The 1,095,829-nt window shown below is 39.8% G+C and overlaps 6 protein-coding genes and 1 long non-coding RNA gene across 33 annotated transcripts; 3 read left to right on the top strand and 4 right to left on the bottom strand.

The window, feature by feature from the left end:
* The first annotated feature begins 19,037 nt into the window (after positions 1 to 19,037).
* On the top strand, positions 19,038 to 37,376 carry TSPAN13 (tetraspanin 13). 2 transcript variants are annotated; one of them, XM_075419221.1, is made up of 6 exons: positions 19,038 to 19,122; positions 32,115 to 32,282; positions 33,605 to 33,685; positions 34,561 to 34,674; positions 35,005 to 35,115; positions 36,309 to 37,376. In XM_075419221.1, exons 1-6 carry the CDS (start codon positions 19,060 to 19,062, stop codon positions 36,381 to 36,383), a joined length of 612 nt encoding a protein of 203 aa, XP_075275336.1. In that variant the 5' UTR covers positions 19,038 to 19,059; the 3' UTR covers positions 36,384 to 37,376. The 2 variants fall into 2 exon arrangements, with proteins under 2 accessions (XP_075275336.1, XP_075275337.1); XM_075419222.1 differs by lacking the exon at positions 19,038 to 19,122 and adding an exon at positions 19,467 to 19,538 and having other exon boundaries at positions 36,309 to 37,374.
* Positions 37,377 to 42,021: 4,645 nt separating this feature from the next.
* On the bottom strand, positions 42,022 to 47,593 carry AGR2 (anterior gradient 2, protein disulphide isomerase family member). Its single transcript, XM_075417463.1, has 8 exons — positions 47,560 to 47,593; positions 45,787 to 45,915; positions 45,448 to 45,511; positions 45,319 to 45,371; positions 44,284 to 44,357; positions 43,832 to 43,895; positions 42,798 to 42,881; positions 42,022 to 42,196 (listed from the first exon to the last, which is right to left on the bottom strand). Exons 2-8 carry the CDS (start codon positions 45,905 to 45,907, stop codon positions 42,147 to 42,149), a joined length of 510 nt encoding a protein of 169 aa, XP_075273578.1. The 5' UTR covers positions 45,908 to 45,915; positions 47,560 to 47,593; the 3' UTR covers positions 42,022 to 42,146.
* Positions 47,594 to 75,413: 27,820 nt separating this feature from the next.
* AGR3 (anterior gradient 3, protein disulphide isomerase family member) lies at positions 75,414 to 82,943 on the bottom strand. Its single transcript, XM_009931353.2, has 7 exons — positions 82,838 to 82,943; positions 79,752 to 79,815; positions 78,407 to 78,459; positions 77,685 to 77,761; positions 77,357 to 77,420; positions 76,217 to 76,300; positions 75,414 to 75,463 (listed from the first exon to the last, which is right to left on the bottom strand). The coding sequence occupies exons 1-7, from the start codon at positions 82,941 to 82,943 to the stop codon at positions 75,414 to 75,416; spliced, it is 498 nt and encodes a 165-aa protein (XP_009929655.2).
* A 172,983-nt stretch (positions 82,944 to 255,926) lies between these two features.
* Positions 255,927 to 323,043, top strand: AHR (aryl hydrocarbon receptor). 3 transcript variants are annotated; one of them, XM_075419215.1, is made up of 11 exons: positions 255,927 to 256,086; positions 263,659 to 263,846; positions 300,246 to 300,361; positions 304,033 to 304,122; positions 305,133 to 305,256; positions 309,746 to 309,876; positions 310,700 to 310,902; positions 312,501 to 312,610; positions 314,121 to 314,262; positions 315,046 to 316,312; positions 319,944 to 323,043. In XM_075419215.1, the coding sequence occupies exons 1-11, from the start codon at positions 256,031 to 256,033 to the stop codon at positions 320,097 to 320,099; spliced, it is 2,583 nt and encodes an 860-aa protein (XP_075275330.1). In that variant the 5' UTR covers positions 255,927 to 256,030; the 3' UTR covers positions 320,100 to 323,043. The 3 variants fall into 3 exon arrangements, with proteins under 3 accessions (XP_075275330.1, XP_075275333.1, XP_075275331.1); XM_075419218.1 differs by lacking the exons at positions 255,927 to 256,086; positions 263,659 to 263,846 and adding an exon at positions 275,237 to 275,302; XM_075419216.1 differs by lacking the exons at positions 255,927 to 256,086; positions 263,659 to 263,846 and adding an exon at positions 299,439 to 299,460.
* A 148,319-nt stretch (positions 323,044 to 471,362) lies between these two features.
* Positions 471,363 to 543,104, bottom strand: SNX13 (sorting nexin 13). Of its 6 annotated transcripts, none has more exons than XM_075419208.1 (26): positions 542,876 to 543,104; positions 520,380 to 520,492; positions 514,729 to 514,831; positions 509,547 to 509,636; positions 509,016 to 509,137; positions 506,469 to 506,590; positions 506,211 to 506,312; positions 505,576 to 505,664; positions 505,077 to 505,160; positions 502,929 to 503,067; positions 502,347 to 502,435; positions 501,097 to 501,196; positions 499,921 to 500,114; positions 498,331 to 498,435; positions 496,657 to 496,789; positions 495,877 to 495,914; positions 490,693 to 490,762; positions 486,848 to 487,020; positions 484,210 to 484,317; positions 483,161 to 483,271; positions 482,158 to 482,319; positions 480,887 to 480,958; positions 478,516 to 478,661; positions 476,656 to 476,724; positions 475,392 to 475,504; positions 471,363 to 474,895 (listed from the first exon to the last, which is right to left on the bottom strand). In XM_075419208.1, the coding sequence occupies exons 1-26, from the start codon at positions 542,888 to 542,890 to the stop codon at positions 474,648 to 474,650; spliced, it is 2,910 nt and encodes a 969-aa protein (XP_075275323.1). In that variant the 5' UTR covers positions 542,891 to 543,104; the 3' UTR covers positions 471,363 to 474,647. The 6 variants fall into 6 exon arrangements, with proteins under 6 accessions (XP_075275323.1, XP_075275329.1, XP_075275325.1 ...); XM_075419214.1 differs by lacking the exon at positions 542,876 to 543,104 and adding an exon at positions 542,255 to 542,337; XM_075419210.1 differs by lacking the exon at positions 542,876 to 543,104 and adding an exon at positions 534,135 to 534,260.
* A 38,009-nt stretch (positions 543,105 to 581,113) lies between these two features.
* Positions 581,114 to 594,611, bottom strand: LOC142361176 (uncharacterized). Of its 3 annotated transcripts, XR_012763755.1 has the most exons (6): positions 594,453 to 594,611; positions 593,414 to 593,604; positions 589,979 to 590,118; positions 586,661 to 586,768; positions 582,209 to 582,394; positions 581,114 to 581,759 (listed from the first exon to the last, which is right to left on the bottom strand). It is a non-coding gene; the product is annotated as an uncharacterized LOC142361176 (long non-coding RNA). The 3 variants fall into 3 exon arrangements; XR_012763753.1 differs by having other exon boundaries at positions 581,114 to 582,394; XR_012763754.1 differs by lacking the exon at positions 586,661 to 586,768 and having other exon boundaries at positions 581,114 to 582,394.
* A 1,173-nt stretch (positions 594,612 to 595,784) lies between these two features.
* Positions 595,785 to 1,094,983, top strand: HDAC9 (histone deacetylase 9). 17 transcript variants are annotated; one of them, XM_075419193.1, is made up of 29 exons: positions 595,785 to 595,967; positions 635,002 to 635,114; positions 733,873 to 733,959; positions 801,251 to 801,313; positions 855,342 to 855,583; positions 856,538 to 856,688; positions 858,878 to 859,004; positions 860,908 to 861,029; positions 875,846 to 875,977; positions 878,806 to 878,921; positions 884,605 to 884,727; positions 886,639 to 886,686; positions 887,128 to 887,338; positions 887,750 to 887,967; positions 896,493 to 896,762; positions 937,046 to 937,223; positions 943,303 to 943,436; positions 951,712 to 951,832; positions 957,368 to 957,417; positions 971,867 to 971,974; positions 984,177 to 984,232; positions 984,474 to 984,561; positions 988,851 to 988,970; positions 989,304 to 989,401; positions 1,032,470 to 1,032,588; positions 1,064,252 to 1,064,385; positions 1,073,936 to 1,074,020; positions 1,079,146 to 1,079,299; positions 1,088,587 to 1,094,983. In XM_075419193.1, exons 2-29 carry the CDS (start codon positions 635,096 to 635,098, stop codon positions 1,088,624 to 1,088,626), a joined length of 3,414 nt encoding a protein of 1,137 aa, XP_075275308.1. In that variant the 5' UTR covers positions 595,785 to 595,967; positions 635,002 to 635,095; the 3' UTR covers positions 1,088,627 to 1,094,983. The 17 variants fall into 17 exon arrangements, with proteins under 17 accessions (XP_075275308.1, XP_075275314.1, XP_075275315.1 ...); XM_075419199.1 differs by lacking the exon at positions 733,873 to 733,959; XM_075419200.1 differs by lacking the exons at positions 733,873 to 733,959; positions 801,251 to 801,313.
* Positions 1,094,984 to 1,095,829: the final 846 nt, after the last annotated feature.

The raw sequence follows: 1,095,829 nt of genomic DNA, 5'->3' as shown, positions 1-1,095,829 counted from the left end.
TTGATCAGGTGGCAGTTGCTGGCATTTTATTTCTCGCAGGTCCAGTTACTTTGGAAGCAGTCTTCTCCTGCCCAGCTGCCCTCTTTGCTATCTGTGCCTCTGACTCCGTGCTGGTGGCCCAGAATGACGAGGGCAGCGAGTCAGCTTGCTGAGACATTGCCCCCCTCCAGCTCATCTCCTCCTTAAGATGTTACTTAAACCACTCTGCATCCTTCCCTTTAAACACAGAGTTAAATCCACATGACATGTGAGTGACTGGATAGTAAGGTTTAGAAAAGACAGGCTTATATTCTTATAGGGAAAAGCAAGAAGGAGTATAATTAACTAATGAAGTGGTGTATTTTGCCATTAGAAACCAGTAAGTTAACAGATACTACAGATTTTTCTACGGGAAAGTCAACGCTTCATGCAAAACAGATCATTTGGTTGTAAATCTCTTGGCTTGACAGGTGAGATAAATTCCAGCTTTACTGGAAACAGCAAATAGCAAGTGGAAACCAAGTATTGTTGATTGCCAGCTTTCCATCTAGAACAGCATTTATTTCTGTAACAGGTATTGATCTCTGGAAGAGAAAATGTGTCATGTGGATATTTCCAGTAACTCAGAGGAGACAGTAAGATAGTCATACCATAAAGCAGAATTGATGCAGTAGCTGCGTGCTTTCCATTTCAGTCGTGGTTACTACAGAAAATAAATTGGCCGGGCACTACTGACCTGGGACCCTCCGTTCACAAACTCTGCCGCTGTGAGGTGGCAGCATTGAGTCATCACGGATACAGACCCACTATTGCTGGAAACATGCCAAATTCAAACCTGTGGTTTTCTAAGGTACTAACGGACAGGCAGTTGGGTGTACATAGAACTACTTTGCTGTATAACCTAAAACTCGGACTGATTTCAAAGGTGCTGATCCAGAACAGCGTGCAGCGGGCACCACGGAATGCGCCTGTGGCGAGCCGGCTGGGGATGGCGAGACACTGGGGAGAAGAACCATCGTTGGCAGGAGGCACTTCAGGGCAAGGGGCAGCCAGTCGCAGGTGCCTGCTGCGTCTGTGCCCTCGGCCTGCGGCAGGCACAGCCAGAGCTGCGCTCAGGCTTGGTGGGATCTGCCTCACTGAAGTCCAGGTAGCTCCATGCCAGGCACCCATTGAGCTGGGCTCGATGATCCTTACGGGCCCCTTCCAACTTGAGATACTCTATGACTGCCGATGCAGTTGTCCCAGGCTCCCTTCACAGGTGCTGTGTTGCAGAGAAACGTGTTGGGTGGTTTTAGGACGGGGCCGCTGGCCAAGCTGAGACTTGGGATTTAGAGCAGGGTGAGGAGTTGCACTCTGGCCTGACAGTAGTTGTCCGGTTTTTACTCGTGCGACTCCCAAAATCCAGTGTCTTCTGTGTCTGTATCGTGTCTGAAGTTTGGCTCCTGGGACCCCCTCTCAGCTTGCCCTCCCCCAGCAGAATGATTTGTTATTTTGCTGATTCTAGTTTTCAGGAACTTATTCTGATTAATCTTTGAGACCAGTTCAGATGGGGACTTCCCATGCACATGTGTATTTTCACCTGGCATTTTCAATACATGCCTGAAACTGAACTAGGCAGGGGCACAAATACAGATAGCCCTGGTTTGCATCAGACTGAATTTCAGTACAAACATGCAGCGATTAGGCTTGGCAGTAAGCCTGTGGTTTAGAAGCTGGGCAGAGCTTTTGATGTGACTCTCTTCAGGTGAAGTACCTTTCCCTGGAAGCCTTCACAGAGTCTCCATTTCAGTTAAAAATGTCCCCAACCCAAAGCAATTTCTTTAACACAGATGTTGAATTAGTATTTCTCTGCTACAGAAATGAAAGTTACAATCAACGCTAAATATATTTGTAAAATCTGGAGTCAGCTGTCTTACAAAAATATAAAGATACCTCATAGAAAATGTGCTTCACGTAATATATTGCATTTCATTTTGAAACATCAGTGGACTCTGAATGTCAGAACTGTACGTATGTCCCTTACTCAACAATAAATTGCAACAGGATGGACTTAAAAATGGGGATTATTGAATTTGAAGGTGATTCCTCCCTCCTGGCCTCTCCCTTCTGAAATGATACAGAGGTTTTAACAGGGACCCATTTATAGTGCTTTAAAACTTTCTTCTGGCATGCAGGTGCCCTCCAGGAGAGGGACTCCATCCTCTGGGGATGCAGCAGTCAAGTTTTCTGGGCTCCTCGGTTAAAGCACTGGTGAGAAATCTGAGAGGTGCTGATACAGCTCCTCACTGCTTCTGCTGCCTCATCGCACAGCAGGTGTCTGTCAGTCCCTACACAAAGCGGGCTCCAGCCCGCAGCGGTCAGTAATCCTGCAGATCGCAAACCCTCATCCAGCCTGCGCTCCCTGCAGCCTGTTCAGCAGCAACCCTGCTTTCGCCCTTGCCACGTTTTGGCTGACAGAGATGTACCCCCACAGCAGGCAGTGGTGACCTTCCCCGCCAGCATCCCCCCTTTCCTGCTTGGCCAGAAGGCGCTCGTCCCCAGGGCAGCTGCGGGCTGCGCCTGCTGCCTGAAGAAGCCGGCTTCTGCCAGGCCAGGTCCTCGGCAGGGTGCCAGGGTCCAGCCTGTTGCCACCCGTGGGAGAGGGAGGGATACATGGCAGGGGATGGGGAATTGAGATTTTTTACACAAAAGGGGGTCTCAGCAATTCTAGCAATTTATTAACCAATTGGAAAATTAAGGTTTAGCTCTTCTCTTTATTCAGTGTTACAGATTTAAGTAGTTTTCTAACAAATTACGCATCCACTAGTTACATATATTGAAATAATGGCCAGTTATTCTTTTAATATTGAAAAATTTCAGGACATAGGAAATATTGATGAACTGATGCGTATGTTCATTCTACAAAGAACCCTGAGCTCTAGTAATGACTTCATTCTAATCAGGGCACTGCTGGTTTAAATCTTGTTTTGAAACATTTCAAAATTAATGTTCAAAAATAGTTTTTAATTATAAAGAGAATAATGTATTAAAATGCTTACTATAGTATGTCCAGCAGAAACAATATATAATATTGGTAAATATTATGCATATTTAGAATTCATGTGGCATGTATTATATTTAAATATTAAAATATATTTAAATATATAAATAAAATTTTATAAAATGTAAAATTACTTCTGAAGAAAACTATTTAAAATGTACATGTGTGAGAAGGTCACTGCACTAGTAAAAGATACATGTGCAATACTAAAGGGAAGATAATTAGACACAGAGTATTTTGACGACAACTCAGTTGCAGTCCATAAGAGTTCTTTCTAAGCAAATTAACTAGTTTTGTAACTTCAGGACTTTTGGAATATGTTTTAGCTTTGTTGAGCAGTTTAGTAGCTTTACTCAGAAAGGTTATTTTTAATAAAAACGTTCATAAAATTCAGAAGAGTGGGACTTTGAAGCACCGCTCATACATCGTGTTTTCAGCCTGAACGCAATCGCTTGCTGCTTGAAGTTGCCCTCCTCGGTACCAGTAACTGCGGTGACAACCAGACAGACACGGGATTTGGCCTCCTCCCTTCCTGTGCTGCCAGAGATGGCTGGGCAGCTGCTTTCACAAAACACACACTAGTGATCACCTAGCTATTCAAGTTTATTTTAGATTCCTTTTAATACCTCTAAGCTATGCATTATTTTACCTCTGCAGCTTTTCAAATTAAGAGAATCGAAGTCTATTAAGAAATCTCTGAGAAGATCAATTCTGCTCTCAAGCATAATTCAAGACATGCTACTTCAGCAGTTTTTTGATTTTTTTAAGGGGTGGGGAAGCAAATCTTCAGGGTTGTCTTCTTCCGCTTCTCCACCAGGCTTTTGGTTTTGTGCTATGATGTTTAAGGAGAAGTTAGTTCCTGCTCCTTCCCAGCCACATGGGCCTTTAGAGCTTCATGCAAACGGAATCAAATCGGGGGAGGGGAACTTACGCCAACACCTGCAGAAGACGCGACTCGGGCAGGCGAGCACCCCCAGGCTGTGTGCGTAACCTGCACTTCCTATGTTTGGCCCTGGGCGCAGAGCTGCTGAGCTGGCGTCCCTGATGACCTGCTCGCTTGCTATTTTTTTCCTGGCAGCAATCCGATTACCAGCACGACGGCAGCCATGGTTTCCTCCCACGGAGGAGGTCTGGCAGCTCATGTCATCCCATGCACTAGCAGGGGCTTCAGATGCTCGGACCCTGCTGGGCTTCTCCTTTCCAGTTTACCCAGGTTACTCTGATGAGAAAGAAGTCCTGAGCTTACAAGGGACCTTGGGAGCTTCGGTGGGAGCTGTGCTGGTCAGAGCCTCACCTCACCGCTGCTCCCTGGGGCACCAGGGGCCATGCTGGGAGAGCAGTACCCTCAACACCCACCTGAGGTGACCCAGGCAAGGAGGAGAGTGAAGAGTCTGCGCTTGCTTTCCCACTGCATCTCCTGCGAGGGATGCGAGAGAGAAACGCGCTTGTCGGTCTCAGCCATCCCCGAGCAGGACCATGTGGATGGCTCCGTTTTGTGGACATGCAGGACATGTCCCCTCCCCACTGGAGAGGTGTTGGTGGACCATGTATGCCAAGATCCACCACCACCACCACCTCCCAGCCAGCAGGAGGGAAGAGGCCAGCGCTGGAACCGCTAATACGACACAGCGGCAGACTGACAGGTAGCATTGTGGTACTTGGATCTGTCGCTCCCATGGCTGCTGGCTGCCAGAAACTCAGTTACCTCAGTCCAAGTCTCATTTAACAGCTCGACGTTAACAACTGCCACTGCCTCCGACACTCACCACTAACGCTTCTGTTGATGGCATCACAAGACTCGAGTGTCTGCCTCCCGTACCATCCAGCACTCCCCACCCCACGGGACTGCAGGGCAACCGCAGACTGCTCTGGAACGCCACTAACGGGGACAAACACACTTGTGAGCACCAGATCTCTCTGATTTAGGAACACACAGGAATAAAAAACAGAAAGATCTGACCCAAAATGAACAAATGACCGTGTCACGGCAACTTCATAATGATAAGATGCATTTGTGTTGCAGTCTCTTCTGCTACATCAGTTGCCCGAGATTTTTCTGTTTGCTTGTCCCTGATGAAGTTTAGGAACATTGCTGACAGGCCAACATAACTCTCTCCATATTATTACTATTTATTGCTGGGATATTTGCATAATGCTGACAGCCACAAATTACACCAGAAGAAATAACAAAACAGTATTGTTTCCAAGCATCCAAGGATAGGACCAAAGCAAGGTCTGCAGGCAGATCTATGTTATTAGACCCACTAGTCTTGCTGGGAAAAATCAATAAGCTTTCAAGTACATCAGTCCTTCTCCAAGTCCAAAATAGAAGAGCAGCCTTGAAAAAAACAAAAAGCAATTGAGAACAACTGCTCTAAAATTTAATTAGATTTGTATCGATAAGACCACCCAGGAGAAAATAGATGGTATCTGTGAGACTGAAGGATATTTCAAAGTGGGCAGGCAGATAATTTATAGTTTGAGGAATAAGTACAACATGTCAGTGGAAGAAAAGGTTAAAAGATGCCACAGAATCTCCCCCTTTTACTGTGTTAATGATCTACAGAAGTTCAAATATAGGAGATTCAGACCTTTGCTCAAGGGTCACAGACAGCACAACACCAGCTGGGAAAAAATGGTATTTACCAAGTGGCTGGGTGCCCATCGCTGCATCAACTCTGTCCCTTTCTGTCCCTACGATCCAGGACCTTGGGAGAACACCAGTGCAAAGACATCTTCTGATAGAGCCTGGAGATGAGACTGTACTTCCACAACCAGAAATTTCTCCTATGTCAAGAGATGGAAGCAGTGTATGGATAGACCTGGAAGATCATGCTTTTCCCACCTTTTGAATATAAAAACATTTTTCTGTGGTTTTACTGAGACAGTGGGTCTCTGGGATTAACAAAAACCATGTTATATTTCTTCTTGCTACCACAGACTTTGCATCTCCTGCATTTTGCTTTGACTTAATGCATCAGTGAACCCAGAAACCTCAGAACCTGTAAAGCTGATCCATTAAGGCCGATTTCTAATCAAAGGGCATCTCATCCTGTACCCAGCTGAGGACATCCCGAATTCTCTCTCCCCTCACAATCATGCATCATTTCAATAAACCCAACATGGAAACGCCTTCTGCTCCCAGACAGATCACCTCTCTCTCACCGCAGTATCTCACCTTCCTCTCCCTCACAGGTTGGTCCAGGTTTCCAAAAAGACTGGGAAAACACTTTGTCACCCTCGGCTCAACTTCTGGACCTGCCCCCAGAGCCCCCTGCCCTCCCACGCTGCTGAAGCGCCCGCGCAGCGGCACCTCCACAGCCCCTCTCCTAGGGGAAGGAAGGGGGATCCCCCCTCCCCAGGGGCTGCGGCAGGGACAAAGCGCCACTGCTTTGGCCCCCCTCGGCGTCCCTCCAGCCCGCACACAGCCTCCACGCCGGGCCCGGGGGAAGCAGGGCACACAAACCGCGTCTGCTGGCCCGATTCCTCCGTTCCTCTGGGGGATCTGCATCGAGCACCGAAATAGTCACAGCCGCCAGATTTGTAGGGACGCAGTCTCCAGAGGTCCCACGCAGGTCAGTGGCTTGCCAGGGGAAATGCCAGCACCTGGACACACTGCAAAGACACAGAGAGCAGAGTATTCAGTACCAGTCCCGAGAGAAGTACAGGATACAAAAAAAACAGCACGGAAAGATAATTCGGAATAACAAAATAAATCCAGGTCACGTGCTGTCCCTCCTGCGCCAAACAGCACACATGTATTGCCCTCTCCCACGCTGCTGCTCTTCCAGTCACCCTCGGGTCCCTGTTACAGCCAGCAGGGATCGCTTTACCCCTGTTTCTTTCCTTTTATTTCAGCATTCAGCTACATTTTGTGCATATTCACATTCGCAGTTTCCTTTACATGTTTTCTTAGGTTTGTTTGTATGGGTGAGTTTTAATATTTTATAACAACTGGTTATAGTTTATTGATTTATTGAACATCTACGTCATTATATTGATGCTATAATTTACTGGCTGTCACAGCAACTCAAATGACTTTTTTTTAAAGAAACCTTCCTGATGGTGCTCCTTTAACTGAAGAATTCTAAAGGCAAAATGCACCTCAGACAATACAGTCACACTTCTGGATGATTTATTTAAACTTAAATAACACAGTCCTCTCTTCAAGGAGCAAATGGCCACTTGTTCATGCTCTGCCTGTGTGCAAACTCACCTTTATACATCACTAAACTGAGTAGGACAGATGAAATGCAAGAATCAGATGCAGGCACGAAGAATCAGCATGAATAAATCAAAGATATATGAATACATCTATAAAAGAAGTCCTAAAGCATCTGGTTCTCATGACCCTAAACTCCAAATGGTTTCCACAGCGTCTGGGAGAGGTCTGAACGCTCTAAGTTGATACATGGACAACTGACTGAAGAGGAACACATGGTGGTGCTGATGTTGCAAAGCAACTCTGAATTTTTAACACCAAAACAGCACAGAGGAAACGTATGGTCTTCTTGGGAATACTAATCCTCAGAGGTTTAAAAAAGAAAAAAAGTACAATGTCTTCCCACGTCAAGGGAAGAATCCACTAGGGACACTTTAATAATATAGTTGGGAACCTAAAATAAAACTAGAGGAAAAGCACAAAAGCAGTGCCTTCTACGAACATAAATGAGAGAGTGACAGCAGAGCACCAACCTGCCAGTTGAATAAGTCCTGCAACAGTGGGAAGGTCTGAACCACGCTGTAGACAACATTTAAGCTGGAAATTTCTTTCCAAGATGAAATTCAGGCTAGCTGTTCTCACAAGAAGTCGCTTACAATATCAGGAACCCAGAGATATTCCGGAATTCCCAAGGGTTCTTCCTCCACCCCATAAAATGGAAATGCTGAAACCCCAGATATTCCCCCAAGAGGCAGGCATTGGAAGCAGAAGCTCCTCCCAGCTCTGGAGAAGGTGTTGAAGCTATAATTACAGTACTGACCCACTTCTCACCAGCCACCTTTCACTGCTGTGCTAGCCAGTAATGTGCAGAAATATATCGATCTTCAGAGGCAAACAAGAAAACCCCCACCAAAACCCAGAACAGAAATCACCCAGCTCAGTAAAATAACATTACACAGATCTGATAAAGCACTGTGAAAAAAACCAACTATTGACTAAAAATATCCAATAAATGTGCTCTATTTCCCAAATGCAGAGGTACCTACATCATTTGGTTAGCGCAGGGCACATGCCTTTGACACAGGAATGTCAAAATTCCTGTCTTAGCAGCTTCTGTAGTTCAGGATTTACCCAGTGTTTGGAGTAAACCCTCTACATTTGAGGGACCTTCTGCTCTGTTCTATCAGACCTGCGACCTTCCTGCCCCTTGGCTCAGAGGTGCAGATGACACTCTCGGCAGACACCGAGCTACCTGGAAATACTGGATGAGTTCTGACCGCAGAGACTTATGGGGCTGAAGTGGTGGAGGCTCAGCGCCAGCACAGATACAGCAATGAGAAGAAGATGAAAGAGACCCAAAGTTCACTGTTGCTGGTCACCTCACAGAAAAACTGCTTAGCACCAGTAGTCAGAATTGAGACTGGAAACAAACACTGGCCTGCTGTTGGCAGGGAGAGAGCCGTAAAGTCTGCCTGGCTGTTGTTGGCCTGCTTCTATCGTAATATCACTTGCAATAGCTAATAGCACTCATAGTATCTATTATCACTCACGTCAGCAACCCCACTGAACGGCTGCAAAGAAGCACTGCAGTGCGCTCACAGCTGCTCAGTGCTCCAGACCCGTCTGCTCCCGCTGCAAGCAAGCTCTCCCGATTGCTTGCTCCACCTAAATTACAAGAAGAAATATTTCCTGGGGAAAAGCAGCCTTCAAGAGCACTTTATTTTGAGTACATCACATTCATTTAAGGCTGGATCCTTTAAAAGATAGGTTTGTGTTTAAAATGGTTTGCTGCTGCTGAAGCAGCCTTGCTTTTCAGCAGCGTCCCAGTTATTGCTTTGTCAGCTGCTGTGTCTCTCTCGGTGGCATCAACAAGGCAGGCAGCACCAAGCACACGGCGAGCTGCCATGACTCGGGCTGCTCCAGGGAAGCTGTGCCATCAAGCTTCAATGCGCTTCTGGAAGAAAAGCCACTCCTGCGGTGAAAGGCTGGCAGCTTCCAGAGCTGACATCTCTCATACATAGAAGGTGGAAACAAAACACAAGATGGTGTCAAAACCACTTTCCAGCTCATACTGGGAAGTAAACTAATTATTTTTAACTTGAATATCCACCATTATTTAAAATTCTCTTCAGAATTAAGCTCACATTTACCTTTACATTTGCTTGGAATTCAGTGTACTTTCTGCAAAGCACAGTCACTGCAAATTTTTCCTCATTTTGGGATTGTTCACTCATTCATTTTCTTAAAAAAAAAAAAAAAAGAAACCACAAGAGGATAAAACCCACTGTGTCCTTCCTTCATCCCTTACTGTTTGCTTCTCTTACTTGCTTGCACAAGAGTTCTTGACCCATGTGAAAGTACATAATTAAATGAAAACTGTATTAGCACACTGGCAGAACACTCTTCTCTTTGACTGTGTAAACCATATAGAAAAAAACTGTATAGAAAAAAGCAACTGCATACAAAAAAAAATGAACAAGCTAAAGTTAATACCCAGCTGATTCATATCAAACCATTTCCGACTGATGGCTGTCTCGAACAGCACCAGCAAGAAACATGAAAAACCACAGCTTCAAAAGGGGGGACCCTAAACTGGGAATGCAGGCTGGCAAGCCAGACAACAGAAAGAGGCAAGTCTTGGGACTCCAAGAAGAACCTTTGGTGAAAGATAGCCATGTCCTATCACCTTTATCTTTCTTTTAGGGAAATTGTACCAAGCAAATTCAACTGACAAAAAATTCCTGTGTGCTTAATGGATTAATTGCTTATTGCTGATACCAGTATCTGGCTGTCAGCTTGGGTAATGTCCCTGATGCGGATGTTTGGGCACTGACAGCAGAAAGCACTGACAGTAGACTTGATAAGCAGCTACCCTGTAAGATAAAATACAAAGCTAAGTTTAAACGTGTAAGCCTACATATTGCTTAGCTTGCATAAAGTCCAAAATGCACCCCACACCAAGACAAAGAGGCTGATCTTCACAGTGATATGTCTGCTACTGTGCTGGAGCTGGCCATATAGATCAAGAGCAAAGCAGTAAATTCAGAAGCAGCATGAGACTTCAGGGTTTCGCTGTCAAACTCTGGATATCACCTGACACTCCAAGCAACAAACAAGGTTTGTTTCTTCCATTTCATAGTTACTAGGTACCTATTCCACTGCCGGTGTCATCTGCTTGCATGAAGGCTACAGGAAAATAAAGAGCTGTGCTCAAAGATGAATATACTCCTGAGCACTCAATTTTATGCGAGGGCCTGATACTCTTTCACTGCTTTCAAGTGAAAAGACCAAATGATGAAACTGCTTCCCAGCTTATGCACAGATGATGGTGGTGATGCAGCAGAACTGGCTGGCAGCAGTACGTTGTTTTTCTGACTAGAGGAAAGAGTCATAGCTTTTTCTATATGCTCCTCATGCATGCTCAAAAGCACTGCATTCACATTACCAGCAGCTCATGGCTGCAGGTCTTTTCTTTGCAAGAAAAGAAGCTAGGCTGTTCTAGTACTGAGATCTTTTAAAGAAAGATGAATTGCTAGGGGCACAGAGCATTAATGCTGAACCAACTACTACAAAATGTATGTCAGGTGTTTAAATTAGTATTGACGCTGGTTTAAGATTTGATATTAAGAAAGAAACCAGGTTCTTCAAATTTACCTTCGGAATTTTGAGCCATTTACTGCTCATGTTTTCAAGATTTTGCTCACAGCTAAGTTGTTTGTTTCTGAAAGATTCTCACATCATGACAGGACCACAGCGGCTAACTTCACTACAGATAAGCCATGCCGATGGAGCAGGGTGAGCACACTGACTGTGCTCTACAGAAACCACAGAAAGAAACATCAGATATACCAGAATTTGACATTCTGTCTTTTTATTCTTCCTGTGAATTTCTTTCATCTGAGGATTGCTGGTTTGGATGAAACATCTCTATTCTCTCACAGGTGATCCATCCCACCTTAGCAGGAAGTCAAAGCAAAATACTGACTCATGATGTCACGGGGAAAAAAGGACCACTCTAGCTCCTGAACCAACAACGTAGGAATGACGATGGAACTGTGTTTAGTTAACCCAGATAAAAGGCTAGGGGCAGATCTGCCTGCAGTCTTCCACTCTCTAAAAGGAGTTAGACTGAAGACAGAGCCAAACTCTTCTCAGAGGGACACAGCAGAAGAACAAGGCAACGGCCACAAGCTGCAACAAGGCTAATTCTGATAATGGAAAAGTTTTCACAGTGAGAGTACTCAAGCACTGGAAAAAGTTGTCCAAGTTGTCACCTTCCATCCTCGGAGATGTTCAAAACTTCACTGCTTGTGTCCCTGAGCAAACTGCTTTGGCTCAGGAGTTAGCCCTACTTTGAGGGGAAGGTTGGATCAGACGACCTCTCGGAGTCCCTTCCCATCTGTGTTCTCCACGGTTCTGTGACAGGCACAACACAACTTGTCACACAGCTCATGCACACCATGAACAGCAACACAGTCAGTAGACAGACCTGGTGACAAACACTTAGCTAAGTGGCCTACATCGCAACCTTGGCGCTCGAGGTTTCCTTTGTGATGGACAGCTTTTCTCCCCATCCTTCCACTCCCACAGTACAAGGGCTTGCTCAGACTGTCCTCTACTGTTCTTCCACCTACTCGTAAACACTCTGGATTTCTGCCTCTTAGCGTATGATGACTGATTACTTCATGATTTCTTGGAACTCTCCCAGGGAATCACCTGGGAGGGCACTCAGAGGATGGTATCCATTTTCCTTTCAAACCAAAAGCAAGTGGTGATAGTTTCCACCTGAACCTGATAAAGAAGAAATCTTTGGGATGCAATGATAATGAGAACCTGCAGCAGACATAAGACCAATAAAAACTGTAATTAATTTGAAGACTATTTACTCTCCTACTGCTTACACCCCACTGTTAGTCCACAGGCACTAACATGTCTTGTTAATCTCAGAGTTCTTGTCTTAATTTATATTTCATGTTGAGGTTTGCCAGGTTTATTTCAGACCTGAAGAACAGATGTGACAGTGGATCAAGTACGAGCACACTGCACTGATACACCTCCTGTAAGAACAGAGTACGATGAACACTGTCTGCCAGCCTTCCCAGCAGTTAGCCACCTCTCCACGGAGACACACAAATGCCTTACACTTAACAGCAGAGGTAAGTTTGGATTTGGCTACAGAAAGTGTAAGACCACTTTGCTGCTGTGATCTAGAATTCAGCCTTTTTCTCTTCCAGAATTAACTAAAACCAGCCCATTCCAGGACATCCTCAAATGCTGGCTTTGAACAGAAGGAATGGGCTTTGGGTCAAGCCTTTGATGTGCTACTACTATTCGGAATATCATTACACTGCTGTTTTCAGCCTCCAGTTATTTGTTTCTTTAATATATTAGACGCAATAAACTCTTCTTATCCTAATCCTCTATCAGCTTAATTCAAAATGGATTTTAACTGTTCTGAAAGGCAATTCTTACAACTAAGATAACAGCTTCAGAAAATCCTAAGAACTAGCTTCTGAACCTATAAAATAAGTATTTGCATCTTGTACTATTTTTAGGAGGCTGATCTCTGAAATACACTTTCCCTTTAAAGTCAGTGTCCTGGTGCTGTTTTAGTTATTTGTTGGATTTTTTTTTTCCCCTCACCTGCCTATAAACATTAGAGGGACAAACTTCACCAAGTGCATCTTTTGTCTGGCAACCATTATTCATGGGATGGTTCAAAAGACATGGGCATCAACTGAATTAACAAGCAGACATTCTATTGTTACACTCCAACGTTATTTTCACCCACTGCATGGTAGATCCGGTGGGAATTACAAAGAATGGCTTAAAAAGCGAGGCTGGATGTCCAGCCGCTCCGCCCAGAACAATGGCTTCACACTTGCCTGTAGCTGCTTTTGCTTGAAAAGAGTCTTCTACATAGTTTTCTATGAGCACTTTAACTTTCCAGGCTTAATCCAAGAACTTTATGCCATTTTGATTTTGGTCAGAAAGTTCATCAAAGAATACATTCAGCATCTGTCCTTCCAAGAGCAAAGATGAACAAATCGTTCTTTCTTCAGCAGTCATTTGTAACCACTAGTTGGATTTATTAAACTGCACATTTGCTATGTCGTTGTGCTTTTGGAGGAACTAATTTCTGACCTAGTTGTGGGTTGCTCTAGCCACTGTACTTCAATGCCCTATTTTCCTGTTCCAATTTCCCATTCTCAATCTACAATGCTCCACTTCACAGAAAATAAGTAAAAATGCCAGTTTTGTACATTTTTGCACAGAAGAACCTCTGATACAAAAACATATGCAAGTTCATTCTGTATACCAGAATCGCCTCTCCCTCGTGTCAGTCTCATAGTGATCATCAACATGAAGCACCACCACAACCCTTTGTGTGTCTGCCCATAAGACAGCAAGGATCCATGCAACAGCTACACCTACCTCTGCTACTCCTCATTGCCTGGTGCCAAAAAGGGCTTCGTTAAGGCTGGGGCTGCAACAGCACTGCTGCGGAACTGATTTTGTTCCAGGAAGTGGAAAGAAATTCATGACTGTGTGCAAACACCATGGCACAGCCAATTCATTACTAAACAATTCAGTAAATAACTGTGATATCTCCATTGGACATTTGCACTGAATTTAGCTCTTAAAAAATCTCAATTGTTACTGCAGATAACATTTTAAGTGTATGTTTTAATGACTCCATGTATTCCACCTGCTGCATTACTGATAACCAAGGTGACTAACTCACATGACTGAATAACTGACACGGTTCAGGTGACCAAGATGACTCAGATTTCCCTTTTCAGTGACATAACAAATGACTGGACATTGGAACCTCTACTTTCCAGGGAGAGACAGTGTCGGTCACAAACAGCATTTCACTTCACAGACTTTGTTGACCCTAACACAGATCCTACAGCCATCATGAGACTTCAGACACATCTACTGGTCCAAGCACAGGAACATGCTTTAACAGTCAAGGCAGGATAAGCCCTCTGTTTACTCCAGGTTAAGCCAGCTGAAACTCTGTCCCTTTGTGCATATTCAGTATGCACCTCAACACTAACATTTAAAAATGTCAACCGTATACAAGAAATACTTTGAAAACAATTTAGACAGACAGCAGACGCTTGGCTTGTTTTTTAGGGCTGATGCAGTAAGCTTTAAAAACAATCCTATGGGACCATTTTGCAAATATAAAAGGAAAATGAAAAATTCCCTAGATGCTGCATCATCACAGCGACAAGTATGAAATTACTGATTTTAGCAGTCATTTGTAGTTTTCCTATAGTGCCTTAAAGCAAAAAGATTGACACTAGACTTTAAAAAAACAATAACAAAACAAGTAGAAATACCAAGACAGACATAGCCAGAGAAGAAAATTGTGCAAGGTGCACTCCAAGTTTCTTAAAAATCCTAATGGAATTAGCAACCCTTTTTAACACACCTGACTGCCTTGCAACGGAGTTTATATAATTCAGACTCATTATGTTTATTTTTCCTACTATCACAAGTACTTTTCTTAAATGTGTAAGCAAAATAAGTCAAATTAAAGTCTAACTTTAATAATTACAGAGATTCAAGTGGCACTCCTACTCCTGGAAATACCTGACTTTTTTTAACCCTGTTCTTCTCCTCCCCATTTTTGATGCGCATGAGAGACTTTAGACAAACAACAAGGGAAGAAAAATGACTTTACAAGACAAAGAGTGGAATGAACTACTCAAAGTGCTGTAAATGGCTCATTGTAAACCTGGGAAAAATGAAGCGATAAAAATCAATTTCTGCAAACAATGTTTCAGTTACAATGTTTTAGACACTCTATAATAGCAGAGAGTAAGAAAAAGGTCACACTGTCTTAATTTTCAGCCAATAGTATACACTTTAAGAGAACTCTGTATATACTCGAGCCTTCACGTTTCAAATTTGTGCCTCAGAAGTGACACCGACCTTTGGATTTCAGGCACACAAGAAATAACATAAACCAGCAGCAATAATGCGGGACCGCAGCCTACAGAAACAGAAGAGATTTGCTCACAAGCTGAGTTTGCATTCAGAGTGTTTCGGCAGAAGGCCCCATGCAGAAAACCCCCTCAGAACGACCCCAGCTGATGCAAGCTTTACAGGGAAATGAACAGTGAACTACCAAGACGGCTCCATTTGAAGCTCTTCTGACTACTCAGAAGCGTGCAGGCATCGAGCCCCAGTAACTCCGGGTTTTCACTCCCCTCTCTCCTTGCAGCAGTGATTCCTTGCGTACTTTCGTGCTGTCTGCAAGTGCACGTCAGCAGCATTACAAGTGCCCAGCGTACTCTCCCCCCGTCGCAGTTTCCCATGAAAGAACGACCAACTCACGCTGTTCATAGCTCCTCCCGTTGCCAGCAGTGCCACTGAAAGACACCAAAGCAGGGCAGGAGAACAAAGACTGTGCCAGGAAGCAGAGAATCAGCATCAGAAAAAGCGAGGGAAGAAAAGGAAAAGGCATATTCTGCTCTTGGTTACGTCTGGCAGCTCTGGATTCATGCAACAGATGGGAGCGCAGAATTTATGCCCTACAGAGACAAAGGGTGAGGACACAAATATTTAGGATCCTTGCTTAGACCAGTTAATTGAATAATCTTACAGAAAAAATTAATCAAATAAACACTAGCCATGCTTTCCCTACAGAGAAGGGAACATTTTCCCTCCAACTGCAAAAGAGCCTTTTTATAACTAACAATTTGTAATTATCCATTTAAAATAATTAAGTCAATTTAGTTCTAGTCAGGATACAAGCTAAGTTCTGCAGCCTGATGGGGAACAGGAGCACAGACCTACTCCTGACCACTACCAGAAATCACAAAAAAAGTATTAATCTAAACTGTTATTCCAAGTTTGTACTATAACTTGTGAACAGAACTGGGGGGGGGGGGGGGGGGGGGGTGTGGAGAACCACAGCTAGCCCCAGCTACACTCATTCGTCATAGCTCTATTTACTTAATTGAAGCCTCTGATTACTTATGCCAGCTGAACCGTGCCCCAGAGTTTATAGTCGGGGGAGCACAAACCAAGTTGCATCAGTCATGGTTAGACGCTTAACTGAATCTGAAGAAGTAAACCTGTAACAGGTACTTCTCACCCACAAAGGACTGTGGGACCTGGGTCCCTTAATCAGAAACACCAGCATTAATTAAGTGGAGGTACACCTTTTAATAATTAATAGTGAAAGAGATCTTCTCAGAAGGGTGGCAGTGGATGATAATATTGAATAATTCAGCACAATAACAAAAGGAACAATGGTACAGTAACTTTATATGCGAGTATTTGCAACAAAATCCAACAAAAAACATTTGATATGCTGACAGCTTCTTGTGTTCAGCAGCGTATACCTTGAAGATACTCTTTTCTATCGAGAGGACATCAAACAATTTCTGAAACCAGTCTTTACAATAAATTAGCAGCAGCTGGTAAAATTGCACTGAAGCAAGTGACTTTATACTGGGCTTACGCTCTGATAGACTTGGGCCCAAAAGATCAGAAGCGTGGCCCAGTAAAGGCAGTCGCTCCAGTCAGTAAATCTGCATTCCCAGTAGGCCAAATTAGCCACCACATCAAATCAGTTTAATTAGCAGGGGGAAAAAAACCACAACAGATTTTTCACTCATCCTGCAACTTCACAAAGCTCCAGCAGCAGGGGTAGTCTGTGTCTGTCAAGTTCAGAACCAAACAAACAGAAAGCTTCAGCAGCTGTTGAGCATTCAAATTTAATTTGTGGTCGCAAATACTGGAGAATTTTAATTTGTTACCAGGCTAGCAGCTGAGAGGGAGATATAGACCAGTAAAAAAGTGACCGGTTTTTGTTATTGCATGAGAAAAAAATGTGTATTGTATTTAATTGCTGCAGTCTGGCAAAATATCAAAGAGCATGGGAAAAAAGATGTTTAAAAAAAAAAGAAAAAAGATCTGAGTGATAGACCAGGACAGACAAAGCCTGCTGCTGTCTCGCTGCTGGCGAGGATCATTAGCCTGCTGCAGTTTCCCTTGGCAGACGGAGGCCAGCCAAATTACAGAAAACAAAATGCTTTTGGAATTTCCTTCCTAAATTGTTTTGATGACAAGTTCCTATTAAGAATTGTTGTGAATCCATCAGAAAGTAGGCGCAGCGTCCTCTGCTTCCTAGGAACCAACCATGATGACCTCCTTCTCTGGCACCAAACCCTGCTCAAGTAAAGGTGCTGCACTGCGCACCCTCAGAGACATCCGGGGGAGGAATGCCTGTCTCCTTGTCTCTTCGTGAAGCCAAGCAAGAAGATCAGAACTGGACGCTAATCCTGCAACACATGTACATGCTGAAGTAGCTGGCAGTTATTAATTTGTTATTATAAAGCAGAGTCCAGACTGTGGCGACTGCAGAGGCAGGATTTTGGAGGGTACCAGTGAACTGGGACAACATTAAAGCCAATTAAAAACAGTAACAAAAACTTGGTACTGACAGTGGGAAGTTACTGATAGAGATGGAGGATTTTGTTCGACTACTGATGTGGGAAATTGACATTTCGTACGATTTCGCTATAGCTTTAGTTTTAGTTTGTTCTATAGCTCTGCAGCCATGTCGAGGCAAGGGTTAACCACTGCCAAATGGCCTGCTAACAAGGACTTCTAAGAGCTCAGGTGTAAATCACAAGGACTGCTGCCAGCCAGATGAAGGGAAACAGGGAGGGATAAGGACTGGTAACTGGGAATTTATGGCCTGTAGGGAGCATCCCTCTAGCCAAAACCGGTTCTGCAGTTTGGGACTCAGCCAACACAGACAACTCAGGAATTTTGAGCCTAAAGGTAAGAAGTACACAGTGAGGAAGACTACGAGCCTTCGCGAGGAGGGCTACAAGCCTTCATCCAGAAGACCCCCACGGACGACCACCAGACAACACTGCGCAGGCGCTTAGAGAGGGGCGGAATATGATAATGAATCCTTAGAAATAATAATCACGCCTATTCCCAAGACTAATTGTAATAATCCCGCCTACTTAGATAAACTCTGTAATAAACAGGCGCACGCTCTGTGACTCAGTGTGCAGGTCAGGAGGAGCGATCCCCCTTGCACCCCTGCTTTATAACCCTCTGTGAGCTGTGGAGCTTGTGTCCGTACCTCACTACCCCTAAGTGAAAACATTTAACCCTCAAACGGAGGAAATACAGAGATGTGAAAATGTAATGAGAGGCACGGTGGAAACATCGCTGTTCATAAAATTTTAAAATAAAAACTTCAAAATGAGAAATATGCAGATGAATAGCAGCTAAAACAGTGATAGTACTCCAAATACTTCAATGCCCTGAAAAAGTGGAACGCCTGAATGCTTCCCTTCGGCCGGGCGGGGGATCAGGCCACCGACCGGAGAGACACGCCGCGCCCCAGGGAGGAACCTCCCGTTCCCCCAGCAACAAAATGGCCGAGGAGCCGCCCAGCCTCCCCCAGCCCCCCTCAGGCAAGGCCCCAGCGAGTCTCCCGCTGCCCAGCCCCTCTGGCAGGCAGAGCAGGCAGCCAGGGGCCCGCCGCTGGAGGTCAGCTCCCTGAGGGCTGGCCGCGGTCCGCCGCCGCGGTGGAGGCGAGGCCCCGGCGGCTTTCGTAACAATACAGAGGGACAAAGGGTCCCTCGGTGACGGTTGCCCGGGAGACCAGGGAGAAGCCCACCGCCCCGCTGCCGGCAGCTAACGGGTGACAGCGCCGCTGCCCGCCCTCCTTATTTGCATATCTTACCTTTGCGCCCGGGAGCGGCCAATCAGCGGGCGCCGCTCACCTGCTGCGGCCGCGCCCGCTCGCTGGCGTTCGAAGAGGGGAGGGGCGGGGCGGCGGCCTCTTGTTGCGCGGTTCCCTGGCGACGGCGGCGGCGGTGGCGGCGCGATGGTGTGCGGGGGCTTCACCTGCTCCAAGAACTGCCTCTGCGCCCTCAACCTGCTCTATACGGTGCGGGGAGGGGCGCGGGCTGCCCGGCGGGGAGGTGGCGGGCTCGCTGCGGCCTCCTCCCAGCGGGCTGGTGCTGAGGGGCCGGGGGGGGCTTCTCCGAGCCGGCGCCGCGGTTCGGTCGCGGCCTCTGATAGCGGGGGGCGGGGGCGGGCGGGCGGCACCGGTCAGGCCGGGTTGTGTCAGCGCAGGGACGCGGCTCCCCGGGATCGAGATGCGGGGCGGGGCGGGCCGGGAGCGGGCGGCACGGCCAGCGCTGCCTGCCCGGGGCGGAGGGTTTGAGGGGGGGAGGCCTGATCTGCTGCGTGCGGGGGGAGGCTCGATGCCGGCGCCCTTTTTCCCTGTCTGGAGAGGCCGCTGCGCCAACTCAGGGGCGGGCGAGGGAGGGGGGAGTTTTGCTCCTCCTCAAGAGCGCCGAGGTGAGCGCGGTTCGGTGGGTGGCGGTGCCGTGTCGGTGTATGGGGCCCCGCGAGACCCGAGTGACGTTGTAGAGGGAGGGGGGTGCGCTGGAGAGGCCCCCAGCCCCCTGCCCGGCGGCCTGCCCCGCTCTCCCCCGCGGCAGCGTTGGGCTGGTGCGGGTGGCGGAGATACGCGTGGCGGTGACGGGGGATGGGGGGGGAAGCAGCCTGCTGCACTGGCAGAACTGAATGGCTGGGGAGCTGCAGGCAGGTGCCCGCTTTTGTTCAGGCGAGTTGGAGGACCTGTTTCCTACAGAGAACGATAAAATCTCGCGTTTTGGTATAGCTGTGGGGTTTTCTCTTCACTATCTATTCTGAAATGACACAGAATAGCAGGAAACAGGACTGCGTAATGGCTTCCTCTCACAACACTTCTGGAGAGGTTGCATGTCCTCTCCTGTTTCAAGTGAACAGCTGTGCTTGGGGATGACTTTCAGCAGACTGAAATTGGGTCAGTGCTGGGGGGCAGCTGTACGGGTGCTTTTCTGAAAGTACTGCCTGATCTCGACTGGGGGTGGGACAGGAGAACAAACAGGTCTAATGCTGTTGATCAGGTCAAGCAGTTCTCGTAGCTGGCACTTGCTGGACCTGATGGTAGTCACCAGGACGGAGCAGGAATGGATGTAGAAGTGCCTGTGCTGAAGCCAGAGCTGTTTGTTGTTACATTCTTCGGTGTAGGAGGTGACCCTCGTTCCCTCAGAAAAGAGCAGAGCAAAGAACCTTAATGTAGGAGAGGCTGTGCTATTGTGTGTGCTTCCTTGGAGGAACTTGCGGAGTGGAGCATGTCCCTGAAAAAAGTCTCTGGAGCGTGCTTAGGGAGCCCAGCCTACCCATTGTGAAAGTCACCCGGGATCCCTGTGATGCTGTGGGTTGCCCATGCTACCCCCAGCCAGAGCAGAGGGGAGCAGGTAGGCATTGCCTCATTTGGCATCTGTAGTTGGAGGTAAGTTTAGTGTATGGAGACTGTCATGATGAAGGCAAGTTAGAAGCATAGAATAGCCCAGGTTGGAAGGGACCTCAAAAGATCATCTTGGCCAACTTTTCATGGGATTGCCCCATCCCAGCAGATGGGTTATAGGTGAAGTGTCCCATCCTGATTTCTCTTTCCAGTAAACCAGAAGTTAATGCAAGTCTTCTTTTTCTTACTGTTGTTATTATTTCTTGAGTGACAGAAGAGTGAGAGCAATCTGGATCTTTCTAACATAGTACATGCACAAATCTCATTTTGATGTCATGTGGACCGCAGCTGTTTTTTTCTGAAAATATCATCGCTTATTCCTACAGCCATATATTAAATACCAGATGTAAGGGGTCCAGTAGGTCTTTTGGGCGTATTTGGCCTCAGCCAGGGTGGGTTGATCTTTGGGACCACTCTAGTTCTGTTTGTGATACCTGTACAATGCACCTATGACCCTAATCTTGCTCTGATGTCTCCTTGAGTAGAATTTACTTTGTGGGTGTCGCTTGGTTATTCTTTCATCTGACCTATGCAGAACATATGTTTTTGATGAAGGGAAGGAATGACTTCTTTGAATTATAGTAACTGGAATATCCGATTGTTTTGCTTGTGTTGCTTATTAATTATAGGCAAGTTAAGAGACTAATGCTTTTAAATTCTGAGTTGCAGAAATAACATTTCAGGTGTTTAGGTGGCCTAGCGGGGTTGATCTAGTAAAATGTGTGGGCTTCTCTGTTCCTTGGTTAGACAAAAACGTGACAAGACTTGGTTTGTAACAGCACAATGAAGGATAGGCTTATTTTTTCCCAGCTGGACAAAAAATACAGAAGACAACCAGAGCAAGAACTTCATCATCATCTATTTAAACAATGTTAATTCACAGTAATAATTGGTGGGAAGGGAGTAGTGGGGGTAAGAAGGGATATAAGGTCAAATGGGTAACGCTTCTTGAATGTTTTTCTAGCTACCATTGATATGTCTGTATCACATGCTTGGAATGAATTAACACTCAGAACTGTACATTGCGGGCTACAGTTGGTATTTTGCTTTTCTTTAAAACATTCCTAGAATAGTATATTGAAGCTTGATTTTTTTTTTTTTTTTTTTAATTTTTTTGATGCTGTCTTGTTATACTTTTTGTGGTGATACGTAAAGAAAAATGCGTGTCCTGGCAGTAATAAAACAGTTACTGGTTTAAGGCAAGAAACCAGAAACCCACTAACTTAATTGCTCACTTAATGTTCTTTTCAGATGGTACTTTGCAATGACTTTGGTTGTTCTATGACTATGTTAATGTCTTTAGGCCCTGATTCTATTTTTAATTTTATTTTATATGAGTAATTCTGGCATCTCTGCTGAGGCTTGCTGACTTCAGTGTGGTTCCTTATGGGTATTGGAAGAGTAGAGAAAAATAATTGAGGCTATTTGTTGACTCAGTGTGTGTATAATGACTTGTATCGCTGGAATAGTCTTACATGGAAGAACTGTCTGCGTATAAGGACCTGTAAATTACTAGTTTTGGGCATCTGACCAATTTTGTCTTTATTTATTCAGTCATATTTGCATTTGCCATCGAATGGCAAATCCATACAAACTGTTTAAATGCCTGTCCACAGAGTTCAGCCAAATTCAAGGATGTGTACGTAACTCAAGACTTCTAATCTTCCAGGTGTGGGAAGCTCTAGATGCTGGCTCCACCAATGTTTGCTTACTTTAACCAGACAAGGATTTCCTTAGGTAGACAGTGTTCCTTCCAAGGAAGTCTTGAGTAATTGTGTTGAAGTGTGATCAATTGATATCTTATTTCAGATCAGATTCTCGGAAAGGAAAGGGAAATTCCTGAGTCCTAGCTAATGGTGAAAGATTGAAATGGTAGCTGGACCACAATGTTAAATATTTAAATTAAAAAAAAAAAAAAAGTACTGATAGTCAGCTCATTTGGATTGTGTGTGCTGGCTTTGTCACCCAAGCAGCTACTTAGTTACTGCTGCAGCAGCAAACATGAACTGTGTGTTGTCAGTATGTAAACATCTCGCCTTTGTTTTGATAAGCAGGCTTTCAGTTTTTCTAGAGTGGCTGTTTGATTTAAAGTAGAAATCTGGTACCTTTACTATTAAAAGTGTGTGGGTTTTAGTAGCACAGAGTTCATTCCACAGGAGCATCCATATTTCCTCTTAACACTCGAAAGTACTTTTATTAAAATAATTTACTTTTTTCTAATACTTTGCTCTCTGAACTTGTTTTCTAGACTGTCCTGTTTTTTTGCATCACTTTTCAAAGCATTGTATTTGAAAGGGTTGGGTTGGGTTTGTTTTTTTGCTATTGCTGCCTGTTGTTCTCTGGGTGCAGTATTTATTGAAAGTGTAATTAGTGCATTTCTGCCCTCTGTATCAAAATTTCTTTTCCTGTATAATGGAAGTACACAAAGATGAGCTACAGAAATGCTCAAATTTGGACAGCGTGTGTTTGGCATGGTACGGTTCTTAATAGCGTTTGTCTTAGTTGCAGCATTCCCAATGCAGAGGGTGAGCTGTTGCATCTTCCACGCAGATCTGCCAGCTCCATCTCCCTTCTCTCTACATAGGGGAAGCCTGATGTTTGAGGCAGGGTGGACATCTGGATTTTCCAAGGGAATGTGACTGTTTTCTGTGTTTTCTGGTAATTCCTGACTGTTGAGGTGGCTATGCAGAGCGAGCTACTAGCAGGCAGGAATTAGAGAAACACAGTTCTTGCCTCATTTGCCAATGAGTGGCAAATGGTGCACAGTGGTAAACGAACCTGGAATCTCGGAGTTCAATTCTTATTTGGTTTGTTTAAGCTTGTTTTCAGTTGTAGGAAGCGACCAGTAAGTAGCCTGCTGTTGGCAGTGTCTGACAGTCTATGGTCAGCATTTAGGAGTATGGCGGCAAGAGTTTGCCCCAGCACTGGCCTGTGCTGGGCTGGTCTAGCTCATCATCCAAACTGAATGCTCAGTAGATGGGACAGATTGCCTTGGAGCTATTTCTGTCATTCTCGACGACATTTTGAAGGCAGCAGGACAATCTGTGCTGTCTAGTCTTGACGTGTAAATAAAACAGTGGTACAGAAGCTCCCAGATATGTGCCAGGGAAGGCTGAAGTTGGTCATGTCAGTTTAGTATTTTTTTTTTTTTTTCATTGTCTTTTTGGGAAGGTTTCTATGCTCGCACTTGAGAACACAGAAGAGTGACTACAGCAACAATATAGATAAGTATTTTAACACTTTTTGTCAGTGCTTGGGAATGCCCTCAGCTGTACTGTGTGTCAGTTTATAGCCATAGTGACAGTGGTTTGTGGTAGCAGGTCAGAACTGAGATGTGTGCTGGTTCTGTAGACCAGATATGAGTAGGTGTTTTTTCACTTGTCTTGTGCGTGGTGTGTAGTGGCATTTGGCGCTAGAAGGGCAGACTACACTTGGTGAAAGAAGCGGAGCATGACAGGGCACAGAAAGAGGAGGCTATATGGAACATGGTATGTTTTGATACCGCTGACATTTTCAGCCATCCTAGTGGTGCAGACAGACACTTGACAACCAGCACAATTATCAAGTAGCCCTGTGAATGCCCTGTAGTAGCCTTGTAGCTTAAATTATTAGTTGCGTTCTTTCTACTGTCGTTCTCATGTTGAGAGAGAGGTGTGTGTGGAAGATGGATCTGGGGGATCGCTGAGCTTCCTGAAAACATTTCACAACTTCTTAAAACACAATGACCAAACAAGCAAGCGAAAGTAAACATTTCAGAAGATAGTTGTTCCTGCTACACAGCAGAAAGCTTGCAGTTCCAAAGACCATGGAGTGTAAAACAGGTTAAATCTCACTGCCATTTTAACGTGAAAGAAGCTTGTTACATGGTCAAAACCAATTTGATGCTGTTTGCCAACAACATGAAGAACTCTGAACTAGGTTGTCAAACTGAGAGAACTGGCTTTCATGGTAAAAGACAGGAATGCTGCCTTTCACATAAATTGCTTGTTCCACATCGTGTCTCAAGGCTGTTCAGTAACCAGACTATTGATAACCCTCATTTAAATAAGTTGCCTAAAGGTAGTAAATTTCTGTTAGGAACCCTTTAGAGGTACGCAGAGCTTTCCTTACTGCTCAGTCTTTACTGTGCTCTCAGTAAAGCTGAAGAAGTACTTTGGCTAGCTTACAGCTGTGATGGAAATCAATTTAGCGTAGTCTTAGATTGCTAAAGATTCACCACTATATACAGCCTGTTGTTTTACCGTGGTATTCTTAGGAACCAGAAGAATTGTCTTCTAAATTCTCTATGGCTGTGCAGAAATGGTTGGCCAAGTTGAAGGGGAGGGTGGTGAAAATCACTGCCTTCAAAATCTATACCATTTGAGGTTTAAACTTTAAAGCCCCCTTAAAAGAAGTGAAATATGAACTTGTATGTGGAGAGAGAGGTTAGGGAGGATGTGTTTCATCATGTGTGTAATCTCTCTGGTTTTAGTTCCTGTTCCATATCCAGCCTGGCAGCTATTCTGTAAATATTTCCTTTGCTGATACTAGTGTAAATGCTATACGATCTCTTCACCTGGGAATGGTGAGGCTGTATTTCTTGAAATGTAAGTTCGGAAATGCAGTTTTTACTAAATACTTTTTGGGCTTAGGCTACAAGAAAACAGTGAGAAGGCTAACTTCTGCATATGACTTCCCTCCTAGCAAGCAGTCCAAGCTGGTTGAAATGCCGAAAAGTTGCTGGCTGGTCAGAGCAGCAGATTTGCTTGTGGCTTGCAGTTGAAGGAAGGAGGAACTGGTTTTGGCATTTAAAATGTTTCTCAGTAGTGTCTAGAGAAATCATTTGTCAGTATCTTGGTTTCTTTTTGCAATGTAGACTATAAGCTTATAGATAACTACAGAAGGGTAAGGGTGAAGAGAAACACTTCTTTCTGCTGAAGGAGTGAAGGAAATGAGCAGCTGTGTGCACAGGAGAACTTGGATTTAAATAACAGAGCGAATTAGGAGGGTGAGTGGGTGGTGGTGGTGTTTTTTTTTTTGTAGTAGTAGTTTATGCAGCAGTAAGGGGAAAGAAAACCCCGCAAGTACAGTAAAGGCTAGTGCTTTAATTATGTTAAGAAGTTAACTGGAGAACAGGACAATCAAACTTTTAATCACTTCTGTGATAAAGAAATTCTTCTTTGTCTAGAAATTTTTATTTTTGAAATATCTTTTAAGTTCAGATGTATGTGCATGTCTCTATGTATAAAAAATATAATGGAAGTTACTTTGAGTCTGATCCATTCCACTGATCTTGAACTTACAGCCCCTAAAATCTTTCCTGTAGAGATGCTGACATCGGAGTAACATTTTGTCTATTGGCAATATACTTAATTTTTTGTTTTTTGACTCCATAGAAGAAGCATGCAATCTCATAGTGAAAATTACTGGTCTTCATTTAGGATTTGTACCACCTATAGGTTTGTTATGGTAAAGCATTTACTTGGTTTCAAACTGATGAGTTTATATATTGGAGTATGCTAAGCCTGCATTTGTGCTTTTTAAATAACGTTGCTAGAACTTGTATTGATGGAGATGATGTTGTATAGTAAGTGAGGATTTTAAATTTAAAATACTAGCTGCCACCCCCCACACACATGCACACACTTCCCGTGGCTCTGTTGCTTTTCTGGTGTGTGAACAGTATGTGCTTGTAGCATCTTTCTGTGAGACAGATTGCTCCAGCTTGAGATTGTAATAAATTCTTTTGCTCCTAATGCCTGACTTTCTATGTAAACATGCCTCGAGTGAACGGGATCTTTTAAGTCACTTCTGAGAGCAAGACTTGTACTTGTGTTCTGAAGCTGTGTAAATACTTCTGAGGAATCGTACACTGCTCTTTTATTGAGAGACCTTCTTGCTGCGTCTAAGAAGGTGTTTCGTTGATACGGGGTTTAGAGGCTGGTGGTAGTGTCTATTTGATGAGCTAGACAGTGTGGAAGAGTCCTTGACAAATGCTACATCTGTCCCTTATCTGCCGGTTAAAACTTTGATTTTTGGTGTGAACAGTGGCAAAGTTTCCGTGGTGGAAGAGCTGGCTGTGTCATGTGGGAGTGTTGGTTGGAAGGGACTTCTAGGGCTAATCTGTCCAGCCTCCTGCTCGGAGCAGGATTACAGAATCACAGAATGGTAGGAGTTGGAAGGGACCTCTGTGGGTCATCTAGTCCAGCCCTCCTGCCGAAGCAGGGTCACCTACAGCAGACTGCACAGGACCTTGTCCAGGTGGGTCTTGAATATCTCCAGAGAAGGAGACTCCACAGCCCCTCTGGGCAGCCTGTTCCAGTGCTCCGTCACCCTCAGAGGGAAGAAGTTCTTCCTCATGTTCAGTCGGAACTTCCTGTGCTTCAGTTTGTGCCCATTGCCCCTTGTCCTGTCGCTGGGCACCACTGAAAAGAGTCTGGCCCCATCCTCCTGACATCCACCCTTAAGATATTTATAGGCATTTCAAAGGTCCCCTCTCAGTCTTCTCTTCTTCAGGCTAAAAAGCCCAGCTCCCTCAGTCTTTCCTCATAGGAGAGATGCTCCAGTCCCCTCATCGTCCTCGTAGCCCTCCGCTGGACTCTCTCCAGTAGCTCCTCATCTTTCTTGAAGTGGGGAGCCCAGAACTGGAGGCAGTACTCCAGTTGGGGCCTCACTAGGGCAGTGTAGAGGGGAAGGAGAACCTCCCCCAACCTGCTTGCCACACTCCTCCTAATGCACTCCAGGATCCCATTGGCCTTCTTGGCAGCCAGGGCGCACTGCTGGCTCGTGGTCAACTGGTCATCCACCAGGACACCCAGGTCCCTCTCCGCAGAGCTGCTCTCCAGCAGGTCTGCCCCAAGCCTGTACTGGTGCATGGGGTTGTTCCTCCCCAAATGCAGGATTACAAATAATGCTTGTTTGCCAGCTGTGGCTTTGTCTACTGAGTCTTGAAAACCTCTGCGAAGAAAGATGATCACCTCTCTGAGTAAGGCACCAAACCACCTTGCAGATGTTTATTCTAATGTCCGGTCTGAACCTCCCAAGCCATTACTTGTGGTTGTTGCCTCTTGTTTTGTGGTTGGTCAGTAATGAGAACAGTTTGCCTCCATTGTTTTTGCAATGTGCCTTCAGCTTCAGTTGCTGTTAGATTATCCCTAGGCTGCCTCTTTGTCAGACTGAAGAAACCCAGCTCCATCACTTGCTTCTCAGACAGTACCCTCAAGGCTACAAGCCATTTTGGTGACTGTTTCAAGGTTCTCAAATTTCCTTTTTGACCTGGGGGGCTTGAAATAGGACACAGTATTTGAGTTGCAGTCTCACCAGCGTTGAGTTTCCTTTGATTGCACGCCTCTTAGCTTTCCCTGTTTGCAATGAGAGCAGACTCTTGGCTCATATTCAGCTTGGCAGCCAGTCCATAGATCCCCAGGTCTATCTCAGTAAGACACTTGTTCAACCAGTCTGTTGCCAAGCTCTGCTGAAGCACCCTGGGAGCAGAATTTTGCGCTTCATGAGGCTCCTGTCGGCTTATTCCTCATGTTTATCAAGGTCCATGTGAGTTGAATCTCTGTTTAGAGAGTCAATGACTCTTCCTTGTTTAGTATCATCCACAAATTTTCTGAGGATCCATTCTGTCTTACCACCTGGGTTGTTGATGAAGATATTGTATAGTATTGGCTCCAGTATCAGCACTGGTGGTACTCCTTACCTGCTGCCTGCTGGATGCTGAGCCATGGATTACTACCCCGTAAGCTCAGCAGTCCAGCCTGTTGTCATTCAGTCTAACAGGCCAGTTCTCCAACCCGCGTCTTTTTGGTTTACTAATGAGACTACTGTGGGAAACTGGATCAGTCCTAATCACTAAAAACTGTGTTGTGACTTCATATATTGCTGACATTTATCAAGCAAATATTTGAAGTGTTAGTAACCAAGGCTAGCTTTATGTAACCAAACTCATTAAGGTGAAATGGAGTTTCACATGTACTTCAGTCTTCCGAGGATAGTGCTGTGAAATGTGGTTTCAGTAAAATAAAATGTGACATTCAGAAGCCCCATAGAGAGTCCTTCTTCCTTTATTTAAGAGAAATGGGTGACTTTTTTTTATAAGCAAATAAAACTTGTATGTTACAATGTACATATTGCTCATTTAAAAGTAGTTAGGGTCACTAAGTAATTTTGTTTCAAGTACATTTTACTACAAAGTCTTAGCACTTCACTTTTAGAAATATTGTATCTAAATCCTTCTGTTTCAAAACACTGGAATAAGCTCCATTGAGTAGTCATTTCTAGCAGTGGAACAGTGCCCAACACTATGAACTTTGCGTTATTTTACAGACTTGTAAAACATCTTCCCAAACTAGCATAAGTGATTTTTCCTGTTTGTAGTAGTGTGCATTTACTGTAGTTTTGCATGTTATGGCACTATGTGAGTTTTATTGCTCAACATTCAGATAGTCCAATCCAAACCTGAAAATGAAGGAATAACCATAATTTCATCTTTCAGTCAACATGCAGGGGAGACAGGAACTTAGTATTTAGTTAGTTAGAACTTAGTGTTTCTGGAGTGGTTCATAAACCTGCAGTCTCCATTTCATTTTTTAAACACAAAGTCAGTTTTCTATGATTTTAAGTGGTCAAAATTGGTGTAGCCAATAGCTATTTTGATCCAAATCATGTATCTGCCTGACTGGATACAGCATTTTCACACAGCTTGCCACCTGGAGCCCGGTAGCATGGATCTGTGATCATGTTGAATTTCCAGATGTTTTAAGGAATTATACAATGGCCAATTTTGTCATGTGAAAGAAGAGAAAATTCAGGCTTGGTATTATGGAGGTAAAGCTTGAAGAGGAGACTGATGGTTCTAGAACTAGAATGTGATCAAAAGAGAAACTAAACTGTTTTATGTTAGTTTATTTTTTGAAGCCAGTAGCCTGATTCCTGAACATCTGAGGTTCGGCAGTGTTTTTGAAAGCCATTTGAAAGAGGCTTCTTTTCCACTTGAAAACCATAGGAGTTCTAGATTTAGTATGTTTCTGTTTCTACCAGAAAAGCTTTTTGGGCCAGGGGATCATGGTAGTAACTTTCAGTGTTACACACACTAATTTCATGTATGTATCATCAGAATAATGGAAGCTGAGATGACTAAAAGCAGCAAGAAGTAACTGGTGCCCTGCAGCTCATGCACTACATTTATCCAGTAGGTGTTTTAGGAACAGATTTTCTTTAGGTGTCGTCTTTTTTATTTTGAAACTTTAAGAATAAAACTAAATTTATCTAATTGTTTTAGACATGTTATGAAATAAGCGAGGAGCTGAACAAACAACGTTTTGGTTCCTTAAGGCAGGTTGGTGAAGATAAAGATTTGCAGTCACAGCTTGGGCAGGAGAAAGAAGTATTGGTTAAAATCATTAGGAGCAAAGTTTCTTCTGGTTTTCTTTGTGAAATGAAATGAAATTTGACATTGCTTTTGAGATTTTTTATGAGATAACACTTTTAAGAGCCGTGTAGTGGCAGTGTGAGTTCAGTGCGTAGAAGCTGATGCAGAGCATGGGACATCAGCCAGCACTATTGGATTGGAGATTGAGTTACGGGGTTTCTTTTGTTCACTTCTGGCACTTACGTGGAAGAGTAAATCTTCCCAGTGGTATGAGAAAATGAAATAAAGTGAAAGAGCGTAGATCAGAACAGGTAGGTCTTGCACTTAATTGTTTGATTCGCAAGGCTAATTTTAAACGTAATAACATCAGGAAGTTTATAGCCTTGTGCAGCATGCATTCAGAAAAATCTATCTGTGGCAGAGCCAAGGCTTTTTGTTTTGCTTTATTTTTTCTTCCGCTCTGTCTGTAATTTAGATTCATGAAATCTTGGCCTTGTGTTTTGGTTTTGACTGAACATGGTGACTAAGGCTTTTTGTTTAAGAGAAACCAAGACAAACATGAATTAATTGTAAAACTCTGCTGCTATTGAACACTTCCTTTAAATTTTGTGTCATTCTTTTGTCTGCTCACATGGCGAGAGAGGCGTAGGTATGACAAATACCCTCCTTTTCTTCTTGCAGACTGTCTTTATTTTATCACATGGATTACTGGCTTTGGGTAAAAATGTTTGAGATGTGTTCTGTGTGAACACACAAAAAAAACATCCACTGTGTTTTGATCTTCATGAGCATCACTACTAGGTTTATTAGCTTGCTCAATGTTATCTTAGATTTCCATGTTTCAGAAGCAGCATTACATAGGTCAGTCTGCTGAAAGATACTTAGTTGAAAAAATATATAGACACATTTGTATTAAAACCAACAATAATGCCCTGTTCTAGGGTAAGTACACTGAAATGATGGATAAGTTGGAAATGTCCTCTTTATATATAATTTTTTTTCACCCGTTTGGATAAGCAGTAAAACATAATGAGATACGTGGTTTGAATGGAAACTGGTGAGCAAGTGGAAGTGTTTGCTATTGTATTTGTTGTTGAAGAAAGCCAGGTAGTTGGATTAGACTGTGTTTACTGGATGGTTTTTGTTTGTTTGTTTGTTTTAATAATGATACAACTTTCGGGTCTTTTTTAGTGAGGTCAGGGTTTTGGAAGGGTGGAACTTGCATGTTGGTCTTATTTAACAGAGAACGTAATGGGCAATATGTTGCATGTAGCTCTAACTCCTTTGAACAGGAGAGGTATCTTGTGTATTGGACATCTGGGTTGGCTTTGTCTGCAGCTTCCCTCCTGCTGTACCTCATTACAGATTTCTCTGCAACTTTTCATGCTGGAATTTTATTTTGTTTCCTGTTTCCATGCCAAGAACACAAAAGGCTGGAGCTTCCTGCCCATATAAACAATAAATCCCAGTAAACTAACTGGGACAGATTCTGTCTGCCTTCCCTGAATACCATGGCTAAAAGGAAGGAAACAGCGTAAGAGTGTTTTGGGTATTGAAATAGGATTGACTTCATAGCAGACCTGTTTTCTTGAAGAAATATATAGTGGAGACAAGAGCACTTTTATTGTTTTTACTGCGTGAAGTCCTTGAGATACAGATCTAAAGTGTTTTTGTCTGACCTTGTTAACTGTTGTGTTATGTCATCAACTACGTAGAAGCTTCTCTAATAAATTAATGCAGCTGTGTTCCTGATTGCAGTAAGTTTTGGCAAAGTGCACTTTTTCACATGTTCAGAGCTGTGGAGCTGTATATTCTATTTTCTTTAAATACACTGCCTGTTTCAGAAACATCTGCAGTTTTCGTTCTTCTTCTGTTCTCTGAATTAAAGCTGATGATTTTAGCTTATTTGTCAATTCTGTTGTAATCCACACTTCAGTGTCTCTAGTGGGTCACAGATAAAGCAACATGGTTTGACTTGTAAGTAGGTTAAGTTGTAAAAGCTCCACAGTAACAGTGTTGAAGAATATGTGTGCCTTAAAACATCTGGAACTAAAGTTACGTCTACGATGAAGTGGAGGATTGGTTTGTTTAGGGTTGTGCTTCTCTTTACGCTGGAAAGAAAAATTGTACCTTTATAATAACAACTTTAATGTGAAGAATGTAGTGGTGAATAGTTTGAGCCTCTTAATATGTAGACTAACTTTTTGTTTTCTCTTCCCTCCAGCTGGTGAGCCTGCTGCTGATTGGAATTGCGGCATGGGGAATTGGCTTTGGCCTCATCTCTAGTTTCAGAGTTGTTGGAGTGGTAATTGCAGTAGGAATCTTCCTGTTCCTTATTGCATTAGTTGGATTGATTGGTGCAGTGAAACATCATCAAGTATTGCTGTTCTTTGTATCCTTCTAATGCATTGCATGGATCACAGCTTGGTTCAAGCCATGTAAACAACTCTGTCAGCTGAAACTGTTGTGGAAGATGCTTCAGAAACAGAAATTCACGATCTTATTTTGGTCAAGTGCAGTCTAAATTAAGCTTCCTTCCCATTAACTTTATTCCAGCTTCCTTTTTTTCTCCCTTGTTTGTGCTCGGATGACAGAAGCATTCACATCTCCTCTTTTTAAAAATTAAAATATTTACATTTTTTGAGAGCTTTTTATGGTGGGTCACTGCGTCACAGTTGCCTCTTACTGTGTGTTCAACCCTACCCCAAGCTACAGTATGTGAACTACTAATGTTTGACAGTAGAGAAAGGTGATACTTCCAGATAACAAGCTGGTTGTAGCTGGCAGGGGAATGCATTGTGGGTAATACAGGCTGGCATGAAGCACTTTCTTTTCATACCTAGTCTTTAATTGCGAACCCAGACTAGAAATTTTCTCAGGCCTTCTCAGTGTGCTTTGCTGTCCCTTTATGCTTACTGACGCTGTGTAAGTGGTCTTTGGTGCTGGCTTGCATAACAAAATTGATCTGTTTGGATGAGAAAAGAGATTCATCAGATAAAATTCTTATTTTTCTGGTTGCAGTCTGTGAATAAGTAGTGACCCCCACTTTATAAACAGTTTAATTGCATGAGATAAGTATCTGCCTCTGAACACAGCAGCCAAATTGTGAAGACAGTGACTGACTTTCAAAACGTGATCTTTAGTATCAAAGTTTGTTCTTTTTGTTTTGTACTGTTTTCAGATGTATTAGTCTTAAAAAAAAAAAAGTGAGAGTTGCTTTTGGAACACAACCTCACACTCTTTTGGTCTAGGCTAAAGTTATCTTTGGTAGTTAATTACAAGACTGTGTCATTGAAGAAAAAAAGTCTCTGAATGTGCAATACCCAGAAAAGTGTTTTCTTTACTACTTTATTTAAGCGAAGTACCTTGAAACGACAAGAAGAGTCCCAAAAGCTGGAGAAATTGACTGTAGATTTTTCTCTCTCAAAGCTCCTGTTACTAACCTCTCTGCTCATGTGGTCTTGCTGGGCAAGAAACACCTAACCCAGAAATACCAGCTATGTATAATAGTAGCTATAAAGAGATAATATATGGTGATTTAGTTCTGGAAGCATGATTTGGGTCATCTTTTCCACATCCAGTCAGAATTTACTTCTGTATTTCTTTTTGTTTTAAAGGACCTATTGTTATCCAATGAAATAAGGAATGCCATTAGGCATATGTATTATGAAAGCAAAACTAATTTTAAAGTGTATCCTTAACTATTATTTCCAGTATATGATTATTCTTCTGCTAGTCTTTATTGTCCAGTTCTCTGTCTCCTGTGCCTGTTTGGCACTAAATAAGAAACAGCAGGTAAGAAAAGTTTCCTGATTTCTCAGTTAATCTATAGCACAATACTATAAATACATATGTACATACACATATATTTATATATAGTTTTCCACAAAATGGGGAGACCAGATTTTAAGAAAACCAGCATTACCCTTTTAAATAAGGACTGGACCTTAGGCAGTGCTTGTCTCTGGTAGCTAGAAGGAAATACTCCTAAATAGTCCTAAAATGCCTTTCAGCTGTCATAGTGTTTTTTTGTTGTTGTTGTTGTTTTAAATTGCTTTCGTTTTAAGCTTCCTGTCTAGGCTTGTGGTCACAAGTGTAGCAGCATGATATCTTGATTATACCGTGTGTTCAGCAAATCCAGATAAGCTGATGAAATCTACAGTAATCATAATGTAAAGATGATAAAGCCACTGAATTGTTCTTGCGTAACTGCAAAGGTTGTAACTACATTAGGAGCAGAGGTGACCCTTAAGTATGAAAGTGAAGCCAGCTTCCATGGGCTATGGAGACTAATTCTTACTGCATAAGAAGCAGGCAAGGGACAGTGACTAAATTATCAGCTTTTACATGTAAGTGCACTTTTTGTTTAAAGTCTGAGCAGTCTCAGTTAGATTACTTGCGTGTCCCATTAGCAGTGCTCTTGTCAGGCTTAGGAAAAAGAAGGGAAGAAAAAGAATTATAAGCATCAATATGCTGCTGCAAGGTGCTGCTATTTTATTAACCATAGAGGCAGTTCGAACATTCAGGCCATTCGTTAATGTATTATACTGTTAGACTTCAGGTTCTGAAGGTTTTAGTTAGGCAGTTATCAACTTGGCCTAGTATATTGCTTTCCAATGAAATGCAAAACAGTTCAATTAATATAGTATGTATTTGCTTCTGCCTTCTAGAGTCAACTTCTAGAGGTGGGATGGAATAACACTAACAGCGCGAGAACAGATATTGAGAGAAATCTGAATTGTTGTGGATTCAGAGTTTTTCGTCCAAATGAAACCTGCTTCTCTGTAAGTTCTTCAAGCATGAAAAAACAACTTCATTATGTTTCAAATATGTACTGCTGTTTTCATAGTTGCAGAAAGCAGAGTTTTGTAAGAAATATGTAAGGTCATTGTTACAATGATACTAAGGTCTTTGGTTAACTTGTTGGAAACATAATCACACAGCGCCCTGCAAAAGTTGTACTCCATTATCATTTACATACTTGGTTTTTCAGAGTGTTTTAAAACTGCTGAAATTTTGTCCATAGCTGGCAGACCTTAGCTTAACTAAATGGTTTCAATCAGTGAAGTGTCATTGGAAAATGCAGTGCAATTCTCTGTTTATATCTGCTACAGGATTGTTTTAGAAGTCGCCAGTGTCAACCATGTGCACCAATAATAGAAGAATATTCTGGAAAGGTGCTGACATTTGTTGGAGGCATAGGACTGTTCTTCAGTTTCACAGAGGTAAGTGAGTAGGAGGTTAGAAAATTGAGTGCTTTTTCCTCGCTTTTAAGGCTTTGTTTTGTGAAACAATTAATTTCAGAGGGTTTATTACAGGAACTCTCAGTACTATCTCAGGAGTCAAATAATCACTAAGGTCAAATTTTTCCAGGCTATCAGATTGCTTAAGTCTGGCAAAAGCAGGCCTTGTGTTTATTCAGCACTGGGAGTTCTTGCAAATTTGTTATTTAGACTACAATCCGCAACTAGATACCACATTAAAATGTGGTGCTATGAAGTTTAGGTTTTGAAGGAAGTTAGCTATTCAACTTTACCATGCTCTGAAAGTAATAAAAAGGGTGCCGTTGCTTTACCTTGTGCCTCTGCTCTTCCCACCTTCCCCCACCTGTGCGCACACAGTCTTTGGGGTTTTTTGGTTTGGCGACTTTTTTTTTTTTTTTCTTTTGTGCCTCCTGTAGTGCAAACATACAGTTTCATGATGAGTGAACTGTATTTTAAACAGCAGGTTAAAAAGGTCTTTGACTCTTTGCTTTAGTATCCAGATGATACATATACTTGCTGTATTGATCGGTGAATAAAAATCCTCACAGCAGGTCCTTCATAACCCCACAGCAGAGTGTGTGACAATACTTCTGCTGCTTAGTGCACTTTTCAGAAGGTTTGTGGATATTACAGCAACTTAAACAAAATCTGCCTGATATCTGCCTTCAATTTCTCTACTGAAAATGTGAAGCTGCTGGGAGGGGGAAAGGTGGTTGGGGGGAACGACAAGATTTGAAAATGTACTAGAAAAATAGCCTTATAGTTAAGTGGTAATTGTAAAATGAAACAATTTGGAGGATTTGTTTATCATTACACTAAGAACCGGTTTATGAATATGTATCATATGGGGAGGGGGAACAATAATGCTAGACATGACTATGGGAAATACTTTGCATTGCCCTGCAGATAACGTTTTGGCTTTTTTGTTTAGTTCTCTCTGTTCTGAGGCATAAATTCTTTCTGAGAAGGTGCATTCTGTTTTTCTAATTAACAAAGCTGGTGTGTGGTTGTGCAGTTTTAGCAATAGTCAAATACTCTGAGCTTGTGTACTGGAAATTCATCGTCAGGAGTTTGTTTCAAACAGATTTTGTAAGACTGATTGAAGATTGGGTGGAGACCCTCAGCTTAATAATATCTTTGGTTTTTGTTTTCAGATTCTGGGAGTATGGCTGACTCATAGATACAGGAACCAAAAGGATCCCCGTGCAAACCCTAGTGCATTTCTTTAATGAGTAATAAAAGACTGAATCTTCTGCACTCTCTACTTCAAAACAGTGATTCTCTGTAGTTTGGTATTTCTCCATAATAGGGATTTTACATGTAGCCAAAAGAAAACTTTATTTCCATAAAAAAATTGTAGTTTTCATATTTAATTTCCCAGTATTTTTCTTCTAAGAATCTGCGTCTTGAAGTAGTCTGATGCGTTCAGTAGCTGGGCAGAGTCAAACTGCTTCTCTGAGCTGGTTGAATAACTCTGTTAAGACTTCGCTAAGTGATGTGGTGACCGCTGTACCACGAGTTTTATAGCGCTAACTGGGTCCTCTGGTGTCCAAAACAACCCAAAAGTATTTTCTGCTGTATTCATTGATTACAAAAATTCACATGATTTCTCATTAAAATGGTAAAAATATATGGTGTATGGTTGTACTGTATAATCTGACTAGGCTTTAGGATGAGCTCTAGTAATTTTTTTTTTGTCTTGATAATGGTCTCCCACTTTCCTGTTAAGTTAAAAATAGAAGCTAAAGATGTTACTTTCTGTAGTGCACACAAGTGTATGTTAATGACTACTGTAGTCTTCATCCCTGCCCTTACCCTGTTTTGGCTTTTTGGTAGCTTTAGAATTTTCTTGAGAACACAGTTCTTTACTTTTTAGTAGGTATCTTCACTATGAGAACATTGAATGAAGAAAACTAAGAGAATGTAATCTGCAGCTGATTAACTTAAAACTTTTTTTTTCTGTGACAAGTGAACGAAGTTTAGTATTTGCACAACATCAGAATCAATAGTGGTCTGTCATCTTTAATGTAAGAAACTTGATGTCTGGAAAGTTGTTGTACAACTATTTTTTCAGATGGTGTAAAATTATTGTAATAATTCAGCAGTGTATGTTCCTTTGTCATCCAGGTAATGGTCTTGATTTCATGAGAGATTCAATGATGTGTAAAAAAAAAAAAAAAAGAAAGAAAGAAAAAAAAAAAGTGGTTTCCAGTAGTTTGTTTGTTTGTTTTTTTAAAGAAAACAATTAAAGTTACAACAGTACATTATCCATGCATGAAGTGTTGTCTGAGCTGCTGGAAGGCATGGTCCCTCTTCCAAACTAACACAAGTGATGCATCAGCTGGACCATCAGCCATCTGTAAACACCCGAGGCGCACAATGTTCCGTTTGTTTCTAATTGCGCGGAGTGGCAGACCAGTGCTGCACCCTTTCTTCGTCCAGTTGCTGCTTCTAGTGTGGTAGGCAGCTGCTGCAGCCTGAAAGACAGCGCTGCATGAAGAAAAGGGGAAGAGTGTTAAGGCCATCTGCCAAGGACACAGCAGCTGAGCAAGGCGGAAAGGACGGCAGCGAGGGCAGACAGGAGCGAGCTCTCATACAGTCTGCCCTTACTGGGGAGATGCCTCCTGCAAAGGAGGCAAAAAGAAGTTGCAATGCGTGCCAGTCAGAACGCTTTCAGGCTTTCCTGTGCCCGGTGGTCCTGAAGACGGAATTGTCTCGAGGTTTTTGAAACGGGAGGAGTTGAACCTGAACGCGGAGGGGTGTCAAGAGCTTGCTGAAGACAGCTTCTCGTCAGGTGTGGCTGACCCTGCAGCCCCTGCTGTCAGCGCCATCTCCTGGTGTTCGCGCTGCGAATTCCTGCCTGGCAGGGTGAGAGGTGTTGGGGTCGGGGTGAAGCTCGTGCTTGTACGGTCAGCGTAAGAGCCCACTCGTGTACTGAAGGACCTGAAGTGCCTTCAGACTGTTCCTGAAGTATAAGGTAAATGTACACAGCTTCCCCCCCTCCCCAAGTGCTGTCCTGTGTGAACGACTAACCAGCCATTCTCAAAGTATGTCAAGGGGATAGCGATCGTCATACGGCTGTGTCTAGCAGCAGTTCATTTTCCTAGTCTAGACAGGCTCCATGTTTTGTAAATTACTTTAATAAAGTAAAGGAGGAGTCTGATGGAGAGGGTGTATGAAGCTTAAAATAATACCACATTGCTGCTTCAATTTTGACTGTTTTTCTGGTTGGTTTTAGTGCTTAGTTTTAGGTGGGTCTGGTTTCATAAATATGGTAGGTGGTGGCGGAGTATAAACGTGCATCACTGAGAACATACTGAAAATACTACCACTTCAGAAACTCTCATGTCTCAGAACACGTGAATTTGTTTTAGGAGTCAAAAGACAGGTCAGTGGATCATATGGTTTGATTAAAGTTTTTCTATCATGTTAATTGTACTTTGTCTCTTTAGGATTGTGTTTTTAAAAAAAACCCAAGCAACACAAACCTTGAAATTTACATCAGATTCGCTTTCAGAGCCGAATTCTTAAGGGGAGGCAATAAAACACATTGAGTCTGACTGGTTTTGGAGGGACGAGAGCAGCCTCCCTCAGGAGAGGTCCGACACGCATGTCAGTGTGCAAGAAATGCTGTAGTCTTCTGGCTGATGTGTTGCAATAGAGCATTTTTTAAAAGTATGCCTGTTCTTGGTGGGTTTTGTCTTTGAAGTCTTCTTCGTTCCTTGCTTTGTCTTTCCTCTTGAGAAAATAGTTTTGGTCGTATAAAAATTTTGTTTGTTTGGTTGGTTTCTAGAGAGACCTTTTAATTTTTATCTGACTGCTTTAGAATTGGACTTAATTGTAACCAGATTTTCCAGGAGCTATTTACAGCAGCAGAGTATCAAAATATTGCGGTTCAATTTGGAGCATTCTTAATGCTTACTTACATTAGGTGTATTTTGACCTTAGTTATGTTGGAATGCTTTCTTAAAGTTTGTTATTCTGGAAGATGTAGAAACCTGTCTTGACTTCCTTCCAGACACCTACATATTTTTCTCACATAAAAATAACTGGCTATAAAATAATAAACCATAATTCTGCACCTGTGTAAGAAAGCGAATCCAGATCCTAACATGCTGATACCACTGTACAGCATCTGCCTCTCTTCACATAAAAAGAAATATTTATTACAAAAAAAAGCTTGCATAACTTGAATTGATACCTGTAAAAAATGTACCTTAAAACCTATAGCTTATAAGGAAATAGGAGTGTGCTGGTGGTATTAGCTTCCATTATTAGTTTTGGGCCTAATTATTTATAGATTGTCTGAATGCTAGTGGGGTCTGGAAAACCCATCTATTCTGTGCGCTTCAAGTTACTGAGCATATATGCTTCAGAAATGATTCCCTGGTTTTCCCAAGAAATGGAAAAAGTTGGGAGTTTTTAGGTAGCTTAGCTTGGCTTGATGCCTCTGTAAACCTAAATAATTTGTATTTAGAGGAGGGGATGAAGAGAGCAGAATTAAGGAGACCATTTATGTTTTAAGATTCTTGAAAATTTGGATAAGGTCAAAAGCAAACTACAGAAGCATAGCCTTGAGAGAAAAAAAAGGTTTTATTTTAAAAATTAATTTCTTGATACTGCGGGCTGAACTAGCTTGTATATTTGCATCTATAACACGTAGACTACTAGACTGTAGAATATGCCTTGTATCCAATTGCTAGATATTATCCATAGCATCAGTACATTTGCTTAAGAAAATGATGCTACTTCAGTAGAGTTATAAAAATAGACTTTGAAAATGTGATGCTATGGGCAGGTTTTGGCTTCTGTCTGATACACAGCTCTAGCAAGCGTACCTTGGGTGGAGTAGATAAAGTTGATTCTGATAACCAGTTGGTCCAGCCTCCCTCTGTGCTGTCCCTCTACTCTGGTGTAAACGCTTTTTCACTTGTTATGGGTGATAGCATCTTCTGGAGAATATTTCTGCCCCTATTGCATCCCTTTCCTCCCCGTCTTCTGCCTGGGAAGGATGAAGGGAAAGACCTTTCTGCAGCAAAGAATTTCCTCATTGGAGTTAAAGGGTGCTGCAATAGAAAGGAACATCTTAACTGAGCTGCTGAAGGAATGCTGATGGCCTGTGGCCATTCCCAGGCACTGCTTGAGATGTTCTGGTTGATAGGGTTCTTGTAGCTTGACAAAGACATGTTAGCAGGTGCCTTGCTTCTCATATTGATGAGATGCTCCCTTGAGCTGAAACCCTTGCTTCTCTTGCCTGTCCTGTCTTCTCAGGTGTATCCCTCTCTCATGGTTATCATCATGACTGGTAGTGGTAGTAATATTAATAGTAGTGGTAGTAATGGCTGACATTGCCGAAAAGCTGAGAAGATAATGGAGGTATGGTCCTGGGCAAAGTATTTCTCACTGGTGCTGCTGCTGAGTTCCAGGATATTTGAGGTTGTAATGTCTCCTTTTGGTGTAAGTCTTAAGGTGGTGTGTACTCCCATGATGTTCAGCTGCAGGATTTTTTTAAGTTCTAACCTCTGTTGTCCATTTTGGGCTTGTAAATAAGCAATTACAAGCTGTACCACAATCATGAAGCCAATCATGTACTCAATACAGTATCACTTCTATTAATCATCTCAAGGCTTTACTGAATCCTGATGCAAACAAGAGTCTCTTCAGGGAAGCAGTTTTTATCTTTAAAAAAAAAATCTTGAAGTAGATGAGGTGATCCTCAAGCAGATGAGGTGATCCTCAGATCACTTCAGGATGCAGCCAGTTTAAAACAAGAAACAAAAAAACCCCGTGTAAATAATCCCATCCTCTGTAGTCTCAAGTACTTTTCTACAAAAGGTTTGTGCTTCTTGTTATCTGACTGTAAAGAGAAGGCTGATACTGAGAGCTTGACACAGGTCTATGGTATGAGAAAATAAATGGAGATAAAGCAGGCTGAGCAATGCAGAGCTTAGCTAGCTGCTGAAACTGGAAATAAAAAGCTGCTTTCCTCTACGGGGTATGGCTGGGTAAATTTTCTTCATAGCAGCTTGTGTGGGGCTATGCTTTGAATTTGTGACCATAACAGCGCTGATAACACAAGGCTGTTTTAGTTATTGCTGATGCTTACACAGCATCAAGGCCTTTTCTCCTCCTCACGTTGCCTCGCCAGCGAGTCGAGTAGACTGGGGGTGCAGGAGAGGCTGGGAGGAGACACAGCTGGACAGCTGGCCCCATCTGACCCAGGGGATCTCCCATACCATATGATGTCATGCTCAGCATTAAAAGCTGGGGGGAAGAAGGAGGAAGAGGGGGGCAGGCGGGCGTTCGGAGTGATGGCGTTTGTCTTCCCAAGTAGCCGTTACGCGTGATGGAGCCCTGCTGTCCTGGGGATGGCTGCACAGCTGCCCGCCCATGGGGAGTGGTGAATGGGTTCCTTGTTTTGCTTTGCTTGCATGTGTGGCCTTTGCTTTGCCTGTTAAACTGTCTGTATCTCAGCCCACGAGTTTTCTCATTCTTACCCTTCCACTTCCCTCCCCTTTCCCTCTTTCCTCTGGAGGGGAGTGAGCGAGCGGCTGTGTGGGGCTGAGCTGCTGGCCGGGACCAACCCACAACAGCCCTCTTCTTCCACAGTGCTTCGATGTAAAACTGAAAGTTGCGGTTTCAAGTGACACAGTGATTTTACTCTTTCTAATAATGGTAGATGATAATAAGGAAAAAATATGACAAACAGCAATGTTTTGTATGTAAACACTTGAAATGGATTTATTTTTTAAAAAATCATTTTTACAGTTGGATCATACAGTATTCTTCGTTACGCCTTAAATTAAAAGCTTCCAGCTTTTAAAAATGCTGCCCAGTACAAAAGTGCTAATGTAAAACTGTAGTGTTTGTGTATATAAACCAGCACTACACATCACTAGATACCACTCTAAACAGTCTCTTCACCAGTTTCAATGAGTGGAGAAGAGGTGGCAGATCAGACTTCATAGTATTTAAGGGCTTCCTTCCTCCCCTTACAGTTCAGTCTTCAGGAGCTTCAGCGCTTTCTGCATGTTTGAATACACTAGAAATGAAATATTCATACACGTTATTTTTGATGCAACTTCCTCTGCCAGCGACTACAAGTGTTGCAGAGGAAATGTCATTATTATTAAAGGTTTTTCTCACATGCCTATTGCTACACGGATTCTGATGCACTGTGCTCTTCCAGGCATTTTGTGAATGTCATCTGTTTAATTTCGACTGGTGAGAACATACATCTGTTAGTGCCAGCGCAGAAGCATCGGCGGGGCAGAGGTGGGAGTTGTGCAGCGGGAGGGAGGGCTGCGGCATGCCGCTCTTCCCTGCTCCTGGAGGTTTCCTGACCTGGCCCGGCAAGAGTTCTCACCCTCACTTACAGTGAACAGCTGCTGAATTGCGCACATTCCTAGCGACCTATGCTTGCTTTTAAAGCAGATGGGTGTCTGAGGCTCCAGGGCTCTGCTGTCATTCTCTCCACCTCGCTGAGTTTAAGTCTAGCATCCTGTTTTGTTTTAACCCTGGTTAACTGTCTTTCAGCAGGTGCTGAGTGCGAGACTCTGTAATGCCTGGTGTTATTCCTTGCTGCGTGAAAAATGTGACTGCTTTCAGAATATTTTCAGAATTTTTCAGAATATTCTACTTACACAATGAGATGTCAGAGGGCTCATATGCGTAGAGGCGGTTTGAGTATCTTCCAGTAATATCTGCTCTCACAGTCAGGGAAGGATCTGGAAAAAAAGGATGAGAGGCGTTCTGGAGGGACAGGATTAACTTTCACACAGAAGGAGAGAAACCTTTCTGCACTTCTGCTTGCTCCCTAAATGTTTCTGCAAGACACATCTGCTTCCACTAAGAACCAAGAGATCGTTCTTCCACACAGTCACTGACATTTCAATTTTAAGTGTTGTGCTTGCAGATTTATTAAGAAGGGGATAGGTTTAATTCTGCTCAGTGCTGATCGGCCTTGCACCCTGTGCCACTGCATGGGTACCTGAATTAACTCTACGAGCTGAGTCTGCTTTCAGGCTACAAATGTTATTAAAAAAGAAATAATAAAGGAAGATATTGTGGCAGTTGCTTTCATCTTTTGAAAATGGTCATCATGACCTAGATTTGTAAATGCAAGTGTTGATGATGCCCGTGTGCAGTGTGTGAGGCTGCGTGTCTGTTCTGGGAGCAGGAATACCGGGGTACATGCCTGGCCACTAACAAGTCTCAAAGCACAAATGCTTTGGAGGGGTTTGTGCAGGTCCGTGGGGCGCAGAACTGAGCACTGAGCTTTGAAAACGAGCCCCTGAAGCACCCGGGGTCACGGGTGTTCCGACGGTGCCTGCGATTGTGTGACAAACCCAAAGCTGACGGGTGTACAGCATTTCTAGGGATAGGAGCATGAGCAAGGCTGAGCCAGCACCTACCCATGCCAGTGACCGTGGCATCGTGTCATTTTGGTGACACGATGGAAGGAGCTGCATCATTCGTGGAATCCACGAGAGAGGAATGCTGGACCTGTGAAGCTAATGAGCCGGCTGGGGTTGCTTTGAAATTTCACCCAGCAAAACCAACTGGAAATTTTACGTTTCTCGTAGAGTAAATTCCAGTTAATAAGCCTGAGGATTTGAGATGCGTGGTGTAGCAGGGGCTTTGATCTGAGATCAGCTTTGATGCTTGAAGTACTCACCTATGAACAAAATCCGAGGGACGTACTGGCCATCAGGTGAAAGATTCTTGTCTGTGGTTTCATACTTAAAGAAAACAAACAAGGTTCCCAGTCAAGGAGGGAAGTTACATAAATATGTTTTTTCTTCATTGTACTTTGTGTTATGAAATACACCTCAAATAACATATTTTGCAGTTGAAGAGATTCACTGTCTGGGATGCAATCTTTTAACAGCTGGAACTGCAAACTGGTAACAACAGTATGTGTTATTATTAAACTTTAAATTCCCTCATATTTTGAGTTTATGATAGCTACAGATGAAAGACACTTATTGCTACATCTATTATGCTTCAGCAATGGCCATTTTCCTAGCCAACCCTAGCTATTAAACTGACTAGTTATAACTAGAGAAGCCATAATTAAAAATAGAACTTTATTGCCCTCACTTAATAAAGTGTAACTGGGAAACTTACCACAAGGTTCAGGAGAATGAAATTTTCAGCCAATTTCTGTATCTCTTTGTGTTCAGCGAAGACCTTCTTGAGGGCTAGAGTGGAAACAAGTGGGAATGAAAGTTAAAAATATACCCCTGAAATAGCTTGTCCTTGAAAAAGAAATTGAAACAAACTGATAGAATCAAAATGATAATTCACAGTTTACAATTACAGCAAAAGAAGATTTGAAGTTCATTCTGCTGGAAGATGATCAACTCTTTTATATTCTATGGTAAAGAGTAATTATAATGCTACAAAATGTCCCTCCTTGCTTCAGATAGTGCCGCTCGCTCTCAGATTTGTCTGCTTAAGTTTGAATTTGAGCATCTGACCCTTCAAACCTCCTGATCTACTACTGCAGTTTCTGGCTCCAGTTCTGAAGGCACTGGCAATACAGCGTGTAGGACTTCAGCCTGAAATGTTCGGAAGGATTTTAGTGCTTGCACAGAGATCCTTCTGCAGTTATGGGAGCTACGGATAGACGCAAAGGGCTTGCAGGAAGAAGGGCCTCAGATAAATTCAGAAACGCTGGGAAAAGAGCAGTCCCAGTTACCAGAAATCCCACAAGAGCTCAGTTTCAGCCTAGTTTGATTTAATCGCCAGCCAGATACAGTCTTGGTCATCAATGATGTGTCCTTTCCTATAAATTAATGTTTTTCCCTACTCCTGGTCTGGCTATTGATTTTGCCTGATAGTGACACGAACCAAAGCCACATTGGTCACAGGCCAAAACCTGCTGACCTGTGCTCATTTCTGTATCCACCCTATATCACATGGTACCGAACGACCGTTTTTATTTTACATCCGCACGTTGGAAAATACCTGCGCAGGACAGCATCATGAAGAACACTCTGTGTGCTCGTGCGCGCTAGCATTTCGCTACGGCTTTCTCAGCGAGCGGAATGGTGGCTGGTTTTTTTTTTTTTTGAAGCGACATTTATCCAGAAACCCCAAACCAGCGGGTTTTTTTGTTTGTTTGTTCCGTTTTGTTTTTTTTCAGCGCGGAGGGATTACCTTGGCTGTGTGGGCAGTCGTCCAAGTGGTGGATAATCATCAGGGGTTTGTTGCTGGAACAGAAGAGCCCTGGTTAGGGGCCGGAGCAGTGCGGAGCGGGGCGCGGGGGGTCGCGGGGGTGCGCGGTACCTGTGCTTGGAGCGGAAGAGGGCCTCCTCGTAGGTCTGGGTCCAGGTGAGCTGGTCGCCCCAGCCTGCGGGGAGGGACAGGCAGCGCCTTACGAGCGGGGCCGGGGCCCGCGGGTTCGCGTCCCGCCCGCGGCTGCGGGGACGGGCTGTGAACAGGCGCTGCTGGGGGGCTTTAGGTCGGGAATAAGGGCGGAGGGGGTGCTAGGAAACACTAGAAGGTGCATTTTCAGAGCGCGATGCAAGAGAATTCACTTATCAGAACAGCAGATGAATCAAGACTGTAGTAGATTGCACTTTTTTTTCCTAACTTGGCCTGTTTTTTTGTTGTTTTTTTTTTTACCTCTGGAGAGTGTCTGAGGCAGTTTCGGTTTAGCAGTAGTCTCCTTCTTGCCCACATCCTTTGCCAGAGCACAGGAGATGGCAACAAGCAGCAGGAACATGGACACGTAAGTCTTCTCCATGGCCGCTCCTGGAAGAGATGAGAGAACCTTCATGTGGCGGTGCCTCCCGGGCTGCTCCTTGCCTGGAGGCACACAGCAGATAAGGACCGTCAGGCAGCGGGTCAAGGCACAAGTATGCAGCAGGGTGAGTCGGGGCTGAAAGGAACTGCTCCAGGCAGGGGACTGGGCTTGGGGGAACCCAGGTTGGCTTAGCAAATTGCTGTGAAGGACCTGGCTGCTTTCTGCTGCTCTGTTCATGCTGTTAGGCTGTGGTCCTTTTAAGATGTGCATTTAGGTGTTAGTTTCTCTCTCTTCTTTCTACATATATTGAATTTGCTCAGTAAAACAACTGGTTTCAGCAATTCCAAAAGTTGTGTCAAGTCCTACTAAGTTCACAGTTCTACATCAGTCTCCTGGTGTTACAGCAGCCAAGCACTTTAGCAGCCCAGGTGCTGAAAAATTAACCTGTCTCTCCTCCACTTTGCAGCAGGAGCAACTCACATGAGAAGTCAGAATGTTAAGCTAGGCTTTATAGTGAGCCATTGGCATAGGCACAGCTTAATGCTGTTGTTGAAGATTCCGATCCTGTCTTCCTCCTTAAAAGTATCATCTAATCCTTAAAGCCAGTAGAATCTATAATAAAAAGAGTGAGGAAGAGTTGCTGTGTAGAACAGCAAGAACTGAAACGCATTCTGTTGGTTTAAGCAACTCAAAGCAGAGGGCTTTTCCTGAGCTGGACTCTGGGGGATGGAGCTGAGACATGTCTGATGGGAAGCGCCTCAGCATTTCAGCTGGGATGCTTCTTTGAAGGGGTAAAACGCTTTAGCATCATGACCCTATGCTTTCTCATTAAATTTCCGCTTAGAAACTAAAACACCAATGTAACAGGTACAGTAAGAAAATGTAAGATATTCCAAAAGCAATACAGAAAATTCAAAAGATTCAAGCAAAAATTACAACAGGCTGACAGTTTTTAAAATTCAGACAATGAAAATGAAACTCAAGGGAAACAGAAGCGTTTTTCTGGGTAGGAACTGCAGGAGGAGACGTTAGCTGAATTTGCATCAGTGGTACAGTGCTCTTTGCTGCTGGGGTGTCCAATAGACCTCAAACATCCAAAAAGTTACTGTGTCAAGGACATGCAATACAACTTTTGCAGCAGACTGCTTTTCTGCCCGAAGAAACGTCTCCTTGGCAAGGAAGAAAATTGCATAAAGTTAAATGAAACCCAGTGGATTTTCAGGGTTGCCTCAAGAGTTGTTTTGGTGAGAGCTGCATAGCGGAAGTAATGCTGCTTTACCAGAAAAAAAAGAAAGGTACCGGACACCAGGAAATTAAAGACCAGGCAAATATTATGCTGTTGCCGGTGCAGAATGCAGAAAGCAAAGACAGAGGAACATAAAAGCTGCTCTTTAAGAGCTTCGCCTCTGGAAGGCTATGTGCACTTCTGCTCAGTTTTCCACCTCCCCCAAAACCCCCCTCCTCTCCTGGCTCTTTCAACCCGTAAAGCCAGCATTTCTCTATGCATTTTTTCTCCATAGCAAGCTGTGCTGAACTGTGCTGCAGACTTTTCTTTCCGTTGATCGTCTGCCCCGGCCCCGGGTAACCCGGGCTCAGAGCTCCCCCAGGTACTTTCTGAAGCAGTCAGCGTGCCGTGCTGTGCTGTGCCTTACCTTGTTTACTCTCCCAGATGCCTGCCAGGGTGTGAAGGTGTTCCTGGGTATAGTGTGAACGCTCCTCTTCCTACTGCCTATTTATGCACCTTCGCACACCCCAACTCCACCCACAAGCTTTGAATTTGAATACTACTCCCAAAGGGCTAAACTTCCCAGTTTTTTCCCCACCGAAACATTCAGAATTAATTTTGTAATTAAATAACATTACGTTTTCCTGTCAGACTCCGTATTTAAAGCTCAGAGATGTTTCTGTAGACTTTTGGGACATTTTTTGGAGGGTGATTTTAAAAGACTGGCAAAGATCCAAGTCCAGGTAAGCTTAAGTCAAGACTCCTGATTTGCCTGAAGAGTGACTCGTCTTTTTTTGATTGGTTGGAAATTCAGTACGGGTTGCTGTTCTTTTAGACCTCTGAAAAAGTTTAATTGATGACTCAGAACTTTAGATGTTAATTAGATAATTAACTATGCACATTATACAGATATGTGTGTACATATCTGCAGGAAAACTGCAAGAAAATCTAAAACTTTGTAAACCTCTCTACAAAAATGTGTTTGGCAGCTATAACAAGAAACTGTTCATAAGCAGAGGTCTAAATAAACCTTTATTTCAAATTTCATGCTTTATTTGTTATGCAGACATTTATTTTTAACTACAGCATGAAAATCAACCCTTTTAGTTTTCAGAGACATGTATAATACAGTGCAACGCTCAGGGACATGAGACCCTTCCAGCCTGCTGGAAGACCATCCCTACTCTTGCCCTTGCTACAGGTGGTCCTTCCTCAGAGGTCAACGTGATTCTGTCCTCAGCAATATATGTTGAAACTACAGTATGTTCTCCTTGATTCATGCCTCATATATTTCAGTGAGATTAAAATCACATGTTCAGGGGCAGTGACCACTTACCATTACTCAGTTGCGTAGATGATAGCCATCAGCTATGGATTTTCCTGTTCGAAATTCACAGTGCTCTCTGATGGCTGCAAACAGCGCCCATTTTTTAAGAATATACTTAAGAGCATGTAGTGCTTTGAATCATAGTTGGTTTGTTTGTTGTTTGTTTTTTTTTAATATTTTTTCAATAGTCATTAGGAAAATGAGGTGCAGAAGCAAGGTGGTGAACTCAAGTAAAAAAAAAATTTGCTGTTCCTTACAAACGTACAGTAGTACCGTGCTTTGCTTAGATGCTTGACTTATTAGAAGGGTGAAACCAAAGCTCCCAGGAAGACTAGTCATTTTAACTCCCATTTCTGTATGTTTGACGATAAATGTATGTTTTCCTGATAAAGAAATGAAATGAGAGAGATTGCATATGAATCTCTGCTCCTCCGCCAGCATTTCTCCCTGAAGATTCAGAGATGTATTTTGTTAGCTTCTATATTGTGTCTCCAGATCGCATCCACTCAGAATTTCTTCTAAAGCATATACAAAATAAGTTTCCAAGATCCATGGGTGGACATGTGAGCACTCACTTTGAACATTCAGGTTATATCCTTAATCTACTTCACTGTAGATGTAGGAGTCAAATATTAGGTGCCCGTTTCTGAAATCCTGGTCTCAGCTCTGGCAATTCATAATTGTAATTTAACATGTTCTTGCTGACTGTCTTCTCAGGTCCTGCCTAGTAGCATTTGGTAGTTTTGCAGCCTGTAATGTAAGTTCTGGTTGCTCTCTGGACATGTGAAGAGATAACGAGCAAGTAGGCTTCCATTCACAGGCTTTTAAAAAAAATTTGGTTTTGTCTAAAAATGCATTCTCAAAACTAAGCCCTCACCTGCTCCTTGGCTCCTGCCTGAGATGTATTTCCATTTAATTTGCAACTTTGCTTTCTCCTGTTTTCAGGAGATGACTTACCTTAGCCTGTCTCCACATAGCTTTGTGCTGCTCTGTAAGAATTGTTTCCTACAAGGAACTCAATAGTTCAAATGTAGCTGCTCATAGGGACTTCCCTGTCAGCTCAAACCCAGTGATCTCAACAGAGCTGGGTGAACATGTCTCCCATGTCCTTGTGCCTTGTTAATGAAGAGAGGGGGGATCTCAGCCTTTCCCACAGCTCCCTTTTGGGTCCTGAGACTGTACTCAGCTGCTGATTTAGCATCTGGCTATTTATCAGGGGCTGCTTTTTCTGCCTCGGTGACTAAATCCTGCAGGAATTGCCCTAAGAGAGCTTGTAACAAAATAGGACTATCCCAGAAGGTTTTTCCTCTTTTGCTATAAAGATCTGGTAGACCCCATTACTGTTAATATTTAATACATTTATAAAACTAGTAATTGGATTTTTCCTTAGGTTTTCATTTCTTTAGTGTGGAGGTACCTTTTTTATTTTGTTACACAGAAATCAGCATGGTTTTGGTGACTGGTGTTTTGGTGGCCGTTTTAAAGGCATTTTCCGAAGCGCCTCGTTTTTCCTTGTGTTTTGTCATACGTAAGTTTTAGAATTCCCAGAAGCACGGGAAATTCAGCCATTGCTCCTAATTTCATAACAAACACTTGCTTCCAAGTCTTGTGATCTGCTGCTCAGAATAAATAGCAAAGCTTTGCATTGGAGGAATAAAAGTAATGAACAAAATGTATAGTCAATCTCATGCTAGAAATGCCCTGAGTCAAAGCCAGAGACAGCCATACCTGGGAGTCAGCGAGCTTGCAAGGCTGCTATGGTAGTAGTATATTGTGAGGCACAGTGGTTTAAGTTGAATACATTCATCTGAGAACTGGTCAAACTTCTTTTGTCAGTGACTTAACCACATGAACTGAATGGTAATTTTTTATCACCTGAAAGCTGCTTGGAAGAAATTTGCCTGGTAATTTTGCTGGAAAACTTTTTGCCCCAAAATTTAGGATCTGAGACACCTCTGACGCCTATGGCAGATGCAGGTCCCGTTCTATTTTCCTCCCTCTCAAAATAATTAAAATCCTTATCTTGAAGATTACAGGTAGGTGCTCTCTGGATTTGGATATGGAAAGGCAGTCAGTGTTCCCAGTCACTCATGCCAAGACTATTTCCTTTTGTATTAATAGTTATTTGTGCTGAAGCAGGTACCAGACCCCAGATACGCCAGTTCCCAGGTCAGTAGTTGGTCTGTTAGGCAAGAAAGCGACTTTTCTCACTTTGACTCAGGAAACTTTTGCTGACACATGCAAATGGAGAGCACTACTAAAGGAGAGACTAGGAAGGATGTGATATCTTATAAGCAGACCAGACATACTCCTGTGAGTTCGAAGACCATGGTTCAACCATTCTCCTATCTACTTTATATTCAGTACAAAGCTGCATTTCAACAGAGCTGGAAAGTCAAAAGTTCAGCAGATTTCTACTGCTGAACACTTAAAGCTGGTAACTGGAGTTCAGGTAAGTATCTGCTAAGAATCTGATGATTTGTCTTGAAGGATGATGAATTCCTAAAATACCTCAGCCTAACACTTTCCTCTTTCTTGTTGAATGACTTACTCAATGAACTTGCAGTACCTACAGTTTGTTGGTAATATTTTTTGAATTGGATATAAAAAGAGATGGTTAGGATTTAAAATATGACATTCTGACCCTTTGATCACTGATTTCAAAACAAAAGACCAATCCATCAGGATTTTGATATCTCTGAAGACATTCTTTCCCATTTGCATGTACAAGATTATAATACAAATCACCACTGCTTGATATAAATTGGCAAGCTGAAATGCAAGCATGGAGCATCCTTTACATAGCTTCAGATAAAGGTGGGGATTTGTCATGTACCCAGATCTCACATTATACTCCGTTTTGAGCTTTGAAGTACTGGGATGTCTGGAAGACGTTGCTGAATAACGTATTTTAAAATCACTGTGTCATTTGAGCACCCGTAGTAAATATACTTGCTCTTGTATTGTTTAATGCCCTTTACCACAACAGTAAGGAAGCTATCATCATCTGTTACACCAAGGACTCTCCAGGTTTTCAGCTTATGTAGCGTGTAATTGCTCAGCTTGTATTTGGCAAGAGAAAGTCTGATCCTGACAACATTTAGATTTAACTTTGAAATGTTTTGTTCAGTCCCACAGGGAGGCAGTGAATGACTGAGGAGGCATTCTTTGATGAGAGAATTCTTTGATTGGGAAGCTGGGGTTGTACCACAGCCTGCAGAGAAGACTGTTTATCTAGTCTTCTGAAGCAGGCAAGTTGGTTACGACTGAGAAGTATTCATGCCTGATATTCTTGTACTTAGGTTTAGGTAAATGCCTTTTAATTAATTGAAATAACTAGCTGTGTTTAAAACCAGAAAATTTACTGTACTCCAAGATTAAAGCCAGTGACGACTCAGTCTCTGAGCAACTGACATTCAATTTTCAGTATCGCTCAAAATCTGTAGGCCAGCAGTTTCCTATTTTTACTATACTATTATATACAGGGGTGGTAGGAAGACCTTTGTGTTTTGGACAGCTTAGTTTTGTACTTAGTATCACATGGAGAGCTTTTAATTGACCTCCTGCTGTTCTATTTATAAAACCTGCCTCCCCTGGTCCTTGGACGATAAGCTCTGTTACGACCAAGTAGCTGAGCTGCAACATCCATATTTCAGCAAGTGTCCTGGAGCTGCCACCTTACTGTGATCTCTCTGTGTGCCTCCTTGTATTCATTATTCTTATTTTCAGTTTACGTTTGGTTATCTGCAGCCCAGACCCTCTCAGTTTTTCTAATGCTTTACCTCAAAGATCAGAGAACTTTGGCTTTTAGTGAGTATCAGTGACATGATGCCAGCTCTGACTCCCAGAACTGGTCTCTAAATAGTAATTCTAATTATTCTTACTAACTAACTTACCTGAAGGTTTACAAAAATAAAGGATTCAATCCTGGTTGTTTTTTGTTGTGTGTTTTTTTTTTTTATTTTAGTTTTTTAAATTTTTATCAATGAGCAGTAAAGACATCTACTCAGTGAAATTCCAGCTGCATCTACTGGCAGAACTGTTTTCTTAGCCCCACTGCTGCTTGTGAGCTGATCTCAAATTATTAAACATTGCTTTTGCTTTTGGGCCAATATCCTAATCAGCATCACCTCTGCAATGAAGCTTATTTGTCCTGCTGACTTTGTCTCTGTTACTGGTAGTGTTAGTCTTCTTCTCCAAGCCATGCAGAGTCTCAAGGTTTTGGCACCTTCTGTCCAGCACGATGTACTCCACAGCACCCTCCATCATCTCCCACATTCTTGACATTACCTTGCATTGTGTATTTGTCACTGAATGTGCAGTTCCAGTCAATCCCAAAGACTGCACAGTTTTAAGGACCTCCAGCACGGAGGTTCAGCTGCCTTTCTGCCGCAGGTCCCACAGCTGTCATGTCTTGGGTTTTCCACCATGTCCCCGCACCACAGGACCCTTTGTTGTCCCTCTGCTTCCCTCTAAAATGGCTGAGGGTCTTTGCTTGGACAATTCCAGTTGCCTTGTCAAGGTTAAATCTGGGATTTAGCAGTCTCAGTTTCTGAGTCAGATTTCCCAGATCCTGAATATAGTCTGGTCTTTTATCCAGGCCTCAGCCTCAAAGCTGTAAAACTGACTCTCCAGAGTTAGATCAGTGCTAAACTCCTCTATATTTTCACCTTCTTACCTTCTCTTTTTTTTCTTTTTTTTTTTTTTTTTTTTTTTGGGGGGGGGGGAAGGGTGGGGAAGGATTGTATCTCTCTTTTTGTTTTCCCCCAGAGTGCAGTACTCTGAATTTCTGTCTGATTTCACAACTGACCTCCTCTACTAAAATTCAAGAATTTGGCTGGGCTTGCCTAACCAGTTGAAGAGGAGGCTAAGGACTATCTAATAGCAGCCTGCAGCTCCTTGAACGGGTGCTACAAAGATAAAAGATCCAAACTATTCCATCAGTTTGAGGACCATGAGCTGTGACTTGGGAGGTTCGTAATGGACATCAGGAAAGTCATCTTCATGAGGAGGATAGTGTAGCACTGGCACAAGTTACCCAGGGGAGGGACGACTCTACTGTCAGGATTCCAAGACCTGATTCAACAAAGTTTGGATCTTAATGTCATTATTCAGTGATTATTCATGCAGGGGTATGGAGCTGGAATGAGTACCTTTGTCCTGTCTCTGGCCTTCAGCTGTTTAACAGTTTATAACACAAGCTTTGAAATAACACAGCAGGCTGTTCCAGCTGGGTCATGCTATGAGGTAGTTCCTAACGCAGATGGCTGAATGTGCTTCTGCAAGTGTCACCGTTTAGAGCAGGGCAGCAATAAATGGAGTGGCAGACACTCCCTGTTAACCCCCACCCTCCCACCAGAGGAAGGGAAAAAGGGAGAGAGACTTACAAATGGAATATAAAAAGTTTTACTAATAATACTAATAATATTAATAAAAAGAGAAATAATGCAAAATATCCAAACCCGATATGGAGTTTCCCAGAGCTGGGTGCTGGGGCACTGGTGTCCCACCAGCAGCTGCTGGGCAGCACTGGGAAGTCCCAGACTGGCCTCCACAGCGGACGGGAACTGAACTCAGGAACGCTCGGATCGGAATCTGGATCAGGATCACAGGCAGGACAACAACCAGGGTCCTCTTCAGAAGGTGTCCATGGACGAAGAAAGCGAGACCTTCGTGATCCCCCAGCTTTAAACTGAGTATGATGTGCCTGGCGTGGAATACCTCGTTGGTCAATATCGGGTCACCTGTCCTGTCTGCCCCTCCCTTCAAGTGAGACCCTTTACGACTCCTCACTTGTGGGACCTAACAGATCTGTCGGTGACCTTGGCTGCTATGGTAATAATTATAAACAGGGACCTTTTTCTGCATTCCTTTCCTACTGTTAGCTCAATACAACTATAAACATCAGGTGTTACCAGCTTCGGAGTGGGCACTGTCTGTAAAATATGCAGCTAGCTTCAGAAAAATGCAGTTACTTATAAGAACTTAGCTGTAAGGAAGATTCACTAGAAGAGAATCAATTCTGTTTTAACCAAAATCAGGACAGAAGGCTTCTCACTACAATCCTTGTCTGCAAATATTGACACAATGTAGTTTCTTTTGTTACACAGTATCTTAATGACATATTATAGATCACTGATTTGTCTTCCCGTTGCATAAAGCCATTGTATTGTAGAATACCTCAGACTTCACATTTTCCTTAGTTTTTGCTTTTAAGTTGCCTATGTTCTATGCTGTGCTGATACTCTGGCTCCTAAAATAATCTCTTGTTTGCCAATGTGACAGAAACATTGGGGACATATAGTTTTAAGCGTTCTCAACCAAGGTTGCCTTTAAAAATCCCTGTAGGGCTACAGATGTCAAAATAGTCCCAGGACAGAATTCTTCCTCTTTTTGCATTCCCTGATTGTGTGAGTATGAAGGTTTTCTGGATTTTCAATGTCCAGCCTGCCTAAACCCCACTTACTGCAAAAATAGCCCATCTCACAGGGATGTGAGCCTTGCCCTCTATTTCTTTGAAGATAACATCTTACTGCTAATAATCTCTTAGCACACTTTACCAGTACACTACCCTGAGTTTCTTGCTAAAGAGTGTGTTTGTGCAGAAAGCTGGCACAGGAGCAGGATCAATGATGGTGGCTTTCCAAAGATCATCTGTCATGAAGTAACTGAGCTGTTTTCTTGGCCAGGGCACATATCACAATGCAGTGACCTTGGACAAGAGAAGACACATCTCCCATAACATCCCCTCAGAAAAACTGGTAAAGAATGGACTGAGAGCAAAATGAGAGGCACTGAAAACTGGTGGAACTGCTAGGCTGGAAGAATTGTGATTGGCGACACACAAGCTGGAGGCAGTCTCTAGTGGTGTACCCCAGGGGTCAATACAGGGACCAATAGTATTTAACATCTTCTTTAATGGATAGAAAAAGTGCACCCTCAACATTTCTGCAGGTGATACAAAGCTGGGAGGAGTGTTTGATAGACAAGATGGTTGTGATACCATGCAGCGGGACCTTGACAGATTGGAGAAATGAGCTGACAGGAACTTCATGAACTTCAGCAAAGGGTGATGCAAAGTTCTGCACCTGTGGAGGTACCAGTACATGGTGGAGTTCAACCAGCTGGAAAGCAGCTTTGCAGAAAATGACCTAGGATTCCTGGTGGACAACAAGTTGGACATCAGCTGGCAGCATGCCCTGGCAGAGATGACCAATAGCCCCTTAGGCCTTCATTAGGCAAAGCAGTGGCAGCAGGGCAAAGGTGCAGCCACAGCTGGAGTGGTGGGCTGAGTTCTGAGCTCTTCAGTACAGAAGAGACAGGGACTTACTGGAGCAAGTCCAGGAAAGAGCTTTAAAGATAGTGAAGGGATGGAGCATCTGCCATTCAAGGACAGACTGAGAGAGCTGGGACTGTTCAGCCTGGAGAAGAGATGGCTCAGGGGGGTCTCATCAGTGTGTATAAACAGTTGAGGAGGGGGAAGTAAAGAAGACAGAGCCAGACTCTTCTCTGTGACATCAAGTGACAGGATGAGAGGAAATAAGCCCAAGTGGAAATTCAGGAAATTCCAAGCAAATATAAGATAAAACATTTTTTTGTAATGTGAGGATGATTGAAGACTGGAACAGGCTGCCCAGAAGAGTTGTGGAATCTGCATGCTTGGACATATTCAAAATCCAACTGGATACGGCCCAGAGCAACCAGCTGTAGGTGACCCTGCTTTGAAGAGCACTCTCAGACTAGACAATCTCCAGAGATGCCTTCCAAATCCAACAAATCTGTTGTTTTGTGATTCTACATACTTTGCATGTATTAAAGAAAGGTTAAATAGTACAAAGGTGAACTTATAATTGATCGCAGACATATCCCACTCTCGGCTATAGCTGACCAATTGCTAGATAAAAGATAAATTAACAGAAAGATGCCATACTGTGGTCACAGACTGGGATATTATTGCTGGAACAGGAATGAATTGTTATTAATTTTTACCCTTGAGGTGCTCACGTTTCACCAACTTGTGGGTCATACACTGTACAAATATAGTTGTAATATCCCTACCAGAACAGTTAGCTGGCTATTTAAGCCAATTAGAGTGACTTAAGGCAACGTGTACTTAAAGTCTTGCTTAAACATTATAGCCTGGAAACAGCGAGCACACTCCCACAGGCAGTGACACTAAACAAGCAGTATCAGTCACAGCGAGCTGATAGGAGGATGGGTGTTCCTGCTCTCCCGCTGGCCCCCTTCCAGCTGGCAGCATGATGAGAATGTGGCTCTGTCTTGGCATTCAAATGCACAATGCTGCTTTAAAACTACTTTGTTTTTTTTTTTTTTTTTGTAGCTGGCATAAGCAACGCTATGCCAAATCTTATGAAATACTTAGTTTGTAGCGGTCCAAGGGCTGAGACACGTTTCAGCTACACTTAGCATAAGACTCGGAAGCTGGGATGGAGCATCCAGCTCTCATTTCCCCTCCCTCACCATGAGGTCAGTCTGGTAGCTGAAAATAGCTGAAATGGAAGTGAGTTTAGGCAATGTGGTCTTTTCACATCCGGCTGTTCCCATGTATCCAGCCGTACCACTTGGAGAGTCCCTGGGAGGCAGGGAATTGCCACATAGTCAAGTCACCGGTAGTCTAATCTCTAAATGCCAATAAAATTGGGTGGGCATGATGGAGATGGGAGCATGATCTGAAAGCAGAGCCCTTGAAACTTTGTGAGGAGTCATATATATGTAGAATTGCACATCCTAGAATTGCTATGTCAATGGTCTGTTAGGAGCTTTTAACATGTCTGAAAAGGAAAGATGGAATAAGGTGTCATTCCTTGTTTTCTGTTGAAAGACCTGTAGCTATCCGACTTTGACTAGCTAAGCTTTCAGAGTTGAGTGCATTGAGTCATTACAAATGCCAACAGCCTGGGACTTCAGTTCCTGCACTGCTATTTCATATCATGCAGCTGCTGGAGCTGCCTGCAACCAGCAGTCTGCTGCAGAAATAACCTGAGGCCAATTGGTAGCCCCCACCTGCTTTCTGGCATGGGTGGGGGGAGATGTAAGTCAGCAGCACATTAGGAATGGGGGAAATGTCCATCTGCTTGGTTAGTGTGAAGCTCTGGTGTCTTCTGCTTTGGTGTATTGGCTAGCGGTGCTGATATCCAAGTTACTAATTCAATGCACAGTACTGATCCCTCCACTGACTTTAAGCTTTGAATGTCAAATATCTTACTAAAAAGCAAGAAAAGCCAAACAAACTGAAGGTAATGAATAGCAGCGTCAGTTACTTGATGTCAGTTACCTGAAGAGAAGCAAGTAATCTATGCTATACTCTTCAGTGAAGGGCAGCTATGTGGGTGCCACGTGCTGACAGACCATAGGCACGTGAGCCCGTAATAGGCTTTTTTGTTTGTTCTCATCCTGCTCAAGTGTCTGTGTGCATTAGATTTCTAATCTGGAAACCAAAAGTATTGAGTATTACTATTATTTTCATTCAATTTTTACATGACAGAGGTTATTTTCACCTGTCTTGTATGATGATCAAATAATAACCTGTAAACAGCTGGTAGGCTCCACCATGTGATCTAGCTCCCTATATTTTCTATTTTAAAATCCTGAGAGAAATAGGCAGAAATGTAATCTGAAGGTCAAAAATTACCTGCAGCTTTAAAAGAGTTCGATGTGGACACTTGGATGTTGCAAATATCGTGCTTGTGCACGTGTGAAGCTGTGCTCTGTGGTTAGGAGTCCTGGTATGGTCTCCCATAAAATCTTTCTCTTCTCTCCTCTTTCAGAATAAAATGATAGTCTGTCAGACAGTGATTCCAACTAATGATGCCTTCGCTGTTTTGTTAGAGATGTTCATTATACTTGGGCTGCTTCTTTCTACTGACCAATAAGATTGTCACACCTGTATTTCCTTGCAAAGTTCCTGGTGAATGTGTGCAATAGATCAGCATCAGGTTTGTTTGACGTTGCCTTTCATGTAGGTGCTATGCAGAACCAGCCCCACTTTCTGCTCTCACTGCCCTGGCCCAGCCCCCAAAATAAATAACATTCTTATACCTCATTAATTCAAGTAGAGTCATCATAAAAGCCTAAGAATTGATGTAAGCAGTACCAAGCTGCATCTTGAAGCAGGAGACCATGCTTTTGGTGACTGACACTGCTATCTCAATGAAACTTAAGCATGAGTGCACCATAATAATAGAAATTTTCTAACTGTCTCTCTGAGGCAGTCAGATTGATTTTGAAATAAACCCACCCCATTTCTTCTGTTAAGTACAGGAAATGTAGGATTATAAAACTCCTAGTGCAAGTAGCTCTACCTTTTAACTCTTTCAGCTGCAGGCTGTAAGAATCCCTGGGAGCTGCTGTGTTGTTTGAATCTGTCTGTATGAGCTTGGGCTGCTAGAGCCTGTGCTGTCAAATGGGTTGTGCTACCCACGTGAGGTGCTCAGGGGAGTCAATGGGACTGTGTGCTGCACATGCATTGGGCTGGCAGAGTTTGGGTCTGAATTACTCACAGGCTGCTTAGATCCTTCTGATTCAGAAATGAAGAAAACAAAAGAGTTTAATTTAACAAGTATTTCCCAGATAACTAACGTGTGCCTCAGAAGACTAAGGATACTAAAGAATGTTCATGTTACAAGAATAAAGATGTTCACTTAAGGGAAGAAGCATTAAATTCACAAAAGTGTGGGGAAAAGGAAACTGGTGCTTTGTGTTCACAGATAATTTAAGTTGAAAAAAGAAGTATTCCAGGGGTATTATTTTTACTACACGATCATTAGATTTTCTTCCGGGTCACTAACGCTCATGTAAAGCAGAATGACTCCTTTTGCTCTGTAGCACAGTCAGGTGAATCTGTCAGCAAGGACCCCTCCAGGCAAGCCACTGAGTTTTGCCTTTGTGAGAACACACCATGTTGCCATGTTTTTTTCCTCTTGCCTGTCTGGTGAGCAAACAAGGCTTCTGTGAGTTCATTCAGTGATCAGCTCTGTACTAAGCAGAGAGCCTTATGATTCCAACTTCTCTATGCAGGTCCCTCTTAAATCAGTCTTAATGCAGTATCTAAAAGTTTTTAGGTGAAAGCCAAGTTCTGTTCTTGACCACTTGTCAGAAGACCAGTTTTGTGAAGGAATGCTACTGTGATGGCCTCTTAGGGGACTTGAGCCCAAAAATATCTCCAGTTTTACAGGTCAGCCCTTGTGAAGTGAATCTCAAACTGAACACCCCTTGCTTTTTCTGAACTGCATCAGCTGGTCTAAGAGATTAATTCACCTCTCCTTACAAACTTCTTTGTGTAGAAATCTTGTTTGATAAAAAGCTTTGGTAGGAAGTGGAAGATAGATCGTGCCAAGAGCTGAATTGTGTAAAACCTTCTAGCCAGTTGCATAACAATGCTGCTCTCCACTTTTCTTTGTTTCATTGAATTCTGCCCAGTGAGCGAGTCTCACCCAGGACAACTCGCAGAGCTGGCGAACAGGAATCTTTAACAGCAGCAGCCCTGGGTGTTGGCTTTCTGCTGTGTGGTACCATAGCAATTTGGGAGTGGCTTTGTTTAGTTAATGATCAAAATACTCGCTGCCTTTAGTTTTATTAGGGAAGGGGGGAGCGAGAGAGCAAGCACACCTGTAGCTTATCACAATAATGAGGTTTAAATGGTATGGCAGATAAATGGCAAAGACCGTTTTTTCTGTCTATTAAGGGGGTAGGGGTTATCCTTTTCCTTTCTTTCTGGGTGTTTTATGCAGGACAGCATTGCATTCTGGACATACTGGAGAGGGCATCCTAATGCAGGAATGCAGTTCTTGGTTAGCAAATCTGAGATGGCTAAAAGTTAATGCCAAGTTTCTTGGGCTGGTTAAACAATAGCTTGCAGCTAAGTTGTCCAAAGAATTTTACCGCAATTTTACTAACAGGAAGTGAATTGGATATAAAATTAAATGCAAATAAAGGCTCCACCCTACAGTTTTGGGTTTTTGTTACATCATTCTCCATTTTTTAGATTGCATTATTCTCCAGTTCATGCTAAGTCAATGTTAAAGGCATTAATGAAAGACCCAGCAAAAATTCATTCCCCATTAGCTACAGGTGCTAGTGTTGATATTTTGGAAAATAAATGCTTATTTGCAGGCTGTAATAATAGCAGTAGTTCTTTGTTCTACTGAAGATACCGCCTGCCCCATGGCCTGTTCATAGATTCTGCACCATGCACATCTTCAGAACAGCAATGGAGTCAGATTCAGGATATTTTCTTTCATTCATTCATTTTTCATTTCAAACTTTTGCAGAGAGATCAAAACTATAACTTAGGCAACCTTTTTGAAAGGGAAGGCTGGAGATCCAGAGAGTTATTTGCTGTCAGCGAAACCCCTTTAAAATACTACTAATAAAAAAACCCAACAAAGCTTCCCAGTACTTCACAGGGTAGAGCTACAGTCTGAAGCAAAACAGGTTGACAGTGGTATCACTAAGGTGTTTTGAGAAATGCTGATGGTTTTGTGCCTAATATCTGAATGTCTGATCAGAAAATAGGATTTTTGTTGTGTGAAATTGTCATTTTGGAAAAAAAAATCTGGGAATGAGAAGCAAGACTTTTTGAAAATTTATCATGCAAAATAATTAAAAATTTTTTAGAAAAAGTAATTTTTTGGCTTCACTTTCCAAAATGAAATTGTGTTGTAGAGAATGTCTGTGCTGCCTCTAACTTGTGGAGATCCAGTAAGAACTGGCAATGTGAAGAATGCTTTAAGTGAAAGCATTAATGAGTTACAAAGTTAGTGTTCTAGAAAGGGTGTGACCAGGTGGGCAGTTTGGTGGGAGATTGGTTAGATGTAATAGGTCAAATCATAAGAAGATGGTGGGAAAATGTGGCATGACAGATGAAATAAGTACTTCTTCACAGGAGTCTTCCACTCTTGGTAGAAAATGTGATAGTGGAATTTTGCCTGATGGATTAGAACAGTGAATTTAATGAATAGAAACCCTTTGTTGAATGTGGGTTAGGTGCTTAGCACTGCACAACGACTATAACCTTTCCCTTTCTGGAGGAGTTTGTTCTGGATATGAACCTAGGTCATTCCAGAGTTCTTGCTGTGTACCTCAACATGACACCTGCAACTTGGGTCCATTTTTTCTTTAAAGGACCTCTACCATTTTTGCCTTCAAAAAGGACAGCAAATAGCCAAAAAGCGTAAACATATAAAATGATTAAAATAGATCAGTTTGGTTATGAAACTTACACAATTCTAATAACAGGAAGAGAGCTGCTACCAGAGCAGCACAAAGTAAACGCACACAGCAGTGAATCAATTGGCAGCTCACAGAACAGCTACATTCGTGTTTGGAAAAGCTTCTGCTTTGAGTGGGAAATCTTAGTTTACGTCATATGATACCATAAGATGTTTTAGTCCCCAGAGGAATAAAATCGGCCTATGCAGCGCTGCGGTTACGCTGGGAGATAGCAGTGATTGTACTGTCATTTTGACAGGTGGAGTGCATTGGGTTCGTAATTAAGGGCAATCGGTTAACTGCTTAGCCAGGTGCCTTCATTCCTACACTGTCCCTTTCCTTCAGTCACTGGAGAGCTTACCCTTTCTTCTTGGGTGAGCTTTGTTATATTGCTGAATAGCCCTTTCCTCACCAGGGCCATATGAAGGGTTTCTCTTCTGCCAGACATGGTTTTCAGGTTAAGCTAGCTGAGGTATGCCTGTAGGTCACGTGTGAGTGCTCAGTTATGTCCTGGTTCCTGGTCAGTTTCTGGGGACTGGTTTTGAACTGAGGCACTATCTTGGCGGGAGATCTCAGCCTGCTCCTTGAATGACCCAAGGGTGTGATGGTGCATGTATGTGTGATTAGAACTCTCAGTTTTAAGATAAAGTGGCAAGGCAAATTTGTTGTTACCTGCCTCAAATTTTTTAATTAATTCCTTCCATTTTCATCTTTCCCTATTATGCAGATGTCAAGATTTATTAATCTTTGAAACTCTCTCCCTGTGGCACAGGATGTGGAAATATAAATCACACATCGATGGAGGGAGCACCTGTTCAGGCATCCTGAACCGGACATCTGGTGAGAGTGTCCTGGAACTACCTTCCTCTGAATTCCTGCTTTTAGCTCACTTGCAAAGCTAATTGGATATAGTTTCTCCACGTAAGATGTAGCTTGGCTTGTCTTTCTATTTGGTTGAATGACTAATCTTCCAATCTATATATGTTTAATCAGGAGGTGACCTAGGTCAGATAATAAGTCTGCTGCAAATGTTCTATTTGCAGCATGTTTCGCTAGGCAATAGCAGATCTGTTGAGAATTCCTGCCATGCAAATCCCTTGCAAAATGCTTTTACTGAAGGAGAGAATACGTGTCAGATTGTGAATGGCTGCCTTCCTGTTCCTTTACTGCCTTGATGTTTTCAAGAACAGTTTCAGGGATACAATATACCCATGCTATATTTATCCATGAATGTTTCCGCTTTTCAAGCTGCTGCTAATTTAAGTTTCAGACTACTTCCTTTAGTATTAAGCAATTATTTATATGATGGTTAGACTTAAATAATTTGTCCTAGATCTCAGAACTGTCCTAAAATCTTGTTTACTTTAAGTCCTGTTATCTTTCCTTTCTGATGAACACATATCTCTACATATCATTACAATCTTCTCTACGAATTTCAAATTGCTGTGTGTGTCTGTCAAATCCACATTTTTTTTTTTAAATGTCTGTGTGTATAGGACTATACAGTCAACTTCAGAAAGGAGAAGGGGTCTTGCTGAAGGAGTGACACAGTAGGCCTCTTTTTCAATTAATATTTGGGAAGAAGAAACAAGCTTTTTGCATGGCCATTTCAAACATTTGTTATCCATTAAGACCACTGCTTGCTGTTGCAATATTGAAAAGCCTCATGGACTTTTCTGCTTGTTTTGTGAAGAGGGGCATCAAGGCTATCCGTCGGAGGGTCTTTTCATCATGGTCAGCAGCCCACATTTAGCACAAACAGCACTGCCACCTGTGATACCACCATGGAGAAGAAATGCCAGAGCAGAGCCAGTGCCTGTTCCCCTATAGGTGAATATTTTGCAAGCCACTAAGCTATGCCAGGGAAGTGGGACTGTCCATTTGAATGAATCTGCCCGTTGGCAGAGAATGTGCTGTCTTCGGTGAGTGGTCAGGCCTCCTGCTGCTGTGCCTGGTGTGATGTCTGTGGCCCGGTTGGTGCTAAGTGAAATCACTGCCTCCCCAGTGTGGGAGAGGGCAGGGGCTCAGCTCTGCCAGCCCAGGCTGAGGAGTGCTTCTGTGCTGGCTCTGGTTGTATTCCTGCCCAGAAATGAGAGAGCAAGCAGCTGCACTAAGCTGCTGCGCTGGAGAAAATATAGGGAGGTTTTTCACATGGCAGCCTGTTCAGCCAAGTCCCTAAATGTACCCATGTGGGGAAATAGCTGTCATCTTGACCCTAGCTACGTGTTTGTTTCTTACCTGATTATTGCAGATTAATATGCTGCCTTTTTTCCCCCTGTAATATTCGAGGGAACATAGGAAATAGCATATCCTATCAAAGAAAATGGCAGGGGATGGTTCTTGAATGCTTGATCGTTCTTCTCATATTGTTTGCCTGCTGTTTTTGTGTTGCAAATGCTCAGTGAGACCTTTGATCCCTAAGCCGGTCACGTTAAGTTCATTGCTCAGGGTGAGGCCCCGCTGTGCATTCAGTGAAGTTATTGTATCTGTGGAAGAGAATGGAGGAACACAGGCTGCTTTGTGCAAAGCAACCTGGGAGAGTAGATGTGTTCTGGAAATTAAGCTTCTGTGTGTCTGCCTCGGCCCTGCCTCCGCGAAGGGAGCGGCGTTGCTGTGCAGGCTGGCTGCCGCAGCCGAGCTCACGGCTTTGCCTTGCTGTGTTTGCCTAGCTGGGCGGCTGCTCGGAGACAAGGGAAAAGCGGATGGGAGCTCTGGCTGGTTTGCCTGTCTTGCGTAGGATCCTTGACGAAATGCAGGAGTCGTCACGCGGCGAAAAGGGAAGAAACCTGCCGTGTGCTTTCTGTGCCGAAAAGGGAGGGTGTGACGGTCACCGACAGCCCTTCCCAGCTCCTTCCTCGCTGGATGCAGCTCTGCGCTGGGGGAGGAAGCGAAGAATCAGGGTGGTGATAGACGCACTTATGGTGTGGATATCCTGTAGCGTAGGAAAGGATGCCATTTTCTCCCACAAACCCCATAGGCACAGTTGCAACCACTCTTGTCATGATTAACCTTGAGTGACTGCTTAGTGGAGTCCACAGTGAATAGCTGCATTGTGTAGGGTTTGGCTCGCTTCTGTTCTCACTGGTGTTTCAGAAAGAAGGATCTCAAGGTAAATGAAGATAAATAGAATATAGACTCAGTAATATAACAAACCAGACAATGACAAAGAAGTGTTGAGCAACAGTCAAAACTCTATGCAGGGACAGAAAGTTTGCTGTCATGGATACATGCCCATTTCTGGGTTATTTTATTTGTTCAGCTAACTTCATAAAACAGAAAAGACAAAGTGAAAAAAACCCCGTATCATACCTACTATTTTATCTAAAAATAAAGCTGTTGGTTATATTATTTTTTCTCTGTGAAAATTCTTTTGGTTTATGAATAAAACTTAGATTATCTGTCCTGATGATAAAATAATATTCTAGTCACTTTTGAGAGAAATCAGCTAGAGAAGTATTTCCTTATTTATAAGCCTTGCTGTAGAAGCTGCTGCTCTTACCTGCTTTGATTCACTTACCAGCTCAACTAATCCAAGTGGCCTTTCTTTGGTCATGCCTATAATTCCCTTTCTTCTTTGTCCTGAGAAGGACTAAGACATAGGCACAACCTGCCTGCGTGAGGAAGCTGCATAATCGCTGTTAATGGGGAGGCAGATTCCCGAGCTACTTCCCTTTCAAATCCGTGCTGGAAAAATGGATGCTTAAAATAACTAAGACCAGCATCTTTGGGGCAAAGAATTTACTTTTTCACTTCACAGGTATAGACTGCATGGAGAAAACAGCCTATAAAGACATGCTTTGCACTGTTGTTCTTTACAACCTGTGATAATTTTCTTTTTTTCTCTGTCATTCCATCTTTCATGGAGTAGGACAAGATTATATGTTACAATATTATTTTTTTATATACCTATCAGTGTGACGACCCTCCCTCCCCCTGACAGCCACTGACAGCTGACTCATGCTTCTCTCCTAGAGAATGACAGCCTCAAGGTTTTAGTTTCCATCTTCATTCTGGCTCAAGTTTAGGAAAACATAATTTAAGCTATACAGAGGAATTTTCTAGTGAATAGCTTAGCCTTTCTTGCTTTACTGTCTTCCAGATTCAGTCTTATCTTTCACATCGCTCTGTTTCTTATTTTTCCTCTTAAATCAAAGGAGGATACAAATTTTGTGCAGGCAAGGTAATAATGACCAGGAGAACTGAGATGGATGTGCTTTTTTTTAAAAATAAATTAACAAATATGTCACTCTTATGTTCCTTAGTATCCAATGTTCTGTGGTAAATTAACTACTGATTTAGTAGCACAGGTTGCTAGATTATCATGCCCACTGATAGTTTCTCTTGCAGTCTTACCCAAAGAATGAGTTGAAACATAAAGATAAGTTTTAAGGGCATGTGGTATATGTGGGTTTGTAAAAATTAAAAAGAAAAAAAGATAGCTGCAGAAAGAGAATACCTTTTTCAATCTTAATTAATGTGTAGTGTGGCTACACTTATGTAAGTAACTTACATAAGTTACCACTTATTTACATCAATTTGCACCTGAAGTTAAAAAAGAAATCTGCATGTTAATTCAGCATCTACTCTTGCTTAGCATTATGATTTCAGCTGTGTCCTTTTTCTATTAAATAAGCTGATCTGTATCTGCTATTCTCTTCTGGTTACACAAAGCCTGGCTTATATGGGAGATGAGTTTGAAAATTTTCTGTAATAATTTCAGGGTAATCGCCTTGGTAACTATGTGGGTAACGAGAGATATGTTTTGTTCCCCTAAGAGGTGCATAAAGTAGTTATTAAAGCTAACATATACCAGGAGGACATAGCCTTTCTCTATGAAGATTTTTATAAGAGATTATAAACACCCTCACAATTTAACTGTAGAAATACAATGGGTTTGATGTTTCACACAATAAATTTATATCATTCTTACAGGCAATAAAATTAGTAATTAAAAATAGTACCACCCATTACAGGAGAGACAACGTGTGACAAGAATGTGCTTAAATTGCTTTAAAGCACTTGATGTGTAGGTAAATCACATAGAGTGGTAGGTCCTCGTATGCTGGTGTACCCTCACCTTCAGGTACAAACAGGCTGTTCAGCACATCTGTTCTAATTCAGGCTCTTTATGCTGACAGTTTAACTGGTTTTAGAGTAATACTGCTAACATAAAAGAGAAAAACATGTAAGAAAACTTCAAGTCTGGGTTGGTAACTGGCTGCACACTGAAGACCAAGGCTCCGCTCGGAGGCGGTCACTGTTCTCTAAACAGAAGTTAGCTCCATATGCGGTTGATACAGTGCCGTCCCTTGACTCCTGCTGTAGCCTGCCTCTAGCTGTAGTGAATACTCTGCCTCTACACATAAGCCTCTTCCCTTAATTTCGACAAGACCAACTAGTGTTTAGCTACTTGATAAAGTTCAGGTAAGCTTGTAAGAACAAAGGGATTATGATTGTTGTTTAATCATGTGTCAAAATAAACCAGGAAAAACAACAGTAGTACAGCAGCTACCCTAGCTTCCCTTCATCTAAGCAGAGACAGTATTGTCTGCTAGGAAAAGTGTATTTTGCTTGTGCAGTGAAGTAATCCCTCACAGGAAGTATCATGGGAGGGGTATAATGGCCAAAAAGGGGAAACGTGTTTGCATCAGCCTAAGTGGTGCTGTTTGGGCCAAATTCTGCCCCCATGACTGTTCTGGTAAGGCCAGCAACAGCATGCAGACCTCACATTGCACCTGTTTGTTCTCCATGCCCTGTGTGTCAGTGGACAGTCACTTCAAAGAGGTACCCAGTTGTGCTTGTTACCTACAAAAGGCATGGGAGCCATAACGGTGCCACCCATAATTCCCCCACCCCCATACCAGCATGTAAAACAACCTACGCTTAAGTAAGTGAAATACCTTTAGAAGTGTATTTTGTATTCCAGATTTCATGAGTGAGTTTTGCCAATACTTTCAGAATTTATGCATACAAATACAGAACTTTTTGATTTTCCCCCACATTGTTTTAAATTGTTGTAATTATTTTTGTGGAAGATTTTACTTGTTTTTCAACTTTGCTGTTTCAAAATGTGGTTATCAGCCTGACGTCTTTTGGCAACTTGCTCCTGTAGTTACACTGTAGTTTGAATGCTTCCATGATTTATCAGCATACCGCCACAAACATATTGAGTCTACATGACTGAAATACACACATTGAGTAATGCCAAAGTATTTACGGGCATTGGCAATACTTGCTGTTGTCAGACTGGGAACCACAGTTTCTTCTCGAAATTAATTTTAACTTTACCTGGAGACACAGTAGCTACCATAAAACCTCTACCACTGTAGATAAGACTGTGGAATTACCTGTTTACCACAAATATTTCTGGAATTTACTCTTTTTCAAAGACATTGTTACTTCTGGGTTGGTTGGTGGCTCAGTAGAGCATGTGCTGAAACTGTATAGCACAGGAAGAATTTTCTTTAGCTTTCTTGGTGAGTCATCGTTTCTCTAGGAGGACACGTATCCTTTGATTTATTTCAGTGCAGGAAGGAAAGGCTTTATGCTCTAAGGTTTATGCATTGATTACAAATTGTGGATGCTCTCTTTCATTTATCTTAGCACAATGTAGTTTTCCCCTTAATTTCAACAATTCAAACAACTAATAGAATACATTTCACAGTCAGAAAGAGGCAGTACCAATTAGTTTGTGCTTGTTTTCGCTCATATCAGCTGGATAAATGCACCTTCAATTCCTTGTCATGCCACGTGCTTTTGGTGTGATCTTAACCTACTTATGTTTTAGTTGCTTCTCTATAAAAATACGGAAAGCTAAACCTCCTTATCTCCTGCAACTCTCTTCAGGGTAAATAACCAAAGGATCTGTCAGTTTCTTTAATGCTACTCCAATATCATATGCAACCTTCAGGCAGCCTACCTGCCTCTGGATGACAGTGTTGCCTAATGCTTTAGCCGTCTGGTCCTTTGCGTTGCAGAGATGCCCTGTAGCTGTACCCGGGGCTGCATGAGGTCAGGTCACCAGCTGTGCAGTCAGCACATTTGGTCAGGAAAGGCAGCCCTGAGGTATCTGCAGCAGTCATGCTCGAAGGTGTTAATATAGTGGATACCACATAACCACTTCAGATAGGTTCACTTTTGCACTGATGCCTTCTAGAAATCTCATATGAAAGACTACTTATTCATTTAAAAATCTCCTTGAGGCATCAACAAAGTTATTTCTTGGCTGTCGTAAGCAACAAACAAACAAATAAACAAACAAACCCCAAAGCTTTCTTTCTCTTTAAAGGAGATGTTCCACATCCATTAACGCAGAACAACCCATAATACATTTTCACTGGAATGTGGCTTCCTGGGCATTAATTTGTTTGGTTAGTAAATAAGAAAGGGTGTTTTTCCAAGGAAGGAAAGATTGAGTTTCTAGGCCCAGGGTAACTGCTGCTCTGAATCTTTGAAATCCCTCTGGGAACTCATTATGGGATTTAGGATTTTTTGTCAATGTTGAGAGTGTAGGAGTTAATGAGAACTAAAGCCACTGAGGCCATGAGGGAATATTTCTTTCAATTAGGCTGAGTTCTCCTCAGCAGGCATGTGTATGTGAAAATATTTGATAACAGTAATAGCTATTGAATGCGGAGTTATCTTCCAAGCGAAGCCATGCAGATCTGGGAGATGTGAGCTCTTGTTCTGCTCTTATGGTGCTTTGATGCAAATGCTCAAGAGCTGTGTGAAATCACAGCCCCACCTGCTTGTAGGCTTGAAGCAGAAAATACCTTAGCAGATCCAGGCTCCTTTCCTCCCTGTCCTGTACAGTACACCTCACCTTGGGGTGTAGGCTCTTCTCCAGGCAGTCACGGTCCTCTTCCCTGTATGTGAACGTAAGCAACGAAGCTTGTATAGGTTGTATACTCAGCTCTCCTCAGCTGGCTGAGGGCTAAATAGCAGGGTGGGTTCATGTGTGCCAACATTTACGAACAGTCACTCCGGTATGTGCAGCCAGGATGTGCAAAGCAGGAACGAGTGATCCTCAGGGTGCACAGAAAGGTAATAGAAGACACAGCAGATCATTCTGAAATACTTTCAGGCTCTTTCCTGAAGCAATAACCAAGTCTGAGGATCAAAAAAAGCCCGTGAGGAGTGTTGTCTCATAAATGTTATAATCTTTAAAAATTATTACATATAGTATATTTTCTCTTTCTCAAAGGTCACACTTAGACATGTGCAAAGGGTGACTTGACGAACATCCGCTTTAGAACAGTTGGAACTGAAATTATAGGGAAATTTCAAAATGCAGTGCTTAGTATGGCAGTGTGAACTAAAGGATGACCCCACTGTATTTGTGTTCTTTCATATTATGGAAAGATAGGAGAAGCTGTTGGTTTTGTGTGTCGTCTTATATTCTAAAGAGAACAGAAAATATCTGATACCTCTTAAAAGAAAATGGTCTGCTGAAATAGATCCACTTTTAGTGACCAATGGGTCAGTTACTTTACAATACACAGTAGCAAGTCAAGATGGTAAGTGATGAATAGCATGAGCACCTTGAATGGCAAGGAAAAGGCATGAATACATAGATTGCAATTTCTGGAGATTTTCTGGTGGAAGAATAAATATTCTTCACATTCTGATTTGTGTTTTTGAACTTTTTAATTGCCATGTAGACTTTTTATTTCCACCTGACCCATACTGTGGGTCTGTGCATCTATTTGAACAAAGGAAGAAACAAAAGGAAGCAGACCAGTGGCTTGGCCGATCCCATAGAGGACACCTCAGCATTTGGAAATTTCTCCATGTCAACCTTTGGCAAGAATACGTGTAGCACATGAAACAGTCCAAAGTATGTTAGCCTTCTTCTGTGCGCTTGAGTTACTTTTGCATTTTAAATGCTGAGGTGTCCCACATTCTCTTGTTTCCATGGTACACAAAGGTATGGTGGCTTTTCTTTTGTCCTGGTCAAGTGCAAATATTTGCACATGGGAAATGCTCTGCAGACCAATACATCAGCCACCTGCCTAGAAAAGTCAACGCCTTTCTGTGCGGAGACGGATATATAAGGGAGGATCCTGTTCTGTCAGTTCTCAGATTCCTGTGCCTCACCTCACTGACGTTAAGTCCACGTTTGTTTGACTACCCTTGGTCTGATTACAACAGATAAGTCCAGACAGTAAAGCAGACATGGATAAGTGAACAAGTGGTAATAAAGTTTTCTTCCTGGAATGGGTCATGTTCTTAGCAAAGGCAGAACTCAGAGAACTCTTTTATACAAAAAGTAGGCTTCCACAGGTGATGCTATATTATTCTCATGTTAAGATTAGCATCCATAAATATAGTATACAGGTTATAAATTCTGTAAAAGCACACTGTCTACACAGGTAGGCTTTTTCAGCTATTGGCCCTTATATTGTGGCTGAATTAATTCTATGTGAAACAAAGGTTGCTCTTGCATTCACATTTTCAGTCTTTTATTCTATTCCTTCAGCTCTAACTCAAATAAAACTGGTTGGTTTAGTTCAAGTTAACTAAGGAACAAAGGAACAGTTTCCCACCTTTCTTAAGAGAGGGAAGTAAAGAATGTGAATAAAAATCTGCCCACTAATATTATTAATAAAACTGTGTGGCGTGCAAGCAGACAAGAAGGGAAAAAAAGAGGAAGTAGTGTCTCATGCGATTCATTTCAGAGGAAAAAAGGGGAAAGAATTATGTTTTGTCTGCCATTGTGCAGGCAACAGACGTATTATCTTACCCTGAGCAATGATACTTTAATCTGAGATCTGAATTTCTGTTCCATCAAGAGAGACAGTACCTGGCAAAATAGCCTTCCAAGAGGAGAAGACAGACAGCAGCAGCTGTAAAAGTAAGGATGAACACTGAACTAAGCTGTGAACAGAAAATATGTGTGCAACATACAGCGTGTTTGTTACCTGAATATCTAGCTCCACCAAAAGGACTGGATCTGAATCTTTAAGAATCACAGAGGTTTAGTCCCATTTCTAAAGGCTATGGCTGAGAACAGATTTCAGCCTGGTGCCTACGGGGATGTGAGGAGGGAAAGAAGAGAGTGAAATCCCCTTTAGTCACTTTACAATGTAGATCTCATCAGACACAGAGGAATTCATGTGCCTGTGACGCTTCTGGAAAGTGGCTGCTGTCTGCTTGCATGGGTGGTTTGTCAAAGCTGTCAAAAAATTCTGCAGTGGAAAATACTCTTCTAGATTACAGATGCAATCAGTATCAATAACACCTTTGGAAATTAATCCAGATTTTCTTCAAATGTTAAAATGACGTGCATTGCACTGTAGATATAAAGGCTATCTTTTGTTTGAGAATCAAAGTCAGTGATCATGGTATTGTTCTGAAAATTTTGTTATTTATAATACAGTATTTTATTTAATTCATGTAGTTTGTTCCTGTCTGCTGGCTTAGGATCAAATGCCCAAAATAAGGAGAACAACAGTAGACTTCTAGGCCCAGGGCTTGCATTACTTGTTTCTTCCACAGTCCCAGTAAGTGATAATTCTACCATAAATTTTCTGTTACAGCACGGAGGTCAGTCAGATTATGCAGTTTAGTATTCCTGAGCCCCGGCAACTTCTGGACTGTGGTCCGGAGTCACAAACCTTTTGGGATTCCAGCTTTGTGGATTCTTGACAGCCATCTTATTGCTTATCAATGGATCCTCTAAAAGAAGTGACCCAAATGTGATCCCTAAGCATGCAAACATTTGTGTAAAATAGTAGTCAACATACAACTTTCAGATCAAACATGTTGACACCATCTGCTTATATACAGGAGTTCAGTGTTTCTATAAGGACCAAGATGTATTTGATTTAAGCATCTAGTCTTTTAACTTGACACCTTACCTGCTGCATCATAGATGCTAAGAGGGAAGCATGACAATACTATCCATTTTTATATAAACAAGCAGGTCTTGTTTTCTGTTCACTGAAAGTAGTGACTTGTATTTTTAGTTGATAATTCTCTGAAAGCAGTTAATTTATTATTACAGCTAAGTTCTCTGTGACTGCGTCCAGATGGCTTTTGAACATCTCCAGGGATGGAGACTCCATCACCTCCCTGGGCAACCTGTGCCAGTGCTTGGTCACCCTCACAGTAAAACAGTTTTTCCTGATGGTCAGACAGAAATTCTGTGTTTCAGTTTGTGCCCATCGCCTCTGGTCCTGGCACTGGGCACCACTGAAAAGAGCCTGGCTCTGTTCTATTATCACCCTTCCTTCACGTATTTATATACATTAATAAGATTCCCCCGTCGAGCCTTCTCTTACATAGTTACAGTGGTGTGACATCAGACTGCATCTGTGGCTTCCCTCTCTTTGGTGTAGAAATGTACTAACATTTCAGCGTAAGGAGTGACAGCAATGAGCACGAAAGGGACATCGTCCCTGGGTTTGGGCTGTATGTATGTGCATGTACCTACTTCACAGAAAAGTAGTAGTAAACTGCTCATCCACTGTATAATCCAAGAGGATCCCTCCGCATATTTATGCTCTTCAGCATCTGTATGTGTGAGGATGCCCTCCTTTTACTGAATGGCTGACGGAATATTTGGACTGACTAGGGTAATCCATGAGAGGAGTCTTTTACAGCAGACACTGTCATCTTTGCAGTTAATGGAATAGTAGTACAGGCAAGGAGACAAGAGTACCACGGACAAAGATGTAGTTACTGGAGTTGAACAGAGGATAATAGGTTTGTTTTGCATCTACTTTCCTGATCCAAAAAAGAAAGTTTTTGTTTCACAATGGAATGAAAGCATAGCCATGCAAATACTTCCACAAGTACAGCCTTCCCTCAAATATCCATCCACAGACTGAAACCTTAGTCTTCTGAACCTTAAATCAGTGAAGCAGGCTTTAGCGGATAGTGAGCTGTCCCGCATTTGATTTCCTGCCCGAGTTAGAGCAGAAGTTGTTTGAAGCCAACGTCTCGTGTGATTTTGGCTGATGTTGATGAAAGTGAATGCATGGAGGGAAAAAATTTCCCTGCAATAGGACAGCAAAGACCCACTGCTTTCCACCTACTTTTTTTCGTAATATTTTAAATCTACCATACTTAAGCATTTCCAAAGTCATTTTGTGCTATGCTTCTCTCAAAAGTAAGTCTCTTCACCCTACTTTGAGAGTGCTCCCATGGCTACCTTGTGTCATATCTGACAGCTAGCTCACATCCCTGTCTCCTGAACATCTCTGGCTTGCTCGTAAGAGCGTGTGCCCACAGTCTGGGAAATGTCGCCAAATCTGGAATAGATACGGACATAAATGAGTAGAGCTAAACACAACTCAGAGGAATGTGATTACTGTTTAATTTTGTTTAGAACATTTCTCCAGAGGTTAAAAAATCATTTAACTAATTATGAAGGCAATACACTGTTAATGACTAATACAAGATTTTTTTTTCTGTTAGCATACAGGTCATTTATCACTACTATTGAAATATATGCTTATATCCAATTTTTACATAATTATGAAGACATAGATAGGTGCTATATAACTCATTCTTGACAAATTAATACCAGGTATTGTAAATTTGCAAAGCTGTCCTGCAAAGATCCTTCCTTCATCTTTTATATGTGTATGCAGGCAGCATCATAGGAAATGGCAGACAGGACAAACAACTGACACCGGTATTTAGCACATGTGCTTTTACTGCAAATGAATCACTTCCTGTCTTGCTCTAATGAAAAAGCACATTGCTGGGATAACAGACTATTTCAGCTGACTTCAGCTTTTTACTGAAAACAGTCATCCGCTCTTGCATACGGTGTTCCTGGGGAAATGTGAAGTCATTGTATGTATGGACCCCCTCAGTAAGCTGCCACCATGATGTCTGGATTGGGATGCTACAGAAAAAGAGGGAATGACCTGGGATGAACTTCACATGAGTCAAGCTCCATTTAAATGATAAGAGCTAGGACAAGCCTGCTCATTTTTCCCATACCAGACTTCACAAGCATCACTTGGCTCAGGTGTGGAGTTCTGGGACTATCTCTTTCCCTTTCTCTTTCTTCACTGTATCTTTATCATAGCAAAACCTGTAGTTGCTATTTGATGATTATCACCTCACTGAGACAACATGCTCAGTGTGAAAAGTCTGTTCTGTTTTCAGCTATCAGAATGATAGTCAAAGAATCATACAGAAGAGCTAAGCCCAGATCGTGGATTTTTTTTCTGTATAAGCTATTCCAATATCTATAGGAAGAGCCTTCCTGTCTGATTGCCAGCAGTTTCTTTTCTTTTAATGAGAAAGAAATGCATAAATTTACACTAGAGTTACACTAGTGACTTACAAGCTTCTTGCAATGAAAATAAAAATTAAGAGCTGAGATGCAGCTATTAACTTACATAACAAATTGCAAATAGACATTAAAAAGTTTGGCTGTAACTCTTGGGTAGAAGTCATAGCTGGAGCGATAAAAGACAGCTCAAAGTTGCTGCACTTTAAACCATCACTTTCAGTTATTCAGATAACTAATTTCAGAGTGTTTAATAGATTTCTCCTCTTTTTTTCCGAAAGGACATGATAGTCTTTCTGTGTTTGTTCTTCAAATTGTACATGTGACTTTCTTATGGAATCTAATATACCAAAGCTGCTTCATAAGAGTTCAAAATGCTAGTAGAGATGGAGAGGTTAACTAAAATATTTTAAAATGTTAGGTTTCCTCGTGCAGCTTCACCTCGTAGAGGCTATGGTCATTTCACTGTTGCTGGTTACAGTTCTGTCTGAATGAGGCGTAGTGCCTTCTTCATGTTCTCTATTACTGAAAGAAAAATAATAAGGACTGTGAAAAAGTATTTAAAGCGCATTTGTACAATTAAAAAGCTCACCTAGTGTGATTAGTAAATTGTTCACACTGAAATTAATTTATGGTCACACATTATATTTAGAGCTTTCTATTGAGAAAATTCTTTCATTGATACTAAAGCAGAAGGTTAAGTTTCATGAATCATAATATTTAACTTACAGGGATTTGACAAGGCTCCTTTTAACTCCCTCACTTCTCAACAGCATGCCTAGTAATCAGATATGAAGTGCACATTTGTGCTGAGATACTGCATCGGTGTCAGATAGATGGTATAGAGAAAGGATTAGCTCAACCTGAAAAATCACATTCCTTTCTGAAATACGGGTGTTAGGTGGTACCCAGGTAACCACCAGCATTTCTTTTCTGATTCCCTACTACCACTGGCTGTTTACATTGTGCAGTTCGATACCTTTGAGCATAGTGACTTTCATCGTTCTCCAAAAAACTGCTCGGATCTTGATCCTGAAAGTTCTCATCCCTGATCTTTCAATTTGTCTTGCCTGAGTAGTCCCAATAAATTAAATGGGACAGTAGGTGTATTAAGTGTTTTACTAAAACAGGTTAGGCTATTATAACTTATTGCAAATGCTCACACAGTCTTTATTCAGTACTTCGAGATCTTAATGGATTCTCAAGCACAATGGGACGGGGTGTGTCTGGCTGCTTACAATGTGAAATGCAAAGCGACACAAAAGAGAGGGCACTTACAGAATGGTATGTCTTGTGGTTCGTAGGTGTAAAGACGGTTGGAGTATCTTCCTGTGATATCAGCTCTTACTGTGAGAGATGGGTCTGAAAAAGTAATCGTTTTAGACACTGCTTTCCATTCCCACAACAGCTGAGGGCGATGTCCGTGGCACTACTTTGACAGCCCTGTTTCTGAGGTGTTCTGATTTTATCAAGGCAATTACGAGGCCATTATGCTCTGTTTCAGCCAACTACTCCTTACCTGGAGAAGTCCTGAACAAAAGCTAATGCTCATTTTTCTATTATGCACCTATTTTAAGTGATAGATTACACATGCATTTCATCCATATTTAAATATCCTGTTTTACAAGTTCTCAGGTTACATCAGGAGAGACCAATCTGACTGGATGCACACATTGTGAGGGTCATGCATATCTAATGCAATACTAGCGTGACCTACCTAGAGCCTTCAGAATGAAAATCTTGTGATTCTTAATGTTTCCATCATGGGACAAAGTTGTTGGAGACTTCTCTGCTCCTAGTTCCCCTTCCAAGATTTTGTTAATTAACTGACTCCTGTTACCATATTGCTTTCTGTCTCTGTGGGCTTCATCTCACTTAAGATTGGGTGCCACCACAGAGCCAGTCAATCTAGGCTTCCTGTACAGTCAGTGAAAACAAGCAGGCACTCTGGGACGTGATTCATTTGATCTATTCCAGAAGTCAACATTATGATAGGATAAATCATTCCTTAGATGTCACTGACAATTGACTTACTCTGTGGTAATATCCATGCTGTAGATATCTATATTCAGTCAGGTATTTGACAGTTCTCAGTAAATGTTGTCTTGTAACAGCACTAGCAAGAAGCAAAGAGAGCAAAAGGCCAGACGCTAATGGACATTTCAGCATCTTCCTCCCAAGCACAAACTAGGTACCCTCAGGAACATATCTGTAACCTGAGGAGGTCTACGAGGGTACAAGCCTGCGACAGAGGGAGAACTGAACTCAAATCTGTCAAGTTCCAGACTAATGCCATGGTAATGATAAATTTTGAGCTATTTTCTTTTTGCAAAATGGATCATTTTGATGTCCCCAAAGGAAGACACTGGCATAGATTCAGATATCACATCTTTGAAGATACATAAATATTGTACATACCTATGAACATGATTCGAGGCACGTATTGTCCATCAGGTGACAGGTTTTTATCTGTGGTTTCGTGCTAGCAGAGGAATTAAAGCTAGTTATCAAAACATTTCTGTAAAATTTGATGAAGTTGTACCACCTGTGAATAGTCTTGTACCAGAGGACAAAACTACAACAGGTACTACTCGTGTGTGTACACACATGCACGAATGCCTGTACTTACATGTAACTGAAATGCCAGAGATATTTAGCTAAAATGACATGAAAATGCAAGACAAAGAAAGAGAAAACACAGGCCAAGAAAAAAAAAACCCATCAAACCACCCCAAACCCTTCATACCATGAGATTCAGCATAACGAAGCTATTTTGGGCCATTTCCTGTATCTCTTCATTCTCTGCAAAAGCTTTCTTCAGTGCTAGAAAAGACACGATCATTTCGAAGTCCATCTCAAATACTGCCTTTCCTCCTGCGCTTAGACATCACGTTGGCCGGAGACTGGCCACACTGTTCCTGTCCCTGCTGATTCACATTCCTGAGGAGACACTTAAGGGCTCTGTCACTGCTCTTTGTGTTTTTGACCCACGTCAGTACAACCTCCCGGCTATGAAAATGGAAGCTCTCTTCTGTTATTTATGAAGCCTGTCGTCTCAACGGATACCATGTCTCAGCTTGACAAAAGTGCATTATACTCTGAACATTCTTATTAGATTGATTTCAGCAGCCCTGTCCTCATCTCCTTCTCTAGTTACCAGTTCAGGAGAGCCAAACAATATTAAATCTGTTCAATGAGTCAGTAGCAAATCTGTCTTGATTTAAAGGGATGCGTGCTGCATTAGGAGTAGCGAGAGAAGAGCACTGAGTATTTTTCACGTGCTTTGTTAGGTAGGTTCATAGTGGAGTTTTTGTAAATAGCAGTAATAAATTTTTAACTTTTCAACTACATTTTCATTTACCTATTTCTTTAAATAATTTCGAGTAAGAGCAAGGTAAAGATATAGATAGGTGCAGTTTCTCATAAAAATGTTTCACAGAATTTTAACACTCAAAAAATAAAAATTACCTTGGCAGTATTGACAGTCTTCTAAATGATGAATAACCATCAGTGGCTTGTTACTTTATCAATAATAATAAAACATGTAGTTAGATCTGTTGACAAGTATGCAAGCAGGAGATTTTACTAGCAGCCTGGAAAAGGCAAACTGCATTTCATTGTATGTTAACCCACGGTAAAACTATACAGGCATTTCGTAAATAATTACAGACATTTTTGAGTGAGATGAAAGAAGATAATTCCTTCATAAGAGAAAGAAATAGGGAAATAGAGTTTCTGTGTCTAAATAGGTTTTCTAAAATAAGAGATTCTACACGAAAGAAATAACAGTGTCATCATCATTTCATTCCTAGTTAGTATATAATCAAATTGAAGAGGTATTTAATATTGTTTAGGTGTGAAGTTCTCCATGATTAAGAAAATAGAAATAATCTGTGAGAAAGTGGAATTAAACAATTTTTATAAAATTTGCTTTATCATCAAATACTCCCATGTTTTTTAAGCTTTCCTGAACAGATGTATTGTAAATTATTTTTTCCAGTATACAGTTGGATAAAGTATCAAAATTTTATATTTTCGGGTGTCAAAACACTAAACAACTCTATGCATTTTCTCCTGTATTTTTTGAACTACTGTTACTGTTTGGCAAATCAATTACTAACGCTAGATCTGCTAGCGCTGCCAAGAATTGTTCAGTTCCTAGCTATTTTCATATAGGGTACATGAAATTAATTGCCTTTTATTTTAAAAACAATTTGCCTTCAATTTAACAACAGTTTATGCTATACTATTACAATCTAAAATGAACTGTAAAAGAGATTTAAAATAGTGTTGTTATGAATTCTTAGATATATTTTCATCTGAATCGCATAGATTCAGATTGTAACTTTCATTTCTACCGGGATAGCGAGAAACTATGAGTACATCAAGCACATAAGCCAACTAATAAAGTGTTGCAGAAAATATTAGAGGCAGTAGATCACCATGCAGGAGCAAATGTATCTGATTTCCGGATGCTGATTAAGGAAGTAATCAGAGGTACATGATATTAAGAAAAAAAGATGTATTTTTTGAATGATAATATCTACTTCTCATTGCTTATTAACATGACAACACTGATGTTGTGAGAAAGGAATAACAGCATTAAATGCAGACTTTCCTGTTGGCTCATGATGTTTCTGCAGAGTCGTAAGACCCCTAAAATGGTTTTATTTATAGACACAAAATCTGTTTTATTTAACTGGGTGGTCTGCAGATCAGCTGTCACGGTGTTTCTCCGTTCTGTTTCATGATAATATATTCAGGCTTGACTGACTAACAACTTTGTCTTTCAAAGTATTTTTTAATTTCTTACCTTTTTTTTGCTTGATAAAGCCCTTCTTCATAAGTTTGTACCCAGGTAATATCATCTCCCCACCCTAGAAATATAACAAAATTAGTAAGTGATTGCCAGGGAAGTAACTCATAACAAATTTTTTTATTTTATATATTTATTAATAGTTGTACACAAATAGGATTCGGGTTTTTTAGTCAAAGTTTCTCAAACATCGCGGATATATTAATTCTATATCTCCTGATAGATGCACTGGAAGATTTAAAGAAAAACTCAAAAACCAAACCTCCAAAAAACCTCAGCGGGTTGCATATCCAGTTCAAGTCCTTTGGTAAACCTGTTAGATATCTTTCTAAATACTCCATGTTCCCTAAATCAGCACCCAAATCCTTTATGTCTTTGTGTTGTCTGCTCCATATTTCATGTAGGCTTAAAGAGAAAGTTGGCTTATGAAGTTAGAGAGAAAGGTAAAATATGACAGCTCAAACAAGATCAACTTTAATATGAGTGTCATTAGAACAGTCTTGGGTTATGAACTTCACTCCAGAATAATGAATTTCAATCGCTGCAGTTGTAAGTACTTCATTTAATTAAATAATTTAATAAAAGAATGGCTGTTAAATGATAATCTCCACTGAAACAAAATCCTAATGAATCATCAGCTTCGTAGCTCATCCATAGCTGGTGATACACTGATCTCAAAAAGCAAATTGCCGGTTTCCTGCCTTCAGATCCCAAAGATGCCAGCTCCTGTGTAGTAGATCCTGGCCTCCCAGGCAGTGTTGCTGCATTCATGATGGCCCTCATGGAAATCGTAGAACAGCTGCTGGATCTGGACCAAGTTAAGGCTCTGCTTCTTCTGCACTGTCTGGACGGTGCTTGGACCAGTCCTGCTTATGCAGAGATCTGCTGTTAGCTGTCTCCCAGGACACTTTCTTGTGACACTACTAGGTCATCTCTTCTTTCAGGAGAGTGATTTCCATTACAGATCTGTCTGGTTGATGCTGGGATTCTGGCGTGTTGACCAGTGTATTCCCAGCCCTGGCTGAAGTCAACTGCTGACGTAGGACAGAGTCATCAGTTGGGGTCATTTTACCACAGATTCAAGTATTCCCCTTTGATCTGTGAAAATTATGGGTGAAGGACTCAAGACTCTACAGCAGCCCAGAAGGTCTGAAATCAGAATTAGAAAACTGATGCTTTTTCTGTGACTATTTTTTTCAAAATTGCCAGAATAGAAGGGATTTTCTTATCTTTTCATGCAATTCAGACTTAGTGGGAAAAAGAAATCCTGATCTAGGTGAGACAGGCAATAGATAACAGATTGAGTATAACCTTTCTCCGGGGATACCACTTAGGAGGAGTGATTTGCAATTTCTCTTTGGTTAGTCCAGGTGTTGCATGATTTTGTCATATATATACAGTCCCTTTGCATATGGAAGAACATTTATCCTTGTTTCTGTTATTTCATGAAAACTTTCAACTGCCCAGTAGTATTTTTCTACTGCTGAGAGTATTTTTCCCTGCTGAGAGGGTCTTGGGGCTACTGATAGACGAAAGGCTGGACATGAGCCGGCAATGTGCGCTGGCAGCCCAGAGGGCAAACCGTGTCCTGGGCTGCATCAAGAGAAGCGTGGCCAGCAGGTCGAAGGAGGTGATTATGTCCCTCTACTCTGCTCTGGTGAGACCTCACCTGGAGTACTGCGTTCAGCTCTGGAGCCCTCAGCACAAGAAGGACATGGAACTGTTGGAGCGGGTCCAAAGGAGGGCTACAAAAATGATCCGAGGGCTGGAGCACCTCTCCTATGAGGACAGGCTGAGAGAGTTGGGCTTGTTCAGCCTGGAGAAGAGAAGGCTGCGGGGAGACCTGATTGCAGCATTTCAGTACTTAAAGGGAGCCTATAGGAAAGATGGGGACAATCTTTTTAGTAGAGACAACAGTGACAGGACGAGGGGTAATGGTTTTAAACTAAAACAGGGTAGGTTTAGGCTGGATATAAGGAAGAAATTCTTTACAATGAGGGTGGTGAAACACTGGAACGGGTTGCCCAGAGAGGTAGTGGAGGTCCCATCCCTGGAATCATTCAAGACCAGGTTGGACAGGGCTCTGAGCAACCTGATCTAGTTAGTGGTGTCCCTGCTCGCTGTGGGGGGGTTGGACTAGATGACCTCTAGGGTCCCTTCCAACCCAAACTTTCCATGATGATTCTATGATTCTTGCGTATGGGCTAACTTCAAAACTTCAGTACAATTCCTGTAAGCGATCTTTTCCAGCACTTTTCCTTTTGCTGCCCAGATGCCCCCCTGAGTAACTAGCCTCAGACAGGACCTCTGTGACAGGTGGGGCTTTGACAGTTCTTTGTGTCGGGAGACCTCAAAGGTGAGCTGTGGGGTCTGCAGGCTTTGCATAGCTTGCAGAAGAGGTCAGGGAGGATCCTGCAGATTTTTTTGGGTGAATAGGCCTGAAAGGAGAGGAAAGATGGAGAAGAGCAAAAGACCTCAGTAAGCTATTTCTCTGCTTGTATTTCCAAGGATTGATCAGGCATAAATAACTTAAAATAGGGTATGCACTGCAAGGAAGTGAATTATTCACTGCAAAGCATGACTGTGACTATCTGATGAAAAGCGAAAGAAAAAAAAGGACAGGCAGAAATCCCTACCAGTGGCTCAAACTGTTCTTCTGTATATAAAAATGCGTCTGCAGAAAAATTGATCCATTGCGAGTTACGAAAATATGTTTCAGTAGTTAAAAAGTTACTGTATCAAATTATCTTTTAACTCATATATGAATGAGTGTTTTTTCACTGGTAGTCCTACCAGTGCATCCTGATTTGAGAGACTCAGTTTAGGTTATTTGCTTCTGCTAGGTCACTGTGAGTTGTATAAATTATGCAGGTTATATGAGGCCCTCAGCCATATCCGTAAGAACAAACTGATGGAGTGAAATGACGTGGAATAAGAAGATGCACTACTTACAATGTCACTTAACACTAGAGAAACACACCTCAGTAATCACATATGTGCTTTCAGGTATATTCTAAATAAAAAGAGTTGCTGACCTATAAGGTAAGGCAAGGAGGTATATCCATGCAGTAAATATACAGTACCTCTTGACAGTGTCTGAGGCGCTCGTTTTTCCTTTTTGATTGCCATCGCAAGGTTGGAAGAGACTGCAATTAGTAGGAGAGACAAGGCCAATGTTGAATGGAGCATTATTTCTTGAAGAAGTCCCCTTTCAATGCAGCAAGGAAACTGGAAAACAAAGCAGCAGCTTTAGTCTAGTGGATTCATCACCTGGCACAGTGTAAGTCATTGTGTTAGTGGTATACTAACAATCTATACTACAGAGAGTGTTACGGTTAGTTCTAGAAATGCCTTTCTTTGTGAGAAAAGTGCAAAATGCAGATGCTGGATTTTATCATGCAGCACTGCTTGGAGCTAACAAAATTAGGCTGCAGGAGACAGTTCTCACGATCGTGATCAGGGGACAAAGTTCATTTTAGTTCATTTCTGGTCACCTAGAATTTTTTTCTGATGAATTAGTTCAACATTGTAATACTGGATCATGAAAATTTCACCACTGCTAATGAACTGGTGGTTGTTCGTTCTGTTAGTTTTTTAATATCAGTGAAGCATAACAGCCTGGGATCTTTTTCATGGCAGTAGGATTTTTGGTCAAAACATTTCTTATGATATCCTCTTTAAAAAAATAGGAGAATTGACAAGTATTTGCCTCCAGGTATAATATATTTTAAACTGGCAAATCCCTCTAGAATGTTGAAATTTCCATCATTGTTTTAGCCTGCATTCTGTGAACCAGGATGTTAAAGACAGGCAGACAAACATCAAAGAAATTTCCATCTGTTTCTCACAATAAAAACTCAAAAAAATTTCCCCATTCTTCATGGCATTTTTAAACTGATTTTCAGCTCTATTCTTGCTTAATAAGACAATCCATCTGTGCTCCTGGCTATTTCAGTATTCTGAACATGTTTGCATCTCTTCCTGACAAAGATCATCACAAGAAATTCAGTAACTTCTGGTCTTGATAAAAGTCAGAGAAAAAAAGTGATGCTTGCGGAAAGGCATTAAAAAGCCACATGTTTAAAATTCATAATAAGTCTTCTTTATGCCCGGTACAATCATCTTTAGGCATTAAAGCTTGGATATTCAGATGGATATCTGAAGATGTGAACTAAGTTAAAAAATAACATGCATGTTGCCCACGGTACCACCCAATCTGCTTATCAGTTCTGGCTGGAGATTCCAGTTATCAGAGGCCGAGCTTTAGGAGTTACCAGGCTGACCTGTTGAGAAAGTCCTTTGACTTAAATACAAAAAAAAAAAAAATATCCCCCAAAGGACTTGTGCGATAAAGACAATTTCAAACTCGAATTTAAAAGTGATAGTCAATATGGAATTACAGCCCTGAGCACTGACAAAAGAAGATGCTTCATGCTTAGGACAGAGCGGCATGAAAAGTGCAGCAGTTTTTATCCTAACTGTAACGAATTCCTCAACATTACTAACATTACTGTTAACAGTTCAATTTCTGGTGAAGAAAATCAAATACCTCTTCCAGGAGCTGGCAATCTCAATACAAGAAAACTATTCTATTCAAGTCACTGGAGAGAAATTTGCACATTAGAATGTGCAAAATTTTAGAAAAATCAAAGTATCATATTGTAGTAAGAATTCTATATTTCTGAAGGTTGTTAAAAGAATTAATATATCCATTACAATATTTTTCTCCTCGGTCTTGTCCACAACAGTTCACTTTTCCCCCACATGGCATCACAACTCTAGAGCTGTTCTTTGTTTCACGTACTTTCTTCCTTAGGTTGGATCATGTTAGCTATTGCTGACTGAGTTTTAGAAGGGAGTCTTCTTTGGAGCTTATTAATTGTACACGTTTATTTGATGATTGGAGATTATGGATGCTTAATAAGAAAAGGTGAAGTTTCACAGTGTTTGATAAGGAGAGACTATAATTTTTAGTCAAGTCTGGAGGATGTGGATTTTTTGGTAATAAAAATTCCACTTAAATTTTCCCCATGTTTGTGGAGACCACTAGCTTCAGTCAGCAAAAGCAGATCATTGCACCCTACTGCTGTACTCTTGAGTAATGAGTATTTGTAGCAACTCTATGTGAAAGTTAATACTATCTTTAGTATCAGTTTATCTATCAGATGTTAACAATAAAATCTAGCATTTATATTAACCTGTTAAAGTGCTATTTAAACATAAATAGTTACGGCTTTGAAATCACATCAGATAATGTCTCCATAAAGCAGGTATGGAATGCATGAATCAGTTCTTACTTTCATGATGTATTCATGAAAAAATCAAAGTGTAGATGTCTTCAAGTCAGAGGATTAATTATCCAAATCTTAAATAATTGATTACCACTCTATTGAAAACCAATAGAGTTTTGGAAGCATAATTTATGGAGCTGTAACTGGAAACAGTTTAAATTCAATATTTTGAATTTTTGATGTTATATCGTCTAATGTTAGTTAGTTGATGAAAAGAAAAAATGATGGCCAACACTATATAAATTACCTTCATCTCTCTGTCAGAACAAATGTTTTGCTAGCTAATCTCTAAGCATCCATCATTTGTCTTTTTCATATAACTAGGCTTGCGATGCATTTGTCAACCAAACCTCATTGCAGTATTAAAGGAAAGTTAAAAATGAGAAATATTTGCTCACCAGCAGTGATCCGTTCTCCTGATGGAAGGTCCTGGAACTGGTTACTTAAAAATCGGTGTGGTTTACGCACAGAACACCTATGCTTCCCAGGACTCTGTGTAGCAACAACAGCACATTCACCTGCGAAAAGCTGAGAGGAACCTTTTAGCTGAAAACCAAATTCGTGTGTTTCCACCCTCCCCCTTCCTGTTCTGCCACCCCTCCAACGTTTGCTCTTGTGAGTTCCCATGCTTGTACACTAAATCCTTGGATTTCTCTTCATCTTGGCTTATATCAAGTGTCTTGTATGAGGACTGGAAATAAATAGGGGTTTATGTGTGTCTGCTACTTCCCCCCTCAAACAGTCTGAGCCTGGCTGATGTCCAGTGAAAAACAAAACCACCAATGAAGGCTGGAACTGTAGGTGCTTTTGTTCCCAGTCAATGGCTGGGTTCACCAGTGCTTGAAGATAGGTATGAACCTAATAGGAAGACACAAGGCTTACTTTGTGTGGAAGAATGGTATTAGCAAATAAAAGGAATTTGTTTTTTTTTTTTTTTGAGAGAGAAATAGAATTCTTTATTTAAAGAATATGGTTTAAAGTATCTGATTATTGCTTCTCGGAATTGTAGTTTAAGAATGGTCTGATTCTTTGGACATGATGCTTGACATAATTTTGACCTAACTTGACTAATATAGGAAAAGTCCTTTATTCATCGCCTTTGCACAAAGAAGGAGTAAGCTGGATCACCTTTTCCCTCCTCCTTGGATGGCTTTTGCAAGGGAGTCAGAAGCAATCCTCTTTTGGTTCTTCCTCTCCCATGTATTTGTTTATATGAACTGTATGGTTACACTTTTTTCCTCCTCCTTTTCATGTAAAGTCTGAATTCTTATTTGTCTTTGATTCTTTGATCTACTGGTGTTTGTTCTCATAGACATGTATATGATCAATGACATATGGTTCTTGTATTGTTATCAGATATTTTTGTACCAAAAAGTGCAAAAATATGACTTTCTATAATTTTAGTGCTGAGTTATCTTCAACATTTGTGATGGGAATTCAAACTTGCATTTCCAGTTAAAAAAGTATAGTAACTGTATTTAAATCCACAATACGCTTATCTCCTGGAATGGCTGAAAAAGCATGGAATGTAATTTGGTTACAAAAGAATTGCAAGCAGATATTTAAATCAAAGTGTTGTATTGCATGTCTTCATTTAAATTTTAAGCAAATAAAAAAGACTATCAGGCATCAGACCAAGGATGATTTAAAGGACCTCCCTCCATCGAAGCTTTAGATTTTTGTATAGAAATTCCAGGCACTGAAGCTTCAATTCTTTTTACCCTTCAACTAATTATAGATCATTAAGTAATTAGAAATACGGAATTTTTCAAAGTGTATTGAAGGGTATTGCTGTTCAACCCTGAGATATTGTGTTCTTCAACCCTGAGATACTGTGTTCTTCACTGCACTGGTTTCTTCTTGTAAGGAGTAAAAGAGTAGACATTCAGTCAAACAGAATGAAGTTAGTGCTGAGCTACCTCTGAGTGCCCTTATTTAACAGGACGACATTCAGCGATTTGTCTTCTGTGCTCTGTATTCAAAGATCAAAATTTCAGCCTTTGTCTATCTTGCCGTGGAGAGCTTGGCAGTCCTGGTCAAATAACCTTGTCAAGGTTTAGTACTGGAAGAAAATGACTGTAATACTTCATAAATGCAAGCTGGATGCCTTCACTATACCTATTCAGTCACTGCTTGTTAGGTGGGACCTTTTCAGCTCGCTGTCCCTGCTTTCTTCTGCATATATTCAGCATCCAGTCCTGAACCGAGTGTGAAGTAGAGCTCATACTAGCGGAGATGCCTTCCGCCCCAGCTGCACTGCCAGACGTTCAAATCAACGACCTGCACAGCACTAGTTACCAGCCAAGTATTGAATCTCTGCGCTGAGAACACATTTCTGCACCCATTCTTTGAACTAACGTGCTCTTGCTCATTGAACTCGGCTCGCTTTGTCTCCAAGGTAACATGGGCGGAAGGTGTTTCCATTTTCCTCTTCCACTCTAAACGGTTCATTTTGGAGGTACGAGTATCTAGGGGTTAACTGTGCATACACAGTTGTATCCAGGTCAAAATTAGGAAACATAAGAATCAGCCGAATATAGGACAGAGCAGGCCAGCAACAAATATGTGAAGAGGACAGACTTCTAGAAAGACATTGGAGAATTACCGACACTTGGAATCGCATGCAGTTGCTTTGGTGCAAGTCATGCAGCAGCAGATTTAGCTACATATCAGCCCATTTATGAAATGTGAAACTGACTTTTAAATTTTGCTTTACATAGTGCTACACAAATACCAATTCAGAAAAAAACCCAGGCCCACTGTATTGATCAGTTCCCTAATTTCACCCTTTCTGTGGCCTCCTGAGTGTTTGTTCTGGCATGAGGCAGGGGACATGCTGATGTAAGGAATGGCAGGTAGATCAGGGTGTAACAGGACAACCCCATGTGACATTTGCCCTCACTTATGCATAAGTTTAAATTAAAGTGATCACGGACCAACTACAGAAGAGAAATACAGTCTATTAATATAAAATTTTATGGAGTCAAATCCTAGACAAAATATTTACCTAGGTAAGGTGCACAAAAACTTTAGTGGCAAAACTAATACCCTGGTGACATCTCTGCGGACAGAAAAGTCAGTCTTCAAACTGCAGTAGCTTGCCTCAGTGCGCAGCATGAGTCAGTGACAGAGGATGAGCCTCACCAGTGGTCTAAACAGTCTTTCCCCACGCCCGGGCTGCAGAGATCCCTAGGACTAGGTAGGTAGTTTAACTTACCACATCTCTTCCAGTAGTTTTTGAACAGCTATGGCTTGACTACATGATACAGTTAAAATGGTGTAATGAGCTAGCCTGCTTCTGCTGAGCTCTAAGCACTGTCCGCTTTGTCGGCCATGAGCATGAGTGCAGGCAACACTGGGCTCAGTTAACATGGCCACCATGTCAGATTTGTTAATCCGTGGGAAATTATTTATTTGACCCCTTAAGGTGAGTAAAAATCTGAATTTGCTAAGTGCACAGTATGGAAATTCATGCTATGAGAACAGAAAACAAAAAAGTCAGCATCTGAGAGAATTTCTAGGGAAAAAGATCCCACAGTGACACATCTTTGTGTGGTTTCTCATGGGTTACGTCTTCTCCTCATGAGGGTAAGTGTGAAATCCCCTGAATTACAGCAGGCTCAGTAGAAGAAACCCCTGTTATAAGTAAAAACAAGTATATTAATTCAAACGAAAATGAAAATTTTAGCTTTTGCTTTTGAGTATTAAAAATCTCCCACTTCAGTACTTGCAGAACTGAAACACTCCTGTCTGTCACCTCCTCTCTGCTGCTCCTGCCTCTTTGGGTACCACTGAGACCGGCCTCTTTCTGTGCTCAGGGGAAGGTATGAAGAGCATGATGTTGAGAAGCATGTCTCCACCACAGTAATAAAAAGGAATATTAAGATCCTTTCAAAAGCTGTTTTCTATTTTAGTATCTATGATGTAGACACTTTTCTGGGTCTATCAGTCAAACTATCCTAATTTCGTAAGCATTATAGCTTAAAAAATGGAGCATGCTTGGTGAAATGGGTTGGAAGGAGCCTGCTGGCTATGCTGTCTGCTCCTGCAGGCAAGCTAGTCTTGCTGCAGGAAGCCAGGGAAGGTTTCCAGCTCAATCACGTTAAACCCTGACCACATTTCTTCGTCAGATGGCTTGACCCTTTGTTTTGTAAGCCTGGCAGTATCAGGTCCCTTCTTTATGACAGTAAGACAGAAGGCTCTGGGTTTAAAAAGAGGAGAAAAATGCACTAGCGTCACTGATGGAGGAAAGAAATGGGAAGGAAAGATTCAGATTTCGCTAATAGGTTACTCCTGTAGAAAATACCTCCTTCTTTTTCCTTGTCAGTTGTTTCATGAAGGTCCTATCATCAGGATGGATGTGAATTTTCTGATAGTGCTGTTGCTTGTTTTTGCTTGGACCACGCTGTTCTGAAAGCAGTGAGTGAAACGCCTGCCCAATGGAAGTCAGCTGGCTTTTGCTTAGGTGATGCCAATATTTTCCTCTGGATTTTTAAAGATTACTGTTTGTGCTAGGCATTGACTTTCAGAAGGTGTTTGAGCAACCTGGGAACCTGCTAGTAAACTGAGACATTCCACTCTCACCTTAGGGAGTTAATCCCATCTCTATGGAAGTCTATAGTCAGTGTATCATATGTGTCCAGTCACTCTTTGGTTCATTGGTACCCTGGAGCGGTTCGCTGCTGAAACAGTATGTCCTGAGCAAGTCTTAAAGCTCCTTGAAGCCTGGCCACCCTTTTCACACCCACCTTTGGGCGGGCAGAAGCTGAGGCACGTTAGCTGAACTTCCCACAGCAGCAGCTCGCTCACCCAGCTGGAGCTCAGCTGCGGTCCAGCGTGGTGGAGCATGTCTGCCTTGGGAAAGCAGCAATTAGAAAAAGCTGTCCCTGGTCTTCACCCTACCCAGTGAGCTATGCAGTAGCTAACACCTCTCCTGCCTTGCAGAGGCAAGATACCAGCCAACATCAGGCAAGATATCAGGCTGATAAGATGAATTCTCAAGCTCAGCTACCTTCACAAAAAGCAAACAAGAAACCACCAGGGCAAATACTTGCAGAGGGTAATACTGTTGCTTATTTCTCTGCATCAGTAACTAAGATGGAATGAAAGTTAATTAGTAGTACACACCTACTACATTATCCTTACAATTTTAATTTCACAGGCATACGTGTGGAGAGACTTATCATGAGTTAAGTGATAATGGACAATACTGTAATTTTTGACTCTTTTTTTTTTTTAACTTTGGAAATTTGATATCACACAGAGCTCCTAGTTCTGCTTTTAAAAACTGCTGTGATGCATTGATAAGGCTATTAACTGGGGCACTGTGGTAAGTAGATTTTTCTTCTTTGTTTTTGAAACCGCCAGAGAAAACTGTCTTAAGAAAGAATGCGTGTAACTCAAGTACACGGTGGAGTAAGCAGAGATTGTCAGTAGCGTCATTTTTCAAAGCCTTAAGAAAAGAAAATCTGAACAACACCGGAAGGCCTTTGTTTGTAGACATTACAAAAGAAAAGTCCCTTGACAGTCAGAATGTTTAGTTTTCTCTGGTACAACATAGATGTAAATATAAGTAGATTTATTTCACCCTGGCATCCTGAAAGCTTTGCTTGCCCTGTAATAATACTTCTGTTAAAAGTCTGATTACTTCTGACTCATTATGTCATAACACTGAGGTGAATTGTTTTAGTTCAGATAAAAGCTAGTGATTACAATGAGTTTTAAAGGCTTTACCTCAGTAGCCTGCTTTAGTACAGGTAGACACACCAGCAGCTGTCGGTGACAGTGGGAACGTGCCTGTGGCTCCCAAAGAGCTGCTGTGAGAGACAGCCAGCAGGGATTTTTGGACAGTGCCAGAAGTGTCTGCTGGTGAAGCTTAGTCTGCTGGTGCCACTTGCTCAACAGGAGTGCTGCCATGTATTTTAGCTGTTGAAATAAAACTTAAAAAAAAAAAAAAAAGAGAAAAAGGAAGGGAAGGGAAGGGATACCAATCCACAGAGCAGCAGACCTGAGGACAGGGAAACCCAGATTCACAAGAGAATGTAGGCAATGGACTTAACTGTCTTTGCTTCAGTATTGGAGCTCCTCAGGCAGCCAAGGCTTTGCCCCCCCGCAGTGGTACTGGCAGGGATGAGAAGCTTTGTGCAGATTTTTAAGTGAGCTCAGAAAGGGTCCCACAGCACTTGTGCCTGTGCCCAGGTCTAGCAAAGGGTTTCATCAGGCAGACGGGCTCTCATAACAGTTGTGCTTCTCAGCCTGATCCCCAGGTACGTGCATGCTGGTATGACACTGGAGGATATACTTTCTGCCTGCATGTGTGGGTTTCCTTGAGCAGACTACTTTTAAATGCCAATTCCTTCTGTTCATTTAATCCTATGTTACTGATACTATCTTTAGGAAGCTTTCTGTACCTGTATAATCATAAATTAATTCTCAGATATACAGACAGTTTTTTCAGTTCAGCATAGAAAAATAGGAGCTGGCAGTTATCAATGACATATAAGGCTGCATGAATCCTGGTGCACTTGTTCAGTTATTATACTGACTTTCTGGGATGTGAGATAATATTTTGTGTCCACATATTTCCTTTCAACCTGCTTGACCCCTTCAAAGAATTATACGAACTTGACCACTGTCTAGCAAATGATGTACAAGGCTTGGCAGTGAAATCCATCTGTATCTGCAGGACAGAGGACTAGATCCTGAGCAGAAAGTTGTCTTCTATCTCCACAATGTGGAACAGCATCCATTCAGGAGAATATAAATAGGCAGCTTATAATAATCCTTGAAACAGGCCATTAGGATGAAGAAGTGTGGACCGCAAGAAGCTGGGGAGTCCTTAGGTCTGTCTTACCTAAAGATGGTACCTCCAACTTGTGCTCATTAGCAGCAAGACTAATTATTATGGGCTGATTTGGGAGGTTAAACACTCGCTGTTGAACTGCTTCCCCAGAAAGGGAGGTTGCTAATGAAGTTTTTTCTTTGTCAAATTCTGCCTTAGCTCCTGTGTGAGCAAGGGATGAGATCATAGCTCCTGTGACAGCTGTAACTCTACGTCGTTCCTGCATCATCTATTGATAACTCTGCAAAAGGCTTTTACGCGTGCCCAATGTGCCTTTGCAAATCAATACAAGATTAATTCGAAGATTACACAGATACAATGCCCAAACAAATCTTACACTAAAAGATATAAGAAAGTGTCACTTCGTGGGTGACCAGGTACTTCTGGCTCCTAACGAAGGTGGTTGTTGTGCAGTGGGCCTGGACCTTAGGGCACAATTAAGCAGCACATAGTACCAGAGCTGAGAACTATGCTTCAGGCTCAGAGTGCTTAGCATTAACTTTCACTGCCAAACAGAAAAATGAGTAAATGGAAAAAACCCTGCAAGAGTCCGTTGGGCTTGGGTTTTGACTGACAGCCAAAAAATATTATTAGAAAATTTCTAGTTCATTTCTATAAAGCCATTTAAAGAAATCAAGATATGGCATTCTGCTTTATTTCTCTACATGTCTTTCATAATAATCATAGTGGAAATATCACTTCTGGTATTACAAGCTGATTCACAACAGATGCACTGTTTTTTTTCTTTCCTAGAAGCAGAGCTCTAGGTAATGCTCAAGCAAACAAACTACTCCAGTGTTGCCTGAGCCCCAGTGGTTTGCTACCACTGGACCCCTGTACTTTTTTAGCTTTGTATTCCTGTAAAGACATTGTTATGGAACATAATAATGAGCATAATAATATAACTAGAAAACATTTGTTGAATTAGTTTTTACAGTGGTTTATACTGGCTGCAAACCATTTTCTCTGCTTCCCAAGCCAATGTCTTTGCTTTCACTTCTAAGCCTTTCTCTTATTCCAGTACTGTCACCTCCAATGCCCTCCAGTGTTTTCTTTGTATTTTTTAAACACTCTTGCTCCTCCACCCTTAAAATGCCCTGTGGTACAGGCCCTGGAAAACCTGGTTCCAAGCTTAATGAGCACCTCGCTGTCAGCTGCTCTGCAGCTCTGTGCCTTTGTGAGTCATTACAGTCTAATGGCTTCTACTTCCCAGTGAGATTATTTTCCTGCCCTCTAGGGTTCTCAAATTTCCTAGACATTTTTATAGATATACAGCTTTGAATACTGTTAGGAGAACAATACATTTTATTATTTTTCCTTAATTTTGCTGAGATTTACAGAATAAATGTGTTTTGGTGAATAAAAGGAAACCAATGCTGGATGTTCTTGGCTCCTCCCTTCAGTCCAAAAGTACAAACTGTTCTGGACAGCATGTTTAATGCCACATGAGCTCTGACAGGCAGAGCTTGCCCTCCTACCAGCAGATCTTCCTGTTACACTGTGATTCTAGCTGTGCAGTTTTCAAACAATCCTCTAGGCTTCTGCTAAAGAAAAGCCATGTTTATTCGGATCCAGGCATCTCTGCATGTGAATACCAGTGCAGAACAACAAGGGGAAGCCCTGGAAAGTGTTCTGGCCTCCCAAGCTCCTGGTGCACCCCATGGCATGTGCTGCCAGCCAGGAGGAGGGGTACAGAGCACTCCCTGATGTGGCTGGCCAGATTGTTGACTGCTGCGAAGGAGCACGAAGGGTTGCTACATGCCTGCTTTTATTTCTCCATCTCAGAAGAGTCCCTTGGAAACAACTTTCCAAAGGGACCTGGTACAACTCCCCAAGCTGTTTTCTGTTTGCAGCCCTAAATCAGAAAAGAGGAGAGTGGTATGTCCTGCACCCTATAAGTCTGGAGCACAGCAGAGAAACCTGGAAGTATGGTGCATCCTCATGCCTCTCGGTTCTCTCGCTACCAGCAGACTCTGCCTATGCACAGGGTTGCGTTAGATTTGGTGATATGGGAGAGGTGGGATGGAGGGACAGCTAGAACGAGCCTTTTCCCAAGGCTTCGTTTAGTCTTGGTTGGCATGAGGACCTGCAGAAGGTCCCCATCCTCTTCTGCTCCAGCCCTCTCACGCTGGACGTGCGGCAGTGGCACGCTGCTGTGCCCTACCGCCATGGGCATGGCAGGGAAGAGGCAGGGGCTGCGAAGTGGGGCCCAGGTGGCTCCGGTCTGTGCATGGTGCATCGACAGCTTCGTGTTGAGTCTGTTCTCATACAGTGACCTAGCAAGCACGTACACGTCAGGGAATCGTACGGGGCAGGCAGTAACTAAGCCATTCCGGTCAACTGCATGTTTTTCCTATTTTCAATCTTACTGCTTCAGGTCTGAAAAAACATCTTCCTCCTCAAAGTGTACGCCGTCTTACAGACCTGAAAACTTACAGCAATCAGGTTTTAGCCCACCTGAATAGAGAGTCTGATTTCTTTATTTCAATACATTATGAAGTCTTATTTAAACTGTGGGTTGAGAAAATGATATCTAGGATTTGTTTTCCTTCAAAGTTACACATTTAAAAATTTTGTAATACTTGCAGTGTCTGGTGAAGGCATATTTGTAAAAGCTGTCAGAATGGCTTGACAAGTCTTCAAAGAACCTGAAGTAATTTGAGATCTAACTTGATTATATTTCTGCATGATGCAATTTTTAATAGCATAATGCTTGTAGTGTTTGGGTTCAATAAAAGTCTTACTGAAGTACCAAAATCTAAAGGAAATTAAATGCAAACACCACTGTAGTTGGTGCTTTGGGTGGGATTTCTCTGAGCAAATATGATATTTCAGTATTTATAGTTATACAACCCTTTAAGTTTGTTGATGTGGTCCATAAGACAAGAATTTGATTGTTCTTAATGCCTCTAGTTGGCAGTGTTGTATTACTAATAGCAAAAGCACAAATGTTTTTATTTTAGCTTTAGGAGATTCCAGTGATAAGTTCAGAATATAAATCTTTTCAACATAAAAGTGACTGCATATAAAAATTCATAAAGCTTGGAAAAACAGTTAAAAATAAATTTTGAAAAATCAGAATGTTTTTTTGATTTTTTTTTTAATTTACATGCACATAAAGTAATTTGAGAGGGGACAGGGGTAGAAACCCAGACCAGATTTTAAGGAAGAGAGCCAGGAAATTCAGCATGTGTTTTGGAAGAGATTGAGAGCTCAGAAATATTCAATGAAACTTTCTGACTGCCACAAGAAATGAAAAGCGGCTGCATTCTCTTACAGTCAGAGTGTCCCAATAAAGACTTCACAAGCAAGAACGCTCTCCAGAAACACATTGGACTACTTTGCTGCAGCTGTGAGAGTGAGTCAACCAGGCATCTGTTAAAAGAGATGCCTGTTGCTGCGATGTTTCTGTGATATTTTGCTGCAGTGACATCACTGTATCTGCTTTAAGATGTAACACCATCTAAAAGTTAAAAGACATTTTGTGCTGTAAAATGAGAGCGTTCACAGTATCTTGTAGTGTTTAAGATTTCTATACAGGTATTTCTTTATCTTTTGCTGTAATAAGGGATTTATCCCAGGGCTTGCTTCCATGAAAGACTGACGCAAGAGGGCATGAGAGCCACTCAGTCACCCTCAGCTTTTGTCTCCCTTTTTACTCTCTGTTCTTCAGCCAAACCTTGATCCTGTAAGTTTTTGAGTCCTTGGCCCCATTCCAGCACAGCACTTGGTACATATTTAACTTTAAGCACATTAGCAACCCTATTGATGTCCATAGGACCGCTCATATGCTTAAAGTTAAGCGTGTTCTCGATTGTCTATACCAGATCAGAGAGTATGGGATTGAGGTCTCTGGCAAGTGTCCAGGAAGGCTTCTCCTAAAGAAGCCAAACAAGCTTCTCTTCTGGTGTGGACCTGTGCTGGTGCAGACGTATTTATCCCCAAGAGCCAGTTGCTGGAAAGGAGCTCTAGCTGATCGTGCCTCACCTACTGAGCAGACCCTGCTGCTTTACCAACAGAAGGGTTTCAGCTTTGGCCATTGCAACCTAGAACTGCTCACCTGAGCACCTTGTAGATCTGCAACCTGACGTCCCTGCACTAACACCTTTGATAGTACTCACCCATTACGCCATGTCTGAGCTCATTCACCGTGGTCGATTCATGGAGCTGTCATCCTTTCAACTGCAACCTGTTGTTGTCACGATGGGCACTTTTCTTTCAATCTGAAAAAGTGGCAACAGACTTCCATAGGCATAAAAGAGAAAGCTGCTTTCACATATATTATTATCCATAATATATGTGAATATTTAATATATTCAGGAAATTTGAATCAAAAGTTAAAAAAAAAATGACCACAGACAGAACTTCTGTGGATTGCTATGGTCTCCTGTAGTTACAATTCACATCTGAGAAACAGGACAAAGTTAGCATTACCTAATTGAAAACAATTTCACTTTGAGTAGAGTAGCAGAGATGGAGACAGGGGATGTAAAAGATGGGAGTATCTTGAAACGTTGGCAGGTATCCCAGGTGTTGCTTTCCTTTATCTCCATGGCCATTAAAAAGTTGAATATTACAGTCTGGCTTCCACTGAGTAACAGTTCTCTTTTGGTGTTGCAATATATTTTTAGCCTGGCCAAACAGAACATTTTGCTATTTTGCTGTTACATTTATAGCCTACATAGTTGATGCGGAAACATCATTATCTTCAGATTAGTTTCTAGCTACAGTATTTTCTTGTTGTTGCTTTTTTAAAGCCAAGGATTAATAGGACACAGACAGAAACATAGGACTGAGTCATCAAGTGCTCTCCTCTGCTCCTGGAGTCAGCCACACCATAATATCCTGCTTATATATGCATTAAAGTTACTTAGGAATTTTGCCCATTCTTCTTTCTCAATTCTGCCTTTGAAACTCACCCCTTTGAAAGAAATTCTGATTTAACTAGCCTAAACTTACACTTGGCAACTTCTGATCAAGTGTTCTTTTGCCAGAATTGCCCTAAATGATTCACTCTCTTGTAAGTATTTCTGCAGGGAAAGCATATCTCAGTTTGGTCTTCTTTCTTCTGGACTGAACAAAGAAGGGATTTTGAGTTTCTTTTTGCAAAAAAACCCTTATTCACTCGCCACACCTAGCAGTCCTTTTCTGCATCTGTTCTAGCAGGAGTTCAGCCTTCTTAAACAGAAACGTACCACTATATTACAGATATTGTCCTATGAAGGCCTGTACAATGACTCCGTCTCCCAGGAAATATGTTGTCTGATATCTCCTAGTGTCATATTTGCCTCTCTTACAGCTTTTTTTAATATTACTCACTAATGATCAAGCATAGTGTGATCCATCCTATGGCTGACCATGATTGCACCCACATATTTCTTCCAGGATCTTTTCCAGTTGACAGGCCTCAAACTTTGAGCAGAAATGTCTGCCAGTAGTCTCTGTGAAAATGATTTTTTAGAGGAGTGCCTTTTCCATCTTTAACAATCTTTATATGATGTGAATGAGCTGACCTCTACAGTGAGGAAAACTGGAACAACTTATATTTTTCCCTGTAGGAATACTCACTTTGGCTACACCTAGACTAAAGCAGTTAGCCTCCCCAAAGCCACTACTTCATGCAATGGAGATGAATAGAGATGACTGCAAACATATAGGTTAAGTCTACTCTAAATCACCATCTGGAGAAGTCAGATGGGACCCAGGCGGGAGGCACCAGATAAAGGGACCTTAAGAGATTGGGTCCCACCTGCTGATGTTAGTCCCTTTAGATAACTTTCCAGTCACATCTTTGGAAGATCTCATTGTATCTGCATTCTTTCTTAGCATGTACATCAAAATAGACAATGTTAGATCTAAAAAAAAATCTTAACAGATTTCAGGCCCAAAGATGTAGATATTTGAAACACTAAAATCTGTGTGATGGATACTGAAGCTAACCTTAACAAGTCTATTATGCGCCCTAGCCATCACCATACACCTGTTTAACTGAAATTCTGGTGACAATCATTTCCAAGGCCTGCATAATATCTTCCAGCTGCGGCACATTTGTTTTCAGAATAAAGGATGATCTTTTGTTTGAATTAGTGAGGTGTCTCAGTAGACAGGTATAACCTGGCAGTTCTTTGCTATCGATGACGGTGATGTTGTACCAAAGATGTTGTCAGAGATTACAGTGAATTTATCTTTTCTCCTTTCTTGAATAAGAAACATGTTATTGTTGCAGGTACACGTAAAACGTTGCAACTGATGTTTGGCTGGCAGATTTTGGTGCAGTGTTTCAGGAACTGTGGTTGTTGGTGAGGTGCAAGTTGCAGCTACCCAGGGGTTCTGCTCTGCTCCTGCCATGTTACATTTCCATGACAAAGCAGAAATTAATGAACTTACTTTCTCATCTTACACCAGTGCACGTTGGAGATAGCCCACAGAGAGACCAACATGTTCAGAATAAAGGTTGTGAAGTGGTATTCACATTTTTTAACTTTGTGTGGCTAGTGAGGAAGATATTTTGTCTAGGCTAAGCTAGATTAAGCTAGACCCCTGTTCTCAGTTAGACTCTTGAGAGGTCCCTTCTTTCTCAGTCGACTCTCACCAGATGATGGGAATATTGGCCTCTCTGCAAAGTGTGGTGCCTCTGGCAGTCTAACTATAGATCTCTCCATACTCTGCAAGGATAGTTGCCTGAACCGAAACAAATATGTTCAGGAAAAACCCATGATCCACAAATATGTGGGGTCGGCTGTCCCAGCTGTGTCCGCTCCCAACTTTTTGTGCACCTCCAACCTACCTGCTGGCAGGGCAGTGTGAGAAGCAGAAAAGGCCTTGACGCTGTGTAAGCACTGTTCAGCAGCATCTAAAACATGCCTGTGTTATCAATAGAATTTTCAGCACAAATCCAAAACATAGCCCCATTTAAGCCACTGTGAAGAAATTACACTCTATCCCAGCCAAAACCAGTACACAACTTTTACCCAAGATTTCGGGACTATTTGCCACACTTTTCTTTTATTTCAACAAAAAAAGAGCAAAATCTGGATCCCACAGCAATAAAAGTCAGCTTTCTGCTTTATGTCAATGGAGCCATTCTATCACCTCCAGTTGTCTTTTTCTTTTGGAAACGTGATGGTATGTCTTCTGAAACTGAAGCCCCTCTTTTGATAGCATATGATTTTATCCAGAAAGTTTTCTAATAGTTATGATAGTAAGAAAAAAACATTTAAATTTTCTTTTCTGTCATGCTTTTCCTAAGGGATGAAAAAATCTTATTTTAATCAGTTATTCAGGTTAATATGTAAGCACAATTCTAATGCTGGCTGAAAAGCATTATTGCCACTCTGTAAAAGAGCAGAACTGATTTTTTAGGGTGTTTTGTGTTGTGTTGTTTTCCTTTAAGGAATGAATATAAGTGAGGGAGAAGAGAGAATAATTTTTAGAAAAAGTTGAGTTGACAAGGTGGACCTACTGGAGGAATGTGAGGGGACATTTTTTACTTACAAACTAAGAAAATTTTTCATAGTTTGTCATTTGAGGGGTGCATAGAAATTACACAGGGCTTCATGACTTTTCTTGAGGGCTGAAAACAGAAGGAAAATCATCTAGTCTTTTTGTAAGTACTTACAAGATTTCAGTGGTGAGACTGGAATGAAAAAGAAGGTCTGCCAATGGCTGAGTTAATTTGCCCATACTGCAGGAAATACAAACTCAAATAAATTACTATAAAAGAAAGAAATATTTAATTATGATATTTAATTATGGCAGGAAAATCCAACACAAATGACATAGCAAAGATCGGTGGAAATTTGCTGGAAAGAGTGTCTGTTGTTTGTCATAAGAGCATGAACTAGACTGAATGCTGAACTAGGTACATGACGTGGTGTTACTGCAGAGGTAAAGGAAACAGAATCATAGAATCATAGAACCATAGAATGCTTTGGGTTGGAAGGAACATTCAGAGGTCATCAAGCCCAGCCTTCCTGGTAAGCAGGGACACCTTTAACTAGATCAGGTTGCTCAGAGCCCCATGCAACTTGACCTTGAACGTTTCCAGGGATGGGGCCTCCACTACCTCTCCAGGCAACCTGTTCCAGTGTTTCACCACCCTCATGGTAAAAAATTTCTTCCTTATATCCAGTCTAAAGCTACCCTCCTTTAGTTTAAAACCATTACTCCTTGTTCTGTCACAACAGACCTTGCAAAAAGATTGTCGCCATCTTTCCTATAGGCCCCCTTCAGGTACTGAAAGGCAGCAATAAGGTCTCCCTGCAGCCTTCTCTTCTCCAGGTTGAATAACTCCAACTCTATAACACAGCATCTCATCGGTGGGAACTGGACTGCTTGGGAGAATGTTGGTGGCTTACAGAGAATTTCCCCTTGTCTTGCACATTGATTTAATTCTAGCTTAGCTTGCCAGTAGCTTTAAGTTGCATATGAGTGCTATATGGATGCCATAGCACAGTTTACCAAGCTGAGATGAAAGACCCAGTTCCAATATGAGTGTAATGCAAATGCAATGGGGATTTTTCCTCTGGCAAATGCTGACACCTGCACTATGATTAATCTTATTCTAACATAAAAGTCTAAAATAGGTTGGTGGAGATCTCTAAATTTTGTGGTTTCACTGATCATTAGGCACTTTTATGGAAGATATGTTGACCAGCTCAAATATGGAAGTCTGCACTGTAGACCTCTATAGTAAATTTATGTATGGGGAAATCTACCCCATCTGTTTCAGTTGGGGACAACAAAGGGATGACACAATAGAGGAACCTCTGGAGGAACCAACAGGCAAAACTAACCTATCCTCATGGACAGAAAGTTGACTTTGGCCTCTTGCTGAAGGGAGGTTTCTTACATTGATAATGTCTGCCAAATTAAAAAGCAAGCATAGACAAAACATGGATCATGACAGGAACAGGAAAAATCAGCTCTTGCTTGTACTACACAGCACATTTCAGAGGAACACTTCAGAGCGGTATTGTGAAGTCGAAGTTAGCTACAGTGCTGAGATGGCATTTGAGTAACAGGATGATGCTCTAAAATCTAGTAATTTCTTGCCTGTTGAGTTATCTTCCACTCACCTTCACAAAACTCTCTTGGCCAGCAGGTCATGCTATTTTGACTTCTTCCAAAGCATGCTTTTAAAAATAGAGATATCATAGAATCATAGAATCATAGAATGCCTTGAGTTGGAAGGGGCCTTAAAGATCGTCTAGCTGCAATCTCGCTGCCATGGGCAGGGACACTTTCCACTAGAGCAGGTTGCTCAATGCCCTGTCCAACCTGGCCTTGAAAACTTCAAGGGGTGGGAAATCTACCACCTCTCTGGGAAACCTGCTCCAGATCAATATTTTCTTCAATTGTATTAAGAGAAACCTATTTCCTCTTTCCTAACTGACTCCAAATTAATTGGTGGTGTTTAAATATAGAAATATTTAAGTTGTAAGGACCTTGGGAGGTGTCTAGTCCAATCTCCTGCTCAGGGCAGGTTTGACACTGAATTCAGACTACATTGTTCAGGGCTTTGTCCAGTTGGGTCTTGAAAATCTTCCAGGAAAGGGATTCCATGGCTTCTCTGTGTAAGCTAGTTTAATGCTTAATTATCTTGTGAGATTTTTTTTTTTTGTCCTTGAGTCCAGTTGGAACCTTCCCTGTTCCACTTTGCAACCATTATCTTCCCAGGCAAAAGCTTGGCTTCTGCTTCTAACCTCCTGGTAAGCACCGACAGGCTTCTGTTAAGTCCCCCCTGAAACATTTCTTCCCCAGGATGAACAAGCCCAAATCCTCCAGCTTACAGAATAGTTGCTCCAGCTCCCGATCATCTTGGTGGCATCTTGCTAAATACACCTGTTAAAGTCTATCTTCATCTTTCATGCATTTAGCAGTGACTAATGCATGAAAGATGAAGACTGGATGCAGGTTTACATACGTGGTCTAATAAGTGCCAAGTAGCAGAGAATAAACAACTAGCAGGGCTCTCATTGGTTCAGTCCAGGATTTTGTTGGCCTTTTTTGCTGCCAGGGCACACTGCTGGCTCATGTTTAACATATTGTCAACCAAAAGCCCAGTCCTTTTCAACAGAGCTGCTATTAAAGCTGGTCAGTCTCCAGACTACATGACTGCAGTAGATTAGCTCATCCCAGGTTCAGGACTTTGCATATTTTCTTTTTGAATTTCATGACACTCCAGAAATATAATCCTATTAAATCAGGCTTAGAACAAAGCACATCTAGTTCCTTACCACACTCAAACAACCAGCAGAAATTGTTAGAATGGAAAAGCAGAAAGGGTTAGAACAGGACAACCACAGAATAAAACTATGTGATTAAAACCAGACAGGGACCTAAAGGCAATATCTCAGTTTCATTTAGCAGTTCACAACTAATGATTTAAAGCTCAAGCCTGCAACTTTACATCCTTAAACCTTCAGTTTTCACAACCATGCCCTAAAGGAAGGAAAAGTTCTTGGGTACGAGAAGAACCAGAATGGTTCAGTCATGGCACAATCTGTAAGCAACTCTCAAAACTACCTTAGATATGCTCTGATATTCATAGAAGCATCTGGAAAATGAGATTTGGAAATATATATATATGTACATATCTGTATCAGAATTTATCCCAGAGGTGAATCTCAAAAGCATTTTTAACCTGCTAAAGAACAGAAAAAAATGGAAAAAATCATCCCAGCAGGCATAATTGAAACTAGGAAATTAACCGTGCTGAGAGTAATGCCATTGCAAATGTATAAATGTAGACATTAGATGGGGAAAAAAAAGAAGAATTTTATTTAGAACTAGTAATCTCAGACTATCTTAAGTACATGGTCTGAATGTTTATACAGCTATATTAATCTTTCTTGGCATCTTTTCATCCATTCCACTCTTCTTTGTTTCTGACTTTTGCTTTTTATCAAAATACTGTAAACAATGTCTTTGGTGAGTGGTGTGCCTGAAATTTATTCATTTGTGCAAGAGTGAAAATAGTGTAACTTGTTCTCTGAATTCTTAATCGTTACACATAACAAATAGTGAAGATTTGCAAAACCACTGAGAAATTGTATCGATTAAAAATAAATAGGGGAACATTTGGACAAAGCTATTGTGGGATGAAAACAGCAGGAGCAATAGGAGGAGGTCTTGAAAGTAGAGAAAGTGAACAAAAATGTCAAATACCCCAGCCAAATTTCAGATTGCATGGTGCTTCACTACCAGGGTGCTAGTACTCTGCTAGTAAGCTCTCATTGTCACAGACACTCCTAAATAATGCAGAAAACAAAGTCACAGTATCTAAAGGTAGAGATGAAATAACAGAACTGTTCTATTTCTTCCCAAAGTGCAGTAATTAATTCTAAAAATGATGGTCTAGGTTAACCTGACTCAGGTTATCCAAGCCAGCTTGCTGGGTCAATCCAAAATGCACAAAAAAGAAGTCTGGAATGCAAAAAATTCCAAAGCTTTTTTTTTGCTCTCCTAGCTGCCACATTATTTTATGCACAACACTGCTAACTCACGGGTGCCTGTAATACCACAAGATCAAAACACAGCACAAGGTTAGAGTTCCCCAGCCTCTAGCCATGTCCTGTTTCTTTCACTATGAGTTTCATCCTACACCAGTAAAGTCAACTGTGATGTGGAGGATGCCTTAAGTCGGTGATTGATGAAGTACGTATAGTACTTGCATGTCTGTTCTGCGTCACATGACCACTGTAGGTATAACCCACTGCAGAACGAGCTTTTTTGAGGAAAGCACAGGCGATGCAGTCAATTGCACAAGAGGCAAAGATCAGGCTCTGTGTTTCCTTTGTCTCTTGGCAAGACTAGGAGGAAGAGTATTTTCTTTTATTCTCAATTCTAAAGGATTGCTACATAACCCTGTATGAGATGAAAAAATTTAAAAATATCTTTTGTAGCTGTGAACATAGACATGTGGACTTCCGCAATAATTGCCACCACTGAATAAATATATCTATCTCTGATTATTGTTATTACTTAAAGATAACTTACATCAGTGAAGAAATGATTGAGAATATAACTTTCAAAATTAGTTTATTACTACATCTTCTCCTTGAACATCTTAATAATGCCTGAACTTCTTGATTATGCTTCATGTTTTCTACCTTAAAAGTGAAGATCTAAGGTAGGTTACTTGTGACAAACTTCTGTGAATAAAACGAAAGAAGCAAAACATAAATTAGGTAGATTTCTTGTAACCCTTTATTTTATTTATTTGCATAATTTATTTAAAGATATTTTCTCTGATTTACCATTTGCTTCACAAGTTTCTGATGCCTGACATCTGGAAAATACCTCTTGATCTCTGTCTTTGTGACTTTGATATTATGCTTTCCAAAGTATTAATTAAATCTGTCAATTTTTATTTCACATTTTAATCAATATTTTATAGTAGTTCCTATTGATTTCCCTGCGTATATTTTCTTTTGTGTAATATTGGCTTGAATAATTTTCCCCATGCTTGCCTGAGTTTCTGTGACTCTGTGGCAATGCTTGTTGGTCATACTCATGATGAGTCTCAGGAACTGCATTTCCCACTGCTTTTGCACTATCATTTTCATAAATTATTTTGGAAATACTCATTTCTATGTTATGGTGTCACAGTATTTTTGATATGCTTGTGCCACTGGGAAATGCATTATAATACATTCATAATATGTGTGTTACGATGATACTGTCTACCAGTTATAGTTATAATTATTTCATGCTCATGGTGTTACATCCATCAGAGATTTCACTGAACAGTTCTGACACAGAGATGTAAAGTCCATGTGACTTTTTATAACAATTTTATTATAGTTTGGTTTCATGTTGGGCAAAGAGAAGACTCCTGGAGAGTTGAAAAAATCGGCAGTAATATTTTAATTATTACTGGTTTTACTGTTATTATTACGACAGATGAACAGTAATAGTAGTCCTTTAATTACTTTAATTTGTTCCTCATCCTGAATTATTGCTTTGTATTTTAATGGCAAATGGCTGTGATAAAAACAACTACCTAAATATGAACTGGATAAATAGATGAGCTTCTAGAAGACAATGCAGGTGACGAACAGTGTTATAAGACAAAAAGAAATGCAATCTCCTGCATTAGTGAGATGGAGATTAACTAGCAAAGTATTTTTAAGAAATCTCTGAAAGATGGTGTTACCTGAAAGTTCCATATGCAGTTAGTTGTGCCTCTCCCCAGCTAGACATACACTTCCTACCACAAAAGATTAACTTCTTTGAAGCTTTTTATAACAAGCTTTTCTTCATTCTTCTTCGGTTCAGAGAACAGGATGCGCAAAAGCAGTCTTACAAACCACTACCTGTATCAGCCAAACTGCATTTACCACAACGGGACCTAAATCTTTTTTCAGAGATGAATAAAGTACAGATAGGTCTAAAAATGTCTAGACAGAACTTCCTTTTCAGAACTTTGGCAGTATTGTGATGCAAAAGTAACATTTTTGAAAGTGTTTTAAAATTTCGGATTACAAAAAAAGGAAGGACCATTTTGACTATTAATAAAAGAGTTTAAATATTGATTTGGCTTGTTAAAGCCATTGGTTACTGGCAGTTCTCTCACATCCTTTCACAGGTGGAAGAGATCCCCGGTACTGTTGTTGGTTTAGGTCATTGTGTGCAAGAAAGGGCAAGTTTAAGGTACCTACATAAGGAGGTCTGTACTTGCTCCTGTGGGACAGATTTCAGCTTTATAGAAACACCTAACATCAACACAAAATGGAAAAGACATTTTGGAAATAGACAATGAGGAGTTTTGCATATGGGATTATTCAGCTAATGTGAAGTCCATGGTGGGACTACAGAGATTATTCTTTTGAGTAAGCAGGAAAGTCTTTATTCGTGGATTCCCTCAGTCGTGTTAGAGGGTATAGATAGGGAAAGGAGTCTTCCTTCCTTTGTGATCACCTCATCAGAAAGCTTTGCAGGAGGTATTTAAATTAGTGAACTAACACAGGTGAAGCAATACAATTCGATGCCTGCCTGGCAGATTTGTTTATATGGTGTACCACAGCAAGATTTTCTAGCCATACAACACTGCCGTTTCAGGTTTCTAATGGGATGCATGTCTTCCAGACCCTACTGACTCCAAGCATGAGTGTTTTAGATTGAAACCTAAGGAAGAAATTTACAAAGTACAAAAAAAGTGTTATCATTTTGTAGATGGCCATCTGCAAGTCCTCCTGCTGACATTTTCTTAAAGTTCTTGGCCACATCACTGAAAACAACCACCTCATTCAAATTCTTCATTGTCCTTGAGAGCCTTTCCATACTTTAGAAGCTGCTGCCTTTGGCTGTGATGGAACCACATCTATTAATGCTTACCTGTCTTTGCTGGGAATGTTGGCATGATGTAACTGTAGATCTTGTGCAGCTCTGGCCACAGTAATGCACATCAAATGAAACTAAACTATTTGGTACAGGCATATTCCTCTCAAGATTTCAGTGTTAGCCTATGTGCCTGAAGTAATTCTCACTATGAAATGCTCTTATGTGTAGGCAGTTGTGGTGGTGCAGTCCCCCCCCTCCCCACCTGATGATCCCAGAAGCAACCAGCATTGTACTCTTGCTTGCACGGCAGGAATCGTTAGCTGGTGTGCAGTTAATTGGGACAACTTGGTACTTTCCTCGTCTTTGTTTAAGAGCAGTGAGTTGAGCCGATCAGGCGCTCCCTGGATGCACCTGGAGTCACACTTGCCTGGTAAATGTCGGAACTGTACAGTCTGGGTAGTACTAGAATTGTATACTTGCTGTCTAAATATCAGGACTGCATCATGTGGATTGTGACCAGGATGGAAAATTACTGATGCCTAAAGTTTGCTGATGACACAAAACTAGGAGGAGTGGCGGATACACCGGAAGGCTGTGCTGCCATTCAGTGAGACCTGGACAGGCTGGAGAGCTGGGTGGTTCAACAATGGTAAGTGCAGGGTCCTGCACCTGCGTAGGAACAACCCAATGCACCAGTACAGGCTTGGGGCGGACCTGCTGGAGAGCAGCTCTGTGGAGAGAGATCTTGGAGCGCTGGTGGATGACAGGTTAACCATGAGCCAGCAGTGTGCCCTGGTTACCAAGAAGGCCAATGGCATCCTGGGGTGCATTAGGAGGAGTGTGGCCAACAGGTCAAGGGAGGTTCTCCTGCCCCTCTACTCTGCCCTGGTGAGGCCGCATGTGGAGTACTGCATCTAGTTCTGAGCTCCCCAACTCCGGAAAGATGAGGAGCTACTGGAGAGAGTCCAGCGGAGGGCTACGAGGATGATGAGGGGACTGGAGCATCTCTCCTACAAGGAGAGGCTGAGGGAGCTGGGCTTGTTTATCCTGAAGAAGAGAAGGCTGAGAGGGGACCTTATAAATGCATATAAATGTCTTAAGGTTGGATGTCAAGAGGAAGGTGCCAGACTCTTTTCAGTGGTGCCCAGTGACAGGACAAGGGGCAATGGCCACAAACAGAGGCAAACAGAAGATGCTCACAGGTCTATGGGGCCGGATGTGATCCACCCAAGAGTGCTGAGGGAACTGGTGGAGGAGCTGGCCAAGTCACTCTTCATCATCCATCAGCAGTCCTGGCTAACAGGGGAAGTCCCAGATGACGGGAGGATGGCCAATGTAACACTCCTCTACAAGAAAGGCCAGAAGGAGGATCCTGGCAATTACAGGCCTGTCAGCCTGACCTCGGTGCCGGGCAAGATTATGGAGCTATTCATCCTGAGTGAAGGGGATCAGGCCCAGCCAGCATGGGTTCATGAAAGGCAGGTCCTGCTTGACCAGCCTGATCTCCTTCTATAACCAGGTGACCTGCCTAGTGGATGAGGGAAAGGCTGTGGATGTTGTCTACATGGACTTTACTAAGGCCTTTGACACTGTTCCTCACAGCATCGTCCTGGAGAAGCTAGCTGCCCATAGTTTGGATGGGTGTACTCTCTGCTGGATAAATAACTGGCTGAATGGCCAAGCACAGAGAGTGGTGGTGAATGGAGTTAAATCCAGCTGGCGGCCGGTCACGAGTGGTGTCCCCCAGGGCTCAGTTTGGGGTTCGGTCTTGTTGAACATCTTTATCAATGGTCTGCATGAGGGGATTGAGTGCTCCCTCAGTAAGTTTGCAGATGACACCAAGTTGTGTGGGAGTGTTGATCTGCTTGAGGGTAGGAAGGCTCTTCAGAGGGATCTGGACAGACTGGATCCATGGGCCGAGGCCAACTGTACGAGTTTCAACAAGGCCAAGTGCCGGGTACTGCACTTGGGTCACAACAATCCCATGCAGGCTTGGGGAAGAGTGGCTGAAAAACTGCCCAGTGGAAAGGGACTTGGGGCTGTTGGTTGACAGCCGGCTGAACATGAGCCAGCAGTGTGCCTGGGTGGCCAAGGCGGCCAATGGCATCCTGGCTTCTATCAGGAATAGTGTGGCCAGCAGGAGCAGGGAGGTGATCATCTCCCTGTACTCAGCACTGGTGAGGCCACACCTCGAGTACTGTGTTCAGTTTTGGGTCCCTCACTACAACAAGGACACTGAGTTGCTGGAGTGTGTCCAGAGAAGGGCAATGAGGCTGGTGAAGGGCCTAGAGCACAAGTCTTATGGGGAGTGGCTGAGGGAACTGGGGTTGTTTAGTCTGGAGGAGGCTGAGGGGGGACCTTCTTGCTCTCAACAGCTACCTGAAAGGAGATTGTAGTGAGGCAGGTGTTGGTCTCTTCTCCCAGGTAACTAGTGATAGGACAAGAGGCAATGGCCTCTAGTTGAGTCAGGGGAGATTCAGATTGGCTATTAGGAAAACTTTCTTTACTGAAAGAGTGTTCAGACATTGGACTAGGCTGCCCAAGGAGGTGGTTGAGTCACCATCCCTAGAGGTGTTCAAAAAACAGGTAGATGTGGCACTTCGGGATATGGTTTACTAGGCATGGTGTTGTTGGGCAGATGGTTGGACTGGATGATCTTAGAGGTCTCTTTACCAACGTAAATGACTCTATGATTCTGTGATTTTGTGATTCTATGATTCTATATTAGGAAGTTCCGCTGAACATGAGGAAGAACTTCACTCTGAGGGTGACAGAGCACTGGAACAGTTTGCCCAGAGAGTTAGTGAATTCTCCTTCTCTGGAGATATTAAAAACCCTCCTGGACGAGGTCCTGTGCAACCTGCTCTTGGTTACCCTGCTTTGGCAGGGGGGATGGACTAGATGATTCCCAGAGGTCCCTTCCAACCGCTACCATTCTGTGATTCTATAAAGTCAATCATCTTGAGACCCTATCAGCAGTGGTACCAAGGAAGGCTCTTTGAGCTCTTCTGGTCCGCAGTGGGCTGTGCCCAGTAACTCCCTCTGGGTGGGACACTTCTCAGAGTAACTCGCGAACTATTTTGGCTGACATCCTGGAGACGCAACCTTTGCCCATTGAGAAATCATTTGATTTGAAGTGAGTATTTCACTGAACTTGAGGGGAATTTTTGTGATTGCATGTGTGCGTGTGTGAATCTATTCGAAACATTCTATTACTGTGATTGTAATAGCAAGTTCTTTCTAATCACTCTGTAAGTGCTAAGTTAACCAGTGATTAATAGCTGCTAAACCACTGTGATTCTCTCTCTCTTGAAACTGTGAACACACCCTGAATTGCTGCTGAACAGATTCCTTGGACACAAACCGTTGTGGTCTAAGGTTGGTTCTGGATCCAGCCACACCTAGGCTCCTCTCTGAGAAGGAGTTTAGAAAGCAAGGGGGTCCATTCTAGACCTGGTGACTCAATGGGAGGGTCTCCTTTTACCCCTTACACTTTTCTTTTACTAAGGAAATTATTTTCCACTCAAAACCTCCTTTGATTTTGTATTCCATTCATTTCATAAGTAATAGAATGAACCTTGCCAACGAACTTTGTAAGATCACATTTTCTAAATTTGCAGTAAAAATTTTTCTTGCAAAACCTTTGAGTGATCATTTGAGCAACCTAACCACTCATTCACAACAGCAGTCTGCTCATTCTTGCCTTCTGAGACTTACACATACAGAAAATTTCAATAATCATGAAGTCTGGCTCTTGACATGTAACATGACCCAAGCAGCTACCCTTTAAGTAAGAAGTTGTGATTGAAAAGGCATCTTCTTGAAACAAGTAATTGAAACTATCTGGCCTCATTCTTGACATTTATGGTAGCATACTGGATTTTTATAGGAAACATGAAGGGATGACAGAAAACATTTTCAGATGTGGTCGTGGACCTCTGAATGTATTTACAGAAAAACAGAATTCATAGAGTTCCTGCATATGGAAAACAAACATATTTTTTCACATACTTCTGTATGCATAGAAAGTATAATACATTTTGCATCTTTTTCAAGCCACGTGGCAGTACTCAGGAAACATGCTACAGTGTCGGATAAACGTGCATAAATCTAGTTTACACTGGGATGTAACCCATAAGACCCATTCAGGCTCAAGATGTCTGTGTCCCAAGCTCAGATACTTACCCTGAGAAGTGACAGAAACCTTCTGCCAGCCAGTAAGTCCATGTAAGTTTGGATGGAGTGTTATTTCACCCCACATGAATGAAAGGATTGTTAGAGAAGGAGAGAAATAGAGGACAAAGACAGAAGGATTGAGAGATGGAAGCGATGAAGAATGCAATACACGGGGCTTGGCTGGGTAATTGTCCTGACAATTCATTATTAAAATGATGAATACAAATCTGTAGCTTATGTATGGCATATAACAACACTGGATAGAAAGGCACAAATCAAAGTAAGATATATTTTGTGTCTAGTACTTATTTAAGCTTCTGCCTACACCTTGTGTCTACATAATCCTATGGGCTAGTGCAGTTGGAATAGACCAATTTATGCAGGCCATAGCTCATAAGGGGGTGACGCAGCTGGCAATAAGTACAATCACTTCTGACCTTCCAACCTAGCCATTTCTAACTTGAATGACTATGGTCAAAGGCTTTAACTCATGCTTTTAGTTCTTGCGGTGAGACCTTCATTCCTAAGTGGATTTATAAACACTGCAAATCAGAAGGGCAACATCTTGAGCATGAGAAGAAAGAGAAGAATCTGCCTGTTCCGCCCATCCTGGTTTCCGTGGGTATAACATCTTCAGATGCTGCAGACCATCAGAGCTTTCCAGCTCTCAGATCTGTTCAGGAGCTCTTATACTGAGCAGAGATCCCAGCAAATGTGTTTGGGCAATATGCATCAGTAGTCAGCAAAACTAACAGGATGCTTGAATGCAGTAAGTTATGGCTATGAAATAACAGAAAAAAAGTTATGGACTCAAGTAACATCGATGCGTGTGCTGACATGTAATAAATCTCTTCTCAAAGCTCAAAGATTTTGCAAATTAAAACACATTTGGAGGAGAAAAAAAAAAAGAGACTGTTACTCCATATTTTAACAATACTAACCACAAGGCTGGAGACTGTTCTTGAGGGGATGGAAGGATGGTGTGAAATATGTGCAATGCTTGGTAAGAGCTGAATAGAATGAAGGGAAAACTGATGTCATTAATGTGTTTGTTTAGATGGCTTCTTAGTGTTTTAGTTTACACATTTATTAACTTTTAGTGGCTGGCAGAGACTGGTAAGAGACCTGTATGTTTGAAACATCTTGTGTAAAGGAGTTCATTTTCTAGCTGGAACTTTGAGGCAGTACTGCAATGCAAATGATAGCAACAGAAAGGTATACAACTGTGGTGGGTTGACCACGGCCAGCAGCCAGACAGCCCCCAAGCTTCTCATACACTTCCCCCCCTCAACAGTGCAGGAGGAGAAAATGGGATAAAAAAGCTCATTGGTTGAGATAAAGACAGGGGAATCACTTCCAGTTACCATCATGGGCAAAACTTACTTGACTTGGAGAAAATTATTTTAATTTATTGTCAATTAAAATAGATTTAGATAATGAAAAGCAAAAACAAAAATTAAAGGAATACCTTCCCCCCATTCCCCTATTTTTTCACAGGCTCACCCTCATGCCTTCATTCCCAAATCTTATACCTCCTCCCCAGTCCAAGCAGTGAAGGGAGGATGGAGAATGGGAGGTTGTGGTCAGTTCATAACAGTTTCTCGGTGCTGCTTCTTCCTTCTTATAGTTTTCCCCTTTCCATGGGCTGTGGTTCCTTCAGAAAATATCCACCAACTCTGGAGTGGGGTCCTCCACAGGCTACAGTGTGGGTATCTGCTCCAACGTGGTCTACTCCACAGGCTGCAGGGAACTATCTTCTCTACATCTGGAGATCCTCCTCCCTCTCCTCCTTTACCTTGGCGTTCACTCTGCTGTTTCTCACTTTTTTGCTCACTTCTCTGTCTGTCTTGTGTCTTTGCCCTTTCTTAAATATGTTTTCCTGGACGAGCCACCAGCTTGGCTGATGGACTCAGCTGTGTCCTGCAGTGGGTCTGTTGGAGCTGGCTGGAACCAGCTGTGTCCCTGGCCTGTTCTCACAGGGGCCACACCTGCAGCCCCCCACTACCAACACCTTGATACCTACGTGAAATACAACCACCCAACTGATAACCCTCTTCTAAATAAGAACATTTATTCATGCACACAGGTAATTATAGCCACTCTACCTATCAGGACACCATCAGGAAACCAGATGTTTAATGTTACTGCAGGTGTGTTTCACTTGTTGAGAGCAGATGAGCGTTATTTGGGCTTGGGGAAGAGTGGCTGCAAAGTATTTGTTGACAGCCAGCTGAATATGAGCTGTCAGTGGCCAAGAAGACCAACAGCATCCTGGTTTGTACCAGGAATAGTGTGGCCAGCCGCAGCAGGGAAGGGATCATTCCCCTGTACTCAGCACTGGTAAGGCCACACCTTGAATGCTGTATTCAGTTTTGGGCCCCTCACTACAAGAAAAATACATTGAAGTTCTGGAGCATGGTCAAAGAAGAGCAAGGAAGGTGGTGAAAGGTCTAGAGCACAAGTCTTATGAGGAGTGGGTGAGGGAACTGGGGTTGTTTAGTCTGGAGAAGAGGAGGCTGAGGAGAGACCTTATCACTCGCTACAACTACCTGAAAGAAGGTTGTGGCAAGGTGGGTGTCGGTCTCTTCTCCCAAGTAACAAGTGATAGGAGGAGACGAAATGGCCTCAAGTTACGCTAGGGGAGATTCAGATTGGATATTAGGAAAAATTTCTCCACTGAAAGAGTTATCAAGCACTGGAACAGGCTGCCCAGGGAGATGATTGAGACACCATCCCTGAAAGTATTTGAAAGATGTGTAGATGCAGCACTTAGGAACATGGTTTAGTGGTGGACTTTGCAATATTAGATTTATAGATAGACTTGATCATCTTAAAGGTCTTTACCAACGTAAATGATTCTATGATTCTATGATTCGATGTGCATAGTGCCTTCCATTGAAGGGGAAAATTACACAGAAGCTCAACAAGATGATCTTCTAGGTATTACGGTGGAAGATGGAGACTTGCTGTGAATATTTTAATGTTCCTCAGAAAACTGAATGGACAGATGAGAGAAGAAGCACGGAGGAGAACTCTGAAGGCTGTCATGGGTGACCATGTGTGGTCCCCTTATACCCACAGCTGACAAGAAACAGCTGATGTTTTCTCTTTCTGCTCCACTGTATTTTGTTTGAAATCCATTAGTTCTGTCAACATATTTTAAGACTTTCTGAAAGTTTGTCTTAGACTCCATGCAGTATCATTTCTGCATTTCTTTAATCAATTTATGTGCAACATCAAAAAAGGCAAAGGAGAAAGAAATTACTTGCTGGAACAACCAGGAAAGTAAGAGAAATGGCCAAGCTGCCCACAACTGGGGTCATTTGTCCTGTGCTTCTAGCAGGCATCCAGCTTTCCAGGTGGGCCAGGTCTCTGATCTGACCACTGGGTTGCTTTCTTGAGCCCTTCCTTGCTTCATGCTGCTTCTCATATTCTTTTTTCCAGTGAAAATGAAAGAAATGAAATTTAAAAGTTTGGGGGATGGGTGAGACAAAACCCACTATATTTATTCATTTCCAGCCTGCTCCACCGAAGAGAGAAAAGTACATAAGAGAAAAAAAAAGGTCCCAAGAGAATTTCACTATGGTTAAAAAGCTATTTTTCATTAAAATTAATTTCACTGAAAAAATATGTAAGCACTTGTAATTGTGTTTTTGTTGATTCTGAGCCTGCTGAAGCCAGCTGGGAGCTTTCCCACTGATTTCACTGATTTTGGATGGGGTCTCTTATGAGCTAATGATGTGTCGTTGATTTGGTGTTTGTTAAAAGTGAAGTCAGAACTTTCTGAAACTCTTCCTCACACTCATTATCCTCCATAACATTTTTTTCTGCATTTCTTTGACGAATGTATGTATGACATCAAAAGGGACAAGGGAGAGATAAGTTTACATTGTCCTTTCCCAGAACTTGCATGGTAACTTCATTTGTTGTCTGTTGTTTTAATGTATAGCAGACTCATGTTTCTTTCAAGATGGAAGCGCAGATTTTCATTATTCTATAGGAAGTATTTTCATGGCAAGATCCTTTGAACATTTTCCATTCCAGACTAACAAAGATTAGGAAAAAGCCATGAGATACTATTTAGAAAATCTGATTTCATAACATTTTAAAAAGAAGTCTGTCTTCTTTTTAATCAATTTCCCAGGATCCTGCTGAGGATGCCTCCTGACATTTTGTCATCTTGTCAAAAATAAATTTTCTTTTCTCTTTGCTCTGATGGAGGTGGGACCATTTTTACAGATGGCTTGGTAAAGTGAGTAGGAGCCCAGAAAGGGGAATAATTATTCATAAATGACATTTCCCATGTGGGTTTTCTTGAACAGGACAGATACTCTAATGTTTGGTTCTAATGGCAGGGAAGGATTTATGGTGTCTCTGTCTTATCTCCTGGGGCTATAAATGCTTTTAACTCTTCAAGCTGTTTTGATTTTTTAAAAAACCTCCAAATGCATCCTACTTTATTTTGACATTTAGCTCCCATCAGTATCCAGAGTCCTGACTATGTAAGGACAAAATGTCAGACAACTGGACAGCTGCTTAGCTGTCTAACATATGCCTTTCATAACAACCTCCAGGAGCACATAATTTTAACAATATAATTTCTTAAGGTTAATTTGTACTGGGTGTGAAGCATTAGGTCATGCTATATGTTTGTTTTGAAGCCCAGGAGGTGTGTGGCGGGAAGCATTACCTTCTGGAGCCATGTAAAGCACACATATGTCATGGCAAGATAGCCAGATGAGTCACAGGTGGGAAACCATTGTCATACTGAAGAATTTGACTGTAGCCACTTTCAGCATTACCTCAGTTTGGGGACACTTCCTCTACCCACACTCTACTGCTCACTTCTGACTCACCCTCACTCAGACTGATAAATCCGGGAGGCACCATACGGAGTCTGCTGAGCTAGAGCAAAGAATACATCACATTTCTGGGTGCATGCAGCTCACAGGACTTTGTGCATCTGTTTTCTCTTTCGAGATGTGTGGATTTAACAGCCAAATTAGACCAGCAGGAAGCAGATGAATTAAGTAAGGTTTAAACTTTTGTGCCTTGATTCTGTAACACATTCACTAGAAGCATGTTGCTCTTGGGGAAGCCTTGAAGGTCCTTGTAGGCTGAGCATGTTCTCTGTCCGTTGTCAGTCAGGTCTCATCTTTTGCTCCAATGAAAAGCCTGGCTTTCTTCTTACAGTACATTATCCACTGACGGGTTGAGAATGTAAGTCTAAGACTCAATGATGATGAATAAGGGATAGGAAGTAGGGAGCTGTATAAACTTGTTATTGAAAGTTGAATTTAATAGAATAGCCGCCTCCCTATTTCTCTTTCCTTTAAAGGTAATGATGTATTCAGTACTAAATGACCCTATGACAGTTACACAGAGGGGACTTTCCTTACTTTCTTGTGCACAAGGAACTCGGAGATGTCATGTGAAAATCCTGTCATATGTAGCAGACCTAGCAGTCTCGAAAGTTTCCAGTAAACAGCTGCCTCAACTAAGAAAACGACTGCCTCAACTAAGAAAAAAACCTAAGAAAACTAAGAAAAAAAGGAGGGTCATTGTCATAGGTGATTCCTTTCTGAGGGGAACAGAGGGCCCGATCTGCCGACCGGACCCATCCCACAGGGAAGTCTGCTGCCTCCCTGGGGCCCGGGTTAGGGATGTTGCGAAGAAACTCCCTGGTCTGGTGCGGCCTTCTGATTACTACCCCCTCTTGGTAATGCAGGTTGGCGGGGACGAGGTAGCAGAAAGAAGTCCCAAGGCCATCAAAAGGGACTTCAGGGCACTGGGGCGACTGGTTGAGGGATCAGGGGCGCAGGTGGTGCTTTCCTCCATCCCATCAGTGGCAGGGGACAGCACTGAAAGGGGCAGGAAAACTCACCTGGTTAACAGGTGGCTCAGGGACTGGTGCCATCGGTCAAATTTTGGCTTCTTTGATCATGGGGAGGTGTACACAGCACCGGGCCTGCTGGCAACAAGTGGAACTCAGCTATCACAAAGGGGAAAAAGAATTTTTGGCCACGAGCTGGCAGGGCTCATTGAGAGGGCTTTAAACTAGGTTCGAAGGGGGAAGGGGATATTGCCCAGCTCACTAGGGATGAGCATAGGCTTGGAGTGCCAAGGCCAGGGGTGAGATTGACAGCCCAGCTCAAGTGTGTTTACACCAATGCACGTAGCATGGGCAATAAACAGGAGGAGCTGGAAGCCGTTATACAGCAGGACGGCTATGACTTGGTCGCCATCACAGAAACGTGGTGGGACAACTCGCATGACTGACATGCTGTCATAGATGGCTACAGACTCTTTAGGAAAGACAGACCAACAAGGAGAGGTGGGGGAGTTGCTCTATATGTGAGGGAGCAACTGGAATGCATTGAGCTTGGCCCGGAGGCAAATGAGGAACGAGTTGAAAGCTTGTGGGTTAGAATTAAGGGACAGGCTCACACGGGTGACATTACGGTGGGTGTATACTACAGGCCACCTGACCAGGAGGAGGAGGTTGATGAGGCCTTCTACAGGCAGCTGCAAGCAGCCTCACAGTCACAGGCCCTGGTTCTCATGGGGGACTTCAACCACCCTGACATCAGCTGGGAAGACCATACAGCTACGCAGGCGCAATCCAGGAGGTTCCTACAGAGCATCGATGATAACTTTCTGATGCAAGTGGTGGAGGAACCAACAAGGAAAGGCGTGCTGCTGGACCTCATGTTAACAAACAAGGAAGGACTGGTGGAGGATGTGAAGGTTGGAGGTAGACTCAGCTGCAGTGACCATGAAATGGTCGCGTTCAGGATCCTGCGTGGAGGAAGCAGGGCGATAAGCAGGATCAAAACCCTGGACCTCAGGAGGGCTGACTTTGCCCTCTTCAAGGAGCTACTGGGAGGAATCCCGTGGGCCAGGGCTCTCGAAGGCAGGGGGGTCCATGAGTGCCGGTCGCTCTTTAAACAACACTTCTTCCATGCACAGGAGCAATGCATCCCCTTGAGAAAGAAATTTAGCAAAGGAGGCAGGAGACCTGCATGGTTAAACAAGGAGCTTCTAGCGGAGATCAGGCAGAAGAGAAAGGTCCATGGAATGTGGAAAGAGGGACAGGCCACTTGGGAAGAGTACAGAAACGTGGTGAGAGCATGCAGGGATGCGACGAGGAAGGCCAAGGCTCACCTGGAATTGAAGCTGGCAAGGGATGTCAAAAACAACAAGAAGGGCTTCTTCAACTACATCAGCAGCAAAAGGAAGGCTAGGGACAATGTGGGGCTGCTGCTGAATGAGGCGGGTGTCCTGGTGACGGAGGATGCGGAGAAGGCAGAGCTACTGAATGCCTTCTTTGCTTCAGTCTTCAGTGCTAAGACTGGCCCTCAGGAATCCCAGGCCCCGGAGGTAAGAGAAGAAGCCTACAAAGAGGACGACTTTCCCTTGGTCGAGGAGGACTGTGTGAGGGATCGCTTAAGTGATCTGGATGTCCACAAATCCATGGGCCCCGAAGGAATGCACCCACGAGTGCTGAGGGAGCTGGCGGATGTCATTGCTGAGCCACTCTCCATCATCTTTGAGAGGTCCTGGAGGACAGGAGAGGTGCCCGAGGACTGGAGAAAGGCCAATGTCACTCCAATCTTCAAAAAGGGCAAGAAGGAGGACCCAGGGAACTACAGGCCGGTCAGCCTCACCTCCATCCCGGGAAAGGTGATGGAGCAGCTTATCCTGGAGGCCATCATCAAGCAAGTGGAAGAAAAGAAGGTTATCAGGAGTATTCAGCATGGATTCACCAAGGGGAAATCATGCCTGACCAATCTGATAGCTTTCTACGATGACATGACTGGCTGAGTAGACGAAGGGAGAGCCGTGGATGTTGTCTACCTTGACTTCAGCAAGGCTTTTGACACAGTCTCCCATGATGTCCTCCTAGGGAAGCTGAGGAAGTGTGGGCTGGATGAGTGGTCGGTGAAGTGGATAGAGAACTGGCTGAATGGCAGAACTCAGAGGGTTGTCATCAGCGGCGCTGAGTCTAGTTGGAGGCTGGTGACAAGTGGTGTCCCTCAGGGGTCAGTACTGGGCCCAGTCTTGTTTAACTTCTTCATCAACGACCTGGATGAAGAGTTAGAATGTACCCTCAGCAAGTTTGCTGACGACACCAAACTGGGAGGTGTGGTAGATACACCAGAAGGCTGTGCTGCCATTCAGCGTGACCTGGACAGGCTGGAAAGCTGGGCAGAGAGGAACCTGATGAGGTTCAACAAGGGCAAGTGCAGGGTCCTGCACCTGGGGAGGAACAACCTCATGCACCAGTACAGGCTTGGGGTGGACCTGCTGGAGAGCAGCTCTGCGGAGAGGGACCTGGATGTCCTGGTGGACGACAGGTTAACCATGAGCCAGCAGTGTGCCCTGGCTGCCAAGAAAGCCAATGGGATCCTGGGGTGCATTAAGAAGAGTGTGGCCAGCAGGACGAGGGAGGTTGTCCTTCCCCTCTACACTGCCGTGGTGAGGCCTCATCTGGAGTACTGTGTCCAGTTCTGGGCTCCCCAGTTCAAGAAAGATGAAGAGCTACTGGAGAGAGTCCAGCGGAGGGCTACGAGGATGGTGAGGGGACTGGAGCATCTCCCCTACGAGGAGAGGTTGAGGGAACTGGGCTTGTTCAGCCTGAAGAAGAGAAGGCTGCGAGGGGACCTTATAAATGCCTACAAATATCTGAAGGGTGGGTGTCAGGAGGATGGGGCCAAGCTCTTTTCAGTGGTGCCCAGTGACAGGACAAGGGGCAATGGGCACAAACTGAGGCACAGGAAGTTCCGTCTGAACATGAGGAAGAACTTCTTCCCTCTGAGGGTGACGGAGCACTGGAACAGGCTGCCCAGGGAGGTTGTTGAGTCTCCTTCTCTGGAGATATTCAAGACCCGCCTGGACAAGATCCTGTGCAGCCTACTGTAGGTGACCCTGCTTCGGCAGGGGGGTTGGACTAGATGACCCACAGAGGTCCCTTCCAACCCCTACTATTCTGTGATTCTGTGATTCTGTGATTCTGTGAAAGTTATAGACAACATTGGTAACATCCACTGATGAACCGTGGGAAAATGGATGCAGTCCTGTGTGTATTAAAACCCTTCCAAAGAAAACGACAGGGCATATCACTGCTGATTTCAAAGGGAAACTCAGGCAGAACAAGAGAAATACCCACTTCTCCATTCCAAGACCATGACTCATTTAACTTTCTTTTCTGTCTCCTCTTTATACATCTTTGAAGGTATTTTTTTCTTCCTCAGAGACAGTTCCACTCCAGAGTTTGCTATGTCCATTACACTGTGATTTTATTTTGATTTAATTGCTAAACTCAAGGTGCCCAGAATGTTCTGTTTTTCTAATTTTAAATCTTTTTTCTACATAAAATACCCGTAGGATTCATCTTCTGTAACATAATCCTCCAGTTTGGTGAAAAAATGCCTACGTGGTTCTCTGCCAAATACGTCATCCTATATTTGGCAAAAATATCTTCTAAAAACTATTTTCAGGGAAAAGGATATGGCTGAAAAAATGAAAGAGCCAAAGAGTCATGAGCTACATTATCTCTGTGAGAAAGGGAATTTTTGTCACTCTTTCAAAGCCAGCTTCCTACAGCATGTGTGATCAGCACCTGCCAAGCACATGGAGAACGTATGAAGTGAGAGTTTTTTCAGTGTTTAGTGAATTAACTGCTCAGGAAAGGAGGCACAACAAGATTGTACTTAAGAAATAGGTGTAGTAAAAGCAATCACAGTGCAAGTATCTCTACTTCTCTAGTGCACTTAACCTGTGATGTGTGCTCTCCACTCCTAAGGCAGAGAGACAATGTCTGCTTCAACTTGTGTTTCAGCTCTGGCCCCTCAGCTGCCCCTGCCAACCAAATAACTGACTATCAAATTCCCTGCCTTCAGTGGAATGCATCTGTGAGAGGCTGGATTGTGCCCATAACCACGTTTCACATAAATCACCATATTACCAACAAATACCGTTCACTGTTGACGTGAGAAAACATCCGTGTCAGTAACCTAGGGCTGGCTATCATTCTGCAATATTTCCTGACCAGTTCCTTTGAAACACCAATAGACATGTTATGATACTGCAGAAATTGACTATTTTTACAATGCTCTTGTAATAAAATTGGTTTAAAGGCAGTCATTAAAGAAGGATTTCAAGATATATTGGTAAAGTACAATGACTGCTGTTTTGCTAGATTATCAGAGCACGTTCTGATGTACAGGTTTGAACTAATATGACTTTTTTAAAAACACTTTTGTTGTAGGTGTATTTGCTCTAATTGTTCCTGAAATGATGTCTTTGCCCTAAGCGGCAGTGTGCTGCCTGTAATGTACCTATTGGTAATTATGCATTAAGCTCATTAACGTGGTTGCAGTAGACAGCAAAGCTAGACCACAGCTTTGCTGCCAGCAGCCCTTGAGACAGCTCCTACCTCTAGCAGTCTTCTCCAGGTGCCCTGTAACTTGTCTGGCTAACATCCCAGTTTGTGCAGTGAGTTATGGTGTGCAAGGAGTAAATGATGTAGCCAGCAGAGGGCAATGAAAGTCAGTTTTTGGAGGGCTTACATAAAACAATCTCAAAGCAGTCAAAAATGCAAGGCAAAAAGGTCAAACAAGAGCTGTGTTGTGAACTGCCTCTGTACCTCCATTTCTCTTAATTGCGATGAGACACAAGTGAACCCTTGTGATCGTGTGATCTATAAACCTCCGGTTTAATGGCCATTTTAAACAATGTAGTTCCTCATTTATGACAATGTAATTAATAGTCTTTTCAGCAGGGGAGGGAAAAAACTGATAAAAACAATACTCTCCTAAAATAGGACAAACAGCTTAAGCCAATAGCCAATAAAGCCGTAGCTCCTCATATAAATCCTGTTTTATTGGTCTGTTTGGAAAGCAGTTGTTTTGTTTAATTTGATAAACAGGTCATTTTTCCCAAGACAATTAGATGCCTGGATGAAAATTAGGGAGGGCCGAAGAAGTCAGCTGTTGCTTAGTTCAGAGGAAAAAAACTGCTTCTTTCAGTCAGATGCAAGGCTCCTTATCACAGATACTAATCAAACATGCTGGAAATACAGTGAACTTATGGTACAGAACAGGATTTTTTACCTTGGGTGACATCTGCTAGGGACATAACTCATATCTAGGCACTTGGGCAAGCAGTTGGTGCCGAGAGAGTGCAAGCCGCAAGTGTTACTTTCCTCTGACAATCTGGGAAACATCTTTTTTTGAGCTTAATTGTGTCTCTAGGTGCCAAATATTTTAAAACTGATCTCTTGACATTGCTATGTTAGGCAACGAACAACTTAATAGCAGGAAATGCCTGGAGTGTTAGCGGGAAATTGTATTTATTTGTCCTGTGGAAGATCCTAAAGGAGCCCTTCAGGACTGGGACCCTGTTGCAGCTCTGCTGTGCTGCACAGGAAAGCTCCTGCAGGCAGTAGACCTGGGTTTCACTGCTACAGGTGTCACACCCGCTCAGTGAGCTGGGTTATGTCACTTGGCTTTTCTGCACTGAGCTTCCCACCTCCAAAGAGTATTAGTAATTCATCCTGTTTAAAGTGCTGTGACTAAACTGACTATATAAAATCTAGGTTGTATTTTGATAAGGTATAGGAGAGAGAAAGTGATACCTGTTTTATGAATATGGTAAGTCCAAGAGAAAGTTCCTGGGCTATTTCACTGAAATGAAATAGATCTTTGTCTCCCAAAATTTCATCAGAAAGCTGGAAGCTGTAACCATCCTGGTGAAATTTCTGTCTGACCATTCAGAGTAACGGAATCTGACAAGGAAGCTACAAGACCACATACAAGAAAGAAAATATTCCTTTTACAATGGAAAAAAATGGAAAGCAAAACCTTGTGATGATGGTGTGGACTTCAAATACTCAGGAGAAGGAAGAGCAAAGTTGCAGAGGAAGAGGAGGGGTGGGTCACCCACGTTGTGCTCCCAGCAGGGGTTCCCAGGCAGGAAACAATTGACTGGTGGTAAGTGCAATAATGTTCCTGAATATTAGCAGTAACGATAATTATAACTAAAGCTGTCAGTGCCTGTGTGTACTTATTTTAGAAAGAATACAGGACAAGTTACGCTGTGTCAGACCCAGTAAGGAGATGTTGATAAGTACCTGTTTGCATATGAGGTTAACGGTTGCTTCTGAGTTTTTACGATGTCTCGTCAGCTAACAACCAGGAGCCCAGCCGGCGCCAGCTCAGACGTCAGGTGGGATCCACCTGGAGAGATGGCAAATATTTGACTTAGCGCTGATGAGCTAGATTTTAGTCATGGCACTCTGCTCCCCATCAACGGAATTGTGGCAGAGGTAGTGGGTGTGTTTGAACCCTGACCAGTCTTTCTCTTAATGGCTGCTGATTTTTGCCTTTTCACTGGTCTGACCATTATAATGCAACCAAGAAGTCACATTCATATGAGCACAGCTGAACTGCAATCACAGAGTGGCTCTGCTTGGGGCTCTGCGAGTGCTCCCTCAAGAGCAAAGAGATGCTGTTTCCAGGGGGACAATGTCCCCAGGAGGGTAAGAGTCGATCCCCTAATGGGGGGAATCGCTGGGGCTTCTCTTTGGCAAAAGCAGGCTTCCAGGTGTGCAGTGGAGGGCAGCCTGCCTCCACGTGCCCTCTGCTAGGGCTGACTTCTCTCCTGAGTCGTCAGGGCCAGCTGAGGATTTGATAAACGTAGGGCTGCCCCAGTTTAGCTGCTGCGCAGTGTTTTAATGGAGTCAGTGCACTGTAATGCAGCAGCCCTTCTGCCAGGCTGACGCACTCCACCAGCACAGATTAAGTGATATCAGTGAGCACAATAGTTGTAGGCAAGTCACAAAAAAATTATATTCATAGGCTTTAAATATATTTTTTTTTCTGAGGCTAAGGGGGATGGTAATTCAGTCTCCTGTGTCTCTCCCACAACACAGACTTTCACCCAGCTACTCCTACTCCTTTGAGGACAGATTTTAGAACATAAAGAAAAATGTCAGCATTCATTGTTATCTACTTAGGAGTGTAAAATAAAAATCCCTATCTCCTCACCTATTGAATTAATCATCAGGGGATTTTCTTTCACGTTCCTGTCTTGAACTGTAGGTGGAAGAGGAAAATGCTGAAATATTTTTACTTTTTTTTTTTCCCTTTCTTTTGAAGTGTTCTCATATTAGACCAAAATTAAAGCACTAATCAAGGAACAGCCAACCTTCCTTACTGTTCCTCCCCCTCACACCCATTTCTTCCGCAGCCAGACCAGTATCAGTTGTTTGGAGAACGGAGGGGACAGGCAGCTCCAGGAAAGATGGTTCGTAGCCAGGGGATTGTGGCAGTGGCCTCCTGGGGGCCCTCCAGCAGGATATGGATCAGATGGAGGACAGCTGAGCCCCACATGGACTCATTGCCTGGGCATTAAAGCAAGGTGGTGCCCCAGCAGGGCTTTGTGGCTGGTCAGTCTGGCATCACTTTCATGTTGCATACAGGTCAGGTATCACGGCCGGGCAGTCCCTGTGCCAAACGTTTCATAAGTGAGCCTGTTATAGTAAAGTAATGAAGAAAATTTTGAAGTCCTATCAGTTTATGATAAAAGTGCAAGTGTTAAAAGCATTGGAAGGCATACTTGGAAGAAAGTGAAAGTCTGACTCTCTCAAAAACCAAGATTTAAAGTTTGATAACTTGTGCCAGAATCACAACTTCTTGAGGTCTGCTCCTTTCTCTACCATTCTTGCTTTGGCCTTGGTGAATCACAGCCAGTCCTGTTTTCAGATGTGGAGTGTAATTTCTAACACCCTTTTATATCCAATCAAAAAAGTCTTATGCATACCACTTGCATTTTCTCTGAAATATCTAATACTAGGATTCTTTGCTCAGAAGACCAAAGTCATGCATTTTAAGGAGAAGAACAGAAAATAACAGAATAAATAGTAGAATATCACAAATGAAATGAATTGTTGATTCTTCTTGTATTCAAAGACCTGAGAGTGAAAGCTTAATTGATATTGTAATCCATTTTCTACCACTGCAGCCACAGTAAATGACATTTAATTGAATAAGGTAGAATAATGAAAAAAACCCCAAAAGAACCGGTGATCGGAGAAGTGAATCAACTTTTTCTGTTTTCTGCATTAGGGAAACAGGAAGCTGACAGTAACGAAGAAAAACATTTTAAGGGAACAAGTTTGTTAACATTATAACCATAACTTTTAGAATGTTTTACATCTTTAAAGAGTAAATGTTTGCTGCTGTACAAGATCAGCTACAACACTTTTACAACGTTCAACGAGGAAGTTGTACGGTTTGTAAGTGGAGAAAGCAAGACACAGAGGGTTAAAAATATTTTGTAACGACACTACAATAGGGAGCTAAGAAGTGAGTTAGAGTTTTCTAAACTGGGAAATATTCGTAATCAAACATAACCAGTTTATTTGCAGGTAATTGGAATTTGTTTATATATGGAATTCCCTGTAATCTGATAGAGAAACCAGTAACGCATGCATTCTTTAAAATGCAACTGCATGCTTTTTCTTTAAGCTGATTATGTCTTATGATACACCTTTACACTAAGGATTTTTTTTGTTTCTTAGTAGCGAATTGTATCTTCTCAGCTGAGAGCAACTTCCCACTCTCTGGTCAAAAGGTCACATATAGACTGGAAATTTCCATGTTGATGAGAAAGCCTTAAAACAATAAATGGCATAGGTGTGGTAATGGAAAATGTATGTTGTTGTCACAGGCTCTCAGCCAGACCTGTTCTGAGCTGATCCTGCCTTTTTTGTTCCCTGCTCTCTCCTTTCCCATCTTTTTCTTCTTTCCCATTCTTCTTTGCTCCAAACCTAAAGATGGCCAGATATGAAATGCTGCCAGTCAGGATTCCCAAGCTTCAAAGCAATCTCTCATCAGCAGAGACAGAGGCTCTTTTGTGTAGCAGTTGGAGGGTGGCTCTGGCTGCTTCCACGCAGGCAGGGACCTCTGGAGCTTCTCTTCACTCCAGCTTCTCACTGCACCATCTGGATGTTGCAGGGATTTTTTTGTGTGTTTTCCCCAAGGCCGCAGACGAAGTAAGACTGCAGTCAGTGCAATGGCCTGCAGGGAGACGGCATTCTACATGAATGAATGCAAAGAAAAGAGTCTCTGCGTTTCGGTGCATTGGGTGACGAAGCCTCTCTCCTAAAGGTGATCTTGGCCTTGTGTTGTGCCAGCTCAGAGCACTCCTAAAACTACAGGAAACAAATGCTAAACTTGTGCTGAGAGTTCTTCTCCAAATGAAGTCCATGGGTACAATAGTAGAAAAACTGTGAAAAGGAAAGGAAATAGAAGTAATACTAAAATCTTTAGTTTGCTACCATTGTCATGAGGTTCTGGGGGCCAGGAAATACTGCTGTGCTTTCTGGGAGGTGTCTGGTATTTTACAGTAACTGTCAGCTTGATTTCACAGGGCTTTGCTCTAATTTTCCATGTCCTGCTCTGCAAAAATGTGAGTGCAAAGTTCTGCTGTACTGACAGGTCAGGTTAATAGCCGCTTACCAAGGTGCAAACAATGTGCCAAGTGCAAGAGCCAAGGAGAGGTGACCTTTCTCTTTTGTGCAAGTGATATGAAATGAGTGAGAAGGCAACATAAGAACAGCCACAGTGAGTGAAATCTGTTTAACTCAGTACTGTATCAGGTGGCTAGCAGGGAAAACTTGGCAAGAATATGAAAAATAGTGTAAATACAGAAAGTGTCTTTCTGTAATACAATGCACAAGCTCGGAGAGAGGGAGGAGAGTCACTGAACGAGGCTGTGGAAGTCCTCTTGCATCACTTGCAGTGCAGAACTTTAAATTGCCTGTGATTTATTTTCATGAAGAAAGATAGTTCTTATCAAAGGCTTTGCAAAAGGCAAAGCTTACATTTACATTCTCTCTGCTTTCTGGAAGCTGAAGTTTAGCATCACTGCTCTCTGGGGCCAGAGGCTCCTCACGGCAGGCACAACATCTTTCTGTGTGGCAGCAGCAGAGTGCCAGTTCTCCCTGGGGCTTTGGCAGGCTAGCATTTGCCACTGTTTCTTCCGCTTCACGGATTCAAAAGATCTTACCTCTGGTCTGTGGTTCATGGTATCCATGCCTCTCTAGATTATGTGGCTGGGGTTTTTGTTTTTGCTGTGAGCCTGTGAGACTGGGAATGTAGGAGTGAAGTTGATGAGTGAGACAGAAACAGACTTCTGTGCTGACTTAGAAGATTTCTGATTGCTAATAAAGCTAGGCATGAATTTTCGAGGAAGAAAACCCTCCTGAGAATCTCTTGTCCCCTTCCTTGTGGATCTGAGGGACCAGTGAAACTGTAAATCTGGTGACCACTTCACCTCCCCTGCTCAATGAGATGATATGCATGCATGCGAAGTTTCATGCAACACTTTCTTGGGTTATTACTACATTTTTTCACTAGTGTTTCATGAAAGGGTGCAATGTGGAATGGACTTTCTAGGATTCTAACTAAAGCAGAAGCTAAATTAGTGTGCTGTGAGTCACCTTTTAAAAATACTTTTAGATGCTCTAAAAAAATGCTCCTGGAGCATTTGATCATTGAAAAAAAAGTCATACCAAGTCATACCAAGTCTATGTCAGCACAGCCTTCTCACACTTTGTGACTATATGTCATCTTGTGTCACATGTCATCTTGTTGCCCGCTTTTGCTCTGATTTGTGGCTATAAGATTTTAAGGACACACAAAGGCACAACCAAATGCAGAACTGGGCAGTAGAACAAGGAGAGGGTTTTGCTGACAGTGCATTGTACAATGGGTACGAGATGGTGCAGCTCTTTGCCCTTCACGAGGCAGCACTCTAGCATATTAACAGCTTTTATTCAGCATTTAACAAGATCATTGCTGTGTCATCGCCGCATTTCTGGGTGATGCCAGTCTGACGCTACCTCAGAGTGGAAATGCTGTAAGTATAACATAGATGTGCCTTACAATAATGGAAAATCCTTTTGCAAGCTGGAGAGTGTGCACTTCAAACAGAAGAGTTGCTCAGGTGGCCCCAAGGTGATAACTCTCAGAGTAGCCAGAAAGGTGAATGCACAATAGCAGCTCTATTTCACAATAATCTACATGAAAAGAAACAGAATGACAGAACTGGAGGCTACAGTGAAAAAGGACGAGATTTTTTTCCCCAAGCGCTACTGATAATGAAATAGTCTGTGTAAGAATTTTATTGAAACTACATATTTTGGGGAGAAAAAAACAATGTGGTTTTATTCTTTCCTTCTCTTTCCTTTTTCCTCCATTGGAGGAATCTCATCTTTCAGAGGCTTTACACAAATGGTAAATTTGATTCATAAATAGAGCATACAGAAGGCATATTAATTTTCCTTATAAGATATCTCACTGTCCAAAATAACTGACATCTTTTCCCCATTGCTTTCACTGTGATAGATTTATAGTTGGATGGATGGCAAAACCAACCAAAGTGTGTTACCTTTACAGTGTAAAAGGGCTGAGGACCATTTTGAAAGGCGGCTAAGGTCACAACGTTTAATGTGTTGTTCAGTGGTACCTTGGAGCCAAGGAGTCTCTCTCTCTGTGACTCAACCCCTCCCAGCTATGTGCTTTGGCTGTCTCCCAGCTCTACAGCAAGACCCGGGCATGCACCAGCCCCAGCAAGCTCTGCCTGCTTATCCATGGGGTGCAACCGTGGGGACAGAGGCTATGAGGGTGCCAAGGCAAGTCACATGCTGTCTGGACAACCAGGGAGCCCGTTGGATGGTGGGGATACAGGGAAGAGAGGTACTGCAGAATGTAAGTTAAATATAGCCTCACATTGTCTACAGTCTAAGCATTGCTGTATAACAAAGGCTGACGTATCATAGAAGTGCCTCCAAGCAACTGGTTACAGAGCCTCCTAAAGGTACTGCTCCCTCCACTTTCTTTTCTTTCAGAAAATATAAAAGTCTTATTAAATGACAGTGGACATTTCCAAGCAAGGGAATTTCAAATGGTTACAAGGTCTCTGTTACCCAGACCAGTGTGGCCCAGCAAAGCTCTCGGGAGCACCCTTCCCTGGGTGCTGTTGCAAGAAGATGTCGAAGAGATGTTGGGCACCACCAGTCAGTACCTTCCTCTGCCTTTCCAAATAGCGTGGGACAAAGTAACCAAAAATGTTTGCTGCTTTTGCCTCCACATTAAGTGGATGGAGTGGGAGGCTGGAGGCATATAACATCTGATGCATGAGGTTCTCGCTGCAGAGGAACCAAAAGTTATTACTGTCCAGTGGCCTAGGGCAGCAGAGAGATATTCTGGGAACCAGCTGTAATGGCTGCTGTGATTGAACTTTTTGGACTTTATAGTGAGGTTTCCTTGACGCACAGTGTTTTAATCCAGACTTGCAGGTCTTTCCTACACTGACCTACAGTTCTCTATCAAAACTAACGCAATCTCTTCTGCTTTCAGTGCAAAAGAGTAGTTTGATAATATCCTACTGCAAAGTTGCTCTTTATTGCAGGAGTAATTGCCCTGACCTAACAGTTCCGATGCCTTTTGTATTTGCCCAGGCTTTGCACACTTCAGTGGTAATGCAAACTCAAGCGAAGAGATATAAACCACCAAGTCTCTTGAATTTTTCCCAAACGTCACATGTCACCTTGTTGCCCGCTTTTGCTCTGATTTGTGGGACTATGTGCTGTGAACATAGCCCTGGAGATTTTTGCCTCAGGTGTCTCGTGGTGGTTTTGATTCCTCATTGTGTTCACAGTGACAGAGCCCCTTTCAAGATTCAGTCTGAAGTGGTGAGGTTTTTAGCTTGTAATATTCCACTTGCTTTGTAAAGGCTGACTTCAGGGGCTTGCCATGTTCCAGCTAGGTGAGTGCTTGTCCTCAGTTCCTAGGCATGGTTTGTGTCTCAGCCACAAAACTGCACGGTCAGATCCAAGTCTGACAGAAATACTTTGCCAGTTTCTGTGATAAAAAGCGTGATAAAAAACTTTTCTCCACAGACACGAAGGAGCTCAGGGGCACAATGGCAGGCAGGAGAACCACATAACCGAGTCAGGGAAAGGGACATGGTCCCTCCCAGGGCTGTCCTAGAGGTGCCATCAGCCCCATGTGCCAGGGGTGACAGCCGGCAGCAATGATGGCTGCTCTTCAGAGCACCCTTTGGGCTGAGGGGGCACTGCCTGGGGGTGTGGGACACACTACACGATGCAGGGGAAGAGTATTTTGGGATTGCACAAGATTTATTATAGGAGTTTTAGAGGAGAAACCAAAGACCGGGAAAGAGAAGGGTCAAGGCAGTTTGGGGAGGAAGAAATGTGGGAAAATAGAGCTGGAGCTGGTTGTAAGTAAACAGGCTGATATCAGTAGGCTTATGTGGCCATGCACTGCGCCTGACCAGCGCAGTCTGTCCTGCATTCTTAGTAACCCAATTTCTATCTATGTTCCTGTGTCAAGGGACTGCCTGCTATGTGCGTGTGTGTTTGGAGGTCTACATGCCAGCAGCTGGAGTCGGGCCATGGTCAAGTGGACCACATGACTGTGGTGCCAGCAACCACATGGAGAGAAAGCACATATGCTCGTGTGCGATAGCTAGCAAATATCAAACTGGACTAGCCAGCGATTAGGACAGCTGTCTTGGGAGCCAGATTTCACAGCAGCCGTAAGATACATGCGTCACTGAGTGAGACCACCAAAGGAGTTGGCTACCACGGGGACCAGGAGGTCCAGGGCAACTGCCAGAGAGACCATGGTGTCTGGGGCAGACCGAGAGGTGTGTGCTGGTGTTTCAAGAAGGCCCTGCACTGGGGCTGCAGCCTTGAGGATTTGTATGCCCTGATGCAGCAACTGGGGAGACTGGGATCCGTGGGCAGCTAACTGGGTAGACCGAGTGTCTGGGCTGGACAGCTGCTGCAGGGATCGACCTTGTACGTATGCATGTATATATTCCTATTAACGGACCTTCACCCTGGTTGGCCAGAGGCAAACAGGATGAGGCTGCTCTTTACACGCATGTGCGTGCCAAGTGTGCCTGTCGGTGTTGATCTGTGTGGCTGGCTATATATATATCTATATGTGTAGATGAGGTGCTGTGTGTGCGCCTGTTGGCCTTGCAGGACCCGGGGACGTGCCAGGGGCAGCCTTACCTTGCTTTGGCTGCTGGATTCACCAGCTCCTGAACAGCCTCTTTTTTTTCAACTTTCTTTCAAAAGTCGTTCTCACATGGAGTACAGTACTCAGCTTGCTGCAATATAATTTCGTAGCTAGCCTTCTCTTGTTAACTGAAATCTGTTAAAAACTTGGTTTGACACAGTGCTGAAATCGAAAACCTGCCTTCGGAGTCTGGCTGACTCTTCCCCATTTTGCAGGCACCTGCTGCTAACAGCTAAAGTGTGAAAGCCCTCCTTTGAGACTTATTCCAGTGTCCACACTGTTTCAGTTGGCTTCCCAGCATTTTCATAGCCCATTTGGTCCTAGCAAGAGGTGTTGATCAGCCATCAGTTAGACAGTAAGAGTGCGTGGGAGACCTGATGCATGCACACCCACAAGCATTTCTTGATATCTGCATGAGACAAAAAGCATTTCTAACTGGCTTACACTACAGCTTCTTAAGAATGTAGCTCCTAAAAAACTGCCTTTTTTTGCATGTTAGCTTTTCTTCGTGGAGCAGGTCTAGGAGAAAACACACAATTAAAACTTGTCATGCATCAATCACTTCAGGGCAAATAATCCAGATAAATACTTTGGGTTTACTAGCGGGTAAGTGGGTAAGTTTGGTATTTCCTGTGCCATAATTCATATTTATGGCAGTAGACTAATTTGTATGCCAGATCTTGTACAGGGAGGAGTCAGTTTGGTGCCACAGCTTTACTTGAAGATGATTCATATCAGACTTATAAACATAACACATTATCACATCAGATGATGTCTAATATCTATTCCTGGAAATGAACAAGAGTGATGAGATAAGGACTGTAACAGAACATCACAGATTTCAGGAAATTAGCTCTTTTTCACTGGAAGCCAAAAACTAAGTCTAAAGACTGGGTTTCTTTAGGCCTATTTTTTTTTCCCCAGAGATCTCTCAGGAAATTATTCTTATACTGTTTCACATTTAATGTAATTTTTTGAAGCAGTATCGTGTGGTATTGACCTGTCATACCTGAATGGAAAAACTAGAAACACTTAACTGCAGAAGTCTTTTATCTAAGAAAGGTACATGGTAGGTGGATACCAGAAAACCAGTCAGGTGCAGTGTGGGAGTTAAAATACAGCCAAACCTGGAAACAGAGCTGTAGCATTGCTGAGTTAAAAACCAAACCAAACACAACCTTGATTCAACAGAATTGACTCGTCTTGAGGCAGACATGGGTTATGCAAACAATCCTGACCAACATAATTTCTGAAACTTAACAGAGTCTGTCCAACTAGTGATAATGGAGCACTGAAAGAGGGAAGTTATTTTGATTTAGTTATTAGCTGAAGCACTGCTATTCGTACAGGAGTTCATCCTCACCAGAGTATGTTCTCACCTTGGTACATGCACAGAACCTCTTTTGGAAGAACACTATTAGCATTTCATTTTGCTGTTCAGGCTGTGAAGCTGCCTTTGTCACTCTACACTATGCAAACTTTTTACGGAAGACCAAATTATTTATTATGTCACCGAATTCCTGTGTTCACAAAGTGGTTCCACAGGAAGGGGCCAAATTCAGATTAAGGTTATCTGTAGCCTTTCCATATTTCCAAGCATTTGACTTTGCTGTATTTATCATGTTTCAATGTGATTGTGCCTGTGTGAAGGTGCCAGGGAGCACTGGGTTCCAGCAGGTATCCTTTCTCAGGCTGCATGCAAGACAACTCCAGCTATGTCCAAATTAACTTTTACTGTACATTATACAGATGTGTCCAACTCAATTGTGATATCAAAGTAGAAGATTAAGGAACTGATTATTATAATTGAGTAAAAACTGTTATCAATGTTGATGTGATAGCAATCCATTGAGTGAATTATTTGTTAAATGTGCACCATAGAAATGAACCTTTTCCACAGGAGAAGAGTCAAAAGTAGCTAAAAACTTTGTAGTATTAACTTACTGATTCACAAAAAGGGTGGGAATCTAGAGAAGATTACGCTGTTTATGGTATTCCTTCTGAGCCTCTGCGAATTGGGACCTGTCATGACATTATTATTATTTTCTGTTAGATTATCCCCAGCCAAATATTTTTTTTTCTCTGCAACTGTGAGTCACACAACTAAAGTGGCAATCAAAACAGAAGTTCAAATTACTGTCCAGACTTTCCATGCTAACTTGTTACTCCTGGAATTTTTAGTACAAATTTAATCCCATCCTTGGAAATTGTCACATTTTTTCAGATATTTTGAAAAGTTGATTGAATCTTCTATTTAAAAAGACAATGTCATCCACCAACTAGCAGGACAAACTCCAGTGCATGATGCTAGCTGAGTCTCTAGTCCTCCTTCAGTGCACTCAGAAAGTATGCTGGCTGTGTTTAAAGGTAGAAGTGGGAATTTTGTCTGAACAAAGACTTCATCTGAATAAAGACTTCAGCTGAGGACTTTAGTCCTACAATTAGAATAATTTGTTCTGATGTAAAGCTAACATGATTATTGAAGCAACCTTTGATGACCAAAATTCTGAAGCCTGAAATAAAATTAAACAAATTTGGTTTGCTGCCCAGGGTAAAGCTGAGCAATCACATTTCAAATGATTGGTCTAAACCTTCATTCAGCTTGAAAAATTGGGGGGATTTAAAGGCTAACAGCTTTAAATTAAAACATTATAAGTTTACACTACTGATCATTACAGATGAACTGGGTAGTTACAAAAGACTTTTTGGTGTCTGAAGTTGTGCAAAAGATTATCCAAGTCTTCTAAAGCTCAGGGATACGAGTGTTTAAAATTCCTATATTGTATAGTTTATTACTGTAAAAATTAGTTGTTTTCAGAATGAACAGGAATAATCAGGTTAGTCTACAGTACTACCCCTTGAACAATGTACACTGTATTTCTGTAAGAAAATAATTTTCAGAATAAGCTTTTAAACATTTTCATAACATTAGCATTATCTGAGAGAAAGAAAAAAATATTTTAATGTAGATTTTTTATTGTGGTAGTGTTAAAAATCATTTATTAGATTGATCCTTATTCCGTAAGTTCATAAGTCATCTAGTAAGTGAGAAGGGAAAACAGTCCAAAAATACTCAGGGGGAGAAATTTATGAAGAACAGACACCCTCCCAAGGACAGTGCATGTACAGGTGTTCATTTGTATTGCTCTGGTGAGATATAAGATCTCTCCCCTTACTCTTCTCACCCTGAGGAGTGGAAAGTGCAGCTTTCTTCACAGTGATCCAATGTGCAGCATCTCATTGCCAGTAGCAATTGTGGAAGGATGAAAAAATAGGTATAATATGGTCATCGTGGGATATTCCATTGAAGATGGGCAGTGTGTGATAAAGTGTATGGACAATGACATTTTGGGTGAGACGGAAACGAGTCTGTGCCATGAGAGATGTCTGTGGTTCATATGACGAAAATAATTCTCTCTTTTGGGAAAATATTTAGTTCTAAAGTCAGTGAAGACAGGGTAGGAATGTAGGATTGTGGCTTGAGAGTAGTGTCCACAGTGACTTCCTGGTGGAAGATTTCCAAAATGTATGGATAGAGCAAGTGATTTCTGCGGACGGACTTACACTGAAGATATTTTCATCTCCTTAAAATCCTCCTATAGTCTGTTGTGAGAGAGGTGCCTCCAGATACTTGTCAGAATTCAAGTGGCTTTCTCCCTGACTTGTGTCCAAAAATTATGATTTGGGGTCTGGTTTTACTTTCCTTTTTTAAACATACATGTCACAAACAAAGTTCAGTCTGTTGTCCCTGGAGCAGTGTCTAACTAAACAGCTAGCCAGGTACATGTGTGCCCACTATCACGTGTTTTACATGTTTGCAGCATTTAAATATTTGGTCCCTCAGTCTCTGCCCTGAAGATATTTCCCACCAAAATCAGAACTATCTCATTCAATCTGTGAAGGGCAGTGACATTAGGTTAATGACTATGTAAAATTTGATTAATTTCTTACTATAGAGTTTGTCAGATTAGATGAGTAAATGTATGATCCCCACAATTCTTTGAATTGTTTTAGTAATAAAGAATAGTATTTTAGTAAAACTGTGAGAAAGGATGTGGGAAATAATTTGTTTCTGTAGAATTCAGTGCACATTACCAGTGCCAGGTAACAGAGGGCGTAAATCTGTTGCACACCCACTGCACAGCCCTGACAGTTATCCTTGAAGTCGTCCAGTTCCGTTTCATGTTGCGCATCTATATATGTGTAAATAAAAATATATATATATATATACATATAGTCCATCCTGAATCCAGACACTAGTCCTGGTGAGTCTCTGGGTTCATTGCTAGCGTCTCCACACTCGGCTGTAGCTGGGCAGGTGTTTGAGCTGGCAGGCTTAGCTGCAACCAGTGCTAATTGTTGCTGGTTTTCTGCTACTGTTGGAGCCTGATGGGGGTTAGGCTAGATGGCCTATAAAGGTCCCTCCCAACCCAAAACATTTTATGATTCTATGATATATGAGTACTCTGTTGCATCACAGGGCCAACATGTGACTTATGCTGCACTGTGGGAACAGACCTAGTGTGCTTGTATGCTTCAGCTCTTAGCAAGAGGCGTTGACCATCATGGTGCTTTTCAGACTGCTGGGTGGGCCCCGATCTTTTCTACACTTAGCAGGAAGCTCGGCCTCTGCATTGCACCGGGGTTTGCAGGCACAGAGTTGGGAGCAGGAGCAGTCAGGGCATGGGTCAGGAGGTTAATGGTCTGAATGGTCCAGAGGTCAGGGCTCAGCCTGACTAGCCTAGGCACAAGCCTATCTGAACCAGTAAACAGAGTTACCTCCACTGTCGCATTTATTTATATTTGGGCAAATTCTGCCAAGCATTCTAAACCAGCACTTTGTACTTGCCTCTGGGGAAGATGTTGAAAGCTTTCAGCTCCCATTAAACTCATGCTTTGCATAGGTATGGGTAAACCTTTAGTGCACTTTTCACTTCCACAGGCTCAGGACAACAGGAAATACATTTCCTCTGGTCTGCAAAAGTATGGTGGCTTCTCATGCTGTGCCTATGGTTTGGGACCTGGGCATGCTCCACAGCTTGCAGTTGTGGATGAGTGCACCAGCCTTCCTGCTCTGCATCTTGGTTTCCATTGGGAAAGGAACCCAGCTCCAGTGGGCAGACCCAGGCATCACACCTGATTCAATAGGGATCAAGATTACAAAAGACCTGCAGGTACATGCCTGCCCTACAGTCATAGGGGCCATTCTCGCAGGTTACAACTGACTGGCATGTTCACTGTACTTTCCAGCCCTGCCTTTGTCCCTACCTGTGACCAACACGCTGTTCCCCAGTCCTGGAGCTACAGATAAGTTCACTGTTAAACCTGCTTTAATGCAGCTTTCTGCAACAGGCATTGGAAATCATATTCACTCTTCACATCTGATATCTCCAGTGATTCCCCCAATGATCTCTGCCTTGGAGGAACAAGTCCAAGTTTGCAGAATTTGTGTAGCTGTGTTCTGGTATAGCCTAGCACAAATTTCTGTTTTCCCATCAATGGACATGTTTGGACATGGAAGTATTAAATCTGTGAGAGAAAAAAATTTGAGAAGGCTCTTTGTGTCTTTTGCATTAATCATCACCACCCACACCATTAAAAATATTCCAGAAAACTCTGTTAGATAACACCGTATGTGGTTAAGATATAAATTCCTTAGCTTTTAAGTATAAATACAGAACAATGTATGTACAAAAGTATTATGCTCCTAGTCATGATTCAATAATCTATTTTATCACTGTTAAATATTAGTGAGACATTGAAGAAAACAAAATGGTTTTTCTTTAACTGCCATCTCTTGTTATTCCAGAAAGTAATTAAGCATAGCAGAGAGAACTTCATAATATTAAGTGCTCTTGAAAGAGACTTTTTGCACAAGCAGAGCAGAGTGTAACATCAGACTGGATTATTTTGGTGAAAAGACTCAAAAGTTGCCAACTCTGTGATAAATGTTGTGTGATATTGAATTGGTTATTTGTCTTGTTCCTTTTTTTTTCTTTCCTCTTCTTTTGATTTGGACTAATATCCTGCTTAGCTAGCATTTGGAATTAAACCAGAAAAGGAGAAAATCTATGAAGGAAAGAAAAAAATTACCGTCCAATTGAAAATTTCCATCTGCTTCTAACCCAACAACTTAGGTCTAAATAGTGCTGAAACACGTCAACTGGATTTGAAAATGCACCAGTAGATATGAAGTTCCCATTTAAACAAAAATATCTCTCTATACAAAACAGAGTCAAAGTGTTCAATTCATTTGCTTAACCTGATAAATCCCAAGGAAGTAGGTGCTGTACCTCTCTGAGGAATAACTCCCATTGGAAACCCTTGTTCAACAAGGTTGGGATTTGTTGTTGGGACATGTTGCAATTCGCTCTGGGGAGATGCACCTTTCCTGCATTCCCTGTCAGGGGAGAAGAAAAGCTGCCCCTTCTAAGGGGAGCTGGTGATTACAAAACCTACATCCTACCACCTAGGGCTAAGAGAGTTGTTCCCTCATTAAAGAGAAATTCCGTGTGCTGAGTTTCTCTTTCCTCGGCTCAGTAGCAATGCTGCTTGATGGTGCTCCCTGCGTCCTCCGGGAAGGTTCCTGCTTGGGAACCTAACCAAAACTGATAGTCATATTTGACTAGAAAGACTTTACAACCCAAAAGTTGCAGATTCTGGGCCTTTTCCTCTCTTACAAGAGATAAACCGTTTGTGTGTTACAGATACTCTGTTATCTTTTGTGTCTATGGATGATATCAAGACAATATTTTTGAGTCATGTGAGAATGAAGGAACGTAATTGTCAGCTTGAAATCTTTTTCAGAGGTGACACTAGGGGATAATCTGGGTTTTTTTTCTGATTTTTGTAATACAGTTCCTCCTTTCTCCTGACATAATATCCTGCTTTTCTGCTTGTCCAGATGACCTGAATGACGATCTGTTTTATAGATTTCTGCTGAAGTCACTATTAAAATAGGAAGTGTTCTTGCTTAGGCTTTATTTTATAACTTCCTACTGTGCCTTTTAATTTCTGACCTATTAAAATTTCCTGGAGTACACCATCTCCTGCAAGTAGATACACTATCTAGTCCAACCACACAGTGCTTTCGTAAGAAATGTTTTAAAACTGTCCTTGCATATTATCATTCAGTTATCTTGTCTTTTGATGTGCATAAGAAGCTAGAAGATGCTGAGTAAATAATTTCAGCTCTTTGAAGTGCTCGACTTGTTTTCATTCTGCAGCTGGAAATCACCAGAGCATAACAAACAAGCACTTCAATTACAGCATAGACTACTTAAAATATAAATTTCTGTGAGCAAGGACTGTGTTATCCTACGTGTTCTTGGTGCAGTTGAGGTTGCGGCACTCTCTCACACAGCTAGCAGTGATGTGGTGGTTAGATACACACTGTGATGGGCACAGAACACACCCACTTCTACACTCCCACCCCTACATTCCTCTATTATTTATAATAATGACATCTTGACCAAAGAAAGCAAAATTCAGCAGCACATTTCTAAGGTAAGCAAAAGCCTTTATGTCAATAATAACAACATTATTAATCCTGGAAGTATGTTTCACATGTATTTTCTAGTTGTAAGTTGTAATAGGTGAATTTTCCTTGCATTAAGAGTGTTGTAAGACCATTGTTTTAGATGCCTCTTCATGTTTATTACAGCTTAAGAAGTTGTTACCTGGAAGTAACCATGTGACAGTAGCCTGATCTGGCTCCATTTGTTGTCCATGCATGATTTTCATTGCCTTCAGTGGGAGCTGGATCATACTCCTAATGCCAAGGTCATTTGCCCCAAGAGACTCACTCAAGAGCTCTTCAATTACCTTTCTGGACGCTTTCAAACTGTTGAGGCTAAGAGATTACAAGATGTTTGAAACGGAACAAGATTCCTGGCACCATACAACTAGTAGCATCATTAATCACTGGTACAAAAAAAAGGAGACAACGAACACACTGCCAAATCCTTGTTTGGCTCCATCAGATATTTATATAATGGGCGTGCATAGTGCCTTGTCAAAGCACAGAACTCACCTTGCCTTCAACATATAGACATACAATGCTTCAAGCACTAAGAAAAAAATAACAGCATAAGACCTCTGAAATGCCAAATAATGCTTTTACGTTTTTCTTCGTTTTCCATAGAAATTGTGAATTATATTACAGGCTATTGCAATTATATGGTGAACAGATCTGCTTGGTCCAGAAAAACACTTCTGCATCTCCCCTTTGTAATAACTGTCACGATATTAGAGTTTGCTTCTGCAGCGGCAGGAAATGGTATTCAAATTTTGCCTTTCTGCTTAGCCCTTGTAGATATTTAGCCAGAGATAATAAGAAAATACTTTGCAATTATGCTAGCTGAGAGTCTATTATCCCTTCAAATCTATGGTCTGCACAGAAGGGAAAGCTGAAAGGACTATTTGAGTCATTTAGGGTATATGTTTCTCTGGCACACTCATAATCTGACCAAAGCCATTATTTGGAAGTCAGTTGCACTCAATCATTTTGCCTGTTAATGAGGAGTTACTGAATCCTCCAAGCATTAATCCCATTTAGGAAAACACAAAGGCAATCTGTACCTTGTATTAAGCAATTATGATTGCATTGAGCTTGAGGAATTCAGTTATTTGTTGGAGGTTGTTTTTCCCACAACAGACCCTCCAAATAAAATTACCAAGACTTTCAAATGTTAATTTGTTAAGAAAAATATAATAGCTAATAAACACAATTAGGTTTGTGTTGTAAATACTGGACTGCAGGACTAAAGCTGCTACGGCTTGTGAAGAAAGCGTGGCAGGACTCTATGGAAATGCTAAGGTTGGAAACTATCTTCCTGACTGAATAAAGGACTTCTGGATATTAACATCGGTCACAAAAATATATTTCATGCAAGGTAAATGTAGCACAGGGCCAAATAACGTGAGGCCTCATATGAGTATTTTTTCATAAAAATGTGGGCTAATCAAGGAATACTGAAGATCAGAGATTGCAAATGAAAAAAGCGTCAGTAATATGGCGCTTTTGGAATAAAGCATAAGTAATTCAGAGACAGTAGCACCATATATATGAAAGACTGGAGCTCGTAACTCTTTACACCGTGCTGTTTGTGCCTTGGCAAGAATACTGTTCATTACTGGGTTTCAGACTTCAGGAAATAGATAGATAGCTTAGATGTAGCCCAGAGAAGAGGAGTACAAATAAGTTTAGAAAAACACTGAGTTTGAGGAGTAGTCTAGAAAAAAGAAGACTAAGATGCAATGGTGGATATCATAGGATGTAGTGTTTGATACATAAAAAGTGCTGTGAGGAAGACCGGTTATTCTTTTCCACTATGACAGAACAAGAAATAACAACTGTATTTTTAGCTAAAAAGATACTTAGAGATTTTTAATTCCTTTTTATAAAAGTAGTGAAGAGTGAAATGAGTAACCACAGAATATTGGGAAACCTCCTTCACTGGGGGTTTTTATAAACTGGTTGGAGATACATTTGTAAGGACGACCTTGGTATTTATTACTTGTCTACGTCCAGAAAGAAATATGGTCACCTGAAGGATATTCTAGGTCTGTTTGCTGGTAGCTTGGGCAAATTTGTTTTAAATTATTTTTTCTCATCTCTGGTTGCTACAAGAAAGTCTTAGACGGAATTTTTATTCTTTTATTGAAGTGATCCCTTGTAGTTTCTCTCTCTGTAACAAGCAATTTATTCCCCAAAACCAATGCTCATAAAGAACCTGAACAAGACAGAGAAAGCCTTAAAACCATTTAGGAACAAATTCAGCTGTATGTCTAGATCTAATTTTAGGAACTCAGTGTCTCAGGTGGTATGGAAAACCGCAAGTGATTTTTTTTTCCATCAGCACCTGAATAGATATTTATAACACACAAAAATATCAAGGCAACTATTCATTCTTGAGTCGCTTGATAAATTATTGCAATGCCTTTTGCATAGGGCTGTCCATATGGGTCATTCAGAAACTTTAGCTGGTGAAGGACACTCTTCTATCTTTGGCTGCAAATACCAAATAATGTTCTCTATCCTTCCTCCATCTCCTGCCCCCGCCCCTTCTGTTGCTGTTTACCATGCAATCTGATATGCTGGCTTCACTCTGTTAAGTATAGATATTTAGGACCTCAGTTAGTTCAAATATTGTGTTTCTCCATGCACTTCTGGTGCAACTGTGATGCTGAAATCTTCAGCTGTCAGATTTAAACAGACAGACATGAGAGAGGCTAAACTTATTTGCACCAAAAAGTCCCCCCTCCAAAGAAAGTGCACAGTATGTAGGTCTGACTTCAGGGATGCCAAAGTATGTTTTCAGAGTGAAAATCTGACAGATTTTCTTCCTTCTTTGAAAAAAAAAAAGAAGGAAGTGATTGTAGATTTTGATTTAATCCCTTTTAATATTTTTTCATTTAGAAGGAGAACACAGTTTATAGAATTGTGGGGCAGAGGTAAAATGTAATACAGTGTTCATAAATCATGGAGTCCTTGATGTCTGCAGGCTTCCACTCATATTCTTGTCTCATAACTTGTCTAGTCACAGCTGTGCTGATAGAGAAGCTGTTTACTTGTCCTCAGAGTGCGCAAAACCGGACAGAAGATTTCCAGTGGTCAGTGCTTCAGTTTCATCCAGAAATACTATGAGAAAAGCTCTCCGCTCTCTCAGCGCTTCCTCTTTCAATTTCACTTGGAACTGAGGAGTACGGGGAACTGAGCAAGTGAAAAGTTAGCAAGAGAAGGGCTGTGTTACAGCTGGAGAGAGCAGGAGAGAGGTAGAGGCACGTGAGAGGAAAATAGTGCAGCCTATGATAAAGACTGGAAGGGTACGAGATGCCTCGGTCTCTCCCGTGGCTATAGAGGAACATTGGCTCAACGTCTGTCCTTCAGATAGAGAAGTTGAGTTAAGGTGAACCCCATCCCTTCTGGCCATCCTTACGGCCTGCAGCACCTTGAAGTGAGGCCCTTTCAGGATGCAGAGATCAGGAAAGAATCTCTGAAAACTGTAAAAGAGTGAAGCCTGCCCTGTAATCTCATGTGTCTTCACTATTGTTTGTGTTAGCAGAAGAAACCAGCAGCACACCAGGCTCACCAGACTCCTCAAGCTAAAACCGCAAGCACATGTTGGGAAAATTCAAGCCAAATGTGAAAGGTGCTCTACAAATTAATGAGATCTAAATCACCCTTCCTTTTTTTTTTTTTGGTCCCCACAGAGATCTCAGATATTTTTAAGGCTCTTTAGCCTTTTCCAAGGCCAGATTTATATCTAGACAAAGCAGAAATACTGCCAGTGCAACACGTACTTATTTCACACATGGATGACAAAAGATCAGCTCTCCCCAGACTGTGTCAGACGTCAAACTGCTCTAGCTGAGCATGAGCACAGGAAGAGATGAAAAGGGCTACATATGTGCCATGAGACCACTTTAATGACAAAGAAGCAAAGAGAGAGAAAGAATTGTTGGAGGCAGGTGTCCTTGTCTTTAGCAGGAAGCTGAGCAGAGGGTGCTGAGATGTGCCTGAGGCATGAGTCCCTGCTTAGCAAGCAAGCTCTGACCCCGCAGTCGAGCTAGTTATTTCCAATTACTGCTCCATGTAGCTCACATGCACAACACTTACTCTCCTTTTTTTGTTTCTAATATGTTGCTCTCACAGATGTGGTGTCTGCTTACACAACCCACTCTGACTTCAAAGGACATCATCAAGGTCCACTTTCTTCATCCTCCATCTTGCAGATGGGTACCAACTCCAGGCATTACTGAGACCCCATCCTGTTGTCGGGGCTCGTACTGATAATCCCAGCAGCAGAGAAGGAGCAGACCTTTCTTAGGGTAGTTTATGTCATCTCAGCTGTGCTTACCTGCATGGTTTCATGCTCATGTCTGTGGGAACACCTGAGCTTAAAGAATGTAAGTCCAGCATGAGGGAGGAAATTACTTTGGTCTTTCTACTTTTCTAAGAGCAGAGCTGACTCCACAGGCATTAACCAGGTTGAGTATGGGTAACAGATTTGAATTCTGTAAAACCGGAATTCACCACAATGAACCAATAATAATTTTTACTCTCCTTCCCTGTCTATATCCTAAGGCAGATTCCTGTGTTGCTTGTGTCCAGGTTTTGCTAATTAAATAATGAGCAAATGTGTTAGCAGCGTTGCTGTCACTTGTTCGCTGTGGTAAGATATTTTGACTTTAGATCATATGCAGATGTTGTGGAATGGGAATTTGAAATGCATCTATGTAAGTCTGCGTAATCACAAAGGTGCTTTTACAGAAATAAGATTGTTTGCTGTTACTGAAGCAGCATTTTTCCCAGTTCCTAACTCTAGGGAAAACAGAAACAGCTTTGTAATAGTACAGTACATTATCTATTAGCATAATGCATAGTCTGGAAGATCTAACAGCCTGCTTCCATCCCACCAGAGCTGATGCATTCAACAACCTGATTTGATTCAGCCATAATTTCTGACATTATTGACGAAAAATATTCCAACTTTGGGAGTAGGCATTTGACTCAGGATGGTGCTGTGCCTCTGTTAGTATTCAGAGAATACTGAGGCCTACAAGTAGGTACTAGGCACTCTTAGCTGGGTTCTAATCAGCTAAAAAATGTAATTCAAGAAGTACTGCCTTCAGCAGAAAAGATGAGGTGGAAATTTGCCCTTCAGTGTTCAAGAAAGTCTTCTCTTTTATTTGGCCTGTTTGCGCTTCTGCTTAATTGCAAAAGACATTTCAAGCTAATAGGCTTTGTTAGCACTTTTATGATCAAATAGTAGAGTGCAATGAGTTACAGAGCTCTAATTCTTCTGTTGCTGTTGCAGGGCAGTGACCAATGCCACCCATTAAACTCACCGACAAAGAGACTCTCCCACCTTCACTGAAGTCAACGAGGAGACCACCAGCAGCTGTGTCAGTGTCATCAGAGACCTCAAACTGTTCTCTGACTCTGAAGCTAAGAAACATGGCCCAGCTTGTGCCCATGTCTCAGTGCCTTCCCCACCCACCAGGCAGGGTGACAACATCCAAACTGCCATCAGGAAATGTCCCATGGCACATGGTGTCCCTGGGCTGGGAGATGTGCACTGGGAGAGCTAGCACGTCCAGAAGCTGTGGCCAGGACTGTGCGAAAGGTTGTATAGTTTGAGTGATCCTGGACTAGACCTTAGAATCATAGACTCATAGAAAAGGTCATCTAGTTCAATACCTCTGCAATGGTCTGGGGCGTCTTCACCTAGATCAGATTGCAAAGACCCCCATCCAATCTAACCTTGAATGTTTCCAGGGATGAGGCATCTACAAACTTTGACCTTGCGTTCTGGATCTTTTTTATTTACTAATAAAGACACAGCTGGTGAGAGCTGGATCAGACACAAACATCGGAATAATTTACCAGGGAAACGCAAATCATGTGATAAACATTTCTGTTCAGGTAATAAGTTAACAAGATTACATCTATGCAAAAATACTAAAATGTCACTCCTGTTCCGGCTGAGCTCCAGAGACTACATAGCACTGGGCTAAGAATTAATATCTGTTCTTTCACTAAAATAATGCAAGGACAAAATCTGAAAATGCTTAGTTTACACAACTGTTTAAAGAACATACTTTTGTTTGCAAGATTTTTAAAACTTGAACTTAAAATGTTTTATATAGATAACCACAGTAACTAAAGATACATATTTTAAATTCAAGTTTATTCATTTTCAGGGCTGGCAGTTCAACTTTAATTTCAAAATCAAGTAAGTCTGTATGGAACTAGTTCAGAAAGCATAAAAAAAGAGAAATGTCAGAGAAGACGCCTGCTATAAGAAGAAGCTGGACAGCACAGCTGAGAGGTCATAACAGAAGATGGTTATATCAGAACAAACAGGTTAAGGCTGTGATTGGATGGTCTGAATTTTAAGAAACTACAGCAAGTATAACGCGAGAGAAAGCCTTTCAAATTCTGCATGACCTCAGATGTGAGTGCAGAAGCATCTTTGTTGTGTCACTGGAGTCACCGGAGCTGTGGTCTCAAATGATAGAATTGATAATTGTTTTGTGCCAGGAAGCTATACCTTTTAATGACTTTGCACTTCCTCTCATACTAATTTTTTTAGAAACTACTCATGCTTGTTATGGAAGTGATTGAGGACAACCAGGAGCAGGGCCAGGCTGTGGCAGTCACCCAGTCAAACGAGAGTCTGTAGGCTGAAGAAAGCTACCTGAGAAAAAAATAACACCAAGAGCCATTCTCATGCCTGCGTGATGACGAGAAGCAGCAGATGCCCACCCTCCCTAATCAGAGAGCAGGGGTGTCCCCTCATTAGCATAGCGATTACAAGGCGTGCACAGCCAGTGCTGTGCCTAGGAGAGTCCATAAGCACAGTGGGCAGAGGCCAGCAAGAAACCACGAGGACAAGAAGGATTTGCGAACACTTTCTTCTTGCCTGTCTTCCCCTCACTCCTGGCTGGAAGGAGGAGGACTCTTCCAGTTGTGATCCATAGCCTGAGCTTCTCTCTCAAACATCAGGGCATTACATTGCTGTTTTTGAGAGAGTGAGCTGGCCTTGCTTTTGTCTTTCAGTATGGTTGAGAAGGTGAGGTGAGTATAGGTGATAAGACTATGCAGTGCAGTAATGGCTAGAGTACCTGACGAAATGTGGAATTCCTGGGATTCAGTAATTTTTACAGCTGAGGAGTTTTAACCTGCACATCCTATACACCTCAGAAAGTGGACTAAAGCCTTACTGTAGGTGAAGGATACTCTCTGTCCCTACTGCTGAAACTGTGCTTTACGCTAAAAAGAGGCAGTCAACAGCAGTCCTCCTAAAGCGGGTTGTTTATAGGAATGTGGTGATTCTCGTGGCATTTTATGAGGAGCTCCACCAGCTGCATGGGCAGTGCATGTGCTAAGCCCAGGGCAATCCCATCCCACAGATGTTTGTCTGCTTGGATGAACATCTCGATCCTAGGACTGGGTGCCAGAGCAGAGCTGAGTAACCAGTTCTCTCAAAACCGAGGTGCTTCAGAGCATGACAAACAGCAAATGTTTTAGGCAGTTGGGAAACTTTAAAACAGAACTTAACCCCCTCCCCCGAAAATGCTTAATTAAAATACACCAAATTGAAGGGAATTGTTTCGACATCAGAATGTTTTCCTGCATCAGGGCCTCCAAGATTTTACAGGTGAGATCTCCATACTTCAGGCAAACTATCCCCTAAGAGTCAGTAATCTGCAACCATTATACACAACTTACTATTCTAATAAAGTCTGTGTTTGCCTTGAAGTAATGTTAAAACAACAAGATGGTGGACTGTGCACAGTGTTATTTTTAAGGGGCTGAAATGGGGAAATGATGGTGTATAGTACAAAAGGAAATGCAAATAGATTCTGAGACCCTTCCTGGAATTTCTGGCTTATGAAGCATTTTCAGACACTGAGGTATGAATAACTACTAGAATGGATAAATCACTATTTGTCATTGGTGATTCTAACAAATAGAGGAACTACTGTAGAAGTCTTATTTCTGGTCTAAGATTCAGGAAAATGTACCCTCAGTAAATCAGAATATGATGACAGTCCCTAAAGGGGAAGTGGTAACTTCTTGTAAAATGCCAGATTTTTAGCTTCCTTATTACAGTCAGCTCCTTCTAGCAATCTTACAAGTGCAGAATAGAAGTGTGATTTCCTGTGATCTACCTTTTCTTTTTTTCTCTCCAAAATGAATTGAGCACAAATGCTTCACGTTCTTGTTTTACTTTCATTGCTGATGCTGGAGAATAAAATAAAACACATACGTTCAGCTTCTTCTATGGCACATATAGCAGCACTGGGAATATTTGCGGACCAGAGCCATCATTTGGCTCCAAACACCAAAAGTATATTTATTCAGCCTTTGGGCATAATATAATCGAAAGAGGGGGAAGTACGATTTCAAAAGGTAAGACTTCTCCTTCTCCCACATTTCTGCTTTTAATTAACTGAAATTCAGTGTGAAAGTTCCTTTCATTTCCTTGCCTCCCATTTTCCGGTCAGTCTGGGAGCATTAAATGCTGCACCAGCACTGCAGAAGAAGCTGTTTGTCATCAGCCTCTGCAGAATGCTGCCATTCTGTCTAGTAACTTTGGCATATTCATCACACTTGGAAAATTGCTCCTGTCACCACTGGATGCTGTTCACCCTCATTTTAGTGTGTTCTTTCCACTAAGCTCTAAAAAAACCAAAAGAGTAATTTTGTGATGTCTGCTTTTCTTGATAAGACACAAATGCCCCAATTACACGTCAATAGGAATGCCTGGGACACCTTTTCCAAACATACCTCTGTTTATCACAGGGATTACGACATTTCCAAGGAGGCATTTTTCCTAAATTTGTGACAGAAAGTTTGGTCTAACTGGCTTTACTGATCCAAAACATTTACTGAAACAGCAAGTCAGAAGGTCCTTTATTGCTTGTCATTTAGGTCTGGGTTTGCTTGTGGTTTTCCACTGTAATCAGTAACTGAGGAGGTAAGATTTACGGAGAAGCACTGAAAGTAACGGAAACATTTACTATGGGTGGGCTAAGTAGTTAGCACTCTCTGAGGAGCTGCCTGAGTTTCCTCCACCTCTCATGAATGTTTTGTTAGGTGGTGCTTCCAGCTGAGGCACGCCAGTTTGATTCAGACCACGTAGGTCAGAGCCTGTGTTACACTGTTTAGCAAGGATCCAGCCGATAAACACTTGCCTGTATTTTGTTCTCTTGGGAGAGAGGAGGAAAAAGATGACCCACAAATCATGGAGAAAAAAATACTGGGGTGCAGGTACTTCGGTGTTTCTGTGTAGCAGAGGATTGTACACTGGCTCAGCTGGTTGCTGCCTGAAGGGGCATAAGCGATGTCTCTCCGAGTCTTGCTTTTGGCTTCTTATTCTTGCTGTCCAGCTTCTAACTCTGAATGCTGCTTTCAAGTCCTCATTGTTTGCAAAAAGCATCCTATGGTAGTAGTAGACTGTCACACAGCTTGCACACAGAAATGACATTGGAAACAAATATACTATGAAGATTTGGGAAAAAATCAATTTTAACAATGGGTTTAAGGCTCCTGCTTAAAATGTGAACTAGATCTTCTCTGAAGCTCAAGAAAATTTGATTGAATTCTCCTCTTCCATATCTATCCTTGTCGCTCACTGGATATCCTTGTCTGCCCTTAGATTTTTCTGGTGTTGATCAGAAGCAGAAGTAAGATACTGAAATAAATGTTACTCTGAAACTTTTTTCCCCATCTTAATGCAAATAAGGAAGTACCAGAAATTTCATTTGAAAGACAAATGTTGCAAAATTTCTAACACAATTTTGCAGACCAAGGAGATTAAAATACAGAAGTTACAGATGGAGAGCTGTTGTTTGGGTGATCATTGCAGCACAGGGCTTGTGAAAATGTCCAATCCTAGATAAGTTGTTTATAAGGTTTAAGGTTTTGGAAGTTCAGCTTAATGCCCCCAAGATTTCCCAAACTGTGAATTCAAATCATTGCTTGTTTCTGAAGGACAATATCTCTCTCTCAGATAACTTTAAATGGCTGTCATCTTCATACTACATGAATATTTAGAGTAATTGCTAGTCATAATAGTGTGATAACTGTGAAAATTGATTCAAACTGTGAATTTTATGTGGCACTCTTCATCACTATGCTGATAGCTATGAAAGAAATATAGTAAACAAGTTGGCAATTTTAAACCATTTTAACATATTGCTGCTACCATTTCTGTTAACCATACAAAAGGATAATTACACTCATGTGCTAATGAGCAACAGATACACATTCTCTCTCTGTGGATCTTTGCAAAATCTGCTAACACAAATTGTTTAAATTCTAGCACGGGTAAAATATCATAATGTCGCTAGCACACTGTGTTGCAGAACAGGTAAGAAACTATTACCACCCACACTGCAGATATTACTGCCTTCATTATACAAGAAATTTATCTAAGACAGAGTAAAATGTGATACCCAACACGCTGAAGAAGTTGTAACTAATTATTACAGTGTTTACAGTGTCATCTTGTTTGTTGTTTCTTGAGTAAAGTTGTCTTATTTTTTATGCCAAAATGCACACAATTTTTTGTTGAATAATTCTAAGCAGTAATAAACTGCTAGTTGCTAGGTAGCTTATAGTCTGCCTCTAGAATATGAGCAGCTAATCCTGCATCAGACCTCGCAGGGCCCCAGAGCTATAGCCTGAACACTGTGGCAAGCCGGTGTGATTTCAGTTTTGGAGGTAGGGCTGTGATGGATAGTAAGGTCCCCCCAGGCATCACCTGCTCTAGACAGGTTAGTCTTCCTATATGCAGGTGATTTAGGTCTTTCATGGCAAAGATCCTATTAGCTAAGAAAGGAAGGAATCATGACACAACCTACAGCTCGATGGAACAAGTATTTCCTGGCAGATTCTGTCTTCATGTGTCAAAAATGTTGTCCCTGGTACCCTTTCAGTCCACAGCTACTGTATATTATTAGCTTCTGGTCAGAGCAACAGCGTGCAAAATGCTTCACTGACATGACAAAAAACACAGAGGCTTGTGAAGAAGTCCCACTGTATGAGACAGAACAGAGAACAAACTAAAGATTCCTCCAAAAAGGAGAGAATGCAGCAAGAAGTCATTCCTAAGGTGAGGGGAGGAAAAGAGGATGGAAAGAAAATCTTGGCCTAGCTGCAAGAGGAAAATGAAGGATAATTAAGGATAAGTTAAAATAAAAGACAGGGGGCCATCACAGTATATCTTGATAACTTCTTGATTGGGAAGATCTCATCTGGAAAGGAATGAGATGTTAATAGTTCATGCATATATGTGGAATTGGCTAGTATGAATAGTGAGTGCTAAATGACCCTCATGTGCAGTCAGCAGCATTACTGTCTAGTTGCATAAAAGATTGCTTGCCGGCCCTCATCCTGACCAGATAATTTAATTTCTTGCAGTGCATATCATGCTATTTTTCAATTAATTGCTGTGGGTATTGAAGGTACAGACCCCAGGACGGTGTCCCTGTGGGGTGGATAAACCACAGCTGCGTGCTTTCAGTAAGGGGTTTGTTAGGGGTCCGGCTTTGAGGAAAGTCAGACTGGTCCCAGCTTTGTTGAGTTACATCCTTCCTGGTGTTAAATGATGGATGAGCTCTGAAGCTCATGGAATTGGCTACTGTTTTGTTCCTTCTGGAGAGAATTTAAAGGCAGAGTTATCTGTATGCAGCACCTGGATGCTGGGTGAATGAACACTTTCAGTACACCAGTAGAGAACCTGACTTGCTGAAAATTTGCTTATGTTATGTTTTGTTACTAGATAATGGATGAAAAAAAGCTGGTTTGGCTTATCTATTTTATGTAAGCTCCTTTGCCACCGATAAGAAACCCCTGGAGCCTGGCTTGAAGGATATTGGTAATGGCACCCATACGGAGATCAGTACACTCAGTATTTGTGATGTATTTGCTCACTAAGTCTTCTGATCAAGCAGCTGTGTAGGCAAGAAGAAGGAGAGAGCAATCACATTCCATTAGCACTGGCTTTGAAAAACAGCTGGAGCTGGAGCTATAACGGTACATCACCGGCTAGAGAGAGCTGGGAGCGAGGTACGGCGTTTCTGTTTTTCACCTCATCTGGGCAGTAAAACGATGAGGAACAGATTTAGACACAATCACCTCCTTACCCCATTCTTACTTGAGTACAGTCATGGATCTGTGCCTTTCAGCTGCTCCATTAAAGGTGTGCTTTTGAGGATAGCCAGCACCGCTCAGCAAATAAGCGGCAATATATTGATACTGGCACTGTACATAGACTGTTATAGTTTCCATATACAAGGAGCAAAGCAGATATTTTCAGCTCAGCCACTGTACTTCCCTTAATGCTAAGGGAGAAATAAAAACATTGACTTCTAGAAAGTGTTTATCCTCAGGTTTGAGTGCCTTACATGTTTCTTCAGGTGATGAATTTCTTTTATGAAAATGTAATACACAGAGTCAGAATCTAGCTGTATAGTCATTGTACATGAAATAGACAGCATTTTGCATTCTAGATTTTAAAAATGGGAATGCAAGAAAGTATTTTTATAAACAAGAAATTGATTTTTATTTTGGTTCTTTAGCTTCATGAATTAAACTAATAATTATTGTACATTGTATTTTCAAATCACTAAGTCTTTTAGCTTTTTGTGTATGTTTCAGATGTGACATGTGATTTTTATTTATATCATTTTATTGATGTGGAAGTCAAGAGATGGGTGATGTTTTTCATTTTACTGATATCTATATTTTATATAACAGATATTAGTACTGGCTGAATTATCCAAGAAAGCTTACAGGACGCTTCCTTGCTCCCATCCCAGTTTAGCGAACAAACGTGCTTTCATCTTGAGGTAGAGTGTGGGGGGTGTGTGTGTGGAATTGTGTAAACAGAGAGAAAGAAAATGTTTTGAACTGTCATGTCTTTGGCTAAGTCACTGCAGTGTACTTTCTAGCAGCAGAAAGCAGTTGCAAGCAACTCTTGAGAAAGCTTTTCATAGATACATGGCCAGTTAAGGAAGAAAACGAGATTTAGAATGTCATCTATGGTGATCAACAATCCGCACTTTTAGACTTTTTCTCATGTTTTGGTTGAAACATCAGGCATGACTTTTTTAGAATGCTCTAGTACTTTCACAAGGTTAGAGGAGTCGCCTCTGGAGTCCAGGGCAAATTCCAGTTGGCACAGCACGTACCAACACACTACTGTTAAATGGGCAGATTATTTCTGCTTCATACTGTATTCTGCACTTCTTTTCTATGAAATGCTGTTCCAGAGGTTTCATTGCTAAGTGATATTATCCCTGTGATATACTGTTTATAAATCAATCTGTAAAATGTGGTGAGTGCCTCGATCTTCTGTGGATCAGAGGTGATCTATAAATAACCACTCTCATTATTAATAATTTTTTAATTGCACAGCCAGCACTGTCACATTGCTAAATGAATTACTTCTGTAGCTGATTATCTTGCAGTGCCATGTCTGAGTATGTAAATCATCCCAATCTGCTGGATGAGCTTTCTCGACAGACAGCAAACGTACATGGGGCACTGCAGTAACAGCAGCATTAACATTGGCAGGACACCAGGGAGCGAGCTGCAGAGCCCTGGAGTGTGAGACTGGCCTGCATTTACTGAGGTAAATAAAAATTTTTCCACTGACTTTGCAGCTTTGATCAATCCAGTGGCTGCGGAAAAGGTCTCCAGTGTTGATTTTTATTAGCCTTAGCTCACAGGGTACTGGTCTTTATTCATTTTTACAGAAGTAGCTGTACTTGATAGTACCTCCCAGTGTCTTGAACCTGAACTACAATTTTAACAGGGACAGTGTTGTGATGGCTGAAAAATAATTATTTGAGGAAACTGGATGCTTTAGGATATCTAATGAAACCTCTTATAGGGGCAGGTCAAGTCTAGTTATCTGTAAACTGGAGATAACTTGTTTAGAAAATAGTGAGGCAAAAAAGTTAGTTTCTAATAAGCCTGTGGCAACAAAAAAAACTTATTGCTGTGTGCATATCCCTAACACGCAGCCATATAAAACTACGAGCTTTTTAATTTGCCTCTTTCCTTATCAGTAGCTGAATGATCCCCTGTCAAAAAATACAGGGTTAAATCTAGGACTCAAAAAGCTAGCAGAAAAAGAAAAAGTTTTCATTTTGTCTTTGAACCAAGTATAAGAAATAATAAAATGCAGTAGTTAGTCATGCCATGAGGTTATATTCTGTCCTTTTAGTAATTTTTTGTCTTATGTGGTGGTTTTCCTTTTCAGTCTTTACAGCTAAAATATGCTTTCCAATACTCTGCAAAGGTTTTATTCTTATCTGTCAAGGGAGGTATTTCTTTTTTTTTATGTCTACTGTGTTGAAAGACAGTTCCTATGATTATACTGACCTACTTCTCAGTGTCTAACAAAGTTCTGTTTTCTCATTTTAAGCATCCATGTTGGTGTGCACCTGGCTCGACGACCCGTTCGGAAAACTGGGCATCCACTTGGACTCACAAAATCACAAACTGTTTTTTAAAATGTAGAACATAACTGTATTTTATAGTGCATTCATACTGACTGTGACGCTTTTGAACCTTAAGGGCCACCCCATTAGATTACGCCTTTTCAGTGAGATAAACAGTACTAGTCAGACACATAAATAAGACACGGGGAATGATCAGACAAGGGTTTAGTTTCTCAGGTTGTGCAGACTTATTATATTAAATGACCTCTATCTCCAACAGATTAGCATTGGCTTTTCCAGCAAATATGTGTATTAAGAAGGAATTGAGTGAGGGCTGTTAGTCTTTCAGAGAAAAGGACCAGCAGAATACCTAAAAGAAAAGGTAATATGAGAGAAGCTTGGAGACACAAATGAAAGGAAGTTTTGGAAATATACTGAGAGCAATATACTTAAGCAGCCTGAGTACAGGAATTAGGAAAAATGTAAAAATATGAGCCATGTTTATAATTTTATTGTTCAGAATAGGGAATAGAACATTAAAGAGACAGTGATACCATCAGTGGGAATAAATCTGTGTCGCTCCAAGATCTGGGTCAGAATTACTGCCTGTAATTGCAGATACAAATTATTAAATATAACATAAAAAAATCCAATAGATAATGTTGCAGCATTTCCTTGTGAATTTATTTATATATATATATGCACGCATATATATGCATATTTGGAAGTCTGACTACCCTGAAAAAATATGTCACTATCTGGTCTTGAGTATCTGTTTTCTTTTTGAGTTTTCCTGAGACACAGCACTTTGTGCTACAGTACAAATTACACTGGCTGCAAGCTATTATCCATAAAACATCATTTTACTTACCACTTCTGTCTAATTTCTAGTGTCTTCTGCTTTACAGTACTTTCTTCACTACGATTTATTGATAACAACTAATAAAGTCAGAAGACCACCTACATTGCTACCGTGCTTTTTGGCAACAAAAGTTTTCCAAGAAATGCATTCACCAATTTATGAACACTAAATAATAGCCTGTTGTATCTGCATGAACACTCCCATTTTTCCTCTAACAAAGCACCTATTTTCAGCATATGATTCTCAGTATGGTCATTTTCAATTTCAGCATTTTTGGAAGAGAAATTTTCCAAAAATAAGTTAGATGGCCACAAAAAATCAAGCCCTTTCTCTTGTAAAAAATGTCCAGTTCTCTGGGAGTAATCTGTATAGATGTACTAACTGTAAGGGAATCAGCTTACATTATAAATGTTATGGCCAATTTTTAATTTACAAAAACATAATGCAGTAATCTCTGTTTTATGCCCTCCTTCTCCCATAGGTGATTGTTACTTGCCACTAACCACAGTCATAGAGATTTTATCAATATCAGGCTTTGGAGCAGAGTTCTTATGTCGCCAAGAGAAATGGCCTGATCTAAGTAGGCTATCTTCCAATAAATGGGGAAATGTTTCATCCTCTTTGTAGTGAGCTGTTGTTTTGCTCTTAACATACTTCAAGACTGCAGTCTGTCAAGTCATTCAGTCAAACCTGCAAATCCAGTCTTGAGAGAACTCCTACTCTACAGTTTCGGGGAGAGGAAAGCTATTAAAGCAGTTCTCACAGCTCTTGCTTCTGGCTTTCAACCTGAGGGTCCCAGTTCAGTAGAGCATGGTTACATTCCTGGAGCATGAGGCTGGAAGCAGCCAGCACTGGTAAGGAGTTTCTGATAATTACTTCAATTGTCAGTAAAAAGCACCATAAACATGAATTTTGACATGGCACATTCACAATATCTGGGTTTATGTTGCTGAAACATTTTCAAGAAGCACTCAATTAAAGAGGTCTTTTTAGTGCTCTGAATAAAGTGAAATAGCCCCCAAAACATTCAGAAATTATGGAATCTGTGTTTATGTTAAATTATGTAACAAAACGTGGACAATGCTGGGAAAGGGAGCTTCGGCAAGCTTTCAGGCCTCCCACACCACGTGATGCAGCCCCAAGGCAACTCCGGGCAGCAGGAAATAAATGAGAGCCCTTGTCAGAAAGAGTTTATAATCTGTGGGCCTTCTCCAGAGCTGAGCAAATGCAATCAGAATCTAACCAGGAGCTCAAAAGGGTTTGTGAGAGAGCGTCAGTCTCAATTCTTCTGAATTAGAACTGAATGAATGATTCATTTTTTCCCCTCTTTTGGTTCACTGGCAGTTAAAAGAAGAAAGAAATGGTTTCACACGGGTTTCTGCTGCTCTCTGGCTTCATGTGCAGGAGAAAGGTTTCTGCTGCTCTCTGGCTTCATGTGCAGGAGAAACTGTGAGCTATTTTTACAGCTGGTAAAATCCATCCTGTCAAGCGTTATCCAAAATAGAAGTCCTCAATTTTCTTCAGGGAACTAGGTTAAAAACAGCTCTTGGTCAAATAAACAAAACTAAGGGAGATTTTTAAAAGATATTTTGAATTTTAAAAAAGTATTTATCTCATAAAATTATGGAAATGGAATATTTTGACTTTGAGGGAAAATTTTATTGCCTATTTCCCCCGCCTCCACCATGTGCAAGTCACATAATTTCTCAAACTGGCACAATCACAAAACGTTATAGCATCTCTGCATCTGATGTTTGCAGTGAAGGAATATGACTTGTAACTGTCAGTCAACAGTTTTCTTAAGAAATTGAATGTTCTCCAAATTACTGATCTAAAATGCATCTCCCTTTGTTCCTTCCTTCTCTTTTTTTGGAATTGTTTTTTCACCATTTGGGTGTCTATCTCGTTCCTCCTATCTGCTTTTTGGTGTCAGAGAACCAGTTTGTGACTCACACCCTGTTCCTTTTTCTGTGGCCAGATTTTGCCTCATCTGATATATTTGCTGCCTTCACTATTTCCTCTGTTCTTGTTGTTTTGGTCTCAGCCCTTACACATTTGTCATCTTAGCCATCCTTGACCTACAATCATCATTCTCACTTGCTCTCTCACGAAGACTTGCAGCTCTCAGTTTTCCTGCTTTTCTTGTGCCCTTCCTCCCCAGCTTCTCTGTTGCTCCAGTCCTCAACATTTCAGCTGGGGGACCTGAAAGATGGTTGAAGCAAGGTGACACGTGCTCTCCAGGGTCTGTCCTGCCTCCTGACTTTTGGGCTTTGTTAAGAGAATTTACACATTACTGTTAGTGCTGCCAGTCTCAGAACTGAACGGTGTGTCCAGTATTTATTAGGACATTATTTGTGAGGGGTGTGGGGGAGAGATGAAAACTAGCTGTCAATTTAAAGTTTGTACTGATCTGACATCCTGGTTCATCTTGCAAGAGTTTAGCCCCCAAACGCTCAGCATCATTGTCTGACACCACTCCAGAGTCATTTCTGACTGTGATTGGCTTACCGAATTCTGCTGGATGTTGGACAAATCCATGTTTCCTATGTGTTCCATAAATACATGAATATATCACCATTTCAGCATTTGGCATGGAAAATCCCATTGAATACTCTGTGTAATCAATATTAACAATACTCTCTGGTCTATTTATTTATATTCAAATTATACCAAGCCTCGTAAGAGCAGATGACCTAAACTTGAGTGCTGCAGTTGCTGTACTGCAAGAGGATTAAAGCACTTTAATAGCAGGCTATTATCTATCTTTTGTGCTCTAATGAGTGTATTTTATTACAGCTCTTAATATGGCGGGACTGGTGGGTTTAAGAGATCATTCTAGATACTTACGTCACTAATACTTGCGTCACTAATTGAATGTCCTTTTTTGAACTTAATAATTATCAGTGTTTGATGGCAGCCTGGCAAGCATAAGCTTTTCAACCTCTTCAAATTTTGAGAGGCTAAGGGGAAAAATGACCTGTCATGACTGTAAACAAATGCCATTTAAATTGCAATTGCTCATTCTTCAGCAAAGAAGCCAATTGCACACTAGATCTGATTTCTGATTAAAAGGAAATTACTGGGATGATGCAGGATTTCTAATAATTTAACTCTCTTGGTTCACACAAATAACAAAGTTGATGTACATTCTCAGGAAAATTAGAAATTAAAGAATCTATTTCTTCACTTATCCACCTGCAAAGGGGTGTTTGACCTTCACTGGACCAGCCTGTCTGTGCCTGGGAGAAGAAAAAAATCAATGTCTGCCCTCTCAGCTATTTTTAAGAGGTTTCAATTCTGATCTGTTCCCAGAAACTGGGAACCAAACTTAGGAGTGAAGAGTAAAATGGGGCAGATGGTGGGCTCTTTGTGGCTGGGTGGCTACCAGTGTGAATACCCAGAAAAACAGCAGGAAAAGCCACTGCAAGAAGGGATTTTTAAGTTCAAGTACCATCTCCCTTCTCTAGTCATCCCCTGTCCAGCTAAACATCACTTTTCACCTTGTCAGTTGTGCTTCTGTTATTATCATGATGAACCTGATATTGCACCATGAAGGAAAATTGGACTTTCTTGAATCTTTTTCAAAAAGAAAGTGTTTGGGCATTTTGATTCCTCTAGATAGACATAAGCACAATGTTTACAGATGTGCTTACAGATATCTTTGCATTATGAGCCAGTGCTGACCCTGGCCCTGAGTCTGTATTATCATTTCATATAACTGATAACTTTCTCCTGGAGCTCAAAAAAACCGACTGTCTTTGTCTTCAAAAGTATCATCTTTCCTACATAACTATTGACCAAAGCGATCTATTGCAATGTGTAACTGCTAGAGAAGACATTTAACAGAGCTAAACTTTTTGGTCCTAGTCTCCATACAGCCCTCACAATATTTTCTTTCCAACCTACTTATAAAGACACTGGAGAATTTTAACATTTTACCTCTAGCTTTAGCCAGTATTAAATGAACAGTATGTTGGCCAGTACAGAGCCAACAGGAAAAAAGTCAGTTGACACTTTAAAAAAAAAAAAAGGAAAGTAACATTTTGGAAACTGGTCTTTGTAACGTGAACACATCAAACACATTTCACAACATTAAAACTGCTATCACTGGAAAATGTTAGCTTAACAGATGTGTTTATTTAGGTGATTTTCGACTCATTCTGTGAATATAGATTACAAGTCCAAGAAGAATGGTACAGATAGTATTTTACTTTTGTTTAGCTTATCTTGACATTTCTCATACCTAATTACTGATTAATCAAATGAGATCTGACTGAAGAATACATGAAAAACTAGAACCAAAGTAAAATCCTTGGCCATGATTTTTTTCTGTTCATTTTTAAACACCTTAAAGTAATGCCTAAGCAACTTAAACAACCACCCACGTCTACGGCATACAGAACCCCCTGAGCTCTCCTAAAGCACTCCACCACAGTACAGGCACTACTTTAGGTCACTCAGACCTAGGAGCCAGGTTACTGGTCCAGTTTTTTTAGTACTGTACAGCTACCAAAATTGCAACTACATGTAGCATATTTCCACTATCTTGGGAAAAAAACCCATGCTTGTTAGAAATCCTAAGATACCTTCAGGTTCTGCAGTGCAGAGTCCTTAGCAGCATCTCAGAATGAAGTGATATGACTCACACCATGCTGTTAAAAGTGCTAGCTGTACTGCATTTTCATGGCTGCTAGAGTCTGTTTCTTAGTCTATGAGTAAAATTGTATAACAGCAGCTGGTGTGGCTACATATTTGTGGAAAATGCATGTTTGAAAAAGATTCGCAGTTATTTGCATTGTAAAGCTGGAGTAAGATATGGGAAAACTACTGATCTTGTTTTCTTTTGGTATTTGTTAACAGACAATATTGGACAATATTTATATTTCACTTGAAATTAATGTGGGTGGATAAGTTGATGGTATAAGGCTGGTGTTCTGACAAAATTAAAATTTCATTAAAGAGGGCACTTTTACATTAGTATTATTACCTTGAATTCAGCAGAACATTTGCCTGTGACTTCAGTGGGCATCAGGTCTGTCCCCGTTTCTTGTTCTACTTATGACACAGGCTGGCTTAATGCTGGCATACAGCCTAGCATTCCCAAGGGACCTGCAATTTTTTTTTTCTAGCATTCAGAACTTCCGTATTTGTTCTTCAGTCACCTTTCTGGTGGTTAAAATTTTCCCAAACTTCATTTCTTTTTTTAAATCTTAAGGAAAAAAAAGCATAATTCTTGCTTTGGGTTCCTTTTTGCATAGTGGAGTTCAGGAGTCACGAAAGATTATCTCATTACATCACACTTTTTTGTCCAAGCCACTGGCTCAATTCCTAAGGTCTTCCATAAGCATGCATCCCTCCCTCTCTCCCTCCCTCTATCCCATCCCCTCATAATCTAGCGTTGTGCCAAGGCAAAAAAAGCCACAAAGAGCAATGAGTGTTACCCAGTTTGTACACTTGTAATACTGGAAGCCTTCATCCTAATATAAGCCACTGTAGTCATTACCTGTGGCTAATATTTCAGTTGTGTATATTCTCTGAATGAGGCATTTTTGGTAGCTGGTATCTCTTTGCTGTTGTGGCAAGGAGCTGTAAACCATGGGCTTTTAGTTAACAAGATGTGTGAAGGGACTCTGAGGAGCCTTCATTAAACATTTCCCAATAATAATAGGACCTGTAGCCAGGGAAACAGATAATTTCATTTTCCTTGTTCAGGTATGCTAAGACAGAGGATTATTCTTAAGTGTAATTGTTCCATGGTGAAATGAGGAGAGGAGAAAAAGACAGGGATGGGGTTACATGAGCACCCTCCTCAGAAACTGTTTTTATGGTGTGTGCTATTGCTGTCTATTTTTTACGCTGTAAGTCTGCAGCTGAATTGTATGCAGTCTGCCTTGATCATTGATTTTCATCATAGGCCCACAGCAAGACAACCACAGAGGAAGTGGAATAAGACCCAAACAGGGCAAAATATGAGTATAAACATATATTAGTTTCTCCAAGGTGCCTGGAAGCAAAGTAGTATATGTCCATCATGCCATACCCTGATTATGTCACCATCTTTTGAAGCCACGCATTTTTTATATTAGAGGGTATAGTTAATGAGGATAATTATAATAGGTTTTAATTATTTGGAAGTCAAAGCTAATTTAGTAACCCTAGAGTTAAATCAAAGAAACTGTAAGCAGTGGAAGTCTTTGTGCAGCCCAGTTTGTCATACAGCTTTAGTTTAGTGTTTTTTTATAGCTGTACACTTTGCCTCCATCCTGTTAAATGCTAGTCAGCCATGGTGCTCTCTAACTATGCTTTGTGGGGGTTGTAATTTGATAATCAATATGCTGCATGCTAAAACTTAAAACTGGGTCATACAGGCTCCAAGCTCTAAACCAGTGTGAGTGTCTTCTTCCTAATTCCTTCCCCAAAAGCTGTGGAAAAATTTACAGGTATCTGTTTTCCAAGTCATTAAAGAGTAAAAATTAAAAAAGAAAAGCCAACAAAGAAAGAATAGGCTCAGCAAGACCAAAGTCTCCTTCTTGAGTAGAAAATCCCTCCCAGGTATAAATGTGTAGAGAATTTTAGTGTGAACCAGCACTGGGCAGTGTGTATCCTCTGAAGCAACCTGAAAAGTAGTCTGAAAACTAGCTCTGAGTCTCAAATATGAGCTAATGTGCAAGTTGTAAGGCAAAGTCTTTCAGTACTGGCTTATTTTGAGGCAAGTGTTAAAGCCTTTGCTGAAACAGAGGCTCAAGAATGTATCATAGCAGAATATCTTTCTCTATGCTAGAGAAAAAGATTAGGCAGCATTACCGTGAGCTATAAAAAGCCCCCAAATAGCTATAGAGAGATCAAAATGTTGTCAGGTTTTTACACTTCAAATTAGAAACAGGTGATTCAGTGAAGTGATGCAAAAAGAGTCCAAGTCCTTGAGTTTCAGACCAGGAGTCTTCATTATTTACTACTAATTATGTTGAACTGTGAACTACATGTAAATTAAGCTTGTCCTGAACTCTGCCTGCTCTGAAACATGTAAGGTCATTAATCAGATACTTCACAAGCACAATATTATCAAAAACTAAAAGTTGCTTTTGGTCTTTCATTTGATATTTGACTTTTTCCTGCCCATCTGCAGGACCTTGGCTCTCTTCCAGCTCAGCTGCTGCGCTGACTAGAGCTGAAGGTGGAAATACTTTCTCTGTGGACTACCATACAGCAGAGCTGCCCAATGCTTCTCTTAGAAGATGCTGCAAAACCTGAGCTGCTGTGGGGAGGCCCCCCTGTATGTGTTGGCTCAGGACTGAATGTGAGACCTCATGATGAAGAAAATAACAGCCTTCATAATTTACATTTAGCCACTCCATTTGTGCAATCAAAAATCCCTTTTTGTGCACTGCCCACAAGAGCAGATGTAGCTAAATTACTGCTTGCGTTGCACTTAGGCTGTTTCAGAGCAGCTCCTCGCGGTGGGGGTGCCTTGTGTTCCTGGAAGCAGGGCTGGGGGAGGAAGCAAGCATAAGAGGCATCTGAAACACAGTTCCCAAACTGCACTGGAATGCAGATGCTTGCTCAGCGAGCTGTGGAGGACACCTGGAGAACCACTTTCACTCCTTGCCAGTCAATTTCCCCCAGAGTTCCCCCATTCTGAGCTTTTTGAGGTATGTGGTATACGTTCAGGGGCTTTCAGCCTTTCAGTCCTGCGGCTATTTTTTGTAAGAATCGCACCCCTGGGACAGCTGACCATCCTGGTGTTAGAGAGCTGTGAATGCAGATACTTCTCGATGGTGGCCAAATGGGAGATTTGCTGTGGTGTTGTACAGGCTTTAGTTGTTGCTGCCTCTGAAATTGTTTTGTGGAAGGACTGAAGAATTGGCTTTTCCTACCAAAGCTGTCAGATGTGCTGCTATTCGATGATGATTCTGAAGTGTTCAAAATCACAGGAGTCTCTAGCAAGTGTGGCCGAGGATTTGGAACTCTAGATTTGTAGCTTAGATGGCTTTCCGAGTCACAGGAAATTTTCAAGGAGAGATGAAATAAGTTCTTCTACCTTCCTTTCTCCTCCCGCTACCTCTGTAACCTGACAGCTGAGGCTTTCACATGGTGAAAGGCTTGTCCTCCGCTGGAGGCAAAATCAGAATGGCAAGACTTCTCTGGACACTCCTGTTTTCATTTCCTACGTCCATACGTGCAGAGGCAACACCTTGAGGACACAGATAAGTAGGTTTCATTTGTGTGTTTCTTGGATCTGAAAAGTATGCAGTGAGCCACCAGGTAATGAAGTTGCAGTACAGCTATTCTAAGAATCAAGAAGACCATGCATAAAGAGGGGGCAAAATATCAGGTACATGGTAAACAACAGTATTTTGCAATGAAACATCATGTAATATTTGGAGGGAATATTGCAAAGAAGCTGTGACAAATACAGAAGCTTCTGAGCCCTAGAATATAGTGTAGGATAGTCTAAATGATGATTTCACGGTTAAGTTGTGGAGTTGGGAGGCCTGACTTCTCAGGTGGGCTGTGTCAGAGTCCTTGCCTCATGTTGGAAAACCAATTTTGGTCAATATTTTTCTTCAGAATTTTAATTGCATCAGTATTTTGTGTGCCTGTTCCTGTAGCCACAAAGGCTGTTCCTTTGTTTGTTTGTTCAGAAGGGAATGACATATACAGGTCTGTCTGACACACTGCAATTTCTAGATTCTTGATGTCTCTTAAGAATCCATATCAGGAAGTTTATTACTGAAGGTTCAAACTGAGAAGTCCTTGTAGAAAATAGTCATTCTTGTCTTGTGAAGTGAGATACTGCCTACAGATACTACTACAAGCATCATGAGGATTAATTCCATCATCTTTAACCTGCTTTTGGAATCTCAGAAGGATTAATAATAATTCATAATTTTTGAAATTCTGGTATACATTTTAACATGATATTTGACAGGTTTGCATAATGTATGATTTATCAGTTAGAAATTGTGTACATATGCATGACACTACATGAGTATTCCTCTGATCTTTCTCCAACACATTTGCAGACACAGGATCCTGTACAGTAGTTGGAAAAAAAGGAAATCTCCTTTTCATTCAGCTCCCACTTATGAACAGTTTCAAAAAGACACAGCTTTGCATTCACTAATAAAAGAAAAAAGCAGGAAATCTGTCTGTCTATCAGGAAATCTGGTATGTGCTACAGTTGCTAAATCCCCTTTTCAGTGAAATGGATTAAGAGACCTTATGGAAAAATGTAAGTGAAAAAGTGGGATAATAAACTGCATGCTTTAAATAGAAGATAGGATTACTGCTCTGGAAAAAAAAGATGTTCTTTGTACTGTGGAAGAAAAAGTAGTTCCATACATGCTTTAACCTTTATTCTGGACCTGAGCTTTCTACCAGTTTAATGCTGTTACTTGAACTTGTCATGAGATGTCAATGAACAGAGCTTACACTTCATTCTTCAGAATGTAGATGAAACTTCAGCTGGCATCAGAGATATTTGCACCTGTATACCGGTGGGCAGGAACTGGATATGAAACCCTCTCATTTTATGAATTATTAGTCCTAACTGACAAGTAAGACCCTAGATGAGAAAAGATCCAAAAACTAGAAGAATTCAAAATGGTTCTGGATCCATGGTAAACTCAAGGGAGTTTTGATCCAGTGAACTAAAATCTGTACACTAGATTTTAAAAAGAAAAAAACCCTTCTGTTGTGAATCTTCTTCAATTTGGCATGAATGAAGATGCAAAAGCAAACCACTCATCTGATACTAATTCTTGTATGATAGCTCAGGATGACTGACCAAAGACCAGCTAATGGAGAAAGGAATGTAATTTGTTGACAAACACTTCAGTTAACTTGTGCAAAGTGTGTGCTTATGCATGCCACTTTAGTGGCCTCTGGTCAGTTTGAGGGGGAAAAGGAAACAGTGGTGAAATTAATCACACTGACGCCTGTTTGTCTGATATTTTTGGCCTATTGCAGAACATTAACTAGAGCGAAATTTGGCAAGGGGTTCTGATTTTCAATGAAATCATCTATTTTTGTAACATAGCCTCCCCTATCTTATTATTCTTTGGCATGTAGCACACTTGGAGATTAGAAGGTCAGATTAAAATATTCATTAGTCACGTAAAAATGGTTATGGCATCTGACAAGGAAGAAATAAAGTCACAGAAACCCTTTCCAGGTCAGGCTGTGAAAGGCTGCACTTGGTGCCAAATGTTGGACTGGTCAGACCTATGTTTAGAAACCCACGAGAAGTTCTAAACACAGTTTGATGAAAACCTGATGCAAGTCTCTCCTTTCCCTGTCATCCACTGACATTAAACTGTGAAGTTGCCTGTGATGTCAGTTCTGAATTTTTCCCTCTTGATTGCTGACTCAAAGGCTGGATGTTAATGGAGAACTGAGGTTTTTAAGGTTAATAAGAGAAGGCATTAAAAATCTGAAAAATATGCATAGCTTTCTGGCTGGAGTATGCTCACTTGGCTTTTCTGTGCTCTGTTAACCATTCTTTGACAACAATTTTGCAAGTTTTTTTTTTTTCCAAGGGCTGATTTTTTTTTGTTTTTGTCTTCATACACTGTCCGTGGAGAGTGACTATTGGCATGGGCACAGAAATTCTTTGCCTTGAGTTTGAGTGTTTAAGGGATATTTCATGTGGGAAAGACACTGACCACTCTGCACTAATAAGAAAGCTTAAAAGGAGTGTTAAAACTACCTTAGGAAACTTTGGAATATTTGAAATATTCAGAGGAATAAATCAACAAGAAGCTATGAGATTTCGCTCTTGAACCTACTCAGACTAAAGCCACAGAAATCACTGCAAAATAACCCTGTGGTCCTGCAGAGACACATGTGCTTAGCTTTAATGCAATGGGCTACTTGCCTGATTAAAGTTTTAGCTCTTTGTAATCACAGTGGGGTCCCAAGCAGATCCAAGTTGGTGGTCCAGGACTGACTTCTTCAGACAACCAAAGGGTGCCTTTGTCTTGGTCTGGTTCCCAGGATAATTCTATTACTTGAGAACATGCTGGTTTTAAAGCTACTGTCCCTTGCTACCCAGGCTTTTTATTGTCCTGTTATTGCTTCTGAACAATCTTCCCTCGTCCAGAGAGAAGTGGCTTTGTCTATCCCTACTTTTTTCCGTATTAGCTCTTTGTTCCTACTAACAAGCAAGATCAGTCTAACTGAACAGTAACTATTCCAATAAGCAGGTCAGCATTCAGCATTTGTAATTATTACAGGGCAGCTCTAAATCTGCTCATGTTCAACTCACGCTTTTCAATTTTGGCGTGCTTTCTTAATGCTGGAAGCATTTCACAGATATTAGCCAGTTATACTTTCCAAGAAATCTGGTGTAGTTAAAATAGCATAGTTTCCATTCAAAATAAATTGTTGTTCTTTTTTTTTTTTTTTTCCGTTATTAGCAGAGGTAGTACTCTGGAAGTTCAAATACAGATGTGATGTAACTTTGAAAGAAGGGTACCTCTTTACAGCTTCTGAGAGCTGCATGGAAATTATTGCACACACTGCGATAGGGCAGTGATAAAGAAGAAATAAAGGAGAAAAGATATTGGAATAAAACTCGGAGTGAGGAGTCGGCCTTTGGAGGAACTTGCAGTGTTGAATGAGTAGGGGAAAGAGAAGAAACAGAGATGTGAAGAAAACTACCAACTAGGAAATCAAATGCTACATGAACTATAAGAACAAAACCAAATCTAGGGAATTATAACAGGATGAGGAAAGAGAACAGGAAAAATATTCAAATGCTTGGAAAAAATCAGTAATCCAATTATTCACAAAAAGCATAGAGGAGAAATACTGAGATAGAACAGAAGTTGTCAAACAGACTTTAGAGAGCAACAGGAGCAGGAGATGGATGGAGCGAAGTAGGAGAGAGTAAATTAAAACCAATGTATACAATCAGTTCAGAATTCAACTGTCTAGCTGGTATTTATGGGAAAGGATCCACAAAGCTCATTGAATATATAGAATCCCATAGGGTTATTATCTTATTTCTTGGTGTTTGCACTAGTATTGTACATCTGCCTGGCAGAGTACAACAGTTTCAAAAAAAAGGAAACTGTGTGATCCTTTACTGATTTTCAGTATGATGAGAAAGAGAGGCCAAATGTGGAAGCTTTCCATCCTCCCTTCTCCCCAGACTCTGCGTGCAAGCAAGATCCAAACCTCCCTGGATAATGTTGGTAGAAGGAAGCAAACCTTGACAGGCTTTTTTTGTAAAAGCTAAATTATCCTTGTTTTCCCATTATGCAGCTAACCCAAACTGAAACCTAATTTAACATCTTGAACATTTCATAACCTAAATTTCCAGTCCATCTCACGACAGAAGTAAAGTTAAGCTATGATCTTTCCAGGTCATGTCTGAATAAGGGTAAGGTATTTCTTGATGGCAGTCTGTGTTGGAGAAAAGCCTGCATTGTTGGTACCACCCACCCGGCACAAATTTTAATCCTTTGCATGGCATGACACTGCTTTTGGCAACAGTGCCCGAGCACAGGGCCAAGCTCCCTGGGCCAGGCTGCACAGACACCTTTATGGTAAACATAACACCTTTATGGTGTCTCTGGGAGCAGGAGCAGAGTGAGGGCTCCCAGGTCTTCCAGTGTCTGAGCTGTTAGCCTCATGAGCCAGCTGCCCCACTCCACGTCAATGCCAGTGTGCGAGTCAACACGCAGGTAATGCTCATGACCAAAGAGCTTGAGCCCGACCCCTGCTCTGATACACCAGGAGGTGTCCAAAGATGTCCTCCATCCCTGGGAGTTTACATTTACTGAATGAAGCCGTACTCGCTTTTGACCATGAGGTCGAATGAGGCAATACTGAGACAAAGCTGCTGTAGAAAGAGATGGTGAGACGGAGTTATCTGCTGGTGGAAATCCATTCAAGCCAAAAATGCATCAGCTGGATATTGAGCTCAGGCTTTCAGTGTATTTTAGTCAGCTGTTGCAGAGCTGAACCTTGGAGAGAGAGAGAGGAAAAAAATCCCAAATAAGGTTTTCCACTTCTGGCAAAACTTGCTTTCTTGAGGACTAAATGTAAACCTTAATGAAGTTGATAGAAATCTTTCAGCTAATATCAATCACCTCTGGATTAGTAAATCACCCAAAAGTTCATTTACAGACCAAAGAAAAGTCCAAATCAACAATGTGCTTGCCTCTTCCCCTTCCACTGCTGTCAGACCAGGCTGCCCTTAACAGCTACTTAATTTGCTGCTTCAAAAGAGTGATAATAATGCACCTATTGGGCCAGAATTTAATGGTTATTTCCATCATAACTGCCATACACCACTTGCAAAGGCTCGAACGGTAATAGCTACTCTTCTTGGTATTACAGTGTAGTGGCTTTTCAATGAGATATACACCAGCAGAGTTTTTTATGAAAGGATTGACATGTTATACCATCATTGGGATCCAACCAGAAATACAACACCTTCTATGAGATTTTTGAGAACTCCCTTGTTGGATCTTTGAACCTTATTATGCCCAAACTCTGTGTAAACCAATTAATTTGACTAGAATTCAGCCTGGTATTTTAAGTCTTTTGAGGGAGGGAAATGGAATGGTATTATAGCACAATGATTTTCAGGTATATTTTTAGGCAGCAATGTAATTTGGTATAGTGGTGGATGTGTGTCTGGATCTTTATTATTCACAGCTATAAATGAAGCATACTGTTTAAACAAGCCACAATTTACACTGAATATCTGAAATACATGCTAATTTCAACACCAGTGAAGAGGTAAGTCTGCCACTTAAAAACTTCGTGGTTGTAATTCAGGAGAATCTAAACTGTACACTTGCATTCTGAGTACTAGCAACTTTAGTCACCATTAACAGCAGAGAAGTGCTTTTCTTTTTGCTTTTGTGTTTTGATTTTATTGATTAGGCATAAGTATGAAGAGATTACACTGAATGATAAAATTGAGGGTTATATATTTACAAATATTTTACTGCATGTTAACAATGAATCATCCACAATTACAAAACTACATGATGTGGTAATTTGTTCATAAGCTAGGAGAGCAAATCCCAAGATGCACACTGCCACAGCAAGCCACAGGCTCTCCTTCTGTTCAGATATGGCTTCAGAAGAACGATGCTGCTGGATGCTGCTGGAGCACTTTACACACGCTGATGTCTCAGATGCAACACTCTCATGCATCCAGGACATAAACATAGCTTCTTAAAATGGAACAGACTGAAGAGCTGGAAAAATGTTTCCACTCTCAAGTCCAGTTGCAGATTTTAATATCGTAGGCTAAAATTTCTAAATTTCTTGCCAAGAAAGTATTTAAAAGCTGCAAAATATGCACTGGAAATCAGTGTCAGATTATGGGCAGCTGGACTACTTTCAGTGAAGAACAATGTTTAAGCCATCATTTACATCACAAACAAACCATGTTGGAAAATGTGTGCAGGCTTTCAATTTAGTCAAAAGGGAAATCTAAAACTTTGTTTGCAATGAGCCTGTTAGTTTCCAGACAGATTATCTTGGGGGTTTCTGCACTGAAAGGAGCCTTTGGCACACAGATCAGCCTCTGCCCAATCAAGAAAGTAAAAAGAAAGTGAATATATGCTGCTATGGTATCTTTCGTACAGTTGTATCCTGTTTCTAAGACAGTTCTTTGCTGGGATTGTTTGCTAAAGATCTGGTTTAAGTTACGTTTGATTCAGTGGATTTAATGCTTGCATCTAAAGCTGATGGATCACACCCTGGTCATTCGCAGAGCACTGCTAATGACTGAAGAATAAGAAGTAAAAGCAAAGGTGCTAGCAATGCTGTGGCTACTCTTGTGACAGGAGAACAGGGAGAAGAATACACAGTCTGCCCAGCTATACTGAAAACTACAAAAGCTGCTGTTTCAAGTACGGTCTGGGTCAGATTTGGGTTATTTTGAATCACGCTTTCTTATCACTTGTTTGTTGCTGGCAGTTTGAAGTCTCACATTAGATTGCCATATGATTCTTGTGTTGATAAACCTGATTGCATGTGTATTTTGAAACGCTTTGTGTTTGGTACCTCTGTCATAGGGAACTGAGAGACCAGTTTGCTTCATCATAGATATACAGAAGTCTTAAAAGTAGAGGGAAGGGTAGACAATGCGTTTTTGTTTCCTGTTGTTGTTGTGGCAGTTTTCTGCAAGGCTGGTTTGAAACATATTGTCACAAAAGATATTGCAGAAATGTTTTTGATGTGCTGGGGCTAGCGTGTGTCAGTGCAAAATACTGGTGGAGTTTTTACTCACTGGAAGCCAGTACTTGCTTAACTTTCATGATTAAAGACAAAAGTTCACTTCAATACCGAGTGCCTGGCTGGATCGGGGCCTGAGAGTCTTCTACTGAATTACACCTGTATCCCCTATTAGTTACAGCTGACATAAAGAAGAAATCATAATTGCCCTGGGGAGATTCCAACTGGCACAGGTAGCTGGCATAAAGAACCTAATAAATAAAAAATGGTCTTTTCATGCAGCTGTGGTTAAGGCAGAGATAGCCGAGGGATGGGCTGGTACAATACAATAGCATGATGGTCCCCTCTCCAGAAACTCAGCAGTGCCTGACATATATTAAAACAGTCTCTTGAGCTTTATTGCACAGGACACGTGGGTTAGAATTCAGATTTCTTTTTTTTTAATGTGTTTGACCTTTTGCCTGTTCTGTGGGTTTTTTGGACAGAATTCTAAGGGTTTTGACTTCAGTGAGCGAGGAAAGAGTAACTCTGAATCTCTTACTGTTAGTTGACAGAAGTGTATGGCAGTATCTTTTTTTTTTAATTCCCTTGGTATACGCAGGGAGTGGAACCACTAAAGCAGGGCTATCTCCACAGTTTCTTCTGTAGTTTGTGATCTAGTGACACACTCTGATGCTGCTGAACTTTGGAGGCTGGCTGGAGATTGTAGTATGGAGACTTCATCACCAATAAGCAAAGCATTGGTGTGAATGAAGTTTGTGAGCAAAGAGGTTGAACCTTCAAAATTTTCTTTCAAGGTCAATGGAAGGAGTTATGGTTGGTCAGCGATGGCTGTATGGCTGGTCAATATGACTGTTCTTTAGTTAGCAATAAGCAAAATGGCTGGAATAGAACAATGAAGGAAAATGATCTTCATTGAGATCCAAGGAGATCATGTTCATAAACTAAGGTTCCTGAATTAGCTTATTATAAGCTTCACTCCACCCTGCATTACTGAGACTTTGATATAACAGCAATCTAGGTCCCTCTGAAAACTTCAGTCACTTTCTCCGTATCTCCCCATCACGTGTTAGGTGTAGGCGAAAATGACAGTGAAAGAGCAGACTGCACCGGTGCAGAGCCCTGTGGGCTGTGGTATTGACATGCTTTTATCAGCAACCCAATCTGGTAAAGAGTTCCTGAAAGTCTCTGCGTTACGTGAAGGAATGAAGTTCTGCAGCAGAGAGATGTGTGTTCTGTCTAACTCTGCAAAAGCAGGAAAACCAAATCTAAGCTTCTTCTCTGCATAGCATGTTTCCCCTCATGCCTTCAAATCAACAGCTAGCATAAAGAAAATACAAGCATACTGATAACATATTGTCATGTCAGCACCAGAAGGAAAGAACATTTATTTAGAGTTATCAAGAATTTGTTTGGCCCACAGTCTTTTGCAGAATGAAAAACAAAAATTGGAAAGAACTATCTTTGTTAAACATTTTAACGGAAAATTGGAACATAAAGAATCACGTCTCTACATAGGAGTTCCTGCTAAAGCCAAGTTTACTGGAGCTGTAGCATGGCAGCCTCCCAGGGCTACAGAGGTGAGAAGGAGGGAGCTTCAGGCGCCTTTGATACTAGTTGCCAATTGTTTCTCCCTGGCCAAAAGAGGGCAGAGACAATGCTTCAGCAGAAGCACAGCTCCTGTTGTGCTGGCAGCAAGCAGAGTGAATTCATGTGGAAATCTCACCAAGGGCTGCTTTTTCATTTATATTTTCACCTATGACCACTACGTCTTCCTGAACTTCCTGAAATACTGTCTCCTCCAGAGCTTCTGTTGTCGCTGTGTTTGATACAGCTACACAATGACAGGGACTCAAAGAAAAGATGTTTGTGTTCGGACAAACTTTATTGAGCAATTCACAGGCTAGAAGTTGCTTGAAATTGTAGAGAAGCTGTTATATAAAGCGAGTAAGTAAAGTAAGTAAACTGATGCCAGATCTGATGTTTTCTGAGTGATCTTTGTTGCTCAGGTATCTGCTTGAGACCCCAAATTAGAAAAAAAGGTGATTCCAAAGAGGAGGAGGAATGTGTGTGGTGATGACATACGGGAGAAAATCTCATGTTAAATATACATGTACACATATTGTTCAAGGGAGAGAGAGTCTTTTGACTTAATCTATTTCCACTTTTTTGAACAATTTCCATAATATGCCAGAATGATTCACAAACATTGCTAAAGTGTCTGCCATTCTGCTTGTGACTGCCATTTTAATGTAGCTCCTTGCTTACGTGCATATAAATTCATGCGTAAGTGAATATAAATAATTTTTAGATGCCAGTGTTAGAAATACATACAACAGCATGATGTCTAGCTTGTAGACTGTGTCATTCAAAAAAAAATGCAAAAAAATTTTCTTCATCGAAAATATCAATAAATGTACAGATACTGAAACTGGCACTTGAAATAGATGACAGACGTTTTCTTATTCTTCAAAATCAGTTTTAAACAAACCCATAGAAGACTTTGTGAAAGTGCAGCCGCTCTTTGGAATTTGTAGCACTATATTAAAGCATTTGAATTTGAGTCTGGGTGGCATCACAAACTTCTGTTTCCCATTGATTTCAAGCTTTAAATGCAAAATCCTTTGAAAAAGCCTTCCATACCAAGTACCTAAAAGGATGATTTGAAAGATCCTGATGTCAAGCTAGAACCAAAACAAATCTGAGGAAGCAAATGAGTGAAAGTAGGAAAAATAAAAACCCATTACCTTTGTAAGGCAGTTTAGCTATAGTGATGTTTATCTGTGCATTTGCAATGCTGGAGTTTATACTGTTTATGCTAATCCTGTGTAGGGCTTGATCTCTCGGTGAACTGCCTGATAGCCTGTTGCTGGACTATTAGTAGATTGAGTAACAGTGTGCTGTGGTTATTGGAGTGTTCCCCTTCACCCACCACAGTGCAGCAATCAGCATTTCCCTTGATTCCATCCACTCAACACACCAGATATCACCGCCCTGCTGATTATCGCCTGGTGGATTTGTGATTCTCCAGCACCCCGAGGAAGGTGCAGCACTGACTGGGCACATAACATCCGAAGAAAAGCACCGTGTCACTTCCATTCTCCAATGCAGCACCCTCCCTGAGGATCTTCTTTTCTTCAAGGAAAATTAGCTTCCAATTATTTTGTAACTTGGACATATCTCGGGCCATGCCAAGGTAAAGGAAAGCTTGCCAGCAAAGTCTGTGATTCGTCTCTCTCTGCATCTGCAGCACATGAACCTGTTTTTTGTTTGACTGGAATCTCTCTGGATTAAGCAGATGCGGTTTAGCAGTGCCTTGTACTAACAGCTCAGTGCCAGTAACTTCCAGCTTTGTCTCATCTTAGTAAAGAGGTGATTATTATCATGCCACTGGTCTCTTGGGAACTGCTCTTCTTGTGTTCAGTTACCAAGCGTGTGTGAAAGCAGCCAAGGGGAAGAGCGCGCAGCTAATAAAAGGATAAAAAGTACCTGGCACCTATAGCTGAAGGTGCTGCTGTTCCGAGCAGAAGAGCACAAAAGTCCTGCTGGCAGCAATACCCAGCTGTGCTTACAAAATGTCTTTTCTTGCTGTTGTTGAATCATCTGGTCATCCGAACAAAACTCACTGCGGGTTATAGTTTGTATCTTACTATAGTAGAATGGTAAAGAGTAACTTTACATGACTGAGGAGTCCTTGCCCCCTGACCTCCTATTTGTATATTTGGTATTAAACTCACAGTATCACATTTACAGAACAAATTACTGTAAAATCTCATCTGAACAGCAGCCTAGCACAGGTTTTAAAATGTTACCCAGCAACTAGCAACTGCTATATCAAGCCCTGAAACTTGTGATTGATTCAGAAAGTTATTCAGCGTTGAGTAATAATTCATGCAAATCCTTTTCTTGGCTTGGTGAAATGCAGCTATGGTTAATAACAGGACTGGTAAAAATCCTGTGATCCCAGAGCCAGCACCAACTGCTCCCAGCCCTGCTAAGGCAGTGAAGGCTCTGGGCAGGAGGAACCCACTTGCCCATTTCCCACAGCTGGCGCCATTTTCCCACTGGCAGGCTGCTGAATACCAAAATACAGCTATCTTATAGGCAGCTGCCCCTTTGTACCAGTTGCATTTGACTTGTCAGACTACAGAATGGACAATTAGATATTAGCTGCAGCACTGCCCTGCTGTACCTGCCAGAGATAGCCACGAGACAAAACTTTGCCCTCTGAAGAGCAGAGCTGTGTGAGCTGGCACTTGCTTTGGCATGCCCCTGAAAATGAGGAGCAGACTTGATTCTTGCTGTGCAAACATGTCAGTGACAGCATAAAATCTGAGTAAAATATTTATCTGCTAGATTCAGTGTATGCTTGTCAGCATGAATTAAAAAAAAAAAAAATGGACTTGTAGAAACATATCTGAAAGTAGGAGAGATTTTGCCTACTCCTCATTCATCTGGAATATGCTGTCCTTTCACATCTGTCACTAGTTTGAAAAACGTTTCCTTTCATATTTGTCAGCAAACTTTGGGACAAATCACATTCCTTCTCTTTTGTCATTGTGAGGCGGTCATAAATAATGATGCTTACCAGAATGAATGTATCTGAACATTTGATTTCTTTGAATGGTGCAGCAGACACAGCAAGCACCTATGCTGGGCTGTTTAGTAATCCGGGTTTTAGCAACTAACAAATCTTTTCGCTTTGAGAAGCCAGTCATGGCAGATCCTAAGAAATATTTAGTTGCAACGGAAGTACTCAACACCTCATTTCAAGCATTTCATTAGGTAAAAGAGGATGGCTCACACTCTGCTTAGTTTTCAGCTCGACTGAAGAGTGTGTTTGAAGGACTTACACATCATCCAAATATGAATATAAATTCACAGAGCTTACAGGACAGGAAAAAAACTGGGAAATTCTGAGCTATCTGTTTGGAGAGCACCAAGGCAGCTCTCTTTGGGACAGGGCTGTCTTGCAAGGCTTCAGAGTGCAGGAAGAAAAAAAACAGAGAGGGAGCAGGAAGGGTGATCCAGATTAGGAAGTGTATTGGTTGTATTGGAAGCATTCATTTGGCCCACTTTTGCTTGTATTGTTTTGAATCTGTTTTTATCTACCGATTTAATCTGCAACTGCAGATAAAGAAACTCTTATTGGTATTTTTTCTTAGGACAGAAGATAATTAAAAGAATACTTTGAGAATACTATTTTTCCTTCCAAGCAGTTTAATGTATTCTATCTTTTTTGAGCTTTTAATAAAATGAAAAAGTATAAAAACTCTAGTAATTATGTTAAACTTTTACTATCACTACCACCAGTGTCAATCAAAGAATGCTCAAGACAATCATTTCATTTGAGCTGTATCTTAATTCCCTCTCAACTCACGTAGCATTTTGTAGACGAAATTGCTACTTGGTACCAGCCTGAACTATTCTCTTCTCTCACTTTTCAGGCGTCTGGCTGCAATCCTGACATTATCTCTTCGCCTCCATTCTGGCAGCTCCTGCAGCGAAGGCAGTCTGCAATGCTGGAGGTGCTGCCGGCACTGAGCGCTGTGATGCTGGGATGAGCGCAGCACTTAACCAGACACCTGATGAGGATGCCACATGCTTTGCAGCCCAAATTGGCAATGTGAGAGGCTTTGGATGATGCCAACTGGATGTTGGCAAGCACCTGTTTGGTATTTATCTATGCAAGGCGCTCATTTCACACTCTTTTTTTTTTCTAGCTCAAGCTCCTGGTGCTTGTGGCTCCCAGCAAAGATTCCCAGCTCACATCAAGTTGGGACATCGAGTTGTGCTCAGACCATACACTGGTTCTGGGGAAGGTTGGTTATTTACTCTGGATCAGCTCAGTGGTCGAAGAGCTACGCACTCATTGTACTTTTCTGGCAGGAAAGGTGATGCAGGAGCTGGCTGACCTGGCCAAGCGCTGCCCAAGCTGCTGCTGCAGCTGCCTGTGAATTTTGCCTTTGATATTCACCTGCCACCACTTCAATCCACAGTGCTAGGCAGATGGCAGCATGGGGAAAGATAACCTGCATTAGAAAGATTTTAAAGAGTACCACCGAACCAATCCTGTACAGGCATCTACAGTTTCGCTGTCCTTCTTCAGGCTAAAAGGCCAGGCTGGGCTACTCTGAGCACGGTAAGCTTTGCATAAAAATCTGAAAGCAATAAAAAATCAAAGCTTAGAAATTCTCAAAATATCTTTCAGTTAGTGCTTCCCACACTACAGTCGCTCTCCTTCATTGTCTGAGAGCAGTTTTACAGGTACTTCTACAGTGTTCCAACAGCCTTTTTTCCTACCTTAAAAAGAGAAGCGTGAAGTAAGGGAAAAAAGCTGAAGCAGCCATAGTTAAGCAACTGTAGCTTCTTCAGGACAACCACTTTTCTCTGCAGCCTCACACATGATTACATTTGGAAGTAAAATTAGGTCAATATTAGCTACAGTGTTTTGGAGTGAGTAGTCTGGTAAAAGTCTATTAGAAATATGCAGTAAAAAAAAAAACAGTGAAGGTACTACAGTTATAGCACGAGTCTGACAACCAGGCCAAAGTACTTACAGATTCTGGCCCAAATGGTCTCAGCTTTTAAAAGTATATATCAGTTTTGAGTGTTCCTTTAAAACAACATAGAACAGATTTGCAGTGCTGCTCTGTGGCCTAAAGTCTCTTTTGTCAGTAACTTTGAAAATCAAGTTGTCTGTAAGTTGACTCCAAAATTCACGTCTCCTCCTTAAAATGCATTTTCCTGTTATGCAATTTAAATAAATGCTTATACTTCTGCAGAGTGTTGGGAAAATTAAGTCATTAACATTGCGATGTCTTGAGGACCTCCTATCTACAGAAAACGGAGAGGAAAAAGATGTCAGCTTTGGTCTGTGTGGCTTGTAAGATCCAGGTAAACACAATCCAAACCCAGTAATAAGCAGTAACAAAGATTATGATTTTTTTTCTTTCAACATAAAAAATTGTAAGTTTGAAATTTGAATAGAATTGAGAAGAGGGAGTTATTTCTGAACACCGGTCATCAGCATAATGCATGGCAGACAAATAAAACGCTTTCCCTTGTAATTCACTCAGGGTTCCAAACTCTTATTTTGTGTTCTTCTAAAGAGAATTCAGAGACAAAAAGTGTATAACAGTGTAAAATTAAGTTACGGAAATTCACAGCAAATGTCTTTCTTGAAATAACATTTCTGCAGTAAATGGGGTTTTGTTTGTATTGGAAACTTCGTAAAGTTGAAAGAAAAAAACTCCACAGCTTCCTCATCTGTAAATTTCCCCTTTCCAAACAAGAAAAATGAAAAGAGAAAAAAAAAGAGAAAATGAATGCATAGAACCAGGAAAAAAAGACTTAAGTTTAATTCTTCTGTTTTCACTCTGCTCTGAGTCAGGATAGCTCAATTTACCTGGCTTGAATTGTGTTTACTTTAGAGGAGGTAAAAAGCATGGCCTCCTCCTTGCTTTGAATAGGCTATACGATGACCTTTTGTCTTCTTTTCTCTTCATGGCTTTCCTGCCTCCTTGGCTAGCTCTGCACCACATTCAAAGCACAGACCATGTTTCATTTAGCATGGACCTTGACCTGCAGTTGACAGAGTGGGTGCACTGTGTCTGGTGTCTGGTGCCTCCCTCTTTTGTTTTTACTGTTGTCAAAATATTACACGAACAGAAATCTTCCTGCAAGTGTAGATGCCTACAGCCAAGCTTCACGTGTTCAGCAGGTAGTAATAGGGAACACCTTCTTGCTTAGCCTGGCTGCGTGGCCAAACATCATGAAGCCATCAGCTGATGATCAGAGAAGCTGCCCAGCTGCAGACAGCTGGTTAGTAGCCAGGGGGGGGCTGATTATACTGAGTACTGCCAGTTCTTGTGGGCTAGACCATAGTTGCTGAAGCATAACTGTAACCTGGGACTACTACCTGGAAAATAGAACACGACAGTGGCTATTGGGACTGTAAAGAACAGATGGGAGGAAGGAGATGGGATCTGTACAAATCTTTCAGGATCAAATGGATAGCTTTACAGGATGATTTCTCAATAAAAAAGGCTGGACAGCTATATCTTACCAAAGATGGAGATTAGTTTTGATACCAGTCCTAAAGTTCAACTGCAGATTTCAGACAGCCTTTCCTTATGATGCTGCCTCCTATCCAGCCCAGCGCTGTAGCATAGCAAGGAGGGGACAGGCTTTCCCCTGCAGTTACATGCATGCAAGTGCTGTTGAAACTGGTTGCAGTTACTCACGTACATCAGCAGACAGTAATGAGCTCAAACTGAGCAGCTGAAATCTCCTCAGTTCTGCACACAAAGGATCTGCAGCAACATTTCCCAAAGGCTGGTGTTTCACAGACTCACCCTTTGTGCCTCTTGTTATTCACAATAGCCACCAGCTTGATAAGATGTTCGCAGAGCTGGTCTTAACAACTCGCGGCTGCACAGAGAGCATGCCTTTCCCTTTACCAGTAAATGCCATGCAGGCTGCTGTGCTGAAAAACCTGGCGATTCCTACTCATCCCAAGGAAAGCTCTACCACTGACAGAGGACATGATAGCGTTTACAGGTTAGCTTGCCTCCACTCTGCTGTCTTGTCTTCCGGGCTAAATGTGTTGAAACCACCCTCCATTGGGTTGATGTCTTTCATTCCTGTGGTTTTCAATTTCAGCTTTATTTCTTCTTCCAGAGCTGATAAATGAAATTCCACTCCTCGCATCTAATCCAAAAATTTCCCAGAAGCTCTTTATCCCAGCTGAGTCTCATGGTAGCTGTACAACCTCCAGTCCCTGCCTTACTTGTTTCCACGGAGACTGTTATAAAAAAAATTGAGGCCTTAGTCTGCTCCAAAAGCTAACTGCCCTGCCTCTGAAAATCTTCTACGGCTAGAAGAGGAGAAGAGAAGGAAATAATGGTTTTCTTTTGTGCTGAAGACTTCTGAATTTCTTACCAAAAACCAACTGTAAAACCAACATTTCTTTTTATTTGTATTTGCTACAGGCTGGGAATTCAATAAGCATCACTTGCTTGAAGCTGTTATGGTGTACAGCCCAACAGCTGGCATGTATTTTTAGAAAAAGAAGAAATCCTGTCTAAGGAAACAGGTGATGGTGAGGTTATCCATCAAGATCTGGACAAGATTGATTGGAAGAAAAGAACCTCAGGTACCATCTCGGGAGCAAAGCCTTGCCTACACAGTTTAAAGGGCCGATAATTTCTCTTTCAAAGGCCTCAAAGGCTGGCAAGTGGCTGAAATTCACAGAATCATTTGCATGTTACACTATCTGCTCTGCAATTACTGGCATTTCTGAAGAACTGGCCTTCCTACTGGGGTTTTGTACAGTTTGTTGAGGTCTCTACCACCTCATTTCTCTTAAGAATGGAAAATATAAATAAAAAGAGACAAACTCCTGTGCGTTTAGATTACATTTAGCAACCAACAAGCAACATAAAGACCTATTTACATATACAAAACAGAATCAAAGTCAAAACTCACACTGCCTTACCTTTGAATGAACTGATTATTCCGTACCCCCTCGAGGCAGTTCAAAAAAGGCTTCTGTTGTGTGGCCCATCATCACTGTTTGGAAATATTTTTCCCACTATCCATTTCCTTCAGAGCCTATAAGATAAGGAGGACATAAAAGCATGGGTGGAGAGTAAAACTAGAGTGAAACTAAACTAAAACTAAACTTGTTTTACTAGTGTAAAACAAGAGCTGTTTGGGGGCAAACTGTTTTAAGCCATCGTTCCTGAAATCTTTATCATTTCTTACACCTACTTCAAAAAGTGTGAAAAAAGTCTGTTTATACCGTTAAATAAATAGGCTGCTCTGGCTTAGGTTCCAAATTGTAAAACACCATCTAATCTTTGCAGTATTACAGTTAGATTCAGTGGGTTAAAACTCCTGTGTAAAATCTCCTAAAACCACTGCTCCCACCCAAAGAGATGACCTGGTGCTATTAGCAGAGGCTAGTTCTCCTCATATACCCTTTCTGCACTTTTGATGGGAAGAAAGAACAGACTAAAAACTGAACAGAAATTGAATTGGTGTTGGCTAGTCTTTTTAGCCATAGTAGATATGAACTGCATTCAGAGGAAGGTGGGAACCTTGTTCTGCACTGAGATGAACAGAGGGCTGTCTAGTAGTTCTTGTTAAAACCTGGAATTTTTTTTCCTAGTTTATACTTTATACTGGAAGCCATTCAGCAAGTGCAGAATCATGGGCAAATTTAAGAAAACTATAAACAAGGAAGTACTATGAGAATTTCAGCTCAAACATCTTAACTTTTGAAACCTTTATGTGGTGGTGTATTATTATTATCATTATTATTATTATTGTTATTGCTGTTGCTGTTATTATTATAAATAAGATTTACAGAGAAACCTTTAGCTTCTTATTTATGCTTAAGTTGTGCAGGGTATCATTGCAGAGTCAAATTGCTTGGTCAGCCTAATACCAGATTATTAGATTAACATGGCAGTGACTGAAAGACAGAAAATACACATTTAATCACTGATTCTGATTGTTAAGGATGTTTTATGTTCTGTCATTGCTTTGTATGTAAAATAACTCCTCTCAAATTGTATGTAAGAGGCAAGGCTTAGAGGTGAAATCTCACTCAGAGATTTTCCAAAGCCTGAAAATGTGGCAGCCCGAGTTCCACAGCAAGCTATTGGAAGCAAAGGGAACTTGGAGGGATAGAAATAAATCTTACTGAGGAGCCTGTCATAGACAGCAGTCTGCCAGCAAGGGAGAGAACAGGTGGCATGAAAAGCATCTTTCCATTTTGGTTTTCTTTTCATCTGAGAAAAAGTGTAACTGGAATAGGAGGAGGCATACAAACCCTGGGATAACATCAAGGCTTTTCAAAGACATTGAAAAAATTAGTGAAAGGATGTTTATTCTGGAGATGGAGAGCGGCCTTTCCAGTATTGCTGGCTAGTCAGAGCATTCACCTCAGCGCTGACAGCAGCAGATCAGGGAGGGCAACATGAGCCAATTGCTCCAATCAGTGTTCTTTCCCCAGTCTGTATGAATTGCTATTAATAAAACATGAAATGCCTTCAAGAATAGTATAGCCAAGAGCCTAGTGTCAAGTTGAAGCTTGTTCATTCTCATAAAAAGAACTGATTTAGAAGAAATGGCATTTTCCAGCAGGAACACACTAGAGAAGACCTCTCAGCCAGCTTTTTTTAAACATAACACAATCTGTGAAAGTGGAACAAGAAGTAATCAACACAAGAATCAAAATCAAAACATGTCTTTCCAAGACCAGCCTCATCAGGTCTAATTCCACTGATAACAGTAAATTCCAGATTAGATTTACAGAACCAGAGTTGCATCCTGTAAACAAAATAGACAGAAGAAATACATTTGTGTTTTGTGTTCCCTCGGCTCTTATACTGATGTTTTCCTTTGAGCCCATCACTTCAAATTGGTCACTTGTTTTCTTTGTTTCTTGTTTTCCTCTCTACTTTCTGCCTATAATTTTTATCTACAGAATAATCTTTTTTAAATGACAATTTTGTTACCCCATTTATGCAGTGCTTAATTCAGTAGCCCAGATTTCATCACTAGCAATAAATAATAAAACATGTTTATACATGCATATCTTAGCAATGCTCTGTCTGGACAGACACTGTAAGAATGGGACTTGAATGTACACATTTGATCTTCTTGGCCTTACCTAGTACTTGGCCGTTAGTTCTGTTCTCTGCCAATGCCTTTGCTTGCTTCTGTATCTTCTAAATCTTCTTACCTATCATCACAGTGAACACTGCTGACTTTGTGATTAAAATCTGACAGAGACATGCAAAGACATGTTGATTTTATCTATGTCAGGAAAAGCAACAGGGAGCACCAAGTCACAACGAGAAATGAGGACCCATCAAGGACTGAACCCACACAGCTGGTCTGAGCTCGATCATGCTCAGAGATCAGAAAGAGATGAAGCAGCTACCTGTTGGCGTCAGCAAAGGCACAGATGCTTGGCTCAAGGGAGAAGGGGCAGTGGTGGGCTGGAGCAGCGTGTGTGGAGACAGGTTATAGCAGATGTTCAGAAACAAGCTAAGATTTCAACCTCTGCTTGGTATGATTCAGACAAAAATGCTTTCGGAAGAGATCTGGAATCCTGTACCTTGTTTTGACTCTTGCATTTTTGCTGTGTGGATACTTCTCAGCTGTCAGGTGTAATTGAATTTTCCCATAAGAGGAAGATTCTATTTTATCGAAACCAGCTACCCTCTTCTGTAATTTTTACACTGTGCAAAAATCATACAATTATGTCAGCTGAACTGTATTTGCAGAGTTGTGGAACCTGTACAAAAGTAAAGTGAGCTTGTTTCTTTTTTATTATGCCATCCTCTTCTGTTAGTTTTACTCACGAATTTCAGCTCCAGAAGTGCCAAATTCTAATCTCAGCTATAATCATATAATTCACATGAAGTCAGTAGTAATAGCCTAACTTTAGAGCCCTGGTGATTTTATCAGAAAGAGCAGTTTCAAGATTTATAATTTAAACCATTTTCTTATTTAAATGCCTTCCCTATGGAGGCATCAGACCTGTGGCTCAAGTTGCACTTCAAAGAAGAGTAATGTAAAATGACTCTGTATCTTATATTGCCTCCAAAAACGTAAAAAGAACGTGAAGACAGTATAAGACACTTCTTCATAGGCAATTAAAAAACATATGTTTAAGAAGTTTGGACTTGTATGCTCTGTGTTGTAAAACTTGGTAATGTGCTAAAAATGTCTGGGATTGTGCTTTTTTTTTGTCATTCTGTGTATATGGGGGAGTGCTAATGGTGGGATGGGGTCAGAAGTTGAGATGCTTCCTCCCACCTGCTGGGGGGTTAGACTAGATGATCCACAGAGGTCCCTTCCAACCCCTAACATTCTGTGATTCTGTGATTCTGTGATTCTGTGATTGTCTTTACAGTTCTCCAGGGGTATGGAGCTGCTGAGGCACCTAAACTCTATGGAACAAGTGGGTTACTCATTACAGATCAGGCAGAGAGTATGTTGCAAATTTTGGGCTTTTCTCTGGCCATAGAGTTGCACAGGACATGCAGATACTAATATAAGCAGTGCATTTAATTTACTCTTAGACAAGAAATTACTTATGTCAGAAGAATTCAAGACATGACTAAAAATGCTTTTTTTCTACGTGGTGTCAAATGGTGTCTCATTCTAACGGCACAAAAATACACAAGTACTATTTCCATTCCCCCCGCATCCATATGAAGAGCTTAGTCGCTCTACTGGTCTTACTGCTTACCTAGCTCTGAAGGCTGTGAGGCTTGTGACACCCGTACTGCCAGTGCCTCAAGCTGATAGCCATCTCCTTCTGCTCTCAGGACTGAGCTATAATTCCCAGCTCTTTGCAGAGCACTCAATGTATTCAGAATGGAAAATCTGTTTTGTGAAAGACGATTTGATTTCAACTTTTTTTTGGTTCCAGTTTGGAACAAATGCACCAAAATTTTAAATTCCTTATGTAGTGGGGCAGGGGAAATGAAACAAATGAAACATAGTTTCCATTACAATGCATAACATGGGTAATTACCTCTACCTCCTACTTAGGCAAAAAGATGTTTAATGTCAAACATTTCATTCTGTAACTGTAACACATTCATTTTGATATTTGTCAGGGCCCTTTTCTGTTTTAGTGAAAGAAATTATGGTTAGAGTGGTCATGATTACAGGAAGCAGTTGTCTTTTGATGCCAAATTTCTCCATCAAAGCTTTCTCAATGAGTCCTGGTTATATTGCTTGGTAGTCTTGTTTTTTGCCCTAGGCAGGAAGGAATAGATTGTGGCTTAGTCTAACACAACAAAGACAGGGTGCAAAAACCCCATAAAGATCCTTCAGAGTCGTTACAGCACTATGAACTGTGAGTCGCAGAAAAGAGAGTGTGCCCTCTGCTCTTCACCCAAACTAGCGAAAGGGCCTTTGCATTAGGAGAAGAAAGGGGCAGAGACCTGGTTCTGTTCTGGCCTTTTTGAAGTGCCATCATTTGAGCTGATCTGCTACAAGAAGAGAAGCGTTCTCAGTCTGGCTAAAAATCGCATTAACTTGCTCTCTGTGGAAACCAGAAAGACATTTTATGACATAATATTAAATATCCTTCTTGGGTCTTCTCTGGGAGTAACACCAACCATTACTCAAAGGCTATCTCCAGTCCAAATCAAGATTTTTTTACTATTTTTGTCATTAATTTCTGGAGCTAAAACAAAAATATGAAAAATGCATGTTTTCTAGGATGAACTGGAATGGCTCCTAGAGGATTTAATTGGTGATAACTTAGGCTGCAAATGCATGCTTGAAACAATGTTTATAAATATCCCACTTAAAGGAAAAAAAAGTTACAAGTGGTGATAGAAATCTGTCTGGCAGAAAATAGTATGCTATCTGCCAGCAAGTACAGATTCAAAGTACAACTGCAATGCAGGTCCAGCTGTGTTAAAAAGCGATACATTAAGGATAATTAAAATATTATAAATCACCACTCAGAATGGTTTACTTCAGAGGTAGTCTTGTGAGTCAACTGCTACTGAAGCTTGCGATGGAACTAGAAGGCCAAAATAAAAGGTTGAGATCAGAGAAAAGAATCCAAACAATTACTGTTGAGAAGAATAATTTCTTTTAAACTTCTTTCTTAAAAGCACTTATTGTCTCCACTAATAAAAGGACAAAGCCAATGTCGAGGGGTGAAAAATGTCATCAAAAGAGCACTTTCAGCAGATCCATAAGCAGTCTAACAAGACCTAAGTGGAAAAATCTTAGCTTTCCCCCACATTCACAGCTTCTTCAGAAAGTTTGCCTACTGTAGTAAGGTTACACAGTATAGTCCTATTGGTTTGCTCTGAGAATTACGCTTCCCCAATAATTTCATTTTATTCAAGTTTAATTATTTCTATTTTTCTCATACATATATATAAATATAGGTATGTACATATATTTATTTCCCAATGAAAGGGAAGCTAGCACGAACTGAAACATATCCTCCATGTCTGTCAGCAGCTGTAACAAGACTTAACTAACAACTGAACATCAAAAGGGGAGGGAAAATTCTCTCATGGCAAGCAGCACTTTTGCAGGATATTTGATATGCAATATTTTGCACTATAAACTACAGTCAAACAGAAACAATCAACTTGATGACATGTACCACATCTGGGTCATAGGCAACTTGACAGTGCTTTTGCCTTGAGCTGTAGTCATGTCAGCTTTAATGTGACATTTAGCATATTTAACCATGAACATATGACACATCCTTAGAAATCCTTATTGTCTAAATAGCCTATTTTTACATGCATAATTGCCAACAACAGTAAATGAAATTCAGCATGAAGTGACATTTTGTAAGGCTTTATCAATTTTGTCCTGTGGCATTAGTCTAGCATATGCTATAGAACACAAGGCATATCCTGGATTGTTTTTCTTTAAATCCTGCACATTGACATTATATTTAATATTCAGTGCGAATTATAACAAGGAATGTGAACTTTTCCTGGGATAGACCTGTCCTTTATTTTCCTTTGCATTTTCCAGTCCTTTGGACAGCAAGCTGCTGTGTAAAAGCCCTGTGAGGGACTGCTGTAATTTATGACAAAGTGTAGGGAGACTTGGAAATAATCAGCAACCGCATGCAACATCATTGCTGCGTATAGTAGTAGGTGGACAACACACCTGGTGATGCTTAAATCTCAAACACTCTGGAGTCAACAGTCTGACATAAGGCACCTTTTAAGTTGATTAATTCATTACATTTGAGAACTCAACTGGGTTCTCTGAAGAGATCATGTTATTTTTCTCAGTTCATTGTGACATTGGTTTTATATTTAGAGCAAAGCATGAATCTTCCAATATATCAGGTTTTAAAGTGTGTTCATAAAAGATGAGCTTGCCATATATTTAGTTTTAGCATTCTGGTATTCCCATTTATTATCAGTACTCCTTGTTTGTCCAGCACATTCTCCTAACAGAAAACGACACTTTCAACGTAATTATCTTACTAAGTAATAGTACGAGAACATCAAATCCAGACTCTAGAATTTCTTGGAAAGATCTAGATGTTGATTCTGTTCAAAGCTAGAAGAAAGCTGCTTTTAGCTTGGGTGTTCAGCTTGGTGAGATTCTAATATCAATATTTAGCCTTGAAACATCTAATAGACATGAGTGATTCCTCTTCAGCACAGTTCTGTGACTAAAATGCCTATGACATTTTATAAAAATCTGATTTTTTTTTCCACTTCGATTTGTATATGCAGCCTTCATAAGAAAACATACCCCATCCTTACATCTTTAATGTTATACACAATAGAAATGAGGAATTATTGTCCAGTTCACATGTAGACACATGTTTATACATGTATATATACACACACACAAGCGTATCTAAAAGTACAAACCATGAATTCTTTCCAACTCTGTTAGCCAAATTTTAGCCAAGTTAACATTCAAAGTTAAGAAATATCATGAAATTGGATAGGAGATACACTTCAGTTTTGGTTTTTAACTGAATTTTTGAGTACTTGCAGCTTTTAGGACCTTTCAGGACTGGGTCACTTGACACATGTCAGCTCTATGACTGATATTATAGAGATAAATTATGCCTTTTAAGAAGACCGAACGTTCTGGCAAGAGTCACAAGAGCTGAAAGCACAAATACGTTTTTCAACAGTGTGTACTGGAATTCAGGACCTGACGAAGTAAGAAGAATGTGCCTTCCTCAATTTCTTTCTAAGTTGAGCTATTTCTTTATTGGAATGACAAATGGTTATGCCAGACAACAATGTAGTGGAAGAGATTCATGGATCTACTTAATCAAAAACATACTATCAGGTGATTAAAGTGCTAATATATTAACGCTGTCAATATTGTCTCTGTGTGATGAATGGCGTTCCTCAGGGGTCGGTACCGGGATCGGTGTTGTTTAACATCTTTGTTGGTGACATAGACAGTGGGATTGAGTGCACCCTCAGCAAAATTGCCGATGACACCAAGCTGTGTGGTGCAGTCAACACGCTAGAGGGAAGAGATGCCATCCAGAGGGACCTTGACAAGCTTGAGAGGTGGGTCTGTACAAACTTCATGAAGTTCAATAAGGCCAAGTGCAAGGTCCTGCACGTGGGTCCAGGCAATCCCAAGCACGAATACAGGCTGGGCAGAGAATGGATTGAGAGCAACCCTCAGGAGAAGGACTTGGGGGTGCTGGATAATGATAAGCTCAACATGACCCGGCAGTGTGTGCTCACAGTCCAGAAGGCCAACTGCATCCTGGGCTGCATCAGAAGAAGCGTGGCCAGCAGGTCGAGAGAGGTGATCCTTCCATTCTTGTCTGCTCTGGTGAGATCCCACCTGGAGTCCTGTGTCCAGCTCTGGAGCCCTCAGGACAGGAAAGACATGGAGCTGTCGGAATGGGTCCAGAGGAGGGCCGCAAAAAAAATCGGAGGCCTGGAACAACTCTCCTGTGAGGAAAGGTTGAGAGAGATGGAGCTGTTCAGCCTGCAGAAGAGGAGGCTCTGGGGAGACCTTGCAGCAGCCGTCCAGTACAGGAAGGGGGTCTGCAAGAAAGCTGGAGAGGGATTTTTTTACAAGAGCATGTAGTGATAGGACAAGGGATAACGGCTTTAAACTAAAAGAGGGTAGATTTAGATTAGATATAAGAAAGAAATTCTTTTGTATGAGAGTGGTGAGGCACTGGAACTGGTTGCCCAGAGAAGTTGGATGCTCCCTCCCTGGAAGTGTACAAGGCCAGGCTGGATGGGGCTTTGGGAAACTTGGTCTAGTGGAAGGTGTCCCTGACCATGGCAGGGGGGTTGGAACTGGGTGACCTTTAAGGTCCCTTCCAACCCAAACCATTCTATGATTCTATGATTCTATGATTCTATGATACTTCATCTTGCTATAAATCCACTGCTTGAAACACCTTAAACATGCATGATTTCATACAGAATTATTTATCTGATGTCCTGCCAAAACTGTGCCTGCTGTTACAGAAACTTAGTATTTCATTTAGTCACAGGAAACTTTGTAACATTTCTTCACCCATGTAAATTAAGATAATTTAGCGCCAATGACCAGCTGATGATCCCTTTGCTCAGACTTTAGTTTGCTCTGCGCTGTTCCTGTTCTCTAGATTGGCAGTGCCTCCCAAGTCCAGCTTCACAAAGAAGACAACGAAAGTTAGAACTATTGCTTATTCACATTTTTAAACTAATATCTGCATTGTGCTTTCTCCTCAAGCTCGTTTACGTAGATCTTTGGCAGAAACTCTATAACCTGCATCTTTCTAGAAAAAGAAGTTCTAGCCTGACCAGCAGTTCTGGGCTTTTCAAAGAAGCAAAGCTAAAACACTGCAACAGGGCTATGGAAGAGGCCAGCCTGGATGATCATGATGGTACATTCTGACCTGGTGAAAATATTTTTTAGAGTAGAATAAAGAGAAGAAAACACTTCTGTTAAGTAACTGTATTTCCTTTGCTACTCTTGAACCAGATGACCAGATAACTGTGGTACACTTCAATATCACAATCAAGTCAGTGCTCTACAAACACTATTGCTCAGAAAGTACCTGGTACATTTTACAGTACTGAAGTGATTGATGTTCTGAAGTTTGATTTACTGTTTTTGGCTCATTAATGAAGTACACAGTTAAGTTTTGAATAACAAAGAACTGAAATTCTCAGCCACAACTTTGCGCTAGAATTGGTCTTCACTAAAAGGAACTGAGATTTCTTATATAGTTTGATGTGTGTAACTTGTTGTGTTAAGAGAAAAAAGTGTGGAAAATGAGCTCTACCTGATTTAACTGAACCAAAATAAACCAGACTTTAATCTTTTTCAGAAGAATTTACTAGTTTCCAAATTATCATCTAAACCAGAAGTTTTATAAATTATTTTTTTTTATAGTTCCATGAGATATATTACCTAGAAATATGATCTATGATACATGACTTAATAATACTTATGTGTTGGGAAGAATTATTTTCCATAATAAATAATAGCAGTAGTCTCATATATTAAATAAGCATGTATATGCTATAAGTTATTTCTGGTTTTGTCACTGAGAATTCATGGATGTTGCTTTGTGAAAGATTGCTATTGCCAGTTGGTAAGTTCTGGCTGACATGATAGAATTAAGAACAGTTTCAGTGTGCTGAGACACAATTGTTGACTTCATCAGGGCTTTCTGAAGTATCTGCTAAAGCAAGAGGTAGCCCCAATCATGTTGCGACTTTAAATGTGAATGGTGAGCAGTGTTGGCTGAAGCTGAGACAAATGGTTCTTCCAACTCTATATATATACAAGAAAAAAAAAGGAGAGTTGAAAATCTATGACCAGATCAAAAGGTCATAACTGACAAAGTGAGACATTTTCAAAAGGAACAAAAAGGATTTAGGTCTTTTGCAAGAATAAAAAGTGCTGGACTAAAAAGAGAATCAGAGGGATGTGCTTACATAGCAGAAGAGACATATTTAGCTGCTGGACCATCTGAGGTCAAAGGAAGTTTATGTGGAACGGACTAAAAAAAAGACATGTAAGCAGATGAACTCATGCACTCTCTGGTTTGAAAAGGAGCTCCTAGGAGGACAACAGATGCTCAGGAGCACAGTTAACCACAAGACTGACTATCAACATGGAGCTTGGGACAGAATGATCCCAGATTACTGTGCAGCCCCTCTGTTGGCACTGAGGCTGCCTCCCGACTCTCAAGGAGTCACAGCCCAACCCAGCAGGAACAGAGCTTCAAAGCTGTTATCTGAAGAAAGCAAAACTTGGCCCACTGGTCTACCCATCCCCACTGTGCAGTGCTTCAGCTCCCCAGGTTTACAATGAGGGTAACGATGTTTGCATAATAGCATAAATAAAATGACAGAAAAGGTACTGGTTGAGTGTCGTTGTTACAGGATATAGCTGAATGGCCACAAGCTAGCATTTAGTTTTGTATTGTAGAGAAGATTTCTGTCTTAGCTTAAAAGAACATTTGAGGATTTTATTATACACCCTATATTTCCTAATTCTTGACTAGTAACAGAACTTAAGCTTATACTTATAACTCAGCTATACTTCAATTATTAGTGCGTGTCAGGTATGTGCCTTAATTTCCTTTGTCCTCCTAGGACATTTTTAGTTTTCCACAAAACATTTTTTTTTCCATCTGTAACTGTATGTTCAAGAAAAAAGCAATAAGGTAATTTGCTTTTTAGAGTTAACTTACTTTATTATGTCATTTCTGCATGTTGTATGTCTCTTTCCATGATAGTATTAATGCATTTTAAACTGTTGATCTTTTCAAGCTAAAACAAATTAACATAAACAGTTGAACAGCAGATTTCAAATGTGGGATTAATTTAATGTAAATTTCGGTTTTATTTGCAAAGTCTTGGTGTTTTGTCACCATTGCTTGGCCTTAGGTTGTTGTATTTAAATTTGGAAATCATTCTATACAAGTGGCTTCCTAACATCTCGATCCTTTAGAAGAGGACTGCTGTGTTGCTTGATTATTTGTTCCAGTTAAAAACTGAGTGAAGTTAATAATTTTCTTCAGTAATGGGTTTTCTTTCCATTGAATACTAAGAGTTATTGAAAAATAACTTTTTTTTTTCCAGAAGCACTCTCTGAAAAAAAATATTATGTTTTCATCAAGACCTGATGGAAATACATTCTACAGGATAAAACGGTGCATTGGGTTTTCATGGGAACATTTTGGTAGTGGGGGGACTACAGGGGAGGCTTCTGTGAGAAGCTGCGAGAAGCTTCCTCCATGTCTGATAAAGCCAGTGCCAGCCGGCTCCAAGATGGACCCGCTGGTGCCCAAGGCTGAGCCCGTTAGTGATGGTGGCAGCGCCTCTGGGGTAAAGTATTTAAGAAGGGGGGAAACAAAATCTGGGCAACTGTGACAGGAGAGAGGAGGAAGAAGATGTGAGAAACAACTCTGCAGACACCAAGGTCAGTGAAGAAGGAGGGGGAGGAGGTGCTCTGGGCACCGGAGCAGAGATTGTCCTGCAGCCCGTGGAGAAGACCATGGTGAGGAAGGCTGTTCCCCTGCAGCCCATGGAGGTCCACAGTGGAGCAGATATCCACCTGCAGCCCCGGGGAGGACCCCACACTGGAGCAGGTGGATGCCCAATGGAGGCTGTGACCCGTGGAGGGCCCACGCTGGAGCAGGCTCCACCTGCAGACCCGTGGAGAGAGGAGCCCATGTTGGAGCAGGTCTGCTGACAGGGCTTGTGACCCCATGGGGGACCCAAGCTGGAGTGGTCTATTCCTGAAGGACTGCACCCCGTGGGAAGGACCCATGCTGGAGCAGTTAGTGGAGGACGGTCTCCCATGAGAGGGACCTCACGCTGGAACAGGGGAAGAGTGTGAGGAGGAAGGAGCGGCAGAGACAATGTGTGGTGAACTCATTGCAACCCCCATTCTTCATCCTCCTGTGCCCCTTTGGGGGAGGAGGTAGAAAAAATCAGGAGTGAATTTGAGACTGGGAAGAAGAGAGGGGTGGAGGGAAGGTTTTTTGAGATTTAGTTTTTTATTTCTCATTACCCTACTTTAATTTGATTGGTAATACATTAAATTAATTTCCCTAAGTTGAGTCTGTTTTGCCCATGATGGTAACTGGTGAATGATCTCTCCCTGTCCTTATCTTGACCTACGAGCCCTTCATCATATTTTTTCTCCCCTGTCCAGCTGAGTAGGGGGAGTGATAGAGTGTCTTGGTGGGCACCTGGCATCCAGCCAGGCTAAACCACGACAAATGGTTTTAATGGAAATAATCTCAAAGGAAAGTAGTACCCTGACCAGTTTTAATAATGGAACAGTTTTGTCAAAATAGAGACTTAGACCTGGAGGAAAGTATCTTTGATAGTTTTTATTTTATTAAAGTTGTTGGAGTTACAAGTACGTGTAAAGTGACTATCAGTGTATTTTGCTATTTTCTTGCCACACTAATTTTTTTCAGTGACAATCATGTTTTGTTGCAACGTGTCCATAACTTCTCCTTGTTATTGATAGCCATTAAGGGGAATACTCCCATGAGGTGATTTTCTGGTTTAAAAGACAAAAGAAATATCTTTCAATGTACCTATCACATATTAGTCATTGAACTGTATACAATGTAATGTAAGCCCACACTCTGCCAGTAATAAAAAATGAGGAAATTCAAGGGATTTTTTAAAAAATCCTAAACCTTAGTACAAGAAAACATCCATGTCTTAGTTTGATTCCTGCCGTCTCCCCACATCTTCTTTGCTGAGAATCAGGCTGCAAGTTTTCTTATTCTCTGGCTGCTTTGTCACTGCATTACACTGCCTCTGAGGACCATCTCATTGACTATCTGGTTCTTACCACATCAAGCTCCTTTCCCTACTTCTTTAGTTTTAGGAAGGGTCTAATTGGTCTGCTTTCCTACTTTCTCATCTTTTTCTGTCATCTTTTTTCTGCAGTAAACAAGATACTGTAACCTGTCCAGGGTAAGCCAGAGCAAATAAATTAATTAACAAGTCAGCGTTAAAAAAATCGCCTCAGGCTGGTTGCAGACGGACACCGTACCGTGCCTGAATGCCGCAGCGAGTGAGCAGGGCAACGATGCCTGCTCAAAGCCCTGATCCAAAGACGCCTCTGGCTTCATCCCCTGACACATGACTCACTCTGCTGGCCCAGACCTCCCAGACTGAGCACCCAAGAGGTGCTGCCGGTCCCTACGATCAGAGGACTCACAGTCACCAGAGTGCAGTACCTATACTTCACTGTTGATATGCAGAAACATCCCACAAGAGGAAGCTGTTTGAAAGAAAGGTTTTTAAAGCAGTTATAAATCAATATAAATTCAACACTAATGGAAATTCTTATTCAGACTGACACAATCCCCCTGATTACGTGAGATTTTCCCCTGCCCTAACTGGGATGTTATTTGGTCTGCTCAATCCCTCATAGTAACCTGATATCTGTGGAAATAACAGGGAAACCAGAAAATATTCAATGTTTGAAGAAACGCATACTTGCATACAAATATATACACATGCATTTTTAATACCTAGAACTACACATCTGTGGGATATTTTATACTTTTATGTTATAGTCAGAGTGGAGTTATTTTCTCTGCTCTGTGATATTTCTTAGATTTACATTAGTTAAAGCAAAAACAGTTGCATTTCTGTGTATTTTAAATTTCCCCATCACCTTTGTTTCCATCCATATCATGTAGCTATCCATAATTCTGGCCTATAATTCAGCCTATTTAACCTTTTGTTTCTCTCAGTTTGATAACTTTACATTATGGGGACAACATCTAGTAAATTAAGTAATTTTGTTGTTTCCTTCGTATAATTTAATTTGTCTGAACTATAGCTGAACCGGAATCCAAACTTGAGTACAGAGGACTAATCTATGCTTGCAGATTTAGCATGAGAAGGAATAGTTTTCAGATCATGGGTTAATTTTATACCAAAACTATTGGGCAAAGAGGATGGTCATAAAAGAGAAGATCATGGAAACATGAGGCTCCTGCTGCCCGGAGCATGATGGGTACAGTAGCACGGGAGAGAGGTGGTGAGAGCCAGTGCTACAAGGAAGCACCGGACACTGCTTGCTCGGAGGGATAAGGAACACACCTTCCTGAAAGGATAAACCCTCCTGTACATCCCCAGGCTACAAGTCTACCTCATGCAGGATGTGATGAGCAAGCGTAGGGCAGGACTGCAGTTTTCTAGCAGTGGCCCTACAAAGGGCGTGCGAGCAGGGAGTGCGGACGGGGCAGTGGGGAAGGCTGGTAGATTAACTTTGATGCCAAAACCAACTGGAGATCTGTGCTCAGGGCAAACAATCTGCTGTGGCCACTTCAGTTTGTCATATTAAAATGTTCACATGGTCTCTGAGAGAGAGAATAATGGTTTCATCCTAGACCTGTTATCACACATTCCTGGATTAGTGGCCATTAGATTTGAAATGAAGTAGCTTGGATCAGTGATGGTAAAACTTTACCGCATCTGGTGCCAAATATACTGTGAAGAGCACTGTAGCTCACTGTCACTGGTGCCCACCCATATCTGTCAGTGCAAAACTTGGCATTGGTGCAAACACTTCACGATCGTTGGCTGAGACAATGGAAAAGCTCTTTGTAATTAGAGCCGCCTGTTGAACGTGTGTGCTATACGATACTGTTAGCCAGGCTGCCATTGTCCTCTGAAAGGAATATTTTTCTTCCTAAAATGCTACAGTTGCACAAAGAATTTAGTTCAAAAGCAGTATTTGATGTCTACTGCATTTCTTTTCCTTTTTGTAGAGGATAAGAAAGCTCTTAAACTGCCCAAATCAGATCGTTATTCTCTACCTCCATTTTTCAGCCCCACAGTGACACATTTCACTTGCTTCAGAAGAATGTGGATAAAGCTGTACAGAAGCTTGTACAGAACATTTTCCTACTCATCGAAGTTTCTTACGGACCCCCATTAGTCTGAGATTATTTTGTGCCTTTAAGCGTGATGGTTCTCATTCATTCCAAAATTACTTTTTTTGCTGACAGTCACTCTTAATGAGAGTGAGGGATCGCTTACAAGATTTAATTCTCAGACAGTATTGCAAAAGACACTTCAGTGGGAAGGATATTACATTGCCTAGCAATAGATCTTTGTATCTGAGTTCCATTTATTTGTTTATGCATTCTGAGCTCTTGTTTGTGCATTTTGTTTTGTTTTGAATGTAGACATACACTAGGCTTGATTCTATCATTCAGTGTTTTTTTAGTGCTTTATGACTTATCTATTTATGCATACTTGCTATTTTGGTTCCTTGTCCTCCAAATGTGTGCAGTATATTTACATTAATGTGCTAGTTGCATTGTTGACTGCTGAAACATTCACCTAAAAGCAGGATGTAAATGTAGCGGATGCAGATGCAATCTTGCCCTTTTCCCTACAGTGAAAGAAGGGAAAGGTAAATGGGTTAGACAATTCTGCTTATTGAATGTGCTTCATTCCAGAGTAGTGTAAGTCCAAGGGGACAGTGAGACATGCCTGCATCATATCTAGAAACTAGTCTTTAAAAATTTTGGACCACTATTGGGGCACACCAACAGGGGCAATAGAGTGAGTCAAAACCAGAGCACAGCCCCTTCATTTCAAGAAAAGTAAGAAGTATTGTCCCGTGTATGAATCTCTCATGATGGTCATTCCACATGATCTGGATGAGACACTTCACCTTCTTTCCTTCCTTGTGCTCCCCTACTCTCTTTTTGACTTTCGTATTAACTTTCAGTATGCCAAACACCAGTTTCCCAGCAGCTTCCTTACCCATGCGTAAGGACACTGTCCTTGTCCGCTCACTCCACTTGCAAATTTACAGTGAAAGGCATAGTCAGACATGAGACATGGCAAAGCCTAAGCATAGAGAGCAATCAAGGACCTCTTCAACAGCCATCACTACTCTGAATTTCGGCGTAAGAGCAATGTTACAAATGAGCTTGTGACACCTCATCAGAAAGTGAGGATCCTGCTACTGCTGGTTTAGTGGGATCACAGTAAGAAATGCCCAAGAAAAAGATCAAAATCTGAGAAATGGGGCTTCGAGGGTACCACTATGCTGATGAGCTTCCTGTGTATTCTTTTCTGAACTACAGTACAGATTTTTGTTATTAGCTTAGCTGAGGGGTGGGGTTGGATGTATATTCATTTCTCTATCGCACATTCAGCCAGCCAAACGAACAGAGTTTATTGCTGGTTTTTGTGAAACACTAAGACGAAAGACTCGCCTTCTTAAAAAAGAAGTATGTGAACATCTACTGCCTTTCCCACAGTTATCCTCCAAGGAACTAGGAAATCAAGTAGAGCTGATTTGCTGCTCTTTGTTGTTACACTCAAAGCACAGTTTTTGTTTTGGTTTTTTTTTAAAAGGCAACAATTGCCCAAAGTGATAGGAGAGCCAATGTTTTAGAGATAGTTAACGCAACACAAACATTCCACGCACAGTTGATTAAATGAAAAGCAATGCTAAATAACACTCTATCTATAGTACATATTTCATTCATTGCGCAGACCTGGCCTGAGGCTTGTTTAAAAAAGCACCAGATGTTTCTCCAAGAAATGTATTTGTCTTTGTATGATGACAGATGCTCTTTGAAATCACAAAGTATGTAATAGCAGAGTTTGCCATTTGAAATCAGGAAATTCAATTTGTTTTCTCAGAGGCACGACTAAAGGGCAAAGCCCAGTAAGAATTGCTATATAAACTAATGCTTTTTAACAGTATGTACTCATCCTTCTACTTTGAACCTCATTTCCAACACTATTCCCAGACAGAAATGGGAAAATCAGCTTCGAAATAACTTTTCCTCTGTACTTTCCTAGTATGTTGTTTTTCTTAAATGCAAGTTTAGCTTTTGTATAAATCACTTCACAAGGTCTTGTAGGCTGAGTTTTAAAGAAGCTAATCAAATGGCTCATAGGAGGAAAATGTACTCAGTATGGACTAATTAAACAAAAGAAATTTCTATGTACTATGTAACTTATTCTCTCAGTAATTTTCATACTGTAGTGAATTCAAGTGATGCAATGCAGCAAAAGATGTGTGCCTAAATTTGATAGCAGCATGGTTTTGTTTCAAAGATCTCAATACAAACTGTCATTAAAAAATATCACCAATATCATGACCCCAAGTATGTGAGTTTGTGGCTTTGTACTAAGAATCCAGAGAAAGTGATAAGCAAGCAGAAACAGAAGTTTGACTGAAAAGAACTTTTCAACCAAACCTGCATCAAAGATTGTGGTGAGAATGCAGGCCCAAATATGCCCTGTTTGGGCTTCTATTACAAATCCAGAACTTCTACCTCATTCATGGTAAAGATTGTTGACATTAAAAACCTGGAAGATTTTCATGCATCCTTAGTTCATTAGTGGTACGGGATAAACATGATGTATAAAACCCAGTGGTTTTAGCAAAAGTTAAAGCATAAATTTCAGGTGATGCATCCTTGAGAAGAGAAAGCAGTGGTGTGAAAATAGTCTCATAATGTGTCTGTCCTGTAACATGTCTGAATATGCAGGACAGAATTCCTCTCACATTGAGAGCAGCGGAGTTGTTTCAGGCTATGGCAATTTAAATCTAGATTACTTTGAAGTGTCTAAGTTTAAGAAAGTTTTTTAGCTTTTCTTTCTTAGTCTTTCAGTGGTCTCAGTGTTAAACATTTGTTTTGAAATAAGCTCTGAAAAAATGTAATGCTTATATGAAAACTTTTCAAACTCCTTTTGTTAAGAAATCATTTTCTTGTAAGACATTTGGCAACCTCTAGGGTGAGGTAGAAATAGCACAAAAAAAAGATTTCTTGACAGATGCTAACTTTTGTGCTTCAAGTGTGGCATAAGCTAATGTGTTCATACGAAAAATATTACTTTTGTAACATGGTCCAACTCCATTCATCTATAGCAATATAAAATGTTTGTAATTCTCTAATAATAAAACTTTTTATGTATTTTTCCAGTGCTTTCAGTGGACACAGATGAGGTACACCTATTTGCTTTCTCACTTGTGTGACCGGGCGGGTCAATGACAATAACCAGGAGGAGAGGAAATTCAGGGCCAAGACTTCTTCACGCAGGAAAATCACTGTGAATAAAACTAGGACGTACAATACAATGCCCCCGAAAAAGGCAATTCTGCCCTCACGCTCCTCTCTCTGTCTCCCCGCCTTGCGCCATCATCAATGTGTGTAGCCACATGCAAAAGCAGATCCAGGAACTGGCCTGAGTTGAAACTGAACTGACAAGAAGGAGGGAGGTTCATTTCTGTTTGACGGGCACAGTGAGCATTAGGCCATGATGGCTAAGGAGGGAAAGGGAGGGCTCTGCCCTTAGACCCTACCCTTTGATAACATACAGAGTTTTGGGAAAACAGCCACTTAACTTGGACATCTTAGCTTCTTGCCTTCCCTTTCTTTTCTTCCAAGCTCCCGCCTTTGCGTGCTGAAGGCACAGCAGACCACGGCTTTCCAGTTGTCACTGTGAGGGCAAGGTCAGAAACAACTACTGGGGTGTATATAAGCCTTCTGGCTTACAGTACATGAACTTCCCTACCTTGAAAACACCCTAGAGAGAAAAAAGCCTCAATGCAATCCCGCATTGTAAAAATTAGGTCTTTCAGTTAAGTTGACTGGGTTTATACAAGTGCTGAATGAGTACAAAAGGAGTCAGAATCTGAGTCAGATGTTCAGATTGCAGAGCCAGTGTTGGGGAATTCCTGAACTTCTCCAGATTTTATAATGCATACAAAGAGTGGCACATCTATGCCTACTTCCAGTAACAGCCTGCCCATTACTGAAAAAAACATGCATTTAATTAAATTATTTTAGGAAGTAATTATTGTGTTCTTAACCCCGCAGTAACTGGTACACAGGAGACCTGCCATTTCTGAACACTGTATACTTCATGCCTAGGCGACTTCCATTTGTTTATGAGCTTTTCCTTTGTTTTTAATTATTGGCAACACTTAAAAGGTCTTTCATTGCAAAATTTAAATCCTCAGAATTAAATAATGTGCTATTTTTACCCACTCTTTGATCATCACTTAGAAAAGTATCCTGGTAATTCACATGTTCTTACGTGGTGTATCTGGCTTTGATGACAGTATTTCTCTTACCAGGCAATATACCCCTAGGAGTGTCACGTAGAATACAAAGAGACACATAAGCATGTGGATAAGTGTCTGTGGCACTGGGGTCTTACAAGTCACATTTTTTACACTGTGTTGTATTTCCTGCATTTGCCTGTTTTTCCCCAAGAGTATATACAAAAGCTGAGATAAAGTTTCTCTGTATCAGACTTGAATTCAAAGCTGTATTCATTTTTTAGCATCTAAGTAATTCACTCAGGGTTTGAATTCCATGTCCAAGCCAATCCATTTGATGGTTGCTGTGGTGCAACCCTACCTCTCGTTCTTGATCATGACATTTCTGCTTGTCCCTAGCAGCCTCCGCACTGCAATTAGGCTCATCTTCATAAACCACCAGAAAAATGCACTGCCAAAAAAGTTGGGGTTTTCCTCCTGTTTTAGCTTGCTGAAATGGTGTGGCACAGGATCTAGTGTGATAGCTTCTCCAGGGACTGGCATGGGGTGGGTATGTGGTGGTCAGCAGGCTGGCTGTCTCAGGCCACAGTGGAGCTATCAAAGTCACTGAATGAACTTGAAGTCTGTGATCCCTGTAAAGCCAATGGAGAGATGTAGACTGTCCCATGGATGTTAATTTTGGTCAAGTAACTAAGAAATCAGTTCCTCTCCATTGATTTTGGCATCAAAATTATACGCCTCTTAGAATCCATATGAACACCTCTTCCTTGTGTCTAACAAACACCTAGTTTTCCCAAGGAGCAAGGAAGCAGGCATGCAGTTCCCATCAGCTTGCAAAACTCCTCTGTGAAAACTGTCCTTGAAAAATCTTGCTGGCAAAGTCTGCTGGCTTGGACATGGGTGCAGCGTATAAAGGTTTCTGAAGTTAATGGCTAAGAGCAGAGATTCGAACCCTGGGGAATCTCTGAGAAATGTGAAATGTAACTTCAGCGAAGGCAGGATTTCTCTCTGTAGGATTAACTTTGTGCTTAAAGATAGGCACATGCTTGCACCACTTGCCGAACTGCAGCTTCAGTGAAAATAATTTTTTTCCCTATATTTAGCTTCAGGTTTCTCATAACCACTTCAGAACTTCATTCATCCTGTCCCATCAACAAGACTCCAAGAACGTGGCCCTGAAAGAAACGTCCTGGTTCACAAACTCCCTTCTCCTACCACATCAGAGAGTCCCTTTCATTAGTTTACCCTCATCCACACATCCAAGACATTTTCTATAAATTTAGTTTCATCCTTGAAGCTTCCAAAATGTGTTACATTTATATTGTTTTATTCTTTTGATACTATATTTAAGCAAGATAATTCCATGCGCTTGTAGCAACCGGCACGTAGGGGCCATCAGCACAGAACAAACACACACAAAATTGATACCAAATGTTCTCACTATATACTTCTCAGTAGAAGAGAAACAAAAACCATGCATAGTCTGACTTCTCAACATGGCCACTTAATTACTTACTTTACAAACAACGAATAATAAAATGCAAATTATTTCCTGCAATATTTTGAATTCTTTTAGCTGCAAGGTACAGAAGATTTTCAGTGAGTGGGTGGTCTAAGTATTCACCTTTTGTTCAACAGTTTTTCCTGAGAAGTGAATAGTTCTGTGTTTTCCTAAGTGAATCAGTGCAACAGTGATATATTATGAGATCATTCACAAGGAAAATTGGTGGGGAAGGGGAGAAAACATGAATGAACATCTTTTGCAAAAGATTGACTATTGAAAGTAAGAGCTACTGGTAATGAGCTCCAGACATATTGCTGTAGGAGCGATAAGAACAGGAAACGCTTTGGGCAACATTGTTCTACAAAAATAGCCTTTTTAAAATGCAACATGGCTGGCCTGTCTTTAGCAGCATAGCTGTTGAAAGGATTGCCTTAAATGAATTGTACGATAGATGACTCTTGACATGCTGGGCTCCTCCTTGTTTCAGATTCTCCTTTGTGGATCTTGTTAAGCTCTGGGACTGGAACAGCAGACTCTTTCAACAGACAACGTGAAGAAGTTCAGCTAATCTTCTCTGTAGCTCCCTGTTATCTAGCATTAATGAAAAGATTAAGAATTTTGGCTTATTTTCATTTGATGGGAAAGGCTTTGGGTGGTTTTTTTACAGCCATGAAAGGAGTGTCTGACACAATCTGGGAAAGCACTGGCATTCAAACAAGTATTCTTCTGAACCCAGACAGTTATATAAGTTTCACTGGGTGCCATTGCCAATTTACTGAAAGCAATTTTTTTGATATTACGTATCATTTCAACGATGTTGTAAAGACACTGGAAAATGGAATATTTGCTACCTCTTGTTCTAAAGTCTTTTTTAGTTTGGGAACATCAGATTCCAAACAACATAATTATTCATCATTAATTTTTTTCCACTCTTCCCTCTGGAATAAACTCAATTTTAGGCCAGGCTTGTTGGGAAACTTCAAATGAGGGGAAGAGCAGTCAGATAATAAACAAAGGCAGGAGTTTGGTTGTCATGGATATATTTTTAAGTCTTGTCCCAAAAGCATAGCTCATATGAAGGTGTGCAGGTGTGTAAGCATGACTGTAGCTTATACAATACCGTAATTGTCTAGGTCTAAGGACTTTGCTATTGGCAGAAGGAAAAAATCAACTGTTTCAGTTAGCAGTCCACAATTTGGGCACAGAAAATTTGTAGCAGATGTTCCCTGCAAAGCTTGGCTCTTTGGAGGGAGATAAGACATGCAGATATATATATTTCTACAAAATACCCACTAGCAGCTTTTCAAGGCATTTGTTTACTATTTGGGTAAAAAAAAAAGAACTGTTTTTTTCCTACATCAGATACTTTAGTTGAAAGAGACATATAATTAGATAATTACCCGATTTAATTATTGACTCCTTGCAAAAGAATATACTTATGTAACTTCTTGTGCGTTTTAAAGCAATCTTAGTTTTAGCGCCTACCTCCCAAGATTAAAGATTGTTCTAAAAGAAATTCTCATGCACTGAGAAGTGAGGCACGTATTTTCCATGCTTCTTTAACCACACTTGTAAGCAGTTATTGCTTTATGAACTGTCTCATATCAGTAGGCTGCAGATATACAGACTAATTAAGGTGGCTAGCTTATAGAAAACATTTTATTTTTGCCTTAAAAATGGAAGTGAATTAGCTTGCTGATAAATGAAGTTAATTGTGTAGTAAGTAGCTTTATGGAAACACAGAAAAGACCATCTTTGGAAGTGCCAAAGATTGAAAAGGTATAAAGAGTGTATTCTTACCAGATGAAATGGCAAGGCTGAGGAACGAGGAGGTGACAAGGCTGAGGTATGGCTGTTCTCCGTTTCTTACATCTGAAGCCTATGAGAAGCAGAATACAGTTCTGAAGTGCTATAAATTTTCCTCCAATTGAAATCAGAAAACCACTGTCTTGAAGGTATCTGAGCCCTTGTAAGCCATTTTAGATCAAACACAGGAATTACCTATAGGAACTTGGGAGATTTGTTGTTGAATAATTTGATTACTCCCAGGAAATTCGCACAGACATTTTGAACTTCTTGGGAAGACAGAATTTTCAGACACCTTAAGAAAATATACAGAGGTGACTAAAGCATAATCCAGCAAACTATTCTTATTTTCTGTCTTGAGGCTTCATCTTCTGGTCCTGAGCAAAGATCCATGCTCACTTTTGCTAAAATGGGAAGCTATTTTCTCTTGCTATTTTTCAGAAGAGATTACTGGCCTTAATTATAAGTGTCTGGTGCCACCTTAGGCTCTTCAGCATATCCCATCTTTTCCTGATGGCTAGGGGTCACCCAGGTATTCCTTTGTTAGACTGCAAGCCTTGCCTTGATGTGTCAGACACTCAGGGATGTCTAAAATGATGCCATATGTCTACATTTAAGCACCTGAAACCTACTTGATGTATTTGGTGATCTGGGACTAGCAGGTGGCTGTGAATCAGCTTTGATGCCTGATAGTACCAGGTCTGTAGAAATTGAGGACTCATTCTTTACCTCAATGTTGTATATTTTGAAACCCCACATTTAAAACCCTGTGGTACAAATTTAAAGACACCAGGCAGAGTCTAACAATCCTCCTGTTCAACTTCAGTTTTGAGTAGAGCAGAACACAAACTACAATTGCAGTTAGAAATTCATTTTTTCTCCAATCATCTGACTGTTTGTTCATGCAAAATAAAAGGGGAAGTAATTTTCTCCCCTAAAATCAACAACCTATTACTCTGATGAAAATTGTGCTTCAGCTACCAGCCAGTTCCATAAACTGCAGAATCTGCTATGTAGTTTGTTACTAATTAGTGGATAATACTCCATCAAAGCACTTGCGTGTGAACTCTCCTTTAAAAACACAACCCTCAATGGGAGTTGACTTCCTTACTCTCCTTTGAAAATTCCATCCCTGGTATTTATTATTATATTAGTAAGCAGTTATTATTCAGAAATTGTTACTGGCTAATTACATTAATTGAAGAAGGCAGATAAGGAGGAAACCTCATGACTGACTAATTACAGTAAATAGTATTCATGTCTTCTTAATGGTAGGGATATATTGAGTTCTGCAAGAAACTCCACTTAGGAGCTGCAAAGGGTACAGAAATAAGTAATCTCTTCTTCTGAAGACGTGTACCCTGTTGAAAGAGCTTCTCATTTTTCACATGGTTGCACTTCAGTTTCGTCTATGGCTGTTCACTCTCAAAGTCCTACTCTGTGAAGAGTGTGGCTTCTGAGCCCATCGCTGCTCTGAGGTTGTCACAATGACCAAAACCATCACATTTCTACTCAGAATCTTGGTTAGTACAGGAAGAAACAGTACTGCTTATATCACACAGACATTTATTGGAGTAAATGCTTTTCTCTCCCAAAACAAATATAACTGGTCGGAACTATGAGTTACTAAAGTGAGGAAAATAGGCTCAGCCCAGTCAGGAGGACTTGAAATGACTTAAAAAAGGTGGCTGAGTCCCAGACGACACAAGAAATGGGTGCAAGTGCACATTACACACTCTCTGAATATGCTTTAATGTTGTTGCTTCAAATGCCTGCTTGGATATTTTTCTGATTGTTTTTGGCAATTTCTCTTAGCATGAGACTATGGTCTATGTTGAAATGATAAAGGAGACATTGTTACAATGGAGTCAGTGGCTCTGAATCATAGCCCCCTGCATAATTGTTTCTCTCTTCTACTGGCAACCCGCTAATACTGAGGATGCTTTTGGGTGTCTATTCCCTGTTACTGAGGTATTTCCAATGCCCTGTGGTAAGCATTCTCATGGAACGAAGAGTCTGAGAAAATGGTCTCTTTAAAGGACTGGTCTGTGGTGTTTGGGAATAACAGAGAAATAAATTAATTTGTATCCGCAAGTTGAAGTATGGCTACAAGCCTTTTGTTCTGTCCTTAAGAATAGTTCATGGCAGTATTGATGAACGTTGTATTAGAACAGAAGAGCAACAACAGCACTTCAGATCTGAGGCTTCTGCATCCCAGCGTGCTCTTTCCTTTTGTGATAAATAGCAAATGGCATTACTCAGGAGTGTATGAAAGGGAAAAGAATCAGATTCAAAGATCTAGTGGGCATTGAACTGTATTTTAAGAAGCAAAATGGAATGGCATATTCTATATAAAGAGCTCTCTAGTCCGGATCACATTGGAGCTTGTAGTATCTTCAGCAAAGGCTGAAAAGGAAAGAAATTCAACATGGCATCCCAGATCTGCACACCAAAATAGTATGTCGGACCTCAATTTGGGTCATATGGTTAGGGTCACATTACGGATTTTTTCCTCTTTAATTGTTTTTGAACCTGCCACAGGAATGTTAAATGCCACAGGAGACTAAATTCAGAACTCGGAATTTCCAGCCTCCTTTTCTAATACACAGATAATTTTGATTCTCACTGTAGTATTATTTGTCTGGCCATTACACTGAAATAGAAGGCAGTGAACAACAAAGCTTGATGTTCTTATGAATAAAAACCATAGTGTGAATTTGGATGTGCATGGAAGCATAAACTGCATAAAGTTTATGTTTGTTTTACACTGCGAAATGATAACCTAGGCTGTAAAAGATGTCAGCACTGTTGAGCAAACGTCTTAAAACTTGATTCTTCCAAGGACAAACTAAATTTCCCCTACACAGAAGGAAATAATTCCTTGCAAAAGGAATTCTGATGTGAACTTTCATAAACACTGTGGCTATAGAATACTGTAGGGGAATGCGAATAATGCAGGCTTGCTACTCTAGTGATTAAATCTTTTGCTCTAATACTTAGAAGTTCTTCAACTAAGTAGATTGCTTCTCATTTAAGGACTGATGCATATAAATAAGTCGTTATACCACCCACAGGAGTTTCCTTTCTCCTACACAGAAAGTATAATTTATCCTATTTTTGAGCTGTAACCTACACAATGCAGCACCTACAAAACTGTGGAGCTCCCAGCGTTACAAAAGGTGAGAATACTGTTTACCCCAGTATAAACTGTATCAAAGATTATGAAAGCACTTACCTGGAACAGTTAGTACCACGTTTGGTGAAGTAGTATCAGGGTAAAATTCTCACTTCATTTTCAGTAAATAAATGTTGACTTATTCTAGTGGTGTCATTTGAGATTGAAAGTGTTACCTGGAATCTGCAATAGCAAAGGGCCAACAAGTTGCTTGCTTAACTTCAAGTGTCTGACCATAATCATACACTGTGCACATCTGGAGAAATAATTTGACTGCTGCTAGCACAGATTAAAGGAGAAATTGACTCACTATGTTTTAGAAACACAGTAAACCCTCCCCAATTGATCCAGAATTGCTCAGCATTGAAGAAAATATTTAATGCAGCTAAAGTTAATTAATAGTTCATGAGTGATTGTTCGATTCATGGTACCTTAAATGTGCAGGTTGATCTCATTCAATGAAACAAACACAAAAACAAATTTTAGAAATCCAACTCTCGAGGTTCCTCTCAGGCTGAGGCAGACTGCTCAAATTCAGACCAAATCCATTTTTTTCCCTGCATCTGCTCTCAGTTTACATGCAAGTACATGAATTTGAAATCAGTGGAATTACGTATGTGTAACTGAGAACAGAATTTGACCCTTCAGCTGTCTCTGCACTTCTCCTTTCTCATAAAATTTTATTTTTCTTAGCAAATGATTTAAATATGTTCAGTTATGTTGTTGTCCTACATAGATATCTGCTCATTAGGCATCTGTGTTGTGGAATAAGCTGTGGATCAGAAGTTAAACATGAGAGTTTAAGCAGGTCCCTATAAACCCCGGTGTATTTCAAGTCCAGCACAGATGTAAAGCTGTTCATCTTCATTTAATAGCTAGTATATCCCTGAGGTTTTGGTATTTAAATAGCATCATTTTCCCTTCTATGCCTCATAATCTTCATATTGCACCTCTTCACTAGATATTACTTCCAGGCCATGATACTCAGCTTACTGTTATTTAATTTTCCTTAAACTTTTTCCTACTACGACTGTTTCTTCAGAGCCAAAATTGGAGTGTTCTTGCAGGCTGAAACCTTGATGAAACTCCCACTGAAACTAATGTAGCCAATATTTGGTGCTCTGTTTGCATTCAGACAAACTTCTTTTTGTGGCGCCTGGCACACATTTTGGAAAGCTCAAGGCACCCTTGCCCCCCGTGTTAGTCCCACCAATTAAGTCAAGGAAAGCAACTCACAACTTGGCCCTCTGCAAGTATTTTGCTACTACTCTTTTTGCTAAACCATTTGCTTCTTATGAAACATCTTTCTGCAAATGCTGTATCTGTTCGCACTCCATTCCCTCCGTATTGGTTCAAATCTGATGACTGAGTTACTTTTCAGAGCACCATAAGTACAATATAAACAGTCTTTACATTACCTATTTGTAAAACAAGAATAAATTTCCATGACACTTATGCAAACTTCTGCTCTAGCTTGTGTAAATCATGCATTCCCTGTGCATAAAGAATGGACCTTATTATATTAGTGAAAATAGGCTGAGCAGTTTAAATAAAGTATTACTTATTCAAACTCAGTGTAAACATATAAGAACTCAAAATTAAAGATGATAATGTTTGGATCTTGGGGATTACGTGGAAGAAAAAACCAAATAATGTGAATGTGAAAAAAAGACCAAGTTAACCTTCAATTCCCTGCTGGCGTCCTTAGTTTGCACATGTGTTTGGCAATCATGAAATACTTGAAATATGAGACCTGGCAGTGTCATGGTACTAGACATAGTTAGCATTAAAAATATTCTTCCAAATTATTAAAAGGTGCTCTGAAACTGCTGCGAAAACAAAGAGTTCCTAATCCTAAAATACAGTTCTTACATCCAGCATATGTATTACTGTCTTTCAACATTAAAAGATATTGAGGTACATTTGCATACTCAAGATTAATTACCCTCCATCAAATACAACTATGAAATGGCTCCAGGTTGCAAAATCACTGGCAGTTTGACTTTACAAAGTTTTCATTTTCCCTCACAGTGCCACCATATAGACAAGTGCTACAGCCTGTAGTGGCCGACAAAGGCTCTCTGTCGTTCGACAAGTCCTCTATGCTTTCTCTTGACAGAATTTCTTTCTTTCACATTGATCATAAGAAAGTGAGCGGGGTCAGCATTCATTCAATTTCCGTCATCTTATCAGGTTTTAAATGGCACTGATAAATAAGGTATATGTCTTGAGTGAGTAAAAGACAGTAATTATTTTATTTCTAATTTAGTTAATGTCAGTTCCTCTAGAATAAATGTGTCCATCCAGAATGTGGTGATTACTTGAAAGTCTGAAGGTCACTTAGAGGTAAACTTTCCTATCTTTGTGCAAGATTTGTGTACATACTTGTTCCCATTTACCTTCTACAGGTATAGCATGGTTTAAGGGGAACTGCTGCCTAAAGAAAAAAAAAATCAAAAGGCTGGAAAAGTGCACTGATTTGGATGAAAATTCAGTTTGCTTTAAAAACCATGTTGGGTAATTCAAAAGGGCAAAATAGCCTTTCTTTGCCAATATAAAAAAAAACTTCTGTGATGCCTCCATGGAATGATCCCTATTTTCCTTTAAAATTACTTTCTTATCTAAGAAAACTTAACAATTTTTAATATTGAAAGTAGAAATATTTGAAATATTCAAAACTGAAACATGGTGCTCTATTTTTTTTTTTAAATTAATTACCTTAAAGTTATGGGTTTTGTTCCATGGAGCATTCCAGCATTTTCAGTTTATGTTCTGTTTCAGAATGCAACAAAAAAGATGTTCCCAATGAAATGGGCAAGCTGGTTGCCTGGTTCCCAGCCCACTTTATTAAAGTGTAACTAGAAATAGGCAAGACAGGTGACTTCCCAGCCTTTTACAGGTAATGTTCTACATGCACTTAAGCAATTCTACAGCCAGAACAGGCTGTAGAGAGAGATCCATCATACAGCTATGCCACAAGACCCCCACCATATTCTACAAGAAGTTAGTAAGAACAGCAGCAAACTAACAAAAGCCTACATTAAGCTAGACTGACAGTTTCCATAGTTATAAGATCTTCTGTGCAAAGAAATAACAAGTTCCTGATATAAAGACTGTCCAACATAAAATGGAAATACATTTCTTTGGTGCTTTCTGTAATTTTAACCTGCCCCTCCTTTGGGTCTCTTGCTGGGCTTTGCCTGTGTTATGAAGCCTCTGATGATTTTAATTCACAGCTCTGCTCAACTTGGTCACGTTCTGACAAATGACTGCAGCTATAAATCCTTTTGCTCCCTGCAAGGGAGGGTGAGGACTGTGTTAACTAAAGGCACTGCTATCTGTGTGGCTACGCTATTATCATTCTACGATAACACTGTATTTTCGTAAATCAAACTATGAGTGTCCCTTGGGGATATAACTCCTCCAGCTTCAGGGAATATATGTACAAATATTTACCTGCTGAGGCTGAAACAATAGAATTTCATGAGTCATCTTTCGTAGTTAGGCTACTGTGCTGTTGGCAACAAAATTCTCAGATCAGTGGACAACCGGCTAGATGATTCTTCTTGTTCACGGAAGTATCTTTTATAACCTGAAATTGTGTTATTTTGCTTGTCTGTACAAGTTCTTTTAACAATTCTATAGCAGCGTGATCACCAGTACCCAATACTTCATTTTGTGATGACACATCAGTTTTGTTTTGCAAGATTCTGAATAGAACCATGGTCATTTCCGATTGTTGGCAAGGAAGACTGCTCCTTACACTTGGTTTCTAGATGGACCCAGATTCTGAGGCAGAACTTTGCTCTGTAAAGACAAGGTACTTCTGTTGTGCTGATATTCCTGAAAGAGGGAACAGACAGATGTTTGACCATTTCTTTTCCATAACTGGTGTTCTATAAGTGCGTATTTCACACACTGACTACAGCAACAGCTTGTTCAACTTGACCTAGGTAAACCTGCCTCCTGTCATCCCAACATTTTGCTGTGTTTTCGCAACTTTTTGTGCTGATAGGTAGGAAGATACAAGCTAACACCTTCCTGCATACTGTTATTTTTTCTAGGCGTTTATTGTAGGATTTTTTTTTGCTGTGGCCCAAGGTAGAATTTATCCTATCACAATAAAAACCACTTGCTCTGAAAATTTCTTACCGTCTGTTACGCTGATTAACTAAATTGCACATGCCTACATTGCAAAGTGGAAATCTATACAAAGCCATTAAATTGGATCACAGGGGCAGTATGACTGTGTGATAGAAGCAGTATAACCACGCTCATCTGGATTGACTGCACCAGTGCCTACATGAACTCTAAATCATTCAGACTTGTAGTAAAGAAGGTTAACAGCACTTTTGTAAAACAGTGCTTTATCTCCCTTCTGCTCAGACACTCTCCATTAGGTAGCTTGAACTTGAAAAATGCTTGTGATTAGTGACCACTGCTAACACCTATAGCATACAAAACTGGGCACTGAAGAAATAACCCATGCTTTACCCATGCTTTTCTATTTAGGGATAAGCAAACATTGTTGTGTGGTGTAAACCCTTCATGAAAAGTAAATTTCTGAAAATATCTACTTATGCTTGCAAGTCTTGGTGGACTTTCAGTTGTCTTTAAATCTGCAAAAGCAATCCTCAGAGGTAGGGATCGTCTGCATGTTTAAAACAATTTTTTTCAGTATTTTCAGTAGAAGATGAGGGCAATGAGCTATGGAAATGCACTGTTTGTCCCTAAAAGAATATAAACGTGCTCCAGGGAAGTAAAAATTTCTCTGTTACAGTAATAGCTCTGGCTGTAACCCAGCAAATTCTTCCCTGTTTATAATCCTCTTTCCCCTATGCCAATAACAAATATGGTAGAAAGAACTTATCAGCTGAGAGTGTATTCCCTACCCCAACTTTACTCCAGAAAACTACTCCAGGTTCTGGCTGTCACTTGTCACTCAGTGTAGTGATCCTGGTCAACTGTAGGTTAGTAAAGCCCACCTACACCCTGGTTTTGATCATTCTTTTTCCCTAACTGTTTTATTTTTACAAGGTCAGTTTGAGCAAGGCATTGCAGGAGTAACTGCACAGGCTGTCTGGGATGGTGTACACAGAAAATAAAGATTAAATACTGAGTTTGGTGAAAAAAAGGTTTTGAAGCATAGACGAATAAGAGAGAGAATCACAGAGTCAGACGATTCAGGTACAGAAAAGTACTGGAAGGAGAGAAAGAGACACTAGCCTGGTTAACACTATGCTACATCAATTCTGCAGGGTTGTCAGTCTATCCCATAAAAATGCCTGTGTGTCTCAAATAAACTTATCTGGTCTACCCACTTTTCTGTATTCGTATAGCTGTGAGAATTGGTGACAGACAGATGAGGCCCCTGACTGCCAGAATCAGCAAATCTTTAAGTATAGCCCAGTTCTCACGTTTAAGTATATCCCAGTTCTCACATATCTTCTCTGTTGAGAGATCAGCCTTCAAGTCTCCGTCTCTGACAGGGGCATTTGCTAGTGTCAAATTTGACACAGGTTAAAAGAGGAGAGGTGATATTCATGACAACTATATATGTGCATCTGGTGTCAATAATCACCAATTTTCTATACATAATTTATTATAAAGAAAGAATAAATAACTCTATAAAAAGACGTACAAAATAGTATCTGAAATTCCTTGCACTTCATGTTTTGCATTTTTAAATCTCTCTAAGACTGCAAGGCATCTCTTATCTGGGTGTCTAAAATCCTGCTAATTTAAGTGGCAGGAAGCCAGAACATAATCTGAGTGAAAATAGTTGGTGGTCTTTTTAATCTAAAATTTCTTACACCCTCCTGCTGGTAGTCTTCCCTGTACGCCTTTCTCTTCTAGTTCCTCAGAGTGTTATTTTCACCAGCCAGATTTTTAACTAAAACTCCGTCAGTTTTAAAGTTGCTTGGGATAATGTGCATGCTGAGGAATGGAGGGAGGTTTTGAGACTCATTTAAGCTTACCTAGGAACTTGGCACTGAGTTTTGAGGACAGATCCTCAACAAAGAAATCGTGAAACACATCTACTGCTTCCTCTTAATTCAATGACAGACTCTCAGACTCTGTGGAAATTGTTAGCTTTTAAAGACCAGTCTGCCTTTAATTATGCCAATAAACTCTGTATGTCTATCTGTCTATTAGGGAAAGCATCACTGGCATTGGTTTTAATGCAATGTTTTTAATTTACTTAAAGGATAGGAAAATAGAGTCAAAACCATGGTCCTTCAAGCAGGACTTAGAGGAGAATGAAAAATAAGTGCTGGGTGGCTAAGAATGGATTTTCAGCAGCCTGACACAATTTTTTCCTTCTTTTCCTGCCAAAATAACGCAGCGAAAAATAGAAACATAAATGAAACACATGCTAGAAGTAACAGGTCATGGGCCACATCCTAGAATTCCTATTAGTACCCAATAACTTCATAAAACTGGGAGCTGTGGTCACAGAGCGCTTGGATAGGAGCTCACTGCAGCCTACAGGAAGTCACAGACAGGGTTTGGGGCTCCAGAGAGAGGTAACATGGGCTTGATGGGCCCACCATCAATGGAACTATGCTCTGGGTCTCCACAGAAGCCAAAGAAGGAGGTTTGTGTCATGTCTGCTCTCACTGTGTAGCAGTTGAGGAGCTGCTGTTGACTGGACACACGCTCTGCATTTTGGGAGCCTGGTTGCCCTGCCTGTACTCTGAAGGAGGGATGGGGGCCATTCCCCCAGCTGCTCACCTCACTTTCCTGCTGAGGGACTTTCATGACATCATGACATCCAAGGCAACTTCTGCATCTGAGTGTGTGTGTGTGGCATGGGAGGGAGATCAAGAGGACAGCAGGGGAGGGAGCACGCACTTCCCAGGAGTCCACTCTGCTACTCGTGGATAGACCTCACCTCTCCTGGCATGGACTAAGCATTCTGCTGCCCACCATGCCCGTATCCTGGGCTTCACCCTAGAGAAACAAGCGTTTGTCTCACAGGTCACTGAAGTTCATCAGCAGCTGTGACCAGATGACTTATACCCACGTACACGACAAGAGGCTGGATGTCCTGAGCACTCAGACCCCAGGCAGCGTGCGCACAGGCTAGGCTTGCTGATTTTTCTTGTGCTTCCCCAGTCAACTATTTTCTTTGTCATTACAGCTATTCCATTTCCTTCTCATGTTTCTGATCTTTTTATTATATTGAGAATCTTTTATTCCATGGCAGTTTCAGGATTTTTTTTCTGTGCAAAACTTGGGTTATCATTCAGTAACTAATTCTCGAGAGTTTATAGTTTTGTCTTAGAAGGGGCAGAGTATGCAAATGAAGTGTTGTACTAACATTTCAGAAAATATTCAGTTACTAAAGGGAACCTCTTGAAAGTTGAATTTCTTGGAAGCTTATTCTGTTTGACACTAGTAAAAGGCAAAAGTCCCAGATAAAATAAAATGACAGTTGTTTATATAAGCAGATCCTAGTTAGTTTAATTATTTCTTTTGGCAGGATCCTAGAAGTTTAATCTTTCTTAAATCCCACAGTAATGTCTGCTGGCTAAAGGATTTAGTTACCATGAAAAGATATTCAGCCACTACCTAACCTAAATGCAGCTATACGCTAGGGCAATGTTACCCAAGATAGTTTCACTTGGATGAAATAGGAAGATTGTTCTCATTTGCTAATTCAATTAGAAGCCTGAGGAACATGAGATACATATAAATCTAATTTCTTCAGCACAGCAATTCAAAAAGACTTTCGGTCTTTGAAGTTAGAAGATCATATTTGTATTTCCTGATGTAGGTCAGTCCTTGCAGCACAATTTGCTGAATTTGGGAAGCCAGTTTTATATGAACAAAAAGCATACGTTCATAACGTGGATACAGTAGTGAAAATGGTCTGTCAGTTGGGAAAGAAATATCCCAGTGTGCACCAAAGAAGATTTCACTACAATTGCAGCTCCATGCTCTCAACTTGTTCTTGCAAACATCACACAAACTGTGAAGGAAGCTGCAACAGGCTGCGTTTTCCGGGCTGCTGAGCTGCCCAGTGGGTGCAGCTGCATGATGGAGAGGGTAAAATCATTCTCTGAGTAAAATGCTGTTCAAGCAGCCTCCAACGCTGATGGCTGAAAACAACACCGATGGTCAAAAGGAAATTCCTGCTCACTTCAGTGCAATTTCTTTAAAGGTCTGACCTATTACTTTGAAAATCTATTTTGACTACGGAGTTAGCTGAAACATTGAATTAGTGAAGTTTTCTTGTACAAAGGATGACTTAAAGCTATAATTTGACGGCACATTTTCTTGCACCCTTTCAGCACCATCAGGCCTTAACAACCTTTCCTATTCTCCTGGGCTTGTGATTCAATACAGCCCCGTTAATTTAAGAAAACCAGTGCTCTGACTGTTATGGGTTGGCTGGTGAGAAAATTCCCTTTTGTTTTTTGCTGCAGCTGAAGGTGGACTGAATCTCTACTTTTAGTTCACATAACGCAATCAAAATACTTCATTAAGACTTCTAACAAATAAAGATTATTTTTACATTTCACTTCTGTATTTTATTTCTTTTAGACTAACGTTTGGGCATTGCAAAGATAATTGCAATGAAAAATGCAACTCAACAGGCATAGTTTCAACTATTGTTAAAAGTCAAATGAAAGTTTACATTAGACTTAAAAATATTATATCAAAATACAATCTGGATTAATAATCTAAATATTTATGGAAAGATAAAAATCTTTCTGGTGAAAAATTTCACTGCTGGCAAGCCCTCATTTTTCAGCTAAAGTTTTCACTTAAAAAGAATCGATCTGTTCTAGTGGCCACACTGTCAAAGTATCCAACCATTCAATCAGCAATTGCACGTGGCCAAGCCACGCTCACATGACAACTCTGTTAGCAGTCAAAGCAGCTGCTCTGTATACAGCTACGTTATGCTGAGATCTTATTTCACCACCAAATAAGAATTTTATTAGCTTAATATAAAGAAGGGTGTCATCAGGAAAAAATAAATGACTGTAAAATATTTGACAGTAACCCTCTGTGAACAACACTTTACTCCAAGAATGACTTAACCCCCTCCCTCAGTATTGTAGTGCTTTACATTCTTGGAGGAACCCTTTTTCAGATAACATATAAAACTCACGTATGCATCACTTGTGACAACTGAGGATTCCTTGGTAACATATCTTTATATAAAAAAGGCAGAAAAAATAGAGGAAAATACCCAACAGATTTCTTCTTAACATTGGTTTACACACTAAAAACAAAGCTTTCTTGGAAAAGATTGTTTTTAAACAAAACAGTAGCTACATATAACTGTCTTCTAGAATGACTATGTGCAGCATACAGTAAAAAAACATATATAGTTATGTATAAAACGCATGGTACATTTTACAAAAGCAGTGATTGCACCCACATCCGAAAAAAGGTAATGCTTGCATCAAAACCTTAAGTAACTTACAGCTACTGATTTTTTTAACCTTTTTCTGCCTTCCAGCATTGAGTAAAGCAGCCCATAAATACTTCTTTGTTCCAGTATGTGTTGCCTTAGTGGATGTTTTTGCATCATTTTAGTGAGCTCTGGTATAAGAAACTAAAGAAGTGTAAAGAAAATACATTCCACATGCAGTTCTGTAATGAGTCTATGTGCTGTGTCAGAAATTACGTTGGAGGTAGTGCTGATGGTCTTTTTGCTAGTATAAGAGAAAAGGAGAATGTGTATGGAGGTTAAATGGAATTAATGGAATGGACTAAGTTATTTCTCTCACTTTAAAAGCTAAATCTAACTCATCTCAAAATGCCTTTTGGGCTTTGGATATAGATCTCCTGACAGCTGCAGTTGTAGTCACAGCAGTATTAGAAAAACAGTGATTTTTTCTTCCAAAGTTCAAGACCTGAGCACTGCCTAAAAAGGGATACATGCCTTTAAGCATTGAACTTTTGATATTTTTCTGACTTTAATGCATACCAACACTTGGAGTTCAAAGCATGGATTTAGTAACCCAAGGAAAAAAACCCATTAATTTCAAACGTGATTACATAACAATGCACAATACAACATAACTTTCACTTGGGCAGCCTTGAAAATGCCTGGCTGTTGTTTTGTTTTTCTCTTCCTTTTGGGGTGAAAATGGAGCAGGGAGAGAAAAGTGTTACACACAGTTGTCTGAAATGTTTCAAAGTTAGCAAACATTTCTTATATGTGTGAAAGAGGAGAACTGTAGCAGGTAGCTACACAAATGCCTTCAAAAATGCTACATGCTTCCATGCTGAGGTAGATGGCTGCCCATCCAGCAATCCAGACAAACAGCTGTCCATTTCATTTGGGCCCCTGTAGTGGTGCTCTGTGCAAGGCTGAAGCCAGAGGTGTTTTCTGGCTGGGTGGCAGGTTGGACCTCAGACTATTTTAGGAAAATTTCAAGGCTGACCTACGTTTCAGTCAGCACCAACTCTGCTATGACTGCAGCTGTACAGTTACTTTCACCCAGCTGCAGTGCAGCTTGCTGGATTTGTTTTGTCTTTGCTTTCATCAGATCGCTTTTTGGGCAGAATGAATCCCTGACCTATTTCGCTCAGCAGCCACCTGAAGACTAGAGCTGGCACGGAGAAGGACATCAGCCCTCCTCTTTTCAGTGGTGGTGTAGATTGTTGTTGAATTGACAAGACTGCACAAGTGGAGCCTAAAAGTAACTGTTCCTGCAAGTGAGGATTTGAGAAGATGCCAAGGGACCAAGGACAGATCACTTATTTCAAGGAAAAAGTCAGATGAAGGGCTGCTAGGTCTGACTGCAGCCACCAGGTGTTTCCATATAAAAGGAAAGAATATGTGACAAAATTTTAATATTCTCTACCCAGTCTGACCACCAAAAAAAGTTAGGCATAGAGAAGGGTATTACAAGATAATGACGGCACCGTAATGACAAACACATGCTTAAAATCTCTTAAACATATAAGCAGCTTACAGCATTGAGACAAATATCATGTCATGAACATCGTATCTATAAATCTTCCTTAACTCAGAAGATTGTCCTTAGCTTAGACCACAAGAAATACATACTTTTTGTTTTTTTTATGTTGAGCTTACAATAAGTGATGCTTGGAAATTGGAAAAAACCCCAAGGCATTCTTTCTAGCGGTAACTGAAGGAAAGTTTCACAACACGGTTGTGCTATTCTGTCTCCCTTCTGGGCATGAAACTGTTGTTAAGAAGACTCAAAAGAGCACAGTCTATTGTCCCAGAAGTACCAGACCCAGTATTATCTTTTTTTATAATGGGTGCAAAACCTTTCCTTCGGAAGAAATCAACCAGAAAAGTTGACAAGTAACCTGAGATCAAATGGAGTCCTTATTAAACGTAAGAAATACTCTCAGGACCTGGATTACAGTGAAGTCCTGGTTTCACTGAAGTCAATAGAACTTTTACTGTTGATTAATTGTGTTTAGAAACAGTTAAAATCAAAAATATGCTTAACATTTGACTCAGGGGAACTTCAAGGGAACTTGAACATGAAGCAAACAGAGCTTTGTTTCCAGCTGGACCACTGACCCCAGTTATAATTAGGTTCCTTTCTGCTTGTTTGGCAGTGTAATGGGTCTCTGAAGTCTATATTTCCTCCCTACATTTCTCTCCAAGTCACTAAAGACACAGGGCTCTGCTGCAACCTTGCCTCCAGATCTCTCACATAGGGCCATTGCTGGTGTGCCACACACTCTCCTTCTCTGGTTGTCAGCATCCACCTAGCAGAGCCTCTACAGTCCCAGACGTGGCAGCCAAAAGCTGGCTGAGAGCCTCTGGCTCTCCATTCTTCACATGGATTCTCTTAACCTACTCTGGGGCTGGACAAATAACCTCTCTTTGCTTCGGTTTCCTCACAAGTTAAAGGAGTATGCTAGCATGTGCAGCAGACCATGCAAAGAAGAGTTGTGGGGAGCAAGATTTCTGCATCAGGTCCTTGGAAGAGACTCTGGCTTCAGCCATTAGTCCTTACCTAGCCAACTATGCATTGCAGTGAAAAAGCCAGTAAATAAAGTGTTTTCTGGCCACAGAAAGAGATTATATTATGCCCTGAAGAATAAAACCTGATCTTCTCCTAACTCTTTCTCACACTGTGGAGAGTCTAACAATAAATGTTAACCTTAAAAGAATTTTTTCTTGTTTATTATCAATCCATTCTTGCTCATTATCTTATTATCTATACACCTATCATTATTTATTTTTTTATCTCAAGTGGATTTAAGCTCCAAAACAGACAGGAGATTCATATTTTCTCAGATGAAAAACACTGAATGCAAAAGTAGCATTTGTTGAAATCTCTTCCTAGCTGTTTACATGAATACATAAGTATACACATAGATATGACTATAAGCAAATTTTATTCACACAGTTATGGGAAGACAGAATTAAATACCTCTGGTCTTCACATGGCCCTCACATTTGTATTTTCATACATTTAACAGCTACAAATATGTACAGTTTCTTTTTAAAATGCAATTAGCTTTTCTAAATACCCATATGTTTAGGTATATTTATTTCATATATTTTACATTTATTTCATACTGCAAAAACTTATTGTACAATATGGTATTAAAAAGAAAACATACATAAAATTGCATTATACTACATCTCCATACTTAGTGTACTACAGAATTTTTCTTTCCAGAGCTACTAAGCTTTGATAGTAATTTAGGGAACTTTTAATTTTTAATTCTTGAGGAATGAGACAAACTATAAGCGGAATGTTCAAAAAAATATTTTCCCAATTATTTTCTAATTGTTTTTCACAAATTAAACCAAAACACTGTAACCTTAATGGATTCCTAGAACATGATATTCATGGTTGTTTTGAACCATAGCAGGGTGTTTGCCTCAGAATATATTCTCATTAAGTTCCTATTAAGACAGGAATGTAATAAGTTACAGCCCTGATGTTAAAGGAACACTCTGCATCATTTTGAGAAGCTGGAACAATGAGAGCTACGTCTTTGCGTAGAGTTAAGAATGTAAGTGCTTTGCTGGACAAACGCCACCATGTTTAACACTGAATCTGGTTTGCCAAGACTTCTTTCTGCCAAAACACAATTCAGTAAAAACCAAAAAGTTTTGGTTTGGCAAAGAGAAATTAAAAAATGGTGGGGAAGAAGAAGAATTTGTAGTGAGAGTATGCCACAGTGCATAGATTAGCCTGGGGAGTAGGTTTTACACTGTTGATAAAATACACAGGTTTAAATCACTTTTCTGTTTGGCTTGAAGCAAAGATTCTGTCTTGGGTCACTCTGAATTAAAAAAAGTACAGGCTTTCAGGGTAGAATTTCTGAACTCCAAGTTTGGAACAAGTGCCCTTCCCAGTAGGGTGCAGTGCTTTCTCCCCCTCCCATGCTTTTCTTGAATTAATTCTGTGCTGATACAAGAAGAGATTTCAAGACCAATTTCCTGTGTGCAACAAGGAAATGCTCTCACTGCAGAGCTATCCAGCAATTTGCAAAGCACAGCCCTCAGTGAGAACAGGATCTCTAGTAGGCAAACCACACAAGAACACTTGCAATACTACTATAAGGTAAATACTATGGTACGTAAAATATACTTAATATTTATTAAGAAACTGCTTTTCTTCAACCTTTCTTTTTCTTCTACAGTGATAGCCAGAGACCTGTCTGAAGAAGGCAAAGGAGATCATTGAGTGATTCCACAGGTCAGTGCAAAGTCCATGTGGGACTTTTTGCTAAACAGTTTTAAAATCATTTCAGCTAAACTGATTTTAAAGTCATGAAGTATAGGACTAGTCTGAAATATATTTATCATACCAGGCCATAAAATCTTTAGAAATATATTTGCTTTGGAGATCAGTTTTTTGAGCCTAAAAACTTTTAGTTAAATTATGTTGGATTCCACTTCTATTCCTTATCCTCAGAGCAGACACATCTGGTGACAAGAATACCAGTCTCAAAGGCAGTGAATAAGATAAAGGAATTTTGAAGTTCATTGAAAATGTTGAAAAAGATTTATTTAATCTATTTTGGATGTAAACCACATTAGAAATACAAAAACAAAAAACCCAGAAAATTTTTTACAAAGCAGGTACACTTTCAAGTACTTCCAATTTTATCTTATTTATTGTTGAAATGGTTTCAAAAGTCAAGAAAATATTTCAGTAAAAACCCATCAACCCCCTTACACAATTCAAGATTCAGAGTGTATAGCAGTTCAAATCACTTAGCAGAACCAATGTAACAATTTTGCAGAAGACAGATTTGAAGCTGCAGATCATATCATTCTTTTCCGGTGTGATTTCTAGCTGGCCACTGATAGCTTTAAGCCACAGAACTTAATGATGGTATTAAGAAAACCTATTTTACACAGCTAATTTTTACAAGAAGTTGGCATTTAACAGTCATAAACAGGAGCGAAGCAATGTTGTGGCTTGACACTGTTTTGGTTGTAGCGATGATGTGGTAGGAAGTGGGTGTCAAGTTCCCTTGGTAACAAATGGAGGATAAACGACACACTCTGAATCACCAATGAATCATTAACAGAGTTCTGCTTCTGATTTTTTGGCTTTTAGTTCCAGATTCTAAAATGACGACAGTTTTAAGATGATGGATGAAGGTGAACACTTCACAGAATTCACAAGTGTGTGGTAAGGGTTATATTGTTATTAGACCTCGTGACACCATGAAAACAGGAAGCTTTAACAACCAGCATTTACCGTTTCCTTCAGCTAATGTCATTTAGAATTACAGGGCGTCCAGGTTCTTTGTAGAACAACACAGAGGACGAGGGTAGAAAGATGAACTCTCAGCGGCCAGCAGCAGAACCACTAAGTTCAGCACAGTTCAGGGAGGTCTGGACTTTGCTCACAAAGTTTGAAAGACCTCATGCTCTGTAAGCATGTGCTGTACTACACACTGTGCTGCAGAATGAATTACAGTATATTTTACTGTGAAAAATGTATGGATTTTGGTGACCAGTCAAAATAAAGTGATAACATATGCTAACTTGAGCAACTGGGAACTCCCTCAAACTTAAGATGAGTGAGAGTAAGAAACAGCAGACTGTTAAAGGGACCAAGAAGATTATCTACTTAGGGCATGTGTGTGTATGTATGTTTGCATATACATTTACATACAAAGGTTCATTATGTGCGTGTATAGTCGATATCATCAATATTAGTGCTGAAATTGTCTTAGACATTGCAAAAGCAATGCCACAGTTCAGACTGCACTGTGTCAGAAATTTTACCCTCCACTGTTTTTTTCCTTTCAGTACTATATGACAAACTGCACTCGTCAAGTAGGCAGGACCAGAAAAAGCCTGGGAAAGTTTTAGTTCAGCAAGTGAAGAAATTTATCTTGCAGGTTTTCCATCTGAACACTTCTAGATTTGAATATTTACAGCAATGTTTGGATATCAATTGCCAAAAGCTGCACTGGCTGTAGTTTTGTTTTCTGCTGTTAAGTGATTGCATTGAATTAGCAATAGTCTAGTAATATAATCTATCCAGCCCTCTGTGATGATTGTCGCATACTTTACAACACTCCTGAGTTTATAGAATAGTAGAGTTATGATAAGTAAATGATGCTGATTGATAGAAAAATGCTTTAGGATTATCCAGGGTTATGACATAGTGACAGTGTAATGGCTGTGATGATAATGAAATGTGCCTTATAGACTCGCAACATTATATGCTCTGTATTAACACTTGCATTTCTACAGAGATAAATTCCCGCAGAAGAGAAGCATCGTGCTGCATGTTGGATTTCTCTTTTTTACCATCTGAGCTCTAATAACCACCTTGTGAAATGTTTAACTCTGGTTAAAAGAAAATTAACAAATTCAAAACTGGTTTTGGCTGCTATCCCAGGGCTCAATAAAGAGTAGGTTTAAATTAGTGTGTAGACTATTACCTTGGGAACAACACAACCACTGCTTTTCTTGATTTTTTACTTTTCTGGTGTGTGTTTTCAATTATAGAAGCACATTTAACTGTGAAAGCTCTTGTTGGTTCATTCCATACCCTTTTCTTTCTAAACTGAATTCAGTCATAGAAGTTTGCTTCCAGCAAAAGCTTTCAAAGCTTAGACACAATGTTCTTAACTATTAATCTCTTTCTGTCTTATGAAATTGTACATACATTCTGCCAACTTGGAAATCAATGTGTTTAAGTAAATGAGAGGTTATTGATGTCTTTACTGAATTCATACCTCTGCAGATCCAGAGGTGAAAACTGAAGCCAAAAATCTTCCAAAAAATTCTCCCACCTGTAAAAGTGTATTTGAATGTTGAGGTTGTGCAGTCAAAAGCACAATGCAATCCATATCATGCCAGTTTGTGCTATTGTCAGTAGCAATTAGTGAATCTTAACATGGTAAACTAGTAGCCCCATTAGACCAAAGTTGACTCTGGCCTTGACTTGATGTGAGGTTCTTGTCCACTCTGATTTTTTAGTATCAGACTTCAGAATAAAGCCTCCATAACCGTAAAGAAAACTGAAGCCGATAATTCTCTATTGGTAAAGTCCAAGACATCTCTGTACTTGAAATTACTGGACATAAGTGCAGCTGTGTTGACTCAAAGGTTGAGCAAGGAAGGCTGACTATGGTCAGCTGACGATGTTCTCACTGATACCTGATATACATTGCCAGCTACTCAGCACAGCTTTATCTAAATCATGGGCTTCACCCACCCCGGAGATTACACCAATGTAGCTTCATCAAGTGCTTTTCATGGATTGCTGAGCTTAGTTCTCCCAAATGCAGGTAATTCCTCTATGTGCTACAGCCACCTACTAAATCTTCACAGAGCAGAACCCTGATAAAAAAGTGAATGCCTGTTTATGCTGCAGTCTCCATCTCTATTTTGTCAGTGGCCGTATCCCTGGTGCTAATTTTGCCAAAGTATCCAAAGTCTAAGAACAGTTTCACATTGGCTGAGTCACATTAGAGGATAGATTTAGCCTTGTCAAAAGAAAACCTTGCCAATTGGCCTGTGAAGAGATTGATGTGTCTAACATTTTTTCAGTTCCTTATATCCTCTCTAGAAGAGCTAGATATCTATCTAAATTTAACTGGAGAAGATTTCACTGTGCATCCAAATAGATGGAAAGCATCTATGGTAGATGGAGTGGCTTTTTGTCTCCAGGTCTGCAAAGATGTCTCCCTCTGTCTATTGATTGTACAGAGATTGTAGGTGCCTGTGCTAGTGGGCTCCCCTTTCTTGGGGCAAGATAAATAAAACTATGGCATGGTAGCTCTAAAATGATACCCTGAGTTAGGAGGCTGATTCACCCTAAAGATTTTTTACTGAAGCCGCAGACAGTGGGCGTGATTGGTACCAGCTATCTCACCATGCTGGTAGTCCATCTGAACAAAGTTGGGGAGTACATGGTTGCCCCAGTCTGTACCAAAGTAAAGTTTTGCTGACTCTGGATCAATGGTGAGAAAAAATCTGTAAGTTTTTATGAACAAACCCAACATATGTATGCAGCATTTGCACGTTTTCAAATATAGTAAGTGCTTACACCGACATTTTAATTTCACAAGTACAAAGTTTCTGCTTTTACAGTCTAATCTGATCCATCTCTAAAACAGACATAGTCTTTCCTTTGTGATATTGTGCAATTTTTTTTCTCATTTTTTGGCTTCTACTTCCTTAGTTAAGAAGCAAAATAAAAAGTATACCTTGGGAGTTTAGGAAGTTATTAAGAAGAGAAACTTATTCAGAAAAGGAACTTCTTGTTTCTCATAGATGCCAGACTCAGACAGAAGACGTCTCTTTTTCATCTCTCTTTCCCCTCCCCCTCCTCACCCCCCCAGCTACAACATACACTCTGGTTATTTGACTCATTATATTCCACCACAGAAATCATAACTGAACATTGTCCTTTTGTTACCTTCTTTGAACAAAGTCCTATGTCTGAATATGCAGCCTTTTCTAGACAGATGTTTTTGTTTTACAGTTGCAACCTCTGCAGTTTCACCTGGCCAGCTTCACCTCAGTATTTCATCAGTGTCACAGGTGGAGATAATTTGCTATGACTTCAAGGTTATTATTCTTTCTCTTTACAGATGAGAGATAACAGATAAGCTATTATTGTCCCTGAGGGGAAATTATTCTTTCTTGTACTAGCAATGAGTCAGCAACATGTTATGATGTATGTGCTCGTCTCACTGTATGAATTTTCAGGCAACTGTACACAGGGTGTTAGCTTGTTTGCTGTGCATTATCTGTTTCTTATTGGAGTATTGCATTCAGACAATCCTTCTGGATTGAAACAACCACTTCAATAAAATAGTACGAGAAAACAAAAAGAAGGGGTTTTGTGCACAGCAGGAAACAGTGTAATCCATTTTACTGAGGCTCTGTCATGTCTTTACCTTCTAAATTTGTTTGTTTGTAGGTATAGGATGCATGTCTGCTGTGTGTTTGACTTCCATCACTTTTTTGTATATTCTTGATACCTGGAACCACCTGTACTCACAAGGGTCCCGCAGAGGCAAACACAGCCCCCACACCCAGCATCACCAGCGAGCAATCCAGTGCAGAAGAGGCTCCAACTCTGGAGCTGTTGAGATCTATGAGGTGTCCTTCCACTCTGTACTTGTACTTGAAATTTTAGGGGAGATCACAGAGGAGTGTATAGCAAGGTGCCCAACTTTCAGACATATGCATGAAAACCAGATCAAGTGTTTTGCTGTTCAGATAATGTTCCTGGATTTGGCTATATGTGATGACTGGCTCTTTACCATCCTGTTTTAATCTCAGCTTCATTTTACACTTTGATTCTTATCCTATTTCCTTCAACATCCTTCCATATTCTTTTGTTCTATTTGCTTTAGTCCTTTCAGGTCAGTAAGGAAATTAACATGAAAGTGCTGCCTTCACACAGCTCAAATATACAATTATTCTACCACTTCCTTGACCTTGGGTCTTCCCTTTCTATTTGCTTTTTAAGTTTTACAGGAAACCTATGTCTTCATTTGTATAGATGCTAGACAGAATGATGCAGGGCTTTGTTCTTTATTGCCTCTCAGGGACTACCAAATAGTATCATAATATATGTTTTTAAATTAAGACCTATACTTTGGTGACAGAGAAACTCACCTGCAGAAGCATATCTTTCTTCTTTCTGCTTTCTACTTTCCTCCCAGATCAACATGCAAAGTTTAAACTAAGATACTTCATCTGGAGTTAGATGCTTCACAGACTGATCCTTAAACCCTTGTTTTGAAGCTGTTTTATTTTGTCCAGTTGATGACCAGATGAGAGTCACACACACAGTGTAACTACACCAGCATGTCAAAGCAGCAGAAGTGAAGCAGGTATTTGTAGGAGAGCCTTCAGCCTGTGACATGAACAAAGGAAAGCAGCCTGATGTAATTCAGTCAATGTTATATTGTACTTGCAAGTACTTACTCTCATCTTTTAAATGCTTGATGATCACAGATTTTGATTTTTTGTGGGGTGAAGGCTGTTTTGAATCACTCATGTAATAAACCAAAGCAGGGGTCATCTGCCTTATCTTCATTTTTTAGCATTATCCACTGAAGACAGAAGACAAATATGTTTAGCAAACACTTTTTGAAGTACACTTCTGTTTTGGGAAGCTGTGAATGTAATAAATGAAAGCAGATGTCCCAGACTTCTGAGACAACTGTATTTCACATACCTGCCACAGGATTTATCAGGGAAATAGCTAATAAGGATTAGTCTTGCATAGCAAATGTAGCCCTTGAATGACACTTACCACAGTACTCCACTGAGCCTTTGAAACACTGTAGGGCATGCTGGCAGCAGTGGGAGGTTAGAGTGCAAGAAGAAAGACTGGGGAAGGAGATGTGGCTGGAAGAAGAGCTGCATGAAGAGGTGGATGTGATCCTTTAGAAGTTACCTGTTGGTTAGATTGTGCAGATGTTATGTTGCCTGGCACACGAAGAGGAAAACAAACCAGGCTGCATCAAGAGAAGCATGGCCAGCAGGTTGAGGGAGGTGATTCTGCCCCTCTACTTCGCTCTGATGAGATCCCACCTGGAGTCCTGTGTCCAGCTCTGGAACCCTCAACACAGAAAAGACATGGACCCGTTGGAGTGTATCCAAAGGAGGTCACAAAAATGATCCGAGGGCTGGAGGACCTCTCCTACAAGGAAAGGCGGAGAGATTTGGGGCTGTTCAGCCTGGAGAAGAGCAGGCTGTGGGGAGAAGTTATTGCGGCCTTCCAGCACATGAAGTGGCCTACAAAAAAGCTGGAGAGGGACTTTTGACAAGTGCATTTACTGACAGAACAAACAGTAATGGCTTTAAACTAAAAGAGGGTAGATTTAGATTAGATATAAAAAAGAAATTCTTTGCTGGAGGATGGTGAGGCACTTGCTCAGGGAAGTTGTGGATGTCCACTACCTGGAAGTGTTCAATATGAGGTTGGATGGGGCTTTGAGCAACCTGGTCTAGTGGAAGGTGTCCCTGCCTATGGCAGGGGGGTTGGAACTAGGTGATCTTTAAGGTCCCTTCCAACTCAAATCATTCTATGGTTCTATGAAATGACCAAGAAAAAAAAAAGAAGGATGGCATTTCCTTCAGTCCTGTGAAACAGAATAAGCACAGTTATTTAGGCCATGCTTTAATCCGAGTTATTTCAATATGAACTGGATTATCTGCATTGATTGGTTGTCTCAAGAGTGAAAGAGCACAAAGGCAAAAAAACTGTTGGGCAGCAGCTGGGCCCGGCTGGTACCTGCATTGAGGTCTCAGAGGGAACATCCTGGGCCTCTCCAGGAGCTGCGCTGAAAGTCTCAGACTGGTTTGCATAGTGAAATTGTAAATTTTAGTTTCTGCCAATTTTCTCTTTACCTGCCTGTTGACTTATACCTTAGGTTCTCTTCTGAGATGTGAAAGAAAACAGAGGAACTAGAAAGATTTTTCTTAAATCAGAGGGATTTGGATGTTTGCTGGGGGGAGATTAAGTTAAAAAAAGGTCACCTCTTAATGAGAGGCTGTCATTGATGACACTTTAGAAATATCCGGGAAAAAAATTATTCTTTTTTTTTATTCCTCCCCTCAGGCACCATGGACTTGTGTTTGTTGGGTACATTCGTAAATCTTGGTTTTTTTGTTATCAGTTCCCATTCTTTATATTTCTCCTTCAGGGAAGAAAACTTCTCTTCAAGTGAAGAGTCAGTCTTAAAAGAAGAGAAACAAAAAGCAGGTGGACTACTTATTTTAGATAAAAGGATATATTCTGAAAAGTAATTTGGTTTGTCTGTTTCTGTTGCTCACGTCAGACCTATTTACTTCACCTGCAGGAGTAATTTGACTTCAGTTATTTCCACACTTTGGCCTGAAATTCTATCAAAAGAGAAAAGCACAGATGTGTCTACGATAACTTGCACCTCAAACTTTGTAATAGGCTCAACAAAGCAGTGTGTGGATGTGTTCAGCTTTCAAAGAGTAAATGTTCATCTCTTTGAGGACAAATGTTTCAACTTTTCTTCCCAAATTAGGAAGAATATATTCACAAAATAGCTGATTAAAACAAAACATACTAATTCATATAGCTTTCTCTTAAGGATGAGGTCTGATTACTTCTGTCCTGGAGGATTGTAAAGACATGATTGTTACTTCTGAGTTTTTATTCCCAAGCAAAACAGAGCATTTTGTTATTTTTTTACCTTCAGTGGAAATATTCTCCTTTAATGTGAAATACGGACTGTTACTCTCTCATTGCAATACTTTAAATATGTGTCCTGATCAATGACTTGTTCCAGATAGCATTTGTGTCACTGAAAAACACATTTTTGTGATGTTTTCTTTAGTTTTTTGTACATAGAACTTCCTCTGTGCACAGAATGTCCTGCTTCTCATAATTCTGGGGACTCTGCAGAAAAATTACCTGCCTTTCATCTTTCTGCTAGAGGGGGGGAAAGGATTACTAGAGGAAAAAAAAGGCTTAGTAAGAGTGTTTGTGTAATAGAGTTGGAATGTGAAACAAAGATAACAATTTCAAGAAGAAAGACTTTTAAAAAAGCAGATGGAAAAGGAAGGTGAGAAGACAAATTATGCCTTCTTTTACACTTCCCTTTAAACCTCTTCCCTATTTTACAAAATTCTTTAGTTTTTATTTAATAAAATGCACAATTTCTTAAATGTGAATTTACTAAATGAACTACTGTTACTATTAATCTTCTGATGGCTGAACAAGTCTTAGGGAAGGATTTTCATTTGGCTGGAGAAGAAGGAAGGGAACACAGTAATTTGTTTTTCCTTTCTTTTGAAGTTATGTTGGAAAGTAATGCTCAAGTGAATTAGAGAAGCATGAAAATATGGCACAGGATCTAGTTCCTCTTCCTTGATACAAACAGGACTAGCCTTCTTATCAGACTTGATTATAGAAGGAATTTCATAATAAAGTAGAGCAGAATCTGCCTGAATGGTGCCCAAAAGAAGATCTGGAAGCTTTAATATTACTTCATCCATTTCAGGGACTGCCAGACCTTGAATATGACGTTCTTAGACTAAAAGTTTCAGAACATTTCAGAATTTTCTGACCTTCTCCCCTCGCCCCAACATTTTCAGCATTTCAGAACATTTGCTCACAGGCTGCCCTGCAAAGTGAGAGACACCAATCTGCTTTTTGGCATTTCTGTGGGTGGGAAGCTGCTCCATCAAAGTCTTGCAGGAAAATCTGAGAAGTTTGATATGCTCAGGTGCACAGCTGAGTCAGATGGAGGTTGATACTGCCACAGGAAGTGGGTAGTGCTGGATGCTTCAAACTGGAGAGAATTCAACCTGAGGTCCAATATCTGTGTCTTAACCACAAGGCTAAGCAGTAGCCTGAGTAAGAAGCTGCTCTGGCAGTAGAAGCGGATTCATCTGTGCTGCTGAGAATGGAGGTGTCATGGGGTAAAAAGGAAAGCAGGTAACAGAGAGAGCCTAGGCTAACGGTGGGAATATCCTGCTAAGTGACACAACTAAAGTGCCATGGCCAGGATCCTGTGTGCATTCATGTTAGATCATCAATGAACAGAATAAAAACCAGTAGATTTGGAAGTAGGTGCTACAAACCCAGCCTTTTGCTGAAGCTGCACCTGAAATAAGTGTATGAATTAGACAGAATCATTTGGTTTCTTAATAACTGTGTTATTTGAAATCTTAAATAAATGCTATAAACATATGTAGAGATGTACATAAACATGCATGTATGTAAAAGTAGTAATTTTCTAACCAGTACCACCTGCTAGACCATTAAGTCTTCATTGGATAAAACAGGAGACAATCTAATCTCTCTGTGCTTTATATTGCTGTGACTGGTCCAGTTTTTCTTGATAAAATACTTGCCAGAAACCTGTGGTTTGCCTATGTCTCAGAACTATATTGCTAGTTACTTGTATTACTTGGTGATGTTTCATTTTGACTGTCAGATTCCAGTATCCCTTACATTTGTGATTCATTTTTACTAAAAGAAATCATCACCCCCCCTCCAAAGTTGCTTAAAATCACTTGTCTGAATTATTAAGAAATGCAGTTCCACAATATCACACAACTTCCCAAATTCTTTCTTCAAATACTATGTCCTGAATTTCCTTTAATGCTGTTCCCAGAAAGTGACTCATGATTCTTTATTAATTATGAAAGATGTTAACTTAATGACTGCCCTAAAAATGTGTTTTTCTCTTCTCACCGTAGCTTGAAGGAAATATCATTGCCAAAGCACTATCTCTAACACTGATCTCATACTAGTAGTGTACATGTAACCTTTTCATGACTGATTCTTTAAAACCTGGCCAAATGGGGTTTTTTAACATGTTAATGAAGACCTGATTTCATTTTCAATAGGCTACATCTTTAATTGCATGAATAATTGTAGACATTTAAGGTTAAATGCTAATTTCATTTAAAATAAGGACAAAAACTGTCTGACTGTAGGGCAGCCAGCATTTTGCTCTGTTCATGCATAAGTTTATTGCTGATATGGCACATTGGGCTTTTTGTTATTATTCCTTTTTTGCACTGTAATAATCTGAATAATACTACACTGGAAGTAACCTGCTTTTGTGAGTTTGATGGATAGGTTATCCCATTGTCAGGAAGTAAATGGGAATATTCCAGTGTTAGCTTCAGATACATTCTCCTGGTATCACCAAAGGCACGTCTGGAGAAAAATCTTGTGTTTGTGTAGAGATGGTAAGTGGAGCAGTTCATATTCTTAGTTATGTTGTGCCCTCTGGCAAGCCTGCCAGGAGAGTGCTGTGCTTGTTTTGTGAAGAGAAATCTCCCCCGCATTCCAGCTTGAGCAGATCTATTGTTTTCAGACATAAACAGATGTGTTCCTTACCTAAGGGAAGCTCTCAAAAACATGGAAGTAAAACAGAAGAAACTGATGTGAAACCACAACAGTATTTGACCTGTCTGCATGCATTAATAATCCCAACTTTAGCTGAAGGCAGAGGTCTGTTGCATTCAGTTTTATTTATTTGCTCAGATTCTGCCCCGCAGTATGTAAGAACAATAAAGGATATAAGTATTAACTTCATGTTTTTAATTTTAATTAGGATTTTGTTAAATACATACCTGCCTATTATGTCATATCGAGTCATTAAATAATTCAGGATAATTCAGATTTGCTTAACAACAGCTGGAGCAAAGAGGGTAAACATATTTTCTGTTCTGCCAAACCACCCAGTATTCCACACGCCAAAATCTCAAAACTTGTGATAAGACCAAACTACAGATCCAGAACAGAGCTTTTTCTAATAATTCCAGAGAGGGCTGATGAATTTTATTCACATCTATCTCTATTGATTGCTAGCAAAAATGTATATTTGTCAACACTCCGAATTTTTTTACTTCTATACATTTGCATTCTGCAACATGCTGATCTGTCTTTTCTAACCTTAAACTATGAGGGTCTGTAGGACATTCAGACATGTGTTGTTAGACTTTAGGTGTCTGTGGGAGGGAAAATAATAACCCACAAGTGGGTCAGGGTTACAACTCCTTCATGAAGACAAGGCACGGTGAATTTGTGTAGCTACTGGGTGTGCACCTTCTCCCTTGAGTGCTGCATCTCTCTCCTCTCCCTCCTCACCCATCTGTGCCACAGTTACAACACAGACTGTATGATGAAATAAAAAAATGGTAATATTGAGTAACTACTACTAGTACTGAGAAAAAGTACTGTGTGTTGGAGACGGACAGCAGGATGAGCATACCAGCAAAGGGGAAGAAAGCAAAGTGATGAACATGAAGCAAGTACAAAGGAAGGGGAGAAATGCTGGAGCGAGGATCAGTATCCCCAGCACAGCTCTGTCCTGGAGCCAGCTCTAGGCACACTGGGAAAGCACTGTGCCACAGCATAGCACTGGCTGATCCAGCATCCCTCCCACACACCATGCTGCACTGATCCTGCTGCTGTCTTTGCTATTGGTGTCACACTGCAGAGCAGAGGCAGCTGGCCCGGGTTAGACACCTCTCTGCAAGGTCACATCCATTTGCAGAATTAGCAGCTTGGATGAAACAAAGCAAAGATGCTGGAAGGATTCAAGAAATGGAAATTAACTTTATTATTAAATCTTGTAAATTCCAAAGTATTCAACTGTAAAATTTAATTGACAGTAAGATCTCAGTTCTGTAAAACTCATTGAGACACAATTTAAAATATGAGACTAAATATGAACTAGAACTACCTGAAAAAAAGGATAATTAATAGTTCAAAACCTTTTTACTCAGAGGTGGAAGAATTTAGTCAGTCTCATTCACAAGTAAATGGTAAAGTTTAATTTGCTCATAGAGCAGACAAGATTTCCTGTAGAAATTCTTAAGAATTATAGTTATCATGATAGACAGCAGTCTATCTTTGTTCTTTATTTGTTATTTCTGAATGTACATCACATTAAAACCTTGGTTTCCATGCTACTGCTGTGTGATTCATATCTTGTGGTTAAAAAGACTGGCTTTTGTTTCCAAAATTTCTGATGTGAGAAAACATCTGCTGAAATGTAGATAGTTTGTGGTGTGTGGATGAAATATATAACCTCATCCAGTAAGAACAGACTTATCACAAGACGTGTGACAATACTATTCACACAGCTGCAGTTGAGTTGGCACACCACCCACTAACTGTATGATCAAACATTTCTTCTGTTTAGAAATAAAGGTTTCATGTGATGTTTGCACATGCATGATTTGCATAATTTCCAGGTTGTAGATATACACATTACTCTTGTTGCAGGACAGACTATTTCTATCACTTAAAATGATATAATAAAAATTATTATTCCATAAAACATAATCATTTCTATTACACAGAGTAAAGGCTCCTTACAATACCAAGAAACACTTGCTCAACTGGAAATCCCACTTTAAGTCCTAAGAGCAGAGAGTTTCTTATTCAGCTGCAGATTATTGGGCTGTAATGGGAACTGCCTAACATGTTACAACATGAGTACTCACTGACAGGAGCTACCTATTGCTGGTGGCATCTCCCAAGGTTCCAAATAGAGTTCATATGTCTAGACCAGAAATCCGTGCTTTTACATCCCTATGCTTCTCTGCCCGCTTTCTCAACTGAGGAGAGAAGATCCTCAATATTTCTGCTAGATGGTCTACTATGTCTACCAGGGAGCCACCTTACCCTCCTCAATACTTGATGGCTTGAGCAATTCTCTCAGATAAGAAATGCAACCTCCTTCTCACCAAATTGGAGCCCCACCTCGTATTTCCAATCTCAAAGCAGCACAGGCCTACACTAGAGTGCTGAGTGAGCAGTACAGGACCACCTGCAGACTCCCTAGAAGTGCACCCATGCCACCCGGAGAGAGAGAGAAGCAACTCTTCCTCGCTCTGTACATACATAAAAATGAATCATTCCCTTTGCAACCAGTAGAATTGTACTGCAGTTCAGCTCTCTTCCTAGAGAAATGGTGTTACTATTCACTCTCCAGAGCAGTGGATACTGATGGTCTTCCTGGAATCCTTCTGTGGCCGAGACAGCAGTGCCGTTCTGTATTGTAACATGGAAGGGAACTGGAATTCCACAAAGTTTTGGTGTGAGTATTTTCACATGAAAAAAACCTCAATATTCTGTGATGGACATGCAAACTTGTGAGGATTTTGAAATTCAGGCTGCCTGAATTGGCTCACTGTATATTTGTATGTCTACAGGAACCTCAAAATATTTGTATTTAATGCAAACATGGGTAATGAAATTATTACGAAATTATTAATACACTATTGTCTCTTAATACACTATTTTTATGAGGAAGAATTTTAAAAAGATAAAACATTTGGCTTTTTTTTTTTTGTCACAGTATTTGATATCATCCGCTTCTCAAATAGCTTCTATTACTTTCTCAGTTAAGGGCTTTGCCAGAATTCTGGACGAATCAGAAACACCTTCAAAATGTATTTATTGTCTACTTCAGTTCTAATTCTGAGCTACCAGAAAAATTTTGCCTGACAATTGTTATCACATAAGAATACGTTACATTTCATTCCTGTTTTCAGTGCATGAGCAGTGCAGTATGCCACTGACAGACCTAGGGATAAAACTATCCCTCCAGTGTTCTTTTTAGCTGTCATGTCCACAGGCAAATGTGGACAAGCAGGCAAGAAAAAGCTATATTTTCACCTACAAAAAGTGCGAACACCATGTGGGAGCTTGTACTGCTTCTTTCTGTGTAACAGCTGCTTTACAGAGAAAGATGAACCTCCAGTTTTCATCATGGTCAAGAGGTACTGCTGGAGTGCACTCATCCTGCTAAACAGCCTGACTGCAGTGGTGCTGAAGAGGATTGTTACTCTGGCAAAGAGAAAACTAGAAACTCGTTACAGAAGGTCAGCATGACTGTAATACTTCTTATCAATAGATTTCTTCTTCTACATACACATACAGTCTTTGGGGCATACATTGCTTCCTTCTAAATTATGGATACTTTAATTTAATGGCACAGATATAAATGGATTGCCTGGCAATCATACGGCAGGGTAGAAAGCATAATGAATTGCTTTAGGATTATCTTTTGTTCCAGTGAAACCTGAGTGTTGTGGTTTTGATGATATGTTTAACTCTATTAGGGAAAGTACCATGTACATAGACTGGTAATGAAGAGAGGGAGAGGTTTGCTTCTCTCAAGTGGTTATAGTCTACAAAAATCTGTCACAGTTTTCTGGTATTAAATACCTTTATGGGCTGTAGCTATTTAAGCTGTTAAATAGCTATTAAGCTATTTAGTTTACTTATTTAATCAAAAGACATATAACGAAGAAGAAATGTACTTCTTGCATAGTGAAAATGAAAAGAAAGACAGGGCAAAAGTGAAAATTTGTAGTTAAAGACCGTTGTTTTCCTGCCACAAATTCTTCATTAGAAAACCAGCTGGCAGATGCCTAACCATTTCCTAACCATCTCTAAGGGTAAATACCTCTCTGCAGCCTTCAACAAAGACAGTAACAAGATGAGCTGTTTACAGGAGATTGTGTCAGTCCCAGGCAGTAACAGGCGGTACTGTATAAATCAACCCCTCTGCTGTGTCTATGCGTTTTCCAAATTTAAACAATACAAAGGCAGATCTCTGTGAAATCCATCCTTATATTTAGGTGGCCCCCTTCAAATTCTTTACGTGATCTAACCTGAGTGAATTCTCAGAAGAAAAGAAATAGTGTGTTAGCTCCTTGCACAGTTCCAAATTTCCCTGTGTGTAAGTATTCCTCAGCAGTCACTAAGGCTAGCGTTCCATTTGCTTTGTTAGGTATCCCAAGCAACTCCACTGCAATTGTCAAGAACACAGGGATGATGCCACAACATTGCAACAGACTTCACTGTAGATAACTAAGTACTCATCCAGTCAATGTACACACGTAATTTCATGCTTAGCCTTCTCTTTTTGCTGTTTCTTCAGCCTCACTCATTTGACAGAAATTTCACAGCTTCTCTTCACATCTCCCCCAAAACCTCAGATGCACATGTTCTCTTTGCTCCACATACCATCTAAAATGCAATTAAAAAAAAAATCTTCCCCAGTATTGTGTTAATGTTTTGCAACACAGGAAAAAATTACACATCTTTCACAAGAGAGAAAAATAAAGTGGCTGAAAATAGCCCTTTACTCATGCTTAAATACGTGTTTAAAATCAATGTTATGCGTAGGGGCAACACATAGTATGCTCACTTGTCAACAGGAAGGCTTAACTTCATTTCTTAATTATTAAAATTGAGTGCAAACTCCATTCTAGATTTTAGAGAATACGGGAAATAAAGTATGTGCTCATATATCCTGGCTGGTTCTTTAAAACACGTGAAAATGTATTCCCATGGCTAAGCAGTTAATGCAACAGATGTCTTACCTCCTCCTAGACTGATTTTTTCTTTGGCTGCTTCCTACTACTGAAAAGCAGAAATAGGTATTATGTTTTGTAAGCAGCTTGGTATTCCAAGACTGATGTATTCAGCTACGATCCTAAGAAAGATTATTTCATCATTGGTTACAACTTTCCCCAGTGGTGTTGTGCCATGATTTTCTCTAAAGATTTTATTCTGGATTTCTTTTTTTTTTTTACAGTTTGAAATGGAGCTCACTTTCGCAAAGTTTGCAGGAGTATCATGTATGTTTTCTTGATAATAGCCAGCACTGAAAGAATGCTTTGGGTTTGAGGTGCTTGAAGAAAGCAGTCATGGAGTGAAGTGTGTGTTTCCTTGTTCTCTGACATTTTAATAGGCTGAGCTAAACTTTATAATCATATACGCCTGTTACCTCAATGGGACTGCTCTTGTATGGAAATGATCAGATGCTCTTAAGAGGGAGCCTCCCTTGGACAGGGAACTGACAATCTGATCAGCGTAACATACCCTGTCTCTGTAAGCAACTGTGACCTCATGCAAAGCCCTTTTGTGGAACTTAAGGCACTGATGGCATTTTGAGAAGTCATGTTTCCTTGATTGTCTCTCATTTTTATACACTTGACTGCTAACAGTCTGGTAACACAATTTTAAAACTTTTTTTTTGGTAGACATGGGGGAAGTTGCGGAGGAAAATGATTCATTTAGTTGCTCTGTGTGGGTGTGTGAGCCTATGGATTTAAAAAGCCACAGGAGTACAGAACGATATAGTGGGAGGAAAAATTGCACTGAAGATTTTGTCAGCTTCAGAAGCAACGGGTGTAGTTTCAGATCTATATTCCTCTGTTTGGCTGTATCAGTGAGAACTTGATATTAGAACGAAAACATGATTTTTCAGTCGTGGTTGGATTTCCGTCATTTTATCTGATTAACAAATATAGTAACGACTTGTCTATCAAGTGGTTTAACATCTCTGTGGTATAAATGTCAAGAAATGGCAGAAATTCTGACCTGATACGCCTGAGGATTTAACTCCGCCAAAAATGGTAAGGGTACAACCCCTGCCTAAATTAGATGGGTGAACGGATCAGGAGAGTAAGCCTTGAAGAATTACTTTGGTCTGAATTATATCCAAGAAAACGCACAGTGTGCAACGGCAGGGGTTGTATAAAAGGGAAAGGTGTTGAGGGGGGGGTGTCAGCTACCCTTTTAGAGACTGTTTAGAGCCTACCAAGAATGCCCAACTGAAATGCCAGCATTAAAACAAAAATGCTTTGCTGCAGTATAGCAGACCTCAGTGTCAACATGGCAGCACTGAAAGCAAATCTGCTGAAAGGAAAATGTTTTCTGCTTACCATACATCCACACAAGTATAAGTTTTAAATTAACAATAATAACCACCCTGCTGCCACTCCCCAAACACTGGCAGCACATGTTTTTTTAAGCACAGCTTTAAAGAAGGAAGTGTTAGAGACAAATGCTGCTCTTTCTTATCACGACTGGCTAAACTGGCAGTAATGGAGCTGTTCCTGATCCCTGCCTCTATCAAGAGACAAGGGAAAAATTCCCTCAGTACTGAGGTAGGCTTCTGGCTTACGAAGTGAGGTCAGAGCGTCTCCCTCACAAAGCCGATGAAGTCCCCAGCAGAGGGAGCTTGCCTGGGTGTTAGGGGAGATAAATCAGGTTTCTGGATTGTGAAGGATTCTGGCTTCAGGAAACATCTCATAAACATCAGCCGAGGGTAGTTTCTTCTCTCCATGAGGTGTAAACTGCCTCTTTTAACTTTCACTGGGGACCACAGTGGCTTTTGGCACAAGCTAAATCTGACAACTTGAAAATATCAAAAAGCTCTGCTTTGACCTGGCTCTTACACTGCAATGTCCAAGGAAAGATTCATTATTTCTTTGCCACTAGTAAAGGTTTACATTTCAAAGGCAGCTTTGAGGAGCTTGAACCTGTACAGAAGCTATGGATTTGGAGAATGGCTGAAGAAAACTGTCTCTCCACAATTGCCTTTTGTTTTGATTTTTATGTTTTTTGAATATGTGAAGCCACCAACTTGGGGTCTGACAAAATAGAACTGAGATGAACATTAACACCTATTCACTACAAACATGCAGGAGAACGTCAATGTGTTAATGTTCACTGCCTGCTGATGAATGTAGTAGCCCTTTCCTTCAGAAGCTGACCAGACAGAGAAAACATGAGTGAGCCACTCTCCATCATCTTTGCAAGGTCATGGAGAATAGGAGTAGTGTCTGAGGACTGGAGGAAAGCCAATGTCACTCCAGTCTTCAAAAAGGGCAAGGAGGAGGACCCAGGAAACTACAGGCCAGTTAGCCTCACCTCCATCCCTGGAAAGGTGATGGAGCAGCTCATTCTGGATGTCGTCTCTAAGCAAGTCGAGGAAAAGAAGGTTATTAGGAGTAGTCAGCATGGACTCACCAAGTGGAAATCACGCTTGACCAATCTGATAGCCTGCTATGATGGCATAACCGGCTGAGTAGATGAGGAGAGAGCAGTGGATGTTGTCTGCCTTCAGCAAGGCTTTCAACACTGTCTCCCATAACATCCTCCTAGGGAAGCTCAGGAGGTGTGGGCGGGATGAGTGGTCAGTGAGGTGGATTGAGAACTGGCTGAATGGCAGAGCTCAGAGGGTTGTGACCAGCGGCACTGAGTCTAGTTGGAGGCCTGTAGCTAGTGGTCTTCCCCAGGGGTCAATACTGGGCCCAGTCTTGTTCTACTTCTTCATCAATGACATGGACGAAGAGTTAGAATGTACCCTCAGCAAGTTTGCTGATGACACAAAACTGGGAGGAGTGGCTGATACACCAGAAGGCTGTGCTGCCATTCAGTGAGACCTGGACAGGCTGGAGAGTTGGGCGCAGAGGAACCTGATGAGGTTCAACAAGGGCAAGTGCAGGTTCCTGCACCTGGGAAGAAACAACCCTACGCACCAGTGCAGGCTTTGGGTGGACCTGCTGGAGAGCATCTCTGCGGAGGGACCTGGGTGTCCTGGTGGATGACCATTTGACCATGAGCCAGCAGTGTGTCCTTGTTGCCAAGAAGGCCAACGGCCTCCTGGGGTGCATCAAGAAGAGTGTGGCTAGTAGGTCGAGGGAGGTTCTCCTTCCCCTCTACTCTGCCCTAGTGAGGCTGCATCTGGAGTACTCTGTCCAGTTCTGGGCTCCCCAATTCAAGAAAGATGAGGAGCTACTGGAGAGAGTCCAGTGAAGGGCTACGAAGGTGATTAGGGGACTGGAGCATCTGTCCTATGAGGAGAGGCTGAGGGAGCTGGGCTTGTTCAGCCTGAAGAAGAGAAGACTGAGAGGGGACCTTATAAATGCCTATAAATATCTTAAGAGTGGGTGTCAAGAGGATGGGGCCAGACTCTTTTCAGTGGTGCCCAGTGACAGGACCAGGGGCAATGGGTACAAACTGAAACACAGGAGGTTCCATCTGAACATGAGGAAGAACTTCTTTACTTTGAGGCTGACAGAGCACCGGAACAGGCTGCCCAGAGGGGCTGTGGAGTCTCCCTCCATGAAGATTTTCAAAACTCACCTGGACGTAGTCCTGTGCAACCTGCTCTAGGTGAACTTGCTTTAGCAGGGGGGTTGGACTAGTTGTTCTCCTGAGGTCCCTTCCAGGCCCTACCATTCTGTGGTTCTGTGATTCTGTCATTGGGTTAAAAGGCTGATGCTAAAACCAGAGGCTAAGATGGAGAAAGAACTGGAAGGTAAGTAGGTAGACAGTTTGCTCTTGTTAAAGGCTAAAGCAGCCTTATAGACTCATTTGGTAGGCCATGGTTATACGTGCATCACCCTGCACAGTGTGGCAGGGGAAGAAACCCAAAACCAATGTGGCCACAGGATTTACAAAAGAGAATCATGGACCTAGTCTGGTGTCCCGGGTCAAAGGTTCTCTAACGGAGATTTAGGAGCTCACAGTTAAGAGCAGGTCATGTTCTCAATTCAAAATTTATTCTTGCAGTCTGGTATTGCTGATGATACTTAAGTAATGGTTCTTAAAATAATTTACTCATCATGCTCAGATTTGGCTCAAGACTTCTTCTGTATTTGTATACATTTAGAGTCACCCATGTCTAGAGTTTGTTAATTACAGCTTTTGAATCTGTTCTCAGCATTGCAGAGATGCTTTTATTTAAAATAACAGTGGGAACATAATAAACAAAGAGAGGAAAATAACCAAACACAACTACCTTTAAGCTGATCCACACTACATTATATTGGATACCCCGCCAAAATGAAAAACACTTAGAAGAGAGAGATTCCTTTATGGCAGTGAAAACCAAATTCATTCAACTTCTTATAGGAAAGATTAATCAAATTGCCTCATGTTACTGCCATAATCCCGTTAGGGCTTAAAGAACATCAGTTTATTCACAGCATTCTTTCATCTAACACTAGACAAACCCTACATTAAATCATTATTCAGAGTCCCTTTAATATTGTAGATCCCAGTTCCGTGTTTCCCACTCACACTGAAAATGGCTCCTTTTAAGAACTGACAGGTTAACATTCATATTTCCAGCAAATTAAAATTAACATTTTTTTCTACTTGTCATGTAATTAACAACGTATGAATAATCTCAGTTGTTGCCTTTACTAAGAGATGTGGTTTTTTAGCTCATCTGCACAGTAAGGCTTTGGAAAATGACACTTAGTTCTGCTCAGTCATATTCCTCGCAATGCCTCTTCTGTGGTTCACCCTTTTCCCAGGAGCCTCATATTTTCACTTTTCAGTATTGTTATCAACACAGAATCTTTCTCAGTCTCCAGCAGGCTTGGTTTTAAGCCACTTGTTTCCAGTTTGTTTCAAACCTTTGCCACAACATCATTCTGTGCCATACAGAGCGGCTATTCACCAGATGCATAAAGCACTCTTCGGTTGGCTCCTTTCCTCAAAATTGCTAATTTCTATGCCAAACTAATTTCTAATTTTTTGACCTCATAGCTGCTGATTGTGCTGTTTCCTGAGGGCAGTCATTGCTGGAAACAGTCCCAGACTTCAGTGACTACTGTCACAAAATTTTAGAAAAAGTCTCGATATATTCTTTTTCTCATATATTTTTCCTGGAATGTCTAAGGGTGAGCCACCAAACCTCAGTAGCAGCAGGAAATTGTGGCACCCAGGACTTGCGGCAGGGCTGAAGTGTCACTTCCATAATCTATGAGAGCTGCATTTCAAGAGCTGCTTTTACATCCTAAACAACGTTCTTTTAGCAATTTTTTTTCCCAGACATTATTTAAACATCTGTGACAGTGTAGGTATATTCCATCAGAACTAATTTTTCTTTCCTACCTGTTAGGTCTCTCTCAGAAGATAAAAATATGCATAAAACTACCTTACAGCTGCAAACTTACAGCAAGTTTGCAGATATCTGAGATGTCTTACAGCTGACAGTTTGAGGGCTATCCCAAGATTTACAAATTATAGAACTGAAATGTATGAGCATAGGACTGCTTAGTGTAAAATGCTACACTCCTGGGTCCAGAAGACAAGCTTTACAGTTCAGGAAAAGATACCAGTAGTGTTGCTTCATGTTTACGTTTGTATATACCTGGTACCATACTGCCTTCAATTGCGCGATCACATGCTATCTTATTCCATAGCAATCTGTTTATTCTGACCTCTCAAGAATTAGATAAGAAGGAAGATATTAGGTTTCTCAGACTACTGTAAATTCCAGAATTTTTATTTTCTTGCTTTACAGTAAGCTGAATTTGATTATATTTTTGTATGTAATAATGGTAGATATGACAGAAGTGTCTTTGGTAGTTTACAAAACTACCTTCAAGCAGCATGTTAATACTGCCTATCCATATTCTAGGATTCTTCTTCTTCCTCATTCTTCTGTAGGCCTATCAAAAGCCTCTTTTTCTAACTACCTACCTCATACCCCACAGGAGATGTTTTGCTGATCCTTTTATCAAAGAAAGAAGAGAACATAAAAGCAACTACACCCTAGGAGCACAATCTGATCCCTTTAGGGTCTTACTTTAAGCCTCCCATCTGAAGGATTTTGTGGGAAAGCACCTGAGTGGAGTGAATACTTCTGATTTGCAGGGAGTTTCTTTCTCTGGAAAAGTGATGATTACAGCGAGACACTGGGGAAGCCCTCCCACTGTCCCAGTCACAGGAACAACACAGAAGCACAAAATAAAGGCCAGAATATCATATTTGACAATAATTACGCAATGAAAAGTGCACACAGAAGACCCATAGGTGATTTAGTTGCACACTTGTGTTGGGTGAATCATTGAATAATCCCTAAAATAAGGATCAAATTTCCTTGCTGCATTTCAATTCATTTTACAGGAGATACTCCTCCTATGTTAAATATATTTTAGAGTATCTCAGATTTTTTTTATCAGCTACAACCTCTATGTGGTGACTCTACCATACATTAGCACAGGGTTGGATTCTCTGCTCTGTAATCAGCCCTTCCTTTTTCTAACTACTATGATCAAATAAAGTTCATTTAGTTTATACGCTGGCTGTTCTGCTTTAGGGCCTAGCTTCCTCGATGCTAATGGGATGCTTACAGCAGTCCTGTCTTCTCACTGCCAGGCCTGTGAGATTAACCACATCCAATCGTTTTGGACACAGATGAGGAGAGAGAGATTTCAGCTTCCTCTTTGTAGTGTTTCTTATCAAAAGACAGAATGATCTTGACTGGTGGTTGAATAAATAATATTGACTGTCTTACACATTCCCTGTACGACAGACAAGTTAAATGACACACTAATCAAGACATTGCATCTGCTGGAGAAACTCCTGAGAGTCTTCTGAAACCCATCCCCTTTGAGGAAAGTGTTGGTCCAAATGTGAGTGTTGGGTTTTTTTATTGTTTTTCTTATTCCCAAAGGTAAATGTGCACTCTATATATACCTGAGTGGAGATGCTGTCCTCACTCAGAGCTTTAGAAGGGTCTGCAGCAAAACAAAAAGGTTAACATTTTAGAATCAAAACTGTAATAAAGGTCATTAAATACAGATAGTCCTTAGCCATCAGTTTTCTTTGGTGCGAGCATTTAGGTTAGGGCCAGCAGACATACAGGGATTTTCATTTCTGGATTTCAATGTGCACAGATCTCAAGAGTGTTTGAATAGTGAGCTTGGATCTCAGTCTTTCATCTTTTCCCATCTTTCTAAATAGCTGTTTTATATTGCTGCACTGAAAAAAAAAAAAAGGTCTACTTGTATCAGTTAAGCTATAGTAGAAATCTTTTCAAAGTTAGGGAAAGACTATGACTGTAATTTAAAAGGGTATTGCTAATTTTTTATTTTGTACATATCAGTCACAGATATTTGTTGAGATTCTTGTGAAACTAGTGGACTGGAACATCTTTGTTATGGTTGTTACCATTTTTATTATGTTAAAGGAAAAAAGGAAGTAAACCTGAACTGAGTCGACTTGTCAGCACTGCCAGTGTGTTTCTGTGTGGATTCTGTGTGAAAAAAGACAATGACATTCTGAGAATAAAGAAGTCTGACAAACTCCGGGAAACACTTTACCTCACTATTCTTCCCCTTTCTTTTTTTTAATCTTTTCTTGGTTTCCCTTGTTTTGGTAAAAATAATAAAATGACCAAATGTATCGAGTTGAATGAAGGAATGACGATTTATAGTCACACTCTTTTTTCTTCTTTTTCCGCTCTCCCTTGCTAAGTAAATCTATTAAGAGAACTGAAGTCTTAAAACTATTAGCAGCATTTGTTTGACGTTACAGTCTCTGTAGATGAAAAACAGAAGTATTATGATGGCTACTGAAGTGAGACAGGCAAAATTTTCCCTTTGAAGAAGAGGCAATTCCCCAGCAAGGTGGAAGCCTTTGATCTTTTGCTTTAATCCTGAAGAGAGCTGACACCCTTACGCATGTGACATTACCGTTACACCCTCACATTGGTCTTCGGACTATATTCTTCTTCATGCCTTCAGTCAGTATCTTCCCAAATATCTAATGCAAAATGGCATCCATCTCTGTGCTGTTCTGTCTGGAACAACCATTAAGCTCAATATTTCCCCTGTATGTTATATGTAGTGTCCAGTTGCTATAATGGCAGTATGAGGAGAGACAACTGGTGTCTTGTTTGGACATGGGAAGTGGTTGAACTTGGTCACACTGCCTAGTCAACTCAGAAGGTCTGCATAGGTTTCTTCTCTTGTGAACTGTGAGACTACAGAAGTTTTCCACAAAATAGGAGGCAGTATGAGTCAAATGTATTTTCCAAATGTCAGTTCAGCAAGTTGCATAACCATGAAAACCATACAAATGGGTATCACTTTTCTGCAGACTAATTCACACACACACATGCAAAACTATACAATTACATCATGACATAAAACCCTGAAACATTCAGCTATTTCACAACTCTAGTATTTTCTATATTATAAGAGAAAGGTGGTTTTTTTAAAAAAAAAAAAAAAAGAAATAGAAAAAAAAAGAAACAGAAAGAAAAATAAAGCAAATACTGAAGAAGGTGCACTTCTTCAACATACCTTCATTTCTAATAATCCAAAGTACTATGGCTACCTAGCATAGGCAGCAAATTTTGTTACTGATATCTGAAATAGTCCTACTGGAACTGATCTTTTATAGTAAGAGAGGAGATGGGACTCTCTATTTAAGGAAATTTAAGAAAAACTTTTAAGAAAAGAAATCCAGATTCGAAAGATATTGTGAATGTATCTTAATGATAGTAGCTATACTCCAGAATCAATGGCTACTTTAACTGTATGACATCAATGAGAATATTGATCCTTATGGTTAAACAAGGTTTTGAAATTATATTTATACATATTAGACCTTTCTATCTTTTAAATAAAAGGCTGATTGCTTTTTCACAGGAGATTTGTCAATATATTCAGTGGTCACCTTGGATTAAAAGAAAAGGATGAACAGATCCACTGATACTTTGTCTTTTTATATACTGCATACCAGCTACAGACATAGCCTTCAGCATTATGATAAAAACTGTCTATGAGCTGTCTTACTTCCCCCATCTCCCTCCCAGAGAGCATTATTACCGAGAAATTTTTGCAGACGGGAAGAGAGTAAGGAACTGTTTGAGGGTTTTATTTTCAAGTCATTAATAACTTATTTTAATTAAAATATTTCTGAAACTGCATCTGAGCATTTAGTGTGTGTAGAGTGCACTATATATAGTGTGCTATGTTGAGGAGTCTTGCAAAAGGAAAAAAAAATGCATCCGCGCTTTGTAAATGGAAAAATCTCTTGCACAAATAATTTTGTGTCATGCCATGTTCTGACACCTTTGAAATCTTTCTTGATGTACATTATAGCTTTGTCTAAACTGGGGTATTTGCACACGGTGATTTATACGATGATGAATTACTCTTCACATATACAGGACTCTGTACAGTTGTGAGGTTTAGCACTGCTATATAAAGCATTAAGCTCATTATGCCCAAAAGAATTAAATTATGCTGAGGCAATTTGTTGCGTCCAAAGGAAGGTGCAACTGCAATGAGCTAAAAGCTTGAAGTGACCATTGTTAACAGTAATACAATGTAATTAAAGAGATATATTTGCTTAATTATTTTCATTAAACCTATTTTCCTTTTTATTTGGTCTATTTGCTGTTCTTGTAAAAATGTTACTTGACTTCCAGATGATTCAGAGCATGAAACTTGATTGAGCTTTCTAACCTCATTTCAGTGTTTATACACACTGCACACAATCTTGTGTTCACAATCGGTATCAGAAGTTCTAGATTTGTTGGATTTCTTTCAAAATGTTACATTGTAAGTATCTTAATTTAAATTTTCTTGTAACATCCAGGTCTGTGTATGAGTTGTGATAGGAAAATTAAATAGCTCCTACTCATTTCAGTCTGGCAAACTTAGACCAGTCATGCACGGAAGATGGTTGTTAGCATTATTAAATTAATAAATTAGCATTATTTTTAGTTGAAGCAAACAGAAAACCTAGGTGCCTTGTGGCAGTCAGCTAAACGCTGAAGAAGAGAGAAGACTACTGAAGCAGTGAGGTAACACACTGGGCTAATCAATAGGTTCCTGCAGAAGCAGGTTATTCAAAATCAGCACCTTGCATTCAGAAGCAGGTAGTGATGTAGTGGTGGCAAGTCATGTTTCATGGGCAGCCTTCACAGCATAACTATTTTCAGCAAAATATAATTTGATAAGCATTCTCAAGTCAGCACAATTTAGCATAGTTATTCCTTTGTAAGTTTTAATTCCTCCTAAGAGGAATGATCCTATCAACATAAAGGGGTCATAAGGATTGCTGCATGATCAGATTAACGTCTCTTCTACTTCACTGCCTCCAATCTTTAGATCAGTTCTGGCTGACTTTGGAAACAGTTTGTATGCTACTTCCAGGCTACTCTTTCAACTTTATTGTCGTGATACTATACTTATTTATTACTGTCCACTACTTTATTTATTTATATCAATATTTATTGGCCCATTCCTACCATATAGCCTGGTTCTACGAGGATCACATATCAGCACTATATTTTAAGACTTTTCTAACTCTGCATTTTTGTAACATATTTTGTAATTACCTAGTTGTACCATACATATAACACAGATTTACAAAGATATTAATAATAATCTCTTCCCTTCTTCACAAACTGAGGTGAACAAGCACCTGTTAATAATAGGTCTGTTTGTGATATTTATGCTGAAATCTCAGAGCCATCAGAACTTCACCTTAAGACTAAGGCTATATGGATTAGCTCACTCCTATAGAAGTTTTTAAATGCTTGCTATGGTGGTTGATAGGATAGATGTGGATTTCATACTGTGTTGCCCTCTGAAGTTGCTTAAACGACCCCTAAAAACCCACCCTTTCTCACTACCTCTGTTCAGCATGAAACGCCTGATACCTGGAAGTCCTATAGGGAGACCTAGAAGAGGATAGTGACTTTATTTCCCTCTGAGGTGAAAATATGGAATGCAATCAAACAGGCATGATGCAGGGTTTTTCCTAGTCAGGGTCTGTGTAGTAGGTTTATGGTTAAGGAACTATTTAATAGTCATTTAAATTAGTATTGTTGTTATTATCCATATGCTTGCTTGCAGCATAACCTTCTAAGAGCAACGATTCCTTAAAAAAAACATTTCCCTGGAAACTCTTCTCCTGATTTGCATTGTTTTCCACCCAGTAACAATAGCTCTTCAAGAGCAATTTGGCAACTGGGCATCAATATATTGCTACTGGGTTTTGGTCTTGGTTTTGTTAGTACCTGTATTGTGTGTTAATTGTGGTATTTGTATTTCTACTTTGATATGGTAAGGAATGAAAGGCATTCCATATTTGTTAGATTTCAGGCAGGATGTTCAGTTTAATTCTGACTTTTCAAGACAACTTCTCAGCATAATACAAATCTATTTATTAATTATTATGCTGAATATAAACTGATGCCTATTTATTTCAGCTTGATAGCTTCAAATGGAATAGGTAACACATGGAAAGTGTGCATGAAAGTTTCTTCAAAATCTGAGCCTGAATTGTGTTGTATTCATTGTGCATGGTACTGCATAAACCCATAGCAAAAAGCAAATTTGCATCCATTTTGAGTGGAGCAGGATCAAAGTAGTTTATTTATCATGTGCATGAGATTCACTTATTTCAGCAAATCCACTAAGCACTAATCCTGATTTTGTTTCAGCTGACATATTGAAAAAAAAAGATTGCATCGCTTTTTAAAGTGTTTACTCCAAATGTTAGGAAACTTAACCCATGCCTAAATGAAGGAATTTTCTTTTTGAAAAGAAACTTGGAGATAAGGGAGTGTTCATTTCTCTAGCAAGTCTAAATTATTGCTCTTTCAGTTCAACCCAAATCAATCATTTTTCTGATTCTCTCCCACTTTTTTCCCCTCTAGAAAAAGAATGAGTCTATGTTATAAGAACAGGTCTCAACTTACACACTACACCTGTAATTTTCCATTGTGTTCACAAGTCAGTATTATTGATAGCTTCTAATTTCAACTTCTGTATTTGTTTACTAACACAATAAGAGTCACAGTAGGAAAAAATGCATGTAAGTGTTGCCATAAGAAATATTAAAAAATAGAAGTATTTTAATTACATCCAATATCCCTTTCCATGTGTTTAATTTAGACACCTTAAGCATTCATTCTTGAAGAATACAGTTTAATTTCAGTAAGCAAGCAACTGAAGAGGATATTTCTACTCCTGGATTTTTTGCTTGTTTTGCTCTTTTTGTTTCTTTTCCCCATGTTTTCAAAATAACCAAAGTTGTGTGTGTTTTCATGAATGTGCCTTTGTGCAGTGTACAGCTGCAGAAGAAACAAAACACATTCTGATGAAGGGTGATGGAACTACTTTCAAAGACTAATGTATTTAGCTTTGTATTGTTGCCTGCCTGTTCAACAGCTGAGAGTTAGATAAAAGAAAGCAATAAAGGAAGAGTTAAAAAAGTGAGAAAGCAAGGTAAAATAATGGTGCTGGTACAACCTCCCCATACCTCTTCAAAGCTATATGGAAAAGTGCTTGTACATTCAGTATATTGCGATAAGAGCGCTTGGGAGGAATACAACTTATCTAAGTCAGTAATCCGCAGATCAGGGGAAACCAAAAATCTCAAAAATCCTTCAAACAGGAGGAAGTTTGCAAAGAAAGGTTAAGCTATCAAAAACGTGCCACTGATATCTTTTCAAAACAACAAAGTGATTTTTTGTTTGTTTTCAGTGGTGGGATTTGCTCACAAAGAGGATTTATTTATTTATTACTTTTCCTAAAGGCTTTTTACCTTGCAAAAAGTAATATAAATTGCTCTGTTTCTAAAGCCCTCTGTCAGCGCAAACATGCCATGACAAGTTCCCCCAAGGAAAGTCCTGTAGGGTCCAAATCCCAGCTGAAATTCCTGAGTGAGCCATGCTGAATGTTTGAAACTATTACCTGACTGCTGGTCTGAGTGACTGGATTGCAGAGTACTTGCCTGAAAGGTACAAAAGCCTGAGGATCTCTGCATCTGGCAGTACAGGTGGCTGCTCATCAAACCAAAGAGCACCACTGGGTTTTTTTCTGAATCCGATCACTCCCTAGGAAAGTATGATGAAACTGCAAAAGTACTCATCATTGGTTAGCTTCTGCTAACTTTGTAATATTTCTTCCTGGACAGCATTTAGACTACCAAGCTGGAGTAGTTTCAAATTGATCCCGGAGTTCAGCTACCCTGATGCACAGCATACACTGACTTTCCTTCCTGCTGGTGTTTCTTCTTCCAGTGAAAGCTGGAGTACAGAAAATAAGGGATGAGGAAGGGAGAAAATGATATGCAGTTGCAGCTCACCTCATCCCACCATATGGGATCATCCCAGCCAGCACCTGCACCCAGGCTCAGGAACTAACAGCACCTGCAGTTTGGATGAACCATTAATTTCAGCAGAAGCCCTTGCGAAGCAGCATGCTGCTCAGGGTTGATGAGGAGAGCCACTATTTCTCTCAAATTGGAGTTATTTCTGGCAATAAGATAGGCTGGATATTATATAACTCACATGGAAGTCATAGTTTTCTAGAAATTAATATGCTTTTTCTTCCTATATCACCATTGGAATAGTTTCAGTTACAACAGAAGACAGGAATCGTGTCACTAGCTTGCTGTCCTGATTATTTTCTTAAACAACATGCTTGAAAAGGACTGATTTGTTTCCATCTGTGTGTCTCTGTACATCTGTTAAACTAAATAGATTGAAGGGATTGGGAAATACTACCAGACTAAACACTGTAATTTCTGTGCTTTTTATAGATTGAAATGACCTAGCTACTCAAAATTAATGTTTTCCTTTCATAAAGACGACACAGGCGAGTTAGAATAGTTCTTACACTATATGAATACCAAGAAACTCGATCAAATGCCTAGTGTTAATAATAACAATTCAATAGTAAAAATGATATCATATTCTTTCCTTTCCCTCCCCTATGGCACATTGTGGCTTAAACCAGAACTGTTTGTTCATTTGTAGAAAATTCTGCTCTAAATGTTCACACAGCTTGATGTTAGAAATTACATTTTTTCTGACTGTATGTTAGGCATTTGTAAATCTTTGAAGGACAGTTTGATGCACACATCTATATTTATATATATATATCTCATGCAGCTTGCTTGTAACAAACTTGGAGAGGATCATAGTAGGATGTTTTAGCCACCAGAAGCCTAAGCTACCTACAATTTTAATATCTTTAATCACGTCTGTGTGAAATTATGTTATGGTAGCAAGTATTCTGCTGCTTACTTGTAGACTGTACATAGATGCTGAAGCAACAAACTCAGCGAAGTCAGAGCATCAGTAACCACAGCAGGAATAGAATGGAACAAACACCCCCAAAATTCTTGTACTTAATATTATTTTCATCTAATAAAAGCAGTTCAGGTGACCCTCAGCGATGATTTTAAGGTAACCATACCTCCCAACATCAGGAACTGTAACAAGGTTGTATAGAGATGCCTAATTACGTTTAGCAGATAATGAATACATAATTGCACCATGAACAACATGGTGTTCTCTTATTACTTAGCATGCACAAGAGTATTTGCCAGATTTTCTGCTCTGATGGGATGAAAGATAGACTCAATTCACTGCATATTGTTATAACTATTTATATTTTAGTAAGGATAGTAGGAATGTTTACTAGGAAAAAGAAAGTGTAACACTATTTTAGTAAAGATAGTAGGAATGTTTACTAGGAAAAAGAAAGTGTAACACTATTTTAGTAAGGATAGTAGGAATGTTTACTAGGAAAAAGAAAATGTAACACAGTTGTTGCATTTCATTCAATAAGATAACTTCAATAACTGAAGTAACCTTCAGCTGTAAATCCTTACTCTTTTAGGGTCGAGATAGCAAGAGGATCAGAAATTATTTCTTCTATCTTTGGAAACACGCTTAAAACAAATCACATCGGTCTTTGGCCATTACACAGACCACGGGCCACCTTAAGCCAAGCCTGAAGGTCAGCTGAAAGGTTCAGATAGACCAACTTGCAGCTGTTTGATTCTAAACATAGGTGAGACCACCTCACCCAATTTCTGTGCTTATTATTTGGTTTCTTTTCAAATTCCACTCTACTTCAAAATATTGTCATGTGTTCCTTGGAAGGATCATCAACTACTTTTGAAGGACCATCTATCATGCTGCCCATTAATAGAGAAATCTCACCCTTAATTTTGTAACATGAAAGAGCACAGATCCAAACTTACCAAGTGTGGAGTCAGGGAATCCTTAGAAGAGAAATCCTGGTTGAAAAACTCATGCTTGCTGGAGTCTTGCTGTGCCTAGGATCTCTCTTTCAGTAAGCCTTCCTCATGAAAGAAGCTCTCACCTGGCTCCAGATACAGACTCTCAGAAATAAAACAGCAATATTTTATACCTCTGAAATGAAGAAATTTTAATCTCTGGCAGATAGACCTGATAGCAGCTCCATTTGCTATTTAGGAGTAATGATAAACTAAAGCTTTGTGGTATCTGGTGATGCACTCTATTGTAGCTATAGGGACGCAGTAAGAATATCTGTGTGAAACACTGATGAAACAGTTCTGAACACTATTGTGCTGAGATCACTGGAATTGCTAAGAGCACTGACAGGCGTAAAAATTGGCATTGTCCAAGTTTTGAAGCTAGTTTTATCTACTGTTTTCTAGAAGATTAAGGACATACACTAAAAATAAGGACTTCTTGTTAAAAGATCGTTTATTCCACAGAATACCCATGATAGCTTTTCCCCACCTCAGTTTTTTTTTTTTTTTGTCAGGGACATCATAAAGTTATATATGTAATATGGAATACTATACATATATATAATATACTCATATACATATAGAATACAAATTATAGATAAGCAACTTCCTTTAGAAAAAGCAGAAGAGCAATTTTTTCCACTGGAAAGATAGCTTTATAATTCAGTATCTTCAATTGTATCAGTGTCAACAGAAAAATATTTAAAGAACATTCTGAACTGCAAAAGAACACTCTAAACATTGGTCTGGTTTTTTGTACATCTATAATATACAAACATTTAAGAGACAGTTTCTGCATAGCTGAGACTGTTTAAACCTTACTTTTCAGACAGCACCTGAGGCTCTACATTGAAGCTGATGCTACATAGCTAGTTGTGAAAATTGACAGGTAAGTCACCATAATTGAGGAGCTAAACATTTATCTTGCATGCAAGGCATATTGATTAGAAGGTTTTCAGAAGGCTCGTTACCAGCAAGTGTTAAATGCTACAAGTTACTCTGTGGGCCAGACTGAATGCAGGGAACCGTAGATAAGGGGACTATAAAGATGATATGTGCCTAGCAACAGTTGTGGCTTCCTTAGGGATACATGTAAACACAGTCTGGTTAGGACACTTAACAGGAGAAAGGAAAGAAAAGAAAGAAAAGAAAGAAAGCAAGAAAGAAAGCAAGCAAGAAAGAAAGGATAAAGCAAACAACATATCAAACGGTTGGTGGGCAGTTTTCAGTACTTGCATGTTCTCCTGTAATGCTGAGAAGAAATAACATGCCACGACTACTATTTGTAGAATAAAAGCGTTCGGGTGTTTCCCATAGCAAAGACGCTTCTGTTACCCTTTCTCCAGTATTATTGTTTGCTCTATGGAATGTGCTAGCTCTCTGGATTCATGCCAGCTTTAGTTCCCCAGAGACAGTGATTTCCCTACTTTCCTGCCCTGACAGACTCACTGTCCTCTCTCTTCACTTCCTCAGGTGTCTCAGTCACAGCTGAAATCAAAGAAAATTTATTGTTGGAATGATGAAAAGTTGTATTCACTCTGTACAGGAAAAGATGTTGCAGGTCTAAGCTGCAAAACCTACAAAAATTACAATTGCTCATGAGAAACAGTCTCTAGGAGTAAGGCCACGTTACCCAGGGAGGCTGTAGTCTCCTTGTAACAGAAGGCTGTTAACAATGAGTAGGGCAATTAGCCGTCAGGTGTGACACAGGTACACTATACTTTCGAGAGCTATGGACTCAACGAACGTCTGCATTTTGTAGCACATCAATGAAAACAGTTTGAATGGAACTAACACATCCCACATTTTTGTTCTCAGGCAGGCTATTTCCTGAGTAGGTATTAAAATCACTGTGTTTGGGCTTTCTTGTTTGTTTGTTCTTGTCTATTATTAAGTACATATCATGTTCATGGAAATCTCTCTGTGTAATTATACGGATTTTGTATTGGTTTTAGCCTTGACCTTTGGCATTCAGACATCTATGTATCTATTTGCTTTTTTCCCATATTCTTCTCTATGTATACCTACTAGATTTAATAGGAGGTCCCATTAAAAAGAGAGAGAATACAACTGCCATTAATACAATACCTGTAGCTTGTCTTAGTCACGGGAAGGTTTTATAAGGCTAAATTAAAATTCATGACTACTAGCTATAGTTATTAAAATTAGCTCAGATTTGTTGGTACAGAAATTAAATTCTGGCATGGCAACTGCATTGTCACTTCAAATTTAGATAATTTTTTTTACTCATTAGTCTTACTTTGTGTATACCCTTTCCTCTTAATGAGAGCAGAAAGAGAATTTGCAGCCCACTGAGTTAGCCGTCACAACCATAAGCTTGTTTCAGGCCCTCTCAAACCACAGGTTTTGTTAATATTATAAGCCAATTTAGCAACACAGCCCTGCTAATAAATACAGTTCAGTAGTGCTTTTAAAGCAGAAGCACAACGATCAGCTATTTATGTATTTGTTCTGCGTATAACAGCACAGAAGGTCTTGGTCCAGCAACATCATATGTTGGTGCAGCTGGATCATACGCTGCCCACATTTGCTGATTCTAATGGTGATTTATGATTGTGACCAAAACTTCCCTGCTTCGACATACTGATAATTGTAGGCTCTTTGTAACATTTATGGCCAAAAACATTGGAAATATACTCTAAGGTTATATCTGTGCTAGAAAATTTAATGAGTGCCATGGAACTTCCTGGATCTTAAAACTCAATCATTGGTAGTTTTAAGTGGTTAGAATAGTCCTTCACACAGTTCTAGCATGTTCCCACATCATTCCCAGGGGCAGCTCTGTGGTTAGCACGGGCCAGTGGCCATGTGCAGTTTGCATGCAGCCACCTTAGTTTGGAAACTTAAGAAAACGTGGTAGTATGGGTCTGATTCGTTGAGTGCCAGTGAGCCTCGGTGGCAGGGAAGGATCCTGGGAACAGAAGGTATTTGTTGATCCCGACAGTCTGACTGTCAGAAACATGGTACAATGTATGCAGAAACAGTATTTTTCTTTAAAAGGGTTTGTAGTTGCAGACACAGCTTTTTATATATTGATATAACAAACATAAACTTCACCCTTCAACAAAGGAGGAGGGGAGAAGGAAGGAGTGGCGGTCAGTCACACAGGTGTCTAACTGCTGGTGGCTTGGTTAAGAAGCTCTGCCAGGTCCTCCTGACTTGCCCTTGGGAAGGGATGACTTGTTACTACTGATGATGGCTCTCAGTATTTGACTGGGAGTGCATTACGTTGGATTAAAATAGTGAGTCTACTTTTCAGGACAAAAATATGAAGCTCATTAGGAATGATAATGTGAAGACTATTTTAGCCATACAATACAGTATATTTTCAATGTTTGTGGGGGAAGAGGGTTGCCAAATGTTTTAGGCAGGCAAGGTTAATTAAGTTGCTTGCTATATTTGTATAGCTCTTCAGAATTTTTTTTACATGAAAAAAAGAGAATTCTCTTGAACTGAAGGGAAAGTTTCTGTAAAAACTTTTTCTCTTAGGCTCATTTCTCAGGAGAGAAAACCTGAGACTAGTAAGCAATGTACTGATTTTTATACTTGCTCTATAACAATATTGTTCCTTTATTCCTGTACTTACACGCAAAACATGCTTTTCATTTTACATATCATAGGATGTGAGTAGAATCATGATCCTGCCTCACAGATGATGTTTACGATGTTTATCAATTTCTCAAATTTTCTCAGAGTGGAAAAATCTTGAACTCTGTCCCTAAATGTGATTTTTTGTCTACTCAGGATTTTTTTTCTGACACCTGCAGGAACAATTAAGACTATAGATTTCATTGGATGAGTGCAACTCAATGAATTTAAAATAATTAAAATACCTTTATTAACAAAGATCTTTCAGCACTAACCATTATGCGCAGGTCATAGTCTAGGTGCCCAAATATTAATTATGCTTCATATTTTTCATCCTTTATATTGCTCTTCGACTTCTGGAAATGCTGTCCAAGTTAAATACTCAATAGAAAGCTGGGTGGAGTTTTAAACACTGGCATATCAGAAGCTCCTGCAAGGATAATGGGAGTGATGAGGAATATCCCTTGATTTTCCTGGTTCCTCACAGTAAAATGTCTGTGTGACCTCCCCAGTCACTAAAGAACCAGTATGCAGACTATTCATTCACTGACTCTAATTCAGCTTCCCTAGATGACTAGTTCCCCGAATTGAGTACAGAGTCATCCGAGTTACTGTAGATATTCTTTCTTAGCAGAACAAAGGTGCCATGGAAAATAATGCCTAAATCATGGGTAGTTCTGCATATCCTCAAAATTTGAACTTCATAAATCACAGTCTGAGGTCACAATCCTCTTTCTTCATCTATGGGGAGGCAGAAAAGAAATGACAGAGAACCACACCAGATCTCTTCCACATTACTTGCACTGGAGACAGCTAGAACAAGTCAGCACACAGAATTAAGCTGATGGAAGTAAAATTTTGGCCAAAGACAGAAAGGGTAGGATGAAGTCTAGAAATGAGTCAGAGATGACCCTAAGATAACAAGCAGTGTTTATAATTCTTATAAATTCCTCCCAAATGACAAGATTTTTTTTTGGTCTCGTGGTGATCCTGTGGAACTCCAGCCCACTCAGGAATTTCTGTCTGTTTAGTAGAAGTCCCTTCTTCCAAATAGCTTCCACCTTGTGAAATGAGTGAGTGGCTTGGAGACAGAGCTGAGGAGGGGATTGTGCAGGGCAGGAGAAGCAGAAATGGAGCAGAACAGATGTGTGGAGCAAAAAAATATCATTCATTTTGGAGTCAGAGCAGCAGAAGTGACTGCTGAAGAGGTCTGGAAGCTTCAGAAGATGACAACCACAAAGCAGACTGGATACAGAAGAGCGTGTTCATTAATATGGCACCCCATGCACGTTGGGGATAGGGAAAGGCACGGTTCACTAGATGCACAAACACATTTTTCTTAAAAATCTCATCATCAGATGGCACCACAACACATGAGTATAAAGGCAGAAATGCTGTATTTGAGCAGTGAGGAGAAAAGTGATTGCTAATGGTTCGCGAGAACTTGTTAAGCAAAGATGTGACCTTTAGTTTAGACCTAGTAAGCCGCCTGGGTAGTAGGCTAGAGATAAAACGAGAAGAGACTAGTTAGAGCTGTACAATACACTTGACAGTGATCTGCACAGGAATGAAATCCTTTCAGTTGTCCGCATGACATCAGCCGCAGTCATCTCTTGCAAGACCAAACATGTTAAACCTGACAAAATACTACTTTAAAAAAGAATCATAATAAAAGGAAAAGCCCAACAAAAAAGTTTTGCTGTAAAGAAGGCTCTAAGATTGGTGAATCGTGGTTGTATATTTTTTGCTTATTTTACAATGAATATGAGGCAAAATCTCTACTGTACACAAAACATCAAATGGAAAACACAATACCGAGATGATGGATTAGGCAAAGAGACAGCAAGAACATCAGGAGAGGATGGATTTGCAAAAGCTGTGGATGATGTGATAACAGAAATTCTTAGGTAACTGTGTCTAAAAGGCCCGAGGGACACACAAGGAAATTCTCCACGCATTCTGTGACTTTCTGTGTGCTGAACATCTGAAATCTCGTATCTGCTGTTAAATGGGTGGCTGACCCATAGGAGAGGATTTCCAATAGCAGGCAGTGGATTGCAAACGTACAGAAGATGTGGTTTCTGCATAGGAGCACGAGTTTTCCTTACTCTCTGTTTCCAAATTGGGGAGTTGAAGAGTAACCACAGCACCTTACTGGCACCATGCAAGTTCCCATGGCCCCAGGAGGGAACTCGGAGATGAGGTCCACCACGCGAGGCTAAAGCCTGCTTCCTTCCGCATGTAGCTTCCAGTAGATTTGGAGCTGGCAGATGAGACAGCATAAGTATGGGTGTCCCTGATAGTATCTAAGCAGCCCAAAAGGTCAAGAAACAGTTGAGATCTTCACGTCCAGTGAAGAATAAGAAGTTGCTAAAGACTTGATTCAATCTCAGTGAGGAAGTAAAAGACAGACTGGAACCAATTAAATTAAAAATTAGAAGAAGAGGAGCCTTAACGCCTGTGAGCTTTCAAGACAAAGATAATGTAGCTGAAGAGAAGAATGAAAGCAGAGCAGCAATTTATGTTGTCTACAGAGCGATCGCAGCACACTTGTGCTGACAGAGGAAGAAACCAGCGAGCAGGGAGAGGCTAGGGGTGAAAAGAGTGCTGAAAGCGACTGGGAAGTTTAGACTGGAAGAAACTGAGTGCTTGTATAGATGGATGGGTTTGGAGTGAAGGAAATGCATTCGTTTCCAGTTTCAGCCCTAAAATAGAAAGAAGAAAGGGGCCGGAGAAGGAAGACATGTTGTACAGTATTGCCCACCTTTTTGTTTTTGGTTTTTTTTTTTTTTTTTTCCCCAGGATTCTGGTGAGATCTTGTGAAGAGGGAAGAGAGTGAGAGGAAAGGGACCAAGGAGAGGCAGAAGCTATCCAATAGTTGACATCCTCTGCGAAAGTGTTCGGCCAGGAATGTGGCAGGAATGCGGCTGCAAGGCACTGACCTCGTCAGGCGTATAGTTCTTTTACTACATTTCCTAAAAAAGATCCGTTTGCTGAAGTCATATTTTTCAAAATCTCATTTGCTCCGCTCCTGGCATACTAGCAAGGACACTAGCATCGTTAAGCTTTAGTCAAATTAATTTTATCTGCGTAGTGTGGCTTCAGCCTCCTTCACACCCGGGATAGCCCCCCGGGTAACCAAACCCCAGCAGCCAAGCAGGCGAACGGGCGCGCCGGGCTGCCGAAGCCCCCCGGTGAGCGCCCGATGAGCCGCGGCCCGGGCCGCGCCGTCCCACGCTGTCACCGAGCGGGAACACCCGCGCCGCCGCCCGTCGCCTCCGTCAGCAGAGCGGAGCAGAAACCCCTGCGCGACCGGGGCTCCGGTACCCGGGGCTCCGGTACCCGGGGCGGGAAGGTGCGAGCTGCCAGCCGCCGGTGCGGTGCTGCCAGCCCGGCCCGCGGGCGGACAGACGGACAGACGGACAGCAGCACCACGGACACTGCCTCAGCGCCCGGCAGCCGGGCGCGGGCGGCGGCGGGGGACGGACGGGCGGGAGCCGGGACGCGGGTGCGCTGGGAGGGGACAGCGAGGAGCTCTCCCCGGCTCTCGCCGCAGCCTTGACCGCGCACAACTTGCGCTCACCGGGGGCGGCTCCCGGCTTCAGCGTCGAGGCGAAATTTATTGCGGTTGTGGCGGGGGAAGAGCTGTGCCCCCCGCGCCGGTCCTCGCTCTCCCGGCGTGACCTTCCCAACATGGCGGTACAGCCGCCCCCTCCTCCCTCCGCCCCGCCGCCGCGAGGGGCCTCCTCGGCGAGGGGCGGCGGCGGCGGCTGTCAGCCGGGCGGGGCGGGACCCGGCCGGGGCACCGCGGCGGCGGCGGCGGGAGGAGCGGGGCTGGGCTGGGCTGGGCCGGGCGGGGCGGCGCGGCCCGGCCCGGCGCCGCCGCACACCGACAGGCGCTCGGCCAGCAGACGGCGGCCGCGCCGGGGCGCAGAGGCCGCCGCAGAGGGAGCCGGCCGAGAGACGGCGTCGCCTCGGCGGGGAGACGCGGGGCGAGCGGCGCTGGAAAGCCCCGTCCGCCCCCACACCTGTGCCCTCCGGGGGCGGCGAGTGGGTGTCGCCGCCGCCGCCGATTACCTGGGTTCCCCGCCCCGCAGCGCCTCCGCCTCCCGCCCTCGCCCGGCCGGGGAAGGCGGTGCCGCCGCTGCGAGCGAGCGAGCGCGCTCCGGGCGGCCGCGGGCGGCAGGGCCGGGGCCCGCGGGCGAAGCGAAGCGAGCGGAGGGCTGCGGGGCTCGCAGGGTGCGGGCAGGGGGGCGGCGGCCCCCGGCCGGCGGAGCCTGCGGGGCGCTGGGGCCGCGGCAGGATGAACCCCAATGTCACCTACGCCAGTCGCAAGCGGCGGAAACCTGTGCAGAAAATGTAAGCGGCGCTGGGGGGCGGGAGGGGAGCGCGGCGCGGAGGGACGGGCGGAGGGACCGGCGGCGGGAGCGCCGTCCTGCCGCGCACCGCGCCGGGGAGGCCCGCCGGGGGAGCGGCGCGGCGCAGGGGCGCCCGGGAGAGGTGGTGCCTAGGGGTGCCGGCAGGATTTGAGTCGTTTTTTCCTTGAAAAAATTTAAAAAAAAAAAAAAAAAAGGAGAGAGCGTCGGGCGGTGCAAGGAGGGAGCGGTGCCGGCGGCGCGGCCGGCTGACCTAGATCGGGAGGCGTCTGAGGTGAGGGCTGCGAGCGGCGGCTGCGCTCGCCCCGCCGAAGCCGGGGCCGCGCCGCCCCGGGCGGGCCCCCGCCGCACCGCCCCGCACGGCCCCGCACCGCCGCCGGCGCGCTTGGGTGTCACTGCGGGCAGCGCGGCATCGGAACCGGGGAAGTCTTGGCGGGTTCCCGCCGTTTGGGGCTATTTTTAGCCTCACCTGGGAGGGCTGAACCGGCTTTAACCCTCCGGTGTGACATAACATGGTTTTACTGGCTCAGCTCCCAGCAAACGCAAGTGCTGCAGACCGGTCGAAAGAGGCAAAAAAAAAAAAAAAAAGATCTGGCCATATGGTGGCTTTTTGTTTGTTAATTTGTCTTTTTGAATTTCTGGGGACAGCTTGGTACCCGAGTAATTCCGTGCCGTGCACCTGCTGTGGGTCCAGCTCCCGGGCTTCGCGTGGCCCGCTGGAAGGCCGGTCCCAGCCGAGTGAGTTTTGTCGGGCCAGAGGAGATGCTCGACTTGCACTTTCAGCTGAAAGTGGGGAATCTGTAGGTCGTAAAAAGTAGCAAAGCTGATCTACTGAGCTGCAAGAAAAATAAGCAGAGCTCAAGAAATCCCCGTGTGTTTCTGCGGAGTGCTTCTGTAGGTGTGAGAGAACTGACAAGATCACAAAAGCATCGAAGGAGAGAATGACAAATATTTAATGAAATTTAGTTGTGAATGATATGTTTTTAGGTTTGTAGCAGACAAATGTCTTGGGAGGAGGGGAGAACTAGCTTGAATGCTTGCTTTTTTATGGTTGGAGTTGTTAGAATGAATACAAGTACGTAGCTGGGTTTTCACCCTACAAATTAACACAGAAAGTCTAAAAATGCATTTTTTAAAAAATAATTCCCTTGCTAGAAGATGCATTCACTGTGAAAATAGCACTGTTTGCTTTTTTGACCGTTGATTTACAAATAAAAATGTAGAGGTACCTAATTGAATTCACACTGTAGATCTGGAGTTTAAGAATTAAATGAGTGGGGTTTTTCTTGGTGAAGAAACAAAAATGTATTGACAGTATTTGTGGACTGTTAGTAGCTAAAGGGAAATAATTCTTAAGTTCTGATTGTAAAAGGGTAAGGTGTTCTACCTTGCTGGTACGATCGCTTAATCTCTGGTTTACTCTTAAATTCTGGTTAGCCTTGGTTAGAGGATGTGAAACCTTCTTTTCTACGTTACTGTAGTATCTGCGTAAGTGATCCTTTTCCATATATCTCCTCTTTATGTAAGTTGGACGAGCTTCTTGGATTAATTGAACTTGAAGCCTTTTTTTACTGCTAATGAGAACCATTTATCTATTGAGGGACTTTGCCCTTTAGGACCAAAGAGGGAAGTAAGTGTTTCTTCTCAAAATAAAAGTATTCATATTAAAGTAGTTTGCGCACCCATAAATTGAAGTGGAGGCTGATTATTAACCCACCTTACTTGGGTTACTAGAAATCGTCTTTATGCGAGACAAATTTATGTCGCCAGTAATGCTTGTGTGTTGCTTTTCTCTTTGGTTGCTTCTTCTGTTTGACCAGCCTTACAGAACACTGCCAATGGGTCAGAGGGCTCTGACTTCTCACATAACTAGTTACAGACCATACCTTTAGGCTGAAGGAAGTGAGAGAGGCAATAAGCTTTTGCAGCTGATTGGGGGAGGGAGGGAAGATGTACTTGCTGCTGGTTAATAAAGGTTTGACAGTACCTTGATTTTAATCTGTTTGAAGTTGGTATTTCCTCTCCGCAGTAGAATTCACAGCTCTTTAAAAAAAGTGATACATTGTTGTATCATTGTGCTCTTTTATAGAAGAGATTGTTTCTGTAGGTAGTTCTTCTAATGTTTTGTTTGCCATATATGTCACTCTGAATGGAGAGTGATGATTGGTAACCTGTGGCAATAGGCAGCTAGTTTATAGACATAGCTATTCATATATTGCCATAGCTGCCATGGAAAGAAATGAAGTAGAAGAAATACTTCTTGCTTTGAGTGCAAATAACTCGTTAAAGCCATGGTGGTAACTCAAAACAAGTTTAAGAAACTTTCCCCTTGCAACTCCCCATTTTCATTATGTGCCATGTAAAGAAATGAGCTTGAAAGGGAATCTTGGGCTATTGCCTGATGGTGCTGAGTGTTGAAATGTGCTTTTTTTGATTCAGTAGGGAATTACAGTTTCACAGCTGAAAAAGAAAAGCAGTCATGGAGGAACTTAATAAGCAACTGTTCCTGCAATTCATCTTGTTATCTTGTCATCTGGGGGGGGGGGGGAAGCCCGCTAAACCACGTGCGCTCCAACTGCGTGTAATATGCTGCAGAAATCGCTTTCTTAAAACCTTGGAGCCTCTAAATTTCCTCCTCGTTTGATGTCTGAACGCTGCGAGTCCCTCTGGTGGCAGCGCGGCTGTGGGGTGTTTCCCCACTGAAGCTCGGGGAGTCACCGGTGGACCCTGCTTTTCGTTCTTTTTTTCTAAAGTCTTGAATTCCTTTTCGCTAGTGATTGTTAACTGGACGGCTGAATTACTATACTAGTGTTGTAGTAGGAAGGATAAAATGCAAATTGTGTGGAAGTGGGGTTTACTGTAGATAGATTCCAACATTAGGTGAAGGATCTTATATAAAAGTAGCTCCACCTTTTAGTTTTTCTATACTGTGCAGTATATTATGCAGGTGCAAAAAGCGTGATGGCATGTTTCTTCAGCAGACTAAGTAAGAAATTATGATATGGTTTTGTTCTGTGTTAGCTTAAATGTATTTATGGTATTAAGTACTCCAGAGAAAAATGTTTGACTGGTTAATCCTTAATTATGGGTAGACGTGGTACTTTCAGAAAGTGGTGCAGAGGTATTTTAATTTAAAAAATAGAACTATTTATGTATTCTTTCACAGCAAAGTGCCAGAACAAGCTTTCAAAATGGAAGTTAATCAGAAAAGAAAAATAATAATTAAAATATTCTTTTGTGTAAAGTCGTATCTGCTACAAACAGCAGGTTGCACCTCTTATTTGATATGGGGACAGTAAAGTTCTTATCATATGTAAAATAAACGTTATATACAAATGATAACCTTGCCAGACTTGAGGTACCTGTATGGTGTGTGCAGACTGCTACTTAAAATTCACTGGTTTAAAGGTTTGTGGGGGTTTTTTGGTTGATTGATTTTTGGTCAATGCTTCTTGCAAAACTATACTTAGAGAATCTGCAGCAAATGGAGATAGACAAATGTAGGTAATATGGTCAATAGGTGGGAAGATACTTTTTTTTCTCTTTCCACAAAGCTTTGGCTTGTCATCTTTAAGTGTAATGAAATATGTTAAAACTGAAGGTGAAACTTTCATTCTGGGTTGGTGTTCTGGCTGTCTCTATCACTCTGGTGGAGTCCTTCATACACCTAAACAACCTGAGCAAACTGAAACTCTACTACTCTGCTACTGGAGGACAAACATTTGCCCGACATCAGATGACCAGCGTGCGGCTGATTGAGGTTTTTTTAGTAAAAACAGCTTTATCCCTTCAGTGGCCTGAATCTTTGCTGGTTTCATTGCCTGCTGAAGGAGCCACTGGAAAGGGTCTCTTCCCTCTTCAAGATAGGTTGACAACAACTTTTGATCAAAGAGGTCGATAGTCTGTGTCATATTTGTTGTTTCCAAAATAATCATCATCTGATTTTTCAGTAATCGTAAATTCTGTGTGGGAAATAAGAGTACATGCTTAGAAGTATTTTTCAGTTGCTAAATTGAGAATTTTGGAGGATGTCACCTATTGTAATATTTCCTTAGTGGTAACTGATCCATTTCATATAGCTGATCTATACTGAATTAAATAATATGCCAAAGAATAACATATGTTATTGCATGTGCTATTAAATATGAGATAAAAAAATATACATAGCTGAAAAGATTAAATCCATTAGCTAGATGACATGTATGTCCCTCCTTATGTCCTTTTTTCCTAAGCAATAAAACAGTTCTGAGCTTCTACTTAGTTTTTTTAACGTCTCTGTATCTTTAGTGCTGCTCTTGCACATTCTTTTATTTCCTGACTTTATTTCACACTTGTTAGTAAGGTATCATGCTTTTCAGCGCTTGGTTATTGGGTTTTTTCCTTCTCAAAGTTTTTGTTGAATATGAATAAAATACATTTGTGTTTTAAGTTTTTCAGTGAACTACTTCAATTTAATTTTTAAAAAGTACAAATTAACATTTAAATATTGAAATTTATTTTTGCCTTTTGATAATAATTATGAGTCAGATACTTGTGCACTTTCTTTTAAAAATTTAGTGTTTTTAGTGTCTCTGAAGGCACACATGGTAAGCATGTGTAATGAAAACTTCTGATTAAGTAGTCTGTAGCAGACCTATGAAAATAGTAGTCAGATAATGTTATAATGGCAAATCCTTTAGAATTGTTAAAACAAGAACTAAGAGTGCTTGCTTGCCTTGCAGCTGTTGGATGATAAGGATTGCAGCTTGGTTCGGAGGCGCTGAGTGTACAGAGACCTCTCGCCTTTGATTAGGGAATTCAGATTTCCTGTGAAAGGTAAAAGATCAAGAACTGAAAGATCAGCTTAAAATCCATTCCCTCCTTTAGTGTTTAGTTGTTTTTGTTTGTTGTTTTTTTTTTTTTTTTAAGTAAAGCACATGCATGGATTTAACTTGACATAGCACTTAATTTTCCTTGAAGATAATTTTCTGCAATGCAGCTAGGGCTCTCTTTAGTGTCAAGGGTTTACAAAAGTGGATGGAAAATGGTTTAGCTTGCTACTTATGCCCCCGGCATTTCCGCCGTTATTCCCTGCATGACCAAAGGATCCATTTTTATGCAATGGATTTTAGTTGAGTGATAAAGGGGAAAACTGGGGCAAATCAATGTTTGATTTGGAGGGAGAGAACATGATAAGATTTATGCTGCAGATACCACTCACTTAATATTCAGAAATGCTGTGTGCTATGCTTAGAAGATTCTTATGCTTTGTACTAGTTAGAAGTAAGAAAGAGAAATTGTTAGCAAGTAAAGCAAAAACAATTAGATCTAACGAACAACTTGGTGAGATAACTGCGCAGTTGGATATAGTTTCAACTAACTTGTTAAATTGCACGTAGAAGTTCTAAGTAAAGTGGAGGACAGTTGTGAAAATAGAGAAGTCTGGTGTTTTATGCTGATTTATTTGGAAAAGATTGTGTATTTTGAACAGTTTCCACAGGGATCTCCACTTCATGGAAACAGACCAGTTTGATTTGATAGCAGTGAGCTGTTCACTGCTTGTTATACAACAGTTATCTGCTTAATGTTTGGAAGTTGTTAATCTGTCTCTACATTTATGACAGTTTGATACATAAAAAGTTATTAATAACTATTTTTTTGTGTTACTGGTAATGTTTGGTGATTTTTGAACTATATTTTGTTAGGGTTATGCTTAAATTATTTTAATCATATGGCTTGTACAGGTGAATATTCTGCCTGAATAAGAGAATGTGAAGAAAGCTTTACGAAATTATTTTAATATTCACTTGGGGATATGGTGAGCTGCAGGTCTTAGTCAGGGCTTGTGGCTGAAGCACACATCTAACCAAATATTTAGTTTGTCATCCATTGCACTTGATGATGAACCTATGTTTTTTTTCAACTGAGAGAATTTTCTTTTCTCGATTCACCTGTTTTCCCCACTTTTCCAATGTTTTTAGGGTAAAGCTCTACTAGAGCTGTGTCCTAGATAATCTTTGCCCTGCAGCAAGCTGAACTTTAGCCATCTGGGGAGTAAGTAGTTGCTGCTGATCTGTAGTATTTCTGTGTCTTAACAGCATTTTGTATTACAGCATCTTCAAGTTCCTAGACACCACATAAGGAGCATGTCTCCTTTAACATGCAAAAGGGCAGCCGTAGTGCTAGGGAAGAGGTAGCCAGACTTAAGTACAACTTTTTGACAAGTGACACTTGAAAAAACAATGCTTGTGTAAAGAAGGGTTTGAATTTAAACTAGCAAGAAGTGTAACTGAAACATAAAGTAAAAACAAGCTAAAAATAGGAATGTCCGCTCTATCACTACTTAATTGACTGGAAATATGAGACAAAATTATTTTTCAGTATGGGTTACTTTCAGCAGTGGCAAAAATAGCTATTGGAGCTTTTGCAAGATTTTTTTTTTTTTTTATTGTAACATTGATATAAGGATGAAGCTTGGAAGAAGACTAAGTGAAATACTGAAGGAATTAACTGCTAAAATCTTTATGCTTAGTATTTTCATGAGTGATACATCTTGCAGAACCAAGATTCCTATGAGAGCAGCACAAATTGATAATTGCTGCAGATCTCAAGTAAAACTGCAATATTGGGAAAGTGAGAATGATTACTCTTTAATTAGAAAACAGTTTAATAAATATAATAAAATCAGCTATGGCTTGTACAGATAAATAAATTGTTTTCAATATTGGCGTATAATGACTAATTGTAATTCAAATGAGTAGGGGTTTGAACTGGTTCCTAGACCTCTGCATAGATGGGAAGGTGTGAGTATCCAAGTATCTGGAATTGGAGCTCAAGGTGGATATGAATGGAAAAGAGAAATTTTACAAAAATTTTGTTACGTAATTCATAACAGAAAGCTTTTTAAATTGTACTTTGTGAGATACACAGGCATGCCTTCGTCATGTCATACTCAAATGAAGTACCTTCAGCCGAGAGATGACTTAAAGAATGAGCTCAATAGTGTTTGCTACAAAGATTTTACACGCTGGCTGAACTGTATCTCTTATTTTCTTGTGCTCTGTTGGATGCCTCGTTGTCTAGCAAGCTACTGAAACTTTTGTTGTATTCAGTTGGTGATAGCCTGTTCCAAACATTGACAAAAATTAAGGACACCTGTGAAAAATTGTAATTGAACTGAAGAAGTGTACTGTCAAATGCGTTTGTGCACAAATATTACTAAAAGTTACTGAATTATTTGTAATATGAATATTTGGAAGAATTTAAGTGACATTTGAGTGAAAGTGTAGGAAGCTGTTTGTAAGAAACACTGAATCCCAAAGGCTTCAAATGTTCATTACATGTTCAAATAGCCATTGTAGTTCTAACTGCTTCGTTTAACAGCGTGTGTGTATTGGAGGAGGGGTTAAACCAGCTTAGATTAATCCTTTTTTTCCAATGGGAAACAGAAGTCACTAGGGAAAAATATTTTGCTTGTTAAAGTTTAAAAGACAATTTGTAATGTTAGGATTGGCAAATATTTACCTTCATTTTGGGAAGGAACTTACATTTATATTGTGTTTGTTTTTTTGCCTAGAGTAAAGCCATCCCCAGCTGAAGGAGTCAAGTCCAATCCATCCAAGAGACACAGGGACCGCCTGAATGCGGAGTTGGACCGCTTGGCTAGCCTTCTGCCTTTCCCTCAAGATGTTATCGCCAAATTGGATAAGCTGTCTGTGCTTAGGCTTAGTGTCAGTTACCTGAGAGCCAAAAGTTTTTTTGATGGTAAGCATTTGGAATTTATTTGGTTTTGGACTATTTAAAAAATCCTGTTCATACTGTATGTTGATTTCAGCTTTTTAAGTACTTAAAACTGTTAAATTTATCTGTATTTTAATGGCACCTCCAGTTTTGTGGGTATATACAATGTAACAGTATAAAGTAAGCTTTTCAGTTTCTTGGAAACCAAGTGTAACTACTTGTATTTCACTTAAATCACCAGTCTCTCTGAGCTTTGCATTTGGAAGTAATATTACCCTTAATGAGTCTTCCAGTCCTTTTCTCTAGACTTTCAAAGACACTTAAGAGTTTTCTTTCTTTCCCCTCTGAAAATTGCCTTCATAAAATTATTACCGTTCAAAACATGTCTTATGAGTTCCCATCAGCTGTGTTTTGCTTAATGGTGCATCAAAAATGGCTTTGTTTTCATATAAAGTAATTGCTGGTGCCCCTTGCTATAGTTCATAGCAAAGCTGACTGCTAAAAGAATAGAGGCAAAGTCCTTTCTGCGTTCAAGCCCTGATTAGTGCAGGTCATGAGGCATTAAGACAACAACTGAGGTTCCTTAGTTGTGTGGGCAGGTTTTCACTGACCCAGGCCTGGCAAGGGTAGTACAGCAGAGCTCAGGGTAGTAATCAGGCCAGAAGCACGTGTTCTCTTACACTGTGTCAGAGCTGGCCGAGGAGTTCTACCCTTCTCCTTCACTGCCCAAGTTGTTCTGGAGGGTGAGATGCGTGGCTGGCTTCATGCCAGTTTCTTCAAAGGCAGAAATAGTCTGATTCTTTTCATTCCTGGAATAAAGCAGGGAACTTGTATTTAAATAATTGTCCTTTTTTTACCAGTCAGTGAAGTCTTACAGTACTATGCTGAAGGTAGAATTATATTGATGAGCTGTAGCTAAGCAATATTGCTTGCAATGGAGTTGATATTAAATTGCAATTTTTTTAACTAAGTTTTTTGGACATTAAAATAACCTGTGTCCTCATCAGTTTAAGATTTAGTGTTTCAGCCTCTTGATAGTGACTCTGTACCATGGGTGAAGGGACTGAATAAACTTAACTGCCGAAGATAGATCCACATTTTCCTGCAGGAATACAGAACATTTATTTTCGTTTGTGTCTAGTGACTTCAGTTTAGTAATGCTCATAAATTTATATACTGTGTTTTATTGCTTGAAGAATATATAAAAGTGTGTTGATTTCTGTGCTTGTTCAGGACATTTCTTAGTATGGAATCTACTCAGGTCTAGAATTGGTCAAATATTTCTAGCACCGTTTTTTCAAATGAAAATATTTGCTCCCATTAAATGGAAGAGTTCTCTTGGCACAGGAGTTTCATCAGGTCTTTGTGAGATGTTATTACAGGTTGACAGCTGTAAAAAGAAAAAGAAAATAAAAAAAAACAAACCAAAAAAAAACCACAAAACCAAAAAAAACCCCAAACGATTTGCCTTGTCTGTGCTGTCTTGGTGAACTGAGGAGGAAGCTGTAGTCTCCATTAAACTTTTTTTTTTTTTTTTTTAAATTATGTATTCTGAAAAAAATACAAGATTGCAAGGCTTTGCTTTACTTGGAATGGAGTGATAATAGCAGATCTCAATTCTCATGCAATAGAAGTGCTTGATTTTTGTTTCTCCATTTGCGCTTGAAGGTCCTGGAATAAAGGGGTTTAAGGCTGTGATTTCTGTATAGGAAAAAAAATTCATGGCTTTAGCTGTAAAGAGACAGCCAGAAGAACTTCACACCAAAATTTACTTCAGTTGCTTGTTTCTTACTTGAACAGGAACATAGCTTTCAGCTGTCTGGAGTGGTGGTGAATTAGATGTGTGTTAGTGGCCGAGAAGTTACATTTGCATTTCAGGATGCAATTTAACTACTGTGGATCCAGAACTGAAGCGAACTTAATCTAGGTTTTCAACTCGGTAGCTTACTATTAGGATGATATCCACATCAGACAGACATAGGCAGCTAATGCTACCATACTGGACCATAAATGTACAATATAGGGTATTTAATTGTGTTATAATGAATAAAGTAGCAGAATTTTGATTTCCCTCATAGGAAAGGACTTTTCAAGCAACAAGTAAGTACGTATACTAGTTGCATTGCAGCAGAATATTTTTCTTACAGTTTCCATAAAATAAAAAAGCCTGGTAAATGTGAAAATGTAAATCATTTGATGTTGCTTATGTTGTGTAAGACAGTTTGAACAGTGTAAGATGAAGCAAGTTTACTTTATACCTTCAGATAGAATAGCCTCAGTAGAAGCTGTCTTAACCTTTCTTAGCAGAAAAAGGCTTTTTGTGTTGACTTTTCAGGCCTTTAAACTGTAGGACTACAGATCGGGTTGGTAATCAGTATCTATCCGAAGGTGTTTAAAGGCTAACATCAATGACTAAAGTGAAGATGAACAAGAGTAACCAAACTATGACAGATCCAGTATTGAAAATAAGATCTTTTATACTATTTTAGTGTACTTAAATAGCACAGAATCTCTTTCAGTTGAAACTTACCCTCCAAAAGAGAAACTAGTGCTTTGAAGTGCAGAATTAGCGAAAATACCCAGAAAACCCCTAGGTTAGAGTTTCATGATCTGTCTGTGCAGTGCTTCTCACAGTACTACTTTTTTGAAGGAATGTTTTGTGTAGTTAAATACATGAGGAAAGCCCTATAGAATAAATCTGACAAATGCAAGAGTGAGCACTGATGGTCACCTTGAGGGCCAAGACTGAGCCGACAGGTCCACTTTATTAACACAGCATGGCGAAGTAAAGGGAAACGCTAAATGAATAACAGGATACAAATGGGGGGTGTGTAAATTCCTGCGGAAAGTAAAATATAAACGCGTAATCATATGATCTTGCTTGAAAGGAAACCCAAGCTTTTGCTGTAACAATAGATATTTTTTCAAAGAAAACACTTGCATTTTTCCAAGTTTAAATAATCCAGAATGAATGTCTGTTTTCTGAAGGTGGAAGTCTGGGGAGAGGGGGAAAGAACTGTTTTGTGAAAAATGTCTCAAGAAGTTCTATCAATTTGAATAAATGTACCTCACTTAGATGTCTACAAGGTTTTTTGTTGTTACTTTAAAAGCTAAGTGTGTGTATACATATATATATATAAAAACCCAAACAAACAACAAAGCGTCTTCCCCTGCTCCCAGTCATTAAGATGCTACAGAGTTGTCTCCATATCTAAAGGCAGATGAGTTTTTCCGTAGTGTCGACTGAAAAGTGGTAGACTTCTGCATGCTTACCATATTTCAGATTGTAGGAAATAAGTGTACGTTTTTTTTCTAACTCTTCCTCAACCTTGAAACATCTTACTTTCTTCTGTTGGTGATTGTATTCTGTTAAGCGGTTGCTTTTGATTTTTGTACTTTGTTAATGAAGTTATTGTGCTGCGAAGTGATCCTTCTGTGTCACTGCCCTTGTGATACACTAGTTCTATGTGGTCAGCTTAGTCTCAAGTCCACATAGTGTCAGGTAGCTTTCTGTATTCCTGTGTCAAGCACTCTGGCATGCTCTTATATATATGAACGTGACCTTGCAGTCAAGAAGGAAATTTCAGCAGTGTCTTAAAATAATGTGTCTCAAGTTTGTTTCTTTATGAAGTCAAAGTTCTTGCATGGTGAGTCAAAGCTGAAAAGGGATTTAAGGTGGCGTCACTTCTCAGCTATGCAGTGCTACCTGCCTGTACTGAAGTGGAGTAGCAGTCCTCAAAGTCAAGCAGGTTGGTTTAAATCACCGCTGGAGTACTTATGTTGTGCGTGTAAGATGCTTTCTGGAAGTGGCTTACGGCAAGCTTTTTGTTTTTAAGAGTCTAGGATAAATGAGGCAGGTGTCTGCTGACAGTCAGTAAAGAAAGACTTTATATGTTGTCCTGGTATTATTTCACTCTGTTTTGATGCTAGGTGCCCATGCATGTGTGCCTTCAGTGGTGAAAAATGTAAAGTGGAATATGGGATAACAGCTCTTTGTGTGGGTGCAGGTTAGTGTGATTTCAGCATCTGGAGCACAACTGGACAAGCATTTAGGCATAGCCTGTGTTCCCCACGGATATTAAAGGAAAAAGCCCTTTTGCCTCTAGCTTTGGTCCATGTATGATGATAATCATTTAAATACTTTACTGCAGTACAGAAGAACATTTATAATGAGTCTTCTCTGGGTTTTGGTGAAGTGGTTAGATTAAAGGGATAAAAGGAGAGCTTGTATGATTGATAACTTTAATGTTAGGGGCATGATTTTTCTTTTTAAAGGTATACTGAGAATTAAGGAGAGGCTTGCAGAGTCTGAAATGAAGTAGCTGTGCTATGTGTGTGTATCGATACGTTAGAAACAAAATTTAGCGTGTTGCTTATTAATTGTCCTTTCATCCATTTCACTAAGAATTCCTGTGGCTTAAAATATGTGGTTTTTTCCCCTCTTGCTCATTGGACAGTATTCTACAATTACAGAAGAAAGTTTCTGCTCAGAATTAGTTTAGAATTGGTTTCTTATGTTGTATGCAAGTGATTCTGGCAAGCACAGCAATAACAAAATAATTAAGAATTTTTTCCAGTAAGTTTGCATTGCCGAATTTTACTTTGTAATATAATTAACACACATTCCTTGGCATAACATAGCTTAAATTTGCAATGCATCCATTGTCATCACATAAAATACTTTCTTTGATGTAATGTATTTTTCCTGTGATGCCTGCTGTTCTATCATACTGTGTATTGGAGAGAACAGGCTGCGTGCGGTTCCTGCTCTGGAGAGTGTTGCTTAAGATACGATGTACAGATGGGAAAGGCAGGCAGAGTGGGAGACAGTGTATTTGTTCTGTCACACTGAGAGGGGCTGCAACCTATCTACAGTCTAGCGGATATAGATAGCCTTGCTGCGAAGTGTTAGGTGGTGGTCCGAAGCAGAAACCTGAAAGTATGAAACAACTGATTAAAACTCAACCCGTTAAGGCCAGGATAATGCAGCAAATCTGGCCTGACTTGCTTTTATTTCAGACTGGTACTATGTTTACCTGCCTTGTTTGTGTAACACGGCTTTCCTCATGTGTTTTTTGAAAGTGTGACTTCCCTTTCACGTTACCCGCTTTCCCTGCCTCTCCTGCTGCACACGTAGACACTCCTGACTCCTGCATTAGGAAAAGCTTAAGCCCTCCAGGGTCAGGCTGCACTTGCTGCTTTCAAGTGTTTATGTGGCTGCCATGTAGGAATTTACTGTTGCCAGCAGCTTCTGGTGGGCTTGACTAGTGTTACTGGATTCATGACTCTGTCTTGAGCCACTTTGTACTCCCGAGGTACAAAACACCCTGTAGTTTGAGAGAGATTGTTTGTGGTTTTCGTAGAACACCATCCGATTTTGATGTGAGGAAGTTAAATGGAGAATCCACCACATCTCTTGGTGATTCTTCTAGCAGATATATCCTGCTGTTAAAATATTATTTAGATTTAAATTTGCTTGGTTTCCAGCCTTGGAAGTTATGTCGTTCTGTCTAGCTTTTCTGTATTTTATATTTCTACCATGCATATGAATTCATTTTCACGTTTTTGAGTGAGCTGCTTTGAATCTTATCTGAGAGTTGGAGGAAGAAAAATAATTGAAGAAAAACCCAAACAAACCAACTAGGTTTCCTTTTGTACTGTCTTGCTTCCTGGCCCCAATCCAAAATTATTACAAAATCTGAACCTTGGAATTGTACGGTTATTTCAGTATCAGACTATCTGCCATTCAAGTTATTTCCCAATCCATGCTTGTTCTTCCACACTGCTGTACTGGTCTTCTCCTCCTCCCCCCCACCTCCAGTCCCCTGAGTTTCATACTGAGTGTTTGTGGCTATCGGCTATAGGCAGTTTTAGCCTGTATTTTACATGACAGAACGTAAGTAGGGATTTAGACTTTGAAGTCCTAAATTCTCATCCTCAAAAATGATGATTAGAGCTGTGTATCTGTGACATCACCTTAAATCTCAAAATGTGTATGTTTTCATTGTTACATGCACATTCTTAGTTTGCTCAGAAACATTTTATTTTTAGGAGTGCTGTGTCACTAGGCACGTTATGCAGCTATGCAGCCCTATACCCCTATGAATTGATATAGATGACATATAATATACCTCAAACCGAATATCTAAAATTAAAAATTCTGTTTATATCACAAAGTAAGAGCTTAAAATGTCAATATACATGTAGAGTAAAGAGGAGAAACCAGGTAAAAATGCTGATAGCTAATGTAATCTTCAGATTCTCTTTTCCTATTGCACTGTAGTTTTTCAGTGATTAATGTTAATCATTGTTAGAACTCCCTTTGCAAGGAAGAGAAGTAAAATGTTATCTATTCTGCCCTATATGTATTGTTTAATCATGGGCTTATGGAAAGTCAATGTGGGCATCTCTTATATTCCACAGAGCTGTTGTAAAATTTCTTGAAAACACTGTCCCAGTATGCAGAGCATTTGTCTTTTCTCTGTAGCTCTTGTTAATAGGAAGATTAGTTTTAAGCATGCTGTTCTGGGCTTTGCTCTGGATACCTGTTGCAGTGAATATTCTCTTGTTTGCAAGATCAGAGCCCAAAGTGTGGTTTATCCCATGCTAGCCATAGAAGTCTTCCAGAGATTGAGATTGTTAGTGTTAGTATGACATTCAGACCCAGGATGGGTAGCAAGCTGAAAAGCCTGGCCTCAGGAAGTACCACTGCTTCTCTGACCCTGTGTATTCCAGATTTTGTAATCTTTGTTAACGTTTTTATTACTATGCTGTAGCACCTAAAGATAATGAGGTTTGGAGCTCTTTGTTATACAGATCACAACAACTGTTGATCCCTCCTCTGAAGACAGTTTGAATGGAGAAGTAGAATTAAGAGGTAGCACCAGGCTCCCAACATCTGTCTTCCATGGGCTGCTTGATTCATCCATTTGAATTTGAACAAGCATAGATTGCTTGACTAAAACCTTAAAAATATATCCTGGTAATTTAAGACTTCAGTATGAATACACTTAAAAAATGCATACAAATAATCTATTAATACTGGAATAGCTTTTAATGCTGTGTGTGTGGCTTTATGACTCAGCAGTTTTCCTTCTGTGTGTGCTTGTTGATAGGAGAAATGCCCTAGCTTTTCCTGTTTGACTTTATCTGTACGCTGATAAGGAAATAAGACTTGCTTGTAGGATTGTTTACAGTTCTAGCCAGTTATAATACTGTTTATTTTTCCTGAGTAAACAAAAACTTCAGCTCTGTTAAAACAGTTTCTGCTCCACACAAGCTTTAGTAGAGCACGAACTAGAAAGATTGCTTTGAGAATTGTTTTGGAAATCTAGCTAGATGTTAATTCTAGTTACCAGCGCTCAGTTGTTGTGATGGTTTGATTTATAATTTTTTTGAGAGAATCTGAAAAAGGTAAAAGAAATAACTAATTTCGACAGTGCCCTGCAGAGTTTCAGGTGAAGTACTGATAAATGTTTCCTGGGAAAAGCCTCCCAGGTGTTCCTGCACCTTAGTGCAGTGATGGACTTTAACAAGGCATTATGTTAATGATAAATCTTGCTGTAGTTATTCTAGAAACTTAAATGAAGTAAACTGTAAGAACTGGAATAGAGTTATATGAAATTGCCTTAAGAAAATGTAGGTTTGCTATTTGCCAGCTGTGAACATTAAAGGGGACACACAAATAGGAATTAGTCGCCTTCAGTGATGCGTACTAAACTCTGTTTTTAATTGAACAAAGAGATACTTGTTTTTTTCCACTGAATAATTGGCTCTTGAAATTCAACCCATGTGCCTGTTGAATTGCTCAGTACTGCACACTTTATGCGTGGCATCATGTAACATCTAATAAGCTGAAAGACATACATACTTGGCCCTTCAAGACAAATTCTAACTGACTGCATAAAGTAGGAATTACTGGAGCAAGTCCATGGCCTGGCTGGTCAAATATTCTGACTCCCCATCAGAGTCCTTTGTCACATGTTCAGTGGTACAATTCCAGTGGGCCAGCACAAGACACTAGCTTTTCATACTGAAGTGTTCAGTGTGAGTGAATTCACTTTTGCCACTTGGTGTCTACATCAGAGTTAAAAACTGAAGGATGATGTCTTTCCTTTATTGATTTTCAATGTGACACACAAATATTTCTTATGTTTGGAGGAGATGAGTGTAGCCCCCAGTCTCCTCCTTGGTTATACCATTTGTTGTACTTTTATCAGACAGTGATAAGAGATGTATCTAGAACAAACAATTCCAGTTTTTCCTTCTTGTCCTTCTCACAACTGCTCTTAATTTTGCTTTGATACCCATCATGCTCTGTATGGTGCTATATGTAGTATCTTACCAGAGACCAGGCTGTTGATTTGATCACATTAAAGGATGATGAAATGCATCTAGTGTCACACAGTACACTGGTACTGAAGGCTTTTGTCAGTATCCTTTCTTGACCTATATAATGGGAAACTTTGTGGCTAGATGGAGCCTAATACATATAATTTTGTGTTCAGAAGGATAACTGTGCAAATATGAATTTCTGGTCAGTATGCTGATCAGATGGCATAAATACTAATGAGTTATACCTAGTGATGTGGAATGAAGAAACATTGCCCCCCTTCATGGACCCCATCAGCATTTGAAGGTAGAACACAAGCCTTATGCTCTCCTGCAGGAAGGATTTGAGCCCCGTGGCTGTAGGAGTTTTTAGGAATGCATCACCCTGTGTATTTCTGAAGTGTTCTCCTTTCCTCTGCTTGTCTCAAGCTGTATTAGCTGACTGCAGGCCCTATGCTGGAACGCTTGCGATTAGTTACCTGCAGTGTTAGGATTGTCATCTACCCTAAATCCCTCAGTGTTTCTTGTAGCATGTATGTCCTACTCTGAAACATCTACTGCCTTAGTGAAGTGAAGAAGTTCTTCCTCAGCTTTTACCCTGTGAGAGTACTAGTTTTATTCATCTGTGGACTGTGGGCAAATCATGCCTGACAAACGTGACTGCCTTTTGTGAAGGTTTTGTGGACAGTGGGAGAGCAGTGGATATTGTTTCCCTTGACTTTAACAATGTCTGCAGTGTTGACTCTCACTGTTTTCGTATCACCCAGCTGGTGAGTTAGGGTCTCTCCAGAGCATCCGTGCAGTTCTGTCCCAAGCAATCCATTCCTCTTCCCCTCTGGGCAGTACAATTTAAGGTCTAACTGTGGCAGCCTCAACAGCTTTAACAGGATATATCCGTGGGCCTTGGCAATGAAATAAACTGAGAATAAGTCCCATATCCCAAGTAGAGAAAAGACAGTCTTGGGCTGGAAAGGAAGCAGCCATCCAAAAGCCCACTTGACTCCTTTGCCATGCTTCAAGCATTGCGGAAAGTCTTCTGCTAAATTCCTGAAAAGTTTTGAGCTCGCATAAAAAGACAGCTTCATCTCTCTTGGTGGAATGTATTCTTTTTTCCCAAATTAAATTAGAGCTCTTTCTCTTAGAAAGTGCTTGTTGACCAATACTGTTATATGGCAGGTATTGGACTTGAATGGTCTTCTAAAGAAACCTTTCAAACCTACCTCCATACACTTTTAATGCAATAGTGGCAAAACTCAACATTGCATTTTACTAGTAGAATAATTAAACTGTCCCGTTTCATACCATGACATGGAATGTAATTGACTGTTTCCTTTTTTCAGTTAAAATCATAGAGAAATTCCCCAGGCAAAACTTCTATGAAGTTATCATTGAGCCATCAGTTGACTGAAGCCAAAGTTAAGACATTGTTTCAATAGGGAAAAAAAAAAACAAACCAGATTTGAGTTAATCATTGAGTACCAGGTCCAAGTTTGAGTGAGATGACTTCCTCGCTGAAACTGACAGACAGGAAAATAACTGTGAACTGTAAAGGGAATTTAAAAATCACTTTAGATTCCTAGGCTTTATAATAAACAATGACTATTGATGTGTAAAACTGAGAACAGTTATTTTGATAAGGCTTTTTAAGTGAAGAGTTTAATCATTTGTTTCAGAATTAGTGATTTAATTTAAAAAGATCTGTGGTATTATCTGTCCTTTTCTACTTGGTATTAACCTGTCTTTTCTACAACTGAAAAACATAACATATGGATAATGATTTTTAAACAATATGTAATGTCTGATTAGCTTTATGCATATAAACTTTCTGCGTTGTTCTAACATGTGGAAAAATTAAGTGATAGGAAAAGAAAACTCTTCAGGAACCAAAGGTTCAAAAACCCAGAAATATGATAGGTAGGTACCTCTGTGTGTCTAGGCTCAACTTCCCATAGATCTTATTCCACAAGGAAGTAAATCACTCTCTTTTTTTGACTTTTTATCCCTTGCCTCAAAAAAAGTTTTTCCTCCCCTTTTTGTGGCTACATCAGTATCATGTTAATAGTTCTGATGGTAAGTAACAATTTACAAGCATGCAGCTCTCGCTGACTCTCTTCTGTATAAGCAAGGAAGGTGTACCCAGACAAGCAATTGAATGGGGAATACCTCAGAAGAAATGCCGGTGTGCCAGGATATGGTTTTGGTGATTGAGCAGGTGACTGTCGCCTTTGTGATAGTTATGGAACCAGAGTTCATTGCCTCTACATCTTGAAACCACAAGCAGTATACGGTTTGGTATGTGGTTGTTCAGCTTCAAAGCCCAAGTGAGAGCTGACAAATTTGAATAATTGCATGTTTCCTGAGATTAACTTTTCTGTTTTAAAATAAATAATAAAATCAAAAGTAAAGTTATAGGCCCTACGTGTGTGTGTTGGTTTTTTTTTTAAAAAAAAAAAAAGTAAAAAAAATCCTGAACTAAAATTCTGACATGGAGTGATTAGATGCAACTGGCTAGGTTTGGAAAGTATTGCACGCTAATTGCTGTTCTGCTGCGTTATAGCTATGTCATGTATAGTTGTTCTTCAGGGTTGTTTTTTCTCAACTCCAGGCGCTACTTTAAGTTGAGAACTACCACTGATGAATTAGAAGCTCAGAAATTCCCAGACAGCATATAGATACCATTGACCCTCTCGGACAAAGACTATAATAATTTATTCCTGATTGTCCACTTCATGGTACTGTAACCTTCTGCTTCATCCTACTCCTCAAAAATGACTGCTTGCCTTTCAACTCCTACATAAATCTCATTTTGTTTGCTTTTATGTTCCTCCAGTCTGGGAGCCTGTTGGAGGTATTCTGAGCAAGGCGCACACAGATGCGTGTAGGCTTTAAGGGAATGAGCTTTTATTGCATAGTGGTTGCAACAGCTTCTGACTTTTTTTTTTTCTTTTCTTTATTTTCCCCCCCTTTTTTTTTGTTTTTTCTTTCCCCAGCTGAGGAGCAGTGGCTCCTGATGCCTACCATGCACATAAAATAACTTTGAATTGTCCTGCATAGCACAGTTTGGGAACATCTGCTTCAGGTATTCAAGTGTTTGTGTGAACAAAGACTTAAGTCTTCCAAATGCAAGGACTGAACTCTCATTTTTGGAGGTAGGCACATGTTGACTTAGTGTGGTGTTTCTGGAGTGATTAATTAGCATGCTGTGAACTAAGTTCAGCATCACTCAGTCGCAAGAAAAAAAAATACACAACTTGGTGGTTGATTTTTCCTTCTACTCAAGAAAACATAGCAGTGTGTGAAGTACCACTTTGTGGCAACTGAAGATGTGTCTCCCATTTCAGGGAGACTACTACACAAACACTTAACATTCCACACTTAATAATGCTGTTACTCTTTCTTTAAAAAGCAACATTAAAAAGCTTAAGAACATACAAAGCAACTAAGTTCAGCTGTCCTGTGCAGCAGAGCTGGAGTTGGTTTTAATCTGTGTTGTGAGCAATTCAGTGGTGTGTAATGGTTTTTGAGATCATTAACAGAAGATTTTTTTATTGTTAATTTTTTTGACCTTTTGCTGGTCTTAAGACAAACACCAGTTTGCTTCAACAAACAGTTCGGGGCTTGCTGAGCTGCATTTTGGGAATGGGTCAGAAGAAAGTATCCTGTTAAAGTTGAGGAAAATCTCACACAGAATCTGGTTAAACTTCAAGTTCTTGGGTTATGTGAATGTTTTAAAACAGGTTTTTGTACCTTTATGGTATATATGTTAGGCAAACCTAGTAAAATCTAATGTCTTCATTCTGTAAAGTTCTAAAACCAGTAAATATGTTTCTTCAATGTCATAACTTCAGACGTGTTTAAGAATGCCATACCTACTGTTAATGCTTTTAAAAGAAACACTGACTATGTGGGTGTGATATCGTAGGGAAAATAATTCAATTACTTTGCAACTTGCATTTTGCTCTAAGCATGCAGCAAGCATTTTTGTATAAGGCAGTAGGGTTGATTAACATCATCTGCCATGTAACTAGCTTGATAAACTAGCTCTCTTATGATGTCTCTCATGGAGGACTAGAATATTGTATTGAAGGTATTGGAAATGGAATTAATTCTATAAAAGTGGGGGGAAAAAAACCCAGTTAATTACTTTTGGTCATCATTTTTCTGTAGTTGCTAATTCAGCTTTACAGTTTGATAGCAGTGGAGTTCATAGACGGTAGCAGCTGTGACTTGAGGAGCAGGATTTAGCCAACAGTGCATGGATTTGTTGGGGTGGGAGGAGAAAACAGACTGTAAGAGCTCAGGCATAAAGCTGCTGATGCTCATGCTAGTTTTCCATTTTAGTGGGTCTACCACTAGAATGTTTTGGGATTATGTTTTTTTTCTCCAGACTTCTGACATTTCTGGTACCTCAGAAATCAAGAGATCTCTGTCAGGAAATTTTTGAGGATAAAGTGCTGATGTTATTAGATTTGTGTATTTGAACTGAATTAGGAAAAGTTTATCAGAACACTGTCAACAGGGTCTCCAATTGCGTTTAGTCTGATTTCATATATTTTAAAAACACTTTAAAACCAGCATTTAAATATTTAACTCACTTCAGAATTCAAGAACGAAATAGATACTTGCTTATCTCAAACAATATAAGAAGAAAAGGTTACTAGGCAGTTTCAGTTCATGATAAGCTATGGTGGTTCTGTTGCTGTTTTAACATTTTTGTATTAGTGATACAGAAGGAAACACCGATTGAGAAAGTGTTTAAAAAATAAAAAGTGGCTAATTGCCTGGACTTCTGAGTACTATGTTGTGCAAAGTGGTTTTCTTCTCAGACACAACTTCTGCTTGCTTATTTGAAAGTGCTTGCAGTAGTGGGAACAGGCTCAAAAACAAAAACAAAACCCAATCTTGTTTTGCTGTAGAGGCCAAGTAAAGGTTAACTTTTATGAACAATAAAAGGCCTTGACTGTAAAGGAAAAAAATTTGTGAAAGTGGGCCTGTGTACAAGCAGATCACCCTTCACCAAATGTATCTGAGCTGACTGCTTTTAAAATGTGATTTAGGGTATGTTCAGAATAAAAAGTTGGGGCAAAATTTCAAGAAGTGAAGAAGTGATGAATGCATGAAATGGATCAGTTGTATTTTTGACCCCTTCAGCAAATACACTGTGAGTGTGTTTAAAAAAAGTAAAAAAAAAAAAAAAAAATAATTGAGCTGGAGCCATGACTGTGGAAAAGCAGCAGACATTTCTACAAAATCATTCACATGCTTGGTCAGAGAATTAAACAAAACAGACACCTGGTAAAAGAGAAAAATCTGTAGAACCTGTGTATACAAATGAAAACTTTAAAAGCATAGTTAGATTAACAAAGAACATTCTACATTGAGCAATAAGGAAGCCTGGAAAAAGAGGGAATGGTGGAATATTGCAATAACTATTGCAAACTATATAGAAAAAAATAAGTCAAGCAAAGAGTTGGATTACTAATAACGTAACAAAGGTAGCAAGCCTTACACTGACTCTTCTAGCTTGAGTGGAAAGTATCAGAGCTACTAATGACAGAAAAGGAACTGTCTGAGCGGGTGACCTTTTAAAAATGACATGACATCAGGTTCTACCTGCCATGTATGCAAGAACAGCAGAGGAATCTTAGAAGCTTTTTTCTTGCAGGATTTGAATAAGTCTGAATTAGACCAAAACAGGAGAATGTGACAAAAATCTTGCACAAAATGGGGAAGTACAGCTGTGTTTGAGAGGAACCATAGCATGTTTCTATTCCACACATCTCAACTTCAAATTACTTTGCTGTCATTTTATGTCACCTGCAGCATCCATTCCAGTCTATGTTTGCCTGCTGCAAAGGAGATGTGTATCTGGTGATACCATCTAATTAAGTTTCCATTCATCAGTTCAAGTAGCGGTGCTGAGGAGCGGCTTGCATTGTGAAAGTGCATCTCATCTCTGGAATAGTATGGCTCAAATGAGTCAGTGCATCTATATACAAAGACCCGTTTTTGGGAGGGCTGTTACATTTTGCAGGTAATTGTCATTCTGTCTTTTAATGGAAAGAGACGCTATCTGAAGGGCAAGAGTGGGGACAGATTATCTGGTGTCTAAGTGTCTTCCTCTAACTGAGGTCTCGTATCTGACTGCTGGTGACTAATCTAGTGATAAACAGCTAACGCTCTTCCTCATTTTTAGCGCTTCACCTAGTTCTCCCAGTTTAAGCTCCCGAGTGTCCTAGGAAGGAATATAGCCCTGTTCATTTTTGCCTCTTCCAGGAAACTCATATGTAAATTGCATTATAAACTCCTGGAGAGGACTTGTCTGATCAAGGGACATGAATGGAAATGAACAGAGAGGGAAGGCGGTATCAAGTGGAACGGGGCAGATTCAAATGATACACTACTAAATGGTTATAAGTGTTCAGAAAAAAACTTCTGCTTTAAACCCATTTCAGAGAAGATGACCTGTGCAGAATCTTTCAGTGCTGCTTGAAACTGTATGGGGTCTTTTCTGTGTGAAATTGTATGGGAAAAGATCTGTCCCCATTCTGATTTGGTGATGGCCCTCAAGCCTGCAGTTGCTCTCTTTTGTAAAGTGAGTCACATTCCTTTCAGGATGAAATGAAGATCTGGGAATCTATACTGTGTATAAATATTTTCATACTTGAGGTAACTTTCAAGTATTCTGAAGATTCTTTGGCGGTATTAACCAACCCCATACCCACAGCCATATTAAAGTAAATGTCAAATTAGAACCATATTAAATTAAATGGAAGATACAAGAGACTTTGGAATAATTGCCTTAATTTATCTCTTTTTTTTTTTAATTTTCTTTAGCAAGATATAGCAGTGAGAACACAGCTATATTTCAGATATTTTCAGATTGTCTAACTCATGGTTTCATTATGGCACCGTCTGCACAGCTACATGATTCTTACAGGCATTGTTCTAGGGCTCGATGATCTTTCCCTGGAGGGAATTCCTGTCTTTACATAGGTGTTTACTGACTTTATATGTTAGGACCAGTTTCCTTCCTTTGTGTTTACCTTCTCTGATGGAAGAACCCAGTAGGTGCTATTAGGACCCTTCTGAGCATCAAGAATTTGGACTCCACATTCGAGGGATTTTTAAAATGCGAATCATACCATTAAATCCTCATAAGCATACTTCAGACCTATAGATATGCGGCACGTTCTCTGGGATGATACACAGTCAAGATTAATGTCTTCAGTGTTACCACCATGATGTGGCACAGGAGGATTTCATCTCCTTTAAATAGAAACTTCATGCTTAACAGAGGGTGTAGCTCATTTGGCAGCATGTGTGAGATGTCTGGGGAATCAGTTCTGTTATGTAATAGCTTTATATTTTTGTTTGTGATTTCATCATTACAGTCATTAGGAACCAAAGCACTAAAACATTTCACTAAATGCTACTTTTTGTCAAAAATCAACTTAGGAAATAAAAAAATACACATTTATATATTTACTGTATTTAGATATCTATTGAGGCCACAAACTGAACTCTTTTCCTCTCAAGACATTGATAATAGTCTTAACCGATTTACACTTAAATGATACTTGTGTAATTTCTGGTACCTCAAAAATTAATCTCATCTTGGTAAATTGTTAGCTGATGCAGCAGGTTTGAATATAACATTGCTACGGTGTCACCTTTTCTGCGTACTTCTCTGAAAATAAACGTTGCTGTCTCCTTTCTGAATGCGATAATGAACTGCATGTTTCTCAAATTGAATTTAAAGATGAATTGTCACCCCACTTAAAGGTTCTGTATAAGGAAGGTACATGGGTAAGACAGATGGAGCTAAGAGGTACAAATAATACATATTTTTATAAAAGTTGATTATTTTTGTATTTTTATGCCATTCAACAGTGAAAGTTGTAATCAGCTGTGACACCCAAATTTGATGTTTAGTTTTATGAGCAGGGTGAATTGTTTATAGCAGAGTCTTTTGCTGTTTTGCTTGCAGAGTAAGTTGCTTCCAGGGAGCAGGTTAGATGCCAGGTATTTTGTCACTTGAATTTGTTTGGCAAAGCTGGCAGCTATATGTTTATGTACACACAGTCAGTGTAATACTGCTAAATGTTTGGAATGAAATAGTAGATTTTTTTGGCATTAGGATCTAAGGATGGAAATGCCATTTGGTACATAAAAGCAGAAAGTTGTAAATTACTACAGTGCTAAGTAGACTAAACACCCATAGGTCCTTTCTTAAGAAATACATTATTGAACTCTGTCTAGTTTATTTGTACTTTGTCCTTAAATTATGCCAGTTATGTATAAGGAGAAAGGCAAATATCAGTAGTTTTCACAACCTTCCATGCATGAAGAACAGGAAAACAAATCTGATACTATAGACACTACTTTTTTAATAACAACTTTTGTTGCTAAAGCTAGAATTAGAATAGGAAAGTTCATAGCAATATGGTAACTTTTTGTCTGCCCTAGAGAGCCAAGCTCTGCTGAAGAAGGAATGCCTGGCAATTTTCTGTCTGTCTTTTATGAGACAGAACAAGAACAGATCCATCTCAGAGGTTCTGGAAATGCTTTGTGCAAAACACACCATGTCTATCCTACTTGCTATTTTAGCTTTGTACAGGTTGGTACCTTCCTCTGCTCACACATTAGTATAGTCATTACCAGTAATAAGCCTTTTTATTTCCCTTTTGCACTTGAACTTTTGTGTTAAACATACCTGAGAGACCAGTCAGAAGGCACACTTTTAGCAGGGTGGATTTTTTTTTTTTTTCTGAGTAATTGATAGACTTGTACTGCAAAACTGCAGACAGTACAGGCTCATTTCACTTTTCCTAAACTGGTAAAATAACATAAATCACTACCTTTTGCAGCAGCTTCACACAGCCTAGTTGTTTTAATTGAATATGTTTGGGTCAGAAAGAGTTAAGAGCTGTTTATGGAATATTGACATTTGTAGGGGAAAAAATAGTAGTGGTAATTTTCAGCTCTCCTGAGTGACTGGAAAGCTGCCTGGCAGAAAAGGACCTGGGGGTGCTGGTCGACAGCTGGCTGAATGTGAGCCAGCAGTGTGCCCAGGTGGCCAAGAAGGCCAACGGCATCCTGGCTTGTATCAGGAACAGTGTGGCCAGCAGGAGCAGGGAGGTGATTGTGCCCCTGTACTCGGCACTGGTGAGGCCGCACCTCGAGTACTGTGTTCAGTTTTGGGCCCCTCAGTACAAGAAGGACATGAGTTGCTGGAGCGTGTCCAGAGAAGAGCAATGAGGCTGGTGAAGGGCTTAGAGCACAAGTCTTATGAGGAGCGGCTGAGGGAACTGGGGTTGTTTAGTCTGGAGAAGAGAGGCTGAGGGGAGACCTCATGGCTCTCTACGACTACCTGAAAGGGTGTTGTAGTGAGGTGGGCGTTGGTCTCTTCTCTTCGCTGTCTAGCGAAAGGACAAGAGGAAATGGCCTCAAGTTGTGTCAGGGGATGTTGAGGTTGGCTATTAGGAAAAATTTCTCCCCTGAAAGAGTGGTCAGACACTGGAATAGGCTGCCCAGAGAGGTGGTGGAGTCGCCATCCCTGGAGGTGTTCAAAAAACGTGTAAACATGGTTTAGAAGGCATGGTTGACAGTTGGATTTGATGATCTTAGAGGTCTTTTCCAACCTTAATGAATCTATGATTCTATAAATGTAATGTTGAATTCAGTGACACTTAATATTTTGCCATCACATTTACAAATATTTAATGTATGAAAAGGGGGCTTATGAAATTGGGAGGTTGCAGCTGATGTTACTAAATGTTCTACTAGACTTCATTCAGGCTTCTGGCTCGCATTAGCAGTTGAGCTCTGCAGCAATGGGTGAAGCTGGGTGGCTGTGAACATTGAGTTGCAGCCGTCTACTACTCACCATATTAAGGAACAACTGTTGTCTTTGACTTACATAAGCACCGTATTCTGTGAACTATCATAGCTTAAAGGCAAATAAGTCCCCTGCTAAAGCTACCGAAGTTGTTGAGCTAGTGATGTCCACTTTCAGGTGGGAAAGAAGCTGGAGGTAGTGTTTGATGGCTCTCTTACTGTCACAGATCAAACCCGTCCATTCTTTGAACTGTCACATTGATTTCCATCTCATTACTTGTGTGTTTTCCGTAAGAATGAGGATCATTCAAGTTTACTCATTTGGAATACAGATATCTGAAACTGAACTCCAGAATTAATAAACTATATCCAAAATTTGTTTGTATGTAAGTACTATCAAGCTCTTCTAAGAAGCTTTCATCTGTTGAAGAAATAGAAACATTCTTCTGTTTCCTTTTATAATCTTATATGATGTATTAAATGTAAAGGTACAATTAATTCCTTAAATTATGATTGGCAGTTTTGTTACAGAAATGGTGATATGCAAGGCAGTAAGAGAGATGCATATAGCTTTTGCCAAGAATGCTCATGTTGCTGTTCCTGCTTTTGTACTGTAAGGTCAGGGCAATAGTATGAAGCTGTGCCCGGAATCAGTTGGTACTCATTTCTACAAAACACTTTGTAGTAGCAGTGTATTTGGGGAAAAAAAAAAAAAAAATCAGAATGTCATGTAGTTTACAACCGCTGGTTAAAACAGTCTGGATGAGTTCAGCATCCTCCTGCACAAAGGCTTGGGATGCAGGAAGGAAGTGGGGTTCCTGTCAGTAACAGTCACTGGCTGGATCCCAGGGAGAGTTCCATGTCATCTGGTGATCTGTCCTCTATGTGTTTCCCTCACTAACATACTAAAACTAATAATAGTTTCTCATTCTGTTTTATCAAAGCTAATCTTTAATTAGATGGATTGATTTTAGAACTAAAGCAAATATCTTAAATTATAAATATGGGAGTAAAACCTAATTTCTATTAAAATATTAAACAGTGAATAGTTGCAACTGTGCTGGATTGTTCTATATAAATATACATCTTGTCATTAAGGACGGTTGTCCAAGGAATATATTTATCAGTGTTAGTAATTCAAAAGGCCTAGTAAAGTGGATGGAATCGAGTGTAATTCTCAATAGAGTACTTCAAAGTATTTTTGCACAATTTTCTCTCATGTTTTAAACTGTTAAGCTAAATGCATGTATTTCTGGAATTGTGTTCTGGTTTTGTTTTGGTTTTTTTTGGTGAACATAATGGACAGAAATGGTTAATATAAATCTTTTTACCTAAGAATGAATTGTGCAAAGATAACTTGATGCACATTTGGGGAGGAACCACGCAACTACCAGAAGTGCTTTTGCTTTTCTTCCTGGCTAAATCCCAAATATTGTAAGCATATGGAACAATTTAGCAGAAAGTACATAATTATCAAACAGATCTGTCTTTGCCACCTTCAACATTATTTCTTGTGGCAGGGTAAGTGAAACCTCATGTTTAGATTTTATTTCATTTGATCTTCTGCTGTATTGGCAGAAGATTACAAAAAAAAGAGACAGATGGCACTATTAGAATATGAGTTGATTTGTGCTTACTCTAATATAAATCTGGATATACTTGATAAAGGCATGGCACAAACTTCTAACTGAATTTTTGAAGCAAAAAGCCCAAGTACATTTATCTTGGTAAGATCCTGAACGACCTATGTAACTGTAAAAACAAGTTTAATATCATGCAGGTGTTCACAAGCAAATGTATGCACATTATTACATTCATTATAAATAAAGATGCCATCAAATTTTGTCTCTAAGCGTGTTTCTGTTTTTCTTTTCTCTGTGGAGGCCAAAATCAGTGAATGCTAATTCTCCATTATAGTGTCCACTCTGTGGGCGGATATCCTTACTGATGTTGCAGCCTTATCTAAAAATAAAACTTTTTACATCATTTGTGATGTCAAGATTAATTCAGTATGCTCCTTGTTAATGACTTCTGATTTCTCTTAATTAACTGACTTGATCTAACGTCCTTTCAAAACTGAGTTTTCTGGACTAGGTTATGCCTTTCCCACCAAGAAGCCATGCCATGGAAGAGCTGAATGGCCCTTTCAGTGGGGACTGGATCAGGGATTGAGATCTTGTTCTCTATGTTTGGTGCCCCAGCTTGGAACCTGCTTTCTGATTTTAATTTCCAGGTTTGGGAAACTTTTTGAATCTTTTCTATGTGATAGTAAATTTTCAACAGGAAAGGTAGGTATTATCTGTACCCCAGCTTTATAAGTGACGACTACTGCCATGAAAGGAAGGGCTGGGACCACCTGTAGCAGACAGGGGGATGGAACCTGGGTTTAGCATATCCTGATGCTGTAAAAATGGGTTATGTAATTTTCTCCAGACATACAGAAATATTTGGTGGCTACCAGCTGTCAGAAGAACCCGGATTTATGCTATATAGGGGAGAGGCAGGAGAGCACCTAATTTCTGGGGATATCAAGCCACTCTTTCCCATCTAGAGGAAGGTGTGTTGGCTATACGTGGTGGGGCTTATGGTGAAACTTAGGAAACTGAAGTATGTGTGTTGCTTCGATTATGAGGCTTCTAAATAGTATATTGGATATAGAAATCCAAATTTCATGTATCAGGTCCTTTATATGGATCTGGTCCTCTGGAGTTGAGTTGTACAATACTGTGACTGATAGCCATATCAGTCTCTATTGCAGTTATCTGTGTTAAAACAGTATTTCCTATTATGTAACTTTTCAGAAGTCTAGAAGCCAGACAATAACTGTGTTCAAACTGCCTACTAAAATGTTAAGAATGTTTTTTGCTTCAGTAGTTAATAAACACCAATGAAAAATATTTTTCTTCCTTCTGAAGATTTTGGTGGCGTCTCCTGAAGCAGTCTTGAATGGTCTGTTCCCATACTGCATGGTTACTCCAAATTCAGTTTACAGCAACTGAGATTCTCTGGAAGATCTGAGAAAGAGATGTCATTCAGTTTCAAGTTAGGGTCTTACGAATATAATTGGAACAGATGCAGAGAAGGCCTGGAGAATGTATGTTACAGGAGATGGCTCTGAGTTTGTCATGTTTAGTGTGGTGTAATGAAGGCTGGGGTTATGATTGTTGTCTATGAATATAACAGATAGCTCTTCTCCCTTCTCACAGTTACCCTGTTCAAGTTAATGGGCAGTGTTGTCGCAGGAAGATGTGGGAATGGGCATGAAAAAATGCGCACTGGAGATTTAAAGCTTTCTAGTAGCAAAATAAACCTTACTAGAATTTCAGGAAAAAAAAAGGAGGGAATAAGTGTTCTTAAGATTCAGCTTGATATTTACGGTGGAGATGTCATTACCAGGAGGTCCCTCTCAGTCTTAAATTCTTGCAGCAGTTACTGGCTGAAAATGCTGCTTTGTCTCCTTTAAGACATTGCACCTTCCAGCTTAGCTTTCTAATGGCATTTCAGTTGCAGCAAAGGTTGCATATGCTTCAAAAAGCATTTCAAGAGGAAAAGGTAATTACTTACGTACAGACTTTTAAATGTCAAAGTTTCTTTAGAAATAAGAATATAGGGAATTCCCAAACAAGAAAGGGATGTGTGTGAAATGAAGAGTCAGTGAAACTGGCCGTTCTTTCCGTCCATCTAGCAAAGTCCCAAACTTTCTGTAAAAATGTGGGACAAATGGATGCAAATGGATGCAAATTCCTCTTACATTGTGGCGTAGAATTCTTAGCTCCGGAGATACAGAATCCTGCAACCAGACATTATCGTTACCTTATCAGCTGCATGGCCAGGCAGTGTCACAACTCGAAAGGTCCCTTGTGCCCTCAGATTCTCTGTAAGAGTTGTATTTCTAAATAGTTTGAAAACAAATAAACAAAACCCCCACAACACAAACATAAAACCAACAAACACAAACCCTCAAAACCCCCCAACCCCTCCTCTCCCCAACAAAAACAACTCAGCAAGTCCACACAAGTCGCGTAGTTCTTATAAAGAGTGAAACTACAACAAGAAACTGAAATCTTTTATTAGCAGTCTGAGACGCTATCGCTCATCTTTTGTTTTCGTGTGGTTGCCCTCCAGGGCAATCTTCTCAAGGCAGGAGCTTGCTTTGTTTATGTGTATCAGTGGGTCAATTGAGTGATGATGCTAAATGAATACTCTCTGAGTATCTATCTTGATTTCTGAGGCACTTTACTAACAGTAATTTCTGTCTTGATTTGTGCAGCAATTTGTTAGTAATAATTTGATGTTGTGACGAAGAAAAGTATTATTTAAATTTGGAATGCAAATATTGAAAATACTGAGAGAATTTTATGTAGTTTTTTGTTTACTGAAAAGCTTATGCTATGAAAGGGATGTATCATTTCTGTGTTTATAGTTATTGGCAATAGAGCCTTAACTGGACTGATTATTTAAATCATAAGTAAAACTCTGGGTTAAATTTTGAATCTTAAAAACATAAAATAACATTAAACTATTTTTAAGGCAAAAAAGGGTTCTGTCTGTGAGAACGTGTAGATGTGCCTGGTAACCCACGAATCAGACTAGGCTTTTATTTCATCTTTACTGTGGCTGTCTTCACACTTCCCACTCAGCTGAGCAGTTCCTTTTCTGAAAGACTAGTAAATGAGTTTTCCAGTAGCAACTGTGTGTTAGTACTAAGTATAATATATCTAAGGTATATTTTAATATAAACTCCTTTAATATTACAATTTATGGAATAGGCTTTGCAAACTTACACCTGTGGTTTGTCTGTGGTTTTCCTTTCATCAGAACACTTCTGCCTGAAAGTGGAGGTGTTCACAGGTTTGCTCAAGGACATATAGCCCTTCTATGAAATGTATCCCCGGGGGAGACCAGATGACAGGAGGCAGAGGTTCCTGTCTCCCTCAAGTCCTCCCCTTCTAGAGTTTAGCATGTTTGCTCCAGTTGCCCTTCTTCACAGCCCTCCTCGCCTCTTTCTCCTTACCTCCTCCATAGAATTGTAATGAATAAAATACAGTTTTCCGTTGTGTCACTGTCTAACCCCTAACCGCGTATGTTATGTGATGCTTGCTGCTGCTACTTCTGCTTTTCTTGATTAAAAATACAGGCTTCTGTCCTGTGCAACCACCTAACCACAGTCTTCAATAAAAGTGTCTGGGATGAAATTCAGTCTAACCTTTTTTCTCCTTTTTCTACACTCTCTATAGAAAGCCCATTGAGTTTTTTTCCATTTTTGTTGTATTTGGACTACAATCATTTTTAGATCTTGAATTCATAAACTTTACTGATTCAGTGTAACACACCAAAGTTGTCAGGGAAGATGATATTAAAATACTGTGCAAAGCTTCAAACTATGTATTATCTAATATAATTTTCATATGAGGCACTCAGATTTTTCTCAGAGTATTTGACCTTTTAAATCTTTACTGGATTTACTCTTGCAGTGCTGCTGGAGTTAGAGGTTCCTATTCTGGTTTCATAGCTAAGGAAATGAAGTATATGGTGCCTGTATGATTTCTACCACATTGCACAGGAAGGCGGTGTCAGAACCACAAAACCATCCATCCTCTCAGCTTTTATGCATATTTTTGATAACTTCCTCCTTGTCTTCAGCCTGTCTTTCTCTTTCTCCCTCCCCACCCCTAGACTCTGCCCCATGTATATGCTGTAGTGTAGCTTATGATCCTATATATATTTTCGAAGTGTAACAGTGTCTGTTACCATGTCAAAAATATACCGAAGCCACAGATGCTGTGCTGTTTGTTGCCTCTCTCATTTTTGGATATGTGTTTCTGCTGTCTTAAAACGCTGCCGTGACTGAAGCTGTGGGGAAAGACATCTGTCAGTTTTGGAGGCTGTTGCAGTTAAAACCATCATTTCTTTAGGTTATTTAACTATCAAGGTTGTGATGTATCTCCAAAATAACAGTGGAAACCCAGTGTCCTGTCCAAATTCTGACTCAGGAAGTTGCTATACATTCCCTTGGTCGAGGACTGGGGTAGAGATCACTTAAGCAAACTGGACACCCACAAATCCATCGGCCCCTATGGGATGCACCCATGAGTTCTGAGGGAGCTGGCATATGCCATTGCTGGGCCACTCTCCATCATCTCTGAAAGATCATGGAGAACAGGAGAACAGGAGAACTGCCTGAGGACTGGAAAATAGCCAATGTCACTCCAGTCTTCAAAAAGGGCAAGGAGGAGGACTTGGGGAACTACAGGCCAGTTAGCCTCACCTTCCATCCCTGGAAAGGTGATGGAGCAGCTCATTCTGGATGTCATCATTAAGCAAGTCAAGGAAAAGAAGGTTATCAGGAGTAATCAACATGGATACACCAAGGGGAAATCATGCTTGACCAGTCTGATAGCTTTCTGTGATGGCATGACTGGCTGGGTAGATGAGGGGAGAGCAGTGGATGTTGTCTACCTTGACTTCAGCAAGGCTTTCGACAATGTCTCCCATAACATCCTCCTAGGAAAGCTCAGGAAGTGTGGGCTGGATGAGTGGTCGGTGAGGTGGATTGGGAACTGGCTGAATGGCAGAGCTCAGAGGGTTGTGACCGGCGGCACTGAATCTAGTTGGAGGCCTGTAGCTAGTGGTGTCCCCCAGGGGTCAGTACTGGGCCCAGTCTTGTTTAACTTCTTCATCAATGACATGGATGAAGAGTTAGAATGTACCCTCAGCAAGTTTGCTGATGACACAAAACTGGGAGGAGTGGCTGATACACCGGAAGGCTGTGCTGCCATTCAGCAAGACCTGGACAGGCTGGAGAGTTGGGCGCAGAGGAACCTGGTGAAATTCAACAAGGGCAAGTGCAGGGTCCTGCACGTGGGAAGGAACAACCCCATGCACCAGTACAGACTTGGGGTGGACCTGCTGGAGAGCAGCTCTGCGGAGAGTGACCTGGGTGTCCTGGTGGATGACCAGTTGACCGTGAGCCAGCAGTGTGCCCTAGCTGCCAAGAAGGCCAATGGGATCCTGGAGTGCATTAGGAGGAGTGTGGCTAGTAGGTTGAGGGAGGTTCTCCTGCCCCTCTACTCTGCCCTAGTGAGGCTGCATCTGGAGTACTCTGTCCAGTTCTGGGCTCCTCAGTTCAAGGAAGATGAGGAGCTACTGGAGAGAGTCCAGCGGAGGGCTACGAGGATGGTGAGGGGACTGGAGCATCTCTCCTACGAGGAGAGGCTGAGGGAGCTGGGCTTGTTCAGCCTGAAGAAGAGAAGACTGAGAGGGGACCTTATAAATGCCTATAAATATCTTAAGGGTGAATGTCAGGAGGATGGGGCCAAACTCTTTTCAGTGGTGCCCAGCGACAGGACAAGGGGCAATGGGCACAAACTGAAGCACAGGAAGTTCCAGCTGAACATGAGGAAGAACTTCTTCCCTCTGAGGGTGACTGAGCACTGGAACAGGCTACCCAGAGGGGTTGTGGAGTCTCCTTCTCTGGAGATATTCAAGATCCATATGGGCCAGGTCCTGTGCATCCTGCTCTAGGTGAACTTGCTTCGGCAGGGGGGTTGGACTAGATGATCCACAGAGGTCCCTTCAAACCCGTACCATTCTGTAATTCTGTGTGGTTCTGGGATTTAGCCCATCACAAGTAAACTAATTAGGTAAGATCTATTTCCTGTCCTGCTTACCTGCTATTACCTGTTCAGCTTTCCATAGGGAAGAGAGGTTAGGGTTCATTTCTTCTAAGAGGCTTTCTGCGGGTATAAAAAGAATGCCTGGGAGAACTGGAGCTTCTTAGTAGAGGCTTTCCTCTATTTTAGGTGCTAGAAAGAAGGGTGTATGGTTTTGTTCTTCCTCCTGTTTAGTATTTACCCATGTAGTTATGCACTTAGCAGAACAATGGATTGTTACTACAACAAACTATTAAAATATATCTCCTAGTTTTATTATAAATGAGTTTTATGATTGAAATTGTGGTTCAGTAAACAAGTAACTTTACATGCAGTAAAACACCAAGTAAATTACTGACTTGTTGGTTGTGTCACTTCAAGACACTTTCAAAAGTTGCTGATAAGCATGAATTTTTTTACAGATATAACATTTAATAAAATTATTTAAATGACAAAAATGACAAATTAATGTAACAAACTTCTATTGAAGATACATTTTCAAATACATACTGTGTTAAAGTATAACATATGAAATGAAAACGCTATGTTACAGTATTCCAGGATAAAGTGGTTTATCAAGGAAACGTGTACAGAGGGGTTTTGAAAGCTATTGAAAGATTTTTCTGGTTTTGTTTGTTGGTGGTGTTGGTAAATTTTACCCAACAGTGATACTAGATCTTTTTTAAAAAATGCTTTCTGCAGTAAAAAAGTCAAGTCCTTTATTGTCTCATAAATAATCTTGTGATCCAGATATATAATTTATGGGAAATTCATGGCTCCCTCTGAGTCTTGGCCGGCAAAATTTGATTGAAGTTTAGATAGAAAAAAAAGTGATACTCCTGCCAAGTTTTTGTCTGTCTTATGATTTATAACTATGAACATTGGAAACGTATCCTTGCTATAGACCTGGAAACCAAGTAGCACTGGTCTGAGCTCATAGACATGTCAGTTTTAAAAGGGCAAGCAACAGACTTCCGTACACCAAAAATAGCTTTTGTGCTAAATTATTTAGGCATATTATTCAGTCACAGATAAATGGAAAATAATATTTTACACTTTGGACCTTTTTTGTATAGTGGGGCAAACCCAAGGTCATTTTAAAATTAGGTGGGTTTTGTTAGGTGAATCTGAAATATCTCACATTCAAAAACCATGGTACTTGGCATTGAGAAAAATGTTGTGTACTGTTTTTATTCCTCATGTATGTTAGTTCTATATTGATTGCAAAGAAAAGAATATTTTAGATTCCTGTGGAAGTTCGAGTAATGTCTACCACTTTTGCGCTTTTCTGTTGTTGAGTGTAAAATATGTATGAAGACATGTCTGAAGTGCAAGTACAGTGGGCCATTGGGATGTTCTGGAGCTGTACCTTGAGTAATTTCAGTCTAATACTGGCAAAACGTTTACTGGTTTATTTTTGTTTCGTAAATATGTTTTCATCCGTGATCTGTGAAATGTTCAAGGACAGTTCTTAATAGAACCTCAACACTGGAAGACGTTTATCTTTTTTTATACCAGTATTATAAATGGTTCTTTTTAGTGTAGCAAACAATTGCAGCTTTATTTTAGTAGTTGCTTTGGTGGCAACCCCTAAATGTTCCTATAGTTTCTGTTGAAATCTTTTTGTATTCACGCACTTTTAACCCTCAGAATCAATCACTTTTAGATATGAAATTTTCTTTCTTCTGTTTTCTCTAACCTAAGCATTTTTTGGGCAAATCCTACATTTCTTCCTCTCTTAAGGAAAATTTTTTGTATATTTGAACATCCTCACAGCTGGTTAGTCTTGTGCTCTCTCTGCTGTGTCTGATGTATAGCTACTGAGTTTGCATTTGACTTGGTTTGAATTTGGGTTAAACTAGAAAGTACTGGATGACTGGAAATTGAGGAGTGCACATGTGCAGAACTTCCACTGTGTTCAGTGCAGGTCTATGGAACCGAGGGGCTCTGGTTTGAGTCACTGGCACAAAATGTGCATTGTAAATGAGACGCGCACCTGGAAATTCTTGATTTCTACAGATTTGTACACATCAGTAGGCGATCTTTATCTGTACAGCAGTTATTGACTCTCAAAAGCCCAGGATATTCTCAGAACCTGACTACTTGCTTTTTACTCTTGTTCTTTTTTCCTTTTTTAATCAGTGAAAATATTTTTTCAGGGTTTTTTTTCCATCTCTCTTGTTAAAACATTTTCTGGTAAAAGTAATGCTCCCCCTCAGTCTCTTTTCTCTTCCTTCCCCAGAATCAACCGCTAATATTTCTTTGAAAGTATTTGTGGTGCTATGGTTTATCCTCTTGGGGTAGCTGCTTCGTGGTGTTTTCTCACTCTTGGACTGTTAATAATTTCTTTGAGGCCAAATGAAGAAATACCTGTCTCCTGTGGCTCATAGGTTCTTTCAGTTGCTTTTCCTAAATATGTAGACACGTTTATATGTCTCAACATTATCTGAAAATATGCTTATGAATCGAAGTACCATGTCCTCTGAAGTTGAAGGTTGATTGGTACTAATTTTTTAACATTTGTTTGGCTTTCATTATGGAAATACAAAAATATAGGCAGCTCCTGCATGTGTTTTATTGGTATTTTCCTGCTTTAAAAGTAAAATATATTATTTGAAAGCAATTCCGGTATTGTCATAATTTGGCACGTTCAGTCATTCACATGCTTAAGAGAAAAAATATATCCTTTGTTACTAGTCAATCCTAAATGTAGAATTTCACCCTCATTTTGCTTAAGTTTACAAAATCCAGTTATTCCACTTCCATAGCTTGTTTTGTAAATTGTTTTCTTCATTTATTGCTCCAGACTGTGTCAGAATAGTGATGTATTTCTTACATTGTTTATATTTTTTACATTGTTTTTATACAAATGGAAAATACGGTGTTCTTATACATCCATCCGGAGTTTACTGTTAATTTACAAGCTGTATTGTAAATTGTAATACAGTTTACAAGGAAGACTGCCCTTAAATTGTTTTCTCTTCAGACATGAGAAATAAAAATGCTGATACATATCACAACTTTCAGATTTAATTGTTAATAGATGGCAGAATAATTGGAGGCCAAGATACTGGAATTAGAAAATGAAAATATGAAGCCCTTCAGTATTAAAAACTTGTCAATATTAAAAACAAGGATGTGTCAAAAATCTAATCATGTGGAAACTGGGAGTGCATGAAAGCAAGAGCCAGGTGACTAAATAAATGACTAAATTTTGTTAATTTAGTGGAATAAATACAAATTTATTTGACCTTTATAAGAATTTCTGTGAACAAAGATAAATTGTGTACCCTACATTGCCTTTTTGTTTGTTTGTTTTTGTTTGTTTTTTGTACTTGGGTGTGAATACTTTCTCAGCTGTTACTAGGATATAAATAAACAATATAAAGCAATAAAAATATTCAGAATTCATAAATGAAGGGATAGGAAATGCAAAACTTAAGTGTGCAAAATATGGTGAAGACTCTTTTTTCCACCATATGTAACATTTTTGCTTTGTACATGCAGCCTACAGAGAAGTCCAGCTCATCTCTTTGTGTAACATTACTAAAATATTAGAGGTATAAGTATGATAACACTGAATTGTATTTATTTTCTCTTGTGGCTCTACGTACAGAGCAATCCTTAGCAATGTAGCATAGACTGTGCATTTCATTAATAAAACTATCTAGTAGAAGTGTACCCATGTACAAAATATGCAATCAATGCATATTTTATCTTTCTGAAAAAAAATAATTGCAACTTATTCTTTGTGTTACTTAATAACTTTCATAAACATTTTTCCCTTCTCAGAGATAAAGGGTGAAAAATTTTTCATATAATCTTAAGTAATCAAGGTCGCTACACTTGCATATAGATGCATGGATATGTATAGTGTTTTCTCCCACTTAAAATGGATCTTTTCCCAGCATAAACAGTTTAGTGTATGTTAATGATTTAGGCAAGAGTTTAATATTAAACTTGGTTTTCTGAGTAGTGCCCTCCTTGTCTTGTTTTGGCTGGTGAACTTCATGTTGGAGGTTAACATTTGTTGCTGAAGCAAGTAAGACCACCCCCTTCATGAGAACTGTTGTCTTTTACAGTAATCTAGAACAGAGTAGCTGAATTCACAATTCTGCTGAAAAGGTTATGGAACAGTCTAAATTGGCTCTGACTGCAAACTTTGACCTGTTTGGCCGAATTGTGGAAACAGTGCCAAAATTTGATATAAAGCGGTTCTGGAAAGCTCTTCAAGATTAAATTCCAAGACTGCATGACTGATGTGCTAAGGATATACTTGTGATATTAGGCAAGTGCTACTTCAATACAGTTGTAGGCTTGAACAGATCATTCAACTAAAAGTAACAATTATCTCCAGCCTGATTTAAGTAATTTGTTGCATCTCAATATGATTTTAAAAGACCCAGTTAAAATTTGGTGTCTTGATATTCCTTTTTCTGCACCTCCCTGCGGTGTGCTAGCTTGGCTCCTCAAAAACATTTTACTATGCTTTTTCTTTGGAGATAAAAAGGCAGGGAAGAGTAAAGGTTCTAACCGCAGAGTATCTTGGTGTGGTTTCCAGGAAGCTTTTCAGCCAGCAATCACTGAATCGGTTTGTATTCAGCACTGTTACAGCACGTGGCCGGTTTAAGCGAATTTTGAGATGAGAAATCTGTTTAAGCATACATTTCTTCACTCCTTTCATAATAATAAGAGACATTTGCTATAGGAATGCTGACGTTTCAGTTGACAATAAGCTCTCCAGACTCCACAGCTGAGCACCAGCAAATGTGGTGGTATCTTTTCTTCGTTTATATCAGAAAAACTTCTTTATTCACTCAACACAGAAAAAAATTACCTTTATTTTTTCTTGTTTATTTTGTTCTTTCTGATGCTTTGCAAAAATGCACTTTTTTTTTTTCAAATTAAGTAGTTTCTAGATTTAAGGAAAATAGTATAGTAGTACTGGATTTGGCTGAATTGAGTATTGCCAATGTCCTGATATTGGGGATGCTCATCCCCCCACTGTGGGGGATGCTCTTCTCTGGTTCTATGGCCAGACAACTGAATATTCTACAAGACAGTAGTCACATGCAGGTTAAAGGCCTTTTTATTAGATTTCATTTTTACTGATAGTCCTTTTGAATATTTGTACAGATGTTGTAGGAGTGTCACTTCTTTCATGGAAAGGGGAACTGGAAAGTTTTTTGAATGCCTCTCTTCTACTTTAAGAAGTTTAACTGCCAATATTATTTTCTTAAAGTAATAGTGCAGTAGGCAATGCAAGTGTTTGTGTGTTAAATCAGGCTTCTATGTGAATGCACATCAGAATGTTGGCTAGGTAGTTGCAGAGATATTCCTTATGCTGAATTGTCTGCATCTCCAGTTACTTTATTGACTTTGCAACAATTAGTACAGGTAGAGCTCTCTGGAGTGTATTTGCACTCACTCTGTGACAGTTTTGCGATTCTCTGGTGTTCTGGTAAACAGAGTAAGGAATCACTGTTTACAGGATTCCTGCTGAAGGTGGTCTGGTAGCTACAGGTGGCTGCACAGTCATAGATTTTGCAGGCTGAACTGGATGAAATAGTGGAGATGGGACTTGAAAGCAGCTGGCTCTCAAGTGAGGAACCGATGGCAAAGGTTCTTGCTGAGCACAAGAGTGACAGCGCGGAAGGAAGAGGACACCAGTTGTTGTGGGTTGCAGCCAGGGGAGACGTATCTACCAAGCAGAAACCCTAGAGATCAAATGTTTGAAGGTGGGAAAGACCTTTTTCTCACTGGTCTAGGGCCTCTGTTAGAGGACAGCATGGAGATTAAATGAGATGGTAGATAGACTCTTGATTTTTTTTTTTTAATAATTTTCCCCATATTCTTTTCTATGCTCCTGTTGTTATGACTTAAGATTATTACATTACATCAAATCTGTTAATTTGTCGATCGCTGCTTACAGCTAGTAAGAGAATGAAGATGCTGTTTCCAGCTGAATCCACTGAGTAGTCACAGCTGATATTAAGTGTGTCTTAGTTCAGGGACCTAGTTTGAGGAGAGGAGGAATCTGAGGGTTTGCTCCCATGAAAGGTGAAAGTGACAGGTCTAATACTGAGGGAAATGCATTTTAAAAGTCCAGTTAGGACATAGAAGTGTTGTTATTCCTACAGCCCCAGCAACAGCAAGGCATGTTGGTTTTCTGCATCACAGCAAAGAGAATAATTTCTGAGTATCTCAACAAATAGTTAATGAAATTAATCTATCATGTACTATCAATTGATTCAGTATGCTGCTTATAACTCATGCAGTTTATATGTCCCAAAGCAATTTCTCAAACTGAATGTTATTCCATGGAAAGAAGCAAGACTGCTTAATACTTGCTCTCCTTGGGTGGTGAAAACAATTTTTGAATGAATACTCACATAGTTTTAAAGTGAAACATGACTTTGGGCAGTAGTTACAACTCAATTGCTTGAATTCTGTTCCAGACTTGAAGTAGTTATATGTCAGACCTCTCCCCTCCCCCCCCAAGATATATTGTTAGTCTAAGAAAGTACACTAAATCTCTATACAAATCTCTCATCACCTGAATGTAACAGTTATAACCAGAGATAAGGAGCTGGTAAAAAACGATGTTACCATTGTTATGTAATTTGTTGATACAGTATAAAACTCTTTTACATTTGCTGGTTTGGCTGCTAAAGCATTTCACAACTGTAAAATAAATGCACCAGAAGCTACAATGTTGTTCTGTGTGTAGAAAACCTACTAAAGGTCACTGTCTAGTTTTGTTGTCTTTGGGATTTAGCTTTTACTTCAGGAAAGTCTGGGCAATGGAAATGGTGCTTGTTGCTGGACATAGGATTAACTGACAATCATTAACCTACTTGGAAAGCACGTGCTTACAACTTAGCCCTCTTGCTAAAACAGTGTAGCAGAAAATCCCCCCCCCCAAACAACTGTGCTTTATTTTTTTTGCTTTGATGTTATTCATGGGAAATTCTGAAAAGTAATTTAGTTGTGTCTTGCATGTCTTTTAGAGTATGAATAGAGGGGGGTTTTTTCTGTTTACTCTATGAGAGTATTCATGTTTTAATTTCCTGTGGTAGAAAATTAAGAGGGGATAGGCTGAAACATGTTGTACTTAATTCAGAGATTCAAAGAGTATAAAGCAATGAACTATTGGGATTATTTTGTCTGACTGAACGAGCAACAGACTATGAAAAGCAGCAGAATACATGGCTGATTTTAAACTAGGTGATGTTGACTGTAATATTACTTTTGGATGACTTTTCCTTTTTAACTTTAGTTCTCCTTGTCATCATCTGTTACTGTATCTTTAGCTGGTATTTCTGAGGCCACAGCATAGCGCGCTGTGACTGTGTCTTTTCAGAATTACCGCTTTGCAACGTTGCCCTCCATACTGTAAGGCCAGCATTTGTTGGGATCTGGTAGCCTTAAATTTGGCTCTATTGAACCACATGTTGCAAGTTTGCATCCAGGTAGCCGGGGTTGCTCAGTGTCAGGGACCTGCGTTGTCTCTGTTACTCTCACAGTGTATGTGTCAACCTAAAAATCTTACTAGCAATTTCTTTTTAAGGTTTGCTTGAAGAGTATTGGTAAAGAAGTTTAATCACACAGGGCTGGTAATTACCATACCTTAATTTGATTAACAATGTAACCTTTACAAGTTACACTTATAATATCATTTTAAAAGTTTATACTTAGTTTGAAATGAGTGTGTCCTATAAATACAGTTGTTGTTTTTTTTTAAATACAACCTTCTTTTAAGTATTTATTATTCAAAGTTCTGTATCATCCATTCCATTACCCTGTCTCCCCAGTAGGAAATTCAACAAGCTGCTTTTACAATCTTGACTAAAATTTATCAGGTCTTACTGATCTGAAGTATCCATATTCAGTCACTTCTGGTTAGCTCTGTTGGACTAAACAGACTTTCATGATGAAATGTATCTCACTTGTTATTCTCTGAAGTATAAAATAGAAATATTTAGTCATATTTCCTGTGATTTTTTTACATTATTATTTATATTTTTAATCACTTCCACCTAACACGAAATCAGTTTTGGTTTTGCGATTAAGTGTTTCTAGCTGATTGGACTTTTGATTTTTGTGAAACTGGCTTTTTTCTAGTACCAGCTGAATAAAATTTAGTTTTTATTTAATAAATGGAATTTAGTTTTTATGAAATCAACAGAAGACTACACCTACTTGTGCAACATCTGCACTTCAGTTTCGACACCCCTTTATTAATTGAGAAGAAGGATGACAAAAATTTTCCTTTCCGTAGATGGAGCAGTTAAACTCTTTCCAGCTTATTCTATAAAAGTGTGGGGGTGTTTGAGAGCTGTCGCTTAGCGATGGATCTCCAGCCTCTCAGAAGCTGAAGTTCCCTGTAGTGCGATCCCTTCACCCTACCTATGGGTGTTGAGGGAGAAACTCCAGTGGCTTGGAGCTCTAGCAGGCCTGTGATTTGTCTGTCGGAACAAGGTAAATTTGTATGTGGGGTTGGGTTTTTTCTAGGAGTTATGCACACCCAATGATGAATACGGCTGTAATTTGCACTGTATCTTCCATTTTTTTTTACCCCAGATTGTCAGCAATTTTCCATCTGTCTTAGTTTACGACAGCTTGATTTCATCCACGTTCTGACTTCTGCAAGAGGTGTGGGTTCCAATTCAGCAAAATAAGTAACTTCACATGTATCTATTGCATGTAAGTTAGGAGGAATATAACCATACAAGTGCATAGGACGTTTGAGCTCTAGAGCTTTGTTAATTGATAGATGTAGAGCAGAACATCATTCACTAGTCAACCACCTGTAATTCCTTCCCTCATTTATTATCTGCACTTTATAAATGAAAAAAAAAAAACTGTATGTATTTTTAGAATGGCAAGAATGATTAGGCATCTTTACTTGCAACTTCCAAAGCTGAATATGGGCTTTCTCAATAATCGTACAATATAAATTAAAAGGATAAGAAGATTTCTTATACTGCCAGTGGACTTCAGGGGGTTTTAGTGAATGTTCTAGATATCCTTTTAAAATAATACTTCAGGAAAAAAAATATTGCTACATCTTCCACTTGCTTGAATTTAAAATGAATGTGCAATTCCAACTCTGTGTGGCCTATTACAGGACTTTTTGACTGTTTGGTAGGAAGAAGAGCAATTTCAAAGCAAACCCTCAGATAAATTCCTGACTGACTAATCAGTTAATGTCTTTTTAGAACATGTTTTTCCTCTGCGGTGCCTTTGAGGGATCTTTTAATCAAAACTGCCTGGCTTGAAAGTTATCTGCAGTGATAGCTTAAAAAAACCTGAAAGGCATAATTTATCTTGCAGTTAATATACTTAGTGTAAAATATCATTTAATGTAGTTGAAAAGTGAGTGAACAGGAGTTCTTTACGACTATGGACTAAACTTCTGAGCAGCTGAAAAATGAAGGTTTTCAGCAGGTTGAAAAATCATTTGGAATTTGGGGTGAATATCTCATCATTATGAGAATACACTGTTGGTATTTTACAGAAGTGCTGTTGCTTGTGTAAATTTCTCTTGTTTTGCAGTTTAGAAATTTTGGGGTTGAGAGCGCTAGGGGTGGTGTTTAGCTGTATGGTAAAGGTTTAGGTTAGAATTATTCAAGTGATTTCAACCTGTTTAAGCACTACAGACCCACTCAGACCAATTCTGGGTTTAGAGACTTTTTTTTTTCTTTTTAGAACTGTTTGGAAAGTTGGTAAATCTTGAGTTATGGACAGTCTTTGAGTATCTAGTTTTACTTGACAGCATCCTGTTTATTAGAAGACACAGCCAGAGATGGCAGGTATGTCTTTCAGGTAGTTTGTAGCAATTTGGCCTGATTCTTCATCCCTTACTCACTGAGTAATTTACTTTCTTTCAATTGGATGTATTTGTGACCTGAACAATGGTGATTCATGGCTATAGTATTTTATCTGAAATTAGAAAGCGTGCTTAATTGTTTAAAAGATTAAAATCTAACTATGGCGGGGAAAAAAAAAAGCCTTTTCATCTGAAATAGCTTTCTTTACTTTTTCTTTAATGTGTAATATGCATATAGGGTTCCTGTGTCTTTCCCTCCTTTCTCTGAAGGGAGCTTTATGTCTAGGGCAGGCATGAATCTGAGATACCATAGTTTGATGTCTGAAATTAGATGGGATAAGAATAAGAGTAAGTGTTGTCACACCTTAAAGCAGAATTGTTAACAGGTTATAGGAGGTTGTTGTATGAAAACAAAAATGTCCTTTATTAACAAGAGTGACAAACTAGAAGTGAGCCTTATAGTAAAGAGAAGGAACAGAAAAAAAAAAGTAAAAAAAAAAGTAATAAAGTAATTAGATTTGGATTGATTTCAATAACACCGATTTTGTTGTGAAAGTATTATAGTTTAGAAAGGAGACAGATGACAAATTTGGGGGTTATCTCTAAAGGTAAGGAAAAATTCTGACATTGAAACACAAATCTTTCATTGGACTGACATTATAATCATTTTCAAAATATAATTTTTTCTTACACAAAGTAGCACAACATCTCATAAACTTCTAGTGAGCCTTTCAAAGATCAGTCAACTTTTTTTTGTTTTTTTCCTAGTTGCATTGAAATCTTATAACTCTGCAAGACCAGAAAGAAATGGCATTCAGGAAAACTGTAGAACAGCAAAACATGGAGAAGGGATGCAGATCTTGGAAGGAGAACTCTTACTGCAGGTATGTTTTCCAGTGGATGTATTAGACATAGATTTACATTAAAAAAAAAAAAGAAAAAAACTCAGAAAAACTATTATATTGTATTTAATGCACTAGTTATTCACTGATGAGGTTTAAAAATGAAGTTTTCTTATTGTCAGATTCTTTCCTCATTTTTCTTAGGTTAATATTATACAGCTTTTGTACTTTTCTCTGGTGGTAATAATGACTTTGAAGTGCAGGTGTGAGTCTACAGGGTCCTCTTAACTCTGAGTCATTTCTTAGAGTTGTTTTTTCCCATTTCTTTGCAGCTATTGTGAAGAAAGATACTAATATAAAGAAACAGTCTTCGTAAAGGTCAGATAGGTTAGTCATGTACTGTAAATTTGGTGACTAATTGTCTAAAAAAACCAATTTGTCTTTAAAAGACCTTGGGCTTGCTGGAATATCTTGCTTTCTCAGTGGTTTGAAAGAACACAGAGCTCTTAGTACAGGTTCAGGACAAATTTTAAAACACATTCAATAACTTTTAGCAGTGTGAACTACTGTAAAATGTGTTAATGAAAAATAGGGGGGTTTGAAATTATGTAGTCTAATTTGATGTCCTAATGTGTCAAAGCATATGAAATATAATCATACAATACAGTGTCCAGATTAAGCTCAAGAAATGACTAATGTAAGTATTCCAGTGTTCTAAGTAGTTTCACAAAATAGATTTTACTGTGACCTGCAGCTCCATTTGAAATATGTTGGTAATCTACATTGTACACAGGTTTCCCACTGATGTATCAGAAGTGGCAAATCATTAGGTCAGTTAGAGCCAAAGGTTTGCTTAGAATAAAATTAATTCAACTGTTCAAAGGGTACAAGTGAAAACAGGTTCTAAGAATCCCAGCAAGCAATTACTGTAAACTAATAGTAGTGAAAAATGGTTTCCTAACCAACTAAAATACTAGGACATGTATGTAATTTTCTAACCTGAATAAAATAGGACAAAGAACTGTTGCAGAGTTACTCCAGGTGGACAGCTTTTTGTAAACAGAAATTATCTAAAAATGTACAGTATATAGTTTATATTGGAGGCATCTATTTGTGAAATTTAGGGGGTTTTTTACTTCTGAATGGAAGTTATATGATGAAACAGCTGTAGCAAGCTGCCTTCCAATATGAAAATAAAATGGATGATATATTTGCTATGCTAAATTCTGCCCCCTTGGGAAGTAAATCAACCAAATTTATTAGTTTGTAAATATTTTATATTAAAACAAAAAAGAGAATGAATATGCAGGCAGAATTTTCTTAGGGAAAGTAAGAAATGGTAAGTGATGAAAGTGGAAATTTTCTGGAAGATACGGAGCATCAGTAATACGTAAATTGTGGTAGTAACCTTCCCTTCTGCCTAAGCTCAGAAGTCTTCTGTGTCACAGAGGTTTCCAAAAACTATAACTGATAATGAACATTTCCTTTTTATTATCTCTCCATTTTTTTGAAAAGATGGAATTAATATATACCATATTGTTTATATTTGGTTTTATTGGTTTATCAGATGTTTTTTCCTGTTTCATAAGAAACAGAGAATTGTGATGTCTTTGATTTTCAGTGTAGAAACTGTCTTACCAATTCAAGACATTGTGGAAATACAGATCAAATACATAGATGTGCCTTCCTTAAAATTAAGCTATATCTCCTTTTAAAAAAATTATTTAAATTACTTAAGTCTTATTTTAGACGCATAATCTAGTATAGTCTAAGCGAGTTTATGATACAAAGTGCAAGTCAAATGTCAGAAATTGTTGTAACATTTCGCACCAGTAATGAACAGTTTTGTAACTGCACTTGTATTAGGAATATCAAGGGTATCTTTGTAGAAGCACAAATCTTATCCCCAATGACTTGATGAGAAATTTCATTATGCCTTTAAAGGCAATCATTTTAGGATTACGTTTTGCCAAAACCTCTGTCAGAGCTGATCTCCTGTTTATTGGTATATGCTGGATATCTGTATGTTTTAAGAAACTTCCAATAATTCATTGCAGTAGACTTTTGGGCAAACAACTTCAATTGTACAGAATTTCTACCTTACTGATGGCATCTGATTTCTGCAGTAACAATCCTGTTCAAAATGAACTGCGTACCAGAGTCACTGTAAAATGTGATTGAATTCCAGGTAGAGGAGCCGTCTGCCTTTGTCACAGACTGGGCAAAACCAAAACTTTCCATGGCTTTTTGTGAAACTAAGCAGAATAACTGATTTTAACATGTGGGCCAGAATTAGACACTGTGCAGCTCGCACAAGTATTGTATCAACCTCTTGAGGTGAAATGCTCTGCAGAATAGGTCAACAGAGGACACAAGCACCTGCCATCCTGGCATCCTGCTCCCTTGGAATTAGTACGAACTTCATCAAAACCAAGAATTTTATGTAACTACTTTTTTTAGCTCATACCATTTTCCAGTAAAGTTCACTAAACATTATATATAAAGAGGTTTTACAGAGGTCACAACTGTTTAGGAGACTAGATTATGAAATGTCTACACATTAAAAAAGTGGTTCACAGCATTTTAAGACCAGTCATTTAATCCAGTCTTTAACCTTGACTTAGTTAGACGGTATTGTGAAAGAACAAGAAATGATAAAACCCTATCTTTGCCTAATGTGGAAAAGCAACTATGGTGGTTACCATGGCTGGGGCTATGGGAATTAGTGTTTGTGGAAGAATGGTGCAGTTTTGTAATAAAAATATAATATGTTGTAGTTAAAGAAAGATAGAGGATATCCTTCACTTACTTTACATTTTCTATGAGTTATGATAATTTTGTGTAATAAAGAGTTTTTAAAAATGTGTTTTGAGTATGCTGGCCAAATTTGACTTTGAATGCAGCTGACGAAATCAAGTGGCACAATATACTTAATCCAGTCCCTTGAGACAGCCTTTTGTTAAATCTTGACTGAAATCCATAGAAGTACATCAGCACCTTTCAGATGAGCTGCCAAGTCACAAATGTACTGTTTGCTATCACAACAATTGCCATGAACTGTATTGATTGGGAGTTCAGATAAATGCCCTTTGCGTGACTTTGAGTAAGGAGCCGCTTAGTCTGCTGCCTCAGGAAGGGGGAAATCTCTTCAAAAACATTGTTTACTTGCAACAGTCCGCTTGGGCAGAGGTTTTCTATGTTAAGTAAGCTATAAAATGTTTTTTTGGACTATATAGGGGATCTTGATCGCTTGATTTCCTGTCCACTTAGGCCTGTCTGCGCTATGAATAGAACAGATTTTGGGAATGGGTTTGTGACATGGCTCCCATTCCTGCTGCAGGCAGCTGGGGCTACCAAAGGCTTGAGCCACACGAGCAGTGTGAGCCATGGTTGATAGCAGTTACACCTGTAGTTATTCATACTGCTGTCCCTCGTCTCCTACAATCAATAGTAAATAACAGTCATCAACAGGCTTTGGCTTCTTCCCTGATTTTTCCAAAATAACTTTTTTTTTTTAATTAGATTCTTCATTGTGCCATGTATTCTGTAGAGAGATGCAATGAAGGATCCTTCTGTTTATGCTGTTATGTAATGATATGTTTTTGCATGCTTCAGGTTTTATTGGGAGACTAGGGTATAGGTAAACTTAAGACCACAATAATTATCTAGAATTTTGTCTCTGAAGCTGACAGATTGGTGTGTTTCCTTCCCAGGCCTTAAATGGTTTCGTATTAGTTGTTACAGCCGATGCTCTGGTTTTCTACGTCTCTTCTACTATCCAAGACTACTTGGGGTTCCAACAAGTAAGTTTATTTTTTCCTCTATTTTTTTACAGAGGTTTTGCTTAATTTCAGAGGCCATCAGTGTTCATATTTAGGGTCTGATAGTTTGTGTAATAAAAATTGCAGTTAGGTACATTGAGTTGGATTACTTTGAAACTGTATTACTTCTCTAGCAACTTACATAGCTGAAATGGGACCTCAGGCCAAGGGCAACAGGAATGTAATTTCCAAAGTTGAGTTAAGCAAGATAGGAAATTTTCACACTTAATTAGTCTTTACTGGAACAACTTTTTGAAATTTATACTGTGGAGTTACCCAGTTTATGATGCCAAGTGAGACATAATTCAATGGGAAGGTAGTTATTTTAATAGAAACGTTTCATACAAAATTAACTCCGTATGCCTTGAGGTTTTAAGTATCAACTGAGTGATTTTAGTATTTTTAGAATCTCTTGCTCATATTTATTTGTTTGTGAATTTATTTCAAAACAACATTTGTTATTCACACTTTATGGTGGAGATCATGTATGGCTGACTTCTTTGGGCTTGCAAGCCGGCTACCAAAGTTCATAATCTACATGGCTTAGTTTTGGAAGCTGTTTGGTTGTAGGTCTTTGGCTTCTTTTGTATTCCTGTAGCACCCAGAATGAGTCAGGTCCAAGTGGTAGCTGGCAAGTACTTTATTTACCAGTATGTAAAATTAAATTATCTAAGCAAAACTGAAGCAGAACAGTTCCAGGCTTGCTTAGATAAAAGCAGGTAAAGAAATACTTGATATAATGTTATTTTTGTCTAAAGTAATATTTTTTTTTATTATTTTTCACATTTGCAGTCATGAGTGACTGATTTCTGTGCTGCTAAAAATTGTTTCATGAAGCTTTGCCAGGTATATGCAGATGTATGTTTTTTATCCTCAAGCAAAATGGATTTTGCTATATCCATAGTAATGTTGTCAGCCAGAAAACTTATGTCATATTGTCATAACGGTTGCTTATTCTCTTTCTTTCCCACCTTTTTCTCGTTTGTACATAGTCTGATATTATACACCAGAGTGTATTTGAATTGATTCACACAGAAGACAGACCTGAGTTTCAACGACAGCTACATTGGGCATTGAATCCTGCCCAGTCTGCAGATTCTGGACCAAGCGTACAAGGTGAGAGTTCAGCCGAGTTAGGTGTTTGCCTGTCTGATTAGTTGGGTTTTTTTAACTCGTGTATGCAAAAAAAGTTTAGGTTCTTTTACATGAACAAAGGAAGGAATAACGTCTTTTAAACTTAATTGAGTTTTATGGATATGTTTATCCAACAGTGAGAATTACTATTTTTTGTACTTTAAATAGGTACTGCTACTCATAGCACAGCACCATTAAAATGCTAATTTTGTTTTAAATTGGAAGACTTTAATTTGGAGCATAAATGACTGAATGTCTCGCATGTCTGATCAGTAGTGCTGTGGTAAGTAGCAAAGCAGGTAATCCTGCACGTTTGTGTTGCGAACAGGGCAACAGTGGGAAGCGGACAGTTTCTTTTGATGACCTAAGAAACAAGGAATTTTGATTTTCCAGGGTTCATCCTCAATTATACGGCTTATCTTTAATCACGGTTTGAATGAGAAAGTGATTTCTCTGAAGTAATCTGCTACTTCTGCTTACATACAGATCAAGGCACCAAATTTTTTAGCTTAGGAAGGCTACCAGACAATTGGATACGACAGCTTCTTGAAGCTCTTCAGGCTTGTAGGTCTATTCAATGACTAAGAACGTTTTAGTTAGTGTTAACATATGGAATAGTGCATTCCTGACCACTGTTATACGCAGACTGCTGCATAGACCAGTTCTTCTCTTGGGAGTAAAAGGGGAAGAGGAATAAAAGATTAAATAGATGAACCTTTAAGACCAAACAGCATGCCTGCTAGAGCATCAGATTTTCACATGTTATTGACTGATGCTTAGTGACCTGCTATATTGAGAAACACATTGTTTACATATTGGAACAGGGGTGTGTTTGTTCAGATAGTTACGTGTAATATGGGAAGCGTATGTCTGCCTGATAATACTGACAAATCTGTTGAGACAACTGTAATGCTCCATTTTGCATAGCAGTTTTTGAAATATGTAGATAAAGCTCTATGTTACTCTTACTATGGTTGTAGTTAGGTTTTTTTAATTCAGAAAAAGTCCATATTATTTTTCAATAAATCTGTCATTCGTAAAGCAACTTGATTTAAAACTCTAACAGTTTCCCATTTAGTATTTCATAGTATGGAAATGCCACAATTTGATAGAGAAATAAAAAAAGACAAATGTTATTTACTTGTTTGGCGCACAACTCAGTCAGTATATTTCAGTTTTTTATTTAGTGATCAACATTGTTACATTGCCTATGGATCAATCTACACAATCCAGTTGAAAACATGCTACAGAACTAGTTAATATTGCAGTTTGGTATAGCAAACAGCTGCTGGCACTCAGAAGACAGATTTTTATGGGGTGGCTTACTATTTGCTTCAGAATGAAATGGTCTTCTGTAGCACTTAAGCAAGTGCATATGAATTTACAAAAGGTTGTGTTCGAAAAATATGATGCCAGGTTGACTTGGCACGTGGTTTGACTGAGTGACAGAAGTGCTGAGCAGGATTACAAACAATCGTTTGTTTTGTACCTTGTGTTCCTAGCTTACTAAAAGCTGCTAATTATTTTTGGGCCTCAAGTAGCGTAAAATATTTGGATGATGAAGCTGTTTAAACTGAATTCCAATTTATAACAAAGCATAATAACTTGATCGTAAAGATCCTCCACATTTTTGCTAATTTAATCAATTTGCTTTTTAATACATTCAGCTAGCATTATGTAGATATTTATAGACATATTATAATTGTGCTCAGGCTTAAGCATAGATTCCAGCCTGAGTCTGGGAAATATTTCTTCTTCAGTTAGCCTGGACTGGTTGCTTCTCACTCAGTACTCTGGCATGCCCCTAGACCACTGCTCTCCTCAGCTGCCCATTTTACTAGAGAGGTTGACAGACACTTTAGAGAACCCAGATAAGATAGCTGCATTCAAATTCCAGCTCTGTTTTTACCAAGAGAAGAACACTGGGTTTTTACAGTGGTAGAAATGCTGAAGGGCATGCCTACCCACGCAAGAAAGCCTTGCACTGCTTATTGGATATTAGAGCTACACTCAGCAGGCACTCTGCAGCCAGAAGACTTATCTGAATTTGAGGACTTAATCAATCAGAGCCCTTCAAGGAGTCTGCTACTGATGATTAAAGTCTTTCCCTTCATCCTCTCCAAGAAGTTCCCCGTAGTCTCATTAATCTCCGTGAAAGAATCGGCTGAACAAACACACACAGGGCCTTGAAGATACCCTAAACTACTCAGAGCTCTCAGTACATGCCTGCCTGGCCAGAAGCTCTTCCATTCACCTCTTCTGACAGTAGCCAGCTGTTGATACCAATTTTCTTTCAGCCTCACTAGCTGGCACCTTTTTCAGTAGTAGTTGATCTTGCAGGAATAAAGTTGTGGCAATAGAATTGGGGTTGCTTGGGGAAAAAAATAAGTATTTTAGCAGCTTCCTTGGTGCTGATACTTGTGAACTGTAAATGTTGATATATGCAGTATATTAACCGTTCTGGGGAGACCTCAAGTAATGTGTATGCAGGGAATCTCAAGGATGTCAGAGTTGGCACTTTTGAAAGATGAGTTGGGATTTGCAAGCTGTTTCTTTCATGCCCTTTCTTCATAATCATTGCTGCTTCAGAGGGCTTCTAACCAAGCACCTCTTGGACAGGCGCTGCCTCAGAAGTGTTGAAAATTCTCACCAGCAAGTAGGCAGTTAAGAAAAAAATAATCTGCAGCATAAGGAAGTAAGCTTGCTTTTGTCTGTTTAGAACCATCCATATGACAAGTCTGGGAATTGGTTAATTTCCAATATCAAAGTTAGGTGGTAACTATCTTGGACTACAAGTATCTGAGTTTCTGTACCTGTCGGATCAGCTCATAATGGTGGCTTTGACCAATACACTGTTCTGCAGATGGCTGTAATTTCAGATTATCCCTTTTCATATACACTGTCAGATAAGGTCCTTTTTTTCTCCATACCTTGAAGTTTGTTCAGAAAAAAATTGACCTTGCATAGCAGTTCTCTTAAGGGAAGAAAGGAATCTCCTGATTTTATCTGAAAAACTGGGTAACTCAGCATTCTTGTTGGATTTATATGGCCTTAGATTGCAAGGCCTCTTGGTGAGCCATCAGCAATCTCGTTTGACTCCAGTCCCTTGAATTAAGAGGAGATTAAAATTGAACTGGCTTTTGGTCATGATTTGTTTTCCTTTGGGTTTGATTCGCCATTGCACAAACCACCTAGCCTATCTGTAAGTTTTTCCATCTGTCCAAGAGACAGAATTATGTTCCAGAGAACATAATGTGGTGTGTGATTAAGTGACATGCTCACCCTGACTTTGTCTCTAAGTCTGGAAGGTCAGCGTGGGTTCTTTCTTAAAATCTGTATTCGCCTTCTATCCATACACAACAATCAGTTCTCTCAGAGCATATGGACTATTTTTTAAAATACAGACTATTTAGCACTGTAAAATAGCATTTTACACTGTTTTTTCTTAGTTTTCTGTGTGTGTGAATACCTAGGGAATAACCAGTTTGTGGGGTTTTTTATGTGTGTTACAAACAAGATCACTTTGCTAAATTTGCTGTGAGTAGATGTGCTCCGATATCTCTGTATATGTAGCCTCAATGCAGAACGTGCGTATTCTATCAGAAGTTTATTGATTTACCTTCTGGTTTTACTTTATATTCCAAATGTTTAAGTCTATTTTCTGAATGTCACTTAGCAGCAAATGCTTAGCAGCAAATGCTTCTCCTGAAGTGGCAGAAGAGCATAATATTGTTATCCTAGTTACCAATCGTGGTTTTGAGTCTTTTTTTTAAAAAAAACAAAAGTGCTCCATGTTCCTCTGTAGAGGTAACTGTGGTGTTATCTTGATCAGCACAGCCCAGAGATATTTTCACTATTGAGTAGCTCTTTATCTGCATCCATTAGAGAAAGTGCTCACATTGATTTATTGTGGTGGTTCTCTAAAGATGCTTCTTTTTATTTACTGCTACGAACAGCTTTCACTTGGCTGTCTGGAAAGTAACAATTTCACAGTTAGACACCGTCTACTGAGCGTTTGAATATTCAGTTCCTGTAGTTACTATGCCTGGGTGCCTACTTCCCTTTTGCAGATCCTGCCATTGCTGAAATGTGGGTGTGCTCTCTGCTGAGGGCTCTGCTCTCTGCAGCTGACTCAGAATTTAAGTTGTTGACATACATAATGAATGAATTTACGAAAAAAACAGACCCACACAAAACCCCACCAAAACTTTAAAAACATTTTAAAAATAAAAAATAAATAGTATGCATTTTTCAAATACCATAGCCTGTAAGACAAGATCCCATCAGAACAACTGATACTTAACCTCACATTGTAATCAGTATAGGTTCTGGGGGATGTTTCCAGTTTACATTGTTCTTGCTCAGGTCATGACCGAACGCTTTGTTTATGAGACGGAAGGTGATTTGTTATAGATAGCCTTCACTAGGTGTTCTTCTAAAAATAATCCTTATAAATAATCATTTCCTGTAGGAGATAATGGTTTTTCACAGCCAGCAACCTATTATAACCCAGACCAACTTCCTCCAGAGAATTCTTCCTTTATGGAAAGGAATTTCATCTGCAGGTTACGATGCCTCCTGGATAATTCATCTGGGTTCCTGGTGAGTATGGAGTAATGTAAAAACTTCCACACGTGATTGCAAGTTGGAAATCTGCATTATCCTTGCAAGATGTACAGCAACTTACTTTATTTGTTAAGTCTCTGTAGATGTCTGAGCTGCTTGAACCAGTATGTTTCAGTTAGTGAGACTAAATGACAAGTAAAAATTGTATTGCTGGGGTCCACTTCAATATGTTGTTACAACCAGATGCAAGTTCCCTCATTTCTCTTGCTCAGTTTCCTCTGTGAAATACAACTAAGCATCTGCTTTTGTAAAGTACTGTGTGATTTGTGGATAAAAAGGCATTACAAAGATCATTTTCTGTTGGGTACCTTGAAATGCAATGCTATAACTTGCAGAACTATGGTTTGCCCTTACTTGGGAAAGTCTGTGCTTTGCTCTTTTTAATACACTTTTTGTTTGTCAATACTGTAGATTTTAAACTAAATAATATGGGTTTATCACCCTCTGAGGGACTTCTTACAAATGGAATTGTTTATGAAAGATTTCGCAATTCTACACATTTACATACTTTATACTAATGGCTGACAGAAATGCAAGAGAAATAATGTTATGTTACTTGTATGTGTGTATAATGCCATTTTCATTGGAATACTAGACAATCCAGCTGGCATTTGCTCTTATATATTTGTTTTTTTTTGACACAACCACCTTCCCATTAGTGAGTTTATTAGTAGATCTTGAAGTGACATGCTCAGGGATACAACAACAGTATTCTGTACTTACTAGCTAACTTTCGTGTATGTCTGCTACAAAGCTTGAATCTCCAACATAAACCAGTTATGTTTTTCCTAATCCTAAGGCTATGAATTTTCAAGGACGATTAAAGTTTCTTCATGGACAGAACAAGAAAGGGAAGGATGGTGCTACTTTGTCTCCACAGCTCGCTCTGTTTGCGGTAGCAACTCCCCTGCAGCCACCATCTATCCTTGAGATACGAACCAAAAACTTCATCTTCAGAACTAAACACAAACTGGATTTCACGCCTACTGGCTGTGATGCAAAGTAGGTGTAAATTCTTCTGCATAATACTCTACTTGTTTGCTGATAATATAGGTTTCAAGTATGTATTTGAAATATAAAGCTGGTTACTGTTTCAGTCATACCATTTCAAAGCATATTGCTTTCTGACTCTCCATCATTAAAATAAAAAAAAAACAAACAAGAAACCCCCCAAACCAAACCAAACAAAAAATCCAAAAGACAGAATACTAATAAATTAGGGAAGAAGAAAATTTTAATGTTTAAATCTGTTCAAAATTCGGTTTTAGAACTGATAAACAAATGGTTCATTTTCTTCTACGTGCTTATTTTCTCCTCCAGTTCAAATAGATGTAAAACATAATGGAAATGTTATTTACTTCAAAATGAAAAAATGAAGTCCTTTTTTATAGCATGACTTTTACCCATTTCCAAACCATTCTCTTTCCTATATAAAAGCTGGAAACACCACTGTGTTACTAGATCAACGTAACGTAACTATGCATCAACATGGCAAGAAGCCTATTAAGATGCTTCTTTATTAAAAGAAAAACGTCTGGCAGCCTGCCTTCCTTCTCCCCTCCCTCCTATTTTTTGACTGATAGTGCTTTCAGTCTCATTTTCAGTGGAATCTCTCATATGGATTTCCATGCCTACTTATAGAATAATGTTGAGCCCAACTACTTAGTATTCTGTCTACTGATAAACCAAAATTTTTTGAGGGCGTTCTATAAACTGATAGAAGTGAATGTTAACATTCTCTGATTTTTTTTCCACTGATTTTTTTTTCACTTGGAACCTTCAATTTTTGTGATGTTTTACACTTCTGCGTATATTGTTCCCCACCCCTACTTTTTCCCTTTTTTTGTTGTTATTTTTCTATCTTTGGATCTTCATTTCTTTGTTCCAAATCCTGTTTCCGCCTGTTTTTGACTGTTTCATTCTATCATGTATCTCATAGCGCTCACACAAATGGTGTTAAGTTCTTCATCTACCTGACCTCTAGTAAAGTACTCTAAATTTAGCTACCAGGGTCAAACATGACTCCGTTGCCAGTACTCCTCTGAGGGCTTTCTTAGAAAGCTTAAATGCAAATGCAGGGGTCCCAAACCACTCAATATTAAGAGACATGTAGTTTTGAGATATGTGCTGTTTTGAATTTTAAGCTACTAAAAATACTAATTTAGGCAAGAAGTTTTAGATAAGTCTTTACTTAATTCTACATGCAAGCACCTGTAGGCAAGTGCTGTCAAACAGGGCTAAGCAAGCAGTGTCTTTCATTGCAATAAATGGGAGCTGCCTGCTACAAGTGAAAATGTTTAAAAGTATGGAATAAAGAGTCCAGCTGAACTGTTAGATTACTCTTTTTCTTTTTAACGATCTAATAGTTTTGTGAACCTGTTCCTAGTCACTGAAGGCAACTTGGGGAACTCGTAAAAATTTTATGATTTGTTAACTGTATTTTTTATTAGAACCATCATGCTTCTGCATACAATTGATATTGCAACAAAATGTAGTTAGCATTTATGTCTGAAATGTTCTAGGCATAAATAACTTGCTTGGCATTCTTTCTTTGAGTTGGTTCGTCAGCAGTGTTGCAATTTTTTATTTTTACCTTCCAGAGGAAAGATCATCCTGGGATACACTGAAGCAGAGCTGTGTATGAGAGGAACAGGATACCAGTTTATTCATGCAGCTGATATGCTTTATTGTGCTGAAAATCATGTCCGAAGTAAGCTTCATTCCCTAAGAAGGGCTGAAAGATCAAAGCATGGATTATATTCGTACTAAAAAATACTGTGAAGTACTCTTAAAAAAAAAAAAAAAGTGGTCTTCAACTAAAAGAACACTATTCATTTTATGCGATCTTTCCCTCCCTAGAAAAACTTACACTGGTTGAAGAAATATGTACTATTCCTATCTAGACCCTTTTAGGGTATATATTCCAGTTTCTGTCACATCTTGGTCTTCTCACTTCCTTCTCTGCTCAACCCAGCTTCTGCTGTTTCAACAACTTCCTTTGGGCAAAGGGGCTATTTCAAAGATTGCTTTTCTATTAGAAAGTTAAAGCATTTTTTTTTTAAATTGGTGTAAGATTTTAAACAAAAATCAATCTCTGATTTAGCATGCTAGTGTCCTATCCATTTCTGGGTTTGATTCTTAGCAGCTTGATTTGGTTTCAGTAACAACTTCAGGAGAGAAGTGTGTTTTAAGCTAAGGAAATAAGTATCAGCTATCTGATATATAACTGTTTAGTGGACTTCTTTCTTTACTTTTTCATTAGCTGTAACTTATTTGTCTTTGGAAGTTACAGAAACGTCTTCAGGATACTTTAGTGTTTCTTCTTTTCTACCGACTTCTCTTGAAAATCTGTTTTTTTCTTTTGTCCCCTTACATACAATTAAATAATGCCCCCTCAGTGGGTTTGTTCTCAACCTATATTAATCAGATTTTCTATTTCAGGTATAGATCGGCCACTGTTGCCTCTCAGTGGTTTTTGTTTGTTTGGTAAGGAAGAAGAGAGAGAATATTTCCAAAATAGTATGGAATGAAACTTTGGTGTGAAATGTTGGCTTGAAACTTTGTCTTCAAGTGGTCTTGCTCCATTTCTGATGCTAAGATAAAGAGAAGTCTTTTAGCAAAAGGTTATTTTTGGTTAGGATTTTTACACTTTCCTAATATCTTTTATTTAACTTCTCTGTCTAGAAATGCAGTGTTTTCAGCAACATACAATGAAAATGTAGTATGTTTATGAAGCATTCCTAGTGAAGAGATAGTAGGAGTGAAAAATAATGGATTTTGAAGTACCTCTGCATTAACCAGTCAAAATGTGAAAGAACTGGATTCAGAGCTAATGTGTTTTCAAATTTCTTAAATAATAGCCACTTTTTGGATGTAAAAGAGACTTGGGCTTTTGTCATTTACATGTTCTAGTATTTATTAATTTCTGTTATTGCAGAAATAATGGATGAAACTCCATATAGAATGTTGCCAATCTGTAGTGGATGTCTTACAATTGCTTGCAGTTTTGGCTTTTATTTTACCAGTAAATTAAAGTAGACATCTTAAAGTGATCGATCATCCTATTTCACTAGGGATACATTAGTGCCACACAGAAGTGGGTGATTGAGGACGTGAGATTTGTAAAATTGCTCTACAAATGGGATTACTTTCATGACATGCCAGATTTTCCTGGCTTTGTTCATGGGACAGTAAACGGTATGCTTACTCTTTAACTCTAGTGATGAAGACAGGTGAGAGTGGAATGACTGTGTTTAGGCTTCTAACCAAAGAAAATCGATGGGCCTGGATACAGGCCAACGCACGTCTTGTCTACAAAAATGGAAGACCAGATTACATCATTTCCACACAAAGACCTCTTACGTAAGTCATTGCTGTGTAAAGCAGTATACTTCAAAAACTGAAAACTTTTGAATTTGTTTATATTCAGAAAGGAATTCTTTATTTTTAAATAAATCTCCTTTAAATCTTGAACTCCAGAAAGAAAACCTCTTTTGATTTGCTAACAAACATTGAAAAGAATTCTGATATTTCTCTACTTATGTGGCATAGTCCTTTGTGTAAAACTTTAGACATTTTGATTTCATATAAATAAGAATAGCAGTACAAGCCACACATTATTCCATCCAACCTGTTTTTAGTTCAATATCCCCATTAGCAAAAATTAAGAAATCCAACTGCAATTGTATAGAAGAGACAACAGATAACATAAAGAAATTAAGTCCTTTATGGTGCTGAACTGAATACTACATAATATGGAATTTAGCATTATTATCCAGGTTGTAAAATGGAGAAACACAGATAGTTCGGTATTGAAGTATTCATTTACTACGCGAATAAAAACATAATGCATGGGAAAAAGCCCACTTGTTTTTATTTCAGCTCGTAATGCATAGAAAATGGTGTACACTGTCTAGATTTAATTACAAATGTAATATGTAAAGGTGGTATTACAGTCATAAGCTCCTTATTTCATAATCTGCCTCTCAGTTTAACTCAGCCAAGCTGAGCTGGAAGAGCTAGGAATTTGAAAAATGCCTACAAATAGAATAGATCATTTTTTTTAATATTAATTCCAGGGGACAAAAAGATTACGGTAACTGTTCAGTACTGTAGTATTATGTTATATATCTGGCTTATTTTCAGGGATGAAGAAGGGGCAGAACATCTGCGGAAACGTAACATGAAGTTGCCCTTCATGTTTGCAACTGGTGAGGCTGTGTTGTATGAGGTATCTTTCCCTGTGTCGAGCATTATGGATTCCTCTCAGCCGAAGAACAAAAGCACGATGGGAAAAGGAGCCAAAGCTACGCTACACAATGATTCCGTGGATCCAAACTCCCTCCTAGGTGCCATGTTAAGGCAAGATGAGTCTGTGTATCTCTGCCCTCCAGCATCACATAAACTTTCCTTTGAGCGGAACTTTTTTGCTGACAGCAGGGATGAACTAGGCAGTGGTGTTAGCAGAGGCTGGACAGATAATCTCCTACCTACTGGAAATCACAACATTCTCAAACAGGAGCTAATGGAGTGTTCCCAGGACAGTGATGTTCCACTTCCTGAAGACAGTGCAGCACTCTTTCAAGATAACAAAACCAGTGACTTGTACAGCATCATGAAAAACCTTGGTATTGACTTTGAAGATCTAAAGTGTATTCAGCAGGATGAGGATTTTTTTAAAACTGAATTATCTGGTATGGATGATACTGGGGACATTGACATAACTGATGAAATTCTGACTTATGTTCAGGATTCCTTAAATAAGTCGGACTTCCTATATTCAGGCTGTAACCAGCAGCAGCCCCTGGTCCAGAATGAAGGTTGCTTGATACAGCAAGAGTTAGATTCACATCAACTTCATCAGCACCAGAAACAGCTTGTGGAGCAACAACACCAGCAGCAGCAACAACTCTGTCAAAAGATGAAACATATGCAAGTTAATGGGATGTTCAGAAACTGGAGCTCTGGTGCCAGCATGCCTCTTAGTGGCTCGCAGCAGCAGCCCCAGCAATACCTATTCCCCAGCACACATGCCACTACATCCGAGTTCTCTTACAAACCCGAAGTCAACGCTTCGCCTTACGCATGTAGGCAAGAGTTTATTCCTTACAAGCAACCCACAGAGGTGGTGCCACAGCTTTCTAATTTTGCTCAAATGGATTTCCCTGTAGCAGGTTTTGACAGATCAACCTATTCTGCGTCTTCCAACTTGGAGGATTTTCTCAGTTGTTTGCAGAAAGTCCCTGAAAATCATGAGTGTGGGATAAACTCTGAGCCAGTTATGCTAACTCCTCAAACATGCTATGCAGGCGCTGTTTCTATGTACCAGTGCACACAAGAAACACAGCCCAGCTGTGTGGATCAAATGCAATATGAGCCTACAATGGCAAGTCAACAAACATTGTTGAACAAGGTAAGGGAAACAGCATTGCTACGTTCCTTGCACTTTGAATGGTGTTTTTATTGTTTTGGGTGGCTATCGGGATGCAGAGTTTGTCATCATCGAATCACTGAGTTTGAAACTGGTGGGTTAGCAACATGTGAATGTCCTTGCTTTATTTGTTGGTTAGGTTGAAAATAGCATAAATTATTATGAATGATTGCAATTCTACACATGATGATACTGCAAAAATCTTTTTATATATTGCCATAAATGAGAGTCAGCTTGTTCCTCAAGCTGCTGTCTAAATTGTCTGCTGGAGACAAAAGAACAGGAAAAATTTATATTCACAGTAGGTAAGTTGGACTTTTTTCATATTGTGCTGAGGAGAATGCACAATAAAAGCCTTAGAAGAGAGGAGCCTGGCTGCAGTACAGACTACAGTTTTAAGCACAGTTCTTCAAAGGTAAAATTATTTTAGAAATAAAAAAATTCACTTACTAAGGCAATTCCAGATGCTGAATAACCTTTGTTAGAGGTACTTCAAATTTTACCATTTATTTCTGTTAAGGCTGCTTAAGTATAGAGCCACAATTCTTTTTTTTTTTTTTTACGTCAATGAGTTAATGTTCTGAAGTACTTATCCTACAAATGCTTATGCACATGCATAAGCATTTGCAGAATTAAAGTATTAATTAGCATTTAACCTACATAAGACAGAGGTGGGGAATGCAAGTAGAACATACCCAGTTTTTCAGTGTGCTTAATATGAGTACAAAATATATCCTTTTAAAACTGGTTCACTAGTGAAAAATATATAATTGCAGAATTACAGAAATACAGCTAAACTGTGGGACAGTTCAGCAGGATGAATAGCTTCTGCCCAAGTGCCCAAAGGCTGAAATAGCATGAAGTGACTTTGGCAACCTGCAGTGCGCAGGCTTGCGCAGTGCTTGGCTGTATGTCACCTGGCTGTGGTCAGTGTTATTAGTCCTTCATAGTACTTAGTAGTAGGGTTGCAAAGCAGTTCCAGGGTCATCCAAGTTTAGCCCTATAATAGTATGGAATTTTCTTTTCACTAAAGCTATGCTGGTGTGGTGCATCAGTTTTGAACAGCCAGTGAACAAGCAATTCTGTTTCTTTTTAGTGGTTGGTTTCAAATACATTTATTTTGTAGATTACTTTGTTGTTGTGCTGCCTTAGTAATTTTTGTTGTGCCCCCTTTTTGTGATTTTCTTGCTTGCTTTTTCTTCTCATCTATCTGTAAAAAGTTTAATGGCTAATGACTAAGCATCTCTGAATGCAATAAACACTTCTATTACTTTATATTGACTAGAATGCTGTGCTGCAATAATATAGTGTTTAGCTTGTTTTTTGTGAAAAATGAACAAAGACCACTTTGTGAAAAGTTGTCCTTAAGTTCCGAGGCAAATTCAGCCCCTCTTGCTGTGATGCAACCTGTGCTGTGTGGCTCTGGATAGCACTGCTTAAGCAGAAGCCTAGTGCAGAGCTGCTGTTACCCTTGTGCACCTTAGCTCCTGTTCACCACTGACGAGAACTGCTGAACCTTTGCCCAAATGAGCCTAATAGAGGGGCATGCTTCTTGAAGAGATAAGGAAGGATTATTCCTCGTATCCCTTTTGTAAAAGAGTGATCGTAGATAGCTGATAGCTATCTCCTAGTCCTTGCGGGTCCAAAACTTCTGTATGCCAACTGGGTGTGGTGGGGGTGGGAAGAGACTGCTAGTTTCTAAACCAGATAGCACTGACTTTTGCAGCCCATGCTGCTATGTACTGTTCACATGAAAAAATCATCTCTTGTATCAGGCTGTACTCAGTTTTGACCTCGTCACATCTGCCAGTTAACATTTTCATATATTGAGGGCAAAGTAAGGCTCTGTGTAAACCAAAGTTATCATGCTGAGAAATGTTTTCATGTAGTAACAATTTTTACCTAGAAATGTCATTGCCTCAGAGAAAGACAACCCTATATCTATATATGCTTATATTATAGAGATTGTATTTATTCTTGTATTGGAGGAACTAAGAACTTTGAAATGTATGAACCCATGCGAACTATGAAGTCAGAAGTATAGCTACTGCACTTGAAGTGATCTTGTAAAATATCACCTGTGCCAAAGCCATGATGGCAAATAATATACATTTCTTTATTGTAGATGGGGAGACTGTATCACTGCTTATGATAATAAACTTAAGATGTAATTTTATTGCTAATTGGCAGCTTCAGTAAGGATGTGACTAAGCAGATAGGCTACTTCTGTCTGAGCCTGTGTTCACATAGACAAACCAAAGTAGGGCAGTCTTTGTGGCTGGATTTAGCACACCGACATCCCTGTCAGCGGTTGGAGTCTGGAGGGGGGACAGACATGGCTGCGCAAGCCAGGATTGCTATCCTTTCCTCCGCTTTCTAACTCCCATCGATTTCTGTGGGAAAAGACTAGGGGATTAGAAAGCCAGAAGGATCTGCCTTGACCTTCTGCCTAACTTGTAATTGCGGTAGGTTCATAAGCAATTTAGTCTAAAAACACTTCCCATGATGGAGGAGGGGAAAAAGGCCCTACGTAATTTGATTGCTTGTTTAGTTTTGGTATTCCTTTATTAAACAATAGAAAACCTTGCTAATTACTAGATTCTGGTTGAGAACTTTCTTAGAAATTTTAATGAGCGAGCTCATCTTGTTAATGAAGAATGTTGAAATAGTCTGCTTCTATCAGAAGTAATCCTAGCTTATGTCATTGTAGCTGTCTTTAAAAGCACAGCAACTTTGATTAAAAACATAATTCACATGGCTATAGTCCTGTTAAAAACTTAGAAGATCCATGCACAGTTGGTCAGATTTCAATGTTTGCACAGAAGGAAAAGTTTCCAAAAATCAGCATATTTTAATAGATGAATGAATGTATAATATATGTTTTAAGGACAAGCTTCGAATGAATGAGTACTTATGATATAAGCTACTCCTGAAGAGATGGTGGAAATGTTTAAAATACTTTGCTATATTTTCTTTGCATGACTGAATGGAGTATTTTGAAGATAAAGTGACTTCCATAGCATGAGAGGAAGCATTACATCAGATGATTAAAATAATCCTGTGAACAATTATGTCAAGACTGATGAAAGCCATTCATTGCTCTTTCTTGGCATTGTCAATATGAGGACCGTTTGTCAAAAAAGCCCACCCTGCGACAGCTCAGCCTGTGGGTTGAATGCAGTGCACTTCAGCTTACTGATAGGACTGCATGTGCATTCCTGGAAGATCTGTAAAGTCTGGATCCCATTGCAGACATGAAAATATGTAAATAGGTTGCTTTTAAAATGTAACAGCTGGATGTGGAAATTAGGACTGCTCAGTCAGACTGTAATTCCTACAAATGGAGACTATATTATGCTTTAGATAATAGCAATGTTTCTTAGCCAGAAGTAGGACTCCCACCGACTCCAATATCAGTACGTTTCACTGATGATTCAGACCCTAGTTTAATGCAAATTAACTCTCATCATTCATCATTAAAAAAAAAAAAGTTAGATCTGTTTGTTGTATTTTAAGATGATTTCATCCCATCTGTGCCTTTAGGAGGATTTTCAAAAATTTATAAATAATTGGTTTCCCATACTAACCATTTATATTGTCTTTTTTCTGCCAGTTCCAAAACGGTTTCAGTGGAGGAAATGTACATGAAGCATATCCCTCTCAGTTAGATGTGATCAGTAGCGCACAGACTGCCACACATCTTCAGCCTCTTCATCATCCGGCAGATCCCAGATCCTTCTCAGATTTGGCATCTAGTGGATTTATGTGATCCAGACATAGAGGTCCATCTGTGATTTTGTCTGGGCGTCAGGCTGCTCTGAGGAAAAGCTTGATAGGTCTGTCTTTAGCATGGGACTTTAACAAATTACGTTTTGAGACTAGGAGGTTGGTTGCACTATATACTGGTGGATGTGTCATCCAAGATCTGGCTTTTTAGAGTGACAGGTGGAAGTAAGACTTCTGACTGAAAGTATGCATGTGCTGTTTTCCATCAGATTGACTGTGTCATTGCAGTATGGATTACATGTGTACTACAGACTATGTCATACTATACAACATAAGATAAGGCAAATGGTTTTGTTGTTTAGAAAGTAATTGGGCACTTTACAAATAGCATCAATGGCACAAGGGAAATGATTTCACACGTGGATTATTTCCAGACTTTATTTTTTAAAAACTATTAAAAAGCTCTGAATTCATGAGAATGAAAAGCACTTAATTTTAATGCATACTAAGCTCTTTAATCACTTGTTTTATATTTAAATTCTTTTGTTTTAATTCTCCATTTCTTGCACTTTAGTAGAAGGCTTAATACAAGGATATGATATGCAACTTCAGGTTTTCTATGAAACAGACCCCTTGCATTCCTCCTTTTCCTTGTCAACCTTAAGTGCCTCACAATTTAGCTACCTTGTTTCTGATGGGAGCTTATTATAGCAAAACTCACTATAAACGTCATCCATATTACATGAACTTTTATCTAACATCTACAGTGCTCCTGGCTGTATCTACCCCCCCCCCAAGATAATTTGTTCAGAGTTTCTTAATTCTTTATCTGTGGATTTGTTACACTATTATCAGGAGTTTATTAATGTTCTGAATTTAGTTCAGCTAAAGAGTTTTGGTTTATTCTATACTGCTTTTCTGCTTTCTTCAGGTAATACAGGGTATATTAAAAAAGCAGATTTTGCTGAGGGGGAGGAGCAGATTCTCAGGATTAGTTTTAGATCATTAATGCTGAAAAACATGTGCCTTATCTTGTGTTAAAATGCTCATAATGTTCTTTAGGAATAATACAAGGCTGCTCTATGCAAATACTTTCATTAAAATGGATATTCAAAAGGATTGCATTTTAAATAAAGGGGAAAGGAGTCTCAGTAGTGATTGGTATTGACATTTACTTTGACTGCAGTTTTAAATATTTGTAGTGGGGAAAGGGTCAGCTTTGGTTTAAACTTCATCCCTAGCAAATTGCACTGCAAACTGCAGAAAGGTTATTCTTTTAATGTATGTTGATGCATTTGAGAAGCTATGTGCAAAATATGAAATTGGGAAAAGAAATACGTCATGAGAGAAATTCTCCTTGAAATAGGTTTTATTTTCAGGAAAAAAACCCCACATCCACGAAAACATTCTGGGTTTTTGTTTTGTTTTTGTTTGAGAGGATTGTTCAAGTTGCAGACACCAATGTTTGGTGCAAAATAATAATCTAAATGAAAAATACAGAAATGTGTATATGTTTAAAATGTTTCATACTCTTGTGTGTTGTATAGTTCATATATAATAAAATGTCTTTGTAAAATATTTTAAACCAGTTAATTTTAAAGTGTTACATTAGTATATGTTAAGAACAATTTTATTACATTTGTTATATGTAATATAAAATGGCAATTTAGCCAATTTGTTTAAAACAGGTAAAAGTAAATTGGCTCCCTGCAGATGATTGTTAATATTGTTGAACACAAGGACAATCGCTTAAAATTGGAATCCTTTCTTAGCTGAAACTTGCTTTCTTTGAAGAAAAGTGTATTTTCTTCCATTCTGTGTGATATGATATGCTAGGCCAAACTTCTAATTTAGTTATAGCTTTTCAGATTAATAACTTCAGCAGTTTTTAAGTGAAATTACCATATGTGAAAGGGACATTAAGGAAGCAATTACTATTTGGGAAAAGCCCATAAAGACATTGTGGGTTGCATTTGTGTGGGTTTTTTTAACGTTTCAGATTTTGTTTTCATCACAAGACATCAGTAACAGATTTAATTAATATCGTTTGAATTAATTTATGATTGTAATTTTTTTTGTTGAAGGTCTTGTTTTAAGCCAATATCTGAAACGTCTTCCATATCTATCTAGTGTATCATGTTTGCATTTAAACTTGAAAATTAGCAAAAAGCTGTAAAACCAGAAGGTTTAAAGGGATAATGTATGTTTTACATCTTACAAACCAGTATATATCCTGTTTATTAATTTAGTTAAACCAAATACATGTTGTCCTATCACTAAGTGCCAAGGATGCAGTACAACTGTGCTGCCCTACTTACTGTAAACAAATTGTTGTTTATATGCATATCAGTGTATTTTATGCATTATCTTATGCATACAACATTGACTGTATTAGTGCACTCTTGATCTGCACCAAACTGTACCTGCAGTGCACAGGTGTTTCTGAATTGGATCTCTATTAGCCCTTCAGGTCTATTATAAGTAAGATTATAACCCAGTGTTAGTCAGTATTACTGTCCATTTTTGTACAAGTTTTCTTAGCTTGTTTTCCTTCCCAGTTCTTAGCTCTCCTTTGTTATTCCTGCACATACCATGCAATACACCTGTTACGTTAAGGTATGGTTTTGTAGTGCTCTTGCTCATCTGCAGTAAAGTTTGTAAGACATAATATATGGTAATAAAATAATCACTTGAATGTAGCTGAAATGTATGTTCTTTTACTGAAAAAATGTTTGATTTCAGCAGTATACAAAAAACCCATTATCATACGGTTACTCATGACTGTTGAGAGCTCGTCATCTAATAGTTTACAAAACTATTGTTATTTACGTCACTGTGGACTTTGCACTTCTCTGAATATTAGATGCAAATACAATGTATATAATTTAGAGTGGTGAACAAATGTGTATTTGTCCATGGAATTAGTATTTTATACTTGCATGAAAGTGAGTTTATAAATAAACTTTGTAAATAGTAAGGCAAAGTTAGCAGTTGGAAGGCTTCTGTATTCATTTCTTAGTGACAGTAAATTCACAATTGAATGGTACTGAGGCAGGAAGAGACTTCTGCATAGACGCTGCTAAAAACAAGCATTGTCTATTTTGACATTTGTAGCTGGCTATTGTTAACCCTTGTACTGTTTTATTGCTATTTCATACATAGTGATTTTAAGTTAAGAAAACAATTATTTTAGTTTATTTCTGATTACTAATATTACTGTTTCCTGTGCGCTGTGTTGGCTTTGCATGACAATCTTTTAAAATCAGTTGTAATGCTGAGTCAAATGTTTCACTGTAATCCCCTATGCAGTTTACCAAACTTATAATAGTTCTTTGGTGTAATGACATGATGGACATGAATTTAATTGGCTTCAGCTACACTGTTACCTTCCAATGTCTTAAGACACGTCTTATCCAAAATCAGTACTAGGCTGTGAACTTTGTATGTCCTCTTGTTTGCTGCTTTTGCGCAGCACAAAAAGGCAAGCTAAGATACGAGAGTAGTTCAACAAGGCTGCAAATCTGTTAAGTAACATCTGGAAATAATCAGGCAATAATGTAAGTAACACAGGCCATCCTTTTTTTTTTTTTTTTTTTTTTTTGTGGTCTGTTGCGTTTGTTAAAAGGATACCTTCAAGCCACATATCAACCTGTTCCCAAAAGTGTAAGACCTCACTGTCCAGTTTTGCTTGAAGAAGGGAGATACTTTCTTCTGGACTAAGCCATTTTCTTTATGATTTATGGAATTCCACTTCTATTTCTAATTCAACATGAAAATAACAACCATAGTGGTACCTAACCTGCAGCAGGCCACTGTATCATAAGCTCAGGCAGTTTCTTGGTGGAAGTCATCATCCTACTCAAGGCTCTGTCAGAGAGAGGCTTTCCCAAATAGCTCTTTTGGAGATACGTTTTCCTAGTGAGGAACCACATTTCCCACTCACACACTTACACAGAGAGCTGTTTTATTCTCAGGTGATTTTGTTCACCTGAGAACTAGCTTGTTAAGTTAGGTTAAAGTTACCATCTACACTAAGAGCCTGATTCCACTTTCAATATTTTTGTTCTGTCAATTGATTAAGCTGACAAATTGTCTGGCTTCCTTCTTCCCTCTCTGCTTAGGCATCCTTCCCTGCAAGCTGCCACTGCTAGTGCTCAATAAGTAAGACCAAAAAAGCTTTAGACATCCAGAATACAAGTTGACATCTGAAACTAATAATGAAATTCCACCCTTCATATATTCTGCATAACCTGAACTTTTAATGATTTCCAGCATGGGCCACTGCTCACTTTTCCCTCTCTCATTGCTGTTACCTCCAGTGAGCAATATTCACCTTGATTGCTTACCAGTGAATCTGAGACAGCTCTCCAGAAAAACATCCATGCTTCCTTTCCAAGGTCTGGTCTGTTGATTTTTGTGGTGAACCTACGTTTTATAAATCCTCTTATCTCTTGAAGTTGATCTTCCTGACAAGCGAAGAAGGGCCATAATAGTATCAGCAGCTAAGTCAGAGATTCAACCAAAGATGTGAAATCAAAGATGTGATCAGTCTATGGGATAATGAGGTTTCTTCTTTATAACCTAACCTTTCTAGTCAAGGTGCAGCAGGCAATGTTATTAGCATTAAACAAAGCTATATACAATGTAGTTTCGGAAGTAGACGGTCTTTGAGAAAGGGAGACATTCCACAGCATTAAAGTTACTGTGTTTTTTATAATTTTTACTGAAGCCAACAGGCTCTTGTCTTCTCTTGAATCCAGCCTGGCTCAAAAAAAAGTATAAGCAAAATTCAGAAATTAGTAACTTCAGCAGATTTTTTTACGCTGTTTTGAAGGTTGTGTGTGATCATAACTGTCTGGATGTCTAAAATCCTTACAAATAGGTTTGAGAAGTTTAATTTAAGAAAAAAAATAAAAACAGAAGAGGAAGCCCGAGGGATGTTGGAACTAATTGGAATCCTTCATACTGCGTGATGTTAATAATAATATTCAATGTAAAGATTCCTCCTGTATTTACAGAATGGGAAGGGAAAAAAGAAAAATTTTTGATAAAATTTTCCCCTTTTTACTGACTATTGACATGAAGGCTTTCCTCAGCCAGGAATAGTGAGCATCTATTGGTAGGTGGTATGAACTTGGCTCCTTGCTAATAAGAGTAAGAGCGAAATTGGAAGAAACTGTTGAATTTACTTGGTGACACTAGTCAGTGAAGTTTGGAGAGGGAAAAGAGGAAGGATGGGCTCACCCTTAATGTACTTGAAAGATGTCTGAGGGTATTTGTATTCTTTTCTAGTTTCTCAGTTATCATCCATACATTTTTAAAGAGCAAAATTTGAATCTGTAGAGTGTCTACTCAGCTGCCAAGTACCTTGATTCTTCCATAATCACTCAGATCCTCACAACACTGAGCTACAAGGCTACCAAGCCCTGGAGCAGTTGCATACCAGGTGTTTCCTGCGTCTCTGTGGAGCCCAAACCAGTAAGTGGTTTCAGAGCGTACTGAACAAATTTGTCCAACAGAAAGCAGCCAGCAAGTCTTCTGTCAAAATGACCTAATGGGCAAGCAAAACACGCAAGTTAGCTCCATCCTCTACCTTGTTTGGAGTTAGGATGTGGATGAAATGAAGGTCTCGAAAGTGGTTCGTAGGATATCCTGAAATGAAGCAAACTCTCCTCTTGAATTTCTCCACTGGGAACAAATAGTTCATGAACAAGTGAGAGAGGGAGGGAGCAAGGGATGTATCCTTTAGTCTAGAAGCTAGGACATGCACTTAGGACAACTGGATTCTTCAGTAGGAGGTGCTGGGTGCCCAGGGCATTCTGTGGCCCAGCAGTTAGGGCACTCATTCTGCTATTCACCAGCATCTTTTCGACTCTCTTGAGGGGAGAAGTGTCATCAATTCTGCATGGAGGTTTAAATGTAAAAGCCCCCGCCCCAAAAATACCCAGCCTGAACTTCATAATTGGTTTTACATCTGCAGTAGATGACAGATCTCGGTAGATGAAATGTGCTATAGATGGTCTTGTCAGAGAGGTTATTCCCTTTGATTTTAGCTGTTTATTCTGCCATGTATGGTTTTTAAAGCACATATTTTCAAAGTTCTCATCAGCGTTACAATCATCGGTGTCTCTCAGACCTGTTTCTACAGAAGCTGCAAATTGCTCTTCCAAATTATAAATAGAACTGTAGAGAAGAGGAGAATGACTTTCTACCAGTAAAGCTTCAAATACAACGCCAAGAGCTGGTCAGGGGTCGACAGTAGTGCCAGTCGTTATAAACAGCCCTTTGCTTGCAGAAGTTCCTAAAATTACTGGACAAAATAGTGTAGCATTTGTGAGTCCATGGTGGGTGGTGGTAGCATTGCTGTGTAACATGCACGTGTGTGTGCACAGAGCAGCCCATGACCATGAAGGCACATGATCTTGTGCCAAAGAATGTTTTATGCTGGCATCTAATCAAGCCTTGAGAAGCTAGTAAGAGCCTGTGACACCTCATTCAATATAAAGAAGGATCGGCCTTAAGATTGAGACCTAGATTTATAATCAGCACATAAACTTTTAGGTACTTAGCTTTATTGCTCAAGTCTACTTTCAGTCCTTCAATAACTCTTAAGAAAATAAATAAAAGGAAATTCTCAGGCAAAGAAAAGTTTTGCTAACTCAATGCTTTGATTTTAATATTGCTAGGTGAAACAACAATGGCAGGAACTTCAGACCAAAAATATTATCGTTAAGCAGCAGAAATGTGGAAATGATCATTTAAAAGAATGTAGATAAACCCCATTAACGTGCTTCTAAAGGCATGCTTTTCCGCTCAGATATAGCTGTGTGAAGTCACATTCATCACATTGGTTCCATTCCCTCTTTGTTTTGCAACCATCTAAAACCAGCATTTAAAATGTTTCTTCCTAAAGATGATAATGAGATAGATTTTCTGATTCAGCTGCGACTTCAAAACTTGTGGAAGTTCAAAGTGTTTTTAGGACAGCATGCCAGTTGCTCTCTAATGACAACATTTGGACAAAAGTGAAACATGTGGGAAGAGATCCACAGCTGAGTGGTTGCACCACTGGAACATTTTTCAATGCTTTTATTTCTTTTAAAAAGTAGGGTATTTGTGTATTAATGGACATGCTTGCCTACCCACTCTCAGAAGTCATGTAAACCTTATATAGAATCTGCTTCAACAGATGCTAATGGAATAAGAACAATTTAAGCTTGTCAATTAGACGCTATAGATGTTGTTTGTGGCCTCTGCTGATTCCTAATGAAGACAGCTGAGTAGCTTCTGCAGAAAGGGCCGAGGTACAGTATGAGCATCTGTTTAAATCACTTCGGTACGTTGCTACCGCATGACAAAGGCAGTCAAGGAGTTTAGATAGCTTATGGGAGTCTGTGTAGCAAGAATGGTTGCCTCATGTCCGGAGAAGCTGCTGTTTTTCTCAGGCAACAAGGTAGCCAGACTCCTGCCGCAATGCTGTGCAGCAGCTGAAGTTGCTAACAGGACCTGCAAAGGAAGATACAGCTTGAAGTTGCTACCAAGGCTTCTAAACCCTTGATAGGTTCTGCGAGGAGAGCCAAGTTGCTGAGTGCCACTAACACCACTGAGCCCAGAGCTGACTGTAAGCTCTAGACCAGAGTTGTCTGAGACAATTGTGGAGAAACGGGTGACTCCCTTTTATGTAATAGCCTCGTGATTCTAGTACAATCCTTCTGCCAGGGCTTGACTGGCAGCAGGAAGGAATGAATTGAAGTGTAGAGCATCACAGAATCATTAAGGTTGGAAAAGATCTCTAAGGTCATCAAGTTCAACCATCAACCCAACACCACTGTGCCTGCTAAACCATGTCCTGAAGTGCGATGTCTACATGTTTTTTGAACACCTCCAGGGACAGTGACTCAACCACCTCCTTGGGCAGACTATTCCAATATCTGACCACTCTTTCAGTGGAGAAATTATTCCTAATATCCTATCTAAACCTCCCCTGATCCAGCTTGAGGCCATTTCCTCTTCTCCTTTTGGTGGTTCCTTGAGAGAAGAGACCAACACCCACCTCACTACAACACCCTTTCAGGTAGTTGTAGAGAGCCATGAGGTCTCCCTTCAGCCTACTCCAGACTAAACAACCCTAGTTCCCTCAGCCGCTCCTCATAAGACTTGTGCTCTAGGCCCTTTACCAGCCTCATTGCTCTTCTCTGGACACGCTCCAGCAACTCATGTCCTTCTTGTACTGAGGGGCCCAAAACTGAACACAGTACTCGAGGTGCTGCCTCACCAGTGCAGAATACAGGGAGATGATCACTTCCCTACTCCTGCTGGCCACACTATTCCTGATACAAGCCAGGATGCCGTTGGCCTTCTTGGCCACCCGGGTGCACTGCTGGCTCATGTTCAGCTGGCTGTCGACCAACACCCCCAAGTTCCTTTCCACTGGGCAGTTTTCCAGCCACTCTTCCCCAAGCCTGCATGGGGTTGTTGTGACCCAAGTGCAGGACCCAGCCCTTGACCTTGTTAAACCTCATACAAATGACCTCAGCCCATCGATCCAGCCTGCCCAGATCCCTCTGCAGAGCCTTCCTACCCTCAAGCAGATCGACAGTCCCACCCAATTTGGTTTCATCTGCAAACTTGCTGAGGGAGCACTCAATCCTTTCATCCACATCATTGATAAAGATAAAACTGGCCCCAAAACTGAGCCCTGGGGAACACCATTCACCACTGGCCAACAGCTGGATTTAACTCCATTCACCACCAGTCTCTGGACTTAGTCATCCACCCAGTTTTTTACCCAGCGAAGGTTACACCCATCCAAACCACGGGCAGCTAGTTTCTCCAGGAGGATGCTGTGGGGAGCAGTGTCAAAGGCCTTACTAAAGTCCAGGTAGACAACATCCACAGCCTTTCCCTCATCCACTAGGTGAGTCACCTGGCCATAGAAGGAGATCAGGTTGGTCAAGCAGGACCTGCCTTTCATGAACCCATGCTGGCTGGGCCTGATCCCCTGGTTGTCCTTCAAGTGCCTGGTGAGTGCACTCAGGATGAATCGCTCCATAATCTTGCCTGGCACTGAGGTCAGGCTGACAGGTCTGTAGTTCCCAGGATCCTCTTTCCATCCCTTCTTGTAGATGGGTGTCACATTGGCAAGCCTCCAGCACAAGCATCGCAACAAGTATAGCAGTTGAGCTCCGCCCCAGGAACTTTAAATAACTGATCTGAACTACTTGATGCTCAAAATGAGCTGACTGTCCTGCGTGCAGTTGCAGATCACTTAACAGTTGTTATTTAAGGGGGGAGAAGAAAATTCCAAAAAGTTGTGTAAACAAGATGATTTATAACACTTAATGCCTAAAGCAAATACCAAACTATTTTAGAGTCTGTCTTCCTCTGATGTGGCAACTGTTGGGTCAGCTCTTGTCCACTTTGCTGTATCACTTAAGTAGCAGCCCTCAATGATAAAACCTGTTGGGTAACATGACCCAGTTTGAACAGCTGCGAAGTTGCTTGTGTTATCTGCTTTTTGTAGCTTTGCTGCACTTCTTTGCCACTGTTCTTTGCAACTTCTCGCTGCTCTCCGTGCCTCAGTCTGCCAGGCACTCTCTTTACCTTGGCTCGTTGGTGAATGCTTCCTGTTATGGCAGCTCAGAGCAGGTAACGCTGAAAATAACACAGACATCTTACAAAGATGTTTATGTGTGTAGCTTAAATGGCTTTTCCTACTTTGCAGCATACAGGGAAATTTTGTGTAATAGTCCTTTATTCACCTTGAGTGAAGAGATTGGGTTTGGGTCTTTTTTAGGCCTTGGCCATCAGTCTTTACAGCAGAGTTGGAAAGTAGGCTACCTGTCTTGGGTCTGTCCCTTGTCATCACCGTTCCTCCTCTGCCCGCTGCGTACTGGGAACAGGGACCTCGCCCCAGTGCCAGACTCAAGGCAACAGTTCAGCATTGTCATTGCCAGTCGTTTCTGAGTCATGTCTTCCCTCAAAGCAGTCTTTCTCAACTTTTTGGCCTGTCAGTCTTCATGCAGCCCTGAGTCAATTCTTCTGCCTGGGAGGAACCAAGCCGCTGCCAGCAGTGAGTGGTAGGTAGCAATTCCCTGGCTTAGATAAACATACCCAGCCAGGTATTACAGCCCACTCATGTTCCCTCCTTGCTCCCCACATTGGAAGAATAGAACTTCTACATATTTCTTCCACCCATCACCTCTTTGAAGCCTTTTATATCTTCCTAGCTGTAACCCAAAATTTGAGAAATGCTACTTTAAAAATAGCATGGACCAAGTGATGAAGGACCTCCTTCCATCCCTTAAGAGCCAGTATTTGCCCTTTCATTTACTATACTATATTTTTAGTAGTATAATTTCAGATACAATTATCTACCCTCAGCTTCTTAAATCATGCATGAAATGCTTTTTCAGAGCCACATTAACATCTAGTTGCTCAGCTTGCTGGAATTAGAAACTAGATATGTTGTTTTATTTACAATATAAAATCAGACTGTGGTTTTGGTGTAGATTGCTATAATAAAGAGGAAAGATCCCTTTGGTGTTCTTTAATTTATTACACACTGTAAAATGTCCAGGCACATTTTGCCTAGTAGCAGAAGGAGGAAAAGTAGTAACTCTTGGCGGGAGATTAAAAAAGTCTCACCCACTGTGAATGTATTTTAAGATCCTGCACATTTGGGAGCAAATCAGCTACTTATCTGCTTCTGCGATCATGTTCATTTGCAACCACAGTGCAGGCTCTGTGGCTTTTAAGATTTTTTTTGTTGTTTTTAGTTTGCCTAAATAAAATCATTCATATCAGATGAATATCAGTACAGTGACATTAAGATGACATTAAAGAGCTCTGTAGGCTAACATTTTTGGCCTTGCAGGATAAATTGCATCCTGTTCTGATTTTTCGGATTCTAAATGTCTCAAAGCCTGCTTTTTAGGCACACCAGAAATTAAAAATATTCAAGCACTGTGAATTGCAGCTATATTGTGCTCATTACACTGCTCATGTGAATTCTTGTCATCATTCTGCTGGAGTGTTTCCTGGGGAGCTGCATAAACCAGCTAATGACCTTCTATAGCTTGTGATCAGACGGTTTATTTTCTGCTTATCAGTCAGGAATCTCCAAAATTGCTCTTTCATAGCAAAGCCTTTAGCAGAAGTACATCACCTTATTAACTTTAATCAACTGCATCAGTAAACAGAAATATTACTAGCAAATCACGGAATGATGCAAAGACCTCTTACATCATCTCTCTCCTCTCACTGACAGAACAGGATTCCTCATTGTTGTATAAAAGTTTTGTCTGTCTGACTGGGGCAACTGTGGGAAACCCTGCTCACTCAAGAGCGCAGTCATCCTACACAAGCTCTCCCTGGGAGAAAGATTTCCCTTCGTTCATCCCATCTTTTCCTGCTCTTGATTTCTTCCTACTAGTCTCTTTATGTAGTTATCTCAAGATACTGCCTCTGAGACAGCCACACAACAAAATGTTTCTTGACTGTTACAATACCTCAGGCATTTTGTAGTTGAACAGTATGTATTCAGGGGCTGGCATTTCCACACAACATGCAATAAAAAAGTTGGTATGAAGACACAAGTTAAAAGAAATAGACCAATCCAGCAGAAGTGGCAGGTGATCAGCTGCTATTTTTTTTTGAAAGAAAGCAAGTTCTGTAACAAAAATCTTCAATCCTTTCCCTTGTAACAGAAGACCATTTTTATTATTGTGTTTCCAAAACACTTTTTTTTTTAGCAAGCTGGGTTTTTGGGGGGTTTTTGGTTTTGTTTTCTTTCTGAAACTGAATACGGTCCATGGTGTTAGCGCTGGACAAAGAGACATTAGTTGAATCAATTTTTCATCACATGAGAGACATACGTGGGAAAACCTCTTACCTCTTTCTTTACATGAGGAAATTCCTTATGTGTGCTAGATTTCTGTTAGTTTGGTTTTGCTGAACATTATGTTGCAAACTCCTGTCAAATGTCCTATCCACTGTCTCTTTCTCCATCACTAAGAATTCTTTGGTTTCTTTGTACTTTAAAAGAGGTGACAATCTGCATTTACCAAATAATAAAGATAAAAATGAAAGGGAGAACTGTTCTGACAGAAAAGGATGCAGCCAGGAACTGTTAGATAAAGTTATGAAAGAAAGATAGACCAAAATATTTAGGAAGATTGGGGGAGTAATAGGAGATCCAGTGATGGTCCCTTGGGATTAGTTAGAGGTGCCGTTGTGTAGGGCACTCAGACGTAGGCTGAACTAGCTTCTACTCTGGGAACAATCGCTATGACTTAACAGATTGCTCCCATCTTTTATTCATGTCTCTGCTTAGTCCATGACTGAGGCCTTTCATTCTATGGCAAAAACGTGTGCACAGCCCGAGTGGATGCTTGCCTGTGTGTTTTTAAAGGGCTCCTAGTTGCCTGCCAAATTGCTTTTTCTTTTTGGTTTCATGTATATTTGAAAATCATACAAAACCTTCGGTAGTGACTCACCCAAACACTTCAAAATCATTCCAGAAAAATTGGAAAGAGAAGGTGTTTACTCCCTAGCTGACAGATGATGCCATAGCAGCTGAACATACATCATCCTTCGCTCATGATATTGTTTTATATGATGGAACTTGACAAACTGCAGCATAAATTATCTGAGATTCCTTACAAAAGTTGCATGTAAATCCTATATTTGCTGCTTCTAAATATTTCTGGGAATATTTTGTGGAATCCTTTTGGCCTCTGGGAAAAACAAACAAACACACAGAGAGTATAGAATTACCCACTGGCTTTCTGTCGTCCCCTCCATTGCTGCCTGTGTCTGTACCCTGATTGTTCTTACTTACCTTGAGGCCCAGTCACAGTGTATTTAGTTCAGTCTGCAAAGTAAGAAAATTAGCTTGTTTAAAGCTGACAGGTGAGTTTAGAATTGGCCTACTTAGAAACTATAAGCCTCAGGAAAGAGATCACTTCTGCCTATCCATGTAGAAAAATACAGACCATATTTGTGAAAACTACTGTACTCTCCACATGCACCTAAACAAGTTCTGGCAGTCTTTGGCTTTGAGTTTCACCTCTGGATCTCCTAATTTTGCTCCCATCCTGGCAGTAATGGCTGCTGCCTCTGAAGGTGGAGATGATTGTCATTGATGCAAAACAAAGAAAAGCTCTTATGCCCATTTTAAAAGAATATGGATCAAGCATGGAAAACACTGACTGCTGGGGTTTTTTTAACCATAGCTTTCTGATTTATGCTACAACCATTTTAGCACCAAAGCAGAGAAGTTAGAAAATGTGACAGTGGAACAAAACCAGGGCTCTTTCCACATTTCAGTTCTGCCACTATTTGGCCCGTTAGACAGATATTTTTCATAAATGATGATACACTGCTTTAAGAGGTTGAGGCAATAGATTTTTGTACTTTGTTTTCTGAACACCTTTGGAAGATTATCTTTTCTACAGGTGGAGAAATCAGCTTTTGTGTTTTTCTGTCTATTTTTTTTCCTCAGCTGCTCAGCCTCTCCTCAGCATCAGCCTAGTTTCAGAGAATGTAGTCCCTGCCCTTCACTGAGAAATTGGAACCCTTGCTGTATTAGCAATCTGCCAACACAGTCTTACTGGTATGCATCTTTTCCTTCTTGCTCAGCGATAATGTCATCATCCATTTTACTCTTAACTGAGGAATGAAGAGTGACTTTTTGAAACACTTCAGTGTTGCAAAGGGACAGAATTTGTTATCAGATTTAATGATAGATGTAGCTTTCTGTTTTGCAGAACATCAAGAACATGACTAAGGCGTAAGATGAAGATCAGCCATTTAATTACTCAGGGTATACACAGCTAGTGGTTACACAAATAAATCTTGAAATTCTGAACTCGTAAATTCAGTCTCCTACCCACATCAATGAATGACACACTGGAAGATATTCAGGGACCTAAACACAGGCATCTCATGCCATTTCAGCTGTAGGCTATCCAAAGCATCTACATAAGCAATCTTACAACCTTTTACAGCAGCAGCTGGTAGGCTGGAACAGATTGATGCCTATGCCAGGCATATGAATCACTGCCACACTAGGGCATCCTCACATTGGTGAGCAGCATTTAGGAGGAAAAAAATTAATAAATAATTACATCCCTTTTGTATTCTGACATGATCTACATGTGGATTTGTTCAGCACATTAATAGGCAAACATTTTGAACTACTACCATCTCACAGACCTGGAAATTAGGAGGACAAAACTGAATTTAGTAACATCTCATCTTTCTAATCTGTCACCAGGTCATAATACTTTTGCGCTCATAACTCGTTAATGTTATACTGAGAAAACTTTTTAAAATTTAAAAAAAGTTAATTGTATCATCAAAGCGTCTGGAATGGAGAAGCAACTTACATTTTTATGTGCCAGAAACTGCCAATCACATCTCACTAAAGAAAACTCAGTGCTTTTGTCCTAGTGTGACCAGATAATAGCATATTGGTTCTGGTCTCTGGTACTCAGCCTTCAGTATAAATGCATTCTGATCAATTATCCAGCACATTCAGCTAGGTTGCATCCTGCTTGTAAGTGTTCCGTGAGCAAAAGACCTTGGGAATTGTCCATGTGCTGCTGCTGGTGGCATCTTGCCTGTTCCCCTTTCTGTGACGGGATAGGAAAGTTGACCAGAAAGCTTTTACGGTGACACAGTGTGGGCTGTTTGCCAGTACCACTGGGTGTTACCATGATCAGTCCAGGCTGCCTTAGGCAGGCACGAAAGCCGGATACAGTGAGCACAGCATTTCAGCTCTGCTGGAACTGCTGGCACTCAGCTCATTTTTCTATACTAATTCTTCTTCCTCCAGGTCTCTGGCCTGATGAGGGAGGAAGAACATTTCTGAAGAAATATTTCTGAAGAAAAGGCTTTTAAAGCTGCTTCTGATCCCTCAAGCATATGCTTTGTATGTATCTGGGTAGTGTCAGCTAGCTGGAACAGTGCTGGATATTTTTCATAGATGATGCATCCACTTCTGCAATAGATGCTCTGCCATAACTCCCCCACCTCTTATCTCCTGTTTCTCATTCTGAAGAGTCTTTCTCTTTGCAGAAGAGGCAATGGTCCAAAGACAAGCTTGCTCACCAGGCCAAAAATTCCATGGACAGTTCTGCATGCTTTTTTAAACTGGCTGATCTGTGACTCGAAAACTCAGAGAACAGTGTGGAAAGGCTCACATGGGACATATGCATGATGTAAGCCCTCATATTAGCTGTTGTAAGTGATTAAATCATTCAGATTGCCTATCCAAGAGAAGATTTTACTCTAAATAAAATTAAAATTAAAATATAAGCAGAGAGGATCCAGGTACTGTGCGGAGAATCTGCATCTCCTCCATGAAGTGAAAGAGTCCAAGAACTCCTACGACTCACCGAGGTCTGGGCTCACAGGAGAATCAGGCTGGTTTATATATACATATATATAAACACACACACACATGCACACATGTACACTCAGGAACAAACTTCCCACTGAAACTGGCTTGCTGGAATAGATGTAGTAAGAGTCACAAAAAAGGTATTGTATTTTATAGAGTACTAATCTGTAGAAAACCTTCCTGTCACTTCTTCCAGTAAACCCGTTCCTTTTATAGATTTCCTCCTGGCCAAATGTGTGTATTGTCAGTAAAAGAAGTATTTTATTTTTAAAACATATGCAATTTACCTAATGCTTTAAATTGCCTTTGAAAAATTTTTGCTTCAAAGAAGTGCATGATAATTATCCCACACCCATGAAGTGATTAATAACTTCACTTTCTCTGAAAATCAGTGGTACAGCATTTTTCTTTGGCTTTATGCCAAATGCAGAGGCATTCATTAAGGTTTTACTGCATTTTTTTAAAAACACAGTCTTTTTTACCTGAAATACCAGCATGATCTTTGCCAGAAAGGTCATTTACTTCGGGTTTTTTTGTAGGACACATTTTTCTTGTGGTCCTATGCACAGAATGACTCTTCTTTGAAGTCATGCAGCCACTGACCACGTGTGCCAAAATCTCAACATTGCAGATACATTCTGACATCTGGTTCCCAACAGATGCTAGGTGGGCCAGGTCTTCAGACTCCTTCTTTGTGTGTAGTGTAATGATAGCATAATATTTTGCTTTCATCCCCTTGAGTCACTTAGCAGTCTTTCCTCATCACTGTGATTAGTTTTGTGAAAGCCCCCTCTATTTGAATCTATGTATATCATGATTTATTATGTTTATTTGGATTCTGCTGTCTGCTGAGAGCCACTGACTTATGTTGAGGAGGAGAAGAGTATACACAATGTCACATCAAGAAAACTGCTAGCATAATTTCAGTTAGTTTCGTAGTCTTCCTTTAGGTACCAAAAAGGGAACTAGAAATATACAGTCACTTCCTCTGCCTACTGCAGTGGAAGAAGCGTGCATTGTCTACAAAATGGAAAAATTAAGGTCTAGGCTATAACATGATCTTTATGGGTCCCTTCCAACTTGAGATATTCTACGATTCTATGATTCTGTGATCTCCTGCATTAACCTCATTTTCAGTCCCAGGCTAAAAATAAAATGTAAAATAGTAAATGTAAACATAGACTAGTTTAGTTTGGGGTCCTATTACCTATATTTCATTTTTTACTAGACATTTCCTGCTTTTTCTGTCTTCACAAGATGTCAACGCAGATTCAAAGAAATGCAGCTCATTTGATGTACTCACAGCAGTACGGTGGTCCTTTCGCCCCTGACAGAGGCAGGCTTAGCCAGAGAAGCTGCTAGGCAGCAGCAACAGACAGTCATGGGCCAGAGCAGGCAATATCAGGCCACACGAGGTGGCAGCGGGACTTCCAAAAACAGGTAGAAATTGAGTTGCCAGGCACCTGAGACGGTGGTTATGAGGACATGCGCAGCAGGACTGGAGCAGCGGTGCAGCAGTGCTTGAGCAAGAGGAGATTTTGAGCAGAGGCGATTTGTGAGAGAGGGCTGGAAAAAATGGAAAAAAATCCCTAACTGTGTTCAGGTGTGCTGGTGTCATCCCCTTATTGCTGCCTATCCCCATCCCCTTTTTTCTCTTTCAAGGGAGTCAGCATCGACCATGTCTGGCATATCATTGCTGAAGTCAGAACTGCTTAAGTTTATTTCTAAACTTTCTGGGTTTCACGACTGCATAGGCAGATGTTGTCAATGCCACATCACGAAACCAGGCAGGAGAAGGGGCAGGTATTACCAGCCTGAAATGGCACGGGCGCTGCGCAACCCCGCACAGCTGCTGGTGATGGACCTTTCTGGTCTGAGCAGGGAGAATGAGTGGGCTCCCACGGAAAAGGTTACTTGTTTTTCTTTTAGTGCCTTTACAGGAGCAGATTTCATTCCAAAGTGGGCCATTCACCTCCCCCATAACTGCGACTAAATCTTCATGGAAATGAGGAACCTGCTGTCCTGGTTGCTCTCTTGTGAAGCACTGAGTCATGTAATGGGGCTGACCCAAAGCACCGGAGATTACCCCAGTGATAAAATGTAACTACTCTCTAGTTCCCCACTTAAATGTGAGGCCCTGTATTTTAATTAGGTTTTTGTCAAAAAAAAATGGTTTTGCATTCCCTGTATGCAGACCTCAGCATCTGAGACCATTTTACGGAGCGTTTGAAACTTCTTTTGATTTGCAGATTGATGGATGAATCAGAATGATCCGTGCCAGCTAGTCTGCATCGTCATAACTTAGGGCTGTCTTGACTCATACAGTTGGAAAAGTGCAACAGAAACAACAGCAGAGTGAAAGGGTGGGGACTCAGCACCCAGTGAAGACGCCTAATTTTAGAAATCTACATGTGAGTTTGGTGTCAGTACTGCAGTTGTTATAGTCAGCAAAGATCTCGACCTACAGTCGGTGAAGCCTGGAGAGTGATTCAGATATTGGAGTCTGTTCTAGTGTAAACAGAACCAGTTGTGGACGACTTCTGGGTCACCAGCGCTAGCTCTTCAATGTTAAAGGAATCTGGTCGTATCATTGCAGACACAAAGGTATCAAGCACCGTTGTGTTTTTCTGATGGTTAGGGCAAATTTTCTAATTACCGGCCTGATAGTGGTCTGTCAACAATTATTTATCCTCCAAAGTATCCAGATCACACAGTGACAGAACAAAAGGACTTAAGGGCTTGCGCCTCACATCATGCAGTCGCTTAGGTCCGGCTCAGTACTGTTTTGACTACTACATCTGACAGATTTTTCTGGATGAGTTCCTGCTATAATACCATTGCCTTGCACTGCATGGAGCAACGACACATTCTTCATCAAAGCAGTGGAACACTGTGCTGTTGACTGTATTTACTTTCACTGCTTTACTTCATCCTTTGAACTTCCTTTGTGCTGGCTGGTGACCACAATAACCATGCATGTCATCCGTACTGTAGATAATGTTTGCAAAGTGATATAGCTTGTGTAACATGATGCCCATCATCACATCTATCATGCCTTTTCTGAAAGTTCTGGATAGATTTGTTTCTGTGTCAAAACATGTTACTGACTTCTTTTGCAAAAGACTTGCAAGCACTGTGCTTTTGGCTTTTTATTTTGCTCTGGAAGTTCCAGAAAGCAACCTGACATCCACTTTTTCTAAACCTAGCTTTTTGTAAAGCTCAGCGAATGTTTTCTGCCTGAATCTATCCTTGAAAATCTGAAGTTCTACCAAATATTTCCTTGATGTTGTATTTAATAACATTCATGTAAAAAAAAAAAAACACAGGACATGTCCTGCAGCTTTCATGCTGCAGAAGATAAATATTTCTTCCCAATATAATACCATATCTCTAAAATAGGAACAAAGTGAAAGTTTTGAATCAATTTCTTCAGTGACAGCTGAAAACAGCCAACGGTCAAAAAGGAAAATAAAATAAATGGAAGATGACCAAGACAGTTCTGAAACATGCTTTCAAAGTGCATTTTTACAGTTATTCTATTTCATTCCACTTATGTTTTCATACCTTGAAATATTATACCAGTTGTTATATTCTTAAAGAAGTTATTTGAAGAATGGTTCACAGTCCATTTATTGTTACTCCATACAGAGATGTGATGAAATCAATGTACTCTGCACCACAGGCATAATATAAAGCAGATGGTTTTTCCTCAAGCAATGACTACATTAAAATCCAAACTGTAATACAATGTATATAGTGCTTATAGATTAAAGCTCTTGCATGCCAGATTTGTAGCTTTGATTCTCCCTGATTTTAGCACTTAGTAGGATTTATTCCAGTGATTCTGCCCTTGGGCCAAAATGAATCAGCTTTTATCTAGGATGATCATATATTGGCTAAGCCCTGTAGCTTTTCTCTTAATAAACATGTAACTTTAACCTACAATTACATGTACATAAAACATTACAAATCAAGCTTGCACATCACACTATAGCCAAAACAGAATCCATTAGAGTTCAAAATGGGATTGATTTGCAAAATGAACACTTCTAATGGGTGTCCTTTAATTTCTCTGATTGCCTTCTAGTCAGCTTTCCTATAGTCAAATTCGTTCTTGCTCAGGCTGAAGTTTGTTTGTGGGCACCATAGAAAAGCATCTTCAGGCTCCTGCCTCAGAGTAATAAGTCTTCACAGAGCTACAGTTTCTGACTGGAAAGTGACATTGTCGTGTGTGCAAAGAGATTCTCACGTTTTTTCATCTTCCTTGGCAGCATGAGCAGCAACTTTCAGAAAATGTTTATATATCTATTTGGTTTATTTTCTTAAACATCTTTGTTTTTCAAGACTTATCAGGGGTTTGCTCATACTCTAAAAGAATAAATTTCCTGAATGTGGAATTACTAATATTCTTTTCTTAACTCTCCAAAAATACATTTCATATTTTGAAAATAGTCAAGCAGATCTTCGTGTCCAAGGTATTCTTTTGCCACTGTTCAAGAGCAAAAGCAAAAATCCATCTCTGAGGCGCCTGCCTGTGATACTTGGAAGAGACATGTCAGTTACAGAGTTAATTTCACATGCTCCCCTCTTTTTGCTTTCAGTGTGTATGATGTGACAGGGATGTAAAAGCAAGAAGACAAGTTGCCAGTCTGCTCTAGAACATTTTTGTTTTCTCAGCACATGGGAAATTCCAGTGGGGTCATATTCAGGCTGTAATTGGAGAGTGGAGGGTTGTAAGCAATCCTTACCACCAGTGATGTTTTTAGTGATGCTTTGAAAGCATCCAGAGATCTCTGGGAATACAGCCTTGGTTTTGAATGGGAAGATATTTACAGAATCTGAAGCTAGAAGAGAATAAATGAGTATCAGGCAAGCAGTCCAATCTGCTGTCCAAAATTTTAACTGATTAGTTCCAGGACAATTACAAAATAATTCCCTCTCACCCCAAATTGCTTTTACATATCTCTCTAGACTACTCAGAGAAGCAGGAGGAGTCTGAACTGAGATATCTCTGTGGTGTCAAACTACATGCTGCCATTTCAGAAATGTGGCTCATTAACTCAGCTCTTGCCTGAGCAGTCCTATGGAGAAGCTCTCAGTAGGAGGAATAACACCTAGATATGGCTGAGTGATTCAAGATGAGGTGAAAAAATTGTTTCAGCCAGTCTACCATGCTGAAGGCTAGATTTCACTCAGGCAAGGTCCTGCACCTATTTGCACAGGGATGTGCACAGCTCCTGCCCTCTCAGCTTCTGTGCCTTGCTTCGCCACCACTTTTGTAGATCCACTTAGATTCACCACAGGGTGTCATTTCCATGACTAGAATACCAGCTCTTCAGCAGGACTACCTCAAGCATCATGCAACTTGGTAAGAGATAAATACTGTCATTCATACAAATAAATAAGAGGGGCTTTCCCTCCTGCCTTTTTCTCCTACATGCAAAGCAGAGGCCTGCTTATCATTTCCTGTAAGTCTTGCAGCTCTGAGGTTTGTATTGACTCAGAGCAAAATTATTTACACTAATAAAGAAAGAAGGCAAAGCTTTCTCTCTGAATTTAATGCAGACTTTTCCCTGAGTGGTTCAAATTCAGAAACAAGTAGCGTAAGGTTCTCACTGAGTGTTAATGTAACTCACTTGTAACAGACCAACCAACAGAAATAGTGCAGAAGGTGAAGATAAAGCAAAGTCGTCCTACGCTCTCTGGTTTCATACTAAGAACATTTAGCATGTGACTTGCAGTACATTTCCTGCAGCCTAGAAAGATGCTCAGCAGGTCTGTAGCAGGTCTCAACAGGTCAAATAAAAAAAGAATAATTATTTGAAACAATTTGTATATATTACATGTTAATTTAGGACGGATGACTTAACACCGTCTGCCTTTCAGATGTTCCCACAGAAAGCTTTCCCAAATCTGTCCTCTGGAGGAACATTTCTAGGGGTGATAAGTAAGTGCACAGTTCCGAATGCTAAACCCCTGCTCGTGGTGCTGGGACAGCCCGCAAAGTCCGTGCCAACAGTGAGAGATTTACTGGTTTGTGGAACTGAAACTGCTGCTTCACTTCACATAGAAAACAGACTTCAGAAGGTCTTTATCGAGGACAATAAAAACTTTTGATTACTACTGACCTGAGCCGCTTCAAGCCAGCTATAGAAAGATGAAAGACGCTGCCTCGCAGTACTTATCTACTGAAACCTTCCAGTCATTTTCTGGATTGAAATATGATCGTCCCTAATCACCGTATTGCTAGAACTTGTTCACCCTGCCACAATTAATGCAACAAGAATGCATCTGCACAGCAAATTGTTTGATCATTGTTTCATTCTACATGGGGGATATAAAATTACTGCAGTGCAGAAACTCCCATTTTTTTTTTATTGAAGAGCTCATTGTTATCCGTGAGATTAACTGTGACTCTCCCAATTTTTTGCCAACATTTTCTTCTCCAGTTGGAACTGTGTTTTTTTGTGACTGGTGGGAATTCTGTTAACCTAAATTGAGCATTTGGCTTCAAAAGAGTAATAATAAATAGGATGAATGACTGACATCTGCCTGCACTAATAAATCCCATATCTAATGCTATTTTGGCTAGAGAAGTATTATCTTCCTAATATATGGAATTCACTTCTTCAGAGAAAGAAGATTGCCCGTTTTTTTTTTTCCCCAGAATCTCAGGTGGAATAAAATGCAGGATTATGTATTCCAATCTTGTTTGGGGTTTTTTGTGCCCCTTACACTTTGTTTCCAAACAATTCAGAAATATTACTTTTGGATAAAATTATCTGTTTAGTATAAACCTATACTAGAAATTACATAAAATCAATGTTTTTTTCTACTTTCAAAAATTTCAACAGCTGCTTAAATCAGTTCAATCCTCCTTTCCACAAAGGAGTCATATTTCGGGAAGAAAAATACTCACAACAGAGATAAATACAAAATACAGCTCTCAACATAAGAAGAAAAAGAAGCCATGGAAAACATGCTTGTTACAGAGGTTACATCTGAGAACATGATTGCCTGTAAGTGGTAGGGCATGGTTCTTCTCTCACTGATATTCACATAAATCAAAGATAACAGCTGTGTAATCAAGTATATTATGGACATGAAAAATGTTCAGGTGATATTAACCAACATTTTGTTATACATATATATGTATATGTACATATATAAATATATTTATATAGTATCCATTGTCATTTTGCTGAAAAAAGTTTGCAAAGGTAATTTTCATTTTATCCCACCATGCAAGCAATGTAATGATTCTGTGGGGCAGTAATGGTTTCATTTGGAATTATGCTGTGGTTTAGTGCCAAGTTCATTTACTTTTTGTTTAAATTTGCTTTTCATTGTTTTACTATGTAGTTAAACATGTGTTTGAATTACAGTACAGTTTAGTTATGGTGGCTTCAATATTCAGGGAAAACAAGGATAAATAAAACTCAAAGTAAAACCATATGCCAAGTATGAATGCTTTGAACCTTTGCAACAACAGAGGAAGTGAAATGTGAATTCTTTCCTGTGAAAACATTTGGGGAAAGTACGAAATCTGGGAACTGGCTGGGTTCTGCACCCTGTTTGTTTACCAGAGCAAACACATAATTGCACCAGGTTATGCAACACATTGTCGCTTGTTACCTGCCGTTCCTTCACAGAAAGGGCTTTCAGGAAGGAAACACTTAAGAAAAAAATAAAGATCCAGAAAATCTGCAGTTCCTACATAAAATCAGCATTTTATTCTGGAAACTAGTGGTTGATCCACAGCTCTGGAAACAGCAGCAGTTGTCATTGGAACTGGGAGATCGTGGAGAGATCCTGACTCCAGCCTTAAAGAAAACTGGGAGATATTTGGGGAATAATCTGAGGCGACTCGGCCATGGATGCGGTGCATGGCCGGAGCCAGGAAAGGCCCTGGGAAGGGAGACGGGGAGGAAAGGCCGCGTTTGGACAAGGTCCTCGCAGGGAGGGCTGAGACCTGCCAGGGTGGGACTGGGCCTGTGAGTCAGAAGAGGAGGTGCAGTGTAGGGGCCAGCCAAAGGAATGGAGTCAGTGAGAGGTGAAATAACACCAGAGACAGAGAGGCGAGGACCCATTTTAGAAAGGGATGGGATGATTCCGTGCACCAATTAATGCACTCTAAGTGGGTCAGATGCAACCAGACCCTGGATTCAAGCCAGGGGTCTGGAGCAGAGTTTGGGTGGTGAGCGCAGAGCTGAGACACCGAATACCACCGCACAGCTGCCACATGCGCCTGCAGGCACCTCAACACCAGGGACGCTTTCCCCTTTCGCTGCAATTCCCCAGTGCCAGGGTTCACATCTCAGCACATTCCCAGAACGGGCCCGTTTCTGACGGGGCCGAGCAGCTGGGAGTTGGGGAACCAGGCATTCCTCGGCCTAAATCCCCAAGGGGTATGCTCGGAGAGGCATTTGCAAAGCACACTGAATGCACTCGTGACTGCCATGTTCTTTTAAATGCTGCCACGGGCAGAGGGGCCCCTTGGCAACTCCGCTGGGGTTACAGCGCTTGCCCGGGCTGCGGAAGGGCACCCTCGTTTCCCCAGCAGCCTTCTCCAGGGTGTGGGAATGGAGCCTAGATCTACGCTTATCTTTCCTAGCTGGGCCAGCAGGCAGGCTGTGGTCCCTGGAAAAGGTGTTGGAAATAAGTTTGAGTCCAGTTCATAGCAGTATGTGGGCCCCCCTGCACTAGCGTCTGGTACAGATCCAGGGGCATCACACAGCTGCACCGCGGCAGAGACAGGGAGGAGGACGCTCTTGCAAAAGAGGGGGTGAACCAGCCTGGCTGCATGACCAGGAAGCGTTGCTGCAAGGTCACCGTCTCTGTTGGCTCCCATCACCAGGTGTCTGCTGGCCCCATGCACTGCCAGGGAGCCCTGGTGCAGATGCCCTTTGCATAATGTTGATTTATAGCTTCACACTCGAAGACTCTTTTCCTTTTTTATCTCTTCTTTATTGATCTTACTCCCCTCAGTGGCATACCATAGATGAGAACACCTTAATATTTAATAATTCTGTGACTTATTACACCCACATATCTTTATCATACATCAGTGCATGGCTACAGTAACAGGAGGCAATAACAAAGGAACAGTGTTATAACAACCACTGTGTGTACAGTCACTGTGATAGCTGCTTGGTTATGTTATTAAGTACATGCTTTACTTAACCACATATAAAATGCAGTCTGTAGTCCCCATGTGTTGCAGTCTTTAAAGCCTGTATCCTCACTCCAAATGGTGATACCTCAAGCTCTGGATTTCTGGCTGTATCTCCACTGCACTTGGACCAGGCTTTCCTCATGGTCGTACTCCTCTCTGTGTACTGTGTGCCTGCAGACGTGACCCCAGGCATCCCTGGAGCCCATAACTCGGGGTGCCTGCCCCAGCATGCTCGGGGGTGAGCATGTTGCCAGGCAGAGCCAGGCAAGCTGCCTATGAGCCACAGCTGCGGTGGGAGGAGGCTGGCACCCGGGCACCACTCAGCCTCTGCTCGCTCTCACTGCTACCTTGCAGATAGTATTTTTCCACTAGAAAAATGTTTCCCCACTTCCTCTCAACTCACATATTGGACTAGGCAGAGCAGCAGCCCATTCTCTTTGACAAGCACTTTAATAAGTTAGTCATTTATTTCCTTGTACTTTCACCAGTCTTTCTATCCTGAGATAAAAGTGAACAAACAAAGAACTTTTTTATCCCTTTTAAAAGCTGTCAGTTATTTCTTTCTCAAGCTACTGTTTCACTGATAGTGATAAACAAGTGGGAGGAAAAAAGGATGAAAAAGTCTCTGAGATGGGCTTAAATGGCAGCTCATAATTTTATTTGTAAAGGGGAGGAAACACAGAAAGCTTTGAAACATTTCTCAGAATAAATTTATGTATCCCAGGTTGGGGATTAGCACTGGGACCATGCTGGGAAATGTCAAGGTCTGGCACATGGAGATCTAACGGAGTTTGCACCTCCGGAGTCTGCACATCTCAGTCCATGTCTGCAGATATTGGACTGAAACATCTTATTTTTCCCCTAGTAATTCTTAGAATCTCACCACGCTTGGATTCATTTTGAGCAAAATGAACAAGAAGTCTCCCCATCAGCACGCAGCACACAGAGTGCAAGATAAATCCTGATTTAAAGATATGGGAGGTAATTAGAACACAACTATAAGAGCTGAACGTACTGGAGAGAACAACGTATACAATCCATCAACCCCCAGCGGTAACCCCAGGCCACCTTCCAGGTCCCCAGGCAAAGCAGAACTCTGGTACAACTCTGATGGCCCCAGTGTCCATGTGTGTAAAGCTAGTCAACAACCTTCCCAACCCCAAGTAAGTGTTAAGCTCCAGCTCGATCCTGACACTATCCCTCACAATATCTCTCTGTGTATTCAGTGTCCTGAAAAAATAACCTAGACATTGTGATCCTTCCTCAGTGTAAAACCTGGTTTTATTGTTGCTGTTGCAATCCCATCAGAATTAGACCCCACTGGACACCCCTCATGCCGTTTTCCCTTGAATTTCTTTGCTCTATTCACCTCTCTCTCCGGTTACTGCTTCTGTATGTGTCTTGGACACTACCTACAATAAAAAAAGATTGTGGAGTTTCATTCTCTTTTATTTATTCAATAAATCTCAGAAAGTGATACCTTTTTATAGATAGGAAATTTTCTTTAAGGAAAGGTAAGAGGGGTACAGATTTAGTTATTAAGTAAGGAATCAAAAACTGTAATAATAATAATAATGCATAAAAAACAGCTCCTGGGGTGGTGTAATACATTATTATTCATTTTATTATTTTATAAGATGTAACTCTCCTGATATCATAGGAGTAACTCAAATTAAACCAGCTGAGAGTCTGCCTACATTTCTTAAGGGGCTTTAAAAAGGTACATTAAAGTCTAACTATATGTAACGTCTGTAATCCATGTATGTAGGTATGTATGTATCTAATGTATGTATGTCTATAATCCATTGACAAAAGGAAAATACAGTGAAAGTGTACGCCTGTGAGAAACACTGTACATGTTCTGCAGACAGCTTCCAAACCACAATATCTTAGCAGCTTTCATTTTCCAAAACAAAAAGCAATAAGCTATATAATGCACTGTTACACTGCCAAAATAGTTTTAACCAGTATGGTTAGATAAGCACAAACACATCCAGAATGAATAAGGTTTGGGGCTTTTTTTGTGTGTATATGCTTGAACACAGCCATATTCATTTTTGTCTTATCCACAGGGCAGAAGAATTGCTAACACTATAATACACCACAAGCAGGATTTACAGCCAAAAACTTAGTCTATAGTATTGCAAATGAACTAGTTCTGTTTTGGCTATTAGGTTTTGTTTTGTGGGGTTTTTTTCATCTGAAGAAAAATAATAGGGCTAGCCAGCTGCTCATTTGAGGCATGTCAATGATTTATTACTTACTTTTAAAGTAAATGGAAATAAAGAAGTGTCAGTTCAATTCAAAACATAATCTGAAGTGAGAGTTTGTACGTCAACCATTTTGATTTTTGCCAAGCATGATCTAAAAATGTGTCTAAAACACTGGTGGTGACTATTTGTTCTTTCAATCAGTAACACAGACCAGACCAGTTCATAAGATGCTACTCCTAGCAATCTGAGTCAAGGGAAAATACACTGTGGTGGCTGGCACAGCAACTCGGCCATAGCTGACACATATAAAGTAAGCAGAGTCAAGGTGACTGTGGCATTTATTCCCAGTTCTACATTTGCACCTTGGACATAATGACTCTGATGTGTCAGGATTTCTGACCATCACCTGTGACTGAGTGGAGATAGAAGCTCAGCTTGCCCTCATCTGGTAAATGTTATGTTGATAATTTCTTTGTGATCTGGACCAGAACTCCAAGTTAATGCTCTGCAATTATTAGTTACAGCTAAAAAAGTTGCCTTTTTATGGAAAAGCATGAGCTGAATAATTACATAAGTTTACATGTGACGTCCTATTAAACCTCACCAATAAAATTAATGCAATAAGCAACACATTGCACAGCTTGTCCACCTCAAAAATTATTGTACTATACAGCAGTGGGAAGACTCATCTCACATTCCTGTCTCCTAGCACCATACTTATTCTCCCACTGAAGGCATTTTTCCACTTTACTTTAGATCACAATTTTTGGTTGAAATGTTGCCTGATCTTGAACTTCACCAAGCAGTTGCTCTTCTTAGTTACCCAGGATTTGGAGGAGCAGCGGAAAGAGCTACTTAGTACTTTTCATCTGTTCATCCATGAGCATTTCTAGCAACCACCAAGTTCAAATACTGATTCCCAATTGACCTTACAGCTCCCAGAGCCCCATCCAGCACAGCTGAGGAGATGATGATTTAGAGCTGTGAACGGTATGGCAAACTGGCATGCAGAGCTCTGTTGCAGACAGTAACATTAAAGGTAGAAACACCACAGCTTGATTTTCAAAAACTGGCTAAAATTAGCATTAGGAAAAACTTTTTTTTTTGCTATACCCAAAATACAGGATTGCACAGTGCCATATTTTCAGCTGAAAGCAACACATTAAGAGGAAGCTTGAGGATTCAGCAAGGGTATGTCAAATGAAAAAAGAAAGTTGAAGGCCTGTCTATGAAACCCTCACTCATGTTTAAACTACTATTTTTCCTATTGCCATCTCTTCCCAAGGTTTTGTTGAGGCAGTTCTTGGTGGATAGGAAGAACATCAGTAATGCATTCTAATAGCTGAGACCATCACACCATTACTGAGGTGGCAGAAGCTGACACGTGCACCCAATGACTGTTAGCTTGAGTTTGCATCTTCTCAGGTGTCCCTGTTCTGCTCATATCCATGATCTATGAAGACAGCATGGTGTGAAACCTGGCACAGGGTAATGCTTCATACTGCCCTGCCTGGCATTTTTGTTCATGGATTGTTTCTGGAGATCCCAGAAAGACAGGGTCATGCACTTCTCATATTCCTGTCTACAATAGAGGTCTCTGGTCAAAACTTTAGTAGTTAGCATGACATTTCTAGAAGGAGGTAATGCTGTAACAAAACATCTTTTAGTCATGGTATAAATAAGCTTTAGGTGTCTAGATTCCACCACAAGCTGGGTCTTTAATTCACAGAATCACAGAATGTTCAGGGTTGGAAGGGACCTCTGTGGGTCATCTAGTCCAACCCTCCTGCTGAAGCAGGGTCACCTAGAGCAGGCTGCACAGGACCTTGTCCAGGCAGGTCTTGAATATCTCCAGAGAAGGAGACTCCACAACCTCCCTGGGCAGCCTGTTCCAGTGCTCCGTCACCCTCAAAGGGAAGAAGTTCTTCCTCATGTTCAGACAGAGCTTCCTATGCTTCAGTTTTGTGCCCGTTGCCCCTTTTCCTGTCGCTGAGCACTACTGAAAAGAGTTTGGCCCCATCCGCCTGACACCCACCCTTGAGACATTTATAAGCATTTACAAGGTCACCTCTCAGCCTTCTCTTCTTCAGGCTAAACAAGCCCATCTCCCTCAACCTTTCCTCGTAGGACAGATGCTCCAGTCCCCTCATCATCCTCGTAGCCCTCCACTGGACTCTCTCTAGTAGTTCCTCATCTTCCTTGAACTGAGTAGCCCAGAACTGGACAGAGTACTCCAGATGCAGCCTCACTAGGGCAGAGTAGAGGGGCAGAAGAACCTCCCTCGACCTACTAGCCACACTCTTCCTAATGCACCCCAGGATGCCATTGGCCTTCTTGGCAGCCAGGGCACACTGCTGGCTCATGGTTAACCGGTCATCCACCAGGACACCCAGGTCCCTCTCCGCAGAGCTGCTCTCCAGCAGGTCCACCCCAAGTCTGTACTGGTGCATGGGGTTGTTCCTTCCCACGTGCAGGACCCTGCACTTGCCCTTGTTGAATTTCATCAGGTTCCTCTCTGTCCAGCTCTCCAGCCTGTCCAGGTCTTGCTGAATGGCAGCACAGCCTTGCGGTGTATCCAGCCACTCCTCCCAGTTTGGTGTCGTCAGCAAACTTGCTGAGGGTACATTCTAACTCTTCATCCATGTCATTGATGAAGAAGTAGAACAAGACTGGGCCCAGTACTGACCCCTGGGGAACACCACTAGCTACAGGCCTCCAACTAGACTCAGCGCCGCTGATGACAACCCTCTGAGTTCTGCCATTCAGCCCCTTCTCAATCCACCTCACCGACCACTCATCCCGCCCACACTTCCTGAGCTTCCCTAGTTCTTCAAAAATCCTAGGCTTTGTTCATGCAATAATCAACATCACCTCTGTCCTTCAAAAATTTGCAACTAACTGAGCCCCTTAATTCTGGAATTAGCTCTCACTAATGCAAAGACAGACACTAAGGAACCTGATCAAATTTAAATCTGGGCCATATGATAAAGTCATAAGATGTCTTTATCAGTTTATCAGAACATTGCTTCTGGAGTAATTTTTTAGAAATTGAATGCAGCTATTAGTAGTAGGCATAAATTTCACATGAAAATGATCTGAGCTTATGAGCCAAAATGTTGGTGTTTAAGAACAAGCTAAATATGGTTCCAATAAATTTTATGTTCTTTTAAATTGATTGATCTCATACTTGGTATGGCAAGTCCTAGAAATAACTACACATTTAAAGCTCTTCCTTCAACTATTAAAGCATGGTAAAATTCAGAATACACTTATTCATTGTTATTTATTTAATCCTTCTTCTCATTCCTTAAAAACAAAAAAATGTATGCATGGGCCTAAATAAATTGGTATACATTGGGCACCTACATTAATGTGCTCTAAATTAATGTGTTACGAGTATCTAATGTAGACAAGGAAGTGTAAGTATTGACATTGCCAGCTGGACAAGCTGAGACCTGGCCTTCCATTATCTTACAGCAGAATGCGCAAGCAAATGCTCACAATGTGGAGCCCAACACAGAATTTCAGAAAGCGCTAACTGACGCAGTCTGGCAATCCAGTTCACTTCTTCCAGACAAATCCGTAAGTTCTTTGGGAAAACACCCAGCAAAATGTCCAAAAACATCTACTGCATTTAGAATGGAGTTCTGAATGCTGTGGAATAAAAATATTCATAGCCCTGTGCTCAGTCACCCAGTTTTGGTGTGTGACACCTTTCACGTGGTCTACCTGCTATGTGTCAAGTGCTTTGTCAATGTGAAAAATCTGCCCTTCTATGGATGTGTCAGAGTTTCACATAACTTTGGCATACTAGGCAGTTTTTCTATTTCTTGATCTGCTGATGTGAGCTAAATGACATGAACAGAAAGGGTGGAGAATTACTGATGTAAAAAATAGGGAAATTAAGAAAAAAATCTATTGTTAGTACAGGCTTCCTTCTGACGAAACTTCAAGATCAAAGGAAAGAACAGTTAGTGATTAGGGCAGGTTTAATACCGCCTTTTCTGTTCAGGAAGATGGTGAAGCTGCTCTGCTGAAGGGATTCAACTCCCTGAACAAGAAATGGAATTCCAAATTTCTGAAGCACAGAAAAACCGATGATTTACCACAGCTAGCCGTAACTCCACAGAGACTCCACCTTCTCTTTTTGGTAGCGGACAATATACTATATACAAATAAAACCAAATAGACATAAAAATCTTGAAAACAATGCAAACAAATAGAGACAGAATATTCTTGTTCCTAAGGCTCCAGGTGACAAAAACAGGGAAACATTGGTTTCAAGAGGATTAAAATTATCACTGATTCTGCTCAAGCATCAATCTGCACCATGTTTCTATTGAAAGCAGAACAAAGTCAGAGAGAGGTCATAGTCACTGCTTATTTGTTTACTTGTATATTTTTGGAGGTAGGGGGGATGATGGAAAATGGATTGTGAAAAAAGGTAGCAAAGAATGATACACACAGAAGAAGCAAAGGGGTAGCTAACTTGACATTAAAAGGATGGCTGTGTTTAGAGGGTGAAGACAGCATGGGCTAGAGGAATTTTTTCTGTTGCTGAAGTTCATGGGATTTCCTGTATGAGTTCTGTATTTTCCCATGGATTGCTGGCAGTTTTCTGCAACTAGCTGTGATTTGTTCCTCTTCACATCTGGTACAGTTTCTAACTCCCGACTCAAACATGTCAATATTTTTAGCCTTTCTGATGGGTCAATACTTCATTTCTGCTGCATCCCACCTAAATGAGTAGGTTTTCAGAGAGCCCATGGGCTCTCGTGGAGTTCAGCTGGAGTGAGAAGATAAACAGATGTGCAGCAGAGAACAAGAATGATTTTGCCACATAGAGCAAAGTACTCAGAAATGGCATCACTAACTCCAAATTATTATGATCCTTTGGTGTGAAAGAAGTAGGCTTTAACAAGTGTTTGAGGTACCATTTTGCAAAGAGTGTAGGTGTGTTTTTAACTTACAATGCTGAAGCCTCACTTGAATCAATAGGATTTGAGTGTATGTCTTGACATATGCATTGTGTCGTGTGTTGTGAATATTTTGCAAATGTTGATAGTTCTGTGTAATTAGAAAGGCTGGCATAGGAAAAGGAATACTCTGACTGTACGGAGTATGGGTATCCTTAAAAGTTTCTCATTTGAGATTTGCTTTCATGGACAGAGACATCAAACAATATAATCAAGCATAGATATAACAATATATGATAAAACCCTGTGCAAATGGAAATGAAACATGATTTCTAATGAATAGTGTGCTTTTGGAAAAGGTCTTTATACTTTGTCCGATGTGCCATGTGCCAATTTTATATATTCCTACAAAACGATCATTTCCTAGAGGCACTGACTGAAGGTCTGTGGAGAAAATTTGTTTCCATACTTTCAGAGAGATGAAACATTTTCCTTGCGGAAACTTGTGGACACCATAATGTCTTCAGAAAAGTCTCTTAAAAATTATTTTCCACTTGGTGGCAAATATATCATGAAGGCTCCATGGCCAGCTAACAGTGGCCCTGCTGTTGCTGAAGAGGAACAACTGGATGACACACAGATGATCTGATGCCAGTTTAAGGAAGGACGTTACCAGCAGGCGTTCCTCTGCAAAAGGAGCGTAGGCCATCTGTACCAGATAGGCTTGTGGTGATGGGGGCAAGCCTTAGGCAAAACTCAAGAAGTCCCTACTTCCCATTTAGGAAGTATTTTTCTATATTCTCTCATGACTGATGCATCTCCAGCCTCCCCGACTTCTGCCCACTCCACATTCCCACAAGTCCCTTTTCCTCAAACACTTTCAGCCATACACGGGCTCTAATCTTGTCACTGTTTATAACCCTGGGGCATAGTCTTACTTACCTGTGTCCCACCACAATCTTCAAGCACCTCTTGTGATGCCACCGTGCAAAAACAGGCTCAGAAGCTGTTTCCTTGGGCAAGCTATGGCAGAGGAACTTGCTAGGAGGAGAACTGGATGGGACAGACATAATAATGCTGGAGCACTCAAACACAGGGGGCCTACACAGCCGTTGAAACAGCTTGAGCTTTAGGCCAACTTTGTGTCAGCATTTCGTTTTGCTCGTAGAACAGATGCTTGTTTTATGTTGTATCTTCCGTATTCTCTCCATATCGAGCATTTCGCAATTAACTCCATCCATGACAAATAAAACCTGACAGAATTCAGTGCATGGGAGACAGATGTATATGAGCAGCATTGCATTGACCAGCTGTATCTGGCTGAACCTCAGCAGCAAGTTGTCTGTCAAACTCTGCCTCAGAAAAAGAACCCCTCACATCTTGAGAGCTGGTGTGTGTGTGTGCTGCAGAGGCCAGTGCTAGAATAGCAACCATGCTGAACGGGAAGGAGAGAGCCTGTGATTGAGCAGCTGCTGCAATTCAGCGCAACTTCATTTAGCTTCTCCCCCTGCCACAGCAAATGCTAAACCTACCCCACTGAAGAGGAGTTCAAACCATGAAGATATTCCCCACAGAAGAGGATTATAAAGCCCTGTGATGGGGCTGGAACGAAATTAAAAATAGCCTGGGAAACTAATGTCTTTTTGTAGTCTGCTTTGGGAAGTTTCATGAAGGAGATTTTTCTTCTCAAAGTAGTACGTGTAATCTCTCATGGATAGATCCCAAGCTGTCCGCTGCGTAACAAATGTAGATAGCTGTTCAAAAGGAATGCGGTCGCCTTGTCTGGGGTCTTTTCTTGTGGTGCCGGGGCAAGGGGTGCGTGTGTGTGCATGTGAGTATGTGTGTAGGAACAGGAGGGCTCAGCCAGTTGATCAGATTTCATTAGGTTTCTAACTGCCAGCTTTAGGCTAGTGGTTTTGGAATATTACTTGGGATCATTTCAAGCATTTTCAGCTTTGAAAAGCAAGTTGTTGTAGTTTCTAATTAAAAGCAAGGAATAAAAGGCCCCTTTGTCAGTTAATAAATAATGGTCATTGACACTTCAGTTCAAAAAAACAGGAAACTCTGGAGTTTTCCTTTCTCCCATCTCGGCAAAGGGCTCCTGGCAAGAGGCAGTGTCCCCAGCAGAGGACCACCTGCAGCTCTGGAGCAGCCAAGCTCTCAAGATGAGATAGAGGAATTTTATACATGGCCATGAATGTCCACTTCAACTCCAGGCCATCTTGAGACCAGATGCATCTTGACTTTCAAGACACAGAAGTGGAGGGTGCCAGAGTTACAGTATAAAACACCTTCTTTTAGCATTACTCAGTCTGTGGGATCTCTGGCTACTTACTTTATGCCTCGTAATATTAGAAAAGAATATGGATCCTGCCAAATTTTGTAGCTCCATGTAGAGCACTGACAAATAACCTTAGATGGTAAATTCCCTGGGAGCTATCTTATGCCTGTGAAGTGCCATGCACTCTCTTGCTGAAGTATATATAATGTAGTTTCAAGGCTAGGACGAGGATATTCTTAAAATTTCTTTCGATTCTTGCCTCATTCGTGTCATTTATTCCATCATGTTGTGAATCATGCTATCCATCCACTGAAGTCAATGAGAAGGATGGATTTTCAGGTATATTTAAGCACAGACTCGCTTGCTTTGTGGCAGTGTAGTTGGCAAGGGCACATTTTTAAGGGCGCCTACCACACTTTTACTCTTAGAAGTGTGACAGCTATGTAGATTCAAAAGGCTGCTGAGGGCTGTTATGTCAAGCGAGACAAAGAACCCCATAGATGTTTTTTTCTCTTTCAAGTGCCTGCAGAAGAAGCCTAGGCAACCAGTTTATACACAGAGACTATTACTGACATGCCTGAAGTCATATGAGATGAATCCAGCCCCTCTCTGTTACTATGGAAAATTCTTACCCTTGCCTAATACCATCAAAATTATTTCATGTAGCTATTTTAGTGAAATTAAAAATTTCAATTTTTTCAGTTGTGAAATGAAAGCCTAGCACTAAAATTAACCATGGCTAGAGAGACCACCATGCTCACTGATTTTTCTGTGGCTCGTGTGAGTGTAAGCACGGCCAGGAACAGCTAAGCTGAGCCTTGTGCCTCCATATGAGAAAGGTAGGTTAGTAAAAATTTCTCTGGTCTTTCAGACACTTTTCTTCTCTATTCCATTTCTGTGATAAAGATCCAAAAATTTTTGGAAGGGTCCCTTCGTAGAAGTTTTTCATGACATCAGCTTTTCCTGTGACCAACTCAAAAAAGAACTGTAAGAGGTATAGATGGAAACAATAAAGACCTACTGGTTTTTATGGAAGTATAATGCCATCCAAATAAAATCTACCATCTATGGAAACTTTCATTAAAAGCATAACTCTGAAAGACTCAGTACTATTAATTCAACAAAAAGAACCCTTGTTTTCTAGTGTGAGAATCCTATAATATCAGTGTTATCACAGAAAAAAGAGCTATTCACAAACACATCAGAGAGAAGCCTGCATGTGGAGGTAATGCAGGACAGATGTTATCTCAGGGAAGATGCTGAGCTTAAGATTTTTTGTGATGGAGGCTCAGGAATAGGTGTTTTATGTACCATATGCCATTGCAAAGATAAATTTTTTCATTATATTCAGTAATATGCCTGTACATTACAGAGAACACAGAACTTCTTGGGCAAGAGCATGCTCTCCATCAGCTGCTGAAAATGGGATAAACTGTCCCTGCTCTTTTTCCTCTGTCTGAACATCTTTCAGGTCCCTGTAAGCAATCCTCTGACAGTCCCAACACACCTCTGTAGGAGTCAGGAAAGGGGAGAGCAAGTCTTTTTTGCCTGGTTGGCAGGAGGAAGAAAGGAAGTGAGTAAAGGGTGACCAGGTGGCAACTTGTTGCACAACACTGCCAGGGACATCACAGGCTCACCTACGTGGAGAAATTGAGTACTACTGACAGAATTTAGTCCTGGCTCTAAAGGGTTACAAATGTGAGTGGAAGAGGTTCTGACAACTCCCAGGAGAGATGAAAAGTAATTTTAAAAGAGCCCGAACCCTCATGCACACCTGGTGTCTCCCCACTGGGGTTAAACTACTCTGTTGTATTTTCCACACATGGAAAATTAAGTTCAACTTATCAGAATTATCTCAGTATATGTACAAAAACATGATTGCTGAATAAGTGACCAATAGAAATCCTGGAACAGCCTATGAAGAATTAAATACCCTTTGAGAAATATACTTATTATTAAAATAATGAGGTAATATTAATTGAACAAAGGGGCAATAGCATAAACAGTAAATTTCTGTCATGGGTAAGGATTTGGCTATAAAGCAAGAAGAAATAGTCAGCTTTCATCATGCAAAGTGATTATTAATGTCTATTTTTAATGAGCTGAAAAAAACACAACAGTGTGAAAAATTAGATGTCCCAGTATAATTTAGATGAGAATGAAACATACTCCCAGAACTGTCAAACTGAGGATCAAAGATGACTTGCATTCATTTTAGACAAATAACTTGTTTATTTTTTCTGATGTTTTCAATTATGTTATTGAAGCAGAAGTTTTGGGTTTAGTTGCACTGAGTAATCGAACGTCCACTGTGCTTTTAAGTGAAGAATTAGTTTGGGTCTCATAAATCATTATCTTTGGTGCTTTTCAGTGCACAGACCTGCTAAAAACACAGCTGCTACATATCATCTGTTGATATTATTTTTTTTTCTATTTTTTTGGTTATACTGGTGGGGGAGCCTGTGAAAGGGTCTTCAAAACATTTAGCAGGGTTTTAGATAACTAAATTACAGAGCATGGCTATCATGTAAGCACTCACTGCTTACACGGTAAATACACTGGGTTTGATAGGTAATACCTTGTACCTACTGTAGTTGCCTGTTCTTGCAGATTGCACAGTAATCCAGAAAGAATTCTGTAGTCATTCTACGTTAACAGAAAACAGGAGAGGTTGCAGTGTGTACATTCCTTCTCTGATAATGCAGGCGTAACAAAAACATTAAGTAGGTATGCCACAGACCTGTTCATTTCCCACAATACAGGCTGGTTGCTTCAAAGCAAAGACATCAGACTTACTAGAGTGGAGAGCAGCCCTGGAGTAGTGCAGCAAGTTCAGACAGGTACAGATGACAGCAAAACATATTTACTGCATTTCAGGCGCACTGGCTGAAAGCTTAATATTGACACTGCCCAGTCCTTTTCGTGACTGTTACAGAACAGGGCTGAAATATATTTTGGCCTGAACAAGGTATTTCGATTTTAATAGTTTTTAGGGTTTTATATGTGTTTTTTTTAACATATGTTCTTTTATCAGTTCATTTGTTTAATTTGTGTGTGGTACTTTATCAAACACTAGTCTTTCTTGCATAAATAATATCTCTTAGTTTTCTGGTTATATAAGAAAAATTCTTAAATTTTTCTATGGAAGTAAACCACAATTTATTTAAAGAGAATAAATCATTGTTAGTTTTATTCACTGGTGATGTACTGTTATCAACTTTAAAAATTCCAAGCTGGATTCTCAGAAAGATTAGGTATAATCCACTATTGATTCTTAATTTGTTAATTAGAAAATATTAGTTTCATGTATCTCTTGACAATAGCCTTCCTCTGATTTATTTACACATCATAAAACAAACTTAAAATAAAAAAGCCTGTGCAATATAAGCACAGATGAAACCCAATAAGCGGTTCAACCACAAAAAATACTTCAATTAATTGCATGCTTGCAATTTACTTCACCCCAAAACATTTTTTATGATTTGAAGGATGACTGACAATTGAAGAAACTTCTTCACTATTTGTGGTATGCACACAGAAAGAAACATTCACAGACACTTGCGGTGGCTGTGCTTGCAGCTATGCCATGATCAGCACACTACCTTTGCCAGCTCTGATTTTGCTTGTGATCACCACAGAAGATGCAAGACACACTGCCATAGCTGATGGGTCAGCAAGATATTTTGAGAATAGCTTAGCTGCACTGGTTCAAGTGTACTGCTGACTGTCTGTGGTACTGTGGTGAGCAGATTCGCTGGGGCAACACACATTCCTCTCTCTCTTCAAATAAAGGGAATCAGCAATAGCAAATGGAGTAAGTAGGTAATATCCTGACAGAGTTTATCTGCAGTGAGCTGAAGCTTCTGCTTGGTACACAGCCTAGCAGACCACACTTTCTTATGCAAATGTGAAGGGATGGGAACAGGAGAGAAAAAAGTGAGTAACTATTTTGAAGAACCTAAACTATTTTCATTTGTAGATGTCAAGTACAAGAAGTTCTGGAAGTCTAACTTCACTCCATTTCTTAAAATCAGGCCTTCTAAAATGAAAATACTGCAAATGTACCAATATGATACTGGTTAGCCGTAGTATTGCTAACAATCACCTCATACCTCAAATCTTCTCCAAGGTTTTCTGTTTGCATAGAAAAAGGCTGGCAGTATATCATAGAACCATTTGGGTTGGAAGGGACCTTGCAGGTTATCTAGGTCCAACCTTCCTGCCATGGGCAGGGACACCTGCCACTAGACCGGGTTGCTCAAAGCCCCATCCAACCTGGCTTTCAACACTTCCAGAGAGGGGTCATCCACAGCTTCTCTGGGCAACATGTTCCAGTGCTTCACCACCATCATAGCAAAAAATTTCTTTCTTATATCTAATCTAAATCTACCTTCTTTCAGTTTAAATCCATTACCACCTGCTGTATCACTTCAAGCGCTTGTCAGAAGTCCCTCTCCAGCTTTTTCATAGGCCCCCTTCGCGTACTGGAAGGCTGCTATAAAGTCTCCCTTGAGCCTTCTCTTCTCCAGGTTGAACCACGCCAACTCTCTCAGCCTTTCTACATAGGAGAGGTGTTCCAGCCCTCAGATCATCTTTGTGGCCCTCCTCTGGACTCACTCCAACAGGTCCTTGTTTTCCTGTGATGAAAGCTCCAGAGCTGGATGCAGGACTCCAGGTGGGGTCTCACCAGAGTGGAGTAGGGGGGCAGAATCACCTCCCTTGACCTGCAGGCCACGCTGCTTTTGATGCAGCCCAGGATACAGCTGGCCACCTGGGCTGCGAGCGCACACTGCCAGATCATGTTGAGCCTCTCTTTAACCAACACTCCCAAGTCCTTCTCCTCAGGGCTGCTCTCAGTACCCTCAGTACCTGTAGCTTTTGCTTCAGGCTAAGCTTTTCATGTTGTTTTCTATGTTCTTCATCTTTCTTAATACAGTCTTTTTATAAGGTTCCCTGATGTCATTCTTCCTATATGTTCTCTATGCAGCTTTTGCACAATCACCTGGTGTTGTGGGGCTGGGTTCTGCCCCCAGGGCTGTCAGAGAAAGGGCTGGGCTGTGACCCACCAGGTGCCAATCCATGGCCCTGGGGCTCCCAGCACTTTCCCTCTATGAGTGCTCTACCCTGCTGAGGAGGCAAAGTCAACCTTGCTGTCCCTGCAACCTCCAAAGAGTCTCTAGAGTCATCACCCTGCCTCCCGTCTGGCCTGAGCACATACAGGAGAATTGAGCACAAATGGGCAATCCTCAACAGTCAAATTAGTCCTGGGCAGCTGATAGAGTGCATTTAAATATCTATCTGAAGACCGGGAGGCTCAGAAAATACAGCCAGATGCATGTTAGGCAACTTGAGCTGGCCAACGGGGAATTGCCAGGCAAGGGCAGATTTTAGCTCTTTACTGAAAGGTGGTTCATCTCCAGTATTTTTGAGTAGAGGGACAGAGGATTCCTTTGCAACCACGAATCAGTTTCAGCAGTAAGGTAGATGCAAAAGTGTTGTTTAAAAAAGCTGGGAGAGGAAGGCTGTCATTGTAGCTGAAATAAATCCCTCTATTCCTTATGTTTAACTGCTCCTTACATCTGATTTAGAGCAAGGCTTTGAAATAAAATTGCGTTTCTCCCAAGAGAGCTCCCTTACACTTAGATCATAGGATAAGCTGAGAAAAGTCTTTATCTGTTTGTTGAAGTTGATCCACTCTACACACATTAGTAGCTGTATGAGCAGAGGTTGGGATCTAAATATAGTAATTTTAACACTCTGTCCAAGCCCAGTGAATATTTAAGTGTTTCTTATGCAGTGGAACAAGAGAGACTGAGAGGATATCAGAACTGAACATGTCTACCTTTGCAGGGGTTAAAGGATCTGGTTTTAAATCCCACACACAGATCAGGCAGAGCAAAGATCTGAATTTGAATGTCCCCATCCTGCCTAAGCCCTCTCAATATTGACTTCTCAGTAATGAAGGACAGGGGAAGACAAGGGCTTTATTTCAGTGTGTTTTATTTGAAAAGCATTGCATAGGCTCCATAAAGGAGTTAAGAGGGAAGACATACTAACGTATTTCTGCAACACACTAGAGTTTATTCATGAGTTAGTTACACACTTACATGTTTTTGGATGTCAGGATTTAGACAAAAACATGCATGAATTTAGGCCATGAAGATTTTAAGCATCAAAGGTAAGTCAGTAAGGAGTACTAGTTGAATGGACAGAAAGGTAAGTTTAATCAGTCTCTCCAAACTTTCCTAGCTTGAATTTGTAACAGAAGATGTCTTGATTCACAGTCACTTGCTCTAGTGAGAAATCTACACTGAAAAAAAACCCGATTTAACCTTTGACAAGAACTCTTGTGGTTTTCCAGAAAGAGAAAAATTCTTAGCAGGTTTACAGAAAGGATGGATCTGCTTATTTGAATTCTTTAGTTGCCATATGTTAAAACTATACACACACAGCCTTAAGGGCTGTCTTTGTGACCATAACCCAGCTGTTTTGTGCATTACAGTATGATCCCAAATTATCCTTGCTTTGTCCAGTGCTCAGCATGGATGGGGTATCCCTAATAAGCAGGTGTTCAAGAATTTGTTTTCTCTGTGTGTTAATCGTATTTACTGTGAACTATCTAAATGTTAGTCAAGACAGAATAGGGTTTTTTTCTTGCTTTGTCCTGTGATCTTCAGGACTGTAGTGCCTATGTGTCGTAATGTCTGTATATTTCCTATGTCAGTGCAACATGGGATCAAACAGGCTCTAGCATTGTGTCTCCAAGTCTCAACTGACCGGATATCGGAGGACCTGGGCTTCTTTAGCAGAGCTGTTTTATCACCATCCTGTACACTTGACAAGTTGTCAGGTCTTGTAAGCAATTACATTAGTTAGTTAAAATCGCTATTGTCATATATATGGGGGGAGTACTCTTTTGCATGCTGTTGTTGGCAGCCTGAATAACTTCATCACAACTCAGTAATTTTCCAGCTTGCTTGTTTTTCAGGACAAAACTTTGACACGTAGATGGTCTAGGACGATGCCTTCTTTTAGCTATTTGAGGATCTCTTTGGGACAGTTTTTAACCTTAAGGTCTCTTGAAGGAAGTAGTCTCCACATCTGCACATGGATAATAATGCTTTCACAGTTGGGTCTTCTGCAGTGCTGCAATGGGGACAGACTCTCTGTACTTGATCATTTCATAGCTGCCATTCATAGCACCTTCCCTCAGGTTCAACAAAGACATTTTTGTCATCATACAAAGCACTCACCAAGCAGCAGTTTAAGTACCCAGCACAGATGAATTTTCTTGTCTTCTCATACTGCTTCAGATCAGCCGCACCCATTCCAGCTGCTTGATTCTTGTGAAATATTTTTTGTGATGCTTGAGCACATGATAAAAGTAAACGCTATGGTTTCTTTTGTTTCAGATAAATCTTTTCATGTTTGCCCGAAGTACCAGATACATCCTATAAATTCTACTCAGTGCTTTCCTTGACAAATGATGAGTGGACTTCAAAAGACAATGAGGTTTTGCGTCTTTAAGCACCAGTCCAAAGTAGAGATGTCTGAAGAGCACACAGTTTCTTTCTGAAATATCTTTCTGAAGGCATTTGGGTTTACAAAGCTTAAAAAAAGAGTAGTTATATTTTATGGTGCTTCTTATTTAAAAACAGAAGCGTATTACTTCTTCTTTAATGTTCTTTCAAAAAGGCATGAGCTCAGAGTACAGCTGGAGTTCCCTCCTCTGCCTGTGGTTTTTGATATCTCCTCTGTTCCCGTTTTTAATACATGGGCAAACTTAAGACAAGGGCACAGTGAATATTTTCTCACAATTTATCTTATCCTGTAGAGTTACAGTGTGTCTGAAGAAGGGATGGCAGTGTGGCCTAACCAGAGATGTTTTCTCATGGTATTTCTGGCTGTCTTCTGGCCTGAACTCAGGAACCACAGAGTTATGCAGGAGTTAATAGAATGGGGTTTGAGGGTTTCAGCATTATTTTCTTCAGGTCAAGGGTTTCACTTATTAACTTCAGCTTTTCCTGTGGAAAATCTCATGCTGGTGATTCACAGAAGAGAAAGTGAAGGGACAGATTAGAAGAAATATCATGTGAACTTTTTGTTATGTATCTGGGCTCTCCTCTGCCACTGTAATTAATCCTCTTGTAATGAAAATGATGGTCAGACTCACATGGGAGAACATCACACCCCTGCGTTTATGCAATGAGTAAATCAGGCACACTTAGAGGATATAAGAACTGCCTGTTACCTGACAGATCTCAGCTCTGCACTGGTAGATTTGTTGGTGCACAGTTTGGTTTCCAATTTGTATTAAGCCCTTCTTCTGTGTCCTACAATGTATCAGACAGATCAGCCAAAAGTATTGGCAATTGCTGTCAGTTGGTTCCTGCATCTGACTGAAGTGCCTCTGTACACTGAGTCCCTTCCTTCATCCCCTCACCGAAGCCCTGTGCACTTGGAGGAAGTTAGCCACCCTTACGGAGACTGTCTCCTGAGAGCTGCTGTGAAGTGAAAGAACACCTACTGAGGGTCTGGGCTTACAGACCTTATTGGTTAAAGGGGGTGATTCTCTGTGTTCACCATAAATCACTCATAAATGCTGCAAATTACTGGCAATTAAAGCTGGAGGCCTGTGTATTCTTACTTCTTACTGTGAAGATCTAATGAAAAATGAAGCCATGTTTCCTTGCAAACGTATAGGGAATGCAAAACTGAGCCACAGTTTGGCTCTGAAACAATTGTGTGTCTTACAACAATTTTGGGAAGCTGGGTTTAATCTAGAATTTCCCCCATAGTAATTCAAATCATTTCTCTAAGTGACTGGAGTGACCTTTTTGTGGCAACACTCATGTTGCTATGGCAAGGTTTGTATTAATATTAAAAGGTGCTGTCAGACTGCATGCCTCCACTGAGACATACAAACACTTCAAGGTGGGACATCTGCCAAGGTATTCTGCACAGTTAGGAAAAGGAATGTATGGTTAATCGTTGTTCTGCTCAGAAGGAAACCATGAGAGATACACTTGTACCTTACGTCTGCACCGCTCTTCAAGCATCAGAACAGAGCAAGACCCAAAACTGGACAGAGTTGTTTGCAAATATTAGAAAAACATTTGAAAATACAAATGGCTTGACAAGAATTTTTCATAATTACAGGTATCTAGGTTTATCTAGGAAGCAAGACAAAGCTCAGAATTATGTTTTCAATCTCACTTATACCTAAGAAACTTCACTGACTTCACTTGTTTTGCAGAACATTTGGAAATGTGTCAAAAGCCTGTGAAAGCAGAAAATAGAAAAAAAAAGTCATTTTTACCTATTCTTGAAAGTCCTTTGCAATGTTTAAGGATCAAATACTGCTTTCTTAACTCTCTGTGATCCCACATTTAGGAAGAAATATTTTTCAGCGTTACTGCTCTTTAATCTGAACATTTTCTGTACCCTACTTTATTTAGGTCTACATGAGCGCCAGCCAGTATATGTGGTTGATCTATGGACATATTTCATATAAGTTCCATATGCAATAAAGGATTAAACAAATACCAGATTCAGTTAATTGTTTTTGAGAGCCACAAAACCTGATTGTGAGTTTGGCCTGGAGGCATAACTCAGAGTATTGCCCAGATCAGTGACGTGGTGGATGGCAAACACTTCTGCATTTGTAGTGGCACAGAGCCCAGCCTTTATATTGTCTGCTTCCTCCTCTTCACAGCCCCTGGGGTCTTCAGTTATTTTTCAAAATTATAGTCCTCAAATGATACCAGAATACCAGACTATAGCTGAAACATGCAAGTCTCCAGCATACCCTCCTATTTTGTGGGAAATGTCAGTCTCTACATAATGAGCCTCAATGAGCTCTAATTAGCAGACAGCCTCGTTATATCCCTAATAACAGAATGGTCAATTGTAAGTCAGTAGATGAGGTCATTATTTTCAATCAGACTCTTCCATTAAACACCAAAACTTCATAGCTAAGAAAGCAGAGACTTCTTACAAACCACTAATTCTCATTCACTTCTTAAGTAGCTTAGCAGAGTTCACATGGACATATGAATTGTTCTATTTATCTTCTTTCATCAATTTATTTTATAACTGTTCCAAAGCAAACTCTTTTATAACAGTGAGTTATAATGTAATAAACTTTCTAGTATATATTTGTGCTATTATTGTGGTGAAATGAAGATCTCTCTCTTTTTTTTCTTACTGTTTTTGAGGAAGTGAATATTAGGATTTTGAATAACTGTTTCAGTCCCATTGGCCATAAAGTTCAGAATCCCTTTGGCTAGTTCAATGAACAATTCAGCAACTTTATGAACCAGCAGTTTCTGTAGACATACTTTTGGGTGGCTACAGAGATGCAGGTACAGAGAATAAACTTATTTTATATTTAGGTATCAGAGTTTAGCCACTTTTACCACTTACTGAGCACTGAGGCATTTTTTTTTACTTTTACACTACTGGGTGAGAATGGATTTCCTCAAGAATTCACAGGCACTTAAAATGCATACCATCTAGAGCACACTGAGGACTGAAACTTTTTTAAATGCACAGAACAGATACAACAGAGTCACTGGCTAGTGTGATTCAGCTGTAGTTTGCGGAGAGTCTAATATGTCTGTGATAATACTGCTGTTTGCATGCTTATCCTAACCTGGACATTTCAAACATACAGACCTATGACATCATCCACTGCATTGATTTCTGTATGCCTCACTAGGAACTGAAGAGAAATCAGGAAAATAAAGATTTAAAAGTTAGTGAAAGACAATATCAATGGAAGAGAATATATGATGAAGTCTTGTTGGAAGTTTTAATGCCTAGAGAGTGCATCTCTGAATACAAAATAACCCTTGCTGTAACAGCATTACTATCAGAGTTTAAGCCACTTATGAAATCTGTTGATAAATAATCATTTTTGGCTACCTAGAGCCTGTGAGGAATATATATCCTTTTTATAACTTACAAGGCAATTCAGTATGAGTTAATTGCTTCTAGTATAGTGTTGGGAAGCAGTTCTGCATCAGGATTTTTCATTGATGATTAATAAGAATGCTATGCAATGAAACTTCGTTAAAGTGACTTCTGCTGGGAAGAAACCTCTGTTATACTTAAGTTCATTGTGCATTTCTAGTGTTGTAATGGTGGAGGAAGGAAACTTACAAATTATTTGTTTTCAATAAGAACAACAACAAAAGTAATATGTAGCAACTCTTCAAACTTTCACTTAAAAAGTATTTTTAAATTATATACAAAACATCTGTTACAGATATCCAAATATGTGGGACTGGCTTCCAGATGTGAAATAATGTTTCTCAAAGGATGGAACAAAAAGCAGTTATCACTGAAGTAGGTCAAGAGGGAGGTCTCTGAATTACACATATCTACCAGTGTTTCACAAAAGGCAAGAGGTTATGAAACAAATGTATGATCATGGTCAATATAACTTTATTTGCCTTATGAATAGGGTACTTAACAGGACACATCACTAACTCAGACAGGCTGGGATTCAGTAGAGTACACTGTAAACAACAAGCAGCCTTATCCATACAATTTGTGTTGCGAGTACATTTAACTTGAAGAGCATCTGTCATGTTAACATAGAGATTAATTGTGCTGTTTAGGCACAGCTCCATCTTGAGTCACACCTTCCCTGAAGGACTTTGGAGAAATGAAAATACTTCCCAGGACTCCTGAGCATGCCATGTGAATTTGCTGCTTGTACCAGCCATGAGCCAGTGCTTTGTTCCTCTCTGCAGTCTGGTCCCTTCACAGTGGGACCATCAACACCTTCTGTGAGCAAAAACTGGTAGACCCCGATTGAATGCAGCCTCTACTTTATAGCTTCACTAACTAAAGTTACACTTTCTACAAAGGCTTTCTCTTAAAACTTGGGCTTCCAGCCATGTCATTAAACTGCTTATGTATCCTCTCCTCTGGAATTAACCGTTGCACTTTTTTTTCTGATTCTGATTCGCTGATTCATCTGTTTCTTCTGTGCTGCTTTTACGGACTCTCAAGTGATCCAGTATATGCAGTTTTCTCATACTCTCTGTGCCGCCATTTTCTTACTGCCACTATTACAGAGTTTATTTCTCCCAATAAACAGATGTCAGAATTTTAAAGGGACACAGCATCAGAGGCATGTTAGGATTCTGAGATCACTCTGATTCATTCTTTTCCTGTTCAGAAGATAGTGCAGACCAGGGCTGTCAACTGACCCACTAAAGCTCACAAACTTTTAGTAATGTATTTGTGGTCCCAAAAGTCATGTGAAGCTGTAAATATTGTAGGGTTTCAATGTAACCTTTTGTGATCCTGAAATTGAATCTGAAAGCTAAATGAAAGTATCAGGAGTGACGAGGTGAAGGGTCCCTTTGCCAAAACTGAAGTGCTTGCCTGGGATCATGAAAGGAAAACTTTTGACCGTGCACTGTTTAGCAGTACATTGCAATAGCAAACAAGAGTAGAATGTTGCATTCCAATCAAAGCCACATTGATCTTTGCTTGCAAGCAGAGATATTCTGTGTCCAGATACATAACGATGAAGTTGTACTAGAATTCCCACAATGTTCCTCCAGAACTTTTCAGTCTGCATTACAAGCATCTAAATGAAAGAGTCAGCCTTCTGGAATAGCTCACCTTTTGACAGCTTCACATCAATTCAATATTTAAATGCCTATTTTCAGTAAGGTATACTTTATGACGGAGAACCTAACTGGCATCAATCAGACGTGAGACAAATAGACACTGTCCTTCTGATAGATTAATACATAATGTGTGCATTTTTCCAGTTTGAGGTTTCAAGCTTTGCTGCTTCCACCTGTGTTGCCACACAGTTCTTGATTTCATGGCTTTGTATTTTTTCATATTCAGCCCACTTCTAAAGCAGCATGGTATCTCTAGTCCTACTTCCCATGGTACTTCAGTAAACCCACTCCATGATTTGCCAGAGAAGGATAACTAGGTATTGTTGGTATATTAAAGCAGCAAGTAAAGCTGGTTTTAACATCTGGACAAATCTGCTTTAGCAGAATGCCAGAAAAGAGGGAAGGAAACAAGCTCACTACCTCCAGGCAATTGCTAGCAGCTCTTTGGGGAAGCTGCTGGGTCATGATAGTGAAAAAGTGATCACTATAGACTGTGGTATTTTATCTCTGAGGAAAAACTGCATTTTCAATTTATTAAGTTATTTTATATGTAACAAGAAATTGGTTACACTTCTAAATAGAATTATAAACCAAATTAAAGCCTTGATATATAAAGCAAATATCATCTATATGATAGTGCTTCCCATTCCCGGTATTTGAATACAAGTACAAGGTATTGCTTCAGATCAAAGTGTATGCTACATTTTCTTATACAACTGTTGACCTTTTAAAGATGACTGCTGGACTGTGAAAATACATTCTTGCCAAACAGAATCTGTACACCTTTGCATATAATTAGATAAGCCAAACTCTTATTTACCGAAGGAGAAAGAAAAACAACTCCCCCAAATGTCCTCCCTCCACAGTTCAGATGAGTCATATGATTTCTAGCAACATCCTGGTTTTATTGAATGTTCCATCTGTGTTGACTAAGGCACCAAGAGGTCAAGTGACTTCAAGGGTGGCTTTCCCATAAAGGCAGAGCCAGCAGCTGTCTAATGGAGAAAAACATAAAAGCAAAATTATATTGGTTGACACTGGAGCACTTAAACAACAGCAGGCTGGGAGAAGATGACATTTTCCCATTTCCCCAGAGCAGCTAAGGCTTTAGAGATGTTGCTAGTGAGGTGGCTACAAGCAGTGGTCTTTTTACTGAGGTAGCAGCAGTAGTTTTGCATTTCCTAGCACAGATCTCTGATCTCTAGGCAATGCAGTTATGTTTATAAACATTTACCTGATCTGCACCTATCCTTCTGACACCAAAAAAGCTTTAAAATTTGTTTAAAGAGAAGAGGATAGGCTTATCACTCCTCATAAAATGTGAAGATCACACATGAAATGTAAAAAATCCCAAGACGGAGCTAAAGCCTTTTATTTGGACTTACTTTCTCTTTGATTCCTACGAGCACCGCTAGACATGAAAAAGTCAATATTTGCCAACACCTACTCTGTGGCAGAGGCTGAGGTAAAGAGTAATCCTTTCAGCCTGAACAGAGGCATAATCTCTGTGTGGCTGGTGACGTGCAGGAGGTGTTGGATCAGTCTGGTGCTTAACTCCTGGTCGGAGGGCGAGGGCTCCTGGCAGACTCTGGCAGTACTGGTCACACAGATGCTGCTCTGCTGCCTTCCTCCATGGCCTGCTACTGAAACAACGCCCAATGCTACGCAGTGCTTTTGTCAACGCAAATGAGTGAGCCACTGCCTGAGTGAGAGCGAGGAGCAACCCTCTCGCTTGTGTATCACGAGGGCCAGGAAAGAAAAAAAATGTTAGGCAGGACAAAGCAGATCTTTGAAGCAGTGCAGGAGAAAGGAACTACATGATGTTCCTGGCATGGGATGTATCTGTTCCAATGCTTGCTCCCTGTCTGCTCTGTTGTGAGGTCATTTATATAATTAAGACAAAGAAAAACTTTCTGACAAAGCAAATTAATGGAGCTGACTTGTCTGCTGGAAGTGTGTCTTTAAACAGCTACCGCCTTAGTATCAAATGTTTCTTGGGTCAGTGGACGACTTTACCAATACGGAGTGAAAATAAGCAGTGAAGAAAGACAGGGAAGAGGGAGCCCAGAAGTGTCTTAGGAAGCTTGTACAGTTACAGAGGAAAGTGTCTAAGAAGAGAAGGACTTACATTTTTTAAAGGAGGCATGGACAGAGTTTCAGGACCTATACCCAAGATGGCAATCTAGCAACATCCTGATAAACTTGCCTCTAAATCCACAAATCCTTTACTCTTTAACATTCTTCAGCACTCAAAATCCAACCTTAATCTGTTTTGAAGAGTCCTTTGCCTCATTTCTCCCAAAGTTAATTGTATAGAGTGACTTCTGTGTAAGACTCCTGAGAAGAATGATTTCCCATACCTCCTTCTCTGGCAGGACCAGACTTCACAAAAAATTGTAGTGATGGTGCCAACTATTTTAGATTGTTGCCCTAAGAAGTGAGAAGAAAGGTAAAAATTTTTCCTCAACTTGAGGAATGTCAAATAATGTATCTTCTACCTCTTATACAAAGGCTGCTCAGCAACTTTAGAAGTTTTCAGGCCGACACATTGAGGCAAAGTGAAGTCACAGTGAGTTTACGCTCACGCTGGAACGAGAAGTTAGATTCTCAGTGCATATGATCAAATATTCTAATGAAGGGCATTGGGAAGAAATATTCAGTTCTGAGTCCAGTGTTTAGAGTATTTGGTTCAAAGATTCACATTCCTCAAACATAATCTTGGAAACCAAGACTGTTTATGCACATTGAATGTCTCACCTTAGAAAATGTATATGCAGCTATATATAAAGGAACCAAAGGTAATCAGCACTTCCATGCTTTTGCTGTTCTGTCCCCATGAAACAGCAATCTTTGCTTGACATTATCAGAGCATAAAACAAGCGGACTGGGAGGTTCCCTCACCCAGAATGTCCCATATCTGGTCACAAATTTGCTCTCCTGATGCTTGGTTTTAAAATCTTTTATTCAGACGGAAGTTCTGATTTACCTCATCTTTTAGTCCCTATTTGTAATCTTCAGCTGCAGGGTCTTTTAACAGGTCAAAGGTATCCATTTGTGCTGTCAAAGAGTACTTTCACTGCCATAAATTTTGGTGTCTGCATCCTTTATTAGACTGAGTACAGATTTTTAACATGAAAGTCTAAGGAATAGTTGTCAACTACAGTTGATGCACCTTTCCGTCTGCCGTTTCCCTTACCCTCTCTAACTGAGCTTCCTTGCTCTATTAATTAGGTGTTCTGCTAAAAATAGATCCTCTAGCCTGAATCAGACAGACATTTACAATGTGAGGTAGTCTGAGCAAGAACTACGTGAAAGCTGTGATTTTCACTAAATTGTTCCATTTCATTCATTTTATATCTGATAAATTAATAAAAAATCTGGTAAGCAATATTGGATTATTTAAATTAGCATATTAAATAGTCTAAGTTAGACACTGGAGTTAAACACTTAAAACATTTATGAACACATTTTGCGATATCACACACACACAAACAGACAGTTTGGGCACTGAGAATAAGAAGCTTTACTAACTCCCTCCTAAAATCTGTTGTTTTTCATATCTGCTCTCGTACACTGCAGAGGAAGCTTCCCATCACTTACAGTTTAATATTTAGGAGACTGACTTACAGTAACCAGGTGTTATGTAAATGGACAAATCTAGGGAGCTGGGGTGAGATTGTCTGTTCAGACTTTGCCAGAAGATTTTTTTCTGTTTATATTATCCTTTCTTTTTTTTTTCTTTTAAACTGAAATCACTGATTGAGAGTCATGTAGTGAGTAAAACAGCATAATTTCACTACTATTCTTCCTTATTGCGAATATATCTGTTTCTCAGAAGGACAGAGATGAAAATTTCTTGAATTTTTAGAGATTTGGGAAACAGTTTTCTTCGAAATACTGGTAAGGTCAAACACTGGTGAACAGATGTGATGTCAAAAGTTGTGGTTGTTACAAGACATGCAGTGTGGTCAGTCATCAGGGAAAGGGTTAAATGACATTCAAAATCAAAATTTTATTGGCTTCTGGTCTGGTTAAATCACCGTAAATGCCTGCATTTAACAGAGCCACGAGACAATGAGATCTGGGTATCAGCTGGTGTCTGCGCTTCACCTTCCGTATGATGCAAATACACTCCAGAAAACAATTTAGAGTATACTGCATATGGAGAGCCAGAAGTGACATGGGGTTCCAATTATAGTAAAATGAACCATATGCCTAATTAAATATATATGTTTTCTATTGATCTCCACACTAATTGCTGAAAACTGATGCATGTGTTTCATCTAAACAGCAATTAGCTATGGGTAACTATAATTCTGATTCATACATCTTTTTCTCACCTGCTGCTCATCTTACCCATTGTGCAAATTTTTTGGTTTTTTTTAGGCTACAGGTTTCTTTTAACTTGGAATATATATACGTTCTCATGCTTGTTCATATGTCACATATAATTAGCTTTTCTGGTAGAAAGAAAGAAGTATTTTAAAAAGCAGTGATATGACATTTCTCCAGTTTTATGGGAGACATCTTAAAGATTTCCTGAGGGTGGTGCTAAGCACATTATGAAAATCACCCTTGCAAGATCTGCCAAACTAGGAATACACACAAATGCAGCGGATGTTTGAATGGAATTAATTTTCTTGAGCATTTCTTGATGAGGAAGATTTCTATAAAATTATTTCCCTTAATCTGTACAGAAGTAAGAGCAACAAAAATTTTTAATGCATTTCCAGTTTTAACAAAACATGCATAAAAAGAACATCTAAATAAATTGCTTTTTTTTTCCAAGCAAAGTAAAAATATGGCAGCAATTCTTTTCTTTACACTAATCTAAGTTGTATCTCACCGATAGACACAGTCAATGAAAAAAGACTTTTCAGAAAGAAATTCCTGAAGTAAGAATACGACTTAAAATTTTTTACAGAGTTGAATAACTGAACTCTGAAATTGTCCTGCCCAGCTGCATTCTTGAATGCATTTGGTTTTGCAAACAGAATTTGAACAGCAATGTAAATTACATTCTGAACAGAATTGTATCTTTAGCTGCAGTGTTCCAGTTTAAAGCAAACATAACTTGTCAGAGTTTTTCTACTTTTAAACATGCCTGTACATTAATGATTTTTCATATATAATGCTTTTCCTATAATTTTTTAATTATCCTTGTAGGCGTTGTGCTGTTGAACATCTTTATTCACTGAAAATGTTTGGAAAGAAAAACAGCATGAATGAAGTAAATTTTTTAAAAACTTTGCCACTAAATTTTCAGAGAGGTCTTTTTATAAGAAAAAAATCCTTCTTGGAAACATGCCCTCAATAAAAGATAGCTCTTTCAGTGGACCATGAGATAGATGTGTAGGTGCTTAGCAGTGTGTTTTTCCAAAGGGTTTGCTCTACATTACTTCTACACTAGGTGTAGTTATACACGAATGGGTGTTTTCACCATCTCCACTGTTTCGTTTTAGGAATGGGGCTGAACTGTGTTTCAGTGAGGCTTATCTTTTCCTCATAGTCAAAGGGCAAAGTGTGGAAGCCTTCAGAGGGTGGGAGAGGAAAAGGGGGGGATGAGAAGTGGTACAGAAGTTAGATGTCTGAAACGGTTTAACTAGTGTCAGTGTTCCACATGATGCCAACCACATTCCCTGTATTTGTAAATATTCCCAAATACGCAACTTAAATAAGGTGAAACACAGATTGAAAGCCAATTTAAGTTTATTATGAGAATATTGTGATCAACAAACAGCTGCTTATGAAAGCCTGTAAGTTTGCAGGTGACTTGCACTTTTGCTGAGAAGGTTCCTGAACTTTCGGAAGAGATCAGAATGTCAAGGAATGATTCACAGAGTAATGGCTTCACTTCATGAGCAACCTACATAACCAGGGATTTGTTATTCATTCAGCTACACATTTTCCTTGTCTCTCTTTCAAAGCCCAAAGTTGTTTTATCCAGTGTAGGCAAAGGTGAGCCACACTGTTTTAATCCTGATTTGAAAGCAATATTTCATGCAGTTCAGATGGTATTCTAGTTTCTGTTCTTTGCTTTGGTCTACTTTTTGGGAATTAACATATTCATAAAACCTCTCTCAGTGTTGCTGAAAAGAACAAAAGCCCCCAGAAGACTCTCTTTCCCACCTCACATGGTCATTCCCCATGGATAATCAGAATTATTTTTGAAGAAGGGCTGAATTCTACCCATGTCATTATCAGTAGCAGCAGTCACATACATTTCATCAAATGTATTCATATAGCCAGACATCTGTAACATGAGTGAGGATGGTGAAACTAGTCACTAGTCTGGTAAGATGGATTCTTAAATATTACCTTTTTAATAAAATAGAGTCTTTTATTGATAATGCATATTCATTTCACCAGCAGAATCTTTTATTATGGCCCTAAGAGGTGGAATTTTGAGAGGTTTTGTTACGTTTACACTTCAAGGAAAGATCTGAGTTAAATACTGCACTTGCAATTCATGTTTTTTCTAGAAAAATAGTCTCCCTCTTCATATTGTGTAACGCTTTAAGGGATGTATTTCTGGACCACATTATTCTCTTTTGCCTAATTTTCAGAGTGGAATTTCCTAAATGAAAATAGATCAAGCTACTTTGTTTTCGTACTCTGATGAAGACTTCCTTTTCTGAAACAATCAGCTCCCTTTAGTTCTGTTTACATTCATGGATCACATTGAGTAATGCCATCTGCTGACAGAAATACAGACCAGTGAGTCATACAATGCAAAAGCTAGGGCAAAAGATAAGAAACACGCTCATTGAACACAGACTAAAGGCGAAAGATTTTGCCTCTGTCAAACGTCTGAAGCTGATATTTAGGGAAAGAATGCATGAAAACTGTAAGAATATAGGTCCAGTCTGCAACAGTCTGTCTTCGAGGCACTTACTAGTGCTTAATAGTGCTTGATGGATTTTTCTCTCAAAATTCTTGTGTAGGATAAACCTTTCTGATTTACATAAATCTGGTAGCAATTTAGGATTCAGTACCAAGTGCATCTTGCATTACTAAATACCACACTGTAATCATGAGTGTGAAAAAAAATGCCCTTAGCTATTTTTACACCTATTATCTTATCTCTGACCACCTCTGCCCCATCCTTTCTTGTGAGAGACTGTGAATGATTTATTGCTCAATCATTCATGAATTTCCAGAACATATAGAAAACTTTTCACCATCTAGAAGTTACTTGCATACCTAGGAAAATATTTCAGGTCCTTCAGTAGAACAACAATTGTTAAGACTACAAATTCAATAATAAACAAAACTGCCCTTTTGCCTTATGATAAATGACAGTCCTACTTACTTCTCTGCTTATGGGCAGGCACTGCAAAATCAGGCAGTAATACTGTGAGAAGAATGAGGACCAAAACAAGTTCAGTGAAACTGAAAAGACTTTTTTTTCAGGTCTTTATGAGAATTCCTCACCACATACACAAAGTTTTTTCAGCGGTGGTTGCCTTATCTCTAACTAGATGTGCAGTCTTGCGTAAGTAAAACAGCAGAGTTTTGGTTGATAACATCTGACCTTAAAAGAATGGCTGGGGTTTTTATTGATTTTTCTGCTTAGACTGCATTTACAGTTGGAATGATTAATTAATGAATTTCTAGTTCCAGAAAGAGATTATTGCTACTTAAACTGATTAGCACAGAAGTATTTTATGGCACTCCAACAATTCATCTTTATAGCTAAATGACCTAGGAGTATCTTTTTCACTCGAGCGTTTATAGTCTGTACAGAAACTGTAGTTGACTGTTATTGATGTCAACAGAACAATAATGCAGTTAGATCAGAAATGCAATGTATAGAATGTCACGGGACATTTGTATTATTTATTAATATGAAAATATATTCATGGCACTGTGAGTTACATATAGACCTCTGTCATACACCATACAACTTTGTGCACATTGTTGTGTAGATGCTATGGCGGCTTGCTGCCACAATTTCCTCTTTCAGACAGCAAAAAAGGACTTAACTGAGCTGTAATGCACAATCTCCTCATCGTTGAGAAAAATTCTGAGGATTGCTGGTAGCAATACAGAACAAGAATATTTACAAGAAAAAGAAGCTCGTTGGGTCCTGAAAAAATGAGAGGGAAAAGGAAAATAGGAAAGACATTGAAATATTGCCACGTTTAATGTGAATAATCATGACTTGCTTTGGTAATGTGCTATATACAGATTAAATGTGCAACATACAATATTGTTAGTAGGAATTGTGTTGTATTGGATAACATCTCTTCACTTAAGAAAGAGCAAAAAAATCCAAAAAAGCTCTACCCTTGGGAAGCTGCCTCGCACTGAACTGATTACTTCATTAAGCTTGGATTGAATAGTTGATCCTAAAGTAGGTTACACAGGAAGCAGGAAAACAGAGAATTGTCCTTGTCTCCCTCTGTCTCTCTCTCAGTCTGGGAAGAAATGTCGTTAGGGTGATGCTTTGTATCATAAAAAAGAAAATCTTGCTCTGTGTCTCTGTTCAGGAAAATGGCGTAGGCAACAAGTGTGTTACGCTGTGCAGAGCTGCAACAATTCATGAAAAAAGAAGGAGCCATAGTCTTCACTTTGAAGAAGGTGGCTGCAAACAGGAACAAAGTTTGTGTTTTGTGGGGGTTTTTTCATCTATTTTCTTCACGTACAAAGGAAAATGTGGCAAAACATAGAGAGCTGAAGCTGGAGAAAAGGAAAAAGAAGATAGGAGGAAGTGCTTGGGCTGTCAAAAAATGTGAAGTGTGAGGGAAAGCGAGGGGAAACCAGGACCTTTCAAGAAAAAACTAACAATTTAATCTCATCATAAATAACATAGAAAGGTGGTGAACAAATCTGATGGGGAAAAATACCTTTTCCTCCTTTATGGATAAAAATTGAAGAGCAAAGCAGGGGAAGACCATTACTGTTGTCACTAACTACAGTGTAGGCCAGTTCTCAATGAAAACAAATTCTTTCTGTGACTACTCCAGTATTCCCTGAGTGACCTGAAATCCCTTATCAATTCTTGGGTTAGCAGGATGCAAAAATTCTCCACTTTCTCTCAGCGTGCCTGCAATGTACCCAGAGGGTGCAGAATCTCTTTCAAGAAGATTCCCAGTGAAACTGTGGCAGTAAAATAACAAGTCTTAGCTACAAAATTCTTCAGCTTATCTCTGGATAGTTCAAGCATCCTCTTGCAGTCATGTGACCTTGATAAGCGTTCATCAGCTGTTTTGGAGATCCCCATACTGTAAAACCTGATTTTCACAGATGTGCATAACTAAATGAAGGGTTAACCTTTGCTTTGAACTAAACCAATAGATTGCTGTGATTATGGTCCTTACAAGAAACACTTTTCTGAACTCTGTCTCACAAGGCACATAAAAACAAAGGTTATAGCACTGCAGTCCTAAATTCCCTAACACGACAGCAACTTGATATTACTTTGCTTACGAGTTCATATTTGCTCTCTTACCTACAGTGTTGAAGTGGGACCTGACATTTAGCTGCCTGTCTGTCACAATTCCCAAGTAAAATTGGTCAAAATTTGGAATTTTTATCTCATGGGAATCCTAGAAGTTGCCATAATATTTATTCAGAAATGGAAGCTTGTTGAGAAATAACAATACCAAAAATAAGTTTTCACAAGGGTAGTTTCACAATACCGATTCTTTTCAGAATCTCCAAACTTCATCTCAGATGTTATTTTTGTTTTTGTGTTGAGAGAAATGTTGTAACTTCACCTCATACCATGCTACGTATCTTACAACTCGTAATACTGAGATGTTAAAAGATGACACTATATAATATTTGAAATAATCTATTCTATCTTTAAAGCCATTAAAGACAGCTGCTATTCAGTGCTGATTGAAACATCTTATCTCCTTTTATAGATCAGGGTGTATAATGTGATACTGACATAGCGTGGCATTTGTATATTCAAAATAGATAGTCTTCAGATGATCCCTATGGATCTCACTTTTAAATTCCACTGGGAAGTAAATCACGTGATCCTGACTTTTTCTGGCTTTTCAATAATTGTAATACTCTTTTCAGAGAATAGGATCTTCTAGAGAAATGTAAAGGTTTTTAGTGTAAGGGCTTCCTAACACATGAACTGACATTTTACTGGTAGTTGGAAAGCCCAGTGAGAGAACAGCTTCTACATAGCCTTGCAGAAAGCTCTCAAATGCAGAGAATAAATGCACAATTAAATAAAAAGAGACTGGGTCAGTGGCTGAATTTTCATGTAGAGGCTTTGCAACCACAGTGTTCAGACTGGATAAAGCTGTCTTGACTGAATTTCACCTGTGAGGGTGGTACTTTTGAAAGATCCAGGAAAAAAAAGTCTAAGTTTTGCAGGTGGAGAATAAACTTTAGTTTTGCTTCCAAGTAAAAACGACATTTTGAACTTGGGTTGTGTTTATAAAATTCCATGGGGTTAAAAATTGAAGATTTATCAAAATACCTCTAACCATTGCTGGGCTAGCCACCTTTCTGCTGTATTTAGTATACATAACAAGAACACAGATAAATCAAGGTTGAATAGACTTTAAATCACATTACTTACATCTCAGAAGCAAGTAAAGAGGAATGATACTCTATTTTAATTTTTTTATTCAGCAGTTTGCTTAGGGATCTGCATAAGAATAACCAGTCACCAGACTCCAGCCTGGCTGGGTGTAATATTATTGCAAAAGGCTGATGGATGAAAATATTCCGGAAGAAAGTGAGTAAACAACCATATTAATTCAACTTGTATAACTGCATATTCAGGATCCAGATGCTTGAGAGTGAACTATTAATGGCCAGCTAGGCTTGTATATTTAATTGTATGTGGTATGTGTCATTCTCTGTAACCTGCTATCTGTTTGGACTTGAGGCACAAACATAAATGGGATAGTTATTTTAATGTAATAAATGGAGACAATGAACAACAAACATACTACAATCTCCTGCTTCCCCACTGTTTTCCAAGAACAGAATTCTCCTGAGTGTAGGACACTTCTCTCTAATTTTCTAATCAGCCACATTTGTGGCTAGTTAAGCTGTTTCCACTTGCTACCATTTATTTTTATTATCCTTCTTCTCCCATATGAGACATATTCCACAGGGGGAGGGAGGGAAGAGGGAGAGAGACAGTTAAGGGAGAGAGACAGACAGACAAAAAAATAGACAGTATCATATTGCAGAAATCCTGGCACCCTGATGTCACAGCTTTAGTTCCAAACTGGTACTATATCCTGAAAACAGACCTACTATTTTTTACTATATGAGTTGAGTAGAGTAAGGAATTTAGCTCAGTTGAGCAATAAAAAGCTTTCCACTGTGACAAGCTTCATCACACTTCAATGTTTTGTTGAAGTATGACAACTGTGTCCAAAGTTACTTCATAAGATGAAGGCAGTGTCATTGACACAAGCTTTTGTGTTTCAAAAGTCAAAGAACCACCCAGAAATATGTTTTAAAAATATGCCTTGTAAGATTTAGCCACAATAAGAACATTTAATTGCATTACTTCAGTACAAAAGGACATTAGCCAATGCACTTTCCAGTACTGTGTGTAGACATGAACATTTGCAACTTCATAACATTCCAATTCTTGTAAAGAAGTCTGCATGATTCTTGTATAACTATTTCAGTATTCTGTAGGTAGCAAACATCATAAATAAATAGTTGTGGAAATTAGGTTGGATACAGGTGGCAACTGAGCCATTTGGATTGAAAGTCAGTTTGCATTCACTTCCTGTGAAACTTCACATTCATTTTATCTGCAAAGTTATTTATGGGATGAGAAGCTGTCATGATTATGTGCTTACAGAAGTGCTCATGCCAGAGGTATGCAGTGGTCATTAAAAACAATTCTGTGGGTTTGGGAACCATCCAGTGGGGACCAACAGGTAACTCACAAAGAGAAAATAAAGATACGTTTCCTGAGTCAATTGCTTGCTGGTAATAGTTCTCCCTGTTCTAGCAGCTTACCCCTTGCTTTGCACGTATTGCTGGTTAGGCTTGGGTTACACATAAACACATCTGTCATGACCCATGTGTGCCAAAAACCTGAGAAGATGCTATCCTTAGAAACATAGCTATAAGCTCTATTTTCGTAAATAAAGGGGAACAAAAATAGAATCACTGTGGATAAACACATGGAGATGTGAAATCCTCGCTGAGCATGACAGGGCCCTGAGGCTATAGCATCAGCCAAACCCCATCTCCTGGTGTTTTGGAGGGTTGGTTACTACCTGGGCCCAAAATCCCGTGGCTGTCTGGGCATTTGTGTAGAGATTTTTCTCAAAGGCAGGATCTGATTGTAGCCTGTTTCCGCATGATCTGGCTACATTATAGGCTTTTAAGAGAGAGAAGATGATACATTTGTGCTCTGAATTTCTAATCAAGGTTCAGTGTACAGATGAATTGGGAATGACTAACAGAAATATAGGTAGAAAAATATAGGTAGGTAGATCATTGATGTTTTGACTAATTGACCACTGCACATCAGAGCACCCAGGAGAAAATCATATAAATATCAACTGCATATGTAAACAAATACCCCACAAATCTGATCATGAGTTCTCTGCGGCAGCAATCTTGTTTTAGGTGGCACACAACAGGATGCATAACTTGGAGAAAAGGCAGATGGAATAGGAGTTTGGCAGGACAAGAGTAATGATGAAATTAATGGATTGTCCTCCAAGAATGTCAGAAGCACAACACACCTTTGTATGCAAACACTACAATACTGTCACATTACAAGAAAATCTAGTTGTATAGAGGCAGATCTAAAGAAAGTTTAACTAAGCTTTTACGTCTAAGGAGTATTGAACTAAGGCAGAGGTTGATGGGGCAAAGGAATGAGGTGTCTGAGAGACAAGTGTTGAACAGAAACTGTGTTCAGATGATTACTGTCATTGCATCTGCAGAGACATTACATTTTACCTTCAAAGTACTACTATGCAGACAATTGCATATAGTTTATTAAACAGTTTTCCAAGTCAATCCCAATTTATTAGTGTAACTGCTTTCAGGTGCATTCTGTTAGCTTTCGTATGGTTCAAAGTAAAACTTTGTGATCTGGGAAAAAGCAACAGTTCTCAGAGTGTCAGAGCTTCAATCACAGACATCTGAAATGAGCAGTAGTACTCAGTCTTGATTTATGTTTTTTCAGGAGACAGAGGTGGGCATGGTGAAAGCTCTAGTCTTGAGCTGAAATTAAGAGACATACTATTTTATATGATCTTGCTTTGTTTAAAACATACTACTGTCAAGAGAGATGTCTCTGATAGTCCCACAGGCACTTCATGCATAGCAAGATTGCAATTTATCAGAATACTATCAGAAGTATTGCTGGCTCTTCAATAGTTCTTCTATGTAATTGTGTGCGTATCACTTCATCCCATTAATTTCTTTATTCTGCTGTCCTTTTGTTTCACCAGTCTATTTCGACTGAAGGTACTGATACAGGAATTTTTTAATCATGGGCTCCTGATTACTACCGGAAGTCCAGGAATTACTACCACCCTATAGGAAATTCTCTGCACAAAGCACGGTGTTCTTAGCTGATACAAAGGACCACTGGGAAGAAGAGAAAATTACATTTTAATGTATTTAACTTTTTACAATGTATATTTGAAGAAATACATTACATGTAGTGTTTATATAAATGATTTCTCTGCCATTTTCTAAAGACAGGATAAGTAGGATGGTATGTTTTGTAAGTATAACTTTCTCTTTACTGATCTTAACCTGGTAATTTCAGACAAGTGTTGAGACAGCATGAAGTTATGAGCCCTCCACACTTGGTGGAAAACTGGAAAACATTTTCATAGGTATTAAGATCCAAGGAACCTTTTGGGTGATCTACATTTTGATAATACCTCGACTTGTATTCTATAATTGTTCCCAACAATGTATCACTGTATCTCTATTGTCATCAAGTAAATATATTGTCTGAAGTATGTAAAATCCTTTAAAAGACACGTGGTTTTGTGGTAAAGAAAGAAAAGTGTGTCTAGTCTGTCATATTCCAGGGCAAACTAATGCAGAAATGTAATGATGTCTAATTTAGACTTTGTATCACATACTGCTAGTCATTGTTTATTGTGACCCAGACCTATGCGTCTAATATGTGAAATACTTCAGCAAAACTCAGACTTCTGCATCCTGAAGGTACTCTGCTAGCCAACTAAAATGGAAGTCACTCTCTGTAGAGGTTATGAATTTATGCTTTTTCTGTATCAGTCCAGGTAACATTAGAGTCTTGTAAGGGACTATTTACTATGCCAACACTAGGAAGTACTATAGATCGATAGGAGTGGGTCTGTTGTGTAATTGGTCCCCTCATCTGGTGCTAAGGACTTGATGCCTACGTTACGTGTTTTGGGACATTTTATTTCAGGCTATATCTCTAGCTTGGTTCAGTGTACTAAATGCCCAGTGATGGCTGGGCCACATTAGCTCCTCTCCTGGAGTATGCAATTGTTTGGTTTCATACAAAAAGAATCCAGTTTCAGAAGCTCTAGGAGCATTGCTCACCAAAGTACAGCGAGAGACGACAATCAGGAGACTGACTTGAACATTCCTAATCTGAACAAAAATTATTATGTAAACGCCCTCATTGTTTTCTCTTTATATTTCAGGTACTGCAAAAAACTCAGTTTCATAAAAAGTACTGGTAAGACAAATGCTGCAAGGGTTGCCATAAATCACCTGTCCATGCCAAAGAATCTAAATAACCTTTTCTAATATCGGACAAGATAGACTGCTTTCTGTGTAACTTACTTTTCAGCTTTGAAGAATAAATAAACAATGCATCAAGCCAGACTACCAGCTTCCCCAAAAGGTCATACCTGCCAGTAACATATCTCAGGGTGGCAAATTTCTCAGTAGATTATGAACAAACCTGTACTGTAAACATCAAAGTCCCTTCAGATGTTAAAACCGAAAATTGTTGGGGAATTTGTGGAATTACGAACTCCCAACAACAAAGTGCATTTTATGCCTGGCAGGTTAACAACGTGGTGTGTGAGTGAGTCCCAGTAACGCTGCACTAATTGTGTTCTCTCTGGTCTATCCCTAAAATTCCGAAGATTTTAAGCTAAGCCCACTCCTCCCTGGTCTGCAGGCTGCCTACGTAGGCTGCTTGAGAATAGCCATACCATCTCTGCCTGTGATTCTCATACATTAAGCAGCATCTGTCAGGGCCATAACTTCAAGAAAAATATGAAAGTGAATAAATGGTTTGATGCTGGAGGCCTTAGACAGCAGTCAGAAAACTAGAATTTCATTTATTTTTCCATCCAAAATTCTTAGAATAAAAAGTTAATGTGATATACTTTCTTCAACTCTACCAGGTTATTCAAAGACACTTGGGCAACTGTCCCTTCTCTTAGTGTTTCAAGGATACATGCAGTTTGCTAGGCACTTGATGAAAGATGTTAGGCAAAGAAGTTTTTATAAAGCTAGAGTAGTAGCCCTTCTAGCCAGACTGGCTAACCAGTAGTTGTTTTTGTTGGGATATTTCAACTAGGAGAAAAAATGGTGCTAGACTTGGGGATCTTTGAAGAAACTCTAGTTAGAATAGAAACAATATTACTAAATTCTAGCAGTGGAAAGCACGAATACAGTAGAAATGTCACACCTCTATTGTGTCTGAAACAGTGGAAGAAGTCCTTGCCTCCTACCAAGTTGCAAGGCTGAGGCGTATGGCAAAAATCTACAAAATCCTCTCTTAGATACACAATAAAAAAAACTACTATCTTCTCCTTCAGCCAACACCTCCACCTCAAAAGCCCACTGTCTCCAGACAGGCTTTTGCAAGGTTTTCTTCAGCTCCCTTCTTTTCCTACTTTTCTGTTCTTCTTTTATGCATATACAATTGAGTGAAACAATAATAAGCAATATCTTTCCAAACAGATCATCTGAATTGGCATTATACTTGGGGTTTTTACTTGCGGAGCCATAACCTTAGCTCTCTCTTTCAGCTACCTATAAAGCAGGCTGAAGTCATTACTTCTGGTGAAAGATAAATCCAGCTTAACTTGATTTTTTGTTCCAATAGGTCTAAAAGGGACACACCTAAATCATCTATTCAAACAAAAGAAGGAGAAATAACTTAATAGGTTATCAATGATGAGAAATAAAGCACTGATATATTTGCAGTCTTTTCTGGAAGTGTTTCACCATATCGTAATACAATTCCTGTCCAAATCACTTCTTTGAGTGTGTTCCAAACCCCATGGTAGTTTTTCTTTCAGTTACCAAGGAAGGGCCATACTTAGCGTAGCCCTGAGAAGAAACTACAGTTTCTGTATTTGCTAGGTGAAATGTATTCTGTCCCTAATATTCACTATTTTATGAGACTTTCACTCTTTACTAGAAAATCCTGCAATACTGCTTCCAATTTTCACTGGAGAAAATGATAAAAAAGTGCCTAGAAACCCTGTCTTACAAGCTTCTTAAATTTTGGATGTGTTTCTCTGGAGGTTTTCCAGAAGGAAAATAAGACAGATATTTTTAGCACATGCCTAAATGTAAGCACTGGACTACATTTTATGTATCACAGGCCTGTTTTCTATGAACTATCTAGAAAAGAGGACAATGCTTAACAGGCAGTTAAAACTCTGTGATTATGGTTAATGCTTCCACTATCCAAGCAAAGCCTTGCAAATCCAGGATCCATACAATCTCACGGTTTTCAGATCTGTGTTTAAATTTAACTGACATGAGAATCTCTGCAGATTTCATTCACTAATGTCAATGCGATTTCCACAACCTTTTGGTATCTGAATCGATAAGCAGCAGTCAATATTTGTGTGTAGATACAGTCCGGCATGCCCTTTCTCAAAAATACCTTAACACTTTGACAGATACATGTTGCAATAAAACTTCTTAAAATACCACTGCACATGGGGTCCTCCTCCCTTAAGGACAGGCTTCAGCAACACTAGCACTGCCCTTCCTGCACCAATAGCTCTAACTGAACCTGTAGGCTTCATACACTTTAGATATTTTTCCTTAGTCTGGACAAGGTCTTTTATCTAGAAATATCAAAATGGTTTAGAGCCATGCTAGGAAGAGTATCACTTTTCAACATCTCGGGTGCAACTACCTGATAGTCTGTTTTACTCTTTGCTACTTTTACCTCATTTCTCATAATCTTACTTCAACTCCTGTTTCCCCCGGAAACTCTGAGACTCTGATGGGATGCTGGATTTGATAGCAGTTGCCTTAGACCACAAATCTGCTAGTCTCACAGTGTCTGATTAAATATATCACTTTCTTTAAATTTATGTAGAAAAAAATCCATTTCGTGATGCAAGTGCTCTGTCTGAGCATCTTAGGTAAAACTCTGGTTGCTGAGATGAACAATATGGTCTCATGCAAGGACCAGTGACAGGTTGTAGACAAATACAACCATCATACTACATCTTCAGAGTGCTTATATTGAACACTGGGTTTACCACTCTGTGAAAGCAACCTGAAATACAACTCATATCAGCTCCATCTAGGAGTAGCCCAGGATCAGACTTTGAATTTTCAAGGACATCTAGAGAAAACAGCTGCAAAAGTAAGGACATCTGTGAGGTAGATTAGCTGGCTTAGCATGGGGTGCCTGAACACAAACCTTTCTAATATCCATAGCAGCCATCTGTTACTCAGCCATTCTAGCCTGCTACTGATTGTCGCATACAAAGCTGGGTGATAGCCAGCTCTATTTAATAGTGCATTATATCAAAAACCTTCTGATCCGATCATAACATACCACCACTGCATGTGTAGGGTGAGCATATAAAATTCGACTCTGCAGAGGAAGTCCCAGACTACCATTTTACATGGATCCATCCAGCTCATCCAGACTGCCTCAGGACATATCTGTGGAATCTTACTGTTAAAAGGAATGGTCTTTATTAGTGGTAACTAACTAGTAAGTTTTTTCAGTAGCAGATATGAACCTGATTTTAACCTGCCACATATGGGCCCTCGCAAAGAAGTCATGCCAAGGTTGCTTTAGAGCCTACATTCCTATGTGATCCTCTCCAGACTGGTGACAATGACCAAAACAAATTAATAGTCTGTCTTGACAAGACATGTATTAACCTAAAAAAGAATACAAAGTCGCTTGTCACCCCAAACCATGTTTGACAAGTCATGGAGAATACTAAATCACATTTATACAGTTGTGGCAACAGGCTTTTGTTTCCAATGCACTGCTACTAGAGCCCGGTCTGTGAAGAACTGGTGACGTTTTTTTGCAAGCTGCTCGACTGACGATGATCTTAGTTATACCAGTGCCAGGTACACTAATGGAGACTGATAACAGGGAAGTATTCAAGCACTGAAAATAGCTTATGGTAATACACTGGAGAAAATTTCAATTGCAGTGAATGTAACACATAACCCCACTGGTTAGTCTGTTTACCTTGTACTAGACACAATCTTTACTTGCGGCACCTCAAAATGCCTTTTAGATGACAGGGATTTCAAAAGAATTGTAATAGAATTGTGCATGCATGTGTATCATTTAATGAGAATTTAAGAGAACAGTATTGCACAAGGCAAGTAGCGATTAGCAAAGCATGAGCAAGATATTACAAGACAAGCATATTTAGATTTTATACATCAGAAAACAGAAAAAAGGCATTCTGTTTCCTCCATGCCCCTTTCTTTGCACAGCCTGCATTGCCACATGACTGTCTGTGATTTCAGGGTGAGACGGGGAACTGCCCATGTAGGACTGACAGGCTGGAGCAACATGCTTCCTAATTCCATGGGTTGTGATGCCAGACTTGATGCAAGCATATGTACCATCTGCACTTAGAGGAAGAGGGAAATAAGGTCCAGAAAGATTTTACCAAATTATAAACTTCTAGTGGAAATGGGCTTTTGTATTCCCAAGGTAAGAACCACAATTGATCCTTACAATTATAAAGATTTGGAAATATCACTTCATTCTATAGCCAGTCAGCCAAATTAGGTCTGTAATCAAAATTAACGTGTAGTGCCACATGAGACTTCTCCAATTCTGGGATCTATAAAAAGCATCTCAGCACTATCATCTGTTATGATAACATTAAATTTTTTGGAAAATGGTATGGGGAGCACGAGAGATGTTTCAGAAGAAGGAGAGACACTTCAGAAGATTACAGAGGGAGACAACGACCTTTTTCGCTGTTCACATTTGCAGATTTGTTCAGCCCTGCTGCAAGCTTCTGTTGCAAGCTGCATGACAGCATAAAAAATTGCCTTCCTTATGACAATTCCCTCTCCTCACACACTTCCCTTCCCTGACCCAGAGTCACCAGTGATCCCAGACATCGAGGAGAGCTAGTCCTCTCCAGCACTTTGGTGGGCAGGGATATGAGTGCCCTCCATCAGGGGAGAGAATGGGGGTGTGGGGTCTGCCTCGTGGTGGTGAGTGACGTGTAGACAATCCCGTCATTGCTCTGGACCCGGGGCAGTGGCGCCTGAGGAGTTGCAGGCTGTTGGGATTCAGTTCAGGACTCTTCTGCAGGGCTCTTCTTCTTCTGTGTAAGATGAAGAGGTGGCATCAGTGAGTACCCAGGTGGATCAATTATAGTAGAACTCACACCTTACATTTTTCCCTTTTCAATACTCCCAACACTGACATACCATCAAATATGATTTATTCTTACTCATTTAGCCCCTCTTCCATTCATTATAGACAGACAAACAAAATACATGTTTATACATTTGATTACAAAGGACCGCAACACCAGCTGTACATTACAGGAGCCTTTAGAGTCTACTCAAGTATCCTCAAGAAACGGCAAAAGACCTCTGATGGATGACACCATGCTCCTCTTTGAGAAGTGCCTTAGTAAATCTACCCCAAAGACTCAGAGATACAATCGGACTGCTAATTAGACCTTTGACAGACACTGGAATAAAATTTTACGGCATGGGAAGATTAAAGAAGATGTTCTTTGTCAAGTTTTTTTCCTATTTAAGTGGACTGGATGAAAGACAGGAAGTTTCTCTAGTCTTGTATTTTCATAGAGTAGATTAGAGAAGAGTTAGTTCTGAACTTCCACTTAAAATGTCCTTTGAAATGCATAGCTAATTTCCTGCAGATATGATTCTTAGGAATTTATATAGTGTTGCAATAAATCTCTCAAAAATCTGCCCAAAAAACTTTCAGGCATAGGATTTTTCCCTTCCTTTTCTTTTCTGAGTTCTCTTTTGGAATATAGATATTAAGGTAAAGTCAGAACGAGGAACTTACTGTGATTCTGCTAGATAATCACTTATAAGTTTTTATATGATTTTCTGAAGAATATTGCATAAGATAAAATAATGTAGCAAATAATCTAGAAGACCTCCATAACAGCACTCGGTAGTACTGAATTTACCAGAAAAGTTAGAAGGAGATATCTACTAGACAACTGTGTTAGATATTTGGGATGACAGTGGTCCTAGACATCTTTATTTTCTCCTGGAAAATCATAATGTAATAGAGCTACAATATGAAAATCTCATGAGCTATCTACACAACTTCATTGTGTGAATTCGATGATAATGATATCGTGGGATTCCCCAAACTGAGTTCCTACAAAACATTATGGCCACTCCATTAGGGGCTCAGAAATCATTAAGCATGGAGATTCAGGCTCCTTAATGCGGATGCTTTCTGTGGTATACCCTTTTAATTTCCCCTCAGCATTCAGAATTGTTGCATTAGTTTATGTTTCTGCCTACTTTTCTTTTGGCATCCAATTCCACTTACTAGTTTCCTACTCTGGCTTGTCCTTTTACTGCGAGATTTCGTGAAGAACAGTTCCACACTTTGTTGACCTACTCTCTTCACATTTGTGTAAACTTTGACCATACCCTTCCCCAACCTACTGCTCTACAGACTGGAATCCCAACTGGCTTAGTCCCTCTGCAGAAGGCAGTTGCTTTATCCCTAAAGTGTTTTAGCTGAAGTCTGCACCTTTGACTTCATTGTCCCAGCGTCCTGAAGACCAGAGATGATACACATAATAATCAAGACCAGGGTGTACATGATTTTGCACAATGGCAAAATTACTTCTCCAATTTTCATCACGTTACACAGCAAGTAATACCTGCTTGTCTTTTTTAACTGCCATCATTTTAAATTGAGCAAAGACTGCTGATGGTTTTCAGTGGTGACTCAAACCCCTCTTTCCTTGGTTGTGACTTCCACTTCCAAATTCAGCATTATATATCTAGCCTTAGGAGAGCTACCTTGCATTTATCTGTATCTACTCTCCATTCAGTTGCTCACTCAGTTTTGCAAGGCCCTTCTGGAGTTCGTCACCACAAGTAAGGCATCTGACTAGATGAAAAAGCTTAATAGCTCCTCCAGGGTATTGATGGAGATGTTGAAAAAAACTTGCCTCTAGAATAATAGTATAGTAGATGCCACTAGTAACTCTTCTGAGAAGTGACCACTAAGACTCCCGTTGCTTTCTGTACTGAAGCCTTTTGCAGTCCACAAAAGAAACTTGCTGTAACCTTTCCTTTTCTGGCAATTTAGCCATCTTATGAATCTCTAGTTTTGATTGTTTTGGTTTTGTTTGGTTTATTTTTTTATTTAAGGGACTTATAACTTTTCATGTCAGTACTTTCCTCTTGAATTCTCAAGTTCATAAATATTACTATCTTGGCAATTACCATCTCATCCATTTGCTGAGTTTCTACTCTTATCCTGCATGCTCTCAGTTCATGTATCTTCTCCCACTTTTAACAACAATCTTCCTAGCAAACTGAGGTAACTTTATGCAGTTGTGATGCAAGAAACCTGTATCACAGGCAGAAGAACCACTGGGATGAAGGTTACATTTGCTTCAACCTTGTGGCAACTTAGCTACCTCAGTAACCTTTGGAGTGGAACCTCATCAAAGGCTCTTTGAAAATGCACGTTTTGGATGTCCAGTGACTGTTCTGAGTTCACATATTTATCAACATATTCAGGGAGTTCCAGCATGATGATGTGGTAAGGTTGCCTTTTACAGAAACTGTGCTGACTCCTCTCTGACAGTCTGTACTCTTTATCTTATTCTCTGTTACAGCTGGTACCATCTTAGCAGGGAGTGAAGATAGACTAAATGGTGTCCCCCACAGCCTTGTTTCTAAATGACAAATTTGGTAGCAATTTGCCAGTCTCTTGAAGGAGTAGTGGGTTTTAATGACAGATAGCACGACCTGGCCATCAGGTCTGAAATTTCATATTTTATTTCCTTCAGTGTTCATCCAGTCCTATTGATATTTAAAACGTCTATTTCATCTAATAATTCCAGTACATGTGCTTCATACTCTTCTGACCCATCTGCTGCAAAACGAAGTATTAAATTTAGGCTTCTCGTCAGAGAGTTCAGTAGTTAGGTCCAATTCAAACATTCATTGAGCTTCTCTGTTATGGCCTTATCATCCAAGAGTACTTAGTTTTAAACCTTCATTGGTATGTGGTCCCACAGATTCCCTAGCTGTTTCTCTTTTCTGATGCAATTAAAGAGATTTTACTAACAGCTTCAACATCCTTTGAAAGAGCCTCTCCAAATTCTTTTTTTGCTTTCATCACTTCCTGTTTACGTTTGACCTGCCACATTGTACAGGCATTCCAGTTTCCTTCATTTAACAAGAAATCCAGTTCTTACACACTGAACTTTTTCCAGTGATAACCTCCACATCTTTTCCACTGAATCACTCAGGTTTTCAATTGGATTTTATTGTTGAACAAGTTTGATTTCCTCTTTAATTATGGCACATGTTTTACCTGACCTGTTAGCATAGTAAATCGTGTAGCACATACCTGCTATTAACAGAGGTCCAGTAACGAGAAAGAAAGAGGAAGAGAAAGGGAAGGAGGGAAAACATTTTGGATGGTAGCATAATTCTTGAATAGACTTCATGTAGACATCATAATGAAATATTTAATGGCAACGTGTTTATTTCTGAGTTCACAGGTCATCACCTAGAAGACAAACATGTCCTCATGTAAAAAGGTGTTAAAAAAATAATGGTTAATCTTGACGGCATATTGAATTTGTTTTCTTTTCATCTAAGCAAAGTTGTCATTTGCAGTAAATCTATATTGGTTTCTGCAGGCTGAAGACCATTTCTTTTTTTTTTGTTAGTGACAGCTCTCATAATAAATATGCAAAAATGTAAAAAAAAAAAGGAAAGGAAATTATTAGAGAAGGAAATGTTATGCAGTTGCTTTTAATGATAAAATAGCCTTTCCTATGCATTCCAAGGATCCCAGATATGGTAACACAGAATAAAGGATTTTTTGATCATTTTATAAATATATTGAATATTTTGATATCACATGACTATGTAATTTTTTTCTTTCAACACATGCATTCACTTTTTAGTCTTTTATTTCAAATTTTTTACTAGCAGGCAAGAAGCCGACTCTTAAAAGTTCCTTTAAATGAAACTTGTCACAGAAGTTGTCTTCAAGTTACATATTCACAGCTCACTGACTCTTGGTGTTTGATCTTAGTAAAAGTGGTAAGTCATATACTCGACGAGCCTTTAAAGATAGGTCCATGATATATGGTTATCACCATCACTATTCAGAATTTGATGTTTAATGGCCTCTTGATTGGATGCCCTCATTGCAAAGGTGATAATCTTTTAGTCAAGTCCAAGCTGCTGAGATATAAGATGTGCAGTATGACTGTTGGTGTCCTGTGGTGTGGATGTAGTAAGTATCCAACAAGTAACCAGCTGTTGAACCTTTCTTGTATGCTTCACTAGTGACTTGCTGCATTCATGGAAAGCCAAATATATGTTATATTTGCATGTAGGCATTTGCTGAGCTGGGACTCACTGGGGTGTGAGCAGTCTCAATATAGAAAAGAACTGAACTACTTTTATTAATCAGCTTTATTTGATGAGAGCAAACGGTCAAAAACATGTTTTACATAGAACAAATGAGGAACTGGCAGAGGTTTTAGTGGTTCTTTTATGACTTAATTTATGATATGTATTTTAAAATTTCTAATAGTTTCATTTAAATGTAATGGTGGTGATACAAGAGTATCAGTGACAAAATTTATCCCAACTGTACTTGACTTCAGAGGAAAATTTGGAAAACTCCTGTTTACCATCTCAGCTCTCCAAGTGGCCAACTTCTTGCCGCCTAGGTAGTGAAGTCCTTCCTCACCTCAGCAGTCTCTAGGCACTGTAAAAGTAACTTGGAGTCACAAGCAGCTGCTTAAATTGGTCAGGAAGGAGCAGGTCCCTGCAGATGGGAGCTGGACTGAAGTGTACAGACATGGAGAGTTTCTGCCCCTGCCCAGTCTCCAGAATTATTCCAATTCCTTTCAAAGCCACAGCTTACTGCCTAGTCCTAAATTTTTGTAATCTTCTCCAGAACCATCTTGTACTGTTCTGCTTTTTGCCTGGAATTCTCCCTAAATGGGCTGTTATTCTTGCACACCAAATATTGCTGCATGCTGCTATGCAATGTTTTGTGATCTCTGCCTTCTCTCTCTGTCCAGACTGGATTCCTATTACAAATCAACAGATGTCAGAGATGAGTTAGTTACTTGAAAATTAAACATGGTCCTCACGTGGCCACACATGAATTCTATAGTATTTCCTAATAGAAGTTGATGCCTGAAATGACAATTAATTCAATCTAGCCATAGAGACGTGTGATGTACAGATGGAACATACCGGTACTGAACAGAAAAAAAGTGCCGTCCAGTATGGACAACTGATAACAATCTACATGATACACTGATAACATGGTCGCTCTATAAAACACATGGTGGACTTGACAGTCGTTTATCTTGCCATGCTTTTTAAAATCCTTATCTTGGGATACAGAAACTTGAGATATCCTCCATTAAGTAAAATCAAGGGAAAAAATACTCTTAAAAGCACAGAGCTGGGAACTTTACCCTTTACTGGTGACCTTTAAAGACAGAACTAATAAATGGTTCTGAAAGAGCAGCGCTCAGGTAACCTCAGTGATCCTTTCTCTTAAATGTCACTTGACGAAAAAAAATCACAGTAGATTTCCAGGTTCATAGGACAAAGGTATGACCATAATAATATGTTCAGGTTAATGTGCTGTTACACAAACATTACACTATATTACAATTATTAAATACACATCTGATTCCAGAAACCCTCTGTATTTTCTAACTTAGAGGCAATCTCTTCCGTATACACTTGCCTTGGAGCAAATGTTTCTGTCTTGGAAGGCTTAAAAGTGACTTAATTTCTTCCTTGAATAAAAAGGCTGACTTGATTCTCAGATGGCCCGTTTCTAGCCACTGGTTTTAGAGTTGATATTAGAGCTATATAATTTATACATTAACAGTCTAAATATTCTCCTGGATCTCCCAGGTGAGTGAGAAAGAGACGTTTGGATTTTTATGTTACTCCAACTGCTTTGCTAATGACAATGAGTTGATTTCTCACATACATAACACCCAAGAAGTCAGTAGTCCTTGTGTCCCTCAATCATTCAGAAACAGACCTAGATTGGTATCAATTTGTTTTCCTGTTTAACATTTTCTCTGTACAATGGCATTTCGGCCAAAGGATAGCCAATAAGCTCTTTGATGTTCTTTATTTGCAGGTTAGATATGTGGTTATAGCTACAGCTAATATTTCTTCAGTTCAGTTTAGATTAGGAGTGCACTTTCAAAATGACTCATAAGGTTTTCCCACTTTTTGGGCTTTGGTTCACAGAGCAAATTGTGTCTAGAGCACATGAGCTGGACTGCTTATTGATGAAGTTAAATTAGAAGATGACGCAGATGCACAAGAAAGGAAGGCTGGCTGTAGCCCAAGAACTTCACAGAGAGGCACATTTCAATTTCCCTCTGCAAATTCCCCAGGAAGTACAGAAATGTGCCATATTCTGGGCACTATGGCCTTCCCTGGGGTCCCCCAGGTCATAGGTAAATTCACCACAGCCAAGCAGCAAACAGAGGCTGGGGATGGAGGTGTAGGGTAGTTGAAGGGACTTTTTCCACTGCTTGAGTAGCTGGGGAGGAAGACAGAATAGCACCTCTACCCGTCTTAGGCTCTGCAAGTATCATCGCCACAAATCGTTTAGCCTTGGAGCTGTAACCACTAAAGAAATTTCAGACGTATTGTTGAGGGGTAGAAAGATGTCTTTTATTTGGCAGAGATACCAGTCAGGTCCCTGCTTTAGCTAAAAGGAAAATCTTGCTTTACTGGGAAAAATTGTTGGCTTGGATCACTTTTGTTTTAAGGGAAGAAGTAGCCCCTAGAGTAAAAGATGTGATAAGAGACTAAATTTGGATCTCCGATTGCAGGCAGCTGTTAAATAAGTCACAAGTGAAATGACTTTGACATTGTTAATTCTTGAAAACAGATACAAGCTGAACATTCAACATGCCTGACTTCAGCACCTAATTTTTCACTCCATCTCTGTTTTCTGGGGGTGCTTAAACAGAAAAACATTAATTTTTAATTTATAGTCTCCTGCCAAGAAATGATTGAAAAAATATGGTTTACAAGTAACACTATGTATATTTTTAACAGTAGAAACTATCTTTAAAGTAGGGTTATACCATGGATAACATTTTAATAAAATTCCTTTGAATAGATTTGAAAACTAGAATCTTTGTAATCTGCAGAAATTATTTTCTGCCAAATTACTTATCATGTTTCTCCCATTAGATATATTTTTGTGCATTTCTGAGCAGCAAAAATGAAGATATTAGAACCATACTGCAAGATAGAACACAGATGCTTGCAAGGAAAATTATATTTTCATGTACACAGCTTTTTTCAGCTTAGATTTCTTGAATTACTGCTGAAGCACGAGCTGGGAGCTTCCCACCACCACCACCATTGGCTAATGACCTCTTATTTGGGTTTTCATCTTTGTTTTCTCTTCCTCTTTTCTCTTACTGACCATTTGTACTTCAACCATATGTGAGGATGAGTAGCTCTCTTCCTTTTCAAGTCTGTCTTAACCAAATCCTTCCAATGTGCTTCTCATAGCAGGCAGTTCAGCGCACAGGGAATTTACTGACAACCCAGGAGATCTCTGTTCTGCTCATTACTCTACCCCAGGTGGCCACTGGACAAATTACTTTGTCCCAATATGCAAAATGAGGACAGTAACCCTTCCTGCATGCCAGTGGATCTGCAGTAAAGGTGTTCAAAGACAGCTGCCTTCCAAAACTCAGTTTAGACTCTTTTACGCAACATGGAGCTGATGGTCAGCTGGTAGTCACCAGCACGAGCAGATAATCCACACTGCAGAAGCCAAGATCCAGTAAATCAGTCTTTGGAAGGTCAAAATATTTTCCAACCCATAAAAAACATGAATTTTACTGTTGCACAAGAGGTGTTTTTTAGGACAGTGGCACAAATTCAAGGAGCAGACCAGCAATGGTATTCTCTGAGGAAGCGCCTTTCAGAACAAGTATCCCTGTGACTAACACCTCCGACAGTGGTTTTACAAAAGGAGACAGATGTGGCCAGATGCCTTTTCCGAGCAAAACCCACTGAGGAGCGGGAAGCCTGATCTCCGTCAGTTGTGCCCACTGGACTCCATCTTGTCAATGAATCCCTCTCCCTTATCAAACCTGTTTCAGCTTTCAGGGGATTTGACCTTTCTGAATTATACACAGGGCTCTTGTGTAACAGCCCTTATATCAGTGTGTTTACCATCTGTTCTCCCTTTTCAAACCCAGACATGTGTTACTGTTTATCCACTATGTGTCACCAGTTTACTACAACAAATTCAGTCAAGCGGAAATCAGGTCAAGGTGAAATTTATTTCAGGCACTTTTGTTTCACTTCATTTTACAGTTTGCCACATGCTAATCACATGAATTCTGAACGAGGATCAAAAAAATAAATAAAATTATAGTCTGGCTTCTGACTGACATTTTCAATGGATTGTTTCATTCACCTTTTGGAAAACCTCATACTGTACTTGGCTTCACCAAAAAATGTAGCTGCTGGAAACTTTTAGCAGATTGTTGGACAATATGGAGGGTGAAAGCTGAACCCTTAATCCCTTAATGCAAAGCCAACAAAAAGGAGGTATATTCTTTGTATTTTAATGCTATACAGTGAGGAGAGAAGTCATACACTTCCCCTCCTTTCCCCATGTGTACTGAATGTGAGGAACGTAATGCAAAATCCTGCAAATAACATCCACACCCACTGTGCAAATACTTGCCACCACCCTAAAGAGAATGCAAATTTTCTTCTGATTCCCTCGAAATAAGTCTGCATTTTGCCTTTGTGTTATTGAACAATAATGGGCTATTAACTAGAATTGTTATTAATTATAATTCTGTGAGAAAGGGGCATAAAGATGGGTTCAGAAGTGAGAGGACTTCAGAGGACATGTAAGAGAGGATGCCTATAACCCCAGGCATCTGTGACTGCTGCCGGTGGGAGGAGTATGGTGGGTGTATTCAGCCCTTTAGCACTCGGAGAATACCCCAGGACATTTGCTTGGATTGTGCAAACTGGCCATAGCTGTGGAAATTTCGTGAACTGCTTTCCTCAGAAAAAGCAATTTTGCAGATCTTGAAGAACATACCAGAGCTATTACTGCTGTACTTGTGCAAAAAATCCCTTCCTCCTTACATAAACATAAACTACTTGTTTCTGTAGACCCCTGAGAAACCTTAAAGCTAGACAAGCTTAAGAAATAGTAATTCAGTCAGTGGAGACACTTTGTCCCTAAAACATGCAGTTCTTTTACATGATAACACTTCTCCGCGTTAGCTTTTCTGCAGCAGTCAATTTTTATCAAGGAAAGAAAAGGACTCTAGCAAAATGTTTTATTTGACCCCAAATGGAGGAATTTTCTGCTCACTTACTTTATTACCATTTCAGATGTGTTTCATGGCATTTTATTAACAAAAAGAGCTTTGAGTACATAACAGTAAATGGCATCAGCCCCAGCAACAGCAAATGGAGTCCTGAGCGACCAAGATACCTGCACTTTCCTCTCCACTCTCCTCCCTTACTTCTCCACAAACAGATTGAACCACAGTAAGACTGAGCAAGGATTCATTTCTCTGAATAAATGTACCGTCACAGGTTAGGTCAGTGTAGAAAACCAACCATGGTTATAGAACGTGTTGATAAACTTAGTGGGACAAAGTGTAAATTAATCGAAAATAGGGGTTAATAATACTTATCCATATTGCATAAAGACTCACAGTTCTTTTGGTCTGCACCTGCATAAATGCTGAATATTTTCACAGAGCTGTGTCCTGCTGCTTATAGACGTGAGCCATGTTACGGATCGTATGTTGCCATTTTTGAGAAACTGATGCAAACACACATTAATCAAACATTATGACATGCTAGAGTTATTTTACTTGTGACTAAATATTTATATTTCAGTAATCTGGAAAAGAATCAGCTAGCACGGAGCTCCATTGAGCTAGGTAATGTACAAAATACAAAGGAATTGCTGGTCCTGGCCCACATGAGCACGAGATCTATCTTTATACGATGGGGGCATTGTAATCCCACCAGGGGGAATGGCAAGTGCATGCTGCATCTGGGGTTTTCATGGTACTTCCATTTCAAACAATCAATAGAAATCTTGAAGTCATTTGCACCCTGAGAAAGTGACAGTGGAACAACAGTAGAGCTCACCCAATCCAGACCTCCTCATAAGCAGATTTACTGGGTCAGGTCTCTGCACCAGTCCTGAACAAAAGTTGGTCAAAACCAATGGGTTCCTATCCATGTGTTTCAGTGACCTTCAGCTCGGGTGGTTTATAGGTCAGAAAGAGTGCGGCAGAGACAGTTCTCCTCAGCTAGGATGTGGTTTGCTAACATGGAGTTTGCCAACGTGGAGCTGAAATGCCTGTCCCATCTCAGAGCCCCTGTCAGAGTCTGGGCCAGTTGCTTGGAGAACATAATGCACCTGCAGGACACCACACAGCTCCCAGAAGAGATGCTAACTGAGATCCTGGAAGCGGTACAGCTGTGCTGGCGTGCAGTGCTGGAGCCATTCCTGTGGCAGAGTCAGAGCTCTCCTGTTCATCGCTCCCTTGGGCATCCGTGTGTGCTCCCACACAGGTGTCCTGATTTCCTCGTCCGCACTTAGAGGCAGCGATTCCCAACCGCAGCAGAAGTACATTAAGACTGACGAACCCTTATGCTGTGGTAGTGGAAGCCCAAAGCATAGCTAAGGTGACATATGCACAGTGATACAATAATATTTTTGCAAATAAGAGAGCTACATAAAACTCAATACTGAAAAAATCCAAGTGAGTTTAAATATAGTCAATTTGAACAGCAGCTCTGAATTTTTTTCAATTTTACCGGAACTTTCTGTTATGTTTTTCAGAACAAGTTCATCCTACTTGAAGAAGCGAGAAGAAATAAGGAAAACAGAAAACTTCCAAAGGGGCGTCGATCAGTCCCAGAAAGAATATAAAAATTAAGATGAAAGCAGTACATCCAAATAGAAAAAAGGCTAACAGGATGAAAAAGTCTGTGTCTATGGAGATAATACGCTTTGAAGCAACCTGCTTATAACAAAGATTCATTTACTGGATTACTTCAAGTATTTAATAACCTGTAGTACTGCAAAAGCTTAGACTAAACTATAGTTATTTTCCCTGTCAAAAACTATTCAGCTGTGCAATGTCAAGCCACCAGAAGTGTTCTTTATTGCATCCGTATGAGAAAACCTAACCGCACTTCGTTTTTGTAGAGTGAACAGTTTTCTTTTTGTTAGCATGCTACGAATGTATTCGGAGATCAAAAAGATGTTATTTGAAACAAAATGTTTGAACGGTTCAAATTAAAAATAAATTATATTCATTTGTTTAACTGGGAAGATGATGAGCAATCTAGCTGTGTGATGGTAAATAACAATATAATGCATAATGTAATGACATAGCAAATGAACTTACGAAATACAAGTTTATTTGTAAAGATTTTTTTAAAATATATCCATTAGTAATAATAGTCTTCCAGCTTTCAGGCTGTCTCAAAGCCACTCAAACCTTATGATAAATTGATCACAGAACAATATCGTCTGCAAGTTTTGTTGCTTCACTGTGAAAGGATAGTCTGGTCATATGTTCAGGTCATCTTGTGAAAAGAAATACCTCATCTGACTTGCAGAATGCACAAGAAAAGTTTGTGTATGCAGAACAGAATCACAGAATCACAGAATGGTAGGGGTTGGAAGGGACCTCTGTGGGTCATCTAGTCCAACCCTCCTGCCGAAGCAGGGTCACCTACAGCAGGCTGCACAGGACTGCATCCAGGCAGGTCTTGAATATCTCCAGAGGAGACTCCACAACATCCCTGGGCAGCCTGTTCCAGTGCTCCGTCACCCTCAGAGTGAAGAAATTCTTCCTCATGTTCAGACAGAACTTCCTGTGCTTCAGTTTGTGCCCATTGCCCCTTGTCCTGTCGCTGGGCACTACTGAAAAGAGTTTGGCCCCATCCTCCTGACACCCATACATGAAGTATGACACGTACATGACACACATACATGAAGTTCTCCTTTTTGACATTATACCTGATTTTTAACCTTCTGTGTAATAACTTATTCAGATGCCTTTGAAAGTGTCTCTAGCCTCCTGTTCTACCTGGTAGTTCAGTTTCAAATTAAAATACTGTATAAATGCAACCGATAAAACTAGAAAAACTGTGTCATTTAAGATTTTTCTTCTGAGATCTTGACTGAAGGCAGATGAAGCTTTCTGAAAATATGATCTGTTGTTTAACAAGCTGCTGAATTTATACAGTGCTCTCCCCTGCCTCTTTGGTCTAATATTTCTCTGTTCACTTAAGAATAGAATCTAGATTTGCTCGGATATATTAGAAAGCATTACCTTGCACTTGTGCATACATAATGCCACCCTGACAGAACTGTGGGCTAAACTGTGGAAAACAGTATCTTCAGTTCTGAACTTGACTACTTTTTGGTTCTTATTTATTTTGTCCACAATTTGTGGACAAATGTGTGCGCAGTCTTCACAGATTCATTTTGGTACTGTGGTGGAGAGCTCTGGCCCTTTAACTCTGGAATAAAAATTAGGAAAGGATTGCCACTTTTTTTTACGTATTTAAGTCCGAAATGCTGTCTAAGAAAACCGTGCCTGTACAGACATCCAGACAAAGCATTTGTTTTAATGCCATGCATACAACTATCGAACACTTCTATGCTTTAATATCAGCCATTGCTTGGCCTATCTGATTTTACAGAGATTCCAATGCAATGGATTACATTTAGCCAATGATAATTAGCACTTTTGTTGTACACAATGTCTTCACAATAAAAGCATAGAGAGTGAGATCTACAGAGAAAAAAGGAACAGAAAACACCTTCAGAGACTGCAGGCAGAGGAGTGGAAGGACTGTAGAAATAAGGAAAGCTAGAGATAGTTGCTAGCGAAAGGTATAAACGAACAGGGAACAGTCTGTGTGCTGCCACGTGGAAACCACAGAAAGAAAGCATCAAGCAAAAGTTAACAGAAGCATTTGCAAGAAACATGCAGCTTGTAGGGAAGGCAACAGACAGGAAGAATGCAAAACTGGTGAAGAATCTATAACGGCTAATATCACAGAAGCAGGCAGAAACTGCCAAAAGAGAAGACGGTACCACTGATATTTCTTGGGATAGACTTATAGCAAATGGCCTATCAATACCAGGATTTTAGGTATGAAATCTAGCAAACCTGCTACTACATTCATATGTTATGAAGTTGACAAATAGAATGATGTAAGCATTGATTATGCAGTAGCTATCATTAGTTTCCGCCACATTGGTGAAAAAACAGATACTCCACAGATATCTGGATTTGCCACAAACCTGCTTCTTCATTGATACTAGACATTCCCTGCACAGTTCTCAAAAACTTCTTGTTAAAATTCTGCTCTCAATGTAGTAGAGAAACTCATACCTATTTTAAGGGGGATGGGATGGGGGGGGAGTCCAGTTAGGATTTAAAAAATCTCTCTTTCCAGTCCCTCTCCTGGAATATATTTATTTTTAAAATCTGTATTTGGAAGACTGTTTTAAACACATGGGTAATCTGTTAGCTTTTTTATCTCGGTGGGTTATTACCACAGAATTAGCAATAGCAGAACCAGCTATTGCACATTCAGTATGCAGTACAGACTTCTGCTGAGCCCTGAGGGAATATAATCCAGCAAGGAAGGAAAAATATTCCTCTTTTCTTTTTCCACAGGGTTGTTTCATTTCCTCCTGCCTTCCACTGGAAGACATCAGCCCTTCCCAAGAGAGGCCAGTTTCAGAGTCTGAAAGCCAAATGACCTAGAACAGAGAGATCTGTGGCATTCTTCTTCTTTTTTATATGTATTCAATATCTCTTGTATGCAAAAGCTATATATAGGAATGAAGGAGAAATGTTTGTTAATTATCCCACCTAGTAGCAGCCAGAAGCTATGCTGTGAGATTGTATTTATTTTACTGTACATGAAGACTTGTACAAATGAACCACTATTAATGCAGGTAGACAGGAAAAAAAGGCAATGAGCAGGTCAAAAGTGCAGTAGACTTGCCATGCCTGTCTGCATAGCTTGTCCTCAGCACAGAAGACAGGGAACTGTCCATCATTGGCAAGAAACCACAGGAAGCAGCCAGTCCTCGACTATGATTACAGAACAGCCCATCTAAATGTTCAAACTAAACTTTCAAGTATTTGAAGTAAATATTTAGAATAGTTCTGGTTTTCCTCCTTGATATTTTGAAGTTCTAGGGTGCTCTGCAACCTTATTTTACTTCTACATCCCTATCTCATGAAAGGTTGCATTAGCAGTATAGGATTACTTGAATAGTAGAGTAAACAAAATTATCACAAGTTATTTTTACATATGTAGTTATTATCATTTCTGAAAGCAGATGTTAAAATCCAAAAATTTTAACAAAGGCAACACCACAGTCAGGGACAAAAATGCAAATGCTCCAGGAGAGTGAGGATTTAAACTATGGTGCTCTGGGATCACAATTCTCTTAACATTTGCTTCATAGAAAGCAATTCCTGTGCAGCTTCTCTCTTCAGAAACTACCGTGGAGACCAGCACTTATCCCATGTAAATTTCACTATTTAAAAATTACCTTTTAGCTAAAGTCACTGTCCTAATTAATGAAGAGATCCTTACTCTCAAAGGCTTCATCTCATCTCAGGCTGGGAGGCATAAGTCGCTAGTTCCAGAAGCAATGTCCTCTGCCTGTTTCCTCTAGGGAGTACCAAGGCAGGACACCTAGACTTGTAGCTCAGGCTGCCTGTCTAAATACAGCACACCCAAAGTAAGATGAAACAAATCCCCTTATTTAAATACATAACTGCAGTTAAATGGCATGAAATGCCTCTCTGTCTTATTTTATGTTAGGCCTCATGTCAGCAGACATTAAGGGATGTAGCACAACATGTGACTTCACTGTGGCTACTCACCCCTACAGCAGATAACAAATTAGTACTATTTTTAAGGGCTGGGACTTTGATAAAGTCTGGGAAAAGGACTATGGCTACAATTTTGAAAAGCAGATAAATGATTCTGAAATCTGGCCAGAACAAGTTTCTGAAAAACAAGTTTGCTTGTTGTTTCCCACAGAAGAAACTATCACCTTGAGTGAAAAGATTCAGAGCTTGTCTACGTACAGCTACAAGGAAGAGTCATATAATTTATAAACAGTCTGACACATACAATCACCTCCCCTGTGGTTGTTCTTTTTCAAACTGATAAGAACGAAAGTTATATAGCAAAAGGCTAAAAGTATTTCCTCTCCAAACAGGACAAGATATATTTCAATTCTAGAAGTCTTTGACCTTCCTTAAACTAAGTATGACTTCTGCTAATGAACAGGAGTTTTTTCCTGTAAAGTAGTTTAAAATTTGTCTGTTTTGCAAGGCTCATTTTTCGAGGAGAAGAGAGCTAGACTTTAAGAAGATATAGGCATTTTTGATCAGCCAAGGCAGTTGATTATAGTTACCTTACCACAAGCCAGCGTCTTCCGTTTTATATTCAAAGCCATTGATAATTTACCCAACACACTCAGATATTTCTTCAGACTATTGATCGTTAGCTGACCAATATAGATTTCTTGGGGAGGGGGGGAGTGGTGTTACAGTATTGTCAGAATAACCTATTATGAAATTTAACCTCAGAGTTATTTGGGATCTCTTTTTTTCTGGGCTTGCTGTACAGAAGCGGTCTCAGCAGGGAAGAAACATGCTTCTGAAAATCCTGTGTTGGGTGTATCACAAAGAAAAAAGGTCTGGATGGAAGATTTAATGGAACTGAAGAACAGAAATGGCTCTTTGAGAAACAGAACTAGGAAATTATCAGTACACCATAAAAATCCAGTGAATTGTTAATGTTCACTAAACTTTCAGGCTCCATGGTTGTTTTAGTGAACAATTAACAGCCATCCAATTAGTCATAAACTGCAAATATAATATACCATAAATCTCCAAACAAACCCAATATAGTAATTACTTGTAGTTATGAAAATATTTCTGAATCTAAGGTATCTTGAACTGACAACCTGTCAACAAACCTTTTTTTACAGATTTTTTTGGCAAAGAAGTTTAATTTTAAAATTACTACTGCTTTGAAGCATCTATCGAGTGGATTGAAAGAGAAAAATGCTGCTGAGAAAAACATCAGTATTCATTTTACCTCTAGAGTTATGCTAAACCATGCCTTATGGGCCATTAAATCTGTCTGTCGGTCTCTGCAATCAAGGGTTAGTTGGACCACAAACACAGGAAACTGCGCTGTGTAAGGCTGGAAAGTTGTGGGGGTAAGCAATCCATAAGCAACTGCTCCCTACAGCACACTATGAGGAATGAGGATGTTGATAAGGTGCCAAAATGAAATGTACAATTTGACTATTCCTGAAAAGTTACACAAAAAGCACCCAAATTAGGTGTACTTTCTACAGTCTCTAAATTTCAGCAAAATAAAACCTATAAAAAACATTCTTCGGCACTGGTTTCTCTTCCACTACTATGTATGGCTCTGTAATTCAAAATGCAGTCTTTCACAGTCATATGCATCTTTATAATATAGTCCATGATATATATATATATATATGGACATGTATTTATATATGCTATATATATATATATATTGCACATAAACATGTCCATAATCATTGAAAAAGTTCACTGATTCCTTTGTCACAAATATTTGGATGTTTGCTTTTAACCCGCTCTAGAAGCAGCTGCTTGTCACTTTAAAGCTCTTTTGGCCACACAATCTAGACTGGACTGAGATCCTGTTCCTGCCAGGAGGAGCGTGATCAGCCCTTCTGGCCAGGCAAAGCCGACATCCCAAAGTGAGACAGGGAATCTCTGGAGACTCAGCTGCTCAGGAGTAACTCGCCTCTTCTGTGAAAGAGAAAGAAGATGAGGACTTCTGTGGAGGTTGCTGCAAGGGAACTAAAGGAGGCTGCTAATTTGAAAAAAAAAAATTGCTGATTTTGTTATTGTGTGGGGAGGAGGACTGGGGGAACAGATTTTTCTCTGGAAATGCAACTGTGTCTTGTGTGCATCCATCCTACCACTAGCTGCTGACCTGGCTGTCTCTGCTTGCCTATCACCAGCCCTGGGCTGGAACAACACCACCTTGGCACCCACAAAAGCTAGCATATCAGAGGTCATAAAGCACAACTTGCACTCTAAAGAACAACACCCAGTCCCATCTGATCTAGATGCAAGGAAGACCTAGGTAGATGAAAAAATGTTTCTTCTACCAGTGGTACCATCTAACTACCAAGGCCTGTTGTGGTTTCGTGCTCATCAGCTGCAGGTAGCAAGGGATAATGCACTTCCAAAACAGCAGATTTCATCTCTTCAAATACCTTGCTGGCTAATGTTCTAGCTCCAAAGTAATGATCAACAGATTAGTGTAAGTTTGGGTTTTCAGCCTCTGCCACTGTCTGCTCAATGCACATAGTGTAGTTTGCTCACTTCACTGAGTTTTGTACAGATTTACAGAAAATTCTTCTTTCCTGTCCTGAAAACTTTCTTTGCATGTCTTGCACCAGCCTCTTCTTGGAAGCTTATGTGCCAGGCTGAGAGGAAACCAGAATGTTCATGTATTCAGCAGAGGAACACTTGGCAGTGCATGAATGCAATTGCAGCCTCTGTCTCTGTTTCTTAGCAAGGGATGCTCTTACCTCATGCCCCAATACACCTTAAAAATAATATCCCATTGATATTATTTTGATGAGCAGATATCCTGTTATCCTGACAATGACGGGACAAAAGTCACAGATTTTTATTTTGGACTCCATGCAGTAAAGTGGCTGAAGTTCGAACCAAAAGGGTAACTCTTAGGCAAGCCATCCCAAACCAACCCCATGGTATAACAGAGTGGGAATCCTGCAGTTTGCCAGGAGGGCAAGTAGAAAGTCTGGAGTTTGTCTGAGATGTCTCTATCAAATTTGTACTACTAAGCAATCTAGAAAAGTAAGAGTTAGTGTTACTGACCATGGAACCACGGTCTGGTAGAAACCAAGATTGTTGCTACGCCCTGTGTTTATAAGATGAAAACAAAGTTTGATATACACTATTCTCCTTGAAATCTGGCATAAAGGTATTCCTTCTAGGCAGGAGGTCTCAGATTTTTCTAAATTATATTCAAGACATTCTGAGCAAAGCAACAGAAGTTAAACTTAGCTTTTAGTGAGCTGTTGGAGGCCATCGACAAAGGAGTGCACAGCTGGAAGCACAGAGAGAGAGCACAAAGTCTGTACATAAAGGGGGGTGGAGTGGATCAGCTGGTCTAAATCAGCACTGTGACTTTATAGAAGGATTTCAGTTTACACCAGATGAAGACACAGCTCTAATATCAAGAAGAAAATAAAAAGAGAGAGGAAATGCCACCTTCAGAAATTAAGATAAGGAACCAGCACATTTTACTCCCACAAGCAGTGTTTACAACCACGTTTAGCTTTTGGACTTTGATGGGATTACACACTAATCTTTAAATGAGAAGATCAGGGCTAGTACATTTTAAATTAAAAATTTCCATGATGTTTCCTAGGGTCAGTCTGCAGAGCTATACAGCTAAATTTGCCCAAAGCTACCTGAATGGATGAACTCAGAAAAAAAAATATGTTCTCTGGCTAACATAAACAAGAGAGGTAAAACTGCAGATCACATATGGAGACTGAAGTGAAAGGAAGCAATTAAAAATTTAAGCAACAACTTTAAGTATGCAAAACACTAATTCTTCCAGGGACTGTCTTCCAAGGACAACTCAAGGAAGCAAGGTCTATTTTCAAAATAAATTTGGGTTCCTTGGTCTGAAGCAGAGATAAATATTAAAAAAGGAATCAGTCATTGGACTACCACAAATTTTCAGGATTACTGATTTTTTCTGCCAGACAAGTAATTGAAATTCATTATTAGTCATGACAAGGACATAATTTTTAAACAACGGTGCCTTAGGACCTAACTTTCTTGACCTTTGATTAGCAATGCATTTTTCTACGTTTTCTTCAAGAAAAGCAGTTTAAACAAGTGCCTTAGCCTAGAGCAGTTCATTGGGATTTTGAACAGCAATAAGTTTACACGAGCAAGACCCAAGATATCTTACTTTGAAATGTCATTTAGAAAAAAACTTTTTTTTCTTTTCCTAAACCTGGGGCTTTGTTAAGTTCCCAGTTACACTGATGAACATCCCACGTTACTCTAAAAAATGGAGCCCATGTAAGGGTGTGAATGCATCAGAGCAAAAAACCACAGGAGAGATGTTATATGAATATTGTGTGCTGATGGCATCTGGCTAAGCAGGCCACCAGAAGCCTTGCACTCGTCTACTCACAGCTTTTCAGGACACCCAGTTCAGAAGACCAAGTACAGTGAGCAAGTCCTGGTGACAGACGTGGGATGGGATGGGATGAGATGGGATGGGTTGGGATGGGATGGGATGGAGAGGCTCAGAAAGAGCTATAGCCTGAGGGAAGAGATGGCTGCCAACCCAAAGAGAACCAATGGATGTAAGGAGGACTCAGCAGCTGACATCCCTTATCCCATGTCATCACAGAGTCCTAAACAGACCACCTGGATACAAGTGTCTTGGGGCCTGCATGTTGAACAAGGAGTGACGGTTTGAGTATAAATAGGTAAAATTGGTTTTACTGCAGTTTTCATTTTAAATTACAGAATGACAGAATCACAGAATGTTCAGGGTTGGAAGGGACCTCTGTGGGTCATCTAGTCCAACCCTCCTGCCAAAGCAGGGTCACCTACAGCAGGCTGCACAGGACTGCATCCAGGCAGGTCTTGAATATCTCCAGAGAAGGAGACTCCACAACCTCCCTGGGCAGCCTGTTCCAGTTCTCCGTCACCCTCAGAGGGAAGAAGTTCTTCCTCATGTTCAGACGGAACTTCCTGTGCTTCAGTTTGTGCCCATTGCCCCTTGTCCTGTCACTGGACACCACTGAAAAGAGCTTGGCCCCATCCTCCTGACACCCACCCTTCAGATTAAATCATCTTCTCCTCCCATCAGGGCTTGCATTGAGCTTTGCTAAATTGCTGCTGCCATATTTCAACAGTTATTTCATATACCTAGGCCTGGGGTGTGCCTATTTCCTAAATTCAGACTGTCAAAGCTCCCTTAGTAGAGACTTGCCTCCAAAGCACCAAGAGTCCGCACACATCTGTATTCCTGTTCATGCAGCTCCCCGGGCACATGTGCTTTCTCTGGGCCTGCCCAGGTCTCTGTGACACCTGCCCTGCCCATTGGGTTTGATCCCAGAGATGTGCTCTGAGTAGAGGACGAGGCTGTGGTGGCATGGAGCAGCTGTAGCAAACCCTCTTGCCATGTGGCAGGACACCATGTGTGTTTGTACAGCAGGTCTGCACCCTTCCAAAAACTGTTAGATGCATGGATTAAATCCTGATTTACCCTACACGTGTGTGGTACAGCCAGCATTTCCACCACAGATCCACAACATTAGTGCAGAGCATCAAGTGGTCCCCTGAAGTACAGGACTCCCCCCCCCAATTCTGGTAGAAAACTACACTACCACTGCAAGTGCTTCTGAAGTCCTGAGCTGCCCAGCATCTGGACACACAAATAGATTGTAAAGCTGGATTTGATAATAACAGTCTTTTACCCAACAGCCAAAGGGCTAAATCACTCACCCACGCCACTGCTCTCCCTGGTCTGCCAGGACAGCATACCTTCTGAGCAAGCACCGTAGCAACCTGAATAGAAGTCTTCCTTACACAGTTTTCTCAGTCTGCATTCTTGAATCTGTGCCATCTTGTAGAACTACCTAAATGATTTTTGACAGAGTGAATGAAATCCACATTTAAGCTTTCTCTGACTTTTGTGAATTGAGCATCATCTAGCAGTCACTTTTGTGGGACAAAAAATATTTAATTAAAGTAAAACAGCCTGAAAAAGAGAGAGAGACATATTCCTTCAAGTCATTGTCTCTTCCTCTGCAGTTACACGCATTCACAGAATGATCATCAAGCTTCTTGCATTTGTTTGAAAGATGGTAAAGATTCAAGATTCATCAAGCAGTAGAAGGAAATGAATTTGATTATCTCACATTTGCATGAGTGTCCGGATCACTGAATTATTGAATTTAAGACGGACAGCATAGTACTACCACAGCCATCACATCAGAAACAGGTAAACACGAAAGGCCATCTGGTAGTAATCCCCTTGCAAAGCAATGCATTTCCCTGGCCCCATATTAAGCATCTATCTCTGTGGGAGTTTTCTCCTGTCTAGAATAGTCAGTTTTCTGCTCTGAGTTTACTCCAGGTCCCACAGTCCCACTACTTCAAGTGTTAAATCTACCCTTGTAAAGGCTTTGCAGATTTTTCTTTTCTATTTTCCGGTAGACTATAGTGTAGATGTACCTGGAGAAGAGACAACCCACCTTTTAGAAAACTTAGGTCCATGCTTCTATTAAACAGCAGATAGCCAAAAGTTATATCTTCAAAGAAAGCAAAGACAGATTCACCGCTGCCAGACAGCCCAGCTTTGAGGCTAACTAGTCATGTTTACACATCATGTTTATTCAGCTACGCTTTTACTAAACCCCAAGCTGGTTGCTATTGATCGAGTAAGATATGATATCATAACACATAAACACACCAGCTTGTTTGGTGATAGTTTCAGCTTTCTAACATGGCATTGAATTATTTCAATCATCTAGGCATAACCTTGCTGATGTAATCAAATACCAGAGACTATGGTATTTGAGACTCTTTTTATCACATTCATCATCTTTTGAGCAAACCCTCAAAGCAAAAGATCCCATCACTGGTAACACTGCACTACCTGGCTGAAAAATTGCATTTGGCTTCTGCATTGTAAGAAATCACCTTCAATCAGCGTAAGCAACAGTCCATCCTAGCATAAGATCACTGTATAAATCAAATATGAAATCACTCCTCAGGACATTACTGTTTCAGAGAAATGCTAAAGGTCTAAATTCCCCACTTACAGAAGTCAGAGGGTTCAATTTTTAAGCTGTACGGTTCTACTCACTTAGAAATCAGCCTTAAAACATAAAGATATTTCACAGATTTATAGAATGGTATAGAGCAATTTTTAAGTTAAAGGACACCCTGCTGATTATTAAGTCTGATCTCCTGCAGGTTTTTTTGGAACAATGTTTTCTTAATAAAGGCATACTTCAAGCCATCTCAAGCAAATTCAAGTTTTTGTTTCACACAGTGATATTAAAATCCGAGAATAAAGCTAAGAAAATTCATAGTTATTGTTTACATAATTACAGTTTGTGGTTCGCACAAGACCAGAATGATGGCTCTCATATAAGCTTTTTAAATTTTTCCTAATTAAAATGGGTCTAGCTTTCTCATAACTCTCTGCTGGTGGTCTGGTTATGTGACCACAAACTCTTTTTATTCTCTTACCTCATTGCTGTGAGTGCCAAGTAAAACTTGTTTGTAAGGTCTTCTGGAATGCATATTACATTTACTGCTGGACTGCATAGTTTTTAGTAATTGAATAGATCTCACAAAGCTCACTAAACCTGGCTTTGCAGCCAGAGGGAAAGTGAGTGCACGGCATGTAGCAGAAAATTAGAATGGCAGGCAGCAGCCCAAGGAAAACTACATAAAGCAGGAGAGGGGGTAGGGTAAATGTTAGATATGGGGAGAATATCAGAACACCAGCGAGGAGAGGGGCTGATCCCAGAAGTCACAGAGCTGACTGAAGGTAATGGAGAAGGAAGAGCAGCAAGTTGTCCTTGCTTTGAAGGATGTGTAGGCAGGAGATCAGACAGGCCAAACCACCCCCCAGATCATCTCAGCAGATGTGTAAAAGGTGCAATTTTAAAAGAAGGAGTAATGAGAGGAGAGAGAGTAAAAACGACAGAGAGAAGGTGAAGTCTAAAAACTATTAATTTTTACAGAAAGGAACCAGTCTCAGCTTACTGTATGCAAGGTCCCAAATGCAATATAGAACATAGAAAATTAAAATTTATTATTGCCATTGTAATAAAAGATATTTCCTTCCCCATCTGGGGAGTTTTTGATCAATCTTTTTGTTTTAAAGCCACAGAAAATTTTAAAATATGCACTGTTGCAAAAAGGAAAGATGAAGGTTAAAAGTTAAAAATTATTACCAGTAAGAATATCAAATGCAATGTTAAATAAATATTGGGAATATAAAATGCAAACACACTTTTGGTAAAAACATTAAATAGTTACTTCGACACAGAAGCAAGTTTTTTTCCACAGGTGTATTCTTGCTTTTTGATTTTTGCCCTTTTTTTTTTTGGAGTGATCTATGAAGACTCATAGGAACAAATGAACAACTGTAAAATACAACAGAACTGCATGAAGGTGAAAACTTTCCGTTTTTATGATATAATAAGTATTTGTAGACAGAACTGTTGAACTTATCTGAAAAAACTAAGAAATTTAATTTTAAGAATTTTTTATATTCAGCGGGATAGATTCTGGTCAGCTTTTTTCTGACATCCAAGTCCAAGCCACGGGGGAGCGGCACTCCAAAGTTCTCTTTGCAGCTGAAAAGCGGCTGTATTAAAAATTCTAACGTGACTGACATTCCTTCTCCTCCACTGCCACCAGTGACAGAATTTTTTGCAACCAGACTGTGCAATGTCATCTAGATAAGTAAATCCATAACCTCTTTGTTTTTTTTCAGTGACTTCTGTTCAATGCCATTGCCAATTCCATTTGATTTTTGGAGTTCTCACTTAAAGCAGAGCACCCTGCTGTAGAGAAATAATAGCTCAGTTCAGTAAATTCAGGCCAGGAAAGTACAGTAAATAACAGGACAAAAGCTACATTTGAGTCACTGTGTTTTAGACCATGGTTGTTGCAGGGTGGAGCAGAAAGTCCATACTTGTTTGACAACGGGATCAAAAATCACTACAAAATTCTGTGATACCAAGAAAAGATTGCAGAAAGATATCTGATTTTTGAAAAGGCGGTTTGTGTCTTGTTAATGTCACCTCACGTTTAGAGCTCTAAAGCTGGCAAGAAGGTTTTCACAAAGCAGAAGCAAATGAATTTCGAGGCCTGATTGCCTCTGCCACCCTTACACTTTTCCAGATGACACTTCTGCCAATAGGGTCTCAACAAAATGCTCTCTGACATAGATTTTAGCACTTCCAAGCAATCTCAGGATCTCTGCGCCTTAAAAATTTAGTGCTCCTTTTTTACTTCGGAAAGTGAGACATGGAGGTTTAATTAATTAGGTTTGCAGAAAGCTTCAAAGGCAAAACCAGAACTAAAATACAGAAATAGGTATTTTTAGGCTTCTGCTGCGATCGGAGCAAAACACAGCAGGACAGCTTGCAGTACTTTACGGGTCTGATCTCTTCAAGGGCTGCTGGCTGTTTCCTGGAGCTGGAGTTCTGGGTGCTCAGCCTCTTCCAAAACCAGATCTATTTTTATACCTTGAATAGAGAGTCCTCCAAATCAAAACCTTATCTCAGTCCTCTGTGTCCTGATCTCCTTCACTGCTTTGCGTTGTCACCACTCAAGAAACAGCTTCTTGCTTTTGTGCTCAAAACCATTTAAACTTCATTGAGCTTTCATAGAGTATCTTGACTCTGTGCTGACACTCCAGACTCAGTTACCTCATGGACGTATTAAAACCCAAACAAAAACACAAAGCTTAAACTCTTTAATTGCTAAACAAAACCACTCTCAGAGAAATTTTGAAGATGTTCACAGCCTTTGTAATTCAGGAAGGATGGACTGCCCATCAGCTTCTCTCAAGCCTGAATCTCTCTCTGGCTTGAACACATGGGGGCCAGCTGGCTGTCCTTGACAGCAGGAGTTAGTCTTGCATCCACTTTCTATAATAATTGGTTTAGATATTTGTCTGAAGGATGTCTTGGCATCTGCAAATAAATATCACATTCAGGAAAGCCTGTGTGTACACAGGCTCAGTCGTTTATAGAAGAGCAGGACACTTCTGAATAAAATGCTAAATTTAGACTGAAACTTCTCATTCACCAAAAAAAATCTATTCAAATTAAACTTTTTTTATATTTTTCCCAATCATTTTTAAATCTATCCTTTTGAGTTTACCAAACCATTATGATTTTCTCCTTGGGCATAATCGCACAAATTTTTCATCCAGAACCAAAGAGAAGGTAAGCAGTAAATAGATATTTATACAAATGACTTTTTTTTCAGCCAAGATGTGTCTTCTGTTAAGTACTTTCAACTTTAGTATGGAATACTAGCATACTTGGGAAGAATTAACTGCTTGCTCACCAAACAGGTCATTCTAATGCCAGACTATAAAAATTATGAAATAAGTAATTAAATGTACTAGCAGATATGCACATAGCTAACAAAGCAAAAACCTCCTTTCTTTGAAGTGAGCTTGTGTTTTTCATTTCTCTGCTGCACTTAAAATTTTTATTTTCTCACAAATATCTTCCCAGTTGGTGTAGTGACATGCCATTGAAAATGTTGAAGTCCCAGCCTCTATTATTAGCATGTAGACCCACAGAAATAAATTTTACATTTCTGTATGCCAGTAATGCGTTCAAGTACACATATGTCTTGAAAAGCAATAGATTAAAAGAGTTATGCAGTGTGTAGCATGGAAAACATGAGCCCTGAAGCTGCAGTGAAGGAAGAACTGTGTGCAACCACTGTGGACAGGTTGTGTTAAAGCTATTGTATGATCTTCTCCTCTTCATCATTGGGACAGAGCATGTCCCAATTCCCAAAACAAAGTTACTTTTTGGGGTCCCTACACAAGTGTGCAAAGCAAAATAAAATAAAGGTATTTGTTGGACCTGGAGACAGAAGGTACCAGTGCTGAGAAAGTTCTGAGAGAAGATTTTTTTTTCATCCCGTTGCAGGTATCACTGGAGATTTATGTTTGTATCATAAAGCAAGATTTTATCAAGTCTGACTCCAAGAAAAGAAACCACAGTAGAAATTACAAATAATATTCCTCTGTTACATGGCTTCTTTTTAAAGGTAATTTGTTTAAACACATATAATAATATCTCTCAGCAGCTGATGTGGCATTTCACTTCTGAACAGCCAAGCCATCTATATATTAATGCCCCAGGCAGCAGCTGTAATTTAATTAGGAAAAAAATAATTTGAGTTTGCTGTTTCTGATAGCTGAAAATAATTCATAAGAAAGTAAATGGACAAGCTGTCCTTTAACAAATATATTTGTGTGGTGAAGAGAGTAGAAATAAGCTGACAGATGACATGAAAAATATACTGATTCTTTTTGGCTAGGGCAAAACCTCTGCTACCCTGCCTACTCTTAGTTTAAAAGTTCTGAATGTTGTAAATAGCAACACAGCATCTTCTGTAACAACACTCCTTGGAGCAAAACTTTGTGGGTTTGGTGGCAAGTGAATAGGTAGGAAGGTGCCCGCCACTGCTTACAAGGCGCAGGCATATAGGCATAGGCATGAAGTTGAGCCAGAGTGGTGGGGAGGGAAGGGCAGCAGGTTTTTCTCTACAGCTACAGGGTGTTATTGGCTGGTGTGCTCATAGCTTGTTTGAATCCCCATGCGTTTAATCTCAGAGGAGGGGAGCCAGGACCGTGCTGGAACCGGCTTTGTGGAGCAACAGGCCAACAAAGAACTCCTTTGCCTCTGCCTTTCCATTTCCATTTCTTGCACAGAGAATCTAGAAATAATCTTATTTCTTCCGGGTTTTGTTTCCTTCCTCATCGTAATCAGCCACCATCATGGAGATGTGCTGTTGTGTTCTCAGAGATGATGAACATGTATTTCGCCTCACTCAAGAAACCATTCATTTTCCCCTCAACGCCTTTAGAGTCTAGATAACTTCTGATTAAAGATAATTCCATTTATTAAATCTCAGGTATGAAAATATTAAAAAAAAAAGTCTTGAACATAATTGTCTTAATGTTGTATCACCTAATGGTATTATTAATCATAACACAAAATTTCACAGAGTTTTCTTCTTCTGGTGTATGGGCGTGATTCTGGCCCTTGCAGAAATGCTGCACTGTTTTTAGTTAGGGAAACCAGGCTTTTAGCAAAGCGACTGCATACAGAGGAGTTAGCTGTCTGCTTTCATGTCTATAACAGGAATTTAACTCTTGAGCAGAAAGGCTCGCTGTAAGGCAGGCATTGCAAAGCAGGATGTCCTTCTTGAAAAAAAGATATTCCCTGTGTTCTGTTTCACCACCTCTATTAAGTCCTAGCCTGTATATGCATAAAATAGATGGAGCTGAAATACCCATGCTCTGTATCACTTGCAGGGGGAGAATGGACCTTTAGGCCCTTTATAATCTGATGCTACTCAGAAAAGACAGCCTAATACAAAGTTTTATTGCTAGTAAATCCTACAGTAAATATTTACAATGTTCTTCAACTCCCTTCCCACAGTGCTGTACAACAGACAAAAGCATAGCAACCTCAAGTTTCAAACCAGGATACAGAAACGCTGCCATTGAGAGAAGTCAAATGTTCTGTGTGCCTAATATGGTGTCAGCAGAGTGAAGTTCTCTGTTTTAGAGAGAGATGGGAAACCCACAGCTTACTCCTTTTCTACCTGAATCACGATATCCCAGAGACTTTGAAGGAAGAAGAGTTCGACTGTCATGACTTGATTCTGTATTAGCCTGAGACCTGGCAACACTGGTATCCTCAGCATTTCATAGAGATGTTTCAGACCTTGAAGCAACTGCTCACCCCCTCCTAGAGTCAAATATGGATGTGGTTTTTGGCAGCTAGAAGGAGAAGCAACACATGTGTTAGAAACATATGGCCTTGACGGGTGCATGTTTAGCCATTTTCACTTCCCAGAAATATGAAATTGGCTCTGAGCTGGTAGACCAGTGAGTCGTGCTCTTTCTTTTTTATTTTAACAGACCAGGAGATATCCATGTTCTTTACTGACCGCTGATATTTGTAGTAACACCTGGAAGCCCCAAATAACACAGGAGTCTTACTCCAACACAAGACATACAGACAGATGTTGAAAAGGATGTTCATATAATAATCAAGGCTTACAATCCCGCATCTGTGATCTGAAAACTTCTGTCTGCGTTTTGTCATACCAAACTCAAGGAGACTGCTTACCTAAGCGATGCCATGGACATGCAAGTGAACATGACTCACCCCTCTGATAGATATGTAGGTGGAAAAAAAAATGTCCCGAGTAAATAAACCAAAAGGCTTAACAGTCAAAGGCGGTAGACCAGCCCGTCCTCCAGGCCTCCTTCTCCTTGAAAAACTGTCATCATTAATTACGGTGGAGCACATGGAACTCTGTTTGAACAGGCACAGTCATCAGCGTGGAGGGGAATAACTGGTACCTGGCAGGGCAAAGCAGGGGTAAAGTGACTGTGCCAGTCACCAGGAATGAATCAGTAAATGGAAACAAGGCAGCATGAAAGCTTTTTACGCTCTGCGTTTTGGACATTTATGCGACTTTCAGTACATCAGCTAAAGGTATGCTTGGATTGCAATGTCACCTTTATGACCTCAAATTCCTTTTAGGCTGAGATTTCACTGAATGCATTTAATTTAATAAACTCATCAGTAAATATTATGTTTTTAATGTATTTTCACAAGCCTTCCCAAATACAATGAATTTGCTTGAAAACGCCGAAAAACTTTTAAATCACATTCGCACAAAAGCTTCCTTTGTCCATCAAGTATGCCTAACCAAAAAAGAAGAAAACGTATTGTGTAAGATTTTTTTGCAAGGGAAGATGTTAACTGATTGTGAAACAGTTTGTTTATGGAGCTTTAATTTTCCCTTAAGTAGAGAAACCCAATTTAAAGAGGCCCCTGTGTAGTTTTGTACACACTGCACAGGAGCAGGAGAGTCCTGTGGTGTTGTGTGCTGAGCAGATCCTTTTTTCATGGGTGTTTATGTAGACACAATGCAGAAAACAGAGCTGCAGTGATTTATTAAATGTTTTCTGGGTACACAGGTCTCTCTTCCCTCCCTTCCTCTCCTTCCTCTGGCCAGGCAAAGGTCAGGAGGAAAACAGGCGTGGAGTGGAAGAAGGAACTGTGGCAGTAGTGGCTGGATCCCCAAACAAAAGCAGAAACATTACGGTTTGCCTCAAAAGCCCAAAACAAAGTCAAACGCCCCTCAGATATGCCTCCTCAGCACCATCTGTGCAAAGGGGGTGAGGAGGAGTGTTGTCCAGCCGTAGTTCAGTGGGCAGGAAGGGCACTCCACGAACATGAAGTTTATCTGAATCCAAGAGGAAAGCTACTGAAAACAAAATCACCATTTTGCCATGGAGACTGGGAGACTGCATCCTTCCCACACCCAGTTTGCCCAGGTACTGACTCATACATGGGTACACTTATCTCTGTCCTGGAATATTACTGAAAGAAGGATGAAAAAACAGGCAGCCAAACAAATCCCAGTTCAGCAAAGCAGCAAGTGCTCAATGCTCAGATGTTTAAGCCTTCAAAGTAAAATGGGTGAGATGAACAGCCTTCTGCAAGGCACAGGCAAAAGGTTTTGGTGAAAACTATTAGTTTCAATCAAAACCCATATCATTCTTGGCTTAAAACCAAACAGCAAACAGTGATCTCACATTTGAGATATGGGAAATTAAAAAAACCCCACAACCTGTAGGCAATGTTCCCTTTTGCCTTGTGGCAGTTCGTCAGGGAGCACAGCGCGTTGCTTTCCCACACTAGCAAGCAGCCCCTTGCACATTTGCTGTACTGGAAGGTCACACAGCACTGCCGGAGAGGGAGTAAGCTGTGCTGGGATGTGGCAGGCTTTCAGCCATGGATATTTTCCACAAAGCCCCGTCAGTGACTGTAGGGAGCTTAGGTTACTACGTTCTCTTTTTGATAGGATACATGATACCATTCCTGTTTTAACCGATACGTTGCACGTACCCACGCACTTGGAAGCTTTCCTGAGCTGTCAGTTTGAAGAAAAATGGAAAGTTCATCAATGGTCCAAAAATGCTTTTTTGGTGGGCCATTGTTGTTTATGTTAAACTGTTCACTCCAGGGGTTATTCTGGAATGTGCTTGTATTGGGGTTTGAAGTTTTTCAGAAGAGAAACCCTGGTTTATATTTACATTTAAAATACTCTTTTTTTAGAAGAAAGGGCAAAATCATTTGTTTTGTATATTTATCCAAGATGCACTTTATTGTTATATTTTCAGTTCTGTATCCTGCTGTGCTATATCTTTTTGTTTAAGTCTTTGGTGTAAAACATATGGTATGGACCACTAAGGGGTTTTATTTGTCCTTTTCCCACCTCGCTCCCACACCCCACCTCCCCCTAGAAAATTAAAGTTGTATTGTCTTGAGTAAAGATCCTAATCTCGAGGAAATGACAGGATAATATGATATAGCCCCAGCCACCTACAAATTGTTTTGGATCAGAAGACTTTAGAAAACAGCAAATTCAAGAATCAAAATTGTTTTCTTAGGCAGGATAAATTATTTCAAATACCATGAAAATGTTTGTAACGTTTAAAAATTTGATGCCGTTTCCCCAAGAGATTATATATCCATCCCACTTCTTCACCAGTAAGGGAGCTATTTAACCCACGGGCAGGAGTGGTAATTATAGTTCTCTTGGTAAGCAGTAAGGGAGTCAGTGGACTGTGATTCGATACAGACTTGTGGTCATCTTTAGCAACAATAAATAAAAGACATCTTAGCTACCCCACAGCTTCTGATTCCCTGCAAAACAATTATATGTACGAATAACCTTCATTTACCAATGGATATGAGGTTTTAAGTCTAATATTCATGAGATAATATGTCTAACTACAGTAAGCAGAAACACAAATACGGATTTCAGGCACTCAGAATGATGCAAATAGGCTTAAGAGACATTGATAAGTAATCACAGAAAACTTATGACTAAATAACATCCCCACTTGAAACTGAATGTTTCAAATATGTACTTCAAAAATTGGAACTTAGAAAATGTGAGGGTTAAATCTGCTATACTACTGCTTCTTTAGCATTTCAGGTGCTACAAAGAAGAATATCTCAGACAAATAAGGAGGAGCACAGTATCTCTGCGTTGTCCACTTTGCAGTCCCAGTATAGAAGGCATGTAGTCAGCATGCTTGCAATACGTACAAAGCGTGAGGAGTATTTCTCTGCTTCAATGCCTTCTGGAGAAAACACAGCTAAGCAAAATTTAGCAAAGCCCTGAATAAGGTTATTCTTACCTATACTATGGGCAAAAAAAGGGAACACTAAGAACTAGACTAAAATATTCTTTCTTTCTACATTCTTCTCCACTTGTAGACAGAAAATGGCTTGGCCAGAGCAGAGGGTCAGGATCAGTGTATGCTTTTATTTTGACACAAAACACCATGGCCCATTTAAGCTTAGGGGAAAGACATTGCATTCAGATGGATTTTTAGCACAGACCACAGAGAGGCTATTCTGTACTTTAAATTAACAAGGACATGCATTCCGAATTGTCCTCTGAACAGGATCTGGCTTTGGTGGGGAGGAGAGGTTTGCTGCTCCCACAACAAGGACTTATGAAACACTTTAATAAACAATAAGGCTTTGTCTGAAGAGAGAGCCTTGACAGCCAGTATGCAGAACTCAGATATATGCACAAAACGTTCAAACTGAACCGCCGTTGTATTCCGAGAAACCATGGCAGGCTAGTGGATGAAATCCTTATTTGCACAATTGCGCACTTACCGAAGTGGCGTTTCCCAGAGTACTTTCACAGGGGGTTTAACTCCATGCCAGTCATGTCTCCTATCCTGATGTGAGCATTTTTCACCCTCTAAGTAACAAGGGATCTTGTGTGGGGAAATGTTTTCTCATTATACTTTGCAAAGAAAGGATCTCTCACTTTGAAAAATTGTCATTAATTGCTCTAATCCCAGGTTCCATGTGTATGTTTATTCCAAAGAATACTCTCAAAATTTTATGAACTGTAGTTTTCATTTGTTCAGGTTGCTGAAAAACTTCTTAGGAAAACATTTACAGTATAAAAACAGTAAATTTTTTTCCTAGCTCTTTTAATAGAAGAGAGATACGATTTAGACAGCCATAACTTATTTTACCAGACCTCTTCCCCATTCTAGGCTTTGAATACCCACATCTCTGGCCATATATGAAACACATCAGGCTCAAAAAAACTGAAATGCAGAATCAGAGCTCTGGGTACAACTGCATGGACGTTTGCTTAATGATTCACGTATGGGGATGTACCACATCAGAAGACACTGCTCTCTATCTCAGCATTCTCCTAGAAAAGAAAAGTAAAAAAATTCTGCTTTGTACACTTACACAGAGACTGAAGCAAGTGGAGACTCCCTTGGAGTTTGGTTCCAGATCTCATGACTCATTAATAGTGACTATTTTAATTTTGTTTTCCAAACTATCTCATTGTTTACTTCCACTGAAGTTGCAGGCAAAATTTCCATTCACTTCAGAGGAAGTCGGATGGCGCCAGTGAGGTTCTTATAGTTTAAGAAAGCTATACAAATTTGTCACTAGCTTCAGGAATTTGGTTTGAAAAGTCTTTTTATATGTGGGTTAATTACTGTGGTAATAAATGCAACCACTTGTATGTACCAAGATATTTTAGCTTCTCTTCATACTGTAATTATATGTATTATCTTACATCACTAAGTTAAAAGGCTCTCTTCTTAACCCTGTCATTAATAAACTGTAAAAAAACTGTCCAGAACAAAACTAAAGAAAAAAATCCACTGTAAAGACCACTTGCAAGAGGGTAACGTGTTTTTTTTGACTGCTGGCTTTCAGATACTGCCCCAGGGACTTCATTTGGGTGGTCAAGTAATTCTGCCTGATGAGTAATAAACAAATAATTCTACACCCAATTCTGTTTTATTCCCACTGAGTGGTAGCTCCTTATGCAAGTAGTTCCACTTCAGTATTTAGGCATGCAGTTAATCCTAGCTGTTTATATGGCTAGATGACACTCCCTGAAACCAGGGATACAGTATGAGGCCATATGTAAAAAAGTATAAAATTGCACAACAAAATGCAAAAAATCCTATGTTGAAAAGATGGACGTTACATTCAGGACTCAGACACCAAACTAATTACAATTTTCAGTTAAAAATAAAACTTCTCAACATCCTGTCTTAATGCTTTTTTTTTTTTTTTTAATTTGAGAGGGACATTCATAAAATTCACATGCCTGTTTTTTGAGTAACAGCCTTTTTTTTAATAGATTGACTATGTGCTGCCTGGATCTTTCACATAGTCCGGTACTTATGTTAACAAGAACTTTTCTTGGTACTAAGAATATTTCACTGAATGTTAAATGTTGCTTTATATTATCTTTGAGTAGTAGCAGTTTAGTAATACTAACCAGCTCTGCCTTACTTTTTTTTTACTGGCGAAAATCTCTCATCAAGAACTGTTCACATTACTTCTGCTACCAATATCAACCAGAGGAGCTATAGGATACATAGACCCTTGGGACACAAAAGCTTTGCAGGAATTGAATATATTACAGATCTGTCAGGCTTTGCAATTTCAAGGAAAGAAGATCGTTTATTTTAGAAAAAAAAAAATATAGAGACATTACCGTACCTTCTGGGCACACACTCCAAAACACTTTGGTGGAAAATCTAGAAAGAATTCCTTTATTAGTGATTTAACGAAAAATAGAGTTTGGCAGCTAATCTTCTAAACATCTAAACATCATCAACTACTTTCCTCCTCCTTTGGAGCAAAATGTGTGCCATATTTCAGAACGCAAAATTTAGGATGTGCAATATGTATGCATACACTTTGATATATGCATACTCTGCCAAAGGGTTTTTAGAAAAGCATCACTGCAGATCATGTTCAATAAAAAACTGAACAGTTCAGTCTAGGAGTTTTATCTGTTGGTCTTGAAGGTGCAATTTTGACCCCTTTATTCAAGTCAATCCATCAGAAATAACAGTGAGATTTTGTCAGCGTCAGTGAAAGCTGGAGCAGGCAACAGAGGCCCCTGGGTCAAAGCACCACTGAAAACGTATTGCTTGTGTGTTTTATTACCCTTGTAACCCAGCTGTGCTATAACTGCAGGTAGAAAACACAGTCAGCCTCACTTTACATAAATATTTAAGCAGCAGAAAAAGTGCTACATCTGAAGATTGTTTCCAAACACTTTCCCATCTCTAAGTGCATCCAGGCATACGCTCGTACGCAGCTACATGCCCGCATACACTGACACACAGCACAGTCTCAGAGGGTTCTGCTCCCATTTTCCCTTTCTAAGGAACATGTTTATTTTTTTTTTTTTTCAGATTTCAGTTCAGTCAAATGAAAGACCGTTTACTTAAGAAACAAAGAACCTTACTGCCACTGCTGGCAAATTGGAGAACAACAGTTTAACCTCTGATTTCACAATCAGCGTAAAGAATTTTGGTTCAGGCAACTGCCTGTCTTGTTGAACATCAGAGATTGTGTTCTCCTCTGCCTATTCTCAAGCACTTTAAAAATTAAATTTGGAAAAGCTCATGCAGCTGTGACTGGCACAGTTCTGGCTCTGCATTGTGAGCCTGAGTACTACCACTTTGTCTTTGTTGCTCCTAATAAAAAAATTTGCAGAATAAACCTCAAAGACTGGCAGCAAGTATGATTTAAAAGCAAAATACAACAATATAAAAGGAAATTAAGTATGTTTTATTATGCCTTACGATAACTTTCCATCAGAGTAAATTTCTTAATGCTCCTTTATGTTTCAGGGCAGCAGCAACATTGGAAAATGTATTATTCATACTCTTAAAAATTCATAATTATAATAATAAAAAGATTAGGAATGAAGATTAGGAATGACAATATTATGTCAAACAAGATAAGGACAATTCCCAGGAAGTGTACGTGTTTGAGGACTACTGTAGTAACTGGTACCTCTGCATTAACTCTAGAGATGCCATACTCAGCCACAGAAAATACATATTAAAGAGGTAATGAAGGTCCTGTTTAACATTGCAATAATAAAGGAAGATAAACTAAACCAGTGACTCTCCAATGCTTACAGACAGGCACTGTCTTTCCACAGCACAATTCTCCAGAAGGGCCCCTGCTTTGTCATCCAACAGATTGTTTCAGTGGAATGGGGGAGAGCACAGCTACCAACCTCTGACACCTGCAAGATATATGCCTTGGTCTGAGACCTACCCAACGGACTGCTAAGCTCTTGTCTTGAAGCTTTGGTAGTTTAGCTTATCCAATGTGATTTCTATCCAGTACTTTAAAAGTTTAAAGCACAGACTCTGAGTTATCTGTGAGGGATTTTTTTTTGTTCCCAAGTGTGAACTGGGGATGGGTGTGGGGAATATCTTTCCTTTTCTAGTGCTCTGTTTTTCAGCTGAATTCACTGGGAACAGCAGTTCAGAAACTCTGAAAACAAGCCTCTGTTGTTGAAGCCACTGTTGCAACTCTGAATCTTGTTGTCAAAGTGCATTAATTCAAATTAGCATAATAAACTGTACATTTTGGGGTTTGGCCAAAAAGAGCCTTTAAAGTCTGTTTTGCCTATGGATTCCTCAGATGCTAAATATTACAGTTTGTTTTCCTGTAAAGTAGTCTATGAATAGAACAGGAATAAGGAGGGTTTGACAAGAAACAGAAGTATGTAATGTAGAATACCAAAACGCTTGAATTCTCCCTCACCCCCACTAAAGGTTTCTTCTTTCTTTTTTCCCCCCACCCAAGAAAGCAGAATCCTGGAGCCAGCACCCACAGCCTTTTATAAGCTTGTCTATAAGGGACGCTGTTGCTTCATTTAGGACAGAGAACAGAAAGACTTCTTTTTTCCCAGATGTAGCCATAAATCTCTATAGAAGGCATCAGTTCCAGCTCACTGTGCCACAAGGCAGACTTTTGGATTTCATTGGTTTCTTTGAAGTCATCTGAGCAGATGAGGGAACTGATTTGGGACATAGCTGTGCCCTGTGATGAAACCCTTTTTTTTTTTTTCAGAGCTCTGAAGGCATCCTTGCAGAGTGTGCGAACCAGTCACACCACTCTTCTGTTCATTTTAGATGGTGCTTCTTCTTTTAAAGATGCTACTAACATCTTCAGTAATCTATTCCGACCATCAATTATTTTTCCTAAAGAAAAAGGTACAAGGTATGAAACGATTTGAATATTGATGTCCACTCCACTATACAGTGCTGCTGTCAGCCCCAATGGCTGTTATAATCACACTGTTCTATGAAAGAAAGGCAACTCTGCTCTAAGGTCGATGTGCAGGAACACGAAGGCATGGCTGTGCTAGAGAAATAATGACATACAAACTAACCAAAATGGCATAGTTAAAGGACAGGAACTATGCAGTGGGTTTATCTCACGGAGATTCACTTGAGTGCTGTGGAAATTAAAATATCATGAGATGTAGGTACTAAAGGAACAGAACAAATGATACTGGGAGAGGTGCACAGACCCTGAACAACCTGAACAACATCCACAAATCGGCACCCAGCAAGCCAGTCGCTATCTCTTAATATCTTTCTTTAACAGACAGCAAAAGAACAAGATGCAGCATATTACTAAGGACAATCCTGTTATATCCTCTGTTCTGGGAAGTGCACAATCTTAAAAGATCCATTTAACTACATACACAGCTTTTTAACACAAGACATTATCCTCACACAGACACGTCCAGAAAGAAAGATGAAGGAAACATTTGTTCAGCCACTCAGATTATCTGTGTGCTTGATAAGGAAGAAAGCTCTGCCATCCTTCACATAAATAAATAATTATCGTGATCTGATGCCTAAAATTCTGTCATAATTATAAATGTTTTATATAAAAATATTTCAAGACAGGTGTTGCTTCATCTAAAAATATTAAATAAATTCAATTTCATTTCAATGATATACAAAAAAATAACTGAAGTCATTAAAATGAAATGTAGAAAATAATTTGGGAAAGCTGGTTCAATTAGAATGACATCAAAGAGCCCATTACTGTATCGCAAGTAAGCATGCTGTCACTCTAACAGGCTGGTTTTAATTTGTTCAAACCACTCTGTTGGGATGATTTATATTCCAATATCTCTGGCAAACACATTTAGCAGAGTTAATTATCTTTTCTGAAAGGCACAACAGGTTTTCGTTGACTGAACTGAGGTGCAGAGTACCTACATACATGTTCAACAACTTTGACCGGGCTATTTTAGTTGGATATTTTAATGAAGCACCTCCAAACCAAATCAGAATCTACTACTTTCAGTTTAAAAAAGCGCCTTTTAACTTTCTTTTCTTTTCTGATCTTGCATGTTCCATTCACTGCTTAGTTCTGGAGGAAATTTATGGGATGGAATTAATGAGACAGACTGAGAGCCATAGTGGCCCCACAGGAACAAATACTCTGTGGTAGCTTGCAGCCCCTGCAGCCACACCAGTGCAACCCTTTCTGAAAAGGGGTTTTGTTGCTTTGGGTTTTTTTTTTTTTAATGATGTAGATCATTTCAGTAATTCAGCTCACTGAGTAGCCCCACATGCTGCTGTTCTTGTGCAACAAAGATGAGGTTTCTCAACAACTTAAACCAATCCAAACTGGCTTTGCCACCATCCTCTCTCCCTTTCTCTTGCAATTTCCACCCCTCTTCTGCTGGCTGCTGATGGTTCCCAGTGACTCGGAGCTGGTTCAAAGGGCTTAACAGAAACCTATTAGGGCTTTCTGTAGGGTTTCCTGGCACTCTCAGTGCCAGGGGTAGTACAAGAGAGGCAGCGGGGGAGCCAGAACAAAGGATTAAGATGAGACCATGGCTGTGCTGACTCAGATTGGTTTAATTTGTCACAGAAGTGCAACCTGAGGGTATGGTAAACACTAGCACGGGGGATATAAGGCACCAGGGCAGAGGGAGGGGACTGGAAACTTCTGAAGCCAGCTTTCCCAGCAATGCCAACGTCTTGAGTAACTTCAGCCCCAGGACCAAGACTGGCACAGGCGGAGCCTGTAGCAACTTGCAGTGTGTCCTGTCCCAGCTGGGCCCCCTGCGCATCCCAGCACTGCCTGTCGCAGCAGGCGAGGGAGCGATGGGAGGCAGAGGACCAGCAGATCTGCCGCAGCTAGGAGACTGTCTTCTGAAGGAAAACTCTACAAGCCACATTCAGATAGTTCTTAGATTCTTTCCCTCTCTGCAGTAACAAACTTATTGAAGACACTGCATGTTATATCACTTAATAAGTTGGGTTGCTGCTTGTCTTTCTACTCTTCCCCTCATTCATCTGCAGTGTATTAACAAGTATTCACAGCTAACCCTATTACTTGGATTTTTTCTTGGGGTGATTTCTCACTGGGATTGTTTTTGTGCCTTTTCTGAGCAGAACCACAAATCAGAGTGAACATTGAGGACCCGCATTCATCCAGTAAAGGATATGCATTTTCAAGCAGAGAAAATACAATCAAGCCTGCAAGGGTAATGCCATGTCTGATCAGCGGAGGAGGACTGCGGATTCGCTTTACGGACATAGTACTGTTAGAACTGATTCACAATGAGGTTTTTAAACTCTCTTTTAAGCACTACATTTAAAAACAAGGATTGCCCATACTCTGAACTTATGCCTTCAGGGGACAGTAATTTGAGAAGCATTTTAGGATTGGAAGAGATTCTCAGAAATTTCCTAGATAACTCCTCAGGGACAAAATCAACAGTATCATGTAGGAATTCAATTATGTCCCACACAAATTAATCTAAAAACATAGGGAAGGAAAAAAAAGCCAAAAACCAAAAAGATGTCACTTATATACATTGTTTCTTTTGGCAAGCATCCTGCTCTGTACAATTCCATAGGAGCTGCCAGAGAGTTTATGGAAGGTTCAACATTTTGATTTCAGACCTTTTGGCCCTTTTCAGAGGATAGTGACTTGTGGGAGTTATCATGTATGCTTACTCAGAAAAATGTCTGAAATACCTCTATACGGTCTGGCTGTCCAAATGAGAAGGAAGAATGATTTAACTGCTGGCCATGACCAAACATGAATGACAATAGCTAATGTGGGATTCCCATCTCAGTCAAAATTTGCTTCAGCATCTGCAACATGCAACAATAGAAGGAAATGGTGGAAACCAATAGCAGGATTTCCTTTGACAATTGACTTTTATTCTTTCTTCCCTTAAATCCCTTTATTCTTGCCTAGTAAAAATTGTATACAACAGTAGCGGCTGGAGGGAATGCAACTTCAGACCTGAAAATACTTCAGTCCATCAGCAAAGAGGTATGGTAAATGGTCAGTCTGCTGTCACACAGGAAGGAAGCCACAGCCTTCGTTTTGAGTCACGAGAAGCAGCCAAGGAGGCAAACATCCATGCTTAAATGGTGGATACAGTAAGGTCAAGCTCTGGGGCAAAGCTGTGCATAGGAGATACCATCATGCAAAACTGCTCAATCACCAGTTTCCAGCAAACACCAATGCATGTCTATGCTCACAATGTGAAACTGAGATACAGTCTGTAACTGCATTAACAAGTGGTGGATTGTAATAGGAGCATATCTTTAGAGAGAAAAGGTTCCTGAGGACCCAGCTTCACCACTTTGCTCTTTACAAAGCATTTTACTGCAGACCAGTTCTAGACTGGCCCAAAGGGTCAAAAGTAGTGTGAGAACAGAAGTCAGACTGGATCTCATCTTCTGGTTTGCAAGCTCTCCATTTTTTTCCACATTGTAATGCAGTCTTGGAGTGAACAAACTGCAAAAAGTGGGCATAACAGGAGACTCATTTCACAAGCTAACTCTTGGTATAAACTAAAATGATAATGTGCTGGCCTATAGGAAATTGTTTTCCATCTGCTTCACTAGTGAACAGGCTGTGAGGTCAACATCCTGATAACAAGCAGAAAGGAGATATGTTGACCCTGGAAAGGAATTACCAGTGAAGATCCTTGGAAGGATGGATCCAATCACTCCCCCTGGGGTCACATCAGAGGGATGCCTGCTGATCAGGAGTTGTGAGATCACAACAAATCTACTGCTGAGAATACCCAAGAAGCTACGGCAAAACACAAGATCTCCATCACAACCAAGAACACCTGTGTGAGAGGGTATATTTATATATATATATATATGTTTAACCACATAATATATCTTCCATGAAAGTCTCTCCTATCCATCACCTTAACTAGCTTTTTGAAGTTTCTTAAGAATGAAGGCTAAAAAAATTTTCACCAGACAAGAATATACTGTTCAGAGCTGGTGAAAATACACAGTCTCTTTCTGTTCTTTTTCTTGTCCAGTGTTTATTGCAGTGCATCGTAGTAGTACAAGCACAACCAACAATGCTTGACAGCACAAGGAAGCCAAAGGATACCGGATCAGCTCTTGGTTGGCTGCCTGCCTTCCTCTGAGTTAGCAGCAGGCTCCAAAGAAAGCACTTTGAAGAGTTCAAGAAGACTACTGTGAAGAAAAAGATCATATGCAATAGTGTCTTCTACTTATTGTCAAAAAGTAATGAGTTCAAAGCTTTGAAAATGCAAGTCATTCATCTTCAGAAGACTACAGGAGAAGCAGTGCTTTTTGGAGGAAACATGAAAAAGCAACCTGGCAAAACTCATACTGTGCCCATCCTGCTGACACATGCCATACAAGAAATAAAAAGGAAAAGAGGTTGATCTTCTTATATGCTGACCTGGCTGATTATGTGATGTACAAAAAAAAGTCAAACACCCAGAAATTATGTTAAAACCATGTTAGTGTTCTGGCTTGTATCTACATAGGCAGAGGAAATCAAGAATTATGGCTGAAACTCCAGCCTCAACACATACAGTGATACTCAAAGTCTTCTTTTAAAACACTTGGGCTGCCTATGCATTTAGGAATATGTGGACCTAGTTAATTATAAGAAATGCATCTAAATCTGCATTTCCTGATTTATCAAGCTCCTAAAGTCATTGGGCGTTCTTAATTTCAGTTTTGTGTAATTTTTTTTCCACACAGATAATCAGCTGACTAATAACATCAGGGAGTTAGCTACTGTAATTTTTTCTTCACTGAATGCATGTAAAGACACAAATTTTAAGTTCTTCATGCATCATACATTGAAAAAAAATCCAAACCCCAAATCAGGATCAAATGAATTTAGCACAAAACCCCTTTGATTTTAGTGGAGCTGAGATTTTCCTGTGGTCCAACAGCAGAACAGGGAATAAGACCAGGTCTATTCCTTTAGTATTTTCTTTCTATTTTGCTGTGCCAATATCTTGACATTTGACTCTGTTGTTTGTGTCCAATATGGTTCAATTAGCATGAGTTTCAATACCATAAAAATTCTTACTTTAAGAGGAGGATTATTGTTATTCTTATTTTAGTAAAAAACCATTTTGCAATGTCCATGAAACTACATCATGGTTCCCTGGCCCTTTAGAGCTGAATGTTACTAAAGCAATCCTTGAATGACCATTCTCATTCATTTTAAACAAGAAATCTTTCTTTGCAACGCTATAACACTTGCTTTTGATCATTTCCATAACTGATGAATTCTGAAAATTTCCAAAGCTGGATTAAGTAGCAAAAACAGTGAAACTGTGTGTTCAATATCTACTGAAAGAGACGTCTTTACCCCTTATCAACTTCAGTCTTTACAACAGAGCATGATGTTCTTGGATTGGGAGGGAAAATGCAGAGAAAATTAACACACTGGAACTGAAGCATATGTACGAACATAAGCACACACTTCACTGTTAAGTCATCCTCTACAATTTAAATCTGATTAATAAAAGCTGTTTTCTCTATCAATGACCAAAGCTTCCATTAAAACTAAATGGCTTATGTAAAATTGGATGAAATCCATAGCCTCAAAGAAAACCTCCATAGACACATGTACGTGCGCACACACTCACACACACTGCCACCTTTCAAAATGTTTCTAGCCGGTTGATCTCAAAACAGATATGTGGTTATCTCAAATCTGATATGATATGGACACTTCAAAAAAGGGCTTAGAATGAGCAAATGGGAACTTGTGCCCAGCTCTCCTCTCATGCTCATACCAGTGCAAATTAAAACTAACACTGGATTAATTTTTTTGACAAGTTGCAGAAGTTATGTGAAAGAATCCACTTTCTGGGAAACCCAAGGCTTTTGCAGATTTGTGTTTAGCCTGATAAAATATTTCAAAAGGGAAATCATTTTTGGCATTTTGTTCAGAAACCATTTTAATTTTGAAACTAACTTTTTTAACATAAAAAAATGTTAAATAAATTAAAAGTAAACCCAAACTTTATGGATCATTTCTTTGTCCTTTCTGAAAATGGGAAAATCTTACATCAAGTTGTCAGTCCCATTTCTATGGTGAAAAAAAATAAAGGTAAAGAGATAATTTAATATAGTGCCCAATTCTGTTCAACACTGTCCTGATTGTATGAAAGCAATAATGCACTCTTTTTCCATGGTTTAATTTTGCTTAAAACCTAAAATCAATTAATATGTTCAGATTGCTTCATTTCACAAATGAGAAATGGCCTCCAGCAAACTTGATATATTCCTTAAAGATTTCTTGCATTTTAATAAAGGAAATTACAAGGAGCTTTACAGAAAATTCATACTCTTGACCCCTGATTAAAGACAATAGATACCCACTTGCAGTGAGTACACTTTCCATTGCTTGAACAACACAAAGTAGTATTGTAAGGCATACTCAGTTAACTCGTATTTATCTTCACTCTAATTTTCTATCTCCGTCCTAGAAGGGTTCAAAGGGGTCTTAACGTAAACTGTGAATTAAAACCTAAGTCATATTGCCATTTATGCCATTGAAACAACCTTTCAGTAACATGGTAATGGATGTTTTGTTGCAGACAGAGCTCAGTGAACTCAGCCCGACTCTACTGGCTGGCAGTTCCACGTCTGACAGACTACCCAATGTTTCACATCTGGCCAAAGGGGAGTTAAAATGGCAATCCTTGACCTAACACCTTTTGAATTGAAATGACAATTCATTTTCTCTACTCAAGAAAAGAAGCAGATGCCTCTGTTGAAAACTGTGCTAGCTATGAGGGCAGGTTTTGTGATGGGGCCATCTCTGCAACTGCCTCACTACTGCAGACTCAGTTTATTTACTCCATGTTAACAACTTTCAGACTTATTCAGTCTATGCCTTGTTTGATTAGGTAACAAGGAAGTAAACTGTAAGGTATGCAATTCTTTTCCGACTGAGCTTTTTAAAATCTTCATAAGGCTATAAGTATTACTAAACTCTAGTGTTAAGACTTTTCCTCTTTATCTTGCACCTTAGTTCCGATAAGATATAATTTTCCACTTTTCGAAGGATTACTTCTTGATTTCTTTTTGTCTTCGTAAAGTGTTTGCAACTTTATCTTCTATGTTTAGTCTTCCTGAAAGACAGACTTTTTAAGGATTATATAGCCCCATGAACGGTAGTATGGACTGCTCTGTGTGATGTTTTAAAAGCTGGTAAATTATCTCCTCCCACTGTGATTTCATTTCTTAATTATCTATCTAGACTAGACCGATAGATAGCTATCTAGATTAGACAAGTAGATATATAGGATGGGGGGAGAGAGAGAGTAAAATATCAGTCCTAGATGGACACGGTGAATGGATGGCATTATTATTGGCCAAGTATTTGTTTAGTTTGGGCACAGGAGAAACACTTAAAAATCCTCTCTCTCTTTCATAGAAAAGTTGAAGAATGACCACGGCTTCAAGATGCTAGTTGACTTTTACCACGCAAAATGCCCATCGAATGTTGTTGTCACACAGATAAGTCACTGGGAAAAAGAAGGAGTGAAGTCATAAGGCTGAGTTATGCCTTGCCATCTCTCGTAAGGAGAGAAAGTATATTGTCAGGCCACTGCCGTTAACAAGTTCTCAGACCTTTCCTGCATGCTGTGAAGGACTAGGTCATTGTGTTGGAGCTGCAGTGCATTTCCTTCCCAGACATGAGGCAGGAAACAGGAGCACAAAGGAACAAAAGAAGAAAGAGAACTTCAGAGATAGTTCCATTATAACCACATGTGACACTGCAAAGTATATCCCTTCTCTTCCTCCATAAAAAGATCTAAATTAAACTAAGCTATAAACATGGACAAGAAGTGGTCTTCAGTCCTCCTTGGAGTTGCCCTCTTTCAGTCCATGTTCAAGCTGTTGTTGTATGATTGGTATTACTTATTCTTTCCTTTCCTGCCCAGCAAAAATCCTGAAGTGCCTGACTAGGCAGCCAGGAAAAAGACACAGAGAGATTGGTAAGTTACCAGCAAACACCTCTGATTAGCTGCCTCTCATTTTAAATGGGATTCAGTGGATTCATTGCTTAAAAATCTAATTTTTAATAAATTGTTTTTATTTTCCCTCTTTTCCCTGAGGAAAACATTAGTGCTCATTTTTTTCCTGGAAACTTATCCACCCTAGTCTAGCAACTGAAGATTAATAAGTCACTGTTATTGCTAAACCAAAGGCACTGGAAGAATGCTTGCACTCCAAGCCTCCATAGACTCCAGTAGGCTTTGTACTGGGACCTCTAGGGGAAACACAATATGAGACTAAACAGGTTTTCCAGCAATCACATTTATTCATTCTTCCTAGTGCAGTAAGACACACCAAAGATCACTCATTATTAACCAAAAACCTTGCTGGATTTCCAAATACATTTTTCCCCATTTAAATGCATATATAAACATCTTGAGGATACAATTTTATAGTTCCCCTCAGTATTCATCATAAAAACATAAATAAAATTAATTCACCCTTACACTGAAATAGTTAACTGCTGAAATTTTAAAAGGATCTTTCCATAACAGGATTGGGAGTATTACCTCTGGGCTAATGTATACAGTAAAGGAAATTGAAAGAGGCTGAAAAGCAAAATTAAAAGTAGAGCTGGCCCTTACTGAAGTCAGTCGCAAAATCCCTTTTAACTGCAGTAAGACAACATGAAGCCCCAGCAGCCTGGATTCACTACAAAACCAAGGGAGATTTCAAAACATAAGTAATAAAAATAAGGAACAGCTAAACAATTATTAATTCTATGAAGTTAGAAACCATGTCTATTAATATTTAAATTACTTCTCCAAATGCACACTTTAGTTTGTTTTTATGGTTAGTACGCATGTTATTAGGACAAAGCAAGGATCTATTTTCCTAGTCTAACTGGGGTTTTTTCTGCACAGTATACATGCAGTGTAAAAGCATTCGTATTTGTATATATCTTTACCATGTGTGCCTGCAGAGAGGGAAGGACCATAGTTACACAGGCAGGAAACAGAAAATGTTCCATTTTCCAAGCTTGTCCTTGCCTTCAAATCGTTACAATGCCAGATTTTATCAGGAACGCTGCTTTAAAAAAGTTAAAGAGAATTTCAGTTCCAGATGGAGTCTACAGTGATGTTACAAAGATAATATAAGGAACAGAAAGTGGAAACAGATGCGTCATTTTTGCAGAGATGGATTACATTAGCATAAAACTCTCCAAATGTTATGTGAGTTGTGACATCTGCAGCAACATTTTCAGACCTCGGTAGATCTGTTCCCCTCCCCCTGTGATTTCCTGGTTTGGATGGTCATGTCTTTCTTTACAGCTTCATAGATTGTAAGGGACCCTCTAGCCTGACTCTCTCACAGACTGCAGGACTTTCCAGAATTCAGTCCCAAAACAGGCTTGCCTTGAATTGCAGCAATAGACAACCCATGAGTGTACTTGCTAGCCATACTTACAAATTTTTTATTGCTATACTGAAAAGCCGAAACGAAACTTCTCAGAAGAGCCATGCTCTGAGTTGCCTCACAGAATGGTCACCACTTTTGCACAGTCATGAGCTCCTCTGTTGCCTTGCTGTAATGTTTTTTTCTTGGATGAATGACCTTCCTGTGTGGAAATAAATTATTCTATCTCTCTCTCTCTTTGCATCAGTACCCTGAGCCCTTCTTTTTGTATGATTTCTTTCATGCCCAGTCTCAGTGTCCTCTGAAAACCCTATCAGAAATAATTTTTGTATTTTCTATTGTATTAATGATGAAAATGTTACCAGCGTAAAGGCCAAGAACCACCTGTCCTCTTATTAATGACAGCTCCCTGAGATGCTTACAATTTGAGACCTCATGCTGAGGTTTTAATCTATGCTGTGTTACTGAGAGCGTGTTTCATGTCTTCACCAGAACACCAAATGCCAAAACATTTTGGTGCCATTGTCTTTATCAATCAAACTTATATCAATTTATTAAAAATAAGATATCAAAAGGTGTTTTCTGTAAACCTATGTCAACTGATGCTGATACCAGGACCCTCCTTTCATTTTCATGTAAAAAGTTCTTCAGCACCTTCCCACAATTCCTCCAGCTATTGGGGTCACCCTCTTAATCTTTTAAAATATTGGTACAGGATTAATTTTTCCCAGCTTTTGATGAGAACAAATAGTTAGAGGGAGGTTTGTCAAGCCAGCGGATTCTAAAATACACTGTTTGAATGGCATGTGTTTGATGTCCTTCTTAAATACTGGATGACTGGTGTGAATATGTGTCTTGGCTCTGTCTCTGTATTCATGACACAACTATTTACTGAGCAGCTCTGCCCCTTTGTGTCATTATAGACAATTCTGCCACTTTCTTTTAGCAATGAAGCAATAGAATTATAAGATTTCTTAGTATGTTTTAAATCTCGTGCTCTTACACTGTAGAAGCAAATTTGAGTTGTCTCTTTGTGTACTTTTTTTCCTTTTTCCTTAACAAGTGTTGAATGATTCCTGCCTTCTGACTCATACTACTATCAAATTTGCCTTTCTTCCATTTATATATACATTTTCATTTTTCTTGTTTTGGCTTTTTTCTGTCTGTTTCATATCTGTTTCCCTTTCCACAACCCCCTTGAGCCAGGGTTCGGTTTTGTTTTGTTTGGGTGGTTTGTTTTTTTTTAACCAATATGGTCTTCTCAGTTGTGGCTTTTGGAGCATTTGGTAAAATATTCCTAAGCAGCTCCCAATTATCATTCACATTTTTCTGTTTAAATGCTTTTTCCCAAATGATTTAGCTCTTAATTGTTTTCAGCTTTATGGAACTGCTCTTTCAAAGGACTGGAGGGGGGAGAGGAGGGTGAAAACTCTTTTTACAGTTTTTGCTAGTTTGAACACAGGGTTTGCTTTCATATACCTAGTATAATATTACTGAAGATGTATAGCTAAGCATTAATTCTAGTATTAACACTGGGTTTGAATTTCCCTTTTACTTATCAAGGTGAAACGCACTGAGAGTGCTCATTATTCCAGAAATATTTTCAGAATTAAGAAATGGGTAAAAAGAAAATATTGCAACTTGTATGATATTGAAAATTGGCATTTAAAGCACTAGTCATCATGGTCTGTCCTGTCATTTGGTGCTACAACATGCTTACAAGAAGAAAAAATTAAAAACAGGGTTTGATTTTTAATTTGTTACCAGTTAAGCAGATAAATCTTCTTCCTGCAAGACTGGTCAGATCTTTTCAAGAGACATATTCACCACTGCACTTCAGATTTCCACCATTCCTCTGAAATGTTCCTCAAGTACCTTGACTTTTGCTGGATGCTAGGTGAAAAGGCAGGTAGGCTTGGCTTTTTAGTAGAACAATCAATCTCTGTATGGAACTGTGGGGAAAGGGGTTTGAGAGAGCAACAGCACATAAGTTCATATATTCAAAAGAAAAATACAATAAAAACTTTGATTTTCAAATGCACTATGTGCTGGACTACGTCTGATCAGCAGGTAAAAGGTCAAACTGTGTCATCAAGATGAGATGACAGATGCTTCAATTTGCTCAAAAGAATTACAACTGGGTGACAATATGGTTTTTTTTAGAATCCATTCAATCCCAAATTTTTAAATTAATTCAGTGGTAACACAGGAAAAATAAGAAACACTCACAAAGAATAACATCCTTCTTTGTGCTTGTAGTCAAAGTTAAATACGTTTGAAACTGACATTCATTGCTGTCCCACTGTAACAAGCACTGAAGTTTCTCCCAAGTGTTACATAATTCAATTATGGGCTTTGTTTAATGATTGAGACCACACTTTAGCACTTTTTTCCAATGAGCTCCTTAACTAAACAATCACTATTCTCTTCTTAACAGGATTAAAAGATAATGTAGTAACTCACATGAATTACAAGAGAATTAGTGGAAGTAGTCACTTGAAGAGATCCAGTGCAGAATAAGCAGAAGTAATTTGGATGCCAAGATCAATTTCCTTATTATTGTAAGGGAGCTGGTTCTTCTGAAACTAATGGCACTGAATTGAAAGGCTATCAAGACTATACTGCCAAATAGTTTTAATAAGTTAGTTGGAAGGGGAGAAGGATGGTCACATACGGGAGATGTGGCAACACAAGTAGCCTGCAGCTTTAGTGACATATCAAAAGTGGTTCCAGACAACTTTTACCTGTGTGGTTTGGATTCCCCTTTTGACATAATCAGCTACATCTTTCAGTGTTGTCTCTGTGCCTGGTCAGTAATAATGCTCAGGAGGGAACCTGGGCAGCTGGGGGAGGGAGAGTGCTTGCTTTATAGTGTAGGCATGGAGATATTTATTCTTCAGTGGCAAACACAATGACACATCAACCACTGTGCAGACTTAGTCTGGTCAGACAGTTCCATTCTGTGTAACAGAAGAAAGGTACAAAATTTTTCAAAGCAGTTAGTCTTTATTTCACTTACCATGGCAAGAAGTGAATGCTTTAAACAGGTATGCAGGAAAGTTCAAATAATCGCTTTTCTCAGTTGATGACTGATTTGAAGGAAATAAAACAGCACAGTGTGGTTAGAAATAAAAATGCTGTTCTGGATGAAAGAAAAAAAAAATTCAAAGAAGATGTCACAGACTGAAAAGAAAGTTTGATTTAAAGAGAGAGAACTTCCTTCACAGTGTCTGTAGTAAGACCTTCAGAAAAAAAATAAAAGATTTCAGAAGAATGGTTAAAGCATTCCCCTAATAGCCTAAAGAGTAAAATAATGCCCACACCTACAGGGATTTCATTTTCAGTTCGATTTATTAAGGAGTTTTAAATCTATGTCACCTAGTTCCCTAATGAATGTCTGAACAACCAAGCTGTACACTGGCATTGGAAAGGATACCTTCAATCTCTCATAGTTTTCCTCACTTCATGTTAAAACACAAGGTAATAATTGGAAATAATCACAGATCAGGAATCTCTTTCCCGTCTCCCAAGGCAATGGACCTAATTATTAGGCTGGAAAAACATTATTGCTGTGCTTCAAGAAATACTTAGCAAAACACCACTGATAGAAGACAGCACTCTGTATCAGGGTACTTTAGAGAAGACTCTTACAAGTGCAGATTATCCATTTTACATGCACAATGATGTTTAAACTGTTTAGAGTTGGAAAGTGCTAAGGATCTAAATCTCTCACTTTCTGAAAAAGTCCTCAGACTTCTGGCTATTATTCAAAAGACTGCGCAACCCTCTTGTCCCAAACAACCACCCATCAGTGTGTTGACATGAATCCTATGCCATTACTATGTATTAGGAACCCTAGAAATTACATGCCTAGAAACAAAACATTCAAAGGACCAAGGCAAGGGGAAGTCTGATTTCTTGACTCCAAACATCATGAAGTAGAAGAAAAGTTTCTGTCAGCAGTTTAGTCAAACCAGATGAGCTTCTGGTGCACGCCCAGTCATCATCTCAAGCGACCAAGAATACCTTTTCGCCATTCGCATCTGGGAGCTTTTGCATCAGGTATGCTCCCAAGGGTTGGGTCAGGTTTCTAGCTCTCCATCCTCTACATGTGTAACAAAATTGCAACTTAACTACTACTGCAAATCTTGTCCGCCATGCATTTATCTAAAACTTTGTAGCTATCAAACCAAATTACTAATTCTACATCCACAGATGTGTTGAGGAAGACCCAGTAACACCCTGCAATATTCTCCCAGGCTTCTGCTGGATTTCCACTTGCCGACTGTCCACTGAAGCTCCACCTTATGCTCAGTCTCTCCACTACTGAGGCCAAGTGCAATGGCTGATGGTCTTCGCTTCCTCCATCACCTATATTCTTAACATCAGCTCAGGAGTTGTCCATCTCCATTTCATAGCTATCACTGTCAGCCCTTAGCTGCCTGGTGAATTATCTTCCTTCTTTAACAGATGCATGCTAGGTGGTGGTACTAAGAATCTCGGTTTTTCAGAAAAGAGAAGTAAAAGTAAGTGTAAGTATATTTTGAGGTTCCAGTCACCTCCTCAGTAACAGAGCAGCAGTATGATTAAGGACAGGCAGGATGGTAGAGGAACAAAGGGAATGGGGACCTCCAATGATAGAGAGATACAAAGATCTAAAGAAAAAAATATATATGCATATATACAGGTATGCACAAGCAAATAAAAATGGAAACCAATAAGAAGACAAAATGAACCTCAACCAAACTGAAAACAGAAGCAAGATTCAAGGAAATGGTAGTGGAAAAGAAAAGAAAAAGAGCAACAAAATACAAGAAACCATCCAATCAATCACATTTTTAACAGTCAAGCCGAAATTAGAAGGGAAAAAAACCTTTTTCAGTTAAAAACTTCTATTCAGAAAATGACTTTGTTTAGGGTGGGAAATGACATTATGAAACCATTTATTTTTACTGTCATTAAAAGATATAAGTGTTTTTCTTCACTTTTTTATCTTTTGTAAATAAAGAGCACCATCAAAAGGTACTAAGGTTTTCCTGTTCATGCAGAAAAAAATTCTTATCTCCACTGAAGTGAAAGGTAAAATCGGTTATGACCATTTTGGTAGAGGAATTTCATCTATGCTTTTACAAGAGGTACAAGCAGAACATTTCCAACCTGATCAGGCTACTAAAAATGGAAAAGTTATTAAAAAAAGCAGGGGAGAGAGGTACAACAGATTGAAAGAATTTAAATAGGAGATCCTGATGGATTATGTCAGTTTTCCTTCTATTCAAAACTGATTCTGGTGCAAATCTGAAGCTGACATGAACAGAGTAATAATGACTAGGAGAAAACATGGAGCAAATGCCCTTCTTGTTTCATTCTCATTTATGTATTGTTATACGAGTCAGCTGGCTTTCAAACAAATTAGGCAGCGGGAGAGATTTAAGAGAAGTAGCAAGTCATCAGAATGGCTGCAGTTTTCCAGAATAAAGAGGAAGATGCCTTTTATTTACAAACACTCAGCTGCTTCAAAGTGGCAGACTGTGTCTGCAAGAAAAAAAAAAAAAGTCTATGTAGAATATAGTTAAGACATTGAAGCATTACAACTTAAAAAAACACCCTCTAAATGAAGAAGACATACAGGAAGTCTCTTTCCTTTGCTGGCAATGGGCACAGACAGCGATGCAGTGTCAGATCTGCCCCTGTCCCCATGCCAGTGACAGCAGTGATGCTGCTGATGAAAATGAGATTTCCCTGAGTGCACACAGTGTCCAAAAACCAAATAGGAAGGGACAGTGTCTATGAGTTTTTTAATAATCATAGGAATGCTGAGGAGGTTGTCAGGGAAATGAGGGTTGTGAGGAGACTTACTGCTTTGAACACTGCAGAAGAGGTCTTGAATTTCTGGAGTCACTGTGGAAAACATCCCTACGCACTGAGGGACCAATATGGGTGAGGGTCTTCCTACAATCTAACACAGTTGAATAACATATCCATATCTGGTCTTGGTCAGAATACACACATTAATCATCCTATTTGACCTCATAACAAATGAAATTTGTAAAATAGCAGTTAGGAACACCAACAACCAAGAAGAGAATTAGCCTGGATGAAAAGTTTTCATCCTGGTTTCCAAAAGCTAAAATCTACCCCAGCTTCTTCCCTCTCTGCTCATTTTCCTCTGCTGAAAAGTGACAGTGATTGATGTCTTCTCCCACCCAAAATATGCTGCGGTTATTGCTCCTTATGGTTAGAATTAAGCTAACAGCGCAGCTCAAACACTCACCCATTTAGATGAAGTATTTATTAGCCACGAATCCCTCTGTTCTTACACCACCTCAAAGTTCTTGTGCACGTCACTAGGGAACACAAAGGGAAGGACTCTGGCGTTCGGTTGAAGGCTCCAGCACCAAACCCTCTAATAAGGCAAGCAAGCATGGAACAGCTCCGAAGGCCCAGATGTTTAAACCATATGAAGCTGCAGAATAAAATGAAGAGCAGCTGAATTACAAAAGAGGGAAGGATACAATGTTTGTCTATGGTTAAACTACTGTAAACTTTGAAATCTGTGTTATGGAATCGATTAGAAAACCCATAACTTTGATTTAAAGGTTATAGTCATAAGATTCTTACTTTGCCATTATTTATGCTATAATGAGAAGGTACATTACGAGAAACCCACAGACTAAATAGACGGATTCCTTTAAAACTGTCCTGGTGAAAAGTAAAATTGAAGCAAAAAGGAAATAATTTTTATTTGATGCCAATTTATTTTCATAGAACACTTTACACAGCAGAAATCTAGGAAGATGAAAAGACGGGAAAAATTTTTTCCTTTCTTCCATAACATAGTGGAGCTTTTTAATGGTATTTGAAGGGCGGAAATGACCTACTTCCAGTTGCTTCTATATTAAGAATCTGGCTACATATCCAAGACTTGCCTGAAGAATCAAAGCAACGCACAAATTCAGATCAGGGTTGATTTGTCAACACATCGGTTAAATAGAAAATCTGTTGCTAAAGAATGTGCTGTAAAAATGAGTACTTGAAAGTCTGCCCTGGTAGGGTCCTTCAGGGACATACCTTAGATGCTCGCCTTGCCTCCCTCCCTGCTCCATCCTGCCCTCTCTTCCTCTCTCCGCTGTGATGGCTCTCCTGGGGAAGCAGAAATCACAGGAGCGTTACAGCTTTGTGCCCCTCTTTCAGGTCAGCTTTTCACTCCAAAGGGCCCACAAACCAACTATGCACAAAGTGAAACCAGGACTGTTGTGGTCACTGCACTTTTTGTGGGGATCTCCTTCCTCCTGGACTCAAAGGAGCCCTGGGAGCTCATGCATCCACCCCTGCCCCAAAACAGCTCCTGCAACAGTGGTTTTCCACAAGACAGAGTTCTTCCAGGAAGACTACCACTATCAGAGCAAAGTGACTGTCCTATCTTATGGATTCAATTTCAAACTAAGCATCAGGTGAGGGAGACTGGCAGAAGCCTGCAGGCCTTGTCTCTTCGCTGGTATATCAGCACCGCGTCAATGTCTACCCAGGGCATGCAGCGGAAGGGCTGCTCTCCTCTGCCTCCTCCCCAAGAACACTACATGGTGGTTTATACTTATGGTATCATGAGACGGAAGATATGTCACGTAGCTTCACTTCTGGGGCTGCACTCACCCCATGCAGAGTGCGGGTGGGAGAGGAATGAATGATCCAGTGTTTGCATATGGTTTTCTCATGGAGACACAGGAAGGATATGGGCTCTCCTAAACTGTTAACTCCAGTCTTGTATTATAATTAAGGACATGATATAGTCTATAGTTAGTTTTACAGTAAATAGAGGGGGTTCTGTCCCCAAACTCTACTTCTCTACTTTCAAGCTCAAAGGGCCGCTTCCTCCCAACTAGTTCTGTGCTGCCACTTTCCTGCACCCTGGATCATGTTTCTGGCATGCTACTGTTCGTTCCCAAGCATGCCAGTCGTTTTCCACTTCCAGCCCATGCTCACCACCTCCCAAAGCAAAGAACCAGGGCTGGGTGCAGCCTTCCAGGTGAGTGCTCAGCTGCGCTCAGGTCAGAGGTTCTAAAGCTCTTCTGGCTTCACTGCAAACAATTCTTCTGGTTTGTTCTAAGCAATACTTACATTTTTCAATGACGGATTATATCAGCAGCTCATGAGTAACCACCACAACTTGAGTTTTCTTCTCTTCACTTGTTGCCTACGGATGCACTTCTGGCTTGCTGTTCCTAGATGTGAGCCTTTGCATTTCATTTTAACATGTAAGTCCCCTTCAGGTGGTGGAGCCCTTACGTGTGTCCACCCTTGCAGCATTACCTTCCAGTCCTTACCCACATCAGCAACATTTCCCAAATATGTCTCACCCACTCATTTCGTAATGGCCTCCAGTGGATTGTGCTTAGACCCACAGCCCAGTGGAAGCTAAAGTCTGCAAATAAACCATGTCTTATTGAATACCTGGAAAAATAAATATTTTTGTTTGCAGCTTTTCATTATGAAGTTGCATCCACTGGTGTGCACATGTGCTCGTCGGATGTACCCCCTGTGTGCACACATAGAATATGAGCGTTAAAAGAGCAGGCTTTAAAACTGCTCAGTCATTTTGGTAATCTCACACTCTCAGATACTAAACTAATGGCCTGAACAGAAGAATTTTCATTGACTTGACATGTTCTCATACAGACTGTTAATTCAAATTATTGAAGAAACTTTGATGCTCCCATTTCTTTTTCCTATTCTAATGTTTTAAACTGTTGATTTATTAGGAGCTAAATAATCATTGCAAGGAAATAAAAGCCATGAAGTCCTTTTCACTCGTCTGTTTTCAAAACCTACAGACTTTTCGACCATCACTGCCTTACAGTGACACCTTCTGGAAAAAACCAGGAGAGGGGAAAAACTGCTCTGTAGAAGAACGTGTGGGACAAGTGTGAATCAGGAGATATCAACTTTGGAGCACTCCTGGCAGACTTCCGATGTTAAAATACCTGTGGAATATTGTTACAGCCATCCTATGGTTTCAGCTCTCTTTAAGAGAATGAATCTATTGCTAAGTAATTAATCTGGTCTTTTTTGCTTTCTTCCATAAAAGAGTAGTCAAGCATAGGATGGCAGTAGTATCACACTCTGCTTAGCATTTCACAGAGGTAAAAAAAAACAAAACCAGAAGACTGTATTTTTGCTGGATAAAAATTTCTTGTTTCAAATCCTTTCTAAAAATATTGCTGTATTTTGAAAGGGACCCTTGCATTAATACTAAAAGTCTTTACGGAAGAATAGTAGTCAAAATACACAGACTTCTTGTTTGGTTAGGCAGACGAAACAGGGGAAAAAAAAGCCTCAAAATCCACTAGAGGAGAACAACCGAAGATGTGATAATACATTTTCCATTTCTAGACAGCAGTTCAGCTGCTGACAATCCGCTGTCATGGCACAGCTCCCAGCTTCATCCGCTGCTCCCTCAGTGTTTAACTCAGAAGGGAGTTACGCCGGCACCAGCAGTGGTTGTTGAGGCTGCCTGAAATACACTGTCACACGAGCAGCTCTGCTGCTTCTCACTAGACTTACAAACAAGAAGAGCTTTGAGGTTGTTGCCATTTAAGCAAATACAAGTTTTACAAGTAAGGTCTGGGATCTGGGGATGGCCATGTTTGTTTCCCTAGCAGCACTACGCTGAAGAATAGCTGGTGCAGGAATGGCGTAGGAGTAGAGACAGTTTATTATAAAAAGCTGAAATCTAACTGAAAGCAGAGCCCTAGGCCCCCACAGAGAGTATGGCAGGGTGATTTTCCAAATTCTCAGCTATAGATGTCACGAGTAGGAACTCCAAAATGTCTCAACATCTTTACTCACGTTGCTGCTGATGACCCCAGTGCCATGAGTCTCCATCCGTTTGTATAACAGTGCTAGCTGTAAATTTCCAGCTCATTCGTTAGTATACGTAAGCACGAAATCAGCCCAGCCATGATGATTTAAACCAGATGAGGGTCTGACCTTTAGTTTGGACACAGCGTCATATGGGAGAGGAAATGGTATTATGTGGGAAAGCGCCATTACAACTACAAAAACAAAGCATTAGTCAGGTGAGCTCGGCTGTACTCACAGGGGACTGAACCTTGTGCCCAAAGCCACCAGACTGGCCGGCACTGACTCAGCCCCAAGCACAACATGCCAAGTGATGATACCACCGAAGCCTCACCCCTGTGAGACGCGGCAAACTGGCACTGCAGTATGGCAAATCCCGGCCTGATCTGCCACCTTTGCGGACACGCTTTGCCCAGAGGTACCTGATGTGGGGACGTCCCAGATTTCCCATCTCCAGAGCAGTGCAGGCTGCACAATTGGCCTGTCTGGTCCCAGCATGGGACCAGCACACAGCCAAAACCCGCATCCAGTCTCCAGAAACTGCAAATTGTCCCAGTGCTGCCAGCAAGAGGGGAGTTCAGTCTTTCAGATTCTGCTAAATTCACAACAGCAAGCTTCTTCCCTGTGCTGATTAGCCCATTTATTCATTTATTTCCAAAGGTTTCCATTACTCTCTGCAGCTTGGTAGTTCCCTTTTCTGATTTCAGTCGAAAGAGGATCGTTCTGATCCCCAAAATCAATTGTACTTACATCACGAAAAGGAGTCGGGGAGACTTCGCTACACAGACACACTTTCCAGAAGACAAGAGGAGAAAAATCCATGGAGCACCAAAAATAAATTACATATAATCAAGATTAATAGTAGATTTGGTCTAAAATCCATGAAATTTTCAGACATGTGATTTCCATCCTTTAGAACTGATTTAGTCAGGTCCTCTAGCCTCACCCAGAAGGTCAGGTCCTCAGATGGCAAACCCTCAGCAGCTGGGGGTTTCAGAAATACCAGGTACTGAAGGATTTGCACTGAAGCAAAGAGAAGGCAACACTGATTTTACTTCTGTATAAATCTAATCTCATTTTAATATACTTACGTCTGTGCTGTTATTCCCAATGCTGTGCCCTCTTGTACCAGTCCACTGCAAAGGAAGTTGCAAGGTGGGGTATAACAGGTGTATTATGGAGAGTGTAAGATGGAAGGAGGCATAGCATGTACTCACTGGAACTTACAGGAGCAAAAAGGGAAAGAGGGAAATCCAGCAGGAATGATCTGAGACTAGTGAGGAGAGACAAGCGCAGTGATTGAAAAGAAAAGGGCTTAGATCTGGAATGCAAACAGATGGCTACCTTAGAATTAGATTTTTTTTTTTTTAATGGTAATCAGATTTGTCACAATAAGCTGAGACCATTTTTTGAAGACTTGCAATAGCTGCCCTTGCCAAGACTCTAGAAACACCACTGCAGTAGAAGCAACAGAGAAACTGAAAGAAGAAATGGCTTTTGCAAAGCACAGCTGAAGACAGTGGCTATAAGGTTTTCCTTTTCCCTTGAGATTTGCTGAACGTTAAGTAAGAATTATTCAAGATACAAGGGATGCACATATTTTTCACTGGTAACTATGAGAGTCACGTGGCTCTAACAAGAAGTTTATTTCAGCCTAGATGTAAACCATTGATCTCAAAACTATGAAATTAAAGTGAAAGAGAGAGAGGGAACCTGAGATACAGAGAGAAAGAGAGCAAGCCCGTGTATTTGCAAAAGGGCAAAATGTGCTGGCTGGTATTGCTCAGCGAAGGAGAGGGAGCCTTCTATACTGTATATACAGTTACTGTGAACTACCCCTCATAAAATATTTAAATACAAGTTTATTTTCAATTCAAGAAGCAATCTTCAAAAAGGATCCTTTTACTGTAATAGTAATCCATATTAATTTACTCCAACAACAACAGAAGTCAGTTTGCCAGTTGGTGTTTTGCTTTTACTATAAAGCTTGAAATGGAAACTGTGGCCTTGATGAAAACTGTAAAATTCCAGTAAATGGGATTAGTCATCCTTTTGTGTGCTCCAGTTCCACATATCAAATAACAAGCACTGACACCCTCAGCTACCAAGTGGAAGCAAACATACTTCAAAAAGGGAAAAAAACCCACAGAGAGGATGAGTAACATTTGACATTTTCATGTCCGGAATTTCTGTAAATGTCTCTCTCCCAGAGGAGAAACATCTTCCAAAATATTTAGTTCCTTGTGGTATTTCTCTTTGATAGAGTACTGTAAAATCCAGAGGGGGGAAATTCTTAATGAAAACGTCTTCATATTTAATCAAATTTTTGCAACCTGGGACAGTTTAAGGCTTTTCACATCAAGATTAGTATAGCAGATGGCAAAGAGGAATGCATTTCAATCTAAAAGATTCCTGGTGGTTGAGAAGAACTTCACTGCCTGCTCTCTCCCCATCCAGCAGTGCCCTAAGGCTTTTAATTTCATTCTCATGAGAAGAATTCCATCAAAAAAGAAGCTATTGATCACATATATGTTATATGTCTAATCGCTTTGGTTTTGATGAAATATGAATCAGATCAGCCTTTAGAAAGGATTAATCTTTCCATCCTAGAGCACAATGTCCCCAGTGGAAACCCTATATATTCACATTCTGCGCATGTTGGTCATATAGTACATTGAGTCAAAGCCTGATGTTTTCTGTTGCTTGTGCAGTCCCAAGCAAGGCAACCAGACTGAAAAGGTTGCATATAGAAGTTTCTGACTTAATTCTCGGTTACTGAGTAAAGCACCCAACTTTCATAAGATATCAGCACACTGAATGGATCTTAAACAGATTTCCAGCACAAACTTGCTGCCAAGAACATTGTATTACAGGGTTTTATATTCTGATCCATGGTCAAATTACAGGGCAATAAAAATATATTTAAAAAATATAGTTACAAATTTCAGCAATTGGCTCAAAACAAAATCAAGTGTAGCAAACCCAAATCCTTGCAAGTACTTAGTGCTTTTGTTATCCAAACTTCATGCCATAGATCAGAAATAAAAATCCCAACGTAACACCTCACTAACACCAGTTGAATCCTCACAAGCACTGGTAACTTCACAGCATTGGAAACACACGGAGTAATTTCTCTTCATCTCTCAAGCAAGCTGTGTTCCGTAGCAATCCTACTCTTCAGCTTGAAGAAAATGGGTCTTCCTCCAGAAAATCAGCCCTAGATGTCTTCCCTTTGTAATGTTGGTATAAAAGTCAGAATAGGAGAGCTCCGACCTCCAGGGTGCCCAGGGTCCATTTCTAAGTAGACAACTGAAGTTCAGAGAGCAGCATCTCCTTTGCAATGGCAGGATGTGGCCTTGTGTGGCCACATCCTGGTCTTACCACCCTGGCTGATTGGCCCAACAACACAGTGTACCGATGAAGAACAGAGTGAAGCCCTCATAAAAACCATCTGCACTGCTTCTCTTAGGCACCCACAGCCATGGCAGTATGTTTACACCTCAGAGTGCTTTGTTTTACATAATAGCCCCAGAAGGGAGATGATCCTGTCTTTATCGTTGATACAGACATTAGTTGCACCACATTCCCATCAGCAAGGATGAAATTTTACATTGCTTTTTAAGATGAAGGGGAGAATTCATGCTATGTAACCACGTAATTCTTTGCATGTTGCTTACAAGTGTTTTGTGGACTTCAGGTTGAAATCTGCAGTATTTCACTGTTCGGTATTCACAAGTTTATGTCATACATTTGACAGCTGCTCTTTCCGAAGGAGAAGTAAGTTGAATAAATAAAATTAAGGTATCTTTCACTGCATTCACTCACAGACCACAACAGGCAACGCCCGTGGATGAAAGAAAAGCTGACACAAGCTGGCCGAGGTAGTTTGCCCAACAGGAGGAAAATGCTATGTTCTCCAGCTCACAGCAATTGCAGCAGAGAGAGAAGAGAGAGCACACAACGTGCTGCACAGAGACCAGCAAACCCAAGTGAGGCTGCAGGCAGAGCTGGCAGTGATGCCAGCAGAAAAGCCCAAACTCCCTCAAAGTTCTCCTTTTAAGCTACAGCTGGCTGCCAACTGTTCAACTGCTGGAGAGAAAAGGAGGAGGAAGAACAGGGACACTTTATAATGTAACAGCATATAGCTTTAGTAGGAATATTTTCAGGGAGAAATGCAGGAAGGAAGAAAATACTTGAAACACATTGGAAAATGACATTGTCATTTACAAACACCAGGTTTCTGTACCAGCTGAAACACCAGCAATAACAGAACAACATAGATTACACCATTTGCTAGATGGGACACCGACTGGAGTTAAACTGCCCTACAAATATCCAAATGAGACTCTTCAAATTATGCAAAACACAAATGCACAAACCCCAAAAATGTTGACATTTAAAGAAAGCAAAGGCGTGCGATGACTCAGAACACCTGAATCAGAGCATGATTACCAAATGAGACGCAAGACCCACCAGTACACTGCTCTAGGCTCATAGCGTCCGCTGATGAGAAGATGTATCACTCATTGAGCCAAATTAAGAGGCACAAAGGAAGAGTGGCTTCTGGGAAAGAATTTCCAGTAAAGCGACACTGGCATGAGCAGCACAGATCACATAGTCTGACACAGAGCAAACCCACAACAGAATAAAAATTCCTGTCAGAGCTTCATGGCTCCCTAGGCTGCCTGTACAGGAGGCCAATAGGTATGGCACAGAAGAGAAACCCTGAGCAGCATGTTTCTGCTTTTCTAAACATACTGATATGGGAGATATAAGCTCATATGCTGATGATTTCCTCATTAGAACAGCGCTATTGCACTATTTGCAGACTAAGTTACTACTCAGAATGTGCGCTACGTCCCTAATTTGGCCCTTAATAGGAACATATTGATACACGCTCCACCAGATGGAATGCATTAGACATTAAATATAAAAGTTGTTTTTGTTTTTAGAAGTCTATGTAACTTCACACACACACACAAAAATATCCCACAGACTATATATTAATCATGTTTACTGATCTCTGGAGACTATTAGTACACTTTGAAGTTAGCCTACTGTGCCAAGCCTCTGTCAGTTGAAGGCATAAATTTTGTTCTTTGCTCCTTGTGTAACTTTTTCTTTCTTTCCCCACCTCTCTCCAACATGAAGCAAGGTTAGATTGGAAGTAGGTGCATTTTCATATTAGCCTGCAAGAGATGTGTGAATGGGTGACTTTAGTTTGAAGGTACGTGTTATAGTACCCAATAGTTCTAGTACTATTTTCCCACCCAGCAAACTTATCAAGCAGGCGTCTTTTTTGAGTCATTCTGCAACAGAATGAAAACTTTTCAAAAGTACAACTCTTTAGCACATCATTGAATAGCCAAGCTTCAAATCTAAGTCTGCAAGTTACTTTTAGCAAGCAACGATTATAAATAAAGCATCTGAGATATGGCTTCCGCCACACTGTGAGGCATAGTAGTAACACACCTCCTTTAACTGAACAGGTATTTTGAATTAGAATACAAAAACCATAAGTTCCATTTGGAAAAAAAACAGCTGCTAGAACATAATGAAAAGACGTGCTGTTAAAACTGAGCAGAGAGTCATGGAGCATTTCCTTCCTGAAGACACAATGCCATCTAGCAGTGGAAAAAGGAGTTATCTTTCAGCCGTTGGCTAGTGTAGGCATGCATGGACATGGTGTCAGCCAGCTAGCTCATGGCCAGTGTTCCTGGCATCTCTCTGCAAATCCTTGTAGAGTGGGAATATCTCTTGAGTCTCTCAGCAAGAGCCACTGAGAATTATTATGAATGCCGTCTATGAAAGCACCTACTGGTCACCAAAGCATAAGTACAGCTTGATAAGAGCAGCTCAGGAAAGTGAGTCTATACTATATATGCTTCCACTGTTAACACCATCTTCAGCAGAGCACACAAGTAAATGCAAGGTGAGAAAAACATAATCCTGTTCCTTCACTCGGATAAGAAACACAGACTGCATATAAACAAGAAAGGCACTCAGAAATCTCTACTATAACTGGCATACATGTCAAAGTTAAGAAAGCAAGATGAATTTTCCTTGCAGTTGCATCAGCATAAGTGATCATTTGTGGCTCTGCATAGTCAATATCTATATCCATCTGCTTTGCATTTGAAAATTTAGGCTTCTGATTTGGACTATCTGAACTGTATAGAAGCAAGTTGCCTCCAGTAGCCTGAAACCAGTGATGAGCACACATGACCCTCAGTATATTTTTCATAGCAAAGAATGATTGCAGTCACTAGCTGCTATCTGATTTCAGTTTTTTGAGATCAAAGATAGCTATCTAGCTGGAAAGGACAAAAATCAGACAGCCTTGAAAGATTTTTGGGAGTCTTTTTCCTCTCCCTTCCAAAAAGACAACCCATCCATGGCTAATGAAACAGAAATTGAAAGACAGGATGCTCAGAAAGCAAAAGTGCCTCTTTAGTTACCAATAGCACCAAAAAAAGCAAAACTGGCAAAACATGGTAGAGCTTTTCAAACATCTTAACAGCTAACTTTATTTACTTGTTTATTTATTTATTTGGCATGAAGTGTTTTTTTGCAGAGCAAGTATTAAAAGTCATCCTGCAACAAGTCCCGCTGAGTGAACCTGCTCCTTCACGATAGGCCCAGGCTACCAAGCAGGAGAAGAAACAAAAGCCACTGCTCTGGATGGGGGAATCATGAAGGGGCTCATCCTTGCCAGATGAGGTCTTCTTTATGCAGCCATGATGGGAAGCTGCTCAAACACTACTTTTCATGACTGTTGATAGGTTGGGAGTGTATAAAATATAAACATGGATCACAGGAGAGGCATTTAAGACAGGGATGTGACACAAAAGGTTGCCTCCCCACCCCCGGGAAAACTATCTTTAACTCAGCAACACCTGGAAAGTCATCGGTTTGCTTCACCAATGGGCAAGTAAATGTCTTTTATCTGACCATGCAGCCAAACCAATACAGCCTTTCTGAGCATCTGAGTTGTGTGATCCCATGCCAAGGCCTGTGCTAGCTTTCAGAAAGAAGAGGCTTGAAAGGTATCTATCTCCACCCCCTTGGAGTTGTCTCTTATGTGCTGTGCCTGTGAACAGCAGGTGCCAAAACTTTACCCCAGCCTGGGGTCCTCACCGTTTTCTACCTTGCTTTTTTCTGGCATTGTCTGGGGACAGGAACCTCAGATTTCAGTATTGTTAGAATACTAAGAAAAATGCTACTTACATTTTGAAACTCTGAATAAATCTTAAGACTTTGTAGCCCACTGTCTTCCCATTACACTCTAAACACACACACTTTGAAAGGGAAAAATTATACAAGCAGCACACCCATAAAATACGTTAGTAGGTCAGATTAGTCAGTGTTACATGATGGTACTGTGAAAGATTCTGCTATCAATACAAATGCACGTTATTCACAAGGGAGCATTATTAAGGTAACAACAAGCCACCTGAACTCTAGATTCCCACTTTTTTATGTGTATCTGAAATTTAACCTAGTAGAAGTATGGTTTAGTTCATTAAACAGAATATCCTCTTGGAAAATAGCATGCTTATTGCTGCACCAGCACAAGATCTCTCTCCCTATTCTTAGCATACCCAGAGTGGTCATGCTCTTTCACCCACAACAGAATATGAATAAAGACAAAAGATCAGAGACCATTTTGAAGGTTTTAGAATTTGTTTCTACTTCGAGCAGGTTAGTTATCAGAGCTACAACACAGTTCAGAGGCAGTTTTCTGATGAAGCTGAAATGGCCACTCTCCTGGGCTGGGAAAGGATGTTACTTCAAGGGCTCCATTAGTCACCAAAGCATTTTTCTCTTAAATGTGCAAGTTTTTGACCTTGGAGGTCAGCAATAGACTGTGCAGCTGTTGTTGGTTGGTTTTTCCTGAAGACTCGCCTCTGAGCACTCGGGCTGGTGTTTCCCTAATTGCATTTCCTTTCTGTGACAATTCGCAGTGGCCTCATTCAAGAAGGGGTTCATCCAGCCTGGAAGTGCTTTTTGAGGCACTCGGGACAGAGTCTGCTCCGTTATTTCTGACTGAGAAAGACCTGCCAAGCAGAGCAATCACAGACCTTCACGTCCAGTAAAACTAACCAAAAGGATCCATTCAGAGCAGGGGAGGGAAAAAAAAGGACCATAATAATATACAACCAAATCAGAGCCACCCCACCACAAGGTCCAGTCAGTATGTGCTGGGCCATGAGGGAAATTTTATTTGCACTCAGCTACAGGCAGGGAGCTCCTAGAACAACGGTTTAAGAAGGGGAATGACAGCAATTACTACCAAAATCAACAAAAACTGTAAGAAAGAAAGGAAGAAATTTTTTTCCTAAATAATTCAAACAAATGGAGTAACACTACAAAGAAAAATTTCTTCTTTAAGAATCTCCTTCTCTGCAAAAGTCAAATACATCAAAGCAGGAAGCAAGCAGTGTGACGCATCAAGGTTGTTGATGGTAAGTGTTCTTGTTTCCAGTAACTATTTTGATCTCCAATGTGTGCTTCAGATGGCTTAAATAGAAGAAAGAAAAAAAATCCAAAAACACCACACACGTCAGCCAAATACAGAAAGGCAATCTTTTTTTTTTTTCTTGCTTTTCCTTCCATGTTAGTTGAATCAATCCTTTTTTTGTGTGCATATTTTAAAGCAAATACCTTCAAAAACCTGTTTGCATTAACCCGGGTTGTGATATACAAGAAATTCAAAACACTGAGTAACCTGTATATAACTTCTGCCTGTGTGTAAGACCTAACCTCTACGGTGCACATCTCTGTGCGAAGTTATACTATAGGGCTAAGATGGAGAAATTCAGTTTCTGTTTGCCCTACCAGCTGAGCATGTCATTAGCAGTCAAAACAGTGCCTGAAATCACTCAGGATTTCATCACATGAAAAACAGTCGCTCGAGGAACAGAATGCACTCCCCCCCCGTCACTTTGGAGAAGATGGGTACAACATATGGATTGATATTTGGAATCAAAACCTGAGATTTCAAACTTTATCTAAAAAGAAAAAAAAACAACCTAGAAAAAAAGTCCAGCCGCACTTGATTTCCTGTTGTCACATCCTTAAACCCTGCCAGGGAAAATGTCACTCAGGAACAGCATCACATGCACATGCTACCCCTGTATGCATGCTTCAGCATAAAATAAGTCTATACAGACAATGAACGGGAAACTTTTCAAAGAGGTCATGAAAAATAAGTCTCACTGGCTTTATAAGAAATTATACCTATGAAAAAAGAAGTCCATGATGTGATGCGTATCACCTTGTGGCAACACTTTGCCAAATAGACAAGGTTCTTCACAGTAGCGTAAATACAGTATGTTGTTTAAAGTCCAAGCATTTCAGGCTTGAAATCCAAGGAAAATATATTTACTTCTTAAAGCTACTCTTTTACACTTTATGATATCATTGTAGAAGCTGTAACTTCACTTAGTAGAGGGTTGCAAAAAAGTGCTAATTCTTCCGTACTCACCAGGTGGCACTACGAGCCCGTCAGTGCTACCCTAATGAATTCACAGCTCGTCGGCGTTTTCTCGTATAGCTGTTGCAGGTGCCCGTCTGAAAAGTAATGTCATGTTTTTAAGCCTTCTTTACGAACTCTTCTGGGTTTTAAATTGGCATGTTTTATCATCTGGAGCAGGAGAGCAATTTTTCAAAGCGGCTGTAGAAATTAAACCCACAAAGTGCAGCACGTAAGTACATCACTCTGTAACCCTCTGAAAGGGGAGGTAGCTACACAAATCAAAAGATCCAGCACGGGGGAAGAACAACTAACCTGTGTCTGAAGCTTTGCTTGAAGTGTTTATACTTTGCCAAAGTTTCCTGTGAAGAAAATACTGAAGGAGGAACAAAATAATTCTGAGGCAGTAGAAAATTTTATCCATTTCTAAATGTTCAGTTGTGGAGCCTAAGCTGTAAGAATAATACATGATACTTACTCTGTTTGTAGCCATTTGGTCATTGATTACTAAAACTTGAAGTGATAGCCCATGCTGTAGAAGTTTGCTGAACTTTATTGAGAAAACAATGTGAAAATGAAGGGAACTGAAGTTAGAGCCTGACTTTTCTCAATCTGGAGAGCTAATAATGCAGGACACAACACCCAGGGGTTTCCGCTGAGGACCACACACTAAGATGGACGGCAGATGTGCCAGCCCAGGGCTTTCTCACTAATGCATGCAGCAAGACCGAGCATGCAGTTAAACACTCTGAAACGCAGTCTGAGCTCTAACATTGCTTTGGTCAGTAAGTTAACGATTTGCAAGGCTGATTAGAAAGAGCAAGGTGGAAAGAAAAACCTGATTTTGCTTTGATGACAAAGGAAAGCAGCAGCCCCTGCCTTACACCTGTGCTGTTTCTCCAGCACGCTCGGTGGATTGCTTTTCCAGCAGACCCCTGCAGCTTGTCCACGGGCCGTGAACATGGTAAGCCCCAGCCCACAGAGAAGGAAAAAGCAGAGGACAGCCAAAATAAGAAATAGCTGTGGCACTGCTCAGTCTGAGTGAAGACTGATGGTTGCCTGTGAAAGGCCAGTGAGCAGTCCCCGTGGGAGCCTTCTCCTTGATGTAAAATTCACAGCCAGGTTCTGCTATAAAGCTCCTTTCTACTTGCATGGCAGAAAAGCCCTGTATGCACAAGGAACGGTTTTTAAAAAATGAGCTGCAGTCCAGCCACAAAACCGAGCTAATGCTGGAGGCTGCTGTTTGCGAGACCTGAGGAGGAGAGGCCAGAGTGCCAGGGCAGGTCTGGCAGGTACCCAGCACCTACTGAGGAGGTGCACAACCTCTTGCAAGTGCATACGAAGGCCACCATTCATGTCTGACTGACTGGCACGTCACAGAAAAGAAAGGTTCATTCACACATGTGTGTCCCAGGATTCCCAGAGGGCAAACTCCAGCCTTGCTCAGAGTAAATCACACACCAGGTTTCCAAATGACCAAGAGACCTTTAGGATTATGTTTTCAAAGGCACTTACTACTGAAAATCTGGATCTCAGGTGATGAAATAGGAGATGGGATAAATCTGACTCTAAGAAAGTGTGAGAATCGTAAATATTAGAGACGAAAATCCCTGTTAAATCATCTCTTCTGGATTAAAATTGTTTCCAGCATTTCCATCCAGAGCATGCAGTTTTTAAAATCATAAATTAATATTCACGGGAACGGGTGCTTCTAAGTGATTCCTGAGGTCCTTTAAAAGTATTTATTTGAATGTTTTTCTTCTTCCAGTTTGTCACTTGCTCACATATCAGAAGCTCAGGAAAAGGCACAGAGCACCACTGTGCTCACAACCAGCTCCCTGAATAGCCCCTCTGCAGCTGTAACTCAGCAGGAAAGTTAAGCTGCTTGGATGTGTTAATTAGTTGGCAGCTCTCCTCAAATTTTCAGCAGTAATGCTTAGTGCTGTAGGTCTGTCTCCAGGCACACACTCTCATATTGCTGTTTCACCAAGCAAATCCTGTAAAAGGAAGAACAAGCGCTGAGTTTAATAGGAGTTAATGCATTACTTCACAAGCGTTTCCTGCTTGAGAGTCTAGCCTTCCTTTCAGTGATGTAGCTGAGACAGCTGCTGAATGCTCGTAATGACCTCTGCTGAAGGAGTGAGTCGGCTCAGCCTAACTCCCAGCAGATGAATAATGGCAGATATATCTACCCTTCAGCTATTCGACCCAGCCTTGGGAAGGAACCAGTGCACGTGAGCCTTGTCCTGCTGTAGCTGCGTACAACCAGCTGTACCCAAGTGAGCACGCGGGAGGTTAACCCGGCACCTGCGACCTCGCAGCCACAGTGCGACTGGATGTCCCTGTCACACAAACCACCGGAGAAGCATTAACAGCCTCCGACACGGCATCAGTTCATTAAACATGGAATCTGGGCAACTGTTTTATTCTGTTTCGTGCTCTCCGTGGCTCATCGCATTGCCTCAGCCAAACGCATGATCACCCAAAGCTGTAAGATGGGGCTATTATTATTTTTTTTTAATTCAAAGTAGTATCTGCAATGAACAGTTAGCTCAACTGGTTCATTTTCAAATAAAGATTTTAGAAGGGCTTATTTCATAGATTTACTAGGTTAGTTTAAACACACTTTAGAGTACCATGCTCGATCTCCTCAATACTGAGGGCCCTTTCAGACAGCCCATTACCCAGCACCTTCCACGATATGTGCACTGCAGGACGCTATCTCCATTCGCAGAAACAACATTTAGGCAAAATGAGTCACCTCTGAGCACTGGAAGGGTCCAGTTTCCAAAAGCCTGGGAATTTTCTTTCTCTCTGTTTCATCAATAAGTAACAAGTAATTAGCACTCTCAGGATTATTTTACCTCTGTCTTCTGGACGTCCTTAACTAAGTATACACTGAAAAGGTTTCTTTCGTGAGTAGGTTTTCTTCTGCAGCTTTTCCTTATTGCAGGACAACATCTTAAGAGGACTTTGGTCAGCTGTATGTAGTAGGTATGAGTTCAGCTCAAGTGAAGTGATGTATTCTAACCAACAATCGTATGTAGCTATTTGTACTAGCACAAATTAAACGCACGAAGTAAAAATAAAATACAATGCACTAACATATTCAGAAGTCAGTTAAGGTAAATGGAGTTTAACTGGTTTTGTCTGGATGATACAACATTTAGCCACTTCTCATGTACATTGGATAAGTGGGTTTATCCTTCAGTTTATGGCTATACAACTTCCATACAATCTGTCTGCTCTGTCCTTACAGTTGAAAAAAGATCAGTGAAGCAACTTCAGTCTTCATAAACAATTTTGCTTTACGGTGGTATCGCAAAAGTGCCATTTCGGGTGGCATTTGAACAGCAGAGTGCAGCTGACTGCAAGTGCTTCCCTTGAAGACAACAACAGGTCAGGAAGACCAATTAAGGTTTTTATGCAAACTGTGCAAAAAGTGCAAAGAACCAAACATGTTGCTTATCTCTGTCATTAGCATCCCAGGGGAGAGATCAGTCATAGCGAGAACCAGTAGCTAAGAAACAGCACAAACATAATTCAGCAAGTGGGGAGAGGACCGGCCACTGCCACCCATGGACAGGGCCAAGGCAAGGGCACCCACCAAGGCAGAGGACCCGCAGCAGGGCTCTCCACCCACAGTGGTCCCAGCCAGGAAGCTTTTAAAAATGCTCCTTAAAAATTATTAGGGATATAGTTTATTTTAAAAAACACTGCATCATAAGGCCTGTAGCCTCACTGTCTTCAGACGAACTTATGTCAACTGTTGCATACGCGTGTTTAAAAAGAATAACTGCAGTAAGAGTGTAAACACGGCATTGCTTGCTCCACTGGAGAAATACTAGATCAGTGAAGTGATTCAGTTCTGCTGTTGCACTTTTTGATCTTTAAGGAAGTCATCTTTGGTTTTGAACTAAATAGGACTGCAAGTGTTTACCCATACAGCTGTACATTTAACATTGAGACATTATCACAGTGCTTAAAACAATCCTTGCTAAATTCATTTTCAGGCATTACATGGGGGAATTAAAAAGAAATTCTGAAGGCAAAGTACATCCACATTCTCATCATTGGATTTGCCAAGAGATATTTTAAAGGGCTAAAATATGGAATGTTTCTCCTTTCTTATCCCCAGAGGAACATTTGAGGCACTACAACTCTTTTTCAGTTTTTGAGGTGGCAAAGACAGCTCTCACTGGTTTACTTCCCACATCTATAATTACTTCATAACTTTAAATTAATTATTATGTATGCCCCCTGTATTCTAGAGCTTTCAAGGGGGAGCAGAGGTGGCTAAAGCTGATGGAGAACACCCTCACCATGATTGCAAAGACTTCCCTGTAAGTGACTCTCTGGGTTATCACGGACTCATCACAGTGGAGGAACGCAGCTTCTGACCAGCCACGCAGTTAGCAAGCACATAGTCAGAAAAGCAGACATTAATAATGACTATTGCCTTAGATCTGTTGAAAAAAAATATCCCAAATTGCAACACATCCTGTTCATCTCTGTTTCCAAGGCCTTTTCCAGAAGGTGGCAATCTTGTTTCATATTTGTGCCGCTTCCAGCCAGACTCCTGCAGCAGGACTGTGACCTGTGTGCTCACAGAATAAATGAAGAAAAACCATTTTAAGCCAGCAGCTACAGCTCATTATATGCACAAAATCAAATGAAAAGGGGAAAAACCCCTCCTCTTTAGAGATAAAGATATTACGAAGTTGAGCATTTTGACTGAAAACAGTATCATTTGAAAAAAATGTTCTTGGGAGGTAGAGTTGTTTTACAGCTGTCCTTTTGTTTATCACTACTTCTTAGGACTGTGAAACTGATCACAGTCCTGTTTTTATGGGCAGAACTTTTTAAGTGGAAGTACGTGCAACGGAAAGCTTTTGTTTCTCTACTGAAGGGGCTACTCGCCTCCCTCACAGAATGAGCACAGCGGAGCTCTGCAGGGGAAAGAGACACCATAAATTTTGCTTCCTGGAAGAACCTAGAGTAATACAAAAGCAATAGGTGTCTGAACAGACAAAAAAGTTATTTGAATAGGTATTTGAAAAAAATTAACACACTACAAAGCAATTCAGCACTGATTTGCAGAGAAAATGAGAATGATTTCCCACAAATAAAGGGGAAGGAGTTACTTCTTCCACAGGGCCTAATCCCACCTGCAACACCTTTCTCAGTGAAGGAAACAGAAGATTTAGCACATCAAAGTCTGCGACCCCTACGGAACTGGAGGAAACAAGCCCAGGATGATTTTTCACTCCTCAGGTCTACTCCCCTCCCACAGTTTTCCTGCGTGTTTTGGGATAGTTTGACCATTTTGCCCTTCCCAGGTCCTGCATGCAGAGACACTCAGAGGCACAAAAGTCTGCCACAGAAAAGAGTTTTACCAGCAACGTTTACAGGTATCACAGCTGCAGGCCTGCTTATAACTTTTGCCAGTGCGTGTGTTCTCTGGAGAGATTACTGGAACATGTGCAGTACTTCACAGAATTTGGTATTTTGCACCCCAGAAATGTTCTCCAGACCTAGGACTACTTGAAAAAGAATCCCCTCTTGCAAGCTGTGTGTGAAACCCAGAGATCAGTCTGTACAGAGGTCTAATCAGGTAGTAGTAAACATTTCTGATGTTAAAGATTTCAGAATGGTTACGGTTAAAGGAAGAGCTTGTCCACCAAGAGCACCAGAAGCTGAGGTTTCTCAGGAGCATCCCGTAATGTGTCCGGTGTCAGGATTTCCCACCGCTATACCTTGGACATGTGCCGAGTCAGGGGTTTTGTGCAATAGTGTACTTCTGCACCTACAAAAGTGGCAGCTGCAATGGGTTGTTTCCCCCAAGACTCAGCTGTGCCTTGCGGCAGACACTTTTTGATCATCATGTAAATTTTTTCAAAGTCCCTCCCTGATACTTTCAGCAGTCATATTTTAAATGAAATAAGAGCACCTAAAAGTAAAATTAAAGTCTTTCTGGTTCTTTGAGGCATCATCCATTCAAGCCATGCTGAAGATGCTGAACCACAGTGGTCCTCATCCCCTGGCTCTGAAAATACTGCATTAATTGTTGACATGCAGAAGATGTGGTTGTGCCCGTGTCTGTAACAGCATCAATCTCTCCACCCGCTGCGAGTGGCTGTTGCTCTGGGTATCAGTACAGCACAGAAACTGTAAAGGACAGAAAGCAAGAATTAGGCTGGTAAGTTATATTATCCAAAGCACAACAATAGTTATGCAGTGCAGAGACATTTGCAGTTAGCTTAATGAAGTGAGAGTGAAGGCCCCGAGACCAAAGGGTGTAGAAACCTCCAGTCTCCTGCAGACATGTGGTACCAGCAACCACCCAACTCAACATAAGGCCAAAATAAATCACTAAGATAAGAGAAGATTCCTCCAGGAGACTGAACAACACTGGAACATCTGGACAGAAAAAAAAAAACAAAAAAACTTTAGCTGAATGTGTGTTTTGGATGCTTTGTAGGAAAAATATCTGCAAAACAGTGTCTTTAAGCACTGAACATTGAGACCCAGGACGCTTCCTGGGGATTGATAATTACCTAGAAGAGTTAATGACCCATAGTAAAGCCAAGGGTCATTAAAACCAGTCAGTCATCAGCTCATCGGGAAATGCCTGTTTGTTACGGTTGCTGCTAGCACCCCTCCCTCTTGGTAAATACAAGAAAATAAAAAAGTAGCAGCAGACCTTTCTGCATAGCCAGAAAGCCCTGCAGCCATGCCTCTGCCAGGGGAAATGTTCGGGTGCATCACCATGGCGCTAGGATTTCCAAAAGAGACAATAAAAGTTCTCTCCTTTAATTAAATTACATCACATAGACACTTAAAACAAATAAAGTAATACTTTTTAAAGCATTCGGCTAACAAGGTACCTGATGAGCTATCAAGATGAGAACCTCACTAGCTGTGCGGTACAGTAATGTGTGACAGAAGCTGCCTCTCTCCCCGCTGCTGGAAGAGCATCATGGGCTGCAAGGAAGTAATGGAGAAAAAATTCTGCCAGTTTTCTGAAATTGTAGAGGAGCTGGAAATGGACCACAAAACCATTTCTAAACCTGAGAACCATTTCTCTCTCCCTTACTTTTGCTCAGCAAGTTGCTGCCCTGCTCCTGCTTCAAAGCACTCCCTGCGCCGAGCTGTGCTGCCCATCAACCTGCACGTGGGGGATCAGAGGAACACCCCGAAGCCCAGCTCACCCTTGGCTGCTCCATCTCACCCTGGGATTATGGCACATGTTGAGATGGAGACCTGCCGGGGCACAGTGGGTGCACCTCGGGCTGGGGCATTGCCGGCAATGCACCCAGTCCCCAGCAGAACTTTATAAAAAACAGCAAGAAGTAAGAATAAAAGTATGGTGACAGTGTACATTTCTTGCAAAATTTTTTATAACCATTGCTTTCTTCTGAGTTCCCTTAACTCTGGATTGTGCAGATGCACAAGAGGAAAAGCGATGTTACATTATATAAGAGAATGAATATGCCGAGCTAGGCAGCCAGGCAAATCTTCACAACATCAAGTATTTCATCTATAAAATGAGGTATGTATGATTATTAAGGCATTTTACTAGCTTGCAGTTTGGGATGCATACAGTATCTGCATGTTTCAAACATGATAAGTAGTATTCTTATATCATATTTCAGTGCCTTTAGGTTAGGTACAGTTGCACCTGGAAAGTCTTGGACATATTTCAGTTAATGCTAGATACCCATTAGTTTAAGTATTACTTATTTAAGAGTTTCTTTACATAAAATATTAACTTTATTAATAAGTCCACTTGGAATTATTAATAGCACTTTTAGCTGAACAAGGACAGAACAGTGTCTTAAGGCACCCAAATATTATCAGCTACTTGAACTCTGATTTGGCGAGGAACACTGGGACAAACGTGCTTATCTGAACAGTTCATTTGTCTGAGGGTTTGCCAGTAACAAGGGCAAGTACAAGACAGGCATCAAATACAGTCACCTACTTCCTACCTCAGTCATACTCCATGATACCGTTGCAGGAGCTTGTAGCCAAAACCCAAGTCACCATTGCTCTGGATAAGATGTTCTTTCAGGGAAATCTGTGTCTGTGTTTAAGTTAAGGCAGTCCGCCATAAAAACATGAGGCAGCAAAGTTTCCTTTAAGAAGCAGATTTGGTAGTGAAGCATGCCTAGTCTAAAAATGCATTTTTACAGAACCTGAACAGTAAGAGGTGGGGAGGACGTTTAACAAAGATAGCTTGAACAAACAGCAGTTATCAGGTACAGCCATGAGAAGACCTTAAACACCAATTTTCATTCTCAGCCATGCATAAAGATCCAAGTGGGCATAGACAGTCGAGGCAGTGAAATAGTGCAGGCACTACATGACTGGGGTCCTCTGTATTGTGCTTAAGGCAGAGAGCACAGCAAGAACAACCAGAGACTGCCCAGGACATCTCCTTCAGCAGCAGAGGCTTCGGATAATGTGGCTGCACTGTAAAAGGTCTGCCATGTTCTTCCCCTGCCGCACTGGGGTGGGCAGTGGAGCTGTGTGTGAGCCATTTAAGAAACACAGGGTGGGATTTGTCCATCTCAGACAGAAAAAAACATATAGACACTGTGATATCTATGCAGTAGGGACCCTCTGTAACAGAGAGGCACTTCTTTCAGAAGTCTCATTTTATTATTTGGCTAAATTATTCAGTGCTGATAAAATGAATTCTGTACAAAATCTTGCTGCACTTTCAGCTAGGAAATCTTCTTGCTTCTCTTGAGAGGAGCCAAGCATTCAGTCAGGAGAAGCGTTCCACCAGATTTCTCTTCCTTCCCATCCCTCGCAGGAAAAGGATGCACCACTTCTGACAGACTTTGCCTGTGTGTTACTCCTCACGACTTTTCAAGATGTGCTAGGGCTGAAATACTCAGGACAGCAACTTCCTTTTAACTGCAGGAAAGGGAGAAGTCTTATTTTTAAGTGATACTACTTTTGAGCCAAACACCTTAATCTTTGGGCTTTTGTTACAGAAGTACTTTGCACTTAGAAAAATAAAAGTTCATCAAGAGAGAGAAAGATCTTAGGAAGTTCAATCCAATCTGCTCTCACCAGTGCTGATCAGGCAAATATATTTCCCCAGTGTTTATTTCCCTTCCAAGCTTCACTTTTATTTTCTGTCTCAGTGTGACAATCTTATGCAGCAGCATCCTTCATCAGAGAGAATGGAAGAGAAATTCAGCAGCCTCCACAGATAAACCCACACATGATGGAGTTCTGTCATTTCTGCCATCAGCAACAGGCACACAAGTATAATTATTTGCAGTATCATTCCTGTGATACCTTTTGAAGGTGTAAGGTTCAATGTCAGGGTTGAAAACAACATGGAAAAGTGAGGCAAGGGAGAGGGAAGACTGCCAGAAACTTAAAAATCTCTTCCAACATTTCATTCAAACCTTTCACTTTCAGAGTTTAGCTGGAAATCTGTCAAAGTAAAGTAAGGCCTTACCATCTGAGATTTTTGACTTAAAATAGTGGCAATCGGCACAAAACATCAGTAGATACAGGCAAATAGACAAAAAAAAAAAAAAAAGTCAACCTAATAGTTCTGTTATCACAAACCTGCAAGTCTAGGAGAAAAAGAACATAAGGAAATTCAAAGCATAGAGAAGCTTCCAATTTCACTGGTATAATATTGCCAGATATCAGGGGCTACATGGAGGGTGAATGCCAGCAAACAAACCTTTACCGCTCGGTAGATGGATCTCATGAATCTCACTGGAGGGATGAGGAAGGCGATGCCCTGCGCAGGCTCAGGGCTCCTGCCAGCCGCAGCAGCAGCTGCCCGACCTCGCCTGGGCACGAGGCTCTTTGCTCTGCATTTACTTGAAGAAACATTTGCTGCACACAGAAAGCAAGTCTAAGAGGAATTTAAAGTAGTACAGCCAGGACAGTTTCTTGAAAAAAACTGCAAATCAGAATTAGTATGTAGAGGGTTTTTAAGTATCGTATGCCAAAAACTGACAAGGAGGACTTTTCAGACTTTGTTATGGGATCTCTCCGCAGGTTAATTTTTCCTGTTACAATTACTGCTTCTACAGGTTCTGGAGGACTAAAAAGATCCCATACTCTGAAAACAGCTACAGCAGGAAAGCATAAAATTATAATAGTCTAAGTTAAAAATATGGTTTTTGGAACAGCTTTCTGGAGAGGTAAGATTGCACTTGCCAAGGCAAGGGGAAAAAGCAAAATACAATAACCTATATGATGATAGCCTTGACACGCTTTAAGTTTCAAACTTCAAGCAGCAACCGGCTGTGACAAGAGTGACTTTTCTAAAAATTCCTCTTTAGTCATCACATGCTAGCGGAGACTTAATAAAAATCAAAACCTGAAGACTGAAAAATTGTTTCTTCTCAAATATCCATCCTACATCCATGAAATACAGGCAGAACGAGGGTAATATTTTAATAGATGTCAGTCCCTTTGCCCACCAGGATCTTTTACAGACACATGGAGGCAAGAAGCTGATAGAGAAGGGCAATAGAGAATGACCTGCTGAAAATAAGTACAATATTGGGCCGTCCTTAATACAAACAAGGTAATTGTTTTGGGGTTGGGGAAAATGCAAAAGAGTTTCTAGACCTTCCTTACACAGTCCCTGCGAGCTGGCAGGGCTGACAACTCAGCCACAGCTTCCATCCAGGTCTTTGCCCTTTCCACCTACAAGATAGTGTCTCTGAGGCCTGCTCTGGCAACACCATCTGCAACCACAGACTGTGCTGTCCAAAATTGCTTCTAAATCAAAGGTTTTTCAAATTTTTCCCCATGAAGCCACAAAAAAAAAATTCTTCACACAGCTCCTCAGTTTAGGACCCATTTTCAGAAATATGTTTTCAATCTAACATCATTCAAAGACAACTGTTAACATATTCACTCTCCGGAACAACTTACAGAGAGGAAAGGAGCAGTATCATTTAACATAGGGAATGTACTATTATACTGGGCTTTTCCCAGATTAAAACAGCAAAACTTGGTAACAGCAGTCATATTCTTGCAACAATAACAGCAAACTAGTAATTGCGACAATGAATTTTGTAAGAGAATGAGCTTATCCTGAGTTAACAGGTTTCAGTGGTAGTCAGTGCTGGTAACTTAGATTAGCTTCTGTAGAGCAAACTAACAGCCTGTTTAATAGTAGGCACCAGCACATAAAAACACTGTAATTTTTAGAAATTCACTCAGCTGATAGAAGACAAGAAAGATTTGCTCAGGGAGAACAGGGCTGGGCAATTTTCTTCTTTCTTGACTTGGAACACTGAGATCCTCTACAAAAGGAAGCTCTGGAGATAACACCGGCTTCTGTATCTTGCAAATTCATCATCTTTCAGTCTGTCTGTTAATTTTGCCAGACAGCCATGCATCTTATTATTGAAGATAGCTGCTCTAGAGAGGAAGGATTAAGCTATCACAGCCTGAGGTCCAAGAAATTAGATTTGCTACTTCTCTGAACGTCACTTTGGGACTGCCTTAAACTTTTCTGGGGCAGGGGGGCAGATTGTTGGATTTCTCCAGCCCTGCTGCCTTTTGTGTGCTTGCACATGGGAGGGAAGGAGAATACAGCCCTTACATGTGACACACACCCAGTACAATTGCCAGGCAGCCTACCCTTCTGCAAATACCATTAGGAACTTTTCTGTTCACAAAAATAAACTTCAATCAACATTAGCACTGTAATTATTGCAAAGATGCTGAATGGGCCACTCTGTTACCTAAAGTCCATTTTAATTCCAAAACAACATAGTTAGGATGGGAAAGACTTTTTAAAGGTATTTGAAATATGCATACTCCATTTCAGGTTTGGGGAATCAAATTACCAGCCTGTAAGTGAGATAAGGCAGCAAGAGAGCGCTGAGACCCCGGGCGGCTGCGGGACTCGGATAATTTGCTCAGTTCAGTCCTCGGCCGAGCTAAAACCCCGGTGACACCAGCTGGAACACGTGCACTGCAGCCCTGGACAGCTGGGAGGAGAAAAGGCCAGCCACAAATTAAATTAAGAGGTGTAATATGCTGTGAGAAGAAAAACAAATTGAGATTGTGAAAACAGGTGCCAACTGACATTTACTCAATACTCAGTCACACTTTCCTTTCTCTCGATGTGATTAGCAGCTAAGCTGAATTAGGATAGATTTCATGCTTCTGTGACCTTCTAGAACCCCCCTACAGAAAAAAGAGAAACACCTGTAGTGAGAAGGTTTTTTTCTAAGAGGGAAAAAGTGCCCAACTACCATGGAAGTGGGTCAGCCTGATACACTAGGGCAAAAATATGTGTGTATATTAGGTGAGGGCAATCAGATTAATTTTGTTTGTTTGTTTTTAATTAGTCCAATCAGTAGCACTAAACTCAGGGTTTTAAAGTAGCACCAGGCTGGCAAAATAATGGATTTAGTTATCTGCATCGTTCAAGGCTGTCTTAATAGTCGTTGCTCAGAGAATAAGCTGAAACCCTTGGGCATGATTCTGAAGTTCCTGGGAAGGACTGAAGAAAAACACAACAGGCCCAGTCACTCCCCGCAGAGCCTCGTGCCGTTTCCCTGCCTCTGGGAGCAGGGCGGTGATTTGCATTGGCTCCATTCAGGGCTTCCCAAAAGAGAGGGTTTAGCTGGGAGGGTGCAGGAGATCTCCCCTACACCACTGCACCTGAGCATCGCTCCTCCACCGGAGCTATGGCTCCTCGCACCACGTGGTGGGAAACAAAACTCTTCTTCCACTGCCTGGGTAGCCGCTCCCATGCGAGCGTGGAGGGGAGCGGGAGCGCAGGCTGGTCACTGAGCCTGGCCACTTTCAGCTGGAGGACTCGCCGGAGATGTCTCAAGCCTTCTCCTGCTCAGCACAGGCTCCGCACAAACGGGTCCTGCTTTGAACTGCTCTCCTAGCAGGGAAGCTAATGCAGATTTTTAGCAAATCAATCAGTCACTTCCCTTGATCCGATTCAGATGCCAAGGAGGTGTCTGACTCAAAAAACCTCTTCTGGTAGGATAACATTACACAGATAATGTGCCAGGTCTACTTGCCCAAGCCAGGACAACCTCCTTGAACACCCCTAGCCCTGGTAATTGCAGTCAAGCCTCCTCTGAAACAGAAGGATCTGCAGGTCTGTTAAGTAGGGTCTGTGGCCACAGAGCAACTTTCAAAGCAGACAGTCCCCTTCTTATCAGAGCAAAAGACTTTGGTGGAGCTTCCCACCAGCTGTGTAAGGATGTACCCACCTTGCATCACTCTTGGCTGCAGCAAATCCTCATTCCCATTCTCCAGGGCTTGGCTACACACTCCCTCCTGCTCCCCTCAAACCTACCTGCAAAACACGAACCAGCCCCAAACAAGGCCAACCAGGCCATGGTGCACAGATCCCAAGTGCTTTGGGAGAAAATACTTCAAACTACACCTTCCGCTCATTTTTAAGCTCACTGACTTTTCTGTGACAACACTAAGCCCTGAGACTCTGCAGAACACAGCAGCATTGAATTAACATTTTTTTCTCAGAACTCTCCGCAGCTGAACAGAAGATGGCGAGCACGTACCATAAGACCACTTGGTGAAAATGTCAGGGGCCTTAGAAATAGTTCACATTCTCTGGCCTTCAGTTTCATGATCATTATCACAATAAAATGTTTTTGCTTATTCCTTGCACACCTGCTGTGTGTCAGTTTTCCCCCACTGCAGCTCCATTACTGCATGCACTGCTCACGCTGACATCTACAATCACATCTACTGAGCAGATCTTAGGCACTGTTGGCCCACCACGCGCTGACAAAAACCACAGCACATAAAACGCTTTGTAAAGAGAGAGGAATGTCGACTGGGAGCGTGGTTCAGGGTTAGATTAAATGAGAACAGAGGTCTGGAACTTGCTGTCATAAAGTTTCGGATCAAAATTCATAAATATTTCCAAAGTATTTGTTTTCATCTCATACGACCAACTATTCTTGTGAAACGTCAGCAGCAAATCAAGCCAAGAGACGGGCTCCTTGAATTTTGGAGCCATAATCCATAACCAAAACACTCTGCAGGGAGCGGGAAGGACGGATGGAAGGGGTGTAGATCCAAGAACTCCACCGCCTGACTTCTTTTTAACCTCTACAATTCCAGGGGGGTTACATTTGGAATTTCAGCTCCTCCATCCCACTTCTTCCTAATTGCTCTCAGTAACTTCACTGCCTGTCCATGAGTACATTATCACGTGTCAGTCAACCTACACTTGCAGTATGCAAACTCCTCCAAAATAACTTTGGTTTTAGAAGCATATTATCTTGGTCATGCTTATAACAAACCAATCCAAGGAATAAAAAATGGTTAAATAGAATAAAAAAAATGGTTAAATATCGACTATATAATTGAAACACAGCACAATTTAAATAGTGTTTTATCTGGTTTAAATGTATTTGGAACTGTTTTACATTTTTTTTCTTAGTTTAACAAAAACCAGTCTCTCCTACATATTACTATGCTGAGCACATAACTGCTGCAGCAAAACTTACTAAGCACAAACAAGCCTAGAAATGTCTGTTTAGCTTCAAATGCATTTCTTTAAAATACTCAATAGTGGATTTTTTTTTTTTAACTTGACATGTTGCACTAAGCAAATGCTGCATGCAGTTACCCTTGCATGATTTTCTTCTTAGGTCTTGTGAATTGAAATGACCTACAAGATGCAGTAGGTTACTAGCATTAAGCAATAGAATTTATCTTGCATGCGGAATTGTTAGTAGTAAAGAGAAGATTAACTTAAATGAAATTATTCCAGGCTCATAGGAGAAAGGCCTAGAAATAAAAGTCCTAAAGGTGATTTCTTTCTCAATTAATTTAAGGAACTGCCACCACATAGAAGGCAAAAGCATACACAGTTGAATCGGGCTCAAAGATAGTAAACTCATTCGTTTAACATTTGCATTACTGTTGTCAGCTTCTGTTAACCAAAATTTCACTCTGTGTCCTTACCTGCATTTATACTGAAAAAACTTTAACAACTCTGGTATTTCCATGCTCTGAACACCCGTAATTCCCACAAAACGTAATTCTTTGCCCACTTCTTCTCTACAGACACAACCCTTCTACCTTTAAGCTAGCCCAGTGCTCTTGCAATGTGTGGATCCACGGCACCACTCACCATAAAGCAACATCATGGAAAACATTCCAAGTATCAGAACACACTCAATATCACTGAAAGACATACAAACACCCACCAGTCTTTTGTAGCCACTTCCGATGAAAGGGCTACTTGCAAATATTGAAGTACTATGATGCAATTAAAAAAAGCTCAAGAAAACAATCAATCAAAAAGAAGTATTTGAAACAGATGTTAACATGGTCATATTTTTTGTTTTTAAATGAAAAATCAAAAGCATAATTCTTAGTTTCCCCATATTCACTTTTAAAATTGCAAAGTTCCTTGAAAGATTGACAGAAGTATCTGTTCATACTTCATACTTTGCATTGCAACATATATACAAAACATGTATGTAAAATTTTTACATGAAAGATAAAAAACCTAATGTTATAGAAGGTGGTAATGGGTGTATATTTTAGAACTCCTTGTTTTACTGTTCTTTGGAAAAAAGAATACTGGATTTGCTGACTGAAAAAAAAATTACCAGAGAAAAACTGTACGTTACGTCTGGCAGTTCCTAGCGGTGGTACTTTACCCTTTTTGTCTTTTAACAAAAAGAGAAATATTTTCTAGCTAAGCTGACTGGCCAACAGAGATTTAACTAATTATTTATGTGGTCAACAAAAGCAGTTTACAAACACTACGCAGTTTATTTGGAGAGTAATTCTTTCAATCTGTGGTAAAACCTACAAATGGTTTACAGGAAATGAATAGAGTATTTCTTGTGAAATAGTATTTCTCTGATGCGAAGTGCTTGACACAAAATGTTTGTCTCAGAACCACACTTGCACACAATACTAGAGATGCACAAAAAAATTAATAGACCAGTAAATAAACTGCCATTCACAACCTGCAAAGTTCAATTATTTACAGTCTAGTTGGTGTAAGTGGTGTGAAAGCTTGAAGAGCTGGAGTGGGCAGGGACGTTGGTGGGGGTTTTTTTTGTTTAAGCTTCCAAAAGAATTCTGAAGTCGAGGCTTCTTTCTGACCCATCTCAATTTTTCAGTGCTTTCTGAAAGTGCTTTCTTGAAAGCGCTTTCTTTTCAGTTTATTCATCCTCTAAGGTAACGGCAACAGTGAGAACATTGTATTTCACATGCTGTTACTAAACGGGTATGAAGTTCTACTGTTTGTTTTCTGAAGAGACTGGTTAATGGACCCATTATGAGAGAACATCTCTTCCAGTTCAGTGAACTATCACTTGACTTGGCATAAAATAAATCATCAGCACAATAGTCTTCAGTTAAAATAATTTTAAAAAATAAAAGGTAGCTTCTTATGGATTCTTATTAATTCTAGTGCACAGTACTAAAAGTGCAACAGTGGCCACAAAAGTGCACACTTTTATTATATGTATTAATAAAAATCAGGTGAAGGATTTCTTCTCAACAGAGATAGCTGAAGTTGTGACTGTCATTTTATTTAGATATGAATTCGCAATCCATTTTTCTTAACTACGGATTTAATAGACGATCATGCATACAAGTTATAAAGCAATCACATTTTCTTACACCATTTACAGTGCAGGGTGTACCTACTGTCTCCTCTCTTTGCACAGAAGATGCCATCAGAACGCACAGAGCACGCCGGGGCAAAGCGAGGTGCAGCAAGACGAGAACTGCATGTGCACCGACACCTGCCTCGTGCTTTGTCACACAACTCTGCCAGAGCTACTCCGGTTGTTCTGTCCCCCCCTCAGACATGCAGAGAACATTATTGTAGCTCTGGATTAGAAGCTAAAACTAATGCTGGTATGACTTAGCTGGCTGAAGTCAGCCATGTTTCCATTCTATTTTCTCTCTAAAAATATTCTAGCGAATGAGAAACGTGGCCCCCTCCTATTCTCAATAAACGACAGATATAACACTACTCCGTAAGTCAAACGAAGATGCATGCAATACAACTGATATTGGCGTCATTTTTGTTCAGAACTGTCCAAAATCAATCCCACTTTTTTAAAAGTTTGAGTGGGCACAAAATAAAACACAGCAATTCTTCCTCCCTGCATTTTCAGACTGCAGCAAACCCCCTAAAATCTACCCAGGCTCTATTTGTATGACAGCATCCCCCATTGTCCGGTATTCTCCACTCAGTGAGCTACGTACAATGGAGAGATTACGTGGTCCATCCCAGTGAGGCAAATAATCAAACTAGTCACGTATAAGACCTCATTTTGCTAACTGCCCATATTGATTCCTTCAAATTCTTTCCTTGATAACAAGAAACCCAATTATAAAGAAAATTGCTACAAAGTTTTACATATGAATTCTACAAATTGTAGTGAATTACATTCTAGACACTAAATAGTCGTGCCAATCTCTTTTACCAAGCAAGCAAATAATGACACATTTCAACCAGTGCTCAATCAATAATGAGAGCAACAGCACCAAGAGAAACAAAAGCCTCTTCATGCAAGTTTAAGGAGTCAGATCCTTGACAGTGCTATCTTTTTACACACTGCTTTAAACAGTTTTGGGGTTTATTTCTGTTGGTCAGTTGGATAAAAATGCAGAAGTTTCTCTGTCCCATCACAGTCAGATATTTGAGAAGCACTGCAGGTGTCCACCTGCACTCTAGTCCATACAAGCAAGTGATAAGCTTTTATGATAACCTGCTATGATTACTATGCAATTGATTCTCTATGATGGATTCTAGTGTTTGAAATAGTGCAGCCTTTGCCACAATAAAAATCTTGTGTAAGTACCGTAATACGAAAAATTTAACTTAAGAAATCAAATGACTGTTGAAGTAATTCTGTTTATGTATTCTTACTTCAATAATTTATGGCTTTATTTGGAAAGAATACTACTTAACATCCTCTGTACCTTCATCCATGAATTCTACTCCTATCCCCAATACGGTCAAGCCAGAAGAGTCCACCTACACAAACACCTATCTACTGAATATTACTACGCTTTGTATGGCTGAAGAAGAAACACTCTCTAAAGATTATGTTCTTGGTGGCATCGGTCCTACTGACTAAAAAATAGGATGGATTCTGTAGCAAACGAAGTAGTTGGCACAAATGTTTGTATGTGGAATCACCTGCAATTGCTCAGGTACTTTGTGACGTTCTCTCACTGGTAAGAGCCTGCGTCTTGGTTCTGAAGAATCCCGATCAGCACAGCCCACGCTGCTGCAGGCTGCAGTCACCTTAGCAGCAGCACGGTTTGGCTATGGCCATTTAAAGGCATTTAGCATAACGGTTAACCAGAAGCCTCAGCACCACTTAAAACCTACGCACGAGAAAAATACCTTCATTTTCTTTTTATATGTATGTGATGTACAGGAGAACCTTGGGCCCAACATTTCCTTCACGTGGCAGTGCACATAGGCAGCAAAACTGGTGAATTCCCATTTGCATGATACTCCAGTTTTGTTTTGCACTAATATGATTACCCAAGACAGCAGAATACTGAATGAGGCTCCTACCCTTCTTCTCCCCAAAATACCTTGTGTTTTTACATTAGGTATAAGCAATTTTTTAAACAGACTATAAAGGAATGTTTCATATGAAGTCCTTGGAAACAAAAACATTGTCTTTGATAATCAAATTCTAACTTTCCCTTCAAAACTGAAAAATAAGAAACCTGTAGCTTGCTAACATGAGATGACTCATGCAAATAAAGTTTTGTACGTACCCTAGTACTGGCTAGCTATGTTTAAAAGTTTCTTTCAAGTTCTAGCTATTCTTTACATGCAATAACTAGGTAGCTTGCACAACTATCTTCCACTTGTTCTGAATGAAGAAGAGTGTTCCCAATTCTCACAATTTTATTAGAATCTCTTACCTGGAACTCCAGTTAAATTGGTAACAGAAAATTCCATCAGTACCTCTCAACTTCATTCAGAATTAGCATGCTTCCAGACCTCAAGCTGAGAAAATTCAGAACACAAAGACTCAAAAGACTACTTGGGACTAGCCTTTAAAACCATTACAGTAAGAAAAGCAAGTCTGGTTTTGAAAGCTACATTAAGTTACTCCCAATAAGTAGCTCTAGATTGCCAACAAATTCAGCATAGTCTTGTTCTCTACTCAATCCCAACCTCAGAAGTAATTTACGTGCTATTCCAATTCTAAAATGTCAAATGAGAAATCCAGTTAGTGCTTTCTGGACCAGGTATCAAATAATTTAACTGACCTGTGCAGACTATCCCAACCCCAACATGCCACAGTAATTTAAAGAGACACGGCATGGGAAACAGTTATTTGAGGTATTTGAATACGAAAATATTCAAACATATTTCTATGTGGGTGGGTGGGAAATTGCAGTGGCATAGACATTTCCAGTGTTTCATGAAAATAAATCTTAATTTCTTTCAAAGCACTTAACAAAAATGAACTGTTTTCACTACATTTCATTTCATTCTTTCTTCCAAGAGAGAAACCACAAGATTTGCAGTTAAATAAATCGATGTAGAGTAATGCCGATTCCTGAACTTTACAAACTTTAGCTATCCTCACATGCTCACTAAACATCAAAACTAATACAAACAACATAATGTGACAGACTGGAAAGTTAAATAAGCCACAGACACATATTATCCTCACTTAGCAAATGGCAGATATTTTTACAACTTCTAAAGAAAGTTTATAATGGAACGGGTTTCTTGTCATAAAATTATCCTAGGATAACAGCTTCAACAAATAAGAACTTGCAATCAGCTAGCTAAATTCCTCAGATGTGTCTATATCCTGTAGCAAAAGTGTGTAAGTCACTGAAAGTGGTAAATGCTTTACCCTAGGGTCAAAGAACTAACATCTCCGTAGCTGAGGGCAACATTTTGATGAATGTGAAACAGCTGGATTAAATATATCACGGGGAACAATTGTGCTCCCATGGTACATCCAGCTGCTGCAAAAATAAACCCGGGGGCGGGAAAGCCAAAGAATAAAAAAACCCAACAATAAAAAAAAAACCCTCCTACACCATACAATCCCACTGTTTCTGCATATCTCCTTATAAAATACAGGACTCTATGCAAATACTGGTTGAAAATGAATGTAGAGATTAATTTGTTAAAAGCAAAACAAGATTATATAAACTATTAAAAAAAATCAAGGAATAACTGTTTTATTTAAACAGCACTTAACAGCGATATTTTTACCTTCAGTGATTTTTTCCCAGACTTGAGGAACATCGGTATCTGCTGGGGAGAAAGTTATTTTTAAAATAAACAGAGACTCATAATAATCCTGTTAATACTTTATTAGTGTAAGTTTTTAGCTTTCTATTGGACAGAACATAAATGCAAACTCCAAAATAAATTCAGAGTCCTCTGCCATTCAGTAGAGGTGACCATGGCAGCCTGTTTCATGTTCATTCTTTGTTACGGAAACGAGAGGAGGAGGAAGGGAGGGAAAAAGCATCAATAGAACAATTAGGCACACAGCTGACACTTACTGTACAACGATATGCACAAGTAATTTATAACAGCTATATTCATGAGATGTGCTCTTCGGATTTTTCCCTTGTCACATACGAGCTTTGCTCAGATGAGCAAGGATCATTGAGAACACGGGAATTAACTAAGTAACAAACAAGACTTTTAAAACAAGTCCTTAAATAAACTAACGCAACAACAGAATGGAAAATTGTTCAGCTGAGAAGACATTTTTAACCTAGACTTCAAAACATTAAAAATTCATTTATTTTACAGTTATTCAAATACACATGCATTAAATGAAAATATTGCACAAAATTAAAATTTAGATTGTGGAATTCATGTATTTTTATTTTGGTACACATTCTGGTAGCACTTAAAATATGCTGTTTAGTTGTAGCAAACACCAGCAGCAGAAGCTCGAGGATGAACCAAATGAAAAATTCAATTACTCATTTTCTCTTAAAAATAATTAAGGCTAAAACAAGTGCATTTGTTGACAATGGCACAATTATCAGCAGCCAGTCACAGCACCCAAAGGCCAGAAGATACACCCAGACACTTAAGTGCTGTATATTAACATTCAGTTTCGGAGACCTTCTAGGATAATAGGCTGCATGGGTCAACAGGGCAGCTATTTTAGATCGTCACCAGGAAAACCATTTAAATAAAGATACATACAAATTCTTTTTAACAAAAAGTATTTGTTTCTGATGATTCTTGCCAGCCAACAGGCACTACTGCATTAGGAAGCCACATTCTGTATTTAAATACAGGAGACAAAACTTTGATACATATACACACATGCACACACATGTATATAAATGTGTGTATAGGTATATATATGTAATAAATTAATTAAGTAAAATCACTAATAAACATGGCATATTATGTTCGGTTCACATTCCTAGAGATATTATTTTATTTTTACAGAAATGTACCAGATATTTAAAAATCCCAAATTTGCACATGATCACTATTGTCTTGAAATTTTTCATGGTACCTACAGATAGATAAAGGTTCCACAGATTCGACACAACAGTATTTGTACTTCCCACTTTCATAGTGCGTTACAAATTCAGTGATTTAAAAGACATAAATTAGACTTGGTAGTATCAATGATATATTTACTGTATTACCAAGGACAATTGCTGAACGATCTCTCATCAGTCAGATGTCAGGTATGCTTGAGCCCCCTGACATCAGAGGAAGATACAGGCATGTAAACAATAAGAGCTGGCTACGCTGCTTACTTCACACAGAACTCTGTAATTTTGTTAAATTCAACAGCACTCAATCATCACGCTTCTACAGAACCTGCAGAGAGGAAGGGGGAAGGGTTCTTACATATTTATCAACTTGTGTTCTTGGGATTATAAAAGAAAGGGATTTCATTTACAGTATTTAGTTCTGCAATAAAGAAAAGACACAAGTGCACTTGAGCCCATGCATACTGTATGAGAATGTTAACAGTACAATATGATCATTATTAAGTAGTATGATAAAAGGCTACATCGCATTAATAGAGTCCATGAGAAAAAACGAACTATATAGAGGCTTCAGTCAATTTAACTAGGTCCTTAGAGAGCCTTCTATCTTCTCTTAGAACGCTTTCATAAAAGGTTTATGTTCCTCCCTCACATAAAAGGATCATGTCTTCCCATTAAGACACAAATTACTACAAGGATCCTTGATCAATAACTGTATCTTACCCTGTGTTTAGCGTTCAGGAAAAAACGGACTCAATAGGATTACTTTCTATTCACCCGGATAGTGGTGCTCGAACAGTTAGGGACCCCAAAAAAGAAAACACAAACTGAGATATGCTGTGGCCAAACAGGATTATTCAGTTGTTACTTTACTTTAATTGGACAGAAATTCTTCAATGAAACTAAACAGATGGATGTGGGGCCTTGATGTCAAATTTGTATTAAAATTTTACACTATGCAAAAAATAAAAAAAATATTTAAAAAAATATTGTAGTTTTATCTCCTTTTTATTTTCATATATACACTGAGATGCATTCAGGAATTTCCAAGTGTTTGCATATGCCTAATGAAATCCTTTACCTGTGAGGAACCAACTAATTCTAGTATTTTTCCATAATGAGGGTTACAGACTAAAAGGTAAGGAATCTTTCAATTTAGTAGGACAGTCTTTTACACCCAAAAAAGTTTCAAAATTTAGTGGGGAGTTGTGTGTAACTGTGTTTTTAGTGCAATGTCCTCATCTTTTAACATGATGTCTATCCTCTTTGAAACATGTACCCCCTTCCTTCTACAACTATCAACGTGACATATGCTCAAACATGCCAACCAAACATAAATAGGATGCTCCTTCTCCGCTGAAGTTACATGCAAAATGTATGCCAGGTGCTATAAGAGCAGAATATGGCCCTTAAAGCTACAAAACAAAGGGTTTATTTCTACTGCACCTCTGCCTTTACTAAAACCCCCATTAGATCTAATGTTAGTTTATTTTGCAAAACATGAAAGGTGAAGGAAATGCGGCATAAAGGCCACGTTACCTCAACTTTTCTCTAATAAATGTACTTTTATGATAGGGCTATAACTATTTCTCCCCTCTCCTATGAACCTGCTATTCCAGAGACTACTCTTCCTGTTAGCTCAGCCTTTACAGGAATGTTGAGAGCGCCCTACAGAGCCTCAGTCATAACACAGAAGAATTCCACCTGATTCTCACACATTGCACTATCTCCCAGTGCCAAAACATCCTTTTCTTCCACTGCATCACCGCAGTTGTGCTTTACTCGTACAGTCTGGCACTTTTCACTGCTGGCAAAACATCGACTCAGGAATGGAAGGAATCAGCATTCTTACACATTGGGCCAATATTCTTCTCAATGTTGCATGAAGACGCACCAAATCATTTAAGGTACACAAACCCTTCTGGTAGTGGTTGAATTACAAGTGAAGATAAGAAGATCCACAGGTCTTACAGATGCATTAATAATCTAATATGTGACACTAGAAGACTGGTGCAGAAATAACAGCATGTGAGTTTGAAGCCCCAGAGAACCTGCCCAAGTAACTAGTCCTGGACAAACATACACCAGCTTAATAGGATTGAAGTGTCACCTCTTCTGCAAAGAAGGCGCTTGAGTAGAATGTAGTCTCTGTTTATACCTCTGCATCTGCTTTGACCGTGAATGCAGTTTGTTGAAGAGCTCGTGGAACTTATTCTGTGGAAATAAGGTTTCTAGAAATCTTTCCAGAAACACGTACACCATTCTCTTATTCAGTTGAGTGTGCTGGAACATTTCAAAGACTCGAAGAATGCCTTTCCGAGTTGTCTCAGCACCTATGATGTGCTTCAGTTCATCTACAAAAATGAAAGTTACATAGAAGTTTAAGCTAAATTCTGCTTATGTGTTAACAACAAACTTAAAGTGAATATTAAGTCTTTCAAATTAAGCAGCTTGGAATTTGAAGTAACAGCACCTCTATTATACATAACATGACTAGTCCTCCTACAGCAGAAAGGATTTCTAAAAGTTACTTCACTTTTACACTATGTATGTGGCAATATGTTATTTTAGATGAATCATGCTGTATTGAAATCTAGGTATTTTATGCACTAAATTTAAATCCTCTAATGAAACTGAATTCCAGGTTGGTTTTAAGAGAATTACAGTTGCAAAGTCACCATATATGTGAAAATATTCAGTATTCTAATAATAAAAAACCTTTTTTATTTAAATACAGTTAATAGGTCAGCATTTCTTTACAACATTTCAACAATCAACAAGAATACCGACATTAATTCTAGCAACAATATATGGTAAGAATTATTAGGTTTCAACCCCAGAATTACTTACCTGGCATTACCTCCAGTAATTTGGTCTTCCCTGCCACTCTCGTTCTCATTCTAATAGCTTTGTCCCTCCGTGGAACACTCTCTGCTAAAATGCCGTTGGGCCAAAAAGCATCTCTGTAACAAAAGCAAATCTGTCAAAATACATTAAAATTTTATCACGTGAAAGGCTCTTTTTAATCCCTCAAAGTTATCTCATAAAATAAATACAAGAAAGTAATTTGCACACAACGAAACACACCCTTCAAATATTAGAACAGGGAAAAGGTGAAAAAGAAATCAAAAGCAGTAAGTTCAATACACTTAATGTATTAGTAGCTACCATATACTTTTTTAGTACAAGAATTAGATGAAAGAAAATTTTAAGAAAATATTACACACCAAAACAATTCAAATACCACATACTTGTTACATGAAATACAGCTAAGGTTTGCTTTTACCAATCAGTCTCTATCGCCACTGAAAGATTCTAGGCTTAGGTATATTAATTGCTTCATTAGATCTCTGATAGTAGTTAACCTATCAACATGCTAAAGCTGAGATAAAGTAGTTTCAGTGTAGTATAAAGTCCCATGCAAAAGACATGCCTATGTCTAAACAGGTACTTTGCCTCAGTGAATGACACAGTCTTTTTCTGAGTAAGAAGTGCACATTCTTACTCCATTTTATTAAACAATAACAGAATATCTGTAAAGTATGACCCTTTGGCTAATACGTGATCCTACTTTATCTCTTTCACCCCATCAAAAAAGAAAAGGTGGAGATGGAGGCAAGTGGCTCTTGCTCAACAGCACTGCAGAAGCTATTAAGGCTTCTAGGAAACAGAAATGACAGAGCCTTTGATACTTTCAAGCTCAGGCTTCAGTTCTGTTCTATTTGCCCACATGCAAAACGTACCAGCCTAGAGCTAGAGTGTTTTTAGTAATAATTATTTGCCTTTTAAGGTAACGCATGCATATGCCTTCATCAAGGTAAACAATGCATTTCATCCAGTAATCTGATGAAATCCATAAGTACACCCATACGCTAGCTCTTCTAGACTGGTTAACAAAGAACATTATAAGGAAGAGGAGGAAACTCCAAATTGCTTTTCTTCATGTGACAGTTACTTTCTCTCAGTTAACACACATAAAAAGCAATGAATGTTCCAAGTGGAATTCTATACAGTAATAATAATTTCCTCACATAAAAAGAATAGGAAGGATATAAAGATATTAGACATCAACTGGCAAGCACTTCATATTTAACATGTATGATAAAAGACATACCTGAAGCGTTTTACCGCATCTGCTACTTGCTCAGGAGATGTCATCCAATCAACATGATCTACTATTTTTCTAAAATTAAAGAAACAGGTGTCTCATTTATTTTTTGAAACAGAAAACAAATCAGCACAGCTTTTTAAAGAGCACTCTAGGGCAAACAAAGTGTAATTTCAGCTTTCTCCAACTCTAAGTAGGTTCTATAATACTGCACACTAGGAAGGCAAATGCCATTCCTCAAGATAAAAATCTAAGCTAAGCTCACTGATCACTCCTCAAGTTAAAGCCTTCTTCACTTCGAGTAAATGTACAATGACTAAGGAGGCTGGAAAATTGATGTTGCACCTCCCATCAGCATTATATAAATGTTCTGCTTGAGAAGCGCTCCTCTTGATGGAACACTCTTCAAGTTCTGCTTCTGTAAGCAAAGGACCTACTTAAAATCTCAAGTTAACATCCTTATGCATGCAGTTACTTCATAACCTTTAACAGGAGACACAGACTGATCACAAACTTTCACCTTCACTCATCAACACATACACACAGCCAAATACTCAAATCTAGCATGTTTACAGAAATGATATACACATCTGTGTATCACCATAATCCCAGGATTATTTCCACAAACTTAATTTGAGTTTAGTTTTCCAAGAAACAGGAAAACACAATTTTGCTGCAGAATGCCATTAAACCCCAAGAATCTGCTAGGACAAGGTATGACTGCTGAACCAGAGGAAGCTCTGAGTATCCGGAATAGCTCCAAATGCAGAAGCAAAATAGTTCTTCACACACCTCTGCAATAAGAAAGCAGCAGCCTGTGCACAAACTCAGTTACTTATAATACAATCTGAAAACAGCCAAAAGTAGTCAGAATTGTTCAACAGGGCAGCATGTTTTTGGAAGCACAAGTGTCAAGGTAATTGTCACCTGGCCACAAGGAATTATTTGAAAAACACCCAGTGCTGCCACTATTACATGGCTGCATCGCTACTGCTACTACAAGAACTGTCTATATGCTTAACAGTGTTGATGAAAATGTCAAAAATGTACTTGTGAAGGGTAAAAAGTAATGATACAGTGAGAAATGTCCTGAAAAAGTAATAGGAAACTACTTCTCACCTGCCAGAAATTAAGTTTTTGATTCATGGCACTAATCCAAAGTGACAATTTAGTGCCAGTGCTATTTCTAGAAATTTTTTTGTTCTATACTATTATTTACATTTCAGAAAAAAATTATTAGAAAGGAAAGCCTAGAAATAGTAGATATCTAAGCTGAGAGCAAGAAACATTATTTAGCACTACTAATTTGCTTTGCATTTGCATGAGAAAGGGTATATGTGAACTACAGTGAACAAGGAGGGCAGCAGAACGGACCCCATAGCAGTCCTTTTCCTTTCCCCCCGTCCACCTTCAAAAGTGTGAGAGCAAAAACTTAACACAGCAAGTCAGTAAAGTTCATGTAACAAGATAGTGCCAGTGTATCTTCTGTGGCAAAGAGATGCAAACAGAAATAATGCAGAAAGTAATAAGCACTATCAACAACAAAAAGTATAGTGTAAAACACGGGGTAAAAAGCACTGACACCATCAGTACTAAGATGCATTCACAAAAACATGAGCTCTTGTTGATGTGTGAAAACTCTTTTTGAAAGTTCTCTGGCATACAAGAGTGACTGGAATTGGTCTTTCATTAACATTTTGTGTTTATCTGCATTTTATACCACATTTGTACTTGGTTTATTGATCCTCTTCAAAGGGGAATTAATGCAGATTTAAACCACAATAATTTAGTAACACCAAAAAGGATTTACAGACACAGTCTATATAGTCTTACTCACACGATCACTCTATATAAGCAAAGCAGTACCTATTAATTGTGTCACCGTATGTTGCTCTAATAAGCTGCTGAAGCAGATTTTTTATATTTCTTCTTAACCACTGATTTCTTTCCTTTAAATCAAAGACTTCATCCATGAGGAGGAGCATCACTCTCAGTGGAATATTGTCATCCACCTGATCAAGTGAGTAAAAGTGTAATTAGTAAACTTTTATTTCAGTTCAAGAAAGCTACTGTTCTAGTAGCTACTTCACAGGACAAATGCTTCAGTATGAGCAGAATAACAACAGGCACACTTTGCTGTGTATTTTACTGTAATATAAAATCTTCCCTAAATCTTCTATAACACCACTAATAGTAAAGAAAGATTCGAAAATTTAACTAGGCTTAAATCCATTGAATCTTTGAAATAAGACAAAAAGAAACAGTTATTTCACCAAGGCTGAAGAAAGTTAATACAAGTAAATATTGTACTTACGGATACACTGCGTCAAATTTAGAACCTCCTAAGGGTACACTGCAATGAACTGCCTTTTAGTTAGACACCGCTCTAACCTGCATGCCTATTAAGTGCTTTTATGTTTGTAGATTAAGATTATTATTTAATAGAACATGTTACACGGATTGCCTTAGAAAAAACAACTTCTATGGAAATCCTAAAACAGAGGATTCAGTAACTATGTAAAAATTTTTAAAGATGGATGGCATACACTCGTACTGTCAATATTTTTCAAATACTAAAATTTGAGGGAAAGTTTACTAAATTCTGTAGCTTGAAAGTATTAGATTATCATCTTAGTTGTTATTAATGTTTCTCTTATGGAAACAACAGCAGCTTCTCGTGGCCTGCTTATAAGCCAAAATACAAGCCTACATATTGTTAAGCTACTGAATAAAAAGACAGCATTTGAAGTTACAACTGCATTATACCAAAGACCACAAATATTTGTCTGAAATACAACAAATTATTTTGATTTTTTGACTGATTATTTAAACTTTATATTTATCATTAAAACTTAACAGAATAGCAAGCTAAAATTAAACTCTTACCATATCCTCAGCAGAATTTATTTTAAGACTGAATGCACTTTCTCTTTTTTTTTTTAATTAGGATTTTTACATTCTAAGCATAACATTCAGAATTTTGTTTTGTATTTGGAATCTGATACAGCTCTACCTGGAAAAGCAGTCTGCACTGTATTTTTAATGCAACGCTGGAAGAATTAGCAAGACCTCACAGCTATGTGACATTTTTTTGGTGAACTACACAAGTGCATCTTTATATACAACTGGAACACAGACAGCAGATTCATAATCCAGCTGGAGATTCTACAGATCCACGCCTCACTTTTACAGTACTGCTTCTCCACTTAAAGTTCCATTCAAACTGCCGTATTTTCAGTCCGATTGAGTGACTGTAAGTTGCAAACAATGCATCTTAAATGAGCTGTTTAGAGTTGAAAGGTTTTAGAATATTTGAAATCTGCCTTTCAGAAACACTTGGTATGTTAGCTTAGAAGCTATCAAGAATTGTAGCTTCTATTAATTTTACAGAAGATCAATAAAATATTTGCAGAGAAACTGCTCATATACTGGAATGATATAATTTTGTTTTGGCTATGCAAAACAGAAGCCTCAGGACTATCAAAGATATACATTTGTAATTACCAATGTATGGCTACATTCCAATATAGTGCAAAATAACGCAGAAAAAAGAAAACCCAGAACAACTCAAGGCTATGTTATTTGAGCAAAAATACATCTACCAAGCCATCATCGCAGTTACGCACGAGAAGACAAACTGGAATGCTTTGATGTGACCAAAAAACCTGAAATGTGAAGGGCAGAACAGGTGCAGATTTAAGACCACAGAAAATTTCATATAATCACTGGTAATCTTATGGCCTTTCTGTCCTACTTAGAGATAAAAGGTTTTTACCATTTGTTTTCACATATATGACCAATATTTAAATCAAAACAATAGCAAAATACCATAGCTTATGATAATATCAAGAGCTTAAACTGCACTTTCAAGTTTCTAATATTACTACTCTATACGTTTTAGGTGCCCCCTAAAAGGTCACATCAGAAATCAGCATCGATAAAATGAGGCTAGCAGTCTGGAGGGAGGAGGGGTAAAAAAACCCCAAACCAACCCCCACCCCACAAAATACAGCAGCAGTAGCATGTACACTCTAAGTCATTCTACTGTTGTGCAAACCATTTTAGTACTAACAAAGATGTTAATTCAGAAGTAAATGTGTTAAATTTCTTCTTAAAAAGTTAAGAACTGTTTGTAAGTGCCTGCTATAATATCATAAGAAATACATAGTTTAACATAAGTAACTCTTTAATCTAGTTTTAGAGGCGTCAACTTTGAAAGCACAAATGTCAGACTCACATTGTCATCAATTGGTGCTGCAACACGGCAATGGTCAGGATCTGAATAGGTTTTCTGGATCAAAGGAGGCACCTACAATGGAAAAAAGGTAGCGTTTATGAAGTAAAAAATACTTTAGAATACCAATAAATTGGATCAATTTTCATAATCAATTTGGTTATGGAAATGAAAACCAAACAGTTGGTCAAAAGTCAGTTGCATACTAGATAAACATACAGTAGTCCTTTCATCTTCCAACAAACCTGAAGGTATCGTGCCATAGCTATCAAAGCTACCAACACCTTTATGACAACCCACACATATTTTCTCAAGTGCCTAACGCTTCAACTGAAAAACAGCTAGAAATTCATATGGAACTGATATTTCTTCTGGTATTTCCTCTTGATCTTAAGTCCTGCCTAGTCATGGACTTCCCAGTGAGTATAACCGCAGATATACTGTTAGTCACACACCAGGGAAGTTACCAGCAATGAGAAAGTTCAGAGCCAATTATTTTATCTCACAAGTAATGAACAAAATCAAACACCCCCTCATACAGCCGCCCCCCCCCGATTCATTATTCCTGTTCGTGGTTTAAGGGTTAACTCATCTTGGTTGCTGTTCTACATCTGCCACATATAACTGTTTTGGTAACACAAAATGGAACAATCCCTGATCACAGACCTTAGCTACACACAGAAAGAGGAAGGCAAGACAAAGAAGGGTAAGATGGACATGTTAGGAAGATTACTGCTTTCATAGGACTTCCAGATAGCATGCCATGCTACCATTCCCCACCTCTAAGGTATTACATTTTAGGAATATAAGAGATGAGGAAAGATGGCAGGAAAGACAGAAAACTTAATTAAAAACAGAGTTCAGCAAGGAATAAGGCAGAAAAAAAAGCTATCTCCTTACTCCGTAAGTTTCATAATGTATGGGTTTTCTCTAACATAAGCAGCAGATGCAGCAAACTAGCTTTATAAGAATGGGTGGTAAAAAAAATAAGAAAAGCAGTGACTCTCTTCTCAAGTGGCTACACTGAATTAGTGAAGAAGGATCACTGTAACAGTCTGTAGATGCCATCTTAAAATGTGATACTTCATAGCAAAGAGAACTCCATGTTTATAGGATAATGACTGCTGAACCTTATTAAAAGGGTATAGGTCTAAACGAGATTGCTTTCCCATCTAATGACTTGACTCTTCATTATAGTATACAACATAGGTTTAAGTGAGTCGATATCTCTTATTAATTCACTAGTATGCATTAACTACCAAATATTTTCTTACCTTGAAAAATGATTGCTTTATGTCTTGTCCCAATCTCTCTGACATTTTACCCATGTTGTCTGACATTTTAGTCATTCCCTCTGCCAGGCTGTCAGGGAGAGACTTGACTGCATTTGATACATTTCTCATAGAGTTACGCAGTGGGTTTACAAATGTGTCCATCTAAAGGGGAAGATGTTTAACCAGAATTGTATAATCTATGAGGACACCAGTATATTTATACACTATGAGAAGTATCACACTGTTCCAGAGAACGATAATATAAAGAACAACTCAAATCGTTTAACTTCATCACAGAATGCAGAATAAGGTTTTAGCGTCACTTTCATTTCTATTTCTTGATGTGACAATTCTATTGCAGATGCTTTTTACACCAACATCACTAAAAGTTTAGAAATAGCTGTATTTGCAAAGCAGATGCCCACACAAACAGGTCACCTGCACCAAGAATCACTTGTCTGAAGAGAGTTCTGGTGGCTTAACAAATAGGATGCACAGCTCAGAGCTCTGAATCTGACCAATGACTCTGAATGATTAAAGCCGCTGAACACATTAACAGCTGGTTTTTAAGGCAAATGCATTTCATCTTTTGGGCTGAAGAGTGGAGAGCATGGTAACAGCAGCAAATACAGGTTAAAGAACTGAGAAAAGAAATTAGAAGGAATGAGACTAAAAAAGAAAAAAAAAAAAATCACAGACGTCTGACAGAAAGTAACTTGCAACAGACACACTTTAAAGTAGTCTTGGTGCAATACACTGTGTCCGATTTGAAAATTTTATTTCCTTGTCATATAAATAAATTTACCTGTTATAAAACTGATAAACGTTTTGGTTCCATGTGTCCTCAGATACTTTGCCATTCAGAGTATTAAAGCAACTCACTTGCAAGTTGGTTTGAAAGTTCTATATAGCTGTTTAATAAACAGTTCAACATCTCTGTTAAATGCAGTCACTGCACTAATGAATGCTCTAAAGTTCCCTTGACAGTGCAGAACATTCTTACCTTCCGTGCAAAATCCCCCTTCCCTTTGCTGTAGGCTTTATTCTCCAAGAAGTCATACACATAATGGGCTAAAGCTGGAGAAGCCTTCATCATTTCAGGATTTAGTAAGAGCTGAGTAAAATAATTTTTAAAAGATGCTTTTGAATAAATAATGGAAAAGCCCACATCATTCAGCTTAGTAAAAGTTTACCATACACAAAGACACTACATCTTGCAATGTATTTTCTCATTCATTAACCTAAATTTTATTCCAACATTACACTATTCTCAAGATGGAAACAACACACATCTTGATAATTCCCATAATTTTAACTAGTCTGTTAATTATAGCATCTCACAGAAAAACACACAACTTTATGACCACTCAAATGGCTTCTAAAATGCAAAGAAAAAAACCCCAATCTGTGAATGAAAAAATATTACTATTAAACATGGGGCACATATCTTTTAACGGAAAAAAATATTAGCACTCTAAATCGAACAATTAGACTTCAAAATGTTTTATTAATTTTCATTACTTATTGTTAACATGTCCATTGAGTTGGTCAACATATTTTAGTGCTAAATGACCAGAAAGTCCCTGTGAAGTAAGACAACTGAATTCCTTTTGCTGGGCTGATACGGGCCTTATCTGAATGGAGCAGCTGCGTGGCTGTGCTACACCGCCAAAGCCGGTGCCACGCCAATCCTTACACAACAGCACAAGAGAAAGTAACCACAAACATGAGTGTAATGGAAAAAAGTTTAGTGGCATAGAGCTCAAAACCAACACAGCCAGAACTTCACCAGCTCCGAGAAGTTGGGACAGAACTGGCTGAGAATAAACCAAAACCACAAAGAAAAGGCAAACTTGTTAGATAATATGAAGTTCTTATGGTATACTATTTAGGATTTTGTACCACCTACCGTACAGCTTTTTAAAAAAACAAACAAACAAACCCCCCCCCCCCCAAAAAAAACCAAACAAAAAAAAAGCATGCTAGCAAATTTTCTACCTCAGAAAAAAGAATTCCAACCAAGAACACAACCAAAAACATGTAACAGCTTACCTGCAAATATGCATTTAAATCTTTTTTCCTCTTTTCCAAAAACTCTCTGTCCATATTGTTAAATGTCTTTTTGCCAGGAAGTTTCAGTATATTTGCAAGGTTTTCAAACTGGAAAAATTAGAGTATTTTTTAATTCTGTTTTCAAAAGAGTTTCAAATCACCATATAAGCTCAGAAATTACAGAGGTCATTATATTCAGCTATTCTTATCTACCATGTAACATCTGGCAAATAATTTCTGCATCAGGCCCACAACTCAGATTCCTCGAAGGAGCTAAAATGAAAGGTAGGCCATCAAGAACAAATGCACGAAAATTCTCGTGAGACTGTCAGGGGGAAAATTTAATTTTAATTTTAAACACACACTTGACACTCACTTTTGAAATACAGACTAGTCTAGCGTGCAAATTCTTCCTGTCATCACACCTGCTCAACAAAGGTTTAGGCTCAAGATTTATCATTATTATTTGAGCAAAAGTTAGTAGGGTTATAAGACTACATCAAGAGAACTTGCAAATCTTTTCAAAACATCTTCCCTTTCCTCTCCTGCTCAAACCTACTAACGAAATGATTAAGGTTTTATCCCTGGAGTGGATGGCAGCACCAAGTTTACACATAGGTTATTATACCATGCTTGATATGCCATCTCTTGTGCCTTTTCTCCAGGTAATGACAGTGATTGACGCTGGCTGATATGTCTTCTACTGTTCCAGTTCTACAAGAAGAACAGGTGTTCCAGGAAAGCAGCAGGGAAAGAAGAGGCCCTAACACTTAAGAAGGTTGAACATATTTGCTACAATGCACAAAAACTAAAAAGTGACAAGAATAAAACTGAAGAATCAGGATTAACCACATATAGAATCCAGACTTCATGTAAACAATTAATAATATTCTGAATGCAGTAACGAGCGAAAGGTATTGTATCTAGGCTTTAAGAAACAACAAACAGGTCATGTGGGGAAATTACCGAACAGAAGATGGTCTATTTTTTATCTGGATACTTGTACCTAAACAGAAGCGATGTAAGCAAAGAACAGTCTGTATTTTAAATACAGGTATCTACTTCAAATTATATTTATTACAGTACTGAGTAAAGAAATCAGTGTGACTCTATTCACTGCTTTAAGGAAAAAAGCTCATACAAATACTATACACAGCTAACTACAATTCCGTTTTGGATCAAGTGCCTATTTTCTTTGAAAAACATAAAAAATAATCCCTTCCCTTCCTATTAATTTTAAGTAAAAGATTCTAACCTTCAACTTAACATCTCAACAAAAATGTCTTAGACAAGCACGCAAGAAGGGTGGTCAGTGTATCAGTGACATTCCTGTGCCCATAAATTCAGTAGGAATACGAATTTCATTATCAACACAAAGCAATATTGTTGTGAGCTTCTGAGATGCTACAACGCAGCACAGGAATTTCTTTACTCTCTGCAATCTTAGTGTTCTAGGGCAATGGTTCCATCTTCTGTAAATTCAAAGAACTCAGATTTAGCAACAAGAAATTTCTGAGCTTTCATACTTTGAAAATTTTTGCTTCTGCCATTTTTTTCTAGTCATTTACTGTTAGGTCAGTCTTAAATGACTGCCCCATACCAGCAGAGCATCAACTCACTGTAAGATCAGGGAACTCACACCGGTTTCAACAGGTCTGGGATTCTTCAAAACAGTGATTTAAAAAAAAAAAAAAACCAACAACAATCTATTTGAAGAGGAGTTCAAAAATTGGTATTGCAAATTTATTGACAGCACACTAAGATAATAAGAAGTTCAAAGGAAAGTCACTGTTTATAATTAATACAAATATTCAAGACAATATTTGATTTTTTTAAATAAAGCATTTTCCATTTTTATTGCTGTTGTGACTTTACAATGCTAACCTACCTGTACAGAATTTGTTCTATACATCTCCCAATTAATAACAAAGTAAACAGATATAATCCAACACTTCTGACTAGTTCAAAGGTTATGCAGCCAATTCTGAGTTCTCCAAAGGCTTGGTTAAAAGAGGAGGGTGAAATACTTTTTAAAAAACTGCATTTTTGACACTTTTACATGTCAGCAGGTTCTACTTTATACCAGCTGGTGAATTACAAATCTCTATTTTTTCTTCTTTCATTTTAGGAGGGTTAAGAGGCTGAGGAGGGTTAAGAGGCTGAGGATACAAGTTCAGCAATAAAAAGCAGATTGTCTAGCAGTACACCAAACTGCTGACAGCTGTCCCTTTTGAGACCCCACCAATCCTTAAGGTTTCACTTAAAACCTAAATACCTATTTCCCAAGCTCAGTTTTTATTTCTTGATCTCTGTAACGAATATAACAAATGAAATATGCCACTGTTCGAGACCAAAGCAAAGGGAGGGTGGGGGCAAAAGCTTTCTAAGTTCCTTTTGCTTTTGTTAAGAGCAATTACCTAACCATCAGGTACTAAACCATATGAACATGCACCTGTAAACTGCTCAGAACAAATAATATCATATAAACAGTAAAAAGAGTACACTTTACTGGAGAATAATGTAGTACTATAATTCCACATCTTAAGTTATTTTGAGAAAGCCAATACTCATGCTGTACCATCACAAAGAAAAAGCACCTGTCCAAGAAACCTTAACAGATTTTTGTGAGATTAACTACCTGCTCAGTGATCCTCATGTGAAAGTCATGGAAGTCACTGTAGCGTCGATATGTCTTCCATGTCTCTTCGCTGTTTGGATTTCGCCGATGGACTGTGATAGCGTACAGTGCGTATGTCTTGCCGTGGTCATTACACACTCCTGCCACAGCATATGGGTCATAGTCAGCATAGACTAGTAGTTTAAAAACAAAAATAAAAAAAGGAACAAACAGAAAGAAGGAAGACGAAAGGACACAAACGTGAAGTGAAGAAATGTCTGGAATGACAGACTTGAGAGACAAAAATGGACATGCAAGCAGAAGAGTAAGCCATTCCTTTATCCAAAACACTATATAGGTGATACCTTCCAGAAAATAACTACACAAACTTAAGTATAGAGATTAAGCAGCCTTAAAGTTAGACAAGATACACTGACATGCAAAACATAAACGAAGAATAGAAAAGGTTTTAACTTTAAAGAATAGTGGATAGATCTTTTAAAAAATAATTTTATCCTAAAGAACTCAAGATACAGGTGAAAGACAACTGTGAAATCAGAAGAAAATCCAGTCTGTAATGTACTCTCTAATCATATTGCAAAAGTCTGTCCATCAAAAAGATCTGTAAATACAAGACACAGTGCTAGCAAGCTGTACGCAGTTTTGTTATTAATATCAGTAGTTTGTTATTAACCATAGATAAAAAATATAAAAAAAAAGATAAAAAAATCTCCCCACACTATTTAAGTCAACAGAAACTCTCTATACACACATGTATGTATTCTGTACGTGTGTGTACATACACATGCACGTGCTTCATGGAAAAGTCAATTTATAAGTGGAAAGAACAGACACAGTTATCTTAAATAGAAGTAAACGTGTTTTTGTTCTCCACTGAGTATTAAAGTTCTCTTGGATATTCCTCCATCACAGAACTCCTCTCAGTATGGAGTTTGTTTCAAGAACTTCCATTTTATCTACAGAATGACCTAGAACCAATACTGTTTACACGGCACACTGTTTAAGTTGGTAACATGTGTATCTCTAAGTATTAAAACAATACCCATTAACCACAATTTTCCAGGGGTTAGATGCAAATACTTTCTAGTCAATTTCCATGAACTTCTCAATGTGCCCATGCTCCATAAAATACACTTTTCCTGACAAATCATCAGCTCCTACCTCTGCTGTACTTTCACAGCCTTGAGTTCTCTCAAGTATATTGAAGAGCTCTAAGCCAGGGAGCACCTCTAAGATAGGCGTAGCTGCTGACAACGTAAGAATTACTCAGCAGTGATGTGCACGGTGGGCATGGAGCATCTTTTCTTTGCCATCTACCTTTTGGCATCCTTTGGAGCATCTCTTCTTTGCCATCTACCCTCTACAAGAAGAATGATGAACCCCAAAAGAAAAGAGTGGGCAGTCGGGATGCTGCCAAAAGACTGTCCAGAGAATGGAGCCAGGAAACCCTGGCCTCACGGGTGCTGAGCAAGCTCTATCCTCTAAACTCGCACTGACCGCTCTGCCGTGCAGACACCAGACCACATTTCAGGGGTGCTGCTAAGCTGCACCTTCAGGAGAACCACTTCAGGACGGCAGTGGCAGAAAAAGAAAGAAGTTGTCCCTGCCACCTCCTTGGTCTGGTCTTGTTTAACATCTTTTATCAATGATCTGGATGACGGGATTGAGTGCTCCCTCAGTAAGTTTGCAGACGACACCAAGTTGGGTGGGAGTGTTGATCCGCTCGAGGGTAGGAAGGCTCTGCAGAGGAATCTGGACAGACTGGATTCATGGGCCGAGGCCAACTGTAAGAGTTTCAACAAGGCCAAATGCCGGGTCCTGAACTTTGGTCACAACAATCCCATGCAATGCTACAGGCTTGGGGAGGAGTGGCTGGAAAGCTGCCCGGCGCAAAAAGGACCTTGAGGTGTTGGTCGACAGCCAGCTGAACATGAGCCAGCAGCGTGCCCAGGTGGCCAAGAAGGCCAACGGCATTCTGACTTGTATCAGCAATACTGTGGCCAGCTGAGTAGGGAGGTGATTGTGCCACTGTACTCGACACTGGTGAGGCTGCACCTCGAGTACTGTGTTCAGTTTTGGGCCCCTCACTACAAGGAGGACATCGAGGTGCTGGAAGGTGTCCAGAGAAGAGCAACAAGGCTGGTAAGGGGTCTAGAGAACAAGTCTTATGAGGAGTAGCTGAGGGAACTGGGGCTGTTTAGTCTGGAGAAGAGGAGGCTCTACAACTACCTGAAAGGAGGTTGTAGTGAGGTGGGTGTTGGTCTCCTCTCCCAGGTAACTAGCGACAGGATGAGATGCAATGGCCTCAAGTTGTGTCAGTGGAGGTTTAGATTGGATATTAGGAAAAATTGCTCCACTGAAAGAGTGGTCAGGCATTAGAACAGGCTGCCCAGGGAAGTGGTGGAGTCACCATCCCTGGAGGTGTTCAAAGAACGTGTAGATATTGCACTTCGGAATACGGTTTAGTAGGCATCGTGGTGTTGGGATGACAGTTGGACTTCGTGATCTTAGAGATCTTTTCGAACCTATGATTCTATGATTCTGTCATAGCCTCCTAATCAGCATTTATTCTTCAACACAAGATAAGGTGAATCCTCAAACATTATGGAGATGATCTTGTATACACCCCACAAGCACAGTAAAAGGTAGTAATCGGCAGAGAAAAGGAGCCTGCACAGAGATGCAAGATGCACGTACTGCCTGTAGTGTCCAGAAAGCAAGGACTTTTACTTCTTGTTAAAACATGAGGCAAAGACAAAGATGACGTGCAGTTTAATCCTATCTTACAATATGAACCTGTACATATCTCCCCTGGTTCAACTACAATATTATGGATTCACAGAGTCAAGTTGATAGTTACCAATACACGCTGCCATCAAGATACTAAATTTAACATAACTTGTGTGGTTCTAAGTTTACCATTTTTCTTAGATCAAAACAATGAAAGTTCCAAGTTAAATTCAGAAAAGAGTATCACATGGTATTTTAATGAAAAAGCAGAACTGTGAATCTCAACTTCTAAATGATTTTTCCCCTTCTCCGAGGACTGACTACGCAAGACTTGGATTGCGCCATGCTCTCACACTGGGCTGGAGTAACACAGGTTAATTATAACGTCAAGCAATTGAATTCTTGCTCATAGCTCACGTGTCTGCTATATAAATGCATAGATTTAAAAATCTATTGTACAGTAAAATCTACCAAAAAAAAAAGTATCTGAAAATCAATTCACAATTTAATTACCCAGTGCAATCTCATCCAACTAGAATTTTTGCAAATAATATCCGAGTTTTTGTTATTTACTTCCACATAACACAAATTTTAAATTTATTATTAAGCAACTTTTTCAAAAGATAACCAAAAATGCCACCACTGTAAAGACTGAAGTCACTACCTTAAATTAAGCTAAGTCAATGAGGAAGCACAAAAAATAGGGGACAATATTATAGTGAGAGAAGTAAACAGTCAAGAATTCGAACTGTGTGACTAGGGGAAGAAAAAAAAAGAAAGAAATGCCTTTCAGAATTTGTTCTTTAAATAACTGTTAAGATAAACACTATTCGATATAAATATTAATTAATTATTTCCAAAGATAGGAAAAATAATAACATGATAAACCAAAAATTAAATCACATTTTAAGTACAGATATATAGTTTACGACCTACAGCACCAATTCTGTAAGGATATCCACTACAAGGACTTCATAAGAAACATGAATTCAAATGTTTTATGAGGTTAAAAAAAAAAAGATGAAAGGATTAGGATTTCAAGGGCCTGCATTATTAAAAAACCCCAAATAAATGGTGGACAACAAGTAAGCAGCCATCCTAACAGATTTACTTACCGGTATCTGAGATGTATGCGTGGAGTTGAACTGTGTCATCAGAAGGGACGTTTGAAAGGTCATCTAAGGACTGCAGGGTCGGGGAGAGAGGGGAGAAGCAAGAAATGGGCAAGAGAGAATAAGATCACAGATACATCTCATTTGAGAGATACTTTTGATTGATCTATATAACATTTAAACTTTCAGTTCGCTACACTAACAGGACAGCTTAATGCACTGTAACAATGTAAATAAGTGTTTGTATTACCTGGTTACTAAAGCCTTTCTTTTACATAGAGTGTAGGGCCCTTCATTTCTCCTACCAGTTTCACACAGTTTTGTGATCACTCCAACATATTTGCCACTTTCATTTGATAGCTCAACTCTAACAGAAGCACAGCTACTAATAGCCTTTTACTAAGCACTACAACAAACAAACAAACTACACACAAAAAAAATACCCCAAAAAGAACAACTGTGGAGATACAGATGCTGTATAACAGATCTTTTGGTTTTATCTTTATACTATTCTGTTTTCTTTCAACTGACTTAAAGCACTCCACAAAAGTTACAGTGCAGTAAAACTTGAATAAATTCTCTGCTGTACGCAAAAAACAGCCAACACTTTTCTCAGAAACGTCTTCTCTTGTAAAAAGTGAACAGGTACATCCTCAGCCAGCTAACACCCTCTCTCCCTATTCAGTAGTTACTGGGATCAAAAGATGCCTAACAGGTCTTTTAGAGAAGCTTTGCAATTATTTAAAATTAACACTTCTGACTATAAGATTTAACATAACTAAGCTCTGCAAGACTGTTGAGTGAAAAACTTGGATACACAACTGAAAGAGGATGGGCCACTACGCATGTCATCCTAATCTTAAATTACTAGGCTGAAAAAAACAGATGGAGTCACTTAAGTAGAATTCACAGGCACTGGGATCCCAGCTACTTTATATATTTTACCCCCAAATTGTAAAATTCTTCATAGATACACATTCAGAATGACTATGCAGCTATCAGTTATCTTTTACAATTTAACCAAGCCAGTTTAATAGTGAGCTGCCACAAAAAGTTACCTAGAATGGGACCTCCTGGGTAGCAGTGCCATACCTGTGTCAAACTACAACCGCAATATAAGCCAATCAAGCTTCTGAACTCTTGTTTCCTTAGACATAAACCAATCTCACGTAATTATAATCAAAAGACACGTTGGACTTGAAAATGTAAATTATTTAAAGACTCTGCTCTTGCTCCTTCTTGATCTGAAACTTTATCATCTCCTCGATAACTGTCCTGGTTTTGGCTGGGACAGAGTTCATTCTCATCCCAGTGGCTGCTGTGTTCTGGATTTAGTAGGAGAAGAATGCTATTGTTTCCAGTTGTTGCTATAAAATCAAGGACTCTCTCCAGTTTCTCACATTCAGCTAATGAGCAGGTGTGCAGGAGCTGGGAGGTAGCATACTCAGACAGATAGCCAAGCTGGCCAATGGAAATATTCTGTACCATAAACATCACACTCAGTTTAGGAATGGGGGTTGGCTGAGGGGAGAAAGCTATCAGCTTTTCGGTTTTCCAGGAGTTTGAATTCTCTCTTGTCCAGGAGCTTGAACTTTCCCATGAGTGTGGCCTTTTTGGGGAGTTTCATGAAAGATCTCTGCTTGGGGACTGGCTGTGAATCGGTCATTGGGTGCTGAGAAAAATTGTATCGTATATAGATTGTTTTGCATGTTCATTATTAGTAGTAGTAATAGTAGTAGTATTTCCTTTGTTGCCATATTAAACTATCTATGAAACTACCCAGGAGTTTCCCCTTTTGTCCACTGCTCCTCTCCACCCTGATGAGGGGGAAAGGGGAGGGGTGAGCGAGCAGCTCTCTAGTGCCTAGGTGCCGGCTGCCAGGTTAAACTATGACAATATCCCAACATAATACTCCACTTGTTCTTTCTCAGGCTCTCTAGAGGAACGGCTTTTCTCTGCCTCAGCCACCTCAATCAGTCTCTGTCTAAATATCCGCTATGGAAAGCAAGGGAAATTACATTTCTGTTATAAAGTCTAGATACCAAATAAATGGCATCGTTAAAAGCATCTGAACACACTCACTAGGCTTTAACATGTATTGCAGTAAGAAGTTTCCTAACTATCTCATGATACAGCTTGTAGACTTACAGTACAAAAGTCTCAAACTGAAAAAAGGTAGAAGAACAAAGAGCCTGTTGGGAAATCTGTTTTGTTACTGCATGTTATAGTGCTAAAAATTTATGGTTCAATGCTAGAACAGCTGAACTCATGCAAAAATATTTTGAGAGCAGACATCATCTTTACTTCAAGAATTCCCAAATCTTTAAGTTACTGGATGCTGGAGAGTATTCTGGTAGAGTATCACTGAAGGTGCACTGTTCCTAGAATCTTCATTAGACACCTGCTTTTGGTCACTGATGGATATAGGGCTAGACCTTCTCTGACCTAACCCATTCTTAAGCAAGTCACCCTTGGACAGCAATTACACCGTAAGGTGTGCTCTATACTGCAGTGTCCAAATTTACAAGCAGAATATCACCTGAGATCGACGAATGACAGGAATTTGTGGAATCTTGGATAAGTGCTTGATATTCTCTGAGCTCTAGGATTTATCAGTCATATGGAAGGGATGTTACTAAACAAGTAACACTCAACTGCTCTAATATTTTTGTTGTTATGAAATACTGACATTAAAGTACTGCTGTATTTTTTAAAAGGCATCATTATTTCTTGTTTTCCTGCCTCCCTTCATTGTCACTCTGACAGTTCAGTTTTCTTCTTGGTAACTGAAGGGGGTTCAAACTGACATACACTAATGACTGCCAGAAGTTCAACCTAGCCATTTCTGCTGCCATTCAAGGTCTTGGATATGTAACACCTGTGTAACTCCTATTTACTCAATGCAAAAGCAGTATGTAAAGCTCACATTGTGGATCCGTTTAGATGAAATCTGCAAGAGTCTATAAATATTCTACAGTGTTTTTATATCCCCAAAATATGCCCTACTAATTTAATATAGTAGATCAGTATGTCAAATTAAAAGGCAGAAATTAAGAAGGTATTTCTGTAAAATAACTTATCCTCAAAATAGTTTTGAGCATCTCTTCCAAATAATCTTAAAACATATTCTTAGAGTGAAAGTATAAACTGGAGGCAATGTATTTTATAATGGAAACACTCAACTGCTGAGGCAAGACACTGAACAGCAATAATTAACACAACTAAATGAAATGGTTGAAACTTGAACTGATAACACAACAGCTTAGGTCATTTAGCATGACCTAATATCTTTGCCATTAGGTATATTCACGGGAACACAAGTTAACTAAAACGCAAAAATATCACACCATAACCCGATCTTCTTTAATGCACTGTCATAAGCTAAAAGTACAGAAATTCCCCGACCTTTGAAGTAACCTTTCGAAGGTCTATTTTTCTTCAGGTAACTGACTAACACAAGGGAGCTGAACTATGTGTACAGAAATTTACTCTTGACATGGAATTCAGCCAGGAAAAACTAATCTACCAGTATTCAAACACCTGTAAAAGCACTGAAAACCCTGAACAATACGGACTACAAAAAGCAAAAGTTCTTCTGCGTACACAGAGCTTTATTACGCATTTCTGCTAGAAAGTTCTTCACTCTTTATAAAAATAATGAATGTCGTATTCTGCAAATATACTTCTCAAAACAACAAAAAATCAAGACTTGGAACTGTTCCATGCAAACATCTATTTGCATTGCAATAGTACTTGACAAAGGCTTTAAGACTTTCTAGCTTAGTTTGGAAAGGCCACATGAAACTAAACAGAAGATAACCACTAGCCAGAAGAGCAAATGCCCATCCATAAAAAATGACTTTGGTATGTCAGAACATTCTTAGAAAAAGTAGTGAAGAGACATTTGACAGATCTTTTTAAGAGATTAGTCAAAAGAATCTCTCACAAAATGTTGCCAGAATTGTACGTAAATTTATAAAAAAAATATGGCTAAACTAAGTTTTCCTTCTGCATCTAACAGGAGTTTGTGTAAATTGTATCAGCTGACCTACTTCAAAATGCATGCAAGAAAACAATCGGGGAAAAAAAAACCCAACTTCAAAAAAAACCCCAGGAAACCAAACAAAACCAAAACAAAACCCAGAAACAACCAACCTACTCCCACAAGGAAACACATTTATGTTAAACGTATTCCTTCACAAAATAAACGCTATTCCTCTGTGTGCAAGCATGATCTAACCAGTGCACTGGAACCCCTGATGAGCTACAGCATCTTCCAAGAATGAATTAGAAGGGCCTATGAATCACATGAGCCAGGATATTGCATGCAGACTGCAAACCTTTCTAGAACTAAAAGATTTGGAAAAATACTCTCATGTGCACAACTGAACCTTGCCTATCTTGTGGCTCAGCCACACATAGTCTGAAGAAACAAATAAGAGGGAGGGGAGGAAATACATCAAATTTTTTACAATTTTTCCTCTTTAAGTAACCGTGATTTGATTTGAAAACATTTTTAAAATATTTTAAAGCTAATGAGATCTATGTGGGAGAGATTATTTGGAAAAAGCCTGGTAGAACTATACAGTTCTCTTAATACACATGCAACCACTAGTACACGCAGAAGCATAATTCAAGTATTTAGGTACAGTCATGTAACAAAGAAAAGGTCCTGACAAACTGACCCAGTCAAGAATTGCTTAAAAAACATAATACCAAAAATTGAACTTGAACAGTCAGATTAGAAAACAAAGATTCATATTTTGAATAGATAAACTCCAGATACTTTATGACTCCAAGTCCTAAACTCCAAAAAATAATAAACCCATAAAAATCTAATTAAATTTTACAGTCTATTTGGATTTAATCCTTTGAGGTTTCAGTTTCAAAGGATTTGTTTTTGCTTATTACTACCAAACTCCAAAGTATGCTTTGCATAAATTAACTATAGACTATTACGTCTTCTGTGAGAAACAATGCAAAATTTCATTAAAACACAGAGGAAAGCACAGGACAGCTTTCTTTTACAGATTAATTGATATTTTATGTGTGTTTCAACTTGATTCAACTACGTTTTCATAAATTAAACTGCGAAACCTCTAGCGTACATAATTTAAACTATTTTATACCACTTTCCCTACTGTTGGGAAAAAAAAAAATAGAAAAAAAAAAAATCCAAGCACTTACCAGATTTATGCTGCCAGTAGGAGACCCATTAAAAGATTCTGTGAGTGGTGAAGAAGAGGAAAGGAAAAAAACCAAGTTAGAAGATTTTCTCCAATGCAGGGCCGCACACAAGAAATAAAAGTGCAAAGACAACACATTCTGGAAAATAACGGACAGCTGTGGCATTGGGCAAAATGTTGCGTCAAACATGGAAGTACTTCATGCTTCCAATAAAGACGCCTAAAGGAAAATGTATGTAAGTTTATTCAGCTATAGATATGAAATTAATGCTCCAGAGAACATTCCTTTTTAAGCTTATATCATCACATGAAATTGCTTCATTAATGAGTCAGTTTAATAGTTAAACAATTGCCATTAGACTTGTACAAGAAGAATGATTTTAATTGCTTTGAAAAGCCACATCTCCTATGTACTTTCAATTTCTGTTTCCAGATGAAGAATATAGTTACATACTAAAAGAACCCAACATTGTGAAGAACCTCAAGTACTTCTGAATCAAAACAGAATTAGGGAGTTGCATACTTTTTTTAATGATGCATTTTTCACCAAGACTTGACAAAAAATTTACAAGAGATTAATATAGTTACTACAGCAAAAAACCTATTTGAGTCCCAAAGCAATTTACAAAAAAAAAGCACAAGGAGGAAACATTCATTCAAAAATCAGAGATACTACAGGAACTTTTTGATTTCTCACAAACAATGTGGATAATCTTCTTATTTTCATTTTAAAGCAGGAGGAACGGTCCCAGGAAATCCTCCTTACAGATATAGAGCTCACCTCCTTCACCATCATCTGATCCTCTGAAACTAGGATCCTTCAGCATATCCAGCTCAGCTAACATACGCACATAGAGCACATTCTGTTTGAACGAAGGGTAGAATCTTTCATCTCGCAGCATCAATTCATACACCTATTGAAATCAAAATACCAACCTTAGAAATACTTATTACATTTTTTTAATTAATCAGACACGCTTTCATAAATTCCACTAGAGCAACATGTATCTATGCATTCTATCATGTGTTTCTGGGTTTCCTTTAAAACCCTAATGCGAGTTCGTGAAACTGCAGTTCAGTCTTACTCTTAACAGCAAGGTTATGAGAACTAATTGTGCTGGAAGTATAATACAGTCTCAGAAAGTACCTTTCTAACTAGCGAGACGTACATGGGCAGGAAGGAAAGCAGCATGTTAACTGCAAATGTTTCCTCCCTCTCCTCTTAGCCCTTCGAACTGCACTATAAACATATTTGGTCTTTACCCATTTCACAACACGTTATCTCTCAGAGTCTTCCTTTGTTGATAAACTATGAACGTAAACCTGCAAACTCGTAGGGGGAGAGGTGAGGAAAGGGAAACGAAGGGAGGGGAGACACTGCGTACCATTTTCCTGAAAATTTCCAGTTCAGCCAATACAGTGTAACCCTACCTCACAAAGATTTCACCACACCACCTCAAAAAGTTATCTATATAGCCCACATAGTGACAGTGCATATACACTCATGTATCTATATGTAGTGGCAATGACTTCATAACGTTTGGATATTCATGTAAACTCTACAATACTTTAATGATAATTATTATTTTTCATTAAACACTTTGTACAAGTGCTATCACCTGGTAATGGAAAAAATTTCCATGCAGGTCTAAGGAAGTCAATTTCTTTTGTAACATGAGAAATTTACGCTCTTCAGCAAAGATCACAGGCAAGGCCCTTGTAACCTACTTTGAGCAATACAGATTTCACAAGGTGTTTTCACTGGTCTTAAATGTGGGCCTCAAGTACAATAGTGTGATTCTAAGTTCTACAGTTCAGACCACTAATTTTTACCATGAATGAGATATTAATGACCTAAAATAAAAAACTCTCAGACTGGGTGTACAACTTACTGCCAGAATATTAATAATTCACTTTTTATATATATATATATATGTATTAGACTTGAGTAACAAAGTCTGAGTATGCAGGTAATAAAACACTGGTTTATCTTCAGTACTTGCTGCTTCTGAGTGCTACACTGTGCAGGCTTGCAGAAACTGAACAGTCAAGTTAACTTCTGGAAAGAGATGTAAAATTTAGTATGGTAACATGCTTACATTCACCTTTGAAAAAGAGAGCTAAAACTGGATCAAAATTGTACCACTTAGTTATTCTACACAGGCACATTTTCTTAAATTGGTGCATTAACAAATAATAACCCTGTAATTCTAAATTGTGTTTCATTACTAATTTCATACAGGACACCTACTCTTTCTCTGTCTATTGCTTTGAAAACCATAGGCTACATATGGCTAACCAGAAGTTGGCAATTTATGATTTTTATAGAATAGGAAAATGGTAAAACAGTTTTTGTTTCAGGTATTTGAGTTCCTTCCTTCTTCAATGGTTGTCATGACATTAATACTCTATAGCCTTAACAGTTCTCACAAAATACAAGATGAAACGAGTATACCTTTCTCTGAATGTCATCAAAGATTTCAGGTGTTGGATCCTCATGGTTGAGTGTTTCTGCCAGTTTTGCTACTAAGTTGTCATCAATATTAACTCTTGGAGATGCCTGTTACAGAGATCTAAATCAACACTTGTAGCCTAAAAATAAGAAAGCTTCTATTTTCACAAATAAAATCCAACACAATTCTGCAATTCTCTAAGAAAACTAAAGTTCTTGTTGGTGAGTATTTCTAGCTCTAGAACTGTCTAGAACACACAACAGGAGTCAGAACACCTCCTCCTTCCAAAATTAAGTTCCGAGTTTGTATTAAAACTCAGAAGTTTCAGGATTAAATACTAAGAACCACCTCAAAAAAAAAATTATGCACATTATTTTGAAGCATATCTAAACCAGATTTATACAGACTTAAAAATAGATTTTGTATTTTTATGAATAGAAAGATCTGGATTCAGAAATTAAGAACAGGCCAGTAAAATTAAATGGACGAAGTCCTGAAGTATCTGAGGAAAGGCTAACAGTCAGCTCCACCAATTTCTGGAGAGATTAACAGTAGCTGTTACAGTAAAGCTACTAGCATAATAACTACAGCAGCCATCAGATTCCCAGTCATCCACTGGTATGACATATTTCAAACCACTGTCCACAAAGCATTCTTTTAGCTGGGCCTAAGTTCACGTACTTTCCCCATTTTCTGCAATGGAGACAGGGAGCCAGCACTGAACCAGACCCAACATAGCTCAACTGCATAAGCATAGCTGAGAAGCTGAGTTTACCAGCTTTGGAATGGCTCTGGTGTTAGGCGGCTTCTGACTTCAAACTGGTGAGCGTTCCGTCAGTTCAAAAACCCATCAGAGCAAGCTCTGCACAGTCTAAATACCACCATGTCAACAGACCATTGACGTGAAAAACCAAAGTGAAAGAAATTATGTGGAAAGAGAAGCATTACAGGAGATTTGAGGGGTAATTTGTTAAGGGAAATTTCTGAGTGACTTGAGAGGTGATTTTTATTAGAAGACTACTGGAAGCATTCAAGCTCAGCCTATTGAAATTCGATTCCCAATGGTGACATTTGAGCAATTTATACAGACACTTCTAGAGAGGCACAGGAAGTTAATTCATTTGAAATCCCAATCTAAATCCAAATTTGTGAAAAATACTGGGTTGCATCTTTCTGAAAACATTTCCTCTGGGGGGGGCGGATCCTGAGGAGGGGGCAGGGTAAAACGAAAGGGCACAGTGCAAACAAACAGACAGAATTTCTTATTCTGTCTTCACATTTTCTCTAGTTTCTCTCTGTTCTACAAAGTCAGCTTCCGAGGAACACATTTAGTGCATTTCACAGGATAATCAGTGCTAGTATGAGCCTTTTTAAATGGAGGGGAAGGGAGGCGGGGGGAGGGGGGGGAAGGAAGACATTGTCTTATTGCTTGACATAAGGAGAGAGAAGATGCACAAGTAATAGCTTAAATGTTAACTTGTCAACAACTTGTGCTACTTCACATCCATTTCATATTAATGTAGCCATAACTACCAAAGAAGCATCTGTACAAAGAATAAATTCCAAACCATGCAGAAATAAGTTATTCATACCTTTTCTGACAAATATTGCTCATAAACTCCAAATGCAGCTGCTCTTAATAGACCCTTGGTTTGATTAGTCTGATGCTTTCCATCTTTCTGCCGACTTTGAAGTACCTCCAGCTGTTGCTGTGCCGTAACCCTGTATCCTTCCACTGTCATCCAGAAAAACAGATGTGCTTGGCCACCAGTCTGCTGCATGTAATCTACAGAAAACAGCCACCACACAACTATAGTTATTGTTGTGCATCTTACAATAAGAATTCTCTATGAAATTAGCTACATATGGAACTCCAGGATTTGGTTACACATCTGGAATACTTGTCATCTAGAGTCAAGCAATAAAAAGTACTATATACAGATTGGTGATACCAAGTAAACAAAATGGGGAGCAAAGTCTAGGAACTAAGCACAGAATCCTAAAATGCAAATGTAAAAAGTGAATCCACCACTACTGTGTGGATGCAACTGGCTTGTACAGCATGATACAATTTGAGAGGAAGTTCAAACTGGAATTCTAACAAACCATGTGCATCTACTGTATTAAAAGGACCATCACCACAAACAAATCTGATCAAAATTCTTAGTAATGACCATCAGCAGCCAAATAATTCACAGAAGAGAATCAAACATTAGAAAGTATTACAAATTATACAACTTTAATCCATCTATCAATTACTTGATTATATGATAAACCTAAAAGAGTACATAAATTTCTGCTGTACTTTAGCTTCTCAAATAGACCACCTTCAGTGGCCTTGTAATTCTTTAAACTTCAATCTGACATCTATAGTCATTAGTTCCAATAGCTTCAGTGAGACCAGCAAAAGTAAGACTAACAACTGTGGTAAGTTTCAGAATCATTCCAGTTATAAAACTCTAAGCAATTCTTGCAATGATTCTGTTCTAAACAGAACAAACTTGCAAAGTGACAGACCAAGAATCATTGCAAGAACAGTCTTACAGAGAGATCAGTATTGAGACAAGCTTGATACAAGCTTTTGGAAGTCATGAGTACGGTGTTCTGAACAGTTAATTACAGACTGATTTACAAAAAAGGTTTTGGTTCCCTCTGGCAAGGGGCTTAAACACATCAGTAGACACCTATATTTAGTGATTTCAAGTGCACAGTTCTGTGAGTTAGCATATTCTTTATAAATAAAAAGTATCAGATAAATTAACTCTTACCCATAAAAAACTGTAGTGCAACATTGTCTACCAGAATATGGTCCAGAGGGACTGTGCAAAGTTTTCCAAAGTTTGCTGCCAGTTTCACAGTATCTATTTCCTGTAAGACACAGTTCAGTGTGTTCATAGGCTTTATTTTTTTAAAAATTAGCTTTTAAAACTTCCGCTTACTACTAAGCAGAGGTGATAAAAAATAATTTACGTTACACATAATATAGCAGCCTCTCAATGGTTACTTACTTTCACAATCACCAACAGGTGAAGATCTGGATCATAAGTAATGTTCTAATAACTATTTGCCTTCAATATGGATGATTTCTGCTACTTTTTGGAAGCTGGCTTTTAACAGTGCCGTTCACGTAATACTGTACAGCTCAAATTAACCCCAAATCCTCACCAACAGTGACAGTAACATGACAATGAATTAACAACATGAACTAATTTCAGAATTTGACAGGGTGCAGGTCACCACAACTTCAGTTCATGGCTGCCCAACTTTCTTCTGTTAATGTAACATTTCTTGGTTTTAACTGCAATGCTTCTGGATCCAACTGTAGAATACTTCCAACGTTGTAACAGCCAACATGCACAAGATTACATTATCTTACAGTCACATCTAGGTCCAATTAAGAAACTAAGCGAAGCCAAACATACTGACTCTGTCAGCCTTAAAATACAAACCAGAACCTAAAACAAGCAAAAAGAACTACTTGAGTTTCTCTGATTTAACATCCAGTTTGCCTTAAGACTTTTAAACCTAAAGAGGTAAACATGTCTGACAAAAGGCAATACATGGAGCCTACAAGGCATTGCAAAATAATCAGTACGTGGTATCTTTATCAACAAGTAAAGTGAACTTTGCCAAAGACTAAGCTTGAGGCACACAAGGTATGCACTGGAGCAGCAAAAAAGAACTGAATCTAGGTGTATAAATACAAAGATGCTTTGCATCTATTTAATATTTTGGGTTAACTCTTGTATTGAGAAGGGAAGAGAATAGTTTTAAGATGTACTGACACATGCAAACTGCTAAAGCCACAATCAAAAGAACTCTAAACATGTGAACCTTTAGAAACTATTTCCATACTTCAAATACAAATACAAGACTAACTTCACTTGTATAATATATTCCTATAACTGCATACTTCAAGATGTGTTTTAAAAACACAAGAATTAAAAAGCTAGACTGAACTAGTAAGTTATTTGCAGATTCTCTCTTTCAGAACTAAAAAAAAATCTGTAACACTTACTTTTCCCGATTGCAACCTCTGAATTCTTGAATCACATACTTTAATAACATATAATAAACTGTTTATTTGATTTTTTATAGTGTTGATATCTGAAAGCAAAACCAAAGAGAATTAAGCAATGCAGATGAGTAATTAACTGTTGTCCTGAAATGCTCTAAACTATCATACAAAAAGTGACATACGACTTACAAAACACATTAGCTTTGAAGAGAAGATTTTTTTTTTCCATTTAAATACCAAGTGAATAAGAAGAAATATTTTTCTCTTTCCTTTTTCAGATTAACTGTTAACTGACTACACATCAATACCTGAAGTATCAGTGAAATTCAGAACCATCAGTTAGGGAAGTTTCATTTCGGTAGCAGTACACACACCTAACCAATCAGTCTATTATTTTTTTTTAAACCCACTAATGAGGATGCAATTTTTAATACTTCACATGCAATTTATTGATTTTTTAAATATCAAAATATTTTATACTATGTTGCATCAGAGTTTTAGATTTTTTAAATTTTTGGAATATTCTTCAGAGATTATGGTGGCAAACACATTTCGTACTTTGTAAAACAATACAGTACTAACCATCTCCCGCTGTATCTAGCGATCGAAGATACTGCAGTTCTTCACTTGCTTTATCTTTCACTGCTTCCAATTCTCCTATATTATCACTTAATTTAATAATATTCATAAAGGCCTCATAGTTACAGTTGGAATCACGAATCTGAAACAGAAGTTCTACAGTGTGAATAATGCAAAACAGGTAAAAGCACATGACATGATTTTTCATTTAATGGAATTATTTTGATACGGCACTGCAAAGTGGCATTTTGAAAACACTGTAATGCTTCTAAACCTTCCTTATGATACTAAAATTTTACATGGACCAAGAACAGGAAGCATGCACACTGTCAACAACTATTTCACACCACCATTTTCTGTTTTCAAGAAGTACAACAAAGACACATGGAAAGTGCGTCAGCCTATATAACGAAGATCTTGTCCAAAACCCAATCAGTCTTCTTCTATTACTTATCTCCTTAGCTAAGTAGGCAGAAACTGGTGAGACCACTGAAAACGTATCAGCTTTGCCAAGGTCCTCCATAAGTGTACATGTTCCCAATGTAATGGCTTCTTAAGATACAGAATGACAAAAATAATTAAAACATTCTGCAATGCAACCATAACCTACCAAGAGAGGAAGAAAAAAGGAAATGACTATATTAATATCCTCTCTGAAACTCTGATAATTCAGGCACCCTTGTAAATACTATTAGGTCATTTCAACATATACTATTTTCCCAGTATTGGCATAGGGTGAACCTGCTCTGGGACTCAAAGGAATCTGTGCAAGTGAAGGAAGCCTACTGTGCTGCCGAGATCCATGGGAAGTGTGTTGTGAATGCAGCATGGAGACCAGGGGAAGGCTGGCAGCTTTACAGCACATGCACACAGGTGCAGAGGGTTGAGTTCTAATGCTGTCTTTACCATTTGAGGCCAAAAAAAAGTCACTTCACCCACATCTTTCGTAAATGCTCACTTTGATATAGAAATGTAATACTTGGTCTGTACTGCAGAAATGCATTGACATGAGTTGCATGGAGCAGAGAGAATGAAGACTGGATGCCTTTGACCAGTTAATGCAAAACATTCCTAGAAACCTGCTTTGACTAGTACACGCAATACTTGAACTGCAAGTCTTTTGTAAAAATGTGAATTTCACATTGAAGAGAGACAAGTTTAGATTAACTTCTAATTTTATATGGAAGCTTTATGTTTCATTGCAAGAGAATTAGTACTGAACTGTGGTGTGTCTAGAAACACGAAATTAAGCTTCTCATTTTTAGAAACTGAAGTTTTTCATTCAAATCTGATTTGATGTCAAAGGTTCCACAAGCAGCCAGAATTTATTTCACTCATCTCTGCTTCTGACCTTAATTTCTGCAACAATCTTCATTTTCTAAGACTTGTATTAAATTTTTGACAGCATTTATTCTTCCTTATCTTTCCCCCATCACATTTACTTCCTCATCTCAGAAAGTAATTATGAAAATTAATATTTGGGACATCACCAACGTAACAGAAATCTTTAAAAAAAACCTCAGAAATCTATATTTGGATGCAGCCGGGGGCAGTGCTCAGCAAATGAAAAATGAGGCCAAGTTACAAATAAAGAATGTGTAGGTGGAAAGGGTAAACAAAAATTGAAAATCTGCGTCCATATGAGCAGCAGTATTTTTTTCTCATTAAAGCTAGGTTCCTGTAGAAAAATAGCGTGCAAATTTTTCCATGAAATGAAGGTGGCTGGAGTGAAGGAAACATTGTACGTGTACACATGAATTCATTCCCTGCATAAGAACTTTCACTCTGAAATTCAAGGGTGTTTTCAGCATAGTGCTTGAGTGCGCATTGTAAGACTAAAATATGTGAACAAAAGTAGAGAGAACTTGGGAAAACGAAAAATATTAAACTTGATTCATGACCTATAAAGAATAATAAACTGTAAGAGTAAGTTTAAACCTGCTTTGCAAAAATCAATAACATTAATGAAACTCTGAATATTCTATTTCTGTTGATTTTGTTATATATTACTACTTTTAAAAGTCTGGAGGTTTTTTTGCAGGTGTATTAGAGAGGTATCAAAGTAAAGACTGTGTTTCTTCCCATTCAGTTAAATTATTAAGGGTTAAATATTCTGGAAATATCATTCATTTCAAACATTATAAATCTTACCATCCATATGACATACTGATTAATATAATCAGGATCACTGAGCTGGTTTATTAAAGGAAGAAGAATTCCTCGGGAGAGGATTTCCTGAAAAACAAAATATAGTAAATCACTTTATACATGTATTCATAAAGCTAGTAACTGCAACAATTTAAATATCACTGCGTAGAGGTGAAATAAAAAAATATGTAATTACAGAAAACATTCAATAGGCACTAACACACTCCTTTCCCATTAACATTAGAAGACACTAATATCTCAAGAAAAACAACATCCATTTTATCACACCTTTCTAACGTTGCTACAGGTAAAAGTAACTTAAAAAAATTTCACACAAACTGTTCTCTGCTATTAAATACTTCTCAAAATTGGATGCATTTAAAATAACCTAATATTAAGTTAGATCAATTTTACAAAATAAAATAAGAAGAGCCATTCAGATCTAAAATTTTTTATGGCACTAAACCAAAGAACTGGGATGGTTTTTAGAGTTTGTACTTACCCTGACAAAGTATCGCATGATCTTGTTCTGGAAGTCTCCAGGAGGTAGCAATATATACAGTAAAACCTCACACAGATCCCTTAGGAATCCTAGGGAGGGAAAACAAAAAAGCCTTCACCACAGTTAATCTACAGTATTAATTACGTATTAATATAAGCAGCACTGATGTAAACCTGAGACAGATCTAGTGTCTCAAAACCAAGACAAACAAAAGGTTTTTTTTATTCTCAGAATTTGGCTGTCTCCAGGGTATTTTCCTTATTTAACAAATACAGGGGTTTTTTTCCCCCTCCTTCACACTTTGCCCAAAAAGACAAACTGATTTTTTTAATGAAGGCTATGGACTAGTGATAAGGCAGGCAGACCTAACAAAAAGCCATAAGAATCTGCAAAGCCATCCCCTGCCTCCCAGAAAACACATTTTTACCTTAAAATTCTGCCAACGAAAAGAGAAATAGCTACAGATATACATACTCCATTATAATCATAGCATTAATATGCACAAACTAGAGAAAATATACACTTTTAGTAGATAACCACACTTTGAAAGTCATGCTAAGATTGTGAACACAATTGTTAGTATTTTAATTTAGTCTGCTATACTAAAATAACTTCAGAAGATAACATTGACTGACCTTCTTCATCTTTGGGAGAAGTGCAGACTAGATCACGACAGACTTCTTTTTCCATTTCGACTTCAACCTCAAAGAATGTATCTACAAGTTCCTCAGCTTGGTCTATACAATAGAAAATAAAAAGAAACACACTGCTTTGTAAACATTAGAAACCTGACAATAAACTTAAATTATAAAATAAAGCTAACTATATTTCACACATGTAAGATACCTGCCTACTCAGACTTCAACGAAAACATATTTAAATCATTACATTACCTTTCATCTGATCACCTTTCTCTGCTATTCTTTGCTGAGCTTTTCTGAAAACTCGAAGATGAGTGCCAAAGTCATCAACAAGTCGTGTAGTGAAATAAGGCTGCCAGTCTGTTTCCTTTGACCTATCAGAAAAGGACATCCATGAAAATGAATTATTTTATCCTGAACACACAGAACAGTAATAAATTTCTACTCTCCTTCCTCCCTGCCAAGAACCACATTGACAGTAAACACGTAAAAGCAAAGAAATAAATCAGTCTCCTAACTGCCTATCCACTGAAAATAAATCAAATACTGTAAAATACCGCTCTCGTACCACATTAATATTTATGCTTGAATTACTTTAAGGTCAACATTAGTATCTGGAATAGTGTTCCAATTCATGACATTATCAAATATCTGTGAAAAATCCTGATATAAACAGTCTACAACCTAAAACTAAACTTAACTAAACTAAAACTTAACTACAATACTCCTCGGATCTTTTTCAGCCATACTTTCTAACATTTTGGAAGGTATCTAAACAAAATCCTTCTCTTCCGAACTGGCAGCGTATGCATGAGTGCGAAAACACGTTTCACTTGAAGCTACAAGTGACCTAGTATTACCAACAATGGATTCCACAGTTATACAGGAGCTAATTAGTGCAAATCTCCAACAACGCACACAGGTTAGCATCAGGTAATAGTCACAGCTAGATTTGCACAAAGCTATTTCCTTAGTGGCATGAAAAAGATGCAGAGATATTTTTACAATGTCCGTGTCTTACTAGCCAAACTGCAAAGGCATTTGTGTGTTACAGTTATAATGAAGCTAAATGTTAGTGATGGCTTTTACTCTGCGCACTAAGTATTCCACTACCTGAATTCTCTCAGACACCTATTTTGTTACAACAGAATCCTTCTGCAACACTTCCTTTATTGTATTTATTCCCTCACCTGCTCTTTCTTCCCTCCAAAAGAGAGAAAGGGATAAGGAACCCTGAAAGAGAGGGAAGCCTACTGCAAGATCTAGATGTGGAAATAAGCAGCAGGGCTGTCGCAAAGGGCAGACAACCAAAGCAACCAACGTTCCAGCTCCAGCACCCGCGGAGTCACAAACCGTAGGAACACACTAGGTGGCGGCCTGACATCGTTCTTCCAAACTCTCCAGGCCAAAAAAAATCTATCCCGCTGTACTCATCCTTCACAGAAGCTCACAGGGTACATGGAATTAGAGATGATGGTACCAATCTAAGACTGCTACAGCTATATCCAACTACTACCATTACAAATACACCAGACCATCTTCCCTCAACAACAACAATCAATTGCTGCAGTCCTGTGAAATCAATCCGATTTGTACAGAAGAATACAACTGCAAGGGAGCGGTGGCTATTTTTGAAGTACTATAGTACCATAGAAAAAACAATGAAATTGGCTATAACTTGCCCTTCTTTGACACAAACCCAGTGCTTGATACTGCTCAATGAAGTAGCTTCCTCAGATAGACAAAACCACCACAGCTGGGCAGCCAGGTACATCTCACATAAGCACAGGATTGCTTGCTGTAATGTACTGGTTATTTAGCCTAGTTTTCACTATTTCCAACACTGTTTCCTAGGACATCTATTATTTCACAATCAATAAGATTTTATTATAATGAATTTTTCCTAGCATTAAACCTAGCTCTCCGTCTTTGACCTTTCTTGTCAGAAAAGCACACCGACCTGCATTTTCAATTCAATAGAGGGAGGGGATAAACCACCTCAAAATTGCAAAGAAGTTGATTACGTTTAGGTGACCCACAACCTCCTCTGAAGAGAAAACATAACAATCAGCACCGTGGGATGAATACCCGAAATCATTACTTAACAAAGAAGTTGGATATAAAGGTATGTGGTACCTTGGCTAAGAATTCAGCTATACTAGAGAACATACATTGTTTCCCAGATAAATCCCCTGACTTCCTGCTACTTGATTAAGCAACAGCAGAAAAAAAACGGGACAATCAATAAACTATCCATTTGTTCTGAACCAAATAATCCTATTTTAAAAAGAATTACACACGTGACATGTCATTTCATTCCAAGATTACTATGCCTTTGAAAATACTCCTTGTTCTTAAATACTGAAGAGTAAGACCACTTTTACAAATTATCCGAGCTGATACACGTATTTGAATTAAAGGCTTTCAGACTGATTTACATTGGGAACAGGCTTGCTGTTTCTATGAAACAGACCTGCATATAAAAAGGTGATGATTCATGCAACTCTGTGCTTAAGTTGCAGAAAAACAGCTACTCAGTAAATTTAGACATTAATCAAAGTTTTGAAAAGGCCATTTTGCAAAAGACCATGACTACAAACATCATCTCCATTCATGCCTTAAGGGATCAGCAAAAGACTGCAGTTCTTAATTATGATCTTCACATTTTAAATGTTCTTTCTGTTAAATGCACTGAACTACGCCAATAGATAAACTTAATCATTCATCTACTACCATACAACCCACACAGGTTGTCCACTTGCTTGGACAGTGTATCGATGTAAATACAAATAATCTTACCTGGCAGAAAACTGAACAAGTGCATACTGAACAGCCTGCCTGATTTCCAGAAGAAACGATTCATCATCACTTAGAGTGTAATACCAATACTGCACATAGTCTCTCAGCGAAAACTGGATTACCTGAAATTAGAAAGGAAAAAAGAAAGATGAACTAATGAATAAAAGACAACAAAATATAAAATAGCTTTTTGTGCCTGATAATGCAACAGCAGTCTTCTTAAAAGGTTTACGCAGTCAACCATACTCCCTCTACCGTTATGAAACTGTGAGTGAAAAACTACAACTCGCACACTGAAACCTTTTTCATATTGGTTTACATGCATTCACCACCGCTATGCTGAGAAACCATAACACAGAGAAAACAGATTCAAATATTGCCCAATATCCTGGCCCATCCTCAATGTTTTTTCTACAGACCACTCTCCAATATGATAAAATTTCTCAACTTCTATTTGTCTCTCTCTTAGATATTACACAGTCAATACTTGCAAAAATGAAAATAGGTTAAATAGTCCTGGTTAGAACTTACCTGTTGCAAAGGCTCATCAATTATATTTGCACCTGTCAGTCTTCTGTCAATCTTAATAGGTCTGGCTTCACGTTTCATTTCTTCTATGCACTTGAAAGAGATTAGGATATGTAATTTTGTATGTTTTAGCTATAACTGAAAATCAGCTCTACTGTTTATGACATGTATACTTACAGTAACAACTTTATACATTTTCCTTATTATTATAATTAATAGAGTAGATAAGATAGAACCATAGAACAGTTTGGGTTGGAAGGGATCATTACAGCTCATCTAGCCCAACCCCCCCTGCAGTAAGCAGGGACATCTCCCACTAGAGCAGGTTGCTCAGAGCCCCATCCAACCTGACCTTAAGTGTTTCCAGGGATGGGGCAACTACCACCTCTCTGGGTAACAACACTATCTGTATTTTTCGCTATATCATAAGGTGAGAAACTAACCTAAAAACCTACTTCTTGCTTACTGTGAAGGAGCAAGTTTGCTAAAATACTACATCAGAAAAAAAAAAACAAAAACAACAAACTTAAATAGTTATAAACAGAAGAAGGTGGGGACACAACAGCAGGACAAGATCGTTCGTGAGCAAGACCCAGTTCCATATTGATTATAAACTTCTGCAAACTCAGGCAGGTAATTGTTCATCTGGGTGGTTTTTCTTTCTCTCAGTTTCCTTCTCCATCTCAGTTTATTCTATATGCCAGAAGAGAAATTACTCTCTTTTTACCATTGTTACCTCACAGACGAGTCTTAAAACAGTAATTGCGGAGAGGGTAAAAATTATTTTATAGAAGGACTCGCAACTCGGAGCAGTTAACTCCAGGAATGACTTCATCAGAGCTGACATTTGGCAAGTGACATACTAAAAAAGAACACCCTTTATCAGTGCTTCTCTGAGTGGACTAATACAGTGTCCTTCTACAAACTTTAGACAAAGTCTGCAATAAACCTCTTTATTTTCACAGAAATAACAACACAACAACCTGCACTATTGTTCAAAAAAATCCAAGTTATTTTATTCTTTGATCTAGAGAAAGTTACAACTATTGGAAACACAGCACAACTGCCAAAAACCATAAATGAAAAAATTATAAACCATATGTCCCATGTTTCCATTTTACATGACTCTCCCGAAGTATCTCTCATTTAAACCAGTTATAGTGAATGGCAGAGAAACACCTGAGGCCAGAAAACATTCCTCCTCCTACTTAACCAACTCTGTACAAAAACACAAAACTATTTGGTTGCAAAATTCCGTATATTTTTTACGACAAGGCAACAGTTCATTGCTACTTTAATATGATTAAAGTTGACATATTCAAAAAAATATTCCAGCTACATAGAAATGAATTTGCAAAGTATTTTTGTCTTGACAGTGTCAAAAGTATCAAAAAAATACAGATTGGAATGATTAAATATTTTTACTACGCACAGCATAGTTCAAATTGCCAAACAAAATTGTTAAAAGAGCATTTTGAAGTTTGAAGACTACATGCATAAATCCACATGTGGAAAACACAGAATAAAAAGTAGCAGCGAAAAAGGCAGCAGGCAGAAGAAAGAGAACGAGGGACACACAGAGAATACGTAAGATTACTTGGTAAAGATCTAAATGTTCATAGATTCATAGCATTCATGTTTCTGTCTGGACTTCAGGAATTCATCTCGTCCAACCTCCTGATCAAAGTCAAGCCAACTACAATGTTGGACCATTCTGTCATATTCTTGTTTCTCCAGTGAAATGTTTGTGTACATGCAGAATAATGTCATTTGCTTTTAATACGTCTGAAGACATCCAAAATTTAGAATAGCTGGTTTTATCTCATTGCAGCTACAACAGCTGACTGTAGTTCTCACTTGGGAAGTATTGCCAGTTTTAAGCCTGGCCTTCCAGACACAGACTTAGAAGATGGACCTAAAGGAAGGACACAACTCACATGAAGAAAACTGTCCTAATCGACTGTCACTTCATACACAGTATTAGTCTGACATACTCTACCAGTATTAAACTATTAGTTAGGAAGAATGAGTATCACTTGTTATTGTTAAATTTGACACCTACTTACTTCATTTTAAGCAGGTAGGAAGCTGTTATGAGGAACATGTGACGCCCACTCCATAAAGTGAAATGCAGCACAAAGTAAAGACACCCAGGTTCCACAAGCATGTAACTGAAGTGACTGAGCAGATTTCAGACTTTTGCTTCACTGCACTAATAGATATTTTTGAAGTCCTTTTCTGAAACTACTCTAGGTAACTGTTAAGTATGAAAAACTCCTCAACTGGACTGTGCCATTATTTCCCAAATCATATACTCGCAGTCACAGGCTTTCATGAGTGGACAAGACACAGGGGATTTACACATCTCCATCAAATCCATAACACAACATATGACCAACTGACTCAAAAAAATGAGATTCAGAGACTAGTCAGGGATCAATTATACAACTAACATTTCTAAATTATCACTGTTCTCTTACAGAAGATTGTACAATTTGACAATATTGCACCCAGCCTACAGAAAATCCTTGTCTTTTGGATGAAGCGTAAGAGACATCAATTATAATAATAACTGAACATTCCACACTTCTGTTAAAGTCGGATTGAATCTATAATTTTTACTGCAAACGGCATTTCAGTTAACAGCTCAGAAGGCTTGAACTTGCTTGCCACTCAACGTTATTTTATATAAACCTGCAGGCAATTGTGTATCCTATAGAGCCAGTACATTATAGCATCATTGAGTATATTCCTGACACAAAAGTTATATAAAACAGACCTGTAAAAGCAAGTCTAATCCTAATTTTTAAACCTCCCTGTGTGCATTCAAAAAAAAAAAAAAGGCAGAAAGGTAAATAATCTTCCATCAAACGTACATAACTTTTTCCTTAATGTGAGGCTTTCATTATATATTTGCTAAGAAGTATAGTAAGTGGCAACCAAGGAAACCTGTCTGCACCAAATCCTGTGTTGTAACTTAAGAGTCTGGTACATTCTACACATTATTTCCATCCACAATTCTGGTGTCTGAATTACAATAAATTTCATTAAAATCAAGCATTTGAACATTCACCTTATCCTAAAAATAAATCCCACAACAACAACAAACCCTCAAAACAACTCATAAAACTCTGACTGCCTTTGGGGAAAAGAGCTTCTTGTAAAGAAGCTGTATTATCAGATTACTTCTCAAAACACAGTATCATAACAGAATTTTATATTGAGGTCAATTCAGTTTGTACTTGGTTCTTAGAACAAGCATAACCTATACACCAGCCACCTGAAGAATATTAATTGTTCAAGACAGACCATTTAAGGCCACAATAGTTTTAAACATGAAAACAATTTCAAAAATATTATTTTCCAATAAAAATAAGTCAGTGGAAATTTCATACAGAAATGGCAAATAGCAATCCCAAGCAAACCACGCATTTGGTTTTGGTTAGGACTCATCTTGCACTGCTAGCTGAAAAGCTTAAAAAGCTAATGCTATTTTAATACAGTGGAAAAAAAGAAATACAAAACACTATTGCAGAAAACAAACATATTTTAGTTGGAGAACAACTTCAAATGACATTTGGTAAGCCAGGTAAAACTAAATACCTCCCCACTACAAAACTTCAATCCAGAGATTAGTCAAGACAGGTCAGTTGACAAAAGTGTATCTGTCAACAACCCACACTCAAATCAAAAGTTAAACTACCAAATTTGCACGGATTACACAAAAACCCCACATTCTATGATTTTATACAGCAACAAGAGCATACATATGTACTGAGCTCAAACAAGTAACATTAATGTGAAAAAAGTTTCAGTAATGTAAAGGAAATCTAAAAGACAGAAACACTTCCTGTAAATCTTCTCTCAAAACACGGGCCATAAGCAACACTCCACAATTTATATAACATAGAAGCTAAAGTCCATACAGCACCAAGAACCTTAGTCCCCTGAGGTGAGGCTTCATTAACAGAACAGAATCAGTGGTTGATTGCTGACTTGCCTTTTTTCAGCCTTAAACTTTATATTATAATTTCATTTGGATCAGTGATGTTACTTTATGATTTAGCATATACTTAAGTTCCAGATATATCCCAACAGATTCAAAGATTTCAGTGAAAAGGACACTTACCAACTGAAAAATGAACGAGTCACAAAAGAAGTTCTGTGATTAGAAAACATATGGCTAAATCACAAAACAAATTTCTTTCCATGTGCTAATGGTAACAAAGTTGAACACCTCCCCACCTTTCACAAACATTAAGTGTAGTGACCTGAACAGCTATGAAAGGGCAGGATGTTTCAGTCAAAACAGTTGTGAGATAAAATATAACATAACCAGCAATCTTTGGGTTAAAGCATTTTCTCTGCTCTGATGAGTACAAACAGATTAGGCCAAGATATATATAAATCTCCTAGCTGCTAAGATGTATTGGTTCATAAACCAGGAATTCCTAGAAATTCTACCCTTTGGCTATTAAGAATCTATTCTGTACTAAACAGATGCAGATGTATCCATTTAGAAACTCTGAATCTGGGTACATCAACCAAAATGATGTGTGTGTTAACAATTCAGAAATAAAGAGTTGAAAAGCGGATCCCACTGCTGCATTTATATACGTATTTCCAGTATTTTTGCTTGGTCTTAAGAATAGCCAAATATAACAGCTTCTACATCCCTGAAGTACTGTAAATCTAGACTTTATTAACAGTTTAATCTTCTTACTTAGACAAGCAACTTTTTGACCACAAAAAAACAAAAGAATCAAAACTGGAGAGACTACAGATCCAATGGTGGAAGGATCCTACACAGTCACAACAATCTTGCAAGAAAAAGCAAGAAGGAGCTACCACTTACCCCTAAAAAAACCCAAAACACACTAGTAGTCTAGAAAGGAATGGTTTAGTAATTCCTTCACAGATAATACTAGCCAGCTACATCTTACCCATTTCTCATATTGAAGCCAGAAACAATACTTAAAACAGACTTTCCATACATGCTTAAAAAGCTTGTATTTCAAAAAGGAAAAATCTTGCACTTTGCTTGCACATTGCAGCTGACTCAAAACATATAAGCAGGCTCTTTTACCTTGGGAAATTCTTAGATTAAAACTGATTATTAGTGTTACTCTAATTTGCAGAGTTATCAGATCTGATCTAGAAGTTAAGACCAGTAAACTCTCCTTACCTTAGGGATCCCAACTGATGTACAAGGAAGAAACGAATGTTCACACTGCTCAAGGTATTTTTCTGAGTTGCTTTTTCCAAATAAAAGAGTAACCACAAAACCCCTAAAATAAAAAAAGAAAGACCAGCTAGAATAAGTCATCTTCCCCTCTGCAGAAAATATTTCACAGCAAGTTATAAAACAACAATATATGACAATGCTCACTGTTTACTGTCCTAGTGCAGTGCTCTTTCACAGCATAGCATGAAATAACTGGACAATACTAAGTATGAAGTTTCCCAGTCTTGTATTATCAATTTTGATATACTCTCATCGCCTAGCTGATCCATATAGCACAATTTGTACTACACCGCCTGATGCATGAGAAGAACCTGCGATGGCACGCTACTTACGCTCATAAATATTACTAGATGGAAAGAGGGGTACATACCTAAAGCTGCTCTGGTTGTATTTACACAAAGATTCTTTTACTTCAATGCTATGAAGACATAAACTCTTTAGAGACACATTTAGGCCACTGCATTGTGGCATAAGCCACAAAAACACAGACCAGGAAGAAACCGATGTAGTAAGTGTAGTAACTACTGATTGCGTATGTTTAAACAAGAAGTAAGAAAATTTTCAACCATGAACCTCTTTTAAGCTTCAAAGAAAAAACAAAACAGAACAAAACCAACACAACCCAGCAGTCCTGCCAGGCTGCATAAGAACAGAATCAAGCAAAAAGTCTAGAGTCAAACACAAGTTGTTGGGGTTTTTTAGTGGTTGTGAGTTCTTTGTTGTTGTCTTGTTTTTAATTAATTCAGCACATAAAATACAAATAAATATACTCCTGGACCATTTATTTCAGAAGAATGTTAGATCAGATATTAATTATCTTCTTCCCTCACAATTCTACAGTGATTTAAATTACGGCTTATAGTTAAGCAGGACAGCAGATAATTTTACTATTGTTTTCTTTACGCTATAATTAAGGCATAAGGGAAAAAGCAATCATTACCAAAACTTTAACCTTGCTACAACAGCAATAATTTATTTACAGCTTATGACACTAGGGCACAAAAACATGTAAACATAAAGCTGGTTTTACTAAGAAACAGATTAAAACCTAAAGGCTGTGCTAATTACAGCATAACTAAAGTATGTAGCCTTTCAAAAGTCAAGCATAAAAAAAAAAAAGGGAGAATATGAAGTTACTGCTGCTCACACTAGCCTTGGGATGGCTTAACATGCACAGCTTCTTACACAGATTTCGAAGCATTCAATTTAAAGGCCGTCTGACCAACATTTGTGACCACAGGAGTTCACTAAGTTATTCCAGACTTCAAATGCGCTGAAATAATACGTTCTTTTACTATAGACTGCAGTTGATCTACAATGATCTTACTTATACAATTGGAGTAAAATTCCTAACCAAGGTAAAAATACGCCATTTGAAGGTTTTAATTCGCAAACTGGGAAACATTATTTTTAAGTACTCCAGAGGCTCAGTAGTTCAGAAGCCAGGAGGTGGTCATTTATATTTGAATAATTCCAGTGGAAAAAAAAAACTCACAAAACTAAACACCAAAAAAAACCTCACAACCCACCCCAAAAAATCTTCCAAAACCCCCACAAAATTATCAGTAACTTCTTAATGCATAAGAAAATTTCACTTGATACTTTGATTCGCTTACAGCCATCTTCATCTGCCAACCAGGTGAACATTCTACACACGAAGACAAAAAAATAAAATCAGGTCTAATTGCTCTTCTGCTCCAGATACTTCTAGATAGCTTTGCAATCCTAAGACCAATAGTGGTAGTGGCATAACAGTTCAGTTCAAGGACAAAAACTTGCTTAGAAAAATCTCAGTATTAGGTTCACTATGCTTAAAAGTTAACTAATGTTTCACCTGGGAGTGAAACATTTTAATTATGAATAAGTTTGGGTTTTATTTTTATGATCTACCACGTCTCTACTAGAAACCTCAGTCGTCTTTTAAAGAAAACAGTATACCCGAAACACTTTTTTTTTTCTTTTCTCAAAAAAACGGTTTTAACTTCAAACATATACCAGCAACTTGGAAGAAAGGGGCAGCGGGGAAGGCGGGGAGACGTGCTTTTCTTTTATTCAAAAGGATTGAAGCCTTGGAAGTAACTAGCTATAGATTATACATCTGTACTCTTTCAAATATTATGACACTGTTAAAGTTTATAACTCATTCAAATATACTAATATACTACCAATATAGTTTAAATATATGCTCAATTACTTAGATGCCTTTAACTATTTTTATTTTTAAGCTAGAAATGCTAGAAGCTTCTGCCTCTATAGCAAAAATAAATATATTTTATTCTCTAATTCAAATCTTGTGTGTATCATAGAAGGATACATCGCCTGACCATTCAGTGTATCTGTTAGCTAATCAGAAACTTCTAGTGTAAATGTTTATCTAATTCATCAAGAGGATATTCAATACAGTAAATGAGAAACCATTTCAGTCTTTTCTCTAAATAAATAGAATAGAGAAAGGAAGAGATTATATTTTACTTAAATTTTTTGTTAAGTTTTTCCAAGTATTATTGGAAGGCCAGCTTTTCAAAGGGACAGATTAACAACAAAACAAAGGTGAAAGACAGAAAAAAGGACTACAGATTTATCATTTTCCTCTCAAGTCTGAAAAGTGACAGCCTCAGCCGAATGCTTTGTGAAAGTTAAAAAGCAGTTTCAGAACCGCTCACGATTTGGTCAGCAGTTCGAATCATCAATGTAGCCAGCCAGTCACATATATACGGATGTGATAAAGTATCAGTAATTATGTTTTTTGACGACAGAGCAAATTCCTTTAAATGGCAGAGCAGTTGATGGTCCATGAAATTTCAATTCTCACAACATCAGAAGCCTATGGCTGTTGGCAGAGCTGCAATTCACATTATTTTTATTTTACTTCCTTAGGATTGAAAGAGGGAAGGAGAGAGAGTAAGGTAAGAAACAAATGGTATAAATAAAAGGCACACAGTAAGACAAGTCCAGCACTCCGGTTAAGGGGTTTGCACCAATACTTAAAGGTAGAGGCAAAAAATACTTCATGAAGATTAACACCTTGTAATAATCTTGGCTACATAGGTTAAAGAAACAATATCTATCTTTTGCCTCCTGCTTCCAGTGGAAAGAGCTCAATTCCCTAAGCAATGAGTTACCAGATCTTGAATTGAAGAAGGATGTACTACGAAACAAAAAAAAGCTAACATTTTGTAAGTCACTCTTAAAACAAAATTAAACAAAGACAACTTTTGATTTAAAGCTTTATCCGTACACACAAATGGTTTCAGTATCCTTCCCTGCACACAACAGCACACAAGCTGTCTGTGTAAAAGATGTATGCGTAATACAGAGTTAAGAGTAAATAAAAAAGAAATAATTAGATAGCACATAACAGAAGTGAAACCACATAAACAGATTGGTTATGTGAATACAACTATGGCATCAACACTGTCTTCCTTCACAACTCACTGGCATATGTGAGTTAAATGCTTAGGTCAATACTAACAGCGCAACCAGCCATGATTCAATACTTTCTTTTGTTTGAACTGCAAAATGGGACAAAAGTGGACTCCCAGGTAGCGGAATTTGGAAACTATTGATACAGGCCACTGTTTTTGAGCAAGTATAAAAAGTTAAAAAACTGCGTGCCAAATTGGATAAGAACTGCAAGTTTCAACATAAAATTCTACCATAAAAATCCATATCCAAAACTGTTATTTTGCTCCAGATAAGGGTACAGTAAGTATTAAGGGAACCACTGTAATCATGAACCATAATCAAATTTTCATTTTCTTCACTTCTATAAATACTGTTGTGATACAAAATTGCTAATCATAAGTGAGAAAGTTACTTCACAACACTAATTTCTGTTTGTTTCTAAGAGAAACAGGACCAAGTATTTGCGTAACTTCACAGGAACTAATTCAAAAAGAAAAAGCAGGCAAGAAGAATTTAGACATAAACCTATCTGACCTAGTTAGCACTCACGGATCTGTATGCTGAATGTTAAAACCTAAAGTAGGTATGTCACTTTGAAAAAGATTAACAGTGTAAGAAAGGGCCAGATCACAGCCTTGGCCAAGAAGATGTGTATGTTAAGGTAATGAAGTAATGACATTCCACTGGAAGGGCTGAGACTTCCTATCTATCTATGTTAAGTAAACACATAATAGGAAGATGGATACAAATTCTGCTTTAATAGATACACTACCACAAGATTAATTTATCCTTAAGAAGATCAATGTTCACTGACTAGCTACAAAAATGAACCAAAGCAGCAAAAGAATCACAGCACAGAGATATCAGAGTTGACTTGAGCATAAGCAAGCTCAGGCACCAGAGGCAGTCTGACAGTGTCAAACTGTAGCTGACTTCAGATACACTCCATGAGAGACTGCTTTGACTGTTCGCTTTGAAAAGCCAAGCAACTGAAATTGAGCAAGAAGAATAAGCTTTTAAGAAATTATTATATCCCACATTATTTTTCATACTGCAAATACTAAGGAAGAGTAATACAAACAGTACATGGACAAACTCTTGCCCTCTGCACGAATGCTTTGCCTTTTGCCCTGGACAAACAGCCACCAAAATATGCCAATCATACCCGTACCACGACTTCATAAGACAAAAGCATTTACTTAGAAGTCCTCGCCCTAGTAGACTGACTATTCTGATTTCTCAGAGATGGGATTCCAATTTTAATACACTTGAAACCCAAGCGTAGCAGCTCTAATTCTAGCCACTAAACTCTATCACATCTTTTGATGAGACATACGGGAATATAGATACATTCTGTACTGCGTCCAGTAAGAAGGTTAAAGTGGTGTTTCAAAAGAAGGAAGAAAAAAAAAAACATTAAAGATAGCCAGATAGCCTAAACACTCCATTAGAAGTCAAGCAGGGCTTGGAGACCCTAGAAACATTACTGTCCTGTAGATCAGTCTTCCTTAGAGAAACGAGGAACATCCCACTAACGCTTTCAGACTTGGCATTAAAAATGAAAGTTTTAATGGTTACTACGCAGGCATTATAATATACAATGTAATAATGGTGCTAAAGACTATAAAGACATCACCTGTTTACTCCCTTCCTGTCTATACAGATAAAGTGCGAAATGTCTACAGCGGCTGAACTGATCTATGTGCTCAAGATGTAGCATTATTTCCACACACCCAGGAAAACACTCACTTTCCTATGAATGAAGTACCTTAGGCGGGAAAATGAGATTGTGATAAGGCAAGGGGATAGAATTATTAGTAAGTAGCTGGGAAAAGAACTGACACAGTAATAGAAAGTATGTACTGAAGTTAACAGTGGTTTTACATGAGTATTCATCCTCCAATACCCATTATAAATAGCTACCAGGTTTTTTTAAATTCAGACCTTTTTTTGTTTGTTTTCCCTGGGCAAAAGTAGTACCAGCACTATTCAACAGCAAAAAAACCTACTTTCAATAAAATTGACATTTCAAGAGAAAAAAAAACTTGGCTCAAAGAGCTGCTCAAATGTGGAACTACCAATTACATTGAAGTCACTTCAGATTTTCAGAGCAAACTATCTGCTATCATACACATTAAAATTTTACTTTCATAGTAATTATACATAACACTAAGTAGTATACTTACCCACCCACAAAGCAGAGGATATAAAATGCAAAGTAAAATATAGCGAAGGGTCCAAAAGTTACTAGAAAAAGCACAACGCCAAGACTTCCCCATCCCCATATGGAAAGACTGGTCTGTAAACAAGAACACATGGAAAAGGAATAATTAACATGATACCTGTACAACTTTAATCTCCAAAGCAGTATTTGCTAGTTTCTACAAAGCTTGAAACACTTTAACAAGATATAGGATAAGTGTTGCTTGATGAAATAAAAATTATCTGTATTTTTTAAAAGCATATTGTTACCAAGTTATATTGTGGGCTACTAGTCCAGTTTAGCCAACATTATAGCATTTTTTTCAAATATTGTTACTCATCTCTCACTTCAGATGCAACTAACCCCCCTTTAAGCATCATTTCCTTTCCTTCTCTATTCTCATTTTCTGCACTTCTGTTTCTTGAGATCTCTTCTAATTCTCCCCTACTTCCAGGAAAAATACAGGCTTTGTTAACAGGACAGAGAGAGATGAATACAACCTCACTTTACACAACTAAACGTGTAATTTTCCACAGCCAACCAATACTATCTCTTCCTTAGACCCAAACAGTTGCAAGACCAAAAAAGCGTCCCTTGCCCCAGTCAAGTCACACACGAGTCAGGAAGTGCACCAAATATCTAAGGTGCAAGTTTACTTTTACTCTTCCCTTCAAATAAAAGGGAGGAAAACATAAGGAACTGATCACTACCTCTAACAATTTTTACCATAGAAATCATTTTTAAAATTCTTAGAACTATCTAAACAGAATTCTGTTTTAAAATCAGGAAATCGAAGACATAAAAAGAGAGATCGCAGATTAATCTTTTCTCCAGGCAGGCGCTATCATTCCTAGAAGAGCCCTGGCTTAGCAGGCAGGCCTGGCGCCTGGGCAGCTGGGGGACCCAAGGGCTGTTTGGGTAGCCGGCGGCGCAGCTGAAGTCAGCCACAGGCACATCGGTGGGGCTGGGGGAATTTGGGGCATGGTGGGATTTCGGGGCTGGTGACTTTAAACATCACCTGCACTAGTGGATTCACCAGGAACACAAGAAAAGCAGCAAGGCTCAGGTTACTGTGCTGATACAGTGTTACGGGTTTGCAAGGCAAGGTTTTGGTAGCCAGGGGGCCATAGGGGCGGCTTCTGTGAGCAGCTGTGAGAAGCTTCCCCCATGTCCGATAGAGCCAGTGCCAGACGGTTCTAAGACAAACCCACTGCTGGCCAAGGCCAAGCCAATCAGCGACGGTTGTAGCGCCTCTGTAATAACATATTTAAGAAGGGGAAGAAAAAAAACTGCAGGGAGATGGCAGTTAGAGAGAGGAGTGAGACCATGTGAGAGATAACCTGCAAACGCCAAGGTCAGTGAAGCAGGAGAGAGGAGGAGGTGCTCCAGACACTGGAGCAGAGAGTCTTCCATTGCAGCTCATGATGAAGATCATGGTGAGGCAGGCTGTGCCCCTGCAGCCCATGGAGGTCCACGGTGGAGCAGATATCAACCTGTAGCCAATGGAAGAGACCCCACACCAAAGCAGGTCGATGCCTGAGGGAAGCTGTGACCCTGTGGAGAGCCCGTGCTGGAGCAGGCTCCTGCCAGGACCTGTGGACCCGTGGAGAGAGGAGCCCACGCTGGAGCAGGTCTGCTGGCAGGGCTTGTGACCCCATGGGGGACCCATGCTTGGAGAAGCCTGTTCCTGAAGGACTGCACTCTGTGGGAAGGAGCCACGCTGGGGCAGTTCATGGAGAACTGCAGCCCATGGGAAGGACTCACGTTGGAGAAGTTTGTGGAGAACTGTCTCCTGTGAGAGGGACTTCACGCTGGAGCAGGGGAAGAACGTGAGGAGTCCTCCCCTGAGGGACAAAGAGCGGCAGAGACAATGTGTGATGAACTGACCGTAACCCCCATCCCCTGTCCCCTGCGCCGCTCAGGGGGAGGAGGGAGAGAAACAGGAGTGAAGCTGAGCACAGGAAGAAGGGAGGAGTGGGGAGAAGGTGTTTTAAGATCTGGTTTTATTTCTCACCATCCTACTCTGATTTGATTGGTGATGAATTGAACTCCCTTTTCTCCCCAAGTCCAGTCTGTTTTGTCCCTGACGGTAATTAGTGAGTGATCTCTCCCTGTCCTTGTCTCGATCCTCGAGCCTTTCATCGTATTTCCTCTCCCCTCTCCAGCTGAGAAGGGGGAGTGATAGCTCGGTTTTGGTGGGCACCTGGCATTTATCCAGGACAAAACAAAACATACAGGTAACAGCATGTGCATTCGTATACACATACATATACAAACACAACTCGATCTATCTATGTAGATAAACAGATGTGTGTATGTACATGTACTACATAAATGACGGTAATCTAAAAAGCAAGGTAGTGAAAACCTGAGTGAACTGAGCTACAACAGTTTTGGACCTTCACAATGCTGCAATGCAGTCAACAAAGATTATATAAATTTAATTCAATCTAGTCTCTTGTTCAATACGGAAAGCATGTTTTAGCCAAGTCCCAAGAGCGTGAAACCGATAATGACAAGTATTTATAGGCCACCAAAACTGTTCCAGCTCTAAGGTTCTCAACTTTTCTTTTTTTGTTGTCTAATTTACGCCTTTCCTACTAGTGATCAAATGACACCCTGATGGGAACTCAGACAACTGTTATGTCAACAAGTAACACTAAGAAAATATTTAAATAAACTCGTCTTGCAGTTTGACATTTGGAAAACCAGCAGAGATTGAATATTGTATTTGCAGAGAGCCCTTTTTTAGCTTTTAATATGGAGGACAGGGGAAGCTTGCCTACAGCTCTTATTTCTCTAAAGGGACTACTTAGATTTCATCTTTCCATCTTAGGCATGGGATTTAGGAAAACCAGCTTCCTGATAAAAGTTTTAAAAATCCTATAAACAATGAAAAATTATATAAAATAAGGCTCCTACATAAAGCAGCTTCAATTCTTTTCTGAGAGCAAGCCATCACGCTGTCCAAAAGCAAAATCATAGCTCTAAGGACAGATTGTTTAATAGATGTAAATTGTCAGAGTAATTTAATTCTTCCTATTTTATTATAAATTTAATGGAACGTTGAGATCAAATTCTATTTTCTTCCTAGTTAAAGTTTCTTAACAAGAGATGGAGAAGCTATACTGGCTTTTTCCTTCGTGTTTGAGGCTAGAAAAAAAATTACTCAGCTACACACTTCAGCGTTTTTAATTAAAAGTGCTCCAACTCAAAAACTAGATTGCATGTGATTCAATTCTCTTTAACCTGAAAAAGTGCTTAATTAGATGATATTAACCATACAATCCACACAGCTAAAATGCTGAAGAACGGTGCTACAATAAATAACAAAACTTGGCCACAGCTGAGAAGATTTTGTTGACTCATAGTAAGTAAATGCAGTAGACAAACTGCTTGGAGGGTGGGGAGGAAAGGGGCACCAATCTAAAAAAGCCTAGCAAATACAACAATTAACTAAAATAGACATCAGCTCTCACTATACATCTACATTTCAATACACAAAGAAGACTCCTCATATTCATGTCCTCAGAAATACATTTTAAAACTTCTGCAGAGCATTAGAGACAGCAGAAAGATATGCACAAAGACAGTTAACATTTAATTGTGGTCTTTTTTTGTCAAAAAATCAGTATGCTTCATGGCATTACCCAAAAAAGTTTAAGTTCTAAATATAAGTACGCTAAATGACTTCACAAAACTTAATTAGATAGCAGAAGACATATTCAGAGTTGGATGAATGCATAATTAACAAAGAAAGTTCTATAACTCACACAGATAAAACAGTGACCTTTTGTCCTATGCTCTAGTTTTGCAATTTAGCATATCGCTACAGAGATTCAAATCTCATTTGGTATTTTAATAGGATTTCTTAAAACTCACACAACTTGGTACACTGCAGTTAAGTACAACAGATACTGGGCCACTTCTGACAAAAATGAAGTCTTTAACACATCAAAATCAACTATTAAAAGCAAATAAAGTCCAAACATTACACAAACATGACTACACAGCTGGTCAGTATGGAACTAGCTCGGGTATTTAAATTCAAACGCCACTACTTACAACTTACTTCCAAATAAGCTTTATTTATAATGCCACTTTCGTAGAAGATTCATAGACTTACTTAAGCTCTGCCTAGCTTTACTAAAGCTACCTGCAGGGTGAATGCTTCTTGCCACTCTTGACAGAAAGAACAAGCCGGTCTTCTGCAGAGAAGGCATACAGCTGGCATTTAAGTAGCAGCCATCCAGACCCATTAAAAGAAGCCGACATGCCCTGTGCTGGGAAGGCAGACTTCCAAGCTGAACCGTCATACTGCACGCATATACACCTGCGCACACGGATAAACGATCTTTACTCCAGATCAATAACTGTTCCACTTCATCAGTTCTAGACACTTTTGCTCGCCATCACTACAGATGCCTTATGCTAGCCCCACCATCATCGCTTCTTATCTTTCATGTCTGAAGTCCTACAGAGAAAAGACTTCTGCAGTGCATTAGTAACATCACATATGCACGGGGCTAAGGTAGCATCATATTCACACATAGTAATTTTCTTCCCATGATACGGAACTGCTTTAGCAAAATAAACCGCAACTGAAGTAAACAGGTGTCTGTAAGCCCAAACAGGGTACCAAACAGCCTCATCAGGTAGAAGAGATACACCAAGGTGAAGATTCACACGAGCTTCATTCAGCTGTTACAGACAAGACTACCACCTCTCAGTAACACCTGCTTTTTTCTTTTTCTGACTAGGCTTCACCCATTTTTTCCACTGAATGATTTTTCCACAGTAGACAGCCAGCTACTACAAGCAGTACATACAGATCTAACTTTCTTATATACATCTCCTTTTCCTTTTTTTGGCTTCTAATTAATGTAGCATTTTGAAGATCCCTGTTACACAGTGTTACAGCTAACAGTGCTGAGCTAAGACTGCAACTTAACATGACCGTTCACACAGGAGTTTATGTAAATCCACAGGATTCACTGCTTATAAACTGTGTACTAAGGCCACACAGTCTTAAATCAACAGTTTAAGAGAAGAAAAAATACAACTATAATTTAGTATGCATGCCGTTTTGCGTAATATAATTTACTAGTTATGAACTAGCTGAGATTTGCAGGCAAATTAATGGGAGCGTGGCAAGGATTTAATGCACCAACCACAACAGCAATGAGTTACTCCAGTAACAGATACAACTACGTCTTACTATACTTTAAATGAGCTTCAACAAGTGTCTTGATCGCCTAATCTGGCCGACAAGCTTTCAGAGCTTTGCCTCTATCCCATCTTTAAGCAAAATCCTCAGCCTTCATACAGCTTTCCCTGATTCACTGAGGTAAGTAAAGGTTTGTTGCTTGGATTTAAACTGATGCTGTCAATTTTAGCTTGCACCTGGCAAGAAGATACGTTAAGTGTTTCCAGTTTAGCGCAAAACCACTGCTACGCCCGAAGTCCAGTGAACAGGCAGTCCTTTTCTTCCTGTTGTCCTCTCCACCACCAAAGAGCAAATACACACGTTCCCTCTCACAACGCTCTGGATGCCACCGTCATCCCACTCCAGCCAGAAGCCCCTGTTCCAGGCACATGTGTCTCTTCCCAGTTCCCCCACACGCTCAGAGTAACTGTGGTTTCGAGTTTGGAGATGAGGCAAGAAGGGAAACAACGAACATCCATACATGAAGGCTGGGCTCTGGAATCATCCACTTACCAATCTCAAAGCTTCAGCAGAATACTACTTAAGTCTTACAGCTGTAGCATCCAGAAGGCCCACACCACTTTGGAAGATTGCCATTTATGATTGTTTTCAACTTTAATGGTTGCAACAGAACCATCTGAATACTAAAAGAACAGGGTCATTAAAAAACTAAAATATGCTTCTTTGCCCACAGTTCTTTTACTGTGTATATTCAATTACATGTGCTCATTAATATTTTTAAAATGCCAGTAGCTAACCTGTCCCTAACTAGACATCAATAAGGAAACTATTCTTTGCCATTTGGGTGAAGATTTTTTTTTTTTAAATATGATGTTTTGCCAGATGTATTTAATGCCACCTCCAGGCTCACCTTCAAAAAAATTTGTCAAGGTTTGCACATACAGTAGATGTCAAGTTTAATTTTCTGAATTCTACACATCTGCCTTTTAATTTGACTTCCATTTTGAGTGTACATGGAACATGTTCACGTATAAACGTTTCTCTAATTAAGGTGTCATTTTTGTCAAGTGATTAAAAACATTATTTTAGGACTCAAATTACTGTCTCTTCACTAGTGTGACAAGTAAAATTGGAAAGCTGTATCAACTGGAGTGCCAATTTCATCTGTGGTAAACTGTTACGTTACACTACTAGGAGAAATATTTAACAATTGTGAAATAAACCACTAACATCTTTGTAGTCACATTCTCCTATCTGCCAAAATTACAGCAATCAAGTGAAAGATATCAAGTGGAGTTCTGAACAGTTCTGCATGTCCTCATTTCATAACATCACTACAGGTCTCTCTTTAACTGCTTCCTGCTTATCTTTTTTCCCTTTTCCTTCCGTAGCCCAAAAGGGCACGGCAAAGCAAAACCCTAAGCTCCATTCCTACTTCAGACTACATAAAAACAATTGTGCTGAATCTACACAACAAATTACTGCAGTACTCACAAGAAAACTCTTGGGAATTATTTTTCTTTTTAAAAGGAATTTTATATGGTCTATTTTTTTAATTGTTCTAAGTTTAGATTTATCTTTTCCAAAACAAGCCTACAATATTGAAGTATATAAATATACAGTAATCAACTTTTAAATAAAAAAATACACAATTAATACTAAGTATTAAGAATTCAGGGCAGTGAAGTTTCTTCTGGATAACTGCAGTATTCCTGCTGATCCCTCCTGGTTACAGAGGTTGGAAACTCTCCTCTGCTAAGCAAGAGTCCATCTGTCCCCTCTCTGTCTCACCTCCTCCTCTTCCACTCAATGCACGTTTTGTCTGTCAAACAGCTTAACTGGTTAACAGTTGGATTAATTCAAGTGCAATAATGTCTAGCTGTATTTAGTTTGGATTTTCCTGCTGCTTCTCACACTGCGCGAGACAGAAAAGCCTTTGGGATCATTTTCCCTTACCCTCCCCCACAGTTACACAAGGTGATCTAACAAAGCTCTTATGGACAGGCAATAACTTTTGTAATAGAGTCTATACTCTAAAACCACAATTACTGCACTGTTTTGATGATTTGTTAAGTTCATTTTTTAAAGTGCAAACCTTTAAGAAAATGTTAGCATATATTTTCATTTAAAGTACCTAAGATTAAATTACAGTATGTAGCTAAAAAGTTTAAAAGCTATTGTGCATATTACATCAATTTCAGCATGTATCCAGAGAGCAACAAATTCCATTACTCAAATAAACCTTACCTGATATTACTATTAAAGTAAAAATAGAAAACTTATGCTCCATATTTTGATACAATTGGTGTGTGCAATAAAGCTGCTGAAAAAAAAGAACAGTCTTCTGATTAACACTGATCGTTGTTCTACCTGAAATGGTAAATATTTTCAACACCAAACTTTCTTTTCAAGTGAAAAAAACAGTGAAATTGAGTCTGGATTCAAGAAACAAGATTTTTTTTTTTTTTCCACTCTCACGTCTGCTCTGCCAGCTTTGCTGATCACAGCATGAAATTAGGAAGTGGATTTTTACATTTTAAACCAACCTTCATTTTACTAACATTTATTTTCAGCATTGACAGCCGTTTTACTATCCAGCAGAACTATCAGCAAGGGACAGAAAGGCTCATTCCACGTAACCTTATTCTGAAATTAAAATAAGTATTTATCTTACCACGAAAAACAAGAGACCACCTTCACAGACACACACCCCCCTTCTGATCACATGCTTGCATTAAAACCCACTCTGAATTGTATTCTAGCTTAAAAGGATATAGAGTTTTGGCCAAGTTTAAAAGAGGCCCTTGAGCATCTTGTTTAACAATGGGAAGTAGGAAATGCAAGCCCACTTTCAGCTACTTAAATAGAGAAGCAACATACTCAAACTCATTTTTAATATAATTTCAAAGAAAGTGAACCTTTTCCTTTGCAACTATCCATATTGACTTGTACCTAAGCCAGTTTAGCCATGTGGACAGAAAACAGACAAAAAAGATCAATGCATTTTCTATCACCTTAGGTGATCCAAACAGGGCCAGGCTTAGTGCTTGACAGGATGACCTCACGTGATCCAAACTGAGAAAATAAAGTAATCCCTCTATCTTAAATTCAAGCCCATGAGATAATCTGGACTGTTCTATGTTCAGCCTCTGGATAAACACATTACATCTATTTTAAGTTTTGCTAGTGCAAAACAGTGGCAAATGGGAGAGAGGGGGAAGTCCCCAGAATCTTTATCAAGTAAAAAAAAAATCTGTTCTCCTAAATGGCTAAAAATAATGAAGTCACGCTTTCTTTAGTCAAGAAACTGTTATTGCATATTTCATTTGTGATTACCGATCAAGAAGCATTTTAAACTTATTTCTTTCTTTCCTAAAACTGCAGCAAGGAGTTATTTAAAAGTTCCTTTCAACAACGTTTTCTTTCTTTTGCTCCTAAAGAAACCTGATCCCACTAAACAAATTTAAAGAATCATCAGCTTTGCTTCTAGAACAATTCCTGCCACTTAAGATTCCCAATATTTATCTTGACAGAAAGACATTAAACCAGTCTCTCCGAGTCAGATCTAGTAGGCCGTCTCTTTATGTTTCATTTAATCAAAACTTGTAGGCAGATCTCAGGGCTACAGCAGAAACAGTTGCACAAAACATTTTTAAAAAGGTTTTTTCATACCATCACAGCTATGCTTTTTGAAGCTTTACGCTCTTTTTTTTTTCAAGAAAAGAAGTTTCTTTAGTTTTAAGATCATGTTCCATGCTAGTGGTAACTTCAACTGAGCATCCTTTCTGCAAAGCATTAAGCAGCTGCCTATTCCTTGAACTCAAATCCACACTATGCTCCCCAATTTATGCCATTATCTATATCAGCCCATACTTTCTAAGAACATATATACAAAGATTATTTATATATAAATGGTTTGGGACACAGCCTTCTGTTCAAAGGCAACCCATTCTTGTCCATGATCTTTAACGAGATGAGAGAGCGGAAAAAGACGGGTTATAAGAGGTCTGGTGAACAATGACTACTTTTCTTTAAATAAATCCATTATTTCTTCTACGGAGATACCACACAACTTCAGAGTAGCTGTTGTGTGCAAAATAGTTTGAGCAATCTTAATCTGACAGAATTGGCTTAAAAAAAAAAAAAAGACACACAGTGATACAGGATCTGCTTTAGGCAATTTCAGAAACTTCAAACAATAACAGCCCCACAAAAATAGAAAGTGAAACGAAGTGAAAGTGCTTAGTTTTGCAAATACAGAACTGTCAAAGACAAGGTATAAAACGAGATAAATTCCATAAAATTATGAACATTTTGGAACTGCACACTGCAGCACCAGTTATTGTGCTCTTTTTGGTTTTTTTTCCTAAACTTCTCATCACATGTGAAGCAGCAGACAATATCTTCAAATTTTACACTGAAAAAGAATAAAATTTTTGTTTCTACCACTTCATGACTTGCTCAGAAGCATCTAAAAGCAAATATTTATTCTCAGGAAAGCTCCTTAAAACCAGTAGTTTCTTCTAAAAACACTGATAAACTGTATGTTTCAGTGATGTATCTGCAGGATGTGTGTGATTTTTTTACTGAGAATTAAACTTCTCATATGTGTTTACATATATTTCATATATACATAACTATATATATACACGCACACAAAATCCATTACTTAAGTTTACTGTAGAAAGGTTTAGTCATTAAATTCTGAATAATCTTTCAGCACCTTGGCTTCCTCCGGCTACAAAACTAGTCATCTGAGAGTTTTGCTTGTTTCTTTAATCCACTGGTAATATTTTATCTGCTATTTGCTACTTGTAGCACAATTTTCAGAGTCCTCTGAACTACTACATTATCCCACCAACTTTAAGATGAAACTGCTTTCGATGCAGTATAGTATTTGACCGTGGTTTTTCATTATTATAAGAGTACATACCACAATCTCAAACTTCCCTAATAAGCAACACTCCTCATCTAGATGAAAAAGTTACTTTAAAAATACTGTTAACAACATAAATTCAGAATATTTTTATCCAAGGCTTGACTAAATATAAAGAGAGACTCTAACTGCCGTATTAGGTCAGGTTACAAATGTGAGGGAATACAAGTGGAAGAAGCTAATTCACATTATCTACCACAATTGCCAGGAGTCCTCCAGTAACAGACATGGTCAACAAGACTGAAAATTAGTTTCCACATTGTCGCTAATGATCAAGCCTGTTGTACCTAACTACAATCAGTCATGTCACAGATCTCTGTGAAGTTATTTTGGTAACTGAAATAATGTCGTTCAAAGACCTGCATCCCTCACCATCCCTGAAAAAACATCATTTTTTCTTCACTAAAAAGGAGGAGAAAGACTATAAACAATAATGCAGGGCCCAGAAGGGAAACCACACTGAGTTTCTCTGCTGTAACACCAAATGGCACCTTGACTACAGGCAGTACTGCAACCGGTATCACAGAATCCGGAAAGCCAAAGCTCAACAGAAAGCCAACATAAATGATTTCTCAAATTATACTGGCAGCAGAAGAGGATCTGCAAGAAGGAAAGTCCAGGCCAGCAAGGAAGGAAAAATACATGCCAGTCAGCCTCACCTCAGTCCCTAAAAAGGTGGTGAACAACCAAAATGGATTTACCAAGTGAAATCATGTCTGACCAACCCAATTGCTTTCTATGATGAGGTGACTGATGTTGAAGACAAGGAAGGGGGCTTAGGTGCTGTGTACCTTGCCTTTGGCAAGGCCATTGTTGCAACATCCCACAGTCTGCTTATCACAAAATTGGTGAGGTATGGGCTGGATAAGTAGATGAGGTAAGTGGAAAAAATTGACTGGACTGCTGGAAGCAGAGACACATGATCAGTGGTGGAAAGTTCAGCAGGCAGCCAGTAACTGAGTGGGAACCTTCAAGGATCAATGTGGGGACCAATTAATGTCTTCATTAACAACCTGGGTGATGGGACAGAGCGCACTCTCAGTAAGTCTGCACAGAATACCTAACTGGCGTGAGCGCTCAGTACGCTGGAGGGCAGAGCTACTGTTCAGGGAGATGTCAGCAGGCTAGAGAAATGAGTTGAGAGGAATCTCATGAAGTTCAACAAAAAAAAGTATAGGCTTGCATCAGGGTAGAATAACCCTGGGCCACAATACGCTCTGGGAGCCCACTCTCTGGGAAGCAACTCTACAGTAAGAGACCCCGGGTCCTGGTGGGCAGTAAGACGAACATGAGTCAGCAGTGTGCCCTTGTAGCAAAGGTGGCCAACAGCATCCTACCCTGTATCAGCAAAAGCGTCACCAGCAGGTTCAACGAAGTGATCCTTCTTCTCTATGTGGACATGCAAGACCATCCCTGGAGTCCTGCGTCCAGTTTCGGTCTCCCCATTACAATACAAATCCATCTGGAAATCAATGTGCAATATCTAGTTCCACCACAAGGGACTCTGTGCCAAAACAAAATACTTCCATACACTGAAGTTTTATACACACACACCAGCCACCAAGAGAACAGTAGGTTTAGAAAGTTTATTGGTGAATCTAATTAATATTCTGGTACCCCTTTATGCGACTGGAAAGTAACACAAAATTATCACCCCCCTCTTCCACTCCCCAGTGCTCACCTTTATCTTCGAAAACAAACAAGCAAGAGCAGTAGTCTCCTACACACCTATCACCAACACAGTAAATGGCATCTACTGCCTAAACACTGGAATCTGAAGAAACAGCTACCTACATTATATGCATTGATTTTAATACTTTGGGGTTTGTTCTGTTCTTTCAATGTCAAGATTTCAATCAATGCCAGCACCATGAAACTAGTTTCAGTTTGGACTGCTGCTTGCAATGATTGCCCCTTCACGATATCTAACTTCTCTTCTCTAAAATTTACTGACAGTTCCCCAACATTTTTTGAAAGCATGTAGTGCTTTTTAACCAGCATAATTAACCAACTAAATTAAATGGATGTAAAAATAGAGGAAATTCAAAGATTAGAGTATGCACCACAAAAATGCAGTTCTCAGTAGCCAAATAACAAATACATCCAAAGTTGCAACTCCAGTACATTTTTAAGCAGAAACTTAAATCCACTGACAGAATACTAGCACCCTCCTCTGAAGACTGTGAAGCTACTCCACTGTTTCCTTCTTAAGTTTAAACTTGTTGCAGTTCTTTAGGTGACGTAAGTTTTCTCCAGTTACAAAATACAGGAACTCTGATACAACCACTATTTCACTACAAATTCCCAGTAATCACTGAGGTCTGAACTCTACAAGGCTAAATTTCCTATGAAGCACGTTTACTGGATGAAGACAAAATAACCGTGAAAACAGATGTTATACAAAACGACGAAAACCTTTACAAAGCTAGAGTAAGCCTCAAAACTTCCAGTTCCTTGCAACTGTTTTTCTGGACAGACTATCATCCAGCTGTATAAACCAAAGCAAGAGAAAGACATCAGTCTCCAAATTTTTTAGTAGTCCACAATATCAAAAAAAGCCTGTAACTTCTTTAATGAGCAGCTGATGCCTAACTCTCAGCAGAATGGACAGGGTCAACACGAAAAGCAGCACTGTGACAGCATGGCAAAAAATGCCTTTACTTAAGAGGGGAAAAACAGTGTTTAAATATTATTGTCATTTTCCAGTGGGATAAATGTAATGGGAATATTAATAAAAACTTCCCAAATCTGTCCCCTTCATATGTTTAATATCCCCTTTCCCAATCCCTGCTTCAGTTCTTCTTGCTTGTCTGCTTTACCCACTCACTTCCAAGAGATCTTTGGTTCACCATCCTTTTTGGGAAAGCATGGTTACTCTGTGCACCTCTCACGGTCCTCTGTGCCCTTTTGCTGAATACTGTTATTGAGAAAACCATTCTGCCTGTTGCCTCCACAACCACTAGGAAACTTCACAAGTTTTATCCAAGAGATTTGCCATGCAGTGCTACTGACAGGGGCTGCAGCGTGTAGCTCAGAAGCAGATATGCCTGAGTGGAGCCTCCTACAACTTCTCCCAAGACTCTGCTCCATAACCTCTGTCCATCTGGCCTCTTTATGGAAGCCAAGAGCCTGCTGAGTATCCTAGATGAATGTTTTAGCTCAGGCAGTCTTCCTCTCCTTCCTCACAAAAAATCAGGGCCCAGAGTTACTGTGCCAACTACTCCCTGGGTACCTCCCAGGTGCACATACTACCTCCTGCCCACTGCAACACTGAAGAGGGAAAGCAAGCGCGAACATCTGCAAATAAAGTTTACATAAAGGGACAGTGCTATGAACTCAGCAGAACATGTCATTCTCAAACATCAAGGCATGGAATATTTCCAACAAATTTCAACGAATTTGCAGGGGGAACGGAGGAAGGAAACCACAGAAATGGTGCATCAACTCTTGCCACTAATACTTCAAGATTATAGACTGAAACTAATTATAGATGAAAGATACAAGATTAGGTCATGAATATCCAGCTCTCAGGGCAAGTTTACAGAAAATATGTAAAAACCTCAATCCTTGCCACTTGCTCAAGAATATCAAGAACAAAAAAGAAACGTAACCGAACTGGAGCTAGCTAACCTTACCCGTAACTTTTTCCGGAGACAGAGATGCATTCAGAAGTCACAGAAGGAATGATGACATTCCCGGTTTTCAAAAGGACAGGAATTATTCCGGGTATCGATTGACTTTAGATCTAAACAGAAGGAAATGCAGGAAAGCACTATGCACTTCCCTTGCACCAGACCATGCAGCTGTTGATTTGGCAACTTCTCCTGTGTTCCACCCTCATACCTCTTCAGAGGGCTGATTCACCAAGACGAAACAATTCCTTATGCAGTTGCTGCTTAGCTGCTAGACCCAATATAAGAAGCAGCGTCACACCAGCTTGTGTCTGGTGGGAGGGAGAAAATCTCTTTAGTAGCAGCCCATACTAGATCCAGTTAAGTCAAATCTGAAATGGCACTCTTAAGAGTCTTAAATTCCTTTACACTTGCAGGCTATCTAAAGAAAAATCTGCGGCCAACCCAGTGATAGCAGCAGAAAAACAAAGATGAATATATAAGGAAGAAAAATAAAGCAGAAGGAAACACAAGTGCAACAAGTAATAAACAAAAGAACCACACAGACAGCAAGGTGGAAGCATTCATAGACTAACCCAGGTATACTATTCCACATGGCAGCAACACAGTTACTTTGATCACTCGAAAACAGAAAAATGCTTTGCATATAGCATCAAAAAATAGAGAATAAGAAAAATAACAGTTATGGGTAAATCTCTAGAAATAAAGGGAGAAAAATTAAGAAGAGTGCAAGCATAATGTTATATTGAGATTACTAAAACAGAAAAATAATTTCAAATAGAAAACAAAAAAAGAGGGTATCAGTAAAATAAAGCACAATTACAAGAAACAGTAATGGGCAACAGCAGACCATCATTAACTGGAGAGTTCAGTAACGGAAAATACCCAATAAAGTAATGGAAGAGCTTAAAAACATTCATAGAGACACGAAGTTTGCCTTTGGTCTCACTATTACCAACTCGTGATCTTCTCAAGAATTCTTTAAGAAGCTGTAGTACGGCAACTGCCAACTGAAAGACACAAGACCAATACTATTTAAAGTCCAGACCTTAAAACAAACATAACAAAATAAATAAAACTCATTTCAAAGTTTTAGCCACATGTGCAACTCAAATTAATGGAAGCATGAGCCACAAGAGAGAATGCGGTATCTAGCTGTAACACCATAAAGCAAAGTACTAGTACTAAGTGCTTGTACACACAAAGGGAGAGCAAATTATGTTTAACACAACTACTGCAGAGTACTCAATTTAGAAAAAAATGTTGACTGTGAAAAGGAAAACTGTGGTAAGAGTGAAAATTTAAAAGAAAACCTTATTCTCCTAGCCTAGCATTGTAAAGAAATATCTTCTTACCAAAACAACGAAAATTATATTCACACAAAACAATTTTTTTCACAAGAATTTTAAAATTATATATAAGCAATAAATGAATTGTAATAAGTAACTCCTATTTTGTTATATGTACCATCAGATTAAATCTGTAACTGAGATATTAAATCACAAGACTTAAGATTTCCATAGCATACAATTTTACTTTACAAAGTTCATGAAATTTCAATTATGAGCATTATGATCAGAAATACTAATTTGAGTTTATAAACTATAAAAAAGTATTTTTCTTCCAAGTATGTTAACAGAGGATAGCTACGTCAATCAAGCATAAGTTTCATTAAAAATTAAGGTATCTATCAATAATAAATACGCCAAGATGTATTGGAAAAAAACATATTTTAGGAAAAAAAAAGCACACCAAAATACATATGCAATTTCAAGCACGAATAGTTCCTTCAGCGGACAGGGAATCATAGAATGCTTTGGGTTGGAAGGGACCTTTAGAGGTCATCTAGCCTAACCCCCCTGAAGCGAGCAAGGACATCTTGGAATACGCATCATTATTACTGATCCTATTATTCCCAAGATATCACAAAAATCATTACATATGCTTCAGAAAAGTAAGATGATACAGTGTTATAAAATACTACAAGATTTGGGAAAACTGAAAATAAACAAAGTTTTGAGTTATTACAAAGGACATGGAATGCAAAGGTTTAAGCGAAGAGACGCCAGGCTTCACACGAAGAAAGGACCCAAGATTCATCAGAGACACCTCAGTCTGCAGTAGCAGTTGTTAGAATAGCAGCATAGCAACAAGCAAGGCTTCAGCGTGTCTCTAAGTCAAACAATTCCAAGATCATTTTGATGAACAGCAAAACTTTAAAGCAATCACTCTTTCTACAGTTACACAGGTTGGCTACTCATTTCCTAAAGCATATACTCCGCCAGATTTTCAACTCATCCACACAGTCTGGAATGCCAAATGCTGAATACTGCATGACTGGGAATATCAGGCACATTCCTTACAAGTGTTCTCAGTACTGATTAAGAGCTATGAGAGAAGTTATCCTAAGTCTGAGGCACTGTTTCATAATAGGTTGGTTAGGCGTGGCAAGAATTTTGCTATGAACTTCTAGAGTATTTTCTACTTGGCCTTGTCTGACAGCATTGACAGGAAGAGTGGAAATGCAAAGCATCCTACAGGATACGCAGCAATTCAAACTTCCTGCTCAAGTTCATTCCTTACATCGCAAGAGACAGCCTAACCTATGCTGCCTCAGAGGCACCAGCAGAAGTGGCGAGTACAGTCATTTCTTAGAACTGCAAAAATATACTGAAGAACAGGGATACATGATCTTAAAATAGTGATATTTATGAAATAATAGCATTCTGACACAAATAGATTTGACAAAAATGGAACTGGGACCACCCCGTTCCTCCCAGATGCGTGGGATTAAGGGAAGAGAGGCAGAGGAACAGACATAAAAAATAAAATCACACTAACAAAAGAACACCTGCATTTAAGCAGCTAATACTCTTCAAAGTAAGCTCCCAAAACTCATGAACATTCTTCAAAAGAAAATGTGTAAACCTCATCTTCCTACTCAAAACTCTAACTGCAATGGGACACTGAATTACGCATTTTAGACATCAATGTTATAGACAACAGGTAACCGTGAACTTTTCATTAGGCCATATTACCCCTGACTTGAATAAACACAGCGCTAATTCCATCTGTGAAATAAAAAAAACAGTTCTTGATATTTAGTACTTCTGATTATCAAAAATGCTTCCAACCAAGTCAAGGCACAGAAAAGACAGCATACAGGCCATCTGATGCAGGAAGGGACTTACTGGAAAGTAAGCAGAGATGAGTTTATCTCCTTCTCCTGCTGGCAAGCGGTGGATTGACTAACTGGTGAGGTTCAAATCAAATGGTCTTGTGCTTACTGTCCAAGAAAATATGCAAAACAGCAGGACGCAGTAAGTTTTAAGGGCCACTGGTGAAATAGCTTTAAAATAAACTACTGAACTAACCACTATGGTCAAACTCTGCATTCTGTCCTGGGAAATACCTGGATTTTCAGAGAATTCCACCTGAACAAAAGCAGATAAAAAACTGCAGGGCCTTTGAAATGTTTGTAAAATGCCAATGTTAAAATACAAGAACAAATTTGACTCCTGCTATTTTAACCGCAACACCAAGATCACAACCCCTTCCCTACAGAAAACAGAAAGACAATCGACATCATAACTTCTTCAGAAATCCACCTTCCCTCCCCGAGGATTTTACAGCGACTTCTGCTTCAGAGCAAGAATAAAATCTTTAACAGATACTCCCAAACTCTGACACGGTAGGAACTGACCTCTTTTTGCAGAATATATGGCAGTTATAAAAGGAGTCCCTAGCTGAACATACCTATCATCTACGCTTACTCACATAAAAAATAAATGCCCGCTTCACCTCATACCTGTAATCACAATTACGCAGTCATCATTTTAAGATGTATTACTACAGAAATTATGTAAACAAGGTCAGAGTGCTTAAGTTAAAACATTTCAACATGTTTACATCATGAAATAATGACTTGTTTTTTCAATTCAGAAATCAGACATTACGTACTGGGGGAGGGGGGGAAACAGTACAAGCAATTAAGCCCAAGATCGCGATGCCTTGTGCTTCTTGAAGTTTTTCTCTCACATAACTGCAAGTGTCAATTGCAATTGATTTTTCTATTACTCCAGCCTTGACACTCTCAGCCAACCAATGGCGAAAAGGGCTGACCGGGCTTCAAAATATTAATTCTTTAAGTGTTGCTAATAACCTACACATAACACCAATGGTTTCTTGTTTCTAATAACAGCAACTCTCCTAACGTTAGTTCAAAGGAAAACATGCTTCGTCATCTTTGTAAGAGCGGGGGGGAAAGGGACAAACATATTTAAAACCGAGATAATTCCCTAGTGTGCAACCAGAGGAAATCACCATTTGGAGCTCCTTCAGCTATCTAACCAGACAAGCTATGACTATTTTTATTGAACTAAGGAACTTTACACTTTTCTTCTTCCACGTTGTTTTGGGGAATGGTCCAGACTGACATTTTAGAGTTGCTGCAGAACTCTGCTTTCTGTCTCAGTAGTTTAGGCTCAACTGTGCACTCTAAGAATAGTCCTGAGAGTTTAGACGCCATCTTTTACTAACAGCCAACAAAATATTTAAAAACAAATACTAGGAACATATGACATCCATTCTTTGTAAAAGGTTAATTGTCCTATTTTACCATTCCTCACGTAATTTTAACTGACAATCCACAGAATACGGAGTTATTCAAAGAGCTGTCATAGCACCAATTAGAGACACAAAGCAGACCAGCAACAGGGCAGACTTCATTTACAGAATATATTGAAGGCGAAAGAGAGGCTTGTTACCTCCCGAGGGCTTGCAACGGATGCTCCAGCTAGACCTCATCCGGCAAAACACTGGCACCAAGGCAAAGCCTCATCGTACAAATTTCACAACAGGACAGAAAACTAAATTTCTTTCCACTCCCTCCTAATTGTCTACACATTTGAAGCTGTGTCTACCAGCAAAAGACAGTTCAGCAACACAAACCATCACAACAACCTTGCACAGCCATGTATCAAGGAACAGAAAAAACTAACAATGCTATAGCAGTTAACTCTGTTCTGCATCTTTCAGAGCTGGACTAACATATACATTACAATGTGCTACTGTTTCAGTAAGGCTAATTCATTATTATTCTAAAACAAGTTAAAAACAAGCTGCTGAGTCAACCTTTATTTTGAAGAATCAGGCTAATTTGCTCAGTTTTGCTCAAAAACAGTTCTCAATTGTTAGTAGCGATCAAAGTTTAACAAAAAAGTTTGTTACACATCTCTTCTAAATAAAAAGTATATCGTTTAACGGAAAGGAGATACTACATGTAGATCGTGAATTATCTTGTCCAGTTGCAGTAACAAGAAATAACAACATGTCAGAGCTCATTTTTTATGGCTCGTTTTCAGTTGTGGACAAGCAAAAACGTTTTCCTGCTTTGTCAAATGTCAAAAATCTTCTCAACCATCACCAGTACTGCAACAAAGTACTTTTGCTAAACTGAAAATTAAGCTGTCGAAAATTTAGCTGCTGATAAACTCAGAAGGAAGGTGTCACTAAGCATCTCAAACCAGTTTAATGAGCACCTGGAGGAAAAAAGTTGGAAAAAGAAATCTACTCACTTTTTTAGAAAAAGTGCCTTCATTACAGGCAACACAGGCTGCAAATGCACACAGCACAGGCCATCAATTTGGAAGACACTCTAAAACTTCTTGTAAACTAAGTCCCATCGAAATCCTATTCAATGTTTGTTCCCATCAGAATTTAAGACACTATTGACCAGCAAGAGACAGAGTTGTAAAACAGGTGCCTCACTGTAGTCAGGGAAGCACAGTTGCTACTGCACAAGAGGCGAGAATGGTGGACAGTTGTCTGAAAACAGAAGAGACAGACCATTGAGACTTGTGCCCATCATGGCCTCATCAGACAAGAAAGTGCTGAAACACTAAGTCACATGGAACCAGGCTGCACTGGGTCTTAGAAAGCAAAGGGGACATCTGATGAACAAGAAAAGGCAAACAAGTGAAAAGACACAGAAAGGCCAACCGAACAGACTAGGGAAATGATCACTGCAGCAGGACTCAAAACGCGTGCAGACAGAAAGTATCCAATACGACTGCAGAAACAAGTTCCGATGGCCAAGGTGATGAAAAACTGGGGAACGGTGTTTGCTAAGTAGGTGAATAAGCATATGTGCTTGGCATCCGATGACATGATTTCTGATGCAACTAAAATAAGAAGACCTGCAGTAAGGGCCAAATAAAACACACAGCCGGTATTTTTTCCTGACAGGAAGTGCAATCTTCCCCTGAAATTACTGATTACAAGGTCCTAATCCCAACTGCATCCACACAAAACTGGACTGAATCTGCTGGGGTCTGGATATACGGGTACAGTCAAAGGATGTAGGAACTGATCTTGAGAAACTGTAAACTATGTTTTAACTGCATAACAACACATGTAGAACCAGATTCTGCCTTTCCTTCATGCTTAAATATATTTAAGAATAATATTATCTACATTGTTAAATTAGAAAACTAACAGTTATAACGGGGGGAATGTTTCTAAATTTTTAATGGCTCAAAAAAAAAAACCAAAACCATAATAGTGATCTTCGCCACTCTAGACAGTACCAAACTACAAAAGTCCACAAATATCCAGCAAACTTTTTGATCTCATTTCACTGTACTTTCTTAAATAAAATAGTTGCTTTGAGAGAAGGAAAAAAAAACAACAAACTTATTGGCTATCCAGTGTTCCCCCCCCTCAAAGTTATTAAGATAAATATAGGCAGCATACAAACCTATGTTTTCAGTTTTCACTACTGCTCTACTCTAATGTCAGTCCGTCATAAATTACACCTCAATTTTTACATATGAAGAGACAAAAAAAACAAACAAACAAACAAACAAAAAAAGATATTTAGGTATTTCTAGACTACTATACATGTATCAGTAGGCTTGAAGCAATCTGCATCTTCCTGCAAAGTGTGGAAAGGGTTCATGGGTGTGACTGCATGCAGTTTTCATAAGGCTTTTTAGCTACCAAGTCACCACTGGAATACCCCAAAAAAGCACGGTGGAAAGGACTCCTTCCAGTTCACCTGTCAGGTGGGTCCTCTGACAGCCAAGAGCTGCCTGGTTGTTTGAAGAACTCCCCACAACTGCTTTTCAGGTAGGCAAGCAAAGCCTGCCAACTTTGCTAGACCCCCCCCAAAATTTAAAGTCATCTCCTTGGCAGAGACCAAGCCTCAAATACTTCACCCTGAAGCATCTTGTTCACAAATATTTTATATACAGGAACTAGAAGGAAAGAACATCAGAACCCAGTCTTCCAGATACCAACGTTAAGTATCATAACTGGTCATCACGTGCATAAGCCTAGGTTTTACCTTAAGTGAACGGAGCTAGTGTCGCCCACGCTGCTACACTGATGTTATCAGAAAAAAAAATTCGGTTCCAAGATAATAAAGTGTCTTGGATTGGCACACACAACCATCCTCAAACAGAACAAACCGTCCAGTGTGAGGCACTGACCCAGAACGTTTTGTGCCACCCTTAAAATAATCTGACTTACTATGGTTAAAGCTTACGCACCACACTCATCAACACTATTTAATGGAGGCTATTGTCCCTGACCACCCACCAAATACCCTTCATAGATAAACAGGTCATGTATTTTTACAGGTTTAACTCACTCGGCAAATTTTACCCTCACAGGGAAATCTGAGAGCTCACAGCACTACAGAACCTTTTTCCTTATGCCCTGAAACTTCGAGCTGCTGCAAACTGAAAGCTTCAGGATACTTTATTAGCTATCATTCAGGAACGCAAAGCTAAATTTTTCAGGCTTCGGTGTCAGAAAGCAAGCAAGTCTTCACCCTTCAAGATTTAAGACAATTCAGTTTTGGACAAATAACCTTCACCCCAGGATAAAATGACAAGTTGTAAAACACTTATCACAGGTAACGCAATCATCATGTCGGAGCAGTATCTGTACGCCAGGCACCTCGCTGACACACTAAAAACAGAAAATCGATTTGTAGAAGAAACAATACGGGGGAAAGTCTCACCCCCAGCAACTAGCAGCCGCTGCCAGCCTCCCCCCCGAGGGCACCTTTGCCCACCGCAGCCATTTCTCGCCTACGCCGACCCCCACCACCCGCCCACCTCACAGCGCGGCCGCTCCGGGACAGAACCCCCCTGCCAGGGAGAGGCGAGCCGAGGCAGCCAACTTCTGCCAACTGCCGACAGCCACGGACTCCCGCGGCAGCAGAACTGCTCCGTTTGAGCCGCTGACGAAGACAGCGAACACTCGGCCTTTACGAAGCCACCGCAGAGGAGGAGGCCCGAGGGGCTGAAGCCGGAGCCGGCGTTCGGGGCCCGGGCGGGGACGTCTCTCCGGCGAGGCCTAGGGCCGAGGCAGGCCTCCCTCCTCGCCCGCTATGAAGAGGGGCCCGCCACCGGATCGCGGGGAAGGGCCGGCCCGCCCCGGCCGGCTGCCCCACGGAGCGGGCACGGCGGGCCGGGTCCGCCCTACCGGCCCCTGACCGGGGAACGGCACCCGGCCGGGGAGCAGAGCGGGGCGACAGGAGGTGCCCGGCTCTGCCCTGGGCGAGCTGGCCGGCGTCCTACGCCCTCCCAGGCCAAGGGGGAGGCTGCCTGCTCGGCAGGTCGGGGGCCCCGGCAGAGGGCAGAGCCTCCGGGCCGCGGCGCGCAGCCGCCCGCTCGGCCGGCCGGGGAGCCTCTCCCTCCCCCCCCGCACCCCGCCGGCCGCGGCAGGACTCTTACCTCTGCTAACATCATTACCCCGCTGCGCTGCGGCGCCTGGGCGGCTCTAGCCCCGCAGCATGGCGAAGCCTCGCGGCCGCGCGGAAAGCTCCCCCCACCCTGCGGGGAGGCGAGGGGAGGCGAGGCGAGCGCCGCCGGTCCCCTCCCTCAGCGGCCGCCCGCCACCCCCAGCCCCGCGGCCGCCCTCGCAGCTCGGTCCGGAGAGGCCGCCATCTTGGAAAAGCTACGTGCACCGCCGCCGCTCTCCGCCCGGCGCGCCCGCCCATTGGGGCTGCGGGACGCGGGGCCGCCCCTGCCGGGGCCGGCTCGCTCCGCTGCCCGCCCCGCTCCTCTCCCTACCTGGGCCGGGGGGGCCATGCCCCGCACCGGCGGCCCGCTGCCAGGGTCGGGCCCCAGGGCTGCGGTGTGGCGGGCCCCGCGGTGGGGTGAATCCAGGGGCCGGGCCGGGCCGGAGCCCGAGCCCGAGCCTATCCCGCGGTGCAGCGGCCCTGGCACGCTGCGCGGCCCGGAGGGAGAAGTTGAGGGCAGCAGAACGTGAAAGGCTGTTGTCAAGGCTGCTCTGCCGTGGAGGGTTTTTTTTTTGCCTCGCCTCCCTTGAGACGCTGCTGTGGCTTCTCTGAGCTCCCGGTGCCGGGCAGCAGTTCTGAGGGCGCTGGTTGAAGTATTTTCTTTTTTTAATTTCTGACCGTGCAGCGCTCCGTATCTTCCCCAGCTCTGGGCGCTGAGGAGCGGACATCTACAAGCCTGTTACCTGCGGCGTGGTTACGCAGCGGCGCAAATGGTGCAGCCGAAAGGCATCTCCCCCGGGCCGGAGCCGTGCCCGCGGCTGGCCGGCCAGCCCTGCTGCGGGGCCCGGCCCGGCCCGGGCGGCACGGAGAGCTGCCCGCCGCAGGCCTGCTGCCTCCCGTTCGGCCGCTGCTCTGCGGCCGTTGGTTGGTTTGCCTTTTAACTAGACTGTAGAAGTTACAAAGTTAACCAGAGGAGCATTGGGAGAGTAGGAACAAGATGGGGTGGGGGTGTTTTGCACAGCCAGTAACAGAAAATGCACACCGAAGAAGCAGTAATTGTGAGCAGTGAAGACGGAGAAAAGCAACGCTGCTATTATAATGTGCAAAAAGCCAACCTTCTGCAATTACAGGTTTTTTTTTCTCCTCCAGTAAAAGCAAAGCCCCGTTTCTTGCAGAGGGCAGTCAGGCGGCTCTTAAGGCTGGTGGGTTTTGCTGAAGTTCTCTAATTTTCCCAGGGACTGTTAAATACTTAGCACTTCAAGGTTGCCCACTTCTTAGTTTTATTGGTGAGTATTACTGAGTTTCAGTTTTACTCATACAACTGTTTCTCCCCTGTCGGCCACCCAGCTGTTAGTCATGTGAATCGCCCTTTCAAAAAAAGCAGACCCTCAATATTCATAATAATTTATTTTCGAAATAATTGAAAATACTAACTTTTTAAAGTATTTAGTAAGCTTTGTACTTCTGAGTCTGTGTCTTGGAGTGTTTCATGTTAGCATTACTCTTTCCTCCAAGCTGATCCCTCAGAGAAAATCCAAATCTCACAGCGCGCACAACTCTATTTTAAACAACAGGTTTAGCAATAACAGAACCATGCAGTGGTCTTGCACCTGCTATTTCACCATCTTGATAAATTAAAAGTTGTTCAAAAACACTGAGCAATGGGAGTTGTGAAATATCAATTCCATTGTATTGCTTTGGTCCCCTAACATTTATTTACACCATTCTGTAGATGCTCGTTTGGAAGACAGGCATGTATATACACAGCTGTGGTTATCTATCCGCGGCTTTCATCATACTTCAATTCAGCCAAATAATGCCCTGTGCTCAGGTCTGCAGTAGAGGAAAACCTGAAGGCACCCATAATACAGCAGAGTGCTCAGTAAATCATCAGTTGTGTAATTATGCAAAAACATCAACACATACTTAGCTAGGTAGGAAATACTTAAAACACCTACTGTTCCCCATGTCACTTAGTCATAAATATATTCTCTGGGCAAGGCACAGTATCATGCACTGATAAGATAAATTACCCAGCTTACAAGATGTAAGGGGTAAACAGGAGGTAAAAGTCTCAGGATATTTATGAATATATATATATAAATGATAGTACTTGAACCAAGATGACAGTCTAGCAAAAGAAACTCTCTCTTGGCACTGTATTTCTTTACCTTGCATGTTTAGACACAATGGGTAAGGTTTTCAAAAAAAGTAATCAGCTTTGAAAACTTACTGCAAAACTGTATATATCCTAAGTGTGCTAGATGTAAAAGAGGAGCAAATCTTACTCAAATCTCACAGGAAGATTAAGTCACAATTAATATTTTGTACTTGAATTTGAATTTACCCCTACTTCTGCTTCGGATTTGGCAGCCCAACAGCGTGCTAGTCTGGGAAGCACCTTCCATTCTTGTACTGCTGGAATAAACCTACCAATACGTCTACTGAAAACTGTCCCCTGGTTTTACACCTGTCAACATAGTCTTAATATTGTTCCAAAATAGTTATTAATGTTAAAATCCATTGTTCTAATTTTTGGTTAATACCATCTTAACTTCAAAAGGGACAGGTAGTGTAACTGCAACAGCAGGAATGAGGCTGTGAGGAAGGACCGAACCACGCAAAGGTAGCTGAGACAGAGGAGGACGCAGCATTATAAAGGAGAGGCGAGAGGAGCCAGCAGCTTGGAAAGAGTGTGATATGAGGGACTTCTTGAAAAACTAGTCTCCTGGGAGTGGCACAAAGGAGGAGGAGAAAAGAAAGCTGCCCATCACCGAGGAGTTAAACAGTTATGTTGCCTGTTCCCATTCTTGGAATAAACAAAATTTTTTTTTTTTCCTGAGGAGGAGGGTGTTTCTAAATTGGTATGAGCAGGTCTGGAAACAGGGCTTCAACTGTGATTGAAAGGATTATCGATGGTAGGCCAGAAGCATTTGAACACTTACTTGTTTCCCTGAGCCCACATTCGAGTGACACTAACGCTGTTGCACTTGATGAGTCATCCGTAAGAGAGTCATATTCCTTAGATTTTATCCTTGTGCATTTGCTACACATGCAGCTTGGGCCTGGTGGTGCAATGAGCTAGCGTACTTAACAGAAGCGGCGCAGCCCCATCAGCACCCTGCTCATCCAGGCAGAGCAGCACGCTCATTATTTTTCTTGTCACTTCCACAAACCTGCAAACACTCTGTGAAGAACTGTGTTAGGGCAAGTATATATATCTGTAGTCAAATGCAAACCCAGCAGAATGTTTGTGCACCCAGTCCTTAAAATATTCAGAGACTTTCTCATAGCGCTGGGCAAATGCTTAATTCAACTAGGAGTACCTTAATGCTGATGGCTGCAAATACCTTCATATTTATAAGATGACTCCTACTTGTTGCCAAACGTCTTCGTGTTCTTTGCATTTATTACAGTTTTCACCGACTATAAGCAAAGACTTGTCTGATAGTCTAGCTCAATGAATGTTTTGAAATCCCACTACAGACACTGAAAGCTGCGGGGGTATCTACTGAAATTATGGGTGAATGCAGCATTAAAATCTGAAACAGAGCAGGAGGAGACCGGGATAGCACTGGCAGGCTCTACACCCAGAAGTTTATAAAGATTTTTGTGAAGTGAAGCGTAGTGAGCGCACTAAGTTGAGAGGCAGGCTCAGAGACAAAAATACAGTTGTGAGGGGGTGGATGTAGCACACACAGAAGAAGGGGCACAGGCGAGATTTAGCAATAAAAGAGCAACTGTGCCAACTTGCAGTGAAGCACAAAAGAGCGCAAATTATTTTCCAGCCATGAAAGGAGGGCAGTCCCACAACCTAAATAACTTATAGCTCACCAGCTTATGAAAAATGAAATCAGTGACCTAATTGCCATTAAGATAACCTCTGAAACAGCAGTAACCTGCATTTGGAGGGCAAAAGGATACGTTCTCTTGGTGTATGCAAGAAGACAAGTGAAGACTAAGGAAAGCAGAAACGACAGGCAGGGTTGGGGGAGGGACAGGCTGAACGAACGACAGACCAATTTTACTTTACTAAGCAGTTTCATCAGAACAGCTACTAGACTGTTTCTAACTTCATCAGCAAGCCTGAACTTTTGTACCTTTCTCTTTCTCTACAGTCTAGAAAAGATCTTTTGCAGAATTATTTCTGTATACTATAAATTAGCTCTGATTGTCCATAGGCAACTGATGTAAACTGAAGTTTGTCTTCTGTTCTCTCATTTAAGTTGTTTGTAGCTCTGGCAGTATGGTTGGAGTTTGCTTAGGTTTGTTTGGTTTGGGATTGTTTTTTTTGGGGGGGAGAGAAGGTGAGGTGGAGGAGGTCTGAAGAATGTGCAGTCATTAAATGTTTCAAGTGTTCAGTCTCATTGTTTAAAAGCAATTCTCTATGGCTGAATTCCACTGCATTTCAAGTAGGATCAGCTGACCCCAAAAGTCTGCACAGCAACATCATTGAAAGGGGAACTCAGAGTATCTTTTGTGTGTGAACTTTGAATACTCTGTTATTTCAGGATGTTGCCTATTCTAAGCTCTTTGGTGTGAGCTGCCTGATCAGAAGTTTTGCTTCTGATCAGGTTCATAACTCTATAATTTCCAGTTAAAGAACTCATTCACTTTCTGATTTCTCAGCATTCACCTGAGATGCAGAATAGACAGAAAATGCAGGAGTATATGTGAAAGGGCCACTCTAGACAATACAGTATGAATGTTGGGCATTAGGTAAATAATTACTGAAGAAGCATCAGGTGTAATTCCTGCTTCATCCTTTGCAATTAGAATGCAATATCTGCCCAGTGTTCATGTTCTCAGAATTGTTTATTGAAGGCTGAAATTTCTTTTAAAGCTTTTGCCAGCTTACATTTCTTCACTGTAGTGAACTTTCTGCTATTCAAACAGCTGTCTCCAGCTAGGACAGACACTGTTTGCCTTAGCAGCTTAACCCTGGTTGTCTAAGCAATTGTTAAAGATAAGCGATACTTCCTAATACAATACAGGAAGGTAACACAGGAAAGCGTCTCAAAATTATACTAGTGTCTCTTTCAGAAGTCTATCATGACATGAGTAGAGTCATCTCAGAATTGTAACATAGCTGTTCGTCATCAGCCGCTTAGCTTCTGGGCATGGATTTTCTGTGAAAATCATGCACACAAGCAGAAGTCTTCCTATGCTATTTGCACACTGCTCCTACAGAGGGGAGAAAGACAGGATACAAAACTCTTTGGAAAAGTCACTTTAATTCTTAAAATTCCTTTGGAAGCAACCAATGCAATTCTTTATCTGGTTGACACACTAATTTGAAGATAAAGCTGTTAAATGGAACGCTTGTTCTACAGTATGGTAAATGATCCCATTCCCTCCTTCCAAGTGGGTCAGGAGTCATGAGAATGTATCTGCGGTTTGAAGATATTTCTGTTCTCTTCAGAGTATTTGCTGTTACCCATGCTTGACCTGATGACAGCAACTACCTGTTGCAAAAGGGTTTGGGTGGTTTCTCTTCCGAGATTTGAACTCTTGAATGTGTCTGGCAGGTAGATCAGCTGAAGTGACAGGCCCACAGGTCTGAAAAGTACCTCATTTTAGTATCTTCTTGAGCATACATATGGCCATTTTTAGAATGTATTGCAAATAACTTGTGTACATGAATTGTAGTTTGTTCGGTGCTGGAGACCCAGCGGACTCAGTTTACTTTTTCTGGTAATGTCGTTATATCATGGTTATCCTTCCAGACGTTAGGTGTATGTTACAAGCAGATGAAGTTTGGGCCTGAATTTTCAGGTTACATACTGCTTTAGTGTGATTACAGTGGTACTGATACTGTAATAAAGTGTTACGGTGATACTGAAATTTGCTAGTGACTTAAGACCAAAATGAAGATATCCCATCACATGGAGAACACAAAATGGGTTACATCCAAAACCTTTTGGTGGAAACTACCCACTTAATAAGACTGACAGCTAGCAAAAGACAGACAAGTAAGAAGAAAAGATTTTCACTATGTACTAAAAAATTTAGCTCCATTTACCATATTTGTATTCTGGAAAACTGGGACTGATGGTGTCCTCTTTATATAAACCCAAATGAAGAGATCATCCTGAGAAGTCTGAGAAATCTAACTCCACTGCAGCTAACGCATGATATGAGAGGTTCTTTAATTAGGTAATACATTTAAAAACCAGAAGCTGAGCAGAGGATAAATATCTTTGTAGTTTAGTGCATTATCTTGGGGAGGGTGAGGGGAATTAGAAGTGATTCTAAAACTTTTTCCTTTTTTTTTTTTTTTCTTTAAGTGTTATTTTCCCCCGAGTCCTAAATGCGTAATCCATAATCAACAAATTTTCTAAGACAGCTAATCTGCTTCTGGGGGGGTGGATGGAGGGGAGAAAAAGAGAGTAGAATAGCTAAGAGTGAAATAAATATTCTGTTGGCAGTATCAGCAGTCCCAGGTGTTCAGAGCCATTAGCCAAGCTCTAAGAATCATGACATTGGAAATGAAAGTTGTTTACATTTTCCCTGTTTTCTGAACCTCTAACAAGCAGTCAAGTTGCATTTTCAGGCTTGGCTTTGCAGTCATAAAGGCTACGAACTCTTTTTAAAACTTATTTCTTCTTGCGTTGAACGACGTGGCTCCACAAACTTTAAGAAAGAAGCTAAATATTGTAAGTTACAAAAAAATTGTAGGAATTGACAGAAACTGTGAGGATACTGGAGGGCTTATTATACTTTTCTTCCATTGTGCATCACTGATGTTTGCATCTTCTCTCCATGTGAAGGAGTTTATTAGTATTGCATATGCTCTCAGAGCTGAAGCTCTCACTGCTTAGACCTTCAAGGTCACTTTTTGCAAATTGGCTTCATTCTTCTGGTCGTTTGTTTTGTTGCCCACTTACAGCAGTTTGTTCATAACAAAGACTGATGCAAAAAACCTCTACAAAATGTGGAGATTTAATTTAATCATCGAAAAGAACCACAGAAAATCCAAACTCCTGAAATGAAATGCTGCTTGTAATGCATTAGGAAGAGGACAATACAGAGGAGTACAACAGTCATTACTTATTTGAATGACATTTCCCCTGTTTTTTTTAAAAACAGAGCCAGAATACTCTCTGCTATGTACTTTACAACACAAGACAGTTGCTGTTCACCTGAAGGAGGATTAGAAACTGGTCATATGTTAACTCCAAGCTGTTTTTCATATATTACAAGGACTACCAGCTCCCTCCTTCACCAGAAAAACCTGTTCCACAGGCACTCCTCTTCCTCATAGTTAGACACATAGTCAGAGAGGCCATTATGAAGAATCTTTAACCGAGTGGATTTTATATACAAAACGTTTCCTTGACTAAAGATTTGATACCTCAGAGTGTTTCTATGGTTTGTTTGGTGTATCTCTGAGATTCTGTTTTTCACAAGATGTTTTAATGTTGCTTTTTGAAAGAATGATTCTTTTGGATTGTAACACTCCCTCTACAAGGTAGGAGACCTTCTGCAAGGCCACTACAAGCCATTTAGGATTAAATTAAGGATTATTACACTCTTAACTTCAACTCCTACCCATGTGTTGCCAGTACTCCCCTATCCCTTAACACCCAAGAGCATCTCATCTATCAACCTGAGCCACATAGGCTGGGAGATGTAAGGTGGAGCCCAGCTTTCCTGTGTGGGTTCTTCCTTCACTATACCAGGAGGACTAATTGCCACTTATCCCTTCTTACTATTTACATCCAGTTCCCAGAAGGACAGACAGGTTTCCCCATAGTCTGTTGTGAAAAAATGGGAACAACATATGGCACTGCTGCTGGCATGATGACATCAGCAATACACTTAAGGTCATGAAGGATCAGTAAAGGTGTAATCTTAGATAGGCTTTTGCGGCGTGACTCACACACCTGAGTATTAATCCTTGCAGCAAAGGCATACCCTAAAGTACGACAGTGAAATTCTCCATGTTAAATCCCATAATTTTCTGATAATTCCCATTCTCTCTTGAAATAGTTCCTCTTGAAATGTCGGCTTCAAGAATGCTACAAAAAAGATTTGTAAGCCTAAAATGCATGTTTCTTCCTTTCCTTCCCTTCCTCCTTGATATCAGTGGGTTTAACATAGGGTATCACTTTTTCTTCAGGCTGAGCATACAGTACTTGAGACTTCTTTGTGCCTCATATTACAAGCGGTACAGATGCTACAGTCAAATGATACCCTCACCTTAAACCAACAATACAATCACATAGATTTTATTTGGAAACACCGAATATAAACATCCCTTGACCCAGATTACTCAGGAGTCAAAGCTGAGATTGCAAATTTACAGACTAAGCTAAATTCTCTTAAACAGCCACACACTGGAGTCTGCAATGCAGTTTTGAGTTGAAATTCAGATCTGCTTAGTCATCATACTCATAAGAAATTTTGTATTCACACAAATTGATTAACAGCCTTTTATAAACCTGTTCTTGCTAGATTCCCACAAGTATCACAATTTCACTTCTGAGAGATGAAAAACTGACAGAAAAAGCCTGATTTACTCCAAACTCACCAGTGCTTTGGAATTGAAGAAAGAAAAGAGAAAAGATGTGTTCTGTCCAACTCTGATACGTGACTGCTGGCTTTTAACATTGTTATTTTGAATTTTTATCCATGTATTCAATTAAAAATTTGCTAGTTAAGAACAATCTTAGCTACATCAAGTTCTTCCTCAATATAAGATGCAATTAAGAACTTACTAAATATCTTCAAGTGTTTCCAGAGTTAATACCCAAAGAACAGCTAGTTCTCTAATTTAAGCTCCAAAGTATCTGTCAAGAGCGACAAAGAGCAAGGCTGGAACAGAGATTTTCCAGTTACAAAACATAAATCAACTGCACTAGATCTTTTTTTGCACCTTTCTGGAACACTCTAATAAACACACACTTAGAAAACATATCAGGGAAAAGAAACAAAACCAAGTTAGAATAATATACTTATTGCACAATTTTAAGATAAAAAAAAAAAAAATCACAATCCCATTTACATCCAGCTGTGAAAAACAAACCTCTGTCCTGCAAAGTCTCCTGGTATTCACCTTCATCCATCTGTACTCTCTCTGCTCAGCCAGTGCCATTTTTTTTTGTTCCTCACCATGCAATATCTGGACTTAATACTTCTTCTACTCTTCTTTATTCATCCTGGCAATATGCTTCACTCCTCCTTTCTGCTCCTAGGCCTCTAGTGTGGCAACATCTCCGTATTCCTTAGAGAAATACCTCTCTTTCTCACAGCTGGGCATGAATACGGGCTGATGTCTCCTACTTTGCACCTGGGAAGGGTACCGCCCCAGGGGAGTGAGCAAGCTGCCAGGCTTCGTCCATCTTCTGCCTCTCCCTCAAGCCAAAGAGCTTCTGTCTCCGAGAGGAAAGATGCTCTGGGATAAGGCTGCTGTGAGCTACAAAAAGCACTTCTGGATCTAATATATCAGTCATTCTCACTAATGGGGAAAGCAAGTGTCTGTTCTGTAACTTTAAACTATATAGCTTTTCAATAAATGTGAAATAGCTTTAAATGGACGTATTGAATATACATTACAGTTCATCATTATAGGGGCTCCTGTGGCTGGTTTTCCTGTTTCACCTGAAGCTGTCATCTGTGGAGTCATGTATCTGAGCCATGTGAGGATGCAAGATTCTGCTCTAGGCAAGCAAGTTTTCGTCCTTCCTCTTGACACCGAATTGCTTACATATGTGAATCCCAAAGCCTTAGAAAACCAGGGAAGTAGAGAAGATGCATTTCTGTTTTGTGATACAGACGCCCCTTGATTCAAACCCCTCCATCTTTGCTGCTCTTGAAGCTTTAAGCCTTTAAAAACTTTTGTACCTGTTAACTTTGCTAGTGGAATAACTTTTCTAATCACTCTATGCGCAGAACTGAAGCAAACATGTTGAAGTGTCTGTAGGATTGTGACCAAAACACACTTAGATGTCTTCTGACACCTGCCTCCAGTTGGGACTGTGTAGCTCTATTCCAAACAGCACTCCACAAGCAGATTAATACTCCAAAGGACAAGTCATCAGTATTGTGCTCCAAAATCTGGAGATTTCCAGAACTCAGAAGACCTCTTTATCACTTTGGCATTCTGTACCCAAAAATAACTGTAGAGAGACAGAGCTCTGTTCCCCAAGGACGATTATTTCTGGGATAATAAGGAAAAATACCTTTCTTCTCTTACCTTAGGTAAGAGCTGTGCACAGAATTGCATCAATTCATTGGGATGCACATAGCTAGGATTGGGCTAGTTACACAGAAGCTGTTATAGCTTTGTAAACTCCGTGAATCTATACATCATGTCCGGAGAAAGTTCAATTGTGTAATGAATTACAATGAATTGGAATGAGTCTGGAACGAATTAGATTGCTGCACTGGAGCTAGAGAAAGCGAATTTACATCTGTTTCCATGGAACATTTTCTTTTTTTTCTTTGTACTTAACATTCTCATCATGTATGTAAAGTACACAGCTGCTGATTAAAAGATTGCAAAAAGGATGCAGAAAAAAATCTTTTTAAACATACTGAATGAAATAGTTTGAGTGGCACTTTGTGATTTGTTTTCCAATTAGGAATGACATTTAATTTTAAGAGTTGAGCTGTTTTTAAGATAACATTTTGTTGGTTCAGGTGCACATGTGCCTGCTACCGTGATTACCGACTGTAATTTTCAGGATTTTAGGCACAGAGTAGGCTACCTGTTCCCTTGTATCTTTTTCCAGTAGGCTCAGTTTTAATGTGTGAGACTATACTTACTGTTGTGAGTGACACAAACCCCGAATTATTTACGATTTCAGTTTTTATGTATTTCTAGATTATTGAGGAAGCTGTAGGTTTTAGCTCCTCAGTGACTCACAAGTATTTGCGGTAGACTAAGGGAAAACACAGCTTGTTATGCACATCGTAAGTTGTCCTAAGGTCAGTTTGGAGGTGTCTAGGCATTTGCCTTGATTTAACAGTTTTATCATTAAAATCCAGTATTCAAACTAATAAAATGTACTTTCTTCATAATAAATATTTGTAAGTTGTTAGTTAAAAATTACAACTGTTACAAGGAAAATACACGTTTTTAGAGTACCCCAGTTGTATGAAATACTTCATGGAAATAAGTAAAACCACATCTCTACTGCTAACTTGAAAATAAGAGGTCTGCAGCGATAGCTATGTGCTGACATTAACGTGACACAAATTGACCCTGCCTTCCCGTGCACCCAGTTGGTCTCTCCCATCATCTTCCTTGTGCCGGTACCAGCACTGAGGCTTTCAAGAGGCCGCAGTCAGGCAAGTTTGGGAGCGCACGCCACCCCCTTGGCAGCAGCATTTGATCAGCGGGATTTAATCACATGGACTGTGTAATCATGACCTGATTCTGCAAAACCTTAAGCCTGAGTTTTGCATCTTAAAAGACTGCACATTTTAATCATGTTATAACTTATATGACACAAAGCACAAAGCAGTGGACCTATGGCAAAGAAGTCTATTTCCACTTCAGTACAATACAGCTAGCAGTAGTACTGAAGGAAAACTGTGATGAGGGAATTAGTAGGTTGGATATGTGCTTTTTATATAATATCAAAAATAGGTGTGCCACAAAGTAAAAAGAGGAAGGACAGGGAACCAGATTATTTCCTGTTTCGTTTTCAGAAAATTGTTTACTTCGAAATGCTTGCGTGTCTTTAAAAAATTCTTTAAACAAACTGCCTGGATTAAATCAAAACACTAATTATGGTTTCATGAGTTATTCTATGTCTTTCAGGACTGAAGTTTTGATCTCTGACATGCTATCTCATATTAGCATTTATTACAGACCACCATGCTGTTGCTTGACAAACAGGGATCCCTCATTATGCTAGGACTTGCATATAGTTAAAGGAACTTGCTGGGACTATAAAAATAATCTTTTTTTGCTATATAAGCTTAATGCTTATTTCAATTTTGTTTTTCATGAGCGATAGGGAAATTTTCCAAACCAAATAAATAGTCAGCTGTTCTTTATGGTATCTGCTGTTGTATAACATGCAGATTACTGCTGAAGGGTTTGTTTTAAATTGTATTTTTAGATTGATTTTGTGTGGGCACATATGTATGTGTGTGAGTGTGCATGCATGCACACATGCATGTTTATCTCTCTGTCTGTTTTCCATTAATATCTTTGAGCCCTTTGGCTAATTCCAACCAAATTAACTTAGCAGCAGAATTCTAAAATTCAATATGTTCCTACAAGGCTTGGAAAATGGCCAAGTAAAATAAGGAAACCTTATCAGTGTCCCGATTAAAGGAAAAGTTGTAGTGTAAGTGCATACATTATTAGACACTAGAGAATCTACCTTGAGGCCACGCTGTGAAAATATCTCAGATGTGGAAAACAGGGACTTTCTTGGCCTATGCCTAAAATGGGTGGTGCATGTTATGATACATTCAACATGCATAGCTGTCTGGTTTTACGTCTTCTTTATTCACCAACCTTGGGAGGATTTCCAAGGCCTCCGTTCATGTGTAGCCTTTGATGTTACAGATATAATACCCAGCTTCATGAAACTACTTGAAGAGTTTTAAAGGATACCTGTCGCCTCCACCAAGCCTGTGTAGATGTTTGTTGCCTGCAGACAGCACCACCAAGCAGGCAGAGCCATACCTCCAGCCCTGCTACCCTATCTTCCAACCTCTGGGATCCCCCCGTGGTTTGTGGAAATGCTCTGCAATCAGATAGCTAACTGAAATGTCTAAAGATAGATTTGCAAAAGCTTCTCACCCTGTTTTCCCCTGCGAAGCCATAGGCCCATCTCTGCAGACTAGCAGAGCCCTAGTGCTGCCAGCCACCTTCAAAGGGCTCTCGAGCACTAGATCACGCAGCTTACGGGAACTGAAAGTGTGCGAAACTTGGCAGGATTTGCCCCACTTGATACTCTACAACTGGGATTTTTTCCCACTTATCTGGCACTTCCAAACAAAATACTGCATGGCAGTATAAAAGTTTATCCTTTCTCATGAGTCTCACATGTGCCTCGGGTACTTCTGTCAAAGGTCTTAAACTTACTTATTTTTACATGATCTTGATTTTATTTAACAAAAACACATAAAACATGTTTCTTAATTTTGTGGTTGGAGAGAAAACTTTAAGAAGTGATGTAATGATGAAAAAGCAAATCAAAAGAAATAAAAAACCCACAACCCCGCACTTACAAAAACAATCTCAGATTGTAGACTGGTCTCATGATTTTGACTCACGATTTTGAATGTCTTTGTATTGTCCTTGTATATTACTAGTGTGTCTTAACTGGACAAAGAAGTCACAGAGGACATGCAGAACACCCATAGCAGCAGCAGTACTACAGTTACATACTACTTTTAGATTTTTTTCTTTGCTATAACCTAGAAAAGGCGCTCTCCATTTGGCGTAGGCTATAACTCTACTATAAAAATGTGTTGTAATTTGGTCTTTTCTGGTTATTCTATATGCAAATATATTCAAAATGTTTGATGAAGTACTAAAGTTTTCTTTGTGAAACTGCATTTAGTATAGAAACTGGGAGGAGAAGAGACTGGTTTATTGTTACTCTTATTTTAATTGACAGGCATTTGATTTGGCAACAGATTTTCCAGCTTCTAAAAGGCTAAGAAAATATGACAACTATTTACCTCTTTTAAATTAATTATGGAGGACGTTATTTTGGGAAATAATCATCATCCCTGCATGAAACTATTGCTTTAAGGGCAAACAGCAGTCAAAAAAAAGTGGATTATTTAACTTTTTCATGTAGCGGTGTACACATATAGTAAGAATTTAGAAGCTTTTATGGAGTTTATGATATTTTATGGAGCTTGTTGGGAATGTTGGTACTTCTAAAATATTTTACTATAGAAACTCATATGGAAGACCACTGATGATACATAAACCAGAGTCCAATTAAAAACTTTAAGTATCTATGAATGCATTCCATAGTTCAATCATAAAAATATATATAGCCAAGCTGTTTTATAACTAAATATACACTTACTTAAATCCAAAGGCTAAAATGCACAATGAAGAAAAGTTATATTATTAAAGATACAGCTTCTTGCTATTTCAGTTAAGGTATGAGATGTCAAAATAAAATAGTTAAGGCTCCTGTAATGTCTTTCCACAAGACCTAGAATTACAAAACTTAACATTCTTGATAATTTTAAGTTTAAAAATATTTTCAAACCCTAGTTATGAATGATAAAGAGCAAAATAAACTTCTTTAAATACTGAAAATTAATATTAAAGTTTAGTTTCCTGTGGATTTATGACCTAGTCCTGTATATACTCTCGCAATAATCACATGTTGCCCCAGGTCCGTATAGCAGACCCACTGCAGAACTCCAAGACCTTTGCTGACGTCCTCCCTAGCAATATCTCTAATGCCCACCATGACTTGCAAATAAAACCAATTACCTCAGCACCCAGCATATCCTAATTTTATCTTATTTTACCTGCTGGCTGTACAAGACAAAGCACATAGTACGACTAGCTCAGCTATGCATATGCTTGCCAACCGGCCAGTGTCAGTAGATCAGCCAAGCACTTCTGTTGAATAGAATGTAAAACACCTGCATGCTTCATGTCTTTCTTTTAGTGGACATTAGTAGCAGCTCTCTTGTCTCTCTAGGTGTCATTTTTTTTCACTGAACTTGAGGATATATACCAACTGTGAAACCTCAGTGCTTTTGTTGTCGCTCATGCTGCTAGGTTCCAAGTTACCAGAAGAGGAACCTGCAGAAACAGCACCATTTGATAACCCTCATTTATGGAGGAAAGCACTCAGAAAAGAGCCAATTCAAGTTTTAGAAAGTCACATTATCTTCTGACTCTCTTCCACAATTTTTCATACTGGTTTTAATATAGAAACACAAGTAATAATCATATACAAGTAATTCTGTTCTTTTTGAAGCCCATGCATTTCAGCATAATGTATTGGCTTTGAAAGTGGTATTGAGTTAATTACTGAGCTACTACAAAAGTGGAACACCAACAAATGCTGAAGAAGAATGAGCTTCTGGGTCAATATGCCTCATGAAGTCAAATCATGTTCCCTGGATATATATTCAGGGATGACCCTACAATGTGTGGCTCCCCCCGTATAACGCACTAGGCCTGCCATTTCCACAGTACTTTTGCCATCCCTAGGTTTTGAGTACAGGGTGTCACTGATGAGCATTTTAGTTGTGAGGCTCATTCTGCATTGTCTCTGTCAATCCAATTATAATTATGTTTATTCATGAAAATCTGTAGTAGTTTCTGATGCCCTCCCAAGCTTCTAACATTAGTGCAGGAATACCTTAAGATTCTTTATTTTGCCAACTTTATAACAATCTGTCTGAATTTTGTCTTAATCACATTCTCTTCTTTCTTTTTCCCATATAAGCCCCAGGAGACCTAATTTAGTGCATTATATCTTCCAGAGTGATGGCTCTACCTTTATGCTTAGCTGAATAACTGACTAAAAATTAAAAATAAAAACCTCTACAATCAAATGAGGAAGCTAGTAATAGGTGTATAAAATCACAAAATTATTTAAAAGTCAGAACGTATATCTAATACAGTTGCTATCTGTCAAACAGACAACAATGCCAAAAAACACACTTATAAATTTTGTGACAAAATGTTTTCAAGAGTTACTGTCTTTTATTCATCACCACAATTGCTTGGTACAAAGTCTCTTGAAGACTAAAAATTGCATTCTCTGCTACAATGCAGATAATAACTAATGGGAAATAAGTGAGTATTTTCTCCACAGTCTTTGTCCCAGCTGAAGTTGCTAACTTTTATAAACGTATACCTATATTCAGTTATCTTTTTAGGATAATTCTCGTTCTGAGAGGATGTTGGACGCTGTCTGACTGTTTAATTACATCAGCTGAGCCATTCAAGGCAATATTTTTGAGTTAATTTTTTTCAGCAGGATAACTGTAATTCTGTAATCAGAGCAATTCTCCTGGTGAATGAGGACTGGTGGTTCATTGTCAGGGCCCTGAGTGCACGAAGATGCTGCAGTTGCCGTGGGAGGCCTCACCTGGGACCTTCACCCACATAGCCACTGCCGTTGTCCCAGGACCTTCATTTAAGCTCTGGCCCAGGCCATTAATCTCTGTTTGAGCTCTGCTGTACGCGTGCTTCTTTTTAGCTCTGTTTGTTGGGGTGTTGTTTAGTTTAGATTTTCTGGGTTAAACTTGGGTTTGTTATGTTGTCTTTGCCTGATGATGGCTGGATAGTCGGTGGGACCTGTTGCCATCACTGTGCCTGCTCTGCTTGCCTGGCTGTGGTGTGGTGGGACAGTGCCCTGTGGGTGAGGTCCTGCCTGTGTTGTGCTCCTCTTTGGCTCCCTTTCCTTTCTGGAGCAGCCCTCCTCTTCTTGATACTTAATAACTTCTGGCTCCGTCTGCTGGCTGCCTTAACTTCCCAGCTTGGATTTTCTTTGTTTCTTCAAATACAAAGTCCATCTATAAAAGGAGAACATGGTGAGTCTTCATCTTAGGTTTCACTGTACCAATTAAAAATGGGGAGAGGGACATGCTCCTAATTTTGGAAGAGTGTTGGGAGATCTCTGCTAATCTGCAAAGTTGCTGATACATAGAGAAATATTAGCAAACTTACCTAATTACTTTTCTGTCCTGGCTGTAACTATTAGTTACTTATCTACTGAAGTGTCAGCATAATATACTGAGTGTTGTTCTTTCAAGCCTATTACCATATATTAAACAAACTGGAAAATGTTTTGTAGTGGAGGAATTGCGTAATGTACTATTCCTATAGCCAGAAAAAACACATTTTTCAGTTTGGCCTGCTGAGTTTTGTTAAGAGTATAACGCTAAGGAAAAAGTTGGCATAACCTTGTCTTGGCTCTCATGTGAAACTTAAGTCCCTTACCATTGACTGTAACGGATGCAGAGCTATGCCAAAACCATCAGGTTGCCCTGCATGCTACCAGCCTGTTTCTTCTGAAGCCTTCTTGCTTGACACCCCAGAGTAGAGCTAATAAAACAAGTTCCCTGTCTAGAAGTCTGCAGCTAATTTATTGAGTGTTCTAAGTTTCTACAGTAGCATGTGAGAAAACGGGGGAAGGAGGGACAGGGAAAGCAGGATGAATAAAATAAACACGAACATGCTTTCCTAAGAGAATCAAAGGTACTGGATGATTCTTTGTATTTTAAAATGTCTTGGGTGGTTTTTCAGTCATCTGACATGTTGGTTTTATACTGGGGCTATGAATTGTCATGCTGATCTGTTTACCATGTGTAATTCTGCGTGAAGTGTTGGAAAACCTAGTGAAACATTTTGTTTTGGAATGCACTAGAACATAAGATGAATTTTCCACTTCAATAGAGCAAGTCAAGTCATGGAACCTAATTACAGATTCTGAGAGTAGGGCTCTGCTTCCCGCAGAAGAGCTTTATGGGTGCCAAAGGTATTTTGGGTTAGCAAAAGTAATTTCTGTCAAAGAGGGATCACTTCAGCCTGAAACCTGAAGGCTGCAAGACGAGTGTGGAAGGAATGCTCTCCTGGGGAGCCGGTGAGAACTGCAGCTGCATATCCAAGAAGTATAATGCATTTTATAACTCACTTCTCTGTTGACAAGTGTAACTCCAGATAATGCTTTGGTTTTGTTTGATTTGTGGCAGTTGTACACAGGAACTCTGAACCTATGAAGTGTCGGATGCAAGCAGAAAAAAATGGCTCCTCTGTTGCTAAGACATCTAGTTTAAAGTTTTAGAATTTTTGAAGAAGGACCATGAAGAAAATTTTCTATGTGTTTGGGTACTGTGTGTTCTTATCATAGCATGCTTTGGACTGGAAGGAACCTTTAGAGGCCATCTAGCCCAACTCCCCTGCAGCGAGCAGGGACAGCTTCAACTACACCAGGTTGCTCAGAGCTTTGTCCAACCTGGCCTGGAATGTTTCCAGGGTGGGGCCTCCACTGGCTCTCTGGGCAACCTGCTCCAATGTTTTACCACCCTCATAGGAAAAAATTTCTTCCTTACGTCTAGTCTAAATCTACCCTCCCTTAGTTTAAAGCCATTACTCCTTATCCTATCACAACAGGCCCTGCTGAAAATATTTTCCCCATCTTCCCTATAGGCCCCCTTTAGGTACTGAAAGGCTGCAATAAGGTCTCCCCGCAGCCTTCTCTTCTCCAGGCTGAACAGCCCCGACCCTCAGCCTTTCCTTGTAGGAGCAGTGCTCTAGCCCTCGTGTCATCTTTGTGGCCCTCCTCTGGACCTGCTCCAACAGGTCCATGTCCTTCTTGTGCTGAGGGCTCCAGAGCTGAACGCAGGACTCGAGATGAGGCCTCACCAGAGCCAAGTAGAGGGGCAGAATCACCTCCTTCGACCTGCTGGCCATGCTTCTCTTGATGCAGCCCAGGATACGGTTGGCCTTCTGGGCTGTGAGTGCACATTGATGGCTCATGTCCAGCTTTTCATCCCCCGGTACCCCCAAGTCCTTCTTGGCAGGCCTGCTCTCAAGCCCTTCATCCCCCAGCCTGTATTGATAATGGGGGTTGCCCCGACCCAGGTGCAGGACCTTGCACTTGGCCTTCTTGAACCTCATGAGGTTCACACAGGCCCATTTCTCAAGCTTGTCCAAGTCCCTCTGGATGGCATCCCGACCCTTTTGGTGTGTCAGCTGCACCACTCAGCTTGGTGTCACCTGCAAACTTGCTGAGGCTGCACTTGATCTCGCTAAGTCATTGATGATAATGTGAAACAGCACTGGTCCCAGTACAGACCCCTGAGGGACACCACTTGTCACCAGCATCCATTTGGACATCGAGCCCTCTGCCACTCCTTGTCCCTCAGGGCGAAGACTCCTGACATTCTTCCCCTGCTCCAGCATGAAGTTTACTCTCACAGGAGACATTTCTCCACAAACTTTTCCAATGCGAGTCCTTCCCACGGGCTGCCATTCTCCATGAACTGCTCCAGCATGGGTCATTCCCACGGGGCACAGTCCTTCAGGAACAGACTGCTCCAGCGTGGGTTCCCCATAGAGTTACAAGTCTTGCCAATAAACCTGCTCCAGCATGGACTTCTCTCTCTCCATAGGTCCACAGGTCCTGGCAGGAGCCTGCTCCAGCACGGGCTTCTCGCAGGGTCACAGCCTCCTTCAGGCACACATCTGCTCCAGTATGGGGTCTTGAACAGGCTGCAGGTGGATGTCTGCTCCACTATGGACCTCCATGAGCTGCAGGGGGACAGCCTGCCTCACCATGGTCTTCAACACAAGCTGCAGGGGAAATATCTCTGCTCTGGCACCTGGAGCACCTCTTCCCCCCTCCTTCTTCACTGACCTTCATGTCTGCAGAGTTTTTTCTCTCCCATCGTCTGACTCCTCTCTCTCAAACTGCCATTTCCCCTCAGGTTTTTTCCGTTTCTTGAATATGTTGTCACAGAGGTGCAACCACCATCACTGCTTGACTTGGCCTTGGCCAGTGGCGGGTCCATCCTGGAGCCAGCTGGCATTGGCTCTACCAGACATGGGGAAAGCTTCTTGCAGCTTCTCACAGAAGCCACGTCTATAGCCCCCCCCCTACCAAAACGTCACCATGTGAACCCAGAACAAGACATTTATTTTTCTTAAAAAAAAATCAGTTCATATATTCATTTAGAAGCTTTCATGATTGTATTGCAGAAGCACCTAGCAGCCTCACTCCAGATTGCCACTAGGTGTAGGATACACAGACAAGATAATACAATCCCTTTCTCAAATACAGTTGGATAGCAATACATATCAATTACTTTAAAGTAGATTCTTTGCGCATATTCACTATATTGTCACTATAAGCTGGAAGCACAATGTCTTTCTTCTCTAACAGCTTACAGTAAACCCCAAATCCACCAGTAAATTCTATTTCAGACAGTAGCTGACATGTTATAACCATGTTACTTCTCATTAGAGAGCTGTTGTGCAGTGTTAAGCCTGTCATTATCACTTTAGAAACACTTGTAGAAGCTGTGCTGTTACTGTTGCTATATCAGTGATCATGGTTTGTGAAGACTTGTCACACCGCAAATACTGAAGTAGTAAAAAAGTTTCCACAAAGTTCATTACAAGCCAGTAGATGTTCAAAAGTTGCGTCTATTCTTGCAGTTGAAGTAGAATTCTCACCATACAGGGAAACTGTGCAGTTCAGCTTATGTCAAGCAATTGTTTATTAAGTTATAGCTACAGCAATAAATGATGATTTCCTTAATTTGTAAGTCTGGTCTGCTTTTAAGCTTTTCCTGTCTCGCTCATGCACAGCAATTTCTTTCCTTCACATTCTCTTAATTTTGTATAAGTCTGCTGAATTTGAAAAAAGGATTCAGACACATAGCGATGGCAGATAATCCATTTCACACATTTGGAAATGTTTGTTTGGTGTCATTATCACTAGCATTCTTCAAATATAGAAGAGGAAAAGGCGTTATTATAAGACATTTCTTGTCTGCAGTAATTAAAGTATCCTGTTCCTGCTGTGAGTGTACCTGGGATATTCAGAATCACAGGGTCATTTAGTATTTGAAAGGGACATGGTATGTAATACTTTTCAAAAAGTTAATATAGTCTTTGCATTAAAAGTACATTTATCTTCGTAGATTGTCCACATAATTAGGTCCAAGCCAATACACTACTTAGTTACAAAAACAACATTTATCATAGCAAAGACTTCAAGGCCTCAGGTACGTAGCAGAAGCAGCGTGAACACCTGGACTATCCATAAATGCAGGAGTCTACCCTAGAAGCTAATCATCAAAGTCTTCAGCTGCAGAACTGCTTCCATCTACAGTACTTAGACAGGTTTCTTAAAATACTTGTCCATTTCTATACTTAAGTTCAATGATAAACAGCTATCAAAGTATTGAAAAGCATTGTGGAAAGCATAGTGCAGACAACTGAATTTCTTCAAAATGTAGTTTTCCAGCTGATCATCCTCACCTCCTTTTTTTTTTAAACATATTCAGAGGCTGGGTTCTAACTCTATTAGTAGCCCAGGCAGCATTTAGTCAATAAACAGCCTGAATACTTGGCAAGATAAGAAACAGAAGGTATAAAAATAAATTGTAATGACCCAGTTCTTACTGTGAAGAAACACAACCTATGACCTCCTTCGTCTGTGGAATTTTGAACCTCAGTCCAATTTTGGCAGACAAGATAAGGGGTGAAATATCCATGTCTCTACCTGCCAAACACTATCTGCTTTGTTGGAGTTGAGTTGGTTCACAAGTCACACATCTTGCCAACTTCATCTAGGACCACTGAAATCACACAAGTGACACCACAGATACTGCTGCACTGAAGATAGATGCTGCTTCACTCCAAATATGCCTCTGGCTGCAGAAACTCTGTATTGCAATTTGGAAGTCAAATTGCAGAGCTTAGCAAAAAGCAGCAGACAACAGCCTGCTCTTATTTCTGTTGTCACTGAACAGGCTAAGAGAGAAAGAGAAGTTTACAATGAAGAAAGTCAGGCAAGGAAGGGAAGAGACCAGCATGGCTGAGTTGAGACCTGCTGGTCAAACTGAAGACCAAGAGGCAGTGGAAGCAGGGACAGGTATCTTGGGAAGAGTATAGGGATGCTGCCCGGTTGTGTAGGGATGGGGTCAGAAGGGCCAAGGCATGGCTGGAGCTGAACTTGGCAAGGGATGCTAAGAATAACAAGAAGGGCTTCTACAGGTATGTTAACCAGAAAAGGAAGGGTGAAGAAAGCGTACCCCACCGATGAACAAGAATGGTGACCTAGTGTCAACAAATGAGAAGGCTGAGGTACTCAACTTTTTTGTCTCAAGTCTTCACTGGCAACCTCTCTCCTCACCCCTCCCCAGTTCATGGATTGCAAGATGGGGAGCAGAGGGGCAAAGCCCCTCCCATTGTAAGGGAAGACCAGGTTCGTAACCACCTGAGGAACCTGAACGTACATAAGTCTATGGGACCTGATGAGATGCATTCTGGAGTCCTGAGGGAAGTGGCTGATGTCTTTGCCAAGCCACTCTCCGTAATATTTGAAAGGTCATGGCAGTCAGGCGAAGTCCCTGGTGACTGGAGGAAGGGAAACATTGTGCCCATTTTTAAAAGGGGTAGAAAGAAGGACCCTGGGAACTTCCAACCTGCCAGTTTCACTCCTGTGCCTGGGATGATCATGGAACAGAAGCTATGCTAAGGCACATGGAAGATGGGTAGGTAATTCGAGACAGCCAGCATGGCTTCACCAAGAGCTAGTCCTGCCTGACCAACCTTGTGGTTTTCTATGATGGCGTGACTACATCAGTGGACAAGGGAAGAGCTGTGGATGTCATCTGTCTGGACTTCTGTACAACCTTCGACACAGTCCCCCACAACATCCTTCTCTCTAAACTGGAAAGATAGGGATATGATGGGTGGACTGTTTGGTGCCTAAGGAATTGGTTGGAAGATCACAGCCAGAGGGTAGTGGTCAAGGGCTTGATGTCCAAATGGATGCTGGTGACAAGTGGTGTCCCTCAGGGGTCTGTACTGGGACTGGTGCTGTTTCACATTATCATCAATGACTTAGCGAGATCAAGTGCAGCCTCAGCAAGTTTGCAGATGACACCAAGCTGAGTGGTGCAGCTGACATACCAAAAGGGTCGGGATGCCATCCAGAGGGACTTGGACAAGCTTGAGAAATGGGCCTGTGTGAACCTCATGAGGTTCAAGAAGGCCAAGTGCAAGGTCCTGCACCTGGGTCGGGGCAACCCCCGTTATCAATACAGGCTGGGGGATGAAGGGCTTGAGAGCAGGCCTGCCGAGAAGGACTTGGGGGTACCGGGGGATGAAAAGCTGGACATGAGCCATCAATGTGCACTCACAGCCCAGAAGGCCAACCGTATCCTGGGCTGCATCAAGAGAAGCATGGCCAGCAGGTCGAAGGAGGTGATTCTGCCCCTCTACTTGGCTCTGGTGAGGCCTCATCTCGAGTCCTGCGTTCAGCTCTGGAGCCCTCAGCACAAGAAGGACATGGACCTGTTGGAGCAGGTCCAGAGGAGGGCCACAAAGATGACACGAGGGCTAGAGCACTGCTCCTACAAGGAAAGGCTGAGGGTCGGGGCTGTTCAGCCTGGAGAAGAGAAGGCTGCGGGGAGACCTTATTGCAGCCTTTCAGTACCTAAAGGGGGCCTATAGGGAAGATGGGGAAAATATTTTCAGCAGGGCCTGTTGTGATAGGATAAGGAGTAATGGCTTTAAACTAAGGGAGGGTAGATTTAGACTAGACGTAAGGAAGAAATTTTTTCCTATGAGGGTGGTAAAACATTGGAGCAGGTTGCCCAGAGAGCCAGTGGAGGCCCCACCCTGGAAACATTCCAGGCCAGGTTGGACAAAGCTCTGAGCAACCTGGTGTAGTTGAAGCTGTCCCTGCTCGCTGCAGGGGAGTTGGGCTAGATGGCCTCTAAATGTTCCTTCCAAGCCGAAGCAGTCTATGATTTTATTTTTGGCAAACCAATTTCAGTTGAGGGCAGAGTAATGATCTCTAGTTTGTTATAAATTTGCATTTTATTCCTAATGCCTCCCTCCACTGCAATAGCCCCAGTTGTTTCTCATGTTCCTTTGAACCTTACTCTCCATATGGCAAATCAAACAAAAGCTAGTATGTGTTTTTTCTAATGTGGAGTTATGCATAACCTGATCAGTTGGCTGCAGAAGCGGGGGAGTGGTAAAATCGCTTAATTTTGTTGGCCTTTCCTTTATAGGTAGCTATTAATTTAGGTTTATCTCCTCTGTTCAGTCATAGATGTCTGCAAATCTTGTGGGAGTTGAACTACCTTCTTTCCAGTTTGGTTTGTAGGGGCCAGTGCATTCAAATCTCGCTGGGGACAGGCTTCCAGACTTGTGGACATACAGCATGATTTGGTCAACCTTACAGCATCAGAAAACTAGCTTAGAAAGGATATGTAATAAGGCTGTCCTACATGAGAGAAGAGACAGGTGGTAGCGTAAGGGAAGGTCTAACTTATGTTTCCCATTCTGCCATAGACTTGTATGCATCTTTAATGTACTTCTTGTTGTATCTCCAATATGGAGATAATTATCTTTTATTAAAAAAAAAAAAAATATCTGTGTAAACTGCTATGGGAAGTCAGATTACAGAAACCATCAGTGTCTGGAGAAGGTAGGTATTCACAGCACTCTGGGCAATGACTACCTGCAGGACCCACTGCTGTCCTCAGCTGTCACAACTGCTCAAATGCAGAGATTGCTTTTCTATAGGACAATACAGGATTTCTCAGCACTTTGAAGTTACTTGTACTGGGTCTGGCTGGGATGGAAGCTGGCTGTAGCAGCTCCTACAGTGCTGTGCTTTGTGTTTGTAGCTAGAATGGTGTTGACAACAGAGTAGTGTTTTGGCCATTGCTGAGCAGTGCTTGCACAGCAGCAAGGCTGTCTCTTCAGATCCCTGCCAGAAGGCCAGCAGGCTGGGGGTGGGCAGGAGGCTGGAAGGGGACATAGCTGGGACAGCTGTCCCAAACTGACCGAAGGGCTATTCCATACTGTATGACATCATGCTCAGCAATGAAAGCTAAGGGGCGGAAAAGAAGTGAAAATGCGGCACCTGCTACCGAGGTATGTGTCTTCTGAAGCAATGGCTATGTGTCCTGAGGCCCTACTTCCCAGGAAGTGACTGGTCAACACCTCCTGATGGGGAGTAGACTTTTTTTTGCTTTGATTCTATGTGCAGCCTTTGCTTCTTTCATTAAAGTGCCTTTATCTTGACCCTTGAGGTTATTTATCTTTTCTCCCCTCTCCTGGTAAGGAGAGGAAACGAGAGCACAACTTTGTGGTCACCTGGCAGCCAACCAAGGGCAATCTACCACACTTACTAAATATAATTAATATTTTAGTTTAAATGCAAATGTGAAAATAAAATTGAACATTTTTATAGCAGGTATAGAGAACAGTAGATATTTATTGCTTTAAAATGTGTCTATGATTAAATGAACTAGCTAATGAATTTGTGGAGACTTGCTAACACATATGCAGTCCCAATGGACTGAAAGTGACTGTCAAGGAAAAAAAATATGGTACCTTGTTTTCAATACTTGCTCAGTGTATTGATCACCATTAACAGGGTGAGAAGAACACAAGCTAGTAATGATCTCTAGTTCCTTAGTGATTTTTAAATAGATTGATATCTCAAGAAGATAAGCACATCATCAGATTCAATTTGTAATCGATGACAAATCTGTACTCCCTTTACCAGTGTTGAAAGATTATGCCCGGGTCCTGAATATTGTAATACTACAGCTGCCTATCTTGAATATAATTATAACCAATATTAACATCAAGGATTTAACTCTAGGTGGCAGTTTATTCCATTTTTTAAAAAAATGCAGGCTTAGCAGCAGCATATTGATCAGCAAGCTTTTGTAAACGCAACAGTATAGATGCTGAAAGAGACAGCAAATCAAGCAGTGGTAACAGCTATTCTGATCTTTTAAATATACTTCTTGCTATAGCCAGGTCACTGAGTTTGGGTTTTATTGGGTATGACTCAGATTTTACTTTCCTGAAGATTAGTCTTTTCTATAAATCTGAGATGTCTGGGAGGGGCCTAATCCTGACTCCCGAAACCTTCTGCCAGTTCTTCTTTTACCAAATTTGAGGTCAAACCAGCCAGTAGCTACTGAATAAATTGTCTCTATTATTCTTGCTATTGCTGCTTCAAGTTCTTGGTGTTGGTAGTTGCTCCTGAGCAGCCTGCAGTTGTTTGCAGCCCCTTGCTGAGGTGTTTGCTGCTGCAAGGTGATCTTTTGTTCTGGGTTTCTGCAAGCCATTTGCGACAACACTGTGAGTTCACAGCAAACTGTTTTGTGTGGTTGCACTGACTGAACTCTTTGTAAAACTGCTTCCTTTTTATGACATAGGAATTGTAAGCAATAAATTTAGGAGAATGAAGAGTCACTAAGTGGTGGTGTAGTAACACTGCATTGGTCCCAGATGCAGCCAGTACAGTTCTGGAGGGACTCCGATGAGGTCACTGACATTTTGAAGCAAAAATAAAAAAAAAAAAAAATTTGAAGCAGTTAGGAGTGGTCCAATATATAGGCACTATGATGAAAAGTTATTGGCAGATTCCTCTGTCGCTAGAATTGCAAAAGATATTGACCTTTCAGCATCATTTTGGCTCTTTCAGTTTTGCTCTTTGCCTTGTGCAGTGGTGAACATTTGTCATGTAACAGGCGGAGTCCTCACAGCCCATGTACACCCACCTCGACAATGATCTCATTAGATTAGCAATACTACTATGCTGACACAGTAGATAAAAGCTATACTCCAGTATCTTCTAGAGGTCAGGTTTACTGCAGATACCATTAAATGCAGTTAATATGTGGGAGGCAATCTGTCTGGGCTACATAACGGAAATAAGGCTTGTCCTAAGCAAAGTGCATTCCCTGCTGAGCTCCACAGCCCTTCACACAGATTGCCACGCTCAGCTCATTCCTGTAGAGGTTTGTCACCAATGTGGTTTCAGATGGGCCTGATAAGATGAAAACAAATATAAGCACCAGTGGATTGATGGTTGCAAGAAGGACCTTTTCACAAGAAGAAGAAAATCATAGGACCATAATGTGATTCAGGCTGGAAGGGAAGAGCCCTGGAGGGTTCCAGTCCTACCTCCTGCTCAAAGCAGTCAGTCGGAAATCAGACCAGGTTACTCTGCTCTCTGCTGAGAGATTCATTCTGCAGACTGATGACTCTGATGTTGGGTTACACACGCAAAGAAAGCCAAGGGAGAGGAATGGACATCCTTCATATTAACAGGAAGTAATTTCTGAGACTGACGGTATAATTCATAACTGAGAGAGCCAGTGGATATTATTAGGTGTTACTTAAAGGAAAACTTTCCCTCTTAACAGACTTTCCCTTTCCTCCTACGTACACCTGAACTGTATGAAGACTTTTAATGAGTCTGAAATTACGTACCATGATACTTCAGGTATATATATTTGCAATGCAGAAATGAACAAGAATTGTTATTTGCAGTTGGAAAATCTAAAATTTAAAACCAAATGAGCTGGGAGTGTCTCTACAGAACTTTGAAAAGCCATCTACCTTGGGAAACATCAATAAAAAATATAAAGATGGGCAGGTACAGAGGAAGGACATAAACTGTCATAAACAAAACTCCAATGGTTACTGCTTATGGTCCAAACTCTGGTCTATCTCCTAAGCTAGATATTTAATACATGAACTGAAACAAAATTTAGGCCAAGAGACTACCTGGTCACAGAAAGTGTGTTTAGTGACACACAGCTAAGATCGGACTAGATGATCTAATGATCCCTTCTGGGGAGAAAAAAGTAAATCAATGTTTCATTTCATCTGCTCATTGTGGGAAGGAAGCCAGTATATGGTGTGATATATTCTCAAGCATTAAGCATTTGGTAACTAGAAAAGATATAGATCAGCCTGGTCAATTATTTTGCTGTGTGAAGCCATAGATGATTAAACTCCTTTCTCAGGAGTTACTACAAAAACGGTCAAAATCTTGGTATGACATGGTTCACCAAAGGAAATAATCTAAATAGATGATACCTGAGGAAAAATAAGAAATGCATAGTATGGAGCTTAGAAAGAAGAATGAATAGGAAGGCAAGAAGTAGAATGAAAAGACAATACTCAAAGTTAGACTGAGGAGTGTTAACTTGGTATACACTGAAAGTGCAAGCCAGAGAAAGAATTAAAAATGTCAAGAAGGAAACAGTATGTAAACTTTTAAATTTTGCTTTTAATTGATTCAATAGCAAACAAACCCATCCTGCTATAACTGATGCCAGTGACAAAACATTCAGTGGCTTCAGCTGTGGCCAGATTAGTCTCACTAACTCCAGAACCTTCAAGGTTGGAACAAGTGCATGTATACTCTACCTAATCCATATGCAGGGTGCACCATATGCTAGCTGTTTGGTTTAGAGTTGATTGGGAAAAGTCTCTAGCTTAGACTGAAATGTTATTTTCTTGGTTATTATAAACTCCTTGTGGGACAGTAATTCAGACCTAATCTACTTTGGAAGGTGTTCAGTATTGCTAAAACTAGCTAAGTATTCAAAAACTAAATATTGCTTTCAAAAGCAACTAAACATTTAGGGGTCAGTGGAGAGTCTAAGGAACTGTGTCCCTGTCTGCATTGCAGCTCATCCAATCTGTTACGTAACATGGGTTTTGCTGATAAGACTGACAGTTTCTAATTTTTAACTTAAATAGCTTTATGAAGTGTTATCTATAATTTCAAAATGTGGTGTTGAGTATTCACAGATATCCACCGCAAACCTCTTGTCTAATTGAGATGAACATGATGACTAAGAAATACAATAGATTGCTGCAAGAGAATATGGGAAGTAGTCCCAGCAATTTACGTGTGTTTCATTTCACTAGTCAGAAACTGTTTGTGGATGACCATTGAAATCCTGGCATCTCAGGCACACAATCTAAGTGCTTTAAATCAAATATGGAAATTTTCTATTAAATAAGCTTGTACAGTAATATGTGTCTTCATTTTAAGTATTAGTCTATTTGAGAAAGGCATATTAGACTGTATGCAATCTAGATGCACTAGAGAGACATGGGCACTGGACTGACATGTTGGGTACCTAAAATCCAAGGTTTTGGATTTTAACTGGAAATTATCCACTGTTTCTGTAACTTTTTGTTAGGTGCATGCAGGCACCAAAGTCCAGACAGTGGAGGGGTTGACAACTAAATCCTGCTGGATCTGGAAAACATACTTTATTCTCCCAAACATGGCCTGAGAAATCCAGTTCAGATGTTTACAGAATATTCCCATTTATTAGCTGCTTACTCTGCAGGTTCTCACCCCTACAGCAGGTGGCAACGTGCTTGGCTACCTAAGCTATGTCGGCTTAAACCATCATGGGTCAGCATGTACAGAAGTAATCGAGACCCATGTGCATATGCTGCACTCTGATGCTTCCACTGTGGGGGTAGTGGCAGGACACAAGGCTGTAACAGACACATGAAGGAGCAGCAGTGTCTCTATTCTCATTGCCATTTGTTAAGCAAAAATGTGTCACTGTTTAAATCATAGCTGTGGATGCTTTAAAGTCTTTCTCTATTCTTTATAAGGACGTATCAGTTCTTAAGAATGCATGTAACTGGACTTTGTCTCAATGAGACTGTTAAGTAAAAAGATATCCTCCAAGACATAAGAGTCTTTCACCAGTTCTGCCTAAAACAAGTTCTAACAAGCCTAAAACAAGCTTTCCTATCTTTTTTTCTTACTTAAGACAATTTAAGTCAAGGCAACATATACAATCTACTTGAATCATTAACTCCTCATGAGCAATCATTAACTATCTCTTTTCAAAATCCCCATTCTCTTTCATTACAACCAACTGAAATATCAGCAGTGAAGACCTCTAAGCGTGGCCAAGGAGGCCTGCTCTTGTGCTTACTGAGCACTGAGAGCACCACGGGATCTTGTAATGGTGTCAATAGAAAAGGTTGGCAGTTTGGTGCCAATGCTTTTAGCAGCTTTCCACACGGTATAGCACTCTCCTGAGGTTCAGTGACTGCTCCTTTTTTGTTCTCTTATTTTTGTTGTGAAAATATCAAAATCCTGAACTAGCAGGCTTCTAGCTCAAAAAGACTTTGTTACCATAGGTTCTTCCATCTCTTTTTCCAGATTCAGAAATTCAGTTAACTACCTCAGATGAATGTCTTCTTACATGGGTATACATACTGTCACCTAATTTAATGCTCAAAAAGAAATGTTCTGAAAAAGACTATGGGCCAGTCTAGGCTGTGGAGTGGAAGGTTTAGGTAGTACTTTTTCCATTTTGGCAGGTGTATTTCTACATAGGAACGTCCTAGAAACTTCATCCTCATAGCAGAAAGCATGATGGTAAAGCATGATTTACCATGAACTAGATTTGTCTGCAATTATCTTCACAGAGAAGTTAAGAGGCCCAGAGCTGGTTTAGTTTAATGAATGCACTCTCATTTGAAAGCACTTTTAGTTACAGGTCATGACCACTCTAGGCATTAATTATGGCAATTATTTTATTGTTTTATCACTACTATGGCTCCTCAAAGCAATGTAGAATTATACCGATTCCAGTGCTGAAGTTGCAGTATTTCCTTTGCTAAATGAAGAACAGAGGGGATTTTTTTTCATGAGGTTAGCTAGAAAAGGCACAAATCTCCATGCAAAAAGCTAATTGTTTTTAAAGCAATTTGGGTAGTTATTTTTATAATCTGCATTTTAAACTGCCTTGCTTTTTCCCTACATCTTATATTTTGTTAACATAGGAACTCTCTGACTTCACACTACTACGTAAGTACATGTTAGGAACTTGTCATTGATACCCAGAAATAAATTGTCAGAAAGGTAAACTCAGCTCAAACCAACACAATGAGTCTCCCTCTTTTATCCCCTCTGTGCTTAACCTATTTACTATAGCTACCACTGTACCTTTTCCCACGCTGCAGAATTCCTCCAGAGGTGCACATCCTCAAACCGATTTCCAGATGGGCTAATAAGAAGTCTCATTCTTTGAGCAGACTCATTTTCCATGGCTCTGAATGAAATTTAGAAAAAAATTAGTCTGTATTCTAAAAGAACTACTGAAGTGAAGCCTGAGACAGCTTTGTCTTCTCTTCTTTGAACTTCAGGATAGAAACATTATGCTACAAAACTATTATCTTCTGTCCTGATCACTGCATTAGGCTATCCATTGCATGTAGTCCTGTGTTCTCTATGATGAAAATAAGAAACCGTAATAGACCTAATCTGCCTATTAGATGAAAATATTCTATGTCAAAATAAAGCCTGTCAGTTTTTGAGATTCATTCTCCATTTTTTTGGCTACTATTTCTAATATCAATTAATAACTTGTATTTAATAATTGTTATGGAATACGACTATCTTCCTTACAAGTTTAAGCTCTTACTGTCTCGGGGCAATTTTGAAAATACAAAAGTTTCTGATACATAAACATTCAAATAATTTTTATAAAAAATGGGTTTAATTCCAAAATATTCTTTATTTGAACAATAAAGAATGATTTCTTCTAAAAATGAGACATCAGCTATTTTATGAAGATGGCTTTGGGCATTTCCAAACTCTTATTAGAGATGCAGAAGATAAAGAGAACGAAATGTCTTTCTGAAGCAGTGGGAGTTATCAAAGAAACACAGGCTGTAAGCAAAGAAAAATTTGATCAAAATGTAGTTGTTATCCTTACAGAAAAGCAAAAGCAGATTTCCAAAAGAGTAAAGTCTGGCCTGTGAATTGGGCTACAAGAATATATCACAGAGGTAATTAAGAAAAAAATACCTGAGCTAATTAAAGTATTAGTTATTAAAATATTTTTACTCACTTTTAAAAACTACTCTTTCTTCCTGGAATTATGAGCTCACTGGCTTCTCAAGCATCCCAGGAACTGCTTAGTCATCGGCACCCAAACCTTTTTGAATTCTCTAGCAGTTGGATCCTTAGGCCTTTCTGAAAATTTCACCCTTAAATCAACTTCTCAAAGATTTAAAGGGAAGTTATCTTCCTGAAATAAAGCAAAAACTGTAACAGTGCACCTGGCATTATTGTAAAGAGGAATAGAGGCAATCTAGGGAGGTGATTTCATCAATCTATCTGAGCAGAGCAGGAGTATTATGCCAGGTCTCCTGCACTCTCTGTTGTTGTTAATTGATTCTAATGTTATGTTTGGCTTTTTCATGGCAGTGTGAAATTGCTAACTCACGCTCACCTTATAATAGGATATATGGTTTAGCTCTTGTTTCAAAGTAACTTTACCTAAGCATTGTATAATTTTGCCCTCTTCCTGCTCAAGCATAGTATTTTCACTTTCACAATTGTGTTTCATCGATTTTTTTTTCAGGTTTGCCTCCTAATTTGTCAATATAATTTTGTCAGTGTAAATTTGAGTTCTTATAATCTCCTCCAGCATACTTACGGTTCCTTCTAGGTCTGTCTTTTCCTCAGGGGGACCTCAGGGGACCTTGAAAGGTCCCTTCCAACCCAAACTATTCTCTGATAACAACTGTACTCTCTATTCCACCATCCAGGCTGCACAAGACATAGACTGGTGCATGAGAGGCCACCTCTGCACCCACTATGTACTTCCATTTTGCCAGTGAACCACTGAAAATACATTTTTAGATATTTTACCCACACAATTTGCATCAGCTTTTGGTATTTTCATCAGGGGACCATGTTTTCCAGGTTCCATAAAAGAGTATGCTGGACAGTGTGATTACCTTATTACACAAAGATTTAGGAAATCAGTGTACTTTCCCATAAGAGCAAAGCCTGCTGTAAAGGAAAACAGACTGGTTTAACCATAAAAGTAATTTCCTTGCAAAAATTTTGGCTGTATGCAATTTGTTTTTTTAATACACAGTCCTGGGTCTTAAAGACTGCTTCTTTGCTTTATTCATAATTATTCTGAACAGTGAATTTAATAGCTGTAGTGTTTATCAGCCCTTCTTTCATTATTGTTTTTAAACATAGGTGTTACACAAACCTGTTTTCCAGTCTCCTGGTCTCTCTCTAGTCTATCTTTCATGTTCCTAAATATGCTTGTTAACAGTTTTGCAGTTGTGTTGATTAGGTCTTCATGTATGTGAGGAAATTCATCATACTGAGCTAATCTGAAAATTTAAGTTATGTAAATACTTTCATACCTGTTCTTTCCATACTCTGACACAGAAAACCTATTCCTCTGTTATTGGTATTAATTCTCTAGGCCTTTGCTATCAGTGGGTCATCTTAGCAAAGATATTTAATTAACAAAGACTTAAAGCTTGTTGAACTTCTTTGTTCAGTACCATCACCTTAATATTGCTTATAAAATCATTTCTTATTACTTTTGGTTTCTCTTTCTATTTATATGTACTTTGATAGAGGGGATTGTAAGAAACCTGAAACTATAACAAAAAAGCCTTAATATATTTTAGTTTTTAGTAGTCTTTAGTACTGTAAGTTGTATTTCTGCATGCATAGTGATCTAATGATGCAACTGTTACACTAATCCCTGTTTTCTCATTAAGGAATGTAGTGGAATGACATGGGCACAAGCTATCACTTAGTCGTTAGACAAAATAATCAAGTGAAACAAAAGTGGTCTTGGTTCTCAGCAAATAATTGGGATAATTGTGGGATAAAAGAGACTCCTAAATAATTCCACTCCAGACTGTTTGGCCTAGGGAGGGCAAATGCGCCAAGCTACAGAGATAAGGAGGCACCAAGAGAGCAACAAGACTAGAGCCAAACAACCTGAAGGACATGATATACGTGATCCTGGAACTGAGTTTGTGCAGAAACAAATGTCAATCAGTAAACAGCGTGATGAAGAGGATGGGCCTTCATCTTGGGACCCTCGAAGACCACCCAAAGATGCTAACAGACATACATGAAAGATATTTACATATGTTAATTAGTTCTTAGAAATATAATGAATATTTACATGTGTGATTGTATTTAACCTGAAGCAACAGGGTGTCTGGTGCGCACGTTTGGAGGAGAAATCCCTCGTGTGCCCAGCGCCACAATAAAGCATACCTGCTTAACAGTATACATTGTACTGTTAGGTTCTTCCTACCGGATCTTCGAATCAACTTTGTGTTGCTAATTTTTACCCTTCATATCTCTGCTCCTTTATTCTGCTAATTACAAATTAACCTAGTTACCACTTTCTTCCTTTCTTAAATTTGTATTTAATATCACTTACCTGAGAAAAAACTTGCTCTGATTCTGTTTGATTTTTTTTCCCTTTCCATAGATTGATCTTGGATTGGTCTTTTTTTCCTTAAGATTGATCTCTTTTTCTTAATTTCCTTAGGTCACTCATTTTTATCAACCAAATCTTTGGGTCTATGAAACTACCCTAAAATAAGCTCTAAAATGCCCTGTTCTTCTCTGTTAAAATGAATAACAGTTTACCTGTATTACAGCAATAGTTATATTTCTTTGAACCTACTTGCATGCTAGATTCTTTCATGATTAAGTATTATTATAGTAAAAAAAAATAAATTTGCAAACTCTTCTGTCCAGTGATTTGAGTTTGTTTCACTCCAGTGTGCAATTTGAATCTCTGGGCAAAAAGACTTGCAATAATGTTTTTAAAAATAAGACAGTGGTGTAATATCTGTGTGGAAAAAGCATCCCCCACCCAACTCACTTCGTACTTCTTACTTAAAAAGCCTTATCCACAAGAACTGAACTGCTAACTTACTTCTCACTGCATCACTTATTCATGTGTGTGAAATACAATCTTTAGACAGATCTAATGGCTTGTGGAAAATGAGCATTGAATTACTGGGCAGTGTTGCCACATTAGCGTAGTGTTCATTTCGGAACATGTTTTACTTTAGGTAAACTTGTGCATCCTGAGCGATTTTGTTCATGGAGCTGAACATTACAGAAGAAGCCTTATGAGAAAACAACAATGAACAGCACCATTTAGGCAAACAGTTAATTTTATCTTTGTTTTGCCACGTCACAATTCACTGTCCTTCTTGATGGCGCAAAACTAATTGGCTCTTATCACAGTTACATTACCTCCAAAGGCAGATAAAATTAATGCAAAGTAAACATCACCATGATCAGAGACTGACTGATTAAAAGGGAAATAGGCTTGCATGAAGTTGATCCTGAAACCCACAACCAACTTTCTCAGAAGTGTAAATCAAGAAGTTCTCCAGGTCATCAGCTACTGCTCCGGTTCATTATTTTGTATCCTTTGCTTTAACCTGGGGTGAGCCTTAATACATCTTAATACATCTGCTTACTCTGATTACTATGACTGATGAAAATAAACTATGGAAAAGCAATGCTGTATTGCATGACTAATTACTCTATCAGGTTACTTGTTTACAGCTTTTAAAAAATGTTTTTCTTCATATAAATCAAACCCTGTTAAGCTTTGTACTGTGTGTGAAACACTGTCGTATCTGACTGTGGAACTTCCAAGGGCAGTCCCTCACTTTCAAGAAATTATACTTTGAACTGCAAAATCTCCAGCCTCTTATTTTCTTCCATTTAATCCCTTTAATATTTTCCATGTTTGCAGGAAGGTCCTGTTTAAATATGGGTCTTATTCTTTCTTCAGAGCTCACACTTGAACAAATCTATATAGTAAATTCTGAAGAAATCTCAAATAACTTTGGCAACAGACAATTTATATTGAGTCTAAATGGATCAAGGAGTACAGGGCATGACCACTGAGGGACTGGGATCACCATTTCCCTTTAAGTTTAAAAATAAATACGCCAGTGACTTTATTTAATCTGTCTTCAACAGAGAGTGCAGAAACATTCTTGGAAAAAGAGACACTTCATCCCCAATAAAATGTTATGTTTAATAAAAAGTTGTGGTTAGTTTTATGTGAAACAAGTAAAAATTCTAGAAAAGATGAAGGAACATTTAATTTACATAGTATTTGTATTTGAAGATTTCACAGTTAATCTGCACAAGATAAGTGATTTTAGGGAATGTAGTTCTTAAATTAAATGGCTTAGTCTCTTATGAGGAAAAATGTCTAAGACTTGTTAAAACTCACACAAAAGTAGGAAAAGTTCAGAATTCATTGTGGTCTGCAATATCATACATTGACACTTAACTAGACAAATATGTAGCAGACTATTGTAAAGAGGAAAAAAATGCACACTGGTGATGGGACAAGAAGTCTGGAGCTTAAACTGTGAGAGATGGTGCTCATGTGAAAGTGTACATACCTGGAAGACAGGGGAAAGAGGAGCTTCTCTTCCAGTTATTCCTAGACAAGTAAAAGCCTACGTCCTTCTCATAACCTTCATCACAGAGGACCCAAACAAGACATACTTGTTCTTCAGCAAAGAATACACTGGAGAGGACAGGCTTAACTAGATGTATCTAAATATAATAGAAAATATTAATTATAATATGTGGAGTATCAATACCCTAAGATATTCTCTTTGAGGCATTTCATGTGTGAGCCTGAGTGAACTCAAAACATTAGGCAAAGTGGGAATTCGGAGCATCTGTTCTGCATGTGAATATATGGAGCAACAGAGGGAAAGACAGAATCTAGAGGATGAAGAAGTTACTCGAGGAACGCAATGAAATATCCATACGCAGCTTTCCGAAGGAACAGTCTGTAATGATTGTAGGTGACATTCTGGTTATTTCACATGCAATCTTTCATTTACAGTCCTTCAAACCACAATCTGAGTCTCTCAATTTCTTAAAAAAAACCCCAAAAAGCATGTGATTTTTTATGTTGTTTTGCCAACAGCTTTCTCTTTGCGTAACGTGGTGGGTGGGTCATGTTGCCACCAGTAAACTAATTGTGTTCTGTCTCATCAAAGACAGAGAATTAGTACATAAATGGGGTGCAGGCAATCTGGAAGAAACTAAGCTGTAGGGGTTATGCTTTGTAAGCTGAGGGTCTGCACAGCACTCACTGATAGCTCCCGGAATCTCACCACGGAGGCTACATTGTCAGATAGTGGCTTTAAGAGTTTTTTCTAGGTGTAGGGAAGTGTCCCTCCTGTAGGTGACAATGAGCCACTGAACTGCCTTGGCCCTTCTGCAAAGCAGAAGAGGAAAGTTTAAATTAGACAAGTTCGCTTTTGTGGTAAGGATTATTAAGTACTAGAATAGATTTCATGGGAGGTTGCATAATCATCAGCTGTACTCCCTGCAGCTGAATGTGTACACAAAAGGTGAAACTCTTTTCAAACAGCAGCTAAGTCATCCTGTAATGGGGGAATGAATGTGGGGCAACCATATTTGAGAAACGTAGACATTTCAGATAAACTTGTTCTAGTTTAAATGCAGTTTCTCAATTGTTAATCCATTATTGGCCCATTCTGAATCTGCAAATGTTACTGATGTCCTTTTTATGTATTTCCCAGTTCTTCTGCTCTCATGCAGCATGCTTGTGAGGACTAGAGAGCAAGACTTTCTCTGCCTTTCCATCAAGACCAGCTTTTCATCTCGCATGGAGAAGCTTTCTTGCAAGGACATTTAGCTGAGGCCTCTGACAAGCACCAAAACAGGTCTGCGCACAGAATTCCTAATGGATAGCTACTGCCAGGCCCTCTGTGCTGGTCCGATGGCCATTAGCTTGCTGGCACCATTTCACTTAAGTTAGCATCTTTGTATTGTAGCAACACAAGAGAATGCTAAGCATGGATAATACAGCGGTGTTCTGTTACAAAGCACAACTGGAGAATTCCTGAATTGACTCTGTTTGAATGATCTTCATGTGCAAATTCGCAAAGCAGGTTTCTCACCTCCGATACATAAATAACGGTATTCTAGCATTAAGCCAGTTTCTAGATGAGCAAAACGACCTCTTTCTGTCTTAAAATGTATGACTATATCACCTGCTCTTCAATCAGGCAAGGAGAAACACGTTCCACAATGTTATTCTGAGGGCAGGTCAACTGGTTATTTTTAGCTCAAGCTAGCGCATTTAGCAAACTCCCACGAGAGGAAACATTCTTTACCTGCAGCTGATTAGCATTCAGAGCTGCACAACTTCATCCATTTAAGCATCAAAACAGCTATTTTAGTCTTATTTTTACAAACAAATGCTTGCTGTTCAGTATTAGGAAAAAGGTGCACTCAGAAGAAACGTCATGTTTCTGATCTCAGCTAAATGCAAACACTGATTACTGAAGTTTCTGACATTGGAGTAATAAGCACATAAACATTATGTCGTTAATGGCTGTAGCCATTAAAACTCTCCTGGAGTAGGGAATGCAATTTTCACTTTTTTAAGATTTCTTTTAAATTTTTCATCTCTACATATTTAAAATTTTAACAGAAGATCTCATTCTAGTTCAAATCCATTTATTTAGCTCTAATGAGGATGATATTTTAGTATAGGCAGGATCTCTTCTAATTGTGCTCCTTGACCTGGTTCACATACCAAAGGGTGTATCTTTTTCCCTACTTAGCTAACCAGACACAGGTACCCAAGGGGAATGCCAAATTAGCATCCGGAAACCCTTGGAAGTATGATCTACAATTTAATATTAATAGTGTACCTTAACAGAGTCATGTGGGGGAATGCTCTCAGAAGGAACCTCGCAAAAACTCCTTCTGCTTGTTGTCATCTCCTGGATTTATTCCCACTGCAGAGTGAGATTCTGTCTGCATTAGTAGACATATACAAGGAATCAAAAATGAAAAGACAGAGGGGAAGAAAACAATGCTTTATTTAATTACTATATTGCACAGGTGTTACAGTTGATTAGAAATGCAAACAAGTCAAATTTTTAAATTGTTCGTTGTTTACCAGTAAAAAGCAGAACTTACTTTCCTTCCCTTCAAAAGAAAGGCAACCTACTTAGAATTTGTAAAATATCTTTTTTTCTATCAATTCTCTTTGTAGATACTAGTTGATAATATTTATGACCATAAATTCCAAGTTTTTGAAACCTGACATTGAAGAGGTTCTGTCATCCGCTCTGCAGTTGCTGAGGTGCTCAGCAATGCATTTATTAGAGATTTCTTGAGGTCACAGCATGCCACTTTCCATTCCCATCCATTTTAAAGATTTCCCGAAATCTCCTGCCTCCTCCTGTCCACTGCCCTGTCAAGAACTCCCAGCCCTTTTTCCTAGAATCCCAGCCTAGTATTCTTTTTTTCTCTCCCCTTTCCAAGGTTTCTGCATGTGTTCTGGGTTCTTCTTTCTTACCCTCACTCCACTCACCGGCAAGGGCAGGCCAGCCAAGCACAAGCAGATCTGGAGCTGGGGATACCTATTCTTTGCGTGCAGTCCTGCTTCTGTGTCCCTGCTGCATCCATCATGTGTGAAAAAGTACCAGTTCTAGTACCAACGCTCTCCAAAGTGCAGATTGTTGTTTAATCTTGTGAACATCCCTGTGAATAAAATTTGATGGCTGGATTGTTTTCGGTAAATAAACATAGAAGGACCATGAATGCTGCCACAGTGAATTAAAGCAATACTGCTGGGGAGTGTTTGCTTTAGTAGCAGTGACTTTTAGTGCTCAGTACTTCAAGAAAGCAATTAAGACAGAAGCTCTTAGGCCTGTTAAGAGCTTGTGTACTTCTGAACCATCACGGGAGTTAATTGGTTATGCAACAGTTGCAGTCCCAACTATACAGACTGTAAATGCCCAAGAGATGGGTCACATGTCCCTCATCAAAAATGGTCTTTCTGCTCCTATAGGACCAACAGCTCGTATCTCCATCCTGCAGCAGTGTTTACAGTTGCATTAGGATGACTATACACACCAGACTGAAACTATATAACATTTATTAGTGGTAACAAAATGTCAAATCTGTGATACTCTTCCCCCCCTTTTCACCTTGGTTCCTGTTGTGATATTCAGCCGAGTGCCTGACAAAACCAGCTCAACATTCAGAAACTTTCAACGGTGTCGCTATCTTGGTAGATGTCCTTACGGTATTTCTGTTAAATTGCTGTTGGTTTCCTCAAGCTAATCATCCTTCTTTTAATCTGAAAAGTTTCAACTTCTGTCACTGGAAAAATACTGAAAAGAAAAACGGAACAAAAAATTTCCTTAAATCTGACTCACAACCCCTAATGAGAAAAGAAAAAAAAAAATCTGTCATCTCATTCAGAAGAAAGAAAAAATGTTAGGGTTTTTTAAGTGAAATAAATGCTTTCCCTAAACATGATCGCAGTTGACAAAATGCTGGATGTTTAGGTGGCAATTATAGCTCTTTCAGAGACTGTCAAATCTTGTCACAACACATGTTATAAATGAGGACAGATTTAGACATCCTTTCTGACAGTTATGTGTAGGATGTGGATGGTTGGCAGTTAAATTTCAAATGCAGGGAAATTTTCTTTCCAATAGATCTTTGCTTGTTTATTAAGAGGGAGTTACCGTGCACTGAATCTTGTATCTACCATGTGCAGCTTTTTATCCTTACAGCTTTTGACATTTCACTTTAACTTTCTTTGTGACAGCCATCTGAACATTGTTTTAGGTAAAAAGTAACCTACAGTGCTCTGGAGACGTATGAAATTTTTAAAGCTCTTGGGTGTTTTCAGACTGAGATTAGAGTAGGAAATGTGTCATATTATACGTGGATGGATAGATTGCAAGAAAGCAAATAACAGAGACTGCAACAATACTGATTGAAGGGAGCCGCTTCATGATGCACGCAGAAAATGGGATAATGCACTAGCCCACATTCATCATGTGAGATACGCAAAATGTTGATAAAGTATTAGTAATAATAATGTGCATCACAAAGCACAATTCATGTGATTATAAACTACCTGTGTGTCAATAAAGGCCAAACCTGACATGAATTTCAAACTGTTTCTGATGTTACAAGGTCAAATGGCCTGGGGAGAAGAGAAAGAAGAGGAATCATACTACCATGGACACGAGTGGAGCGCAGCATAAGCCTTTTTGGCTGCACCTGCCTCAATCTGCTAATGAGCACAGACAGTGACAAGCTTTTATTGATGTCCAGCATACACTGCATTATATACAGCTAGTGGAGAGAGGGGACCTATAGCTCCTTCAGCCCCTGCTCCAAATTCTAATAATCCCTTCGAAGATACTGGAAGCATCTCCTGGAAAAAACTGGTAAGAGGGAAAAAAATTATTTACCCATTTTGTAGTCCTCTCACACTTGAATATGGCAGGCTATACACTAACTTTTATGAATGGTGGTGTATAAAACCCCAGTGAATTAGGTAAGTGTAATGCTACCATTTCAGAGAGATAGTGAAGAAGAGATATCATCTATGACATCAGGACCTTGTGACTCTTCTGTTTAGCTGTAGTAGCAGTTTAGATTAACAGAGTTATTCACGTGCACACTGTTAAGCAGATATTTGAGTAGTTTGCTGGACTGGGACCAAAGTGCTCATTGCGTTGGAGGACTGAACCCATAAACTGGAACCCTGTGGGCAGCCGTACCTTTTGAAGAGCTGAAGTTTTTGTACTTTCTATTTTCGCAAGAGTGACAGTGTTATGTAACTAGCAGATAGATGAACCTGTGCTCATTCCTAAAGACCATAAAATATTCAGAAATATTTGTGAAATTCTTTCTTGAGTAATACAGTTTCAGCCCTTGAATTCTGAATGGGTTGCTTTCCTGTTTCTGTCTGGTTACAGACCATTCACTTAGCCCTAATGACATGCATCCAAATAAATGCTTGCTATTTCACAAATGTGAAAATAAATGTACTGTTTCTATGCTCCAAGACATCAGCATTTATTGCCTCATCTGGGAAAACAACAGACTTATTTGGTTCATTTATACTCTATTCAAATACTGTTTTGAGAACAGGGACCAGCGTCTTTCATCTCAGAGTTCTTCATCAACAGGGCTATATATTCCCAGGCATCCTCCCTTCTATCCACTTGTATGAAAAATATAAAGGGGTAAAAGATTACAGGATGTCTCAGGTATACGTAATTAATTTGACCATAAGCTACTAAAATTCAACATATCCACATTATTTTTTATTTGTTCAGTTCCTTACTGAGCTGAGTTTTTGTCTCTTCTTGACTTTAGACATTTGTTTACTATGTGTGAATGAATTCTACCTGACAGTCTCTCTCCTTCTCAATCATTTAACCAATGAAACCTTGTTGGTAATATAATATTACAAAATATTTGTCTATTTGAGAAGTATTTTTAACTTTCAGGAAAGATCATATTTGCATGTATGCATTCAGAATAAAAAAAGAATTAGCTACTTCAGAACTAATCTTCACATTATTGGTTTGTTATGGGAATACACCATTTAATTTTACAGCTTTAGGCAATAATTCTGATTGTGATGGAGCCTATCAGAACATAAGAAGCACCAACAATTTCAGCCATTTTTAGTGTCAGAAAACTGACCTTTAGGATTATAATTGTTTAATTGTTTGAACTTTTGCCAGACTTGTTCTCCTATTTGTATTCACATATTCTAACTACAGGAAAAAAAGGAAAGATATCACGCATAAGAACAAAAAAAGCAATGTATTCTCAGATAATATTTGTAAGGAAGCCATTGACTGAACTTCAGAAACATTAAAATGCAATAGCAAAACATCCATGTTTAGACAGAAGCACTTTAAGGCTTCTTTCAATAAATGGCTTTTCTTCAGGGCAAATGCATCTCTCGATGCCCAGGGATATAGGCACTTCTGAACTCCACCCATTCAAAATCCTGACATCCAAATTCTTACGTTAAGGAGACTGCCATGTCCTGGATAATGGCACTGCCTTTGGTGCTGGGGAGGGGAAAGGCTATCATGCCATTGTCTTGGTATTTCTGTTTTTAGTGCTGTGGTGGTGACAGGGACCATCTGGACCAAAACGGTATTCTTCAATGAGAAGGAGGAATTTAACCCCTGTGGGTAAAAGTTCCTTGACTAAAGTAAGTGAAGACACAGATACATATCTGAAAGCCCTTTTATATTGCCAGGGCGCACGGGGCACTGCCAAGCCTGACTGGCCCTGCCTGCCCTCCCCTGGGGCTCACCCCAGCCTGCCCAGGACCCCATCTGAGCCCCCCCTGGGGCTGGCAGTCCTGTCACAGGGAGGCGGTAGGAGTCCCTGGCCCATGTGTCTGGAAGGTGCCCTACATTAGATGAAGAAATCTGAAAGGTGAAGAACCAGCAGCATGAGGAATCACATCTCTGGCAATCGCCTCTGCTCTTTGGCAAGCTCTACATGAACTGCATTGTGAAACTACAGCAAAAATGATCTGATCTAAAGTTGATGAAATTCATGGAAGTCAGACAGAAAAACATGTAACTGTAGATTTGGGTGCCTAATTCTGTGTACCTGTATTTGAAAGGATTTGGTGTAAGTCACAAGACTAGCACTCCATGTTGAAGAAATGACTGTGTGACTCTTCACCCTCCAGTTGCCCATAGCTGGTATTTGGAGGTTCCTTTGTATTTCAGCTTCTCAGCCTCCCATTAAAAACTACCTGCAATTGCTTCTGCCTCACTGACCAAAGCACTGGCACAAAAATACCCAGGATAGTTGTAAGATATTCATGCCCAGTGTGCAATCAAATCCTGAAGAATTGTTTGTTCTCTTCAGGATCTGGGTGAAAAGATAACAGCCATTCCTAATTTGAGCAGTGTATTGGGACAGACTGACAACTTAAACTTAATGTGATGCTATGTGATCTCAGTGAGAAGGTAAAGAGTGACAGAGACAACACTGGAAATATATATTTAGGAAATCTGGGCTTAGAACAACAGGAAAAAGCAAATTCATTGGACCTAATGATTGCCAAAGACAACCGTGTTTCAACTGTTCTGTTCAGTTGTTGGCTGAGAAGTCACGAGCAGACCTGACCTATTCTGGATATTTTTACAGGGATCGATTGCTTTCTCACTAATAATCAGAGGTAGCCAACAGTCAATAATGCGAAGAAGCACCGAGATGCTAAACCTGATACCAGTCCTCAGTTTCTGCTAAAAAAAGTACTTTTCTGCTTTCAGAATCCCAGTGCATGGACCAAAATAACCCTCATTCAGACAATTTTATTGGCACTGGGGTTCTGATGGGCTTCTAAAGGAAATGATTTTTTTTGTGGACTGATATTAAGGATTTCCCATTCTTTATCATCCAACAAGGAATAATGCTTCATCATTCTATTTCAGCAGTGCTGGCAATCTCTAGCTTTGTACTAGAGCCTGCCAGACATTAGCCATGGGTACAGGCACAGACACATGTATAAGAGCATGACAGTCTTTACAGGGTACAACACTGAAAAAACCTTTGAATTCAAGATTACCAAATGTTTGGTCATCACTAACCAAGACAGCAATCCACAACACCACCTTTGAAGACAAAATGGGTTTGAGTCATCATCATGAAGTAGTTTCTTCATAGGTTCCTCTATTATGCCAAGAACTGTCTGTACTCTGAAATTTTAATGGTATCATACTGTCAGAACATAAAAATAAAGCAACTATAAAACTAATGTGCAAATATCTATATAAGGCTTTGGCAATGGGTCAAGATGCGGCTTGCTAGAGAACAGACAATTGTCCTCCCTGTATCCTAGTCAAGAAGCTGCACAAATCCAGACTTATTTGGGAAGGTATGGAGGAAAAAAATGGGGACTGGAGTGCTTTGATTTTCTGTTATATATATGCCACTGACAAATAAGTAAGATAATTATTGTTATATTTAGCTATAGCTTTGACAGTTTATGTGGCTGAACACTCACATAGAAAAACGTATATATTGCGTTTTTACAAATTGCAGTAACTAAATATAAACTTTCCAATCAATAAATACTTGCTTAATGGGAAATTTTACAGGTGAGTTTAAGATTTTCTGGAGTTTTAGTTAGAGTGATCACTTCAGTTGCATGGCTGTATTCCTTAAGAAAAAAATAAATAACACTTGTTTCATCTGAACAGGCTTATGCAAATAAATGTGTTAAATGAATTATGTAACAAATAATGACACTGCTATTTTTTTTACCGCTACTTTTTAAAAGGCCTGAATATTCTCTAGTAGCTATACTGTATGCAGAAAAGATTTAGGGCAGAGATCATAGTTCCTCTGTCTTACATGCAGACAGAAATATAGAAAGAACAGGCTTTCTCTGTTTTTCTTCTTATGTAATTCTAGTACTGTGACTCGGTGGAACAGGAGGAGTTTCAAAGATCATGTACAGGTGAATTTTGTTATCCTTCTGAATTTCTTTTTTCCAGGAAAAAGACTGCAGGAATTAAGATAAAATTTCTCACTTCATGCAGAGAGAGAGAGAGAGAGGCTCTCTCCAGCTCTCACCTATAACATGGAATACATCTGTACGTGCATGCTTAAATGTTATAAATACATTTTTATATAGTTCTGTACAAATATGATATATATATACACACCTATACGATAAAGATTGTGTATATATGATACATCATACGTGTGCATATATATGATATCTATTATACATTTTATTTATAGAAGATTTTATGCTGTACCACATAACTCTTTAATAATCACTAGCACAAAAAATACATAAGCTTCCAAAACCCAGAATATTTTACTCCTAAAGAATAGGTGGTATCCAGCAAGCAGGTATGTTTTTCTCTTCAGGGTACAACGCATTGAATGAAATCTATCAGAAACTAGGCATTCATGCAGTACAGCGAGTATGTGTGACCTCTACAGAGTTATTGAGTTACGTGCAAAAGAAATGGTAGGCTGATAAACATGGGCCTCTTGTCAGCAACATTTCCTGAATTTTTTAGCTGAGAGATAATAACTGTGGCAAATAACCAAAGAGAAAAGAATGAAACACAGTAGAGGTTGGAAAAAAGTAGAGTGGAATATTTAAAATATGCTAATTATTAATGGGATTTTTTGTGTGTAAAAGACACCCCTTGTTAATTCCCATTTCTGACTTTCCCCTAAAATCATTTAGGCCATTCTCAGATTTGTCAGGAGCCTATCAATGTTTCTAAATTGAATGCATTAGTATTGTCAGTGTCCACCTCATCCTGTAGTGTTAAAATTGCCAAACACTGCAATTTTAGAAAGAATATCCATTTGATAGTCTTGAACACAATACATCGCTTTGATGGCATATGCATTTGTAAACGGATATTAACTTTACAAATCCAGAAGTTACATAAGAGTAGACATGTGTCTCCTTGGTGGTCTGTAAACAAGATGGACATTTTTCTGTCAACTTGAGTGATAAAAATTCCCCTGTAAGACTTCATGTAATAAAAAGAAACCTTGTAAAGACTGAATGCAAGACAGCGGACACCTTGGGTGGGATCCGTCCCACCAAATTTTCGGCACCTACGTGTGCATGAAGGGTTGCTCTCTGGAAGTATTTCTCTCTACTGCCTGAACATGGGGCCATGGGTAATGCAGTCACCCAAGCTGGGGCAAATGAGTTTTGCATCTTGTGTGAAAGCAGGACGCCGATACAGATTGCTCTTTGTAGGATACATCTGTTGGAGGATGCTGATACAGTGTGGTAGAGAAAAAAATGTTTTTTGCTATTGACTGGAGAAGGAAAGGCTTGACGCTGCAGGCACCGAGGCTCTGTGACTGCAGTTGGCTTGGACAAGTACTGACGATGCTTTGTGTCTCACATGATTACAGGCTGAGCATGCTGCCTTCCTCCTGCGTGCCGAGTGCCTGCTGTGAGGTGCTGAGCAACCTCAAACCTCATTAAAGTCGTTGGATAGAGCCCTGAGCTATCTCACGAGGTGAAGTTGCACTATTTATACTCTGAGAACATATGCATACTGTACTATTAGTGCTAATATTTTTGTCAGAACATTTTCTTAAAGCAAAATGTGAGAACATTTGTGGGCAGTAATCACAAAACAGGGTTGACAGCTCCTTCCTTCTCTTACTCAGTCACAAACGTTTCTCCTTTCAACAGATTATGAAATGTAAATGCAACTGGTCATTTTCAGAAACTAGTGTTATTCGGTTGATAATATGTGAATACCAAAAAGGAGCTAACAAGGTTATCGCCAAATAGAAGCTGGTAATAGCGGGGTGCCTGCAGCCCTCACTTAAACTGAAAGGGAAGCTATGCAGCCTGACGCTCCTGTGAGCGCGGAGCGCATACTGCATTGGCAGAAGTTCATAGAAGACAAGGGGGACTAAGCCGCTCTCTTCCATCACCACCTGCCTAGAAGTTCTATATCAATTTTTATTTCACCAATAGCCTTCCACAGTCACAGAAGCCAATCAATAGTAAGAAATATGTATTTTAATGTTAATATCCAATGTTATTACAAAACTACCCTGTGTCTGTGTAATTAGTTGTTTAACAGTGGAATGGCCATGACAATGGAATCTATCTCTAAGTTAACCAAGGCAACAGAAAGATCTACAGCACAGCTCATCTACTCCAGTCAGAAAAGCCAAGATCAAATTGATGATAGCCGTTCCTCACATCTGAGAGCTGTGCAGGAGAAGCTCTCTTGTCATGGACTTCATGGTTCATACCAGCCTGGTACTAAGCTGTGGGATCTCAGGCAAGAAAAACTACAGGATATTGACATTTCAGAACAAGAAGTAAGAAATTACAGGAAGGAATAATAATGTCACCAAATTGTTTTGCTCCCCAGAAAATGACTGGCTCAGATACTCACATGGAGCTGTTTGTTGCACTTGATCATCAGTGAATCATCACCAGGCCCAGGCTGCCTGCATCAAGCTTATTGACGGCGGCTCCCAGCAGTAACTTCTGCCTGTTCTCCACCACAACTCTGTCATCACTACAGAGCGTGGGCTAATAAAAAAAAGAGAAAAGATAAAGCAGAAAGCTGAAAAAAATCCTACCTGATGAATCATTATAGTGAGAAAGATTTGTGTAATTTCAGACCCACTCTTTCATTCAGAATCACATATTAACTGCTAATGCAGTTAATTGTAATAAGCGCATGACAAAACCAGATGCAGTTGTCCACCCGAATTAGCATGATCTGGTCAGGTTTAATGACAGGGTGTTCCTCAGAGAGTTCCTCTTCTCAGCTTAATCACAGCTTGTTTTTGAAAGAATAGTTCAGTTAGGAACCAAAGAAATTCACCTGTAACATTCTTCATCTTCTAACAATGATTATGAGCAACAAGTAAGATACACCAAGTGCAAAGGCCAGGCATTTTATTTTTTTAATTGTTAAGCACTTTTACAAAGACTGATGCATCTGGAATTTTGTAAGCTAGATATATTTATGATCTGTGGGCAGTTCTTGATATAGTTATGATCTATCCTCGTTTGGATAAAATCCATTTTCTATTCAGGGTAAATGAAGGAATACTTTAATGCCTCCTAACTTGGTAATGGCAAAGAATAGAAACTACCTTCTAAATTGTGGATCAGCATGACAAGGCTGAAAAAGGTGCTCAGTTCTGTAAGCTGAGATTTGTACAATGAGATGAATACAAATGCACTCCTTTGGTGGAACTGTACATCGTATGCCGGGAAGAAACAAGGACATCAGAAAGTCAAGGAGACGGCAAGAAAACACAGTGAATATGTAAACAGGGCACACAGTGACAGAACTTGTTGCTCGGCCTGAACAAGACTCCGGATAAGACAATCGCCGGAGTCTATCATCAGATGACTTTGGGAAAGGCACCTGGTTCAGAACGAGCAAAGGGCAAGGTCAGAGATCAGAACAGGGTTAGGACACCCGAGGGGTCACGTGCACCAGCGTAATGGAACATGCCGATGTCTTCAGCACAAAGTTTAGAAAATTTGGCACCTCAGCAGCAGGGAAAATGGGAAGAAAGGATCTAGACAAAAAGCAGGCAAGACCACAACAGTCAGAGATGTTTAGGATCAGGACAGAAGAGGATACAGGCTCAAGGGCGAAGGGCAGTATACGAAAGTAAGGACATGCCTCAGCTTCACCTCCACTTGGCCCAAAGATAATGGGAAATCTTTTGACAGACATCCAAGCCTTGGATTCAGATCCCCTTTTTATATGAATGATTGCAAGTTCTGCATTGTTCACCACAGCATTAGGGGGCACTTAATAACCTTTGCTTCGTGTGAGTAAAAGAACTGCTTCAGGGGCACAGTGCTGCTGCAGGACAGTTGTATGCAGGCTTGGCATGGCAAACAAGCAGCCCCATCCAGTCATTCACTTCATGACTTACTGCGTTCATAGAAATAAGATCTGTTTATATTTTCTGCATGCAAGTAGGTCAGGATCAAAAAACACCTGACTCTATCGTGTTTCTGAGAAATAGCCCACAAATTTCCAAATACTGGCTAACCACTGGCACTAAAAAAAAAGGGGTAATAACATGTTTAATGTTAACCACCTGAATAGTCCTACCGAATGGAGGCATATGTACGCATTCCTGAAAGCCCAGGCACTGAAAGAGCTAATAACACATTAAATTATCTCCAGTGTGCAGGAAATACATTTTCGTGAGACATTTAAGTGTATAAAAAGCTATTCTTTTTTTTTTAATGTTAGTACAAAATTCCCTATTATCTTTAATATGTTGGCATCTGTGTTGATTTATTTAGATTGCCGACTTCTGTAGCAGTTAAGTGGTTATTTACAAATTGCATAAAACTGTCTGATCAGCTAAACCGCTGAACTTTTTTCAGCAAAAAAGCAAACACTTTCTGTAAACAAAATCAACAATTATACTCTATGTGAAACATGTAAAATGTTGATGTTTATGAGCCACTGAGCAAGATACTTACTAAAAGGCTTGCAGTCTTACCCAAAAGAAGACCTTTTAACTAATTCTCAAACTAACAGACATCACAAATAAGTTACACCCCTTCCCCTCACCAAATTTCAATGTTTTCCTTAGAGAAGAATCGTAAAATTTTAGAGGACTTAATGCAAACATTCTTAGTAAAATGCAAATAATTGCAACAGCAGATAGTCTTGTAAGCATTAATACACACATAAAGCATACCCAGAGAATTGCACAACACTGGTTAGAAGGGCCACACTTTTTAGGTACGTGGTGCATGGATGATCTGTGCAACATTCTAAATATCAGTCTATTAATTTCATTTAAAAAAAAATGTGATCTGAAGCATTGGAAGGATGTAGCTCTATCAGGTGATTTCCACAGAGGAGCACAGCAATGACTTGAACTTCTCCGAACTTTGAGGATAAAAAGCAGAGCCATGAATTCCATTGAAAACTGCACAGGAACTTATGGAACAGACACCACATAAGTTTTGGGGTGTTTATTCATCTTACTCAGCAAGTAGGTGGCTGCCTCCCTGAACTTCAAGCTGAATTGAAGAATCACCTCTGTAAAGTACGTCTTGTCAGTCTGCTCTGGATGTGACTAGAAGCATAGGTGTGTTGCAAGATTACACCCGAGAAGAATAATTGAAGCCTCTTGACTGCCAGAGATAACGAAAAGGATCTGCTTTCTGGCAGTCGAGGAACACAAACACATCCAAAAGGACTGATCGCTTCAGCAAAGAGCTGCCATATAGCATCAACTAATGGGGCAGACTTAGCTTTTGTTCATTCCCCAGCGGTTTTCATGGACAAGCGTTATTTCCATCTCATTCAGAACCACAAGTTAACAAGCACACGTATGCTGGAAGTACAATCTGGTCTTGTTAAACATTAAGGATTTTTATCTGTTCACCTCAACGGGTTTCACTTTTCGTGCAACGATGATTTATGAACTGGACTGGAAAGGGATATAGCTGAGTACCATCCTAACTTTAATGGTCACAAGTACAGAACATCCTACATGTTTTGTTTCAGTATCATAGCGAGGGAGTTGCTCACTGCTTGATGAGTCTTAAGTACTGCTTGACGAGCTGTTATACCTCAGTGCCTTTTTAGTACCTAAGCCAGTTTCCAGTGAAGGCCTGGAACTTCCGAAAGCTATTTTTCCACAGTATTAATGATACTAAAACAAGTCTCAGTGTGAGAAATGGTTTACTGAACGCCACAGAGCTTTGTACATATTAGTTTTTTCATTGTTTTCAATGTTCTCAGTGTTTCTATTTGACTGGGGGGGAAAAAAAAAAGGAAAAAAAAACAGTTTATGCTTTTTCTCCTAGTGCCTTCACTAGACATTACCTTGAACAAGGAACGATGGGGAAGACAATTTTTCCGTTCCAGTGTGGTTTCCAAAGCCTTTTGTGGCCCTCCCAAAAATGAGCTTACTGATGTTCTGTGTGATAAATATGCAAGCTTCTTCCATTCAGAAATCCAGTTCTTGTAAATTAGAGTATGTGAAGGTCATCACAGGCCTTATGGCCGGCAGACACCTGTTCACAATGTCAGAGATGAAGTTGCAAGGATGATGCAAGTCTCTTTTTAAGGATGAAAACATTTTAAGCATTTCAGCACCTCATCTCAGGTTTTATGAATTCAACTTATAAATTATAATGCAGGCATACCACATTCTTTTCTCGCCCCCACGACTTTCAGTAAACGTTTGTAATACTCAGAAAGACATTGATAAAATGGGGAATGCTACATCTGAAAGAAGAGCTACACATGTTCACTCCAGCAAATCAGTCAAGTCTATAAATCACTTTTTGGTCAGTAGGATCAGGAGTAGATAATGTAGTAATGGCATAGCAATACTAGATCCAGCAAAAGCAAGATAAAGGCTGCCTGAATATTACCACCATGCACCACTTCATTGTATTTATTAACACTGAGTGGAAATGAGTAGGGCAAGTACAGCAGTAATCGAGACATGGAGGTGTCTCAGAGATGCCTGTTATTTTTACGGCATAAATTCAAGAGTTCCCTTCATAGCATGAGAACAGTCACTAGTCTGTTAGAATGTAATTATAATGCCGATGCTTCCTTTGAGTAGACAAGAGGACAAGAGCACTCAGTGAAACAAAAACATGTATCAGTTTGAAGCGTATGGATCTGCCAGAGAAACAGTGCAGTGTGATTTCATTAGCCAGTTTGGACTCAGACCTGCCACACAGCACTCCATGACTTAACATCCAGCAACACCAGTGAAATTGACTCCCAAACTAAAGCCCAAACCAAAACAAACAAACGAGATTACTCTCCAAGCTGAAACATACGCAGACACAGTTTTGTTTCTAATTTTGAGAACTGAGATTTGAGGGTCGCAAAAAACACTGCTTACCACACTGAGTTTTCATTTGTAGTATCCCTTGAGCAACCAGCGACATTCAGGCCCAAATTCGAAACCTTCCTTTATCCACCAGCTGTACCTTTTAGTCTCAACTAGTTCTTCACCAGTTTCAGGAAGAACAATTTTAAACGTTCCTTTCAGAAGTAACATCTGAAAACAACACAGTGGAAAGTACAATCATCGTAAAAAATGTTAAAAAAACCTAGTAAAACACAGTGTGAAACTTCTGTGGTAATAAGTGGAATATATACACATACAAATTCAAATTCTGAAGACTTTAGGTAGTAGATAGCTCACGATTTCTTTTGATTGCTTAGATTTCAAAGAGCTAAACTGCTTTGAGGCTAACCTTTACCTGGAAGGGGAGAAATAAAAGGAGACGCTCCCTTCTCTCCCAAGTAAAGAAATCTATCCATAAATTTGCGTTACAAATAAAAGCGGTTAAAACAGATTCCACAGGCTGAAGCGCTTCACGTGCCGCATAAAACAGTATCAGGAAAAGGGAGTTTTGGAGGCTGCTACTCATTACCACAGAGCCCGGAGGAGGGCTGGGGAAGACGGGATCCTCCAGTCGAAGGCACCGAGAAACATCAAGACCGATAAAAGGGCCACGGGGGGAACGCCGCGCCGGGGACAGGCGCGATGATCTCGGGGTGTGACAGCCCAGCATCATCCACCGGGCGGGCCCCACGCAGCACCCCGCACACCTTCCCCCCGGGGCCATCGCCGGGACCCGACGAGAGCCGTCCCGGACGCGGGTCGAGGGCCGCAGGGCCGGGCCCAGCACCGCCCCCCCTCCGCTGACAGGGCAGGTGCACTCCTTCCCCGCCGCGCTGAGCGAGGGCACAGGTGCGAGACAGCCCAGCGGCTCCTCCGCAGCAGCCCGCCGGCCGGGCCCCGCGGGGAGGCGGCGAAAGCCCCGCGGCGCCTGGGCCCGGTGGGGGCGGCGTGCGGGCCCTGCCTCCCCGGGCCCGCGGCGAAGCCCTTCCGCCCGCCAGCGGCCGCCGCGCAGGGCCGGGCTCCCGCCGCTACCGGCGCCCGCAGAGCGCCGAAGCGGAGGGGGGCGACAGGGCCCGGGCAGCTCCCGGGGATCCGCCCCACCGCTCCGCCCGGCCGAGGCGCTGTCCCCTCCGCGGCGCGGCCCGCTCGGCCCCCAGCGGCGGCGGCGGGGAGCGCGGCTCGGCCCGGCGGCCTCCCCCCGCCCCGCCGAGTCGAGCCGAGCGGAGCCGAGCGGCTATTTTTAGCAAATCCTCCCCGCGTCGCCACGGGCGGCGATCGCGGCGCGCAGCCCCTCGCCAGCTGCCGCCGCCGCCCCGCCCGCCGCGCCCGGCAGAGGCTCGCCCCGCCGCCGGCGCTATGGCCACCTAACCCCCGCCGCCGCCGCCGCTGCCAACTTTTCCTCCCGGCGCCGCTCCTTCCCCCGCCGCTCCGGTGGAAGATGGCTGCTGGGGGAAGGACTGGAAGTTGCAGCCCGCGAGCGAAGAGATAAGGCGGGGATGCGGGAAGGTGAGTGGCACCGGCCGGCTCCGCTCCGCCCGGCGGGGACCGCGGGGCCCGGCCCGCCCCGCCCGGCCCGCCGCCCGGCCCTTGCCCCCGGCTCGCCCGGGTGGGTTTTTTGGGACCTCTGGGAAGATTCGGGGAAGTTGGGCCGGGTCAGGTGGCGGGGGCGGGGGGGGGCAGCCGCCCCCACGGCAAGTTGAGTTTCGCGGGGAGCGTCAGGGGAAAGAGGAGTTTGCCGCACGCCTGCCCTGCCGGCGCTTCGCGTGGGGCGGGAGAGCGGCCCCGCTGCCACCCCCTGCTCGGCGGGGCCGTGTCGCGGGGTGCCGCGGGCACCCCTGGGAGCTGGGGGGCTGCCCGAGCCGCCGCGGGCGGAGGGGACGGTGCGGAGTTCCCGGGCAGAGTTCCGTGTGGCCGTCCCGTCGGTGCGGGCGCAGGGCGGCGGCGGCGGCGGCGGCGGCAGCGCCGGGCCGGCAGTTCCCGGGGAGGGTACAGCTGTTTCGACTCGCCTAAAATGCCTGAATTTTGATCTAAAATGGGATGTAACAGCGATCGGTCGTCGCTGGCGCTTATCGCTGTCAGAGGAAAAAAGCGGCTGTCACTTGCGTGAACGCGTATTCGTCGCTGAGAAACCGCGCCGAGCCCGCGGCGGTTTGTGTTTGGAAGTGCCCTGAGGAGGTCCAAAATCCCCGTTAAACTGCGTGAGAATTTGAGGGGGGAGAAATGTTTAAAACAAGCTGAACGCGGAGGCAGAAGTAGCGAAGCGAATCGAGGGGACCCTTTGACATATTAAAACGCGTGAATGTTCTTTTCTGATGCAAACGCTGCTGAGAGTCTCTGTCACCAACAGCACGGAACGAGCACCGAGACAGAAACCGAGGAATTTTAAACATACTTCTCTTTCAACATTGTCAGCTTTAGTTCCTTGACATTTTGTTTTCTGTGACAGAAGAGTAGTTTTGTGACAGTTCTTCAGGATTTAATTTGCAAGCTCACAAAGCCCCGTGAGCTCTGCTGAGAACTCAAAAAGGGAACGTATTTCATGGTAAGGTTTTTCAGATGCCCTCTCCTATCTCCCCTCTCTCATCTCCCCCCCACTCCCACAACAGCTTCCCTAAATCTATTGAAGATGTTTTAGGTAATCTTTTTATTGAGTCTTTTGTAATTTGCTCTGAAGTCCACTGCATTCCTATATCAGTAGCACCAGCCAACGTATGTTTTGTACCCAGAATGCCTACTTTGTCCAGAGAGAAATGCAGGCTTGTTCTCTGCCATCAAACCGGGGCAGCCCTGGAAGGCAATTCCATCCCTTCATACACTTAAGTTGCATCGTTATTTGTATAAAATGGATAGGTCTCAACTACGTATAACTTCCTGCTGTCAATGATGCAAATAATACACTGTTTTAACACCTCTTTTTCATTATGATGGCAGAGATGTGATCCAAAACACTGGGAAAAGCCATGTCATGGCCCCAGACAAAAGCTGCAGTCAGTCCTATTTACCTACCACTGGTGACAGCTTCTTCACATAAATATTGAAATAGCCCTTAGACATGAAAATGTCATTGTCGGTTCAGAATTCTGAAAAAAACATGCCATTATACTTCTTGGTGACCAACTTAATGCAAATGCAGAACCACAGTTAAGCCTATTCAAGATGCTGTTGAGCGGTGTAAAACTCCTTTGTATTTTGGTATCAAAGTCTATGTGTATGTGTAATACACCCAAATATTTTCAACCTGACGTGAAAATGCCAGTTTTGAAAACAGTAGTGTTTGGTTTTCCATTAACCTGCTTTTCCACAGATGATGAGCAGTCTACAGGATGAAATGGGAATACTAGTTTGCAAGCCGTTGTGTATCTTCTGTTTACCACCGTCTTCCTATGCCCAGAGCAGTTTAAAAACAAAAGTAAAATACTGTCTTCACTACTGAAAGTCCCAGTACATGCTTAATTTGGTGCAGTTGTTCCTGCTAGAATTTTTCTGGGGAAAAAGATTATATTGTGATTGAGTGGCATATATATTTCCTAATTTCTTAATAGGAGATAACGTTAAAATGAGACTCAGTTATAAAAACTATGTTCTTTCTAAAAAACATTTAAAGTGGAAAATAATTTTCAGTTGTTCATCTCACTACCTTAGTCCTATACAAGTCGCTGTTAAAAATGTAATTTGCATACTGAAAATATTGATCAAATTCATGTTGACCCATCAGGAATCTGATATGAATCCCGGTATGAATTACCATGAATACTGAGGGTGACTAAATATAGTTGCAATAATTAGTTTCTTAGTGTTCACCTAATACTTAGTAGGAGAAAGGTAGTTTTGAAAATAATCAAATCCTATTGTGTATGAAAAATTATAACCAGTGAAAAATGACAGAAAAGTTGGGATGTAGCCTAGTCATCTCTGGAATGGTGAATTAAGCACATATTTACCAGACTGCATGTACTGTTGTCATTTTATATTCGTCAGTATTCCGACTAGCTAATTTAAAGGTGCTTTGGGTATGTGTATACAAACTGCCATAGAAAGTACTTCTGGTTTACAGTGTAGTCATAGCAGAATCATGTAGCTGAGAGTGCTTAGTGCATCTCAGGAGTGAGGGTTTTTTCCCTTTTACAGAAAAGGTTTGGGCCAGATTTGCTGAGGATTACATGCTGTCTCCTATGTGCATACAGTTTATGTGAAATTAACTTTCAATGGAAATTCAAGTTAAAAGAGTATTTCTCAAAGTTTTCTAGTCTCTTGAAGAGTATATAAGAAAATTTTCTGTCTGTTGCTGTGTTTAAGTAGGAAGGTACAAAATGCATTTGATGGGTGAAATTTAAAAAAACCCAACTCTCATGTAAAGACAGAACATTGGACTATTCCGTGATAAAAGATATTTTTCATGCTTCAAGGTTTCAGTAATGATTTCCAGAGAAGTAAGAATTTTTTTTCAGAGAAGGTTGCATTGCTGAATAACTTAAGGTTAGATTGTTCACTGAAACTGCTATGTGAGGCATTTTAGAGCTAATGTTACTTGATGAAATCACCTTTCATTTGCTCCTTTTGGTTTGGAGTTTTTAGATTAAGATGATCATATATGACCAAAATATTTATCCGTTATTTGATATAACTTACTCTGAATGAATGCATTGTATTATGAATGTCAGCACATGCCAGGTAGGACTGCTCTAGTGTTGGCTTTATTATTACTACTTTTATAGTATTATGAAGCTTATTTATACATGCTAATGCACAGCTTACTCTTCAGGCAGCTAAAAAATTACAGCGAAATAGTACCTTAACTACTGTTCAAAAATCACGTTTTAATACTTTGAGGCCATCTTAAAGTCCTTTCAATTGCAGGGTATGATCTAACTTCCTGTGAGGACGTACCCAAACGTCTCTGTGCTGCACCATTTTTATACCATATATATAGTTGTGTAACTCTTTGCCAAAGCAGTCTGTCAATGCAAAAAGTTAACAAGTTCAAAAATGAATTAGAAAAATTCATAGATGTAAAACGTGTCAAAGGCTAGAAAGCAGAGAGATAACGGTTCTGTATCAGAGTACCCTCAACCTGCAAATATTCTGTAGACTTCAGAGTATTCCAAGGAGGTACCATTACATGGTTCCTCACTTTTCCTTACTTGTCTCCTGTTGGGCATCTGGTGACAAGATATTGGAGTAAACAGATCTTTGGTTTGATTAGGTTTTACTGTTCGTACATTCTTACACAGTCAAGATCGGCAAAGTGAAATTAGGCAATTTAGAAATTCCTTTTTGGGGCAAAGTGATTGAAAACTTTTGTTACACAACACTCAAGATCAGATGTTTACTTTTCTTTAGCATGAATTCAATGTATTATGTGGATTGTGAGCTGGGAAGGTAGTAGGAAGCAAATATTTGTTCTTATTTTCCAGTAATTTCTTGTTAATGGTATTTTTCAGTATAAATGCTAACATTTGTCACTCACTAGTCATCATATGTTGTCGAAGTTTCTTTGTAATGTCTAGTAACTGTCAGGATAGTTTGGGTTTACAGCTATTGCATAAATGTAAACTATTTTTGTCTGAGGAAATGAAATAGTTTTCAGCAAAGGTAGCTCAGAAGTGCCTGTAAGAAGATGACTACTGACAGTAAGTCTTTTATTTGTCCCTGGTTCTTCAGTCTTGGACTAGAAGATGCTGGATTCTGTACCTCTTCATTCGATTTCTGCTTAGAGACTCTCAGTCTTTGTTTTAAGTTCATTTCTGTTCAAGACACGGAGTGCTCTTTCTCTGGAGTGGATGACTGTCGCTCTTGGGGCTTTGCTCAGACTTGAGTCCTGTAGCTGGCTCAGGCTGAGCACGTCTCTGCCATCATGTTCACTGAGTACAGCTCCTGTTGCCATGATGTTTTAACCTGGAAGAGAAAAGAAGGCCTTGTCTAATGAGTGTCTTTAAAAGGTGGTGCTCAGTCCACTAGAGGAATTGGCAGCCCAGTCTTGTGTGCATGCAAGATATGAGAAGACTTGAGCCTGAACTTACTCATCAAGAAGGTGTGTGCAGCACAGTGTACTGTGCCTCAGCCTTTGCGATGTCAAGGGTCTTCAATTTGCAGCTTTGCACTCTGCCTTTCCCTTGCAACTCTGTAAGCTTTCACCAGAGCTGCTGGGGTGGTGTTTCCCTTGCTGTCCTCATGCTGTTGGTCTCATACTGTTGTTCTCATGGCCTTGTAACTGCACACCCTGATACCACTGTTATATCAGGTTTCCCGTGGGAAGTGATTGCCACTGGTGTAAGAGTCACTCTTTTTCACCATCCTTTCCTTGCACCATTTTTTGAAGCTTTTAGTTTGTGTTAGGAGAAAGACAAGTATCTGATAAGTGTTACCCAATAGTATATGCAAAGCTTAACAGCCAGTTAGCTTGCAACACCAGCCTTTGATCAAAGACTACTCCAGTCAGTGGCAATAGCATCATAAGCGCGGACAGGCAGTACAGAAGTTGAACAGATCATGAGAAAATCTATATCGTTTCTATGGGAAAAGTAGTATGGTGGACCACCTGATGCACTGGAGAGGACACCTGGGAGAGGGTGCTTATCAGGAAGACCCTGTCAGTTCTCTTCTTGACTAGCCACTGGAGGGAGTTTTGCCTTTCCCCTTGCTGTTTTCTCCTTTTGCTTTTCCAGTTCCCTTTCCCTTTTTCTGTGTTTTTCTCTTTTTATGTGGGTCCCTCCCCTTCCCCTCGCCCCCCCCGCCCCCCAAGAAACTTTTATTATTGGAGTTGATGCATATCATCAGCTATAAACTCTGCAAGTAAATCAAGGAGGGATGTAAAGATGCTTACAGAGTTGTAATGAGAAGTCTAGGTAAGTGCGCTAATAGATTGGTACAAGGTCAATTTATACCTGTTCAAATACAAATTATCTGATAACTTTCTTGGCTTTACTTTTTGGTCAAACAGAAATCATACATCTTCTGAGCCTTTATTTAGTCAGCCTGAGTTTACCCTTCTGGTTTATTTTCATGTAAGAATATCTCTATTACTCCAGATATCTTTGTGCCCTTCTCTGTATCCTTTTCCATCGGAATTTATATTTCTGCAGCAGATGTGACCAGAACCGTAGTCTGTGCCTGTACGAAGTCTCAGTAGCACCTTGTCCAGGGGTGGTAATACTGTATCTCTTTTTTAAAAAGCTTGACTAATATGTTCTAGGACGTATTCAGGTCAACCTGGAAGTTTCATTTCCTGTTATTTTTTGTAACGCTTGGGATCACACTAAATCACAGAAGCACTGAAGTTGGAAGGGACCTTAGGTGGTCTGTAGTCCAGCCTTTTGGTCAAAGCAGAGTTAACACAGGATTCAGACCATGTTGCTTAGGGATTTGTCCAATTCTGTCTGGAAAATCTCCAAGGAAAGAGATTCCACAACCTCTGGACAATCAGACCCAGTACTTAATTACCCTCATAGCAATTTCTCTTCTTTAGGTTGAGTCATAACCTCCCAGTTTCGGTTCACGACTGTTGTCTCTTGTTCTTGTGCCATGCACATCTGTGAAGAGCCTGGCTCCATCTTGTTGGTAACCTCCTCATAGGCACTGGTAGGCTTATGTTAGGCCTCCCCTGAAGCTGTCTCATCTCCAGGCTGAACAGTCTCAGCTCTCTCAGCTTCTCCTGATAGGGCAAGTGCTCCAGCCCCTGACTGTCTTTGTGGCTTCTGATGGAGTTAGGAGGAGGCATTTTTCAGGTATTGGGAGCACCAAAACTGGATGAAGTATTCCAGAGGAGGTCTAGTGCTTACGTAGAGGGGAACCCTAAAACTTCATATTGGTAAATATACCAAGTAGTAAATAGCTCAAGATTCTGAAAATCCATGAATAGGGCATTGAGCAGAACTGTACTGTCTTGAGACCACAAAATTAATACAAGTTATTGTGAGCTTTTTAAGAAGTTGTTATTGCAGCTTACGTAGAAACACAGTTTATTTGATAGTTCTTATCAGAAAAGTTTTTGAATCATGTTATTTTGGAGTAGGGCAGTAATGTGACATTGGATTTTTATTTTAAAACACTTTACATGCATTAAATATCTCCTTTATAGAAGCATATGAAGAAAATGTCGTGACAGACATTCTGTATGTCTAGGCTTTTAATTATACAAAACTCTAGTTATTCAAGTTTTTGACAGTTATCATTAAGTCTCCAGGGTGCCTAACTATTGAACTGAAACCTTGCTTTGACAAGAGGTGGGTGAGCTGCAGGCATGAATGTAAGATTTCCGAGGAAGAAAGTTGAAACACTAAATTCTAGATGGACACTAAGCAACATGCACATAGTAACTGTTTGGTGTGTAAAATGTATAAATTATTGGCATTTTATCTGATTCTTAGATAGATAGCTATTGAGTTGTTCATACGTAGCTTAAAATTAGAGGAATATGCTGACAATATACCATAGATACAGTTATCACTTTAATCTTTTATGTTTCCTCTTTAGGTAGACAATATAACCAACATTGATTAATAAGCCATACTGAGCCTTACATAATCCATAATTAAGTGGAATTTTGACATTTCGTGTTGGAGTTGAAGCTGTTTTATTTGGGATGTAAATAGTTACTCTATACATTCTCTGAAAAAATATTACAAATGGAAGGATCAGTGAGTTGAAATGGAAAATAATCTTCAACAGCTAAAACGGGTCATAAAGGGTCTTATAATGTGGGTTAGGTCTGCCCTGCTGACCCCCATCACCCACACCAGGGATCTAGCTGGAGGTTGCTATAGGAGCCTTTTTGGCCTCTGTGTACTCAGTTTTACTTCCATAAAAATCAGAGTAGGTAGGGAGCAGAGGGGAACCAAAGTTCAATGTCGTCAACAGGAACAAAGTGAAGACATGGTCAAGATCCAGTCCTGTGGCAATCAGGGACACAGAGCTGACAGCAGTGAGTAGTTTGGAGGGGAATCCAAACCAAGATACGAGTCAGAGAAAGGTATTTTCATTCATAAATGATATATCTAGGTTTAATTTGTAGATATGAACTGTTGTAGCAGCCCTAGCAATCCATTCCTCTTGGCATGTGTACATTCCTTGCTTGAAGGTGGACGATTTGCACTGAACACAGCGCACTGTTGAGCATAACGTAACAAAGAAAAGCTGAGTAAAACCTTTTAGAGGTACTAGTTCTCCTGTTTTGAACATATTAGTCTCTTATGAGGATCTGTGAGTGAAGTAAGCATCAAAGAGAATATTCACCTGCTCTCAGTAATTCAGGTTTCTTACACAAAGTCTCTTGGAAGAACATAAAGTATCTCTGTTTCTTGTATGCTGTCACATAAACCTTGTCTCCCACTCCATACACCACCATCACCCCTCCCCAAAAAGAAAGAAGTTAGAGTCCTGATATGAAAATGTTATTGACTATTGTTACCGCTTAATCATTTGGAACGGAAGAGTTCAAAGCTTTTTTTGATCAAGAAGCTTTCATCAGAAACTAGTGGAAAAAGAGGAAATTAGTGTGATGAATGGGTGTATAACCCTAGGTTTTTACTGCATTTTGGTGAGATACATATCACTGGAGCAATACCGTCCTATTAGCGTGATGAGACTTCTTTTAGAACTTCTAAGAGATGATCAACCATTCTTTTTCCTTGTGCTAATGCACATCATTGATACTGATTCAAATTATGAATAAAATGGCAGATTTCAACAGAAGGTGATAGGAATGGGCATCATCTAAAAGATTTGCTGAGGACACTGATTTTAACAGTGTTAGGATGTTGACTAAAAAGATCAAGGATTTTGCTTGCCTATAAGGAGTTTTGCCGTTGACTATAACGAGGTCAGGATGTCACCTTTACACGTGAAGTTTGCACCACTTGATGGGCTGTTTGTGTTGGGAGACACAGAGACCACCGTTACAAGGAGAGCTTGTGAAAGCCCTGTTCAAGGTTTAGATCTACTGACGACATGCACTGTGGAAGACTGTAGTGTAGTCATGTCTTTGCCAGCCAGGAGCAGAAGTGGCAGGGAGCGTGGAAGTTGGGATTGCAGCTGAGAGACTTTTAGCGCTCTTTTGGTCATTAAGGTAGCCCGGAGAGGCTGATATAATTTAGACAGACCATCAAAGCAGTGGAGGAGCTACAAAAGTGTATCAAATGTAATTCTTGCTGATCCTTCTTTGCCATCTTTTGTCAGTTACCTTTAAATATTTTAACAGATTTTGGCATGCACTCTAGGTACATTTTCACTCCATCAAAGTATCTGAATGCTTCTGTCCCCTCCATCACTGCTTTGCTATAGTGATCCCTAAATAAGGTTGTAGCTTCTTCAGTGTATTCTGATTACATGCAAAGAGAGTACACTGGTATACATAGGGGATTTTTTTGGGTGTCTGGCAAATATTTTTTCTCTAGGCCACAAAGTAGCAACAGAGCTGCTTCCACAATTTCACTGCAGTTTTAATGGAGAGTCTGTATACGTTGCATGTGAGAAATGTGGATGTGCTGATTGACTTTGTAGTGAGAAATAGCATGCCATTTCTGACCCAGCTTCCCATTTGCTTAGCCTCAGAATGGCTATCTATACTTCTGGAGAGAGCTGCTGGGATGTTTATCTGCTGCGAAGTCTGTATGCATCATTTCTCCACACTCCTTTCATTTCCGTGGAGTGTTTGTATCGCTGTCTTTGTGAGAAGAGACTGGGCTGGGAAAGAGGACTGGAGACACAACTGAGAGTCTGTCTTTTTCAGGTGACATTTGGACCATAACTTAGGTTTTATGCATAGAAATGTCAGAAAGATCAAAATACACTTCTGTATAAATAATGAAGCAATATAATAAATTCATTTTTGCGTTAAGAAAAAAAGATAGGTATTCTTTGCAGTGATTTCAGTCTAAATACTTCAGGAGAGAGAATGAAAAGGCATATTTTTCATATTTGAAGGCCACAGAAATGTAATGAAAACAAATGAAAGGTAAGCTAGATTAAATAAATACTTTAAATTCTCCTTGTTTACTTTGACGGAGGGCGATTTTCTGGCATGAAGTTGATTAGCTATGTGATATGTAAGCTAAAATATTTCTCCTAGAGCGTCATTTGATTGCTGCTTTTTCAGGTCCTTATTGCTGTGGTATGTATGTGGTGATTTTATATTACTCTCCTTAGTGTAAAAGAACAGCCTATATCTTCCTGCTCCAGAGAAGTGAAAATTAAGGTAATAAAAAGACCAAAATCTCTCATTTATGGTATATAGTTATATTCTAAAGTGAATGGTAGCTGCATAGATTGCCAAGGCCAGAACTGGGGTCTAATCTGTTTATCTTGGTTTGTTCATATTTGTTTTATTTTTAAAGTCACATTGCAAAGGGATGTGGAGTACGTGCTAAGCACACACAAATCAAAGCAAAGGCAATGACTCTTCATCCTTAAAGCAGTTACTGAACTTCAGTGCAATGATCCATCAGATTTTCATATGCAGGCTATTATTCTCCTGTCTACAGAATTTTTCCACTAATGTTGCTGCTTTGGTTAGGCAAAGGAGTGATTAACTATATTGATATTAATGGAGCTGATATCGCTGACACATATCAAGGTAAATAAAATGAGAATCTGACTTGCATCAGGTTGAAAATGTGTTAGCTTCAATCTAATTATACTGAATTAAATCTAATTGCCTATCGTCCTCCAGTCTCCAGAATTTTAATAGTAATTGGATTCTCATACTTTCAGTGATTTTTAAAAATCTGAAGCATAATGTAATTTCTGTGGGGCTTTTTTTGTAAAATTTAAATTTCTGGAAAAACTAAGCACTGTTTAAAGAAAATTACCCATTTGGGTCAGGAAGCTGTCGTCAGAAACTACTTATGAAGACATAGGATTGATGTGAATAATCAGTGTCATTTTTTCACCTGTTTTATTGTATGTTATAATACTTTATTGCGTAGTACAGAATTACAGAAGTTTCATATTTTGTTATGAAAAGAAGGTACTACTAATAATATTTCTGTTTTGAAAGATACCTGCTCCGTCTCAATTCTCTAGGTGTACTCTGGTATAGAATAGTATGGCTGTGGCATCACTAGAACGACAAATGTACATATAATTTTTTGTAGAAGATAGCCGAAGAAATAATTGTCTCTGAATCAGGAATTCATATGGTTCTAACCAGTTTCCAGTTAGTTAATTGTTTGAAGTCAAAGTAATGCTCTGCATATGGGCAGTAAGCATTGATGCTACATAGCAAATGGTACTTGCAACCGGTTATGTTTCATTGTGCATCCATCTTTAAAAAATGTATGGATTAGACACTAAGAACAGTGCTGCCAGAAGGGAAGTTTAAGGGAGTGAAAAATACTTTTTTTTTCATCTGGAATAGATGAGGAAGCTCTTTGGTTTAGTAACTGCCAGGTTACTCAGTGCTGTGGTTCGCATTTCCTAATAGTAATAAATTGGAATTCCAGTGTTTCACTTTACATTGATTTTTCTTTTGCAGTGCATCCAAAAATTAATAGAAGCTTTGCCTATTTTATTGCAGTTCTGTAGTAAAAGGAGAAAAAACAACTTTCATCCTAAGAATTGCATGTGAGAACAAAGCCGGTAAAATCTTAATGATTTAAATGGAAGTGAATATTTGTGGGAAGCAAATGGAGGCTTTGGGCTTGGATATAAGGACCAACACAGGCAGTTAGATTAGTGAAGATCATATTGGCTGATGACAACTAGAAAATACTCAGAGCCAACCAACATCGCTGACGGAGAAGTGTCACCTGGGAGCAATAGGAAGTGAATATGAATCAAAGAACTCATCATCTCTATCTGCCTCAAACCTCACCCTGGAAGCTGCAAGAAGAGGTCACTACAGAACTGTTCTGCGTGGTGTGGATCTGTTCCAGAGAGTTTCATTTTTTTTCTCTCTCTCACTTAATCAAGAGTAATAGCAAGGGTCATACCAACACCTTGTATACCGTGGAAGGAACACGTCCCTTTCACATTGCTGTAAGATGTATCATGAGTCGGATAAATATTGAAAGAGCTAATGAAGAGAGTCTCAAATTAAAAAAAAAAAAGAAAACCCACCGCATTTTTGTTATTTGAATACCCATATTTACATTGTGCTGGAAAAGTATATAGGATGTACAGAGCTGAATAATTTATGCCTGGATAGGCAATAGCATCAAATAATAGCAAAGCCTGATTGTTTCTTGACTTTTTTGAGGGCCCACTCTATTTTGGTGGTAAGTTTCTGGTTATAAGTAGTCATCTTTCATGTCCCCATGGAAATAAAAACTATATAATAATATAATAGAATTTATTCACTATTCTGTGCATAATTCCTGGAATGAGAAAGGATCAACAGAATAGGCCTCCATGCTGTGTAAGGTTGTAAAATCTGCCATTTTGTTGTAGAATGGGGTGTATTTTCCTTTTTTTTTCTCATTACTGATATAGAGAAGGTAATTACAGCTTTGTGTATAAGCACTGGAGACAATTTGGAGTCAATTGCATAACTGAAATAAAGAAGGTGAAGGAAAGAAGGCACTTTGAACACCTGTTTTTTTTAGAATAATGTACTATGAAGAAACTGTGGCCTCACCTATAGGAGAAAGCTAAACTCTGCATTCCTCTCCACAGTAAAGTTAAATGCAATTTCGATCTGCTGTTTCAGCAGCAAAGGAGGACATTTTCTGCATGATTCATGCAGAAAGAATGTTTCTTTATAATCTTATTCAGATTTCAGTAACCCTGTAATTACTCTGTCCAGTGGGCATAAATACTATTTAGATAAAGCGGAATGCTGTGACTATGTCTAAGCACGTAACGTTTCGTCCATGATTGCTCATGAAGGCTGGGATTCGTCTTCCTGCGCAGAGAAACGTTAGATGCCACTCTAAAACTGTGAATCTGAATTTAATTGTGGCGAAATTGCTCTTGATTATAGGACTAATTTCCCTGTGTGTACAACTATATATTCTCTGCATGCTCAGGCCTCCATCCCATGCCACTGCATTGCTCTGTAGGCTTGTCCAGATGTCTAAGTATGCTTAGGCATACAAGATGCTGGCAATATTGTCCAGCAATCCAGTTCATTTTCTACTTTTTGCTTCCATCTTCTGACTACTGCACTGTGACTTGCATCATATCCCATAGGGAAGGGTCTGGAGTCTAGGAATATTGCAAGATGCCTGTGTGCATTGTCTGTTCTCAAACCCATCATAGACTAGCTGCTGAAAACAATGAGGAAGCACGTTGCCCAGGGAGAACAGCTGGCCGGTATACTGGCTTAGTGGCTGTGCAGTCATGGGGAATCACAGTGGTATTACCTATACATGCTGAGCCAATATTGACACATTCTGTGCTGGTACAAGACCTTCTTAAACATGATGGTGTCTCCTTTTGTGAGTAAGGATGTTTTCTTTCCCTGTATTTTCCCCACAGCCTTTTTCCCAGTCACCATAGCAGCCTGAGTCCCAGTCTGTTTCACAGCTCTAAACAGAAACCTCTCTACCAACCACAGGCAACCAGTGTGGACAAGTCTTATCCTAATTTTTCCCTCTTCCTGGCCTGAACAATGCAGAATTTTGGATTACAGGCCTCTTAGTGACTCAAAATCATGAGAGACAACTTGTTGTAGGAGGAAAAGGAAAAAGAAGAGCTCATCTTTTCTTGGGACAATTCCTGCCATGCTCAGCATCCAAATCACAGAGACTGCCTGGATAATGAGTGGATTCTTCCAAGTCACAAGACACGTAACAGCCACCATTCAGCTCTGCCTGCAGCTTCTAATGCTTCTTATCCGGCTTGCATGAAACTCCAGCTAACAGACCAGGAGAATGTTTGCGTGTAACCAACCTTTGATAGCAGGAAGCAGATGACAACCAAAGCAACCCAGGCTTGACAGACTGAAAACAGCAAAGCTCAAGCAGTATCCCATCATTGTTCAGCATGCAAGTGATTGCTAGCTCACAGCACACGATTGTGAACAAGTTGACTACAAAACTTGGAGACAATAGAGAAACATGAGTGCCTTCTCGACTCTCTTCAGCACTTGGTGTTCCAAGCTTAACTAGAGATATCAGTGGAGTATGCTTAAGCAATGTGAGTGTATGGTCCTAGCATGGACAATCAGCAGTTTTGGCCAGGTCCTGCCCATGTTACACATTCAAAAGCATCTTAGGTTTACTATTTATTCCTCAAGTCTCTGGTTCTCCAAATCAGTAAATTCCGACATGATTCTGATCCTTTTCCTGCTCCATGACCAGGAGGATAGGTCTAAACAGTGTCTGGTGTGTAAGATACAGGGGAACAAGCAAGTGTCTGGAGACAGTAGTGGTGATCTTTGACTTTATAGGCTGTGAAATACATCTTGGATAGGGGACCTAGAGAAAAAAAAAATGGTTTAAAGCAACTTGGTTACTCTGTGTCTTTATTTTGTGTGTTTCTAGACTGAGCTGAATGATAAGTGGATCAAGACACTCTTGATTCAAGTCCCCCTCCTTCAGACTGGAGTGGACACTTGAAACTAGCAGTCGTGTGCTGTCTGTATTTATGACAACGCTGCTTCACTTGATGATCTGTCCCAGTCACATCCAGGAGAGAGCTGACATAGCAATGCTAGAAGTGGGACAGCTGTGTTTGGTCTGAAATCAAGCCTGGAGGTCCTGCTGTGTAAGAAGTTTTCTTGTTTTGTATTTCTTAAGTAGTTACGTGTCTACTGAGCCACAGGCAGGCAGTTCCAATAGAGAGCAAGAATGCTGGGGGCATTCCACACAGCTGGAGTCTCTCAAGCTGTGCTCAGGAGGTCATGGTGGTGCTTCAGTGCAGGGCTTTGTTGCTTGCCTTGTGTGGTGGAGTTAGAAGTCCTTGTTTCCCTCTTGTTCTGCAGCTGGGGGATGGTTGTATGTAAAAGCTTGCATCTTCTCCTCCTGTCAAATGTGGGTGTTAGGATAGGTCTGAATTCCCCCAGTTCTGGAGGCTGGCAATTAGGTAGGGTGCATAGCCTATCACATCTGGCTTTCTCTTCTGCTGGATCAGATTAGGTTACCTGTACATGTGTCTAGCCTAGAACTTCAGCTTCTCTGAGGCAATTTTCATTTAAGAGCAAGTTTGGGGGTGATGAGTGGGAAGGGACAGTTCTGACTTCTGCAGGTGTCAGCTTCCATGTTTCTGCTGCTTGGGTGGGTTGTCTGGCAAATACCTAAAAGAACAAGTGTTCTCTAGGCAGAGCCTATGTATCTTTATCCTTGAAGTTCCGTTCTGTCCAGCTGGCAAAATTAGTAGCTGTAGACACAAACTTAATCTAGTTATTCCTCAGTACCTTAGAGGAAGTCAGTGAGATCCAGGAAACTTGTCTGAGGGATCTGAGGGTTTGTTTCTAGGCTGTGTCTCTGGTATGCAGCTGGGAGAAGGTCCCGAGGCAGGAGACATTGGAGATTATTCTGGTACTTCACTGAAGGTGACCCTAGGATACGCTGCCCGGGTTGGTGGCAGCCTCTGAATGCTTTATGTAGAGCTTCATGGAGGGGGCAGATGTTGCATGAAGCCCGGGATAGTGCTCACAATTTCTGGATACTGAACTTTTTTAAACTTTGACTTAGAATGTTTCCTTCTCCTGGAATACCTGGCATTATTCACGGTCCTGACGTACGACCACAAAATTTTACTGGTAGCACAGTTATACATCTACATGTGGCCTTCCAGATGTGGTCACATATGGCTCCCAGATCTCCCCATTGTTAGATAATCTGTACCACCCCGACTTGTGCCAAGGGATTTCCTTTAGAAATGAAATGGCTGTTTCTCTAATTTTCACACACAAGCTTTGGTAGAGGCTTGCTAAGGGGAGGGTGAGATATGATGGCTTGGCAATGTGGCAACAAACTTTTTTTGGCTTGTTCCTTGAATATTTTCCCTAGAAAGTTGCCTTTTGAATTATACCAACGTAGTTCTTCCCGAATTGAACATTTGAGGATGGAGGTGAACACAGAGTAGTCGGCAAGTGCTACAGGGAGTCTGACGTGCATAGCGAGCGACCTTAGTAAAAAAGCTGTTAACAGCACTGCTGCTTCTCTGCAGCGCTCGGGGGAAGGACACCGCCATCGCTGGAAGCGGACACTTCTCTCTGTTCAAAGTGATCATAACGATTCATCCTTCCTCCTGGATGGATGGAGAGGTGGCATTGATGGATCCTTCTGTCAGATCTCATTTAGATTAGATACACCATCAAATGTAGATACAAAGACAGGTTAGAATGTGAAGAAGAACCTTGGTTCAGCTTTTAAAATTGGCATAGATAAGTGAAAGCGCAAAGCTTTCTGGGCTTAAGTCAGGAATCTGTTATGCATCTAAATCATTTAAGACTCTTAAAATAAACAGTAAATAATGGTTCCTCCCTCACACACAAGGGAAAATTCACCTACAGTTGCTATGAAATTAACAGTAAGCACGCAACCAGGTGGAAAAAAAACCCGGTTCTTTATCCCTTTGGTCTAAGTGAGCTTTTACTTTTCTGGATGATTTAAAAATACAGCTTTGTCTTCCAAATGCTTCTCTCAAACTACCTGTTTTAGAAATTATTCTCTTTTTCTCAACTCATTTCTCCTTCCTGCTGTGTAGTTTCTTGAGCGGATTGTAGAAGCACTTATGCTGTGGTCACTCTTCCCTGCAGCAGTTTCCATGGCATTTGGTCTTTAATATCACACTCGCATCTCTGATGAGACCTTGTTGCACTGGGTGGGGTTACTTTTTCAGTGTTTGTGGCTTAAATTCTCATAGAGATTTCACTTTTCTTTCCATGTGCTTCTATGAGCTATGAAGATCTTGCATCTTAGAATTCTTAAACACAGTATTTTCTGTACAAATGTTTATACACCTGCAATTTTGAATATTGAACCTTTTCCCCTTAATTTATTTCACAGGGCTTTAAACTGAACTTTTTTCTTTCTAAAATACATGTCATACTCTTTTAAAATCAAATTAATGTAATTGAAAGTAATGGAATCAGGAGTAAAATATACTTGAAACAATGCTGAGCAAAGCCACTTTTGCTAAATAAAAACTTTAAACTGCTATTTATTAAAGCATGTGGTGTGACAATTTTGTGTAAAAAATACAATACGTTATTACAATACATATGTACAGTATTATTGAATACAATATATTTGTACATACATACAGTATGTACAGAACTCAATTTTTTGTCTGTACAATTTATTTTTCTTTTCACAGTTATTTTAAATGTAACTAAGGTAGAGAAAAGATGTCACACACCTAGCACCAGCAAATGGAGCGCAGTGAGCAAGTTAGAGTCAGTAACTAAATATGTAAATCCACACTGTGAGGTGATGTTACCAGAAACACGTGTCTGTTAAATCTAGTCATACTTTGAAGTTGGTTCCTTTCAAATTTTGATTTCATAATTTAGCTTGGTCCTGAAAAACATACACTAAAGTACTCCAAGTGAAACTGAGGACTGATACTTTCCAAAGTATCCCTGACAGATACTAGACTTCAGTGCTCTATAGAAGTAGTACTGTACCTGCCTAAATTTAAAGATGCTTACTCTGTTGTTTCTGATATTTTCCAGTTGGTTTGATTGTAGTAGTATTCTTTGAGCACTTACTCAGTGATTTTTTTTTTTTTAATGTAGAATCATAGAATGCTTTATGTTGGAAGGGACCTTTAGAGGTCATCTAACCCAACCCCCCTGCAGTGAGCAGGGTCAGCTTCAACTGCACTAGGTTGCTCAGAGCCCCGTCCAACCTGACCTGGAAGGTTTCTAGGGATGGGGATTCCACTGCCTCTCTGGGCAATCTGTTCCGTGTTTCACCACCCTCATTGTAAAAAATATCTTCCTTATATCTACTCTAAATCTACCCTCCCTTAGTTTAAAGCCATTACTCCTTATCCTATCACAACAGGCCCTGCTGAAACTGTCTTCCCCATCTTTCCTATAGCCCCCCTTTAGGTACTGAAAGGCTGCTGTAAGGTCTCCCTGCAGTCTTCTCTTCTCCAGGGTGAAGAATCCCCATCTCTCTCAGCCTTTCCTTGTAGGAGAGGTGCTCCAGCCCTAGTGTCATCTTTGTGGCCCTCCTATGGACACACTCCAACAGCTCCATGTCTTTCTTGTGCTAGGGGCTCCAGAGCTGGACGCAGGACTCCAGGTGAGGTCTCACCAGAGCCAAGTATAGGGGCAGAATCACCTCCTTCAACCTGCTGGCCACGCTTCTCTTGATGCAGCCCAGGATACGGTTGGCCTTCTGGGCTGCGAGCGCACATTGATGGCTCATGTCCAGCTTTTCATCCCCCAGTACCCCCAAGTCCTTCTCGGCAGGCCTGCTCTCAACCCCTTCATCCCCCAGCCTGTACTGATAGTGGGGGTTGCCCCGACCCAGGTGCAAGACCTTGCACTTGGCCTTCTTGAACCTCATGATGTTCACACAGGCCCACTTCTCAAGCTTGTCCAAGTCCCTCTGGATGGCGTCCCATCCCTTCTGGTGTGTCAGCTGCACCACTCAGCTTGGTGTCATCTGCAAACTTGCTGAGGCTGCACTTGATCTTGCTAAGTCATTGATGAAAATATTAAACAGCACCAGTCCCAGTACAGACCCCTGAGGGACATCACTTGTCACTGGCGTTCATTTGGACATTGAGCTGTTGACCATTACCCTCTGGCTGTGATCTTCCAACCAATTCCTTAGCCACCGAACAGTCCACCCATCAAATCCCTATCTCTCCAATTTAGAGAGAAGGATGTTGTGGGGGACTGTGTCGAAGGCTTTACAGAAGTCCAGAGAGATCACATCCATAGCTCTTCCCTTGTCCACTGATGTAGTCACGCCATCATAGAAAGCCACAAGGTTGGTCAGGCAGGACTGCCCTTGGTCAAGCCATGCTGGCTGTCTCGAATCACCTTCTTGTCCTCTGTGTGCTTTAGCATAGCTTCTAGTAGGATCTGTTCCATGATCTTCCCAGGCATAGAGGTGAAGCTGGCAGGTCGGTAGTTCCCAGGGTCTTTCTTTCTACCCTTTTGGAAAATGGGCACAATGTTTCCCTTCCTCCAGTCACCAGGGACTTTGCGTGATTGCCGTCACCTTTCAAATATTATGGAGAGTGGCTTGGCAATGACATCGGTCAATTCCCTCAGGACTCTGGGATGCATCTCATCAGGTCCCATAGACTGAGGTATATTCAGTTTCCTCAGGTGGTCACGAACCTGGTCTTGCATTGGTGAGCATCAGGTCCAGTATTGCGTCCCCTCACGTAGAGGTGTCAATTACCTGGCTTAAAAAGTTATCCTTAGTGCATTCTAAGAATCTCCTGGATTGCCTATAGCTCACCATGCTACTTTTCCAGCAGATGTCGAAGTCCCCCAGTAGGATGAGAGCCTGTGAGCGTGAAGTCCCCTGGAGCTGGAGGAAGAAGGCTTCATCAGTAGGCTCCCCTGGATCAGGTGGCCTGTAGTAGACACCAATGTCAAAGTTCCCTTTGTTGCCTCTGTCTCTGATTCTTACCCATAAGCTTTCAACCTGCTTGTGGCTATGCTTCAGGGACAGCTCTTCACGCTCTATCCATTTCTTGATGTAGAGGGCAACGCCTCCACCCCTCTTTTTCTGCCTGTCCCTGCTGAACAGCCTGTAGCCATTGATAGCCATGCTCCAGTCATGGGATCTGTCCCACCAAGTTTCAATAATGGCAATCAGATTGTAGCTTTCTAGCAGCACGGTAGCTTCCAGCTGTTCCCGTTTCCCATACTGTGTGCATTCGTGTAGAGGCATTTCATCTGGGATGTTGGCCATGTCACCTTCATAGAGGATCACCCCTTGTTTCCCTTGGGGTGTTTTGTGAAATCATCCTTGTTGGCTCCTACTACCTCAGGAGCCCCCAGCTCATCTCCGCAAGACTTTGACTGTGCTGCAGTGACCCCAGCACATCTCTGGGCAACAGACTGAGGACCCATACTAGCACCCCGTCCCTCCAGCCATTCTGTATCACCCCATAGTTACTGGCAAGCCTGATGTGTTCCCCCTCCCCCTTCACATCTAGTTTAAAGCCCTGTCAATGATCCCCACAAGCTCCTGAGCAAAGACCCTCTTTCCCCTTTGAGAAGGGTGAATCCAATCTGATGCCAGCAAGCCTGTAGAGAGGTTAAATACGTTTTCACTAATGATCTTGGTAGAAAGCTAGGGTTTTAGCTCAAATCAAAGATTCCACAGATTGAGATTTTTATCTGTGTTTTCAATCCACAAAGACCTTTTGAAGAGAACAATGATGACAGCTTACCTAGATAGAAAAGCTCTTAGATTTATTTTGTGAGTTTCAGTTTTCTTTTATGCCTTTTCTTTGAGTTTTGTAGAATCATAAAATCATTTCAGTTGGAAAAGTGCTTTAAAATCGTCAAGTCCAACCATTAACCCAGCACTGCCAAGCCTACCACTAAACCATGTCACTAAGTGCCAGATCTACACATCTTTTACATACCTCCAGGGGTGGTGGCCCAACTGCTTCCCTGGGCACCCTGTTCCAGTGCTTGACAACCATTTCAGTGAAGAAATTTTCTCTAATATCCAATATAAACTTCACCTGGTGCAACTTGAGGCCATTGCCTCTCCTATCACTTGTTAATTGGGAGAAGAGACCAACACCTGCCTCTACAACCTCCTTTCAGGTAGTTGTAGAGAGCGGTAAGGTCTCCCCTGAGCCTCGTTTTCTCCAGACTAAACAACCCCAGTTCCCTCAGCCGCTCCTCAAAAGACTTGTTCTCTAGACCCCTCACCACTGTTTGTTGCTCTTTGTGATGAATATGACTCATATGGTATGAAGGAACCCTTTGACCATTCTTGTGTTTCAGCAACAGTGGAAGTGCTGTAGTCAAAAAAAAACATTGATAGAGGAAGGCAAATCATAGAATTCCGTGACATCAGTGGGCAGTGTTAAGAAGAGAGGATTTTTAAAAATCAGAATAATTGGATTGATGGCTGGGGAGCACATCTAAACAGGACCATCTTTGTTGTATTACTAGCAAATAAAAATAAATCTATACAGGTATCTGAAAAGAAATTACAGGAATATACAGATTCATTCCTATGCTATAGGTTGACATAGATAACTGGGAAAAATATTGTCTTGATCCAATCTGATTAAAGAAGCCCAGGTTGAAAGTGGTGCTGGGTGAACACCTGGGACACTCAAACAGTTGGATGCATATGACCTGGGAGTGGGAATGTGCCAGTAAAGAAAGGAAGTCTAGAAAGTTGTTAAAGCTTGATCTGAGGAAGAAAAATACCAAAATTAATTGATTGTGGTTGACACTAAAATTGTTTAAATGAAGATGTACATTGGCAAGGTAGTTGCTGAAGCTCTGTAATGAGATCAGAGAAAATGGTTAAGGTACGAGGAAATCTGTAAATCTGGAGGGAAAGCTGAAGGAGTAATTGGTGGTAATATTGGCACCTGGGGAGAAAGGCGTGATGAGTGGATGGGCCAATTCAGGTGATGAAAAGGAGCATCTGAGTAGCAGAATGATGACTTGTATAGAAGAAGAACTGAGTTCATGATAGCTAGCCTGGGGGCTGTTTTGACATGGTGGGTAAAAATGAGCATGAAAAGGTAAGTTTTGAGAGGTAGGCTAATGTTTTACTTAATTGTGTTTGAAGAATGTTCTGATAGATATTGTTGTGGTGATTGTGAAGCTGTGAGGTGCTGGAAGAATCTGGTTTAAGTGTCAAGTCCTAGTACAGGTGCTTAACAAGAGAGTTACTTTGCTGTAAAATGGAGTGTATATAGAAGTATTTGAGGTATTACCAGTTCAAGTTAGCTCTTATCTGAAAAGACTGCATTTTAGCCTTGTGTCTGTTTTGGAATATGTAGGATAACGTAGGGCCTGATCTTGAGTGTTTCAGTATGTTGACAGCTCAAATTGTTTTGTTTTGTTTTCCTCTTGTTTTTAATCATAGTGTAAGCTTAGAAGTTTCTGAGCTTGATACAACCCTGATGTACTGATTAGGTCTTTAATGTTGTTGATAGTAACAGGTTTGGGTTTATTCTGTGTTCTGAATATATCCTTTAAGTATTCATTATTAAACTAATCAGATTATTTGTAACAGTCAGTTTACAAGCTAGGTTTTTAAGAGCCAGCAAGATGCAATTGCATTTAAACATGGGGTGTTTTTTGTCTTTTTTTTTTTCAGTTCCTTTTCTGTTGTGATTAGCCACTGTATTTCAGATATAAAGCTTGTCCTTCCTTTTCTTATCTAACACAGGTGTCTCAGCAATTACTCTTCTGTTTCTTTTTAGAAACACGTAAGGGAAAAATGGGGATCAAATATTGCACTGTAATTGAATAGGCTTTTTTTTCTGTGATTATGCTGCACTTTTTTTTTTGGTGAGGAGTAAGGTATATGCCAAACTTCATGTTCATGATTAGTTTCATTGATTGTTTTTTTGATGACTTGGAGCAAAGTTTGCCCTTGCTAGATCAAGTCTTTAAATCTTACAAAGAACATGCATTGCAAATGTGTTCACAGTTGCATAAATGCAGCTAATGAGTCCCAAGAGGCAGATGAAGACAACAGCATTGTGAACAGAATAACCTGTAATGAGCACGCTGACCCTTTCAAAAAATTAGTCAAGTTTGAATTAATACTAGGCAAACCCCTTTGAAGGGCTAAAGTAAGTCAATGGAACAGGCAGTATATGTACTGTGGGAGACAAAGGAAAATAGAACATAAAAATAAAGAGAGTGAGTATAACTTCCTGTGCTGCAAAAGATCGGAGCTTGTGAGAGTAATGTAATTAACCAGTAATGTATGAAAAATGGATTTAGTGTGTTTGAACAGGAGAACCAGAGTAAATTCTTTCTTTCCAAGCTGCTGCACTGTTTATGATTTTGGCACAATTTTAGTCTGACTACCTACTGTTCTACCATAATCAAAGCAACCTGTATGACCTGTATGTTCAGTGGAGTGCCGTGGCAATGCCAGGTGGAGTGGGTTTGATCACTGAAAGAAGTGGTGTTGAAAAAAGCTCTGGAACTGTTGACAGCAGTCACTGAGTACCAGCTACATCTTGGAGCGTTAGTCATAGCTCTGACTTCTGGAGTATCTATTGTGGCCAGTGAAAGGACTTCAGAGATCTCTGTAAGTTATTCTTCGGTAATATTTGTGCAGATACTCCACTGAATATTCCTAATGGCATTTTCAGAAGGACTGGAGGTTAGAAGAGGGCTGTGACTGTAGCGGGTTATCCTGTAAATGACAAGAGACTAGGAGGTATTGGATGAATGAAGAGGATTGAGGATCAATAAGCTGCTATGATTTTACAGTGGATGAACTGGAGAGGAGGCAATGCTATAGAAGAAGAGATGGTTCAGAAAAACTCTTTTAAAGTGGGCCTAAATATGGCCAGTATTCTGTCACGTCTTAATCTCAAGAGACCTTTTAGGTAAGAAACTTGAAATGGCATTAGAACTATTTTTGGTTTCAAATCAAATGGATTTCTGCTGCATACCTGAAAGTGATAGGAAGGCGATATGTTGCTGAAAACTAAAGGCTGCTATTCCCTGTAACTTTTTTGTTTTTTAAAAGAAACTTGTGTGTAACACTCCTTTTCCTTGAAGACTTGACATATTCCACTCTCCAAGTTAATGAGGTATTGACTTGATGTAATGGTAGACTAAGAAATTTAGGATATCAGATAGTCGACCCAAACCACAAGATACTTTCTAAATAACTGACAGTAAAAATTAATACGTTCAGTGTATAGCGCGCTTTTAGTGGTAAAATGTCTGAACAAGAGAGCACTTTACTGATGTAAATGCTACTTGCTCAGTGCTGCGTGTGTTTTTGAAGGGGTGAAGAAGGAGTAGCCTGTAGCAGAGGTGGAGGAATGGAGCCACACAGTGTCTATATTAACCTAGAAAGGAAAAATGTAAATGCTCCTTTTTCTGGACCAGATTGTCCAAGGATGGTGGGCAAACCAGAAGGAGAATAATTTTTCCTTTTGGCAGCTCTTAATGTATCTTTCTAGATGGAAGGTAGAAGTCTGTGACACATGTTGAAGGTCTATTTCCTCTGTGTGTCCTATTCTTGCATTCGTCTACTTCTCAGCTTAACTATCCAGACCTGCTTCTTTCACCTGACCAAAGTTAGGTCACCAGCCTTCCTCATGTTACGAGCTGCACACCAAAATATTCATGTGTCGATCAAGCACACGGGTGCTCTGGCAGTGGTTTGCAGGCAGGAGACGATGCTGGTTCCTTTGGGTCCCACCTGCCACTTCACAATAGGATGCAGCTGACTTGGAGAGAGCGTGCAGCTAGACTGCAAGCTCTGTCAGCAAACTGTGCTGTTCTGTTTTCTGCTGTAGCTGGAGGATTCTGCTTGTGGGCACAAGGACATCTAGAAAATATTAGGGTTTTTTGATTTCTTTGTTCACCACGCCCAGCTTTTTTACAGTGGGTACCTAAGGTCTTGAATAGTGTCAGTGAACCTTGGACTGATGCGAGTAAGGTATAGTGTTAACTAATTCAAGTTTCCCAACTTTGTTGTTTTGTCCTATTATTTCACAGAATAATTTCACATAAGTTGTGTTTGCAGGTTCTATTTTGTATCTTTTATCAGCAGGAATCCGTAATTCCCTTCTCTGTTAAATGCTACTATAGTATTTTTGACTTGTGCAATCAAGAAGAGAGATTGCAGATCAGTTCTGACATAGTGTGTGGATTAGATTTACAATGTGGGAGGAACCCTCCACCCCCAACAACATGGTCTTTGGAATTGCATATTCTTAGTATGCAGCCTTAAAACAGTTCTTTTTGCTGTATTGCTGAATGCACCTGAAAGTATGTGTAGATGCAGCTTTTTGGTTTTGTTGCTAATATCTGCACACTCTGTTATCCCTGAGAAAACAGTGAGGGGGGGAAAAAAAACAAAGCAAGCACATGACAGAAATGGACCACTGCGAACGCTCATTGAGCGGTGCTAAACTGTCTGCCAGAATCGCTATCGTAGTCCCTTCTATGTTTGTAGAGGCACCAAAAGCACTGTCCTGCCCTGGTAAGCAGTAGGCAGAAAGGTAGCTTTCACTCTCTGGCCTTTCTTTTAGCAGGAGGTGAAGAGGCAGCGTAGAGTTTGGTCCATTGAAGTTATTAATAGCAGCAAGTCTTTTATGGAGATTAGTTTGTGTTGGTGTATATTAGTAGGGTTCGAGTCTTGCACTCTGGAAATCTGAAGTGGGATGCAGACAGGTGTGCACACATTAACACACATTGTACGCAGCCGTCAGGGTGAGGTTGAGAAGGGCATGTCTGCTTCAGCCAACACGCATCTCTGACTGAAGTTAATATCCTCACTTGTAAGAAGGGAAGAGGTTTACACAGATCTAAAAATGGCCTTTTTGACTTCTTTTTTTTTCAGTGTTGTCATTCAGTAATGAAGGTTATAACAAAAAGAAAATCTTTTAAGGTCTACGAAGTGCAAGGGAAATCATTTAACTGTAACTCATTGGAAGAGTAAACGTGGGAGATACCGGTGTGCACTTTTTGTGGTTTTGTACACTTCATATAAGCATCGGATGTTGTGGGAGATGCGGTTCTGGCTGAGGATAACGCTCAGTTCTTAGATCATGTTCTAGGCAGCCCAGAAAATTCTCTTAACCTTTTCCATGTCCTCTCGTGTCTCCTGTTCCATTTCTCAGCTTCGGGGTTATTTTTTCTTAACTGGCTGCAACTGGGTCTTTTTACCTACCATTAAGAAATTTGGTTTCTTCCTACTTACATGACAACAAAAAAAAGGAGGAGTGCAAAATGGAGCATACCAGCTTGATAAGGCTTCATCAGTGATAACGAGAGATGCATCTTTTTGATCTTTCTAGGCATTTAAAAAAAAAAAGCTTTGTAAGGTGATTAAACTTATTAATGCTAATGGACTCGTGTAATACATGTGTACCTGCTGCATCTGCAGAGCTATTTCTTAGCCTTGAAAAGTCAAAAGGCTCCGTGCTGTTGGCTTCCGTCAGCATAGGTTCAATTGTGTGCTTACTGTGTTATTTATGGAGTCTTTTTGTAGTAGTGTTAGAAATACTATCAATTACTGATAAGGCTTTTCTTTGGTTCACACTGGTGACTGTTTCATCAGTGTTTAGCTGTTTCATCAGTGTGAAACCTCACATCAACATCTGTAACTAAATTTTTAGCAGAAGCATGAACTAATCTTTCTTTTAGCATACTCAAAAATAAAAGAGAAAGTAAATGTGAACTTGGAATGGTTTGGGTTGGAAGGGACCTTTAAAATTCATCCAGCCCAGCCCCTCTGCCATGGGCAGGGACACCTTCCACTGGAGCAGGTTGCTCAAAGCCCCATCCAACCTGGCCTTGAACACTTCCAGGAAGGAGACATCCACAGCTTCTCTGGGCAACCTGTTCCAGTGCCTCATCACCCTCATTGTAAAAAGAATTCTTCCTTATGTCCAATCTAAACCTACCGTCTTTCAGTTTAAAACTGTTGTCCCTTCTCCTGTCCCCATAGGTCTTGTTAAAAAGCCTCTCTTATCTTTCATATAAGCTGCCCTTATACGTATGGAAGGGCTGCAGGAAGATCTCTCAACTTGTTTCATAGAGTTGATACTATCTTCTATGAATCAATTCATCATTTTACTGGGAAGTCAGGTTGTGGAGTAGTGCTGAAAAAGCTGAATACTCGATCACTGTCTTTCTGTGGGTGAGCAGAGGGCTATTTTTTTATTATTATTTTATTTTCAGTCAGTTACCTACATCACTTATATGTCAATTATAAAATTTAAAAATATTAATCAAAAATTTTTAGTGAGAAATCTTGGATATTGCCTCTTAGTCTTACTCAATCTTTAGCTGGACTAGAGATCCCTGAAAAGAAGGGTTGTGCTGCATTCGCCTGGTTCTTGTTTTTTGAGCCTGAAATGACCTGAGATTTGGCTGACTTGGAATTTGAGTGGGTTTTGAAAGTAGGTGACATCGCTACACACATTTCTCGGGAGACCTCATCCGCTTTTACGCAGACTATTTTAGCCACAGGTTTATAGTTAGGGTTGTTTATGCGGAAAGTAGCTTCTTCCAGCTGTGGGACAGTGTAATTGTTCTATAATTACTAGTTTTAAGCTCAAATTTTATATTGCCAATAAAGCATAGTTGAACAAAGAACTTTCTCATTAGGAATGTCTGTGCCTTTATTTAAGGTGTCTGTGTCTTTATTAAAAAATTTTAATTATCTAGTAATTAATTAGGTTAGGCATTTTCTACTAGGTAGGGTGTATTTGTTTTTTTTTTTGCTGTTCTGTTTGCTTTCAAATTTTATGTTAGATTTTACTTCGCTGTTCTGACGAATCTAACCATGAAGCTGTCCACGCATCCTAAAGTCAAGAGGAATTTGATTACCATGCTATTATAGTTTAAAAATAAAATAAAAACTGTAGTAGTATCTTCTATACTAAGTCAAAGAAACCCTGGATATACTGGGAAATATTTCAGTGTGATGTTTATTTACCAGTCTGTGGTGTGGTATGGCATGCGTAATATCATCGAACATAATGATGCAGCTTCTGTAGAAATTCTGTAGAAATTTCTAGTTGAATGTGCAATATGGTTGGTGTTGTAACAAAACAAAAGGAGTTGGGTGTCTGCTGTGAGGAGTCTGCAGCAGGAAATCTGCAGCTGCATGAGCTGTCATGGACTGGGGACAGGTTGTTGGGACTCTGCCAGTAGAAATAACATAAAATCTATTCCTGTTTGTGCATCTGGATTTACTCGCTACAAGAGTTTGGCAGTAAATCCAAACGTAACACTATAATTATTTTCTCTTATGCTTCGTGCCTATTATGGGAAAAAATCTTGGACTGCTTTCATTAACTTCTCTTTTTCTATAGAAATAGGGTTACCAAAGTGACTTACGCTTGAATGACAGGTGCTGGTTCATTTGGATACATAAGTAATTTTTATACAGAAAAAAAAGATGAAAATTATATGTCTATCAGTTTAAAACCTGAGTTTTCCTAAAGTGCTGTGTTAAATTCTGTATTGAATAACTTGTGAACTCCTAAACCCCCTTTGCTTTCTGGTGTGCTTACAAACCCTACGTCTGTGTCTTTATCTGAATTCCAGCTTGTTCAGAATGTACCAATATATGTGTTAGGAATTACAATTTGTAAGTCCACTTTGGGATTTTTTTTTTCTTAATACTGGAAGAACCATCTTGCTGAGAGTTACATAGACATTTTACTGGTCACATTGCTTCCACAGAAGTGTGCTGGACACCCGGTTCTGTTCCCTGTCCCCCATTTATTGTGTCCCTTCCTGCCCCTGTGCCATTGCTAATCCCTCTGTGTGCTTTTGTCTGAGTCCCAAAGGTTTAAGAAACGTCCTATTCTGTTTGACATTAGTTTTGTTTACATTAGTTTGACAGATGATGGTTTGCTTTGGAATTCGTTCTGTAACCTGAAAATCTTTTTTTAATGAGGACATATTTCCCTTTCAGTTTCAAATTCTACTGGCCTCTTGAAGTTATGCAGCAGTAATTTAAAATCATTGTGTTATCTGATGTTTGTGGTTAACACATGATAGATTTGCATAAATCACAGATTACATGCTACGTTACCTACCAGCTAAGACAGGAATGAATACTTATATTTTTGGTGTAAGAAAATAGCTCTTACTATTCTTTTATTTTAGAGGCACCAGCAAGAGAAATACAGTCTCACTGAAGCATAAAATGAATTCTGTGATTCTGTTTGACTGGTTGACATCTGCATACCTGTTCACTCCTCCAGGATAACAAAAATCCCCACAACCCTTCTTTTATATCTGACCACTCTAAGTTTATATCCTTAACAAACTGAGGGGCACCAATGGAATTTAATGTATCTGTTCACAGATGTAGTCTCTTCTGTGGATATTCAGGCTGCTGATAATGAAAGCATGAGAAGAAAAAAAAATTAAACTTTTAATGCATTTAAACAGCATCTTTATATGTTTTTTATAATGGCAGGTGCAATGTTCTGCAGTGCTCCTTCTGAAGTGTTTGCTGAAATCATGAAGTTTTCATTCAAACTGTTTTCATCCAGAGTTGCTCATTTAAGTGAGAACAAGTGTTGAGTTGTCTTTGGCCCTGGTTTTGCTTGTTGTGCTTTTGTTTTCACCTGAATCAAGTGAGATTTTCTTGCATGTACATAGATTTGGGGGTTTTTTTGGGGGGTGTGTGTGTTTTTTTTTTTTTTTTTTTTTTTTTTTTCTTTGCTCCCTCCCCCAGAGTGGTGATTTTAGCTGTGATTTTTTATTTTTTTTTCTTGAGGTCTTGTGTATACTAAATCTACAATTCAACAAGTCCACATGGTTGAAACTGCTTAAACAATTAAAGAGTCTGTGGTAATATTTCTTTAGACATTGGAAAGCCAATGAGATAAATTGAAACCTAATGTAATGTGTGTAAAAAAAAAAAAAAAAAAAAAAAAAAAAAAAAAAAAAAATCCAAGATTGATAAAATTCAATGAGAGCAAGTATAACACTTTTTTATTTTATTATAAGTTTATATACAAAAACTTGGCTTGTATGTTCTCTGGCCATCCATATGCTTTTCCTGAGGAAACTTTGACTGAAACTTCTTTTCAATGAACAAAAAAATACTTGGCTGTTAATTAAGCAACAGAAGCAGAAGGATTCTTGATGATAAAACCAACAAAAATAATTTTGCTGCTAAGCAGATAAACCCACTTTTCTATCACAGATTTTAATGGAAAATTTTGACTCAACTACTTTTAGTGCACGAAATAACACTGGACAACATCTCATGTAATGATAAATAACTACGAAAAAATTACGTGTAGAGGTTGCCTCTGCTTCCTGCTAAGCTTGCTAACAACTTTCATGTACCTATAGCCCCTCTCTGCCTGGCGTGCTGGCCCAGATGACACCCTCCTTTCAGGAGGAACTCCTTTAGGTGCTACATAAGCACAGGATAGTCTTGTTCTGTGTTCGCACCCAGGGACTCTGTGCACTGCATAATGCAAGTATCTGGCTGTTTTCTGTAGGTGATTACCATGGTTCTTGGCTTGTGTTTTACCTATTTGTAGACACGTCTCTCTCTGTATTCTTAGGACTCTTGATCTATAATGATGTTGTCACAAGTTTGCACTCTGTGTGCCTTACTCCTGTGACATTTATTTTTCTGGAAAATTTTCTGTCTAGTGGAAGTCAGAATTACCAAAGATCCACATACACCTGTGGATGTGAAGTTCTTTGCTGTATATATTTTTTTAAATATTCACTTTTCAGATTAATATTTTAAGGCCAATAAGTGATATTGTTCAGAAACCATTTTAAAATTTTTTTCTCTGAAACAGTATCTTCTATCATAAGTGGCTTAGACTTTTTCAAAATCAGAAATATATGTAAATATAGAAGAGGACAATAATTTAACTGTAAATGAGGTAACACTTGTACAGCTTTTTGAATATGCCTGTGTCACTGAAGGAGTGTGTCCAAGGCTGAATACTACTTCTTAAGGGGGGAAAGTGGTACACAAGACATCAGGAGGTCATGTTTGAGACCCGTGTTCCACAGTCCACATGAATGTACTAATTCAAGACCATGAGGCATGGTGTAAGAGCTCTTTTCTGTCTCTTGACATTTCAGAAAAGTTTTGGTAACTTTTAAAGGTCCATCAACAGAGTACTGAATGTCTTACTAAGTAGTTGGAATCCTGGATAGGACATCTAGGTCCTAATTTAGTGGAAGTAGCCACAGTGGTTCTGGAGAAACCACGGACAGCTTTGTAGCCTCTGTGGAAGGGCTGAAGAGCAGCAAAGTATTATGATGATTCACCTGGAGGTTTGTCTGGGTTCATCCAAATAAAGTGTCAGAGCAAAGCTTACAGAGAGATACTGTGCTCTAAAAATACGAACTGTTTGCAGATTGGGTTCTGTTGAATATGATTATCTGTGCTAATACCTATACATAAACATATTTACCATGAATTTGAGTTTTTCAAGGGTATTTTAGCTGTAACTTCACTGTAGCCTTTTGTAAGGCAGTGGTGATAATCCAACATGTCAGTGATCACATCGAAGTGTTTAATTATTTCATATGGAGGAAGGTTTCAGTGAGGGAGAGAATGTTTCATTGTACCATGTCGAAGTGAAATGAATCCGAACAATAATATTGAAAGTAAAGTTTTGGTGGTTCCAAATAAAATTTTTATAATGTTTGGGGAAGTTCAGACATGAAGCTGCTCTTTTAAAATTGTTTTGTTTTTTTTGCCTTTTAACTTACCCAGTACATACCTTCATGCTTCCTTTAAGAGCTGAGAAGGAAAACAAGACTGATTCCTTCAGAGGGCAATTCAGAACCCAGCCTTCTGAGATTCCCTTCGGAGACTTTCTCTTGTAAATAATTAGTCTCTTCTTGGAGAGTCTGTCTCAGACATTAGGCACGGTTTAGGTCAGTAGTGCAGAGCTCTCAGTGCTTATGTGAGTCTCTGTGCTCCTGCTGTCATTTAAATTTACCTTTGCTCTCTGCAGAAGTCTGGTTAGAATTTTTCAAAGTTAAATGTAAGAATTTAGAAAACACTTGTAAATTAGGTGCTTGAGTTCTGTCTGAGGCTTCCTTCCCAGGAGCCTGGATAATTAGTTTTGGTAGTGCTGGGGAAGAGAAGCAAAATAAAGGAAACTCGGAATTTGAGATTTCCTTTAAAATAATCCAGACTCTGTAGTAGTGGCTCACTTAGTCCAGCTTTTTGACAAAAGAAAAATTCAAGAGGCAGGTGCTTTCCTTTAGTTACATTTGTCTGATGGAAGTTTCATGCTCTTGTGTGTGGGGAGAGGACTATACCAACTTTGAAACTACCTACAAGGGCTGTTCTTTGTGTGTCTTGGAGCAGAACAGCTGAGGCTGGAAAGCATCTGTAGAGACTGTCTAATTCGGTCCTGATGCACAAAGCACAGTCAGCTAGAGTAGGCTGGTAAGGCCGTATCCACTTGAGTTTTCAGTGTGTCCAAGGATGGAGACTACACAGCCACCCTGGGCAACCGATTCAGGAAAAAAGGGGTTTGTTTGTTTGTTTCTTTGCTTATGTTTAACTGGATTTCTTCAGGTCTCTGATGGCTTTTTTTTTGTTTGTTTGTTTGTTTGTTTTTTTTTTGTTGCTAGCCACCAAACTTCAGTTTGGAGTTACCTTCCCTTGTGAGCTACCCCTAGGGCACAGAGAAGCATTAACTTTTGATACTTCCACCCCTCTCTTCATCAAGCTTTTTGAAGGCACTGAGAAGTCCATTATGTTTCCCTGGCTCCAGCAAAGTCCGTTGGCAGGACTGGGAATGCAGGAGAGAACTCTTCCCCTCTGGAAGTGCCTGCGTATGTGGTACAGTCTCGGCAGCAGTTACGTCTTACAGTGCTTAAAGTGGCAAATTTGTGCTTCAGTGACCTCCTAATTTTATGACTGATTTTTACCTAGCAGAAGTTCTTTCTGCTTCCAGACTATTTTTAAGCAGTATTGATTAAAATATCGCATAATTAAAAAAAATCTAACTGTGGACATAAAGAGGCTAGCCTGTCTCATATTTTGTATTTCTGCTATGAAAGCATCATATAGGCCAGTCCTTCACCTGGTGAGGTCCCCGCTGCTGCCTGGTAGTACTTGGTGCAGAATGAATCTTGCACTTCACTCCCATGTTGTGAGGACACAGTTTGATGTGCACTGCCCTTGGCCCGGCCACGGGGCCAGTGTGGAGGAGGGAGAAGGGACAGCTTAAGCTGCAGCAGAAGTATTTCTGCAGCTGCGCGATGAACAAATTCAAAAACATGATGAGGCTGAAAAAAATGGTGGTTTTTAGCTCAATCGTATTTCCAGCTGGCTTCACTGGGCAATGGAGCAGAAGCTTGTGCCAATTTGCTGTAATTGGCATAGCAGAAGTCCAGCCAGCTGCTTAGCAGCACATTATTTAATCCTGATGATTGAGGCCTAAGACTCATTTTTGATGGAAGGCATCATCTCATCTTGCTTTTTAGAAATATTGTTTGCTTAATCTCTGTAGTAGATGGTGAGTATAAAAGAGATTGACTGAATAGCTGTATGGCTCTTTTGCTTGCTTAAGAGAGCTTCAGAAAGGAGGACTTTTCTTACCAGACAGAAGTCTGAGCCTTCCCACTTACAACAGCGTGAATAACATGCTCACAGCATGCATGAGATATAAAACTGTTTAATATTGCATATGAGTAATTGGAAAAATACAGTGATGTAACTTACTATTAAAAAAAAATAGCTATATGTTAGTAGTATAGCTGAGGATTCCTTACAGACTCTGTAAGACATACTTTTCTGTTAGGCACTGTGTCAAAAGTGACCGTGGTGGGGAAGTCTAAAGAGTATGACAGTCCAAAACTTGCTCCTGGAGTAGTTCTTTAATACCATACCTTCCAGGATATGTACTGCCAAATTGCTATAGACTTCAAAAAGTTTTGAAGTAGATATCTGAATGCCTTGTTGTAAAACACTTAATCCTGAACTGAGCACTGGATACTGAAGGCTTTGCTGTGGAACTGTGAAATTGTCACTGAAACCAGTTATATGTCCTAATATCTCTTGGACTAGATTTCATTAATGCTGCTAGTAAGTCTGCACTGTACTTGCATATAAAGGTCACTGCGTAATAGCATTATGCTACATAATATCCTGGTTTTAGTCTAGCTTACTCTTATTTTACATTTGTAAACCAAATGTAATAGAAATTGAATAGAAGAGCATATAGCCATTTGCTCTTTGAGCTGATGTCTTGAAGTCCTTTGTGCTTAGAATTCACACCAACATTTCTTAAGCATATGATCTTATTTTCCATATGCCAGCTCACTTCCTAATCAAATTTTGAAGAGTCATACAAGGTTAGAAGGGTTGGGTTTGGCTTATGTGGGTGAAATACACTTTAGTAAAAGTTCACTGTAATTTGTCTTCCAGTCGTTATGCTTTCATGTGTTTACTTTTTTTTAAGATCTATAGCTTGATCTCTTTTTTTGCATCTGATTTTCATTATATACAGTATGACTACGCAAGATTTTTTCGTAAAATATCTTTCATTTGAAAAATGTATTCTTTTTTTAATCATCACATTTTTCATGTCCTGTAGAGAACAATTTTTGTTGTTTTATTTTTTTTTTCTTTTTTTAACCTTTCAGATTTTTTTTTAGTTGTGCTTTTTGCTAAACTGCTTGTTGGACTACAGAATTTGTACCAATTCTGGCAGCTGTTTTAGATGCTTAGTTGCTTAACACACAAGCTATTGTGAGGACAAATTATTACTTTTCCTTGTGACACTTGAGGTGAATGGCCTCCAGCATTTTGATCTCAATTCCAAACAGCAATTTTGTCAATAAGTAACTGAAAGCTATTTTAAAACAATATATGCAGTAGAGAAATGACTAAATGTGTCATTAAGGGTACCAGCCTGTCATGTTCAGAATTTGAAGTGTATCATTCTGTATTTTTATCTGCAAAATGTGTGCATAATGATTTTCTAAACCCATTTACAAATAGAGATATTTTGGAGTTGGGTTAAAAAATCCTCCTGGAAGAGGAAGATCTGGAAGATACCTCCAGGATGTAGTTTTGAAAAACGTGTTCCTATGAATTAATTTCAAAAGTTCCCATGAAAAATTCATCTTGGGGAAGGGGGAAATAGAAGTGGAAATATCTATTCCATCTGGATTCTGTTGATTTGTATTCATTGCATCCTATTTAAAAAACTCAGTTCCCAAAAGAATTTTGAAGTATAGATACAAGATAGAAAAAGATAGTCGGTGTATATAGTCTTGGGGCAGCACAATGAAAGATGACAGTTTAAAGGGATGGCATTAACTTGAAATGCTTACTTGTGTTTGAAAATGTTGTACCTATTTATAGTCATGAGAAACATAAGCTTTATGGTGGCCAGTGGGCGTGAAGACCTACATTCTATCTTGCACTGTTCTTCTGTAGCAGTTTCAAAGCTGCATCATTCCTTGGAGCACATGAACTATTGAATTCCCTTTGCAGAAAAAGGAGAAGGTTCGTTGTTCCTGGATGAGCAAGTGCAAGTCATTGATGCATAGCATCACCTCCAGTGACACAGCTAAAGGTAGACACTATTTTGCTGTATATAGTTCTATAACCTAATATGCCAAGCTGATAATGCAGCCCTGGAACAGGCTGCCCAGGGAGGTTGTGGATTCTCCTTATCTGGAGTTACTCAAAACCCGCCTGGACGAGGTCCTGTGCAGGCTGCTTTGGGTGACCCTGCTCAGGCAGAGGGGTTGTACTAGATGATCCCCAGAGGTCCCTTCCAACCCCTGCCATTCTGTGATTCTGTGATGATGAGTAAAGGATGAATTATCATCCAGTTAAAATGGGATGCCCTAGGAAGCACAGATAGTGTATACTGAATCCTGGAGCAGCTTGCTGTACCTTGGTATCCTCAAGATTTGACTGCTCAGGAACTGTGTGATGGTTTTTGTGGGTGGAGGTGGAGTACAAATGCATCTCCCAAGGACTGTAGTATCCCACATGAAATTATAATGTGCTGTGGCTAGCACTATGCTTTTTTCCTTTGGTTCAGTGCTAACATTAAAAAATACGAGGCACTGCAGTTCGTAGTGTCTAATTTACACTATGACATTCAGTAAAATTTTCCTTTCAGTAACAGGAAGAAGCATGTCAGCTTATCAGTAGAAGTGTATTTGAATGAGAGTGTCTGTGTTGTGAATATAATTCTGTATATGGTGATGTGGAATTTTTCATGATTCTAAGTGTGAGCTTTAACAATGTGAGCCTTGTATCATATTTGCAAGGAGTTAAAACTGAACCTGAACAACAACATTCAGCTTAAAGCTTTGCATTTACCAGAAATATATGGAAATAGAGTATCAGGCAGGATGCCAACTGCCACTTCATAAAATATAAGACTACCAGTGCAGTTGAATTTACAAAATTCCTTAAGAGAAATCTTTTTGTGGGGATCCCAACAGAATGCTTTCTTATACAGGAGTTATTCTCAGTAGGTTTAACAGCAATGAATATTCAGTGCCAATGCTGTCTATGGTGATCTTGAAAGGGAAAAATCCTTAATTTCCACATCATGTAATCACAGAATAGCTGGGATTGGAAGGGACCTCTGGAGATACCTAGTCCACCCCCCTCTTCAAGGCTGGGTCAACTACAGCAGGTTGCCCAAGATGTTATACAATCTCCAAGGGTGGAGACTCAACAAGCTCCCTGGGTAGCCTGTTGCTGAGACGTTTGGCCTCAGTAACAATGAAAAAGTGCCTTCTAATGTTTAAACAGAATTTTCTGTTTTTTTGGTTTGTGCATATTGCCTCTTTTTCTGTCATTAGGTGCCACTGAGAAATCTGCCTCTGTCTTCTTCACTGCTCTTTACCTAGCTGCTCTGCAATGGAGCACCTCCTTTTCCTCTGATCTTGGTGTCTTTTCTCACTTTTTATTTCTCCTCCCTCCCCTTCTCTTATCTCTGTCTAGTAGTTTTTGCCCTTAAATATGTTTTCACAGAGGCTCTGCAGACTTTGGTAATGGGCTAATAATCTTTGGCCTATGGTGGGACTGTTGTGGGGCTGGCTGGACCAGCTGTGGCTGGCACATGGCAGCCCTTTACCTTCTCCCACAGAGGCCACCCTTGCATCCCCCCAGCAGTCGCAAACCTTCCCACATACATTTGGTAGACCCATTTTCTCTGTCCTGTTGAAGTCCCTCTGAATGGCTGCACAACCACCTGCTCTGTGAACCACTCCTCCAAAATTTGAATCATCTGTAGAAGTGCTGAGGGTATACCCTGTGACCATCAGCCAGGTTCTTAAAGCAGTGTTGGCACTAGTATTGACCCCTGGGTGCTCCATTAGAGCAACTGGCCTCCAGCTGGACTTTGGGCTGCAGATCACAACCCTTTGAGCCTAGCAGCTCAGCCAGTTTTCAGCCACCCTGCTGTTTACTTACCTATTTCACAATTTGTCTGCGAGGATGTTGTTTATGTTGACTTTACCAAGGTTTTCAGCACTGTCTCCTGTAACATCCATCTCCCCTCATATGTGTTGCTAGTAATTTTGTTGTAGAAGGCTATCGGGTTGGCCAAGCACGATTCTCCTTTGTAAATGTATGCTGACTATTTCCCATCACCTCCTGTCCTTTGCATATTTGGAAATTGTTTCCAGCATTATTCACTCCGTCACCTTCCTAGAAACTGAAATGAGACTGACTGGCCTCTAGTTCTCTGTATTCTCCTTTTTATCCTCCCTGAAGACAGGAGTAACACTTGCTTTCTTAGTGGGGTCTCTGTGAACCTCCTTTGATGGTCATGAACTTTCAAAGATAGTCTGAGAGTGGCCTTGCGGTGATATTGGCCACCTCAATCAGCACTCATGGGAGCATCCATCCCATTGGTCACCCGGATTTATGTATATCTGGCTTCTTTAAGTCTTGCCTAACTTGATTGTTCTCCAAGGGCATGTGTTCCTTGCTCCAGAAAAGCATGGAAGAGCTATAGAAGCAGCTTCTTTCTACAGAGTTTCAGGAAAGCTGGTATCCATAACCCACTGTTCAGGATGGGTAGAACCACTGCATTGATGGAGTATGGAATGTCAGTATTTGCACTGATGGGAGCATGCCAAGCATATCTACTGATCTCTTGCTATCTTGCATAACTGTCCCAAATTACTTGCAATTATTTTTATTGGGGAAAAAGTTGGAATTTGTTTATGTAAGATGAAAGTTTAGCTGTTTGAGTATGTAGTCTGAACTGACTATATGTTCTCTGGTCATACTAGCTTCAAATATCCACTTAGATGAGAGGGTCTATGTGAAGTGAAATTAGACAAATTGATAGTTTTAGTTATGGTGATTATAAAAGTGTTTTCCTTATTGTCAAATCCTAATGTGCAGACTTTTCTATTATGTTTAGTTTAAATCTGTACTGAAAATTCACTCTGGTAAAATCCATAGTTCAGCATTAATATCCATTACCTTGCTTTATGAGATACCACATAGTCACAGCTGTGGCTGGATACTGAATGAATGGGTGTTGGATTTGCTGGAAAATGTTTTTCATTGTCTGTGTAGCTGCTAAGACAACAATGAGCTCTCTGAAATGAAATAATAATCCTAGAACTTGGCTAGCCTGAGTTGTGCATTTGTTGTACTTGCACTGAAAAATCTTGGAGCTATATGGGGAAGTAACTCACCTGCCTCAATCAAGGTAAAGATGTGCCCAAACAGAAGTTTTGGATTAGAATAACAGTAGAGGCTGTTCAGTTTAGTAGCAGTTCCATTTGATATTTGATGAAATTTGGTGCATGAGGTAAGCAAGGAAAGCAGTTAGGATTTTCATAAAGTATCGTGAATTTTGGTTTTACAGATGTTGTCTGCTGGAGTATTGGATACGTCCAAATATCATGTCTGTTTCAGCAAGCTACTTTAGTGGGCATAAAAGCAGAAGTTACTTATCTAAATGTGTGATTTCCCTTTCTTGAACAATAATGATGCTAAACTTAAATGATTATACTTGGTTAAAATGTAATTTACTATCTGAAATTTGGCTGAGCTCAGCTTGAAACTAAATGTGCAGTTGGTGGTTTAAAAAAAGTGACAAAAGCTGCTAAAATATTCAGCACTAAGAATATCTTTGATTACTTAGATAGTTCAGGAGCAGTGGCTGAATAGGATAGTCACAGTTGTTGTAATGCACTACAACCTTCTCCTCTCTCCCATTCTGCTGTTTCTATGCTTGAATGAAAATATATTTTAGTTCCCTGAAAGCCTCTTCTCTGCAGCTTTAAATGTTCAGCAGATGGGAGTATTAGAGCAACACTTTTGCCTCTGCTTCTGTCTTGAACTGAGGATGCCACAGGATTGTGAAAGGATTCAGCCAAATCACAGAACCTTCCTTGCCCTACTCTTGAGCAGCCCATGCTATTAGCACCAATCTTCGTGGTGTCACAAATGTCATTAGCTAGTCATGGGAGATCCGTTTGACTCTGCTAACTATGTCAACAAGTTCTAGTCTGACCTATGTAAACACTGGGGATTAAGGAAGTGGTAGATATTCCAGAAAGGCTGTTGAATGCAGAACTGTTTCTGCACGTTCATGTTTCAATGCTGACTGCAAATGTCTGCAGTAAGAGTAAAACTATGAACTGGCACTGCTTAGCCTCAAGGGTATAATCCAGGTGTTTCTTCCTCAAGTCTTTCAAACTCTAGTTCATGTAATTCCCTGGTTTTAGTGGGAAGAGAAAGGACCAGTTAACCCTTTACGTTCTATACTGATGGGCTATAATGCAAACTTGTATCCGAGTCGGGACTGCCCCGAAGCTTGAGGATTTTTAGCTTTGGTTGTGTTTTCGGTGGTCGTCAGCTCTTGAATTTACAGAAAAAATGTACATGAAAGAAAGAACCTTTAGTTTGAGAAAGATTTCAGATGTTCTTCTGTTTAAGGGTGGTTGACAGAACTATCATCTCTTAAAAAAAATAGTATGTTGTTAATGTATATGTTAAAGGTGTTTTGTCTTTATTTTATTTAGATTCTCCCCCCTTCAGGAAGAACCTAAAAATCTGAACAACTTCTGCCACAGTTTGGCTTTACACTGTCAACAAATTACCATTCCATCAAGAGCAATGAGCTCCACAACACCAGGTCAGTGTGTTTGTTTACTTTTATACTTCACTGCTGCAGAACACTGTCCTCTATTAGGATGTACAGAATTCTTTGTATTGACGCAATGGATTTGTCAAGTGACTGATATGCCATCTGCATTTCATAAGGTATGACTGTCTTATAAAACAGGATAAAGGCTATACAGGCAAAAAAGGCTATTTTAGGGTTACCTTATCTCAACTGGATTATAATGCCGGTATAACCCTACAGTGCTTTTAAAACATTTTGTAGAGTTTATTAAGAAACTGAATAATCACAATTGGACATGAATAGACATCTTAAAACATTTTAATTGTCAATATTAGTATTTAGTAATTAAATTATTATCTGCCTTTGCACAATTGTCTTGTTTAAAGAAAGCACAAATGGTATTCTGTTACTTTTCTTTTTAGCTATAAAGTGATATTTACCTACACTGGGCGCTTTCTGTAGAGCTTCCTCCTTTAAGGAAGTGTAATTAACAGTGGTCTCTGAACCTGCTTTGTCAGATACCTGCAAAATGAGTTACTGCAGGTTCACCTGATGGAAAGGGAACTACTAATAGCTGTACCCAGTGTTCAAACTTTCTAAGAAATGGAATACTGCATATGGAACATGCCTTGACTTCAGCTCTTCTGAGGAGTGAGAGTCCCCAATTCAATTTTGTGCAGCGTGCCATATGGTTCGCACTTTGTTCACCCACACTTGCAGTATCTGTTTCTAGTACTGTTGGTAAAATAACCCTTTACAGGTGGCTTATTTTATGACTGCTTTGGTTTTGTGCAAGCAGCCTATAAAAACATCAGGGAAAACACTGTAATAATTAGTGAGCTGTATTTATCCGCTAGATGCCCTATCTCATAGAAATGTAATTTAGTGAAGATTTTTGGAGAATTGCTAATTGTAGTGTTGAAAACTGGCAATGACTCCAGACTGCTGGAGTCAAGTGTAGCTAGGTTTCATACTCGGCCTCTTTTTCTTACAGTGCAGTTTAGTGCATGCAGTGAATTATCCATGCAAATCATGACCAGGCATTCAGCAGAAGGGCATGCCGTTGTTTTATGTGTGTCGCAGTGGTGGCTAGTATGAAATAATCTTGTACTTTCCTGAACACGCAATTCAAGTTCCAAGATACTTCAGTTGATTTGGTATCTTTCTAAAATTTCTTATCTTGCATTAGCTATAGTCTGCGGAAATAGCCAAAAATGAAATTGGCTCTCCAAAAAAGAAAGTAAATTTTCCAATATTCTGATTGCTGTGAAGAAACATATTGTAAATATACATTCATATTTGCTGTCTTTCCAAATCCAATAAAGGAGAAGCATTCAATATAACCAGATTACCTGTAAAGGTATTTAAACACTTTAGAAACATTCCTTTCAGTAGGAGTTAGGTGCCTAAATATCTTTAAATCTAGTCCTTTGTGTCCCCCATCATTAGAGTTTGCCTGTGAAAACTCTGCAGTTGCTTCACCAACCATGTCAAAACGTGCGGGGTTGCAGTATTCAAGGGTAACATCACCTATGGGATCCTCGTTTTTCTTTCCCTCGGTGAAAGGGAAATGAGGCGGGAGTTATTTGGACCTAAAATCCCGCTTAAAGTGCGTGCTGTGGACTGAAGGAGGAGGAGTGTCTCCTTGTGGCACCTCTTTTGTCCCTCATTCGAGGGAGTCTGAGATGTTTTGTGTAGTGTTCTGTCACCTTTTGGCAGTCACTCAAATTTCTGCTTTCACTGCAGTCCCTGTGATAGGCTGGTAAGGGATAGAGTGGTAGGAAAGGCCTCCCATTTCTGTGAGCAGTTAACACTTGATTATTAGAATGTTTTAGAAGACAAAAATTGCTGAATCACAGAATAGTAGGGGTTGGAAGGGACCTCTGTGGGTCATCTAGTCCAACCCTCCTGCTGAAGCAGGGTCACCTACAGCAGGCTGCACAGGACCTTGTCCAGGTGGGTCTTGAATATCTCCAGAGAAGGAGACTCCACAACCTCCCTGGGCAGCCTGTTCCAGTGCTCCGTCACCCTCGGAGGGAAGAAGTTCTTCCTCATGTTCAGGTGGAACTTCCTGTGCCTCAGTTTGTGCCCATTGCCCCTTGTCCTGTCACTGGGCACCACTGAAAAGAGCTTGGCCCCATCCTCCTGACACCCACCCTGAAGAGATTTATAAGCATTTATTATGTCCCCTCGCAGCCTTCTCTTCTTCAGGCTGAACAAGCCCAGGTCCCTCAGCCTCTCCTCGTAGGGGAGATGTTCCAGTCCCCTCATCATCCTTGTAGCCCTCCGCTGGACTCTCTCCAGTAGCTCCTCATCTTTCTTGAACTGGGGAGCCCAGAACTGGACACAGTACTCCAGATGGGGCCTCACCACAGCAGTGTAGAGGGGAAGCAGAACCTCCCTCGTCCTGCTGGCCACACTCTTCTTGATGCACCCCAGGATCCCATTGGCTTTCTTGGCAGCCAGGGCACACTGCTGGCTCATGGTTAACCTGTCGTCCACCAGGACACCCAGGTCCCTCTCCGCAGAGCTGCTCTCCAGCAGGTCCACCCCAAGCCTGTATTGGTGCATGAGGTTGTTCATCCCCAGGTGCAGGACCCTGCATTTGCCTTTGTTGAACCTCATCAGGTTCCTCTCTGCCCAACTTTCCAGCCTATCCAGGTCACGCTGAATGGCAGCACAGCCTTCCGGTGTGTCTACCACACCTCCCAGTTTGGTGTCATCAGCAAACTTGCTGAGGGTACATTCTAACTCTTCATGCAGGTCGTTGATGAAGAAGTTAAACAAGACTGGGCCCAGTATTGACCCCTGGGGGACACCACTTGTTACCAGCCTCCAACTAGACTCAGCGCCGCTGATGACAACCCTCTGAGTTCTGCCATTCAGCCAGTTCTCTATTCACTTCACCGACCACTCATCCTGCCCATTCTTACTGCATCTGTAGTAACTGAGTTCCACCTTCCTGATCCTTTTCAAGCATGCGTATTTATTCACGTTAGGCTAATATGTCTTTGTCCCACTGCAATTTTTATTGCTTCTTTTTCTTTCTCCTGGATTTTGTTTTCATGAAGGTGAACTTTGAGATGAAGAGCTAGTAGGGCAGTTCTATCCAGCTTCTAACTTGAGGTTAGAAATACATACCAAGATGTACTTGTTTCACTTGTAAGATGCTGCAGTAGTTGAGGAAGTATGTCTAGTATTCCAAAAGAAAAATTAATTGGATTGGCACTGATGTAACCGGCTTGTTCCTGTGATGGTTAGCTTGTGGAAGGCAGTTCTTGTATTTATGGCACGTAGATTAAATGGCAAAAGCCTGCTGGAGATGTGTCTATTAGTGTTAGAGTAGAGGGTTTTGTGCTCTTGCTCTTTTACTCCTGAGAATCTTGTGCTTCTTGAGGGAATAGGTTGCTATATACAGCCAGTGGTTAGGGCAGTTTAAAATAATTTCTAAGCAGGAAACTTTAATCTGTCCCATTTAATATAGACAATATGTAAAAATACTCTTTTTCTATTGTGTAATACCAGAATGCTACCTCATTTGAATACAAATCTGTGTGTCTTATAAGATCTGTGAAAATTTCTATAATGTACTGTAAGTCTCAGTTTTTTTAGGACATGGTTGTAGGTTACAACAGAATGGTAGTTGTATTTTTTCACCTTACAATTTATCTAGCCTGCATATATATAGCTTGTGTATGTACATTCACACATACATTTTACACAGAAGACAAATATACCTAAAAAAATACAAGGAAAAAAAGCAAGAGGCAAACTGGTAAAGCAGTGCTACTCTGTAGATGAATGGTACAGGCCAGCTCACTTCATGGGTGGCTTGTTCTGTCAAGGAAAAATCCTGAAATGCAGTAGAAAGCTTCAAGTATTGTGTGATATGCTAAACTTCTCTGTTTTTACTATGGGATATACTAAGTGGAGGAAATACTTATTTCTTTAGAATTGCTTTCCCTTTATACCTAAATTGTCAGAAAGTCCATTGAAAGACCTAATGTGGAAAAAGTAAGAATTATGCATATTTTATTCAAATATTATCTGAGGAAGCTCTTTGGGTAGGATTTGGTCGCAGCACCCATGCACATTAAGTATTTCCTGACGTTGCATGGTGCGATGAACAGGTCTCCCTTGTAGCAACATCTACTTGCAACAACACTGTAACCTATTAAATTGATCTCAACTCTCTGAACCCTAAGGGAGCAGGCTCTTGCTGGTCTGTAGACTTATAAAGTAAATGCTGAATCCCAGCAGGGGAAGGTGCTGATGTCTGGTTGTTTGCTTTGCTTGTTATAAATTGTAGGATCATTAAGGAAATGTTTACATCCTGTTGCCGTTACATGTTCTGAGCTGATCTGTGTGCATAAAAAAGATTGGACAGAAAAAGAAAATATTTATTTGCTCTTACAGGGAATAGTTAACCTATTGTTTTGAGAGAGACTTTTTTTAAATACTAAATAATACTCAGTGGTGAATTAATGCTTACAGATGTATTTTGAAGTTATGTGGCTCTAACTCTCTAATACTTTGGAATGTATCTTCTGTTAACACGGTGGTGTGGTTGGGGATTGTGCCTGTTGTGTGCCTGCCAGCTCAGTTTCCCAGGATTCTAACCCTTGCAAAGGCTGTTCCTCTTCTGAACAGGAGATCATTTCATTTAAAGCACGTGTTGATTTAGTACATTATTTCTTACCCAAATTGCATAACAACGTGTGCCTGCTGCTGAGAAGAAGTTAAAAATGTGTGCAGTTTACTTACTTGCACCTAGGTGAAATCAGCTCTTTCATATATCTGTAATGACTTAATTAAAATCCTGGTCCGATATATAATATTTTGGAAATCCCTGTTCAAACTTCTTTCTGCTCTTCATAAACATTGCTTATTTTTCCAGTTCTTTAGTATATTGTGAAGAGCTGCCTGTTGCTGTAGTCAGTCAGGAGGTGATTTTTCTTTTCTTAATAAACTGAGTGGGAAGAGAGAGGACTCGTGTGCTGAATTCTGCCAGTTTCTGATTTTGGATCATTTTTTTGTCGCTTTGATTCTGAATTTCTTTGATAGGCGTTTGTTTATTCCTCTTGAGGAACAGCTTGCTCTTCCTCTCTGCAAAGCTGACTCCCCCTGTTTTCTTCTTCTGCTCTGCCTTGCTTTTTCATAAATCATTTTCCTCATATTAATAAAGACAAAGTTTAAAAAATGCTACAAAAAGGTATTTACACTACTGTTCTAAAATTAAAATGCAGTGAAAGGTTACGTCGCAGTCCAGTAACCAAGTCTGAAGCAGCAGTAGATGCCACGAACAGATGAATATTTTGATGAATGGTCACACTGGTAGTTACTCTAAAATATATTTTGTTGGTGTTTTTGTAAAACGCTTTGAGTACTTTGAGTCCAAAACAAAGTAGTAAATGAAATACCAGAAGGCTAATACCTCTTCTTCCTATGGAAATAGGTGTGTGTTGGCAGGTGTTTAAGTTCCATTGAAGCAGAGTGCGTGGATGTTTTTCTCACCTCTGAATGTAGACTGAAAGAATCAAATGCATTTGTACCTTGTGATGACTTTGTCATGACTTTTCCTTTGATTTTAAAAAAATGTTAAAAAATCACTTGTAGAAAGGCTGGATTAGATATATTTACCAAAATTCACTGAATATGACCTGATAACTTTCAGGAGTAGTAGATACATTATCAAGTAATTGGATATGTTATCTATATCTCTCTATCTATGTGTGACAGAGTACTGCAGCTCTTTAAGATATCAAAAAGGAAAAAAATAAAATCTATAAGCTTAGCCTTAAGGAAATGTGTTTAATAAGCATTCTTTCCCCACTACACCTCATGCTTTTTTTTTTTAACTCTCAATGCAAAGCATGACTCAGATGTGCAGCTCAGGTTTTGACCTCTTGAATCTCCTTACAGAAGTCCAAAATAGCCTGTCTGATATAAATCTTACTTTTGCCCATATGAAATATAAAAGAAGTTAATGTTTGTAGACTCTCTTTCTGTCTATTTTTCTCATAACAGTTTAAGCCTGACATCCCTATCTAGGTGTTTTTAGGTAAAATCCCAATAATTTGCAAGCATGAATGAAAAATTTGAATCCAAAATGTGTTCTGCCACTGGGAATTTAATATACAAGACAACCAAATAATGAATAAAATGCTCTGTGCAGGCATTAGATAAGAAAGCATCATCTTGTTCACTTTAAAAAGAAAAAAAATTTATACAAATAACACACAATGTTAGGGGTTGGAAGGGACCTCTGGGGATCATCTAGTCCAACCCCCCTGCTGAAGCAGGGTCACCCAGAGCAGGCTGCACAGGACCTTGTCTAGGCAGGTTTTGAATATCTCCAGAGAACTTGCCAGTAATTGAAGTTTGTTGAGCTAATGTCTGTGTTCTCCGCCCCCCCCCCCCCCCCCGAAGCAATTTATACCATTTATATTCAAATTGATAATCGAAGCATTAAAGTGTCATGGTTCTGCTCTCATTTTTGCATTTACACTTGCATGTGTTTATGGAGGTCTATAATGTTGTGTGCTAACTCTTCCAAGTTTTAAGTAAATAAATGACAACACAAGTCACCTAACCAGTGCATTGTGGGATTAGTTACTACTTCTTGCAGGTTCAGGTTAACTGAAGAAGACAATTCTGGAGAATATTTTTTGATATAACTTTGTGGTGCTTTAACATGATGTATATATAACAAACTGTAACCTATGCATACGTAGAAAATTTCTATCTCTTCAAACAGAAACTGTGCTAGGAAATTATGATTGTATTGCTTTTTCCTTTCAGAAATCACTTGTTAATATGGGGTACCAGATGTTTTGGCCTGGGAATCTGTCTTTCAAAATAACTGTTTTGTTGGTCTGTGTAGCCAATTAAATTAGCTCTCTGGGAATAAATCTTGAAAGATTTTTAATTTCAATATCTTTTATACATCTTGTAAAGATTCTTCAGAATGGCTTTTTTATTAATTAGAGGTGCAAATTTTTTCTCATTTTAAGTATTTAATTTATCTTCAGTGTTCACTTAGACACTTAAAACATGCATCTTTAGAAATAGCAGTCAAATTTAATGACCATCGACAAACCACATTATTTCACTGTCCTTTCAGAGTTACCAGAATTTTTACTCTGAGTGCATTAAACCAAGATGACACAGTTACACTTTCACTGGAGTCTAGTGAACAAGTGCAGCTAAATTTAATTGAAATCAATATGGCAAGAGAAATTGAATAAATTAACCACCTAGTCATGCATAACACCTTCAGGATCATTACTTAAATGGCTTTTGGCTCTTCAACTAGTGTGCTTTGGTATATCCTGAAAAAAGGGTAAGAGTTTACTCACCAAAAAAACCTACTCTGAAGAGCTGTCCTGCTGTGAGAGAGAGATCTGGGCTTTCGATTCAAAAGTGTTCTGTTAACCATTGTCCATGCTTTGATTTCTTTTTTTTTTTTTTTTTTTCTCTGTTTGCCAAAGGCTGTAGCTTCAGTGTATGTAAACTGAGACTGTGCTGAATTTTGCTATGTATTAGGATATAACTGGTTCTGGGTAAGTATCTGGCTGCGTGTGAGTGCTGGATAAACTGTACAAAAGGACAGTTCCAGGTTGAGAAAATCATCCTCAATGAAATATCATTTATTCCCAGTGATATCTTTTCAATGGAATTAGTCTGTGGTGGTGTTTACTGTGCACAAAGGTGTTAACAGTGTGGAAGGAGCAACAAGTGCTTCTCTGTTGGGGAAGTTAGGGTTTTGATTTTGCATGTCAGAGCAACAAAAACATAAGTTGTACTCTACCGATACTCAAATATTAAACATCAAATGTTTATTAACACCTTATTAAATACCAGGTGTAATGCTAGACATACAGAAATGGATAACTTGCATACAAGTATATTAATATAATTGGCTAAACAGATTTTTAAATGTTCTGAAACTGATTTTGGAATGCTAGAAAACAAAGCTGGTGCCATATTTTATGTTTTAAGTAGGCATACATGTACTTCAAACAGGTAGATGTATATATTTGTATTTTGAGTGACCTTACGAAAGGCAAATCAGAAGATTACATTGTATGGCATGAGAAAATATGGTGTTATAACTCATGTCAGCTAATACAGTTCTAAGAAAACAGTTTTCAAACAAATGGTTAATGGTTTTGATGATAGAAAGCTTGTTCAATAAAGGTAATTGTTGAGGATCATAACTAGACTTCTGTGGTATGTAACAATCTGCTAAAAATAATACTATCTAAAATTATTACAGCATTAAATGAAAAAAAAAAACACACCTGGTGGACAGATTTCAAAGCACTGTGCATAGGGAAAACTGTTATCCCTTTAAGGTTTACCTAGTAGATTTCTGTAGGAAATTATTATTAGTTTAACAATATTCAGTATTTTTATCTGTTATCTAGAGGAAAGGAGATATAAATTCTGGTAAAGCTAAGATCAGTTATACTGGAATAAATTTGGTTACATAAGGTTATATAATTCATAAATTTATTTCTTTTCAAAAATATGCATTTTAATAAAAAAAAAAAGTAACAAAGAATATGTAGCATTTAAGAAGAGAGTCATAGCATATTGATTAGAAGAGACCTCTGGCAACAGACCCACAGGACCTCCAACAGCAGACCAGGTTAGGCGTGGTGCTCTCTGGATGAGTCTTGAAAAGCTCAAGGACTGGAGATTTGCAGAGTTTCCCTGGGCATCGTGCTCCAAGACCATGCTGTCTTTCTGGCGAGAAGCTTGAGCCTCCAAGTGAGAATTTGTGGCCATTGAGCCCTTCGCTATCATCTAACAGCACTGAGGAAAGTGTGCCTGCATGATCTTTGCAGCTCTCCTCCGAGCAGTTGCAGGCTGATCTTAAACCAGTGCCTCCGTCATCTTCTTGCCAGACTCTGCTTCCTCAGTTTCCCCTCATAGGTCATGTGCTCTTAGGTCCCTGACTTGGTAGCTCTCCGCTATCGGTTCTTCACTGTCTCTCTGGACACAGAAATGCTTAAGTGAGTGTGACTTGTATGTCATGATGAACACCTCAAATCACGAAAAGGGAAGCTAGCACTCTGCACGTAGCTAATAAAGCACACAGACTTTGTTACAACGTGGGAGCTGAGTGCTGAGGGTAATGCTTCTGCTTTGGTGGCCAGAGCCAATATTGGAGATGGAGTAGAGAGAAGCTTTGGATTCATCAGGAGTGAGTATCATAGAATCATTAAGGTTGGAAAAGATCTCCAAGATCATTAAGTCCAACCGCCAACCCAACACCACCATGCTTACTAAACCGTATCCTGAAGTGCCATATCTAAACATTTTTTTGAACACCTCCAGGGATGGTGACTCCACCACTAACCTGGGCAGCCTGTTCCAAGGCCTGACCACTCTTACAGTGGTGAAATTTTTCCTAATACCTAATCTAAACCTCCCCTGATGCAATTGGAGGCCATTGCCTCTCATCCTATCGCTTGTTACTTGGGAGACCAACACCTGCCTCACTACAACCTCCTTTCAGGTAGTTGTATATAGCAATAAGGTCCCCCCTCAGCCTCCTCTTCTCCAGACTAAACAACCCTGGCTCTCTCAGCCGCTCCTCATAAGACTTGTTCTCCAGACCCCTCACCAGCCTCATTGCCCTTCTCTAGACACGCTCCAGCAACTCGATGCCCTTCTTGTAGTGAGGGGCCCAAAACTGAACACAGTACTTGAGGTGTGGCCTCACCAGTGTGGAGTACAAGAGTGTGTCCTTGTTCTGTTTTCAACTCAGAAAATAGAAGTGGTTAGGGTCAAGCAAAACTCTTCTTCAGTCTCTGTTTAGACTAAGTGAACACAACTGTTCTTGGAGTACTGGTTCTAATTCTGATAGAAGCACTTCAGAAAAGGCTTTGAAGAAGAGCTTCCAAAGGTCTGCAAAATGTTCCTCATTGAAAGAATCTTCAGGAATTCAGTCTGTTTTCTTTTGCTAAAGGTTAAGAGACAACGGGATTGATGATTCTTTTTATATATATGAGTGCTAATGTGCAAAAGATTTCTGGTATATAAGATGCTTACTCCTAACAGGAAGATTTAATGATATCTTGTGGCTGGAAACTGAAGCTAGACAAATTCATATGAGAAATGGGGCTCCTTTTTTTCAACAATGTTGGTAATTAACCATTGGAATATGCTGGATAATGATGGGGACATAATTCCTGATGCGGCTCATCCTTACAAGTTGTAAATCCCATCAGCCACTTAGAGGTTGGTTTAAATGTCACTAAATATATGACAAAATATTAATATGTTTTTACTGAAGTCTACCATCACTCTGAGTAAGTTTGGAAAGCCTCCAAGTTTGGATTCCAGTCTCCTAGGAAATAATTTAACCAGCTCTGCTTCTACTGCTTTACTGCCTGTAATCCTAAAGCATTGTGCTCACTGGAAGCTTAGGCGATGGGAGCATCCTGCCTTGCCTTAGAAAAGCTTGGCTTCACTTGATGCAAACTTTTTAGTGTAAAATATAAAGCCTTCCCTATGTATACAAATGTGCTCTGGGAACAAAAATATTGTGTAATTTCAAGTCAGTATCTAAAGCAGCTCAACTAAAGAAATATCCCTGCCCCATTTAATTTCAGCAGTTGCTGTGCATCGTCCTGTGCTCCAGTTCCACATGGCCCAGGGCCTAGAGATTTGTTGGGGGTTTTTTGGTCGTTTGTTTTTTTTTTTTTTTTTTTTTTTTTGTTGTTTGTGGTTTTTTTGAGGGAGGGGAGTGTCACTACCATCTTCGAATAGAGAGCAGGAGGGAGACTGGGAGCAGGGGAACTGCACGATTCAAAAAGCCACCAAGGGGAGGTTACATTTTGAGAAGCAACTTTCTCAGTGGCAGTGCCAGAATAAGCAGCCCTAGTGACTGCCTGCCAGTTATGCTCACTCTTCTCATTGACTGCTCAGTCATGCCAGGTATATTTATTTGCATGGCCACAGGATGAAACAGATTTGGGAACTGTTCCAGGCTCAGCTGTTCCAAAGAAAAAAAGGGTTGTTTTTAGCCTGGATTGATTCCTCATTGTGGTTTACTACATAGCCACACAATCAATGGTATTGGCAAGGTGAGGAAGGAAGAGGGAAGAGAAAAGAGTGTTTAACTCATGTACTACCTTTGAAAGTAATGATCACAAATGATCCTTGAGCAGGAGAAACACGGTCAGCCTCCAGAACTGTGGGATTACCTAGCCCTAGGTAAAGCTGGAGAGAAATACTGAGGACTTCTTCACACATCTTTGCTTTACTGGCCATTTCAGGTTACCAAATGTTAAGAGTTCCCAGTTCTGTCCATGCAGAATTTGGAGGTTCAGTGAACATTTTTTGTTTTCAGCTCTATAGCTGAAATAAATCACCAACAAGGTCAAATCATCTGTCATGCAGTGCATCACTTCTAAAGTGGTATTTCAGCATCTGACCACCAGGCATTCTTTCACATGCGTTAAGATACACGCAACACAAAGCAGTTAGAAGTATGTGAGATATGCTCTGTCGAAAGATCATGCAGTTAATATTTTCCTATGTGAATTTATAACACCTACATTTTTTTGTAACAATCTGTTTCTAAAATGTTACATTATACAGAAAGCTAAATGAGACACCATGAATAGAAACTTTTTTAGTTTATTCATTCATTATGTTATCTGCATGAATGTTGATTATATTGAATACCCTAAAAAAGGTGCGTTTGCCAACTTTCAATTTTTTCCTGCCCACACACTGCCTCCTAATTTTGTCTCTAGCAGCCTAGATGTGTTTCTGCAGAATAAGTGTTTCTGCAGTGATGAATATAACACTTATAACAGGTAATTTGCAGATTAGATAACTCACAAGAAGCAGGAGTATTTTGTAGCACCTTAATTTTGAAGCTGGTGACAATTTCAAAACTTCGTTACAAAGTCTGAAATGTTACAGTGTGTAGAATATCTTCATCTATTGTAGCATTTAGCAAATGAAGGTCTAAAGGGATGTCGATGTATAATTCGAATGGGGAGGGGGTGGAGGACTTCAGGCAATGATGCGTGCACCTTGTGGGGTGGATCCAAGTTCTGCTGAACCAACGCAACTCGTGGTTTGAACCTGCCTCGGCATAATTTTTTAAGAAACTGATGATCTGTAAGAAGACTAGACAAATGCCTGTCTTAAAAGCTAACAGCACAATGAGTTCCACAGTCCCCCTGGGTGACCTGTTTCCATGTGTGATTATACTTAGAAACGTAAGGTTACTGTTCTTTCTATTTATATTTCTACTAGTTCTATTTCTGTTTGATGTTGCAGTTTAGATATGCAAAGTTTGTAAACTCTGAGAATTTTGTTCAAAGTTTTAGTGTGATCTGAAACAAATTAATATAAAATATCTTATTTTGGACTGCTGCTCTACTGCGGGGGAGGATTTTGAAATCATATAATCCCTAAGTAATGCTTTTTTATTATTATTTCCTTAGTTATGACAAAGCTGAGCAGCTGTCAGGGCTCCTATGGTAATACCTAATTTTGGTGAGGACTTACTTAGTTCTTGGGGCTGTGATGTGTGGTGTTGGTGTTGTAAACCTCAGTGTCTGTTCCAGAGTTGGGTGTCCTGTAGGTTCTGGCCTTTGGCTGGGAATTTTGGCAGAAAGGAAGGCAACCTGAGAGAGTTTGATAAACTCCCATTCATTAAATATGAGATATTTTGAGTTCAAAGTTTTTAGTTTAACGCTTTGGCAGCTTCTGCCAAAACAAAGCACTGAGCTATTTTAGTGTTTCTGAATTCCTGCCCGAAGTGCCCTTTGTTACGAATCGTAGTTAATGGCTGTTTGACCTGAAGACGTGAGAACTAGTGACTGCTGCCATGCTGTTTCCCCACTCACGTGTTCAATGTTCTTCTGCTAGGATAGCATTTGGTAGTGTTTCTTTCCAGTCTTCTCTTTACTAGATTGTAAAAATCCATTTCTCTTACCTTTTCTCATAGATCACACTTTTAAATGTCTTCATATTTCCAGTTTTCTCTTAGATTCTTAAGGTGCCATCTGGAAGTGACAGGAAAATTTCTGTTGAATAAAAGTAAAATCATGCAAGTAATTATTGTTTATTACTCTCTCATCACTTAATAACCCTCAATTAGCAATATAGTCACTCTCAAGTGTCTGGATTATGGATTAACCAGGTTCTTTGCCCCTCAGTACTTGACTGTAGGACATTGCCATGGCATGAGTGATGTAGATGATAACTGTTTACACATGGCTTTCTCATTGACAGGACAAGGCGTAATGGTTTTAAACTGAAGGAGGGTAGGTTTAGGCTGGGTATGAGGAAGAAATTTTTTGCCATGAGGGTGGTGAGACACTGGAACAGGTTTTCCAGAGAGGTAGTAGAGGCCCTATCCCTGTAAACATTCAAGGCCAGGCTGGATGGGGCTCTGAGCAACCTGGTCTAGTGGAAGCTGTCCCTGCTTGCTGCATGGGGGTTGGGCTAGATGACCTCTAAAGGTCCCTTCCAACCCAAAGCATTCTGTGATTCTAGGTGGTGCTGTTTAAGGCTGCATCTGTGCTCTGCAGAAATGAATTTAAAGGTTTTTCAAAACGGAGTGTCTGTATCATCCATTTATAAAAGTTTCACATTGTCTGTATTCTTGATTATTCCCACATTGGGTGACGGAGAATGATCTGGCATGAGTGGGAAATTCAAGAAGGATTACTGTTCTGGGGCGTGGTAGAGAAAAAAGGTGTTTTCTGTAAGTATGTTGCTAGTGAGTTGCTGTGTATGCTCTGTGTTGTGTGACTTGCATCACTTGCTAATCAGAAGGGGACAAAAATATTTGTTAACCATTTCTGGAAATGGTCAGCTCTGACTCGGGAACAGCATTGGCAATCCTGTGTCCTGCTAGAACATGCAGCCTATATGCTGTCTGCTTTTAACCAGATCTTCTTGAAAGGAGAGAGGGAGTTGAATCTCAATAGTGGTGCCAGCACTGTATTTCTAGAGAAGCTGATTAACAGGAAGAAGCATAGCAGAACCTCTGCTTAAAAAAAGGGGGAAAAAAAAAAAAAAAAAAAAAAAAAAAAAGGCAAACAGTGAAAAAGGAAGTATAAACCAGTATGGAAAAATACAGCTACTCTGTATTTTGAGACTCCTATTTTGAGGCATTACCCTGCAATAAAGGCCAGTGCACAATACACATGCTGTAAGCTGCAGGAAGAAAACAGACATCAGATACCTTTCACAGCTTCCCCTGAAGTGCTTGTAGCTGTTCGTCTAGCCTTGAAGCATATCTTTAATGACTTAAAGTGAATACAGCTCATTTAGATATCCCCAACTCAGCTTTCAGTAGTTGCTGTGGGTGCAGAGAGCACTCTTGCATTGCTCAAAAGCTGCCTCAGATCCTGATGAATATCCTTTTTCTGTATTGAAACATTCAGCAGTCGCCCTAAACAATTTTTTGTGGAAAAATTCACAAGTAAGCTAAGACAGGAAAATCCTGAAATAGCCACAGAGTGCTTTGTCTTTTCTGTTCAGCTACTCCATGAAGGGCAGAAGAAGAGAGAAAAACTCAAAAAATAGGGCTGCTGTATGAAATAAAACATCACCTTTCACCTGTGTTATTTTTATGAGTTCATCAATGTTTTGCCTTTCCAAACTGTATATTAGAACATGCCTTTCATGCCATGTCCTTGGATGCACTTGAGGGCTCTCCTTCCCCTCCGTCACCAAATGTGCGGGAAAGGCTACTCCTGTGAACACTCCTTAATTCGTTACCATTTGAGGAATCTGTGATAGATGACAAATAATGCTTTGATTTCGATGAGCTGATTAGGAGTACCTCCAGGCTTGTGGAGGCACCATTCGTTTCTCTGGCAGGGAGGCACTGACAAATGACTGCAGTAGCTGTCTTTGGAGTGCAGATCTGTCTATACATGGGAATGTAATAGTACAGTTCTTCCAGTAGTAGTAGGAAACTCCCCAACCAATCAACTGAGTAATGAAACAAAACCCAACATTTGCATGTAGAGGTGGACTGGCGGGAAAGATACTGACACAGTGACTTGAAAGCAGCATAGGGAAGGGAAAATGAGATAGAGTGGAGACCTTAAAAGCTGTGGAAGGGGCGAGAGGTAAATGCTGGACTTGGCTCAAAAGAATAAGGAACATAATAAGGACATAAGCAAAAAGGTATGAAGAGAATACATGTGCAGAAACATAAGAATACATGAGAATAAGTGTGTCTTAAGTGTGAGTAAGGAAAACAAACTTTTTTAAAAAGGCTTCCTGGGGAAATAGCCTCCCTTCCACTTGGCACTGGTCCTCAGTGTCACAGGGGAACCGGGACCAGCTTCTCTGGTGCTCTGCATGCCTAGCTGCTAAACTGGAGATTTGTGTTGAAGCTGGCTAACACTTTACAGTTTGTCAGTACTTCATGGTGCTGAAAACATTCCCACGGATGGAATTCTAAGGTATTTAGCTGCCACTAGTTTCAAAGTCTGTTACGTTACTGAGGTAGCTCAGTGACTGTGGACTGGAAGAGAAAATTTCTTTAATTGCTTGCTCAAGGGATATGTAGATTAGTTTTTTCATATGTTTTGTATTTTCTTGTTTCTGGAAGCAGTAGAAACTTTTTACTTTCAATATTAGTAGTCCTTTCCGTATAACTTTATCCAGACCCAAACCGTGGGAGCTGTGCTCCCTAAGAGTGCTAGCAGCTCCCTTTGCCAACTTGCGCTGGCTGGTGCAGCTGCCTGCTCTGGTTTGGAAGAGTACCGGGTCGGAGGTGGAGGAGCTTGCATGTACTGCGCGCAGTAGGCTATGCAATAGAATGAGCTGCAATTCCATGCAAAATGGAATTAGTATTATAAAACTGTAGCATGGGTTAGCTTTAGCTTAACTATATTTAACTTCATTGTAGCTGGTTACTGATCTTTTTCCTGCCTACCCCCCAAATCATAGAATCCTAGAATAGTTTGGATTGGAAGGAACCTTTAAAGGTCATCTAGTCCAACTACGCCCTGCAGTGAGCAGGGACATCTTCTGCTGGATTGGGTTGCTCGGAGCCGCATCCAGCCTGGCCTTGAATGTTTCTAGGCATGGGGCAACTTCTCCAGGCTGACCAACCCCAACTCTCTCAGCCCTTCCTCACAGGAGAGGTGTTCCACCCTCTGATAATTTTTGTGGCCCTCCTCTGGACCCTCTCCAACAGGTCCATGTCTTTCCTGTGCTGAGGGCTTCAGAGCTGGATGCAAAATTTTATATAATAATATAAATATATAAATAATGTAAAATATTATGTTGCAGTTTAATTGTACTATGGAATGAAAAAATATAGACTTTCAAAAACGAAAAACCACCGCCCCTCAAAACATGTCCTACCTTGAACCTTTCTGATGAATGTATTTAATTTCCTTGTGAAAAGTATCTTTTGATGGTACAGGAATGTGCTGGTATTTTACAGTTAAAAATCATGTGAAAACACTGTGTGTGTCTGTGTGTGTGTCCATAAAAAAACAAAAAACAGACCTGCACATAGGTCTGCTGCAGCTTCCTGGACTTGCAGCATCCACTGTTCTGACAGTTTCAGGGCTTTAGTAGCAGCTTTCAGTCGTTCTAAATTGTACGTTGTTTTCCTGGTCAGCATTAGTGTTCTTACATGGCAAGGACAGTATTTCCACTACCTTATACATGTGCCTGCATAACATACAGAGATGAGCTATCTGGGCAATCTATAGATTCCATATGGAAAAAAAAAAAAAAAGACTTTCCTGGGGAGCGGCTGGGCCAGAAGATACCTGGGACATGCCACCCAATGTTACTTCTGAAGGAAACCATCCTGTTGTCTAGCACCTTCTCCTTCCTGCCATTCAAGCTCTCCAGAGATGTTTTCTGCAGTCCTGCAAAGAGCCAGGAGGTGGGCAAGGTCTCTCTAGTTAGTATGTGTGATGTTTTATTTAACCATCCATCAGTGTTGCACAGTGAGTATGCCATAAGAATTGCACAAAGCTTTTCTAAACTGTAGGCGGTTGTTCATTTATTAATGTAAACACCATGTGCCTTGGATGTGTGAGCCCTAAAAATAAACTTGCACAGTTAAAAATAGGTCTCTGGGAGCACTGAGATGCTGCTTAATCAGAACCAGCTGCAAGCTGTCTAGAAAATGTAAGTTATATGGAGCCAGATGGCTTTTGCCCTTTTTGCTTTAGACTCTATGTAATTTGGGTAACTACAGCTACAGTAATGTATTTTCCCAGTCAAACTGTTTGATAAACATATTTGTTTCGAACAGACGCTTCCAATTAGAGAACCAGTAAAATGTTAATTTATTTTAATATTTCTCCACATGGGTAAGCCAAAGCAAGGTTACATAATATCAAAAGGCACGCACAGTAACTGCTCACAGCTGTATTTGGCAGGAACTGGGTGATGACTCTGCATCTTTGTACAATAGGGCTCTTACTCTGGGACCAGTCCCACTGAAAGCGAGAAAGGAGGGGTTTAAATGAAATCAATGGCGTAATGATCAGTGGGACTTGCGTGGAGTAAGTTGGTAGGGGTAAAGCATGACTCAAAATGTAGGAAGTGTGTCAGAATGATATCTGGCAAGTCTACATCAGAGCCACAGCCCATATGATTTCAGGAGGGGTTCCTGGCAGCGGTTTTGCTGGACTGACGGTATTAAAACCAAAAGCTGTTCTGAGACTTGGCAGTTTCCACGATTCACCAGCCTGCTGTTGGGGACCTGTGTTCAGATTGTATTTAGGAGTCTCAGTGACCTGTCTAGGAACTGGCAAACTTAAGCTGAAGTCTGCTTTATCTGGTTTGGAACCACTTAGGACAGGGAATTCTGCTTTGATGGAGAGGCTCGAAGGGGAATATCTCAACCTGCAGTATCATCCGAACTCTGTTTACAAGGTCTATTGATCTGTGTCTGGGGGAGCTGAGTGTGAAATTGCACAGCCTCCAGACCATTCTAGCTCAGTGCATATAAGTTGCTTTTCAGTCTAGTACTTGCCTAACTAGAATGTGTTAGGAATCTTTGAAAACCTGGGGGAAGGAGGTAGAATGTATTTAAGGGAGTAGCCTCTTTTAGGAATTGTTGTAGCAAAACCCAAGCTGTACAAACCTAAAAAGCAATGATCAGGTTTTTAAGCAATGATGTCAAATGAAGACTGTTGTGCAGAAGATCCAGAAATAAGTCTTGGGTTAAGCAAAGGCTTTTGAAAACCATGATTGATTAAGGTACCTACTTTACAGATAGATGATGCAAATTACGTACAGCTGACATGAAGTAGTCAAATGATTAAATGTCTCCTTCTCCCATCAGTGTTTTACATTTTCTGTGATAACTGGATTTAGTGGAGATCTTGATGTTCTATTGATATTTTAGCTTTTTTAAGCCTTAGCACTATTTGCTCTAATTAAATTAATAATTACACTTTCTTAACAAAATGCCTTTTTGTCCATAGAATTTCCTTTATATTCAGTAAGAATTTTTATTTCTCTCCTTCATCTGATCTCCCAGAATTCCTCAACTGCAGTGCTCACCATGCAAATTGTCATCATCTTATAAATTTAAGCTTCCTATGGGAAACCGCACAAAAATTCCAGTCTGTCTCTGAAGGTAGCACTAGCTATCTGAACTAGCTCAGTGGTGGGTTGGTAAGATAAATATATATATTTTTTAATGTTTATATTTAAATGTATCTACAGTGCAAAGCTGTCTGAAAGTGGTAGTGTGGCATTCGCTCCTTGACTTAATTCTTTTGCACCTGTCATGCTTATGAGTCATGAGACTTTTTTCAACTGCAGGAAGTAGATTAATCAATCTTTTTGTGGCCTGTATTTTTTATACTAATTGATGCCAAATAGAGTTTCAGGTTACGAGTTTTTTTGGAAGCATTTCAGTATGAAAATAACTTTGAAAAGTGCTTTGAAAATGCTTTAATTTGCATTTTTTTTTTTTTTTTGATTGCACTTGTTTGGTCTGTTTGATCATTGAACCAACTAGTGATTTAAGAACTTGCGAATCTGTCCTTGCCTCAACATGATTGCAGGTTCAATTTAGAAGTGGATCTGAATATAGTAACACTTGTAGTCGGGTTCTAAGATGTTTTAGGTTGAAATCAAATTATAGGAATTTACTAGTTTTTGACAGGAGAAGTGATAAAGCTGTGCAGATGAATTTTTAAGACTGCATGTCATGTATACAGCTACTTAAACTGATGAGTGTCTGGATTTAGATCATCCCAGCTGTAGGAAAATCTCTGTGATGATTTGATTGCTCCAGGCTTTCTCTCTTAATATTTTGTCGGTGACCTAAAAATGGTTCTCAGTCTATTTACCATAGGATAATTATGACCCAATCCTAAACAGGAGAGCAAGAAAGGAAGGGGAAATGAGATCCCTTGAGCTCTTTGGTTGAGATTTCAGCATTTCCTTTATTAAGAATCTGGTAGAGGGGAGAAATATTATGCATTGCATAGCTTCTACTTATTTCACTTTCCCACTTACCTGATGAGGAGAGTAAGATTCCACATAGCATTAGCTTCATGTTGATTGTGCTGTTCAGGAGATCTGAATGGTTGTAACCAAAGTAGTGTGCTGTACTAGTAAAGATATCTGCAGTAAATTATTTGTGCCACTGGAGCTGGTTACTTCTAAGGGAAGGAAGAGCAAGAAGGGATGATTTTGACCAGATTTGGAGAAAATAATTGACTTCTGAATTTAGTGATTGTACTCTAACTGTTAAAAATGCAAGTAAATTTCTTCTCAAATGCCCCAGGAACTATCTAAATATTTCACTTAAGGCATCACAGGAAAGACTCTCATTCCAGGGTTTTTAGTGTGCATTTTTGCTGGAACAACTTAATTTTATTAAAGTTGATAAACAACTTTTGGTTGAATTGCTTCTCAATTGTTTGAAACCTCTTTAGGTTTTGCTTACATCTGGATCTAACGCTGATCCTGTGAAGATGTAGACTGAGGTGCACTCAGCAGGAAGCTGTGTTAGAAGAGGTTGCTTTCGCTTACTGGTCTTTGACCCAATGTTTGTTTCTCTGTCTCAGAGATCTCTGAGCCTAGTGGTACCTAAAGTGCTTTCTCTGAATGCGCCCTGGCCCATAACAGCAATCACAGTACTATCAATAGTTTAAATATTAGGGCTTTGCTAGTCTGGTACATTTTGAGTGAAGTACCCTTGGAAGCATCTGCAGGAGTAGCTCAGTGGGTGACCTTCTAGGGGATGGAAGCTGTGAAGGACCATGCTGATCCACGAGTGAAGACTGGCTAGGAGAACACAGTGTTTCCCCAGCTTGCAGCATTCCTTGCTAATCAAGTTGAATAAACTCATTACCAAGTATAAGAAGTTAATAGATTTGCTTACTGAGAAATATTCAATATCTCCCAGTATTTAGCTATCCGTTCAGGATTCTTCCTTGTTCTGTTGTAGCAGAGCCCAACCTTTCTTCATGTTTTTAAGTGAGGTGTTTTTTTTTTTTTCAGACGTGGCTTCAACAGAGTAGAGGCTGCTGAAGCTGAGAGAGCTGGGCCCTAGCTGTCCAGCAGTCAGGTCGTATCTGTAGGCCACCGTGTTTGGATCAGACTGCTGTTCCTCCTTTACTTCTTGCTATACGTAGCCTGAGAATTACTGTAAGAAAGGTAGTCTTGGTGTTTCCTGTAAGTGATGGATAATTTTAGAATATTTTACTACCTGCTTGAATTTGTCCATGAAAGTAAATTAACATCTTTCTTTGTGATGTTTGATTGGTTTATGCCTATATATAGATAAAGGGTTAAACACAGAAAATAGGGAAATGACCACAGATTGTGCATAGTGCACTACTTTTTAGTTTTTAAGACTAAAAATCCATGTTGTTGTGGAAAATGCTAAATGTCTTTCCTATATAAAAATAAACATTCACATATGTGGAAATGCCTGTTTATTATGACTGTTTCTGGACTTAGCTGGAAATATCCCTCTGTGATTGCTTTTACTATTACTATAAAAGTACATCCTTGTCCCTGTTTTAACACCACCACCACAAAGGAGAAATTGATTTATTAAAGAAAAAAAATTCCAAATTTAATAATTTAAATGCAGATGTTCTCTTTTAAAACAAAATTAGGTAAGGAAAAAAAGAGAAAGCTGTAATAAAGGCTAATACTTTTTATAGAAGATACTACATACATTGTAGTTTGTGCTCTTAAAACTTTCCAGGTTTTTCTGCATGATAGCGTTTCCAAGATCTTTGGGCTTGTTTACACAAGGACACTCAAAAAATTAATCTGCACTAACTAGACACAAAGTGGATTAGTTAAATTGCATTAAATCCTTATTCAGAATGCTTTCAAAATTAGTTTCCTTAATTTAATTGGTATTAATTTATTTTGGAAGTGAACTAAGCTTCATGGAATTTAATCTTGAATGAGTATCCATAATAGAGTTGAACTAGTTTAACCATTCCTCCTTAAATCTGGAGTGTTTTCATATATTTTGATTTTCCTCTTAATTTCTTTTTCATTTAAGATGAAGTTCCTAAAAATGCTATTATACATGTTTTTTTGGGGTTTGGATACTCTGGTTTTTTTGGTTGCTTTAAATTCACTATGTTACTGTAAGCAATACCATTTGCAGGTTTTGGTCTAACTCAAGTCTCAGGAAATCCATACTAGCTGAAACCAGTAAAATTACTCTGTCATAGCATCACTACAAAATCATTCTAAGGCACTTGAACTGATTATTTGTAATTCATAATCTGAATAAATTGTAGAATAGTCTCTAAGTACAATTAAGAGCTGCCAAGTCTTTCCATCTTTTGGCAATAGGAAGTCAAGCTGAAGTGCTCAAAAAACCACCACATTTTTAGCTGTCTTAATAGGCGTGGCAGAGCACTGGGAGTATCAGGGCTTGCCTGAGGTGCTTGTTTCACTGGGGCTATGTGCGATCTGGCTCATTCTAGTCCGTTTCCCAAAAAGGGCCTCAATTAAATCGCGTGGTCTTCCCCTACGTGCTTCTATTGAACATGATTTTTCAGTTCTCTTAAAGCGATTTGTGTTTTCCTTGGAGGTGTATCTTTGCAAGGTAGACTGCAACCGTACATAACATCTCTGAAACGCTGAAGAGCTGGATCTTCTTGTTTTTCCTCTACCCTTGTAGCTAAACACAGAGCGGTTTCATAACCTCTCTTAGAGTTGATTGTTCAATTTGAAAATCAGGCTCAGACCTTATATACCACTCTCTTCCTGAATGTCAGCTATGCTTCACAATTACTTGAGTAGTTTGTGCCATTCATGCCTTGAAAGGTGTAGACATTGCAGGTCTTCCACATTACTGTTCTATTGGTAGTGAATCATAGAATCATAGAAAGTTTTGGGTTGGAAGGGACCCCTAGAGGTCATCTAGTCCAACCCCCCTGCAGCGAGCAGGGACACCACTAACTAGATCAGGTTGCTCAGAGCCCTGTCCAACCTGGTCTTGAATGTTTCCAGGGATGGCGCCTCCACTACCTCTCTGGGCAACCCGTTCCAGTGTTTCACCACCCTCATTGTAAAGAATTTCTTCCTTATATCTAGCCTAAACCTACCCTGTTTTAGTTTAAAACCATTACCCCTCGTCCTGTCACTGCTGTCTCTACTAAAAAGATTGTCCCCATCTTTCCTATAGGCTCCCTTTAAGTACTGAAATGCTGCAATCAGGTCTCCCCGCAGCCTTCTCTTCTCCAGGCTGAACAAGCCCCAAGTCTCTCAGCCTGTCATCATAGGAGAGGTGCTCCAGCCCTCAGATCATTTTTGTAGCCCTCGTTTGGACCCACTCCAACAGTTCCATGTCCTTCTTGTGCTGAGGGCTCCAGAGCTGAACGCAGTACTCCAGGTGAGGTCTCACCAGAGCAGAGTAGAGGGGCAGAATCACCTCCTTCGACCTGCCGGCCACGCTTCTCCTGATGCAGCCCGGGACACGGTTGGCCCTCTGGGCTGCCAGCGCACATTGCTGGCTCATGTCCAGCCTTTCATCTATCAGTACCCCAATGATGTGGTAGATGTGGTAGAAGAAGGTCCAAAAGAAGATGATGTGGCAGAAGAGGATCTTCCCCTCTGGGAAGTTGTCCCCTCTCAGATATATGTAGTGTTCCAGGTAGCTGTAAACTAGACTTGTGAGGTATGTTGGGTTGCTTGGTTTGTGTTTGACAAAAGCCAGCGCCTCTGTCAAACGGTTTCTGAAACCCCTGATCATTTCAATGACAGGGAGGAGGCTGGATGAGCCAGAACAACTGAGGGAGTGGAAATGTGTAGTGGTGGCTGGGGGAACAAGAAGTCACTGGGAATGGTGGGGAGAAGTGTATCTCTCTCATCACGTCTACCATTGGTGGAGTAGTAAATTTGAACTTTATTCTTTTCCTACAAAGTTCATCAGGTATGGATTTGTGTTCCATACACACCTGCTTTCTCTCATCAAATTTTGACTGATCTGTTGTACAAGCAGAAGAATTTCATGATACTATGTTAACATGTTCCCTTAGATTCCTTTCATGATGACTGCCACATTAAGCCTTTCAAAAGAATGTGTCATGTCACACCCAGTCATACTGCATTTTAGAGTAACAGGACTCAAAGCCGTTTTGGCTTTGGTAGAAGGTAAAAGTCAGGTATGGTATTCTCTTTGGCATGGTTTTCTGATTTAAAGTATGTCTGTGTTTGTAAGAGAGGGGACCCATGATATCTGTTCACGGTTAGTGACCAGAAGTCAGGTGAAATGAGTTGGTCTCAGGCTAGTTCTTAGATCAAATTTCATAATATTTGGGAATCTGTTCCCTCCTGTGCAGTGTATCTTTTGAAGTGTACTGTTATCTGGCTGCTTTTTTTCTAGCCTTCCCCACAACCTTTAAAGTGATACCTGTCCCTTTTTGTGTTTGAAAGGGTGTTGATCTTAGGGAAGAATTTGCTGAAGGGCTTCCGTATAGTTTACGGCAATCAATTAACATTAAGGAAAAGAAGAAAATGGTCTGTGAGGTTCAATTGATGAAACCATTAATATATAAATTGCTGTGGATGTGTAGCTATTATCCAGAACAGTCAGTATTGGAATCAATTTTTAATGTGAGTTTTCTTCAAATACACAATTTTTAGGAATATAAAACTAATTTTCTCCATGCTATAATAGTGTTAAATATTTTAAATAACAAAATGCCGAAAGAAATAAGTGCATATTATTTCTTGGTTACCTCTGAGAATCGCAGGATTATAATGACAACAGAAATGGAAGAGGAAACTGTCATCTCTTTCCTGGTCTTTTTTTTTATACGTGCTAAATAATTAAATTTTCAGTAGTTTTACAGTAGTGGATGTCTAGGTAATTTCAGTCACCATAATGGTCTGTGTGAACATATTCATCATGTGTGTATTCTGCAGTAGATTTTAGTGCTGTATCTTGTGTGTGCTCTTCCACCGTCCATATATAAAGATTAACATGTTTGAATAAGTAAGTGTTTGTTGTCATTCTTCCTCAAGGACAGAAGTAAAATGCTTGATGCATCTGATAGTTCTCTTTCCTATTTTTACATAAAATATCTTTAGGAGGAAGGAGAAAGAGGCAAAAGGAGGGAGTGAGAGATCAGATAGCTGTACCCAACACTGGACCTTCTCAGCCTCGTGTAACAATAAGACATACTAGCTGCTGTCATCATTCCTATGTTAAAAAGATATGTTTTTGTTGTTGTTTTATTTTAACTAACCTATGTTATTGTATATTGGGCTTTTCAGTGTAAGAGTTATATTGTTTTGCTGGATTTTCTGATACTATTTTGCAAATTATTGTTGCTGCTCATTGATTTCAAGGCACCATGAACCCTGTTAGTACATATCTGATGGCTGTATCCTTAGAAGGTCTCTTTTCCAAGCTGCTACACTAATACTTCTCTTATTGCAGTTGTCTGTGCTCAGTATGTGTTCAAAAGATTTATTTGCATTTCTATCCTGAATAAATTAAAATAATTATGTTGAAAATGTTTTCACAGGGCTTGAGTTTCCATATCTTTCAATTCCTGCATACTTATATTCTAATCTAATGGAAAAGCTAACAATTTAAAGGTAAAAGAAATGCAAATACTTCTTATACATGCGTTCAGCGCGTCTCCTGGATGCTTGAAGAGATAAAGCTACGTAGTAACTTCTTTGAATTTAATAGTATTCCTAATTAAAACTCAAAATTCTGCATTTTGGCTCACTACTGTACTTTATTTTTATGGATAGATTATTTCCTTACCAAAAAATGTGAGACTTGCAGGAGTTAGCAGTATTGATCAGGGTTATATAACAGTAGGCTGAATATGAATTTAGAAAAAGTTAGTTTGCTTGGAGCTGGAAAACTAAATCTGGTTTGTGATGTAGCAATATGCACTTAAAATAAAGATATTCATATTTTACCAATAGATGTGTTATTCAAACTCTTAACACTTCTTTGCATTTCAGACTGTCTTTCTGGTACCTGCTGAATAGTTTGTGATTGACAAATTTTTGGGTTATGTCAATGTGAATGTAGGACTGTGAGAAAGATGCTTTGCTTAATGAGCGATATTAATTTCCTGAAGCATTTCTTTTAAATTTTATGCCCTTTTAAAATATGTGCAAATAATGTAACGTATGCTGGTTTTGAAGTGTTTTTTTTTACAGTAGAAGAGATGCAATCACCATATGTGACATGGGAGTTGAACAGCACATATTTTAGGCTGGTACCAATATAAGGTTCTCATCCAGAGAGCACTTCCTTTTCGTAGCGAGTCCAGGTTTAAGTAAACTTCACGAGCCCGAAGTGGTGTGTTACAAGAATCTGAAAGTTTTTTCTGAATTTTCTGAGTTTTAGAGATCTGGCAGAGCTGGACAACAAATTCAGTGGGGATCTAGGAAACCAGGGGAGTGCAGTCCCAGACTTTTAAGTTGAATTATAATTCAAATATGCTACTAGAGTTTCTTTTTGATAATTCAAATTCATGGAGTTAGTTAGCTCTGGAGGTATTTTCAGTATGCTGCTGGTCAAACGAAAGTTTCAGGTGGCAGACATCAGGTTTTCGACTGGCACATATAAGCATCGCCATGTTCTTTGCCAACAGAACGGTACAGCTTCAGCTCAGTGAAGAAACAGACTCCATGGAAACCAGTAGAAAAAAGTCCTTCTGCTGGACGAGTCAGTAAAGCCTGTAATGAAGAGCAGCATAGTGGACACCTAGCTAAAAAAAGGTATTCTCAGGGGAAATTCAGCAGGATATTATAATAAAGGCTTAAGCCCTTTTGAAGGGTTCAGCAGTCGTGTGGAGGAGAGTAGTTTGGGCACCATGATCTCTTTGCATTTTCAGGAGGCATTTGTGAAAGACAACAGTGAAGGTTTCTAAGGAAACTAGACCCGAAGTGGTATAGGAGGGAAAATTCTTTGTGAGAGAGATGGGTAGGGGAAGAAACTGGATAAAGGTAGGAAACAGGCAGAAATAAATGATCAGCTGTAGATGTTGAAGATCAGAAGGGGAGTCCTACAGGGAACTCTGCTGGGACCTATGCTGCTCAGCATTTTATAATTAACCCTGGAAGGCAATGACCTGTAAGGTAAGAAAGTTAGCTGGTATTCTAAGGTGTTTAGGTTAGAGAGGATGAGAGACAGCTGTAAAGAGTTGGACAAAACCCTTTTCATTTTGAGCAATAAAGTGGCAAGTAAAATTGAGCACAACTAGATGTGAAGTGATGGCCATGAGAAACAGCAGTTGTAACTTCATATAGGATGTGCTGGGCTCCAAAAATACTGCAGTCACTCAGGAGGGAGATCTTGAAGATTTAATACTCCCATGCAAATACCTAATGATTAGCGCTCAGTGAAGTAAGTGTGTGGAATTATTATTAGGAAAGAAATAAAAAACAAACCTGAAGACATTATTATGTCAGTATGTAAATCTGAGGTTTTCCTACACCTTAATACAGTGTGTGGCTTTGTTTCTCTCAGAAAGAATTCTTAAATTTCAGAAAATATTTAGTAAAAATTGGAGGAATTTAAGTAGAACAAGACCATACTCTGTGTTATGGAAGAGCTTCTGTATCAGGGAAGAGACAGTTTAGTAGGACTTGGTAGACGTCTGCAAATTCATAAACAGTGTGGGAGAAGGTTGATATGGATTAATTGTTTCCTGTCTCTTCTGGAAGAACTAAAAGGTATCAAATGGAGCTACTAGGAGGCAGGCTCAAAACAAAGAAAGGTTTCCTCTTTTTAGCAACAGTGGTGGAAAGCCTTGCTGAGGATATTACTGGTGCTGATTTTTTTTTTAATCTGGGTCTAAGTGGAGTCTGGACAAGTACATGGGGAGAGATGTGTGAAGGTTTTTCAGTATACAACGATCATGTCTGCCTCAGAAAGCTCCTTGAGTGGAAAAGATGTGGAGTCTGGAAGAGTATTCAGGGGAGTATCCTACATGTTCAATTCCTGCTTTTCCCTGGATGTCTGCTTGTGATTATTGATGTAGACAGGATATTGGTCTTATCTTATACTTCATTTAACAATTATAGAATCATAGAATCATAGAAAGTTTTGGGTCGGAAGGGACCCCTAGAGGTCATCTAGTCCAACCCCCCTGCAACTGCTAACTAGATCAGGTTGCTCAGAGCCCTGTCCAACCTGGTCTTGAATGTTTCCAGGGATGGGGCCTCCACTACCTCTTTGGGCAACCCGTTCCAGTGTTTCACCACCCTTATTGTAAAGAATTTCTTCCTTATATCTAGCCTAAACCTACCCTGTTTTAGTTTAAAACCATTACCCCTCGTCCTGTCACTGCTGTCTCTACTAAAAATTCATTGAAGTTGTTGCACATTATCTCTGTTGACTTCTGAATTCTTAAATTAAGATATTTTGTAGTTCATTCATTTAAAAAGAAATAAACCGAGCTCAGCTCATCATGACTTAATGCAAAGAAACTGACAAATCAGTACTGAGAAATTTGAAGGCTCTCTTAGATGTACAGCTGTATTACCTTTGAATAATGAATAGTTTCAGTAACTGAACATTAGCTCTTTCAAAGTGGACCAGGACACTTTTAAACAACTTGCGATCTGGAATTTTTGTTGATTATGTTTTGAATTTTTTTCTTGATGAAATGCATTAAATTCAAACCAAACTTTGATTCAAACATGTCTGATGTGTACAGAGGTCAGATTGCTTAATTGTTTTCCCTATTACTTTTTCTTCTATTATTTATTAATTTACAATTGGACCCATGTCAGGCTACAAGATCTTTCACGTACATGTAGACAAACATCATGTTCTTGTCTTGCTGCTAGTTGTATTTTTGTTGGAGCTTCCTTTTGGTTTATAAAGTATTTCTTGATCAGAACATGCCCAGCAGAGATGCTACAGCGTTAAAGAAATTTTTCTTAACTATCCATTAATGTCTAATATTGAAAAGAGTGATTCTGCTAGCCAGTAGCGCTATAGCAGCAAAACCATCTTATGTAGACTTGACTTTAGTTTGCAATTTGTGATTATATTACTCTTCTGTGAAAATAGAACATACTAGCTTTCCAACATGAGATAGAGTGGTACAGAGGGGCAGAGGATACTCCGGATTAGCCATGTCTGTGTGGCTGTGGGTGGGTTAAGTGACAGTGGTCCTGCTGTGCTGTGGGGCAGTTACTTGACTCCCAAGCAGATAAACTGTCAGGATAACTTGGTAAGAGAGGGTGGATTTCTGATGACTAAACCATTGCATGGCAATTACGCTTTTTGCTTTTGTTCTGCTAGTTGAAATAAGCCAAGTAATTTACTTAGCAGTAGCACATGGAATGCAGTAGAATATGGAAGAGTGAAAGCAGAAGGTCGGTACGTTACTGCTGTCCCTCCCTGCTTCTTGGTGAACAGCCCCAGCTTCCTCCCTGGAGCTTTTTGCATCCCGCCGGGTTGTGTAGCACAGAGTGGTCCTTAGCAGGAGTTGTGTAACAGATATGGAAAGCTTTGCAAGGGCAGCTTGTTGGAGAGTTAACATTGATAACAGCAGTGCTAGTAGAAATATATTTATCTAAGAGTAGTTACGTTTCTGTTAGCTAAATATGAGGCTAACACCCTGAACTGGTCAGACCTTCTCTTTTAGTTCTGCCTGGAGCAGGGGAAGGTGTATTTCCCTTCTCAGTTCTTTCAGTGCTCTCCAGCTGGAGGTTGCTTCCCTCACAACTCGGTTGTGTCCTAGCAGTTCCATATATGATCACAAACAGCTTAGGATAATTTTTTCCTAGGGTAGTAAGTGTCAGCTCTGAGGACTGTAGGGAAAATAGAGTAAAAATCACTGAAATTAAAAAGTGATAAGATGCACTTAAGGGAAAGTAAGTTCAGAAAATTTTGTAGATGATTTATTCATGTTGGATGTCCTGAAACTATGCAATGAACTGGGGCTCTGCTGGACTGGAGCTGTGCAACCAGTGTATGAGACAATCACTGTGTGATGAAGCACCTTCATTTGCAACCGATTTTCAGAATTCTTGTGTCCAGAACATTTTTTGCTGCAGCTTCAAGCAATTCTTTAAAGCGGTGCGTTTCCTCTCAGAACATCCCCAAACAAATGGAAACTCTCTGGTTATTTAAATGCAAGTTCTTCAAAACACATTGAACATCTATCAGGACAGACACTTAATAGCTTCCTCAGGGAGGAGCTACAGAGGAAGGTCAGTGACCCAAAGTCGCTAAATTTAGCAAGGCCTTTTTAGGCTTAACATTATAAAATCAGAATTCAGTAAATTACTTGGGTCCAAGTTAGTTTAAGTTAGAGTATCTTTTTTTTTTTTTTTTACATTAGAAATTATTTATCTGCCTGTATAATAAGTTTCTGGTTCTAAAGATTTTGGCGGTATTGGGTAGAATATGTACGAATGATGTGATTGAACAAATGAGATTTTTTGCATGAGGATGTATTACTTTATATGGCTAAACTCCACATAATAGGGCCTCAAATAGTTATGTAAGACAGAAAAGAAAGCATATAGTTCATAAGAAATGTGTCTATACTTAGAATAGAAGAGAAACATGTTTTAGCTAGTAGTATTGTATCTTGCTAAATTCCTGTTTTTTCCATATCTGTACAAATTTGAATCTATTGCAATGATCAAAATGCAGAGGGAGACTGTCAATTTGTTTTTCAAATCTTGTAGGAAACAAGCTGCTACTTTCTTTTGAAGAACGCTGAAATACTTTATTTCTGTATGAAGTGTGTGGAGTATCTGTGTTTTAAAAAATACATAGCAAAAAGCATGTATCTTTGACCGTATTAAATTGCTTCTAGACGTAAAAGAAGACTTTTTGTTGCTGAAATATATCTTATTGTGGCTGGGGGGGAAATCTGACGCAAAAATACATGTATGTAGTATGGCTATTAAATTCAAAGATTGTATAACATCTGAATAGCAGTTAGTGAGGCAATGGTAATTTGTCTAAAGCATTTGAAATTGTAAGTTGCTGTAGCTGAATGTATCAACTCAAAGATTTAGAAAGATGCTTATCAGATTTGTGAACAGTATTGCTAAATCTTGTGGATGTTAAACATTCTCTTCCATCCACCCTTTAATGAGATACAATTTGGACTGCTACTATTTTCTATTCAGAAGCTCTTACAATAGCAGAAAAAGTCTTCAGAGTTACAGAGAGGTAGGATATGATACCGTTCCTGTCCAAAGGACTTCTAGCAGAAGGGAAATGTGCACGAACCTGTCCTTTCCCCCTGCCTCCATCCCCACCGGTTGACGGGGGACTGATAAACAACTGGTTTTGTTACCGTCACTTAAAGCAAACTCAAATTTGGTGGAGAGGGTACAGGGACGTACTTCATTAGGTAGTCTTTTTTTCTGTCATTAAAGTAATATGGAAACTAGCCAAAAAGCTGCTAAGTTTATCTGAAGTAACACTTGCAGCTTTGTGGAAGTATGTGGCTGAGTAATAGTACAAAAATAGTAAGTTATTTTGAGGAAAAGCATATGTTCTGTAACAATGAGAAATTGGTATACAGATAAAAGAAACTACGGGTCTAAATATAAATTTCAGATGAGAAAGATCCGTGGCTTAGTGCCACAAAGTCTTCTGTAGACGCAGCCATTAAAAGTTTTTTTTAATATTCATTCTTCTAACATAGCTATTTAAAGAAGCACCATCATTGATAAATTGCTGTACTGCCTTAAAGGTGCACATTTTGCAGCCTGTAACAGTACAGATAATCGGCACTTTTTATATTGGAGTGCACACTGATATACAGTAATAATTGCAGGCTTTTTATTTCTTCCAAGAAAGGTACATTGCAGAGCTGTACTATTTGCTTACTATTTAAAGACACTGACAAGCAAATGCAGCTATCTCCAGTTGGAATTAGAAATTAAGAACATTGAAACAGATTCTCAGGTTACTTGAGAGAGCAGTTAGGTGTAGGTGCTTAGACACTGGAAAATTTTTCCAGTACAATCACTTGTGAAATATTATTCAAAATTCTCCATGCTTCAGTAGATATTAGCAAAATTTGTTTGCGATGAATTACTGCTGTGAGGATTAAAACTTTTCTCCGCAGAAGTTGCTCTATTTTGTGGAAGGGAGGAGTTTCTTTACAAAGAAGTGAAGAGTGCAAGTTGGCACCAAATCCTCAAAATCTCTACCTTTAAATGTTTCTCCTGCTTTTTTTTCTTTTATTTAAGCTTCTCCTTAAACAATCAGAGATTGGCATACATAAAAGTCATTCTGATGAGCAGGACAAGAGATTAGATGATAAAGCTGCAGTTAGATTTGGAATAACTAGAAGCTAATGCATTACCAAATAAAATCCCTGTAGAGCTGTGCTGCTTGTCAAGCTCCTCATAGTCAATGTAAAGCTGACTGAGCTTTGAAAGCTTCAAGAGTAATTCTGCAAAATAATAGCTTTGTTGTTAAAATTTTTACTTTTCTGGGGGTACCAGTTTGAAAATATTAGACCTTACGACAGTCTTGGCAAAGCAAAAATCAGTTCTCTTTTGATTTGTGAGTAAATCTTTTTCTTCTTTTCAGAACTGCTTGCACTTAAAAAAATCTACATGCCACTTGCTGTCATTTGCTGTCTGTAAGAAAGGTGTGTTCATGCAGGATTTTCCTTTCTGAGGAGAAAGAAATGTTGGCGAAGGAGGGACATAGATAATTTAGGAGAAAAAGCCAAGGGAAGGTTAAGAACTCAGCTGGCATTAGGCATATTGTCACTGAATATATATGTGTTTTCACTGTTTCTCTTTCTCTCTCTACCCCTCAGTCACTGAGTGATCAGCCTGATCTGCTTAGTGTCAGCATAAACTACCTGTGTTGCTGTTCCTGGAGAGAAACAAGAACTAAAGGAAGGTTCAAAAAGTGAGATAGAAAATTACTGAGGTATTAGGAGAAAAAAGGAGAAAAAGAATCCTTATGGACTTTTCCTCCTCTGTTCTTTTCAGATGTTTTCTCTGTAATGCTGCAAGTATGAGACAAAGTAAATATAGTAACTTTAGCTCTTGCGTTTACGATTCCCTGAAAAAGGGAGGTCACTTTCTTCTGAGCCAGCAGTCATCTCTGTATCTAAAGTAGTGCCGAGAAAGGGAAGTACAGGAGGTAAGAGTCTTTCTGCTGTTAAACCTTTACTGCACAGATGTGTATTTGGTATTTTGAGTTGTGTTTTAATAATAAAAGGTAAAGTAAAAAACAAATCCTAGTGAATTTAAGGATCTTTCTGTATATCTGGGATCTGTTCCATGGGTACTTACTGGTAACGTGCTGCGGTTCTGGCTGGGCTGCATACCCAGGTTTATTTTCTGTGAAAATAAGTATGCAGAGGAACAGCTGATATGTGTTCACATCTCATCCTAATATAGATTTCAGATGCAGTCTGGAAACTTAAATAATAGGTAAATTATTGGCAAAAAGGCAGATACAAAAATACCGCTAGCTGCTATAGCGGTAACCTATAACCTGGGCAGTTTGGGAGTAATTCTGTTGAGGTCTTCGGGCCAAGATCAACACTTGGAGTATGCTCTTTGACCGTTTTGATACCAGGTTTTGTGTGAAAGTGGAAGATACTTTGCTTTGATGAGGAGGAGCAAAGTGGTTTATGTGGTGTTCCCTCTGTAGAGACGCTCCTAGTACTCTATTTTACTTGTTTATTCTTGTGATTTTAAAAAAAGCTCCATCCAAAATGCTCCTCGTTCGGAGCTCTGAGCATCCATGCCATATGTTAAAAACATGATGAAGAATAGTTGTAGAATCTATGCAGCAACACTTGTCCTTTATCTCCCTCCCCACCCACACTGAAATAACAGACTTGGAGTCTGCTGTCTTCTGCACAACTTTTCCCTCCTGCAAATGTAGATTTTCCAGCTATATCAGGTCAATGTTTTTCAAATTGACCAGATATTTTTTTTATATATATTTTATTTTTCTGACTCACAGTTCAAGAGTCTATTTTTAAGTTCTTTGAAACACTGGACTGCTATATCTGGAATACATAAGCTAAAAACGGAAACCTTAAAAGCGACTAAAGGTGAATGCAAAAAATCGCTATGAGTTTTTTTGAAGTACTGCTGCAAGTACTTTATGTGCCAAATCTGTAACACTTTTTGTTTTGCCTTTTTTCATATTTTCGTATTTCATCTAGAAGTTCAAGGAGATTTTAAAAGGGTATTGGAAGCCCACTTTAGTATTTTTGACCTTGTTTGAAATGTGTAGTCTTCAATGAGAAATTATGTCTGATTTGACTTGTACGTGCTAGTATTTTGGCTTATTTCCATAGTTGCTGCGCACTCTGAAATGTGCAGAGTGAGAGGGCAAAAGATCTCATCCTGTCTGATCTAATCTTGTTTAAAGTTTTTTCACTCTTAGCATCCTGTGACAGTCATTTTTAGCAGTGGTATCATAAACAGCCTTTAATGCTTGAGTTACCATCTTTCACACTGAGAGCAAAGGAAGCGTCTGGAATGTGTTGCGAGGCACAACACGTGTGTAAGCGTGGAGAATGCAGAGCTGTTACAAGAAATGTTACAAAAGGTGGTATTTCACACGCAGATACCTGTGGACAGGTGTGAAACGGCTGATTTTCATTGCATAAGCATTTTTCAAATGAAATAATGCTGCATGTTAGGTAGAAAATCATTTTGCTTTTGTTATCAGTTTTTTTGGTCTTGTGCATGAGGTGTTGATCTCTGTGTTTTGATGGGTGTATGTAGGAAAACTTGCAAAAAGCTATATTTTAAAATTAATAGTAAAGCTCACTTCAAGAGTTTTACTTCAAATGTGCAATCCTTTGTGACAGCTTGACATATGATGCTTTGGTCATCTGTTTGTTTTTTTTAAGTCCAACTGCGAGCAGTGGCCCAGATTGCGTAATCAAAGGTAACGAGATATTGGAGCACAAGAGAAAGCATTGTCTAGGACAATGAGCTAAAACAGTTTTGGAAGCTCCAGCATGCTCAGGGTCTTTTCACAATGAGAATCTACAATATAAGAACAAATATCTACAAAATACAGTTTCTTTTCTGGCTGTGGAACAGGAGTAACGTAAGAAGAGAGACGCATGCTAGTTTTGTGATGATCACTCGTGAGGAGGCAGTGCTGAACCTTCTTGGAGTGACTCCATCCAGCAACAGCTTGAGGGACCTGTACAAACAGCGATCCAGACACAAGTTACATTTGTCTTCTACACTTTGAAAATACAGGATAAAGAGGGTTCTCATTTAATTTAGTGCTTTATTTAGTCTTAGAGTCTTTGTGTGTTGGAGAAGACTCAAGGTGGTCTTAAAAAGGACAGTGGGGGTTGATTCTGCAGCAATGTGAATAATTCTCAGGCTTTTCTCTGGAGGAGCTCTCAGCCTTGGGCAGGGCTGTTGCAGGCAGCGCTGCTGGGACGCTGGCAACAGAAAAACTGGAAGAGTTTTGTCGTTTGAAGAAACTTCCCAGGAAAGCAAAGTCTTCTCTCTAACCCAAAGGCTACACTGTGGCACACGGCACACACATTGGGGTGGTCAGCCCTAGGACTGGAAAATTAATTAGGAGACTTTTCAGTCCATTGAATGGACCAAAAGGTCAGTTTTAAAAAGACACCATTTCTGTTGGGTCCATATAAACACCTTTTTTTAGATTCTGCTGGGTTTTTTTCCCCCCTGCCCTTTAGGCAAAGATATTATAAAGAAACCGCTTAGGGAAATGAAACAAGCTGTCCAAATTTGTAAAAGTTGCACTTCCTCAAGGAATTTCTGTAATGCGTAACAACTGGTCTAAATGGGGGTTGGAACAGTTTAGATATTTGTATTTGTATTTGTTTTAAATAAGGAGAACTTTAATGATTTCTCAAGAGAGCAAGGGTGGTTTTTAGAAATTGGCTTGATACTTGCATAGTTAAGTTATGCTGGAAGAAAAATAGATATTTAACATATAAACCAAAAGTTTTCCTGCTTTATCATGTTTTGTCTTTCAAAATGAAACATGTAGCTATTTTTTTTTTTTTTCTGCTGTGGTGGTGTTAAGCTAGTAGAAACGTCTGAGCAAACACAACAGCATTTGCACGTGTAGAAGTAGAATGAGTAGAGTAGTAGCCACTATAGTTAACTGTACCAAAATGTGTGGAGTGCCCTGATGTCTGGCGTGTTTGCCATGTGGCATACATATTAGTTATGTATGTCGCGACTAATGAAGAGAGCTTTATGCTCCTGCACAATCTCCAGTACAGTAACTTATATCTGCTATCAATTTTTAAATTTTACTGTTTCTTCATAAGGCACTTTACAAATGAATGCTGAGAATTCAGCAGCTATTGAAAGAATTTTTTAGTTGCTTCTTCTAGAGAAGAAGATGATATCCTCTTTATGTGATGCAATCCCTAGCATTGGTAATTTAGCTCTGTTCTTCTTACTTAAGTAGCTGCACTGTCTCATGCTGTCTCATAATCTGTAGAAAGGCACAAGCAGACAGGGAGGAGAGTCACACACAGGGTGTACTAACAGGATCTCCAACTTCGTTTCTCTGAGTTCCAGAGACCCCAGATTTGTGGTTCTTCAGGAAAAACTTTGAAAGCTTTTCATGGAGTTTTGAATAATAGTTTGTTTGTTTAATAACTAGAGATAATCAGAGCGCTACTTTTCGGAGGGCAATGCAAGTGTAGTGTTTTGGTTTTGGGATGTAGTTAGTATGCATAAAGCACTGCTCCCCTTTCGTGTTTATGGGAATGCTTCGGTTGACTCTTTGTTTGAATAAATGCGTCTTGAAAGTGTGCAGGCAGTGATGATGCCTCGATGATCTTCTGAAGTAGAAATCTTGTGATTTCCTTGACTCTTTTTATTTTTCCATGCGTAGTGTTTGTAGTAGCGCTGCTCCACGATGTAGCCAGTAGTAGAAGATCCAAGTGGGGATTTTTGGGACTGTGCTATCACATCTAGCACTTGGTTATCTTTGCTTTTTTTAAACTACCTTCTAAATGCCTGTTTATTAGTCTGTCACCTTGAACAGTGATTTTCCTGCCTTTGAAGCCTTTGGAATATTTGACCTGAAGACCAGTGTCTGTGCAGTAAACATGACAAACACTTGGAAAATAACAAGGCAGTGCACCCTGGATGGAGAAGATATGAAAGGGAAACAATATAATTCTCTACTGGAATCACATAATGTGCCATTCATTTCACAAATAACAAGCAGAATATGATGTTGCGCATAGCAAGGAATTAAAAATTGAGTATTCTTTTAAATGATGATGTTTAAAAAATGATGAAAATCTCCTACATTAAGAAATACTTGCATTCAGTAACTCTAGTAATTCAAATATATATTTATATATTTTAAAGGACTAGGTTGACAGAAATTCTGTAGTGTGCAGAAAGAGAGGAAAATTCTCCACTTCAATGGACATGCAAAAATTATAAATACCTTAGGGCATGAAGGAGAAAATTGTTTTCATGGATAATGATCATTTCACAGAGTGTGTATGGCACATAGATACAGCAATACATGCTAAAAATATGAGAATAACTTCGACTTTGGATGAGCCAGTGTAGCAATTTTTTTCAGTAGTGAAAAGAAGTAATTAAAAAGCCTAAATAGAACACATTGTCTTGGCATGTGTAACATGGCTAAAGACTCACCTGCCTGCCCACCCCCCATTTCCCCGAATATGTGTGATGGGAAGCCATCACAACTGCTCCAGATCTATCAGACTCAGATGTCTTTGCACCAGTGCAGCAATTGCAAGGGAGGGAAAAGCTGTCCTTAAGCCAAAGGACAGCTTCAGTGTTAAGAAGCAATGGTAACAGACCAGCTATGAGTACATATATGTTGGAAATCCCATAAATGTTCTAACCGTCAAGGAAATGAAACTATGGGACAGTGTTTCAATAGGCAGATGGGGGAAGGCACAGCAGTTAGTGTGATGTGTTTATAAACATGAAATATTTGCTTACTATACCATGAAATTGTTTCAAAACCAAGTAGCGTAACCTAATCCACATTTTTACTCCTACTAAGCGAAGTCCTTTTTCATAACCTCTACAAGTTAAGTTTTCACCAGGTCCTGGAGCGTCCCTTTGTCTCCAGATCCTGTCTCCTTTTCCTCCCAGGAGAGGGGAAATGATTCCATAGAGGCTGTTTAGTAAGTAAGTATTTAAGAAATTAATAGTACTATTATAAGGTCTTTTGCACTATCAAGCTACAGCAGGTGGGGCTTGGCAATATCCAGCTGAATGCTTTTACTGGGAAGACGCAACAAGAATGCTATTAAAATTGTTGTGCCCTGAAAGAGGATGGTGATGTACATGTGGTGGACTTTTGTTGGGTATGCTGAAAATTCTTACGTGTAGCTTGTTGATTGTGTTAGATGGGCAATCCCGATGGATGGAAGAAAGAAAGAAACATGTGAGAGCATGTGAAGTACGACCATGTCTCTGTTGGGTGGTGGCAAGGTCATTCTTTCACGAAAGCAAGAGACCTTCTGTAGGCTGCTGGCTTGGGCAGCGCATGTGTTGCAGAGGGAGGGACACCAAGAGTGCGATTCCCTGTGGCCTCACTCAAATCTCGATATTTTGGTGTGGGGTTTTTTTGGAAGGGACAGAAGATGAACATTGATCTAGCTTATGAATTATGTCAAGTGACTCAAAACATCCAAAACGGTGGATTGTTTAGGCACTAAATCTTTGATGTATTTTGAAAATGCCAAAGGAAGGCGTTGAGTAAACCATGAGACCACAAATGTAAAGATAAACCCAGGCTATTCTGTGGCTTGGCTTTAATCAACTTGTCTTAATCTGGTTTATATTATTTTAATGCACAAAAACAAAGGAAGATGTCTTGTTTTTTCAAATACTGTTGCTAAAAGTGGGAATTCTTTGGCTGTGTTTAAAGGACCTTACTAAATCAGGACACTGAGATTGCGTTAACACCACATGTAAAAGGAACTCTTAACCTTTGTATTTTAGAAAAAAATCATGGCTTAGCACTAAAACTGCGATTTGAAATAAATCCCAGAGAACCAGATTGTTACCTGAAATGAAGAAGTATACAGTGCACATATGAAAATACGCTTACAAACATGGCTTTGAGACAAAAATGAAACATATTTCATTAAAAATAACTGTCATTTTTAGCTCTTTTCTCTCATTATCCTTAGTCACTTTCATCCATATGAAGTGATTACAAAATACTAATATTTTGTTAGATAGCATCCCATATTTCTGTACAAATGTGTAAGCACCTGTGCAGGGGTTAAAACACAAGACCAGGAGAATCTCACTCCTCTTCCAAGGAAGCGCTGCTTTTGAGAAGTTGATAGGTTGCTGTTTTTTCACCTCTGATTTAACTAGCAAAATTCTGTGTGGCATGTGGTGTTGGAATAATCGGCGAGTGATGGGTCGGGGTGAGGAGGACTGGGGGGGATATGGCAGGAGCTCACGTGGAGCGCTCAGTGCCTGCTGGAAGGGATCTCTGCCTTGGGACAGCCGGGACCGTAACCAGAACGCAGTGATGCTCCTGCTGGTGGCACTGGTTGCGGGTGGAGAGAGCGTTGGTCTGGTTTCAGAATCTTGACTGACCTGGGTAGGTGGGAGTGCGGGCTGCATAGCTGCACCTGACCCTTTTGCGTTTGGTTTTGACTCTTGGAAGAGCGCCAGCAGCGGGGTGGGTTGCAGGTTTTTTCGGTTTTTTATTTGGTTGGTTTTCCTTACCTAAATATAGTATGGTATTCTGTGGTGTGTGACACATTCTGGCTTGGAGTTTGCAATAAAAATTGCTGTCTGTAAAGAGTCCAAGGTCGGCTAGATCAAGTCTGTTAGGTAGCTTAACTGCTGATGTATACAGCTAATTTATTCTTCCATCCCACTAATGCAGAATGGTTTGCGTTTTATTAACTTCAGTTCAAAGCAGCAGTGACAAAAAACTGCTCTTAGGTAAAATATTTTTTTTTTCCTCTCCAAAGAAGCAGAGCTTCTTACTGCTTGGCTGCTGTATCTGGTATCTTGTTCTGGCTATAGGTATTGAACATCTGGTTTGAAATACTGTAAGAATCCTGCAAAATTGGTCTGGTCCTTTTTTTTTTTTTTTTTAAAAAAAAAAAAAACAAAAACTGGGATGGTAAGTTGAATTATGAACCCACAGAGTTAGGTACTGCTGTAAGAAGTGGGAGGGAATAACAGAACCAGCTAGTTGACTAACCACTTCCCTTCATTGTTGCTTTTAATATCAGAACAGCTTTGCTAGATTTCTAAACCACCATGAGTTACATAAACGAGACCATGTACGCTCTAGCTGGTAAGTTCCTTTCGTTTGAGGTCTAAATTGGAAATGATTCTCAGTGAATAAAATTTGAACAAGATGTATTGCTTTATGTTCGTATTTTTTATTATTATGAAAAACTATCCTATGTGTTGTCTATAGTAAACAAATTTAGACACATTCCTGCCTTAGCAGCAAACGTCATGCAGGGTCAGAAGGGTATATTCCCTTGATAAATTACAAGTTAATTACCAAAATAATAATAACAGTTGAAAAACCAGTGCAAGCCTGTAAGGTCTGAAAGGTGATGTAATTTATGGGTTTTGCCTTAATTGAAAAATTAATTTCCATGTCTCTCCCAAGTACTGTATCTCGTGCTGTGCTGTCCTTCACAAGCTGAAGCCATCCATGTTAGTTGCTAATACCACCTGGTGACTGGAAAATTTTTGTTTTATGATTTCTGTTGTAGGTCCTATTAGTAATAATTATTATAATTAAAAAACTTGAATAATAGACTAAATGCACAGGCAAATACTTTTCAGTAGTTTCACTTCTAAATGTACTAGATTACCTGAAGTAGTCTTACAGTGGAGATGTATAGGTAAGGATAAAAGAAGCTGGTTTTACACGTGCTGTGCTCACCGAACGTTCAACCAACCATAAAGTCTGTATGAAGTTAAAGCCTGGTGTCTCAGCAGCAGTACAATTCACGGTTCTAGCCTGTTTTTACTGGTCTGAAGGGGAGTTCGATTGGATTCTTAGTATGCAGCCAAAAAATTGTAACAAAGGTTTCAGCTGTAACAGCTCTTTCTTTTTGTTGACTCTACAGTGTGTCTGTGATGTGGCTGAATATGCCCTCGCCTAGTTTTGGGGTGTATCAGTTCAGAATCTGTTTTACAGCATTGTTCATTTAGTGGGATGCGCTAATTTGGGTTGTCAGTATGTTTCTTTTCTTAATAGCTTTGCTTGAAATTTATTAGTAGCTCTTTAATGATACTTCTCCTAGCAAAAAAAAAAACCCAACCCCAAAACAAGTAAACAAAAAACCCCAGTAATGGGTGTTTTTCTTGGGGAAGGCATAGTTAAAAAGTTGATAATACATCTTAGTTTCTTCATTCAAGACACGATGTCAAAACCTTAATTCATATTGTTTTATTGCAAGCTCTCTATTCACATTGATACTTTATAGTTTCTACAACATGTATTTGCAAAGTGTCTTCTGTGTTTTCTGCTCACATTTTGGATATTCACTTTTGAAAGACAAAAACATTAAGCCAAATGTTTTGGGAGTTTCATGAGTTTGATAAAAAGATTTTGAAATCACTATATTTATATTCTCATTCTGAAAAACAGTAGAAGTAATTCCACTTGAATCTTGCACAAGAAAACACGGTGGACTGTGGAAGGTTCAGCTAGGAGAGACCTTGTGCTTGCCAGCCACTCTTGCCGTGAAATATAGGTGTACTGTAATGAAAGGGCTTTCACATAACTTATCTTTCATACCAATTGTTTTGGAGAGCCATCAAGGAAAACATCAAGTAAGTCCTGTAACGAGGAAAAAAATTAATCTAACAGTAGTGACTAAGTTACAGAGTAATAGTATCTGCAGAATGTGTTGCTTTTTCAGCCCATCCATATCCCTCATTTGAGCAACATGAAGGTAATTAGTAAGTAATTTGTTCTTACTGCAGTGACAAAATAAGCTTGTTTTGCAGACATCTTAACCCTTGATATTGCCCTCTGCTTCTTTACGCTGAAGTCCAGTTCCCTGGCTACAGGAGATCATCTTGGACTTCTTCGAATTTTTCCCTCACGTCACTAAGAAGTTTTACCACCTCAGTCTTCACTGCATTGCAGTGTCTGATGCGGGATCCTGAGCCAATCTGTTCTTAAAAGTTTTGGTGGACCCGTGGCACGATACACGTGAGTGAGGGATTTGGTCAATGCTGCTTTCATTTGCAACTGAACTGGAATTGTGCAAACGTGTGATCACCCCAGCTTTCATTAAAGCTGACAAGCCATTGAAACAAAACCAACGTTATCTTTTTTCCCCCTCCACCTAGACCCCTGAGCAACACAACTACAGCAGCCTGGTCTGCGAGATCTCCAAGGGAAGCTCCTGGGGGTCCTCCCTGATGCCCAGCAATGGCAAACCCGCAGTGGGAGCACTAGTTAAATTCTCTTTCCTCCCCCAGCTGCCATTTTTGGGAACGTAACATGTTTTACACCCTGTCAGACCTGGCAGAAATCATTCTATGAATTCAAAAGTTATTGTGATGAGGGCCTAACGGATAAGTTTCATTTCCTTAGGAAACCAGGCTAAAAATAAGTTTTCAGCTCTTCTGTGTACAGAGGAAAATTTTTTAAATGTTAGCACCAAAATTGTTGCAAAATGGGAGGCAAAAAGTGATTATTTTAAAAATATGACATTTTAGCCAAATAGTGTGGAGGACCTGTTGTTTAGTTTTTAAAGTATTGAGTTGTCAATTCTTTTTCTTCTTCTCTCTAGCTCTTGGATATTCTTAGTGAGGGAAAGTCCTTAATGTTGTGCTCTCTATGTGCTGTTTCTGGAGGCACGTGGAAGAAATGAAGCTATATAGGATTTCACAGTTTATAGGAGAAGATACTTGGGAGCTCCACTGGAACATCTCTGTGGCAACTGGACATTCCTTTGCTTCATCTGTCTGTATGCTCCCTCCCCATCATAGGTATTTGGAAGGTCCAGCCTGCGTTTGTCACCTGCTGTAGTCACTGTGGAGAGCAAATGACATGTCGGCTGTGATTAGGATTTTGTATGATTTCCATGTAACTTCAGTTGTGCTTAAAATAAAGGTGGGGTTTGATATTTCCCAGCATTTTTTTTAATCCAAAAAGGAAGATTGTGGTTATGAAGCAGCCCAAGTTAGTCAGATCTGGAGGGTTTGTAGCTTGTAGGAAGCAGTAACATTTTAAAGCTTCTCTCAACCTTCTAAATTGCTGCCTATATCTCAGATAATGTCAGCATATCATTCTGGCAGCAGAAGTTTCAAGAGTTAATGGAGAATTTTGAATAATACAACTCACTGAGTAGTATGATTGATTTTTATTGATCCAATTTTCTACCCAGTGTTGGTGGAAGATGGAATGGAACAGAATTAGTTTAAGTAGTATACAGGAATTCTATAGGAGCAGAGTTAAAATTGTCAGGTAACAACTTTAGAATATTTTAATAGAGGCTGGAAAACATTTGTCCTACTTGTGTTTCTGTCTAGAATGGCACCTCTTGTCATAAATATTGGTAAGTTATTTTATTCTCAATCATAATTTTTTCATCAAATATTCTTGTATGAGGCATGATCATTGCACATCTGTATTTGAAAGTAGAGGAAGCAGGAGAGTGTACAACTCTATGAGAAAGCTTAAAAAGCCCTATATTTACAGCTGGATTTGATGTACTATTGTTGTGAAATAGCAGATACTGACAGTTATTATCACTCTGACCGCTCTTTACTGCTGTTACAAATTATGCTCAGCTCACTAATTTGATGCTCTTATCCAAGGCTGTTACTAGAGCTCTCTTACTTCATTATTTATAATTGCTTTTGGCTTTGTAAATGAAAACAATCCTGTTGATGATTCTGTAATTTATAATCCTGGTAATTGTAGATTTTTCATTAACTTCTGATTATTTGTCAGATCTTTGTTGTGAGAATGTTTGTTGCTGCCGTTTATTTAAGAAATGGTTGTATGACTCGGAAAATTTCTTTTTCTTTCTTTCACATGGGCTCTATTTGCAAATTCTGTGCATTTTGTACTAATAAGACACAAAGATTGCAGGACTTAATACATTGTTTTCATACAGCAGAAAATACTCACTGAATAAATCATTTGGAAGTAACTAGTACAATTTGTTGAATAACTGAACAGCATTATTCATTTCATGTTTGGTAGTATGATTCCAATTCCTTTCATATCTGTCTTCATAGGAAGAGGAGTGAAGAAAAGAAGTCTGTGAGGAAACTGTTTTAGGCAGATGAATACAGTATTCAAGAACAAACAAAACTCTGAATTTTAAGGTTTCAGGTCATAAGTATGTTTTGGAGATTGCAACTAATTTTTACTCTCTTACGGATTTCTGTTTGCAGATATTCTAGCAAGATTGCTAGCTTAGTCTAACATGATGATTTGAAAAGATGAACTTTTCTATCAAAACGTATAGCAAAGTGGGAGTAAAGTTTTGAAGTTTTGCCAGGGGAATCTTTGACTGATAGATGAAGATTTTTTTCTTATGAATTTTTTTCCCTGTTGTAGTGTTTTCCCAGACTGTAAAGAAGATTTTAGACTGTGTGAACTGGATTTATTTTTTCATGTACTCACTCTGAATTGCTGCATTTAGGAATGTTACATACAGTTGAATGCTGTTTAATAATAAATTGGCAAAAATTCTAAAGAATATACTCTTGTCTCAGACATGTATTTGTCTGAAAAGGCCGTGCAGTATTTCCCTAATGAATATTTATGGTTTATAACCAAAATCTTCTCTCTCTAATGTCGTGCATGTCTACTAAGAATACTTAGTGTTGAGATTTGAATTAGGAGAGCTACTTTATTTTCCGTGAAGGCATGACAAAACTTGGAGTATGTCTGCTGAAGACTGTTCTCTGTTAAGTTATTTGCTAATTAACTTAGGTTATTTTTCATGCTTGAACACCTACTGGTAGACCAGAACAAATGTGTGGAAGCCTACATACTATTCTACAAAACCATGTTTGATGCCTTGAATTAACTCACAAGAAGTTAACTTGAGGGGGGAAGTATGGAATCATTCCAGAATTTGACTTGGGCTTAAAAGTGATATTTTGTGTAATTACTATGTGACTCTTAGACACATAGCCAATATCATGTATAGCTTACGGGTTATGTGAAGAAAGTCAACAAACCAAACGTCCCCTTGGACAGTAATGTTGTGTTCCTCTCATTTTCAAAGAACCCTCTTTATTCAGGTACTCTTCACTGCGATAATATGTTCCTTCTGCAAGATAGCATTCTAGACTCTGTCTTTGGTAATATGTGTTTACATGATGATCTTGGTTATCTACTGTCTTATTTGCAAGGAATTACATTGGCGGGGATGCAGGCTATATGCATGCAAGTATAGTATTTTATTATGTTTTCCATAAGACACAATAGCTTATTTGACAAACTATTTTCTTGACCAGAATTTTTCTTTATTACCATATAAACCAAAAAAACCCTCCAAAATTATAGACCAAACTCTCCAAATTATAGGCCAAAAAACCCCTCCGAGCCCATGAACAATTTAAAAATACCTTTAATTTATGTGAAGCTCTTGCTGAAGCACAGCAGTTTGGATACGCTCCATTACTAAGTTTCTTTCTTGGGTGGTAAAGGTGCAGCTTCCCCTTGGGCCTTTCTAAATCTCACCTGGTTCAGGAAGCTACTTTGGCTCTATTTTCAAGACCAAAGTACAGTACTGTACTCCCCAGAAACTTACCCACTTCTTTCCATCCTATTTTAATGAATATAAGTCATATGTAACATATTCTGTTTTCAGATTTGATTCAACTGCTTCCAGTCATCATTCCCTGATCAGTTATATTTCAGCAAAATTCATAATCCTAATTCTGCACTTACAGCTGTAACATCAGTAAATCAATATGTGCTTTTTAGACAGATGCGAATTTATGGTTTTCATGCTGCAAACAGCTGGAAGATGATTCTGTCTGCATCCTGAGATTAGAGAGAGCTGTGTTGGTACTATGCCCAAGCCAACAGAACCTATTTTGTAGCAGCAAGGGTTCAGTGCTGCCTTACTTGTATTTAAACAGCGTTAAGTTAACCCAGGAGGCAGGTAGAGCTTTATTGCATATACCTTCAGAGAGGTTAATGGTTAAAATAATTTCCATGTAAATCCGTGGCAACTCCTCCCTTCCATACTCATCCATGAACACGTATGTACTTTGTTTCTGAACTTTGAAAGAAGGCATGAAAGATAATCATGGGTAATCTTCAGTTAGGCTTTAGAATAATGACTAGAAAATGTACTCCACTGAAGAGGTTTTTAGTTTGTGAATTTGCAGAGTTATGGGCGGTGCGGGACAGTACATGTAGGACAAGTGTGTAAGTGGTGTTTGCGTGAAGTCAGAATTGTCTCTTCTGAAGTTTGGCCTCAAAGCTATTTCACCTTCAGCTTTGTTAATACCTTCACTGTTTTTCCCCATGATGCCCCATTCTCAGTCACAGCTATTCAAACATACAATATGCCTATTGTAAATAACAACAGAAAAAACCACTATCTTGCCTTAGTCATTTTCTTCTAAACAAAGAACATATTCCTAAAGTCTAAATATGCCTGACCATTTCGAACTGGGGTTTTGATGTCACAAAAAATGAAACATTAAACGAGTCAATCTTTGTGAAGTTAAACAACTATATATGCAAATAAAACCATTCATCTAATTAAAATTCAGTTGGTTATTAAAAACTGAATTAAATTGACAGTGAAAGAACAGCCTCAGGTGTATGACTGTGCATTTTAAAGTGCTACATTTAATGTTTATGCAGAAGCTTTCTATATTTTAGAAAGTGATTAGCACCTTGCCTGTACTGCTTTCGGGAGAGTTTTTTTGTTTTGTTCTAACAGTGCATAAGATTTCAAGATTTTGTTTCAACGTTTGACCTACTTAGGAAAAAAGTTCTGATTAGCACCATGTAATATACTCCCTTCGTTTTGGAAGTGCCTTTGGGTAATGTATTGTAGAGAAAAGTAATCTCATCTAGGAGCGTAAATGGACCTTATCACATTTTAAGACATAGATTTAATTCAGTCCTCAGATGCAGCCCTGTTTAATGAATCCACATTCAACTGGCATGCTTTACCAGTACCTTAATTCTGTTTGCATACAAATTCTTTTCGTCCTTGGCTGATTAAGAATAATCCCTCCCTTTAAAGTCAGGTGGCACAGAGCGGAACAAGTTGTTATGAAATTAAGCTTTTGATTATTACTAATTTTCTGAGTTCTGTAAAGCACTTCATAGTTAGCAGGGCCTAACCAACTGTGTCCCCAACGGGCAAAGGTGACTGATTCCTATGGGTGATGCTCCTAGTTAGGGAAAAACCTCTGCGCAAGCAGATCAAAAATTAGAAGGTTGCCTTCCGTCTAGACTGCAGTGGGAGCAGCAGTTCCCATTTCTTTCTTTACCTGCCTTCCCATGAAGTGGAGCATTTGTTAGAGGTATGGACAGAATGGGATAATAAGCATTCATCTGGGAATTGGTGAGGGACTTCCTAAATATGTCTCATTTCAAGTAGTCCATAGCTGCGGGAAAGACAGTGCATGCCTGAAGATAAATTTCAGCAGTGAGAGTTTGCAGTTTTTCCATTTCTTGCCTTGAATTTCAAGGCTGACAAGAGGAAAAGCTAATGTCCTAAAAAAAACCAACCCAAAACCTAAAAAAAAAACCCCAAAACTCTGCTGCTTCAGCTGAGACGTACAGACTGGCATTGGTGGGTGAGACCTGTCTATTACCACCGTAATTTGCCTGAGATGAGGATGGATAAATCCCAGGTGGTGGGGAGGTCATGTGAAGAGTCATAAAGATTTATGTCATAAATTCTTGAAGGTACCTTTTGTAATTAAAAGTAACCTTTACACCTTTCTGGCTTTAGAGGCTCCTGAAGCTACAAAAATACAAACTAATTTTTAATGGTTCGGGGTTCTGCCCAATGCCTTTCTGAATTCAGGTGCCAGATTTGCTTATAGCAATGTGATATAAATGTGGTAAACAATGAACATGTTTAATACCAAAGCTAGACTGAATGCTTGGCAAAATTGAATAAGGCAAAGTTAATGAAGTAAAATAAAATGCTGTCCTCATGGAACAATACTATCACTTCACTCTTTGGTCTGTTTAGAGTAATGGTTCCCAATTTTCCCTGAAAGTGTGGTAACAATTCTGAATGAATAAGGTGTTGTGGGCAGCCCTGTGCTTTGTTCTGGGTGTTAAACTGGTCTGTAGCTTCACCATTTCCCCTGGGCACCCACAGGTTGTGCGCTTGTGCCCTGCTGACGGAGGTCCTATTTCTGTTTTTTGCAGCATCAGCTTATATGTATTTTCTTACATATTCAGTGAAGTGCTTACAAACTTTTTGCGTAAATATTTTAATGATAAAACATACCTTTTTAATGAGACATGAATTCTAATTTCAGACAGTTAGAAAAGTATTTTCCAGTGTTGCATACAATAGACTTTTTTTTGTTGTTATTACTTAGCCAGAAAATTCAAAGTTGATTTATTTGTACTTTTGGTATAGCTGTATATTTGTGTGTGATGAAGAGATGCTTTTGAAGGTTTTTAGATCGTGCCCTCTATATGATGTTTCTAAGAGTGCTGTCTTTCAGGTTTTTTAACAGTGGTTGACAGCAATCATACACAGATATACTTTGCATTTGTTCCTCAAAGTTACTGCTTGCACTACTGTGAACGAATTCAAATGGCAAGTGTTTGGGATGCATATTATCAGTCCATAGAAGAGCTGTCTTAGTCACACCAAATGACTAGAAGCCTGCAGAGAAGGGGTTTTATTTTTTGTTTGCCCTCTTTCTCCTTCATTCCTCTTCATGTGTTAATGTAGATAAGGAATGCAATGCTGGATTACAGTTATTCATACATCTTAATATATGACATCTGTGTTTGATAATACTTGTTTGCACTGTGTTTTGTCTGCTCTGAAATCCCGAAGCAATGTTACGGATTCGGCCATTCACACCACAGACCCATTCCCTGCTTGGTAATGACAAAGAAAGGAATGCTTTTTCCTACATAGGGCAATTCTGTCGTTTCACTTTGTCTTAATCATTTTTACCATACTTAAAAATACCACTTCAGGTATCACTACTTATGTTTTCATCCCCAATCTAATTGCCTTTTAGTGGGAATTTATATTGTTAATGGCTGTCATTTGTTCATAAACTTCGCAGTAAGCAACAAAAAATCCTGTCTGATTTGGAGAAATAAATAAGCACAATGCCAAAGCATTTAAAATAATGTTATTTGCTTTTTTTTTTATATTACAGAAATATTCTGAAAATGCAATTATTTCCTGGATTTTCCAAGATGGTTACTTTGGTGAAATAATTTGTCATTTAATAAAACTGTGCATTTTCCTTAATAAATTAACTCTGTCCAAGCCAATAGCAGTGAAATACCTGAACTAGTATCCAGGCCTCAAAGTACACCTGAAGGACTAGCTAATTAAATCTTGACTCACCTTCAGTAATAAATGTCTAAGTGTCAGGCTTTATCGGAGAAAATTTTTGTTTTCATGCTATAGGTAGAGTTTTTTCTAAATGTGGATCCATGCAGCTATTGCAGTAATTTGTTTAAAAAAAAATTAGTACACATATTCCATATTTATTTATTATGATGCCATTTCAATATTTAAAGTTGCAATTTCATAAACCGATTCACATAACTGAAGAAGAGTTGACATATTTTAAGAACCATCTCAATGCGACAAAACAACTTTTTTAAATTGTGGTTGTATAGTGCGAGATAAAGATTATGGTGGAAGCAGGTAACTGGAATTTACATAGAGATTTTCTTTACATTGACTATATCAAATTTGTGCATCTCTGGCTTCAGTGTGTGTGAACAGTCATTTTTTTTCCCTACAATATTTCACGATATGGTTAGTCTTACTTTTTCTACATAGTTTTTTTCTGTCTATAATTTCTTTCAAGTTCAGATTTGTAAAATAAATGTTAAATTGATACAAAATTATTTCAATGAATATACTAACATCATCAAAAATAGATTACTACAATAACATTCTCCTCAATTATTTTGTAAACTATTACGAGTATTATTAGTATTTATTTGTCAGAAATGGAGACCTGAACTTTGTATGGAGGGCTTTGCAATGACTTAAAACTTACTGAAAGTGAAATAAACCACCTGGGAAAGTCTAAACAACCACCTATGGCAACCCATGTTGAAATCTGTCTATGTACTATCTTTAAAAATTACATGTGGAATGTTTACAGAATTATTTTACAGCACTTTTTTTTGTGTCAGCATTGTCAAGAGTAGAGAAAGGAAAAGGCTGAAAAGATGCATTCGTAAAAGAAAAGGACATTATTTGCAGAACTATATATGTTTTATGTACATATTTGTGTAATGATTACAGTGTTCTAATTAGTTATTTTCTTCATGTAGTCACACATCTATCAAGTTGTTATTCCTGTCTCAACCCAGATGCCAAAATGGTGGCTATCTGTGAGTTTTTTTTTTATAAAGGCAATGATCTGCTTATGTCACTTCAATGCAAAATGGGATTTGAAGCATTTGATTGTAAGCGTATGCCTTGTAAGTGTATGCTTAAAGTACTTTGTATGCATATGTTGTCAGATTCATTTTTCAGATCATCATAATAGCATAGTAGTATAAGTGCGTAATGCGGAGAAAAACATTACTTTAGGAGGAGGAATGCAATTCATTATATATGCAAATTTTGATCACGTTAATTCTTTCATCTGGCTTACTGACTGCACCTGTAGCATACTCTAGCAATAACAGTTCCTATATCAAGTGGCTGTATTTAGTTTTCCACGTTGACATTTCAGGTGCCTGCAAAGTAGTGATAGTGGTAAATAAACAAAAATCATAAATTATGAAATGTCTGTGACTGATGATGGCTTTTCAAGTCATGGACTCGCACAGTGAAAAGAAACAGATGCAGTATTGGAGTATCCCGTAGTAGAAGTACATTGCACAGACTCCCGCAACAATCAAATCTCTTGAACAAAGTAATCAGTTGCTCATCTGGATGGTGGGTCTTTGCAGCAGTGTCTTCAGCTGGATTGCCTGAGACTCCCCAAAACACGGTTCCACTGAATTCTTATAACCCAGCTGACTTCAGGCCCTATGGGATCTCTGAAGCATGTGCATGATTGATTGCTCTAGAATATCTTCAACTATGTACAAATCATCTCTAAATAATCTTAACTACAAAGACTCTTGTATGTGACCATTTCTGCATCCATAGGAACAGTTTACTATTTGCAAGTGTCTAATCTATGTACAGTCTGGTTAATTCTGCTGCAGAAACTGCCGGAGTGTCTCTCTGGAGTGACCAGAGACTCCATTCAAAATGTTAGTCAGAACACTGAAGCAGATGACTGTCAAGGCACAGCAGGAGCTGCCTGGGGGAATCATTAGAACCATCCAGAATTCCCACCTGGCAAGCTCCTTCAGCAATTAGTCAAATACTTAAGTATTTGCAACTACAGTTGCAAATATGTCCTTTTATCTCACCTCTGTAGAGAAGTACCTAGGGAGTTCTGGGACACCCAGGGCATTAATGATTTATGTGCACTGGGTGTGCGCAGGCACAGCGCTGATACCAAGCTACACCACAATTAAAATAGATACTGTCCTGGAGAGAAGAGGGGTCAAGAAAAGCTGGTTGATTTTATTAAGGATCTCCTCCTCCAACCTCAGCAACAATCCGCCCTGGTGTCTGAACATTTAAATGCTCGGGGGCCTGCGTGGATGACAAGGGAGCTCCTAACAAAAATCAGACGTAAGAAGGAAGCATATATGAGGTTGAAGCAGGGACAGATGACTTTAGAGGAATAGGGAGATACTGGGTTAGGAAAGCCAAAGCTCGCTTGGAGTTGAATCTGGCAAGGGATGTGAAGAACAAAAGCAATGAGAAGGGCTTCTGCAGGTGTATCAGCCGCAAAAGGAAGACTAGGGAAAATGTGAGCCTGATGATGAATAATGGCGCAGGGAGTCTGGTGACAGGAAACGTGGAAAAGGCTGAGGTACTCAATATCTTCTTCACCTCTGTCTTTATTGGTAAGGCCAATAGGAATTCCAGGCCCGTGGGACCAGTAGGAAGGTCTGGAGCACTGAAGACTGACCCTCAGAAGAGGAGGATCAGGGAACCTGAAGAAGCTGGACATATACAAGTCCGTGGGAGCTGAAGGGATGTACCGACGAGTGTTAAGGGGGCTGACCAGTGTCATTGTGAAGGCCACTCTGGGTCATCCTCGAAAGGTTGAGGTATTTGGAAGAGGTTCCTGAGGACTGGGAGAAAGCAAATGTCATTCCTGTCTTCATGAAGAGCAAGGAGAGACTACAGCCTCGTCATCTTCACTTGATCCCTGGGAAGGTGATGGAGCAAATAATCCTGGAAGACACTCTTAAACATATGAAGGAAAAGAACGTGATTGGGATTAGTCAGCATGGATTTATTAAGGAAAGTAATGCTTGACCAACCTTCATGACCAGCATTCCGCAATGAAACGACTAGCAAAAATGGATAAGTGGAGAGCAGTGGATGTTTTTTTATCTTCATTAGGGCTTTCAGTACTGTCTGCTATAACATTCTCATGGATGAACTGAAGAAGTATGGGTAGATAAGTTAGCAGGAAGGTGGACTGAAAACTGTCTGAGCTGCCAGGCTCAAAGGCTTCTAATCAGCAGCCCAAGGTCCAGCTGGAGGCCAGTTAAGTAAGTAGAGTGTCACAGGGGCTGATAACTGGTGCCAGTACCGCTTAAAAGATTCATTAAGGACCTTGACAGGTGGGAGAAATGGACCAACAGGAATCTCATGCAGGACTTGGCATTGCTCTTTTTTGAAATCCAGCCTGGGGAGGAATACCCACATGCACCAATACTGGTTGCAGGCTAACTGGCTGGAGAGCAGCTTTGCAGAAAAGGACCTGGGGATTCTGGTGAACAAGCTGAACAGCAGCCAGCAATGTGCCCTTGCAGCAAGGAAGGCCAGCAGCACCTTAAGCTGAATTAGGCATTTCACTGTTCAGATGTATGGCTCCGTTTTGAGAGGAGTTCATTTGATGGGATTTTGGAAAACATTTAAATATCTACATAAGCAGATCTTTCTGAAAATAGAGCTGAGACACAAGCATGCTGGCCTGTATGTTGTTTTTGTCTCCGTACCTGCTTTTTAAAAACTTATTTTATTTAAATGGAATATATAGCTATAAGCAGCTTTTGCAAGAGCTTAAAAATATGACCACTTTCAGGGAAATTAAGCTTTTTGATTTAGTCAGTTACATTTCCTGTTTCTCTTTCTCTCTCAAATACGATTCTCAGAAATCAGTGTTTAAGAATGACTGGGTTTAACAGGAAAACGGTATTTGTTGGAAGCTGCAAAAACAGATTAGCTTTATTAATTGTGCCTTTCAAAATCTGCTGTATGAGACAAGTTTCAGTTGTACTGTCTATTATAGCGATATGTTGGGATAAGGCTCATCTGAAGTATCGCTTCTATAGCTTGAAGGTCAAAGCCTGCCTCCGTGGACCTTATGGTACGCGCTACAGATTCTGTCTTTCTACAGTTATTGGAAATGAAAACATTGTTTATAGAACAGTGCATGTGAAGTCACACACCATTATAAGTGCTTCTGAAGAATGGTAGTGCATAAGTTGTACCATCCCAGGAGCATTTTTTGATAGTGTCATTAAAAGATGATTTCTTCTCACTAGTGTTTCTTAAAGCCAAACCTGAGAGTCCAGCCTTTTTTGTTGGCAGGTGCTTCTGTACCCTTCAGGTGCTTTCATAGGAGCTTGCTACACAATCTGAGTCTGTAACTTGAGCAGAAAAATACAGGGAAAGTTAAAAAGACCTGTGCTTTTAAAAAGGAGAAAAAGATTATATGGAAAATCTCATGTTGTATGAAATGGCTGGGAGCCCTCTACGTGGAGGTTCAGGGGATGACATTTACATCTATTCTGCCCTGCCCCTCTTGATACGTGGTAGAAGCTTTTACAAGACCCAAACTTAAAGGAATAGCTGAGGATTTCTTTAACTTTTACAAAGCATAAAAGCAGTTCTTCAAGGAGTTTTTGAAGCTCCGCTTTAGTTCTGAGGTGAACTCAGATGAGGCATGCAGATGGAAAAGCCTTTGAAGAGGATCCAATACAGGACTTTTACACAAGATACATGAAATAAACTGGGGAGGTTTCTATATCTTGGAAAGGCCCTAGAGACTCCTTTAAATTGCGTGGAATAACTCCCAATCCTGCAGTGTTGTGGAGAAGTGGGAAAGTTCCTGCAGGACCGCAGGGTCCACACAGTGCCTGCCTTAGGCAAGCTGGGCAGGCTCCAAGGCGAGGCCCGGGTCCAACCGAGAGTTCGTGAGGCAGTGTCATGGTGATGAGACATGTCCTGATTTTGGGGCTCTTGTTTCCTTTTTTTGTAACGGGCAGTATTTTCTCAGCTCAGAAATGACTTGCTATTTGGAGAAGCAATAGTCTAGGCTGAGTAAAATTTTAGTTGAAAGAGTGGCAAGTAAAGACATGGTCTATTAACTAGACATGGTAAGAGAGCATCCACAGGGAGCTGAAGCAATACCAAACAGGTTATCAGGGGTGTTAGGTTTGGGAGCTGGACTGGTAGAGGTGCTGGGTAGACATGGATCTTGGCACATGGGAGCAGTGTGGTGAAACTGGGGCTAGGAGACCTCACTTGAGAAAGGCCAGACTGGAAGAAAACTGGTCTGCAAAGTAAGCTGGTGATTCCACTCAACATCTGTAGTGTAGAGGATTCTCTTGTACTGGAGGGATGTTGAAAAGGTAAAATGTGTTTCAAAGTGATTTTCTTGAACATTTTAGGGAGGTCACTGAAGAAGTGAATAATTTTATTTCTAAAGGAGTCTGTAGCTAATGTTCCATAAACTGAGTTTGGAACCTTAATGACTGAATGGGGGGACAAAGCAGTCGTAAAAGCATTTTGTTAAATGAGTAACATTAATCCCTGATATAAGGATCCTAAGTAGCATATGAATACTTAATGAAAATTTTTGCCATAATACATGTAAAAAATGCAGCCAAATTCAAATGTCAAAGACAATCGTAATCCAAAGTTTTGTAATTTCAGAGTGCTTAACTTTGTAGTCTGAGTCTGAATATTCTTTAAGAGTTTTATGTTTGTAAAATATGCGTATCAAAAGCATGAAAGTACAGTGATGAAACAGTGTATTTCTGATTTTTGCTTTTTCCTAGTGGATAGCTGTTGAAACTCTTAATGGAGAAGTGTTTTTGCGTGGTTTGTTTCCTGGGGCTTTTTGTTTGTTTTGTTGGGGTTTTTTGTGGTTTTTGTTGTTTCCTGTTGTTGTTTGTATTTTTTTCCTAAGGAGTTGTAAATGAAACGAAGAGGCCTGCCTAGTGGTATATATAGTTTCCCTGAAGCACCTATTGTAATTTTCATTATCTAAGTTATGTGTGGTAAACTGTAGCCGTAGGCATAAAAATGAAACTCAGTTTTCATTGTCTATATATTTTACTACTTGTGTTAGTCTTGTGCTTAAACGTTTTTAACATGAATATAGCAAAATCCTTCAAACTCTTCTGAAAACAATTTTTTCTCTTTGACAGCCTATTTTAAGTAGCTCAAGAAGCTGGGCTTGGTTTTAAGATCGTATTTGCAATTAAATATTTTGACAAATTACTACCAGCTTTGTTCTGCTGGCAATATTTTGACAGATGAGAGAAAATATTTCAATCTCAGAAAAGTATTTTAAGGTAATAGAAGAATTGGAAAGACTTAGAGGTAACATTGAAAATACCACGTTCAGACTTCTCTGCTACTGGAATGAACTAAAACTACAACTCGATGTGCTCATTGTGTTGTAGGCATATTTCATTTATTCAGGATAATTTAAAAAGAGAATAAAAAAAATTAAAAACTTAGATCTATGTGAACAACTTGAATCTGAAAGGATGATCTTGGAGACTCTTCAGATTAACAAAGCTTCTGATTTATTTTTCTTGTGGCTGATGCTTAGAAATGTGTGCTGTAGAACCTCTGTGACAAGTTTAGGGAAAAATATGCTGTGGGGTGCATAAACTTTTATTTTCTTTAGCATTGCTTGAAGCAAAGTCCTCTGTGTTTGTGGCATTTTGCTAGTGGCTGTGAGCACTGGATATCTTTTCTCAGGTGGTAGCTGTATTAAACCACATTGTGAAAACAAGGTCGAAAGAGGCAAGAAGCTTGTGTCTATTTGTGGAACTGCTGTTGCCAACAGAACGGGCTTCCTGCTTGTGAAAGGTAGATAGTATAAGACTCTGCTAAATAAGTAACCTCTGTCCGTGGGCCACTGTTGTCTCGTTACCGCTTCACAGCTTGCTTTGCAAGGCACTAAAATAAGCCTTTTTACTTACTCGGTAATCTTCATCAGTGAAGATCACTTTGTAACATCTGGTTTGTATGCTGTATTTCCTGAACTAAAAGACATCTTACACCAAAAAATAATAAAAAAAAAAGTCATCCACGTTAAGCAGATTTCTTTTCTCTTAAAACAACTTCTTTTTTTTCCTTTCGCTCCCTGTTTGATCATGTTCTGTGTCTTTAGACAGAATTAGGTATTTTTGCAACTTAACAAATGGTTGAGGTCTGCTCTAAAAGTTATAAGGAACCAGCCAAACCTAAACTGGGTCTGCCACCAGTTCCTTAATCTGTAGCGCTGCTCTCCAGCAGCTCTTCTTCCAAAGCCTTTTTGTAACATTTTGCTTTGGAGCTGTGAGTGGGTGTCTGAAGTCGGGTCGTTCAGAGCTGCTCTGGTTAGATGGCAATTTTTAGCCATTCTGTGTCCAAATTCATAATGGGCAAACCCTGCTTCCTTCTCAAATGAAGTGGCGTTCCTGCGATAGCTTGGAAATGAAGACAGCATTTGTGCCTTTGACAGCGCGGTTTCTTTTGAAGTTGTGCCTTCAGTGAGCGGCTGTTAGCTTTGAGCAGGGCAGCCAGCAGCTCTCTGGGCACGGTTTGATCTGTCGCTGGTCCGTGACCGTGCCACTTAGCAGCAATCCACACTTGATGTGGGATTCACAAACGTTGTGTGAAACCGTGGACTGGGTGAAGAGGAGGTTAGCTAAATCCCAGGAAAAGGGGGTCTCATCGGGACAGTGCAGAGCAAGAAGGATTCTTGAAGGGCAGATTTGAAAGCTGGGGAAGTAGATGGGCTGGGGCTGGGCTTTGGCCTGGCTGGGGGTCAGGATCAGGCCCAGTGAGGGGCAGGGAGATCAGGCGCAGCCCCAGGATGGCTGGGCACGCTGCGGGGACAGGTCTGTGTCAGGGCTATGTGAATATCCCTTCGGAGGGATGATGCTCTGTGAATACTATGTCTGCACCAGCCCTTGCATTATCAGGAGAGCCTGCGAAACTCGCCGAGCTCAGCCTCCTCCTGCGGTTGGCTGCTGGAGCCTTCACATCCTTTGGCTTCGTCTCACCTTAGGCCTGCCTTGGCCATCTGGGCCGAGACGTGGGCCCATGGCTGGAGCCCGTGGCAGGGCAGGGCTGCGGGGAGATGGAGGCCATCCCTGCTGGGGTGTCGGTGAGGCAGGGACCGACAGCCCGGGAGGGCTGACATGGGGTCCCGGGCCATGGGCAGAGTGAGGGCTGTCAGGGTCAGAAGCTGCTGTGGAGCAGAGCTGCTCACAGCGTAGGTGCATACCCACATTCTTCTGAGCCTCGTGTTCCTGAGCTACAAGATTAGTAAATAGCCTGAATCTACCTCAGGCTTGTGTGTGCAAATTGTATTCATACTTTATTTGTCATTAGAATGAATACTCTGGTAAAGCATGTTCCTGTTGCCAAGCCCCAAATATAAATATGCAAATTTAGAATGTTAATGCCACTTAAATTTCATTTGGCACAGTGACACTTCAGACAGTGTGTACAGAATCAGATTAAAGAGAGAAATAAATCGTTCATGCACTTCTGACTAGAATAGATGGCCTAACTGCTTTTTATATGATTACCTGCTGGTGCTTTTAACTATAAACAAGAAGACGTGACCTACTGCAATTTACTTTCCAGGCTATTTTGAAGAATGAGACAATCAGACTTTTTTCCTGTTTGTTTGGTTTTTATTTGTTCCCACTGAGTAGTGTCTTGCTCTGGTGTGGTCCTCTGGCCACCATGAAGCTGCTCGCCACCAGGACGCGGCTCAGCCTGGCGAAGGGCCTTGGATCCTCGCCTGGTCCTCTGAGTCTCCTGTATGTGATCTGACAGTAATTCTCCTCAGCTGGCTGTCCTTCTGCTCTGAAGCGTGCCGCGTTGACACATTCCAGGATACGGAGAAGGAGTCTCCGGTCTATCTCGGCTCATTTAATGCTGCTGTGTGTTGAAAAGCATGGGAATCACACGAGCACGCTGCTCTGAATGGGATCAGCATGTGCAGTTTCTCTCAGAACTTTCCAGAACTGGCAAAAAACTCCACCCAGATCTTCTTTTACATGTTTTATCAATAGGATGAAAGACTGGTGCGGGGAAAGCAGAGGAAGGAGAAAGGGTTTATTGCTTTATAAAGCGTTGAGACTTCTTCCTACTCGAGCTGATCTTTGCTTACTTCATAAAAAAATTGGCTGCTGCTGCTGAAGTAACAGCACAGTAAATGCCCTTATCTGTGTGTCTTACCTTGTGAATGTTATTTCCTGTTTGCTAAAAATATTAGGCTGTGACATTTAGTTGTGAGAACACGCTGAACAAATACCAATAATAATAATTACAAGAGAAATTCTGAGAAAATTGGCTCAAAATACTTAATTTTCAACTGATTTATTCCCTTTAGTTTCTTTTGCAGCTATTTCCGATGCATGGGTTAGATTATACAATGCAGTAATTAGTTTTGTATTCATTGTATACATTTTTCCTTTTTTCTTTTTTTCTCTGCTTCCCTCTATGTGGAGCTATCAGGATTTTGTTATAATAGGAAACTCTAGAAACTTCACCTGACTTTAGTTGTGTGGATCCAAGGGAAGGTACAAGCTTGCGGTGAAATGTCAGTGAGAGATGCTGCCATATGGTGACTGTCCAGCAAAGGGGCCGTACTGCAGATTCTGGAGGAGACTGCAGTTGTTCTGCTCTGGAGATGTATAAACCTAGTTGTGAAGTGCAAGCATCCTTTCCCTATTTCCCTACATCTGTCGGATTTGCGCAGCTGAGTCTGTTATCTGAAGCATGCAAACATGTGCTGTAGGACAAACTAACTCTGCTACTCCTAGAGTAAGCCCTGATTGGAAATGGTCCCGTATTGTGAGTGTGGCTGGGGAAGAGTTGTTGTAAGTGATGAATGAATACCTTTTGAGGACCAGTGTTTTAGATACACAGATGTGTGGAAACTGAGTAATTTCACTTTGTTAAACTTCTATGATTTTAAAACTATGACCACAAGAAAAGGAATCTGCCTGCAAAACCCCTTGACCTGAGTTGTGGTTTTTTTTTTTTTAAAAAAAAAAACGTATTTTTTTTTCATTGGAAGTTTGTTAGTATAAAGAAAAAATGCTGAATGCATTTTTTAGTTTTGAATCTCCTTTTATGTAGGATTCATCAAAAAGTAGGGTATATGTGTAAACACTTCCATTTCCAAGGGGTATTACCCTAGTTTTTAAAAAGGAATTTAACCTTTCCAGCTGGTAAGATTAGTGTGTGTGTGTCTTTACACCTTCTCAGAGGCTACGATTTCTCTTCAAGTTCTTATTTGAAGACAGCATTTAACTTTTGGCTTTGTGCAGTGTCTTCAAGAATTGCAGGGCACCTACTTGGTTTTAATTACCAAAATGATCAACTTTCATTAAACAAAGAGAAGCTTTCATGGCAGCAAGAAGATTAAAAAAAAAAACTCAACAGCCTAAGCATCTTAAGAGCTTGGTACAGTAGTAATTCTCCAGCTACTTTTCTGCCTAATTCTAGCTTAGTATAATTAAGCAAGTGTGCAGGTGGTGGTGGTGGTGGTTAGTTGGATTTCAGCTGGACCTAAAGGTTTCAGTCACAAGCCGGGACGTTACTATGCATGGCGTTAGGTGAACATAGAAATGAATGGTTTCCCAACAGCCTTATGAGCACCTCTGGGCTACACAGATCTGTGAGGGGTGGCTGGAACTGCCATGCCGTCAATGTTTCTTCTGTTTAGTGCTGCTTGCTGTAGTGTAGAACAAGGAATCTGAAAGTGGTGTAATGTGCTACTGCTCTGCGGTAAAAGTATTTGATGTATTTCTTGGCAGGTATATGCGGTATAAATAGTTGGTATATCTACTGCTTTACCGTTCATGCTAGATATGCGGTCAAATACTGAAGTGAAAACATTTCATACTTTCCGTCATGTATATATACTTCTCATTTATGTTGCAAAAAACAGCTGGAAGGAACCAAAGTTTTCGGTTATCACTCCACACTATGTCCCATTGAGAGGGAAGAATTTTTAGGGCACACACTGGAACATGAGAAGGAAGAGTCCTGCTCTGTATGGGATGCTTGCTCTGGACAGCTCTGAGAAATTACAAAAGTGAACACAAATCCCAATGCTTTGTATCCCTATCTATTACTACTGTATTTGCTACTGTGTAATGACACAGTATGGAAGTCTTGGGGCTACAGCACCTGCTTTTCCATGGCCAAGACCTGGAAACAGTAGCACAGATGTTCATGGGTGAGGTACCTTACTAGTATGTCCAGTGCTACTTTTTCAGAGAAAGAACCATTTTGTTATTACATGAAGAAACTCCTCTGCATATCAGCTTGTAAAATATTTGGAGTTACAAGGACGATATGAAATTTTGCCCTTCCAAGTCCCAGCCTTATATGGACTTGCTCTGTGTTACAGAGGGACAGACAGACTGACCTTGGCATATTTGGGACTAGTGACTGTTTCCCCTTGTAATTTCTCTGTATCTGTTGTCTGTTTTACTGTCAACCTTCATGTCCCAAATATGTGCAGAATAAAATTTCAGCTTTTCTGTTATTCTGATTCTTCAAGGAATGTTGAAACAAAAAGACGTCCCTCTCAAGAAATTTCGATTATAGATGTTGGAGATAATATTGCAGGTTGTTATGGACATGTGTATAGACCAGGCACAGAAAAATATACCTCTGCTGCTCTTCACACTGGTATTGCTATAGAAATTGTATTAGTTTCTGCATGTTTTTGGTACACTGCTTCTGTTATTGGAGCTCTCTTTTTTATGTAGCACGTGAATTTTAACACTATTCTGTAAGCAGTCAGCTCCTGTAACAAAAGACAGATTGGAATATTGTCTTTGAGTGAATTCCTTTTGCCCTGAAGGGAGACTTGCCAATTTGTAACCCTGAATTCAAGAGTCCTGTGAATCTCAGTTCTAATAGCTACTGTGTTCTTGAACTTGCTTTGTTCTTTCTTTTGAGATTCAGCTTCATTGTTAAGACACAAGGTAATCGTTGAAAAATCTGTTTTCTCTGTCGTATCTAGCTAGATAGAGTTTTGCCAGCTTTTGTTGAAAATTGGGAAGTGTCTTGAGACTTGACAGACTGCATTTGTGTTGTACTATATTAAAGAAACGTTGTTAAAAAAAAAATTAAAAATCACATTTTTGTTGCAGATCTGTTTGGATGCTTTTTTAGCAGAAAGCAGACTAGAATTTTCTTAAATTTATTTACTGGATTTAGAAGTCATAATTCATAAGCATTCAGTGCTGTCAAAAGACGTGCTTGTTCTAGGAAGAATGAATGTGTCCCTGCCTCTAATGGGTGCTGTAGTTATAATATGTTGTAGTCATGGGAGTCTACATGATAGCAGGAAAAAAAAAAGTGGATTACAGGTTTTGGGTGGGAGGTAGGAGATGACGGTGGGATCTGTTAACTGAGCGAGTAGCACATTGGAATAGAAAACCAGTCTCAGTTTAGGAAATAAAGGCTGGGAAATCATCTTTGTGTGCTTTTTTCCTATTGTATTTTTGTTGTTTAGTAACGTATTTAGTTTAGGAGTGGATTATCTTTAATCTCTAATTTCCTTCAGCGGTATTTTATCCAAGAGTACGATGTAACATAAATGTACTGTACTGTATGTGTGTACTTCACTGTATGTGTGATGAAGCTACATCAAGTTTCTATATTCATTTCTGCATTATGCAGAAACAATTTACCATATCTTATAAGCATTCATGAACCTCAGAAAACTGGGGAAAAAAAAACCAAAGAAGACTGACAGCTGTCAACTTTTACTTTCAGCTTTTTCAAAGAGATTATTTAGTTTTTTTGGAAGGCTTGGAAACCAAGCCTTTAACTGCTGTAAATTTCATCCAGTTTAATGTAACTTAGAAAAATTAATCATCTTCAGGCTGTTACAGCTTTAGACTAGAAACCCATATGACGATTTTGCATTATCATTCTATCAAAGCACATTGCTTGTAGGACAGAGATTCTATGCACTCACGTGAAATCCAAAACAGAGAGACAGTTTCTGTAATTTCCTAATTCTTTAATAGCCGGATAATTTTACCTAACTTGAATTTTTCATTTGAAATTATTTTTGAAATGAGGGTTAAGGACTAGGCAAAAAATATCCTCCAGATCCTCCTAGAAGCTATGCTGAGGCACATGGAGGACAGGGAGGTGATTTGAGACAGGCAGCACGTGGCTTCACCAAGGGCAAGTCCTGCCTGACAAACCTTGTGGCCTTCTGTGATGGAGTGACTGCATCAGTGGAGAAGGGAAGAGCTATGGATGTGATCTATCTGGAGTAAAGCCTTCGACACAGTCCCCGACAAGGTCCTTCTCTCTAAATTGGAGAGGTAGGGATTTGATGGGTGGACTGTTCGGTGGCTAAGGAATTGGTTGGAAAGTCGCTGACAGAGGGTAGTGGTCAACAGCTCAATGTCCAGATGGACGCCAGTGACAAGTGGTGTCCCTCAGGGGTCTGTACTGGGACCAGTGCTGTTTAATTTTTTCATCAATGACTTAGCAAGATCGAGTGCAGCCTCAGCAAGTTTGCAGATGACACCAAGCTGAGTGGTGCAGCTGACACACCAAAAGGGTCAGGATGCCACCCAGAGGGACTTGGACAAGCTTGAGAAGTGGGCCTGTGTGAACCTCATGAGGTTCAAGAAGGCCAGGTGCAAGGTCCTGCACCTGGGTTTGGGCAACCCCCACTATCAATACAGGCTGAGGGATGAAGGGCTTGAGAGCAGGCCTGCCGAGAAGGACTTGGGGGTACTGGGGGATGAAAAGCTGGACATGACCCGGTAATGTGTGCTTGCAGCCCAGAAGGGCAACCAGTTGAAGCTGTCCCTGCTTGCTGCAGGGGGGTTGGGCTAGATGACCTCTAAAGGTCCCTTCCAACCCAAAGCATCCTATGATTCTATATAGTAAACATTATTTTAAAAATGATAAAATATTATGCTTAATTTGGAGCACTAAGAAGAAAATTCTGGCATACTTTAAAATACAGAAAAAAGCAAATTCATTGGTAAAATGAGACATTTCAAGCTTTGTTTTAAAGCTAATTCTAATAATAAGAATATCAACAAAAATAATAGTGAATTTCATAACTTAACCAGAGCATTGATATGATAAGAGGAGAGAAAAAGAAACTATAACATATGTTTTACAGTGGTAGTAATGCTTAGATTATATGCTCTGCTTTGATGCATTTTTAAAATTAGAGTAAGAGCGTACCAGATTGCTTCCAAAAATCCTCCCAGAACTAAAGCTCTCTTCCTGAGGCCATACTGGGAAACTGAACCTAAATATTAGTGTAGCCTTAACATCTGACTAATTGCATTTGCTTGGATCTTTGCTTCTAGTATCAGTGTAACTCGTACATAAAAGCGAACACTGGAGAGTTGCAATGGCTTCATTTTGTCGTTTTATCTGGCTGGTGGGGGAGCTCGGTGAAGCAGAATGAACATAACTGGGTTTTGTGCAGCTACATTAAGCCTTGGTTGCTGAGAATGACAAAAACATTTTTCACTAGCTGAGGTGAACCAGTGTGATAGTGGGAGCAGGAGTAGAAGTAGATGTGTATGAGGTTGTTCATTTGCTTATTAAAATTGTGCCCAGATGCGCTGCCATGCTGAGGGAGGTTATGCCTTGCTTGCATTTTAGTTTTTAGTTTTAAATGGTTTTCCGGTCAGTTGCTAAAACTGCAACTCAGTTCACTCTTGAGAAGTAGTCTGTGTCATAGCTCCCTGAAAGTTATTTTGATATTCAAACCTTTTAGACTTTGACAATTTAAGCCTGTTGTCAGGATTTTGTTTTATACATGCAGGTTTTACAGGAGCAGAAAAAGGCATTCATGTGTCTGCGCACAGACCTCAGTCCTGCATTTTTTTAAAAGACTCAGGGGAACTTCTCTGTCCTAATTATTACAGTACCAGTGGCTGAGCAGTATATTCAGAAATCTGTAAATCTGCAGTGTAGTTTACCCTGCTGTGGCATGCACGTGTGTCTAACTACCTAGAAACTGTCAGTTCCTTTGTGCCATTAAATACTTGAGAATTTTCCCCTGGCTATTTCATTTTAATCTTTCTGGCCTGAGGCTTTCCCATGTTATGCTTTCCAGCGAATACATGACTGAAATCAGTATGAGCTTTTCACTTGACTCCTTGCCCTAAGCAGAACTGCCAAAATACCAATAGGTAAGGAGGTGGGTCAGCACGCAAACATTTATTGTGAGGATGTTTTGCAGTCCATGTGAGCTAGGAATATTTTGCTCTAATATAAAAATATTTCACAGTTTATCCATAAATGCTTGCTTTTCTTTTTTTTTTTTTTCCCATTGGGAGTTTAAAGTAGGTGTTTGTGAGAAAGTGATTGCACAAAATTTAGCCTTCAGTTGTCTGGATATCTGTTGTACTATTAGATGAACTGAGGAGACATATGGTTGTTTTGTATCAAGCTGCTATACAGTCTTGTTGTCATTGCATAGAGAGATATCTCTTGAGACCCAAGTAGGTGTTATAAAATATTGTTTTCTTAACTTTTTTGTTTATTTCCAACAAAGTTTTTATTTGATATGAGGAGTCAAAATTCTTTGAACAAAATGAATTGTTGTCTTCCTGTCCTCGAAACCGAGAACCTCTGTCGATGTGGATATCCTACCAAGAGGTTCCCTTGTACAAAGAAAAGGAAGAATGAATCCTTTCTGAGGAAATATTTGTCAATAAAAATTGAATACACCAAAGCATGGAAACAAACATCACAAAACTATGCATGCACTAGGAAATACAAAGGAACAGGATTGTGCGATACTAGTTTAAAAATTGGACTTCAACCAGGAACAGTGAGAAAATGAAGCTTTTTCTTAATATGTTGTGCTGCCACATTACGTAAAGTTACCTGCTCCTCAAAGAATCAGATACATTCCATTAACTGGCCTCAGAAGGATGGGGTGGTGAGTTTCATTCTTTACAGAACTTACTTTCTTATGTTTAATATGCTAAACTCTTTCTGTTAAATAACTTTGTACTATGTTTTTCATACCTTTGGCATTAGGTTACATTTAAAACATCTTTAAAAAGGTGTTGCTAGTGAGAACGCTATTTGCAAAGGATGTGGGAATTGTATTTAAAATCTCAGAGTTGGCAAACTTGCTTGCCGAGTTTGAAGTAATACACTGTCTTGAAAAGTCAGAGTAGTTCACTCAGGCTTGACATCACGCTGATGTAGTTCAGAAGCAGGGCAAGAAGGAGGCTTGTCCATATTATGCCATGTGAATGTAGCCTAGGATTGTAATGAAAACAGTTGTATCTTCATAATATTTTAATTATACATTCTAAATGTGCAAATTGCAATCGTATCTGAATTATTTACGTCACATTTATTTCAGCTTTCTCATTTTTCCCTGTATGTGCAACAAAATTAAAGCACACTTATTTTCTGCTTTGCCTAGATACAGAGTTAGATCAAAGCCCATGAATTTAACTTTGCACCCTCGAGGCTGAGCGAGAGCAAGCATTCTATTTAGTCCTTCTCAATGACAGAAAACTTCAGGGCCCTGAGCTCACTGTCCTCTCCTTGGGGTCTGGCTGCCTGGGCTCAGTGCCGGTTTTGATAATGCAGTTTCCCAGTCTTGAGAAGTGTTGGTGACTCTGGAAGCCTCGCTAAGATGTGGGAGGGAGGTGAGGTTGGTTGGTTGGTTCATTCTCAAGGAGTCTTTCTGGGCATCTTTTCTCTTCATTAATGCCCACTCCTTTCACTGCAGTGGCACTTTCCAGCACTGACCTGGCATCAGCATGGACCAGCTTCTCGGAGTGTAGAGACCTTTGGGGGGTGATCAAGAATTAAAAGGGCCCAAATCACTTAAACCAGATCCACAAAAGGATTTTGGCATTTTAATCAGTGGGAGTTAGTTGCCCTGTGTATTTGGTCTCAGTTTCCCTTGTACTGAAGAAACACTTTTAAAGTTTGCGAGGCGTGAAGGTAATTCAGAAAGGGGTCGCGTGTAGTAACAGATAAACAATCTGTAGGTTCTTGCTCAGGTATGCTGTTGGGCAGTGAGGTCAGAAAGTATTCTTGAGACATTGATAATATTTAATATTTTATAATCTCATTAACGGGTGTGATCTTTGTGCTGGCAGCTCTGAAAACTAGCAAGTTTTTTGAATGGATAAAACCCTATAAAATAGCTCAATTATTTTCAAAAAATCCTGATGATCCCTTTTCCCAGTATGTTCAGTCTGACATGGAAAACTGACCTTTCTAAACACAATATTAATTATCAGTTTCAGATTTTAATTCTTAAGTATTCCAAACCGAAAGGCAGAATTCTACATGCATTATTACCTTGAAAATAAACAAAACAAACCAACAGATTCTTAAGCTCTAAAAATCTCTATCTTCTATTTGTGTTTTGCATTCCTATAGGTTAATATAGCCAAACTGATTTTTCTCCTGACGTTCTGTGAGCTGAATTTCCTCTGAGGCATTGCTTTGTGATATGTGTCATATTTTAGCTCAGAGTAGATTTTTATATGTAAACTATAACTCTCAGAAGCATCCTCCGTTGACACCACTTTAAGTACAGTTGCACTGGCAGTAATATATCTGCATAGGAAGAATCCACTAAACAATAAAATTATGTAAATTAGACTATAGGAAGATTATTCATAAGCAAATGCCTAGATATAAACTTAGCATCTCCTATGTGGCTCATGGATTTTGTTAAAGTATGACAAACAATCCTGGCAGAAATCACAAGAGAAATTAAGATCAAAGCCTAAACATAAGCTAAAAGAAATGAAGTATTTTCTGCTGATCAATTAACGATGTGCTTTCCTGCCAGCCTGCAGTCATAAACCAAATAGGAAATCACATTAGGCTGCTTTTATAATCAGGAATAGAAATGGCACTTGCGGCTAAAAAGAGAAAACTCATTGCATTTATCTCTGTATTCTTTTTTAATTGTCTTTTTCATCATTGTTATTTTTCATCATTCATATTCAGATTAGTTACCTAATTTTAGATGGGCAACCAAGTGTGTAATAAATGCATGAATTCCATTTGGTTTAAATATCCCCATCTAATTATCCTGTGCTTTTGTTATCAATCTCAGATGTTAACAGCCTAATGGCAGAAAGAGTTTTTATTAATTAAATTGTTAGTAGAATTATAGTAGAGCACATTGACACACCAAACACGCTTAATTATAACTATAGATAGTCTATAAAGGCTCTTAGTAGGAATGAGATTAAAAAGCAAAAGAGTAACAATCTAACACTACATTTCCTGTCCTCTCTCTGTAGTTGGAACTGTCTTACTGTGTCCAGCACTGTTTGCCGTTTTATAGGATATTGAGCTTTTCCTTTTCTGAATTTTATCAGCTTCTCTTAGTTGCTGAATGACAGCACGTTACTGCTGGAAATCGCATAGCAGAACACAGAATACACTTTCCTGTTTGCTCCTGTAAATTGACACTGCAATAGCAGTAAATGCAAGTAGTAAATGAGAGTTGCTTTCACAACATTGCTTTTTCCTTTCTCAAAAGATGCTTCATTGAAAGAAAGATGTGGGAAGCTGTGCTACTGAAAGGACAGCCGTGGCGTCCTTCATGCAGAGCAGCATGGTCAGTATAGGTTTTTGAATGAGTTGTGTGGAGTCACACCCAGTTATAAAGTTGTGTTGATTTCTGTAGCAGCAGAGGAGGATGAACAGTGGACAACGTTCCTTCTTATCTTTAGAATGAATAGAGTGAGTTGTGTTGTGTCTTAGTTTCTCAAGTAGGAGGTGTAAGGAAGGCAAAAAAAGATGTTTGTGTCTTCAGGCCAATATAATGGAAAGATTTTTTTTTTTTTTTTTTTTTTTTTTTTTGGGCCCTCTTGCCAGGCTGCAGGTTGGCTTTTCTGCTCTCCCCCCAGTTAAAAACAAAGGAGAGGAAGGGAGAAAAAGGGTAAACTGTAAGTGTCCGTGGTTCAAAGTGTGATGTAAAGACACCTCCCCATCTGCTGCCACTCTTTTGTCACGTAAAAGTTCTGTAGGTGAAGCTGAATGTCATAGTGAAGGGCAGTCTCGCTGCTGGTGATTCCTTCTCTGTGCCTCCCCCCATCCTCCCACTGCCTCCCCCCGTACCTCTTCCTTGCGAGCCTTTTCCTCCGAGCGCTGTTGCCTCCTTGCGTCCCTTGCCCCTGACTGCCCTTCCTGGCTCTGACCTCAGCCGTTGCACCACCGGCAGCACTGCTGGGTAGCCTCAGTCAGAAAGCCCAGCTTAGCTGGCACGCTGCACGGCGTCGGGGCTGGTTAGCAGAGGTGAATACCTAGGCTGTGTGTTGTGCTGTGTTTCGCTAGGTGGGAACTGATGGTGTAAATCACAGTGAGGTGCAGAAACGTGGTGGTGGTTTGAAGCCCGGTGAAGCAGATAGGCTGAGGTGCCTTGCTGAAGCAGGGGACGGGAGGAGCCACCAGCATCGGGAAAGACTTGGCCAAGTGACGCGTTCTGCATGCACGTTCAGGTTAGACTAACGGTTTGATTTTAGGATAGGAAGGAATTTTCCTCTGAGTCATATTGGCAGGAACGAATGCGGTTCTTTTTCCTTCCTTTACAGCATAGAGCTTCATTCATTTGCAAGGATCACTGAGCATGCTTCACCTAATAAAATTTCTGCAAGGCTACTGCAATACCTTTGGTTTCTCTTTCTTCCCCTTCTCTCTTTCTCGTTTTCCCTCTTGCCCTATTTCTTTCTCCCACTTTCTAATTCTCAGTGTACTGTTGCTTTTGAGTTTCGTGGTCTGTCGTGTGAAAAGTCAGACACTTGTTCTAAATATTTTGAAGAATATGTTGGAAAAATTTAGAATAAATTTTTTTTTTTTTGGCTCTTTACATTCTGAAAAGGCTGATGTCAGTTTTGGTGTGCACCTACTTGGAATTAAACTTAAGTTGATCTTTTCAATTATGAAAAACTGAGCCACGTGACCCAGGCAGTATCTGTCTGTCTTGGATTCCTGTTAGCTGCTTTTAGGCTGTGTCTTGCTCTCTGCACCAGTTTTGTGGCTTGTCCTCTGAGGCGACTAATTTTTCCATGACCTGGAATGCCCTATGATGGGAGCAGAGCTACTTAACGTTGTATTTTGCATTTGAGTCTGTTTACCACACAAAATTTAGCTGTTACAGAATTAATTTCCTTTATTGGGTCAGTCCTTGAATTTGCTTGTGTTTTCTGAAATGCATGTATAAAGTAAAATCAGGGAGAAGATGCTACATTAGATACTGGAAATCGAAGGCTTTGAATTTTCTTGAAGATTTTGTTCAAAAAAGGAATGCAAAGGTTACATTTTTGCTCCCCCCCTGTTTTTTCCAATTTAAAAAATCTGGTATATATTGTAGGAGTTGCTTGTGGGTATGTAGGAAATGTACTATAACATACAACAAGTCATAAATCTGTTATAAAACCTAAAATCACAACAGCCGTTGTAGTTGACCGTAATGTTCACTCTGTGTTTATTAAAACTTGTTGAGTTTTATATTTCCTAATTGTTTATCACTAATGAGGTTCCCACATCTTAAAGGGGTCACTTCTGTGCCTGTATCAGGAGATATTCAAATGGAGTTTGATCATGCTTGTCAGTGGGCTTTGAAATCTAATTAGGCAATTATAGCTTAAATTCCACAGCTCAAAATAAACGGAGCTCCATCTTTTCTGTGAGCTATTTTCTAACAATGAAACCTGCTGAGTGCAGACTAACTACAACAGGCAACGCACAGATTTTGTTCATCAAGAATAAAAGTGATGCTGAAGTATGTTGTTACACTCTGAGGAATATCATGGACCACATTTAGAAAAATTGGCATGTAGCAGTAAAATGTACTGTATATGTCCAGTGTATGTGGAAGCCACCTATTTTATGCAGACTGCCACATATACTTGCAGATAAGTTATTGTTTTTCATGAAGAATGCACCTACAAGTTTAAAAGGGTGTTTTGCTCGCTCCGAGCAGGTCTTCAGAGAGGTTCACTTAAGAAAATAAGTCCTTTAAATGAAACAATCTTTCAGAAATGTGAAATGATTGATTGTCATGCCTTGACCTATAAATACCCAGAAACTTTTGCCTCTGATGATACTTCTTAGCATTTTTATTTTAAAGCTTACATAGGTGCCAGGATAGACACTGATGTTTTGGCAAATGAAAAGTCTTTTAGGGCATATTGGCATTTGTGTGTAGATGGATTGCATATGTAAAAGCACTGTTGAACCTTTGCTAGTTGCTGACTGTGCGGCCATAGGCAAGCTTCACTTGCCATGAGCCTAAAAATTCTTGCTTATGTTTTGTACATATGCAGAGACTTGTAGATAAAAAGACATGTGTTAAACATTGTGTTACAGGAGAGGACCTGTGTGTATCACTGTCCACTCCGAAATGACTGCTCAGTAGTGAGAACATACTGGTATGGGGTTGCAAACTGTCCAAGCTGAACCTGGGTGGCAGGTGCAGTGCCATGTGGCAGCACAAAGCTGGGCATGCTCTCCTGTGTAGAAGCAGTAGCCTTGGATACTTCCGAGCTGTTAATCAGAGTGGCCATTGCAATGAAGAGGTTTTTCAAATAGAAATTTCTCCTCATCATTTTGAATCTAACATAATTTCAAGGTGCACAGAATTAATGTCAAAATGGAACTCGGGGAATAGATCATTGAAGTCTAGGCTAGAGTTGTGGTGGCCCTGAAAAATCCTCAGATATTTTTCCAGATGACAAATTGTGTATTTCAGATGAGAGATTGCACAAATTTTGAAGAGGAACAGTTAACACAGCTTTCAAGTGTCCTCTTTTTCATATTTCTGTAATGTATTTATAAAATTGTTCTTCACTTGTTCCTTTGCTGGTAGGTGCTACTGAAAATGACCAAAACCAACCTGGTGCAATTTTTTGCTGCTTCTAAGCATGCTAGTCTCTCTCTGCTCTGACAGTTCCTTGTAGATTCAGCTGAATGCATTACAAAAGCATTTCTAAAGAAAATACATAGAGGAACAGATATTATCTAATTCAGTGTTTCAGTATACTGTAAAGCTATGCCAGTCTGAATAACTGCATGATCTGAGAGAAAGTAAAGGTGTGGTTTGTTATATTGCTACTTATTTAAGGTGTTCTATGGGTTTCAGTTGTATTAAGTGGTTTAGCCTTTCTCATTGTGCCTAAGTGCTGTGGTCACGCGAGCGGACTGTTTTGGGTATAAGAGCTTCTAAGGGGAAACTCTTCATGTTTCTACACTACTGCATCTTGTGACCACCTTTCTCTTTCCCATCCTTATTTTCTTTGATTTTTGTTTCCTGTGGTATGTCAAGCTCTCATTGAACTACCTGGGATGTAAAAGAAGCTCTGCCTCTTGATTCCTTTTTAGAGTGTGTTGGTCTAGTCTGAGAAATTAGCATTTTATCTCAAATCTCTGACCATTGACTGTGTTAACGTATTACATCATTTTGGACATAGTTGTGTACATGACTGTGGGTTAATGCTTCTTCAGCCTTCAGCAAAATCACCAAATAACAGAAAGAAGCCTACAGATGGTGCTTTAAATTAGTATTGATGTGATACTGAAAAAAAATCTGGAGCACTAAGATTATTTTTGAGGCTCCTCATTATTACCTAAAATCTGCACAATTACAAAAAGAGATTTTCTTTTTTTTTTTTTTTCTCTTCTTCATACCAACATAGAATCATAGAATCATAGAAAGTTTTGGGTTGGAAGGGACCCCTAGAGGTCATCTAGTCCAACCCCCCCGCAGCGAGCATGGACACCACTAACTAGATCAGGTTGCTCAGAGCCCTGTCCAACCTGGTCTTGAATGTTTCCAGGGATGGCGCCTCCACTGCCTCTCTGGGCAACCCGTCCCAGTGTTTCACAACCCTCATTGTAAAGAATTTCTTCCTTATATCCAGCCTAAACCTACCCTGTTTTAGTTTAAAACCATTACCCCTCGTCCTGTCACTGCTGTCTCTACTAAAAAGATTGTCCCCATCTTTCCTATAGGCTCCCTTTAAGTACTGAAATGCTGCAATCAGGTCTCCCCGCAGCCTTCTCTTCCCCAGGCTGAACAAGCCCAAGTCTCTCAGCCTGTCCTCATAGGAGAGGTGCTCCAGCCCTCAGATCATTTTTGTAGCCCTCCTTTGGACCCGCTCCAACAGTTCCTTGTCCTTCTTGTGCTGAGGGCTCCGGAGCTGGACGCAGGACTCGAGATGAGGCCTCACCAGAGCCAAGTAGAGGGGCAGAATCACCTCCTTCGACCTGCTGGCCACGCGTCTCCTGATGCAGCCCAGGACACAGTTGGCCTTCTGGGCTGTGAGCGCACATTGATGACTCATGTCCAGCTTTTCGTCTATCAGTACCCCCAAGTCCCTCTCAGCAGAGCTACTCTCGATCCTTTCATCCCCCAGCCTGTATTGGTAGCGGGGATTAGCCCGACCCAGGTGTAGGACCTTGCACTTGGCCGTGTTGAACCTCATGAGGTTCACACAAGTGCACCTCTCCAGCTTGTCCAGGTCCCTCTGGATGGCATCCCATCCTTCTGGTGTCTCGACCATACCACTCAGCTTGGTGTCATCTGCAAACTTGCTGAGGGTACACTCGATGTCGCTGTCCATGTCATTGATGAATATATTGAACAGCACCGGTCCCAGTACGGACCCTTGAGGGACTCCACTCGTCACTGGTCTCCATCTGGACATTGAGCCTTTGGCTGCGACCATCCAACCAATTCCTTATCCACCGAACGGTCCACCCATCAAATCCATGGCTCTCCAATTTAGAGAGAAGGATGTTGTGGGGGACCGTGTCAAAGGCGTTACAAAAATCCAGATAGATGGCATCCATAGGTTTTCCCTTGTCCACCCTTGTTGTTACACCATCATAGAAAGCCACTAGGTTGGTGAAGCAGGACTTGCCCTTGGTGAAGCCATGCTGGCTGTCTCGAATCACCTCCCTGGCCTCCATGTGCCGTAGCGTATCTTCTAGGAGGATCTGTTCCATGATCTTCCCAGGCACAGAGTTGAGGCTGACAGGTCGGTAGTTCCCAGGGTCTTCCTTTCTACCCTTTTTGAAAAGGGGCACAATGTTTCCCTTTTTCCAGTCACTGGGAACTTCCCCTGACTGCCATGACTTTTCAAATGTTATGGAGAGTGTCTTGGCAACTACATCAGCCAGTTCCCTCAGGACTCTGGGATGCATCTCATCAGGTCCCATGGACTTCTGTACATGTAGGTTCTGCAGGAGGTCCCGAATCTGGTCTTCACTTACAGCTGGAGGGATTTTACCCTCCTGGTCTCCTTCATGCCATTCATCGACTCAGGAGGGGTGAGGACGCAGATGATCTAAAGGTGGGACTTAGTGCCCAGACGACCAAGAAGGCCAATGGCATCCTGGCTTGTATCAGGAATAGTGTGGCCAGCAGGAGTAGGGAGGTGATCATGCTCCTGTACTCCGCACTGGTGAGGCCGCACATCGAGTACTGTGTTCCGTTTTGGGCCACTCACTACAAGAAAGACATTGAGGTGCTGGAGCGTGTCCAGAGAAGGACAAAGAGGCTGGTGAGGGGTTTAGAGAACAAGTCTTATGAGGAGCGGCTGAGGGAACTGGGGTTGTTTAGTCTGGAGAAGAAGAGGCTGAGGGGAGAGCTTATCTCTCTCTATAACTACCTGACAGGAGGTTGTAGTGAGGCAGGTGTTGGTCTCTTCTCCCAAGTAACAAGTGATAGGATGAGAGGCAATGGCCTCGAGTTGCATCAGGGGAGGTTTAGGTTGGTTATCAGGAAAAATTTCTTCCCTGAAAGGGTTGTCAAGCACTGGAACAGACTGCCCAGGGAAGTGGTGGATTCACCATCCCTGGAGGTATTTAAAAGCTGTGTAGATATTGCATTTACGGACACGGTTTAGTGGTGGGCTTGGGAGTGCTGGATTGACAGCTGGACTCAGTGATCTTAAAAGTCTGAAATGATTCTATGATTCCATGAAATATCCATCCCAGTAGGATGAGTTTAAGTGTTTAAAAACAGTTTTGGATTAATCCTTCTTACAGCATGAGTTGTACGTGTTACTACAGTTATTCTGATAGATGAAGGTATTTTGGTGATGGCATTTCTTAAGCTTCTTGAGAATGAGTGAGATGATGTTTACTAACTAGGATCTCTCCTGCTTAGCTTTAAGCCCACAGTGCACTGTAATCAAAGATACAATTTCTTTTTCTTCTATGGTAAACTAAATAACGGTGTTATTTTCCCCCCTCCTGAGAAAATTCACAAACACTTTTCTTAAGTAGCTTTTCATATCCTATTGAAATTTTTATTCCTGAAATGACTACCATGGAGAGAAACTCTTAGCATATCTCATCTTGCTTTGTTTAAAAGAGCTTAATGTATGGAAAAGGATGAAAGAAGTCCCGAGGTTTTGTGAAGACTCTTTCAGTAACTTTTAAATCCCTTTTCAAAATAAAGTCATAATATGGTATTAAGAAATTAAGAAAAGGCCTGTCCTTTATGAGACTATATGTTTCAGCATATTTACATTTGAAAAATGTTTGCTGCATTAATATTTTGTTGAAAATAAAATGAGTTCCCCTGCTTTATAAAGATCAGTTCACTGAAACGTGTTGCTGCCAATACCAGGGTGTGTGTGTATCTGTGTGTTTATTTAGTAGTTTCACCTCTTTGGCTTTTAGGACAGATAGTTACTGTCAGGACTTACGCTCTCTGGTTATTACATTACATATTTGAGCCCCCCTGTCTCCCCTGAGAACCTGTGTTAGGTTTTGCCTGCAGGGCTCTGGCTGCTTGGGCCAGTGGCAAGACACGGGGTAGCAGCACACTGCCACCGTGGTAGGCACTATTTTGAGTATAAAAGCAAAGATATGATGGGCACAGGGTGTTTGATGTCTTCCTGTTAATTTTGGAAAATATTTGCTAGAGAAGGACTTGCCAGGCCTTGCAGCTGACTTTATTCCCTGTTTTCATTTCCATTATTAAGTTTTTAGCCTCTGCCAAGATCTTAATATCCTAAAAGATGGACGAGATCCAGTCTTCTCTTTTCATCCCTCTGTGGTTTTTCTTTCCACATATCTTTTCTTTCCTGACGCTTTGGAAGATCTCTCCTAAACTGATTTCCAGCTGCTCCCCTGTAGTCTAAACTTCATCTCCTGACTTCTCCCTCTTTATAGCCCAGCCTAAACGCCTTCCCTCATCTTAGCTTGCTTTCTGTCTTTTCGAATGTTTAGGCATTTTTTTGATGTATGTATAAGTATTACTCAAGATTTCTGTATATTAAATAAAACAAAGCAAAACAGAATTCTGTCCCCCTTGAAAGACTTCCCTATTATCCCAGTAGTCAAGTGCCATCCTGTTTTTTCATCTGCCTTTGCTTGTAATTTATTTTAATAGATCTATGGCAAATACCATAATGGGGGTTTCTTTCCCCTAGTATCTCCAAAATCTCTTCTAATACAGACTCCATCCATGCCATAGCTTCTTCTGAGGAAGGTCTCTTAATAGTGCCAGCAGTCTTCCACTTGCTTACTCTAATGCCTGCTTTTTGATGCTGTTGTTATTCTTTTGGAATTCAGTCTAATAGGTTTTTATTTCTTGTCCATTTTTTAAAATGTCACTGAATATTCACTGAATATTTACATTTTATTTACATTTAATAATTATACCACGTTTTCCTCCAAAAGGAAATGGGTTAGTTGCAGCCACAAGTCTGAGAAAACGGCATCAGTAGTATTGGACGGAAATGTTTTACTGGTGAGAACCCTCCTCAGGTAGTGCATTTTCAAAACAGACTGGTCCCCTCTGCCACCTCCCTGACAGCAGGGTCAAGCGAAGTGGCAGCAGCCATAGCTGTGGTGATGGCACTGCCAGATGAATATTTTGCAGTACTTCTCCAGAGAAGAGATAACACGGCTCCGCAAGGAGTCCCGGTCTGTTTAGGCCGCCTGAAGAGTTGTATGATAGACTTCAGAGGGACTTTTCAATAAAGAAGAAAAGAAGGAGGGATGAGAGGGAGGGACTGTACTGTTCTTTAAAAATAAAAAATTTCTTTGCTTGTACACGAAATGGCATGAAGGCAACTGGTAAAACAGCAGCTGCGCTTCCTATCTAGTGGTCACAGATTACCATAGGAACTGTCAGTGTATCATCTCGTCTGTTAATTTTAATTGCCATTCATAGTGTTAACAATAAGCATCAGAAACCAGAAATGTATTGCTTCAGTGTAACTGTAAATATTGTGCCCTTGAAAATGCTTCCCCGGCCCCCCCCCCTCCCCTCAGTCTTGAATATTTTTGTTAATGTTGACCATAGGACCGTAAGAGCATATACACAAAATAAATGAGGGAACCACTGCAATCGTTCTGCCTCCTGCTGCCATCTCCCGGCTGGAACCGACCCCACATATGGACAGGGTGCTTTTCCTTCTGTGGTGAGAGAAAGCTCAGACAGCACAGACCCATGTGTTTGAGGAACTAAAGGCTGTACAGTATTTCCATACCATATGTATGTGGGCAGTTGATGATCATGGTGTAAGTACAGCCACAGATAGTTAAATTACATTACTTTACATACAGACGGCACAATTCTGTATTTTATTACATATCCAAATGAAAAAAGAAAGCCATCTCTCTCCAATTTGTTTGCATTCCTGTACGTTATTTGAACATAAGCCCTGATCTCACAAAATGCTGTCTGCACGCTTTTTTATTTCCACGGCTCGTGTTCCCACCAACAAATGTTTCCAATTCATTCTGCGGAGAAGGTCATCTTTATCAAATATATGTTTCTAGAATAAATATATATAACCTTCTGTATATTTATAACTGGTATGTAGGAGTGTTTTTTTGAACAAAATCCTGTTGAGGCAGATGTCTGGAACTTTCTTTAGTTTTATGTCAAAGACACATGGTTCATAACTCATCTAAATTTGTTCTACCAATTTACATTGAGCAAGGATCTGGTCAGAAGTTGTTAGTTGCTAGAACTCACAGTGGCATTGCTGTGGGAAGTTTCTAATAAATATTAGTCGTGGGATCACTGTGGTGATTTAAGGCAGCCACTTAGATGTTACAGAAAAACTACAAATTCATGTCCAAACTGTCAGTGTTTCTTTATAAAGAAATTAAGATATATTATTTAAGGGTTGTACCAGGCAGTGTTTGATATGAAACTCTAGTAACGCTTGTAACAGTAAAAAAGGTAAGAGCAAATCACAAGTAAGTTACAACAGGTTAAAATTACACAGTAGCCTGTACATTGTTGCTGCCCTCTCTTTGTCATTTTTCCCTTTTTTTCCACAAAATTGCAGAATTTTCTCTAGTGTGTCCCAAAAATGCAAAATTGCTTTGAACTCGCTGTCAGGTGCCTTGGAGAGTGCCCGGGAGGCTCTGTTTGAAGCACTTTGTGCATGGCTGTTTGGGTAAATTCCAGTGTCTGGGTAAATCCCAGTGCAGGGTGTTGTTGGTGGTTGGTATTGGATACACCAAAGCTTCCAAGAAGTGATATATTCCTAAGATTAAAAGCTGTTTTTCTTCAATACTGTGCAGATGTCATTGTTTCGAAAGAGGAGGAGCATGTTCTGGGCTGTGCTTGCAAGCAGGCAGCTAAAAAGTCCATTCTGCCTTCGTTAAGACTCCTTTCCTTAAACAACTCTTGTGGTCATTTCATAGTTCTATCAGCTGGCTTGTTAGAAGCGTAATATTTAGTTCTCATTTGGCATAAGTATCTGTGAACATAATTTGGCTTTGATAATGATTATTAAACAACTTTTTCTATTACTTTTCAATAGTGTTCCAAGTCAAGAGTGTTATGAATTGAATATCATGCCAAAGAAGGACAGTAATTATGAGTACTCAATGTGAAGTGCTGATTTTTTTTTTCCCCTAGCTGTGATTGTGTGAATTACATTGAGATAGGAAGAAAACACCGTATGTATTGAGTGTCTCGGGATTCAAGTGTTTTATTTTCGTGCCAAGGTGGTTTCTATACTTTCCCGATAATTCTATCAAATAGAGGATCGCCAGATATTAAGGAACACTGTTTTTCAGGCCTCTGAAATTGTGGTTATTACTGCCAGATAATGAACTGCATTTTTATGAATTTTGTTTTGTTTTGGGGCGGTTGGGGTGTTTTATTGTGAATAAAGGAGGAAGTGTTGATCCTGATGTATGAAAGGTAGTGGTACTGTAAATTAAGGCACATTAATAACATTTAGGGATGCAAGCTGAGAACTGAAGAAAAAAATGTTCCCTAATGCCTTGCACTGAATTTGTCACAGTGAGGTGACGGGTCTAATAGTGTAGCTAGAACTACGGGTTATTGCCCTTTGTTATCATAAAGTAAGGAAGTATTGAGTCAGGTCTTCCTCATGCCTACCAGCATGTCTTAACAGCTTGATCTGACCAGTTGCTGCTTTGGCTTGACAGGCTCCTTGAGTCTTTCTGCTGTGTTTTTGCCTTCTCATTTCCTATGATGCTGCTGTGAATGCACCAGGAGCAGGTTCCACCCAGCTGCTCTCCTGCGCTGACCTGTGGCTGAGGAGCACCGGGGCTGGTCAACAAAGGTTACACTAGTTCAATTTTGTCATCCTTTCAAAAGCAGTTTGAATGGAGCCAGTTCAGAGTAGGTGACTGACCGCCTGCCCTCTCATCTCATACAAGCCAGCCTGTGAGGGGACAGGCGCTTCATCCTGCTGCCAAAACTGCCAGGGCCATCCAGCCCACCCTCCAGCCCCCCTCAGTCACCCTGCTTCCCAGGCTGGCTGGTTAAGCGGGAATGGCAGCAGCGAGGGAGAAGAATGAAAAAACAAAAAACCCCAACACTCTTCAGAAAATACAGCACAAGGAGAGCTCTGTAGTGGGCAGTGCAATTCAGGATCTGCACACAGTCTGTGGGAAGCCCTTGGGAAGGGGACACGCAGTGCCCAACTCTCTGCGACCATCCCCAAACTACGACCCCTCCGCACAGAGATTTCTTGCGACGGCGGCGTAGCTGCGTGCCCGTTCCTGCCTAACGGGTCCCTCTGCTGGCCTTGCTGCTCCACCCAGTGTTGTCAAATCGAGTTCCCGTTTGTCCTTCTGTGTGTTACCGTCACTAGTGCTGCAGGTGTGGTGAGAACAAACCCCAGCTTGCAGCTCCCCGGTCTCTTCTCCAGGTTGGGGTTCCTGGTCGTGCTGCAGAGCCTTGCGGAGCCAGGAAGGAAACAGCAGGTCCGAACTGGTCAGAGAGGTTAAGGATGGAGGTCACTCAGTGGAACACGTCAGTTTTTATTTAAGTACTTCTCTGGGTTAGGCCAGGAAGAAGACACAGTTTTCTCAAAGCAGTGCAAATGAGTTTTTCTACTATTTAGAAAAAAAATGGGAAATACATTGGAGTTATTGTTTGTTATCATTTAAGCTTATCAGGTTTGCCAAATACATATCTATGTGAATGCACAGCCAATGTGTATGTCAGAGAGGGATGAGAATATTCTTTTTGGGCTAATTAAATTCTGAAGATGAAAAAATGTGGTACACAATCTGTAGTCTTTCTGGTAGGTTTTAGGTGGGGTTTTTTATTATTTTTTTACTTCCTTCTGTTCTTTTTTTATATTGATGATTATTTATTGGCTTAGCATCTCAGTTCAGGAGTCGTAATGCTTCTTAATTTTATTTTTTTTTGCAAGTTTATATCCAAAGCAGGTGTTATAAATTCCGTAAGCTTCAGTTATGGAGTTTTGTTTATTCGTTTTCACCATCAACCTGGATTGCATTCCTCTCTTCTACAGCTGAACAAGCAGAAGGCCATATCCATCAAAAACATAGTCTTGAACCAAGTGAGCTTGTATAAACTATATCCTTAGGCAATACTGAATCAAAATTCATTTGTACTTACAGGACAAGAAGTCATCTCAGATTTTCTGCTCATCTTTTAGGTTAGTTTATTAGTTACTTAAATTTAGCTTATAGGAGAATGAATTTAGCAAACTAAGTTCTAAGCAAGAAACTCCTGCCAGAAATAGCGGTTAGGCTTGGGGTTCTTTTTGTTTGTGTTTTGTTTTGGGTTGGGCTTTTTTTTCTTTTAAATCTTTCTGTAATACTGGGGCAAGGGAATTCTGTCAGATTTATCTTCAAATACAAGTATTGGGAAAAATCCGGTACTCAGTCCCACTACTTTTGCCTCAGAAAACCTTTTGCATGTCTGTTGCTCTTTTCATTTTCATCAGTAAAACTACCATCTGAGCTGATTCATACAGACTGCTACAAATACATTTCAGTTGCCAAATTCTGATTAAAAACCACTCATGCCTGAAGCTATCTTGAGATTTTCAGGTTATCAGATATCCTTGTACTTTTCATTGTGCTAAGCCAGATTTTTTTGTATCAAGTCTTTCCTTTCAATCCAATTCAAAGCAAATTATGTAGAGGGAAAGAAGAAAAGGAGAAAGAAAAAAAATCTGTGACATTAAGCTGATTTTGTCTGAGCAAAGTAGGTTTTAGTGGTGTAATGAAAGGTCATATTTTACATACGCTGTTTATTTATCTAATAAAATAGAAAAAGCATGGCCTTGTGTTTAAATCCAAAAGTTGTATTTGCATTTTCAAGAACGCTGCAGTCCGGTAGGATCTCAGACAAGTCTTTTTACCTCTTCCTACTAAATCTCTCAGGATTCTGCACCACGCTCAGGTTTGTGCTCCCGTCCTTTGTTCTGCTTGCAGAGAGGATCTGGTCCCTTCCTATAAGCCGTATGCTGTCTGCTGCTCCTCAAAACCAAGGTATTGTGTGAGGGAGCATTTATAGTCCTGGAATACAGTGTGGATTACTAAACTTCAAAGTGGAATTAAATCCCAGGCACAAAAGAAACCTGGATATATTTTATTCCAGTCTTGTTTCACAGCTGTATTTTCATAAGAAAACTGAATTCTCATGGGTTAGTGTGGGCATTCAAATGCATTGGTTTTGAAATTATTTGTAGTAATGTTACATTCACCTTGGTGATACTTTGTGCAGTTTATGCACTTTCATTTATGTTATATAACGTATTCAGTATCTAATTTTTACAATGCCATTATGTAGAAATAGTAAAAGATATTTCTTTCTTAATAGAGATTTTTGTCAGTTTGAAAAGAAGCTAGAATTAAACTTTCAAAGCAGCCTTTTAGTTTTATTTCCAATTCTTAAATAATTTTATTCTGCTACTTAATGTAATGTATTAAATATTTTCAATTATGTATATTATATTGCCATAAATGCTCTGGCTATGTGAGAAACACACTTTCATTAAAACATACTATATGTTTGTAACACATCAGTAGAATTGATTATTACAATTACTGGATTTTTTTCTGTTCCTTCCTGGCTGGATTGTCAGAATCTCTTATTAACTGAGGTTGTTTAATAATCTCTTAGATGTCATAAAAGGATTCTACAATTAGCTAGGACACCGCACCATGTCCCTACAGTGCACTGCAGTACAAATAAAAGAAAAATAACAGAATAGTTATTTTGTGTGCATACACCCAATTTTTGTGTGATTTCTCGAAAAAGCAAAAACCACCAACCCCTACCAGCCCTGTCGCCCCACCCCTCCCAACACAACGAGCTGTTTTTCTAGATGTGTGATTCACAAGATCCTGGCTTACAGGAACTGTTGTAAAATTAGAGTTCAAAGAAAACAGATTATTTCAATATGCTGTGTGTGTTCCGTACTCCCCCCATTAAGATTAAGTATTTCTTAACTTCTTAACAATACCCTCTAAGGAGAGAAGCTGTTTAAGAAACTATTGCCATTTTTAAGGTCTGGTAAATAATAATAGTTCTAGTAACAGTTCTATCAGGTTAATATTATTCTATATATTAAAAATACAGTTATTATGCAAACATGTCTATATATTTGGTTATTTGCAAGTTTCTGGTAAAGAATAAATAACTTTTTATAGTGTTTTGCATACAGACTCAACCTGTAATTGGGATGTGAGCCTGAGTTTAAATGAAATGTGAAGTGATCTATAGAAGCTGTGGCAGGAAAAAAATTCATTCATCTCCGTCCTCATGTTATGAAATAAGATCAAAAGCTCACGTGCTTCCTGAGTCGGGCTCATGGTTTGGACTTTTTTTTCTTTTTTGATATTATACTATGCATATCTTGTGAGGGCTTTCTTACTGTAGTTCTCACTGTAGAGTCCATGTGTATGGTCTACTATGGTTTTTAAAATTTCCTTATTTCACACTTCTTAAAGTCCCTGCTACTTCTTAAGGATTAAAAAAAAAATAAAATGGGTCTAGGCACTTTGAATTTCGTTTCCACTTAAAACAGTAGAGAGACACCCTGCCAGCAGTGGTTAGCTGAGCGTAGTCCGTTGCCGTAAAGATAAGCTGCATAGATTTCCCGGCGATGAAGGTCAAAGGACGCATGCACAGCTATTTATTTGCTTTTAAAACAGAAGGGATATGATTTATGCAGGATATTAGCTAATGTCATAGTGTTGAGCTTTGCAGGTGCGGCCATGGGAGCCTGACCCCCGCTAATCCCCCTAAGTGCAGCGAGCCTGCGTGCCGTAGCTGTGGTGCTGCCGTGCTGCTCCTCGCCTCGCTGTGTGCAGCGGTGTGAGCGGCGAGGCCGCGTTTCCCGGGACGGGTTTTCAAACTTTCGGTTAGATTCGAATTAAGAAACTTGCAGACATTTGGGCAATGCGTTTGGATGGAATTACCCATGCCTGGAGTTGCTTTTTGTCTTATTGCACGCGTTAGCTTGCTTGGGGTTTGGTGCTAGTTTTGCTTAGCTTTGTATTAAACTCTTGCTGGAAGCGCGTCCTGGCCTCTCACCCGGCTGCGGGTGCGAAGCGTGCGGAGCGCCCGGAGCTGCCGTCGTCGACCCTGAGAGGGATTGGTACGCGTGGGCCAGGCTCGGTCCGCGCACGCTTGGCGGGAGGATGAGCCAGTGCTGACTTTTCGGAGACCTGACTGTAATTGTTAAACAGGCCCTAATAATGCATCTTCATAGTTTCTTTTAATGATGCATTGTTGCCCTGTGTTCCCTGCGTTCTGTAGGAGGCAAAGTACGGATGACCTGCCCAGTAACGGCAACGGAAAGAGGCACACGGAGTTTTAGGCCTTGTTAGCTGGTTTTGCACACCTCTAGAGAGCAGAAGTGTTTTGTGACAGATTACAAACAGCAATCTTACTACTTCTCTTTCTTGCTATTTTTTCCTATGTTACTATTTGGCTTAATTTGAAGTGGTGAGCTTTTTCCTTGCGTGCTAGCAGTGTGTAAGCTCCAGCTGAGATGTAACTGGACAGCAATCTTTAGAGCAGGATGTCAACAAAGTAATTCATTCCTTTCCTTGGTGTTGATTGATAGGTTCCAAACGCAAGTATAGGCTGTAATTTTAAATAATAAATAAATAATGGTGTTTTAACATTATTCAGAATTCTAGTAAGAGCAAAACCTGAAAGCAATGAAGTTCGTAAATATGACAGATGATTGTACTTGAAGAAAAAGATAATTAGTGATGGCTCACATCAGAGTTTGGCTGTGAGATTATTAACTATAAAGACATGGAAATAATTGCTTTCATTTGAAATATTTTCTCACAAACAATTAGGAGACTGTGGTGATGTAAGAACAAATGTATGTGGGATTTTTGCTCTTAGGGTAAAGAAGAGAAAGGCTTATTATAGCTGTTACCTTTTCCACGCAGGGGGAAAAAAAGCCTCTCTTCCCCCACATTGTAAAACGTGTTGTTAGCATGTCTAGATGTATCAGAATCATCTACATGGTTCTTGTCCCCGACCAGGATGAAAGAGAGCGCAGCGTTTTTGCAGGGTGCGTGAACAGGGCCCGTTCTGCCCGGGGGCCGCTAGAGGGAGCCCGAGCCCGCCTGACCGCCGCCGCGGCCGGCGGCTGCCGGCAGCCCGAGCGCTCCTTCCCGGCGGGAATTACCGCGTTTCCTTCCCGTACGGTGTTCCTTCCTGCTGCTTTAGTTTCAGGTGTAAACCTACGGTCATCTGTGCTACTCAGAATTGTATTTCCCCATTCACATGTTGCACTTGGTGGTCACTGACCGTGGCGCTTCCCGGAGGGGAGCGTGCGGCGGCGCGGGGTGCCGGCGGGGCCGTGAGCCGTCCTGCCGCGCTGGCCCATCGCCGTGGGAGCGGGGCTGTCTGCGTGCCCTGCTCGGGGCAGTGCGCGGGGGGATGACATGTTCCCCTCCCTACCGCAAATCACATCTGTTTCAGTTTTGAAATACAGCATTAACAATTTCCTTGATGCCTTCTTTTCGAAAACTGAAGATACTACAGTTTGTGAATGTTTGTATTTTCTGTTTAGTCCAACAAATGAGGAGAGATCTGACTTTTCACATTTTTTTCCCCCCCCTATAAGTAGAAGCAGAGGGTGAGAAAGCGGTTTCATCCCTGTACTCCTCTCCACCCTTCCTCTTCTAGTCTTAGCACCCCAATCCCTGCAACCTGGTCATCTGCCCTTTGGTTTGTAAGCACCAACCTTTTATCCCACAAGCAAATTTGTTGACAATTTCACTATACAGTGTATCTCCTTTTGGGAATGTCATGCTACACGCTCAGCAAAATGTCTCCCAATACCTTAGCAAATCAGCAAAATATTTTAAGAAACACTTTATTTCTGTGCACCAAATACCCTGATGGTTATTGGATTTGTCACAGCATATAGGGTTTCTCCTGTAGCTGTACTGACCTTCGTATGCTATTGTGTTGCAAACCAACTCTTTATGTAATCAAATCAGGAAAAGAATGCTTAATTAACAACAAATGATCCCATTTTACAAAACAGCAGGTAACTAATTCCGTGCACCATCATTTAAGCTTACTTTTTAAAAATTCTGTTGGTTTAGCATTTTGACCTGTGGTTTGAAAACACAGCAGAACATAGAACTATTTTTAATCAAAAGGCTATCAAACCGCTTTCAGCAGGACACCACATTTACAAGTGGACTTGGATCTCGTAACTCCTGAGTACCACAGAAATGAGCAGGTTATGAAAGGCTTTTCTCCTGAGAAAAATATATGTGCTATTTAGCCATAAATCAGGATATGCTCTCATTATACCACAAAGAATTAAAGAACACTAAGTAAATTACTTTTTCCCTCCTCCCGTGTGCTTCTGAGTCATGTTGTAAATGCTGGATTCTGTTGTTGAGTGATGCAAAAGCTACCGTCGCAACCTTTTATTCCCTGGTGCAAATTAATCCTTTGTAATGTAATTGAAGGAAATCGATGACATTATTTGCTGTATCTTGGGTACCGAGAGCGTGCAAGCAGGAGGGAGTGCAGAACCAGTCACCACTCTGAACTGCCATTGTGTGCAGGCTCAGGTCAGCAAAGATTCAAGTAATTAGTTTGTGAACTCCCTTGCACTTTTTTACTATTCTTTGAATTATCTTCATATGTTTTTCTTAACATTATACAGTGTGCTTCTGTCCTGTGCAAATAAAAATATCCATAATGCAAAAGAAGAAAAGTTATCTTAGCAGTTACTGCTAGTGCTACGATACAGTTAACGTGTAGAAGTGAGCCAGAGCAATATGAATTCAGTTGTATTCCATTGAATTAGTGTAAACTTTATCATGTGTTTCAGTATGAGAGAACTATTTGTCATAATCTCTGTAACTTAAGTTCTCTCTCTTGCCTACATTTATTGAAATGTTTGATACCAGCTCTGAATAAATGCTGCCTTGTTTTAGTGGCTGGGTTCTGCTCTTCACAAAACAAGCTTAGCGCATTTGATGTGGATATTAGAGGGGAAATAGTCAAATTTGGAGTATAGAAATATGTTAGTCTGCGTTCCAAGTATATAAATTATACTTTTAGCTTGAAAGTACTATATAAATGTACAATTTATGAAGACAGATGAAAAACCACCAGATAGAAAAAAAAACCAAGAAAGAAACACCTCAAATGAGAACAAAATATTTTGATTTATAAAGTATGCTTTTTATAGCAGCCTTTCAGAGTTTCATCTGCTGAACACCTACTCTTGACCTTGAATTGACCTTGAAGTTTATGAGCTAAAGGTAACAATTATGCAGCAGCTAAAATATGCAGACAAGACTTTACTGCCTAGAAAGAACGGCTGTACTGTATTTTGTTTGAATTAACACACTTGGCTGTTTATGAAACTTGCCTTTGTCCTATTGGAAAGCAGGGGGAAGGGAGTGCCGGTAGCTAATGTGCAGAAATCTCAGAACCAAGTGGGGGGCAAGCGTAGGAGGGTGGCAGATGCATCGTGTTAGGTCAGTTCTGAAGGAGAATTTACCAGCTCTTTCGTTATGCTGTTTCTGAACTAGACAAGTTTGCCCGGTGAATGTCTACAGCCAGAGATTTAATACTGACAAAGCTCAGTTGCAATATAAGCTTTCAAGGAGGGTGAAATGAACCTTTGTCATCTAAAGCACTTCCTCAAAATAAAGTAGCCTTGTTATAGACTTGGTTTTATTAATTTTTACCACAAGTTACAGCCTCTACAAGGTGTCATCAAACTTTAACCTTCTAGTTGTGGTGCATTCATGAGGCAGTAAGGTGACTGTATTGTATTTGCTGTACATTACAGCTCTTTTTCTGAAGACAGAAATGAAATGTGAAAAATCATGTGTTTAGCTTGTAATTTGGATGGTGATCACAGGTATTCCTTATAATTTACATTGATACCTCCATTTTTCATCCTTCTATAAAAAAGGCTTATTTGTTTTAAAAAAAAACCAAAACAAAACCAAATACCCCCAAATCTATTGCGTTATTTTTCTATTCCACTGAGTGATGCAATAGACAATAAATTCCAGTGCATAATGATATTTTTAAAGTAGAGGCTTCCATGCATACTATATATTTTTACAAAAATACTTTTTTTTGGTTTTCATACTTTCTAGAGACGTGGAATCTCAAAGCAATACAGGTGGTTCATGACATACATGCAGGTCACTAATTTTAACAATATGTGAAGCATCCCTTGAATCCTGTTTTAGTCTTTGTGTTGGCCACAGCCACCTGCTTTTTTGTGAGAGGACTGCTGAAGGTGTAGTTTCAGTTTTCCGACTTTTTTTCATGCTCTGAGATCTTGGAACAAGTCACACAGTGTCTGCATCAGCTGCACAGTGGTGTTTGTATCTACTTATCTCACAGATGTGTTTAGAGAAGATGCTGGTATTTGGAGAGTATTTTTAAGGTTAAAAGGGCTGGAAACCTTAAGGTGTGTTCCTCCCAGGCAAAATCAAATGTACTATCTGTTGTGCCGTCCTATTTCTGCAACAAGGATTGAGAAAACTAACAAAATTTCAGGGTGTTGCTTTGAACGGTAGGTATTAGGTTGCGGTGTCTTTCCCAAATAGACGATGTAGCTGCAGAAGAAACAGACTACATGCAGATGCTCCAACTATGGAAACATTTAAATCTAAATGTTTAAGTGCATGGACATATTTCTTTTCTATTAAAACTGCAACACTGTCATCATTAAAATATTAACTAACGATAAAATGGATGCTATTCCACAACAAAGAGGTAATGAATATGAATATGATGTGAAAACGGGGCACATTTTCCTTTGAGAACAAATTGTTACAGATGCTGTGAACTCTCCTGAGCATAATAGACATCTTTGGTGACAAACTTCCCTAAAAGCATCAGAAAACGCTTTCTTTCATATTTATGCATTAATGGAGAGCTTTCTAATGGCTGCAAAATCCTCCAAGTGATATTGAAACCCTGTCATTTTAAATTTTCTCCAAAATTAGGTGTGAATGCTATTCTTCTTTTGGAAATTATATTAAAATGAGTCCCTCTGCCCAGCTGGCTTCCTTGGGAACTGCGGGGTTTTTTTTAGGCAGAATAAAATCTGTCTCTTCAGTACTGCCAGTGTGAAATATGGTTTGTCCTTTTTACTACCTTAAAAATTTGTTACACTGCTGTTCTAGGCTTCACGGACTGTAAGGTAAATTATGACATCTCAGATATGGTTCTTTTTCACAATTTCGATAAAAATAGCTAGTTATCTATGCATGAAAGATTTTCCAATGGGAAGAAAGAGAAGCTTTTTCCCTGAGGATTGTGTTGCAGTGTATTCTAATGAGCTGAGAGACTATCCCTGACCTTTGCAGGTTAAAGAGACTCCTCACGGTACAACCGACATGCTTTAAATCAAGGCCTGTGTGTCAGTTTTGCTGTAGTGGGGTACCTAGGAAATTATTTTCTTACTATGTAATATATATCTAAATGCTGTGGTGATTGCCTGCATGGTTTTCATGACTTTCTGCTCTCTCATTTGGAAGATCCAGTAAGAGACTTTCCTCCAGAGCTTCAGAAGGTGCTCACAGTGGATCAATGAAGGAACTTCTTGCAAAAAAAACAATTTAACGCAAAATAAAACTTCCAATTAGAAGGATTGATGTAGCCTGGAAGAGGACTGACACCTCCTGGAGCATTCAGGAGCCCATCTTTCCCTTACTCAGCTTTGGCCCTGCTTCCATCTGTGGCTGACGATGGAGTGTCCAGCTGTGCAGCTACTCAGCAGTTTGAGGCTGAGTCTCTCTCTTATTTTCCTTTTAAATGCACCCATTTCATCCCCGCAACAAAGTGAGAAATTTTCTGGGGTCTATTTGGCAAAAAAATCTTTCTCCCCAGGAGAAGGTCTGCAAGGCTCTTCTTGTTTGGAAAGGAACTGTCTTTCAGAGGACCACAGAGTCCTTTTCTCAACAGCATCTGGTAGGCTTCAGTAAGGTTCAGAAGCCATTCTGCTCAGCATTGGTCCTGTAATGCATCACTCTTTAAGGCAGTCTCAGAAATTATACACTGCATGTGTATGATATTTCTTGTCCCTAAATCTTTAGGCACACTTACTGTACTGGCTCCCCAAAACACGTTGCGTTTTTTCAAAGCCAAGAGTGGGAAAATTAGACATGATGTCAGTATATTGTACTGAGTTTTATTAATATTGAAAAATTGACATGTGACTTGGACTAATATTTTGAATTAGTACTACCTACAGTAAAATGTAGAGATCAGGAATTAGAGTTGTTGCATGTTTAATTTCCATGTGAATGCTGCAACCTTGTCTTCACAAGGTCAGAAAAGCTTTGGTGGCCCTGGGGAGAACTCTGTCAGTTTGCTGAGCACAATGATAATGCAAGACAACCTGCTGTTCCTTGTTCAGACTGCTGCCTCTGAGAGGGAGGTGCTAGGCAGTGGGATTTAAGATTACGAATGGCAGATCGAAAAGATACCACAGCTGAGTGAGGCATCGTCTTGCAATGTGTTACCTACGCCAAGGTAAACTGTAGTGGTGCACACTTCTCCTGGATGGGTAAGGCCAGAAGGTTCGTCTCAAGACACAACTGGGTAGGAATGTGTGCACAGGTGAATAACGTATAGTAGCTGTTGGGTTTTGCTCTTGTACCCTTTGTTTTTCACAGTCATGTTTTCGTCTGCCAAGAAGCAATAATCTCAGTGCTTAAAATGGCATTTATGATGATGAGCATAGTTGAGGGTTTTGGGGTTTTTTTTCCTGTGTATGTCAACTTGTTTTCTCAGCTTCATATACGATATGGCCTTAGTTTCTGCTGCATATTAATATCACCATATGTGAGAAATAAAACCCAGAGAAAGGATAAGTGCCTTTTCCAAGACCACACAACAAGTCAGTGGCAGAACTAGAATGAAACCACAAGAATTCCTGGCTCCTTATTAGATTTTAAGGCATTTTGGAGGGCCTCATCCAGACATGTAGAGAATAGTTTCTGTAAAAAAGTAAATTTTAAACATGTCCAAAGGGTGGTTCACACTAAGCTGTGTTCTGTAGTATGGTATAAACAGGTGTTTGATGGCACTGTGTACCTGCTGGCATTCTTCTGATTGATTTTTCCAGCCATTTGGTGGTACTGTGCTTCTGGTAATAAAGAAAAGCTAAGGTAAAGAGGTCAGCTGTAGCTACAGCAGATGGTTAAACCACATGTCTTGTCCTTAGTAGCATTCTCACAATTTGGTCCTTTAAGGGAGTGACTGTGAAAGACAGGGCAAAAAACCCAACTGTATGTAGTCCAGTGCTATTGAGTAGACAGTACAGATAAAAAAGTTCTTTTGTAACTAAATTCGGCAAGTAGTGGGCATTGCTCCTCAGGGGCAGAACTGAATATAGATGTTGCTGTGAATACAGCTGCTCATTGAGACAAAAGACAATAAAAAGAGTTTGTTGAAAAGTTTGTATCATTTCCTATCTGCTTGAATGGGAATAATACATTTGGAGGTGTGGGGAGGAGTGGAAGTAAATAGTGAGCATCATATGCTTTCAGAAAAATATGTGTGGTGTCTTTAAAAGTCTGTTATCTTTAACCTGAAACATTTGCATTCATTTACATCAGTACAAAATCATATCAAAGTGGATGGCTGTCTTTTACGTTCACTCTCACATGGTGTAAATGACAAACTAAGGAGAATTAGCCGCCTTATTGCTTTCTTTTCAAGAAGTTCTTATAGCAATGGTATAGAGTAGACTCCCCTAATTAAGAGCAGGTAAATATGCATAGCTGAACTGATGGCATCAGTTAGAGTGCCCTTGTGATCTGGAGAGCGGATTGTTTGTAACCTAGTGGAAGGCTTAACAAGCCGGCCTCTTCCTCAGTCCACTGCACAAGCGGCCTGGGAGCGGGCGGGCTGTCACGACAGAACCTGGCACTGTTGAATGCTTGGCCAGATTCATTGAATATTGAATTTATGCCTTACAGCTGCTTTTTATTGATGACAACAGCAAATGTAAACTGCATCTGTAAGTTTAAGACGCTCAAGCATGAGATTCTTCCCGCTGCACCTTTTGCAGACTGTTAACTCAGATTCCTTTGAACTGGGAAAAGGAAATAGCATGTTGTTTCTGGCCTGGCCTACCTGGCAGCAATCAAAACGAGGTCAGAGAAGTCAACCTTTATAAGAATAGATGGATTTTAAGTAGTTGATACCTACTTTTTGTTTTTTAGCTGAGTTTGGATTGTTAGTAGAGCAAAAGAATTTACTTAAGCTACTAAAAGCAATGCTGCCCCCAGGATTTTTAGTTGTCTGTATTTCACATGGGCATTTTAATGTGCCATTTCCTTTGCTATGCAAAGCGAGAGGATTTTTTCATCTCTGCCAGTCTTTTACTGGGAGAACTCCTAGCCAACTTTTCCTTATTCTTGAAAGACCGATTCCCTTCCCCAGCTGCTTTGGTCCAAGTGCAAATGCTAACTCAGCGCTGGCAGGCTCCCCTTGGTGGGAATGCATTCCTTCCTTTGCAGGATTTGACACCGAGACAGTAACTGGCGCTCTGGGCAAGTCCCGGAGGATCGATAGCTCTTTCAGTGGGATGCACTTTGATGGTGAGAAAGTAGTCTGCTTTGTTAAGCTGTCCAGATGATCAGGTCACAGCCTGTACTGCACAGCCCACTGTTTGCCAGGCCAAATACCTGTTTCTCAAGACCCTGACAAACAGAGTGGAAGGATTTTTCCTATCGGAAAAAAAAATTGAGAGGGTTATGGAAAAGTTTGCCGTGAGAAATAATTTGGTATTGGTATGCCTAAACCTGGGCTTTATCAATCTCTCTTCAGGAGTTGCTATTTTTTTTTGGTGAGAAGTGCTCGTCTTTTACAATTTTGAGATTTTGTGGGTTTTTTCCTTTTAAAACACCAGCAGGAAATACTTTGAACTTAATGCTGACAATAAGGAACTATGTAGTCATTGAAATGACAAAAGAGTTTTCTTTCATTAATTTGGGAATCTAGAAATGAAAGGAAATTATAGGAAATATAAGGAACTGCCTTAGCTAAAACTTCGGTTATTCCAGTTACTTCATCTTAGAAGAAGAAAATTCTGCACGTCCTTGATTTAATATCAAAGTATGGCTCTGTAATGTTTTTTCTGTCACTTCTTTTTTTAATTGGAATGTCAAGTCAAGAGTCCCGTATGACTGGAACAAACTGTTTCAGTATAATCACATTGCAAGCTATATTTATCAGCTTCTTTGACTGTTGAGATTTTATAGCAACCAAAGTTTCCTTGCCCAGAATCCTAACGCATGCTCAGATGTATGATACAACTGAAGGGCTTAAATTTGTGTTGTAATTTATCTAAAAAAAAAAACAAAAACACCAAAAACCTGTGATAGGGCTGTGACTTGGTTTCGAACTTCCTGTGAAATGCTAAAAAAAAAAAAAAAATAATCTTGAGGGCAGGCATCAGGACCTAGATCTTCCCTCACCACTCAGCCAGAGCAAGGCACGTTTTTTACTTGCTTTTTACCTTGTGCAAACCTGACTGTCCAACTGTCTGAATTCAGGTACCTTCTTGGAAAGCAGAAGTTACGCGTCGGACCTCCTCCACCTGAGAAGTGAACTGGATCTAGGTCTCCCATTTCCTGCTAAACTGGGCTTTCAGGGGAAAGTTGGCTGGATCTTGAAGCAATACTACTTTTCTGGGACAGCTATGCTTTAAAAAGAAAGCTGCTATGACTGCATTTTGAGAGAAACCTAATTTTGTTGGTATATGTTAGTTATGTACAGAGCATAACTACCATTAGGGTGACTGGGGTGCTGCTCTGCCTAGTTTCTAGGCTAGCCAGGGCTCAGGCTCAACCGAAGCTCTGCATAGCTTGGACCAAAGAAGTTGTGGGTTACCCAAGGACTGACTTCTGGGCACCCACAGCTTCTTCAGACCCAAAGGAAAGCACTTTGTGAGTTTTGGTGCTGCATAGGCTGTATGGGAGTTCAGGAAAACTTTCTTTAGAGATTTTGAGTTTGAAAAACTTTAGTTATTTATATTCTGGTTTGGATCTGGTCTGTGACATGACTGAGTATTGGTTTCCCTGTGTTGTGCGTGAGAATTACTCGTGGAAGTGTTTCCTGAAGTGCTACATACTCCCTGAACTCTTAAGTAGCTGGTCTATCAGCCTGGGCAGGAGTGGCTGATTGCTCTCTCTTCGTGACCCAATGTCCTTTACAATGTCCTTTACAATGGTATCATCTGCAGGAACTGTGACTTCTAAGTTCAGAAGCTGTGCTGTGCCGACTTTGGAGTGGCTTTCTGAAGCAGACTTGAAAATGTACTATATGATTACTGCAACTTCAATTAATGCTAATATCTGGGATATTTTTGTTCCATTCCTCATTTTGTATGGATTCGTGGAGTTTAAGACTAGAAGGAGCAAACTGATCATCACATTCAGCTGCAGGAATATGAGAGTCAATAAATGTTGCTCTAAAGAATTTTTGCCAGCATTCCTATCATTTTCGGCACATATTGTGCATGTATTACCTTTCATCATGAGTTAATGCTGGTTTTGCTGTAAGGAAATTATGTGACTGTGAAATAGAAACAGAGGTAATCATCATGTTGAGGACAGGTGTTCTGTTTCATAGGATGATCTCTGTCAGTGTATTATTCACCTTTTTAGAAGAAGAACATGGAAAATCCAGTAATTCCATCTTACTCTGCACATAGCAGTCCTGCAGCAATCTGTGCTCAGCCAACCTTGGAGTAGGGTATTCTTAGCTTTAGAAGAACATACCAGTTTTTCTGAGCAGCCTTCAGTGGATTTCCTGGTGAGAAATGCAGGGTGCTTATGCACAAATTTCAGACTATTTTTCTATTCCTTGATCCTGGTATTTCAGGACAGCCAGTTTTGCCCAACTCATATAGATAATTTTCCTCCTGTAATCTCTCAGTAAGTTAGTGTGCATTGTGCCAGTTAGGACATGATAAGTCACTACTGAAAGAAAAACCTTGGTCAGGTTTTCATTCACGGCACACCTCTGCATTGTGGTCTTTAATGTTGCTGTAAGCATGAATTGAGAAGGTGGGCTTGACTGTAATGGGCTTTCTTGCATACAGAGTTGCTTTGATCTTTCTTTCTAGAGGAAAGCACATACACACTTGCACTCTCAGATTGTGCATCTAAGATAAGTTGGATAGAGCTCTTTTTTAAAGCAAGCAGAAGATGTTGTTTTGCAATCTGTTGGTAAGCGAGAGACGTGGGTCGAGTGGCTGACTGCGCTGGCTGAGAGTGCATTGCTTGACTGCTATTTTGCCCTTGCTGGCAATAAAGCTGAATGTTGCTCAGCACATTTTGCATAAAGATTGTATTTAGCCCATAAAAGTTTGCCTAATGAACCGTTTGTCCTCTAGTAGGTGATGCTTTAAAATCTTTAATGAGATGTCAGGTGAATTGCAGTGGTTGGCGCTGATGGACGGGGATACTCTAGCGCTCCCGAAGTGCTGGTGCAGGGGGCCTGAGGTGAAGGTCTTGTTCCGAGCTTCCTAACGTTTAAGCACCAAAGCTGTAATTACATAAACAGAACCGCTTCAGCCAGCCCAACGTGTCATTATGGATTTTCCAGCTAATCTGTCCGTTCATCTTAATGGTGCAGAACTTGTGCTTTGTGTCACACTCTGCCTTTGTTCCGCTCCTTCATCTCTTGAAATGTCTGTCATGAAGAAAGTGTTTATGTTGAGTTATGTGTTGAAGAAGGTTAGAGTGCACACTTCTGAAGCTTGGCATGAAATTTCCTAAACAAACCTTGCCGGTTGCTTCGTGAAAATAACCGAGGTATGGATTTCAGATTAACATTGTGCGTTAATGTTTTTGGAAGGACTTTAAAATAATGGCCATGGCGCTGGTGAATAAAGGAATCCCATTGAATTGCATGTGACATCTGCATTATTAACGAATCAGCTTATTAATTGTAATGAATATTATTGTGATAAATAATATTTTAATGCACAATGATGAACAGTTATTACAGAGATGTTTTATTAAGTGAAACATTTACTTGTATTACATTTTAACTTAATACAGCACAAGTTCTAAACACTTTTCTACTTGGATGTTTTTGTATTGGGTTAATGGTGGTGTTGTGTTGCTGTACAAACACTTGTGGGACATACGTACGTGGGGAAGTGGAGAGCGCAGTGTGAAGGCTCAGGGACCCGCCGGAGCTTGAGGCACAAAACGGATTACACTAGGAACTGCAGAGAGTCTTTGAGTCACAAGCAGCTCACTGCTGTGGAATGAAATGATTTCACTTCAGCCTCTCTGCTCCTCTTTTTCCAATGGCTATCTTTAATTTATGCTGTGATCTTTTCTTTACCCCTCAGTAAGAGATGGTCTCTGCTGGATTTCTTCAAGTTACACATTCTATTCCTGTAGCCAGTTGTGCCATTCTTATGTAACATTTGTTTTTCTGAATTTTATATATATATTAAAAAAAAAATCAGTATTGGCTGTAGTTCTGTGTCTTTTTATATTTATCTTGTATTAAGATGCCTGGAAAGTTTGTTAGGGGGAATGAACAAACAAGCTAAGTACATTTTTAAGAAACCAAATATGTTCAGGAGGCTGCTGGGGCTCTCAAGGTTTGTTTTCCCTAATTTTGCGTGTAGAAACAAATAAAAGAGAGCAGCTCTATTAAACATATCCGACTACTTTGCTTTCTCAGAAGTGAGGATGCTACTTCTCCACTTCATTTAAGATCTTTGCTGTTCAATTTTCAGCAATTTATGGAGGTATATACTAAAGAATATGAATACTTCTATATAAATCAATAGGACTTACTCATGCTCAAACTGAAACTATGGCTATCTATGCACCATGCTTACAGAAGCCTAAAATGTGTTCTGTAATCCAATTTACAATCCTCTACTTTTTTCCTCCCACACTTCTTTCTTGTATTTCAGAAATAGCACGTTGTTATTTTTCCTGTGGATTAAGGATTTCTGAATGGCTGATGTCAATACTAAGGTGAATTTGGAATTGCAAGTAGTACTCAGAAACACAGCTAGACATGGTCAAATTAATTTCTGTAATTAAAGCTTCCAGTTTAATTTCAGTTAAAATCCAGTTGGGATTTCTGCTTTCAGATACAATTCTTGCAATCCTTTTAAGCTCAGTGGAATTGTCAGCTTGTATTTGAACTCAGGATTGGTTTTCCTTAGGGTCCAATATTAAAATGAGCAGAGTGTGTGGGTACTGCACCTCCTCTAAAAGTAGTGTCAAGGTCTTACAAAGCCTCATTAAAAGTAAGTATAAACCAAAACAATTGAATAAGAGATCTATGGGCTTGGAAATGTCTGCATTCTTTTCCAATCTTGAAATCTATTATATTCATTATATCTTATATTTATTCAAAGTGTGGAGTAGAACCAACTTTTAAATCGACTTCCTCTTTATGTGTAACTAAACTGCATAAACAACAGTGGAAGACACAAATAATCACACTCCCTTTTGTCAAAGGAACAGGATTAAGGAAGACAGAACCAGAATGGTTTGTAATAGAGATTAGTTAATATAACACCTAACCGCAGCATTGCCAGTATCCAGATCTACTTTGGAAGGATACTATTCTGTGATTCTGTGATAATAGTGTGCCAGTTTGGGAGTTTCACAGTTATACAAATGCTAATAGGTGACTTCTGCCGTAGGAACACAGAAGGGCAGGAACAGATGATTTATATGATGCTCAGGTGCCAATATTTGCCAATAGACCGTGGCAAGATTGAATTTCTTACTAAAATTTGTAGATATTTGTCTTTTCTTCTGTGACTATTTTGGTTTTTTGTTACTTTTTTGAGGAAATCAGTGCATTGTATAATTGCTTAGGAAATAAACTGCTGCTGTAGTATTTGAAATGTCAATTTTGTGTTGCAGTAGACCTCTTATAAGTGGAAAGAAAGAGCAAACTAGGGTGCCATAAATGACATTTCAATAATCTAGGTCACTGACACAAAGTTAGCTCTGAAAAGGATGTATTTGTTACTGCTCCCAAACTTTGAACTGTTCAAGTAAATCTCTTTTATTGATCATTAACATTCCTCAGCTGTTCCTTGAAATTCCAGTTATCTCTGGGTGAGAAAGTTAGGAAATACATTATTTCTGTTTTAGGACCATACAACTTGCAAATAAACTTCTGAAATTGATAACAGATTTATTCCAACTGTTATTGTTTACTTCTGAGAACCACTGGGCTACGTTTTAGAATGGAATTTATTTTTCATTTTAAAAAGTATGAAAAACTTCCTGGAATTTGACACTTATGGGTTCCTCTCTTATTCTTAGTACAAAAATCATGCTAAGTAGTGACAAATCTGATATAAACCAAAACCTTAGAATTAAACAACCGGAAGGTTTTGGCAGGCGTAACGCTGCAGAGTTCTCCGTTCTGTCTGCGCGTTGCAGCTCTTATCACCGAAATCCTTCTCTCGGCTGACCGTTGCATACCAAATTAGATCCTCAACATAGCACTGAGTTCAGTGTTTATTAGACTAGATTTTCCCCTAGGCAATTAAGCATTTAAGCTGAAATCCTGACTTCATTAAAATAAAGGCCTTTATTTAGAGCACATTTTTGAGTTATTAGGTTTTTTGCTTTCTATTTTAGTCCATTTATTTGTGATAGAGTAAATATGCTGGTGACAAGTGCCAGGTCTCTGTCATGTGGAACATATGATGGAAGTGCTAACTCTGTGATGCTTGCTTATTAAAATAGCTCTTGTGCATGAAAACTGTTCTGTTGAGAGCTCGATTATTAATAAAATCAACCTTGTTTATAACAGGTCTCTGGCAGTGGCTTTGCTACAGCTGCCCAGTGCTGGTGACTTCATTGACTCTCCCAGATGGGGCATTCCTGTGTGTTTGGGAGTGTATTGACATTGAATAGACACCTATCCGTGTGATTTATAATCCTGTCAATTTAAAAGCTGTCCCATTGTTGAGCTAGACTAATCTCGCTCACGTAATTGCCTATTTTGTCATAAAATTTTATAAATTATATATTTATATTATATTTTCTAGAATTATGTATCACCAAAACGTGAACATTCAATTTAGTTGATGTTTTATCACAGGACAACAGATCATACCATCTGAAATGAATTTCAATTTTTTTAATGGTGGTGCTCACGAAATGACCCCCCTTTGGGAAAGGGTCGTTCCACAGGTCCCCGCTGGCTGTGGGGGGCAGGGGCCGAGCGGAGGGAGCGTGGAGGCGCAGCGGGGTCGGAGGACGGGCAGTAGTGCTGTACGGTAGTGGCAGCTGCCAGCGCCTGGTCCTGACGCTGCGACGGTCCCTGGGCAGAAAGACACCAAGGGAAAGCTCTCCCCAGGACACTGCGAGATCTTAGCGAGGTTGTTGCCTGAAGGGACATAGGACTTTACGTAGGTTCCTGACGCCAGAGTGTTCTGGGACTGTATCAGACTGATGATGGGGTATTTTACTGGGACTATGGGCACGTGCAAGATTTGGTACGGATATTTAGGGGAAGGATCAAAGGTTGATGAAAGTGGGTCAGGGAGGAGGAAGCGTGGGAAAAGGGTGTAGAAGGAGCTTGTTGCTTGCAAGCAGGTTGCCGGTCGTTACGCTTGTCTGAGTGCTATGCCCGATGGCTGCAGTCTGTATTCTTACAACCTCCTATTACCAGTACCCTCGTACTCCCTCTGCCCTGAGCCTGCCTGTAGGAATGCTAAGAAACTTGGAGGTGGCCGGAGTGCCAGCCACAGGACCTGGGGCTCCCAGGCGCAGGCGGTGGCGGAGCCGGGCTCCGAGGGGCGGCTGCTGCACCCACCAAGTGTCTGCGCCGGCACGGCTGCTGCTCGTCGCAGGGATTTGAACGCGTGTGCTGTCGCTGGTTCACATTTAGTGCTTACAAATAGGACTGTATGGTTAAAGACGGTTTACTTTCTGCATGTTTAATATATGAGAGTAACTGACAGGTAGTAAGAAAGAATTTTGTTCTGTCCCTTGTGTTGATTCACTATTATGAAAGCAAACACAGATTTCCTCTCTTGCAGACTGGGTGCTTGAGACTGCACACAGGGTTTCGTACAGCATTCCTGAGATGCCTGAAGAAGTGTGTGGACTCTCTTATATAAATAATAGTGTGTATACAGTAATATATGTGTATATAAGAATATTATTTTTTTCTGTTTAATTCCACATGGATTTTATGAAAGAAAAATACAACGTAATGCAAATGGCAGGTGGAGAGCTTTGGTTTTTGGTGAAAGATTTTAGGAGCAAGAGGGTTAAAAGGGTGTCTAATCAGATTAGGAAAAATTTGTTGGTGGTTTCTCCCCACAAGGGAGTTTGCTAAAAGATAAAGTGAATTGCATCTATCTACAGATCAATGATCAAATAAGTATTTGTATATATGTGTAATATTTTTCTTATGTTGTTAACAGTAATGAATTGATCCCTAATGAATTGATAAAGCTTCTCACAGTAATTAGAAATGTTTGTTTGAGGCACTGCAATTATCAAATTAGGGCTTAACTCAAAGTTCAGTAGGTTGTTGTCAAGTGTCTTGTGCCTGGAAAAGGTGGACTGTAACATCTATCAGTGATTCACTTATGACAATGAGTAAAAATGGGTTTTTTAGCTGCACTTAGAATTGGAGATTTTCAAATGGTATGGTTTTACCCACGTAGTGTCTGTCAAAAATGTCATGTGAGTTGAATGAGAAATGTAAGTTACACTTACAGAAAGTTTCTAACGTGCAGTTCCATGAGTGTGTTGCAATATGTTGCTATTCAGAGAGAAGAAAAAAGAAAAAAAGGAGTAAAAATGGGAAATATTCAGCTGTTCGTTTTCTCTGAGATCACAACGCTGAATACTGTGCTTATGCTTTTGCTGTGATAAGCTTCTGAAGGCAGCGGTGCCTTGCACTTACATGGGAACACAGGAGTCGGTCCCTTTGGGGTTATAATTATGCGTTAGTCGATGTTGTATAGAAATGGCACATGGCAGTGAATGTGAATCCAGAATCTACACACTGTATATACAAGAGTTGTTTTGGAGTATGGGTTTCAGGTATAGGTATGATTTTACAAGAGGAAAAGCAACAAACAAATTATCCATGTTTTTTCCTTCTAGAGAGCTATGAAAAGCTTTAAATCACTTCATTTCACAATGGGGTATTTTATATACTCACCAAGTATTAGGGAAACCAATAAACATTTTAGAGGGCTTTAAATGGTATTAGAGGTATTACTTTTTGTGCTTATATAAGTACCTTACTTAAAAGGCAGGGCTTAGAGAATGTCATAAACATAATCCAAAATGAACTAAAATAGATTTCTGATCCATAAGAATATCACAACTTTTAGGGTCAACATAATGGATCTTCGTAAGTATTCGAAATATGAATTTACATATTTCACTGAGAATTTTGGGAATCTCCCATTTACAGATACAAAATTCATGTTCTAGGCCTGCTGCTATTATGCTCTACTGTTAATGTGTCCTTTAAAGTCAGGGGATGTAACTGTATGTGGGTGGATAAGGGAAATGGTGGAAAGCAGAGGAACACGTTTTGATTAAACATTTGAGTGTTTTGTGGCTCTTTTTTTTTTTTTGAAGGAAGGAAAGGAAATAGATATTTAAAGCTGTTGAGAATGTTGAAAACTGTTTCAGAACTGAAAATCAGTGCACAAATCGCAGATGAAATGTTTTCAAAGTGAGAGATGCCCTATTGGTATGCTGGTTAGATATGTGTGCACAAGACAGATAGATTTATCTATGGACTGTGTAACATGCATAAGCCAACTCGGACATTTGGAGATGTCTATGTGATGGATCACATAGCCTCATGATAAATGAGTTCATTCTGTGTGTGTAGCTGAATAGAAAGAACGTGTTTGTTGTGTGTCCAAAAAAACTTTGTAAGTTACCCTTGAGACTTACTATTAGTTGAATGGTTTTCACAAAGGTATGAATCGAAGTGGGAATAGCAGCCTTCGGATATATTTGAGAGGAGGTTGACATGCGGGTGGAGCTAGGCTTTTTATGGAGATGCCCAGGAAGATAACAAGAAACAGTTGTCATAAATTTGAAATAAAAGGAAAAAAAAAATCTGCCTGAGGATAATTAAGCGAACAGGTTACTTAGGGAGGTTGTGGAGCCTCCCGCCTTGGAGGTTCGTAGTGCCCAATTGGATAAAGCTCTGAGCAATGTGATCTAAATTCCGTGTTGATCCGGCAGAGCAGGAGCTTGGGCTAGACATGTCCCAAGGTCCCTCTGAACCTGAGTGCTTCTGCAAGTCTGCAATGCTTGCAGTGAACTTGGTCAAATTCAGCCTCCAAACGTAAGCCATTTCCTACTGCAGAAGTTGATGACTGTCCTTCCAACACAGCTGTAGTAAAATGTACCTCTCGTTACAAAACAGAATAGAAATACTTTATTTTCTAGGTTTAAACGTGGTATTACAGTTAAGTGCCGTATTTTTTCAGTGACTTGTAAGATGCACTCTGTCAAGGCGTTGTCTGTGGTATAAGGTTCCTTGTCATCATGCGACTCTGAGCATGAGCCTCTGCACTTGTACTAAAAATTTCCTGGTGTCACTGGAAAACTCATCTTTTAGTTCACAGTGCCTTTGAATCCTGGACAACTTCACTTTTTGCTTCTCTTGATCCTCTTAGAGTTGGCTGGTAGGGGGAGCTGTTGATTGGCGTTCAGTCCATTGGGTTAATATTGTTTTCCTTTTTTATTACTATTCACTAGAGGAATGACTATTTCAATGCTTGAGCGAAAAGACCGTTTTTTCCAGTTACTATGTTCAGAAAATATTCATTTGGGTACAGAAAAGGAGAAACCAGGAAGCATGAACAAGAATCTCTGATGTTCAGCTCCAAGTAATTAGTAGCATGTATTTATCTTGTATTGCCACAGCTCTTTAAAGGCTTTAGTGCTGTGTTTGTAAATGGGATGAAGCCTTGGAATGATACCTTGATAAACTTCGTTGTGCAGATCATAAAACCAGCAGGGTTCATTTGTATTTAGGATTGTTCCAGCATTCGGAAAGTGTTTGATTTGGCGGCAGTATCCCTCCCAGCTCTCACCCTGGTTCAGATTGTGCTTTTTCTCTGTTCCTTTTCCGTGCTGGACGGTGCGGCTGAAGCAGTCTTTCGCTTTCCGTACTGGCTAGGAGCAGAATGAGAGAGTTGTTTCTTCCCTGGGAGCTGGTGTGGGAAGGAGTCAGAAACATCTTTCAAACAGTCTTTCAAAGTCAGGAGTAATTGATGCTTTTTGAGTTCTCCAGACTGTGGTCTGTAGCTTACCAGGAGACATGTTATGAGGTTTTGTCCCCATCTGCTTGTTCCTGGCAATTTCCAGGAGTCCATAGGATCTTCACCGCCAAGAAGAGTCTGATGCCTTTTAAGACCTGGAAACCAGAAGAAGGCCAAGTAATGTCAAGATTCAGAACTCGTAATATAAAACTCTCATTCAGCTCCTGTTCTGGTGCTGTTTGTAGTGTCTCTCATGATTTAAAGGCAGGTCTGGAGGAAGCCTGAGAGCAATACCTGAGGAAGGCATCTAGACGTGTGTGATGTGCCTCACCAGGCTCGAGCTGCGGAGTGCAAAGGGGGGAACAACTGATTTTCAGGGTGGGTGCTGTTGCAGGTAGCTTAGCTTATTCGGTCGCAAACTGCTTGTGCCATAGTCAAACCACCAACCTTTGCATCAGAGTGCAGATACTTCTGAATGTGCTGTGGCGTCTTTATGGCAAGGATCCAAACTGCATCCCCAGTTAGACACTCAGTGTAGGGTGTAGGCGCTGGCGTCCTGATACTATACCTAGATTAAAAAAAGAAAAAAGAATTGCAGCCTGAGCAGAGGGAGCTGGCGCAGAGGAGTTCCCCCCCCCCACGCTCCCTTCCCCACCACCTTGGGCTGCTGGAAAGATTTGGGCTGCGTGCAGATGAGCCTTTTCTGTTCCTGTTTCCTCAGTTTGAAATGTTGACTCTTTGCTCGCAGATAATCTTTTGATCCTGCTTTGTCTGGCCCACAAACTTGTAAATCATGTCATTCATGTCATCATGGTTGCCAACTGTATTAATGTTTAAAAATAAAGCAAGCCAGTATATTTTCTTATGGCAGACATCCTGGAGCCCTCTGTTTTGGATGTTATAGGCATCATGCTACACAAGGGCCAACAGAAAATTCCTGAGCATAAAGTGATGGAAACAAATTTATATATAAGATATCCAGTCAAAAAAAAAAAAAAAAGGAAGAAAGAAAAAAGAAGGGTTTTGTGAATTAGGAAACGTTTTGGGGCAGCAGATTTTCAAATAAATGGCCCTGATTCAACCAAAACTGCAATGACTCATAATTGTATCTTTATAACATTCCTCCCTCCCACTGGGCTGTTTTGGCTTTTCCAACTGACTAATAGGAGTATCTGACAGTCGTCTTTATTTCTGATATACTGGAAATGTACTCAAGGATTTCCAAAAAAACACAGGCACAGTATTATTGAGGAGCTCATGGGATCCAGGTGCTATTTACTAAATGATTTCTTTTTCCTCACAGTTCAAAAAGACTCAACAAAGTGTTTGAAATTAATTTCAGTCACTTAAAAGCATTTGACAAGCACTCTGCTGCTGAGACTCAGCTAATTAGTGACGCTTTATTTTCCGAGACTGCTGCTTTTTAATTTGGTAACAGGTAGATATCAAAAAAATAATAATCATGATAAAAAAATTTTCTGTGCATACCTGAATAGAGACACATGGTTTTAGATGTGTAATTCTGGAGTGAAACGATTGCAACATCTGCTGTTGGGTTGCCGTACTATTCTCATTGCATACAATTCCACAATTACGTTTTGCTTTGAGAAGCTCGTGTACTTCCCTTGGTTGTAACATGCTTTAAGCTGTGCCAGAGACAAAGATTCTTGTTTTAATTTAGCATTATTTGAACTATAAAGTATTAAAAATTACCACTTGCTTTATGCCAGCTGTAATGCTGTGAAAAACTGTGGGTGCTTGGTTAAATGATAATTGCATGTGAGCATTCCAGACGCTGAAGCCCAAACTGCTCAAGCAGCAGCAGAAGGAGCAATAAGAAGGCAATGCTGGCAACGTCTGGGAGCTTAGAGCAGCAGAAATGTTTGCGGGAAGGGGAAGGCAGCTGGACAGCCCACTTCTCTGACTGACCTCAATACTTGACGGCGTGGTTTAGCCTGGCTGGATGTCAGGTGCCAGGTGATAGAGAGCCGCTCTATCACTCCGCCTCCTCAGCTGGGCAGGGGAGGGAAAATATATCAAAATGCTCATGTCTCGAGATAAGGACAGGGAGATCACTCAGCAATTACCATCAAGGAGAAAACAGTCGTGGCTTCGGGAAATTAGTTTAGTTTATTGCCAATCAAATCAGAGTAGAGTAATGAGAAATGAAAATCACCTTCCCCCCACCCCTCCCTTCTTGCTAGTCTCAACTTCACTCCTGAATTCTCTTCCTCCTCCCCCCGAGCAGTGCAGGGGGACGGGCAGTAGGGGTTGAGGTCAGTTCATCGCATGTTGTCTCTGCTGCTCCTTCCTCCCCACACTCTTCCCCTGCTCCAGCATGGTGTCCCTCCCACAGGAGACAGTCCTCCATGAACTGCTCCAGCGTGGGTCCTTCCCACGGGGTGCAGTCCCTCAGGAACAGGCTTCTCCAGCATGGGTCCCCCACGGGGTCACAAGCCCTGCCAGCAAACCTGCTCCGGCGTGGGCTTCTCTCTCCACAGGTCCTGGCAGAAGCCTCCTCCAACGCGGACTCCCCATGGGGTCATGGCCTCCTTCGGGCATCCACCTGCTCTGGTGTGGGATCGCTTCCATGGGCTACAGGTGAATATCTGCTCCACTGTGGACCTCCACGGGCTGCAGGGGCACAGCCTGCCTCACCATGGTCTTCTCCATGGGCTGCAGGGGAATCTCTGCCCTGGCATCTGGAGCACATTATCCCAGAGGTGCTACCACCATCGCTGATGGGCTCAGCCTTCGCCAGTGGTGGGTCTGTCTTGAAGCCAGCGGGCAGTGGCTCTGTTGGAGATGGGGGAAGCTTCTGGCAGCCTCTCACAGAAGCCACCCCTGTAGCCCCTTTCTACCAGAACCTTGCTGTGCAAACCCACGACACCTGAGTATATCAGAGGTATATTCCTCTTCTGTGAGAGGACCACTTGGGGCACGACATTTCCTGATTTCTGCGATGTGAACAGAAAGCCATAATAGGCCTCCTGCTGATCATCCCCTCAAATTCAGCGTGTCACAGCTGCGGTGCATCCTCTCAAATCTGTCAAGGAACAGTTTTCAGTTGCAGCCCAGTTTTCTGTTCAGCAGTAGTGCAGTGAAAGACTGAGTAATGGTTCTTCGTTCAGCTGTGGTGGTATTTGATGGCTGCATAAAACAATTTATTTTTTCTTTTATCTCTTTAAACACATTCTTACATGCTTCATTTTGCTGCTTTAAAATTGTGTTGTTTGCAATGTGAACTCATGCATGCAAATTCAGGATATGCAAGTTTTCAGTATCTTGCAGAACTTTATTTATGTTTATATATTAGATTGGTCTTTAAATGCGTAAGTAATGCACTAAGATTTCCAAAAGAATTTGCTCTGTTCAGAGCACAGAGGTATGTAAATAGCTGTTATGCATCTTCGCATGTCCTGGTAATTTCACTTGCATAAATACCTAGCAGTGGACTCATAATTACGAAGCTAAACTTTCCAGAGTGTGCAAGCTGTTCCTGCACAAGTAAATAATTGCAGAGCAGACTTACTTTTAAGTTTACATTTAATTCAACCGCTGTATGGTATGTGCACAATTGAGAATTACAGGAGAGAGGAATACCCCTGTGAAAGTTTGTTTCAGCACGCTGGGCTTTGAAGGATAACTAGTTAGTTCAATCAGTCATGAGTTCATCAGATCAAAACCATACTTGTGGGATGTTTTGATTCGAAGAGCACAGAGTCATGTGAAACAGAGGCTAGAAAAAAAAAACCGCCAAAATTCACTGCAGTTTTTGTTTTCGTAGTAGCTTGCATTTGGATTTTTTTGACTTCATTTCATGTACCCGGAACAATCAGAAAACTTTACTCCAGTGAAGTTTTTACACAGCTGTTAAAAGGTGCTTTTTCTGAAGCAGTATCTTCCTGTCTATGCCACTGTGACACGGTGTTTGGTTAAAGAGGATTGAGAAGTGAAGGTTGTGAAGTGCGATATTCTACTTAAAACAGGAGCATAGTCTAGTCCACTTCTGCTTCCAGGTTCTTTCCATGGCATCAGTTGAAAACTTGGGCTGGCCCTTGGCGTAAGTGCGTCTCTGCCTGCTGTAAATACTTAGTACTACATTAGACAAGTCACCTCATGTCAATGTTTCAGTTCTTTAATTATATTACAGAGCTAATATGCTGCTTCTCCCCTTCATTGACTTTCACATCTGTTTTATCTCCATCCAGCAGAACCCTGAATGGGTCATTTTTCCCTGCTCTGTTTTAAAAAGAGCCTTGCTTGGTGGTGTTCCCATCTCAGGTGAGGCCCCTAACCATTGCCATAATAAATTCATCTAACAATAAATAATGATAGTTTAAACCCACAGTCCCCTGTATTTCTAGAGGATTTTACACTGTATCTGTGCACCCTATAGTGAGAAAAGATCCTGCCTGCAATATTTCAGCTGACTCATAAACATTTAATCAAATTTTATGGCGATAACCATGACCCTGATGTAGTCTGAGACCTCTCTGCTGTGAATTCATTCAGTTCAGTAGTATTTCAATGTCTGTTTTGCAGAAATTTTGTATCCTTCAAAAATAGAGATTTTAAATTAGATATTAAAATAGAATATGTTCAGCATACTATATTCAGTTTATTTTTTTGTTTTGTTTTTTTTACTGCCCATGCAGTTTCAGTTTCCAGTGTGCCAGTCTTTTCTGTGACTGCGCCTAAGTACTTCGCGGGCGTTGTTGGAAGGCCAGATGCTGTGATGTTGCTGACAGTGCCTTGAGCAATGGACCAGCACCTGATCGGGTGCAGTGACTGAGGCCTGAGCGCGCCCGACGAAGTGACACAAGGCGAGCAGGGTTGTTGCTGCTGGCCGCTTGCCGAGCGGGCACCATGTCCGTATCTGCCTCAATGGACCCCGCAGGTACATGCTGGCAGCCTTGCAACAGCAGCAGCTGCCTGGGGCAGCTCACATACCCAAGAACATGCCGGGGAATTTCCAGCAAGCTTTGAATAGGTGGGGCAAGTCAGCAAGTTAAAAGCATTTAAGTTTTTGGTTGAACTCTGTAGGGACTGATGTGTCAAGTAAAGAATCCTGCCCACCGGCAGGGCTTTCCCCAGAGGAGGCTGGGGAACGGCCCGAGTGAAGGCAGGAGCTGAAGTACAGCAGACAGATGAGCTTTGCCCTCACATGGAGAAGGCAGGCATGTCCTTCCCCTAAGCTGGTTGCCATCCATGTGACTCCTGGTTCATCCCAGGAACCTGCTGGGCCAAGCTGGGGGCCTTGTGTAGATTCAGAATTCTTTGCTGGTCCAAAAGAGCTGTGTTATCAGAACGCTGAAGGTGTCCTAGAGACTCGCTCTCCTGCCATCAAAGGCGGTTTGGTTTTTCCTGAGATCGAACCAGGGAGCAGTGTTACATCTGTGCCCTGCTGCCATACTTAGGGTTGTGGCATGATGGGGTGGACAATTCTACTGAAGCAATTCTGTGTGTGTGTATTTTTAAAAATTTCCTTCTCTGGTATTACTTGCTGGGAACTTACTCATTTCATAGCAACCTGATGATAGCAGGTTGCATTTTTACTAGTGCAAATCATAGCGTCCTATTTAATAGTGCAGCCTTCTGAAAGGTGTGCTGGAGAAAAACAGTATGACAACATCATGGAGGCTTGTTTGTATCACTCAATAGATAAGAGAACAACAAAACAATTTTTTTTTAGTTAGTGATCTTTTTTTCCCCAAGGCTCAATTAACCGATCAAATCTAACTACCTTTTATTTTCATTTGTTGTTTAACCCCAAACAATGACATGCAGATGCAGTCTGTAGGGTAGGTGAATTCTGGTTTCCACTGGTATCAGTGAAACTTCTGCTAATTTAGTGAAGATACCATATGGTCCATAGCTCTTTGCTTTCCTTCTTAGATAGAATAATGTCATTTCACAATGGGGTTTTCAAATAGATGGAAGACAGCTTAGAGAACTGAAGGAGTGAAGTGTTTTATGAATTGTAATGTGAAACTGAAGAAAAATAAGAAGTTGAGCATGCATTGTATATGAAACTTCCTTAAAAATAGCTGCTTTCCTATATGGTAGCAAAAATGTGTCATGCAGCTTAAAAACCTGTAGCCCTTTATTGTCAAGGTATGCGTGGCAACCAAACTACAGTTTCGAATTCAGGACTTTTGGCCTTCATTCCTGGGGCAACGAGGCTAAAATGGTAACAGCCTCTACCTTTCCTCCTCAAGCTTTAAATCACCTTGGAAAATTTCAGCCAGATTTAGCAGAAGAGCAGAAGTCTGGAATTCAAGACTAAAAGTCTGCAGCGCAGGCAGTGACTGTGTGATAGCTTGGCTTGCTAATTGCTTACTGAACATATTGGCATTTGTGAAGCTATTAAGTGTTAATTTAGCTATATGATACTAATTCGTGTTCATTTTTCAAATAGCAATTAGTTTTCCCTGGGCTTTTTTAAAGTATGTAGGTAGACACAAGCCAAAGTATTATGTACTGTGTGGTACAATTAGAATAGAAACTAATCTTGAAAAAACATGATTTTATATATATATATATATTTTTTCTAGCAAGGTGGGACCTCTGTTCCTGTTTGCTCACAGTATTGGGAATATGTATATTTTAAAAACTTAAAAAAAATATCACGAGGAGTCATACGTACGAAGAAAGTATTGGTGCTGTCAATTTGTTTTCTTAAACCTTTGGTAGAGAAACATCATGCCCTCTGACTCTGAAGTACACTGCAAACTCAGAAATTCATACTAATTAACAACCTGAATTAATCTTGATTGCCTATATAAGTTCCCTCCTGCTATTTTCTGCTGCTGAGAGCAGTGTGCAGATGTTCTTTCATGCTAATCATTAAAGAGAAAAAATATGCTTCATTTCTTCTGACCTAGGCGTTAGTCAATTTGAATAGCAAATCATTATTGTATGCCTAGTTCCTAACTCAGTTTTAAGTGCTCCTCATTCTAATCCATAATACAGGGTTTTTTTCCTTGAAAAGCATTGTTTAGGTGTTTTTTTTTTTCTGAAGTAGGGCAGTACCTCAGTGTGCAAGGAGAAATTTTAATGTCATTATGAATGAATCCTTTGAAACAAAGATGTTGAAGTCTTTTCTCAGATTTTAGGAATTTGCTTTTTATATTGAAAAAGGATTTTTTTTTTAACACAATAGGCATTCCATGCAACATTTGTGTCATAAATATATCCTGATACATCAAAACAGACAGTCCCAGTCACTGATTTGCATGGTTGCAGCCAAAACATTTCCAAATTTGGTACAGATATTAGTAAGCAGTATCACTCAGAAAAATATTTTGTTGCTACCAACTGACATACTCCTTATGCTGCACAGTTTCCTTGTGAAGCTTCCATCTTTTCCTACTCTTTAATTATATGATGATTTTCTAAATTATTGCTAATAAACTGGACAGTATTGAAAGATTTAATGACAGATACATAGTAAGATACACTATTACTTTATGTTAATGTATTTTAAACTAGATTATACATGTAAATTTTTAATACCAGTGATGAACCACAGGATAACTAGTCTGATGCAAAACAATATACAGTATGAGGATGTACTTCCACTTTATTTTTACTTCTCACACGTGTTTCTCTAAAGCTCAGATTATCCTGTGACTAGTGGAAGACAATCTGTTAACTGAAACCTAGGCTACTTTTTTCTTTCTTAAGGCCCAATTTAGACTAAATTTCAAAAACTAAATAAACAACAGTCTGCCTGCCCATTAAGAAGAGTGTGTCAGGTTTCTGTGTATGTAAGTCTTTTAAATAATCTCCACTTAACTGTTCACAAGGGGCTGCGTAATCTTTAACGATTTACATTGCCGTCGCCTTTTGGCCCAGCATGATGGGGATGTGCTTGGGTGTTGCCAGGTGGGAAGGATTTGCTCGCTGAAATACAGCTGCAGGTAACTCCCCAGCGTGCACTATATGCCCCCAGCATGATGGGCAGTACACGCATTTAAAAATGGTGAGGGAAGGGTTTTGTCTGCGCCGACACTTTAGTTAATATGAAACCCGTACCAATATGCTGACTAGTTGAATACAGTTTTGAAGAGGAATAAGCTGTCCCTCTACAATTTGTCTGTATTACAAAGTTTGCTTTAGTAAAGGCATTGCAAACATTGAGGTGTAGAAGAGATGTGCGTGACACCCGTGCATTGCAGCTGTGCGCTGCTCTGTTCCTCCACGTTGGGGCCAGGCTGGGCTCTCCTGCTGTTGGGCTCCTGCTGCCCATGGCAGCCACGCCGGGATGTCAGGACCAGAATGGACACGGGAGGTTCGCAGGCAGAGAAACCTGTAGAGGGCGGGGTTTCTGAGCACCCTGGGACTTCTTGGGAAAAGAGCCCGGAGCTTGGAAGGTTAACAGACCTCACAGTGCACTAGGAGAAACCTAAAGAGTTGGAAGTAGCAAGACATTGGAAAGAGGGGACCTGCGTGGCAGAGTTGTCACAGGGATCTCCTGGGCGGGGACACTGGTGCTGTGACTGGAAGCTGTAGGGCGGCAGCTTGAGGCTGGGGCAGGAGAGAAATCCACTGCCACGCTTCACTGCAGATGAAGCATAGAGCAGCTGTGCGTGGATCGCAGTAAGTGCTGCACAATGCTAACCACTGCTTAAGGACGAAGGTAATGGCACTGGTGATGTCCTGGCTCGGCAGCTGAGAGGAATGGCTCCCCTCGACATTCATTCCTCCAGCTCTGCACTTCTGCTTTGGTGGGTCGGGAACCTGCTGCACAACTTACCTGACTTTGGAAAACTTAAAATCAAGCATGTGGCCACAGTGTGAAACAGAGGAAAACCATCAAAGAAATGTCAAGAGCCTGGAAAGAAGTGTGTTTATATCTGCATTGCTATTCTGTGCAAAGAATAAGGTGTGAGTGAAGACTACATCATGATCAAAGAGGAGAGAGTTAAAGGTGTAACAGAGCGATGACTGTTTTGAGCAAATGTGTCGTAAGTTCTGTAGGAAAAAACAGTGCATAGAGATGTGGTTAAAGATTCAGTTACAGAAGCCATGCACAAGGGTATTAAAATGAAAGTTGCGCCGTTGAGATTAATCTGGTATTTCCTGCCTTTTTAATCAGACCCTTTAAAGTTTGTTTGAGTTGCTGTGTATGTGTGGTCACATACTCCAGTGCAGGTGTGTGTCATTCTATCACTGTATCTGTATTGAATCACCATAAATCATTACCATTTTAGTGCTAAAACCAAAGAATATTCACAGACTCAAATCTCCAGAGAAAATTACAGAATTTTTATGTGAAATTTTTACTCTTGCAATGCTTTAAATATATCGGAAGACGTATCTGGCTCAAGATGTCGTTGAGCTGAAAATAGTTGGAGGCTGGGAAAACAGTGTTTGTTCTGTTCTTACTCTTCCCTAGGTACATGTGCATGAGTCACTGCATCAGGCTGGGTACGGAGCTAAATGAACCTGTGCTCTGACCCAGGACACCCATTCCTATGTCACCATAACTTAATTGTGCTAAGTAAATAAAGCCAAATTCACTGAAATATTTTTGAAGTTTTAATGCCAGCACTACCAATACCTTAAAAAAAAAATGCCCCAATAAAATAATTATTTATGTTTGTTGAAGTTGTGGAGCATCTTGCATTTCTTTTTCAGGAATCAAATGAGAAAATTATGTTCTAATTTAATTGTGGTTATGAAAAAGATCATCTAAAAGGAGGAAGATTTGACAGAGCATTCAAATATTCATGAAAGGGTCTGGAAAGAATAGTCTTTGAGGTAGCTCTGCAGTGCTTAGGCTGCCCTATTGGTATTGCTGGCTCTGCTTTGCCATGGGGGAATATTGAGCTCGGTCAGGCAGATGGTCACTGAAGACATTATTTTTGGCTTTTGGGGTCAGTACTGCAGATCCAGACTCAAATTTTTGCAGGTGTGGAATTTCTTTGAATGTTTGGTAGTTTACTCATTTAAAAAAAGCTAAACTGAGGGTTGTTTTTTTTTTTTCTTAAATGTTCATTGAAAAAATTGCTGCTGAACTGAGTCTTTACATGCCATATTTCAGCCCCAAGCAGATTTTTACGGCTGAGTAATAAACCCCTGGAAATGGGGTTTTATAATGGAAAATGCAACTTAACCTTAAGTAGAATAGCACCTTACAATAACACATACTTGGAACCTACAAAATCCCTCGCTCCCACGGGTGATGTTATAGTGAAAAGGAGTGTAATAACAGTTTAATTTATCATAAATACATAACATTTTATGATGATTTGATCGTGTTGAAAAATTTCACCTTATAGATTTTAATAAAGCAACCTACTGGTAAACTTATTGCAGTTGGCTTTCTTTTGCTTTGACTAGAGGGCTCAGAAGAGTGAAGCGTAAATGACTTAGTTTTAGAAGCTGGTTAATAAAAAATAGATTTCCTTTCCCTTTGACTTGTTTATGAAGCTGAAAAATGACTAGGCAGGTCACTGGTGTGTGGCAGAGCTAATTTATACAGTTCTTCAACTGGCAATGAGCAAAACGTTACACTTAAGCTGAGTAATCCGTTTTCCTTCGTGAACGTGAAATGCAATAAATGAGCTAAGATACATATATCAAAACCAGGAAGATTCACATCTTCTGCCAAACAGGAGAAAGAGACAAATGTGGGCTGTGCTACCTTTGGGGCAAATTGGTCACCAGCAGTGCCGCCTAGCAGGGATAGTCTGACCTTGCTTTCTTACTTTGCAGTGCTGTGGTGAGAGCTGTGTTTCTTGGCTATACTCTGTGTAATTGAAGTGGCATCAAGGACTGCTGCAAATCAAAGCACAAGTCGTGTAGACAGTTTCCTTGCCCAGTAACCAACCTAAGATTCGTGGTACCTTCCTAATGAAATAAGGTTGTTGGCTTTTTCGCTTTGTTTCTCTACCCATCCCATATAATTTATAAATGAGAAATTGGGTAGTAGAAGTTAGGTTTTTATTATGCTGTACACTGTTGTGTTCCGCTATTGTGTTGGTCTTCTCTAAGTTCTAACAATTTAGAGGGAGAAAAAGTGTTATTTGACTTCATTTTTTGTTTCAGAAACATTAGGATTGTTTCAGTTAAACTTGGGAGGACTTTTGGATCAAGCGTATGTTGTACACTGACACTGTACTGATAATAATGATAAAAAAATGCTTTGTATGTAAAGTTATGGTGCTTACGGATGAAACTTAATACTGTATGCCAAGCCCTTAAAACTTGTAAAAAGTTGCCTAAAATGACTTGAATAAACACTGTAGTTCTGAATGAAAACTCCTACTGGACATCTAGAGAACCAGAAATCAATGGTATTGCTTGTTCCTGTTCAACCAGTCTTCTGAGAGCGATTTCCTGAGGAGCTGGGAATCTCTCCAAGAGATGCTTAAAATGCCATTCCTACAAAATGTGAATGCAAACTGATTTTTATTGTTTTTATTGGAATGTGAATTGGATTGATGACTAGTAATCAACTAAGTGTTTGGTGTTATAGTATAGATCTAGAACCAAGTGAATGATAAATTAGATATTACCAGAATGTCACATCTTTGCATTTTTGTTGTAAAATATTGTTTTGGTCTGCACTTGTAAATGGTTTTGATCCCCTTTCCTCTATAAATGAAATGAAATGAAAATTACTGTAGATAAAAATAACGTGAAATCAGAATGTTTCCAATTAGGGTTTATAGCGTATGTCTGAAAATGTTTGGCCTATGGGCTTTCATAATGTTTTTTTTGGTCTGTTTTGGTTGGGGTTTTTTTCAGTATGATAATCACTTGCTTTCTCCCTTGACTCGTACAAATATTGATTTTATTGTAATTCTCACAAACAGAGACACAAAGAAAACGGAGTGACAAGGCAGAAGATAAATATTTTTTGTTTAATATGCTGGAAGATGCTTTGAGTGTGCCATAAAGCCCACAGCTATTTCTTCAGTCAATTTGTGATCAGGTAAAGGAACACAGATGAGCTGCTGGGCAGGATTTCAGTTAGGTGAAGGGTCTGGAGAACAAGTCTTATGAGGAACGGCTGAGGGAACTGGGGCTGTTTAGTCTGGAGAAGAGAAGGCTGGGGGAGGACCTTATTGCTCTCTACAACTACCTGAAAGGAGGTTGTAGTGAGGCATGTGTCAGTCTCTTCTCCCAAGTGACTAGTGATAGGATGAGAGGCAATGGCCTCAAGTTGTGTCAGGGTAGGTTCAGATTGAATATTTGGAAAAATTTCTTTACTGAAAGAGTGGTCAGGCACTGGAACAGACTGCCCAGGGAACTGGTGGAGTCACCATCCCTGGAGGTGTTCAAAAAATGTGTCGATGTGGGACTTCAGGACGTGGTTTAGCAGGCATGGTGGTGCTGGGTTGACGGTTGGACTTGATGATCTTAGAGGTCTTTTCCAAACTTAATGGTTCGATGATTCTATAATATTTCTTTTCAGTGGTAGTGGATAGCGGTCTCCTGAAAAGGGATCTTTTAGAAGTAAACCTGCAGACCTAAATTATAACTTGGCCTGACAAAAATCACAGCATTTTGAAAAATGCTAACAGTGATTCTTTGAAATTGCTTGATAGTTCATCATTGCCTAACACTTATGAAGTCTTAAAGCTTTTCATTACAGATGCAGAGGCAGAAAGATGAGGGAAGGGGATAGAAAGGGGAAGAAAAAAACAAGTTGAGATTCCTTTATAGTAGAATCAGTTCAAAGATAAGACTCTAGGAAAACTGTGTAACCTTGTCCTGATACTGGACTTTGTGGTACAAAAATATGCTCTTTTTTATCGTAAAAAAATTGATGTTTTTTGATCAATAGTGTTTATATAAAAAAACCCCACTATTGTCTCTGAGTTTAGTGCACTTTCTCTTCACTGAGTGGACTGGAGCATTAGAAAAGACCTGAACCTGCATTCAGGGTTCCAGGACTTGTCTAAGGCTATTAATTAGCTCTTGTAAATTGTGTACACTCATTTTGCATAATATCAGCATTCTTTGACACCCTGGATTCAAATAATTTGTGACCTGGAGGTAAGGTGTGACCTTCAGCGTGACCTGGATAGGCTGGAAAGCTGGGCAGAGAGGAACCTGATGAGGTTCAACAAGGGCAAGTGCAGGGTCCTGCGCCTGGGGAGGAACAACCTCATGCACCAGTACAGGCTTGGGGTGGACCTGCTGGAGAGCAGCTCTGCGGAGAGGGACCTGGGTGTCCTGGTGGACGACAGGTTAACCATGAGCCAGCAGTGTGCCCTGGCTGCCAAGAAAGCCAATGGGATCCTGGGGTGCATCAAGAAGAGTGTGGCCAGCAGGACGAGGGAGGTTCTCCTTCCCCTCTACACTGCCCTGGTGAGGCCTCATCTGGAGTACTGTGTCCAGTTCTGGGCTCCCCAGTTCAAGAAAGATGAAGAGCTACTGGAGAGAGTCCAGCGGAGGGCTACGAGGATGGTGAGGGGACTGGAGCATCTCCCCTACGAGGAGAGGTTGAGGGAACTGGGCTTGTTCAGCCTGAAGAAGAGAAGGCTGCGAGGGGACCTTATAAATGCCTACAAATATCTGAAGGGTGGGTGTCAGGAGGATGGGGCCAAGCTCTTTTCAGTGGTGCCCAGTGACAGGACAAGGGGCAATGGGCACAAACTGAGGCACAGGAAGTTCCGTCTGAACATGAGGAAGAACTTCTTCCCTCTGAGGGTGACGGAGCACTGGAACAGGCTGCCCAGGGAGGTTGTGGAGTCTCCTTCTCTGGAGATATTCAAGACCCGCCTGGACAAGATCCTGTGCAGCCTACTGTAGGTGACCCTGCTTTGGCAGGGGGGTTGGACTAGATGACCCACAGAGGTCCCTTCCAACCCCTATTATTCTGTGATTCTGTGATTCTGTGTAACTGCAGTAGTCGAGCTGTGCTGTGCCTTGAAGGTTGCCCTGTGGATGCAGTCAGGTGCCCAGCTGTAACCCTGCAGTGCCAGGATTAGGTTATTCTGCAGCACCTGCATCCCTGTGGCAGAAAGATGTCATGTAAACCCAAATTATTTTCCATTTATCACTGAACTATTTTCCATCTACCATTTAGTTTCATCCCATTTCCTGTAGGCTATCTTTTTTTCAAGTCCTTCCACTTACACCTTAAGCAATTTATGACTTCTTTTCTTGCTCTTAGCTGCCTTTTTCTCATCCCCTTCAGACAGGACATCTCTCCAAATAGCGTTTGCTTTAATTCCATGAAGTTCCTGGCTTGCAATTCCAGCCACCTCACACTAACTTTGACTTTCTCCTTCTATTTTCTACCTCTTCTTTATGGCGTCTGTTATCCAGTAGTGAAGATGTATTCTCACTTAGTTTGCTCAACAGGTTTGTTTACCAACTTGTTACGCTTTCAGATGGACATCTTTATGTGTGCATTCTCATTATGTTTCTCATATTTAGGAGATCGTGTATTCACCTGAAAAACTGTGTGGTGCCTGCAAAAGCTTGGCACTGGTTAGTTTGGTGGATATGAATTGGTGCCTGTTATAGCTGGTGATGAATACTGCCTATGATTTCTTTCCTGCCAATACACATTAGACTTTCTTGCTCTCAGAGGTGGATATGTTTTGTTTGATGATGTGTTTTTTTTTTTCCTTTGTTCAAGCCTTATTGGGAGTATTGGCCAGTGCTTAGGATCTGTGATTGTCAATATTAATGCCAAAAAATTTATACTTTGGTGTGTATGGTCTGAAAACGGATACATTCTTATCTTTTATCTATTTTTTAAAGAATTACTGAAAACCAAGATAATGTTATTTGACCTCATTATTTCTTTGATGCAGTAACATGAAATAAGTGGAAAACTATTGCACCATACTTCATACCTTGATTAACCTACAGTGAATAGCAGAACTCTGCTCTTATATTCTATGTCCCTTTTGAAAGGAAATATTAGAATGAAAGCCTTTATTTTTTTTCTTTATTTGTTCCCCCTTTCCCTTAACAAATAAGTGCTTTTTATCCAGAATTGGCTTTGGCGGGTCTACTGTCATGTATAAAAATTGATGGGTTTTTTTCATACATAGTACATTTATATTTTTCTCCAACTACTCAACTTGTATGAGATCAGATCAAAACTCTGGCTAGCAGTTTTGTGGAAATATTTTCTGTATTTTGTGAAAAGCTCTTGGAAGCAATCAAAATATTATACAAGGCTGGAACTTTACCTAGTTGTTAATTGGCAGGTTAAACTTTTATGGGTTTCTGGTATCCTGCCGATACATGACTATTAAAAGTTGCAGGTGGTTTAGGGGAAAGGGGGAGGTGAGTTCCTGTGCTAGTAATATATCATAAAACTATATATTTCATGTGCCTGTTGTGAAAGTGGAGACTTTAATACTTTTTCACAATGTAAGCTGATTAAAGAATCTTTATGGATCTCATTAACTAAAGTTTTTCTCTGTGAACATTGAAAAATGTAATGCTTATGGATAAGAACAGCAAAAATAATTAGCCTCTGTGGTGCCTCCTTTGGTTTGACAAAAGCAGTGTGGTATCAAATGTGCTTATTTGTTCTGAGCTTAAGTTTGTCCTTTTGCACAAAATTCTGTCGATGATTTGGCAATTTTCCTTATTTCTGGCATGATTGAGTATGGGAAGTGAAAGGGCAGAATTGATGCATGCTCCAACCATAATAAAATACTACAATGTGTTTCACAGAGTCACAAAACAATGGAATTGTTGAGTTTGGAAAGGACCTACAGAGATCTTATACTCTGACCTTCCAGCTCAAAGCAGGGTCAGCTAGTGCAGATTGGTCTGGGCCAAGTCCAACCAGGTTTTGAATAGATCCAGAGGCGGGGACTCCACAATCTCTGTGGGCACTGTGTTCCGGTGTTTGACCACCCTCACAGTGAAAAAAGTCTTTTCTTATGTTTAAATGGAACTTGCTGTACTGCAATTTGTGCCTGTTGCTTCTTGTCCTTTCACTGGATACTACTGAGAAGAGTCTGTCTCCATCTTCTTTACAACACCATCCCCAGTCAGACATTTGTACGCATTGGTAAGATTCCCCTGAGCCACCTCACCTCCAGGCTGAACAGACCCAGCTCTCTCAGCCTCTCCTATGAGAGGCTCCAGTCCCTTCATTGTCTTTTGCAGACCTTTGCTGGACTTGCTGCAGTATGGCCAGATCTCTCCTATACTGAGGAGCTTTATCCCCAAAACTGGATGCAGCCTTCCAGACGTGTCTCGCCAGTGTGGAGCAGAGTGAAAGGATCACCTCCTTCAACATTGCCCAGCTCCCTCAACACTCCTAGGTGCATCCCATCAGGTCTTATGGTTATGTTTAACCTTTTCCTAACCTGATCCTCCTCCATGGATGGTCAGTCTTCAGGGCTCCAGACTTTCCCACTTGTGTCAGCGTCCTGGGATTCCTGCCGAGAAATCTTACCAGTGAAGAAGGCATTTAGTACCTTGGCCTTTTCTGTGTCCTTTGATACCCGGTCCTGTGCTCCATTCAACTGTGGACCCACATCTTCCCAAATCTTCCTTTTGTGGCTAACACCTCTGTAGAAGCTCTTCTGGCTGTTCTTCATGTGCTGAATCAGATTCAGCTCTAGGTGGGCTTTGGCTTTCTTAACCCCATCTGTGCATGACTGGATAGCGTCTCTGTATTCACAGAATCACAGAATCACAGAATGGTAGGGGTTGGAAGGGACCTCTGTTGGTCATCTGGTCCAACCCTCCAGAGTATTCCTCCAGAGTATTCTGTCTCTGCTTCCACATCTGTTATGCTTCCTTTTTATGTTTGAGTTTTGTTGGGAGCTCCCTGTTCATCCATGTAGGCCTCCCCCTGCCTTTGCTTGGCCTCCTGCACCTCAGCTACACTGTTTTGGAGCATGGAGGAGTTGATCCTTGAAGATCAACCAGCTCTCTTGGACCCCTTTACTCTTCAGGACTATGTCCCATGCAATTCTTCCAGCCAACCCCCTGAACAGGCCAAAGTCTATTCTCCAGAAGTCCAAGGCTGTGTTTTTGCTTATTGGCCTTGTTTCCTTCTCTCAGGATCCTGAACTCAACAATGTCATGATCACTGGAGCCAGGGCTGCCCATGACCTTCACCTTCCCAAGGAGCTCCTCCTTGTTTTTAAGTATGAGGTTGCGCAGAGCACCTGCCCTTGTTCATTCCTCAGTTGCCTATATGAGGAAGTGACCACCAATGCCCTCCAGAAACCTCCTGGATTGCTTGTGCCCTGCTATGTTGTCCTTCCAGCAGATAACAGGTGGTTGAAGTTCTCCCCTTTGAGGATCCAGGGCATGTGAATTTGAGGCTCCTTCTATTGTCCAAAGAAGGCCTTATCCACTTCTTCAAGTGATGATTTTAGAACCTATTTTGTTCTGCTTGAAGTGGACGGAGCCTTAACGCTTCATTCAACTTTGTCTCTAATTCAGATTTCACATCACTTGCAGTATTAAATGAAGCATAAAAATATTGAATAGTATTTGGAATGACCTTACTAGACCTTCTTCCAAATAAAATGTTGTTTCTTAATACTGTTTAAGAACGATGGTTTCCAATTAAGAGCTAGTTTTGTGTCTGTTGCACAGTGTTTAATTAATTGAATATGTACCTGATTAGTAACAAAATAATGACATTCAGTCAGATGTATTGATTTCAATTAAGATAGAACAAAGATGGGCATTCAAGTACTTAAAAAAATGTAAGGATTTTTCCACTCGTGATTCCATCTTATCTAGTATGTGAGTGGAAGATTTCATTCTTTCTTATCTAAGGTAAATATCCTTTGAGATATTTCCTCTATTACGTCTCATAGATATTCAGTGAGAAATATCCCCCACATTTTTTTTGAAAGACTTGCTTTTAGTATTTTCTAATAATCATTTCGTTGCTGTTATCAAAGCCAGCAGAAGGACATGTGGAGGCTTGTTCGGAATGGTTCACAAAGGCCAGAATGGTCTTTCTAGTGTTAGCCAGACTTCGGAGGAAAAGTAGATGGTTACTGGCAAAGGCTGAAGAGATTTGTGTTGGATTTTTAGTGTGTTCTTTTTCTGTTGTGTTACTCCTGGAGCTGCACAGCCTCTTTTGCAGAAGGCAAGATGTTTCTGCTTGTGAAGAAGGTTCGCTAGGAAGTGAAACGCAGCACCAAGCTTTTACACTTGAAGTAACTCAGTCTGGTCAGGGTGATGCTGAGCCCTGCTCATCTAACCTTATCGATTTCTGAAGCCCAGGGTGGGACGTCCCAAATCTGTTTTCACTGAGATGCTTTGGCCTTCTTGGCGTCCCTTCAGGGCACTTTGGGTGTAGAAGTACCCCAGGTTGTCTGAGGTGGCTGAAATAAAAGCAGTCTAGAGAAGTGTGTTTGGCTTTGTCTCCTAGCATAGGGAAGATGTCTTCAAAGTCAGGAAAAGTGTTCATGCATATGTGTATAGGTAGGCGTACATTATTCACCAGGATGACCTTTTTTTTAAGTAAAATTTGTGAGATTTGTAGATGTATTTCTTTCTTCCCTCCCTAATGACATTGAAATAAGCACCCAAATTCCTAACATAAAAATTTGAAGTCCTAGTTGTTACTTGTACACGTCACTCTGCCTGTCATAATTTCTATTATTAATTCACTTTTCTGAGCACTGTAGAGACAGAGTCGCTGGAATTTGCTTACAGGGAAGACTGGAATATGAAGCATGGCAATTCAAGAATGAAATTAAAATATTTTGATAGAAATATCAAGATATTCTAGTTATTGGAAAGATCCTGATTTTTCTCTCCTTTTCAAAGATTTTATTATTCCAAATATGGCAAAGACTTAAACTGCATGTCTCCAACTACCCTTTGAAAAAAAAATTTGATAATTTATATTTTAGCTTTATTTGTGAAGCATAGCTTTATCTCTCATACAATTCAAATGCAAGATTAATGTCTTAAGATAATATAAATATATTTATAATATATAAATTCAAGGTTAATATCTTGCATTCATCATTTTAATGTTGCTTAGTAATTTAAAATTCAATGGCTACAAACCAAAAAGCAAAAGATTACTTGATCTGTATCTGCAAGATGTCACTGCACTGGAAGAAAAGATGAGTTCTTATGCATTAGCACAAAGAATTTATACAAAACGTATCTACGTATTATTACATGCTCTGTGATCTTCATAGAACTTCAGAAAAGCAAGTGCAAGGAATACAATTGAAAAAATACAAAGATGTAAGGTAGAAAACCAACATCTCAATACAGAATAATATGCTTGTGAACCACTGTGAAGATACAAAAATATACAGAATTATCATCTCGGAAAAAAAAGTTTAGTTGCCAGGATGGCCCCCAAAGGTATGTGTTTCTTCATGCAAATAGAAATTGGAGGATATTGTTTTTCCTTCAGTAAGAAATTTTATACTTTTCGCGGCATGGAAATAAGAACAAGTCCCAATATTACATGGATGGGTGCCAGAAATTTCAAAGTGTGCCACCAACGAAGCACTGGCTTTCAGATATAGAAAACATAAAATGGGTATTCAAAAACTGCTATATTTAATACTAGAAAATAGAATACCACTTTTACATTTATTCCATAGGGCCTCATTCCAGAAAACACTTCCATGAATAGAACTCAGAGGCAATGCTTGTATGCATAAAAGTGCTTATGGGCAAGAGTGTTTCCAAGAATTTGCTATCTCCATATTTGAAATGTTGCAAGAATTTAATTTGTTCAATTTTAAATTACACTTATAAAAGCCATGCAAGTGCACCTAAAGCCTGCTTAGCTTAATTAAATAATTGTTGATGCAATTTTATTTGTCATAAAGACCTTTAAAATGAGCATAAATTAATATTTTAATTACACAATTTAAGTAATTATTAAACAAGTATTAAGTGAGAATGTGTTATCTTTGTTGTTTGCATGAGCTTCACCAGATTTAATTTAAAAGATGGGGTTTTTTTTCTCCTTTATAACTGGTTATTTCTTATAAAATCCAGGATCTACTAAAAGAAACATGTATTCCATGTATACTCACTTTCCTTTAATATATGTTGAAATTATAAGGCCTGTAAAAGAAATGCTGAGAATTTCAGATGTGGCTGGTGTTGAAATGGGAGTTAAAGATCTAGGATCCTTATAAATGCTATTATTTGAGCAGTAAAATTTGCCTCTTGAATGATAAATGGTTGTGTAGAGTATGAAGAATGAACCTATTCGGATCCTGTTCTTTCAGTAATAGCTTTCAGCTTGTTGTCCTTCAGGTTCCCTGCAGCAGCAGCAGCAGCATTATAATTTTAATAGTATGTAAAATCATTCCTTTCTTACAAGAAAGCTCTTGGGCAAGTGCAATGACATCTGCACATTACCAGCAATGAACACCAAGGAAGTTTGCAATGAAGGAGGACTTCATGTGCTACCACACATCAATGATCCTGACTTGTTTCCCCGATTTGCTTTGCTCTTTAAATTTTCAGCATCGAGTCCTTAATGCTCTTGTTTCCTCATACCCATAGAGAAACGACTGTTGTTGTTTTGCATCTCAAAGCTAAGAGTTGAAATGGGCTGAGAACTAAGTTCTTAGCTCCTTAGTCAGGTTATTCCATCCTGTTCATAATGAACAATGCCATTTCTGCGAGATGGACTGTAGTACTGGGGGACCAGGGGAAGAATGATGATGGTCATCAAGGTTTTCCATCTCCTCTGTTTTGTCCTACAATGCGTGAGAGTTGTGTGCACAACAGGTTGTTCGTCTCACTTGTACATCTGCTGATCCATCCAAGGAATACGCAAAATTTGTGCTGAGACCTTATTACCTCCGTGCTGCCACTGTTCTACCCTCTGCCTAAGTGTTAATTGCCTGCTGCTGAGATGTTGAAAATGGAGGATCATGATTCTCCTCTTTCTTGAGAAAAGCTACAATAAGTAGACACGTAAGACACAGCTGCCATTCAGCTCATGTCACTGGGGTAGGCTCAGTCTAAGTGAATTGAACATACGTTCATCATGTGTAACGTCTTTAACACTGGTCAGTTTTGGTTTTGATGTGGTTAGAAAGCAGATCGTGCCTGGCCAGTGATAACTTTGTCTCCTGAGTCAGAAGAATGAGTTAAAAAAAGTGGCGTTAAAGATGCACAGAGCACAATCCATTTCACGTCACTTTATCCATCTAATAATTAGGCATCTGCTTCAGGATAGTCCACTATGTTTTCCTTCATTACTCAGTTAAAATTGGTGGTCTGGATCACACTCTGGTGGTGCCTGCCTCAGCTGCCTTTCTGCTCGCTTGTGGAGGCATGCAGTCAGCTTTGTGGTCACCTTTTAAAATATAAAGTGTATGTGTAATTCTCTGGTAGTATCACTATAATTGTCCTGTGATAGGCTTTCATCCCTTAATTTTCTGAGAGTACGTGGTTCTTTGTTACCAGCACAAGAGATACTCAGGTACTGACTCTAGAGACCAGTGTTTTAATTCTGTGCAGTTCACTGATTAACACTGGCACGTCTATGAAGAAAGTAAAGAAATTGCACCCATTCTCTGTAGCAGTGCTAGGTCCTTAACGAGATTTTTCAAGCAGATTGGACTGTGGTCTGCTGAGGAACGGCAAAGGATATCTGTGTCTTAGGTAAGTTTGTTAGGGAGTACTTTGAACAGAAGGATGCTTGCAGGGACGTGGCTGTGATGGAGATCTCAGTCCTGAGTTTTGGGACTCTCAAGATTTTCACAACAATGTCTAGCATTCCTATGTATATCTTTCGAAAACTACTCTTCCGTTGCTGCCTGCATTTTAGTACCTCTAGGCAGTTATGTATTATATTAAACCTTAGAACAAATGTTGGATAAAGCCATTGACATTCTGACAATCTTGGAAGAGGGAGAGCTCGTATGAAATTTAATATCCTCACCCCAGAACAGGAAAAATAATCTTACAGGTTTCAGTAGATGGATGGATGTATACACTGTTTTATTTTTCTACATGAAGCTCAACAGTCCTAACTGTCATTAATCATTTCAGAGTCTCTGCATTGCTATTTTTAGAAGCATAAAGAATTTCAGTATTATAACATGATCTGTGCTGGAAAGAGGTCAAATAAATTGTCTGCAGTGGAGATTTGTTGCTGGAAATACATTGGTATAAAGTCGAAAGTAACTTTACAGCACAGGACTACTGGGTGGGTGTACAGTAATTTACTAAATTACAACAGATTCAAGCTGCTGGAACATTTTTATTAATACTCCTATTTGTTTTTACAATCCAGTTACCTCAGAACACAGCCGTTTATTCAAAACAGGTATCTCGGATTTCATTTCTAAAAATATTTTGATATTTTTTATGAACGTTTAAAACCCAGAGGCTCTGTGTGCTAAAACCAAAACATAGACATTTTATGGCTTTCTCACTTTTTGTCACCTATTATAAGACTGCATGTATTGTGCCAGATCACTGAATGGAGGCAGCTCTGACTGGGAGCTGAGGGACCGAGTGCTGCTTCATCTGTGGGAGCTGGTCTTTGCAGGGCCATGTACAAGATGTGAGGAGCTCAACTGATGCCCCTCATTTGCATGCAGATGTGTACGTTTCTTAAGAAATGAACATCAGCCAGAGACAAATTTAGAGCTCTTGCTTTTATGAACTTACTGAAGAGTGTCATGTATGTAAAACACATTATATATAATATAGTGAGGTTAAGCACGTTCTGATGGTGTCTTAAGGCCGAGGTTAGTTTGTTAAAAACATTACTGGAGCTTAAGTTTGAGAACAGAAGCATCTTTGCAATGAGAGGTTTATTGCAGAAAACTTGTTTTTACCAAAGCATTATATGTTTACTACATCTCCAGGTACTTTTTGTGCAGTTTTATAGTCAGCAAATACAAAAACATCTCATAGAGATTGAAAACACGCAGTCTGAATTTCTGGCTTTCTAACATGTCTTTTGCGTTTTGGATCAGCCCAACTGCCCTGCTTTCTGTTTCTTCTTTTAATCTAACTTTTTTTCTTCAGTACCAGTCCTGCTACTGCTGTTACGTTACCGAACAGACGGTAGAGTCTCCTAGACTTCAGTGGAGCTGGGTTCAGACTTATGGCTATGTGAGTTAAGTGCACAACAAGATTAGGGGGGGAAAAAAAAGACCAATCGGTGCATATTGCAATTATTTCTATCATCTTTACTATATAGATGATAGTTAAGCATATAGATGCACCTATTTTCTTTATTAAGTAAAACAAAGGCTTTTTCTCCTTGAACACAGTCCTTGGACAATCTGTGTCCTTTTGCCAATGTAATGAAAAACAGAACAACACTGGAAAAGTGACAGATACACCTGCACATGGGTATAGAGAGAGCTTTAACACATCTTGGGTGTTGGAAAAGCATTTTCTTGACCGATGTATATTCATAATGACTGTGTAAAATATAAGTAAACTAAAATGCAGCTGTACATACTTGGGCTGTGATGCTGTTAGATGTTGTCAGTGAATATGTCTTGGGATTGTGCACAAATTCAGGGGCTGATTTAGGAATTATTTTTCTAGAAGATCTTGGCTTTCTCTTTTGAGTCCTCACAAAAACAATGTTTGGTCACAGCTTTAGGGCTTCAGTTCTTCTGGACATGCTTTTAGCTGTGCTGTAAAATGGAAACAAGGTGATAAAAGCTTGGGACAACTGAATGATCTCAGGAGTTGAAATCCTGACATAATAAAGTCAATAGCAGAACTCCCATTAACGGGAAGGGGGCTGGGGTTTGAATCATCGTCTCGGGACTTTGATCAAGAGTGATGACATTTAACCCTGTTTTCATAGTAGGTAGAGCTATCAAGAAAGAAGGTGATTCCTTGTCATTAATTGTTCAGAGCCATGTTCAAATGCACGTAACTTGGAAAAGTAACATACGTAGGTGTTTCAAGGATCGCATTGAAGTCTTTGTGTATGTCCTCATGTTTTGAGATCTTTTGCTGAAGTATCTCACAGGGGAAGAGACAGCTGTTCATTGTTTCTCATATTGTTAGCAGCCTGCAACTGCTATGATATGTATGCGTTAACATAGAGAAACAGTATTTTAGACTTAAATGGATGTGTTGGGGTTTTTTCTTCACCGATGGAATTTTGTGTATTACTGCTTTCAACTCTCATATTTTAAGTGGAAAAATAAAAGCGCATCACCAAACCCTACCAAAATGGGAAATCATATGCTGCTAGAGGGTTTAAGATGCTGGGAATTTTAGTTCTAAAAACAATAGAAGAAGTCTTGCTGTTCCCTTTGTTTACCACCCTTGCCTTTATTTCAAGTGTATGCTTTATGAATCTACAAATTATTGCCTTTATTGAAAAGTTTGTGTGTTATTCAAGATGACTTGTAAACTTGACTCAATCTTCCCTAGCAAGGGAAACAGGAAATACCAGAGAACACTAGACTCAGTAAACCTATAAAATTTGAGAATGCAGCCCATTATTTCTAGAGACTTTTCACATAACACTTTGAGAAGCAATGACTAATTAGTTTTTGGCTTTAACAATAACAGTTTGAGGGGGTTTTTTGTTTTGTTTTTATAGCTTTCATATTAGGTAGAGGAGGGAAAGTGACTCTGAATGATGAAATATTGGCAGTGTATACGCTTGCTTCTCAGTAGGAGCTCAACTCTTTGATCCCTAGTACAATTACATTCATTGCCCAAGTTTTATTGCCATACCGAAGAGTTAACAAGCAGCCGCTACACTCACAACAGCATCCTAATAGATTTTTGTTCAATAGGTAATTGAATATTTAAAAATAATGTCTTAGATTCTCTGTATTCTTGGTAATAATTAAATGTTCACAGCATTTTTTCTTGACTACTTCACGGCAGTAAAGAGAGTATTTACATTCATCTGATCTATCAAACACTCCAACAATGCTTCTGAGCATGAACTGTACCTAGAGTAACATTTTAGTTATTGTTCCTTTTTCCTCCATGAATACTTTGTTGAGTGTTATTCTCTGAAATCATAAAATGGCAAAGCTCGACTGGCAGAAAGCTCCACGGCTTCCTGATGAATATTTCAATTTGTACTCACTTTGGGTTTTTACTACAAGAATGGACTTCTTATCAAGTACTAATGGAATGTGAAAGTTGCAGATATGATGGAGGCATGTGTAAAGTAACATTGCTTATTTTCTTTTTTGTTATTCTCTGCTGTTACTTGCTTATTCCTTAATGATCCTTCAAGATTCTAGCTGATACTTCAGCTAATTATGCAGAGGATATATTCTGTGGGTAGCTTTCTGAAAGGGAGGTGGGGAAGATGCTATTATCCAGTGATTAGAATGGAAGACTAGAAATCAGAATGACCTGATTTCATTTGCATTTCCTCCTCCTTTGCTAAGTGGCCTTGAAGAAGTGACTCTACCTTTAAATGTTTTAAGTCTTTCTCTTTACCCTTCTCTATCTTTTCTTTTTAGATTTAGGGTCTGACCTTTTGTGTGTGAAAGGTATATCACCTATCACTAGTAGGAGAAGTACAGGCTACAGCAGTCAGACTACAGTCAACATGCAGCATTTTTTTAAAATATAGCTTCAAATCTCAGAATATGTTAAAAAAAATTAATGATTTTCATTTCTATTACCAGCTCTTAATGGGATAGTGTAAAAACATTGTCATGAGCTAAAGTATAAATAATTACACATGAACCTGAGGGGTTCCTATCTATCAAGTAAATGCAACATTATGTAATGTAGTAGAGAATAAGGCACTAGAATTTATGCCAGAGGTTATAACTTGTGCCATAAGTAGAAAGGCAAACAAATACCTTCATGGCAGTTGGTTTTCATATCATCCTAAACCCACAACCCTTGTTTCCAGGTTCAACAGGCCTCACTGGAATAACCTTCTTTGCAGATGCTTTCCATTTTCAGGGTTAACTGGGACTCTGATGGGTTGTGCTTCTCTGTGTTCTCCAAATCATCCCAGCATGTTTATCGTAGCTCTTGGGGGTGGTGGTGGGGGGAGTTTCTGCTAAAAAGATATGCTTTCTATTAAAAAGCTAAACCAAGATAAAAGAAGACTGATTAAGTATTCCATGTGTTCTATTTGATCAAGATTTGTGTGATCGGTTGACAAGTAACAAATTCAAGGAAGGCATATTAGTATCAATACAAAGTCTTTTCTCCCAGATGATAGAAATAGATTGCATACTGGCAGGTTTCTTTGTGTTTCGATTATACAGAAAATAGTTGGTTGGTTATGACAATGGAAGTATAAAAGAAGATGAAAAAAGACCTCGTAGAGCATTTTCTCTACCTATCTTAACAGTGGGATGCACCAGCACCTCTAGCATACTGGTGACCTTCATTTTGGCATGTGATAAGGATCTCTCCATGCTATAGGATATACTAGAGGTCTCAAAAGGCATGAGAAGATGTGGACTCAGGCTAATTAGGTCAGCAGCTAATCAACCATTTAAACATGTGTAGGTTTGAAATCAGTTTCTGCTCAGTACCTAGATCCATGACTTCAGTGGTGTATTATGCAATGCTTACAGCAGAGCCTACCAGGTACGGATGCGCTAAATCAGTGGTGTCTAACTTCTGGTCACCTGCAGAACAGCAGTGCACGGGTAATGGGCTCAAGCTGTCACAGTTACCTCTTCCCGTTGGCTTTGATTTTAACATTTTCTGTAGATACAAACAGATTTAAGCAATTTCTCAGTCAAGATGTTGTCCATGAACTACGAGTGAGCGCGATGACCGAGTTGTGTGAAATTCCCTGAAAGTAGCACTATGAGAGGCCATATCAAAATGAATGGGTCCAGACTCGATGATCGGTGTCTACCTTGCATTTATTCCATTCCTGTATTTTACCCATTTAAAAATAAACACTTGGAGTGCAGACCAAGTAAGCTTTGTCCTGATTACTAGTGTGAGTAAGGCTGTTACAAATTCCAAGTGGCTTTGAAATACTTTGTGAAATCTGATAGTCACCTGGCATAGAAACATAGAAATAATGATTTTGGATGGTGAAACATTTTCTTACTTAGGATATTGTCAAAATGATGTTCTTTGAGTAACAGTAGACATAACTAAAGCAGTAATAAAATTTAATAATGCCTGTTTAGAAGAACACTGGGGGAGAAAAATTATTAGAAAGCATGAGTTCTTGAAAGGATTCCTCCGTCTGGGTTTCTCTTTGTAATTTGCTTATAGAAATGTAGGAGCAAGAGTATAGGATACTTGAAAAGTAAATTTTTTTTTAACTTCTTTATGTTTGCAACAGACTGTCTTGTAATTCAAAACCTAAGTGGTTGGATTTGGTCTATGCATGTTGTCAAAAAACCCTTCCTCTTTGCTGTGTGAATTTGTTGAAATGCAGTATGTTATTATGAAACCTGCCATACATCTAGAGCTGGTTAAACTAGCAGGATTGGTTTGCAGTATTTATTTTTCTGGAAGATGAGCGGTAAAGCTGGTGTGATGGAAATGACTGGCTCTCTCATCCTGAAACCTTAGACCAGTTTGCACTAATTCACTGATGTATTTGCCTAAACACATTAATAAGGCTAAAATAGACAGGGGCACCTAATGGCGCATGCTGGGCTGGGGATGATGGACTAGCAGAGGGGTTTACTGAGGATCTGTTCCACTGGGAACAGAGCCTTTCTATCCTAATTAAAGCCCTGTAAACCTCCATTTAGTACTGGAAATCCAGTATCAGGTTTACTTAGCTGATTTTAATTAAAGCTGATGTTAGTCCCAGCCTCATGTGGGTTTCTGACCAAAATAATCATTCGCAAGTAATGCATGTGTCCGTACGCACGTATGTAGATATACGTGTGTCTGTTGGAGTGTGCTGTGCATGTGTTTCTATTCTGTTGTATTTAAATCTTCTGTAATTAAGAACAGATCATCCCTGTGTTTAAACTAGTAATTGTCTGTCTTTGAAGAGAATACTGACAAGTTATTTTTACTTCTATGTTATCACCTGTCATGTTAAATCTAATACCAGGTGAGGGCTCTGTGACCCTTATACTGGGGGAGGTGGGAGGGACATTTGTGCTTCCCTGGTCTATAAATAACCATCTTTGTGTAACCATTGCAGAACCAGATGTCATGCTGTAGAGGAATAAAGCACTGCTCCTACATATAAATAGGACTGTAATATCCCAACAAAGGAAATAGGTTTCTTTTTTTCTTTTTTGCTTGATTTTAGAAACCTTGTGTATCAGCATACATTTAAAAAAAGAGCACTATAAAATCTGAGGGAAGACAGCCCCCTTCTGTTTTCTGGTCAGGTGGAAAGGGATATTCTTAATTAGGAAACATATTACATATATTTCTGTATTAAAAGTGTGTCTCTGTGTGTGAGATACCCATGTGAAATTGTAAAAAAAGGGAAAGAGAAAGAGAGGTAAAATAGTGGAATGCCAAAATAAAAGAGTTAAACTGCAATTAGACTGTCTAGATACCCTTAATTTTCCTCCTTTCCTCTTATGCATAACCATAGTGTCCTTAAAAGATGAGATAGCTTTTTTTGTTTTATAACTACACAACTGAAACTCACGGCACTACCGTGCTGAGTTACTTTAGCTAGTGCTGGTTGAGCTAGGTAGTCTACCAGAAGCTGCATAATAAGATATTCTGCATTGTGCTTCCCAAATTAGCCTGAGTGAAGCACTGTGGTTGTGCTATATTAAGACAGGATATCTCTGACTTGCAGAGCATTCTGCTGTTTAGACATATCCTCAGAGGTTATCTAAAATAGCAGTATAGCTACCCAACTTTAAAAGTTCTGTTTCTCAAAGTACTTAGTAATAGTATCACTGTGTAGCGAGTAGGATCCATTCAACGTCAATTGCAAATATAATGCTTTCAGAAGAAAATCAACACTGAACCCCAGGCCAATCATACAACATCATTCACTTAGAAAACAGCAAAAATATGCGTGCCTCTTGGGATCAATTTGGCTGAAACGCCGTATCCCAGAAAGGTGCTGCACAGCAAAAGCTAATTACTGTGGTGTCTGACTCTTGGGCTGCTGCAGCAGTGTCCCGGGTGCCCGGACTCTGCCGTCCTGGGGAGAGGCAGGAGACCCAGCGCGGATTCCTATGTGATGGGCTGTTCCCAGCTACCTGGTAATAAATACTGAGGGCAGAAGTACGTGTGAAATCCTGTTCCTCTCTGCTGCATTAGCACCTCACTCAGGGATTCAAGAGCCTCCATCCACTGGGCATCCGTGGCACTGGGATAGATGTCCGGGCTCCGTTCTTCACACATCTGACGAGAAATTGTTGCTCTTTCAAAGCACGGCCATGGGAAAAGGTGCTGTTTTATGTGACAGAGTGGCAGCTTTGCTGGGGAAACAGGAGCTCCCCTTCTGCAAGCAACATAGATAATAAATGCAAGGCAAACCACAACAATTAACAGCTCAAAGGCAGCACTGCTAGTCACTCCCTTCTTGCTGTGTTAATGGCTGTGCAAACAGCTAGCTTAAACCACCTATAATTTCTTCTAAGGGTAAGTATCCTCGCCGTGTTGGGGTGGAGGTGAGGTGCTGGTGGTGCCACCACCTGAGAGACAATGAGCGGAGGAGAGCTGGGCTGCTGATTGTCACCTCATAGCTGGAGACTATTGCACATACCACATTAGGTTTTCACTCCGCTTGGTGTCATGCCAGTGTACAGGAAACGGACAGCTAATTTGGTTTCCTTTGCCCTTTAGAGAAGGGAATTCTCACAGCCTGCTCCAGTCAGCCAAATGGCTGCACATAAACAGCGTGGGAGAGGCTCACCAAGCCCCGAGCATAGGCTTGGGCCAAAGTAGAATTGTAAATCTGCCTTTAGTCTTTCACTCAGAGGGAAAATGTCTTATGTGAAAGCTGCAGAGTGCTGACCCATAGTTGTCATCTCCCCGCGGACTTCAGAAATCACTGGTCAATGACTTTAGCTTCCCATGGGCACGCAGGAACCGTATGCCAGGGCAAGGAGATAATTCAGCTCTCAGGAAGTGTTCAACTTCTGCGATCAATAGGAGGACTTTTCTCTACTTGCAGTTTCTTTCCTCATGCACACAAAACTTCGTAACCCTGTAAAAACCCAAGGAAGTAGTCCTGCAGGTGACAGTCTCCAAGCTGAGCATGCATAATGTTCAATATGGAAGAGAAAAATACTGTCTGGCACAATGCACTTGCTTTAGACTGCCTAGACCCTGCCAGGGTCAATCCCCTTAACTACATTAATTTATCCATGCTCAACTCCACTGGTTGACAGCCAATAGACATTCTTATGGTCTGGTTCACATTTCTGGCAGATATTTCTGGCATTGTCAAATAGTAAGCTCAGGAGAGTCTCAGGTGTGGGTTGGAATGGCCTTTTTGAGGTAACAGAAACAGTGAAAAACGCAGGTTGGAAGGGAGCTCTAGAGGTTTTGTGGTCCAATACCCTGCTTAAAGCAGGTCTACCTTAGTATATGATCAACAAAGAATTTTTGTATTAGTTCCCAGAAGATGTTTTTCTTGCACAATAGTTAAATGGTGCTCCTCAGATCTGTAACTCAACAAAAGATTTATTAGGTGGACCAGCAAAAGGCACCTCTCTGGGCAAATGATATCTTCTCTGGCAAATTTTGAAACCTATTTCTAAGGCAGTGGAAGTGTGGATTCTAAGATACTGGAGGCGTTCGTGATGGGAATTTTGCATGGACAAAACGGTTTTTCCTTCCACTCAGATTTCCTCTCCAAAAGAGCTGTCTTGGCTGACTCAGTTGTTTTACCTGCATCTTTGCTCCTCCACACCTTGAAAATAATGGGAGGCAAACAGCTGAGCTAAGGAAATGTTTAATTTATTTTGCAACTCTAAGGAGCCACATACAGGATAATATAATGAAACTACTGGGCAGCCTGAAAGGTAGCTTCTTTACTTGCTCTGTCCCTGTTCTGAAACGCGGAAAATCATGGTTTAACTGGAGATGTAGTCAGTCTCTGGTAAAGTCACTGGGAGGTTGAAAGGGCTGAAGCCTCTCTTTGTTGATATGGGATAATTTCTGAAATGTTTCAGGAAGAAGTAAAATCAGTGGGGCACCCCGTTTCTCAGACAAGACCAACAGGGTTAGGAAGCTTCTCTTGCGTTGTTGTGGGAGTAGTAGTCTCAGCTGTGGATGAAGAATCTGCTCCCATCATCTTGGCTTTCTCCATATAACCTTGCTCTGGAAGGCCTGGTGCACGGAAATTGAGGAGGTCAAGTTGCCGAGGCAGAAGTTCTGTTTGTTCTTGCCTTTTCTAGTCCTGCCAGTGACGATTCAGCAGTCAGTCTGGCTGGGCACCAGGAGTGACACTTGGCATGTTCGGTAAAGGAGAGCTCTGTTTTGGTTTACCACAGTCTGCATTGTGCCTGTAAAAATGATCCTGAAGTGTATGGTTCAAGATGCATTTTCACATTACACCAGAGTGTACAGACCCTCCTACAGGAGGCTGCAAGGCATATGGGTAGCGTGCAACTCTTGTACCCTGAAACTTGTTTTTGACACTTGTTTTAAAAATGCGGAGGAAAATAACGTTAACGGTCTGGACTCCATTACAAATGGATACATCTCGGGTAACTTTATGAACTGCACTGGAGTAACTGGATATATATTGTGAGAAAGGCTAGTGTTTGGACCAATAACTTTAATGCTCATTGATTGAAAAGCCTGGAAAAATTTTATTTATTTGATATGGGTTGCTGACCTAACTGCTATACACAAAATCAAAGCTTGCTTCTGTGCTAGATTAACCTGATAAGAGTACAGTATGTTTTCATGATTATATATCTAATTTATTTTGCATATTAACAACGTTTTGCTTGTGGTAGATTTAAACAGTATGGTATGGTAGGGTATGGTATGTCAGGGTTTATATTGTAGGGCTCCAGCAGATGGCAGAGGAGACAGGCTTTGCATAGATGAAATTTTCAGGTACTCCATTAAATTAGTACAAGAAAATAAGTTTTATCTGAGCTTCAGCAAACCCACCTGTTTCACTTCACTCGGTTTTACTGAAGTGGAACCAGTGTGTAAGGTTTATGGAGGCTCACATGCTCTTCATGGTTGTTGGGCCTTAGTTTGTGAAAATAAAGCATGCTCTAATAGAGGGTGCCCATTTGGGATCTGAAAAGATTACAAAGGTCTTTTTCTCCTGTAAATTCAGTCATTGATTTTAGAATCAGTGCCTGAGGGAAAGCAACCTGTGGGGACAGTCCTGCTCTCTAACTTTAAAATACTTCATAAAAGAGGCATAAAGGGCTCAGATGTTTGTAGGCAGGAGCCAAGGTCTGTCTCTGTTCTCATTTACATCACAATAAACCCCAAATAATAAAACTGACATAGTCCATATGCATTATCAAGAGACTCAGTTTGAATCGAGATCACCTGTGTAATCCCACGGAACACTCAATAAAGCAGCTGTAGAAATCTCTAGGTAAATAAGAAAATGCCATGTAAACAAATAAGCCATGCACAGCCTTAGATAAAACATAGCGAGGCATGCTGAAACAGCGGTATTTTTTCTCTTGCAAAATGGTTTTGCAATATGCTCTGTGCTCACCTGAACAACAGCTACAAACCTCTCAGCTGTATGAAGAGCGGCACAGGCATAGGTGTGAACGCATAGGTTGTGAACTGTGCTCTAAATTCACTGAAACTTGACGTGAGGAGACATGAAAAAGAGGGACACACGGAGGGAAAAGGAACAATATTGCAACAGTTATTTTCATGTTTTCTGGAAGGGACATGAGCATTTGTTGGTGAGATAAGAGGACTTGTATTAGGACATGCTGATGTGGGAATTTACCACCTCAGTGCATCCCCTGATGTACCTCCCCTTCCTTGTTGAGCTTTCTCCAAACTAAATAGAAATTGTCAGCCCTACCTGAACTCCTGTAAATACCCAACTGTCTTCTGTATTTTGCTGCTGTATCTAGTCTTTATTCATGTTTCAGTCTGAGCAATCAAATAATGTGTCACGAGTAAATGAAATCAAATGGAATTGTGGTTAGATAATTTCATCGTTCCATATTTACCTACATCTTTAGCAATGTCTCAGTGAAAGCTTTAAATTCCATGTATTTTTTTGCTTTCGTGTAGCCTTGTTGACTGGGACTGTGAGAAACCTGAGTTTAGTTTATATTTGCATCTCTCTTATCACTGAGAACGTAGATCCTAAACCCACGGTTTCTCAGTCCCTCACAGAATTCAGTCTATATCAAACAATGACAAAAGCTCCTAAATTCTATGCAAGAGTTTTGCATGTTATGGCAGAGCTTAGTAATATATGAATGGTGGAACACTTACACTGTTGCTACGCATACCTGTGAAAGAGAAATTTGTAGCTGCAGCAAAACTATAATAAAGCATTTTTTGTAAGACAGTAATCATGTCAGAGCCAGCAGATAACATACTTAATTCTAATCAGCTTTCACTAATCATGGAAGGTAAAATTAGTTATTAGTGTTGAGTCACAACTTTCTTTAAGTAGCAGTCTAAATCTAATTACCACCAAGTTACTTTACTTTCCACTTAATACTTTATTGTTGTCCACAAAGGTTTTGGTGAACTGGAGACTATTCATACTCGAGTTGATGATATGCTATCCTTTTCTTCAGTTTATTTGTATGGTTGATGTGAAGTGATCAGATACTAATTCTGATGCTGATTTTCCTGCTAAAAAGTTCATGACTCTCATTAGAACAAAGTCTGGTATCTTGATTAATCATATGATGTATTCTGAAGCTGGTTTCCAATTTGTGTAAACTGGCACGACTACATGACCTTCCCAATTCCGTAAAACTCATATCTGTGTTTGTAGGAAAAGAGGGTTAAGAGAAAAGGAAATTAAAAAAAAAAAATTCTCAAAGTAGGCTTTATTAAAATATAAAAAATTTAATTTCAACAATGCAGTTAATTTTTATAAAATCAAGGTACCACAGCATAAGAGAGTATGTTGACTTCTACCAGGTTCCTGCTGGCTTAAATAATGGTATGACCGTACAGTCTTTGGAATAGTAGACCTGAAATCAGTGGGAACAGAATTAGACCAACGCTGAAGGCTTCCAAAAATTCTGTCCTAAAAATACACGTGCTGTCTTATGAGTTCATTCATGTGGTGAGGTCATACATTTGAACTTGAACTCAGCGCTTGATGCCTTTAACTCTTTAACTGGGCACGTCTGAGGCCCTAAGTAGTGGCTGGCTGATGGGGCCACTGACCCCCACTGTACACACAGCTGGCAGGACGGGTGACTTGCTTGGGCATGAAGAAGCCACCACAGCTGCAGTGTAGAGGTTAGAACATGGAGCTTGCGAAGCAGCATGAAAGGGCTTGGGCTTGGGCTCGGGTTGTGCTATCCCTGCCAGTATCTGGTGATCAGCTGTAGTGATGGAGGCAGCTTTGCTGTCTTGGGTACTGCTGCAGTGTTTGTGTTGGACTCCAAGTGGCATCCAGAGCCCGTAATCCCAGGCACTGCAATCCAAATAGATGCGTCTGCTGCCCGGTCTATGCTGGGGATGGAAAGCAGCTCCAAACCCTTTAGCTGTGATGGCTCTGAAGCAAAGTCAAAATCCCTGGTGTGCTACAGAGCCGGGGCCTTGCATAACTCTGCTCCTGACACACTGAGACACAGTGAACGGGTCCAATTCTGTTCTGACAGTGACGGGTGTTGGGGTCAAGGGGCATGACCGCAATATTGAGGTTTTCAGTCTTCTCCCAACTTTCTTCTCACCTATGTCCCTTTAAAATAACTTTACATGGATTTGCAATCCTGGAAGAAAGTGCATGATTTATCTCTAGATGTTGCAATGCTATAAAGTAAATAAGTCAAAACAATTTCCTGTCTCTTAGGATGACTATAGAAAATACTTTTTTGCAAAAGTCAGAAAGAAGTGTACACTTTTAAAAAACTGATTCTCTCTCCTCAAAATGGAATTGTGTGTAGAAGTTTCAAAACAATATTTAAAATTTTCCCAACTATTTCTTTGAAGTTTGTTGGGTTTTGTTTTATGGTTTGTTTTTTTTTTCCAAAAAGCAATTTCCACTTTACGTTTGAAAAATAGTGGTGCCAGCATTTCTATAAATGGGGACTGATATTGCTTGTGTGTTGTGAGAGCTGATTCCCTGCATCGGTTCAGAAAAACGCCAAGCTTTTTTCCTCCAGTTTTTACACAGTTGTACATTGGTCAGGTAAGATTGCAAGCTCGGATTCCCACGCACAGTTTCTAAAAGCGTGCTTCCACCCAGCTCAGGGAAAGTGATTATCCACGTGAGAATTTTTGCACTGAAGTGCTAAGGCTCTGTTTTTAAGTCAGTAGAGTTAAGCCTATCTTTAAACCTCAATTGAGCCTGAGTTTAAACCTCTGTGAGATTGTTCAATTGGAACAGAGGTTGTTTTGGTTTAGCTGATGGCCCTGTCTGCTCTATGAGTAGCTGTGCTAGTCAAAGGCCTTATTATTTGTGCCACTGGCTTGTTACTTTCCATCTGGGACTTACTATTTCCAAAACTTTGCCAGAATAAGGGCTTCTGCAACTTCTCCACTGAAGGCAAAAGTATCTAAGACATCCCGATAGGTCATCTGACTGGTGGTCTCTTCAACTGAAAATATCTTCTGCTGACAGAGTTCTGCAGGCAGTGGACTTCAGCTGCTGGCTTGCAAGGGGAACACCAATACATTAAACCATCAGGGCTAGATCTGGAGCAGGTAGTCTACTCGTGGCTTGAATTTATTAGCTATGTGTTTAAATTAACCAAAATAGGCTGCTTAAATAAACCTGCCTATGTTTCACCCACAGTTGTAAATTACTTACAAAATAAATGAAGTATAAAACCCATGAAGTTGTAAGTGTAGATCTAAGGCATAAATCTTGCACTGAAAGGTGTTCAGGTGGTCTCCTTACTCGTGTGGGGCACCACAAAAGATGGAGGATCTCTCCGCAAGAACAAAGGGCCATTCAGGCATGGCATGTTGCTGGGCTTGGTCTCAGTAAAATCTGACTTCTCCAAAGAAGCTTCATTTTTTTCCATTTTTGGAAGAAAGATTGTCAGCTACAGCAGGTTGTCCAGGAGTGTGTCCGATCGGGTTTTGGATATCTCCACAGATGGAGACTCCACAGGCTCTCTTGCCAAATTCTCCCAGTGTTTGATAACCTTCAGTAGATGATTTAATCAGCTACTAGGTAATTAAGCAGGCCAGTATGGCTTTACCTAAACTCTGCTTAGAGGACAAGGGCTTGCTATTTAAAGATATTTAATTTAGTCAAAATAATTCGCATTTTTTGAAGAGCAGAAAACAGATTCTCTGTGTTATTATTTCTGTCAAGGTTTTTTTTGGTTTTGTTTTGGTTTTTAAAGTTTAGTATTTCATCTCGCTTACCTGTTGGTAAAAATCTGCACTACATGGCAGGAAATTGTGCCTGTTTTGCTAGCCCTCACCCTTCATTCCTGGAAAAGTATGAGAGTATCTTACGTTGCTCAGCTCTGACTTCATAGTCCACTTAAGGAAGTGCACAAGAGACAGTGAGGCTCTACTGCCACCCCAGAATAAAAGTAATGAGTCAGTTCTCAAAAACCAGTAAGCTCAGAAGCTATTTACTGAATAATTATATATTATTTATATTGTTGAAGTGTCTGTAGGAGAGTCCTATGTTTGCTTTCTGTTTGGTTCTTTTTTTAGCCTGAAGATTTATGTCACATTCTCAAGCTTTCATTTGAACCTTGTGGGATAAAAATATTTATATATAATATAAGTATTTGAGAATAGATTTGTTTACTTCCACGTTTCTTGTATTTGATTATTTACATGTATGTATGAGGCATAATTCATCCCTCCAAACTTACTAGTACAAGTCTGAGCAGAATAAAAAGACGTGGTTTCTCTGTTATAATCTGCATTCGTATCTCCTTATCTCACCTCGGAATGTTAGAAAGCACGCTAATACTTTACAACAAAGAAATGCAGTGTAAGGAGGTAATTCTTTACTACCGCTTTGTAGAAATCCAACAAGTTCCTAAATCAAATTTGAAGGATTACAAAGGGGTTTTTTTTGTTTGTTTTATTTTTCTCTGGTCTTTAATGTTTTCCCTGTAATTATTCTGCAGCAGGTGTGAGCATCCTTGCTACCAGGCAACTACTTTCCTGGCTGAAATGTAAATACATGATTCATTGTCCCTGTGGAGCCCTAAGTATAGGCCTTTAATGGCAGCACAGTTAATTATTAGTACAATGTTATGGCGATATATTTTTGCTTTAGCTGACTGGGGATGCTATTAAATGAATGGGGATGGCTTGCTTTTCAAAACTTATTAACTGTTAGCTTACTGTTTCTTAAGGCGTAGATTGTCTGAAAGATGACATTGCAGGCATTTCATTCAGATTACCTAGATTTATTATATTCATGAGGTTTTGAATCTCTTGAAGATTTACAAATATTTACAAATTGGTTGAACAAACAATGTCAAATATAGTTGAATTTCAGAAAAAAAGCGCATATTCCTTTCTTTTTTTCTTGCTATACTATATATTTAAAAGTTTGCATTTTTTTATCACACTGTAAATATGAGGTCATCAGTCCAAATGCTTTTTTTTTTTTGGCAGAAGCAGCAGTATATTCCTTCCTGACCTATGGCCTGAGGGAGAGTGCCTGGGCCGTCTTCCTCCGTGTGTTAGGCTGGCACTTCCATGAAGTGGTTTTTGCAGTGATCGGGCATTTCGGCTATAACACTCATGTGCTGTAGGTTTGTTTTCTTGGCTCTGCCAGATTTTGCTGCATGTAGACCTGCCCAGAGCCCACTGCCTGCCTGGAAAAAGGAAATACGGCAAGTGGGAGTGGGCAGTCTCTAATGGAGTCAGTTATTTATTGAGAGAAGGCTGAGCACGTCTGACCTGGGCTGTGTTGTATCTGTGACTTTGCTTTCTTTGGTTGTTCTAAGGTACTGAAGCAGACACCCAAAATAAGACTTGTGAGGAAGGTAAGTTTTCCGCTTATTTTTAGCTAAATACAAAACCAGTAAACTCCACCTCTGTTTGAACAAGATTTTTTCAACAGATATAAGTTGGCCTTGCGTGATGGCACCCATCTAACGGAGACAATGCTTTCGAGAATGGTATTGCGAAGTGTGGTGGTACACCACCATGAAGAACCTGGTATCCTGTCTCCAGGACTCGCTGTAAACCTGTCTGGGATGAAATTGTATAATATTTCTCTGCAGTAATCTCACAACCTCCAGCTGTTTTCACCTCAGGGGACTTGTTTTGGCACCCATAGCATCCTTTTTTTCAGGGAGTTCCATGGGTCTGTTATCTGGTCTGTGAAAAACTGCATTGTTCTGCTTCATTTCAAGTGACTTTCTATGAGCTTCTTTTTGATGGCATTTAGGTCTTGTACTTAAAGACCCTGAATAATTGGTCCCTATCCACCATCTCTGTACTACTCATGAATTTGCAGACTTTTATCATATCTTTCCTAGTATATTATATCCTTTTTATCTCGACTGAAGAGTTCTATCTTAGAAGTTCCTCACCCAGAAGTCATTTAATGTCCATGTTGCCCTTCTCCAAACCTTTCCCAATTCTACTATATCCTTTCTGAAATGAGGGGACCCAGAGGTATCAAGGTAAGATGGGGATTTATTCAGTGGTGTGATTGATACTTTCAATTTTGTTCCCCGTTCCTTTCCTAATACAGTTTTCAATTATTTGATATCCTTTTTCTGACTTCTGCTGAGCACTCAGCAGATGTTTTCTTATGGAACTATGTACAAATCTCAGATTTCACCCTTGAGTGGTTGTAATTGTAAAACGTCATTTATATGTGAAGCTACGTTTGCTGTACGTATGCACATCGCTTTCCTTGTACCTTCCTTGAATTCATTTGCCATTTTAATGCCCGTTCAGTTTCAGAAATCTCTCTTGCAGTCCTGCAGGGTTAGCCCTCGTATCTGCTATTGCAGATTTACCATTTCACCGCTTACCCCTGTTTCTGAGTGAGCCAGCATTCGCTATGTGTGCACAGTATTCATTTAGCCTCCCTGAAATGGCCTTGTCTTCTCTGGATGCTGTTACCACAGCCTGAACAGTGACTGGGACTACAGAGTCTCTCGGACAGTCTTTTTTCACCTCGTGTTTGAAGACAGAATTATTAGTCAATTTGCTCGCTGATCCTTACACATTTTAGGGTAGGATGGGGGGTTATTGTGATCCTGTATTTAATTTATTCCACTCTATGACTTTCATCTGGGCATAACTTCATCTTTTTGAAGGACGTTGGCTCGTTCTCAAGCTCTCCTTACTAGATGAGATTCATTAGTACCGTGTTTTCAGTTGGGTGCTCTTCCACATAAACTCTCAATAGCCTCTGGGGATTTAGCACTTTTTAGTGTCCCATTTCTGTTTCAGCTGTTCTCATCCTTTAACTTAAATTCAACTTTGAAAGTAAGCAAAGGAAGTGTGAGAAACAAGAAATCTACCTTGTTGCCTTTGGCAGCAGTCTGGCTGGATCAGGTCCAGCCAGGATCTGGCTGCTCAGATCAGACAATTGCTGCTCCTTGTTACATCCACTTTTGTGAATTTATGGTCTATCGCACTTTATGCTTCTGTGTCTGCAAAAGCCACAGCTTTTTATATATAAGAGTTCATAATATCCTTACATAGTGTTCTTCAACAAGGGATTTCCCTGCAATGAAACACTGCTTATGTGTAAGCTCCAGTGGGACGTTTTTATGAGTGGTAAACTCTTAGATTACTCAAAGATGGCAGTTTGTTGTAACAGCAGTTGAAACAGTGCAACGCCAGCTCCTACCTGACGTTTGCAGCTATGCTGCTTGTTACGCAGGACTGAGAAAATAAACACTGCATACAAGAAATTCTGGAAATAGAATATTTGATTCATTAGGGATAGGAAAAGGCATGAATTCAACAGATGGGTCAAAAGGTGAGCAATCTGTGCACCCACTGCTTGGCTTTTGAGATCTTTTTCTTATATGTGCTTGGGGAATACTGAAAGCCTTTTGTGAAATTAGGGACTGCATTGTAAAAATATGAAGAAGATGTGGTTCTGCAGTTTGGCCAGTGCGGTAGGTCTTTGTCTCCTTTCCCTGGCTTCAGGGATCCACCTGGTACTGAACTGGTGATAATGAGGTTTGGTCACTGGCTGTTGGTGACTTGCTTGGCTTCCACTGCACATTGCGCCTACAAGTCTATCGAAGCATGTAGCTAGCCTTGAATATAAGGCTGCAGGGCTTTTTACCTGCGCAGGTATCACAGCTGGCAGCAGGGTGACACTAGGTGCATGGTCACTTTGGCCACTTGATAACGGAGCTCTGTGTGCTCCCTACGAGGACCAGCCTAGCACTCCGGTGGGGTAGCACTGGGACACAGGTGGACCGCGAGCACTCGAGGGACGTGACACCATCATATGTTTTCTCCATTAAAGCAAAATCAGGCTGTTATTGCGTTGCTGTTAGTGCTAAGAAAAAATACAAAATGAACTTACAGCTTGTAGACCAATTACAAAAACAATGTAAAGACATGTTGTACCAAATAGAAAAGGAAATAAAAACTGTTAGGTCAGAAGACTAGAATATACTAATTAGGTTAATTTTAGATTGCATAATAACTGAATATAGCTGGGATATAAAGATTGAAATCATAAGTTTGGTACTGATTCTCTGACAAATAATAAAAACTATTTTCTGAGACACTGATGTAGATGTTGATGTTTCTCTATGGCTTGAGGCAATACTGGAAATTATGAATATAATTTTAAGAAAATATTATATATTTGGGAATATATTTGTTTCACATAGCAAAGGAGCATTGTACCTAATGTTTGTGTTATATTTTGTTATAGTAAGAAGGCGATTATACCTGACACAAACAGCTATTTCTACCCAGGTGCACACTTTCCCCATGGAGTCCTTTGTGGGATTTTGACATGTCATAGCATGGTAAAACCAGGCTCATATATGCTTTCCAGTTAATTGTGATAAGAAGTTGCCAAGCCGCAACACTTAATTTAGTACAATGAAATTGGGTTTTAGTAGTTTTGATAAGCTTTTGAAACAGTAGTAGACAATGCACCATTTTTTATTTCTAACTGAACTGTTTATGGTGGCAGATTTTTATTGAAGTGGTAATTCTGCTAGCAATTGCGCTGTCAACTCTTATCTCCAGGTGGGAAAACAAAAACATTTGACATTTGCATTGAACACATATTTCATTGCTAAATGATACGGGAATTTTAATTTATAACCTTTCAAAGGAAGTAAATAACTTTTTTTCCTTTTCTGTTTAATTATTTTTTCCCCACTCCTAATCAATCCATTTTTCCCTTTGAGATCAATTTTACTCTATTTTTGGAGCTTCTCATTTGTAGGTGACAGCAGGCAATTTCCTGTGGATTGGACAGACATGAAGTAAAGTCTTTATCCTTCAAATCAGATTGCAGGTGAGGGGGGCAGACTCTGAAGAATTTGCACCTTCACCTTGGGAAAGCTCCAAGAATTGATGTTTTATTCTTTGCTTGCTCTTGTCTGTGCCACTGCTAAGCTAGAACAGAAACCTCTCTGCCAAAGCTTCTTTCCTGCAGGTTCTTCTTCCATAGCAATGAACACCATGAGTTCAGCTAGCTTCCCAATGGTAGTACCAGAGGCTTGATAGTTTGAATGACAGCTCAGATCTTGCCATAGCTGGGAGCCAGATATTTTGGAGAATATATTTCATATAACATGTTTATATAAAATATGTATTCTGATAAGTAAGTTTGTTGATTTTTCAAGTTTTCATGCTTCATCTGAATGGTCACTGCACTGACCTCCGCGCTTATCTCTATCGTATAACAACAGTTGTCCTAAACAGCTCACTACAGTAAAATAAATAAGGAAAAGGTCTACTCATCTGTTCACTGTACCTTATGCTGTGAGAGACACATATATATTTCACTTCGTTGTATTTTTGTGTGCTCTTTTGTATGGGTGGACTCCAGAGCTGCTTGGGCCAGTGGCAGAAAAGCCCATTGGCTCCATCAGGAAAAACAACTCAGGCCATGTCTTTTACTTTTTTGAAAAGTGTGATATACACGTGCAGGTTTCACAGTTCCTCTTGGAAGTCAGACATTTCGAGCTTTGGACACCTAATGTTCAGCATCTTGGAAGAAAGTCTATAACAATTAAATTTTAAAGGTTTTGATGAATTGTGAGCTGAAGAAAACAAGCTTTTAAAAAAGAGAGATGGTAAAACATATATTGTGCATCTTATATGGTAGAAATATTGTCTGTCATAATTGCTCCATTGATCTGATAGGTTTTCAACAGAAATTTCATACTTCATGGAATCACATATCTTTGCCATGTTTCCCAACTTAAACAGAAATAAATCAAATTGTGTTCCAAATAGCTGTAGACAAGCTGACTTGCATAAAAATGGATACTGTTAGTGATTCAAATTTAGAATGACAAACAAGTCTTCCTTGATTTGTGACATCGTTATAAATAACTATAATAATTTTTAATCTGGTATTTTGACCATACCAAGTAATTTACAAATGGCGTTAGTTACTGAGCTCTCTGGAAAGTTTGCGCTTGAAGTGGAAAGACAACCAAAAAGAATGTGAACTGCAATTCAATCAGTTGCAAAGTAGCAGGAATTAGGAAGTGTCTTCTTAGCTTCATAGTTTTGGCTTTGTTATTTTTTCATATTCTTAGGTCTTTTTTTTTTGCCCCCCACACTTTTGTGCTCTGGGGTAATTTAGAAATAGCTGATGATCTCATCGAGCATGTCAGGTGGGATACTGAATAAATAGGGTCATTTAAGGCTTATCTTTAATATGCAATGTCATTATTTTTTCTGTGGGTCAAATGGCCCACAAACCTGCAGGGCTTAATATAATTTGAAGCAGGTTTAGTTCTGTCAGCCACTAGCTTAGATTTTGAATTGAACCTTAAAAATTAAACAGCACGTTAGTCTTTAGAAAAACATTCCCCAAGTATTATATATAATTGGATAGCACTACTCCTGCAACTTTCTGCTCTGTTTTCCCACTGTACCTATTCCAAATCTATCTATATTTGTCTTCCCCTCACCCATTTTACTGTTGTCTTTTGATTTGCTGTTCTACAATCAAAATCTGTATGTTGCTGAGAACCCTTGAATCAGTTTTCCTGTACCTCTTGGAGGGCACTCAACATTTCTCAAGGTTAGGCTCAGTGTTAAAATCATCACAGTTGAGATTTGTTTCTAATTTTAGATGTGATACCATCTTTTGTGACATGGTGTGACTATATTTGTGAGGAACGGGTTAGGACAACAGTCATATGTTTAGCCGTGTATTTAATATAAAAGCAACAAACATGAGGAAATCTCGAGGACCTGATTTTGCTGGATGACAGTCTACTCACTCTTGTATAAGTAAGAAAATATCAAGTGATCCAATAATTTTTTCAACTAAACTGTCAGGATTTTCTTAAAATAAAGATGGAGTGGAAAATTGATATAATATTTATTAAAATTTATCAAATATGGAAAACAAGGGGATACCTGGCTTGAGGCAATGTTTACTGCTGATGCTCTTCTCAACAGCTCTACTAGCGTATTTGTAGAGCTCATAAAAGAGATGTCAGAACTGAAGACAGTAACATCATGTAGGTGTGACCTAACCTAGGTCATTGCATACCTCTAACATTAGCTCACAGTGGTTATTTTATGCTTTTCTTTTAATATAACCTAGTCATTTCTTTGCTATTTTTTGCTTAGTTGGTATAAGGCACCTGTAAACACCAGGGTTGAATGTCTTGGTAGAATGATAGACCTCACTCTCTTTTGTTATTGTTGCTTCCAGAAAGTGTGTTTTATCGTGGAAACAGACTGAGTCACTCAGATGAGCTTTTCTTAAAATTTATGTGCTACTGCTGTGTCTTCCTTTTGAGAATCTTAACTTTCTACTGTTTAACATAATGCTTGATGATATTATATTCAGCTAATAAAGAAGGACTAGTGCTAGTCTTACAGAGGCTTAGATGGTTAATTTTGTAAGCTTTGTTCAGTCTTATGTGAATGTAAGCCCAAGACTGTAAGGTGCTTCAAAGTAAAGTCTCCTATTGTTTCTGTAGCACCATCCGTGTGCATTGTTCTTAAAGAATGTGAAGGGCCTCCCCTGTAAGAACACACTTTGAAAAATGAAAATGTAAGGATTTAGTAGATCCTTATCAGATTAGGCTGTCAAAGCAGGGAGCCTATAATTGAAATGCTTACAAATATCTGAAGGGTGGGTGTCAGGAGGATGGGGCCAAGCTCTTTTCAGTGGTGCCCAGTGACAGGACAAGGGGCAATGGGCACAAACTGAGGCACAGGAAGTTCCGTCTGAACATGAGGAAGAACTTCTTCCCTCTGAGGGTGACGGAGCACTGGAACAGGCTGCCCAGGGAGGTTGTTGAGTCTCCTTCTCTGGAGATATTCAAGACCTGCCTGGACAAGGTCCTGTGCAGCTTGCTGTAGGTGACCCTGCTTCAGCAGGAGGGTTGGACTAGATGACCCACAGAGGTCCCTTCCAACCCCTATTATTCTGTGATTCTGTGATTCTGTGAAATGTATGTGGTCTGCACAGCATGATGCAGACCAAGGGGAGAGGGAGGACTAGTGAAAGGGTAGTAGTGAATTTGCAGATGCTGTCCTGGTGATGGTCAGAAGATATGCTGAACTGGCGAAACGAACAGAGAGGAACTGCACAGCTTGGCTTATGTGGGACAAGGTGATGTGATGGCCATAGCAGCAATGGGCTATTTTTACAGTTTGGAAGAGTTGTCCTTTGCCTGGCTGTGCTTTGGGTGTGGAACCAAGTGTTCTAAGCCTGATAATGACCAAGCTTTCCACCACTCCAGTGTAACCGTTTTTCAAAGCCTGTCTTATTGCTGTGGCAGTCTGTTGGTGGTCTGTTGGCGCCATCCATCACAAACTATGGATCTGGTTACACTTTGGCTTTCCTTCGGGCTTTGGCTGCTGAAACCACCCCTCTTATGCCCCAGGAAAAGGGTTTGTGTCCAGCCAGATCAAGTCCCCCTCCTCGCTGCAGAGCCTCATGGATGTTTGCTGTGGTGCAAAGAGGGGACAGCTGATAAGGGTGGTCTCTGGGCTGCAGGGTTGGTTTCTGCCATGGCCTGAGAGAAGAGTAACAGCACGAGGTTTGTCCTTGGGAGCCAAGTGGCAGAGAAGTCGTTAGGGATGCCCAGCAACAGGCCACGGTGCATGGCCACCAAGGGCAGGGACAGCCCCCTGGGCCTCCTGGGTGCAGCACCCCAGAGGCCTTCCTCCAAGGGATGCTGGGCGAGGGGCGGTGGGCAGGGCTGTGCATGGGGGGGCCCATCACCGCCATGTTACAGTGCCACTGCCCGGCAATGCAGCAGCTGCAATGTCCTGGGGCAGGATAAAAGGGAGCATCATCCCTCGTCCCACTGTCAGAGCTGGCCTGAGGACAGCCCGAAGACATCTGAGAGGAAGTCCTTGAGAAGCTCGCGGAATTACTTGTTGCAGGCTCAGGGAGGAAGACCAGAGGCTGGACGAGGCTGCTGGAGGTTCTTCATTGTAAGGCCAGATTGTGGCGGGGTCACCTTCAAAACCTGTCTGATGGATGGAAATCCTGCTTCAGCCTTCGGGGAACAGACGCAAGCCCCTCAGGAGATGGGAAGATCCACCAACCGCTGGAGGTTCCAGAGGTTGTCAGGCCTTTCCAGCTGGACAGCAGTGGCAAGACCAAGGGAGTGCCTTCTTGTGGAACACTGCAGAGCTTGCTGTCCTCATCCCCTGTGGAGCCAGAGGCAGCAGCCGTAAGAAAATGGGATGCAGGGATGTTGCGAGGGGTCCCAGTGCTTTGGAGCACCCACTGGTGTCCCGCCAGGTGCAGGAAGGATTCTTGCCCCCAAGGTCAATCAGGCCGGGGGCGTTTGGCCACTCTCAAACACCCCTGAGATGGCTCCAGGTTGAGGGAGGGAAGGGGATGGGCAGCGTTAGCGTCTCCACGGAGGCATGACCAGCCTGTGGGACCAGGAGGCAGGTCTTGCTCCCATGCTCAGCGAATAGCTGATTGCCAGATCTGGGATCAAGAAGGAATTTTCCCCAGGGGCAGATTGGCACTGGTCTCCGGGGGTTTTTTGCCTTCCTCTGCAGCATTGATCATGGCCTCTTGTCAGAGCTCCTCTGGTCCATTTTGGCTGGGTTACTGCCTGCTGCGCCTGCACCATGAAGATGGCCTCTCGTGCTCTGTAGCTGGGGGAAGGAAGGCTTTTTTTTCCTCCAAGGTGGGCTAGCAAGTGTCCCCGGGGGTTTTTTGCCTTCCTCTGCAGCACTGAGCACGGTCCCTTGCCAGGGCTCCTTTGGGCCATTTTGGCCAGGTGCCCGCTGCTCCTGCTCCACGAAAGTGGCCCTTGTGCCCTGCATCCAGGGGGAGAAAAACTTTCTGGACTCCCGGGGGTTGCTGCTTCTTCTGTGAGCACGGCCCCTTGCCAGGGCTCCTCTGGGCCCTTTTGGCTCGGTTCGTGCCTGCGGCTCTTGCACCACCAAGGCACCGCTCGTGCCCTGGCTCTCTTGGGCTCTCTTGCCCATTGCAAGCTTGTAGCAGCATCCGGCTCTGCTCTTCCTTGGCTCCACTTCCCCAGGGGTTCTTACTTGTGCAAAACAGCCTGTGCTTGGAAGGGCTTCAGGCTTGCTGCACCATCACTTTCCAGCTCTGCCTGCGTGCAATGCAAGCACAGGGCAGGCATGAGAGCGCTTTTCATGCATCACTGGCCAAGAAGCACCGTGGCGGGCAAGCTTTGGAAGACAAAGTGTGTTTGTTATCACTACGTGTTGTACTTTGGAAAATACCCCCGGTACTACCGCTTCTTCCTCTTCGTTATCTTCGTCTTCTTTTTCATCTTCTTTTGTGTGTGGTTGGTCCTGATCCTCATTCTTCACGTTCTCATTCTTCAGGAAACAGGGATTACTTGGCCTGTATTCCTGATGCTATTCCTGTTTTTTCAAGCTAAATTGAAGAGTGCATCAGCCTGCTCCTGGCTACACATGCTCATTGTGTTGATGCTTGTGAGCATTGGCTCTGAAACAGATTCAGAAAAATGCAAATAAAAATAATGCCCTGTTTCCACTTGTAACCTTTGTGTTATGTGTCCTTGAAAGTGTTTTGGGAGATGAAAAAACCCTGGCATTTCTGGCAAACAACAGTTTCATTGTTATTTGACTCATGGTGAGCGTAGGGAGTAGAATGGAATAGAATTAGTTATGCCATGTTATACCTAGAGTTGTGCCTGACAAGCTCTGACCTAGGTGCAGGTGGTCCACCCAGGAGAACAGCCCCCTGCAGTGCAGGTCCCGGGCCCATCCAGGAGGCAGGGACTAATATGGGCACACCTACAACATGTCTCGGGCAGGGACCAAAGCCCCCAGCTGAGCTGAGACACCATGTCCCCTGGGCCACTGGCTGGAGACGGCATGGGTGGAGGCCCAGGGGAGGCTGGTCCCAGCCACTGAGGCCTGTGAGCACCCCCAGGACCGTGACAGACGTAAACTTGCACTGCCCCTGTGCTCTCCTTTAGATATTGATGCTTGGCCACTTTGGAGACAGACTGTTGGGCCAGATGAACCTCCTCTCTGATGGAGTGCTGTTGTTCTCAGACTCTTTTGTTTTAGCATGTTTTTCCAAGGGAAATGGATCAGGCATTTCTAAAAATCTGTACAAGGAGAAAAAAAAAAATCCACATGGAAATGACTAGGTATTGCTCACCTTAAAAAGATCTGCAACCATTTAGTTGAGGAACACATCCTGGTTCAGACTGAGGACTTGATCTTTGAGCCTTGCTAGTGTCAGAGATTTGGGGTTTTGCCATCCTATGGAAACCCAGTTAAACACAGAAGACTTTCAAAAACTGCACTTCACACTTGCTTTTTGCAAATTCGTGCAGATGGTCCAGTTTTCTTGAGAACATCCATAGCTCTCACAACCATCAGAAGATCAGTGCCTCCTTCCCACAATGTGACAGAGCCAATGCCTAGGCTGGGACAGGGTTATGGGTATTCAATGCCTTCTGCTAGTGCAGGGCTAGGAAGAAATGACATCAGAGATTTCCTCAGTATGTACTGGTAGGGAAAGGAGGAAGTAAGAAGAAAAGGGAAGAAGAAGGGAAGGGAAGCAATAGTTCAGCTCTAAAGGACCTACAATGATCATCATGCCTGGAGCATGTTTTAAGCCAGGCATAGGAAAGTATCCATAGAGAGCTGCAGAAATACTAGAAATTGGGGTTTCTCTAATTTTTTTTTTTTATAGATCCTAGACATATTCTCAAAGCTTTACTGTATGCTTTGTAAGCTTGTCCTTTTTAGTGACATTGAACATACGCTTTTAAGTCATTGTATCTTGGTCAGTCTCAGACTGATAAACAGTGTGGTTTTTCCCAAACTGCCATTTTTCCGTGTTTGTTTTTCTAGCAGGCTTCCAAGTCGCATAGTAACTATCCCTCTTCTGCAACCACCTCCCCACTCCTCCTCCATTTCGATTCAGGATGCAACTCCCTTTCTGTGCACTGTGAGAAAACAATGTTTTCTCTCATGGAACAAAAAGCCTACCTTTGTTTCATGTTGGCCAAACATAGGGCTTTGTACCTCCCTGTTTTCCATATAACAAAGGATAAAACTAGATCAGGAGAGATGACTGCAAGTGATGAATATTAAGTATACAAACCTCATAGTATGTTGTCAGTGTCCTTGCATCAGTTTTGACATGATGATAGTTAAAGGAAAATGATGCTTTTTGGATGCTTCCCCTTTCAGTTGTCTATCCATTGGTATCGCACCAATAATGTTAAAGTCAAGAGTTGCCTCTGTTATTTGAATAGGTGGCAAAACAGGAGAGGTCTCTCCCCTTTCGTTGGCTTTTAAGGAACTAGACATTTCCAGGAGGAAAGAGATACAATGTTAGCAGCAATGGAACTTAAAACATCATGTGGAATGATTTCTGAATGCTATAACCACCATTGTCCTCTCCAAAAAATGGAATGAGATGTGACAAAATTGGCTGTGTTTGAAGTTTTCTTTGAATTTGTGGACTTGAAGGAAGAATTTCAGTAGCTGAGAAAACAATTTCTGCAGCATCTCTGTAGATGGAGAAAAGATGAAAGTATGCAAGTACAATAAGAAAACAAGTGGTAAGGAACACATTCTGAATTGTATTTGATGAACAATGTTCAGGTTGTGAATTAGAATAAAGAAATTGTAGGGTACAATGTCTATTAAAGGATCAAAGAGTAAGAGACTTAAGTTGTGAAACAGAGTGATAAATATAGACAGAAGAACGTTAAAACAGAGAATTAGCGATCAGAAGCTTCTGGGAGAAGAGACTGTGGAGCACTCTTTGTAGAAATTGTAGAAAGCAAACATAAGAGAGAAAACAGTAAGAGAGAGGAGCATTTATTTATGCACAAAATGAATGGGAGACCTGATCGTGTTTGACGTGAGCTGTTCTTTGTGGATGTGGACTGTTTTGCATTTGCTTTTTGAGTTCAACATTCAGCAGAGATTATGGCAGTTAAAACCGTGTGAAATGAAGTCTGAATTAATGGATTTGGAATAAATATGACTTCTAATGATTGCAGGGTGTTTTCGTAGCTGGTAGCAGGTCAGTGGAAGAGCTTTTCTTGCAGAAGCAGGCAGATGACGAGTCTGTGGAGGGTCTCCCACGCCCTGGAAGAACAGAAAAGTAGCAGTGTCAATGGTAGTACAATTACAGTACAAAGCCACAACCTCTTCTTTTATCTGATGGAGGGGGCACTTTATGTTCTTCATCACCACAGTGATGCCTCTTCCAAATAATTTGTTCAGTCTGGATGGAAATATCATGGCTGTATCTATAATCTTCATACCTATTCAGGTATGGAAGAAAAGAATAATATTGCCTGGTAACATCAGTGGTTTTCTGGGAAAAGGAGCTTGATTCCTTGTATTGCCCTAAGGAGGAGAGTTTTAAGCCAGATAGTGGAAGAAGAGCCAAGCATTTGGAGACTTTTTCACAAACAAGGGACTAGCATGGGAGAAACCTTGGAAGTGTGTTGTGTCTGAGATTTTTGTGAGTGAGCCACGGAGGCAGTCAACATTTCAGTCGTGAATGAAAGGTGGAGTTAAAGGAGGAGAGTGGGACAGACAGTTGTGTGTCTGCAATAACTGAGGAGACACTAACAGCAAGAAAGGAAAGACATAGAAAAAAAATGGTCATCGGTTAGTAATTTTCTCTTGGAAAATACCATCCTTTTCGGTGGGAACAGTAAATGCAGAAGGAAAGGATGACATTTATATAAACACAGGCCCCACAACAATACAAAGACTGTTCTGGTCAGTTTTAAAAAGAAATTCCTACAGAAACATTTACCTCTGTTTGCAAGTGAGGTTTCCAGACTCATGGGAGAGGTATAAAGAGGACTGGCTAGTCCAGTGTTGACTAGAGCAGAGGCAGTTTATCATGGTCAATCATTGTTCAAATATCCTCATGCCAAAAATAGACCAAAAACTGACTCACCATGCCAGGTCTGTGCTGAAGATGAAATAAAGGGAGCAGGTGTGTATGACCACAGCTTCAGCTGAAGGAATAAAAAAGTCCTTCAGTTGATCTCATTAATACATCAACTTACAACAGATTTAAAGACAGAAATGTTTGCCCAAAGGTGTCTTTGGTTTCTAGGGGTTTTTTTTAATGCATTATCTTGAGCTAAAATAGACAATTTTTGTCTTTAACACCAAGCATTTAGTGTCTACATGAGTGAGATTCACTGCTTGCCACAACTGCTGCTAAGCTGTCTTGTTTCTGCTTGTGAATGGAAATATCTCCGCGTTGTAAGCCTGGGAACCTACAGAGAGACATAAGAAACTTTTTTTAGCTGTGTTTTTTTGCAAGTGGTAGTATTCTGTTTACAGAAGTATATAAAATGTTCTGAAGAGAAGGACAAGTTAAGGGAACACAGTTAAAAACCAAAAATTTTTGAAATGTGAAAGAAAGCAAGGCTTTTTGTGCTTGTCTAACTTTTGAGGAAAAAACAGCTACTGTTTCAGTTTGGGGAAATTACATGCAATTTTATTTTGGTAATAATCAGCTATCTGATATAATACAGGCTTTAAAAAGCATTGACAGTCATGGATGGTGATCAGAGCCTTGCCGATTCCCTGTGGAAGGACGCAGATTACCATTTCCTAACTGACTGTGCGCCGTAGTAGTAGTTTGGCAAAAATGTTTTGGCCTAAATAAAGCGTATGTTCTCCACTACCGTGATGTTTGAGCACCCTGAAAGTACTTGTCCTCTAAATAGCAATGTGAAATGTACTGCTGTTTATTCCTGTTTGACAGATGGGGACCTGGAACACAGAGTGTCATGGTGTTGCTGATCACTGGAAGTCTGTGATCGGCGACTTCAGCTCAAGAGTGCTAAATCCTGAGTGCCCTAACAACCGGCTAGACCATGGGTGTTTTGTTTTGGTTTTTTTTTTGTACATTCATTAACCATCCCTCACGGGCACTTTTCAGAAATATATGATGAATATATGGATGTAAAAATCTTCACATGATCATTTTCAGTGTTACCACAGGAAAAGTGGAAAGCTATAAGGAAAACAAACAAACAAACAAAATCCACTGGGGTTTTGTATGTGTCTAACAGGTTTTTCCTTCCTGTATGTGAATGAAATGCAAATTTCCTTCTTAGTACTGCCAGACTAAGACTGCTGCCAGTCTCACTTTCTGCCAGTGAAGAATTACATAGCTTCAGGTAGAGAGACGCATGTTACCTTGTCAAATATGGGAACAGGCCATCCATTCAAGTCAGAAATAGATTATTGGCTCCGCATGACAGTGAATGGCACGAGACATGCTCAGGCCAGTTTCCTCTGCTGTGTGTGAAATCATTTAATGACGCTGTACTTTCCAAGAGGGTAAGGATTCAGTCCTCTTTCAGATCAGATAGGACATTATCATATCTTTTCTCCAAAATAAAAATTTGAAAACTGTGTTATTAATTGTAACGATGAGAAAATTAGTTCTCATCATCTTAGTTCTCTTGCGCAGACGATAAAAATAAATGTAAAGCTTATCAAATGGGGTGGCCAAATGGTATGGATTGTTTATCAGCCTCTGCTGTGACGCCAGCAGAGCTGGAAACGTCCCTTTGCCCTCTCAGTGCAGAAATGGCGCGCTCCGATCGCTGCCTCCTCTAGGACAGGAAAATTACGCACTGGTGGCGGAGTTTTGCACAGAAGCATTGAAAGATGTGGAGGAAACAGAGTCTGTTAGCTAATCTAAGTCTTAAGGTAGCCTAAATTTAGTCTGAAGTTACATGAAAAATAAAGGCATCAGCTGAAGTCTTGTAGAAGTTACTTAACCCAATATTCCATTTTCTGCAACATCAAAAAATGCAGTTTGCACTGTATAGAAACTAATCGAAGAATACTGTTATTTCCAAAGAGGACCTTAATTGTTTATTTAAATAATTCAATTTAGATCTATACCATGATGAATAAAAATTGTTAGAAACTTGAGTTTTTAATAAAACCTTTGCTTATGGAGTTCTAAGACTTTTTTTTCCTCTTAGTGTCTAAATAAATCTGCTGTTGACTTTTTGTGTGTCTTTAGATGATGTTGGCTAGTTTGGGTAGTCAGTTATGTTGATTACATATGTTGGCTTGGCCCTATAGATTTTCTGTGAGTTGTTAATCTTTTCAAGATGCAAGTCCTCTTGAATCCCTGTCATGCCACTGGTGAATAGATTTCGGGGGTAGTGTAGCACTGTCAGGAGTACTTTGAACTCCTGTCACTGTGCTTGTGGTTTGATGAGGCAGAGGACCAGGTGATGATAAAAAGGTCTTGCTTTTCTTGTTTGTGCTTTTAGGGTCTTGCTTTTGTTGCTTGTGCTTTTTGGCCTGCATTGGAAAACTGGTCTGGTTTCCTTTAGAATGAATGAATAAATACACGTAAAACCTTGCCATGCTGGACAAGGGCAGGAGAGGAGCAGGAGCACATAGGGAACTCTTAACATAATGTTGCCAGAGAATCCCCTGCATCCCATCCAGGCAACCATCATTCTCCTCATCAGCAGTGCAGCCGTGCCGAGACTGCTGCAGTAGCTGGTTGGATTTAGGTGTTCCATAAATGTGTTGTTTAGTACACATGGTTTCATTTAGGACACAGTCTTATTTAGGACACATATCCTAGATAAGAACATTTGCGCTGGAGAAACAGCTGCTCTTGGATTCATGTACTGCCTAGAAACGCAGTACTTCACGATGCCAGTGGCTGAAGGAGTTACCACTCCACAGCTTCTGGTCACGCTGTAGGGGATGTGTAACCACTAAGGGTCTACTGACTGTCCATCTCTATACCTTCTTTCTCTCCTCACACCACAACAGTGCGCACAAACTCCCAAAACATCCCATGACAAGCTTGTGGTCCTTGGATCAGAGGACAAAGTATCACAAAACAGCTGAGTTCCAGAAAAAGAGTGTGAGAAATGAAAGCAGTTACCAAACTTGTTGGTTGCTGGTGTCTGCAGTGCTAAATAACTTGGCAAAAAATGAAATGGGAGCCACAGTACTGGAAAAGACTGACTGATGAAATATTTCTGTTGGCAACCATCCTAGTGTATTTCTAGCCTGAAATTCTTGTTGGTAGGTATGCCTTGGAGATTTCCCCTTGCAAATATAGTTAGTTGCTCAACTTCTCAAGTCATTAATTTTCTGATGGGTCCCAGAATAGCATAGTGCGTCTCTGAATCGCTGGAGGCTTTCTGCTGCTTCTGAGAGGACACTAAATGAGCAAAAGTGAGTGTAATGATTTAGGCCCCATGTCAATAAAATACTTGATCGTCACATGTTTTAAGCTAGACGCTTATGTACCTTTCAGCTTTAATTTTTTGTTTGTGTCAATGTATGTGCACTTTAATATTTCAACTGTGGTGTGTGACACCAGTAGCTGAAAGTGCATTGTTTATCTGTTTATATTTTTATACACACACATATACACATGGGACTTAGACATATAAGGTGTGTAAGAGAAATACACTTTGTATGCCTGTAAATACTGATCGAAAGAGAATGCTGTGATTAGATAGCTTACAGTAGCATTTTCTTTGAAGTTATCTAAATAAAACCAGCTCTGCTGTGTTACTTCAGATAAATTGCTCCATAAATGTAAGGTTGTCACATTTGTGTCCAAAAATGAAGAAAAGCATTTGTTTAGAATGGTGATCAAATTAATATTGTAAAGCATGAGGATGCTATTTTTAGAAGTATTCTTACTGACAATTAAAAAGAAAAAATTAAGCTTGACCAAACTTAAGGCTGTTTCATCACACCGGTAATTTACTTATGTGGGGTTGTTTCAGCCTTATTATTACAGTACATCTATTTTTAGTTAAGGCAGTGCCCAATTTTACTGCACCCCTTTATCAGATGACACAAAACCAGGCTCATAGTGTTAGTTATCTTCCTATGTCTTCTGAGACATAGAAAGCTTGGCAGATAAACCATTTGTGAACTGTATGTGCACTTTTTAGTTGTCCAAGTTTTCTGTCTCCACCTTTTTAGCTTTCTTTTTTTGCTGGATTTCTGGCAGAGGTAAGGAGAGGACATGGAGAGTACAATTAAGGTTTAAGATAAGATAGGTTGTGATTTATTTGTTCATTCCTGTGGACAGAGTTCACGGGTGATACCTGTTACCTTGAACAGCAGTCCAGCTGCTGTTGCTGGGTACTTTTAGCCAAAGCTGCCACTTAGCCTGTCTACAGCATTATTTTGTGGGCTCCTGAAAACACATTCAGTTTTTCATAGACTAATGATAGCACTTTAATTGCATTAATTTCAGATTTAGAACGAAAAAAAAAATATTCCTGACCTCAGGGAAATGTTAGCAGTCTATTGGTGACTGCTTTAACAAGCAGGGAAAGGGGCAGGAAACGAACTGCAATCGTAACAGGCCGGTCCATCTATGAGTGATGACTTACATGAGACCTGACCTGTGGTGGTTTACAATCTCTGATTCACTGACTGAAAGGTTTTGGTTTTCTTCTGGTTGTCACCTATCTGCTGTCCTTTTCCCTTATCTACCAATCGACAGAATGTGAAATGCGTAGATGACTGCCATAGACTTATGCTATTTTTAGAGCAGGCCCTGAGCTCAAGTTTGATTCTACGTTTTGACTGCTCAGAAGCTTAAGCTCATCTAAAATAGTCTGTCATCTCTGCTTGTGGCCTCGGGTTGCCAGCATTTGTGAGTTATTTTTCAGTTATTACTTCATTTTTGGACTGCGCTTTCCCAGCAACTCTTTGGATTGAAGTGAATATAAGAGCTGTCCGCTCCCAGACTCTTTGCAGGTCATAGAATCATAGAATGCTTTGGGTTGGAAGGGACCTTTCAAGGTCATCTAGCCCAACCCTCCTGCAGTGAACAGGGACATCTTCCACTGGACCAGGTTGCTCAGAGCCCCATCCAAATCCAACCTGACCTTGAATGTTTCCAGGGATGGGGCCTTCACTAGCTCTCTGGGCAACCTGTTCCAGTGCTTCACCACCCCCATCATAAAAAATTTCTTCCTTGTATCTGGTCTAAATCTACCCTCTTTTACGTTGAAACCATTACCTCTTGTCCTATCGCAGCAGGCCCTGCTAAAAAGTTTGTCCCCGTCTTTCTTATGAGCCCCGTTTTAGGTACTGAAAGGCTGCAACAAGGTCTTACTGGAGCTTTCTCTGCTCCAGGCTGAACAACCCCAACTCTCTCAGCCTGTCCTTCTAGGAGAGGAGTTCCAGCCCTCTGGTCATTATATACGTGAATAGAGGTGATGAGAATGGGAATGTTGTCTGAACATGGATGCAGTGTGTGTTCTTCCTGGTCCCCATCTTTTCAATGCAAATTATCAGTTCTGTCCTGTGCGTTTGTTTAGCCGTTGCTTGATGATTTGAGGCTCAGAACAATTTGGCAGTTCTTTTGTGTACAGTTCTCTTTCCAGAAAACTGTGGGGCTTGGGGCCAGCCTCGTCCCTTTGTCCTAGAGAGCTTGAGCACTTGCCTCTTGCTGCCGAGAGCCAGAGATGGGGCAGATGAGAGATGCGTGGAAGCAGCACCTGCAGCTGCCCGCATCTGCCTGCTGAGCAGTGCCTTTGCTGGGCACTCGCTGTAGCCTCCCTCTCCGTTTGTTTCATCGCTTCTCTGGGACAGACTGCCTAGCAAACTGAAGGTTGCGCGATCTGGCTAAACGAACTTGAAGTATGGATCAAAGCCTTCCTGGGGCTGATTCTGGCCTTAGGAATACCAGTTGGATGCCTGTATTTACAGAATTCAAATCTGTGACACATTTTGGCAGTATTGTCATATGTCGTAAAGGTATTTTCAGTTACTGTAGGTGGCTGCATTAAGATTTTTAAGGTAGTTTACTTAGCTAAAGGCAGAGGTTATACTTTGTTGAAATGTCTTGTAACTTTGCTTTCGATTGTATTTTGATTTTTTTTCTCTTTTGCAGTCTATAAATTTCTTGCTTCCATCAGGAAAATTAAGATCATATTGCTCCTCAGGAGAAATCCTGGTTCTGCTGAAGTCAGGGAAAATAATTACAGTTCACCCACTGAAGTGACAGTTCCATCTTTTTAGCATTGCCTAGCATTGCCCTAGTTTCACTGGCACAGTAGAAACAGCTCCCAAGCTGGTGTATCGATAATATTTTGGTTTGCAGAGCTGTTCCTTATCAGAGCTCAAGACGAGAAAAAAAGTTAGATGAAAACTAGATTTAGGTTCACTGTAACGTTTTGAAAAAAACAGGAGAGGACTGGTACTGAGCCTGGCTGCTGTCCTGGTCCAGCTAACCAGGAGGGTTTAGCGTGGTTTCGTAACAACGTTATTGACCAGCGTGAGATGTGACCTTTTCATAGCACAGCAGCGGTCAATTTGTGACTGCTCTCCGAGGCATGTTTGTGCACGTAACGCTGATTCTCCATGTGCTTGAATGCTCCCCAGGGAGGGGTGGAGGGGCTGGGAGGGGAATGAGATGCCAGCAGGCAGCACGGCGGCAGAGGCTGGCGAGTGCCCACAGCCCAGCGCTGGGCCTGGCATCTCAGGCCCCTTCACTGGGCTGCACGCTGAAGAGGGCCCTTTTTAGTGCTTCACATGAAATATCTTTTCTTGGCAAAGGTTATAAGTCTTAAAAAGTCTTACTTGCTTCAGAATTTAACGGAGCAATTGTTGTCCCAATCTACACGGGTATCTATCTACTATAAAGCTACTATAGCTTTATAGTGTGGTTGTAGCATGTTATGTAAAGCCACTTCGCCCCTCCATGACTCCAAGCCTGGATTTAGAAAGACACCACTTTGAACATCTAATTGTTTGACTTAAGAGGGCAGCTTTGAAGAGCAAAACAAAGCAAACACTGGGTGGTGGGGGTTTTTTTCACAAAAACTTTTTTTCTGAGATGTTTACAGCGCACTCCATTGTGCTACTCTTGTAAAAATTGACAAGTATCATAGGAAAATAAACATATTTTGGATGAAAAAAGCCACATCTCTGCTTTTCAGGAGAGAGTGATTTAAAAGAAGAAAACTATTTATAAGATAGGAATAATTATTCTATGTAGTTCTTCTTATTCCTATCCGTTAAGCAATAGTTATTCCTAATTCTTAGTAGCTTTGGTGGTACCCCCATGATCTCCAGATCTCACCTGTCTAACTCAGAGTCCTAGAACAAAGCCTGTCTCACGTTTGCCTATAGAAATGTTGGAGCTTTCTTTCCAGAGATGCGGCCACTATTGATGTAAAGCTTAGTTGTAAGGTGCTGCAGTGGTTAAAATATGTTTTAAATGGATGCCCACTTCTGGTTGAATTTTTCTGGTGGATGGATTTTTCTTAAAGCTTGTTTCTTGAAATAAAGAGCATTTTACTACACCACTGGACATCTTGCCCTGTGTATCTATAGTGCCAAGCCACCCCTGAACCTCTTCAGTAAACTTAGTATCTGAGGTCTTCAAGTTTCCAATTTCCAGTGGTTTTCCAAACCTATTTTATGCTTGTGTTATGTCTATCTATCCTCAGTCTTTCAGCACTCTCTTCCAGGTATCTATACTGGAACAAGTTACAGTATCCCAAGAATATTCTCTTTGGTGTATGCATATCACCTCACTACTGTTACTCAATATAACCTTGTTTATATATCCAAGGATTTTAGTCGCCTTTCTGGTCCCGGTGTAATCCTAGGAGCTCATATTTAGTTGGCTGTCTTCTGCTGTGATCCTAAATCCTTTGCATAGCCCTTGCTTTTCACAGTACTGTTCACCAGACAGCAAGTGTGGCCTACATTTCTTGGCTTAAATCCAAAAAAGCACTTAAATCCAGGCGTAGATTTCAAACTAGAAATGGTGTTCCTCTTGGTTTTCCAGCCATAGGGACTTGGTAGACTGTCATCCAGGAACTCTCAGTGTCCAGGTGAGTTGATCTGACCTGCTAGACTACCCAGCATCAGGAAATCCTGTGCAAAACGCTGTGTGGAGGTACAGACTATCTGCTCAGTAGAGGTGCAACAAGCTTGAAGTGCCTCAAGTACGCTGAATGTATTGGAAGCTGTCACAGGTAATGTATTGCAAGCTGCCATAAGTTATGTGCTCTAAGGTTGCTTTACGTATGTCCATCCAGGTGTGTCTAGTGCAGCTGGACATGGCAGGCACAGTGCGCATACGGACTCATGTCTCTCTGAGAAAGCTGGGCATCAACATGGAAGACCTGGCAAATCTCATATTGCTCGTACTTTCCTCCTTAATGGCATAAAAGGGGCGAAGTGCTTTGCTGGTCGGAGGCATTTATTTGTCAGTATCTGACATTGCTTTTGGCTACATGGCCTGTATTGTTTGTGTTCAATTTACCTCAGCGTTGCCACAAAATGCGGAGATTTTAGTTCCAACCTGATAAACAACTGTGTCAGCAGAATAATTGAATTGTGTATTTCCTAGCCTAAATATTATTTATCTGGTAGCTCTCTGTGGTTCTTTTTTATATTATTTGAGCTTTGTGATTCAGGAAAGAACCTTTGAATTTATGAAGCCCTTAAGCATATGCTTAATTTTAGCCCTGTGCTTATAATCAAGCGTGTATTGTTGAGGTGTTGTTCTGAATCTACGACTTAATTTCTAGTAGACTTGTTTATGTGAATGGAAAGGCATATTTTAAGAGAAAAAAGAAGTGATAAGTCATCAGCTAGTTCCAAAAACCCTGAGCTAATTTGCATGAGAAAGATTCAAGGCTCTCTGTATTGTTATATGTGAGATGGCAGACACCCATACATTTATCTAGTGTAGTGCTCGTTATCCTCAAAACTTTGTAAAGTTTTATTCTACCATTGTTTGTCACAAAATCCACTACAGCTACAGATACGTCTTTCTTTGTCCCAGAAACTTCCTTTGAAGCTTGAATTGAGCTTAAGCACATATAGAATCGCAGTTTTGTCCTCACTTGAAAAACGCCTATCCCGTGGCTTCATGGTACTGCAAAGAAAAAGCAACATGTATTCCTGCACAGGTGACGCCAGAGGCTTGCTACGCAGAAATCTAATCAGACACATTCCCGCACTACATCTTCCCAGGCGGAGCACATGGATTAAGGGATTCACTTTTACTCCCCCAGGGATTTGGAATACAGTCCCTAAATTCCAGGAGGAAGCAGAACTTGACCGCTTGAGCATCTTCCTTGATTTCTTTCTGCTCCCAAACCATCTGCTTCTGTGTGGTAATAGTCCTCTGCTGTTTGTTAACCTACTTAATCCTCTAGCATAAGCTGTAGTAATTTACGCTGGATGTTTGGGTTTCACATGGTACTAATGGTATCTAATGAACTGTGGCTACAGAAACATCTGTTCTATGCAATAGTTAATTTTGTTCTGTTTTTGATCCCGGTGATCAGATATACAAAAAATAGGAGTTCTTTAGGCTGCAGAGATTAGAATTCAAAACTTGAGTACTGAAAAAGGCCAGATTTAATATTACCCATGCAACCTTAATTTATCTCCCATTTGTTTATGCATTGTTGGATATTGATACGTGATATTACTTAGTCCTTTTGTACAGAATACTTGCCAAATGAAAAAGGGGCTGAAGGAAGGTTGAATGGGACACTTCTTATAGAAGACTGCAGTATCCTAATTTAAGCATACAACTAGAAGCTAGGGAACTTCTCTATTTAATTTTGTGTGTAGCATTTATATGATACAATTGAGCAATATGGCAGAAGAATCTGTGCAAGAATTCACTTACAAGTAAGAAAACTGCAAAACTTGAAACTGAGCTATTAATATTAATGAAAGCTATACTCCAAAATAACGTGAGTGAGAAATGGGATATGCTAAAAACAAACAGTGATATACTGTTTGTACTTAACCAGGAAAGTAAGAAAAGTGCTACTTAATTATAACGTTGCAGAGTTAATAATGCAGTTGAAATCTTAGCTCTTTCTAACTTGAGTGCTTAATTTCTCAGTCTTAATGTTGCAGTAATGCTGTTTCCAGATTTAATTTCCGTATGTTTATTTGTTTTTAGCAACTCAGAAGGCAAATAAGAGACACGCATTGTGAAACTCCTGTAATGAGATGTTAGTGCTACTAACATGCCTTACATTTTGTATAAAGTTGCTGATTGTGTTTAGTGTCACCTCAGCGGCGCTAAATCATTTCAACAGAGGTTTACTCTTACCTCCAGTGTCATTAAAGTTCTCCAAGTTTAGGAAATGCTTGTGAAAAAACAGAACAAAACCCCTCATGTTCCTGTATGAAAATGTCACCTTATAACATTCATAGCTTTAAAAATAAAAACCAGATTTTCTTCAGATATGAACCCTTTATCCTTCCCCTGTGGGACTCTAAAGGAGCTATTTAAACTCGTGTGATCATACAGTTAAAGGCTGGGCTGACTCAGCAAAGTGTTTAACTATGTGCTTAAATTCTATTGTGATCAATAGAATTTGAGCATGTGCTTAAATATTATGCTGAGAAGGAATGGATTTACACACGTGTTTAAAGCTAAGCATGTACCAATGTAGGCCCATAATACATCGAAGCAAGTCAGAAGAATTCAGGCTGTAAAAGCCCTACCTTTGAGGTGGCTGACTTTGTAAGTAAAATATTTTGGTATAATTTTTATATATAATCTAAAATATAAAGCACAATGCTGTAGTTATGGTCTGTGAATTAGCTAACATAAGATAGTTTGTGTGTCTGTCAGTTTAAAATACGTACGCCAAAATTAAGAACGCTTGCAGCTAAATATCTGAATGTACATTTTCTACTCTTGAAAATAGTTTGCTTTTATTTAGTTGCTGAAGTACATGAAGTCAGTTAGAGCTGTGAATGCTATCTTTAAAAATGCAGCTGCGTATATAAGAAGTTAAAAACACGTATGGGTACCTAATACCAGGATCCCACACTCCAGCGTTTTCCATGTTCTGACCTGTTTTTAACTGATTCCTCCAGTGTTCCCCTGTAATACGAGACTTGATTATTTTGAGGCACTGAATCACTAAACAGGGTCATGTTCTGGTTGGCTCAAGGGCATAAGCAATTCCACTTTTTTGTTTACTTCTGGCTATAAAAAGCTTTTTCTGCATTAGAGAAGATTTCTGCTTCTATTGGTGATCCCCCTTGAACTCGTGTTAAGCATCTTCTGCCCTGCACCGTCAAAGTGCCATGCATTTCCCACAAAGCATTGGGGATATTTTTATTTTCAAGAGAAAAATGTTCACAGTGCCAGCTTGTCAGCTGTCAGTAGTCCGATGCTACGTGTGATGTCCATCCCCTGTCTTGCACTGCAGCACCCTGCCCATCGCTGTGCTGCCACTGCCCGTGTCTGTGCCCCTGGGCAGAGCTGGGGACAGGCTGTATGCTACGCTTTCCCCCTTCCCCGGGAGGATGCTCCGGGGAGACCTGCAGGGAGGGAAGGGATAAGGCAAGGAGAGGGGCTGTCGAGCAGCGATAGGTGCTAACTGGAGGATCCTGTGAGGAAAACCCCATCGTCAGCCACTGTGGTCTCCGTCTGTCTGGGGGACAGATCCCAGCTGTCAGCAGGACCAGGTCATGTGGCACATGGAGGAAGCAAAGGTTTTGGATGGTGGAGGAGACGTGAGCCACAGACCTCCCAGGTGCCAGCCAGTATCCACAGGAGTATCACAGTACTTTGTTATTGTGAATCTTTTCTATGGTAACACAATTGTGAGAAATTAAAAAACAACAAATTGCCCTTGGCTGTGATCTGTCGTGTTAGTTGAAGAGCAGACAGGCGATCCTTATCCAAAAGGCAGAACCCAGCCTCAAATATTGGAGAGATTCTTGTGACTTCAGGAGCAAAAAATACCAGAGATGGTTGAGAATTTGGTGGATTTCTAGAAAGCTCCAAGACAATCTCTGTATTGGCTTCTTGTTTACAGTGAGGAATCTCGTCCCTGTGGCCGTTGTTGCTCCCCTAGGCAGGGACGTGGAAAGGGGCTTGTAATTTTGGTAGGTGAGTGGTCAAGCTGCTCTGTCGTATAGGTAGGGAGTGACAGGCTTTGGTCACCTGTGTAACAAGTGCTATAGGGCAGAGCAGGACCCAGAGAGGTGAAGTACCATCTGTAACAGTGAAATGAAACTTACCTACATGCAGGTATATGAATCAGCAAAGAAGATACGCAACTTTTGAAATACCATTATGAAAAATAAACTTCACGTAGCATGCGTGAAACCTGCCGCGATGCAGATGAGCGTGGTGCTCTTGTCTGATACACTGGCAGACGCTGCTCTGCTGAAACCACATCATCGTGTGAAAGACGCCACGCAAATTGCCTAATGCTTCTAAAAATAAGTGTGAGCTGCTCAGCCCCTCTCCAAATTTTAGCAAGTCAACTGCACTCATAGTCGGTGAGCGTGCCTAACATGCTGTGCCACAACTGGTGACTTACTATAAGAATTGTATCAAGCATGCTAAATATGGAAAGGCTGCTTATAACTGCACGCACAAAACCCGGTCCCTCGTGAGCATCTGCTCCCCCCTGGTCCGATTAGCTTCAGAAATCGCCTCTCCGGAGGCGGCCACGGGTGCTGCAGGGAGCAGGCAGCAGCCCGGCTCCCTCGCCAAAGCCAACTGCGGCGTAGCCAGAGAAACGGGCAGCAAAAATAGAACAGCAGGATGGCTGCGCGTGGGCGAGGCAGAAACCACATCGCCAGCAAAACCTCCCGGCGTTATTTTGGGACCGATACAGAGGCCGTGGCGTTTTGCTCGCTTTTCGCAAAACGCTCCTCAGGGGAGGGCAAGGAGGGGGAGGGGCGCGAGTCCCCGGCGAGGAGCGCTTCTGTCCCGCTCCCTGCTCCCTGCCTTGCCTTCCTCCCTCCCTCCCCGGCTTCTCCCCACCGGGTCGGGCTGGGCAGCGGGAAGGGGTTAATCACGCTCAAGGCCGAGCGGTGGAGGGAGGACGGCGGCGGTTTGAAAGACAGAGACTGGACAGCTGTGTTTGCCGTGGTATTTTTAAACGCATTAATGCAGGCTCCAATCACCCGGCCATGCTTGACCTATTTTTGGCTCAGGCCGGCCATTGTTCTATTTCTGCCGCCGCTGGGCCGCGCGGGTGTCGATTCAAATGCAAATGAGTTATCGGTGCTGCTCCCGCCAACTTCGCCCAGCCGCCCGGCCGAGGGAGAGCCGGCCGGGGAGAGGAGAGGGGCGCGGGGACGGCAGCACTGGTCCCGGCTGGGGTAATTCAGACTAAACCCTGGGGGGCTCCCGGCCCCTGGAAAGGTGGCTTGTTTGGTTTGATGGTCTGTAAGAGGCTGTGTTCCCCCCCCCGTCCCCGCCCTGCCAGCAAGCCCGGAGCGCAGAGATATTTATTTATTTCTTCTTCCACCTGCCGTTGGCTGCCCGAACGCAACTGCTCAAACTCGGCGGCACAGAGCCCCCCGCGCGCCCATGGCCCCGCTCCAGCAGGCGCGGGCTGCTGAGAGTGGATCTGGGGCTTTTCCCCTCTCCCGATAGACATACTTGTGCAAATGCTTACACATTGCTAATTGGCGAAGCGTATTATCTTACAGCCCTCGCTGGAGGAGGTAGGACCGCAGAGGGTCGTGCCTGACGCCCCTGTGCAAGTGCAGCGATGAATCTCTCGTGTAGCTGAAGTGCAGACCAGTTGGAATATGCTGCAGACAATTTACGAGAGTGAATCGTGTTTTTCCTCAGATGGGGTTTCTGGACGTGAACAGCTCTTGGCTCAGCAAAGAACACACAGTATGATCAGCTCAGGTAAGAGACAGCTCCGTACCTCACACTTCAGTGCCTGACCGGGAAAATACAGCCTCGCACGAAAGAAAACGCCCTTTCTCTAAAGAAGTGACTTTATTTTTGTGGGCTTTATATATGTTATTATTAAATAATTATGGCGGGATGTTAAATAGCAGCTGCTTGTTTTTCGGGGAGTTTGTCTCCTTCAGTCTGCTGCTTTGCAGCTGGAGGAAAATGCTTACAGCCAAAATCTAGTTTGGGATTCCTTGGTTGTTTTGTTGTGTGCTTGCAAATTGGGGCTCGTGGTACAGGCTTATTAACAGCGAGAGGCTTCCTCAGACAGCCCTTGTCAGGAGCCTGCAGTCAGAGCCCCTCATAGGCAATTCTGGTCATACATCTGTTGTAAACAGGATTTAGTCTTTCTGGGGGTTTCCTTTTCTCCTGTTCTTATACAAAGGGAGTTTAATACTAATCCCTTTCTCTTTTAATTACAGTGTTACTTTAAAATGTTGTTAATATGCATGGCTTATTTTGTTACTTAAAAATATTTGGGAACCTGGCAATAGTAGTCCTATGTAATGACTCACTGAGATGTAAATTGGATGTGTTTCTTAATGAAAGTATTTCAAAGCTGCTCTGAAAGAAAACTGGACATTTCCTCATGTATTTGAAGCTACCCTTCAATTTTGTAATTTCCTTGCTAGCTATGTTTGAGATCTGCAAATGATGTGCTGAGGATTAATTAAGTTGGAAGAATTGTTGCCATTCAGATACAATGGCAATTTAGACAGGCTAAAAAAGTCAAAATTTCAGGTTACTCTCATCCATTCTCTCTTAAACTCTGTGAATTACAGTTCTGTATTTGTTGAACTGAAACTCTGGCTTTTGAGACACAATGTTGTCTGTTTTATATCTTTTCAAGCCTAGGTTTCTGACTTTGTTTTTCGTAAAGTTGGCTTTATACAGGACCTATATGTAGAATGCAGGGTGAATTGTTTACATGTATTTTAGTCTTAGTTAACCCCCTTTTTTCTCTTTTTCTGTTTCTTTTTTGATTTTCCTTGGTTTTTTTTCACAAAACTTGGCACTGCTTCTCAGTTTTGAAGTTTAATTATCTGTGTAAACCACAGCTGTCTTCGTGTATTGCCTGTTTTGGTACACCTGTTGAGCCCATGTTTGTTTGTTTTCAAAAAAACTGTTTCTTTTCCTGCTTCATAGAAAAAGAACTTAAAGATTTGCTTGTGTTTCTTTCTTACATACAATTTTAGAGCAGACTTCTAGTTTCAGATATGACAATAAATTGAGAGAGATTATGTCAAATGGTAGTATCTTTCCTGTTAGAAAAGACTCAAGTATGTCTTAAACTCAGGATTAGTGTTTTTCGATACAGAAAGCCAAGGCTACCTCATAATGATTATAGACTGAAGGAGGGGAGGAGTTTTATAAGCTGTTATGTACAGGTTAAAATAATGAGAATACCTAGGGGGAATGGAGAATTCCAACGGGCAATGTTTAAGATTGGAAATTTTTCTATTCCTTTATAAAGCTGCTGAGTTGGTTTGTTTCTTTTTGGCTCTCTCAAAGAATGTACTATTTCTTGAACTTCTTAGAAGAGATGTTGATCACCAGTTATAGTTCCTTTGTCAAGGACAGAAATCAGATTAAAGACTAGTTTAAAAATATGAACAATGAAGCTCTAGCAAAGACTGTGGGTAAAAGCAGAAGTTTCTCTGAAAGTGTTATACTTCTGCAAAGCCATCTCCAGTGTCAACCTCTTGTTCAAGAATTACTGCTTTTCTTTGGTTTTCCCCGAACAGCTCAGCAGGTGTCCAGTGATTTTGCATTGGTCACAGAGATAAGACTGACTGCTTCCCCTCGCTCCTGTTGTTTTTTTTTAATACTATGTCAAGTTGAAGTTAGCTGTGCACAAGTGAAAATCTGTTTTTTTAGCTCACTATGCTACCTTGTAACTGTCAACTAATGTTGCCTGAGTAATAGCAATTTTCTCATTTGAAACACAAGAAAGGGAGGTAATTTTCTGTAAGTTTATAGCTCTGCTTTTCTTCACTGGAGACAAGAATATCATGTAACAGTTGATTTTTATCTGAGATTACATTAGGCCCATATAACATATACAATTTCGCCTGTAGTACCAGGTAGAATAGAGGGGGATTTTAGACTTTAAAAAAAACCCAAAACAACTTAGTCAAGAACATTATCCAGGTAATAGATGTTTAAATATATGTTCTGTAGGACACAAAATATTCCTGAGTGTTTCTGTTGGCCTTTAAATTACACAACTACACTGCAAGTAGTTGGCGTTGTACATAGTCTGCGGTTTAATTCATGTCACATGAAACCACAAAGCCTGGTGCTGCTGTCGATTACCTTCCATTCCCTTGAGTTCAGGATCAGGCCTGGTAACTTTTCAGGTATTGTCTCCCCCTGTGCTGCATATAGGGGAGAAAGAAAAAGCCAGGGTATGATGATGTGCTCTAGTGTTTGCAGCAGCTAGAGGCAGTCCTTTGAATTTTGCTTATCGGGTTGTCTTTACTTTAAAGTTGTCTTCATTTACAGGTATGTGACTTCTGCTCAGGTTGAAAAGTTGCACGTATTTAAGAAAAGAGCAGATCCCTGAATGTTTACACTCTGCACCCTTGGTATTTTTTAAGTCTTTGAAGGAAGCACTACTTAAACACTCAATGGATTTTTAGGTTTGCTAGTTTCCAGATGCAACGGGCATGTATTATGCAACTCTGATTTTAAAATGGGCTGGAGCCATCCCCAAAGAGGACAGATTTAATGACCTATGGATATGTATTTGCAAAGCAAACTAAGGGATTTCTGACAGTAGCAGGCATAGGAAATACTTCTGTCATGTGAAGCAGTTCTGGTGTTCCCTCAGTTACTGCTTTGCCTGTCTGTCTCCATCCCTGCTTGTAAATCATACTATGAATGAGATGATCTGGATAGGTACCAATCAAAAGTCTAATTATGAATGGAGCAATCTAGATCGGCACTGACTCAAGAAGCTGTGTGATTTGCAGACACCTACACCTTACTGCAGAGAGCAATTTCAGCTGTCTTGAGAAGACTGAACTAGATTCTCCCATATGGTACTGCTGCTGTAAAATGCAGCAGTGAGTGCTGTGCATCTTTTTTTAAGAAAATTATGTATTCTTATTTGATACCATAATTATTTTAGTTTCACGATTTAAAAATTAGATCTGGAGTCTAAAGCCTCTTATTTAGCTGGAATTACTATTTAACTATGTTGTTGCTTTTATTTTATCCAAAAAGTCTCAACTTCCATGTGTGCACAATGCCACAGTGGACCCTAGCATTCAGCTGGCCTCTTACCTTACCACAATGCAAGTAATAAACACTAAATCCTTGAAAAAAAGCATCTGGTGCAGCACAGTCCATGCCAAGAACGCTCATTAAAATGTAGTCAATAAATAACTGATGCGGGGCTACATTACTCAGATAGATGTCAGTTGTGTGAAGGAGAAGAAAGAACCTACCCAGCTATGGTATCTGTAGATATGGGACTTTAAGAAGTAATGGCCAGTTAGTTAACATCTGGTGATTTAATACAGTTTGCTGTTTTTCCAAAGGGTACGTTGCTATGTTTGCTTCACTGGCTATGTTTTGACGTACAGCCTTGTACTGGCCTGCCTAAATTCCACCTTGGCTTTTATTGGATAAGGCATCCTCTGCTTCCTGCCCAAAGCTGTTGTGCTGAAAAATCAAGAGTTCAAGGAGATCTTGAGTTTAAAGCCTTGGCTTGTCTCTGAGTTGACAGGTGACCTGAGCAAGTTACGCAATCCTGCTTACATCAGGTAACCCTTCTGTGAAACACAGAAAACTATACCTGTCATGCTCAGGAATCTGTAGAGCAAAACTATTCTAAAAGGAATATAATGATTCAGAATGATTAATTTGATTGATTTGATCTACCTACAGGTTTGCAATACACCTGCAATTTCACAAATGTAGTGAGTGTAGTCGCAGTATTTTATCCAATGCTCCAGTCGGGAAATTCAGGCTGTGTCACTTGAATATAAACGGTAGAATCAATGCCACACACATCGTGTTGTACGTGTGTTGACAGGTCCTCATGAGCTGTCTTCCCTCACTAAACCCCGATGTACAAAAATTATCTCATATGTTGTATCTGTCATGTGGCTGCGTGACCACATATACCTGTTTCTACACATGCATGTATATTGCCTTCAGGGAAAATTCACAGAATCACAGAATGTCAGGGGTTGGAAGGGACCTTGTTTGCTTTCCTATTTTTTGTGACCAAACAAAACTTTCACCTGCTCAACTGTTCCTGTGGAGTTTTCAGAAAGCAAACTCATGTAAAGGTTTGCTCTGATATTCATGAAAAACTTGAGATATTTGCATATCTGAATCAGGTAACGTAGACTTCTTACAGCTACAGGATGTTGTATATGTGTTGTCTCAGGCAATAACTCTTCAGAGAAAGCGAGGATAGATATGCTGAGCTTTTACTTTGTGATTCTCTTCGGAGTAATGAAAAAAAATGAGTGTGAAGATACAGTTCAGGAAAGTTCTGGATAACAGCCAGAGAGGCTGTTTCAGTGCCTGTCGTAAAGGCTAGGTGGAAAAAAATCTAGTGCTTCATAGTAGTAGGGGAAGTATTTGAATTAATTGTTGTGGAAGAGTAAGGTATTAACCTTAACAATTAATACAATGAGAAGACACACGCAATACAGACCTGCAGGTCGTGCGTAGTTAAAATCTCACTGGTTTTGAGTAGAGGCTCTGCCCGATCATGTATGCTGGACAAGACATTGGTTACCAATTCAGTTGAATAAAAATGTGGTAAAATGGAATGAAGCTGCTTTTTCTGTTTTACGTTTCTGAGAAGACATTGTGTACAGACCAGTGTTGCTAACTGCATGTGTCCTCTAATGATGGGACATTGCTTTTTCTTTCTTTTGGTTTTTTTTTTTTTTTTTGTTATTTAAGTCCCAGCTTCTGGAGCCACGTGATTACCTGATAGTCTAGCTTTCTATCGGAAGATAAATTTATAGGTTTTGGGATAAGCCTGGAATAAGAATTTCAAAGTACAAGATTGACAAGGATAGCAAGCTGAAAAAGCTGAAAAGGAAATAAAAAGGAATGCAGAACATAAGTTCAAAACCTCTTTGAGAGTCTTTCCTGATACCATTAAACACTGCACTTAATAACAGAGGTTTGCTAGTACTGGTGCTAGGGCACTAGCTCCCCTCCCTTTGGTGTGTTGAGCTAAATCACTTTATTGGAAAAGAGCTTTTTACTCCAGCCATTCATTATTTTAGCTGTTCAGCTTTATAACACCTGTTGGTTTGCACTGCACTCAAATGCACGTGGTTTCAGCCGGAGTCTGCCCTCCTGTAAAACTATGTATAGAATCCATTTAGTTCACTAAGGCTTGGGTTGGATATGAGGAACACTTGTAACTCTTCCTACTACCAGAGCTTTAATCAGACCTCTGTTTCTGTACCGACTGCCCGACTCCTTTCTCTACACAGTCTTTGCAGAGAAAGCAGAAGCTGTGAGAAGGCAGAACAGATAGATAGCCTGCAAACATATGTGTATATACACATTAATTTCAGGTTTTGGTAACAGATGATGAGGGAGGTTTCAAGTGTTGTTGCATTTTAACCTTTCCCAACTGCTGTTGTGGGTGGGGTTTTTGTGTGGTGGGTACAATCCAAAATATTGTAGAGAAACTAAATGGCAGATATTATTGTTAAACACATGAAAATCTAAAATGCCCTGTTCTGTGGAACTCTTTAACAGGCTGACTCCTCTGGGTCAGTTATTCTTAGCCTAGTTATTTTCATCTTATGGCATTACAGGTCTAAGATTAGCCTGTTAGGCGTTATCATGCCATCTGAGTTACCTCCTAATATAACTGTACACCGGAATGATTATTTATAGACAGAGCATTCTGTCATTTTTGCTTTATTTCTGGTAGTTTAAATAAAGAAGAGAAACATTCAAGAAAAACCACAGATTCCTTCCTGCTGCCAAAACAACATGATAACTGCCTGCTGAGGGGCAGGGATATTGTTTAAAATGTGTGCTTGCAGCAGATGCAAACATCCTATTTATCTCCCCCACTTCTGCTAAAACGAGGTACCTCAGGGTACCACCGCTCCTGTCTCTTCTGGAGGAGGGAGCGGGGTGCCGGATCGATGCACCGAACGGCGGAGAAGACGAGGTTGTGGTTGCTGATGAGAACAAGGATATCCAGGTGCTATTTTTAGGGGCTGGCACCATCAAGCTCCAGGTTGAGTGTGAACATGTCACAGATGCACACAGCTCCTCCAAAATGGACCCCTCTAGTTCTGGTGCGTAAAAGTGATGTCTGCTGTGCAGTTAGCCTTCTAGGTGCTTTTCACAGGCATAACAGGAAGCTTCAGCAAATTGACACATTTTTAGCAAACCATTCTTTATGGCTGCTTCACAAACATTCCTGCTCACTAGAAAAACTGGAATCCTAAAGCAGAGTTGTCATTCAAAAACACAGTGAGGCACGTTCTCCCCTGACGAAGTTCTTTGGGATCTTTGTGCTTCCATGTGTTTAACTAGGGGCAAGCTTTTAGTGACAGTTTAGTAAAGAGCAGCAGAAATAGTGAAGGGGCTGATCTTCAGCTGGGTGTCAGCAGCTGCTGACTGTAGTTGTTCCTCAGGAAGCTGGCAATTTATAAAATAGTGAAATATTAATGGATTATAATTATCTAATGAACTCCATCTTTTCATTTTTACCTTTCTCTTCCAAATAAACGGCATGTTTTTATCTTCATGCACATTGTGGGTGTAATCAGGGGGCACCCGGTTTGTTCTACTTTAAAGTGTTACCGGTGTAAAAAGGCTCGCAAAATCAGTGGAAGCCTTTGCATGGTGGAATGATACGGTGCTGGTTTCAGTGTCCCGTTATATAATAAGCAGCTAGTTTCTTTTTGACAGGCTGGCAGTTCTGTGCATGACTGTAAAGGTACTTAGGCATTTAGCATAATCTCAGCATAGGCAACACATCTGTTTTGTTTGGTTTGTGTCTCCCGGTTGTAAACTCCTCCCGGCTTTTGGAGTGTACAAACACGACGAGAGCTCCAAGAATTCAAGCCCTTTGTGGATGAATGTGTTTGAAGTGCAGGATGCTCTGTCCTAATGATAACATGTTTTCTTCTAGTAATGGCACTGAGTATCATCAAAGGGAGACAAGAGAAGGAGCGGAATGAATTCTTTGAAAGTGCCAAATATATAAAGCATGTTTTTACAGTCAAAGGCGATTGTTCTCTTTCATGATCGCTGTGGTTGAAGGCATGCATGCCACAGGGAGGAACCGCAGCTATTCAATTTCAGTGAAGTCTGGAATGGAATAACGAGGAAGCTTAATGTTAATTTAATAATTTCCCCCAATTGTTTTGTTCTTAATCCAAGTTTCCTTTTTCTTTCTCGGTGCCCAAGGGCACCACCTTGTTGGTGTTGCACAGTAACAGTATGAGAGTGAGAAGAGAAAACAGTCTGTTAGTGCCTAATCTTATATAAAGACTCTTTTTGGTGTTTGCTACTTCTGTTTTAGGAAAATTTTAGTGATGGCCTTTTATTTACCTGTTCACAGCTCCTTTTCTGCAGAGACAGTAAGTTCTTATTTCTCTTCATCTACTTGTTTGATCTCTAGATCAACCCTATTGAAAAACATGTATTTTTCCTAAGCCTTGTGAAGTCTTTTTCCTATGGATACAAAAGGAGTAAAACTCCTGGACTGTTCAAGTTTTTGATACTCACATTTGAATATGATCTTGAAGTTTTAAAATGAATGAAAGACTACACATATTACAATATCACCAAGAAATATAAAATAGAATACTTAGATTTTCTGAGATTTCATGCTGACCTGAGTAGTAGTATGAGGCACAGAATGGTGTAAGAAATAGCAAAAGGAAAATCATCAGTATGAGTCTTTATATTAACATACCTACTTTGACATGTAGATACATATTGTTAAAGGACTACATAAAAAGTACTTAGATGCCTCAAAATGCTCATCGTAAAAATCCTTGCACAGCAGCTGCTGAAATCTAGTGGGACCTAAATTCAGGAGAGCGCTGTACCTCGGGAGTCCGGGAGATGCTCACCAGCCTGTGTCATGCATATGCTCAAAACGGTTCCAGGCTCCAAAGACAGACCCACTCATTCCCACGCACACGTCAGAAAGTTGGCATCCATTTATTTGCTGTCACTGTTTTCCTTACAGGATCTGTTTCAGAAGAAGAAGAAAGTTTTACACTATTGTTTCTTTTAAGAATTGGCAATAGTTGTTGAAAGAATTCCGTAGGAAGTAATAAGTCTTACCTGTGTTTCTTCAAGGAGTATGAGGGAAGGACTGGCAGGAGGCAAAGAGATTTGAAGTAAATACGTGAGAATTTTATAACTGGAGTAGTAGCGCAGAGATGAGCTATACAAGCGCTTCCTATGTTAAAATGCTGTTATGAGAGAGGGTGAGGAAGGCACTGAAGATGCAAGAGAACTATGTGGGAGGTGGAAACCAGGGGAGTTTGAAGTACAGTTCTAACTGTCCATGAACAGAGGAAAAATATAGGTGAAAACAGTTATGAAAACAATCAATTTCAACTGAGACGAGAGAAGTTTCTGCCAAAAAAACCTCCAAATCCATAATGAAGTATACATGGGGAAGTAGGAATATTTTAGAATCAACGAAAGTTGTTGGAAACAACTCAGGACTGTGTTACTCTTGTAATCACATAGTAAGCTAGTGTTCAAGGATTTCCCTCACATTGTACAGACTATTTTTCTATTTTTTTGTCTGAGAATGAGTAATTTGTTTGGGAGAGGGAGAGGTGTAGGGCACTGAATCTGTTTATGCACACACTACAAGTTCTGCAGCATCTCACCACCCCAAACTTCCCCCCCAAAAGTAGCTCGGCTTTCCTGGAGAACCTGCAGAGCAAACTCACCAGAGCTTTGCCATAAGTTCCCATCACTGTGCCATCTGCAGCATCCCTATTTTCTATTTTCTGCTTGGCCTAATAGGCAGTTTTCTGAGCTCTGTGCTTATTTTCTGGGATATTTTTTTTTTTCCTCTTGTGCCAGTGTGTACGGATTGATAATGGGGCAGCTGGAGATCTTACTGGGGAAAGAAGGAAGATTACAAATGACAACATGAAAGGGCTATAGGCAAAGAAATAAAGAAGTAATGCTAATACAGCTGAATGAAGTAATGGTGATGCTATGGCTTAAGGATACTAATACTGACACAGCTACTTTGTTTAGAAAATAAATGGTTAGAAATGGGAATATTTGGAAAATAATACCCTTGGGCTAAAATTCTCATACCTCATGTAAGAATGAATGCTTCTCTCTGGTCACTGGTCATGCATATATACTTGTCACTGGTATGCATATACAGTTACAGAAGATCTATATGCATACACTTTCCACCAGTCTCACTCCGTCCCCCCTCACTGAGGACATTTTGGTATGGCTATATTAAAACCTGCCAAAAATTTAAGGAACCCTGGGTTTCACAAGTTAGTTCAGGTAAGCTTGGATGAGTGCCTAAAGCAAAGTGATTTTCCTTCTCCAGCAGGCCTAGCAGCCCACAGGGGGTGGATGCGCAGCCATAGACCTCACCGTCTGTCTGCTGTTCTTCAGCTGCAGATACCCAGAGGTCTACAGCAGCAGACCTTTATTCCCAGAGACCTCAGGACTCATTTTTAAGGACCTGTTTTTATTATTCCCTCTAGGGAATACTATTGCTAGGTCTGTTCTGGTAATGACTAGGAGCTCCAGGTGCAGGGCAGGTTATCTTAGAATCATTAAGGTTGGAAAAGACCTCTAAGACCGTCAAGTCCAACTGTCAATCCAACACCACCATGCCTGCTAAATCAAGTCCTGAAAAATGTTATAAAACATTTAGCAGCCAAATAGACTTTAGTGTTGTCCTGTAGATTCAGAAAGAAAGGAGTGAGTGTAGAAATCTGGAATATTACTTTCTTAATTTTCTTCTTTTTCCTCTTTTTTTTTTTTTGTTTGTTATCTGTGAATACTATGTATTCGGTTTTATAGCTGTAAGGTCTTAGTATGTAGCCGTAGAGATGGCAGCTGCCATTGCAGGGAAGGGAGAGTAGTGATCCCATCCTCTCGCTGGTCCTGGGCTCTCATTCCTCTGCTGAACAGTCACAGCCCTTGAACTGACACAGATACTCATGTGTCTACTGGGACTGATGGAGCAAACACCTGACCCTGGTTAAAACATGCCTGCCGTGCTGCTGCAGGTGCGTGCTGCGGTGTGGGGAAGGAGGGCATCACCCTTGGGGTCGGGGGGCAACGAGCTGGGAAGGGAGGCACAACCATTTCTTTTTCTTGCTGTTTAGCTATGGCATACAGCAGCCCCAAGTACACGTCAGGCTGCTGCCTGGGAAATCTTCCATGTCAGGAGAATACATCCATTGCTGCTCTCGACATTTAAAGAACGGAGTCTAAAATTTCACACCCAATTAGCACTTTGTTAAACTCTAGTTAACTACATAGTGCTTTACTGTGAAGCAGAATTTATGCTAATACTGTCCTTGTGAAGCTGTCAATAATTGCCTTACATCATCCTTAGGGCACATTTGGTCCGTTAGTATGAAAGTAAATTGCCCTACCAGTGTACGTTGTTTTGTATTAAGTAGAAAACAGTATCGGTGTCGGCTTCAGCAATGTGCACCAAAATTGAACATACTGGAAGCAGTGGCCGTCTGCACCCCCAGACCAGATCAGCTCTGGTGTGATGCCACGTGAAGAGTCTGCTCCAGGAGAGCCTTCGTGGCTCTTGCATGCAATTTCTGCTTCATACTGTTTTTAATCCTCTCTTTGTGGAGAAAATGTTTTGCCAGACATTCTCCCACTGTAATCCCTCCTATCCTTCCTTATTTTTGTAACCTAAGAAGCTCTGGTATACCCTTATCCTTTCTAGATAACCTGGAAATAAGTAGAATTCAAGTTATAGGAGGAAAATATTCTTTTCTGTGATGCTGTTCCCTGGTTGCTACTTAGGGAAGCGTTTGATACTGGTACCTATGTAAATCAAAACCAGAAAATAACTGGAACTGATCTGACATGCTAGCAAATGCAAGTCAAAAGGGCCATACAGTTGTTGTGGTTGTTGCAGTTGATTTCTTAGTGCAGTTTCAAGTTGAAGGCACAGTTTGACTCTCGTGTTTGGCACTGGGCTGTGCTGAGCCTGGCAACATGAAATGCAGACATTTTTTGGATCAGAACCCTTCAAAACAACTGTGCTCTCCGCAGTAACACCCCTAGCAGAAGATGCCAGGTCTGAAAGGAGAGAAGGTCTGTACATCTGAGCTGGGGACAGCCACAGACCGTGTCCCCAGGGGGACAGAATGGAGAACCAGAAGCATTAGTTCGTAACATTTATGTAGGAAATACTGTGTTGTGTCCAGCTGTAACAGCTTGGTGTTTGACTAATTGTCCAAACCCTCAGTAGAAAGAGGAAAACTCAGCTTTCTCCTTAGATAACATTGTTCAGATGTTTCATCTTTGTGATTAAGAATGCAATTAGAAAGTCTATGCAGAAGACAGTAGTTGCTTTCTGTGAAAGAGAAACAATGTATAGATTAATCTTACATTTCTGCACTAAATCTACTTTGTTGTTATATAACCCTTACTTGCACTCCCCAGAAGGCCCATAGTTATGCAAATAATTCTCATTTATAATATGGTTTTTCTTTTCCAGTATAGATGGATGGATGCTTAGGTGGATATAAATAGTATGTGTTCCATGTGAAAAAAGCGTAGTAGTGCAAATGAAAATCAGACTCTTTGTACTCATGGAAGTCTTTCCAAGCTCTTAATCATCTTAAATCCAATTAGCCTCTTCCTGTTTCTGACATGGCTCCCTTTGAGATAGCATGACTGAACTGAAGTATTCCTGATGACAAAGCCTCGTTGATGAATATGAAAACTTACTTTTATCCTGCTTTGTGTACTTCCTGTTTTCATTTTCGAATCATGCTGTACATTGACCACATGTTGTCACTGAGCTGTCTGCAATGACAGCCATCTGGTTTTAAGGTTATATTAAGGTTAATGAAGCACAATAAGGTATATTCCACCCATTCCTCCTAATAGAAATTACCATGCACATATAAAAAATGAGTGAACTCTTCTATTTTGTTTCCCAATCAAAAAGCTTTACGAGGACCTCTGGCATTTCTCAGAGCCTTCCATGAAATATCCTGAAGAGATTTGTTTCCTCTGTGGTTTTAACCCAATCAATCTTTTTTCCATTATTCTTCTTTCCAGACTGCTATTAAAATAGCAATTACTGCTGCCTTACTGCACTATCAACCTTTTCTTAAATTCAGAAAGAATATTTATTTCACTTCTGCTTCTTATCTTTAAAACTGTTTCTGATCAACGATAGAGTTGTAACTTCACGTGAAGGCCGGAGCAGAATACAAACTCCAGTAAGACACCTTGTGAAGGACATTTTGCAAATCTGTGGACCAGATCCTTAACCAGTACCAAGTGTCACAGCCCCACTGAAATCCAGACCCTTTTTTAGTCACCATTTTTTAACCCCTTGAAAGAATTCGTTATGCTTTTGTGTCTCAAAACATTCATGCAGTTACAATTCAAAGCTCATAACTGCATCCTAGAAAGTCAGTTTGCATCAAAGTTGATTTGTTCCCTAAATGTCTGTGAGATTAAAATAAGTCTAATTTAAACAAAAATTGGCTGATTTGTGGCTGTTAATGAAGGATATAGTTTCTGAGAGAACATATGGGGAAATAATATCTCTTTCCCTTTCTTTTAAAATTACATACATGGCTCTCGTTTGGCTAAAATAATTTTTGCTAAATCTTTTGTAAGTTTAATCTGTAGACTCAGACAAAACATTAGAAATTTTAAATTTAAAACAACTTGTTTTAAAAAAATCAGGAGATTAAAGCAATTACGGTAGCTTAAGCATTTCAACCTTGACTAGCGTGTTCACAATTATATCAGTGTAAGCAGATCATATTTAAAATGAACAAAGTATTTTTGCTTCACTACTCATTTACAGTACTGTCTGTAGTTGTGGTCCAAAGAGTTTAAAATGAAAATATAAAGATTACAGATCTGATATAAATACTAGAGGATAAAACATATGAAGAGGGATTAAGGGAGCTATATTTATAGTCTACAACAGAGAGAGCTCGAGGGACATGGGCACAGGCTATAAATAACTTCAAGGTAACAATATAAATGAAGGAAGGGAATTATTTGTTCTCAAAAGATGGTGAAGCATGGAATAATAACCTGAAGCAAAGGAAAGAAAAGTTTAGGTTAGATGTTAGAACTTTTTTCTAGCAGTAAGAGCTGTGGAGGGCAGAGACATAAATAACTAAGGTAGGAAGCTGAAGCAGTACCTAAAGCACCAACTACAGCTATTTGGTTACAGGTTAAAATTACTTGTAGATGGAACTGTGTTACAAAATTCATAGGACGAGACTTAGTAACACTTTTTTTTTATTATTTTCTTACCTGTTATATTTTATAGTGACCACATTTGATGGTATGCATTAATTTCCCATGAAGACTACATAGATACAACATTCTGTCCAAGATTATTGCACAGGTTTAACCAAATTCAGGGTGAAAAATAACATTATTAGGCAATAATAGTGATAGTGGGATTATAAAGTCATATTTTTTTAATCCAAGTGGTGGAATCTTCTGCAATTACTTGTTCTGGTGAGAAGACAGAACTCCTCTATTCTCATCAGTCCCTAGCGGAGATGGTGGCTTTTGAACACCGTAACCTTAGGTTGCTGGTAAGCAAAATAGGTTGTGTTGCATGATATATGATGATGTCAGAACACTGGCCATTTCCTGGGTACTACTGGCTTCACTAGAATGAAACGACCTGTGCAGACTGGATGCTGGCCTGCTTCAAAATGAACCCCGATATGGCCATAACAGAAGGAGAAGGGAGTAGAAAGGGCATGAATCCCAGAATGAATTGGAGTGTTGTAACCATCCCATTGCCCCCAGCTGCAGACCTCTCAAACAATATGGTTCTAGTCTAGGTACATGTTTTGCTTTGCTTTGCAGCGTTGTGCAGCCCCAGTGTGTGAACTGGCTAACGGAGCCGTTCTGCCTGACTGTACGTCTGGCTTCCCACTTTTCTGGGATTAGAGTCCAAAATGCACATAGGTACCCGGCAGCTGTTAACTGTGGTAGGAGCTTGGTTCCCAAAGGCTTCTGCGGGTCAAGGTCTGCTCTGAAGCTCGGTGGGGAGGATGCTCCATCCCAAAGGCGTCCTGCCCGTGGCCACAGGGTGTGCAGGTCCCGGCCGTATTGCTTGCTATGCTCCCAGTCCTGCCTCCATCTCCCGAGTGCCCTTCAGTGCATCCTACAGATGTTTTTCAGAAGTGAAGACCATGAAAAATTTGTAGATTTGCTCCTCCTTTAGTTCAGTGTGTCTGGGGGACTTCCTAACAGCAGAAATTTTATTTTGCAATTTAAAATTTCTAGACAAGATGCTTTCACTGTAACCCAACTAAGAGAAGTCTTGGCCCACCATGCCAGCAAGAGCAACAGGGAGGGGTTAAAAGACCAGAGTTCTTTGAGAGTGGTGTCAAATATGTTTGAGTGCGCATGAGAGAAGGGGAGAAATCAATGGAGTGAAGATGCAAAACTGCACAGATATATTTGGACCTTTAGAAGTGACATGCCACTTACTTGATCATTCGGCGAATATATGACTTTTCCAGTACTCATGGGCTTTTTATGTCATGAAAGCAATATGACAAAATATTGCAATATGACAGTGCAAATGTTGCAATATGAAAGTAGTGTGACAACTGGTTTTGTCTTTGCTTGTCTAATATGTAATCCATTAGGCAGTAATAGTTTAGAGGAACTTACTTATGACTTCAGTTGTTATCAACAGTATCCATAGTAAATACTGTTTGAGTTAGCATTGATCAAATCATGTAGAAGTGTTAGGCTTGCATAGCTTCAAGAAGTATGTGTATGTGTATTTATACAAGGAGAGAAATATTTCTGCTCATTTCTGCCAAAGATTTCATGCTTAGTAGCCTTAAATGTTTGAGCTGTTAGCACCGTCAGACATCTCCATTGCTGTTAAATCAGGCAGGGTCTGCCCTTGAATTAGAGGCTTTTGGGAACACCTGAGATTTTTAACCAGTATTGGATTGGATCCGCTGTACAATGGCTCAGAATATGGGCCTTTAGTCTCTCAGCCATTTAGTTAATACTTAGCTCTTTTCCCTGTCTTTTCCCTATACCTCTTAGCTGTTAATTTTCTCAGCTTTCAAAAATCTCTGTCTTAATAAAATAGTTGATAGAATTATTTCATGTGGATAATAGAGAAAAAATGAAAATCCTGTATGGCAGAGGGCAGCAGTGGTAGGAATTTGATTTTATACTCACCACCTCTTTTTGTCATCGCTTCTTGGCCGCACTCAAAACCAAGTTTCCTCTTCAGCCAGATGGCAACACTGGAAGAAGATCTTCTCACTCAGCGGCTGCTCTTTGGAGCAAAGAATGCCCCGTGTGCCGGGTGGCTCTGGTGGTACCATGCTTTTAGGTAGACTGGATACCTCTGATCCTCCTGGATTTGAGATAAGGTTTTAAGAGTGTGGTGATTGTAGCCTTGGCAATCAGCAGTAACGGCCTGTCATCTCTGTGGACCAGACACTGGCTACCTCCTGGAGCAATTTTCCTCATTTCACTCCATGGTCTTCAGATCTTACACGTTGGTGTCCAAATACTGACAATTTTCTTGGTGCTGATAGTGTCACTCACATGAAACAAATCTGCTTTGGGAAAGCTCTAGCCTTTAAGAGATTAGACTGCTAGGAAATGAGAGATCTGGTATAACATACGAAACCTTTAGTGTAGAGCTGTATGTTTGCAGCCTGTGTAAAGCGTAGTATATCTTGACTTCTCTTCTTCATAGGGCTTGCCATGATCTTTGCTTCTGTCACCTGTGAGTCTCTTTTTCTCTAAGCTGGGAAGGTTGTATCTCATGTGCCATAAAAGGTGTTTCTCGTGGGTTTCTTTTGGGAGTGACCCATACAGTATACAGCAGAGCTTGGTGATGCCTCTTCTTGGACTACCTAGAATTGCACTGCTTTATACTGGCAGAAAATCTCAAGGGTATTGGGATATCATAGTAGCTACACAGTGGTTGTGTACACACAAATGTACTCCTCTCATCATGAGGGAAATAAGGTGAAAGTATTTATAATCTCACTGGCTTGGGATTCTTTGGTCTGAAGGATGTCTTAGATGTGTAAGATATGTTTACGTTAGTTACAAGACCCCTATGCATTAAAAGAATAAAGAACCTTGGGATGTGCTGAAAATTAGAATTCACTAAATTTAATTAAGAAAAAATAGCTGTTAATTTCTCAAGATTATTAAACTGGCATTTGCATGTTTACCTTGACTTTTTAGATCAAAGAATTAAAAAAACAATCTGCAGCCCATCAGATTTCCAATGAGTGAAAATGGCACTAAGATTAAAAGTCTAGTTATTTGGCAGGCATAGTGGCACATTTCACTATTTAATGTTTGTTATATTTTGAATGAGCTGTCCATAAATATTTTAATATATTTTTCTGCCAAGAGGCATCTGTCTTACACTGTAAAAGTCCTTATCATTTTATTTATTTCACCTTCTTGACTGACAGTATCTTTGTTTCATATCGACCTTTCCCCAAGTTAAAGAAGAGCAAGTCAACTTTTTTCTTCATTTTTGTTTCTATTGGCATTTTCCCCTTGCTCTTTCTCAATTTATGCAAAGCTATGGATATAATCATAACACCTTTGGAATGCTTGGCCTCTCCCTTGGTGTGGTGAAGCTTGTCCTTGTGAGGGGAGAAATCACTAAACAAGAAAATCCAAAGACTTCAGAAAATAATTTTTAATTTGAAAAAAGAAAAAAGCGTTTTGTCTATGCAGATTTTAGAATTAATTCAAATTACTTGGGTAATATATCACAAAATAGGAACAGGTCTCAGTTATGCTGGTAACAGTCACTTTCTCGCAGTATTCCTTAGGACATGTTTGCTTGTTTGGTGAAACGTATAGAAAAACTGTCTGTGTGGTCGGTGGGTGCCAGTTCCTGTCCACTTCGTGTTGTGACTTTGTCTCCTAAATAGTGCAAAATGTTGATCAATTATTCACAGTGATATGAATAGACAGCCATCTTGTCCAAAAATCTAAAAATGTATTGCTATTCCAAAATAAATGAACTGAAGCTATGTCTGCTGCCAGCTGGTAAAGTCTAGGATTAAGCTGGCGTTTTCTTTCTATCGCCTGTCTTTGTATATGGAAAAATACTCAGAAAAAAAGTTATCCTCTGATGAAAAATTTCATTTGCTTGTACTTAGGCCAAAGCAAATGTGCATGTGTGAACGCTTACATACTTTTGCGAACTTGAAAGGGGAAGCATGAAATTAAGTATTATTCTTACTTATTATAGAAGGAACAAAATCACACACTGATGTTCTTCAGTCTTTCAGGAAATATTTTATCTTTAGAACAGAGGCCCCAGGGCTGCTGTGCACAGCTGAGCCCAAAGCCTCTGCAAAATTACATATTCTAACGCATTTCTTCTGGCACCTGTGCCTACACTGCCGCTGTTGCTGCCTGAAAAGTGAGAAAATTATATAGGCAGTTAGGCTACGCTGAGCTCCCTACGGCTGAAGCCACTTTGCCGTAAGTGAGCAGAGAGGTAACTGAAAGCTGTTGTCCTTTTTTATTACTGCACTGCGATCAGGCCATTGGTGAGAGCCCCAGGATGTGCACAGAGGTCATTGTGGGGAAAGGGCCATTCAGTTTTCTAAATCTGGAAATAAATTCTCAATAAATAAAGTTACAAATAAAATAATATGTTATGCCTATTTAACACTGTGTGGACTTTCTCCTGCAGGCTGTTGAATATTCTGGTTCGTATCCAAGAAGGCAAGTACCATGTGTTTAAAGCTCTGATGTTTAGAGACCCATAAATTCTTTATCAGTCTGAAATAGTATGTATTGTACCTGGACCTCACTCCATAAATCAATCATACAGGAAATCTTTTGTTGACAGATTCTGAGAATGTCAGGTCATAAAAAAATATTAAGAGTTAGGTGAAGTTAAAAGATTGTATAATCATTTTCTAGTAAGTACTATCTAAGAGTGCTTACAATTGCTATGGTAAAATGATGAAATCCTATACTTTCTGCTGTCATAGTAATTGTCACCATATCTTTGACTCAGCAGATGGAGTTTTGTGTGATCTTAAGTATTCAAGACTCCAAATTACTAAGGACTTTTTCCAGTGGCATTGCAAACTTGGTTGGTTGTTCATGCAGCCTTTGAAAGTGCTTTTTAAAAATTACATTCCTTAAAGCAGAAGCAAATATTTTGAGGAAGTACCTCTGGTGGGAGGAGACATGAATTTCTGCTTTCATGCTTACAGAGAACTTGTAGGTAAATTTATTTGAGTGTGCAGGAAACAACAGGACTCACAAGTTTATATGAGGTCTTAAATTGGATAGACTAACTGTCAGTTACCTGGAATTGTGTTATCTCAGCTTTTCAACAGCCAAGGGGAAATGCATTTCAGGATAGCAAGATCGAATAATTATGAAGTCCTGTAAGTTGTATCTGTTACCCTTTATATTTAACAGTCTGTTAACAGGAAAGAACTAGTAAGTCTTCTCTTTCATAATGAGTAACTTTTTCATTCTTACAGTTCAGTTTATCAATGTATTTTCTGTTAAAGCCACATTTTTGTACCAGATTAGAACAGAATAGTCATTGTAGCAGTGGTCAAAAATGGTGAGGCTTACATGTAAACAGGTTTATCTCTGAGACTTTCACACTAGTGTGATGTGCTAACACATTTACAGTTTTGAAGGAAATGACGCTAAATATTTGTGAGGCTTATGAAGGTGCCAGTCAACTGTCTTTCAATATGTGACTGCTTTTTTTTCCCCCGTTGCTTTTTGGCCAAAACATTTCAGCCATTTTTGAGAAATGAGCTAGACAAAAATAACCTATTTTGTCCTTGAAAATTTCCATCAGTCTGCCTTATTCTAGAGCACGAAACTCTGGTGCTTTCTGTGCTTTAGATCAGGAGCTTGGCATGCGATATTTGTGGCTGAAAGGCGACTTTTCACTTTCTCTGTGCAAATCTATTTTTGTTGGCCAAATTTAAATTGCAGATCAAGTTTTACTATTGTGCTGCTGATAAAATGTCAAGGTGTTCTGTCTTCAATTAGCATGTTGCTAATCTTGTTCTTTTTAGCAGTCTTGTTATTCAAGGCAGGGCAGCTGAAAGCAGCCCTGGTCCAACTCCAGGTGCCTGAATTGAAGGCAGGAGCCTGTTCTGTTCTCAGCTCTCTTGCAGACCCCTCTGCCTCCACCACCAAGCGTGGTGGGGAGTAGACTTTGACGAAAGGCCAGTTGGAAACTGGAAGTGTAAGGGAGATTAGGGGAGAAAAGAAAACTCTGCCTGGGGAGGGAATCAACTGGTCGGCCAAGGAGACTGGGTCTGGTTGAGGACTACTGAGGAGGCGGGGAAGGGTGGGACTGGGTGAACGGTTAGAGCCAGGGGCAGCTTGGGTGGAAGCGGCAAAGAGTGAATGGAAAACCTGAGAGGGACAAAAGTGCAAGAAGCCAATAGGAGTTCGAACTATGTAATTACATCACATTTTCTTCCTATAGCACTTCTGCCTTATCTGTGTCTAGAGTGGATGAAAGATGAAAATGTTTCTATAACTTCATTGTTCCATACCTGGCTGCAGGCATTATTAACTTAGCCCCATTTCTACCCTACTCAGTATGCAAAATTGGTTAATTTCTTCATAAGCTCACCTTTTGCAGCTTTTCTAAATATTAATATATTCACATAACACCTTTTGTAAAACGTGGGAGGTTGTTGTTGCTGTGTTATGGATAGGAACTAAAGCACAGAGCATTTAAAATACCAATATACCAAATATGTATGAATTCATGGTGCCCTCATTAAGAAGATAAGGGCTTGAGGTGTCAGCAGCCTTAATATATATAGTACTGTTATTTAAGCCAGAGTTTGGGTGCTTAATGTTGCAGTCTGAATAGAATTCTATTAACATAGTTAATATAAAAAAAATGTTTAATTCATGTTATTCATCTTTAAAAAGCCAAACATTTTTGTGAGACAAAAGATGATTTATCTGGGTGAAGTGAGCTTCACTACAGGCAAGGAATAATTAACCAAGCCTTCTGCCCTGCTTCGTGAAAATGTTGTATATGATTTCACAGAGTCATAACATTTTCTTCCAATATATCATTGGTTTGGATTTTGCTAAAGCCTATTTAGGTAAGAATTGCTGAGAGTGAGTGACTGATGTGAAGTAAGCGCATAATACGGTATTTCTAAGAAGTGCTGTCAGTTCTTGTGAACTATCTTTAGTGATTCTTCTTTGTTTCCAGTGGCTTTTCTACAACATGCAACTGTTATTTTGCTGACTCGGTGTTACGATTTCAGAAGAATCCTGGAAACAAATAGTATCCATCTGTATTCATTGGCATGTTTTCAATTGTTTTAGATTAACTGGATATATTATCAAAATGTCTATGGATATTTTACCTTTGAATCCATAATTAGCTAGCAATAACAGTAAAATCACCTAAAAAGTGTTCTTCATGCTTATGAAGATCTCAAAATTGGGAACTCAGGCTATATCAGAATTAAGCTACTTTTGCAGGTGGTTATAAATTAAACACTTCTTCTAGGGCACACCCAGAGTTTGTATAAAGGAGAGAAAGCATTTACTATGGTATGCACTTTGGGGAACACTTTGCACTTTGATTACAATGACCACAGGCTTGTTCCAAACCTGCTGCCTGAGGATGACAAACACTGTCCTTTCCAGTATCTCTTAATCTTTCTACAAGAACCTGCGAATTACAGAATTCCAGTCTCTCAGTGGCACTTCTTGGTGGCTTCTTAACTTAGGACAAGAAGGAAAAGCAGCAGCGTAAGTGGAATATCTTGCCAGCTGACTCCAGTAACCGCCTGGACAGACCTGTAATGAGCAGGGTAATGCTGAAGTGGGATGGCTGAGGAAGGGAGGAGAGGAGGAGGAGGAAGCTGTAATGTCTGGGAGTCTTTGGTGAAAACTTCCAAACAATTATGAGGAAATGATTTACTGTCAGCTTCTCTCAAGTTAGTCAGCTTGGTTTTCAGTGTGAGCCTGATTGTGTTCGTAACCATACGCGGTTCAGGTCACTCATAGTGAGGAACAGTGGTCCAATATATGAGCAGTTCTGACAGGTAGGAGATTCTTTTTCTTCTTTAGTAAATTAGTTGGCAGTTGTCTGCGTTATAAAGATGTAGATACCATTTGTACTTAGAATCCCTAATTAGTGGAAGTTGGACCCTCTCGAGATCTTCCTCTGATGCCCTGTAGTCACTTTTACAGCGAGGCCGAGTGGAGGAACTCAGAGTGCTTCAGTGCTCCTCCCGAACGCGCCAAGCTGACACCTTGATGTGCTTCTCTCCCTGAGCGCTGTGGTGAGATCAGGCTTTCTCACAGCCAAAACACTGAGTACATCTAGTCTTGCACGTATAAATGTTAATGTATTAAAGAGAGGTGCATCCTGATTTTGCTGAGCTGTTTCTTTTTAAATACTTCTGCTCTGTCGTCTTAGTTTCTCTCTAGGAAGCAGAACTGACCAATTCCTTATTGCCTTCAGCAATTATCTTCTCATGCAGAACATCAAAGCTTGGGGCTTATACATGGCTTACCTAGAGCCAGGAATATACTCGTTTGAACGGACTTGAGTCAGTGGAGGCTCAGTGAAGAGTTTGTTATTGGTAATGCACGGGTCAGGGATGACAAATCCATTTGCTTTATAGCCACAGTTTCTCTGTTGTGGTCACTGTTCAGAGCTGCTTTGCTTTCTGAATTAAAATGAGCCATGCAGTAAAGTTACCCGATTAAATTCACCCTTTTAAATTCTGCGCTTACCTACAAAAAGCATTAACCAAATGTAGTGAAAATAAGGCCTCTAATTAGCAAAGTATATCCTTTGCTGATATGTGAAAGAGCCTTGGCTCGCTCTTTGCACTTGCTCGTCCTGAAAATACTCGCATTGACACAGGGATTCCCATAGCAGGAGTGACATAAGAATGGCTATTCCATATCACAAGCCTGGAATCAATATAATGTGTAAATCTACATCTAACTTGATTACACAAATAAGCAATTTTGCAGTCTGTGTACTAATGTGTCTTCCTGCCACTTGGACTGTCTTTTGTAGGATATCTGGTAGCCTTACATAGCTCAGCTTCATTTGTGGACCATGCTACTCTTTTAAAGTAAAGCCATTGTACTGATCTAGATCCTTTTTGTAAGCTGGAGTTGGAATCATTCATGACTTGGGGAATACATTCATACCTTCTTGTTACCTCATTTTATTAGAATTGGTATTTTTCATTTTGTTAAGTCCCTGATTTTTGTGGTTGTAAAGGAAGTATTTCAAATGTCAGCACCGATTTGAGTTTGTAACGTGAACTTCAGTGATGATTCCTTATGATACCTTCAGCTTCTGAGCTGCAAAGGAAGGGCAAGTGACATGGAGAAAAGGAAGCTCCATTTTGTTCTTTCTCTCGCTTTCACATTCAGATGACTCTCGCCAGGGCTGTAATCTAGTTATTAGTTTATAAAGCTTTAGGAATATGCAGCTATTTAATAATAGTAATAATAACTACATAAATAACCACAATAGTAATAGTAATAGAAGTAATAATAAATTTGGACTATGTTATTTCTCCCAGTGGTGATAAGCCACAGGTGTGAAAGCTAGATAGAAAGGCAGGAAAAAAGGGTGGGTGGATTCTTGCTGGGAAGCCTTGTTTCAGAGCAGTGTTTTATTCCCGTAGCAGTAAGCAGTTCTTTTGTTGGCATCAGTTCCTTTTTGTGTACTTCTTGGTACACGGTGCAGAAGGGAAAGGGAGCGTGAAAGATATTGAAGGTAAAAAGATGGAACAAGAGCTGGGAGACAGGTTTCACTAGTGGGGAAAAGTGAGAAAGGGGGAGTGGAGAGAGGGGAACAGTGTGGAAAGTAACATGGTGTAGATGGAGGTAACTGGTTAATACTGTGAGCAATCTCAAGCTCTTTTGAGGATGAGGAAACATTAAAGTAAAGCAGGAATGATATTCTACTGAGTTACAAATAGAAAACTGGCAAAAAAGAGTTAATTAAGTTATATCCTGGCAATACAAAATCAAATGTGAGATGACATTTTAGTTCTGAGGCCCACTTTAGGCTGTTGAAAAGTAGTGGAGTACTAACCATGTTCTATTTTTTCCACAGCCTCAAGAAAACCTCATGGCTGCAGTGTCGCTGCTAATTTGCTTTTACATTTCATCACACGTTAGTTTTCTAAAGTTCATTGTATATCTTCTTAAAGCTTTTGTTAGCTGTGTTTTACAGTTTAAAGATAGATAGTTGTGAATGGTGATTGCACCTTCTTTATACTATAACAGCTTACATCATGATTAAGTGTCTTAGCAGAATTAGAAGTAAATAGTCTGCCTCCGTAGAATTAGTTCTGTAACTTAGTGGAATTTTACTAAAACAAATGCTACTAACAAAGCTGAAGAGCTGAATGGAAACACATGCTCTGAATTTGCTGCTAGGTAGTTTGAGGGCATATCTCTGCTGTTTTGTTATCTCATCTCTTTCATTTGGGTACGGGATTGTTTTCCTTATTCATTTAAAAATGAACGAGAGGGAGAAGGAAGCGGCCATACTGAGCCTATATTGTTTCTACAAGGGTAGCTTATAAACAGATTATCAAAACAAACATTTGTGCCACTCTTCATTCCACGAATAGAGAGCTATCGGATAGTAGTCAGCATGGTGGATCTCGTAGAGAACTTGAATTTAATACCAGTGTTAGGCTTTATGTAAGAAGATAGCCCATAAAACTGGAGCCCTGCTTTGCTGTGTCGACATGTCTGGAGCTCAGAATAAAATTGAGTTTCCTGCTTTAGCTGTAGCTTGGTCTTAAAATAACCTGAAGAAATTATAGTTCTGATTACAGAGAAAGTGAAGGACTTAGAACATTCTCCTAATAAAGCCACAGGATGACACAAGGCTTAGTCATTTGTAGTCTGTCTGTAATGGGCATTTCAGAGAGGGAAACAACCCTTTGAAACTGGATAATTTGATTTGTAATCAGGCCTAATTATTTTAAGAACACAGAAAACCTTTGTTTTTGGAAAAATAATCATCTGGAATCCAGTTAAAGGAGAACAAGCCATTTTAAATATAATGGATACCACACAGCATCCATAGGAAAACTTATGTCTCACGGGAGAGTGCTATGTTTGAAATGGACTCCACCTCTCGTTTTTCTTATTGCCGTTTCTGAAATAAACAATTGTGCTCAAAGAATACATCACCCTAAAGGATAAATAAAATGCTTGTGACGGAAAGTACATTCAAAACCAATCTATGACAGACAGTAATTTGAAAGTCCTAGGGAAGTCTTGCTATCATCTTCTGAGTATTATCTAACTTTACAGCAGCAGAAAACACTTCAGGAGAGTAAATAACACCAGAAGAAAACATGGCCATCCTCATAAAAAATGCAGATTTGAGAGCACCACTAGTGAACTGAAAAACAATGTGTGATTTGGAAAGAAGACAGTTTAGGTTAGCTAATGTTATTAAAGATCCTTCAGCTCTTCTCTGGACTTTCTTTTTGCACGCTATAATTTTAGTAAATCTTTATAAATTACTAGTGATATTTAAAGGCTTTGTTGTTTAGCATGTTGAGGTTATAAATGAGTGTATGTAATATGGAGAAGCCAATGAACTGGTCAGTTGATACTATCCTTCTTATAGATTCACCATGGGAGAAAGGCAGTTCTACTTTGTGCCTATATAAGAATCAGAGAGTATCCAGTGTAAGTCTAAAGGTTTGTTGCCTGTATAGTGTTGCTGGAGGGGGACCAAAGACATACTGTATTATTTACATAGTGATAAGCTTTCCTTATTTGCTCCACTAAATGTGGATAATTATCACTCATTTTAAGTTCTTCTGTGTAAATGACACAGATGTCCAGACAACATACTTATAATTTCACCCCATCTGTGCTAACTTTTCTCTAAATGTCCTTTTAGTGCAGTAATCATGCTGTTTTATCAACATTATCCACAGTGTTGAACAACGTGCAAAGACGTGACTAATATTCAGCCCTCATTAAACAAAACATACCCACCCCCACTGCACCCTGGCGTCATGGCACAGTTGGAAATTTTCTGGAGTGCCTTGGTTGGCTTGACTTTGGTGGGTTTCTGGGGCCAGCTTCCCTCAGCCCAAGATGTCTGAAGCTGACTCTGTGGTGCCAGGGGCAGCAGACAGAAAATTTCCCCAGCTGGCATTCACGGTGTTATGCAGCTACGTGTATCTGGTTATCCAGAAAGAAAGAAGAACTCACTGAAATATATATGTATATATATATTTCCTCTGAAATTAAGGGCTTTGCTTTAAAGCCCTTAATCAGAGCCCCCTCCTCTGCACGTTGCTGGGTGCAGTGGGATAGCTGTTGAGACTGATTTTTCTGAAGTCCTTGAACCGGGCCCCAGCTTTGTGTGGTACCAAGAGGAAAAGAGCGTATAGTGCATGGGGACTGCTCTGCTGTCGTTTGCTTGTGATGTGCTGTAGGTGGTTGGTTTTCCCCTTTTCTCTCAAAAATTTCCACCACTTGCCACTGCAGAGGCAAGCTTGCATTGGAAAAGACCCTGCAGTGTTTAGGATAAAACCTTTTTGAGGTCTGTTTCAATAAATCAGCTCAGATTCATCAACCTTACTCAGACTCCCCCATACAGATGTTGTATATGTATAATTCTTAGGAAATGTCTGTGGGAAGTAATTAATGGTCATTTAGAGCAAGCGTATTTCTAAGTGAAACAACTTGGTCATTTATAATTTTTCCCGTAGTATCCCCCAATTACTGAAAGCCACCACTACACTTTACAGATTAATGACCTGAAAAAAAAATATTTCCAGAAACATGACCATATTAAATGATAGGAGCAAAAGAAAATAATCCAGAATCATAAAACAGCTAGGTATTTCCAGTCCCAACCTCAAAACCTTTTCTGTTAAATTAGCAAAAGCAATTGAGAAAATGAGGTCAAGACCTCCAAACTCAGTCTTATTTAAGAGCAAAACATTACAGCAATGGAAATTCTAAATAGGGTAGAGTTTAAAATGGAAACAGTGTTATCAGAATCACAGGCTTCTTAATCCCCTCCTACTTAAAGCCATATTGAAGTACTTAAAAGTAGTATTAAAGTTCACTTTTCAAGAAGAGTAGTATCAAGCTTCGTAAGGTAAATTTATTCTGCTTCTACAGCTTTTTAAGTTATTTAATCAGTTATGTATACTAGCAGGTTTACTAGCACTAACTCCTGTTTCACCAAGAAAGAACACAGCGTATATGATAGTGTAGTTCAATCTGGTAAATAATAACTAAACATAAGTGGAGCAGAAGCAAAGAAACCTCTGACATTTTTCCAGTTTCAGAACTAGGGTTGCGCTTGCATCTTTCCACTGTAATCTGAGCACCCACCGAACAACTGTACCTATACCACCTTTTAACAATCCCTGTGGAAATGGAAGGTTAGAGGAATTCCTCCTGGAGATGTATAGGTGAGTGGACAGCTGATCTTACTTAGATAAAATAGCACTTCAACTCTGCAGTTTCTCCATTACTTAAGATCCGCATTTCAAAATTGTTTAGGCAAGTAGGAACTTGCGCAAGAAGGAACTTAGGTTTGTCAAAAGTACCTGGATGGCCAATAGCTGCTGACACCTGACACGGGGCATCTGAGGTCTTTCTTAAATGACTAGATGTTTTTAAAACCTGTTGCTGCGAGTGAGTTAAAAGTCTCACTTTGGAGAATCAAACTTTTTCTACTAGTTTTTGTATCCTGACAGGACCCCTGTATGCTGGTGTTTGCATACCAGTAGGGTATGCAGCTTCTGCTTGATGTGAGCACTAGAAGCGTATTGCTGGCAGGGTGAAACTACTTCTTCCTATTGTATCAAAAAAATCCTTTCTATCAAAAAGTTTTGTCCTGTAACAGGGTCAGAGGAAATTAAAGTAGCCTTTCATTCTGTGTTATAGGAACTTCCTCTGAAGTTCCAAGCTACCAGACTAGCAGGCTAAATTCAGCAGCAGGGATGCCTTCAATTAACTGTATCTGTTCTATTTGTAGTACAAAGGATATGAACGGCCTACATAGCTTAAAAGAAAGGAGGCTAAATAGAAGTTAAAGAGATACCCTGCACATAGCACTCTCAAAGGAAAGCAATGGGATCTCTACCAGTCAGCACTTTTAAGATCACAGCTAATACAAAGACTTGAATTTATACAGGTGTGCTGTCTAGTCAATAAGACATGCAGGAGGAATGTCTGTCGAAGAGGTTGCTTGTAATGTAAAGCACTCTGCTGGAAACAGTGGGGAAGTGAGCAATGCAAATGAGTTTTAGGCAAAATTAGCAAGTTCATTTTAGAGGAATGAACGGTTAGCTCAAGGGATTGGTGATAATCTTGAGATCTTCATCTCTAGAGCACCAGTTTGAATTTAACCTGGTTGTTGATGCCAATCAAAATACATTGTCCTTGATATTGATCTTTGTGAAATGACTTTGCAATGTCCTTGGAAGAAAATCCAGAATGTACAGTTGGCACATAAAAGTTTGAGCTAAAAGAATTTGACATAAAAGTAATTAACATAAAAGAATTCAATGAGCATGGTGATTTACTTACTATTTACCTTCTGCAGACAGACTCGGGTGACTTTGAAGGGAGGCTGGCAAAGAACATGGGAGATACCATGTTCCTTGCCTCTCTCAACTACCACAGGGCTTCAAGCTCTAATGTGACAGTGGAGGGAATTAACGATCGAGCTCCAAGTAAAAGAAATAAGAAAATGAATGAAAGGAGTAGCTGACATATTTTGTCATTGTTGGAATATCTAGAATCAGCAAGAAGTGTGAAAGTTCATTACCTTTCTCTATACACTGGATTTGATCATCTTAGGATGCACTAATTTACAAGGCCAAATTCCTGAGGAATTAAATCACTGGGATATGCATCCATGAGACTGCAAGGATGGAATCCTCACCCCAACTGCATTATTTACACAGTCTTCGTTTTAGCAATCAGTCTGCCTATCCTGTGTAAATGCACAGTTATTTACTCCCCATAGCCAGCAGATGTGAGGAGACTTAATGAAGTATCCTACTCAGAAAGTGCAGAGAATATGTGCAGAGAACCAGTAGAACCACCTTTTGCACTTTGGCTGGGTTTGACTTTTCAGTGACTTTTCAAAATCCCCTTGAAAGCATCTCCAAATTTGAGACCCTGAGGGACTGTCCCTTTTCATATCAAGAGTGATATTAAAACAAGGTCTCTTGGCTTCAAGCAGCATTAATACTTAGTGTACTAAGTATAGCGGTGTTGGGACTGTCACCTAGCTTTCGTAAGAATGTGGCAGAATCAATTTTTCGTGATTTAATGGCATTTGCTGGTGGTTAATGTGGATATGGAAGACAAACAAAGGTTTATTTTCCTTGGTCACTATACTCCAGAAGGTCCAGAGAACAAGGAGAACTCTTGATTCATGAAGCAGCAGAAAGGCTGGCATATAGTCAACGTGAAAAAGGAGACTGTAGTGCTCAAGTATTGAATTTGTTTCGTATTGTTAGGAAATCACGCACCACCACTAGTGATTTCACAATCCATTTAATAGTGCCAGAAAGTGGAGGGATTGTGGATTCCAGTTTGTTTTGCTTTATCTAGGAAAATGTTAAAGATGTCACAAATTGGCAAAGTTTCCATTTCAGTCAGTGGAGATACCCTGTCATCTGGCTCTAGGCAACCAGATATTCACTGATGTCATTAGTTCAGACACATGATAAATATGCAGTAAATTTTCTGTGTATTCAGTAACTGAGTAAGGTAGGGTTTCACTCCAGGGAAGAACGAGCCAAGATCAAATTAACTCTCTATCAGAAAAGGTAAAACACTTACAATTTCTATTAAAACGGGTTAATATGACTACATTTAAAATAATTTTGCTTAGGACAAATCTTGGGAGTGTATTCCAAGCATAGTATCACGAAGGCAAACTAACATTTTCTGTCTCCTTGGTAGGTAAACTCCCCCAATAAATTTTGTCTGCAGAAGATGCTTATTCATTCTTACTAAAACAATAATCTTCAGAGAATTTTACTGGATTTAAGAACAAAGGACTTCTCCCAAATTCTGGTTTTCTCTAGATGTCTGTTTTTCAAAAATGCAGGACTTTCCTGAGAAGTAGGAGGAGATTACCCGTATGTGCTGAAAATGCAACCTCTTACTGTCAACAGTTTGCGATGAAAAGCACTTATGCTGTGAACTTTGAAGTTTCATCTGATAGGGGCTAATTGCAAAGATACATACCAGCTAAATTCTCACTAAAAAGAATGAGAACTTTGGCATCATACATTGCCAAACGTTTCATTCTTAGAGAAAAGGTAACGCGTGAGATTTTCACAGAATCACAGTATAGTAGGGGTTGGAAGGGACCTCTGTGGGTCATCTAGTCCAACCCCCCTGCCGAAGCAGGGTCACCTACAGTAGGCTGCACAGGATCTTGTCCAGGCGGGTCTTGAATATCTCCAGAGAAGGAGACTCCACAACCTCCCTGGGCAGCCTGTTCCAGTGCTCCGTCACCCTCAGGGTGAAGAAGTTCCTCCTCATGTTCAGGTGGAACTTCCTGTGCCTCAGTTTGTGACACAGTACTCTAGATGAGGCCTCACCAGGGCAGTGTAGAGGGGAAGGAGAACATCTCTTGTCCTGCTGGCCACACTCTTCTTGATGCACCCCAGGATCCCATTGGCTTTCTTGGCAGCCAGGGCACACTGCTGGCTCATGGTTAACCTGTTGTCCACCAGGACACCCAGGTCCCTCTCCGCAGGGCTGCTCTCCAGCAGGTCCACCCCAAGCCTGTACTGGTGCATGAGGTTGTTCCTCCCCAGGTGCAGGACCCTGCACTTGCCCTTGTTGAACCTCATCAGGTTCCTCTCTGCCCAGCTTTCCAGCCTATCCAGGTCACGCTGAATGGCAGCACAGCCTTCTGGTGTATCTACCACACCTCCCAGTTTGGTGTCATCAGCAAACTTGCTGAGGGTACATTCTAACTCTTCATCCAGGTCGTTGATGAAGAAGTTAAACAAGACTGGGCCCAGTACTGACCCCCGAGGGACATTTTGTATCTTAATGCCCTGTATCAGCTGTTATATCCACAGAGATCCTATAAATATTTCTTACGAGCAGTGTTGCTTCAATTGTGTTACCAATAGAATCCATCTCCTCTGTATTTTTTCTGGGGTTAATGTTTACTTTAGGAAAAAAGCCTTAGCTTTTCAGCTGAGGATCTTTGAAGGATTTAATTCCATTCTAAATTAGTTCCAAAATAAATTATAAGATTAAGGGAGAATATATGTTGAAATTTTAAACATGTTGGATTGTATTTCTGTGTATCACACAGCAATATTTTTTTTTAACCAATGTCAAAGATTTGCCCAAAGGAATAAATTAATGTATATTTCACGACACTTTCAGGTATCATGCAAATCAGATTTTTGTCTAGATTAAGCACATCTACCTCCATATAACAATTGCCAAATTCTGAAAAAACCCTCATATATACTTCTTGGGTGTTCTCATCTCGCCCTACTACACAATTCATTTCCCCCGGTGAAGGGATTTCACTGAATTCGATGAAGTGTGAGTTTTCTAAACAGCATCCTTGCCAAACTGCAATAAGTGTGACATCTGAATTATATTCTCTGCTCAGTTATTCTGAGCCTTCCAAGTTCTTGTACGCTGTTCCTTGATTTCAGATCATCTGCTTAGTCAAAGACTCATTTACAGCAGCTCACTCCCACCATTTAGGACTAGTACAAACTAGAGATGAGAATGGAGCTAAATAAATTATGATAAGTAACTACTAGAGGCTGGTGACATTACATTGTCAGGGGAATAATAAATAAACCTATAAAGGTTTTCCTGGGCTTTAACATTTTGCCTTTTAATTTTAGTTCATGAAACTAAAAAAAAATTAAAATCCGTTGTCTTATTTAAAAAAAGAGAAAGGAAGTAAAGTCTTGTTTGCATTCTGTTTCAATACAATTAAGCACACTGGAAATTTTAAGGCTTGTAATTGTATGAAGTAATTACTCATAGCTCACGGAGCTCTGTCTCAGTGGCAAATCACCTTCCATCTTGAATTTTGAAATTATTCCTCCATTTGACTGTTAACGTAGAAGGAAAGTTTTGTAATTGACTTCCATCAGAAGAAGAGGGGGCCATGGAAAATGAGATATATCTGAAAAATCACATCTTAAAAGTGTGTGTAATATTCGTGCTTGCTGAAGTACATGTGAGATTTTATATTCACTTCAGTGTAGTCAGAATTTTCCCCCAAATTTCTAAATTCATTGTTGGTGGATGGGTTACCTGTGCTTCTGCCTATAGTACACAAGGCTGGTAGTGGTAGATCTTACCAGACTTTTCCTTTGCAGCTGAAGTTTTTGAGGGTGAGTAACTTTTCAAAGACGATGAGTTTTGTCTGGGTTTCTGATAAATTTCAGACATAGGTAACAAAACCAGAAAGAAGCAACACAGAAAGTCTATTGCCAGGTCTACGTGGTCACTAGTGGGGTTTTGCATGTAGTGTCACGGGTGTTGGGCTCCTGAGGCTGAATAACTGCTTTACGGCTGCTCGGCTGCAGGTTTGCTGACCTTGCAACAAGGCATGTCCAGCAAGTCTTGTGCCTGTCGCAAGTCACCTTACCTGTTTTGCTGCTGTGGCTCAAAGGCAGTGCTCACATTAAATTTTCTGTTGATCTTTAAGAGCGTGGGGTGTACACATTCAGGAGCAAAAGTTTTGGAATTTGGCATTTCAGGGAAAAGTACTGTCATACTAGAAAAATGTATTTTATTTACTCATTTTAGTAGACAAATGGCCAATAGAACGCCTTTGATAAAACCACAGTTTCCGTGTGATAAAACTTGGAGAAGTGTATAGATAATCTGACGAGTTCATCTGCAGTGAATGTGCTCCATTTCAGAACTCAGCTGTTCCATTTCTTGGCTGTTGTAGGCCAAATCTGAACCTGAATCCAAGTACCAAAAGGACATCTGTCATTCCTGTGCTCAGTTACTCCTCCTGCTTTCCCTGGGTAGGAAAGAGAAAAACCTGACAGGATAAACCGGGAACTGAGAATTAGAAGCTGAGTGCAGGGAATGTGGTGGAATGTGCAGAACAGATGAGAGGAAAAAGCCCTTTGGAAAAAACAAGCGTTTGTGATTCAGTGTTTGATGTAGACTAACAGCCATAAAATGACTTTTTCCTGTTCTTGAGTGTCTACTTGAAGTTAGTGCCAATTTAAAATCTAATTTAATAACTGAATTATATTTAAATACACATCTATGTAGTTAACATTTTCTCTTAAATTCTGTAGACCAGTTCAATTCTTATGAAATAAAATGTTAAGATGATTAGCAGAGTTGAGTACGTAGTAGCAATAGCCAAAAAAGCCAATATATTGCATTAAATGGAATTATTACAGATGTCTAAGAATTCTGTTGAGAAAGAGGCCTTTAAAGCGCATCAGTTGGATTCTGTATGAATGAACAAACATTTCTGAAGTAATAGATGGTCTCTGCAACAGTTTTCAACTGGCAATTGATCTCTGGTAATACTTATAGTTTCTGCATTCCACTGCATGGTTTCCTGCTGAAGAAGTGGCCATGGCATCCTGGCCAGTGGCTGAAAGCCACGGGGGAAAGCTTTTTACTCCTTTAAGAGATGTGTCTAATGGGGATCTTTCTGTGAATGTGTATGGATTTTTAGGTACAGCAACTGATTTCAGCTGTTCATTAGCAATGTGGACTTAGAAGTCTGTGTGAGATCTAGTTTTCCACAAACCACTAATTTCCTGATGTTCTGCATATTGTCTCTGTATTTTGTTCCTGACAAAAAAACAGAGAGGAATTAAGTTATGTTACACTTTGAGTCCTAATTTGAGCTTCAGTTTCTCCTCTGTCAATCTGTCTGTGAATGCTCACACTGGACGTATTACAATGGTGACAAGTGCTGTTTGGACAGGTTTTCCACTCTTCTCCCTTGCTTTCTGCCTTCTGGGCAGGACAGAAAGCAAAAGCAGGAGGAAGAAGTTGCCAACTGCAAAGGAAAAACTGCTGTTTTGAAACTATATGGCTGAGAAGCAAGTGTTTGAAATATATCATATTTTCCTTGATAGTAAATATATTGAACTTTCTAAGATGGTAAGATTTTATTCAAGTATTAAAGAAAGTGTCACCTGTAAGAAATGTGCAAGAATGTGACTACTTTCTTAGTTTTGATTTGGGGACATGCTGTCCTTTCTTATGTTTCATTTAAAGATAACTGGCAAGACAAGGACAGAAGACTGATGTGCCCAAAAGATGCATCTCGGGAGGAGGCTGGCAGCCAGAATGGTCCTTATTTTGTGCCTGTTGGGAAAGCAGTTAGGATTCTTTGCTGGATAATGTGGTGGCCATCTGGTGCCCATCCCACTCCAGACAGATGAGGAAGAGCTGTGCAGCTAGAGTTCTCAGGAGCAACCATAGTGTGCTCTTTACCATTCATAAACAGGGTTTCCCTGGGAAAATGAGCCTTAGAGGCATTGTTATACCTGAATTGTCCTAGCTGTGACAGTGTTTTCTAGGAATGGTGAGTCTCTCTTTTCTGTGTATTTCTCTGTAGTCTCTCACGCAATACCAGCAACAATCAGGAATATGCAGTCTTACTTTATTATAGGCACACATCACGGGACTGTTCACACAACCCACATTAAAAATTTTTCCGTTTTCTGACTTTTGACTCCCTTGAGATATAGAAATATCTTACAGAAGGCCATAGAGCTGTGTAAAAGATCCATGCTGTGCTCTGCAATTATGTGAGTTCATTCAGCACTGGTGGCAGCTGATTTGTACTGATGGAGACTTCCCACATGTTGAACACAGCCATAATCTGTACTTGTGCCAGAAATCATTGTTTCCCACCTGTACAGTATAATCTGCTCCTAATGCCTGTGACCTGTTTTTAAATCTTTGTCTTTATAGCTGCTTCTGTGCAAGATTTACAGAAACACTGCTGAAATGGTCAGTAACAGAAGTGCAGATAACAGCCGTGTAGCTCTCCCCATTTTGTGGTATATTCCTAAAGTAAACAGTGGTACAGCTATTTGTCATGCATATTTACTACTCAGTGGAAGAAATCGTATCTTTCATCATTTATCCACAAAGAGCTGTTGTGCTCTGAATTGTACATAGCTTCTACTGTCTTTTGCATACCTGTCTGAGCAAATGATATCTGCTCTGTATCTTTACTTTCACAGTAGAGCTGACTGCTCTGTTATCTGTAGTTTGCACTGCAAACAAATATGTGGTGGGAAAATATCGTCTAAAGATGAAAGTGCTTATAAATTAAACATGCCATGCAACAGGACATTCAGATTACAGGCCATTTTTTAAGCTTTAAAAGGGTTTTGTAATGGAGGTGATATTAAGTTGCACACAAACTACACCGAAGTTACTAAGACCGAGCTGTTTGTAACAGCATAACAAATAACAAACCATAGCAGTTTAATCCAATGAGGGATTAATTAATATGGTCTGAAAAGCAAATCATATGGTGGTTTTTGGAACAGAAACTGGCACGAGAGAAGACTTGCATATATATAAGACTGCACTGTAGCATTTCTGAGTAAAGAATTGTGCAGTAGTCACAAAAACTGCTGAAATATCACATAAATAGATTAAATCAGTAAATGAAAGGTGCTGTTCAAAACCCAGACAGACATTTCATAAGATTGTTTCCAGAGGCTGCAAATTTTTATCAATCCAAATACTGAGATGTAGCAGGGAAATTTCCAGTGTTTTCAATCAGTCATTAGTTTGTATTTGGACAAATATATATGCCCATGTGAGACAGAGGCTGCAAAACATCCATATGAGGAAAGTTGCACTCTCGGTGTGAATAAATACGGTATCTGCCAGGAGATTTGTCGCTGCCATTGCTCTGTCTATGCAGAGAGGGAGGGGGCAGGAAAGAGGCCCCGGCACAGCCATGCGCTGTACGCCAGACCTCCTTGCTGAACCTGCAGAGCTGAGTTTCTTCCAGGGGACTGCCATAGCCTGGAAAGGATTGGCAGACTGACGCTAAGCAGGACTCTTTGCTGAGAGAGTGGGTCAAAGGGGGGAGGTGAAAGGTTAGGAATTAACACAAAAGGCACAGATTTTCTTTCAAATGCCTTTTATCTCTGTAAATGCTATAAAAAATTGCAGACATTCGTACATCTGTTTGCCTGAAGCCCAGCCCCATTTTTACGTGAGATGGGGTTGAACGCATGACTTCCCTCAGTGCCTTTTCACCCATGTAAGCTTTTCTTTCCGAAGAAATGACCTGCCTTGTGAAAATATGCTTCTCACAGTAGAATCACAGATCAGCAAAACAGTGTGAAATGGCTGTTGGACAAAGACAAGTGTTGTACTGGTGAGCACTCTGGTTGGTTAACAGCCAGCTGAAGTAGGCCAAAAGGTGTGAGCAAAATCTGTAGGAATTTCAAGTGAAAACAATAGGTGTTTACTTGTGATCCCTATTTACATTTTAGGCTGAAGACTTATAAACTCATTGTCCTTTAGGATGTGTAACTATCACATCAGAAGGATAGTGGCAACTGGCACATCAGTATTGATAAACAGTTAGTAGACATGGATTATTTCAGTCCAGTTTACCCGAACTTCAAAGTCTGCCATAGTGCAGTTGTTTATTAGAGCCATCAGCCTTACACCAGCAGTTTGTAGTCATTTTCCTTTATCCTCTCTTAATGAATTCTGGGAAGTTCTCATGCTCTGTCCCTTCTTCTCCAGCTCACTTATGGGAACTGCTTCTGCTATGTGCCCCTTAATAATCACAAGAGAAGAAGTTATTTTGGTTATTCCCCTGTTTTACCATGTGTGCTGGTGCCATAAAGCCAGCTATAAGCAGGAACACGCTGGGAGAGGACCCCAACCAGAGTTTTAGGAAGACCAAGGGCCTGACTGCCACTGCTCTGTCTTTACCTGACTGTTCCTGCTACATACTGCGCCGACTCATCCAGCGTGGAATGGCAGAAAAGAGGGTACAAAAGGGAAATTGGTATTTTCAGTGAGGGAGCAGAGGTTTGTCTAGCAGTGAGGCAAAAACATCTGTGCAGACCCCACTCCGCGCCCCATTGCCCTTCGTACACAGCCCCAGTGGCAGCCAGCCTCAGCAGAGCAGTTTAACAGCCCCGTGGCTGACTGGCTGAGATTTCTTGCCAGATGGTTTTCTCTACTGAGACTGAAAGTAGCTAGAGACTGTTAGCTTCATATTGGTGGCTCTGTCTTTCCCAGGCTGCAAGAGCGGTCACTGAAATGGCTGGGAAGTGGCTATTGGGAGTTGTCAGCATCGGTTGTCATGGGCTATTTTTTGATCTCAAGTAGTGGTCCTCTGCTGTGAGAGTTCTGCCTAATGTGAGAGTGGTTTTATCATTGCTGACTGAAGGCGGTTCCCAAGGCACGAGGCTACCCAACTCGACAAGTTTTATAATAGTGTTCATATGGTGTTAATTGGCTTAATTGTATTAAATACAGGATTATGTTTTACTAGCTGAGTGTGGGATGTAGGATTCACATTCATCTCTACAGAAGTAATTCCTTGCACTCACTGCTTACACAGCTCCTGCTTGTTACACAGCGCTCACACTCGCTTCTTATGGGCTCTGATCACAGAATCACAGAATGGTCGGGGTTGGAAGGGACCTCTGTGGGTCATCTAGTCCAACCCCCTTGCCGAAGCAGGGTCACCTAGAGCAGGCTGCACAAGACCTTGTCCAGGCGGGTCTTGAATACCTCCAGAGAAGGAGAATCCACAGCCTCTCTGGGCAGCCTGTTCCAGTGCTCCGTCACCCTCAGGGTGAAGAAGTTCTTCCTCATGTTCAGCTGGAACTTCCTATGCTATGTATGATAATACATGTTGGTTTGTTAAGGCAGTCGGGGCTATCGCCGGGCATATCTCACGTGACTGTCATTAACACTCACGCCACTCATACTCAAGAATGACTTCAGCCAGTGTCTCACCTCCTTTCATAAACAGGAGCAGGGAGCTCTTACTTTTCTCTGGGGAGAGGCTTATGACAGCAGATCTGTTAGGGTCTGCACCCTGCTTGGGAGGGCTGACAGGAACTGCAGGGAGAGGACATGTGCCGCTTACGCGCAGCGTGGAGCAGCTCAGCTCCCTGAGGTGTCATTGGAAGCTCTTTTTGGATGTAGAAATAATGATTATATTGGAGCCGTTTTTCTTTAGCTTTCCATACTAACCATTAACTGGAATGTTATAGAAGAGATATTCTATTCTAATATGATTAAATGGTTCTTTGTTTTGCAGCTCTTCGCATGGCCTTACAGCATCCGTTTCTTAATCCAGCTGTCTTTATATATATAAAAAGTTCAAATGTAAACTTCAAATAAAGGTGATGTTACCTTTTTCTTAGATGCTCTTGCTTTTTAGCTTGATAGTTTTATGATAACGGACCCCCGTGCTTCTGCAGCTTTTAACTGAATCGTGTGCATTTGTGGCATGTTTTAGTAGTAAAATCAAAGAAAAAGTATTAAAATTAACATGAATATAAAACTATATGTATATATATAAAACAGAAATATAAATGTAACAATTTCAAGCATTTCACTTTTAAGGATACTTTTCAATTGATATTACTTGCAGGTAGATTGCTTGTTTTAATGGCATACAGAGACACAGTGGAGTTTATGTTATGGCAAAAAAAGTGTTTTGAGAAGAAACCTTCATGGGTTTGTGTTTTTATTGTATTCTTTTATGGCAGTGGAAGTTACAGATTCCAAAAAGCCTAAGAAAACGGTTAAGAACATACTGTGCTTGCAAAGACAGGTATTTTGATGCATTAATCATTTTACTCACCAACTCCAGTGGCATGTTGATCCTTCTGTACTCAGGAGACTGTGGTCAGTCACTGGTGTCCAAGGTCGGGCTGAGGACTGGAACCGCAGTCATTTAGCAGGAAGTTTATACTGGTTCAGACTGTGCCTTGGAATACTGGGTAGCCTGCTGTGGAAAAGGAAACCACAGGGAAGGGATGAAAACAGCTCTGTGTGCCCTTGCCAACATACACCACTGGTTCAATGAACCCACCAGTGAAGTTTCTCAGCGGGAGGAGGTACCAGCGAATGTTACATAGTCAAGAGTAATACCCATACATAGCAAAGGGTAGTACCTGGAGGTGGTGGTGAAGAGCTTACAAAGAGCGTAGGAAGGGAGCAAAACACAGTATCTGTTCAAAATGCACAAAAAAATCGGAGTGTCACTACATAATGTCCTTAAATATGGTTGTTTGGGCTGGGGGGGGGGGGGGGTTGCTGCGATTCCTTTGCACTTCTTGCTGTCTGTGCTCTGGTCCTCTGTTTCTTTCTGAAGGCTTATATGTATTTGAACTTTTTTTGCTGAAAGTATTGCAGTCTGAAATAGGACATAGGTGGTTTAGTTTGAGCAGAAAAATAATGAGATGAGAGTCATAACTATGCATGGAGTGAATTTGTGGGAAGTGGATTCTCTTCACTGCTGGATTTTTTTTGAAAGTATAATACATCATCTTGAAATTACTTTAACGTGGAGTCCACTGTATTGCAGGAAGGAAGAAGTGCTTGTAATCCAATGTGACAATAATAGGTGAAGGGACAATCATTTATCATGAAATAGTTGCAGATCTGTTTCTTGGAATAAGGTCAGTTTTGACATTTATTTATGAACAGTAAATTGGAAACTGTTTATAGTGTAATACAATTATCTAAAATTACTAGTTTTCTTTTTAAAGACCTTTCTACTTTCTTCTCTCCTTTTTGGCGAGTTCATGGTAGGATCAGTAGGTCTTGGATGACTAACTGCATCAATGCCCACCTTTGAAGGTTTTGGGGTTTTTTTTGCCCCTGTGGAAACAACATTGTACGTACATTATAGAAATCAGTCTTGCTTTCTTGAGACATGTTTGTGTCTTTCTACCCTTTGTTAATATGATTCTCATTTAGAAACAGGAACTGTGCAAAGTGCTGAGGAATAAATAGGTCTCTTCTAAATAGACATTGTCAAGGAAGAATAAAGGAAGTGAATTGTGCAAATTCTTAGAACCGAGGAACGTTTATTTCAGAAAAAGACATACTTCTCAGGTCAGAATGGCTTTTGCTTTACAAGTAAGTTACTTTTTCTCTCTCTTTGCCGTAATGGTAATGGGGAAATTCACGATGGCAGTTTCTGCAGATGGGAGGTTGCAGAAGGTAGCTATTTGAGTGTATCCACCAGCTCGATATCAAAATTGGAAAAGCCAGCAGAGTTTTAAGCCTGGGTGGGCACTGCATTGAAGCTTGTGTCGTAGGAGCCTGCCTGACATGATTGGGATAATCTCATTGCAGTAGCAGAGTTTTGAACTCGGAAGCAAATGGAACTGAACACATACATGGGGAAAACATGTCCTGTAAGGTCTCAGCAGAGAGTTTTATTTAAAGGGCTGGGAAGTTTAGTGGGTGCTTTTCCATCTAGTTTCCCTCCTTCATTGGAGGGAAAGATGACCAGTAGGTCCATGCTGCAGAGGCAGAAGATAGCTCTGAAGAGGGTTAATGTCACTCTGAGAGCTCAGAAATAATTGAAGTGAGCACTAGTTTCTCTACCTGCCGTGCTCTGGAGTAGTTCCATCTGGGCAACCATTTGTCTTTTGTGTAGTTTGTGCACAGGTGCTTTCTTTGGACATTTGGACTGTAGCAGATAACTGTGTATTGAGCTGCAGGATTTTCTCTCAGTTCTGGAAGTTTGGGGCCTTTAGCCAGATTTCTGAGTGATTGACAAGATTTTGTGTGTGTCTTCAGATGGTTGTGAGAGGCCATCATTGGATGAAAGTCGTAAGGTGCTGTTTCAATGAGGTTTACTGAGGGTTTGAGTGGCAGATGGTATGAAGATTATTGATTGTGGTTTTTATTTCATTTTTTTGTGGTATTAAACTGTATATCTGGATATGTATGTTTTGTCCTTTGGCTGCCAGATGGGAATCAAAAGCTGACTATCCTGTTGTCAGACATAATTTCCAGTCAAAAATCACACTTTTCAGTAAGCTAAATTTCAAGTGTGTGGCAGCAAAAATTATGTCAGATAATTCAAAAAAAGAAATTTCAAATGATCGCTAATGATTTCCTTGTTAACTCTTCGCTGTAATAGTTTGCCCCTGTCAAGAGGAAGGGTGATCCCAGCCAGTAGTGTAGGTGAGATCTTCACCTTATGCCACAATAGCATGCAGTTGTTATAAATGTATTTGCACAAAATTGTATCATATATGACATATAGCCATATATAAATATGTCATCGTTGACTAACAAAGAATCCTTGGTCTCCTTGTTCCAAGGAGTGCAGGATCTACAGTTGTTCAGCCATGTGACCCTGAGTCATACAGCTTTATGGCATTTGATTTCCATACCTTTTTAGAGATGGGTGAGAAATATAGCATGGCACTGTCTGAAGTCAGCATCCTTGTAATTAGTGATGAGATCTCAGCAACTTCATCCCAGTCTGCAACTAGTCTCCTTTTTATCAGAATGTCCTCTAAGACGAGGTGAAGCAAGCTCTTTAAAAGATGGTGCAAGTTCTGAAAATGGATGAATTAAGAGTATAGTGAAGAGTGACATTTGGTAATTTACCATTTTTTTAGAAAGATCGTATGCTAGTTTTTTATCATCTATGGCATGGAAGGTGATCCATGCCTTTTACCTGCATTTACAAGGCATTTAAGGTGAATGCTTGAGAAGCCCTTTTGCATGTGTGTCGACTATCAATTTCATTTTTCTTTTTTTCTCTGGCAGATGTAGGTGTGATTGGAAATGAAATGAAATTTTATGGGTGGATAAGCTAGCTCTTTCTGAACTAAGAGCTAGTCAGCTTGTCACGTTGGGACTCTGGAGTTGTGTAGAAAGGGAAAGGCAATAATACCAAGTATCAGCTTTGCTTTGTAGTATTTCATCAGGTGTATAGCTCTCAATTGACGGAATGGTACTCACGTACTTGGAATCATAGAATTGTAGAATAGTTTGGGTTGGAAGGGTCCTTTAGAGGTCATCTAGCCCAACCCCCCTGCAATGAGCAGAGACATCTTCAACTAGATCAGGTAGCTCAGGGCCTCATCCAACCTGACCTTGAATGTTTCCAGGGATGGGGCATCTACCACCTCTCCAAGCAACCTGCATGAGTGAAATCAATGACATCTCCATTGTCTGTAATTCCAGACCTCCTTTCCTTCAGGTAGACTGACTCTTGGTAATTCTTTCCATGTTTATGCTATGTCCAGACCCTGTTATTCCTCTGCCTTCTGCTACCTACAACAACGAGTAGGTAGTCGTTGTGTAGATTTTTGTGGTAGCTCTAGGAAATGGTGTTTTATGTTGGTAAGTAGGGGGAATTCAGCTTCATGTGGTATATTCATCACCTTCAGTTCCTAAGACATTGCGTGAAATATGCTTTATGGATATACTACCATGATCTCAGCGTTGATTTAATTAATTAAACTTTACAGTCAGCAGAGAGAGCTGGGCCAAGGTTGGCTACAGGGAAATCCATAAAAGTGTAGAAATTTCAGTTCAGATATTCAGTATGGCATCCTGATAAAGGGAAGAAAACCAAACACAAGCATATCTAAAAATTTGTGTAAATAACCTCATTAGCCAAAATAAATTCCTGTTTCTTAGCAGCATAACTCTGAGAAATAAAAATGTGCATGGCATAAATACAAAAAGCCATAGAAAGTGAAGCTGTACTTTATGGACACATCAGAAATGATTTGCACTTTGTTCTTATTTCTTTTAATATACTTCATTATAATATTTTCAGTAAACTAAACCTATTGAAAATCACTTTCTGGTAGCTTTTGAAATACTTTAAGTAAGAAAGAGGAAAACTCAAAATTGTAGCCAGGAAGAATATTTAAATTCTGAGAAAGCAAGCAATTTATACTGAGCAGAAAAACCTAGTAAGGGATGCTGCTACTGCAACTAAGAAGCTCAGCTGAAACTCTCGGGACCCAGCATTCTGCAGTGCGTTGATGAGGAGGTTTCAGGCTCCATTCCAGTTTGCCTCTTCTTAAAGTGAACATATTAATGACTTCTGTACAGTACCAAGTTGTCTCAGTGCTTTGCCTTAAAATCAGTATTACAGCCTTTCATGGCAAACCTTAAATTAGTTGTGCTGCCGCCTTCTCCCAGTCCTTAATATGCAATGCCTGATGCAATAATTCCATAGCATATTGCTAAAGCTATCTCTTTGGTCACAAGAAGTTCTGTTTAAAGTGCAGAAACTGAGCACATACTTTCATTTTGCCTCTTGTATTGCAGAATTTTAGTTTGTAATGACATTTCTAGCCAGGTTCAAAACCTCAGTCAACAGGACTAAACGTGCTTCTTATTGCAGTGTGCTAAGATTTGTTCATCTGAGGTCTGATGAGAGGAAACTTCTACTCTGAATGATTAATGTGTTAAGTGGGGGGTGAGGGTTTCAATATGACTAGGGTTTACTTAAACAATTAGTCTGAGATTCTCAAAGGACCCAAAGAGTTTCCTGAAGAGTAATTTTGAGTGCTTGAGTCCATTCAAGCAGTCAGTCTAGTGTGCGTGTTCCAGGTCTGATCTGCAGATTTCTAAAACTTGAGTTTAAATTTTGAGAGGAGTTCCCACTGATTTCTGTAGACTTCTAAATAGGAAATTTAATTTCTGGAAAAGCTTGCTTAACAATCTCTCCTTTGAGACTGAAGAAATGCCCAGTGGCTTGGCTGACTTTCTGCGTGTCAGGTGAATTGAGATGGAGAGAAAGAACCAACCCACTAATAAGAAATGGACCTACTGAAATGCAGAAAACCAAAAATGGGCAATAATTTTGGACTTCCAGTTTTCTGAACTGTGCTTGCTAAGTGACACCAGAATTGTGTAGAATTTTTTGATGGCTGTTGTTTCTTTTGACATAACAGATGAATTTCTTTGAAATGTTTCATTTCATTAGTTTTGGCAATATTACAGAAGGCAAAACCATTTTTCAGTATTTATTTACAATTATAATAATGGAAAATTTCTCCAGCTAACGTACTGAGAAAGTTGCCATCATCTTAATAATTCCTATAGTTTGTTTTTCCAACGCTGAAAAATTGCAAATGTTTGGCAGAGTGAGCAGAAATGTCGGTTTCTTTCCTATACTAACCATCATAAGTCTGTAACTCTACCTGCCGATTAAATGACTAAATCATAAATAAACTGAAGAAAACCTGCTGTAGCTGCTGACAGTTTTGAGTTGAGTCAGCATGTCTGAAACAGACTTACTGAGTATGGTAGTGAACTCAACAAAAGAAGAGTAGTAAGTTGGATAGAAAGATTAATACAGTTCTGATTATATCAATTATTTTTTGATTCCTTAAAAATCTTACTAGTCTGAAATTGTGCAGCAAAAGTATATTAATAGGATTTTTGTTAATGAACACGTAAAGCAAAAAAGGTGATTTTCTTGTCTCAATGAATAGAATCCCATGCAAGCTTTGTTTTCCTTATGTTTGGTATCCACATGTGTCTGGATACAAACTACGGTATTTGTTAGTGGTTTCTTCCCTTCTGGGGGCTGTTTCTGCTCTTTCTGGTTTTTAGCTGGCCTGAGAGCCCAGACTCGCTCCCTCTGGTGGTCGAAGTCCTGTTGGTGCATTCTGGAGGAGCCTCCCAGAGGTCCTTTAGGTCCTCCCAGAGGTCCCTTGCGTCTGGAGAGCACAAATTACAGATAAGATTTTTGAAGTTTAGTGTTACATTATTACAAAAAAATAGCAAGAGCTTTTCTTTCTGTCATACAGGGTGCAATGCTAGTGGTAAATTGCTTTTGCTATCTGCAATCTTTTGAATTTCAGGCAGATATTTACAGCATGTGTTTTCAAGGAATCAAAGTAGATAGTCAAAATAAAGTAAATGCAGATGTGGACACAGTAGGATTGAAATCATTTGCTGTGGTGAAAAGGGAAAAAATAGGAAAGGAGGAATTTAGATGAGTAATGTAATAGTGGTGATGCTAAGTATGTCACAGAATTATAGGGACAAGATGTCATATACCTTGCTTGGGATTTTTTTCAGCTCAAGAACATTGTTTGAATTTAGAAGTAAACATCTAAAAGTTTGCCTTTGCCAAGACATCCTTTTTGTTATAAAATGGAAGAGTTCTGCGATATTTGGATTACAGCTGTGAACTTGAGATATCTGTCTTCTTTTTTTGAGTAATTCCCCCAAATCCCAAATGGCAGAATATGAGAGAGACACTTTTTGTCATTACTTACTGCAAATTATTATGGTTTGGATCTATACGGTATAAAACCACAACTGTCTTCACATAATGAGACAAAAATGTAAGAAGGCATCATGGAAGACTGGCATCTCCTTGCTTGTGAGTTAATAATGCTTTTTGTGTGTTTTATGTGATCTCTTTTACTGAAGTGCCTGCCTTATGTAATATCTCAGTAATGGAAATGAGGCCATCTGCATGGTAGTTAAGGTTGTTCCTTGAAAGACGTACTCTGTCTGCAGCAGAAAATAGATTAAATCAAGACCTTTAAAACTGTCACAACCCTTTCATCAGCCTGAGAGGGATCTTCATCAGAAACTCCTTACTTTCTTTGGAGCAGCCCATCTGCTCTGCAGATGGATGACACCGTTATCCATCCAACTTTGGGGCTTGACTGCATAATATTCCCATCGGCTGTATTGCCATTGTTTGTCCCTTTTCACAGTCTGCCACTCTTAATTCAATTCTGCAGTCTAATAAAATTTGCCTTCTTTCCTTTCCTTTGCATCATCATCAAGACCTTATCTTTTCCTTTCATTTTCCCTGCCTTAGCCATACTGTTTTCTCTATGCATGCTGTAATCTCTTCTGATTCTAGGTATCAGTAATCCAACAGGTGTACTTGTGAAAAATGGAAAGCCAGTGACCTCGTATTATTTATTCATTTATGTCAGTCACTGTGCAGATATACTAGATGTTTTGTGTGAGCAGAGGAGGACAGACTCCCCTGAGTATGCGGTAGTCCGAGGCAATGTGGTACAAAGGGGAGCAGAATAGGAAAAAATACATAATACACATACATCTTTGCTAATAAACATCTGCATTTATTAATTTTGCATAGGATTCATAAGAGTTTTGTTTCTGAGCTAACACAGTAGTTAGTATTGTGTTGCCAGTCTCTGACTGGCATCTCATTTACTTGCTCACTAGAAAGATTCTTTAAAAGGTATTATTATCCTTCTGTTGGATTGTTCCCCTCCTCTGTGAGAAATTTCAGTTCAGTCCTCCCTTTTTCTGTGCTTGGGATCAAAATCATTTTAGCCCCATGCTTGTCAAGGATCAGGACGTTCCATAAATATTTATTAAAAACATTGGAATAATAGAAGGTCTTTCTTGATTTCCTGGGTAGAATAGAGACGTAAGTTACATGTGCACGATAGTTTTTGCTATGTAGTAATAAAGAAGAAAAAAGAAAACCCTAGATATTGTAGCATCTTGGGGAGCACATACAGCTACAAAAATAAAAAACTAGGAAATGGAAGATACTCTTTTCAATCCATTTTTGGGGTCAGTCATCTTTTTCCCAAAAATACAAAGTTGCCAACAGTTCCTTGAAAGATTTGTGCTGTATCTTGCCTTCCAAGGGTTTCATTTGAAGCACTGGCTGTCACACCCCTGAAATAGCAAAGCTATTTGGGGATACTTATTCAGCAAACCTCCACCCACTGTCTAATCTGCCTGGAGCATGCTTCCCTGTGATACTTCAGGATATACCTGCTGGCATGCCCAGATGGTAGCTGTTTTGCCTTTGGTATCTTCACTCCAAGGAAGAGCTTTTTGCGCTCTCCTCTTTCTCCGTGTCATCCACTTGAGATTAAAATAGCGATATCCCCACAGTTGGGAACTATTGAGCAAATGTAAACTTGACATTGCCACCAACATCCCTGTAGCATTCACAGGTGGAGAAGCTACGAAGGAGAACTAAGTGAAATTCCTATGTTCTGGAGGTATTTGATACCACTTGTAGCAGCCTCGTATTGTCCCTGGATGGGGAGTGAGCCAAAGACAATAGCAGGTCTCTAGAGACCCTCGTAGTGCCCTTTCAGTCATCCCTAGCGTCATGGAGGACTTTGCACGCTGTTTTTTAATGTATAATAATACTGACACAGTTAAAAGCATATTGCCTTTCTCATGTGTATGTAGCATCTATCATTATACCTTTTTTAAAAAGGGAGGTGAGAGGAATCTGTTGTGTCATGTCTGCTCTTTGCTTTTTCTTAGCATGATGCAGGAATTGCGTATCTATGCAAGTGCACACACGCAAATTTAGATCACACGTGCTTTCATTTTATTGAATTATTTTTAAGGCTTTGATGAAGTGACCAGCAGATAGTGATAAGCTGGCACCTGCTGAGTTGGAGACATTGTACCTGCTTAGTTCTGCAGCCGCTAAGTGGTGCTGCCACCAAATCAAACCTTCTTTAGCATCTTCAGTGTGATCTGGCTGACAGCGGTACTGATCCGTGCACAGAAGATACACAGCCAGAAGAATGCTATTTTACACACTTCCCTGTCATTTTTTGTGCATGCATGCCGTGGGATGGGCACATTATAGTAGGCCATCCTGATACCAGGTATCAACAGCATAAACAACACTGATAAATTATCCCTGTGTGTGTCACAGACTTTGGAATTGAGAAGAAGGTTACATAGAAATTCTACTTTTTTAACTATATGTGCACTTACCATTGTCCTGGTTTTATCTTGCCTGCAGCAGTAGTATCCAGAATTTAGGGTATTCGGATCCCTTATATCAAAAGGGCATTTTCTAGGAAGTGACAATAAGCCTGTGTGCTGATGGGTGCGGAGGATGCGTGTGTAAGAGTTCTCCTAGCTGAAATACAAATCAAGTAACTCAGAAACGCAAATATAGCTCAGCTTGGATATCTTGATAACAGATTATCCCAAGTTTGAGTTTAAAAGTGTTTCCCATTCTGATGTGATTTACTGGGCGCATTTGCCTTGAGTCCTGTGACAGAGGTGGTTGGCCTGATATTTGCGTGAACTCTGGCAGGCTCGTAACTTTTGCTTGTGTATTCAGTAGAGAAGAAACAGTGAACACTGTAACATTCAAAAACTTAATGGCTATAATAGATTAGATGACATTTGTGTTTGTGTTTGTTATGACTGACTCAAAAGTCTATTTGCAGAGAAGGAATCTGATTTTAGTAAATCGATATAATAAAGCCTTTGATTTTTTACAAACGCCAGCTAGCTGTAGCTTCAGTGTTGGTATTTCAAGGCCTCTTGCTGATATTTTAGAAGTTTGTGGTTGTTTGAGCTTGCTTTCCAGGCCCTGGGGAAATAAGAGAATGGTAAATCAAAGCCCAGATCGCTGTTTGCATTTATTTTACTTCTCATTATGACATGTATGCAAACACTTAAAAGAAACAGGGAAAAGGTATAATCATGATGAGATCCCTTTTATAGAACAAAGGGGAATACATTTCTAGTCTAATTTATTACACTTCTTAATACTATAAACTTAATTTAGTGCTTCATCAGGTTTGACAGTTCACTTATACTTCTAATTCAGTGGTAGTACTGTTTAAAATAATTGCTGACTCTTAAAGGATAATCCAAGAAAATAACTGGAAAGTATTTTGTCTGATCTGAAATGCGTCTTAATTTCTTGTGCTTTTTCCTTTCCAAGCAAGGAAATTTTAAAAGTACAAATTGCAGTCAAGTACTTAACTCCCGTAAAAAGCCATCATGTTGCCTTTGAAAAAAATCTTTCATTTGCATTTGCTGTCTTCTTTCTGCTTTCCTTGCCTGTGACAACCAAAATGCAGACTATGGTCCAGGATGTATAATTAATCAAAAATATTTAATAACACGCAGTGAAAGCTAAGTGACGCTTTTTTCAGCTTGGATGCATCCTTTAATGTAATTGTGAGAGTGAAGAAAAACTTCTGCTGGTTTTAAATATTGAAAAAAAAAATTTATGTGTCATCCTAAATCTGGATGCTTTTGTCCCCATGTTAAAATGAGATGCTATCAAGGCTGTCTTCTTTCACCCCTATACTCGTGAGAGAGATTTTGCATCAAGCTTCTCAGGTGGCATAAAGAAGCTTTGCCTATATTGGAGTTAACAGAGGAATGACAGATTATGCCAGCTGAGAAATAAGGTATAAGATTTTAGCCACCATGATAAAAGCATCCCATGGGAGGCAACCTAGCCTTTCGCAGTTTATTGGTCATCTGACTTGTACTTCTGATGTCAGTAGTCATTCTGAAAATTTCATCTCCTAGCTCCTGTGGTCTGCCACGCAGGTCTTGCCCCTGAAAGCCACGAGTTGCCTCTCATGTGGAGAGCGGGCTCCAGATTAGGGCATTTTTCTGCAAGTTTGAACATTGAACAATTGATGTAGTAATTTTCATGCCAGACTCCATCCTCTTTAGTCACGGCTATTCAAAACCCCGTTGCTCGCTTAATTTCCCAGCATCCTCGCAGCAGACACATTGCTGCTCTTTCAGCTCTTTATTTACACTGGCGGTGAGGCCAAGCGCTGCTGCCTTATCAGTGTGCCAGGGCTGCTCTTAGATTACAGCCTGAGCAATGCTCCTGTAACGCCGCTTCTCGGCGCAGAAAGCTCAGGGGTTTTAACTCTTTTCCCTGTGCTTCATCTCTGGTCGACTGCTCGTGTCTCATTGCCTGGCCAGTCTTTTCCTACCCCATCCTCCTGCCAGTTACTTCTTTCTCACCTGCCTGCCAAAGTCTGTTCCTGATTCCTGGAACTTTCAGCTTCCTATGGTATTTAATTTTTGCAGTCTTTTCCTCTTTGGTATGTTCAAAGACACTGTTATGACTTTTCAGGTATCAGTGCCTTTCAAGTCCTGAATGAGGTAGCACGTAAATCTGGAGAATTCTAGGTTTAAATTGGAGAGTAAATTTAAGGTATTATCTTGGGGAGGAGGGGTCTTCCACTCTTTCCATCGTATAGAGCTATTTTCTGTAAATTCCTTAATGCTCTGATTATGTCATGACTGACTGGTGGCTAATCCTGCAAAAAGGAAGGATTTTCACTTTCTTTGAATGAAGAGGCCAAATGGAGGCAGTTTCTTTTACACTAAAATGTGCAAAACTGTTCTGGTTTGTTTTCATTTTATGAAAAGCATATGAAAACTACGAAAAGCGCTGTACAAGGTAGTAATAACTTTAGGTTGGCTCTGGTTTGTAAAGCAGAGCTCAAAAGAGTACCACTAGTGTAAACAGCTCTCCCATTCCCTCTTTTCTTTGTAATACTTCACCAAGGTGATGTCTGGGGTAAGGGCCATTTCTCGGCACAATGATTCTTCTAAACTTTACTTGGTTTGGTGAGTTTTCAGGAATATGCTTTTATTGCCTAATCCTGAAATTGCTAGTTGGAGGAGCTTGTCATCTGTCTCTTGTCACATGTTTTTTTAAATTTAGCATTCCAACTTTTGTAGTCCTCCTTGCTCATTTCATAAACCTTAACTGCTTCTCAAGTAAAAGACTGCCTTGGATGACCAGGGCAGGAGAAAGAGCCTCTCTGGCTTCGTGTCCTGTTCATTTCTCCAGCCTTGCGTAACCAAGAAATTTCTCTGGGGGAAAGGTTAGCTTGAATCCCTGCAGTCCCAGCAAATTCACATGGTTCTTCTAACCTAAGGATCATAAATGTACTAGATGAGAAGTCCTGGTAAGCAAGTCTACTAGAATTCTTCTTCATTGTCTCTCAAATAAAGAATGGCAACTGTTCAGCTGATGGCAGCATACCTTGTTTAAGTTCCTATGTTTAAGGATGGCATAGATGTCTGCCAAGAAGGGTAACTGCCAACAGAAAAAGATTACCTCTCTTGGGAGGGGGTAAGAAGGGGAGGGGGTAAAATGGTAAGAAAGTGGGCTGGTTTGTTTTCCTGTAGCACTTGTGAAATTGAAACTAGTCATGAGAAACAAAGCTTGAAATGCCATCTCTTAGTGAAAGACTTTGATTTTTGAAGTGATTCCCATTTTAAGGAATGGTTTCAGAAAGCAAAGCCTCAGGGTTAAAAGAAGCTCTTTTGTGCCTCTTTTTACAAATGCTCCAAGCATCTAAATCTACTCAACAAGCATGCCGTTTTGCAAGTATCCTATTTTCTTTGCACAGAATGTCAAAAGCACTGCGGGAAGTGCCATCTATGGAATATAATTGATATGGATGCTCTTCTGAGACTGTTTTTGTTGTTCTGTTTCAAGATAAAGGCAATCGAGTATTTATAGGAAAAATAAATACATATGCCTTTTGTGGTATGTTGTAGCTGAAAATTAAATATTTTTCTACTCAAATTCTGGCATATTTCCTGGAATCACCAAGCTTTCAGTAACGTTTTTAGTTAATATTCTGCAGCCTACTGTTGTATTCACCGCAGCTGCCATGAGCTCAGAGAGTTTGTCTTTATTTAACCTTAGAGAGGAATCCCAGGGTTGCTCTGTAGTTGGCAGAGCTGTTGGGAAGGATTTGCTCCAGACCGCAGTCGAGAGTTTGTGGGCAGGGTCCCACTCTGAATCGTGCCGGCTACAGCCTCGCTCCATTGGTGAAAATGGAAATGCAGCAAAACAAGGCTGCATAAAGTAAAGTTAGCCTTTATCAAGCTCTGACTGATATTTTCTTTCATGATCCATCCTTTTCCTTCTTTGGCTAATACCTTGATGAATCCTGTTGTTAAAGTCCTGCATCCCACTGCTTCTCATGATGTTTGGAAGTTGAGGGCACTGATTAGGACATTGCTTTTCTACCTGAAAAATACATGTATCTGTGTAGAGGGGGTGAAAAAAAAACAAACCTTTAAAAGTCCTGATGAGAATAAACATCCTGCATCACCTTTGCTCTTTTGAGACTTAAAATTGCGTTGGGGTTGCAGAGGGGAAGATGCTTCGGCTAAAAGTCAAAGCTTTTAGAGACCCTGCTCCTGATTCTCTGCTCCATTACACATTTTTCACACCGATGTAGCTCCATGGGGCTCCTTTGTCTCTTTCTTGCCAGCTGTTAACAAGGAAAATGTAGATGGCCTGTGGCATTAGGACCGCCTAACAGACAGTAGCAAACCATTCCGTTTGATTGGTCATTTTATAGTTACTTGTTTGGAATAATTTCGTTGATGAGGTTGACTTTTACCCAGCTAACTATTAGCCGTTACAGTTTTAAGACAGTAATTACCCCCAGAAGTTAGTATTCGCAATGTCAGCCGTTAGTAGTAGTATCGGTCGTAACCTTACAGTTAGTAATATTTATGCCAGGAAATAAACGCTTGTCTCTATTTGTCAGTAAATGATGGCATTTAAGTGACATGAAACAGTATGTGTTGATTCAAGTCTCTAGAACTACCTCAATGTTTGTTTTCCTCCAGGTTGAGCGGTGAGGTAAAGCTGAACTTGATGAAGTAGATATTCCAGTGCTAGATTTATTATTTGAGTGTGCAAAAATTCTTGGAAATGTGTATCTTATTAAACTGAACCTGATTTCAGTTGTACTTTTTCTGAACAGTGGAAGGAATTTTCCATTGTTGGAGAAATCTGGAGGCCTCCCCTCATGAGAAGAGCCCTGAAAATGAAGAAGCGGGATGCTCGTCAGAGATCAGAAGTATAATCAGCCTGAATTGCCGGGCAGAGCTGTGAGGGTTGATTTGTATCCAATATCTGCAGAATAAACTGCAGTGCTCGGTTTGCAAACACTATTGTGAACCAAACCCTGCAGGGTTTGCCAAGCTCTGGTTACTATTATTGCTCCTAGTAAGGCTTATTATCCTGTCACAGAAGATGTAAGAAAATCCATCTGTCCACTTTAAACATGATAAGCCTTTGTCACCTACAATGCAATTAAAGTTAAAAATAGAAGAGCGCTGATGATAAGATTGTGACTTGCAGGCAATGAGCCATTGTCCAAGTACCGGAGACTTATCTGGAGGGCCAGTCAGCCTACACGGTTTGCTGTCAGTTTGCTGATTGCCATTTCTCTCCGAGTTTGATGAAATATTCATGTCTTTACTCTGCTCTCTGCAAGCACTATTGATTTCTTGTATAAACGCGGCTATATTTAGTCTAGACAAATGGAATGTGGATTGCTGCTGAATAAATGGGATGAAAGGCTGGGGGGCTGCCTGTCCGTCTCTCTTGGTCTGTGGCAATTATTTGTAATCAAGAGTAGTTTTTGTAAGTTAAAGGTGATTTTTTATAATTTAGTGATTAGTCTCAGAACAAAAGTAAGCACTTGGACACAATCATTCTGTTGAGATAGCGGGTTAAGAAGGCAAATTATGCTCTGAAATTTACAATCACAGTTACTAGGATTTAAAAAAAAAAAAAAAAAGCCCCAGAAAATTGTACATTTCCACAATTTTGAGAAGAAAAGAATACCATCAGTAGAAGAGATTTGGTGCCTCATCTCTTCTTTTTACAAAACTTTTTACTAATAGATTTAGTTGTACAGTTAGAATTCAGTTCTCTACATATGCTGCAGTTTCAGCTTTTCATACTTCAATTTTACTGCTCCTGCTTGCTAGAATATTTCTGTTTCATTTTGGTTTTCTCCTTGAAAACAAATACAGCTGTAGCAGAGCAAAAGGAGAAGATATGCTTAAAATCTTTTTCCCTAGTCACTTCCGACAGCATGTTTATTTTCAGTTAATAATCTCATTTTCCTGTGAAGACAGTGGAGCAGTAGGAACAGGAGTGAATGTGTTTGTGTTCCACTGTCCTCTCGTGGATGGAATCAGAACTGCTGAGCTTTAACAAAGACCCTCAGCTGCTTTTTTTTTTCTGTTGTAGAAATGTTGCTTGTTAGGTTTTTGTTCTTCTGAAATAAAGTTAGACTCTGTCTCTTCACTTAATGTGAAAACCTGAGCTTTACAAATATTGTAGTGAAAATCATCAAATCTCTCTCTTCTGCTACTTTTTAGTCCCTTTCATTTCTATAAGAATATAGAAAAACACAGGATTTTTCATTAAGTACTTTAATGCTGAATTAACAATATATACCATTGCTACAGCAAACGAATAATTCAAGAGGTTTTCGTTTTCTTACAAGCCATATATAGTGTGTTATGTCTAATCCACTCCAAGCATGGTGGTCACTTCTCAAAAAGCTATGTTAAAACTTCTCATTTTGTGTGTCAAATTATTTTCCTGTAATTTTGTATGTGTTATTCCTATGTGTTTGCTGGGTATATTTACATGCAGTAGCTGTGTAGCACTGGATAACTGTTCATGTGTAACACCATCCTCAGAAAATCTACACGCTAGCTTTGGAAAATCTTTTGCAATGCAGTGAGAACTGGAGGGCCTTCATCTTACGCTGAAGAACAGCCCTGAGTGTTTATAGTGAAGTATTAATAGTGCCCAGGAGATTCTCACTGAACGTTGCTCTGTTAGGCTGTGACATGGTTTCAGAACTGGATTGCTTGTTAGTCTATTTAGCAGAATATTAATCTGGGAATATTTTTGCAGAGAATGGAAAGCAAGTGATAAAATAATTTGTAAATTCTCCAGTTGCTAGTAGGAATTCCTGAAGTTTGCATACAGCATAGATTGCATTAATGTGTTGTTAGACCTGTACATTGAAACAGTCTTTGAATGAAATTGGTCTTTTCCCCAGTAGGAATGATCTCTATTCTCCTTCTCCAGTTATATTTAATATATTCACATTTTGTTGTTTTCTTCCCACAGTGGATGTAAAGTCAGAGGTTCCCGTGGGATTAGAGCCTATCTCGCCATTAGACTTGCGAACTGATCTCAGGATGATGGTTCCCATGGTGGACCCAATTATGCGTGAAAAGCAGCTACAGCAGGAACTACTTCTGATCCAGCAGCAGCAGCAAATTCAGAAACAACTGCTGATTGCAGAGTTTCAGAAACAGCATGAAAACCTGACCCGCCAGCATCAGGCCCAGCTCCAGGAGCACATAAAGGTAGCAACTTTTTTCATTTATCCCTCACTTTATCTGCAAACTGAGTATGCTTAGGCAGACATGAAAAGGGAACATGCTTGAAAGGTTCACTGTGACTGGGGGATGGTGTTTGAATGCTTATTTCTCTGTATTGGGTAATTAAAGCCTTTTCAAGCAAAACTGCTGGTACCTACCAGCAAGTTGCTCACAGCAGACCAAGGCAGTACTATGAGAATCATCAAGCTCATGAGGCCGCTGCATCCACAGAAAATCAAACTACCTCTTTTACAAGGCTGGATTTTCAGCCAGACTTCAATATGGCTATCTTTGCTGTATGTGCAGTTTTGAGTATATTAAAATACTGCTTTTTTTGGGCTACTGTTTTAATTTGTGCCCACAAATCAAACTGATAGGCTAGTGCATAATTTGCATTTGTAAAACAGAGGCAGGGCCTCAGTGTGTTGTGTTTTCACTCTTCTCTGAGCTGCCTCATATAGTGTAAAAATAAAATGATCTATGTGATTACATGCACTATGGTAGGATTGCTATAATGGATTTTGACCGGGAATTTATGATCTTGCCTTTCTTTTCGTTTTTTCCTTCTGGTCTACTTGCCATTATGCTACTGTGCTAAGCTTCCGCCCAATGGAGCTGACAACTGCAGCGGAGCACAGCAGCCAGGGTTGGGTGATGCGCTGGCAACAAACCCTGTGCCGTTTCCAGGCATTTTTTCCAAAAGAGAAAAAAATAAAACCAGAGCAGCAGGCTGTTACCTGATGTTAGAGTTCATTTTAGTGACAGCCAAGAATGCACTATTCTGCTTAAACGACTGGGGAAAGTCAGTTAAGAGATGAAAAGAAGTTGTAAGCACAAAAGCAAGCACCAATACTCAGTTATTCAAAGGGTTGTTTAGCCAGGGCTGACCTAGAAAACAGTGCAAACTGCACTTTCTCACGTATTTTTGTTCTGTGCAAGTTACAACAGGAACTCCTAGCCATTAAACAACAGCAAGAACTCCTTGAAAAAGAGCAGAAACTGGAGCAGCAGAGACAAGAGCAGGAGCTGGAGAGGCATCGCAGGGAACAGCAGCTTCCTCCCCTCCGAGGCAAAGAAAGAGGCCGAGAAAGTAAGAGCCCATGTACCATGAATCCAAATAAGAAATTAATCTGTTCCCCCTTGATTCTCCCAGCCGAAATGGATGATGAACAGGAACCTGAAGCAAGCCAATTACTGTGCGAAATACGCAACTGGAGAAGTCGAGGCTGTGCATGCAGAAAGGCAGGGCTGCACCCACAGAAACATATTGCTGGTTTGTGTGCAGGCTTCAAGGGCAGTAGGAAAGCATGTTTTGACAGACCTGTGTCTATGTGTCTCAAGAATCTGGCTCCTTTTATATGAAAGGAGGGAATATGAAAGCCTAAAGCTTCACTTGAGAACTTCTTTCTGAAGAGCTTATTTCCCAATACGAAAAGCACTACAAAACAGCAAAAAATCAAATTACTTGCAGGTTAACTAATTTGAGCATTGTTTCAAGATTGAAAATACAGCGAAATTTTAAGAATATCTTTGGCTGAGACATCTGAATACTTTTGCTAGTACTTTTTTGAACTGCCTTGTGTTTGCTGTTGATGCCATTTCATGAGGCCCAACCAAGAGTTATTTCTAGCTCATGTATAGCTTTAAGGCAAATGACAGATATCAAGGATACTGCGGGAATTTGGTGCTCACTAGAGGGAGACAGATACAAATAATTCTCCTTTGTGAGGTCAGTTTAAAAGTCAGGTTGAAGTACACTGTGAAGGTATTCATAATGAAACTGCACAAGCAGATATTGTTACTTGCCCTGCTAAATGACCACAAGAATTAACTGACAGAGACCGAAGCAGAAAAGAGCTTTACATTATGCTCCTGCTTGTTTTTTATTAGGTGGAAAAATGCATCAGTTCGACAGTTGTAGGTGTACCATATTGTAAGGTTTAAATATTAAGGTGTCCGTGGTGCTTCCAGTACTTTTGTGACCGAGGAATCCATGAAGGCATCACCAGCCTATTGACCCAGCAGTGGGAGGGTGGCAGAAACTGCAGGAATGAAAGATTCCTGTAAGTGGTGTGAAAAATCAGCCTCCGTATAAACAGTTGGGCTTTGTTAGTGCTCCCACCAAAGGAAGAGCAGCGATGTGAACTCAGTGGTTCCCTTCTCAGTGTGGCTTACTGGGTGGCTGTTCAGTATGTAGCAGCCAGTCAGGCAGCACTTGTGACCCTCTGGGCCCAGCCCCAGTGTTTGCTGCTGCTGCTGATCTATTTAATGACCAGATGAGGGAAGGAAGGTGCGGGGAGGGGAGTTAGGGGTCTGAAGCTGAGGGGTAGTAGAGGCATTTTATAGGAACTGGGTCGCAGGGGGACATGCTCACCAGCTAGCTGTGCGGTGTCAGGGTTGGGTAACCAGACACGTAGAGCATCAGTATGCCTTAGTGCTGCGACTTTCAAAGAAACGGTTTTCTTTCCTTTTTTGTCACTGTTTATGGAAAACTGAGAGAACTTTTTTTTTCTTTTTTGTGCTTTTTTTATGAAGAGTATGATGACTGTGAGTAAAGAAACATGTTCCATGCTGCAAGTAGGAGTTGTGGTTTAACCTGACATTGACATGACCTGCTTCTTGTACTGTATTAAGCTGGTCACCAAGAGAGGCCAAAAAGCACTGTGTCTTCCTGGCATTTTGGTCTTTCTGTTGGTTTTGTGTCGTAAGAGTAGAGTTGTCAACTAAGACTCATGTCTTAGACTGTGGTCTGTCTTCCAGACATCACAGGTACAGACTGTTAAGTGGCTTGAATAAAAAGGCTCACTGCTGGCTCTTTCTGTGGTGTTCTGCTCATAGCCAAGTCAGTGTTCAGAGGGCAGTTCTGCTGTGCAATTGCTATTACGTTACTGAAAGAAAAAACATTCTTTACCGCAAACTCAAAGTGACCTTTTGTTGCTATCTTTTTAGTTCTATCCTTGGTTTTTTATTTGGGAATTTTTAGGAAATAATTTAAATTCCATAGATACATCTGGCCTGGGATAAATGGCCTCACGTACTGTTGAAATATTCCTTATGACTTCACTGGATTTCTGGGTTATGGCCAACTTCACTCTTCTACAGACAAATATTTAATCCAAATGTTATCTCATTTTGACTGATTTCCACCAGTATTTTTTATAGTTTACAACACTTCCAGCAGAAAGACACAGGCTCTTTTTTCTGTTTTGGTTTTTGTTTGCTTTAAAAATGCCATTTTTTTGAGTAAAGATAAGATATGCTTAATTCTGTGTGTCTTAGGGGCAGTGGCCAGTACAGAAGTGAAACAGAAACTTCAAGAGTTCCTGTTGAGTAAATCGGCAACAAAAGACTCTCCAGCAAATGGGAAGAACCATTCCATGAGCCGTCACCCCAAGCTCTGGTACACGTATGTTCACGATTAAGCTGTTTCCTTGCCTCGTCATGATATCTGTTAAAACTTGCCAGAATGCTTCTCCAGCAGTGGTATTAAGAGTCTACCTCTAGAACAGGACAGAAGTTCAGCCAAGAAGTTGGCGAAAGCCAAAAGTGTAATATGTCGTCTGGTTGAACTGAAGAGTTCTTGGTGTTGAGTGATGAGATGAGAGCTATGCAGAACAAGATGCTGTCAGAAATTTGTACAGACTTTTTATTTCAGCTGCTTCATCTGTTGATGCTGTCACAAATTTTACAGCTATACCTGTCATTTTTCCAAATCTCTTCAATGTTTGCAGTTAGCACAACATTGTGTTTGATTTACCTGGATATTGAATGATTCATAAAACTCGTTTCTTCTTGAAGAGATGATTCTTTCCAGTGGAGTTACTTGAATGGTGTAACTCAAAAGGATTTTGAGAAGGATGGTGGTTATTTAGCTTTTCTTACTCAAATTCTAGATTTTAGTATCCAAAGCTGCATATTCGTGTGATGCCTTGGTCGTGATAGGAATCTGGTTAGACCATTGAAACAAGTGATTTTGCTGAGTCCTGTGATGGGCTTATTAACATTTTAAGAGTTTACAGGTCTTATCCCCCCCCTTTTTTTTTGTACTAATTAATTCCGTTTTAACTTCCCTGTAACAACAGACACATAAGTCAATCCAGCAAAATGAACTCTGACTGCATTTCTGAAAGACTTCAATGTTATGCCCAAACTGACCTTCAATAGGACAAACAGAAATGAGTATGGTACACTAGATTTCCATCTTGTACTTGCTCTTTAAAAAAAAATAAATTACTGAAGGCCTGCCCTTGGAGTTTCCATTCTGAGGTAATCAGAGCATTGTGCTAACATGATTTAATATATAGTTACATTGTTTCTGGTGGAGATACAGTACTTAATTTTTTTTTTTCAAATAACATGTTAAATTCTCTCGAGTGTTTAAGATTTCTGGACTAATAATCCCAGTTTAGTTCTGAGTCTTCCGATGGTTGAGAATGAGAAGCTCTCCTTCTGCTAGGGAAAGTCATACTTCCTCTCATGGTAGTGCCCCTTCTGACAGAGACGTATTATTGATTAACCACACTACACTGGAAAGATGGGGAGACACTCTGTAAAAGGCCAAGTAAAATTACGTTTCAATAAACACAAAGTTTGAAAGTTTCCCTCCTTTCCCTCTCTTTCCCCCTAAATAGAAAAATCAACCAACCAAACAAAAAAAACCCCACAAACCCTGTCTTTGGGCCAAATGATGCAATTTCTTTGCAATTTGCAGTTTCCGTGTTCAGAAAGATCTGCCCACACTAGTTCTTTCATCCAGCAGTTGTCAGAAAGCACCCTTCAGCTTGGATCTTCTCTGCTGGTGTGAGTGCTATGTGCTGCAGAGTGGTGTGCTCACAAAGCTTACAAACTGAACTTAAATGCAACTCAGTATTTCTGGTTAGTTTTATGCAAGCCCCCCCTGCCCTGAAAATCCCCCACATTTTGATAGAAGAGGCTGGATCAATGTACATCTCTTTGTACATGATAAACAAGAATTAAATGGCTTTTGCTGTGCCTCAGCTGGTTCATATTAAAATGCAACAATCTAAAATGGTCAGTTCCCCAGACTGGTGACAGATCCTGTCTGTAGGTCAACATGACTCTTATCCTATGTGACTTTTATAATGAGTGCAAAAAGTGCGTTCTTGGGAATCCCAAGGACTTCCATAACTTACTGGAAAAGTGAAATTGGTTACATGAGCCTGTGGTTTGTGCACACTTAGGCGAACAAGAACATAAACACAGCTGAGACATGTGTACAACATGTGTCGGTAGTTACTGCTGGTCACCTCAGTGACTGCTAATTTGTGACCTCTCCGTGTCTGCTGCAGGGCTGCCCACCATACCTCACTGGATCAAAGCTCTCCACCCCTGAGCGGGGCCTCGCCACCCTACAAATACACTTTACCAGGAGCGCAGGATGCCAAGGATGACTTTCCACTTCGTAAAACGGGTGAGTTAGCATAGTTTATTTGAGCCCCTTGCCCAGCAATTCTCTCACCCTTTATTTTAACCCAGCTGTCCATCGGCAAGGCATGTATCATAATCCACAAAGCCTGTTCGGGATGGTACTATGGGTAAGTTCAAAGATCCTGACTACATCTTTCTGAGGTCGGACTGACCACATGGTACCAAGAGACGGTGTTTCCCCATGCTAACAGCGAGTGCAAGCTTCAGTCTTGATAAATTTAGTTTCTAAACAGACTGTGATTTCATGGATCTTTTATGGCATGATTTTCTTTGTCTCAGTATTACTTCTGGGTTTAATAGGTCGCTCTCTCTTGCATGGTAGATACAGTATCTGTCTTCAGATGGTATGCTGCCTTTAGACAAAGTTTTTCAGGACAAGTTGAAGGCAATTAATGGAAAGAAGAGGAATTGGATTAATGTTATATTTTGTGTCATTGGTTGTCAAAGTTTGTATGCATATATGCACATGCATGCATACATATGCATACATTTGTGTATGCTTTTTACGCATATGAATGTGTAATATTCTACAAGAAAATGTTCGTTTGAACATTTCAGAATGTTTTATAGAGACTTTAGCAACTACACCTTTTGTCTTGACAGCAGGTGAACTGTAGACTTGACTTTTTCTGCACCATAAGGAAAGCTGGAAGCATGGTGGTGGAGTCCATGTGGCTGTTGCCTCAGGTCCTTGGTGCAGTGACCGGTATCCAGGAATGCAGGGAGACACTAAGAGGAAAGGGGGAAAAAAAAGAAAAGAAAACATTAGATTGCTTATTGCATGAGTCTGCTGTTGAGTGATATAGTTACATTCAGAGAGAAAGTTTGACCCCCTACTGTGCTAAGAGCCTTTGAATGTGATTTAGCCACTGGGAGACTGAAAACTAACTGCAAAACTGGTACTGACTTGAAAAGAAGTGGCATTTGGAACCAGCCTACATTCAGAAAGAAAATCCAGTCTGTATCTAATACTTTGAGGCAGACTCTCTAAGCTCATATTATATCCCCAAATATTTTAAAAGGAATGAAAGCATGAAAAGCAAAATGCTAATTTATTCTAGCTGAATTACTCTTTGTACAATATGGTGGCAGTAGAACAAGATTCTATAAAATCTTGTTCAGGCTATTCAGTCACAATAAGCCCTTATGTGGTTCCCTGCTTAATGCCACTGTACAGCATACATTTTCTGTGCCAACAGAATATATGTTTTCATTTTTTAAACAAAAGGATACACTCTACATCTTCTAAATGCTATGAATTCATCTACATGTTTTTGAAATGCAAGTTTTAATTTTTCTTCCGTGTTTATGTATCTTAAATGTTATGATTGATATTTATGATGTGTCAGACTGTTGATCTGTAAAACAAAACATTTTTAAACATTGTAACAGTAAAGTTCTCGTGCAGCTGCTAATACTTTTTTATCTCTGTGGGGGTTTCAAAATATTCCTTAATTCAATTCCCATTGTCTGCATAAGAGGACTGTAATACAATTAAATCCAGATGTTTTCTATATGTTATTCCAAATATTTGGGCATGCAATGCATCATTTCCAAAATTGCACAAAGGACATGATGGCTCTCTGAAAAGATATCTACAGAATAAATAGACAAATACTAATATAATCATCAGCATAACCATTTCTGTGACATTTACATAGTGGTTCTGATAAACAAATAAAAATTACGTGTACGGCACGTTGTATGTTAGGAAGAGAGTATATGTGATAGCTCTCCATGTTCATGAAAACTGCAACTGTTAAACATCCTGTTTACACGTCCAGCCTCTCTGTATACTAGAGTTGTTTACTTCCAGCCTTCAGCAACATCCCCCCAAAGGTTCTAATGATTGTTCATCAGGTTGAGGGTAAAAGCAACAGGAACCAGATCGACACAAGTCAAATGACCCTAAACTGATCTGGGTGGTTTTAGGGCCATCCTCCAGGCAGAGGGGACATCATGGAGCCTATGTCACCCTCAAGGGACCTTACTAGACAAAGATGTCCCCATGAACACTCATGTATATGGACAGGCCATAAGCCTGTGGAAATCTGACCTTTGCCATGAGGGGTGAACCTCTTTTCCTTTCCTTTAGGCTATGAACGCTTATTGCCACTGGCTCCTGGTAAACCCTCTGTGGTGCTGAACCTGCATGAAGTCAGCAATTCATAGGGAAGCAGACCTCACATTCCTTTCAGACTTAAGAAAGAAATACCTGTTGTGGGTTTCAACCACAGCTTTGTTTGCTTCTCCATTTTATTTTCCATATTCATAATATGAAATATGGAGGTATCTGTCTCTTCTCTAACCTCAATGTAATGCTCTTGGAAGTTAATTGTGAGTGAATTAGTTACTCTAAGATCAGATTTAATGGGCAGCAAAGCTGAATGATTCTCTCCTGACATCCTAATGTGTTTTTCAGTGCTAAGGGAACACCGACTGTCACACAGGCACTGTAAATCATGAGTCTTGCTTGCTCACTTTCTTCTTCAGTAATCTATTTAACCTTTGCTTAATTAGTCCTGAATTGGCATCTCCTTATTAATCTTTTAAAAATTACTTCAGAGAGACTATGGTAAAGAGGAAAATACTCTCTGCAACTTTTACTTCGAGCATCTAGAATGATGGGTTGCATTGATAAATAGGGAAAGACTTAAGAGTCTTGCTCTATCTCTGTTTATGGTTAGGTGCGAGAGTTAATGTCCTAGTGCACTGACTGTGGTTACTCAATAACTCTCTTAGCCATGTGGGTTATTCCTTTCTGTATGAGATGCAGCAGCGCTTGTCAGCAGTAGGCTTCACACAGCATGGCTGCGTGGAGGATTGGGACTGTCCTAGGGGCTAGAGGCCAGGATACGCAGCTCTTTGCACAGCTGCATTCAGATGCTCTGTGTTGACAGACTTTCAAAAGAGCAGAGCAAGGGGAACTATTGCTTCATTGGACAGATAAATATGCCGTAAGAAGCTACACATCTGTAGCTAAGAGCAGAATTTAGCCTAAACAGCATAAGATCAAATTTTAAAAATGCCTATGACTTTCACCATGGATACCGGTCGTAACGTGTGTTTTCTGCAGAGCAGCCAAAAGCCTGAGCAGCACATGGCTCATTAACTTTCAATGAGACTAATGCATCTAAATTACCCGGAGAGGTTTGAATATTCCTTTGTATTACTGAACACTTTTGAAATTCATACTGACTGTTGTAAGAGCTCTGATGGGAGCTGTGCACTTCTGAAGACTTGATCATTTAATATGGGAAACTCTTGATTGTTGATCTCCATAATTCTATGTCTGTCTATCTGGGAAAATATTGTCTGCTTGATGAAGTTACTGTAAGACTAACAAAAACGTAGCAAACAACATGGGTTTCGTAGGGTAGAAGATCTTTCCAAAGAAAGTGTTTTGGGTTTTTTTCACCTTGTCAAAATAAGTGCAGAAATTCTGGCAAACGGCCAAAACATTTGCATTTTCTTCAATCATTAACATTTCATTTTCTGTTTGCTAGTGTTGATGCAAACCAGCAAAAGCCAGTAAACTCCCAATAAAGGTTAGCTCTCTAACCAAAGCTGCATGCTTTTTAAAAATATTGCTGTACATGGAATTTCTGCATTTTGCCACATGTTTTGGCTTTTGTTGGAAGAAATTCCTGGGGACATCGTCATATCAAGTATAAACTGTTCTTTCTTTCCTGAGTTTAGCACAATCGTGGCAGAATGGGAATGTCAATCAGTATTTCCATTTATTTGGGTTGTATGTGAGTTGAATCTTTCCTTGCCGATGGAGTTGTAAGCTTACAACTTACATTTTGCTTAGGGGTCTGAAGATTACTCACAATAGTACGGTTTGAGAAGATGTTTGTAGCTCGCTTTCCAAAAATTGGAAGCATGCTTAGTGTAAATATAGCATGGGATTTTTTAAATAGCAAATAGTACAAGATTCTTGCTTGCAGGAGGGAATTTATGTGATTTCATACAGGAAAAAAGAAGAGATGAAGGATTGTTTAATATTGTGATGAAAGAGAGGAAGAAGGTTGTGCTACCCAGTCATGAAGATCACTTTGTAAAAACCTTATTAAGTTAACCTGATTAGGCAGTAGAATAACAGCATAGCTCTTGTGTAATGAGAGTGAAAGATTCCTGATTGAGAACTCAGCAGATCTATTTTTTTTCAAAAAAGAAATTAAGTGAAAGATTTCCTTACCATTATTCTTTCTGTGTTTGGTGACTCAGTAATTTACTGGAGCAGCTGAAACTGAGAAGAAAACATTTAGTGTGTGAAAGTTTTTCTCCCTTTCCCTTTCGTGCCACCAAATTGCATTTCTGTTCACATTTACTAGGAAAACACTCTCCTGTGAAGTAACAGAATATGAAAAAGCTGGAGTTCTTTTGGTCTTCAATAAAAAAAAAGGCTTATAGGATCACAAACCCTCAATTACCATGTCTGCCAAAAGGAAGAAGTCAAGCTCAGTAGAGAGAAGCATTATTTTTCTCTGAGTTTATGAGTTAGCACAATAAATGGGAGAGGCACTTTGTTTACTGAAGCAGGGAAACAAGGCAATCATGATATGGTTCTCTTCATTTTATCCCATTTTTCAGCGATGCTAAACATTCCTGCCTCTTAGAGTCCTGCTTTTCCCAGGTTAATGAACAGTCTTGACAGATTTGGACTAGGTGATGGGCCCAATTGAAATCACCGGTGCTTATCACAAAGTGAGGGAGGGAAAAAAAAGTATCCTGACTCCCAGCCCCTCTTTTCTTGACTTCGCTTCCCATTAATCAGCAGTCTCTTTTAGCCTTCCTAAATTCACTGTGAATAACTTGAGAGGGCATCATTAGTTGCAAGAGGTTTTAGAAAGAGAAGAAACTTCCATTTGCAGCTGAAGAGGGAATCTGAAGCAAACTGTTGCTAACAGTTTCTTCAGGATTCATGTAATGAATGGGCCAGAACAGAGTTCAGCCCCCAGGAACCAGCAGCCTTAAGGAGATGTAATACTGTCGTAGCTACTGTGCTGGACCACAGTTGTCCTGGGTCCATCAGGGTTCTGCAGCCTCCTCAGCTGGGGGCAAGGAGGGGTGCGCTACCACTCTAGTTTAGCTTGAGTTAGAGGGGAAATTTTTTGACATAGCTTAAAACTAAATACAATGAACGCTAGGGTAGGCTTAGTGACAATGTCAGAGAGAAAAGAACTTGTGTAGGTGTGCTTTGGTATCATGAAAGCTGCCAGGGCCTGCACCAGGGTTGAACAGGAGTCATCACTGGGGTGATTCACGTAAAGACCATCATAGTCTTCCCATCAGTGCAAGATTGTTCCTCTAATATATTTTATTTAACGCTTACTTTTAATTGCAGGAAGCAAAGGTGTTATGCGTGGGTGATTCTTACTTAGTTTCAAGATGACCTAGATAAGGCTTTTTCACTGTATTTCTGTTTTAGCAAAAATCCCACTACTTGTATATGCATCACGTTCTGTCTTTCCAGTAATTACTCTGCTGTGCTAGATACTGAACCTTCTTGATGGCTAGACTAATGATATAGTCTTTGTCTAAATACTGTCTTAGTTCTTCTTTTACTGCCCAGTGCGCAGCCAAAACTGAATTACAAAGTTCTGCTTCGTGTGGTTACGTAAAGGTTTTCTTACACAAACTGTGTATGTTTTGAGAAATGTTTTATAGATTAGCTTTAACAAGTAGCTTGCGTAACTTTTTGATAAGCAGGTAATCAGGTACTAGACACCTTTTCAACTTTTGAACTTAAAGGAAACAGCTTAAATTAAATAAGGAACAGGGAGCAATCCTAAAATCAAAAGCATTTTAAGACCATAATGGCCATTGAAAATGAAGTGGAATGGTTTTAATGGGCATTTCAAAGTCTATTCCCTCTGGATAAATAAGTTACAAAATATTGCATATAAAATCTGAGGCTCTTTGAAGTCAGTAGAAACTGTCCTGTTTGATTTCAGTGAGACTAGGATTTTTCTTCCACTGTATCTAGGGCAGGGACAGTTAAAAACTTTTAGAAAAGTAAACAAGAACATCTAAAAGATGGCAAAAAGACAGAAATGGACAGAGAAGTGAAAAGTGGAAATCACATGGTATCAGATCATCCAAAATAGAAGACGTTGGTTAGTAAAGATTGCACTTCTCCAAACTCCTGCAAAACATAGTTTCACTGAAAAATCTGTTCAAACCCACAACTCTTAATTAAGGGTTTTAGCTGCCAAATAACATGTTCTGGCTAAAGCCAAGTAAGTATTACTGAGCCATTCATGAACAACGGCATAAGCTTTGTACTTTGCTTTTGATTTTCTCATGGGAAAGTAATATAAATGAGAGTGATACCTCCCTGTTGGCTTTAACTGTTAGAAATGCAAAGCATGCTGAAATTGTACATAATTCTCTTCCAAAGGAAAGGAAATAGCATTTCAATGGTTTTCCTCAGTGTCTCGTTGAGTTATGGTGGTGCACAATTATTCCTGTTAAATTACTCTACCAGATGGAAGGTTGCATTGTATATTTAGCGAATTAAGTTGTAGGGGACTGGAATTATATCCCAGAGCATGAAGAACCTATCGAAAAGTAAACTTGTTTTAGTTCAGTTTCATTGTGAAGGTGCAGTGTCATTGTCTAATTAAGACTTTAAACAGGTGGGGTTTTTCTCCTCACTTCCCTTAACATGGAGAGATCCTTTCACAAAGTCAACCTTGCCTACAGAAGTTAGACAAACATATTTTGAAAGTCCAAACAATTTGTGGGCCAATTTTACCTGCATTTATGTTCAGTGGAGCTGAAGTGCCTTCCTACTCCTGAGCTGAATTTGGCCCATAGCTCTCCTCTGCTAGGAAAGCAAAATACACTACATTTTGGTTGCTTTTGTTTTCTTGGCATCCTGTACTGTGTTGCCTTTGGACAACTCTAACGCTTCAGCAATCTAGACCTGCCCAGCTCTCATCTACTGATGACACTGATGCCCCATTAAACTGGGGTGAGAAGGTGATGGTGGTTCATCATGAGTTGCTCAAGGTTGGTGGAATATTAGATTATACTTTTTGCCTGCCATCAATGACTTATTACTGCTGGATATTTTCCTAGGTTAAAATCTGTGGGATTTAGTCACCCTATTAACTAATTCCTTCTTCTATGGGGCTTGGGGAACAACATAGTCATGAACATGATTATTCTATAAAAAATTAATCCTCTATCTAGGGGTCAAAAGCCTCGACTTTTGGGGCAGGGGATTATCACCGGCACTTCTTCAATGAAGAAAGTATTTTTTCTTGTGCAAAATCAGTGATTCAATGAATGTTGGAGGATTTAGGCTGAAGAGTGGGATTCGCTGTATTTGCGGGAAGTATGGTATTGTATTCCCACTGCTTCTTCCCAGCTAGAACCAACAGGTGTATATGGTCAGAAGTGGGGGAGAGAATAACAAGTGGAGACCTAACCAGAAGGACTGCCAGTCATGTGTATCTAAATGTGGTTATTACTGTTCAAATGAGGGATGCGCTCTATTAAATGGCCTGTTTCACCTTCTTCTTTCTCCTCCACACCTCCTGAGAACTCAGATGCAATTTGGCTCCCAGAAGTGCTATGAAAGTGCAAAAAAATAGTAGAATTTGAAGATGGGCAGGGAAGATGAGAATTAGTTTTAAAATATCCTTGTTCTTTTATTCTGTGTTTCAAGACAATATTTGCTTTTTAATCCTCTGTTTAGTATTGAAAAGAGTATTAGTTTACACGGAAGAAGATTAAGATGGACCTGACATAGCTATAATATGCCATGGTTTCAGCAGACTTGACATGTAATGAGGACTCAAGAGGCCCAGTGAAACCATGGCCTCCTTGAAACCGCTGTATAGCCCGGCTGGTGCAAATGGAAGGAGGTGCTGTTTCTGTGCTAAGGAATGGAAATTACTAAGAATTCTATCAAGAGACTGGTTCTTTTGCCTCACAGGTTACATGCAGAAAAATATCAACAGGAAATATATCACACTCATCAGCTTTTCACGAAAAATATGAAGAGCTCTAATTCTGGCTAAATGCAAGCAGTACGCTAATTCCTACATCTCAGTCAGTCAGTCATTCTTAGAAAGATATCACTTGTTTGCATGGATAATAAACCAGAATTTTATATTTCATACAGATTACCATGAATAACAAGGAAAAGTTAGATATTTAAAACAGCTTCAGGGAATATTTTATTTCTGAACCTTCTTTAGGAAATCAACGAATTTTGCTAATCTTGTTAAATTGGCTTCCTTAGCCTGAAGAGAGCTGAAGGGCTGCGAGATCCCCTTTAATCTAATTAGCTGTTTTACCATGTGTTTCACTAAACCTGTTTTTTTTATTTAGGGAATGGCTATTTAACTTCGTCTGAATAAATAAAGCATCTACCTTTTACAAAAGTAAAATAAAGCAGAGGACTAAAGGGTTTCACATATGACCAGCACTCCCCTTAAAGCGAATGGTTGTGCAAGAAACAGTTTTGATATATGCTGAAAACACATTAAGTGATGCAAGCCAGAAAAACAAAGTGTCTCCATCCTGTATCTGGTGCTCCCGCCTTGTTGAGACCACCCAGCGGTCAGGGCCGTGTAGTTCTTGGAAGAGCTTTAGAGGGCATGTGTAAATAGCTTTCAGTCTTAGGAATCCAATTTAAAACTCTTTCAGAAACAGCATTTTAAATTACCAGAATTTGGAAGGTTATTGAACCTAGAGCTGAATTGTACTACATGCTGGTGTCTCTCAGTCTGTCAGCCAGGAGAATGTCCCACGTGTTCATTGTCTAGTATTGTCTTTTATTAGGACGTGGCCTTCTACAGCAAATGTCAGTCAGTCATGTATGAAAACAAAAAGTCACTGCTCATCTTGCCAATGCCTAATATATTCAGCTATGTGAAGGTGGCTGAAACAGTCTGTGGCTGCCTACAGGAAGCCAGAGCAGAAGTCAGAAACTCCGTGCAGAGCAGAGACTATTTACATGTCTGCAAGAACCACGCAGATGAAAGGCTGTGAGACCATTGGGTCTCTCAGAAGGACAAAGTAATTCACAGCTCTCCACAAAGCAGCTGAGGAAGCTGGAAACCGTTTTTGTACCTGACCTGTGTTCTCTGCCTTTCTGTCTGGCTTTGGTTGCTTTCATAGTTCTGATGAGGAAGAGCTACCTCCTCATTTGTCCTGTCTGATGGTGCACAGGAGTGTCTTCTGCCTCTTCTTCTACCTACATCCCTGAGGAGGAAACTGGGAAATTTCTTCCTAGCCCATTACCCTCAGATTAGCTTCTTAGGAACCTTACGTATGCCTCTTTTGGCGATTTTTGTTAGTGCAGTAGTGAGGCGGAATTTGACTTTTTCCTTGATCACCAGGTCCTGGCATGGCATAGACAGGCAGGCTGCTTTGTTACTCATGTATATTACCATGGCGACTGGGAGCCCACAGCATGTACTGGGAACCTGTCATGCTATGCAGTGCACCCACCGAAATAGGGGTCTCTTCAGAGTATGTTTTCTCCCATTCTGCTCCTCCTGCTTGAAGTGAAATCATGACAGAGATCTCAAAGTTATCTCATTATCCACCAAAATCATCTCATTATCCACATTCAGTGTCTTCTTGAAAATTGCCACAGTGCCAGGAAAAAAATGGACAAATGATAAGCCACTGGTATGCTAGCAATACCACCATCATGCTAACTAATACCATCTCATTATTTTCTCTTGTAACTCTGTTGGTCTATGCCCATACATCATCCTTTTGTCCTATAACTTAGACTTTAAGCTATCTCAGGCATGGCCTGTCATGGTTGTGTTGTAAATCACATAATGCTTATCTGTGCATGGGTCTCTAGTGCAATAGTATAAAAAATAACAACTTGTGTGCTGTGAAAAAAAGAAAGATTCCATGACTATGTATTCCTTGATTGATACTTGTTGGATGTAAAGCAGGAAAAAATAGTAACTCCTGCATGAAGTACAGCATAGAATCTATTCAAACCAATATAATATATGACCCTTCACAGCTTAAAAAAATGACAGCGAAAGAAGTAGAGAATACCAGTGAAGATTTATTTCAAGATCACAAAGTCTTTGTTTCTTAATTGTTTCAGTCGACTTAAATACAATACAGAAGTCCAAGTTATTGTCTCAAAATGATCTTCATGATAACAGCTGGTGCCTGGGCAGTAGGGAGCAATTTATCATGCTCAAGTAAGATGTGAATTTTGCTGCTGTTGCTCATGCTGTCGTTGGAATCTTTGTAGCCAAATTTAGCATCGTTACCTCGACTGCCCCACAGCTTTTCTAAGCCAGCCTGCCAGTGAGGAAAAGGAAATGCTTTCACTTAGAGCCTTTCGAAATCTGGACAAAAGCTCACTTTCTGTTCTTCAGGTTTCCTATGTGTGACTTTAGCCTCGAGATGAGGACCTGCTCGCTCTGCACCCTCTCCCATCCCCCGTTTCCTGCCTGGGTTCATTAAATGCTGATCTGAGGTTGGCACACGTTCTTCTGATACAAAAGCAGTACTGTGTTCCAGGAATCATCAGAAAGTAGTACATTAGTATCTTCTACGTTCCCTTCATATATGTGTCCTCTCCCCATGCGCAGAAAGGACTTTTATCCCTTCTTCTTAAATATCTCTGTGTGTTTAATAAAAAGAAACAGTGAAGCAAAGCCTTGTCAAAAAAACCTCAGCTCATTTGGGAGCAATCTGGCTGCAGGCTATATTCTTTAATGCTAGTATCTGCAAATTGCTAATATTAAGCAAAGTGGAGTATAAGACATAATGACTTCACCAAATCATTGTCATCTCTCACACTTCCGTTTCAGTATCATGTTTCTCAGGAGACAATGGCTTACTTTCACCTGAGCAATGATGGTTGTTGTGATGAAATTAATGTGTTCCTATATAGAAGCCTGGATATTTTCCATTTTTAACAGTACAATTACTTACTTCTTCCCGCTCTATGAAGCTGCCATAAAAGATGAGAAAAATCACTGAGACACTGCCTTTCTTCTTCACTTAGAACCAAAGTTCTCAGTTCTGTAGAGGCAGTTAAAAATCATGCCAAGGAGTTAGGTAACCAGTCTTTGGGTTGCCTGTGGTATCTTCTGTTGTTATTTAAACTAATACTTTCTGTATCTTTCATACCTGTTTCCCACTTAATCATTGAAAGAGTAATACCAGTTCATTATTACCAGTGCTAAAAAGAGAATAAGCCAGGTAATAGCGATGAGACCGAACAAGCCATATGAGTGCAACATCTCATTGTTCCACATTATTCTGCAGAGTTCCATAAACAAAATAATTTTCCGGCTAGTCTTTCCTGAAGTCCACTCGAGTGAATCGCTCAAATGGGTATCAGCTGATTCCCATAGAGATCAATGACGTGGGCTTTGATGACCTTTAGAGAAAATAGCTGTGTCTTTTTGTTTTCTTTGCAGCAAAACACTCTCAAATAATATATTTTCCCTTTCTCCAAGTGGGAAACGATTATTAGTTATTCTGAGGTGCTAAATGTAGTAGAAGTGCAAAGATTTTCAGAGCAGAGGCTAGGCTAATGGTGACCAGTTAGACCAATATCAGATGAGTACTGGTTCTTAGCAGGATTTTAGATGAATAGCCCAACCTCACAGCCTGCTGCCATGAAAACATGCAGTCCTGTTTTCCTCATCTGCCCCACTCCCAGCCACCTGCTTGTTTTTCTCTTGTCTCTGGCTTTCTGGCTTCTTGGTCAGATGATTCACCCCATATCACTATATGATCTAACCCAGCAAACCCCACCTCATTCAGGACCTCCAGTGCTTTAGAGAGGCCCTGTTTCCTCAGGAAGGTGAAATACAGGACATACCCTGTATGGGGTAGAATTCATCTAGTTTTCAGTCCTGGACCCCAGTGGGATGCTTGGTGTACAGAAAGTTAGCTCTGTGCATTAATTATCTTGCTGAGTCAGTGTCTTGGTTTATGATTGAATCACTGCATTAAGTAATAGACTGTATGACGGTCTTTTCAATGTGTTTATGGTATTAATGGAGCAAAAAAAGGTTAATTCTTGGGGGCTTGTATCTGCGTGAGGAGGCTACTCTGCAGCAAGCTGGTGAGTAAAGCTTTAGCCTGAGAACTTATTTGGCACTGGCTCCCCATGTGACACTTCTGGAGAATGCCTTTGGGTGATGAACATAGTCAACCTTGGCAGTGGATTAATTAAGCTAAGAAAAGGTGCTAATAATGCGCAGCGGAAATACTTACAGGGATGGCTAATGCAAAACAGTTATTTCAAGCATCATCCCCTTGCAAATACTAGGGCAACGATTTGATTTAAAAAAAAAGTTTAAAAAATTTATTTTCACTTTTTGCTCTCGTGTTTGCATTTCAGAGTTTAAAAGGTTAAAATAATTTCTAAATAATCTCATATATGTGCTTTGGGGCAGTCTGTGCGTATATGTATGTATACACATTTATGATTTTAATCCACAGCTCTGTCTTTGAAGCTTAAAATGCTTCATTTTGCCATGTATGTTATTACTGTCTTCATGTAGGAGTGCACTGAAGTGCATAGGATTGCTGTTGTGATCCATCCCAGTTGCATTCAACAACAATTCTTCTTCAGGTTTGGTGGGGCAGAATGGTACAGTGACCTGTAGAGTCACACACCAAGTCGATGCCTCAGCCACAGATGATTACTAAGAAACCACTTCCCAGTTCTGCATTTTTCCATTGTAGCAGACATCCTCAAACTAGTTAAATTTATATGTTTAGTGCACTGAACCCAGTATTCATATTGTCAGCGATCGAGTCCTAGCTGGTACCATGTTAGGAGCTGGCAGTGTCTCATGGGAGATGTTCAAGAAAGCCAGTGTTTGAAGCGAACGCTCTTCAAGCCTTGGCTTTGTTTTTTATCGGGAGAGGTTTATTTTATAATTTAAAATCCACTCTTCTCCATGCCTTTTCATTTTGAAATTGGTTATTTCCATTTTAAAATGATCTTCGTCTTTCACGCAAGGGCTGTCTTCTCAGATGGCTCATAAATTCAGAGATTGATATTAAAGTCTGCTTTCTCTGCTTCTAGGATTGATTCAGATGCAGAATATGATGGGAATGTGGTAAAAATAGAAAGGCAATGACTGAGCATGAAACATTTGTATAGATGTGGAGCATTTCTCCAGTGAGCGTTGCAGAGGATTTGTAGTACATTAGTCTGTCATGGGTGTGGAAATATTCTCCTAAATTTTAAGAGTATGGAGTAGTATAGATTAAAATAACCGTAAGTGGAAAAGGAGAGAGCACCTTTTCTTCCAAATGTCATTGTACCTGTGGTGAAAGTATTCAGTGTAATCTTGGCCCATTGTTATATTTTCGGTTTCATAGCGAATGGTATCTTTGACAGCAAACAAATCAGCTGTGCTCCATCACCAGAACCATTGGTCTTAATAATGATAGTAACTGATAAAAAGGAAATTTCTTGTTCATACTGTTGTTATGAAAGGTTTCCAGTGTTTTGCTCACCTGTGTATCTTGGTCTGAAATACACCCAAGGCACAGGGCACTCAGAGGGGAGCGCTGGACAGGAGCGATGTGGGAGGTGAGGAAGTCCAGTGCGCTGCGGGTTGCAGCAGTGCTCTGGCGGAGGGGCAGCCCCACTGCTCTCACATGAGCATCTCTAACGTCCCCATTCCCGAGGGAACAAGTGGGACAGCAGCAAAAATATGTGCGGTATGACGTGCTGGGCAGGGACTGGAATTAGAAGTGTAAGGATTGAGTTCCTGCTGCAAGTGACAAATGGTATAATGCTGAATTGAATGAAGATTTCATTTCTTTTGTTTTTCTGCTAACTCTTGCTCCTTCTTTGGGGCTGGGCTTAGGTCTGTGCACAGGAGAGAGAACTGATCCCTGTTTCCAGCCCTCTCTATTTTGAGATGTTGCTTAGCCAAGCCTCGGTTCCAGAAAGGGAAATATAAACAAATTCTGTTCCACAATTATCTTTCACTAGCTCTTAGCAGTCTGTTTGATGGAGGGTTTACTTAGAAGCACAGATAAATGAGTCCCTGAAACATTTTATCACGCTAAATATATCACAGAATAAAAAGCACACCAGAGCTTTGTCTCTGGCCTTCGTACGAAAAGACCGTGTCCATTTAGGAAACAAAGGTGGAATTTGCCCAAGGTGCATTAAATATAATCCTAGGTTTTCTGGGAATCAATCCTACTTCTTCATTTCAGAGCATATATTTTTCTGTGTGAATGTTCTTAGGACACTGTCATAAATTAGTTGTTTGGTGTGTTACTCAGAAAACATTGAAGTTCTGGGCCTAAAATTGCTGACCAAGAAATGTTCTGCCAGCAAGGCTTGTCATAATTTATATTTCTGAGAGAAATCAAAAGGCACCAGTGGAGGCTTCTCTCTATTTCTGTCATCAGACCATAATCCAGTTATAAGGTTCCAAGTTCCAAGCTGTGTTTCCATCCAAATTTTCACCTACAAGAGAGATAAAAATGACGTAGAATAAAAGTTGCATTCATCTCTTATTAGTACTTATGATATTAAAAATAATTAATGTGTAACTTTAGAGCTGAAATAGGATGAATAATACTGGGATCTGAAGCTTTTCAGCTCTCTTCCTCTCTTTCCTAGTCTCCAATTTAAATGGAGTTATATGAGGAGCAGCAGGATGGCTGGGGAGGATGGGCAGTAAAATCTCTGCATCCAAGCCTTCCTTGGATCATATGAGGTCCTCCAGGGAATGTCAGCAGTGTCTGACACAAAGCAGTAATTTGATTTGTAATCGTTTGTTTTCTTCTCTTCATTTCCAGCTTCAGAGCCCAATTTGAAGGTACGGTCACGGTTAAAACAAAAGGTGACAGAAAGGAGAAGCAGTCCTTTACTCAGGAGGAAGGATGGAAATGTTGTCAGTTCATTCAAGAAGCGACTCTTCGAGGTGACAGGTAATTAAGCATGGAGAAATTCTGTATCAGCTGTGACTGCTCACAGAATAGTGGTGGTATTTTGGAATTAAAACTGCTAAACAAAAAACTTGTCTTTTTTTTTCTGCTGCTGCTAAGAAAACCATACTGAATAAGTGGTTGTGTATAAATAGCTTGTAATCTACAGCTTTCTACCGCTTAACTAAGAAGTCATTGTCAATTTGAAAGCCATACTTTCAAACCAACTTGGAAACCTGTACTTTACAACAGCAAGTACAAGAACAAATAAGTGGAAGACTGTTGGTGGCAAGGGACATCAAAGGAGAAAACAAGAATAGTCTCCTCCCTTAATTTGTGTCTTCTGTACGTGGACAAGATTTTGGGTCTTGCATCTCCCACTTCCCATCCCCCATGGAAAATGCAGATGCTAATAGCAAACGCAAAAACACCTATCTGGTATTACTTAGGTTAATCAGGGACATTTTGGAGTCTTGTGTCTGGCCCTGTCCCTCTGGTTTCTCTTGTTTGAAAATGTCAAGATCAGTTGGTTTTGGTATATGGGCTCACTAAGCTATTTTTTGAGAAGAAAGGGTTGAAACATTTAAATATTCAGGGGCATGTTGTTGGTCATAGCAGCTCGTAAGTATTCTTAGTAATTGAAAGGGAACTTTTAGCATGTAAAAACAGATAATTATGCATATAAAAGCAGAAAAAAAGCAAAGTAAAAATTTGTCATCAAGTAGTATTTGTTTTCAATATTTTTGCTGGTCTTGAACTGAAGAAGTGCTAAGGCTTTCTTTCACATGTGTGGTATTGCAGAGTGGTATATTTTGTCACATTAATTATTCTGCAGAATTGCACCTGAGTTCCCAAACAGCCTAAAATCTTCTCATTTTTAGTCATTAGGATTAGTATGCTGCTAAGGCCTTATCTGTTGCTATGATAGAAAAAAAAGCATGTACAATATTTGGCCTCAATCTCATGTTTCTTGCTTTGACTTTGCATCAATATTTGATAACTTCATGGTTTTTTCAAGTGATGTTACAACCAGGCCATACATTGATGCAACCAACTGTTACTAGTCTGTCACACTTGTATCTGAATTCGCTCGGTATATCAGAATTATGTCACACCAAGATGGATATATAACACAACATGAAAATTCATGTCAGTGTCCTCACACATGCAATTCTTGTGACAAATTTTCACAGTATGTCATGTGTAAAACTGGGACTCGGATGTGAATGTAAGTATGAAAGTAACTAAATAAGGTAATTTCCCTGTAAATAATTTCCAAATTGGAATTTTTTACAGCTAATTTATTGTTTGCATTTGATGAAGCTCTTATGAGATTCTTGATCTCCACTTCCGTAGTTTTAGCCGATTTCTTTATATTTTGCAAGCTCACAGGTAAGGTATAAAGTGAAATACTTATCCCAGGAATTTTCTTCTGCAGCCAATGAAAGAGCAGAAACCTGAAAATAAATGTGTTATCTTCCTAGCTCTGAATAATTCAGAGGCTTACAGATTGCTATTATAATTATTAATATCAGCTGTATGACATATTATAATTATTAATGTCAGCTGTATGACATTTTACACATTTCGTAGTCGAAACTTCCCTGATCAAACATTTCTGGCTGAAGCCTTTTTCTCCTTTTAACTGAAAGTAGCCCTACATTTAAATGCCTATTTATACAAAAAGTGCTACTGTAATTAAAAAAAAAAAAAAAAAAAAGAGAAAAAAGAATGAGTTTATGTTTCTGCTCTTGTATGAAAACTGGTGAGAATCTGATGCAAGAACTTTACATGGCCAGTTAGCATGGCTGGGTACGGATTCACTTCATTAAATCGAAGACAGTTCTAGTAGGAGAGAGCAACAGAGCTGTTCCAAGAAACAGCTTGGAAATCTCCTGGTAATTTCAAAGTGAGGATGTATTTTTGCCTGTGAACTTAGACAGAAAGAGTGAAGCAGCAAAGAAGTGACCGTAGAATAGTTACTGCCACATTTAGATATTAATTACTTTAACTTCTTGAGTTCTTTATTTTGAAAGCTGTCACATGAAACAGGCTTACCTCTACTAATGCTGCGCTCTTCCATCTTTAATCTTGTTAACTGTTTCCATTGCATAAATGTAAGGTGTATTGTTGTAGGATTAGTATAACTCTATACAACAACACACAATGAGATCATCCTCTTCCCCTTTATCTTAGACGGAACTCAGGAAATTTTAAATCAAGATAACATACAGCCTTTCAAATGCTATTTTAAGATTTTTGTATGGTGTAAATACTTCTTCAAATTTGTGCCAAAGAGGTAGTGAAAGTGGTGTATATTACTTGTGTATATAATGATTAGCCCGCAACGGGCTCATCCCCTCTAAACAGAAGGGAGATGGCAGTAGGCCTCGTGAATTGATGACATGTTATCATGACCTTTGCAAGCCTGCTATCTCCGTCATTTTGATCTCTTACAGAGGCAGGACTTTTTGCAATTTAAAAGAGAAGACTTTCTTTTCTTTTTACTCATTACAAGTTCTATGTCTGTACCTCTGCCTGATACTGAGTATTGTACTATCCTTGTGGGAAAAAAAAATAGTAAATTCTTCCTTTGTGAAGCAGATGAATCAGAAGGGGAAAGACCATGAGTATCTTTCCTTGTTAGCACTGCAAAAAGATAATGAAAAGAAATGGAGGATGAATTAAAAATCTTTGACATGAGTAGACAGCATATCTGATAGATACTTTTCAACAGCAAAAAAACCCTGTGCCATAAAAAGTATACAATTAATCAAGATGATGTGTTCCGTTCCAGTGTGAAATTCACGTATGCTTAATCTGTTTTTCAGAATCCTCAGTCAGTAGCAGCTCCCCTGGATCAGGTCCCAGTTCCCCAAGCAATGGTCCAACCAGCAGTGTAACGGAGAATGAAACCTCAGTTTTGCCAAGTAGCATTCAAGCTGAGGTAAAATTCTTTCTCTTTAATGGGTAATAATTCCTCAAATTTCTAGACTGGAGAGATTTGAAACTTCAATTTGATCATACTGACAAGCAGAGTGGTTGCAGAAGATCTAATTGTTAGGAATACCAGGCCACTGCAGGCTGACGTCAGAGTATGTCATATATGAGATACATCTTCATATATGAAATGCATGTTCAGGAGACTCTGTGGTAACAAAAGTCCAAACAAAAGCAGCAGTAATGCTACTGGAAGAGTGGGAGGGAGCTATGGAAGGAACTTGGAAGCCTCTGTGTTGCAGAATATTACCTTCTGTGATAACCTGAAGAGGTGCACAGTGCTGAACGCTGATGATCTTTGACATGTAAATGAGTGATTCAGGCATTGGTGACTCTAACACTTACGAGTTCAGATGGCTGCTGAAGTAGATCTGTTTAATTACGGTACAGGAGTTAGGTGACTAAATCCTTTTTTACATCTGCCATTTATTTTACTGTACCTCAGTTCTCTTAACAGGGCAGTACTTACCAACATAACTGACATGCCAGGAGTCTTGGATACTTGTTTTGTAAAGTGAGATTGTACACGGAAGGAGTCTTAACTACTCCTTACTCCGTTTCGTACGTACGTGCCTATAACAACAGGAATGCAGATGGTAAATCAGTTGTGATGAACCTCATTTAGCACAGATGACGTGCCTAAGCCATGCTTTCGGTGGCAATATTGCAAAAGGACAACAAACCAATGCAACTAAGAGAGATTCAGATTCCACAATATTCTGTATCCAGTGCCTGTACTTACAGCAATTCCTGGTCTGGAAGTTTTCTATGAATTGTTGGTTTATACTGTTCATGTAAGAAAAATTGCATAAGAAAATGTGGTTTAACAGAGTTTCAGCTAATGGAGCTATTTCTCCAGGTCAGTGGCAGGACATGCACCTCAAAAAAACCTGGAATGGGCAGTTCAACCTCCAGCAGTGACTTTTCCCCATAATGAATTAATTGTGTGTGTGAACTATGATCCAGGGGGCAGGTGGGTGACCTCTGCACACTGATTAGTAGCCTCTCTCTGGCCCGTAACCAAAAAGGAAAAAAAATTGCATTGATGGCTAACATGTGGTCTTGCCTCATAGCCCCTCTGTATGTGATTGCAAAGAAATTTAAATGATGCAGAGTAAGATCCATCATTAGGATTAGATCAGATCCTAGTTCAGTAGAATTAAATGCTACGTTTCAATATTGGGAATGTTTTAGATGAAAGATTGTAATATGTGGATGTTAGTGCTGTATTGAACAGGAAATCTTGTCCAAATGGATCTTGTATTGACTTGAGGATACTACAAAATGCAAAGGGAACAGTCTCACAGACTGATATACGGTGCTTGGTACTTTGCATGTTACAGTTTCTGGACACTAGCTCACAGTGTTGAACCACCATTACACATGCATACAATGTGGTCAGGCTGGCAGTCTCTCTCTGGGGAGATTTGGAAAGGTAGTAGCAAGAACCAGCAGAGTTATATTCTGTTTATTAATAGAACACCACATTGCATGTCATTTGCCTTTACTGTGCCAGACGTCAGAAGTTGTAGCCCCGCCATACCCATCACAGATGCCCAAATGAGCCTAAAAAGTTCCTTTAGAAGTTGGACTCTGCGTGCTGGAGTTGGTCACTTAGCTCACTGGAAGTGTGCTAAGAAGCTGAAACTACTGACTTCCATTTCTGGATCCAGATGGGGATTTCTTTACCTCTCTGGTTACTTGACTGTTAATACTGTGGTCCTGTGGGCTGAAACATTTTTCCATAAATCTCAACTTCAGTGCATTGTGATTTCAGTGGGATTTTCTTTGGTAGTTTAACAGCAACCAAACCGCTGTGTATCTCTTTTCTAGTTTAGCGTTAGCTGCCAGCTCTCGAAGGCTATGTATCTAATCAATTTTTCATCACATACACAAAGTACAGAAGTTTCTAATAATAGGATAAGTGTTCCAAAATCAACCAAAATATCACTTGTTTTGCTGTAATCCCGCATGACTCACATTGCTGTTGTTTCATAATGGTTGTTGTGACATTTGCAGTAAGTGTTGTGCTCATATCTGAGTGGGTGGATAGCCGCAGTTTCATGGCAGCAAATAAAACACTTTTTGATGGGGGAAAACAGGTTGCTATGACAGAGAGCCATTCACCAGTAAAACATGAGTCAATACTGTAAATGATTACACTCTAGTGCATAAACAGAATTAGAGCATTATCGGTAATGAAACTGATTTTTAGAGTATTTTTGCCATATCCATTTGAATAGTGAGACTTTTAAGTGGTTTACCCTCCGGAGCAGACAGTCTGGTGGGTAGGTATTTACATTTTTCTGAATGAACAAAGGTGCACTGCAAATGCTACATTTTTGCAGATAATCTTTTACTATCACACTTCCCTTAATGATACTTTCAGTACCATTTCTTAAAACACTAGTCTCATTATATGAAACTTGGAAGTTACACTCAGGATTTTAATTGCACCTTATAAATAAAATGCTGTTTTTGTTAGGCCCAGTTGTCTCCAGTATCATCAAGGTTCACCGCAGTAGCTATTTGTCTCTGGTAGCATGACATACACTTTCAGGTCACCTGCTGTGCCGGGGCTGAATCTTACTTGCATGAGAAACGTATGCAGGATTGAGCCCATGGGCAGCACATCCCTTGAGTTCAGAGGGACAACCTGCCTTAGTCTTGTGCAGTGATTAATATTAGGCATCCACAGCCTGGTCAAAAGCCGTTGAATGCAATGGAAAGTTTCCAGTTGGTGTAAGCAGGCTTCAGATCATTTTCCTTCTCTTTCTTTTGTGCTTTGCAAGAGCAGCATTTCCTGGAATATTGCCTGGTTGTACAGGAGACGTATATGACATGCATGGCAGCTAAACACATACTTGATTTGTGCAACCCCATAGCACTGTGTTTCTAATACTCAGCTCTTTGAGGTGCTCTTTGCAAGTGGCTGTTGGCAAAATGTGTAGGTTTCTGACCAGCTGGTGAGTTTTGCTTCAAGGGTATGTGAAGAGAGTCTAATTAATTAGCAAAAAACCCACTCCAAAAGCCTTAAGAAATAAGAATGTAATTGTGAATATTCAAAGCTTTGACAACCTTACTGTAGCTTCACAATTTAAAACTACTAAAGCCAGACCGTTTCCTCTTCTCCTTCTAATGTGCATATAAACACGCACAGATGACGTAGGTGTTCCTGCTTCTCAGCAGGTCTCAGTACCAAAACAGAAGTATAAGAACTAGTTATAGTTACTTGGTGATCGTCATGTACTGTTACATTTAGTTATTGTAGTCTGTTTTAAGAAAGAGGGTAACTCTGTTGGTAGGGTATTTTAGGCATCAGGAGGCAGGATCCATGGACCCGGTGAGTAAGTACATAAAAGAGCAAGCAGGGCGGTTGCTTTTTGAGGTAATTTAGGTGCCAATCCAAACCATCAAGCCTGCTGTAGGAGGAGGACCATGGCTTAGCCGTTGTGCTGCCAGATGACACTAGTGGCAACTCCAGTAGGTGCCACCATTTTGAGATACGGTCAACTATGTAAAAAGAGAAGCCACAGCTGGGGTCATGCATTTGTGCCTCAGCATATGCAGGACCCTAATCTATGCAGGTGGGCTACTAAACTTACTTTGGGACATGAGGTTTAACTGACACTTAGGCTAACATCAACTGAATATATTTTTAAAAATCAGTTACCTCCCCAAATAAAAATTACTGATTATTAGCAGTATGAAAAATTGGATGGAAATGTTCTTATTAATAAATTACTGTTTTCAAAATTAAACTCCTGTGGTACATAACGTGATTGATTCAGCCTCATGAAACAATCATGCCTGTCCTTAATATGGGAATGTGCTTTACTGCTGGACACCTGGTCACTGTTATGTTTGTTACTTCAACTCTTAGAAAGTAATAGTGGCATACTGAAAACCAAAAATGAAATGTGCATTTCTGAAGTGGCTCTGTATAGATGCTGTGGTTGCTACAACTTTGATTATATTCTAGGAAGCAATTAGAACTGCTACAGTGTCCGTTTTCAGTTAAATCTTTGTAGTCTCCCTCAATAATATCTCCCTAATCTTGACATACTTGGTTTTATTCATGGTCAAAGGTGGATATTGTCAAGGCAAGACACTGTTAGCCAGGAATTAATGTAATATACAAGTGGAGCTTCTTTGTTTTGTATGCTATCTGTTGACATTCCCTGGGTACCAAAAGAAAATTGCAGAGATAGACTTCTGCTGTTATTGTCTTAGTGATAGGTCGTATCTCCAAACAAACTTTATGAGGAAGGTTATGTTTTGGAATAACATCCTGTGTTTTTGCGCTTAACCACTTTTCATTGATGGTCTGAAGTTGCATTGTATTAGCAGAAAGTATTTTACAGAGTTAATTGATATTCCAGGTTTGTCCAGGGGAAAATCTACAGCTCTCCACAACATGCTTGACAAGTTATTATATTTACTTTAGTCAAAGCCCGAGTGTGCAGTATCCCTCTTGGAGGTGGTCTATTATTGGAGTCCCATATGCTTTTTGTTTGGGAAGAAAGCAGTCACTGTGTCATACTGTTACACAGGGTATTCTTTTTCAAGGATGTTGTTCCCTTGGGGACCATATCATGCCAGAGTTCCTAAGTCTAATAAGACCTTTGTAGCTCTTATTGTGTTAAAGTTCTGGGAGGGAAGCAAGAGTTAAACAGAAAATGTAATTCAAGCAACTATACTAGACCACATGTTGAAAAACATGACTGTTAAAGCAGAGAGGCAAAGGCTTCAAAAAGATTCCTGTTGTGGTAATGTAACTTTTTATGTTTCTTCCCAATGAATCTAGAATGGAAAGGCAGAGGGTGATCTTTGTAGAATGTCTGGTTTTACTTGACAGTAATTAAAAATATATCAGCAATTCCGTATCCTGGAAAATTGTATTACAAGGCTTCAAAAGATGTGTTAAAGATTTTAACCTGAGGGGAATTAGGAAGGCAGTGAGGGGTATCCCACCATCAGAAAATGATAGGATGCTGGTTTTGTATATATGCATACATAGAGAGAGATGGTACTTTTTTTTTTTTGAAGGCAGATGTTGCAGTCTGCGTGCTTTCTACGCAAAATTCCCATATCAATGGAAGTAAATAATGTGCCTGAAACATCCCCATATCACAATCTGGGTAAGAAAATACATGGACTAGGTAGAAACCACATTTCATACCTTGCAACACACATTGTAATAACCTCAGTAAAGTAAAGGTCTAATATATCCATATTCATGACACCTTTATTTCAGCTAGAGGTACTCCTTAATTCATTGGCTAAGTTCTAACTGAGTTTCTGGTAGTGAAAGTGCAGTTGATGAGAAGAACTGATGTTGAGTTGATGAGAAGAGATGGTCCAGGAATCCTCAAGATTTCGGTTTTGCATGGGAATTTGATTTACTAACCCAGGAATAATCCCAGACATGTATCAGTTGTTTTCTTAAGAAAAGAAATATCAACATCTATTTCACAGGGACAGTACTTTTCCTTATCTGGAACCCCAATGGGATGCAAACCAATGCATGATACATTAACTGACTTTCAATGTAGCGGGAGAACAAGGATGAAGTAACCAAGATAAAAAGCTTGGAGATTATACTTCTGTTGTTTTCCCCTTTATTCCAGCATCTGGTTTCACAGCAACGCCCTTTGATACAGGATGAATCAGTGAACTTTTTGATTCTGTACACATCTCCATCTCTGCCCAACATTACCTTGGGGCTTCCAGCAGTACAACCTCAAATCAGTGTAAGTGACCAGTCTCAAGCCTTCCTGTCTGTTTTTACATCCAGAAAACCTGCTTTCTGCCTATTCTTTTTTTTTTTTTTTTAGCATTTTGGAACATAAGCAATTCAGAGTAGGAACCAGATCTTTCTTTGCATTGGGCAGCGTCTGAACATTTAAGGGCACAACTTGAAAGCAATAATCATTCTTAATTGAAAATAAACAACTGCTAATGTGGAGCTTAGCTAAGTATGGGCCACATGCATTGCATTTATGTCTGCAAATCGGATAACAGATTTCAGACATGGTGAGAAGTATATGAGGAGATCATTAATATGAAAGTCAAATTATATGATCACCCCTACCTGGTGAGTGAAATTTTTTATGCGATTCCAGTAGCAACCTAAGCTGGGCTGGAGCATAGTAGGGGAAGAATCTGGTATTCCTGCAGCTAAGTTTGTTATTTGAGGAGTGTGCTATCAATCAGATGAATAAAATCGGTGAGATGTGAACAACGCTTAATATTTTAATGCCAAGTTATATGAATATGCCCTTTGTTCAGTCTGCAGCAATCACCTTTATTTAGAGCTAAGTGTTATATTAATATATGAAATGTATGTATGGAAATCCATGCTGATGGATGAGGATCTTTAGATCTCATCACTTGGTCTAAGTTATCATCACTTGGTCAAAGTTACAGTAACCCAGAGGTGAAATCTGAGGCTCAGTAAAATACCTGAAAATTTTGCCACAGGTCAAAACTTACCTCTTCTGATTTCCAGCAAAAGATGTAAAAATACGGAGATAAGTTATATGGTGGTTCTATACAACAGTGTATAAATTCTGAAGAAATTTTAGCAATTTAAATTTCTTAGAACGTGAATTGGTAGTTTCCATAAAAATAATAGGGGTGTAAGCACAGCTTTCCGTGGTGTTAAAAAAAGATAAATCTATACAATCCACTATGGTTTGTAGTAAGCACTACTTAATTCCAGTGCTAGATGTAGATTCAATTTAAAGTTTCATGTTATTTTATGGCTTTTTCAGTACATTTACTGTTCTCACCAATAATATATTGCTGCAATCCAACATTTTAACATCAGGTATAAAACTTCACAAAGAAAATTGTGTAAGCTTTAAATCAGTTCTCTAGAAGCCTTTCATGAGATATTTATAAGCAAATTATTGTTTTTAAGGGATGGAAAAATTGAACTGATCGTGAAAAGTAGTGCTTACTTTTCCAGACGATATCAAAAATTTCTTAGCTATTTCACAAAAAAATGTAACTAGCTTCAAAGTAACTTTATGACATTAAAATGTAAATGAAAATATGTTTAATTTTCTCACTCAAATCATATGAGCTTTTGATGTGGCCAGCTAGCACCAAATATTACTTTTGGCATTAGAAAAAACAAAGGGATTGATTTATGCAAGTGATTTTTATTTCTGTTACCAGAATAAGCAGTTGCAAATTGAATGTAAAGTTTATTTTAGTGTTTGTTTTTCAGGAAAGGGTGATAGCAGAGTGTGAAGTAAGCATACACCCAAAAAATACTAGTGAAAACCTTGGTTGGAAATTAGATTATCGGAGATACTGGTTTTGCCTTGACATAACAGAATTGATTATCTGCAAGCCTCAACATGCTTATTTCTGTTAGGTTATTATTCTTGCTGTAAAAATTGTTATTCTACTTTAACTGCTGTTTTAAGAAAATTTTTTTTTTTAAACTAGACAGGAACAGAGAAATAGAAAGTACATTTGCAATGCTGAAGGGCCAAAACTTCCAACAGCTTTAAATCAATAACTGTGCAATCTATAAGGGCACTTCAAAATGCCACACACGTACAATAGCTCTTGATGAATCTATAGATGAGAGTTTAACTATATAAATTTACTTTGCAAAGGGTAAAACTTATATTTGTGCTGTCCTTCAGGGAGTCAGGGAGTGCTCCAGGAAAAGTAATAGCTTCCCACTACTACAGGTAATTATTTTGTTTTGCTGATTGGCTTGCTGTCTGATGGAAAGTTATGTGGAAAACCAAGCTTTGTCTATTCCAAACTCAGTGGAAACTATTTCCTCTGATCCCGTGTTTTCCTGTGCAGGAGGCTGTGGGAAGGTCTGTAGGAATTTTAAGGATAAGTCCTGTCTTTTCATTAATAATGTTCTAACTAGTAGTTCCTTATGCTTTGGCTTTTATTACTGATTTTTTTTGAGTGGTTTCATTACTTAGTTTCTCACAGTGTTCAATTTAACTGGCATGTTCTTCCTCCCTTTTCATCTCACAGTCAAAGTGTAAGATAGGGTTGTTAACCTTTCCATCTGTCTGTATTTAAAAAGTATGACATAAGACCATCTAATCGAGCGGGGATATAAATGGCCAGGTCTATGCAAAGAAGTTACCAGTGCTGTTGTTCTTTGACAGGCTTCATCGTCATTCAAAGAAAAGCAGAAGGGGGAGACCCAGTCGCTCAGACAAGGAGTGGCCTTGGCTGGACAGTATGGGGGGAACATTCCTCCGTCCTCAGCTCATCCTCACGTTGCTTTGGAGGGAAAGCCAAATAGCAGCCACCAAGCTCTCTTGCAGCATCTGTTACTGAAAGAACAAATGAGACAACAAAAACTTCTTGTGACTGGTAATGGTCAAGACTTCAACACAATAATAATTTAAGCTGTTTTTAATGACATTTGTATTACCATTAAACTAAGTGTGGTAATACAGATACCGTACATGCTAACCGTTGGGAAAAGTGTAAGGGTGGGAGAAAAAAGGACAGCATCTTTTGTTTCCTTTAGTGATTCTGCTCCAGCCTGTTAGCCTGGAAGAATTCAGTGATTACAGAAAAGAGAAAACAATTACTTCATCACGTTCTTTTGTAGCTGCTGAACTTCCCAGCGTGGTGAGGCACGTGGTACACGTCCCACCACATCAGTGCTGATGCAGAGTTCTGCAATATACACCCCTCTTCGTGCTGAAAGCTTTCTCTCCGATTAGAGCTATTAGTTTGTTGTTCTTCACACGGGAGTGAAATGTCCCTGTTTTGCAGGAGCGGTTCCTCTTCATCCACAGTCTCCTTTAGCAGCAAAGGAGAGAGTGTCACCTGGCATAAGAGCTGCCCACAAACTGCCTCGCCACAGGCCACTGAACCGAACCCAGTCAGCTCCTCTTCCTCAGAGTACTCTGGCCCAGCTGGTCATCCAGCAGCAACATCAACAATTTTTGGAGAAACAGAAACAGTACCAGCAGCAGATCCACGTGAATAAGGTGAGTTCCAGAAGTAGGGAATTTCCAATACATGTAAAGGTTGAGAACTAACACAGAATTTAGATCTTGGTGCCATGTGGTTGTGGACAGTAGACAGGTTCTTGCACGAGTATCGTATTTATGCATAGCTGATGTATACATTTATATAGAACTTCATTTTTAGCTTCTGAAATATGGTACAAAGGTAATGTGACTCGACGTCAGTGAGAATACAGTTCAAGAAAATAACGTTCAAAGCATCTTGCAGGTTAAAATTACAGATGGTTTCCTGTTGAGCGGTAAGGATGCCTTAAAGATTACTAGATTTCTATTCAGCTTTTTAATGTGCACTTTTGAGCTTCAGCAACATTCCATTCAGCTGCCTCTGAATTGTATTTTATGCTTTCTTATTGTGGACTAGTATGTGGAATAAATATATAACTCATTTAAACTCAATCAGCTGATTAAATTTATCTTTTCTGTGTAAGAAACTTGTTAAACATATGGAGAGATTTTTAATCAGCTTCTATCAAACCAACTTTTTGTCTGTAAATCAGTTCGGAACATGAAAGTTTGTTATCTGTGAGGCGATATAAAATGACCATATAAGGAGAAAGAGAAGAATATGCTATTGCTAACATCAGATACAGAGTTGAATTGTGTCCCTCTTCCCCCCCCCCCCTCAGAACAAGGTGTTACTCTGCAGAGAAAGAAGAAAAGAGACCATCGATTAATAAACAAAGAGCAGCAGAATCTAATAGATTTATCAGGAGCTAATGCTTCTACAACAGATGTGATGCTGTTCCGTGCTCTAAAATAAAGATATGCACACAATTAAAATGCTTTTATCTAGAGAACATTTTCTGCACTTACTACATAGCTTTCCAGAAGTTGTTTGCTGGAGCTTCTCTAGTAATTCAAAGATATTAATCATGCATTTTTAGTTGTCTTCTTTTGTTTGAGGGTTACTTAATAAAAATACCTAAGAGGCAACGTCAAAGAAGAGAAGATGAAAAGTGGGCATTCAGCCCTTGTACCTAAGAGAAAAGGAAAAAAAATCAATCCACCTTACTGGGTGAGCTTCCCAGGGGGTACTGATTCTTTGGAATCTACTAAGAATTCCCAACAAAATTAGAAACAAACTTAGAGTTTAAGTACATAGTTTGTACAGTGGTGTGGTTATTAAATCTTGTCTTAATTAGGAAAAATGAAGACCAGAAAACTTCAAAGTTCAGAGCTGATCCTTGCAGGTTAACCCCTCTCAGCTTGGGTGTTTTGATTACTCAACTAGGACTCCAGTTGGCTTTTCTTTGAGTATGCATTCCATATGTTTAATCAAGATGGCATATGTATATCTTGTAGCCTCAGGTTTTGAAAATATTTCACCTGCCCTCAATTGTCTGAAAGAAAAGAATTTTTACCGGTGAAGTACTGAGTCTTTGTGCTGTTTGTGGATATTAACTACAAACTGTAGTTCATCCATTCCTTACAAACCAAAGCACCCCACTGACATATTTTTGTTCGATCATATGGTTATTGACATAAGTTCTGCCATAGCATTTGAGGATACGTGCTGTGGCATATAGGTACATTTGTCCTGAATGTGAAAATTAAACTTGGGTCGCATAAACATATTCCTAGTCACACAGGGCTAGGAATGCATTGCACTTCACAACAGCTAGGCTGGATAAGGCAGTAAAAAGACTGCAGTTGGTTTGAGATAATGCTTGTTTCAGCAACATTTTTTTTCTGAGTTAAACTACAATGAAAGTATTTGTTGAGGAGACTCCCTCTCGTACTTGAAATACATGGTATTCTCTTCATTCTCAGATGGTTATTTGTGATAAAGAGACAAAACAATTCCTTCTTTTAAAATCTAGTTAACATAGCTTTTATTCTCTACAGTGTACGCTATACACATGTGCAGTTAGTAGGAATTTAAGGTTATCCTAGGACCTTTTACTGCCTTTCATCCATTACCTACTTCAGTTGCCCCAGTAGCTTCTCAGTCTCTTTTATCCCTGCTCCCAGAGCAGCTAGCCTTCATCAGGAGCGCAGCAACTCACCAGAGCAGCAAACACCTAAGGAGGAGTAGGATCGTGCTGCAGCCACAGAAGCAATGGGTTATCTGAGGATGCGGGTGGTTTATCAGACTTTACAGTCTGCGGCATCTAGGTTCTTCTACAGCACTGTTCTTAGAAGATCCATTCTGATGAATAGTACTGAAAAATCTCAGTGCTTTAATCATGGATCTGTGCTCTGCAAGTGTACAGAAAGTTAGGGGGCTTTCTTACATACTTAAAAGAATAAGCATGGTTTTTAAAAACTGGAATTTAAGGGTAGCCCATAGACAAGAGAGTACAAAAAGATCAAATCAGGGAGTGGCTTTTAAGTACTGAATTTAAAACTGTATTCTTTAACCCTTTAACTTAAAGGTTCAGATTGAACACCTGTGCCTGCATAAGGTTTTAGAACTCTGCTAGCATGGTGGAATATACTTTGTTCAATCTTAAAACTTGCCTCTATTTTCAGTTGAAGTTATTTGTTCATTATATGATTTGCATGGCTTTACAGTCAAACTCTGCCAAGCAGAGTTACTTGACCCTCAAAACAGTAGATATTTGAGACCATGTAGCAAAGCAACCCAATATCTTCTAATTTCTTAGAACAAGTCTGGGCATGTATCAAGTGAATACATACACTTGTTATTTTCCATTGTTCTGTCCCTTACTCTACTGTTCATAGGCTGTATAATGAAATCTGCACAGAGGTATAATTCCCTCCTTTTCAGTCATGAAAAATGTAGGGTTTTTTTAATAAGGGATACTCAAACATTCTCTTAAAAGTTTTCACGAGAAAGACCAGAACCATTTTAAGCTGACAAGGCTATGAAATGATCAAGAGCTTAGACCAAGTTAATACCTTCTTTTTCTTTTCCATTTCTATTTCCTTTTTAGCTTGTGTTTTGGACTTCAAGTACTTAAGGCTTTAATATATTTAAACTAAACCTAGTATTTGAATGTTTGCCCTGAACTGAGATGATGTGGCATGTGTCAGCACTTCCTGAAAACTGGTCTTGGTCAGATCTTTTTGGCAGACGTATAGGTGAATCTTGCTGTAACAAAAAAAAGAGGAAGAGAGCAAATTTCTCCCCACCCCATTGATCTTGTATTTATCTTGTATTAAAAAGCCATTTCTTTTCTTTGAGAGAACTGAGTATACTTCAGCAGCAAACCAGTGCTGCTGCGAGGGTGATAACAAGCAAAATCTAACATGGGTCAGAGGTAAAGAATTCCCCTGGATCATTTCCATTCTGAAAAGAAACAAATCATTGCCAAGAGGTGTGCCTCTGTCCTTAGTAACAAAGAGAAGATCTCCTATGGATTATTTCTGGTCAGCTGTCAGATGCCAGACTTTTGATGCGGGAAAGTGTATACGTCTCCACTGAAGTCGGACACTTAGACCTGCGGGATCTAGTACGCTGGCCTTCTGAAAACATTCTGCAAATGTTGATGTCCTCTCCAAAAGCAGGTAGAAACCCTTGTCCCAGCTTTCTGGGGAAAAAAATAATAATGAATGTGAAGTAACTTGAACTCCGCTTGTCTTAGGGAAGATCGGCTTTGCCATTGTCAGCTTTAATATACTTCTGTTCAAATGACAGCTTATTTCCTCATAAGGCCCTTTGATCACCATTGCAGATCTTCATTCTGCTCAATAAAAGGAGTCCAAAGTCTGAAACCCTCAGTTAAAATTCTTGTATTTGGGTACCAAAAGACCGCTACTACAATAAAAACCTTAAAATCTTGTTGTTATTTGCATACCTCTGTATCTAGAAGGCTTTGACCCTGCCACTTGCAGAAAAAAGGGTGATTTTGATGAAACTAATGTAGGTGCAAAGCCCGTAGCATAGGTCTGCATTCAAGAAAAACCCAGAAATCATAATGTGAAAAGTATGTGAACAAAGCCCTCTGTCTTTAAAGGTTATTTTTGTCACTTATGATTAATAAAGGCCTGCCTTCACTGAAGCTAAACTAGCACTGTCTTCACTGGGACCAAAATTTTATTTGATCAGTCTGGGAACTCTAGATGTGTTCTTAAAATAATGTATTCATAGCATTTTGGCAGTTTGTTTTCAATGGTAAAATCTTCCTCTATACTGGAGTAGTAAAGGTTAAAATAATGGGGCAGTGGGTGTGTACAGTAAAGCGTGGGAGCAGTATGGATAATGTTAAAGCTTAGATAAGGAGTACCTAATTTCAGTTTTCATTGCAGGATGTTAATTGGTTTAAAGCACCTTTGTATAGGGAACCACTGACCAGGCAAGACTATGAGGTAAAAAATCCATAACAAAAAATACATAGGAAATGAAAATTTGTTAGTGCTTTGGATGGTGATCATAATCAACCAATGTCTGTTAATAAAAAATGAAAAATAATATGGAATTTTCTGTTGATTTGTTGATGGAAAAAATAGGAAGATTATTTGTTGTCAGTAGGAATATTGAAAAGGTACAGCTGACACCAGATTAATCATTCACTTTTCTGAATGATATTTAGTGAAATACAGAAGCTGGAGTAAATGAATCTAGTTTCATTAAACATATTACAACTGAGGTTTTGGCTTTCCAGCTTACGCATCTGACTAGCATCTTCTGAAGGTGAGAGGTAGCACATTTCATCTTTCATATTTTTCATATAGCAGGGGATTATTTGGACAAAACTATAGCAACAGTTGACTGTGTTTGAACTGAAAAATGCCCAGAGCATATTCTCCTTTATTGAGAACTAATGTTTAAGCCATAATGAGAAGAATGATTTTGAAAGATAAATACATCCCTTAGAAACACTGTACTACATGAGTAACAGAGACAACAGTAGGCAGGTGCCAAGTTGCTTCAGTACAGCTAACAACATACATAGCTGGCCAAAGTAATCTGACAGCCATGGGAGAGAAGGAGAAAAAGCGTGTTCCATAAGTGTATACATGAGTTCTTAGAAACAGATGCCATGTATTTAAAATGAAGAGTTAATTAAGGAAGGAAATGTATGGGGTGGCTGTTGCAGGATTTTGTGCTTGGTCTCCTTGTAAAGACATTTTATTTAAAAGATTGTATTTTACAAGAGGTTATCATTACATAGGAGAAATTAAGGCAAGGGCTGTGACTGAAGGACCTGTAAAATGGTCTGTTCTGATGTCCAGGTTATTTATATTTAATCTTGCATTTTTCTGTACGAGCAAGCAGGTTAAATTGGGTTTGATGTCTTTTTGGTTGGATTCTAGCAGTTATGCAATAGAGTTGATGTCTATAAACAGTTCCTCTTCTGCTGCCACTATTTACTTTGGCTCATGCATATCCCTTACAGTTTAATTTCCTGAAAATAAAAGGAAAAAAAAATATAGGTTACATTAGCATGAAATCATTTTTTTGAGTGACTTCTTTAGTTGGAATAGTGATAACAGTAAAGTGTACTGGTTAAAAAAGACCAATCTGTACAACTCTAATTTGTCAGTGAAATAAATCATAGTTTTATTATTATTTTTAAATGTAGTCTTTTTAAAACTCAGATTAAGCAATCACTTTTTCAAAATCAAAAATACACTTTAAAATGAGAAGGTCCTCCGTGTGTACCTGTGGATAAACTCAGAAAAAAATGGTAAGTGAGGATTTAAAGTGAAAGATTGGAACATTAAGTGTAAGCAGGAGTATCCAGCTGCACAGTGAAAGGACTTGAGCACTGTTTCATGCAGGACTGATTTTCTACTATGTAATCCAGCTTTAGATAGATAAGATAGAAATATTGACTCTAAACTGATGTCTTTGCATGTTTCCAGATACATAATTTTCCGCGGTAGTACCAGGAGATATAATGTAAAATAAGATGTTGCTAACTTAGGAGAACTGAACAGTCTCCTGGTAATGCTGCTAACGTAATTACTGCAATAAGACAGGGCCAAGCTGCCTTGAAAAGCCTCTTAAACAAATATGAAAGCGTGGTGGTGATACAGAGAAAGCAGTCAGCTGCAGCTTAGCAGACTGAGCAGCAGGAGTGGTTTTCAGATGGTGAGTCATGTCACCCTCCCATGCCATCCACTCACATTTATCATGCTCCATCACATGAGAGGACAAGACTGTGGTGCTACGTAGCCCCTTGCCTGAGGCTTAGTTAAAGTCACAGTGTAAAGGATTTTTTTAATCAGATCTTGCAGTAAAAATGATGATATGAATGCACTTTGTAAAATGTACTGTGTAAATATAGAAAAACTTTAATTTCACAGAGTTTTAGGTAATTTATTTTGTTTAGCTCTTCCTGTCGCCGAAGTCTGGAGAAAATCACCTGCTGACTTCCGTGGTGTGGGAGCAGGCCCCAAAACAGGAACACTGCAAATTGAAACGCGCACAAATACCACGCTGGTCTCCTTACGCGTGCTTGTATCACTCCACTGATTACATGCAAAAACTTTTTGAAGGTGTTCCACTTATAGATGATACACTGCAGGCCGTTGTGCATTGCCTCAGAAAGCTCAGCAGCAGATCTGTGCCATACAGCAGCATGAAGAAGAAAGAGCCTGACATAAAAGTGAAAGAGCATGAAAGAAAGGAGAGCAGTAATGAGCTAAATATGTGTCTTAACTTTGCTGTGGACATGCACTCATTTTCTCTTGGCTTCCCCTCCAGAATAACCCACCTGATGTCAAGTAACTGGCACAAGGAATGGTTTAAAGATGGATCGGCATCAATGACTCTTGTAGCTGTCTATGATTATCTGTCACACAGATGTTCCAGCTTGTATTTGCTTGCTAGCAGCCAGCCAAGCAGCCAGACCTGCCTTTCTTTTCTTTCTTGAGGAGTGCAGAGGGCTCGCCCACGGATGTTTAACTAAGCGACAGTGAGGAGTGTAGCCGAGCTGCATACAGGCAGTGAGCTTCAGTGCCTTCTTCGTCAGCGTCATCCCCTGAGAAACAACTGGAAAAGATTTATGGGTTTGATCTGAGAAATTTTCCAGATGCTGTTTAATCAAGGGAAACAGTCTGCATTAGCTGCAGTAGGATTCCCCAGTTTAGAGCATGCCACCTGCAGCATGCAGGCTACACGTGTTGTGATTTGCCAGTTACTACAGTAATGAAAGGGGATTTCGTTGTTTGTTTCTTTCTAGTTAGGCATTAAACTCCCATTACTCCCCAAAAATGAAGGTTTGCTGTGACCAAACCTGTAGACTTCCACTGTGGAATTTGTTGGTGCACTGATGTGAGGCGCATGCATCGGAGCATCAACTGGAACTGCACAAACAGATCTTTCAACTCTTCTCGTTGACTTTGAGGGAGTTCCTGAATCCAGCTGTAGCTTCTTGACGTAGTTTACATGACAACCCTGCCCTTCACTAGGGTGGCATTTTTCTGTGTGCATTAGCAAGCAGAATGAAACTAGAGAGTCAGCGGTTTGTGACAGAAGTAGCTGTACTGAAGCCATCCAGTAACTCAGCGTATAGCACCAGCTAAAACTCGGTTTGAAAGACTTGGTAGTCGGGAGAGGAGGCAGATGGGAAGAGGAACGTATGTAAGAGCAATGGAAAAAGGTGGGGTTTTTTTGCCCTCTCGGTGTATTTGGCCTTGGTGATACAAATCAGTATTTGCTTGAAATCAAGTGGGCCAGTTGAATAAATGATAATTACTCACTTGACCCTGCAGATACCTAGTCACATGTCTGATCTGCATGCCTTTCAACAAAGTGGGGATTTTTTTCAGTTTTGGCTTTTTGGATTACATTTGGACTGTTTTGGAATACATTTGCTGCATCTTAAATAGTAAAACGTAAACAGTACTTGATTGTAACACTGAGGTATCTGGCACCTCAGCAAAGGTTAACAATAGCAGCTGATGGAGTAAAACCAGTGTTGTCTGGGTGGCTGTGTCCTATCGTCACTGCTGAAGCAGGGGTGCCGGTACCGTGCACGAAAAAAGCTGAAGTCTTGCCAGTCACGCACAGACAGGGTTGCAGTCACATTGTGCCACAGGAGAGGTGTCTGACAGCAGCGCTTTGTCACCGCTCCTTTGCGGACGTTTAGTGCCTTGATACTTTAATTGATAGAGAAGCTTGTGTGAATATTCCCTAATTTACTTGTAGCAAAATATTAACCAGATTAATAGTTTTCTTACTTCTTAGAGTTCTTTTGTTGCTTTGTGTTGTGAAAAATGATCTGTAATATAATTAAATTTCTGCTTTTATGTTTGAAGAGTATGAAGGGAGACTAATTTCTCTTGATTACCAGCTGTAACAGATGTGTAATGTTTTCGTTATTCTGCCTTCCTTTTACTTTAGTATTACTGTATAGCGCAGTCTACATAGATGGTATTTTCTCCTGCAAAATAACAAGTAACCTTTTGCTTAGGAACTGTGGATGTTTTTTCCCTGTACATTAATAATTTAGCAATGCATAGCTACCTGCGTTTGCTGCGGAAGCTTTAATTTTGTTGCCACAAGTCTAGCCCTTCTTGGTCTTGGCGTCGGGAAAGGGAGTCAGTAACTGTTCCCCCCCTTCTCTTTGCAGATGCTCTCGAAGTCCATTGAGCAGCTCAAGCAGCCTGGCAGTCAGCTGGAGGAAGCCGAGGAAGAGCTTCCCGGCGACCACTCGATGCAGGAGGAGCGAGCTCCCGCCGGCGCTGCCAGTGTTAGGGCCGCGAGCAGCGGTGCTGGTGCGGATGACAGAATAGGACCGCAGGCGGGGGCTGTGAAAGTCAAGGAGGAGCCGCCAGACAGCGATGAGGATGTTCAAACCCAGCAAATGGAATCTGGGGAGCAAGCTGCTTTTATGCAACAGGTAATAGGCAAAGATCTAGCTCCAGGGTTTGTAATTAAGGTGATTATCTGAACATCACGTGCTTTTTCTAGGCTTTGATAAGCGATTGTGTTTTGATTCACTGATCTAGCAAATCCTGATTTACTGTTCAAAGAAGCTAACAAAGGCAGAAGTGTTGTATGAACGCCTGAAAACATAGTGAAGCTCATCCTTACGGCCACTAATTGAGAAAATACCTGTTGCAGTCAATTATTCTACATAAATCTTTGCGTAATAGCTGATAGGCTTTGTATTAGCCCAGGATTACATTACATCGCTTAGTTCTAGTGAAAGAGAACACGTATCACCTAGCTTGTTGAGATCAGCAATTACTGGAATTAGTTTCCAGACCTGATTGATGAGACATTCTTCTTCTCTGATTTTTGAATCCTCTGGCTTTTGCTTTCAGCTACCTGTATATACTGTATCATACTGTGGTCTTGAACACTGTTAACGTTAGGGTATTTTTTCCCTGGTAGACAGGTACTGACTGCTATATGAGTGGTCCCAGGCTGGTGTATAAAGTATAATTGCGAGAAGAAGACAAGGTGGATGTAAAAAGGCAAGGCAAGGCACTGTTTAAAAATTGGATTGTTTTCTTTTTTTGCACTGCTTAGTTAATTTTTCGTTCTGTCTTATCCGATGATACTGTCCACAGAGACATCCTTAAATGAAGCAGATGCAAGTACTGGCGAGAAGCAAATCGCCGCACTAGGTTCCAACCAGTTATTAGGATATCACAAGAAAAGCACAGAACTGTTCTCATTACCAGCCGATATCCAGTCACCTGTTTGTTTCTTTTTAAATAAAGTCTAATCATATAATGCCGCGTAACCTTTACCGCGAGGTCTCACGGACAAATACTACAACAACTGTGCGTAAAATGCTGCTTTGGCGAATGGAAACTGCAGATCGTGGGCGAGCATTTCGCCCAAACGGAGACGCGCAGCGCGTGCGCGCAGCCGACGCGCAGCGTCCCTTCGCCTTGCCGTGAGATCAGGCAGAGCGGGCTGGGCACAGTGCAAGGCCCTGTTTATTTAAAGTCTCCACTTTGTCAGGTCCCCGCTGTTCTCCTGCAGAAAAGTGATTTTGAGAGGGGGGGGGGGCAGGAAATGCCTTGTGGAAACAGGAAGCCCAAGTGATTCATGTGCTGAGGAATGCGGGGTGGGGGGGGACTGGGCAGCGCTCCCTCTGTTTTTAAAGGCACTCTATGAATTGATTTATTGTCAAAGAAAATAACAAAGCGAGTAGGGAAATTGTTAAGGAAGCTTTCCAGTGAAACATTTCCTTCGTATTCCCTTTTGATATGTTTACCTTGTTTTATAGGTTTACTTTTGTTAAGCTAGTTAAAGATTCATTGTATTAAGATCCCCTTTAATATGGATAATCCCAAACTGACCTGGAATCCTTGTCAGGTTTTTTTTTCTATTAAAAATATTTATATTTCTAAAGCTGAGGTAGTTTAAGGTGCAGTATCTTGTTTCAAAAGAGATAGCTGTTTTGCCAAATATAGAAATTGTTCTGAAAGATGTTAGTAGCATGTGTTGTTTACATTATGTTCTAATATATTGAATCTCTGATAAAATGTTGCAACTTCTAAAGATACATTATCCTTTTTCCTAGGTCTCCAAACAAATGACTAAATACTAAATAGTTGCTGTTAATACGAAAGGCCTTCTTAGATAGGAAAGATTTATTAAGCACAGGTGATTGTTATGTGTGCTTCATATTTGAACAGAAATCTTCCTCCATTGTGGATTAAAAAAAATCACATTCGCATTCAAGAAATGAAGCATATAAAAAAGAAATTATATGTTTTTCCCGTTCTGTATGATTTTTATTTTCTTTGAAATCTAACTTCAGCCTCAACAAAAAGGGATAGTGCATCTTTTAAAATACATTTTCTTTGGGGAGAAACTTGTGATTGAGAAGACTTTTGTACAATATCGCTTCAAAGACATGTATTCACAAAAGACAAAAGATATTTTTATAATGTCATTCAGATGAGAAACCCCAATACAGTAGTCGACTTTAATTTCAGAATCGTTCAAATTTGGATAAAAGTCAAATAGAGAAAATACCTTGAACCAGTGAAAAGGAAAACTGGGTTTAAACAACCACATTTCTATTTGATTATTGTCTCTTACATTTTAAATCTACTGTATTTATTATAATTTACACCCTTAGAGGTGATCTCTTGTTTTGTGTTGTAAATATATTCTGTTTGTATGTTCCCTTTTTTTGCCTTCTGATATAAGTCTCTTCCTTTCTCAAATAAAGTTTTTTTTTAAAAGATCCCCTTTCAGATATCTGACTTTGTGTAAATTTGAGAACTTAGTTGTGCTTTTGCTTTGTATAGCCAAGTATGCTTGCTACACATTGTTGAAACAACTCAAACTTTCAGAAGCGAGGTTTTTATTACACTATATTTACAATAATTACACAAAGTCTTTTTTTAGTCTCGTGTTTTATCCTACATCAGCCATTATAAGTTTTAGTCAATGTGGAATAGTACTGATGCATGCTCGTTTTCTCATCGTGGCATCTGTCTTGACCATGTGATCATACATTGTACCATATAGGAAAGACAAAGGTGAATCCCAGTTTCTTGGCTCCTAATTATCTGAAATTCAGATAAACTGAAATAATTTCCATGCCATTTCTAAAACCTGCCTAGAACCTTAGATCTGAAATTGAGCTCATACTGACCTCAAGAGCATAGCAAAACCAGAGTCCAGCTGTAAAGGTGTTGGGAGGAGGGAATCCATGAACTTTGCAGACTTTAAAGCAATTGCGTGAGACAGTGAAGTCCTACTTGCAGAAACACCTAAACACTTCCTTGAAGATGTTAAATGCATTGTGACATTTCCTGAACTTCACGTCACATCTACAGAGAGAAGTAGTTTGTACTGCCTAACGGTCCCTGTTGCTACAGTGCATGAATTATTACTGCCTAAGGAATTCAGAAGATGGCTGCATTCTATCTCTTCAGACTGTTCATTGAAATTGAAAAGGCTCTTAACAGGTTTGATTCTGGTGTAAGTTTAACTAAAATCAAATGCTTTCAACAACATAAGTATGTAAGAATAAATATTTCCATAAATCAAATTCAATTATTTTCACTGATATCATAGCAAAGTAATGTTTCGTCAGTAATACACACCAAAAAATTAGATAAAAATTCAAGTTTTAGCTTAAAACTAGCATTAACAGTAGAACACTATACTGCTTGCCCTATTGTTTATTATGTATTTAAAATCTCGTGTCTATAAGTAAATCACGCTTTCAACAGGGGTTTAATTGAGATGCCTTTTGTTTAAATATTCATGTTGGAATTAGAAGAGCAGCCATAAATGTTTTCAATTTACAATATCCCTGTTTTGGAGGCTACACCTAGATTTTTTCTAAATTATTTGTTTACCGTGCATCAAAGCACCACTAATGAAGAAAATAATCATAATTTAATACATTTCACTGGCCTTATCTTTTTCCAGGAATCATGTACACCTCTTTTTTTTTTTTGAACAACAGATACTTATTCTGTCCTGTTGTCCAAAAATTAAAGTCTATATAGCCGCCAATTTAGAAGTAATTACTACTAAATGAGGGAAAATGCTTCATAACACTTACATACCCAAGACAGGCACACATTACTGGAATGTAGATACAGTAACGTTAACCTGTTTTCATCTTCTGGCATTAAGAAAACAGGATTAAAAGCTGAATGCCTCAGCAAAGCAGGAGCACTCCGGACACTACCACCACTCATCCTTCCTATTCAGCCATTCATTTGTGCACTGTCTTCATGCCATCTTCATTATCACTGGGATCGCTAAGACTTGCTCCATGTTACTTAAGCCAATTCTACCCTGTTTTTATCTTCACTGGCATTCTGAGGTAAAAATCTATGAACATTAGTCCCAAGCACCAATCTAAAAATGTTTACTTATTTCTCCCCCTTATGAACACTTCACAATTTGCAGCCAAAATTAGCTAAGCCAAGTTAATTTCCTTATTGTATTCTGTCCCACTAGCAGCACGTCCTACTTATCCAGTTAGGAAATGTTTGTTTGCTTTTCATTTATTTGTTTAGTTTCTGATTTCCTTATGCAGTTCCCATCATCTGGGTGGTAGCAGGGCTGCTGTGCCTCATTTCTCAGTGGAAGAATATAGCTTAGAACATCATACACGGAGTTGCTGTTTGGGCAAACAGAAGAAGAGCAGCCTGGATAAAATTATCTTCTCTGCACTAGAGCAATAATCCCAGTGATTTTTGTGGAGTTTTACCACTCTATTTGGTAGACACAGTACTTTGCATTCGGTGGACTTTGTGCTTTGCATTTGTGTTTTTTCTCTTCTAATTCAGCCTAATTTGGATTTAAACTTAAAGGCAAAAAATACAATCAGCCCAAACTGCATAGCCGGTGGCAAAGCTGGGTTTCTTGGCCGCTCACTCACGCACACAGACAGGACTGGGAGGCAGCATCCTTCAGGCGCTGCCTGGTGTCTGGTCCCTGTTCGCTGTCACACTCCTTCTGCTTATTGTGATTCCGGTCCCGTAACTCATCTAGCCCATCCATACAGGGTAACCTCCCTGCCTACCTGTGCCCAGCTACTGGAGACACCACCACCACCCCCCCCCTCCAGGTTAGTTTGTCAGCTGCTGAGAGTTAAAGGGGTGCTAGAGTAGGACTTTAAAATCATGCAGCAAAGTCTAATTTTCTCTGATGACTACACGGGGGCCTTATTCCTTAGAATTGTTTTGCCAGACCATCTACTTGTAAGTGATTCAGTGCCTTAACTAGCTGATTAAATGAGATGTTTTGAATCTGGCTGTGGAGCCTTTGTTGCATTTGTTTTACTTTACTTTCCGTAGCTGCCTTGAAGTAACTGTATTGACTCTTAACAGTACGCAGCCCTGAAATACAAGGGCGGGTGGTTGGAAGATACGCTGTTACAAGTACCCCTTGGCACACTTGGTCCTTCCAAGGTGGTAGCACATTACAATATTTTTGGCCTTGAGAAATGCTGTGAAGGGCAGGGTAGATGGAAATGTAAGTTTTGAACAATGATGTCAGACCTCCACATAAACCTTCCACCGCCTCTTCTCCCTCGTAAATGAGGTTGCAGCCACAGTCTTATGTATACTAGCTCGATTGACCTTTTTTTTTTGTTTTGTAGGCTACCTTAGTTGTCTCCTTTAACTATGCAGCCAGCAAGAGAGGCCCTGACCTTGTGCCTTTCTGCCCTTCCTCAAGTCTCTAAGTGCACGGTCCCAGTACAACCCCTCCATAATGCAAACTGGCACTGTGATTTCTGAGATCAGACCTGAGCCATAGACTGTCTGCATGGAGCGAGGGGGAAGAGGCCTGCATAGTTGGATTTGTTTTGTGAAAATTTTTTGTTCGGCTGTGTGAGGGGATGCACCATCTGAATATTTAGCCAGCTTTCTGTCATCTCTTAAGGGCATGTGCATCTCTATTAAAGTGTCTAACCATGGTCTTTAAAAATTATGCTACAGGAAAAATAATTCTTTTTTTTAGTGCCAATTCTATGCAAAAGTGCATAATAATGAGAATAATTACAAATAATTATTGTTTCCCAATTGGATTTGAAAATGATCCCTTTTTTCAGAAAGTACCAAATCTACTTTCTTAATGATTGCCAAGGAGATTTCTATTTTTGTTGGTGTCTCCTATTGTAAATTTTCAGTTACAGAAGGCAATAAGACTTACTTTATCACGTAAGTCAGGAACTGAGTTGTCTGACCGACCATGTGGCATTGCAACATGACAAAATTATTTCATTTCACTGGTACCTGCACAGAATAATGTTGATACCGCTTCTATTTTTTCTTCCAAGATTTTTTAGGTTGCTTTTCCTCCTTCAGATACTTACTGTGTAGCACCTCAGTACTTTTGTTACCAGTCCCTTTTTTCAGAGAAAGCGCCATGTAAGGAGACCGCTGGGGCAACACTGGGCAGAATTCCTTCATCAGGGGTACATGACTGGCATGACTCGGAAGTCTGTAAATCCAGTTCCCAATAATTACCGCTTCACATTTTGACAGTCAGATGATTCTACTTTCATACCATTGGGCAATTTATCATTTCCTGTATCGGACAGCACAGGCTTTTATTATTATTGTCGTTGAAGAGTATTATGTGTTCTTGGAAAGCTGCTGCCTTAAACGCTTAATTTTTGGAAGAATTCTGTTTTGACCTCTGAATGTCTCTCTGTCAGACACATGTACACACACACACACACACACACACACACACACACATAAGTTTTCATTTTCCTCCTTCCCTTACTATATGAGGCTGAAAAAAATCACACCACAGTGTACTGCTGGCTAAACCTTCATAAAGGTCTGTTGTTTAATGCCCTGGAAGAGCAGCTCAGCCTGAATGCCTTTGAGACATAGGTGCTGTAATGCAGAAAGCAGGGCATAATCTGTCTCCTCTCATGTTCTGGCCCGTGACCTTTCAATCCCCAGGAGACCAAGGAGCTCTTTCGCTTCATACTGCCTGCATTTCCTCAGCAAAGGGTCTTGTGCAAATTATAGCTATGAGACTGCAGCAAGGCGGCGATGGCAAGGGCTTAAGAAGGCTTTGCTTAGGTTCTCTGTGGAGCAGCTAGTGAAGCGTGGCAGATTCAGTCTCCAGCTCTTTGCTTAGTCTTTTTCTTTTGCTCCCATCAAGAAGGACACCATGGTAGTTTTTAGGTGGTAGCTTGCAGATTTTTAAAGCAGATCTGCTATCAAAGAGACGCAGATGAAGCCCAGGGCAGACACACTGTTGGGAAATGCTCTCCCCCTGTGCGCAGAGGGATAGCAACCGAGACCAGCTGCTTCTGGAGCAGCTGCTTCTGGAGACCAGAGCTGACCAGAGTCTTGCTCTCCTAGATCTTCCTTTACTGAAAATACAAGTTGAAGAGTTACTGCACATCAGAGAGCATGTCTCTGTCACTCAGCTTAGGGACAGGCGATGACCAGGTTTCCCTCATTTCTCACCCATTTTGATCCATTTGGACACCTTACCTTCGGTCATCAAAAGCTCCCAAGCCCAACAAGCACATCCCTTGACTTCTTCCTTGCTGTCTAGAACTTCTGGTTATCACCATTTATCTAAACTTTTACAGGTCTTTCATCACATTTTCCCATTAGTTTCTGCATAGATTTCAGTTTTCTGAAGCTACTGACTTTGTACAGAGAGCTTCAAAGCTACTCTGATAGTGTTTCTGACAGAAAAATGAAAATGGCAGTGCTGAATACAGCTGCCATCATCACAAGCTCAGCCCAGGGACACCTGTCTTCAGTAGGTCTGATTTGGCCATTTCTGCTGGTTGGGCCTCACTAAGGATGCCAGTGTTTCAGCTGAAATACCTGCAGCATTATCCTTCGTTCTGTGGGAATAAGTTTTTTCATGAGAGTCTCCATCCCTTCTCAGGCAGGCTCTGAGAACACAAAGACAGGCAGCACAGGACCAGCAAGCAAAAAAGGGACAGGAGCAACATTCATTCCTGCAGCAAGAAATTGAGACTGAGCGTGAGGACTGTTACTTATCCATGTTGCTGGATAATGCACTAACCAAGAAGGCTGTGCATTTTCCCCAGTGCTCTGCGAGAAGCTGGATTTCAAACAGCTGCTTTCAAGTTAGATACTATTATATGTCACTATTATAGTAGCTTGGACCCTCCTGTAGAAGAAGTAATCCTTTCTTTCACCTCACTGGCCCTTTCCCTGCAGCTTTTAATGAAAGAAAAAGACTCACAGCACCTGAACTCGGTTTCATTTTGAAGTTCTGCTTCCATGCAAGAATCTGTAATTTGGTAAGAAGCTCCATCAGGGATGAGCTGACCAGGAGGAGTTTCACAGCTGGCACAGTGAAGCCCATGCTCGTTCCCAGCTCCATCTGGGTCCAGCTCTGTGAGCAATCCAGTAGCTGCACTCTCAAGCCTTGCCCGGTTTCACTGGCAAGTGGTTCCCATGGCCATTGACCACCAAGATGCTTTCAGGCCATGAAATCGGTTGACATGAAGCACACAGTCAGAGAAGAGGCAGTGGGTTCAGTCTGGTGGGACGCCATACCCACAGTGTTTGTGAAGCTGCTGTCATAAAAGTGAGCTGCAGATGGTCACCACAGAGCGGCAGTTTCACAATTTACCCTTCGTAGATTTTGTCACCCTGTCCTAGAGGTCGTAGTGAAGTGGAGCATTTAAGCCTGAAAGGAAGCTGTGAAATTGTCAATGACAGAAGGAATTCAGTTTTTGGTTCTCTTTCTTACTGTCACTGCCAGCTGCGTATTTAGTGTCATTGCCAAAGGCTGAATATTAACTTACAGACAGGTACTCAGAGTGGGTTAGGTGTATTAGAAAAGAAAAATTTTTGGAAGTTCTTTACATCTTCTTACCAGGATCAGCTCTACTGTGTCTACCTGCTCTTCTGCCTGATTACTTCAGCTAAGGAAATCACAAGACAGGGCAGTAAATGTTTGATGCACAGCAAGTTATTATTCGTGTAGTGCTGGTATTTTCTATTTTTTCTTTCCTCTGTTTTAGTATGAATGCTAAGTATTGAAAAGGAGGGAAAAAAAAAAAAAGACTTTTTAGGTGAGGGGGTTTAGAAATGAAGGAGGATTTGGCAAGTCAGAAAGGGAGGGGACAATCCCCCTGAGGTTAGTTACATTAAACCTGCACAATCCTGTAAATGCAACAGTAAATTATGTCAAGAAGGACCAATATCTACATATTTTTTCTCTTCTGTGTTACAAACTTCATCCATGGAACCAACAGTTCAGGCCTAACAAAACCAGGAGACTGTAGCCCTGCAGCTGACCACACAGCTGAGATGCTCTGTGCAAAAGAAGCAGCTAGGAAATAACTGTCTCACAGCTTGACCCCTATGAAAAACAGACCCACTCCTCAGCAATTGCCTTCTCCGCAGATCACCAGCACAGTGCTGTTGCATCAGCAATGGAGAGCTGCCGCTCACTACTGCTGCTGTACGCGATCCCCGTGTTGCATAGCTTCTGAGAGGTGCTGTGCTGGTGGAGGTCCTCAGGGCTTACTGCAGGTGTTTGGAACAAGGAATAGGGACAAGAACAGGAAAAACAAAACTGTCAAAGTCCTTTGGTCTGAGTAATTCACCAAGGGCATCACCGGGGCCAAAACTGAATTACTTTTTTTAGCACTGGCAGAAGCCACTGGGCTGCATTTCATGTGCTTTCATAGGTCTAAGTACACGACAGCATTACAATAGCAAAGAAATGCTACCAAGTTCTCTCTATAGGCTAAATCTCCACTGTGTCGCTGAAGTGGCTGCGGTGGTTCACAGGGATGGAGGCTCCGCACAGCACGTAGCTTGTGTCCCTGAAATGGGTAATGCTGGAGCAGCACCAGAAGGTGAAAGGCTGAGGTGCTTTCCGAGAACAGATTTTGCAAAATCAGAAGAGCAATTATGCCCAAAGCCACCACAGTGTTTCTCCCCTTCAGCAAAGAACTCCTCACCAGAAGCTTCCACAGCCTCTTCTCCCTCCCGTGGCCATCATGTGAGCGTCCCTGGTGTACCTGCTCCTTTGCCAAGCTCGCTAGATTTGCCCCATTTCTGGCAAACAGAAGGCATAAGAGATTCCCTTGGGAAGGGCTGTGAGCCTTCAGGTACTGCTGCTTCACACGCAGCTGGCCACCCCGTGGTGGGCTTGGCTCCTGGCAGGGAAGGGACAGCGGCTGGAGGCCAAGGCCAGCTGGGGAGCAGGGCGAGCAGACGGAGAGCTGTCGTCCTCGCTCCGGCACTGCTGTGGGATGTGATGGTGAGGGGAGGCAGAGGAGGCAAAGCACCAGCCGTAAAATGTCTTACAGCGCACCTTGCAGTTAGGCTTGAGAGCCCTCCCAGGCTTGGAGAGCAGCTCCGTCCCCTCCTGAGGATGACAACGTTACTTCAGCCAGAGGCTTCACATTTCTGCCTGAACCTTCTCTATTGTCTTGGTTCTCAGAAGACAAGATGGTGGCAAGGGATTAACTGCTTTTCCTTTCTAACTGATCTTTTTAAACTATTCTATAGAAAGGTCAGGCTGAACAATTTAAGTCGAAATGCACTGATCCGTTCAGTGAATAGAAGAGTTCAGACAGTTAAAGAAACGTTGTTAAAAAAAAACCTCTATCAGCTACTACCAACATGAATTATTTTTACTTTCCTGACGTTGTTGTCTCCTCTGTTTTAGACTTGCTGTTAAACACAAGTTTTCCTGATCAATGGACATTAGTTAGCAAAGAAAATATTCAATGGAGTGGAAGGAAAAAGTCATTCTCCATACAGACTACATCTTGAATCTCACTTCAACAGCTTGAGAAATATTATGACTGCTAAATAATGAGCCAAGAATATCAATGTTCTATCAGCTTTGTTAGACTACTTTAAAGATAAATTGATGTTTATTTTTCCAGCTGGAAGCTTGTACTTTGATTTTGTTCAATTATTATCAAACTTAGTACTGTACTTCAGTGCTGGACCTGAAGTCAGGAGCACTGAAGTTTCTGTTGTTTCTTAACAGACTATTCTGGGTCAAGGAGATAAAGTGATGATGGAATATCTAAAATGCTTATGAAATTATCCAGTGTATGTTTTACCAGAAAACAGTGAGATACGTTTTTAACTTACTTTCATGGATAGGTTTTCATGTGCTGGGATGGTTTTCCCCAAATACTTAACTCTCTCCATGTTAAGAGCATTTTGCAGTCTTCAGAATTTATCATTTATAGGAAATGTTCCTGTATGTCATCTAAAAATCTCAAGGACTGGACATTTAAATCAGTGACCTCACTGACTAACAATTCCTTCCAAACTGATTTTCAATCTTTTCCCTATTGTACAAAGACATACCAAAACAGAAATACTAGTGATTTAAATTGGCATCATCAACCACTGAAAGATGAGTCAGAAATAGATTAGCAAGTGTTCTAGTTGATCTTAATAGTGCACTGACAAGTAAATTCAAGGATGACCGACGATCCCACTGACAAGTAATTCTGACTGTATTATGGCATGGATAATCCTGCTGTGTTTTCTAACAACTGGTCAAGAAGACAAAGTAATTTGAGTTCATTTTGCTGTGGAGAACAGAATTGAAACAGAAATTCCTATTTAATACATGTTTGGAGGGCCTGACTATTGCAAAAGACTGACAGAAATATGTTAGGATCTCAGTTTGTAAGATACCCAAGGTGTTTCTCTTGACTTTACTACAAGGATTTTATTTTTTTCCTCTGAAGCAGAGTGTCAGCACTACCATCCAGTGCAAACTCAGTAATGCTTCCTGAATGGTCACATGCTCAGGGCATTTTGAGCTGCAGCTTTAAAAATAAATAAATAAGGAATTAACTTGTTTGGCATTTCAGGCCAATGACCAAAGCCAGGGAGCCTGGCGAGTGTGCTACTATATTCCCTTTATTTTTGTGGGCATCACGCATTTTTAAAATGGTTATACATTTCCCTGAACTGATGTAATATAAAAGATTTACTGTTACAGTTTGTGTGTGGCCAGGCAATGGCATATGGAAAACATGTTTCCTGCTATTTAATTTAATTACTCTAATCACGTGCCAGCCCCGGGCATGTCATTCTGGACCTCTGAGGCTCTTTGTCTGTCAAAGAGATGGACAATATCTTGGCTTTGTTTAGTTGCTCTGCAGGCTGCAGATAAAACCACCGAAATACTGACTGTTTGTTTAACCAAAACTTTGCATTTTAACCATTTGGCTTTGATTTTTTGTTTTACAAGAGAAGACGACATTTTGGCCTTGGTGAGCTGAAAAGGAAATATTAGGGATATGAAGAAGAACTGTCACTTTCGGGGCTTAATAGATGAAAAAGAATACTCTAGCCTTCTGGTCAGAAATCAGCTTTGTTAGCAGAAACTTAATCCACGTATTGCTGTTATTTTAGAGTTGCCTGTTAGCAAGGACAGCTGGAAAAGTCCTGTTTGTAACTGCTCCGTTCTAATATGGTTAGCCCTTCATTCAGCCGTTTCCGCTGATTTTAGTTTCTGTAATTTTAACAGATAAAACTAAAATGGATGAAACTAATTACTATTCCAAAGCAAATAATCATACCAATAATGTTGCATCCAGGAATAAGTTAGCTTTTATGTTAACACCGTACAGTGAATTTCATATAAGAAATACCTGCAAATTACAGCTTTAAGTCTTCAGAGAAAAATTTAAGAGCAGATAGGCAGATTACAGTAATTCATTCACATTATAAACCCCAAATCTACAGAGAAATTAATCACACACTTAGCTTTAAGTATGTGCTTAACACCACCACTTCCTTCACTTGAAATCAAGTGCTCAAGGCCATGTTTTCCTGTATTCAGAAGTGATAGTAAAGAGTACTTTAGACTATATGATAACATAATTTCTAACGGTCATGTTGTCAGAAGAGGAAAGAATAAGAACCAGGTTTTAATGAAATTAGTTCCATCTTCTAAAGAATTACTACACTTAGAAAGACTTGTCTATTCTGTCATTTATGGAAACTGAATGAACTTCAGTTACGATAAGTTTCAACAGTAAATTAATATGCTTTTCTATATGGAAGTGTGACAGTGTCCTGCAACAGTAGTTTTCAAGCTACCCGGTATAGAAGAAGGTGGGCAGAAGGTCTATGAATATGCTTTCCGGAGGTCTGTGCCATCAGAGGGACATATTGGATGGGATAGGATGCAAAAAAGGAAAGTGTTCATCTGAGCACATTTTACAGATTTCGGATATTTCAGTGTGTGGTTCTCCAACTTTCCCCTCTGTTTTCTAGCTGAATCAATGAGATACAAAGAAATAAAAATTATTACCTCTAAGTTGCACAGTGCAGCAATGCAAGAATGAAAAATTTTGTTACTATATACTGAATTACAGCTCCTGTCCCATTTAGCTTTGAGCTAACCACTAGATGACACTACTTACCACTTACTTAACAGGTGTGCATATACGCTCCCATCTTCCCTTATACCAGTTCATATAGTTACATGCTTCTTGACCAAAGAATTTCAAAAAGAGCATTGCACAAGAATTGCCTTCACCACTGTACATTTTGATGCATTTTGTATTTTGTGTATATACCTGTAGGTATTTAGGTGTGTGCATGAAGGTAGACGTAAGCGTTACAAGCAGCATGCGTGTGTCTTTGCATGACTTATAGAAAACGTGTATTATAACTCACTGGCCAAGTCTTTAGGGTGTTGTAACTTAGCAAGCGTTGACGACAGCTCTACTTAAAAGAAACCTGAGGAACTCCAAGAAAAACTTACTAGGGTGGAGTTTGTGGAGAACATTCCCCTTGCCCCCTACCTCCCCCACCCCACAGAAAAAGGAATACTATATTGGCTTCTGTGGTGTGATTCTGGAAAGGCTGGGCATAGGGAAAAAAATCATGCTGAGGAGTCAGGCAAGAGCAGGCTGCGCTATTCAAGTCCAAAAATGACAAACTGTGAGGAGGAGAGACACACAGAAGGGCTATCCTGCATACCCATAAGGCTGCTGCTGCTGCTGCGGTGGTTTTTAAATTAGGAAGAATGAACTTTCCAGAAGGACGTGTGGAAAGAATCCCACGTTTTAGAAGCCTGATTTTCAGAAATCCAGAAGCTCCAGATTACTTGAAAAACATCTCCTCTGAAGTTACTTTTGTGCTACTAAATTGCATGCACAGGGGGGTGAGGATATGAAAGTGGAGTAATAACACCTTCAGGTACATTTTTATTTATGCCCATGTCAGCAAGTATCGTGCTAAGATTTGTCTCAATGATTTAGAATACATTTGCTCTATATGTGCTATAATTGTAGTACGTACATTGTATGATATACTTCTTTTAAAGAGTATTTCAAATGGCCATACTAAAACACGTCTTTAAAATCTGCCTATCACCCACTAGTGTGACAATGTACTACCCGTGGTCAAAGCAAAAGTAAGAATCGCTTTTTGGTTTAGTAATCTAGATTTGAAATATTTAATATCTTCTTCATTTTGCACCTGTTTTAATCCTGATCCCCCGTAAGCATGGCAGTACGGGTCGGGTAAATGCTTACCCTCTATCACTTTGGCCAGGTACCTCCGTACTGCTGTCAGAGGGAACCCGCAAGCAGGGAGGGTGAGCCGCCGTGCCTCGACACGATGCTCTGCTTTGTTTACATTTCACATTCAATTGCAACCTGGTGTTTTAGCATTATTTTTTCTGTTTTAATGCAAAGAGCTGCTACTACAGCATAGTAAAGTTTTGCAGTGATGTAATATGAAGCCAATATAGTGTCCACCTAGATAAGCGAGCAAGGTATTTCTGCTAACAAGCTATTTTCATTGTGTCAAGTTTGTCAAAGGAGATACAGGCTCACTTGCTGATTTGCAGGACTTCAAGAAATTACACTGCCTTAATAGTGTCAGCTTTGCTGTATTTGTGTGACAGTTCAGTTAATGTAATGTTTCCTGTAGTTCTGGTGGAGTTTGGGAGTTGTATTTACAGACAAAGTCTATCCCATTCACAACCAAATTCTTCCAAATTACAGCAGTGTAAGTCCATAGTCCCTACAAAATAGCAGTAATACACCATTGACAAAACACCATATTTGCAAATAAGAACCTTTCTATGTACATCTCTTCAGGCAGTTTACACTGAGGAGTTGTTAGGAGTTACTGCTTCCCCACATCTTCAACAGCATCCAGAAATCCTTTTAAGCTAAACTGAAGACAAAACCATACAGTAGTAAAGTCCTATGACAATGCAGTAAGATTTTCATCTCGATACATCTGAATTTCATCTGGCTTTTTCAAATCTACATTTTACATAAGGCATCAATGGTGAGGTTCTTCCTTACACAGGATCATTTGTGGTGATGGTTCCTGCAAATGGTAAGGTATGTTTGTGAGCTCACAAGGAATGCAATAGACCACACAGGCAAAGAAAGAAAAAAAACAAACCAAAAAAAAAGAACCAAAAACAAACAACAAAGCAAAAAAGAAGAAAAGCAAGGGACAAAAAAACCAACCAAACAAACAAACAAAAAAAACACAACCAAAAAAAACCAAAAAAGACATCAGCAGATACAAAAAAAGAAAGGGCTTCAAGTTTGCTAGAGGGAAGCTGTTGAATTTTGAAGAATAAAAGATGGAGCTCTATGAAGCTATCTCTGAAATGTGTTACACCTACAGCACAGTCCCTTTCTAGCAGTTGATCATTTTACTTAAATTGTTGTAATAGCTAGTTTTACGCGCTTGAGGCAGTGAGCAGTGTCCAAGGCAAAAGATTTATAGTTTGCTCCGTGTATAATGGTATGAGAGGACCTGGCTGCCAAATGAGACTGTGATTTGAAGAGGGGCGCCTTTGGTTTGGTAGGTAGTATATTTGTTCTGTGGCTGGAGTTCACTAGAAGAAGTTGTTTGATGCACTGGCCAACGATAACTATCTTGGGAGAGGGAGAAACACAAATCCTCCAAGTTTAGAGAAGAAAGCAGAATGAAATACTTGGGTATGTGGAAAAAAAGAAGATGACAAACTCCATGACAACATGAAGTAGATCAATTCATGGGGCACTTTGTGGTTTATCACTTAAAAGATTTACTGACCCCCAAATAATGGTAACTTTTAGTATTAAATGGACCTCTTTTGAAGACTAAGCTGCTTGAGTAAAGGAGACAGTAGTTTTGGAACGGAGCCCACAGCCTTAGAAATAACACTGCTGGTTTGGCTCTGCTTCCAATATTGTTGCCTAGTTTTAAAGCTTTTCAGCAGAACTTCAGTCCAGTCTGGTGACCAGTGCGAGTCACTGTGGAGTAGATTAACACACTGTTTTCCCAAGTGTCTAATCTCGGCTTAGAATCAGAATACAAACAGCAGCAAAGCATCCTTAAGACCCAAGGAACCCCAGGAGCAAGCCTGCAATTCAGCCCCAGTCAGCGTTCCCCTTACCTCAGGCTCCACGGCATCATTTGGAGTACCCAGAATTCTTTAAAAGTTCTGACATTTCTGCTCTGACCTAAAGCTTTACCTTTGCATGCTGAGAGCAGCTTTTGGCGGGCCTGGGAGAATGGTGTTATACGTATAACTTCTTGTCCTCTAAATCCCATCTGCTGAGTGGATTCTTCCTTTCAAGCTCACTTTTTATTGCTGGAGGGAGAGTTTTTGGAGGAGCTGTCTCTCTATTCTTTCTCTTTTGCTTGATGTTTTTTTTCCTGCTATTTTAATACTCCTGAAATCAGGGAAGAACTTTGCCCTTTGGAACCAGCTTCAGTCCTTCCAAGAGGCAATGGCTGAAAGACACAGACTGAAAGTTTGCAAAGCTGTTTGCATTCAGGGAGACCCAGTTAGTCAAATGCGGATTAAGGCCTTTTCCAGTTGTTAACCAGAAAATTCCTTTATTGGTGCTGAATTTGGCATTTTGACATCAAGACATTGACCAATATAATTTTAAAAGAAAAAAAGAAATTGGGGCCCACATATGAGGATTAGGAGATACAAAAAGCATTAGGAAATGTAGCAATAGGCGATTCCAATTCATTGACGCCAAAGGAAATCTGTGCAAGAAGGAACAACGGTAAAATACGTGGCAGGGAACAACAAATCACACGCAGAAATGAAGGACAAATTAAGCATTAGACATGCTTCAACCCCGTTCAAGTCTTTGGCTATTACAAAGTATACGAAATTCTGTGAAGTCAGTTTAAGTAAAACCACCAAAAGTGCTCCGGAAGCTATTTTGAAGATGCCTACTTGCCTGTAAGTATGTGGGCCGCTTCCTCAAAGGTCCATGCAAGCAATGCAAGTGTGTTCTCTGGTATCTAATGAAAATATCTGTGTGTTTACTTATGTATGCAAAACCACCAACAACAGCAAAGAGCTCATGGGCCTATATAAGAAATTGTGGAGACCGCAGGCCCACAGACAGCCCCCTCAGGAGGTACGAGATGTGTCACAATCTCAAAGTCATTTCATAGACTCTAAGGATTATTATATACTTCTCTGTGTGTTAAAGGATGATAGGTTTGTTCAAAAAAGAAGCAACAACACTAGAATTTGTATGTAAAATTCCTAGCTTTCTGTAATAAATTACCAACAATATTTTGAATATATTACAAAATAAAAAGAGCACTTATTTTTGCATGTCACTCCACTGCCTTTTTTCATGTTACAGTTAAGTCAGAACAAAAAAAAAAAAAAAGCCCAAACCAGGGACTGTAGTAAGTACCATAATATAAAATTATATGTTGATTTTTCCATGGGCTATTAATATCTTGTTACTGTGAGACCGTACTGGTTGGTGGTTTCTGGCTTAGTGGTGTTTGGCTTGTAGGTAAAGGAAAAAAGGAAAAATAATAGAACAAGACCACCTCTGACATGAATACTGACCTCCAACTGCTATTTTATGTAGCTTATTTTTGGTTATTTCCACATTTTTTCCTTTAATAGAAATTAAATAGCATTATGTCTTCTTAGCCTGTATACATTTTTGTGCATGCTCAAAAAATATGTACAGAAATACTTTCATCCTGCTTACAAGTTTCACTAGTATGAAGATCAAGACTATCTTAACTTCTGGATCCTGGGTGGAATTCCAAGGGACATTCCAGTGGGTAATAGACTAGAAGATGTTAAATTGCCATTAAGGGGGAGAGAAGATTTTTTTTCTTGCAGTCAGTCACAGGAGAGGGTGGGAAAAGTGCAGGAGTGGTGACTAATGTGTTGTCCTAGGGCAATGCCTTTTAGACACTCCAAAACACACTGAGTCACAATCCAACCTGCTTTCCTTCTCCCCTTCTTTCAAAAATAATTGTATTCCTAAATATCTAACAATGAAATGTTGAAGAAGTTCTGTTTTTATCTCTAAGACAAACTCGAGTTTCTCTTTGCTTATGAAATGACTCAGAATTAGGAGACTGAAAATGTTACCACGTAACTTGTAAAGGTTAATTGTATGTAGTTATAGATATAAAAACCTCAGTGAGGGACTGCATTTGTAGGGGGTTGCTAATGGAATACAGAACCTTTCGCCTTTGGGTCACTGGATCAAATCTGTCTCTTGTGGATAGTGACCAAAGTTTGCTACAATTTAAGTTTTCAGTGCCCTATATAAATTAAATATGCAAAAATTAGAGATGGAAAAGACCTGTTACAACTTGCAGCTTATCACCCTACCAGTGCAGAATTGTTCTCTCTAGCATATTTCCCTGATTACAGATTTTCCAGTTTCTAGCAGGTCCTGTCCACCCTGCAGAGCAAAGCAGCTGGTATTAATTGATATCTGAGTTTAACTGGGTGCTCGTGAGCTCCCTGTGCTGGCAGTGGGGCTGTGGGAGGGACAGGGCAGACACCTCACTGCTGCCTGCCTCCATGCGGGGCACGGAGCAGGCAGGAGCCCAGGAAGCGCCTCTGTCCCCCAACTGCTGCCTGGGAGGGGGGAGCAAGCAGAAGTCCCAGCTCCTTCCCACCCTGTGCCAAATACCTTTTAATACAGGGGGATTACCACATCTCATTTTCACTGCCTCACTTCACCCTCTTTAAAATCCTACCAATGTCCCTTCCACAACCAAACAGCTGCAGGTCATAGTTCTAAATTGTAGGTCTGATGGATTAGTTCGGGTAGCTAAAGGAAAGGTCAGATATTAGTTCAGACATTGATATGGACTAAAATTTTCCCAAAGTTTGGAAGAGCTTTGGAAGCTTGCTTGGGGCTTCTTTTCCATTTAAATGGAAAGGTTTGAACCCTACTATCTTTCACAACTTCCATTTGCAAGTAATTAACTATGTTACAGAATGCCCATTATTAAGTGCTAGCAACTGCGTACTGACAATATTGAAGTTAGTCTTGTAAGATATTTAATATCTACTGCTGGCTATGGTGCTATAGATACACATGGGCTTTGTAGGCTTAAAGAAAAAATACAACAAAATAACACACCACCAAAACCCAAACTAGTAACAGTGCCCATTTCAAAGTAGTGTAAATATGTAATAATTACTCCTGTCCTCGTTCTCTAGAAAGGAGTCCAAGTGGGGTGACTTTGACTTACCCACCTTGGAGTGCCTCAAGGTGCAAGGTACAACACTGAGACACTGTAGATTAGAAGTGGGATTTCCTCAGCACTTCTAATTTTGGCCATATGTGCCTGTCCCACAGACTTCATAATCCAACGCTTCCTGCTAAAGATGCTAGAAATACAAATCCAGCCTTCAATTTATCAGAGTATTTTGGAAAAGAAAACTCAACTTTGTCGCTGTTGCTCGCTCGGTGCACCACAACCCAAAATGCCGGCGAGGGCGGCGTGTCGGAGCTGCCCCACGCACCCAGACTCACTGCTGGCAGGTGTTGCCGGAGGAGCTGGGCTCGCTGCTGCACGGCCTCAGCCCAGGGCTCCCAGGCGCCCCATAAAATGTAAGTCTCTCCATTCACTGTGCAGCTAACGACTGCAGTGTTGCCAGAGATAACTTATTTCTGATATTCACAGTGCCGAAGTTTCAGCTGTTGAAAAATTCAAGTGATCATAAAGGAAGATCCTTTGGGCTTCAGAAGTATTATAATCAGATGGTTCAAGAAAAAGGAAAGAATTTAAAACAAAAGAACACCAAACACAAATAGTACAAAAAAATTTGCAGTGAATCTACAAAGGGGACACTCCACAATTTTTTTCCAAGGTAAAAAATCCCACAACCCCGTGCTGTGAAATGTCTTTTTAAACACAGATTTAGAGAATGAAATTGAGGGTTAGAAACTAGTAGCCAACAAAAGCAAGAAAGGCTGGAATGTTGGTAACCAATTGCAAGCACAGGATCCAAGCAAAACATCTTGAATTGCTAGTACTGTAATAAATTACAGTTTTCACTTTTGTATTCTGCAAGTGAAAACAGCACTAAGTCAAGCTTGAGAGAAGGAGAGTAAAGGATGACCTTTTTAATTCACCCACACCCATTACAAGTAGAGGAACTGCAACATAGAGTGGGGAAAGATGAAGACATAACATCCATTGTTGTGTGAAGGGACAGATCCTGCTCCCCCATAAAATGGGGTTCCTGTGTCGCTGAAGAGTTAATTGTCAGGTAGCAATAGATGAAAGCCAAACCAGAATCTAGGATGGTCTGCTACGGTGGCTGTTATCTCATTTTCTTCCATGGATTAATTTTCCCCTCTTTAACTTTAATTAGATAAAAGTCTAGGGGCGAGAGGTGGCCCTGGAGTGCTCAAAGGGCAAGAAATGGTCAAGAGCTGGTTTCTCTCAAACTTTGATTAGCCTATTTGATAGGTGATACTAAGCACCCCAATTGGTTAATGAATGAGGGGTTCCCGTGAGGTAAGTGACTGGGAAATTTAGCCTCCCCCGCAAGGACAGCGAATATGTAAACTGTCCTTCAGTTAGGTGTCTACTGTGGTTAGGAGTAAGGGTGATTTATATCCTATCTGGGTCCTGGAGTGTATCTACATTGATTGACTCCCTTGATCTTGACATCAGTCACTTGGTCTTTCAGAGACAGGAGGAACACAGGAGATAATGAAAGCTACATTAAAGAAGACCTTAACATTTATGTAAACGTTATTCTATCTTCAAAGGCAGAACTATCTTTCAACAGAAAGGAGATTTATTTCCTACTTGAAAATATTAGAAAGAAAAAGTGGCAATGTATTTAATATCAAACCTCTAGCTCTGGTGCTGGTCTCAGCCTTTGGGTTTTGTCTGTTATTTCTTGACTGAATTGCATCACAGTTAAAAAGTTTTACTGCATACTGCTTGCAAACACTGGCGCAGACACACTAATGTCTTGTGCAAAGAGACATCATCCTCTTCCAGTGGAAAGAAGAGGGAAGAAGAGAAAGACAAAATGAAGAGTATGGAGAGTAGAAGCAGAAGTGTTGAGAAAACATTTGGAAAGCTCCTATATCACTATGTGTTACATGTGGGGCTTTTATACATGTAAATCCATGGCAGTAGAAACCAGAGCTTTTAAATAAAACTAAAATGCACCCCTCAAATGCTCCCCTAGTGAGTATCACCTACATAAGAAGATTTCCCTGGCTGGCTGCCAGACTCTGCTTGGCCTGGAGAACAGGGGGCAGATTTGGGGCACTCTGGGGCCGGGAGGGAGCCTGGCAGGAGCCGGCAGTGTCCTCACTCCGCTCCGCGTGTCACCCACCAGGCCAGCTGTGGTACAAACATCAATTAAAACAGCCTTTTCAACAATGCTGAGCAGAAAGGTGATTTGTACAGCTGAAAAGCAGGGCCACATTATCACCCCTGGAAGGCAGAAAAAGTGCATGGACTCTCCTGGGTGAACATCTCTAATTCTGCTACAGAATACCTTCCCCCAGAGAGACATTTAGAAAATCGTAAGAGCAGCAGGCAAACTGGATGAAGAACTCGTGTTTGCCAAATCCTGCTGTATCAGATTTGGGAGCTTTTGCTAAAATTATGAGAAGATCAGTTTAAAACAGGCAAGACTTCTCTTTCTTTGCACCATGAGTAGTGAAACTCTGGAATTTGTTGCCACAGGAGATTATAGAGCCAGCAGTTCCAAATACGATTAGACAAATACGTGGACAACATGGTCATAAGCAGAGGTTAAAGGAAAGAGGCAGGGATGTACCTCTAGCATCCATAATGTGAAAATTCTGGATGCAGAGAGAGTACAAGGGGAATGAATTGCAGAGAGTAGGCATGCTCATGTGCTCGCACCAAATGACATCTCCTATTGTCTGAGGCAGTACTGGGCACAATAGACTGGCCTGATGCAGTAAGGCATTTATGTTCTGATCTTCTTAAATCTGACTTGGCTTCATCTAGTCCTTCAAACTTAGGTTCTTCTACTAAATTAATGTATTTTTTTTTCTGTCTGGCTTCTAGGTAAAGCACATTTATCCTTTATTTTTTTTAAGCCACGGATTATTCTCCTCAAGACAAGTAGTCAACAACACAAGCCTTTTATTTTTTTTTTTAGTTATGGGTCCCAAAAAGCTTCAAATCTGTCTTCACAACATGCAAAATGCAGTAGTTTTATTCCTGAGTAAAAGACTAATAGTTGTTAAAGACAGTCTAAAAGTGCAATGAAGTGGTAACTTACAAATTACGAAGTAGAGAATTTAGAATCCAGAATAATCTTATTAAACATGTCAGGAATTAGGACAAGTATGTAAGGCTGAGTAATTAAGGTAAAAAAACCCAAACATCTGTGGGAAATCTTTGTATTAACTAGTATGGTTTTAGACAGAGAACATGCAAATAAAGTCTTAGTTGCTAAATCCTATGTGGTGTGTTTGGTAACTAGCAGACATAACATTTGCAATTCTAAATGAAATATGATCCTCTGTCTGGGAGAACTGGTCATTAATATGTAACCTGCAGAGCTGGGATATTCCTGTGGTAATGAATAATGTCTTTGCAGTGAAAATGTTAGGACAAAAATTGCATAGCAAGGAGAGGATGGCGAGGAAGTTTTCTTCCTCTACATCTCATGCTGAAAATCTTTCTTATTCAGAACACAGAAATGTAGAATTCCACATTTTGAGTGAAAAACTTTATCAGCAATATGAGGTCACTGAACTGTAAACTACGCTAACCAAGAGAAGCACCAAAGTCTGGTCTTCACAATCTTATATACCTTGTCTTCTGTTGAGATAAAAGGAAATGGAAGGGCTGGCATCTTGCCTAGGTCCAGAAAAAGTGACATTAATAGACCTGGTCAGAGCAAGGCAGCAGGAAGTATGGATAGCATCTTGGATGGTATCTCTGGACAGATAACATCTGCATAGTGATAGTAGCTGTAACATTATGCTAGTTCTGCTATAATCCTTGACCCTTTATTCTGCAGTACTTAAACAAACCTATTAAGTGCTAACCTCCCACCTAAAAACACCTTTAAAGAAACAAAAAAAAAAATCTAAGAATCCAAGCACAGTCAAGACGGCATGGAAAAACCCTCTGCAAGGAGCTGTTGCTGAGGTGTCTCCCCTGTGTTATGGGGGCTGAGCCGTACTTGACTTTGAGGTTTCAGCTCTCCCACTTCCTCACTCTGAGAAAAGCAGTAATTTCTGGCAAATCAAAGAAAACCACACCTGATCTTACATTTATACCTGCAATTTCCTCAGGTCTGCAGTGTTATTCTGAGGGCACAGAGAACCCATGAGCAGAATTCCCCAATGGATTTACTGGCAGCTTCTTACAGAAATAAATAAGCATGACTCCTGCACTGGAGCTACTGAGCTGTGAGATAGTATCTGTGCAGATATTATCAGCCTCTAAATCAGATTTTGAACTCTTCACTTAGTGACCAAAAATCCAGACCAATAGAGCTATTCCTAAATTACAGTCCCAAAGACTTCTAATGGCTTACTACAGGGCAGGAAAATCCCTGTCACCAACCATCAGAACATCCACTGGGCAAAGAGCCCAGCTAAGCAAATAGTTTGGCCCAACATACACACAAGTCCACAGCATTAGATGAGAATCACACATGTGCATAAAATCTGCTCTAGATGAAAATGTTGTCTACAGAAAACTGCATTCATGCTTTGTCGGGGCGTAGCATATACTCTGGGTGATAAATCATTTCTGTTTGTCCATCCTCCCTCCCCCAGCTGCACAGTGACTAAATACCTCTATCAACCAAGTCTTTTAAGTCCAATCAACCTTTTAAAAATTCCTCTTTCTTAATGCTCTAACATGCATGGGTTCACAGAATTAAATTACAATATTTTTATCTGTTTGGGATCAGTAGTGTTTCCTCCTCCATGTGTTTACTTTCCTTCAGTAGCTGACATCAAAATGTTTTCTGGAATGCTGGGACTAAATAAGTTATGCTTAACTCAATATCAAATGCAAATAGCCCTGGGGAAGCTCCAGCAACACAATCATAAAAGCTACAGTTTCTTTTAATAGCTTGCCACACTTTGCTGATATAGTATTTCAATAATCACCAATCTTTACGTGCCTTCTTGACCTCGGAGCTCTCTGTCCAAATGACTTTGTGATATCAAAGGCTTGTGTCACTGGAAGACTGAATGGCTTTCATTTTTCTCCCTGAAACTTCCGGTTCCTGGCATCTGCAAAGAATTATTCCAAGCGGTGTTTTGCTGCCTTGCGGCCACTGCCCTGTAGTGGCCCGGCTGATGGAAGTGACTTTTCCCAAAAAGGTTACTGTGGTCAGTGGTGGGCGGGTGCCGCAGTTGGTGCACAACCAGCCCTGCTTTCTCAGCTGATCGTGTCCGGCCATTGGGCCACCACAACCATGCGCTACAGCAATTAATTACTGTGGGTTTTTGGGAGACATAGAATAAATAGGGCGTAGACTGTTTTGTAATAGAATAGACCAGAAAATGAAAATTGTCCAAAATAACCACAGATTTCAAAAGTCTTCATATTACAACAAAGGTGAAGTCTGAAGTTTAAAAGCTTTTAAAGAAGTAATCATTGCAGGGGGACCTAGGGAATCAGGGCTCACTCAACAGAACCTCGTACTGTATGAATGTCCAAAAATCACAGTGGTGATGCTCTGACCGTTTCCAGGTGATGAAAACGTTGGTGCCTGGATTCAGAGTTTCAGTTATTTGTTATTTGTCTCTATTAACGCTGGATTCTTGTTCTCTCCACCCTGCTCCCATCTAACTTTTCTTCTCTCGCTTTTTGTCATTTTGTTACAGTTCCTTATATTTGCTTCTACTTTTTTTTTAATATGAGATGTAATTGGACCTATATGGGTAATTACTATGCTGAAACACACTAAATGAAACTCCTGGCTCTTTCCTTTTTATTTTTCAGGGGTGGGGGAGGTAAGCAAGAGGATTTTCAAGATGGTTTTTCATTATTTTAAAGTGTATTACTAACTTAGCTCCACAGCTGCAGTCAAGCATCCTTAGTGTTGAGCACTGAACTGTCACGTTGCAAAGGACAAACTGCTTGAAATCTCCATAGTAAGGGTAGATAAAGCCAGGATGAGATAAGGTGACACAAAGGCTCAAAGGGGTTAGAGGACTGGCGTAAGCTCATACAGCTGATCAGTAACAGATAAAATTTGAAAATCCTGCTTTTTCTTCTGAGAGACAAGATTAAGACAGCATTCCTCAGAGATGGATTATGTATTTCAATTACTTAAATTAAATTTTAATTCAAGGAATGAAAACAAAACATCTTCAGAGATCCAAACCCTCCCAAAGCAACCTAACTTGACCCAAACCTCTCTCAGGGCTTTCAGCCCCTGGTGCAGCTCTTTCGGCAGCATGGCCCTGTAACCCTTTCTTAAATGAAAAGGAGAGGCCCTTCCACCCGTTCTACCCCTGGTGAGAAGACAGACACCAGGGACACAAACATTTCACAGCCGGAGGGAGCCAGCCATGGCCCCCTGCTCAGGGCTTCTCACTCCCTCCTTTCTCATTAAAATATAAAGATTAGGTGAGAGAACTCACACCTCTGGTTTAGGCACAAAGTACACACAGTAGTCGCCCCAAGCTTCCTCCATGGGAATGCATTGCCTACAACAGCACCCACAGCCTGTATTCCCTCTCTTGGCCAGGTTACGTGGGCACAAATAAATGCCTAATGACAGCAGGGATGAATTTGCCAACTAGCTTTTGTCTCAGGTGTTCCCCAGGTCTTTTTGATTAAGATTCAATGGGCCTAAAATCTCAGAGCCTTCAGGTGGCAGGTACTCAAATTGGCACAGTGTGTTTTTCTTTCTGACATGTGAAGTTGGAGTGTGTTAATTCGACTGTAACAAGATGACTTTTGCTCTTAGTGATCGTTACATGAGTAACAAAACTTCATTTTCAAAAGAATTTGGCCTTATTAACTTGGGTAATTTCATATAACACTTTTTGTACTGAAATAATATGTTGAATCTCCAGGTATTACAGATATTACCCCAAAATAAGGCCAGCTCTGAAACAAAGCTCAGTAACCATTGACTGTCACACATACAAATACACTATAGATTAGATGAGGTAGCAGATGCTTCCATCTGAAGTCACACTGTGCCCAAATTCTCAAAGCATTATCTGGGGTTTTGTATCAGGACCGATTACTGGATGTATCTAAAATCGGGAGAGTTGTCCAGCTAATTAACAAGTTTATATAAAATTCACTAGAAGAGTTGCAAATTCATGATCCCTGCCCCCAAAAAGAATAAACACCCAGAAATTCTTTAGGATGTAATCCATAGGATGTACTGTGTTACAACACTGAAGGATGTTGCTGTATGAAAGCAACAATCATCAGGGCTTAAATCCAGGTTAAAAAAATAAGAGATAAAAAAAAGCCTGGACATAGCTTAGATTGATGCCTCAACGCACATGAGGAAAACTGAAGAACAATCCTGTCTATTATTTCTAACTGTATAGTAATAGGCTTCTAAATTCTCTATAGACTGACTAAAAATAAGCAAAAAAAGGGCCAGGTAGCAGCAGTCAGATTCTTCTGAATTAAATTATTTCCATGTGTATAGTACATTTCAATGTCCAAAGAGCCACTTGGATGTGTGAATCTGAACTTTTATGATAAAGCCAAGGAGATTTCTAAAATTATCACTAAAAAAGTCAGAAGCTCGGTCACAATCTCACATATTTTTCACCTTTCTGAATGTCACTACTAAGTTTTTAATTGCTTTAATTAGATTTGTCTACTGAGAGTAGCAAAAAGAAACCCCAATACCCATAGACAGAGGAGGATTGGGAAAAGGAGAGAGGGAAGGGTCCAAGAAGCTCGTTGCCTGCACCTGGGCCTCTGGATAGTGTTAGCTTTCTGGTTGGGCTCAGGGCTAAATCGGCCATGTTTTAGCTTATCTGTTGATATTGCAATCAGATTGGGTTTAACCCCCTGTGGTTCTGGGAAAAAAAGAAAAACTTTCAAATGCATCCTGGCTCATAGAGTTCCAACAGGGACACACTTTGCAGGGCTGGTGGGACCCAATGCTTTGAACCCAGCCCCAAAGCTCTCAGCCCACCTTCGCAGCCCCACCAAGGCTCTAAGATATGTTTGACAACATCCGTTCTTTTTCAAAAGTTCCCCTGTGGCCAGCAGGTGTTGCAGGCCAACCCTGATGGCAGTGGCATGGATGTGGGGTGCCAGCTCTCGGGAGTGCTTTGGTAATGCCTGCCTTGGAGTGCTGTCAGCACACTCTTGGGACCCGTGGTAGCCCTGATGGCTGGCTATGGCACCATGTGTACACTACATACCATGTTATGGGACCTGCTTTCCTCCTGGTTTCTCTGAGTAGGTTTAATCCTTCCACAGACTGGAAAGGAAACAGACTGGATATTCCCAACAAGACTAAGCACAACAATGACCCCAAAGACACAATAGAGAAGTTTCTGGGGCCCCTTCACCACAACAGCTCTGTGTGGGTCACAGGGATGATCAGCCCTCCTATACGCACTCACTCTGCCCAGACCCCTTTTGCAGCCATCTTAAAGCTATAGAGTGGGGGTGCTTTAATTTGCCTGTGCAGTGCCTAAAACCTGTGATGTTTTATAGTGCCCATTGCTCTAACTTTTCTTCTACCCTGTTCCAAATCCAGCACAAACAAAACGACTTCTGACTCTACCCCTGCTACTATCCGTTGTGATAAGAACTACTGAAAGCCACAGAGCTGCATTATTTCATAAGTAAACCAGCCAGAAGTGGAGAATATTATTGATGTAATGCAATATTACTGATGCAATGGTTAAAGGAAGGACCTAGAAATGAGGATTTCTAATCCCTGTTCACTTCGGATTCATAATTTCTACACCTTGATTTCTCCACGCAAAAACACTCTCTAGCAGATGAATTACAGATTATTTTCATGATAGCCTTTAACAGGACAGCATCAAGCAAGGGCTATATATGTATCATACACATAAAATTTATTACAGAGGAAGAAAGAAGACATTCCTAGCAAAAAGAACATCTAAGAAATTATGCCCATGAAAAGTTTTAAAAACTAGTAATCCATTGTCAGACAATAAGCAAGCACAGCCTTGTTTTCAGCATGTTAGCAGCTACACTTCTGCAACACATAAAAAAAAAAATCCAAGCCCTAAAAGATTTCATTTGTCACAAGCCTCAAATCTAGAGCATTTGGGGACAGCTATAATGTTATGTTGAGTGAACACAGGACCAACATAATTAGGAATAAAGAGGTAAGAAGCAAAGGGAATTGCCTGCATAACTTCACTTTGTAAAATCCTCCCATGGAAGGTGGCAGGTAGGAAATCTGCAGAATAACAGACTTGTCACAAGACAAGGCCAGCTAAATACAACAATTAGAATCAACATTGTGCTTTGACTGGTTCTCAGGATTCCCCCTCTCCCTCCTCCCAGGCTTCACTGGATGTTGTTAAAGTTGTGGCTATTGATTTGGTTCAATATTTTCCAGTATATATTTTTTCCAAGTGTTGTGTGGCTGGAAGAAGACGGTCTCTCTTCTTTGTGGGTATTGCTTTAAGAAGCAGCTGTTGAAGTGCCAAACCCTTCTCTCAGATATCTCAGTGAAAACCCAGAATAAATTTCTTGGTTTCTCTCTAGTCTATCAGGACTTAGATCTGGATAAATAATCCAGGCTAGCCCCAAAACAGACCTACAATGTGTTATAAATTATAACTTATTATTGGAGAAGATTACCTTCTCCACTGACTGTCGGGTCCTTTCTTTTGAGAATTACAGGAAGCCCTCTGCTCTTTGACTGCACCCGAACAGCCCTTGGGACGCTGGATTTGCGCTTCCCTGCTGGCTCATCTGCCCCTTCCCAACTGCTTGTGGTCTTCCTGCTCAGCCACCAGCTCCAAGACCATCTCCAGCATGTGGATTCCCTCCCAGGGTGCCACTGGGCTATGTTCAGGGCGGTGCTTTAAGGGACCGCACCAGCAATGGAGCTGATCTCCAGGGCTGCCTTCCCCAGTAAACAAGTTGAGACACCACTATCTCAGCTGGCCTTCAAAACAAAGAGATAGTGACTCTGCATACTAAGCAGCCATCCTTTGAAAAAATAGCCATTTTCTGAAGTGTAAAGTTATTTTTGTCATATATTTAGGCAGCTTTGAAAACTTTAATTAATATTCCCAAGATTGTTGTTTCAGGAAGGACATGGATCATAGCAAGGAGTAACAGAGCCCAGGTGACGAATATAAACTAGTCTTTGGTCTCTGATTTTGTGTCCTTTGGTCTCTTAATCATGCAGACATCTTTTCCTGTAAGTTACTCCTGTGTATGTATAGACTCATAGAACAGTTTGGGTTGGAAGGGACCTTAAAGATCATCTAGTTCCAACCCCCCCGCCATGGGCAGGGACACCTTCCACTACACTAGGTTGCCTAAAGCCCCATCCAGCCTGGCCTTAAACATTTCCAGGGAGGGGACATCCACAACTACTCTGGGCAACCTGTTCCAGTGCCTCACCACCATCATAGTAAAGAATTTCCTTCTTATGTCTAATCTAAATCTACCCTCTTTTAGTTTGAAGCCATTACACTCCTTGTCCTATCACTACAGGCCCTTGTCAGAAGTCCTTCTTCAGCTCTCTTGTAGGCCCCTTTCAGGTACTGGAAGGCTGCTATCAGGTCTCCCTGCAGCCTTCTCTTCTCCAGGCTGAACAAGCCCAACTCTCTCAGCCTTTCCACATAGGAGAGGTGTTCCAGCCCTCTGATCATTTTTGTAGCCCGCTTCTGGACCCACTCCAACATGTCTATGTGTTTCCTGTGCTGAGGGCTCCAGAGCTGGACACAGGACTCCAAGTGGGGTCTCACCAGAGCAGAGCAGAGGGGCAGAATCACCTCCCTCAACCTGCTGGTCACGCTTCTCTTGATGCAGCCCAAGGTATGGTTGGCCTTCTGGGCTGTGAGAGCACACTGCCAGATCACATTGAGCTTCTCATCAGCCCGCCCCCCCAAGTCATTCTCCTCAGGGCTGCTCTCAATCCCTTCTCCGCCCAGCCTCTATTTGTGCTTGGGACTGCCCCAATCCATGTGCGACCATCCAGTCAATTCCTTATCCACTGAGCGGTCCATCCATCAAATCCATTTCTTTCTAGTTTAGAGACAAGAATGTCAAGTGGGACAGTGTCAAATGATTTGCTCAAGTACAGGTAGATAACATCAGTTGCTCTTCCCTTATCCACCAATGCATTAACCCCATCATAGGAGGCCACCAAATTGGTTAGGCATGATTTGCCCTTAGTGAAGCCATGTTGGCGGTCACCAATTACCTCCTCGTTTTGCATGTTCCTGAGAATAGTTTCCAGGAGGATCTGCTCCATGATTTTGCCAGGCACAGAGGTGAGACTGACTAACCTGTAGTTCCCCGGGTCTTCCTTTTTACCATTAGGTTTTCCCTTTTCCAGTCAGTGGGAGCTTTGCCACACTGCCATGACTTCTCAAATATGATGGATAGCAGCTTAGCAACTTCATCTGCCAGCTCCCTCAGGACCTGTGGGTGCACCCCATCAGGTCCCATGGACTTTGGATAGAGATCTCTTCTAGACAGAGAAAAATATCCTCTTGGCTAATGCAGTGATAAGATCCTTATATAGTGTCATCAAATCAATGAACAGAAGTGCTATACTGGGACAAGTGCTCTTATTGCCCCCAATTCTCCTCCCCAGTTAATATTTTTTTTTACTTCTTATTGTTTCAGTTTCTTTTAATTGTTGTAGTATCTTATGATACTTGAGGATTCTGAAAATGTGAATACATGGAAGACTCAGCTTTTGTTGGGAAAAGAATAAGCCAAGAAAGGACTGGAAGATAGTTGAACATACAAGCAAAATAGCTTTCAAATTTTATAAATGGAAAGAAAATGGAGAGCATTATCATAAAGAAGAGAGAGGGTGAGAAGAGGAAGGGTTGGAGCTTATGATATTCAATCGTTTGCATTTTGTAATACTGTTCCCTCTCTCTTCTCCCTTTTAGTCCTAGCCAGTCTTCCACATCCTTCTTGTGACAACAATCTAGCCCCTATTTCACATTTTTAGGGGAGACATTCAAAATGTGTTGCAATGAAGCAATTTCAGATAAATTCATTCATCTTTCTCATGAAACATAACAAGTATTATGGTTTCTTCTGAACTGTACTTTGCATTTTGAGGGCCAAATTTGCTCAAGGAATGAAAAATTTGAGATTTTATTTTGCAGTCTGCATTACACAGTTAGTGCTGTACTGGCACATACTATTTTCCATGTTTCTTTTTAACCCTCTAGTTGTTCCTAAATCAGCAAACATAAGGGTTTTCCACTTCATTTTCAATTTGCTCATTCTGGCAGTTCTCCCACATGTTAAAAGCAGCAAATCCTATGCTGAGAAGCATATAGCAGGCAAGTCCCTGGTTCCAAGTAATACTTAAAAGTAATCTTTAGGGGTTCAGTTCAATTTTGTTCATATTACAAATAATTTGATCTTTTGCCAAATAAAATTAAAAAAAAAGAAGTATAACAAGCTGAACTTGTTTGCTGCAGAAATATATTTATTCTATAAATAGTGTTCTGCAAATATATGGAACACTCTATAAGCATATAGAATAGATCTGAAAAGATTTATTTGTGATAGTTTCTCTTTTTTTTCCCCATCCACAGCATCCTTCCTATATTTAAATCCTATCTTTTGTAGAGTCTCAAATTATATCACCATTTCACTGTATATTACTATTTCTCTGTGTGTCAAAATTAACAAAGTGAAGAGCTGAGCACTGTAGAGAGAAATATTTTTAAACTATGTTGTGATATTTGCAAATGTATATATGTACATACGTATTTTTTCAAGAAACTGTGTAACTCCTACTACAAATATTTGGGAGAAAGGAAGCCGACATTTTAACCGCACTGAAGTAAGGTGTGAGACTTGGTAATATGTATCTCTGAAATCTTCAGAGGGGGAGAGGTCCTCCAGCAAAGGACTGGAACCTGGTATCCATCAGGTTACAACTCTGCTATCACACCGGTGGCAGCAGAAACGGACGGTTTGTGCAGAAGAGCTCCGATGCAGACAATGGCAATACACACACACAAACGCGCATGAGTGTGTGTGTTAGACACAGTGATCTATGGAGGTGATCTGTAGAGAGAGAACAGTGTTGGTGAAGCACCTTCGTTACCACTCTTGTATTTACTGACTGTATGGTCCATTAATGCTCCCTGTTCTGACCTCATATACTTTCACACAAGAGAGAAGGCATCTGCAGAAGGCTTCTGCACACCCTCATGATTTTATGCGTACACACTGATGTGTTAGTGTGCATGGACTCTACATTGAAAAGCAGGGTCTTCTAAGGTTTTCTTTTTATGTCAGACCCAAGTAATTTCCATTAATTGTACAATAAATACTGAACTCAACAGAATTGCCTATAAAACCAAAGCAGAATCTGTTGAAGTACGCAGAAAACATAGATCTTCAGCAGGGCTGCTGCTGAATTTAACCTAGAGACTACTATTTCTCTGGGTGAAGGCCAAACGACTCTTCGCTTAAAAAGAAACCATGCAAGTCTGCTAAGAAAAATAGTTACAATGAACAGCAGAGAAATGGAAGTGGTTGAAATTATCTGCATAAAGTAACACCAAACTAATTTGCCAATACTGTTGAAGAGTTGGGTGACATTTCCCGGAACAATGAAACAGTGGGACAGGTGATTTTTCACTAATTATCTTTGGCCAACTAACAGATGAACTGAAAGACTGCTGGAAAGCTGCTAGGATTAGGAGGTTGTAACCATTAAATGCTATTATAAAGCCTATTTATTCTTCACATTGAAGTAAAAGGAACAAATACCTATTAATACTCAAAGTTAGGGCAAGACATGTGGAGAACTGTATTTTCTCATTGGTATTCATTTCTGCACTTCTCTGTATTCTTTTTTTGGAAAGCACCAGATGACTTCAGGAAAGTCTTGTGGTATTTCTAGTAAGAGTAATAAACTAACAAGAATACTCTACAAAGTTTTTTCCTAAAAAAAAAAAACAAACAAACAAACAATGCAAAAGATATTCAGATGGTCCCTTTCTCCCCTTTGTTGTACACCCGATTATTTGTATGTTTGTATTACATCTCAGGGAGAGTCAGAAAGTGAGGAAGGGATTTAGCCAGGAGTGCAAGCTTTTGAGAGGTACCATATTTTCTTTGGACGCGTGCTGTGCACACCGCAGAGTCAGCACTTTAGCAGAAGTGACAGCAGTCGAATACCTGCCAATATCAGGAGTGGAGAGGGCAGGTCTCACAGGAGTGGGAACTGGGAGTGAAACCAGCAGCTCAGCTGGACTTTTGGAATTCCCCTCCAGTAGAAAGTGGTCCATCTGTAGGACCCTCCTCACTGTCATTCCCAGACATCATTTCGCATCAGTCCTTTCTTCTTAATTACACCAGGCTTCAACTTAATGACTGCCTGGCTCATATTTCTTCACAAAGATAGCTGAAAACTTCTCAACCCATGTGGCCATCTTGATTCCTCACCTATGTTGGACCACGATGGCTCTTTTCAGGTTGACTCTCATTAGATACTCAGATTTTTGGAAACTTCCCATCCAAGGGAGGTAACTTTTACCATCTCTCCCTTTGAAACTGAAGGTTAGCAATCCACCCACCTCCCTGTGCAACAGTAGTGGTAAGAGATAGGGTCCTGACCCTGCTGTTATGTCCTACAACCAGAGGCAAGGGGTGTGATGCCAGCACTGACCCACAGATTTGGTCATGCAACCCAAGACAAGGAATATGTTATCCCCTACATGACTTGACAAAGGAGCACACTCTTGTCACTAGTTACTAGTCTTTGTTCTTCCCCTATTCCTTGGCCCACTAGACAAAAAATTTTGTCATTTTAATCAATTTTTGCCATCCGAAAGCTGCTCCTGCCCTAGAAGGGAACAGTGGCAGGAGAGGGGCAGAGACCTCTGCAGCAGCCGGTTCAGAGCCTATCCAGCTGGTCGAGGGTGGTGGCCAAGCCCTAGGTGGTCACTGCAGTAGGGCCTCCCCAGTACTAAACCCTACCTTGGCATTGGCTGGGATAAGCCTGCCCATAGTTCTCCAGAAGGCAAAGGCAGGGCGGAGGGCAGAGGCCACAGGTCTGTTTTGTGTATGCAGCAACCTTCTGCCCACGGAGAGCCTTCTCTGCCTAGGACTCTAGGCAGTTCTGGGGTATGGCTTTCATTCCACTGTTCTGTACAAGTATCCGACACTCAGTTGATAAGACTTCATTTCTGCTTATCCATGTTTCAGTCAACACCGTGTTACTTGAACTACAGAAAGAGAAAACCAAATTTTATAAACACCCTGATAATACGTGACCTGACACAACCAGATACCTCAAGGCTAGCTGCCCTCTTTCTTCTCATCTGTTTTTGCTTGCTGTAAACTCATTTCTACCTATTCATTCTATGTGTCTGTATCCATACTTATTATTTATTTACTTTTCATAAAAATGCTGATTCTGAATTTGTGGCTGCCTATGTTTCAGATGGTGATACTGATTATTTTTCAATTTTGCTGAAAGTGATGACCATGGAAGTTTGTGGCTTTACATGTGGTTTTGTCAAAAACAGCATTCGTAGAGAAAACACATGACCAAGAAATCCAAAGTGACAGAGCAATTTAAAAGACAACCTCTGAACATATTCATTTTCAGAGATACATCAGTCGAATTTCTATTTTAGGTTTAGATTGACAGAGATAAGTCATTCCTACCCTTTCACATTTATCCATGCAAGCATTTCCAGAAGATGTCATGGCCTATTTTTGCTCATTTCCTGAGGACAACTAGTTATGGTTTTGTTTGAGAGCAGGCAGAGCAGTAGTCTGTAAAATTCCTAGGTCAAAAGTGGTCCTTTTGTCCCAATACTCCTTGTTTCGGAATTCATTGCTCTCTTTGATCCTCGACCCCCGTGGTCACTTCTGGGGATGACCAAGATCAATCCCATTACTGTTTTCATTAGGTCCATGATTTCTGAAGCACTGTTAACTAGCTACATCTGAACTGTGTGAGAAGTTCCCGGGGACTGAGAATTTTTTACCAAATCAGACTTTGGATGATACTATCTTGGTTTGGGCCAAGAGTGCCATGATGGGCACCTAAAAGCAGGACTTGGTTGATGGTTGGACTTGATAATCTTAGAGGTCTTTTCCAGCCTTAATGATTCTATGTTTGAGGTCCGTTTGCTGCAAGCAGAGGCCATTTTTCTGGGTGCAGCCACTGTCTGGCCCCGACACCCCTTGGATGCCTTCAGCTTCAACTGCACTGGGAAGGTAGGAGGTCGAGGAGGGTGGTGGGGAAGACAAGTGGTAGGACCTGAAATTTCTCTCTTCCCATGCTACTACAGGGGGCTAGCAGAGTCTGCAGAGTAGGGGCTCCATGAGGAGCTCCAGGGTGAGACAAGGCAGCAGAGTAGGAATCAGAAATATGCTTCGCAGGAAGTACTTGGAAGACAGCAGGTCTGCCTGCCGAGAAGGTTGTGTTTTCATCCTCACGTAAGGCAAAACTTCCTGCAGCACATATGTATTTTTCCTCCTCAGTAATAATTGGTCCTTTGGGTGATTTTCAGAAAGCAATGTGGAAATGGTAGGAAAAAATTAACCAGAGAACAGACCGCCAAAAAATACTTAGAGAGGAAAAACATTCTAAGGTTAGTAGTACTGAAGGTCTTTGGGAGAGGGAAGAGGAGAGGAGGATGGGCGATATATGAATGATTTTTAACAGTTAATAGGCATTAGCACACATTTCATACTTCGGCAGAATGCAGTAGAGGCACAACAACAGAGGGCTATAAACCTAGCCACAAATGTATGAGAGACGATAAGCAGTAATCTTGCTATTACAAATAGCAAATTTTGAATTTCTTCAGAGAAAAAAAATTTTTACCACAATGAAAAAAAGCCATAGCATAAACCCTGAAGAGAGGTGTGCATATACCCATACATACTTAGGATTATGACACCGACATACAAATCTTGGGATTTGTTTAGCTGTGATTAAATATAAACATATCAAACTAAATTAAAAAGCAGACTGTTGAGAGGCAAGAAAGAATTTTATGAGTGAACCCCTCATATTTTTTCTCTGCACAAAGCATAACGGCTCGAAGGAGCAATAATTCATAGACAATTCAGCTATGCTTTATCATCCAACACAGACCATCTAACAATCCAGCTGAATACACTTGTGCATCACCAGTTGTCACAGGCAGTAGAAAGAAGGAAGTAGCTCTCATTACAATCCTCAGAATATACAAAACATTAAGCCCCAAAATACACAAATCACACATCTACATGAAAGAAGTATTCACACCAAACTAAATCAATTCCAGCTCCACCTAAACAACAAACCTTGCAGTAATACTAGGAGAATAACAAATATTTACCTCCCATGCCCTCAAAAGGGTCATCTTCTCATAGATACTGACTCTAAAAATCCTTCTCAAAATAATTACTGAGAGCCTGAACTGGTTTCTGGGGAAGATGATGAGTAGCCCTCCATTCGCTCTGGCAGAGGCCCTAATTGCCTGCCTCTCCTAATGAACTAATCTCAGACACCTGGAACTAGCAGGCTCCATGCCGGGCAGGCAGGGCTCGCGTTACCTAAGAAATGCTCCAAATATATTCACACAAATCACTAACCCTGCAGATGTGCAAATACTGCTTTTGTCATATTGCTGGAGAGACGGACATGTGTGTGCAGTGCTGTAGCACATAAAACCTGAAGATGAATTCATTGTGTTGCTTTAATCCCTTCCAGAGGCCAGGTGGGCTTTTGGGGAGCCAGAGAAGTGTGTTGATTATCCACATTACTCATTGCATTAATCCACTTGCCTGTGTGATAAAGAGTATTCCAAATGCTCACAGCATAAATATGTAGGTGGCTGGAAAAAATGTATGTACTTCATGAGTGCCTGTTGTCTGCAAAATGAAACCTAATCAGGAAGTTAGCCTAAAACTTTGGCTAAAACCTGAACAAGTCCAAACTTTGCTGATGCCTAGAGTTTTTAAAATTACAACTAAAGGAACTGGAACTCACCAGAGGATGTAAGCAAGCCTTAGTGTAAGCCTTGTGAGACAAAGTACTGCACTTCTGACAAATTTTAAAAGGTTTTCACAGGGAAACAGTTTTCTGTGACCTCCAGAAATTAAAACAGGTGTCATGCAGCTTTCCATCCAACCATCCACAAGTTTTTCTCCTTCCCTAGATTGATTATGCTGATAAACATGTGTCAAATTCCAGGTACGTGTCTGGTTTCATTTGAGGAGGGAAGAATGATATAAACAAAGCAGACTTTAGCAGGAAATAACAGGAGAGCAAGATCAGGCTCTCTTCTTGGTCTTTGAAAATTGCTGAAACATATGGCCGTCTGGCTTTTAGGTGATGTTCACACAGGTTGATTACCATTAAAAAAATACCTTGATTTGTTCATATGCCTGAAAAACAGTGTTCTTTCTATTGGTTACATAGACAGAAACAGTTAATCTTCTTATGTGCAAAGGTAAGAGCATCTTCCTGAATTATCTACTTTTTGTGGTGTTCCAGACTTAGCTTTTTACCTTCTTCAAAACACCATAAAAAACAAAAACCAAAAAACACTTAATTTGATTTTTTCAGGTGAGATCTGGATAGATTAGGTTTTAGATATTGTTTGAATGGCAAACCTACTGCTTCACTGAAAAAGATTGTGTAGGTATTTCACAAGTTAAGTTCAAGTCTGAAAAAAAGAAAGACAGACAAGGTCTTTAGAGCTCAGAGTCTACTAGCACTGGGAAAAGTCCAAACAGAAACATTTTTGCACAGTATGAATCCCCCCTCACTAATCACTGAATTTCCAAGATGTCCTTAAGAAGTGTATTTAAATAATACTGTTTAATGCAGACTGCCAGAATACACTGATGCACCCTCACTAGCTTGAAGAGCATTCCAATATGCAACAAACCCTATTGTCTTCTGTACTCTAATAATTATTTAAAAAGTGAACTCAGTTAATGAATTATAATTTGTTAGTGTGAACACTGATAGTATCAAAAATCCCCTTGATCGAAGAGCTACACAGACATCAGCTATTTAGTTAGCTATGAGACTGGGTAGAGCAGCAGAAATAATAACCATGCAGCTGATTACATGTATGGCAGTAAAGCTCTGTGTGAAGAAAGGCTCCTGCAGGTAGGAGTTTGGCTTCTTCCAAACTACTTGGCTAGCTCTCACGCTTTGGAAGAGTAGGCAGGAGAAGGTGAATACACTTGCATCAGACACAGTGCTGCTGTCACCACTTGACCTAGGATGCAGGGAGCAATCGTGCCACAGACAGCAAAATACCTCCTGATCCTCCTTTATTGAACATTAAGCCAGCATTACAGAATCACAGAATCACAAAATGTTAGGGGTTGGCAGGGACCTCTGTGGGTCATCTAGTCCAACCCCCCTGCCAAAGCAGGGTCACCTAGAGCAGGCTGCACAGGACCTTGTCCAGGTGGGTCTTGAATATCTCCAGAGAAGGAGAATTCATTGAGAAAAATGAACACTAAATCCTCACAAAGGAGTTTATCTAATTCTCTTCTCCATAGGTAAAATATTCAACACAATAGGGTCCATGTGTTCTTCACTTCTCTCCAATCATGCACACTCCCAGCAAAGATTAGAAAAGATGTGTATGCCTAGGAGCACAAAAAATATCTCCTCTGAAAATTTATCACAATTAAAATACGTGAAACTAAGTAAAAGCAAGGCACTTAGGCATTTCAGGAAAGAATTCCTGAATCTTATGTTATGTTATGTTATGTTATGTTATGTTATGTTATGTTCATAAGGAAAAGGGATACACAGACCTCTTCAGATACCTCAAGATATTTCCTGGAATATATAACACCAACCTGTCATCATACATTAAAAAAGCAATAGGAAAAGTTGAGGACTGTAGTCAAAGAAAGTAAAATGGTTCAATGACCCCAAACCAAGACACCTCTTGTAAAATCTATTTTTGCTTACTCATATTTTCTTTCTTTATTTAGTCACTCATGACAAGGTCCCAGGTGATTTACCCTTCCCATGACCTTATGTGGTGACCTATAGTGGTGACCCTAGATATTAATGTGGGTTTTAAGGCTGCCTTTTAAAACATTTGTTCTCATTTTAGCTGTTACTGATGAGCAGTCGGTTTCATAAAGGTCTCTTTTTTTTTACATGCAGCGTAGACATTCTCACTTCCCATTAGCTGTGGATTCATTTTGCAGCACACGAGGGGCTGGGGTACTCCTGGGTGCTCCCACCTGCCCTCCCACACAGCCTGAACTCAGCTTCACCTCTCCGAGCACCCAGCAATCCCTCCTTGGCCAGGCTAGGTCTCTGAGCTGCTGTCCCAAGCAACAGCATACAGCACTGCTAATTGTTACAGGGTTTAATTGAAAAAAAAAAAAAAAAGCCATGTATATACCATATATATCTGCATATATATATACCGAAGCCTGGCAGTTCTAAGACAGAAATGTGAATTTCAACCGAATTTATATTGCAAAGTGGTTTGGAAATCTTTCTTTGCCACTCACTTTCTGTTGAGGTTATAGGACTATACACACACACACACACAAAAAAAAAACCACCAGAAAGCAAAAGGGCTTGCAAAGCAATCCTGCTCTGTGGAGCGAGTGAATGCCAAGGTTTCTACCGACTTCAGCAGGGTTTCAGCCTTTGTCATGTCAGCAAGAGTCACCATCTACTGACAAACAAAACAGAGGAGGAAATCTTCCTTGACAAAAAAAGCTCCCCAAGTGGGACCTCATGTAACAATTCCCAAATTTCTAAGTGATTTGTGAAAACCTATGTTCAAACTTTTCCTGTTTTCCAGGACACTCTGGCAACTGAGCCCTCTGTAGAAACTTGACTCACAGTTGCTCAGCAAATTTGGTACTGAGTAGTAAGGACACCACTCTTTGCTTTCAGTACTATAGGAAGATTTTATTTTTATTTGTGCAGGGTCACAAAATGCATATTCTAACATCATATTATATATTCATTATATTAGGAAAACCTTTGTCTTTTATAAGCCTCTGCATGCGAAGACATCTTTTCCTCTGTCAGGGGGAACTGACAGGTTGCCTGCCATCACCTACTCTCCAGCAAAGTCAGCAGCCCACACTGTCAGTGTGAAAACATCTGTTGAATGGATTTATTGACTAGGTCTTAGGTGCGAGTTGTTGGGGTTTTTTTTCTCCACACTGTTTATTACAGCCCTGACCTAATGAACTTAATTTGTTGACATGTTTCCCTCAGTGTCGTACTTGATCCCATCTCACATTTCTTTCTACTGTGCTGTTTTCTTGGAAACAGGAGTTCCTGGCACATCAGCGTGTCCACCAGTTGCAAGTATACCAGGCTCAGATGGCTACAGTTGGCATGGTGGGATTAGATAAACATCGGCCAGTGTCCAGGACCCCATCTTCCCCTGCTGATTCCACATTACCTCACCCAGACGTGGACCAGCCCAGCCAGCATGTCTACACGACTGGTAGGATTCCCTAAAGACTGCTTTTAATAGGCAGGGCAAATGCGTTTGTTCATGTAGGATCAACAGATTTAAATGCCTCAAATACCTCCTGCAGCAATGCATTCAGTTTTAGCCTTACTGTTCCTTGTTTTTATGATGCTGTACTGGCATCAAGTCAACTAGTGCAGCTGATAAATCACAGGGTTAATATTCACACAGTCATAAATTATTATCATTGACTGGCTCTAGCAATTTAGCAACAGGTGCATTTTTGGTGCCTTTAAGTAATTTATAGTTTTTCTTTCATTTCTCTATCCTCTGGTACTTTTCTCTGTGTTCTTGTTGCCTGTTTTGTAGAGAGACCACCAATAAATTGCAGAAAGACCACCAGTAAGTAGGAAAGCTGCAATATAATTCTCAATGTCTTCATTTCACAAGTCAGTCTACGCTACAAGGTTGCTTTCCCTACAGAAAGAGCAAAGCTGTAGCCATGAGTAAAAGGTGATGTTGGCTACAACTTTGGTGTCTTTCAGCAGTTGTGTGGAATCTACAAAGGAAGATTTTATGGTCAGGCCCTGGGCAGTCCAGTCACTCAAGGAGCATCTTCTATTGCTATGGCCTGGGCTGTCCAAAGCAGAGTGATTAGAACCCGCAAAAATAACCACAGAAACCCCATTTCTTATTATGGATAATCTATCCTTGCAAGACAGTCCATCATTTTAAGAGCCTGAATCTCAATATAACATTACAGCACGGTTAGAAGTGAAGATTGACTTACTCGGTGCACAAGAAAGGGGAAATGAATACTTGGAGATAATTGTTTATTCAGGTTTCTGCCAGAAGTATTAATTCCTTCACAAAAATTGCCATGCTCTGAAAGCTTACAGCTCTTCAGGCTGTGACCATGGATTGGTGTAGGACGGAGTCCTTAGCAGACACTGTATATGACTGTGTGAGACAGCATGCTCTCCCATATTTCCCATTAGAAAGTGAACTTGGAAAACAAAAAGTTAGTATTTTAAATAAAAAAACTGCAAAAGAAAAATAGATATTCTTAAAGCACTGCAAGTGGGTGAATGGATGCAAGATGACATTCAAAGATGAAAGACATAATTTCTTCTTCTGTAAATACACTGTCAATTTAAGAAATTCACTTGTTGGGTAACCAACATTTGGGTTGTACAGAAGGAAACATGGGAATTCACTTTCCCTGAGTTTCTGCTGAAAGACCAGCTGTGCATAAAGAGAATTATTAAATCAGGCCATTTTTTTTTAAACTGTGGTTCACAGAGACCCCAAAACATGGTAAACTCATTGTAAAAGATTCACAGAGCACACTGAAAGTGAGCTCACTGTGCATAGGCATCAATGTCTTGTTCAAAAATCCACAGTCCCACTGGAAAGGATGAATGGAGTTACAAATGTGAATTCGGCTGTTTCAGTCTCGTTGCTAAAGTTTAATGACAATTTCCTTTACAAGTCCCCAGAAAGAGGACTAGGATCAAGGGGTTATGTATATCTGGGGACTTGTGGCATCAGTGGAACTGATCAAGAAAGAAAACACGAAGCTGAGATGGAAGAATAAGAGAAGGAATGAAATTATGGAGGACAAACACTGAATGGAGATGGTGTCGGGAAATGGGACATACCAGGTGTAAAGGGCTTGAGATCTGACACAAGGAAGCCTGATGGGTTCTGCTATGGAAATACAAACAGCGCATATGCGGAGTCAGGGTGTGCTACAACTTTATGCTTCTGCTTGTCCACTTCTGCTCTGTACCTTCACCTCTTTAATCTCCTCTAGCTACTGGCTGAAGACACAGTGCAGTGCTTTAGCCGCCTCCAAGCTTCATATATGCTAACAGCCATACCCTGTGGCTGATCGACCAGTTAGGAGGTCCAATATAGCACACACCTCTGCATTCACAATGAAGCCTTTCCTTTCTGCTTGAAGAAATCCCTTTACCGGACATGTCTCTAGGCTTACAGACTTGCATATATAACCTTTGTCACTGCAGTTTCTGAGTGCGTTGAAAATAGGGCAAATATCTCTATTATGAGATTAACACCTTTGGAGTGACAATGAACAGACTCTTTGAAACATCAACAGTTCTGATACAGTTTCTGTGAATAACAAGATTGATATGTGTATTATTAACATATGTCATGGTATAGTATGGTATGGTATTGTATGGTATGGTATGGTATGGTATGTTATAGCATGGCTTTACTTGTGCGTAGTATTCCCTGGGTCTGGATGGTGCCCTAGCATTTATTCATTGGACCACAGAAAGAAAGAAACCCAGAACCATTTTTAATTTGTTCTTATACAGCCTTTCCAAAATCCTTTGGGATGAAAGCCCTGAGCAACCTGGTCTGGTCACAAGGCTGCCCTTCTGTGAGCACAGGGTTGGACTGCAGACCTCTGGAGGTCCCTGCCAAGCTGAGCTGTCCTGTGGTTCTGTGGTTTGCTCCCTTAGAGAACACAAGATGCAGCCAGCCATTGTCCACAGTTGCAACGCTACCATTTTTAACAGCATGGAAGGAAGGAATGGGTGGGTGGAAAGGGAGCAAATTCTAATACAGCATGAAGTGAGGTAAAATTCAGACTTTAGAAATGAACATGAAACATCCTCCCTGTCTTGAATTATTTCTTACTGGTTTTTTTTTTTTTTCCTATTTAAAGAAAATGTGTTCCTGGAAGAGAATAAAGGTAGAAGGAAAACTGTTGCAGCAGAATATTACATGTGAATTAAAAAAGAGCCTATATTTTTGTGAGTCATGAGAGAAAATGCTCTTAGCCAAATATCTGAAGGGAATCAGAATGGTGATGGCTGTGAGAGAGCTATGCAATATATATGCAGTATATGCACAAGTTAATGAGTTAAAGATGGAAAAAAATATAAAATCTACTTGGTATTCCTTTAGATGGTTTACAGAATATATGGCATTATTTAGTTCATATTTTTATTCTCAATAATTTATTAGATATTCTTCCCTTGGCCTTTCTGATTAGTACTGCTGTTCTCCAGGGCATTTCACCTTCTTCAAAGCATGATGCTAGCCAAAAATTTTTAGGTCTCCTGCTCTCCCCTCAGTTTAAAATATTAAAAGAAGCAGACCCAAACAAAGTGTTTTGAAAAGGAAAGAGTGGCAGGGAGTCCTCAGCAGGAAGATCTTGTTTTTTTCTCACTTAATGCAAATTCCGTTTCTTTTATCCTGTGTCCTCTATCATTATATGGTTCAATGGTGCAGTCTGTCATCGGGGCCACATTCTGACCTCAGTAATATTGGTGTAAATCCAGAATAAATCCACCAGTCTCAGTGGAGCTGCTCAGATTTACACAAGGAATCTGAGAGCAGAATCTGGCTGTAGGCATTTGTTCTGGAGAGACAGAATAACCATCTTTTATTAATATTTCACAACAGTCTGCAATTGAAAACAGTTGTCTCCCTCTCTCTTTTTTTGTGAGGGTGGGGAGATTGTTGGCTGAATCCTGTCAGGGAAGTCCTACAGGCTATTTTTAGCAGTAAGCTCTGCTGCTGCTTTGTGGTATTGTACCAAGCACATGTGCTGTACGACCAGCAGCCACACATCTGAATTACTTGCACATCCTAAATCAATTTAGATGCTTGCAATAAATGAAAACATATATTTCAGTGTTTTCTTAAGTCAATTAGTCCTGCTAGAAATAAATTTTATACTCAGTGGTATGAAGACCTTAGTATTTAAAAGTTTGGAGGAGGTGCTTCTGTCATGCAATACTGACCTGATCCTATTACACTGATTTTTGATTCAGACAAAATAATTCACATACAGTAAGATTACATTTTTAGATATATTTCATTTTGGGAAAAATACTAATGTACTAAGAAAGGGATGTTTATATCTATGTCAACCAGAGGAGGCATCCTGAATACGCAGTGTTAGCATTTCACTTCAAAACCACTGTTTAGCTGCAACCCTGATAAAAGTCATCAAGAAGTGTCATTATTATATAACATCTGGATTCTGTATAATAGTAAAAACACAGTAAAATGTATTTATTAAATTTCTGTTAACTCCAGTTTGGACTATGCAAACCTAAGCCTGTAGGGAGCATTGATAATTAGAATAAAACACTCATTGAAAGCGTGGCAGGCAGGAGATACTTTCAACTTTCAGCAAATTTTGTTAACATGTAACAACTGTTTCCATTCAAATGCATTGGCTATAACTGCCTACTCTGCCTAAGAGTTTCTGAAAGTCCTCATGCATGTGCATTTAGCATCTAAACATCTTCTCTGTTGGGCAGGGGGATGGGAATAAATGGTTTTTTATGTAATGGTAACCTGTACAGTCTGGGTATGCTACAGACTAGAATTTGAAACTTTGGGTGCCAAGAAAAGGAAAACAAGGTATGTGAGCACGCTCTTATTTGTGTGCATACTTGCCATTTTAAATAACTTACGAGACCGGATGATAGAGAAGCAAAGTTTATAAATGCTGCAGTGAAAATAGCTTCAGAGAAAGGAAATTATTAACCGCTTCGAGAATAATAGCAAAGATTTTAAGCTGCCTTAGTTTATTAGCTCCAGATTTTCACCGCTTCTATTTTTTTTCTTTAAAGTAAGAGAATCCAAGAAAGTAAATACAATAATTTGTTGCTCATGAAATATTTTTTTTTGTTAGCTAATCATTTAGCATCAACTTAGCCATAATGCACACAGATATTATTGTTGCATTCTCCTTGTGCCTAATTTTATTGTTGTATTATCATTTTTGCTTAAATAGCAAGCTCCCAAAGGATCAGTTCTAAAGTGCATGAGCTAAGAAATATGGCAGCATAAATATTTCCAGAGCAGCATAATTTCTGGCCGGCTTCTAACTAAATTATCTCAGAACCTTAACTTTGCTTTGCCTACAATGTATACAGAGTCTTATTCAGTAGAGTTTTTAAAAATTTTATTAAATTTCAATATCCATTCAAGAACTATGCTGAATAAGGGTAGTATTGAGCATGTTGTTGAATCTGGACTTTAATTTTTTTGTTTTCTTCACTGGCTGACTTTTCAGTAGCAGGCTAACACAGTTTTCCCAGAACTGTGTTGGCATCCCCAGTAGTGGTGGCAATAAGAAAGAGATTTTGAATGCCAAGTTTTGCAGCCTGGAGAATTTGTTAATATGAGTCTCTTTCAACTGTAAGGGGAAGAAAAATCCAGATGTTTCCCAAATGAAAATGGTTCACAGGGGTAAGGAAAATATTTTTTGTTCCAGACTTTTCTGGGGGAAATGCTAACAACAAGTAGGTAAATAAAATCATTTTTCAGGGTTTCAGACTTGATTTGAAAGCCTTGAAAATGGAGTTTATCTCGAGCCTACTCACTAAAATTTCTCTTTTGCTCCCAACACACAGCTACAGAGCACAGTGATATTGATAGCTGTTCCATATAAAGTTGTTCTGTCCTTTGATAAATGAGCATAGAAAATTCAAAAGGAACTTTGCATTGCAGTCTAACAACAGGATTTGGTCCTAACTGAGTAGTGGATGTAACTTCTTGTTTTAATGAAAAAGGACCCTTGCTGCTGCTGCTGCAACTCTCTAAAATTTTCATCTGATATGCTTTGAGATCTGGAATCAATATAATATTAGTTAAGCAGTACAAATACAGAGTGGCATTGCCATTTAAGAATTTATTTTAAAAGGTTTTTCTGAATGATTTTCCTTACTCTGCTATGAATATATTGCCTTTTCATGTTATATATAGCTTGATTAGCAGCCTTAACTCACCTTACTCACTAGAGAAACAGAAAATAAGTGATTCAATAATAGGCATGAAAAGCTTTAACAAGACACCACTTGATTTCCTTTCTTCTTTATAGTTCACTGTGCTTATTAGTATAATTTCTTCAGAACTAATTTGTACCTTATCAATATCACAAGATGTATATTTTAATTAAAAATTCAGTCTCCCAGAATAAGGACGAATTAATATCCAGAATTTTCATCTTGCTCTTACTGACAAATAAGATCCCGTTGTGCTATAGTATGCATGACACAGAGAGTATAATGCATTTGTTTTACTTACTGTTTCTTATTGTGCTGTCTTTGTGCTGAAGGCGTTGTGTATGACAGCCTGATGCTGAAGCACCAGTGTATGTGTGGCAACTATGCTAATCACCCTGAACATGCTGGAAGGATCCAAAGCATCTGGTCAAGGCTGCAAGAAACTGGGTTGCTAAACAAGTGTGAGGTAATGAGAACTAAAGACCAGATACTTGACTTGTTAAAGTAAATGGCAAATTTATTAAGTCCTAAATCTCTCTAACTTCTGTAATAATAGTGATTTGTCTTAAGAGTTATTTGGACTGAACTGACAATGTTAAAATGGTGCATTTTAAGAAAGCACACTTCTCAATCAGAAAACAAAGTATTTGCACAATGAAAGTCATTTATCCACATGCATCAGAACATAAAATCCAGACAGAACTGTGTTCCTCACCTTGATACAGGAAGGTAGACAGTCAGTAGTCAAACGGCAAGAGCAGTCCTTTCAATAGCGCAGTTCTTGATTTTTTTCAAGCAGCTAACGATTTTACTCTGTAGTAGCATATAGAACTGCTTTTTTAAATGTAGTTTGTATCACTCCATAAGCACATTGCATCTTGTCATATTTCAGGCTGTAAAGTCTATTTTCATAAGCATTTTCATTTGCCTGGAGTACAATGGGTACCAGGTCAAGAACGAACACATTCAAGAGCAATCTTCTAGACATCATCAGAGCAACTATGGAACTTTCTTTTGCTTTAATTTCCCTCATAAAATTGCATATTAAAGCATCATGCTTAAATCAAATACAGCCTCTGAGGTTCATATATAACTCGGGTTACTGAAAAACAGCCTTTTCCTAGCATTCACTGCTTCTTAGGAGTTGTGCAGTACTGTCAAATTCTGCAGAAACCTGTGGCAATGAAGGGCGCTTACTGCATTGCGGCACAAGTTAACAAAGTTCAACACCAGTTTGCTTAGGTTTTGCAGGATCCCAAAACTGCCAGGGCTCTTATACTCTGGTATTTTTTATTACTTTTCTATACATACTTAGGTTTTTACAAACCCAAAGGAACTGCTACAATAAGTCCCTTTGATTAGCTATTAGTGACTGTCCATGAATCACAGAATCACAGAATCACAGAATAGTAGGGGTTGGAAGGGACCTCTGGGGGTCATCTAGTCCAAACCCCCTGCCGAAGCAGGGTCACCTACAGTAGGCTGCACAGGATCTTGTCCAGGCGGGTCTTGAATATCTCCAGAGAAGGAGACTCAACAACCTCCCTGGGCAGCCTGTTCCAGTGCTCCGTCACCCTCAGAGGGAAGAAGTTCCTCCTCATGTTCAGACGGAACTTCCTGTGCCTCAGTTTGTGCCCATTGCCCCTTGTCCTGTCACTGGGCACCACTGAAAAGAGCTTGGCCCCATCCTCCTGACACCCACCCTTCAGATATTTGTAGGCATTTATAAGGTCCCCTCGCAGCCTTCTCTTCTTCAGGCTGAACAAGCCCAGTTCCCTCAACCTCTCCTCGTAGGGGAGATGCTCCAGTCCCCTCACCATCCTTGTAGCCCTCCGCTGGACTCTCTCCAGTAGCTCTTCATCTTTCTTGAACTGAAGATTTTCTGCAGGTAGCCTAGCGTACTGGATGGTGAGATACTGCAAGCATTGTAAATGGATTTGTTGTACATGCTCATCTAACGAGATGACAGCACTCTAACAGGCTAATTTTTTTTAGCTTGGATAATTTTTTGAAGAAGACTTTCTTTCAGCAAGGCCCTTAAGGCCACATATCATGCGAATGGTTTCACTGGTGGGATCACATACTTAAGGAGTAAGTTAAAGACACAGCTGAGTGCTTTGCTAAATGAAGGCCTAGTTACCTTGTTGACTCAGGACGCATATTATAAAGAAAAGACAAAATGGGAGAAAAAAAGTAAAATGCAATGCACTGCCATGTGTTGCTTTCTTCTGTAGTAAACAGAACAGTAAATTTTATGAATCTGGAGAAGGTGTACATTGGTAAAATGGTATAGATTTGTCTGAGGTGCATGCAGCCCAATAGTTTCCTGGAGGATTTAAATTTTCCACTTACAATTCTGAAATTTTGAAAACTGAAATATAGCCTACTGGGTCTTGCATAATCCTGTGAGTGGGCAGAGAGGAAATAAGTCACTTCATGTTGAATGGTATTCAATTAATTTTGGCTCCCATAGTGTGCCTTGAAATGAGGCTGGAATGTGAAAAATGCTGTCAAAAAGTGAACCGATGAGAAGACTTTGAGGAACCTTAGTGTGAAGTTGGTGCATAGATCTGGTGTTTATCTTGATCTTCTTATGTAGCTAAAGACAGGGTTATATTTGATGATACAATCTGTTGTTTCCTTCACTGATTTCTTTAGAACTTGCTTGACATTGAACACGTCCTTAAATCTGCTCTCTTTTCAAAATAAGGAAGGATGTGATGATTTGCTTAATTGGTTCTTCGATTCTATAGAAAAGTTATTCAGCTGAATATATGACTCATGCCACTAAAGGAGAGGTTATTGCATTATTCAAGAAATAATAGGCCACCATTAAGCTGCATTCTGGAATATACCACACTGAGGATGCGGAGCCAAAACAACATGGGCAACTGCATTGTCTCTTTTACTGACTTCCGAATATCCCCTCATGGACATTAGTATTTCTCAATATAATTTCTCAATATTATCTCCTTTAGTTTCTGTCAGCAGGAGTGAGGAGATGCGGGGAGATCACTGGTCAGGTTTTGCCATGTACACTGCCTCATGCACCAAGTCAAAAGCGTGACTTAGGAACAGCAACCTGCAATAGCCACTTCGGAAATTCTCTGCAGTAACTGTGAACCTTCTTTTTTTGCTTTTGTGGAAACAGTAGTCCCACAAGATGGCTGCAGTCCCACTCTGTCTGATGAGGAGTTTCAGGATCAAAGCTAGTTCAGTCAGAGTTAGCTGAGGTATGTACACTCAGCCACCGGCTTGTGCCAGGGGACCCCTCCCTATTTTCTTAATCTAACAAGAAACTCTCACATAAATTAATGATCTATATCTATACAATCTTTGTTACCTATAGTAAGGAGCAAAATATGGTTCCTAAATCATGTGCTGTGGATTAACCCCTCTCACGCAGCTCAGGTCTATGGCCCTGGAGAGATGGCTGGCCAGGTGCACAGAGAATCATCATCTCTACCTGGGCATGGGATGATGGAGATCATATATACTGGACTGGCACTATGCTTGCTGCAGTTAATAGATTTATATAGATAGATTAATCTAGACTTAATCTATTACCTATATATATTTTTCATATTGCCCCATAGTATATTAAAAATATGACTTGGTAAAATCATAACAAGGTTTGGTTGGGGTACACAAATCTGTACCTTCACTACCAGATAAAATGTGCCTGGGACTGTTCTCCACCACTGTGGCCAACTGGCATGGAAAGGCCCATGTTCACACTACCAGGAATGCTCCCTGGCCCATGCCAGTGACCAAACCGTGTCTGGGAGTTGTTTGGGAGAGTGCAAGTTGCTGCTCAGCCAAAATGGTGTGAAGGATCACTTTAGCAATTCAATAGTACTGATGATCGCATTCCTCTGCCTGGGAATGTTTCCTGGCACTGTTTAATTTACTGCTGTGAACACAGCCAAAAGGGTTTGCTTCTAAAGACTGTATTTTGTCTTTCTAGCCATAGATATTTGAGCTCTAGAGTTATTTAAACAACACTTTAGAGGATTTTTGCTAAATTGAGAAACTAATTCTAGCTTTCAGAATTTTTTTTAATCACATTACTCTTCCAAAAAGATAGATTACTTCCTCCATCGGCTTCCCCAAGACAAAAGAGAAGCACATTCAGATCATGGCCAGCCCTACAGAGTGGGATTTGAGACCAGTCCCTGATGGAGCCCAGGGCAAGAGAGCAGAGTAATTTCCCCCTACAGTGGAATTTTAAATGGTCCTGGCATATATGTATTGGGAAAATAAAATTCAGGTTCAATATTTTTGCATTAGATTAAAAGTTTTGTGTATGTTTGCTGAAATACCTATTCTGTATTTGGTAAAGGCTGACAGATATAGAACACAGAGTTATCAAATGCAGCACCAGCATAGGACAGCTGAAAGTGCAAAGACTGGCATAAAAACATCCATTACCTTTTTTTGCAATTTTCTCTTGCTGAAGAGCAATGCATAGTTGCCCTATCTGTTGGACAAAAAAAAAAAACCAAAAAAAACCCACAAAAAAACCCCCAACCCCCCCCCCCCTGAATTATATTTTGGTAAAGGTGTCTGCTTTCTACTTGTTCTAGGGAGAGGAAGTATTTACATAACTCCTTTGGGGCCATAATTTATGCACACATGACTGACATTAGGCTACAATGATCAGCACAGTTTTAGGAAAGAAAAGAAGAATGTAGACATGGTCCCATTTTGTGCCTCCACCTCTACTTCCTGTAGGGACCGTGATCCAGCAACATTTTTCTTTTCCGCCTGGAATTTGATCTGAATTTTGATGGTTTTCTGGATTAGGGAGATATCTTACACCTCCTGCTGTCCACATTTCATAGACCGAAGGGGAGAGAAGGGAAAAATTTGAAGATTTGAAAACTTTTGAGTCTGCCAGATCACACAGACAGGAATATATGAAGAAATTCCATAATACAAGAAAATTTGTCCATGAAGACACTGAAGGATATTCAGGTTAGGCACTGGAAGACCAAAACATACGAAGAGAATAACTGCATCTCTATGTGGGTGCATGCATGTCAGAGATATGCTTGCAATTCTTATATAGTGGAGAGGGAGCAAGTGATGTCGGTGTACTGACCGGCAAAAGATCTGTATTATTGATGTGTATTTTTAAAAGCAAGAGAGAACTTAACACCTATGAGAAATCTCAGAAAAGCATAAAATACTCTGAAGACCTTGTTTACAAACTAGATAGCCTAGGTAATTTCAGAGACACTATGTTTGTACAGATAGCTGCACTAAAGGCAGTGGACACCTTACACTGAGAGACCTGAGTGAGAAATATTGCTTAAGCTATGTCAACAATTCCTGTTAGTTTAGTAGAGAGAAACAGGCAGCGTAACCTTTGTCTTTTCGAATCTCTGACTGTGCAAGAGTTTAGTCTGCTGAAAGTCTAACCAAAATCTTCAGGTAAATAGAGGTTATCTGTGAGAAACGTTAATGGTCTATTTTAAACAGAAGACCAGTCTAGGCAGTCCTCTTCGACCTTAAATTCTATGAAAGGTGAAAGCATTTTCCCATTGTGGGCAGAATAACTTTCTAGTTCTACACTGATTTTTTTAAGCACTCAGGTGCAGGATTATGCTGTCTTGAGATGTGTAAATATCTCTGTTGATGAGGGAACTGCATATGTCAGAGGAGAAAGCCAACACACAAATTGTCAAGCACATTAGTACAGGATGACTTGCCTTCTACTAAGCATGGAGTAGATGTATGGATATAGTATTCAGATCCCCCTGAATGAAAGAAATACTGGTCGTAAGTTCTCATGTGCTATTCCTCCTTTTTCATTGGCTTTATGCCAATTTTCTACATTCTACTATATTTTAGACTTTTGATACTACCATGACCAATGAAAATTAAGAAAGACACTTTAAAATAAATAAGATGTGGATAAAAGTGTATGTGTAAGCCTATACAAGTGCATATGTTATGCTGTCTGATAACTCATGCCAGTGAGAGCCACAAACCGTTGCTTTGCATAACCGAAGTTACATGATCCCAGATTCTGGCAACGGATTTATGACATGCTTTTGTAGATCTGCTAAATCCTGAGTTCATTGTGTCAGAAGAACTGTACCTAGCAATTACTACAGGCAATTTTTAATATAAATTATTTTTTCCTCTGCGTAGAGCCTTAGATAGCCGAAATTTCAATGTTATTTAAAATTGCTTGACAGGCAGACATAGTGCAAGAGTGGGGTGAAAGGAACAGTAAATGAGGAGGCAGAGGAGGTGAGAATGCAGAAACAGCACAGACATGTACACTGTTTACCCTTCCCTTTCCTGCTGCCATTTACTGTGTAAATGTTCTTGCCGATGCTCAAGGTTAGAGCTGGAGAAGCCGTGGAGAAAGAGCATCTCTGGGCTGTGCCTGCCCTGGCAGCTCAGCTGCTGGCTGTGCCCCAAGGACCCCACTGCTGGGAGCAGCCTGGGTGGGGGGTTCTGTTCAGTGTTATTTGATTTCTGCACTGAACCTCTTTCTGCACAACCTGTTTCTGCCCTAAACAATCTGCTGGCAATGTTGGGTAATAAGTATGTCCTTGGCAAAACTTTTCAGGGAGGCCACTTGCAGACCCTACTCTGTTAGTGAAAATCTGTGTATTCCATAGGATATCACAGAGCTCCCTTTTGTAGGAATAACGGCTGACTGTGGATCTTTTTATGGTTAAAGGGATATGGCATTTAACAGCACTTTAAAGAGAGCCAGGCAATTAACTCTTTTAAACATCTTTTAAAGAGTTTTTGTATAAATTGTAGAAAATATATGACCAGAGATTGAGTATTTTACTCAGCGTTCTTTGAAGTGACCTTCATAAAATACCTCTTAACTTTTCTTATGCATTTGTTTTAGCTGTCCTAAAAGCCAGCCTCTCTTCCCAGTTATGCTGTGGAGAATTGGGTATATAGATTTTAAAGCAGCTTATTAGAAATACAGAACTTAATGAGAATGGATGAACAAATAAATGTTACCAGTCACCTCACCTGTGAAGAAAAACATTTTATCTGACCCAGAAGAACCATTACAGAGTTTACTGACTCCATGAAGTAACATAATGTGCTGATTTTGATTGGGCAACTGTGTGTTAAAAGGATGTGAGTGCACTGCTACAAATTCTCATGTAAGACTGGGAGAGGCTTGAAGAAATTAGGGATGAAAAAGGGTTTATTAAGTCATTTAGTTCTTGGATCATTCCCCAAAATGTTTTTTCCACTGCTGTGTCCAGTCAAATTTTGGACACGGCAAGAAACAGGGCTTCCACCATTTACCTGAGTGGGAGCTGGTTCCGCAGTCATCTAGATCTAAGTCTTAGGACATTTTTCCTGATTAGTCAGAGGAAAATTGCCACTGTTTGACTCAATATAAATTGTGCATGATTCTGCTGACCCCCCCTAAGCAGCTCCTTTCTTCCGCAGTGCACATTCTCTTTCATATTTATAATATAGCTTTCTTCTCCTAGTGAAGAGATTGGTGCCTTCTGATGTCCATGAATAGGTGATGAAGATCAGAATTACAACTTAACCTCTAAGAAAACTAGAACTGAGTGTTATTTCTGTAACAGGTTAATCAGTCTATTAAAAATAGGATGGTCTATTTAGATAACTTCTGTACCTGTTTAACTATAGATCTTAATAGTCGAATGGATCCACAGTCTAAGTCGATGAAGGTTTTGCCCCAGGTGTTTGTAAGGACCAGCTCTGCAAACAGAGTTCAAGATCTTAAAAATGGGCTGTTTTCTCTCTGCATTATCCAATATCTTCAAGAAAGATGATCTTGGGACCAGAACTTTGTTGACAGTGCTGTTTATTATGCCCCAACCTGAACAAAATCTGCTTCATGTTGCAGTGTCTGTAAATGCTGTGATCCACTAGCACAAACAGACAAGTAAACATTTTTATGACAATCTGTAACTCCAAAATACATACAAGGAAGAGATCTGCTGAATAAGAAAGTGTTAGTTTTAATCCTTTCTTCTTTTTTTCCTATCTTCCTTTCTTCCTAAACTGATTAAATCTCATTGGATTTATAGAAAGACATCAAAGATTTTTTAACACTGATTTAAGTGTGGAGACTACAGGCTGGAGAAACAGAGACAAACTCCACTTACAAAAATGTAAGCAAATAAGTGAGTGAGTATTTGTAACAGCAAAAATGATCCTGGGATATTAAACATACATTAAAAAAATAAAGATATAGAAATATATTTTTAAAGCATTTAAACTTTAATTTTTTCTTCTCCCTGGATCTCCTCACTGTGATCATGTTCTTCCTAGCAGCGTAAATCACAAGCTTTACTAGCAATGCAAAAAACATTAATTCTCATTCAGAACACATCTGCACCTTACAGGTGCGAATAAGTTTTTTGCTCTTTAAACTAGAATTTTTCTAGTCAGCTTTTTTTCTTGAGGAATATTTCACCTTTTGGTCTGTATCTCTTAATATAATGTAGAAAAGAGGCAGAGTCTTTTCTTGTGTGTGAAATCTTGTATTAATTCTGTTAAGACTTAAGTGAAGCATTTGTGAAAAACCACACACGCATTTGTTTTTCATATAGCATTACTTTAATAAACAAATCAGTGTCACATTCCTGCATGATGCAATTTCAACCCATTATTAATCATACTGAATGTTATTTTGGACCTTTACTTTTTTTTTTTTTCCCTCCCTAAATATTGTCAGTGGAATATTGTAGGCCTCTGCTGTTTTCTTTCAGCGAATTCGAGGTCGAAAAGCCAGTCTGGAGGAAATACAGCTGGTTCACTCTGAACATCATTCACTGCTGTATGGCACCAGCCCCCTGAACAGACAGAAGCTGGACCCCAGGAAACTCCTAGGTCTGTACAGGCCTCTATTCTACTGAGAACAGCACATTCCAGCACTGTCATTAGTCATAGCTGGTGTCAGCTTAAAATACTTGGCAAGCAGTGTGACAAAAATTCACTTTTTCCAAATGCATTTCTATGTGGAAGGAGAATGTTACAATGGAAGCCAAATACAGATTAGCAAAATGCACAGGCTGGAAAGCAGCAGTAGAAGTTTCTCCTCATTCGTTTTTAAAACCAGCAAAGTGTTAACCCTTTACTGTAATTCGTTCTCCACCGGAGGTCAAAGGCAATTTTGGACACTGTTGATCTTCTGTCTCCTTGTGTTCTTTGATTTGAAAACAGGAGTTTGAGATACACTTGCTTGTCAGAAAAGATTATTTGCTGTTCTCATTTGCTTTATTTCAATTATTTCAGCCACACTGAGTGCAGATACCATGCCTAAGTCTTGTTAATAAGAGAACCTTATTTTGATGCCCTCCCGTTATGCAGGATATAATATCTTCCTGAATAACCGGGGGGGGGGGGAAGCACATTAAAATATTAAGTAGACCTATGGACTTACAGGATAGCAGAAAACTGACAGAATTTTGACATTAAATATCTTTATGCACAGCCAATGCTTAATGTATGCTTTTTATAATAGAAAAGTAGTCTTAAACTGAGCTATGCCATGAGTGTAGCACGAAGTAGATCTACTTGTCAGACCTGCTTCAGAGAATGTGAAAGAAAACACACAAAAAAAAGTAGTGCATTTTGAAAATTATCTGTGAGTGAAATCCTGCCTTTTATGTCCCAGCACAGTGGATGCAACACTAATTCTCAGCTATTTTTATAACATTTACTCTAAGATGTGGAGCTTTCGCTAAATATAATAAAACCCAACCCAAACAAAAACAATACTAGCCATCAAAAGAAATTGCTGCCACAGTTTTAGTAATACATAGCAATTATTTAGCTTTGGAATTTAATGCTAAAGGTTTCTTCTTTAAGGCAGACTGTTGCTTCAGCGAGCCGTAAAGAGTAAATAAAATTGTCTTGATCACGTGATGTAAGTTTATACATCTTCTTAGCCAAGGCAACATCAAAACAAAAATACTTATAGTATCATAGATTCTCAGGAGCTTGAATTTCCAAGGTAGGAAATCCCACCTTTAGAAGAAGAAAAAAAAAGTGTTCCCAAGAAAAACCTCTAAATTCCTGCCAAATGAAAATTTGGATACATTTTGATTTGAGTTCATCAACATTGTCAAAATGTTCCATTTTGATAGAGTTAAGCATTTCATTTAAATTTTCTTGGTTTCAATTAATTTCATTTTAATTTTTACATTATTTGATACAACATACATTGATATATAATATTGTTCCCATTTTGGATCTCAGTGGTTGACCACCATATAGGATGCAGCGTGTAGTTGCAGCTACAAGGTGAAAAAACGAATGGACCCAGGTATTCTCACTGTGTTTCTGCCTATGTATAGAGAATGCCAAAACCTTTGTTTACCCAACCTCAGAAAACGATATCTTTTCCCACGATTCTCTACCTGACACTCTGCCGTTTTCACTTGGCAGTCCAGAACATTTACTCTGAGTTTATATCAGAATCAAACTCCTAGCATGTATTCTGACTGTATCCTTGGTTTATTGCCTTTTTCTGTCTGTTTCTAGGATGTTTTCTTGCTGCTTCTCACATGGCCTTTTACCAAGACAACAGTCAGTGAAACACTCTTCCCACATGCTTTTGCATGTACCTGTTTTTTGGCTGGAAGCTCTAATCATTTGAGCTTCCAGACTCTTGTATAAAGGGACTTAATCGTCTCTTACATTTTTCCAAAACTCGACTGTTCCACCTTCATTGTCCCCAGTTCAGTGAGGTTGAACCTAACCAATTCTGACATTAAAATGAACATCTTGATATAGTATAGAAATTCAAAATGATGTGTAGCAAAGAAGAAAAATCTAAAGGAAATGTTTCTCATCAAAAATGTCACCAGTAACCGCATCGTTTCATAAAACATTTCTATTTCAATGAAAGTGCATTATTTTTCTATAGAAATTGTTCCATCAAGTTATGGCTTTGCATCCTAATGAAAAGGGGGACCTACTCATACCTTTTCTTCCTCTTCCAGCCAACCAAAAAGACAGAGGTACCATTTGTTCTCCAGTTGTGCTCCAGAAAATTGTTTGTTCCCTGTCCCTGTTCAGAGAGTACATCTGCATAGTCTGAAGGTCTCTTTCTTTTTTTTTTTTTTTTCGCTAACAAGCAGATTCTGTATCTTTCAGACAGAAAACAAACACTCAAAGGAATGAAATTTAAGTACAGCTTGGGCTAGAAATGAGCTACTTGTCAATAAATGCTGATTTCAGTGTCCCTGTACAGGAACAAAACTGTTCTGAAAGACTGCAAAGCAAACTAGCTGTGAGCTACTGAAATCAGTGAGAATGATGAACACAGTGATAGTTCACATATTCTTAATGCTTTCAGATTATGAATTTGGCTTTATTTTCCCTGCATTAGGACCTACAAATGCAGCTATTGCAAATGATCACTTCAACTTCTGCACTACTTCATAGTTAAGCTGTTGGCCGATCATGTTTCAGTGTGGTGTGTTAAGCAACATGTTACGTTGCATTACATTGTCTTGACATAAAGGAAACTAACATGCAGACTGTGTGTCACATCACATTACTGATTCATGTGACAGAAGACAACCTTTCAAACTTCTTTGAATAAGATCAGGACAGAAGAGTTATCAAACAGGTCTTATGAATTTGTTTGCTTCTTCCCTCTCCATCAAAACTAAGAAAGTGTTTCTAAAAATCAAGTTTCCAACGGTTACAATTTTGTAAAAGGGAGAAATACACTGTCAACACGTCCCTGACAGTGAGCCTGTACTCAAAGTACATCTGAAAGACGCATTCACAGAGCATCTGTGCAATTGCAGTTTCAAGCCAGTGAAAAAATGACCATTTAGCAGAAACGGCTTCATCCTTGAGGGATGATACTGAAAACAATCAAGTTTCTCAAACTGTGCCTTTTTGCAAGTGAACATACTTTTTTGGTTTTTGACTTTTTTGAAAGAGTTCTTGCCCATCACTTCTGCTCATCGGACTCTCAGTACTCTATTACCAGTCTCCTAAGAAGCTTCCTTGACTCCTGTAGAGGCCCTGAGCTCAGTCAATGATGGGTGCCTCAGCACCTAATTTGGCTAACTAGCTTCTATTGACTTTGTGGGTTGAAATTTTAGAATGCAAAATTTGGATAAATTTTCCAGCTCTCTCAGAAAATTGTGCTGAATCTTGTCTAAAGTGACTTGCTGGTGACTGCATACTCTGTCCTGATGCAAAGCCAATAGAAGTATCAGTATTTAAAATTTGTCTTCTATCTTACTTGAAGCATCACATTATCTTTTTTATTATTATTCTGGAGGTATCCTAGGGTGTGGAAGGGTCTTACTGGAAAATCACTGCTATTTACCAAGTTCTGCCAGGGCATCAACTCCAAACATCACGGGAAATTCTCATCTAGATTCATTTTCAGGGTTTGCTTTTTTGTTACTGAATTTCATTTATGGAAAAAAAGTGTTGTGAGCTCTCTTCTTTTGGTGAGGCTAGCTAAGTGATGGTCCCACTCTCTCTTAGCAGAATCTTTCCCCACTGTTATTTTCATGAATTCTCAGTGCTTTTCTTTTTCTGCAGATTCTGTTATCTGCTTTTTTTTGACTACTGTGCAATAAGAAGTCAGTAGCCTGGCAAATTTCTTGATACAATGAAAAGGTTTCGTGCTTGCTTCCCTCCGTTTTAGTACTGTCTGTTGATTGATTTTAGTGTCCTTCCTCAACATCTGCTTTTCTGTTTTTACTTTGTGTTTGTTGCTTTTGATAGTGTTTACTATGCACAATGTGCCCAGCTGCAGTGAGATAAGCGAGAATTCATCTGTTCTCTCTTACATCCCAATTCTGCAATGGAATTTAAGAAAAAATTTCTAGTCATTCAGTATTTTAAAAATGCCTTCTTTTATCTCAAATTACATCTTATGTTTCCATTAGTGTCTTCTGACACTTCAACATCATTAATTTTTTACTTATCTGTTCAAGACTTTTTGATCTTCCCCGCAGTAAAAAGTGAAAAATTGCTGTTCACATTGGTCCCTGGATCTGCTTAGCAAGAGATCTGGAAAATCCTCCTGTATTTCTACTCTGACAGTCTTCTGCAGCCAACATTTCCTTGCACGTCTGGGGCCATTAGGACTCACAGTATGAGAATACTCTGCATAGCTGCTGCACCTGCATTTCCCCTGGTAGCTCCACAGGAGGTTTTGTTTGGCTCCTCTTGCACACTGTGCAAACTGATCAAAGGCCTCTCGTCAGCTGAAAATGCATCTTGGATTTTACTCAAAGTGTAAAGCACTTTCTCCATCTCAGACCTTGCAGTCTGGTCTCTCGTACTTCAAAGATGAAGGCTTATAATTGTCTTTATGCATTTCATTGGCACCTGCTAAAAATGAGTAACTGCAGCGTTCGCCCCTCCCATAACAATGGATGGCTCCTCTAGGTAACTTGAGCAACTCACTATCTAAGGCTTACTCCAGATGGCAAAGTTACAAAGCCACTTCTGTGATCCAGCACGGGGAAAAGCATATGTTCTCTTCCACAGCTGCCTTAGGATCAGATTACATACTGGGGTAGGAACTGCATCAAATCCTGAGATCCTTACCCAGTTTTCATATTGTCCTTATCCAGAGACACAGTGAGTTTAGTGGCACAAAAAAAGAAAACAAGAGTGAATAAAAGTGAGTATAAATATTAAGATAAACCCTATACCATTATCTAATGTATAGAGCAGACTAAGCTTGAAATTAGATTCTAAAGGCTATTAAGTCTTCGTTCCCTTTATTAGAATGTATTTACAGAGTAGTACTGAAAAAAAGTAGTATTTCATTCTATGTTTTAAAAATATTAACCTATTCATTGATGGTATGTAAATGAAGAGAACAGCATTTTGCATAGATAGGAAGACTAAGACTGTGATTTTCAAAGGAGAAACGTTTTTTGGGAGTTGAAGATAAGAAATTAGTCATCAGTTTCATGTAAGCTTCATGAGGTTCCCGATGTTGTCAGTGAAAAGAAACAGGCATTTCTCAAGTATATTCGTCCCATCAGTCATCTGGACTGGGTACAGGTGCCTACCTCACTCCTCTGGCTGTAGAAGAAGCTGACTGGCTTAGCCAAGCAGCTTATCAGCTACAAATATCGTGATGTCTAGTCGCCCTAGTTCAGAGTGACTTTCTGTGGAGATTCCATCATTATACTCCTTTGAAACTGCTGCTTACCAATCTTAAGATTTCTCACTGTTGCAAAAGAGTACCTTAAATGTCCCATAGCTGATTTGCTTCCAAGTACTATTAATATTTTTTATTCTAATAGATGGCATTTTCATTGTGTGATACTGAAATCTGAATTATGGTAAAGAGTGATTACTGTTCCAGTATTTAAATGACTTTTTGATAAATGATGCTTATTGTTTCTTTTTTTCTTTAATATGTAGGAAGCGTGTCTCAAAAACTCTTTTCCTTATTGCCTTGTGGGGGACTTGGGGTAAGTAGATGTTTGTTTCTTTGCAAGAAGGACAGCATGCAAGATGTGTATTCATTCATGAATTCTTAAGCACTATTGCATTAGCAGTTCAAAGTCTTCAGAAGATGATAAAAAATGTAGAGATGAAACCTGAGCCATTATCATACTATGTTTTCAAAGACACAGAAGACAGTACATTACAATAAGCATATGGAACAGTTAGACAGGAATATATTTTGTGAGAATGTGCTCATTTCTTAGTTGTCACACTTTGGGGTTTTTACATGAGCTCTATTTTTGAGGAAAGTAACACGAGTGCAATTGTTATAGCAGAAATGAGCTTTGGAGATGCTAATTTGTGTACTGTTGAAAAGCAAATATAGCTTCACATTTCTCAGAAAGGACAAACAAAATTACCAAAGATAACATTTAGCATGAGAAGTTCTCACTAGCTGCTAGCTAGTAACTTGGGTGTTATTAAATTAATAAATTATTTGAGCATTTTTATGACCTGTTTTGAAATGGATTAATTCTGAAATGCAAGCTTGCAAGTATTAGGACACAGCAGACAAAAATCTGCAGAAAAAAAATGTGTTACAACACTAGGTAAAAGAATTAATCTAAATTATTGAATTACATATAGAATGGAGAATTTCTACTGAGGTTGATATCATGCTCCTATTAAATTCTAGTGAAGATCATACGAGGGAGAAATAATTTTTCACATACACGGCTTTTTCACACAGAATTATTCTACACTTTTGGTCCATCTGGGTCCATTGTTTACTGATGTCAGCAATATTCAAGTGAAATTATGATATTGCTAGATATAGATAGGGTGGCTGGATGATGCATATATATTTTAGTTCCCTTTCATTGTTTCTGAGTATGCAGGAATAAAGCCACAATTTCTTGAGGTCAACTTCCAGTGCAACCTTCCAAGGTTTTATTTACTTTTATCCTTCACAAAGGATAAATTCCATACCATACTAGTCTTGTTTATAGTGGGGGGTTTTGTTATGAGATACTTGACAGAAGAAATACTCATTTTGTAAGGTTTTAACACATGGAAAAGAAAAATTCCATTTTAGCTTTCAGTATTTAGTAATTTTTGAGGATTTCTGAACCATAAGTTAAGGAACAAAGAATCAGGCAGTGGTAGTCATTCCAGCTCCTCTGCAGTGGACTAAGCATGCTGAGGATTCTGCCTAAAATTTGGAACTTCGTGACTAACTAATTTTGAAAGTTGGGGTCATTTTTGTATGTGGAACAGCTAACACTACACATTGACATGTAGACATGCATGTCCACATGCACCTCTGTGCACTCCTCTGTGCACATCTGTGCACACACATGCATATGCACCCATTTCTGTATTAAAAAAGGTATATTTTCACACTGTTATTGAAGCTGTTAAGAAGTTCAGAGAAGGTTGAATGACATGAATAAAGTTGAGAAAGAATGTTGTTCAAGCTTCTGGGTAAATAGAAGCTGATGTAAAATTTCTCGACAAAATTTTTGAGTGTTTTGGAAAGTAAATAGGCTATGGTATGCTTTGAAAATTAAAGTATAAGATTTTTCTATGAAACAAGTTATTGTGGTATTAAAAAAATTTTAATAGAGTTGTGCTTTGACAGCCTTCTACTAATGAAAGTATGTTGTCCATTCTAAAGCTAATGCAAGTCAGAAATGCTCAGTATAACTTCTTTTTTTTTAAGTACTTCAATTTATCTAGACTTTTTAAAGTCTGTTTGCTTTATTTCTTATTTAAAATCATGGAGATTGGATTAAAGAACATGTTGTAGAAATTGATCTGTTATTTATTTTTTTTCTAGTTGGTTTTCCTTTCTACATATTATTATTGTCAGGCTTGCTGTGGGGTTCTTTTAAAAGAATGGGTTATGACCTTTTTCAAGGTAAATAATCAGATTAGGAGCTCTCTTTCAATGATATTTAGCTGTCTACTGGCTAAGATGAGCTCTGGGAAACAGAGCTGCTTCAAACAGTGTGGAAAGGAATTCTTAAGTTTGCTTTCAAAAATGATGGTAGTAAGAAAGAGGAAACATTGCTACTTAGTAGCTTTCAACTTCATTGAGGATTATAAAGAAGTAATCAATATCAAGCAGTAAGAGTACTTCAGGCGAAGATTTTCAGGAAGGATGAAATAATTAATTTTTAGAATGTTTGTTCTCATTTATTTTCTTGCTTGCTTGCTTATTTGTTTGCTAAAGAATATAGTAAGAAAGTATTAACAAAAAAATACTTCTGTTCTTGCAGGAGACTTTATGGATGCCTCCTGAATGATGGTTTTCAGACCTCTTTGATTCTATTGTCTTCTAACCATATCGGGACCTTGCTGGCTGCTATTATGCAGCTCTTCTATTACTAAATAGATTAGTGGTTAGACTACTCACACAGGGAATGGGAAACCTAGGCTCATTTCTCTCCACTGCCAGGCTGCATTTAATATCAGAGTCCCCATCTCTTAGCAGATGTTGTTAGCACTGAGGAGATCATAGATTGTTTCTGGTCGGGGTCCCTCACACCACTCACTGAAGCTGTGCCACTGTTGGAAAGAACATTGGGCCAGTAAGACAGAGCAGAAGTGGGATCAAACCGATGTATCTAAGGCTATGATCTACCTATCATACATGTATATATAATGTGAAGTCATAGCTCTGAGCCCCTACTCCACAAACAGCTTATATATTTCATGTGAAAGAATCACTGGACAAAATGGAAACTGCTCTTGAAGCAAGGACTGGAACCTAGGACTGCAAAGGCACTGAAGACATAGTCAGCTTAGCCGCGATAAAGACTATGCTGGCATGAGTTTGGGATGGCTTGCGTTGTTCACAAACAAAGGTCCAACTAACCTCTGTAACCCTGAACTCTGCTATATTACTGATTTTGGTTTTATCTCTGTTCTAACAGCACTGACAAACTGCAGTCAAGATCATCAATCTTCCTCTCTGGAAGTTACTTACAGCTACAGTAAAAGAATGTTTTTTCAAGAATTTTGAAAAGCAAATGAGAGGCAGTGTCCATAACTAATATTTTCTGATCCTGTTCCATCATGGCTCTAAATCTTTTGTACCAATTCAAAATGCACGTAAAGCTACTGCTTACTGATTTTGCAAACATTTTTCATCCATATGAATCTTATTTCAAATAGTTATTGGGACTGTTTATCTTAGGGTCACTGGCAAATTTGGCTTGGTATATCTTAGGCTTTCAGAAGAAATCAAACAATAAACTTCATAGTTTTATAAGAAACTATGTAAGTAATAATTAGCTCTCTTATCTAAGAGCACAAAGTTGTTTTATACTGACCGCAAAACTGAATGGGTCTCGCAGAGAAGGAGAAAAAATTTGTCTAAATCTAGTCTCCTAAATTTGCACACAACAGATTTTGTTTCAACGATGGTTAATTTTTTATCAGAGGACTATCCAGGGTCAGCAGTATAACATCAGCTGAAGTATGAGACATCCTTCTTGCAGTAGTGTTTTTCATTTTTTTTTCAAGCTTAATGCTGTTCCAAAACCAACTGTTGTTAAAGAATTGTAATACTTGGGGGGATGAAATTCCTTGTGTTAGAGAGAGACTAGCAGATCTATGGCCAGCAGTTTTAATAACAAGTGATGGTTTCTTGCAGTTGGTCAGCGGTTTGGAATGTGAAAAGTTTTCCAGGAGAGGTGGGTAGATTGCAGGTGAAGTGGCCAAATGGGGAGCATAATCACAAATTACTTTTTGGTTCTGCAGATTATCAGACTGTTCCACAATTTTTCATCTGTAAACAGCCACTAGATCTATAAGTGATCATTTGATCAATGCATCCATCTATTGCATTATTTTCCCTTCTGTTGTGCTGTGAAAATGACAAGAGAAGCAGAAATCAACTTTTAATGGAAGTAAGTTTCATGTCCTTGCTTCAGTCTGTCACTAAAAATAGTGATTGTTTTCCTGCCTGTTTGACCTGCTGCTGTGTGAAGAAATCTTGAAGTCATTTCTCAGCCATATTTTTTTGTCTAGTTGATAGGCAAAAAAACCCACAAAAGCTAAGAAGAGCAGGCTTTTATGATAATGTCATCATCGGCTCCCAGCTTCAAACACTTCTGCGGCTTTTGAATTGTCATTTATAACTTGGAACTGAACCAACCCATAATTCCCTTGATGCATTTAGAGAAATTGATAACAGACTGCTTCTTTTATGGCTCAGAGGAGGCAACTCCAATCACATCACTATTGGCAGTCAATATTATTTTCTGACATGGTTGTAAAAGTATAAAGGGGCTTATGGCATTTGTTTAGATGAGGAATGGGCTCTCAAGCTGTGCTGGGGTTTATGAGTCCAGATTACTGAGAAGCAAAGGGAATATGATGTTTGCAAACAGGATATGATTTTATTTAAGTTTGGGTTTCATACGTTATTCCCTGGGGATTGTCCTGCAGACAGCAGAGAATTTCACTTTTATCATATGAAATTGGGCAGTTATCCAATTCCCCCTGCTCTGCCCCCACCCTCAAAAGACACTGCTCCAAACCTGTAATGTGTAAAGTCAGACCTTTAAATTACAAGAGGAGGAGCTGGGGGAGAACATCACCCTGCAAGAAATCAGACTTCTGCAGGATAAATATTTAGTGAGCTGAACAGAGTATAAAGCTATAAAATCTCTCTACATTTTCACAAAACTTACAAAATATTCAAATTTTCTGAGTGTTCATTTTCTTCCTGGCATTCCTTGCCGTGGTAGCTAAACAGTACTACTTTTTGTCCTGACCACACAGGAAGAAAAGCAATAAGAAAGGCAAGATTTCACTAGTATACAACTTTAGTAAATCATCCAGGCAGCAAATTGTTTTCTGCTGCTTCTCAGATCTTCTGTTTCTTCCCTTGATATCCTCAGTCTGGGCCCAGGAAGGATTTTCAGCCTATACACATTGTAATTCTTCATCCCAGTTATTTGTATAAGAGCTAATGGTACCAACTTGGTTTTATCACCATGGTACAATAGTGTAAAAATTAATAAAGTATTGGCAATGGCACTGTCTCCTTGTAACAGGTTTTAGGCTCCAGGCTGCTTAAGGGTCTCTCCTTACATGCATGCATGCAAATCGGGCTGTAAAGAAATCAGACTGCCCACGGTCTGGGCACTCAAATTCAACATCACCTCCACACAGGTGTTACAATTGACTTGTGGCCTGCTTCTATGTCCTAAGCTGTACCAAAACAGGTATAGTCTTTGCATAAGTTCAACTGAAAATATGTCTGGTTCCTGCTTTCAGGAAAGCAATCTGTTATTCCTATGATGTCTTCCATTGTGAAATAATTAATATAGCATGCTGCCAATATATTCACCAATCAATTTAAACTCCTTGCCTGAATGGCCTTATTAACCACTGGAATTTGCCAGTTATAACATTCTGGAGCAGATTGCAGGAGACTTCTGGGAATGAAAGACTTGTTTACCTCCTAGGCCTTTCTGGCAGCTACACCATCCCTAAAGAAATTCCAAGATTTAATTGAAACAACTTCACAGGCACACTATACTTTGATTGATATGTTTTGCATGACTGTTTAGGACCCACAGTAACATAACGTTGAATGTGTGATATTTTCCACAGAAGTCATCAAGATATGTGGTCGAAAAGGTCATTCTAGTACCACCCCAAGGCACAATTTAAGGCCAGTGGGGATGGGACCAGAGCGAGGGCTGGAGGTTTGTCGTCCTAGAGTATTCAAGGGTCTGCATGCTCAGTCCCTTAGTGCAGTTCCAGACAAACCTAATTAGGCTGTCCACAGGATGAGGGAACGAAGGTGTAATGTACTCACAGCTGCTCTGCTGAATGCACTTTCTTGGTGGCATACCCCATCAGTCCTGACCACTCATGGAAGCTAGCTGTTTTAGTGGACTATGTTTTGTAGGAATTGACCAACTGGTATTACATTTTAGCTAAGCTCTCGTGCACAGAGAATTGTTGGCTTTCTAGCTGGAAAGTTGGACTTGATGATCTTAGAGATAATTTCCAACCTTAATGATTCTGTGATAAGCTCACAGCTTCTTTGAGCAGGCGAACTAAAGAAGAAATAGGGAAATGAGAGAAAAAACTGCACATTTACTTATTTTCAGTTCAGAACAACAACAATTCTCTGAAAACTCAGTTATCCAGGTTCACGTACCTAATTTTAGACAAATTACTGAAACTGCCCTGACCACCCTTGATTCTAATCATTAGAGAGCCATGTGCATCACTGGAGCAGGAGTCAGTCCACCTAAGGTCAGAACTGACTGGAGGGGGTTGGTTTCTTTATTGACAGGGACTTCAAGCAATGAGGTTCCTAACTTTAGGCACATTCAGTTTAGAAAAAAAAAGTTAACAAGTGTGATAGATAGCATGAATCTGGATGATCAGAGCAGGAAATAGGTATTCCTCCTTTACTGAGGTACAGAGACTTCATCTCTGGATCTGGAAAGTGCAACGGTGTCTTGTCTCTGGGCAGGGATGGGATGCTCCATTTAGCACGTCACTACCTTGGCCACAAAAAAAGGAAAATATCTCTTCACACAAAAGGTAGATATTTTGTCCCATTCTTGTCTTTTCACGGCACTGAGGTGGCCCTGTGCCATCCACCACAAAGCTTGATGTTCAGACCAGTGAGAGGTGAAACTGTTCGATTGAGACACATAGTTCCTTGGCACTGTTGCAGACAGAACAGAATATTTTAGAATAGTCCCAGACTGCTTCAACTTGCAGCAGGCAAGAATAGATGCTCCGGGGTGGTAATCTGCCAACTCACCAAATTCAGAGTTTGGTCTGTCAGATAATTTTTTTTGGCCCTTTTTAATAGAGGACCCTTTTTCCTTGGTACTAGACCAGATTCAAATTGTAAACAAAGATATAGTGCATGGAAAACAGAAAATTATTGTGAAGTTAATGAGCTACCATAAAGAAAAACTATTAAAGGTCTTACCTGATTTTCTGCATTTCCTAGAAACTATCGTAATGCTGAAGGTCAGCATTATGCAAAGAAGGCTTCTTATTTGCCAGAATATGAAACATTTTATGTATATACATGTTAAATGTAAATAGTGGAATAGTATCATGTACAATTGACTAATACTATCCACTCTCCCCAGACTTCATCAGATACACACACATATGGATTTGATGTGAATTCTGTAACTAAGGCAGAATTCACATTTTCACTTTAAAAACTCATCATGTGTTTATCAATAGAATTTAGCCCTCAAGATGGACAGAAAAGCTCTATGAGAAGAAATGTTCATGTGTTGCTAGTCTGAATAAACACCAGGCTCTAGAATAGCTCCATGGCCCCTAACATCAAGATCATCTACATCCAAGATGAAAGCTGAAATGTAGTGTATTGCTAAAATGTGTTCAGCAGCAAGTGATCAAACTTTTAAAAAATAAGGCTTGAATTCTGCACATAAAATTTGTATTTTCTCTAAGTGTGTGCATTGCAATCAACTACACGTTGTTGTGTCTATTTGCCCATGAACTCCTGGAGACTGCATGATCAAACATAAGAAGGCATTTGCACAAGCATTTTCACACACTAATCCATTAAACACTAAAACAAATGTCGAGTTAAATTAATAGAGTACTCATGGCTAGCTCTGAAAGTGTAGTAACAATTTTACAAGCATCTGGTGATATATGCCACATATCTGAGACTTGAATCTAGGCATAAGTGTTTTATTTATGAGTTTTTTCTTAAAACAAGTTCTAATCCACATCTAATCCATGCTGTCCTCCCTCCATTACCCCTACCAATGATTCACACATCACTATTTCATTCCGGTTTTGAGATCTTTAGGGTGTTTAATGTATGCTTTATGAGAGCCAGAGATTCTGAATGCCTGTCATAAAAGTTAGTTTAAAAGAGTAACTGAATCAAACTATTTCTTCTGAAGATATTATTCTATTCAGGCTTTATCTTGACTTAGCCTGATTCTTTTCTGATTCTCATTTTGAATACAAAGCTATTCGTTTTTCAGTACAGACCTCACATATTTACTTGCTTTTTTACAAACCTGCAGATGAATTCCATTTGTACAGAAGTAGGGTACTACACTTTTATCAGTAGCTGACTACCACCATCAGTAACTCTGCTAGGCATTAAATAATTAATTTTTACTTGGAACTTTTTAGCTGAGTATTTTCTGAAAATTAGCTTTGATTTATAATAGCTTTACAAGTTAGATCACTACTGGCAGGTAAAACTGAAAAATATTAAATATTCTACATAGAGTGGGTACATGTACTATCCACATTCCTTGTTTTTGCTCTGAAAGAGGCTTTTGGTGTCACACTTAATAGCCTCCAAAATTCTTTTTAGAAGTCCATGTCCATGAATATTATTGCTGATAAGTTCTCCTACTGGAATTATTCAAACACGATAGAGAAGACAATGCAATTTCAAGTGAATTCCATGCTTTTTGTTTAAGCAATTATTTGTGAAGATTCTTTGAACTATTCATCCCACTGGAGCCTAAACATCACATCCCCTTGACAATTTATTTGTAAACCACACTGGAAGGCAAGAAAGTATGAAAAGCTGATATTCTGGGTAGTCTTTATGGCATACATTTTAGATTAAAGCAGCTGGAAATGACTTTGACAGAACAAATCTCTGATACAGCTGTAAAATAGCAGCCTAAATAAAGGCAGCTCAGTTTACGTATTTTTCCCAAAGTAACCTGCTTTTACTTGCTTCCTGTAAGTGGGATTTATGGAAGGGACGTCAGCCATGCAAACTTTTTCTCTTTTATTCCTTAACGAGAGACATGGCTGACAGGCCATTCATTAGAGGTTGTTCCTTGGAGATGATGTGCACACCTTCACTTCTTTAGTCATGGTGAGATGAAACAGCAGCTGAGAAGCACGCTGAGGACCTTTTGCTTCTTAGTGGAAATCATGTAGGTGATGAATGATCACCAGGACATCTGTAGGAGCGGGAGGTGAGAGCTATGATTGTGGCACCTGGGCAGCTGCACTGCCTACGGTGAGGAGCAAAGTATTACAAATGTATGCACTAGCATTTGTTGGCACCAACTGTCTCCAAGAATGACAGACTCCTTGCAGGAAGTGATAGCAAAATGCCACACACAATTTTTAGAGGTTGCAACATTTCAGGAAAATATTTAATTTCTATTTTCATGCCAGAGAACTATAAAAACCCAGTGATGGAAACATTTGCTCTGGCATAAGTGGAAGAGTGACAGACTCTGGACACTTTTAAATCTAAAGCACAGCAATTTGGTCTGCAAAACACAAGTTTTATTAAATTGCAGTATCACTGAGTCTGTACTCTCCTATATTATTTCTCACAGATTTCTTAATCAGTTTCTTTACTGCATACAGCTACACCGTTGTTAACTGACTAGATTTTATTTACTTCTCAGTTTTACAACTACTCATATCAAAGGGCAGTGTTGTTTTGAATGTAGCAGTTTTTCCAGATTTGTGTTGACATGTATTTATCTGAAATGCGTACTGCATTCACTTGCATCCAAGAATAGTTGAGATCAACCTCTGCTTTTTAAAGGAAGACCAAAGAATCCTTTTAAACTACTGTAAAGAACTGGTACGTTTTAGCTTGTTGTCCAGGATATTGGACAGATAGAATACAATCACTGCTATCAAAGGTTCATCACAGGTCAAAATTTCTGTGAACAGCAGATGACAGAATGAATTTTTTGAACTATTCTAAGAGAATAAGTAGAGTATCTCTGGTAGGGACATGTGGTAACTCTAGGAGGTCTGGTTTTTATTTTTATGATGGCAAAAGTTGTGCAGAGCAGGCTGAGCAATTCAGTATATTTTTAATTCCTTTTAGGAGTGAAATCAGAACTCCACTGTGGAAGCTGTTAAAACACAAATTGTGTGTGTGTGTGTGCGAGAGAGAGAGAGAGGGCAAGCTCCAGGATGCTTTGTCAGAATCCATCCAATAGTTTGGAATAATTATTTAAGAGAGCAAAATAACTCACACAGATGCATACACCATGCAGTGTGTGGAAAAATGGGTGTGTCGGACTGTAAGCAGCATCTCTGGTCAGTAGAACTGTGATCCAGTGATCATTAGGTAGATCCCAGGAGACTTCCAGAGGAAGGAGGACTGAAACAGAGGATGAGGAGAAAAAAGGTTCTTTAACAGAGGAAGGGACAGGTAAAACAAAAGGTAGTTATAAATATCTTTAAAAAATGCTTTAGAATTATTATTCATGCAACTTTTTTGCCTCTCTGAGGTAGGTTCCAGATAAATGTAAACAGCAGGACAAGTAATGTTTCCAGTTTCAGCCACTGTGGTGATTTCAGAAAGGCCTTTAAGTAAATAATCTCTCCGTCAGATTATTTCCGTATCCTTCCTCTCCAACCTCACCTACATGTGCCACAACCTGAGCACGGTATAAGGAGTCGGCAGCTTTCAAACTTCATAGTCTTCCTTAATATGAAATATTCCAGCCATGAGGGGTTACCGTACAAGGTTTCTGTCTGCTGAAATGTGTCTGCTGTGAGGCTTCTTGTTTCTTTGCTTGTTTTCAGTATGCTCAAAGTCTTGTGAAAGTCAAGTTGTCACATAGATATTTGTTTCAGGAAGCATTCATACCAAGTTCTTTTTGTAGTGCAAAGCAGGGAATTTCTGCACACAGCACTGGAAACATCAGTTGCACTCAGTCAGGAAGAGTTACCTACATTTCTTTTCACTTAAGTCATTCCCTTCCTCTTCAATGCTTCCACATCCACTTCAGGGACAGGTAGCTTAATTTCTATCATCTGTAGCTTTACGGAGTATTAGCTTTGCTACACATGCCAATGATTGAGCTATACTAGATGTGCTTGAAAAAGCCTACAAAACAACAGTGCTCATTCAGGAAACTCAGGGTGAAGTAAATCCATATGTGTGTTAGAAAGTCAGTGTTCAGATAAGGCTTGTGTTTTCTGGCTTTTGGCGCTATCATGCACAATCGTCCTTTGAAGACCTGCAGCAGTGATAGGATTTTTGATAACGAAATGTGCAGTATACTCACAGTTTAACACTGACATTTTGATGCTTTAAAAAAATGTTCTTTTTCATTTGGTAGACATTCAGAATATTTTCCTACCCTGATGATTTTTTTAAAGGTCTTACTTACAAATGAAAATAATACATATAGTTAAGCAGACAAAAAAGGGCTAAGATTCTGTGTTAGAACTAAGCTAAAAATGCTGTATTTTCTGTAAAATTTGTTTAACATTTAAAAAAAAAAATTCCTAATGAAGATAGAGTTTTACTGATTTCGTTGGCTGCTCCAAAGCGCTTGCAGAAAAAAAAATAACCTTTTATAAAATGTCATCTGACTTTTTCATAGACTGTGATTCAGAAAGCATCACATTTTTCACAAATTCATGCATACTTAGCATCCAGATAGACTGTCAGATACATGTGATATATACATGAACTAGAACCAGAAACCACAGTGTCTAATCCTATTCCCTTTAATTGTATAAAATCCAACCTTTTCATCTCACAGGAATAAAGAAAAGCATATCTAGTAGGATTTTACATCACTGCATTTCATATACAGCATGACAACTGGGCCAGCTAGTAGCTGTAATTTTGATGGATTTGCCATTTATATCACTGTATTTCAAAAGCAATTTACAAAGTAAACATTTAGTAATACTAAAAGAAAATCTCTGTTTAAACACCTGAAACATTTATGGCAATACACAGCACTAATAGATACATAAAATGAAGTGAGTTGGCATTTTCCACTAGTTAAAGCTAAAGCATTGGTTGTGTGATGGAAGTTTTTCTAGGTTGTACTTCATGAGATATTCCTTGGAAATTCAGTCTTAATTTTGCATGAACATTAAATAGAATTTGACATCTAAGTTTATAATACTGTACCTTTTCAGGGTAATTATTCATAAATTTATGTTAATTTTCTTTTGTTATAATAATTGTACACTAAGATATACAGCTTCAGTTGGCTACCCTTGTCTTTGAGAGTTTACTATTTGTTACGTGTACCATGCCCATGACATCAGCTAAAATATCCTGAATTTCCTGTGTACGTTTAGGTGGTCACTTTTGAAAATTTCTGAGGAAATGCTGTTTTATTTCCCGATTGCCCATTTTCACTTCCAGTCCAGGTAAAATTAGGTAGCAGTCGTTCAAGTGGTCTGAGGGAAATTTTTCAGTGGGAGATATTTGGTCTTATTGTCCCAGTTCAGTTTCCTTACACTCCACTGAAAGCAGAAAATGATAAATGCCATATCCTGGCCAATACTCAGAGTTCAGTCGTTGGAGAGACTGCCGTCTCATGTATCAGAGCAGACAACTGTCTTGAAGGGTGGGTACTCTCAAGCTGTGGTTACAACTTTAACTTAATCGGCCTTCCTGGAAATGAATCATAGTCCCTCTGAGGATGCAGGCTCCTGCTTGGGCCCTGCTATACTGAGCAGCTGCCATTGAATCATTTTCATCAGCCACTCCTTCATGTTAACCTTAATTTGCTAGCCATAAAAATGGTAAGAAAGTACTCCCTCCCAGCCCTCTTGTTGATACTTCTTTATTTAAATTACTGCACGGTATTTTTCAAACTTTATTATAGTTTGATTAAATTGATTTAACCAATGACCTCTACTTATTTATCTCCTTATTTGTTTTAAAAATGGAAATTGCTTCACAGCTGCTTTAAAGCAATAGAGAGAGAACCTGAAGGTCTGCCTAATGTTAAATATGCCATTATTTTTTAACTATTTGGTTTCTTTCTTATTTGTTGTTGTAACTTTCTTAGTTACCTATAGATTTGGGTGCATCTTTAGGAAGGCTAATAAATTTATTTAAATCTCAAGCTACCAATCTGTAAAACAAATATAATAAATCATCCCATATCAAGCTGATGATGCTTAATTGTGTTTGTACAACATTTTGAGTTTCTCAGATAAAAACACAGTGTGCTGTTATTACAGTTATTCTGAACTTTGCAAGAAAAATCCAGTCTTCTTTGTCAGGTCTGCTGTGAATACGAACTATTTTCATTAGTTCTGCTGCATGCACACAAAACTGATCAAAACGATAGAAAACTCAGGTCTAGTATACTGAAAACTAAGATCACTTAAGTAGCTTGAAATATAATATTATTGTAACAGTAATGGTGAAGACGTTTGACAGGTGTAGAGAAGATCAAGCTTCTTTCTGTTTCAAATGGCTAATCAGAGAAATTCCTCAGAACCTCCAGAGTCGCGTAGCAGTTGCATCCATTTTCAATTACTTGATTTCTTTCTTTCTTTCCTTCTTTTTTTCTTTCTTTTTTTTTTAAAGAAATTAGGAACAGAAGCTTCTGGTTCAAACTGAAAACACATCCCAATGTGCTTGGAAGTTATCCAAATAGCATCTGCCACAGTATTTTGTCTATCCCTAAATGTTTTTCTTTTCATGATATATTTGTACGGTGTGATACAATTACATGCACTTCCCATGGAGCATCAAGGAAGTCTGGCTGTGTTTTTGGATGACTTTTTCAGACTATTTCACACCATAATGTCTGCTTGGTATAATATCATATGAGGGCTATACCACATTTCACCTATATTTTTTCAGTACGTTTCTGCAAATAAATAGTGACTAAAAATTGATTTGAAAAGAAAAATTTTAGCATACCGATTGAAGCTGTAGAGCAGTGCTGCCTAGCCACCTTTATAATATTTCCTTTACAATATTTTATCTTGATCTTGACAATATTTTGTCCTTCTATTTTACATAATATGCATATAATGTTTTATGTGTCACACTTGCTCATTTAGAAGGCGCAAAAGATAATTTTCTCTGCTTTAAATAACCACATTCATCTGTTACAAAGTGGGGCCTAAAGCCTTTCAGCCAAAACTTATAAATTTGTCAAAACTGGAGATAGAGAATTGTTCTGATTGCAGTCACTTAAAAATGACTTCTGCCTGAGTAGGAAAGACGAGTGTTTACTGCTGTTGTTGTTTTTTAAAAAAGGGGTAATGGCTGGAGCCACTGGTGAGTTTTGATGGCCTGGGTTACTCCTGCTGAAGCCAGTGGCGGCCGTCCCTGCCGGACACTGTGTCCCAGCGCTGGCAGGTCCCCGTCCCCCACCGGTGTGAGGGCCCAGCGCACGGCGTCTGGCAGCCGGCGAGCAGGCCTGGCCCGGCCGACGTAACACTGTTTGTAATGAGAAATCTAAACAGGGAATGGCAGCGAGGCATGACAGGAATGTGTTTCCATTGGAGAAGCCCGTGCAGAGAAAAAGCATAAGCAAAGCCATGTCCAGAAGGCCTTTCAGCTGTCCAGGACGGAAGACTGATGTTATTGTACACGGGCTGTCACGCTGCCAGCCCTCCCTCACGGGTTTGTTTTCTCTCATGCTCTCCTTTTCCCTCCCCCTCTCCCTCTCTCCCCTGCCTTCCTCCCGGGGCCGGCTGTTTGCTCAGGTGGACAGTGACACCGTTTGGAACGAGCTGCACTCGGCCGGGGCGGCACGCATGGCGGTGGGCTGTGTCATCGAGCTGGCGGCCCGCGTGGCCTCCCGGGAGCTGAAGGTGAGGTCCGGGCCGCGCCGTGGGTGGGAGAGCCGGGGCAGTGGAGGGGGGGGGCTGAAGGGAGGCGTTGTTCAACCGCTCCGCTCAGGGGAGGGTGACGGGAGGAGGGCCGGGAGGACGGCCACAAAGGCCTGGAGGACAGCCACGAAGGCTGGGAGGACGGCCACGAAGGTGTGGCAGCCCAGGCGGCTCTTGGAGGCCTCCTCGGGACGGCCTTGTGTGGATAGGCTGAAGCAGCAGTGGGCATGACAGCGCAGGGTGCTACAGTCCGAGGTGACGTCACTCATCGTGTGCACATCTCTGGCAAGTGGCCGTGGCACTGCTTTTGGAAGGCATTGTTTAAATTATTATTTCTTTTTAATGTGGTGGTTTAGTCACGTGCGTAGCCCCAGCATACCACTCAGAGAGAGGGCCAGCAAGAGGGGGCCTGCAGGCTAGGGGGAAGAGGGAGGTGGCTGGTGAGGAGAGCGATGACCCAGGAGGTGGCTTTCCACCCCCGCGCTCTTCTCTCTGGTCCCCTTCCCTTTCCTACCTCCATGCCACACGATCTGCGAGGCATGATGTACAAAACCCAAATGATCCGCAGTCTAAACAATTTATAAATGCTCCAGACCTGACGGACTTTGACATTTCATTTGGTATTTTAACAGCCCTATTTAAAGGTATGCCATATGCAGCCAGAGTGCAGGCTTGCCCCAGTAAACGTTGTTGGAGCTAGCATGTCTCCTTAATGAAACTGTTTATTCACTTTCCAGTCCGAATACTAATGGATTCAGTCCTGTTTCAAGAATCAAATTAGAAATAAATATTTTAGAATTAGCATTGTGTGATGTTTTTAAAATTCATAAATGTATCTGAAACTGAGAATAATATCTGTCTAATTTCAATCAAAATACATGAGCTACATATATGGGGAGCGGTGCACATGTTTATGTGTGTATATACATAGATGTAGAATATATAAGTACATAAATGACAGCATGGTCAGGTGAAATGCAGTTCTATAGCTCTGACCCAACTTTCATATTGAGACACTAAAATCATTAGTCAGGTACATGTTTTGAACTCTCAGATCAAGGACGGGGTGCATCATATAAGATCCTGTTGTACATACTTTCTGATGGGTACTTCATCCTCATCAAGCATTTTGGGCAGAGTAGGATTCAATACACAACTCAATGTGCATCATTCCCACCCAACTAATGAAAGTGAAGCAGGAATTTTTAGGTAATTTTTACCTTTGGCAACTGTACGACATACGTTGGTCACTAAGGCAATATAAAAGAAAGTTTTGGTAAGAATAATGAGATGTCCTGCATGCAGTTGAAATGAGCAGGGTCTGCTTCAGAATCTTTACCACTTACCTCTGTACACTTGTGGTGTTTTTCCGTGGTTTGAATGCTCTTGGTTGTTTACGTGTGTGATGGATAGCTAAAAAGAATCAAACAGCCACTATGAGACCTTAGTTGCTACTGGCATTGCAACAGTTTGTAAACAAATATTTTAAATTTAGTACCAGTTTGTAGTTTACTGTATGATTCTTGTTGATCCGAAATAGAATCTTTGCCTACAGTGCAGAGAAATGAAGCAGTCTCATGCAACCTCCAGTTGAAACATGGGAAATGTAGTTATTCAATAGACATGCCATGTGGTTGGTTTACACCAAAAGATCAAGAAAATAGGGACGAAAAGAATTTGCTGTGAAAGCGACTCGGGAATATTCACGCCATTCCTCATAGGTGTTTATCTAACCTGCTTCTACACTTCCAGCATGAAGCCCAGTGACTTACATACCACCATGCCAACTGTATGAACTAACAATCTGCATGTGGTATTTATGATTTAAGGTTATGGAAAGGTTATTAAGGCCTGACTAACAGAATAAAAGCATACTAGCAGAAGTTCTGGAAATGCACCGATCCTGACCTTAGCTGTTTTGGTGGAGTCCTCCCATGTTTGCTTTGTCACTGCATCCACTGCATCCAAAACCTGGGTTTTGCTGGCAAGTTGCTCCCAGTGCCCTCATATGGTAAATGTTATTAGTGAGATTTTTGCAGTGTATTCTGGAATTTTCTACATGGTGAACAGGGTGAGATTTTAGGTAGCTCTGAGATTTTAGCTCCACAGATCTGTATGTTCCAATCTACCTTTATGAAATTACGTGTTGCTTTTCTGTCTTCCTGCCATTTTCATCTAGAAACATACATGTTGCATTGATCAGCTGTTTCTAGTATAGGGAAAATGACAATTCTGTAGTCTGCTTGTGAAGATCTGAGGGGAAGGAAGTGAAGCTGAGCACTTCCATGTGCATTCATTGAGCAAATATGTGTGTGAAGCAAACATTTGGGGCCTGTACTGTGAGCACTGAGTGGGATGATTAAACTCCGACGGGAATCTGGAATGATCTGCTGCAGCTTCAGAATCTTTGGATGACGAAAAAATGCCTTTCAAGAGACGTGTGTAAGCTATAACAGCTCTGCAACATGTAAACAGCAAGATGAGAGCAGCAGAGAAACACGCTGTAATTTTTCCCTGGAAGTTTACCACTGTGGGTTGCTATCATACAGTGCACTGTCAGTCTGATGTCATCTTAAGAAAAAATATTATGATACAGGACACACTGGTTTGTTCTGAAATCCCACAGTTCCCTGAGAAGATCTGCATGTCCTGAAGTTCACAGTGGCAGATTTACGATACAGCAGGGACTTGCCACAGAGCAGTGCTCCAGATTGCAGCAGAGGAGGCAATGGATTATATAACCACTGCACTGGACAATCACAGATACCTTTTTCTAGAACAGCTATGGCGACATTAGAATAACCTCAGCGTAGACCTATCTAGCATAGACAAAATCTGACACAAGAATCCTCAGAAATGAGAAACTGAAGTAATTCATTTAACAAGTGCTTTTCTGACTTGAGAATTATCAAATATATTGATGTAATGGAGTATGAGCAGCCCACTTATTTCTTACAGCTTGATGAATCAATATATATGTTTTTTTAAAGTCTAACATGGTTTTCATAAAATTAAAATGAATATAATAGGTTTTTTATGGACATGTGTTCAATTAATTAAAAAACCCAATTATTTGCAATACTGAAGATAAAAGTCTTCACTGCCTAGCTAGAGTGTAGAAGCTAGCAAACATAAGCTGCCCTGTATTGACTGGCATCTGATGTTTAAAGTCCATTGCAGGAAGGACAGGACAGTTCAATTTCTATGCTTATTCCATTGTCTCTACTGATATCGCTTGCTGTTGCATAGACTGATAGCAATAGCTTTGAACTATAGGTGTGTGCTGCTAAGAAAAGGGTTGAGATTGCAAAATAAATTATGAAAGTCTGCAGAACAATTGAGAGATTCACTACAGAGCTGGGCATGAGTCAAACTCATACGCAAGGCAAAAGGTTCTTTACTTCATTCTGAATTTCCTGAGATTACCAGTCCCATTTCACACAGGTCTCATCTGAGAACAGCAACATTTTGTTCATCTGATTTGGACAGTGTTCAGAAACTGACCAGGAGTTAAGAGTTCTCTTCATTGCAGTTCAGACCCCTTGTGAGACATCAGATTTCTTTGATCTCCTTGACTAATGGGGAAAACATCGATATGACAGTGCTAAGGATGTCAGACAATAGGTTTTACTGAAACTTTACTGCAGCTGTAATAGTATATTACTGTGCAGTAGTTTTTTTTTTAAATCAGGACAAATTCTCCCTTCTCTGGGGAGTCTTAGTCTGGATGTTTTTTGTTTCATTATGTCAAACAATAGAAATTAAGGACTTTGGGCATTTGTTTAATAACATAATGAACACTCATTGAGATAGTTTTGATATACTTTTGAAACAACATTTAACAGAGAATAAAGAATCACACCACTGAAATATACACTATGATAAAAGTGATGTTCTACTGAGTCAAATGCTATGCTTTTCCTTTTTTCATTAATTTAGTTACATACATGGTGAATGTCATCTTGGCAATATTATGGTAGGAGAGGACCCTGAATATTGCATGAGGATCACCCTTTTTTGAGCTCTTTATGCTTTAGAAAACCTGCTGATGCATGATGAGATACTTATATGGAATCAGTGCCACAGCTGTCCTGTCTAGCTGTTTTTCTGTATCTACATTTGTTCCTTTCTCATTTCCCCAACAGATTTATGTAGATGGCTCTTAATAATCTGCTGGCCGACCGCAGGTCTTTAGAAGAGTATGTGGAAAAGGGTGAATAGAATTCCACCGTAGTCATTAGCTAGATCCAATAAATAACTCTAATAGATAAGAGAAGTCTTATGATATACGCCTTGGGGCCTGGGGAAGAAAGACGTAGTGCCCTGCATGTGATTTCTTTCATGTAGTATTTCATGTAGTTTTCATGTTTCGTGAACATGGAAATCATTGTCTCTAGCCTCTGCCTAATGACTGCACTTTCAGAAAGAGTGGCCTAAAAGATCTGCATCTGCAGAGAGCATGTATTTCCTGGAAGTGTCTCCTAAGGATCTCCTTCCTCTTTTGCATTGCCACAGGAAAATGGAGATGTGCTGCAAGCATGTTGCAAATGACACTCACGGTGTCCCAGTCACCGTTCTGTAATAACGAAGCAGATTTCAGGAGAGCATGGTCTAATGGCTTGGTGACACTGGGAGGTGCTGTCCTGCCCTGCCTTCCCAATTAGTTCCCAGCCTAGCTCGGCTTCTTCCCTTGCATCGACTCTGACGCTCAGCTCAGTTCACCTCCCCTCCCTGCCAGTGTGCTACTTCGCTCACAGGCAGCTAACCACAAAGATGCTCTCCCCTTGCCTGCACCCGGCCATCCTGCGCAGCAAGAACTTCCCTCCTGATGCCGAACTGGACCAGTACAGAGGTCATTCAAACCCCGCATTATACGAGTTTTACAGGAAAATAGAGCAGGATTTCTATACCTGTGGTCTCTCTTGAGTTTCTGATTTCATTTATAGCTCCTATAGCCTGCAGAGAATCTCACCTTTAGGATTCAGCTTGCCAATTTTTTTTTTCCTGAAAGCGTTTAAGTTGCTAATATTTCCATTTTGTTAAGAAAATTATTCATACTGATGATGCCACCTTTTTTGTTGCCATATATTAGGTCTTTATTAAATGATTAATGCAACTTTAAAGAAGTTGGAATTCAGGTAGTTGATTATGTTAGTATGATAATTTTGCAATAATTATACTTTGTTGAATAATGTCCTTCCAAATGTTATTTGTTCTTGTAATGGTTGTTTTATTGTGTGCTGTTTTGTGAACATTAAAAGTATCTTAACTTCTTTTCTGACAACAAATTGTACATTTCTCTGGCAGTCCCTTAATATCTCACAATTGACTGACAGGAAAAAAATTGTACCCATGGACAATATAATTTAAAAAGAGTATACATATAAAGAACCTCTTTTTGCAATGGGAGATGACTTACCATTATAATGGGCAACTCAGTGTCAGAGCAGACCGTGGAACTACTGAAAATCCAAAGGAACATTTCTGAAACGGTCTTCTTCAACCTCAGATGACCCCATTCAGCAATATTATAAGCTGAAATTAAATATTTTAAGTACAGTACCCATAATAAGGATTACTCTCTAGTTTACTTTGCATACCCTTCAAATATGTCAATATTGGTGATGGCAGCAGTCTTTTCTGCAGTGGAAACACATTAGTGCCAGATATTTTTAATTTGAAACAGAAGAGTCCTACACAATAAACTAAGAAGAGATAGTGGGATTTGTATGGTTGTTCCGTATTTTTTAAAAAGTTTGTATGAATTAAGAAGCATTTTTACAAAAGAACACTCAAGAAAAAAGGCACTCAAGTTAAAAATGTGGTCTGATGAGACAGTCTTGAACATCCACTTCAGCTGAATCAAGTGAAGCACAAGCCCTTTCTCTGCCTTGTCATACGTACGTGTAGACTTGCCCTGTTGGTAGTTAGGGGTCATGTAACAGAATGAAAGCAATTGAAATGAGTTTCCTCCAAACCAGAATCTGATACGTTCCTGGGATGGTTCTTTCTGATATGTCAGGTTGAATCGATACCAAAATAAACCTCCTGCGTTTCATCATTGCTACACTGGTGTCTTTGTATATAATCTGTGGATAACTTGTATTGAACTGGAAACTCCATTCCAAATGAGCTTGGTTATTGCTGTTCTCAAGGCTTTTGTCACACAGGGCTATGGAGGAATAATCATACAGTAGATTGTACTAATATCTAGTGAATAAGCAGAAAGAGCATTAGCAACCCCGTCTCCCCTTCCAAGCTCTTAGTTTTCTATTCTTAAAAGTATTCTGTGTAAAAATCACTCAGCCATCTTTCACAGTTCTACTGTTATGTTTTCTTAAAACAAAAGCTAAGAAGAATTATCTTTCTAAAGCCGTAATAAATAAAAAGAGCTGAAACCAAATATCTCCCTAGTCCCACCGTGTCTTCCCTCCAGTAAAGCTTCAGGCCAGCAAATTTCCATGCCCATCTGAACAACACCAAACCCCACACAGCTCCTCTGGTTACCTACAAAAATCTCCTTTCCTGGGAAGTGTTCTGTGCTCAAGTGCCTCTGGACAGTACTCCTCCTACACGCTCTGCCCTACCCTTGTTACTACCTCCCCATCTCACCCACTGCCCTATAACACTCTCCCTCTGTCTTAAAAAAAATTCTGAGCAATGTGTGGCAGTGACAAAAAGAAACATTCTTTCCATGCCCAGGCACAGCATTTCCAACAGTGCATAGTGTGTCAGAAACAGCAACAAAGGAATGCTTATTTTGCTAGTCTTAAAGATGATTGATAAAAGCCATCAATCAAAGTTACCAATGAAGTCTTTTAGACAGTAGTTTGTACTGTTCGTTTTTACAAAGTTACAAAATTACTAAATTTTGTATGGAACCATCTCTTAGATACTTTATCCCAGCAATTATGGTTATATTTATAGCTGAATGACTGTTATTATTTCACATAGCAGTACTTTAATTATATTTGTGGTACGTAGCTTATCTCCGTGACCACTCTGTTCTTGAAACTCTTTGTCTGCTTTCTGTCCTAACAGAGTTAACACTAGTTGTGTCTAAACAGGCCATCACAGTTGTATAGAATTTCTCCTGCAAGCACCAACTTTTCGTGTATATTTTTTGTTGCTATCTTCTAAAACCTTCAGGAAAGCAGGAAAGGGAACTCTTTGTTTCCATCACAGAGTTAAATGTTTAATGTCCATTTCTGTGTTCTTGGCCTCTACTATCTTCCTCTGCAAGACAAAATGGTATTCCCTCACGTCAATTACTGTTTTCTTGGCAAATCTACATGCTGCTAATACTGCTTTGTTAAGTCATGGGTTCTTATTCACTGCATTTGTAGACCCCCAGGGCCAGATTCTGGCTCCTGCTCTGGCAGTATGAATGGCTTGTAAAACTGACCTAAACAAGTACCTGAGGATTGCCTCAGCCATAGGCCACACACTTTTATGCTTACCCTCCCTGCTGGATGGCATAGCCTAGCATCATGCTACAGCATAAATGACACTGGTAGGAATATTGTTGTCTTCTTCTGGGTACCCGTTGCGAGGGGATTGTTGTAGGCAACCAAGACTTAAAGCAGCCCTGATGTTTTTTATTGTAGGAGTTAACTAAGCCAGAGATAGCAGAGTTAAAGATGGCACTAAGGCCACTTCAGGGGTTACACCCCATCAGATACACTGTAAGGAGCATCTCTTAAATTTAAATAATATAGAAACTTTAACCCCTGACTTCAGGAGGATGATGAGCTTCAAGTGTGGAATGCAGACCCTGGATTAGGTACCTGGTCTCCATATGAAATACACAGAGGTTCCCAAGAAATATGTCCTTAACAAAGTGTGCAGCTGCAGTTAGCTAGTGCACGGGACGAAGTTCTGCCAAGAAATTTGCTCATCACTAGGGATTACACCCATTTTCCTGAAAGCCTGTTTTCAAAGGTTATGTACTTCTGAATAGAATCACAGAACAGTTGAGGTTGGAAGTGACCTCAGGAGGGCCTCAAGTAGGGAAACCTAAAGCTGGTTGCCTAGATCTATGTCCACATGGCTTTTGTATATCTCCAGGGATGGAGGTTCCCCAACATTTCTTAGGAACCTGTTCTATTGCTCGATCATTCTCACAGTAAAAGAGCATTTTCTTACATTTAAATGGAGCCTCCGCTGTTTCAGTTTGTGCCTATTGCCTCTTGAATAGTTGGGATAGATGGCATGGCTCTTTCATACAGGGGCTTACAGCTTAAAACACAAGGAGACCTTCAATTTCTTATCTTTTCAGTTGGAAGGAATCAATTTTTAAACTCTTAAATTTGAGATTCAGTGGTGTGTTTTGTCCTATGTTGAAGGACTGCTGTTCTGCAGGAAATAATTAAAGATTCATTAGTTGAATAAGAACTGAGGAAGACCAAGACTTTAAACCTATTCTTAGAAAACCCACTTAGACTGAAAAGGTGTGTCTCAGTATCTACTTTATGGACCACAGAATCTAATCATGCAAACAGGTATGGGAAGTACATTTAAAAATTCATCCCCATGTTCAAGAAGGAGTTGAACCGGAGTCTTCTATTGCTTCAGTACGTGCTCTTGGAGCGCCTGCTGGGGTTCATTGCTATTTCTTGCATGGCACAGGCTTTTCTTGGTGTCAACAAAAAGCCAGAGGATTTTACTAGAGTAGTACCAGGCTGAAGTTAGTATGCACCGCTTCTTACCAAGGCTTCTCAGCTTGTCTGCAGTGTCAGACTGACGGGGTTGCTTTTAGTCCACTCAGAATCCAGGCAGAGCAAAGTCCTCACTGCCAAGCAAAGGGAAGAGTGATTTATACCTTGTCACAGTCACCATGTATTGCTCTAGGGAAAAATTGCCAACGTCTAGTTTTACCTCCTTGTGTCATAGAAGCACCAGTGGAACTCTGCTGTAGACGGTGAGTCCCATGCCCTGGGTTAACCACCTGTGTTATGGTATTGTCATGAATGCTTATCTTGGAAAGGGTCAGGCAGAGGTATAATAGATGTCCGAGCATGATGTAGCCCAACGCGCTAACCCAGCGCACTACAGAAAGGAATCAACTGTACCACCAAAGACAAGAAGGCCACAGTGGTTGTGCGCCTCTTTTCTTTTGAAAACAAGCATCCAACTACCTATTTGAAGTCATGAAAGAAGAGGATTCTTAGCTTACTGTGGAAAAAGACTAACTTTTTTCCTTAGTTTTTAGTAATGGTGCAACTTAGTGGATCTGTCTGCCACGGATCATCTTTGTAGATTGAGTTTGGGCAGACTTCTTTTTGTTCGTTGTACAAATATGCACAGATTTTAGAATGTTTCTATTCAGTCTTTACTCTTTATCCTCAAATTTAACTAGAGGTAATCATATAATGGCACAGACATGAATCCTTTTCCTAATGTTCATGTCTGTCAGTCAGTTTAATGTTCTGTCTACACATAAAGGTGTCTGTATCCTAGTATAAATAAGGCTCTGTACAAAAATGCTTTGAATATATGTGTGTTGGCTTCATTTTCAACATATTGCTCTGTGTTAGTCTTTCTATCTTTAAAGCAGATTTTTCCCTTTCTGTCTACTGTTCTGAGCTCACTGTCTGGTATTTAAATATTGCCTAAATAAATTAATTCATGTTCCGTTGTGCTAATATACACTGTGCTCATACAAAGTTTGAAAGCAGGAGAAATGAAGTGTTTTATCAATTGCACAGAAGTTGCTGTTAATACTGCGTGGTTACCAATTTTCAGTGTTTGGTAAAATTTGATTATATTATGTGCTTTATCATCAATATAACATTTGGCATTGTATTTTAAAGAAGATAATTTCCCATGTGAATACTGAACTTCTTCAAATGTAATAACATATAAAAAATGGCCACAACACTGATGTGAATGTCCTACATGCTCAAGGAGAACTGTAATAGTTAACTTAAGCTCTAATAGCAGAAATTAGCTAGCTATAGGAAAACGGAGCTTATCAGAGCTTATCAGAGTAGAGGAACAGAAAAGAAAAGCCTATACTGTAACTGTCATGTTGTCAAAAACAGCAGTGTTGATTTTTTTTGTCTCTATATTGCCCCATGAAATCCTCCTAGAGATAATCATCTTAATTATATTGATCTCTTGGGAATACTGATAAAGTTAGATAATAATGACCTCTGATCTGAGCATGGGCAGCTGTAAGACTTGCATGGGCTTTTTCCAAGTTCTTGCAAATATTGAGAGAACAAAATGTGGGTATCATGATACTCTCTCTAGTAATACCCTCTTCTCTGAGTATTCTTTCATTCATAGTCTGTACATTTCTCAACATGCACATTTTTTTTTCATAAACACTATGAGAGAATTCGTCACAGAATTCTTCTCTGAGTCATATTTTGCATGAAAAGGAAATGTTAAAAAACCCTCAGAAGGGTAAGGAAGAGAGTTTTAGCTAAGAGTAGAAAGCTGGTTTGGTTCTGAACATTAGTGAAGTCTATAAGGCCTTTTTTTTATGGGGTGTTTGATCTATAAGCAATTTATATTCCACCTCCAGGAATGCCTGCCTAAATATGAATGTATAAATTTGTTATTTCTTTATTTTTTTTATTTTATTTTTTTAAATATGCACATTTACTGCATTTACTGCAAAATAAAGCATGGTGTCAAATTCCCCAGATTCTTTAAATGATGGCCAGAAGAACCCCTCTTACATATGTACTCTGTTTGCGTTGTAGTTTAAGTTTGCTGTAGTCTGATAGAACTTTGGCAATGCTCCACAAAACTTCACAGCTGCTTGGATTACCTTTAGCAGCAAATTATATGAGATAGCCTGCCAGAATTTGTTTATAAACTAATGTCAGTGAAACAACATAGGTAGACAATTGCACAGGTGCACAGACACACACATTCACAGGGTTGTAAATCCACAGATTTCACAGGCACCAATGTAACTCTATTAATTGCCATGTTGTTCCTCCTTATTTACACTCCTGTGTGTCAAAGTTTAGTGATGTAAGTTTCAGATGAGTAAAGGCTAAACTATTGACATTTAACTAGATTTAGTATATCAAACTGGACTAATGATTATTAAAATATAGAAACATTCCATCCTTTTTCTTTTTGTCCCCTCCTTTCTGAAAATACAATGCTTGGTTGGTCTTGCAGCCATACATATATTTGTGATATTTTGTGCAAGGCTGCTTGAAGTTTGGCTGACATACTCATGCACAGATTATAATTCCTTATTTTTATGTATGTGTTAATTGTAATTAATTTGATGTCAAATGTATAGCTGAATAGAAGAGACTAACTGTCTTGAGTAGTGGAAATAAAGTGTAAATTTGATGATGCAATGGTGTTCCTCCTGAGTCTGAATGTTGTAAGGGAAACTTGATATGATATACACCGTTATGAGACACAGGTTCTTGAGTACATAATCTGGTTTTCTGAACAGAGCTACCTTCCCAGTACTTTACATTTTCCCTTTACCTTACCCACACTGGAAGGAGGGAAATTTCATTTTTCTTTTATCTTCAGTGACTCTAGAGGAAAAAAATTGCTTGATCATCACTGATCCTAGTGCAGTACTTCATGAAATCTATATACAGTTCCAGAAAGTGTGTTAAAAATTGACTTTAGGGAATCTATTAGACTTGCAAGAGTGGCAGGTTCCCAAGTTTAATTTATGGTTTGCAGAAATATGGGATATTCATTGTCATCCTTTTTCTACCGTTAGGAATTACACGTGTGTGTATGTGTCTGAATTTATCATTTAGTCCATACAGAAGGTAGGGTCACTACAGACTAATCATATAAAATATGTACCTTAAGTGACTTTTATTTTGAAGCATCTCAAGCTGGAGCAATGCAAGATTACATCAGTTTAGATGAAGAATGGATCAATGGTCTCTGCTTCCTTTTAAATGTGAATTCTAGACAGCAGAATTGACAACAACAGCATTCTCATCCTGCCTTTTTCCTCCTCTTTAGATCATACTCTGTGTGTGTAAGTATGTGCACGTGTGTATTTATATATGCCACCGTTCTCAAATATATTATTTCTGGCAGTACTATGAAAGGGTGATTGGACAGAAAATGTGCTCAAGAGACTGTAATAGATTTCAGTCCATTCTGCCTGCTGCTCTGTTTTGCACCGAGTCAAGTATTTTTTTAAGCTGATAATTGAAAACCTATCTTGTTCTTACAGAACGGCTTTGCTGTTGTAAGGCCCCCAGGCCATCATGCTGAAGAATCAACAGCCATGTAAGTACCAGGGAATATTGCCCATCTTGGAGCACTAAGGTTACTGGCAATCACCTGCATTGTGCATGTCTCTGAAGAACTGTAATTGTTAGCAGATGACTGAAAAGGCTTTCTAGGTACTCCCAGAAGCAGATTTATGGCCTCAAAGATCATATAGCATTTTTAAAATGCTCTGAACATTATTTATAGTTGTTTTGCTGACTGATTTGCCTTCTTATTTCTGTTCTTCTCTTTTCCACAGGGGGTTCTGCTTTTTTAATTCGATTGCAATTACTGCCAAATACTTGAGAGACAAGCTAAATATAGGCAAGATATTGATTGTAGATCTGGTATGTATTCTTGGCAAGCATCACACTTTCAGTGCATCTAGATAAAAGATAATGAATTTGTATGTCTATGTCAGACTTTCCTGCTTTTAATACCTACAAGTAATAAAGGTGTGCATTTCCTCTGATTTTGGGAACTCATTAAAGCCAGGATGGCAGTACTGAAGCCATAAACATCTATGTTTCACTTTAATGGTGTTAACTGCAATTTAATGAGAAGAAGGCACAGATCAGGGCAACTTTTATGGTCCTTAAATGAATTGATACTTCCACCGTTAAAATAACCCTATAGAACCCGTTTACTTTTCCCTACAGAATACAATCTTTAAGTAGTCAGATGTACTTTAAAGAATGTTGTTGCTTTGGTAATAAAATTGGCCACTTCCCCCAGCTAGCAATGATTCGACTTGTTATGTAACTTCGATATTATTAAAGAAATCAACAGGTCATTCCCTCTAAGAAGTTTTCTAGTCATGTATGACAGCTTTTGATGGTTCCCTGAAGGAAAGCTACGTGATTAAAAATCCACTTCATTGGATTAGTCTTGTATTTTAATAGAAGGCATTCTTACATAATACTTAATAAGTTTAACAAATGGATTATTTAAATGCAGATGACATTTGGTATGTTGATTATATTATTTTTATGAATAATGAATTGGAGCTCTGCCTTGCACTTAAAGGATCAGCCCAATGCACAGCCCAAGGAAAGTTGAATGCTGATTTATGAGCACCATTTTTGTTTTCCTACAGTTCATGAGGAGGTGTAATAGGGTGTCTGACAAAGCATAGACAGGAAATGAACCCTGGCATCAAAACCTAACCTGTTACATCTGCACTTAATTATTTTTTGCAGGTGATAAAAGATTTAAAGACAAAATATGTTAAAGGGTTTTTGAAGTGCAGGGCTTAATAGTCTAAATCTTGTTCATATCTGCACTCATAATTAAATCTTATTGTGAAGTCATGGCCTTACCATCTAGCACTTTTGTTCAGTTAAACATGCGTACTGGCTGTTGAAGAGAAGCAGAGAAAGGGGGAGTGTGGGAGAAGGAATGGCAAGTAAATAATGAGTGGTAGAAGGAGTATATGAGTAGGTTAGATATTTCTCAGAGTGTCCTACTATCACTTAGGAACATAATTATAAATTGCAAGAAACCGGTATTTTTGAAAAATTCACTTCCACTGTATGTTGTATCTCTTTGCTGATTTGAATCTTACAGTCCATTGAATTTTGCCACTGTAAATGCTGGCCAAAAGTGAACTCTATGCTTATTATTGTTTGTCAATAATAAAAACCTATTCAAAGTTTGCATTTTGTGAATAAGTCTTTTTGACTGTGTCATATTCACCTTGTTGGGAAAAGATATCACTTCCTTTTGACCTACTCAGCCAATAAGCACTTCAGAATTCAGCTTCAATGTTGCAAGGCAAGGTTAAATGTGCAAATCCTTACCTGTGCAAATGATTACCTGTGAAGCTGCCTATCCTTACCCAGGAAAGCAGACAGGGAATGCTCAGCCTTTCTCTGAGTCTATCCCATTGGCCAGAATAACTCAGCTGGTGAAAAGCGAGAAATATATGGCTGACACAGATTACTTCATTCCTGGAGCAGTTGCAATCCTGTCCCTAGTCTGGTCTGTGGTCAGTGCAATGATGTACAAAAATTCACGTGGAAAATTTCTTGTGTATGCAAACTATGGGAAATCACAATCCATGTTAACAGTGATGTCTTTATATCCACCAACAGAGAGTTTTTGGCATCTGAAGGAAAGAATTGAATTGCAAATGTTAGACTTGAAATTAACATTTAAGGCTGTTTTTTTGATAGTGACTAGCACAGCAAGACCCCATGCTGGTTGGCAGCTATACATGTTACGACAATGTAAATGTTAAAAAGTAATATTCAATCCCACACACTAAACTGTACTCAAATTGTTACACATTGAGTGTAGTCTTCATAGCTGCTACATGTGTTCATATATAAATGCTTAACTTTTTAATTTTTAATCTTTCATTCATTTTTTTCTACACTAAAATATAAGACTTGTCTATCAGCTTTTCTTTCTTCATTCCACCATTTGAATAAATCTCAGTTTTGAACTACCTTATATACCCTGAATACATTTGAGCTGGTAAGGGCAGAATGTGAACACATTTCCCATATGGTAACATCCACAATCTTAAACAACGCATTCCTTTGTCTAACCAGAGAAGTTACTGCTCTTCAAAACAGAATAAACCTTGGTGTAGTTAAAGTTTAGACAAGAAAGCTAGCTTTCACATTTGAATTAAAAAAGAAGAGCTCTGTATGTCCATTTATTATTTTATTCTTCTCATTTGAAAACTGTTACAGCAAGAATATATCTAAAGCCCCAGATATGCATCAAAAAGAAAGACTAATTAAAATCACAAAATGAAGTCCTATTATGGTTTTAGTCATAGTCTCTGCGGATATATCCATATGGCGAACATAACTTCTCATGTTGTTGTTGCTGCAACCCTCGTTCCAAGAGCATCCATACTTGCATAGAAGTTAGCATGATCTCGGTCTGTTTTGGAGTAAACCAATTAATTACGTAACAGTTGAAAACTTGATGGGGTTCTGGGATTAGTCTGTGTGCCAGATTTTGCTTCATTTGCCACTCAGAGCCTTCAAACCTCAAATACCCTCACACCAGTATGTGCTCACTTGCACCTCCAACATATGTTACATTAACCCTGGCATTAAGTCACAGTTGGGCTGTAACTTCATCCTCAGGTTTCAGGTACTTTCAACTGAGAAAAGAAAAGTAACCATTATAATACTACCCCACAGAGGTCCCAGAGGAGGTCCAAGTCAAGCACAATGCAGTACAAGTAGGACTCCATCAAGCAGAGAGTCCTGAACAATGTGGGTGAAAGTCATGGACTACACCAGCTGGCAAAGAGTGCAAGCAAAGGACAGTGCTTTCTGTGCCATTGGCAATGTATGACTAACCTGAACCTTCCTGGAGTCTAGGCATCCTGAGGAAAATGTGACTGTTGTTTCTCTGCTACTAAATTTGGTTCAGACCTCATAGTGTTTGTAAAATAAATACAGTCTGTCTGGGTCTTAGTGTTGCCATTCAGCGTACTTTGTCCTCCTTCTGAATTCTTTCTTTAAATCAGAAATTTCAAACAGATGGGTTAAAGGAGGAGGATCAATGATATCTATAACTTTTCAGCTTCTGACAAATGCCAGTGGAGAAACTTACAAACAAGGCACAGTTTTCTTTTACTGAAAGGCAAGCGGAATTTCCATTTTCACCTGTAAAATTTGTTGTGTGTCTAACCACACAGTACAATAGTGGAACTGTGAAAACAAAACTAAACAAGAGGAAAAGTCCACATCACCAGCCTTTGTTATATAGATATACTGTCAGTGTGTCTTTTTCAGTATTTTATTTACTGACAGAATTTCTTTCCACTGGCTTTATATAATTGAAATAGGGAGACTGGCCAAGGTCGTTCCTTGACTGTGGAAGGCACCATCCTATCTGCCAGACGATTTAATAGCTAATGAGATCATATTCCTATGTCTTCAACTGTTGCCGTCATGATTTTGCAAAAATGAAGTATGAAGCCCTTTCTGCATCTGGCATCTCTTTTGATGTGGATCTAACTGCTGAGGGACTGCTAACTGAAATGAATGTTTTAAGAAAGCCAATTTACTCAGCTGGTCGCAGAGCCTTTGACCTCAATAGTAGAACTTGGCAAATCAATGAATACACTTATGTTTAGTGTTCTGTCAAGAATTGTGAAAAAGCTCTGTAAACCATAGATCCTTCTGCAAAATACTAGTTTGTAGTTTAAACATTAGTCTTTCTTCAGAGGCCAATGAGGCTAGTTAATTAAGCCTGAGGGGTTATGAACTGTTGGCAGTTAATAAGTCATAAAATTCCTCCATAAAACAGGATGCTAGATTCCATCACTGAGGCAAGGAGTACAAAGAGCCGGTGTATAAATATCTAATTGTACAAAAGGACTGGGATTTCTCAATGACTGCTCATCTGGAGTCTCCAGGGCACGCTCGCTATGGTTTCCTGATTTTTAGAAGCCAGTTTAAAAAATGAGTGCATTAAAGAGTAATTTGCCTGAAAGTTCAGGAAGTATGGGGTGGTGAAGGGAGGGGGAAAGGCAAAGACAAAAGGAGGGCAAGGGAGAAGGAGAGAAACAGAGAGAGAGAGAGAGAGGGTAAAAGAAAGCAGAACTGAGCTCTTTACACTGAGTTGGACATTATTACATTTGTCATCTGTTTTCTTTCTCCTTTAGGATGTTCACCATGGCAACGGTACACAGCAGGCCTTTTATGCTGACCCCAGCATCCTGTATGTTTCCCTCCATCGCTATGATGAAGGCAACTTCTTCCCCGGCAGTGGAGCCCCAAATGAGGTTAGGTTTATTTCTTCAGAGCCCCATTTTTATTTGTATCTTTCAGGTAATTGCGTTGCATGATTACCCCTAATTTTCTTGTCCTTCTCTGGTTCTTTAAATTACACCAGATTACCAAATTGTCCACTGGGAGCCGGAGACCAGTGGAGAACAAGTGCATAACCCAGAGCAGTCCTTGTCAAACAAGACTGGGCTGATCTGACATGTTGTTTGATGTTTGTTTCTAAAGCACACTTGAGAATTTTTTCTTTTTTTTTTTTCATTTCCCTCTCTCTGTTCCTGCTCCTTTTTCCTCCTCTTCACTCCTTTTGCCACTTTATTCCTGTTTTTCAGGTTGGAAGTGGCCCTGGTGAAGGGTATAACATAAATATTGCTTGGACAGGTGGCTTGGATCCTCCTATGGGTGATGTTGAGTATCTCACAGCATTCAGGTTGGTACCTTTTTCTTTCAAAGTTATGAAAACTGGTGGTAGAACATAAGCACATGAGTAAGAGCTAATGTAATCTTGAAAGACAGGAGAATGACCCATGGTGAACTAACTCAATCCTGGTATCCCAGTATACAAAAGCTTTGTAAATAATAAAAATGGATAATTTAATTGTTGTGATCATCCTCTCAGAATCGACCAAAAAAAAAGTCTATTGATTTAATCGGTATGTCATTTTATCATTACTATATCATGCCAAGGACTTTAAGCTTGCTCACTTCTCTACGTACAAAATTTAAATGTAAGCATTTATACCAGGCAGAAAAAAATTGCTGTGCGTGTTGATGTTGATGGCTATTACATGCAGGTAGAGCAGATAGAAATCAGTATGAACTACGGTCCGAATCCAGCGTTCCTCATTCACTTAGAAGTCCCATAATGATGCTCACAGATTTGACCGATTGGATATTCTATGAATTGCAGTAAAGTGTTGTTAGGTTGAAAGTAAATAATTGTGAAATATCTCCGTAGGAGTGCTAGAAAATGTTGCATGCTGTACTTCTCTTTGCTTTTAATAGCTCGTTCTAAATGAAATTTTATTCTTTCATAGGTGATGCATCATAATCTTTAGTCTTATTTTCATGCCACCAGAGGAGATAAAACCAGTCTAAAACACATTCTTTTAGACTTTCAGTAGTCCTGTCTTACATACATCATTTCCTTTCATTGTAAAGTAGTCCAGTGGAAGGGTTTAGTGGGCACTCACGTCTCAAGATTGGGCAAATGCTACATGTTTGAAAAGAGGTTTCATTTAGTGGAAACTGATATGTGAGAAAGGCAATGAGACAACTGAGTGTATCTCCAATCACTTTCAAGACTTCTAGTTTGAAGTATTGCATTTACCTTATATAACTTTTGACTATATTCTATTGAAATTATATTACAAAATGCTTAAAACTAATTTGTTTGTTTTTTTGTTTCTGAAGCACTCCTGTGCCCATGAAATAATATGCAGAAGATCTGACAGCCAGCACACCTGAATTAAAAATCTAAGCCTAGACACAGACATAGCCTTACACATTACAATATAACCCTGTTACTGTGGGAAAGGTTTTAATTTCGTTTACAACTTTTGCCTGTATTATAAAAGAGACTAAACAATTAGTCAGTGGCAACCTCTAATTTTTCTGCACCTCACTATTGCCTCAAGCTCTGTCCAAGATGTCTTACTCTTTGACGATATTTTAAGGAAATTAGGAGACTGGATGGTTCAAATCGGTGGTATTAGTGTCTGATTGTAATATATCTGGTATGATCACCCTGAAATTCTTGGTTTGGATCCAACCTGTCCCAATAGTGATATAGGTAAAGCGGCCATCTAATGCTGCAGAGAAGGGTGGTCCCAGCTTGTTGAACAGACTCACATAACTGAGACTGCAACCATAATTGGTACCTCTGCTATCCCAACAGCAAATATCTAGGCTTAACCATACCTTTTCAAATACATATGATGCAGTTCTAGTTTAAGGTACACTGGTAAGTAGTTTGGAATGGCTAATATTGCTACTTTACCTATTGCTCTGCTTCAGTTAGAGGGAATATCAATCTCTGTGCCCAAGCAAAGCAGCGCTATTCAGGAAAATAGAATTCATGTAAGCTACTACACACTGACTAAAAATTTGCAGACATACCACTAAAATAGGTGCTTAATTATAGATTTTTTTTAATGTAGATAAATTCAAAGTAAAGTTTAGGATTGCCCTTAAAAGAAATGCTGATGGTGCAAAATTTAATTCTGCTATTTTAAATGCATCCATTTAATCTCGTGATCAATGTAGTGATTAATGTGAAGGTTCAACGTTATCTTAAACGACTAATTGCCTTTTTTTTGGGGGGGGGAATATGATGCTGTTGACTAACTACAATAGGTATGCTGTTTTCCTTCTCTCCAAAAGAGTAGCAATGACAGGAAATGTTTCTCTACACCCTCAGCCGCTTTTTGTCTGGCCACAGTCTTTGTGCCTTCTGTCGTGCTCATTCCTATGGATTTGGTATGACTGGTATGACAGTTTTGAGTGGGGATCAATGAAACAAAGTGCATGGAGCTTTGAAGGGGGAATATAAAAATCTGTAAATTACATAGGATAGACCAGGTAGCTATGTTCTGTGGATCTGGTCTGAATGGTAGGTAAATTGACAACTCCTAGTAAAGAGGCAATTAATCTGTGAGCCAGAATCTATGCCTGCTGTTGTCCAAAATATCACATATGATGTAGCCTGTGCTCTCAGTTTGGCCAGGACAGAATTGTGAGATAGTAGTCAGGAAAGAGAGATCCACAGTTCAGTCCTTTAGCCATAGACAGAAAGGAAAGTACAGCGTTGGAGAAAATCATAGCAATGTTGTTAAAAAAACCCAACAAGTCAGCTGTTGTTCTGGAGTTTCGACCTGCAACAGGTCAGTTTTTAAGAAAATAAACAGTGAGTTTTTTAGATAGGAAAATGGGCTTGATGTTTTTTTTTTAATAAATTGATTTTAGAGACAATTACAGAGGATATCCTAACTAAGGGCTGGTGAAAATGTTGGACTTCCTCAATTATGAGAGAAAAATAAGGGACAAAATGGAGAGGTTTTCTCTTCATTCCACTCCCCAGTAGACAGAGAGGTTACAAAGTATTCAATCTCCAGCGAAGGTGGGAGAGGGTGTTGGTGAAGGTCCTCTCCGAAATAACCAAGGTGTGAACAATTTTGCAGACAGGTGGAGCCTGTTTGGAGAGAAGGCGAGGAGTCCTGCATTCTGACTGCCTTGGGAGCCTAATCCTTTGAGTTCTTAAGAACTGAGAAATTTGAGTCGAAATCATCTAAAGCTCCCTGGGGAGGACACATAACCTTCACTTTTTCACCAGCAGACCCCTAGTTGCTTCCTAGAATTGCACCAAGAACATATTTGAAGTATCAGCAACAACGACACTAGGTAGCTTGTTACTGCTTGATTGACTGTCAAATTTCACAGCAGAGATCCTTCTGAATGTTAATATCCACGGAACCAGAGACCAAGGCTTTTTTCAGCCTCAAGAGTTTTGCCCATAATCAATTATTAAATATGATGACGTATTTGACATCAGGTGTATTGTTCTTAGGCTAGAATCTATTTGTAGAACAGTACAAGCATTTACACACATACACACATATATACATGCAGGTAGCTGAATATTAGTCATTTTCCACTGCATAAATCACTAGATAAATCTATTTTAAGTAAATCTTTTTGGGAGTGAATGAGACTCCAATTCACTCTTCCTTCAAACTGTCCAAGAAAATATTTCTATTTCTTCATGAAAAAGCAACTTTCATATGTAAAAATGCAGAGAATTTGAAGATGAGTTAGAGACGTAACACAGAATAATCACTTCAAAGGCATGCTGAGTGAGTGGCTCCGGTGGGACTCCAGTGGGAAACAGGAAAAATCATGGCACTGGTTTGTGTCTGCCATTTTTGGTTTCAGTGCTACAGGAAGAGTCTTCATTGCATTTTTGAACTCTTTCTAGTGCAAAATCAAGTTTAAATGACTGCAGCTAGTTTGAAGATGGACTGATCTTTCATGTATAAAAGAATATGTTTTCCCTTCCATTTCTTTTCCATTTCTACTAAGAAAATAAGTTTGCTTGTGTTAACTACAAGGAGGTAATAGAAAATGTATGAGAGAGAAGTGCAGTAATCAAATCACCATACCCTTTAACTTTGCCAGAAAGGTTTTGTTTGATGGATGTTTTTCATAGTTAAACAACTGACCTAGCTAAAAATTCTTGAAAGAGAGCCCTTTTTCTAAAGGGCAGGCATCTTCTCTTTTCCCCTACGATAACAAAAAAGCACAGCTCTTTTCCATTATTCTCAAGGCTTGATGTATCTTTGCCTCTAGAGAGTTTTCATCATTTACTTCCACCTATTCAGGTTAAATTTGCTTTAATCTCTTTGAAAGCAACAGAAAATTGTGGCTGTTTTCTAAGAGGATGATTCTAAACTCAAGTTTACGAGGATGTAATCCACTCTCTTTGTTATAGAAAAAATAAGAGCAATGGTCAACTACTAATGTTCAAATAATTATTTTCACAAGCTCCACATTATGCCAGATGTGCTCAGTAAAGAAGGCAGCAGACAGAGGCTCAAGTCTGTGTTGTACATGCACAGATGTACATGTATGTACTTGGAGATTACAGAGGACAGGAGGGATGTGTTTCCACACAGCAGACTATAGAAGATGCAGGAGGTAGTGGAAACAAATGTGAGTGTTCAGAAGAGTGAGGGAGAAGCAAGAGACAGAAGGAAACTGGGGTGTGCCTTCCAACTGCTTTGAACTACTTTATTCAACAAAGGAGCTGTAAATTTAGCTTAACCAGCCAGTACACTCTGGCTGCTTTACTCTACTCCAGAGTAGCATAAAACAGCCACAGCATATCAATGAACCTGGCTATAAAAGCTTACATAAAATGAAACGTGTGTGTGTTTCTTGGAATGATTAGAAATAGCTCATGATAATATTATCTTTGAGTTCAATTTTTAGCAGTCACATGTATGCTTTCAATTTAAGAAGGAAAGCAAATTCAAAAGACATAGGCAACATTAAGGCAGAGTTAAGGATGAACTATATCCACAATTTAATTTAAAATACAGCACAAAATTTATAATTACCCCATAATAATAATTTTAAACAAAAGAGAATTCAGAATTAAAATCATACTGAAACCACATATGTTAAAGTATGAAAATAAAAGAAAATGAAGGTGTGTAGAAAATCTTCACCCTGTCTTACAGTTCCAAATGCTTGTTTTGGGAGAAAATATAAAAGTTTCAAACTCTCTGTATTCTAATCTCTGATCAAAAATATTAAGAAATATTCATTGCTGTCATGTGGCCTTACAGGGCATAGTTAAGGTGATTTGAGAGATTGCACTGATGTATAACAACCTTTTAATTTTGTGTGTCTTATTTTTTTATTTCCTGATCTGACGACATTTCATTTTGACATTTCAAATGAAAAACTATATATTTTTGTTGTTTTTCAAATATATTCTCCTTATTAACTCTGTTTCAGGATAGGTACTGACTGAGTCTTTTTTACTTTTTAAGTTACAACTTCATATATAAAGCCTAAAAAGAACACTCAGAGAAAATATTGCTATGTTTTCTTTATGCTTTTCATATAAGTATACATATATAGTTTATATTTGTATAAATTAGTCTAATTTTCCTGTAAATTTTAGTTTTATAACCTTTCGTTCATTAGGGAATTGGAGATAAGAACTTTAATAAGTTTTGTATATCCTGTTGGTATTGAGTTTCGTGGTCTTAAATATGCGTGCGCCTGACAAACAAAAATCCTTTGTTTTAGCTCAACTCACTAGTCGTCCACTTTCATTAAGTGTCCATTTGTTCATGTACAGTGTGTAGATGAAGTGCACCTTCTTGCCTATCCATATCTATTATTTTAAATGCATTTGCTTTATCTGTGTTTTGTCTTTTCCTATTTTTCTTCTCTCAAAATACAATATTTCTGGTCTTTTCAATCTCTTTTCATTTAGAAATGTATCCACTTGCCAAATCATTTTAATTGCTTTTTTCTGAAATTCTGTTCTCTAGAAATGAGCTAAATGCACCACATGAGGGCGAACCATCGATTTATATTATTTTGAATATTATTATGGCTTTCTTGGACATCACTGTTCTGCTATATTGAATAAGTCTCTGGCTGAGTAGAAACCTTGGTTTCTGATGAACATAGCAAAAGAACATAGGAGACAAAAATTGATGTTTTTCCTACCTGTACCTAACTACTTACAATGAGAACAAAGGTATATTGTGACAATGTCTAATGAATTCCACCAAGAATAACTGTTGAGAAAAAAATTTCTTTTAAACAAGAATTCTAAATACCCATAACTTCATGCTATTATTTTTTGTGGCTGTAATATCCAGAGGCTGCTTCTGAGGTTGTGTTATGCTAGACTGGGTCTAAAAAATATGGCAAAACTTGGTTTCCAATTCAAATGTGATGAGAGAGAAAGACAAAAGTGTGGGAGAGAAAATAAAAAAGCCAAGTTAGCTGCTCAGACTCATGAGTCAATAAAATAACTAGAAATAGACAGAACTAACATCTACAGAACTTTAATCTATTGTGTTACCAGTGAACTTCATTGACAATAACCTCAGACTAGCAAAAAGCCATGTTTATCTTTACTAACAGAAATAAATTATTTATTTCTCAATATTTTGCTCTGCAATAACTGGTAAAATTATTATGTCTTCTCTATTTGCTGATAGCAATGTGTTCATCATTTCACTGTGTAAAGAGGAGGGCAAAACCTCAGAGTCATATGTATGAGAGACAGATATTAATTTACCCAAAAGCAGACAGACATTATTAGTGCTAATTATCTGCAATCCTTCTGCATTGTCATGTGCATAGCACTGCTTTTTTGAAGAAAAATGCAGCTGAATAGAACACAGCCATGGAAGCTCTAGGATATTCTATACGAAGATTTCTGTATGGATACATACAGTTTACTTTCAGTCACCCCCTGCTTTCTGCAGAGCCATAAGTTACAGTTTCAATCGTTTTTCATTTCTGATTTTGTCCACTTCTTCCAAGTGTCTTTAAAAGATGAGCATTTCAACCAGAGATCTCTTTCTTTTCCCTTCTGCTATAGAAAATGTCTTAGGAGAATTCAAAGAAAGCTACACCAAACAGCTAAAAAAAGATAACTTTAGAGCACCTGAGCAGTTCTTTCTGAAGAATTTTGGAGAAAGTAGAAGTTTGCTTGGGATAATATTTTTCAAATCTGCTTAGAGTATAAGTTTCATATGTAAATACTCAATAGTCCTGAGGATTTGTGGCTTTTGAATATTTTTTTGAGTGTGATGGCGGGGTTTTTGTAATGATGGCAAATTTTCATGCTTTTTTCTTCTTTCCTGAAAAATGTTCTGAGCATTCAGATGCTTAGTGTCATGGGGATAGAGACAGAGTCCTAAGGAAATGGAGAAGTAGAGTTAAAAGCATTTGAAACAGTGGTATAAACAGCTTTTCGACCTTTTGTTATACTTCAAAGTTCACGTAAAACTAAAATTGGCAACACTGTTTTGTAACCTACAACTTCTTGTTCTTCCTGCTTGTTTATTTTTATTTGGATAATCTAAATTCTTCTCACCAAATTACACTCAATTTTCATCTTTACTATACTAGGATTTTAAAAACTGGGTGTGATGCTCCTTTCATTCACTGGAACTACAGAAATGAAACCTTTCATTACAAAAATTAATTAGTGTCAGATTACTTTTCTACAGATGCACAGTTTCTTTTATTGACATGGCAGAGTAGGGGGTGGAGGAGAAAGGATAATAAAATATGGCATGTGTCAGGTTTACGTGTTTCAGGTTAAGAACTATTTGATTAAAACCCTAAGCCGTGCGCGGTCTGTACTTTCAAAGTACTGGAAAGTACCTGAGCTCCTTTCCAATATAACCATTTTCTGATTTTTGTCAAGCCAGAAAAGTGAAAGAAAAGGGGTATATGGATAAAGAATTTCCATATTGTCAAATACTTTGATGGAAAGGTGAGAAATATCACCAGAAACATCCTGGAAGAATTTAAACAGCAGCAAGAGTACAGAAGATACTTTAATCTTTTAAATCAAAATATTTGGTAGAATTTAGACGCAGATAAATTTCAAGTCTGAATTAAAAGTCTTACAGCAACACTGAACGATTGTGTAGATGTCCAGCCCCAGTTTAAATTTTGTTGCTTTATAATAACTTTTGAGAACTACACTGTAGCCTGTAAAAAATATCCACATGTTCTCTGCTGGAACAGCTCCAGACTGTAACAGAACCACTAGATTGCACCCTGGTGCTTTATGTATTGTTTAATTGTTTTCCTTTGGTGGATATTTTTATTAAAAGCCCATTATCCAGAGTCAGACTGAAGTGTTGTTTCAAGAGCAGCAGAAGCAGAGGCCTTTCAGCTACATAGTTCTTATTCATGCTTTCTGTAGCCAGCTTAGCTAATGAGACCTCCACTATTCTTCTTTTAATACATAAAGAAGAAAAAGAAATGGGAGCCTGTATTTCGCTCCTTTCAAACATAAGCAGGATTGCAAAGAAGAATTGTGAGGTCCTATGTGTGCTCACGCACCTGCGTCTCAGTGTAAGTTTGTGTGGGTATCTCCAGGGCATGTTTGTGCTTATAGATGTTCTGATGCTTTTGCACCAATAACTCCTTGAAGATATTTTTTAATTCTAATGATTTAGCGTACCTGTGCTACGCTTTGCTTATAAAGTAACTGAATGAAAAGAACAAGTCTTTTTTAGTAGAAAATATATTCTAGCAAATAAAGCTCCAGTAATTCTGAAGAAAAATAGAAGAATCTGGCAAGGGTCAGATTTTGAAATCCTGAATTAGGCTGAATAGTACTGTACTCAGTGCTGCTAGATCTTATGAGGTTTCTTGTTACTGGATGTTGTTGGAACCCCAGCTCTGAGTATTTTGTTATTTTTTAAGGTCAGCTTTTATTCTTGCAGAGAGATGTTTGAAACTATGAAAACATAAATGTCTCAAAAATAGATATCTAATGAGAAAGTTCAGGGAGGTCTATGACTCATGATTATGTGGTATTAGCAGCACTGCCTGGGCCACCAGTAATCCCATTAAATCAATGCAGCTTCTTGGAAAATAAGTTGTTATCCAGTGTAAGGGAATCCGTCAGACTTCAAACTCCTAGACATTAACTGTTCCTTACAGGCAGTAGAAGAAAAATGCTGTCACACAATGACTTACCATGTTTGGCATATATTTTTTCATGCAATGTGGGGTCTTTCTTTGTCCTGTGATCACATATGCTAGGGTCTGGGTTTAGAATTAAGTTGATAATTTGTGTCATTAGGTAATACAGGTCTCAGTTCTGCACACCAGCATAATTCATGTCTAAGATGTAGTGTTACGAGACAAAATAGTAGCTTCTTGCAAAAGTCATTTTTAAAAGAGTTTGTGAAAGCAGAGGCTCTTCATCGGGTAAATGTGGCAGAAGTTGGTCTTAGATGTTGTAACTACATTTAACCTAATTAAGCAATCAAATCTTTAAGATTATATACAAGCACTTTCATGAGTTCTTATGCCTTGAAACAAAATATGCTTTTGAAGTATTTCATTAGCTGATTCATATGTTTAACTACCACCAGCATTCTAATCATATTTATATGAGGTGTTAAAGTTACACAAAATATTAATTTATTAAAAATTCATGAAAAATGAATCCAAGCAAATTACAATGCAGTATAAATGAGATTGAAAACAGCTATGTCTGGGATGCATTTCTCCTATGTCATGCATAGGAGTGTATGTGCCTATCAGACGCTATAAGGTGGATCGCTGAAGGGAAGACGCAACTTATTTGGTTCTTTACTCTGTCAGTAAATTCAGTGGTCTCTGCTGCTTTCTTCCTCCTGTGCAGATTGTGCATTACTAAGCTGAGATGACTAAAGACAGCAGTTCCAGTAAGTAGCAACTGTCCGTGGTTTTGACATGTGATTTTCTTCTACACTGGAACAAAGCCAAAAGTATTTGAAAGTTTCCAAGAAAACAACTAAGTGTGTGTTTCAAACCCTTTCTTGACAATGTTCTTCCCTAGCCTCATGGTGAGGACATCACTCTAGGAAGCAAAAAAACCTTAAGTGAAAAATCCCATCTCTGAACAACTGAACACAATTTCTTGTCCTCCATTCTTACAAATCAGAGACTTGAACATGACCTCATCACATCTGAAGTTAGTGTCTTTACTGCAGAGTATTGTTTTTTCTCCTCAGTCTTAAAAGAAGTCTCCCTCTGAACAGTATTAAAGTGATGCACATGTACAAAAAGATTACATTTTAGTAAAAGAGCACATTTCTCAGAAAAGTTAGTTCTAATCCTGCAGTATTAGGCTGATGGGAGGGTGGGGCTATTTACCTCCATATCCAATCCATTCCTTCTACCTCTCCAATCAAGATGTTTACAGGTTAAGGAAGCATTGTTCTTCAACCTCTGCAAGTTCATCAATTGCTGTGTCACAGGGACTGCTCACTCCTCATTCTTTATCGATGTCTGCTTCACTGCCATTTGATGAACTCTCTATGGAAACTGATATTCCCTCGGATAATGACAATGTACTATCTGCTCATTTACCTCATTTTATTCTAGAAAGAAAAGTATTTCAAAAGGTTTCCCATCTTTTTCAGTATAATTCTTGATATAAACTGCAAGCAAAGCCAGCAAAAGAAATACAGAGTTAGTAACAGTCACCAAATGCTTCACAGCAGCCCTAACTCCCCTTTTGCTCCCACAGCTCTGTCCTATGCCTTAGATCATGAAGTTGCTCCTTATCTGTTCTTCTCAAACTCTTTTGCTTGGCACCAGGGTCTCATTCTTTTTCGTCTTCCTATCTACTTGGGACATAAGATTTTCTCTTCCCTTGTTCATCTATTTAACCTCTCATTCCTCTCACAAGAGGCTCTTGTCCCTCTTGATATAATCACAATTCATTGAAAACAAGAAGTGTTGTTGAGCGCTCTATCATCCTGTTTTCTTTCTCTCTCTCTATTCCCAAGACCACTGAGTGTACAGATTGCTGTCTGTCCTTTGGTTCTAGACCTTTTACAAAATATCGTCTCAGCCTTCCTTTCCTCTGAAACCCTTCTTAGCACAAACCACTCCTAGTCCAAAGCCCAGAGTCTATATTTCACCCTCATTTTCCTTAGCCCGTGTGTCACCCACTTTTATTGACTCTAAAGATAGTTATCTTGAAAATTCGTGCTTCCTTGGCTTCCATGCTTGGTAGTCCCTGGCCTCCACCCAATATTTCAAGTAAATCCTTTAACTTGTCTTTTGGAAGAATAAACATTTTCCTCTTTGAGCTTTCTTCAGTGATTCCATGGCATTCTGCTTTTGGTCTTGGTCCCTTCTACTTCTTTGTGTTGTCTGGAGGACAGTTCATTCACAATGAATATTCAGTTATTGTTTGTCAGCCATTTACTTCTCTGTTCTAAGTATGTCTTCACTGTGCATCATGAAAATCTTTAGTAACTTTGTGATGCACTAATTGAGGAAATCTGCTTTTAGTTGAAGCTCAATCTTATCAAACTTTTACCCCCAAGCCATTCCTACAGCTACATTCGGTAGGCAAAACCATCTTTCTCTCTGTCACTCAGACAAATTCTTCTGTTACCTTCGACCTTCTCTGTTGGAAGTCACAACCCAGCAATGTCTAACTTTTGCAAATTCTTTCTATAGCATGTCTGTGACATACAGAATATACTACCATTCCAGCCAGCTACAGTGGTTTGTAAGCTTCGCCATTTTGTTTCTTATTGCAATGTTATTCTCAGAATGCTTCTAAGAATTTAATTTTCCAGATCGTGATACCAGGTACAGGTTTTCTGCTTTTTCTGATGATAATATTCGTACTTGTAGGGTATTCTCATAAACACGTATGAAACTACTTCATTAGCCTCCTTGGAATTTTTTATTACATTTCTGTTTTGCTATATTGTGTTCCACAAAGCTGGACAGTAGTTAAATTCCTATACTGTTAAGATTACTTCTAATTTTCTAGCTTGTACAGTTTCTGCCTGAAGTTCCCCAAGTCCCCATAGAGTATATAGACAGGAACCATCTTTTTATTCCTTATTTGCAGTGTCTAATGCAATGGGGTTCTGGTTCATGACAGTACCTCCATTGTACTGAACTAAATTTGTTTGTTATTCTTAAGGATAACAATAAGATATAAGGAGTTAAAAGGTTGATTTGGGAGATGTAATTTGTTCCTCTCCCCATCATATTGCATGAGAGGTACACCCCCCCAATAATGGTGACAGTGGCTGCATGTGAGACATGGGGTCACACAAGCTGGTGAACTGGATGGACCATGGCTAGAACCAGGTTAGAATTAGCTCCCCTGTTCTAGTGAAAAGAAGATTGTCTTCCCAGGGCTTGGAAGAGGGAGATGGAGGGATTGAGTCCTCTAGCCCAGATGAAAGACGTGGAGTTCTTTGTCTTTTATGCAAATTTGAATGCCCAGAATTTATCTGGGGCATGGTGACACAGGCCTGTATTCTTGAACTGTTCTTTGTCAGCTGAGACATATGGGTATTCTGCTGGTAGGATGGACTCCTTCCCCAAATGGGCGTTGGAAGTGTGATCCATCCTCTGTCCACTCACCTCAGGTGCACAGATATGGCTTGGTATCACTTCTGCAGTGTCTATGATCTCCTTAAGCCCACGAGCATGTGTCTTGTTGACATCGGAGGAAACATGACGATTATCAACAAAATGTAGGGCCTATTGTAAACTGCATCACTTCAAATATAATAAGGTTATTAAGGCTTAATTACATAAGAAACTGTATGCATGTTTTGCAAGCTTGTAGAACGTCACTTGCAGAAGTTAAGCAAGATACAAGAGTTTCCTAAGTTTCTATTACAGCTTTATTTCCAGCCATACTCTTTGACAAATAAATTACTACATGTATTGGACCTCTGAGGCTTGGGGCAAAGAATGGAAAAATTATTTACAAAAGCTTGAAAATATTTAATCACTGGAGGCAGGGGGCAACTGTGTTTTAATTAGCAGTTCCTCAGGCCATTGGCTGGCTGGAGGCTTTCTCAAACAACCACACAAATGCACTGAATAGCTGTTTGCCAGCCTTAGGGTCAGGCCTGAGATGAAACAGATAAGATAATTGGCTCTAATGAAATCCAGAAGGCCTTGGCTTTCTTGTTTGAGCTTGGATTTGAAAAGTGCGTGTGGAAGTGAGGCTTAATTCAAACCAGTCCTGAACTAGGCCCGTTTTTCAGTGACTTTGATATTGTTTGAAGTTCTGAAAGTGTTCGCCACACCACTAGCCTGCTGGGCTGGGCCTCCCCGGTCACCTTAATTACTGAGCTTTATTGCTGACTTTACTACACAGGAAAGGAGCCATTATATGTTCCATCAACATCAGCTCTCCTCAGATTGGAGGAAAGGGCAGGGTGAAAGGCCACTGTAGGAAGGCAAAAACTTCACTTTGAGGTAGTCAGATCATTTACCCGTGTTAAATTTCACTGTGCTATGTGCATACATTCCTCACAACACAGAAGCCCAATTTCCATTTTTTTTTTTTTAGCAAGTGATTACTTTTCAAAACATTTTGTTTGTGTCTGATTAGCAGAGGGGGACATTTATTCTTAGAGGTGGAAAGAAGGCAAATTGTAACAAACGCCTAATTAATCATCACAGGGGAAAGAAATCTAGTTAAAATCTGTAATAAAGAGAAATTGTTCTTAATGCTACTTTGAAGTGGGAATAAGTGAGGAAACCCCTATGGTGTGTTTGCAGACCTGACACCCTGCAGAACCAACTCCTTACAGCCAGCCTGATATCTGGAGGGTAACTTATAACGTGCTCTCCAAAAAAAGAAAGGCTCCTATGAAATACTGTCAGGGCAAGCAACAATTGAGGTATTTTAGCAATGTTAGTTTGAGTTACTCTCTTCAGGATAAGTACTTTCAGAGTTTGGGCGTAATCTGTTCAGCTGCTCCAGCTGGTGGTGCTGCTGGAAAAAAAAGAATCTGAACTTGTGTGCATGAATGAGGTTTCAGACACTATATCAGGAGAGACGTCTCTCAGGCTTCAGGATCCAGTGTCTGGGGCCGCCGAGGTCGCTTGGAAGACTGCTGCTGGTCCTGCAAATGCTTAGACTTGTGGTTGAATATATTCACATGTTAACTCATTAAGTCAATCAGGCTACTGGCCTGAGTAAAGTTACATATGTGCATTTATGTTTGTAGTATTGGACCTCCTGAGATTAATGAAAGTGTATAATCTTGGCCAGTTTGGGCCAGGTCCCATATTACCAACACTATCACGTAATAAAAGAAATACTGATGAATATTACTTCCCGTTGTGACCAAAACTGTGAAGTTCAGATCAAAATACACAAACATTTTGCTACCAGCTCAGGAGGAAAATTAGAAAGGACTGAAAAATCAGTTCTGTTGCTGCCTGCTTTGTGAGCATTTTATTTTGTTTTCTATTTTCTTTGTGTTTTTTTATTCATGGACCTAATGTTCCTGTTTTTCGTAAAAGCTTGAAAGTGTCTTGGATTCCTTCACAAAAATGGGAAATGTCACAAAGACACATTTTGCAGAGTATTCAGCCCTTTCCTTAGGGCAACACTGTTTCACAAGGGCAGCTTCTGTAATTTGAGATAGTTCCACCTTATGTTATTTTACAAATAATACATATGCTATAATGCAAATTTTATGTATGTATAGCTGAACATTTTTTAACACAAACGACTCCTATTTAGGAAGCCTGAAGGCTTCTTGTTTTTCTTCCCTTTCATATGGCCTGTCATTTTAACATGTTTTATGTTAGTAGAACGACAAATTGGTTGTACGCTTTAAGAGAAGCAGCAGGTTTTAATATTTTTATCAACATCTTGTGAAATTTTAACCTGTTAAACTCATAGCCAGCATCACAGGGAGCTGGTTATATCTTGAAGTGTAATTTATTAGCACTAATGAATCTCTTTCTGAGCTGAGAAAATATCTTTTGAAATCATCATAATTCATTACAATTATCAGAAAAAAATGATTTCCCTTCTACTACAAAAGGTTATTTTGTGAGAAAATAGTGGTGTAGGTGTCATAGCGTGAGAGTGTGAGAGTTCCTATGAGCAATATTTCCAGGTGGACAGATGTTCTGCTCTTATTAATCAGAAGATTATGTCTGCGCTCATTTTTTATAACTAAATAACAAGACACCAACATCCTTTTTGATACCGTGCTTCCTAAGAGGTAGTCTGGGCTATCAATGTTGTAAATCAGAATCCTTGTATGACTGCACTTTCAGCTACATTCACATTTTGTAGAGGCTAATGTGATTTGGAGGAGCATACATATGATGATATAGTAATATTACAGTACTTTGGCAAAGATTTATTGACTAGGAGAAGTGAGGTTATATAATCTATTAGTGATTTAATTAATACCTTGCACATATGCCTAAAGATCTCTTCAATAGAAGGAACAGGGTTTTAAAATCTACTGGTGGTTTAATCTGACCTTTGTACATCTGTCTACAAACTTTATAAAGTTAAGCTTAGTTGGGTGGTGTAAGTCAAGCAGGGGATAGTGACGGAGGAAGCATTTTATTGCAGGAGAAAATTCCCTGGATGCTTAAGCCACTTATTTCCAAGGTTTGCAACAATGTTTTTAAGGTAGTACAGTGCTTCTTACTAAAGTGGGTCATTTCTTATGTGGGGAGCTGATGGCTACACAGTTTCATAATTTCCACCTTACTTACAATTATATGTTAAATCTGCAATTTAGTAAAAGGAATTCTAACAAAAATATCCATAAAGTAGCCATTATCTGATGTAATGGTGTTGTGTTGTGTATTTTCAAAACGCTACAGAAACCACACAGTAAATCAATGGTTGAGCCAAGAATAAATGCTGGGCTTCATTACTTTCACTAATTCTACGAAACTCCTGAATCTTTAAAATGACAGATCTAAAAAAACGACCATTAGATGTCATCTTTTTATGTATCTGTCTTCTGTCCTGTTAAAATTTTTGGTAGAAAATCCATCTGCTCTCCTGTTAACAGTTGAAGGTAGATTTGGATTCTTCTTTTCATTATTTTTCCTTTACATCATTTTAGAGTGTGTAAAGAAGAGGTAAATTGAACCACTTGGGTTCAATAAGTCACTTTTAGGTGCTGTGACCATGACATATGTTTTGCCAGCACTGCATTCTGGTGTTCATTACATGTTTTCTTACACTCTTTCATAACAAGAGGGTAACTGGAAGACAAATGTCATAAAGAACATTTAACTGGAAGCTGGATGCTTTACCTGTTTATGTAATTATAGACTGCTTTCAGGCATCCTTTACCCTGGTAAAGAATAGAGAAAGAGTTAATAAGGACATTACCTACCTTAAGTATATACATGTGGCTTTTTGGCTGTGACTCTTCATTGCTGTACTTAGTGACAACAGTGGGAATAATTCACTGCAGAGAGTTTTCACAGAGGATGCCATAGGTGTGTAGTTCTTTTGACTGAGGAATTCAGCTGGGATACATTTCTCATATCATAGCATGTGCTATGTTCTTGTAGATTATTGCTGAGTGATGTGGGAGATCAAAGCATTATACTTTTTTTTCCGTGACTACAATAATCTTGAAAAGAATAAAAGGAAATATTGCTGAATATCACATCAAACAAATGGGAGTTAATACGATTTGGAGAAAAGAACGCTTCTTTTTTGTTCTTGGTTGTAGTGTGAAGTCTTGCACCTGCTTGTTAACAAGGTCAGATTTAGAATTAAGAAAAAACAGGGAGCGCTTTTAGTTGCATATTTTCTCCTAATAGCTCTGTTTCCTTAATTTAATTCATATGTACAGTATTCCAAAATAACTACAGTGATTGATATTCCTGTACTAAAACACAGGAAAATACACACAGATTCTGTGCTTCTTTAAAAATTTGAAAGACATCCTATTGTATTCTCTTTATAATTGTGCTTAAAACATTTTTAGTACATTTAGTGAAATTCTATTCTAACACGAAGCATTATTTTGGATTTGCAGTCAATCTTATCTTAGATGTCTTTAAAAATGGACTAATAAGTCACACATTTTAAATTAAAAAACAAGTGATTTTTTATTTAATGGAAGCTATTGTGTAACTGCAGTCCTATACTATTTGCGGCGTATTAGATTGTGTAAGGACTGTGGAATTAACAAAGTGCCAAGTCCTGTATTACCCACATTGCTTATGAATACAGTTATTCTTGGTTAAATCCAGATAATTATAATTACATGTTATTAGGACAGTATTAGCTGTGCAGATCAGACTATGATTTTTGAAATGAAAAACAGCAATGCCCAAACCATTGAGAGGAAACAGAAAGTTCAGTCTTCTGTGTAGAAACAATTTGTATTAGTACCCTAAAGGAAAATGTGGAAAGCAGCCATATGTTTTCAGTTCTTAGTTGAAAAACTTAATTATACAGGTGTGATTCTCTTCCTTATGTCATTTCTGCTTTGAACATGAAAAAAGATGACTTTATATTTGCAAAAAGAAGCTTGAGTTCCTCTGCTCTCTACCCGGGAAACCTTCTCTGCCCCAGTACCTTCAGACTGAATGGACAAAAGTGTTAACGGAAGGCTTCCTGGAATGGTTTCTCTGCTGGAGCTTTTAGCATGATTTACTCAATAATGTTGGAGAAGCTGTGATTTTTGGCATCTTATTTCACTCTAGGTTATGGTTAAAAACTAGTGTACAAACAGAGGTGAACTCAGAGTCATATTCAGAAATCCAGCCATGTCCCTGCAATGTAGTTGTCTGCATGTGAGCCAGGTGTCTCAGTTCCCGTTGTGGAGCTCTGGGTGACACAGTCAGCCAAATCGAGAGCTGTGTGTTTCACCCTTAGGCAGGAATATACATTGGTTGGTTGAACAACTTCCTAGACTTCACTGCCTGTAGCGACTAGGACCTTGATTCACTTCTCAAAAACACACAAATCCAGTGACACATGAGGTGCACTGGAGGAGCTGAGTTTTTCTGCTGTGGCTGAGAGCCATAACCCAGGATTTGTGAGAGACTGTGCTCTTTTGGAGAGTCAGCAGGTGGCCCCTGACATCCCCAAAGCTGATGGTAACTGAAGTAAATCCTCTGTCTTCATGAAATTTCATTGCAGTTCAGACCCTCAGCTCACATATAGACTCCTACGGTATACGGTTAGGTGTCTGCATCTGGATTTGGATGCCATTCTTTATTAAATTCATCTCTGTTCTAGATAATGGTTATTTACATACTTCTGGGAAAATTCAGTTAACCTTGATTTCGTCCATATATGGTTAGGGATATTGTTCTATGTCAGTGTCTCAGAGTAAGCCTATATTTCTATACCTGCAAACAAAGTGTAGACATTTTCAATCCAGCTTTAAGCTACCTGTGAAATGTCTGAAGAATTCAGACCACCCATGCTAATTGATTTTGTCTTTACCGCACAGAGTCAAAACACAAACACACACACTGCAAGTAGTTTATGTCTGTCTCAAACTAATCTTTCAGGCTGGAAGAAGCTTTAAAGGGGCTAATATAATGCACCGAGGTAAATTACCTTTTCTTAGCAATATAAAATAGACTGTACAAAACCAAGTCCCTCTAGCAAAAGTATTTCAGTATCCAGGCTGACTCATTTCTTTGCTTCTTGCTGCAGTGTGTATTGTAGTCACATCCCTAGGCAACGTATCCACTTCAGTTTACTGATGAAGTAACTGCGAGGTTTGCCACTTCGGCTTTACACTTTTTGTTATATCCTTGTACTGTACCTTCCATAGCCAATATTTTTATCTGTGCTTAGAACAAAATACATGAGACCAATAACATGGGATGAGGTTGTACGTTAGTCAGGTTGTACTCTATACTCCTGAAGGGACTACCTCTCAACAGTGACCCTTTCCAGAAATTTAGAGCTGATAATATTTACGAGAGTTCATAGCAGTTGAAACATTGGCTAGAGATCTTTTAAATGGCTAAATTTCAACACACTCCCTAAGGAGCTGAGATGGAGATCATTTCAGATCTGTCAGAGGAAGATCATGCCTTAATTGTACTTCATAGTACTATGAAAAATGAGACCTCTCCACTAGATTTAAGACACTGTGGTATTGTGATCTGTGTGAAATCTGGAAGGAACTCATCTGGGATCTTACAGTGTGTATGAAATAAGCTTGTGTCACTAACAAAGGTAGAAATAGTCACATAAATGTGATGGTTTCTGTAGATGATCTTTTCTAAAAGTATCTCCAACTTAACAGGGAGCATCTCTTCTGTGTGATTTATTCTGTAATACAGTACACTCCAGTGGCTGCCTTCCAAAAATGCTGTCTTGAATATCTTCTTATAAGTAGAGCAGCTCCAAATCACTCAGGTTCATGACTCCAGCATTTCACTGAAAGATAAATACTGCTTTGGCTGTGGCACAGATGCTAGCTTTCAGAATAGAGCCTCTCTGACAGTGTGGACTGGTTACCTTTTTCAGTAGCAACCCGTACTCTGAGAGGGCTCCACATTAGCACCTCAGCTTTAAAAATTCTCATAATCTTTAAAAAGGAGTACAATATCTCATGGAGTGTGGAATGACATGGAATAACACTACTACTTTTATATGATAAAATCCAAACCAGCCAACTTTTTATGTCACTTCCCTTGTTGCCATTCATTGGAGAACAATGCTGTCAACAGAGGGATGATCCTTTCTCCAGTCTCTGTTTCAAACCTTTCACAGTTTTCACAACCATAGAAAAGAGATAGGAACTCTGTAATTAAGGCAACATGCCAGCTACCTCTCTAAATCTCATTTATAACCTCTGAAAAATTGTAGAAGTCTCTCTCCTTTGGACAGCATGAGGAGAAAAGCGTAGCTGGAGGAATGAAAACTTTAACCAATACAGATCTCTGCTGGGACAAGGACAGAGATGGCAAGTCTCAGAAGATAAATAGGGCTTTACTGCTTCAGGGGTGTTTACTTGGAGGAAGTACCTTTTACTGTTAACTGGGAGCTGTGCCAAGGAAAAGGGACACATAGCACAGCTGGACTTCACTGAAGCTGGTAGTTCAGTTTAGTGCCGAGTCAGTGTTCTCAAGTCTGAGACATGGAAATGTGTGGGTAATTCTGTGAATTTTGCACCAACACACCCTTTCAGTGGTGGACCTGATGCTGAGGCGAGGACCTTGTCTAAGTCCCTTTGGTGTTGCGTCTCTAGACTTCTGTCACAGGGGAAGGCAGTGGAGAGATCACAAGGTAAAGTGCACAAACATGAGAAACTAGCAAAAGCCCTGGGAGTGAGACCATATGCACACTTCTGGAAGGTCAGTACTTTACTCTATGGTTTTGAATGTTTATGAAGAGTTGTTCTTTATTAAGAAAGAAAAAAAATAGTTTCAAGCTGGAACTTTTTTTAATCATTTTCAGTGGTAGAATACTACATTTATTTGGGTTCTGACCCTGAAATGTTTAAAAAGCAGGTCTATCCTTTTTTTTTTTTTAATTTGAGATATTTAAGGTTTTGCTTGTATCACAACATCATTATTAAATGCATTGTACTAACTTTACAAGGAACACATTTCTGAATGTTCTTCAACAGATAGAATAAATTGCAACAACAAAATGTTTACAGTTTCCCTACAGAGATTAGAGAAGTACATACCGTGACGTTGTGCTGACCTGTGCACAGGTAGGACACTAGGGAGTTACAATTTTCTATGAAAAGTACAAATGGGTCCTGTAGAAATTAATGCTTCCAGAAATAAAAGCACAATGACCTTAGATAACATTCAGAGAAGTAAGATGCTTAAGTCAGTGAAGACATCCAGGACTGTCTTAAAAAATAAATAAATAACAAAAGAAGTTAAAGTTTTCAGGTCCAAAAAACTTACACCCTCAGTCCAACTTCCAAATAAAACAAATCTCTAAAAGGATTTTAAAAAGGTTAAGGCAAAACTTTGTGAATCTTTTCATTCTGGAATTAGAAACAGAGATTCTATGACAAGACATTCTGATAGTACTGGTGACCTTGCATAGATAAGATTGAAATAAACATTGAAACATTTACAAGTTTATGTGAACCAAACTTCAAACCCCTTGAGATCTGTTCTTTGCTAATATATACTTCCTTTAAAAGCTGTGCAGAACCTAAAATTGAATGCATAGATAACAAGACAAAAAAAACCCATGGGTTTTTATGCATGACTTAGGACACTATTTTTTCTCACATTAGCCTCATTTAATAATAACCTTAAATCTGTTAATAATAAATAATTATTTGCATTTATATGGGATTGTGAATTAAAAAATTCTAATTGAATTTTTTAACTTATGGAAGGAGAATGTAGGAATTGTTAAAGAGAGCACAACTGAAGAAACCACGTATCACTATTTGACTTAATTTGCAATTAGAAATAGAGCAAAATTGGAAGATACATATGTACCCTGTAGCCGTTGAAAGAGCATACGCCGTTTTCAGTTTCGAATGATTTTTAATCTGTACGATATCTGCAAGAGTTATGGAAATACATAGTATTCTAGAATTGCAGCAGCTTCTTTAATCCATTCTTGAGCTGTATTCACCAATAGTTAGCAACCCTGCTAAAAGGAGTTCTTAGATTACAGACTAGAATACTTCTCATTTGTTGATTTAGTCACTGAGTTTTGGGGGTTTTTTTAATTATTATTTTCCGTGATCAGGTCAGAGTTTTCCTTTTGTGATTCAATGGAATTTGAAAAGAATGGAGTAGAGCCAGAGGAAAGATGGAAATATCAGCCTTGGCAGGATCATCTTACTTTTAAGTACTCTCTGTTCTTTGATACTTCTCATCTCTATCGTTGCTTTTTGGTGAAGAAAGCAGTGCAGTGATGTGGTGGGAAAGCTGGCTTGCTTTGTGTCATAGCAAGCAAGACTACTAGTTCTTGTTCCACAGTCAAGTCACTTCAAAGATAACTATTTCCTTCCTGACTGTGGGTTTCCTCTTGGACTGACAGGTTGTCAGGATTCCCAGTGTCAGGACATCAGTTGCTGTTTCAAACTGAAATTAAATTTCAAGATTTACAATCTAAAAGCTCAGATTTTTACTAGAATTAGAGGTATAAAATAAAACAATAAATTAGTTCACTATTTAAAGGATATTACATCAAATTTAAAATTATATTTGTGCTACTGCCATGTCTTTTTAAAGCTATACTGGACAAATAATATAAAAATATAAATACTTTATTTGTCACTAGATAAGAAAATTCATTGCAAACTACTTGATTAGCAACGCCTGTCAAGTTTGTAGATCTGGATAAAAAACGACAAACACATGAATTGCCAAATAAATTAGAAGAAAAATCAAATTTTAAATACTACTTCATTAATTTCTTATGAATTCAAAAAGTCAGAATGTGTTGGAATTAGGACTGCAAAATCAACTTAGATGGCTAGGCAGACAGCCCTTCTATAGTTATGCTTAACATTATACTAATTCAGGGTTCTGTTTTTTTCTTCCAAAGACTGAACTATCTTACAGAAAAACAACACAAAGGATACAGATTTTAATAAGTAATTTTTTCCTTAGCTGTTCTTACTGAAGGGCTGACAAATTCTGTTTGCTTAGGTGCCAAGAGTCTTCTAACCTTTCTCAGAGGGGCCACAACTTAAAAATCTATTGGATCTCCTCCCATGTATTAGCAATGATAAAAACTTCCTCCTATTCACTGTAATTGCACAACTTCTTATGATAGGTTTGGCAATTTTATGTTAGAAGAGTAATTTTCACGAAGAGTAGATGGGAAGAGTGCACCAAATATCTCAGCTGGTGCAAAATTCCTTGTTTTTGTAGGTTGGCAACTGGAATTGAAGAACTCAAAGCAAAAAGATCTTTTCAGAGTTTTGGGGACTGTTCGTAATCCAAAGATAACAGCATGAAAAGTGCTGCTTTTGAGGGAGTCCTTTGCACAGTTTACAAGCTCTGTTGGCAGTTTTAAGTAAGGAATTTTAAAAGAAAAAGGATTTAATAAATAAATGGTAACTTACTTGCAGTAAGCACACTAAAGCTGATTAAAGAAAAATCCTTAGGACAGAAATTATTATGAACTCCTGAAGGAGCCTGTGAAATACTTGGAAAATGAATGTTTTATCAAATACATTTTGGCTTCAATAAAAGTTGAAGTCTTTGGACAGAGTGAAGAATATGAATTACGTGATAGTTAGATATTGTGTCATGTGGATATCAAATGTGGAAGAACAAGAGTTTTTTTAATGAAGTTGATTTGAATGTACTTTTGACTTACATTTATTACAATGTTTTCTGAAACTTCAGTTATTGTACTGATGTATACAATCTAAGTCGTTATATTATTATGACTGTCATTCTGAGAGATAAGTGCAACAAAAATAAAGCTAGAAGTGGAAATCATGCTTAGAGATGTTTTTGTTGCTAGTTTCAACATTGTAAATTGAATCAGACATTGAAAAAGGAATTATGTGATGCAGTTCATTCTTACACTTTCTTGAAATTACAATCAATCTCAGTTTCCAAGGAAACTGACTCCATGAGGATGGACCAGCCAATAATGGGAAACAGCTTTCTCTTTTATTACTGTAACATATGGTAGAAAAAGTTTCTTTTATTTCATGGTGTTGAGGAGACTATCCAATTTATCACTCCAAATAGGATCCAAAAATGATTAAAAGAGGTGTGAGCAGTTCAGTTTTGCAATAGAAGTGCAGAGACACAAGTTCATGGGGGAAAGACATATTCAGAAATGTCAAAATGTGATTTTTAGATGCTCTTCTGCTAAATCCCAGACTTCACCTTGATTTTCCCTCTGACCTACTTCAAGGGTCCTGGAAACATGAAGAGTTTGTGTAAGTGGTTTTACTGGCAAATGGATTAGCATTGTATCAGTATGACCCTCTTGGGGTGAGTGGAATTGCCTTTCTGCTGTGAAATGCCTGGCACAAATAAAAGGCTTCTTCATTGTGCACCACTGAAGGAGTTATGATTGATCTAGGACCACAAGACTTTCTACATTTCATTTGCAGACGTCAGACAAAATCTATTAGGAGAAATGTTGGCTCCATGAAGTCAATGGAAGCTTAAGTAAAATATTAAATCCCATTGCAGTATATCTGCATTTTCATGTGTTGTTTCTCAGGCTGAGATTTCAAGTACTTTGCTCTTCACTATTCCTTCCTTATTAAAAAAATAGCGGAGAAACTTTTATGCAGGAGTCCTGTTATTCCTGAATCCTGCAGTGTTGCCTTCAATCCCTATTTTTTCAGAGCTCTTTGGTTTTCCTTTTTTTCTTCTCCTTCTAGATGTGCTTAAGAAAAACTTTTTGTTTCCTTTATCGTGTCTGTGGATGGGAATACATATCCTTTTTTGTTATTATTTAAATTTCTCTGAAGCTGAGACAATATCTCTTGACCATCTTGGGTTTTGTTTCAGATATTGTGTTAGTGAAGAATCCTTTGCTACTTTCATATTTTATTAAACTTCCTATTTGTGACATTGATCCCTTAATATTTAAAGTTCTTTCCTATATGAAAATGCTTCCCTTTGAATTTTAGCTCTAAAGCCCTATTTTTTTCATACTACTGAAATCAGAAACAAAATTCCTATTGTCCTCAACATATCAGTTTTGGCTTCATGTTTCCCTAAGTCTTTTTTCCCTCTAGTCCTTTCTTTGATTTCTGTCTTTAAGTTATAGGTGTAACTCTCTTGCAGGAGTGTTTCATACATTAAAACATTAGCCTACCTGATGTTACTCCCCGAACAAATCTGGTACCTTTCTTTGTGAGTTGAGTCCTAGTCACACTCAATACAGTTTATATGCAAGCACTGACATCCAGTTTTCCCTGTCTTTGGAGTTTATCATATTTCCTCTATTTTGTTGAGCAAAATGAGTGTAAGGGAAGAGAGGGGATAGGATAATATAAAAGAGACAGGATTCCTCCAAACTACCCAGAGCCAGCACCAGATCACATTTCTAACCAAACAGTAGTTGAAACTGCACCAGATAAAGTTGTAGCTTCTACCACTATGTGGTACCTAGGGATTAGTGCTTTAGTGTGAGCATTGCCCCTGCTCCCACAAATATCTTCTCTCTTTCTCACAAGATTTTTGCAGAGAAGGATGGGAAGGGCAGGGACTGAAAAGTTCTTTTCTGGGTGACCTTATATTATCTGTAAATATTTCCTCTAAACCCCCACTAAAATGATATCATTATGGGTTCCATTAAGCGGCATTCAATTTAGGTAAAGTGAGAACACTTGAAGCTTCTGTACTGCATAAAACCTTGTTACATGAAGGATGCTGTATTTTTGGTTATCAGAATGAAGCCCAGCTGGTCTGCTTAAATACATGCTAGAGTAGTGGGATGGTCTAAAATGGCCCCAATTCCAATGACAAGGTTCTGCCAAGCATGAGACAAACAAATAGGCCTGTATTTACTAATACAGAAGTGTTGGAGACTGTTGCTACCTGTACCATCAATATCTTCCTGCTTGAGATCAGAGACACTTCCTGTTGGTTCGTGTGGTTTCGGTGTAAGAAAATGTCCATATGTTCATTTTCTACCAGTATATGCTGTTCCTCACCAAAAAACAAGAGGAAGTGACATATGCCTCTACCTTGCCTCCTGAAGAGTGACTCTTTAGAGCTGAAAAATAAGATCAGCCATATGAACAATTTTCTGAAAAGTATTACTTCAAGGGAATAGTGACTACATAGTATATAATAAGAGTGAAATTATATAATAACTTGTGAAATTTCTGTTTAACGGTAAGATAAAAAAAACACACATACAAAGAATACCTTTAAAAGTAGTTAAGAGCATAAGGAAGGAATTATATAACAAAGCAAGAAAGCATTTGCAAGAGAGAATATGTAGAGACCTCTGAGAAAAAAAAAGTAAGACATCATGTACTATGTATTCACAACCATGTTGATGAATACAGCGTGTGGAAAATTGTGCTTCTGCAAATGGCCGTGACCTTGATGAATAATTTTATTTCTAGAAAATGTTTGTTTTCTTTTCATTTAAAAGGAAAGAAAAAAATAATCTTCTGGGCAAAACGCACTTTTCAGAAATTTAGCAAATTTAGTGATAAAAGTATTTTTTCCAAGGGATTTCTGTGTCTTTTTTCCACTCCACTTATTGCTCCCATGAAAAATGCAACTCATCCAATTCATCTTCCCAGGCACTTTTTAATAAGATTTACCCTCCCTTCTTCCCCACTTCTTACTTCTGCAAGAACTGAAAATTACTTTAAACTTCTCTAGCAATCACTTCGGTGGTGACATAAGTAGATAGTTAACATTGCAAACTGAGCTGTTGTACAATCAATAGCAGTAAATTTTAGGTAGTGTATTTTCCTCATTCCTGCTGTTTGTCAAATTGTATGCTACATGCCCAAAGAGGAAAGCTTTTCTGAAGTTTTTTCCCAAAGAAGGAGGGTAGATTTTGGACATAGAGACAAACTTTATACTCCAGAGACCTCTTCTCTTTTTAATTTATTCAGAACACTATCATTTTCTATACTCAAAGCCCCAACCAAGCCGGAAGTGTTCAAGACCAGGTTGGACGGGGCTTTGAGAAACCTGGTCTAGTGGAAGGTGTCCCTGCCCATGGCAGTGGTGGTTGGAACTAGGTGGTCTTTAAGGTTCCTTCCAACTCAAACCATTCTATGATTCTATGATTTCCTTCTTTTCCCCAATTCCCTCATTCAAGTGGAGTGTAAGTAGAATAGATACTGCGCTCTCCTTTCTCTTGTACTGTACATCAGCTGGGAAGACCATACAGCTAGGCAGGCGCAATCCAGGAGGTTCCTACAGAGCATCGATGATAACTTTCTGATGCAAGTGGTGGAGGAACCAACAAGGAAAGGCGCGCTGCTGGACCTCGTGTTAACAAACAAGGAGGGACTGGTGGAGGATGTGAAGGTCGGAGGTAGACTCGGCTGCAGTGACCATGAAATGGTCGAGTTCAGGATCCTGCGTGGAGGAAGCAGGGCAATAAGCAGGATCAAAACCTTGGACCTCAGGAGGGCTGACTTTGCCCTCTTCAAGGAGCTACTGGGAGGAATCCCGTGGGACAGGGCTCTCGAAGTCAGGGGGGTCCATGAGTGCTGGTCGCTCTTTAAACGACACTTCCTCCATGCTCAAGAGCAACGCATCCCCCTGAGAAAGAAATCGAGCAAAGGAGGCAGGAGACCTGCATGGTTAAACAAGGAGCTTCTAGCGGAGATCAGGTGGAAGAGAAAGGTCCATGGAATGTGGAAAGAGGGGCAGGCCACTTGGGAAGAGTACAGGAACGTGGTCAGAGCATGCAGGGATGCGACGAGGAAGGCCAAGGCCCACCTGGAATTGAAGCTGGCAAGGGATGTCAAAAACAACAAGAAGGGCTTCTTCAACTACATCAGCAGCAAAAGGAAGGCTAGGGACAATGTGGGGCCGCTGCTGAATGAGGCGGGTGTCCTGGTGATGGGGGATGCGGAGAAGGCAGAGCTACTGAATGCCTTCTTTTCTTCAGTCTTCAGTGCTAAGACTGGCCCTCAGGAATCCCAGGCCCCGGAGGTAAGAGAAGAAGCCTACAAAGAGGACGACTTTCTCTTGGTCGAGGAGGACTGTGTGAGGGATCGCTTAAGCGATCTGGACGTCCACAAATCCATGGGCCCTGATGGAATGCACCCACGAGTTCTGAGAGAGCTGGCGGATGTCATTGCTGAGACACTCTCCATCATCTTTGAGAGGTCCTGGAGGACAGGAGAGGTGCCTGAGGACTGGGGAAAGGCCAGTGTCACTCCAATCTTCAAAAAGGGCAAGAAGGAGGACCCAGGGAACTACAGGCCGGTCAGCCTCACCTCCATCCCGGGAAAGGTGATGGAGCAGCTTATCCTGGAGGCCATCATCAAGCAAGTGGAAGAAAAGAAGGTTATCAGGAGTATTCAGCATGGATTCACCAAGGGGAAATCATGCCTGACCAATCTAATAGCTTTCTACAATGACATGACTAGCTGGGTGGACAAAGGGAGAGCCGTGGATGTTGTCTACCTCGACTTCAGCAAGGCTTTCGACACAGTCTCCCATAATATCCTCCTAGGGAAGCTCAGGAAGTGTGGGCTGGATGAGTGGTCGGTGAGGTGGATTGAGAACTGGCTGAATGGCAGAACTCAGAGGGTTGTCGTCAGCGGCGCTGAGTCTAGTTGGAGGCTGATAACAAGTGGTGTCCCCCAGGGGTCAGTACTGGGCCCAGCCTTGTTTAACTTCTTCATCAACGACCTGGATGAAGAGTTAGAATGTACCCTCAGCAAGTTTGCTGATGACACCAAACTGGGAGGTGTGATAGACACACCGGAAGGCTGTGCTGCCATTCAGCGTGACCTGGACAGGCTGAAAAGTTGGGCAGAGAGGAACCTGATGAGGTTCAACAAAGGCAAATGCAGGGTTCTGCACCTGGGGAGGAACAACCCCATGCACCAGTACAGGCTTGGGACAGACCTACTGGAGAGCAGCTCTGCAGAGAGGGACCTGGGTGTCCTGGTGGACGACAGGTTAACCATGAGCCAGCAGTGTGCCCTGGCTGCCAAGAAGGCCAGTGGGATCCTGGGGTGCATCAAGAAGAGTGTGGCCAGCAGGTCGAGGGAGGTTCTCCTTCCCCTCTACACTGCCCTGGTGAGGCCTCATCTGGAGTACTGTGTCCAGTTCTGGGCTCCCCAGTTCAAGAAAGATGAAGAGCTACTGGAGAGAGTCCAGCGGAGGGCTACGAGGATGGTGAGGGGACTGGAGCATCTCTCCTACGAGGAGAGGCTGAGGGAGCTGGGCTTGTTCAGCCTGAAGAAGAGAAGGCTGCGAGGGGACCTAATAAACGCTTATAAATATCTGAAGGGTGGGTGTCAGGAGGATGGGGCCAAGCTCTTTTCAATGGTGCCCAGCGACAGGACAAGGGGCAATGGGCACAAACCGAAGCACAGGAAGTTCCGTCTGAACATGAGGAAGAATTTCTTCCCTCTGAGGGTGACGGAGTACTGGAATAGGCTGCCAGGGAGGTTGTGGAGTCTCCTTCTCTGGAGATATTCAAGACCCGCCTGGACAAGGTCCTGTGCAGCCTGCTGTAGGTGACCCTGCTTCGGCAGGGGGGTTGGACTAGATGACCCACAGAGGTCCCTTCCAAGCCCTACCATTCTGTGATTCTGTGATTGTGTGATTCTGTACTTAGATTGCTAAGTTACTTTAAAAGTGTCAAGTACTCTAAACATGCACTGAAATGTTGAATACACTCAAAACAATATGTTTTTTGACAGACATACGAAATTCCTCAGAGGGGATACCATTTTATCATTTTATGAACTTCATAAATGCAACACATTTACAAGTTTTTACCTTTATATTTAGATATTTCTGATCTTATAACACTTTTGTCTTCTTAAGATCAATCTTGTTACTATGTAGGAAGATTTACTGGGAGCAGTGAACAGTTTCAGAAGTATTATTAGTTTATTATATGAACATTTTAGGCCAAGTCCACTGACTTTTATGATAAAATACTGTTGAAAGAAATGACTTCATAGAAGGGCAGTATTGATAGTTATATTCTTATAGAAAATACTGTAGTGTACACAGGCTTGATAGAAGTGTAATATATTTTCTAAGCAGCCATGCAAATTTTGAAACAGAAAACTGAAAATACACATAAATATGATTATTATATTTATGGCAGAAAAACTTCTAAAATTTTACTTTTATTTCCCCCTCATAAAATAAAGTAATAACAAGAAATGGGCACCAAATTGATTTTTCTGATAGGAACATGTTATACCATGAAAGCTAAGTGCTATCTTAAATAATATTTGAGGGTAAAATTTGTCAGAGTATATGCATGTGTTAGTATCATTTCGCATACATGTTAGAATGGCTTTGATCTAGAAAAAAAATTGACTTAAAATGGTGAGATACCATATTTATTGCATTTAACTTTCTCAGTGTTGGTGATGTTATTTGAAGTGGTGCTGTATTTTATTTTAAGCCCCATCTTTGCAAATTAAACCTCTGTTTCCTCCTTCTCATATATCATTTTCAGTTGTATAGCTCTTCGAAGCCACATCAGTCCTTTAGCTACCAGCCGGAACTTAGTAAACAAGTTTTATATATGTTGCACAAGATGACATGGTACCAACCAGCTTTATTTGAGATCTGAGAAATAAATAAAAGGTAAAAAGATAGTAAATTTTTCTTTCATCCTACCAGTGCTTCACAAATGACTCTAAACAGACAGAGGAACGTTTAGTAGAAATGCAGATTTTTCTACCTAGGCACTTTTCAGGGTAAAACTGCAAGGAGATATGCTTCCATTGTGTGTGCTATCTGGCCAATATTTCTATAGGCTTTATATTTGCCTACTGGACAGCTGGAAGTCTTTGAACCTTCCAAGGTAGCCTCTTTCTTCAACATACATACATTTGAAGGATATTTATTCCCATAGCCACTGAGCAAGATTACTCACTGTAATTTTTAGCCAATCCCTTTACCTAATAAGAGCAAATTTTGAATTTATGAATGTGCATTGTACGTATGTGCATTTGCCCATGTTTCTAGAAGTTAGATGGTTTTATTTGACTATATTATTATTTTTAAGTGAATTCTGAAAACCGCAAAGTAATATTTTTCTCATACAGTTCCTGTTTGTTAATTTTTTCTTATTTTTGTTCTTTTTTGTGCTAGTTCAGAGACTCTGACTGGGACATACTGTACATCAAAGGTAGCAGAGTCCTTATAATTACATTGAAACCACCTTTCTAAATAATAATAAAAATGGCAGGATCAGCAGATTCAATTCTTCTGCTTTTTGAGTGCTTAAGATGTTGCAATTCCCGCTGTAACAGAATTCAGGAAACTTGCATGCAGGATGCCAGAATAATTATTCATTTTATAAGGAACCCACAAATAATAGCCTTAGGCTCTGAAAATATCTTCAAAAGCCAAAAAAAAAAAAAAAAGCAGCAAAGCTGTTGGTGCTTCTAAAACTTTTCATTCAGTGGCACTTCGATACTCCTACAATTATAACATTTGAAATTACTAACAGGGGTGCATCCATGGAAGACCTTGACCCTTTAAACACTTTGGTATGTGCTTAAATTTAATACCATGTATAAATCCCAGTGAAATGACTGATTTACAGTAGTGAAGATTTTGTATTGATGTGGTACGTTTCCCCCCTTGAAGAATAAAAGAAAAAATATATTTTGTATCTCCAGAAATCAAATAAGGTAACAGTAAACCAAAAATAAGGACAGAGATATTGCCTGTGCTTATAAAAAATAGAGAAGAAATAAAATTATTAAAAAGATATAAAAAGAATGCCTATAAGGATAAAAGAAAAGATATAAAAATAAAGGCTATAAAGATAAAACTTGTATAAAGGATATAACTTAGAAACTAGTACAGATTCAATCTGCAGAATTTAGACATACCTTGGAGGATAATTCCAGGACAAAGCTGATGGTCAGATGACAGTCAGCAAGCAGTTTCAGAGGAAAGTTCTCAGGTTTCACCTTGGTGAACTTGGGGTATCAATAGAACTGGCATAAAGAAATGTCATGAAGGTAAACCAAAATTTTTGTAAGAGACACTAGCGTAAACTTCATTAATATGGAGAAAAAAACCTTTGTCCAGCAGATGTACAGAAACGCTATGTAGCTTTCTGTGAGGATAGACATTACTCGATATTGTGTTACATTAGAACATATGTGCAAACAGCACATAAAAATAATAGATACCATAAGTTCCACATACCTGTTGTGGCAATCTTTTAAATACTTTCTGATCTATTGGTATCAGGGTGCATTCAACAACATACATAAGGTTGTGTAATTTTAAGCTAGGACAGCATAGTGATTTTTTGGAACAATATTTTATTTGCTGGATGTGAAACTGAGAAACTGTAGGTAGACCTACATTCTTTCAAGCAAGAGACTGGGTCTCCATTTAGTGGCAAAACCCCCACTCCAATAGCACTAATGCATATATATATATATTTCTTGCAACATACGGGTCTGGTATAACTGAATAAGTAACTACTTTTATAATGTTTTCTGCTAGATGTAGTTGTGTACTTAAAGTCTTCCACATTTTCTTTCAAGATTTTTCCAGGGACAACCAAGTAATTTACTCAAGTCTTTTACTCACATTTAGTTTTGGCTGATTCGTCTGTGAAGTGGGGACAAGACATGCTTGCTTTAGAGGACTATGCAATCAGAAACAGCTACACTGATTTATACCAGCTGAAGATATAAGCCTTTCCACTTATTAGTTTTCTGAAAGTACTTGGAGATCACTGAGTAAAAACACTGGAGGATTTTAGGGAAAGAGCAAATAATTTATGTTACTAAGACATTCCAATCTGCAGTTTTAGAACAGAGTGGATTTTTTTTCTCCGTTACATAAATTACTGTCCTGTGCTCGTATTCCTGCTTGCTTCCTTTCTAAATTACCAACACAGCAAAAGAATTGTAGCTATTTGCATCAGCTTAACTTTCTTTGGAGATTTCCAGCTCTGTATGATGGTACTTGCAGAGTCATTTCTGGGTAGGGTACTTCTCTGCAATCTTTTCTGGGAGAACAAATGTTTGGGAGCATCCTAACCATATGCTTTCAATGTACAAAAATAGAATGGAAGAATAAAAGGAACAGAGTCCCTTGGTAGAATCTCTTTAATGTCTTGCATCTGATGTTCAGATTGGTGGGGAGGGAAGCATCACAAGCCTGATGTTTTCTCTAGGACTACACCCAACTGGAAGCCATCCCTTGGCTTCTCTGCAGACAGGAGCATAACCAAATGGAACATATGAATTCTCTGGGGAAATCTCCTTAGTGGGACAAAAATGAATCTTTTCGCCTTCCCAGACACATGCTCTGTTCCCAGTACCATCAGACTTACAGGAGGATCTGCACTGCCTTGGTCTGGAGGACACAGTTTCTTTGCAACTGCAAGGTTTAGTATGGATAAATAACTCCTGTGATCTAGTTGCTCAAGCTTTCAGGCTTTGACATGTTTATTAAAGAAAATGTGAGAGAAGAGAAAGAAACAGTCAGCCAGGCAAGATGCCCCTGTAACTCTGCTGTCATCATTAGGTGAATACGGTATTCAAAATATTAATGCTTCTATATGATTCAGGATCACAGAATATAAATATCTCTTTTATGTGTTTTGTTTTCTTTGGAGAAGGGAGTAGAGGAGAGTGTGAGTCATAGTGGAAGAATAAAATTCACTTCTCTTCTGACTAAAACTGCTCATTTCGTCAGAGAAGGATCCTAGCATTACCTTCTGTTTGCTGATAACCCCTGTAGCCCAGCTGGCTTCAAGCAGGAAGCTGGCGGTCTGCTGGTCCCCAGTCCATACCTGTCTGGTGACCTATGGCCAGAAGCCAAATCATATTTCTTACTCCTGCTGCGGGTAAGATAACTGTTACTACCTTGGTCTGAGTGCAGTCTGCCCATGCACCCTTGTAAAGGATTTCTGATGAGCAGAGTTTTGACCCTTCGCACCGTAACAAATCCTGCCAGCTGCAGCCTGACTTCTAAGCATAGGGTTGGTCTGAGGAATTTGGGAAGGTTAACACAAATATGTATGTCCAGTGCTAGTTTTGTGCTTTAGAAAAAGAGCATATTTTCTGTTATGGCCTGATTCAGAGGATTCTGCTTGTAGGCAATTGAGAAGGGAAGTTCTATGGTTGTGGAGTTCCTGAGGAGGCAGTTGATGGATGATTTCCCTTTCTTACACCTTGCTGTGCTCTCTGGAGTGTAGATGAGGTGGGAAAGGAGGAAGATACAGGATCTGATGAGTCTCTACTCTGAAGAGACAGTGAAGGGTCAGGAGCTGTCCCTGCCTGTCTGTTGCCTTCGTTGGCGTGGAGACCTGGTTCAGGAACGGCACGGCTACCACCCCCAGGCCGCTCTGGCCATCAGCTCGCAGACACCAATGTGGTGGACGGCGAAATGGTGTTTATTGATAAATAGCACAGCATTATATAGCTTAGGTTTACAGCGTCACTTCCGTCTGCTTACGTCATAGGCTAAACGCTATTGGCTATCCGGAGAGGAGGGGGGGGGCCTACCTTTCCGTACAGCGCGACATCTTCCGACTGCCAAGCCCTAACTATCCACACCTGTCCAACTGCCCTCACTCTCCTGAGGTAGGAAAGCCTGTTTTTGAGGGAGAAGTGAACTTCACTGTGCTTTTAGGTAAGAAAAAGGGGATGGAATCTAGTGCTTTGTGTAGGCTTTTTTTACAGCTGCAAACCTCAAAACATCTTTCTAAAGACAGTTATTCAGGGATAATGAAGGTGCTGAAGCCAGAGATGTGGCAAATGCCAGAAAATTTTTGTTTGTGTCCTGTTGAAATGTAGTTCATATTTTAAAATGTATGTGTATGATTCCTTGTAGGACTTCATAATGCTGCTTTTGTGAAGGAATTTACACATGTGTTTTGTGCCACAAAGGAGTTCCTGCTAAGGCAAGAAAACGTTGGAAAGTTCCTACCTACACAAAGTCCAAAACAAAATGCTATGATGTTTTCCAGACATTAAGCCGTTGTTCTCTGAGCAGAGATCTCACTGTAGTTATTCAAAAGAGAAGAGACCTTAAATGCCTAGTGGTTAATGCAAGGGAAGACTGGATTAGAGATTTAGGAACTAGATGTCTACATGGTCCTCTCTGCAACTGAGAGATTTGCGGCTGTCATCTTTTTGAAAGACCAAATAGTCTTGACTGCTGTAGCAAGCACTACAGACACCCTGAGATGTTTTAGAGAAGAGTCAAGCTTGCTGTCCTAGCAAACAGATTACATTTTCCATGAAGTCTTTTTCAAAGAAAAGTCCTTAGACTTTCTGTTCAGTGTTAAATCAAGAACAGTGTAAGATGGATAAGCTCTTCCCTTACAGAGTATGCAGAGTAGCAGCAGAAATGTTCTGTCATAATTAGTGAGACAGTACTATAGCAAAAAGTGGTGTGCTATTCTTCTTGTGAAATTTAACAGACATTATGTACACTTTTAAAAGAAAAAATTCTTTCTTTCAGAAAAAATCTCTTAGGTCTTATTTTAGTCATGTGAGTTCAGGTAATACCAAAAGCAGTAGCAGGACAGTGATTTCTAAATACCACCTCCGACTATTATCTAAGATTCCTATATATTATTTCTGTAGAGATTTATGAATATGCTACTATTTCATGTTCAGTACTATTAAAGATTGTGTTAATAGCTATTCCTGCTGCTTTGTGTTGAAAGGCCTTGCTTTCAGTATTTATATAGTTTTACTGATGTTACCCAGGGTGGCTGGCAGTTTTCATGTGAAATATTTATTTGACAAAAAATTTGAAGAAACTGTGCCTAAACATTTTTTGCTGCTTCTAAGAATGAGATTAAGGGTCAAACGCATTGTTTTGCCCAAGTTATAAAAAAACATGTGCTGACATCTTTAGACTTATGAGCAAGGTCTTGAAATGTGGTAGAAGTGTGGTAGATTTTCCCAAGGTTCCATGCTCTAAGACTCTCAAAAATCTCCTCGTGTGTTAGCCTGGTTAGGTTCATTAGTGCTCAGCAACTTGAGTTTCAGAGCTTCTGTCTGCACTTCCATCCTCTGACTCTTGAGAATTGTCTATGCTGTACTCCATGGTGTTGCCACTTTGTTTAACATGAAGAAATGAAAAACAGAGCCTGACTTGAATTTGAGGAAGTGTGAATGGTGAGGAGGAGAGCAAAAGCTCAAGTGGCTGCAGATGGGGAGGGTGCTCCATAGGATCCCTCATTCTTTCAGTGTATAAGATATGTGGTGTTATGGGGACTGATCAAGGTTGTATATCAGCCACCGTCCTCATCACTAATCAGGATCCATGCCTGTCCTGGGTTCAGCTAGGACAGGGTTAATTTTCACAAGAAGCCAGGTGGGGATACAGCCAGGCCGGATGACCAAAACTGGCCAAACAGAACAGGGTATTGAGGACCATGTGCTGACATTAGTGGACACTGGTGCACAGTGTACTTTAATGCAATCAGATTACAAAGGGTCAGAGTCCATTTGCATTTCTGGAATGACAGAGAGATCTCAAGAGCTGATTTTATTGGAGGCTGAAGTGAACCTCACTGGCAAGGAGTGGCAGAAGCACCCCATTGTGACTGGCCCCGAGGCTCCGTGCATCCTTGGTATAGACTATCTCAGGAGAGGGTATTTCGAGGACCCAAGATGGTATCGGTGGGCTTTTGGTGTAGCTACTTTGGAGATGGAAGAAATTAAACAGCTGTCTATTTTGCCTGGTCTCTCGGAGGATCCTTCCATTGTGGGATTGCTGAGGGCTGAAGAAGAGGTTCCAGTTGCTACCACAATGGTGCACCAGCGACAATATCGCACTAGCTGAGACTCCCTTATCCCCATTCATCAGCTGATCCTTCAACTGGAGAGTTAAGGAGTGATCAGCAAAACTCACTCACTCTTTAATAGTCCCATATGGCCAGTGAGAAAATCTGCTGGAGAGTGGAGACTGACAATAGACTACCGTGGCCTGAATGAAGTCACACCACCACTGAGTGCTGCCATGCCAGACATGCTAGAACTTCAATATCAGCTGGAGTCAAAGGCAGCCAAGTGGTATGCCACCACTGACGTTGCTGATGCATTCTTCTCCATCCCTTTGGCAGCAGAGTGCAGGCCACAGTTTGCTTTCACCTGGAGGGGCATCCAGTACACCTGGAATGGACTGCCCCAGGAGTAGAAACACAGTCCCACCATTTGCCATGGACTAATCCAGACTGTACTGGACAAGGGTGAAGCTCCAGAACAGCTGTGAACACCTACAGTACATCGATGATACCATTGTATGGGGTGACACAGGAGTGGAAGTTTTTGAGAAAGGGAAGAAAATAGTTCAGATCTTTCTCAAAGCCAGTTTCAACGTTTAATGAAGTAAAGTCAAGGGACCTGCGCAAGAGATCCAGTTCTTAGGAATAAAATGGCAGGAAGGGCACCATCAAATCCCAATGGGTGTCATCAACAAAATAGCAGCTATGTCTCCACCAACCAGAAAAAAGGAAGCACAAGCCTTCTTAGGTGTCGTGGGTTTCTGGAGGATGCACATCCCAAATTACAGCCAGATTGTAAGCCCTCTCTACCACATGACCCGGAAGAAGAACGATTTTTAATGGGGCCCTGAGCAACGACAAGCATTTGAACAAATTGAATGGGAAATACTTCATGTTGTAGCCCTTGGTCCAGTCTGGTCAGGACAAGATGTTAAGAATATGCTCTATACCACAGCTGGGGAGAATTCCCCAACTTGGAGTCTCTGGCAGAAGGAACCAGGGGACACTTGAGGTCGACCCCCAGGATTTTGGAGCCGGAGATACAAAGGATCTGAGGCTCGCTATACTCCCACTGAAAAAGAGATTCTGGCAGCATATGAAGGCATTTGAGCTGCTTCAGAAGTGGTTGGCACTGAAGCACAGCTCCTCCTAGCACCACGATTGCCAGTCCTGGGCTGGATGTTCAAAATGAGGGTCCCCTCTACACATCATGCCACCGATGCTACGTGGAGTAAGTGGGTTGCACTGATCACACAGCGGGCCCGAAAGGGAAACCCCAGTCGCCCAGGAATTCTGGAAGTCATCATGGACTGGCCAGAAGGCAGAGACTTCGGAGTATGGCCAGAGGAGATGATGCATGCTGAAGAGGCCCCACTGTATAATAAACTGCCAGAAAACGAGAAGCAGTATGCCCTGTTCACGGATGGCTCCTGACATATTGTGGGGAAGCAGCAGAGGTGGAAGGCTGCTGTATAGACTCCTACATAACAAGTCGTGGAAACTGCTCAAGGAGAAAGCGAGTCGAGCCAGTTTGCAGAGTTGAAAGCCATCCAGCTGGCTTTAGACATTGCCAGTCGAGAGAAGTGGCCAGTGCCTTATCTTTACACCGACTCATGGATGGTGGCCAATGCATTGTGGGAGTGGCTGCAGCAATGGAAGAAGAACAACTGTCTCAGCACAGAGGCAAACCCATCTGGGCTGCCCCATTGTGGCAAGATATTGCTGCCTGCCTGGAGCAGTTGGTTGTAAAAGTGCGTCACGTGGACGCCCACATCCCTAAGAGTCGGGCCACTGAGGAACATCAAAACAACCAGCAGGTGGACCACGCTGCCAAGATTGAAGTGGCTCAGGTGGATCTGGACTGGCAACACAAGGGTGAACTATTTAAAGCTCGATGGGCCCATAACACCTCAGGCCATCAAGGAAGAGAAGCAACATGCAGATGGGCTCATGAACAAGGGGTGGACTTGACCCTGGACACCATCGCACAGGTTATCCATGAATGTGAAACATGCGCTGTAATCAAGCAAGCCAAGCGGGTAAAGCATCAGTGGTATGGAGGACGATGGCTAAAATATCAATATGGGGAGGCTTGGTAGACTGACTGTATTGCACTGCCACAAACCCACCATGGCAAATGCTATGTGCACACAATGGTGGAGACAAACACTGGACGGCCGGAAACCAACCCTGTGCCCCATGCCACCACCTGGAATACAGAATCACAGAATCACCGAATGGTAGGGGTTGGAAGGGACCTCTGTGGGTCATCTAGTCCAACCCTCCTGCCAAAGCAGGGTCACCTACAGCAGGCTGCACAGGGCCTTGTCCAGGCGGGTCTTGAATATCTCCAGAGAAGGAGACTCCACATCCTCCCTGGGCAGCCTATTCCAGTACTCCGTCACCCTCAGAGGGAAGAAATTCTTCCTCATGTTCAGACGGAACTTCCTGTGCTTCGGTTTGTGCCCATTGCCCCTTGTCCTGTCGCTGGGCACCATTGAAAAGAGCTTGGCCCCATCCTCCTGACACCCACCCTTCAGATATTTGTAAGTATATATTAGGTCCCCTCGCAGCCTTCTCTTCTTCAGGCTGAACAAGCCCAGCTCCCTCAGCCTCTCCTCGTAGGAGAGATGCTCCAGTCCCCTCACCATCCTCGTAGCCCTCCGCTGGACTCTCTCCAGTAGCTCTTCATCTTTCTTGAACTGGGGAGCCCAGAACTGGACACAGTACTCCAGATGAGGCCTCACCAGGGCAGTGTAGAGGGGAAGGAGAACCTCCCTCGACCTGCTGGCCACACTCTTCTTGATGCACCCCAGGATCCCACTGGCCTTCTTGGCAACCAGGGCACACTGCTGGCTCATGGTTAACCTGTCGTCCACCAGGACACCCAGGTCCCTCTCTGCAGAGCTGCTCTCCAGTAGGTCCGCTCCAAGCCTGTACTGGTGCATGGGGTTGTTCCTCCCCAGGTGCAGGACCCTGCATTTGCCTTTGTTGAACCTCATCAGGTTCCTCTCTGCCCAACTTTCCAACCTGTCCAGGTCACGCTGAATGGCAGCACAGCCTTCTGGTGTATCTACCACACCTCCCAGTTTCGTGTCATCAGCAAACTCTTCATCCAGGTCGTTGATGAAGAAGTTAAACAAGGCTGGGCCCAGTACTGACCCCTGGGGGACACCACTAGTTACCAGCCTCCAACTAGACTCGGCGCCGCTGACGACAACCCTCTGAGTTCTGCCATTCAGCCAGTTCTCAATCCACTTCACCGACCACTCATCCAGCCCATACTTCCTGAGCTTCCCTAGGAGGATATTATGGGAGACTGTGTCGAAAGCTTTGCTGAAGTCGAGGTAGACACATCCACGGCTCTCCCTTCATCTACCCAGCTAGTCATGTCATTGTAGAAAGCTATCAGATTGGTCAGGCATGATTTCCCCTTGGTGAATCCATGCTGACTACTCCTGATAACCTTCTTTTCCTCCACATGCTTGTTGATGACCTCAAATACCATCCTGGGCCTTGAAAAGCAAGACCTTTGGTGACATGGCACTCCCGAAAGAATTGAGTCGAACAACGGGACTCACTTTCATAACAGTCTCATAGACACCTGGACCAAAGAACATGGTATTGAGTGGGTGTATCACATGCCCTACCATGCACCAACCTCTGGAAAAACTGAACAGTACAATGGACTGCTAAAAACCACTCTGAGTGCAAGGGGGAGTGGGACTTTCAAAAACTGGGATACTCATTTAGCAAAGGCCACCTGGCTGGTTAAGACCAGAGGATCCACCAACCGGGCTGGCCCTGCCCAATCAAAACTTCTACGTCCTGTAGAAGGGGATCAAGTCCCTTTGTGCACATGAGGAATATGTTAGGGAAGACAGTCTGGATTAGTCCCGCCTCAGGCAAACGTAAACCTGTCTGTGGGATTGCTTTTGCTCAGGGACCTGGGTGCACATGGTGGCTGGTGTGAAAGAATGGGGAAGTCCGAAGTGTACCTCATGGGGATTTGATTTTGGACGAGAAGAGTCAATAAATGAAATTTTATGACGTTAACTGCTAAAAGATCCTGTCAGTGTCAGTTATCACTACTATAGTTGTTATATGTTATATCAAGGATATTACAGTCAGAATCACCCAAACTAATGAAGGATGGACTTTGATGAAACCTAGCAAAGCACAGCGGTCATGGGACTGGACCTGGCTTCAACAACTGGCACCCAGCAACTTCATCAAGATCGACATGTTCAACCTGCAGACAGTGGGCACGGGCAGCACCAGATACATCGGCCGCAAGCTCCGGATGCAGCAAGCGACCGCCCATCACCACACATCACCTCTCCTGCCATGGAAGACTGTTATGACAGACAGAGCCCAATGTGGTGAATTGAATGAACTCAATGGATATTTTAGAGGGATGATCCATAGACTAAGGGAATGATATCTGTTTGTGTGTATTAAAGACAGGAAAAGTGGTGGTGATTAACTGGAAAATGGGTCACCAGGGCATGAAGTAGATGGTATAGAATAAGGGGCGGATAATGTCCTGGGTTCAGCCAGGACAGAAATGATTTTCACAAGAAGCCAGGAGGGGACACAGCCAGGCAGGCTGACCCAAACTGGCCAAACAAAACAGAGTATTGGAGGCCATGTGCCGTCATGCTGGGTTCTGGGGGCAGGAGGGGGAAGGGAAGTTGGTCGCGGCTCCAGGGCGCACAGAGCACCAGACGGTGAGAGCTACTCTGTCCATTTCACTGTTTTGTTTTGTATATTCTCCTTATCAATGTTATTGTTGTTACTGTTTTCTTCATTTGCTGTTCTGTTAAATTGCTCTTCTCCCGACCCATGAGTTTTTGCCATTTTCTTTCCATTCTCCTCCCCACCCCTGTGGGGGAGGGGCGATAGAGCGACCACGTGGCCCTTTTTTTGCTAGCCACAGGCCAAACTATAACAGTAGTACGTGTGTTGCAGACATGGGGAAGTTTGGGAAGTATGTGTTGCTTCAGACAATGAACATATAATTAGAGTATCAGAAGGTATGTACATAAGAAAGATAAGATGTAGTTGCATAGGAGATCTTTATTCCTGATATTGTTCCCTAAATTTGTGGAGATTAGCCTGCAAAAATGTTCAGTCACTGCAGTGTCTACTGTGATTATTCATATGTGTACTTTCTGTGTTATATAGTTATACATCATGGAGCTATAAGAAAAAGACCTAGAAGAGAAGTAGTCTGACCTCCTGCCTCAAGGCCATGTCAGCTTGAACCTGTAGCAAACTTGGTGGATATTTGTTTTACCTGTTATAAAATGCTCAAAGAGATGGAGACTCTTCAGTTTTCTTAAGCATTTTATTTAAAAGATTGTCTATCCTTACCAGTAAAAACCATTTTCCATTTCCTGAACTGCAGCTTTGCTGCTGCAGCTACTTCATGTCCTATCCACAATGGAAATGCAGAACACGTTATTTCTTTCCCCTTGTAACAACAATGTACATATTTATAGACTTTACCACGTTTACTCTCTTATCAAAGAATTGCAATTCTATCATTTTATCCATGTAGGTCACTTTTTAAAGAATCTTTTTCTTTCCTTTTTTTCTCTCAAGTTGTTCTAAGTCCTTCTTGAAGTGCAACACTTCATACTGGAATCCATACCTCAGCAGAGGCCTACTAATGACATGTAAAAAAAGGAATATTCCACACACTCTATCACTTTGCCTGCAAACATTCATGGTGCAATTTCAGCAAAATCACCAGAAAAATGAAATTGCCTCTATCCTTTTCTTCCTAATGTAAAACGATGTTCAATGAAATGCTAGATGTGCTCACAAAGACCTTTTACTTAGTCTGAATTCTCTTTTTCTCTGACTAACAAGTTAAAAACCCACTTTCCTGGTATTAAAACTACCATCAAGGAAATCAGAACAAAATAAACTTTATAAAACACAGATCAATAATTAAACTAAAGGAAAACCTAAAGAGTTGTTAAAATATTATTAATATGCTTATTTTTCCTACAGAAAACCTTAATCTTTCAACAAAAACATGAACTCTTTGGCCTAAGTTGATTAAATAATAAATAAATAAATATTGAACTAAAGCAAATAGTATTACGCATGGGTAAAACTGATCTTCAGATTTTGACCAGTATAGAACAATTGGGATTTCCCTGCGTTAATATATTTGGAATATGACATTCATTAGTGTATTTGCCTTTTAATATTGGTGATGTCCCCCTGAATTAGCACAGTCATTACAGGCTCAGCATTTGTCACACTAGTGTAAAAGCCATCCTGATGCCTTCCCTTTGGAAAGTCAGCCTGAAAGAAGTTGTCTGCAAGGGTGGAATGCAGGATTTTGTCTTCTCCTTCAAAACATCTTTAATGCTTTGAGTTTGAAGAAGAGCAAAAGCAAAGTGACAAAATATCTCCATGAAAGTTTGTCAAGGTAGGGGTTAAAAAAGTGGAATCTTTGTGACTGTGAAGGGCTGAATTATCTTTCCGACACCAGCAGGGGTTGCTGTCACTAGTTTGTGGTTGTCACATTCCTATTATGCTTGACCTTGGAAAGGCTTGACAACAAAGTCTGGATTTGATTAAGGGAATTTCATGTTTTTCCTTTGCTAGAGTCACCCCCCACCTCGACAAACATTTAAAAATGTTAAGAAGAAAAAAAAGTTTGGAAAGCAAACATTTTCCCAAAAGAAATTTATAGTTCAAATTTACACCAAGTTCGCACTAACTGGGGCAGTCCGGGTTTCCACTCAGGCTTTGAGTGCTCTCTGTAAAGCATTAGTCACTTCCCTGGAAGAGGCAGCTTTTTACAGGCAGCAGGATAAAACAGGTACAGATGTGTGTGTAATATTAGAGGCTTTCACATGTACCTGCATTTTTTTTTTCCTCAATCGCAGAAAAGAAAAAAGAATGACTATAGAAAGAAATTAATTGAAGCCTTGTACTTTGTTTGGTTTTGTACAGCTGCCATGAAGATTTGTTTAATTAAAAGAAAATGTTGTGCAGTGGATTTTTGTAATTGTGGCAATTTACATCATGAAGTTAGAAGTTCTTTTAATTTTTAACAAGTTGCGTTTTTTCACTCTACAGGACTGTGATTATGCCAGCTGCCAGTGAGTTTGATCCAGAGATTGTCCTGGTGTCAGCAGGATTCGATGCCGTGGAAGGCCATGACCCTCCCCTGGGCGGGTACAAAGTCACAGCTAAATGTAGGTATCATAAGGCATATGTTTCTGCATTGCTTTTTTTCTACTTAGGAACCTTATTCTAAGTCCACTTACGTCCATATCTCTAAATGTGAGATGGCACCCATGTCACTGTGGGCAGAAACTGTCAGTTAATACCCAGAGATGCCTGTGGAGCTAAGGGTCTTGCCCAGCTTGCAGACAGGGTGGAAATGAACGTTAGCATTTCTGTCTCATTCCTTTCTGTTCATCTTGGCATTTTTGTCTTGGCTTCTTAAAGTATTACTTTTCTGGCGTTCAAATAACATTTTAGAGTTTTCATTCTTTTCAATAGGCCCTGTTTTCCAAATGCTTGGTAAGTTATTTCTCTTTAAATATATAGTGGAGATTTTAGACTTTGGAGGCCTAAGTCCAGTCTCACATTGCTCTTTTGTTATTGTAATCTTTTCAGCTTGATGGCATTAATCCTGAATTACATCAGTGTTCATGAAGGCCAAAGTTTTCTTAAAGACTACTCTGTTGGGTCTCAATGTTTGGATGTCCATTTCAGTCCTCCAAAATGTGTGCTCATGGCAGAGATCTAATAGTTTCTGAAAGACAGGTTTGTCTGAGGTGGCGCATATATAGCCCTCCAATGTCACGAGCTACAGAGGATATCGAGAACAAACTGATTCTGGGCCTGGGATGTTAAGCAAGGCTAGGTAAAGTAGTAATGCTCTGTACAGTAATGTGCACTGTAACATCTCTGTGTATAAATCACTTTCCATGAGACCACACAAAATATTTTCCTAATGCAATGCTGTGAATAATTTTCTTCAGTATGTATACTTTGCTTCAGTATATTTCAAGAAATACTGTAGTAACACTAAGTAGTTAGTAAATGTGAATCTCTGCTGCTAATGACAAATGTCTTGTGAAAAGTCTGGAGAAGTCAATGAAACCTGATGGCTCCCCTAAATACTGAGGATGAAAGGATAGATGGACAGCTAGGTGACTGTCCATAGTGGCATGCTGTGGAAAGTGAGAATGCAGAGGGCAGCGCAAGGGCCTACCCAACGACACTTACACAGGTGCTAATGGAAAGGGAACATCCCTGTGGCTGCAAGTAAGGCATATTGACTTTTAGCACAGCTTTTCAGGTTAATGCAGTGGTTGCAGTAGAGAGCAAAGAAACACAGCAGCCTGTATGCATCTTTGAGTAACACTTATCTGTGTATTATGATTTTTAGTAAAAATTTGTGCATGAAAAAGCCCTTTGTAAGAGCTTTTCTCACTATTTTTTTCCATAACTATGGTTCCTGGTCAGAGGTACCATTCCATGAGCTTATGTGACAGGGAGATGAGTTTCCAACTGGTATCAAAATAGACATTTTCGTGAGAAGCATTGTCCAATTATTTGTATTTAGCAGCTGAGAAAGCGTGCATTCATGAGGCTCCAATAAGATTCTTTGACATATGTGGTGTTCTGGCACAGGAGCTTCAACAACTTAACCAGAAATTCAAGAAGATTCATCTTCTCAGGTTGGAATGAATTTCACCCGGACAGCAAAGAAAAACTTCGATACCGGAATCAGTGTTAATTTTCATTCATGAAAATCTTAGTATATTTGAAATCTTAGTACACGTGAAAAGTTAGCACATTTTTTAATATGAGGCCACACATCTAAAAGTTGCACATGTACCTGTAAGAAAAAAAAGGTGTTGTACACTAGGTGGCTCTTGTTTAAATTAAGGGAAAAGCCAAGATAGACCCAGATAACGATCATGCACCTGAGGGATGAATAAAGCTTTTTGTACAGAGTCAAAGGAATTTATTATTTCCCCAAAACATAATTCTTCACATTCCACCATATCATTTTAGAACATGGCATACTATATGTGGTGTGTAGAAAAATGAACAGTCTTAAAAAGACATAAAGTCCAAAGAGAACTATTCATATTGAAGACTAAAAATAGATATTCATGCAAATTATTAGTATAATTGGTTTTCAATAATTAGAAATTATGCCCAAAACAAGTAAATGCAAAGTAATGTTTAACCTGTAAATATTCTTTAATAATTATTAACACTTTGTGTAGAGTCATAGAGTCATAGAATGGTAAGGGTTGGAAGGGACCTTAAAGATCATCTGGTTCCAACCCCCCCTGCCATGAGCAGGGACACATAATACATTTAATTTTCTGATTTTTATGGCCCAATACAAACCTTACACATATAAATTAGGAAGAGATTTTCATCAAAGGAGAGAAGATGGGTCCTTAGCTACTAACCTTACTGTTAAAGAGAGTTAGGGAGACACTAGATTCTTGATAAGGAATTATTTATGTCTTTGCTGCAGAGTACAGTCAAAGAGAAAAAAGGGAAATGCGATAACCAATCAGCATTTCCAAGTCATAAAGTAAAAACCATAAGATGAAGATAACAGATGGGACTAATTACAGCCTTGGAGTAACCAGATACTGATAAAATTAGTCTGCTAAATCTACACAGTTTTTGAGGTGTAAATTATAACCTGCTTTGACCCAGTATTTTGATTTTTTTGCTATATTGACATACAGTCTGATTTACTGAGGAATTGCCATTTCTGACTAGTAAATAAACACATCAGCAACAAAATAGTCATATACATTTTTGCAGTTGGTTTTAAGTGCGTGGGTCTGATGTGCACATCAGGATTTCTCACGGTGACATGACCCTCAGCTCCTCTAGAAGGATGTAGACCAACTCAGATCATTGATGATCCAATGCAAAGATATCTCGCTTGCCTAATTTATCTCAAGTCCCATTAAGGAACAAAATTACTGATGGTCTTTTTCCACTGAAAAAAAGAGACAGGGTTAAAAAGGATCGGAAGAAAAGTTTGAGTTTTTCCTTTCTTATTGCACTTTTCAAATCACTTTCCCTAAGTAAATCTTTTTTCTCCATCTGCCTTTGCAATTTGTTCTTGTCTGTTGATTTTTTGAGGAGAAAAGTTTTCATGAAACTAATGAATATTAAACTAAGTTTTACCTGGTCCCAAAACAGATTTTGTTTGGTGCAATGCAGAATTGAGAATGAGCATGAACTACAAAGTGTGTTTCAACCCCAACTTTGAGGATTTCACAGGCACATTTTTCTTTGTGTTGGCTCTTTTTATCCTTTGTTCCAATCCTCTCTTTCAATCAAGTGCCACCATTTCAAAGGTGACTGTATATACCTAGGTACACTTCTTGAAACACACACTAAACCCATGTGCATAAACTTTGTGATGGATTTTGTATTCTGTTAAGAAAAAAAATGGGCTTCAATGACTTCAGAGGACTGGTGGCCTAAGGCAGAATTTTGTGCTGCCAGGATGCTCTCAGGCCTTTGGTAGCAGCCATATTCCTAATATCTTAGTAAGAAAAGGCAAGCTTTATTGACAACACTGTTTATAAGACTACCTAGCATAATTAGAAATACTAGATATACTTTTGAATGCACAGCCACTTTGTCCCGAAAACGGTCTTCCCAAAAAAAGGAGCTGTGTCTGAAAAGGAGTTTCTTTTTCAAATATACTTTTTTTTTTATATAGATATTATGTCCACTCACATACTCTGCCTTGCCTGTGTCATTGTGCTATGATAACTGCACGAAGTTTAGCATTGAAAAGCAAACCAAAGAAAATGAGGCACACAGCATGTTAAGCCTTTCTTGTAGTCCTATTGGCCCAAGGTCTTGCACCAGTTATACATGCCAACTCCTGCTCAGGAGCTACTTCTGGTAGCGTCTGGCTCAGATTTTCAGGGATATTCAAGCAACGTTTCTCAGATTTTACTTTCTATAGCCCCTCCCTTATGACTCAAGCTTACCTTCATTGCTGAAATATGAGAATATCTTTCATATTGTCAAGTCCTTCTTTAGTATTAGCATAGCTCTGTCCATGTTGCTTGGTTAAATTGGTTTCCTGAGCTGTATGGTGAAGGTGGGTGCAGCAGCGGGAGCTCGCTCATGCACAACTCTCTTGTGCAAAGTAACTATTGATGTCATTGGAATCCCTTTGTTTAGATCAGGGACAATAAAGGTGCTTAAATTTTACTGTAAACTATAATCAGATAAGAGGAAAACATGCCTCAGTTCCTGACTAGCCTAATATCTCCTTTTTATTACTAGAAATTACTTTATTTTTTCAATAAAGTACAAGAGGAAACAGCAGCACAATACATTACGTATTATGAAAAAATACTGTATCAAATACACTTTTTGTACTGCAGTAGTAAAAATGGTATTGACAAAAAAGTATAAGAAAAATAATGGGGAAGAAATAAATGGAATAAAGGAGTTTTATATTTACAATAGTAAGGAGATGTGCCTGAAGACTATGAATCTACTCTTCCGTCTTATACGGATGATGCTTAGGTGGAACTACTCAAGATAGAGCTGATACGTTCTGTGCTTTATTTTATAGCTAATTTTTACAGCCTCTGCTAAAATGTGTTGTATTAGCACACCATTTGAATTCTGTACAGTGAACAGGCCTGAAAAAGAACTGCCAGATCTGATCATAAATTTGCAACTTCTTGCAAAGATCTTGTAAGAGCACTGTTTTTAAATTTAGCTCTGCTGACTGATGTTCTCCCTGTAACATTATCCTGAGGTGAAGTACTTTCTCTTTGTTTTATAGAGCATTCCTTACAATAATGCTTGCATTAAAGCCACTGAGATCACTTTAGTGTTCAAGTAAATATTGTACATAATTGCTCACTAAATGATGACCATTCCATAAAAAGAATAAAGTAAATAGAGAAGCGTCAAGCAAGAATGATAATAAGGGTACTTATGTTCCTGAATCACTGTGGTTTTTAAGGGCTATGATGATTTACTGGAGTTTTCCTGTTGTTTTACTCTCTTATTCCAAAGATGCTATTTGACACCAGAGTGCAAAATAAGATCAGCAATTAGCAGTAGGAAAAGATACCACTGCAGGCATTTAAAGAGTAAACTATATTTTGTTAGTTTGGATACCTGTCTACAGTTATGCCAAATTTGTGACGCAAGGTTGATCCGGTGTCTGGAGTATAACTGACTGTAACTAAACTGATTTGCAACTCATAAAGTTTTTATTTGAGAAAATTGCAATAACTCCCTTAACTTATCAAAAGCTGCATCATGCTGTGATACACTCGGTTCAAGCAGGACCAATGAAAATAGTGCTGAAGATATGAACATTTTCCCTCCCCATGAGCCCTCAGTAGCTAGGGCTTCACTGTAACCGTGCACAATCTGTCTGATTAATCTCAGTAGAGGAAACAATTAATGCTCTAAACAGTTCATTTCTAAGGGATAAATCAGTCAAAGTGGTAGAAATTAATGTGCAAAAAGGGCTGCTCACTTACATACAGCCTACAGATCTTCCCTTGACAAATCTCTTCTCATGGCTGGAATTGGTACTTCTCAGAACACAAGTAAGAGCAAACAAGTTGAATACGGGTTCCTGTCCTATTGGTTTTTGCTTTGCCCTTCACATTTTTGTTCCAGCTTCCTGCAGGGATTAATGATTTTTAATAACAAGGTTTCTGAATGCAATATACAGTGCTATAACAAGATAAGGCTTTTATGATACCATGTCTAATTTCTTGCCTTCACAAGCAAGAAAGTCTACTATCACCACATGAAACTATGATCTTGGAAAGTCTGGCACTAACTGCTGCACAATGCAGTTCCAGTAGATGGTGTGAGCTGCTGCGACAGCTTGTTGCCATAGAAAAGGGTGGTTGCATGCCCCTTCTGCTTCTGAATTTTCCATTACTTACCTCGCACAGGCTCTGTTTCTTGTCAGATCTCTCTGTAAACACAAGCAGCATTAAATCATCAACCCATCAGAAAAATGATCCATCAAAAAAGCAGAGAAATTTCTGTTGGGCTATGAAGTTGAATCAGATTATGGAGGGACCAATGTGTGCCAGAGATAGTCGAAGCAGGGCAGGGGCAGTGGAGAAATGAGAGATGGAGTAGGATACCTTTTGGTAGCAGAAAGCTGTTAAATGAACTCAGTTGCCACAGCTGCCTTCTTTTCTGAATTCTGAGTTCAGAGATTTGATTTCGGTTAACATAAATTGGTTATCTTTGTGGTACTGGAGGTGATAAGATGGCTGTCCAGCAGGATAGATCTTGAGTATTTGTCTCAGAGCTAAAAGCTTTGGAGGTAGGGTGCCGCAATGATGGTTCATGTAGTTTTTCATGGAGAAGTCTCCTGATTCATATTAGAAATTTTCCTTTTCTTTCTTTTGTCTCTTGGAAACTACAGGGTACAGAGTGACTGGCAGCAGTAAAACATAACATCAAGATTTTGTTTCCAGTTTTTCACTTTGGAAAGCAAGGTTTGTGTTATCTCTAGGGTGATTTCTTGAATGGTTGATTATTACAACACAAAAGGCATCAAAATAGATGACAAGTTCATTGGTGACCTACTGTCATACAAGAGTATTTTCACAGGATTTACTGGGAGAAGGAGAGTGTTTTGATTTTTTTTTCCTCCTAGCCCACAGCAGTGGTTGCCATGGTATCTCCTATGGCTTGGGCATGGCCGTTGGATTGCCCAGCCTCCCAAGTCAGATTATGCTGCATTTACTCCTGAATTTGTACTCCTTAAATTCCCTCTTGCACTGCAAATATCAGTGAATTATTTTCCAGTGACTCCAGGATAAGGTACATTATTGACATTTACACTACATTTACATTCATGAATGTGAAATGTAGAAAATTCCAGAAATCCTGTTCTGTGAGGAAGAGTAGTCTATTGGCCTCTGTGGAAATTGAGCGGGGACTGGAATTCACTGTGTAAAATTAGCATCCTCTCTAGGACATAGCATAGTAAAAGGCAAAGGTGAAGGTATAAGACAACAAGTTCTTTTTATTTTTTTTTTCAGATTTCCTTTTAAAGAAGGGATTAATGCTTGGAGAAATACAGAAAAAAAAAAAAAAAACATGAAAGGACAATTCTAATGTTGGGTTGAGGAATGCCTTCACATGCTGTCAAGTAAGCATGTGTCAATGGCTTGGACTGTGGATATGAACCAAGAGAAACAAATCAGTGAATGATTCACGTCATTTACTGAGGCCAGGGAAATCCTAGTCTCCAGAATCTGGGGCACACATCTAACTGAATACGTATTTAAAACACGTATGAAGGATTCATAAACCTTAGCACTGAGTTTGTTGTTTCCCAGTGTTTTCAATGACAGTCTGGTTATTTGGTGTGTCTTGCAAAAAGGGTCTACCTAAGCACGAAGTGAGAACAATTAGAAATACTAATAAATAAGCGCTGATGTGACCTGCTCTTTCACTTAGCTTTTCTTTCTGTAAATCAGCCAGGAGAGATTTCCATTTTCCACTCGTGCTCCTGTCCCACAGACAGGAAGATGTGTCTGCTGGTTGGTTAAGTAAGTCATGCAAGTGATAAACCACCTGTATACTATGTTCCAGATATACAGTGCCGATCCAACTGCAGGATGCATCAGGTGCCAGTTCCTTGATTTAGGGTAGTCGCTGGCGACAGGGCAGAGGATAGGTTACAATGGAAAAAAAGAAGATTTACAGAACCGTTAATTGTTTTCCCTTTTCAGTTTTATTCCCTCATCTCTTCAACTACCTCTTGTTATTTTTTCTTTCATGCTACACTAGCGACTTTGGCTAATGACAATAAATGATGTGAGCAAAAAAGGTAAAATTGGTGGCATCTTCTCTCAGTTTTGAAATTTAAACTTATTAAATATTTTTCCTTATTGAAACCAAAAGACTGTCATTTAGTAGAAGAAAGAAAAGGAAAAAGTATTTTTTTTTTGCTTAGGCAGTATTAAACGTGTCAGAATACATTTTAAATACAGCAAATTAAATATAAATTTTTAGGGCCATTTTGAAACAAATGGAGCTTGACGCAGTGTTCAGCAACTTGCATGTGCCTTTCACAGGATTGGGCTCTGAGAGAAAATTGTTGAAGGACATCTCCAAATGTGGATTTCTCCATAACAGAGTGTCTGATCTTTTATAGCATCACTGCGTTGGGAATTAGGCTTGTCTTTGGGAATTTGTAAAGCCTTTAGCAGAAGAGCATGATTTATGTCTTAGAATTTAACTATTCTCTGTAATAAAAAGAAATGAGCCACAAGTATTTACTTGGTTGCGCCATGGGAAAATTTTTAACATATTGTTCACAGCTTCAGAATGCTATAAAAGAAGACAATGTAATTTGCAGACCAGACTATCCTTTGTGATTCCTAACCAATATATTTGATTAATATCTTTCAAAAGAGACACCAGCCAAAATGTTTACATCTCATTAGGCAGAGCAGAAGGGAGCACACACAATTTTGATTGTGAGCTTGGATGGTTCATTTCTTTGGGCTTCACATCCCTACTACTTAAGGCAGACTGTAACTTTAAGATGTTATCTCTTGCCTGCGCAAATAAACAGTCAGCTATGCTTTTTATGGTGGGTAGTTCTCAAACCAACAGGGGATTAGAAGATATTAGCTGGAGTTTGTGGTTCCCTGCTGAACTATCACAGGGTCCATGGATTCCTGTCCTGAATATTTCACAGGGTAAACACCTCTTATCTGGGGTGATATTCTCACACTGGCCTCTTGGCCATGGACTTCAAAAGCTGATCACAGGGAGGGCTGGAGAGGCAATAACCCTTAATATAACAGTCTCTCCTGATAGGGACAGACAGGGTAAAGGTAAGGCGTCTCTGAAGTTTGCTCTTGTGTGTTTAGCCCCATGGGGTGATAAGGGGCCATCTGTTTTTTTGGTCTGCAAGCTCATCTTTTTCACACTATCCCAGTATCAAGTACACTTCAGATCTCACTGGTATCGGTACCAGCAATTCTTCACCGATCTGAAGAGATTTTCTTGGTATTTTTATCTTTGATCCCAGGGAATTTTTTCAGTTGCTGTTGTGTTGGGTTTTTTACACAAGTAAACATATAAAAGAAAGTTTTAAAAATGAAGTTCAAGGTACTATTGGCTCAATGAAAAGAGGTATGTTAATTATTTGTCAGTAAAAGGAAACGAGTGCTTACCCATGTGATTAAACTCAAAACACCCATTCATAGCAGTGGTTTAAAATAGTCACATATTAGGCAGCACCACATAGAATGCTTACACCTCAAATAGTTGTTCAGATAGAATATCAGTACTACCAGTTCTAGAAGTTAAAAACCACTGCTTCAGACCTCAAAAATATTGTCAGAGTTATTAAAGTACTACCCAGAATTCTTTTTGTTGTGGAGTTCCCAGTGCACACTTCCTTCATATTTTCAGATTTTCCCCGCAGCGATTTCTTTATTCAATGCACTCTCCTGATTATGTCAGCTTTAATGCAAACACTTAATACCTTGAAATCTACAATAAAGTGCTGCAAGTTGCCAACATTGGTACATCTGAAAAAAAAACCTTACCTTTTTTATCAGCATTTTAATTACCTTTGTTTGTTGTTTTGGGGGGTGGTGGTGGTAGATTTTTTTACGGAAACTGTTCTTGCTTATACCAACCAATTGCCATAAAATTGCTGGAAATGCAAGAATGTCAATCCTAATCCCAGAAGCTTTTACTCACTTTGAGCAGTCCTGTTGATTGAGACCACTCCACCAACCTGATGAAGATTTACTAAAATAAGTAAAGTTTACAGGGACAGACCTTGCACTGTAAGTATTAATACGGTACAAAACCACATGTTAAAAACTCTTCAAAAACATATTCACTTAAGAAAGCTGTTATTAAAATATTTCCTGAAGTTTTACAGAATTAACTTGGAAAGAAAAAAAGAGTAGTTCTGCTGTAAAAAAGTCCATTTGAAATGCATTTAGTAGTAGTTTATTTACTTCAGATTTCTTCTTTTCTCCCTGATTCGAAGATCCGGTAGGAAGAACCTAACAGTACAATGTATACTGTTAAGCAGGTATGCTTTATTGCGGCGCTGGGCACACGAGGGATTTCTCCTCCAAACGTGCGCACCAGACATCCTGTTGCTTCAGGTTAAATACAATCACACATGTAAATATTCATTATATTTCTAGGAACTAATTAGCATATGTAAATATCTTTCACGCATGTCTGTTAGCATCTTTGGGTGGTCTTTGGGGGTCTCAAGATGAAGGCCCATCCTCTTCATCACGCTGTTCACTGATTGACATTTGTTTCTGCACAAACTCAGTTCCAGGATCACGTATATCATGTCCTTCAGGTTGTTTGGCTCTAGTCTTGTTGCTCTCTTGGTGACTCCTTATCTCTGTAGCTTGGCGCATTTGCCCTCCCTAGGCCGAACTGTCTGGAGTAGAATTATTGAGGAGTCTCTTTTATCCCACAATTATCCCAATTATTTGCTGAGAACAAAGACCACTTTTGTTTGACTTGATTATTTTGTCTAACGACTAAGTGATAGCTTGTTCCCATGTCCTTCCACTACATTCCTTAATGAGAAAACAGGGATTAGTGTAACAGTTACATGGTTACATCACTATGCATGCAGAAATACAAGTTACAGTACTAAAGACTACCAAAAACTAGAAAATATTAAGGCTTTTTTGTTATAGTTTCAGGTTTCTTACAATCCCCTCTATCATGCCCATCATTGATTGTGCTTCAAATACACTAAAACGGACCAAGGGACAGGTCTTGGAAGCTCTTCTTCTTTGGAAGAAGAAACTAAAAAACAAGTATGTATCCAGAACAATAAAATACTGCTAGTTAATCAAAATTCAGTTACTCTTGCTTTCTGTTTATGATAGTAAATATTAGCAGGTATTCCGTCTGAACATGAAGAACTTCTTCCCTCTGCGGGTGATGGAGCACTGGAACAGGCTGCCCAGGGAGGTTGTGGAGTCTCCTTCTCTGGAGATATTTAAGACCTGCCTGGACAAGGTCCTCTACAGCCTGCTGTAGGTGACCCTGCTTCAGCAGGAAGGTTGGACTAGATGACCCATAGAGGTCCCTTCCAAGCCCTAACATTCTGTGATTCTGTGATTCTGTGATTCTGTGATTCTGTGAATTCAATACTTGTTTCCTCTGATCCATAGTCTTATCGCTTTTCCCTAGATTCCTCTCTGTAACAAAGTCTGGTTCTCTAGGTACATGGTGACCAAAACCTTTTCAGCATCTGGCATTGTGTCCATTTAGGTGCAGTTTGGTTGTGAGGGCTTGTTTCTAAGTCTGTTGTTTACTTACTTAAAATGGATTAGTAATCTCTAAAAGTAAAATGAAACAAAACAGTTACATTTAATAGTGGAACGTATCCTTCAATAAAATGTCTGGATTTTAAATGTGCTAGCTCCATAATTATTTTCCTAATGTGATTACTTAATGTCAAATACGAATTCAGTGATTGTCTTCTATGGAAAGACGATCACTCACATGTATTGCCACATAATTGATGTTTTCACTTATAATTTCACTTTAGGCATATTGTTTATATTTTTCTGCATCTTATTCTTATTTTTAAGTAATGTTCCAAGTTTGCAATGGATAACTTACAATTTTTTTGCATAGTAATTTTATGCTGCCAAAAGAAATGATCAATTTAGAAAACAAGATACATACAGATGTCAATTAAAAATTTAATATATCTTCACAATATGTCTTAGTTTGAAAATCTTTATACAAATTTAATTCTTTTTTAACTAAAAGACAAAAGGCATTTCTATTTATTTCTGTTAAAAATGTGTGATTTCTAAAAAAAATGGAAAAAATGAACAATAATATCTTGAATTTGTTTTTTTGTAGAAAAAGGGTATTGACTAGTAACAAGTCAAATGCAATTGTTGTTATCTGTATCTATTTTATTTATATTTAAAAAGCCAATATCTGCAGTCTCAGAAATTACTATTGCAAAGAAATCCTTAATCTTCAGTTGAAAGTTATAGTTCCTTCCAAGTACAGGAAGCATCTTTTGTGGTTCCTACATTGGAGGAACAGCTTTGTAGTAAAAGCATGTTTGAACATGACTGCTCTGTGAACTAACAAATTTATCAGGAATGTCAAGAAATTTTGTGTAATCATCTTTAAAATGGTTGCATATTTATGTCCAGTATTTCAAAGCATCTGAGCACAGAAGTAAAAGTGGTAAAACAGAACCTAGCATTGTTGAAACTTCAGAAGTCAGCATAAACAGGTTAAAAGTAATTTTTTATTCACCCAAATATTTGAGTAAGTAACCTTCTTAAACTCTCATCAAGCCCTGGGAAAAACAGTAAGGAAAATCTATTGATCAAGTGATAAGATGTTATTTCAAAACTTGTAATTTAATTAAGAAATATGCTACATCAAAGGAGTTATCAAAAAAATTGTGATGTTTATATGACCTTCTGAACAAAACTTTATTTTTCTAGTGGTGTCAACTGCATCAACTGTAGCTTTGTAGAATATACATGAAGACAGTGCATGTGTTCTGAACCATGGAATTTTTTTCTTTTGACCCTTTTTGGGTGTATACATTCCCACACACAGTGCACACCTCTGGGAATTTCCCAGTATGCCTTTTGAGGAAAAATATTGAGGTCACAAAAGTTGAACAGAGTTACTAAGCCAAGATCTTCAAGGGATGTGGAAAAAAGTAGTAGTTCTGAAATGTTTGTACCCACCAGGAGTTTCAGTCCTCCCACTTCATTGAGAATCACCAGGGTTATTTTCCAAATCACATTACAAATTTGAAAATCATCATCTCAACTGGCACTGTTTTTAATAATGGTTTATGTTACTGATAGGGAATAGAGAAGATTACTTAAAAAACACTTAAGGGGGTCTATGCAACTTTAATAGCTTCAGTGAAATGAAACACCAGACAGGATGTCTTTGTCCCCTTTGAACTTGAGGACATGGACATGAAGCTACTGAATTCTTTGATTAGTTATGTGGTGCTGGACTCCCAGCAGTACTTGATGAAGATAAGTTTTTATGCAGTGCTTTCAAAAAAGAATGGCAATTTAAAACTGCCTGATTAAATTTAATACTTTAACACAGATGTAGAAAAGTTGGGAAAAGAAAAGAAAAGAAAAGAAAAGAAAAGAAAAGAAAAGAAAAGAAAAGAAAAGAAAAGAAAAGAAAAGAAAAGAAAAGAAAAGAAAAGAAAAGAAAAGAAAAGAAAAGAAAAGAAAAGAAAAGAAAAGAAAAGAAAAGAAAAGAAAAGAAAAGAAAAGAAGAAAAGAAAAAGAAATTTTAGAACATAAAATAAGAAGAGTGTCTTCCATTCAGATCAATTAAGCGTTTCCCTACTGCAATCTGCATTTCATGGTTAAAAAAGAAAGGAAAAGTAAGAAAGACACTGCTAATTTTCATTTTTTGCATAGAATTTTTGAAAGGACTTATAGATGATTGGTTTGATTTTTTATTGTGTTTCATTGCATTCAAAAAAGAATTTTGTAATTGATTTTAATGGAACTGGCCATCTTCTAACAAGGGTACGTGTAGCATAACCACTTTACTTATATATCCACCTGTAGCAAGGTGTGCAATGACCATCAGGACTTGTCACAATAAAACACAGTATTTTCAAGAGAGAAAGTAGAAAATATCTGCTATTCCAATGTAGGACATATGCTTCAAGCAGAAGCTAGGAAGATATATTTGATTGAGCAAATAGTCAGCACTGTTCTAGATTTTCATCCAAAAGACAAAAGCAGTCTTTTGGCTTTGGCTGACTACTGAGAATCAGACTTTCATAAAGAAGATGTCAAACATTGCATCTTGAATAGCCTGCTTTTTTCTTCAAAATCTGACCATCCTTCTTGTCATCCTGACTCGGCTGTCTAATTTAGTCCATGGATAATACTGTCCTTGCTCTGTACCTGTTTTTTATTTTATTGAAACTCTGGTGAAAGACAGCACATCTGGGAAATATATTGGTTTGATCTGAATGTTTCCTTAACTTTTAAGAAAACTGAGGCACAACTAGTAGACTGTGCTTCAGAAGAGCATCAAATACAAACATACAATCAAAAAATTGAGAAAAGGCCTCTCACTACTACAGGAATATTCCCTAGTTGATTTTATTGTAATTATACTACCATGTTACTGAACTATACCTTCTGTGTTAGTTTCAGATCAATGACTTGTATCACTTACTACATTTGGGAGATTGATCCGTGCAGATTTTATTCTTGGAGCATGTCCCTAGAGATTCGATGTTCATTGGCTTCAATTTATCTCTCTAAAGTAAGCAGCCATTCCCCTCTTTCAAACGTCTCCTGTTTGAAGCGTGTACATATTTATGGTGGCACTGTTTAGAGATATGTCAGCTGCTAATCTGAAAGAAAGGGCTGGAGAGCAGCAAATTAATTCATGATGGAGGAGGACATTTTCCTGTGTTTCAGCCTGAAAAATCCTAGGTGTGAGTGTAGTGAGCCTGGATGGCAGCCATCCGAGCTGGAGTTATTCTTTTGACCAGGTGGCTTAACTTCTAAACACCTAGACAAATGGCCAAAGTCCTTTTTTTTCTGGGATATCTGAAAGACACCCTGGTAAGTGCATACCACTTACCAAGTTTTTATCATGTTATTAGCAGAGAAGTGCCAATATATTCAAGGGAAAAGGACAGTGGAATGCAAATGTGCAAGGAGAGACTGAGTTAGTTACAGAGCAAAGCTTAAAAGATCTGCTGATGTATGTCTTAACCAAAGAAATCAAGGTGCAAAGTGGGATGATATGATAACAAATATTTTGAGTCAGAAGAATTGTACTCTGATGAATTATTACTGGGAGTACAGGAACAAATCTGGCATAGAAATCCTCTGTCTGCATATAAATATTTTCAAAATTTATGAATCTGGAAATATTCTGCAAGGTATTCATGGATGAATAGGCTTTAAAGCTAAAAGAGATTATTAGTACGACATGCTAATATTACTTTTTCCATGTTACAAGTAGAACAACCATAATTTCTACATCATTTCCATGATTTCTCTGCAAAAATACCCCTGCTAGTTTGAGATTTGAATGATTATTATAAATATATTGGATAGTATTATTGTATAGTAGATATTTTTATAAATAATTTCCTATTAACTCTTTAATTAATACACATATATTGTACGATTATATTAGTATTATGACTTGCTTAATAAAAAAAAATAATTTGAAAGCAGGGCTCTGTAACCTACAAAATCTCTAGCAAAAGTAATTTTTATTGAGGCATTAACAGAAGCGTAGTCTGCTTAATCTAAATGCATTCATCTCTGATTTCATATTTACCTGAGAAGCTTCTCAATGAGCATACTGTGTTCACAATGCCAAAGCATGACCTTGGTAGATGAAAGCAAATTTTACCTGCCTTGATGTAAGCAGTCTTTCAGAGCCATAGATGAGCTTACCCTCTCTGGCTTTCTGAACATTATACATCTTAATTAGTCCAGATTTGTCCATGGCAGTCAATACAGAGAGGTGTTTAATTCCAAAGACACCTTCATCCTTTCTGAAAACTAGTGCAACAGATCTGCCTGGGGAGATTGCTCTTTCCCTGCTGAGTAGAAGACAGATAGATAGATAAATGATAGAATCATTAAGGTTGAAAAAGACCTCTGAAATAATCAAGTTCAACCATCAACCCATCACCACCATGCCTACTAAAGTAGTAACTAGCCTGAAGGATTAGCAGAGGCAAGACATCTAACTTTTCCTTGGCTAAAGGTAGGATACAAGAATCCTGATGAATGTTAAAATCAAAGGTTTTTTTCCCCATCTAGCCATATTTACTTCAAGATATAAAAAGTTAATGGATTAAATATGAAATTAATTGAAATCATAAGCAAGTTTTCTGTTAACACAGACCGAATTGCTAAAATCAATAGTTGAATTCCATAAAAATAAAAGACACTGCAGAACTTTGTGTGTTCAGTCAAAATTTTACACAAGTTAGAATCATAGAATCAAGTTCATAGAATCAAATCATAGAATGAAAGTTCTTCATATGGATTTTAAGAGAGATATTGTGGAACTCAGAGATGTCTTTGCAATAAGCTTACCACTGTGCTTCACTGGGAAAAAATATTTTTACATAAATTCAAGTGTCAGTGTTGGTGATAGGAGATTCTATTGGTTCTGTTATTTTGTGCTAAGCCATGAGTGAGCTGGAATACAAAAAGAACCTTCTCCTCAGATGCAACTGTCACTATTTCGTTGTTAAAAGTAAGCAGTATTTCAGAAGAGGGGCAGAGATGAAGCATATGGATGTGAGATGGTGAAGGTAAGGGAAGAGATACAGTGAGTGAGGAGGTCCTCAGTAAAGTCCCGATACGCTGCCGTTAACCTTTCTGCAATGCCTCAGACAAAGTCCAGCTCCCTTGTCAGCCCCTGCTTCTCCAGCTCCATCAGCTATCATAAATGTCCTGCATATATCCTTCTACATGTATAGACTGGTACTATACACATGCATATTTGGGCTGACAACTAATAATTATGGGTTTTTTCAATGTTCTGCTTCAAATATCTGGACCCTTTCAGGACATGGTCTGTCTAGAAATTACTTTCAATATGTTTTGAAGGTAGACTGCAATTAAACCTCGTCTTAGCAGTACATGGTGTTGGTACCTTTAGATGACACTAGTACACACTATAATTTTCCAGCGAATGGAAGACCCTGTGGAGGAAAAAACTATAAAGCCAGATGTGGTGGTTTTGTTGTTGTTTCAACAATTTAATCCTTCAACTGAAAGGGAGACACAACAACAGGAAAAAGCTGAGCACAGAACAAATAAATATAACATTGGCTCATATTCATCACAACACACTGGACAAAAATGAACAGCAACTATCAGCTTTCATGCCCTTCCTTCAAAAATGCCAGTGTTGTGTAACTTGACCAAAAGGGCCACGTATACCACTGCACATGCGCACCCCCAGAAGGGGAATCCAGCAAGCACCAGCAGAAAAACGCCTTCACGGGGAGGTCCTGTTTACTTGGAATATTTATTGCTTTCATCCAAAAATATCAGTCTACCATATCACTGCACATTTTCTCATCTTTCAATTTTCAGCAGAATTTCAATAAATTCATTTTACTACTGAAGGGGAATGATATTAGAAAGCACTCTTCAGACACTTGGGGGGATTGGAAGGAGAAAGAAAGGTCAGTGCAGAAGAAAAGACTTAGATGAATAAAGGTATGTCAGAGCAAATCTTCCCATGAAAGATTATTGAGAATAAAGCTTTTTTTTAAACAAACATAAAAAAACAATATATAAATCAAGAGCACAAAAGCCCTGTTTTATGATTTTTTTTGGTGCTGTTTAATTTCTTTATATATTTTTTTGCCATTGTTACAAAACAGCCAAAACTTCAAAGGCAAGCTGCATGTGTTCTAAATCAGGACTTCAGTGCTGATGTATGACAGCACAAAAATTGAAACTAAATAAATGTGCTGTCTGAACTCCCATATTTCTCAAAAAATTGCTTTAAAGTCTTTAAAAAAATTAGAATTATTACTTGATTTTACTTTACCAACCATAATGTTTTCACCAGAGTAAATGACAAAATACTATATTAAAAAGAGAGAAAGAAAAAAGAGTGTTGTCTGAATATATCTGAACACCTGTATTTGGCTGTCTTGCAGTTTTGTCAGACAGATGAGGGGGAAAATGAAACTTTGCAGTGATTTGTCTGATGATGGATATGGACTGCATAAATTCTCAGCTTACCCACTGTTTTCTGAAAGGCTCCTTGATAGTTAGGGTAAATCAATGAAAACAAGGCAGTATGTCTGTGAAGGAAAGAATAACATTCCTGCTTTATCATATGAAAATGGTCAAAGAATGAAGAGATTCTCATGAAAAATTACTTGTGCAAGTTTTCTACTATTTTCTTTTCAAAATATGAACTTCGTAACAGGTCAAGTTATTATTCCATTTTACTTTGCTGTCTTTGGACATGATGCTCTTTTGTCTCTTTAAGTGAAATGGCATGTCTGACTCTAAAAGTGGCCATAGTACACCAGTTAAATCCGCTCGCAGAAAAAATTGCAGGATTGGGGCCTTTGTGGCGTCCCTTTTCCTCTGGCCTTTGCTTTTACAACGGCCGTTTGCTGTTCTTGTACTGTCGTCTTCATTTGTGTTGGCTCATTTGTTTCATCAGGCTGCAAAAAGGACAAGTGGCCCAAGCAAATAGGAATGCAAATGCTGTTCTTTTTAGTAAACATTTCTTTGACTTTTGAAACTCATTCATCCCATCCCTGCTTGTGTTCCTTTTTCATTTCCTGTAACAAGTAATCACAGGCTCTAATCTATGTTCTTATTTAAATCTGAGGAGTGGTGTTTCTTTGCTGAGATTCCTGGATATTTGCGTGATAAAGAGAAGTGTTTATTGACTACTTATCACTTTATCTTCATTAATCCCTATTCTGTTGTATATAAAGTTTCAATTACACATTAAGACAGCAGATACTATAGGGTATAATTTTATTCCTATTCAGTAGGAAATGGATAATAAAGGTTAGGAAGTCCAAGTAAGCAGTGTGCAGGGAACCTCTAAACTGAATATATTTGGCAAATGCTAACAGATCACTTCACAAACAACTTTATGAACATAGCATCTGGCAAACACTAACATACGTTTACAGACAGTATTATGAACATGAAGCAAAGCTACACTATCTGAATTATTTATTTGTAATTAATACTTCAATCAGTTATATTAATGTATGAAAGGTTTGCCATACTTACATGTAATATAAGGACAGGGATAACCTCCTAGTGAGTTTGAGATGTTCTGGGCTGCCCCAACTTTTAACCACCCAACCTTGGTGTCTGAGTTGAAAACACTGATCCCTTAGATGGCCAATGGAGCCTCCAGAGGCTGACTCAAGAGTACCAGACCTCTCCAGAAGTGGTTAACCAAAAAAACCTGCCAGCCGAAGAGTTCTTCAAATCTTCTCAGGGTTAATTGCAGAGTTTTGGATATTTACTAAGTGCTAAAGTTGCCTCTCCCACATCATCTTGGAGCCAGTTACTTTGAGATTTTTAATGCTCACTACTGATACAGATTACACATTTTCCTTTTCAGTAAATTTTCTAATAAAGGCTTTACGATGTTTAATCAAGGAAAGGGTTTGTCACTGTTTCCGTATAGATGTCACTGAAGCCACACATATCACAGAATCACAGAATCACAGAATGTTCGGGGTTGGAAGGGACCTCTGTGGGTCATCTAGTGATATGTGTGCTTTGTATAATGAACTTTTAAAATGTGGCCTGAAATTTTGTTTATAAAAAAAAGAAATACCAAGACTTTAAGATGTTGGGCAGTTAGAGTGGGAGCAAGCTGAAGTTGCATTTATGTTGCATGTTTTCTCTTCTACCTTCTTCTTAGAGAAGTCCTCAGAAGTTTTTTATTTGCAGCAGTCATTTGATGACTGACAGGGGAATGCTTTCAGGCTGGCAAAGTGTCATTATCTTTTCCTGTTATATTCTCTGCCGTCCAACGACCTGCTAAAACTTATCATTTCTTTTCTTCTCATTTCATTCCTAATCAAGATATCAGCGGCATGTGAAAATAAATAAATGAAAAATTTGAGTCTGGATCCACTGAAAGTAGCATCAATGGAGACTCTTTCCAGAACAAGTTTTCCAGTTTGGCACAAACTTTCATCCAGCTGTAGGATGAATGAGTTGCTCACTTTAGGCTCAGCTGAAATTGTTTACACACTCTTCCTTTGAAACAGTAAATCTAGAAATTGCATATAAAAACTGTGGACAAAGGAATATTATTTGGGTTGTAAGGTCAATTGCTCTGAAGTTAGGCTAAGTGAGATTTATGGTTGCTTGCACAATGGACCCCTTTTGCATATGCTTTAAGATAGAGTTGTTAACTAAATTAACATCTACTATTCTGGACCTTTGCTTTCTCAGTATAGAGAGGGGTGGGATCAGATTATAACTATAAACCAGCAATAAATGTTAGTTTCAAAGTTTCTGCCTAAACCTAAATAACAGAGTTAAATACATGTTCCTCTACCTTTTTTCTGTTATTCTGTTTTCTAGAATGAAAAGTGAGCTTAAACACCACAAGCTCTGTTGTTAGAAGTGGTTGATACACAGTGGAGCTCTAGATTTCTTGTTTCTTTGATCTTAATTTCCGATTAAACATATCTGCTCACTCACATGTGTTTCCACTCTGCAGGTTAAACATGTTGGGTGTCTTCTGGGTCTTACTCTGATTTGTATAGATTTTAGCACTACAGAAATGTATTTCATTAGTAGCTACCACCACCACGCTTTTTGTTTGTGATCTTTGTTAGAAAACCTTCCAGGCCATCTTTGAGCTGTGCCAGGTTGGGCTAGGTATATGCCAGGGATTAACAGGTTGAGATGGAGTCACACATCACCTGGGAAGGAGACAGAAGCCACCCTTTCCACTGCCACCAAGGATTTGTATATACAGAAAGGTAGTTTGAATTTATGTGTAATGACACACTAGAATAAGGCGTAGTCTGGTAAAATATAGAAGTCGCTTAAAGTTTAGAAGGAGCAACTGCTGTTGACTTGTTGAGTCCAGATGAGTTCAGGAAACTGTTGTGCATTCACTGTAAAATCTATGTTCTGGTTGATGAAATGTGGATCTCCAAATATGCATTTGAACTTTAACTTGGATTTCATTCACAATTTCTAAACTTATTTTACTATGGTTAAAAGAAGAGAAATGTTTGCACTTACTTGGCCAAATTTTGGTCACCATTCCAGACATATAAATTCATTGCAGCCATGGGATTACTTCTGATTTTGTCTCTATGACTATATGGTAGTATATCTGAATAAATGGCAAGTGATGTGATTGCTCCCAGGGAGAGCAACTTATTGTCAAATGCCTGCTTATTTATATACCTAATTTGCTATGAGTGTTATCACTGACATTTTTGCCTACACATGCAAACCCGCCAGCTGAAACACACTGTATTTTCAATTCAGTGCCAGCTGCCTTTTTCTGGACCTTGTTTGAGTTAGTAACCTGTCACTGAGGAATTCAGAGTTCACTGCAGACAATGTAAGAATCCTTTTCATGTCATTATAGCTGTGGGACTGCCTCTCCTTTCTCTGTATATAAAGGATACAAAGGTATACACCTGGATAAGTATTCACAGTTGCTCTGCATCCCGTTGCAGAAATAAGGTCATAAGTCTTCTCTGCTCTCTTTACTTTCTGACCATTCCTGATGGTTATAGGAAAATCTTATTCCTTGGCAATGTTTAGTTTCATAATCACATTCATTTTTGTTCATGCTCATCTACTCAGTCGTCCAGTAATTTTGTTTGCATGCCTTTATTCTCTTTTAGTCACAAATGTATTATTTGTCATCTTATTTAATGTCTCTTTTATTAACCCAACATACACTTCTATCCTTTTCCCAGTTCTCTCGTGTCTCATTTTTTGTTCTCTTTCATCTTTCTCTCTCATGTGTAATCAATATTAATTAATTAATTAATTCCCTCTAAAATAATGTCCAGCTGTAAAACTCAGGTAAAAACATTGGGAAGATGCTAGAATTTTGGTCTATGACCATTGCTGTTGTGAAATGAAATCAGCACTTCAGCCAAAACTGAGAATGACTAAAAAGTGCATCCTTCTCTGCTAGAGTGACCACCGTATCCTCTGATGAGTGCAACTGTTCTGAATTTGATATTTTTCCTTGATGAGCTTCTCCATTTATCTGTAGTGAGACAGTCAAGCACCATTGCTGTCGAGGGTTTCTAAGTGGCATTGCTATGAAGTTTGGGTGATTTTTACCCAAGCTTTCAGCTGCTGCGGCTCTTTGGCTTTGTCAGAAGGAAGAAGAAGTGGAATCCTGATGTTGCAGTTTGGTGTACATTGTTTGTTAAGTTTCTGGAGCCACTAGGAAGCTTTGAGCTCTGACAGCAGGTTATTTCACTTCTATCTGTTCAAGCTCTGGAGGGGGAAACAGTAGATATTCTGGGAGTAGATTTTCAGTGTCTCCATTTAGAAAAGCCAATATACTGTTTTCCCTTGCAGAAGAACTTACTGATGTTGCTTAAGAAACAGTACCTTAAGACTGAGTGAATGATTTTTGCCCAGTTATGAACTTCCCACTTTTAAGGAGAATGACTAAGATGACTGTAGTATTGCAGCTGCAATAACATCTGGAGTCCTCAAATTACCTTGACACTAGTTAGCTGGATTTAAGTCTGAGTGTAGCACAGAAATGCCGTTGTTTGTCTTGATGTTTCTGTTGCTTGATGAAGACTACCAATTATTTTAGGTTTTCCAGCTTGCCGTAATACTGCTGTCATGCAATGGTAACAGGAGACTGGAGATCCTGCAGAATCAGGTCATTCATGCATGACTCTACTCCTCACTGTGAGAAAACCCAGAAAGTAGTACTCCATGACTGCTCAGCCACCTGAAGGTTTTTTGCACCCAGACCTTGTTACAATGCACCTGCATGCTTATTTCATTGTTTTAAGTTTCTCTAAGAAAACATGGAAAAATACTCAGTGAAGAATTCTGTGAGACTTTCTGGAACACTAGTTCTCAAGCGGTATTAATGGTTCACAACTTGGCTACAGAAGCTCACAGAAGGGCTCTTTCTGAGCACTGCATGACAGAAGACTGAAAAGACAGGGATGAGATATTCAATATTCTAAGAACATATTTTATTCTCACATGTGGCTCCAGGGGAAAAATTTGTGGGGAAATAAAGAGGCCACTCCTATTCTAATTAACTTGTTCCAGATCACAAGTTATATTGTACATGAAGCCTTCTCGTTCACCCAGCAGCTGAACCGGACCCTAATGTCTACAAAACCAAAAAAAGAAAAACACAGGAACATCTTTCCTCTCATTCTTTAAAAAAAATTACATATCTGTGATGAGCATGGGCCACATATTTCGTTCTCGGAAACAGCCAGTAAGAACGTCTTCTACACATTTCCACCTCCTGTGCAGCAGAACAAAGTGGCGTCAATCCTGCCTTCACCTGAGGCCCAACAATTCCCTCCACCTTATCTTGTCCTCCTAGTAGTGTAAGGCTTTTGCAAATTCTGTTGTGTAATAATATGAATGACAAGGTTCTGACATGACTTCTCCACTCGGGAAGAAAGCTGGATAGAGCCACCTGTGTCATTCAAATGGCAGCCACATTTTCTTTTACTCTGTGGGATTTTACCTGCCATTTCAAGGCATCTGTGTGTTCTTTTAATAGTATGAAAAGGGACAAAGGGGCTGTTGTATGGATTGAAATCACATCCTTTATTCTTACATGTTTTTGTAAAAGAACAGCATAATAGAAAGTTGCTCAATGTATTTTACTTGGAAATTGCAATTAATCAGAAGACTAGAAGTCAGACCCCAAATCTAGTTTCAATACCATTTCCTTTAGTGAGTTTTACACATTACCTTTTCAATAAGTGGTGACAGGCAGTGCATTTCTGGGTGATTATAGCATATGTCAGGTGGGGTTAATGGGCACAAGGCCAGAGGCAAAGTGAGTAACTACTTGAGATGTACAGTGATCCCTTAGAAATGCACAGCCTATTCCCCCCTGATGTTATAAAATGATGTTTATTAAACAATGTGATCCAAATCTTGAGGGGCACTAGACCTCTGATAGTAATACCGAGTTCACCAGGACACTTGGTGCCAAACTGGTCAGGAAATAGAGTATTTACCTCAAGTCTACCCACCTACAAGAACCCATCCATGATAGGGTTATTATATCTATGTGCCTAGTCTTGGAATGATGAATAATCCACATCTGGATGCCAGGTCTTTTGAGTTAATGGTATATGCCGATGAACACTGGCTAAGGAACTAGCTCTTAATATAATGTGATATGTTGATGTGGCAGGGTCAATGAATGACTGCAAATAAAGTGAGAGCCTTAATCTGAAGACTCTGAGAAACTGTGTGTGTTGGAAAGGTCAGTTAGTCCATGTTGCTTTTCTTGGCAAAATTTTGTAGACCATCTTCAGAAAATGGCAGTCAGGTCTCAGCTTCTGAGTGATGGGCTTTAAATCCTTTGTGTTAGTCTCTTGGGTCAATTCAAAATTAACTCACTTGGCTTTTCATCAGTTAAAAAAAGAAATAAGACTAGATCTTCCCATCAGATTGTTTTCAATCGTAACTCAGTGCCCACATTTCAGCTATACTCATTTATAACAGCAAAAACTTTGCCCTACGTATTTTAAAAATATGTCAAGTTGATTTTATAGGCAGTAGCGTTATAATAAACTTCTCCAAACTTAATCAAGCTTACTGATTTATTTGGACAGTCAATAGTAGTATCTGATTTTCATTCCAACGTGGATTAGAAACAAATTCTTCATACTTTGAATCATCTTTTTTTGTCAGATATCTTGTTTTCTAGCCAACCCCTCACTGAGTCTGGACTCGGATTTGGAGATACAATCGTCTGTAATTTGTAACATCACATGCATGTATTGTATATCAGTTCAAATCAGGCAACTTGATCAGATTTGGAAGAAGTTGTCATGATAACAGTACTACCACTTACACTATCAGCTTGGCAGATTTCACAATAGGTGGGACAGATTTTCAGTAGATAATTATCAGTCTTATTAGACTACCTCCACAGAATCCCTCTAGAGGGTTTTTTAATTCCCAGGGAAAAAAAAAATTAAAAAAAAGAAAAAAAAAAAACCATGGAGAATGCCCTCACCACACAGATGAAACAACAGCCTTTTCCAGAGAGCTCTGAATCTGAATTTCTGAAATGCCAGCTTTCTGTTTGCAGTTCTACATTTCCCCTCTCAACTCCTGCTTTCTGATGCAGAACAGCTACATGTTCCTGAAAAAAACATTGAAGAACACTGTGGGACAGATAATCTTGCTTCCTGGCCAGCTTTACTTAGTAAAGGATTTAGTAAATAGGAAGCAAAATAAAGAAAAGAGGGGATGGGGGGTGACAGGACAGTGGAGAAATTATTTTTTGGCCCAGGTGCAAGATGAGGTAGAGATGAAGAGAATGTGAGGAAATTGAGAAAAAAAGGAAGGCACTGAGCAAATAGCTAGTAAGAATGGGGCTAAAAACATTCAGTCAGTTTTGGGAATATCCAAAAGTTCCTGCTTTGACTCTGGCAGCTGAAATCTGTTGCTGAATATTTTCGTTCTGAATCTACATAACAGCATTATAACAGCTCTGAAAACATCAGCATTATTTTGTAAATCTCTATGACCTTTCCTGGAGGATGCAGAATCTCTGCTGGTTGATAATGCAGGGTACAAAAGAAATCCCTTCCCTTTTTTTTAGTATAAGTTAGTTAGGAGAAGAGTTTGGGGGAGTCTTCTTCCTCCATGTGTTTTCTCTGAGGAACATTTTGCCAGGTGGTCAGTGCTGCCGTTGTGTGGTGGATGTGTACAAGTTCCCCCTTCCCAGAGGACTAAGCAAATGCAATGGACTATATGACCTGCTTGGATACATACATATCTCAAGTGAGTTGAGGATGCCTAGACCATCCTACTGAGCATTGTCAAGGTGTTTTTTTTCCTGTAGTGATACAGGTTTGCATTATATGACTTTTGAAGAGGTATCCTATGTATCCTTGAGTGTGTACTTTAGTAAGTTAGATTTAGTAAGTTATGTTCAGATTTAGTAAGTTATGTTCAGTGTAGCAGCTAAAGAGCAGCTAATTATGAAAAACATATTACTGTAGAACTAACAGGTATGCAATAAAAACATCTATTACATAAATTGTTAATCCATAAAAAATGTATTTCTGAGACCAATGGTATTTATTTAAAGTACAATTACTGTCTAATTTAATCTAAATTAAATGCTTGCTTTAGACATGTAATTTGAAGTGTTACTGAGCTTCCTTCTCCTGTATTGAAAGCAAGAAATCAGCAGCTAATGCCTGGAGGCCAGATCTCTACCATTTAAATTCAGGTACCTCAACACTAACATTCATAATTTCAGCCATTTGGAAAATGTTTTTCCTGAGAATGTATTTGGCATTAAAATCTCCCTTTCCCCCTCACTCAGGGCCACATCCTGCCAACTGAGTCAAACCTCTGACTTAATCCAAATTAAATTTTGATTGAATAAAAGGTCCTGAATTAGGACCTGAGAAGAAAATGTTTTCTTATCATAGAGCACAAGCTTTGCAAAATGTTCTATCTCCTGCCAGTGCTGGAAGGGTAAATTATCATTTGACTTCTGTATGGACATATTTATTTAGGACACATAGCCTGATGACTCAGAAAGTTATGTAAAAACTGACCCAGTTAATTTTAGATGCTATTGTTGGAAAAATATCAATGAAAATTAATCAAATAGTCACGAAGGAACCACAGGGAAGGAGTGCAGAACACTGGTGGGTAGACTTTTGGCAGGGATCATAGCAACAGTTTTAACGAGAGGAAAACACATTCTCAAGTAAATTAGAGAGTAATGACATGATTAAATGGTAAATAATAGTTAAATACATGCTTGGAGGTCCAGGACAGAGACTGTGGAGTTTTTGTGTTTTGTGTGTATTCCTCTCCAAGGCTGCTCTGAGTAGCCAGAGGAGCTCACCAGAACTCTGCCTGTAATTTAGGGTCGGATTGTAGCTTTTAAGATGCTGAAGCCAAAAGAGCTGTTGGGGCCCTGCTGCTGAGAAAGCTGAGGTTTTCTCCATAACTCCAAAGCTGCTCCAGCCTTTTGGTTGTTGACACATCCTTGTTCCTCCACCAGCCACCTCCCCTGAGCAAGGGCAAGGGCCACGGTTCTGCTCTCCTCAGTCTGCTGTCACCCAAAAAATGACTGTGCAGGAGACATCTGCTCTCCTTCTGCACAGCGGGGGAGAAGGAAGGGGTCTGTCTTCTGCTAAGGCAGGTTTAGTCCCCACTAATTGGGTGTTTGCACAGTTGCTGGCGAGCAAATTGCGTTGCATATATGACTTTATGCAAACAAGGAGTGCTGCAGTGCTGTCTTGGAGTATACCCCATCCATATGGTTCCTTTCCCTGTCTGCTGAGGAAAGGATGTGAAAAGAATAACATTCACAAGTTGTCTTTGTTCTCAAATGTTTCTATTTCAAAATGGGAGACCATACATACAAACTCTGACTTGTTAGCTCCACTTCATTTAGCTGTAATACACAACACAGTTGTGTGATGAGTCCATTGGAGGGGAAATGGCCTGGTTAAGAGGGGTTTTACCTGTTCCCTGTTTGCCACTTTCAGGTTGTCAGACTAAGGATACCTCAAAAACAAAAATAGAAAGCTGAGATAACGCCAGGTTGTCTGTTTACAGGGTTTAACATTTTTTTGGTCTTCAGTAATTCCAAGTAGATTATAGATGCTCCAGCAGCTTTGGTCAAATGAGGCAGACACTTCACATGTCATTGCTTGCTGTTCAGCAGAACTAGAAGGAGTGCTTAGGGAGCTTGTCTGTTACAAAAGGAAAAACACTAGGGCTCTTAGTGTCATACTGGAAGATCATAGAATCATAGAATCATAGAATAGTTTGAGTTGGAAGGGACCTTTAAACATCGTCTAGTCCAAACCCCCTGCAATGAGCAGGGACATCTACCACTAGACCAAGTTGTTCAGAGCCCCATCCAACCTGACCTTAAATGCTTCCAGGGATGGGGCAGCTACCGCCTCTCTGGGCAACCTGTTCCAGTGTTTCACCACCCTCATCGTAAAAAATCTCATCCTTATATCCCATCTAAATCTCCCCTCTTTTAGTTTAAAACCATTACCCCTTGTCCTGTCACAACAGATCCCCATAAAAAATTTGTCCCTGTCTTTCTTATGAGCCCCCTTTTAGGTACTGAAAGGCTGCAAGAAGGTCTCACCGGAGCTTTCTCTACTCCAGGCTGAACAACCCCTACTCTCTCAGCTTTTCTTCATAGGACATCAGTCCACCAAAAGCTGAATTACTTGCTTAGATAGTAATTCAAGTGATCAGCGCACTTTGTCTTTCAATAACAGCCTGCCTGCTTGCTCATTAGTATAATACAGTATTAATTTTCTCTCTTTCTGCCTTCCCACAACAGAATATTTTCATATATAATGCTGAATATTGTATCTCCTCCACTAATAGCACTGGAGGAGGGGAAAGGGTATAATTAAAAGGTACCTATTATATTTTTGTTTCAAATGTTTACATTTTTGTTTCAAAGGTCAGCAGATAACAGCTTATATACTGCATATTTCTCCAACACATGACATGTTTTATAATGATTTCCATTTTAATCTAGTCTTTTTTGCTTAGATGTGTAATTGTGCACCCACAGGATTTTTGTCAGGAAAATGTAAACCAATTGCTGAGTAGGATTTTCAGAACTACTTAGTAGTATTTTCATGTTGTTTCTTGTGTAAATCAAAGGTTTATCATTGTCTTTACTAGGATCATAGCAAACGAGTATTAAGTGCTTTTGCAAATTCTACCCTGGATGTCTGAATATTAGTTCTGTGAAAGAAATAGGTACTTTTAAATTACAGAAATTCTGAAAATAATAGTTGGCACAAAACCATGCTCACAATTTCCTGGCATACTGCACAAGCCTAATCTTAAAATATGCTGTTACTTCTCTGAAGTACAAATTTGCTGAGCACATCAAGAAAATTTGAGAAATACCCCTCTAAGTGTAATTTTAAAATACTATTTATTTTTTTTAATATTAATGTGTGACATTTCTACTTGTGTTTATGGACACAAATAATTGTGGATACAGCCAGGGCCATTTCAAGCCCTGATTAATACATGCCTGTCAGAGAGACCAGCACTCAGACTCTAATGACCCAAAGGCACCTGCAGCCTCAAAGAAGACATGCCCACTTTAGGTTGGACTGAAAATCAAGCACTGATGTTTTAACACGACTTTCCATTTCATAATGGAACCTTTTCTGTTTTTATAAAATGCCACTGATCTATAACTGTTACGCACCACTGCGAAAGCATACAGTTTTAGAATATGGCATATCCAAACCAAAACCAGCTTTTAAAGCCACGATCACAGCTGGCGCCTTTGTTAGCAGGCACAGTAGAAGGGCCAAGAACTGCTGCTGATTTCTAGGAATTCACGTGAGTTGGAAGATCCAGGATTCAAAATTCTTGTCTGTCTCCTTTCTCACCTGAGAGCTGGTCAGTGGAGTATCAAATTCATGTTTCATCTCCTTATATCAGGGGACATGGCTGATTCTTTTCATGGTGCTTGTTACTATTTTCTTCTTGTTTTTCTTAATTATTTGGCATGAACTTAAGCCCATCTTAAAACCATTACTTGACTGGGATTCCTTTCTTTCCATTTTGTTACTTCTGCACTCCAGGGGATTTCCTTGAGGAAGCTAATATCTTTCCTAGGTTGCTGCAACAACACAGGATCCAAGTTTCTTTGTTAAGAATTTCCATAACTCATTCAGTCACAGGCAATGTTGGTACTGTTGGCTAAAACTATTTCCTCCCTTTCTAGCAAGTCACCTTTACTTTCTCAGCGTAATTACAATGAAGAAAAGCCCCATGATGTTGATTTGATTTGGCAACACTTAGTCTTGTAGCTGTGATCTCTGTTGGGAAAGATGCTTTCTGTATGGCTCATTGCATGGATCCTGACTCAGCCAGGGATGATTGTCATAACGTTGACACTAGGAAAACCATTAGGAAAGCAAGCAGACAAACTAATATTATAACAATGTCTATGAGTGATATTATGTGTAGTTGCCTAAAAGAAGAAAAAGGCATTGAGAGAGTCTTTACATCTACTGCCACGCATACCTCAGAAAATTACGATGTGGCAGTAGAAACATTTGTGGTCACACAAAATTTTCAAAATGTGCAGGGGAAAAGTGGTAGGGCTTTCGCTTCTTCACAGAAGCTGTATAACATGAAGGATAAAAGTGTCTTAAAAGTGCTGTTGGATTTCTCACAGACCCAGAGGGTGAATTGTAGATGTGGAGAGCCTGCGCCTGTTCATTCTTTTTCATTTCCTTTAAATGCTCTATGTACGACTCACTTTACGCTGTTGGCACTCTCTTCTTATGAATCCGAAGATCACGTGTGTAACATGCAGGCAGAAATAAATCCTGTAGGTAAAAGAAAGTAGAAATTGGCTAAAGATCAAAGGTTATCCTCATTCCACTCCTTCCTTCTCTTTTATTATCCTGTCTAAATTTGGTCTTTTGTAGAGAGGAAAGTGGGCTGATGGGGCTCATGAGGAAAGGTTATGGTTAAATGAGAGTTTAAGATTTTATTTGGTTTTTAACCCTGTATGTAATTTGAACCACAGTGTAGTTACTTTGCTAAAATCAAACCTGCAGTTCTTAGACAGTATAGAAGATTGTGGAGTGGCTTAAGGAAACATTATTACACCTCAGGTGTTCTGTGATCATCTATAGATTAAGTGGCAAATAGATCTTTTTTTTTAATCTTTCTTCTTTTTTGTCTGAACAGCCAAACCAAATCTGGTAATTAAAGTCCCTACTCTCAAAACAGATGGGCAAGTGATTAACTAAGTCATAAGGTGTAAACAGAACTAATTGTGTGATTGCTTGTTTGCCAGACCAAGCCTCAAGTCTGTGTCTTGGAAAGTTCTTGTAGAAAATATGCTTGTAATTTCTGTACTTTTTAATTTTTTATTATGTTCTTCACTAGAACGTAATAAAAAGACATTTATTTTCCTGTTTTCACAGGGCCACAGGCTTTAGCAGGTACCTTCTAAATGCTTAATTTAAGGTTATGAAGTGCACTGGAATGAGTAGTGACCATCAGTAGAGCAAGCAGAACAGACCAAGTACAGAAGTTAAGAACAAGAAGTGAAGGATTTTAACTTCAATAGTTTCAAAGCTTTACTTATCATTACTCACTTAGAGGAGATTAATCAAAAACAATAGCTGTCCCAGGAAACTACCATAAAACTTCTCTCCAAAATCTTGTGTCTAAATAAAGATTTTTTCTTTCATGTTTTTCTTGTCATTAAAACTGAAATAAATTAATTTTACTTGAATCAAAGGTGGAAACTTGGTGGTAATGTTTATGTAGTTATAGATTATCACATAAAATGAACTACCATCATTTTTGACTGTGGTGCAGAATTGCTTGGAACATTGTTGGTCAGGAGTGAGAGATACTGGTAGAGATATCTACAAAGTTCTGGACAGTTTCAACTTATACCAAAACCTTGAAACAAAGTAAGTGATGCTGTTGTTAGTGTTGCCTCCAAAAACACCTCAAAATAGAGCTAAAAAAGGTAACATATGTTTCCACTATTCTTCACTCCATGGTTATACATTATACTCAAACCCCAAATACATACGAAGAATCAATCTGTAAATAAAAATTTAATTTGAAAAATACTATTACTTTTAATTATATTATCATAGCTCAACTACAAATATTATTTGTCGTATTGATTCCATAAGTGACAAGGCTTATTCCAGGTGTCTGTAAATAACATGGGTAAATGTTGTACTGACATGAAAATAGGAAGAGAATCTGGGGGGATAATGGTTAATGATGGTAAAAGGAGAGACGACCTCATGTTTCTACTAATCTCCATCTATTAGGGTTCAACATGAAGGACATTATCTCACATCTGCCTCGTACAAAATTCTATGCACTCAACTTTAAAGCATCTGGTATGGGCCGTAGTCAGAAACAGGATAGTGGACTAAATATATCCCATGCTCCCTGTGCAACATTCCTTGAGCTTTCTACATCCTCATGCAGCAGATGTGAAATATGCAGTAATATCTGTTCTGCTTTAATTATTTGCACTACTGTATTTGAATACTAGGTTTTGGTCACCTAACCAAGCAATTGCTGAAGCTAGCAGAAGGCCGTGTGGTGCTGGCACTGGAGGGAGGACATGACCTTACTGCCATCTGTGATGCATCTGAAGCCTGTATAAACGCCCTTTTAGGAAATGAGGTAAAACATAAATCGTAATAGATGGAGAGAATGATCCAAGTTTGCTGAAACTCCTATCTTTTATTTTATTTTAGTAACAATAACATCAGTCCTTTTCTCATTTGGTGTAAAAACCATGCAATTTGAACATGTCTTAGAGATGAACAGACTTCAGATGAGCTAGTTTGGATAAATATGGCTAAATTAGATGATTCTATAAATCCTTTAGTATTCGCCTAAATTATTCCCTGTTCTGAGTAGGATTTAATACCTCAAAATTGCTTTTAGTGCTATTGTGCTGAATACCAGACTTGACATCATTGGTAGTCATTGGTGTGCATATGATCTATCAGGATCAGAACTTTCAGCCAACTACCACGGAAAAAAAATGGCTTTTACAAGGTATCTGGTAGTCTTAGGAACTAGATATTTCAAAGACACATGTTTTGCAGTATTTTGACACTTCAGCTGGTGTGTGAAAGAACACATTTCAGAGGCTTTTGAAACTGAAGAACATTTATAAAAAACTGTCCAAGAGTTCAAATTTTTTTTTTTTTTGTTATAGACAAAGATTCAGGTTGATCTGTATGTGGTTTAAATGGAGAGTCCAAGATTTATCGAACACTCTATATATTATTTTAAATTTTTTTAAAGTCAACTATCAGACTAAGCAAATACAAGTACGTGCTATTTATGTACCCAAACACAAGATAAAATTTCGTTTTAGCAAAAATTGGGTTTGCTGTCCACTAGAAAACATCTTTTCTCCCACAAACAGGGTGAAAAGGAAAATAAGCTTGCTGAAGGTGCAGCCAAAATTATTTATCAAAGGGCAAAAGTCTTTACCATAAATTGTGAATTTTGCCACATTGCACAAGTGCAGTGTGTTACTTTTTTTCCCCCAGGGGAATAGGTAATAACTATATAATGTCTTCAATCAAATGTATTAATGCCATATTCCAAGCTAGTCTGCCAGTTCCCTTCCACTTCAAGACTTCATACCTATGTGAATATATGTGAAGTAATGTGTCTTCTGGACGATATTGGATAGAAGGATTTTCTAAATGTTCTTTTCATCCTTTGCTTTTTATCTTTATGACCCATTGAGAAAAACGTGTTTATGCTAATAATTTTTTACATTATACTTGCAATGAATAAAGTGATAGCTGTTTCAGAAATATTCTCAGAAATGTAAAGTACACACACACACACACAAAAAAAGCTTTCATTAGGTTTTATCTATTATGTCCTTTGACAAGTCTCATAAGAAGGGTTTTTCAGTGCTGTGACATACTACTGAAATAGATGATCAGCTCAGTCTTGGTCCTTTTATTTAAGTGCTGAAATATAGATTGCAAAACCTAGCTTGAGACATTTGACAATCTCAGGGAATGCAGTATTGCCTTTCTGATCGGCTGCCATTCCAGGGCACTCTCATTGATATTCTCTGTCATCATCTTCCCTGTGGTAGCAGTATCTTATGGCAGCAGTGGCTTTTCACAGCCTTCTAAACCCATTCTCTGAAATCTGCACCCTTGTGGGACTAATGCAAATGGTACAATGCTGATGACATGTCTTCCTCTGTGTAGGTCCTGGGTCCTTCTATCCATTTATGACCATTTGGTGGTGCTACCCATTTATGAAAACTGCCTTGTTTTGTTTTAACACTCTGTCACACTCAGTTACTAATTCTGCTGTCACTGACTAGCCATTATCCAATAAAAAATACTGATTGTGAGAAAAAGGAATGGAATAAGTGCACTGGAATAAACACTTTCTTCCCTCTTATTTTAGAGTAACTAGAGATTGGGAAATTAGATAAATTGTGAATCTATCTGTTTGCAAAATTCAGGTGAGACAAAAATTCGGTAACTGAGAATGAAGACAAACATAACCATGATTCCATTTTCAATTCACTTGTAAAAGAACTGACCATTAATATCTTGAAATGTCTTGTGCAATAAGATCATCATGTGCTCTTAGAGCTTTGTCTTCAGGGACATGCATTAAATGGTCTAGTGCAGCAGAATTTCAAAGAGCAAATATGCTGTGGCTGCTAAGAAGAGAAAAATACTTCAGAGAGGATGTTGTTATCAATACTACCATAAGACACTGATGTTTGCTTAAAAGAATAAGTAAAGGTGTTGCGGAGGAGCAGACACTAATGAGGAAGTTTGATACCTAGTTAGCAGTTAGAAATCAGCACATCTGTTAAAATCTACAGATTTATGGCAATCTACACCACATGGCCCATAGCATATACACTGCTTGATTTCATCATAATATTCATGAACTTGCACAGCAAACTCCAAACATGTTCCTGCCAAAGACAGGAAAAAAATGTTTTTCCTCAAGAAACCAATTATTGTAATTTGAGGATACATTCTTCCTTGAATGCAATTCTTTACAGGTGATTAATAGGATAATTATATCTTATTATCTGCTCTTCACTTACAAATAATGGTATGTAGTGTAACCCTAGTTTGAAAACATTGGCAAGATGAACTCTAGTTTCTAAACACTACACATGGAATTGAACTCAAATTAGAAAGGTTGGGAAAGGCCTTTGTAAGGTACTCTGCAGTTTGTCAGATCTATTTATTCATGTGCTGAGGATTAGAATTCATAAATATTTTGCAGGGATTTTTGAAAACTTTTTCTTTTCTTTTGTTGTTTTTGGCCAGCACTTGTCAATAAAGAAATTCACTGCTTCGTGTGTTCTATTACCAAAAGAATAACATTTTTAAAAAAGACTATATGTGAAACTAAGTTACAACTTCCTACTTTTGTGGAGAGCTGGTCTGATGTGTAGAGGTAACATCAAACTTACAAGTGAGAAATGCTTGCTTTTCTTAATTTGTCTCTGAACACCAAGAAGGAAAACAGGTTGACATCCAAAATAGATACATTTTTCTCTTAGTTATATCTGGCCTGTAGCAAGTCATCTGTTTAGCAAGATAACTTTTTACTCCACTCTTAACAAATGCAAGTGGAGCCACTAGGAAAAGAATACACTATCAAGTTAATCTTCTTTAAATAATTTGAGCATGGCACAGGAAATTCCTGCATACAGTTGTTGATTTTGAAGACTAACAAAAAAAATATTCAAAAGGTCTCTTTTTCTCGGAAGAGCTCAGAATTTAAATGAGTGATCAGCTCAATCTATGTGTGGTCAATACTTCTGAACTTTGCAGAAGTAATTTTGAATAATAATTTCAGATTTTGACAGGAACACAAATGGGACTATAATTGTTGATTTTGTCTGACTGGAGGTACTTCTATTGTCAATTGTTTCTTTCTAAGAAAAGTACCTTTTTAGAAACCTTAGGGTGTCCAGGACATCGGCCCGGGACTGGCAGATCTATCATAGAACTTAGAGGAGATCCACACCCTTTCTAACTGGCAAATGGAGATCAGACAAGACATCCTATAGTATCTGAAATGGCTCAATCTGATTTGGTTGTATGAATCCCTCCTTAAATGATCAGAAAACTAAAAAAAGAAATTATAGAGGTAAAGGTAAGGATAATTTTTATAAAGATCAAACTATTAATTAGAAAGTTTACATATAAAACTTTTTAAACAAAAAAGATTTAAAGATCTCAGGTTTTCTTGTCCATGCTTCTGTTTACAAGCAGAAAATTTCCATGTCACATTAAGAAAAATCCATTTGGCCATCTGCAGAGCTAATTAGGAGCACTGTAGGTTATCTCCTTGGAAGGAAATCTTCCTAAGAGGTGAGAAAAGATTAAGCAGCTGGATTCCCTTGAAATCCAAAATGAAAACATGGAAATCCTTCTGGAAGGTAAAAAGGCAGGATGAGCATCAGTTGCTTTAAAATATCCCCAAATTTTCTCAACAGGATTTGAAAACTTGTCCGTTTAAAGAGCAGCTGTCAAAACAAAGGGAATTATGATTTCAGATAATTAGAAAACAGACATTGCTTTTAAACTTAAGCATTTCTGAGATTATTATATACTCTTGTGCTTAAAATTAAATTCTTTCATTTATTGTGATATTCTTTAAATGGTTTTACAGTTTTTCTCAGATTGGTTGTGTAGTTTAAATTACTGAAAATCATATATAGATTTTTATATTACTTAAATTAAGAAAATCATTAGATGGTAAGATCTGTATGTTATTCCAAAAAGTGTGTGAAAACTGGGCTGAATATTGAGATTTTTCCCCAAAGCCTTTTTCATGAAGGATGGAAATTCCACACTACTTTTTCTGTCCAGCTTCAGTGCTACAAAGACCTCTGCTATGCATTTTGGTGCCAGGTGATGGTGAGTAAGGCTGCTCTATATATGCAAGGATAGGTTCTGGTTTCTTTCCTCCACATTACTTTTGAAGAGGCAATGCCTGAATTTAAAAAATCCCTGAAGGATAAGCTTTCCTTGAATCCAGCATCCTAAATCCTGCAGCTTATTTCCAACATAAGGGCATTCAGCTGGGGGTTCTTCTGCAGCCAAAGAGAATAAGGAAGGATTCCATCAAGTACAAAACTCATTGAGTCAAAATCTAATGATTTAGTTCTTCCTTTATCTCATCCCTTTTCAAGTAGCCAGGTGGGATATTTCCATGGGACACAGAAGTCAGTCTAACATGATGGTCACTCTGATCTGTCCACAGGTTTGGGCAATGTCTCTTAGCTCTATGTGGTACAGCATTTTGCCGTGGTCTATAACAAGTGATAATTAGTCACAGATGGGGTCATGCTCTTCTTTGCATAAAAGAAACAGAGAAGTGCAGTCCACAGTGTGCTCTACCCAGCGGGACCCTGCAACAAAGGCACAGAGAGGACGCATGTCTGCTCTCATTGACTCTGGCGGCCAAGGCTGAATTTGGCCCTAAGTGCAAAAACATTTCAAAGTGACTAAATTTAACATCTTCTAGTAAATATTCTTCTGGCTTGAATTTCAGTCATAAGTAGAATTTGACAAAACATTGTGATTGGTTGGCTCCCAAGCATGCTTGAAAACTTATACTGGACAATTTTCTTGCAGAGTGTGTGAAGTATGTGCTTCTTCCTTGCAATCTGTTGAGCTGGCATTTAGGAGGGGATGGTAATTTAAGTGGAAAGCTCATACTCTGCAGTTTTCCTGCTGATGATGAGAAGTTGGCATTTTTCTCCTTTGTGGAATTCAGTGTGAATCTGGGGCAGCTCGCCAGCTAGGCAGTGAGCTCTGCCAAGAGGGCCTGGACTGCGTTAAAAAGGGGTTATTGCCAGAACAGGTATGCATTTCTCTCTTCAAAATGGAAATAGTCATGGAAGTGAATATGACCTGAGATCAATTTTAAATTGCATGGTAAACTTGGTCACAGTCTTACATCCTCATTGTTAATCTGAGTCTCATACTAGTAAATCATTAACCTCGAGTCTAAGCCACCTGTCAGCTGCTGCTTGCATCAATTCAGAGTCCAGAAATTGCCCCAGAAATAGAGAATTAGATGGAGTAGGAAAATGAAGCAATGTATGTGCCAGCAGTCAGCATGGTGACACCAGAGTCCCTCAGGCAGGGAGTGCTAGTCAGGAAGTGGTTTGGCCAAGGAAACAGAGAATATTCTGATTCCAAAGTTACATATTTCCAAGTCATCCATTGTTTTTCAAGGACTAGTAGGTCTTAATGACCCTTTCTGCCTTTGAACCTATTCCTTACTGAAAACTGACTCGTTTGTGTACCGTGTTGTAACAGTGCATCACAAAAATATCTACTTAAAGTGCTTATGTATAACCATAAAACACAGAAACTTTGAGAAGATTACTAACATAAGAACAGAGAGGACCTGTGAGATCTTTGAACTTAGTCCTCTGTAATCATAGGCGACCCTAAGAGCACCAAGGCCCAGTCTTTGTGCCGATATGCTTCTTGCACAGTTTGTCTGGGAAAGGGAGGTTGTAGTACTTCCTCCTGCAACCTAGGAATCCTTGAGGAGCCTGCCTGTCCCCTCCCCTTCTTCTGCTTCTGTCATGACCCTCCATGCTCTTTACCTGATGCCCTCAATTGCCTCACTTTTCAGTTCTCTCGAACTGTACTCTGCAGCAAGATTCTCTGAAGAATATCTTGGCGTTTCAAGACAGGACAGTGCTAAGAACAATGCAGATATTTCTAGAATTTCTAGATTTTCTAGCTCAGTCTCAGTACAGACTGCTATAGTTTCATATTCTGTCCATGTTCCCAAGGACAATTTCAGATCACCTTCTGGGCACATGAAATTTCCATTCCTTCTTCAAACATTTGTTGATACGCTGCTGGCAGACTTTGGCGACCCAAGTGATTTTTGCCCATTTACATTGTTTTTCCTACTTTGAAAATGATTAGTGGACACAGTTTCTACTTTCGTCTGCTACTTCGGGCACAAAAGCCCAATTTAGCCATATAAAAGCTTTGAAAATGTGACCATTTGTGTCTGGTCCAAACTGTCTCTCCAGTGGTTTGGTTATTTCTGCACTGACTTGAGCTGTTCTTCTCTGAAAGATTTCTTTCCTGACAGTGTATTTCCAGTGCTCTTTTCAGCTTCCTTTCTGTTAGCCTCCAAATTTGATAGACTTCAAGATCTGAATGCCAATAAGTGTAGGAGGGAAGTCGATGGTGCCATATGTGCCAGGTGTAGCGTAATTTCTTTTGTTCACGGTTGGGTCTAACTCCTGATATTTTCCAGGAACACCCCTATGTCTATATAGTTGCATCCAACCTGTCAATAGCTGCCAGCAGAAACCGTTCTTTCAAATGCAGACGGTCTCATTTCAAAGTGTATAGAAATAGCTGCCATAAGCCACTGGCTTTATTTCTACAGTGTTTTTGTAAGAGTACTGCCTTTGGGCTAAAGAGGGTATATGATGTAATGAACTTACTTCTGAAGCCTGATAAGTTTTCCCTGATATAGAAGAGGATCCAAGTTCTGCCTGGCTATCCCTAAGAGTGAGGCGGCAGAACAACTCCAGAGCAGAAGTCAAGCTTGGGTTACAACATGAAAGTTTTGTGGAAAAAAGAGGTAGGGAAATGATCAAACATGACTAATATGCTCACATCACCTGCAGATCTGTTAATAGAGCTAACAGAAGGACTAATGACTGGTATGATTGTTAGACATTTGACTTTTTCTTCTTTTCTTTAATGATTCATCCACTTCTCCTGATTTCTAAAAACACATATGCCATTTCTAAATATTCATCTGAAATGTCTAGATATTAAAATGTAGACTACTTGTTAAAAAATTTATTTCTGTACTGATAAATAAAGAGATGTCTGATATATTAGGAAAAAGCAAGACAATTTTTTAGCTCCAGGAAAAATCCGACTCTGAAGAAGGCAACAATATATTTACCTATTAATAGGAAATCTGCTCTAGCTATGTCTACATAAGTTGCTCCCAGCTTAATAATTAGTACAAGAGGTCTGCAGAAAAAATCTCAAGGTACTCAAAGGGCAAAGCAAGACACAGCTCCTAGATCTTGCAGTCTGTCAATTCCATACCTTGGACTGTTCTTCCTACTGTTTTAGCCTGCAGCTATTTTCTCCTACTTCGGGGGAGTGAATTGGTTGTCAAAGCCTGAAGAATTAGGAAATTGTCAAAAGAGAACCTTAAACTACTTTTTGCTTCCCCTTCTGTGTTCCTGCACACAGTACAACCAAACAGAACTTTGGGATTTTGTCCTCTTCCTGGCCAAATGACAGGTTGCTTTAAAAAAAAAAAATAACAGGTGATAAAAGCAGGTGCTATTTATCTACATAGCCTGAGGTATGGATTATTAAGATTATTATATGGATTATTATTCTAAAATCTGTGAAGCTTGATCTGTTGGTGGGCATTTTCATAAACACAGTGGTTTCCCCCAGGTACCTGCAAGAGTTGCCAAATAGGGTAACATATGAAGATCATGAAGTGAATGTGATTTAAGAATTGAAAATGTATCTGTAAATATTATTTTTATTGTAATTGCTCTCTTCATTCTAATCCATGATACATACTACATAGCAGCAATCTTCATATGCAGTTTGGCCTCCTTGGTAACCAAGTAGAATTGGGACCCAGTCAGGTCCTCCCAGCACTTCTCTGCACACTTGCTCACTGCCCAGAGTGGAGTGATTTATGCTATTTGAAAACAAAGCATAGCGCTATTGTTTGTAGCCACAAGGAAATCTTCCAGCTGCAATCCCATATGGGATTCTAAGGAAACAATGACATGAACAGCCCTATTCATTTTAGTTACCAGGACTCCAAAAGACTGCTGATATTTGCGAAGTCTGTATCACTGACAGGCATTCACTGCTGATTATAATGGTAAGATCCCAGAAGTTCTGGGATTTGGAGCTGAGCTTGCTTAAAATAGCACCACTAAGGGAGTATCTACACTGCAGTTGCTTCCCACTTTGTGTACTTGGATCAAAGCTGATTTTATCTAGTTGGTGGGTAGCAATGCAGTGGTAGCAACCCAGAGGACAACAAATGATGGGTACTGAACTATTAACTTCGCAGAGGAAGCTCCTTGGGTGGGCTTGACTTGACCTAGTTTGAAGTAGACCCAGGCATTTATAAAAAAGGAGTTTTGTCTGCAGTACAGATGTCTCCTGTCAGCAAAGGTTGAACTTCCTTAGCTTTAGAGAAGAGAGATTGGTGTTGATATTGCTCTTCCTTGTCTACCCTGACATCGTCGCTACTCCTGGCTCCACAGGAAGCAGCCTTAGCAGCCTGTGCAGGGAAGCGGAAAAACTGGCTGGACTCTAAGCATAGTTTGAGGAGAATATCATTATTACAGCATAAGAAGACGCATTTAGCCCAAGCAATCTTTCACTCTTTTTCTAGGAGAAAATGTATGGAAGGTGGACAAAAAAGCACGAGTGGATTAATTTCAAAATACTGTTTACTTGGCATATCTATCCATTGTTGTAGGGCAAAACCAACTGTGCACTAACTGAAAATTCCTTTTGCTAATTCACTATGATGCAGCCCTACTCAAAGAATATACGATTAAAACTGACTAATTAAAATGAAGCTGACTATACAAAAAACTTACTGAGAGAACTCTTACTGCTGATGTGCATAACCATTTTTTATCTACTACTTTATTTGAAATTAATGCAAAGTTAGTAAAAGCAGTTGCGTTTTATGGTTTTTCCCCTACAAATCTTAAAATGTGTAAGATGGTTAGATGTAATAACACCAGAAAAATACAGATAATAGAGTACACACTTTGGTTCCAATGTGGCTTCAGCAAGGTTTTGTTTGGAGTGCCCAGCTGCATATACAGACACAGTGGAATTTGGTTTGTAAGGAACATACAAAAATTACACAAATAACTAGCATTTTTTTAATGAATAATACACAGACATGCACCTGCCTCAGAGACTCCATAGATTAGTCTTGCAGCCAATAGAAAAGCCCCTTGGAATTCAATTACATGGCTGGAAAACAGAAAACAAAATCATGGTTATACTTTTAGAACTGATACCAGCAAAATGTTAACCAGTTCTTGGGGTGAGCTTTTCCTGAGGATTAGATTATTTCAGTTTGTTTTACTTCCCTGTGGCTTATTGAAAATTTATATTATTCTATTCTATTCTTGCAGCTGGAGCCTCTCCCGGAAGATATTGTGCACCAAATCCCCAATATGAATGCAATAGCTTCTTTAAAAAAGACCACTGAAATTCAAAGTATGTTTCTCAGTTTGGGTTAGTGGGTTGGTGGGTTTGGGGTATTTTTTGTTATTAATTAAGGTCATAGACATTAAATTAGTGTTTCAGAGAAAAGAACAGGCAAATGTTTTATGTATAAACCAACATGCTGTGTCTAGTGTGTGTGTTTATATATATATATGCTTTTATTTTTGTTGCTTCGACATCTGTTTGTTTCTGCTGTGTATGTAGCCCCAAAAAACTAACCCACTGAAATTATTTAGAACTTTCTGATTCCTGAAATTTCCCAAATCTTTCTATTCCAGAGCAGCTTGGATCAAATAGGTGTTTGTCAGTGAGGGGCAGAAACAGACAGGTAAATTAGAGCCCTAACAAATAGTTTATTCAGATTCTGTTTGTGCAGCCCTTTACAAGTTACTTGCTTTGAGATGTATAGAAGATTGAGATAAAGTTCCAAGGCTCAAAATGGGCACTGATCCATGGAAAAATGCTAACAAATACACCATTTTATTCTGTTTCTCTTGCAGAGAATGCTTGATTGCTTCACTTCTGTGCCCTGACCCCAACCCTTTACTAGCCCAGATGCCTTATGGCATTTACTCTGGTCTCATTCAAAAATTTTCTCTTTGCCATCAGTTGCCTTAATCCAACTGAGCAGTTTTCCCTTAAATTCTCTAATCTTCTGCTTTCTGCCATTTACTGAGGCAGTGGGAGCTTCCTGACTTCTACTGTTTGCTGGCTCCTTAACAAAAACAAATGGAGAACAAATGTTTTTCTTCATGTTAGATGAATCACAAATAATTGGGATTAAGCTGTATAAAATAAATGCAGTTTTTAAAAGGGACACCATGCATTATCCATTGATCATGCAGTAATTATCAATCTGATTTTAGTTGTAAAGTGACAATTAAAACTCATCATAGGTATATATAATTCATCCCTCATATCTGGTAGTCACCCAGATATGGAAATGCTCTAAGTATATCAGCTGTACACGATAAATTCCAGTAAGTCATTTTTGCTGGGTGGTATGTCCTAGGGCAGATTGTGAGTTAGTATCTTCCTTAAAATTCCATGTTAATGATCTGGAAGGAATCAGCAAGTTAGGAAAATTCATCTACTATGCAAGATAGAGCAGATTTGCAAATGATAATAAGCACAGAAAGCTGCACACAGGCCACAGATATGAAGAAAGAATATGCAATTCTGTTTGAAATAAGACACATATTTAAAAATGGATCTGAAAAGAAAAAGGGTGAATTAAGAAAAAAAAAAATCTGGCTCCAGAAAGGCATAGTGTCTTAACAGAAATACACATGAATGATGGCAGTTCAGAAAGAAGGAATGATTTTAGAAACAAATATGTAGCGTGCATCTAAAAACATAGATCAGAGCTCTACAGAGTGGCTTAACTTTGCTACTTCAGAACAAGCTTACGTCTGAGCTGGGCTGGTACAGTCACGACAGTCCAGTGGGCTCTTCTGAAACCAAACTTGGGCTACTTGGGGTTTGGAGTTATTTCTACACAGTATTCTGTCTTTTCTTGAAGCTATTACCTAAAGGGTTATCCATATCTCAATTTGTCTAGAAAGACACCAAGTATTAGAAAGGAACATGCTTGGAGGATGGAAAGGAGCATTGAGGAAGTTTAGTGCAGCTTTATGGAGAATGCATATTTAGAGGTAATTAAGAGAAGCAAGTACATGTTGAATATAATAGGGAGTTATGCAGGCTGAAAAGCATTAGGCTGTGGGGTAACGCCTTGAGAAATACTGAGAAAGTCTGATTTGTTTAGATGATTGCTTACATATATATTGAGTCAGCGTATCTGTGATTCAACTTTGAGAATGAATGTTAGCAATATTTTAGACAAAAAAGTCCCTCCTCTCTGTTTGCTGGAAAAAGATTGACGATAGAATATTTAGTTAGACAATGAGAGGAAACAACTTTTTTCTAAGTAGAATGGAATTTGTATAAATTTTGTGACAGTGATCCACATCTCCTTTGGTAATGTAATACTTTTGGAAGTAGTAGTTCCCACACCCATGTAATATGCTATTTCTAAACAGTCCTGTTCACTAGCTTGAATACCACCCCCAAACTGGTTTTTTTCAAGCAAACCATGGTACAGCATGTCCAAATCTATCTGTGAAAGGCAATTACAAATGCTTGTAACAGTGACAAAAACATTCGCTTTTATTATTTCCTGATAATAATCACTGCTCCCGCAAATCTTTGAGGGAGACTAGGCACATTTTCATGCTGAAAAGCAAAGCATACCTAGAAGATTGATTTGGTTTCATTGTTTGTTCTTGCAAGTCGTGATTGCTCTTCAAGTTTTGTATGAATGAAGCTAGCAGTATGCTTCATTCTTTCCCCTGAGCTCCACCAAGTTCTTCTCAATGAACGTAACAGGACCGGTAGAATTTCACATTCCAGCATATCACAGTAGATAGGGCATTTTCAGACGTATGAGCAGTTTAGGTGAGATGCATTTTGAGCTCATTTGATTGTCAATCCACAGCATATCTGGGGTTTCTAGCAAAGATTCTTTGCAGTTGCTTGCTGTGATTGCCCCTCCATTCCACAAGACTTTGCCTGTAAATCTTCAGGTTGAGCACACATGCAAGGCCTGTATGTTTTGTGCACAACATACAAATGTTCTTTATAAAAAGAAACTTGCAAAGCTGTCGTGCTTACCACAGGTGTTTGTAAGGTACAGCTTTCTGATTTTAAAGAGAAAACTAGCATTGCTTTTCACAAACATCAGAAGCTCTCTTTGCATCAGGTACCTACTGCTACCTGGATGCTATTCCTAATTGTGACTGCTTTAAAATTTCCTCCCATAAACCTCAAACACCTGCCATGTAGTCCCCTTCAAGAACCTCCACTGCAGCGTAGGTGCCGCCACCTGCTTTCTGGCCTGACTCTGCTCTCCCTCTTCATCACTGAAGCCCCTCTAATAACACAATTCTCAATGCAGGGAAACAAGGAAAATCACTGACCATTTGGGAGTGAAGGGCAGTTAAATGGGCACAGGGAGCTCACTAATAAGCTTGAACTGGCCCTGAGTTTTAGTGTTACAAGAAAGTCAGGATTCAGGGGGCAGCTGGTGTGCGAGCCTGTGTGTGTGAATGAATGAATGCGATGTAGCAATCCTCAATGATGCTGTTTTATTGTTGCTGCAGGAGAGCAACACAGTGGTAGCTGGGTGCTAATATTTTATTTTATGAATAAGAGCCCTTGAAAACTCCAGCAGTGAACATGGGTTCATTTCTTTTATAGGCAAGAGGGGGTATTACTCCCATGCCAACAGATTTGATTTTCTTACACATCTGTTTCTGCAACAAAAACCCCACCCACTCTGCGAGCATTTAGCTCATAAATTATAGGGTTTGAATTGGGTGTATATTGCAAAGACCGACTTTTGCACATGTGATCTGTGAGAACATTGTGGAATGCTCATATAATTTTTTAGTTTGTTTTTAGTGTATTTTTTAATGAATAGAGAATATGGTCTCTGAGCACAGTAATAATAGAGAATATTTTTGTCTTGTTTTTGTAAAATTTGCCAGGCTCCAATCATAGCGCCTACTGTTATGTACATAACTTTTTAGCTGCGTCTTTCATGCCTTTGGAGCAAAGCCAACCTCCTAACACTTAATCTCAACTTTGTAGGATACTTAATACACTTTATATTTTATCCCCAGAAGTTCCCTGTTATTTAAAGATTCTGCTAACTACTCAAATGTGCACACTGTTAGTGTTCAAAGAAACACGTTCGCCATGCTCGCTGGTTGTTCTTGCAGATTGACTTGGGCTTTCATTTTGCAATGATGTTTTTGAATAAAGACATTTTCAGGCTTTATTGACAGGTGCTTTCTCACTGGAGGAAAAAGTCCATCTTTCGAAAAGCCTGAAACTGCATTGGGAGCTGTGTTACCAAAGAGGGGGTTTTCTGCAGTCTTTGTGCAGCACAGGCAGCCCCACCGCTGGCCTGGCCTCCCAGCTGTCAAAGCCTCCAGCTACCCTCTGGATAAGCACCTCGACTCAACCCCACTGCCCAGCTGCCAAAGTCCTCCTTTTAGCCCTCAGAAAAGTCCCTTACTTGATCCCCTCTCTTTCACAGCTGTTGAAACCCTCCGTCTAATTCCCAGATAAGTACCCTGAACCAACCTCTGCAGCAGCTGCTGGAAGCTTCTTGCGAAAGACTGAATAAGCCCTGGTCCAGAGCTTGTAGCCTTCCCAAAGCTTCTAACTTCCAGGTGCCATCCACCTGGCAATTAGTGAGTGCTCGACTGTAAGAAATACATATGTAAATCCTTACTTGTTCAGCTGGTTACCACTAATCAACCTCTTTTTCTTAATAGCACTGCAGTAGCAGACCATTTTATATGTTCATGGTGAGTCACCTGCCATTATAGGCTGCGTTGCTTGAAAAACTACTGTCTCTTCTGTTGCAGGCAGAAAGCTGAGACTACTCATGCTTTTAATCCACTGCTGTGTTTTTACACAGCAAACCAGAAAGCTCTATTCCTTATGATATCTGGCGGCTTTCCAGCAACAGCCACTTCATATATGAAAGTTTTAAATAAATTATTGTTCTAGTATACGCCCTGAGGTTGGAGGAGAAAGAACATCCAGGACTAACAAACCTGATTGTTCTGGCAACATCACTTCAGTCCGAGCTGGCATTTCTGACTTTTTTCCCTTTCAAGACAGTGCTGTGTGAGCACTTTGTACAACAATGTTCATTTTTCTAGTCCTATTTGCCGTATATGCATCAACTGTCTGCCATATTAGAGCTTCTAGGTATTAACCCTGCCCCGAACTCCCTTCACCTTGCATAGATAAAGCAAATAGCCTGTCTGACAGTATGAGCTCATTAGCCTATGTGTTACTCCTCCAGTTTATTACCTTCTGGGGAAGGGTGTGACACAGCCCTTGGAATGAAAGCACTTTCCAACTTGGCATTCTTAGGTTCGGAAATATACCTCTTCACTGCAGTCTGAAATTTCAGCTGTACTGCTTACACCACAGTGATTTTAAATTATAATCACCCAGTGTTGAACTAAGTGATTACTATGCCTGTACCACCATGCTAGCTAAAATTCCCATAAATTATTATGTGTGTTTTCCTTAGGCAAGTACTGGAAGTCAGTGGAGCCATACTCTGTGCCAGTGGATTGTGCTCTGGCGGAGTCTCAGAAACGAGAGAGGGAGGAGACAGAAACAGTATCTGCTATGGCCTCTCTTTCAGTGGATGTCGAGCAGTGTATCCCTCAGGAAGGCAGCAGGTAAGCGTGTGTGATTATCGCAGAGAACAAGGCTTTCACTCCAGTCAAGCGAGATGAAGACGACAGCTAGATTAAGGGTGGTTTCATAATTAACGGCTAATTGAAGTACCTGCAATTTTTCATCCCGGGATTAGAGTTCTCTCACTTGGCTGCTGGAAGCAGAGTAATTCTAAGCCAGCAGGTATTTTTTTGGTATATGTAATTCTTTGCTAAAGTTCATGATTAGTACAAGAAACTTGTTTTCTCCCCACATCTGATGCCCTGTACTACATAAAAAGTGCAATATCCATATTAGGAAAAATAGACATGATCAAGTGTAATCAACCATATTCTTCTCATTGGAAGATATTCAAACCTGTTTTAGTTTTAATTTTCTAGGAAGGCATTTAACATGCGGTCAGATAAATTTCATAAATATGGACTTAAATCATTATTTAATGATATTAGCCAGGTATTAAAAGTTACTTCCCTGGAAGCAATGGAACATTGCCAGTATAAAACTTAAAGCAATCCTGACCAGGATCCGGGCCAACATTTTCTGTGTACCAAGTTGAAGGTACACCAGCAAAGAATGAGAATGCTGTTTTTTTCCAGATTGCCAGATGCTTTTTTACATTAATGAAGACTGCTTACAATTTCACAAATTGAGAAAATGATACAGTAACTGCTGTCGGTTGTTTTGCCAATAAGCGATGAAATAAACTCATAGCCACTGAATACTGTGTCATCTACAAAATAATATTTCTTCAATGAGTCGTTAGGACTCAGAAAAGCCACTGCAGATGTTCTTCGAGTTTCTCATTTATTCATTTTAAGGACAAACTTTCCTGGTCTTCTCCAACAGAGGAAGACCCAATATGCAGTGGAACCATTCGGTTTCCATCACACAGAGAAAACAGGAGAGGGAGCAGGAAAGAAGAAAAAAGCCTTATAAGGAGCCTCATCAGCTCCCTGCGGGCTGTGGAGCAGAGCTGTGTAATGACAGAAGAGAAAGGAGGGAGCTGTGGGTAGGCAGAACAGTGGTGGGAGTGCAGCCAGAAAGATCCATGGCTCCTACATTGTGACAGCTACTTGTCTGATTCAGTTTTTGCCTCCCACCTCGGCTCTGTTAATCAGAACTGAACTGATAGGCAGCCGGGGGCATAGCGCAGTGGTAAAAGCTGTGAATCCGTTTGGGAGGGAAAGTCTCTCACAACAGTGGGTGGGCTCGTCTGTCGATGAGTTAACAGGCATGGCTCAAAGGGACTCACAGGGAGCAGAACTAGCTAGTAAAGTTCACACCGTTTGCGTAATTACCTTTCCGATTGTAATTATATTTTAATACGTTATGGTTATTGTTGTGCTAGTATTATTGCAAATAAATCCATAAAAACTTAGGGAGGAATCCATGATGAACGGCAGACATATTTTGGATTTGTGAGAGTGCTAATCAGTGCTCAGCTAAGAAATAATGGAAGGTTTGTCATATAAACTTGTGACAGTTACGAGACACTTCTGCTAGCCAAGGACAGAAGGGTGCCTGCTCACATGTACATAGGTCTGAATTTTACAGAATTTTAGTTGAAGTATTGGAACTAATGCAGTCAAACAAAGCAAAGCTTTTAATTGTCTTTAAAAAGGTGTGGTTAATTTTGTGTATTTTTACATTGCTCAGAATAACCAAGAATTGTACTTCTTATGCACCTCCACTCACTTAAAACTACAGCCATTGAGAGCAACTGCTGATCTTACATGGTTTTAACAAAATAGCCCTTTGGCTAACGCTGCACTTAATTACTATATTTATTACCTACCTGCTGATAACCTGTGACAGTTTCCACCCATTCTGAAAAGAGAATTTGAGGGTGGAGCTGAAAGAAATGAAAAAAAATGGATGTGCTAAAATGTACACAAGTGGAATTCACGTGGCTGCCAGATTCATTACACTTCATCAGTTCTGAACTCTTTTAGGGATGAATCCATCATGATGAATTGTTCTGTGGAAAAATTGCTTTGTTTGAATATCTGCTATGGTGCTGCAGAGATTTTTCAGCAGCGCAAAAAAACCACACCTATGCCAGCACGGATTCCTAAATCTGTTTCCACATTCGTAACCCACAAAGAAGTCACCTGAAGCCAGATTGCCATCAGAAAGCAACAAGAGAACAGAAGTGCTGTCCCATTGGGCCATAATTGATAGTTAGGTTTTCTGAGGCTTTGGGACATCATTCTCTTTGGTTTGTTCCTGCTGAATGTAAGGAGAAATATGGAAAAAGAAATGGTCACCCTGAAGGTCTGGTTTCGAGGGGCCTCTGAGCTGCGGGGAGACCTGAGAGGACCCGGCTTCACTTTGAACACGAATGAAAGTCCAGCACAGGATCATAAATCCGGGGACTGATTCAACATTGCACACTCTGTTTCGTGCCAGTATTATTTCATTCATTTCCTGAAAACATGCTGTACATTTCATAGGCACACACCAACACAAACTGCAGTAATGTAGTGATAAGTCCAACTTTGTTTTTTCACATCTGTTATGTTTGTTGTAATCAAGGACCAAGTATGCAATGAACCTTCTCCACACCCTTTCTATGGCAAACAACAGGGCTGTAGGGACAGGAGAACTCATCTGCGCTCTCAAGCCCTCTAGAAAAGGCCACTGTAGAGGTACCCCTCCTCCTCCCATTGTAGATGGGGGCCACCTTCTGAAGACCTGTTGCAAGCCTTTTCATTGAGTGTTTGTTTGGGAAACTTGGTTGTGACGGGTAGGGCAGGATCAGAGCAGAAAACACCATGGCTGACAGGGCAGCCTGAAGGGTTCCTTCATTATACCAGGAGCTGATTTACTTTCCCTTATTTTCCACCATGGTCAACCAGGCTGATAATTCTGGGCTGCATCTCTAACCCTGTTTCGATGAACTGATGGTAGAGATCCTGTTGACTTCAGCTTTGGATGGTCAGGCCTGCAGATGAAGAGAGCGGCAGCAAGAATTTCTCTGCGGGAAACTCTTGCCAGTTCTGTTGGAGGATATATTGGTGTTTGGAGTGAGATGACTCACTTTAAACTCGGATTTTGGGTAAAGCAGCTCTTTTCCTGGCCAACTCATATCTGACTCATTTGCCACTGATGAATAAAGGATAAAATGCTCCTGGCTAAAGCCCATCTTAAGTATTTTTCTTTCTTCTCTCTTTCTTTCTTTTCTTCAAGTGACAGTGCCGATTATTTTTTTATTTGATTTTCTCTGGCAGGCTAAATGAAGAAAACTGTGAAAAGCTGCTATGCTTTTGTTGTTTTACTTTACCAAAGCACAGCTCTGCATTTTAAGATCGAATTGAAACTTGATTATAGACTTCAGAAGAGAACAGATATAGAAAAAAGAGTCTGTGGATAGGAAAGAAAACATGCATGATGCTAACACAGATTTAAATAGAGATGCAATTAAAGGAACAGTCATGCCCTATAAAATATTTCTAACTCCCATAACTTATGTGTTTTGATAACTGCTTATTCCCTATCTAAGATACAGATTTAGCTGATTAGAATTTTGCTTTAGCTAGACATCTGCTCTAGAAATCTTGCTACAAAAATATTCAGTACAGTGTTATCCCTGATACACTGGAGCTTCTGTATGTTTCTTCTTAAAATGGAAAAATAAAAGGGCGTGGAGGGACATCTCCTGTACTTACTATTTTTACAGCAAACAGTAAAGCTTGAGAATGACATTTATCAGAATTTGACTTTATGGCCCTCTTTCAGCTAGGCATAGATTTTACTCAAATGGAAACGAAAACAAAGAGTAATTTTCAGATATTACTCTTCGTGTTACAGAGCTACCAGTTGCAGTTTCAGTGACTTTGCATTACATTACATACACTGTATTATATACCACAGCAACTGGTTGGACCATGGGTACAACTAGCTACCATCTAGGGTCACTTGCTGTGTTTGGGTGTCATCTCATAAAGCTTCACTTAACATTTCACTATTTGTGTACCCACCTCCACTGAGCTGAGTGACCTGCACCTACCTGGCCATACCCCACAGGATGTGCAATAACGGGCAGGCTCAGGAGCTGAAGAACATCTTCCCCAGGTCAGTCTGCAGCCTTATCTTGCCCACCTTCCTCTCGTCTGCCGGTGGTGGGTGGAGAAGGAAGAGAATCAGGAGCAGAGGAGTTTGAGAGCCCTGGTGAATTGGTAGATCTCAACAGCTGTATCTGATCCGTCCTGTGTAAAAGATTCCAGCATACCTACCCAGACAAAAACTTTTCAAAGCTTTTTTCGAACGGACTTACACCTTAGGCACTCAGATAATGAATCCCAGAGCCTCATCAGGCATCGCACTTCTTTTTCTTTGCTCTGAACTTATTAATCAATAAATTCACTGGGGAATCCTTAGTTCTTGCATTGTGAGAAATAAAAGCATCTCTTTTCTTACTCCTAGTCTCCATCCCATTTCTGATTTTAAAGGCTTCAGCTGTCTCAAGACTCTGTATACCGCCTAGGATGAAAATGTTTTCTAACCTCTGATGATTCCTGCCCCTCTCTGTGCCTTCTGTACTTTTCTTTGAGATGGAGTAAGAACTGCATACAGGACTCCAGGTGCTGGGCACATTGTGAATTTACGTAACAGCTTAATGTTGGGGATTTTTTCTTGTTTCTGGTGCTTTCTGCTCTTCTACCATTAACTCCAAGCTCCCAGTCATATCCATCACTGTCTATAAACAGTTAAACCTGTCCTCTCCCCTATGTTGTTTATTGTGTGTTAGTTTGTGTTTGTTAACTTTCTTTTCCAATTAGAAATGGTGTTATGGGATTTAGAACTGACTAGTATTGGTAATTTGGTGTCATCAACAAACATCCTCACCTAAATCTACTGGTAGCCTGCCAAGTCTTTTTGAGCTGCTCTGGAGAATCCCTCCATGGTGAAAATTCACCAATATTATTATTCGTTTCCTACTTTTGATGGACTGTTAATCTATGAGAGGACCTTCTCTCATAACTTAGGTTCCTCAGAGTATTTGGATAAAATTGTTGGAAGACTTTCTTTGCACAGAGATATCACTTTATCCCTCTTCGTTCCTTTCCTTCAGAAACTTCTAATAAATTTGTAAGGTTTGCTTTCTCTGCAAGTGTTAAGACATAACTCTTACCCAAATTCCTATTACCTAAATGCCTACTAATTCAATCACTGATTATAGCTGCTTTGAGTTTCCCCATACAGGCTTACTGTACCTCCTGTAGTTTCCAAAAGGGCAATTGCATTTCTTACCTTCTCTACCTCTTAGGTGGATGCTGACTTAAACAGTAGACTACCCTCAATAATTATTTCTTTAGCAACATCATAATTGTGTTCCCCTGGAACTCAGTGGACAAATATCATCTGCTCTTTGCAATTTGGCAATGTTTAACATATCAGTTTGTTCTAGTGCTGATTCAGTTTAAGATAGTTCATCTGCAAATAATAAAATCTCCCTGACACTTCTCTAGTGAGTACAGATATAAATAGTTAATTTTGCTTTTGCGATCTACCTTCCTTGATGCTCCTTTCATGCTTTGATCATTTCTTCTGATGTATTTTGAAAGATCTTTTTGTTAGTAGTTTTTATTCCTTTAACATGTTGCTCTTCAGACTCTGCTTTAGCCTGCCTCATTGAGAGTTTAGATTTAACTTGCCAGAGTTTATAGTCTGTTTAATTTTCCTTATTTTGACATTACTTCCTCTTTTGAGAGTATACGTGTAGATATTTTATTCTGCTCTTAAACTCTGATGGTTTTTACTTTTAGTTCCTTTTTCTTTGATCCATACAAAGTCCGTTTTTACTAGGATATACACTTACTCAGGATCTCTTATATGATGTCTTCAGACACTCCGCGAATCATCTCCATGGTATAGAAATGTACCTCTTTTTCCCCAGCTCTCTGCTACCAGAGGATCACTTTTCAATTACAATGATCTTCCTTGAGACAGCTGAGTTAAATTAGGAACAGATTATGGCAAAAAACAGCCATGCCACGCCAGAAAAACCTATCTTTTGTTCAGCAGTTTCTGTGACTTGGAAACATACCTTGAATTTTTATTTTTATATGTGTGATGATGTAGCTATGAGGAATCTCTGTAATCCTAATTTTAAAAATAAGGTAAGAGAAACTTTTACTTTTTTGGATGGTGTACAGGGTTTATATTCTTAAATATTAACTTTTTTTTAAAGTGTAGATATGAACTATTTTAAATAATATTCTCATAAATAATATGGTTGCCGTTTATTCTTAACTGCTACAGAACAATACTTAAGATGTCACACGTTTTGCCAGATTTTATCCATATGATAGGATTTTTGCCTCATCTGTTTGTTTTGTTGCAAGGTTTAAACTGAAATATTTTGTTTAGTGTTAACTGCAAAGAGACTACTTCATTCTGCTATAGTGTGTGTTGCACATATAGAGAGCTATAGGTGAGCACTCTTACTGGCACACCAAAATAAACAGAGTGAATGCAAGAGTGCTCTGCTCCTAGGAACTTGCAGTTTAACTGCGCCACAGAGAAGCCTTGATGAAAAATCACATTTGCGGTTCTACAATCATTACAGCCCCAGCTGGTATCTTTCTGAATCTGCTGAATGCACGGAATCAGTCCAGTTCAAACCCAAGCTCACAGCTGCACCTCTGAGGAGCCAGTCAGAGCATACAGTACAGGGTGGGATTTTTGCCTGTTTTGTGTTTTTATGCCAGCTTCTTGTCAGCTACAGGAAGACTGACTGAACTGATGTAACTAGCAATGACATAACTGAGGTAACATAAATTTGGCCTGTCAGACTCTGCCCTTTTTGACTTTTTGAGAGAACTTTTGATTTCGGCAGAATGGATGTATATTGATTCACTGCTCGGTGTTATGGGACTACAGTTTTTCTCTCCGTACTAAGGGCCCTAAAACTTTACTAACTCTCACACAAAACTCTGGCCTAAGCCACTATCCCATAAAAATGTGTGTTTTAAATGATAAGCCGTTGGCTAGATCCAGTGAATACTCTGACACTAATAAAATGAAGTTAAAGCATACACATAAATCTTCAAAAGGAGACTGGAGAAGGCTGTGAGAGCACCCATGCTGAGAGACAACAGCTGGATTCACCAGAACACCCTAACCTCCTCTTCTTTTCTGAAAAGGACCTTGCATCTGGCAATTGCATACAAAAATTTGTATTGGTGCTTAGGCTCTGGCTGATGCAGAATATTGGCATATTGTTGGAATATATTAGAATATAGCATTCAAGGTCAGTCCTGGCACTCAGATACATCCTTGTCAGTGAAAAATTGCCCAGGACTAAAACCCTGCATAAGATCATCTCTTAGTTGTGTTACGGTCATGAGAATATCAGCCCTAGAAGCCAAATACATGTGGACAGACAGTTGTACATACTGCTTCCCTAGATCCTTATAAATAACCCAGACCCCTACCTTCACTTCCAGAGGTTTTTCAGAGCTCCACTCCTTCCCATTCTGCCAACTTCCAGTTGAAATCTACTGACAAATATTTCTTCTCACTCCCTTACTCACAGCAGAATCTAAAAACTGAACTGTTACCTGCTTCCAAATTATCCTCTTTCCAGAAAGTCCCATAAGGTCCTGAGTGTTTAATGAGGCCTTATTGCGCTTTCACATTATGCCAGAGGACATGCAGGTCTTCCAAAAGTGGCTGGAGAAAGTGGAAGCGTGTGGTCAGCACAACAGCAACATACTCCACCAGTACTAATTCCCCACCCAGTCTGTGATCCTTTATCACACCTGAGGGCCTCAGCAGCAGGTTGGGCTCCATCCCACCCTGGCTGTCACTGTGTGGTCTCTGGTGCAAGCCAGAACAATGCAAGAGGGGGAAAAAGAGGGAATGCAAGAGGGCTTCACCTCACCTCTCAGGAATGAGGGAGCTGCAGTGGTTACTGTACATAGGAAACATTCTCCACCGTGTGGTGAGGAACAAAAGATTTGAGATTTATAGATTAATAATCTTTTAGGGTCAATAACCCTTTGGAAAGCGATTAGTCTGAATAACATCTTCTTTTTCGTATATCATTCATCTGACATTTTTCAACGTACTAGCTGTGATCCTTTCAAATGGCAAAGGAATAACCTGTATAAAATCATTTAAAGTTACACTGCTGAAACCTTCATTGGGAAAGACTTTAATAAACTCCAGATTCATTTAAAATTCTCTGGCTTCCTTGCTGAATAAACTACCAGAGACCATGCAAGACCTCATTAATTACTTTTATTTTCCATGGGTTCTCATGAGTTTGTACTTTCTGAGGGGTGTTTTACTGAAGCCAGTTATTACACTGGCTTACAAGATTTAACTGGTAAATGTCTCATTTATTAATTTGCATCTACTTTTTACTCTCCCCTCATTTCAAAATTGCTTGAAGTGACTATTTTTAAGGACATCTTAAGCTCATTTGTGATATGGTATTCTGCCAGACTGAGGTGAAAAAAGGTTTGTGACCAAACTCTTATCCCTTCAACAGTGAAGTGTCACTGTGATCCCAGAAGCTTCCCATTTTATAATTGCCAGCATAATCCTCAGGTGTGGTAGCATGTCAGATACAAGAAATCATGACACTTTCCGCCAGCTCAACGTATGTCCCCACTGTTTTCTTACTGGAAGTATTAAAGAGGTCTTCTTGCCTAAGCTGAATATTTCCCAGAGGCTTTCAAATAAAAGATATATGTATAATCTGATTGGATATTATTAATAGATACCTTCTATATGATGGTGATCTGCTGGTTGAGTTCAGAATCTGGTCTCAGAAGTTGCAGGCAGGCAGGCAGGCAATGCATTTGTGAAAGCACAGAATCAAAAATCAGAGGACAGAAGAAGAACCCCAGAAGAAACACTGCTAACTACTTGACTAGTGAGCTATTTCACTTTAATGGTACGGGCCCACTTGAAAAAAATAAATGCATGTATTTTTAGTTGCAAAAGCTTGTAAAATAAAAGTATCACAGCTATTTCTTTCATTAAATTATTTGACTCTGTTGACACAAAGCATGTACATTTCTGGACAAAAAGTTATAAAATATTCTGACATATTTTAATATAAACAGGAACATTTGCAGTGATTGCTTGGATCTAAAATGTTTTTCCACTTGACATTTGTTTATACTTCCTAGGAAAGAAACTCTATTTATGGATAACTGAATAACACAAATAAACATCAGAGAGCGCTGAAAAATCAGCTTTGATTATGCATGAAAATCTACAATGTCATTGTGTACTCTTGTGCCGTATTCTGATTGCCTGTTTATTTTTACAGAGCTGCTGGCGAGCCCATGGAAGAAGAGCCAGCCTTGTGAAGTGCCAAGTCCTCCCTGATATTTCCTGTGGGTGACATCATTGTGTATCCCCCCAAAGCACCCTCAGACATGTCTTGTCTGCTGCTTGGGTGGCACAGATCAGATGGAACATAAACACTGGGCACAAAACTCTGAATAGCAACTTCACTTGTTCTTTGGATGGACTTGAAAGGGCCCTAAAGATTCCTTAAATGTAACCGCTACAATTCTAGAGTTACAGAAAAGCAGGCTTGGGAGAAAGAGCCTAGAGCATGCTTTTTATATGCTGTTCAACCCGCCCACCAACATAAATTGTGAAATAGAGTATTACAAAATTCTACATGATAGATTATAGATACGAGAATTGCAACAGCCAGCCAAATACTTGGTAAACTCCATGAATCACTTTCTGATGCTTTTTACTGGGTAGTTTTTTTCATACTGTGTTAAAATGTTAATAGAATTTGTTTTCTTTGCTCTGTGTAATGAAAAGAAATTTATTTTACATGCCATTTTTTAACCCCCTTAATGAGTTCTTAGCTGAATAAGCGAAAGGTGTGTAAATTACAATAAGGCATTTTAGCTAAAGGGAAAGCACTTCTTACTGTACTATAAATCCCCTGAAGTACTGTGCTTGGTGGTGCTTTATTTTCTTTTCCCTTTTCCCAACCATCCCTCCACATTTCATGTAATCTTTTCTATCATAAAAGCCCATTCACGGTTCTCTAAAACGAGCGATTTTCTGTCTTTAAAAAAAGTGCTGTACCCTCCGTAGTTGACAGTAGCTCTCACCAGATGTGCAGCAGAGATCAAGTAGTCTCTGAAAAATTGATGGTTTTTCAAATGTGTTTTCAGTTTGTTCTGAAATGCTTCTGCGTCCCGACTCTAAGCGCGGTGATCTTCAGTAACTGCCTGCAGCTCATCTGAAGCTCGGGTGTTTCTGTGGAGGCTGTGTTGGGGGTGTTTTTTACAGGTCGTCATGTGAATAGGAGCTGGCTCTTTTATGTAGTCCTGCACCGAGAGAACTGACGTTGCTTAAGAAACTTCAAATGGTTTAGGCTTTGTTTCAGATCCCCAAAGTGCGGCAAGATCTCCCTGCAATGTGACTTTAGCTGTTCAGTTCCATGTTTGAGAACGTAACATAGAGTTGTGCCTTTAGCTGATAATGAACGCTTAAACTGTTACACGTGTTGCCTTACTGTCAGAGAAAGAGATAGGGCATGTATGTAAGACTACTTCAAATGAACAAAACTCTGCTACAGCAACTTTTGTTTTGTTTACAACTTTCTCACCTAATGAAACCCGGGAGATACCTTGAAGTATTCAACTTGCAGTATATGATATCTCGCTCAGCTTTTAAAAGAAAGTGATGTTCATTTTTATGTATTTTCCAAAGTCACAAGGTATATTAAAGCCATAAGTGAAGACTGTCATGCTTTTTATTCTGAAATCTGAAAGGAACCTTAATTAAAACAAGATTTTGGGGAAGGCCATGATAGGAAAGATATGGAACAATATGTTTTCAGTTATACGCAGACTCAAACCTGTAAATCAAAGATGAAAGATTTCACTCAAATAGAATTATATAATTCTCTTTTGTTATGCAGTCAGACTGTATCTTTTATGCATTTGGGTTTGTTTACGATTAGCGTTTTAATTTTAAAGACTTTTATGACTTATACAAAAGCTCTCTGCTACAAGTTAGAAAGCTGAGGCATGCTTTGAAAAGGGAAATCTAAAAAAGGAATGTCAATTCCTATAATGTGAAGTAAACTTTTATTCTGAAAGGCTTACTCTAAAATGGATGTATGCCCCTCAGAAAGTGAAATAAAATTCTACCCCCCATTTACAAGCCAAAATCATGCTCATTTTAGTAATGCAAAGAGTCCCAGCAGGCTAAATTAACTCCTGGTGTAAGCCACCTTGCCTGACTTTGGGCTGTTCTGAAGGGGTTGTTCACATGACTAAAGCAATCAGGAGTTCATCCTGCATTTTCAGCAGACTTGTGATGGCAATTTTACTTGCCATTTACTGCAATTTTCTTTTGGTCATCAAAGAAATTTCCCTTCAAGGAAACGAAGGACCAGAGATGATGGGTTCTGTAATTTGTAGAGTTTTCACATTTTGAAATAATGGCTACAAAATTTTAATTGAGTGCATAGTAAGATCATTTTAAAATTAATCCCCCAAATGCAAAATCTGCTTGTGTCCTTAGCTTGCATGAAACTGTTTATGAATTGCAGCCTGAAATGTGAGTTCCAAACTTTACCCATGAAAGTCTGTGTTCTGGAGTGGAAATCAGCTAAAGCTGTCCTTTGTAGCTGGAAATGCTTTTGAAATGCCAGAATAATTTGAATTAAACCACATTATAAACTCACACTTATGCATCTGTACAAGCGTACTCCCAGACAGACATCTAGACATGCTATTGGTTAAAGTTAGGATCATTTGGATAAGCAAATGTGCAAATAAACTGTACACAGATTGTGTCCAGAACTCTGTTCTCACTGAAGTCAACAGCAAAATCCTCTTTGATTTCAATGGGAGACTGATCAGGCCCTGCTTTTCATTTTTTTTTTTCCTTGAAGTCCAGAGCACCATTACTTTTTGATTATGTCATTACAAGGCACCGTACAGCCCTCTGGGAAATGATTGAGGCTTATGGTGAATATCAACACTTCCTTCAAAGCAGACCTGGGCTTTCCAAGAGGGCAGTTTCACTGGCTGCTGTTTTCTTCTCACAGCATTTTTTATTACCATCAATAGCTCCCCATGGATTACAGTTAAAATATCTCCCAGCAATTTTAGACATACTTCCAGGGAAATATTCACAGAGACACTCTTAAAAATGCCCAGTTTTAGCTGGATTCAACAACGAATTCCAATAATTTCAGAAAGACGCATGAATTGCATGTTTCTCCATTTCTAATGCCCAAATTCAGAGGTTTAGGAGCTGCTTTTGAAGAGACATCGTGGTCTCATGTATCCCATGGACCTCAGTGCAGGCTAGGGAGATTGACACCTCTGAAAATTAAGTCCCAGATATTTCAAGCTGGCTGCCAAAATATCCACATCTGATCTTAGATTACTTCTGGAAATGGGCCTAAATACATAAATGACAGGGGGTAAATGGCGGTTTCTGCATGCAATTCCACAGAGCAGGTGAAGCTGAGGAGTGGTCCCATGCCACTACCACCCTGGGCTGCCATTGCCCTTGGCAGCAAATCTCTGCCTCACAGGGAAATCGTGAAGGAATTTGCACTCTGCCTCCAGATCAAGGTGTCCTCAAGCCACCAACCCCCAGAATGAGAGCAGCTTCAGCAGCAAGTACCACTAACACGCTTGCTTCAGTTCGTATTCTTCCCTAGTGTTAGGGACTAAATATTAAGCTCAGTGAGGCTTTTTTTGTAGTCTTGTATTTTTCTTGTATTCTTAGGTCATTTAATACTTTTTCTGTATTCTTAGGTCCTTAAATTCATAGTAGAAACAGAAAACTGAAGAGGGATATGACTCAAGATATCAAGAAAAGGATGTTTATACAGCTTAATGTTTTTACCTGGGCTGGGGTTGGGAACAATGATGAATCTCAGAATTGCTAAAACCTAAGAGTGTCTTGCACTTAATTTTTGGACTTTATGTGCAGGAATTCTGTATGTGCTCGTTTGGCTTTAATGTAATCTGCAGCAATGAAGTGCTTGATTACAAGATCCTTTTTCAGGCAAAATTCCTAGTGAGCAATAAAAGTTCATGGGAATTTTGCCAGTGTAAAGAAGACAGAATTAATCTCTTTTTTAATTGTGTACCTTCCTAATTCTACTTTCAGTTAAAATGAAGTAACTAGTTCCAGGCAAGTGAATCTTAGGATAATTAATTCAATAAGGTATCATCTTAAACAAACATCATAAATGAAAAAGAAAATGTAAACAGCTGTTATGCAAACAAAGGTAACTGCTTCTTTACTTTTCAAAAAAGTCAAGGACATGCTGCCAGGTGAATGGAAGTGGCAAAATGAATCCCTCTCTAGAGCACATAATAATTGAGTTGGTGTCTTATCTAAGTACAGCCTCCCTAAAAAGCTGAGAGTCATAACAGGAGATGAAATATTAGAAAGGTTTTGCTGCAGCCAACATCAGAGGTCCTGTAGAGAACAAGAATGCAGAGACTGACTAATTTGTGTAGACAGACAGCAGGACACTTTCGGGGCAGTGTGTCTGGGATGAAGAATTAGAGGGAACTTTTCCAAAGGCACTGACGACTGTGAGGCAACTAACTTCTGTTAGCTTGCAGGGGCAAGGAGGTGCCCGGTGAGCATTTATTCTTTGGCAAATGCCCCCTCTGTCCCACAAGCATGGCCACACGCATGCAGACACGAGCCTCGCTGTCCTCGGCAGCAGCAGCCAGGTGTGCTGTCCTGACATCTGTGCTGTGCGTTTGCCCGAGAAGCCGTCAGCCCCCAGCAGACACTTCATAACACGACTGATAGAGCAAATCTTTGCAATATACTTTTTTTCCATGATAGTGGCCTTTCCAGAAGTGTAGCAGTGCATTGTTGTTTTATTTTAAAAGGTCACAATAGACCTTTGTGAACCACTGAACTTTATTTTTTTTACAGACTCCATATGGAAGTAAAACAGAGTATGTACATGGGGGGAAACCTGCTGGGAAAGAATTTCTCTTAAATCAAACTTCTGCTACCTGCTTTTCATGCCAGGTTTGGAGGAGGCTGGATTCTTAATTATCATTCAAACTTTTACTTTGTCATGTCACATGCATTGGTTTTTTACCTATAATTGAATTCATGCATGTAACAGACAAAAACCTACCAAAATAAGGTCTGTGTTTTCTGACAGATGCCCCTGCCCTTGGTGTGGGAATGAGAATAGCTTATCTTTGTCACTTCTAGCAGCAATTAAATGCTTCATTTTTGTGACAGATCCAAACTGGAGTGGTATTTTATGAGTACGATTTAGCTGGCTGTCTGCTGATTGTTAAAAAAAGAAATTGTGAAACTCACATTCCTCTCTAACCTCAGAAGGGACCCATTCTGATTTTAACAATGTAATATTTTCACTTGATCCAAAAGGTTTTTGTCCCATGACATCTTGTTACTAGCTCAGTTTTAGTCTCTAGCAAATAACACAGAGAGCGAAGACCAAAAAGGACATTCCAACAAATATTAATTATATCTCTTCTGCACAATCCTTCACCCTCCTCTAGCACCACGCTCTCTGGTTCAGTGTAGTAGCATAGCTTATAGCAATACCTAAATTGCTCTGTGCCATCAAAGACACTACTGTTCGGATGTTAGTTAGCACACTGTGAGTTGGGCAGTAATTTGTAAGGAAGACATGCTCCTGCGCGGATTGTCTAAAGGCAAGTGACGCGTGAAACCGGTGGCACTGGTGCTGTGCTGTGAGAGTGATTCTGTGCTAAGACCTCCACACATGAGCCCCTTCCCCTGGCCTGTCTGGCCAGAGGCACATTTGCAGTAGCAGAGCCGTAGGATGCCCTGATTCAAAGAACACTGAAATCCCTTCTTGAACAAGCTTTGGGTAAGATCCGGGAGGCAGCTAGAGAAGAAACCTTAACTTTGCACTCAGCCACACACAAACTGTAAAAAAAAAACACAGATAGAGACCTGTACTTGGCCACACATCCCTGTTTCTGGTATGAAGTACCAGTTCTGCTTCTAGAAAATTCTGTCTGAAAGAGCATTGACAGTAGTGGATATATTCTGTTGGCTTCAGGAGGGTGTATATGTCATATGTTATGGGAACAGGCTCATACTCCTGTCTCTTGCTGCTTAGTTTACTGCTATTTTAAATTTCTTGATTGGCTTAACATTCCAAGATAGGATGCAGTAGGAAAGAATAAAGCAATACCTGGTGAAGTCATAACTAAAGTTTTCGAAGCAAACTTTATTGCCATGAGTTTTTACAACACTGACTTTTTGGTCTAGGGATGCACAGCTGAAACGTCTATTTTTTTCTTGAGAAATTGATGTTGCTATCTGTTTCTATGATAAAACCCAATCCTTTTGCTCAGAACACTAGAAGTGTATCTGTAATTTGTCTTTCCAGGCAGATCATATTCTAAAGGATAAAGCATCAGTGTGACTGACCCAAAGGTCAAAATTTTTAAAAGTCAGTAGTAGTATTTCCATAAGAGTAAAAGGAACTTGTGGATTATTGTTATTTTCCTGATACATTTTTGTATCTAAAAGTATCCCATAAGTAATGTTAAGTAATATTGTGCTCCAAAACTTTGTTGATAATTGATATACGAGCATTGGGTTGGTGTGAAATAGTCTTCAAGCAAGTTGTTAAAATCCCTTTTGTCTTGTGTTTTGTATAATTCTTCGGCTATAGTCTTGTCCTAGTGTGAATAAAAGCTATTTGAAGTAAGCTTGTTCGATACTCTGAGCTCTTTTATAGCCTTTTTTTTTTTAAATCTGTGCTAAAAAGAAGTGGAGCTTTGAACATGCCACCGTGGTTGGATCATACAAATCTGACTGTTAAAATATAAAGGGCGGAGCATGGTGAAGCTGGAGTGCATAAAAAAAGAACCACAAACGTTAATGTAAAAGTAATGTTACATAGCAGGCTAAAACCCACACAAAGCAGAGCATTGCAGAGCTCCAGCTTTAACACCAAGCTCATATTCTATAGTTCCTTTGGCTCATTGTCCTGAGGCGTTGCAGAACACATAATTCTCCTCCCAGTGAAACAATTTAAATAGCACATGCGCTGTTTTGAAAGCTGTAAGGCCCCTACTTTGTGGGAGGTGGGGAATATCCAGCACACTGCAGCAATATTCTGGACCGCGGTATCGTGCCAGCTCTGCCGCTGTAAAACTCAGAGTTGTTACGCTGATACAACAGACCTGTTTCGGGAAAGGCACCCTGTGAAAGCAGTGGAGCGAGGAGCGACTGTGTTTGCTGTGAGCACACTTTGATCACTTGCAAGTCGTCAAGAACAGCTCACGGCTTCAGGCCTCTGAAGCCGCTCCTGTGTGCAGAGCTCCGTGCACTGAAACCCAAAAGCTGAGCGGGCAGAAGGGTAGCTGGGAAGTACAGGCACTTGATTTGCACACGCAAATCCCTACCTCCTGGCACCTATCCGAGGTGGATTAAAACCCAAATGAAGCAAAACAGCACCCTGTAATTTTAGCTTTATTTCATTCTTCAGAACAACACATATTTTTCCTTTCAGGTGAAGAGAACCC

Source organism: Opisthocomus hoazin, chromosome 4 (genome assembly GCF_030867145.1).
Source record: "Opisthocomus hoazin isolate bOpiHoa1 chromosome 4, bOpiHoa1.hap1, whole genome shotgun sequence".
NCBI lineage: Eukaryota > Metazoa > Chordata > Aves > Opisthocomiformes > Opisthocomidae > Opisthocomus > Opisthocomus hoazin.
This window is presented reverse-complemented; position numbering and strand designations above follow the sequence as displayed.

Bases quoted from the DNA above. Each gene is read 5' to 3' on its own strand.
- TSPAN13 (XM_075419221.1), top strand. From the start codon at position 19,060: ATGGTGTGCGGGGGCTTCACCTGCTCCAAGAACTGCCTCTGCGCCCTC. The intron at 33,686-34,560 runs GTAAGAAAAGTT...TCTGCCTTCTAG, and splicing joins CACTAAATAAGAAACAGCAG to AGTCAACTTCTAGAGGTGGG. The intron at 35,116-36,308 runs GTAAGTGAGTAG...TTTTGTTTTCAG, and splicing joins TGTTCTTCAGTTTCACAGAG to ATTCTGGGAGTATGGCTGAC.
- AGR3 (XM_009931353.2), bottom strand. From the start codon at position 82,943: ATGCTCCATTCAACATTGGCCTTGTCTCTCCTACTAATTGCAGTCTCT. The intron at 78,460-79,751 runs GTAAGAAATTAA...TTATTGATAAAG, and splicing joins CTTTATCAAGCAAAAAAAAG to TAACAAGCCACTGATGGTTA. The intron at 75,464-76,216 runs GTAAGTGCCCTC...TTTTTCTTTCAG, and splicing joins ACCACAAGACATACCATTCT to TAATAGAGAACATGAAGAAG.
- AGR2 (XM_075417463.1), bottom strand. From the start codon at position 45,907: ATGGAGAAGACTTACGTGTCCATGTTCCTGCTGCTTGTTGCCATCTCC. The intron at 44,358-45,318 runs GTAATCCCTCCG...TTTCCACTCTAG, and splicing joins CGACTGCCCACACAGCCAAG to CCCTCAAGAAGGTCTTCGCT. The intron at 42,197-42,797 runs GTAAGTAGAATA...TTTCATTTCTAG, and splicing joins GCCCTCTGACATCTCATTGT to TGTATTCAAACATGCAGAAA.
- HDAC9 (XM_075419191.1), top strand. From the start codon at position 800,658: ATGCAAATGAGTTATCGGTGCTGCTCCCGCCAACTTCGCCCAGCCGCC. The intron at 856,689-858,877 runs GTAAGAGCCCAT...TGTGTGTCTTAG, and splicing joins CAAAGAAAGAGGCCGAGAAA to GGGCAGTGGCCAGTACAGAA. The intron at 875,978-878,805 runs GTAATTAAGCAT...TCTGTTTTTCAG, and splicing joins GCGACTCTTCGAGGTGACAG to AATCCTCAGTCAGTAGCAGC.
- SNX13 (XM_075419210.1), bottom strand. From the start codon at position 534,164: ATGCATCTCTGTCTCCGGAAAAAGTTACGG. The intron at 505,665-506,210 runs GTCAGTCAATGT...TTCCCTCCCTAG, and splicing joins TTCTCCCAAAGATGAAGAAG to GATTCCTAAGGGATCTGTGT. The intron at 487,021-490,692 runs GTAAGTAAATCT...TTAAACTACTAG, and splicing joins CGCATACATCTCAGATACCG to TCTATGCTGACTATGACCCA.
- AHR (XM_075419215.1), top strand. From the start codon at position 256,031: ATGAACCCCAATGTCACCTACGCCAGTCGCAAGCGGCGGAAACCTGTG. The intron at 263,847-300,245 runs GTAAGCATTTGG...TTTTTTTCCTAG, and splicing joins AGCCAAAAGTTTTTTTGATG to TTGCATTGAAATCTTATAAC. The intron at 300,362-304,032 runs GTATGTTTTCCA...TTTCCTTCCCAG, and splicing joins AAGGAGAACTCTTACTGCAG to GCCTTAAATGGTTTCGTATT.